This window comes from Sebastes fasciatus, chromosome 16 (genome assembly GCF_043250625.1).
Source record: "Sebastes fasciatus isolate fSebFas1 chromosome 16, fSebFas1.pri, whole genome shotgun sequence".
In the NCBI taxonomy this organism is placed as follows: domain Eukaryota; kingdom Metazoa; phylum Chordata; class Actinopteri; order Perciformes; family Sebastidae; genus Sebastes; species Sebastes fasciatus.
In genome coordinates this window covers 26,050,727-26,965,726 of record NC_133810.1, presented here as the reverse complement: position 1 = coordinate 26,965,726, position 915,000 = coordinate 26,050,727, and the positions used below count along the sequence as shown (strand labels likewise).

Genomic DNA, 915,000 nt, shown 5'->3' with positions numbered 1-915,000 from the left:
TAAAATTATGAACACACTTACAGTAGAAATTCTTAAATCCATCAATTTCAACACCTTCTGCGGAAAGTCAAAATATATCCCCAAAAAGCTCAAAATCACCATTTCTTTTAATGGAAAGACCTGTAGACGGTCCTGACTGTGAGGCATTAAAAACGTGTTTTAGACTGCTAGCTTTGGGCTTCTTTGTTGGTGGATTTGCCCAGGCTCATGACTCAGTATTGCTCATCGTGTAGGAGATGATTCGCCCGCCATTTCTGAAAACCGTTTCTCACTCTTTGTCCTTGCCTGTTTACTTTTTATCTGCTGAACTTGTATATTTCCCCTGTGTTTTCTAATCTGTCCTTTTCTTATGCAAACTCATATTCATCCAGGTTATATATATATATATATTTCTAATTAGTTTGGTAAGTTTCTGTACGTGTAGATGTTTTTTTGACGTGGGGGATGGGAATAGGAGAGGCTTTGTTTCCCTCCAAAAAAAAAAAATCCAAGCTTGATTTTTGATACCGTGTTTCTTAACCATTTTCTATTGTGTAATTTAAAGCGTGATCCATCTGTTAGACTTCCTGTCTGCTTTTCCCCCATTCACATGTAGGATATCCATTACTTGGTATAAAGTTAATCATTACTAAAAGGCTTCCTCGTAATAATCTTTTAACACAATCTATTTTTTTTTTCTCACCATAACATAGGTGTGTGTGGAGATGGGGAGGAAATGACTTGCCTCCCTCAGAGAAAGTTATCAGCTATAAACTCAACCGTATGTGACATGACTGCCCACGCAGACCTGCCTTACAATCTTTGATGTGTCTCTGAGCTTTGATGATGCCTCCCCAACGTGAACAAAAAGACGTATAAGTGGAACATAAGGAATGTTCTGCAACAATAGCTCAGGGGATGTAATTGACTGTGTATAGCCACAACAGAGAATAAGTGAAGGTCTTTAGTATGTATTTGTTTAGTGATTAATCACTAACTTCAGCCTAGGGATGGGCCACTGATTCGCTATTCTAGGGCATTCTCTGCAGTCTCTCGTGTCTTTTTTCTTTGAGTATGTGTGTGTGTGTGTGTGTGTGTGTGTGTGTGTGTGTGTGTGTGTGTGTGTGTGTGTGTGTGTGTGTGTGTGTGTGTGTGTGTGTGTGTGTGTGTGTGTGTGAGAGGGGGGGGGTTCAGTAGTATGCTTGTAGTTGGTGGCTAAATCTTGTAAAGGGTTTCCTAATATGGGCGTCTTACAGGAGGAGCGCCCTCCCCCTGTGGGCCACCCCCCCCAGATCTCAGCCAGTGATGACACAGCTCGGGTACGACTCACTTCCTCATTAATGGGCTGAAACCAGTTCTTACAGGAACACGCCTGTGATAAATGTGAGAGTTCTGAGAAGTCATTCATTTCTCCTCGCTGCAGCGGCAGAGGAGGCACTGCAGGGGAGTTGAACGAGTTCACCGTTGTGTGTGTGTGTGAGTGAGGGAGTGAGGGAGTGAGGGAGAGGAAGCCGAGTATGTGTGTGAGAGGAGAGGAGAGGAGAACAGAGCGGGAGAATGTGGGTGACTACTGCTGCCGCGGCTGCTGCTGTATGAGGACCGGCCAACTTTTATTTATTCCTTTTTTTTAATTTTCTTTTTACTTTTTGTTTTTTGTTTTTCAGCAGCACTATTTCCTATAGCTCTGGTACAGTCTGTACTTTTCTCTGTATGTGTGTGTGTGTGTGTGTGTGTTTATGTGTTTGTGGGGATGAGCAGTGAAGGGATCGCACTCGTTGCCCTCTCCGTCTTTCTCTCTCTTCGGAGAGAGGAAGCAGGGGAGACCGACACTGTACAGGACACAGGACAGCATGCCTCCCTTTGTTGCTGCCCTTGGGCTGGTGAGTAACAATGACGTGACGTGATTTGTGTCCACCCCCCTCCTCTCTCTTTCTCTCTTCTTCCTTCCCTCCCTCTTTCCCTCCTTTTCCACTCTTCCTCCCCACCCCCCACCCCTCTCTCTCTCTCTCGCTCTGTCTGTTGGTTGAGGCAGAGCTGTTCCACTGCTGGGTGCGGCACTGCAGAAGCCCTTCAGGGAGTACTTGGAGGCCCAGAAGGCCAAGCTGCACCATCACGCTGGAGAGGGGATCCCAACTGTAAGTACAGGGGCCTCAGCCCCCCAGCTCACAGCCTCTATTCATTCACGTGTGCGCACCAAGAAAAGAATGCAGCCCCCTTACTTTTGCCTCTTTCACTCCTTCTCCCTCCACTTTTTTTTTTGTCCCTTTCTTCTCTTTATCTAAGCCTTCCTTTTATATCTCTGACCCATTTTCTCTCATGAATTTCACCCTCTTTACCTGTTTGCTTTCAGTTCAAAATTTTAATTTCTTTCATAGTTTTTTTTTTTTTTTAAACCTAATTTCATGTTTATAAGTGGTATGTTGTAGACTTTGCTATAATCTGTAGTGATACAGTAGATTACAGAGGCTTGTTTAGGGACAGAATGACAGAGTAGGTTAGTGCTGCACTGGGCGGGCTGGAGGGGAGGGAGGAGAACGAGGAGGGAGGAGGAGGAGGAGAGGGGCCAGTGTGGGGTCTGGCTCCGCTCGCTGTATTGAACTGTACTACTGTAGCGCGGGGCGTGCTGACTCATGCTCCATTTTACCAATTGGGAGTGTGTGTGAGTGTGGTCACTCCCCTATGTGTCACACACACACTTGCACTCGGTGCCCCGCCTGAACTCAGCACTGACTGTAGACCGGGGCGGCGGGGGCCCCCCCCTTCGCCAGTGACAATCCATCAAAACCCCCTGTCTAGAACAAAAAGAGCCAGTTGTAGCTGTAGCCTATTTCTCTTTCAAAGCTTTTTTTCCCCTCCTCTCTTCTTTCTCACTCCCTCTTTTCTCTCTCTTGTCCTAAGTGATTCATTGAAAATTCTCCCTTTTTTTTATGCGCTTACTAGGAAGGAGAAGAAAAAAAAGGATAAACTTTGAGTTACACAGGGACAGATTAAGGCATTTTCTAGAACAATGTTCCTTTTTTCTTGTAACTTGAGCCTCCTGCAGTTACAGGAGAGAAGCGAGGCAATTTAACTTGGTGGAGGCAGGCTGCAGGCTGGGGTCAGTGGGGGCGTTAGGAGGGAGGACGGTGGGGGCTGCCGCGTGTTTTATTACCCCTGATCTCTATCTGTCCTGCACATGGAGCTGGATCCCCACCTAGCCTACAGCATCAGGAGCAGAGGGGAAAGCAGGGTGTGGGGTGAAGTGTGTGTGGGGAGGGGTGATGGGGGTGGCCCTCAACTTACTGACCGAGCTCCTCTCCTCTCTCTCTCTGTTCTTACTGTGGTTCCTGGCAGGAGGAGAGCTGGCTGCCGTGGCTCTTTGAGAAGGTTGTGGTCATCATGGTATGCTTCTTTGTCTGCTCCATTGTCAACTCCATGGCCCAGAGCTACGGCAAGCGCAAGCAGCAGGAGAAGCTCTCGGAGGGCAAAACGGAGTGAAGGCCAGATAGCGATCACGGCGAAACCATCAACGTCAGAGGTCCCACCAATCCCTTTGCTCTCCCTGCTGGCTGATAACACACCATTATCTGAAGCAAAAATATCAGCCTCCATCTGGTTTCTCTCTTGTTATTGTAGCAACATGTTTATTTTGAACTCGGACTTCCATTTACGTGCTTTTGAAGGCTTTTGCATTTGGTAGTGATTTTGTTCTCTGTAAGTAAGGTAGGTGCTTGTTGGGATGCGTGTGAGTGAGCTGTTGTGTTGTGTTGGGTTCATGTCGGTGCTTTTAGCAGCTCCTCTTGAGCACGTGAGAAGAAGCTGCTTGCCATAATTCTCCTCAGTGAGGTCTTAAGCTGCACTGTTTGTTAGAAGAAGTCTTATTAGAGTCACTTGAATTCACTTTATTTCAATAAGCTAGGATTGTTACTTTTGATTCTGTGGCGTTCTGTCAATAACTTAATTATTTATTATCTATATTTGCTGGTTTATTAAGAAGATGTATTTATTACTGTACTGTAGAGTTGTTGTGCAGTATTGGCTGTGGTTAGATAAGACATGTAAATGATTGTGTCCACTCATTTCTACATAATGTAGAGCTCTCAGTCAGTTGTCGTATAGATGTTAATGTTTCAAACTGTCCGTGGTGCTTTAGACGACCACTTCTTTTGTGTGCGCAGTAAAGCTCATCAAGGTACCTTTGGATGAGAAATGATAAATCGGCCATGAATCACCCTGCCGGTCTCTTTGTCTGCCCTTATTGTTCTGCTTCCAGGAAGAGAGCACATGAGTCAGCCCGGGGCTACTTTACCAGATGCAGCCATATATTGAATCAGATCTACGACAGTGTGTGCGCGTGCCTGGTGTGTGAGACGGGGAGCGAGAGGGAGATAGTAGGCTTTGCGTTTGCGTGGCTGCCACATTTGTTGCTCTCCCTTTTATCTTTTATGGATTAAAGCAGATTGGCTCCACTAATAGACTAGAGCTGCCTGGAAGTCTTAGTATAGCAGACAGTAGCTGTTCCTTTAACTTAGAGACAGTCTGTGTCGTGGTAAGTGTTTTTCTTTGTCTTCACTTGTCCTCTTTTTTTGTATCCTCAGCAAGCTCATGTTTGACATTACACGAGCATCTCCTAAAACCAAACTCTGCATTTTATATGATCGGTGTTCATTTTTTTGCTCAGTGGATAACGTCAGCTGGCTCTCGGTATATGCGGTACCTTCTCTTTTTTTCATAATTGCCGGAGAAATGTGCTATTTTCTTCTCCCTCTCTGTACCGCCGCTGTGCTACGCTGGACTGAGCACAGTGGGCGCTAGAGCAAGCAGGAGAGAGAGGGAAAAAAAAAAAGCCTCAAGCGCACAGTGAAAAGCGTCTGTGCCGTTACCTCAGCTGAACCTTCGAATGAACCCGTTGCACTGCCCCAGTCACGGAGCCAGGAGACGAATCACTCGAGTAGATTCAAAACAGAGGGGCACTGTTGAGCGGGCTGAACCCAGCGCTCTGCACCAGCTCTAGTCAGAACATTCACATCTCTTTTTCTCCTGTCATGGTAAGTCGGATCAGGATTCTTTTTTTTTTTTTTTTTCATTATTGTCGTCTCTGTACATGCGTACGTCTCAGGCATGTCCGTCACTCTCTCGGCCTGTCAGATAGCTTATCAGACTGGTGTTGGCTGTTAAGATTGCAAGGCGACAACAGTCTGTAGGCTGTCTGACATTTCGGGCTCTTTCATCTGACCAGCATCCTGTTTTGTCCTCCTTTTCTGTTTTTGTCATTGTCTCAGTTAGCATCAGTTCCCATTTAGAGGTGTGTGCTGCGATGTCACTTCCCTTTATCCCAACCGCTTGTGAAGCGTCAGAAACGTGGGTTTATTGTTTATTTCCTCCATGCTGACGTCTTTGAGGGTTTTCGTGTGGTTTTATGTGGGGGAACTGCGTTTTTGCATGTTTGCAAATGCAGATGTAGTGTTGTCTGTAGTGTACTTCTGTATTTGTGTACGTGTGTGTGTGTGAGTTGGCTCTGTCCTCTTGAATTTCCAGAGAATCCAGACAGTACACACCTTATTGCAACACATCACATTGTGACACCCAGTCCTAGGTATGGTACACGCAGTTCTCACCCAGCTCTCCCCTTCCCTTTTACACTTCCCTCTTCTCTTACTGAGAACTTTCTTCTATTGCTCAATACGCACTTTTTTTTTGTAGGAGGCTGCATTTTATTGGAACAACTCTCTTGAGGGGGTGTTTTTCTAAGGGCCACAAATTGGTAATTATACAAAGCTGAAAATCATTGCTTGACCAGCGGATACTTTTGCCGCAAAGCCTCAGTTTTATTTTAGATTCTTCTTTTTTTTTTCTAGAACAGAGCAAAACTTTTTCCTGGTCATAAAAGCAAAATCATTGGATAACACTGGAATGGCTCGCTGGCTTACAGAGTGTTTTTCTTGGCAGTTTCAGGATGTCCTGTTCCATAAGGGAGCCCCCTTTTGGCATGCCTGTCTGAATGTGTGTGTGTGTGTGTGTGTGTGTGTGTGTGTGTGTGCGCATGTTTGTCTAGAAATTCTGTTTATATTTCGATGTGTAAGTGCCTCTATTTCTTGTCTAATATACGTCTGTACCCGGGTTATTTTAAAGCTATGTATGCAGTGTATTTTTCATGTGCTTTCACTATAAATAAAGTCTGTTGAAAAGAGGATTGGTGTTCTGTTCATTATGTGATAAGTCTCGACCACACTGGGCCGGTGTTGACCCTCGGGCCTCCTAAGAATCTCACATGTCAGCCGAGAAAGAGGGTCAAGAAGGATACCGAGTCCATCACAACTCCGATTTCCCCGTCTAATGTTTCACATCCAAACGGTTATCACATTACTGATTTGCTATCTCCACTCTGACATCATCTCCATTTCAGATTCCATGTTAAGCCTTCGCTGTGAGTTGTGAATATAGCTACACCTATGCTCTTATGACAAACTGAAGTCATATTTATAACACTCAACCCTCTTTACCATGAACTAGAATGTGTACTAGTATTAGTAAATCATAATATGAAACATTATTTGATGCACAAAGTGTAACATTTGAAAAAATCTTATTATACAAAATGTTCACTATGACCTAAATCTGGGTAACTTGCTATAAAATAAATGATAACGAAATAATTTAAATAAGGTTTTGTTAGTGTTTCACAAGCATTTATGCAAATTCATACATGAATCAGTCAAACTCATGTGTTGTACATTATACACTATATACAGTTGTTTATATTGATTTTATGATGATATGATTCAGGTCTCATTAAATAAAAAAAAAAAGAATAAAAACAGGAACCTGACGTCGGTGTGTGCGATTACCATGTGGTCTCGTGTCCTGAGGTCAGATGTGTGACCTGTGCTGAGAGACCCCTGTTGAGAGAAGTCCTGTTCCCAGAGCTGCCACGCCCTGAGCACCACGAAGACGACTATTTCCACCCACTCCACCCCACCCCACCCTACCCCTGGGCTCCGGCTGAAAACCCAACATGCAAATCCTGCCTGTCCAAACAGGCTGGGGGACTGATATTCAAATAATGACACTGCTTTTGTCCTTCCGCTCTCTCTCTCTCTCTCTGATCTCTCCGATCTCTCCATATGCTCTACACATACTACAGTTGAATCCGGTGGCGCTGGTTTCATTTCTGCCACATTGACCCACCCACCCACCCCCCTCATTGTCAGTCACACACTGTTTTTTCCCCCTCCCTGTCAGCAGGCTAACCACCAAGGGATGCTGAAATATCACTGACTTCATCCACCACCCACCCACCCACAAGCCCACTCTGCATTTGGTTATCCACTTAGTTCTTTTCACACTCTGTCTCATTACATTATGCTGACCAAGTGGATTTTTTTTCCTTTCCGTTTTTATTCAAAATCACGTTAAGGTCCTTTTGTTTTTGTAAGTAGCAGTCAGGGGGGGTCATATGGGACCACAGTGGAGTGAGCAGGAATGGTGCAGAGAAAGATGCTTACCAAAGGAAAGTTAGTTTATTTAAGGGCACCATTTTTAGAATGAGAGAAGATACAGCACCGTACAGTATGATATCAATCTGATGTAAAGTTAACTGTAGTTTGATTACAAAACTAATTCAAAAGTTTAACAGAATAAAACAGTAAAGCAATGAGGAGCATACAATTAAATGTCAGCTTTATGTGTGTGCGTATCTTTTCAGACACACATGTTTATATGTGCACACACATCATAACTGTGGTTACTGTAAAACCCCAGCTCCAAAAGCCTTTGTTTCCTTTATTGTGGCTTTGGCATGCCAAGATCAAACACGCTTATCAGCGGCGTCTTCATAATTCACTCCATCTGAGAGGAGAGTTGTTATTGGTCTCATTTGAAGTAGATCACTAGGTCGATTCAGAAAGATTGAGTGTCTTAACTAAACCCGTCAACAGCCTCTTGGCCGGCCTCTGTTGTCGTGTGATTTACAATGATTTAAATATACAATTCGAACCGTCACTATCTAACGATATGCTGCTCCTCAGATTGAACGTGACACAACAAAAACGCATCTACGCGGCGCTGTGTGAAACTAAATGATGTGTGGGTATTTTAACAGAGCATAGTTAGGGCAGGAGCATCTGCCGTTCCTGCCCACACAGCGCCAAAATGGCAGACAGCCTAATGGCTGGTGCCAGGTGGTGATGCCAGGGCACCGTGACAACACACACACATCTGTAGCGCTTCCGCCTTTCTCTCAAGGAGTTAACACTCCGATCCAAGTCAGGGTGTGTATTTGTGGTTGAACGTTCAAAGGCCGTGAAGAATTCTACAACAGCAACATAAATCAATAGTTGTCTTTAAGATTCGTCCAGTTTTGTTAGTTTGTAGGGAAGAAGCTTTCAGACGAAAATATCACTCACTTTTAAACAAATCACAATTTGGTTCTGTGCTACATTCACACACCCGATTTGACTGTTATTGGGCCATTACATAGGCGTTATCAGTCCCTAAAAGCACCATAGATGTGGGTCATTAGGGGTCTACTATGCCCACTACTTTGTAAAAGTGAAACTTAAAAGCAACATGTTGTAAAACTGAATGGAACGGTGCGTTCTGAACACAAACAAAAAGGCTTCTTTAGATTTAGGCAACCAGACTAGTTATGTAATACCAACTTCTTTAGGTTCAGGCGAAAAAAAACAGTTAGATTTGGGCAATAAAACTACAATTCTTTTTAGGTTTAGGAAACAAAACTACAACTTCTTTGGGTCTAGGCAATAAAGTTAAGTTTAGGGAAAAACACTGTGTTTTGGGTTAAAATAGTTACCAACAGAAAGACAACTACATGTTGTTGGTTTAACACTGGATGCGAACTCCGACCTCCACCCCTTATGGAGTTTCACACTGTCTACACTACAGCACCTGACTTCCGCTTCTGCTCCTGTCATAATTAATACGGTTGCTAGAGGTCGCTGTTGTGTTCTTTTATATACCTTCCTTTGGTCATCTACCATGTGAATAGATGATAAAACCTACTAGAGGGTGTAGTAGGCCCCTATTGACCCACATCTATGGTGCTTACAGTCACTGATAATGCCTATTTAATAGCATAGTCTAATCGGCTGATTCACAAATGGGTTGTATGACTTCTGTCATGGGTTGAATACAGACAATGTTTTTCTTTTTCTGTGTCATAGCAACACAGAGAGGAGCAATAGACCCGCATATCGGCTCATCGTGTTCCTCCATTTCTCCATTCTCTACCTTTTGTGTCCCACGCGTTTTGCCAGGCAAACTGCGTCATTCAGGTGCCATAAAAATCCCAGGGGACGTAACTGCAGTGGTAAGACTAGTAAGCACAATAAAGCAGCAGCATGCCTGAGAGAAGAGTGGGCGTAACATTTTAGAAATGTACCTAATGCTCCAACACACACACACAGAGTCAGAACCGACCCTTTGATGTGAGAGGACGTCACTGAGTAAACCTTTGGAATGCCAGAAATCTGACGGTATGGACTCTCCTCCGCAGCACATTTTATCCTGGGGGCACTGAGTGCAGCTTAAGCACAGCTTTTACATGTCAATGCAGGTTTCTGTGTCATGACATGATGCCATCTCAGAAATATTACTTAAGAATGTCTCACATTGCCTTCCAAGCATACCAATGCTGGGAATGCGTAGTCTGCCTTTTATGTCGTACATGCAAATTAGGGAACACTACAATTTACCGGAATGATGAATATTTGCATAACGGTTTAAGGTTAGTAGGTGCACTGGAGACACATTGATTTATTGAAGGGTGTGGGAAATGCTAATGGGAATAGTCACGTTCCAGATTCAGTTAAATAGAACCACAAATGTTATCCTGCTGGTGGCGTCCAAGTCAGTAGGATTCTTCCTCTAGGGACCATGAATATCTTTACCCAATGCTATGGCAATGCATTCAGTAGTGGTTGAGACAGTTCACTAAAAACCCAAACTGTCAACCTCATGCTGGCACTAGAGAAGTAGTCAGGGATCACCAAAATCAGTGGGATTGTTGCCCTTGGGACCATGAATGCTATTACTGTTAGCAGCACAGTTAGCATTTTAAAGCGCATGTTAAAGAAACAAATTTGACATTTTGGGCTTTCCGTTCTGGGCTACTGTAGAAACATCCAAGAAGAGGACTTGCTCACTAAAGAGCTGACTCTAAGTTAACAAAAACATGACGATTCTTAGTTTCAGGTGATTATAATGAAAACATAGTTATAGATATTATATTCCATTTCTGCTAATAGATCCCCTGAAATGTTACACAGTGTTCCTTTAACATTTTGCCCTGATGTTGAGCAAAATATAGTCTGACTCTGTGTCTATATACCGGCATCAAAAACATATGACATTACTATTACCAACTTAAGCTCTCAGCCTTTATGGCATCGCAATCAGAGCTAATTTTAGTCCTGTCCACATACTCTGCATGAGGTCTGTTTACCGCATGCAGCGCGGTTGTATGCAGCGTGCCCATCAACGTGCTGCAAACGACCACAAAGAGCAAACAAAACCAGACGCATCCATGCCAGACTACACAGCAAACACACTGTGCTCCCAGCTCATCTGGACCGGCTTTCCTGCAGTGATATTCCACCAAAGTACTAAAAGACTTTTACTGCGTTAACAACCTCACCTGAGCCCTCCCCCCACCCCAAAAAAAATACATACTCCCTCTATTTATGTTACAGCTTTGATCGCTGCCAACAGTTGAGCAGCATCTGTGATTCTCACCATGTCTATCTTTTACCTCCACAGAACCAACGTCCTTTCAACACCAAAAAGGGGAACTTGTTTAAGACGAGACAGGACAATGTATTAGTCCCACCACACACTAACAGGATTTTATAAGAAAAAATCTTTCTGGAAGTCCTCAATTATCATAGTACATCTGTGCTTGACTTTGTTTCATGTTTTCAAGGAAAATAAATTCCTTGAAAGCAATTAAACATTTACGTCCTCCCCTTTCTTTTTCTGTTCAAAGAAGTTAAGTTACAAGAAAAGAAAATCGAGGAAAAGTTAGTCGCAATAAAAATTCACGTGTTATCATGAGTATTTTATTTTAATTATGACAATTCTCATAATTTAAGTAAGGTAGTAAAGTTTTTTTGTTTTTTTTACTTTTTTGATATATTTTTTTTTGTCAGAAATGGGCTTCCATAGAGGGACCTATTACCAGCGGACATTTACAATCAGAAATCCGCTAGACATCATCTTTAAAATGACCTTTCATCTTTTAAAATCATTCTGTAATTCCAAACTCCTGTTAAGAAATCAATGTCAAAAAAGCTACACATTCTCTATTTTATATCAACGTATATACATTTATATACTATATATATACAGTTTATGGTTTTGCCTGTGAGCTTCAGTTCCAGTTCTGCTGCACAATTTATTCACCTCCCCATAATTTGAGGCATTGTGTTGGTTTAGACGTTTCGAAAGCATGGTTTAAATGGTTTAAATGGTTTAAAATGGCCAAAATCCAACACAGCTGACCTGACGTATACATTTTGTCTGAGCCCATGAGACTAGTGGCCCTTTGCACAAAATATACATAATATGCACTACTTTATCGGATGATTAGATGCTTTCAAAACTCACTTGACAGCCCATAATCTCTGTCACATTTTCACTACATGTTGCTGTTGGGTCTCAGCTCTGATCAGATAGCTACCCGTCTATTAGGATAATTTGTGCCAATTACAGGCTGCTGTACAGTTAAAGCAGAACACCTGCCATGTTAACAGTTTAGTAGTATTTACAGGGCAGCTGAGCATCATAAAGGCAGATACTGTTTTCTGGAGTTTCACATAAAGAACATTCACATTACACAAGTCTTTGTCCTGCAGTAAACACCATGCAGGCTTATGCAAGTAAGAAAAAAAGGGAAAAAATCACATCAAGATGCTGACAGCTTTCACCCTCCGTTCTAAATTAATGACCTTCCACATTGACAAAGTCCAAACACGAGAACGCAACGCACTCGGTCGATATGCAAAGTGATTTTGAATGAACACAATGTCGACCTCAAGTCATCACACGGACCCACAACAGAGCCCAGAGACTTTCTAACAGTGTCTAGTCTGTTCTTTTGTAAACATAAACAAAGCTAAACAAAACAGGGAACACACACAGAAAACATATTTTCTTACCCAGTGCAGCTGGTTCTGATCACCGGGCAATCAAAGTAAAACAAACTATCCGATGGAATTGAGGCAGTAACGCCGCCCTGCAGGGGGCCCGTCCTGAGCCTCTAGGGAGAGAGGGACCCCCACAATAAAAGAAGCTGTGGTAAAGATTGACCTTCTGGCTCTTTAGACGGAGGACCTAGTGGGGATTGCATCTGTAATTATTGTCACTTTTACTGAATTATGGTGGAGATCAAATATAGTTTAACCGTTCAAAGACTCTTCTAGGAAAATCTCATCAATACTTTCTGCAGCTGGGACGCGCTGCTGGCTGCTCTCACATCAGCTGTGTTGAAGGAAAGCAGCAGGAAGACTGCTGAAGATTACATTTATTTAATATGTACTTCCAACAGGCTTTCCTGTTTACCCCATTATCATTATGAGTAATCGTACCCTTAAATTCAGAAAGGAACTGACCTAAAGAGAGGAACTGTTTCCCCCATTTCATTGTAAAAATCCTATAATCCATCGTTGTGCTGTCACAGCAAGTCATCTGCTGTTATTAGATATGAGTGTGTCCAATCTGTAGGCTACTGAATTTACTTTTTAAAGTCCCCCATCACTTAAAAATGTGTTCTGCTTATTATTACTTCACTTGGATGTTTTACTGTGCAGAGTTTGACACTAGAAGGCTGCTACAAATGGGGTAAGTTTACTGATATATAGGCATTTTGTCTTTGGATCTTAGATTGGACTGAAGTGTAGCTACACAGGCAGATATTGGGATGAATGAAAAATGTCTCTCACACCCTGAAAAGGATTCCCTTTTCCTCGCTGCCACCTACTGGTTAGAAAGAGGGGTTGTAGTAGAGAGACCCTGCAGTGAATTACAGTGATATAATGTGATTATGACTGGGTAGAACCCACTTCAGCCTGAGTCTTAACTTCTTATAGTGTATAGCCAAAAATAAGTATTTTTCACAGCAGAAACACACAGGTGTTATTAATAACATTAACGATGGCTCTGTTCTATCCAAGTGTCCCATCATAGTGTGACGGTGAGCCAGCATGCATACCAGCAAGACCATTAAAACTAATTCATGCTAAATATACATAACAAATACCATAATGACAATACTTTGCTGCTGTTGTTCTTGCTTTGGATATCACGGCTCAGCAGTCTGTGTCAGAAATACTAGACAAAAATAATAATATTTAACTAAATGAACTGGCAGGACGTCCTCAGTTCCAATATAAAACAAGTAGTTTTATTCCAGATAAAGCGTTGCACAATTTTTCCAGTGCATTTATCCAACATTGCTGACGGCCATGTTCCATGTCAGACATTTAGTAAGCAGCTGCGTATCATTTATAAAGCCTTTTTTTATCCACAGCCGGTAATTATGACACCAGATCACAGCTGGCTTTAAAGTTCCAACACTTTATCAACACTGAACTGGAGAAAATTAGCTGTTGAAACTATACATCTTAGTCCTGATGAATTTGGGCCTGCAACTAACAATCATTTTCAAATTAATTTAGTTTTGTTACAGGAAATAGTCCAAAATGCCTGGCTTAATAAAGAAAAATATGACCGAGGTCCAGGAAGCAACAAAGAAATATTCAAACTAATTAAATTCACCTGTGTTTCTGTGATGATCTGGGACGATACTTCATCTACATATAATGATTTCAACATTAAGAATGAGAGGAAACTGACTATTTTGCCCCAAAACAGTACCAGGTTAGAACACTAACCTCATAACCACAGATAATCCCGTATAGGTTATCAGATTACGATTTGGCTGACTGTCTATATTGTAGGTGGAAGAAGAAACCAGAGGAAGCAAGTGAGACCTCTGGTAGGAGGAGGCACAATAAATGATGATTTCTGGGAAGCGAGCTCCACATTTGTGAATGGAAGGTTTAAACCAATAACCTCTTGGCTCAGTGCTGAAGTGCATAATCCACCAGCTTTAAATGACAAAAAAACTCATCTGGAGGTGTGTAATGCGGAAACTATCCTAAATACTGTCCCACAAGATTACTTTGTGACATCACAGAGTAATGTGTTCCACTGTTTGGATGGAGAATTACTCATTCCCATACTTGTTATAGAAAACGATGGTAATGCCAGTGGCGGAGGAAGTATCCAGATCTTTTACTTCAGTAAAACAGCAGCCGTTTTGACATGTCATAGCATAAAGTAAACACAGGTGTAATTGAGCAAATGAATTACGCTCCCATCCTATCTAGCGTGTCACAGTCATTCCAGTAAACCAGCATGTACAACACCAGGGCCCCGGCCCACCTGAAAGGAACAGAGCCATAATTAATGTTATTAATTACACCTGTGTTTACCCTGCAGTGACATGTCAAAAGGACTGCTGTGTAAAGGGACGATTACAAGTACAAGTCCTGCATTCTAACTTGAAATGTAACTTAGGTAAAAGTATGTAGGTGTAATTAAGAAATTTACTTTAAATATTAAAAGTACTAAATGCTGAAAAATGGCTCCTGTGACTGCTATATTATTATGTATTTTATCATTAGATTATTACTCTTTGTAGTTGGTTGAGGTGGAGCTAATTCTTTTACTATTTTGTATAGGATTACAAATAATGATTTTTTAAAATTATTATGTATTGATCTGCTGAATCAAAACTCACCTTTTTACAACTGCTTTTAATGTGTGATTAATATTGTGTGTTTTATATCTTTTTTATGATGTCCTTGTTTTCTGAACTTTTTATTTATGTAAAGTGTCTTTGAGTTTTTAGAAAAGCGCTATATAAATAAAATGTATTATTATTATTATTATTATTAATAATCAAATATTTTTTTCAGATGTACTTGTATATACTTAATTCATGAGAAAACATCATATTTTTAAACACTATGTTTTGAATGCAAAAAAAGAATAATTTGTAAAGTATCTAGTAAATAAAGCTGTCAAATATTTGTAGTGAAGTCGAAATTACAGTATTTCCCTCTGAAATGTAGTGTACAATTACCTCAAAGTACTTGAGTAACTGTACTTAGTTAGGATTGCAAATAATGTTTTTTTTTTATTATTATTATTATGTATTGATCTGCTGATTATTTTCTCGATTGATCTTGAGTAACTGTACTTAGTTACATTTCACCACTAGGTAAATTGTTGCTATACATTTCAACAGTGCAAGGTTGACTTGCTTAGCCAGTTTTCTGAGTGAGGAACATTTTTATTTTTTTATTTTTTATATCACATGTGAATCAGAAGTTGTCACTTCTGGTTGAGGTGGAGCTAATTTTTTTTACCATTTTGCATAGGATTGCAAATAATGATAATGTTTTTTTTATTATGTATTGATCTGCTGATTATTTTCTTGATTGATTGAATGCCGTCTCTGATCAAATAACCATTTCAGCTGGACCTTAATTCACAAGAAAACATCATATTTTTAAACACTCTTTATATGTTTTGAATGCAAAAACATAACCATTTGTAAAGTAACTAGTAAATAAAGCTGTCAAATATTTGTAGTGTTTATTTATCTTTCTGTTTTTTGGTCCTTTCCTTTTTCCTTCTATTTTTTGTTGTTGTTTAGTTTATGTGTTCTGTCTGTTTATGCAATTAACTCTGCTTATGTAATGGTGCAGTAATATTGTTATAGGAATGGGGGGATATGATTTGTTTATACAATTATTTCTGTGATTTATTGGATTTTTTACAGAATAGCAATAAAAAGACTTTGAGTAAAAAAAACAGTGCAAGTTTGACTGAGTGAGGAAAAGTAGTTATTTTTTAATTTTTTATATCACATGTGAATCATTTTAAGATTAAATATCCCCTTCTGTTATTATTCCAAGTTCTCACTTCTTCTTAAATACATATTGTTAAATGTCCCGGAGCCGACCTGAGCCGAGTAGTGCCGGTGGCCGACACTAGAGGCTTCCTCTGCTGCCTCAGCTCACTCCTTGTTGTGGTTAGCTGGATGTAGCCGGATGCTATCCCCATGCTGTCTGCTGTAGCCGGCTGTATCTGTATCAGTGATGGCTCTCCCATAAGGAAGGCGGGCGGAGGAGCGGGTCTGTGTTTTCTGACTAAACTCACCGAGTGAAGCACCGTGGTCATGGCCGGGGTTTTCGACATCGATTTGGATCAACCGGATGAGAATGTCTCTGACGACGAACTGGAGGACGCGGTGAGTTTCACGTTAACGTTGAGGCTAACACACCAACGCTGTTAGCCACCTAGCTTAGCACGCAGCTAACAGGCCTGCGGTGCTAACACCAGCGGCATCCGTTATCGGACATGTCCTCGTTCGCCCTTTTTCCCGCGGATTCTAGAAGTGCCCTTTAAACTAGTAGAAAGTAGAAACATCTATTGGTATTTTCTGAATTTAAAATGATGCCCTGAGACAGTTTTGTTTCACCAACCGGTCAAAAACATCCGTATAAGTAGAAGTGTTGCCGGCGGACAAGTTGGCGTTTCCCGACCGGCGTTAGCCATAGCCACGTGTCCGAGAATGGAATTAGCGGTCTTATTAACAGCATTCGTGTATTGTAGGGATGTACATTAACCGTGTAGGTTAGTTACATGAATGTATTGTTTGCTTATTACATTTGCAATGTTAATAAAGTGGGGTTAATGAACTCACAGCAACAACAGGCTTGGAATACTACCAATACTGTAGGTGTAGCTGGCTAAAAAGACCCCAAATGTTTGTTAGCATCCCACCACTCACTCTCCTAAGTTAGTAGTTATGTATCAGATGCTAACTTACTTTGGTCAATGGTTTAATAGCTCTTTCTTACAACAAACATGTTTGTAGTTAAAGAGGTGTGTGTCTGTTTAACCAGCCGTAACTACTTAGTCAGTAACTTAAATACTGCTGCTGGTTTACAAAGCACTAAATGGTTTAGGGCCAGAATACATGTCTGATCTTCTGCTGTGTTCTGAACCATGCAGACCTCTCAGGTCATCTGGATCAGGTCTGCTTAGTGTCCCCAGAGTCACAACTAAACATGCAGAAGCAGTTTTCACTTTTTATGCACCAAATATCTGGAACAAGCTCCCAGAAACCTGCAGGACCTCCAACTCTTTTAAATCAAAGCTTAACACTTTCCTGTTTCTATTTTCTAATATTTAATGTTTTTATAACTGTTTTAATTATGTCTTAATGTTCTTGAATGTTTATGTAAAGCACTTTGAATTGCCCTGTTGCTGAAATGTGCTCTACAAATAAAGCTGCCTTGCCTTTATTTAACTTGGCAATGAAATAAGCTCTTTAACACTCATTAGTATGAACAATGTAACATCCATATTGTCTCTACAAACAAAGCTCAGGTTGGCTAATATTCCTCCCTTTTGCATTTGCTGTCCTGTCCTGTCTCTTGTCTTCAGGGCCAGCTCGGTGAATATATGGACCAGTGCACTGGCTTTGAATTGTAAGTACAAGCAAAACTGTAACTCACTGTGGTCCCGAAAGGGGCAACAGAGTCATAAATTTTTATTTGGCTGACTGGAAGTTATCCTCAAGGAGTTGTAAATAACTTTTATTGCTTTGATTGCTTCTGTGTTAATGCCTTTTTTTATTTTTTACAGTATAAGTACTAAGCAAACTGCCAAAATATAAGAAATTAGAGATGGGTGACGACTTAAAGGGACTGTTTGTAAGAATCAGAAGTGCTTGTTAACAGTGACACCTTTGGCCGTTAAGTCAACGAAAGTCAGCGTCGGGCTCGCTCGCTCTAAATAGACATGAACGAGCATCGTTCAAAACAGTGAGGCGACACACATCAGCTAAAACCACAATATCAATCTATATTTCACCTGCGTGGCAATAATGTTTGCTGACCAGACAAAGATCTCTCTATGAATCACTGCTGATCCTAGTGTTGGCTCTTCGTGCCTCAGCCTCCCGACCGCGGCCGGAGGGAGACACCGGCTGGCGGTCGGAGACGATAACGTATCTCTATGCGGAGCCCCGTCACTTCACAAGACACGGAAAACCTGTGTTGGTCTGGAGGAGCTGCAGCATTTATATCTGCACAAACGTCAACTGTACATTCACTAGATATTCTCAGAGCTACGAAGTCTTCTGCAGTGTGTAGTGTGCGCGCATGCACGTGAGGTGGAGCGAGCTGCGAAGGCAAACAGGCAGGTAGAGGAGCAGAGTACAGCAGAGACTCCGGCCCTGGAGACCAAAGCTACGGTCTCCCCCGCGTACTGCGACCGCGGCCAACACTGTTTATCAGACGGGCTTCACTAGATATAACTTTGCGATTTTGGTGCTTCCGTGTAGTTTGTGTTGGAGTCTTGTCTGAACAGCGTAGCCACACGCAAGCGCGCGCATATGCGAGCAGCGCGCCTATGCCAGCGCGCATGCGACCGGTCCGGGTGAGTTATACGTGCAAGAAGTTACAAACAGTCCCTTTAAGGAGGGGAACAGAAAGTGTGTGTTGGACCATCACAAGCGCCGCTCTATTGGGGGGTAACTGCACTAATGTGGATTCATGTTTAGGCCCAAATACTTGTAACCCACATTAATAATATACTGCTGTCTTTGAAATTGTAAACACAATGTTGAGTGAATGTTTCAAATGTGAATTTTGTTTTCTTTACTTTCTTCATTTTTTTTTTTTTTGCCAGTAACATGGATGACTGTGAGAAGTTTGAAATTTCAGAGAACAGTGTGAACAAAGGAACAGAGCAGATCAGGCCTGAATGCTTTGAGCTGCTGAAAGTTTTGGGAAAAGGTGGCTATGGAAAGGTGAGGCATCTCATTGTCTGGCATGAAAATGTACTAACTTGTGAATTTGACTCTTTGTGATGTAACATGACTTGAAATGTTGAAATGTTGAAATTTTGAATGTTGGAACCATTTATTCTCAATGCAGGTTGCCAGAAACTTAAGCATTGAGCAAAGAGCTGTACCGTTGGGTGTTAAATTCTCAGTGGGCACTGTAACATGAGTGTTATTGTCGTTGAAATTTCCTGGAAAATTAGCTTTTAAAAGTGTGGAAAATGCCGCTTTGTCATTTGCTTTTTTGGCTTGGGACCTGCCATCACATTGCCAGTATATGGGGGAGGACGTTGCATTTGTCTTGAAATTCCAATGGGTGGGGACTTTTTCAACAAAGCGGCTGGAAAATAAGTTGTGCATGCTAGAAATCACAGCAGTTTTGTTCATTGTCACGGCTGTTTATCAACAGACTTTTCAATTCCCAGACAGGTCACAGTGTCTTTTCGCTGTGGGAAAGTAAAAAACAAATCCTATTGCACCTTTTTAAATGTAAGATCTGGCGTCCCAGAACTACCTCCTGCTTTACTCACCTCAACATAATGCAGAATTGTAATCAATACGCAATCTGTCTTGTTTTTATGGTTATATTTTGGTAAATTTTTACTGACGTTGTCTTTTCTTAGCTTGACAATGAAAGTGCACATTGGTTACTTTGGAAACACTTCACTCAGCAAGCAGATGCATGACTTATTCTTTTTTGAAGTGGTTTTGTGTATCATGACTAAGAAGTCGTTTTCTGCAGCTTGGGAATTTCTCAGCATTACAAAGTAAAGTCATTCCATTTTTTAAAACGCACTGTCATTTGTTTTGATATTCTTGTGTAGTTACACCAGTATATATTTTGGCACAGATTCAAGGCACCACTACCATGGCCTTAAAGGGACAGTGTGTAGCATGTAGGGGGGATCTATTGGGAGAAATGGAATATAATATTGAGAAATATGTTTTCTAGGGCTGTCAATCGATTCAAATATTAACCAGGATTAATCGTATCATTGTCCATAGTTAATCACAATCAATCGCAAATTAATTGCACATTTTTTATCTATACAAAATGTACTTTAAAGAGAGATTTGTCAAGTGTTTAATACTCTTATCAACATGGGAGTGGATAAATATGCTGCTCTATGCAAATGTAAGTATATAGATATTATTGGAAATCAATTAACAACACAAAACAGTGACAAATATTGTCTATCATTCAATTGAAATAGCCGGGTTTCAACCATGCATATTTATAACACAATATGTAGAATTCAAATACTTAGCACTGCTGATTATCCAGGTCCTGGTCACATTAGTTAAATTAATTATATCATCAGGAATTATTCATTGCTTGGAAGTATTGGAAAATGTGATATCTTATTCAGCAAATCTAGGCCATACTGTTTTTGCGAAACAGGTATTCAATTATATTCTATGTGGTATTAAAATGTCTTAAAAGTCTTAAATTTAACTTGGTGAACCAACAGAAACCTTTGTAAATGTCTGTGGATTTTGCTTGATGAAATATGATGTACATTTTTTACAGGTGTTTCAAGTTCGGAAGGTAGCAGGTGCCACCTCCGGGAAGATATTCGCTATGAAGGTTTTGAAGAAGGTGAGTGAATCTGCCTGTCTCAGCTTTGGCTGAAGGGTTTAATTGAGGAGCATTATCTCATTGATTTTAGTGAGTAATCACCAATTAAAGATGGGGCCTAACTGCCCCCTAGTGTACATACAGAATAGTGTAGTGTGAGAAGGATAACATTGGCATTATCTAATCCATATGTAAGCTAACACAAGTAACCTATGGGGAGTTAGGGGAGTTAGCCCGGTGCAGCTTAGCTGTGTTTCATAAATATTGTATGTCACTGTGTGCCTTTTCTGGTGACATGCTGGTGCATTCAGCTATGAAGCCAAAGCTAAAGGTAGACCACCCAAAATAATGGCAGAAGGCTTTTTCCCACGAAACCTCAAATCTGCTGTTCCTGTTCAGCCTGGCCTCCTCTCTGCAGCTGACACAGAGCCGGTGCCAGGCTCTGCTTGAAAAGCCAGCTCATATTCCCCGAAGCTTGAGGTTTTGGTTAATGACTATGTTTATTGGCTTAATGAGACTTGACTGTAGCTACCGACATGGTGTCCGGATTCCTGCTCTGCCTCTGCAGCTGATGTTGAAGCTTTGACCCTAGCTGACGGGGTTAAAGTTGTTGCCTGAATAGTTTCACTCCCTGACTCTGTGCTTGTCTGTCCCCTTGCCAGGCCATGATTGTGCGTAATGCAAAGGACACGGCACACACCAAAGCCGAGAGGAACATTCTGGAGGAGGTGAAGCATCCCTTCATAGTGGACCTCATCTATGCCTTCCAGACAGGGGGAAAGTTGTACCTCATCCTGGAGTATCTGAGCGGTGAGCATAGTGATGCCCAATCAAACACATAGTACAGTACAAACCCCTACACTCTTAATTGACATTTGACTGACTTTGTATGTGTTGACTGCAGGAGGGGAGCTGTTTATGCAACTGGAAAGAGAGGGCATCTTCATGGAAGACACAGCATGGTGAGTTAGTTTATCTGTCACTGGTAAAGCCTTGACCACCTGGGATAACCAGGTAACTCATTTACAGTGTTTCTCGTGGTCAAAGGGAGTTTATCCTTGTTTTTGAAACTATCCTGTTTAAGGATGTTATGCTTAAACATGTCAAATCTAAATCTCTGAATCTTTTCATCCCCTTTTCCCATTCACGTCACGTTTGTAAACTTATTTGGTTAAAGATCACCCACGTTATTTACAATATAAAACCATTTCAAAATGGCAACAGCATGGGCATCTTAATAAACACCCAGTTGTCTCTCAGGGCGCTTTCACAAGCCATAGTCCATTTATCCCAATCAGAGTTAAATGGATTCTTTTGGTGCATTTTCTATTTAGTCTGGTTCAGTTTCACAGAGCACAAATCAAAGCAGACCAAAAATAAATAAAAAACAAATTTGCTGAGGGGCGTGTACAGAGCAAGATTATCTTTTTCCTCTCGAGAGCTGCTGCTTCTATGCAGGGAATCGCAGACTTTGATGCACTGATCTGCTGTGCACACGAATCCCTTCTCCTCCAGTTTATCCCGAATGACTTCATAAACGTCACTGTTTTTGTGGACCTTATTGAGCATATTTTGTATGTTCTCTTCGGCCCAGATGTCAAGCAAACATCTGCAGGAGTCCAGGTCAGTCCTCTCCCACTCGTGCTAATGTATCATTTACCTGTGTCCATCTCAACAAATGCCTACACAGGCAGCCTGCGTTTTGGTTCGCTTGGAAACAGTCTGAGACCACCTCTCGCAAACGGTCTCAGTCCGGTTGTTCTGGTCCGCTCCAGAGTACTATTACTGCGTTCACAAACGCACCGCACCAGAGTTCGATTAAAGCGGACTAAATGTTGGCTTGTGAAAGCGCCCTTAAAGATCTTTTTTTGCTGATTCATGGTGTACAGCAGGATCAGGAATGCCAGATGATGTCTGAATGTCAATATGATCTGTTGACTCTGGTAGACTAATGCTAGCAATTAAACTCTTTTAGGGGAATTTGAAATGGGAAGCGTTCAGTTTTGTGAAATCAGGCAGATATGTGACACTGTTTCTGAGGTGGTGTGAAGGTCACTTGGAACGGGGACAAAACACTTGCAGCATCTGCTGATCTGTTTTATAAACACAGCCTGTAGATGAAAACAGTGATTACATGAACCAAGCTGCTGAACAAATAAGGGTGTGTAATAGTCCCAGAATAACCTAAATGACATTGAGAATAACAACTGCAGATCACTGAGGAGCATGTTGAACATTTATAAATATACATAATCAGTGATGGGTAATGGAGAAAAACACATTCACTTGATGTCAATACCTGCGTCTTACTTTTTTCTTTCTGCTGACAGTTTCTACCTGGCTGAGATCTCGATGGCGTTGGGTCACCTGCACCAGAAAGGCATCATCTATAGAGACCTGAAGCCTGAGAACATCATGCTCAACAACAACGGTACACAAAACTGAAGTTTCCCTGACAACAAAAGGCAGATTAGAAAAAAACATGCACCTAGATACATGTCCTTTCTACATATGACCTTTTGTTCCGAGGTAATCTGATACTATACTGATACCAATCTGATCTATTGTCTAGCTTCTCTCATGTTCTTGCTTTGGTTTCGTTTTCTTTCAGGACATGTGAAGTTGACAGACTTTGGTCTATGCAAAGAGTCCATCCATGACGGAACGGTCACCCACACCTTCTGTGGTACAATCGAATACATGTACGTCACACAATCGCCACGCAGATTTTGTAGATATATTTTTGTAGACATGTTTCTTACACAGTGTCGTGCATCTGCTGTATCATCTTGGTCCTTCCCTTCTCCTTCCCCAGGGCTCCAGAGATCCTAATGAGGAGCGGACATAACCGAGCAGTGGACTGGTGGAGTTTGGGAGCTCTCATGTATGACATGCTGACAGGAGCAGTAAGTGCACTCGAATCCATCCCATAGTAGCATTGCTAAAGAAAATAAAGCTGTGAAGTAACTTTATGTTGGAACATTTGCTACTATTGCTAACTGTTGTTTTCTGTCCTACTACTTTTTCACAGCCTCCATTCACCGGTGAAAACCGAAAGAAGACGATCGACAAAATCTTGAAATGCAAACTCAGCCTTCCACCTTACCTCACACAAGAAGCCAGGGACCTCCTGAAAAAGGTGAGCCGTTTCCTTCCTGCCTCATGCTTTACAGGACGTGTCGGCTCTGCTGAAACATTTGGGATGACAAAACTTTCTCTTTCAGCTGCTGAAACGAAATGCCTCGTTACGACTCGGCGCTGGACCGGGAGATGCTGCTGAGATCCAGGTAAATACACCCGTCGAAAGTAGAGTCACAGTAGTATGCATGCAGTGTGTTAACGTATTGATCTGGGGCTTAATACAATAACTCAGAAAATGAGAATGCTTTGTAGTTGTCGTGAAATAATAAATACCCCGTTGCTGTCATTGTGTATCCAAGGCTCACCCATTCTTCCGTCATATAAACTGGGATGACCTCCTCGCTCGCAAAGTAGAGCCTCCATTTAAACCATACCTGGTGAGTTGGTTTTTACACAGCAACTTCTTCTGTGACCCGTCTTATGTCCTTGCGAGATGATTAACTGACCTGCGTTTTTTGGCAGCAATCGGCCGATGACGTCAGCCAGTTTGACTCCAAGTTCACCAGCCAGACTCCAGTGGACAGCCCCGACGACTCCACGCTCAGCGAGAGTGCCAATCAAGTCTTCCTGGTGGGTAACTGGTGCCGTTCCTTCCAGCAAACAAAGGACCTTTCTGCCCTTCCGTCTCAGTTTCTGGACTTTCCAGAATGTTTTATAACTTGATTATGAATTACGTAGGGAATAATCCATGATAAAACGTACAAAAATAACGCATGACTGAAGCGAATTTTTGGATTAAAAGGAAAGACGGGGTTTTTAATAGAACTCTGTGGCATTTCCTCTTGCCCTTTTATTGTTTCTGTGTTGTCTGCGAACAAACAGAGAAACAGAAGCCAGCTCTGGACACAATGTCTTTTTATTTCCTTTTCAACAAGTTGCTCTTACGAGAATCGGTTAATGCATCCCATCTGGTGTAGTCCTGTTGGCTTTCCTGGAAGCTTCAGTCACTGTTCCACCACATTGCATGATATGGTTTACTCAGCGTTTCATTGCTCATCATCAGCTGTGGGTTGTTTTTGGAAAGATGGTCTTTGAAGAGGTGGACTCAGACCTCTCTCTCTGTTTTTGTCCCTCCCTCCCTCCCCAGGGTTTCACATATGTAGCCCCATCTGTGCTTGAAAACGTCAAAGAGAAGGGCGCTTTCGAGCCAAAGGTGCGCTCACCACGGAAGTTCCCAGGAAGCCCAAGAACACCTGTGAGGTAACAGCGAGTTGTTTTTGTTATTTACAGATTTTACCCACAGGAAGTCTTTTCCACATCAATTACTCATTTGCTGACCTTGTAAATGTAGACTGCTTGACCTAAGCAAAGTCTTCATTAGAAGGGTAAATAAAAGTTCCTTTCCAATGGCACAACCGGAATCGTCTCAGGGCTCGGAAATAGTTATGTTCTTTATGGCTTAGATCAGTAGGGGTCAGTTGTGTAAACCTGATGTTGAACTTGCTTGTCAGGCAGATAAAGGAAATTGATAAACTTATGTCTGAATATCTGCTAACTACTTGAACAGTGATGTCTATTGAAATCATACCTCCTCTGGAGAAGAGTTTTTTTTTTTCCCCAGTGTGCTTTTTAGATGTAACAGGCGGGCACACTGAACGTCAGGCTGCAGAGGGTGTTTACCGCTGTAATCACCAGCAGCCCTCGTCCCATGTCATGATGCTTTTTCATACGTCAGCAGACTAATTTGCCTAATCTTCACAGGTCTTTTAGACCGCGGTGGAAACACAGACACTGAGCTGAAGGAACCTTGTAGTTCCTTGAAAAGTAGTTTCTGAGACTAAAAGTCCCAGTGGAAACCCAGCTATAGTGTCTCATATATCCCTCTTCCACAGTCCGGTGAAGTTCGTAGGAGGGGACTTCTGGCCCCGGGCACCCACGCTGACTGGCCGCACCTTGGAGCAACCCATGGAGGAGCAAATGGACACGAGCGGCGGCGGCGGCGGCGGCGGCTCCGAGGCCTCCGCGCCACTTCCCATCAGGCGCCCTTCAGGCATCCATGCGGGACCCTACAAAAAGCAGGCCTACCCCATGAACTCCAAGCGGCCCGAACATCTACGAATGAACCTATGACGCTCGGCTCGCCTACGAACACTAGGACTCTTCCAATTCCTCATCCTCTTCCCTGTTGTTGTTTTCTGTCAAAGAGACTTGTAGAATTTTTTTCAAATTGACTGACAATGTCAGTGCTGATCACCAGCTCTTCCAGCAGCGCCTTCCCATCCTTCCTGACTCAGCCTGGCCTCCTCAGCCTGACGCAGATAATCAGCAGTTGGAGATGTGTGGTCAGTTGGGGGAGTTGTGTGAGAGGTGCTCCTCAATGACAGTTGACTTGCTTGTTGGCTGGTTAATGCCTCCTCAACTGGCATTATCATATGATTTACTGGTGCTCTTTTATCCTCAACTCTGGACATTGTTACTTTTAGTGTTAACGGCTCATTGCCTCATCACAGTGAGAGAATTTGGTAACAAGGGGCATTTATTTCTCCCGCAATACGCCAGGCTTTTGTTTTTTGTTTAACGGACATCTTGTGAGAGGAACTTGCAGGTTACACTGTCAGTAGGTAGAATTATCGGATAGCAATTCCACAATGAACACAGTATTCCTTTATGTTGGAGGAAAACAATCACATTGCCTTTGTCACTGGAGCGAGGAGTAGGTGGAGCATGACTTACGGAAAAGCAGCTATAAAAAGATAGAAGTGAAATTTCAGCCGAAAGCATCACTTCCACCACAATCAATACCAAATGCCGGCACTGCTTTACTCGTCTGTCTGGAGTGCTTTCTGTACAGAAGCACCATTCGGTTTCTTTGTGTTGAATGTAAACAGATTCTAAATGCCTTTTTTTTTTTTTTGCGTAAATCTCCTGCGCTCAGCTCTAATGACCCCTGCAGCGTTATTCTTAACTCCTCTATTCATGCAGTCTCATTGCCACTGTCATGGTTGGAGCCCAACAAACAGGTCGACCCAAAATATACAGCCAAATTGATATCACTGCACTTTATTGATTCAGGCAGTGTGTATGTCTTATGTGCTTTTTGTGCATTTACAGTAATGGGGCTCTACTAAACCCTGTTTGAGCTGAGATGTATGGCCTGTTTGTGTGATGTGAAGCTGCTATATGAGCCTCTGGAGTCAAGCCATTCCAAACTCCTCACCTTAAAACTGACCATGCCATTCAATGCAGATTCTCATGATGCTGAATGGATGAAAACTAGCTTCGGTTTGAATGGCTCCCTGGTGTTTTTTTGCTATCAAAACACTTAGTGTTTAATGAATTGACCAAGAACACTGTTTCAATGAACCAAATGATTTTCTTTTTTGCTGGTAAACTAACAGCCCTGGACAACAGCTGTAGAAGTGTGTCGCTGGTTTGTTGTAAGAACAAACACGTTTTGTTCATAATGTCCTTTTTGATCATACTGACTTTGTTCTCCACAGTGATGCGCGCAGAGGCAGTTTAATACGTTCCTGTAATGTATAACCTAGGTGCTCTAGCCAGCTTAGATCGAGGATCTAATATCGATCAGAGTCAGGCTGAGCCCATTGATTTTCTTCTTCTTCTTCTTCTACCATTCCAGTACAACAATTATGTTTAAAGACCAGTCACTCCACTAAAATTGTTACAATATTTATTTTAAGTGCCATTTGTGTTTCCACTGCATTGTTCACACTATGCAAACTATGTATTTATTATGTAATATTATTTAGATAAGGCAGCAGAATGTGTGATAATTTGTTTTTTTTTGTCAAAGACCGATTTCTATCATAATAATAATAAGCATGTACAGTATGATTTAATTTCCACAGAACATGTCTTACAGCATTCTCAGATGCAGCTTTTTTTTTTTTCAAAACTGAGGACAGTGTCCTAAAGTCTTACAGTATTTATTGTGTGGCATAGTATCATATTGAAGGGGGATTTTCAGAAAACATTTTAATATCTTAAGACTTTCCTTGCTGAAAACTTGAACTTCAGTTTGTCTTTTTGCAGTGCTTAAAGCAAGGGCAGATATTGTGTGTGTGTGTGTGTGTGTGTGTGGGGGGGGGGGGGGGGGACTGATGCAAAAACCAATGATAATTTCTTTGCTTCATATATGATCTGAGTGGGATAATTTCTGTGTGTGTGGAGAAACTAAAAATGCTACTTTGCTTCTGTTCAGGTGTGCTTGAGTTTCCTCCACACTGAGATGTTTGAGAATCATCTTGTCAAGTTTACTTCAGGTGAGAAACACAATCTTTGAGTAGAATGGGTGTTTTAATCACTGGTGGTTATTGAATAACATTATTCCTGGTTTGTCACCCCTAGATCTGCCCCTTCAGATGGGGCAAGTTAATGTGTATCATGTACATAACAAAGTCAAAATAAAAAAAAATAACGGGTATTGTCTCTATCTTGTGACACTTTAGGGATTCATTACATCTCTTAAACGTAGTGTGTAACATTTCAGGGATCTATTAGCAGAACTGGACTATAATGTTCATAACCATGTTTATAATGCTGTGTATAATCACCTGAAACTAAGAATCACTGTGTTTTCGTTAGCTTAGAATGAGCCCTTCATATCTACATAGAGAGCGGGTCCTCTACATGTAGTCTGCCATGTTTCTACAGTAGCCCAGAGCGGACAAACCAAACACTGGCTCCAGAGATAACCTTTCACATTTTTTTGTTACCTGAAGGCCACCGTAGTTCTCCAACACACTTGTGAAACTGCAGTAACATGATCCGCAGAGTGCAAAACCGTGGCGTCACCAGCCGCCGTCTGACTTTCGTTGCTCCTTAAGTGGTGTTATTATGGTATGGATGGCCTCTGAGCGAGGGGAGCGGCGTTACAACGGTTTTGCACTGTGTGGCTCACGTTATCACAGTCTTGGAAAGGGAGGAGTGAGCGGAAGGGTACACAGTTGGTTGCAATCTGCAACCACACCACTAGATGTCGCCAAATTCTACACACTACCTTTAAACTGAAGCAAGCTCTACTCAACCTCTGGACACCAGTCTGAATATTGTTTAGACTTCAATGATTGTCTAAGACAGTTATAGCAAATAAGTGATTCTTAGTTTGCTACCTAAAACAAGTCACAAACACAATTCAAATGGTAGATCTTTATTCAGAAAGCTTATGCATCTAAATGGATAAAAATAACACAGTGAAATGATTTTTGTACATAATAAAATAGATGTTTCTCCCAGTCTTTGGTTTTTATAAAAGCGAGGCTATGTCACCTCTATAGAAAAATAATTTACTTGTAAATCGATCTCACAAGCTCAGTTGCATCCTTTGTATCAGACAAACAGAAAAGAATAATCACAAAAAGCAAAACTTTATCCATAACAAACTTATTATTTTTTAGTCTGCCATGTACGTCTTCAGGGCCTGGATGCAGGCTGGCAAAGGTCTCATGGACCCTGTGATGTTACTGTGAACTGGGCTTCCAAAAAGCCTCTGCAGTCCTGTTCAAACTCAAAGATACAGCTAAAGCAGAATTCAGCAAGCGCTCCTGCGTCGAGGTATGCAGCTGCTTAAATCTACACGGTTATTGTGACATATCAGAAGTCGCTTCTACAAATTTGGAAACACTGGATAAGAGAGGGTTCATACTGTATGTTGCATGTTGTTTTGAAATGCGTGATAAAAGGAAAAAATCTGTTTAAAATACTTTTTTTTATATATTTCTCTGATGTTCCCATATGTACAAGTAGAACAATTTGCTGCCCCGTGAGGAAAGTTTATATTAAGATTCAAGGTGAATAAAAGCAACAACACAAGAGGAAACAACTTAAAATAGAAAAAATCAAAGATCACATGGGGGCATGAAAATAATCAACTTTCAATTGTCTGTGAGTGACGAGTAGGGACGGACTGGTAAATAAGCCAGAAACGTGTCCTTACTGACCTCGGCCCGCAGGAGGCACAGCCCTTAGCTGATTAAACAAACAGTGTGTACAACATTACTCGTCAACGGGGTTTGACAGCCACGGAAAATCACATTTGAAATGCACCTAATACCAAATCCCCACACCCAAAAGCCCTTCACCTATACCGTATCAATCAATAAATCTGCAGGTGTGGAGATGTGGCTCCGTCCCTCCACTTGTAAACCTTCTCCGTGATCACGGTGCGGCAGAGAGGGCAGCTCTTCTCCCGGTTAAACCACAGAGCGATGCATTCATCACAGAATATGTGCTGCACAGCAGAAAAAACAACAGCATGTCAGCATGTCCCGCACTTATCTACAGAACTGATCTGATTCAGGAAAACATAAGGGGGTCAGATAAAATTTATATAATTCCAAAAGAAAAACGGGTTATTATTCCAGTAGCAAATAAGTGAGACGGTTGGTGAATAAAAAGAAAATTGCGAGTGTGAAACTGTATGAAAATTCGGATTTCGATTTTTAATTTTCATAATATTACAAAGTTTCTCTCTGAAAGGATAGCTTTGTTATTTTTCAGAGCGAGGCTACTCCAAGCCAGACCCACAATAACAAACAGACCGGATCAAGCAAAAGGTAAGAAAAAGGTATTATTTCTCTATATGGTCCTTTCCATAAAGTTGTCAGACACTTAAAGTAACAGTCAGTGGCAAAAACAAGCGCTTATAGTGGACGTAAACTGATGGTACCCGAGGCCTGTACTACGAAGCAGGATCTGCGGTTAGCGAGGTAACTTCAGGTTTAACCCTGGGTTTTTTGTCCTACAAAGGTGGTTCACTTCTTACCAGGGTAGATCGCCGTGGTAACTGATGCTGAACACCTAACCTGCTCCGGAGCAGGTTATGTTCCAGATAAGAGATCAACTGGTATAAAAGCACCACCTACTGACCAATCAAAGCTCGGTGCGTATGATATTACACAAAGACAAAGACGTTTAAATCCTAATTCAGGCTGAAATCAACACAGTTTAAACTGACAAATGCAGAGAGGACAGCTGGCTGTGTGCTGTGGATGCTTACCGCTTTGAATCATCTTTTTATTATATCATCTTTTTTATTATATTACTTGCTCTCAAGTCCATTTCACATGCTGAAAGAAGGCTGAAATAGTCGTACACGCCAAAACTTTGTCAAAGGCCATAATGAAGTGTAGTCTATTCCTCCATTACACTTCTGAAAGCTACTTATAATATCACTGCCCCATCTGGACGACTATGTCTGACTTTTTAGTATTCCGTTAAATTAATATATCTGCTAATTTACGCATTGGAATTTTTTTTTCTTTTGCCAGTTGGTACTCTGGTTATGTTGAACTCGCTTCGTAGTACAGGCCCCAGGTTGCCCCAAATTACATTACAGTTCGTTTAGCGGTCAATTAGTGGTCAATTTTTGTTGTCCACAAAAGTCACAAATAGGGTCCAGGTTGAAAAATACCAAAGTTATCCTTTAAGTAATAAGTGAATATGAAGTTGTGATCTAAAGCGCATGATATCCGCAACTGCTGTATACTGTGATAAAGTTTGATAACATAGAATTGAAGAGGAAGGATGTGTGTGACAGACGCCTTAAGGATCCTAATTTGCCTATCGATGCCCACACGGCACAGTAAAAGCTAATTAATAAATTCAATTAAAAATACTGCAACTACAATAATAACAAACCCTGACCAATGGTATGGTATGACACACTTGTGTGGTTTTACCTGACAGAGTAGAACCCGAGGCTCCCTGTACTCTCCCTGACAGATTGGACAGACGTCTCCGGCCTCGCTGCACTGACTCCTAATGGCTGCTGTGCCTGTGTGCTGAGAAACAGAACAAAACATCTCAAAATAGATGGTTACTGAATGTGACCACTAGATATTTAACAAAGAAGTTGTTTACCACTGACCTCGCCCTTTACAAATATCCTCACAGTTTTCAGTAAAGACGTCCACTGTCCGTACAATCCTAAAAGCTGAGAGAGAGAGAAAAGTAAACTTTGACTTTTAGTTTTTAACATTATGAAACACACATTATTGTTGGTTAGTTTGACGGATCACACCTTCAGTATGAGGTAGAGCAAAGCCAGCAGGACCCCCAGTGTGAGTCCAGGGGTGCCGTCAACCTCCTGGTACATGACCAGGTAGCGGAACCACAGTGGAACGGGAGCTGTGGACTGGTGGACCTGACCCAGCTCCTCAGTCAGCATCACCCACCTCCCCTGGAGACATAAACACACTGAATAGTAACAACTGAACCAGCTCCACCAAGACATAACATTAGATAGTGATATTTTCTTCTTAACCAACAATCCTATGGAGAAATCCACCACTCTCACCTGGGTTTTGTAGGTCACCAGAGAGGATGGCAGCAGCAGAATAAGGCACTTAATCCCCATAAAGAGAAACTTTATTATGAAGTTGGTGATGCCGACAACCCACAGAACCTCCCAGAAACCCAGCGGCTCAATGGTTGGGCTGAGGAAGATGAGGCTGGAAGGAGATGGACATTCAGGTTAAGTGGCACGTTCAGGTTTAGCTGTTTACTGAACTACAGCACAGGTGGGCAATATGAACATACACTGGTCTATATGCCACGATATAGATTTTACTCTTCAGTTTGTACTAGTAAAGAATGTATTTTGATGTTTAAGTTAAGAGTTCTGCTGGATGAAAGAGCTGTAGTCAAGTCACCCAGAGTATAAAGAAATGACCACAGTGTGTTCTGGAGGTAACTGGCTACGGGAAACAGCCTCACAGTCTTGTTGTCTGGGTTAACTAATAATGTGAGAAGATGCATTTACTCTTACCAATGGTGAAGTGTCTCGGTGAGAAAGGTGTAGTAAAGCAGGAGGGTGGAGGAGATCAGGAATAGTAGCAGCCATACACACTGCAGCTTTGAGTGACGATCCTGAGGGAACACGCAGGCAAAAACACGGTTTAGGAATCTAATAGCAATGAAATGCATAAGGAATCAACAAATGTTTTGTGTTCTTAACTTACCTGAAGAAAGACTTGAGTTTGAATGTTTTTATTCACATATAGAAAAGTTGTGAAGAGGCCAACCCCAACTGCTAGACCTGGTGAATGGAGAGAAAGAGTTTAATACGTTGTCTTGTGTTCACAGTTGCAATAATGGTGTTTGCGTACTCACCAAGAGCATGTTGGATGACCAGTTTAGCACACAGTATGATGAGGAAAGGAAGACTCTTTTGGAGCCAGCGGAAGAGACAGCGAAGCTCGGACATGGAAGTGCTCGGTTCTCCAGAGTCTAGATCAGAGTCAGGCGGGTCAAGCTCAGGCTCCGTATTCGAGTGGTGCGGCACCCGATTGTGTGCGTGTGGCTGAGCATGGGTGTGGCTGTGGGAGTTGACTCTGGACCTCCTGGATGATGCGCCTCCACTGGACTCGCCAGGCTTGTTGGTCATGGTTACCCGCACCTCGTTGCATTCAGGGTTGGTAGCAGCAGCAGCAGCAGCAGCACCAGGGCCTGGTGTCCTGGTCAGCTCTGGTTGCAGAGTTAAGGATAAACCGTTTCCTTCATGAGCGCCCAGCTCGCTTGCATCAGGCTGCATTACAGCAGGAGACTCCCTCAGTTTCAGTGCTCTTCTGGAATCACTCCTTTGACATAAAAGACAAACATTTGTACAGTAGCAGTGGTGGAAAAAGTACTCAGATCCTGTAACAATACCACACTGTAAAAATACTCTGTTACAAGTAAAAGACCTGCATTCAAAATTCTACTTGACTAAAGTACTACCAGAAAAATGTACTAAGGTAGCAAAAGTAAAAGTCCTCAATATGCAAAATGACCCTTTCAGATGTTTAATCAAGGAAACTTCAAGGTCCTGAAAAATTCAATATTTTTTATCTGAATATTTAAACAACATAAGTTATTATCGTGTGCTACAAGATTTTTTAAAATTATTATTATTATTTTTGAGAGGACTTCAGGGGCTCTCTGAGGGATGTGGGCCTTTAATATATAACAATGCATCATATCTAATAAGTTGATCAAATGTTTTGTTTGTAAAATCAAAGTAACTACAGCCGTAAAATACATGTAGTGAAGTAAAAAGTACAATATTTCCCTCTGAGATGTATTGGAGTAGAAGTATAAATTAAAAAATTAAATGGAATACTCAAGTAAAGTACAAGTACCTCAAAATTGTACTTAATGTACTTTACTGCTTTGTAGCCTGAGTTACAGTGTCCAGCATCAACTGTGATGTTCTGTTTTAGCAGTTACCATATATTTTAGTTTATTTATCTGCTTTTACTGTCTTGTGAAGCACTTTGTAACATCTGTTTTGAGAAGTGCTATATAAAGAAATGTATTATTATTACTACAGCTGCATTAACAAGTTGTATAATAGTTAATAGAAGTTGCATAGTTCATATAGAGACTGTATATCATTATGTGTTATTGCAGGACTCCCAGCAAACAAACCACTTTGACAGACTAAGTTCAAGTGTCTTAAATAGGTGACAATAATATAATATAACCTTGTGACCACAGGGATATGGATATTATTTTGCAGGAGTATTAACTTGTAGAATGTTTAAAAGCTGCCACACAGATAGTATTTAGTGTTTCTATTAACAGAGATAATTATGAGGTTAACTTGTGTTTACTAACTTATATTGGTCCAGCAGTCAGTGTATTGTTCATCCAGAACATCTCACTCAGGCTATGAGTGAAAGATAATTAACTTTAGCTGAACTATACGTCGGCTACATCAGTCAATAAACCCAAAAGTTGTGACAGACAGATACCAAGCCAGCTGGCCGTCTCCTACACAGAGACCTGGTTCTTTAGTACAGTACTTAATGTACTTAATTACTTTCCACCACTGCTTTGCAGCCTCAGTTACAATGTGTCCAGCATCAACTGTGATCATAGCTGCATTAACAAGTTGTATAATAGTTAATAGAAGTTGCATAGTTCATATAGAGATTGTATAGCACTATGTTTTATTGCAGGAATTTGCATTTATCTTTGAATAGGAGGCTCCCGGCAAACAAGTGTCTTAAATAGGTGACAATAATAAGATAAGATAACCTTGTGATCACAGGGATATAGATGTTATTTTGCAGGAGTATTAACTTGTAGAATGTTTAAAAGCTGCCAAATGAAGACAACAGTATTTTGTGTTTCTATTAACATAGATAGATAGATAGATAGATAGATAGGTAGGTAGGTAGGTAGGTAGGTAGGTAGGTAGGTAGGTAGGTAGATAGATAGATAGATAGATAGATAGATAGATAGATAGATAGATAGGTAGGTAGGTAGGTAGGTAGGTAGGTAGATAGATAGATAGATAGATAGATAGATAGTAACTTTCCAGCATCACAGTTCCATAGTGCAAAACATGTTAGTAAAAAGGCAGTAAGAAAGTACAAAGTACAAAAAAAATATACCAGATATAGAAATACCATGAGATGAAGAAAGCTGTTAAAAGTGAGTATGGTGCAGGGTAACTCCAGCAGCTTAGTCTGAAGTGCTTGTGTTTACTAACTTATATTGGTCCAGCAGTCAGTGTATTGTTCATCCAGAACATCTCACTCAGGCTATGAGTGAAAGATAATTAACTTTAGCTGAACTATACGTCGGTTACATCAGTAATGTCTGGCCAATAACCCCAGAAGTAGTGATAAGAAGAAGCCAGCTGTTCGTCTCCTCCACAGAGAGCTGGTTCTGCCGTTAGCATTAGCATTAGCAGCTAACAGATGTTTCCTATCAGACCAGCCTGTTGGTAATAAAAGCTTCATCTCACCTGTCATTCTGCACCCGGAGTTTCATGGTAAGCTATCGGTCTCCATCTAATACAAATGTCCACGTCGCCAAACGAAACATAAGCAAAAGTAAAAACCAAAAAACAAAAGTGAGCTGTTGTTTTCAGGCTAAGCCATAAGCTGCTCGTTTACGTTGTTTCACGACATAGGCCATATGGTTTACGACAGCAGACGTCGCAAACTTCTTCTAGTTGGATATTTACGGCGCGTCGGATGTGAGATGCTACAATGTCGCCACCTAGTGGAGGATTCTTCACATGACACTCCACAGGTTATAATACTGTAAGGCAGTGATTCTCAAACCTTTACATCAAGTACCACCTCACTAAATATAAGAATTTTCATCCACATACAGAAAAAAGCATGAAATAAAATGTAATATGTAATTTATATATATATATATGTTATATCTTTAGGATAGTGGTGGTATTGCAGCTTGTTTATTGTTTGTTTATTTGTTTTGCACAATTTAAGACTATATAACATAACAAAAATAATAAATGAATAATATACAGTGCAGGAAAAGGCAAAAAAAAGCACTGAGCTTATCTGAAGCCTCCACCCTAGAGACAAGATTAATATAAAGAAATAATATGACTACATAATAGTGATAACAAACAATTAGGACAATATATATATATATAATAACAACAATAACAATACAGTAAATATGTCAAAAAAGACAAGTGTGTGTGTGTGTGTGTGTGTGTGTGTGTGTGTGTGTGTGTGTGTGTGTGTGTGTGTGTGTGTGTGTGTGTGTTGCGTGGAAGTGTATGGTTATTGTTTGTGAGGAGGATATTGATTAAATATCTGTAAAGACTTCTGGGCAATCGTAACCAAACAACATTGTGAGTGGGAAAAAATAAAAAACATAAAAACAGATACATGGACAACATGGGGGAAAGCAATTAAAAGACAGCAATTAAATGACCCTTTAAGTGACTTTTGAAACATTTGACAGATGAACAGTTTATTGATAGATGTGAAAAGCTACTCCATAATTTGGTTCCCCTAAATCTTATCGAAAATTTACCTCTACCAGTGAGGAATTAAGGAGGATGTAGATCTAGAGATTGACGGGTAGAGTAAGAATGGACCTGAGAATTTGTTTTAAGATAGGTCTTGAACTGCTCAGGAATAGTTAGGAATAGTAGGAATAGCTTTCATTTTTAATGACTGTACTCTAGCCTATATATACTGTATAGTGTGTTATTGCATTCTTTGCTAATGCATATAGCATGTTATTCTATGTTTATATTTTCTATGTTAGTTGTAGTAGTCTGGTATATTTCTGGTGTATTTTAATATATTATTTATATTGTGTATTCTATAGATATATATTTCTTGTGTTGATATGTATATTTACTGTGTATTTACTGTATAACCTGCTGCTTTAACACAATACCTATCTAAATATATCTTGTTTTCAGGATGGTGTATGGTATTGTATTTTCAATTGTAGTAGTGTTTTGATAGTATTATATGTTTTTTAATTAATTATATTAAAAAAAAAATTATATTTCAGAGATTCCTCCGCGTCCCACTAGAGGGAGCAGACGTACCACCTGTGGTACACGTACCATAGTTTGAGAACCACTGCTGTAAGTAATAAGGGAAATTAACACAATTTAAACACACACATAGCACTGATATATGTGCCACTGTTGACTGCAATAATACTATTATACTGCTATACACCCTAATAATACAATTATTATTATTATTAAAGACTAAAAGCAGGAGGGAATCAAATGAACCATGTAGCTAGAGCAGAAATGTACACTTGACAAAGGCTTGATAATAGTATTTTTTTTATTCTAGTAATATTGTTTCTGATAAAGACATATATGTTCATGCAAGAGTTTGGATAAAACATCACTTAACAAAAACACACAGATATCCCTCTGAATGTGATCCTTGATTTTGGATCATGTTTGCCAATTGATGTGACTGAACTACAAAAATAATTACTTGACACTGAAAATACAGCATGAATTGAATTTTTGGCAAATATGAGGATGTCAAACTCCACCTCGTATCCCCTCTTTTGTAAGACTTGGCACTGTAAATGTCCTCGTATCCAGTTTGTAACACACAGTCTTTCTAAATGTATTGTATTTCCCAAGCCTGTTGATATTATCAGAGTTATTTCAGAATCAGAATCAGAAAATTGATATCTCTCTTTTACGCTGCTTCCTGTTGGTTGCTGCACCATGGTAGGGAAGGAGGGACGTTTGTAGAGATAGTCCTCCATGAAAAGATAAGATAAGATATTCCCTTATTAGTCCAACAGTGGGGACATTTGCATGTAGTGGTGAGGTTTGAGGAGGAAAGTGCTGCAATGAAAATGGACCCACTAAAACTCACAAAAATAATGAGAGCACAGGTTGGTGAAATTAAGTATGTGAGAGTGCTTAAAGATGATAACTTGTTGTTTGGGTGCAACACGGAGAGCCAAGTAGAAAAAGCAAGGAAGCTATAGTGTGTGGGGAACTCTTAATGCAAGAGTTTGGTGTGGAAGAACAGAGCCCCGATCTCAACCCAATCCATCACCGTGAACTGGGATGCCAGGCATTACTACCCAACATCAGTGGCCGAAGTCACCAATGCTCTTCTGGCTGGCTTGGAGCAAACCCTTGTTGGTATATATGTTATAAAATCTTGTAGAAAGCTTTCCCAGAAGAAAAAAGAATAATCGAAATTGAGGCACTTTTAATGTTTAAAACTGCTCAGTGCCAAAAGCTGGAGTCTACAATTCCCATGATGTAACTTCATAACTGCTTTATTATGCCACATTTTACCCCCAGCGTGTAACACAGGATTTTTGTTATACATTTGCAGTCTCCAAGTCCAAGTCAACATGATGACATCATCAGGGTTACGTTATCAGACCAAGACAGAAGACAATATACAACTGCTTTCACAGGCTGAAAACCACTCAACCACGGTGAGTAAACTAATCTTTGTGTAAAATCTGTTGAGTGCCCGTTTTAATGCCCATGGGTTTGGAAGGAGATGTTCAACAATCACATATGGGTGTAATGTTCAGGCATACACATATACTTATACATACTTTTGGCCATAGGTTATATGATTTATCTGCATGGAAGACATTTCCAGTAAACCCACAGAAACGTTCCAACCGGTCAAACAGTGGTGATCAGTAATATTTATTATGCATACAGTAGATAAAGTTCCATATGTGTCTGCCACTGAGTTCACCCTGAATTTCTTAACTAAAGTTTAAGAGTTTGTTTGATTTGTTGGTTTGTTTGCATCTGCGAGTTGAACTGGAGTTGGGGGAATATGCAGTGATGAGGCTATTTGATTCTTTTCCTGCAGTCGGGCAGAGCAAGCCAACAAACTTACAGTATGAACATGTTGTTAGTCTTCCTCTACTGCCTGGTGCCTTTGGGCCCCTGGCCAGCCATCTGTTTTTTCATCCAACAGCCATGCCCGCCCGCCTGCCTGCTCGTGCTCAGCTGCAGCTTAAGGCCGCTGATATGATCTCTCACAGTTTAATAAATTGGGAGAATCAAAGCAGAGGAGGGGGAAACTGCTATTGAACTTCCCATAATCTCCTCTGTGACAGACGGGGTTCATTGACTTAATACTGTGCACTTACGGCCCCCTCCATGGGATTTAACTTGAAGTATAACAAAGGCACCTTTAAGATCAGAATCAGCTTTATTGGCCAAGTGAGAACACATACAAGGAATTTGACTTTTTTTGTTCAAAGCACTTGCACAGAAATAGACATAGCAGCTGAAAAACAAGGACAACAAAGCTGAACAAGGTAAACATGAACATTGACTACTATGTACAGATATGAATATATATAAAAGGTATCTATATATAAAAAAAGCAATGAAATTTGTAGACAGTAAGTCAATAGTGCAGAGTGCAAAGGGTGCTGGAATAAATATGGAATTATTAATGTAACAGGTTGCTTTATATACATGAGGTAGTTGGATTGGTAGTATGTACAGTGCAAACAGCGTGCTTATAATATTGTATATTGTATAATATATAATATTGACTCTGAGGATAAACTATAAAACATATATAATTAACAGGTTCAGTGAAGTGCAGTGAATGTTTGGTGTTACAGAGTTCAGTGTTCATCAGAGTGACGGCCTGTGGGAAGAAACAGTTCTTGTGTGTTGTCGTTTTGGCGAACTGCTCTGTAGCGTCGACCAGAGGGGAGTAGCTGCAACAGGTTGCGTCCAGGGTGAGATGTTTCCTGACTCTGGAGATGTATAAATCCTGCATGGAGGGCAGGCTGGCACCAATGATTTGTTTCTACAGTCCTGACTGTCTGTTGTAGTGTTTTGCTGGACATTCATAGGAAAATGCACAAAAAATGAGGAATAACTCTTCGTAAGATATCATACGAACCGTTGTATGAAGATAAGTTGTCCGTGTACTCTGACTCAAATAAATACGGACAGCCATCGAATTCAAAACTCTCATCAACATTGTGGAATTCATCTAAATATTTCAGTCATGACATTGACATTTTTTTAGATAACACTAAGCTACGCTCTCTGTACTCCAACACAACAAACTCTGCCCGGCTGGCACTCACGTTTCCACCATGGATGGATTCCACTATTCCACCGTTTCCATAATGTCAGACATAACAATCAGAGCCTGTCATGGCAAAAACAAGCACGTTTAGTGGACGTAAATAACGGTGCCAGCTTGCCCCGATAGCACCATATTGCAGTCTGTGAGCAGCTGCCGCCTACAGCTCTCTCCCTCAATACCGACCGATTTCAGAAATTATTGTCCCTATTAGTCAGTTAGACACAAAAACATGAGAAAGTAGGGGTTGAAAAGTTACCCTCTAAGAAATTTTAATTTAAATTGTCTTGCAATACCAACAAGGAAACGCCATCTATAACATCATAAAACATAACCAGTATCTTTTTCACAGAATGGGATCTGAAGGTTTTTAACTGTCGTCCTTTGACCTGCTTCTGTTAAAGAGCTTCTCTTTTCTCTAATGTTGCCTTGGCATTGCCCAGACACTGTACGAGCATGAAGTCAGCTATTGTGGTGAGAGGAGGTTAATGTACTACGGCTGTGAGAGCTGTTCCCCAGCTCTATCCCGCGCCCTGTAATTGTGTTATTGCACTATAGAATTGTCAGCGGAGTTGTACTGCCCCAGTCAAGACATCGGAGCCAGGTCTGTGGAGGGAGGTTAACTTGACATATAAATTGCTATCTGCCAAGATGAATGGAGCTCGCCAGAGAGCAGATGAGGAGAGCAGTGACCTGACATTGCTTCTGACAGACTCCGTATATCCCCCGTCATCTTCCTCCCTTCCTTTCTCTGTACACGGTGCCAGCTGCTGCTTCCTCTCATGTCTTACTGGAGCTGCCAAAAATTCGATGGTAGTGCTGTCCTGTCTTGTATACATTCATGTGTGTGTGTGTGTGTGTGTGGGTGCAGACACATCAGAGTGATTCACGGTTTTCAATTATTCAATTATTTAGGACATTTATAGTCAGAATCTGAGTACATATTGAATTGTTTTCTATAGTAATTTCCACAATAGGAAAAAGATCTATTGAGTTTCTTAAGATGACATTACTGTGAACATGTTGGTGTTATCTGTTATATCATAACATTTCTAATAACACAAGCAAGTTTGGTTATTGCACTAGCTTGTTTTATGGCTGTAGCTTATTCAATACCTGTTGCTTTATTCACCAATAACTCAATGTGTCTCGCTGTATTTTCGTTTTTTTTTGTTGTCTTTGTCTTTATTAATTTTTTGGTATTTGGGGGGATGGGAAGAGGAGGATTGGCTGGCCTTTTTGTTCACATTTATTGCAGTTGAGACCAGAATCCATCGGTCAGAATCCATAGATCATAACATTTATTTAACTAGGAAGTCACATTGAGATTAAAACCTCTTTTACAAGTGAGACTTAGCCAAGACAGGGTCAAATAGCAGCATCCAACACATAAAACATACAAACATTGAATCACAACAGCAACAATAGGTACGACAAAATACATTACATCATCATAGAGTGCATTAACAGGACAGCGTGTTGGCAACTGCAGCTAGCAGTGACCTCTTCCTTATGGTGGTTATTACTCTTTAGAATTGCCCATTCAACTGTTATCAGGCCATTAAATGTACGTTATTGCTCGCTATAACCATCATAGATATAAGCAACACATTCTAACATGTTGTAAAACTGTATGAAACGTTACATTTTGAACACAAAAAAATTGTTTTCTTTAGGTTTCAGCACCAATTAAGTTAAGTTTAGGGAAAAACATTGTGTTTGGCTTAAGATAACTATCCCGAGTGGCTACCTCTAAACATCCCTTTGCCACCCCGGTTAAAAATTCCTAGAACTGCAACTGTTGGAGACGCTGATTAAACGTTCATATTTAGACCATATTTCACCTGGATTTGGATGTGGTTTCTTAATTAGGCTCCAAAATTACGATATGATATTATCAGCACCATGTAGAGGATGAAACATTTCACTATTGCAAATCCCGATGAAATATGGTTTAAATGTGAACGTTCATCAACGTCTTCAAATAGTTGGTGAAAAAACCTTTAATTTTTAACCAATTTTGAACGTCTTTTCACCGGTGACCATAATCGCCTTTTAAACATCTTTTCAACGGAAAAATGCTCACTGGGATGTTTCAAAACAGCTCTTCACTTTTGCTTTTGCACCTGTCATAATTACTACAGTCGCTGGAGGTCACTCTCGTCTTCTTTTATTCCTTCTTTCAGTGATCGACCATGTGAATATATGACAAAAAAAATCTACCATTGGGTGTAGCAGGGCCCTATTGACCCACATCTATGAGGCTTATAACCACTGATAACGCCCCATTTAATGGCCTGATGACAGTCTAATTGGCAGAAAACTGACTCATAGAGAATTACCTGACAGTAAAACATTGCCGATCGCATGATAAACAGATGCTATAATGTGTCTGAAACTGTAATGATTTTATATAACACATTTGACAAAACAACAGGCCACATATGCTCTGTCCATAAACATTTGTTTTGTAAAGAGACACATTATCACCCCCTCCACAGGATTGTCGACGTTATGCCAATGGGGAAGACAATGAATGTGTGGGAGGAACATTTCTCTCCTCTGCAGCCTTGATTTATGTCTGTGTGTCCCCAGAGGAGTCTGCAGTCTGTCTGGTATTTGTGTCTGTGCTGTGTCCTGGTCTAGAAACCAAATGTGTCACGCCGGGGTTGGGTCGATTTCTCAAGCAATAGAATTTGTAAAGCTGGTAACATGTTCTTAGTCTCTGAGTAAATTACATTCGGAGGTAATGTTATTATTTTCTGTTTGGATGCAGTGAAGAAATCCTTGTAATCTCGGCTCTGCCACAGTGCCTCTTTTATATGCTGTATGCATAATAGAGTTTAACTGCTTTCAGTCAGACAAGTATTTATGATGGCAATATTTTAGTGTGTATATCAAATTGATCTAGGATTATGACACAGGGTCTTAATAGACAAACTTTCCTTTAGATTGGCTTTAGATTATATTTCTTTATGACATTTGGCATCTACCATTACATTACTTGTTACATCTGGATCATACTGAGTATAGGCCCAGGAATATGTGCATGCAAACTTGATAATTTGACAATTAGGTATTTATTATCTTTTCACACATACAAATGTAAAATGAATAGAGTGCACCACCATAAATCAGCCAGTGGAGTAAGGTGATTATTTGATTGATTATTGTTCACTAATTTCCAATGCAAATTAACTTTTTTCATCACTATTCATCTTGTGCAGCAATCTTTATTCTCACATTTTGATGCCAAGCTTCCAGTTTATTTTACCAGTGACTGGTGATTTCTTCTATTCTTATTGAACTGTTGCTCAGAGGCATCTTTGTCTCTTTCTGCCCTTTCACTTGTCAGTCTGGTTGAGCCATTGTACAGCATTTTGTTCTCCATGTACAAACCCTTCATACAAAATGACATCTATTTATAAAGACGACTTTCTACAACCTAAAGGCATGAAAGACCATTTAGAAATATAGAGCAGTCCTCTCAGCCTTCTGACTAGACCCCATCTTTTGAACCGCAGCGTATATTAAATGGATTGTTGTTCTGTATTCTGTGTGAAATTCCCTTTTTGTGAGAGTGAGCTGACCTTCTAGGTTCACACTACGAGCGACAAAAGCAACAAAACGGCCAGCGTGGCCAGCTACATTGTCGGCGAGTCGCCGCTGAAGTTTTGCTCAAGTGCTCGTTGACGTAGTTATGTCTTTAAATAGCACTGGGAACGGAACAGGGTGAAACAAATACATATGATTGGTTGAGGCTTCACCGTGTCATTGGAGCGCTGAAAAGTGTTGAGACCAGCTCAACTTTGATTTGTAGTGCGTCACACCCGTCTCGCAGCGACATGTGTTGGCCATCATTTTGTAGCTTCATGTCACCGGCTTCCATTGAAAATGGAAGAGTGAACACAGTATGAGGGTCCCCTGGGCCCCTCCACACTGAAAGCATGAGCTGACCACTAGGGCTCTGGGTGCTTATAGCGTGATCTCTAGGGGCCCCCAACAGTTTCCCATCAGCTTGTTTTGTGTCTGCACTAAACAGATTAAGAAATAAAATGAGAGAAACTGTAATCCAGCTTTCCTTTAAAGGGTAGATTCACACTTTTTCCTAAAACAAAACTGACATGCCCATATGTACATAAAGTGGATTGTTGGTTTCTGTATTCTGTATGAAATTCCCTTTTTGTGCTTCCATGTGCGCTGTTTCCTGGATGATGGATAGTAACACAAAGAGGGAAATTGGTACTAAAAAGAGTGTGAGTTTGGTAGACACCCACTTGATTTTCACTCGACATAACAAGGGCTGTGGATTTTGTCCCCCATTACCTGACCTCTTTTTGTTTTGACCAGTATCAACAGGAGAACCAATTACAGCAAACGTAAGCCCTGTTTCCACTGCAGGAACTAAGACCCTTTTGAGGAACTCATTGCGTTTCGACTGCAGTGATCAGCGTCTAAATTAAATTTCGGGAACATTTTATGGGGCCTTTTTCCCCCCAAAAAGGGATGGAGTTTGCAGGGATGACCATCACTAATTTGCTTAAATCTTCGCAGGTCTTTATACCACGGTGGAAACGCAGACAACAGTGGACTGAAGGAACTTTTTAATTCCTTGAAAAATGGTTCCAGGGGCTAAAAGTCCTGGGATCTTGTGGTGGAAAAGCTCTTTAGGCAAGTGAGTATTGTTTTAAGACTTACTTGAAAAAAAAGTGAAACTATCCTTTAAATATACAGTCATTCAAAGTACTTTGTACACATCTCAACCCATTTAAAACAGACATTTATTTGAGACAGTTTTGCCTTAGTGTATAAACTATAAGTAAAGTGGACTGACCCCTGAATTATAGTTATACATATTCAGCACTATCTGGTAGGCCAACAGTATTACTCACTTCCATACAAACATAAAAGCCAGTGTCACTGTGTGCAGTGGCATCAGATATTACCTCTGGCCTTCCACCCATAATGTATGCATCATAAAGACAGAACTGCAGAGCATCAAAGACACTGAAGGACAGATTTTTTTTTCTCTCTGATACTTTACACCAGTTTGTTTAACCACTATTCCTCTTAATATCCAGCAGGTGGTGCTGCATGATCAGTGATGAGAGGAAGATTAATCTGAGCACAGATGAATTATTCTTTCAGTAGTACACAGTAATGCACAGCGGATACTAAATGATGAGTTTGATTTAAAAGCTGCTAATTGATACTTAACAATAGCCAGACTAATTACGGTCCACACTGTGATGTATTGTACATGTGGGACGCAAACACAGGTGTTTCTTCTTTATAATTGGCTGTCTTTAATCAGCCATCACAAATTATCTGAATTTACTGGTTTAATGAACAAATGAAGCGCATGCCGTCACTCCATATTACCTCCAGATAGATGCGAAGAGCAGATTTATGTCGTGCTGTGCTCTTAGCGCATCCTCGCGGCACACCGGTGACCACCAAGGTGAAAAGAATCGTTCCACGGTGACCTCTGTGTGCCTCTGTGTGCCTCTGCTTATTCAGAACATGCCATACCTCCCCTGTCCTCCTCCCCAGGCCTGTTAGCCACTCACACCAGTTTGTTACAATGCCACTGGCACGGCCGCTCAGTTCTCGTCCTTTTTCCCTTTCATCTTAATAGATGGGCTTCCTCATAGCCGCCATAGAAAAAAAAAACAACAGCCTTATCGGCCACGACACGGCCTCTCAATTGTCAATCTGATCGATGTGTGCAGCCTGGATCTAGGCCACTGCATTAGTTGTGGAGGCTCCTAGCCACTCACCATGGATACACATCGCTGCTCACATCTTGTTGCTGTTGTGGTGTAATTGTTTTGTTATTGCGGCTCAGACTGGGTATAACACGGTGTCCATTTAAATGTTCACATAGCACCGGTCGGCTTAATGTTCATGACATTTGTTTAATGTCATCTCGACCAGAGGCGCAATGGAGGATCCACCTACAAACAATCTACCATCACTTTGTGAAATGGAGCTTATTAACCTTAAATATACATGATATTGAGTAGCTGAAATAGATTTTTGTTCTGTGTTGGTGGCTGATTGTGTGCATTTTATCAAATTGGAGGTCATGTTTTACCAACCTTTTTATTTTCTTCCATAACTCTAAGCATTTAATAACCACCCATGGCTGTCAGGGTTAAAGCTGCGGTCGGTAACTTTGAGCAAATATGATTGATTGATGATTTTTTCTTTTATAAAACGGCCACTTTATCCTGACAGTAGTGCATGAGACACATCATTTGTGAAAAACAATCCTGTTCCTCTGTGTCCTCCTGTGCTCCTAATGGCATTTGCAAGATTTCACCACAAAAACAACCAATCAGAGCTGCAGAGTCTCTACAGCAGCTGTCAATCACTGCTCGCAAAACTCGCGAACTCTGATCAAACTGTCAAACTAGGCAGCGCTGATTAAATATGAATCAAGATTCTGTTACTGTAATGCCTATTTCTTGCTTCAAATGTTTTCACAAACATATTTCAATGTACTGTTTGCTGTAAAATGAGAAAGTTTGCTCCAGCCGGTAGAATCTTGCAAATGTCATTGGGAGCACCAGGAGGACACAGAGGTTATCTGTCTCATGCACTACGGTGAGGATATAGTGACAGTTTTGTAAAAATAACTTTTTGTCATATTTGCTCAAAGTTACCGATTGCATCTTTAAAGGGGACCTATTATGCTTTTGTGCTTTTTCCCTTTCCCTCGGTGTGTTTTATAGTTTTTTTGTGCATGTAAAAGGTCTGCAAAGTTACAAAGCCCAGGCCAAAAGGAGTTACTCTTCCCCACAGAAACAAAAACATCCCGCCTTTTCTGCCGTAAGCTAGTTAGAGTGGAGCTGGAGCAGAGTCTGAAGAGTTTGGTTCGATTGACCAATCACAACAGTGGGCCAGCTGACCAATCTGAAACCAAATTGAAACAGAGCGTTTCAGACAGAGGGTTAAAAGAGGTGCTGCAGCACACCCAGTATAAGAAAAGTAAAGCCTTTTTTGAACATTAAAGCATGTAAACATGTTCTAGTATAAACCCAAAATACAAGTATGCACCTGAAAATAAACATTATAGATCCTCTTTAAGTGAAAGCTATGTTAAAAAAGCATCTCATTGAACAAAAACACAGGTTAAAAAGCTGTTGTGGTCCTTTAAGAGGCACCATGATGTTTTGTATTGATGGCATGTAATATCTCAGCAGAGGTCCTCCTTCTCCACCACCCTCTCCTCCTCTCCTCTCTCCCCTGCTAGCTGGAGGCCAAAAGCCTGGGCCGCCATGCCAGTCCTAATAAATCCTCAGCAGAGAGTGGCGGCGGCAGCAGCAGGACTGCATTCTTCAGGAGCCAGCACTTCCCCTAATCTGCCCTGGAGATGGAGCAACAGTTGGCCTGGCTGGTGGAGAAGGGAGAGGAGAAGAGGGAAGGTGGGGGGGCTCCCTGGTGACAGGAGCATGATGTGTTTGTAAAAACACTGGGAATGTTGGAATTGGATACGCTCACACTCGCGCCCTCCCTTAAGCGGGCTTGTGTGGAGATGATTTTGGCGGCGTCCTGTGCTTAACACAGAGATGAACAGCAAGCATTACCCTACCTGCCACACTTGTGCTTTTTTTTCCACAATGTTCGACACTTTGATCCCCTCTGGTGTGTGTGTTTGTGTTGGAGAAAGCAAAAGCAAGAAGAGAGAGGAAGAAACTTGGAGGCACTGGACTAGGAAATGCCTTGCAGATGTGTGCAGCAATGTAGCCACTTGCGTCAGCCAAGAGATTTTTGTTGGCACCGAGCAGAACATAATTCTACGTCGTAAACGGGTTGAAGGGTTTCATATACAACACGGAGTAGCTGAAATGTATTTGCATCTCTTTATAAGTGCATCCCATTAGCTGACTGCGAAGGTGATTAACAGACTGATTGTGTGGCAGACCCTGGTCAATAGGCACGATTTTGTAGCTGACGCAGCCTGTGCGGTCTTTATAGAGGAGATCAGGCCCCCATGAATGAATTCCTCTCTGCTGGTCTCTAGTTTCAATTGATTGCTTTAATTTGGCCTATAATGAGTAGGATGCCTCCTGCCTGCAATTAGTGTATGTGTGTGTGAGAGAGTGTGTATACTTGTGGGCTGTGTTTAATTACTGCAGTGGATGGATGCTGTGTGGCCCAGCAGGAGCCTGCAGGAATGGGAGGATCCACGGCTGTGCTTGGCGTCCACTGACACCTCTACCCACAGTGTGTCAGAGCCAGGACTTAACTTAATGCCTTCCTGTCTAAGAGAAGTAGCCAGATCTTTTTTTTACCTTAATACCATGAATCCCAGTGTTTAACCTGGTGAACTGAGCTCCAATAGACCGCGGTCTGAAGTTTGTGAGAGTGTTAGTAAAGTTTCACAGAACTTTACCATGCTGTATCAAACAATTTGACCTCAGTAGCCGAAGATCTGGAATATGTTTATCAAAATGGAAAGGAGGAATTGGACTGAAAAGAATTAGGTGTGTCCTGCTGGTTCAGTCGGCTATTATACACTCACAATGTCATGGATTCAAATCCACCACGTGTTTAAGTACATTTACCAAAGTACTGTATATAAGTATAGTTTTGAGGTAATTTACTTGAGCATTTCCGTTTTACGCTACTTTATACTTCTACTCCACTACATTTCAGAGGGAAACTTTGTACTCTGCTCAGGTAGACATTACTCCTCTATATCTTTACATAGCAAATTGTTTTTTGCTGCTATATTAATGCTCTGGATATCATAGAGCACCTTTAAAGATTATACCAGTGCTTTCCTATGTTTTTTTGCCGGTGACCCCATGCAAAGAAGCGTCTAATTGGTGCCCATTGTCACTCGTCAGATGTCTATGAATTGTGAGCAGTTAGCAAATATTTAACAAAAAAGCAAATATTTGAAATTAGTCCGAAAAAATTATTAAAATCTGTGAAGCAGAAGTTCTTCGTTCCTACCTCAGTAATCCTCTTAGATGTATCTCTTTACCCTTTAGAGGTACCCGACCCCCAGTTTGGGAACCACTTGACTAAACTACCTACAGTAACTGTATATGTATAAAGTAATTACAGCGAGGTCAATCTCAATCAGCTAGAACTTATTAACAATCTAAATGTAATGTATAATATGTGAGTCACACAGGGGCTAGTTTTCGGCAGAATGACCACTTTTACTTTGATACTTTAACTATAGCTAATAATACATATTATTATTTAAATGTAGGACTTTTAGTTGGTTTAGTTGGTACTTTTCCTTAAGTTAAAAGTATTTAACTTAATTTAAATCCACTACTACAATCCACTCCATATTTCCTCATACCCTGCCTCATCCTCTACCCCTATGACAAAATAAGTTCAAACATGGTGACGATCTCCGAAAAAGAAAAGTATATTGTGTCAGAAAGTAATTGTTCCACAGGTTGTATGCTAAAAGAAATAATTAAAAATATATTTTGGCCAATAGAAAGTAGAACACAATGAATATTATTATTGCACAGGGAAGTTCATGTAGATACTGTTTGTTATTGTAAGTGTGTGCTCAATTTTGAGTGCATGTGACAAAACCTGCATCCAGACATCCAGATGGTTGGCTACCAGAGGAGCTCATGTCCTCAGAATAAGGAACACAAAATTCACACTCAGACACCCTCCCTCTGTCTCTCATTTGTCTCCCTATCGCTCTGTTGTTGTTTAATAAAATCGTGCTTGCTCATCAGCAGAGGAGGCCGGGCGTCTCCTCTTTCTGGGCGATAGCAGCAGCAGCTCCCTTGGGGCACGATGGTGGTGGTGGTGGTGGTGGTGGTGGTGGGCTTGGTTCGGTGTGTGCCGCCGCTGTCGGTCTGTAGTGAATGCAAATGAGGCTCCGCTCTCTCTCTGATATACTCTCTGTGTATACCCAAGCACTAAGTCTATCTCTTACTATCACACTCTCTCCCTCACTGTCTCTCGTCCCATCTATCTCAAGGTCCTGAGGGCACACACACCCTCCTCCACCTTTGTTTAAATCATGATAACAAGGTGCGCTTAGCACTCAGCTGTCACACACACACACACACACACACACACACAGCAAAAATGGTGACTTTATTACACCATAGGCATGCAGATTACCTGGGAGAGATACCACATTGTGATCATGCAGATCATGAGTGTCACAATGCCTGACAGGGCTGCAATATAATCCCCAATCAGGCCTGCCAGTACATGATAATTGATTGTAAAATGTAATGCATGACACCTTTCCTTGTCTTCATCATTGAATCACAGACAGCAGGGCACTTCTAGTTCATCAGGTTGAAGGACTGAAACGACCACTTGAGATAGCGAGAATGTGCCTTTTACCTGGACTGAGTCCTTGATTGGATTTGAATGCTCGTAGCCGAAGGCAAGTCGACCTCTCAAGCATGAACAGCCCATCTTAGTATGTGAAAAATGTATTCAACTTTGGATGATTGTTTATGCCTCATTAATAAGCGACTGTGATTATTTGTTCACAAATCTCCTATCTCCGGTAGGCCTAACCTCCATCTCAGCTTTAATTATCTTCGAGCTGTTTCATGCTAATTTGAAGTGTAAAGCAGGCGTCTTAATGATGTTGTGCGTTTGATCGCTCTGAAGCTCCTCCACCGGTAGGATGGATACCATTTGTTTTTCTCAGTCATTAAGCAGATAATCTTATGTTGATTGCCAAAAGCTAATTACAATAGCCAATGCTGGAGTTTTTCTGTGCAGTATAGAATAAAACAGCCGTCCAGGTAGAGCTGAAGAGCTTTTAGTGCAGCGGCGCTGCTCTTCTGCTATCCACATTCTCTTTATGATCCTCATAAATATGACTTATTATTTCCAGAAGAAAAGGAAGCCATATAGCTTTTTTTTTATTCACTGCTGCTCGTCAGCAGTGCAAACTTGATTGACCTTGCATCCTAATGTATTTTTATAAGCTGATCCTACAGGGCCTTTGTGCCCAGGGAGACTAAAATAAGAATCATACAACAACAGTGTCGTTAACTATTTATGACCCGTATAGGTCGTATGATACAACATGACACAAGGAGAGCATATTGCAGATGGAAAAACCTAGTTTTCCCCTCAGCTGCTGGTTATTGAAAGCATACATTATAGGCATCAAGGAGTCTTGGTACTGTTATATTTTGCAGTGTGGCTGTTGAACATTGAAGTTAAACAGATAAGTCAGAATAAAAAAAGGTCCCTCTAAAGGTCTATATGCCTTTAATGCAGAACACTTTGTGATTTGAGCTCTCAGTTTGAGGCAAAACATCCTTTTATGTTTCACAAGAAGTTGAGTCAGCTCTAAAATATGATCCTGTCCTTGTGCAGAGTATGTTCCTCCACGCCGTTCTCACAGGCGGGCAAAACGACAGTATTGGCAGTGACCTCCAGCCATACCTGCAGCTGCACCTCGAGAAACATCGCCGTGTTTCATCGCAAATGAAACCGAGGGACAGAATAAAAGGAGGGAGAGGATGCAGCCATGGCCAGCCCTTGTGAATTCAACTCAGTTAAGTTGTAAAGTCAGTGATAGAGAATTCAAAAACCAGTGAGTCGTTTCCTTCGTGGCGTCAAGGATCTGTGACACATGATCCTGGTTCAGGAAGTGTGTTTTGAATCATGCTTTTTATTTCTTCTGTAAAAACAAGAGAGACTATAACAACCTACTCCATAACAAATAAGAGAATATGTACATAAGAAATAGTAACCGTAAATAGAAAAACTAAGTAATCAAAAACAAGGGAAGAGAAGAAATAAATAAATATTATAATAATAATAATAATAATAATAATAATAATAATAATAATAATAATAATGCTAACAATAATAATAATTATTGTTGTTGTTGTTGTTGTTATTGTTATTATTATACTTATACTATTAGTAATAATAAAGATAGTAATACAATTAGAAACAATAAAATGAAACTCATCATAAAATAAAATAAATAATAAAAAAATCATGAATGACAATAATAATAATAATAATAATAATAATAATAATAATAATAATAATAATAATAATAAAGAAATCGAATTAAATTAATCCAATAAATTAACACACCAGATTAAGTTTTTAAGTGTTTTTAATAAATGTTTTCACCATTATCGCAGGAGGAAAATGATTTCTGTCTTGGTAAAATCATCTAAAGCCAAATAAAAATGTGGTCAGCTATCAAGGTCTTCATGTGTTGTCGTGGATTAGTAATGATTTTTTTAAAAACTCTCTGCCGTCAGCATCTGTTTCCTGCGGTCCTCCTTGAGTGTTTGCGGTTATCTCAGGACATCCACTGGCAGCCAGTCACCTCAGGGGGAAGTCTTTGTTACTGTACCCACTAAAGCCAGACATTTCCAACATCTCTCTCTGTATCCCTCTCTTTTACATTCTCTATGTGTATGTCATCCGTTTATCCCCATGCTTCAATCCCGCTATGTCTATACCATCATAATTGCTGTTGCTGCCCTTGGCCTCAGCTGTGGTGGCAGATATCTCTGAGATAACAGCTTACTCTGTCTCTACTCCTCCGTCCTCAGGGACAAACACAGACTGATGCTCCTGGCCTGGAAAACACTGGCTAGCAGGACGGTAAACATTCTTGTTAGTCGAGCTTACCTCTGTAACAGATAAGGACTACTTAGTGTATTTATATTGTGAGATGAATCACACTAACTAGAATGGATTTGGAATGCATCCCAGTATCTAAAGTGTGAGGGTAATTCTTCCATGCAGGTGAACTGGTCGTGTAAAGGAATGCAGCTATATACAGAATCGCTGCACTGCTCTAGTCAGAGGTTGTGTGTGTTTGCAAATGAGCCCACACAGCAAAAAATTGAGCGAATTAGATGTGTGTGTGCTTCTGGGAACTTGTGCACGGGCATTTGTCTTTGCACCTGTGTGTGCGTGTGCATGTGATTGACTTCTCTCGCCCGGCTGTGTTTGTGTAAGCTGAATGTTGTTGCCTCTGAGACCTGGCCCTTCCAGCGCCTCCAGCTGTGGGCTTTAACCCAAGTTGCTGCAGGCTGCGTGACCCACCACATCAAACGCACACACACACACACACACGCACACACACACATGCATGCATCTCTAAACACACATCTTAAGCTCTAATTTATGCTATCACTGGTCTCAATTTACATACATTACCATAGATCATACATGTCGAGGCTGCTTGCAAGGTCACCGCCGAAACGCTCCATCCTATTTAAATGGGAGGATAGCATGTATGATGGCTGCAACAGTATATCCTTGATTTATTTCAGGAGGTAGTGCCTGAGATTTCTGACGCTCTCTAGCGCTATATGCTACTACCCCCTTCACGTTCCCCGCTACCTGCTCTAACCGCTCAAGTAGACGTGAAATGCATGGACCTCATTACCACATAATTGCAGGGTGCACCAACGAGGATGTCTCTCTTAGCACAAGAGCCCTTAATGCTAAACAAAGGGCCCTGTGTTTCCTCTGTGGAGGTATGTAATGGCATGTGAGTTGGTGAAAAGGGGGCTGGAGCCAGTGATGTCTCCGTCAATCCCCTTTTTCCTGTTCCCTGCCTCCCTCCCTCTCAACTGGTTAATATGCATTTCATTAGGCGGCCCGCTGTTGGGGGGAACCATGCTCTTTTGGCTCGTCTCCGCCACTCGCAGCGTGACTCCCTCCAGGATCGGACGTAATGATTCTCCGAGATGGCAGCAGGTCCAAGCCCGCTTTCCACTTTGCATCCAGCCACAGAAAAAGCTGTGGATAATTCACCTCTCCTCACTCCCCTGTCTGTAACTGAGATGGATGCAGATGAGCTTTTCTATACCTCTCATTGTGTGTGTGTGTGTGTGTGTGTGTGTGTGTGTGTGTGTGTGTGTGTGTGTGTGTGTGTGTGTGTCAGCGTGCTTGAGTGTGTGTAGGAGGCGGTGTGCCTTAAGCAAGAAATGGATTGGTCTGTGTCTTTAGACTGGGCCCGGTGAGGCAGGCGGAGAGTATAATCTGATTTAAAGCATGTCAAGGATTGTGAATAATTTCCTCATTACCCCCACCCTTCCCGTCATTTTCAGGGCATATTTAATTTAACAAGAAGAGGCCTTGTGTGTGTGTGCGTGCATGTGTGTGCGCGCGCATGTATGTGTGTGTATTTGTGCATGTCTCTTTGTGTGTATGTCACGTCTACGCCGAGACTGTCTCCTATCTTCCCGCTCGAGGAGGAAAGAATTACTCCTTGCATGCTCTCTCTCCGTCTCTCACTTTGCCTCCCTCCCTCCGACCCCCTGAGAGCTACAGCTGTCACAGTGTCACTTTTCCCATCCATAATTGAGGAGTGCGCACTGCACAAAGCCCATGAAACCATGTCAACCACTTCCAGTTGCTCCTGTTAAATAATCAGGCAGAACCAACAGTGCCAGGGGGGAATCTGCCTGTGCAGCTGCCTGTATCGCTGGCTTGTGCAATCAGTCCTCCTCAACTTCCCCCTCTTCTATCTTCTCCACCCGACTACACCCTGCACTCACCCACCTCCCCAAACCCCAAACATGCACCATACAAACACTCCACTGGCCCAGTTGCTAGACTTTTGCAGTCAAAGTTGGGTCACACCTTTGTCAGGTAACAGCGGGAGGAGAAGTGGCCAAGAGAGAGACCAGATTGACCTTAAAGGAACAGAGTCTAGCATTTAGGGGGATCACTTGTTGGCAACTGCTTTTTTAAGACACATAAAAGCTTCAAAATTGGGGTATTTATTGATGTATTTTATATCATAGAACAAAACGTTAGAATCTCTTCAGCTTGTGTTAACCACAGACCTTATTTCAGGCATCTATCTAAAAACTCATTCAAAAAACCCATTGACTTCTACACGAGGGAACTGGAGGTGCTAAAATGACAACTAATTTCAGGGTTTTAGGGCTCATTCCTGTAGCACTTTATTGGCAGAAATGGAATATAATATTAATAGGTATGTTTGCAAACCAAACATTGACTCTAGATAGGGCCCTTTTACATTTTCACGTTTTCGCTTTGGCCACGATAATTATCCTACACGCTTGGCACACGGGAGAAGCACGTGAAAGCTTTTACAAATCATCCTCTGGGGAATGTCTTAACCAAATTTTATGGCAATCGATGTCACTGCCATGTCGCTTCTTGTTACAAAAAAAAAAGATTGGCGACGATCAAAATGCCGAACTCAAGGCTTTAAAATAGCAGTCCACAAACCAGTGGGTGACGTCACGGTGACTATGTCTACTCCTTATAGTCTGTAGTACCAATCCATTATATGTTGAGATATTTTCCTGAATAAGAGAAAGATTTGACCTGCTGGTGTCTCTAGAGGAAAAGAGAATCACAAAATTCATTCAAATTTATCCTCTAGGGTCCTAGAATATCTGTTCCTAAATGTCTATCCTCCAGATGTTGAGATATTTCACTGTGAACCACAACCAGGCAGCCTAGAACCTCATGGTGACGCTGGAGGAAAAGTCAGGGGATTATCAAAGACATAAGTCTTCATCCTTTGGCGACCGTGAATGTCTGTACAATATATAATGTCAACTTATCTAATACTTATCCAGTCTGGACCAAAGCGGCGGACCAACCGACTGACACGCCGACCTTGCCATCCCTAGAGCCATCTAGCATGGCTGAATAGAAGCAGGGATGCTAACTGTGCACATCAAATGTATTCACTGTTGCAACACCAACGGAGACGAGCGTAAGCGGGATTAAGTTGCTTTTTGCTTCAGACACTGCTCTCCACAGAGACATTTTGACATCTTTCAAATGAAGTCTGTGATAATTAGATCACTAGTAGCTCTGTGATTAGTGAGCCACAAGGTATAAGGTGGTGCTCTTTTTAATCCCTGCCTGTCTTCGCCCTCCCTGCCCGCGTCTCTCGTGCTCTCTCTGTTCACATTTCCTCCCCCCCCCCGCCCCTCTTCTCTCCTGACCCCTCCTCTCTTTCTGTCTCCCGATGGCAGGTTCTCGCTGGCATCTCGCAGTGTCAGGAATCAAAGCAGGCGGAAAGCTCCCAGGAAGGCATATGGCGTGCTGTGTAACAGGCGCCGAGCTCCTACCCTCACCCTCCCTCCCCACCCACCCACTTCTTGGGTCTCTGTATAATTAAGCATCGCCACCTTCACCGTGGAACTGCAATGACTCACACTGTTCACAGATACAGCATCCATTAGAATAGCCCTACCCACCCTGATGATTGTTAGACACACGATTCACTCTCACGGCGAGGTCGCTTATTGAAGTTCGTGTGAAGAATAAAAAGCTGGTTAAGATGCAGTGCCGTGTAGCTTGACATGAGAGCAAACAGTCAACCACTTCAGACGTACAGAGCACTGCTTACATTTAGAAAATAAGTAGTGCTGCCAACATAGGAATTGAATGATACAGTAGCCTACGTACAGAAAATATCCAATGAGTGCGTGTCTACGCTGTGTGATCACTGTGTAATTACTGTGTAGTGAACAGTAATGGTAACCTCCCACTCTACAGGCTTTTGACAGCCACACAGCTCTCTCTGGGGAGCATGGATTTCTTTATATAACATGGCTCTCTAATCCAAGTCCTATAGGAGCTCAGATATACTCGGCCAGGCCCAGTTGCAAATTATCAGTGAATACAAACTGGGTAGGACATTGGAGAAGTGTGGTGTTGAGATAACCGCCTCTGCATTCTTGGTATAATTCCTGTAATGCATCACAAAATTGGCCTCAGACAAACAGGAAGGGAGAGATGCCTGAAATACATTACATTTTAGGTACTACTTTCTAATATGGCATTCTTTTTTTAAGAGTTTATAACTACTTACCTTACTACTTACTGGTTTCATTAATAGTTGATAAATTATTTTATTTATATGTCATAGATTAGTTATTAAAAAGAACAACATGGGTTGCCAGGTTCAGATCTCATGCACTACTGTCAGGATATAGTGACGGTTTTATGTAACATTTTACTTTATGCTTCACAAGCTTAATATTTTATTTGTAGCATTCCCAATGCATTGGACTGCATTATATTCTGGTGTCTTGGTGTTTGCTCACCCAGAGCCACCTCAGTGATCTTTCATATCGCTTTAATGCGCTTTAATGCGGCTGTGGCTCAGAGGGTAGAGCAGGTTGTCCACCAATCGGAAGGTCGGTGGTTCGATCCCCGGCTGCTCCGGGTCACATGTCGATGTGTCCTTGAGCAAGACACTTAACCCCAAAATTGCTCCCGGAGGCATAGCCATCGGTGTGTGAATGAGTATTTAGATTAAATCCTGATGGGCAAAGTTGGCACCTTAGTAGCCTCTGCCATCAGTGTATGAATGTGTGTGTGAATGGGTGAATACTGACATGTAGTGTAAAGCGCTTTGAGTGGTCGGAAGACTAGAAAAGCGCTATATAAGTCCAAGTCCATTTACCATTTTACCATTTTAATAACTCCACTGTTTTTATATACTTAACATCACTACCAACTGTTCCTACTGTTCCTGTGCAATGAATTCCTCTATGATCTACTCTTGTATGTAACCTGAATGATGATGTCTGGGCCACAGTGCCTCTCTGCCAAGCTACTGCTTTGTTGTTATTTGCAGTGACACATGCACAGATTGGAAAAGGTCAATGGCTTCTTCCATAGAGGGGAATAAGAGAACCTCTGGATCATAACATCTGCATATCTATGGGCCAGAGAGAGTTGCTGTGACTCGCTTCCGTGGATTTATAGACTAGCATATACTAGTCTAAATGGGAGTCATAATTGTGTGGCGACGAAGGAATCCAAGCAGGCTGTATTATGTTAATGTGCTGTCTGCTTGAAGAAAAGAAAGGACTATGGAGTAGTATTTGTGTTTTCCTGCCACTCAGTCTGCATCTCATGAAAGCAGTCAGCTTCAAGGTTTTTGCTCTCTGTGTGTGCTAACCAGAGCTATTCATAGCTTTGATTGCCCCTGAGCAGACTGTGTGAGTGACTTACCAAACCGTGCAAGATGCAATATGTGTGAGGACTATTGCTGTGTTTATGTGATTTTTTTTTTTTTACTTTGTGTGTGAGTGTGAGAGAATTTTAAATCATTCATTAATTTTTAGTAATTCTTTTTAGGAATTGGGAGTGATGTTAACTCAGCTCTGCAAGAGAGACAAAGCACGGCCCTGCTGGAGCAGCCAGCACCTCGGAGTCAGACTGACCTGAGAGTGCTACTCTACCTTTCCCATGCAGACCTTGAGATTTGTATTCCTTTAGCAGTGACTGGAAGGCAGCTGCTGTCTACAAGCCTGCCAATCCTCATTACTGGCTGAAATGGAGTAAATTGATTGGAAAGATTTTGTAATTTTCTCTGAGTGAAAGAGCTCACTCCCCAGGAACTGGTCTCGCAGTTTACAGTCTATGTCTGTTCATATATGTTTGTATGAGGCCTATACTGTTTAGTGGTGACATGTGAAGTGCCTGGACAAAATAGTAAGACCACATGAAAATATATTGTTAAACATGTGTCATAATCTGCTCTGCTCTGAGGTTATGTTTTTCCTTGTTTCATTTCATTTCACTCATGTTTAGTACTGTTTTATTTTGAAAAACTTCTGTCGTTTCAGTTCCTTCCCCAGTGTGTTTCCTGCCTCCTTGATTAGTTTCACCTGTCCCTCGTTAGCTCTGCACTCAACAGACCTCTGTTGACAGATCATCATTGGTGCTGTGTGGGGTTTTGTCACCTGTTGTGCCTACCTGCTTGTTAACTGCCTGACATCTGGACTCTCACTTCCTGTAAGTTTTTTTTTGTAATATATCAGTGTTCAAAGTGTATGAAACCTGTGACCAAAATAGTCATACATTCTGTCTTTGTGTTAATTATGGATGGAATTATAGTGAAAATAAATGATTCCCCTTTTAGCCGGGGGACCTCCTGCAACCCCCTCAAGGACCCCTGGGGGTCCCCGGACCCCACTTTGAAAAGCACTGGGTTAGAGCACCTTTTAAGGAAGCACAGACTAACTCATGTACAGTATGTTTTAACCATGTTTCTTTTTTGGTTTGTGATTTTTAGGGAAGGATCTTCTGAATGCTGCTCATTATCTCCAACCTGTTGTCCCATTTATCCGAATCAGGACACATTCCTGAACAACTGCATTAAAAAGGTCAGGCTCCGCTATTGTCTTCTGATTTGAAGATTTTAACCCCCCAGTGTTTGTTGAGCGCATCTCAAGATGTACCCACTGAGCACACCACTGTCTTTGTTGACTTGCAGTTGGTATATTGTCATTTTTTTCTGTTATTTTGTCCACGCAATGCAGAGGAGGTGGATGAAATATGTCAAGAACACCCTATCGTGGTGACCCCCCTCTACATTCTCATTACATATCGTTGTTGTGTAAAAACCCTGGAACTAAATTTCCCTACTAAAAACAATTAAGTTAGCATTTTTGAAGACCTGACCTTTCACCTGACAATGCCTTTATATACAGTGCGTGCTAATACACAGGTGTGTAATCTACATTTCCTGGGAGGGCTAGGTGTAGTCTGGTCAGATTGGGTTTAATCTTTTATTGTGTGATTAAGAGAAACAGATTTGTGTGGTGTGTCACATTCTGCGCAGAAGATAACTATAATACGCACAGGGCACAAATAAATATTCTCCCTTTAGTGGTTTCAGGGGAAGCCTCTTTACACGTTGCTTCACAGCCAAGCATGAGGCAAGCTTCTTCTGTGTGCCTTGTGTGGGATTAGATGTGACATGGCGGCGGATGGAGGGGATGTCCGGGTGATTCCTCCTGCATTGTTCATGCGTGTGGATGATCACTGTGCAGATCGGGAGGCTGACGATATCTAAAGTGTTATTTAGAGGTCAAGCCGTATATCGTGAGGGGTACTGCATGGGCCTTGCACAACATGATAATCTGACTCAAGAGTTTATTCATACCGTGGGGATAATATCTGAATATCACATAACAACGTCTAGTGCTTCCTTTTTACAGCTTACTCTCTCCTCATGTATTGCCCTCAGGTAAACATTTCTCATCATAACAAGGCAGTTTAGGGGGATTATTTTGCCCCACACAGGGATGCTTTCTCGCCGAGATGTGTGTCAGGATCGTTCTTAATGACTTCCTGGTGTTCTCAATGGCCCACCAGTCAGTGTGTCCTTGACTCTGTCAGCTGCTTAGCTGCCTGGAGAACATAAGGAGAATATGATCCTCTGGGTGTGCGATGCGTTTGCAAGAGAGGGAGAGAGCTATCTATATGGAGTGTGTATGCATGCTTAATATACATCTCTTTATGCGTCTGTGCTTGTGTTCTGTGTGTCTGTACTGTGTGTGCAGGCAGTGCAGCAAGCCCGTCCTCCACTACAGCACAGATCCCAGGCTCTGCTCTTCAGACATCTTGTGCGTCTCTGGTGAGTAATCAGGTAATTGATCATAGAGACAGGTAATTATTCCTGTGCCAAGCTCACTGGCAAATGAAAAGTCCGGCAAAAAGCATCCGTCTCAGCCAACACAGCCTGGAGTAAGAGGACAAGGGAGGAGTAAAAATGGGGCTCTGGGAGGATAGATGGCCAAACAAGAGAGGTTTTTAGCCCATTGAGTCTAGAAGTATTAGTATTAGAGGTGCCTGTTCCAGATGTTCATGACCACAACCTCTTGATGCAGGGACGGATGCAGAGATTGAAGCTGTAGTAGGCAGGTTGGAGCAAATATTATTTAAAAGAAAGTTATTTTTATAAAACGGTCACTATATCCTGACAGTAGTGCATGAGACAGGTAATCTGAAAGAAATCATGTGCCTCTGTGTCCTCCGGTGCTCCTAACACCATCAGCAAGATTTCACAAACTGGAGGAAAAAAACCAATCAGATCCGAGCTGGAGCCTTGCCGTCTCTGAGCAGCTGTCAATCACTCCCAAACGCCGATCAAACGGTCAAACTAGGCAGCGCGGATCAAATATGAATCAATATTCTGTTACTGTAATGCCTATTTCTCACATAAAATGTTTTCAGAAACATCTTGTAGTGTACTGTTTAGCTGTAAAATAAGAAAGTTTGTGACCCGGCCGCCATGTTGAGGTCAGTTGAGGAAATACTAAGCACTGCCCACCAGCCGGACAAACTTTATAATTTTACAGCTAAACAGTACACTGCAAGATGTTTCTGAAACATTTTACAAGAGAAATAGGCATTACAGTAACAGAATATTGATTAATATTTAGTCAGCGCTACTTAGTTTGGCCTTTGATTGGAGTTTGCGAGTGATTGACAGCTGCCTCCGTTGAATGAACAGCCAATAAGAACGCTCTCTCTCTGAAATGACCTGTGATTGGCCAAAATCTCCTGTCACAGGCTAGAGTTTTTAAAGCCTGAAAACAGAGCCAAGAGGAGGTGCAGAAGTTTAGTTTTCTCCCAGAACACTTGAATTACAATATGCTGAAAGGTTATTATGGAATTTTTGCCCAATGATGCCAAAAATATTCTGCCTACTGCCACTTTTAAAGGGGAAATTCTTAGGTGATTCAGAAGGGATTCTTGTAACTTGGAAATACATTCCAGTTCCCACATGAGGGTTTGAACAGAAGCCTGAAATCGTGACTACAGCAATCCAGTGATTAGAACGTTTCAGTGGTCATGTAGTGTGTTTTACTCGGCCCTGCACTCTACGGGTTGTAAAAGGTGAGCTACTATCGGCGTGACAAAGTGCTTACAGGCAGAATTTTACCTCCCCCTGCATACATCTGTGATCTAGATTGCTTGCTTCATTGGTGTCATTTAGGTTTGTTCTGGAGCAGTGAGTAAACCAATCTTCTTACATACACCCCTGTCTGCAGTTTGCCTTGATTTATGAACTGGGAATAACCCAGGCGAACTTGAGGCTCATTTGTCACCTGTCATTAAGATGTACTGGTAAGGTGTTTTCCTGTTACAAATAGCCCCCCTCAGCCCCCTCAGTAGTTGTGCTGCTGCTGCTGCTTCTGGGGCTGTGTTGTTGTGGAGGAAGAAGAGAAGAGAGGAGCCTTGCTGCCTCACACAGAAAGGAAGGGTATTAGGTGTTGTCCAGTTTGTCTGCCGTAATTGCATCGCCCGTCTACACCAGAAGATCTCGTTCCCCTCACGGCGATCACTCATTGTCATTTTTTTTTTTTTATCTTTGCGAGTGAGTGTGCAGTGCCTTTTTTTCCCCCTCCCTCTCACCTCCCTTCCTCACGCACCCCTCCAACACGCACAGAAGTGGTTGCGCTCTTGTGGGCTGAAACTCCCACTGGAGACAGACACTTATTTGGCTCCAGGATAAAGCTAGATGTGTGCTGAATTGAAATGCTAAGTCTAGCATGAAACTCGGGGGCCATGGGAGACTAATCAGTTGTTGAAAGGCAAATAAATAAATAAAGGCACGCTGCAAATCTAATTTAGCCCGGACGTATGCTCCTGCATTCTGTGAGCCTGCCTGCTGCTAAAGCACAGGCATGAGCATGAGTTTTTACCCCCTTTGTTTCAGTGTAAAGTGATGGAGGAATGGAGGAAGGAATAGGAAGGGACATTAGCCCCTGAGAGGTGACGTATGGGGGGGGAGGAGGGGTGAAGCCGGCTGAATGGGTGAGGTTGAAAGAGACACAGTTGCAGATTTGTCATTAAATATGTATTTCCTTCAGCAGAAATCCCTCTAAACACACTCCCTGAACTGACATTCAGTTGGTATCCTCTGAGATCTATGGGGGGAGTGAGGGAGGCGGGTGGAAAGAGAGAAAGACACAAAGAGAGAGAGAGACATGAAGAGAGAGACAGGAGAATATGTTTGACAGTAATAAGAAACAAAGGCAGGAGAGGCTGTCTGAGCCGACAAACCAGTTAATGTAGCTTTTATCAAACATGCGACTGTTAAATATTCAGAAAGTAAACAATGAGAAAACCTGAAATATGAATGGGAGCTTTGGTAACCTAATGCAACTTCAGATCTTCCAGATTTATTCCTTCCAGTGAAGCTGAAGCTACTGTTCCAGGAGTGAAATAACTGGAGCATGTGTGACAGCTAAGATTACACATAGCTACACAGCTAACACTCATTAATATCGGAGCCTAATTATAGCATTCAGAATTGAACTTGTAGGCTTAACAGTCTATTTCCAGAGAGGCTGTCAGTGTGTGTGTTCATTTACCTGTTCACACAGCACAGAGGTGCTACGATGACTCGTAACAGAGGTATTTATAAGGGCAAACTTCAAGTGGCTTTTAAAGACATACAGACGTGTTAACAGTTAACAGATTTATGATTAATCCCTCTGACTCAAACAGCTCGGGCTTCCTTCCAGATTCATAATTTCGCATCAATATTCAACAATCATGCACTGAGGAATATGTCATAGAGGATGCACAGAAATTAATTTCTCCACCAGCAGTAGTCTCAGTAGCCCAGGAGGCAGTAAAACTACAAGACATGTTGACTTTTGAGTAACAGGCACAACGGAAAAAGTCTCAAATTCTCACCATCATCTCTTCTGCTCTGTCCACCTACATGTAAGACGACAGCTGAAAGCAACAGGCTGAAGTCCAGTCTTTAGTAAATGATAAAATATAGAGCATTTCTGCAAAGGTAGAAAGAAACTGGATTCACCAAAAGCGTTAAAGTATTGGACAAATGTTTGACCTGCTACTACAGCATATATGTCTGCTCTGTAAATTACAAAAAAATGGCTTTGATGCAAATTTTTGTAATGGCCAAACGGTGGAATTACAACTTCTGTGTCCGTGACATGATGCCATTGGGCCCAAAAAGACTTTTCCCCATAGATTTACATTGGGAAAGAGGCGTCTGTAACTCAGCGGATCATTCTTTGTGTTGAGGAAAATCAACTCACTATTACGAACACTTGATTATCCCTCATTTAAATCATTACTGTAGGTCCTAAAAGTTGTAAAATGCGAATCCAGAGTTATTTTCGTTCCTCCGTTCATGTGAATGAAACCCAGACCGAGGCTGGAGCAAATGGTTGGGCAGCGGGTTTAAAGGAAACACTACTGCACCTGCTCTATGGGCCCAGTGACTGCGGAAGATCCGGATACTTTATCATATCACTCAGCAGTCGAGCCATTTTGGCTTCATGCGCCAATGAGCAACTTTCATAAGAATGAATGGGAGCCCACCTCCAATGCTGTATCCAGTTTTCTTTATACATCCATGGAGTGGGTCCTCTTCACATTATCCGCCATGTTGCATCGCCATGTTTCTACAGTAGCCCAGAACGGATAACACTGGTTCAAGCGTTAGCCTTTCATGTTTTTACGTTTTTACTGAAGGCCACTGTAGATCTCCGACACGCTTGTGAAACTGCAGTAACGTGAGCTGCAGAGTGCAAAACCATGGTACCACCAGCCATCATCTGACTTCTGTTGCTCCTAAAGTAGTGTTATTATGGTAAGGATGGCCTCTGAGCGAGGCAAACGGTTTTACACTTAGCGGCTCACATTACTGCAGTCTTGGAAAGGGAGGAGTGAGCGGAGGGGGACTCAGTTGGTTGCATTCTGCAACCACACCGCTAGATGCCGCCAAATCCTACACACTGTACCTTTAACACTAAAGCTACCAGACACAGCATGAGGATCTACAGTATGTCTGAAGAACATAAGCCAGCAATAATGAGTGGAAAGGCACTGGGTTAAATGTTAGATTAATGTTTTTAAAAACTACAAACTAAGACTACAGACTACAGTTTATAGAAATGATTATATTCATAATCAGTTTCCTTTCTATTAAACTCAATCGCTGGTATATTTTTAGCAGCACTAGAAAAGGCAAATTTCCAGTTCCTTTCCAGCTCCTTTATTTTTATGGTGTCAGGCACTTAGAAGCATTACATCCACACCACATGTATTAAGTTATAATAATAGTCAATTACAGTATCACTAGAACTCGTAAAAACTGGTGCTGAAGGAGATTAATTGCTGATTAAGTGTGTCGCCTATAATGTATTCTGCATATTTTTAGTTTTGGAGGCTCACAGTATTTATAAACTGTTTGTGTTGCGCATGGGACTTCTCATCAGTGACTTCCACTGTTTAACTGTATTTGTTTTCAAGGTTTTCCATTTGTTTTTGAGTCAAAATACGAGGAGGAATAAAACCTGAAGGAAATACCAAGTATTGAAATGTTATTCAACATCTACATTAACTGCCAGCTGCATGGTTTTGTTATCATTATTCAGAACAAGCTGGAGTTCATTTAAAAGTTACTTTCTGCTCATGCATATAATAACACATGAGAGCTGACTACATGAACTTTGTTCCAGGGTTCACTCCAAAAGGTAGCCTATGTTTACAGTAATCACTTCCAGTGCAAGCTGGAATGCATTTGATTCCTGCACTGTGCATTGATTTGATTGCAGTCTGACTCACTGGCAGTTATAACAGTAATTGCATGCAAGATTGTCAGAAAATGTCCACTTGTCCTAAAAAAAACAGCTTCATAGAACGCTAAGAACATTTTCCCCTAAATTATTTAGCACTCACTCCGCTCCTCTGAGGTTCCTTCATCTATTTCTATAGGGATGTAAAATCTACATTCTGCTGACAGTATAAACCAATATTTAAAATGCATCGGCCCCACCACACACACGCACAGATTTAATATCCCTGTAGACAGCTAAGTGTTGTATATCATCTATTAAAAAAAGATATCTACAGAGCTGGATTTGTCATTTAAGCAATGCAGGGATAAGTCGTATTGGCTTATTTAAAGGCGTTGAAGGCTGAAGTCAGGTGCTGCCATCCAGGGAACTATGTGACATCACAAAACTATATGTACTAATAAGAATGATAACTGGGTAAGTTCGCGCCCGAACTGAGTGAGATGTCAATCAAGCCTACTATGTGCACTCCAACACCAACCCGGGAGGTGTTCAGATGCAGTACCAGCAGGGGGCAACAAAACCACTCACTTAGGAAAAACGTCATGGTTGACCTTAAAATAAGTACGAAACTAAGTACAACGTAACAACACTATGGAAAACACGTCACAAACGTTATTTACGTAATTTACAAAACAAAACAGCAGTTTCCTGGTTAAAAGTTCTGTGTTTGTTGAACCCATCCACCTCCCCTATACCGCCCACCATGAGCAGTCTTTCTCACTTTTTATTCTACGTCACTAGCTCTGAGCGTAGCATATTTATACGGAAGCTTTTACATTGCAGTCAGTACAGACTACATGGCATACAAATGGGGGGCTGTGGCTCAGAGGGTAGAGCAGTCGGAAGGTCAGTGGTTCGATCCCTGGCTGCTCCGGGTCACATGTCGATGTGTCCCTGAGCAAGACATTTAACCCCAAATTGCTCCCGAAGGCAAAGCCAATGGTGTGTGAATGAGTATTTAAATTAGATCCTGTTAGGGCAAAGTTGGCACCTTAGCAGCCTCTGCCATCAGTGTCTGAATATGTGTGTGAATGGGTGAATGCTGACATGTAGTGTAAAGCGCTTTGAGTGGTCGGAAGACTAGAAAAGCGCTATATAAATGCAAGTCCATTTACCATTCAAATGACACGCCAAAAGCAAGAACAGCATTCTTATAGCGCACTTTTGCCATGTGCATTATCGTTTCATTCATACGCCTTTTCGTGCGACTGGGCTGCCCACACACTGTCCTGAGAAGAGGTGTTAACAGGAAACACAACTAAAATCTCCTGGATGGGTGCTTTAAGACAGTCACCTACTTTCAGTATTTGCCTTCCAGCGCCCCTATTTTTCTCTGCTTTTGGATGTCTACCTCCTCATACTTTGCAAATCCTTAAGAAGGCAAAGCTGGGGATACTGGGCCATTTTTTTTTTTTTTTTAAATCTCTCAAAGTGATAGGAGGAAGCAGGCAGGTACTGTACCGGTCTGATTTAACACGCTGATCTTGTCAAAAGAGGCGTGAGAATGCCAGTGAGCGAGGGTATTTAAATTCCGTCTCAATGCCAGTTCCTGTTCTGTGAAGGGTTAATCATGAGCTGAGTGCTGGAGCTCACCCCGAGCTACGCTACGCAGGTAGTGGGCATCCAGTTTGCATGGCTCCCTGCTGTTACTGCTGGTTAGAGAAACATGAAAATTGCATCACTGGGAGCTGCTTCATCCTCCCTGTTGGTCTGATCCCATAACGTCTGCAAAGCCCAACTGTTTAGTGCCTAAAATAACTTTCTTCCAATCCTCACCATATGTGGTGCATAACATATTTTGATAAGCCCAAAAAAGCTTTTCATTATTTTTTTGATATGCCATGTAATAAGTGACTTAATTCTTGTAAGTGTGGCTCATTTTACATATCTGCTCTCCTTTTCTACACATTGTGCAGTTACAACTACATTTGGATAGCATACATAGACTAGAAAAGGAAGAAATCCATTGGTACCAATACCAACCATGTCATACATACAAACTTAGATAAAAGGCGTGTAGAGTGAATGGTATGTGTGTGTGTTTGTGCGTGTGTGTGTGGGCAGTGGGTAGAGGTGCCAGGAGTACAATAAGGTTTTAATATGTCCTCAAAACCACATCAACACAGAGCCTCTGTGGCGCAGACTACCGGGCAGATGTTTATCTCTAATCAATATGAACACAAAGAGATTACAGCAAAGTCTTATCATCTGTCATCTATTACAGCGTGGCTCCAGTAAATATACTGTTGTTGTCTGCGCTACCTGTTGTGCGGGGTGAAACCTGCAGTAGAGAACTGATCTGTAGCTTTGAGTTTCAGTGGCAGTGGTCCAGTCAGAGCTGTGGTGATGATGATGAAGCGAATTCAGCCGGCTGTGCCCTTCCCCAGGCTTTGTAAGTGGCATCATGAAAGCACTCGAACATGTAAGGGCATATCTGATTTGCAAACCAAATACCCTCAGCCAAAACGGTCTCTTTGAGTTGAGTGGAGTATATTAAAGAAGCATTTGACACAAAATTATATCACTTACAGTGTGTATACAGGCTTTTTCGCAGCTGCCACAAGCTGCAGATAAACTGACAGAATGATAAGTTAAACATGTCTATTCGATGTGCAGGCGTCTTGAGATCAGGGTGACGGAAGCTTTAAAAAAGAGAGTGTCGCTGCTGTAAACACGTTGTGATTTCCATGCTCTGCTTTTTGGTACATAAATTGAAAGCTCACATGATCAAGGCTGACAATTTGAAAACATGCATTCTTAAAATTAACTTTCCTTTTTTCAGATCGCTGTTATTATTAAAATACTGATATGAGGCAACTAGGGCTGTCAGTCGATTAATCGTGATTAATGACATGATTGTCATAGTTAGTCGCGATTAATCACAAATCACAAATATGCTTGCTTAATGCAAATGTATGTACTGTATATATTTTAGGGCTGTCAAAATTAACCCAATAATAACGCGTTAATGCAAATTAGTTTTAACGCCACTAATTTCTTTAACGCATTAAAGCAATTGATCTTCCAGAAGTAGCGGGCTCAGTTTTAAAGCTATAGTGAATCACATGAAACTAGAAAACCTAAGGAATCCATTGGTACTTGGTACTTGTACCTTTGTTAATTGATTTCCAATAATGAATATATACATTAATTTGCATAAAGCAAGCACATTTGCCCACTCCCATGTTGATAAGTGTATTAAATACTTGACAAATCTCCCTTTAAGGTACATTTTGAACAGATAAAAAATTTGCAATTAATCGCGATTAAATATTTGAATCCTATTGTCCATTTTTGTATCTCCGTATTGTCCAGAAACCCTAACAGGTACTGCAATTAGCATAAAAAATATGCTCAAATCATAACATGGCAAACTGCAGCCCAACAGGCAACAACAGCTGTCAGTGTGTCAGTGTGCTGACTTGACTATGACTTGCCCCAAACTGCATGTGATTATCATAAAGTAGGCATGTCTGTAAAGGGGAGACTCGTTGGTACCCATAGAACCCATTTTCATTCACATATCTTGAGGTCCGAGGTCAAGGGACCCCTTGGAAAATGGCCATGCCAGTTTTTCCTCACCAAAATTTTGCGTAACTTCGCAGCGTTATTTAGCCTCCTTCGTGAAAAGCTAGTATGACATACTGTAGTTGGTACCAATGGATTCCTTAGGTTTTAAAACCTAGCTTTAAAACTGAACCTGCTGCAACCTACAAATTGCAAGTTGCTTTAATGCGTTAAAGAAATTAGTGGCATTAAAACAAATTTGCGTTAACACGTTATTATCGCGTTAACTTTGACAGCCCTAGAGGCAACGCATCCAGAGCTGAGACTCTGAGTTTCTGTTCAGTTAATCCCATTCAGTGCAGGAAATGGTGCAAGCTGATCACACACATTACACGATGCCGACCATATTGCCCCTCAGAACAAGACACTCCACACAGTAAATGTAAGACACAGATGCAGACATGCATAATGCATGAGTGTTGAGCAAGTGTTCACATTGCAATGCGAGCGTGCAATGTTGAGAGTATTTATGGCATATTGCACCGGGAATAATGACTCAAAACACACATATGTGCACACACACTCACTCATTTGCATGTACACTGATGTTCACACAGCTGCAGACGCACACACTGAACAAACTAGTGTCTGCTGGCAGTACAGGATGTCTTCTTGGCAGCTTATAACCCGTATCAAACTACCTTCTTGGCTTTGCACGGAGCAAGTAATGACATGTACACTGCATTATCGCATGCGTTAATAGAAATGTACACTACCGTCCTCGCTAGACTGTCAGTTCTGTTCAGTGTTAATAATGAGAAGTTATTACTATGCTGTTCTTTACATCCAGAACAGATTTAGTGTAGTGCATCTATTGATCACTGAGCAGAGGAGGATACTGTATCTGCCAGGATTCTCTGTTGGGAAAAGATTTTTTTCACAGAGGCCTTGGCTGCTGCACTTGGTAAACTTATTGACCAGTAAGTAGTATGTTCAAATAAATCCTGCTCATGAATATTGACCGACATCTCATAAAATGTTGACGAGTGTGCTGTGCGGTATCCTTGGGTGTCTGTTCTTGTTTGTTTCCCTGCAGATTCATGGATGGGTGGATTTATTTCCATGTATTTTCATGCATGTTACAGTCTGCTGGAGATGGTCTAGAAGTCATTCTTTACCCAAATGAAAAGATAAAAACAATCATTTTAGTTAGTCATAGTTAATTTTGTATGATTAGAACCTTGAAGTTGTTTCCCAAGCAACAGTATTTTGAGACACTCTGAAAAACCTTAATTTCTTTTCACATTATATGAATCATTTAATGGTTCAATAGTTTATGTTTATTAAAAGTGCAATCTTCATTTACAGACTTAATGAATCCTGAAGTGTCCCCTGAATTCCATTAATGCAGCATAGATTTCACTGAGACCATTGCAACAGCAAACATAATGCGACTAAACTAAGCAAACTGCTTAAACCGCTATCACAAATACAGCTTTAATAAAGGTCATTATGCGTCTAATCCCTAAAATTGAATTAAACCTTAATACGAGAGTCCAATTATAAATGTATGAATCAGATTTAAAAAACAAAGTAGTAGCAAATTGAGAAATTCCTCTCATTTCTAGTGTAAATTAACTGGTTTATAGAATCTTCTGGGTTATATTGCATAGAAATATATGTAAGATATAGGAGGATTTAGAAAATCTAGCCTGTGACGAGAGACTTTGGCTAATCACAGGTCATTTCAGAGAGAGAGCGTTCCTATTGGCTGTTCATTCAACAGAGGCAGCTGTCAATCACTCACAAACTCTGATCAAACGGTCAAACTAGGCAGCACTGATCCAATATTAATTAATATTATGTTACTGTAATGCCTATTTCTCATCTCAAATGCTTTCAGAAACATCTTGTAGTGTGTTGTTTAGCTGTAAAATGAGAAAGTTTTCTATTATTTCCTCAACTGATCTCAACATGGCGGCTGGGTAACAAACTTTCTAATTTTACAGATAAACAGTACACTAAAATATGTTTCTGAAAAAATTAAATGCGAGAAATAGGCATTACAGTAACAGAATATTGATTCATATTTGATCAGCGCTGCCTAGTTTGACCGTTTGATCGGGGTTTGCGAGTGATTGACAGCTGCTCAGAGACAGCAAGGCTCCTGCTCGACTCTGATTAGTTGTTTTCCTCCAGTCTGAGAAATCTTGCAGATGCCATAGTCGCACCGGACGACACAGAGGCACATGATTTTTTTTCAGATTACCTGTCTCATGTACTGTCAGGATATAGTGACCGTTTTATAAAAATAACTTTTTTTAATCATATTTGCTCCAATCCCACCTACTGCTGCTTTAATGATAGTATGAGGGTCGTGTCTAGAAGGTAACCCCCAAATTGCGAAAGCTTGCAAAAACTCTTGCTATACTTGCCACCCAACGACCTCCCCTAACCTGAACTATTTGAGGTCAATACCTAACCTTAACCATCTTGCGAGAGTCTCGCACTTTGCATGTTACCTAGTGACCAAAGTATGAGGGCTTTGAACCTTTTATGAAACATGTAACTCACTAACTAAATGTATGCAACATATTGACCCCACTTGTTTCACAACCTACCTATGAGTTGACTTGACACACTTGGGTGTCACACTGGAGCTCACACTTTGAAATTTATGAGCTGGAAATTAAATTGAGATTTGGACCTCGAACAAGGGTCGGTGCGTCTCACATCTGTTGTTGTTTGAATTAAAGGTCTGGCGATATCCATCAATCACGGTGCTACTTTCATTTACACATTTCTGCAAGTGTTGCATTTTTTTTCCAGCATGATCAACTAATGTAATGAGCTTAATGCAGGAAGCTAAGGGGCGAGGTTGGAAGGGGGATGGTTGGAGGGGGGGGGGGGGGGGGGGCTGATATGCTGCTGATGGGGCAAGGCAATCCTATCAGGAGGACTGGAGGCCTTCTGGGTGGTTAACAGGCCTCTATATCAATCAGCTGAGGAGGAGAGGAGAACACTGGAGCCTCCTCCGTCCCACACACAGCCTCCAATTAAACAATTAGGGGCCAAGATCGCTCTAATTGGAAACATGGCCGGTCCTGTTGCACAAGGGCCTCCGCTCCATCAGCAGCCCCTTGGCCACCACACTCCATGCCACTCAGCATGCCCTTCAGTTGAACTCTAACATCCCCCTTGCTCTCTCTCTGTCTCTGTCTCGCTGCCCCCTCCTTCTTCTTCTTCTCTCTCTGACTCTCTCTGTCTGCTTGTCTCTCTCTGTCTGCTTCTGTTTCTGATCTAATTGCAGCAGTCCATATGGATGGTGGGGAAACTGCAGTGTCTGCAAACCTGGGTGTATTTCCTGTGGCTGCTGTGTCCTTTATTATGCCACAAGCTGCTATAATCCAAAGAGTAAGGATTCAGGATTGCACCCGACCAATGTCTTAGCGTGCATGTGTACACTTTGCATGACACTGGGTGTAGCCTCTTGCATGTGTAATTTTAAATTGAACTATTTTCCAAGCATCATGAAAGATGTTCATCACGTTCTGGAAAAATACCTCCACATAGAAGCAGACGTCGTAAACCTGAATAATTACACCACCTTGAAACACAGTGTGAACGCTGCTTCCTCGGATGTGGCCCGCTCCCTCAGTGTCACCGCGAAGAAAATGACAAAGCACCATGTCACAGAGGAATGCCGGGCATGTTGTAGCCAGTCACCCAGGTCAGCCTCCTGACAGCGGGCCAGTTTTATGGTTTTGCTGACTGCTGCTTTTGATGGTGTAATTGTGACAATGATCTCATTCTCTGCCTGGTCTCAAGGAGCTCTGTGCTCAGCCTTCCTCCCGGCGGCTGGCAGTCAGGAGGGAGAGGTGGGGGCGCACATTTCATTAGCTTTCAATTCATATTGAATTTATTAATCCCATGCTGGTTCTGCAAGGGAGGGAGGCTGCTTAAGAAGGGGGGGGGGGATCTTCGATATAGACACCTTTTCCTCCATCTGCTTGCAATGTGTGTGCAAAAGTGTATGAAAGAGAGGAGGGAGGGGAAGGAACCAAGAAGGCGGGAAGGGAGAGGGAGAATAACAACGACAGCCTAACAACAAGGGCTTGTGAAAAGACTGCAGCGGGGAAAAAAGTGTGTCAGATCATTTACCAGCGGGGATGCACGACTTGGTCTCTTTAAAGGCAGCAGCCCTGCAGAAAGGCTCTTGTCTAGTCAGCACTGCAACAAAGGCACAGCTATGGCTTTATTTACGCGCCTGGAATGTTCCTGTGTGCACAGGGGCAGCACCCGAACAACTAACCCCTCGGCTCCATCAAGGGAGGGAAACATGGCGCTAACCTCAGCCAGACCTCACCCCCAGATAGAGAGGCAACGAATTGTTGCAACAACTGAGCTGACAAGCACGTCACACTATTTAACTACAGAAGTGACTCAACAAAGGGCAGCTCTCTGCCTAACTGCCTCTGAATAACACTGTTTGACGTCGTTCTGAAGAGACTCGTGTTGTAGCACAGTGGTCCCGTCACAAAGCGGGCCGTGGAGTTGGATTTGAGCAGGTGTCAGCTGACAAAAAGCTGAAGTTTATCCATCCCTCGTGAAGACAGTTTACAAGCGTTATTTTTTCATGTTATAATGACTCGTTGACCTGCAGAAGTACCAGGAGACTAGGCTTTTTTTTTAGGGGGTTAGAGCGCTTCTGTTTGCAGTGTGACCCCTCACTCAGCGAGCCTTTACACACTCCGCCCGGCTGCTCAGATGGATGCTGAGGGCACGCAGCCAGCCCCTCTGCATCCTCAGCACTCTGCAGCCCTCTCAAGCTAATGATGAGGGCTGCTCCCACTTTGTCATACCAAGAACTCTCGGCTCGCCATTTCTGTGCTCGTGTCTGTACATGGGAGGGGCTGGGAGGTTCCCATTCCCGTTTGGGTGGTGTTCACTCTTTTTATGGTGGCAGCAGAATGGGGTGTAATGCTTCAGAACCTGCTGATATGGGTGTTGCCTTACAAACCTTAGAACGTCATAAAACCTTTTTTTCTGCACATTTAGCGCCTGCCGATCAGCTGCCCTCTCACATACTTCATCTGACAGAGATCAGACCATCCCAGCAACCTCCAGCTCACACCGGATAACCAATTTAATTTATGAAATTATTAGGGCTGACAATCGATTCAAATATTTTATCTCAATTAATCGCTTGATTGTCCATAGCTAATCGTGATTAATTGCTAATTTTTTATCTGTTCAAAATGTACCTTGAAGGGAGATTTGTCAAGTATTTAATACTCTTATCAACATGGGAGTGGGCAAATGTGTTAACAACACAAAACAATCACAAATATTGTCCAGAAACCCTCACAGACTATGACTTGCCCCAAAACTGCATGTGATTATCATAAAGTGGGCATGTCTGTAAAGGGGAGACTCGTGGGTACCCATAGAATTTTCATTCACATATCTTGAGGTCAGAGGTCAAGGGACCCCTTTGAAAATGGCCATGCCAGTTTTTCGTCGCCAAAATTTAGCACAAATTTGGAGCGTTATTAAGCGTCCTTCGTGACAAGCTAGTATGACATGGTTGGTACCAATGGATTCCTTAGGTTATGTAGTTTCATATGATGTCAGGATTCACTCTAGCTTTAGAACTGAGCCCGCTACAACCTAAAAATCGCAAACTGTGTTATTATCACGTTAACTTTGACAGCCCTAAAAATTATAAGTAGCTTTCTAGACAGGGTTCCTTGATGGGATTTTCTACTTCAAGGTGTGCAAGCCGTTCAAAACGAGCAAATTTGCATCTTTATAAATGTCTAAAAAAGTGGAATTTGCCTATTGTGGTTTGTACGAGTGGTAATATTTCTACACTTCTTGTGCATATTTCTCACATTTATGTAAGCTAAAATAATACCTGTATTTATGGTGAACACAATGCAATGCCAAAAGACATCGTAGCAATAGCGCAACGATGCCATTTTCATAATAATAATAATTTCAGAAATATCCCACGCTCTGTTCCTGGTGACAGGAAACATGTTCACTAAAACTTAAAGAATAAAATGCCATATGTCTGAACTCGAGCCAAACAAGAGCCAATTAAATGCTCTGCATGATGTTCTCAGTTCACAGGTCAAGTTTTATTTCCATTGCCTGGCTTTCTAGCCAACTGCGTCATTATATTTTATGTCACAGTACGAGTTAGATTTACTCTACTCTTTCCCAGACGCAACTCCATCAGCAGACTCTACAACTGGTGCTTTTTATTTTTTTCAGTTTCCTCCGTTCAAAGTGAATTTTAATTCAATAAAACACTGTATTTTACAGAAAAAAACAGTATATTTATGTATTTAATTCTATGTTTTATTACTGATTACAAAAGGGATAATTGCCATCTAGAGACTATGAGCCAAATAAAATAAGTACTGTACTCCATAGTACATGTGTTTTTATATTTCATACCAGCCTCGTGGCTCTTAAAACATTATATCATTATAATTCAAGCTCAACCTTGGCTCTCAAGATGTTTTTATTCCACATTTTAATAACTTTGCAGTCAGGGCCAAGTGCCATTATGTGAGTAAATGAATGGAACAAGTGCTTGTTCTCATTATTTTCAAAAGCTCTCCTCAATCCATCTTTGCAGACCAGGTTTGTGCTCAATAAGCGGTGTGTATTGTATATGTTTGTATGTGTGTGTGAGGGAGAGACAGAGGGCAGGAGAGAGGAGAAAGCAAAGAGCACATTATCTCTGTGTGCTTAAAGATGGGGGGGCTGGGAGGAGGGCTACTTTATTTGAACATGGCACGCTTGTTGACCCTCTTCATAACTATTCCTCCTCTGCAGAGGCCGAGAATGGGATATTACCACTTAGCCTCTGTAAACACAAGTTACACTGTTGAACTGTGGACCTCGGAGTCGCGCTCTTAACTGCTGGATGCCTCGGCTGTGTCTGCCAGTGAAGGGAAAAACCTTTCCTGTCTGGGTGGTCAATTTATTGATTTGCAGAAAGCTTTTCAAAAAGGTCACATGTGATCTTTCAGTAGCAGCGCTGTTCGTCCTCTCCTCCGTCTCTCGCCCTGCGTCTAAGGTCATAGGACATACAAAGCTACACGTGCGCGCCAGACACACACACACACACACACACACACACACACAAAAGCCTCACATTGCTTCAAACTATGTTCTCTAGGACTGTCAATCGATTAATATATTTAATCGCGATTAATCACATGATTGTCCATAGTTAATCGCAATTAATCACACATTTTTTTTATCTATTCAAAATGTACTTTAAAGAGAGATTTGTCAAGTATTTAATACTCTTATCAAAATGGGAGTGGGCAAAATATCCTTGCTTTATGCAAATGTATGTATATATATATTATTGTAAATCAATTAACAACACAAAACAATGACAAATATTGTCCAGAAACCCTCACAGGTATTTAGCATAAAAAATATGCTCAAATTATAACATGGCAAACTGCAGCCCAACAGGCAACACAAGCTGTCAGTGTGTCAGTGTGCTGACTTGACTATGACTTGCCCCAAACTGCATGTGATTATCATAAAGTGGGCATGTCTGTAAAGGGGAGACTCGTGGGTACCCATAGAACCCATTTTCATTCACATATCTTGAGGTCAGAGGTCAAGGGACCTCTTTGAAAATGGCCTTGCCAGTTTTTCCTCGCCAAAACTTAGCATAAGTTTGGAGAGTTATTAAGCCTCCTTCACGACAAGGTAGTATGACATGGTTGGTACCAATGGATTCCGTAGGTTATCTAGTTTCATATGATGAAGTATCGTCACTCTAGCTTTAGAACTGAGCCCGCTACAACCTAAAAATCGCAAGTTGCGTTAATGCGTTAAAGAAATTAGTGGTGTTAAAATGAATTTGCCTTATTATCGCGTTAACTTTGACAGCCCTAGTTATCTCACCTTGAGTGTTTCCTGCTCTAATATTTGAGCATGTTAAATGAACACAGCGTCTAATTTTTTTATGTTCTTCTGTCCTATCTGACCACAGGCTCTCATTAAAGTCAGCCCATGTTCTCTTTCTGGCTAAATCTCAGATTTATTATTCACTTTCTCATGCAGGATTTAGTCACACAACACTGGGACGGGGCTCTCTGGCAAATGCTCCTATAGCAGCAGAATGGCAGGGACCACAGAGCATGTCAAATCAAATGTCAAAAGAGCAGTTGGGCCAACTCCAAACTATCTCACACTTTCATTCCCCCAATATTCTCGAGTGCTGCTGGGATAGAATACATATGACAGAATGTCTCTGTGGGACTTAGATAAGAGGGAATCGGAGATAAGTGAGAGAAAACCATCACCAGATCCGATAGCAATCTGGTATCCACATTCGTTACCCCGCTATGACAACTGCGCTCATCGGCTGTGCTATTAGATGTTTTCTCTGTTAAACAATCTTATACAGATGGTATCAGGCCACAATTGTTGTTGTTGTTTTTTTTGTATCAAGGAGAGTGGTGATAAAGCGTGGGAAGCACAGAATGTGAGATTATCATTCATTCCTATGGGGAGCTTTAAGGTTGAGAAAGCTGCTCGATCCTTTGGGATGAGATGAAAGACACCAAGCTTATGTCGCAGGGCCTTGGAGACTGCACAATACAAGCACAAAACTCTTGTCATACATTGTATTGGTAATTAGTTTAAAGTGCTGGCATAATTAGCATATCTATGCCGGATCATATCGTTTTGATCTGGAATGTTTTTTCATGTGAGGGACAGAGGCTTCCTTGGCTCAGGAGCTGTGTCGGCTGTGTGTCGGCAATGAAAGAAATAGTTTAGGAGAGTGTTGCCTTCAAGTGTCCATAGTGTTTTCATCCTCTGCAAGTCGTGTTGGTGAAGTATCCTCTCAGTGCAATTGCTGTTTGATACTGTATTATCACTCTTCGGGCTGCCACACCTCCATGACTCCATCAGCGTTTCAGGAGCAGCCAGCTGTTCTCTGCCCCCCAGGACCTGCTGTCATCACCACCTTTATGGCCCGGTTTTCCCAGCACTCACTTTCAGTATCCCGCAAACGGGAAATGTCACTTATGATTCTATATTATCGTATAATTATATAGAATCTATATAGAAAAGAACTGTCACAGATCATTGTACAGCTCTGATTTATGGGCTCATAACTTACTTATGTAAAAACTATAAGGCAGCAATAACACTTATGATAACAGAGACATTTTGTAACACTGGGATTACAGTGGTATTATTAGTAGAAACTGCTAAATAAAAGTTGCACTTTAAGGGAGAGTAATTATGCATTAGTGAATCACATTATAACTGAATGAATTATGGGCTAGCTGGCCAACCAGTTGCCATTAATTTCTACAAAAAGAAACTACCATGACTAAAGACAGCTTACATTGTATTAGAATTAGGAGGCATTGCACGATGATGGGACAAGGACTCGCTAAAAACTCATTAAACCTACAGCACTCACACTAGGAATTAGAGGAAGTAATATTCTGGCTGAGAGTGTGCCCTGGGGTAACAATGGAAGGAAAGTTCTGTTGGCTGAATTTAGTTCAAATTCCTGGGTTGCCTGAATATTTTATAGTATAAAACGGTATATTTGAAGCAAATAAAAAAGAAGAGATAATGGTGGCTATTTTGTATGTACAATATAATTTGTAATAATATTTTAAACACAGTTTAGGGATTTTATTCATTGTTGAAATGAGCTATAAATGTCTGCTTTAATAGCACTGAGTGTAAAAAGTATTTGCATGCTACAGCCTACAGAGGAAAACTCCTATACCCAGTGGTAACGCAACTGGACACAGGGGCCCTCTAAAATCAGTTAGCCTAAAGCTTAATGCTTAAAGCTTAAAAGATTTTATTTGGTTTACTTCTCCAACAATTTGCAGCTGTTATTGAAGGCTTTTTGGTGTGGCCCAACACCAAAAAGGATGCTGGTTGTATGAGATCAGAGGTGCAGCTCTCAATTGTATATTATTTTGAAAAAAATGATATGTATAACTGAGCTCATTCTAGAGCAAAAAAAAAACATGGCATTTAGTGATATACAACAGAAAATATTTAGAAGGAAATGCTGGCTGCAGCCAAAACCTACACAAAAAAAATAATAAAATGCAGATAGTATCATGAAAACAACCATCCATCCTGTTAAAGTGTCCTGGAGCAACATGCTGGTTGGATGTTTGCTGCTTGAAGGCAGTAGTGAGAAAAAAAGAAAAAATGAAAAACAAACAAATAATATATTGTGTAAACTTGTGTAAATGTGACCAAGTTTGATTTCTGTTGAGCATAACATCAGTAAAAATATCGATGAGTTGTAACCTGAAAAGAATACTATGATGTTACTCTGAAATGCATTGGTTTTTATTTGTCCTTATCTAAAACAATATGTAAATAAAGAGGTTGGTAAATGTGTGTTTCAGTCAGATTGAGGTTTTATGACAAACTGACTGATAAAGTCAGTAAAAAGCTGTTTGAGCTTTGATTTGTCAAGAATAAAATTGCCCTTATGTTTGCTAATATTAAAGTGTTACCCTTATAGAGATATTTTAACTTTGTTCTCTCTGTGTATTTGTATAATTCACAACCTTGCCTGTTATTATTTTATTTACCTTTAACTGTAATTGACTTGATGTTTTTATTGCAAGGCTCTGATACATCCCTTTTCAGTAAATGTGTCAACAAACACATTTTATTTATTTATGTGTTGAACTCAGTTTGTCCTCTCAATTGAATTGCTTCTTAAATTTCCTTCAGTAATATGCACTTGTTTTATTCCTGCAGCCCTGCACCTAATACATATTTGATTTCACTGCTTTTCTTTATCTCACTCAAGCCCCACTCTGTGGAATTGGGGTCAAATGAATGTATTTGATTGAAATAAAAACAAAACAAAGGCCGCATCAATGCATCTTGGTTGCACATTTCAATTGCAAGTGCAACATCACATGCGCTAGGTGGTGCACTGTGTAAGTGAGCAAGTTTATGTGGTTTGATCATTGGTAACAAAATCTGTTGCTCAGTAGCGCCACTTGCGCTGGCCTAGCGGCAATACCTATCAGTCTTGTGTTATTACAGCCCTCATGACCACGACAGTGTCAAGTCAGACATGCTGCAACACCGGAAGCCTTGGCTGGACTGTCAAAATAAAACACGCACCGTTTGTTGCATGTTGCAGCAATTCAATTCAATTTAATTTGCTTTATTGGCATGACCGCCAGGTGAACAATATTGCCAAAGCGTCAATTAAATAATAAATAAAAATAAAAAAGAACAAAATTAAAACAAAAACATATATATACATATATACAATTCATTAAGCAAATTACAATATATAGATATTTAAAAAGAACATGCATGTAAATAGAAGAAAACAATAAAGAAGTAATTAATGTTTGTTGTGTCAATAAAACAAACAAACAAAAACAAAAGAATTAATAACAATATATTGCAATATCAAAGGATAAATGTAAAGAACAACAACAACAAAAACAACAAACAAACAAAAATGTTGCAGCATTTTTGTGTGACACAAATTAGCTAGAGGAAGTCAAATATATAATTCAGTAGTGGAATATACATAACATCAAGTTTTCCTTAAAGGGGACATATGCTCATTTTCAGGTTCATGTTTGTATTTTGGGTTTCTACTAGAACATGTTTACATGCTTTAATGTTAAAAAAAACACATTATTTTTCTCACACTGTCTGCCTGAACATACCTGTATTCACGCTCTGTCCGAAACGCTCCGTTTTAGCGCATTTCAACGGAATGGCGACGGAATTGCGTTGCTAGGCAACAGCTTGGGTCCATGTTTACATCCTGTCAGCTGATGTCATTCACATATACACTGCAACAGGAAATAAACTGGGACACATTTAGTATGTTTACGTTTAAAATTGTGAAATGGTCTGAATATTGCATATTTGTGACGTCACAAATGGACAGAAATCCTAACGGCTTGTTTCAAACTCACAATTTCTGAATACGGGTTGTGTGTATTTCTCCATGGATTGAGTGTTTTGATACTTTCACAATATTTATATATCACCTATACCTACTTTATAATATAAAAGACATGAAAATCTCACTTTTTTACAGTATAGGACCTTTAAGCAATATTCATAGCATTAGTCATAATATCACACAAAAAATAATAACATGCTTTTACTTTGCCGGAAACGTTGCCCACTTTGTGACGTGTGTCTGTGTGTCTTCGGTTACCTTGTCAACGCTTTGACCACGAACGAGCCAATAGGCTGTGGAAGGCAGAGTTGTCCCTGTGGCCGCCATTAAAGAAAGGAATCCATGAATTCAAATGGAAACCCAACAGGAACCGAGGCTTGAAATAATGACCGAAATAATCGTTAAAATATAGGCCGATGCCATATTTGGAGCGGTTTTTCACAGGATGTGTTTCGTTTTTAGGCTAATTTTTGCGATGGAGGAGTAAAAGGAGGATTATTTTTTTTAAAAGCAAGAGACCGTTTTTAGGAGCTAAAGGGGGAGGGGGAGAGTTGCTCTCCTTTTCTTTTTGTTTTATGAACATTTTGTCGCTTCCTTTAAATTAGTTTTTTAACAGTGTGCTTTCTGAGATGTCCACATAAAGGAGACAGTCTTCTTTTATCCGCTTTTATTAGCTCCTCCTGGCTGGAACTGCATTCTGGAAGGTTGTTGAATTAACTCTCCTCCAGCCAAATGTTACAAAATCTCTCGTTCATTAAGCCTTTGGAACACACACACAACATTCGCAACATTGTTTCTTTTATTTTCCCGGGAAGTGGAATGATGGAGCGCTCGATCTCGCAGTGAAAGAAGAAGAAGGATGAGTTCTTGTTATGTACCAAACGGGGCCAGCTTGGAGGATTGCCATTCCAATCTATTCTGTCTGGTAAGAGATTTAAAACTAAAGGAAAAGCAGCCATTTTTAACTAGCTTGAACAGGGGGGGCTAAGCTAACGTTAGCCACACAGGCATCAGTTGATAGGAGCTTAGCTAGAGGCTTTACGGCCCTGTCGAAGCTCTCAGCATCTCAGGGCAACAAGAAGGTATCCCAGCTCCACAATGTCTCCTTCTGAATAACACTTTGTCACTACTTCTAACAGCCTGTCTATTATAATATCTGCTTCATTTCCATTTTTCTACTCGCAAAGCAAACATTCAAGGTTAACGCTTGTTAAAAGCTTCATTTTACTACATTATTTTGTCAACATATCTCCAATGTAAGCACGCGAATAAATGCTGTGTGCATTTTACTGCCAAAAGCACCAAAGACTGTGAGGGAGTTTGTTGCGAGCACTTTCGCCTCAACTACCTTGTTTATTATTAACTCGCTATCATTACATTTCCACTATGTTTTTATCGAGGAAAGCAAACACCTCATGCACTTCAGTTTTGCAGCGTTTAAGTTGTGTCTGCAGAGACTGATGAAACTGAAAATAACTGTGTTTTTTGCATGAACACTGACAACTCCTGCAGGGACGAATGTCAATAACCAAACTTGCACACCTTGTCGATTAAAGCACGCCCCTTATTAGGATTTACCTACAAGCGCTTTTTGGCAACAAACAAGCATGCAACAACATTGTTTGTGGTAACAGTATTTGTTTGCAAACGTTTATTATTTATGTAATATGTCATCATGTTTGTTTGTCAGTGGCTTTAATCTCCTTGGACTTCATTTTCTAGTATTCACACCAACTAGGGCACAGGCCCCAGGCTGATTATATAATCTCTGGCATGCATTCCTGGGCATTACAAACATCTAGGTAACTACATATCTAAGCTACACTTTCACTTTTAAATTGGGGAGGATGCACATAATGTATTCTTTCTCTATCGTTTCCATCATATCATGTGTGATATCACGTTGTGGCCAGTTGACATTACCCTAAATAGTTGTGGTTGTGCTCCCTATCCACTTTGGAGTTCACCCTTGTGAGATAAATAGTGCAGTGAGCATCCCATGTGTAGTCCACAGCCTTCATCCACAGCATGTGGAAAGGTGTTGCTTGTGTGTGCTCAGCTCCTCCTCTGGCTGGATAATCAAGAACATGGTTGGAAAGTGTTTGTTGTTGCAGTTAATAGGCTTGTCAGCAGGCTTAACTACACTTTGACTTGTAGGTTAGTTGAAGAGTGTAATGCCTGCCTCCGTGAGCTCCTCTGAACTTCCACAGATGGAAGCTGGAGATGTGTTTTGATAAAATGTAACCCTCAGAAAAAGTTCAGTTTTGTTATAGATTAAATGACACAGAAACCACTTTGTGGTTTAAAGACCACAAAGCGCATCGATCCTAGATTGATTAGTTAATATGCGTATGCAAATAATGTTATTAAGTGAGGAGTGAGAGTAGTGATGTTGACTTAGGATGTAGTACAATAACAACATAGTGGAATACTACACTGCTTCTGCCACAAATTGACACAGCTTCAAAGCTGTCCTCCCCCCTAAAGGTAACATTTCATTGCAGAAAAATCCCCACTCTCTCAATACTACTTAGTTGGGTCGATTGTGTGTGCTGAACTCGTAATTACAATGTTTACGACAGCACTTGAAGGCAGTGTTGTTGGCTACAGTGGACAGCCGAGGCAGAGGCTGGTAGTTGTGGTGCTGTGCCTGTCTGGCTGACATTTTCCTGCACACTGAGACTAAGCATAACACCACTGCTGTTATGACTCACTCACTGAACAGACTCCACTTTGTGGTTTTATGGTGAAAGAATGCGAATACATTGTGGGACTTTTTTCCCTCTTCGTTTTTCAGTGGATAGTCTTCTCCGGAGTGGGGTACTACTTGTTGCATACTTTTTTTTGTATTTAAAGTGGCCTTATTGGAATGAACGTGGTGTGTAAATTCAGTCGGTCTATTTCTGTAATAATTATGGGCATATTTAGCGAGTTTTTTATGACATTTGTAGTTTCATGCGTTTCAGCGTCGTAAGATTTAAATAAGCACTTGGCAAAAAGCTTCTGTTTGGTTGCATTGAATTTGGCATACAATAAATTAACAAGAGCTGTGTATTAAGTTGAATTTGAATCAACCAAAAAAGCAAACACACGCTTGTTAGTTTCATGTTCACACGATGACAGGGTTAACTGAGGGAGAGCGGTGACAGACAGGAAAAGAGGCTCGGTAGAAGAGGAGCATCTGTGGCATGATTTGAGTAGCTTCACCTGTTGCTTGTCTCATACATTGAAAGGCAGGAAGGCAGCTGTTTGAACACAGTGTTCCCTACTGAGATCCAGAACCCTAAAGTGGCCAGAGGGAAGGTGAGCAGCTGGCAGAATCAGGGGTCGTCACCTCAGAAAAACTTCCCTCCCGTATCCGGTGCCTTTGGCCTTAGATTCCCTCCTAATGCAGCCGTGTGGTTTTTTGGCTTTGGCACATGAAAGAGAAACTCATGACCCATAAGCAGTTGCTCACATACTTGAGCATTTAGGCTAAGACACAGAGGCAGGTGGAAAAACTTGTAGATTCATAGTAGTACATCAAGTGTTTGAGGCACACAGCCTGGAAAGCATGAACGTTGGAAGGAAATACACAGATATCTGTGGCAGCACACAGGCCGACTGCCACTAATTTATTTTGAAAGGACAGGCAGAACAACTGCAGGAGGCACATTTATCCTTGATAGAGCAATGTGCCTCTTGGATATTGTTGAAGAGGAGTGGAGTACTGACGTGTCCAGTCTTTGACAGAGGGGCTATTCAGCTGTGCCTCTTCAAGCTCAGGAATATGTAAGGAATAGACGTTAACATTTTGTCTGTTGTCCACAGTTTGGTTTAATACACACTCATGTATTTTGTGAAAATGTGGTAACAGAACAGGGGGGGGCAAACTACAAGCAGTTTGACTTAATAATTCTACACCGTAACCTTTTATGACTTTTTTTTAGTGCTATTGAAAATACAGTTTAACGGCAGTTTGATAATACAGTCTACTGTGCTGTGCAACTAGACAGATTGCTTGTTTAAGAAGTGAAATCATATTTAAATGTTTTACAGCATTCAACTAAAAATCAGTTAAACCTGCAGTAGGGGAGAATATTTTTGGCATCATTGGGCAAAAAGTCCATAATAACCTTTCAGCATATTGTAATTCAAGTGTTCTGAGAGATAACTAGATTCCTGCACCTCCTCTTGGCTCTGTTTTCAGGCTTTAGAAAAATCTAGCAAGTGACGGGAGACTTTGGCCAATCACAGGTCATTTCAGAGAGAGAGCGTTCCTGTTGGCTGTTCATTCAACGGAGGCAGCTGTCAATCACTCACCAACTCCGATCAAACGAACAAACTACAAGATGTTTCTGAAAACATTTGATGCGAGAAATAGGCATTACAGTAACAGAACATTGATTCATATTTAATCAGCGCTGCCTAGTTTGACCTCTGATTGGTCATTTTCCTCCGGTCGGTGAAATCTTGCAGATGCCAGTAAGAGCACCGGAGGACACAGAGGCACATAACTTTTTCAGACTACCTGTCTCATACACTACTGTATCATATTAGCTCAATTCTATCCACTGCTGCTGTAATGTAGTTTTTTATTGTTACAGAGTTGTAGAAGATGCATTGTGTTGCTGGAGTTAATTGCAAGGCAGATGTTTCTTACAATGCTTGCAATCAGTCTTTGTTGTTCTGTTTCAAACCCAGAATGTTGCCACCCAGCAGTGCCCCACAAACCTTAACAAATCATCTCCAGTTGATAATGTGGCATGTACAAAGATAAACGTGAAGTGTTTTAACAGGGACATTTTGTTTTATTCACTTGTTTATAGAATCATAGATTACACAGACACATTTCCAGTCTTCATCATTAGTTACATCCACTATGAATCAGCAGTGCAAAATACTTGGCTTACTTCCTGTGTAAACAAAACCGATTCTGCTTGAAGTCTCGCGGGAAGAGACCCGTTTCATTGAAAGTGACTTCAAACCTTTTTTGTCTAATTCACCCAATTAAGCTTAGCAGGTTAAGACGTGTGTCTTTAAAGTGAACTCATCCGGCTCTAGAGCTGCTTGGGATCCTCTCTTTCTCACGTTACTCAAACGTGTGGTCATATTGTATAATGTGTAAGACTACCAACTGACCAAAACCCCCACTGTGTTGTCACTTTAAAACTTGATAGAGTTTCAGTTTCCAACCTCATCCACACAGTATTAAGCTCACCATCTCACGTGAAGTGTGAGGATGGCTCAAGGTAAAACTTGTTGGCGTTTTTGCTCACCAGCATCCAAGCGGTGCAGAAGACGACAGACCGCTCTGAATGTCAGTGAACACTCTTCAACTCCACACTGCAGCTGGTCAACATCATGTATTACATAAATTGTCCATGCGCTGTAACAGACGTTTGCAGCACCTTCTTTTCTTCAGTGTAATCAAACTACAGGAGGAAAGACTTTGTACTAGCGATAGCCAAATATTGATCAAACTGAGTGTTTTACATGAGAGTTAATGTCACTGATGGCACTTAGTGGTTTTCAATATTGAATCATTTCATAATATTATTTTCATATTTTAATAACAATTTATCTTAAACTATGATAATGTTGTAATGACTTTTTCAGTACCGATCCAGCATTTGTATCGGTGCATCCCTAAAAAGAATACTGTTAACATTAGTGATTTAAATGTATCTTTGAAATAACTGTGTTGTGTGAGATGCACCTGCAGTGATCATTTATTGCAGAGTAATGATTCTAAAGAACTGAAGTGGCTGACAGTTTAATAATGCAGCGTCTGCTAATGATACTGTTAAGATATTGAGGGTGGAGATTTCCTACATAGACTTAAAATAATAAACACAATAAATCATTTATTACTGAGGGTATTTGCTTGTTGACAGTAACACTCAACATTTGGTTTCATTCATAATGTATTCAATTGCCTGCTTGGCAGAGAAGCTGCAGCATAGATGCAAACATCCTGATGGTGACAGAAAGAGTTGCAGAAAAGGTGATGAATAGAACTGTAATGTAAGATGGATAGTCTAGCCTTCTGCTCTTGTAAGCTGTTGTATTTCATTCACACATTAACAGCGCAGCAGCAGCAGCAGCAGCAGCATTAATCAGTATTTTAGCTGCGGCTGCTACTACGGTAGCTAAATCGCAGATCCAGGTCAAAGTTTCTGTGCCCACAGGATGTGGTCAGTTGGTTTGATTTGCCTCGTGTGTACAGTTGTTGTAGCACAGTAACTTTAGTCAATAACAAGAAGCATGTCAGTGTTTTCTCTGCGTGCCATTTTAAAAGTCACCTGATACCAGGCTGACTGTAACCTTCTCTTGACCACATGTGCTGCTTGTTTGCTTGGATTTGTATGCTTTTTACACCAATTAAACCAGCTGAGAAAGTCTGTAATCATCAAATGTAGTTTCTACATGCTTGCTTGGAAGGAGGCTAAATAACGCTCCAAACTTACATTCAATTTTGTCGAGGAAAAACTGCCATAGCCATTTCCAAAGGGGTCCCTTGACCTCTGACCTCAAGATATGTGAATGAAAATGGGTTCTATGGGTAGCCACGAGTCTCCCCTTTACAGACATGCCCACTTTATGATAATCACATGCAGTTTTGGGCAAGTCATAATCAAGTTGGCACACTGACACACTGACAGCTGTTGTTGCCTGTTGGGCTTGAGTTTGCCATGTTATGATTTGAGCGTATTATTTATGCTAAATGCAGTACCTGTGAGGGTTTCTGGACAATATCTGTCATTGTTTTGTGTTGTTAATAAGTAATATATACATACATTTGCATAAAGCAATAATATTTGTCCACTCCCATGTTGATAATACTTGACAAATCTCCCTTTAAGGTACATTTTGAACAGCTAAAAAATGTGATTAATTTGCAATTAATTAATTTGTTCTTGTAAATGTAACAGATACATGGAAGAGGATACCTACAGTAGGAAATGTTTAGGTTGAGAGGCCTTTTAACCCTCTATGTCTATATGTGAAAGGGGTTTTCACTTAATTGTGATGCAAATACAAGACGGTGATACTAATATCTCTGAGGAGGAGAGACCCATAATATAATCTGTAGGGCACTTATGAACAAAACCTTTTACACGGTGAAACACGCCATACAATTGGAGACTACCCGTGGTCAGTAGTAAGATGACAGGAGTGTTCATCTGTACTGCTTATGATCTGGTTTCACAGTCAACCGTCGTCCCCACCCCTCCACCCCTCTCCTTTGCATTGTGTGCACAGATGTTTCCTAGCAAGATGCAGGTGTAATGTAGTGCCTCTTCTCACACTCCAGCAGGAAGGAGCAGCCTAACTGCTGCAGTTCTGTCGTTACACACAGACCTAGCTTTGCTGTTTGCACCTCGGAGCTCGTCTCCAGCATGTGTAGCAGCTTTTTGAATTCCTCTGGAGCCAGATTGTACATCAGAGATCATGATGTTTTGATCACGCTTTCCGACAACTGCTGTGTTAAAGGGAAAAACCACCACCTTTTCACGTGGATGTCCAATCAGTGTTGCTGGCAAATGTAGTCAATTGAAGCAATAAATTCCTCAGTGCGTGATATATTGAGCGAAAAAGCTGACTTCTCCTGCTTCCAGCTTCTGGTACCCAGAGGGTCCCCGCCGGCCATATCCTCTTGCACGGCTCATGCAGGCACAGCCTCGGCCTCTCTCCGCTGCATTTCTTCGGCGGTATACTCTGACTGGAATAAAATACGGCTGAATATCCCAGAGGAGGAAACTAGAAATCTAAGCTGATATAGCAATCTGTAGTTCTTCCTCGCCTCCAACTACGTCACTGTCACGTGAAATTACAGCACTGGATGCAGGAAGAACACGATTTTACAGCTGCGAACTAGGGCTTACCCCCTCTTCGTCGATAAGTCAACATTTTAGTCTTAGTTAATTTGAGTACGATTTCTCTAGTCGAATAGTAATTTCTTTGCGCTTTTTCATGCTGAATGACTTATTTCCAAGAAACATATGAGCACATCTCTGGTAAACACAGGATTTAAAGTGGTGCTTTTGTGTGATTCTTTGTGGAAAAACTCCATTTCACAGATCTGTGAAGTAAATCAACTAATTGATTCTAATTGAATTGACTTTGAAGTTCTTTGGTCGAGGACAGCCCTGCTGTAAACTCAGCTTTCTCGGTCAATATAGCACGCACTGAGGAATTTATTGCTTCAATCATCTATATTGATTGGACATCCACATAAAAGGTGGCAAATTCTCCCTTTTAAGTTATGATAACACGTTGGGCTTTTGTATGCTTGTCAGCCACTTTCTCCTTTGAGTTAGTGGTGGAGAACAAATTAAACACATGCTTTCTGTTTATTGATGATGAATAGTTGCATACAGTGTATACTTCATAATTGTGGAGTAACAAGCTTGCCTGTATGCTGCTGTGGTGTATTACTTTGGCATGTACATGAGACATAAATATAGTCAAAACTATTTGTAACTCCAGGTGTTTTAATGATTCGTCCACCTGTGTGTGTGCTCGCTGCGTCTTATTGCTTCCTAACTTGTTGTTGTGATCCGGCTCCGCTCCAGCTGACGCCACACAATGCTCTGTTTTGACAGTCCCCAACCCACCCCCAACCCCCCACCACCACCATCACAACTAACACCACAAATCTCCCAGCTTATCCCTAGCCAGGCGAAAGACCACCGCTTTGCCACCACCACGGGTAATCACTTGTTCAGGCTCAGCGCCTCTGCACTGGAGTTAAGATATCCCCTGAATTGTAATGGATTAATTGGGTGAATATACAGAGGGACAGCTTGCCAACTCAGCCTGAACGGAATAGGACTAAACGGCATAAAAATGAACAGTCCATGTTCGCGCAGATTACTTGAAATGTCTACAAGGATAGATGGAGGACCAAGATTGCCAGCGGAAATGGGGATATACGCCTGAGGCATCCGCGTGTGCTTTTTGGGGTAGTTAGTCTGTGTATGTGTTTAGGTAGACATGGGTAGTCTGTCGGCGCTCGGATGATTAGCAGCACTGCTAGCTAGCAGTGGAGCGTAATGTTCCTGCTTTAACACTTAATAACCCCGCCAGTGATTTACTGCCTATGAGGCTTTTTCCTGTGTGTTTTGTTCTCTCCATAAAAGCCAGACAGCGTTTATAGAAAGGCAAAGCACCCCCCCAGCACTCACCAATAATGAGGATTAAGGTGGTGAGACCACATTTACCAGCAGTAGTTCTTTCCTATTTGTGTTTCGAACATGTTGTTCATGGTGATATTGAAAGCACCTGAGGCTCCAGTTCTTTGCAGAAACAAACAAACGTCCCAATTTTTAAGTGTAATTCCTCTATTTTTATCAACACAATGGTGTTCTGCTTTCTTGTCATGTATCTTTCCATCTTTCCATCTTTCAATCTTCCCCCTTTTTTCCCTAGTTTTGGCAGTCCAGGTGTCTTGTTGTCAGAAGTAGTTGGTGGGTGAACTGCCCCATAAAAGAGGATTAATACCCACTCTTTACACTGTGCTCAGCACATGTTTACTCCGAGGTGCTGAGTGGATCCTGAAGCAGCGACTCTGCACACTGACAATCTCTTACTTTCTCTCTCCCCCCCTCCCCTCCCTTGTCTTGCAGGCTGACTTAACAGGGATCAAATGGAAGAGGTTTGTGTGGCAGGGTCCCACCTCTGCACCCATCCTCTTCCCGGTGACGGAGGAGGACCCCATCCTTTGCAGCTTCAGCCGCTGCCTGAAGGCCGACGTGCTAAGTGTATGGCGGCGCAGTCAGCGGCCGGGGCGGAGGGAGCTCTGGCTCTTCTGGTGGGGGGACGACCCCAACTTCGCCGAACTCATCCACCACGAGCTCACAGGTGGGGGAATACACATAAAAAGGGCATGTCTTTTGGAAAAAAACAACGTTTGTTTCATTAAGCTGTGCAAGTACATCCTCTTTATGCTGCTTCCTCACTACGTGGAGGTCAGAGGTCAGGGTGCTTGTAAGGATTCAGTGATTGAATTCAAGGGAACAGGGAGAGTGCTTCTTGACTCAGGTGGTTCTTGGAGCAGCTTATTTGCCCTGCTGCTGCATGATTATTGATGGGTATCATTAGGATTTTATTGATACTACTACTCTTTTCGATACTCCTTATCGGTTCGTGTTTCGTAACGATGCTCTTATCGGTTCTTTTTCATAACTAAATAATTGCTTTTTAATATATGATTTAAAAAAAGGATAAATTCAAAACAGGATTGGAATTTACTAATATTTTAAATATAACTAAATGTTTCTAGAGCAGCAAGAGTTTAAAACAGCAAATCACTATATAAACTCAATAATATCTTACTGGAAACTAATCTAGAATGTCAATAAAATAAATAATATTCTTGAGTGAAGTTAAGAAAGAATGAAGAACACAGACATCAGTCAGTATCAGTCCTTCCTCCTGTCCTCTGTCCTCACTGCCTGCTGGTAACGCTGGTAGAGGGAGGAGGGGCTGCTTTGTCTCAGCCAGCAAATAAGTTAGTTTACAAGAATTTTAAGATACGTGTCAAACTAAGCTAAACAGTGTGATAATAAATTACACCAAAACGTTAAAAAGTACTGATAAAGTCGGAGCTTATCAATTATATAATTTAGCTCCGGTGCCCTTTTAATACCGTGTTTCGGTACCCATCCCTATGCATGATAGTTAGGTAGGTAGTCACCGAAGTTAGTTTTTCTAGTTGCTTTGGCAAATTATATGATTAAAGGTGAGGAGAGAGATGACAGCTATTCTATGTCTGTCTCTCTGCTCTGGCAAGAAAAATAATCTATGAATATGAAATCCACCTCCCCTACCGATGCACCTTTTTGTTAGATTCATTCAAGGTTATAAAGCAAAAAGAGTGATGACTGTAAAAGATAACGGGAAGTGTAGAGAGCTTGCAGCATTTGTAAAAGAAGCACTTGAACATCGATCACCCTGTCAAGATACGTTATTGGTTGTACAATGAAAAATTATACAGATTTCACTGCTTGATTGTCAGGTAGGCACAGGGGAGGTTCCCTGTAAGTGAGAGCCTCAGGGAAGTGTTAAATTCTGTGTAATCTGATACCTCCCTAATGCCGCCCCCTCTCCCCTGACTGATAAGCTAGCCAGCCAGGCTGGTAGTGCCAACACCTGTAGGGCAACTCCCTCTCCCTGGAGACACTGGGCATCACGCTGTCTCATTACTTCATACGTGTTTGAGAGAGGGTTAGCACATCGGAGTGGACGCTGCCCTTCAGCAGATGAAGCGGCACCTTGCATTTTTTTTTGACGGAAGTAATCTTAAATCACATAGTGCCATTCCACAAAGGAGGAAGAAGAAGGTATGGGAAGCTGAGCTCCGTCCGATTTCTAACTCGAGTGAGAAACGCAGCATGCAGGAGCAGCCATGCAGAAACGAGGCAAATGCATCCACCCCCCACTCTCTTCTTTTCCCTCTTCAGTAACGGCAACATTTAGCGGCGGAAGATTGAAAAGGCCATCTTTATTCATGCTCTCTGCCATGTAGATTGAACTTTGGAGTCTGAGCCAAGCACAGCCCGTCTGTGACCCTCCTTCATTATGGGACATTGTGCCTGAAGTGGACTCAAAATGGGAGCTGAAGGCTACGATGGGCAGCTCGTTCAGGCCTAACGGGTCCTGGTAATTACCTGAAGCATCTGGCTCAGGCCCTCTAATAGAGTGTGCTACATTTCAAGTAGGAGGGGGGTGGTATGGAGAATCTATATTTGGAAATTGTTGGAGTCACTGCCATGTTCTTACACTGGCTTTGGGGAGATTAAACATGATATTGTTTGTGTTTCAGGAGATAGAAATTATATAATTGAATATTGACCAGAAAAAATCTGCGCCGCATTTTCCTTCCAGGTATTTTAAAACAAAACGATGAATCATGTTTTGGCAGGACTCTTGACAGGTCTTTGAATTTTTATTAAAACTCCACATCTAGAGCACATCTATTCCCCCTGAGAATGATGTTGACGTGGACATTCACAGACGTGCATCCCGAGCCCCTGACGAGATTTTTCACATTCCCCGCTCCCCGTGTTCCTCAAGTGTTTTGCACCCTGACACAACAGTGTTTCAGTGTGAATGGTTCCCAGATGGGCGGTGTAATCCGTGTTTCCTGTTGTGGAAGCTGCTGCTCCCGTCTCTGTAGTGGAAGACGTCTTCCTCCTGCTTCTTGAGCCTTTCCCCCTCCTGTAGCTGCTGTGGGGCTGCGCCGGTGAAATGAAGCAGAGCAGCCTCTCTAGATGGATCTAAAGTCAGCCAGAGGGGCTGCTTTTTCTCCTCAAACCTCCGATCTGCAGCTGCTGATCAGTCTGTTCGGGATGGTGGGTCCTGAGACCTGATAACACAGCTGAGACCAGGATGGAGGAATGTCAGGACCTCTGTCTGGATGACTCTACCTGTGTATGTGCACCTGTTTGTACCGCTGGGGAAGGGATGCTACTGTCCTCTTCTGGAGCCTTTAAGGCGCAAGTATACTCTTAATGGTAGAATATCTTATTGAATCCTGTGTCTGGCAATTTCTGTAACTTTCCCAAACCGTCAATCCGACATTCACACCCACTTCACGCCGTGATTGGCCAACTGTGTGGAGGTAAGAAAGGAGCCACGGTTTGAACCTCTCTGTAGCTTTCCTTTTCATTCTTTACACACCTATTTCTGTCACTTTTCATGTGAACAACTGAGTGCAACACTATGAATGCCTTCCAGGAGAGACTGTCTGAAAATATGCGCCGTTATCCTCGTATTTAAATATTACATCTCGCTGACAATCAGCTGTTCACCCTGCCTTCGAGAGCGGCTGTTCTGAGCTATGAACACTTTTGCCTTCTGACCTGGTCGGAGAACACGTCTTACGAACCAGTTCTTTTCTTGCATAATTTGGCCCTTAATGCAGCGGAGTGCAGTCAGTCCTTCTCCTAAGATCCCAGATTCCTGCTGGTTTTCACTCTGACCATCTAATCGGGATTAAGGGGATGTCACGTGAATGCTGATAGAATATTTGAAGGTTTTCTTGGTCCCGAGCACCAGGATTGAAGATCCCTGAGAGTGTTTGTGTGTATGTAGCCCAAGAAGTAGGATGATGATTGACAGTCTGTTGTGTTTGTGGACTCTCCTGCCTGCCTGCCTGCTATGCTCCCTGAGGAGGTTTGAATTGACGAACACCAGCTAGCGTTGGCAGGGCAGAGCATGGAATGTCACAACTGTTGTCGCCTATGAACTGTTACGCACTGTTTTTTCTGGGCTTTTTTTGCCTCTTGTCCTAGCCCGTCTTGGGAATAAAACGCGTTCTTTTCTTTTAGGGTTTTCAGCCTCTTTTTAGTCTTAGTGCGATGTTGGCGGTAAACATGAAAATCCGCTCTTTTCCTTTCATTTCGGCGAGCTGAAATGACGCTTACTCGCTCCCCCCCACCCCTTCCACCCTCATTAGATTAGCGGCCTGTGAAAGTCTTTTAATTTTGAGCAAGTGCCATTTCTGTATACCAGTGTGCCAGTAATCCCTTCTCTCCAGGGAGATGAGGGGAGAAGAAGTGAGCCGGAGAGATGAGAGTAGTGAAGGGCGGAAAACTTGAGGGATCTTTTAATGTCTGACACTTAATCACCATTGAAGGAAGGGTAAGGGTAACCACCAAGCCCCTTCTCTACACTGTTGGACAACCCGCCTTGCTCGTACTAACAAGACGAGAAAAACAATTCTAATCTTCCCCTGGCCATGCACAGAAATTATTCCCAACAAGTGAGCGCCATTGCTGAATTAAATGGCTTGCCTCCCCCACTCCCACTGGTTGAGTATAGGCATGTATTCTTATGCAAATGACACGCTCTCTTCACCGTCATCTCCCCTCAAAAGCTGGTGGAATCTCCTGACCAGGGGCGTCCAAAGCGAAAGATAAATGGCTGCCTTTTCCTCCCCTCAGAGGCCCACTGATCTTTTTTTTTTGCATAGAAATTAGGAATGGATGTCTGTCTGTGAGGGTAATTGCTCCGTGGTACATTTCTTACTAGTCTGTCCCGCTCCCTTTTCCCACCCTCCATAGCGTCCTTCCCCTGTCCCACTGGGGCTTCCACTGCTGGCAGTCTGGCACCACGTTTCCCTCTTGGGTGTTTCCCAGTTCACTGCTCCCTCCGCCGCGTGTGACTCTAGAGTGGTGGGCTTCTCGTTGCAGTCATTCTTTACCTGTCTGATTAAGTTGAAGGGAAACAACTCATGCCTACCATACACTAGGAGACTTTTAAAAGACTGAAGTCTGACACCCTCTCGCATCTAAAGACAATGTGTCTTAAGTCACAGACTGTAAGGTTTTGCAAAGACTGGGGATCTTTCAGGGTCACTATTTACAAGACTAGATTCCTTTTGGGATGATGTCACATCCTGCTCCTGGTTGAAATTTACAAAAAGAAAAACTGTGGACAGAATTTGCTGCCACCCTCGAAATCCCCGCTGAGTATACTATAGCTAGCTACTGGAGTGTTTGCTATTAACCTACGAGCTATCTGTATGTTTCAGCTGAAGTTTGCTAGCTTCAATCTTATAAAAATCGACACGTGTATATATGAGAGAAAGCGAGAGAGCGAACCTATTGGTTGTTGACAATGTTTGTGTCATTGAACTTACGATAACATTAAACTTGTTTGATTTTATCGGAACAGCAAGACGAGAAAAACACTGACTTAACACAGCTTGGACTGAGTTTTATGACCACCTTACACTAAACGATTGAGATCACGGGAAAACTGTTTTATAGCAACAATAAAAATATGTCTGCGACAGTGAAATCGCTTGAGAAGTTGTTTGGTGTGAGGTTGGTATCAAAGAAAGAACACAGATGTAGGAGGATTTAGTAGATGTCTGTTTTGATGAGTACATTTAATTTTGGTATTTGTAAGTATGTAAAACATCCATCCATGCATAACCCTCAATCTGAGCAGCAAGGCTGGGGTTATTAGTTGCTAATGGGATGGGTTGGAAGGGAGAGACGGTTATCTGCTGAGTCTGACCAGCACAGGATATCAGCGAGCCATCTCCTCCTTGGTCCCTGGAGCTCACACATCTATTCATTACTGGGCGTTGGGTCAGATCTCTAGAGAAAGAGAGACAGGGAAATGGTGGGGGGAGGGAAGAAGAAGACTGCATTTAAATTGTCCATCTCCTCCACCAGTTGATGAACACATTGTTTGAGATCCATCCGATGATGGAGGGAAGAAAAGCTTGATATAACAGAACTCTGTGAGCTTGTTTTCCACAATGATCTTATGACAATTGTTTTTTTTGTTTTTGCTTGGTATGCAGTAATTCTGCCAAGTTCAGAGGATTTTTTTTGTTTTAGTTTTAGCAGTCTCCTCTGTGCCTATTTGAATCAATGGTGAAATAAAAACAACCCTGCTTTTGCACCTCAGGGCAGAATATCCAGTTCCAAAGGGCATATTTCAGTAGTCTGCAAGGGCCCCGTTGGCTGAAGGTTTCCCTGTTTTCCTGTCTTCAGTGAAGAGCTCATAACTTCAAAATCATTGGGCTGCCCTCATATCTGCGAGATACTCAGTTTGAAGCCGTACCTGCAGAATACAGATGTTTGTCGACAACAAATTTCCACAGCATTCAAATACCGAAACATCTGTTGAAATTATGTCTGCTCTTTATTTCAGTGCCTTGGACTTATGACTGTATGTTGAGGCACTTTGGTGAAAGATCTGATCTGCTCTTGATTTTTGTGTAAAACCTAAATCACAAAAAGATGCTGATGGTCTGCACTTTTTACTAGTGGAAACGGCATGTGCAAACGGCATGTGCAAAACCAAGGTATTGGTATGTTGGTACCCTTAGGGTCATGCTAGGAAAGTAGTTTGTACGACCACGTTGGAAATCAGAAGTGTTTATAGCTGTTCCAAATGACCACAGTTGAAGGCGGAGTGAAAAGCCGGCCATCGTAGAGAGGGGGGAGACGGGATCATTGTTTAAATACGGGGATAACGGCGCACATTTTCAGACAGTCTCTCCTGTCAGACATTCATAATGTTGCACTCAGTTGTTCACATTAAATGTGACAGAAATATTTGCATAACGAACGGAAACAGAGGGGGGTTAAACGTATTTGACCATCCAACATGTCAAGCTCTGGAGTATGGAGTATACTGGCAGCTTTCAGGGCTTTCCACAAGGATATGGAGTAACCAGCAAGTGGGAAAAAGTAGCCAGGTAGGGGGTTCCTGGGGCATGCAGAAGCCTTTTTCTATTATATGCGCTGATCTTAATTATTGCATATTTCATTGAGTTTGTGTACCAGATAGTAAACATGTAGTGAATTATTGTGAAGGAGAATTAGGCTTCTTTACACAGTCTGTAAATTAAGGCTGTGTATTGGCAAGAATCTGGCGATACGATACGTATCATGATACAGGGGTTACGATTCAATACATTGCGATAAACTGCGTTACTGTAAGCAAGGCGATATTGCGTTTTTTTTTTAAGGAAAACTGTCTTAGTATAAAGAACACGACACCATATGCAGAAAATCTGAGTTAAAAAAAGTTTACTTTCTTATGCAATCAGAACAGTGGGATTTGCATTTATTACAGTCCCTGTGACATCCAATATAATAGCACTACTTTGAGAGGGCATATACACTGAGAGGGCGCATCTCTTTTCAAATTAAATTAAGTATTGACTGAGTTCATCTTTGCATGTAAACTATTGATTAAAAATTAATACTGTTTTTGAGAATCTTTACAGTATCAGTATTCTTGATATTTTCAATATTTTCTTAAACCCCTACTGTAAATAGCTATTAATATTTAAAACCAGCCTATTCCTGACTGATTTGTAATTAAAAATCATTAGACCTTTTTTTATTATTTTTTATTTATTTATTTATTGACACCTTCACTCTAAGGGTTATCAAGACATGCAATGATGATTAATGTATTGTTTTACTAGAAACATAAATGCACTCTTATTCCACAAAAATAAACAAGGTCCTATGTCTTATCTAGTCTTTAATGGTTTTAAATTAAATTATTTATAAAATAAACCTATTCCAAAAATACCTAAATTAGCAAAATGTGAATCACTTGACTCAAATCATGTGGATCTAGTGAATCAACTCAACTTCGAATCCTATTCGTCTTCACTTTCATCTCCACTGATCATATTACTGCAGAAAGTTCCGTTACATCATATTTTATTTGTAAAACATGATTTGGGGGAGCTGACATTAAGTCAAGTGTTCTAGGGCATTTTAAACTGTAAAATTAACATTGTGAGGCTGAGGCACAGCCTACATTTCCCTCATGACCGGTTACTTTGACAACATTGCTATTGCTCTGCTGTAAAAAGCACAATGTAATTAAAAATAGTTCATTCATTAAGCCCATAAATGTCTGTGTGGCGTGTATGGAAAATGCAGCGCTTTCAGTGAACTTTAATGCACAATCGTCAAGTTGCTGCCACCTGTGTTTTTCGAAGTAGCCCGTCTAATGAGGATTTCCTCTGTCTGTGCAGTCACTGCGATTCTTAATGTGTTTTGTCATCAGTTATTTTGCTAATATTTGTCAAACACTGAAGAGGACTCTCCGCTCTCTACTCGGCAGGACACAGCGTCTCAGCTGAGCGCGCACACACAGTCATATAGAGCATGTGGGGGCGGGACTGATACAAACAGACAGGCAGGTTTCTCTATCATCATGCTGGCATTGTTTTGAAGCGGAGGCTAGTGGTCGCAAAATGTACACACGCGCAGCGAATCGCAACTTGTTAATCAAAACCATTTTATTAGAATGTCTGGCCGGCAGCCGCCGCTTACGGAGAGCTCTAAGCTTTACACCTTTTGTGGCGCAATCTTTCATTGATCATCAGTGAGCCTTTATTGAAAAGAAAAAGATCTGTTTCCTGCTCTCCATATGATCACAAGACTATTCCTGCCTCATATCCAATACATGAAACTGTTTCAGAATCTAAAATAAAACTCTCGCAGATGAAACTGCTGCCAAGTTTGTGTGACACCGAACACCAAAATGCATTTAGAAATGCAAACAGATCTTGTTCGGTTTAAGGTACTGCACAGTCGTTGACGTGTTCCCTTTTTAAAATGACTCAGCAGGCTGGTTTATTGGTTGAGTGGACGTGGTCGGCTTCAAATTCAGTTTTTTTTGTAATCTTCGTTAAACAGCTGTGATTTTTAAAACACCAGTTGAAATAGATTAAGTAAATAATGTTATTTGATTGGTGCTGCTGCTGTGCAGCCAACCACTCTTTCTTTTGTTTCCTGCTGCTTGTTTCCTGAAGCCCATTAGTACTACAGTAGTATCTGCTTTTCCCCCCACTTGTCTGCATTGATAAAGTTGCCTGTAGTTTTCAGTGTTAATCTTTATGACCTGACAAATCTTGACAGTATGAAAACGTAGGATCATATTTGTCTATTACAGGGCCATATTCTTCCAGCAAAATGTCAAGCCATCCGTTATGTGGCTGTCTGACTCTGCACTTGCAATCCTATTTTAAAGATTGTAATAGCGTATTTGCTGTCTTGGATAGCGACAGGAGCGATGGCACACAAATATGAATGTGATACAGATTCAGTTCCACAGTGATGTAAGGCCCATAGTATACACACCACAGCCCAGCGGATGCCCCAGGCAAGGATTCAGGAAGGAGAAATGCCACTCGCTCTTTAGAATTTCCAAATGTTATTGACTTGGACAGCCGGGGAGAGTCAAACAGAATTTTGAAATCTCCACACTTTCCCTGTAAACACGGACAAAGAAAGTCCAAAGGCTTTAAAGTGGACAGTGAAGTGTTGGGGTCATGAAGCCCTGGCTATTGCTAAAACTAATTAAGACTTAGAATGCATTATTGCGACAGGAAATATTACTTTCTGGAATGACATTTAAACCTCCTGTTAATACCATGAAAGCTGTATTTTCTCTTTAATTAGTCTGAGCAAATGGCATATTCTTACTTTCTGTACTATTTAGGGCTGTCAAAGTTATCACGATAATAAGGCTCTAACACAAATTCATGTTAACGGCACTAATTTCTTTAATGTATCGACGCAAGAAAACCTAAGGAATCCATTGGTACCAACCATGTCATACTAGCTTGTCGTGAAGGAGGCTAAATAACGCTCCAAACTTACATTAAATTTTGTTGAGGAAAAATTGGCATGGTCATTTTCAAAGGTGTCCCTTGACCTCTGACCTCAAGATATATGAATGAAAATGGGTTCTATGGGTACCCACGAGTACCCACGGTAATGTACATACATTTGCATAAAGGAAACCTATTTGCCCACTCCCATGTTGATAAGAGTATTAAATACTTGACAAATCTCCCTTTAAGGTACATTTTGGGCAGATAAAAAATGTGCAATTAATTTGCGATTAATCCTGATTAATTATGGACAATCATTCGATTAATCGCGATTAAATATTTTAATCAATTGACAACCGTAGTACTATTTGATCACTTCCAAACAACACTGGAAATACTAAGTTTTTGGGGTGGCTGCGGTCACACAGAGGCCGTGGATGTGTATCAAAGATAATTAGTCAGTGATACTCGTGGTTAACCTTGGCTCAGGATTTGTGGTGCTTTCTCTTTTTCCCCCTTCAAAGATGGTTCTAAACTTCAGTGTGCAACGCAGAGAGTGATGAATAGATAAACCCAGACCAGCTCTTAGGAGAAAAAAGTAGAGGGGGCCGATGGCTTTTGTGCTTGGGGATCAATTTTCCAGGGCTAATCTCCTGCCTGTGAACCACCCTCCGCTTCCCTCTTTTCCTCCTGCTCCATCTCCCTCTCGCGCTCCCTCTGATAGATCTCCATTGACTGGCACAGCGCAGGGACCCGGCCATGCATGCATGCAGCTCCGGCCCATGGGTGCAGTCTCCCTCTCTTCTCTCTCTATCCATCTCTCTTTTCCCTCTCTGCTCAGGAAATATTCATTAATTAGTAATGGAGCTTTTACAGAGCACCACTGGTTCTCTCTCGCTTTCCTTGCAGATAAGGAGGAAGAGGAGGAGGAAGTGGAGGAGAGGAGAAAACCTTCTGGCCAGGCTTGGTAGAATCCCCCTGAGCACAGTCGATCACAAGGCATTAATCTTGCTGTTTAATGACCGACTGCTGCTCTAATTGCTTATACACAGACGAGCAACTTGAGGGGGGGGAGGGGTCCAATTTTTTCCTTAGCTTTTAATAAATTCCATAACTTTAGTGTTCATTTATATGGACCCCAGAAACACCCATGCGCCATTAAGGTGTATTTTGTTTTGGGATAAGCAGTACTGATCCTGCATTGTATCTCGACGTTATAGGAAAGGCGTTGTGTGCTTGTGTGTCATAAGGTGTTTCCTTGCTTGTGAGCATTCTTAATAGAGCCACTGTGCACCCGCTTAAGAGCTCCTCTAAAGGTCAGCTCATCCGGGCCTGCTACACAGGAGGCAGAGACATGAAAGTGTCCCAGCCATCAGCTGAGCTCATAAATCTTTGTCTAAATGAGGCCACTCATCTTTCGCCTTGTGCATTGACCACCGGCACACCATGTCCCACCCTCCCACCACATGCGCACTCAGATCTGTCACCAAGCTGAAATTGTGGGTCACAGATTTAAAAAAAAAAAAAAAGAAAATTAAAAAATCTTTCATGCCTTAAGTGTTCATTATAACCATCTACTACACTTTAGAACTGCATGGGCACACAAAAACAGTTAAGTGCATTAGGGGAGAATTTAAATAGACGGTTGCCCTGCAAAAAGCACATTTACTACAGACAGTTTAGATAATGTTACCGTTAATGTCCTCTTTCACTAGAGCTGACACGATTAGCAGACTATTTCACCAATTAATTGTTTCATTCAAAAAATAACATTAGAACCAAGTGACAAGTGCAACAAAGCAAACAAACATGTTCAGGGATGTGATTGGATAGGGATAGGATTTACATTTTGTTACATGTTTTTTGTAACCCCACTCTGGAGTTGTTATCCGGTCGTTGTGGCAGGTCGATTCCAGAGTAGAGCTGCAACAATTAATTGATTAATCGATTAGTCGTCAACCATTAACTTAATCACCGACTATTTTGATAATTGATTAATTGGTTTGAGTAATTTTTTAAGAAAATGTTCTGATTACAGCTTCTAAAATGTGAGTATTTTCTGCTTTCTTTACTCCTCTATGACAGTAAACTGAATATCTTTGATTTTTGGACAAAACAAGACATTTGAGGACTCATCTTGGGCTTTGGGAAACACTAATCGACATCTTTCACGATTTTTTATGGACCAAACAACTAATCGATTAATCGAGAAAATAATCCACAGATTAATTTAATGAAAATAATTGTTAGTTGCATCCCTAGTCCACTCCAGAGACATCTGTCATGGGGATTCCTCCATTAAAATGGCAAAGCCAAGTACTGTCCATCCCAGACCAGACAGTCACACCTGACCTTGATTTTTGGACTCGTTTGGAAAACATTTTTCTTTAAGAAGTTGCATTGGTATTTATAGTAAGTGAGTATCACATTGTTTACATCGGACTTGCATGGACTTGGCCTGAAACATTTCTTGTCTCTGTGTCTGTCTGAAGAGGGGAGTGTTGCAGCAGGCGTTGCGTGATGAACGTGAGGTCGTTAGGAACACTTGATGTAAACCAGACGCCTGTTTTAGAGCTGCTCGGCAGCGCTCGAGGGAGAGACTGAGGAGAAATGAGTGACAGAGAGGAGAAGGAGGAGGCACTGGGCAGATCTGATCTTGGCAGAGGAAAGCAGATGGGATCGCCATGGCAGTTGATGTAAAAGTAGGTGTAGGGAGATATTTTTACAGAACAGCAGAAGAGAACTGAAGTAGCACTGAAGGTTTAACTGCAAAATGCAAGCTGGGTTGATGTCTCTCTTGCCATAGTTTTGAGCCATGCTGCTCTCCTCATTTTCCCCCTGTCTTTCAGTCACACTGACCTGTCTCTTCAGCCAGCAGTTTGGCCTAAATCCTTTCTATTATTTCTTTTTCCTCATAATCTGCCGCCAGTGCCTCAGTGGTCCTGCTTTCTTTTCTTGTTGACTTTTTGCCCTCTTGCCTGCCATGGCTCTTAGGACGGCCAGACCAGCTGCCAAATCACTCAAAGTAGAGAAATTGCTTTATACTGTTGTTGATTCATTTTTATTCCGCAGTTGCTGTTAATTTTTAATGGGAAATTGCCGTTTTCCTTCCTTTTTCCTGCCTCTGCCTTGCTTTTCTGTGTTCTTGATCTTATCCCTCAAGATGTGTGTGCACCTGATGAATTGGTTTGTTGCTCTCAAAATCATCGGGCACGTAGCCCTCTTTGCTTGGCAGCTAGCCTGGGGTTGTTTTTCCCTTGGTTGGATGTAATGTTTTAAAGGCTAGCTGAACACCCTGTGTCTAGTAGAGCTGTGGCATTTGATGGGGGATGTTCTGGATACCTTTTGAAATTAGAATTGACACTCCTTACATTTTTCCAGCAGATGTTTATAATTGCATCCATGCAACATAACTGGCTGTTTGCTCATACTCAGGAGAAGCATAACAGCTCTCTGTATCTTCTAAAACAAGCTTTTCAGACCTGCCAGGCTGGCACAGGGCCCATGGCGTCTCTCTTGTTTAAGGAAGGAAATCAATGCAATTTCCAATATTTTGATAACTTTTGAGTCATCTAAATTTAAAATATCTTCATATCTACCTTCACATTACAACAGCAAGCCAAGGATTCACTTAATAATTTAATATGTTTCGATTAACTTGCTTCTGGGCTGGCTTAGGCCTCCCTGGTGCATGCCAAGCTGACACCAAGGGTGGGTCTCACTCACACGCCCGGTATTTATTTCGTCTGTGCTCCGGCAGAGACGGCGCACTTGGGGAGATGTTTGCCGGAGACTTGACTGAAAGGAGCTTAAGTGCTGTATGATGTGAGCAGTGGCTGTTAATGAGATTAGAGCAGCATTCAGGCCAGCGCAGAATGTGATTCAGAAAGCAACTCTGATATGGGTGTAACGGTACATTTATTCACCCTGAACAGCTTGGTACAGGACACTCAGTTCAGTGTGTGACTCGTTTTGGTTCGGCGCGTCATATGAACCAAATAATTATAATCCTGTGAGCCTAACACAGTCTAATTACACTCAAACTCTTTGCAGGTGTGGGACAGAAACTCAGGAGTGCAAGTTCTAGTTCGAGTGTTGGCTAAACCGTGCTAGTTTGGCTTCTTTTTTACGTTGTCATACAGGCTGGGATGACCAGTGAAGACCATCCCAAATCACTTCCTGTTTAAAGACATCATTGTTTTCCAATAAATTATAGAATGAATGGGCAATAAGTAGTGCATTGGGAATATATTGAATGTCACCAATGGTCAACCAAAATCCGATAACATTGTCTTCGTTTCTGGAAGTAGCTACATCAAGCCATGCAGCCAGGCCGCAAATCATCCCCTGCTTTATGGTCTGTTTGACTCTAAATGGTACCATAATTTACTAAATGAACATCATGCTGTATTGAAGAAGAGTTGAAACTAGCGACTGAGACCATAAACTCATGTTTACAATGTTTACTGAGGCAATAAATCAAGTGAGAAGTAGGGTCATTTTCTCATAGACTTCTATACAATCAGACTTCTTTTTGCAACCAGAGGAGTCGCCCCCTGCTGGCTGTTAGAAAGAATGCAAGTTTAAGGCACTTCCTCATTGGCTTCACTTTTCAGACTCGGAGGTTGCCCACTGAATTCCAAATTACTTTTTGAACATTTTAAAATGTTTAAGTATGTAAATTTTTACAGCAAAGTGAGAAGAAATGAAATCTTGGTTTTCCCCGCTGGACCGAAAACAAAACCGGGGTACTATTGAACTGTGACTTTGTGTACCGTTACACTCTTGAACCTTGGTATCAAAACTCAATGTGCGGAGGAGCAGAAAGCACCTGAAACCTCCACAACATGAAAGCAAGCAGCAGCAGGTTTCTACTTAACCTCTGTCTCAGTGAGAAAACTCCTGTTTGCATTTTCATGGCCTGCTTACAACCTTTTTGTGATATGATTCCCAGATGTCACTTTAGACATGACTTGCTGTTTTGCATTCCAGGAAACGTGCACTTTCTGTATCAAGGTGTCCAACGTTAACCGGCAGGTCTTTGAAAAATCTCCTTAAAAGTGAATGCATAAGATCCTATTGTTAGTTACCTGCGTGTTTGATCGGTAACATAATCGCTCACGGCTACATTTGTGTTCATTCGAAAGTTTGTCAGACTGGAATTGCAAGGTGTTTCATAATAGTTCCGTATGACTGAATTCATTGAGTGTGTTTAGTCAGTGAGATTGTCATTGTGAGACAATGCTCAGAGTTGATGTTGTCTACACAAACAGTGTATAAAAATACTCTCGAACGACCTATATGGAGAGTTATGTATGTTGGAGTTTTAGCAATGTTCTCAAATGAATGTGCCTTCTTCAAAATTAAAAAAAAAGTTTGCTGTTTAAAGTACAGTGTGTAGGAATTGGCGGCATCTAGTGTTTTGGTTGCAAATTGCAACCATCTGAGTACCCCTCCATTCACTCTTCCCTTTCCAAGACTGCGGTAGCGTGAGCCGCTGAGTACCGTAATTATACTACTTTAGGAGCAACGGAATTCAGACGCATCTGGCGGTACCACGGTTTAGCACTCTGCAGCTCACGTTACCACAGTTTCACAAGCATGTCGGAGAACTACAGTTGCCCTTCAGGTAACGTAAAAACGTGAAAGGTTCTCTCTAGAGCCAGTCTTTTCGTTTGTCCGTTCTGGGCTACTGTAGAAACATGGCAGAGCAACATGGCGGACTCCATGAAGAGGACCCGCTCCCTATGTTGATATAAACTGCTCATTTCATGCTAACAAAAACACAACAATTCTTAGTTTCAGCTGATTATACACTAACGAAAACAAAGTTATTGATATTATATTCCATTTCTCTTAATAGATCCCTGAAATGTGACACACTGTTCCTTTTTAAAAACAAAACAAAAAAAAAACACTTTTGCCAGTGAGACCTTTTTATGAGTGACCTTTTTTTACTTAAACAAGGCAAAGCTGAAAAAAAGGGTGATATTGGCAATACAGTGTAATGTGACAATATGTTTGGTATGACAGTTGGTGCTCCCATACTTCATCTTGTAAACATTGATGAATGTCCCTATTAGTGACACTGCCATCTGATGCGTAAGGCTGCTTTATGCTCCTTCCACCACAGCCAGCAGCGACATGCCCCATCACTGTAATTGTAAATGGAGTTTTTGTGTTGTCAAGATTGACATTGTTTGCCCTGGAGAGTTCTTACAGGTTTGTAAAAATGGCACCAAAACTCTCAAAGCCTTCCACTCTTCTCACATTTTTTTGTCTTGTCTCTCTTCTTTTTTTCCAGCTGAGGATGATGGGTTATGGGAGAACGGGCTTTCCTACGAGTGTCGCACGCTGCTGTTCAAAGCCATCCACAACTTGTTGGAGCGCTGCCTCATGAACCGCAGCTTCGTTCGCATCGGCAAGTGGTTCGTCAAACCCTACGAGAAGGATGAAAAGCCCATCAACAAGAGGTACGTTGGTACTACTTGTTCTGCCGAGTTCTTATCCACCTTCATGGCAGCGCTCTGCACATGTACCTGCACTGTGGAAATGTTGGTTTTTTTTTCTTACCATTGTCCTTTTTAGGCACGTTATGTCTCTTGTTGTTAGGTTGTGATGTGGTGTGGTGCAGCTCAGACTGAGCACCGCTCCAACAGACACTGGGTTCACAGTTTTTATGTGGAGGTCAATGTGTAGGCTGTTGAACCCACACTTCCAGGGTTAGGGGTTCTGATCCCACTGGCAACACTTGATACTTGAATATATGTGTTCATATGGAAAGAGGCAGATATTAAATAGCACATATTGTACCAGGGATTTCCTGCTCATTTTCCTCTGATCTCGATTTAAGTATCTTGTGACATGATATGAGTCCAATGCAATCTTTATTTTATCACATTTGTGTTTTTAAAATATTATAATTATAATTAAGACTAGGAAAGTTCAATCAATATTTGTGAACATGAGCTCCTCTTTCTCAAAGTAAGTCTCAAACTTGTGATGTCATAGGGTATAAAGTCTGGAGCTGCTCCATAGACATTGAATGGGAGACCCATATAATGTTTGTTTTCTTTTTTTTTTAAATACCCAAATGAGCTTTATTCTATTGTAGTGTTCTCAGTTGTGAAACAGAAAATGTTCCCATATACTCAGATCATTCCCCTGGGTGCTCTGAGTGTCATCTAGAACATCTCTCCCCATTCATTGTCTATGGAGCAGCTCCACACTTTATACCCTATGACATCACAAGTTTGAGTTTTAGCACTCTAGTTTTGGATTTGGGAAAGAGTTGTTCATGTTTACTAATAGTTTTTGGACTGTCTTAGACCATAAGAATAACATGAATGAATTTTGAAAATGGCTGTAGTTCCCCTTTCAGCTGCACAGTGCACACTCAGCCTTGAGTAAAGCGACATTAAAATTAGTAAATTGGTTCATTTAACATGGTGCTCTACAGTGATTCTTTATCTCCAGCATCAACAAAATATTGAAGTTCAAAAGCAGTTGGCAACCAACCTTGTTTACAGGTGTAGCTCACCTGCACCTGTTGCTTAAATATATGCAAAATGAGCTTGTTTTTATACCCTAAGCGGCTCAGCTTGCCTGCACATCACCATATTATTAGTTCAGTTGAAACCGCTGGCTGCTGTTTATTTATTTTGTGTGCCCGACAGTTAACTTGCAGGTCACTTGCTTGCAGGTTACTTTGCATTTAGTCTTTTAATGGAGAGCAATTGGGCACTTCTGACAGCTGCTGTACCAAAGGCAAAAAAAAAAAAAAAGGAAACGTACTGTAAATGGATCAGGCTTTATGTAACATTTGCCTGGATATACGTCTGGATTGGCCCCAGGCCCGACCCCGCGGATCAGTTCAGGACTTCCCTGCATTGTGCACTACATTACAGTTGTGATATGAGAGTTTTAAAAAAAGACTGAAAGAGGTGCTGTTGTGCCAGCACTGTCTGTCTCCTATCCCTCCTCTCGCTCTGAGTGTTGTTGTGTACAACTGAGACATCCTCCACCTCCTCTGTGCTATCTGCTGAGCTGGATTTCTTGCCCTTGGTGTCTGGGTTTATTGATAAGAGATGGAGACGCGGGTAGTGAGGAGAAAATGACCGTAGCAGTTTTTACCCTGCACTCTCTTCCTACCTCAGCCTGTCTCCACATTTAACACACAGCTATTGTTTGGTGGCTCAAGTTTTTTTAAATTTGGTTTTGAAAAATTATGATTGCAGTGTGAGGTGTGACTGATTCTATTATTGCACGAGTAACACCTACAGGGCAGTGTTGGGCGAGGAAGCAGACAGCAGCTTCTAAATTGTGAAAAAAAGCTCTAGAATCAAAGAGGCATTTGATAGCTTTCATACTCCAGCTCAATTATGTGTGTTCATGTGTGGGCGTGTTATTGTTTTTGCCAGATTCCCCAGTCAGGTGACCACGGGGGCCACGCAGCGACATAATCTTGTGTGTGCACAGACACACGTGTGTTTGTTTGCGGGCCAGTTGCTCTGTCCAGGATAGAAATGGCCAGAACTCTGCTATGTGCTGTCAGCTTGTCTTTATCATCGCCCCAATGTGAAGTGGCAGATCAGAGTTGCCAGCTTTAATGTAGACTCTTTCAGGGCCTTGCTTCTGTAGACAATGGCTCTCACCTGTCAGGACAAGTGTGATAGATTTCCACTTAACTGGCAGAATAATAGACAAAAGGTTTAACAAAATAATACTGACGAACAAGCCACTTCTCTTTTAAGCGATATTCATGGCTTGTTTTACCCAGTACGCTGATCACAGAGGGCCCCAGTCAAGGGAAAGAAAAAAAACAATGGTCTTTTCCTCTGCTCCGGAATTCACAGGCCACCCTCTGTCTGTCTGTGTGTCTGCTTCTCTCTCTCTGTCTCTCTCTACTCTCTCCTCTCTCTCCCCTTCCCTTCATCCCCCTCTGCTGTCACGGAGCAAACTGGGCAGGTTATAAATAGTGGTGCAACCACCCTGAATCTTAGTTGTCGTCAAGGATGTTTTTCCCTCTCCCTTTGGTGTGTTCCGCCGTGCTCCAGCCACGCGGGGATATCGACAAACAAAGCGCCACGAAACTGTGACGGAAATTTACAAGACCCCTTTTGTGTTTTCCTTGATGTCGCGACTGCGCCCAGACCAGCTGGTCTGTCAGCGAAACATTTCCTGAGCTGTTATTGATGTCGAGCTGTGGAATTTGTAATTATTAAATCTCTCGCTCGAGTCATGTTGTTTCTGTGTGACAAAGTGAACAGTGATGGGTCCCGCTCTCTCATGCTTGCATGTGAGCCAGAGCTCCTCTACCTTTTTTATGCATCCTGTCAACATGAAGATGCTCAAGTTTGTCCTACTAGTACTGCCATATTGAAGTGAGTGTTCACTCCTTAGGGAGACTGCTGGCATGGCAATGCTTTTTATATCAGCGCTCACATCTTACATCATTCTCCGTGACTTGCTGATTCCATAGGGAATGGGATTGAACATTTCCAGGGAATTCCCACTCTCATTGTCCAGTGAAAACTGTATTTAACTCTACATTGTTTTCACGCCCGTCACACTTGGGTGTCTTTCCTTCCACCCTTAATAGAGAAACACACATTAAGCTGATTAGTCGACAGTGTTTGCTATCACCTCGTCAGTCTCCTCAAAGCACCTTGTTCACCTTTCATGGAGAAGTAGGTCAGGCACTGGTTAGTAGTGCCTCTTATTCTAAACCACAAACGGATTTGCAGCAAAGGAAATCAACAGTCTTTAAACACATACGTGACCACAAAATGCTCATATATATATAGTGTATATATAGATCTATATAGATATATATATCTTTAGAGCATAACCTGTAACCTGGTCATAGTAAGACAAACATTTAAATTGGGGAATACACACAGTTTACTAAGGATTATATGTTATTCCTGTCAGCAGGATGAGTGATATTCATCATTAGATCACTGGTAGTCAAAAATATTGTATTTCCCAAAGTTTAGAATTTGGGCCGAGTGGTTGTTTACGTTCTGGTGGAAAAGACCAAAGTTTTGTTTGAGGAGAGAGTCTCAATTAATTAATTAATTGTATAATATATCTATAACATTATAGTAAATTGTAGGGCGGTGCATAGGTAAGAATCTGGCGATACCATGCGTATCATGATACGGGGGTTGCGATTAAATATATTGCAATATATTGTACTGTAAGCAAGGCGATATATTGCGATGTTTAAAAGATTTAATTTTAGGAAAACTGTTATAGTATATAAAACACACCACCATATGTATAAAATCTGAATAAAAGAATGTAACTTTTTTTATATTATCAGAACAGAGGGATCTGCATATGCATTTATCACAGTCCCTGTGACATCCAGCATCATAGCACTACTTTCAGAGGGCACATACATTGAGAGGGTGCATCTCTTTGCAAGTGAAACAAAGTACTGAGTGAGTTAATCTTTGCAACTTGTAAACTATTCATTCAAAATCAATACAGTGTCTTTGAGAATTGATACACTCGCGATACTCAATATATTTTTTTACACCCCTAGTAAATTGAATCTTTCTGGGTTTTGAATTATTGCTTGAAGACATTTGATGACATCACCTTGGGCTCTAGGTAATTGTGATAGGCATTAATAACAGTTTTCTGATGTTATATAGTCCAAACAATTAATAAATTAATTAAATAAGAATAATGGACAGATTAATCAATTATGAAAACAATCCTTAGTAGCAGCCCTAATCGATTGCCAAAATAGTTACAGATTAATTTTCTGTCCAAATCAATTGTGCTTATGGGAAACACCGACTACCCTTCTGATCATCACACAACTCCTCTGCAGCATCCAAAGTCTCCAGTTGGTGGAGGCTGTGGCCAGCTGACAGTGTTCGTAACCTCAACCCCAGACCTCAGCCTGTGTTGAAATGCTTACATCATCTCTGTCTCTCTCTCTCTCTCTCTCTCTCTCTCGCGCTCTCTCTCTCTATCTCTCCCTCTCTCTCTCTCTCTCTCTCTCTATCTATCTCTCCCTCTCTCTCTCTCTCTCTCTCTCATAATGAAAATGATAACCTTTATTAGTGCCTCCAGTTCCTCCTATTGTCTTGTTTTCATATCAAGAAGTTATTAAGAATTGTCCATATTTTTTCAGACTCCCATTTTTGAGTCTACAAGGAAACAAAATATGTTAAGCTTAAAGTTGAAATGTAATATTGAAAATAATCTAACTATTTTTAATATATGTTATATATATGTTATATATAATAAATCAGTGCAACTGCATTGGTTGAATCCATTTAAAAAAAATAAAATATATATATATATATATATATATATATGAACTGGAAATGGCAGCAGTATGTGTTGATGCAGCTGACAGTAATTCTCTTTGTCTGGAGTGCAGGCGGCTCCAAGTTGTGCAGCCTGGTTGTTTCTGTGTGAACCTTGTGCTGCTAGGTAGACTGGCTTCAGGAAACAGAGAGAGCGGGAGAGAGTACAAGGGAAGGAGGGAGGGACGGGGGTGATGGAACGAGCAAGGGAGAGCTCCTCTCGGTTGTCATGGCAGCAGGGAAATGCACCATGGGATCGTGTGTTTCCAAGGTGAAGCGGGATGCTCGTGCTCTATTGGTCAGCTTAAGGCAGACTAACTCGTTGACTTGCTCCTAATTGGCTGCGTTACCAAAATTCAGAACGACGTTAAATCCAGCCTGCTTTGATGTTTCAATTTGATCAGGACAGACGGGACATCATTTCTATTTTATCTGCTTGATATGCGGTCTGTATTACAAGACCTATAATGTAGTCCAACTGCGCTGCAATCAGGAGAGTGTTAGATTACTACTCCACTGTATTTAAATATGTGTAGTCGGTTGTGCATTTACTTGTCCGACTGAAAGCATCACTAACAAATCAAGCTGCTATGAAATGAGGCCAGTGTGCAGCAGCTCATATTACTACAGCGAATGATAATGATTGAATGCAAACCATAGTTATACAATAACACTGCAGAAACACATGCAACATTTTTCTGCATGACTGTGTGTTATGCCGCCGAGCACATTCTTCTTCTATTGTTTTGGCCCGACGTTGGGAGGTGAATGTGTGAGTCCTGGCGCGCTGTGGCAGGCGGAAGCAGAGAGCAGCACTCTGTTAAGTAGGACAGTGCAGGATAAAGGGCCACTGCCTCCAGTCTGGGGCTAAAGCGCTAAATTTATCCCCTCCCTGCTCCCAGCACAACACAAACACACAGGGAGACGGCCACACAAACACGCTCGTCAACAATCGGCATGCGAGCCGGTCCGCACCGAGGGCAGTCGAGGAGTTGGCACACAATGGGATTATTGGTGTAAGACACAAGAAGTGCAGCCAGACAAGACTGCATCTATACCATGCAGTGTGTGTATGCGGACTAATACTGTTGATAGAGGTATACAGGACAACTCGTCACCTCTCCTAAGTAGTACCTCGCCCCCGTCACTCGACCCCCTACCCCCTGGTCTTCCCTAGACTTCATCATCATCGTCTCTCTAGCAGCAGGAACTCCAGGGAGACTCGCTGGGCTGTGGGACCATGTGACCCGGCGCTCTGGATATATCATGTTGCTGGAGAGATCCTGTCCACGAGATAAATATGGCTCTTAAAGGGAAAATACCAGTGTTTCTCATTGGTACGGGTCATTTCCTTAATTGCTGCTCAATTATACATTATGACTTTAGTGTTACAATTTAAAGCGAAGTCTTTTGCATCGCTGACCTTGCAAAGACCCTACAATTTGTATCTATTTGCCAGTATACTTATTTGAACCATATGCCCCCATTTGAACTGTCAGCCTCAAGGCAAAATATAGTATTTATGGTGACTGCATTGGTTGAAAAAATATTCATCCTAACGGTAGAAAAAATATTTAAATTAAAGGGGCTATATGTAAGAATCAGAAATTGCTTGTGAACAGTGACACCTGTGGCTGTTAAGTCAACGACAGTCAGCATCCTGTTGCTCACGCTTGTGCCTGCGCTACATAGACGTGAGCGAGCAACTGTCAAAACAGTGAGGCATCATGTTGATTAACGTTGGCAACATTAGCCAACTAAAACCACAATATCACTATGTATTTCATATGCTTTGCAGTAATGTTAGCTTAACAAAACAAAGGACCCTCCATGAATCAAAAGCCTGGCTGATGTTGATCTAAGTGTTAACTTTTCCTGCTTCAGCCTCCCGACGGTGGTCAGAAGGCGCAGGGAAGACACCGTAGTTTTGGTCTTCTTGGCCGCCTGGAGTCGATAATGTTACTCGCTCCGGAGTTAACTCCCCGTCACTCCACTCAGCAGCCGGGAAACAAGATGCATTTCTGCACAAACTGCAACTTCCACTGTATAGTCAGTTGATATTCTCAAAGCTAAACTCTCTTCTGCTCCACTGTTTGCTCGTTTTCTCACACACTCTCCGCCACTCTCTCTCTCTCTTGCTTCACCACTCACTTCCCACGTGCACACACTCTCTTCACACTGGCACTGCTATTCCACAAAATGACCTACGCCACTCCCACAATACTAGTTTATGCCCGACGTTGGTCACAGTCCTGTTTTGCAAGACGGGCTTCACTAGATATAACTTTGATTTGTTTGTGCTTCTGTGGAGTTTGTGTTGGAGTCTGAGTTGTGGTGGGGGCTGGTTGTTTGTTGGCGTTAGCGGACTCCATTTCTAGCCGAACGTTAGCTATGGTTGCACACTGTTAGCCCTGTAAGCTGAGCTGAAAATAAAGGCACTCGCAATAAAAAAATGATAAAAAAAACATTTATATGTGTAAAAACTTGTATACAGTCCCTTTTTATATATATATATATATATATATATATATATATATATATATATATATAAAAATAAAAAAAATTGGTATCACTCAGTTGACAAGGATGGATATGGCTTTCTATCATGGTGAACAAGGTATAGCATTTCCAAAAGCCAATGTGACATTGGCGTATCTCCTGACACGGTGTGCACAGTGAACAAAACGCTTACAATGTTTCAGGTAGTGTGAAGAAACAAGAGACCGTCAGGAAACTCATAGCACCTTTATTATAATATTTTCCCATCAATTTCCGCTCCTGAATGCCTGCCTCATTTCTTCTAATGCCAGCTGGAGGCCCTGAGAGAACAAAGAATTTATCTCTCATTACTAAAGTGAGCAGGCGTCATCGTCTTTTTATGTGTTGTGCCACTGAGGAAACCCGTGTTGTGTCAGCAGTGGAATTCAAGGGTAGCAGCGGGGACACGTTTCTCCGCTCAGGGAGGGAATCCTGTGTCCTTACGTTTCCTCTGCTCCCTCTCTGTTCTTCACACCCTCCTGTCTCCACGGCCGCCGCATTCCTCCCATTCCTCCCGTCCTCCTATGTGACCGGAGGCTGTGGCAGAGCAGGGGCCAAGCGGAGGTCTGAAGAAGTCGTCATAGTTAATCCGTCAGGCGTCCCTTCCTCTCCCTTTCTCTCTGTCCTATTCTAAGTAACTGTGATTGCTGTGGTGCTGTCTTTAATCCAGAGGTTCAGACAGATGGCCACATTTAAAGCTAATCCCTTATATGGTGTTAGACCTTTCACCTCATCACTGTAGACTACAAGGTGGCTGCATTGTATTTACAGATCTACAGGAGCCTCGCCACAGGGTACGGCGAACGCCAGAGAGACCTTGAAACAGAGTTACTCCAAGCCAGATGTGTGCTAGCCAAATTTTGGTTTCAGTTTGGATTCACCGCACTAATAATGTAACTAAAGAGTCCTTAAGACACACTTGAGGGTTGCAGAATACATAATCCTGATTTAGAGCCCAGGATCAGGGGGCTGTAAGTGATCCCGTCTTTATGTTTCTTCTCACTGTTTAGAGACAACACTGTCTGCGCAGCCATCAGTAGAAACAACTCCTAGTGCATCCTCTTTATTCAAAGCTCATTGATTTAACAATTCAGGGATTCATTTTCAGTGATTATAAAAGTGCATTGAGATTGATTCCATTGTCATATTTTTTTGTGTGTGTGTAATTTGAAATAATATCTAAGTAGTAGGGAATGTTATGAAGTTTAAGTGGAGAAGTGGAGTGAGGCAAAATGCATTTTAATACCCAGCCGGTTGGAATACAACGTTGTGGTTTCAAACTGCTCAGCTTGAGTTAAGGTCATTGCACACATGTTTTCCAGCTTCATTAATAGAACTAGACATTACAACATAAAAATACTGTTAGTAGTTTGTTCTGATGTGCTGCTGAATACGCCGTTTGATTATAAAGCTGTTGTTGTTACCTCTCTCACACACACACACACACACACACACACACACACACACACACACACACTTGATTTCAAAGCATCAACAAGCAAACTTCCACTTCCATGCACGGAGAACAGTTTATTTTTCCACTAAAGGCAGGCCCTCAGTAAAAGATTTTTCAAATCTTAACAGATGTTGAAGATGTGAGAGACCCCACGCATAATGACATGTTATGTTCAATTTAACAGTTTTGTTCCTATAGTGTGTGTGTGTGTGTGTGTGTGTGTGTGTGTGTGTGTGTGTGTGTGTGTGTGTGTGTGTGTGTGTGTGTGTGTGTGTGTGTGTGTGTGTGTGTGTGTGTGTGTGTGTGTGTGTGTGTGTGTGGGGAGCAACGATTTGGCCAAAACAGCACACCACACGAACAGATTTCAATCATGAACAACAAGAGTCCAGACTCTCGCCATCAAACGTGAACAATCATGGTGGATGACGGGCAGGAAGAACTAGTGTTGTTAGTTTTTGCACTACTTTGTACTGAAATTTCACAAAAAGAAAAGAAAAGTAATGGATGAAGTCATGGAAACATGTTAAATAAACACAACAAATGGTCCACCATTTCTGAGGTCCATCTTACTACTACCTTATGCTTCGCGTTTTGCATTAACTCATGCATTAGCCGCGGCCGCCATGACGGCAGTTGTTGTCGTTCCGCTTCAGTCAGCTTGGTTCCCAATTGGCTGTTGTTCTTTCCCACGTGACTGCATCACCGTCAGGATGGACTTCCGAGCCGATCGGGGGGATGTAAAAAACACTTTTAACATACCTTACACCACAGGAATATCTGGAAAGAGAATCTTTAGAACCATCAAAAAATCATGGCGTTGCTGATCATTGTCGGGAGGGGGGGGGGTAAATCGGGTCCAAAATTGGCTTGATCCTCGTGCAGCGTGTACCCGGCATAAGAGAAGTTGACACTTAGTTGATTAGTCGCCTTTTTTGCATTGTACTGAGGCCAACACACACATAGCTGATTTACTTAGAAAAACTTGCATAGTCTTATCCACTGGAGCTAATGTTGCCAGAAAGTATAAGGTCAGATACTGTGTTTTATCTCCTCTTAATTTGGCATAAAAACAAATCTGACTACTTAAATCAAGCTTTAAATTTAGGGAGTCAAAATGAACCACATCTGATTCTTGGTCTTTTTCGAGACATTTAATCATCAATTGAGTAAATGTTTACATGCACCGTGAGCTGTTAACCTGATGTTGACGTCTCATTTCACTACACAGAGTCACCACCTCTGGTATTTATTCTGACATTCTGCAAGTTAATTTGTTCAGTAAAACAAAGAGATTATGTCGCCCTGTTAACCTTTCCTCGTTTCTCTGGGATACTGTTAGGAAAACCCAACAATTCAGTTATGGCATTTACTTTCCGTGTCACAGCTGGTGGTCAATCTTTAAACCACAGTAACTACAGTATAACGTGATTTTCAAAAAGCGTTTCATCTAATTTAAAAGTAAAAGGGTAAAAGTAGGCCTCGCCTTTTGTGGGTTAGCTGCAGAAGCCCAGCTTTAATCCAGGATGAGGCTGACTAATTGGCCATGGCTCTGGGTAATGAACCTTTTATTATTACAACTGCACATTTCATATTACTAAGGGCATGATGGCCTAATGACTCATCGTGAGCACGGCTTAAAATTCCATCTCTGTCACATACTACCATAAGTCACATCACCGACAGGTTTATCGGATGTGTTATGCTACACAGTTAGAGATTGTTTGCAAGTATGTTATGTTCTTTGAGTGCATTATTTTGGCTGTTAAATGCATACCCCTCTGCGGTGATACACTAAGTGCCTCTTTCACCAGAAGCAACAGATGTGGCATCACAATCGCGATGCAGTTGCAAAGTGGTTATGCGAACCTGTTGATGAGCATAATTACTGAATATATTTTTTCAAAGGTATCTGGCTCAGACAGAGACAGTTGCTTTTTAGCTGACAGCAGGTGTATTAGAGGAACCCCCGGGGTGTGTCTGCATTTGCGTGTGATACATCCTAAACCGGGAGGGAGCTGGAACCTGACTTGTTGCCAGGGTTATGTCAGTATTATCTTTAGCCGGCTGTATCTGCGTTTGGGTATGATAGACTTGCAGAGGATCGGATCTCTCCTCTTTTTATGCACTTGTCGTTCTATCTCTTTGCAAGTTTAATCTGACATATATAAAGAGGCTCACCCCCTTCTCCATTTGTGGCAGAGGGAAATCAATTCAAAGTAATAGAGCTCTGAGTGTGTGTAAGTGAATGTGCGGGCCTCGAGAGTTTTAGTTTAGTGTTTTCTCTAGCGCCTCGTCTCCTGTGTGAACTGTGCGCCACAGCCGGGGCTGGAGCGTCTCACAGGGCTCTCCGTGTGTTTGTGTGCTTGTGTTACTTTGGCAGCAGCCAGTGTTGTTGTTTCCCAGTGGTCAGGTGGCTAGACAGTAGGGAAGATAATATCACCCTGGAAATGTGTCCTCTACTTCATTGCTATTTACCACCGTCATTCTTCTTTTCCTCTCTCCTTGCTTATTTGTTACTCCTGAATAAAATGCCACCTCGTTATTTAATGAAAATATGCACCATTCTTATGAATTTGCGTGTTTCTTGTAGGGATGCATGATATATATCGGGCCATATTATTCCAATAGTTAAGGTAAAGCTGATAAATTATTAGCTGATAATACCAAGCCAAATTGCTTTGACCCGGACAGACATGATCACTATAAGCAGTTTCCACTGTAATGCAAACTCCCTAGTACCACTGCCTCCTTTGATAACTAACCACGGCCTCTGTTATCCCAGTCACTGATAGTCAAAACAATTCATCCTTGTTCACATGGTGGCTGATTGTTATTGTAAGCTTTAATTCCAGAAACATTGTTTGGTAATATTGTGCCAGAAACTGTGTCCCTGCCAGCATGTCCTGTCACTGCTGCGGCACACGACCAGTCAAAACATGTTTACACGCCTCAGATCGTAACAACAAGCTGCTGCACATGGCAAATATCCATGTTCACAACAGACCAGAGGTGACTGGCTGCTGTGTCCAGCCATGCAAAATGGCCAGAGATGGAAGGTAGTAAGGACACTTGCTGCTGCTGCTGCTGCTTCTGTTGTTGTTGTGCTGAGGAAGTGTACGGCAGCTAAACGGAAGCTCAGTTCTTAGAGCGCGGCCAGCCATACCCAACAAACATCTGTGGAATGTTACAGCTCTGCAGCCTCCTTCCTTTTCCCCCCTCTCTATCTTCATATCTTCCACTAACCGTCCTTTTCACCTCAAGCTCCACGGTTTCACTTTCAATTCAGCTTAAATCAAGTTTCACATTGCCTTTGTAACTGTGTGTGTGTGTGTGAGAGAGTGTGCCTATGCATTTATCTGATACTAAGCTAATGGTCAGTTCTGTCATCTTTCACAGTCTTAAATTTCACTGCAACGATATAAAACTCTAACAGAACTGCAGCAATAAAATACAGACACAATTCCTTTAAGTGATTGTGTCAGGAAAAAATGTCCATTAGTTAATAATCTCCGAGAGGCTTGTAAAACTATTTACCGTGAAGCAAACACAAGAAGACAACCAAAAAATCCTGTCAAGCTGGGGCACAATTATGTTGGGTAACAAAGAACAGCACCGACATAACTTTACAGAACTTGGGGAAATAAAACTCCATGAAAAGGCCACTAATGCATGAAGAATTGGCAGGAACATCATAATCCTGTGATATAAAAAATTACAGTGCGCATTGATTTATAGCAGCTCAGACAGTAAAAGGAATGAATTGGGATGCCCTGTCCCTGTAGATTTACATGGGCAACTGCTTTTGCTGCCATTTGCTGCAACAACAAGCCACAAATTCATCTGCTGGCAAGCTCCGGTACAGATCACTCACAGAACATAATGAGATGGAGTCATTGTTCTATTCAGACAGAACAATCCTGTCTCTTTTCATCATTGCAGTTGTCCACCGTTTGTCAAATAATAAAAAGTTTTTCAGTAGATAAAAAATAATTCTTTCAAGAACGAAAGTTAGAGTGAATATAACTTAATTATTAAAAGCCGATCAACTAGCTTCATTGTTGATTGTTGGCTTAATTGATAAATTGATCTTCAGAAAATTATTCGATGATTGTTCTGATAATCGATAAATATAGTAAAGCTTGTCGTTTTTCAAAGCAAAATGACAAAGATTCAGTAGTTCCTGCTCTTCTATTGGGATGATTTGCTGCATTTCCCTTTTTAACATAACTGCAAACTGAATATTTTCATTGACATCTTTGAAATTGCAAAGGCAATTTTTTTTTAACTTTTTTGGGAAAATTTTATGCATTCATTAATTTGATTTGATTTCACTTTATTATCAGAATATATTTTCCGTAAATTGTCTTGTGGCCCAAAACGTACACGGTTAAGCTGCACTTGGCAACTTTGAGTAAATATGATGAGACGTTATTTTTATAAAACGATCACTGTATCCTGACAGTAGTGCATGACATGTTCCTCTGCCTCCTCCTGCGTTCCTGATGGCATTTGCAAGATTTCAACTTGCTTGAAGGAAAACAACCAATCCGAGCCGAGAAGACTCTAAGCAGCTGTCGGTCACTGCTTGTGAACTCCGATCAAACTATTTCTCGCCTCAAATGCTTTCAGGAACATCTTGCAGGTTTTCTGGTTTGCTGTAAAATGAGAAAGTTTGCTCCAGCCGGTGGACGGTGCTTGGTTTTCATGATGTGTGATGGGTCTGATGTAATATTACCAGCCAGAGACAACATTCTTTTAGTATACGAGTAGTTGGATCGAGAATAAATATCGGCAAATCAATCGTTAATGAAAATATATTTGTGGCAAACAATGGAATAAATGCAATATATTGTCCAGTGCAATTTACAAATATTTGAGGAAACTAAAAAGCAGTCTGAATTTTTGTCAGTTGGTACAGTGAATAAGTTCTCAGATAAAATGTCAAAAGGCCTGTTCTATGTACTGCCAAGAAACAAGAAAGTACCTTTCTGTAAATAAATGCCATATCAAAACTTTGGGATGGTTAAACGGCTGATCATCTGTTTGTGTGCTACACAGCAGACCGTCCACGTAACACTGATGGAGGCTGTCAGTCCCGCGCGGCTCCCTCCCTCGCTCCCTGCCGCCGCACAGGTTGCCGCTGGCCTTTGGCACCTCATTTCCATGGCATGCCAGCTGAAGGCAAATGTGCCCACCTGCCCTCCTTTGTATGTGGGCCCCGCTCCAAATCCTCACTGGATTATCTTATTGTCTCCTCGCCGAGCCAAAGGCCACCGGTGGAGCGGGGAGTGCCCTCTGTGGACAATCGCAGCGCCGTGTGAGCGAGAGCGTACGCTGTGTGTGTGACGGCGAGGAGAGGAAAAAGGAGAGCAGATCAAGAGAGCGGCCCAGTCTGTTGGCAGTTAATAGATGAAGAGCAGAGGAGAGGGGAGTGGGAGGAAAGGTGGCGGCAGAGAGAGAAAAGATGATTAAAAGATCTTGTGGCTTTTTGTCAGGCTACAGCGGTAACCCTCCCTCCTTCATATTCTCTCTCAACATGACTGAGAGAGAGATAACAACGTGATTCTCTTTAATGAACACTATACCGACAAGTATCTAGTTGTTTTGAAGGCTGTTTAACTGAGTACTTTGGGTACACTGCAGCCTGCTGTATCTCATATTTTCCTCTCCCATCATTAAAATGATGTATTTAACTCCTCTAATAACAGAGCAAACAAACGAGATGAGACATATTTAGTTGTTTAAAGAGGGATTTCTGCGTCTGTCCGTTAGCTCATGCACAGCGAGTGTGCTGCTGACAGGTGGTGTTTCAAACACAGTTTTCTGTGGTGCTCAACACTGGCCTTGGGTTTTGGCCCTTTTTTTTTTTTTTTGAAGTGCAAGCAGTATCTCGCTGCAGGGGAGATGACATTCTAAAATCCCCGAGAACCTGAGTCTTGAGGCAGGTTCGACACACTTTAACAGGCACAATGTGTCATGGAGAAGGGCCCCCGAGGGGTCCCTCAGGGGGTTCCTGGGGACCTTTCGGCAAAGTAAGAAATAGTTTTTAAATGAAATCGTAATGAAATTACGATTTCATTTGGAGTTAAAGGCAGACAGGGAGCGTTACAGGCATGCCACGTCCATTTAAAGGAATAGTGCAGGACATCACTGCACACGGCTGCTCGCTGTAGCTTAATAGTTACTGCTCAGGCATGAGTGGTGTCGATCTTCTCATCTAACTCTCAGCATCTAACTCTCTCTTTTCAATGTTGAATTTGCTGATGACATGGAGATTGTTGGTTTGATCACTGAAGATGAATTATTGTGGATGAGTTTGTTGACTGGAATCAGGCCAGTCTAAGGAAATTATTTTTGATTTCAGAGCAAGCAGGGCAACACAAGTAGTTATTAAGGGTGACTGTATTGAAGTTGCAAATGAAAATAAATATCCAGCGAACCAGTAATTGCTGTAAAACTGTCTGGACTTAAACACAGGTGTTATTTTCAGAAAGGGATTACAACTATTATACTTCATGTGTAAGCTTTGACAGTTTGGAGTGGAAAGACAGATACCGGTTCTCTTATATCGATCATTTCTGGAGAGTATGCTAACTTTCTACATTATTGCTTGGTATTTCTCACTGTCTGTAGTTAACGTGAACAAACTTAATGTTAATATGTTAGAAAGATTGCAGCTCAACAGCAACAGTATGAAAGGGTTTTGCCGATAGAGCATGATCTCGGGGATCGACGATGGTCAGAACGATCGCCAAAAGCCGATGCCTTTGCCAATGTCAAGATGATAGGCTATTTGGCTAGTTTTCTCATTAATTTAGGGCTATTAAATGATGATTATTAATAGCATTGGCAATCTCACAGGGTGACGATGGAAAGATCTGACTATGACACGGCTTTGTGAGTCCTGAGTGGTGAGGGAAGGGCGGGCAATGCTCAGTGAGGTGTCACACTATCTCTATGGCGAATATGAGCTGTTACCATCAGGACGGAGGTACAGGGTGCCGCCTTTGCGGACTACCCGTGCTCGGTGATCCTTCATACCTTCCGATATGTCTCTAACAAATCCCTGTGATATGATAGGAGTGTCACTTGCATTTAGTTGTATTTAGTTCTTGATTGCTGGTGATGTTGTTGTGGAGCACTCTGCTGTTTAAAGTCTGTTTTGTTGTGGTTGGATTTGTGTGGCGTTTGCCAGAGATACACAGGGAATTTCCGGAAGGATAATAAACTAACTAAGCAAGAAAGCAAATGAGTTTATTCCCCGAAATGTTGAATTATTCCTTTGAGATTTCACTTTACCTACATAACAAGTGAGTGTATTGCTAAATGATCTACAAACAAATATGTACTTTTTTATTTTCTGTTTTAGGGCCTGAATATAGAAATCTTTGGAAATCACTGAAATAGTCTCTTAGGTCTGTTATAATATAAATGAAAATACTTGTTAAATCAGTGTTTGGGCTTCCCCATACCTACACTTGACCTGCTCACCTGATCTCAGCTACCACACACACACACACACACACTTTCCCGCCGTGCTTACCAGCTGTTGTTTGCCGGTGTATGTGCGGCCCACATGCTGTGGTGTGTGTTATTGTGTTTGCCTCACCAGCAGGCCGTGGATGTTTGCAGAAGAATTGAATTAGGCACAATGCTGCATGTTTGCGTGTGTCGCACCACGTGTGGACAGCACGGTGAACACTCCTGTACACCGACAGATTGACACATGCAATAGGGCTTGTGCTGCATTTTGTCACAGCGCAAGCTTTACTAAATCCTTCTCCTTTTGTGTGTCAGTGAGAGACGCAGTGGTGAGGAAATGCATCATGTTTTTTTGTTGATGTTTTGGCGCTTACCCGGCCAAGTGCTAACCGAGCACCTGTTGACATTTGAACCACCCCCTCTGTCGGCAATCACTCTGCAACGTAGTGGTCTAAGTGTCTAGTTAGTGTACACCACCACAACATTTAATGAGGCTGGCATACAGGATTATGTCCAGCGTTCATGTGACCTGAAATATTTAAAGTTACATAAGCAAAAAAGTAAAATCACTGAAACTCTCAAATGCATATTAGATGTTCACAAGTAGACAAACAGATTTCAGAATAATGAAGTGACATTTAGATATGTAAAGTGATACTTTCATATAGAACGTGTCGTCCTCTAATCACGACTGGATGGATAGTAATGTGATCATTTAGCATGTGACAGTCTTAATGTCAACAGCTGGCATGTCTGCTAATCTTCTTAACCAATCAGCAGACACCACACGACAGCATCATACCAGATTGAAATCAATTCCTAACAAATGTACATGATGAATGATTGTGCTCTGTGTGTGTGAGAGTCGGGTTGTACTTCTGCCTGCTGAGCCACAGATGGCAGCCCTCCACCTCAAGCTCACAAGTGCCCTGCAAACGCAAATGTGTGTGAATGTGTAGTGTCAGGTTTTCTTTGCGCGCGAGAGGAGAATGGTAGACTGCAGTTCTGTTGATGTCTGCAGAATGCAACAACACATTTTGTCTCCCTCTGTTGTAGTCAGTGTGTCACTTGCTTTTCCTTTCCTCCCCTTGTCGTTCTCCAGGCTATTTGCCCTCTTTTCCTCCCTGTACATAAATACACCACAGTGTTAGCAGAATGGCCTGTTGGTCAGCTTATACATTATTATAGTGGCAACATTGCTTCAAAGGGTAACCAGTTCATCCATCCCCCACCCCAAAAAAAGGTTTATTCCTTTCAAGTGAGCCTCAAAAAGCCCCTTTTAGCCCGTTTCATTCCACGTTTGCCACTGCTTCTAGTATTCGGCTCCATGCTGTGCTAATGAGGAAGACTCATGCCATTCTTACCTCCATCTTTATTTTTCTACCTGCTGTTTGTAACACACACACTCCAGGTGGTTGGGTGACGTGCCCTGCCCCAGGACTGGAGGGTGTTTTACACAACACACACCCCAGACGTACACCGCAGGAGCCTGGTGCCGTTTACTACCTCAGCACCGGAGCAGTCGTGACACACGTCCCAAACAAAGCTCTCAGTGTTACCTGTTTGTATGTAAAACAGAAAACACACATACTCTACAAACATAAATGCACACCCTCATTTTTTTTTTTAAAGGGTGAGCAACATTTTCTTTTAAATGAGGCCCAAAATAATACTGAAAGCATCAGTAGGCAGAGACATTTTGGCATCACTGGGCAAAAATTCCATAATAACCTTTCAGCAAATTGTAATTCAAGTGTTCTGAGAGAAAACTAGACTTCTGCTTCTCCTCAGAGAGCGTTCCTCTTGGCTGTGATGCGAGAAATAGGCATTACAGTAACAGAATATTGATTCATACTTAATCAGCGCTGCCTAGTTTGACCGTTTGGTTGGAGTTTGCAAGTGATTGACAGCTGTTCGGAGCACCAAAGAACACAGAGGCACATGATTTTTTTTTTTCAGATTACCTGTCTCATGTACTACTGTCAGGATATAGTGACCGTTTTATAAAAATAACTTTTTAAAATCATATTTGCCCCATTTTTATCAACTGCAGCTTTAACCACCTTTATAAACTTTTTTTCCCATCAGGTATTTTGTTATTTCTTAGTAATTTGATTTAGGAAGCATAAACTGTCACACAATAAGACTTGCATGTCCAACTAAGTTATGATATATCCACTTTCTTTTGAAACTGAAATTAATATTTGTTTGACTGGGAATTTTCGACTGAAGCCTCAGTCTTTGTACTGCGAATATTGGTCCGTTAAAACAATATGCTGATATTTGTCATGTGCAGATCACATTTATCAGTCTAGCCTAAATTGTCTTTGTTTGAATGAAAACATTATTACTTGATATTATCTTTTTGGCACAAATATAATGCATTTGGAGGGTTGGATTCTACTGTAAATTGGCTGGAAAGAGCAGTTATAAATATGTCTGGAGAAGGCAAGACATCTGATGCAGTAGTTTGCTCCACAGCCTAATTTCCACAGTTCTTGTTCTGTGCAAAAATGTTGATGTCAGGCTGATGTGAGGCTTCAGCAGTCCGAGTCAGAGGGCGTTCAGACCAAAAACAGCCCTGCATTAAAAGAAGATGCAAGTTGGTGTGTTGGTGGGCGTGCGTACCTGAGTTTGAAAGCTTATCAGATGCCAAGACACTGCAGAGCAGTTTATAAAATTATGAGACTGGCTTTTGCAACTCTGGAACGTTCTATCACGGCAGCAATCATTTTATCTTTCATCCTGCAGATAGCGAGGTAAACAGCAGAAATACGACGTCCATGTTATAAAGTAATCTACCAGGAATGTGCGCTTAACATGTATTTGATTGGACAACACAGCGCCTTGCCGGATGTCGCATTGAGGTCTGGCAAAAGTCGAGTCAGGTCCAACTTTTCTGCTGGGTGACCCTGCATTATTTGCAGCTGCATCATCAACAGAGTGGACTCATTCAAATGAATGCTGTGTTTCTTCATGCAGTGCTAATGTCATCCAAATGCAGCCCTTAGACAAATTACGTGGACATCTTCCATAGTTAGTCTTTTTAGTGTGAAGTTCCCTTTGTGTGTTCCCTTTATGTGCAGCTGAGCAAGGAAACACTGTGTAAACCTAAAGAGGGAATTAAATACTAAAAACACCATAACTTTGGAAGAGCCCCGCTTGATTTGTTTAATTCAGACTGCAGAAGCCTCATATTCGCTTCTGCCAACCAACAGAACGGCGGGCTGTTTTATGTCTCGTTTTACAGGATATGGAGTGTGGATTTTGCTATCAGTGTACATATAGGCATGTAAATATTGTATCCTGACAGACTAGAAAGAAATCTGAACCTGTCCTTAAATTTTGTGGCAGTAGCAGTCCAATACATGAATAGGTGCATATCTAATCCTCCCTCTCGCTCTGACTCACCTTCATTAGCCTACTTGCTTCAGCTGTCATATATGCATTTCATACATTCGTAGCCATTCACTAACTAGCACCACCTCATTTTCACCGAAAAAAAAGCAGTGTAAGATGAATGTGGAGCTCTGTGGGGCTTAGGGCATCTCTCCACTACGTAGGTGGTATTATCTTATTGAAGTGCGCTCTCTCTCTCTCTCTCTCTCCATATCTCCATCTGCCTCGCTCTCCCACTCTGCTCCTTCTCTTTAATCCTCTGCAGAGTAGGTGTGCCAGAGAGAGAGAGAGACGGGGAGAGAAGACTGATATTTGCTTAACCAAATCCTCGGAGGAGGCAGCCCTCTTTGATCCACTTCCAAATTCACAGCGTCCACTTTCATTTGGTCATCCGTCACTTGCGCTGTCTCTCGCGCTCTCTGCATCAGTGTGATTTGTGTGCGTGTTTGCGTGTGTGTGTGTATGATGGACGAGACCGGGCTGAAAGAGAGAGGAAAGCCTGCAGACAATGGCCTGCGTTTTGCTCTGCCCCTCTCTCCTTCCGTCTGCCTCGTCCTCGCTTTCCGTTTCTTCTTCATCTCGTCACTTTTGTTGTGTGCTGTTGAGGTCAGACTGGCACAGGCAGGCGTTGTTGTAAGCAGAGAGAGAGAGAAGGTACTGTTGTAGCCGAGCGTATTGGCTGGAAAGCCAGGGTTAGTCAGGGCTTGCCCCTTTGTTTTACCCACAGCGCTACACTCGCACACACATACCACCTGTGAGCACCGCTGGGTTGACTTACTTGACCTTTATGTGGGCCGTTTAAAGCTGAAGTAGGCAAGTTGGAGCAAATGTGATTTTAAAAAAAGTTATTTTTATGAAACGGTCACTATATCCTGACAGTAGTGCACGCTTTAAGTCCCTAAATTCAAATTTCCCACCCATATATGCCATTTATTGAGGGGATTACCATTTAACATTGCACTGGAAGGATGTAGACACGTCGTTGTTGTCTGTAGCAATATCAGATTATAGACTTTTTGACAATTTGATACAGGCTTATAAGGCATCTTTGTATCACCACAAGGTACACCGATTAGCAGCGTCTTCTTTTACTCCCTTGTATCTATCTCTGGCTTTATCTTTCCTATCAAGAGTCTGTCACATTGAAGCAGAATATGAGAGAGAGGAGAGATTCCATTGTAGCCTTTGACAAAAAAAATACAGGCTTTTATATCATATTTTCTGTCTCTACCTCTCCTCTCACTGCCAACTCTTTTTCTCTCCCCGTGAGCAGCAACATGAACTAGACTATCTGATCCGCTCTCTTTTCCCCACAGCAGTCACTCTATTGGAGTTAATCATTGCACATAGTAATTCTTTTCAAAGGTGCATATTAAAATAGCGTGATCCAAAATGACTCATCTCTCTCTCTCTCTCTTCTTCCTCACAGTGAGCACCTATCCTGCGCCTTCACCTTCTTCTTGCACGGCGAGAGCAACGTGTGCACCAGTGTGGAGATCAACCAGCACCAGCCCGTCTACCATCTGACGGAGGAGCACCTCACTCTGGCTCAGCAAGCGTCCAGCCCCTTCCAAGGTGGGTTTCCAGTCCGGTAACACTGCTATTGCTCTGTGAGCAGCTCAGAATGCACTAGGAAAAGTTCAAACGCACTGAGCTAAAACATTGAAAGCAAACGTGTTACACAGCAACAGCAAACACAAACTTTTTCTTCATTGAAAAAAGAGCAAAGATGAGAAAAAAAAGATGTTTTCACTCTACTCCCGACTGGCTCCGGCAAGAGTTTGATTGACAGATGGTTCATTCAGTCACCTGCCAAGTATTTTTGAAAGTGCCTGGCCCTTTCCAAACAATTTCCAATGACGGCTTCTCAGATGGTTTCGTGTAACAAACCATCTGGCGGGTCAGGTTACATCATACCCATGTTTCTTAAAAATCTGATCAGTAGCTGGATAAACAAATGAACAGTGCGGTGCTATAATGTGTCACTTTGATTTGACCCTCAAGTGGAGTGCCACACAGTTATGGTGAGACACATCATTACCCTCCAAGTATGCATGTGACAGATGAATAAACAGGGAGCGATTTTGAAGGGAGGAAATAAATACTGCTTATACGGTATGTCTTGCTTTTTGTTCTCTCTTTAATTCTTTGCTGACTGCCTTGGAATTCCTCAATCCAAATCAAGAAGCCGTAATCAGCTGACAGAATCCAGCAGAAGCCCTCTGGCTGCATATTTTACGCATGCCATGCCAGAAAGACTGGTAGCCTATTTGTTTTCTTGCATTGCAATTTTATCCAAAATATAAGGGCAGCTGAGGAGGATCTTTTACACACTACAGCCTAGTAATAATACATTTTGTGATAATTAAATGTTAATATTATTTATTTATTTTGACCAAAACTAAAAAATTAACCAGACCGTGCAGAAATGACCCAGTCGGACTCAAAACTGTGAATTTGGGGGGGAAAAAAGGAATAATGCTGAATTGTTGGCTAAGAGTTTTTGTTTTCACACTCACAAAGTTGCAAAACTTGTAAAAGTTTCCCTTGAAAAAGGCTGAAATGCATTCTTGAATCATGAGTGGTTCCATCTCTGCTGTCAAGGGTAAATAAAAAATGGACCAACGTAAGGAGTCATGGCTTTCTTTGGTCCCATTTATGAAAGAAAAGCCAAAGAAACAACAAGCCTAATAATAATCAGATATATAAATATCATTTTCTTACATCTTGTGGACATGCTGCAGCTACTTTCACTTCCAGGGAAGCCAATTTAACCACGAAAAAAAACTAAAAATGTTTTTGTACACACATTACTGCTTGCGATTAATCTAAGAAATAACATCTACTAAAACACAAGCTAATCTTCAGGATTCAGGGACCCCACTTAGCTCCAAATAACTTTAGGCTGTTATTTACCAAAGCACACATCCCGTTGGCCCAAGGAGATAAGGTGATGTATACTGGAGTAGATAAGGGAATTATGCTTTCACAAGCTTTTTTTTAATATATATTTTCTTGTAAACGTTAGATGCTTAGTGCAAGTGTAGTTTTTTTAAAAAAATGAAATATATTAGTAAGCTGTGTGTGTGCTGTGTTGGGTGCCGTTGCCAAGATAATGCATCTACAATCTTGTGTCAGGCTGTCTTTCATTACAGATTGGCTTGCTGCCAGTTAAAGAAAGAAGAAAAGCCTCTGTAGTCCCTTTTAAATTATAGTGAAGTGTAGCTATAAAATGTGTGGCTCTAATGATATTCCATCATTGGCTCTAAATTCACTACCCCACCCTAAGCCAAACACTCTATAATCCCAAAACCATTGTTTGCTAGCATTTCCACTCACACGGAGAAGTATTAATGTAATATTTATATTTACGTTGTGAAGGGAAGGAGATAGTTGGCTTTCCGAACTACACTATTAGAATAAAAATGAAAGTGTCACACACTCATCCTGTTTATATTTGTAACTGACAAGACTTCCCCTGATCCTTCCCTCTCCAGCAGATGTCACATAAATGGACTCTGTCATTGACTTAAGGAATACTTCACCCACAAAATGACCATTTGTATGTCAATTACTCTCCCCCGTGCTGCCTTGAATTCTAGTTTTTCTCGCATGCCTCCAGGGTGTGAATGGGGAATCCAAAAACGGAGTAAATCTTTGATGAATAGAAGTAAATGGGGGGGCTGCGTTTAACAACAGCAGAACTATATATAAACATTTGTTTAAGCATCCTCTGCTAAAACTTTATTATTTATAACACTTCCACATAAACAGTCTCACGCTTGCGCAGGCGCGCTACTCATCCATGCCCAAGAAGTGAGCATATAACTGGATAGGGCTGTTGCAGTGAAGGAATTTCCCCTGCGAGATAATGATTGACTCAACAACATGGTATGCAGTATTATTGCATTTTTGTTTTTGCAAATATTACAAAAAAATTAAATAAATGCAGAACAGCACTTGTTAGGATGTGACTGTTGATATTTGACCTGCCCCTTGTGATTGGACGGCTGGATAAAAAGTGACAGTTACGAGTGCAGCGTTTTACCCAAATTTACCCAACATTTTTCAGCTGTTGAGGATCAGAAAAAACACCAAACATGCAGCGCTCAGCGCAGAATAGACGCTCAGCAAATGGTCACGCTGCTGATATTTGTAGAATAGTGTAACTACGCAGCGCTCCCATTGCAAAGAATAAAAAAATTTAAAACATAGCGCTTGTTGCGTTTACTTGCCATCCCCTGCGGTTTGCGGTTATGGCAACAGCCCTAAACCTACTTGGTTTATTTCAATTCATCAAGACTTTATATAGGGCGGCTGTGGCTCAGAGGGTAGAGCAGGTCGTCCACCAATCGGAAGGTCGGTGGTTCGTTCCCCGGCTGCTCCGGGTCATATGTCGATGTGTCCTTGAGCAAGACACTAAACCCCAAATTGCTCCCGAAGGCATAGCCATCGATGTGTGAATGATTATTTAGATTAGATCCTGATGGGCAAAGTTGGCACTTTAGCAGTGTAGGAATGGGTGTGTGAATGGGTGAATGCTATCATGTGGAGTAGAACGCTTTGAGTGGTCAGAAGACTAGAAAAGCAAGTCCATTTACCATTATTTGTTGGCCGTGGACGCATGCGAGAAAAACAGTTTTCTTCAAGAATTCAAGGTAACACGGGGTCAGTAATTGATATACAAATGGTCATTTTGTGGGTGAAGTATTTCTTTACCTACAACATGCCACCTGGACCAGACTCGAGATAATAGACACATTTTAAACCCCACGTGTAGAAATGAGTGCTGCCCAGAAAACGGACGAAGGAGCGATTTGTGAATCGATAAATTCCTCTTTATACAAACAAATGTAAGTTGAGCGACACATGAGGAGAAGTGTTCCTCTTTTACCTTCTCATCTCCAGTTAGATAGATGTGATTCAGGCCTCCCTTTTCCATACGCCCCCTCCAGACTAATAATAGTGATCTCTCCCTCCATTCACCACAGTAATTCCTCTATAGCCCACCCCTTCACTGTGTCTAGAGATCTCCTGAAGGGACGTGATAATGTCCTGTCTAGTTAAAGGATAAAAATAAAATCATTATTGGAACGTGGCGTATGGATTGCTCTAAGGATGGTGATGGGGTTTCCTAGTCATTTAGGATGATCATATTGCTCCCTAGCTGCCAACTAGTAGATAGTTACTCATTACTCCTTTTATTGGTCAATGAATGACTGTCCTTTTGCCTTTTAAAACCATCATGTCAAGTTCCTCCACACAGACACACACACACCTCCTCTTAGTCCATTGTACGACATTGCTTCAGTTGAATTGCTTGAATTCTTGTGCATTATCTTGTAATTGAACTATTAAAATTATAAAATGATATAAATTCTGATTTGATGGGCTGCACCGTAACGCCCTGAAGCACCCCTGGAGATACCCCCATGTTGACAATAACTGATTTATGTGGTCCCAAGTGAAGCAGACATGTGTCTCTATTGTGTGTTTGTATTTTACGATCAGCACAGGCTGTGTGTTTTGTCTTTGAGTACGGCGTGTCTATACGCAGGTGTGTGTTTTCACCGCCGCAGTGCATCTCCTCCTGGCTAACCAAGCATAGCGTCAAGGAAGGGCTGACTTCCATCCCCCCTCATCCATCCATCTCCCCCCCCCACTCCACCACCTCTGCCAAGCTTGGTTTACTGTGCGGCAGAGCGCTCCGGCAGGCAGACCTCTCCAGGATGTGACCTCATAAAAGGGCGCAGAGTGAATGTAATGAACTCTCAGCCCATTACACTGATCTGAGCACATTTGACATGTCTTCAGGGAGCCAGAGATAGGCTCCCAGTCAGAGAGAGAGAGAGAGAGAGAGAGAGGCAGGAGGGATGTGGTGGGGTGGTGATGGGGGAAAACGGTAAACCATTTCCATAATTGTGCTGAATTTGATATCTCTTTCCCCCACTACCCTCAGGTCTGAGGAGTGTGTGTGTGTGCAGCAAGAAATGCAGAAATGAAAGGGAAAAGGAGTGGGGTTGAATTTAATTAAGGTTAATATGATCAACCATAGCTGGATGTTGTTGTGTACCGCAGCATAACCTTTTGTTCTTCCCTCTGCGCAGCTGTTTCTGCTGATGTAGTATGTTCTGTAGGCGAGGGTGAAACCACATCCAGGATACATTGTGTCTAGACAACATGCTGTAGTAACTCTAAATACCAAACTTTGCCTGGTGATGCTCCACAGTGCTCTTACTCCACTACCTTATTACACCTGCCACTCACTACATTAAACGTTAACTCAACCTGGACCCTATTTTCCCATGTTTTTCTGTCTAACTGACTAATGGGAACAACAATTTCTGAAATTGGTCCACAATAGCAGCTGGTGGTGTATTTATTTACAGTGCAGTCAAACAAACTCGGCTTGTTTTAAAGTTACTTTTACTTTACTTTACTAGTTATGAAACCATCTCAATTCAATACTGATGCTTCTATATGACCTACATAAGCAAACGAGACCATCAACGAGAAGATTGGCTATTTCTATATAGTTACTCTTAATGCTCGTCATCGCTGACTCCGGGTCGGATTCCGCACAAAATAAGCCGTAATCATGCAGGTTCACCAGAAACTCCTTCAGCTCAGGCTCCAGCTGGGCCTCCGACACGACCGGCCCACTGCAGACACACCCAGATCCGGCTTCGCTGCCGCCTTCCACTTGCCGTCGGAGCTCCAGCGGGAGGTGGATAGCCTCGCTTCTGGCACTGACACCAAGGCTGCTGGAGGCCCAGGCCATATTGCTGGGCCCACTGGAGGGAAGAGAGGCATGGGAGAACCAGGACTGCGCGGCGCAGACTGTCGAACCCTGCTGCAGTAAAATCTGAGTTTTTTTCTAAATGGACTCTGGTGCTTGGACACGCTACTGCTTTTGTCCACAAGGCCCGTCAAAATCAACACAAAATGAAAGTTCCTCATAGTAGCTTTAAAGTCAGTTAATAATAATTGTAATCACCATCTGATTTCATGCTGCACATGGACAGCAGGACATAGTGAAGTTGGTTACCTTGCAGAGGAGTTGGAGGTTTGCAGGCTCTCTCAAACAGCTCCCTCTTCATTACTTCCTTGCAAAAAACTCAAACTGATCCGCTGACAAAGAAAATGCCAAAAATGACTCATCTTGTTTTGTAGATGCATTTTTGATGAACGATAGCGCTCTCAGTGCCATAAGTGGTGATTAATACATTGTTTCCTGTGCCTGCTTCACAATAAAAGCCATTCCCTGTTTTGCCAGTTGAATGTTTTTCATGTGAAGCAGTAGTAATAGGAAGTAATTGGTTTGCTTTAATAATACAACTCTGATATGGTGCAGAGAGCGTGAACAGTAAACATTGAGGCTGATTTCAATGAGATACAGTTGCGCTGGATTGATCCCCTGTGATTCCCTTGTGCTCCTCGTGTCTCCCGCCATTTTCCCATCCTTGGAGCTGTTCTTTGGTCCAGCCGCAGGATCAATACCTGGGGACAGAGGCCATCCAGTCTAGTAATGACACACTAGAAAAGCAGCACGGAGGGACGTTAACTAATGCTCACTCACACACCCAGCCACCCAGCCAGTCTGTTCGTACAGTACAACCATTTCAGCCTCCTCTCCACACTCATATGTGTGATACAGAGAATGGATGCATAACAAGCTGACAGGCTGTTTGTGTGTGTGTCTATGTGTTTATGTCTCTAACGTTGATGTGCATATGGTTTCCGTGCTCATACGTATGCATTATGCATGTAGTACTATCTGCATTCTCTTGACTGCTGTAGGTCTGTTCTATGAGCAGACTGATGGGCTCTCTGTGTGACTCTCGTACTTCTGTGCAGTCAAGTGTGTTTGCCGAGGAGTGGCCCTTTTTATAAGCCTCTGTTTATGGGCTCTGAGAGGCCACCGCTTGCCAATAATTGGCGTCTGGATAGCCCTGTAAGTATTTGGCGAGCCAGACAGGACCGGCTGGGTCCAGCGGTGTTCTGAAAAGGTCAGAGCGCCACTGATTCGGGCCGGAGACGGCAGAATGACAGGGAAAGGAAAGCATATGGAAGAAGAAAAAAGGGACGGATGATCAAGATACGAATTAGATTGTTGCAAGAGTGAGAAGTGGGAAGAAAAATATATAAAATAGGAAGGCAGTGAGGGAAGGTATGAATTGAAGGCCCTGAAACTTAGGGAAAGGGCATAAGGAAGGACTAATGACAGAAAAGAATTAGGACAAGATAGGAGGAGGACAAGGGGATGAGAGATGGAAAGAGAAGGAAGGAAAGAAGCAAAGAGTGAAAGGGGTAGAAATAAAGTTTGTTGAAGAATATCTGGAAGGAGAATCAAAGAAAAGAAGAAAGATGGAAAGAATAAAGAAAGTAAGAACATGAAAAGAGAAGTGCAGTAAAGGATACAGAGGTGAAGGAAAGAAGATGGAAGGAGGATTTGTCAAGTCAGTTTTATGTATATAACCTAATATCACACATCACAAATTTGCCTCAAGGCTTTACAATCTGAACAGCATACGACACCCTCTGTCCTTAGACCTTCGTTTTGGATAATGAAAAATGTCTTGTGAGAACGATGCAGAGTTGAAGATGTCCTCACACTGGCTAACATTGTCTTGTCTTGTCTTTCTCTCCTCTCTCCTCCCCATCCTTTCCTCCTGACTAGTGATCCTGAGTCCTTTCGGCCTGAACGGGACACTGACCGGCCAGTCGTTCAAGATGTCAGACCCACCCACCCAGAAGCTGATTGAGGAGTGGAACCAGTTCTATCCCATCAGCCCCAGCGCCAAAGGGGGTGTGTCGGAAGACAAAACGGAGGACATGGACTGGGAGGATGACTCTCTGGCCTCCGTGGAGGTCCTCGTAGGTCAGTTTTGGAAATATATGTGATTAATCTTTCGTGAGATGACGTTGTTTCAAATGTAGAGCTAACTGGTTTGATTCGTGAACATCTCTCTCTCTGTGTGTGCAGGTGGTGTGCGGATGGTGTACCCAGCCTGCCTAGTGCTGGTACCCCAGTCAGACATCCCCGTTGTGGCCCCTGTGGGGTCCTCCCACTGCACTGCCGTCTACTCGGCTGGCCACCAAGTGCCTGCTTCCCAGCGAGAGCCCGCCATGTCTTTGGTGACCCTCACCCCTCCCACATCGCCTGAGGAGGCACAGACAGGTAGTGGGATAAACACAGTGCAACTTTATAAAGACTTCAGTTACGTCTCAAGGGTGAGGCTCGCTTTTGAATTGATCTGCATCATTAACCTGTCTCTCTCCCTCCCCAGTGGACTCTCACTCGACCCAGAAGTGGGTTAAAATGCCTTCGTCATCCGATGCGTTCAGCGTGGACAGAACAAGTCACCACGGAGGCAAGGTTCCACGCCGGCTAGCCAGTCAGGTGGTGGAGCGCGTCTGGCAAGAGTGCAATATCAACCGAGCCCAGAACAAGTACGTCTGTTTTTGTCTCAAGGAAGTAGCGCCGACTGATCAGCTATGCTATTAATGAAAGTTGAACCCAAAGGATTTTCTTTGAGTATTGATTGGGGGAGCGGTAGATTAAGAAGACTGTGAGAGTTCCCTGTATCTGGGGAAAAACATCAGAAAGTGAACAATGATTGAGAGTTTGAAACATGATGTGGGAGGATTGTAGTTAATGTAAATTAAGCACACACGCATACGATACCAAAACAACCTCTATCAGAACGTCTACACACCCGTCTTCCTACTTAATTGGCGCTCTGTAAATTCTTCAACAGTGTGTTCAAACCATTTGCTGGCTCTTTCATCTCAGTAGAGAGAACCAGTCAGCCTCTCCTGACGCTACTTGTTTTTTATGAGCACTCACAAGTTATTGGTGTAACAAGCCGAGTAAAGCCGAGCGCGGTGGTGCTGCAGTGTTCAAGTACTCTTGGAAAGTTGGAAATCTCATTTTCAGTTTAAAACAATACAATTAACCCAACTACTTGAACTGGTTCAAGGTTCTTCACAAGCCCAGATGCCATGCCTGGTTAATTAACTCTAAATACACATTGAATGAGGTGTGTTTCACAGTGAAGTGAAGCTAATCAACACTTGAACATTTCCTTATTTTTATTTCATTTTATTTTTTAAATCTGCACGGCTTCTTTCACTGGCCGTGTGCCAGACAGTCTTTTGGTGTTCCTGCCCCCTCTGACTGCACATCTGTCATATGCAGTGTTTAGGGCTGTCAATCGATTAAAATATTTAATCGTGATTAATCGCATGGTTGTCCAAAGTTAATCATGATTAATCTCACATTTTTTATCTGTTTAAAATGTACCATAAAAGGAGATTTGTCAAGTATTTAATACTCTAATCAACATGGTAGTGGACAAATGTGCTCGCTTTATGCAAATGTATGTTTATATTTACTATTGTAAATCAATTAACAACACAAAACAATGACAAACATTGTCCAGAAACCCTCACAAGTACTGCATTTAGCATAACAATTATGCTCAAATCATAACATGGGAAACTCAAGCCCAACATGCAACAACAGCTGTCAGTGTGTCAGTGTATGATAATATGATATATGGTATGATAACCGTCAACTTTCATACCACGGTATACCTTGATACCAGTATACCACTACAATCCTAAATCATATATACATCACATTGACATGTTTTTCCATAATATTTTACTATTCATACATAAACCATACAAAAATACCACAGAAACCTAGATGGAAATGATAATCTCTAGTAATTAAAGTAAGGGTTACAGTTTTTTGTCACACGGTCTGTTGTATTATTCAGCTTCAGTGAGTCTGACACATTGGGAGCAACCCGGGATCTGCTGCCCCTTGACCAAGCACAGAATGTCGGCTGGAGTTAGCTGTTGGGCTCGTCAGCCAAAATATTATCGCTCCTAGCAAGGCGATGGAATCAGCCTCAGCACAAAGCTCTTACCAATCGCCACTGTATACCAAAGGATCATCAGAAAGGGCCGTGCACCTTTTAGGATTATGTGTCACAATTTTGTTTAAAAAATTCTATGAAAAAAAAAGGATGGGTCTGTTCACATGAATAACGCTACATCAAAAAGAGCTTAAGTACTCAGAGTGGAAATTAGCCATTAGTAGAACTGTGTTTGAAAGTTGTGTTTTTTTTTTCCTCCCTCCTCAGGCGGAAGTTCTCAGCCGCAACCAACGGTACCTGTGAGGAAGAGCTGAGTGAGAAAGCGGGAGCCTGGGATTTTGTAGAGCATTCACAGAGGTCATACTGCAGCTGTTCCAGGTCAGTCACTTCCCATGTGGACATTGTACCGTATGTGCAGGTATCGCTCATATGAGTGCTCAAAGACATTTCAAAGAGGTTATACAGGGTCTATGGAGCTTTGAACGCCGGCACAGAGGGCCACAGTCAGCAAAATATCTGCAGGTTCTATCCACGTCTAGACTTTGACAAGCATATTATTCTTCATATTTTTCAATTCATCACTATTTTGTCTAACTGACAGCCTTGCCGGGGTTGAAACCTCTGCTGGGCTCCCTGTTTCTGTAAGTCAGATATTTTTATTCACGCATTGATGGGAATAATTTGACGGAGAAAGAATAGCTTGACCTCTGATGGAGCACTTAAGGCATACTGTGGAGGTAATGTTTATACCTTGACACCTGTAGTCATTCTTGACTATTTTCTGAATTCAGCCTCATTCTTGCAAAAGCTTGATCTCAGTAATATGTTTTTCTTGTTCATTACATTTTTGATTTAATGACTTGTCTTTGGGGCCTTATTCTTTAAAGTCCCAGTGAAGCAGAAGTCGTAGCATCTTTAGCTTCTGTACTGTGACGTATTCCTGAGTGAAACGGAACATTTGAGCGGTGTACGGTTACGACCGGGATTTAAATCGAATACTTTGCATTTCATAGGACCACTAAAAAGTGGACGGGCTTAGAATGAAGCGCGATACGGAGCGACAGAGGACTGTGGCTCCACACACACCTCCCTTGTTGCTTAAAGTTGCAGATTGATTGATGAATGGATGTCATGATATGAGATGTCAAATTATATATTTATATATATATATAATTTGTTTTAGAGGAAGAAAAGATGATTGGATTTTGATATTAGAATATGAGAAAGAAATGGATTTTTTGTAAAAAAAAATGCATATATTGTTAATAGCTGCACAACATGACCACAGATCTGATCTAAAAGGGTTAAAACAGCATTTTTTTCATTTCATCTCGACTTTAATGAAACAGCAAATCAGCTGTCCCCTGCATCCTTCAGTCTTCAGCTTATCATCTTTCCCGGCCAACCACAGTTGCAAGCAGCTGCTTTACTCACAAGGGTACATGTAAACACAAGCTTGTGCCATCCACCGCAGACTGCAGGTCCAATCAGTGAGTTGGATGCCTGTACTGTACTGTATGCTTGACTGGCTACCACAGGGGAAATCTGAACCAGTCCAATAGATTGAAAGACAGTTCAGATTCATGGTTAATGAGCAAGTGCTATCTAAACTGAATTCTGTGTGTGCGTTGATTGGTTGATACCGTGTGTGGGCACACTTCCATTGGGGAATCCTCTGCATTAGGCTTTTTTTTTTCCCGCCGAGGGAGAGGAGAGCCGGCTTTGGGCCGCAGACAAGAGCAGAGTGGATTGGGACAGTCAGCTGGAGCATGCTAATTTGTTGGAAGCCACCCAGCACTTTGGCGACACAGATATGGGAAGCTCTGTGCGTTGCCAGTTTTATTGGCCATTAGCTTTGTTTTGTAGATTGAAGCCTTCCGTGTGCCTGCTTATCTTGACATCTAATTGTCAGCACACGCCAGTACCCTGGCCGCAAAAGAGACACAGCTTCCTCGTCAACACCCTAATGTAAAGCCGCAGCAGCTGGCTGAGTGGTGACGCAGCGACGGAGAGGCTAAAGAAACACTGATGCTGACCCGAGAGACAGACAGTGGTAGTGGTGAGAGAAGGTGAGCGAAGTGGCTTGGTTGGTTGTTGGCCGGTAGGGTGACCAGATGTCCCACTTTACGAAGGACTGCACAGCACAGCATTTTTATCCCTTTTCCCACGTCCCACATATTGAGACGATGTCCCACATTTTCTCTAGTTTTCAAAAATCAAACCACTGCAGGACAGCCGCTTTTTTTTAAATCTGGGTTTTATCCAATGGCTGTGAAGACAGCAGGGCATGCTGTCATCACAGGGCTGTTTGCTGTCAAACTGTTGGGATCTGTCCACCTTATTGGCAGGTCAGGTGGTCTCAGATCAGATAGTCCACAGGACAACCAACAGATCCTGATGACCACAGTGGTGAAGCCTTGATATGGTGTATTCCGGTGTAATGAATCATTTGATCAGCCTCATTTGAACTAGCCGAATAGGCAGTACAGCTGAGTGAGATATTATTTCTTTTCTACTGTCAGCACTCGGGTTATTTGCTTTATTGATTTTCTTTTTGGATGTTTTGTAAAAAGATAATGTATCGGCTTTTAGGAGATGCATTTTGTTCCTGTCATGAGTCTGAATAATAAAAAAAAATGAATGTGCAATTGTGGATTAGATGTTGCAACTTAATTGACGAAATTAGGTGTTTTTGCTAATAGATTTGAGATGAATTAGTGGGGCTGCCACGGTGCAGGTGAGAGGAATTGAGTGACTTGTTGTTTTCTAGAAGAAGCAGATGTGAGGGTTTAGAGGGAGATTATACATAAGCTGCACAAGATCTCTGTGCATCGTGACAATGAAAGATTCTCATTACGCATCTTCATGTTTTGGTAGATTATCTCTGTCCCTGCTGCCGTTTTGCTCAGTGTCACCGGTGCTTCACAGTCTCACCATATTTCCCTGTTTGTCTTCTCCTTCAGATACAAGTCAGTGAAGCAGCGAACAGGCAGCACCCCAGGACAAACTCCGTCAGCGGGCCAGCTCACCCAGACTCCTACCAAACACAAAGCTGGGGGAGAGAAGCCAGAGAAGGGTGACAAGCAGCAGAAAAGACCCCAGACGCCGTTCCATCATCGCAGCCTGACCTGCGACGACGTTTCAATAGAGGCCGAGGCAACGGCCGGCCAAAGGTTAGCCATGAGGGGCCAGGACGGAGGGAGATTCCCTAGTATACGCTCAACGGATGTGTCCGGCATCCAAAAAGCCCCCCAGCTTCACAGTGGGGGGGTCAACGCTGGGCCGTCGGAACAGGCCAACTCCCCCCAACCCCCACCACTTAGCCCCCACCCCTGCGAGCGTGGCGAGGAATCAGGGGAGGGCATGAAGAACCCTTCAACCCCCAACAGCCAACACTTTTATCAGCCGCCCCCGGAGCCCTGCCTGGTCGGGGCGAAGGGCGGTGGCGAAGAACCCGGAGGGTCAGAGGGCCTGAATCAGCACTTCCACTCCCATCACCCCCATTCCCACCCCGGGGCTTCGACCTACTCCGAGCCTCCCGAGCCCACCGTGTACTTGGGCTCGGCGGTCAACTTGGAGGATGACAACTCCCACGCACCATGGAGGTTATTCAACATGCCCCGAAGGAAAGAAGCCGAGCTGCCCACGCCGCTGCTGCCGGGGGACAAGCTGAGGGACGAAGCCTCGGCGTCACAGGACGTGGTGTCGGTCACAGAGTGAGTGACACCTGCCAATTAACAATCACTACTAGATGCCCTCTCTGTCACACACACAGGGTGATAAAGGCTTCAGCCCTTCCCAGACTGACTAAGCAGTTAGGCATCCAAACCCTCCATTTCCCACCTTTCCCCTTGTTACAGAGTGGCCCCAGGCCGCTTTGGAGCACTTTCAATAGTCCAGAAAGAAATGTTTTGAAAGAGTAATGATGCAAAAACTCACCTTCTCCCTCTTTCTCATTCTCTCTCCCTCAGATTCCCCCACCTCACTCCCCCTCCCTCATCCCTCAGCTTCAGAATGTTCGGTACAGCGCTTAGCTGCATACAGCATGTTAATCTCTTGCTATGTGCCCTTTTGACATCATACATCACCAATGTGCAGGGCCAGCACTACTCATCGATTCGTACACACACATACCAGAGCTCGGAGAGAGGAAGAGTAATGGTAGGGTTAGATAAAGATAAACCCGCTGTTTTAATACAGTTGAAGATGAAATAAAAACTGTCTGCTGGCTATCAGTTTGGCAGGCAGTGGAGGGAGACTTGCACCAAGAAGAAGCAGTGGAAACTTCTTCTAGTGGTCACATCTGAAATCAAATTGATCACTATAAACGGATAATTATTATAACAATTTTTTTTTCTTTTTTTAATTTGTCATGCAGATTACCATCTAATTGACATTTATGACATGGATATAAAGTAATGAACAGCTTCGCTATTTACTGGCTGCCAATTCTTCTGCCTTTTCCTTCACCAATGGCCCGCTTGGTGTGAGGCTTTGCCATTTTTCAGCTGGCAGTCTGACCCGCAGGCGGTGCATGCAGATGAACGGCACTCCTTTGCTGGGGCTCCTCGCTCACCCGTCGGCAAAAAGACCGGTGAGCTCCAGGCGGCATGAAGGGGGGGGGTCGGTTGCCGTTCGCCTGCATGTGCTGCCCACGCTGTGGTGGTGCAGAGCCGGCAGAGTTTCACTTTAAGGAGGCATTGCGTTACCAGGCATTATCAATCCACTTGACGAGGGCAACTTCAAACAGGTGCTTTCCCCGTGCGCATTCGTTTTCTGTAAGGTAGCCCGAGGAACACCAAGTTTCTCTCCTGCATCTCGTTTCATTGATAAAAAAATATTTTTCCCGTCATGATTTCAATGTGCATGTACCACCAGCTTCAGGTAGTCAGCTGGAATGCAGACGGGTTATCACGAGCGGTGAGACAAAGAAAAAGATGAGCTGCGGTCTGGTACAAGAAATAGTCTATATAGAATTACCGTAGTTTTACATTTTTTCAATTTGTCAGACCCAAAATGAATTGATTACTATAATCCAATTATTCAAAAAGGGCTGTCAATCAATTAAAATATTTAATCACAATTAATCGCATGATTCTCCTTAGTTAATCGGGATTAATGGCAAATTAATCGCACATTTTTTATCTGTTCAAAGTGTACCGTAAAGGGAGATTTGTCAAGTATTTAATGCTCTTATCAACATGGGAGTGGGCAAATATGCTGTTTTATGCAAATGTATGTATATATTTATTATCGGAAATCAATTAACAACACAAAACAATGACAAATATTGTCCAGAAACCCTCACAGGTACTGCATTTAGCATTAAAATATGCTCAAATCATAACATGGCAAAGTCAAACCCAACAGGCAACAACAGCTGTCAGTGTGTCAGTGTGCTGACTTGACTATGACTTGCCCCAGAACTGCATGTGATTATCATAAAGTGGGCATGTCTGTAAAGGGGAGACTCGTGGGTACCCATAGAACCCATTTTCATTCACATATCTTGAGGTCAGAGGTCAAGTGACCCCTTTGAAAATGGCCATGCCAGTTTTTCATCGCTAAAATTTACATTGACATGCTTGGTACCAATGCATTCATTACGTTTTCTAGTTTAATATGATGCCAGTATCTTCACTCTAGCTTTAAAACGTAGCCCATTACAATCTAAAAATCACAAGTTGCGTTAATGCGTCATTATCACTGTGACAGCCCTAATAGGAATGATTCTGTCCCAAGCTTTTTGATCCATATAAAACGGGTGATCACTTTAACCGTGATCACTATAAGCGCTTTCCACTGTAGCGAGGAAGAGGATCACAGATGGACAGGGCAAGGGGGCTCGTCCAGTGTGAAGGCATGCAGAGTGACCAGCAGGCCGTAGGGTGGCCGGAGTGGGAATTATCGGCGGGGTTATGCAATCCCAAGGGGGCCAGCCGCTTGGAATGGCTATTCTAGTGAGCTGTAATCCTCCCAGCCACAGCTCTGAATGGCGGCTAATCTCTGGCCCAGGCCACTGCGCACCATCACCTCACATCAGAGCCGGACAGGCATGACGAGAGGACAGAGGAGCAGAGAAATATAGGAGGCAGCGAAAGGGAGGAACAACACATAACACATAAGTTGGGTCAGAGCAGCCAGTAGTTTTCTTCTCCCCCCTCCCTCCCTCCCTGTCCTGTTACACATACGGAACAAGTAGGCCACACTCAGAGCGACATTAGAGATTTGATGAGCCAAGTCACAGTAACAAGTGATAAATGTGTCTGTCTGTAAGTGTATGAGCAGTCGGTGCTGCAGTCACCACGTCTCCATAAATCTGCTACAAATGTAATTGTCTGACAACAAACATGATGCATCCAGCTCTGCTGCCTGACAGCTGTCAGAGTTGTTTGCAATCACTGCCATTTCTGTTTGTGCAGATAAACATGGTAGCAGCTCCGACATATGATATCCGGCAACATGAGGCCAAAACAGAGCAGAGGAAATGTTCCCATTGTTCTTTTTGTACTTTATTTTTTCCCTTTTATAACACGGTAAACATTAGGTCACTCGATGATGATGTACTGTACATGGGGGTTGTTAGTAACAGAATGACACATTTTCATTCACGTTCATTTGTATGTTTCACAGTTGCATTTAATATAGTTTTTAGACCATTTAGGCCAGTACACTTCTCTCTTTCCTTCCAGTTATCTTAAATTGAATGTCATACGTTCCATACACAATCTATATATGCTGTTTCAAACCCAGAATCATTTTGAAGCAGTTTTCTACTTCTCTACTCACATACAACTCTTCTTTCTATTATTTGGTAACTGATCTGACTGCTCTTTTAAAATTAGAGATGCACTGATTTCATTTTCTTGGCTCATTCTGATTTGTTTTAAAAGTCTGATTTTTCTAAGAACTATAATTGACAGCATACACAAACATTTTTAAAAATCTGTATTTATTTACACAAATTTATTTATGAATCAGTATCTATTTACAAGAACACATACATAAGTAAATTTTTCTGGCAAAAACTTTGGATAAATGAGACTGATCAGCAGTCATGGCCGATCGATCAGTGCATCTCTATTTAAAATGATCTGTAATAGGGGTTGGTGATTCCAATAAATGATTGAAATTTAGCTCTTAGAGTGTATATTTGGAATGACTAGGTGATATCTGTTGCCTGTGAATTGTAAATATCTCTGATGGTCATCTTAACCTAACTCCTGAGTCCTCACACTGTTGTGTTTCCACCTTCCCAGGGTGATGTCCACATGTAAATGGCCCCTGAAGGTGTCTGAAGAGCGCATTCAGATGTATCGAGCCAGGAGGAACCAGTACCTATCGGCCGCCATCACAGACGGAGATCATGAGCCGGAGGTGGACCCCTACGCCTTCGAGGAAGGAGATGTCAAGTTCACGTTCTCCAACAAGAAGGATAAGGCAGGCGGGGAGCGGGAGCCGGGCAAGAAACATAAGGTAAGGCGAGCCAAGTGGAGGGGTGAGGAGTGTTTCTGACCTGGAGTGTCACTTGTCAAAGCCTCGCAGCATTTAATGGATCTATTGCACCTCCCTCTTGCTTGTTGTTGCTCTGGACAAGAGCATCAGATAGAGGCCATGCTACAACTATTACACTTTCTCCTACATGTGTATTACCAACTAAATGGTCAACAGATAAATTGAAAACAGGACTTGCAACCTGTTTCCATAACAACAAACTGCAGTACAGTACCTTTCTGTATTGGTACCTTAGTACAACTCTCAAACATTCAACTGCATCTCCCACAACATTTGCAGCTCCATACCAACATTGGAACATACCCAGATCTTTTATTGCACTCAGGTTTTGATGCGCCGACATATTTTAGACGTTTCATTTCTTTTTTGTTTTAATGCCATTCTCTGAAATTGTTCTTTAATTTTAAATGTAGTTTTTACAGTTTAAATGACAACTGAACTGAGCCACGGTCACAGTGACAAACATGCCACACGGTATTCATGTGTTCTAGGCTCTGCAACGCAAGAACAATTTATGATAAAAAGTCATTCTTAAGACCGTAAATACCCCAATTAAGGGGAGATTATCTCAAAGATATTTAAGCATCATGAGTCAGCTTAGATTAATCACCTAATAGTGTAGCTAGTATTATGGTGGGATATTTATAAAGCTCTGCTGCCACTTGTAACGCTGGTGGTTCCTGTCATAAACGTTTCTATTTAACACCCTGTCATTTCTGTATTGAGACTAGTTGACCTGTAAAGCATTCCACGTCAAACTCGGCGCTGCCTACATATATGCCGCGCACAGTTCCTTTTCCAAGTTGGTTAACTTCAATTTACAGTTTGCAGCCACACACCATTGGATTTAATGCAAAAAAGGCAGCGGCATCGTAGTGGTGTAAAGCCTTCCTAAAAGGCAGCAGAGAGTAATCACTTTATTCATTTCTTCCTCACTAGTTGCCCGGGTTATAAAAGGTACAACAGGGATGATTTCTTTTTTTGGGTGGGGGATGACATGCAGCAAAGGGCTGCAGGTCGTGTTTGAACCCGGGCCACTACAGGAAGGTCTCAGCCTTAGTACATGGGGCGCCCGCTCTTCCAGGTGAGCTAGCAGAGTGCTCCTAAGAGGGCTGATTTTAAGATCAGGGAGCAGGCGAGGTAGAAAATAGGCCATCAGCATCCTCTGCGATACTGCACTAAAAATAACGATCCGACTGCTTTCTGCATACATCCGCTTTCACTGCCCAAGTCTAACTGAACAGGAAGCTATCCCTGAATCTCCATTGTTTGTCGCGCCCAAAGGAACACCAAATAGTTAGCATGTCCAATTTCCTCTAAGTTGTTATGTTTTTCCTATTTGATCTGCCTTCTTCCGCCTTCCCCTTCCCACCGTGTTCCTCTCCTCTGCCTCTGGGGTTGTTGGCTCCGGCTCCAGACAAGGGCCACCTGTTAGCTGTGGATCGCCCCCAGCATTGAAAGAGAGATTCGATGTGTGTGTGTTGTGTGTGTGTGTGTGTGTTCATTCCTTGGCTGCATGTTTGCAGCAAGCTTCACAGAGCCTGGAGTCTAACCACGGCAACGAACCTGGCTCACTGAGCCATTAAGCTTAAAAAGCACACTCAAATATTTCCTTTCTCGTCTGTCCCCTCGGTCTGTGCTGGAATGTGAGGGTGAAGGCAGCTCTCAGTGGAGTGGGGAGTCCCCGAAGAGCAGTGTGTGCAGCGGAGCCCTTCCACTGTCTGCTTCATGTGGTGTGTGTGTATATCCACCACATGCGTGTGGCTGTACCCCTCCAACTTTTTACTTTAGATGAAACCATAGTGTTAGGGCCCTTTTCCTTAAGCATCTTTTTCATTCTTTGTACCTGGCTAATGTGGAATATAAACCTGGAGGACCAAGAGATTTTCCTATATCATTTAGTATATAATTTAGTTAGGGCTGGACCCGAATATTCGACTTTTCAGTTATTTGTTCGTTGAGTAGGTATTCAATTTTGGTATTCGGATATTTGTTGTTGTTTTTTAACCCCTCGGAGGAGGGAGTGTGCTGTCCACACGAGGCGTAAAAACAGCACTCGGGGACTCGTCATGACACATTTTCATGCTGAGCCAAAGCTTCGAATATTCGCTGTTGATTACTGCCGAAGCTTCGGAGCCCAAAAAATGGTATTCGGGACAATCCTAAATTTAGTATATCAAGGTAACACTTGGGGGTTCCAGTAATTATTCCTAACCATTTTACCCCTTTTTGTGAGTGAGTTTGAAGCTCGACAAGCTGTTGCTCATCAGACTATTAAACCACGGGTCTTTTAATAGTCAGACACCTTGTGTGAACTGTACATGAGCGTCTCCAGCCTTCAGACCATGAAATCCTCAAACTGTAGAGTCATTAACTCTGCTACAGTCCATGTGACACACGTGCTGTAATGAACCGTCTTCTGATCATCATACAGCTGCACACAAGTGGTACACCTTATGTCAGAGCCTATTGAATTATGAAGTATAAGATACATGCACAGAAAAAAAAAGCCTCAGATAAATGAGGGAAGCAAGTGAGATGGAGGAAAGGGGTTGATGGGATGCTTTCATGCAGGCAGCCTTGGAGTCGGACAAGCTTTTGCAATATGTAAAGACTCCACACTCTCCCACCCAAGGCCAGGTTATTGATACGGGGTTAAGGCGTCATCACCACCTATAGATTGTGGCCTTGGTGCAGATGTTGTGCGCTGCTGTGGATTGGTCCTTTAAGGGAGACAGATTAAAGCCTGCGTTACTCAGAGAAAAGCCCTGGAGCGTAATGAAACCAATGGCTGGGACATAACATTCCTGTTCCCCGGCTAGAACTGCTCAGCACACAGTGTACACACAACCCGTCATAAGAGCACACACACACACACACACACACACACACACACACACACACACACACACACACACACACACACACACACACACACACACACAGAAGGCCAGCCCTCCCAGATATTGATGTCTGGGTGGGAGCCTAAGAGGCCATTCCTTGGATCATGATTTCGCTCTGATCCACACTGGAAATCTGATTTGCCACAGCAGAGGGAGGCAAGCAGTCCCTTTTCTCCGTTCCTCTGTTTCTCTCCAATTTTCTCTTTTGTTATTGCTATTATTATTTCTTTTATGTTATTATTATTTTTGCCTTGATTGGCGAAAGGAACTCCCTCCTGGGTTATTCTATTTTTGTGATTTATCCCAACTCAGGTCCAGTCAGATGTATTTGTATAGTTCTTAATCACAGTTATGGGCTCAAAGGATTTCACACAGCCACATTTTAACACCATAGTGGAGCAGACTGCTCAGCCACGGGTCCTCATTAAGTATAAGAAAAAGCATTGACATAGGATTGGTGTTATATTATTATAAAAAATGTATCTGTCTGAGCATTGTTAAATCAAATATTCACTGTTTGATGGATCTGTCTGGTTGCATGGCTAGACAGTATGTTTTTTTTTTCATCCTTCCATCTAAACCTCCCGTCTTTCTTTTTCCTCACAGGGTGAAGATGGAGGAGCCGGTCCGTCAGACGGTAAGGAGCCTCTTTATTACTTTACAACCTCTTTGGCTGCCTTTTCTATGACTTGGCTGCTGTCACATCTGTAGTCAGTATATACTGTAGTCATACTGCCACCCTCAGAAGACCTAGACGGTGAGGCCAAAGGGTGCATTCAGCATTTTAGTGTCCATTCTGATCTGGGGACTTGGCATCCTGAATAAAACTTTCAATTCAGTCTTTCTAATGAGTCAATAAGCTGCATACATTCACAAAATAAGGAGCATTCTAGGGCTGCATAATTAATCAAAATTGTATTGATTGCCTACTGCAATTTTCAAATGGCAGTATTTGTTAAAATCACAATATTTGTTAAAGCCGAAATGTGCATCAAAATACCATTTTAAATTAAATATTGTTGCGCTGCAGAGATGTTCTGGCCTACACATCATATTCTTCAGACTTAAGAACATCTTTGTTTGGTACAGAGTCCCGTAAAAATCTCACCATAATCATTTTAATATGTTTTTCAATGAAAATTAAAATAAATTATCATTCCCTCTAATATCGGAAACCATATCGCAATATCAGTAAAAATAATAATAAATCAGTAAAAGATAAAAATAAGAATATTTTTTCAAAATCGTGCAGCTCTAAAGCATTCACTCTTAACTATTTTTAATTTCAATTTCATATAACAGATCTGTCATGCCACAAGCATTTCAAAAATAGAATTGATAGATCTACTTGAATTGATTGAATGGAGAGTAAATTGAGGCCAACGCGGGTAGTCAGTTAGCATAAACCATCATAGCTCAAAGCCGCTTTTCATCGTGTTCTCAAGCACCCAATATCTACTTGTGGACATTAATATTTCAGTATTAACAGCGGGTATATGTTTGTTTATGCAGATGCTCAGCGGGCGGCCGCTCACAACCGCATGGCTTCCACCAGCCTGATCCACGAGACGGACCTGGTGGTGTCCATCAACGACCTGGACAACCTCTTCAACTCGGACGAGGATGATCTAGCGGTCAGTGGGAGACCCTTGGCACACACTGCAGTGAATTATCTCATTACACAAAGCGTGGTCTGGCACAGTGTTTGTGTGTGTGTGTATGTGTGTGTATGAGTGTGTGTGTGTTTCCACTGGCATGCATGTGCCAGAGCGGTGTCCTCACGCTGCCCATCATCAGCTGATAATTCTCACTGCCCACTTACCAGTTGCTCTAAGAAGATGTCATGTGTGATTCTGACTTGCAGGCCCCACAGGTGTGAGAACTGTAAATTTAGAGCAGTGTTATTAACTGCTAACACTTCGAGTTACCAAAATGGTCAGGTGCTAAAATACTTTTTTTTGTCCACAGCCTGGATCCAGGCGCACAGTGAATGGAACGGATGACAAATTTGGCAACAAGGAACCAAAGCCATCCACTTTGGACCCCGTCTCCTGCATTAGTATGTATCTCTACATCTGTCTCTCTCTCTCTTTTCCCTGAACTCCGTGTCTCCTTAATGCACAAGGATGGATTTACCTCAAATGTTAATCTAAAATCAGATTCGTCATACCCGTGAGCCCCTTGAAAATTAAGAATTGGTACACTGAGATTTCGCCAGAAGCCACTTCAGTTTAAAACGTAGTATTCCCTCTGCTCAGATTTTCAGCTAAGTGAAACGGCATCATATCCTTTTAATCCACTAAATAAAATTACTACTCAAGCATCAGTGATGCTCATCCTTGGCTTTGCCACCTAGTGGTGGATAATATGTCTGTAATTAACTTTACAGTGCATCAGTGTTTACTAGAGTCTCCCTTTACCTGCTGTCTTGCTGTTTCCTTTGTTACTGTACTGCAGGCTTTCTATGCTAACACCAGTCTTGTCTTAAGTTAAATTGATTACAACTGTACCGAACTGTATTTTCATTTAGTTATTTATTCGTATGTTTGAGCTCAGGGACACTAATGTGGAGCTAAAGAGAATTTAAGGACACTCTATATATTACGGTGAAGCAAATTGGTCTCAGATCAGCCATTTTGCTTTAGTTTTATGAACAGATGCTGTACAGTATTAGACTCTGCCCATTTACCATGAATTGTGTTTGTTAGCCCCCTGGAAGCATCTCTCAATTATAAAAATGGTTTGTGAGTTTCAGGCCTTCGATATTCCCCACATAGTCTCTGGTCATCTTTACACAGAGATATACTGTATATAACTCTAGCAGGGAACAAGAGTTTTCTTATTGAAATGAAAGCAGTGTAAACAGAAGGCGCTCCTGCTTTTACCCACCTTTCAACTTTGCATAAACAGCTCTGCCGGATCCTGTAAATATTCTCGCTAATATATAAAGTAAAAAAACAAGCGAACGAACTCGCCAGTGTAACTGTGACAAACTATGTAAACATGTCATCAGTCGTGGGCGAGAGATGCCTGTCAGACTTAAAGCGTGTCTAATAAGTATTCATCTGTTTTGTATTCACGTGGTAGCAGCCTATAACAACAGCTGCTTGTCATAGCTGGTTGCAGAAGAAGAAAACTTACAACAATGCAAGCATCTTGATCGTAGTAACAAACAGTAGAGTCAGTTTAAGATTACACACCTTACATTGTTAAGTCATCCACATTGTTATCTAAAGAAAAAGTGCTGTTTGTAGAGGAATTAAGATACTGGAAAGAGAATATAATTAAGTTTATCTCATTATCAGCATGTTTAGCAGTGTAAGCTGTGTGATATGGGAAACAGTGTTGGAAGAGATTTTTGATACACTTTCTTCACTCGTTCCTCTTCAAACACATTATAATTAGGGCTGTCAATTAAATATAAGTATTTATTTAATATATTAATTATTTCATCGTGGTCCATAGTTAATCACAATTAATCACAAATTAATCACACATTTTTTACATATTCTAAATGTACCTTAAAGGGAGATTTGTCAAGTATTTAATACTTTTATCAACATGGGAGTGGGCAAATATGCTGCTTTATGCAAATGTATGTATATATTTATTATTGAAAATCAATTAACAACACAAAACAATGACAAATATTGTCCAGAAACCCTCACAGGTACTGCATTTAGCATAAAAAATATGATCAAATCCTAACTCAAGCCCAACAGACAACAACAGCTGTCAGTGTGTCAGTGTGCTGACTTGACTATGACTTGCCCCAAACTGCATGTGATTATCATAAAGTGGGCATGTCTGTAAAGGGGAGACTCGTGGGTACCCGTAGAACCTATTTTCATTCGCATATCTTGAGGTCAGAGGTCAAGGGACCCCTTTGAAAATGGCCATGACAGTTTTTCCTCGCCAAAATTTAGCGTAAATTTGCAGTGTTATTTAACCTAAAGTTATAATCCAAGTCCTATTTTGATGGCCCCTTGTTCTCCTCTCCCACCAGGCTCAGCAGACCTGCACCAGATGTTCCCCACACCTCCCTCCTTAGAGCAGCACATCATGGGCTACTCACCCATGAACATGTGCAGCAAAGAGTACGGCAGCATGGAGGGCAACACGGGCATGACCTCGCTGGATGGCTCGTCTCTGGGAGGCCACTTCAAGATCGAGGTGGAGGAGAGCTTCTGCAGTCCCAAGCCATCTGAGATCAAGGTGGGTCTCCACTCAGTAAATCTGTCAGGTATTATTGCGGTGTCCAATTTCAACTGACTGAGCCAATAGCTTGGATTTACTGCGGGAACCAGTAGGTGTCATAAGTCAAAGTGGATTATTGTTGATGGATAGGTTTTCTGCACCATGCTCATTTTGAAGCAGCTGGGTGGCCACATGGTCAGAGGCTGCTCTTCAAATTAGAGTTCATTCGCCGTGTCAACATTATGTGCCTAGCTGAAGCTCCCATAAGTAACAATCCCAGTTCTGTAGTTACTGAGAAGAAGCTGTCGCAGATGTTATGTTTAAGGTAGCAAAGTCTCAGCCAGGAATGCCCTGATGATTTATCTTTTGTACGTTTTGTTTGTTCATCCTGTTTTCAATCTGGTATTCACATTTCTGAGGTTGTCGTTCTGCATATCTCCCCGTGCCCTTCCCTTCATAGAGGACAGCAAAACAAAAACATATTTCTTCTTCAAGGATCTGTAAAGACATCATTATTTCTCTGGCTCACTACGCCCTATTTTCTGTCCATCTTGTAGGACTATTCATTCGTGTACAAGCCAGACCTGTGCCAGCCGTTCGTAGGCTGCTCCATGTTCGCTCCTCTGAAGACGTTACCCAGCCAGTGTCTCCCGCCCGTCAAAATACCAGAGGACTGCATCTATCGACCGAGCTGGACCATGGGCAGGGAGATGCTCAACCCCGTGCCTGTCATGAACTTCCTCAACAAGGACAGGTATGTCGCTGTAGTGCTGTTCAGTGAGGTTTCAAATGAGTGTGTGTGTAACGAGTGTCATCTTCAGAGGAGTCCTCAGGTGTTGCTGTTATCACACAACCGAGATCTTTAATCAGGGTTTTTCCTGGCTCAAAATGAGGCGGAGGTGGCACCATCCTGATCATGTGCACACACCGTCCTGGACCCTAATTGGTCAATGTGCTAAATTGTGGACAAATTGTTATCGTCAGTGGCATTGTCTATAATGTGAATCCCTGCATATTAAATGGTCCCATAAGTGGTCCCAGTAATATTTGTTATATCATGTGACATGGTTAAGCTATGTTTGAGACTGAGAATATGACTACAAATACTGATATACTAAATATATTGTAAAATATTATTTACACAAGGGTAAAAATTTAAATGAAAAAAAATGAAAAAAATAATTGTATTTTAAATAATCCCATCTCACACACTTTTACAAGACACTTTTATAAGACAGCCTGTCCTTTTTTAAAATGTATTTGGATTATTTTACTTCCTATTTTAGCCTATTTGTTGTAGACATGTTCTCAGCTGTCTGTTAAAAACAATTCCTTACATGTCACCGGTGTAAACAGATGCACACTGGCGTTGTATGGTCGCAGCACAAGACGGTGTGCAGGCACACGTGTGGAGGCGTATTGAGCTGCGTTCATCGCCAGCTGACAATATAAAACTATACTAAAACATCAAACGGCAGGGAATAGGAGGCTAATAATGACCTCATGAGCTTCCATGTTGGTTGATCGTGGAATATTTTCTTTTCTTGAGTGTTTTTTTTTTCTTCTTTGCTCTGGTGGCAACGACCTTTCCAGTGGAAACACTGTGGCGCCTATTTGAAAGTGCAATGACCGATGGTGTAATTTCATCAGTCACTCAGCGAGTCAGTCAGTGGGGCTGGCTCCTGCTTTGCCGCACTATACATCCACGGCGGTCCAAAAACAGACGGCTCCTTTCTTCCTCTTTGGCGGTTGAGGCAGCGCTTTTCCCGGTTCAGTATGCTGATTACGATACAGCGCCAACACATCGGCGTAATGCAGCAATTGCAGTTACAAATGACAGAAATCCACCAAGTGCAACGCTTGTTAGAAAATAGTGTTTCCTTTGAAGACACCTATCAGAGATTTGTTGAGAGCTGGAGGCGGACGAAATTGTCTGTACAGGAAAAAACCCTGCTTTAAGATGAGAGTAAAAACACAGCTGTGGGTAGGCAGTACCATACAACTAGTGAAATGATGCAATTAAATTACAGTTTAACAGAAGCATAACAAGTCACTCCAGTGTTATCAATGCCAGGCCTTACTGACACTCTTCTACATGCCTTATATCTGCATATAACATGGCTTTGTTGAACACTCGATTCTGATTGGTCAATCACAACGTTCTATTATTTCTTTATAGCAGACCGTTGCTATGTATAACATACCATTGCTATGGACGCAGTTTTGATCTCGGCCTCTGGCGGACCATTTTTGTGTCAAATTACTGATTTCTTTAGTAAGCAGCCGTGTAATAAGCGGGATAATGTACAGCTAGCGGGTCATTGTTGTGAAATAAACCCCTTCAGGCCGATGCAAGACGGCTCCACCCTTCCTCTTCGCGTTGGGCGGAATGCCCTGTTGGGGTTTATTTCACAACAATGACCGGCTCGCTGTACATTATCATGATGACCTGGGCAGAAGGTTACTGAGGCACTCTCATTTAGACTTGCTGAAGAAATGCCAAGGCTGTGCTGCACTGCTGGCTTTTTTTTTGCGTTTTGTGTGCACAGAAGCATATACTCCTACTCCGCTCGGTTTCTGTCCACACACCCTCTGGTCTCTCCCCGGACACCTCCCTTAGCAGGCTGCTCAATTTCCCATGCATGGCTGCCTCAGGCGGAGCAGGGAAATGAGTGTAAAATGCTGTCTTGGTTGAAGATGAGGATTATCACTGGAGTGGCCCCCCACAGCGGCTCCATGCCACCTCACTGCTCACAGAAGCTTGGAGTCTCTCGTATATCTGTCACTGACACAGCTTCACCTCTTCTACTTTCCACACACATGGAGGATTTCTTATCTGCATGTTTATCCCCAAACAAACCTGGTTTTGTTCCATTGATTTTGCACTTTTTTCTGTAATCAGGGCAGAAGAGTAGACTCTTATTACATTTGTATGGACTTAAGTGTGTTGTACCTGTGTGTTTCGTTGGCCCGGTAATATAAAATCTGTCAGGCTCCCCTAACTTTAGGGGTTCACTGATCTATGTCTAATCTAGCTACTCTGAGCAGAAACATTCACCATGATGCACTTCTTATTTCAGCTTTTAACAAAGTCAACCTTACTTTGTGTGCTTGGCTGAGTTTCATTGCATAAAATGCACAACAAAACCATTCAGTTTTGAACAGACAAAGCCCTGTAAACTAATAGACGGGCATTTCCTCAGGTGTGATTGTGATTGAAAAATGCTTGGACTTATAAGAAAGGCGAGACACGTTGCTTCTAACTGAAGAGTGACCTGTCAGCATGCAGTTTATTTAGCAGGTTAATTCTTTTTGCAGCAGAGCTAATTGCTTTTTTGGGGTTATACTTTTGCCTGATGATTATTATTTAGAACATTTCACTTTTATTAAAGTACACCGGAGCATGGCAAGAAATGTAGAGCTGAACAAGCAACAAAGGTGGTCAAATTATAATAAAAATAAATATGAGCAGGGCTCATTATTTCATTTTGGTAACACTTTATAATAATCATAAATAGTAAATTGATTGTTACTTAAACTTAGTTAATAGTTATTTTACAAACAATGAAATGATAATTAATAATGTTTACTAATTATTAGTTATGTTATTTTATAATTAGTTTGTGTAATAAGAAATAATTAGTTTATAAATTCCATATTGTGTCATAGCAGATAAGAGATGATAAGAATTACATTCTGATTACATTAAAGTATTAACAGTTTATTGTTGTACACATTATAACATTTTATATACTATATTAAGTATTTGATTACCAAATGATTTGTAAACTTTCAAGAAATTGTTTGTAAAACATCTATAAACATTACATAGATAGATGGAGCAGAAACCAATCAGTAACCACTGACAAAGTATTAACTATCTAAATAATGTTTATAGATTTAGAAACTATTTATTAACCATTTAACAAGGTATTTTAATGATTAGTTGCAACTTTATAATAGCCTTCCAAATAATCTTTATAGACCTTTTACAAACCAGTTATTAATCATTAACAAAGTGTTACAAATATCTGTCTATGTAATGTTTATAGATGTTTTACAAACAATTTCTTTAAGGTTTACAAATAATATCTTAATTATTAACAAATACTTATATATATATAATATATACTATATATATATTATATATATATATATATATCTATATATATATACTATATATAATGTTATAATGTGTGCAACAATAAACTGTTAAAATATCACAAAATGTAGTAAATAAGTATAGTAATTAGTAAAGTAAATATGAATTATAATTTTGTTGTTTGTTAACAGTAAAATAACTATTAACTAAGATTAATTCACTATTAATTTACCATTTATACATGATGGTTAAATATAAATTGTTACCTTCCTTTTTTAAAGTGTGTTATTGGAGTGCTAAGTCTGGTTATGCGGGCAGGGAGAGGTGTCTGCACTTGGCTAAGCTCGGCAGATGTCCAAAGAGTCATCAGTAAAGATCTTATAATGTGGTGCTGGTGCTGCTGCCTTCGCGTCTGCATCCCATGTTGAACGTGCCGTGGCTGCAGGAGAGAGAGGGAGAGAGAGAGAGGGAGAGAGAGTTGTGTTGGGACTTCCTTCTAATGGGTCTGTGCCAGGAGTTGTTCCCCACATACAGCTAGGGACATGATGTGCTCACCCTCCCTCTCCTACACTCTCACACTCCCTCTCTCTCTCTCTCTCACTCCCTCTCTCTCTCTCTCTCTCTGCTTCCTCACTGTTGCTTGCCAGCCCCAAAAATAAACCTCACCTCAGAGGGACACTCGTTGAAATGTTTATTGAATGTCTTTCTCCCTCCCTCTGCTTCTTTCTCGCTACCCGTTTCTTATTCTCTCTCCCTCTCTCTCTCTCTCTCTCCCGCAGTCTTGTTCTCTCATGTGTAAACATGTGTGCAGTCTAAGCTCGCTCGGCATCGCTGAATGTTGTCGTGCCCTACTGCCTTATTACTCAAACTGTCTTCACAAATGCCGTGAGACAGTTGGATAACGGTATTTTGTTGTTTGAAGCAATGTACTGAACATCGCCGTTCTGGTTTTAAAAAAAGACCGGGGGAAAACAAGAATGTTCTGTGTACTAGTGCTTCCATTTTCATGCCACAATTAGATGTACAGTACATCGGGACCACAGGGAGATTTTATATGAGATTTTCCTTCTTTACTGTGATGGGAAATTAATAGCGTTGATATTGGAAGCTGTGATTAGAAGAGTTATTTTCATTCATTGTCTCAGGGATCATTTCATTGTTCACAAGGCTTTGTTGGGTATCACAGGATCCTCTTAACCCTCAGACCCACAATAGAACATTTTTTTTTTTTTTTTAGGTGTCTTTAGGGGGAGATAGCAGGTCAACAATAGATGTCACATAGGAGTGGTGCACATCATCTGAAAGCTGGGAACCTGAAGATTAACTTGAAATGCAGCTCAGCACTGTGTCAAGTTGTTCTAGTCATTAATCAGAAATAAACATTAATTAATTGAAATAAATTGTGAAAGTGTATAAGAGCGTAGAACATGATGATATAAGTTTGTGATGGCCATTCCCATGCTCTATTATAGTCTCATAAATTGCAGCGTTTTTTGGGTTGATACCATTTGTTCATCAGATTTGGAGCTAATTTTAACCATTTCTTTACCTATCGAGAATTGATCAAAATGATCAATAATCCCTCCAAAATACCACATTAAGACACCAAGACCTTGAGGAACACCATAGAAAAAGACATGCTGTGATTTGGTTTCAAAACCTTTTGACATTTAGAGATTTCTGCAAGAATTGCATTTTTCAGAGATTGGATGGCGAGCGCTTCTGTTGTGGAAACTGCTCAGAAACCCCCTTATTGTCCATCTACCTAGGAACGCCATCCATCCTCTGAATGCTCTAGGTCTCTAGTTTGTGGCTGTAATATATTCATGAGGCTGTGATTATCCTAGAGGTCACCACAGGTCATTTTATACAGTGAGGTCAAGTTTAAAAAAAAAGAAAGAAAAGAAAATGGTCTCACTACAAAGAAATGGCTACTATGGGGACTAACATCATCACACTTGAATACGATTGGGCTCATTGGATCAACAAGATCTCAGATCAGATCATCCCAGCTTTACAGTGATACCTAATTTATGTGATTCCAAGACTGTTTAGGGACCTAATCCCGCGCTCTCCGGGGGTTAAGGACCCCTGGCCCCATTTAAAATCCTAAAATGTGCCACTGTCAGATATACCGTAGAGCCTTCTTGTAGTTCCCACGCCATTCCTAATTCATGTCCTTTTGTCTTTCTGCCCTCAGTAACATCCCCAGTGTGGGCAGTACCATGGACCAGGACTACAGCCAGTCCTACACCCCTCAGACCCACACGCCTTTTATGTCAAACAGCGCTCCACCAAGTAACAGTGGCGCTGGCATCCTGCCTTCACCCGCCACCCCGCGTTTCTCCGCCCCCACCCCACGTACGCCACGCACCCCACGCACACCTCGAGGCCCCTCCAGCGTCCAGGGCTCGCTCAAGTACGAGAACTCGGACCTGTACTCGCCAGCGTCAACCCCTTCCACCTGCCGACCGCTAAACTCGGTAGAGCCGGCCACCGTACCCTCCCTCCCCGAGGCCCACAGCCTCTACGTCACCCTCATCCTCTCCGAGTCGGTCATGAACCTCTTCAAGGACTGCAACTTCGACAGCTGCGGCATCTGCGTGTGCAACATGAACATAAAAGGAGCCGACGTGGGCGTGTACCTGAGCGACCCCGTCGGCGAGGCTCAGGAACCCTGCAGCTGCGGCTTCAGCGCCGTGGTCAATCGCCGCTACGGCAACGGCTCGGGCCTCTTCCTGGAGGACGAGCTGGATATCATCGGCCGCGGCTCGGACGTCAGCAGAGAGGCAGAAAAGCGCTTTGAGGCCCTACGGCTCTCCTCGCTGGAAAGAACTGGAGTGGGGAGGGGGGATCGTGTCCCAGACGAGGTAATTCTCCTCCTACAGGACCAGTGCACCAACCCTTTTTCACCCATTTCAGTCCTAGAGCACGACATCGTGACACGGGGGCCAAGCGGGGCCCCTGTGCCGCCCTGCGTGAGGGTGGAGGAGAGGGACTACCACAGCGACTGCTACATGGCGCTGGAGCACGGCAGGCAGTTCATGGACAACATGTCAGGTGGCAAGGTGGACGAGGCGCTGGTCAAGAGCACCTGCCTGCACCACTGGGCCAAACAAAACGGTGAGAAACACCTCTCTGGATTTACATGCATGGCAAAATTGCCTCACTTGGACACCAAATGATGTTGCTTTTTTAGCATGTTTTTGTTTAACCGTAAGAAAGTTGAAAGAGTCTACAAATAAACATGAATCCAAATCATTTATTCAACACAAAAGCAAAACCTCATTAGAATAGAAATGTGTTTATCAGGGTTCATATGGCAAAATGTTTCCAAATAATTATGAAATATTTAGTTTTCATGGTGCAAATAGTCAACCTTCAGTTGTTTTGTTTGTATACAGTACGAACCCCATCTTTCCTGCTACCCAGGAATCACTTGATCATTATAGACTTAAACCAACAGCAGTCAGACTCAAAGGAATTAGATAGTTATGCCAATTTCCTCCATCATCCATGATCATATCCACAGAAATAGCCAAGAGTATACATTACATATACGTATGTATACATATGAAATATACTAAGAATGTACATATGGTATATTATGTACATGTATGACATGCATGTATTTATGTGTATTATTCTCAACGAGGAAACAAGTAAGCAAACAAGCAAAAATGAAAACATAACTGGAAAAGACAGTTATCCAAGTGTTGGACAGACAAAACTAAACTAAAGTTGTTAATGTTTTTTATGCCGTCATTTTTAATTTGTAATGCTTGTAGACATTGGGGTAATATATAGTAGTTTAGTATTTTCACTTATGACGAGTTGAGAAACATAAATGCTTATTATTCACGCAAGGCAAACCCATACACCTGTAAGTTACATAGTCAAAAAGTTACAAATTGGTACAATTAAATATAACTAAATTTAGAACAAACAGATTTGTTGAGACGCTCACTGACATGTCTACTCTAGACCTTTTTTAATGTGTTGAGTTTCTCATGTTGTGGTTAATGATAAGCTTCCCCTTTACTCATCCGTTGTCCAGCAGTGGACGTGAGTACGCTGTGCTCTCAGGATGTGCTGCGGGTGCTGATGTCCTTGCAGCCCGTACTCCAGGACGCGATCCAGAAGAAGAGGACAGTAAGGTCGTGGGGCGTTCAGGGTCCCCTCACCTGGCAGCAGTTCCACAAGATGGCTGGACGGGGCTCTTACGGTAAAGCTTGGGGACAAACTCTGGAAGTTTATCCACTTGATACACTGTTCTGACTGATGCTTTCCTACCATCCACTTCAGTTGTATTAAAATTAGGGCTGGGCGATATGGTTTATAAATAATATCTCAATATTTTTAGGCTATATTGTGATACACAATATCTATCAGACCTATAACTGATAAATTATTTAAGATTGTTACATTTTGAAAAATTGCATTACATGGCATAGGTTTTCTATCCTTTACGGCACTGGTTTAGTGGCCCGGGAAACTCACAGACCAATTACATGCATTGTAAATCTTCTCATGTGATGCTACTCAGCGAGTACTCGACGAGACGAAAGACAACACTCGCAGAAATAAGTGGTGTGCTCTAAAAACAGAAAAGTACAGCAAAAACTGAGCTTTTTATCCAGAATTGACAGACTCTTACATGCTCATTCTTCCCACGGGCAGTTCAGAACCAATATGTCTCATATGTTCAAAGACAGTGGCAGTTATTAAAAAAACGGTAATGTCTTTTTTTGAAGCGGAGGCTGGCATCACCTTTTCCGACCTCAACGCGTATAAAGTTGGATTGGTGCTTCAATTCTTTCACTTCAGGCTCTTTCCTAGTTCCCTGCTTCCCTCCAGATACAAAAGCACATGCCCCATATGCACATCCATGCTCATACACCACACACACTCGCCCAGGAGAGTGTGTGTGTGGGAAGGAGAGAGCCGCGGGAGAGGCGAAATGCAAAGCGAGTCTCATGCCGTCTTAAAAAAAGGACAATGTTTATACTCAATGTTGGCGATATAGTCATTTACTACATCTCACGTAGAACAAGCAACAATACATTGAGTATATTCGATATATCGCCCACCCCTGATTAATATCAGATATTAGTGAATCAGTGTTTTCCACCACATGTACGATGGAGGTTTCAGACTAAGATTCTGGGAGAAACTGTGAGTGGGTGATGACAGCGTTTGGTGTCTGTGAGTGTGACATTTGGAATGTGTGTGTCTTTTGGGTAGAAAAACTCTGGATGTTGTCAGGTCAATAGGCAGTGTGGTCCAGATGTCAGCTCTGTTGGGAGGAGCTGTCACATCGTTGGGCGACATCACATTCTGATGCACAGAGGAGGCAGGGGAGCTGACACCTTACCTGTAAACAGCACGCGCTCACTGTTCTTTCTTTCTCTTTCGACCTCCTCCACACTTGGTTTCCCCCCTCTTTCTCCTCCTCCTTCCACCTCACCACCACCACAGGCACAGACGAGTCCCCAGAGCCCCTACCCATCCCCACCTTCCTGGTGGGTTATGAGTATGACTTTGTGGTGCTGTCACCGTTCGGTCTGCCCTACTGGGAGAAACTGTTGCTGGATCCCTTTGGCTCCCAGCGGGACATTGGGTACCTGGTGGTTTGTCCTGACAACGAGGCCTTGCTCAGCGGCGCCAAGAGCTTCTTCCGAGACCTCACCGCTGTCTACGAGGTAGGGACTCTGAAAGAAACACTTCAGTGTTAACAGTGTCTAAATGTAACAGTGCTTTATGTCTCTCCACCGCAGGTTTGGCAGTTAATTGTGCAGATAGAATAATTATCTCAGATAATTCAGGATCACTTTCTATTGGAACAACTTTAACTACACTGCAGCCTCCTTTCGTTAACTATTGTTATGTACCAGTTCACACACTCATGGTGTTTGTCATTTTTGTCTGTATTTTTCTACAGTCATGTCGACTGGGCCAGCACCGACCCATTTCCAAAGGCTACCCCGATGGCCTTGTCCTTGTCGGCGGCAACGGAGCCAAGAACCTCATGGATCAGCCGGTCAGCGACTGGTTCCTCAAGGCTGCCAGCAGCAACAACGACGCCTTCACTAAGCTCAAACTCTATGCACAAGTGTGCCGCCACAACCTCGGTACGTGTCATTTATAGGGGTGTAAGAAAATATCGATACACTTGAGTATCACAATATTATGTTTTGCGATACTGTATAGATTCTCAAATACGCTGTATGGATTTTTAATTAACCTCTTAAAAATCCTACCCGTCTTTCAGAGGTTGTAGCAGGATCAGTTTTAGAAGGTAGTGGCATCATATGAAACTAAAAAACCTAAGGAATCCATTGGTACCAACCATGTCATACTAGCTTGTCGTGAAGAACATTAAATAACGCTCCATATTTATGCAACATTTTGGTGAGGAAAAACTTGCATGGCCATTTTCAAAGGCGTCCTTTGACCTCTGACCTCAAGATTTGTGAATGATAATGGGTTCTCTGGGTACCCACAAGTCTCCCCTTTACAGACATGCCCAATTTATGATAATCACATGCAGTTTGCGGCAATACAAATGTGTTATTGTCACCTATTTTAAAATGGTGTATTTGAAAAGTCCTGCATACTGGGGTCCCTAAACTGTCTTAGACCTGCATAAAGTCCAATTGTTATCTGGTGTAATGATGTGACTTTTTTTTACTCAGATTTTAGACATATGATGGTGTTTCTTTATGAAATGAGTTTTCCTAAAATTTGATTTGAAAAAAACCCGCAATAATATCGCCTTTCTTACAGTATCGCAATATATTGAATCGTTACCCCTGTATCATGATACGTAACGTATCGCCAGATGCCAATACACAGCCTTAGTCATTTACAGGCTGCCGGGTAACTGCTGCATCTTTGATTCTACATGGTCCCTGATTCTTCTGTTCCTCGATGCTCGGCACAGTCAGCTCTTTGTTGCAGAATTTCCACCTTGGACACCACTTGGTTTAGTTATAAAAAGGCAAGCTGGAGAGCCTTGACTGTTTGAAAGAGAGCTTGAAGTCATTGAAGAAGGAGGTCAAGTTGAAATGGAGTAAACGGAGTATATTTTAATTTTATTTTATGATTGGTGTTATTAATGGAAATCCGATGCTGTGCTTTCTCCCTTTAGCTCCATACCTCTCATCACAGCCATTGGACAGTTCCCTCCTCACACAGCCCAGTCCCCCGCCCTCGTCCAGCCAGTCGTCATCCACACAACTGTCTAGCTCTGCCTCCAGCTCGGTCGGCCAGCAGGGCTCGACGAACTCTGCGGGCTCCTCCGTTCCCAACAACAACAACAACAGCAGCAACAACGGTGGGTCCGGGAATGGCTCGGCGTCATCCAACAGTCTGGTGACATCCTCAGGCCAGCCTGGCAGCGGGATGCCGTCTGCCAAGCCCAGCTCTTTTCCCCCCTTTGGGAGCATAGGCACCCAGGGCCAGGGAGGTGGCCCCCAGAGTGGACAGCTGGGACAGCAGGCTGGTACCCAGAACACTGGCACCTCAGGGGACAACTCCAGCAGCCAGGCCCAGGGGCCCACGGAGCCTCCTGAAAGGTACTGCAGCACACACAAGTCTGCACAGCATCAACTCAAAAAAGCAGAATGTATTTGAGCTGTACATAAGTGACAGGAAGTCACAAGGTTGTACAAGATTGGTTTAATAATACTGTGCGTGTGATCTTCCTGTGCCCCCCTCCAGCACTTTGGAACGAGAGAAGGTAGGGGTGCCCACGGACGGGGAGTCCCACGCCATCACGTATCCACCTGCCATCGTTGTTTACATCGTGGACCCCTTCAGCTACGAGGAGGCCGACGGCGGCCCGGGGCCAGTGCCGGCCCACTCCAGTGTGTGGACGCTGGGTTTGCTACGCTGCTACCTTGAGATGCTTCAGTTCCTGCCCCCACACATCCGCAATTCTATTTCTGTACAGGTAAGTGAAGTTCCCGGGAGAGCCACAGCTACAGTTTTATTGCTGACCATATTGTATTTCATTATCATGAAGGCAATTGCATGAGTGAAAATACATTAATTGTATACGCAATGTCAGTGTGTCAATTGCTCCTTAATGTTTAACAGATTATGCTCAATGGCATCATTGATGACATATCCATCATCATCAGAAGCAGTATATTGTTCATGAGTGTACCCTGAGTGGCCAGAAAAATAGAAACGGCAGAAACAAACAATGTAATGCAATACAATAGCAATAAATGCTACCTTACTTAAAATACTCTACATATTTGTATATGGAAAGTTTTTAAGGCTATGCTCTGACGCTCCTCTTGCCAATGCCACATATAACTTTATCTTAAGAGGACTTTTTCCAACTACAAAAGCGGTTTATTAGCCCAGTGTTTCCCCTATATTCATTCTGCAGCGGCACACCGCTCATTAATATCCTCTGCTCTGTGGATAGTGGAGCTTAGCCTCTCCACACACATACGGAGCTGAGCAGAGGAGAAACAGGTGAAGTGAAGATAACGTTGTCGGTACCGGTTACAAACCGGCTCGGTTGTGAACGACACGCTGTCTTGCTGACAGATTTGGTGTTTTGTAGCTGAGCTAGACCAGAGAATATTCAGTTAAAACAGATCGGTGGGTGCTGTTTTGCCCTCACTGTTCTCTGTGAAGTTTGCTGAAAGTGATATAATGAAGCCCGGTGTGTTTTATGTGGAGTGAGCACTGCGCCAGACTCCGTTAAAAAAAAAAAATAGCCTTTTAAATTCTACATTGCTTGTCAGGAAGCGGTTATATGGTGACTGACGAGGCAATTTGACCTTGTGCGCTCTGATTAATTTGGCATGCAGCTAACACATCAGTCATAATTTAGTTTAAATAAAAACTCAACTCCTAGCATTTGTCTCCTGGTGTTCTTCCCCACTGGCGAACCAGCTTTAAAAGTGACATATTTCCTTTTTAAATATGTGCTATGCGGTGGGTCTAATTTATGCCGATGTGAAGAGTGGTTCATGTGGATTTCGAATAAGTAACTTATGAATATTTAAAGAAACTTTAAAGTGTTAAATTTGAGTTCAGCCCACTTATGTGTCGGTATTCGCTGCGGCAAGAATCTATGGAAGAAGGATGATTATTTCCTAACTATTCATTATTTTATGGGCCATAAGTATTTAAGCCCAGCAAGACTAAGGGAGGCTAATTGCATTAGACACACAGCATTGTAGGCTAGAAAATATCATACATGCTACAATGACTTCTATCGCCAGCAGCTCAGCTTTTACATTAATTTTTTTTATACAAATATTGTCCGCCATATACTGTATACCCCGGTGAAATGTCAGGAAGCCTAATGCAATCCAACACTTCTACACCAGCCGTTTTTTACCGCACTTTTAGAGCGGAGCACATTTATCATGTGCTTTTGGTTCCTCTTTTTTGTATCAATAGATACTTATTCTTTTACATAAATACTATTACATATTTTTTACCTAGAAATATATTATGCACTGCCTCTGCCCAGTCACGGTGCAGTTCAGCCTGCCCCACCACATTAAACTCCTACACATGTTTTATCTGTAAGACTCACGTTTTGATGCCTTCATTCATCATCTGTGGTGTGAAAAACACATCATGTTTCCGCACAGAACAGAAATGAGTCACACTGCTCTGTGTCACTTTCCCCTCCGTGTCCATCACTCCTCTCTGTTTCCATCACAGTTAGTTTTGTAGTCATTTTGAGTCAGTTCACAGCCTGTCGTGCTGCATTATTCTGTACAATGACGCAGCTAAAAAAAAGAAAAAGTGCAGTGATTCGACTGACAAGAAAGAGGTTCAGCTCACTCAACTTCTCGACCGATTATTCAATTCATCAACATTAGGGGGCAGCCCTAATTTACACAGAGCTTTTATATATTGGTCACTAAGTTTGTACGTTAATGCAAATTATTAATGTATTGTAAGTTACACAACTGAAAATAAAGTGAGTTAAAAAAAAATTTTTCTTACTCTTTTATGCTCATTTGCCACTTTTCTATAAGGAGTAGTAACTAGTAGTAGTAGTAGTAACTAATAACAAGATATTGCATTTCTAGAAGCATTGTTGGAGAGAGTGTAGAGAGAGTGTTACACGTGTTGCTTATGTCTAACAACTTGTCTTGTTTTTACCTCAGATTGTCCCCTGTCAGTACCTGCTTCAGCCAGTACGAGGTGAAGACCGTCACATCTACGCCCAGCACCTCAAATCTCTCGCCTTCTCCGTCTTCGCTCAGTGTAGACGGCCACTGCCCACCTCCACCAACGTGAAGTCACTGACGGGCTTCGGCCCGGGCCTGGCCATCGACACTGCGCTGAAGAGCCCGGAGGTAAATGCAACAAATAGTCAAGTCGTAGCAGTTGCTCTGTAATTGTTTTGACATAATCCATCTGTAAAGAGAAAGAAAGAAAGGTGTTGTTATAGCGTGAAGTTGCAGTTCAGCTCTTTAGCTGATCAGTAACATACTCTGTCGGCTGTGTGCTTTAGCATTAACATGCTGGCATTGTCCTCTGATCGATAGGCAAGCAAACAGAGGCTGACACTGTGGCCCTAACAGCAGCATTTCAGTTGCTTTCAGCCCTCCCGCCAATAATGAACCCGACCTGATATGACCCAGCCTTCTGCCCTGGCTGTGTTCAGTTTACCACAGGAAAGAAAGAAGGCAACGAGATATAGAGTTTTTAGTGCTAACCATCCTCGCAGTTTTTTCTTCTGGAACTGGACCAAGGGAACTTGTAACCCTATGCTACGCCAGAGTTTTCTTTCCATTATCTGCTTGGCTAGCTCCCTGAGACCTCCATAATGGGATCTCGACTCCAGGTTTAGACAAAGGGGCACTTCAGATCAGGACCTAATTCAGTGGACTTCCTTCCTAACGGTCAGCGCTACCCTTTCCCTTTAACACGCTGGCACACCTTGAGCTGTCTTGCTGGGAGAACTGGGATATGGATGGGACAATTGGAGTGTCACAAGGGACATTTTTGCTTGTAAAGATGCCTAGAATGTGAATTCAGCAGGAATTAGGATTGAAAGAAAGGATGTCCTGTGGCTGTGAAAGTCCAGCAGCTTAACATATCAGGAGAATGTCAATTTTTTTATCCATTTGTGTAAAGGGTCTGAACATTTATCCTTACATCTTCATCTCCCAATCTGCAGAGGCCGGAGTGTCTACGTCTTTATACACCTCCGTTCATTCTAGCACCGGTAAAGGACAAGCAGACGGAGCTCGGAGAGACGTTCGGGGAGGCATCGCAGAAATACAACGTGCTGTTTGTGGGATACTGTCTGTCCCACGACCAACGCTGGCTCCTGGCGACATGCACTGACCTGTATGGGGAACTCCTAGAAACCTGCATCATCAACATAGATGTACCCAACAGGTACGACTACCAACACCATCTGCATGATATTAAAACCTACCAGCTTCACAGTCTTTATTACCATCAAAAGGAATCACTCAACGCCACTGAACTGTCCCCCACACTCATCACACACTTATGAAACTCTGTGTACTAGAAGAGGTACAGAAACAGTTATAAGTTGTCTTGCCTTAAAGGTAAAATATGTATTCGCATTAAAATGTCTAAAAACGACTAGACCTATGTTATATATTTTGTTGAGTTGTGTTCTTACATTATCCCAAATGTTTCCAACAATTTTCAAACCCAGAGAAATCTGTAATTATAATCAAAGTAGCGGTGCGTTTCATTTGGTCGCCTGTCAATGGCGTCATATCCCTATGCGCATGCGTCAGCGTTGTGGTTCTCTGCCAGAAGCTGTCATAAATTCACTTTTTATCCAGTTGTAAGCCACATTTTTACGATACACTTTTTAGATCTTGGTCATTTTTAATTGTGTATTTTAAACAGATAAGGGATTTCAGTCATCGAACATCTGGATCTTAAGTTATCAGAGAAACAAGCTGAGCAAACGTTAGCGGCAACTTGGCCTGCAGCCCCACCGAGACGTCCCGTTTCCACCAAACGGCATCGACGAAATACAGATTTTTAACGTGAAACTGCGTCATTCTGTGTGTTTACCGGTTTTAATCATCGGGTCCGTTTGTTTTGGAGAGGAGGAGACCTCTGCGGATAATTCGGCTCTCAGTAAAAACCTCCTGAAAGATAAACACTAAAGGAATCCCAACTGGGAGAAACTGACTGCAAGGACGACAATTGTGGTGAAGACGTCAACTCCCATTATCCCACGCTACTTCATGACGTCACCAAACTCTGTCTTTTGTTAGTGTTTTGATGGAAAGACCTCTAGCGGCAGAAAATTACATATTGTGCGTTTAACAGGTGTGACACAACTAAGAAAAATAATGTACAGTTATCATGTAACAAAGTGACAGCTGACAGAAAACATGCCACGTAATGTTTTTGTTTATAGTGCAATTATTGTGAATAGTAAACAATCTGATCCATCGCATTTGTCTGAACACTATAGCACCAACACCAGTGTTGTATATGTTTGAAAGCGTCTTGCCGTCATCCTCCACATTCTCGACCGGTTCATTTTTCACGGTGAATATCCCATATTCAGTCACAGCTGCACAACAGATGTGTGTGACCTTACAAAAGGTACACGGCAGCTGTCACCGACACTTAAAATGTGTCTGCTCGATATGAAAATTGTGATTTTTTTTTTGCAACAATTGTGTCATGCCAGCTGTCAATTGACATTTTTCACTTAGGTGTAAATTAGGCTTGAGAGGGAAAAGCACACAGCTGTCAGTCAAGCATGGTCTGCACAGGCCCACACATTCAGGAGGTTCACCTTCACCTGCTTGAAGAGCTTGGGCTCAAAAATTGTTAATGCAGCTCTTTTGACTAAGAGCTGGGCACACTATACAGTATGTACACTTGACTTCCTGATTTGCGTGTCTTTTAATGTTTGTTCTGAATACTTTGAGAAGTGGTTTTGACATGCGTGTCAATGCATGTTCCGCAGGGCAAGGAGGAAAAAAGGCTCTGTTCGGCGGCTCGGCCTGCAGAAGCTGTGGGATTGGTGCTTGGGACTAGTGCAGATGACATCAGTCCCCTGGAGGGTGGTGATTGGCCGACTGGGCAGGATAGGACACGGAGAGTTAAAAGGTAAGGAGGACTAGTTTATTCATGCTAAAATATCTTTTCATGACAAAAAAATATTCGAGGCATTCAAGTGTTTTTCATGTTCATTCATCCGTGTTGCTCTCCTCTCTTGATGTTCCAGACTGGAGTATTCTGCTGAGCAGGAGAAACCTCCAGTCACTGAGTCGCCGGCTGAAGGAAATGTGTCGGATGTGTGGCATCTCATCCTCAGATACTCCCAGCATCCTCAGCGTGTGCTTGGTTGCCATGGAGCCCCAGGGATCATTTATCATCATGCCAGGTACAGTGTGTGTGCACATGACAAAGATTAGCAATACACTTGCTATGTGTTTTAACTAGAGCTGTCAAAGTTAACGCGATAATAATGTGTTAAAGCAAATTCCTTTTAACACCACTAATTTCTTTAACGCATTAAGGCAATCGATCATTCGGAGGTTGTAGCTGGCTCAGTTTTAATGCGTGAGTAAAGATACTGGCATCATATGAAACTAGAAAACTGGTACCAACCATGTCGTACTAAAGGAGGCTAAATAACACACCCACATTTTGGCGAGGAAAAACTGGCATGGCCATTTTCAAAGGGGTCCCTTGACGTCTGACCTCAAGATAAGTGTATGAAAATGGGTTCAATGGGTACCCACGAGGCTCCCCTTTACAGACATGCCCACTTTATGATAATCACATGCAGTTTGGGGCAAGTCATAGTCAACTCAACACATTGACACACTGACAGCTGTTGTTGCCTGTTGGGCTGCAGTTTGCCATGTTATGATTTGAGCATATTTTTTATGCTAAATGCAGTACCTGTGAGGGTTTCTGGACAATATTTGTCATTGTTTTGTGTTGGTAATTGATTTCCAATAATAAATATATACATACATTTGCATAAAGCAAGCATATTTGCCCACCCCCATGTTGATAAGAGTATTAAATACTTGACAAATCTCCCTTTAAGGTACATTTTGAACAGATGAAAAATGATTATGACGATTATTTGCGATTAATCTATTGATAGCCCTAGTTTAAACATACACGTCTCATCTGAGTCGCATTACTCTACCAAGAAAGGCTGCGCTGAGGTGTGTTCATGTCTGTTTGAGTGTGTATGTGTGTGAGTGTTGGGTGTGATGGATGGCAGCAGCATATCACAATGCGTGTCCCCTCCTTGTCCAGATCAGATTGATGGCAGGGAAGATCATGTACCTTTCGCTCATAAAGCACTACCTCTCAGATGCCCATTGATCTCAATGCGGTGTGATGGAGAGCCAGATCAATGGGTTTATTTTGGGAGACGAGTGGGGGGATTGTCGGTGCATCATACCAGGGCTGTGTTGAGCGATGCTGGGCTGAGGACATCTCCTTCCTAAAAAGCTCTTGAAGCTGAAAGAGATTAGCAAGGCTGTGTTAGCCTCAGATGGCCAGTACTAGGGGTTTTTACATCACTGAAACATAGAACTTAAACTTAAGAGAGTTGTTGGCACTAGTGGTAACAGCTGTTCTGACATTTTAAATCCAGTTTCTTTTATGAATATGAAATACACATGCGGAAACCTACCACTGTGAATTGTAAAATCAAGACATTAATACTTCATTTCAGTCATTTCGACATGTCATTTCATTCAATTTTCAATGCTGTAGTTGAAAATGACTATTTTAATCACAATTGTAAAGCTTTTACTTGGTGCTCAGTTGAAGAACAGGATTATTACAGACCCCAACCACCCCGGCCACAAACTGTTCTGCCTGACGGTACCGTAGCATCCGGTCCCGCACAACCAGGCTCAGGGACAGCTTCATCCCATAGGCCCATAAGACTGCTGAACGCTTCAGCTTCTGAATATTATTACTATTAACATACTCATTAGTATGTTGCAATGAAATTGAATCAATTAAAATCGGTGAAAGGACCTTACCTCCTGATACACAGTACAGTAGATGCCATGATATCACTTATGTAGATGTAAACTAAACATATCACAAGGGCTATAGAACCGAGCACCAACAGTTATTACAACCAATTCTTCATAAATTGATAAAAGGTAACATTTCAGTGATTTGTTTGGCTGGTTTCCTGTTTGATGCTTGAATGCTACAGAGAATGTTATATTCTTTTGTGGGCTATATGACGTCCTTGGCTCATGCATTGAGAATTTGCTCTGCTCAGACCAGTTAAAGGATTTAATCCATACTAGATATTGGGACTGTTACATGATTCCCATTTTGTTTGATTCTTCTTAGCCGCACTGTTTATTGACCCACCACTCTCTTGCTTCCCATCAGACTCCGTGTCGACGGGCTCAGTGTTTGGCCGCAGCACCACCTTGAACATGCAGACGTCCCAGCTGAGCACCCCGCAGGACACCTCCTGCACCCACATCCTGGTCTTCCCCACATCCGCCTTCGTCCAAGTGGCCAGCTCCAATTACACCAACATCGACCCCAACATCGACATCCTAAACGCCACCACTGGTCAGTCGCGCTCCTTCATCTGTCTTGCAGTCATTCTCTGGGAATCTCTTGTGTTTTTTATTATTTCAGTGTGTCTCATCCTTTTTGCTGGACCTTAAACGAAGTCACAGATGTCAAAGGGAAATGCAGCAATTACTGCGTTTCCCCTTTAATCTGCACTGTTTGTTTCCAAATCCTTCCTGTTTACTTTTCCAGTCTGTTTTGTTGTAGCGTGTGCTTACATTCTTTGTGCATCTACAGCACCCTCAAGCGTCTTCAGCTGATTTCCTTTTTGCAAATATATTAATTGCCAGAAATATCAAACCTGTTCACTCACATTCCATACTCTATACTAAAATTAGCAGAATTAACCCCATAATGACACTGAAGGTAAAAGCCAATGTCCAAATAATATTTTCTGAAATGTATATTGCCACAAAAAATAAGTATTTTAGATACTTTCAGAGACACATGGGGTGTAATAATTTAGTTTTAAAAAATCATCACCTGCAGACCTGTTGAATTATTCTCCTGTTCTCCTCAGATGGGTCCGATGCTATCGGGATCTTTGACCTGCTGGACCAGGAGAACGAGTTGGTGGACCCAGACATCATCAACATCTCGCCCACCACTTCACCAGTACACTCCCCTGGCTCTCATTACCACCACGGAGGGGATGGCAGTAAGGTGAGTCAACCTGTACATGCACACAGGCCATTGTGTATCATATACTTCTGTTGCATTGTTGAAAGTAGCCTTGGATTGATGTCGCACCTTGTGTCTCCCATTCCTCTGTATGTTGTTAAATGAGTCAGAATATAACAACATCTGATAGTACAACGTAGAGCACAACGTGTGATATGCCACATGGAAACAAAGCTAACCTTGAGTTTGTGTCTCGTTGCAGGGCCAGAGTACGGACCGTATGGAGTCTCATGAAGAGGTTCCTAACCTCCTGCAGCAGCCCCTGGCACTTGGCTACTTTGTCTCCACGGCTAAAGCCGGCCCACTACCTGACTGGTTCTGGTCAGCCTGTCCGCAGGCTCAGAACCAGTGTCCACTCTTCCTCAAGGTACCAGGCTCTGCCGCTCTCACATGTTTATATAATAGGCTTCTTTTAGGGCTGCCTTTTTACACAACTGCACGGTGAAAAATATATGAAACTAAAGACAACTTAGTGGAACAATTAAGGTAGGCCATGGGGCATTAGGGCTAATTAAAACAAACTGTAGGGAATTCATTACTTTTCCTTAAAGGAATAATTTGACATTTTTGGAAATATATGCTTTCTTGCTGTGAGTTAGATGAGAAGATTGATATCACTCTCATGCATTAAATATGAAGCTACAGCTTTTATCGGTTTAGCTTAGTTTAGCATAAAGACTGGAAATGGGGAAAAAGCTAGCCTGGCTCTGTCTAAAGATAACAAAATCCACCTATCAGCACCTCTAATTAACTAATTAACTTGTTATATCTTTAATTTGTATAAAAACAAAAGTGTAAAAATGACACATGGTTTTATAAGGGATCATATGGTGGACTATTTCTTGGCCAGGTGCAGTAACTTCCTGGAGTAACTTCCTTGCCGGGAAACCACACTGTGACAAAAAGACTCAAGGAAGCCACTGCTCCCAGGCCAAGAAATAGTCAAGCACGCAAATCCCTATAAAACCACAACTTTAAAAATGCAGTTATTAATATATAGGCCATTAATGAACTTCTAATCTGTTCTGAAGCATTTTGTAACTCTGCCCCAGCAAGTGTTTTTGCAGTAACTAAACCCTTGTGTGTAACCAAACATGGTAGATACAAGAAAACTTTTTGATTTGCACAGATGTCCCCCTTGCTTCTAGAATGAGCCACAGACTCGCTGCTGCTGTCACCGCTGTGTGAAAATAACTGTAATTATTTAGATGAGATGTAATAAAAGGTTAATAACTTCATTATAATGCCATTGACACCACCTCTTTCCCTGTGCTCCCTCTCTCAGGCCTCTTTGCACCTCCATGTGTCTTCAGTGCAATCAGATGAACTACTGCACAGCAAACACTCCCACCCCCTTGACTCCAATCAGACCTCAGATGTACTCAGGTAAACAACACCGGAACACACTTTGCTGCAAGTCAGATGCACAAAATACTATTAACCACCCAGCTGATTGTGTTTTCAGATTTTATTCAGATTGAAGTTGTTTTTTTGGATACAAATGATCAATCAATTAATCAATCAAACTTTATTTATATAGCACCTTTCGAACAAGTCAAATGCAATTCAAAGTGCTGGACAGACGATTGACAAAAATATTGTGTGTTAAAAATGGATTTAGAGACTAATGCACACCAAAACAACCAATATAAAAGTGCATTGAATAAGAAAGCAATAAGAGATGGGTATTTAAGATAATAAAATACAAGGAAATAAAATTAACAATAAAATAAATAAATAAAAATGATGAAACTACACAAAATAAGCAGATTGTATTAAGATAATAAAATGATAATAAAATAGAATAAAAGAGATTATAATGATCAGCAATAAAATGTTGATTAAATAAAATAGAGTAAAATAAACACTATAATGATGATGATGATAATAAAATAAGTATCAACAATAAAAACCATTAAATTATAAAACCATAAAACACTACATAAAAGCCAGACTAAATTGATGGGCTTTTAGTTTACGTTTAAAAATATCAATATTGATTGATGACGAATTGACGATATACATTACATTAAAATATATATTTTTAGGTTTCTTATGCATTTGGGTTAATTATAGCACAGGATAATTTTGAAAAATTAATTATTTTATTTTGTCAATTATTTTCTTATTTTATTTCTTTATATTTTTAACTCCAGTGTGTCACCCTATATGTAACTCCAAATTAAAGAGTAACTGCATTTCTTTTATATGTCTGAACAGATTTGTGCTGGAGCAGTACAACGCCCTCTCCTGGCTGACGTGTGACCCGGCTACACAGGACCGAAGATCATGTCTACCCATTCACTTTGTGGTGCTCAACCAGATGTACAACTTCATCATGAACATGTTGTAGCCAACAGCCTGTTACAGGCGGGATGTAGGGGAAACATTTCAAAGAAGAGGAAAGCGACGACTCTAGAAAAGAGTGTCATCAAGACTGAAGAAAACGGCAAGAACCAGACCAACGTACGGAGCTGGATCCTGCACCGAGATGGGATTAGACGGCTCTTACTGGTTGAGACAGCCCTGTCCCTGTGATTCAAAGACATGCACATAGAGACAAGGGAATAAATATGAGGGGGGAAACCAGAAGTTGAGTCGCAAATTAATGAACGTGAGAGAATGACAGATTGGTTGTCATGGTATGTAGCATGGCAGCACAGTCACTGGCCAGTCTGTATTGGAGAGACAAGTCTATCTGTAAAGTTATTGGAAGAAAAGGGACATATTTGATCAAGGAAAAAAACTCAAGAATGGATCTTTGGTTTTAAAACCTGAAATTCCTTTTTATTCCTTTGGATGAAATAGTATCCAAATGAAATGCCTGCATCTATCTTATTTATTGTAAGTTTTTAAATGTATAATTTGTCTTATTTCTTAACCTCTTTTATATATAAAAAATGGAGAAGGTTTATATCACCTTCCTGCTTTAAAGCAATTGGTCTAAGATATATGTAATCGTCTTAATTAAAAAAACAACCAGGAAAAAAAATCCCATAAAAATTAAATAAAGTCCCAGTAGGTTGCTTTTAGAGTATTATTTTTTGTAATGGAGACAGAATATTTGTATTGTCACAATGTACAGAAGAATTAGAGTGGAGAATTATGTTCCATGCCTTTGAGCATGGACGACTTACAGCAAAGCTGTAGCTACAGAGGACTTGTACAGCAATGAACTTCACTGTGTTCAAATAAAGAGGTACATTGTTGTATATAGTATTTTATACCACACATTTAGACACAAAAACCAAACGGCAATATATATAAATAATTATATATGAATGCCATGCCAGCAGTTGGTGGTGTGGCTTCTGTTTTAGGAATAAAGTGCGTCAACTTATTTTCCTGTGCTTGTGATTATTGCTTTGGGGAGGGGGACTGTGATGTGCAATTGGACAAAGGTCACCAATAGTGGAGTGGAAGGAGAACTATTGGCATCTCTTGGAGGTAGCTGACCTCAGGTTTGACCTTTATTTTAGGGGAGACAGAAAAAGAAAGCTAGAATGTGAGCACATGTAGACATGCAGTGTCCTTTTCAGCACATCCCTTTAGCTTAACATACCTCTCCTTTACTCTGATTGGCTGAGGTCTTTTGGCACCACTTCTGATTGGTTATGGATACATTTAGACCAGTCCCATTTTACTTCAATGTGAAAGTAAATGTGTGGTGTAAATGAACTTTAACCAGCTATGGATGGCTGCCCAGTGGATATGCAGTGTTTGTGCACAGAGGAACATCTACTGTCTGGATTTCTCCTGTTCAGAGGGAAACTACTTTGACTATTGGAAAAATCCATTGGTATTGCTCTCTTAACTTTGCATATTTGCCGACATTTGTTGGCTATAAAGATTTGACCATCAAATGTGTGTGGTCTTTTGAGTGTAGAAAATACATTCAATATTTAATAAAACCCTGAAAAATTATTTTCAGTCCCGTGCCATGTTTTCTTTTTGGGAATTCATGGTAGTTTGCAGTCACCGTCTGATTCTATTATACAGTAGGTCTGCAAGCTTGTTACCACACACACTATATTCACTAGTGGGAAAGAAGGCATTGGAATAACCCTGCATAATAAATCGAGTCAGATATCTTACTTGTAAATTGCTGAATTGCCTCGAGGTCGTGTAGTAGCAGCTGGCAATTCATTCTTTTGAGAATTTGCTGCATTTTTTCCTTGCTGTCAGCAGCATTTGAATACACAGAGGTCCTGCTCTGTTTTCCTTCATCCGTCAGCAACTGCTGTCAATGTGCCCTTGGAAATGTAGTGGAATTTACACCAACATGTCAATGACTGGGAAGGTAAAAGTCTACAGAATGTAAGAGAGAAATCGAAATAGTTACAAATCGAGATAGACTTGGAGCTAGCTGTTTAGTCTCATGTAACTGTAAAAGTATACCATGTCGCATTAAAGCAGCAGTAGGTAGAATTGGAGCAAATAGGATTAAAAAAAGTTATTTTTATATCACGGTCACTATATCCTGACAGAAGTGAGACAGGTAATCTGAAAAAAATCATGTGCCTCTCTGTCCTCCGGTGTCCCCCGGTGCTTGTAACGGCATCTGCAAGATTTCGCAGATCGGAGGGAAACAACCAATCAGAGCTGAGCTGGAGCCTTGCCGTCTCTGAGCAGCTGTCAATCACTCACGAACTCCGATCAAACGGTCAAACTAGGCAGCGCCGATCAAATGTGAATCAATATTCTGTTAATGTAATGCCTATTTCATGTTTTCATGTAAATGTTTTCAGAAACATCTTGTGGTGTACTGTTTAGCTGTAAAATGAGAAAGTTTGCTCCGGCTGGTGAGCAGTGCTTGGTATTTCCTCAACTGATCTCAACATGGCGGCCAGATCCCAAACTTTCTCATTTTACAGCAAAACAGTACACTACAAGATGTTTCTGAAAACATTTGAGGTGAGAAATAGGCATTACAGTAACAGAATATTGATTCATATTTGAACAGCGCTGCCTAGTTTGACCGTTTGAGTGGAGTTTGGGAGTGATTGACAGCTGCCTCCGTTGAATGAACGGCCAATAGGAACACTCTCTCTCTCTGAAATGACCTGTGATGGTCAATGTCTCCCGTCACTGGCTAGATTTTTTAAAGTCTGAAAACAGAGCCATGAGGAGATGCAGAAGTCTAGTTTTCTCTCAGAACACTTGAATTACAATATGCTGGAAGGTTATTAAGGGATTTTTGGTTGCTAAAACTATTCTAGATAGATAGATAGATAGATAGATAGATAGTAACTTTATTGATCCCGAGGGAAATTCAAGTTTCCAGCATCACAGTTCCATAGTGCAAAACATGTTAGTAAAAAGGCAGTAAAAAAGTTACTAGTGCAAAGTACAAAGTACAAAAACATAGACCAGATATAAAAATACAAGGAGATGAAGAAAAACTGTTAAAACTGAATATAGTGCAGGGTAACAACTGAGATACACAACTATTAAAAAGGTGAATATAGTGCAGAAGAGACTAAGTTAAAAGTGAGTATAGTGCATTATTATCTTTATTCTACTAACTATTCTAAAAAATTCTACTTGAGCTTTGTTCTGCAAATGCAATACGTTTTCCATCATACTGGTATAATGTGTCAACATTGCCTAACCCATGTTCATCACACCAGTGGTTGCAGTCAGGGCAGGAGTGGTAGTGTGGTAATGTGACTGCCTCCAGTCACTGACAGTGTGCTACTACAGTCAGTCAGTCGGTGCTGACTAGACCGGCTGGTTGCCTTACTGTCACACTGACACAGTAATCACTGTAGATACAGGTAAAGACCCAAGTAAGGAAATGCGGGAACCATAAATAGACAGAGCGTTTACAAAATACAAAGACATTTCTCTCCATAAAGCTATCGGAGCAGCTACTAGGACCAACGTCTCTCTCTCTCTGTCACTGGCTCTGGACTCCCCCCTATACCGTTAGAGGCTGACGGACAACACAACAACACAGACCGAGGTCTGAAGGCCTCCACGGGGATATTTCTCTTTTTAAAAAGAAATCCAAGTATCATCCTAAGAAGTGAGGTAAGATTATGATCTTCCAATTATTGTATTTACATTGACTGTTTACACGGTAAGAGACCGACCAGACAGCAGTATTATGAGCCAGTTAGCCTAGCCTAGCTGTTAGCCTAGCCTAGCTGCTAGTAGCATGCTAAGCGTTGCTCAGTAACCAATAGAAGGTAGCTACTGCTAGTTAGCTGTTAGCTAACGTTAATAGTTGGAGTTGGCTGTATCTTTACGGTGTTGTTTGGGCTTTAAGAAGACATATTTAACATGTTTAAGTGCTATGCATGAATCGTGATAATGTGTTGACTTTGTGTAGGTAAATTCCAGTTAAAGTGTAGCTGATCTTCCCAGTATTAGCTGGCTAGCATTAGCAGCACTATCAGCATCAGTTATCAGTGATAGACAGCCTTTACCTGGTTCTGTTAGAATGAAAGACAAAATAATAAGAAATAAAAACAAAATAATAAACAAAACAAGAGTAATAGTGTCTGAAAAGGAGTAGGTAGAAGTAAAACTTATATTTCCCTATACCCCTTTCTCACTTCTCCTCTAATAACTCAATAGTATGATAATATAATATAATATATAAACTATCACATATTTATTTACATCCAAAAATTAAATATATGAACAGCATCCCAAGTTTATCTACAACCCACATATCCACCCGGAGTTAAAAAGTAGATATAAACCAACCATTAACACACAACCCTTATCACAACTCTTCCTCATCCATATACCTCCCAAATATATTTTTTTCTATAGCTTTTTAAAGTGATTTATATTTGAATGAATGAATGAAAGACTTTATTTCGAACATAAAAATAAGTAAAAACAGATAAAAAAATAATAACAAACAAAACAAGAGTAATAGTGTCCAAAAAGGAGTAGGTAGAAGTCAAACTAATATTTTCCTAGCCCTTTCTTACTTCTCCTCTAATAACTCATATATCATAGAATGATAATATAATATAATATATAAACTATCCCAGATTTATTTACATCCCAAAATTAATATATGAACAGCATCCTAAGTTTATTTATAACCCACATATCCACCCGGAGTTAAAAAGTAGATATAAACCAACCCTTTAACACAACCCTTATTATCACATCTCTTCCTCATCCATATACCTCCCAAAAATATCTTTTTTGTATAGCTTTTTAAATTGATTTATATTTGTGCTCCTCTTCAACCCATCACCTAACCCATCCCACAAATCCACCCCACAGACTGAAATACACATACTCTTCTTTCTTGTACGAAAACAATGCTTTTTAAAATTAAATTTTCCTCTTAAATTATAACCCCCCCCTCCCTGTCACAAAACATTTTTTGAATATTGATATTTGGAACATAATTATTGCGGTTTTAAATAAGTGTTACCGTTATCCACGTTGTAATGATATTAACAACCTTAACATTTTTGTGGCAAATTACGGAACCGCAGGGCAAATTAAACTATTAAACACATTAAGTTGCTAATGATCTGGTTAATTCAAGATCTATGGAGAAATTATTGCATTAGTATTTGTGACAAAGTTACTGTTAACTTGTGTCAGCTGAACTCTACTTGCCTGACTATTTATAGAGTTTCTGTAGTGTTTGCTAAACCCTTATATATCAGTGCATCTACTCCTATCATACATGATGCCTGGACTAGAAGACTGTCCATTTTTATTTGCTTCAGATGACATCAGATGCAGCCCCTTTAAATTGTCTGTTTCAATTCAAACAACTTTATTAATCCCTCTAGGGGCAATTAGTTTGGAGCAGCTTGTACATAAAAAACATGAGATAAAACATAGTGACATACAACAACAATAACAACAACAACAATATAAGTAAGCTAAAAAAATATATAAAACAGGACCCAAAACGATTACTGATGTAAATTAGACTAACTAATAAATAAACAGACTGAACAAGAACAACAGAAGGATCAGTCTAATAAAGGATAAAAGGATCTGTGACAGTAAAAGGATAAAAGTCCATAAGAAACATAAAATCTAAGGAGCATTCAATAATCTGATTGCAGAGGGGATAAACGATCTAGAATAGCGGTTAGTTTTACAAACCGGTAAACCATAACGATGTCCTGACGGCAACAGAGAAAATTCACTGAAAAGCACATGTCCAGAAGATGCTAAAATACCTTCCGCCTTATGGAGGATCTGCTGGTTACAAAATGAATTCAAGTCTCTCTGTTTCACACCAATAATCTTAGATCAGATTTTAACAATACTGTTGAGACTGTTTCTGCCTTTAACTGTGAAACCAACAGATAAAAGAAAAACAAAGGAGACTCTCGATGAAAGACTGCTAAAAACGACAGAGGATTACGGGACTGACTGAGAAGGAATTCAGTTTGCTTAAGAGATGAATTCTATGTTGCCCCCTCTTTTGCCTGTTCCTTCAGGGTTAAGTTGCAGAGATGATGGCAGACAGTGCAGGGCTGCAGTTTGTCAGCTCCTATGCTTTTGAAGCCATGCAGAAGGTGGATGTGGGACGCCTGGCCGCTCTGAGTGACCCTGAGCTGAGGCTGCTGCTGCCCTGCCTGGTGAGGATGGCTTTATGTGCTCCAGCTGATCAGAGCCAGTCCTGGGCACAGGACAAGAAGCTGATCCTCCGCCTGCTCTCTGGAGTGGAAGCTGTCAACTCCATTGTAGCGCTTTTGTCTGTTGACTTTCATGCCTTGGAGCAGGATGCACGAAAGGAGCAGCAGCTTAGGTATATCTGACTTACCTCTGTTTTTTCATACATAACATTTGCTTTCTTTTATAAGAAACTCCATACAACTGATCAATGTTTTCCAAAAATCCACGGGAAGGTTATTTTACCAGTATACACAATGTGCTGTCTTTTCCGCCAGGCACAAGGCAGGTGGCTCTAACGGAGAAAGCATCCTGGTGTCACAGCTACAGCATGGCCTGACCCTGGAGTTTGAACACAGCGATCCCCTCAGGAGACTCCGTCTGACCCTCAGTGAACTGTTGGCTATCATGAATAAGGTACAGTCAGAGTCCCCACATGATTCAGTAAATCAAAGGACCTTGACAACATTAATGAAGTTCGCTTGAATGGTAAAAAAATTTTTATGAAACGAATGATGAACCATGATAAGAAAAGACAAGGATATATGCTAAATGATGCTCAATTACATCTGATAAATAAAATTTATACATGAAATTTATAAAGGTACTTAATAATTGGTTTTAAAGCTAGCACTGGTTATGCCACCCTCAACTACCCGGACAAGACACTGCAGAAATGGGGTATTTTGGTGATTTCAGTGGCCTTAGTCCGAGCTGCTGGCTGTGGTATAATCTAGAGATGTGGAAGAGACAGATCTTTCATGCTTGAATAAAGAGAGACAGAGTTGTCTATATCTAAAGAAATTAAAGCATGAATGATTTAGTACAAAATACTGAATGATTGAAAATATGTTACTTGTGGAAATGAGCCATGGATGAAAGAAACAAGATTACACAGCTTCCTTTACTTGTTCATCAAAGCTGAAGTTGGTATCAGAAATGATTCCCAAATTTCTAGCAGCTGCTCTCACATTGACTCACAAATTACATATTTCTTTGTACTACAATTTCCCTTCAGCGCTTGCATCTTCACCTAATAGGAGGCCTTGGGTGATTGATCCACACTGTGTTTCCCTTTCCCTTGTTGTCTCTCAGGTGGTCGACTCAAATGGAGAGTTTTTCTTGAAGTCCTCTGAACTCTTTGAAAGCCCTGTTTACTTGGACGAGGTTGCCGATGTCCTCTGCATTTTACAAGCAGGTACCCTACTCCTTTCATCTTCTTAATACTTTTACCTAAAAGTGCTGTGGAAGTGGGATGGTGCTGAATACAATGGCTTTTGTACACACATATATAATCAAACATTAGCTGTATATTAGGAAAAAACGACCTAATAGTAAAGCCAGCCTGAAAATATGACCTCAGTGATATTGTCCTCTGCACTTGACAAATTGTTGTCTAGAATGTTTCTTTTTCTTTTTCCTCAGAGCTGCCTTCCTTGCTCCCCATCGTGGATGTGGCTGAGGCTTTGCTTCATGTCCGCAATGGAGACTGGTTTCTGTGTCTGTTGGTTGCCAATGTCCCTGACAGCTTCAATGAAGGTAATTCATCTGTCTCACAACACTGCACATGCTGTCAGCTGATAATGTGAGATAGAGTGGCTGTTTAATTGTCAGTACTAGCTTCATATGGTTAGTGAGTGTACCTGCTGTGGCGAAAATACGGCTTTACTTGACATTACATTAGAAGTGATAGCTTCATTATAATTATAGGCAGATTGCTATTGATTTGCCATCACACATTTTCTTTCGATTCTAGCCATGCCACTGACCTAAGGGTGTTTGTATTTGTCTTTGATTGATGAACATTATTGTCTTGCTCTGGCTCACAGAGTGTGCTTTGAGAGACACATTATAAGAAGACGCCCATCGTCTCCAGTGCCTCCTTAACACACAGAGGGTTAGGTCTATAAGTCAATAGCTTTTGTGTGTTATATAGCAGTCAACATTAAGGACTCCTTTGTTACAGGAAAATGCTTTGTTTCACTAAAATGAATTGATCTACGGGTGAAGTGTAGGAAATAGCTCTGTCTAGAAGCATCAAGTTTTGTCATGTTGAACACAAGCTGGTAACCAGACCTAACTCCACTGGCTCCTTTATGGCATATGAAATAATCCAGAAGTGGCAGAAATGGAAACTAATATCATTTCAGTGCATTGCCACAGTCTCAGCCAACCATAAACCGTTTGCCTTTCAAACTGTCACTGTGGAAAAGTACAAGGAAAAATGAGATGAAATGCTGTCTTGTGATGGCCGTTAAATCTTATTTACAGGCAAATAAATGAATCATGATTCCATGGTTTAGGGCATTTATGGAGGAACATGACTTGGCCATGACATTGGAGAAATGAGTCTTACTGTGGAGCCCTTTAGACAAGGATCACATTATTAAGCAAACATGACATACAACATTAAAATGTATTGATTGTATAATAGTACCCTTACTAAAATAACATTCAGTGAGCATGTTGCTAACAGGCAGCAAATCACCTGATACAAAATATCAAAATGTAAAATTTGAGCGAATTCAAAAGTCCAACTTGTGTTTTTTTTAAGGGTGTTATATCCTGCTTGTTTACTTAAATATGCACCTCTGTCTTTGCAGTCTGTCGAGGTTTGATCAAGAATGGAGAGCGTCAGGATGAGGAGAGTGTGGGTGGTCGACGCAGGACTGAAGCCCTCAGGCAGCTCTGTCAGATGAACCCCTCACAGGCCCTCAACATCAGAGCTATGGTGGTGAGTTACACTTTTAATATAATTAACTAATAATTATAATGAATCATCACAGCTGCTTTATTCAGATGGAGATGCATTTGTGTTGAAATTATTCTGCTATATTCTGAGTTTTCTCATGTTAATTATGCATGTGTAAACCAAAAGCACAATTTTTAGCATCTCGTCAGTTTGTATGATACGCTTTCATGATTTGTGTGGAGAATTTTGCCAATTATTTGCAGAAACATGGTTGCATAAAAAATTAAGTATGATCTCGACATAAGTATTTACTGTAGCAACACGTCTTAAATGATTTTGCAGTTTCTGTTAACACTTAGGAAATATAAGGCCTCATTGCAGCCATGCCTTATCCGTTTATGCCTCCTTAAAAGGTCATGAATATTCAAATTCTAAACATAATGGCTTTAAAGCGACTATAATTGATATTTTTATGATAACAATGTATCAAATTAAAATGTCAAAACTGTGACAATGTGAATGGGATCACTGGTAGTGATGAACCTACCGAGAATAATCACCTGAATCTACAGCTTCCAGCTTTAATGTGACTTTCAGCAAATATTTTAGCTGTCCGACTCAAAACTATGTTTTGTACACTCACACCGCTCTCATAGCTTCGTTCTGCAGCTGTTTTCACTGAAAAAAATTCACTAAAAATCAATCAATAATGTTGCTCCGTAACTGCTGGATGTGTGTATAACCAATTATTTGCAAACAAGTTAACCAGATGAACTCAACAAGTGATGATATGTCAATGTTGTTGCCCCCAAGTGGCCCAAAAATCAGTTATTGCAGGTTTAGGTTAAGTGGTGTCGTAAAGCTGATCTTCTTAATGTTAGAATCAAAATATATTCTATATAATCATTGCATGCCATGTGTTATAAAGCTTTGTTAGTTAGGAATGATTTGCCAACAAATACACTTTGAGCTTTTATTTGTGAACAACAGGCCTCTTACACACAAAAGGCAATGTTTTGAAACCAAAATAGAGCTGAAACTATTTGTCAGTTAATCGATTAGTCAATCTTCAGAAAATTAATAGACAACAATGTTGTCGAATAATGATTTCAGCCTTTTTTCCAAGCAAAAAATGCCAAATATTCTCTGGTTCTAGCATCTTAATTGTGAGGATTTGCTACTTCTATTTGTCTATTGTGATAGAAAACTGAATATATTTGGGTTTTGAACAATTAGTGGGACAACACAAGACATCTTCACACTAGGCTTCATGAAATTAAGAGGGACATTCAATTTTCTGCCATTTTATAGACCAAACAACTAATCGATTAATCAAGAAAATAATATGCAGATTCATTGGTAAATTTAATCAACTACAGACGGGCTTTGTTTAGCCAGGAACATTATATTCTATAGTTATTTCACACAAACACTTCATAAAAGTTAGAAAGATATATGTCTTTACTGATTTATGTTGTGATACACTTTGGGAGAATTTTTTCTTTTTGCCCCCCCCACATTCTTAAGAAGGTTAAAGCACAAGATCAGTTATTGATCGAGGCCCCAGGAGGTAGTAGAAATCCATTGCCTTCCTGAAGAATGCATCAGCAAGACTTATACCAAAAACTGTCCTGAGAACGGTCAAACGAGCAGATAACATGCAGGGACAAGTGACAAAGGATGTTGAAGAATAATGTATAGTAGAGCTAAAACGATTAGTCAATCAACAGAAAATTAATAAGCAGCGGTCTTGATAATCAATTAATTAGTCATTTTTCAAGCAAAGATGCCAAAATATTTGCTTCCCTACTTCTCTTTTATCTGTTTTATATCATTGTAAATTTAATATTTTATGGTTTGTTACTGTTGGTGTGACAAAATAAGACATTTACGTCACCATAGACTTAGGTGTCATTTTTGTGAAATAACTCAAACATGATGTATTATTTGTATTGCTGAATATACTAGAAGACATAAACAAGTAAGAAAAGTAATGGGTTGTAGAACAAAACACATAGACACACACAATGTGGAGTGTCTTCTTGTTTGTTTTTTTCAACAAAATCTTATGCCATCAGAATAATATAATAATGTAATTGACTGTGTTGTTTATTCTGTGTATTCCCAGGTGGAGGAGTGTCACCTGCCTGGTCTGGGTGTGGCTCTGACTCTGGACTACAGGCCAGATACACCAGATGAGGCAGTCAGTCCCCTAGTCTCTTATGTCAGCGGTCTACTACTGGGTACCAATAGCAAAGTCCGTACCTGGTTCAGCATGTTCATTCGCAACGGACAACAGGTGAGGGGCCAGGCTTTATTCTGTATTGCATTTAATGTTGTTTAAATAGGCGCACACACACACTCACTCTAGTTTGTTCAAGTAGAAACAAAACTGGTTGCAGATGTAGTTTGGTGAGTTAACATAGAGAAGATTGTAATGCAGTGTGATCATTTTGTCTCATCATGTTGAGCAGAGGCAAAAGTACTCTGTGAGGTGACAAGACAAGATGTTGTGTTGTACTCATGAAGCACATTACAAGAGTCTCACCATGTTAGAGCGGACACCTCATCTGAGCTAGCTCATGATTTATGATTTAACTTTGATTAGACAGGTTTTTAATGTGCATGTCATATAATCATCCTGTATGAACGTGAAAAAACTATGGACACATTCTCAAACACACATGTTTCTTTTTCTATTTTTTCTTTACCCTCATTAATGCATTCTCCAGCCCAGCATGGGACCTTTGTTTTGTGTCAACCTCATTATTTTCAGTCTTTAACAATTGTCATATCTTGAATTAAATTGTCCTATATTTAAGCCAATGTTTAATATAACAAAAGGTATAAATAGAACCATGTATCTTTCCATCTGCTGGTATTTCTGACAGTTCATGGAGACAGTTCACAGTCAGCCTTTCATTGCAAATGCCATCATTTGTTTGTTTCCCTTGAAATGTTTTTTTTTATTTCTTTTTAGACAATAAGGCTCTCCCTCAGCTCTGTAGAAAAGCCTCTCCGCTGGGGAAATGTATTGAAATGTTCTATATTTAGCTTTCTCTGTGTTATACATTACAACTCAGATGATTAGTCAATTAATTGATTGACAGAAAATTCATTGTCGACAATTTTGTTAATCTATTAATTGTTTATTATCATAAGAAAAATGCCAAACATTCACTGGTTGGAGCCACAGCAGTTAACTCATGTCATTCTCTTTGTACTGCCAGCGAAAGAGAGAAAGCAGCTCTGTGCTGTGGCAGATGCGCAGACAGCTGCTGCTGGAGCTGGTCGCCATCCTGCCCCGCTCACGCAGCACCCACGTGCCCAATGACGGTGATATGGGAGAGGAGGCCAGCTCAGGGTACTCTGGCCTCAGAGAGGAGCATGTGGTGAAGGCCAGCGCTCTGCTCCGACTCTACTGTGCTCTCATGGGCATTGCGGGCCTCAGGTAGGTCAAAGAGGATTTGATTGTTTTTAAAGTTTGATTTTGAGATTTGAAAAGAAGTGTTTTGCCTGTTGTTTTTAACTCTGAATGCTTTATTTATTCCAGCATATATTAGAAATGTTCCACAGTCAGTGAATTTTTTTTAAAGAATTGGCTTAATTCTAAAACATTCATGTCTTAGAGATAATATACTCAATGTGATCCCGCTACAGACCCACAGATGAAGAGGCAGAGCAGCTCTTGCAGTTGATGACCAGCCGCCCCCCGGCCACTCCTGCTGGCGTCCGCTTCGTCTCTCTGTCCTTCTGCAAGCTGCTGGCCTTCCCTACTCTGGTCAGGTACATAAAGCTAGTGTTATTGACTCTTACTTTTATAAGTCTTTGTTTTATTCAGCAAACACAAACACATTAGGTTGGGATCACATACTCTATTCAATTTTCTCTTCAAGTTTTGATTTTCTGCCAATGCATGCTGCCTGCCAGAAGTCCTCTCTGCATCTTTTGGAATTGATTGTCACTTTGTTATATGGAGTTTGAGCATTGTCATCTGTGTGTGTGTGTTTGTGTCCAGCACTCCAGAGCAGGAACAGCTGATGGTCATGTGGCTCAGCTGGATGATCAAAGAGGAGGAATACTTTGAGAGGTAAGGAGAATCTCTTAACAGTTTTTATGATAATGAGGCTGTTGTTTTCAATATATTTTAATGTTAAGTTACATAACGTTTTTTACATAATGCCGTGCCACTGTATGCATCTTTCCTCTCTCACACATCCACTTCCTAAGTACATACACAAATGTTTGTTTTTTCTGTAGGCCTATAAAATGTATTATTTCCTGATAAACTCAGCAAAGCTTTTATTTGTATGTTAAAATTAAAGTTAATATGGCCTGTCTTAACAACAAATAATAACTGCAGCAGTGCATATGAATGTGTATTTGTTTGTGACTCTAGTCTATAAAGTATAAATCATCAGAGTTTTAAGTGATTTTAGGGGCAACTAAGGGGATGCAGACTGAGAGAAGAAGGTGTGTGTTTCTGTGTGTGAGTGAGTGAGTGTGGTGTGTGTGTGGGTTGATGCAACAAGCTTAATCAGTTTATTAAAATTCTGTCCTGTAAGATGCAGGATTAACGACAAGTCTGAGTGTCTTTTCTCACTTGCCTCTCATGCATATGTGTGTCCTCCTCCTTACAGTGCTGCAGGCGTATCTGCTTCTTTTGGAGAGATGCTATTACTGGTTGCCATGTATTTCCATAGCAACCAGCTCAGCTCCATTATTGAGTTGGTGTGCTCTACTTTGGGGATGAAGGTAAGGTGGTAGGTGGGAGGGAGGCAGTGATCAATACATCAGTCTGGCTGACCAGCTACTGGCCCCACTCCACTCCTCCACTGCAACACTGGTGCATAGAAAGACTATATCACTGATGAAACACTTGCAGCATACACATATCTACCAAGACACACTCTGTACCCTGTGGCCAATTTGCTGTTTTATTACTTATTAAGTGCACTATTGTTTCCTGCCTGTGTGCTAAGTAGTTTTCCTGTCTCAGTGTATTTTCCACTAAGATGTGTAATGTAATTGGATTTAGAGCCTGTTTGTTTCCACCCCGAGGGCAAACCTCTCAATTCAATGCTGCGCCTGCCATGTAGAATTCTTCTTATGAAATATGAAAGGAGGGAATTACAAAATACCAGCACTGTTGCCTGCAGGTTGTTTTCACTCACAGTAAACCTACCATTGTTGATGTTCTCTTTTTTTGTGCCAATTTTCAACAGATTGCCATCAAGCCCAGCTCTCTAAGCAAGATGAAGACAATCTTCACACAGGAGATCTTCACAGAACAGGTACATGCATTGTAATCCTTTAATCCTTATGCACATTTTCATCCATCCATCTGCAACCGCTTATCCCGTTAGGGGTCGCGGGGGGGCTGGAGCCGATCCCAGCCGACATTGGGCGAAGGCAGGGTACACCCTGGACAGGTCGCCAGTCCATCGCAGGGCTGACACATAGAGACATACAACCATTCACGCTCACATTCACACCTACGGGCAATTTTAGAGTCCACAATTAACCTAACCTGCATGTCTTTGGACTGTGGGAGGAAACCGGAGTACCCGGAGAAAACCCACGCTAACACGGGGAGAACATGCAAACTCCACACAGAAGGGTCCCAAGCCGGATTCGAACCTGCAACCCTCTAGCTGTGAGGCGCCAGTGCTAACCACTGCACCACCGTGCAGCCCTCTTATGCACATTTTCTCCCTGCTAATTCCAGTTTTCAATGATTTATTTGTTTAGGCTTTTAGTACAGAAGTTAGAAAAAATTATCCTGACAAAAAAAATTCACCTGTTTCCACAGATGGGGAAAAGAAAGGCGAAACTTTTTTTCCCCCACCTGGCAAACCACCTGTTTCACAAATGTAAAAAAAAAAAAAAAAAGGAACTTAGACAAAATATCCTGGCAAACCATTTTTTCACCTGTTCTTAATGGTGCTGTACGATATCCAGTGCATTATATAGCATCAAACACCTATTTGCTATGTAAAGATATAGTGGAGTAATCTACCTGAGTAATCAGAGATTCTCCTTTGTTGACATAAACGGTCCGGCCGTGCATGCCAGCCGCCGGCTGGTAGTGGCTAGAAGGGAGCCTGAAAACTAGGGAAACTCTCGTGAAGGCATTTATTGTTGAATAGTTAAGGTTAGGCATTGACCTCTAATAGTTAAGGTTAGGCATTGACCTCTAATAGTTAAGGTTAGGCATTGGCCTCTAATAGTTAAGGTTAGGCATTGGCCTCTAATAGTTAAGGTTAGGCATTAACCTTGAATAGTTAAAGTTAGGCATTGACCTCTAATAGTTAAGGTTAGGCATTGACCTCTAATAGTTAAGGTTAGGCATTGACCTCTAATAGTTAAGGTTAGGCATTGACATCTAATAGTTAAGGTTAGGCATTGGCCTCTAATAGTTAAGGTTAGGCATTGGCCTCTAATAGTTAAGGTTAGGCATTGACCTCTAATAGTTAAGGTTAGGCATTGACCTCTAATAGTTAAGGTTAGGCATTGGCCTCTAATAGTTAAGGTTAGGCATTGGCCTCTAATAGTTAAGGTTAGGCATTGACCTCTAATAGTTAAGGTTAGGCATTGACCTCTAATAGTTAAGGTTAGGCATTGACATCTAATAGTTAAGGTTAGGCATTGACCTCTAATAGTTAAGGTTAGGCATTGGCCTCTAATAGTTAAGGTTAGGCATTGGCCTCTAATAGTTAAGGTTAGGCATTGGCCTCTAATAGTTAAGGTTAGGCATTGACCTTGAATAGTTAAAGTTAGGCATTGACCTCTAATAGTTAAGGTTAGGCATTGACATCTAATAGTTAAGGTTAGGCATTGACATCTAATAGTTAAGGTTAGGCATTGACCTCTAATAGTTAAGGTTAGGCATTGGCCTCTAATAGTTAAGGTTAGGCATTGGCCTCTAATAGTTAAGGTTAGGCATTGGCCTCGAAGAGTTACGGTTAGGATAAGCTGTCGTCTCGCAAGAGTTTTTGCATGTTTTTGCAGATCTTAGATCAGATTTCACGGTTTTCGGGCTCCCATCTAGACACGACCCCGCCGGCTCAGCTGTCGCCATGTTGAGAGCTGTGCAGAGGCAATAGAAATGCTCCCAATCTAGTATTTAGCTATAGTTATAAACAGAGGAGAGAAAACAATTTGGATCAGACTTAGAAATTTTCTCCCTTACCTGTCAGGGCTTCAGTATTTTATTCTCATCGTCTCTCATTTATTTTCCCCACCCAGAGCTACTGTAAACTCAGGAATGTAGAAGGTTTTGATTTAACAACTTGTCAAAATGAAATAAAAAGTCCCTCTAAAAGTGGCCATAAATCACTTTAATGTACATTATTTAACACTAGCCAGAAGTTTTTGGTAAAGATAAAGATACCTCAGTGTAACAAGATCTTGGACAAATTTCTCTCGTTCCACTGCGTACAATCATCATATGGCCCAGTCCTACATCTGTGTCTGTACTTGATGTATGATGCAGTAAGTGATGTTTGCTCGCACGTATGTTGCTAATCGTAATTAGCAATCAAGAGTGTTCACATTACCATACTTTGGGTTGAAGAATGAAAGGAGCTTGTTAGTGAAGGAGCCATAAAAAAGAAATAAAATTCAAAGTTGTGCACATTCTCACTATAATGTGACGTTGAACTATACAAGATTTGTGGGTGTGCTTTGTCTATTTTCCATTGTTTCTTTTTAGATAATTTTTTATTTCTGGTGTGTAGGTGGTTACAGCACATGCGGTGAGGGTTGCAGTGACCAACAACTTAAGTGCCACCATCACAGGATTCCTCCCCATTCACTGTATCTACCAGCTGCTCCGTAGCCGAGCCTTCACCAAGCACAAAGTGTCCATCAAGGTAGGAGACGTGCACTCGATGGCTCATGCACAACTACATGACTAGTGTTTCGACTTATTTAAAAATTAATTTTGCCCTCCGGTGCTATCCTTGTGTGCATCTTCCAGGATTGGATCTATCGCCAGCTCTGTGAGACAACCACCCCCATCCACACCCAACTGATTCCCCTAATTGACGCCTATATCAACTCCATCCTCACTCCAGCATCAAAGGCCAATCCAGAGGCCACCAACCAGCCCATCACTGAGCAGGAGATCCTTAATGTCTTCCAGAGCTCTGCTGGGGTGAGTCAGCCCTCGGGCGTCACAAGAACTGCAAAAACCCTAAACTGCACCCAACCGTTAATGGTGTTTGTGTTTGTTTTGTGGTGTGTTCTTTATTTTACATATCTTATTTTGATGATATCTGACAGTATGTGGGAGAATTTGAACGCAGCATTTCACTCTTGAGTTCCCAGAGTGAATGGAGTTGGATATCTCTCTTCAATTGCACTTTACAGAATGTCTAATATTAGATCTTTTTATTTCTTCAAAACCCTTTTGTATTTAAAAACAAGTCTTGTTTGTTGCTCCAAGCATTCCATGTTTTATATTGCTGATGAATCTTTTGAAAGTATCCATCCCCACATTCTCTGAAAATGCAGAGCCCTACTTTGCTGCCCGTCCTTTACCTGTAGCTGTTGTTTTGCTTCTTTTTTGCTATTGGTTAGCAAGGGGAGGGCAGTCGAGGAGGACGGCAGCGCTACTCCATCACCACCCAACTCCTTATCCTCTACTACATCCTGTCTTATGAGGAGAACCTGTTGGCGAGCACCAAACAACTGGGTATGTACAAGACAATAACCGTGTCCCATAGAACAAAGCACTGTGCCTGACTTCCCACTGTAATGTTGGCTCACTTCCTTTCCATTTCTTATTTTCTCGTCTTCTGCCCGTCTAAAGTGCATCCGTTGTCATCTCCTCTGCTGAAGGAGGCATTGTATGTGAGATGGGGGGAATTTGTCAGGCAGTGAGAGGAGAAAGGCAGCTTTTGTCCTCTGTTAAGTTGTAGGAGATGCTCTCACTCTGGATGTGCAGTCATTCATCCTTTTCTCTCTTGGCACTGAATGTTGGCCGCTTCATAGAGAATAAATGGAAGGCTGACAAAGAGCCAAGTACAATGGCTGCGGGAGCTGAGCTAACTAGGACAGCTGTAGGTTAGATTGAGCATTAGCAGTTAGCCTAGTCAGTGTTTATTCTCTCCCATGACGAGCTCTCCTCTTGCCCTTCATTAGGCCAGATTTATGTGAGAGTTTATGCCCATCTCTTTAATTGCTGTGTTTACCCAAGTGCTCCCGCAGCCTTCAAGGAAGGAGTAATGAAGCTCATCAGCAGTGGTAATGAACCCACGTCAATGAAAAATCACCTCCGCTCCTCTAACGCATCGGCACAGTGGCTCTGGTGTCCTTACACTGCCAAATAAAACACTTATGTTCGGTCTTGTCCTTTTCTTGCTTTATGTTATCACCCTCTCTATTTCCTGTCTTATGGTTTCTTTGCTTCACTCACCCTTTTTCTCTCTTTTTTTAAAGCCCTGATGCAGAGGAAGCCAAAATCCTACTCAGCAGCCTTGATGGACCAGATCCCCATTAAGTATTTGGTTACCCAGGCCCAGGGACTGCAGCAGGAGCTAGGGGGTGAGACATTGACTTATAGCCACGTTTTATTTCACTAATATGGTATTACATACTTGGGAGCACACAAGTTGTATACCAAGATTGTAGTAATAACCCTGCATTACATATCACAGTAAATATCACTACTCCACCAGAAAAGCTTCCAATCTGTTTGTCTTTCCCTCAACAAAATGAGCTATTTTTTGTCTGTGCAGTGATAAAGGATGTGAGCGATTATCCCTTGTTGGAAACAAATCAGGCTTTTATGTTTGAAAAAAGGGAACAACACAAGTGATTAATTGCATGATTGTCCATGGTTAATTGCGATGAATCGCACATTTTTTATCTGCTCAAAATGTACCTTAAAGGGAGATTTATCAAGTATTTAAAACTCTTATCAACATGGGAGTGGGCAAATATGCTGCTTTATGCAAATGTATGTTTATATTTATTATTGGAAATCAATTACCAACACAAAACAATGACAAATATTGTCCAGAAACCCTCACAGGTACTGCATTTAGCATAAGAATTATGCTCAGATCATAACATGGCAAACTCAAGCCCAACAGACAACAACAGCTGTCATTGTGTCATTGTGTGCTGACTTGACATGTCTGTAAAGGGGAGACTCGTGGGTACCCATAGAACCCATTTTCATTCACATATCTTGAGGTCAGAGGTCAAGGGACCCCTTTTGAAAATGTCCATGCCAGTTTTCCCTTGCCAAAATGCGTTAAAGAAATGAGCTGCATTAAAACAAATTTGTGTTAACGCGTTATTACTAACACACAAAAAAGAAAATCAAAATACACAAAATTCTTGTGGTTAATAAACTTACAAATAGCCTTCCTTTCTCTTTCCCTGTTCCCCAGGTCTGCACTCTGCCCTGCTGAGGCTGCTGGCCACCAACTACCCCCACCTATGTCTAGTGGAGGACTGGGTGTGTGAAGAGGAGGTGACTGGTACGCTGCCCCTGCTGAGGAGGATGATGCTCCCCAGCAACACCTGCAGATACACTCAGAGCCAGCTCCACCAGGGTGAGGAGGATGGGAATAAGGGATGAAAATAACAGGGTTGGAGCAGAAGGTTATCAAAGTCCTATAACAATCAGTGCCACATACTGTATATGCATAAGGTAAATAGAAACAAAACAACACTGTAAGAGTTGATTAGATACAATTAAAAGGTAAACTGACATTGTTTGGATTGAAAAGATTAAATAATAAACCTCAGATTAAAGCCAGCCAAACAGCAGTGATAGTAACCTAGGTACAGTAGGTAGTGTGTATGTAGGTAAGAGAATAGTGTTGCCAGTCTTGAGTGGAACAGGGAAGAGACACTAATATTGTATAATACATTGACAGGTATAAGCCGTTATCCAACTGGAATCTTATCTCAATACAAGGTTGAGAGGATTATGCTGTAATTGGCTTTTCTTTGACAGAGATCCTTGACAAAATGCAACAGTGTAACAGATAATCAGTTCTACACACTATTATACAGGTTAATGTATATGTACCTTTACAAATTTATATTTTATGTTTTTATGCAACCGTGCACGACTGTGTAGTTTTAACATATCCAGGGTGTGTTTAAGGCTCAGAATAATGGTGACAAGAAAGACAATGGATGGATTATTTATGTAAGAATAGAGAAATAGCTGCTCTGCCTCTTAGGGCTTGGCGGTAGGAGGTGAACAGGGGTTTCAATTGAGTTAGAACACACAGACTCAACAGGTTGGTGTTCATTCTGTGGATTTGACACTTATCACCTTTGATTACATTTTTTTTGTGGATTAAGGTTAAAGGATGATACCACTGTAGTTTTATTTTCTTCTGACCACCATTAAGTCTAAACAAATGTGTTTCCAGATGTTGCTACTGTCTATTTAATGCTTCAGAGGTTTTTGGTTTCTATTAATTTCAGTGTGCACATTTGGTTAAAATGTATTAAAATTCAGCTGTTTGTCATCCCCTCCCCCCAAGCCTTCCAGAAGTTACCGTCCAGCAGTCCCAGGCTGATGCGGATCCTGGAGCATTTAACGCTGCTTTCACCCGCTGACCTGATCCCGTATGCAGAGGCCCTCACAGCCAGCATGGCTCTGCTGCTGGAGCCCGCTGTGCCTCGCCGAATACTGCAGACACTTAACAAGCTCTGGATGGGCCTCAACACTGTGATGCCCCGCAGGTACATGCTCTGGACACGATTACATGTTGTGACAAAGGATAGAAAATGCTACTGTGACAGCCTCAAGTGAGAAAACCACATGGGAGTAATACATCGTGGTTATTGGAAAATTCAATTTGTTTATGTTGTGCAAGTTTAAATTTCACATAAGAATCCAGATAATTGTTATGCCTACTGCATATGGTATATTTTCTGCCTTAAGGCATTATTAGTATACCTTAAATTAATGGTATCACTTGAGTATTGGGGCTCAAAATCAAGAGGCCAAATAAGTATCTTGTCTTCACTAATTAGAATTTGGGATCTTTTGCTCAATTTCATAAGAAAAAAGTAAATAAAAAAAAAACAGAATACATATGAATCCACGGATTAAGTGATATTTTTTTCCTGCTGGTTCGATTTATAATTGTATGTATTTTCAGAAAAGGTTAACAGTAGTACTTGACTTGGGGTCGTCTCTCCCAAGGCTGTGTAAAGTTGCTGTGAGACTCTGTAAATGGATTAAAGGGAGACCGGTGGAACAAGAGTTGTAGCCCTTAACCCCAGGCTACTTGCTCAATGATTATTGTGTGAATAGATCAGAGGTATTGAGCCAAACAACTCTGTCAGCCTGCGTGAACTCTGTGGACAGAAAAGGGTGACCCTCACTCTGCCCCGGGGCCCACAGGAGCACAGTTACCAAAGCTCTGAGCAGACATCCTATCGATCCAGAAGGTCTCTGTAACAAGAAGAGCTCAGGGCAGGAAAACTGAGGGAGATTCACCAAGAGGGAGATGTGAGGGATTGTTTCCCCCCTCCCTCTTCTCTTCCTCACTCCCTCTCATAGTATTGAATGTTACAGAGGGCCGGGTTCTGGTGAACCCAGCAGGAGGGCAGTAGTGTCAGATTTCACACAGATCCACTGATTGATGCCAGTGCGCAAGCTGCAGGAAGGCTTGGAGCTCCAAGAGTACCCTGCTGTTCATAGTTTAACATCGGTCTGATAAGAGAGATTGAGGGTGAATAGCTGCCACTGGCTAATTTGTGAGTAACTGAATTAAACTCCTACTGAAGTGTGTCTCACATTTTAGAATATTTGTCCTCTAAAACACAATGAATCCAATTTGTAAAAAAGGTGGTCAGTTCATGACTAGTTCATCTGGATAAGTGTGATATTTTTGTCAACCAGCAATTTTACTATTATCCTTTGAAAAGTGCCACAATGTCTCTTTATGTGCTGTCAGGCTTTTCAAATGTTAGGCATCTCAATTTGAAATTAAATTCTTTCTTATGATGCTCCAAACACTGGGCTAAAAAAGAAAAGAAAAACGGTTGCGTATTTTCTCCACTTCATAATACTGAATGTGATATGAGTGAAAGTTAAAACTGATGTCTGTGTTGCAGGTTGTGGGTGATGACCGTAAACGCCCTCCAACCTTCAGCTAAGCTGCTCAGGCAGCAGACGTACACTCAGAACGACCTGATGGTGGACCCTCTCATTGTGCTGCGCTGTGATCAACGGGTGTACAGGTAACTACAGGACATATTATATATTCAAATTTAACGTGATATTAACGCATTAACGCAAATTCGTTTTAATGCCACCAATTTCTTTAATGCATTGTGAAATTAGTACCAACCTAGGTTGTCACAAAGGAGGCTAAATAACGCTCCAAACTTGCGCTAAATTGCATAGTATGGCGAGGAAAAACTGGCATGGCCATTATCAAAAGGGTCCCTTGACCCCTGACCTGAAGATATGTGAATGAAAATGGTTTTCTGTGGGTACGCACGAGTCTCCCCTTTACAGACATGCCCACTTTATGATAATTACATGCAGTTTGGGGCAACTGTGAGGGTTTCTGGACAACATTTGTCATTGTTTTGTATTGTTAATTCATTTCCAGTTATAAATATATACATACATTTGCATAAAGCAAGCATATTTGCTCAATCCCATGTTGATAAGAGTATTAAATCCTTGACAAATCTACCTTTAAGGTACATTTGAACAGAAAAAAAGTGATTAATTTGTGATTAACTATGGACAAACATGCAATTAAACGCAATTAAATATTTTTAATTGATTGACAGCCCTATAAAAAAAACTAAATAACAGGTTCAACTTTTATTTTTTTTTGCCAGGTGTCCTCCTGTGATGGACATTGTGCTTCACATGCTGAATGGCTACCTGCTGGCCTCAAAAGCCTACCTACACTGCCACCTGAAGGAGACGGCTGACTTTGATCGGCAAAGCCAGACGGTCTCAAACCTGGGCGTGCCCGGACAGCCAGATACACCCGAGGTCACCAGGGAGGAGCTGAAAAACGCCCTTCTAGCTGCACAGGTATTTAAAACACACTTTTTCTCTCTCACATACTCAGACTTCACTTTTTTTAAAGAAGACTCTTAGTTTTATTTTCATGTCATGGGGGTTTGGTAAAGCATGAATGCATAAATAATATGGCATGAGATAATGTGGCATGAAAAAATATGTAAGCGATGACCTTTCACACTTAGCCATGGTAACCACCTGTTTCTGTTTAACCCCAGGACAGCGCAGCAGTCCAGATTCTCCTGGAAGTTTGTCTGCCAACCTCCGAAGAGCAGCAGCTGGGGGCCAACACAGAGAGCCTGCTGAGTAGCATTAGGGGCCCCTTGCCAGGGAAATCGAAACAGGGAAGCCTGGGGCCGCGAGCCAGGGGGGGCGTGGAGGACGCCGAGCCAGAGGGAGGCCTGCTCAGTGACTTGAGGGAGGTGCAATGTCTCATCTGTTGTCTGCTGCATCAGATGTTCATTGCCGACCCTAACATTGCCAAATTGGTCCACTTTCAGGTAACACAATGAGACGAAGATGAAGTGGGCTGTACAGTTGATGTTTGTTGTTTTTACTGTGACAGTGGGAGGGCTGGCAGGTTTACACAGTCGCAAACATAAAAGAGAGAGTGTTGTAACAGGACAGATTCAAAGGCCAACAAGGAAGTGTGTTGTTCAGATTCCTGCTTCTTAATATTACTGCACGACTAGATTGTCTTGCTTTCCTCCAAATGTTGCCATTAGAAACTAATGTTATCACGCAAATACCCTTTGTGTGAGTAGTTGAGTGGATAGTGCCATATTACTGAAAATACCTTCCAGTCAGTTTTTCAAAAGAGCCAAGTCATGTTGACCCCATTAGTCATCATCACATTCTGCCATGGCATTAGTGGTAAGTGACTGCAGCACTCCCAGGAGTAGCAGACAGCCATATGGTGGACTTCATCAAACCAATCATCCCTCTGTCACACTAATCCACCCTTGTCCACACTGCCAAGTAGAAGTTGCGGTTTGCATTTGTGTAAATACACATGTTTAATACAAAAGTACTTGTGTGCTTTAATGACTATTTGATTTGAATTTACTGTGCATTCCTCATTCCTCCCTTGTCATTCTTGTTTTCTTATCACAAGATTTATATTTCCTGTTCTCTCCGTCTCTGTCTGTCAGGGTTACCCTCAAGCTCTGCTGCCTCTAACTGTGGCAGGCATCCCCTCCATCCATATCTGTCTGGACTTCATCCCAGAGCTGCTGGCCCAGCCCCAGCTGGAAAAGCAGGTGAGGCCTCCCAACCTCCCCTCCTCTCCCCTCCCCTCCCTTCCCCTCTCATCTTCCCTCTTTTTCCTGGCTTTAAATCCCAGACTTGCCCTGGGCTTGTGCCAGAGCCTCTCTTACACTTCCATGTGTTTTTTTTAAAGCAGCTCTATTGGATGCTCTCTGCTGAGTGTTTGCATATTTGCAGCATAAATATGTGGTGGGGAAATGTGTAGCCGTTCTGAATGTGTGTGTCCACACAGATCTTTGCAATCCAGTTGCTGTCGTACTTGTGCACCCAGTACGCGCTACCCAAGTCCCTCAGTGTGGCCAGGTTGGCCGTCAGTGTCATGGGCACCCTCCTCACAGGTCGGTAAACTGAACTGTTCCTTGTCTTTACATCTCATACATTCATGCTTTTGGTTGTAGCCTCCTTTGCTCACATACTTCTTTTTTATATACTTTTGTATCTCCATCATTGAATTGTCTCCCAGCAGACTCACTGTATTACTGTAACTCACATTATATCAGCTGTTGTCATACAGTATGTCTTGATATTTGTATCCCTATATTTGGCTGCCACCATCTGGCCTTTGGCTGCCAGTGCAGCATTCTCTCTCTCCATTACATATGTGCACAGTGTGTAACAGCCTATCACCACTGTATTTATTACTGTAAGTGCGTTCTGTTTTTTAGTGCTGACTCGTGCGAAGCGCTTCTCCTTCTTCATGCCCATCCTGCCATGCCTGGTGGCCTTCTGCCAGGCCTTCCCTCCGCTCTATGATGAAGTCGCGGGTCTGCTAGTACAAGTGGGCCAGGTTTGTGCCTCCGATGTTGCCACCAAAGCCAGGGACATCGACCCTCTCATCGCCCGTAAGTATAGTTGGTCATGGGTGGCTTTTCATCAGTACACAATTTGTAAAAATTCCTTTTCATTGCTGTGACCACCAGTGTAGAAACACTATGTATGTAGTATACTGTACATCATTGAGGTTATCAAGTAGGGACCTCCTGACAGATGTTTAGGTAAGTTCCTCTTCCATACAGATTAACAGAAACTCTGGTGTCCTAGAGCTGCCTCTATGTATACTTGATGTCAGTACTGACCAGGAAACAATTTGGACTTACAGACACAGTCGCTCTCCTGAAGACTTTATTCATATTAGACATTGAGAGATCTACCAACATGAAACAGCTAAAGCATTTTTGGCTTTTTAGTTTTAGATCAGAGACTGTCACTAAGTAATATTGGTTGACTTTTTCTATAATTAGCTGTGCCCTTTACCTACACATGGGGTTAGACCAAATTAAACAGATAGGAGTGTCCTGATTTAAAAAAAAAAACGTTTCACAAGTTTTAATCAAACGCTGGTATGGTTCAACCTCTGGTGGGGCTCATTTGGGCGGCTGTGAACGCAGTAATCGTACTCTGATGCGGACCAAAACAACCGGTCCGAGACCGCTTGCGAGAGGTGGTCTCAGACTGTTTCCAAGTGAACCAAAACGCAGGCTGCCTGCGCGGGCATCTGTTAAGATGGACACAGGTTAATGACAGGTTAGCATGAGTGGGAGAGGACTGACCTGGACTCCTGCAGAAGACCGATGTTTGCTTGACATCTGGGCCGAAGAGAACACACTCAATAAAGTCCACAAAAACAGTGACGTTTATAAAGTCATTTGAGATAAACTGGAGAAGGAATTCATGCACACAGTAGATCAGTGCAGAGTCAAAGTGGAAAAACTTTGACAGCTGTATATCAAAGTCCGCAATTCCCTGCATAGAAGTAACAGCTCTTGAGACAAAGAAGATAAATGCGCTCCTTCGTGCACGCCCCTTAGCAAAATAATTGTTTTATTTGGTCCGCTTTAATGAACCCAAACCAGACTGAATAGAAAACGAACCAAAAGTATCAATTCCACTCTGATTCAGACTAGCCAAATGGGTTATGGCTTGTGAAAGCACCGTTAGTCATTTAATAGAGTCTCGATCCAATATTTCAATTTTACTACATAATGTAGCTGCACACTTTACCTAAAGTAGGCTTGCATTAGATTTGATAAAGCTAAATTAGATCAATATTTTTGACAGTTTTATATTTTTGAATTAACAAATTTGCATCCTTTTTTAATATTTCCTTCAATGGTTAAGGAAAAAGAACACACTCTTCCACTGGATTCCTACTCTAACAATACTGTGAGTAGTTTTCCACCTGGCTGGAAGCACCACGGGCAACGATTTAACCTATGCCCCTGCAATGTTGCGACATGTTTTATATTTTTGGCCTGCTCCATCCAGGGCCCCAATTAATATCATCTGGTGATCTTATCCTGAGTGTGCCAGATCGCATCCAAATAAAAAAAAGTCAGCCTTGATCAGCCTTAAATACTGATCCTGCAGATTGACTCGGGGCAACTCTAACTATAGATAATATGTATATAGCTTTTAGATTTTGAAGTGATCTGTGACATATGTTCATGTCAGAAACTGCAAACAAATCTGCAGTGTAGGTCAGTCATAACCATAATAATGTAATGAAGACTAGAAGAGTAAGTAATGTGTTTAAGTAATAACATTAATAAGAAGTATGTCATTTTCCTGCCTCAGGCCTGCAGTATCTGAAGGAGAAGCCTCAGGGGTCTGCGGCTCCAGGGGGAGGCTCCTCCAAGCTCACTTTACCTCAGAGGACAGCAGAGGACCTTGGTGGAGCTGACCCTGATGTCCAGCTCTGCTACTGTGTAGAGGCCACCTTCATGGACATCATCAGCTCCACCCTTCATGGACTATAGACACACACGTTCTATTGAAAGAGGAGGGACTGGACTTAAACCAACAACTCTAAACACTGCCTCTGAAAGACATCATACTCCTGAGAGGGCTACTGTCAATACACATCCGTTCATCTTTAACAAATGGACTCAGACCGATGTCACCTTTGTCATTGGCTTACCTACACTGTAAGGTTGTGGGTTACTCTCATTCTGTGCACACGATGGGAAATGTTGTACTGCATATCCATTCTAGTCTGTTCAGTCTGGACTGAAGTCAAGCACTGAAAACTCCATCCTCCATATCGTTTCACCCCCTGTAAATAAATCATGATTTGCAATTTATTTAGAAAATGTATGTTTATGTGATCTGTCAGAGTTTTTGTAGAAAGTAAAATACTGAAAATGTTAAATGGGTCCATTTTATTGACCTCTATAGGCATATTTTTCTAAGCTGTAAGTGACCTTTTCTCAGCAACTGAAAAAAAGAAAAATGTTGCCTTGAAATAATAATGCAGAGCTTTTGTAGGCTACTGTGTTTGTTTTTAATAAAACAAAGAAACCCTTTCATTGATGAGGTTTATTTGGGATAAAGCCTGGGGAAACATTTTGGTTCATGAGTTTGTGTTGTGTCCATCTATCCTTTGGTTGGAAATCAAAATGTTGTCAGTTTGTCTTTGTTTTTATATTTTGTCTCAAACTTGTCTTGGTCTTGTGGGTTTCCCCGACTCGCACAGCCCGACAGATGAGTTTGTTGACAGTTTGTGGGTCCTGGTCCTGTCTAGAAGGTAACCCACGAGTTGGGAAACTCGTGAGATGGGTAAGGTTAGGCATTGATCTCAAATAGCAAAGGCATAGGCGTAGTTTGAACTTTAAGGTTTGGGGTTCACAAAAAAAATCTAGAAGGAATGTAATGTGTACAACGCAGAGAGGTGTAATGTATTGGGATGCGTTTAGCCTACATATTACACCCTCCAAACAGAATGTGACGCGAGCGTCGGTAGCAAAATCAGTTTGATCGCATTGTTTTCTATTGGAATTAATTAGAGTGACGAAGCGCTGCACAGCTGAATTTATGTCAGACGTCCTGTTTCTATTTATTCCTTATTCCAACGGATGAGGAACGTCTGATTGGTGAAGTTGAAATGAGGAGTTATCTGATAAGATACCTCCTCATTTCACTACAAACACCTAAAGAAGGTGACAGCTGGCTGGAGGGAGATCGTCAGGAGTCATTTTCAGTAAATATCGCAGTATAAAAGCTGTGTTTTCTGTTTAAAAAAACACAAATGTCGGAAAATGGCAAGTAACCTACTACTAGTCTGATCTCGACCGCACGTAACAGAAAGTGCATATTTAACGGTGTGGACAGAGTGTCCAATGTTATCAGGCTATAAGTAAATAAAAATACCACAATCTATCTTCTTTCAACTTCTATCTTCTTATCTTGTTGGTTTCTTATTCTGTCAATATGAAGACAGAACAAGGTTGATATTATTCATCATTACAATAAATTATTAGTTCTAAGTATAATATAATATATAGATGCATCGAGATGCATATCGATGCATCGAGATGCATATCGATGCATCGAGATGCATATAGATGCATCGAGATGCATATAGATGCATCGAGATGCATATAGATGCATCGAGATGCATATAGATGCATCGAGATGCATATAGATGCATTGAACCAACACAAACTGCGCCTGTGAGTAAAGGTGGAGTATCTTTGGTTAAGGTTAGGCATTGAATTTGATTGGTTAAGGTTAGGATAGGTCGTCGGGCAGAATGTATCGCGAGAGTTTTTGCCAGATTTCGCAATTTGCGGGTTACCATCGCCCGTTTTTGTGCAGGGTTTTGTTTTCGCCACTCGCTCTTCTCACGATGCAAGTTTATGATACTTGAGAGAATTTCGGACGTGTTAAATTGGCTACCACTAAAGTTAGATGGCAAAGCCTAAAGTTTGAGTAACTGTAAACGTTATGCATGAATGAAAAGCCAGTAAAAGTTTATCCACACCTGCTGAGTTGCTAACGAGGAGGAGGAGAGACTGCTGCAGGTGCGTCAGAGGAGACCATGCAGGGCTTGGAACTGCTAAAAGTGAAATTCTGGACCAAAAGGTAAAAAACAAAAACTCCCACTTAACGTTACAAACTTAAGAATAACGTTTTTATCAAATGACTTTTGACTGAATGCTTTAAGCGCTCCTGAGTCTCTTAAATGCATTGAATAGCATCGCTTGTTAGCATAGTTAATGTCAGTAATTAGTAACACCTGTGTTTTTCCTACTAATCTTATGTCAAGTGAAAATGTGTGCTGTGAAAGGGGCTTTATTTTGTATTCATTGTGCAATTCCTCATATGACTAGTAACCATATTTCAATCCTGCTGTAGTTTGAATGATTTTTCTTTATATATTTCATCCCTATTTCTTTATGTAAGTATTACAAATACATTGTTGTTAATTACATGTGAGTTTCACATCTGATTGGCTGTTCTTGCTCTGAGCATACAACAATTTGGATTGCTCATGTTAACTGTACAATTATGTTTCCCCAATTTATTTCCTAACATGAAGTTGTAAATGCTGTTTCAGAGATGTTTCTCCCTCAAGCAGGGATAAAATGCTTGTGGAGAAATACTGCATAATGTAATGGTTTATTATACAGTCCAAAACTACTGGAATGATCTAGTTAAATACCTAGATACATAGCCTAAATATGTAGGTTTTTCCATGGTAGAATGTAAATTCCCCCTGGGTTGCAAAACTCCCAAATTCCCAGAAAAAACTGTTTCCTTATAGGTAGCTATATTGCCCTGACTGAGGAGTGTGTACATGTGTGTGGGAAAGCACATACATGTAGTATCCTGAAGTGTGATGCAATGTCATATTGTAGTTGTATGTCCTTGATCAGATAATCTGTGAAATTTCTGCTAATCTGTGTGATGTGGTCTGTTGTTTTTATGGGTGTAGTTCATTTATGACTTTCTGTAGTCGTGTCTGCAGATGGCAGCCCATGCTGCATGCTCACCATCATTTGGAGGATCAATAGAATCTGTTTTGCAGTAGAGCTGAATTAGCGAATATCTATTTACAGGCTGCTCCATATTTTGGAGTAAACTACTCCACTGATGATTTCCTGATGATCATTTGAATCCAGTGGATTGTCCTGAGTGGTTCATTAGGTTGTATAACACTTAACTCTAACTTGAATAACCTTGATCTTGGCTTGACTGTGGTTAATCTTGGACTCGACTTGCCTACAGTCCTGCTAGTCCTGCCAACAGATATTCACTGATTTGGCTCATAGTCATATTCAGGAGAGATAGATAATCTTTGGGAGGAGGGAGATTTGTGTCCGCTGTCTGAACATATTCCACACAAAAACATGCATAACAGATTTGTTGCAGCAGAGCCTGCGCCGAGATGAACATCTTGAAATACAGCGCCTCTCTGTTGGTTTTATCTTTTTGGCTTACATGGTAAAAGCATCTTTTTTCCACACAGCAATCTGTTGCAATTGCTTTCTCTAATGTAACATTACTTACCCCTGACTATAACTCATAAATGTGGCTAGTATTGCATTTTGTGAGATTGTTAAAGGGCCTAAAGTCTTTTCAATGCCATTGTCTTTTAGAATTTGACATTTAATACCCACTGTCAATAATACAGAGGGTTGCTGGAACAGACTGTTAACAGACAGTTATAGAGCCTAACTGAAGCGACTGCCGTCTTTTCTTTTATGCCACTCACTTGCTGCTCTTATTACCACACATGAATCCATGTTATTGCAGCTGTGCCGTCATATCCTAATAGACATATCCTGGTAATTCACCAGAGGGCAGTCTTGCCACACTAAAAACAACTGATCCATCCTGTCAGACTAAACCCATTAATTAAATCCATCTTTAGTCAGCAGTGAAGAACCTGAGAATAGATTTCAAAGTTTGCACACATTATGCTGAAATATAAAACTATCACTGTTTATAGATGTTCCTGTGTAAAATGGCCTATGATTTGCAGTGTTAATGAATAATGAGATGATGCGAGTGGAAATAATTTTTTACATTCACATTTAAGGTACTTCCCTGCCTGCTATTATACACAGTAATTCACTCCTATATGGACAACCAGAACGTAATTACACAGGACGATATACATTTTATCATTTTAAAAGGTAATGGTATATAAAACACAAATTGTTAGATAATATATAGTATGTTTTGTTAATCTTTTACATGAAGAGGTTTGACTTGCATCCACAAAGTCAAGGCTCTCCTCTCTCTCTGTGTTGTGGAGGCATTTATGAAGCACTCTGCAGCAGTTTGTTGTGTTGCTGCAGTTTCCCGGTGCTGTGAGAGATGCCTGAAGCAAGTGAGGGTGAAATCACAGAGCAGTTTTGTTTTCACTGGCGTTGCCGCTGTGCTTCCAACACCTAGCACACAAACTACGACCCCCTTGCAAACTTCAGAAAAAGGGTGATAAGGAGCAGACAGAAGGAAGTGAGAGGGATGTATTTATTCTCTGTTCAGTATTGAGACAGGGCAAGAGGAAACTCCAGGGTTGTCCAGTTAAACGAAGCGTGTTGAGCTCGTTGTGTGATGGCTGCGGCGATTGTTCGCTTCCTTGGAAAGACCTGCTGATGGCATTCATTTTGTAATTAGACACAAGCTCTCATGCTGCAAAGTCCATTAACGGGTTGATGGTATTCCAATATGTCAAACTGACTGAGCTGATTAAGTTGTGAATGTGAGACGGAACACAGCTGCTCCATTCTTCTATACAATGTAAGCAGCAGATACATCTATAGACACAGATAATCCAGCAAGCTTTTACAGAAAAGCACGGCCTCAAGTCAGACACATGACACACTAATCAGGTAATAGCTGAGTTTATGTTGACAAAGGACTTCTTGAACAAGAAGTTAAGAGGATCACAGCTTACGAGGAGGCTTATCAGCTCGTTATTGTCATATTAAAATAAGATATCATGTCAGAAACAGCTCTTTTGTTTACAGCATCACACAGTCTGATTAGAGATGCAATCTTAGAAGAATCTCTTTGGAGGAAGTGAAAAAGACAAAGACATTGTTCTGATAATCTGATAATATTCTACAGGGATATAAAGCATGTCTAATGTGATCAAACGGTGACTTAATATTTGTTGTTGTTCATTATAAAAACAGACTTGTGTTATCTGATGGCCATAGAGGTAATCAGACCTTCATATCTTGCTAAGAATTCTGTTTAGACACATGCTGGTTATTGGGATTCAGTGTGATGGGGTGCACAGGGTCCGTGGACTTTGAGCTGCAGTGTAGTCTCTTTCTTTCCCAGGCCTCGCACTTTATCCAAGGATGTGTAAACGCCAACCTTATTGAAAAGAGTTTCACAACAACGCCTCCACCTCTTTAGAAATCTCCCCAAGAACACCAGAGGGAAGCACTTAAATGGTGTTCTTAATGCACTTAGCCAGGTACACAACCTCCAGCTTTTTAAATTCACACCACAGGTCTATTTGCTTCTGTTTACTTGCTAGCAATAAAAGACGGGCCCTTGAGAGGCAGCAGAAAATCCCACTTCAGATTGTTACGAGAGTCACTGAGGTTAGCAGAGCATTCTTTCCCTGTTGGCCTCAGTGGCTCTTTGAGAGAAAGGCACTTCAGGTATAATGCAGTAAAACACCCACACACTGCTGTGACTACTGCTAAGCCATCCACAAGGACAATGTTTGTCTCTCTATGCTCTCTGGGTATTTGACTTTTCAAACCTGGTGTTTGAATTTGGAAGGAAGGTCCCTCATACAGTACAGTGTTTTTACAATACTGAGAGAAAAGCACCAGATATCTCATCTGTGTCTTTTCCAAACTGGAACTTTCCTGGCTGTACTTTGTGTTAAAGGTCCAGTGTGTAGGATTTGGCTGTGTCTAATGGTGAGGTGAGGAGATTGCAGTCAACTGAAGCCCCTACCGTGTGCCAAACCCGTTTGGGCATCTCTAAGCGCTATTTTGGTTCATGTATGTGCAGCAGCGGGAAGTGCAAAAGGGCTAGATGAAGGTGAATATAGATCTGAAGGTGTGGTGATTTATAAATATGCTCTAAGCCAGTAACATCGCTCGTCTCATCGCTGTGAAACAGCTGAGCCAATTACAGTGACGCATGACGACGACAGCTCAACAAGCGAAGAACTGGGCAACTCCCGTTGTCTGGATGGTGCAGAGCAGCACGATGTGAACACACAGCACCACAAATCTGCAGCCAGAGGCAGATGGTGTTAACAGTTAATTAGTACAATTTATGATTGAAACAAATAATGAAAAGTAGTTTGGTGAAGCAGTATATATGATCGCATCAATCGAATGATATTCAGTTAGTCATAGTTCTACTATATTTCAAGTTGCAAACGGGTACATCATATATTAAAATGTGACACAGCAGGGTTTGCTTTGTGATGCATTACAAGAATAATATATGACATCTGTCCTGCTGCCTTCTGCAGGAATTTAATGAACTGAAGGAGAAGCTTTTCGAACAGTATAAAGCAGCTGTGGATAACAGATACTGTAAGAATCACCTATTTTATTATATACTGTAGATCAATGCAGACTGCTTTACCGGTGTTTCTACTTACACCACTGCTGGCGTATTGTTGACAAAACAAAGTGGCAGCTGAGTGACGTTGCGCCAGAAACCGCCGCGGTTGTTATCAGCACAAAGTCTAAGACACATTTTCCACCAAAATACCAAAAACTGGCTTTGCGTTGCCTCATTTGAATGAACCTCCCACCTGTGCACCGTGTGCTCTGCACTGGCCACCAAAATAGCGCTACTTGTGCTGGTCGTTGTGCTGCCACAAAAATAGGGCCTTTAGTCTTGTTCCTATCAGGGCTCGTAATACTTTTTTCTGTGTAGGTAGGTACGTGTACTGCTGCATGCAACTTTTAAAATTATATGCACCATTTTTTTTTTTTTTACCCGCACCTAAAAATTTTTTACTGCACCAATTTGGTGTATTTATCCTTCTTTCTCTACACTTCCACCATGGCCTGATCCAACCGAAAGAAATCCAACATCGACCACTGCGTCATTTTTCTTCTTGTTTTCACTGTACGAAAGTTTCCAAACATGTGATCACAGCCAGAATCCCACGTTTTCCAATGTAAAAGATTACGTTGTATTTGTGTGAGAGTGAGGTACGCCGCTCTAAAAGGGTTACATGCTGACAAACATTTAAGGTTACAGGTTATTATATTTTGAATAGCGTTTTATTGGTAGTAATATGCTGTACACGACATGATTTCTCTACTAAGTTAAGCAAGGCTGCCAACTTTTCAATTTAGTTTTGAATGAGATAGTAAAATGACTGCAGATTTGACATGGTCATAGAGTCAGGGCCATCCTTAACAGGATTACACTGGAAATTTCAGCAGACCTCTGAAGGAAAACATTTATATATGTAATTTATGAGAGTTTAAAATGAGGACATTTTCAGTGTGTTTCAGTATCATTTGAGCTGTCTATCCCCTGTACAGTAATGTACTGACTGTAGGATAGGTTTCTGCCCAGCTTATAACACTGTGTGCACAACAGCAGTGTGTGTGTGTGTGTGTGTCTGTGTGATCACCTCATTATGTATCAATGATTTAAGGCATTAAAAACATTAACATATGGTAGTTGGTTCGGTTGGAATGGCTGCTGACCTTACAGTGATTACACAGACTGGAGGTCGATGATTACTGGGCTTTTAATTACCAACTACATAACTAAGTGAATGAATATTCGTCCTGCGCAGATGAGGTGGTTTTCTCTTTATCTACATTTCTTCGATGTGAAAAGAACGAAGCTTGTTTTGCCTGATCAAAGAACAAGGGGAGACAAGTGAGATGGTGGTTTCTCTCAGATCTTCCCTCCGCCCGTCTTTTTTTTTCGGCTGGTAGAAGCTGACAGAATTGATTACACGGAGCAGGAGCACTTTGTCAGGCCTGAATGCATTTTTCACAATGTGTCACTAGGAACAAAGGGACACTATTAAGGCTTTCGTAACACCCCCTAAAACTTTTGATTTCCCCCTCGGTTGAGCAGAAAACGTCAGGAAGACGGCGATTTAAAATTAATTGGCAGCATGTCAGCGGCGTATTTACATTTTGTTCTTTTAAAGATGCAATTAATTACAAGAGATGAAGAAATCTGCAGAGAGATGAGATGTGTTGCGTTGGTTGCCCTCCTCCCTGCAGACTGTCTTCTGCTCTGAGGGAGTGTAGGCAGGCTTCCAATTAACCACAGACTAAAAAAGACCCAGAGCTCCCATGTTTCAGCAGGTAAAAAAGGCCCACATTTAAAGTGCCTGGCAGGAGATGTAACAGACAGACAGTAGCATGTGGTTTGCATACTTGTGCTTCAAGCTGTACTAGGAAGATGTAACAAAAATGTTCTCTTTCAAGAGTTTTGTAACTCCAGGAAACTATTGCAAATTGGGTGCAGGAAGGCATAAACTGTAAGTGCTGTATGCAATAAGTTAAGGGTCCCTATTGCTTCGTCTTTTATCGTCAAATGAGCTTTTCTTCAATGTATAACTAACAGGCCTGAACCAGGAAAATGTGTTTGAAGTCACCCTCACATAAAGTCTGTCTGGCATTCATCATCATCATCAAGGGAGCAGTTACATCGACATCCCACAGTCTTCCCTGTCTAGACTCTTGGACTATTTATATCACTGGAATTAAGGAAACACTGTACACATTCAGTAAAAGAAATGAGGCAATGAAGCATCTGTGCCTGGCAAAATGTCCTTGTTGATATGTTGATTTCTTTGAGAGCATGCTTTTTTCTTTTTTTGATTAAACCGCAGTCTTAAATTTAAATTGCAAATGCTTTTTTTTTCTCCAGCATCTCTACTTGTGAAATGTGGCTCCACTTTTTCTCTTCCCCTTGGGATTCCCATAATAACCCATATGCCCGTTTCTCCAGCCGCTGGCCTTCCCAGACTTTCACAGAGAGACCCATGTCACAACAAAGCAAGGGTTTGGCTCTCTCATTCCTTTAATGCTAAAACACAAAGTGAAGCTGTCAGAAACACCCCAAGGCAAAATAAAAACTATTTTTGTTCCTGCCCCTCCCCCCCCCCAAGCGACCACAAACACGGCGACAGCACGCAGGAGTTGCCGCAGAGCTTCTTTAAAAGCAACATATGCTTTTGTACTGGAAATACATTAGTCATAAGGGGAAGGAGAGGGAGGGAAGGAGGGGGGCAATTGAAGTTTTGCAATAACATCTCAAATGCCCCACATTTCCACTCTAGCAGTAAGTACGGGAAAAGTTTGAGAAGAAAGAGAAAGTTTGATGTAAGAACATAAAAAGGAATAATGCTAGATACCTCGGGAGCATGCTCGCTTCGCGCATTCCTGTGAAGACCAAAGAGGGCCTTTTAAAAAGCTTGTATAATTGATTCCACCCAGAGGTAACCCAAGGCAATCAACTACCCCACCAAAAGCGAACACTAGAGCCCTGTGTAAAGAGCGCCTGTTTTTGTGCCGCGCTATTGCTCTCCAGTCCTTGCCATCTTTTTTTGAGCTTTCATTTGCGAGTGTGAATAACTGCGAAGTGAGGCAAAGCTGAATAAACATTGTCTGAATAGGTGATTGATGGATCAATTTGGGTCCCTCGTTTCCTAGCGCTGGTGGCGGCATTCACATTGATTATGTTGCCTGTGATCGCTGGCCAAAATACAGTCCTTGAAATGAGTATGTCTCTTGGAAAAGGTCCAGCGCTGCCTCAGCCAAACAGATGGCTCCCAATGCTGCAGTCGTATCCATATTAATGGCGTGATTACAATGCATTACAATTGAGAGATCTTGTCATTAACGTTGTGATTTAAAAAGCAATTATGGGTTTTGATTATCCTCCGCTGCAGCTATAAGGTGTGTGTTGCTTCGCCGGTGGGCCCGTAGAGATGGCAGATTGATTCCTCAGCTGAGGACTGTGTTTAGCCTCCTGACTGACTGACACTTAATGAGCTGAAATGGTATCTGCATAACGATGAAAGGGAGCAGCATGGAAGGATGAGAGTGGAGAATATGAAAGTGATCATGAGCACGTTATTGTTGGTGAGAAAGGATGTTCAGGTGTGTGTGTTTGTGTACATTTCTTTGCTCCAGGTCATCAATTGTGGAAATACTAAACTGAGGAAATCTCTGAGTCTGAAATATCTGTTCGCATATAAGATTGGAAACCTAAAGGAAAATTCACCCAAAAGCAATTTATTACTGTCACAGTTGTACCTGTTGGTCGGTTGATGGGGATGTACTTTGCATTTGTTGTTGGATTGTGTTTTTTTTGTTGCTTTCCTATTCCCAGAGATAAGATTGCTAGAGGACAACACAGAAGGCATCACTTTCACAGTGAGATATGTCCAAAAGTCCTCATCTGGTGCCAATCCCTTCAGTCCCTTAAAGCTGCAGTGGGTAGAAATGGAGCAAATATGATTTAAAAAAATATATTTTTCTAAAACTTCTGTATCTGCAAGTTTTCACAGACCGGAGGAAAACAACCAGTCAGAGCTGAGCTGGAGTCGGCTGTCCAGCTGCCGTGTATGAGAGCCGGCTGTCAATCACTCGCAAACTCCGATCAAACGGTCAAACTAGCCAGCGCTGATCAAATATGAATCAATATTCTGTTACTGTAATGCCTATTTCTTGCCTCAAATGTTTTCAATGGCCTCAACAGGCCATGCAGTGCAGCCACAAGATGTGTTTTAAGCACCACCACCACTTTGTTCTTGACTGTAAACTCACTTGGTGGTCATTTTGAGAACAATATCTCTACTGATCAGTTCATCTAGGCTATGTGACAAAGAGCAGATGAAACCAACAAGCTTCAGGCTTCTCTGGTTATTAAAGGTAAAGAATTTCTGTGATTACAAAAACCCCTGAAACACAACACGTATTCAATTCAGTTATTAGAGTGACACAACAATACTTGTAACACCCTTGCACACAGTAATCTCACCAGATGAATAAGGGCTAAAGGGAGAAAAATGAGCACAGGTGGAGTTAAGTGAATGTAAGACACTGTGTTGCTCTTTTAAAGCATATGCTATTTTAAGACTTTGTAAAGGGCAACACCGTCTTCCCTGATGAAGAGAAACAGACGGGTAGCAGTGTAAAAATTTGATCCCATCTTCTACCTCTGCTCCGTTATTACCTCAGGTGTGAAATCCTTCCCCGCTCATGCCGGAGAACCAAGCGGGCGTGCTCAGCTGTGAAATTGTATCTTTTCTGCTCCCTCCGCCCCATCCCGCTAGCTCCTTTCCCTGTCCTCCGACAGGATGGCGAAATGCTTTTTTCCTCGGCTTAAAAAAAAACCGTGCTTCCTGTTGTGAGGTGAAGCCGTTCTGCTCCGCAGCTGTATAATCATGTGCCTTCTTCTGTGTTCTGCAGCTAATAATGAAGGGATCAGAAACCCCTTGACACGGCAGTACAACGGCTGTACGCTGCTGTCACGAGTCGAAATGGCTGACTTCTCACATTACCAGACGACTGTGCTAATGTCGTCTTGTAAGAGCACTCAGAGGAAATGAATCAAACACAGAGCTGAAAAGCTCCATCTGGGGACATTTGAATTGAGATGTAATGAAAGCACGGCAAAAAGGTGCCATCTGTTAACATTACAAGGTAGTTTGAGCACATTTTTAAGTGCAGTCTGCGATGTACAGTATAGCTGGTGCAGTCTGGCAGCTTGAGGCCTGCTTGCCTAATCCTACGCAGGTCCTCTGTGGCTTCTCCCATGTCTTGACAGCGGTGCCCTATTTTCTCTGTGGCTTCCCCTGTGAGAACAGATAGCTCTTCCACACCTCTCGACACTGCCAGGGGGGCAAGCGAGCAGCACTTTGCCTGGAGTTTTATGGCTCATACGATGCTTGCCTGAACGGTGACATGCCACTGTGCTGGGATACATAACCCAGAGGGCTCCTCCTCACATGCCAGAAACTTAATTTGCTTTTATTCATTCAGAATACAATAGCTTTAAATCACTTTTAAGCTAACTGCGTCAGGGATTGTATGAGAATTTGTCACAGGGTCAGGTAAAAGTTATAATTCTTAAGGTTTCAGTCCTGGTTGATACTGTATGGTGACACCTGTGGTTACAGGTGGTAACAGCTAGTGTGGTTTGATAAGGTCCTAAAATTCAGGGGTAAGCAACAGCAACAGTTGCTCTTGTGTTGTAGCTGTTTACAGGACAGCCAAACAAACACACGTTATTTTAATAAAAAAAAGTCAGTCAATAATTAGCCTTTTCCATCATGCCATGAGCAACCACAATCTGATGTCATGCTTCCCAGGGCTTGAGTAGTTTTCCACACCTAGCAGGGCACTGTAAAAGGATTTGGTTACCTTGCTGAGAAGTTGGAGATTTGCAGCCTGTTGCCTGCAGCTCTGCATCTAAACGCTCACTGTGGCTGCTCCTTACTGTTGCACTACTTGTTGCAATATTTAAAAGGTCTTTTCATGCCTCGGCGCCGGCGACAGCCATGGCTGGAGGCATTATGTTTTTTATTTATCCGTCCGTGCTATTCTTGTGAACGTCTTGAAGGAATTTATTCAAATTTGGCAGAAACGTCCACTTGGACTCAAGGATGAACTGATTAGAATTTGGTCGTCAAAGGTCAAGGTCACTGTGACCTTACATCTGACCCATTCTCGTAAATGCAATATCTCAGGAACACCTGGAGGGAATCGCTTCAAATTTGCCACAAACATCCACTTGCACTCAAGGATGAATGATTTGAACTTTGTGGTCAAAGGTCAAGGTCACTATGACCTCACAGAACACTTTTCTTAGTCCTATCTTAAAAATTCATATGCTAATTGACAGTGATAATTTCACACAAATGTCTAATAGGATAAATTAATGGGAGTGATGACATTTTGGACAGACATGGATGTGAACTGCAACTTGACTAGTTGATGGTAATTGTAGTTGTTGATGAACGGAGCTAGCAGCAGTAGACAATGTTTGGTTTGCATTAGCAACTTCATACAATTGTGATATTGCTGTAGGAGAGTAAACAGTGGGGCAGATATCAGTGAGATTGTAGCTGGATTACATTCTGCATCGTATCCTGTAAATCCCTCATGCATGTAAAGGAAATTTGAATCCTGTGGTGGACCCCACCACTAAATATGAAAGCTACTTTATTAGAGGTTATTATAGAGTGTAAATACATTGATTGGCTGTTGCTAAGAAAATCCAGACCAAAAACGATGTCAAAATGTGTTGGGTTCCATGAAAATCCCCCCCCGAAAAAAGGATTATAACTGTAAAAGATGATAGAGGTCAACTAAAGCACACAAATACTGAACATTAAACAGACATAGCTGTGAAGTCAGCCTTTTTCTGTGGCGAAGGTTCACCAGCACTAAAACTTGAGGTTCAAACTCAAGCACAGATCATTGTTATCGCTCGTCTGATTTACCACCTGGAATGATTTTCACAGTGTGAGCTTATCCCGCTGGTGTGTCTCTCTCGTGTGATTTACTTCTTCTGCAGCACAAAATGTTGGTGAGACATACTGCCTGCAATAAATCCTTTCCCCATGAAAATGTTTCTGAGGATCTGTCCTGCAAGTGAAATTTAATATTCTAGCTTTTAAAAAATTTGGTAATAAGACCAGCGGGGGCCTTTTTATGTGATTATAGGAGCTATAGTAACTCACCATGTACAGGTTCAGTACTGCAGGCTGCACCAAAATGCCCACAATGCCATTAAAAGAAGAGAGTTACATCAATTAGTGGATGTTAATAGAAAGATAAAATGCCGTAGGTTATGACTTAACTGTGAAATATTGGAATTCATGTCCAATCAAACACATGGCATGCATTAAACTACTCATGGTATAAATTCACATATTTTGATATACTAGCGGACCTTTGTCATTAACTATATCTTTGGAAGCCTTTTTTAACAGGCAACATGATCTCCGAACTCTTTATAACAGAATAGTGTTTCCCTTCCAGCAGCCCTCAGTGGAGTGAGGCTGACAGTGGGAATGCCTGCAGAATAATTTAACAGGACTGTGGGGAGAGCCAGAGAAAAGACAAAGCCCTCCAATATGATCTCTGAGGACCCCGCAGCAATCCACTGTTCTCCTCCCGCCATCGCCATTACTGACACTATTGATTATGGCCCTGGGAGTGATGATAGCATTCGGCTCTCCCCCTCCAGCGGAAGCCACAATCATGCCGCCGTGTTTCCCAAATGATAGACTGTCTTGGAAATGAAAGAGGAGGTGAGGGCTGGAGAGAGAGAGAGATAAGGGTGATTGAGAGAGATAGGAGAGGGAGGCGGTGAGAATGGAGGCTGGTGAGGGGGGGTATTAATATGGCTCGCTTAGTTTTTCATAGCAGCTGAGGAATGTAATGTTCCTGTCGGCCATATTAAAACACGGGGGCACGGTGTCAGAGTTGTGTCGGAGGCAGCGGGGCCTCTGTGGATACATGAAATGGCGTAATTGCCTCTTTGGCGGTTTGAATTGCTAACAAGGGAGCCTGACATTTTCAAATGGCCCTGATTGCAACGAGCTCGGGACACCCAGGCAGCCGAGGTTCTTATGTTATCGGTTGCTTTTAACTGAGACCAGGGGCAGCCTGCTTGTGCATATGGAGAGAATTAAAAAAAAATCAACTTGAATATTATCTGGAATGTCTACATAAAAAGGAGTGGGAAGTTTTCATCTCTGTTGGGACACACGCTGCACGTCACACGCCAGGTGGCTCCTTGATTTAATTAGCACAGTGGAGCTCCAATTAGCTGCAATAGTAAATCAGATAGTGCTTTTTATCATGGCACCGAGCTGATAGGCCCAGTAGGACTGTATTCTGTCTCCTCCAGGGAAGACAGTTGATCACAGTCGGCCCTGAGTGGAGGATTATAGAGGGATTATAAGTAGACTTTACTACTTCAAACCACTTCTGTATCTGGATCTTTGTCTTGCAGCAAAGAGACAGTCCCTGTCAGGAACAGCGAATGGCAGTGTTAAACTAAATCACCTTTGATTGGTTGGTCCAAGTTTGGAGTGCAGCTGTGACTTGGATACTGACATACTGTATATTCTCTGTCCTGATAGTCGAGATAACAAGAATAAAGCACAAAGGATTTTTGAGCATGCACACTCTTGTTCAGTGCTACCTTGTTTCACATTCACACAGTAGCACATTCACGCTTTGGAGTCACCGAGTACTACCACTGCTTTTCATTTCCCCTAGTATTATACCTGTGTATGCTTCTTATCTATGATCTGTGTTATCTCTGTTGCTGCTGTCTCATCTGACAATCTAAAATATAATCATATCTCTTATCTTATCGTATCTTAAGATATCTCAACCTGTTTGGAGGTTACAGTCAAATAGTAGTTTACTTAAAAAAAAAAACTTATCTACTCTACTTAATACTGTAAATTGGACTGCACAAATTTTACATGATACTATTTGAACAAACCTGTTGCATGATTGCAGACATCGCATAATTTGTTCTGCTGAGTACCATGGCCTCCGACTTGGAGGTTGTGACCTTCATCACGACCTCTTCCCACTCACCTGCAAACGTCCCCAGTGTGTATGCTCTCTATTCCTTGGCTGCACTTTAAGATGCTTCCGTCGATCACTATAAGGCATTTCAAGGCTTCCCATATCATTACCATTTTTACCATTACTGTATTAATTTTGGGTAATTCCCTCAAGCAAGGTAAAGGCCTCAGAATGTCTGTGAGATAGCCCTCGTACACAATGCTAAGCCCTCGTGAATTTTAGGAAAGACTCTGGGATTAGACCGAAGTGCCTTGCTCAAGAGCACTTCGTTGTACATGTTTGTTGCAGTTTTCCCCTGTCTGTCTGGATTTAAACTCCAACCCATTTGACTGGAATGCAGTCGTTGGAAAGACAGGATAGTCTGAGGTAGATCTGAGACCGGAGTCCCCACAGCATGAGACTTGACTGTCAGTCCAGATGAGGTTTGAGCGACAGCTCAGTGTGTTGTCAAGTAGCTTTGGAGACATACTGACAGTGCGCCACACACACACCCACACACACACACACACCCAAACTGTGTTTTCCAGATAAATCAGCAATAGCAAGGTTTCCACACCTGATTGAGCTGCCAGCACCCTGAGAACTTGTATGTGTGGGGGTGGGGGTGTGGGTGTGGGTGTGGGTGTCACTAATTGAATTCAGGGACCTTGGCACAATCAGACAGCGTTCACTGTCTCGGTAACCTGGCTCAGCGTTTATCGTTATGAATCAGGCCAGCGTGTAATTGCTATTTTGACACGGATGTCGTGGCACCGACATTCTCCGATTCCCTTCGTCCACACTTATTTTGTCCATATTTTCATACCTCGAGGCCTGTAGTTCTGATGAGGAATAACACACTGTAACATGACAAATGTGACCTTAACAAACACCTATTTACATACTTGTCCTCTTTGAAATGCTGTGACAGCACCGCTTTGAACAGACTTCATTACTATGGAGCTGTGGAGCGATGATGGGTTACTCAGGCAAGGTTCATGTGACGTGTAAATGGGCTTGTGCTTGAGAAGATTGCATGCTTATTTATATCAGAATCAGCTTTTAATAGCTAAGTACATACAGACAGGGAATTTGAATTTTTACCGAGAACCGATCCAGCTATTTGAGTCAGTAATGGCCCGATATCAGATCCGGTATCGGTGCATCCCTATATGACAGCTTATACAATGTGCTTAGATTTATATAAATAGAGTATGTTTTTTAAATTATAGTACAGAATGTATGATTTGTAGGTACAGTGGATGCTTGGTGTTCCAGGGTTATTGCACAGAGATTGCTTCTGACACTATGTGACTGATGTTAACTGTCATCACTCATCAGAGTGATGGTATGTGGAAAGAAATATACTGCATAAAATACACACTCGGGTTTAGTAAAATCAGTAAGATTTATCCTCTGGAGACCTTGAATATCCAAGTGCAAATTTCATGGAAATCTGGCAATTAGTTTTCACCTTTCAAAGATGCCTTATGCCTAAGTAATGCATACGTGTGTGTACTATCCTCCCTCTCATCCACAGCTGCAGAGCCAGCAAGACCCATCAAAGGACCAGATGAAAGGCTGACCCAGAGAGCTCAGCTCAGCTCTCCGATCCAAACACTGACATATGCAGCCACGGTGACGGCCAAGCAGATGGAGAACGGCCTGGAAAGGTAGCGTCCACAGTGATGAGCGTGTGTGTGTGTGTGTGATGGTGGGTGGGAGGCACAGTCAAGGATTGATCCTGAGGACATCAGTATGACTTAAGTCTCTCTCTGTGTTTTATATGTGCATTTTCATACACACCTGCTACGCTGAGCCAACCGAGCTGCTGTGGGTTCCCAGATGTTCTGCTTTGCATGTGTGCAACGCTCTAATGAGGAGCGCTATGGTTTTCCCACACGACACATTGAAGAAATGAAGTAGTTGGTGTCCCGCTGTCACAGATAAATTACAACTCTGACCAAAAAGAGAACATATATAATTACATGAACTACATGAGAGGGTTAAGTACTAAGAATTTGTTTGTTTTCTACTGATGAGAAAAGTTTGTTTGAATCCCACTTTAATGGCCTTCAGTAGAGTTTGATAGAAGATTTCTTTAAGCAAAATGTCTTGTTTTGGTGTCAATTGCTCAAATTTATTTTTCTTATCTAGCACCCCTATCACCAGCTAGTTGTTCTCAGCTGTTTGTGTTGGCTGGTGATGTTGCTTGCTAAGGTAGTAGCTGAGGAAGATTGTTTGATTTGTTTGGTGGGCTAGGTAGAATGCTGCCAGTGATGGCAACATGTTAATTTGCTTAACATGCTTGTTGCTGGTTGTTGTTACTAGCATGTTACAAGTTTGCTGATGATTTTAAGTGGTGGTGTTATCGACAGAGGTCTACAAAGCCTGCATCGAGAGGCTGATCTGTGTGTGCAACAAGTGGTTCTGTTAAAACCATTTTTTTCCTTTGGTAAGACAGGTCAAGGGACATTTGTATTTGTGAGACTAGTGGAACTAGATAAACGTTGATGGTGGCTGGACAACTGAGCAGGCAATGGCATTCGGATAAAACTTCCTATCAAGTCAATGGGGCCAGTCATTATACAGTAGTTTAGCCTAAGCAGACATAAGGCAGAGTCAAACCATCAAGCTCTTTGCTTGGGCGAGGGTAGGATTCAGAGGCAGCTTAAAGCTGTAGATGTAGATGGTTCAGTAGATTTACGATACCCACCGCAGAGCCTAATAATGGGTCAAAACATATTTTAGCAGTAAAACCAGGCTTCCATAGGAATGCTCACGCAATGTTTGGCAAATTTCCCCATGTGTATTGATTGGACGGTGTCCTCTAACCGTTTCATGATCTGCCACCCCTATGGTTAACTTTGGTTAAATTCAGGTGACTAAAACTACTTGGTTATGGTTAGCAAATGATTGTGGTTATGCTTAAAAGAAACCAACACTGACTGTTGTTAGGAGACATAATGCAAACCACAGTCTCTGCTTTTGCAACTGTTATTATTCACACAGTCTGACACATGTAAACATACTGTAGGCAAGGTTAAGCATTTTATCATACAACTAAATGCTGATGTTTTTTAGTGAGGGCAGTCCCAAATTCACACAGAGTGTCCTCACCTGTTATTCCTCACTGTAGTGAGGACTCCTCCTAGCCCTCACTGTATTGTAAGTTAAAGGAAGTTGGCAAACTTTTTATGACTTCCAAAACCTGCGTGAATCTAAAATTTTAATGACAAAATGAGCGTCATTCGGGTTGTAAAAAGTGATGTGATTTCTCGGATAATACACATTAATATGAATGATGGTTGGTCACTGCCATTAAATGTCCATCTGACAGGAGAGGGTGGGAGGAAATGGAAGATGTGAGGAGATTAGATGTAGTGAAAAATGGGCCGTTATGAGCAATACAGTTACCATGTAAAGTAGTGGATTGACAAAGATGGATTTCCCCATAGTTCCCTGCTGTCCAATATATCACCAGGGGCAGGCTTTGTCCTTCACTGTACACCCTGATAAGTAAAGTCTACCTCAAAGAGTTCAGCAATGTCATTCAACTCACATTGTCTGCCATGAAAAATATCCCTTCAGTTAAGTCAAACACTTCAACTTTTCATGATTAATTGATGTTTTATTTGTTTTTCTATGTTTAGCAAATCCTGGCTCTGATTTTTAAAAAGCCATTTTCCTTGATTCCACCAATTCCAGCTGAATATGACACTGCTTTTGCAGGAAGGTCTGTTTTCCATTTGCTACCCAAAACCCATATTTAGACTGATTTGTTCCCCTAAAAGCTATTTTTCTGTGAACAAATTATATTTTGATTGGACATCGTTATATTCTTTGTGGGAACCACAGCGTGCTTTGGTTCGGTTTATTACCTACCTGTTGGCTTTCTCAGATTCTTGGAATCCACTTTTACAGAGATAAACTTAATCTTCTGTGTTTAGTTTTTTTTCTTCTTCTTTTCAATTTTGTTGTTTTGTTGCAAGGTGTTCAGCTTTCAGTGACAAGTTTTTCATCCTCGAATTTCAGTTTTTATCAAAAAGGCATTTAAGGTCATTACTACCAATTTATCTTGATAAAAAAGGGACTAGAACTGTTTTCTCTGAGAGTGGCAGGCGGCCACCCTGTGAGTTATCCTTGTATCTTAACATACGCCGTAACATCTCAACTAATGTAATCTCATTAAAACCAGACGCAGCGGCTGCTGGCTTCCACCCAGCTGAGTCTGACTGTGCTCCAGGCATATAAAGATGAAGGATGCTAGATTACAACAGCTGAACACACTGAGGCAAAAAACTTTGAGACAAACAGACAAGGCTGGGATAATCACATCTGTGGCCACTTCTATTTACTCAGCTATCCATCTTTGATAGCAGAACCACAGCTTTGTTTTGACCAGAAGGAGTGGAAAAGCTTCTCTATCAAACACAACAGTTGCTCTCTAAACACAACCAATTAGGATGACGGATGACTTGCGCCTCGGCAAGCATCCCACGAGAGACATGAACATACAACTCGAATAACAACACAAACAAAGAAAAACAAAGAACAACATCAGAGAGCAAAGTGGAATATTTTTCATCCTGGGAATTTCGGTGCTTTGATTCCCTCCCCTTTGTCGATTGTTCTTTATCACGCCTGACACTCTGTTCTATTTGAGGAGATTTGTAGCGCGGGTTTTGATGCATAATGGATGGGGGCTGACTCGGAGCAGTGCCTTGTGGGAAGATGGAGGAGAGCCGGGGAGGGCGTGCCGCTGTTGCTGATTGCTTCTTATTGAGCCCGGGCGCCCTTGGGATCATCTTTATGAAGCGCTCAGCATGCAGAAGCACTGTACTGTGTCATGCCTCATGCTATGACCTACATGAGTTACATGCAGTATATCAACACTTACTGTGTCCACAAAAGAGCTCCTTCCCCTGATTTACAATTCAGTAATGCACCATTATCCCCTTTAACTTCAGTGTCTTCCGGGGACAGTGAAAGTCCCCTTGAAGAATTAAACCGAGTTGTAAACAATGTCGAGGTGAGCTCCAGGAAACCAAACGTGCTCTGAAAATCTGTTAAGAAAACTCATTACTGAGAACTACTGAGCATTACTGGTGAGAAATCTGTTTAATGAGCACACTTTACCCTGAGGACAGAATAACAGCGCGACAGAGGAATCTGTATTGTGTTAGTGATTCTGTATTTTTAGATTAATATTCCAGGGGTCTTAGAGGTTGTTCAAGGTGTATAACCTCACAGGCATTTCATCAATATTCACTTTATTGTTTCTATTATACTAATAATATATGATGTGTACATTCACCCAGGATGCATGTTAGAATTTGGTTTAAATTACCAGTGTTACTTCGCTATCCCTCCAGCTGTTTCCTTTCTCATTTCTTTATCTTGCTCCTGTCCGCTTCCATTTTCCCACACAGTGGTATCTTTGTCGGCGCGGCCGTAGCACACAAATACGTTTGAGCCCTGGCTCTCCTAAAGAAGGGAGTTATGTTCAGTGATGACAAGAATTGATTTCCAATTTCCTCCACAATGACTGCATCATTTCCAGCGACTCAGGCAATTTGGCCTACATTACTGAGGCTGCCGGGGGCTGTAGATCAGGGTGACAGCTGTCTTCACCTAAAGGCCCTGCTCACTGAGATCAGACAGAGAGAGAGAGAGAGTCTTTTCACTGATGCGGTCTCCATCAGAAAATCCTGTCCTTTAGAGAATTTAAGATTTGTACCATTTTCGTGAACAGAAACAAATATGCTTTTGTGTTTGTATTAGAGTATTATGTACAGTATCTGTGTCTGGGTGATGACGTCTTGTTTCAGCTTTTATATGATGTTTTCATTTGGCCTTTTTATAGACGTTTCTTGCTGAGATTCTGATGATTTCATTTTACATTTGACATTTATTTGTATATCTGACGACGCCTGCCAGCGGTAGTCACTTAAAGGGGTTATTGAGGGGATAGGAACTGGAGAAATAGCCTGCCAGGGTCTACTGATAGAATAAACACCTCCAGAGAAGTAAAAGCATTCAGTGCAACACGCCGGCAAACATTGTTTGAGGACACCTTGCTGGGAAAAATGATCCGATATGGATGTGGTAATATTTCAACTAAACTCAACTTTCAACTCCATTCCAGAGAAGATAATTTGTCACTTGTATGGACCATAGAAACTCATCCTAAATGGCATGAATATATACATATGCTATGTAAATAGTTGGACCATCTTGTCGGTATTCTGCAGATATCTCCAAGATGTTTAAGAATAATAGAAAATTAGTTTAACAGCATGACTATGAATTTATTGCATTTGCTTTATGATTATTCTGGTAAAACTCCAGGATACAGTACATGTTGTTAAAGGTCAATAGGTCATCTTATCAGTATGTCTTACAAACTGGATGCATAAGGTTAAAAGCTTGTGTGCACTCCACTTGCTCTCGTTGCAGTAAGCTTACATCTAAAGCTTAACTCACTCAGCTTTGCCTCAGTGGGCCCCTGGGTTTTTGATAAAAGTTTTAGGGCAGAGGTTCTTATACTGTATTGATTTGCTTTCTTGTTCACACCTATCCATCCCCCACAGACAGGAACATTGCTTCAGTCAAATCAACAGTCTTCACTACTTCTCAGAATTAGATAATCTAAAGTCCATTCAGGGTTTTAAGCACATTGATCTCATATTGACAATTGACTGAGCCAGTCCGGTGTTGCATCAGCACTGCTATTCACTGCTCTTCTGAATGATTTATCCAGTTTATATATAAAAAAAGGTTGAAATACTGAACTATGATGTTGTGTTCTTGGTCATGCTGTGTGTTGTGGGTCCCTCAACAGTTTTGTTGTTTTTAGAGGTTGTGATTGGTGAAGTGGTCCTGTGGCTGGAGGTGTGTGTATGTGTCTATTTGGAGATTGTGATGATGGAGGGGTTGTAGCGATCAACCACTCTGCAACAATCAGCCTCCAGCTGTCAGCTCTCCACCGGCCTCCTCCACTTTTGCTGGCAAATAATGTCAAACTGTTGGGACAAGAGGTTCTGTCAATACACAGGAAACATCCACTGCATGGTTTTCTCTTTGTGTTTTTGTATCAGTGACACATGGAAAAAAATCCATCCTTGTCTACAGCTACCCAAAGAGTTGGATGTACCACACCATTTCCTAAACACAACAAATCCTACACAAAAACCGCAAACAGGACACGGATCACGCCACAGTGAGCATCACAGAGGCAAGGGCGACTGTGCGCCCATTAGAAAGCCATCATTCAATTTACACCACACGTTACGTGTTAAATTGGGTCTCTATAAGGTGACAGTGGCTCCTATTAGACATGGTGTGAGGATGGAGCTTTATCATAGTGCTGCTGCAGAGGGATAAGTGGGAGGCCATTTGTCAGCCGTAATGCATGGCTCACAGCAGTTGTAATCAAAGAGCACTTTGTCCTTTTGACGAATGGTCTGGTGGAGGGGTGTTCAGCACTAAAATGCTTTGTGGCCGTGTTCGATGGCAGTATGGAATTAGGCTTCAGTTACAGTATATACTGTATATGCCTGTGAGGGTTGTTGTTTTTGATTAATCCTAATTTCATAAGGACACGGGAAAGTGCTGCAGTGTATCAGAGGAAGGGTTGGGCGATATTGGGAGGAGTTTTGGTCCGGCAGTTCTCCGTGGATGGAGTTGGTGGCAGACTTGCGTATTCTGGATGATGAGTTTTAAGATGGGAGAAGAGATTTGTGGCATTTATATCTTTAGTCTCGACTTGTTCATCGCACAATTTACAAATCACTTAGTTCACATTCTCTGGCTCTCCTTTCTCGTTTGGTTAAAACCAAAGAATCGTTTTATTTTACCGTTTTGCTTTTCATCTGCATAGGAGTCGTCTTAAGTTGCCGCTGATGAAAACCCAACATTTCCTGATTTTGCTGCTTCATAATAAAAGCTTTTATATAACAAAATAACGGGGGGACTTTTATTGTAAAGAATATAGGAAATTAAATGTGTTTATCACTGTTCCACAGGCGCTCCCTTGAGTAACGGTTAACTGTAGTAATGGAGATGTAAATCCCTGCCATGCTGATGCTTGATGCTTCGTCCCGGCGGGGAGTCGTCTCAGGCCCGCCGGGTTTGCAATATACTGGGGAAATCTCTATATTCAACATAATTAAATATTGTTCTGTTATTGTGGACATGTGAGAACCATTATCGTGGCCAATCAATATCATGTCTAACGATAATCTCGTTATATCGCCCGCGCCTAATCAGAGGTTAAGAAATAAAGGATGAAGAAATGCAAACTTTTTGGGAATTTAAGACTTAAGATATCCCTGAGCATTGTGTTAAAGTTCAGAGAACATTTTGAAGAAGTTTTCTAGGCCTACAGTCATGAAACATATTAGTGTTATCTTATAGTGATACTTTAAAATCTTCATTTCAAGCAAATACATGAACGTCACCACTGTTGTGAAGTTGTTAGCTGCACTATCTATATGCTCTTTTCAGTATTTTGAGCATGACAGTAAACTTGCTCTTCCATGTCTCCTCAGATCTCTTGTTTTCCTAAAGGAATCATTGCAGCAGATCAGTGCTTTTTAGTTTTTGTACATTTTAAAGGCTTCACATGGAATCATAATGAGATGAGAGAGATTTAGTTCACCCCCCTGATGGATCACAAAGACAATGTGATATAATTAAACCAATCCCATGATGGCTGTAGCCGTTTATAGGAAAATTCATTACCTCTTAACTAACTGGCAACGGCTTTACAAGTCATTTTAGTGAAAATTACTGGGGTGCTTTAAATGCTCAAGACATTTTTGTGTTGAGGAAGGTGCTTTTCTTTTCCTTAAGTAATACAGTGGTTTAGCTCCAACAGCATTACACATGGACCTAAATACACAGTTCATAGGTTAGAGCCTCAGTTCTGTGCAAGATTGCTATGGAATGATGAACTGAGTGAAGACTGAAGCTTAGAAAAGAAACATAGTTTGATCTAACGAAAGAGATGATTGGATTTACAAAAAAATCCTCCTGTTCCCTTAAAGACGCTGGGCTCTCCATTAAGTCTCCACCCATCCATGTAATATTCCAAATCGCTGAAAAATCTCTATTACTATTGACTAATGAGTTGGCTAATCCGAAACATGCGGCGAATCAATGTAGAAACCAGTGTCTGGATGAATGAGAAGCGCTGCTTAACATGTCTGGGTGCTTTTCTGGTGGCCCAGGCTGTGATTAAACGGAGGGAGGCAATGGGGGGAAAAAAATCAATAGTTGAATTCATCGCCCAGATCACAGGAATGTATTAGCGTTGTTAAACACATTCCACTTAAGGCAGCAGATGAGCGCTTTTCAGACACATAAAATGAGTCATCGTTTAAACCATCTTTTAGTAGTGTGTCTCCACTAGCCATTAAACGCTGCCAGACCGTCATTAAGCCGCGACTCATTTCTTGTCAAATGGTCGTGTCGATGGCACTGATTCATAGCCACAGACGTCTCAAAGGCTCTCAGCTGATGGGAAAGCACCAAAGGGTCTCATCAATTTAAAGTTAGGCATGCGTTGACCTTAACTTCCTCTGCCCCCCTCACACACACAGACGACTGCCCAGTCGCCCACACACCCTAAAACTGTAGTCTAGAGCACGTTAGTGTTAGCATTACATACAGCGAACGCTTCAGGAGTTGCTTGCTCTAACTGAGGTCCTACGACAAGATTTAAGGAATGATCTCATATTCTACTTAATGTGATCTTAAACAGTAACAGTGTTACTCACTGTTAATAAAGGGAACCACTCTTTGCAGGGTAATTTACCTACTTTTTGGCTGAGTGAAACCTGTCCTTGGCCACAGGGTGGTGATGTTTGCCTGTGAATAATCTCTGTGATTACACATGATCACAGTCTGCTCAGGTGCATCATTACCTTTTATAGAGAGACTTTCAAACTTAACAAGAAAAGATGCTCTCATCATGGCTAGAGGGGCCCAGGACATACGTTTCTTGTTGGGCCCCTAGTGATCCTCACAGTCTGTAGGTGGTGAAGTGACAGACTGTCATGCTCATGTATGATTTCATAGTTCAGCTTGACCTTAAATAATGATGTATTTTTTGTTCGCATTTCTGCCTGAACTTTGATATCGATCTTTCGGAAGTTGTAGCGGGCTCAGTTTTAAAGCTAGAGTGAAGATACTGGCATCATATGAAACTAGAAAAACCTAAGGAATCCATTGGATTCAATGTCATACCTAGCGAAGGAGGCTAAAGAACGCTCAAAACTTAAGCTAAATTTTGGCAGGGCGATTATCAAAGGGGTCACTTGACCTCTGACCTCAAGATATGCAAATGAAAATGAGTTTTATGGGTACTCACCAGTCTCCTCTTTACAGACTTGCCCACTTTATGATAATAACTTAAACTGGACAATATTTGTCATTGTTTTGTGTTGTTAATTGATTTCCAATAATAAGCGCAAGTTAGTGTACAAACATTAGAGCAGGTGGCACAACATGAAGATCAGTTGTAGAAAGGCATGGAGTAGCATTCGTTTATCAAAGCATTAATGTGTTGTTTTACAGTGTTGACCAGAGCCATATCTTTGGCTAACTTAGGTGATAAGTATTAGCCTATGTAGTATTTTTAATGCTCTGCGGGATGTTTGATTAGTTTGGCGAGGAGGATTTTCCAGTTAGGATTTCCTGGCCTTTCAGGTGGTTGAACACATTTGCGATGTTACTTTTGCTTGCACAGTAATGTTGGTGCTTTTGACTGTCATTGTCATCTTTGAATTTGGTTCCACACAGCAGACTGCGCACGTTTTTATGGTACATGTATGGCGTTTCTGTCAGAACAGGGGGTGACAGAAAGGGTGATTAATTGTGAAAACTTGAACCTGGGTCCCTGGAGTTCTGTGGCCTTTGTGACTCACATTCGATTTTCAGATTTAGCAGTGCTGTTGTTCCTGATTGTTGTTCCCTAAACAGCAAAAGCATTCGGTTGTTCTTTTATCTGATGCTCTAGTCACTTAGTGACTGCAGAGTTATTTTATACTGGACCAATCTAGACACTGAGGGACACTAGAAAATTTAAGTACTTCCCATTTCTGTCCCGTCTCTCGACTCTGCCAGTCTCCCGGTGTTGCTGTCACACCGCATGCCAAACCACACTCTAAAAATTTCAACTGAGCATGACAGCCCTACGCCCTGCAGTTTGCAGCTCCACCACTCTCGGGGATACGCCTTAATTGGCTCCTTTCTTGTGTGGCGATAGGTCCCCTTGTGCTCATAAGTCTTAAGTACAGTGAAGCATTAGCATTTGCTCATGCAAAGAGGGTTTGCTAAAGCTTTTCCCACAGATGTGTCACTGATCTTTCCCAGGGTTCAGTTCAAAGGGAAAGTCGGTGCCGGCCAGATGGGTGCAAGAGAAGATCAGACCTGCAAAAGACTTCTCTGCCTCTCTCAACCATCTGCACACAAATGCACATGCGCACACACTCTTCCTCCCCTGATCCAGTCATTGTACTGTAACTCAGATCACTAGTTAAAGTCGACCCTTTAAAGCACTGGCTTCATCGGAATAAATGTGAGCCAGGGAAGGGATTCAGTATGTGTATGGGGTGATACAAAGATATTATCTGATCCATTAGAGTTGTGTAATACAGATGTACCACTGTCATAACCTACAGTGTATCATTTCAAAGACAAGGAAAACAAAAGAGAGGATGAGGGAGAGGGAGAAGAAAGAAAGTTGTTGATAATCAGAGGAGGAGGAGCCTTAAATCAACTGACTTCATTTCATGTATTCACAAACTCTCTGCGCTGATTCTGAAGTACTTTTACAGCCAGGCAGATCAATACACACAATGCTACCGGGCTTTTGGCACTAGTCACAAACTCAACAAAACACAATATCCTGTTACCCCACTGTTAAATTGGATCAATTTTTCCTGTTTTCTTCTGTTAGCCAAGTGTGTTCTGATATGATATTTCTTTTGCTCACAATCTTATAGTCCATAAAGGCAACTTACTGGAACACGAGTAGAGATTTGATATAGCAGAGAGTCAGGAACAAGTGCTTTATTATCACTGGAGGTGGTTGTTAAGAAACAACACATGCTTAGTTAGCAAAGATGTCAGGTTGACTACGTCTGCATCATCAATCAGATGAAGTGGGACACATCTCCCCATACGGGCCTCCTCCTTCTTCTACATGAATCTCCTACACACAGCACAACCTTTACTGTATGCACGTTGCCGAAATACTATTTTTGGCTTCTCCAATATGAGTGGACTGTTCCTGAAGACGGACAGAGAGAATATCCAAAGAAACTTTTCATCTATCTGCATGCTAATCTGAGGAAGGTTGGTTAGCTGGTCAGAACTGGTGCTATCTATGAACATCATGTCACCTAGCTGGCTAGCAGACTGTAGCTTTTTAGTTTCGGCGTGTGTTCTAGCAGAAAACTCTGATTGAGAAGAACTTGCAGTGCCAGAGGACATTTTAGCACTCGATTACAAATATTCAAAAGAAAAATGAACTTAATGCCTCATGGGGCTTCTGCAGTATGAGATGTTTGCTCATCTGGAGAGCATCACGTGACCCCAGGCTGCCAGTCTTACGGGCACTTCTTTTGTTTATTTACAGTAACTGAAAATGATTGGGTAATAATCTATTGAAGTTCTAAAATGTTACACACAAAGTGGCATCCCGGCAGGCAGCACGGCAGACGAGAAGCACGGCAGAGGAAGGCTTTTCAAGCTACAGAGGTTTCAACATCCTAATTAGAATCTACTGCCGGGCCTCTGCTCATTAACGCAGCTTTCCTTCCTTTTAAGGGAAAACTCTGCTTCCTCTTTCTCCTGGTCTCTCATCCTCCCCATCTCTGCCGTGCTGCGTCTGGAAGGTGTTGCGTAGGAAGATGTAGCAGCCGAGCGAGACATATAGCAAAGGGCAAGGATGTTGACACAGTCAGTTATCAAAGGAAGTCATGTTGATTAGGCGGGAAACATGCCACATTGTGAAGCATTACATTATTTATTCGAAGCCTCTCTCACTCTCAGAGTAAGCTGCACAACAGTACGTCACTTCAGCTTGTGTCTTGCTTGAATAGTTGATAAGCGGTGGGGAAAGGCGGGATGCTGCAAGCATTGTTCCAAATAGGATTTATATTTTAAGCTCCACACTCTTGATAAACGTCAAGGATTAAAGCGTTCTTCAAGAAGTATAGACATTGTGGAAATTGGAATTGTAGTTTTGGAGAGATTTGACGTTGATAATTGCAGACAAGAAATACATATGAATGGGAATTCTTAATGAAGATGATGTTGCTTAATAAAAGTCAACAGCAGTTACCAAATTTACAATTTTCGTACATGTCAAAGGCAATGATTAAGTAGTGGATTTCCTGACAACATGATTAAATTATTAATTTAAAATAAAATACATTATGTTATACAGTCTAATTATGTGGCAAGAATTATTTTGCCAGTGATGAACTTTGATGACAATATCTCTCAGAGTCATGCATACGAAACCAGGGTGCTGGATGTTGTTAGATTTTTTTCCCCTAAACCAGAGCCAATGTGATACCGGAGTTCTGCTAGTGATATTGATTGATGCTTTTCTGATACCTTACTTTTAAGTGTAACACAGTGACTTAATTACACGTTACATAGTGTGATTACTTTTTCAGTAACGAGTAGTGCAAGGGATTATAATTTTAAATTCAGTATATATTACAGTTAGTGATCCCAGTAATACTCCGTTACTTCAACAATTTGGGGTTCAGCTTGTTTGTCTGTCTTATGGAGGTTTTGATGGAGGGTTGACATGAAATTAGGCTCTCTGTGTTCAGTGGAGAAAAAAGTCCAGGATGTGTTGGCTTGGCACTAGGGCAGGAGGTGTGTGTGCCGCTACCAAAAGGAGAGGCATGTGACTCCCAGTATTTAGATTGTAAGGGACCGAGCTGGCAGGCATGAGGAGTCACAGGTGGGTTTTTCAAAAATAGGCTTTTATTTAACTAAAAATTATACAAACAATTTACAAAATTAGCAACAAAGTTCTGGGCCCATAAAAGAGGTCAACTAAACCGAACTTAATTAACTTAACATAAACTGACCAGACTAAACTGAACCAACAAGGACAAAATCTGACCTAAGACAAAGGGGAACATACTATATGAAGCTGAAGAGACCATTTTTGAAAAAAAGGGAATAACACAAAAAACAACTACCACATAAATTACAAATAAAACAAAACAGGACAATTACTTTATTAGTATAAATATTCTAGCAATTAACCGAAACAAAAGCAACGACCGACTAATATACTCTAAAGATATAAAGGAAATCTCTCAACTATAAATCCCACCCATGATGTGGCGGATATTTGGTACATTCCAATTGGCCACTTTCTGTATTTAAAGGCTCTGCTTTAGTGGATGCATCTTTTGCACCTGCCTGACAAGATATCCCGCCAGCAGCAATGGAACCCTCAGCGCTGGTAACACAACGAAATAGAAATTAGAACGACAGACACAATTCAGTCAATACTCATTAAATGCTGAGGTTCAATACAGCTGTGCCCACATGAAGAGTCAATGGGATTGTCTTTATCTTAAACATGAGTTAGGCTAATTTGTCTTAGTTTTCCTGCACTAATGAATAGATTTCACTCTAGCAACACAAAATGAAATCTAGTACGTACATGTGTGTGTGTGTGCGTGTCTGTGTGTGTTGATGTGTGTACAAGCTGCAGAGTGCCAAACAAGCAGACAGGCAGAACCAATGGACAGATAAATGAACTCTCAGACTTACAGGCGGTGTTCATATTCTCGTCTCTTCAGAGTTTGGAGCGGTGATTTGTGGAGACGTGGAGGAGACGTGTGCTGATGTGCTCAGATATCACGATGGTGTACTGCTGATTGATGAGGACTCTAACCAGTGAGCTCTTCCTGCCGGCCCGTTTCCCGTTCAGGTCAGTACCAGACAGCAGACAGAGGTGATTGATGTCGGGCTTCTGACTGGCTGATCGACTAAAGCCAGACAGACTTCACTGGGTTTCCTAAAAGCAACTGTCCCACTTACCTGTTCTGATTGAGGATGAAGTTACAGGATGATAAATGTGATATGAGATTGTTAGTGGATTGTTGAAAGTAGTCTATAAATCGAGTGGAAGTTGATTCTGTGGCTTATTTATAACGTGTAAAACCTCAGCAGGATACACCTGTAATGCCAGATAAAGGGAACTGGGATAAACAGCTTTTAGACGTCTTTCAGGTGCAGAGAATGAATCTATGTGATCTGTGTGAATGCTTTACAGTAAATTTTCCCCGTCTGCAAACGTTAGTTTATAATCAAAATATGTACAAAAGATGTATTGCACTTTGCCAGAGTTACAGAGAATGTAATTGTGAGTCAAATTAGACTTAGTGAGTCCAGAGGGACCTCAGCAGCCTCCCAAATTATTCAGATTATTAGATTATTACCCATATTAGCGGCCTCGCTCTAGGGATGGCAATGCCGTTCGGGTGATCAGTCCACCACTTTGGTCCAGAGTGAAATGTCTCAACAACTATTGGATGGATAAAATTTGGTACAGGTATTGATCAACTCCTCTAATTAACAAATGTTATCATGCTAACACGCTAAACTAAGCTGTTGACAATGGTAAACATTGTAACTGACATCAACATTTTAGCGTTGTCATTGTGAACATGCTGATATTAGCATTTAGCTCCAAGTACTGTACAGCCTCAAAGCTGCTAGTATGGCTGTAGTCTTGTGTTTCCATCGGCTGTAGGGGTCGGGGAAGAAAATCGGTATGTGTGGCAATATTGTATCAATACACGGACGTCAAGTATCGATCTTTTATTATATAAACTAACAATACTTAACAATCCGACAACCCGCTGGCGGGCCCGGCCGCTATTCTGTCTTTCAGAGGTTGTAGCAGGCCCAGTCTTAACTTGAAAATTGCATTATTTGCAGTTGAAAAAAGGTAATAATATTGCAGTATATCTTATTGCAATACTCAGTATACCCCAGAATGTTTAAAATCGCAATAAGATGGTATCGTGATGATATCGTATCAAGGGGCTTCTGGTGATTCCCACCCCTACTCGACTGTATCATGAATCTAGTCTAGCTACATTTAATATAGCTTCCAAAACATAATTCACTTGATTCAAGTACTAATATAATTTTTGAACGAGTAACTTGTTTTGTAATTTAAATTTTTGTAATTCACAGATTGTGGTTTCTGTCCATCTAACTTATCTATCTAACCTCACACATTAGACATAATCTGTAACTGCCTTTCTACATGAGGACGGACAGCAGTGTGTGGTAGGGATGTGTGTGCGAGACGGTGAGAATGAAGGGAGAGTGGTTTGGAGCTGCCGATCACATCTGTCATTCACTGCTCAGCTCAGTGCCTGTCATCATCTTCAGCCTAATCACTTTCCCCTGGCAGCTGATTGCTTTTTATTACATGCACCACACTAATAATCCAGGAGAGAGCCCCCCACCACACACACACCACACATAGCATATCAAAGAAAGATGTCTGTTGACGTCTGACAGCTGTGTTCCACTCAGGATCACTCCACCATGTTGAGTTTCTGCCAGAGGAAATGGAGAGAAAGCGTTTGATTTCTCATGCAGCGTGGGGAGGAAGGGAGGGTGGAGAGGGACGGCAATGAGATTCATTAATTCCAGCGATTTGCCAGTCAAAGCTTCTTCTCTTTTTTCAACCAGACCGAACATAAACAAACACAATCATGTGCAAATGAGTCCAAATGAGATGTGACAGTTCTATTGGGCTTAATTTATTAGCAGTGATTATGCAGGCCTACTTTCCACCGGCAGCCAGCAGAGACGACCGAGCGTAAATAAAAGAAATCGGCAGCTTTATGAAAAGTGGATATTATTAATAGTGATGGCTAAAGCTGCTGGCATGATGAGATTCATTTAAGCACTGATATGCTCAGCATCTATGAAAGGAATTGTATTTTTTTTTTGCTTCTCGAGCACTCAATCCATACAAGAAATGAGCTATTCATACTCTGCTCCAGGCGCTATTGTCACAGCAGGGGTTAAAACGGACACTATGAATTTTTAATGCAATATTTTGAGTTTCTACTTAATAGCACGCAGTGTGAAGTATAGCTTGATGGCAGGTTGGCAAAAACATTGTAATGTAAAGATTGTTTGTGCTTGACTTGAATGACCTAAAGCCCATTATCTGAAAGCTTTACAACTCTACCCTCACAGCTTTTTTTCCCCCTAAAGTACACACTTAAACACTCGGTAGTTTTCAAAACAGAAGTGGTGTTCAAGTCACAATCCTGTAAAACTGAACCACAGCAATGTACAGTAGGGAGACGTACAGACAGCTACTGTATATTACAAAGTATGAAACAGCTTATATTGCCTGCAGTCATGCAGTCGCAGTGAGGACTCTCTTCAACCAACTATACATAGGGGTTTGTCTGGTGTTACATGATACAGGACGGCATACTGAATGTACAGGGGATACTTGCATAAAGTGTATATCATTATACATTAGGGGTGTAACGGCAAAGAGTGTAGAGGCAAAGAGACGAATCTCCGGTGTGTTTTTTTTTTTACAACAGCCACTACCGCCATTTTGGACTGAAAATGTTTATTGTATTTATAATATTTTTATTGTTCAACACAGGCCATTTCGGAAGAGACATTAAATATGAAAAATAGAATGGAAATTAGTATTACTTTTGTACAGCACTTTGTAGGCGGACGTTCTACTGGCATCCGGTAGTCACTTTCAGTCCAAAAAGGCAGAATCGAGCTCTGCTGCTGTGCGCTGATACGACCAATTGACTTTCACTTCTTGGCAATAAACGTTCTTTGGTAACAGTACACAAAGTCAGTGTTTGGTTCATACCTGGTTTTAGGTTTCGATGTGAGTTTGGTACAGCGGAAAAATCCCCAAATACATAAGGTTACGGTTATGCAAGTGTTGAAGATCCTCTAGGCCCTCTAGCAACTTTGGTAAACTATTTTCATTATAAAAATAAGGAACATTTCGAACATTTCTGTATTACACTGAACAAACACATCAGGAACCTGCAGGCGGGTCCTCCAGCTCTGGCGTTTCATTTGCACTTGCCACAGTTTGACTGTCTCTCATGCCAATCAGGTTGTTGTGCTAACCTCAGCACATGTTGCTAATGGTGTACGGCTACAAGTTTCTGGGCAGAACATGCGCCTGTGAAATTTGGTTCTGCATTACGTGCATCAATCTTCATACCGTGTATTCTGTGTCCGGCTGGGTGCACCGGACCGTGACTCTCTCACTGTGGACAGCTGTTGAGAGGGATCACAATTTTCCAGCATTGCATTGTGTGATAGTTTATATTCATCTGACTGAAAATCAAGAGACCACCCTAGTAAGACTTGTGCATACAGTACATGTAACGCCTACTGTGTTATATAAAGCGATTTAATCTACATCCCACTCATGCAGACAGTTCTTCATGATTTCCGATCTTTGTCTTGGGGCTATGAATGCCTCTCCCTGTAATCTAATGATATGCATTTGGGTTTACTGTAAATTTGAAGTGAAGACAGACAGGCAAAGAGAAAAGAGGGCGAGGTGCGAGGCATCGATTTCACACTGTGATTACACTGCGCTGACAGCTTGCCGTTAATCATCTCGGGTGGCGCGGAGGAGCTGATATAATACAGCATTATCATGGAGGGCTCCCACCTGTCACCTAGTAAACCAAATTCACTGACGTCCCTCTGATCGATAATCCGGGCGGCTGTGACTCTGCTAGCCACTGGGACTCGTTTAATCAACGTGGTGGCTGAAGCTGTCCATGCTGCTCTGCGGGGATCAAGCTGATTTCTCGAAGGACCACCCGCACAGGGGTCAAAGGTTACAGGGCCTGCGGGGCTCTGCGGTGTTATGTGGACACACAGAATGGTGGCTGACTTCTAACAAAACAGGCTGTTGAACGTTGTTTTGGGAATAATGCGAAAGAGATCATTTTAATTTTAATTTGCAGCGGTGTGCATAGATCAATAATCATATTACATTTAATCAGCACTTTACAGTTGAGTAATGGATGGCGATAAAGCACTAACCATCAACCGCAGAGTTAAAAATGTCTCTTCACATCATCATCATTTTGCAGTCATATAGTTATCTAAAATAATTGTCTCTTATCTGTGCAGATCTGTTTGACAATGTGTTTAATTTGCCAGATTAGCAGAATTTGCATTTTAGACGTGAAAACAAAATCAACAGACAGAACAATGGTTGAAGAGCTTTAATTAGGCGTGTGAAGATGCTCCATAATTGCTGTAACTTTGGTGTTACAGTAAATAGAGCTCCTGTGTGTATAAATGTGCACATCTGTTCAGACTGCACACGTTCAGATCGATTTTGGGACAACTGTAGATGTTTAACAATCCTGGATTACAAATTTCAGCAAATCTCTGAAGGATAATATTTTATGAGGGTTTAAACAGAGGACATTTTGTTACAGTGTGTTTTAAGGTGATTTTCCTTTTAATTTCCTAAACAAAACTGTACAGTAAAATGACTTCAAATTTATCATAGTCATTCTGAACAGGATTACATTGACACTTTCAGCAAATATAATATATGAAGGAAAACATTTATTTTTTTAATTTATGAGCGTTATTACAGTATCATTTGAGCTTACTTTCACATACAGTAATGCACTGTGAATCCACTCCATTGCGCTTCTCAGCAAATATGGAAGAATTAACTTTGTTTAATCAAATTAGAACTTCTTTGCTGATGGTTTTATTTGGTATATCAAATGTGATAAATTATTGCTCTAACGTGAGTCTTTCTTAGTCCTTTTCAGCTGCCCCAAGTTCTGGTACCGTAACAGCATGAATAGATGTGCATCAAAATCTAGCCTGACTGGGTTTTCGCAAACAACGGCTCACTTGACCGCGGTGTTTTACAATGCTGCTGGAGTTCTGTGCTGCTCTGTCCTGTCGGTCGGTGTCCTCTTTTCAGGTCGCGACGTTATCCGTTATAAATTTATTTTTCATTGTGTGAGAAAATGGATGTGTAAAGCATGTGAAAAGTGTCAATTGCGTGAGTCTCAGGTCAATGCGTGACAGTTGGCAGCCTTGATTATGTGCATCGGTGCATGTAGAGCTGAGAATTATGGAAATGGTATTTCGAGCACTGGTCAGAGAATGTTTTGCTCACCTTGGTCACCTGATAAAGGCCTTAATTTAAAAGGGGAGCAATTTTACACTTAACGTTGAGTTAACTTATCACTAGGAGTACTGCTCAAAACGGTTGTGCAATGTCTGCTGTGGCTCTGGAGGGAGCTTTCCAAAGCTTAAAAAAATCATCAGGGTTATTCATTAGACCCTAGAGTTTGACCCATATTAGACCATTCTTTTTCAATCTGTCTGTTATGAGTCCCACAACTTAAAGGAAGTGCTATACTAAATTGCTGGAGTACCCCTTTAGTGTTATATTATTTTTATGTGGCCAATTAGATGCACATGTGAATTTCACATATAATGTGACATGCATTTCATATTACAGTACACTAGTAAAAAGTCAGGCATCGCATATAAAACATCAATGTTGCCTTTTTTTTGGAGATGACAAAAATGTACATGTGGATTTATCTAATTACATAAAAATACAGAAATTAAATTCATGATTTAACTCGTGCATTTTTGTAAGAGAAAGTTTCATGTGGATTTTCCTTTGATATGAGAGATAAAAATGTCCGTCTAGATGTTTCTGGAACAGCTGTCGTTGTCTAACGCACCAGTGACTACAGTCCTCTCCTCTAGAGCAAACCAGACAGATCTGTCCAGACCTCCCAGAGTGTGTGGTGGAACACTGCCTGTTACACAGTAGCTATTGAACCAGCTGAAGGCTCTTCGTTCTGTTTTTGTAGCCTGTCATTGTCATTGAATGATGAGCCTGTAGCCAAGGCCTTAAAACCCATTACATGTTCTGATTGTGTCAATCTAATGCACTAATTGAATGCTCTCCCTCAGCCACTTTTCATCAGTGAAGAGCCCATGCTGCTGAACTGATTTGGATATAATTTGCACAGCGAGAGCTTCAATCACAAGAGACAAACATTTTCCCTCTCATTAAAGAGCACATTAAAGATTATCTTCTCTAGTTGCCACAGTGACTCTATCTAATATGATTTGCTGGAAGTGTGCGGAGAACAATTTTCCTATGTGATCCAGCGAGACTTGTATTTTCTCTCGTCTCTTCTCTCGCCTCCTCTCTCGTCTGCAGTAAGTGAGTCTAAAGAGACCTCTTTGATCTTGTCTCATTGCTCTCAATACTCCAGACTGAATTTAAATCACAAGGCCGACTATTTTAAGAACAAAGCTGCCGTCGTGCTGAACAAGGGAAAAGAGGAGCTCACTTTTATTTCTCCCACTATCCTGTCAGAATAAAATTTGCTAGACGGTAGTGGAAGCTGCGTTTATTAGTGTGTGTCATTTGAATCCATCACACGTCCATATGAAAAATGAGCCTTGTGGGCATACGCTGTGACGGCGATAGTTACATGCAGTGAAATAAGCTGTTGTGATGAATTTTGTAGTGTGTTTGAGACTAATTGCAAAGATGCGTCCGCATGTAGCGCTTTGACTTTAAACAACTTCAAGTGAATCATTTATGACCGACCCTTGACAGCAGTTTACTCTGTGAGTTTAAAATGTTTTCATGAGCCCTACACTTTGCAGAATTTTCTACAATCATTTAACTGAAGTTACATTTTGAAGATCAAAACATTGTAAAAACAGATCCAACATTTTTCTGTAATTGCGTTTTTGAAATATTCTTGTACCAGCATTTTTTGTTGTTGTTGTTGTTGCAGCCGCTCATATAAAGAGAAGATTAAAAATCCCAGACCTGCATGGGGGGATCTTTGATATCCTCATAGAGGAGTTATTTTGGCTTACGTCTGATACTACTTCTTGAACAGTTAATAGCGGGAGTCTCCATGCTGAGTCTCTGTTTTTTTTCTCCCTACCCTCTCTGCTGCCTTTTGGGTCTTAAACAGGGGGAAGGTTTCTGCCCTCCAAACACTTTGGTTTGCCCAGCTGTATCCATAACTATAGTTAATCAACATAAATATCCATATCAGAGAATGGAAGTTTATCTATATTTGTGTTTAAACTTCCTTTACACTGAAGTAGTAGGTCACTTTGTGTTTTTGTTTGCCTGTTCCTGTAACGGCCGTGCTGTGTCACTGAGCAGTCAGTATCAGTGTTGTAATAAGCTCTACAAGCATTACAAACCCCTCTCTGTTTTGTGCCTGTATGGAAAGGCTTGCTCCTATTTTTCATGGCTGCCCTTTTCAAAAAAAGCCTGCAAACATGCCACGAGAAAGGTCAGCAGGATCTGAATAACATTAAAGATCTTCACAGCCTCTGTTCCGCTCGTCTCTCCCATCCAAAAAAGACATCCATCTACTCCTCTCCTCCACAGGTAACTGTTAAGGTAGAAAAACTGTCTGCAGACCAGTTCTGCTGTAAACTGCAATGGTTGTCTCTCCTGCCTGACTCTCGCCCTGACAGATTCTTGGCACCTCTATTGCTTTTATTTTGCTGACTGACATGAAATCTACTGGCAGAGGGTTCCTCACCGTAAACAAGGAGCAAGATGTGTCAAAGGTTGGAGCGATGGGGATTTAAGCTTGACAAGGGATCTAGGCTGAAAGCCACATAAAGCCGTACTCATAAAAGGGCATGGCTCCCTGTAGCAGGTGTCGAACAAGGAAGATGCATGTAATGGCTCTTAGCTGATGGACAGACACGGGGCTGCCAGGAGAGAATACGAGAGGCAAGGCGTCAGTATCCACTCTAACCATCTAGATCTTCTCACATGGGGGCAGTGTTGCACCACCTGCCACTTCCTTCCACCATTCCCATCATCTCCTTCCTCCTCCTCCTCCTCCTCCTCCTCCTCCTCCTCCTCATCCTCCTCCTCCTCCTCCTCCTCCTCCTCCTCTTGTTGATGTGTTCTTCATCTACTTTGTACTGCAGAGGCATGCAGCAAGCATCCTCCATTCTACGTCTCCTCATTTCCTCCTCTCATGTTGCCTCTGACAAAAGACGACCACAAAAAAGACAACCAAACCACGCAGCAACCAACATTTTAAGCCTCAAGAGGAAAATGACACACTGGGCTCTTCATACGTCGTAGAGAACCAAGTTATACAGATTCATGATGGATCATGACCAAGACATGTTTTGGGGGAACCCCATACATGGACTAATTTTCAGGTACAAATGTCTGGCTTTCTTAAATTTATAATAAAAGAATATTGATGTAATCATGATTTTAGATGAGAACACGCAGACTGTTGAGAAATCATCACAACCTGTTGGTGTAAATATTACAATTTAATTTTCACAATGAAGAGTTACCTATACTTCTACAAAGATCAAAGATACATCAACATAAAGTTTCTAAACTAAATAAGAACCAATCCAAATTTAGTTTGAGATACTGTGAGCAAAGAGACGTCAACTCAACTTAAATATTCTGTGAAAAGTCCTACAGAACTCACTCTGCTGAAAATGGCGAACGAAAGTAAAGTAAAGCTGCTTTTAGAGATTTTAGTCAGGTTTCAATTTCATGGCTTATGATTATCACTGCACATCCATTGGGGAGAAACCTCACCAATCATGCACCCAGCAGCATCATTCGTAGTCTGACCACATTCACTGTGGTAACATCTAGTTGTTTAACAATGGTGAAAGTCTGGAAACTGGAAACATTGTAGAGCACAATGTAGAAAATAATAACACCTGTAACAATGCAGGAACACACATAGTTTAGTTTTTTGTCCATGAATCCAGCAAATGCTGGAAGGGTTCACAGCTATACCTCATGTAACTGCAGTCACATGATCAGCTCTCAGCCAGTCATATGAAAGTTGATAATGGTTCCAAGTTTATCATAAATACATTGTAAATATGGAAAGCCCTGACTAGACAATACAATTTTTTTGTATAAAACAAACATTTTTGCCAGGCACTACAGCAAACCCTAGGAGAAACAAACCTTTGTATACTTCCTTTGACCTCTCTCCTCTCACTGTCTCCCCTGCCTTCATTCCTCACCTCCAGCCTTCATTGTGAGGTTACTTATCGCTGTGATCGAGGCCAGATTGTCTGAAATCCCCCCCATTTATGGCAGAAACACCCCACACAGTGTCCCCTTACACAAGTATGTTCCACAGGTGGGAGAAACCGAGTGCAATCTGGCTCTGTGCATCGCAGCGGGCTACTTTTCTCCCTCGTTCACAGTACCCACTGATTTGTGAGCTGATGCTGCGCCGTTCCCTCGGCAGTCTGCGGCATCTCTCCTCTCCATTTCTTTCTCTGCTTACTCACCCCCAGCATGGCAGAAGTCATCCGAGGACAACCGCGGCGCGAGAAGACGGCAACACATCGCCGGTGGGCGGGGTGCTGTTTGTTTCATTAAACATGACCCCAGCGCGCTGCGGAAGAGGCAGTTCATACTGACAGCACGGACATTTATTTTGCCGGTGCTGGAGGGGAAAGAGACGCAAACAAATTGATTTTGAAGAAGCTTTAACAGCTGTGCATCTGGATCCTAATGAGAAATGGGATGTTTGCTAAATAAGCTCAGCGGGAAATATCTCTTACTAAATGTCTCATGTAAGTCCAATGTAGCCTGTGATGAATTTCCTCTCAATCACATGGTCATAATTTACATTTAACTCATGAAATGTTTCTACAAAGGAACACAGTTCTAGCATTTCCTTAGATTCATGACTATGTGATTCTCCAGGGAGACAGCATGGGGTTGTTGTATATAAATTCAGGCTGTGCCAAGCAAGCACTGCAGTTAACTTATGTCTGTCTGGACTGGAATGCAATGTGACCTTTAACCTCTCACAAAGACATTCCTGAGGAAGAAAAGTCATTACAGAGCAGGATATTGGAGCAGACTACTTCCAGTGAGCTCAGATGAAACTGATTACACCTAAACCACATTTTATATATATTCTCATTTGGACAAACATTTGCCAAGCTGTATTGTTTCCACCTGCTGATCGAAAGAGTCTTCCTCTCCGTTCTTTCTTTTCAATCCCTCCTGGCTCGGGCTGCTGGATCACCAGGATGGATGGAGGGATTTAAAGATAGACCGACTCAAGGAAAGCCGAGATCAGGGAACTGGGGCTAAAATGAAGGCTTGGTTTAAAGGCTGTATATCTCCACTGACAGAAAAGAAGTGCGAAACGGATAACCATAGCCTCTTGGTCTTTTTTCCTCTTCCTCTCATCTCCGCCTTCCTGCCACCAGCTCTTAATTCTTCTCTTCAGGAACCCCAACATTCCTGTGGTGGAAAGTCACTGCTGGATCCTATTTCCTACCAGTCTCTGCTGAGAGCACGCTGAGACACATGGAGATTGTTACCTATTCAAAAGGCCGTGTAATCCAACCAGTTTCCTTTAGGACTTGACTTTTTTTCCTCCCTGGCTGTAAAACACGGTTTATTTGAATCAAGGTTCAGGTCGCAGAATGGAGGCCTGAGAGTTGGTCTCATGGTGTGTGCTGGACCATAATGATGGATAGCTGAACGCCCAAGTTCTCCTCTAGGTCAGGATCACATTCCATTAGAGTTGAGGAGGCGGTGCAGTGGTTGATGACCTGTTGAAGTGTCTCTGAGGAACACATATGATTTAAGCCTGTCCATGATCTGACTGGATAAGAGGATAGGTTAAGTATCTTACATGTACTGTGGCCTGTGCACATACTGTACAGATGAGGCAAGATGCAAAAATAGTTTAGATAAGGGGATAACGGCGCACATTTTCAAACGGTCTCTCCTGGAAGGCATTCATAGTGTTGCATTGGGTTGTTCCATAGAAATAAAATAGGAGTAGAAGGGTTATTAAGTTGTTATGGTGACAACAAAACCCATGTCAGTGGAGCCGTAAAGTGTGTGGTCGCAGCTCGCCGGGAAGAGAAAGTTGTGTCTAGAAGGTAACCCGCGAGTTGGGAAACTCGACATTGATCTCGAATAGTTAAGGTTGGTATACGTGGGTCAGGGAATCTTGTGAGAGTTTTTGCAGATTTCAAATCAGATTACTCAATTTCCGGGCTACCTTCTCGACACGACCAGAGAGAACAGACGCAGCTACCAGAAACAGCTCCAAAGCCTTGCGTGTGCTGCATTGGGAGTTTTGAAAATGATTCTTTCATTCAGAAGTTGTTATGGCTTGTAGAGGAATATATTTTAGTTTCTGGCCCCAGCAATGGACCAGAACGTGGAGGCAGCAAACAAAATACATTTGTCTATGCTTCAATCATGTGTACACATATGACATGTACAGCAATTTAGTTGCATTCATTTGCAGACATACATATGAATGTGATTTCACAGTATTACCTGGAACTCCATATGCGACTATTATTACCCTGTTAAGTGTTTGATCACCTGCTCGGGTCACTTACTGCTCACTTAATCCTCTCTAATTAAAGTATTAGAGGGTGGAATGAAAACTAACAGACCTCTCACTCCTTCAGGACAAGAGAAGTCCATCTGTTCCATAAAACACACCCCATATAAAAACACAAAAACTCCTTATCGTCGCTACAGCTCAAAGCCCATTATTATCTCCCCCCTCTCCCTCCTGTAATATAAAACAGCTGTTGTTTTGAAATCTCATATTTGGTGTGGGGTTCTGTAATTAGACAAATAATATTGTCGTATTACACCCAGTTGTGCTTTGATCCACGCAATCAGTTGGCTGTTCATGTACAGTATGTACAGGTGTGAAATGTTGACTGCAGGTGTGTCTGCATGTGAAGATTGGATGATGTGATGTACCGTAGAGACTCCTTAAAGGCGGCTTATTGCACTGCATATTTCTCCAATATCATCATGCATTACACTCCTCTCTTTTCCAGTATTAAAACATCACAAGGCAGGCAGACATCACAAGATGTTTACACTGCATAAAATATTCATCGTCGCTATTTAATCTCATATTAGCTCTCTTAAATTAATTTAAAAAAATGAGTGAACCAAAATCTGCAAATGGAGTGTGATAATTGCACTTATTTCCACTGTAATTTAAATTGCTTCAAGGATTTTGAAGATCGAGATTGCGGCTGTTTTCAGATCTTTATCACTTGACCCAAGAACATTCTTGAAATGAGTTGATTTGCTTGGGAATAAAGTGGAATTATCTCCCCCCTCACTGGCAGTATCCTACTAGTTTCATGAGAAATAAGATTTTAATACCCATCGCCGGTGAAAATAAGTGGTTGTTATGGACATTTTCTGCAGTGAAACATACAGAGGTGACTGGATGTTTGTCTCTATTTCCTCTCAGGGCTTGCACTCAGTTGCTTCATATCTCTCTCTGCACAGTGTTTTTGTCCAGAAAGCCAATTTTCTCCAGGATATAGTGGCTTCAGAAGACCAAAGGAAACCTTTCCCAAACCTAATATCTCACACCTCCAGGGACCCAGAGTTTACATGTTGAAGCACCTCGATCTGACAAACTCCCTGCAGGGCTCTCGTTGGATCTCTCTAAGCCAGCACAACACACTCATGGCGCCCACACATCCTCACCTGCAAACCCCCTCCATGCATTTCAATCTGTTACTGTTATTGAGTGATATTAACATTCCCGGGGATGCGACGGGAGGAGGGGATAGAGGTGTTTGAGAAATAATAAGGAACTAGTGTCCAGTGTATGTGGATTCATCTGTGTTCTAGTCTTTGCCTCCTCTGTCAGTGAACTACACCCTCATGAATAAGCTCTTGGAAATGTTATCAGAGATACCAATCAGTGTCTCAAAGCTCACTCTGTCCTTTCTAACTGTTCTCATGGTCCTTTGACTGCAGGACATTGATGCCTCATTGCCTAAAGGACGCAGGGTCCCAAGATACCAGTTTTGGTGTCACTGTAGAAACCATTTAGACTCACTGCCCACAGCACTGTGTGGGTTTTGCCTGAATCTAGAGGTTTTTTATGTTATTGAGACTCAACAGTACTAAACTCAAGTTTGTTTTGCTTATTAATTTAGTAAATAAAAGCCTGGAGGCATGCATTGACAGTTTTTTTTAACATCTTCTCATTTTCACTATAGAATCACCACTTTAGACAAAGTTAGTGTTGCAAGTTACTTAGAGCTGGCTAGAGATCAATCTTCTCTGCTCTAACATTTCAGAGGAACATCCCGCTTCCTTATAAATGGCTTTGAATTAGGGCTGTCAAAGTTAACGTGATAACACGTTAATGTAAATTTGTTTCAATGCCACTAATGTCTTTAACGCATTAACACCATTTGTACCAACCATGTCATACTATACTGAAGGAAGGAGGAAGAAGGAGGTTAAATAACGCTCCAAACTTTGACTGACCTCAAGATATGTGAATGAAAATGGGTTCTATGGGTACCAACGAGTCTCCCCTTTACAGACATGCCCACTTTATGATAATCACATGCAGTTTTGGGGCGAGTCATAGTCAAGTCAGCACACTGACACACTGACAGCTGTTGTTGCCTGTTGGGCTGCAGTTTGCCATGTTATGATTTGAGCATATCTTTTTATGCTAAATGCAGCCCTAGGAAATAATCATTAACTGTGGCTCTAATGACTTGTTTGTCAAATAAAAGAGCACATTATTTTATGTGTGTAGGTAAAACTGGCCATGAACACTCTGACACACTGACAGCTGTTGTTGTCTGTTGGGCTTGAGTTTGCCATGTTAAAATTTGAGCATATTTTTTATGCTAAATGCAGTACCTGTGAGGGTTTCAGGACAATATTTGTCATTGTTTTGTGTCGTTAATTGATTTCCAAGCATATTTGCCCACTCCCATGTTGATAAGAGTATTAAATACTTAACAAATCTCCCTTTTAAGGTACTTTTTGAACAGATACAAATGTGATTAATTTGAAATTAATCACAATTAATCATAGACAATGATGCGATCAATCGCGTTTAAATATTTAAACGATTGCATTGCTCATATTAAGAGGTATGTTAATTTGTAGTTAATATTTATGAGTAAAATATATCTTCCTGTAAGATCACAGGATATTTATTTGCTGAAACCACCATGCTCCCATCGAGTTGTTAAACTAAACAGTATATACCGTAGCATTTGCCCTGTCTGTCTATGAAATAGACTGACCCCGTGAACTTATTGATTCTATCTTTTAAACCCACTTCAGTCTGTCAGAGTTGGAGGTGAAGAGGGTTTAAAGACAGATTTTTTTAAGCCTTGAGCCATGGAAACATGCAGAACTGTTGGTGCATTGCGGTTTTAAAAAAGTGGTTTTAATGCAGCAATCCTGTAGACACAACATGAAATTTCTTTTCAGATATAGTTAGCAGCTAGTGTAACACAATTGCCCTTCCATTTGAACAGTGGGTAGTAAATCATCAGGAGAATTTTCCATGGCAGCCATGCTGGTTAATGGTTGTGCCTCAGCTTAATGATATGCCTAGTGAGAGAGGGAGAGAGATGATAATAGGAAAGTCTTATGAATAATCATTAGATTAATGTCATCCACATCAACTGCATGTCAATAAGTGTGAAATTAAACTTGACGTTTCTTTTAGCAGCCATTAACAGTCGATCCAATTAGCCAATTGGACAGGGAAATGTCTCATTCTTTAATTTGTTCGATTGCAAATCAATCTAATTATAAATCGGAGGATGAAAAATGGGTGCAGCAGGCAGTACCTGCTGTTGTGTCATCGCCATAGCAGTAATAATGCGGTATTACTGTCACTGTGGCCTGGAATATATTGCCGTGTATGTGTGTGCGCACAGTGGAGTCTGTCTCTGTGTGTGCTGTAAATACTGACAGCATCTCCAGGTGTAGACTGCAGACATATCAGGCTCTGCATTCTGATGTAGCTCTCCATGTCACAAGCCTGCAGTGGTGGAGGAAGTATTCAGATATTTTACTTTAAGTACTAATACCGCACTGTTAAAAATAGTCCTGCATTGAAAATGTTACTTAACTAAAAGTATGTAAATATAATCAGGAACATGTATTTAAAGTAGTATAAGTACTCCGAAAATGTCCCCTGAGACTGTTATACTGTTTATATTAGATTATTATTACTCATACATTCATGTAAAAGCAGGATTTTACTGTTGTAGTTGGTTGAGGTGAAGCTCATTTTGAACTATTAACTGGTGATTATTTTCATTATGAATTCATCTGCTTATTTTCTCCATTAATTGATCGATTGTTTAGTTTGTAAAAACTCTGAAAATAGTGAGAAATGCCATCACAATTACCCAGAGCCCTAAATGACACCTTCACACTGTTTGTTTTTCCCAAACAGTCCAAACCTCAAAATTATTAAAAAAAATTGTTTTAAATGATTAAAGCATTTAAAAAGTTTAAGAGGTTTGAACCATGAAATGTTTGACAAACGATTATCAAAAGCTGCTCTTATAGTCAAACTCTTCATTGTTTTTTTCTGTGTACATTTTTTTATTTAAAGTAACCAGTAACTAAAGCTGTCAGATAAATGTAGTGGAGTAAAAAGTACGATATATTTTAAATGTAGTATAGTAGAAGTAGAAAGTGGCATGAAAAGAAAACACTCAAGTAAGGTACAAGTACCTCAAAATGTACTTAAGCACAGTATGTGGGTAAATGTACTTATAGTGGATATATCCACCTCTGCAAACCTGTTGCTGTCAAAGTAATCACCTGCTCTTCATCACTCCCTCTCTCTATCCACTTCTCTCTCATAACTGCACTTTGGTTTTACATTTCTTTTTTTGGAGTCACTCAGCCCACATAGATGTCATAAATGTAACCTCTTTATTTATTATATCTCTGTGTCACAGAGTCAATGTTTCAGTGTTTATGGGGTGATTTACTGTCAGTTTGCTGTACATGGTGAGCAAACATTTTTAAGGTAAAAAAATGGATCTTTGCACACTGGAGTGAAACATACACTTAAAGGTGATGGTGATAGACTGTTGTTGTAATCCAGTGATTATGCCCAGTTCATCAATTCTGACTGAATACATATTGATTTGGTGACGGTATTAAATTTGATTTTTGTAGAGAAAGTGATGCCTTCTAGAAGTGTCACTATATAAACTCGGAAAAAAAAGTTTGGAAATTTGTGTTTGGTGGATAATTTCTCTGTTGTTACAATGCTAATTGGCATTGTATTTTACATCGTTGGAAAGCCTGTTTATTTACCTTCACAATGAAGTCAAACTTGTAAGGATCATGCATTTGTGGGATGAGCATCACAGCTGATTATGTGGGTAGCGTAGGGTCTCTACACTATCAACTGTCTAATAAAGGCAAAAATACTAACAAAATAAACCCCAAAACAATATTCAAAACAAGCTTTTCGAAGACGTCACATTTTATAGACCAATCAATTAATCAATTAATGGGGAAATTAATCAGCAAATGTATGGTAAATGAAAATAATATAGAATGGAATAATAAGCTTTTCAATGTTTCATCCTCCTCATCTTTGTTTGGTTACTATAATTCCTTACAGTTATTGGTTATCTGATCAAAAATGTAATCAATAACATAGATCAAACAGTAATCTCACTGTATTCTCAGTGGTGGAAGAAGTACTGAGATATTTTACTGAAGTATAAGTATCAGTACCACAATGTAGAAATACTCTGTTACAAGTAAAAGTACTCATTATGCAGAATGTCCCATTTCAGAATAATGTATTGGATTATAATTATTGGATGCATTAATGTGTACACAACTTAATTAAGTTGCAGTTCATAATGATGGGGCTAATTTTAATTATGTTATACTGCTGGGTAGCTTGTGAATTTGCCCCTGGGGAGGAGACAAAAATGAAAGTAGCTCTTTTTGATTTTGATGCCATCACTTCATTGACTTCCTCTTCAGCAAATCTAAACACACAAATCCATTTTGACAAGCTCATAAACACGTTTCCTCCATGTTTTATGTGCACTAAATGCATGCACACTTATTAGAAGCAGAATATATTGTGTTTAAGTGTACACGTTGAGTTTCTGTCACTCTCTCCATGAGCAGTCACTTTCATTCACTTACTTGTAAGTGTCTCTAGAAGAGAAGACACCACTGGGAGTCAGCGTCCTTCATTTACACTCCATCTCTCACTTGCTGAGTGAGTTCAAAGGTCAAACAACTCTTATGCTAACTCAACAAGCGATGCCATCTGCCCGTTCATTAGCGCTGCTGACCTTCCACTAGTCAAGTGGGGTCATCGAGGAGCAGAATAAGCGCAGTGTCCGTTCACAGTGTATAGACCAATAATGGCCGAGTTGTGTGGGCTGGATTCGCTTGTATGTCTCATTGCAGTCATAACATTTAAAGCTTGTGGACATTTAATGTGATAACAGCTTTCAAATGATTCTGATGGCATGCAGTTTGTGTGTAGAAAAATGAGACAATCCCAGTCAAACGTGGTCTAATATGTGATAGTTTAGAGGTCCTTAACGGGAAAAACTTTGGGAACAACTGGCCTAACCCTTACCCTATCCTTAACCACTGACCCAAAAATCAGTTTTAATCACAAATTGGGGACATGGCTTTTGTCCCCAATTGCACAAGCCATCCCCAATTAACTGGTCTTTAGTCTGAAATGTGTCCCCGAAGGTAGCCTAAGTCAAGAACACGCACACACATCCACAGTAGCACACAGGATAGCTGTTGCACTGGAAGAGATGAGGATTTGGCCGACAACAATTTACTGCTGATAAAGAAGAAGGAGGGAGGGGGTGAGGGAGGGAAGGCGGTTTGAGGAGTTGGCCCAGCGTAATGGCCTTCACCCGACCACCTGGCCTGATTTTACAGAGTCATGCGGAGGTGAGAGAGAGAGAGCAAGTGATATTTCCCGGCATGGCCAGACATGAGTGATAGGAGATGAAGATAGCGCTGATAGAGGGTAATGATTGTGATCTCTCTTTCTCTCAGTCTCGCTGAGCCTGTGTCTGGGTTAATGGGAGTCAGGTCATGGGGATCCGGGGGCCTCAGTGTGATGGTCATCTGGTCATCTGGACTGACTCATTGTGGAACGAACGGATGCTGATAGTGTGGTCACCTACATCACTCTCTGAGGCGCAGGTGTCTGGCTAGGTGGATGGTGGAAATGCAGCAAAAACACAGAACAGGAATAAGGGGAGTGGAGGTGATGCAGTTGCATTAAAATTCTAGACAATTCACAGCCATCGTTGAGGTCCAGGGGATCATTGTCTGTGTACAAATGATGTATCTCACCAGAAACAGAGATTAAAAAAACAACACTAAGGTCCCTACGTTACACCTGGTGCAAAGTGGTGCACATTGCTAGTATCAGACTGACACAGTTGTCATTTTAGCGCACAGCACCCACGTTGCGTAAATAGCAAATGTACTTGCGCCCAGCTTTGCGCCCATGGACGTGTTGGTCTTAAAATGAGGTGTGGTCAGGCACGTTGTCGGCTCATTGCTATCATGATGAAGCAGAAAGCAATTGACAAACAAAAGCCTGGTCTAAAGTCAATGACGCAGTATTTTCCTGCTATTTAAAGGGCTCATTATTCAGATAGTAAGATGCGCTTATGCTCTATACGCACATCTTACTATCTGAATAATGTGTCCTTTACACTTGTTACACACACATGCATTGTGTGGTAAAATACAAAATATGAACATTTGGAATGACACAAAAGTCTTAATAATTATCCTAGACCATGCACAACACGACTTACCACATTGCATTCCTTATCGCTCTGTGTAGTTCCAACGCCAACCCACATACACTACACTGCCATGCCAGTGAACTGCGCTGTGTATTCTACTCCGTTAAAAAATGTATCTACCAAATTTCATGACAATCCATCTATTCGTTTTTGAGATATTACAGATTGGACCAAAGTGGTGGATCGACAAACCAACAGTGCCATCCATAGAGCCACGCCACTAGTGTGGCTAAAAATAAACTCTTGGAGCATTGCAATACAGTAGGTAAAAGTGAATATTCTAATAAGGTACTTACACAGACAGACACAGAGAAAGTGTGATGTGATTAAGCATCACTCCTGTGCCCACAGTTATTCAGATTTCCCAAGTAAATGGTTCGTATTATACTATTAGGGGCGCTTACAAAGTGTATACTTACAAATGCTGTATTTTCATCATGGGCTGAAACATTCCCAATCAAAGTCTCGCTTCACCCTGTAAAAGGTGATATTAAGGATTAAGGATGAAGGATGATGGCCATGTAGGAAAAGACTTGTTGAGCCTTGGTACCATGTGACCTTTGAGCCATCTCGAGGAAGCATAGATTGAAGAAATATAGTAAGGAGAATAAATTAACTTACCAGTCATTCACTATATCTGGAGAGTCAGTTCTAATGTACTATTATATAATAGAAGTCACACATCCAACGCAGCACATTTTCATATATTTCTCTGTAATAGTATTGTCAGGAAATAAAATGTCTTCGAAGGCTGAGGGAGCACAGGTGTAAATGCAGTTAGCTCTTGGTTACACTGGTACCCAACCAGAAAATCAGCCCTCATTCTACTTGAACGACACCGAAGCTCAAAGGCCGTAGTACTTCTACACTTGTTCCACGCCAGCATGTTGAGCATTCCCCTCCTGTCTTATGTCATTAAGAAAACAATTACTCTGCTCCCTTTACCTCATCTGGGCCCACCGGCAGCAGTCCCAGCCACCATGTGGCGTCACTGAATACTGTATATCACCAGTCTGCAGGCATGTTATTGTCCGTTCTTGTACTCTCATCTTAGAACAAGGAACTTGACACTGTATGTCTTACAAATGGCTGCAGAGACGGGGCTTTGTAAGTTTCTTGTTTAATTTTAAGATATGGGGATCTTATATACCGAACTGTATTAAGAATGGCACAGAGATGAAACAAAAAACTGAGGCAATTGAGGTGTAAAATCATTGTCACACATCATGCCAGTTTCACGCTGAGGAAAAATATCTAATAAAGTAGAGGAAACTGCCCTCAATGTTCTGCTGAAGCCTTTTCCAGTGGCAGCGTTCCAGCCACTTCATTTCCCTTGTTTAAAGCCACTAAGACCACAGATAGTGTATGCGAGCTATGAACACTCTAGTGTTGTCAAGGCACAGCATTTCACTTCTAATACCATAATGTAAAGTGTCCCTTTAAAGGTCTTACATTCTATATTTCTTATGTGCCTTTGTGAGTTAAATATAATGAAACACTATGCCAGGCAGAAGATGCTTTGTTGTAAATACTAATATCATCTGCTTGGTGATTAATTTTAGCCCGTGATATTATTACAGATGAAAAATGGCACAGGACCAAACATTGGATTCATTTTGTGCTGCCATTCTCATGCTTGGAAAACTGAACTGGACCCCATCCATCAGTTCACAGTGTGTCCTTTCATGGTGGGTGTTTTCAAATGACTCATAACTAAAAGCACAAGATTGACAGTGTTCTTTCATCAAGTGAATTCACATGTTTCCCTGAATGATGTTTTGAGAAAACTTGGATTCAGCCTCTGAAAATTCTCAATTAATCCTGTGAGCCAAGGTTCCAAAAACTGCATTTAGTCTGGAGAGAATCAATTCACCACTGTAGCAGTTACTTTATTAACTCTGCAGATGAGGAAAGAGCGAAGAGTGTGCCCTGCAGTGCAGTTATTTGTATGTTTTCTTGATATTCAAAAGCACCTTTTGAAATTACAAACAGAAGTGCCTGCTAGAACGTGACTCACAAAAATGTGTGGTGCCAAACTGAATAAGAACACCCACAGCCGAGGTGGAGAACTCAGCCTACTGCTAGTGGGATCCCCAGAACTGTGTGAGTGTGCAGGTGTCAAAAAGCATCTTGCTCACATTACTATTCTAGCATGAAGTGTCATTTAAGTCTCCATCTGAGGCAGAGTGAGCCCTGAATTAGCGCTTAGCAAAACTCTAAATGGAGACACGATCAAGTTAACTCTCTGGTGATCAGGAAAGTAATGCCACTGCTCTTGTAATGCAGCCATTTGTTTAACATTGTCTTTAACAGTGTGAATCCTGTATTGTGGCATGCTTGTCCTGGAAGGGTAGGGATGTTAACGGTTAATCGACGATCGATTAGAATTGGATCGAGCACCTGAAATTTAATCGATCCATCAAATAAAGATCTGAAATATAAATAACATGTAGTTATATTCTAGATGTCAGTAGAATGGAGTATTTTCAAAGCATGTTTCAATGACTCGCATTCGCAACCAGAGGGTGCTGGGAGAGGCGGTGGAGGTGGCCATGGCGAACCCAAAGGCTGAGGGGGATGCGCCTGACGAGCAACGCTCAGTCAACAGCATTAGGAGCTGCAGCCTTGCATCAGGCCTCCTCCATGGCTCTAGCCCCGGACCGGCAAAGCTGGCACGCGAGTATGTCTGCATATCTGCAGCATTTCATAGCCTACCATCCGAGCCGGGGTTTTCCAGGGCTGTACAGTTCAGAGCTTCATTCATAATCTTGAATTTCAAATTGTTATTATTAATAATTTATAGAAACATTGCATGCAGTCCACCTTCACGCTCTCTTTCTCTCTCTCTCTGCGACGCGGCGCTCATCCTCTGTAATTGTCTCAATCCTCAGAGTCCATAACTCAAAATTCATTCAAAAAAGATAAATGAAATCCTTTCCCAAATGTTTTAAAAAATATTCTGCTTCAAGCCATATTTGGATGCCTATTAACGGGCTGGTCTAGCAGCAATCTAATCTTTGCAGCGTTACATTTAGTTGCCTTTGAGCGTCTTAAGAAACTAGGTGGAGATTATTTTTATGAGCGCGCTCCGCATGTAATCTGGTATTCAGTTACAATGTGTTTAATATGTCTAGGCCTCTATCATTATATGAGCAATGTCTCCTCAGTGTCATTCTGTTAAGTTTTGGAATCTCAGCCATTCTTCTAACCTTTTTTTTTGTCTGTTGCCACAAAAGCATTCATTTGGCACCAGTGTCATTTGAAAGAGGAACTGCCGCTATTTTGCTTGCTGCTTCCTTGCCAAGCTTCTTTGAGTCTCTATCAGCTGCTCTTCATTGAAGTGAAGTTTCTTTGCCTTGGCAATGCTGCAGGCTTACTCAATAGACTGCCTCCAGGCAGCTCTAATTCCTTTTAACACAAGGGGAGTAGGACAGATACAGTTTCAGCACAGTTAAGTCAATCAGAATCACTGGGGATTTTCATAAAATACATACAATATGTAACTATGGCTCACAATTATTTTTCTTTTTAGTAACATTCAGTGTTTCAACAAATCCTAGTGAATCTAAAAAGTGAGATTTACATAGAAAGATGCACTCCTTATTCTCTCACTGATACATCAACTCAGGTTTCATACTGATCTGTATAACAGAATCATTGACTGACAGCTGTTTTTGCTCATCACCTCTAACTTTCTCATAACCTAAAATTGGTTGTTAAGTAAGGGATAATGGGGCGATGCTGTGGTCTCTCATCGCCCTGAAGGGGATCTTTCTCAACAAAAACGGTCCGCCAGAGTCCGGCATCAGAATTGTGCCCATAGCAATGGTCTGCTATACAGAAATTACAGACCTCAGAACGCCATGATTGACCAATCAGAATTGAGTATTCAACACAGCGGTGTAATAATCTAGTATATGACAGACTTCCAGCAGCTAAATTGAATTATCCCATCATTAGTTTTATATTTACCCTTGTGCTTCTCCAACTGTGTTATGTCAAAATGTCTTCTGTTAAAAGGGGCTACTTTTCTTTTTGTTGTAACCATTTTTGTTGGTATAAAGACTTCACGTAAATGGCAGCACAGGAACTTCAACCTGAGCAGAGTTCTAATCATCTCAAATGTGCTGCTCCACTCACACTACATTCTTATATCCAACACAGCATTTGTAATTGGGAGGTGTGTTTTTCAGTGCCCTGCTCAGTGGGGGGATTTTTGCCTTTGTTGGACAGTTAATAGTATAGAGGCATTGCAGTAGTATATTATGCACCCTGACCGCTCGGCTACCTGGGCACCCCTTACCGAAGTGTAAGCTGCTACAGCTACTACTCATGTAGCATTTCAGAGGCAAACTCGCTTGCCAACAGTGCAATCATGGCAATTTCACTGGGTTCAGTTTATTTTCAAATGTGTTTATTTTAATTGTCCTTCCTATTTGAAACAGCTTTTGGTTGTATGTAGATCTTCATATCCACTCAGACATATGCAACATCCCTTTTTCTTAATCCAAAGAATTTTCAAAGAAGTTGGACGCAGGTCATTCCAATACAAAGCTCCATCAGACTGGAATGAATCATCCTCTTTTTCTGAGATCTATTACCTCTTTCCGTTGCTTCAGGACATCTTTATTTTCTCATCTTAAAACAACCTGTTGATGTTTTTAATTTGCGTGTATTTATAATCCTCAGTTTATTTGTGCTACATATAAACTGAAGAGAAACTGTTGCAGTTGTTCTTTATGCTGATGTAATTGATTTAAATCTGTTCATTGTATCAAATTTTTCTTGTATAACAGCAGAGGGCTGGGGGTCTGGGTGGGAGATGGTGAGCAAGCTGTCTGTATCTGTGTATTTGCAGAGTATATTTGTTAGGTAATGCTGTTTTGTCTGTATGTGTTTTTGTATTTGTGTCTATAGGACCCCCTCGAAAATGAGATGCTACATCTCAAGGGGCTATCCTATCCTTTCAATAAATTCAAAATTACAATCATGTTATTTCAGAAGACTTTGTAGAGGAATAACCGTGTTTGCGTGGCGGTCCGCAGGGTGCTGCTGCTAGCTGTGTTACCACAAACCCCTCTTCAACCCAGAAGCTGAGTTTTCCTGTCCGTGCTGTTGGAGGCTTGGGACTGCAGCCTTTACTCTCGCAGAGATGCCAGGAAATACTGCTTCACTTCACCAAGGTAGGATAACTACTTACACCTTGCTCGTATCTGTGTGTGTTCTGTTTTTTTTCAGTTGTGTTTGTATGCTTGGTGACTGCTCTCTTTATCTTCTTATGCTGCTGCTACCAACCTATGTGCAGTATTAGTATTGATTGTGAATCCAAATTTAGTAGAAGGTAATATTGGGTTCAAATCCCAAATATTGCCAAATAGACACTTTTGCTTTTCCCTTTGACACCAAATCCTCCACCATCGTCTTGTCTGTCAACTCTCTCTCGTCCTGTGTGTGTGAAATTTGACTCCTACCACTCTATGCTGAGACTCCGAACAGAGCAGACATTTTCACTTTCATAGTTATTTCCAGCTAATAATGGCTTTATAGAAAACTCCACATGGCATACACACAGGACAAACATTCACATTCCATATATTTCATGTTCATCCAAACACAAAAGAAAGACTTGGATTTATGTGACAGGTTGCTCACATCATAGTTACTGTACTGTCCTGTTTTATGATTTACACTACTGCCATATCTAAGGTCATAGTCATGTCTTGATGGTCATTTGCTGGTCATTAGTGCTACACAATATCATGATAACCAGTGACTTGTTGTAATCTGCTGCTGAATATCATGTGGATCGTCTGGTTTATCCATCGCAATTTACTAGATAGTACATTTTCTGCAGTGGTTGGAGGTGTTTCATTTGGAAATGACAGCTTGTCCGCATGCACAAATTTTCAATCGGGAGCCTGGAGTATGTTTATGTGGAATGAGGTGGTCAGACACCAAATATCAACTACGTTCATACTCTGTATTCATCACAGAGAAAATTTGTTACAGATTGTTGGCTGACTGAAATAAGGTTTCTTGGATCTCGCAGCAGGAATAGTTATTTAGGTCACTAGGATCTCCCACCCCCTACTTTTTCCATGAAGAGGGACCACATAGGCTGTTGGATGACGTCCATGTCCTTGAGATCGTACCTGAGAGAATATCCAAATTAACAATAAAGGGTCGAAGTTTTAGCAATCGGATGGGGAGATATTTTCACCAGGTCGAGGACATCAGATTCGTTTGTGAGTCAGCTGCACATCATTCACTGTGGGGACATATATGCCCTTCTAATATGATAGTATAGTTTGTGACTGTGGTAAATGGGAAAAACATTCATTTTGAATGACATAACACATATACAGTGACAATGGATTGCAGTTCTCCTTGAGATTCTGGAGATTATTTGACCTCAAACTATTAGATTATTCTGAGCCTTTTTTACTGGGGTAATCAGACCTAATCTGTTATTTTTTTTTTTTTTATTAAATACCATTAACAACTCATAGGAGTGCTATAATCCTTGTATCTTTTCTTGCATAATTAGTGAGCCGGGTTGAGGAAAACATAAATCCAAAATAATGTAGACTCAGCATGAGGAGGAGATATATTAATCACCAAATTAGAAGGATTTAATTAATACACAGTGTTCTGTTTGTTAGCTCAGGCATACATGCACGGTTCCCACAGACCTTGAAATTGATCTAGGTGTGAACAAAAATAAATAAATTTGACCTTTTGAAGTTCTTCATAACCTTTGAAAATCACAACATTGAAAGTAAATTAGTTTTTAATTGGAACTCCACTCTAAAAGTCATCATGCCGCAGATCTATTTGTACTGGAGGTGGATAGCTGTGTCTGAGGGTTAGCAGTTTCTAAATTTAGAGAACCCTTGGGATTAGATAGGCATTTTTAGAATGAATGATTTCACCAGGATTTCTTGACATGGTCATTGGTATCAAATGAGGCCTCACTGATGCCTCATTTTGACTGATTATATGGTGCTGATAACGCCAAGATCGTGGGTAGATTTCCCGTACGGGCCATGGTGATTTTAACGTCACCACCCTCACACAGATTACAACGTTCTGTGGATGAACAGAAAAGTCTGCCTACTGCTACTACTGAAGGCACGCAACACCACTTTCAACCATCAAGGCTGTGCCGGCTCTCCCAGATTCATGACTTCTTCCTACTGAGTAAATACCTCCTTTAGTGTTGATCCTCTTTTTATTAGTGGCAAAATGAAGCATTAGTGTGCCATGCACCATTAGAAGACTAGGAGTTTCCTCTTTGACGAGAACCAAGGACGGTTGGTACGGATCCATCTATTGAGGGCCAAGGGATCAGAGAGCTCCAGCTGGGCTTAGCAGTCCACCAGCTCCCCTGTGACAGGCAGTGTAATAGTGAAGCCAGTTAGCTTTCTTTCCTGGCTGGATCCTCCGGTCCCACTGGGTTTATTCCAATGGGAGAGGATGGGAAGGAGAGAGAGTGTGAGCAAGGGAATGAAGAATAAGTAGTGGAGTTTTTCAGAGTTACTGTAGACCAGACCTCCTCTCATTTCGGGGTCTGGAAAAATGTTTCTGATAGGAAAGCAGGGAATAGAGTTTACTCTCTCTGGGTTGCAGTGTGTGCTCGGTATGCAGGGCAGGCTGTCGTCACATTGAACTCGAGCTTACAGATGGCTGGCCCCGAGCTCACTGCTGGGTCCTGGAGCTCCCTTTAACTGTGCTAGTTAATGAGCGGCCCTGTTGGCCCTGCTAATGTGCTGACCCAAGAACAAAGTTGATGGTAATTGGTTGACTCTGGAGTGCTTGCGCGCGAAATAGGATTTGATTCATAAATTGGCCTTTTGAAATCGACTTAACTGAAGTTTGTTTACAGGATTGCACAAATTAAGCCTAATGTTTTCTTGGTTTTGAAACTAACTATATTTGCAAAATAGGTCCAGATGAAGGGCGGGCATTAAGCAAGTATCATTAGCTGTAATAAAAATATCCCATTCCCACTTAGCTTTTGCTGAGCTCTCAAGAATCCAATTCCCACAGCACAAATGAAATATTGAGTAATGCTTTCAACTCAATTATGGGCAGCGTGCGACTGTATCCCACAAGATTTTGGTAGCGTGATTCCTTGCTGACTTTAGGTCCTGCCATCAGCTTCACTGAAGAGAGCCATCCCACCTTATTCTTGCCTCATTTTGACAGTAATGCCTGTCAGCGCCGGTGTCTACCCGTCTGCCTGTCATACAGGGTCGACTCTGACCACGGAGCTGAGAGGATCTCTCCCTCTGCCAGGCACCGTGGGGAGAGAGAGAGAGCCTCACTCTTATCCTCAGAAGGCTCATCAGATAAGAAGCGGGTAAAGGCACCAGAGAGTCTCTCCCCAGAGGGAAGGGATTTCAGTTTCTTTGTGCACTCTCTCTCCTCTGCTGCCTTTCTTTTCTTCTTCTCTTTCTTGCTCTCTTTTCCCTCTGTGTGTGTCTCTCCAGCTGGCTGAGGGAGAATCCTATCCTCCCAGGGGTCTATGATGGAAGGAAATCTCAGTAGTTCAGAGTATAAACAGTCGCTGTTAACATTTGAGACTGTGGGGGTTTGGAGCTCATTGTACTGTATGCAAAGGAAACAGTTCCTAGCTAAACACTGTGTTCTCAACATCCACTGATCAGGGTTCAGTGATATTAGCGTGATCAAAAATAGTTGTGAAGCAGTTTTGCAGTCCCAACAGTGAGCTACTTTCCATTAGTACTGAACACCAGGGGGATTCGCTGAGCATGTCATGTTTGTTGGTTTGTTTTACAGCAGAAGTGACAGAATCACACTGATGCATCCTCCACAAGCTTTTCTTAGTGTTAGTTCCAGCAGTTGGAGCTTTGGAGTGTTTTCAGGTTTGTTTTTTATGTTTCTCTATCTTATGCAATAGCTCAAGAGATTTACATCAGATCCCATCTACTGGTAAATGTATCATCCAAATTTGTCTGGTGATTTTTTAAAATATTTTTTTTGGAAAAGGATAGCTGTCAATAGGGAGATTGTAGTTGACAGCTTGGAAAGACCGCAAACAAGGAGAAATTGTTCCCATTGGGACGTCACAGGGAGGAAGAATAGCCCTGGAGTCTGCAACAGCAGTGGTGAAAGATGACTCACAGTGAAAACGTGTTAAATCAGACAACAGCATCGTCATAATAAATAATGGGATGAGCACAGAGCAGGAAACTAGCAGATGCTCCAGGTCCTCTCCTGGGGATCAGAGAAAGTATCACCTGTAAGGGGGCTAAAAATACATGAGATAAAGAGATGCTTGACAGTCCAGGGAACCTGCAGGGGGCCTTGCATTGATTGCCTCTTGATTTAAGTCATGTCAGGTCTATTGTGTTTATAGAGTACATTTAACAAAAGTGCTTTACAGGGAACAGATGTAAGACTAGACTGAAAAAGGTTAACAAAAATGAAAGCGGTTTAGAGAACGACCGTCTAGAGCTAAAGTTGCAGGCAGTGTTGAATATGTTGGCATTGATACTGTGACAGTGTCTGATTCAGTGTTAGGGCTCTGTACTTTCGAATAAATGGAGTGACAAAGTGATAAAGAGTCCTGCTTCCAGCGAGGGGAAGTACCGGAGGACTTGTGAAACTGAAATTATATCAACAACAAGTTAAAGCAGGTATTTTCCACCTTTTACTGGTGTCAACTGAGGATAAACATAATAAAAGGTATTGTGGAAGGAATGAATTTAGGATAGCCCAACATGACGAAGAGCAGGAAGGATTTAGATTCTACAACAGAAACACTGCCTGTCTGCTACATGTCTCCTGGAAGGTAGAAGAAAAGATTTCACTCAGTGGTAGCAGACAGGACAACAAACAACTCAAAAGAAGAGGATACTGTAGCTGTCATGTCTTTGCTAAAGGCAGGTAGGCTATACTGGATGTCTGCAGCTGCCTAGAATACAAAAGTATGGTTTCAAACCAAATCCACTTTGTCACATGTCGGAAAGATATTTTTTATTTTGAGACCATCGAATGTGTTTTGGACATTGCAAATTAATTCTGTCGAGCTTTTTGGCAATAACTGAACTGTGTGAATGATAGGGATATGACATGTAGTGGCAAACTAAAAGAGAAGATGATGTCAGGAGGCAACAATCAATGAACATCAATGATTGTACAGACATTTTAGAAATAACATAGTGCAGTACTGTCAGTAAAGGAAAATACAACTCACTGTAATGGACCCTTTTCACAGCAGACATGTTGACTTATCATATCAGGAAAAGATAAGAAGAAATTGATAACATCAACGATGGCTCCGTTCCATTAAAGGCAGGGTGGACAATCTTGGAAAAACTAGCAAGAGTACACTAGTGAGTCAGTTCCAGTGAGTCGGCATTCACAATACCAGAGCTTCCCCCAAATGGAATGCAACTATCATTGTTATTGAATACACCTGGGCTTTTCTTACTATGACATGTCAAAATTTCTGCCGTGAAAACGGTCTATTTCAGGTCACGAGAGTCTCGACAGCAGTTGTGTCACCCCAGTCCACGTAGACACAACATGTACGTAAAGTTTCATCTTGTGCTGTAGGCCCAAGCTGGAGAGAGTCTAAACAGATGAGTGGCCAACTAAAACAGGCTGGGAGACGTGGTGCCAGAGCAACCTGGGAGTCTCTCCTCCATCTGCTCAGATCAGTCTCATTAAGTCGAACAAGTGGCCCACTGCTCCTCCACTCAGTGCGCGCTCTCTATCTCTCATAGCCTACTGCTGTCCTGGGGCAATGATTACATGAAGCCTAACCTTGTAGAAAATGACATTAGAGAATGCAAAACTATGGTAATGACTCGGCCGTACGGTCCACTGGCTGTCAGTTAACCCTGGCCCTTATGAAAGAAAATGACGATGTGTGCATTTAATGACAGTGACTTAATGATTTTCATAACTTTTCCTTCTTCATCTGTTGATTATGCATGAATTGTCAGACTTTATGCATGTGTATCTTTGCCCGATCAAAAGTAAATGGAATACAAGGGGTTCCAAAAATACAGGGTGACCTATTATGTATTTTATTGAACAAATTTGTTTTGCCAAATACTTTATGAAAACATATGGTAATTGCTGGCTGGATTACGATCAGTGATACATACAAATGTCATTTTGTAGTAGACAAGGTTGGATGTGAAAGATGGAGCTCTTCACAAAGCATGAAGGCAGGACAACTGAGTGTACGAACAGATGTTTGATTAAAGTCTAAATCAGGCATCCGATCAGGCTCTCTTTGTATGATGAAGAGAGTGTTTGAAGAGGTCAGCCGCTGGCAGTGATGTGGTGACGTGACTCCTCCGGGAATCCTTAGTGAACTCTGAATAACAGCAGAAGGGGAGGTGTGATTGCACCATGAGTTGTTTTTTTTTACATTAAGATTTTGTGCAAGCCCTCCTTCTCAAGGACACTCCAGCAGGGTGGATGCCCGCTGTTACAGAGGAGGGAACCCTCCCGCTTAACATGTCTCCAACCGGCTGCACTTTTTGGAGAGCTGGCTGTTTGGAGATCATTGAAAGTGAATGCAGTGTGTTGCAGGAATGGCAATAAGACAGGCTGCCTTTCTTCACAGCAGAGGACGGAGTCAGAGGCACTATTCTGAGCTCAGGCGTTTTCTTTATGCAGCATCTCAGCGGGGGGTGAGAGAGTGATGGATAGACTGTTTTAGAATACTCAAACATAAAGAACAGTCAAAGGTTGGTCATTTATTGATCTCCTCCTCCTCAAGTTTCAAAACTAGTCAGTTGATATAAAACTGTGAGGAAATGTTATTGTTTTTAATAGACATAGTGCAGAGCTGGTTTATTATTTCTTTCCATGCCACACTTAATATGTTGGAGAGTCACTTTTGGGGTTATGGTTTCATAGTGAAACCCAGTGAGTCACATGTAGATATCACTACGATACTCACTACATGTTTTTGTATTCATATGAAGGTGTGATTTTTACCTTTACTTACCTTTTTAATATAATAAGTGAAATCTTAATTCCAGCTTTTAGTTGGAGCTTGATGAGTGCTTAATGTGGCTCAGATACATGCACGTAGCGAGGCAGCCTATATAACTAATGAAGCAGCTGGAAAGGTGTGTTTGGTTGAAATGCCGGTAGACACCTGACTTCTCCCCCTTCACCCCCCATCTCTCCATCACCCAGTTCTCTAGCTGCCTAGGAAACACCACTAGCAAGCTTCAAGCTTTTGAAGACTTCACACAAAAGGCTTTTACTGCGTTGTATGCAGTCTGAACCTTCACAGCTCTTAAATGTGAGCACTGCTCTAGATGTGCATCATGCCTGAAGGTCAAAGATTGCACTTGGACTTGAAAGAGAGTCCTAAAGTGTAGAGATGAATGAATGCAGAGTTTGTGTTGTCCACTCCGCCGAGTCATGTATGGAAAAATGCTACAAGACACGGGAACTTGGCCTGTGTCATGAGGAGTTGCAGCATTTATTCACCGACGGCCTAAACTGTACACACGCCGCACTGCTACACTCACAACTAGTTACAGCTGACTGCATACTCGCCGTCACTCCGTCGCGCACATACGCTCCCTCGCTCTCCTTTTCTGTCTCTCTCTCTCTTGACCGCAAACACAGACACTCGCTAACATTAAGCACACAGCCTACGCACTGAGTTATGCCTTAAAGGAATTTGCTACTTGTATAACACATTTTAATTTAAAAAACATCTTAAAACCACTTAATTCCCAGATGATTAGGCCTAACGGGCCAAGTAGGTGACAAGTGGCGCAGCTGCATCGGCACCGCTCTGTGACCCGAATGGTCAGAGACGCGTTCCAAGACCCCCCCCAGTCCGTCAAAATGATGGACGACCTTCAGATTTTTCTGTCATTTAAAAAAACAATCGGTCAATGACGGAAAATATTCTGTTAACGCAACCTTTGCCTTCAAGTCAGCTGCGAAACAGCGTTGCAATCAATTTTTTTTTTAGAATATAATATATAAGAAATATTATTTAGGCTGCAGCTTTGGACGTTTTTGAATTGTTCAACTTCTGCAGAGGTTTACATTCTAAATAAGTCTTATTTACTGTATGTGGTGTGGAAGAGCCACTGTTGTTGTTGTTGGGCATTTGATCTTGGCAATAGATTGATTATTAATTACCTTAATTAAGAAGACATGGATCTTTGCACTTGTTCCCTGAATGAACAGGCTGACAGTACAGTAGTTCAGTGTGACTGTGTTGCTGTGTTTTTATGCCCAATCCGTATTATGGGAACACCACCTGCACATTCTAGGGCACCTTCTGTCCCCTGCCTCGCACTTTCTTGTGTCGTGTCTGCGGTAGAGCAATTTTCTAATCAAGGTTTAATTAGAGAGGGGAAGCTCAGCGTCTCCCCTCTTAATGATCGACAAAGCAGCTAAATTGTCAAGCCTGTGGAGTCTCTAATGGGAAAAGTTGAGGGGCCCTGGGTGGCAATGCAGCCAATGAACTGACGGCATTGAAAGAAAGATCATGAATCTTCACTCTGAAGCAATTACAAAAGCTGCTGAAAGGACATTCTCTAACCATTCGTTATTTCATTTGGCTTTGTGGTAGACTGTTTTCATAGGCACTCAAGCCTTCTTGAAACGTGAAGTGGAAAATTCAGAAAAGATAGGTTATAGATGGAAGGAAAGGGCTCGACGATCATTTACTTTTTGCTCGAGGAGCCACATGAAACAATGTGACAGATGTGGCTGCAGTGGGGCTAATATCGGCTGAATGCCATTGCACTTTGGGTAATGCAAAGTAGCTTGACATTTAAGGAGCAGAGGCTGCGTGTAATTGGAGCTGTGGCCTCGGTGGGTACTCTCCTCCCACTCCGGCTCAAGACAAAGCCGACAACTGTGAAAAATATTGAGCCCACTAAATGAACAACTGAGAGCCAAGTCAGGACAAATTGGTCACATCCCACAACCTGTTTTTTAATGAAAGGAAAGACAAGAGACTGCTCAACAGTGGAGAACAACATTATCAGTTGTATTTTAAGTAAGGTACACAATTTAAACATCTCCTTTGTGGTGATGGGGAATCTGTGAAGTTCTTGGAGGTATAAAGAATTATAGCCGGGGCAGACATGGAGCAACAACTCTTTCCTGATGGTTAGCCCTGCTGAAGACCTCTGTCTTAAAACTTGACCTAGCTCTGTCCTGTTTAATTTGTCACTCCCAAAAGTCAGAAAAAATGCAATTCCAATGGCATCATAAAAAGGCAATAAACTGACATTAAACGGCATATTCATATGTGATCCTGCTCGTAAAATTATGTAGAATAATTGCTCCTCTCTCTCAGATGAAAGGGCAAGGAGTAAGAGAGGATTTACTGCCTTAATGACCAAAGTGGCATAACACTGACTGTCTGCAGGCTACCGCTGCCAATATGTCATCTCTGAGAAGATGTACCGTAGCCGAGTGTGCAAATCAAGGACAAGATGTTGTACTTCCAAAAGCAAGCTGTTTTGTCCCGTGGGAAACTAAAAGTCAATGTTCACTTATTTTAATTTACGTCCATAAACATAGTCATTTTAAGCCAAACTATGTTTTCTTTTAGTAGGGCTGTTAACGCGATAACTTGTTAATGCAAATTCGTTTTAACGTCACTATGAATGAAAATGGGTTCTATGGGTACCCATGAGTCTCCCCTTTACAGACATGCCCACTTTATGATAATCAAATGCAGTTTTGGGCAAGTCATAGTCAAGTCAGCACACTGACACACTGACAACTGTTGTTGCCTGTTGGGCTTGAGTTTGCCATGTTATGATTGGAGCATATTGTTTATGCTAAATGCAGTACCTGTGAGGGTTTCTGGACAATATTTGTCATTGTTTTGTGTTGTTAATTCATTTCCAATAATAAATATATACATACGTTTGCATAAAGCAAGCATATTTGACCACTCCCATGTTGATAAGAGTATTAAATACTTAACAAATCTCCCTTTAAGGTACATTTTGAACAGATAAAAAATCTGTGATTAATTGCGATTAACTATGAACAATCATGCAATTAATGGCGATTGAATATTTTAATTGATTGACAGCCCTATTTTTTACTAAACCTAACCAAGTAGTTTGGCTGCCTAAAATGTTAACCACGTCTTTAAAACTGTTTAAAACTGTGACCATAATCCGGGAGAAAATACGTTTACCTCGTTGTATGGGAACGTTATTTTGTAGGAGATAGAGATGGCAAAAAGGGTCTTGACAGAAAGTCTGCAAAATATGTTCAATACACTTAATTGAGACTGTCTATATTGTATGTTCCTGTTTTCTGCAGTGTTGTTTTCATTGCTCAATGTCTAAATTATTTATACGGTAGAAGGCCTCCACCATTTTTCTCTGCAAAGTGTGAAATCCATGGCCTGCATGGCTCTTCATCAGAAAGCTTCAGTTCCCACGAATGCACAGGAACAGCTCTGCTCACTCATGCTGTATAAAACCGCTGTGTAAAATACACAGTCATTTCCTCCGACTGTCTGGGTGGAGGGTTGTTTGAGTCCATGACCCTGTAATTCCCCCTCTCGCTCTTGGAGCGGCCCACCCAATTACACTTTTACAGACGGCTCCAGACTCCCGTTGCTTGGCGCGATTCTTCTCAATTTCCCCCGTCTGTCAATATGAATTGAGATCTTGCGAAGATGGCCCCATTGTGGCAGTCAAAATGATATATTATATTCAACGACTGTCATATCGAATTACCTGCAAGGAAACAGCTCATATAGCATGCCAATGAAACGTTGACTCTGCCCAAAGGCTGTCACGGCAATGAGTCTAAAGGGAAGAACTCTGAGGACCATAAGGAGGTGTTCTTTGTATAGACTGTAGTGATCACTGTGCTGTGTAGCCCTCACATTGCTACACCTCCTCACTATCAAATCAAATTGCTGCTGGCTAATAAATTAAAACAACAGGGGGTGTAGCCCCCCCGTACCTCTCCATGCCCAAATCAATAGTGTCCCCTCTTGGCTGACAGCTTAATCGCCTGTACTGCCTGACCCAACAAAATAAAAGCCCATTGTGCTGGCCCAGCACTTTTTCTCGCCTCTCTCCCACTCTGACCTTGCTAAAGCCAATAAACTCCACTCCTCCTCCTCCTCACTCTCCCCCAGTGGTGTCTCATTCAGAGGACGGAGACCAGATAACACATGTAATAAGTGCGTCCATCCTCTCCATCGATACAAGTGCCGATCCAAAGTAGGTATTAATAAAGAATGGGCGCTTGACCGAGGCAGGGCAATGATTTTACTTGATACAGATATCGATAAGACATTCAATAGAGGCTGTTGTCAGTAAGAATCAGGCCCAGTATTGGTCCATTGTCTGCCTAAGATGCTCTGGCATGCTTTGGCTGATAGCAAGACAGAAGTGACCCCAGCGCAAAATCGATGCAGTCACTGCATTCTGAGAGCAAAGCTGTTTTTTCACTTGACTGCCTTTTTGGAAAACACAATCCAATCTGGCTTTATTGGTTTCACAGTAAGTGTTAAGGTGATTGCCGCTGATCTGGGCTGTTAGTTAATGGAGCACAAAACTTTAGACTTCAAGCTGAGATCTATAACTTTCACCATGTTCACACTACAGTAAAGATGACATATAGTACATTTATACTGCATTTGCGCCGTTGTTAAGTAGTCAAGTAAATTAACTTGTCGCAATCTTGCAACTGTAAGCACCCCGTTCTAGATCACAAACGTCCCATCAGCACCACCCACTGTATAAGAAGCATTTAACTTTAACGACACTCAAGATGAAAACATCAGATCTGTGTGAATTATGAAGAATCTGTTACCTCAAATGAATAAATGAAGCAAACAAACCTGCCAGTGTGGCGGATAACCTTCTGAGATTTACTCACAAAACGGAAAATCTATCCGCATTTGGATGCTACATTTGGATGCAAACTTAACTTATGTTGTTTCTGAGATCCCATTTTCCTTAGCATAAAGTTTCATAACAAAAGCATCTTAGTATATCATATGTCATGAATTCACTGTAAGAATTCTTATTCTTAATTGGAGAAGATGAATATAATGGGACCGTCTACAAAAGATTCAGTGTCATTGTGAGTTCCCTTCTCTGGCCTCACAGAGACACATTAATGGCGTGGAATGTATATGTGTACTAAAGAAGACAAAAAAGGTACAAAAGGTGTCTTTCCAGCTTTGGCAAGAATAGGCTGCATTATTTGGCCACATTTGGAGGAGCTTTTGCATTAAGCCAGCCTTTCGACCCATTGTGATGTATTCAATATTAAAATGTGCACGTATAAGGAGGCGTCCCTGAGACCCATTGTGATGCATTCAATACTGAAATGCACACGTGTAAGGAGGCGTCCCTGAGACTCTGTTTCTATTTTGCTGTTTGTTTAGATGTCCCATGAGGGATTTTGAAGTGTGATGGATTAACATTGCGTGTGAATGCAGTTGGCACAGTCCACAGATAAAAGTGCAGTCTGATAAAATATGTTTACTCTCCCCTGTCTTGTCTGCCCGCCTCACATTCTTTTGGCTCGTTCTGCTCCAATTAATACCCCGCTAATTCTATAAATATAACAACAGCTTTAATTAGGCCTGCCTGTAATCTCAGCACCGTGAAACAGATTGCCACAGGTAAAGAAACACTGCATAGAAATGATACTACATCCTGCTGGGGGGAGGGGAGTTGAAAGGAGGAAATGAAATGGAGCGATGAAATTGAAATGTGATCCCAACGGAAATTAGCATGCTGAAATGGGCCTGAAAATATTTACGATCCCATCACAGCTGTTTTTTTGCTTTTGTTTGTTCATCTTTTTTAGTTTTTTAATTACTGCCGCTGCCTTCAATACCTCATTCAGAAGAACATCACACATAGACTTTGGTGCACTTTCATTCACTCAAATGAGAAAATACACAGCAAGATGCAGAGTATCTTATTAGTGGGTGTGTGACAAGAGATATATTGAGCGGGGGGGCTGTTTTGGGAGACTGTGCTGCCAGGAGAAAACCTAAATTTGATTGCATTAACAGCCATTAAATGCTTATTGCCAATGCTTTTGCAAGTGGCCTAGAATTAATAAATAACTTGGTGAACATTGTTTGTTTGGAATGTCACGATTCTCCATTGTTAGACTATGGAGTCTTGATTCGTAGAGATCAACAGATCATTGGTTTTATCCACTAACAATCCTAATTTACATTTTCAAGTTCTTTTTTTTAAAAAGATTGGCTCCTATTATCAAGTGTGATATAACCACCCAACCCGGTATCACGCCAAAGCGTGTAATAGACACGCTTGTTGTGTCGCTGTCATGGTTTGCCTCGCCAAGGTGTGAAATTTACACACGTGTGTGAAGGTGCGTATATAAACGACTCTCTCCACAAACATATTTTTCAGTGCACACAAAAATAGTTATCATTGTATATAAATGTAAAAGAAATCCACATAAAGAAAATGAGGTTCACAAATACATTTCTGATGCACACACAAATATTTCATGTTTCAAATAAATGAAATAGAAATCCACAAATGTATGTATTTAAAAGTATTTGCAATTTTCATCAAAACATTTTTGGATGTTACATTTATATACAAACTTGCATTTACAAACTGCTTATTATGTGTGAACTTCACTGCATTTGTATGTGTTTTTTTTTTAGACCCAACAACAACCTTATTATTTGCAGGCACAGGAGCTCCTCCTCATCTTCCAAATATTCCATTTTTTTCAAGCCGTGTTTTGGGCCAAACTAATATGGAACTATTGAATCACGCTTATTAAATAAATTGAAGACCGCCTGACAAAAACTATTTGAAAACCACGAGTCCAAATCAAATTACATGCTACGAGAGCCACCGCAGTAATAGATATGCCTGGCGTTCACAATAGGTGCCCGCACCATCCCGCACAGAACGCATAGGTGCACAGCCACAGATTGTTCATATAAAACATGAACTTGTGAAGTATGATGCATTGCTAGAGATGAAATTAATATCATGTAACCAAATTACACTTGGCATCACCTGAACCAGCTCCACCATTAAAGTGTTGCTTACATGTTTACCTGTCAATAGTCAATACTGCCTATAGTCCATCCATCCATTATCTGTAGCTTTTTATCCTATTCAGGGTCGCAGGGGGGGCTGGAGCCGATCCCAGCTGACATTGGGCGAAGGCGGGGTGGACACCATGGATAGGTCGCCAGACTATCACAGGGCTGACACATAGAGACAGACAACCATTCACACCTACGGGACATTTAGAGTCAACAATTAACCTAACCTGCATGTCTTTGGACTGTGGTAGGAAACCCAGAGAAAACCCACGCTAACACGGGGAGAACATGCAAACTCCACACAGAAGGGCTCCAAGCCAGGTTTGAACCTGTGCTGTGAGGTGACAGTGCTAACCACTGCACCACCGTGAAGCCCACTGCCTGTAGTCTATTAAAAAGTGATTTCTACGGAAGAAATAGTTTGAGAACAGAATATCATGGCAGTTGTCTTGTTGGCCACTTAAACATTCATTTTCACAACAGAATGTGTTGTTCGAGCCAAGAGTTTTGAGACTTTGGTTCCAGCTTTTGAATGGTTGTAAATTCAGAAAACTCTAAGATAAAAGAGCATGTTGGTGCTGAGACAGAGTAGGTGTCGTCCCTTGAAATAACTATGGTTAGTCTAGCAGATGGCTTTAAATGTACTGTCGTGCTTGAAAAAAAGCATTGCTTATCAGCATGCTGTCTTAGCAATAAACTCCACAGTACAGCAAATTATAGTTAATTTTCTCCTAATACAATCTATTTAAATACAAAAAGTGATGTATTCCAAAGTAATTTGCAATGTAAACACTTTACGGTTCTCAAGTAATTAGACATATGTGATTGTTTTAAATAAAATAGAAATTACAAAAATGTATTATGTTTGTAGATAACCCTCCAGCAGAATCTTCATTCACAGTAAAGCGGAATATGTGGTCAATGAAATGGAACGTGCTGGATAAAGTAAACAAGGTGAGCGGTTAGCCCGGGAGCAACTGTGGTCGAAGAGTTTTCTACCATTTTTGTTACATTGTGAAACATTAATTTCCTCCGAGACTCTGGCTTCTTGCCCTTTATAGTCAACTTAATTGACTCCTGTTTCATAACAATTCCTGTCAGACACACACATCGGATGTCTTGTAGTCTCTCACAGATTCTCCCATGTGTTGCCGCACAGAGATCTTACCATAAACTGCACATTGCATATTCATTGGTTGGAATTTGCCTTCACCTCTGGGATATCTTCTGAGTAAAATGCACCGTCTCCCTCTCTCCTTCTAGCTGGGATGCTCAGTCTTGCATTGGCTGAAAACACAAGGAGGATTTTCATGTGCATAACGCAGTGCCCCCTGCTCCCTGCATGTTAATTTGTCAAGGTCACAGATAGTCTGTAGCGTGGGTTGTTTTGATCGCACACTCCTCCAACAGGAGTGACCACCCTTATTAGGGGGAAGCTCAGCTCTGGTGATCATGTGGTGATTAATATTCATAAGCAGGGAGGCAAAGAAGAGTCTCTGACTGCCTACCAGCTATTTTACCTGATCCTACATGGGTTTTATGTAAATGTTTCTGCAGCTCTGTATACATTATTGAGATCAACTGGAAAAGTTGGAGGACATATGCTCACCCACAGATGTTAAGGCTTTAATGGGGATGGTGCTTTAGGTCTTCGCTGTCACATCAGTTTTGCCTGCATGTAACAAGCTCTTCATATCTTTTAGTCTCCTGCTCAATAATCTTTAAGATTTCACTTAAGGAGAAGATTTTTCGTGAGAGGCAATTAAGTATTCATTCCCCAATGACTCTTTGGTTTCTCTGACTCACTGCCTCTCTGTCAGAGCATGTACTGAATGGACAACCAAGATGCCAAAATAGTGTCTCATTCCAAAATGGTAGGGCTGTCAATCGATTATAGTATTTAATCGCAAATTAATCGCATGTTTTATCTGTTCAAAATGTACCTTAAAGGGAGATTTGTCAAGTATTTAATACTCTTATCAACAAATCAATTAATAACACAAAACAATGACACATTTGGTTCAGAAACCCTCACAGGTACTGCATTTAGCATAAAAAATATGCTCATATCATGGCAAACATGACAAACTCAACAGGCAACAACATCTGTCAGTGTGCTGACTTGACTATGACTTGACCCAAACTGCATGTGATTATCATAAAGTGGGCATGTCTGTAAAGGGGAGACTCGTGGGTACCTCACCAAATTGAGGTTTTCATGTGACAAATTTTAAAGAAAATGATATTGTCTCAAGGTTTTTGGAGGTTTACAGTGCACTGTAAATCATTAGAAGAGTGTGTATGGGCACAGGTGTTTTCAAATATTAACACACCGTCTCAATAGCTTAATCTTAATTGCATGAAATGTCTAATGCTGGCTCTTAATAAGACATTCATATCTGAAATGGATGGTAATGGCCTCGGGGCATGGTGCTAAGAAACTGAACCTGTCAGCTGTTCATCTTTACTCAACGTCAACGCTCTCTTCCATGATTCACAGCCTTTTCATTTCTCTAGCTTTTTGAAATGAAAGTATGGTGTGGAATACATTTATTGCATTTTAGTCTACATGTGTTTAAGGTGTTTATATCCATTGAGTTTGACCCATTTTACCAGCATACTAAACTCAGAAATCAATCCACTCTCTGTGCCGTGCCTTGTCTGTAAACATTCCCCAGATGGCAGAGTGTGCAATGATATGATCAGAGTCTGAAGCAACAGTGGTGTATTTCCTGCCTCCCTCTCTACACACACTGACAAGAAGCTCATTAAAGGATAACTTCAGTATTTTTCAACCTGGACCCTATTTTTCCATGTGTTTGTGTCTAAGGGACTAATGGGGACAACAATTTCTGAAATTGGTCCAGTATTGAGGGAGGACGTTGTTACTGGCAGCCATGAAACGAGCTGCGAGGGCAAGTGAGCAGCATCAACGCAACGGCACATTCACTTAAAGTGCTTGTTTTTGCAACTGAGAGGCTGAGATTGGAAAAGGACCCTGCAGAGAAATAAAGCGTTTTTCTTACCTTTCGCTTGATCCGGTCTGTTTGTAATAGTGTCCAAGTCTCGCTCAAGGAGAAGTCTCGTTGTGATATCGGAATATCCGTAAACTCTGGCTCAAATAGTAATAATATAATAATAAAATAATCTAAATATTCACCCTTGACATTGTATTCCACTATTTTACCGCTGTCTTCCAGCAACATGTCACCTCGCCAGATTTCAGAACGAGACTTCTCCATAATGTCAGACACCTATAGTAACAATCGGAGCCTGTCATGGCAAAAACAAGCACTTTTAGTGGACGTAAATGCCGGTGCCAGCTTGCCCCAATAGCACCATATTGCAGCTCTTGAACAGCTGCCGTCTACAGCGCTCTCCCTCAATACGGGACCAATTTCTGAAATTGTTGTCCCTATTAGTCAGATAGAAACAAAAACATGGGAAAATAGGGTCCAGGTTGAAAAATACCAAAGTTACCCTTTAAGATAAATATTGGTGTTGTGCAGCCCAACATCCATGTAACATTCCCAGTAGGAATTCAGAGGGGGGCATTTGTTACATATCATCCCAATCTCCACCCAAATTTTCTGTCACTCACTGTCAATTGGCAAAATCTTTAAACTCTAATGGGGATATCTCTTAAGATTTAGTCACTAAACAGGCAAATTGTTATTCTCATTTACTAAAGGAATACACAGAGGTTTTGCATCGGTAAAATGGCAGTGCTGAAAACTGTGTTTGGTCTTGTCTGAAATATAACTTCTGGGAAAAGCAGGCAGATCTAGGTGTGCCTATATCTCTTTTATTAGTTGGGAAAAGCAGGTGTAAAACTTAGGCACTGTTTTATGGGACACACATGGAGGGTGAGGGACTAACCAAGTCGGAAATGTAAATTAGAAGCGGCACTACAAAGATACTTTACCAGAGTTCTACTGGAGACCATGCTCCACCTGACACCGCAACTCACGTGTCCCTTGTGCTATTGCTTAGAAGATCTCTGTTTGAAAAGCTTGTAATTATTCTGTTTTTCAAGTTATTCTGTGTCATGCACTTTATCTGAAACATACAGCCAGTCATTTGTCCCGATCAGCCAGGATGCATGATATTCCCAGGTGTAAAGAGGGTCACAGACATGCAACCTTTCTATCTGCAGAAGTTGTTTGACCAGGCACTGTACGGCACATATTTATGCATCTCTGTTTAGATAAGAGTCACCCTGGCTCCTTCACCACCTCACCTCCTCTCATTCCCACCATTGAGTCGCCTTATTAAAATGCCGAAAGGGCCACAGCAACATGCCTCTGCTCACAATATGCTCTCCTTCAGACGCAGGCTTTGAATTCCATATGCACCACTGGGTCACCTCTTTTGTCGTGATCCTTTGGGTAATAAAAAAAGAAATACAAAGAGATAGCGTTTGGCCTCCTCTCCTCGTAACAACCTTCGCTTTTCATAGCAAAGCCTTTTATTTTCTCAAGGGTTTGATCCACTGTTAGTGCATTGTTGTCTGCTACACATTGGGAAGGCCTGTGTACTGATTTGCAATTGCAGAGTCATTTTCATGCTGGATTCTGTTTGTGCGAGTGTTGATGCTCTGGGCAAGAGCTTATTGGTTTTTGAGTTTCTACCAAAAACTCTCTTGTAAGTGGAATCAATTTTTTTACGTTGTATGATCTAGGTTCAGTGGTACACAAATACGTTTTAACAGTAGTTGGAGACTATTAAAAACATAATCTGTCACTTTTCACTGTATTTATCTCATCACTTTTCATCCAGTTTTATTTACTCTTATTAATGTGGTATAATGACATACACTAAATGCAACCTTTGAATTTTGATGTTCACTTATGCGGAGTCCGTTTCTGCTCGTGTTATAGAATGAGAATATTTCTTTGTTTGACATTCATGACTGTTTGTCTGACAGATTGTTTTTTACGCAGTGGGGCTGCCTGGATGAAAAGGAGATTATATGAATTACAGAGAAAATCCAGGGATTTCTCTTTCTCTCTCTTTCCTCTCCATCCCTCCATCTTGTGCATTAGCGATGCTGCTCAACCGTAATAAGGAATCTTAAAAGTGAAACGGCCCGGTGATTCAGAGGCAGCCACAGATGAGCAGTCAGGCTGACATGTTTGGTCCATATCAGGAATCCTCTAGCAAGACCTTTTCACTGCATCAATGGTGTCAAAGTCATAGCTCATTAGTTTGGATTATGGGGCTCTGCCAGGGAACAAGTCCCTTTCTCTGATGTTATATGACTGCCAATACCTTACTGACAGAAATGCCAAGGCTTGTTATGGAGACTCCTCAGTCAAGATGGTTTTTCATCATTCAGTTATCCATAGCACGTTTATCCGAGGCAAATCCTCAAGTAAATTATGGCTTTAAAAGCCTGAAATGATTATTAACACTTTTACAGTCTGAAAATGTGCAAAGATGTAAGAGTAAAAACAGTGGAAACACGAAGCATATTGGTTACTAATGTTAGCATTGCAATCAGTAAAGTGCTTTATGAGTATTATAAGCAGGATTAGCCAGAACAGATGGCTTGCATAAAAACTATCTGTGGTATAAAATAGGTTTTTAATTTCAAAGTTGAGTGAACAGTGGAGGAGCTCAAAGTAAATCCATATGCCAAGAAAATCACCCATTGCGCTGATAGTTAAGAGGCCTCATTGTGTTGGTGCAATCTGTGAGAAAAACAGTGCATTGATAGGATAAGCATATTGCAGGGCTTTAGTGCTTGCTTTTCTTTTTAATATCGCGGTTAGACACATTACAGGTGTTATACCTTTTTTTTTGTCTTCTAATTCTGTAGAGTGCTCACAGAGGTGTAGATCAGGGCGAGCATAAGCAGTGGAAGTGTATTAAAACTGAGTTGGGAAACAAGTTGCACCTTCTCCAATATACTTATCGTGATTATGAGGAATAGCAAAGATGCTCTATAACAAAAATGACACACCACAAGCTCTGCCATTTGTTTTAAATGGTATACACTTTCTGTCTCCTAAGTGGGCGTGGTCATGGCATGTTCGCCACGTGACACAAATACAGGGAACTGACTCTCAGTGCACCGTCTCCTTTCTGAACTGTCTTGTTGAACATCCTTATTTTTTAAAAATTGTTTACAAATTGTTTTTTGTTTTTGTGGTGATAAAATTCTTAGAACAATCATATCAGAGATTACAAGCAGCCATAGACTCCTTGTAATCTCTGTCAAAACAGACCGTGTCTTGTGCTTTTTCACTGCACCTCTACTCTCAAGGTCTCATTAAAGCGATCTCATTTTTGGCAGCATTTTCACACGTTTTTTGCTTTCTTTAATACTGAGCCCTGGGTTAAAAATAATAATCGGTCTAGTCTCACTCCTCTCGTTATTCTCTAACAAAGAAATCCACACAGCCCTCTAGGAAGTACAGTGCATCGCTTCATTAAACTTCTGAATATTATGCTGTTTAAAGTGTTCTGATGTAGCCGACTTCCGTTTTTCCTGTAGGGCATGCTTTTTGCAACAGACCAACATGCAGTAAAAACAGCACATGAACTCTCACAAACATTTATGATGACAGCTATTATGATGGAAGAGCTTTCAGGCGGCTTTAACGTCTTTTTATGGCCCAACCTTTGACATCCACTGTGTCAACAGGTGACAGAAGCACTCTACTGTAAGATGCAGATTGGTGCGGCAGCTGGCGAAGCCCCTTGGGTCTCTGCCGCTCCGCCTGGAATCTCTTTGGGACTTCACCTGCTGTTCCCGTAGAGAAAACAGAGCGTTTCCACATATTGACTCTCAGTCAGCTTAGGGCAAAAGATCAAATTGCAGCTACAATCTCACAGGGGCCGACACTTAATCAGGTTCTTTAGTTGTGAGACACCTGTGACCGACGATGGGAGGTTTATGTTTTTCCAGGTTACTGTTGGAATTGGGGCAAAACTTGCGAGTGCAGATGCAGCAGTGCAGAGACAGAAATGAAAAAGGTGGTAATGTTTTTTTAACAGGCAGTCTGTACTTCAGTTTCCCTCTAAATTTCCCATCGACAGCTCTGTTCAAGTGTGTCCTCAGCGCGGCACTGACCCAAGCCAACTGATGCTTCTGACAGATGGCAGAACACTGAATCACTTAAACTGTGCAGCGATACAATACTGAGGAGCAGTCGTAGCGGCTTCAGAGGGTCGAGTTTATTATTAATGTGACGTATCAAAGTGGTGGTATACAATATGGACCTACTGTTTGGCAATTTGTATTGTGCTGGCGCTGTGAGAATGGGCTTCGGAGACGCTTTAGCCAGTTTTACTCATGTCCATTTATTGCTTAAACAGCCGCGGCAGTGGATTTCAATATTGTTACCGAATGGTTCATTCACTTGCTTGTGCAGGCTACATGCACAAGATACCTGTAGACAGGCGCAGCAAAACCCGAGACAGGGGAACAAAATTGGTCCAATTCAGATTTTATAGAGCAGCTTTTGTTTCGTATTGTATTCCATTACCGTGGGGGGGGCTTGCTTTAGTGGCTCAGTGACCACTGATTTTCTGCCAGAGCCCATCACATTCGATAGGCTCCGGCACCCCCCCTCCTCCCAGTTAACGACAGAAAGCATTTCTCAGGGCTTTTAAACACTTCTTGGAGACTTATCTATAGCCCTGATGGCCTGTCCACACTAATCCATTTCAGCTCTGCACCTCCCTTATACTTTCTTATTGATAAAGTGGTACTATTTTATTAGACTTGAAGCTGGCAGAACAGCTCTTAAGGGAAATATCTTGTTTCTTCTTCCTCTTTTTTTTATTGGAAATGGTTTTAGAGGGTATGGAAAAGCCATTTGAATTATATGAGCTTTCATTTCATAAACTCAACGTCCTCCTCTCCAGTCAAGGCATATAGCATTTTAATAGTGGCTAATAAAATTCTTGTTTAAGTTAATGTATCATTAAATTGAAATAGAATAGTTTATAGTGTCATTTTCTCTGTTGTGCTGAAGAAGCCTGCGCTGCTATCAGATCCAGTGTGTGTCTGCGTTGGGTGGGTTTATTGACACTTAGCCAGAGAAGAGTAATTGGAGCTCTGAAGAGAAATGAGAGAGAGAGAGGTAGACGGGGAGATAGAGGGTGAAGTTAGGAAAGCGAGATGAGATAGAGGGTCTAATCTATGAGGTGTCAGCCCAATGCCAGATGAAATCCACCACTCCTTTGATGAGGAAAGGCCTTGAGGTGCAGATCTAATAGGAGGGATTGGGAGAAGGATGGCTCCAATCTACAGGTCAATCCTGTTCAGGGTTCCCCACCGCTGAAAGGACAGAAGGATTATTAGAGCTCGAGGCTCAGGAGGAGTTTCTTGACTAAATTTAAACTATCATGAACACTGCTAGCCAAAAAAAGTGATCCACTCCTACTGCACCTGGGTGGCTATTTGGGAAAATTGTAACATTTCACAAAAAACTTTATCATGTCTTTGTCACCTGAGTGAGGTCACGGCAAGGGGAGAGATAGAGGATGGATGAGGATGGAGAGCATGTCCAGGGCCAGCAGTTGGCTACGTCTTCAGGGAGCTAATGCTGTTATCTCCGGGAGTGTACCTGTCACTAATCTGATTGTGGTCCTTTCATTTTCTCCATGGCAGATTGATGTTGAATAATCAAAGGTGCTGGTGCCCAGACAAAGCACAAGGCCACAGGGATTAGTTCCCGTCTAGGAGACATTGATTGGGTTTTAATGCCCACAAATATTGATGGACTGCAGAGTGGAGGAGCCCAAACACAAGGCTGGGTTTCTCTCAGAGCCAAGGCTCCCCATCCCTCCCCTCTGGAATCTGTGGTGTTGTTCAACCACAAAAACAAGAAAGATCACCATAGCTCAAAAAAGTGTCATATCACAGTTGCACTCAGATATACATCTACTGTGTGTCTTGCTATTTCTAATGCCTACTGATTGTGGGTGGCCCTGCCTGGCTCCAGAGGAGCTGGTGTGCTGCCATGTTTGCACACCAACTGGCAGCAAAGTAGGCACAGAGGGGCCAAAGATCTTTGATCAGTGGAGCAAAAAAAAACAAAACAGAGAAAGCCCTCTGGAGGAATGGCTTTCATCCTTTCTCTCTGTATCTCTCTATCTCTATCAATCCCTCTCGTTATGATGATGCATGGCAACCGGCAACACAGAATACACTGAATCATAAAGGAGAGCTCTGAACTCAATTGAATGCCGTACAAAAAAAAAGGTTTTGTATTCATTGCATATAAGCAAGCTGCACATCAAAAGTACTCATTCAGATCATTCATTCGCACAATCTGCCCGCAGGCCATGCCTCGTTGTGCTTGTTTATGCACCGCTACCTGTGTGTGTGGTTGTGTGTGATGCTGTATCTCAGCCCTTGTGTAGGAAAAAATTGCCAGTCTGCCCGGGGAAACTGGCGAGACATCAAATATGGGAGCGATGCAGGTCACTCCCTGGGAAAATCGGAGGCTTCATGGAGCTCGGCTGCCGTGTCCTTGAATCCCAGCATTTCTCTCTCGTCCTCCCACTCTTCCCCCAGAGTCAGTTCAACCCAGTTATCACACAATACATCCGGGCAAAGCCTGGGAACGCCATGCCACAGAGCAAAGGGCTGTTAAACCTGCGAGGAAATTGTTCATTACCATGGACTTGCCTTCCTTTCTCTCCATGCAGGTCTAATGTTATTACACTGCAAGTCTGAGCCTCAGTCGGCGTCTGCCCTGTACTGTGAGCTGCCGGTCTCTCTCCTATGGCGTCATCTCTCAGCTCCAATGATGAGCTGATTGAGTTGCGGCTGCAATGACAGATGCCTGTCAGTCTCACCGAGTCTGACGAATGGGGATTAGCTCCTCAGTCGACATGCAAGGAATTATAAGAGTCTCGATTTTATCCACCCACTAAACAAAGGGACCAGTATAACTGAATGTGACTGCTAAGAAATAGCCAATGCCACTAACTTGCACAGACGATTGGCACTCAATGTAACAGAGAGACAATTCGTCCAATTGCAATTTTCTACATTCCAGCAGCTGGCACGGAGTATTTTCCACTTCATAAACGGCTCAGCTGAATTGGCCTAAAACTGAGAGAAGGATCAGTTTTTGGAAATTGACACCTGATTTTGTAATATGACCGACTACTGAAATAATAATATATAGTTATTTATACTCCTGCTAGGATTTTGTTATTTATTTATTTATTGTTGATATTCAGTAGATACCATGTTCACCATGTTGCTTTAGTGTGTTGGCTAACATTTGCTAATTAGCATTAAAAACAAATTACAGCTGAGGCTGATGGGAATGTCATCAGTTTTACAGATATTTCGTCATAAACCAAATTATTTGACAAAATAGATTTTGACCAGATGATGACGCTACATAAAAAGCCAGGAGATTAAAGTTATTACGAGGGCTGTCAAAGTTAACGCGATTATAACTTGCGATTTTTTGTGGTTATAGTGGGCTTAGTTTTAAAGATAAATTGAAGATACTGGCATCATATGAAACTAGAAAACCTCACGAATCCATTGGTACCAACCATTTCAAATTAGCTTATTGTGAAGGAGGCTAAATAACGCTCCAAACCTAAGCTTAATTTTGGCTAGGAAAAACTGTCATAGCCATTTTCAAAAGGGTCCCTTGACCTCTGACCTCAAGATATGTGAATGAAAATGGGTTTTATGGGTACCCACAAGTCTCCCCTTTACAGACATGCCCACTTTATGATAATCTCATGCAGTTTTGGGCAAGTCATAGTCAAGTCAGCACACTGACACACTGACAGCTGTTGTTGCCTGTTGGGCTGCAGTTTGCCATGTTATGATTTGAGCATATTTTTATGCTAAATGCAGTACCTGTGAGGGTTACTGGACAATATTTGTCATTGTTTTGTGTTGTTAATTGATTTCCAATTATAAATATATACATACATTTGCATAAAGCAAGCGTATTTGCCCTCTTCCATGTTGATAAGAGTATTAAATACTTTACAAATCTCCCTTTAAGGTACATTTTGAACTGATGGTGTGATTAATTTGCGATTAATCAAGATTAACTATGGAAAATCATGCGATTAATCCTGATAACATATTTTAATCAATTGACAGACCCAGTATTTTTCCTCTGGGGACCATGAATGCCTGTACAAAATGTCATAGCAGTCCATCAAATAGTTGTTGAGATATTTCAGTCTGGACCAAGGTGTCGGACCACAGTACTTTGAGGTCATATGCCTACGACGTGTTCATCTAGAGGGTCCAAAAATGAGCCTTGAATGTATTAAAGTACTCTTTTTGTTATGGACCAAGTCAACTTGGAGCCACAATGTGCAGCACTGTTAAATACCAGAGCCTCTAATGGGACCTTGTGGTTCAATGTGACAGTAAACTTTGACTTAACTGGTGGGCCTCTTGTCATCTCCCTGCTGAGGATGCCCTGAAATAATGAAAGCTTTATCTAACATCAAGGAGAAGAAAAAGCTCTCACGGTACTGATACCGAATTAGTTTGAAGATAAAGTTTCCCTGCGGACCTCCAAACTGTAGGTACAGAAACACCCTTTCATTCTGGTTCAGAATGCTTTATGTCTTCTCCCTCCTCGTTGGCAGGCTTGTTCATTTTGTTCCTATCAGATAGGCCATTCATCTTTTGTCTTTGTAGAGTAATAAAATGATTAAGTCAATTAAAAGCGAGCCAAGTTTCACTGTGAGGAAAAGCTTCTTTGGCATTAAATTATCGAGCCTGGGTAATTTCTCTCACACTCACAAGCACACGCTTTTTTCATTTAGCTGTATTTATTTGTCTTGGTACAAGACGATATCGTGTCCGACACTGACAGATAAAGTGATATACATAAAGAGTTACATATTTATCAGCAGTCCGTTACAAATCTCAACACCAAGAGCTACACCCCTTTACCTGTTTCACTTGAGTGAATGAAATACATTGATGTTCACCAGACAACACCGGAGACATCAATTGGTACGTACCAAAAAAGAACGTGTCTTTTTGCGAAAGGTCATCATCGGCCTACAACTATGTAAAGGTCTGCCATCCTGTCTGTCTGTCAGCCCTGGTTCAATGACAGACACCAGGCTGGGAGCCATCACTCCAGTTGACAACAAAAACCATCTGTCCCACTGCTCATCATTAACCCTGCTGGCTATGTCCCGGCCGCTGTGCTGACATAGATAGAGTAGAGAGATGGATGAGGCCCCCTGCTGAAATAACTGGCAAAAACTTGATGCATCCCGGCACAGACGGACGATTGCGTCACAGCCTGGCACATTTTGTTGTAAGCAGCAACGGAATGATTCTTGACATTTGCTTTTTTTTTTCCAAAGTGCTTCAGTGTTACTGCCTGTAGAGAATGTCTTCAGGCTGGAGCTGATATGGATATTTCTGTCAGCGAGGATGAGGATTTCTCTCTCCAGCATGTGCTGCGATGCCAGCTGTACACAATGAAGTCATTCTAATAGGTTTTCGCACCATATGCTGTGATTACACGTTTGCACAATTGCACATTGCACAATTATGCAGCTATTATCTTTCACTACCCATAATCTATTGTAAGTCTAAATCCGATCTAAATCCTCATGCAATTTATTTATATGTACAAATTAATCTAGCAGCTAATCATCATTTTGCATCAAAATGTGACTCCTGCTACGTTAAGCTGGGGTTTCATCCAAAAAGCAAATTGCAAATTGGACCAACTAGATACAGTTAAAACAACTAGGAGGTTTGATCAACAAGGCCCAGCCATTGTCATGTGATGTCAGCATTAAAGGGGACACAACTTTTTCAGTGCTTGTGCACATACAATTGGGTATCTGGAGTTCCCACCAACCCACAAACTGTGGAAGAAGACGACCCAGTCATTTTTTTTGTGGGTTGTCTAGATCAGAAAACATGTGATTCAACAAGCCATTCAGATTTGGCTCCCCTTCCTATGTCACATTCAGGCTCATTAGAATATATCCGAAGAGTATAAAAGCAAAGAGACAAACCATTTTGCCACCATTTTGGATTGAAAACGCTTATTATATCTATAATGTTTTTATTGTTCAACACAGGCCATTTCGGCAGAGACATGGAATATGACAATAGAATAGAAAAAACTTTAGTTTTAGTTTTGTACGGCTCTTTGTAGGCGGATGTTTTACTGGCGCTTTCAGTCCAAAATGGTGAAAGCGTAGCTCTGCTGCTGGGCACAGTTGTTGCAATGAAACAAATAATTGACTTTCACTTCTTGGCAATAAACATTCTTTGATATACTGCCCACAGCTTAAAAACTACCTTTTTAAAGGTGCACCTTATTTTTCTCACTAGCCAATCAGAGCAGACTGGGCTTCTTCGGGATGGGGGGCTTAAAGAGACAGGTGCTAAAACGGAGCATTTCAGACAGAGGGTGAATACAGGTATATTCAGACAGACAGTAGGAGAAAATGTGTTTTTTGAACATTAAAGCATGTAAACATGTTCTAGTAGAAACCCAAAATAAGTATAAACCTGAAAATGAGCATGATATGTCTCCTTTAAATTACATCATTAAGTGTTAGTTTCATGGTGTTCCTGCCTCATCAAACAGTACAAAGTAAAGAAAAGAAATACATGACATTCAGTAACTCTTAAATAACATTTGTCCTGCATGCATACTTTGTGAGGCATCTTTGAGGTTATATTGACTGAAGTGCATAGAGCAAGAACATGTTCGTTTAGTTTCCTAATAGAACAGAGGAATCTGATACTTGGCACAAGTACTTCAGGAGATGAGGTGCCGGTATTAATTATTTAGATGTGTATTGATATATATTTACTCAGCCGATACAGCAGAACACATTGGCCAGTCTGGAGATGCAGGTACGCATCTATTATCTCACTGGAAAATGCTGATGTATAAATATTTATGACCTTTTTTTTTCTTTTATCTGAGGCAGTAATGTGATATTAATGATGAAATGTCCCCACAGAAATATGCCTACATCCATCATCAGGAGTTATAGTGCATGAGATGAATATAAAGCTTTTAATTGACCATTTCAACTTTCTGAATCTACGCACTGATTATTCCCATTACTAATTCAACTTTTAAAAAGGGAACCTCAGCAGGTCTTTGCCAAGTGAGACACGCTTGGTACTTTTTTTTGTAAATGGTGCTGTCTTTGAAGCTAACTGATGTTCACTTACAGCTTAATATCAAGCCCATATACTGTCTAACAATGCCACAAGTAAAATTACAAGGGCTGTCAAAGTTAACGCGATTATAACATGTTAACGCAAATTTGTTTTAACGACACTCATTTCTTAAATGCATTAACACAACTTGTGATTTTTAGGTTGTAGCAGGCTCGGGTTTAGAGCTAAAACCTAAGGAATGATGATCACAATGACAATGTTATTATGCTGGTTTTTAGCAGGTATAATGTTTACAATGATCACGTTTAGCGGATTAGCAACTAATTAGCACTAAACACAAAGTACAGCTGAGGCTGATGGGAATGTCATTAGTTTTGCGGGTATTTGGTCATAATCCAAATTAAAATGTCGACCTGATGGTGGCTCTAGATGAAAGGTTATTACTGTTTGATAATCACCCATCTAATAGTTGTTAAGACATTTCCCTCAAAAACACAAATGTCAACCTTGAAGTCACAGGATCACAAAATAGGCTTCTTTCTCTGGAACATGACTGTCAGTACAACATTTCATGGCAATCCATCCCATGGTTGTAGAGATATTTCAGTCGGGACCAAAGTGGTGACCGACCAACAACCCAACATCACAGTACCATCCCTCGGCGCTAGCATGGCTAAATAAAAAAACTTGGTCAGTAAAATAATTAAAAATGAATTAATAAGCAAAATTTGTTCTTTAAGAAAGAAAATGACCCTAAAAAAGGAAAAGACAGAAATGCAAATATTTAATTGTCATTGATCATCAGATAACATCAGATGAAACAGCACTTTCTATATCCACCTGCATGGTTTTGACACGGCCCGTTGAGGCAGGTATAAGAGAAAATGCCCTTGAAAAGAACAGCTCATCTTCTATGTCAGCAAGTGGTTTCAAACAAATGGTGAGAATGCTCCATAAGAGATACGATCTGCCATTGAGACCATATTTCTCTCAAAAAAAGCCTCGGCTTAGCGGTACAATAAATGTCATGACAGCATAGCAGCTGTGATTAAAGACATCCAACATGTGGCCACAGCCACAGATATATGTTCAAGCTGCGCCGTAGAGCCCCATATGAACTGACCCTGCTCCTCACCATACAGAAAATCCTCTGCCAATGTCTTGCAGGTTGGAAGTGTCAACTGGATGAATGGGTCATGATGGATATGGTCAGGATTATAAATCTCTCTGCGGTCAGTGATGCAGATGTTTCAAGCCATGGAAATATTGCTGACACAGTTCAACCCCTAGATTTATGGAGTTTTTTTTCATGATGCTGTTATGATACTTGTATAAGATGTCTTTAACTTAAGCTACTCAAAGCTGGTAGAAAGAAAGTGGAAGTGTTTATGGTAAAGTATTAGGGCTGTGTATTGGCAAGAATCTGGCAATACGATACGTATCGTGATACAGGGGTAACGATTCAATATATTGCGACACTGTACAATACATTGGACTCATTGGATCCACAAGACTCTCAGCTTTCAAGTGATACCAAATTTATGCAATTCCAAGACTGTTTAGGGACCCCAGTATGCAGAAATATTTAAATACACCGTTTTAGAATAGGTGAAAATAACACTTTTGTACTGCATGCAAAAAACAGCATGTTTTATGCCCAATACTGCATGTGATTATCATAAAATGGGCATGTCTGTAAAGGGGAGACTCGTGGGTACCCATAGAACCCATTTACATTCACATATCTTGAGGTCAGAGGTCAAGGGGCCGCTTTGAAAATGGCCATGCCAGTTTTTTCCTCGCCAGAATTTAGCGCAACTTTGGAGCATTATTTAGTCTCCTTCGCGACATGCAAGTATGACATGGTTGGTACAAATGGATTCCTTAGGTTGTTAGTTTCATATGATGCCAGTATCTTCACTCTAGCTCAGCCAGCTACAACCTCCGAAAGACAGAATAGCGGCTGCGTCAGCTGGTGGGCCATCGGATTTTTAAGAGGTTAATTAAAAACTGATACAATGTTTTTGAGAATTGATACAATATAAAACAAAAACATAGTACATAGTATCACAATAATCATATGAATCAATATTTTCTTACACCCTTATAAATTATGGTATGCTAAAATCTTCTGAGACGCACTCAATTTGCACTGTAGAGAACTATACGTCAATTTTGATGTATAGTTTCTGCCTTGAATCCCCCTTGATGTCTTTCTCACCGCCTGTTTTTCCTATCTCTCGCCCACACACACATTTTAAGTAGAAAAACTTTACCTTGATTGGTGAGTTATTGATGTGGCAAGCTGAATCTGCTCTTTTATTTGAGCTGGCGTAGATGTATAAGCAGTAAAAGGATCAACCAGCACTGCCTGTCATGAGGAGTGCCCTTGATTGGCCGTCAGTACCGTGAACAACCAGTGAAGCATTCTCATCATGTTTGCCTCTTGAACATATTGGCAGTACTTGGCAGAAGGGCATGGGAAATTGACTTGGCAGTAAGTGGAGTGAGGTGAAGTGTTTTTCTGTGTACGTGTGTGAGAAAAAGAGACCGAATCGAAGACAGACATGGAGTTCTGTGTAAATTAGGCCTAAATTGTGAGAGTCACAAGAGGCTGACGAATTTGTTATTGCAATAAACATAAAAGCATTCTTTCCATGAAAGCCAGCATCTAATGTTGGTTAGAAAAACACATTCCTCAGAGAATGTTGCAACACACTCTAATTGGCTCAATATAAATAGGAATGCAAACTGTCAGTTTTAATTAATGCGTTGATAATTACCATCTCACTCAGAAAGAGGTGTCGGGTCTTTTGCAGTACAGCAACAAACAAAGTGTGCTGGTGTATAATTCCATGCATCTGTTTATCATATTTAAACTATTGTCTTTAATTAGATGTTGTTTATGCTCCAACAATGTGGCAAAGAGAATAGTAAAAGGAAAAGAAAGCCTGCTTTTACATGCTCACACCATGAACTGATTTAATAAAACTCACACCAGGATGCTAATAAATTAATGTAGCTTATTATGAGAACAGCAAACAGTGTCTGAACTTGTATTTTACAATTTGCTCTTTTGAATTCTGTCCAGCACCTTTCATAGAGTATTAGAATCAAAGTGTTTTAACTCTCTCTTAAAGGTGTACTCAAGCGATTTTATCATTGCACTTCCATCCACTTTGCAGACTTGCAAGAGACAGATTACAATAAAGGTCAAAATCGTTTTATCAGAGGCCGCAGTATCTTGACTCGTACTTCCTAGTAAAACTGGTAACCAGACCTAATTGGCCATTTTGTTTTCAATTCTTTATTCAGCCTGAGATTGTTGGCTCTTTTGCATTTGGGAACCAGCCAGTACTGACATACATATCTGTCATGTCGACACAATTATTAGTTGATACTTGCTAGATGCCGTTGAATTAATTGAGCGTGAAAGTTCATCCTTGACCTTGGAAACATTTATTTTGTAGTCGTAAGTCAAGGTTCAATTAAAGGCCTTTTCAAATTGTAAACTAGTAAATTAAGTTGAGTTTTTTTTTTAGCTTAAAGCTGGAGTGTGGGACTATTACATATAAATGAACCTCTGTTACATTCAAGCCCTTTCCAAAAGAGTTCACACAATGCTGATTAAGTCTATCGACGCCAGGGAAACTCTCTGTATTTCACAGTATACTGGAGTTGTGGTGTCTGGCATCTGTGGTTACTTTTAGCCTTGTTAGTCGCCCAATGTAAGCATAATAATAATACATTGCTGTCATAACCCATTAATGTTTGAAATATTCTGATTTAGGAGCGGTTATTTCTGTAAGTTGACTTACAACAACCTTCCCTTGCAGTTTTTCTTCAGCTATTTTTTCTGGTTCAGAGAGGTAAACCACTCTGTAAAGCTCTGATTTGGTGTTTGGAAACGGCTGTCAATGAGCACAACCCCAGACCTACAGTATTTGAATCACTGAAAGCACATTTGAGATGTAGGAAGTGGTACAGAGGTTGGGCACCGGGCTAGTTCCTAGTATGGATCAAGCTCCACACACAGGGCATCTTACCCAATGCATAATGCATCCTGATAGCACCTCTTCATTAGACCTTCCCTGCCTGGTAAAAGCCTGCATCTTTCAAACTCCATGCCCTCCATGCACTTTGTTACGCTAGTTTTTTGTTAACGGTTTGAAGTCTCAAGCCCATGCAAATATAACCCTGATGACACCATCGGGGTTATTTTCTCAGGCTTGTGAAAGCTTCCTCCAGAGTAAACATTATAAAACAGGTTGAATAGTACTCCTTGTTATGAATAAACTGATCTCTGTGTTAAATCAGAGTGGTTCCCCCTTAGAATAAGTCATAAAAGTAGTATTTCATTCAAAGGAATTCAGCTGTGCCATCTAGTTAAGTAGCATTGTTTGACCTCCATATGGGATGAGCAGTTAAATGAATAAGCAGAGACAACTAATTAACCCCCACTGCTCTTGTTTGTCACTGCGAGCAGTCTGTAGTGGATGTCAGAGCTGTAGAGGCAACACCTTTAGCCCTTTGCAAGTTTCTCTGTTTGGCCCAGTTGCCCCAGTCTTCGGCCCCGAGCTGATCGGTGTAATGACCTCGGTGAGGGAGCGGAGAAGAAATCAATATGACGGCCCCAGGTGTTTATGATGTGTGGATGCACTCTCTGGCCTCTGATTTAGAGAGGTTACTACAGATAGGAAAAAAAAAATGTGTTGTTCACTTTTACGATTGTATCTTTCCCAGTCTCGGAGGACTTAAATCTTCATGCAGACTGAACTCTTGAACAGTTTGTTTCCACACTGCTTGAGATTCTGCACAAAAACAAAAGTGAGTTGAGTGGAAGATCTCAGCCAGACTTCATCCAGAGAAACTACGAGTCTGCTGACTGTTCTTCACAAATACAAACAGGGTGAAGGGGTCAGCAGACTGTGGGTGGGAAACATTTAGATACAATACAGTATCAGTGTTTTTATTCAAGCTGATAATGCTATTGTAAAAACTGGTCATCTGTCTTCAGCTCCCTGTCTTGGAAAGATGCTGATTGGTCGGCATTCCTTGCTTCTGGATGTAGTAAGAGAACTGGATACAGCGTTGGAGGCGGGGCTCCGTTCATTCCTATGAAAGTTGCTCAGTGGCGCATGATGCTAAAATGACTCGACTTCCGTCTGGAAAAGTACCCGGATCTTCCGACGATTTTCCGCATCCATTGGGATGACATGCATTGACATGCGCAATAGCATCCGCTCGGTCACATGACCCGGTCACGGGGTCCCAACGTCACGCTGTCGTCACAGTCTGGGTCTCATTCACATGAACGGAGGAAGGGAAATAACTCTGGATTCAGCAATTAGTGCGTTTTAAAACTTTTAGGACCTAATGATTTAAATAAGGGATATTAGAGTGTTCGTACTGGGGAGTTGATTTACCTCAAAAAGAAGTCTCTTTCCCAATGTAAATCCAGGGGAAAAAGTATTTTTGGGTCCAATGGCATCACGTGACGGACGCCGAAGTTGCAGTATCGCCGTCTGGCCACTACGAAAATTGGGATCAATGACCGGCGCTATTCCTGGGGGCTTGGTCCTGCCCCCTGGTGGACTGTATAGGCATAAAGATAGACCATGATATGGTAAAATACACCATAAAATACAATTACCATCGTACCATTGATATTGTATGGTTTCAATTTGAACCAGCCTCTACTTAAGCTGAACAGCAGACGGACTGTAGTGATGATGTCATCAACAGATAAATCCTGCAGCTGCTCTGTAGACTGTGAATAATGAAAGTCTCTGAAGTCCCCATGACAGCATCGTGAATATTTTACTGGAATATGGCCACATCTTGTAATTCACTGCTGTAAGCCTTGCACTAAAACGCGATTCATTTGGTTGCAATAAAAACTTCCACAGAGCCCACAGCATTACTGACTTATTCATTTCAAATAGACCAACTCCATAAAGTGTCATCAGACGGCAACATTAATTCAGTTCTTGACAAACTTATAGAGACAGTTGTTTGTGGATATTGACGTTATTGTCAAAAATCACGGAAATAGAACAATGTTAATTTAGTTTTATGGCAACTGTTCCCCTTAAACTGCCCTGCATGGCAGCTACCAAGAGGGGAGAGTGATTAATGGAAGCAAGAGCTGGAACACCACCATATTACATCCTAGAGTGCTGGGGGAGTGTGGGCTGTGTGTGTGTGTGTTATATTGGGCGATGGGGTTGGTAGAGATTTCACTCTCAATCAGCTCCATCTCAAAGTTCATGTCTACCTTGGGTGGTTCTGTGATCACTCAAATAGAAATAAAAGTGCATTAAATTCAGTGCAGCGGTTTCAGCATGGTGCTACAATGCAGACAGTGTCTAATCATTAGTGCTGTCAATCGATTAAAATATTTAATCACGCTTAATCGCATGATTGTCTATAGTTAATTGCAAATTAATTGCACATTTTTCATCTGTTGAAAATGTACATAAAAGGGAGATTTGTCAAGTATTTAATACTTAACATGGGAGTGGGCCAATATGCTTTCTTTATGCAAATGTATGTATATATTTAATGTTGGAAATCAATTAACAACACAAAACAATAACAAATATTGTCCCTCACAGGTAAGCCCAATAGGCAACAACAGCTGTCAGAGTGTCAGTGGGCTGACTTGACTTTGACTTTCCCCAAAACTGCATGTGATTATCATAAAGTGGGCATGTCTGTAAAGGGGGGACTGGTGGGTACCCATAGAACCCATTTTACCCCTTTTGAAAATGGCCACGACAGTTCTTCCTCGCCAAAATTTTGTGCAAGTTCGGAGCGTTATATGGTTGGTACCACTGGATTCCTTAGGTTTTCTAGTTTCATATGATGCCAGTATCTTATAGCTTTAAAACTGAACCCGCTACAACCTCCGAAAGATCTATTGCGTTAATGTGTTAAAGAAATGAATAGCGTTGAAACAAATTTGTTATTATCGCATTAACTTTGACAGCCCTAATATTTATTATTGGAAGTCAATTACCAACACAAAACAAAGACAAATGTTGTCCAGAAACCCTCACAGGTCCTGCATTTACCATATAAAATATGCTCAAATCATAACATGGCAAACTCGAGCCCAACAGGCAACAACAGCTGTCAGTGTGTCAGTGCTGACTGACTATGACTTGCCCAAAACTGGGATTAGCACCACCTAAAAAAATGTTGCGTTAATGTGTTAAAAAAATGAGTGCCGTTAAAAACGAATTTGCGTTTACACATCATGTCAACTTTGACAGCCCTGCTAATCTTACATTCATATTAACCCTTATTTTCTTATCTATGGCAACATATGTGTAGTTGGACTGCACTAACCACAGTCAAATTATTCTGTCTGTTATTGCAAATACACTGCGGTTACTGCTCTAGACTGGCCAATAATTCCACATTATTGACTTTCATCATGCTATTCTTTAACATAAGTGTATTGTACATAGTGTATAATTGTGTGTGTAATAAAGTGTAATCATTTCAAGGAATTTGCAATTAAAAACTAACAAAATTAGTCATTCTGTTTCACACGTGAAGTTTTGACTAATGTAATGCTTAACACTGGAACACTTCATTGCATTGAATATTTGTTTTACTATTTCATGAATAATGTACATATACATATATTTTCCATACTGCAATATCAATATTGGGAAACAATGTTAATTTCAGCCATTTCACCCAGGCCCACTGGAGACGGGAAACACTTCACATCTGTGCACCATAGGGTTATTCCAGGGAAACGTCTACCAGACAGCAGATGGTTCAAACAGCATATGTAAAGCTTTGATATCAACACAGACAAGCAGAACAAAACACAATTTAAATAATGTTCTAGTTTCTTAGTTTATTTATTAGTTCAATATGAGTTGACACAGTAAATAACAGGATTATCCTTTTATGCTCATATTAATTGAGACGTGAATAACACCACAAAATACACAGACAAAATGTCTTGTTTCTTTGTACAGTTATTTATTTAGATTTGTGTGATAGTGTTTCATTATTGTTACACTCCACCACTCTCCCCATGGTAATGTAATGATTGATGCAAATAATGCCTGTCCTCTGACTGAACTTTCCCATGTGCACAGTGGAGGATGTCAATCATTCACGCAGTGTGCAAAATATGACACACCGCAAGTGAGACATATATAAGCACAGCCGTTTCCTTCAGCAAGAAAAAAACATAGTTGCATAATAAGGCAAACAGACTGCAGGCTACATATTTACATAAACAGGGGTCATAAAACCAGCCCTCCTGAGTCATTTGTGCTCAGGGCAAAGTGCTCTCAAGGAAAGAGATTTATCTGGCTTCATTACGCCTGCATGGTGAGGCTGGTGCAGCCATCATTTCTATTAGACACTTTTCTGGCTCATTAAACCTCATTATATATTGATCCTGTTCCTCAGGATGATAATGTACCATTTATTTCCATCGGTTCCACTTCCACCTCTTTATGCTTTCATTGTTCATAAAGTGTCATTGAGTGCCAGGAGAGTTGCACACTGTTGTTTTAGATGACATGATGGGTATAGCTCCTGCCCTGCCCGTACAACAATATCATTTTTGACGTGAAAAATATCTGCAAAGAGTTTACGACCCGTGTCGATGTGTGTTTTGTTGACATTAATTTCTATGTCATCTCTAAACAGACCATAAATTACGAGCTAATAGCTACACAATGCGTCTGCTCATAAAGACACTGACAGTAATGCTCGCAAAGAGTTTAGAGAAGGCTTGTTTTCTTGGTTTTCTGATGCTTTCTGAGGAGGTTATTCGGTGTTGCTTGTACCAAGCAGGAGGGTTTTAGAGTGCATTATATTGTCCTGTTCTTTTGCTCAGTGCTCGAGTACTCCTCAGTCTGGATCATCGACCCCATACAACAAAGAGTGCTCCAGGGATGACGTATTTTTGTAGGACAACCAGGAAGTTAGCATCGCCCTGTGTTCCCTCGACTAAAAGCCGAGGGGATTTTTCCATTGGGTTTTGGATTATTGCAGAAAATAAGCTCAGTGGCAAACAAAAATTTCAATTTTTTTTATATATATTTTTAATTAATAATCTTCACAAATGAACACCACTTCTATTGTTTTTGAAGCATTAATGCAATCGGCAGAAGTAGAAAGCTAACGTTAACGAGGATACACAACGAGGCTGTAAAGGCGGACGAGTTGGCGTGATGACGTTTAGTAGTCTCATTTAACCACTTGTTAGCTAACGCAAGTCACATAAAGGCTTCAGAATTCACAAGTGGGATATTTATTGATGTATTTTATGTCGTAGAACAAAAACCTTAAAATCTCTTAAGCTTGTGTAAACCAAAGACCTTTATTCAGGCATCTAACTAAAAACCCATTAAAAAAACCCATTGACTCCCAGATGAGGGAACCGGAAGTGCTAAAATGCTAACTCATTTCTGGATTAGTGCTCATTCCTTTAGCACATATTCTGTATTATAGACATCTGCTGCACAGTTGCTGTCACCTTAATTCCACGATGTAATGTCTGTGTAAACACCTGAGCTGTCCATACAGTGAAGTTGCTCATCTTTACCTACTGTAGATGAAGTTGCTCTACATATTGTCACATTCTGCTCATATGCATACCATTTGCATATTTACATTTGCACGCCGTGCTGACCGTACATCAAACATACGTCCACCTGTAAAAATTCTCGGTACAGGCGCAAGCGGATATATTAATTGAAGCAACTTTGTTTATTGTGTTGCTCCATGCATCCCAGTCTCAGCTTCTTGCCATCACTATCTATATTCCAGTCTTTGATTTATTTGATGTTCTTTTTCCTGCACTTCTGCTGCTACAACCATGCAATTTCCCTGTGGGGATCATTAAAGTTTCATCTCAGCTCTTCTTACATAAACCTGTTTTACTCCCCCCTCCCACCCACCCACCCTTTTTAAATCGCCCACTGGTTGTCCCTCAGAAAGCACTGCACCATTGATGTCCTTCAGAGACCTTCCAGAGATGCAACTTAGGCAATCAGAACACCTGAATTGTTTTAATATTACAAAATAACATGGTTACTCCATGTGAACTCAAGGGCAGCTGACCATCACTGTCAATTAGGGCTGTCAGAGTTAAAGCAATAATAATAATGTGTTAACGCAAATTAGTTTTAACGCCACTAAATTCTTTAACGCATTAATGCAACTTGCAATTTTTAGGTTGTAGTGGGTTCAGTTTTAAAGCTAGAGTGAAGATACTGGTATCATATGAAACTAGAAAAACCTGAGGTACCCATTGGCGCCAACCATGTCATACGAGCTTCTTGCGAAGGAGGCTAAATAACACTCTAAACGTACGCTAAATTTTGGCGAGGAAAAACTGGCATGTTGTTAATTTATTTCCAATAATAAATATATACATACATTTGCATAAAGCAAGCCTACTGTATATACCCACTCCCATCTTGATAAGAGTATTAAAGGCTTGACAAATCTCCCTTTAAGGTACATTTTGAACAGATAAAAAATGTGCGAAATTACGATTAAACATTTTAATAGATTGACAGCCCTACTGTCGATACAATGCTAAACACTGTATGTTGAAAAGCTGTAGTATGCGGCAGCATTATTATAACAGTATTGCTGTATTCCATCATACTAAAAATGCAATATTCAGTCAGCAATATCTGTAAAGTTTCACCTCTAACTCTTCATTTTCATGGATTATCTGGAGAGCTCTGCTTTGCTAAGATAGAGTCCTACGACTCACAGTTATGACAGTAAAAAAGACTTTAAGACCAGTTTTAGGTGTCTGGCGCCTCCTGTGCTCTGCCCCAGTTGTACCAGCTGAGTAGTTTCCTTTCTGGCTGTCAACTCACTTCACCCTCAGCCTTTGTTGTTCGTCCGCTGCATGATCAACTGCCTACGAAACAGTACGCAGTGTTTTTTTGTGTGCATGGCAGGGACATGAACACAGTGACAACCCCTCAGTGGCCGTTCTCGCTGTCACAGGGGTGAGGTCTCTGTCTGAGGCCACCTGGCTTCCCTCGGGGGACATAATTTATGATGCTAATGAAATGTGAGCATGCATAGGCCATCGGAAAGCAAGTGATGAATCTCTTGCACCGAGCTCGTCATCCATCACAGAGGTTCCCCCCCGCCTGAAGAAGCCTACAGGAAGCCGGAGCCTGTTCTTCTCTGATTAATGTTTAGACTGATGCACCTCCAAGATTATCTCTTTTGATCGTGTCATCTCTTTGTTATTGCTGCTGCAGGCTTTCTCCGATTAGATCATGGTCTCTATTTTCATACAAAGTCATTGTGAGAAATATTTGACTTTGCCTTAAGAGGAATTAAATCATCGAGCAGAATAACACATATACTGCTGCACTGCAAGGCTGCTCTGCGAACCACAGTTTCCTGCTGCTATTTCCTTATTAACCTTACTTATTTTCCATCGAGACAAAAGTTTAGTTACATGCCAATTGTGGCAGATAAGTTGTATTGTTTAAATGCAGATTGGATCCATTTATTTCACTCAAAGGATGAACATTTGAACAGACAGTGGGGATTTTTGTAATTACATTTATCTGAGAATGTCCGTTGCTTTGTACACCGAGAAGTAATTTTGGTTGGCAGAGATTTGCAACCACTGCTACAGCTGCTGAATTTAAACAGTCTTTTAGGCGTGTTTATTAAAGCCCAGCAGTGTTTATCTGTGTGAAAGACGTTTCACCCTCCAGAACGGCTGCCTTAATAAAGGTGCTTCAAATATATGCAAATATATACCCCTCCCTCTCTCCCTGTCCTTGTCTATCTTTCCTTGGATAAATTTCATTTTTCATGCAAGAAAGGATATAAGCAGATATTCCACCTCACTCAGTGGTGCAGAGTTAATTTATTCGTTGCATTATTTCTGCCAGGGCTGCTGCTAAACATTTTTGTTATTGTTAAGTCTGATTATTTTCTATAAAGAAGCCTTTTTTCTGTTTTTGACTGAATAGTGAAAATCAGTTTCCCAGAGCCCAAAGTGACATCTTCCACACTAGAGATGTGACTCTAGGTCCAGCAATGCGGGTCTGTCAGTTGGTCAGTCCACTACTTTGGTCCAGACTGAAATATCACAACAACTATTGCATGGATTGACATGATATTTTGTACAGTCATCATTGTACAGCTCCCCAGAGGATGAACCACACTGACTTTGGTGATCCCCTGACATTTCCTCAGGTTGATATTTTTGGCTCAGAATAGGCTCCGGAAGTTAGAACTCCACTGGTTCCCTCGACAAAAAGCCAATGGGATTTTTCCATTGGGGTTTGGATTATTGCAGAACATAAACTCTGTGGCAACAGTGTATGATACTTGAATGCTTTTTTTCAGCAAGATAATCTTTACAAATAAACACCACTTTGATGATTTTTTTTAAAGTGTTAATACAATCGGCAGAAGTAAAAAGCTAACATTAGGCTGTAAACGAATTGCACCACGGTCGCATGAGCCCGAGTATACACAACAAGGCTGTAAAGGTGTGATGACGTTTTGTACTTTCATTTAGACACTTGTTAGCAACCGCCTTTTTAAAGACATATGATAGTTTCAAATTACATAATGGGGATATTTACTGACATATTTTATGTCGCAGAACAAAATGTTTAAATCTCTTCCACTTGTGTTAACAACAGACCTTATTTCAGGTGTGTAACTAAAAACCCATTCAAAAAACCCACTGACTTCGAGGAGAGGGAACCGGAAGTGCTAAAAAGCTAACTGATTTTCCGGGTTTTAGGACTCATTCCTGTAGCACTCTATATGCTTCTCCTTAACTGCATTGGTGCAATGCCATTTTTAAGTTGTGTATTTTAATCGTTTTAAGAAGCTTACCAACGACACATGATTGTATATATACTAGTCTAATGCATTGACACTGAGCCCAAGAAAATTTTTCTTAAGGGGACAAAGTATATCGTATCGTATTGTATCATAACAGACAAGGACTGAAAATGAAACGCAGATAAAATCACTGACACAAGCAGATACTCTAGTACTGTTACCTGCAGAATCTCGAACACTGAACCTTTTCAAGTGTGTCTGCATGTTAAATTGTATGACGACCAGTGCTTGTATAATTAGATAGAAGTGGTGAGCTAGTTAGACTAGTGCTAGAACATCCTTCTCCTCACATCAGTGGTTCCAGTTCCCCCAACATACAGTGGTCTCTGTAGTGAGTCTGCATGAAACAACCCTGCCAAGACGCCCTCCTCCACCCCCGCCGCTGTCATCTCCAATAGCTTTCCACCTTGCCATGATGAAGCGCCGGGCCCTTGCCCCCGTTGCCCTCCCCTCATGCATGCTGACTATTGAGCCGGCAGTGTATAGAGAAAACAGGCACAGCTGGTGTGAGACATGAGGCAACGCTTTCTGCACCTACTATGGATGATGTGTTACCGAGCTTCACAGCATAAAAAGTAAACCACTTCTAAATTAATTAGCTCCAGTCAGAATGGTAATTAGTTTGAAAGTGCCAGGGATTTACTTTGTGTGAGATAAACGGGGAGAAAAAGGGAGCGCGGAGGAAAATGTAAATCAGTGGAGTAACGGAGAGAGTTAAAAGAAGAGGTGGAGTAGCTGACAAGTACCTCTGCTAATTCCACACTTCTGTCTCCGGCGATGCCATACATCCTCCTGCATGTCTTGTTGCAATGCTGGCCCACTTATCACAGCTTTCTTATTTTTTCTTTGTACTCGCTTACAGTATCTATGCTAATATTGTTTCTGAAGATAAAACGACCTTGAGGCTGACACTAATTAAAGAGAGTGAGAATAAAATAAAACACCCTTTCCCTTGTAAACACATTTTTAATGAATTCCTGCGGAAATGAGACGTGAAGGGGATAAATCCCTCATCATGAAGCACTCAGGTTTTTCTGTTCTTTGATTATCTTGTTTGTCAATAATGTAAGCATGCGTAGTGTAAATGAACACCCCTGATGCAGAGAGAGAAAATAATTGAACATGAGACATTTAGAGTCAGGATGCTGCAGTTGGAATCAAAGGAAAGATCGGCACAGAAATCAGCTACATCTTACTGTTTGCTTTGTGTACTGCTGAATAACACGCCAGTTGTGCTTGACATACAGTACACAATATGTGAACTAACAAGCTATGTCGACCGGGAGATACGCTCTAGATGTGTTATTTTACCTCTGTTGTACCAGCCTTGCATTTGTCAGATAAAGCTGTTTTCTCCCCCGCCACTCTCACCCTGCGGGGGATGAGGGTAGGGGGGGGGGTCATGCTGTCTGTTAGGCAGCCAGCTATTCACAAATGTACTTTTCTGCTGTGTGGGTGCTTACATAGAGAGATTTTACTCACAATGACTTGTCGCATAACTCAATTTTACAACAGTCAACTCCAGTCTGTCACCTTGCACAGAAGGAAATTGTAAATGTGAAAAGTATGCTCCTTGCTGACACATTCATAACCACGCCGCATTTGAATAGCTGTTGCAAAACACATGATTTAACAGTTACTTTACAGCTTACACGACCAGTTTTATTCTTATGCCCACCATCTCCCATGCCTGTAATTCTTTCAGCCGTCAAAGCGGTACGGTAATCATTTCAAATATATGCATCTGCAAGGATTTCTTAATGAAAAGAGAAGTGCTTACCAACGCCTTTTGGCAAAGCCAATGTGCGTGGAAATGTATCCATATTCATCAAGACATGATTGATTTTATTTGCACAGACAGTAGGGGTGTAAACGAATATGAAATATTGTGTACATTATTCACACAGATAATGCACTCTAGACAGAATCATCAGTGATATTCGTTCCCTCCTCCCCCGCCGACCTGTCACTCGAATATACAATTTACCACTTCTTCTCAAAGCCTGAACTCACTCAAATCTAAACACACAGACATCGGGTGGTTATTGTCTGTGCAATGTGAACAGGAGCTGCTAGTAGCCAAAGCAGCAGGGCTTTTCGTGATGCAGATGTGATGCAGAGTGTAAATAAAAGAAGTTATGAGCTAAAAAACATAGAGGTGTAGATAGTTTTAATGTGTACACCGGATTAGATGTGCAGTTCAGCATAAATCTTGACTGATGTTCCTAAGCTAAGCAATGTACTGCTGTGGATGCCATCCGAAAGTCACGCAATAACACAAACAAACTAACCGATTGAGGCAGCGGTAGACCAGCAACTCCTGTGTTCTGCGAGGTAAAATGTAAAATGCGAGTCTGCTGGCTTTGACGAGAGCATACAGTGTCAGTTCCTCGTTTTAGATTTTTTTAGGTGTCTAAAATATGATTTGCTGCTCATCCCGTTCACAGCCGCTTTACCTCGCCGTCAGACAGCCCTTTCCGCTCTCTTCAAAGCTCCAAGATTCCATTGACAAAAACAGTAATTTTACCTCGCAGTACACAGGAGTATACATACAACCCCATTTAAAAAAATCTGAAATAACCTTTTCAGTTATTTCCAAACGAAGCAGAGCTGACGTTGACACAGCTAGTGCTAGCGTTCACATTATTCATAACCTTATTGATTAGCTTACTTTAGTAACCTACGTCACTGCTTTTTGCTCACGGCTGATGAACGCCCATTCACAGTATAGTAGGTGCAGAAAGCGTTGCCTCATGTCTCACACCAGCTGTGCCTGTTTTCTCTATACTCTGCCGGCTCCATAGTCAGCATGCATGAGGGGAGGGCAACGGGGGTAAGGGCCCGGCGCTTCATCATGCAAGGTGGAAAGCTATTGGAGATGACAGCGACGGGGGCGGAGGAGGGCGTCTTGGAGTCGACCTTTAGGAATAACTGAAGTTCTGCTGCCCTGCACTGAGATAACCTTGACTTGGCAATTGTTGGCCAGTCAGGGTTCAGTATTTTGCTTATTACTCTCATCAACTACTGTCACTCTCAAAACCTCATGAAGCACATTCTGTCAATCTGCAATTGCAATCACAATAACGTTACCATAGCACACGACTAACATTCAACAAGTCAAAATATTATTCCTCACAGCTCATTTGCATGAACTGTTTTCCGTCATGGCCCTGCGTCCTGTGGTGCAGATATTTGAACGGTTGGGGGGGTTAAGGGGACTGTGTAATGGAAACAGATCTATGTTGAGGCTCACCCTACAAGGTTTAGAGGCTGTAATGCCACATTGCAGAGCACCTGCGTCCAGAAATCCACTCAAAGCTAAGCCGCTAGCCCTCATGTGGTCAGCGTGATTACACTAATACGATTAGCCCTTGATTTTCTATCCTGTCTGGATTAGAATATTGGATAGCTGAGTAGAGAGAAACATATTTTAGACCTTAGTGATTTAAGAGATTACCAACTCCAGTTTGACTGCACCCCACACCCCACCCCCCTTCACTGACATGCATGAATGCAGAATGTATGCAGACCAGTATAATGTACTTACTGTGTAACCCTGATGGATGACAGAGGATGGGGGCATCATCATATCTTTCCATCAGTCACCTACTTAATTTCGTGATTGTTTGTTTTCTTAGTTTTGGCAATGCCTTTGGTGATAAGAAGTTATTTCTTCAGTACTGTTTTGCAACAGTAAACACAGCCTTTGCATATTTTTCTTATTCTATTAATTTTTATATGTATTCTTAACAACCTGCTATTGAATTTTTTTTTCGATAATTTGATATCCAGAGCATTAATATAGCAACAAACAAGTATTTATAATGCAAAGATATAGAGAGGGAATGTCTACCTGAGCAGAGAATTAAGTCGCTTTCCCTCTGTGTGTGTTGTAATCCGAGCTTGTCTGTGCTTTGTTGACATAACCGGGCCGGCCACGCATGCCTTTTAGTTCATGTTAGCGCATGTGAGCGTGCCCCACTGGCTAGCTGACAGCCTGCGCTCATACGGCGCTTACAGCTGTATGAGCATCCCGACCGACGGCGTTGTCAAAAAATACTTAATTGATTATCAAAATATTGCAAATTACTTTTCTATTCATTAATTGACTGATCTTTTAAGTCCTGGGAACTGAATCACTATTCAGTAAAAAAAACCCACTAATTTCTATTAAAATAAGTAAATATCTTTTTATCTTGTTTTGATAAACTCTACAACATTTTTGTATGGAGAAGAGGAATCCTGTTGTGCACCACATTATGCCAGTTTGTATGCGTCCTCTGCACATGCTATATAGTAAATAGACAGAGACACACTCCACCTGTTCCTGCCTTGGTGGTTTGGCAGTGCTGTGTACTCCCCTCTCATCTCTGCTGCCTTGGACCAGCTGAGTACAAACCTGCTGATTACAGACTTGGGTTGTGGTTAAGAGGAAGTGACAGTGTGATGAGTTCTAGACAAGACGCAGCATTCTGGGGTAATGCCTATATTTGTAGCCCAGCGGGCCGAGCCATAACACTTACCATTTAATAAGCAACAGCCTGCAGGGAGCCCTGGGCTTATTCATCCTCCAGTAGCTTTCTGCTTAACACACTGCACTCTGCTGGGAACAGGAGCAGACCAGTCAGCTTCCCCTGGCCAAGGACACAATAACAGCACTGGGCTGGCTTGGCTGGAGCACTGGTGCTGTAGCTTATAGTGTGTCTGAGTGTTCAGTCATGTGTGCCACATGTGTGTCTGGATTTCACACCTGAGACTGACTCATGTTTATTTAAGTGATTACATTAACTTGTGCTGACCTGTCTGTTGGCCAGACTCCAGTTACAGTAATGTTACATATAGTAGGTTAAGCAGTTCACATGGATGTCTGACCTCTGACCTCCATTTGTATGAATAAACCAGTGGGCAGCCTCCGCGTCTGAAAAGTGAAGCCAATGCTGAAGTGTCTTAAGATTGCATTCTTTCTAATAGCCAGCAGGGGGCGACTCATCTGGGTGCAAAAAGAAGTCTGATTGTATTGATATTGATTGTATATATATATATATATATATATATATCACTTGATTTATTACCTCAGTAAACATTGTAAACATGAGTTTATGGTCTCAATCGCTAGTTTCAAGTCTTCTTCAATACAGCATGATGTTCATTTAGTAAATTATGGTCCCATTTAGAGTCAAATAGACCATAAAGCAGGGGATGCTTTAGGGCGTGGCTACCTTGTGATTGACAGGTCGCTACCACGACGTTGTCCGGTCTGGGTGTTGTCCATGTTTTTTGTCTTAGATTTTTAACCCTTTCACAGTGTATTTTCAGTTTGTGAAAGTTAATTGTAACATTACGGTCGCCAAAAAATGTCTTATTCAGCGTTCAGTTGTACTTAGCTCCACCCTCTCGTGTCACTTCTTGTTGCAATAAACCAAGATGGTGACGGCCAAAATGCCGAACTCAAAGTTATCAAAACGGCAGTGCACAAACCAATGGATGACTACATCCACTTCTTATATACAGTCTATGGAATAAACCGACAGAGTATGATATGTTGTCTACTTGTGTCCTGCACAGGCAAGCAATGTGATTTTTACACCATCCTTGTATAGCTTTGGCTTCATGCTTGGGCAAATTGTCTTGCTGGAAAACAAATCTTCCCGCAAGTGTATCAGGTTCCCTCCATGATTTCCTATACTTAACTGCATTTATTTTACCGTCTACCATCACAAGCCTTCTAAGTCCTGCTGCAGAGAAGCATCCCACAGCCTGATGTTGCCACCCCTATGCTGCAGTGGGGATGGTATGTTTATGATGCTGTGCAGTGTAACATGGTGTTTGGTCTGATGGTCGAAAAGCTCAATTGGTCTGATCAGACCGTAGCACTTCTTCCAGAGTCTCCTGTGTGTCTTCAGGCAAATTGTAGCCCAGATGTCATCTGAGTTTTATGTAAATTTCAATCCGTCTTGAATGCTTCTTGGTTGCATTTATACTTAGCTTTATTGAGATCACATAGCTATCCAGTCTGCCCAAAAAGCATGAAGTAACTAAGTCCTTACATTTGAGAATGTTACAGGTGTCTGAGTTTGCCATTAACACCAAATAAAAAAAAGAATAATATGTATCTGACTGTGGCGGAGTAACCTGTTAATTCTGAATTCCACTTTCTACATTTACATGCACTGACACAAGCAAAGTTAGTTAGGTAACTGGTTAAGATTCAGTGCATGAAAACATCATCTGTATTGTTGTTCTTGCTGTAGAAGTTATGGAATGAATAGTGAGCTATTTTGGAATAGGTTTTTCTTCATTCAGACTTCAACATGTTTTCTTGGTTACGTCGCAGATGATCCTCAGTTTTTGCCCATCAGTATTCATAGTAGAGAGTCACCTTCTTCTAGTCAACACCCATTTTCCCTGCATTGATGTCTCATCGCTCCTGCTGTCGTTGCTTGATGCCCCCTGTCTCTTCCCTTCTATCCTCTGTTCTTTCGCCCCGGGCAACACCTCTCTCCTAAGACACAGATGTGATGGGTAGTGCTTGTGTGGAGAATGAGCGATGGAGCTTCTGCGACACAGCAGATGTAGAGTAAAAGCAGCTTGTCACACCAGGTACTTTTCCCCTCTCTAACAGATGGCACATTTGCTATCACAAGCCTTTGTCTTCATATCTGAAGGAGAGATGGCTCTTGTCAAACACCCGGTAAAGGTGACAGCATGTTATTGTCTCTTTTATCATCTGCGATATGACACAAAATCAAATTTCACGTCATAATTGTACTCATCTGCTACAGAAGTACATACTGTACAGCATGCTGTCAGAGCAGAGTTTGTCATCCCTTTATCCTGCCATTTATCCTCTTCTATTTTCTTTATTAAAGTACACGGGTAGATAAATGCTTTCCACTTCCATCCAGGCTAAAACTTGTTATATAAAGGCTGTTCTTTTACACTCTCCCTGAGGCCCTTTTCCTCTTCTTTTCTGAGGCTACTAGAAAGGATAAATCACTGCTTGGAAAAAATCCTGCACCACCATGACTTATGGGCCATAATCCTCCACTTATGCATTGACAAGGCATCCCAAACACACAAAGCGTATCCCTCTCTCTACACACACAATCTAAAAGGATGAAGAAAATGGGACTGAATTTCCTAATGCCTTTCATCCTCAGTTCTCTATCAAGTTCTCTTTCCCTCGACAGACCCTGGCAATCCGCCCTGTTACATTTGTTGCGAGAATTAGATTAGCTTCTTATCAGATGAAGTGTAAGTCCCACTGAGTTTCACCTTCCACGGAGGTGATGTCAGGGTTGAGGCAGCAAATCTTACAGCTGCTAAAACATGTCAGAGAAAGGTTTGACCCGGTCTGTCATCGGAGGTATAGGTGAAGTTAGTGGAGCGTTGACTGTAGGTCAACTATTTCATTGACCAATTTTACCTATAAACCTAGTCAGGGTCTGAAATGAACTTTTTCACTGTCTGCCACAGTGGCAGGCGAGTATTTTTTTTGTCTGCCACTCAGAAATAACATTTTAGACCTGATGTCTTTCAATACTTGATATATTTTACATAAAAAACATTATATGCATGGTAGATTCCAGTGTTAAAATTACAGCGTAGCGTCTGGGAGAGCCCTATTTTTCGAGGGAGGGAGGGTACTGTACACAGTACTGTACTGTACTTCGTTATTGACATCTACACTGGTTATTTGCATAAAAACACAACTCAAATGATTCAGGTCATAATTCCCTTTCTACTATCTATGTTATATTGCTGTGAAAACATCTCCTTCAAAAAAATGGATTTATTCAAGTTTCGTCCAAAAACTACATTTTACAAGATTACATTTGAACACATCATGATAAAGTTAGAATTTACCTTCACCCAATACTCATTTTTACTGAACCGAGCTTGAACGCACTCAATGGAGCCTCCATTATTGTAGTGGCTCCGTTATTTAGCCAAGCAGGACTCTCCTGCCCACCGGCTTCTAACAGGTAACGTTACTAACTCTCATCTTGTTGATTTCAACATAGATTTGTTGTTCATAGTGTAGCATTGTCAGGGGAAAAAATGGGTTTATTTCTTTCCGCAATGGCTCCAGTCCCATGCCAAGATATCAGACAACTAGGAACAGGTTCACAACGGGAACCGGTTCTCTATTCCCATCCCTAGCATTTTCCCTGCCTGCCAAAGTAGCGGATGGCCTGACTATTTTACTAATTTACCTGCATTTGGTAGGTGGTGGGTGCTAATTTCAGACCCTGAACCTAGTATTCCTTTACTAGGTGTAGCTGAGCTCTACTTCAAATGAAACAATGTCATATCAACGCTTCACTCAGGTTCGACTAACTGAGGCTAAAATTTCATTTGGATTCGTCCTTAGCCCAGAGGATCAGAGAGGATTCTTGGCTCTTAAATGTCTCGCTGCAGTCTTTTCTCACGTACCCATGGATCACTGCCAAAATCTGCCTGAGCTGAGAGAGAATGGAGCTGAAAAGAGGTATTGTCTGTGCAGACCCCTGATGGAGAGATACAGTAGTTGTCTGTTACATTCAAAGACACACTGAAAAGACTAGAAAGGTTGAAATGCCCAGCTCTGATTATTCTGTATTGCCCCATTTTGACTTTGATAGATTGATTCTTTTTAAAACGGCATCGACACTTTCCACTCTGTCACTGCACTTCACCAAAGGTCCGTGCTGGTGCTGTGCAACAGGGTGAAATCCTATCACAGAGAGCCTGGCTGACATACATAGGAGGCTTTGCTTGGATTAGACAACCACAGAGCATCTCAGCTTTAGTGACATCATTGGGTTTGTTTACACCAACAGGGTTTATCATAAATCTTTAGGCTTAAAGATCCTAATACCGTTGTCGGCATCAAATGGCAAGAAGATAATAGAGCCAAATTGGATCATTAGATATGGCCATTTATTCAGTGATCAATTCAGCATATTCCCACACAAAAGACAAAATGAGTTTGAGTTTTTTAAAGGGATACTCCAGCATTTAGTGTTGCACTTTCTTAAAGTTGAGAAGCTCGCAAGAGACTGATTAAAAAAAGAATGGTTAAAATCTAAGAGGTAGAGCCTGAGATAACTTGACTTTTAGGCCATAGTGAGGATCTAACTCCCTAAACACTGGATCCTACATTTCCCACAATGCAACTCAACATGCCAATTTTTTTCTCCACACCACTTTGTAACACTGGGTTTCTGTTAATAAGACTCGGTCAAAACCGAGTATATATCTGGACCGTATATGGTCAGTGTGTGAATTTGTGGCTAATTTGTATACAAATAGTCAGTGGTCATGTCTATAATGTTAAATCCAGCACTACCTGTCCACCAGGTCCAGCGAGGACACTAGGGGACGCGCTGCTTCCATCAACTGGCTGTTCAAGCAGTGACGTACCCTATTGTGGAATGCACCTGATTGGTGGTCCCTGGTTTTCTGCTCGCCGTTTCAAACAGGAATCAACATGGCAGCCTGCTCATAATCTTTGTTATTCCGTCTGACCAATCCACCAAAATCTACTTCTGAAACATTTTAAGTGAGAAATAGGCCATGCCACTGCTGAATATCAATTCATTTTAGAACTAGATCGCCTAGTTTCACAGCGTGCTCCAAGTTTCGTGAGCTGGATGCATCGCGCTGGACAGGCTCATTTGCATAAAGTTGAGATTTTTTAACGTGATGCAAATACAGACCCTCTCCAACTCGCCGCAACACTCCCACCATACACTGGGCGACTGCTATCCGTCACCGGCTCTGGCGGAAATGTGGCGATATAGAGAAGCACTCGCGCCGGTGAGTGGAACCGCTGACATGTCCTCCTGAAAACATAAACAAAGACTGTTCGCTCCTTTTCATTTTGAAGGAGCAACTCCAATGAGGAAACACCACTAGGTCGACCAGTTGTGTAACTTCATCACTCAGTGACAGACTTTTGAGTTTGTTTATAAAAGTCTCAAGCCAAAGCCAAGATAACCCTGAAGACATCCCCGGGGTCATTTATTCCGATTTTGGAAAGCTCTCTCCAGAGCCACGGAAGACATCATACAAATGTTTTCACAGGCTGTCTAGCACTCCCTGTGACTATCGACATCAAACGTCATGTGTGAAATGGTGGAGCACCCCTTTAAAGTATAAGAGTCCTATTTTAACACATCACATCTTATCTACAATAAAGCAGACAGACTTTTGGAATTGTTAAATAACTAATCAAGTAATCACCGCTATTGATCATTGCTATTGAAAGACTCTCAGAATTTCAGGTGTGCCGTTTTATTTCACATTTCAGCTATTCTCAGTGCCTGTTCAGCAGGACATCTGTAAATACTGTAGAAACACCTTTTGGCCTATGACTCAATCATGGGAACCGATCAAATATGTGGAGAAAGCTAGCACCTGCCATCCTCTTGTCTAAATTGTCTTTTATGCAACTCAAACCTATTTTCTTGCTCAAAATCTACAGAGGATACACAAATTGGTATCTATTAGCAGCTCATCTGCGTTCATAGATTTTTATAGGATATTTACGGCAGCTGTGTGGTTAATTTATCATGGATGGCGGCATCAAGCTCTCATTGGACTATTTACCTGTAGGACAATAACCGTTACAGTAATATTTATACAACAGATTGTGTCCTTGGAAATGCCTTTTGCTTAAAAATGTTTCCCATTACAGTGACATAAATAACCCTGCACAATCAGCTACTGTACATGTGTAGTGATAACGGCCCGATAAACAATTCTCAATCATGGCTGAGAATGGAAGTGTTTTTAAAGGACAAAGCACACTTGCGTCATTAAGCCTCTCTGACCCAATTAGTTTAGTAAAAATCAATTACCTATCGTTTTGTTCTCCTGAATCTGATGCCTTGAAAAGGCTTGAAATAGTAATAAGAAAACGATCCTAGAATACATTGTTCTGAGGTGAAATTAGATGGTTTCAGAGGTTTAAAGACCAGCTACCGGTGCTCACTCCGGGGAAATGAATGGCTGGCTCACAAACAATAGAGAAACAGTGGAGTAAACTTGCTGCTCTGATCATTTCAGGAGGCATGGAAGCAGACTGGGCAAGTTGTGAGAGGAAGCCCAACAGACGAATGGTTAGTTGTGGAGTTAAATGTGATTGTTAAAATGGAGATAGAGGACAGTGTGGATGTCAGCTTGGACTTTAAGTAGCTGAAAGGAATAGACGTGTGTAAATCATCTGTTAAGAAAAGATTCCCCAAACCTGTGACTGAGAGCAGATGATGGGAACCAAACGTCAAAGACAATCTGAGTGATGATCTGAGTTTAACTGTGTTGCTGTATCCAAGTGATGACAAACCAGGTCCCAATGAGAACTCTTTCTGCATGTAAAATGCACTCCGTCACTGAAGGAATGTTTTCTTCTCCCAGCAGTGGGATCATCCAGTCTTTACCCAGTGCTCAAAGCTTAAGGATTTTTCTATCAGGATTAATGGCAACCAAAGTAAACAGAGAGAGCCTCTATCAAACAATAAACTCACAAAAATGAATTGCTGTAACAAAGTTGAAAACTCCAGGAAATGTTTTGCTTCACTGGACAAATGACAGTGAGATGAACGAGCAATACGCTAAATTGTGGCCTCTAAAGTGGAAAGACAATTACTGAAATGCAAACATTGGAAAACCATTGATAAAGCAAAGCTACGATTTCAAGGGGGAAAAAAGTTTTGCTTTTGCTCTAATGAGCAGCTTCTGTTTTTAGTCATGCTAGTGGCAGACTTAAATAACCCAAAAACTATTGGACAGATAAAGATGACATTTAGCATTGACATTCATGGCCCCCAAGGATGAATCCTAATGGGTTTGGTGATCTCCTGACTTTTCCTGTTGCGCCTCCAGCAGTTCAAAGTTTTCACTTATCCTGTGAAATACCTGTGGCTTATTACTATGTGGTGTAATATTTCTCTCAATGAATATTTTTTAAAACGATCAATCATTATTTCATTCAGACAATACATGCAGAATAATATATAGGATTTGATCAGGCACTGTACCACACCCATTCATTGTACATTTATACCAGACACTAGCTATAACATGCAGACAGAGCTACAGTACATGTGAGCGCACGCATGCGGAGAACACACACAAACACACACATACATGCCCTCAGTAGCTGATTAATAAGAGCACAGCCAGAGGCATTTACCACCACTCCATTATTCAGTTTGATTATCTGGAGGAAATGATAGAGTATTAGAGCTTTTAATGACTTTGGCATCCCCTCGTGTATTACTTGCTGATGAGGACGGTTTTAATCATTGTGCCGCGCTAACTTGGTCCAGAATCACAGCAGCATATTAATGCACTGTGTTGCACACTATCCACAAACACAGGTTAACGGGCCTCATAAGCAGAAAAAGAGCAACATGGGGACGCTAGCAAATTAAAATACATGATTAATACGCCGATACTTGAGGAGCTGGGAGTTTCTTCTATTGGACCTCCGACACTGTCGGCTGGGAAAATGATCACGCCTGCAAAGGTAAATAAGATAACAAATGCTGACAGTGGATGCACGCGTTATTTCCAATTCCCAAGGTCTGACATTTTATATTACACACGAGTGTAAAAAACAACATGGTAGTCTGGGAGATGAGTCACTGAAACAAGCTGAAACTGTTTTCTGCTTTTGCATGGGAGTAGGTTAAAGGTGCAGTGTGTAGGATCTGGCGGCATCTAGTGGTGAGGTTGCAGATTGCAACCAGCTGAATCCTTTCTTGTGTGCCAAGCGTGTAGGAGAACGTGAAAACGCGAATGGCCCCATCTGAATCACTAGATTCAGGAAGTGACAGCATGTTTATATATATTGCAGATAGTCAGCGATCAGTATCTTACAGCTCTAACAGTGGTGAAAGGATGAAGGTGTTAGGGAGAGAGACTACTGAAATCCAACACACTCTCTCTTGCTGTCTAATATGATGTTAGAGCACTCTGGTGGCCCTGAGTCACATGGTTGCAGATGTTTGTGTGTGATCATGGATGTGATGGATGTGTGTTTCTATATCCTGAGCTGAACAAGTCTCCTTGTCTACATTTTTGAATGGATGACCCATTTTACATATGTAAAACTATATATTATAGCCACAGTGGCTGCAATACTTAAAGTACTATATTACTTTTTGACAGAGTAAAGAACAGTGGTACTGTTAAATGTAATATTATAGTGATGTTGATACATTTATGTGCTATTTTAAATGCAGGACCATCTGAACAAACTGGAAATGGGAGTAGAATTATCCATTTTATGGCAGTCGGACGTTCAAATAACCAATTTTGTGACGCTGGTTATTACTTATATTGGTGTTATAAAAGCTATTATGAGCTCCTCTATTTGTAGGGCCAATAAAAAAGCAGCTTGCTGTAAAATCCTGGTCAGAGGCCAAATGTGTAGAAAGGAGACTTGTCACCAGAATAATTACCACTAATGGGTGCAGGGTCACAAAGCCTGGTGTAAAATGAGCTGAAAGAGATGTACGCAAACTTAAAATGCCCATTTGGCTCACTTACATCCAAAATGTTTCACTCCATCAGCTCTATGGCCTCACTGGAAATCAATTTGTTTGATTGAGTTTGCACACGTTACAGTGGGTGTGCTCATCAGTCTTAAGTGTCCCCTGGAAACTACGTTTTGTATATTATTTTTGTGGGGAAACTAGCAGTGTTTTTGTAGTTGTAGTTGTAATTTGATTGCGTCATTAGAATTTGCTCCGTGTTGCGTTCTTTATATTTATGGCACGTTTTCTTATGTTGTATATGTGTTGTCAAATAGGTTTGTGATTGTGCTTTGTCTATTAATATGTGATTTAGTGCTTCAATGCATTGATTTCCAAGGTCACCTGTCACTTCTTGTGACTCAGGAATAACCACTTGGCCTGCTACTGCACGGAACTGATACACACACTTTTAGATGTAAGTCATGATAAACAACTCAGTTCACATTTTATTTTTCCTCTAGATACAATTCATAAATGCAATCAAACCCTGACACACTGTGCTTTACACGCTTGACATAACTGCACACTGGTTCTACACTTACTGGGTGTATATGACTCTAGCTCTCTTAACTGGATCCAGCACATAAAACACACTCACCTCAGGCGTGTCTGCCATCATCATAAACATATCTGAGCAGTAGCAGGAGGATAATGAAGCCTTGTACTGTAAGAACATATTGCATACTCCTCACTCTGCCTCAGGCTGTAAGGATGAGCAGCATGATTTCTGACTATAACAGTGATGGAAACCTGATATAATTGACTGAAGGATCATTTGATTGCCTGAATGTGACATTCATTTACACAGCCAAAGTGATATAGAAGGTCATTTTCAGTTCAGTCAGGAGGACGTGTTAGCGCGCTGACAGCAGAAGCGTGCAAGGTTAATCCCAGCGTCGCTCACCGGGACAGCAGGGCAGGAATTAATGTGACACTTAAATGACAGTGGTTTCCTAAAAAGCGGTGAGAATCAATTTTCAATATGCAGCAGCCTGGTCTGACCCACACTGGCAGGCAACACCTCCCCCTTCCCCCCTCCCCACACACATGCTCCCAGCAGAGTGTGTTAAATCCAGTCCAAGCGCGGGGCTTGAATAAATCTGCATTCAATTAACGGATTAGCCACTGTTTAAACATGGCTTCCTCTCTTTGCCACTAATCCGCCAAGTGGGTGTCTGTGAATGGCACAACGCAGCGTTTCAATAAGTTTGTATTTGGAAAGATGATTTGAGGGAAGCGTCCCGTGTGTTTGTTTGTGAGGGAGGGGATGAAGATCTTCACCAGAAATACAATGAAGAAAAAATAGGTGTGATGTTTTAGATATTTTGACCGGGTAGGACGGAAACCCAAATGTGTTGAATTTACAGGGTGATAAATCATTTTGGACAGCTTGGATGTTGTAACGTGAAAGAGCTGCCGGAGACGCAGCGGCAATTACTGTGAATGTCAGAATACATACAGGTTCTAAATATCTGGATGTCAGAGTCATTTTGGATTGTTTTATAGTTGTTCACTCATTATTTCTTTGCTCTGAAACATTTTCTCCACGTCTCTCTGTACTCCCAGTCTGTCTCTCTCACGTAAACTTTGGAACGATTTTTGGCCGTGCATACACTGATCCTGTTTTAACCTCCTGATGTGATGACATTTCCTCAGAGCATTAGTTCACTATCATTAATACCTGGTCAGGGCTCCCGATCTACCCATGACCTCATCTTCTCTGAGCTCTACGACCGCATCGACTCACCCTTTCTTCGGCCTCACATTAATCCACACCGTTTCCCCCTGCTTCCTATTGATTGGATATAGAGTAGTGAAGTCCCGCCCCTTCCGGTGGACTACCATGGGACCTTATTTCGGAAAAAATATGTACTGTGGACAACGGCGAGAGACAAATATTTTTTTGACCCTGTTTGAATTGCGCCATGAATCACACATATGATGTTTGTCAATTTAAAAGATAATTTTGCAAGTCAAGAAAGTTGCAGTTTGTTGTAGGTTTGTCATAGTATCATTTAGTTTTCGCACGATATATGTCACCAACGCTAGCTAGTCAGCTTACCTGAAGTGTTTTATTAGCGACTCCTGGTCTTTTTATCAGCCAGGAAGAGAAAGAACGAGCAAGACCCGTTGCAGGTGTGAGTACGTCCCAGTATGAACACACAGGCATCGTAGCTTCAGCGAGAGAGATGTCACTAACGCGACGTTTGGGCGTGTAGTCTTTCTAATTAGGCATTTTCACAGTCTGATACTTCAACAGTTTTACAACAAACTGCGACTTTCATGACTTGCAAAATTATCTTTTAAATTGACAAACATCATATGTGTGATTCATGGAGCAATTCAAACTGGATCAGTTTTTGAAGGCTTTGCCTCTTTATTACAGCAAGCCATGACATCATTCATCCCCCTTTGTTGGCTGTTATAATTGGCTACAATTTGTATCACTATTGTGTAAATGACATTGTGAAAAAGAGGACAAAAAGCAGCATTTATTTTCATGGAAGTGTGATGGATTCTTACTGCTTAGATAAAACAACTATGATGTATGTGTGTGTAAGGGTATAATGGAAGAGACTGGAATGTTGGAATCCTTTAATCACCATGCCAATATTAATGGAACCCACAGCTTTAGCCCCTCGCTACAACAGCACTTCAGCTTTCCAGTAACGACTAATTAATAGAGCCCCTATCTGCATCCCAGGATGGAGTTAAAAGTGTGTCACACTCAATTTATCTCTTCAATACGACACCCTGTAGTGTGAGGAGGAGCGGGGCCTGCACACTCAACGCACACACGTTCCCATGGCACATTACAAACATGTCAACACGGCCACACGCTTGCACAGTGACATACACATGTTGACAAATTGTCATGCGCACCATTTGACAGGCCTCTTCAAAAAAACATCGAAACACATAGTACAGTAAATGGACACACACACACACGCGCACACACACACACACACACACAGACACACACACAGTCTCTCCCCGCATCGAGGAGACAGATCTCTTGAGCTGTAGCTGACATCATGTACTTAGCGTGTCATACAGATGTCACAGCGATGCTGCTCAGACTGCCGGAGAGCGCAGTCAAGTATGAATGGCAGAGCCTGCAATGAATTCCTCCGTCTGCCACAGTCAGTGGACTGTCTCACGCCCCCACAACCAACCCCCCCCCCAATGAGTTACTGAGATAAGTGGCTTTCCCAGGCCTTGTACGCTACTTTGTGTGTGTGTGTGGAGCTCCTCAGCTGGTAAGAGTCTACATCACACGCCTGGTGATAAAAGATGTCACATCGTAGATTTTTTTCAGATTTTATACAAACATGAAAAACAAGAGGAACACCACATTATGTCATGTCGGGAAAAAAAAAACTGTGCTTAATTTGTGTGAGAGACAGAATAACCGAGAGGGAGAGACAGGAAATTAGTTAAGCCAAGAAACATTTTTCAGCACTCCTAAGTGGCTTGAAGTTCTCTCGAGCACTTAAATTCAGCACTGAAATTCATCTGTATTCAGATGAACCTATTAACTTATTCATGCTGCAGCGCTGCCACGAGGCTCTCTCTCTCATTTCCCCGGCATTTGCACGCCTCCTTCTTTAAAAAACTATTTCAAATTCTGATAAACGATTGCCCTAACGGTGCCAGACAAATTACTCTCCGACGAGCCTGTGAAAAAACAAAAGGATCAGACAAATAATGCTAGATGTGAGGAAAAACACTTCCTTCCTTGCCATGGTTCTTGGCATGCAGACAAGTGCGGTGCAATGGCACTGTAATAGGAGCTAATGAACCAGTCATCAAGGGAGATTGTGTGCTGCCTAGATGTGGTGTAATATTGATGACAGAGGTGCAGGTAGCCACAACAACGCATCAGACCACTCATCACGTCCCGCTGCCCCCAGAGGGTGGAAGAGACCAATTAATTACTGACTGTTAGTTCAATGGCAATTAGATGCTTGTAAGCTGGTATCCACTCCACTCCACGACACTAGTTTCTACCTCTCAGTGCCTCTATCCAAACCTCCTACGAGGAAAACGATCCAAGCTGCACTTGAATGAACCTCTCGGAAAAATAATGTAAGCATGGGCTGAAATTCAAGAACAGAGAACAGCGAGAGAGAGAAAGTACATGTAGTGAGACATATGCGATCCCAAAGGAAATTAGAGTTGATCTTCAGGTGGAAAAAAAAAGCAAAGAAAGCTATTTAGTCATCTCTTGGCAGAGCAGCAGTGGAAATGATGCTGTGGAAGTTTGCTGTTAACATTTAGATACATCACAGAGAAATATCTGTAGCATAACAGAATTAAATCCCACTGTTGTTGTCTTTTGTTGTGGGTTATAAAACACATCCTGTGTTTATGTGAGAGATTATGGACTAGTGCAGTGTTGGCTTCCAAAAGCAGAGACAAAGAAGCGGCTCAAACAGATGGTGGCTTTTGTCAACAGGAACTCAGACTCTTGTCCCACCTTAACCTCGACCAGATCTGTGGTAATGAGACACAGCAAGCATAGCAAATGTCAGGGAGTGCTTTTTGTGAGTTCAGTGAGTTCACTATATTGAATAGAGCCTCATATAGAAATATATATATATATACAGTATGTACTGCTGTTTAATCAAATCTGCTGGTGAAATCCCTACTGTGTATCACATTAGATTATATTAGAGCTAATTAGTCCCAGATAGGGAGTTTCATGCAAGTAAAGGGAAAAACATCAGGATAGTAAGTGCAGTGCAGTGCCCGTTTTCGGAGCGTGTGCCTATCCGGTGCTTGGCCCCCAGAAGTTCTGCATGCGGCGTTGTCGAGACCCGCGGTCTGGCTGCTTGTACCCGCCAAGTGTGAAGTTGATTGGATGAACGGTTCTCGATATATGCAAAGGGCAGTCATGCATACATACATAGACAGACAGAGAATACTTCCTTTTATAGTTAGATGATACAGCACCACCTATTGGCCAAATGGCACCTAATTTGGCATGGTCACTCAAACATCATATCTATACATGTCCACCAAATGCGGTTGCAATAGCACAAAGCGTTCAGGAGACATGACATTTTTTTGTAACATAAGCCCTGCCCCACAGCATTTGAGCTAACTTTGAGGGCAGGCTGTATACTTTAGCAAGACTGTATGGAATATCAAAAATCCCCAAAAAGTAAAGTTTTTCCGGACTGGTCCAGAGATGTTCTATACCAAATTTGGTGACGATGGCTCAAAATTTGTAGGAGTAGCAAAATATCTGATTGAGACAAATTCAAAATCTGTATAGACGCAAATAGGTGTGGCTCATATGGATGGTTTGGACCCATTTAGTTTCTTAGACTTACAGTTCAAAAGTTACATGCCAAAATTGTTATAGCGCCACCATCTGGCCAAATTGCACCACATTCGACACTGCACTCCCTTGGGTCCCGAGCAATTCACCCGCCAAGTGAAAAGTAGATCGGATGAGCGGTTCTCGAGATATGCGAATAACACACAGAGGGACAGACTGACAGACAGAGATTCCATGCCTTATAGTTAGATACAGTAGTGACTTGAAAAGAGTGAGGTTATTTCTATCATCTGTCCAATTTTCAATAAAAATCACATTTACATTTAATGCACCAAAATAGTAATATCTATTAAGATTGCACATCTGTGTCTGAGGTGTCCCTTTTGAGATTAAAAACAGATCAGCGGGCCAAAACAGTGTAACTCTAATTGTTCAATTATAGTGCTCCCATTGGTGTGTTTTACAGCAGAACTAAGTGTGAAAATGCAAAATGACCCCGGTCTATTAGAATTCCTGCAAAACCTGTGCTGTCTGAAAAGATATCTGATATAACGTCAGGTATGTGTTCATGCAGGGCTGGTTTCAAGACCAAGAAGCCCAAGTGTCCAATTACTGTTGAGTTGATACCTGGGGCCAGATGCATAAAACTCTGCGTAGATTCACGACTAAGACTGTGTGCACGCACATAGACAGAAATATGTATAATATATTTTTGTTTAAAGCTGTGCATACACCTAATTCTGTTTTATAATAATTTATGATTTATTGCATCGGCAAGGTTCTCCAACAGCACCAGAAGCCAACTGTTTATTGTCATTGATTTTTCCAAATCTTGGTGAGAATGCTGCCACATAACTGCTGTCAAACTCAATACACTTCTTCTGTTTGCTCTTAGACAGGAGCATGACAAATTACATAATGCTTATGTTACATTTGTATTTTTTTTTATCAAAATTACAATGCAAGACAAACACCTCATATTTATACTATTACACACTCAACACTGTCTGCTGATAGATAAAGGGCCTAAACAATATTCCCATCTACCTACTGTATGCTCCTGCCTTTACTCCCAAGGGCAGTGCAGCTGCATTGAAAGCTCCATTTCAACATGTTCTAGGTGATTGCTATATGCAGAGGTAATGCTGACAAAAACACATTGTTTGGGGTCTCATCTCACTGTGCTTCACATTAGGGACATTGATTCAAGCATATATTGCCTGTTCACATTGTCAGGACACATGCATCACTGTATATTGTCTGCAGTATTGAGTACAATATTGTCTCTCACCTCCAGTGTGTTGATATGGATCACACCTTTTTTGTCTGAGCCTGCTCCAGTAGCTACTGAATACTGCAGATGGTCTGTAATCTGTGGCCGTCCTGTCTGCGATGACTGAGTCACACACCTGTTTGATCCTTCTCTCACATGGACGCAGTTTTCTCTTTGAGGCTCCATCAGCCCAGCCTCCTATCATCTGGTTGAGTCAGAGCATGAAGGACTTCATTAATCCTCCACAGAGAGCTCGCAGGTGTTGGTTTCAACAGGAGGAGGTGAAACACAGGCTGCTCCTGGCACAGAGGGGAGATCTGAGTCTCACAGGTGTCCAGAGAGCAAAGCGATGGAAATGTAGAGTAATGACTACAGAAGTCCACACAAAGTGAAAGAATATACATTTGAGTTACTTTTGTTAAAACATCTGCCGCAGGACATTAGTGAGAAAAGGTTTTATATTGGCTCGGCTAAGCCACGTTGATTATTCATTTTTAGATCAGAAGCAGAAAGGAAAATAGTCTTTACCCTGGATGACCCGCAGATACTGTCAAGCAGGCGGCACTATTTTGTCAGCTCGGATATTAAATATTAAGAGGACTTCACATTAGTCAGCTGACCCTCTTTGAAGGTCATCTAAATCCTTAAAAGTTCCCAGTTGCTCATCCATAGTGAGAGTCAGTGTGTTGACTCAAGATATTCTTTTACAGTTGGTCCTGACAAGTCTGTAGACAGCCAATGGCAACCTTAAAGGACCTGTGGTGTAGGATTTCGGGGGACTTATTAGCAGACATGGAATATAATATTCACAACTATGTTTTCATCAGTGTATAATCTACTGAAATTGCTATTCAATTGGCTGCAATGTGCAACCACACCACTAGATGCCATTAAATCCTACACACTGCTCCTTTAAGGATGGATTATATATAAATATTAGGGCTGTCAAATTAACACATACATTTCGATTAATTAATTATAAAAATAATGCGTTCACAAAAAAGGCAAATTAACACGTATAATATTAATGTTTATGTTGATGTACAGATGTTAATGTAAGTTGCAGCTGAGTACAGCTGAGGCTGATTGGAATGCCATCTGCCACTAATGCCATTAGTTTAGTATTTAGTCATTATCAATGATGATTATCATCATCAAATTAAGACCTGATGATGGCTCCAGATAAAAAGTCTGGGGCTCACCAAACTCAGTAGGATACATCGTCTTGGAACCCTGAACGTCTGCACAAAAAGTCAAGGCAATCCATCAAATAGTTGTTGAGATATTTCAGTCTGGACAAAAGTGGTTGGCCGACAGACAGACATAGCCATTCCTGGAGCCATGCCACTAGTGGGGCTAAACATTAGAGAGAAAACGGTGAAAGTTGTTCTATATGGAATAGCTCTTTATCTATTTAACTCTCTCTCTGTAGATAGTAAGTTTACATCACAATGTCTCACTGACAGAAAAAAATAAAGCATCTGATATCAGTAGATCCATTTCATTCTTTCTGGAGACTGACTGACAAGTGTGTGACTGAGAGGAATCTTCAGAGATAAAGTCTCAGCATTGTTTTGAAGTGGTCAGCTCAGATATTCACCTATTTTATTGCGACCCGTTGAATTGTGACGCAGCAATTTTTAATTCACAAGAGAACACAATGAGTGGAGAATATGGGCTGATTGGACATTCAGAAAGCCTTGATAGTGAAAAGGAGGAAGAAAGACTTGGAGAGGAAGAGAAACGGAGACAAAGATATTGATTGCTTGTATATTAACTCAGTTCTGTTATTTCAAACGGAATTAATTTGCGTGTGCCAAGAAGAAAACTAGCAGAAGAGAAAGCATTCTCTATTGATCTCCGGTCTACACCACATGTGCAGTTGGTTTATTAGATCTATCATAATCTGCTGTTATATTAAAAGCAGCTGAGTGCAATTACCCTAACAGTGACCATATGAGCGAATAATGGGTTCATGTTTAGTGTTGAGTGCACATGTGGTTTGCCCGTATGTAACGACAAGATACTCTTTATCCTGCAGACCCATTTGGCTGCATGCACACACACATGTCCCTTGTTATGAATGCACTTTCCCATGTCTGTGTGTGTTTCATGCTATGAGTGTGTGTGTATGCTGTGTTTGTGCTGAGTGCCATCTTGATGTATCTGGGCCGGCCACTTGTCTGAGCGGCTGACGGGGGCGTTTTCTAATCTGACAGGTAATCTGCCCAGCAGACACAGTGACAAACGACTCCCGGTGACATGCCCCCACCCCCCCTCTGCTCTCAGGCCGAGACGGAATCAGTCACATGGCCAAATCAGCCCTCAGGTACGCAAAAACTAGTAGACACTTGATGGTGTAAGTAGGAGCGTGTGTGCACTGTGCAGCCTCTGAAGGCCTATTTACTGTGTAGATAAATACCCCTCCTGATAATAGCCTTATTAATAGAAGAAGGTATATCGTTATATGCAGTATGTTTGCTTTACATTGCTCGGGTGTTGAAGAGAGAGGGAGAGTAGAGAAGGAAAGAAGATATTCCCTTGAGACATTTGATGTAATCTCTAATTGGTTATTTACAGGCGGTGATTGCGGTTTAAAAATGAAAAGCTCAACAGGAGTCTGTTTCACTTGGGAGTTTATCCCAGTGTTCTCTTTCAATCCATCTTAATGAGGTCACTTCAGCTAGCCGTGCAAGCTTTACGTATCCTTCCATCGTTTATCGCCAAACGATGATCTACCTTAGCTGTGTGACTGATGACAGAGACCTTAAGAAAACAAACAGCACATCCTTGCAGTGCATGACTGAGTACCTGTGAGCAGCCTTGGTGGGACTCCTTGGGGAGAAGAAGGGAAGCTATCTCATGTAAAGCAAATTGAACAAGGGAGCTAGCGTTTCTAAATTCACTATGCAAAGGTAAATTGCCCAAGGGGCAGGCGAGCACCACCACAAGTTCATCCTCCCAATTATAAAGTGGCTCGCCAACAAAAACCTCCTGCAATTTTTAGTTAAGAATTGCTTGAGGTGGCTTCGGAGTGTTTTAAAGAAACTGCTAAATGTTGTGGTTTCCCTGCAACACCTGAGGGTTAAGCCAACATTTTGATTAATGGCTAATATCTAGGTTGAGTATTTTCTATTATGTGTACCACAGCAGTCCTGCGGTGTAATGAACAGAATGTGAAGGACATGCAATTGGACTATGGAGTGCTGGTGCTGTTTTCTAATCCAGCAACAGCTGTGAACAACTGGGGAGCCTTATTGTCACTAACGGTGTCTGTGGTTAGATAATACCAAACAAGGCCTGTGTGCTTACTCCCCTTTCTCACTGTGTTAGATATAATACCAAGAATACATCATCCAGTAAACTGCAGTCTGAAAACACAATAAGCATGAGAAGCAAACAGTATGCTGCTACTGAATTGAGTAGCGGAGTGTGTGATTGCTTCGGTGCAAAGCAACATGTCTCACAAAATACTGTGAAATGGGCTTCAACTTGAAGCACAGATTACATGTTGTGGACACGATTAATACTGTGAACATTACATGCCTTCTCCACAAAAGCGTTTAACCATGGACACACCATTTTCATGGTTCATGCACACCTTTTGCAAAAGTCAGGTAACCTTTTCATATTTATCACATGCTTTACCTTTTCAAATAGCTATCATATGGCGACTAAAGTGACTTTGGTGTACTGTAGGTGTCCTAGAATATATATGTAGGGAATGGTGAACGCATGGTTTTTGTGCATGTGTTGTCAACTTTGAGAAAAATAGTCAAAAAATGCCACAAGTTCCCTTAACCATTCCCTCGTGCAATCCTGTGATGCTGATTTGTCTGAGTAATAAATCCAGAAAAAAACAGCTACGTACTGATTACATGATGTCACATGTTGACTACAGTTGGTGAGAAACCATCATACAAGCAGAAACAACACAGAGAAATGCAACATGAAAAGCAATTTCTAATTGTCAGAATAAATCCGACTTGAACATTCAACAGAGCTGTTGTGCAGCAGGCAGAATGGCTGTTGTCATGCTTCCTCCTGCTGCTGCTGCTGCTGCTGCTGCTGCTGCTGCTGCTGCTGCTGCTGTATGTGTTTTATCGTGAAGCAACTGCCCAGACAGACAGGTTTAATCCATCAGTTCATTTATGAAGAAGCCATTACCAAATGTGGGCCTGCTGCTGCAGCTTGGTCTCTCTTCTTTCAATCTCCTCAGCTTGTCGTTGCAGTGTGCATCGCTCTGCCATTCTCTCAATAAACACAGACACGGCACGAGCGAAATGCGACTGCCGACTATCTGATCAAATGCAGCAATACTGCCTAGGCTCCATTAGCAGCCGTTATCATAGCAAAGAGCACTCCCCGGTGTTGTAAGTGTTTGGGCAGGATCAGCCCTGTCTTCTGAAGAATAAACCTTAAATATTCTTTCCTCTTCTATTGGCTTTGTAAAGATTGGTTATTTCCATTTACATATATGGCGAGAATATGCAAGCAAATGAGGCGGGGGAATTAAAAGAGAGGGAAGCCAAAGTGGTTCCAGGTGGTGCACTGTGATTTTAACAGGGGTGGAATAATTGGATCTATTATGAAATCATAAAAGATTCATTATAGCCGCGCTATGCAGGAAATGGGATGAGAGCAAGGCTGTTTGTTCTGCGCGGTATGGATGTGCAGATGAGGTGGCTCAGGCAGGAGGATGTGTAACTCAGTGCTAAGTGGCTATGTGACAGTTTATTTTGAGGGCAGCTGGTAAATAAAGGTTCCATCTGACTTCATCATAACTATCTCGTTGCCATTGTTGTTCTCTGCTATTTAGGATGTCTATCTAAAGCCTACACGGGCAAGAATTTAATAGAATTGATTGTATCTAAATTGGAAAATTCACATTTTGACTATCAAATCTACCCTTTTTTTCCTTTACAGCCCTTTGGGTGTGAGATAAACCACTTCAAATACAAATGAAATAAGAATATTCGTCAAAAACTAAACAGTCCAAATGAGCAGAGGTCTTTGTGCCAGCAGATATTCAGGAGGTTGAGGAGAACGGGGTCTTTTTTTGCAGGATTGAAATCTGCACTTGTCAGAGCTGTGCAAGCCTGCAGTACTTGTCTGGGTGGGGTCAGTCAGTGCTGGGCTCATCTGTATTGGGTATCTGCCTGATTCACTTAGATGGACATGCATTGGATGCCAGGTTCCTGTCGTCATTGCAACATTTCGAACGGAGTAGGAGAAAGAAATTGGGAAACCAGGCATTCATCAGCATCACAGGCTAGAAAAGACTTTTCCGCTCAAATGTAAAAAGTAGGGCTGTCAATCAATTAAACTATTTAATTGCGATTAATCGCATGATTGTCCATAGTTAATCGTGATTATTCTCACATTTTTTATCTGTTCAAAATGTACCTTAAACGGAGATTTGTCAAGTATTTAATACTCTTATCGACATGGGAGTGGACAAATATGCTTGCTTTATGCAAATGTTATATTTATTGCTGGAAATCAATTACCAACACAAAACGATGACAAATATTGTCCAGAAATCCTCACAGGTACTGCATTTAGCATAAAAAATATGCTCAAATCATAACATATCAAACTCAAGCCCAACAGGTTACAACAGCTGTCAGTGTGCTGACTTGGCTATGACTTGCCCCAAACTGCATGTGATTATCATAAATGTCTGTAAAGGGGAGACTCGTGGGTACCCATAGAACCCATTTTCATTCACATATCTTGAGGTCAGAGTTCAAGGGACCCCTTTGAAAATGGCTATGCCAGTTTTTCCTCGCCAAAATTTAGTTTTGAGTAGTAATTAGCCTCCTTCGCAGTAAGGTAGACATGACATGGTTGATACAAATGGATTCCTTATGTTTTCTAGTTTCATATGATACCATATCTTCACTCTAGCTTTAGAACTGAGCCTGCTACAACCTAAAAATTTGCAAGTTGCGTTAATGCATTAAAAAAGAAATTAGTGGCGTTAAAACTAATTTGCGTTAACGTGTTGTTGCGTTAACTTTAAAAGCCGTAAAAAGAAAAATTTTAAAAAGCAAAATCAGAACCTCACTTCTACATCCAGCATGATATGCTAGAAAGCTTCACGATGATTGGTTAGATTCACCAAACCTTCCTTCATGTCATAGTTACCAGTTGCTGAACACACACTTGCTGAACAAGAGCCTAATATATGAATATCTAGCATCTGTGGATTGTGAAGAATTTATGAAACCTAATTAAGTCTTGTCGGTTTAATAGGCATGGGGTATGTTCATCATTAGGAGACTCATCACATATTAATTATCGACCTAATTGTGTGTCTTCCTTCCAGCATTGGTCCAAAAAAAGCTTTTATATAAAAAAATAACTGCACTGCTTTCATCCGCACAGTAGCTCATGAGATGTCTTCAGGTTGCATGTTGAAATGTTATAATAATGGTGTACTGTACCTTTAGGCACTCTACATTAAGCTCTGCCTTGTTCCTGCTGACTGCAGCACTGAGCCCTTCGGCATCTGCTTTTCTGGATCATCAAGTAGCATCAGACAGGAAATGGAAGCAGTTAGTTACATACTATCAAACTAAGTGTCCTCAGCTTTTAATGTACTGTATGTATCAGATACTGTATAGTAACACAATGTCACTGAAGCTGGCAGTTGACTATTATTTCCCTCCTCTCATCTGAAGTTTGTTTTTCATTTTTGAACATTTACATTACTATAGCTTCTATACCAACACAATGCAACACCCATCATTGTTATGTTCCCAGTATTGCGTTTGACAACAGGCCAATAGCTGTGCTCTCACCGTGAAACAAACAAATGGTTATGAATAAAACTGCTGATCCCTGCAGAGGTGGGGGGTTGATGTGGGGCATTGTTCATGTGAAACAACCTTTAAATCTTGCCTTTAAGGCCAGTTAAAGCTGTACACTCCCCTGTGGCTCATTGATTTCCCAAGTTCCCTTGAGCTAGGCTGCAGTCAAAGTACCTCTTAAATATGCTGCTGAATTATACAACTAGAAGCTTCTTTTCTGTAATCTCATCGCTGTGTGCAGTGACCGCAGAACTATTTTGTAATTTTGTAACCCTCACTACAAAAAGGGCAATTCTGTTAAGTCAAGATATCATTTTAGATTGATTAAATCTTGTTTTCTAATCCAAGAGAAATGGTCTTGCCAAGCACCATTTGTATAATATATTATTTAATGTCTGTGTCGGTTCCTAGCCTTAATTTCTAGACAAAACAAATAAAACACAATTTTTCTTTTCTTGAATTGGTTAAAGGCATAGTCTTCACTGTTAAAACTATATGTAATGGAATAATCACATATTTACTTGAAAATTATAGTTGAACATGAGGCATTTTTTGACTTTGCTCTTACCCTGGCTTTTTTGAGATGAGCCTTTATGTGTGTCCTCTTGTCTTTACTCGTTGGCTTGCTTTCCTCATGTCCGTTTCTCTTCTCGTGCACCGATTCGTTTAAGCTGAACAGCCAATCGGATTAATTGTTCTCCCAGATGAGCTACGCCGTCATGCTAAGTCGTCCGGAAAACCTCCGACGCGGGCAGACTAGAGCCGACGATGCGGGACACACCACAAAAAGTAGGCCGACGTATGCTCACCGTTCGTTGGGGCCTTAAAACTTACTGTAAGCACCAGGAATTAAGTGGGTGAGAACGTCCATGCATTATGAGTGCAAAACGTCTCTCAGTGTGGAGTAAGAGGAAAGCTGCATGACACCTTTTAGTATTTACACATTTCTTACGGCACACAGACAAGCATTTAACACATGAAAGAAACAGCTGCTGTTTTCGCAGAGATGTGTATGAATCCCCTTCATTTAGTGGATGTTGATGTTGTCATGCGGCTACAGTATGTCCCTCCAGCACTGGGACCATGTAGACGTACTGTTGTTGTATCTGAGTGATATTCACACAACATTTGTTTTCTTCCCCTCGCACATTATGCTATTATTGCATGAGTTGTAGGACAACACATGAACCTTTAGCGCCAGCTCGATGGCACGCCGCATGATTTTACAGCCTAATGTAAACAATAACTTAGATGTGGCGGTGGTAGTATAAATAATGCATTTCATGAGTGAATGCGCTGGGGATTGCGAAAGGTCAGGGAGAGTTTACACAGCGATATGTGGCAGATGGAGGGCAAAAAAGCTAAGAGTGAATAATTTAAAAGGGGAACTGACAGTGTAGTGACAGAAGGACATATCAGAATTAATCCAGTTTACCAACCTCGTCTGCCAGCATATCTCACACGTCTTCAAGGACCTCTGAGCGAAGCTCGATTTAATTTAGCCTTCTGTCAACATTGTTTAATTCAATGTAGCTCAATGTATATCAGACACACAGCTGCTGATGTAGTGAATGGTTTGTATAATCGCTGCTTGGCAAACCACAAAGTAACGAAAGCTAATGCGACATCAATAGCAGTAAATGTAATAATTGAACCAGCCTGCCATTGAGCTGGCAAACAGTTATCAGACAAGCACAATCACCACTTGATAGCAGAATTGTGACACCAAATTCCCCATTGATTTCCACTGACACGCCATTCATACTGTAGCGCTGAGAAGAAACAAAGCTGTCTGTCATGCAATTAAATCCATCGCAGCTCATCGATCCTCCTCGCCGGCAGAGAGGATGCACGAGAATAACTGTGCTTTCTTTCTCCTTTCACATTAAGCCGTACAGCAAAAGCCCCAGCAATACATTTAATATGCCAATGTGAGCTCCTGCTGTTCACTGTCTTCAGGCATGTGCCTTGTAACCTGAAGGGAAAGCTTGTTTGTGTGTGTGTGTTGTGTGTCTACATGAGGCTGTGCCGGCGTGTGTCCTTGTCTGCTTAAGGCTGCGACTGCGTGCCTGTAACTCCGGTGAAGAATTCTGGACACATGTCAAGTCCTTTCATGTTTTATGAGGGTGACGGCCGAGGGCTTGTTCACAGTGTGAGCTAAAGGCACAACAAGGGCACCTGTCACTTGATAGCACACCTATTGTGCTTTCCTTTCTCCCAGCCATGTTTCAAAGAGAAGCCCTTAAGAGATGGAGGGGAGAGGAGGAGGGGAGGTGGTAAGAGGACGGGGTGAGGGAAGAAAAGAGGACTGGCCTTTCATCTCTTACCTCTGCCACTTCAATAATGGCCAGAGCTAATAATCGGCAGTAAAAGCTCACCAAAGTGAACGGCGCTATAATTCAGATCCACAGCGTCACAGGAGTGTTAATGTTAAATGTTAAGATCCACTGATGAATGGCCTCTGGTTTGTCATTTTAAAGTGGATAAAGACATTCATCCTTCAACTGCAGTAGACAACACTAAGCTATGATTTAAAACCACTAAATGTAACACTGTCTTTAAGAACCACATTCGCTAGACCATAAGGAAGACTTCCTTTCAGCAATATTCACCCAATTTCTGCTGTTGATGCGTAACTACATTTATATTTTAGGATGTGTGGTATAAATGTTGGTTATACAACAAAACAAGGCTGCTGTTTAATGATCATGTTTTGATATGTTTCCAGCGTGAGACTGTGCAAACCTCACCTTTAGTTTGAAAGTGCTAATGAGAAAAAGCAAATTCCCCTTCTAACATTGAGGAATGTTTCACATCCAGCACGTTAGAAGCAATTTGTTTCACCTCTCAGTTGTTTACATATTTTTGGTTCATTTAGAGCAGTGGTCTCAAACTCAATTTACCTGGGGGCCGCTGGAGGCAGAGTCTGGGTGAGGCTGGGCCGCATCAGGTATTCCACAAAAAAAGCTTTGTTAAAAAAAAAAAAATCTTCTCAAACGTCATTATTAACAGTTCTTTAACTTGAATGGGTTCTTCTGAACACGAACTGTCCTGAACATGAATGGAACATTGAAGAACATGAACGGTTCTTCTGAACATGGCCTCTATTGCGTCTCCCACTTTTCCTGAAATTGTCTGTGCTCGTCACCAACCTTTCTCTTCACTGCAGGCTTTGAAAAAGACATGATTGGGGCTGTGTGACAAGATATATATTCATTCCACTTGGTGTCACTCCGCAATAAAGTTGTGCCTGCTGTGTTTGTGTTGCTCTGCAATTACACCACCAAACCGCTAGTTGGCGGCGGCGTCTCTATGAGTTTCCTCTTCTTCTTGTACTACAAACAGAAACTGAGCGGAGTTGGAGCTAATAACTGTTGAACCACAGAACTTTTACTGATATTACTGCAACGCCGAAAAGAGAAAATATATCTGAATGGATTTGTGTGAACAAACATTGAAAAGATGGAGGCAGAGAGAAGTAGAACTTGGTCCTGGCCGCTCAGCATCGCTGAGAGACTGGACCAATCACAGCTGTTGCGGTCTGCGTCGCCGCGACGTGTAGTTACATGTCTGGAGAGGTGCACGTCAGGCTACGGCGTCGATTACACGCAGAAGTATAAATCAAGCTTTAATCAAGCTTATGCGATGTTACACGGGCGCCGCCATAGTTGTTGTGAAATGTTTCTCTGCTTGCATCAAGCCCGGCCGATTGCCCGTCCCCGGGAGCCATATACCCCACTGTGATTGGTAGGTTCGTTCAGCTCGGGCTCGCGCAACAAAGGGACCTTCCACGGCAAACTGCCATTCACATAAAACTCGCGGGCCGAGGGCGCCTGGTTAGCTCAGTTGGTAGAGCGGGCGCCCATGTAACAAGACTTGGTCCTGACCGCGGCGGCCCGGGTTCGAATCCGGCCTGTGGCCTTTTCCGCATCCACTCTCTCTCTCCCCCCTTTCCAAGACTCTATCCACTGTCCTGTCAATAAAAATGAAAAAATGCCCCCCAAAAAAAAAACTTTGCGGGCCGCACTAACATTAAACTTTCATATCAAGGTGGGGGCCACAAAATATCGTCTTGCGGGCCGCAATTGGCCCGCGGGCCGCGAGTTTGAGACCCCTGATTTAGAGGGTGAGAATAACGCAGTTTAGAGTGAGTGCCTAATAACCTCACTTTGATGGAATAACAGGTTACCAACACCAATAAACAAGCAGCTTGTGTTGATGTAAGTGAGCACTGTAGACGCTAAATATTTTCCAGTGTCAAGTGACAATTATGGGATAATGGTGAATGCTAAAATAGCACCGGTAGCAAGAGTGGAGGATGTCAACAAAGTGGCTTAGTAATATCAGTCATAGAGCCATATCTTACCTGTGTTTACTAACATTTGATAACATTTAACAACCATAAGACACTGGTCATACCAGACCAAATAAAAAACGTCTCTCACCAGTGCGATGCAAAAAATGCGGTGTGAGAATATGGAAAATCCACATGTGAATTTTCCGCGTTGACAACTATGCACACCAGGTCCGGTGCGAATTATCTGCGTTGCCGTGTTCCATTTTTGCAATGAGTTTTCCTCCTAAATCCGCCGTGTCCACTCCACACAACAAAGACCTATTCAGACAGATAATGTCTAAGGGGCTAACGTTAACTACACCATATATAAACTCGGACCCCAAATGTGCAACAACAATGTGAAAGACCCCTAATGCCCGTATGTGTGCGTGTGAATTAGCAAGTGCATATCAGCTACATTACCATCTCCATCATATCCCAGCTGCTGGGCGATCTCAAGCCTTGTCCTTTATTTGGTTGTTGAGGTAGTAGTGTTTGTCGCACATTATTGGGTGTTGAGACGGGGACGGTCCAGTGTTATTCCGAAACAAGAATAGTCTGAAAACTGTTCCATCGGACCGGAAAAAGCCCATTTGTCCGACTGTTCTGACTGTTACCCCAAAAACACCCATTGTTCCAAGGCCCATTGCTCCGAAAATACATACTCTCTGTGCAACAAACAGAAGCACGTGTTAATTAATGAATTATTATGCATAATGACGGCGATCAGAGGATTTCTGAGTGTGTTTAATTGAACAGTGGCACATTCTAATGCTTATGAAATCAACTTTCATTTGTCAAAGGAATAATGTGTTATTTCTTCTTTCAAAAGCCACTAAAGTCATAAAGATTCATCCTCAGGGCACCATGAATGTCTGCACAAAATGTCACAGCAAACCATCCAATAGTTGTCAAGATATTTTCATATTCCATAGCAATCCATATAATCCTAAGTGGTGGATCCACCGACATTACCATCCCTAGAGCCATGCCGCTAGCATGTGATCGTACCCTACAACATGATTTAACGATATTGGTCATCATAGTTAACTTAGAGCTGTTTCATGGTAATCGGAGGAGACCTGTCTGTCTCACTCATGCAGTACATCCTTCATCAGCCTGGCAAAGCCTGTCTCGCTTTAAGGAGATTGTCTCTATTCTTTCAGACATCATCCTCGGCAGACTCCCCCAGCCCAAAGTCAGTATCTGATGAGTAATTCTGTCAGAATTTTATGAGAAATCATTCTGACATTTCATTCACTTACTGACATCGCCCAAAAACCCAGTACAGGCACAGCTCTGATACACCAGCAGAAAAAAAACAACACCCACTCAGAAGCTCTGAGGCTGACCTGAGGGCAGAGGAACAACATCTCATTTCTGAACATGCTCGCAATGCCTGTGCAAATGAACCTATCGACTCCTATCCTCCATTTCTGAAGGAGAGTGAAAGCTCCTTAGGCAAAGACTAAGCACTTATTAGGAAAAGAAGTAGATGACATTGATAAGACTTTTTTAAGAAGCACTCTAGGGGACTTTTTAAATCCCTTGACATGTGTTCTTGTTAGTGCATTAAACACTAACCGCTCTGTGTTATCTGGTAGCCAGAGAGAAACTGTAAAGCTCATTTGCACACTTTACAGTACATTAAAGCCCCTGAAATATAATATGCAAGCAATGCAGCAGGCTCTTGTTTCTGCTGTGAATGCAGCTCCCTCCCGATTGGAATTTAATCCAGAGTGCTTTAAAGCCTTTATTGCAAATCATCTGCTTAGCTATTAGGCCGGGTTGTAACTGCTGCATTTATGGTTCATAAACAGTGTTTTGCCTTCATGCACTAATGATCATTATACACTGTTAAAACCAAGTGTCAGAGCATGTTTTGGCAACTGCATAGCTACAACAATAGATGTTTTTTTCAGGCCTGTTAGCGTAGAAGTTGAATGGTTGTCTTAGGATAAATCAAGATAGCACATAAACACCACTTCATGCCTTGCCTCTACATTATGATTACTGTTTGTTGCTGTTTATCGGCTTTAGAGGATTGCACTGCTACACAACCAGACCTAACATCTAGTATATTTGTCACTTACATGCATGGCATACTTTGGGATAACACACAACAGAAAGCATTGCGCATGCATCTCTCTGCATGTCCCTGAGAACATACAAGCACATGACTTTCAACTTTTAGACATTTTAGAAGTTAAAGAAGGCAAATAGGCTCTTTGCATCCTCTTTCAACCGGTGACGAGGATTTGCAGTGACAGCAGCATGTCTCTCTTTCTCTCTGTCTCGGTCTCTCATTTTCTCTCAGCTGATCGTCGGGCGCGGTGCACTGTCAGCTCGCTGCTGTATTGTGGGGGGAAGCCTGGCGGCACCAGGATCTGTGCGAAGCTTCACAGGCGTCGACAGGGAGCTCTGAGTGATCTCCTGGAAGAAGATTTAAACTCTGAGCTCTTTAATGTGTTTCTGGGGAGGGAGGCAGGCAGGCAGGCAGGCTGGGTACACAGGCCCCATCATCTCCCCCCGGAGATGGTGCGAATGGTGCCTGAAATGTGAATAAATTAGGAGTGAGGCGCTGTGTTGATGCTCTAGGAGATAACCTGGGAAAGTGGTGAGAGATTCATCTGCAAATAGTTCCCTAAGGTGGGAGCCATGTGAGCGAAAGCTAACTATTCATCTTTGCATGTTTAAGCAAGGCATGGTTGTGATCCTAGCCTGGGGCAGTGCAGCGGTGATTTATTTCCATCTACTTTGCTTGTGTTCTAGCTATTTTTCTTCAGGTAGACTGCAGCTCTGTAACGCAGGCTCAAAATGTCCTGTGTCAATACAAGAGCTATATGAAGTTAATGAAATTAAACTAAATTGCGCATATGCCGAAAGAAAAGATTGACACATCATCCATCTACCAGAATAAAAGCCCTAGCGTCTCATTAAACGACAACCAAAATGCAAATAACCACGAGGCTGGAGACCTCATCAATAATTCATGAATTGTTCCCATAAGCAACAACGAATCAATAATATTCCCCATCCTCATTCTGATCTCAGGGAGCTGTGTGTTTCTACAGCATGGCTGAACAACAAGCAAAACTTCATTTTGCAGTTAGAACAAATCAAGGAAGGTAAATAAACCACAGAATCTTCTTTTTCTAAAGTGACCTGAAGAAGATCCCCCAAAGTAGGCCTCTCAAGTTAAGTACGTTATCCACTTATCGTTCGATATATGGCGATAACCTCGACCATTTTTGCTGACCTTGATATTGCCCATTATGTTTACATTTGTGATTGTTTGACATAAGATTGTCACAACATTTAAGCTGACATGATGCCAGAATAAACAGTAGGGTTTCCCTGCCAGTATAAGACTTAGGTATTGGCATTGCAAATTTTTTTGAACGGAGCCCAAGAGTCAATTTTATTTATTGTTTTGGTTGGTTTTGGGCAGCTGTGGCTCAGAGGGTAGAGCAGGTCTAAGTTAAGGTTAGAATAGGTTGTCGGGCAGCAAGTCTTGCAAGAGTTTTTTTTGCAGATTTCAGATCAGATTTCGCAATTTGCGGGCTCCCTTCTAGACACGACCCTAGAGCTGTTGTAAGAGTAGCGTAGGCGAATGTGTGTGAGTGAACATGTGAGCTAGTGGAGCAGAAGACCGAGTTAGTTTAGGTTTGACAATATCAAGTGAATGTACTGTGTTGGCTGCAGTTTGTGCAGAAATAAATGCTGCAACAAGGTTTCCCATGTCTTGTTTCATGGCGGCTGAGTGGAGTGACAGGGGTTAATTCCGGAGCGAGTATCGTTGTCAATTTTGGCCCAAGCAGGAAAAGTTAACTGAGTGGTTTGTCCATTCTGGGCTACTGTAGAAACATGGCAGCCAGCTCTGTGGAGAAGGCATTGAGCCTTTATCCTCACACAGAGAGGGCAGGCAGAGGTCTAGTACTGTATGCTTACTTCTTTCTAACTCCACACCCCCAGATTTTTTTTCAGTTTCAAACTTGTAGTCTTCAGACCCAACCTGTTTTTTGAGGCAATTTATCAGACTTCACGCAGCCCCATCTGGAGCCACAAAAGGCTTTATAAAACTTTTTCTACATTATACAGTAGTGCTTCCCAAGACCTGTAAACAGACTTTGATGTGTAACATCGATGGAGCTCCCCTTTAGTGTTTTGTCCTGATTGGGGAAAAGTTCTTACTGAAAAAAGTGATGAATTCAAAACAATTTAATGATGTCAGACCTTGAAAAAAATATTGGTCTCAAGCAGCTGCAGTTTATTTTTAATGTGAAAAAATAGCAGTTAACACAGAAGCATTAAGACTACCTACAGTCAGTGAAAGACCTTGAAAAGGAAGCATGTGGAAATCAAATATGTAAAATACACCAGAATCCACAATCCCCCTTACACTGTACATCCTGGTGTATTCATCTTCCTCTATACTGTCACTGTACTGAACTTTTTCAGTGTCATCATCCCCGTCGTCGTCCCCGCCAGCGTCCTCTCCTCAAAGTCAGTAGCGTTTTGATTGAGATCAGCTTGCCCGGCAGTAATGCAGCAGCCTAATATTAACAGGGTGATGCTGTCAGAGCCATATGCTTCAGAAGCCTCACCTAGAGCTGTGCAGATGTTTAGTATGCATGAGCTCGCAGTGGAAGACTGATAGCCGTCTGCCTCAGGTCTTTTAGCTTTTACAGCCTCCTCCTCCTCTGTGTGTCCCTATCATCCCTAATGATTCACTCAGGACCTGATCTGAAAATCAAATCCCAATGCAAGGTTTGGAATATGCCATTAAACAAGCAACAACACATTATGCCCAGGGTCAGTCGAAGCCATTAGCGAAATTGGATCAGTTTTTAGGTTCATTACCTCTGTGTGAATTGGATGGCCTCATTGGAACATTTCGCTCTCCAGACTGGTCCTGTTCAGGCCAGGAAGCACAGGTGCTTTGCCCTATTGAATACATGCTACACTGCACAAATTATTTACTCAAAGCTTACTAATTGATTGAATAGTGGTCTTCACTTCTCCTTAGAATGAGAAGCCTCAGAGGTCTACATTACTGTACATGACTGCTTGGCAATAAAAATAGAATATAATTATGTGATATTATTAACGGTCAAGCCTAAAAAGCTGAAAAGCTTTCAGTTTCTTCCCAGCTGAGGCTGAGGTTTCTAGATCAGTGTCATATGTATGTTCTCTTATTTTCATAATTAATAATATCCACCAACTCAAAGTAAAATGATGTTAAACCGACACGTTCAACATGCAATATTATACAGACACACTGTATGACAATTAGGTGTTGTATTTTCTAAGGTCTACTGGTTAAAGATAGTCTGGGTGTTTTGAAGTGGCGTTGTATGAGGTAGTTATCCATAGTCAGTCTATTACCTACAGATGACTTAGAATGTTTTCACCGCTTTATCTTGCCGTCAGACAGCCCTTTCCTTCTCCTCTCCGATGGGGAACTCAACTGAAAGTGAAACTTATCTATGCTCTCTCCAAAGCCGGCAGGATCAGATGACAAAAACAGTGTAGAAGAAAATATTCTAAATATAGCATACATTTAAACGGATATCCATTTTTTAAAGTGTGCCTTTATTTTAGGTGACTAAAATATGTTTTTCTGCCGTCCCCGTCCACAGCACTGTATGGCTTTGCTCCGGTGCTGGTGCTCCTGTCTGTTTCTCCAAGCTGGGGGTGTGCCGACCATCATCTACTGTAAGTAATATACTGACTATGGATAAGTACCTCATACATCTCAACTTCAAAACACCCAAACTATCCCTTTAAGAGTACTCTACAGATTTTACATTGCATCCTATAACGTTGTCAGACTCACAATGGACCGTTACAAAGAAAAGATCAGAATCGATGCAGCAGAACCAGAGATATTGTCTTTCGTATTCCACACATTCTTCTTTCTTGTCAAAACCTGGCACCTACATTACCCACAATGCAACTCCGCCACCAACAGTTCGGTTGGAGATTTGTGTGTAGCGGCTAATGTAGCCTTGAGCTGTTAACCCCAAGCATAGACGAGGAGCGGGCTACAGAGTTCTGTTGAACTCACTTCTTTTTAACTACACCAACAGATTTTTTTCTTTTCATTTTCAAACTGGTAGTCTTCAGACCCAACCTGTTTTTTGAGGCAATTTATCAGACTTCACACAGCCCCGTCTGGAGCCACAAAAGGCTTTATAAAAATGTTTTCCCACATATACAGTAGTGCTCCCAAAGACCTGTAAACAGACTTTGATGTGTAACAGCGATGGAGTTCCCCTTTATGGTGTTGTCCTGATTGGGGAAAAACTACATCTGAAAAAAGTGTTTAATCAAAAACAATTTAATCATGTCAGACCTTCAAAAAAATAGTGGTCTCAAACAGCTGCAGCACAAATAATGAGTTTATTTTAAATGTGAAACTGAAGCATCAGAGTATTTATTATCAGTGAAAGACATTGAAAAGGAAGCATGTGATAATTAATTATGGGTATCAATGATTTAGCAAAATCCCAACTGTAGCTGTTTTTACTTTACTTACTGTTGTAGTTTGACATTTTGGAAATACACTTATTCACTTTCTTGCCAAGAGTTAGATGATAGATGCCAAGACTGATACCACTCTCAAAGCTGTACAGTATGTATGAAGCTGCTGCCAGTTACAATTTATATCTTGTTTGTTTAATCCGTAACAAAAACCAAAGGGTAAAAACGACACTTTGTGGTTTTAGAGGGGGCTGTGCGGCCAACTATTTCTTGGTCGGGCGCACACTTCCTGGAGTTGTGAACGTGTTTTTACATTTTGTTTTTTGTACGGGTTAAAGAAAGAAGATATAAAATGTTAATAAGTGAGCTTTAAAGGTGCTGGTAGGCAGATTTTGTTATCTTTGTACAGAGCCAGGCTAGCTGTTACCACCGGTTTCTGGTCTTTATGCTAATGTAAACTATCTGGCTGCTAAACTAAGCTAACTGGTGGCAGCTTCATGATGTACTGGTTCTCAACCAGGGGTCCGAGGACCCCCAGGGTTCCTTGAAGGAGTTCCAGGGGGTCCCCAGAAAAATGGGGATGTGTTTCTTTCACTATTTAATTCTCTATAGAAGTGAGCCACATGTGAGTAAGACTCACAGCAGGGACTATTCTGATCATAGGTTTCCCTTCCTCCATGGTTATCTCCTTCTGGTCTTAATCACATCTAACAACACAAATCTTTTCAGATAAACCGAAATCTGGTCTGTGACCTGATGTGTATCAATTTTGGGGTCCTTCAGACAAAAAAGGTGGAGAACCACTGGTCTAGTTTAAGTTGGTATCAATGTTCTTATCTAACTCTCGATGAAGCAAATATGCTTATTTCCCAAAGTGTGAAACTATTCCTTTAATTATTTTACCCACTTAAACCATTACAGTATGTTCTAGGAATCTCGCCGACAAAACGCTAAAACTGTTAGACATTTTTTGACCTCAATGGTTTGGGGCTTTCAAGTCGATGAAGGCAATTTCACATTCTTCACATTGCTTCATAAAGCAGCTGTCAAAAATGTGACTCACTCAGTTGAAAATTGAAAACGGTATTGCTCGCAGGGTAGTACTAATGTTATGAGTGCAAGAATCTGGAGTATTTCATCTTTTCCAAACTACAGTTCAAGAATAGACGAGGGATACAACCATCCTTCTCTGTCATGTCCTCGTGTCAAACATTATGACTGTCAGGGCAGTGCTTGCATGTCTGGGTTACATTTCATCTTTCAGGTCAAGATAGAGCTACATTCGCATTACATTTTGCAGTTGCTAAAATTCCATTTAAACTGAAATTTATACAGACTTATAAACAAAATGCATCATACTGAGAATCCTTGCTTAAGTCAGCATGCGTAGGCTATCAGGTTTTTTACTCAAATGTCTTGTAGTGCTCTGGAAAACACATTTAATGATATAGGAAATGGTAGTTCTATGAACCAAGAAAGCTACTGTATATCTCAAAGAATAACCATGCAACTGCGGAAACTGTAAAAAAACACTGATACTGCAAACCGTATAGGGCTATATTCAAGCACATTGTTGCACCATTAGGTTGCTCAGGCTGCTTGTTTCAGACATATTGCATCATATGTGCTATATATCACACACATAGTGTTGCTTACTTTTATACACTCTACTGTGCTGGAGATCTGTGCACACTCCCGCTGCGAGAGGCAACTAGCGAGAAACTTGTACAGACAGCCAAAAGCAAAACTTTACAACACTTGGAAAGAACGATTGGTTCCCAACTGGAAAACAAGATTAAGATGTTACTCTGCAGCATTTTGCTCTCAACAAAAACCTTTGATATGATCCGGTTAGATTGTATCCTGATGCGGGTTCTATTGTATTTTGGAAATCATCCCAAAGGACTTTCTTTTTTGGGGATTTATTTTTTTCCGACAAGTGGAGGCAAAGAGTGAGAGGATGAAAATAAGAGCGAGATATAGCCCAGCTCCACAGAACTACTATCTCGTCACAGTAAATGTATGCAAAGCTATTCTTGCGCTGCTGCTCCACTGATCCATACAGATGCACAAGCACTTACAGACGCATCAGGCTAGAGATACCAGATCGACATGCTTACATGAGATGTGTATTGATTGCACTTGATTACTTTCCAAAGTGTTAATTCTGTTAGACACGCCATCAAGGGGGATACAAGCATTGTGGGTTTGACAGAAAACTGTGTCTGCTGGATTGTGATCACAGCAGGAGATTTTACAGACACGATGGCAACATGTGTGCTGTTATGGTTTAGCTCAACATGGATAACAATTGACTTGAGTCAACATAATGAGATTGTTTTTGTCATTCTCTACGGTGTTAAAATGAATTTCTCCTCCTCAGAAACAGGTAACATGATTTGGCTGTGTTTTTTTTCTTTGATGAATCAGCTCCAGGCTTTTTCAAAACAGAAATGAACATAACAATTTGAAACAACAGTGAACTTCATGAGGACAGAGGTTCCTAGTGGGATGGTCTTTGTATCTCATCTGTCAGTGGTGAAATATAATCCGTTTTCTATGACAGTTCTAGCTGTGATGTTGGCCACTGTCTTTGTACCTTGTATCTCTTGTGTAAATTTGAGGTGAAGTAAAGAGTTCGAGGATATGAATTATAGTTCATCCTCATGGTTACCAGTGTATTCATTGTTTTACACCCATTTTTGGTCTTGATTGTGTATGAGAAAATGTCTTTTTATGCCCTGAAGCCTCACGTGACCTCTGACTACTGTCTCCACTGTGGCAAGCCGTTTTAAAACTCTCTTGATAATGCAGTTATTTGCTGCACTTCACTTCTCCTGTCTCCTTTAACCACTCTATGTTGAAGAGTGCTGTTACAGACTGACACTTTCCTGTGGTTTGCTGCTCTGCAGGAAACTAGATGGAGCGCCTCGAGATAAAACAATGTAATGAGTTATTATCAGTGTGTGTGTGTGTTGCTCAGCTGTATGCTAATCTCATCTTTTATCTAGCTAACAGTACATCTTCTTTGATCGCTGACATTTATCTCTAGTTTATCTTTCATTCTCGCAGCGCTCGCAGTGTCCAGGGTCAACGTCTTCTTCATTTTTATTCCTTGATGACGGGCAAACAGTGTTGTCAGCTTCACCCTATCAAAGCAGAGGTCACTACGCGGAATAGACAAGGGCAACAGCCACCTTTTCATTCAGCTCCCAGCTGGTTGTTGACATGAATCAGAGAATGAGCTCAGCAAAAAAAAAGGGACAGGCACTACTTGACACATGGTTGGCTTGGCAGGGACGTACACAGTGGTGGTCCTTTTCTATTACTGCTCAGATGTGTAGTCAGAGGTGTTTATGAAACTGTTTGACTGCCTCAATGACATGCTATGCAACACTGAGTCGTCAAATAAGTGGTTCCCTGTGAAGTGCGTTAAAAGAATCTGTTTCCACTTATGTGTTTTGTTGAAATTCCCCTGTTGTGCTTTGCAGAATAGATTTCTTTATAAGCCTTCAATTCCCAAACAAAGCTCTTGCTTTGACAGATGCTATTCTTCCTGTTCTGTTCTGAAGTGATGCAACATCTACCAACAATATGCACGAGCTTCATTATGCTGAGAAACCTGGCCTCCTTCCTGCTGCTTTGTTTCCTCTTCTGTCACTCCTCCCACCTTTCTCTCTCTGCTGCTATCTTTCTCTGACATAGCTCATTACATTAGCAGGGCGGCACAGTTAACACACACACACACACACACACACACAGCATGCGCACACACACACACCTGGCTCGGTGGACTATAGCTGTAGCGCTGTCATGCACAAGTGGGGGGTGGGCAAAGGTTTGACAGCAGACAGCGGGTTGTTGCTTAACAGACAAGCGGTGAAATGCATGACGGTGTAATTGCAATGAAGGGATAATTTGACAGCCGCTTGGTTATGATAGCTTGCAATTCTCCCTGAATCCTTCCACACACTGACACGTATACACACAAACACAGACACGCACACACTGCTTACAAACAAGATGCAGAAGCCAAACAGAATTACCCGTGTTCTTACAGACTTCGTTTGAGGTAAAGCCCTGTCATTTTTCATGTCTGTCCTCGCTTTTCTTCTTCTTTTAAAATCCTTTGTATTTAAGGGATTATAATCAGTATCAAGACATTCCAGCGAAGGAGGACTTAATGCTTGTATGCCGTAGTAGTGGATATTGTTTTTCAGAGAAAGATTTCAATTCTCATTTCATCGAGACTGACAGCGCAATTCATCACTTCGCAGGCCTATGCGAATGCCTTATTTAAACAGTGCCAGTGCATCATTGCTCAAGGACTAAAAGAATGAGCACTGCATACCAGCCAGAACTACCTACATTTCATCTTGTCCCCCTTTTTTCTCTCTCTTTCTTGGGCAAAATGAAGCCGTCTCGCTTGTGTTTCTGTCTGCACGGGCTCCTGCTCTGCTCAAGGACACGGATGAAACTGAATAAAACATGACTGGCATCTTGTCATTTCAGAGAGGACGGGCTGAGAATGGGAAGGGAAATAGAGAATCTCACCTCTGCATATTTGCCAGTATGGACATAAAGGCGGGAAAAAATGTATATGTGTAGGATGTAGGATGTGTATATGTAGAGGAAGCCTGAACCGTTATTTCATGAGAGATGATTACAAACAACAGTAAGCACTCAATGTGATAGAGAGTGAAAAGAGTTCATTACACTCGTCTACCAGCTACCATCCTTCTTTTATCTCACTGATCAGTGGCTTCTTAAGCTTATACATTAAAACTGTAGATCCTCTGATTACTCAGGCAATTGCCCTGCCTTGTCGGGGCTCTGTTAGTAGTAATGCCTGATGTCTCGGTAATCGCACTGTAATCGTCTTCTGATCTTAATCCAACACTGATCTTTTCCCTTGTTGATCTTTCTTTTCCTTCCATCCCCAACCCTTCTATCACTAATTTACTCTGGCTCTCTGCTCTTATTCTGCACTCGCTTGTTTATTTATTTATTTATTCTTTTACATCAAATAGATACATCAGACCGAAAGGCTTTCACACACTCTCCGTTGAAGTGGCATGATGTATAGATTCACACTGGGCCTCGTGTAGTACGGTTTAATACCTTACTGTATCAGGATCAGCTATCATCAAGACTGTTGCTATGTCGACTACAGCAACAAGTAGGACCACATCGTCTGGAATGTGGAAAACACACACAAACACAATTTAACCCATTTTAGTATACACTATATATATATATATATATATATATAGTAGTACACTAAACTCTTTCAAGCATTTCTAGTAATTTAGTGAACATTTCTAGTGACTCGTTTCATCTTAAATTTTGAGTTGGTTCAATTACAGCTCTGTGACCTAGTTATTTAAGATGACTACCCTGATATTGGAACAGAAAATTGTGTCAATGAAAAGGTTGACAGTTGCTAAATATGACTTTGTGCTGATTTTAGCTTTAATTTGAGGTTATTTACATCCATATCCAGTGGACTGTGTAGGAATTGCTGCTCTTTTTATACATACTGTAGCCACAGGGGGCTACGATTCCTAAAATGCATCTCCAAATATATACAGCATATATGAACACCGCCCTCACAACTAAAAGTTAAAAATCTAACTTGGAAGTCAGTGTTTCAGTCAAAATCGAATAACTAACGCCACTAACGTTACGGACCAAATATTACCAAATACTATGGCGCCCCCTAGCGCCATAGTAATTATGACAAGTAAAGAAGGAAGTCAGGTGACTTGTGCAATTGCTAAAATGCATCTCAAGGAGCGAGATGGCTTGCCGGAGGAGCTATAAGTGAGGATACACAGTGTAGCCTCTGCAGAAGTCTTTTCGGCACCGTTTGTTAAATGCCTGTTGCCTCGACTTCTCTCCCCTCACGTCTCTTCTTCGCCGCCTTTGCTCGCATCTCCCGTGGGCGAGACTAAGACGCGCGGAGAGGTGGCAAGGAATGGAATCGAGGATGAACAACTGGGAAATGGGAAAGGCCCAAAATCCACAGGGGGGAGAGGTCGGAGTGAATGTATAGGTCAGGAAAACATCAGACTTTAACACGAGAGACCGCTGATCGTTTCCCGTTCCCAACCGTGAGTCAACGAGTTTTTATTTAATGCATGATCACGATCGTTCCCGAACCTTAACCAAGTGTTTATTTGCCATGCTGCTGATAGGGGCGTCAGGTCATAATACATTCCTATGTATCGTTGTCGTTAAATTTTGAGAACTTGTTGTGTTTTACATACAACGCCACCTTTCACTGTGTAATGGAGGGATTTAATGGGTAACTTCTCAGCAAAACCCACCCTTGTCAGTATTGTTTGTTTCACATCAGGATGCAGTGACTGCGGTGTAAAATTCTTCTTCTTTCTGCACATGCTCAGTGGAGCCATCGAGTCAAATGTTTTGCTTGGTATACAGAATGCTGTTGCTCATATTTCCGTCTTTCTGTTTGTGTATGTTGTATAATAAACAATATGCTGTTTTTAATTATAAAGCTCTTGATGTAAATGAGAAAATCCTCCATGTTTCCGACTGCTTGGCTCTGAAATGTGATTTGCTCAAGTCACTTAAACTCCCTCCAACAGCTGTGCTGCTGACCTTACAAGTGAGTCGGAGGCATCTCTTCGACTAGGGCAATTAAAAGAACAGCGGGATATAGATTTCCGTTGGCTCCGATAAATGTGGTTGGGAGAATTGTAATGTGTGTGACTAATGGTATGCTCACACTCTTTAAGCATGGTTCTCATTAATATGTTAAGCAACCGGCGCTAGCTTTGTCTTTCAGCACTCCTCCTGAGATCCATTGTTCAATGCCGAGCTCAAATGGTTCGCCCTCCCTATTGTACATATGGGTGGACATACCCACTGAGATTTCACACAGTTCAAATGACTTTTACATGGTGTTACAGGATATCAAATGGATACAGAGCCGCCTTTCAGGCTGCAGGGTATTCTACTATTCCCCTAAATCATATTCAGTCACAAAGGTAAGAGAGCTGGATCTGGAACTGTGGGCTAATAATCCTCTACCTCATTCCTCAGCTATAGTTAATGATGGATGGCTTATTGATAATGTCACACGGGGTTATTCATCCTCTTCAGGGCTCAGATGTGCACGGCTCAAGTCCCGAACTGCAACTTGAATCTGGCAAGCAAAAGACAACCTGCAGTATTTTGAGTCTATTTGCCAGCTTGGACCACTTTGTTATCCATCTGTCACAAGCAGTCTATCAATTTGTTTTGTAGCCTGCCATTCAGAGCACGGTTTTGTTTCCAGCCCTTCTGTCAAATAGCATTCTAATGCAAGTGTCAAGATGTAGTATGCCCGACAATCAACGCTCTCAATGTATTCATTATGCCATACGGGCCCGTCAAAGCCCTTCAGAAGTATCCCATTACCTCTGGGCCCGCGAGAGGCCTGCATGTAATTACAAGCTGTGTGTGATCACAACCTGCAAGCTCGGAGATAAAGAGCAAAAATACATGCACTGTATACTTTGCATAAGATCTGAGGCAGATCGCCATGGCAACCCGCAGTGTGTTTTTTAAGGAGTCACAACTGCTTAATAGACCTTACTTTGCCTCGTAACATAATATTCACATTTGCCCTCCGCAAATTCAAAAAGCCAGACTTAGTGCTAAATGTTAATAGAATTCATTAGAAACACTATTAAGGGGTATTTCAGTGCAGGTTTTCGTGTGGAACTACGAAGGCACACACACATACTGTATTAAAGGGAGAAAAAAAAACACCTGCCACCAAAATATACCACTGAAGCAAAGACAAGCTTTTGCTTTGTTTGTTTTCTTTTCTAACTGAATTAATTAGTGCATTTTCAAGAGATGTCAAAACACTCTTCTGACAAGCACAACTAATTAATTTATCATCTTGTGAAAAAAAAAGTTTTATTTTGATCACAACGTTCTTGTATTTTGTGATAGTTACCATTTACAAACGCATATTAATCACACAATTTTTATCTGTTCAAAATGTTCCGTAAAGGGAGATTATTTGTCAAGTATTTAATACTCTTATCAACATGGGAATGGGTAAATAAAAAATCCTTTATGCAAATGTATGTATATATCTATTACTGGAAATCAACAACACAAAACAATGACAAATATTGTCCAGAAACCCTCACAGGTACTGCATTTAGCCTAAAAAATATGCATGCAAACTCAAGCCCAACAGGCAACAACAGCTGTCAGTGTGCTGACTTTATATGAAATGGTTGGTACCAATGGATTCCTTAAGTTTTTTTTAGTTTCATGTGATACCAGTATCTTCACTCTAGCTTTAAAAACTGAGCCCGCTACAACCTAAAAATCGCAAATTGCGTTAAAGAAATTAGCGGCGCTAAAACAAATTTGCTTTAACGTGTTATCGCGTTAGCTTTGACAGACCTACAATGAATACGGTTTTTGATTTCATGAAGGTATATTACAGACAGATGCTGCACTGTGCCTTTCTGTCACAAATACTTTTCCTTGAACTTAAGGCTTCCGTAATTTGTTGACTAAATAAGTTAATTTATTCAACAGCTCAGGGAAACCTGAAGTCTGATATCTCAAGATAGCCAATAATTGATGCGTGATCTCATAATAGCCAAGCAAATATGGCCACTCTTAATTTACTTATGAGAAGAAAGGTTTCTTCTTCTGATTGAAGTTAAGGAGGAATCCACCCAAAACTGGATCCAAAATAATTAATTTCATGTGCCGCATGAATTTGATCTTTTGCCAGCGGCAGTGGGCATGTCGGATAAGCATTTCGCCCTTGAGATGTTGTCCTTTTACACATGCAACTGTTTATAATATATTATCAAAGGAAACATTTGCAGGGAATGAAATTCTGTATTTTCCACTTGCTTTAACAGAAATCTGGATTGTACCAATTGTGTGTTTTCTTGTTTTGCTTGAGTGGCTGTCGCTGCCCCGTGCCTTGTTTTCTCAGGCTGAGGCCATTATCATGAGTGAAGCACTTGCCGTGCGGAGAAAAAAGTAAAACTGGTCAAGACTCCTGAGCAGGAGACTGCAGCTGCACCGTCAGCCGTTTTAACCTTGTGTGGTGCATTTGAGCAGATGACGCCACGCTTATGAGAGTCATTTTTCATCTGATTTGAGAATTCCACCCTTGGTTCAGTGCAGAGAGGCTTTTGAAGCGTTACAATGTCCACCTAGCCAGCAAAAACAAAACCTGTGAGCCGTGTACCTGTTCACTCACACAGACAGCAAGGTCAAAGAAACTTGACTCCCTTACAGCGTACCTCTGAGGTGCCTCGCCTTCAGAATAAACAACTCCTTTCTGCCTTGATGGATGAAAACAAGCGTTTCCTTGCCAGGTTTTGTCATCTGTTCACATGCGATGATTTGATTAATTTGATGTTGCGGATATTCTGAACCCTTTAAAATGGTTAGTAGGAAGAATAGTTTTGGCATCTTTGGGCAAAAAGTCCATAATAACCTTTCAGCATATCGTAATTCAAGTGTTCTGAGAGAAAACTAGACTTCTGCACCTCCTCATAGCTCTGTTTTCAGGCTTTAGAAAAACGAGCCCGTGACGGGAGACTATGGCCAATTACAGGTCATTTTAGAGAGGGAGCATTCCTATTGGGTGTTCATTCAACGGAGACAGTTGTCAAACTAGGCAGCGCTTATCAAATATGAATTAATATTCTGTTACTGTAATGCCTATTTCTCGAGTAAAATGTTTTCCGAAACATCTTGCAGTGCACTGTTTAGCTGTAAAATGAGAAAGTTTGCTCCGGCTGGTGGGCGGTGCTTGGTATTTCCTCAACTGATCTCAACATGCCTGCCAGGTCACAAACTTTCTCATTTTACAGCTAAACAGTACACTACAAGATGTTTCTGAAAACAATTTATGCGAGAAAAAGGCATTACAGTAACAGAATATTGATTCATATTTCATCAGCGCTGCCTAGTTTGACCGTTTGATCGGCGTTTGCGAGTGATTGACAGCTGCTCAGAGACGGCAAGGCTCCAGCTCGGCTCTGATTGGTTGTTTTCCTCCGGTCTGTGAAATCTTGCAGATGCCATTAGGAGCACCGGAGGATACAGAGGCCGATGATTTTTTTTTCAGATTACTTGTCTCATGCACTGCTGTCAGGATATAGTGACCGTTTTATAAAAATAAAATGTTTTAATCATATTTAAGTCAACCTGCCTACCCCATCTTTAATATGCTAAAAGTCAGGATAACATGATCGTCCGTCAGATGAAATCGATCGGATTATTAAGACGGACTCCACTGATTGATGTGTATTTGTTACTACTTGAGCTCTAACTATTCATGGCTACTTTTGGCTTCTCCCCGACAGCATGCTTTAGATGTAACCGTTTTTCTCTGCTCTACCACTGCGCTTCCACTCTCATGAAGGATTTAACAGGATTTATGTTTCATGATGCCTTTAGCACGTTTTCAGTAATCCTTTGCGAGTGCAGTCTGGAACAGTTTGAACAAATGTTCAGGAAGTTTAGAGTGGGAGAGTGGATCTGTCTGTGAGGATGAGTTTGAGTTTTTATAAATATCCTCCTCTATGCACAGTCATGCAATGAGTTCCTTGTTTTGTCTTCCTCCCTTTCAGTTTTGCTTTATCGGTTGAGATACCTACAGTATGTCTGAAAGATGATAACTCCCCATCAAATCTTACCTTACCTGTTGGCTTGAACCATTTAGCCTCATCTGACCTCCATCCCACACAATCCAAATGTAATTTGTGTTGAATAGAGGTCAGTCGCTTCATATTAGCCAAATGACATTATAAAATTTAGATTCAAATTAATTTGTTCTGCCGAGTCTGACAAACACAAACTCTACTGTCTCCCTTTGGCTGACTGCCGTTGGCATCCAGCAGCATCAGGAAGGAGCTGGAGTTGTAAATACATCACAGAGTTGTCATTTATCTCAATAAAAAACGAAAGTGTGCCTCGAGAGTTGCTCATCTAAACTGCTAGCACGCAACAAACCAGCTCTGTCGTGAAAGAGATATTTTCAGCAGCTGGCATATGGAGGAGATCGAGGCTGAGGCAGGCTGAGCCAGTACAGATGGAGCTACTCGTTGTTCACCAACAGCATGCAATTCTGTACAGTCTCACGGGAATCTGAGTGGAGAGAAACGGCTTGGCTTGTAATAAAAGTTTCGCTGGAACCAGATAAAGTGTCACGCTGAATAATCCGTTTTTAATTGTGGAGGTTTTAGCTGTGAGTAGAAGACGAATCATTTGCATTTCTTGGTTAATTTTGATGACTCAGTATTGACAAGGAATTGTCAGAATCACTTCTATAGTCTATTTAAAAGTAGAAAAATGCTTTGGCATTATTTGTCCTTTTGACATGTGCATGTTGTTTGATGTCCATTTGGATAATGTTACAAAGGACAGACTGTTTTCCACATGTGCTGTAGTTTTGCTGTGGCCATCACAGCATCGCATGTGGAAACAGGAATGCTCACTGAAAAGCATACACTTGAGTATGCTATAAAGCAGCGGTACCCAGCTGTTTTTGTCTGACGTACCCCCACAGCCCTATCAAAGAAGCTTAAGTAGGCCTACCCTTTCATCTTTCTTTTTAACCGATTATCTATCTATCTATCGATCCATCGATCCATCGATCCATCGATCCATCGATCCATCGATCCATCTATAGTTTAGCTAACTATTTCAACTTTGTATCCATTACTTTTAATTGTCTATTTAATTTTTTTTTTTTAAATGTAATAACAATTTGTATTTTTTAGTTAGGCTCGTTAAGTTAATTAGTTGAGCCTGCTATGTAGCCTCTGACAACTGCAGGAGCTGTGGGAATCACTATGACAACGTAACATCATACTCAGAGCATACAGTGTTATTTGAGAAAAATGTGTTTTTCCAATTCACATTGTGCCTTTACAGAAACTTTATTCTCGGTATTCTTTCTTTATGTAAAGTAATGTGTATTTATAGTCCATGCAGTGTTTATCTGGTTTGATATCAGAGGTATAAGTCTTTCGAAATGCACATATATCCTCAACATTATCTTCAAGAAACCTTATTATTAACTTATTATTATTAACTTTAACTTAACTACGATGGATGCTAATCAGACCATTGTGCCTACTACCATACTGGTCTGATAAGCATCTTTTCATATTGTTTCTATTTATATTGTTTATTTTTTTGACATTTGAGGTCCCTCTGATGACATGCTGTAACATTCTGGCACCAAATACAATCCTCAGAAGAAGAGTATACTGCAAAGAGATCATCCTTCTGATCCTCATAATCTGTCCAAATCCTTGGGAACAATGCCTCTCCATTATGGAAATAGAAAACATGAGCATTACAAGTTTTAATCCCGGGGGGCTCTCCCTGCTAGTCCTGCGATATTCGTGGGACCACAGTTGTTGCATAGACCATTGTTCTTTATCACCGATTACAGTTTCCATATTTATGTTACATTGTGTGTTTATGGGCACCTAATGAAACACATGTTGTAAAAGCACAGTCACCCCTGTGGTTCCATTATGATGACGCCAGCTCCTTCTGTAATGGACTGCTCCAGTAGGTGGGCCAGCAAATTAATGACTGTAAAACGACTCATCTCCAATAATGCAAGCCGGCAACTCGTTGCAGTAGGAGAGAAATGAGAATCAAATGGAGTCGTAGTGTATTCACCTCCTATTCTCTCCTTTTGCTGTCACTTTACCTCCTCCGCTCATCCTTTGCTCCCCACAGCAACCCCCCCACCTCAAAAGAAAAAAAAAAAAGCATTTCTCATGTCATTTTGTCTTTTACCATCCACTTCATTTGGAGGCTTACAAATTCTATTAGGGTGATCTTGTGTGCATTGCACGGTTGCTGCAGGGGAGAGAGAGCGGGAGGGCTGCCTGGGAGGGGGGAACAAGCCCCTAATACTAATAAACGAGCTCGACTTTGCCTCCCCTGCCCTGCGAGATGGGAGGGAGAAGGGGGCGAGTAATTGGAAAATATCCCTGCCTCCCGTTCCAGAATGACCCCCCTCCCTACACACACACACACACACACACACACACGCACACACACCACCATCATCCCCTCTCGACGGCTTAACCAACCACTCTCTCTCCTGCAAGATGAAATACACAGTCAGTTTTTTTTTTTCATTTTCTCAATCGCTTTGGCTCATTTTTTGAAACCGCCTTAACATTCTCTAAACTGCAAGTGCAATTGTCACAACTGTTTGATGGGACTTCGCAACTCTATTGCATGCCTGCAAAAGGTAGTAACTCACCTAAAACATTCCATTCATGCTTCAAATCCTAGTTGCTGTGTCAATAAACTGGCCAATGCCACTAAAATGAAAAGCTGTTTTGTCATCATGCGAGTCGTACTGGTCAAAATGTTTAGGTGTTTTTTTCTAGGGCTGTCAAAGTTAATGCAATAATAACACGTTAACACAAATTTGTTTTAACGGCACTAATTTCTTTAACGCATTAACGTAACTTGCGATATTGATCTTCCGGAGGTTGTAGCGGGCTCAGTTTTAAAGCTAGAGTGAAGATACTGGCATCATATGAAACTAGAACCTGAGGAATCTATTGTTACCAACCATGTCATACTAGCTTATCAAGAACGAGGTTAAAAAAACGCTCATAACTTACATTAAATTTTGGCGAGGAAAGACTGGCATGGCCATTTTCAAAGGGGTACCTTGACCTCTGACTTCAAGATATGTGAATGAAAATGGGTTCTATGGGTACCCACGATTCTCCCCTTTACAGACATGCCCACTTTATGATAATCACATGCAGTTTGGGGCAAGTCATAGTCAAGTCAGCACACTGACACACTGACAGCTGTTGTTGCCTGTTGGGCTGCAGTTTGCCATGTTATGATTTGAGCATATGAAAGAATGTTTAGAAGTTGTGAAGAGGATGACAATTTCACTGAGAATCAACTCAGCAGTTTTGATCAACAAGCCATGGGCAAGTGGTTATTGTGCAAATTGTAGACAATTGTACTGACTCTTTTGCACACATGCCAAAACACATGCAATTTGCTTGAAATAATTCAAATCTGTTGTGAATAACAAACTAAGTGTTCAGAGATTTGAGCTTATTGTTTTGAAAAGAATAATTCTCATTCTGAGCCAAAGCGAATGAGAAAAACTGTTATGTTTAAAAAAGAGAAAACAACACAATTAGTGTGATTACAGTAGTATGTCTCTGTATGTGGAGGAGGAGGACGGGACACCAAGGTGAACAAAAGGACAGAAGATATTATGTGAGGCTTTCTGTGACATGCAATCTGCAAAGAGGTATCGGGGGAAGAGGGCGGAAAGCTTCAGTGGACATTGGTTGCAGCATTAGACTCTATGCCCAGGAGTAATGGAGCCAGTGTCTGTGACTACCCAACAAAATCCAAATAGCTATGGAAATTATGAAACAAGTGAATTATTACCTTCTTGCCATCGGTGATGTTAATGGAAAAAATGAGCGTGTTGTTCATATTTACATTGCAAGCTTTAGAAATAAGAACAGAAGGCAAGTGATCCATGTCCACGGAATAATACGCTCTCGTACACCAGGCTGTACGAGAGAGAGACTCTAATTTGTAACCTCCATTATTCATGAATTTAACATTGTAATAGTAGAAATACTGCAACATATTCCCCAACCTCACAGTCCCTCTGAAGACCCTGCATGACTTCATTATGTTGAAATTGAAACCACATGCTTCTATCAGGCCTCGGTTGTACTTAACACGAGCAAAGCAGGCTGAAATCATTCTCTTTTATCTCAAGTGGCTGAACTTGATGTTGAACTTGTCGTCTCATGAATTAGTTAGAGCTGAATGTTTCTGTAATTGAGCTGTAGATGTGCTGTTCCAATGAAGGGGATTACTGGGTTTTGTTTGCAGCGCGTACATATCTGACACCATTGTTAGTTTATGTTGTTTTAGTAGGTCAGCTATCATTTTCAATAGTTTGTGTTGTCATTCAAGGAACTTATCAGCAGCGGGTTATTTTGGTTCCACATCTCTATAGGTAAACACAGCGGCTTGTCGGCTTTGTGTTATTTTCTGTTTCCATCTCCTTTTTATGTCCGTGAGATTACACTTGGAAGCGATTTTAGTTTATTTGCACAGATGACAGATATGGATAATTACAGTACCTCTCTGAGTCAGGAGGAAAAGAAAAGAAGAGCAGCTTAAGTGCATCAACTCATCCACTGAAATAAAGAATACAGGAGTAAATGATCTCCTCTTAGAGCTGAAACATGCAGTGAAAGGTCATCCTTGGCATTTCAAATGAGGGGGAGTTCATAAAGAGACCATCTGAGCAACTGACATCAAACCCTGGCATGCATTTAATACTGAACAATTCAGCTGTTGAGCAGAATACGTTGAGTACTCTTGCGCTACAGTAGACTGAAAAGACCTTGTGAGAGCCATCTAGTATTTGTTTGTTCACTTCTTCTACATACCTAGAAGTAAAAAGGCTTCAACCTACCTACGTAAAAGTACCTGTACAACAATGTAAAAACACTCTATTAGATGTAAAGAGTCTTCATCCTACTTAAGTTGAAGTACCTGTACAACTATGTAAAAATAATTATTCCAAATACTCTACCCGACATTAAAGAACTAGCGGCGACAAAGGCCGACGGTTGCTTTGCCTCACGTCACCATTGTCTTGGCACAAAAGTTGCACTCTAACACACCGCAAAGACTACAGAGCTGCAACAATGATCGTAAAATAAATCTAATGCAGCAAATAATACAATATTTCTCTCTGAAATGTAGGGGGTTGAAGAAGAAAGTAGCAGAGAATGGAAATACTTGAGTAAAGTACGAATACCTCAACATTTTGCTTAAGTACAGTACTTGAGTAGCTACTTTCTACCACTGGCTTTTCCTACTGTTATGTGTCAAAATGACTTTGTGTCCCCATATATGTAAACAATCTTATGAAACATTCCATCAAATGTTCCCATGTTATTGGTTTTTTTAGCTCTTCATACTTGCAGGTGTGGTTGATATAAGGTCTTATCCCACATTTAAGTCATTCTTTATATAGATCGTTTTGGCATCCACATAGCAGCTGGTGTGTGATCACATTGCAGTTTAAACCTGGAGATTAATCATCATATATAATCAGTCTTTTTTTTGTATTATTATTAATAATGTCCGGTCCTCATTTCTCTGATGGTAAATGTGGGTCTTATCCAATACTCAAATAGTCAACAGTGATTGATGGAGTGAGCCAGTGGAAGAACTATGAGCTAAGAGGATTTTGACAGGCCCCATATATTAAGTCCAGTGAGCTTTTTCAGTCCATGCTGTCATTATTACAGGTACAAGCCTCATTCATATTGATCTTGTATGATCAATCACTCTTATTCTGCTTTAAGAATAGTTCCATCTCTCCAGCGAAATGTATTCTGTAGTGCTGTATACAGTCTGCTGCTTCTTTCTTTAATCTGACCGTGGGGACATGTTGACACTATTCATAATTTAGGTCAGCTCTTGAACAGGAGGTCATGTGCCACAATTTAGCAGTGAACATGCGTTTATCATGTATTAACATGCACTTTAAGGGCATTAACCACTTATTGATGAATATTAAACCTCCCACACACGTGTGTGTGTGTGTGTGTGTGTGTGTGTGTGTTTGAGTTATTCAAGCTACCACTATTCCTTTGATTAATAGCATCGACAAATCACATTTGCCAAGAGAATATAATAAGAAAGAACAAAGTGACTGTAACTCTGCACAGCTACTGAGGGGAATATCTAAGTAAGGACTATTGTTCTGCACTCGCAGTGCAAGTAATAAGGGCTATTATAGGGCCTGTAGGCAGATCTGTAGGGGGAGGAAAATGAGCTCATTCTTGTATTGAGAATCTCTCCGTAGCTATAAGTACCCAGCAATTCAACTTGCATTACGCTCATAGTGTCATTACATCCCACTCGAGTCTCCTTCCTGACAAGTAGAGATAATAATGATGAAGATGAACACAAATAAGATAAAGGCAAAAGATGGTAACGGCAGGTGTGGGATAATATGGGGATGTGTATGTTTCTATTTTGTGGATCTGATTCTCTAATTACCACCATCTGCCGTCTGAGTTAAACGCTGAGGAGGAAGAGAGGGAGTGAAGCGTTGCGTTCTGACTTGGCGAATAAAGATAAATGCGTACTGTAACAGGAGACAGGCGTTTTATTTCTTTCCAAAGTAACACCAGTTGCAGAATGGTTGGCCTTGGATTGACTTCTCTCGAGGGCTTCATCCTATTATGAGCTCTTTGCAAGCTTGCATGGTATGCGGAAAATACCTGCACCATAAAAAAGTCTGTTAATCTTTACAAAAGCCTCGGAAACTTTTATTCAGCTAATATGCTTTCATGTTCTTCAGTTCCTTTTCCTCTCGTCTTCTCCCTTTCTGTTTTTCATTGTTGAATGCCGAGTGATTGGCCTTTTGCCCCCAGTCACAGATGGGGGTCAAGGGACCGTTATTATAGCTGGTTGGAAAAGCCACATTTGGAAGGGATTAGCTTTGACCCCTTTGTTGTTTTGAGAGTTACGAAGGCTGGAAGCCACGGTCAGGGGTGATGTTAATGACATGATAGCTTCACTATCATTATTCAAAGTGCTCAGTGCAAGGGTGGTGCTTGCCAGAAAATATGTTAGAAATCATATATTTGTCCTGTTGAAAAAAACACCGGTCTTATTTTTCAGGCTATCAGATCCAGAGTGTTGTGTGACAGTGAATGAAGTTGCGGAGGCAGAGAAAGTTAGGGCGAAGGTGTAATTAAAGCTGATGATGGTGAGGCAGAGGGGAGGGCAGGGCAGCACATTCGTCTTCCCCACCTAATGAGCGTGGCTGGGAGAGCTGAATTAGCTGCCTCGCTGTCGTCCCTCCCCTGCCATGCCACTTTGTCACAAGGACACTCCTCCTGGAAGATTAGACGGGGTCAAGTGCATGCGTATCCCCTGGCATTATTCTTACAGGCCGGCAGGGTCCCTGTTCCACCGAGTACTGGGAATTGAGGCACTTTAGCAGGCTCTGAGCCACACCACTCAGCCTCTGCATCATTAAACCAGGCTAAAAATACACAGCCCACCCATAGCCCACTGTTCACAGAGGACCAGTTCATTGGCACGCTAGAACAATCGCTGACTCCTGCTCATGAGAGGCGTGGCACAGTCATTTTTCACTCCCTCTTTAAATTTGATCAGTGTTATGAGGCTCTGGTAATACGGTAACAATATGCTCAACAAGCTATTATTAAGTGCGTTTCTCTTAAACCCACTAGTTCATATGATCAGTATTGATACCACTACTACCATACAAATTCACACTGTTGTGTTCACATTGCTGTTAATGCTCATCCCATGGGCATTAATGGACATAGAAATCAATATGTGTTGGTGTAAAGCTGGTGTGACGTCTGCTACAAGGCAGCACTGATGACAAAGCCCATACTAAACTGTCAAACTAAATATTTATGGCTGTAACTGAACATTTTTAATATCAATTAATCCCACAAGCATTTTTCAATTAATTGTTTAGTCCAGGAAATGTCAGGAAATAGTGAAAAATTCAATTTCCCAGAAAAGAGCCCAAGGTGACGTCTTTAAAGGGGACATATCATGCACTTATCCATTTGGGTATCTGGAGTGTCTACCAACCCACAAACTGTGAAATAAGACAACCCAGTCAGTTTTTTGTGGGCTGCCGAGATCAGAAATCATGTGATTCAACAAACCATTCATTCATTCATTCATCACATGCAGGCTCAGTAGAATATATCACCCACAACTTGAGAACTGCATCAAAGAGTATAGAAGCAATATAGCTATTTATAATATTTTATTGTTCAGCAAAGGCCATTTCAGTAAAATGTGGCAATAAAATAGAAACATATATTTTTTAATTTTACTTTTTTACGGCACTTTTTAGGTGGACGTTTTACTGGCAATATATGTTCTTTGGGTGCACCATATTTTTATCGCAAGCCAAACGGAGCAGACTGGGCTTTTTCGGGATGGGGGGCTTAAAGAGACAGGCGGTAAAACGGAGCGTTTCAGGCAAAGGGTGAATACAGGTATATTCAGACGGAAATTAGGAGAATAATAATGTTGTTTTTTTTAACATTAAAGCATGTAAACATGTTCCAGTAGAAACCCAAAATACAAAATTTAACCTGAAAATGAGCATGATATGTCCCCTTTAAATTGTTTTTTTTGTGGTCGACCCCCAGCCGAAACCTTACTAATCGAGTATCAACACTGTATCAACTTTTATCTAATAACAGTTTGTATATGCAAGTGTGTTACTCCAGCAAATAGTATGTATGTATTTGCATCACAATAGAAAGCCGACTGACACTTATGGTTTTGTGAAGTGCTGGCCTTTGGACCTACGGTTATTTTCAAGCATGACACTAAACAACCTGCATAAAATGACCTCCTTAAAGCGAGCTGAACAGCTCCGCCGGCATGCCGTGTGAATACATTTAGTCCTGGCAAATGATCCTATGGATTTTGAGAAACTGCACTCTTACATAACCACGTTTCCCTCTCAAGGGCAACACCATATCAATACAATAAATCGTGCAGCAGTCACGGATCAGCGACGGAACCCTTACTTTACACTTATTCCTTGGCTCAAATGTGAAACATTTTCAAATCAATCACTGCCTCTATCTAGCAAGAATAGCACTTAGGCTACATTCCTTTGATATATACTACATGGTTGCAATGCATTGTGGGCTCCTCAATTACGTGACGCCCTGAACGCCACAGGTGCAAGTGATTGTCTTGATTGACAGCGTCAAAGCGGATGTGAACACGGCGCCTTACTGTACTTTTCTAAATAAATATTATATTTATGCTGAAAATATGCTATGCTTATTGAGTGTTTTAATATTCATTGCTATATGGCACTCTAAGGTCAGATTTCTGTGTTAGTGTTGAACGGGGAGATGTGTTATTTGGCCCCGGGTGTCCCTGAAGCTGAACGCTTTCATGAGCCAGATTATAATATCAGACACCTGAGCTAGCATCTATCATCTATAGCCTACAGACTGGTATCTTAATAAATGACTTGGATAATACCAGGCTATGGTGGTGAACACAATCACTGAGTACATGGACATGAAAGACGTGTTTTTTTTCCTCACTTGTTGCTTTCTCAGTTTTTATGCACCAAATATTTGGAACAAGCTCCCAGAAACCTGCAGGACCGCTCCAACGCTGAGTTCTTTTAAATCAAAGCTTAGAACTTTCCTTGTTTGCTGCTGCCTTTCATTAAACCAGATAATGATCTTATACTGCACTATAACTTTTACTCTTGTGTGTTAACTCTATTTTAGCTTCGATCCTAGCTTTTATTTTTAGAATGTTTTTATTTCCTAATCTTTAGTGTTTTTATAACTGTTTTAATTATGTCTTCATGTTCTTTTTCACTTTGTCGCAATGTTCTTGAATGGTTATGTAAAGCACTTTGAATTGCCCTGTTGCTGAAATGTGCTCTACAAATAAAGCTGCCTTACCTTGCCTTCTTCAATAAATAATAATTATAGTGCGTCATAGCTTGTTCAAAAGCTTTGTAGGCGTTATTAACATACTTAGCAATGTTCTGTTTGTTACAGTAATTATGCTAATACAGGCATATTTTTATCAAAAGCTTTTCTGATACAGCTTTAAGTAATGACTAACTACTATCGCAGTTGCACTCTAACACACTGCAAAGACTACAGAGTTGCAACAATAGCCGTCAAATAAATCTAATGCAGCAAGTAATACAATGCTTCTCTCTGAAATGTAGGGGGTTGAAGAAAGAAAGTAGCAGAGAATGGAAATACTCGAGTAAAGTATGAATACCTCAACATTTTTCTGGCTTTGGTTCCGCTCTGTCCCTCTTTATTGGCAGACTGGTATCTTAATAAATGACTTGGATAATACCAGGCTATATGGTGGTGAACACAATCACTGAGTACATGGAAATGAAAGACGTGTTTTTTTTTCACTTGTTGCCTTCAATAAATAATAATTATAGTGCAGGTTGTCCACCAATCAGAAGGTCGGTAGTTCGATCCCCGGCTGCTCCGGGTCACAGGTCAATGTGTCCTTGAGCAAGACACTTAACCCCAAATTGCTCCCGAAGGCATAGCCATCAGTGTATGAATGAGTATTTAGATTAGATCCTGATGGGCAAAGTTGGCACCTTAGCAGCCTCTGTCATCAGTGTATGAATGTGTGTGTGAATGGGTGAATGCTGACATGTAGTGTAAAGCGCTTTGAGTGGTTGGAAGACTAGAAAAGTGCTATATAAATGCAACTCCATTTACTTATCAATGTCCTGTTTGTTACAGTAATTATGCTAGTAATATTTTATCAACAGCTTTTCTGATACAGCTTTAAGCAATGACCAACTACTATCTCAAAGTGTTTATTTTTATTCACAGTTATCATTACATACACAAACTTATTTACACCTAACTACTTGTATTCACAATTATTTAATTTTTTGCCATAAAATGAACGACAGATAACACAAAAACGTTTTCAATATATTCCAAAGGGAGAAAAAAAAGGGTGTGTGAAGTGTCTTTGTCTGGCTCTGGTTCCACTATTTCCCTGTTTAGACCGTCTCTCTCTTTATTGGAACCAGAGCCAGCACTATTTGCGCCGAGGAGGAAGCGCGCAGCCTGTAAAGCGGCACTGCGGCATCGCCGTATCACTGCGCCCCGGTCCCCCCTTCTACCGGGATCCTGAAGCTCGGATCTGGGGAAAGAGGAGGAGGAGGAGATACCCTATGGTCTTCCTTTTGCGGGATCTATTTTGCCAGCTCCAAAACCTTCTTGTGCGTTATCTTTTTAAATAGTGACCGAAGGCCTGCAACTTGTCCGGACGGTTCCCTACTCGCAAGGGTTTGCATTTCTTCGTTTTGCATGACGTGTCTTGGAGCAAAAAAAAAAAAAAAAAAGAGAGAGAGAGAGAGAGAGGCTTGCTTTTGTTGTGTGTGTCTTACAGTGGAAAAATGAAGCTTGGAGAGCCGGAGAGCAGGAGGCAGTGCCAGTCCGCTGCTGCTGCTGTGTGCTGGACTGGATTACAGAGCCTGAGATCTCTACTGACAGCACACAGCTAGACAAAAAGGGACTGTGAGCGAAGACAAGGGAAAGAGTCTTTTACTGAGCTGGAAAAGCCAGGGCGAGTGCTAGAATACAGTTTTTCACCCCAATAAGCGATATTTTGGGAGCTATTTGTGCAGTGTGTGTGTGTGTGTCAGTAGATGAGTGCTGGCATGGGGCATCAGGTTAAAGGCATAGGTACTGGGGGATAAATGTTTATTATAGTAAAGCTGGATTTACCTTTTTTTTTATTGGATTGTTAGAAGGCAGAACAGCTGCATGGAAGGATTTTTGATGCATAGTTAAATATTGGTTGCTTTTTTGGATGTGCCTTTGTTATGCATCCATTTAATTACAAGCCATTTTTGTGTGTAAACGGTTCTAATTGTGCATGTTTAAAACCATGTGTGACTTTTCTGGGTGGAGCAGAGCATTTTGGGGACTACATGTATGCTGCAGAATCCAGATGAGCTTACATTACATGACAACCTGTGTCCAAGGAGACAATGTAAAGTTGGTGGTTGACCGTGGCTGATTGCTTCTTTTTTTTTGGTTTGTGTGGTGATGCAGAAAAGGTGTGATTCCTCCTGTGTTTGAAATGTCCACCAGGCATGCTTTATTCAGAGAAAGGGCTTTGTTAAAAAAAAAAAAAAGCCTGCAGTTTTGTTGATTCAGTTTTCTTCCACATGGAATACCGTTTCTATGATGTAATGGATGAGAATTGATATTCTGGACACACACAGAAGCCATATGTGTTTTTAGAGTACAATGCCAGAGTGACTTTGAGTGGCTTTAGGCCTAGACTGTTGGCTATGCCTTGAGAAAGATCCAGAATAAGACTGCAAGCTGTTGAATGTTGCATCCTAATATCATTAAGCAGCCAGATGCCTTCAGTGTCAGACGGTGAAGGTATGCCACGTTAAGATCTATAGTGAATTGCAGAGCGGCATTATCAAAGGGTCTTGACATTTTACTTCATTTCTTTACAGTGTGTGTAAATAAGATCTGCCTTCATTCACGACAGAGAGAGAAATATTGCTGTTTTTGATTTGTGGAATATGTGAATGAGATTTTAAGTCCAAGGTGACATTTTAAAAGAACTGAGACGGTTGTCACTTTGACAGATATTTGATGGATGTCTGCAAATTGTTTTATTCAAGAAGAGCTTTCAAATCACTACTCTTATAGTGGTTAGATGACTTACTGTACTATATGTTGGCAGCATTAAGTTATTAGGCCTTAACTTTTACATTAACGATGTTACACCACGCATAAAAATGCATCTTCATTTCTAATGCCATTATGGAATATGGATATGAATGCCACTGAAATGTGCTGTACCTTTTATACAAGTTTGTTATGCATTAATGCATTAAGCACACAAATAAGAGCAGCAGAAGTGGGAGGATAGATTGTACTGACTGTTTCATTTTCAACTAGAATTAATTGAGGCATTATTTCAGGCTCAGAATAAGAATCAAGTTCATTTCGCCAAGCATATACATACATGTAATTTGACCAGTTTTATGCAGCTCGTTCAGTGTACTTACGCAGAATAGAAATAACAGAATAAAAGAATACAATAATAAAAATAAAATGTCTATGTACATGTGTTCTGGAAGTTGTAAACAATACAAATAGTGCAAAATAATAGTTACTGGATGGCTATACATGGACTGGATGATGTGGAGGTGTTTATATACTGTATGTACAGTGAGAAAGATTTATATTTAAAGTGACAGATAATATGTACTTATCACAAAAAATATGCATTACAGACTGTAAACGGCAGAGCAGTCCATTTAGTTACTGTAGTAGGTCCAGTGTACTGTATGTTACTGATACATTTATCATGCTTAATATTTGCATTTGTACAGATATACATAGCCTCTGTTAAGTTAATGTTGAGAGGCTTAAGGCACCAAGTAGCAAAGTAAAATATTCTGGCACATAATTAATCACAGAAATGTAATCATTAAAAAGACAAGCTTGGCAAAAGCTTCAGAGGCACTAGTAAAAGAGCACTTACAACGCATAATCATCTCATCTCAGGGCATAATGACCTGGCAGGGTAAGAAAACACAGTATACTTAGCAGATGAGACTGTAGCCACCCTAATAAAACATTCATCTTGCATCATGTAGAATGGCAACCGCCTTCTGTGTAGCATACCGCACCTTTTGGAAAATGGCTCATTGACTAAATGAACAGTTGAACTTGCAGAGTGAACATGTGGCAAATGTGTGCTCTCTCTCTCTCCCTCTCTCTCTCTCTCTCTCTCTCTCTCTCTCTCGCTCTCTCTCTCTCTCTCTCCTTCTGTCTTTATCTTACAGGAGGGAGAGTTTGCTGACCTTGGGGAAGAGGAGCAGGTTCCTGGAGAAGAAAGATGTGGCGTCACCTGCTCAACTCACCGCGGCGGGACATGTTCACTGAGCAGATATTTGCGTTAACTTGAAAAGCTCTTCCTCTGGCGGAATTGACAGCTTGGCGATAACGTGTTTAATAGATCATTTTACACCTCTGTCGTAGGATTTGATGGACTGCCCTCGGGGATCTTTGCTAGTTGGAACCTAGCTCGGTTCAGTGACTCGGTGTAGTTTTTGCGTTTCCTGTAAAAGGTGTCATCTGTTGGATATTACATGGTTACCTTGGATCTAATACGTTAATAACATTCGCTTGGATATTGCGGAGATTCTCCTCTGGGATTTTTCACACGAGTGGAGGTCAAGCAGTGCCAGTGTTTGGCCCTTGAAGAGTTTGATTCTCTGTAAGAGGTGGGTTTACCTGGATGTTTCCCATGAAGGGCATGGATGGCCCTCGGTCTAGTGGCCTCCGCAAGAAGAGGAAGTCAAGGTCAGTGAGGGATCGGGACAGGAGATCAAATGGGATAAGGAACAACCATGTCAAGGGCTCCGTCTTTCGCTTCTCTTCCGACTCTGAGCGGGAGGGCGACAGGGTGCCCCCCTCAACCCGCCCTCGACCCCCACGAAGAAAGCGAAAGGAGTCTACTTCTGCTGAAGAGGACATCATCGACGGCTTCTCCATCACCGGGTTCGTGACCCTGGAGGCTCTGGAGGTGAGTAAACCACCTTCAGCTCTCTCTAACCTTGTGTGTTTGTGTGTATTGAGCTTTTTCATGACAATGCAGTTAAAAAACTCTTAACACTGTGTAAAGATGTGGTTGTTATTGTGTGCTTCTCTGGCTGGGCCGGCCCAGGGTTTTGGCTCCCGCCTGCATATTTGGCTGTTGTGCGAGCTGGAGTAGAACAGATGTAGCTTTAAATGTAGCGCTGCAGCCAGAGATTACTATCTGTGTCACTGAGAGGCTGCTGTTGTTGTTGTGGTGTGTACTGCTCTGGATTTGTTTTCAACAAGCATTTTCCAGCAAAGCCTTACACCAGATGAGGGATGTTCAGCCATGGTTGTAGTGGCTGTTGTGCCTTTTGTACGCTTCAGAGTAAAAAAGCAATTTGATCCATGTTACAACAGTTTATTCAGAGTGGGAGTAATTTATTGTGCACTGGCTATCCATTTTCCTTGGACTGCAAACTGGGCACAGGCTTCCTTCCAACGATACAGTTTTGAATTATGACTTACACGAGAAATCATTTTATGTAGCACAACTGCCATATTTTTCTATAATGGTAACTAACAGATGGCTGACATTTGCATTTCCACTGCATGGTACGATACAACTCATCTCAACTCGCCCTTTTTTGGTTTTCTATTAGTAAAAGTTGTGGATAGTACCTGGTACCTCTTTTGGCACCACCTCGATCGAGGTTCCAAGTGAGCTGATCCGATACCATAAGGTAGAGTTAAAGCTTGGGTAGGTAACATTGGAGGAATGAACAAGAGTACACTAGATTTTTTTAATTATCCAACCGAAACAACCCAGCCCAGTGTTTCCAACTCTTGTCCAATGAAAGTAGCAAGCAGCACTAGCTCCAAAAGTCCCTAAATCTAGTGAGAAAGTCTCCGAGTCAGCAACACTGACAGTCCGTCCCCTTCAGGCCTCCCTCCAAAGCCACTCCCCCAAAATGATCATTATTAATGTAAACAACGAACATGGCTATTGTTAGTACTCATAGCTGTCAACCTAGAAGCTTGGGGAACTGAGGGGGTAACTATACGCAGTGGAAAACGAAATAGAAAAAAGGACTTGGTACCCAAAGTAAGTCGATTCGGGCCAAACCATGCAGTGGAAATGAGGCATTAGTAAAGTGTTGGGCCACCATGAGCCTTCAGAACAGCCTCAGTGCTGCTGACATAGTTTCTAAAAGTTTTTGGAACCATCCTTTTCTCATTTGATGTTTGGATTATAGTGGTGGAGAGCACTGATTAGCATATTGGCCCAAATTCCCCCACAGGTGCCCATTAGGGGACTGCGATGGCCATAGCATATGATTCACATTATGTTCCTACTCATCAAACCATTCAGTTTGATGAGTGCTGGCCCCCGGCATTAGTGTGTTCTCCACTCCTTATTTCTTTTAGATCTTCTGTCTGTATCTGACATTGTTAATTTCATTGGAAAAGTTACATATCCACAATATTATTAACTTTGCATCAGATATTTCTGCATACACTTTATAGCATTTTAGTATTATGTTTACTCTGATCTTGTTTCAGCAAGATGTGAAAGTAGTTTATCTTCACAAGGTCAGACTCGGGGGTGTCCTGGGATAACACAGCCTGACTTGCACTTTCTAATATATGCAGCGTGATACCAATCTCTAGTTTGTTGGCGTGACCCATTTCAAGGATATGTTCAGCAGAACTTGTCCTCATTTTATCCCTTTGTTACTCAGATCATCACTTTTCACCACTCGAGCGTTGTGTTATTCAGAATCGCTCCATCCGACAGCCTTGTGGCTGCACGTCCTTTTTCTTTCTCCCTATTTTGTTTGACCTTCTTTTGCTTGTTCTTTCCATTGATGTTTTCATTCTGCTAAAAGCACAGCTATTCACAGTGCGAGTGTCTAGTTAGAAGACAACTCAGAGATGCGTAAAGTTGGGAAAGTTTAAAGTGAGTAGCTTGTGAGTTTGTGAGGTCAATGTAGGTAAAATAACTGAGTTTAAAAGATATATTGAATTTTAATCAAGTTTATTTTCTTTGTTCAACTCTATTATTTGCCTTTCCACTAAGTTTCTTAATCATAATCTCTACAGTTTAAATCAAACTGACCATTCTTGAGAGCCGCACATATAAGCATTGAGGTGTCATCTGTACTCATATGAATCTAATATTGCATAATATAAAAGTAACCCCCACTCCCTGCCAGTGCATGTTCGACTGGTACGAAGATGTTTTATTCAGTATGTCAGGGCCTTTAATCAAAACATACAGTATATGATGTTCTATCAATTTATAAATATTTAATGAATTTAAATGAAAGTGGAAATTACACCATTGCCATAGGAGTGTAATGTATATTGTAGCAATCATTTTGACATTTTATTACCTTACACGACATTGTTTCAGTCTTTTACTGCAGTCAACAGACTGAAAAACAGACTAATAAATCAAAATATTTTGCAGCCTCAAATTACATTAATATCAAATCACAGTGATTCAGAAGGCACTTCTTACAAAACAATCTTGTCACAGAGTGGTTTAGCGAGTAATAAAAATGCACAGAGTTCAAGTACGAGCATGAAAAGAATAAATCACACTTGTGTTTGTGCGCGAGTGCAAATGTGTACACAGGAAGGTTTTTGTGAGAGTGTGATAGAACTTATTAATACAGTATCATCTCACAGGGAAGTGAAGGGAGATGGCAATATTGTATTGTATTACTTCTTCCAGTTGTTTGGGAGCTTTAAATATAGCACTTTGTTGCCCTGTGGCCCAAATGTAATGACAACATTAATAAAAGAAGCTGGTGATTCATATTTCTGTAAACACAATCACTGACAGTCGGATCTGGACTATGACCACGTCCACAAAGCTCCTTCCACCATGTTGATAAGCTGTTGCAGTACAGTACCCCGCTGCCTTGAGCTCGCTTCACACTTTTTGTCCAGTTTCATGTGATTCCAAGGACCAAACTGTGCTCTTTTCTTTATTAGTCTGCCGATTAGATCATGGATTAATTGATTAATTGTTGTCCAATGAACTGCCCAAAACATGAATATATTTAGTTTAAAATAGATGGATAGATAGATAGATAGATAGATAGATAGATAGATAGATAGATAGATACTTTATTGATCCCAAATTGGGAAATCATTGTGTTACAGCAGCAGGTTATCCAAGCAATGCACCGGAACAGTAAATAAAATGTACTTATCAACACTAGAGAAATATATCAATAGAATACACAATATAAAGAATATTAGAATACACATACTATATACATTATCAAAGTGTGCAAGTTAAAATGTTTTGTTTTTAAATACAAATTAAATGAGGTAGTACACAATGTGCAAATTCAACATGGGCAAGGTTATTGCAGTAGCAAAACAGTCTGGTTGGGAAGAAACTAAAAATCTGAGAGTTCTCTGTTAGACAGAGGTGAGGTGTTGTAGAGAGTTATTGTTTTGGGCAGGAAGGATTTCCTGTATCGGTCTTTGTGACAGTAAAATTATATTAAATAGAGAAAAGCAGCAAATCCTCACATTGGAGAAGCTGGAATTAGAGAATGTTTGGCATTTTTACTTGAAAAATTACTGAAACGATTCATCATGTCGTAAATAGTTGTAGAGACATTTCCGATTGTCCATTGACTAATTTATAATAGTTGCAGTGTGTAGGATTTGGCGGCATCTAGCCGTCTGTAGGAGAGCTACAATAGCTGTCATGAAAATATGAAAACCCGAATGGACCTACCTAGAGCCAGTGTTAGATTTGTCCGTTCTGGGCTGCAGTGGAAACATGGCGGCCGGCCCCGTGAAGAGGACCCGCTACCTATTTACATATAAACGGCTCATTCTAAGGTAACGAGAACGGAACGGTTCTTATTTTCAGGTGATTAAACACTAGAGAAAACATATTTATTAATATTCCATTTCTGCCTATAGATCCCCCTAAATGCTATACAGTGTTCCTTTAGTCGACGAATAGTTTCAGTTTAAAAGAAAGCAGCATACATCCACTGTTAATGAAGTTTAAAAACTGGCTTCTCTTCTGGTTTGAGAGAAAGATGTGACAATGTCAGGAAATGATATCAAACAGTGCTGTGGGACCCTAAAGGCTAAAGAGTCAGGCTTGTGATCTGAAGGTCAGTGGTTAAAATGTCTAGATCAGTCGTGGAACTGTTGGCCTGGAATAAGAATGAGATCCCAGCCCAGTTACTGTCTCTGAAGTGCCCCTGAGCGAGCCACTTGACCCCCCACTTACTTTCATTATAGCTGTTCACAGGCCAATAATAGAAGACATATTTGACTTGGCAGCTCTCTGATGTGAGTGACTGTTAAAATGATGACAGAGGGTTAATGAGGAAGTTGCTGATACAGACAGAAATAAATACAATTTGCCAGGTTTAATTAAGGTTAAATGTTCCTATGAGAAATATTTGAAACGCTGTCTGGTTATTTGTCGCCCTGTAATGACTAAAATGACCATTTATTGAAGAGCTTTTTAAACTGATTGTATCAGAAAGACTACAAATCACACCCATCCTGTCTGATTTTCCAGGATTGTTGGAGAGATATTTTCCTTCTCTTTAATCTTCAATGATGGATCAGACTTGTCGGAGCTTTTCTTGCATTTCACCGCCTACATAGCTTAAATAATTGAATTTCTGTTTATCCCATATTTTTCATGACAATTATACTTCAGTTTCCTCACTCTTGTGTGTAATAACTGGGTAATCTGGGTCTGATGTTTCCTTTTACAACCCTTTCTTTGCAATAGCTGTGTTTACTTATGTTATTTCACTATGCAAGACTCTACATAGGGTATATATGAAACTATGCATAAGCATATCACAGCAGCAGTGGCTCTCTTTCTGTCTGGGTAAAGTTAAATTCTGATGAGGTCAGACCCCTGGAGGTATATGCTAGTGCTCTCCATCTGTCACCACCACAATGCTGGAGCAACACTGCTCCCAGGCCTGCTTTTCATGTGCATGCTGATCTCTTAGCTTTGCATTCCTCTTTTGCAGTCTCAGGGCTGATGCGTCCATGATGAGACTCTTTAGATAACTCAAATTGATTTTGGTAGATACTCTTCAACCTATTGTTGTCTTGATTAAAAGGCCCTGACGCACCAAGCCGACGGTCGGCCGTCGGACAGTTTGGGGTCGTCGGCGAGCGTCTCTCGGCCTAGTTTTTGAGGCGTGTCCCGAATCACGCTCCAGTCTGCCCATGTCGGAAGTTTTTCGGGCGATTCAGCATGATGAATCGGCGGCGGAGCCTGTCAGTGAGAGAAATCACTCTGATTGGCGGTTCAGCTTAAACGAATCGGCATGAGGAGAGAAACGGAAGTGAGGAAAGCAAGCCAACGAGTAAAGTCAAGAGGACACACACAGAAGGCTCTTCTCACTTTTCATCTTCAACTCGTCTGATCATTCCAATGCACGGATATTTTAACAACGACATGGCCATCTGGAATGAAGCTAAGTGGTGTGAAAAATGTTCGGCAAACCCTGCTTTGTGTCATGTGCGTATCATAACGGCTTGTATATCTGCCGTCCTCGGTCTTCCGGTTTTCCCTCTTTGAATGACGAATACAGACTACCGCCGCCTGCTGGTGTGGAGAGTTATTTCATCTCACGCAGGTGCAGAACAGTCGTGCTAATTGGCCGTCGGATGTAGTTTTTGCAAGTGTGTTTAAATGCAACTTTTCAGCCAAGACAAAGGCGATGTGAGGCGATGCAACAGTCGGCATTCATCACCGCTAGTCTTTGATGTCGGCTTGGTGTGTCTGGGCCTTAATGGGCTGTTTGTTGGTGATGCAGTTTGGAGTGAACTATTCCAGGTTGGACAACTGTTGAGAGCAGCTGAATAGGAAGTTGGTGTTGGAATAAAACATATTACTGCTCATTGGTGTTTCTTGTTTGCGCTTTCTCTCATCAGCATCAGACAGTCTTGGTTGTGCTTCTAAAATGTAGGTTGTTAGGCAAGCTAATGATTGTGTAGCCTGAAAAAGCCCTTTCTTGCCTGTAATTGATTGTGACCAAGAAAAGCATTCTATATCCCTTGAACTGTTTAAAACATTAGAACTCAATAAGGCTATTCATGCTTATATGAAATTGAATTGAAAGTGTGAGCACAAAGCAATGCTACAGAATAACTGTATAGCAATGAATACGTTCTTTATGATCACAAGGCTTTTTCTTTCTCGTCAGCAAAGTATCAAGTGCATGAAGTCTAGGTACTCTATAGCTCTGAGACATTTTTATATTCTTTTATTGAGTGGTAATGACAAAAATATGCTACAGTTTGACCATTTCCTCACTTGTTGTCTCCTTTTAATATTTTTTGCTTCCCAGAATTTGAGCTCAGTTTGCTCATTCTCCCGAACCTAAAGTCGTTCACTTTAAATTGAGCAAGAAATTACAAAGACGCATGGAGGAGCGTTTATTCATTGCACTGAGATCAAAGTACACAGCAGCAGCAGCTGTGCTTTTGAAGGAGTTGTTTGGAGGCAGACTTTCATTGAGAGAGGCCCGAGCAGCAACCTATTACAGCACTTGAAGAAATTACTAAATTATTGAGTACCTTCTCCCCTAAAACCTTTGCTGTGTTTCGCCCATTTCACTTGAAAGGAGTTCCTAACCTCAGTATGCCCCATCTGACCAGAATTGATTTTAAAATGTTGCTTTAGTTAACCTACTGCTGCTCATTACTTCCCTATAGTTAGTCGTCTCTGATGTACACTACACACACGTGCACAGATAAATTCACAGCGTATACAAAACTTTACAGATAGTTATACTTAACTCTTTTCCCGTTTAAATATACATGTACAGTTTATATGTATATGCACGAAAAGGCACAGATAAATTCTCAACCTCCATCCATGCATCTAATGCCTCATGCAGGCTTGATCAGGCTCCTGTCCAATCACACCCTTTCCTTTTCAACCCTTCACCACTGTTCAACATTGTGCCTAAAGGCTAGACTGTTTTTTTCCTTTTTTTTAACTAGAATAACAACACCTAATCTTCTTGCTCAGCAGGTTAACAGCAGTCTATTACATGATTGAGTGCCTGTGATAATACGATGAGCAGCACAAAAGCAGCGCTGTGTAAATTAGTACATTTGCAGTGTCTGTTCTACTCTGATTTTGCATTTAAAGGTCCGGAAATACGTCTTAATTCACAACGTCCCACAGAGCTCCTGCAGGTTTTGTTGTTCTTCTAAACAATTTTCTCCTCTAACTTAATTTGTTACACACCATAAAAAAGCAGAAGACAACGGATTCACCTAATGTGCAAACAGAGTACAGAGAGGCACTGGGCACATAACTGCATACCACCACATATGGGCGAGACTGGGAGAGCAGCCCAATGTTGGGATAGACTTGAAGAGCTGACACAAGCAGTTTGGGGCCTGCAGTGTAGACGGCTTCTTTTTATTACTTGGAATAATAAAGAAAATGAATAAATAACAAAATTGTAATAGTCACCTAACGAATCATTATGATTGATTAGACAACTTAAGGATGGCATTTGTAATTAGTAACTTAATTATTCAGCTGGTTGTTAGTTGATTTTTTTCTGTAGGCCTATAAAGTGATTCAAACCAGTTCAAATCTTGTTTTTTAGGGTGTTTGATGCATATGTTATAAGAGTAGTGTTGGTGTAGCTGTGTGTTGGAGCGACAGAGAGAGAAGTGGATGCGCTCAGCAGACAGGTGTTGAAGATCAAAGCAAAGGAGAAATTGGCAGTAAAGTTGTCAAGTGGTAGTAAACGTAGAGTGTAGGTTTCAGTTTGTATATGAATAAACACTGCAGAGCCTCAAGACCAACATTTGAGGCTGTGGGCATATTCACAATTGTCATGAGATGTAACCTGGTCTGTTTAACAAAGTAACATTAATTACGCAATAACACTCTAGATGAGTAATTTAGAACAACAAATAGTTGGAAATAGCATGATTATATTGTTATTATTATAGCAGTCCTCAGTTATTTTTCTCAAATGTAGCTTAACCATGCCATATGATATGATACGATCTATTTTAATAAAAGTGCTTGTGACATCTCACATGCAACTTTGACTTACAGCTGAACATTTAGTCCACTTCATAGAAAATACCGAGATATATATTGTGTATTGCCATTCAGCCTAAAAATACAGAGATATGATTTTTGGTCCATATCGCCCAGCCGTACTTCAAATGAACTATGAACATTTTGGTCCAGATCAAGATTTTATCAAGATTTCTCACAACAAACAGTCAGATTATAATGGGTTTGGTCCCCCAGAGGATAATTCCTAATGATTGGCCCGTTTTCGGCCAAAGTATGGCTTTAATCATAGCTTGTAGGGGAATGTTTGGACCATCGGCAGCAGTGTACAGTATGTAACCACGTTTTGAAACAGTCACCAAGAGTTTATCTGTTCATTTCTTGTTCTTTTGTGTTTCATTAGCATTATTTGAGCAAGAGATACACAATTATTAAAAAAGTATCAGTTTCCCTGCAAATTCAGTTACGTGAAAAAAAATCCCTCCTTTCACAGCCTAGCTAGAGAAAAGAAGAACAAAAGTATGTGCTAAACCAGTTTTTGGCTCTTGTAAGACCTATTACATCAGGTTGCACACGAGTACTAGATTTGACATGTCATGCGTAACTGCACCAAACAGCCGACTACTAGCTGCTGACCACCAGAGAGCGAGGAGATAGTCAATCGATTACAAAGAGCTTTAATGCCTTTCACTGCAGGCTTTACATCACACTGACAAAACGTCCCTAACAGGGATATGTATAAACCATGTGTCTGCTGGAGGAGAAATGTTTTCATAAGAGCTGTGGAAATCCTCTCTGTGCTTTTCCTGCCGTTTACACTTCATTTCAGCACCGCTGATGAACCACCAGGACCTCATTGGTTCCAATTAAGTGCCAGCTTCTATTTATGATTTGTGCTGCTGATATCAGTGATTTAATTTTAGGCACCAGCTTCACACCCATCTGTCACACCCACACCGGCCTCGGAGATGTGACACATTCAAGCCGGGGGCACAGCGGAGCATCATAGTTCATGGATTAAGTTGAGTCATCGGTGCGTGTGGGTGGTGGGTGGAGGGTGGAGGTGATATGGAGCGGGGAGTTCAACAAAATGATAATAGGTTCATTGATGAGTTGTCAGACCTTCAAATAACAAGTAACCGCCAGCTAATTAATGGCTATTGACATTTAAAGTGGAGCAGAAGTTAAAGGACAGGTCTCCGGCCTCTGAGAGGATCAACTGCAGTAATTATGTCAACAAAGGGTATCCTTCTCATATATGGCCAAATGAAGATGATGAATTGCTTTTAACAGTCTGCCGTTTTTTCTCTTCTTGTATGCCGTTCGTGGGATGATGCTGTCGGCTTGCCAGCATTTCAAAAACAATTGATTTTCTTTGGCACAGCCCTCAGAAGTCTGCCGGGAGGAGGACTTTGTAAGTGCAGGCAGGGAAGAACACATTGATTGGTACTTCATTGTAAGAAGGAGGCTAATGTGAAATCAAATGTATCGACAGCTTCTTTCCAAAAGACTAGAAAAAAAATGACATTTCAAACAATTAAGACACATAAGTATCAAGGCAGGTTTTCTCACAGCTTTGTTCCTGAGAGAACGCAGGTTGATGAACAAGGACGCCTTCGGAGAGAGCTTTTTTTTTTGTCTTGACGGCTCTCTATGTGCCGCGCTGCCTTGACAGATATTTCTGTCTAGTGAATAATACCACTATTCCAACCTTTTAATTAATTCTCCACCTTCCACACATGTATTTATTCCTGTCTCTTGGCAGTAATGGCAGATATTCATTTGGCTGCATTTTGGAGGTGTCAGAGAGTGATGTATGGTATGCATTAATACGCTCTGACAGCCCAGTGACTGACACATTAATGAAATAAGATGTCATCTCTGGATGTTAAAACCCTCCCGCCAGATTAGATCATTTCTCCGTTGTTTAAGGTTTTCTGGATGTGTACACTAACATTTAGATACTCATCAGATTCAGTAATCGTTCCTCTGTGAGTGTGCAGTCATTTTAAAAGACGAGGTCTTTCATTGGGACACAAACGGAGCCAGGGACCTGTTTAAAGCCTCATTGATCTCCTACCAGTGTACATTCAGTATCTTGGCTGTCTAATCGACCACTCAGCCAGTCTATTGTGGTGCTTCCTTTGCCGGGGCTGCTTGCGAACATTTTTGCCACAGATGCAGATTTGTAAAACGTACTTTGTCTGCATTGCAGGGCCATGTTACATGCTTTACAACGCAGACATTATCTTTCCCAGCAGATTTGTTATTTCCCCGCCTCAGTTGGTACTTTGACAGCCTTTCCATCTGTCTCTAACATGTGTCCAGGGTGATTGGACTGTAACTGCATAGAGCAACAGGCCGTGAAATCCAGGTGTAAATCCACCCAACAACTTTAAGATCTGCATCACCCAAAGTAGGAGGTGCTTACAGATACATGTAGGCACATAAAGCAGCTGCGAAAACAAACGTGAACATTAAACCTTAGATTTGAAGAAGGAAAAATGAGGAAACAAAAGAAGCAGTCATCGTTTATAGCTAACAGAGCTATTTAAGGAGAGGCACCTCAAGTGAATATGGTAAAGAATATGTATATAGATATCAACATGAAACCTCCCTAGTTGATTACTTACATTAAGGCAATTATTTTTTGTATTACAAGTTTTTCTGAAAAAGTGTGTAAATATGCAAATGAGGCATTATCTTAACAAATGTGTGCTAATTTGCATACATTTCCAGAACAGAAATCTTGGAAAGAAATGTTGGATATCTCTGTATTACTCCATAAATCAGAAAATACTGTCAACATCCATAAAAAATATATTGTTGCCATGTGAGAAAAAAACTATTTTGAGAAAAGATATGGATTGTAAAATGCCATATATTCTTCAAGCTAATAAGCTAAAAAAAATTAACTAATATATAACACCATGAAACTTCCCCAGTTGATTACTGACATTAAGACAATTATTTTTTGTATTACAAGTTTTCTAAAATGTTTAACATTATCCAAATGAGGCATTATCTAATGCTAACTTTGGGTGAATTTAGGAGAAATCTACAGAAACAGATGGACAAAGTATAGTAAAATAATCACTTAAATGTGTATTTTGGATGTTTTCTTTCCACTAGTCTGATAAAAGAAGACATGTTATGGAGGCAAAATATCAAAATTGACCAGTGCATGAAAAACTGATGATTTTTGCCTGGGGCGTCTCCCCTTAAATGTAACCCAGCTCCATCATATCTCAACATGACTCCCATATGAAATGCAACATGCACAGCTTTTGATTGATGGCATGATGCGCGGTTCAGCTCACAAGCACTCGAGTCATGTGCCCAACACTGACACCCTCAACTCAACTTGTTAAAGGGAGAAACTGACACCGGTGCATTCGTATGAACTCGGGCAAAACAAATAGCTCGGCAGCAGGGGAAATGTGCAACAAGCAGCATCAATGTCAGGAGTTGACACACAGGCAAAAGGAATGGGACTGTGGGATGTTGGAGCAAGGTGGAGGGATGATCAGTCTCTCCTCCAAACTGTGTGAACACATTTCACGATGATATTCTCAGTTATTTTAGCCATGCTTTTGTATGTAGCTTCAGTGAACTGTGTTGACTTCGTAGTTGTGGGATGTGCGGAGAATCTAGAGTATGTGTTTTTTTTGTGAGAATTGTTTGAATTTCAGAGCCAGCTCATGTCCGAGAAGGATGCTATTTTTGTATTAAATTATTAAAATGTCAAGTATGCACAAGAATGCTACATGAAAATATGTTTCCCTGTCCATCTTAGAGACGAGTTTCTGTTCAGTTTGTGTATTGCTTAAAGGTTCTTGTTACTGCATTGACAGCTGGGGGAAAAAAACAGTTGAAATGGTAATGTGTGTTTTGTCGTGCATTAGAAGATTTCTCTGCGGTCAGAAAGGAGGAATATATTTGTTTACAGACAGTGTTTGCAAAGGCTGGGTGCTGTTGTTGCAGAGATTTATGAACGACAAACAATACCAACGAACACACAAGTCTTCCATCAGCCATCATGTCCACATTAACGGCTAATCTTTGGCTAATGGCACACCCGGAGTGGCTGGAGAACATTGGATTAATGGTTCCACCTCTTTAAGACTTAAGTCTCCCTGACACTTGTTAATGTAGCACACGACTCTGAAACGACATCATTGTGTGTCCTTATCCAAGTATTAGCACAGAGGCAAATCACATCCTCGTCCTGGAGTAATTAACTTGCCTCAGTTAAGAAAAAATACATTTCCCTGGTCTGCCAGCTCGCTGAGCCCAGGCCATTTTCTTTTCCATTTCATCTTTGTTTTTATTCTGGCACAATCCGGTGACAGATGCGAGGGGGGAAAAAGATAAATGTTTGCGGAGGCCGATTGTAAAATGCCATCTCTGAAGTAGAGCCGTGGCCGGAGTCGCACTCTCTCTTTTGTGTGTAATGGGCCCCATGATAATGCATTTGGACAGATTTTTTTTTCTACTTTAGAAGAGACCCTTTTCATGCTTAACTGCTCAGTGCATACTAATGGCGGTGGTTAGGAATGTGTGTGTGTTTTGCCCCACGGGGCCTGTGGACTTACAGACACAGCCCTGTTGAGATCTCTACCTGCAGCCTTGAACCTTTGATCCCCCGCCTCTTCTCTGACCCTTCTTTCAAACCGAGCCAACCTACCCCTGTTTCCATTTCCATCTGCTCCTATTCCTGCACTCAGATAAGCTTTGCTCAAAAAAACTGCTCTGCTTCAGTTCTTTTTTTAAAAGAATTGTTTACACTAGCCTGAATGCCAGACCTTAATCCACAATCACATGCTTTTTTTTTTGTTGCAATATTTATAAAATTGGCATATATCATAGCAGCTAATACCCAACAATTTGCTTTGATCGGTGCACCTTGGTTATCCCCAGGCTTGGCTATGTAGCGCAGGATGCAGTTCCATCTCTTCCAGGTCAAATGATATTGAAATACTAATTAAAGGCTCCGTTGCTGTGTCCCAGTGTGATGTCATCCCCCTGCCTTCGCCTGTGGAACTAACTGCTCTAGATGCGCAGTAGGAGGTTTTATGTGGACTGAGACTGCTTTAGATGACAGTCACTCAAGTCCATTAGATACAGCTTTTCAGTTAGCCACGTTATGTCCCCGTTCAGCAGCCACTGTGAAAATGGTTTTGGGCCATCCGCTTTATGTTTGATCACGTTAGGAGCAGATGGAAACATTTGGCTTTCGGAAGTGTGCATTTGATATTTTACCCAGTGGGAGTCTAGGGCATATAGTCCAGCTAGAACCTGTTTCATATAGCCTCGTGGTTTTAGCTTTCACATCTATTAAATCAGTACCCTTACAGTCCTGTCAGATAAACTCAAGTACCCCTACATCTGCACCACCCATCATTCCCAATGTGTTCATTTGAGTGATTCCTGCGCTGGTCACTTTTGAGATTTTGGGCCATTTTGCTTCCATAACATGTCTTCTATCTATCTATCTATGTCGGGTGTGTGAGTGTGAAAATGCTTGTAGCTAATGGTTCTTGCCTGTCATTCATCACCTTGTTATTCTGCATATGGGTTAGTTGCTATTAATGTCATCACTAAGGACAAATCCATAAATGCTGTATGCACGATGCCAGGGTGAATAATACATTAACATTTTTGTGTTACTACCAAAGACTGTGTTTTTAAAAAAATATATATTTCAGAAGGATTAGATTCAACCTCTGGCAGCATTAAAGCAAAGCATTTTTTACATTGCTGAACATATAGGCTACAAGTTTTGAATGAAAAGGTACGTGAGCTAAACACACAGGTCTCAATGTCATTAATATAAAGCTGAATGTAAAGTCTTAAGACAACAACGTGTGCAAAGTCTCCTTCTACTTAACTGTATGTATGTCAGCATCCATATGTCAGCACAGGATTAACAGATAAAGTGCAGACTTTGTCCCACGGTCTTTAATCCATCTACCTGACGAGTGGTTAAGTACACATTTCACCTCTGTGCCTCACGCAGAGTTTGCTGATATTTACCTATTAATGCCATAAAAAGGCACCACTTGCACTGCTACTATTCCAACATCATCAGAACAAAGCTCATGAACTTCCTGAAGTGATATTCCACCTTTTCATGCTACTGTGCCGGCAACAGGTGTGGCCGGAGGCATTATGTTCTCAGGTTGTCCGTCCTTCCGTCCGTCCCATTCTTGTGATATCTCAGGAACACATTCAGGGAAGTTCTTCAAATTTGGCACAAATGTCCTCTTGGACTGGAAGGATGAACTGATTAAAATTTGGTGGTCAAAGGTCACTGTGACATCGCAAAACACGTTTTTGGCCATAACTCAAGAACTCATATGCTAATTATGACAATTTCACACAAATGTCTAACGGGATGAAGTGATGACATTTGGGACGAGATGGTAATTCTAGTTTGTGCATCACGGTTATGTGTTTTCAGCAAGAAACAGCTCTCAACTCATGCCAATCACGTAGCATATGTTTATTATCTTAAATAGAACAAGTAAGTCTAAAGTCTTGATTCACGCTGTTATTATGGATAAACAATTAGTTGACTATTGATTGTTAGATAATCCATACTCGATCAGTGACGTTCCACCGAGGAGTACATCCTTAGTTTTAAGGAGGGTTAGTTTTGTGGGACTAACTGTGATTCAATCAGTGTCTGTACTGTGTGCGAGAGAACATGAGAAAGTGAGACTGTGTTGGATAGATGGAAAATATACTGTACATCATGGTGTGTGTGAGAGAGAGAAAAAATCTGACAATTATGTGTGTGTGTGTATGTGTAAGTGTGTGAAGCGGGGACGCTCCAGAGAGCAGAATGCATCCGGAGCTCTCTAACCCACATGAAAACACGAGCTTGTATTGTTTTCAGTAAGCGCTATTCGGCTCATGTGCCTTCTGCTGTAGGGAAAAGAGAAAAGAAAGCCAGATCCCTCAACATCACATCCACAAACAACACATCTTAAGAAAACAGCCACGGTGGATGAGTGTTTGTCTAAGGGGGGACTTTGCTTATGATTTCATTACAACAAACACAGATGTGTTTAGTGGAACAGATTTGCATTCTGTGCATTAGTTCCTTTACAAGTGATCCTCTGACAGCTGTTTTGTTTACTCATTAGATTCTTCCTCTCTTTGTCTCGGTAGTAGATGGAAAATATTTTTTTGACAACATCTTTAAGTTCTCTAATATTTTTTCCAAGTAAATCCCAGTTGCTGCAGCTGGATATGTATTATGTATCACATCCTGTTTCATAGTCATGATGTACTCAGTATTGTTTGGTGATTGGAGTAAATACTGCCCGAGATGCGAGAGCAAACACCTTTTTTTTGTTTTTGCTTGATCACAAGATATTAATTTTGTAATAAGCTTGTTCTGAAGACATCACATGATGATTATTTTGTGATTAGTTTCTTATATTGTAATCGTGACATAACAACTCGTGAGGTATTTTATGATTACCTGTTTTCTAATGATCATAAAACAATTTCATATTTTTTTCTCACAGTCTGAGAATGATTACTTTGTGCTCATAAGAAATATTGAGATCATTAAATATTGTTAATCGTGTGAGAATAAAACATGAGAAATAATGACACACAAAATGTATCCAGCTTTCATGTGAGTAGCAAATTTATTTACGTGAAAACATCACATTATTTCTTAAGACTGAGAAACCCATTGATAGAATTAAAAAAACAGCAAAAAGAAGCAGTGGAATCCTGAATAAATTAGATTTTAGCATGGTCTGGGATTAGCATGATTGTTATGAACAGTGTGCTACTGGCAAAAAATGGAAATGTTTAACTAGATAAGCTTGGTGCTAATTAGTAAACATGAAAAAGCACCCAGCCAATTCTGTGATATTTCCCAGACTGTGAGAGTATTTCAGGAAAGCGTAATATTTAATTTTAGGTGTGTTAAGCAGGGAGTTCCCCTGGTCTTTCTTCTGCTGTACTGCTGTGGACACACTGTAAGTCTCCTGACACCTCTCATTACAGCTGAGGCAGGTCAGGCTAGCAGGGCAATTGATGGACTGTCTGTATGACCCTTCAGGGCTCTGGTGTATTGCTCACCTGAACCTGCGTGCACTTCCATCTGTATGGCTTCAGTTCCCCGGTGGTGTGTTTTCATTAAACGTGTGCTGGAGTTTGGTAAATGGGAGCTTTACACTGGAACAAAAGGTGCTCTTATGTAAATGCCAGCATGGTCTCTTTGTTGATTTAGCACATCCCAGGGTGTGCGTGAAGTATATACACACACAGGCTGGCACACACACACGCAGATACACACACACACGCAGATACACACACACACACACACACACACACACACACACACACACACACACACACACACACTCTGTAGCAAGGCAGGGTTTTAGGATGGATTTAGTTTTGCCAGCTAATAGGGTATCAGCTGTACTGTACAAGCAGTGAGTGGAAGCAGCCTGTAGGCTATCCACACAGGCCTTATCACTCAGCGAGCAGACCCCATGATAAGGTATTATGTTTTTCACAATAGTCTGCTGTGTTTTCTCCTGTTTGGGCAGTTTCCCCGTAGCGCACGCTGTAATAACCCAAGGCTGCCAATTACACAGAGACTGAGTGTGCTACCGGTGCTTAAGCCTCTTTCGTCATATCCATCGGGTTTGAAATGCTGGTGGTGATTCAGTAGTCGAAATGACTAGCGAGTGATTTCCAGAAGTCTGGCTCACGCTGTTTCATTTCCACGATTTTACACCCTCTGTGAATTTAAGAGCACAGTTATCCTGCACCCTCTTCATTTAGAGTATCTGCTCTGCAGGATCATTCCTGGTTCAGCTCTCTGATCCTCTCTGTATGTCAGAGGGCAGTCGTCTTCTCCATCATATCGATCGTTCATTCAGACGTGTGAGGAGGACTCTGCCAGTATCATAAAAAAAAAAAACATACCGAATGTTGTAATTCCTTTGGTACTGGCATTAGTGGATTCCTTCTTAGTAGTTATTTTCCTATGTATTATAAGGTATGTAGAAAGAGGATGGTCATGATAGAAGTGGTTCATGGCCAGTTTTCCCTACACACATAAAATAATGTGCTCTTTTATTTGACAAACAAGTCATTAGAGCCACAGCTTATGATTATTTCCTAGGGCTGCATTTAGCATAAAAGGTATGCTCTAATCATAACATGGCAAACTCAAGCCCAACAGGCAACAACAGCTGTCAGTGTGTCAGTGTGCTGACTTGACAATGACTTGCCCCGAACTGCATGTTATTATCATAAAGGTGGCATGTCTGTAAAGGGGAGACTCGTGGGTACCTATAGAACCCATTTACATTCACATATCTTGAGATCAGAGGTGAAGGGACCTCTTTGAAAATGTCCGTGACAGTTTTCCCTCGCCAAAACTGCAACTTGACTGGTTGGCGGAGGCATACAACTGCGAGGCGGTAATTCTAGTTTCATTTTAGACCACACTATTGTCAAAAGTCAACATTTTGTTGGTCTATTTTTGTTTTGTCTATTTCAGTTTGGAGGTGCATAATGTTGCCCCGCACAGCTTCCATTTCAGCAGAAATGAAACAACCTGCTCTCTGTATGTACTACTGCTGAAGGTTGGCTTACAGAAATATATATATATATATATTGTAACTGTTGTTGTTATGTGAGGCAGCAAAACAATCCACAGTGGTGAGACTCTCACAGATCAGTCTGCCAGTGGTGTCTTTTACATTCTGCAGCTTACTGTCTGTTTGGGTGATGAAATGATATTCACAACTTTTGACATTTCACAGCTTACAGCACATCTAGCTTCTTCCTTGATTAGACAGCATGGGTTAGTTATTCTGATAGCAAAATAGCAATAGAATGATAATTATGGTAAACTGATACACCTGTGAAAATGTTATGACGATAAGACAACTGATATTTAGGGCATGTAAAGCTGGGTTTTCACCAAAGGACTTTTTAAGGAACTAAAAGTTTCCTTTAGCCCACTGTCTGCATTTCCACCATGGTCTAAAGACCTGCAAAGATTAAGCAAATTAGTCCTCTGACGTATGAAAAAGCAACATGACAGACACACTCTGCAGCCTGCAGTTCAGTGTGTCCGCCTGTTTCATCTAAAAAACACACTGGAAACATTTGCGGCGATATTTACTGCTGCATATATTTACTGATGCACGTTGGATGTAATGAATGAAATTCAGAGGAGGAAAATAAAACTAAGAACGTCTGTCTCCACAGTAAATCATCTGTTGAGTGTTTGGTGGTTATTTGTTTGTACTTTAGAACGTTAATGCCTTGAAAAAAAATCAGAAAATGACTTTTCTTTCTGTCATTCATAGCACCGCCGCGCTATGTCTCTCTTCCACGGCTCGCCCTCTCAGCTCGCTCGCACAATCTCTCTCTCGTTTTCTCTCTGTCTTTATTTAAATGAGTCGGGAAGCCGACAGCAGAGCCTAACTTTACTTTAGATGTTATCAAACAAAGATAAATGTTCTCCCCTCGTTCTAAAATGGTCCTAAATCGATACTAGAGGACTTCCTAGTTTATGAATGAAGCAGTACAGTTGATGCAGCGGTGCTGTGTATGTTTTTCACCAATCAGCGACGGTGGTCAACTCCACCCCCCACACTCAGGAGGTACTACCCCCCAACAAGGGTCTTTTTGGGGGTAAAAAGGCCCCGTAAAATGTCCCTGGAACTTAATTCCGAACCTGGTCCCGGCGGTCTAAACGCGGTGAGTTCCTCAAAAGGTTCTTAGTTCCGGGGGAAAGTTCCTGTGTCAAAACGGGGCTTAACAGTACTTGTTTATAAAGTGAAGCTGCCGAAGTTCACTGTATTTTACATGTAAAGGTAAAGTGTGCTTATCAACAATGGACCCAGAGAGTTGAGATCACCTTTAAATATGTGATAATTACAGAGTTGAATGAGTCATTCAGATTGTGCCTTTGTTTAACAGAAATGCTTCTCTTCAGTATAAAGGCTATTCGAGGCAGTCGGTGAACAGACACAAGGTTGATTTGATGCTCCTCCACCACTGAACAACACACAGACTCACTAGTGTGATTTGTTGGCTGCCAGTCTTTCCCACTTTCAACAGGAGACAAAGCATCAGTTAAACGGATCAATCCACTCGGTTGTTCCAGCTCCAGTGTTGTTTTAAGCTATTAATCCAGGCCTGTCTTTATGTCTCAGCCTCACTGGATTCACCAGACACAGCCAGACCTACCTGCAGTCCCAAGTACAATATTATTTGAGTTATTGTGTACACATCTTCACAATCTTGTCAAGTGGAATCTAGAAATGTCTGGCTCGCTGCTGTTTCCTTTGACTCATGTTTGTACATAATTCACATCGGTATGTCAGTACTCCAGTATTTATGAATATTTCCACCGTAGGCTTCCCTGCAAACTTGACATTTATGGCAGACTTGCTTTATGTTAAATATTTGACATCTTTAAAAAAAAACATGTGCTTAATCTGTGTCCCTGTAACTCCATGTTCCCTGCCGAGTGGAAAGTGTTTGGTTCCGTGCCCTCGAGGCACTTGACATTAGATAAGGCAGCTGGCACAGCTCCACGTGCAGTGAAAGTGATTTACTGCTGGCTCTGCAGCCTGTGAAAAATTCACAGTGGAGCACATATAGAGTACAGTGTCGGCATAAATGCACCGTTGCTCATCACGTCTCCCGCGGCCTGTACATTAGAATACACTGTCACAGTGGAGTGCTTCTCTCTGCGGTGGCCCTGTTCTCAGTGCTGCACAAACGCTCTTGTAACTGCAGTACTGGGAACAGGAGGGTTGGTGGTGGTGGGGGGCTCCTGCTTGTCAACAGTTCCTCAGTGTCTGCGGGGCCGTCGTCATCCCGACTCTCCCACAGGGCTCAGGCTTCAGCTCGGCACTGGAGACTCGTGCTGTCTATCTTTGCGGCTGTCTATCTCGCTGCCACTCAGCCATCTCTCTTCCTCCCCCCCCAGAGGGACTCCTGTGAAATGAAGCATTGATTGCCCCTGTGCAGACGGAGTATAATACATAATGATATTGGTCTCCCCCCCACCCCCTCTCACTTTTTCAAAGGTTAGGCAAACCAATACAGGCTATTTGGCCAATATTAGTCCTTCTAGATTACTTTTCAAAATAACATTTGGATTCCTTGATACAATCTTTGGTCTGTTCTCAGACTTATTCCTTGCTGGCACCAGACACTCTGGCTGTTTCTCATTTCCCGATTGTGTGCCTCCTTGTCTCCTCGCTCCTCCGACTTGTTACCCAAAAAACGATCTCAGCGCTCCATCTTGAAGGATATCCCAATTCCTAAAATGCATCTCATGGAGCGAGGAGGCTTGCTGGAGAACCTATAAGCGAGGATACACCAGTGTATCCTCTGAGGAAGGGTTTTCGACACCCGCAACGTATAAGAGGCGTGACACACAGCTGGAATAACCTCATACCATGTCAGGACTCTACAGATGTAACTGTTCCTTTTGTATTTATCAGGTGTAGTTATTTAAGATGATCAAACTTTCTGCCTTTCACCATTTGTTTAGCGCCTCGTAAGGCGCCGTTCTGACCTGCGTGCGTGCGTGCGTGTGTGTGTTAAAAAGAAATCCGACATCCGTTCATTCTTGTCACATTATGCCATGTTATGAATTGAATTAGTAATAGTAAATATAGCCTGTAAGTTGTCATGAACACTGTTCTGCTCATCTGACAGAGATCATAAAATGCCACGGTAGGCTATAAGAAAACAATGGACAGCTGATGCAGCAGTGCCACATGTCCTATTTAATTGACGTCGCTTTAAAATGACGGCTCCGAGGCAAGGATGTCTCATTTGTTAAAGTTGTTGCCTGTTGCATCAACTCTTCTGTCCTCACCCAGTCTTCTTGCATCTCCCGTGGGTGGGACTAAGACGCGAGTAGAGGAGGCGAGGTAAGGAACCGAGGCTGTACAAACTGGGAAATGGGAAAGGCCTTCTGTCCGATTATGAGCAAGTCAAAGCAAAACAATGGCTCTGTATCAGGAATCCCTGTGATTGGCTGGCTGTAACTGCAGTGCACCCTTTCTCCTGGGCAAACCAGTAAACTGTAGCACGCTTAAGCTGCACTCTTGTGTTCAGAACCACGGTTATATGCATTTGCACTGTGGCCTCACAGCAGGGAATAACCGTGCTGACCCAGAATATTATCTAAATGTAATTTCTAAACACCGGGTAAGAAGGAATCTAAAGGAACACACACCCAGCCCAGCGTGGCTATCTCCATTCAGCTCTTCTCTGCTCTATTAGTTCCATTACTGATTAGAAAACGCCTGCCGCTGCTAATACATTATTGAACATCTCTGTTTCCTGGTGTGGTTTTAACCTCAGGCGAGCATTGATAGATATTCAACTTGATGGAGGTTTGTGAAATGGAAACTGCTACCTATTCGCCATCATGAATGGAAATCTGACTAGATTTGCTGATGCAAATTGTAGGATTTTCATAATTTTTCTTTTGCTTCCATGACAACTTTTATAACCTGAAAACTCTACACTTCTTTAAAGTTGCACAAGTGATCCGTTTCATGCTTTCATTTTAGTCAATTTCTTCCACAGATTTGGTAAATAGCTCAGTTTTCTATCTGATGAGAAGCATCAAGGGGACAGTATGATAAAATATGCTCATGAAAATGAATTTGAAAGAACTCGGTAGTCATTATCAGGATTAATTGGGTGTTTATATTTTTACAAGAATTGCTTTTTTTTTAGCATGTAATGAAGTATGAACAGTTGTGTTTTTGCCATAAGACTGGCAGATAGTACCATCCGACAAGATAATGATCTTAATTATTGCATTTGCATCCAATTGTTATTACAGTTCCATTTGCCATTCTGTTCATTAGAAGTGATTAACAGTTCGCTGCTGATTGCCAGCCAACAGTTTGGTTAAATAGCTGGCTTCAGAGTGGTCCAGTGAGATATAGCTCCGCGGGACATGTCTCCAAATGTGTTCATGTAATGTGGAAAGAAAAACACATCCACCTACTCATACTCACACAGACTGCAAATGCTCACATAGTTTATTGCATGCTAAGTAAACAGTTTAGGTATGAAAATGTATTTATAAAAGTACATATGTGCTTAATTTTAACCTCAATTGTACTCTTAATAACCAAAGCACAGCAAGATATAGAAAGTATTTTGACATCAACTCACGTCTTTGTCACTTAATCAAGGGTACTTACCATTTCTTTTCTCGACCTGTCCTTGTTAAGATATGAACCCCGTTACATACATCTTAGTGGCATTTCTGAGACTGTGGACAAGCCACAGAAGAGTGCTTGAGTTGAGTTGTTTTATACTTTGTAAGACAAGTCACAGGCTTTCAGTTACGAAGACCCATAGTGCTAATTCTATTGAAACTACTGATGGTGCACGAATTGTGCTTTTTAAGTTTAATGAGTTGTGTCATGTTTGACGTCTTGAAAGCTTATGAGACAGAAAGGCAAAGGCCTGTTTTAGGCATCTGTCTTGGGTGATCTGATCACAAGTGGACAGCTTTTTTACTTTTTATTAACATCAAAATATAAGGTTATTGTCTACCGGCGGCCCCCATGCGGGTCCCAAAAACACATCCGTGCCACTGGCACCGCCGCCTTTGTCAGGCAACAGCGGAGTACAGAGCTTCAGACCTCCGAATGTGGTCTGAGCGATCGGATCTCAAAGCGTCTCGGGTGCATTCACACCTGTACGTTAGAACTGTCCTCACCCAAAACACATGTTGATGCCAGGTCTGAACAGGGCCAAAGGCTCTTATTTAGGGAATGAAATGGGCCACAAAAAGATCACAGATACAGCATGTAACCAATATTTGTCCTTTCACCAAACACTAGTGTCAAGGGACGTCATGTAAATGTGGCAGTAATTAATCAAAAAAAACTTCTAGCAAGCACATGCACTTGTGCTGTGATTCATAAATATAGAGCTTAATAAAACAACATATTACTTGGTACAGTTTGACTTTTTCACACTCCATAGCTCCACAGAGGTAGGTGGCTGATGATTCATAGTTCCCACAGTAGGGAAAAAATGGGCCAAAAGTGAGTCAATTTAAAGTCTCTCACAGCCTCAGAGCGTTTTTAGTGTGCTTTTTTAGATGCGGAGTACACTCTGCTCCAGCATACTCCGAGGCAATATGAACTACATCATTGGATGAATTACCTAAAGTAAACAAAAGGCTTAGTTACCAAATTAGCCTCAAGTCACCATTCTGCAGTTTCGGTGTTGGGAATAAGTCTGTGCGATGGGAGGAAGTTCAGGTTCAGAGCTGTGGCTACAGTAGAGGGGGGGTAATACAGCAGTGAAAGTCAACCGTGTCTGTCCTGAGGCTGAGTAGCGGGCGCGTGATGATTTGAAGCATTATATTGGAGTTTTATAACTGACCCACAGAAGTCCGGACTTGACTCGAGTAGTTGTTGAGCAAGGTTTTCTTTCCCTCTCGAGCATTTTGCTGGGACCACATCATACTTTTGGTTTGTGAGTGCACGAAAGTGCTGGTGGAATTGTTGAAAGTGTTAAGAAAACAATCTGGCAAAGCCTCAAGTGGGTATATATGACCATAATGACTGTGTCATTATTCTCTTTCCCTGCCTTCTGTAAGCCAAAACCAGTGATGTGTAATGATCTTCTTGGAGCTGTTGTTAGGACTGGAACCAACAAGGGAAAACACTCAGCAAGGTTCTCTTTAGTATACTGTAGGGGAAACCCAATCTAGAAAGGCAAATAGTTTCACCTCTAAAAGGCTTAAAAAGTGTAACGTATCCCTCCAAAACTGAGCTTAGTTTTATTATCATAATTTAGGTAATGTGATTTAATATGGATCCTTAAATTGCTAAAACATGTTCTGCTGTTGCCACAAAGACCACCAGTTTCAAACCAATGTTGTTTTTGGAGCATCCAAGTGGCTTGGCGGGATTAGGTGAACACTGAGCAGCCATAATATTGTGGGTTCAAATCTGGCTGTGGGTGCGTGTGGTAAATTATCCGCTCACTCCTGATCTGTACTCTCTTTACTGCATTCTGTCCAGTAATGCACTAATGTCTTTAAAACACAGTTTAACAAAAATACCTTTTTGACACCAACTGTCCTCTCTAAGTTTATCTCAGAAAAACATACCTCCGGAGCAAAAAGGTAGACTCGGTTTCAGACTGAAGACCTTTTGTCTGCTTGGCACCTCGATAACGATCACACTACATGAACTAGCAAGCATTGAGTCAGCCTCTGCCTCCTCTTTGTCTGAAACTTAAGCCTCTCGTCCCGCTGTCAGCTGAGACCAAGATTTGTACATTTGCATGCTGATTAGGACTTGGAGTGACTGAGACTGAGGGTGGTGCACAAATGTGTGTGTGTGTGTGAAGGGGATTGTAATTGGGTGCGAGTGTTGGCCAGATTGAAAGCCCCACTGAGCAATTAGTTGAGCACTGAGTGGTACTGTTAAACTATTTTCATTAGCTGTCAAGGAATTCAGCGTTAGATCCAAAAACTTGTTTTCATTTAAAGCGACAGTCAATTATGAACCAAAGAGCACACAGTTAATCTAAAGCTGAACACAGTGACCAATGTAATTGAAATTTACAAAACAGGAAATGTTAGTGCAGATTGTGTTGATCCAGTACAACAGCATATTAGTGGCAATGTCGAGGCTGGATGATTACAACTCCAAAACTGCATCGGTAGATTAGAGGCCATGGTTGCATTTGCACTTGACTTTTACATTTACACTTCGCCTCATATATGTGTCTCCTTTGGCCGGAGGCTACATGCAAATCAGGGTCGGTCCTACAGTCCAGTGGCTAGTGGTAAATAATGCACAGGAAGCTGTTCTGTACCTGCCCAAAACGTAACTGCCCTAGAAGAAGACTAAATAGAGTGCTACAGGAATGCAGGGAAAAAAAGGGGGACGAGGGATGAAGTGCTAAAATTATGAATTTTAGCACTTCATCCCTCGTCTGGATGTCAATGGGTTTTTAGTTAGATGCCTGAAATAAAGTCTGTGGTTAACACAAGCTTAAGAAATTTTGATATTTTGTTCTACGATATAAAGTATGTCAGTAAATACCCATAAAATAAGGCAGCTGCTAACAAGTGGCTAAATGAGACTACTAAACGTCATTACACAGTCTCGTTGTGTATATACTCACCGGCCGTGGTGTAGTTCGTTTATAGCCTAACGTTAGCTTTTTACTTCTGGCGATTGCATTTAGGCTTCAAAAATAATAAAAGTGGTGTCCTTTTGTGGAGATTATCTTGCTGAACAAAACGTGTAAATATCATAAATGTGTTTGCCACAGATGTATTTTCTGCAATAATCCAAAACCCAATAGAAAAATCCCATGTGGGATGGGATGTTATTATGGTGGTTAACTCACTGCAGAGGCCTCAGGTTTTAACTTATTGTGCACTTGTTTAACATGCATTTTTAGGTCAGATGGCTGGTTCACAAGATGATGAACTGACATTTATGAGCTGCTTCTATTGAGTATTGTTTTCTCCATCAGCGATAGCGGGACATAATTGAATGTTGCAAGCTCAAAAACTGTTACTACTTCATTGTAGTTCAATATCAGTACAACACCTCCAAGACTTGCCCTTTAATGACACTGATAATTTCATCCAGATTCAGTTTTAGGGTTTCCTCTGCTTAAACTTTAATGCAGTTCTAAGATACCAGCATGTCTATGGTATATGCAGTTTTCCAAGCATTTTACACCAATATTAAGTTACAAGGCAAAAAAATTGCATGTGTGAATATCCACTGCTGAAGGCCAGTAAAGTCTGAAATGGTGCTACGAATAACCATTTCCTGAAAACATAAGTCTTTTTTGTATTACAGCCATTTCAGTTTAAACTGAAACCCTCAACAGTCTGTCCCTGTATTCAGCTCATTGTAGCATTAAGCAGAGAGAGCAAAGTGGTGGTGAGTGACATGGGAAGAGTATTTCATATTTGAAGAGTCATATTGAATGAGAACCCTTGAATGATTATGCTTAGCAGAGCTTTGCGTGAGAGGGTGAGCTGTGCAGACTTGTCACTCTAAGGGAGAGCTGAGAGGATCTTTGCAGGGATTTTTTAAAACAGATGAAACAAACCTTTTTTCAAACCATACGTTCATTTTACAGGAAACATTGTGAGCCGTCTCTAGACACTGACATCAACTTAACTTTTATTTTTTTACTTTTTTGCATAGAGTTTGTGTCTGTCGGTGTCTCTGTGGCTGCTTGCAAATTTGTCTGCATATTGTACATCTCCATATGTATGTACACACTTCTAGTTGATGCTGTGTGAATGTCAAATCCAGCAAAGCTGCAGCCTGAAAGCCAGAGTTGTTGAATGTGCTTCTTGTCATTGCCTGGTCTTTCATCTCTGGGTGTCAAGAAAGAGCTGCTTTGCAAGGGAAATTGGCTTTTGGCAGACAGATCTGTAAAATATAATCAAGAGATGCCAGAGTTGGAACTAGTTGGCTTGCCTACAGTCTGCCAGCCCACATTCTGTATGCTGTCACCATCAGGACTATTTTCTACGCCTCTCACAATATTGGAAGAACGCAGTAGAAACACAGCTCTATTGCCTATTGCCATTTGTAGTGGTGTGTGTTATTACAGCAAAGCACAAATTACTACATGTGGTTGCACCAATATCATGCCATACTACATGAATATTAAAGAGGACCTATTGTGCTTTTTCCCTTTCCTATAGTGTGTTATATCGTTTTTTGTGCATGTAAAAGGTCTGCAAAGTTACAAAACCCAAAGTCCACGCCGATGGGGAGTTACTCTCCCCTTACAGAGACACTGCTCCTGAACTGCCTGAAACGCCTTCCTTGAAGTCCCGCCTTTTCTTCCATAACGTGGTGATGTCACCAAGTAACACATTTGCAGAATACCTGCCTAGCGACTAGTTTGGCACGCCCTCAAACAAAGCTAGATAGAGCGGAGCTGGAAGCTCTTTGGGGGAGACTGAGGCTAAAGAGTTGCTGCAGCACAGCCGGTATGAGAAAAATAAAGTGTTTTTTGAACATTAAAACATGTAAACATGTTCTAGTAGAAACCCCAAATACAAGTAAACAACTGTAAATAAGCATAACAGGTTTTTATTACATCTGTTAAAATCACAGTTTTAAAGGGGCTTAGATCTGGTTTCCTGGACTTGTTATATCTTTAAACAATCTGCTCATAGAGCTATGATCATGGTTTAACTTCTTTTGCTGCTTCTTAGGAAGGCTAATGCTAGTTCATACGGGTTAATGCCTTCATACACCAAACCTCTTGAGGCTCCACCGGTGTAATGATGCACTAGACTAGAACTGAGGAGCCTCTTTATTGAATTAGCCTGATGGTCTCTGGGAAAGTGAAAAATTCTGCAACGCCTGCCTTAGATTAGTCCATTGAGTTCATGTGCGTAGACCCAGTAAGTAGTTTATTATTTCCTATAATGGAAGCTGTACATAAACATTAAACATGTAATTCTAGTGAGAAATGTCTGGACTTCATCCCCGATCTGAGGCGAGGAGTCTGACCACAAAGTGGAAGGTCCAGTCACTGCTGTGGTGGCTGATCAAAGGAGGTGGTGTAAGAGAGACGCAAAGCAGCAGGCAGGGAAACAACAGTGTTGGCAATGGAGTGTGACAACAGTGTGGATAAAGATATTTCAGAGTTTGTGGGGAGAAGTGCATTGAAAGAAGCAGTAATTCCAACACTCAAGGCTTCCCTTCTTATGACAATATGTTTTATCTATTCAAATAGCTCTGTTGGTCTTTAGGAATTTGTATCTGTTTGCACACAGATGCCTATTTTAAAGGCACTGTCCAGATTCATTTTACGGGAGTGTGTTTATGTTTTAGTCATCGTTTGGGCATTGATTTTTTGTGGGGTTTATATTTGGCCAAAAAAAATGTCAATAAATAATATTCAAAACAAGTGAAAAATCAGCTAAATTATGATACTGGGTGACAGATTAGTTTATGTAAATTCAATCACACCCATGCAAGTTAGTGTAAGCTTTTTTAACTCATGTCTTTTTCACTTTTTCTTCCATACACTCAACTGCATCTCCCTTTTGTTTTATATCTATTCCCTCATCAATCATTTGAGGCTGGACGGCATGTTGTCACCTGCCAGACTGCCATCCTAACTGACGGCAGCCATTCACAACTGTTAGTGTAATTAGATTGCTTTGTGAACAAGGTTGTAAACTAAATGAATGTCTGGCAGATTTTTTTTCCCCTCCCTTCCCTAAATACATCTTTTAGCAACGGTAATTGATATTGATGCCTGCTGCAGGAAGTGCTCCTAAATCACAGCGGCGGGCTTAGGGCACGGCTGTGGCTTTAGCAGTTCCAAATAGTGTGAGTTATGTGTGAATAAGTACCCGCCGTCTTTAATGATGTGTTGTTGCCTCGTGCTCCTGCTGGGGGGCTCTGACAGGCCTGATGGATGAAGTGGTCTTGATGTGCCCTCCTGCAATCACCTATGTGTGGTTCCAATCAATAGTTCATTAGACATTCTGATCCCTCTCTCCAGCAGTGGAGTAATGCCATTCTATTTGTTTGTGTTTGTTTCTTATGACTTGCTGCACATGTTTGTTTAACAGTGAACGCATAATCAGTCAGTCATATAAATGTGTATGTTTCAACATGTTTTCTGTTTATTCTCACCTTTTGAATTGGCTCAGTCGGCATGCTTTTTCTAGTCAAGTAATCGTGTTATAAATCTCCTCGGCCTCCCTGAGCAGTCAGCGTACGTTGTTGCCTTCACTCCAATCCGGCACTTAAATTGAGAGGGTTCTCTTATGTTTCTCACTGTGAAGCATGCTTGTATTGTTGAGCTGTTTTTCACACACGGATTGCAAGTATATGTGTTAATCAGTCTCCTCAGAGCCTGTGTTAAACAACACCCTCCCACCCCTCCCAATTTGCCCTCCAAATGAATGGAAAGGCAAATTAATTTGTGCGCTCCGTTGCTTACGGTATCGACTTGTTTCCAGTTTGGCCCCGTCATTAGCGGCTGATAATTTGAGCACAGGAAGCCGGGATCAGGCTAGTCCAACAGATCCGTCTCATATTGCAAGTTGATCAGCTGAAGGATGAGTGAGGATGGTTCACTGTGGCTTCAACCAGAGGGTAAATGGTTCCACTCATGCTCTGAGGATGGAGATGACAGAGGCCTTTGAATGATGTATAGTTACCCCATATATTTTGGTATTCCAGAAGAGGTTTATATGGGTTTTATCAACCTTTTACATTTTTTGCAACCACTGGGAAACAACAGGGAACGGTTATATAGTGTTTTGTGGCTGGAATATGTCTGTTTCTGCAACTTTAGCCAACTCTTATCGGTGAGGAAAATAACACAGTCCGTGGCCTTCATTTTAGAAGTGTAGCATTTTATTTGTCCTCATTCTTGTCCGTGTCCTTACCTGTCCTTACTTTTACATGCATCCAAGTTATTTCCAAGTTAACTTTTTTAAAAATGTAATAAAGCTGGGTTACTCTCATGATTAATTAGCTTTGACTGACAGAAATTTAACAGACACAAATTTGCAATGGCTAAATCTAGTGTAACAAGATACTTTTAACTCAAGATCCACTTACTAGCTTTTTTTCCTGCAAACTCTAGAGTAGTAAAAAAGGTGACTAATATCAGGTAAGGGGGTCCGCCATTTCCCCCGTAAGAAAGTTTTAGTGATTTTAATACGCAAATGAAGCCTTTTTTGAGTGTTTGACATTAGAATACAACAAGAAAAAAATCTTTTTTTGATAAAAATATATGTTATATTGCATAAGAATACATTCATATGTCATGTCCATCATATTAGACCACATAGATCACTAAATATTACGATATTAGAATTCTGACTTTGTAATTGATGAATTGGACAACAATATTATTAGGGCTGTCAATTGATTAAAATATTTAGTCATGATTAATCGCATGATATCCATAGTTAATCGCGATTAATTGCCTTAAAGGGAGATTTGTCAAGTATTTAATACTCTTATCAACATGGTAGTGGGCAAATATGCTGCTTTATGCAAATGTATGTATATATGTATTACTGGAAATTAATTAACAACACAAAACAATGAGAAATATTGTCCAGAAACCCTCACAGGTACTGCATTTAGCATAAAAAATATGCTCAAATCATAACATGGCAAACTCAAGCCCAACAACAGCTGTCAGTGTGTCAGTGTGCTGACTTGACTATGACTTGCTCAAAACTGCATGTGATTATCATAAAATTTGGAGCGTTATTTAGCCTCCTTCCCGACAAGCTAGTATGACATGGTTTGTACCAATGGATTTCCTTTCATACGATACCAGTATCTTTACTCTAGGTTTAAAACTGAGCCCTACAAATCTCAAGTTGCGTTAATGCATTAAAGAAATTAGTGGTGTTAAAACAAATTCCCATTAACGCGATATCACGTTAACTTTGACAGCCCTAAACATTATGTATTGTTTCATGTTTAATTTGTACTTTATGATAATAAACAAAATCCTATGTGATGTAACTACAATAGTTGAGGATAAACAATAAATACCAGTAGCCCACTCATCTGCATTTACAGTAACTGCATCATCAATCATCTGAAACACTCAAGATGTAAGTTTATTGTGGCTTGTTGAGTTACTCAGAAACAAATGCAATGTTCTCCCACTAATAGGCTGAGGTTAATTAAATCACCTCTTTGTCAGCCCTCAGGTACTAATCTGCTCTTAATTGAACGGATTGTGGTAAATCAGGGGAAACGTGCCCCTTGAGCTCTGAATTACACAATCCTTCCTAATTGTGATTGGATTTAGCAAAGTAATTCAACTCTCTGTTGCTTCATGGGGGTGAATGTATGGAGAGGAAAAAAGCCTGGTGAGACATAAAGGTTATATACAGTGTATGTATGTATGTACGGGAGCAGCATTTCTATTCTGTTATAAATGACTGTGTGATTCCTGATAAGGGTTACATCTTGCTAGTTGTCATGTATGTTTGAGTGCGTTGTGGTGAGGGGAGATTGTAGTGGGCTGTTTGACAGAATCCAGAGGGAGGGGAGGAAAACAGGAATGGAGAGGAGGAGGAGGAGGAAGGGGGGAGTTTGCTGTGGTAGCACATGACATTATTTGCTTTGTGGAAGGAGGCTCCCGGGGACACTCAGAGAGGAGGAAAAGACTGATGTTTGTTTTCCTACGAGGCTCAGTGTGTGGCAGAGAAGGCCCAGTCAGCAGAGAGGAAGAGACGGCTGGCAGACAGACAGACGGACAAACAGACAGACAGACAGGTGAACGGACAAGAGGAGATGGGAAGGAAGGCAGAGGCTGACTGACAAGCAAACATACAAAGAGAGAAAGGCAGACAAACTAACCGACACTCGTGACAATCAGTCGAGCTGTGGGCTCATCTCAGCACGCTAGGGCACAGTTGGTGAAGATGGACAGCTCATTCCCGGTGCTCTCCACACTGACAAACACAAAAATAGAGAGGTAGAGAGAAACATGTCAGCTGCTTCTTCATCTCATCTGCAGACAAATAAAAAAAGAATGTCAGCTCACAATAAAAAAACATCTTCTACGCCCCAACCCCTCGACTTAGAAACACTGGAGCTAACTTACCAGCCACCTGCTGCTTTATTGAACCAATAGCTTTGCTATTCACATCTGCCTTTCCCTTACAGTAACACAAGTGTTTGATTGAGGTTACATGCATCATGTGGCATTGATAGCTTGATGATTCCTTACTTAATTGAGAAAAGCTCACATTTGTACTTAAATTAGAAATTAATTTAATTGCTTAATACTTCAGTACCAAGTCGATGCCAAAATTCTGAAAACATGATCGTGCTTTTTTGAGATGCAGTAAACTCACTATCGACGTGTCCACGGGACGCACCCTATTGTTTCCATGATAATGCCACATTGCGAACAACAAATCTGTGTTGTAATCGGGAATCGGGTGGACGAGAGCAAGCTAACATGAGCTGGTAGCTCCGTGCAGGACTGTGCTGCTTACCGGCTGCTAACAGCTAACGTTAACTGGCTGCTGAATTCAACACGGGAAGTGCCATTGATATACATTATGATGTGTTCAGGCGAAGGTAAATTCTAACATTATCATGGTGTGTTCAAATGTGATCTTGTAAAATGTCATTTTTGGCGAGAAACTTGAATAAATCCAGTTGTTTGAAGGAGATGTTTTCTCAGCAATATAAAATAGATAATAGAGAGGGAATTATGACCTGTTTAACTTCCTAAAAAAACTATGCAAACTGTTATACAAAGGAGTGTATGATGTACATGTGATTTATTGTTTTTGTTTTTTGCCTTGGTATCAAGAATCGTGGAATTTCCATGGTACTGGTATCGACTGCTAAATTTCTGGTGTCATGACATCCCTAATTTGTAGCTGAATTTTTCTGAATTGTGCTGCCTTATTGCATTCTATGGCCTAAATCATGAAGTGGCCGTGCATTCCCCTTTCCCCACAGTGGAGGCATACATGCATGACTGCACACACACAGCGCATGCATTGCTTTTACGGGGAGAGAGGCGAGCACTCTCTGCAGTGTAGTCTTCCGAGCCTTCCAGGTAATTGCAGTATCTGTTTCAACTGAGGGGTGGTTATTTCTGCGAGGTGCGAATTGTACGCGCGTGTGCAGTTTTGCTTCAAAAGGTTGACGGCAACCCAAGCAGCACGGCGAGTGTTAACTGCCTCTGCCCTGCCGAGCTTTCATCACCCAGTGCCCCGGCATCCGTCAGATGCGGGGTTCCTCCTCTCCCACCTCATCCCCCACCTCATCCCCCATGAGACAATTCCCATCATATGGCTTCTGTCATAACTGGGAGGGGAGGGGCAGCGGAGGGAAAACACTGGCCTACAAGTTGTTGGTGATAAACATGTCTAATAGGCTGCACATTTTGTTGTGATTACACAGGAATTAGGCCACATATGGTTTTACTGTAATGATGTCTCGTACAGTAACAGATGGTTTATGGCATGCTTAATGCCAGCATATGTGTGTAGTCAGTTCAGGCCCTCCCATTTTAACTGGACAGCTTTTTTTTCATACCCAGACCTCCATAGGGAATAGGGCAAGAATTAGCCCATCATATTTCCCTGTTTAATTGCTGTTATGAAAAATGGGTCAGAGAAACGTTGAAATGGAGAGATGGATGTGATTTGTCGTACTAGTGTCTGCTATGAGGAGAGAGTCCTTTGAGGAAAAGAGTTTAACCTCATTCATATGTGATCGTAATGACACTACTCTGCCGTATTGACTTTTTCCACCAATTTAGAATAGTGCAGTGTTTTATCAAGGTCCCAGTGGAGGTCAGCTGGGACTCTTCAGTCTTTATGGGGCCCCGCTGAGCTTTAGCAGCACAAGTCTTGCTGGAACACGCGTCCATGATCTTGTTTGCTTCTCTTGTTGTTTTCACTAAATGGAAATTTTCGCTCATGCTTTAGATGATAAATGATGCCCTGACAAAACTAATAAGAGTCACCCAATTTAGAGGGAGTTGGCAGCAGTGGTTTTACATGATTTACATAATCTGGGGTTTTGCTGGAAAATAGCCACACAGCACAGCAAACAAAACCGCGCTGTCAGTGGAGCATGAACACAAGTGGCTGGGAATGAGGCAGCCTAACTGCTCTCCACCGGCATGTTTTACCTTTCTCCTGACTAATGGGACACAATAAAACGAAACGGTTTCGGAGTTGTTTCAGTATACAGCATCTATGGTTTTATTTCCATGAGGTTCCACTGGGTGCTATTAGCCTTTTAAAGAGGCTTTACTTGTCATAAGATTAAAAGAGATCATCATATTATATTCTATATATTTCTTTTTGAGACTACTCCATGGAACAATGGGGGAAGAAAGTGCAATACGACAAGGAACAAGCCCCATCTGATGTCTTACAATGGGAGTCGAGCCAGATCTGTTGCACAACTTCATATAAATGTTGGGCTCTAGACAAGTTGCATCCCGGTCCAGTTCCCTCTCTAGTGAAGACATTCTCTCTGTCATGCTTTAATTCTTATTTTCTGGTAGGAAGTTGGTTACGAATATAGGACACTATTCAGGGACTGCCAATTGTTACGAAGTATTCTGAAACCCCAATTGTCCGACCGAAAACTGTCCAATTGGACCGAAAGCCCGTTTGTCAAACAGCCTCAAAACAGCCTTTTCCTACTATGGCAAAGGCCTGACCTGCCCTACTCTGCCTTTGATTGGCCAGTACGTGTTGCCTTTGCTGGTTGGATTGGTTACAGGGTCCGTAATGAACATCCGAATTTTATTTTATCATTATTAGTTGTTGTTATGCCTGGAAATAAAAAGGTCTATTATCTGTAATTTATAAGAGAGGCTTGGACTCCTAAATTAGGAAAAGGCCAGCCTCCCAGCTGATTCAGACTAAATCATATTTAACAAGTAGAGCTTAGGACCAATAATCTACAAGAGGAACTAGAGGTAGTATTGAGTTCATAAAGTTTATGGGGGGCGGGATGTTCGTTTTTATGATAATGTGGACTGGAACCATTGCTGGCAAGGACTTCAAATGTTTGATCTCATCTTTGAGCTTTTGTAGAACTTGTCAGTAATTTACCCGAGCTACCTCTGTGATGTTTTATATATCTTGAGACCTTTATAGATATTTACATATCTATTTATCTGGTGATTATATGGAAAAATGTTAGCTGCTTTTGATTTTATGCCAACCACCCTGCTAACACCCAACTTTTACTGTTATCCCATTAAGCGTTAACAGTTTTTCAAAGCAACTTTGATAGTCACACCAAAAATATTGGAGACAGATACTATCTGTAAGAGTGTCAAGACTGTTCAAGGTGACAAAGTGAACATAACTCCCAGTTGCCCGCGGTCATGCTGACTGTGTGGCTGACAGCAACACTAAGCTTTACGTCTCTCTGGAAGTGAGACCTTCCTTCAAGTGTCGTCTTCAAGTGCTCTGTTGAAATGTGGACACTTGCCCTCGGGGGGGACACACGCCATCTCACTTGTGGTGTGAATTACACAGTTGGAGACAGAGCAGTTCCCATATGGACTGTGATTTTTATTCCATAAACTGTGGGAATGCAGCACATTCTCCGTCACAATTAATACATTCCCCCTCAGGTTAAGCTCTGCAGGACCAGTATGCACAGGCTAAGTATATGTAGGCTAATTGATTAAATGGGATTGATCTCTAATGTAACTACAGAGTGTTGCTTTAGTTGTGTTATCACTTTGCAGTCTATAAGGCATTTTCACACATTCACTCATACAGTACAGTGTGCCCTTTGGCTCCCTACTTGAGACAGGATTAATGACTTTGGTGTAGCGGATACAAATACAGAGGAAACATGCAAACATTAGTTTTATTTTACCCACATAATTTCCAAACATCTATATTGTGTTTGTCACAATACATTCAAATGTATCAGCTGCTTTAATGTTGCCATTCTTAAGTGGATGAACAGAAAGAAGGAAACCAGAAATGTGTCTTCTAGTGAGATACAGTTTTACTTCTTCTTTTACTTGTGTTCAAATCATTGAAATGTTCATCTTTGACAAGCTAAATGTACCGCAACAGTAGTAGAAGTAGAGAACTCCCATAATGTCAGCAGATAGACTTAGTAACATCTCACACAGCTACATGTCACTAATGTTACCTAACAGCTAGTAGTTCGCTTGTGTTTATCTAATCAAGTGAGACTGTCGCAGCAAAACCACTGGAAGTACTGAACTGAACAATGGTGTGTTTTATTGCTTATAAATTAAACCTCTGTGTGAGAAAGAATGTGTTATTTCTTTACTCGCATTAGGCTTAGTTTTAAGCAGAAAATGAGATTTCCCCAAACATATTTCTGAATTGCCATATTGGCACAATGCTGAAGCTGATGAAGCTTCCAGTGACAAAAAACAACAACTTCCAATTTATCACAGAAACAATTATTACAGTTATTATTACTGTTGTCTAGTATTGGTTCAGAGTACTTATGACCCAGAGGATAAACTAATGGACTACCAATAGGCTCATATTAGAGTTATTAGGGCTGTAATTGATTAAAACATTTAATCGTGATTAATCGCATGATGGTCCATAGTTAATCACAATTAATTGCACACTTTTTATCTGTTCAAAATGCACCTTAAAGGGAAATACTTTTCACTTTAGATTTAAAACTGAGCCCACTACAACCTTAAAATCGAAAATTGCGTTAATGCTTTAAAAAAATTAGTGACGTTAAAACGAATTTGTGTTAATGCTTTATTATTGCGTTAACTTTGACAGCCCTAATAGTTATATTTATGAAGTAATTAGTGGGTACAAATGCTCCTTCTTATATAATGAATTAATGATATAGCATTGTCATTTCACCCTCTTATTGTAAGTATCTACATTGGTACATTTATGTTGGATCAAAATGAGTGAACTTAAACAGTTGAGGTCTAACGGTAAAGTCTAATGTTACACTGCTTCTCAACACTAATTATGTCTTGCTTCTCCCAGCTGTGTTGCTACCAAAACTGGTTCACAGCGAGTCAAGTCAGTGTTTCAAACTTGGAACTGTCTTGTTTAATCACAGCGACCTTGAGTCTTAACGCATCGGTAATTGCGGTGCGACTGTAAATGATTTTCGGCTGGATTAACAGCCCATTTACTTTATTTTGACACTAATTACATATTTTCTGATTATGCAATTGTCAAAGCATCATGCATGAATCAGTCATCACGGTGTAGACGTGATGTTTCAAAGTGGAATTTAATGTCAACAGTTTTGCTTAAGCAGGAAAAAATAGCTCTCTAAATGTAATTATATTGCCGTAGATGGACATGTGCCAACACATAGACACCCTCAAGGACAGTCTGCAGTCATTTTGGTCAAACTGGGCTATAACAAGCCCGTTCAGATGCAGAAAGGCTTTGACTTCTCTTTTTGCGGCTGCTGTGCTCAGCCAGAGTGGCAGTGTCGGCAGGGCCAGCCAGCCGGCAGCTTACCACACTGTCCTTCCTCAGCATTCAGTTGACATGCTCTCAAGGACAGTGCTGCCTTGCCACCAGTACTAAGCTGTCTTTCTCTCTTTTCATACTTTCTCACCGTCTCCCTCTCTCTTACCGCTCCCATCAGGCTCTGTGCTGGCAGTGCAAACAAGCCACTAAGATTATATTGCATTAATTGCCGGCGCTGCGATCATTAAGAGCTCATAATCCCTGAGTAACTATTGCTTTTTATGATAAGCATTTGGTTTGCCTCATTACGTTGTGCTGCTGTGTTTTCTTCGCATACCGCAAAGATATTAAGATGTATCTGTGTGTCTCCGTGCGGTCGTCTTAGTTTAATTATGCCTGCAAGGAGCGGAGCACTTCATGGGGCCATCCTTACTCTCTTACCATCGCTCATTTTAGGCTCTGAAGTTGTGAAGATGACTGCATTCACACTGTGGCAGCCGCAGCATATATTTAATCTTCACTGTTTTTAGGAAAACTAAAATACTGTAAGTGCCTCAAACATTGTGTTATGACCACACATACTGTAGAAGCCGGTGTCAGAACTTTTCTCTGCCGCTGCAGAGGAATGATGGCAAAAGCATACAATCACATACCTTTGTCCACTTGCTCTTCTTATCTCCTCCTCCAATAAAGATAAAAAACGGCTTTCATTATTCATATTAAACTGGAGCAGAATGTTAATTTTAATTTAATGTATGCACACAGCAGCCCATTTAGGAATGGGTATCAGCCCCGACGCTGACCTTATAAAGCGTCTCCGGTATGGCCAAATGTGACCGATCCACATACAATAGTTCAATATTTCTGCTTTGTTCATTAGTTGCAATGAGCTAATTATGATGCATTAAGCTACTGTCTAAAGACACCTTTTCTACACTTCTTGTCAGGAAGCTGTTGAAACATTTTATGGATCAAATTAGATTTTATCCAGTCCACTAGAACCACTAGTCCGACTCACCGGATGTAGACTGTGAGCATAAGCCTGCCATTGGCCGCGTATTTCAGCTGGCATTCTCCTCCTCTTCCGCTATCTGCATAATCTATTTTGCAAGGCCACCACCGCTTCATCCTTTGCTTAGTGCCGCCCAAGACAAGTGGGAATGGTTTAAAGAAATACAAACAAGCCAGAGCGTTTTTTTCCCCCCTGTAGCTAGATGATAATGGCCCTGAAATGAATTGAATTAAAGTGAAATATTGGTTATTCCCTTTCCCAATTCTATCACACTGAGAGACCCTATTGTGACAAATGTTAGTGACAGTATTGAACAAAGCTTGTTCTTGTAGTTCACAGCAAGTGTCGGAAAACCAAATTCACTTCCCAGACTGACTCAGCCTGCGTGCTCCGTTTTAAAGACTGCTCTCGGATGAAGCCCTGCCAGCTGAAATTGCCATCAAGCTGCCGTACCTTTCTTTTTTTCCCTCCATGCGCCGAATGTATTTCATACGGCAGCTGTGTTCCCTCTCAGCAGCGGTGACAAAGGGTCGTCCTGTTATGATGAAAACAGCTCAGCGGCGTGAGTCTCCTGTTTCTGTCTCACCCCGGGCTCTGTAACTCTTCTAAAGACACAAACAGCTCTTTTGCCTCATGGGGACATTTTAATGGCTGCAAACCACACATCCATCTCCTCCGACATGTCACCTTCAAATAGGCTAGGAGATGGCAAGGGATTGAGATGGGGGGGGGAGGGCATGAAGGGGTGGGAGCTTGCTTACTTTTGTGTGTGTGTGTGTGTGTCTTTCTGTGTGTGTGTGTGTTTGAGGGAAAACAGGGCCAGCCTGGGTAGATTTTTCATTCCTGAGCCCTTCACCCCTGGCAGTCACAACATAGCGTTTCATCTTCCTCTTCATTCATCTTGGATACATAGAGCCACAAAGAGCAGGGGAGCATAAATAATGCACTTTATACCACTGGGCCTCTAGACGCTCTAACAATGCACATGGGCTATACAATACATTCAGTTGATGATGCATCGGTGCTGTTTATGGCTGACAGTATACATTGCTGTATCATATATGGATAGAAGATAAAGGCCCACTGAGTGCTGTGATAGCCGTGTTTTAGAGGTGTCCTACTGTGCTAAAGCAGTAATGTAATGTAATGATGCACCGCGGCGCTTTTTGTAAGCTCTCACTGACCCGAGATCAAATTTCATCACATCATTTGAGCTCATTTAAGCTAACGTGCCTTTATTTGTATCTTTAAATGGCACTCAGTGTCCATACGCTGCACATTAGCATCAAATAAAAGCCTCTCTGGTCCTAATATGGAATTGTGGACGTGAGCATCGCTGTAGCACGGTGTGGGAGGGATCGCCAGACGATGCAGAGTGGGAATCAATCAAGCTGCCAGTTGCTCAGTTGACAGCTTTATTGTGGGGATGTTTGAGATCTGCTCAGATAACCATGATGGAGACGTAAAGAGACGAGTCATAGAAAATATGGAGCAATAATGATAGAGGGCAACGGCACTATATTTTTGTTAACTCATTTTATTTGCCCTTTTTTGGTTTAGTCTCTTGCTGTTTCTGGTCAGCCTAAACTTGAATGGCTCTGGTGTATTTTGCTGTAGTGCTGTAATGTTTTATTAAATCAGCATATAGTTGATAAGTAACATACGGAATCTGTGATCTCTTATACGATTGTCTTGCATTCCAAAGCAGCACATCATATCCAGGCCGGCACACTTCAGAGCTAATTGGCCTAATAAGAGTATGAAATGTTGGCCAGTATGATGTCAACATTTCATAACATAAGTTCTCCACAAATATTTTGACACTGAATAATAATAGTAGTTTATACATCAGCCTTCACTAGTGTTGAACAACTTTATAAAGTGCCAAAATAAAAGCTGCTGTGACATCTGTAGTCATACATCACTGCTAACTGCACCATTTTGTCAAACTGGGACCCAAATATGTCGCTGATATTAGTTCAAAACAGTTTTCAAAGCTGGTTATTGTAATGTTTTGTGAGAAATGTTAACATGTGGACATCATGTACACCTGACCATGTATTCATTCATTATTATTATTGCGTTATTGCGTTTGTAATGTCACTCCACCACTTGCTTCTCCTGTCATATGCAGCGCCGCGAGCAAATGCCTTTTCAAGTGATGTGTGACCCCTTGGCTGTACTGTTTGACTGCCGCTACTAGTTGACGGCCTTGAATCCGACAACCGTAATTGCACTCTCTTGTATTACAACACGTTTTCTGCTGAGGTGATAGAGTTGCTATTGTTGGCACCACTGGCAACAGCAGTGGCTACGTCTGACTTTTAAAAATCCCAAAAATTCCAAACAACAGACAGCTCCTCTCTTGGACACATGTTCTTCTGGTGCATCTCCGCTCCCTCTTTCTTCATCCTCCATCTCTCTTTTCTGTTCTCGAATGTGCAGCTGCGACAGGTTTAAATTTCTAAATGTACAATTATTAGTGTTACAAATTGTTTAAGTGTCACTAATTGTTGTGTGCCATGGTGTTTTGTCCTGTTAAAGAGGTAGTTGTAGGTTATTAATTGTTGTGTTATAAAGTTATAACCATGAGTGAGATGGGTACACAGTTAATAGCGGCCGGCTGTCAATACCCTCATAGCTTGTCTTGACTATAGTGCTCTCCAGGGTCTACAAATTAAAGCCAATGCAGAAGTGCCTTAATCTTTCATTCTCTCTAATAACCAGCAGGGGGCGACTCCTCTGGTGCAAAAAGAAGTCTGATTGTATAGAAGTCTATGAGAAAATGAGCCTACTTCTCACTTGATTTATTACCTCAGTAAACATTGTAAACATGGGTTTATGGTCTCAATCACTAGTTTCAAGTCTTCTTCAATACAGCATGATGTTCATTTAGTAAATTATGGTCCCATTTAGAGTCAAATAGACCATAAAGCAGGGGATGCTTTAGGGCGTAGCTACCTTGTGATTGACAGGTTGCCACCACGGTCTGGGAGTTTTCCTTGTTTTTGTCAACTTAAACCCTTCCACTGTCTGTTTTCAGTTCATGAAAGTTCATTATAATATTTGGATTGCTGAAAAATGACTTATTCAGCGTTCGGTTGTACTTGCCTCCACCCTCTCGTGTCACTTCTGGTTGCAAATAACCAAGATGGTGCCTACGTCCAATTCTTATAAACAGTCTGTGTTCGCAGCTATGCAAGGGTGTAGTGGTATATGAAAAATTCATAGTGTACAGGAAATTAAAAACTGTTTACCGCCTAGTACTTGCAGGAATCTGACTGCAGGAGACACATTTCCTGCAGAGATAATCTGTTGAAAGGTTGTGTACCGCTCAACAGACAGTCTGACTTTGCTGCTGAATGAGAGCTCAAGGTTTCCAGTTCTTTATAACTATTGCTTAGAAGAATAGAACCTGAGATATAAATGTATGATAATGTAGAGTGATGGAAATTACACCCCGTTGCTGCTTTACTTCTAGTTTTGTGAACTTACCCAAATATGCTGTTTATGAGTATTGCCTCCACTTATTGTATAAACCTACATCCTAACTCATGTGTTTTTTCAAATGTAGCTAGCTAGCACAGCCCCGCTGGCTGGCAGACGTTGTTCTGTGGTGGCGAGTGTTTGTGTTTACCTTGGCAGACAGCTCTCTGCTGCGGGCTGATGGGACACGACTGTCTGGATTTGCAGGAGGGCCTCTTCCATTTGTCTCCATCAGGGACTGAGCCCAGATAATGAGGAGGGATTGCTGCAGAAGTGGTTAGTGGTTAAATTAAAAGGGCAATACCGCGTAATTGGACAATTCACATCTGGTAATCTTGTGGCCAGGGGCAGCCCAATATCTATTTGTACGCACAAACAAAATACAAATCCAAACATTCAATGCGTTGTACAAAGAAGTAGTTCAAATGATTAGCCCTGACAGTGTTAACCACGCCCACTGAAGCCTGAGGTGTTATTTGACGGTTACAAGTGATGTAATGTGATAATAAATGCTGCTATTGTGATCAAATCATCCTTCAAGTCACTATTTAGTCACTCATTTTATCCTTGCTTCCCCCACTTCATGCATCCCTGAACACACGATTCAATGCCTGTATGGTGCAGAAAGAAATTAGAAACCCTTGACATCATGGATAGAAAATTATTTATTTAGATGGTGAAAAAAGTGCTGCAGAATTATTTGAAAATATTGACAAAAGTTTTGAGTTGTTATTCCAACTTAAGGGGGCTGTCACATGAATTTTACCCGTCGGGATCTTGTATTTCTGATTATTTTGACACCACATGAATGCATCACAAATGCCCTTTCTTGCAATGTGAATGAAAGTGAAACAGCATTGCCACATGTGTCATCAAATGGAGCTGTGATTAGGAATATTTGATGCACCACATAGTTGTCCTGGGAGGGATACATAGCCTACAGTAGCGCACAGATGCCATTTCCATGGTTGTCACGCATAGCGCAAGGCGTTTACTCGCGGAGCGCTTGTCTGCATGAGGAGCGCAGTCAGACTCCACGGATCCAAGCAAGTATGCAGGCGGAGTGTCACTCCCCGTCTGAAAAGACCTTGCGTTTACAAACTAACAGACAAACCGAACCGAAAACATAACCTCCTTGGCAGAGGTAACACACTGTATGTTGACCTGATGTTAGCAGATGTGTTTTCTTGTTGAAGTGTGATCGTGAGTGATGGGTTGTATATGGGTTTTGGCAGGCAGCTACTGTTCCCTCTTCGTTTCGTCTTTTAGTGGTACGGAGTACCGGACCATACCGGCCTACTTTCACCCCTGCTGATATTGAGGGATTGTCTTAAAATGAAATGACTGTCATATTAGAACAGCACCTTGATTTGCAAACTAGTAGATGTCTTTGTGCGTCCCCGTGTGTGGGAGTTGTAACCGTGTCTATCTATTCCAATCAAATCTCTGTGGAGTGCTTCATTAGTGTGGCATCACAGATTAGAGGTTCCCTTCTCATTACCGCTCAACAAAGCAGTGGTAAACAGTCAGCGAGACAGGCTTCCCAGAGTCCAAGGGAACAGGATAAGCACACTTCAAAGAGGGAACTCTGTGGTGGTTTACTTTAAGAGGAAAAGCCTCACTGACTCTTTCATGTGAAATGTCAGAAAACATATCGGCTGATAAAAAAACATGATGCTGTTATTGATCGTAATTCAATCCGAAGACATAAGTGGGCAGAGCTGAAACCACAGAGCAGCCGCAGTGGAATCAAATAAAAAGGATGGATCGCAGTGATTTTTAACATGCAGCTGACAACCGAATGGAGCCTCATAGAACAGTGTGTGTGTTTATGTGATAGTGGATTTCCTACCTCATTCCACTTAGTTGGTTGCTGCAAACCGAGATGACTTTGAAGTCTGAGTTTTCTCATCTTGAATGTTTTCACAGGCTGTTGGACATTAAAGGAGTTTAAAACTGTGTTTAAATTGAATGTACAAATAGACCAGAGGCCTGTACTATGAAGCAGGATTTGAGGTTAAGGAGGTAACTTCAGGTTTAACCCTGGGTTTTCAGTCCTATGACAGTGATTCACTTCTTACCTGGGTAGATCACCATGGTAACTAATGCAGAACACATAACCTGCTCCGGAGCAGGTTGTATGTTCCAGATAACGGATCAACTCGTATAAAAGCATTTTACGATCCTTGTACCAAGCTCTGATTGGTCTGTTCTGACCAATCAGAGCTTGGCTGATTAAGTGCTTGGCTGATTAAGTAATGACATTGTGGACAGACATGGATGTAAACTGCAACTTGACTGGTTGGTAGAGGCATACAATCACAAGGTGTTAATTCCAGTTGCTTTATAATTTGCTTAAACAATTATCAAAGTTATGGATGAATACTTTTCTCTGATTGACTAATTGTTTTAACTCTAAAGTAGACTATTGTAATCACTTAATTTAAGGAGGAAAATGATAAGAGCTGTTGATGTGTGATTGTAGACTTCACAAATCAACCTGACCTGACTTGTGAGTTAATATGTAGTATCTCCTTTATCCTTATGACTATGCACATTCTTGCAGGAGTGTGATGGTGTTTGCATGTTTTTTTTTGGTGTGTGTGTTCGCACCCACTTGAGAGCCCATCAGCCTACCGAGTATCATCGTCCCTTCGCTAAGGTCACAACCTGCTGACTGCATGGAGACTAAAAGGAAATACCTGGCTGCTGAAAGTGTGTGTTTGTTCTGCTCCTCTGTCCCTCCGAGAGCTGCCGCCGATGTGAATCTTTCCCATTAAATTGTCCTCCTTTGTGTTTGTTTCTGTGGGCTCTGGCGGGTGAACTCTCCACTGTTCAGGTTCAAGAGATTTTACAGGCCTGGCTGGATGTAAATTGCACCCCGTTCCAAGACAAACACAGGTAATGAGCTAGATCGAGCCGAAAGCAGAGACGTGGTCTGTGTCGCTGTTCCCACCCACTTCCTTTTGTGAGTGCTCTCGGTGGCTGCCATAGTGTATGAATGGGTTCAGCTGATGGGGGATTCTCCAGTTAATCCACCCTTAAGACATCGATCAGTCCATCACAGGGCAGAGGGGAAATTATTACAGATGGAAATGGCTGCCAGCTCCATCTCTTCCCCTCTCTCTCGTTTCTCTCTCTCTCTGGTTCATTTTTGGCTCTTGTCTGCCCTTAGTAAAATCATTGATGCATTGCACATTCACTGATTGATTTCTCCCTCTGTTTTCAATCTGTCTGTCAGCCAAGCTTAGTGTTCTTGCTCCCCAATCCATATACTTGTTAAATTTCCACTCACTGCCAGCTTATAAGGCCATTTTCTCTTTGTGCAGGAAATACGCTTTTGGCAATGGAGCATTATTCTAATGCATCCATACTTTGTATCAACATTAGCTCTTCAAAAAAGAACACAAGCTTTTGAAAGACTGAACGGCCCTCAGTTTCTGGTAACTGGCTTGTTGTCTCACTGAATAACTGAAACTTATTATTGTTGCGTTTTATGTAAAAGAATATTTAGAGTAGAAAAGCAGAAAGAAATCAATAATGCAAACAAGGGAAAATGAGAAAACAAAAGAACCACTTGCTGTGCAAACCTTTTGTAGTGTTTTTTTTTTTTTTTTTTTTTAAATCACTTCAAGTGGTGTACTGATCTGCAACATGTTCAGCAGCTCTTTGAGTTTTCGTTAAGAGCTATCTTCTGAGCTGCTGAACTGCTTTAAGGCCTGTGTGGAGTTTGCATGTTTTCTCTGGTTGTGCTTTATTTTCCTCTGGGTGCTCTGCTTTCTTCCCAAAATCCACATAGGGGTGGGGGGGAAATCCATTGTTATATACATTGCGATTCTCTCAAAATATTATGTCTCTATGCAGAAAAGTCAAAACCCAATTCTCGACACGATGATTGCCTGTAACCATTTTTCTAAGACCGGGTTGTATGTCCCTTACAGCTGAACCAGTTTTATGATGAAATGTAACGGAAACATGTGCATCGTGTTTACGTTCTAAGCTGGGCTTCTTCTCAAGTTTTGGTAAGGATGGCTGAGCACAAGCAGCCGCAGATGGATACAATCTGACCTGCACCTCCTGGTTTAGAAGCTAGCGTATATGGAAGCATTTTGGCCTCTATGATAATGAAGGGAAAAGGGATCTGGACAAGAGCCACACTGTATGCAAGTGGTATGCATATGTTGGCAAATGTACTTTATCCTTCCAGTTGACACATCTCTTCCATTTATTAAAACAGTACTATTGTATTAATAGAAGATAATGGAGGTCAATTCATCTGTTTATTTTAATTATGGATCATTACAAATACGCTATGTTTTAAAAGTATGAAGCAGTCACACAGTGAGAAAAAAAGGAATCGTAGGCCTCTGAATTGGAATCGAATCATGAGGTGCCTAGAGATTCCCACTCCTCCAAACACATGCAGGTTGGGTGAATACACTAAACTTGCCAAAGGTAAAAATATGTTTTTGTGTAAATGCCTGTTTTTTCCAGTGAAAATCCTCAAAAAACAAAATAATGACTGGAGGACTACAATGAAAGAACTGAATCAAAGTACACTCAGCAGCACATTGAGCTCTTGTCTCCAGCAGAGCGTCCAGGGTAATAGACAGGTCCAGCTCTCTGGAAGCAGAACTGTTTAAATGGTAAAGACCATGCAGAGGGCTCGTCTTTAACCAGAGTGCCCCTTCAGAGGAGCCGGGAGGCAAGTAGGACCTGTAGAATCAGTTACATGAATGTTTGCATCACTTATGTTTATTCATAGAATCGGCTGAAACAAACATGCCAATAAAGTTATAATCCTTAATGTTTCATGAAATCAAACACGATTTTTAAACTATTTCTGGTCATCATGTTTTCACAAACCTCCATTCTCCGTTACTCTGACTACAACATAAAAGCACTAACTTCCTTTTACCTCTGCATAGACTCGGGTGAAGCAAATATATCGATTCTGGCATTAAAAAATCTATTTCAAATTCATGAAAAAAAAAAAATCGCGTTACATACTGTAGGTGAAACGATTTTTTTCCCCCACCCATACTCTATTTAATAGTTTTTAGGTGTAGTGGTGGAGTCCGCCATTCAGCATTGCAGCATGTAATCCAGCACAGTTTGATCTAGTTGATCAACCTCACTGTTTATTGTTCACTCTCCTACAGCTCGGGCTACTTTATATTAAAAGACTGAAACAAGAACACTCACACAAAAATACTGTTCATGTTCTGTATTGATTGTAAAGAATCAATAGACAGTGGATAGAAATATTATGGAAGTGGCGATGACATATCTACAGATAGTACTAATGCACGTGTAATTTATATCATTCAAGTGTAGACTGGTGAGAAAAAAAAACATCGTTGGGCTCTCCACTGACCAAAAACACATCTAATTGGTAATGCTGACACACTCATGACTCAGTTTTTCAGAGCAGTCAAGGACACATTTGTGTTCAGACGATGCTGGTCTCGTGTCCTTGAACCACCTCAGAATGTGATTTGAACAGTTGGATTGGACGTTTTCTCTCTGTCTGTCTCTCCTCTGTATCCTTGGACTGCTTTCAGGCCTCTGTGGGGCTTTGGAGGAATTCACACAGATCTGTTTTAGTGTGTTTGTGGGCAGACAGGGCGTGTGTGCTTTTTTTTTTTTTTTTTTGGTCTTACCCATTGTTTCTCAAGGTGCCAGGCACTGCAGCCTGGGACAGAGTCGACATGGAGTGTGTGCGTATCCACCCACCAGTGTGCATCCTGTTATGTCTGACATGCAGGGACAATGTTTCGTCTTCCTTCTTCCTCCATGAAACACTTTGAGCGACTGGGCTTTCAAGTGTTTTGTGTTCCAAGAACCTCCTACATCACATCTGTCTCCTTTCCAGTGTTCACTGCCTTCACAGTCCTTTCACTGGCTTTGATCTTCACACGAAAGCCTCGTACTGTCTGTGTGTGTGCTGCTTGAAAGGCTCCATCAGTCATCTGTCTACAATACCACGGCAGCAAACGCCTGGCTGCATACAAAACAGTCACCGGATATTTCAAGTTCCCTCTGCTTAGTTACAAATGAATTTAGTGTTCCGTCCTTGAAGTGATGGTGTTGAGAAATACTGTCACGTTTTTCTTTGTTTGAATTACCGGCCATGTAATGCACATAATGTTGAGTGCTGTTACCTCGGTCCTCATCACGGGTAGAGACGTTTGTGTAATGTCTCAAGGTGACGAGACTAAGTGTGTACAGCCACGCTAGCGGCTCTGTGAGGCTGCACTAAAGCCCAATGGTGCTTTGAGCTATATGCCAACGTCAGCAAGATGCTCACTATTATAACATAACATGCTGATGTTTAGCAGGTGTAAGTTTACCATGTTCAACATCTTAATTTACTGTGTCTTCATGCTAACATTTTAGGGCTGCATGATTTTGAATAAAATATCTAATTGCGATTTTTTTAGACTGATATTGCAATTGCGATATGATTTGCGATATTACAGGGTAGGATTTACATCAGTAAACCATATTAGAGTGATCATGGTGTGATTTTTGCGGGGATCTGTATCTGTAGAATAGGATCACAGCATCACATGCAGCACTACAATATTTGATTTATAAAGGTATTTTGACATTTCACCTTTAACAAATATTGCGATTTTTTTTCTACATCCTGTAATTTGAAAATTGCAGTAGGCCATATTGCGATTTTAGTACATTTTCATAAATTGTGCAGCCCTACAACATTTAATAATTAGCACTAATTACCAAACACAGCTGAGGTTGATGGTAATATCATTAGTTTTGCATATACTGTACCTAAGTATTGGGAAAAAATTAAAATTTTGACCAGTTGATGGCGCTAGATTAAAAGTTGGGATCACCAAAGTTATTATAATTCATCCTGTGGTGAACACAATGGTGTTTACCAAACTTCAAAGTGATCCCTCCAATAGTTGTTGAGATATTTCACTCAACAGCCACAAATGTCAACCAAGAAACCAAGAAATGTCAGGGGATCAACAACATTCTATCCTTCCAGTAGATGTTGAGAGATTTCATACTACGAGTGAAAACTTTGACCTGCTGATGGCGCTAGATGAAAAGACAGGGGATCACTAAAATTTATTAGGTTTTATCGTCTGGGCGAAATGGATACCTGTACCAAATGTCATAGCAATTCATCCAATAGTTGTTGAGTTATTTCATGAAAAAACAAAAATGTCAACATACTGGTGGCGGTAGATAATAAGACAGGGGGTCAACAAAGTCTTTAAGGATTTATTCACCTCATACCTAGTCCCCTACATATAGATCTCTCTGGATAGAGAGTAGGGAGTAGTAGTGAATGAGTGAATGATTTTGGGTACAGCCATGATGTTTAATCTTGCAGTTGTAGTTGACTGGAAGCCATGTTGGAGTAATCTGGCTGAGCTGCTTCAATATAGACAGCCTGTGTTGAGCTGTATTGGTAAAGACCAGGATGTCAGGCATCTTGTTTTTATCCGTTCTTGTAAAAATGTCATTCTCCGTATGTGTATTTTTCTTCCCCTGGGTCCATAAGCTCGTCTCTGTCAGTGCTGTAAGCGGAGTGAGGGTTCATGTCATGTTTCTCTCCGCCATTACCTCAAAGAAAACCTTTTCCCTCAACCTTTCCTACTCCCCTGACCATTGTTTTGTCGACAATGTTGACTGATGGACGGAGAATATGACACGGCGAACTAAATCGGCAGTGTAGTAAAAAAGAAGGAGCAGTCGTCTGTCTGGTTGTGGCGACCCGGAGACGCTGTGCACTTTCATGTGTTACTGATCTTATTAGTTTCTTCACCCATGAAATGTCAAGTGTCTGTTGAGGCACTGAGCGCTTCTCAGACGTATTGTCTGTCCTGTTCGTTCTGCTTATTCACGCTTACTTTTTCTCACATAAATCGTCTTACTCATCTGTTTCTTGGCCTTTTTTTCTTCTTTCTGAAATCCTCTTTCTAAAGCTGTGGACTTGAAGTGCAAAATAACATTGTTGGCGTACAGTGTTTTCCACTTATCTACATCACTTCAAGATTTCCTCACTCTTATCTATGTCTGTTAAAGTGCTGCTTTCTGAAGCAACTGGAAGCTGCCCTTGCTTGGTTCCACACTGAGGACCTTTTTGTGTCTTTTGCAGTAGTGCGGTGATAATCACTTGTTTCTGCTGTTTCTCCTCTCAGTCACACAGCCTCCTCCTAGGCCCGTCTTTTAGCAGCCACTTATCCCACTTAGCCACTTTTCCCCTACCTTTTCCTGCTTCCTTTTCACTCTATCCTTTCCTCTCGGACTTACTCAGCACACAGGCGCACTATCTGTGACTTCTCTGTGCGACAGGTGTCTGACAGGTGACAGGTGGCACAGATTTCACCGAGACAGGGTGTCACCACTGCAAAGTGCTGTCTCTCCCGGCTGATGTATGGGGGAAATCAGCGCCCTGACAAGCCATTAGTTATGCTCAGACACAAAGCACTGACATCATCGGCTGCATGCAATTGCTTTGATAATTTGATAACACCTAGCCTAACTGTAGCGGAGGCAGGCTTTATCCCAGGCTGACACATCGTAGCTCTTCTAGCCCCTCACTGGTGGTGAAAGCTGTCATCTCTGTTTAGCGGTGACCTGAGGGTAGCTTGACAGACAGGTGGGGGAGGGGGCAGTATGGACTGTCATCAGGGTCACAGAGCCCTGACATATTTTGGTCGCACAGCCTATCCTCCCAGGAGACATCCCCGCCACAGAGAGAGAGAGGGAGCAATGCTGCAGGGCAGCCTCGGATGTGCAAACGCAACGGAGTGACAGCTCCTTAAAACGTCTCCGATTCCACTTCCCTGCAGACGCAGACGCACAACCCACAGGATATTGGTTGTAAAAAGCTGCAAAACCCATATCCCCCTGCCAGTGTACTATACGTCAGGCCTGTAGTGCTTTTTCCAGCAGTTTCTTGCAAGCTGTAAAAGCTGTCATTTCCTTGGCGCTGCTCGGCTTGCTTTATCCTGTGAGCGCACTCCCATGAACATAAGTGCTTTGAGCTAAATCAAGCAGCCAGGCGTGCATGGTCGAGCCACAGGGAGGGCTACGGCTAGTGCACGCAGCACTTTGAGTGGTTACCGCAGAGGAGCGGTCTGCCCCCCCCACCACCACCACCCGCACCCCACAATAATTCTCTGTGGTCTATTCGAGATAAAGATCAAGCCAATACGAGACCGTTGAAGATAAGAGCAATTGTGTTATATTTTTCTTTTATTTCCGCTGTTTGTTCCGGCCATTTAGTAAGTGGATGTTTCATGATTCCACTGAGAATGTTTTAAAGTGTGCTAGGTGATGTTGAACAGAGGCATTTGAAATGTCCTCCACAGGGTGACCATGAGCCATTGAGCCGATTACCAATAGGCTGTCTGTGCAGGTCTATGGGAGATGAGCTACAATACATCTTTTATCCAGCGGAGATCCATACGATGATACATTCAAAATATAGCTGAAGACACTAGTTTGTATAGTGCTGACACTATATGCTATATTAAGCCTACATCAAATAGCCTTGAGAGAAAAAGGGATAACATTCTTACGAGGCCAACAGAACCAGGCCGTCTCTTTCTTTGTTCTTTTCTTTGTCTTTTCATCTCACTCTCTCGCCGTATTTCTGGATGTTCTCCCAGACTGTGTCTGCAGTCTGTGTAGATATGAATATAATACACATTCCTGACTCTGCAAACCCTGTTAAAGTAATTGATTTGCCTGATTAATGGCAGGGGCAGGGGAAAGTGTGCCATGCAATAAAGAAACAGGGGAGATATTTCCTCATCTGTAATATTTCATTAGCCAGGCTAATTAAAAAGTAACTTCTTTGGTACCTGTTGTCTGGGAATATTAATTCCCAGGCTTAACACAGATGCTTCACTGTGGAGAGTTTTCAGCTGTTGCTAAGCCTCACTCCTTATTCAAGCAGCGCTGAGTGTTTTGATTTTGATTTAATGAATGCTTAGCAGTTTGGAATAAATTGAACACTTAATTGTGGCATACATTTCTATTCTGCTAAGAAAGACAATATGACATATCAGTATATTTGTCAATATTCAGTAGGCTACATCTTGTGCTCCGGTAATTACATTCTGTTGGATTGTGATGATGAAGGAAAAAAACGGCTCTGCCTGAACGCAGTCCCGAGGGACTGGAATACAATGGCTGGCTGAGATAACGTAATTATGCAGACTGTTAACTAATGTTCACATCTGCTAACCTTAGCAGCGCTTCAGTGATTTATTTCTGTTGACATACCTTGTGTTGTTTAGTGAGAGTGGGTGGGCTGACTGAGCATGAAGGCAGACCTGAGAGCAGCTCCCATGTGAGCTTTAAAGGCACAGCATGTGTTTAATGTGACCTAAAGGACTAAAAGATGCTTATTTGTGTTTCAGTTCATGTTGTGCAAAGTCCTGTAACATTGGAATTAACCTGCGGGTCCATTATTATTATTTCTTTAGGTTTTTATATCATTCTGTAGCGTCCCTGTGGTGTTCCTAATGTATTCAAATCTGAACATTCACATTTTTGTCAAATTACGTAGGCCTATGTATTAGTGTCAAAATGCTATTTCCCAAGCCCTTCTGAAAAATGTTGGCACATGACTTGACGTAGGTTTCTGCATGATAACGCTCTACATATACATCCTTATAGTCAGTCTATTGACGTTACATACATACGATGGCGGTCGGCACGCTCCCAGTTTGGAGAAGCAGACAGGAGTACTGGCACAGAGACTAAGTAATGTACTTCTGTGAACGCCATGTTACTTCAGATCCGAAAGTCACATAATAACACAAACAAAGCAGGGTAGCCCAGCAACTCCGGTGTTCTTCAAGGTAAAATTACTGTTTTCTATCAATATAGTCTGGTGGCTTTGCAGACAGCAATATAACGGCTTCAGTTCCCCGTCTATAAGGGCTGTCTGACAGCAAGATAAAGTGGTAAAATATTCTAAATATAATGTACACTCAAACTGACAATGATGTGTTTTAGGTGGGTAAAATCCGATTTTCTGCTGCTCCCGTCCACGGCCGCTTTACCTCGCCCTCGGACAGCCCTTTCCGAGGGAGGACTAATGCTGTTACATTGCTCTCTTCAAAGCCACCAGATTCCATTCACAAAAACAGTAATTTTACCTCGCAGAACACAGGAGTATACATACAACCCCACTGCAAAAAATCCAAACTAACCCTTTCAGTTATTTCCAAACTTAGCACAGTTAACGTTGACTCAGCTCGTGTTAGCATTCACATTATTCATAACCTCATTGATTAGGTTACTTTGGTAACCTACATCACTCTGCCCTTTAACATGACAGGATGTCTAGCCACACCCACAGTATTACCAGCAGGATTCTTGTACATTTGACCAAACCAAACCTGCACTTTGGTTGGCCCATGGCCACTTGTAATAACAAAAGCTTCCACAACCTCCATCGTGGCTGTATGAGGTATCATTTGGAGGATAAGCTTCTTATCTTGCTTTTAGGCTTAGTGTTGTTAGGCGTAGGCTTTTCTAAATGAACCAGGAAGAGGGCAGTGAGCAAACAAACTGTCTAGTTCTCTAACTTTACTCTTACAAAGAACCACATGTCCCATCCCATCTTTCCCTGGGATACTTCCCCTTTATATATATTATGAATTCCAGTGGGGGCATCACGGTGTACAAAGAAGCCAGTATCGGCAGAAGGCTCAAACAGATTGGTCTGTTATTGAATTTGAATAGGCTTCTGAAGAGCATTTTAATTAACTGCTAGTTTGACAGCAAATCAGAAAAGCAGTGACCGCGGTACCTTGAAAGCAATTCAAAGTGGTAAAAGCAATTTACCAATCAACATTTGTAAACTCAAACCTGCCATCTCAACTAGTTACAGTTCTTTAAATGGGTACTAAGCATTGCTGTTTTATTGAATTTGGACTCACAAAAAACAGATTAACCCTTGAAAAAACACAATTTGTTGTTGTTTTTTGTACGAATTGAACAAGATATACATGTACTGTAACATGTTATTTTTTGAGGGTTCTTTTTTTTTTGCCAAGCTAAGCTAACTATCTCCTGGCTGTATCTCCGTATTGACCATACAGATATGAGAGTGGTATCCACCTTCTCATCTAACTCTCGGCAAGAAAGCAAATAAGCGTATTTCCCAAAATGTTGAACTATTCCTTAAAAACAAGAATGGTTGGTAATGATGCAGCAGTGGCCAAGCTATCCTGACTTCTAGTTCCTGTTATGGGTTAAGCTCCAAGAACATTGGATCCTACATTTCCCATAATGCAGCTCAATTGCATTTTTTTTGTTATTCCCTCCCTGCCTGGTAAATGCCCGTGCCTTCCTCTCTCTACGTCCCAAGTTAATAAAACAGCCTTTCAGTTGAAGATTTGAAGTCTGGAGCCCAAGCTGAGATAACCCTGATGACATCATCAGCAGCAATAGGTGGGAGGGAGAGCACCTCTGGTTGAATGTTTTGTCAGATGCACACCAAGGTCAGAACATCCTGATGTGACCTTCCTTTGATATATAACTTATTTTCACCTCCTCTCACTTTGACATGATCTCAGAACTCTCCCAGAGAAATAAATCAGGCAGGTTAGACACTTGTGTTCTTGGCTTCTATTAATCTTATCTAATAATGGCAGCAAGAGGAACTGAGTGCAGGTTAAAATTTTACAAAAGAATTCATATTGTGGTTCAATGATTAAAAACTCAGACTACGTAACCTTACATTTACAACCTCAAATTGCTTCTGATGTCCTCTTTATAATCATTTCTGCCACCTTGGGAAGTAACATTTATTAGGATTAATTTGGAGGGAGGAGGATGAGTGGTCAGGATAGTGTGGGAGGTGAATACCAAGCAGTTAGGGCGGATCATCATTGTAATTTGCACAAAATAGTGTGAATGCATTGCATATTCATATCCCTCTTGTAAGCCTTGGTGAACAGCTGCTGTACAGAGTGATTCTGTTGAACTATTTTCAAACACCTGATGGTCATCATTAAACTTTAATAAAACAATAAAATGCTGGTAATTGTGTGATTAAATGTTGTGGGCGAGTGCTTCTTGGGGAGAGCTGCAGTCGTGCTGTAAACACATTCCTCCAGATTCCCCGATCCAGATGGCTTTTACACATTGCAGATTTCTGCTCTTAGTTCTCTGTCATTTAAAGAAGGAATCCACCCTAAATCACTAACAGTGTTTAAACAAGAAGAGCTCTCTGGAAGTAGTATGGAGACACAATGGGCCCCTGGGCACAGATGAATGCATCAACCACTGGGAGTCTGGGCCTGGATTTTTTACATACTTTTTGGTTCTTTTGGGTTTCATTTTTCTTCTCCTGGGATGGACAACTGGCCAAATGTAGATGGCTTGATTTCACATTGACATATTTCCAGCTAAATTAAGTCTAACAGGAGACAAGAAAAATATTTCTAGTACGACTAGTCATCTTATACTGACATTCAGCAGTGATACAGAACAAAATCCATTGGTGTACAATATGTGTACTACTGTGATTGCTTTCTCCAACTACAGCTAAAATGCTTGGAGATTTTAAGACATGTTCTCCACCAGTTGCTGAAAGGCAACTGGTGGAGAACATGTCATTGCCACAACAGAAAGTTAAATTACATCATTTTCATCTTCCGTGGTGTTTGCCGTGATGGCAAAGGCCAGCTAAAGTACACACAAAACACAAACACGCACCGTCGTAGCTTTGATTATACAGAGAAATTCCAGCCTTTTTCCGAGGTGACTGATGACTTCACCTCTTAGTTTCTTCTGCTGTAACTGTGTTGAACCAGTGGAATGAAGTCGAGAAAAGGTGCAGCTGAACCAGACTACAGTTAGTTTCCCTCGGTACAATGAATTCTCTGCTCTTCTAGGTTTGAATTACGAAGCAACAATATCAGTCGGAATCGTTTCTCTTCCTCCTCAAGGACTTCCTCAACAATGATGCAGGTTTCAGGCTTGTGGTTCACAGCAGACCAAGAACAGAAGCCACTTTAGTTACTGAACTAATCCAAACTCTTTTAGCACATAAATAGATTCTCAACATTCAATTAAAAGAGAAAGATGTGGAAATGCAATCATAATCACATTTAAGTACTGTAAATGTACTCTGTATGGATTCTTACATTTCTCAGGCAAATGACCAATTGATTAAAGTTCCCTTGTTCAGTCTATATTTAGTAATGACCGTATAGTACATACGGTAATGCCTTTCTCCATACTACTGTGTTTAAATATCTGACTTCCTGTGAGGATTGACCTTGGGGAAAGATGTACTTTAACACCAGATGTTAAAGGCACTCTGTAGAGATTTTGACCCACTGGTAGCTCTATGGAGCGGTGTTTTTATGAGAGAGTGGGCCCCTGATTTGTTTGTATCGTGCACATGCACAGGGGCGAGCATGTGGATGGGGTGATGCACATTCCTGCCGGGGGTTTTATACTATTCCCCACCTTTTAAAAGAGTGCTCCTCCAATTTAGCATTACACTCCTATAACACTGTTGGACTCATGATGGACAGTTTAAAACCAAAAAAGGATCATAACTGATGCAGTAGAAGCAGAGATATTGTCTTTCTTATTCCACGCATTCTTCTTTCTTTTTAAAGCTAGGGTTGGTAATGTTCTTTAAAAAAAATTTTTTTGCTCTGACAAAAAAAAGAAAAAGAAATCCGGTATCTGTGGCTGTTGCAGGACTATAATAATCCCATCCAATCATCTCATTTGGGCCGAATGACGGCCTACCTTTTTTGTTGGATCTTTTCTTTTGTTGCAGCGATTTTCGAATAATAATTGACTAATTCCCAGTGATTTTCGAATAGTATTTTTGCTTGGAATGCACATCCCTACTACCTACCTGCATTACCCACAATGCAACTAATAATAATTTAGTTTCGGGCCACAAGCCTCAAGCAGGGATGAGGAGCGGGCTACAGTGGTCTGGTAAAGCTCACACTCGCAAATTATCATTTTCAAACTTGTACAGATACTAATATACTGTACATTGAAACCTTGTTCACTACTTCCAGAGCTAATCAGTGTCTTAATATAACTTAATTCCCTTGTAAACAGAGGTCTTTGTTGCTTTCAGAGGAAGCAGGGTTTGATGTAGCTCAGAGCTTTACTGCTAATGAGAGGAGATCAATAAGATCAGTCAAATGGCTGCTAATGCATTTTTAATGTGAATCAAAAGCTTGCAATCGTCTTTCCAGTTGAAATGTTCCTTTTGAAATTGAGAATATATAGCTAGCCTTTCAGTTAAAGTAAAACACACAGCAGTGGTTTCACATTGAGCATGTCATTGTAATGTAACTCTCAGCTTGGAGCTGTCAGGGAGGGACGCAGTAATGATCGCTTGCGTGAGTTTTTCTCTGCTGGATTCCACTTCTCAGATGCCCGTGTTGCTCTCAAGAGTGGGACATGTATGAAACACCATCAGTGGCCAATAAACTCCGCTCTGTCTGCGACACTGTTGGACAAACACTTGTCTGCGCTGGTCAATCAAGGGACTTGTCAGTTAATGTGGAAATGAAGGCACTTCAGTTGAGCTGTGTACAAGCTGACTTGTGCACGCTCTGTAATGACTCTGGCGCGCTCTCAACACAAAAGATGAAGCATATTATTATCAGTCTTGGATCACCAGATGCTTGCAATAAATGTTTCAATTGCCTGTTTGTGTATCCCTGCGTACCTTCATTGCCCTGGCTGCTCCTGTTACATCTGGCTCACAGTCAGACAACCGCTTCTTTTTCAGAAGCCTCCCACTCCGTAGTGCTGTTTATACAATTGATTTTTTCATTACACCTTTGGTGGAAAGCTATCAGTGACAACGTATTATCTTCAACTGTATCAATTAAACAAACTGTGAGGTCTGATTTCTCCTCTTAACTGTTTTCTTGATTTACACAGATAGTTGTTCTGTGCGTGTTACGTAGCAATGAGAAAGTCAGTGTGGGATTTTTTTCATATAGTGATTCGTTGTAAGGTTATACTTGATAGAGCTGATGAAGTGTGGCATAATGAGCGCAGCAGGATGACAATTTCAAATACCTGAACACAGCCAGTCCAGAATAGAATTTAATTAAAGTAGCTGTGTAAGGTTAATTGAGGGAATCAATTAAAAAACTGTTCTTCTGGCAAACTTTCTGTGTTCATGTGCACTTGACGTGTCCTTTTGTCTGAGTTATGAAGTCAGACATGCGAGTCACGTGCAGTCGGGTGCTGCCGTCGGCAAAGAAAAACCAAGTCGCAGCTGATCAAGGAAGAATCAAACAGTACATCCATATAAACACTTGATGAATGCATACTATGTCTGTCTGCTGCTATATTCTCATACTTAAACACTGATTTTTACCAAGTGAATACTTTAAAAAGAATTCACACTCCCAGGTATTCACTCCTACATGATAATGATTTGTCCCTAAGCCCTCATATAAGCCCTCTAATGTACATTTGGCTGGAGAGCTGTGTGTAATCAACTGACCTTCCGCTCATAGCATACGCTCTGAGGTGTCGCCACTGAGCCAGCGGCATGCCTCTTATCCCGTTCACCCAGAGGAGACGCAGTCATTTCCCATTTCTCATTTTCCACATTATCCTCATTCACTATAGAAACCTTATAATCCTGTAAGCCAGTCTTCGCCTTCATTCAACCCATCTCACGCATCTCAACACCCACCCCCAAATCTTCTTCCTTTTACCTCTCTATACAGTGATGTGTGTGTGTATGTGTGTGTGTATTATTTTAGATTTAGTCTTAGTCTGTAGATGAAAGTTTAATATTTTTAGTCACATTTAGTCATTTTTATCCTTTATAGTTTAAGTCCACAACTCAAAACGTTTTAGTCGCCGAAAAGTCATTACATTGTAGTCAAAATGTTTGATATCTTAATTTCCTTTTCAAATGTCCTTTTTTTAGTCATCAGATTATTTTATAACAGCAAGTTAATTACTCATTTTTTATTTGTTTAAAATGTACCTTAGAGGGAGATTTGTCAAGTATTTAATACTTTTATCAACATGGGAGTGGACAAATATGCTTGCTTTATGCAAATGTATGTATATATTTACTACTGGAAATCAATTAAGATCAAAGGTCAAGCGACCTTTTTGAAAATGGCTATGCCAGTTTTTCCTCGCCAACATTTTGCGTGACTTTAATAATAAGACTCGAATGACATGAGTACATACAAAGAAGTTGATTTAGTGTTGAGTTACTCTTTGAAATAATTGTGATGGTATATATCAGAAGACAACACACTCAAATCCTGAACCCTCACAGGCTACAACATCATCTCTGCTGATTCTTCATTCTTTTTGCCGATCTTGAAAATCAGTCGATGCTCAGATTGTAGCTGTAATCAGCAGTGTACTCTGTCCACTCCATCTACATGGTCTCAATTAGTTTCTCCTTTAATTGCACAGTAAGCTGTAGTAAATAGTAGAGCTTCTTGTTATAAATGCCTCGCCAAGTATTCTTCACACGTGTTTTATAAGTGAAACAATGGGCTGCGCTAGACAGTTGAGAACTTAAATGAATTGTTGCATGGAGACTGTAATCGTTACACAAGCTTAGCTACAGCATAGCAACGGCCCTAAATCCCCAAAAGTGCCTGGATTTCACTTCAGTGATCCTGGAAGGACCGTATCTGCAATATGAAACTAGCTGAGGAGGTCTGGAAGTGTATTCTGGCTCATCCCCAGTGTGTCTTTTCTGGCACCGTCTTTCTCCTCCATCGGTGAGCTTTCGCTGGGTTTCTAATTACCAGTGGAGGGGCAAGTCTGCGGTCTCTTGTTACACTGTTAGCTTTAATGTCCGTGGGCTATAAATAGTGCAGGTGTCGGCTCGCTGGTGAGCAGCAGCCTCTGCTCGCAGTCTTTATAGAGGCAGGAAATAGAGCTCTGCGTGCACAAACACAGTGTGCTCCATTGATTTAACTTAATGTTAACTGAGCTGGGTTCATGCAATACAGTTTCCTTATGGAAAAACGACCATCCTGGGATGAAATGAGATGTAGCATGGTAAAGTGACGTCTTCTCACTTTACAAAAATATGTATGTAAATTTATGGCGTGAAAGTGTACAGTCCAGTATTTGCATTTTGGATACTGACTGAGTGAAGATATCACATATCCTCTTTGATTTATTCCCTTAATATTAATATGAGGTGCTTGGATGGCTGATAATTTTCATGCTTGCTTTCAGCAAGACGTTAGGCCTCTATGGTCAAATATCAGTGCTGGCAAAGTTAACGCGATAATAATGCGACACACCTTTCATATGAAGTTAGAAAACCTAAGGAATCCATTGGTACCAACCATGTCATACTAGTCATACTAAATTTTGGCGAAGAAAAACTGGCATGGCCATTTTCAAAGGGGTCCCTTGACCTCTGACCTCCAGATATGTGAATGAAAATGGGTTCTATGGGTACCCACGAGTCTCCACTTTACAGACATGCCCACTTTATGATAATCACATGCAGTTTTTGGCAAGTCATAATCAAGTCAGCACACTGACACACTGACAGCTGTTGTTGCCTGTTGGGTTTGAGTTTGCCATGTTATGATCTGTGCATATTTATTAAGCTAAATGCAGTACCTGTGAGGGTTTCTGGACAATATTTGTCATTGTTTGGTGTTAATTGATTTCCAATAATAAATATATACATACATTTGCATAAAGCAAGCATATTTGCCCACTCCCATGTTGATAAGAGTATTAAATACTTGACAAATCTCCCTTTTAGGTACATTTCGAACAGATAAGAAATGTGTGATTAATATGTGATTCATCGAGATTAAATATTTGAATCGATTAACAGCCCTAACAATTATGTTGAAAAGGTTTAATGATTTATTGTTATTTTAGTGAAGGCAAATGCCTGAGTACTCCATGAAATAAGACAGGCAATTGGAATGCCATACAGCAAACTACAGCAAGCAAATGAAAATGTCTGAACTGCTGTGAAATGAAAGATTGACAATTTCTTTGTAATACATTTTTTGAATGATGGAAAATGTATTTAGGTTTTCATTGCTTTGGACATGAGTTTGCAAGTGGATTTTGCAGCCTAATCATCCACTCAGTCACTCATTTATTCATGATTTCATTTATTACTATAGCTGCAGGATTGTTATTTTGAATGACCTGAGGTGCCATCACTGCCGTCTTAATGCTGCGCTGCACTTTTGAGACATCCGAGTTCATCCCAGGGAAGATTTTTTACTCACTGCGAGTCGGAGCAACAAGTTCTCAGAAACATAACGAAGGACTGAGTGAGCATCAGTGCAATTTAATGATCTTCTTTCCGTACCCAGTTGCTAAGCAACCTGCACTGTTCTGTCTGAAGCCACGGCGTCCCAAAAGAAACATCACGTCATTGGTCTGAGGAGCGGAGGAATGATAGCAGGGAATGCAAAGCCATGGGGGGGTTTAATCATTGTCTCTTTTTTCTGCATGTTGACCCTCCCCGAGGTGCCCACATGCTACGTTTTCAACAACACCTCTGTATGGTTTAAAGCACATTCCAATGTAACCAAAGGTGCGATAATATGAAGAGAGTCAATCACATCCTACTTGGTGGTCGAAGCGTGAAGATGTGACTGTTACAGTAGTCGAGGCTGTAGCCCATTGTGTCAGCCTGCTGGGCTAATCTAACAACCATTCCTTGGCTGGAGAGCCCATGGAGGGGGGCACTTTTGTTCAGATGCCATTAAGCGAGCCAGTGTAGTATTGGAAGGATAAAAAGGAGCGAATTAAACCAACCAGCTGTAAGTTTCTCCCTCTGAAGACCACTGCTTCAGAGCCTGACAGCAGGCTGGTTTTTGGCAGCGAGCAGCAGAGAAGCACATTCAGGACAGGAAGGCTTCGGCATCACCCACTATTCACTCCCTCCCTGAGTCAATTTTCTGCTGTGAATCATGGAGGTGGAGGAGCAAAGAGAGAAATAGCAGGGAGTGAGAGCTGTTGCTACAAAGCCACAGCTTGAGCGAAATCAAGCATTTCTGTTTCCCTTCTCCCCAAGTCCCAGGAGAGGGCTGCTTTTCCTTCTGCGGTTGTTGTTCTGGCTCCACCGCACTCAGAAATCACAGAAAACAAAGCTTTTTTCCAAGACAACAGTGGACAACAAATGGGCTTGGTAAACTTCTGAGAGGACACGTCAGAATTGCACTTTTTGAGGCAATTGATGCTTTCTATGTATTACAGGAATTCTATGTCGTTCATTAAACATCTACGCTGCCGCCTGCTATTTATATGTTTATTGTATCGTCTGCACTTGCTGTGTGATGTTTTATCTTGTGGTGTGTAAAGTGTTATACGAGAGGACCACAATGGAAATAAGCCCTCGGGATTTATTGTGTTTTCATCCTCTGTGATTCCAAACGTATGTGATGACTGCAATGCAGCGTTAGGTCATCAAATAAATTCAATCAATCAATCTCTGCAGGATTAAAGGGGTCATTTCTGAGACCCTATTTGTTTTTGTAATGTTCTATGTTCAGTCAGCCCCTTTGGCACGAATAGGCGTGTAAATGCGCAAGGCGTTTAGCGTGCAATAAGAACGCCTTTCTTGATTTTTGTTAGTGACGTAGTATAAACAGCAAGCCACCTATGGTGGGCGGTTGGAGAGGTGGATGGGTCCAACGAACACTGGACTTTTTACCAGGAGACCCGTGTTCGAGATCGCTGTTGACCGGTGTTTTTGTTTTGAAAGTTGGGTTAGTGATGTTTTTTGTTGACATTTGTGATGTGTTTTTACTCATGACACACAGACTGTCCATGTAATGTCATGGTATTTATACTGTATGTCTTCCTATGAGACCGGGTTGGTTTGCTGATATCATTAGTGCATGCACTGCACTTCACCTTTCAATTAAACAAGCAGTACAATTCAATTGGTTACACATTTGTTAAGTGCTGCAATAAGCCTTCATGCTGCACCCTTTGCTTACATTACGATAATGCTGTTACAAGTTGATTCTTAATGAACAGATGTGATGAGCAGTCTATTGGTTGTGCTCATTTCTCATACTCACACTATCTGGAGGCACTGATGATCAACTCTAGTCTCATCAGAGCTCCCCTTGGCAATAAAACCACCACAATAGGCTTTCCCATCAGGTCTGGTTCTAGCAGGATGCTGAGGAGAGCTTTGCTCCTCCCCTGGTTTTTGCTGCTACCACAGCACACGCACACGCACACGCAAATCTTTTTTCAAAACTAATTCTGTTGACTGATCAGGTAGCTCCAGGGGCTCAGACATTAAAATGGGAACCGGGCGATTGACAGGTTAGATTACTATTCTAAATAGAAACACACTCTCCATGTCAGTTTTCATGATCCGTAAAGCTTGTTTGTTTTGCATGTCAAAAACCCTAAGATGCAAATCTGTGGGAAAAGCTAGTTACTGGACCTTTAGATGATGGAGGGGCTCATTTCAGCCCTTCTCAGACTACATAGGGACTCGAGAAGCCAGGTTAACCCAGGATAAACCCAGGTTTAAAGACATAAGATCAGTGTGTTAACATTTTTATCATCTGCTCTCTGGCTGGAGAGTCAGAGGACAATGTTTAGAGAGATTTTAGTAAGAAAATGAACCTGGAACAAGAAAATCGAGGGGGGCAAATATAGTATTTTTTTCCATCCCAGTGGAAAATATGCCCTTGCCTTGTTCAAGTATTTTTTTAAAGGAAATTTGCATTTAATGCTCTAAACAAACATTTATTCAAAGCACAGTTCATAATGTCAAATGTATATTTACTTCATGATGACTTCCTCCGACCAGGCACTCAATTCAGGAAATAATAGTGCACATTTTGCTACTGCTCTCAGCATACAGTACCACCACTACGGCCTTCATTATATGCTGCCCTCACTTGTTCATTATGAATGTCACTTGTTTCCTGCTAGCAGCTCTTCATCATCTCTCTTCCAGCTCTTGAAGGGGAACATATTATACTCATATTTCTTGAATTCTGGGTTTCTACGAGAACATGTTTACATGCTCTAATGTTAAAAAAACACATTATTTTTCTCATACTGTCTGTCTGAACACATGTATTCACCCTCTGTCTGCTCTGTTTTAGCACCTGTTTCTTTAAGCCCCCTTCCCAAAAAAGCCCAGTCCGCTCTGATTGGCTTCTGACAAAAATATGGTGCACCTTTGCGAAAATATAGTCCTCAAGCTATGGGCGGTATATTCTAATGAGCATGCATGTGACATAGGAAGGGGAGCCAAATCTGAATGGCTTGTTGAATCACATGACTGGGTTGTCTTATTTCACAGTTTGTGGGTTTGTAGACACTCAGATACCCAAATGTATGAGCACAAGCACTGAAGAAGTGATTTTTTCATGATGTGTCCCCTTTAAGACCCTTGCTGCCCTGCTGAGTCAGTCTCTGCTTCACTCCTCCCAAGCTCAGTTTTTTGCGCTGAGCAGATTTTCTGACACCATGTGGCAAGCTTGTCAATTTATTTTTAGTTGAAAACAAGCAGCATTATGAGCGCTATGTCTGCGCGTTTGGCATGCATGTGAGGGTGCCAGTGCTGCTGGCTGTTTCCTAAATCTGGTCACAAGCTTGGCACAAGATGCTTGTCGCCTGAACATGTTTGACTGTAGTTGGATGCAACACTTTGTAGGCAGAAAACTTGTCGTGGGATTTATTATGCCCTTACATATGTTGTTGTTGGTGATTCATCAGACGTGGCACTTGTTGCCCAGAGATTTGCTTTAATAATGTTGCCAGCTGATGTATGTGTGGCTGTGTACATTAGAAATTTAAATCACTAGAGGTTTGCTGGCTGAGCTTTGTTTTCATTTGAAGCTATTTCACTTAAATTGATGCGTGTTTTCGTGCCTCAGGGACAAGGACTATTTATCAAATTGTGGATGATAATATTTAATGCAGCTCAACATATCGCTGCGGTATACTTGTCCAGAATATATTTCTTGTTAAAGGGTACTATGGAGTGTTTTAGCACAGTGTCATCTAAGGAGGCAGCATGAGCTCACTCATCAAACAGAAATGGCTTTGCAAGCATCCAAGGAGAATTAGGCTGCTACACCATGCTTGTTGCTCAGTGTAGCTTAAGGCACATTTAATGATGTGGAATTTTCCCCTTGTATCAAGATACTCCAACAGTATTGGCCACAGCTTTTCCTCTTCTTTAGATTCTATGCACAATTGCTTGTATTACAGGCGAATAGTAATAACTGTTCAGAACTACATCACCAAACATACTTGTTTAAGGTGTAATACAATTTGCAAAATCCAAATTGCAATTTCCAAGTAACATTTCTGACAGCTGGTATACCTAAAGCAGACGTGTTTAAACTGTGAGGGAGAGTTGATGGAGGAGGCGCAGGGGAAGAGACATGAGGCAAAGATACTGCGTGATGGGAAAGGGGACAGGTGCATGCCAGTGTTTGAGAACAACAAGAAGTTAGTTATTGAAGTTCAGCTTGAAGCGATGAACTTACAGAGAATTATCTGAATCTACAACTCCCCTCGGCTTTATAGAGCAGCTCATTGTTTAGCTGTCCGACCCACAACTCTACTGTTTTGGTTCACTCTCACAGCTCTCATAGTGTTGTTTTCAGCTGCAGTTTTTTTGTGCTGAAAAGTTCTAAAAACCCACCGTACACTACTGACCCAGCACACAGCAGCAGAAAGACACAGCTAGCAACTAGCTGGTGAACATAGTGAAGCATTTAGCAACTGAAGAGCCAGGTATTACCCTCAGCAGTTGGTAGAGACCAAAAACAGAGCTAAAAGAGAGTGAATATTGGACTTACATCCATCAGGTGGCCACAAACACGACTCCAAATGAATGATAATGTTGCTCTGTAACTTCTGGATATGTACATAACCAACTATTGGTTCACCATATCAACTTAAAAGGTATTGATGTATCAATGCTGTGTTTATATCAGGCGCTAACCTCCGGGTCTGAGAAGTGAAGCCAATGCTGAGGTGTCTTAAACTTGCATTCTTTCTAATAGCCAACAGGGGGCGACTCCTCTGGTTACAAAAAGAAGTCAGATTGTAAAGAAGTCTATGAGAAAATGAGCCTACTTCTCACTTGATTTATTACCTCAGTAAACATTGTAAACATGAGTTTATGGTCTCAATCGTTAGTTTCAAGTCTTCTTCAATACAGCATGATGTTCATTTAGTAAATTATGGTCCCATTTAGAGTCAAATAGACCATAAAGCAGGGATACCTTATGATTGCCAGGTCGCTACCACAGTCTGGGAGTTGTCTGTGTTTTCGTCTTAGAACTTTAACCCTTTCATAGTGTGTTTTCAGTTCATGAGAGTTAATTCTAACATTTTGGTCGCTTAAAATTGTCTTATTCAGAGTTCTGTTGTACTTAGCTCCACGCTCTCTCGTGTCACTTCTGGTTTCACATAGTCAATAGTAGTGATGAATTAAATATGACTTGACCGGTCACAGTAATGATCTTGGAGATCCGCTTTGGTCGTCCCAAGTAATTACATATAAATATGATAGCCAAGAGTATATTTGTTCTAATAATCTGCCTTTTGCTTGTAAGTAATTAAGTATCTAATACTGTCGATTATAACTTCAAATGTTTATCTATGGACGTGTAATTTTCAGTGACATACTGTACTTTATCTTGTATGAATGCAGCGTCTCTTGCGGATGATAAATACCTCTCATTATGCCCAGCCATGAGATGATTCTTTTTAACAATGAGTGAGTTGTCAGTTGTAGACAGCTAAACAAATTGGCCCTTCCCACTGAGAGTGAATCTTCTGTAGTAATAGTGAATGGCAGAATCCAATAAAAGCCCTGACCCAGTGCAGTCACCGTAAGCAATCTGTGTGCCTGTTTAAGCAAATGGTTCATTTGCCTTTACATCTGTCAGCAATTAGGTGTAATTATTTAAGCCATCAAGGGCAGCTTCAAAGGGCGAAATCCATCCCGCAATGCCGCTCGGGCCTGGATCGTTATTTTCCACCTTGTTGTTTGTTCTCGTCTGATCAGGACGGTCTTTCACTTCATCTTATTTCCCAGCGTGCTTTGCTTATTCATTGTTGTCACCACATGTTGTCTCGCTTTTGTTTGCTTTAGACTGAAATCCTTTTGTTCACATTCTTCTGCACACAAGACACGACCTGCCAGCTGATGCCTGTGTCTGAAATAGTCTTCATAGGCTTTCACAAAAAAAAAAAAACTGTTTCAGTAACAGAGCAACACAAACACTGTTGGTTTACATCTTCCTGCGCCTATTAAAGGGCCACTCTGCCTGCTCTGCTTACTCAGTGATTAACATGAAAAAAGCCAGGCTGTGTCTGCTCTTCATGTTTATTTAATCAGGGTAAATGTTGTGGGTTCTTGTGGCTCATGCTGAATATGTTTGTTTTTCATTAAGTCCTCTGCAGAAGGCCTGATTTCCCTCCTGTCAAGACGCACACCGAAAACACATAAATGCACACACAAACATATGCAGCGCCATAAATACAAACGCACATGAATAAAGATCTGTTGACTTTGTTGCTTGGCGAGATCTGTTGTTGACAGTACGGACAATGTTGTAAGATGCTTTTTAGCAGCCATATTTTTTTAGGAATAACTCAAACCCGCTACAGGCCTGTTGTCACATTGTCACTCAGGGCATGTCTCGCTTTCCAGGCGTGATTATTGCGACCACAATGGAGCCGTTTGATCGCTGTCTTTGTGTGGCCGGCACCGCTTTGTTTTATTTGAGGAAAACGAGTTGTTGTGTTTCTCTCCGGACTCCTGATAAGACCGGGTGATACAAATGGAAAGCAGGTTGCTGAGATCTCCCATTACCCCCAGCTCCCCTCGGTCCCGTCTGCCCTCCAAGAAAGAAAAATAATCTGTATTTGTTTAAGAGCCAGACACAACCAGGAAATCAGATCAAGGATATCCCCTTGTCCCATTGAAAAAAAAAAAGATCTCTGCTATGATGAGATTAGTGCCAGGAAATTGGCTAGGTGTCTTTGTCTGAGTGCATTTTTGAAGTAGACACTATTTTGTCAGGCTATTGTTGTGAGAGTGCCATAATGAGAGAGAGAAGGGGAACAAACATCTTGTAGATGGGTGCGTCTGTCAGGGGAATAATTTACTGCCGACCTGAAAAGCTCCACTGGCCTCAGACAACTCCCCCCCCACTTGCTTCTGTGTATTATGCCGACATTGGCTCATCTGCACCTGAAAATTCTCAGCAGCTCTGTGTGTGAGTGTGTTTTTGTGTGAGTATCTGTGTCTATTCTAAGACACTACAGAAGGCAGACAGACTTTCGGACTGCAGTTTTAGGAGGGAAGAATGCAGTTAGGAGGGAGTTCCAGTTTGGGTTTCCTGCCATACATTTCTAATATGTCTCCTACTCTACAGCACAGAGTATAGATATGATAAATGTGCCTTTAACAAATAATGCCGCGGGGCTCTAAATTTCTCACCCTCCATGAGTTTAATGGTTTTGTTTTCGAGGTGATTGAGTTAGGTGTCTGTAAAGCATCCCACAGAGGCTCAGCCAGAGCAAGGCATCGCCATCCCTGATTGAGATGACGTACAGTAAATGAGTTCACTTAAGCTAATAACTAGTATCTCTGCTTTCTGCTTACCATACTCAACAAATCCAGCAATGTACCACCAACCTTTCTCAATACTTAATGGTAACCGATGTGCTGATAGGTTTATATTCGGCCACATTCACTGATCCATCACTGCCGATGAACACGAGCTACAGTAGTGTTGATCTGGAAAACACAGACGCTGGTGTAAAGAGATAAAGGAAGTCCATGTCGTCCTTTGAAAGCAGACGTTATTTGGATGATTTCAGTGAAACAAGACCAAGAGTCTTAGTGTTAGCAGCTCTTTAAGGATTTGCTTATTCCTGGCGGTGCTTTACGTTAGTGATGTAATGGTATGTGTATTCGTCCCGAACTGTTTGGTAAAGGATGGACGATATGCGACATCCTTTCAGTACGCCCTGTGATCCAAACGGGGACAAAATAGTCTATTTATGTCCACTACTTGCATATGCGGAAAATTGGAGCACAAGTTTTACCTGGAAAGTTTTTTAATTTTAAAAAGAACTTGGGTTAACCAAGCTCAGTGGATGACGATTTTGTCAAACTGTATTGTACTGAACTTTGTTCAACTGTAGTCGGGTATATCTGTGGATACACTTCAAACATTTTATTTACAACGGCATCACCCGAATGTGTCGATTGGTGGAACGGAGTGTTATTTTGTTTAATTTTTAAAAAACAACAAAAAAACAAGGTACATAACGAACCATGAATTTTGTGTAACGTTACGCCCCTACTTTGCGCTAAATGCAAACATCAACATGCTCACAATGACCAGCTGATGCTGATGTTTAGCAGGTACAATGTTGATCATGTTCACCCTCTCAGTTTAGCACATTAGCATGCTTACATTTGCTAATTAGCTCTAAACACGCAGTACAGCTAAGGCTGATGGGAATGTCATTAGTTTTTATTATCATATTTGACCACAATGATGGCGCTGGATGAAAAGATAATGGATCACCAAAGTGATTACAATTCATCCCGAGGGGAACATGAATGTCAGAATCAAATTGCATGTCAATCCATCGAATAGTTGTCAAGACATTTTATTAAAAAAACACAAATCTCCACCTCATGGTGGCCGCTAGCGTGGCTAATAAAAACTGCATTCCCAGTGAGCTTTAGTGCTTCCTGGAGACCGGGTCACACTCTGGTGAGAGCTGTTGTTTTTGGGTTGATGTTGTAATCTGTTATATTTGTAATTACTGTACATACTGTCGGAAAATAATGGATAAACCGTATGTTCAGCATGTTAAGTCAAACTGCTGTGAGGTATTTGAACCGAATAAGGACTCTGGGAAAGTGATGATGGCTTTCATATCCTCACTTCAGGGTCCTCACAGCTGGAGTATGACACGATTATGTGTGGATGTGAGCGCTTGAACTATATCCTATTTGTGCAGCACAGGCGAAGAAGCTTGGAATCTCAAAATAACAGTAACGCCAAGTTGCACTGAAGCATTGTGTTTAGAGATTGGCTCTGCTACCTTTAATGGCAGCCTTGAGACATACAAGAAATACACCTCCCTAAACTCACATTTCACTCCACATTTCCAATAGCTGCAATTAAAGGGGAATTCATTCATTCAGATTTGCAAGCAAATAAATTCTGGCTTGCTCACCTTCATAGATACAGTGTTTTGTTAGTTTTCAGCAGGTTTTGAATTGTGTTTTCTGTTAATTATTCCTGTACTGCACTCGTTTAGTTCATCACTATTAAATCAACTGGAATGTGGTCGGGAGTGAACATTAAATACTTAGTTCTATCACCTATCCAAAGTTAATAAAATAGTTCTTTCTGTTGAAATTCTGTCCTCTTACCCTTTAACTTTTCATCCCTCTGTATGTATTCAGGAGCTGCTGTTCTCTTAAGCAGCTCTCGGCTCTTTCGTCTTGTGTGATTTCTCTGAGCTGCAGGTCAGCTTGCTGGATGAATGAGGTTTTTGTAAGACCTGGCAACTCTTTTTTACCCCCCCTCTCTCAACCCTTGTCTCATTGTTGTAGGAAAGTACTTGAGCTTCTCGGTGTTTCTCTTTCTCTTTGTAGCTTGAGGAAGCGGCAGTTATTCAAGATGCATAAACTGAAGGCTCGTGAAAACACTAGTGCTGAAGTGTATACGTGGTGTGTTTGTCCAGGTCGGTCAGTTGTATTACTGATGCCAGCAGTGGCCAATGGCTCGCACAGATGGGCGCTTGTACATTTGCTACTTGCACAAAGTGGGCGCTGGGTGTGAAAATGAGAAATGCGTCGGTCTGAAACTAGCAATGACAGGTGCGCTGTGCTGTGCGCCGCTTTGCACCGGGTGTAAGATAGTGCCCTGAGACTTTAATTCAAAGATAAGTTGTAATGTTGCTAGAACTACTGTGCTTTGACACAAAGGTTTAAAAATCCATAATGCTACATTACCACAAAAACAATAAGAATTCTCAGTGTTTTTGTATGCACTTCGGTAGATGTGGGCATTCTGACTTTGACACGTGCTACAGAAGGACGTGGAGGTTACTCTTTTCTTATTTAACCATGATTGTGGGCTTAGAACAAAAGATTAAAAATAAAAGGGATTTGACAAACATGAAGTTGTTTTTCTCAACCATTTGACGCTAAGCCTGGTCAAACGGTACTTTTCCATGTCTGACTTCAGCGCCGAATTGTTATTCCAGCTGTCTTTAATCTTAAGAAAATATTTAGAAGAGAGCCATCTGGAACATAAAGCTGATAGGGATACAGTAGTTTGTTCCATCATAACACAAGAATTGAATTAATCCTTGTAATGCAAGCTCCATTTTCCATGCATTTCTGGGTCAGCACCGTGAAACTAACTTTCTGTCATGTGGCTTTGTGCTCTCATAGTCAATTCTGTATAGAAAGAGTATATGAATATAAGCAAAACTATGGACTCAGAAGTGCAAAGCTTGAATTTGTTTGTTGGTTGCCTTTTTGGTAAATTGGAGCAACAACCTCCACAGTGAAAGATAATTATAAATATTGGCATTCTGATTTTTTTTTTAATTTAAAAGTTAAAACTTCTACAACACATTTAAATCCTCAGTTGGATGGCAATAGTTGATTATTACTAGGTTTCAGGAAATACAATCTTTGAAAGATGTATTTTATTGCTGCAACTAATGATTATTTGCATTATATTCTCCATGAATTATTGTAATGTACAGTACAACAATTGTGGAAAAATTCTCATCCCAATATGTCAGCCCAAGATGACGTCTTCATATTGCTTATTAATTTCTGACCAAAACCCAAAGATCTTTAGTCTACAATAATGTAAAACAGAGAGGAGCTCACATTTGTACCAACCGCGACAGTGATGCTGGTATTGTTTTCACTTTGTGAGTCTGTGTGTGTGTTATCACGGCCAGATATGGTCTTGGAGACACCTACTGTAGAGGGAACTACCACAGAAGAGGTTTAGAGTACTTTTACATATGTTTATATGTCTGTGGACAGATTTTGTCAAAGCGATAGCGTCACAACTGTGCAAGATGCAGTCACAAAACTTTACAGGTGTGTAGTTAAGATCAAAGTAAAGGCTGGGTTCGAAGATGGGTGTGGACCGAACAAGTATGGAGGTGGAGAAGGGGCCATTGGCCTCCCACACTTCATGCCCCTGGCCCGATTTGGCGTCGCAGCTGGTGTGATCCCATCACATGAAGGTCTTTAGTTTGAATGTTCATTTATAATCAAAACCCAGCAAAAATAGCATTGTTCCCTCTTAAATATCTAGAGAAATATGTCGGTGCATATTACTTCTCTCCAATTATCATTTTCTCTGCTTTGTCAAAAAACATGCCTATTTTCAAAAGGCATCTTTGTTGAGATTTCTGTCGGTACTGATAAGTGTGAGGAGTCACAGTAAATAGACAAATGCTGTTTTTGATGTTCTCTTTTTAAAGAATAATTGTTAAGAAATTGGAATGCAAGCATTCAAATTGAACAGCATTAAAAACCACTCAACATTACAACAGAAGGTTCAAAAGGTTTGAGTAGATTTGCCATTGTTAAATGTATAGTAAAGTAAATATACAGTAGATTTTATGATCAATACTATGTGTACATACTAATAATGCCCCCACAACAAACGCCTAGTTTGAAGAAAGGTGCCGGGCTGGTGACCGTACACCATTTATACCATATTCACCTGTCATTCTCCCCTTGAACCATTAGATTACACATGTACACCTGAAGTAGTTCAGCTTCTCTCATCACACCAGTAATTGGTTACATCTCCACAAACAGCAGCTGTGAATTACCCATCAATTTGTTCCACCCAACACTTAGAGCTTGCTTAATGCTATTTCACACCTACTAAAAATGTGATAACCAGGTCAAGGACTCCCTGAAGAATGAGAGACGATTCACTGCTCGACTATGTAGCGGAAGTTAATAAGGGCTGTTGTCCCGGAGTACCCCACAAGGAGAGGTTGTACTTATCAGTCTTTATTAGCATTCATTAGATCTCTTCTTATTGTTTACTTTGTCTGTTGTTGTGTAGAGATTTGAGTTGTGTGTGTGTGTGCCGATGTACTCTGAGCTCTGCTGAATGCCGCGGTATCGTGGGAAGCCAGATTCGTTAAGCCTCTGGTGCGTTCGAGTGCTCTCTCCGTCTCCTACCATCTCTGTCTGTTCCTGTTTTCTGCCACCATCCATCCCTCCCTCTTCGCCTCTCTGCCGGGAGACCGGTTTGTGTAAACTAATTAAATTGTCTCAGTAAGACATGTAGATCAGACTCTTTGATCAGCCTCTCACAGGCTCGTCTTGTTTGGTGGCTCAAATGCCAGCAAAGACCAGAGAAGTTCCAGCTTGTTAAATCTACTGCTGGATCAGAGTGCTCCTGCAACCATTAGCAAAAAGCAGTGACGTAGGTTATTAAAGTAAGCTAAGCAATAAGGTTATAAATAGCACTAGCTGAATCAAAGATAGCTGAGCTAAGTTTGGAAATAACTGAATGGGTTATTTTGGAGTTTTTGAAGTGGGGTTGTATCAATACTCCTGTGTTCTGTGAGGTAAAATTGATGTTTTTGTGAATGGAGTCTGGTGGCTTTGAAGAGAGCAATATGATGGCATCAGTTCCCTGTCGGAACGGGCTGTCTGATGGCGAGATTTAGCGGACGTTGACAGGAGCAGCAGAAAAATGTATTTTAGCCGGCAGAACACAGGAGTTGCTGGTCTACTGCTGCATTGATCAGTTAGTTTGTTTGTGTTATTGTGTGACTTTTGGATCCGAACTAACGTGGCGTCCACAGCAGTACATTGCTTAGCTTTCGTGCAGGTAATCCTGTCTGCTTCTCCAAACTGGGAGCATGCCGACCGCCGTCTAAGTTAATGTATGTAACGTTAATACACAGACTATATAGATGTATATATAATGTAGCAGCGTCATCATGCAGAAACCTATGTCAGGTCACGAGGGCCCACCTTTTTTAGGAAAATAGCATTTTGGCACTCAAACATACATACTTTGACCGAAATTTGAATGTTCGGATATAAATAATGGACCAGACGTTTAATTAAAATAGATTGCAACCTGCTGTAAGGATACCTGCAGACATGCATTGCCACTGCCACATTGTAATTACTTTGTACACTGCCAGACAATCACAGAAATGAAAGCTAGTGGAGAGTGAGCCATATTGAGCAATTAGTTTTTTTCAGTGTCATCCTAAGGCGCTGAAATAAGGAATTTGTCTTGCTATTGTTCAGTGGGCAGGCAAAACATGATGTGCATAATTTATTCCGGGCAATCAGTTGGTTGGGAGGCATGCAGAAAGCTGGCACAATGGAAGCTCTCTCAGCCCCATCATAACTTTGTCACTTATTCTGTGCACTGACAATGCATGTCATGTTGCATTATTTGCCTTGGATGAGTGTGGGCGGGAAAAGCAAACAAGATTAGTTGATGCATGCACTTGTTTTTCTGCGAGTGAATTGAGGCCTTTAGAGATGGTTTAGTGAGTCAGTGCCAGTAGCTACACCCATCAAACTCATCCTCCTGACAGCAGAGCATATCTGTTACACTGGTGATGTAATTCTCTACAGGCACGCTAACGTTGCTCCGAGGTGGTCCTTCAACGAGTAACTGCTGCTGCTTGAGATGTGGTGGATTTCTGTTTTTTTTCTCACCAGTATTTCGTGGAAAATCTCCCTCGATTTCATTCCTCGTATGCTCTGAACACCAAATATGAGTCGCACTGTGGTTTCTGTGGGCTGTGGGCTAAATCCTGGACTGACGCAGGGCTTTGTGGAGTCCAGCTTGAGTGCTGCTCAACAAATATAAACCATCCCTAAATATGTCACTCCAGCTTTACTGCACTGCAAGTAAAAGTCCTGCATTCAACATTTAACTGAGGTAAAAGTACAGAATTATCAGCAACAAGATATACTTAAAATATAAAAAGTAAAAGTATGCAATTAGCCACAGAAAAAAAAAGCTGTCAGTTTGGTTTTATAAATAATATTTGATTATTATTATTATGAATGAATTACCATGTATGCAGCATTTTATGTCGTGGAAGTAAAGTAAAGTATTTTATAACAGATTACCTGTTTCTATTTGGATATAAAACCTTGATCTTCAAAGTAGCTGTCCAATACATGTAGTGCAGTAAAAAAATGTGAAAGTAAAAAGCACAATATTTGGCAACTTTTCAAGAAGCACAGGTGTGGAGGATTTAGAAAGTGTAAAATAAAGTTAGCCAAGACATGGCAATAATAATTCAGCCCATCATCATGGTTAAAAACAATGAGGTAGTATACATGAACCCAAACTATAAGTCCTTTAAGCTAGCACACCGTACATACATTGCATTTCTTGGCCGTTAAAGTGTCCATGTATCATTGGTGCTGATGCCACTAGATACTCAACCATGTCTCTCCAGCCTTCCTGTTAGAATGTTGCAGAGTATCGACATGTCATTAGCTCAGCTGTGGCAGCTTTGCACCTTCCCCTTCAACAGTCAGCCTCCACTCTTGACGGCTGCTTCACCAGCTTAAATGTCTCCCTGGGGGTATTAACACCAACGGCTATTTGGTCCACAGTGGAGCAAAACAGGTCACCCCTTCAAATAACAAAGCTGATTTGTTTCATAAGTTTTACAGTGGACGGCTGTGATACATTACACAGTCTCTCAGCAGCAGATGAGTGGTCCTATTGATCAGCACTGTCAAGCTGTATAACCCCATGTGTGGACCCTGCGATATTAGAGTTGTAGCTTATCGGTTTGTTTTCACAATCCAGTTTTCCTCATGAAAAGAAATGTCTTCTGATGTGTTGACGGGCAAACTGAACTTAAATGTTTTGATGTTTCTTGCCGTGCTTCTACTCAGCTTCATCTTCAACCCTTTCTACTTCAGGCCAAGCTTCATTGTTTAAAGTTGTAATGTGATGTAATTCAGCAAAACCTGTTTAAATGCTCCACGGTGGTATTACTTTGAATATGAAACAATTCAAAGGTCAGACTGTCAGAGGGTAAAAAAAACAACAACAAAAAAGCAGGTTGCTTAGCATTCAGTATATAAGATCCATAATCAGACAACTTAATACACTTTTAACTGTGTGGTTTTATTAATAACAGTAATGTCCATACATCATAAGCAGCAACAGCTTTCATGACTGCACAGGCATAGAAAAGAGCACCACCTAAAGAGACTCCAACTTCACCAGCAGAAAATTCCAGTAGTAGTGCGTCACATTACTGGCCACACTGCTTGATAAACAAGTGATTTCAGGTACTTTGCAACAGTGTGGTTATGACTTCTGACTAACACACCTGACTATTATCATTTTAAGATTAAAAGTCACTTTGTCTCAGCCCTGCAAATACGAATGGTCTATGCACAACACCAGCATGCTATATGTTGATGTTAAAGAGGACCTATTATACCTTTGTGCTTTTTCCCTTTCCTTTAGTGTGTTATATAGTTTTTTTCAAAGTTATAAAACCAAAGTTCACACCAAAGTAGAGTTACTCTCCCCCACAGAAACACTGCTCCTGAATTGCCTGAAACGCCTCGCTTTAAGTCCTGCCTTTTTTTTCCCCGTAATGTGGTGATGTCACCAAGTAACACATTTGCATTTCAGACAGAGGGTGAAAAGAGGTGCTGCACCACAGCCAGTATGAGAAAAGTAAAGCATTTTTTAAACATTAAAGTACAAGTATGCACCTGAAAATAAGCGTAATAGTTTAATTTACCATGTTCACGATCTTATTTGTGCATGTTGGCGTGCTAACATTTGCTAATTAGCGCTAAACACAAAGTACAGCCGAGGCTGATAGGAATGTCATTAGTCTTTCAGGTATTTGGTCACAAACTATTGGAAATTCAAATGTGACCTGATGATGGTACTAGATGAAAAGTTAAGGGACCACTGAAGTCATTAGAATTCACCCTGGGAGGACCATGAATATTTGTACCAAATGGCACGTTGATCCAATAGTTGCTAAGACATTTCACTAAAAACCATAAATGTCAACCTCATGGTGGCGCTAGAGGTCATTGGGATACATCATCAGGGAATCATCAATGTCCATACACAATTGTGTGCTAATCCATCTCTAGATGTTGAGATATTTCACTGAATAGCTGAGAACAATGACCTCCTAGGGGCACAAGATGAAAAGTCAAGGGATCACCAAAGACTACAATTGATCCTCTGGGCACCATGATTGTTATTACAAAATGTTTTGACATCCAGAAGTATGTAACATATCTCAGTCTGGAACCAATGTGGTGAACCAGTGAGGCTAAAAAAAACTTTAACAAAGAACCACTTTTTGTTGTGCCGCTCTTTGTGAAGAAACACACTACACTGTATCTAAAGCCTTTCTGCATCATTGCCCCTCAATTTGGAGCAAACTCACTGCACTGCTTACTGTAGAGGGGAGATTTGCTATCTGTCAAAACGGGCTGTTATGAGTGGATATTCAGCTCTCCTTTTTCCCAAGCTCTTGAGTGTGCTAATGAGCAGAATTTCCCAGGTATAGAAATTTAATGAAACATTGATTTGACTGTTGATGGACCGTGTGATTGCAGAATCCTCAAAGGCTCAAACATGCTGCAAAAACACATTACTAAGTTGTTTGTTTTTGTACTAATTGAAGCTTTCTCTTGTGCTGTTTCCTCTGAAGAAGAACTTGCCACTGAAGCCTCAGGAGTGCAGAGACAACAAGCCGGGGCCCCTACGAAAGAAAAAGGCTGCCAGGGTCCCCAACGGCCTAAGCCTGGAGCCCTGCAAGAACAATCACCACCACCAGCAGGCTTCGGACCAGGAGAACAACCCCCGCCTGGCTCACACACAGGGCAAGAAGAAGAAGAAACACCTGAACAAGAAACACACAATGGTGAGTTAAACATTCACACTATTGATACAGTAATAATATCGTATGTGCAATACATCGCATCTGGCAAATGTAGCCGAGAATTACATTTTCATTATGAGCTGTGTTACATATGGATACGGCCCTTTTGACATCCTGTCATTTCAGCGTACTTATGTTGCAGAAAATTGAGAGAAAATGAGTAATGTAATTAGTTTAATATATGAGAGATTTTCTCTGAAATTAGATTTCTGTAACGGGTTCAGCACAGCATCTTGCATTAACTTGCTTTACCGTACCCTTTCATGATCTCATTTTGATATCAGTTGTCGATCCAGTGAGTATTTAAAAAGTACTGTAATGCTGCAGTTTTTCCTCTTGGCTCAGCGGTCGCTCAAATCTGTAGTTCTGTAGCAGATGTAAAATCTCATCTTCTTTAATGCAAGCTTCTGCAGGGGCGTTTGTGCAGTTCATTGTTCACCATACAGGCAATGCAGGTGGAATGACTGGAGATGTTTGGCCAAAAAATTGTAGTAGCTAGTCTTTATTTGTTACATGCATTCAGAAATGTGAAGGTTTCGAGGCTTTTCATTGGCCAAATGCTGCTGTTGCTTACAGTTTCTCAGAGCCTGGCCTTGAGGTTCTTTAACCTGAGTAAACACTGTATCGAAGCTACTCTATCTATGGTTATTTTACAGGAAAAAACAACTCTGCTCTGTTATCAATGTCTCATCAACATCGATTACAACAAAACTCCTGACCTCCTGACAAAACTTCTGACCTATAACATTGTTTTTACAGTATATACTGTGGAGTTGTCATGCAGGTTATAAGTTAAATGAGGAAGCGGTCTAAAAAATATAATAATAAGCTGGACGGTCTGATTTCCACGTTTGTGTGGCTCATAGGGCTGTAGCCTACCGAATAGTTTGAAGCTTCGTTCATAACGTTGACATTCAAATTATTATGAATACCTTACCGAAACATTGTGTGCAGTCCACCTTCACTTCCCCGCTCTGTATGTCTGTCTCTCTCTCAAGCACGCACACACTCACAGCGAGCACAGCGCCGCGCTCCTCATCTCTGTAATTGTCTCAGTCCGAAGTCCAAAAGTCATAATTTATTGAAGAAACACGATGTAATCATTATTTATACCATCATTGTAGTGGTTTGGTCCGAGTCACTTTGTTTGTTTTGCATTTACACAGTCAGCTCGCTGTGTATGAAGACCGGCTTTTTTTTCAGCGCACACACTGAATGGACAGCCGGCGGACCGGGAGGAGATGTTCACTGAACTTGACAAAGTGTATCAGATTAGAATCACAGCGGAGCAGAGGCATTTACACTTTTGTATAAATTTATATTTAAGTTCTCTTGTCAACATATCTTACATATTAGGCTATTTAATATGCTATTAATTTATTCAATTGCATATTTTGGCCGTTGATCATTTAATCTGCCCGACAACTACACACGATACCGGCAAAAAGCAGGCATATACAGGCTAACCTAAACCCTGGTTCAATATGTAAATTGCATTATATTTACACGCATATTATGGCGTTTACAAGAAGTAACAATGAGGCTGAATATTTGTGTAGAGCGTGTCAATCTAACCGCTCCAGCAGAACAGTGTCACTGTAGCAATCTCCTATTGTAGCAGCAAGTAAACATCTTATCAGCGTTTACAGCTCTGGTGCTGGTTTAATGATAGCCATTGGTTCTGCTGTTGACTTCTGGGAGTGAGTCAGTCTAACATTTCTCATAAGGTTTGTCATACTCCATGTTGAGGCTGTTTTTGTTGCAACTCAGAAACAAGGGAAAAGCAAAATTCAGAGACAACTGGATCAAATTTCTGTATTTATATATGTACAACATACCAATGAGTAGTGGTGCAGTATAATCTTTAATGTGTATTGGTTGAATGAATGAAGTCAAAATGCTCTACTGGGGAGAAATACAGCTTCTATGGTATGTGAGTGTATATCAGTGTACTGTGTGCCTGAACATATGTGTGTGTGTAGCAAGGTGACAAGGTCACTAATGAATATTTATGCTACACTGATGCAGTGGTGTATCTCTACCAGCAGGGACTATCTGTCACAGCACTACCTACTGTGTGTACACACACACAAACAAACACACACACACAAGCAGAGACTCTGAGGTTATGCTCTGCCATTTCTCTGGGCTAGGTTCGGTCTTCTTGAGCTGCATATTCAAGGACGTGTGTGTGCGTGGGTCGGTGCAGGACAAGCAGACATGAGGGAAAACAAAGACACAGGCTACCAGACACAGCATTTGCTTAAATATACTGTACACTGTTGACTCCACAGTGGTTTGTAGGAGCAGTAGTCAAGTGATTTCTGTTCCACCTTTGTCCTGTTGGTCACGGGTTTGTAGGTTGTGCTGATTATAGCACAAAACAATCACTTAATTAGATGACTTTGTTGCAGTTGAATCATTAATTGTGGCCAAATATCTGCTTGCTTTTAATGGAAGTTTTGATTAAAATCTGCTAGATTTTTTGGCACTGTTTTTTTCATAATCTATGAAAAGTAATGCACTGTAATTAGTAGATATCCCACGAAATCAATCCACGTAGGCGTGAACCAGGAAGCATAAAGAGCGACAAATGCTGCATAGGGAGGAGGTTGGGTGGATGGGTGGGTGAAAAAGACACCAGAGCCCACAGTTCGTGTCACCGTTGTTTTATTTTGTCACATAATTTCCGAACTTAAGTAACACCACTTCCATAGTTATTTTAACCCAAACCATGATCTTTTCCTAAACCTAACCAAGTAGCTTTGTTGCCTAAACCTAACCAAGTGGTTTTCTGTGAAGTTTATTTTGAAAATACTGTATGAATGTAACCAACTGGACATTCGTAGGAGAATGCATGAAAAATGAGGAATAACTTCACAACGTATCATACAAACCGTTGTAAGAGGATACGTTGTTGTGCTACATGATTTGTATCAGGCATTTTAGCAGTTGTGTGTCTGTGTGTGGCTGTCCTCCCCTCCGCCTGCAGTCATTAGTAAGGTGGGTTGGTGTCCCAACAGCTTTGTAAGGCTCCTATTTTTAACAAGTCACATGATAGAATGTACAGAAGTCGTGTGAATGCTGTGTGTACAGTAGCCTTTGCAGCAGACCTCTGTTGCGAGGGTCATGTTTGTCCCCGTACTGGCTAATGGACAGATGGTGCAACCTGCCAGTTTCAAGGTTGTCTTATATACCGCTGTGATAGCTGGGCTGGAGGCATGGCTATGTGAGACTGTGTTTTAATAAATGTTTGTTTATCTGCACCTTGATTTCAAATGTGTCTTGTGTAGGGATGCACCTATCAAGTTTTTCAGTCCCGATAGCGATACCTGGGCTCTGCGTATTGGCCGATACCAAGTGCCAATCAGATACCCGCGTTTAATTGATAAGCTGTATGCCTCACTGTGTGGAAGTGACTGGGATCATTCTTTTACACTGACACACTGACAGCTGTTGTTGCCTGTTGGGCTTGAGTTTGCCATGTTATGATTTGAGCATATTTTTTATGCTAAATGCATTACCTGTGAGGGTTTCTGGACAATATTTGTCATTGTTTTGTGTTGGTGATTGATTTCCAATAATAAATATATACATACATTTGCATAAAGCAAGCATATTTGCCCACTCCCATGTTGATAAGCGTATTAAATACTTGACAAATCTACCTTCAAGGTACATTTTGAACACATAAAACAATCTGTGCTTAATTTGCAATTAATCATGATTAACTATGGACAATCATGTGAGTAATTTGCAATTAAATATTTTAATTGATTGACAGCCCTAATATAAACATGTAACTGAATTGAATAGATCGGCCCCATTGTCATATAATCCAGCTATTTGAGTCATTATCTGCCCAATATCCAATCCAGTATTGATCTCGATGCATCCCTAGTCTTGTTGTAGGCTTGAGTGTCTGTGTGTGTTTGTGTGTGTGCGTGTGTGTGTGCGTGTGTCTGTGTGTTGGGTACGTTGGCAGGTGGCTGTGTGGTTGGCTGTGGTTGTGTGTTTTCAGTCATGAGTGGTGTTTGCGGAGGGAGCCCAACCCTGATCTCCTGATCGCAGATGCATTCACGCACATGCAAGCTCACACAGGCGAACACATTCACCACATTCTCACCCACTCGCTTTCTCACTTTCCTCACCTAGTACTCACCCAGATTATGTGCTCACACACACACACACACACACACACATGAACTCAGAATGCGTTGCCATATCCCTCCACACACATCACAGGTAGCAATGGGTGAGATGCAAGGCGTATTGACTTAGTCACCAAGGACAGCTCTCTAAATTACAATTGCTCCCTTTTAATCTGGATAACAATCAAAGATGATTTTAATGATTGTATTCCTGATGATTATGATAACCTAATGTGTTTGGCAGCTAAAGCCCAGACTGCTACACAGTCTTAATAATCTCAATAATAATTCTCAATAATGAAAAATAGTTTTTGTTCCCTGCGAGATGCTGATAGACCTATCAATCTTGGCGCTCAATAGCACCCTAATCTGTCAACGCTTTATGACATATGCATAATTGAAACGATGATCATCCGCGCCCTACGCCGCCTCTTTTTGTCCTCTCTGCAGAGAAACAAGCTGCCGCGCTATCTAGCAGAACTATTATCTTTTTCTTTGGCTTCACTATAAATAAATGTTAAGGCATTGTCCTCCCACAAGGTTACATTTTAAATGCCAGAGGTCTGTCTCGAGGTTTAATTCTCCATTTAGAAACGCTACAGTCTGGCGAGAGAGCGCCTGTTATCAGCACTTTTTGTTAGCTCCGACTTAAAAGCGGAATGAGGGGGAAAGAGAGAATTTGGTGTTGAATAAAGCAAGAGGTGGGGTTTTTTTCCCACTTTTTTTTTTTTTATTCTTGGTCTTCTTCCAGCCGAGCTCGCAGATTGCAGCAAATGTTTTCGATCTCTGGCACTGACCCAATGTACTGAACTATGAGACATTGTAAGCTCAAGGGGGGAAAATAGAGAAATGTTTATAAGCGCCTCTGACATATCGCCTCACAGTGAAAAAAAGAGCCCAGATAGAGGAAGACTCCAGCAGAGATGGATGAGAGTACAGTGGCAAGACACAAATTATATGACTGTCTGTTAGTCTTCCCTTCTTTGATCATGTTGCACTGAGCTTTTTTTCACTGCTATGTATATGTTTAATTGTGCCATAATAAATTACTGATCCAGATGTTGTGAGTTTGATTCAAGGCTACATTTTTCTATATTATAGCTCTAAAAAACTGAGTGAGAATGTGTCTGAATAGAGACTGAAATCCTACAGATATTCATTCATACGGGCATGGGAAGAGTGATTTAATGTAAGCATTCTTTCTTTCAGTGACTGAAAAGAGATGACATTCAATACCAGATATGTGTTTACGTCTATTTGTGAATATGTGTGACCTCTGTACCAGGTTGCTTTTACCTTGATTATAATAGTTTACAGCTGGCTTTCACTCACACCTCTCATGGATGTTCTTCAGTTCAGAAACGTGTATTTCAAACATTAACATGGTCACATGTAGGACTGTAGCGGAGAGCATTAGAGCCTGTTTCACATATTCATTGCATCAGATTGCGGTTTTGAGCTGTTTTCTGGAGCTCAGCTGGAATGTAAAGAGATATAGCCGCTTCACAAGTTAAGAAAAACATCAACAGACCTGGAAGGAAAAACATTTTGCGTCGGTTTACTTGTTTGTTTATCCGTGTGTCCCAAGTGATATCTCACAGCAGATTTTGACAAAACTTGGGGAAATGTTACATCACATATAAATACTACGCTGGCTGCTGGGCCAGTGGTGCTGCATCTACAGGTCACATAACTTCTATCATATCTCAGACAGGATACATGTTTCTAGCACTGATGTGTGTGTGTGTGTGTGTTGGGGGCTTGTTGTTCTGTTCTGGTAAGGCTCTGTTCAGCTCACTGATGTTAGATTGGTGGCCTGTGGCGTGTGCTGCTTTGTACAGAAGCTCTGGTGAACAGAGGGTCGTGCTGTGAGGCCCATCTGCTCTCTGGCACTGGGGGAGTGGGGAGACGAGGAGTGAGGGCTCAGGTTGGACCTCCCCTCTCTGATCCCCCACATCTCTGTCCAAACACCTGCCTGTCTGTCTGCTTGTCCGTCTGGCTGTCTGATTTTCTCTCTGTGTCTGTCTCTCAGACATTTGGATACCATGTTTTATATTGGACTGGAGTCACTCTGGAAGGAATAGTAGTAGGCCTATATATGAAAATTTGGTGAGATTCCTCTTATCGAGTATTTATATGTAAAATAAAGCACCATATGACATGTTTGAAAAATGAATCCATTTGTTCTGAACTCAAACAATTGCATTATTTACTACCACTATTTCTAGTCTACTATAACTCTTAAGGCTGTATTAAGATCGTGGTTTTAAAATCAGACCTCTGTGATCTCATTTTGATGTGCCATGTTTGTGTTAGCAGGGAGATCCTTTACATCAAACCAAACGCTCCCAGTTTCCCCCTCAGCTGCATCAGCATGACAAGTATGTGTTACTCCACCTGTCAAGCTGTGCACAGAAAGAGCGGGGCAGAACGCCAATGCACTGTAAATAACTCTGAGTGTGTGACAGACAGAGGAGTAAAATGATAACAAAAATGTGTCAGAATCCTAGAAACCCAGTGATGGTGAGAAAGAACAAATAAATGCAGCCACCCCGTTCTGACAAAATCGCTGTGCTTGTACCATAAAAAAATGTGTGCACACGGTCTGCTGTATGGAGTAAGTACATGAGAAGTTTTATTCATTTATTTTTTCCCTTTGTGTTCTCTGTGTAACAGACATTTTCTAAAATGGTCTCGCAAATGTACATGGCAATAAAAAAAAAACGTGTGATTAGTTTAATCTTAGTTTAAGTACTTTGCACCATGATATCCTTGTGTAAACCTCTCCAGCACATTAAATGAACTGTGGATTAAGTGATCCTGGCATCAGGCGCCGTCAGCTGGTTGTGGTGTTATATTGGCTCATTATAAGGCAGCGTAGTGTAATGGGGATCACAGACCGCCCTGGCTTTACCGATGTCGGTTCTTGGAACTGAGAATGTGTTTTATGAGCCTTTTTCAGAGTCATTTTCCATAATTAAGAAGTATTACCTTTGTACACAACACATCTCATATGCTGTGTTTGTAGTTTCAACAGTCTTGCATTAGAAAGATACAAAAGCCCATGTGAAGACATGCTGTAATGCTGTGTAAGGCTGACATGAGTTCTTCTATTAAAAAGATAAAGTAAAAGCCTGCCACTACACTTCACAGCTGGTCCCCATTCTTCAGTCACACCTAAAACATGTGGGGGAAAAAAGAGCTGTGGTCTTTGGTCTGGGTCCCAGCAGTGGGGAGTAATTGCTGTGGAGACTGCTGAGCGGTGTCTAGCCCCGGGGTTTGAAGAGGCTTCCTTGAGAAGCTCTATCCAGGTCAGCCAGTCAAGCAGAGGGCTCTGGTCTCTGGCCTCTGGCTCCCTGAATCATCTCACCGGCTACATCCTCACTCCACCTGGCCTGATGGAAAAGCCGTGCCTTAGGCCTGCCACCAGCTGTATTATCATTCAGCATCAGTCTCTTACCTCCACTGAACTCTTTGTTTCAACCTGCTGGTGGCCACGTGTAATGAGATCAAGCTAAAAGCACTAATGGCACAACTCCCGGGCTGGCTGCGTTGTGTGTGTGTAAATATTTGGACTGAAGCCCTGATTTTGTCAGGACGGGGGGGCACGCTTACACGCTTTTCAATCTGCAGTGAAACTGTAATATAATGTTCAGCTCTTACAGCTTCGCGGGTCACCCTTAATAAGCTTATCCACTAAGCCAATAAGAGATTCGAAGAAAGCAATGTCCTGATTGTCAGATAAGATGCTAAATCCATTCTTGTGTGGGGGGGGGCCGCGGTTGTGGGGGTGATAATTGTCGCTGTCACAGCGGCGGTTTATAGCGCTGGATCTAATCAAATCCAATCATGACAGCTTGTTTTGTGGCCTTTGTGTCTTTGTGACACACATGACGACAATCTGTAAACATTTTAATGCATCTGGGGGCTTGACAAGCTGCATGTAATTAGTGCTTTTACAGCACTATATGGTATATCCATGGTAACGCAGTAAAAGTGAGTGGCTTCTCTGCCGACCTATGTGTCTGCACAGCTTCACCATGCACTTCCATGTTAGTGTTTCACTCTGATAGCGTGTGTGATGAAAGTGCTGCTAGAAATCCAGGAGCCTCTGACAAGATGAGGTTCTATAGCCACCTGCGAGTCCATATATGGCGGCGTCTCTTATTTTTTAGACGTTTCAGCAGACAGGATGGCACAGATGATCAAGGCAGCACGTTTCTGCCTTGTTAGCATTGTGACCCGTACAGACCTCTGTTAGAAAACAAACTTTACCTGCCTCGGAGCTTTCAAACCAATCTTTATTGACAACTGTCAACAGCCAAAACGGCCCGCAGGAGCCGACGGGCCATGTTTTTTTTTCTTCTATTTTACACGTACATTGTGAGCACTTAGGTTGTGAGCTTTGGCTTTACATCGCAAACGATCTATTCGTTCAGTAGGAGTAGGAATTACACAACATTTCTAAAATGGTACAGTGTATGCCTTCTTGTTACACAGTCATTTTTTTTCTCTTTACCAGCGGGTCCCCTCTGACAGCACATTCACACCCCCGCAACTCCAACTACATCCATCCACCCGCCCTGTCTGCATCTCCTACTGACGACTTGTGTGTTTACCATGTCCCCTCCGCCAGCCGCCTGTCTTTAGCACGAGCCCCTGATTCTGTTTGACAAGTCTAGGCCAACATGTCTTTGAAAACGGTTTAATGTTTTTTTTCTCTCTCCCTGCTTGCCCTGCGTTGAGCATGCTTTTCTTTTGAAGTGTCACTTTTCTCTAAGGGAGGACGGGCAGGAGGAGGGTGGGGGGAGTGGGAGGGTTTTGGACTACCCGCTTGCATGAATGTTAAACATTTCATTCCATTGCACGCTCGCGACGAAGACTGTAGCTGCTGTAGGGAGGCAGAGCGATGAAATGAAAGACAGACAGCATCTGCTCTCACCAGTCACTGTCCAGCCCGACGCTGGCTCTCACTCTTGACAACCCTCGCCGTCAATTTGTGAAAAATTAAGTGGCTGCACTTAAAAAGCGAAGTGTTGCCCCACCTTCAGCCCAGGCCCATCTCAGCTGTCAGTCAGAGCTGGGCAGTGGGCCGGAGGTGTTTGAGGAAGCTTTTATCATGGCCGTCCAGCCCCTTGTCACAGGCGGACCACTCCGGCGCAGCATTCTGACTTTCGTCTAATCCAATCTGCTACCGTTTACAACACACAGGCCCACAGATGAGCACTCAAGATAGTTCAAGTCCATCTGGATTTGGAAATTGTTTTTTTTCCCCTTTCTCTCCCTCTCACCAGAGGTAACAGAACACTGTGTGGCTCTATGTAACTCTCCTTTTACTACAGCTGGGTCTCTCCTTTTTTAAGACTCTGCACCTGCAACAGTCATGGCCAGAGGCATCATGTTTTCTTCCCAGCCCTACAGACTATATCTATACAGTATTTATACTAGGACTGCCCGCTAAATGTTGACTATTCAAATCATCACTCGCGCAATCTCGGATCCCATCGGCTATCTGCCTGACTCGACAAGCTTTTGGTGCCAATGGGCTAACGGTATATTTCTGGGGTTCCGATGTAGCCAGCAGATATCCGGGCTAAGACTTCCTTTTCCATGGCTTGCTCATTGTTTATAGTCCGTTTGACAACTTGAGTTGGCACCTGTATTTTTCTGGTGTGTATTGAGAATTGCAACCGTGTGGTGCTGCTAGTGTAGCTTTTTTGCAGACTTATCCTATTGTTTTTTTGGCCTTATTGGTTGATAAAATCCTAATACTAACATTTCAGCCATGTGTAAATTCACAACATGATGGACAACCTGGGATGTAGCCACACACTAAATATACACACACATACTAACTCGTTCACACATGCGCGCTGATGGGCTTTAATAAGGTGTATAATTGCCCAAACCTGCTTCTCCTGCTGCTCTTTGATGCAGCCTGCACACTGCAGAGGCAGTTGCTGTGTAAATGTCAATTTAGCATATCCTAGATTTCAGCTAAGCCTAGATAAATAGAAAAGTGGTCAATATGTAGTTTATCATGTGTGTATGTACAGTATGTGGAGGGTGGGTGCCTGGAAAGAGCTCTGCGTTTCCTCCTCCTCCTCCTCCTTTTCCTCACTCTTACCTTGGCTACACTTTGTTGCCCCCTGTAAAAGAGGAGGTCAGGGAGCAGGTGCTGGCTGGGGGAAGTGGAGTATTTATGGGAGCACCACCAAGTGGCTCATGAAGTGAAATATTCCCATGTGGGGGCAACCCTGACTGTTAAAGTATCTCCAGTTTAAGAAAAGGCCATAGTGGGGGCTGGTATTTACCCAGCGTGTGCACCGTTCAACCACTTTGTTCTAGTCCTGAAACAACAGTCTAAAAAGCGATATAACACACTAAAGGAAAGGGAAAAGGTTATCAGAAAAACGAACACTTGAACAAACATCAGCGTGATAAGAACTACCTAAAATGACAGAAACCATTTTTGGGAAAAATGTATTTGACGTGTACTTTGACTTTATAGTTTGGACCATGTCCCATCCGCTAACATGGAGGATGTGGTATTTATGACCTGTACTGCAGCCAGCCACCAGGGGGCGATCCAGATGTTTTGGCTTCACTTTTAGGGAGCTGTCATGTTGTCCATCTTTATATACAGTCTATGCTTTTGTTTAGTTAAGAGAGAATTCATAGAGAGGCACGGCCTCCCCTTGCAACATCTCAATCCAACAAACGTGTATTTAATCTGAATGTGGTGCTCTACAATTTTTTACAAAGTTGACTCAGTTATGTTTTCTCGACTTCTGACAAGTACAGGTGTTGAATGAAATAAACATTGGAAGTAAACTTCTGCTCCCAGTGCGTCAGACAACACAGACTCCCACTCACTCAACACTGAGTCTCTAATTTGTTACCACAGTTCTACAAGCAGTTTAATCATCCTTAAATAGTAAAAGCTACAAGTGATTAAAGCCAGCAGAGGGTTAAAAAAATAGCATTACCCTACTTGGATCATATCCAGATATTACTAGTGGAAATTTAATGAGGAGATTTTGGGTAAGATACAGTATAAAGCAAACATAAAAGGAACTTAATGAGCTATTATTTCCCCTCCCTTTTCCTGGAACCTTTTTAGAATTCAGTCGACGGTATTCTGCCCCAGTTTTTCACACTGCTCCATCTTTTGCATTTAATGAACTCATTTTACTGAGCTGAACTTAGCTTGTGTTTGTTTCTACAAAACTAGAGCTAATTGCCCTCTCCACCTGGATTAGACTATAATGGGTTTTTGAATAATAAAACATGATGCCTAATTTTATTATATTTAAGTTCCCTAAAGCTTCATGTGCAGTATTTTAAAAACGTACCATTGTTGGCAAGGATGGCCAGGATTTGGATTTTTATGTGGACAAACCCAGTGACCTTTAAATAGGGCAGGTGTCATTGTGGTGACTTGGTCCATAGATTGATTTGGACTAGCTACGGGTCGGGAGATATCGGAGGTGGACTGTATGACCGGTCGATATCCGATTTTTGAAAAAAGGCAGGTATCTGCTTGAATTTCAGGTAACAGATCGGTCTAATCCTAATCTCCACAACATCATTACTTGTATCCTTCCAGAAGGCATGGAGAGGGACAGTTGTTTGGCTGATATGTAGGATGACAAGATAATCAATATCACTGCTGTGATTTAAAAAAACAAACACAAATTTCACATTGTCTTGAAGGCCGCCAAAGATGGCACACTATCAGGCAAAAATAAATTCTACTTTGTATTTGATCAGACACTTAGTTTTGCTGTCAGTCACTTTACTGCCAGGGAATGCACTGTATTGACGTGAGTGTATGGTATTTAGTGCTTAAAAATGTTCTGTGATCTCTACATTATGGATTGATAAATGTAATTAAAGGGGTCATCATCATGAAAAATTCACTTTTTCAGTGCTTGTGCACATACATTTGGGTATCTGGAGTGCCTACCAACCCACAAACTGTGAAATAAGACAACCCAGTCGGGAGTGGTCTTAAAGAGACAGGCGCTAAAACAGAGCGTTTCAGACAGGGTGAATACACGTGTATTTAAACAGATATTATGAGAAAAATAATGTTTTTTGAACAGTAAAGCATGTAAACATGTTCTAGTAGAAACCCAAAATATAAATATGACCCTGGAAATGAGCATGATATGTCTCCTTTAAGTCATGAAAATGATCAGAAAAGAACTTTGTTTAACCTTTTCCTTGAAGTAGTAATTGATTCTTATTTTCAGTAGAATAATCACGACATCTTTTACAAACCTGATGCACTCTCCTCTCCATCCTCCTGCTGCTGCTGCTCTACAAATTGCGTCTGAAAAATACAGTTTTGTCAATTTTTTGTATTAATTCCAACCAAAACCACTTAAATGCGTGACAAGTCCTATTTGTCGACTCCCAAACTTGGAAGCAGGAGCTGCTGATGAGTACTTGAAGTCAGCATAAGTAGTCCTTCATCATGCTCGAAATGAGCGCAAGGCTTTAATGATTATGGCAAGCAACGGCTGCAGGGGGGGAGGAGGAGGAATATCTGAAAGCTCATATTTGCATGTGTTGAGTCATTGCTGGAAAGTTCTTATCTCTTTTTCGCTTTTCATCAGATCCACATTCCCTGACGGGGTAGAAAGAAAATCAATTTCCCTCCGTTCCCTTCCGCCTCATTTCCCTGCTTTTGATAACATAGTCGACCATATCCTCTTAGTAATTTGTCTATATAGGAGTTCCGTTATTCCCAGTGAATTGTCTCTGATTTTTGATTACTCTCAGTCCACTGGTGATGTAACTTAACTTGGCGCCATGAAATTGAGTGTAATAATGGAGGATAATGTTCACAGGATCTCTGCTATGCTGATTCAGATAAGGGAGCGCTCATGACTATTGTATAATTACCACATGCCATCGCCCAGCTAATTGCCTGTAATGTCATCCTTAGTTATCCTGTCATCTGACAACAGGTCATGTACCAATGCAGAATATACAGAACTACATGCTTCCAGACTGCCATAATATCTATCTTTGTTATTTTTTAATAAGGGAAGGCTTTATCCTTTTGGCTCTTTACATAAACTGAACGTCTGCAGAGCCCTGGCTGCTTTGATTCAGGTAAAAGTATTTATAACAGCACACTGTGTCCAAATCAGGACAGGATCCTTTCAGGCAGGAGTTTCCAAGTGTTTTCACATTTCAGATTGAGCTTCTTTTCCATCATATAGCCCGCCGGAGTAGAGTTATAACTCCCTCTCTCAGACACACACACACATCCTATAAATGGATAAATAGAGGTGTTGAGAAAGCAAACATCTTCAGAAGAGAGCTCCCTGGTTCACTCATTCCACAAACAGCCTCTAGTTTAAATTGAGCTATTAACTCTGGAGCAATAGCTTTGAATAGCAAACAGAGAGGGGACTGTTTTTACATAAAGTTTGCATGGGAAAACAGGGCTTGTGCTAGAGAGGCATCTTGTACTCAGTATTAGTATTGGTCCAACTCTAGCAAACACACTAGATTGAGTATCAAGGAAAGTACAGTTTACTGTCCAACTGTTGACAAGCTGTTGACCCTGAAACACCATATAAATGCATGTAGAGCCAATCTCCATTTGGCATTATGTAAAGAGAACTAGTGACATGTCTTGGATAAGTGCAATGTGAGTGTTTAGAAGGGCAGAACAGCAAACTTGATGAAACATTTGCATAGCCATCATGGAAATACACACCAAGAAGAAAGTACGCCGCAGAAATAACATTATTGGATGCAACAAAGGAGTGTAATTTACTCCAGACAGCAACAATGTTAGAAAGATAAGGGAGAATATTGTTGCAACATGCCATGTGACAAGCCCATTTCTCTGGTTTTGGGGATTTTATTCTCCATGTCAACCCTTTCTTTACACTGCCAATCCAACATCTTATCTCTGTAACAGTTGTTGACATCCGTACAACCAGAACCAGAACTTGGAAACACTGCAGTGACACACAGCAGTACTGCAAAACTGATGCATATTTAGGTTTTAATTGTGATTGTTTTGTGTTGTTAATTGATTTTCAATATTCGATTGATGGCCCTAGTTTTAATTCATAGTTATTTTAAGCATGCATATTAAAAAAGAAGTGAAATGTAATAGCCTTTTTAACAAGGTATCTGTATTGGCAAGAGGAATGAAAATGTGCTATCAAGCCATTTCTAGCTGGTACATTGGATTTCAAGAGAACTGTACTTCAAGAAAACTTGTCTGGAGTAAAATCATGTCTTCCGTCTCCTCACTGCAGATTGGATTGATATCCCTAACCTAAGCACTAAACATCACTATTTCTGATGCAGGACTTTGATAAAAAATATTTTTTGCACTTGTCAACGGATGTGATCCGTGCAGTACGCCCGGGGGATTCAACTCGGCGGTTCAGAGATGGCTGCTCGGTGTGGGAGGATTCCCTTGTGGGACCGCTCCCCGGCGCTGGCTGGCCCTCGCCTGACGCATTTCACCAATGTGTTAATGAATAAGTTGTTTACAAGAGCACAAAGTTCTTCATAGATTTAGCCTCCTAATTTGTCTCTCAAAGTGCACCAGATTGATGCATCTAACTTTCAAATTTACAAAATGTTCTTCTGGGGGGTCAGACCCCTCTAGAGGCTCCGAGGTCCACCCATCACAGTCTCTCAAAATCCTGTGGGAAACACTGTATTGTGGACTCACCAGGTCACTCTATTATGTAATCAGAGATTGGGTGCACATATGCATTTGGGAAAAATCTCTTAGCTCTCAGTGTACTTGCAAACTAAATTAGTAAATCATTTACATAAATAGCTTCTTCTGAACATGTGAAGAGGATTGTTAATCTATGAAACATCACCAGTAATGTGTAAGATTTACAAACGCACACCTTTAAGTTTTTTTTAACACACAATAGTGCTTAATAAAGCATAAACATGACTTTGACACTTAACGTTTACGTATCTACAAAGGAATGCAGTCTGATCCTGACATATTGACAGACTTCCCTGTACTTTCCTCTTAAGTGATGACCATGGAACCATGGCAACAGCAGCATGGTAAAAAGAAAAGATGGGCAAAAAGACCAGAGCCTGTTGTTTTCTCTGTCTACTGTTCCAATTTCATGGTAGGGCTGAACAAGCTGTTAGGATGCGGAGAGTTAAGCCAGATATGAGAGCCCGGCATCTGTCAGATAACATCCAAACGCATTCTTTCCACCGCATTGCATTACATGCGCTCAAAATGCAAACACCCTGCAGCAAGCTCCGATTATTGCATTTTTTCACACGTTCCCCGCCGTCTGTGTGAACTCAGTGCTGCACCTCCACTTGAATTCAGATGGATCTCAAGTGGGAAGGGGATAACAGATATTGTCCCTTGACCTTGAGCTCAGCCTCTGCTGCTCTTTCATCAGACGAAGCCTCAGTCTTAACTAGATCTGTTTGGAAACTCCTCTTAACCTGGCACACGGGCAGGGCTCCAGGGTGAAAACGAGGTATTGATCCTCTATCCTTACAGGCCACTGGATAGGAAGGAGTAGAGCTACACATGAAAGTTACAATGTACTGTCAGAAAAGACTGGATGTGCTTCAGAAACTCTCTTCAGAGTCTCACACTGCCAGAAACAATCAGTGTCTGATGTTCAGTGCACAAGTGAATGAGTTTGTGGTAAAGTGTTGTTCAAACACTTAATGCAAATGGGAAGATATTCTGCATTCTGTGTGTAAAAACACAGGCTGTATCCCTGGCGCACACTCCGATTCACATACAGTAGAGTGTAAAAGGAAATCATGAAAACTGTTCTCTGTCAGATTTGGCCCAGATGAGCAGATGGAGACGGTTTCTCCGAGGAAGCCCGCAGGGAAGGCCAGACTCCATCCTCCTATTTCCTCTCCCTGTCCTCTTGACAGTGCCAGCTCTTTGCCACTGCGGGGCTGAGGAGGTGGCAGTCTCAGCCTGGTTTTCCTGTCGCCCCAGGGCAGGGAGAGAGAAATAGCCATCTGTGATTTACTCTGGGCATCGTCTCCCACGGGCCAGGGGAGGGGCGACAAACGTTAAATCTTCCTGAAAACATCTTATGCATTTAAGAGCGTTTCCAGTGACTAAGGCATCTATTTTGCCACAGTGTGTACTCTTTGATTCTTCTGTGATGTTCAGTGTAATGCTGCCGCATGCATACCTAAGCTTAAGGCTGGTTCACGCTAAAAGACTTTTCAAATCTTAACAGATGTTGAAAATGTGAGAGACCCCACACATAGCGACGTTATGTTAAATTTAACAGTTTTTCTTTTCATGTACAAGCCACCTCAATTACCCTCATGTAAAGCTTCAGCTCACCTAGAATGCTTTGTCAGCAAGCTTGAGTTTATGATATTAAGTCACCATGTGAAACACCATTATATAGTTTCCTGGAATAAACACAGCATGTCTAGACCATGTTCCCCTCCCCAGACATATAGCCCTCAGTGGCTGCCAGGAAAGATGGAATAATTGAATCCTGAGCAGGAAAGAAAAAGCACAGCGATGGTACACCAACAATGGGTCCAGTCTCTCTCTCTTTCTCTCTCTCTCTCTCTCTCTCTCTCTCTCTCGCTTTGTCTGGTATTTTTAGATGAGTAAACTGGACTGAAGTTGTGTGGCATGCTGAGATACTTTAGTGGTGTGCTGGCACCCTCTGCTGCTAGCTAAGGAGAATGCTTTGGACCCCCTTTTTTACGGAGGGATCTCATTTAAGACGTGCTTTTCCTTTCACTGTCTGCTGCTCAGGCTGTGGTATTTTCGGATCTCGCATTGAATGCCCTCTTCCTTCCTAATTGGCTGCAATGTAGCTTAACAAGGTTGATCTTTTTTTTCCCCAGTTCCACAGGTCAAAGGAAGTGCGACTGATTCATTGTAAATGTAGAAAGGGGCAGAAAGGGACAATTGGCATGCACAGCAATTTAAAAAATAATGTACCAATATTACCCACAAAAGGTTAATGTTTAAAGGCCATGCCCAGAACAAAGCAGCTGTTTCATTAAAGCACACACCCGTGCTTCACTTAATGTAGGCACAGTGGCACACACATGCTGATAGTCTCTCTCTCACTGACACACACACACACACACACACACACACACACACACACACACACACACACACACACACACACGCACACACACTCATTCCCTGTCTCTCTTACTCTCTTATTACTGTCTATCTCCGAGCCAATTCGCTGTAATGCTCTGTGATGCAGGGGAACTGGTTGGCGATAATGAAGCTAAAATAAGTAGAGCTTATTATACAGTGGCACATTGGAACTGTGCAGGGCTCCCTCCACACATAACAGTCATTTCTCCAGCAAAAATATGCCACTCTGCAGGGATCAACTTGCGCGGACACAGCCTTGTTAGTGTAGAAGGCTGAAGCGCCATGTGTACCGCATGTGTGCAGCCGGGGCTGTCTCTTCTGTGGTAGAGCAGATATCTCATGTGTCTGAATGTCACACTTCAGAGCTAACTGGCTCTAATGAGCAAAAAATGTTGCAGCGGAAAAACGAAATTCTTGTGATTGTCGTCAGTTGCTGAAATCTTGTTGTTGACACACAGGGAGGTATTAGTAGGTACAGTATGTACAGGATCGGAACAGATGGTTTACATCTCTAAATATATGTTGTTAAGAGACAGTGACTTTTTTAATGGGAGAAAAGGATTTGACTGATGAATTACGTGCTTTAAAGGGGCTGTATTTAGACATGATGTAATTTATATCATTTTGCATAATTTGCAGTTTGTAAGTGGAATATGTAGAAGCTTCATTGTTTACTTTCAGTTCGTTGTATCAGAATACCAAATCATCAATACTGCATAGATGTACAAGACATGTGGGGGTTTGTGTGTGTGTGTGTGTGTGTGTGTGTGTGTGTGTGTGTGATTTCAGCACCTTTGCAGAACATTATCCCTGCACAAGTTACTGACAAGATATTATAGAAGATGTAGCAATTTATATTATTATTTGTAGTTAGTATATAATTTGTAAGCATACAGTTTTTTATATATATATAATGTATATATATACAGTATATATTGTATATAGTAGGGCTGTCAAAGTTAATGTAATAATAACGCGTTAACGCTAATTAATTTTAACGCCACTAATTTCTTTAAAGTATTAATGCAACTTGCGATTTTTAGGTTGTAGCAAGCTCAGTTTCAAAGCTAAAGTGAAGATGCTGGTATCATATGAAACTAAAAAACCTGGATTCCATTGGTACCAACTATGTCGTACTACCTTGTTGAAAAGAAAGCAAGATTTTGGCGAAGAAAAACTTTTCAAAAGATCTCTCACCCCAAGATCAGTGAATACAAATGGGTTCTATGGGTACCCACGAGTCTCCCCTTTACAGACATGCCAACTTTATGATAATCACATGCAGTTTTTGGGCAAGTCATAGTCAAGTCAGCACATTGACACACTGACAGCTGTTGTTGCCTGTTGGGCTGCAGTTTGCCATGTTATGATTTGAGCATATTTTTTATTCTAAATGCAGTACCTGTGAGGGTTTCTGGACAATATTTTTCATTGTTTTGTGTTTTTAATTGATTTTGAATAATAAATATAGACATATATTTGCATAAAGCAGCATATTTGTCCACTCCCATGTTGATAATAGTATTAAATACTTGACAAATCTCCATTTAAGCTACAAATGAAAATGTGTGATTAATTTGTGATTAATCATGATTGACTATGGACAATCATGCGATTAATCATTAATACACATTTTAATCGATTGACAGCCAATGATATGGCTGAAATCAATTTCACAATATTAATCAATCAATATAACCCACAATTTTTAAAGGAAAGAAGAGTAAAACTGCTTTTAACAATTTTAAAATAAGTTAAATTATGAGTAAAATATAGAGGATTAAGATATTAAGAATTTAGGTCTTGAATGGGCATTATACAAATATCTCTCACAAGTATCTATAATATTTTTTTGATTAAGATTATAAAGAAAACTAATAAATTTAGCAATTTTGTGATATCATAACCCAAATATGATCATATTGTCATGATACGATTCCACTTAAAGTCAATATCAGTCAGTCAGTCAGTCAAAAATCTGCCATGATTTAACAAAACTTGATGCATATAAGGCTGCACAAAGCCTTATGCTGAACTGTGCAAGTCATTTCAGAATGTATTTTAATAATATAAATTGAACTTCCTAACTTACAGTGTAATGTCATATTTTATTGATATTCATTTATTTCACCAAGGAACTTACATGATATTTCTGCTGCCTACAGTAGTACCTCTATGTTTCAAACAGAGGCATTTACCTGCACATGCAGTTTCAGTGTGAAGAGATCCGGCGCGGTCTACAGCTCCACTCTGTGCTGGAACCACGATGGGATGCAGTAAAATAACACACTGCCCTCACATTTTGAAGGGTTAAGAGCAACCATCATTATTTTTTAAATACAAATTCGCCTTTGCACAGAAGGTGAGGTTCACACAGATCAATACGGCACTTCTAATAGGATTTACCTTTATTCCTTTTAACTGTGCTTTACATCACTTTGATAGCCCGCCGCCCCCCCCTCCCCTCTCCAGCTGCCGTTAACCTTGATTCAAGTGTCTTTGGCTCACTGCTATCTCTTTTGAGTTGACCCGCTAAGAGCTGCGGTGGAGATGGCTGCTTTGATGCCTTTATGCTGCATCTGCTGCTTCTCTGACTCGCCTCCAGCTATACAATACACTTACACACAAGACTGTCAGAAGAAATGGTGGAGAGAAACAAGTCAAGCAGCGGGGAGGGTGCAATGTGTGTCAGGGAGCATGCGGAGCACACAAATACGCGTTTGTGTGTGCATGTTGGGATGTTTTGTTGTTTTCTGGAAGTGAGAGATGTAAGAACGATGTGACTCAGAGGCCACGCACGGCATATCCCCCCCCACCTCACCCCCGCCCTCCTACCCTGATGAATTCCCCCTGTCAATGCTACACATGTAGTTCACAGGTTACGATCAATAATTTGTACTCTCCACCCCTCTCAAAGAGATGTGGCACAACCTCCACCAATCCACAGGAATGGCTGTTGCTAAGGAGTGTGGGTAATGGGATGCAGTCTATTTTTCAGGCATGTTTCAAAGTTTTTAATGGGCCCGCTCCTACATGAGAGCCCCTGTGTGGATTGTGGTAATGGGCGGCGGAATGAGCAGGCGTCCTCTCCATATACTCTGGAATCATGAGTGTTAAAGCTCGGAGGTCGTTATCCTCTGGTCCCGTGCTGACTTATCCTCTGTCATGGAAAAAAAAAAAACGACAGAGAGAGAGGTCCACAAAAATGGATTTTATTGCCCGTACTTACATAGCAAGTAAGCTCAAATTTGTAAAGAGCAAATAGACTGGTATTTATTTACACTGCGGTGACCTGGCTGAGTCTGTGCTGCCACAACTAGATGGGACGTGTCATCATAACCTTTAAAGGTCACACATGTACACATTTAGTCATTGCATCATTATCAAATTTGGTTTATGTGTTGTAATTACTGCATTTACTGGTTACATAGGTTAGAGAAAATTGGAAGACTCCATTTCACCAATTGTAACGTTAATTATGTCACAAAAACAATATTTCCACCATTGCCCTTCTCCTTCCCTGATATCACTCTGCAAACATTGTTCTGAGGGAGTTTCATCCAGTTCAGCCTCAGCTGCACTTTGTGTTTAGGGCAAATTAGAGGATGTTAGCATGCAAACATGCTAAACTAAGAATCTGAACATGGTAAATAGTATGGCTGTCCGAAATACAATTTTTTGGGCTTCGAAGCTTCAGTGAGAAATATTCGAAGTTAAGGTACTACTGTACACACACGCACCTCTACACATAACAAACACAAGTGCCATTGTCAGGACAATGAGCAAGAAGTCAATGCTTCATTATGTTTCCCTAACTGAGTATTTATTTTACACTTGAAGTACAAGATATTTGCAGCAGCAGCATTGATTCAGCTTGCAGAAAAGATGTGAATTAAGGTCTGATTGTTGAGGATAGCAGCTGCGATGTAAGAACAGTATGTGAACAGAAATCTACGGTCAGTGCACCCAGTTTATCATTGTCTTTATCAATAAATTAGGTAATTGGAAGATAACAGACCATTATGCAGGAGATTTGTCAACCGTGATAAAGTCAAAAGCCCAGTTGGAGTTTACAGTGCAGTAGGTCACACTGAGTACAGAGAAATCTCTCTCTCTGGGATTCTTTGCTTCTTCATTACTTATCCCACCCACTCAAGCTTCTAATTATGATATTGCATTTTTTATTTTCTGTTCCTTTGCTCTAGTAGATTTGTTCAACAGCTTGTGCTTAATCCTCTCGATATTTCTGCCTGGCTTCAAGAAACACACTTGCACACAAGGACACACACACACACAAAGAGAGAGAGAGGGATGCACAGCAATCAGGTGAGGATTTACAGAGGTGGGTCATGTTCCAGTACATTTTGCAAAATGCTTTTTTAGCTATTTGTAAAGGGCAGATGACAATAACAATGTAAAAGGATAACATTTAGAAGTCTTGATGGCTTACACTGACTTCGGAACGGTGGTGAGAAAAAGTTAGTCTGGAGCCTTGCTGTCAGTTATTGTTCTTAGAATAAAAATTCGAAATCAGCAAACCTCGTAATCGGCAGGTCAAACTTTTATAAATCGGCCAAGAAAATTGCAATCCGTGCATCTGTAGTGAAGTGCGTCTGGTGACTGTCAAAGATTGACTTTTAAAAAGAGATGACTCTAATGTTATTTCTTTAAAAAAAGTAACTGTGGCCCTAAATGTAAGCGTAGAGCCCTGCATATGCAACAACAAACAATCTGCTCATAAGTGTAACAAGTGTTCTGATGTTGAAAGAGCTTGATTCATTGTCTTTGTTAAAGCATTCGGTCCCAGGTAGAGCTATTGTCTTATCTTGTGTGGGTTCTGGAGTGAACACTGAAAGGATGCTATTTAAGTGAAATCCATGCTGTGATTAAACAACTTTCAGCACTCTTTCTCTGGCTGCCAGCAGGTTCCTTTACTTATTTTCTCCTGACTCACTCTGTGATTTACATCTCTGTTTTCCCTCCTTTCAAACTCCCCCCCTCTCTTATTTTCTGGTAATCAATTGTTGTTGTCCAGGGTGCACATGTAAAAGATCTCGAGGCCCTGGCTAGCATCATCTAACCCAGCAGCAGTCCAACTCCGACCCCACTTCCAGCCATCCTGTTTTTGAACCTTTGCCTTACAACTCCCAACCCCCCCCGCCTTGCCCTGTCCCAAGTCTCTCCTGTCTGTGAGCAATTAATCTGTGTTTATCTCTGCTTCCTGCTTTCATGTGATCCGTCCACCAACCCATGGCGGGACAGCTGGGTCTGTGGGCTGCTTCCCTCGTAGGAGACGAGCGGAGAGGATGAATGCGTGCGAAGGCGTTTAGGCAGGGTGGAGGTGAACTGAAACATCATGGAGCTGGCATTGGCTCATGCATCTGAAAGTCATTGGAACATGGACTCATTCCCCCTCCTATTTCTCTTGCGTATTTCTCTCTGGAGCCTATTCTCCCCCCCACCCCCGCCTCCTTAACCAGACCTCAGTCCAAATCGCCCGCTGACTTGTGTTTGGAAATGAGTTCCAAATGAAGTCCTGGCTCTGGGCTCAGACAGACAGTATGTTGGTGTGTGTTTGTGTGTGTGTGAATCTTTATTTGCAGTGTGTTTTTTGCATGCTGGGATCCACCTGTAGTTCTCTCTCTAGGCTTTTACAAGGTCATAGTTACATGTAAACACACTACATCATGGCACTTGGCTCTTATATTTAGTTTATACAAGACTTCTTAGAAGCTCCTTACAATGTAAACCATCGAGCGACATGTTTTACAGTACAGGACAATGCACAGGCAGTGTCCTCCTGTGACCTTGATGTTCCTTTGGTTGGCTGTAGGGAGCTTATAATTAACGGTTATAAATCAAAGAAGCAAAGATTCCTTCATCCACTCTGTGATCTCTGTCTGTATGTCACCTTTCTGTGAGGCTGCTGCTGCTGCTGCTGCTGCCCTTGTTGCAGAATAGCAGGCGGTTTTTAGCCATGCTAGTTGCATGGTTCTATGGATGGCAATGCTGGTCTGTTAGTCGGTCGGTCCACCACTTGTTCAGCCTGAAATATCTTCATAACTATTGGATGGATTGTCATGGAATGTTGTACAGACATCCGTGGTCCCCAAAGGAGGATCCTACTGACTTTGGTGATCTTCCTTTGTGTGACTTTACCTGAAGCGCCACTGCAAGGTTGACATTTGTGATTCACAGTGAAATATCTCGACAACTGTTGGATGGATTGTCATGGAATTTGGGACATTTATTCAAGTCCCATAGAGGATGATTTGTAAATAATCTGTGACTCATCTAGGGCCATCTTGAGTTCAACATTTCTGTTTCTCCAATACTCTGATTTATGACCAAATACTGCACCTGCAAAGTATATGGTATTTACTTCTATGCCACTAATATGGACATATAATCAATTATTTCCCTTGCTAAACCATGAATATAGTGGAGTATTTCATCTAAGTTACAAAACAAACACAAATAATAAACATATACTGTGGATTTCATCTTCTGCCAGTCGGCGCGCAACCCTCCCAAAAGAGGAAATCCAGGTTATTACTGCACCTTATGGACCTTAGTACAAGTAGCCTCACTGCGTTACAGCAAAAGCCATTTGTGCCAAGGCAACCTGGTGCAATAATCCCCAGTATTAGCAGGAGGAGGAGGAGGAGGAGGTGGATGCTGGGGGAGGCTAACGTGATTTCCTGGCTGTGGCCTAGATGGGACTCAGGCCTGTATTATCTGGCCATCAGAAAGAGTCAGCCTCAACTCTAATATCTGTGTGTGTGGAGAGCAGGAAATGGCCTTTTGTGTTGCTGGCCAATACAGCCCGCGGACAGGAAGAAGAGGAAACATGCACTGTGTCGTGCCATGTCGGGCCACTGCCTCTCGGTGCGTGCAGCAGTATTACAGAGAGAGGAGGAAGTCTAAGACTTGCAGACAAAATCAGTCTTGTAACTCCTTCCCTCCCTCAGAAACCATTCTTACTCTACGTAGAGGCTAATTGGGGTCTGACAAACTAAGAAATATTGCTCTCCGTTCTCTCTCTTAGCCTTTCCTTTTGTCTCTTCTTGATTTTGTTGCGTTTAACAGTACAGAGCTGTGTTAGCCCCCGAGAGCTTCAGGATTAAAGCAACCTCTAAGAGCATTTAAGGAAGTGGAGAGAAAGTTTTTTGCAGGAGGGCTTTGCCGTTTTCTCCTTCGTGCTCGCTCATTTTTTCAAGCCAGAAGGTTTAATGGAAAATTGAAGCAGGGGTGAGGCATCGTAGCTCCGGGGTGGTTGAACATCTGGGCTGCTGTAGCTGGAAGAGAGAGGGAGGGGGAGATGAGTCTGATGTTGCTCCAACCCAGACAAACAAAATTGACTCTGTTTCACATGCTTACATGTGTCATGCACAAGGACACACTTGGATGAGCAATTACTGCCACCAATGTCAAGTACGCAGACACAGACATGTCCATACAAAACACACAGAGTTGTGCCTTAACCCCCAGGAGAAACGGTGCCTCCAGCAAGAGAGCGTCTGTGCAGGCAGGCAGCTCCAGGGCCTCTGTAGGCTTCTTAAAGTTGCCTCTCTGTTTGGCCCTGTGGGAAGGAGGGATTCTACACGGGAGAAATCAAGGAAACATATCATCAAACCACACGCACCTTTCAGACATATCGTTGTATTAGATAGTTTTCTGAAAACTGGAGCATGAAAAGCCAATTCTTCCTCCTTGGCCCCTCCTGCCTGCTGATAAAGCCATGCGGAAACAATGCTCCTTAACCTCGTGTTATTCCCCTCCGCTGCCCCTGAAGTTAATTGTTTTGATATGATCTCACTGCACGCTATGTTTAATTGTTTAACTAGAGATCCAAAAGGATCTCAAGATAACCCTGTAATCTCCAGCGAGTGTGCATGATAGTCCTTAACACATTATCACCAGAGCAATGACTTCATATTTTTAGCCACGTTCGAGTCTCTGTGTTGTGTCTAAATACACACCAGGCGGTGGAGTGATACCCCGAGCTTCTCCTCACAGCTTTTTGGATTTCGGCCCTCCGAGCTCTCGCAGCTCTGTTATCCGGGCACAGCGACGGCCGTGAGGGACACGGCCAAGCGTAGGCATGTGTGTGGGAAGTGAGCAGGCAGGCAGGCTGTCACTTAGCATCACAGAACTACAGACTCCCCGCGGGTGACATGAGGGGAGTGGAAAGTGAGAAGCCGAGAGAGAAGAGTGAGAAGGAGAAAACCGGAGCGGAGCAAACGATACACAGCAGCCCACACACCAAAACACACAACCCCGAGTCTAGGAAACCTGCTGTTTGTTTTTCTTTTCATCAGACCGACCGCTGAAGATAAGCTCTCCTGACAAGACTCCACTGCTGGCCTCTGAAAAAGAGAATCCAAAGTGAAAGGATGCTGAGAGGTAAAGAGAAGGGTTAAAGACTCCTGGGTAGAGAAGACAAAAATAGTCTGTCCATAATGTTCATCTGGTGGGCTGCAGATCAGCACATACGGCTACTCTCTCTGTTCTTTACTTTAAAACACTCTCTGGGTCTATTCCAAAAAACCTGTTTGTTGAATCAGAACTTTTCCCACAAACATTTGGTGGCACTAATTCCTTTAATTAATGTATAATGTCAGGACGACAACATGTTACCATGGTGGTTTTATTACTTCTACTTTAACTTTGTTGTGTTGAATGCTCTTCCTCTCCTACTTCCACTGTGCACTGCTCTTTTTATCCCCATATGCCATTCCAAACCATTTGCACCTTTTAATATCTCAGCCACAGGTAGTCAGAGAGTTGTGCTAACACATTATTTAATTGTGGCATCAGCAGCTCTGCAGTGACACTGACAAAACATCATACCAGTCCTCTCTACGTGAGCCTTCTGTGATAACAATGTTCTACAATGCTACATTTGGCTTTAATTTAGGGGCGCACATGACCTTTATGGTAGCTTAGTACTTTTTAAAGGAATAGCTTAAAGTGATCCTACAGTATGACATCATTAGTCTGTTGCAAGGAAATCATACCAGAGAATCTATTTCCCCTTTACAGATTTTCCAGTAAAAATGAGACAACTCAATTAGCTTACGGAATCATTTTAAAGGGGACCTATTATGCTTATTTTCAGGTGCATTCTTGTATTTGGGGTTTCTCCTTTAAATGCTTTAATGTTATTTTTCTCCTACCAGCTCAGTCTGCTCAGCTGGCCCACTCTGTTGTGATTTGTCAACCGATCCAAACTCTTCGAACTCCACTCCAGCTCCGCTCTAACTAGCTTTGTATGAGGACGTGTCAAACTAGCCGCTAGGCAGGTATTATGCAAATGTCTTACTTGGTGACATCACCACATTACGGAAGAAAAGGCGGGACTTCAAGCAAGGTGTTTCAGGCAGTTCAGGAGCAGTGTTTCTGTGGGGGAGAGTAACTCCCTTTGGCGTGGACTTTGGGCTTTGTAACTTTGCAGACCTTTTACATGCACAAAAAACTATATAACACACTAAAGGAAATGGAAACCGCACAAAAGCATAACAGGTCCTCTTCAACATTACTCAACTAAGAATTTCTTACATCATGGACAGCCTTATCTTGCGTAGATTTTTTACAACACCTGTCTCTCCAAAGGCTTCCTCACCCAAGGCTTCATTTTGTACAGATAGCAAACAATCCGTTTGTTCAGCCCCACTTTCATAAGCATGACTTATGTAAGAGATGCAGTCAAACAAAAAATCTTAGTTGTCTCTGTTGTCCCACAATGCTAAAGGGTTCTGCCAGACGTTTTTTCCTGCACTGGCACAAAGCGTTGGGCGCAAAGGTCTGGCCAAGGGAGGCTATGTTTCCATGGATGCTAACACAGCTATTGGCACTACTAAGTCCGATTGCTTTTGTTTATAACCTGCTGCTGTCCTGTGATAGAGGGGTTGCCTCGGTGTAACTCGGGAGCTGCCAAATATGGCTATATCCTGTGGGATACGGGAGCCCGTTCTGGCTGGCAGACATCTCAAGCAATAGTCAAAGGTGACATGATTATATACACAGCGGCGCTGTGTGTATGGGATCTGGGCCCTGTGCGCCGAGGGGAGTGGCAGAATGTAAACATTGGCTGGGTGGCCCAGTCTCTGCTCCGGCTGTGGCCTTTTTAGTCCTTAAGCCTTCACCGTGGGCGACTGGCTTTTTAAAGGTCCAGTTCATAGTGTCAGTTTGCTGCCCCCTGCTGAAACTCTGCGTCCCTACTGCTGGCTTAGTTTACGTAGTGATTTAATGATCAAACATATTTTGGTCAAACAAACATTCTCTGACAAGTATGTTCATGCCAGAGTGGGTAGGCAGTGCAGACAGATGTGGGTGACATCTGTCAAAATGTAGCTTTTTAAATGCAAAGGAAGTGGAATGTTTGCATTATTAACTACAGTGAAAGTCCACACAGTCAATACGTATAATATCACAAGCCTCACAAGGATATACACCCCGAGGAAGGAGTTCACAATGTAATATTCAAATGCTGATGTCATGGCAACATTAAGAAAATAAACTTCTATAATCCTGGAATATGCTGTTTCCAAATTATGCTGTGAAATGTTATATAATCTCTAATATTTTGATCTCATCAAGCCAAATTGACACCATGTGAGCTTTCTTTGTCTTCAGTAAATTCCCCCGTTTAGTCTACGTGTTTTGTAGGGTGGCTGTCATTCTTTCCTGTTGCTGTTCCAGGAATCTTAATTTGATGACAGGATAACATTACCTGCATGGATTGTTGATGGCAGGAAGCATATGTGAAACATTAGCACTTGATTTGAGGCTTAATTCGTGGTTAATGTCAACATCTGCCTCAAGCAGATGAATCCAAGTACACAAGTTCAAAAGTTTCTGAGTTTACTTTCTTAAACATACTTTCAGCCAGTAAGAAGTATGCAACGCTTGTACGAAGCTCTGTATATACAGTATCTCTATATCTCTATGGGGGCGGCTGTGGCTCAGAGGGTAGAGCGGGTCATCCACCAATCGATCCACCCGGTGGTCGGTGTTTCGATCCCTCGGGTTCTCCAGTCCACGTGTCGAAGTGTACTTGGGCAAGATATTTAACCCCAAATTGCTCCCGAAGACTGTGCCATTGGTGTGTGTGAATGAGTATAGAGTTGTGAGTTAGATAATTAGATTTGGCACCTCACATGGCAGCCTCTGCCATCAGTGTATGAATATGTGTGTGAATAGGTGAATGCTGATATTTAGTGTAAAGCACTTTGAGTGGTAGGAAGACTAGAAAGGAGTTATATAAGTGTCCCTGTACCATCTCTTTGTGTATTTTTAATATATAACATTTTCAAAGACACAATCATGCACCAGCTCCTTCTCACTAAGTTTTTTTTTTATGTGTTTTTTTTATTATTATTTTTTGGCCAAAGAACAGTTTTGGTTATTTCACAGGACAGATTACTGTATTTGTCTTTTTGTCTCTTGACATGATCTCACTGGTTTGAAGTAGGTGGAAAAATATTTGCATACCTCTATGTACCAATCACAATAATCAAAATCTGATGACAGCTGTGGGGTTGTTTGCTTACAGTATGTTGCAAGGCTACAGTGAATCAAACCTGAACTAACCAAACCCACACAGTCCTGATGGAAAAAAAGTAAAAACTGACAGAGGACATTTTTTTCCCATACATTTACATTGATTGTTGTTTATTTAGTATTTAATATTCAAGGTTATCACGAAAAATTATAGACCTTCTGGAAAGTTTTCAGGGGCTTGTATAATAGATCAAATAACTGTGTTTAATGTAAAGGGAGAGAATTATCACCTGACGCTGCAGTTCCTCTCAGCTCTGCAGAGCTTGTTAGCGTCTTAGAGCTCATTGTTTAGGTTTCTCGGCTTTGGTTTTGGTTTTGGGTCTTTTTCTCTTTGGTTCACTCCCAACGCTCTCATCAGTGTCGTTTTCAGCTTCAGCAGCTTTCAGTAAAAAAGCTCTGATAAAGTCACTGTACTCTACCCGCTCAGCACTAAACAGCAGACCGACAAAGTTAACCACTAGCTGGTGAACATAGTGGAGCATTTAGCAGCTAAAAAGCCAGATATTTTACACAACACTTGGTGGTGACCCAAATATAGCTAAAAGGACAGTGAATGTTGGCCTTGCATTCATAAAGTGGAAACACGACTACAAATGAATGCTAACATTGCTTTGTGTCTGCTTGATGTGTTAATAAGCCACTGTTTGCTAACATATTCGCGGTATCAACTTTATAATGGTGATAATAAGAAAGAAAATTGTGTTTACTGGATAGCTTGTTGCACTGCCCCCAAATGGCCAAAATGATCAATTAATGCAGGTTTATGTGCTGTTTTAGGAAAAATGTATAAAAGAATAAAATTGCTCTCAGAAAACACTAATAATGTCTGAGATAGAGTGCTGCAGGGATGACACATTTTTGTAGACCATCCCGGAAGTTATCATCACCCTGGTTCCCTCGACAAAAATCACATTTTGAATTATTGCAGAAAATTAGCTCTGTGGTTTATGATACTCTTTTTGTTCGGCAAGATAATCTTTGCAAATGAACGCCACTTTTATGTTTTTTGAAGTGTAAATGCAATCGCCTGAAGTGAAAAGCTAACGTAAGGCTATAAACGAACTACACCACGGTCGCATGAGTTCAACGTCTCCACCCGCTTCCAACTTGTAATTTGACTTTGCGCGACAACCCCGACAGCCTCTCTAGACTCATTTAGCCACTTTGTTGGCAACCGCCTTATTAAAGACGCGTAATATTCATAAGGGTGACTGATGATGTTACTGATGATTTTATGTCATAGAACGAAACGTGAACAGTTAACCACAAGTTGTGTTATTTCAAGCATCTAACCAAAAATACATTTAAAAAAACCCATTGACTTCCACACAAGGCAGCTGCCAGAAGTGTTAAAATGCTAACTCATTTCTGGGTTTTAGGACTCTTTCCTGCACCACTCTATTTAATTGAAATGGGTTTTTTTTGGGGAAGCGGAATTAATTATTTTTTAAGGACACCAATAATGCACCAAATTGGTTCAAATTCAAGATCAGATCTCTAAAAGTTGAATTGCAGGCAAGTGGGGCAGTGGTTGGCTTTTTTTTTTTAAATGGGCATACCAGCTAGCACACTAACAATAATCCTTTTTGCAATACTTGTAAATATTTGAAGCTACCATGCAGAGTTGAGCTGTACCCGGTCTGGTCTCGACATAACTGCATTTGACAGAGCATTTTCGAGGCACATTTGTTCAGCCGTCAGAGTTTATTTGGCTCGTGGGAATGCCGCGCCTTCGGGGTCAGACCAACATCAGGGGCTGCTGTCTGCAGAAATAATAAAGCAGACAGTGTTACTTTACAGAGGGCAGGGAAACGCAAGATTGAAATAGATACAGAGAGGGGGTTAAACGAGGTCAGACTGAAAGAGCTTAACGGTGCATAAAAGAGAGCAATAGGGAAGCACTGGGGGGAGACACTGAGTGAGCAAAGGGCTAGAAAAAGGGAACATTTGAAAAAAAAGGGAGCAAGAGAGAGAGAAATGGAGCATGTAGGATAGATAGAAAGTTAGACGAAGGAGAGAGGGAAAAGGGCAGTGAGGGAGGCTGGCGCTTCAGTCTTTAGAGTTTGCTCACATTCTCGTCTGCTGGCATCTGCCACCACTGCTGAACACAGCTGAAGCCCATCTGAGGAGCTCTTCTGTCAGCCTTCCAAGCCCACCACGCCGCACACACACACTGCGCACACCACACTACACCACGGAGACGAGGGAGCGAAAGAAACCGTAGCAGGCTCAGAGGCTCGAAGTCAGAGGCAGAGCGAGAAAGAACAAGCACAAATACCAGCAGGGTAAAGTAGCAGAAACTGTTCAGCGTCGCCGCACCGCACGTTCAGCATCGGTCTTTGGATGAGACGTAGACTTTCCCCCGGCACACTGAATCAGTCAGGGACAGAGGACAGCAGGATGATCAAGTCCAGTTGGTTTTATGTCAAGTTCAAATACAACGAGAAGGTATGTACATGTTGATTTCTTTTTTCTCCCCACCTGGCCTGATTCCTCTACTCAGAGCGTCCTGGCAAATATCTAAACATATGATATTGATTTGTCCATGAGCATGTAGAATTATTGGGCTGTGCATGAATACCCTTTAATACATTCTTTATCTTATCTCAGTGGCTGTTTTAAATTCATAGTGGAACTCTGTAGGCCTGTGGTAAGAAGTATTTCATAGAAAGGCATTACACTGCAAAAAGGCTGTGTTGAATGCCATTTGTTTGATATTATAGTGTGTTTTACAAGTGCTGTGCTTACAAATTCTTGCTCATAATGACAGTGCTTGCTCAAGTGGGAGCGTATCCTTGCTAATGTAGTTTAAGCCATTTAGCTGCACAACCATTTAAACAGAGGTGCTGATTTTTCTGCATTCAGCACCCGAGGTGCTAAAGTGTGAGTGAGATTATATCTCACCAACATCTCTTCATTTATTTTTTTTTATTTTTTTATAAATAAATAGGACTTCCCCTATGTAGCTTGTATAATATCAGAGGTCTAGAGAGCACATTATTTAATAGGGCCTGTCAATCGATTAAATTATTTATTCGCGATTAATCGCATGATTGCCCATAGTTAATCGCAATTAATTACAAATTAATCATTTGCCTTATGCAAATGTATGTATGTATTTATTATCGGAAATCAATTAACACAAAACAATGACAAATATTGTCCAGAAACCCTCACAGGTACTGCATTTAGCATAAAAAATATGCTCAAATCTTAACATGGCAAACTCAAGCCCAACAGACAACAACAGCTGTCAGTGTGTCAGTGTGCTGACTTGACTATGACTTGCCCCAAACTGCATGTGATTATCATAAAGTGGGCATGTCTATAAAGGGGAGACTCGTGGGTACCCAGAGAACCCATTTACATTCACATATCTTGAGGTCAGAGGTCAAGGGACCCCTTTGAAAATGCCAGTTTTTCCTCGCCAAAATTTAGTGTAAGTTTGAAGCGTTAATTAGCAGCCTTCCTGATTGTTGTAAAAAATCTATGCAAGATAAGGCTGTCCATGATGTAAGGAATTCTTAGTTGACTAATGTTAAAGAGGACCTATTATGCTTTTGTGCTAGTGTGTTATATCGTTTTTTGTGCATGCGCATGCAAAACATTTGCATAATAAACCCGCTACAACCTCCGAATTGCGTTAATGTGTTAAAGAAATTAGTGGCGTTAAAACAAATTTGCGTTAACGCGTTATTATTGCATTAACTTTGACAGCCCTAGTAATTAATAAAAATACGTCTTGCTTTGAACATAATAACATGTTAAATGTAAAGTCTTTCATTCAAATATAAACAAATGTAGTGTAAAAGAAGGAGCATTAAAAGTGAAATAGTTTGTAAAGAAAAGCTTTTATAGAAACTTTGATGCATGGTGGGAGCGTTGACTTTGTCTTGTGATGTAGTAGTTATAAAGTTTTAATGCAGTTAGTGATGGCACCGTCTGAACAGTAGATCCTGTAGCTAGTGTAATGGGATTTGAGTCTGATGGGACACAAGTCCTCAGTGTGTGGATGGCATTACACTGTGAAAGCCAAGCTTTGGGTCAGCAGCTAGCACTTTCCCCATATGTTCGCAGCTATGCTAATGAAAACGGGCTAGTGTTACAATTACCTTCAGTCAGTTATCCAGTCAGTTAGCCAGCGAGCAGTCAGTCGGACGTCAGCCACCAGTGACCATCCAGTCAGTCGGCTCCTGTTTATGCCTCGTCTCTCTTTGTGGCACGATCACAGGTTTGGTGGTGACCCCTCATGCTGATCGAGTTCTCCACTTAGCATCAGGTGTCTGCGCTGTAGCATCAATAAAGCTATCTCATTACATAAAGAAGCAGATCTCTGTTTACTGTGCTTCATGCATAACTTCTCACAGTTTAGTTACAACATTTGGCGCTATAAAAATATAGAAGCAACGTACATGTGTTGGACCAGCTTTTCCATCATCGGAGCTTATAATCGTGGATAAGTGAGAGTGTGCCAAGTGGCCTCATGGGAGCATCTGTTGGTGCCTGAAGTGCTCTGTTTCCATCTGGTCTGCCATTTTGTACTTTACAAGTCTTGAGGTGGAGAGATGAGAAGATGGCCGCTCTTTTTAATCTATTTTCAACAAAGAAAAAGGCAGATTTGTTCTTAAACATGACACAAGTATGGAAAAAGGCTCCACACTCAACTTTGTTTCTGTAAGATGTATCATTGTTTTCTACACAACCTGCGACGTGACATTATTAGAGATAACTGGAACCATGACTGTAGTGTTGGTCAGCAGAGGAGCCTGCTGAATAAAGCCACACAAAAGGTGTCGGATCAAAAAGAAATGTTGCCGTAAAACTTGGCGGAGACGAGTTAAAGCAACCATGACAACAGCACGTTCGCTGGCAGCGTCTGGCGTGAAAGTGGAAGAAGGTGCTATGCTCCTTTCCCTTCCACTCACTGCTAATGCCATTACATTTTAAAGTGAAGTGAGAACATTTCCACTTCACATTTCCTCCCCAACAAAAAAAAGGAGGATAATGGAGGGAATTGAAACGGAAAGAGCCGAGACAAGATGGCTGGTTGATTTTTATTCGGTAATCTTGGTAAGTAAAAGAGCGCAGAAATAGAGATCTAACGGTCGAGCTGGTTCGTTACAAGCCTCGTTGAATCACAAATATCTCTAATTTGCACTGAATCGATGCAGGAGCTCCAGACGGACTACAGATATATGAAAAATTCAACAGCTTGATCAGCTGCTGCTGTATGTCTGGCTACACTGATCCTCGCTCCAAGGTGGCCTGGCTTTCCTATACTTTTCTATTTTCCTCCGCGTCTGTGTTCCCAGCTAGAGGAAAGTGTACACAAGAACAGGATGTGTGTGTCAGTGCTTATGGGGGTCTGGGGCTAAAGCCGAGTGCGTGTCGGAGGAGAAGAAGGGCATATGCAGCCGTCGGCTTTTCCTGCTCCCAGCTGTCTCGCCTCAGGAGCAGACAGCCTCCATGTGATTACGCATGATTGACAGGCACCCTTTCAGCAGCATGCGAATAGGAAGTGACCTTAAACAAGCGCTGCCGTTTTTGACGGAGTGGCTGTCTTTCCTTTGCCTCCCCCACCACCTCCCTCACTCTCTAAAGAGAGAGGGTGAGAAGGGCACGAAGCATGGTGGCTTCTGGGTCAAGACCAGGGGTCACCCAAGTCTGGGGAAAGGGTAATTGCCACCCCTGTGTGTGTGGGCTCAGGTCCTGAAGTGAGTGGGTATGAGAGGGAGGTAGAGGCTGGAGGTGGGTTACATTCCTCCGAGTGGAAAGAGAACACAGCGCTGAAGTCCTGCTCTGTGTGTCTGCTCGCAGCTCTTTGTCCTCTAAGCCAGTGCCAGGACCCCCCAGTGGGCCAACTCTGGGGCCGGAGACCCACAGAGGGCGAACAGCAACCTGACTCACACTGGACTAATTCAATTTAACACACACTGAGTGCCCTGTGATCGGTGTGTTAACTCTGGCCTCTCCCATGGCCAGATGGCTGCTCTTGGAGAGATGCATTTACATTTTCGGGTATTTGACTGGTGCCTTTCATATGAGTGTACAGTGAGGAAACACTATCATCGTACAAATAGAAGATGTGGGTTACACCCTTGTTTTTCCATTGTTTCATAAGCTCACACAAGTAGTACCTTAAATACCTGTAGAACAATGTAAAAAAAAAATTAAATTCCAGTAAGTCCTTCATTAAAAAACCCTGATTAATTAAAAGTACAGATGTATTATCAACATACTGTACTTAAAGTACTCCTTCTGCAAAACCAATGAATATGACTGATATGTTATTTTTAGGGCTGTCAATTGATTAAAATATTTAATTGCAATCAATCACATGTGTCCATAGTTAATCTCAATTAATCGCACATTTTTCTATTTATTATTATTATATTATTTATTACAAATTTGCGTTAACACCTTATCGTGTTAACTTTGACAGCCCTACTTATTTTATATGACATCATCAGATGTGTAAGAAGTATTTCACTGCTGTAGCTGGTTGAGGTGGAGCTAGTTTTAACTATTTTATATATTGCTAGTTTAGTCCAGTGGTTCCCAAACTACGGGTTGGGCCCCCCCAGTGGGTCTAATTTGACCTCTTTGGTCCTCAAACTATTTTTAGATGAAACCTTGTGAGAAGTTAAAGGGGAAATTGGTTTGGTGGAGCTGCTAACAACTCATAGACATCTGAAACGTGACAAGGGGCCCCTAACCCCACACCGCTTTCTTGTAAGAGGTCACAGGCCAAAAAGGTTGTGAGCCATTGGTTTAACCTTTAGCACTGCATTGTATTTTATAAGCTTGGCAATTTTTTTACAACCCTGTCTCCTAGAAATTACATTTATATAGTACCTAAATTGTTTTCGCAATTAAGTTGTGGTGACAAATGTAATGGCTGGCTGGCTTTTGTTCAGAGGCATGCTTTTTTCTGATTGAATGAAGTGCTATATTCATATATATTCAAAGTCTTAGGTCTTTGACTCCACAGTCTGGCTTTCACATCCTGTCTGGTTAAGTTTAGGAAACAAAAATACTTTGATTAAGATAAGGAAAAAGATTGTGGTTTTGGATAAATGTTAATAAACAGGTTGTGTCTCAAGTCACTGCTGACTCTTTCTGTTTAAAACCAGACCACGATCTTTACCTAATACCGAATATCGGATCAGTACTCGGTACCGGCCGATATCACAATTCAGGAATCAGAATCAGTATTGGGAAGGAAAAATAGTATCGGAACATCTCTACTAATTTACTCACAATTGTCTAAATGTCAGGTCCCAGATTGTCCAAACCGTTCTGTGTAAGATGTGTCCCCTCTCTCCATGTTCCCACATATTGTTGATTGACTCTGTATTTACTGAGCCTGTGTGCCATGCAGGCTTGGTTTGTTGAATAGTAGGGGGTGACTGTAATGACTATAATGACAGTGAAAACCAGAGAGTGGGAGATTGGGTTATCATTATAGCTGTCTCTGATGATACCACAGTCTGTTCTATGAGAGACACACGGTATGGAAACCTCTCTTGGGTGGTATCGCCTTTTTCAAACATAAACTCAGGGAGAAGGTTGAGACCAATGCTGTACATTCCTGTGGAACGCTCTGTGCATTGAAATTCTTGAAGAACAGAATCGTCTGTTGGGAGACTGTTGTCGACTGGTTTGCTTCTAGGTTTGTAGCTGGCGTCTAATTGTGTTCGCTGCTTCAGAAGGTTCCTCTTGTGTAACTGTTGCACCGGCGAAAGCTGTTTTCCTTTCCGTCCTTTTCCTTTTGATCAGCATGGAAGTTTTATCCCTCTGCCCATCCATCCATGCTTGGAGGACTTTAATGAGAGTTTATTGGAGCCATTTTAGCCAAGCCAGTTTAATTTATTTATGCTTAAAAGCTGCAGCGGTAAGAGGCTTACGGAACTGTTAACCCCGGCAATGCTTGTCGCAAGCGGGGCCCTGTCAGGTTTTTCTTTTTTTTTCCAGAAAGGCTTGCTTACTTTACAGACACATTGAAATTCTAGGAGAGCGCTCCACAGCTTGCCGAAGGGATTACTGGTAAATCCCTGCAAACTCCAGATGTTTTCCCAGGCAGCACGCAGTGAGGAAACATCGCCCATCCCCTGTAAACATCTGTCAGACAAAAGCCTCCGCCACAGAGGAGACAACAGAAGCTTAGAGGGAGTAAAGTAGCTTGACTAGTCAGATTTCCACTCTGTTAGATCTGTTTGTTCATGAAGAGCTAAGTGGTTTTGCGGGGCGTCTCGTGTGCCTGTTTATGCTGTGCGTCGAAGTGGACGGGTGTACAGTATGTTTCATTCATCTCACTTATTCTTTTATTTCTGTGTCATGCCAAATATTTGGCCCATCCCACATGGGATTACATGGCACCGCAATTATTTTATATACATCTTCCAGTCTTACATATACATACAAAGCATGTGGAAAAACAAATTCAGTTTCCCAAATGAGCTGTTCACATAAAAAATAAAGATTAAATATATACAGATTATCTCGGCAAAGAGCTTTTTTCTCTGGCTAATTTATATGTTTCACGTGTGAACAGCCATCTCGATCTTTGTGCATCGTCCATATTTACAAAATCAATATCTATTTTTATCTTACTAAACAAATCATTGCGCCGCTCACAGTAAAGAAAGACAGTAGAAAACAAAATGGAATTTATCTTCTATATCCTTTAAACAACACATCGGACAGATCTGCTTTTCTTCTTCTAGATTAACATACTGTCCACTTTCAACAGTCAAAGGTAAAATACCACATCTCAAGTGAGAACATGGAGATCTTTGCTTTTTAGACAAATTATATACAACATAATTCTCCGTACCATATTAAGTTTTTATCAGTATCTGCCTATGCGCACTCTGCTCATGCACTCATACATCAGACTGGCAATACATCATCCAGAGTAGGCTCTCAAGGCCTTTTGGGGGGAAAACAATCCTGTGTCCCTCATAGATGGTAACCGAGTAAACAGAAGGGGTTGAAACATGTCTGCAAACTTCTACTTTATACAAACCGGTATTAGTAATAACGCTATGCCAAAGAGTTGCTGTGTAGTTGGTTGCAACAACATTAAATCCATAAACGCTGATCTCCGATTTGTTCCCCTGCCATGTCCTAAAAAAGATCTAATAGAGGGGCTTTATCGTTCCAAGCTATAGACCAGACCAGCATGGCGTCATCGCCGAGGCTGCGCTCCCTTTTGGGGGAAAGAAACTGGCTGTTGAGATTTGAAGCACATACGATACGTGAATATTCACTGTCAGTGTGGTAAATGGCTAAATGATGCTGGTGACAGTGACTAGCATGGCCAGCTTAACGTAAGCTTGCATGGGAGGCTGCTACAGTAATACAGTCATACAATAACATTATAGCATCAACACTTAGCCTAACGTGATTCAATCAAACATGTATAGAAATCTGGGTAAGCAATATCCAGACAGTGTGTTGGACGGGGGAAGATTGAAGGAACAAGACAGCGATCAACCTTAATTTATTAAGGTAACGCTCAGGTTCAGGCAAGATCGCAAAATAATTATTAGACATGTGTATAAAAGAAAAGTTTATTTAACAAGAGATGAATGCATACGAACTTGTCAAAAATGTATATATATTTGTATACATATTTTTATATATAGCTATATCATGTATCCTGTATAATAAGTATGGTGACAGACTCTGCTGCTTCACTCTGTAGTGCGAGTGACTTTTCAAGTCACAGGAGCCGATTCTTTTTTTTCTGTGTGTGATGTAAGTGGCAGTTGCTGCTGGGTTCAGGCCCCAGGCTGGATCTCATATCCCCCTGCCATGTTTGTGTTAATTTGCTGGATGTAAACACAGTGAGTGGGCTGTAACAAGGCAGTGCCTGCCTCTGCGGCTCTGGTCTCCGGCCTCCTCAGTGGAAGACAGAAGAGGGAGAGAGGGAGCGGCTGACCAGTGTCTGGATCACTGAACAATCGCAGGCCAGAGAGAGAGAGCGGGAGAGAGAGCGAGCCCTCAGTGTAGCCACTAGGGACAGGCCTGACAGATGGATGGAGCGTATGACTGGATGCCTAGCCAACTGGAAAGACAACTTTCACCCACACAGGCTGTATGCTTTTTGCCTGTCGCCTTTTATCTCCATCTCTCATACACAACCTAAAGGAAAGTAAACAGGATGTGCGTGTCCATAAACATACCATTATATTTGTTACATTATGTATACTGTATATACACTGTAGGTGGTTGTTAAACTGGAGTATAACAAGGGGTTATTCAACTAGAAATGATGCCACTTACAGAAGGTGGATTTATAAAACAAGCTATTTAATCACAGGTTTCGCTCTCCCACGGTTTATTTACTTTCACCTACAGTGTAGAGACAAACAGTTTGGTGTCAAATCAGCGATTCCATTTAAGGTTTTATTTAGGGCTGTCAATTGATTAAAATATTTAATGCGATTTATCGCGATTAAGCGCATGATTGTCCATAGTTAATCGCAAATTAATCACACATTTTTTTATCTTATCAAAATGTAACTTAAAGGGAGATTTGTCAAGTATGTAATACTTGATAGAAATCAATTAACAACACAAAACAATGACATATCTTGAGGTCAGAGGTCAAGGGACCCCTTTGAAGATGGCCATGCCAGTTTTCCTAGCCAAAATTTAGCGCAAGTTTGGAGCGTTATTTAACCTCCTTCTCGACAAGCCAGTATGACATGGTTGGTACCAGTGGATTCTAGTTTCATATAATGCCAGTATTTTCACTCTTTCTTTAAAACAGAGCCCGCTACAACCCAAAAATCACAATTTGCGTTAATGCGTTAAAAAATTAGTGGCGTTAATACGAATTTGCGTTAACACCTTATCATGTTAACTTTAACAGCCCTAGTTTTATTCCTTCAGATTTTCATTATATCATGACCATTTTAAATCTCTATATGGCCGGGATTTTTTCAGCATTATCAATTTAATTATATTATTTAAAGTCCAGTGTTGCCAAATCAACCAGGACTAAAACCTGAAGGACAATAACTTTGAAGGGATAGTTCCACATTTAGAGTGGAAGATTGATACTACTATCAATCTTCTTTTTCAGCACATAACCCCCTATAAAATGTTAAACATATTGATTTCTCTACGGACTAAACAAATGAGGTATAACGTGTTAATTAGCGAGCGTAAAAGGTGCTGGTAGGCGTCGATGTGTCCAAACTCACAGCACAGAGTAAAGGTGTGCGTAGAGCTGCACAGTGAATGTGAGCCTCATTTTCTCCTCAGAAGAGCCCTCCCAGAGCTCATTAGCCCCAGTGAAATTCCCACTGGAATGCCGGATCCAGCCTGCCGTCTGCTGCCCGCTCCTGAGCAGCTCTGGTTTCAGCCTGCTGGTTGACCGGGCACAGGGATGGTTCCCATAGTTGAGCTGCCTGAGCCGCATGGGCAGACCCTGGTACCCTGGCTCAAAGAGCCCTCTGTTGTCTCGTGCGCACGCTCACATGCAGGGCAGGGTCGCTTCCAGGCCTGGCGCAGGTGCTTCTGCCGCCCTAGGCGAAAAGCAATAATGCCGCCCCTCTATTTGCAACAGGGACGGACTGGGACAGGGGCCTTTATTTTGAGCAGTAATTTTAACACTTTATAGTGGATGAAGCCTCCTCAGTTTGTATAAGCACGTCACCACTGCACTGAATCAAAACAAGTCTGGCCAGGCAAGCTGAGGTGAGCTGGAACACTAGTCACAGTTCTAAGCCAATCAGATTTGAACAAAAATGAGGATCAGTCCAAATTGGGAGGGGCCACTCGTATCCCCCCTCAATATTGAAAGAATAGATTGGGCCAGTCTGAGAGGTAGCATCCCGCTCTGTGCTGTCAGCCTGCAGTTAAGACTTTTGGAAACTTTTAATTATTATATTATTATTGTTATTTTGCTCATGATGAATAGTTGGCATCACTATTCGCCGCCCTTGCCAAAGAGCCGCTCTAGGCCTAGTTCACCTATATGGACGCGCCTTCCCTGGTCGCTTCACATAGACACACACATAGCATACACAGAGAGGCAGCCTGGCAGTGTGAGCTATGGGAATGTCACACATTTGTGGAAGGATGGATCTCATGCTCGCAGACTGCTGCAGAGCAAAGCCCAACAATTGCTTTTTGTCTGAACGTAAACTGTCTGGCAATACCAGTCTACGCTAGTGTGGTCCAAAGACACAATCCTATGCTTTTCTGTTTTTTTTCTGCAGTCTCCCTCTGAGTGAGGCTTGGCATCAAAATCTTTCTAACTTGGCCAGCTCTGCAGAACAGATCTGCTCACGTGGACCCGCTCCCGCATTCAAATGCATAACATCTAGATTATTATTTTCCATCAGGAAACTGGGGAAAAGTCTGTTTATTATACACCAGTATGTTCGGCAAATGGCCACCACTTTCTCAGTGTGACCAGCTAGCTTTCTCTACATTCAGCAAAATCCACTGTAGTCCATTCCCCAAGTTGGCTTTTTCCCTAAAAGTTTTAGCCAGTGAGGGGGAGGGAGGGGGGGGGAAGCGGGCCAGAGGAGAGTACATATCAAAGAGAAGCAGCCATCTGTCAGCACAGGCAGCAAACAGCTGGTGGAGGAGATGCAAGATGTCTGAACAAAGACTGACAAGATGGAAGATGACAGGAAACAGATTTCCCTCCCTTTTACCCCTCCTGCAAGAGAAGAGGTTGACCATCAGAGTGCTGTGATGTCTCGCAGTCTCCAGATGCTGGCTCTCCTCTCCTCTCCTCTCCTCTCCTCTCCTCTCCTCTCCTCTCCTCTCCTCTCCTCTCCTCTCCTCTCCTCTCCTCTCCTCTCCTCACTCCTCATTACCTCTCCTCTCCCAGCAGAGTGACGGTCACCTCACTCACTGTTGGACTTCCTATGTTTTAGTTTTCCATGACTTGTTACTGGAGAAGACTCTTCAGTCTGCTCCCTCGCTGCTTAATTTGTTCATTTGCATTTCTGTCGTACTCAACAAGAACAGAGCATCTCTCATCTCTCTCATGTAGGCACACACAGAACTAAACTAGCTCTACTGGAATTATCATGTAATAATTAATACATGATGTGCTTTCATTACACTAATTAAAATAGCATTTACTCAGTGTAGAAGTTTTTTTTTTTTTTTTTTTTTTTAGAATAGGGTTTTTGTAGGACCTAAATATTACATTCTGTGAATTATTTAGCTTTAGTAATTGACCTGCTGCAGCTTAAGTAGATACACATCTCTGTGCTCATTTGCTCAGATAAATGAAGCGGCGTGAGTTGCGTTAAGTACATTTTTAGGAAATGAGCACGGGCCTTGTGTTAATTAGTGTTGCAGCGTAAGCCGCCTCACATCAGGCCTTCTTTTCTCTCTACTTAGCACAGTCTATTCCCCTTTGTGTCTTTTTCCCCCCCGCACTGTTAATTTGAACAGAAAATGCAGTCTATTTCTAAATAGGGCAGTGGTGCACACTAGCCGCAATCATTAAGCCCATTTTTCTGCCAGCTTAGAGCTGTTGAAATGTCTGTAATGGAGGGAAAGCGAGAGAGTTTTTCTCTATCCACAGTGCAGCGCGTGATGTGTGACATTGGCCAGTATAATACTGTAATGGCCCTAATTGTCTAATCACTCTAATATGTGGCTGCTGCTCTTGGACATGACGAGGGCAAAGTGAGCTAATAAACAGTGATTACTGTCACTTGAAATCAGCACATAGAAGGTGGGGGGAGGATGTTGGCTGCAGGGGGAAATTTTGTTCTCCTTTTCCCTCCTCTCGCATGTTTTGTGCTTGACAGACAGGGGAAGCATGGTGGCGGTGAAAGGTCAGCTTGTGGTTGCACACAAGTGATGGAATGACAGAGAGGGACAGAGAGAGGGTGCTGTCATCTGCAGATCTTGTCCCTTCGGTCGGTTAGATTGACAAGCTGTCAGCGCGGCCGGCTCGTTCTCTGCGGAACAAAGAAAAGACAAGGCAGAGCTTTCAACATCCCCAACCATCTGCCTCTCTATCTCTCTGCCTCTGCCTGCTTCTCTTCAGTATACTCAGTTAGAAATCCAATTTGACATATAAGCTGAGGCTGTTGAAAACGACGTTACAGTAAGTGCAAATGCCAGTACTTTATACTCACTGCATCCGTCCATGTCACGAGGGTGGAGGTCAGGAGTCACTAGTGAAGGAGATGAGGTGAGATGAAATCCAAGCTAAAGACATGAGAGTTGTGGCTGTTATGTAAGTTTGCAGGAGGTATCAGGCCCTGGAATCATTTTTATCTTCATAAAAAACAGCAGTAGTTTGTTCATAAAGGAAAGAAGACTCTTTTCTAGCAACAGAAACGAAGCGAAACGAGTGACCATCCATCCACCATCTTCAAAAAGCATTATTAAAATAACTGCTACATTTTGGTTTATTCTAGGGCCGTCAAAGTTAACTCAATAATAACGCGTTAATGCAAATTTGTTTTAATGCCACTGATTTCTTTTGTGCATTAACAGAATCAATATTTCGAAGGTTGCAGCGGGCTCAGTTTTAAATCTAGAGTGAAGTTAATGGCATCATATGAAATTATACAACCTAAGGAATCCATTGCTATTAACCATGTCAGACTAGCTTGTCGGGAAGGAGGATAAATAACGCTTCGAACTTGTGCTAAATTTTGGCGAAGAAAAACTGTTATGGCCATTTCAAAGGGGTCCCTTGACCTCTGACCTCAAGATATGTGAATGAAAATGTTTTTTTTATGGGTACCCACGGGTCTCCCATTTACAGACATGCCCACTTTATGATAATCACATACAGTTTGTCATAGTCAGTAAGTCATAGTCAAGTCAGCACACTGACACACTGACAGCTGTTGTTGCCTGTTGGGCTTGAGTTTGCCATGTTATGATTTGAGCATATTTTTTATGCTAAATGCAGTACCTGTGAGGGTTTCTGGACAATATTTGTCATTGTTTTATGTTAATTAATTTCCAATAATAAATATATACATGCATTTGCATAAAGCAGCATATTTGCCCACTCCCATGTTGATAAGTGTATAAAATACTTGAGAAATCTTCCTTTAAGGTACATTTTGAACAGATAAAAATGTGTGATTAATTTGCGATTAATCACGATATTATAATCGATTGACGGCCCTAGACCGAACATATAATCTCCACAGGCAACACCTGGCGGAGATAAAAAATAAAAAAAATGGCGTGTGACATTGCATTTGGATGGTGTACTGGAAGTTGTAACTGGAATCCTACGGACTGAAGTTTTTGTTTCAGTTGTGAACGTGCAATATCTTATGCTAAAAGACGGCAGTTTTGCTTTTCGATTATAGTTTGCAGTACAGTCAGCCTTCCGGGTACTGAGGCAGGACTCTGCCAGCAACACTCACCAAAAAGTCTTTATTTGCCCTGTTTGTGCCTTGTGAGATGAAGGTGTTTGTGTCTGCATGTTTGGAGTTGGATGTTTTATGCACCATCTCCAGGCTATGAAGTCCTCATTTCACAGCTTCCCAGAGACCAGTTAACCCCTCATTTCCTCCCTAGAGCATTCAATAAGGACCACAGCCGCCGTGTGTGTGTGTGTGAATCCTTGCTGTATCTTCTGTGGAGCAGACTTTTTCTACAGTAGTTGGGCTGCTCTGATAGCCTCCATTCATTATTCAGCTCTACTCCAGATGCACCACACCCCCAAGCAGCACAGAAATAAAACAAGGTTAAGAATTGGCATGAAATGTGTCTCGGCGGATCAAGTGGTGGGGGGAGGGTGGGGGTGGGGGTGGGTTAGGAGACGGGGGAGGTATGGGCCTTTATCTGCGCGCCATCTTTTATTAATTGCCCTTGTGCTTAGACTGCGAGTTTCTCCGTGATCATTAATGCATGCGCGGAATAACGTATTTACATGTTCTCATGCATTATGCATGGCCGGGGAGTGGGCTACAGTGTTGTGGAGGACCCTCTGCCCACAGGTCCTGCGTTTTTTTTTCTGTGTGTGTGCTTGTCTGTGTGTAAGTCTGTGTGGGAGCTGATTTGCATTCAGCCATGCTGTGAAATCCGCTCGCTACCAGGCCCCTCGTGCTACAGGAAAGCGATGGAGCATCGGACAACAAACAACATTTCCTGCATTCACACGGGCCGCTGAGGGTTTGGACCGTCTGACAGCGGCTGACAGGTCTCAGTGTCACCAAGAAGCAGTAACCAGATATGTTTGCTGAAGGAGCGTCGGGGTTGAAAGTGCAGGGACACATTTAGTTTCTCGCTTTATTAAACTTTTCGCTCATAATGCTGCCATAGTCACATGCCCTTTGCAGTTTGCTTTCCGTTCCCTCTTGTGAAGATGTAGAGTCACTGAAAAGTCAGAACCCTAGACAGAAAGAAAAAGGCAAAAAGACACCAGTGACAGGATGGGGACAGTCTGGTGGTGGAAAGGGTTCTGAAAGTCTGGGTAAAGCCTCGCTGTCTGTCTTGCTTAAAGGCCCTGACACACCAAGCCGACGGTCGGCCATCGTGTCGGACAGTTTAGGACCATCGGTGAGCGTCTGTCGGCCTAGTTTTCGTTTCTAGTCTGCCCATGTCGGAGGCTTTTCGGCCGATTCAGTATGTTGAATTGGTGGCAGAGCTTGTTGGTGAGAAAAATCACTCTGATTGGCTGTTCAGCTTAAACGAATCAGTGCACGAGAAGAGAAATGGAAGTGAGGAAAGCAAGCCAACAGGTAAAGTCTGAATGAAGCTAAGTGGTGAGTGAGAGTGGTGTGAAAATGATCGGCAAACGCCGCTTTGTTTCATGTACGTATCATGACATTGGCTTGTATATCCGCAGTCCTCGGTCTTCCCGTTTCACGTTTTGAATGACCGATACAGACTACCACCGCCTGCTGGTGTGGAGAGTTATTTCATCTCACGCAGGCGCAGAGTGTACACGTTAACTGGCAGTCGGCAGTAGTGTTTGCAGTGTATTCAAACGCAACTTGATGGCCAAGACAAAGGCGACGTGAGGCAACGCAACAGTCTGCTTTCAGTTCTGCTAGTTCTTTGATGTCAGCTTGGTGTGTCTGGGCCTTAAAACGCAGGCATTTTCTTGTTCTCTTCTCCGGCAGGCGTGCTGATTGATCACGTCAAAGCACAGCTCCCCGTTGGCCCATTCACCTCCGTGATTGATAGATCACTGACTCAGTCAGACCTGTAGTTCTTGTATTTCCACAAACTGCAGCTCATGAAGTCAACTCTCTGCACCGGAGCTGCCCTCTTATTTTTTTATTATGCTTATGTATTTCCTCATTCCTCCTCTCTTGCCTCGATTATCATAAGTCCAAACTCAGCAGATAGCCCTGATATCGATCACTGGCTGGCCCCGGCCGCTCCCGTTTAACTCGTTGGAAGTGAGCACTGCGTGTCTCATTATTTTTTGTGCTGATTGCCGTGTGTTGTAATTTGTGCGTTGTAATTGTATCAGATAACCGCTGGTGTGGCTGGTCATTGTACTGCCCGCTGCTTTGTATCAGAACCAATCCTGCTGGATAATTAGAATTGATTTGGTTACAATTTAATTAATCACACTGTTAAATCTGTGGTACTTACTGCAGACTCACACTGTTAGATTTCTGTGTACAAAAGTGTGTGTGTGTGTGTGTGTGTGTGTGTGTGTGTGTGTGTGTGTCGTCAGAGTTATTAGTGGGCAGAAAAAAGAAATCGTTCACGGAGATGAACAGAGCTGCATAAATCAAAGCTATTTAATTAATTTTTTGATAAACTGGGCCTGAAATATAAGTAACATAACTCTACCTCATCAACAAAATGTCAGCAGCAAACAATATAATTCAAAGTGTTTGATTGTCTCTGTCTGGCAGTAAGATATGTCAATGTTTTCTGATTTCCAAATGTTCTGGAAAGATAGTGTTTGCTTTAAAGAACATGATCATAATCCCGATCGCTGACTACGTTTTTCACGGTATCAATATAATATCGATATATTGCCCAGCCCTAATTTGAGCTTATCCAAAAACCTGTTGATATCCAAGTCTTTCATAATGTTTAATAGTAGGTGTGTTTCTCCTTCTTTTCTTTTGGGCATGCATCTCTGCAAACTGTCAGCTAGTTGGTTTCTGTACAACGCACAGAGACAGCCACAAACGGGCAAGAGGCCCTGAGGCCGTGGGGCCGTGTGTGGTAAGCTGCCGTAAAAATCACAATTGAGACGCATATTCTAAATGCGCTTAATACGTGTCCAAAGAATGCTCCTAAAACCTGAATAATATCGGCATATCCCACATGTCTTAATCGGAAAATGCTCCATTCACAATAAGGCCTAGTTCAGAATATCCAGAATATTCAAACCTGTATCAAATTTGGAATATTAGTGTGATGCAAACGAAGTAGCTGGACTCCGATGCCGAGGGCCACTGACCAAGTGTTGGTATTTGACGAGTTGGGAGTGAGAATGTGTTGTTTTGTCATGATGAGATGATCAGGTCATGTTTCATTCACTGTAACTATGAAACACAGAGATAGAGTTTGTAAGGTTTACAGAGATAAATGTAAGTGCTGGAAGTAATGGGGAGCACTTTGAACGTCCCTTCTAGTTAACAGTGTTTAGAAATGTTGTAGACAAACATTACAATTTGTGCATTCTGTGTGTTTCAGAGCACTGTTAGTTTGACCTGTGTGACATGTTGCATTGTGTTGCTACCAGTGCAGGATTTTAAACTTCCTCTTCCGTGCTTAATGAAGCCTCCTGACACGCAGTATATACCTCAGATGTAAATAAAACATGGTGTTTTTGTGTCTGTGCAAGTTGCTGCAGTTGTTGCTGTTTTGTGTAATTTGATTGTCCGGGTGCCTCCTTGAATAGCCGCTCAGGCGTGTAGGCTATACTGCAGCGCCGACAACGACAGAACCGCCGCTGTTTTGTTGTTGTTCTCTTCAGGTTTATTCATCCTGAAGAGCGCTGGAGTGTGTTGTTGTGTGTGCGTATCTCTTCGCCCTCCTTCACGGCGGCGGAGAAAACAAAGGCGTCCTCGCTCTCTTGCAGGCCCTGATTGCAGTCATTAGGATGCGCAGGCGCTCCCGGTGTGACGGGGCCTCTCCTCGAGGGGATTCAGCTCGCAAAGCGCCGCCGCTCGCCTGTTTTTAATAACAATCATCTAAAATCGCTGCAATTAGCCCGCAGCTACAAGGAGATGGAGAGCAGAAAAGATGTGGAGAGGGAGGAGGGGAGGGAGGGAGGGCTACAAGCTCAGATTCACTGAACCTTTCCAATGTCGGCTCCTCTTTCACATGGAAAATTCAAGAGGGCCTTTGTGTTCATCAATTATTAGCCTTGAAAGTTAAAAAGATCCATTGTGTATTTTTAATCAGAGTTATATGGGGAATCTTTGAACTGACTCCCAGTCCCGCCCGGGGCTACAAGCAGTTACCTCTGCCAAGTCTGCAAGTCTCTTATAAGAATAGAGGTTGAAGCGAGAGCTGACTCCCTTAAAGAAGTGTAGGTGTTGTCTTCAGGAGAGTAGAAGAACAGGCAGGAAAACAAGACGGCCATCATGGGATATGATATACTGAGTTTAACTCGATGCTTTCCTCTGATCTGCAAACAGGATGTGGAGTATTTAACATTTAATTCGGAGTGTATGTGTTCGGTGATGTCCTTGATGCACTGCATATTTGCCAGAAGCTAAACTGACCGCACCATGTGGCCGAGGTTAATGTACTGTATCAGTCAAAGTCAGCGCGTCAGTGAAGAAATGCATCTTCAAAAGCCATTAAGTGTGTCCCTTAAATTATTTTTTTAATTTAAATTATGCCAGTGGGGTGAGAATCTTTTTTTTTTTTTTGTTTTGTTTTTTCTTACGGAGACAGCTCCTGTAACATTCTGCCCTCTTTCTGTATTTTTCCTTGGAACGTCCATTGAAAACAAGTCTGAAGCTCTCCTGTATTCACTTGCTGAGTCTGAATCAGAGCTCTAGTAACAAACACACATCTTTGTAGTGAGCATCTCCCTGGTTTTGGAAGATTTGAGGTTATAAATCTGCTTCTTTAAATACGTCCACTGTTGGAACACACACAGTGACAAACAAGCCTAGCCCGTTGGCCGCAGGCTGTGGGTGACTTGAGTTAAATGGCTCCCTCCTACAGCGAGGTTAAAACTTGCAAACCAGAGGAGCCGGAGCTGTAAAATCAAAGTGGTGCTGAAGGGGAGAAAGGGCGAGCCAAAGAGAGGATAATGATGTTTGTTTCAAGTATTCTGTTTAGTTTGACGCCTCCATGATTGAATGTTGTAGAGTAGGGTGTGTGTGTGTGTGTGTGTGAAATGTTCACAGTGTAATACGATACACATGTTGTTTTTGAAAGCAACATTCTCTCATCTCAGACTATATTATCTAATACTTGTACTATGTGTTATTTCCCAGTCATTTCTGCTGTCCTCCTCCTTCCACTCCTCCTTGTGATGTGTTGTCATGTAGCACCACCCACAGGTCATCAGGAGGGCGACAGGCTGCTGTGCTGCAGCTCTCCGTCAGGGAAGAAAAGACACAAGGGTCTGACTGAAGCCGTAGCAGCAGCTCTGGTTGCCTGTTGAAAAATCAGCCCAGAAAACTCAAAATAAAGCAGAAAAAATTCTCAGTCACGAACAGAGGCAGAAGTGCCCGCGTCATTGTTCCTTCTTGTGGGACGTGGAAAGAAAGTGCAGCGCTCACCAGAGAACCAGTCGCTCTCTCTCAGATTCAGTCTTTGTTCAGGCTGTGCTGAATTATTTACCCCCGTGTTTAAAAGACGACTCGGGGGAATTTTGACATTAGCTCTTCGGAGCCGCACTTGAGTCTCTCTTGCCTACAAAAGCTTGGCGTCCTTTCATGAAGTGTAGTGTATACAGACAATTGTAAATGAAGAGTTATCAGGGAGGAAAAAAAGTTTTGATAAAAAGCATTGTTGAAAGTGTGCTTTTAAATGTAGCGGGTGCTTGTTTTAGCCTTGTTCTTTGGCTCACATTGTGCTCTCCTGTGAGACAGCGGAGAAGTAAAAGCGTCTCTCACCCAAACCCCCAACGCTTCCTGTTACTTTTAAGATTGTACCCAGCTTCGCATGTTGTCTCTGCCTCGCTTCTCTTCTTTGTGTTTCGGATTGAAAATAAGCCTTGTACTGTTCTCATTTGCATTCACCGAGCTTCTCCATAATTTATATTACAAGTACACTGTTTGAAACTGTGATGCTGTCTCAGAGTGTACAGCTGTTGTTTGTAGACACAAGCTAAGGTGGTATTTTTGATTCTGTTGAAATTGTAGTTTCTCACTTAAAGAGGACCTAATGTGCTTATTTTCAGGTGCGTACTTGTATTTTGGGTTTCTTCTAGAACATGTTTACGTGCTTTAAAGGTGTAACATTTAGGGAGATCTATTAGCAGAAACGGAATATAAAATTCATAACTATGTTTTCATTAGTGTGTAATCACCTGAAACTCGTGTTTTTGTTTGCTTAGAATGAGCCCTTCATATCTACATAGGGAGCGGGTCCTCTTCACGGGGTTCGCCATGTTGCTCTGCCATGTTTCTACAGTAGCCCAGAACAGACAAACCAAACACTGGCTCTAGAGAGAGCCTTTCATGTTTTTACATTACCTGAAGGCCACCGTAGTTCTCCAACACGCTTGTGAAATTGCGGTAACGTGAGTGCAAAACCGTGGTACTACCAGCCGCCGTCTGACTTCTGTTGCTCCTAAAGTAGTGTTATTATGGTAAGGATGACCTCTGAGCGAGGCGAATGGTGTTATCACGTTTTTGCACTCGGCGGCTCACGTTACCGCAGTCTTGGAAAGGGAGGAGTGAGCAGAGGGTTACTCAGTTGGTTGCAATCTGCAACCACACCACTAGATGTCGTCAGATCCTACACACTGTACCTTTTAATGTTCAAAACGCTTTATTTTTTTCATGCTCATACATTCTTTTCACCCTCTGTCTGAAACGCTCTGTTTGAGATCCTGTTTGAGAGGTCCTCTTTAAAGCTGTTTTGGGAACGAGACTTCTGCAGGTGCATCAGCAATCTTTTGTTATGGTACAAAATGTCACAGCCTTGACTAAGTTTGATCATGTTGTGCACAGCAGAAACTCATCACCGTCGTGATTGGGTGGGGAACCCACTGATGTTCCGACTCTTACAGATTACGCAAGGTTTTGTCTCGGGTCACGGCTGTATGTTTTGTCTTCGTCACAGTGTGATAGAAGTTTATCTGAGAAAATGTGGATAATCTTAGGAGGTTTCATCAGTGTTATCGTGGAGGCAGGTAAGCCTGCAGTAAAGCAGCCCAGGTCATAAGTCAGCCTGAAGAACATGAGTTGACCCAAACTAAATTCCACACTCTTATCAGCGAAGCACTCACATCCCTTTCCAAACAGCAAGTGACTTTGCTCTGAAGTCATACCTAATCTTATCAGCCGCCGGCATGATGGACAAGGTCTTGTGATGCAGGTTTCCCCCCTTTTTGTTGCTCATTAGCCATAATTATGTGAGAGCTGCCTGTTTTGTATTTTTGGCAGGATAATTGATAGTGGCTGAGGAATATATGTGCTGCAGCCAGCGCTCGCAAATCTGCACTGATGAGTCTATGATCCCTGGTTCCTGGGTTGTTTATATGCAGTGTTCATGCCATCCACAGTAGTTCAAAGCCATTTGACACAAAAGCTGTCACAGTGGAAAGCCATAGAAATGCAAAGTATAACTCCCACATTACTTCCTTCAGCATTTCTTTGATTAGACCTCAGTGGATTCCTGCGCTGCTTATATAAAGTCTTCATCTCATACTGGCCTATTTGAAATGATTACACCAGTTTTGTTCCAGAAAATGCCTGAAGTTTCAAGTGATAAACCTCCGGCTGAGAACCCAATTTTCCCCAGCAAACTCAGAAAGCCACAGGCAGACTTCCACTCCTGCAGCGCCTGCCTTTTAAATTGTGTTTTATTCATTTTTTTGTGTGTGTGCTTTTTAACAAAATTGCCACACTGAGGGTTACAGAAATAATTTTCAGTGTTTCCTCAGGAGGGGGGTAAAAAAAAAAGCTATACCCATTGTTTTTTTTTCTTTTTTTGCCACGGCGCGACCAGGGGTGAGCACAAAAGGGAGACAAACGGCTCAGTATCAGCCGTGATTTCCTGAATAGCCCAGTGGGAGCGCGGGAAGTCGGGGTGCATGCGGCAGATCGGCGTTGCCCTGAAACAGCAGCCACGCTGTGAGGGAGATGGCTTTTCTCTGCGACAGTCCGACTGCGAGCCACGGGTCTGCAAATGAAACAGGGGGGAGGAGTGATGCAGCCTTTACAGATTCAAGGCCCCTGTTGCCTTGCTGGGCATGTCTGCTGCTGTGGCGAGGCAGAGGGAGGAAAAAAAAAACGGATAAACAGACAAAGAGCTGCAGATAATTCTGTTGAAAATACAGTGGCGCTATTTCCTGCTGTTTGTGAATTCATCGGGCCCCACGCTGTGCCACTAGTGATTTCTAAATATATGCGGCTCATCTGATGTAGATGTGTAAACTCTGTGTAGGGCTGTGGATGGCTGTGCAGACAGATTGTTTGCTCTGGGTTCTCCGCGGTCCTGGTGGGTGGGATCTGCCAGCATCATCTTGCATTGTTTTCCACATGAGCTTTATTGAGTTCCCCATTACAATGCTGGTCCTCTTGTCTCGGGCTCACCGCTGCTACTGGATTGACCTTGCATTTTTTGCGAGGGAGCGCTGTTGTGTATTCAGGTCCTGCAGGCCCGTTAGGCAGGCAGACAGTGAGGCAGACTGACTCCTTCTCTCAGGCCGTGCTCCTGCAAGACCCTGCTTAACAGGCATCAGGCTTACACGCTTAATGCTTGGGAGGGGAGAGCGGGCTTAGCTCTCATCGCAGCTGACATTGTATGAGGCACCCCAGACGAGGCCGGACTGCTGCAGCCTTATTAGCCCTGTCTGGATTGGCTTTTCCTCAGTCTGCCGCTAACATTCAACGAGGAAAGCTTACTTTGGAATTTAATGGAATGGGTAGAAATGAGCTGTACACGCACAGCCGTCTGCCGCTGCTGTGTTTTTTCCCAGAGCTCGCCCGCCTGCCTGCCTGGCTGTCTGAACAACAGAGGAAGGGGCACAGAGGAGGCGCTTGCAGTAGGTGGAGCTCTTGCGTTGGATTTTGATGTCGGAGCTTGATTCACCTGCTCGTGAAGGACACGACAGCTGCGTGTGTGTGTGTGTGTGTGTGCGCACACATCCCTTTCAAATGTCGTTTATGCAAAATGCAAAGATAGCATATAACAAGAGATTTACAAGCCCTCTGTATACACACACACACGTCATATAAACACATAAAACACATTTTCAGTGCAGAGCTAATTGACAGCTCTTGATGGGCTGCCAACTGTTCATGTTTACATTAGACCTATTAGAAATTGTAATGGGACTCTTATGTTTTCAGCTGGTAATAGTTTGTGTACGTGAGTATACACACAAGCTTTATTTACTGCCTGCAACCACACGCTATACCTTTCCCTCACCGCGTCCTGACACCTCCGTGCACTGGAATAAAAATCCTCGCTGCTCTGCCTGTTTTCCCTCCCCTCCCTCCCCCCTCCTCTCTCTCTCTCTTCCTCTTGCGCCATCTCCTCCCCGCAATCTACCGCAGGCCCTCCATCTCTCCGGCCTGTCAGCGTGCTTTTTCATTTGGCTTGTTGCTACAGGGGGCTCGACGCTGGCAGATTACAACTCGGCAGCCAGTCATTTTCGATTTATCAGAGCCCCCCTCCTCCCCATCCTCCCTCAGCCGGCCACACTCACTACCCTCGCCAGCATCAATCCAGACACATAGCAATTCCTCACCACCCCACCGCCCAACACACCTCCACCCTCCCTCCTCCTGTTCCCTCCCACCTTCCATATCTTCCTCTTTCGATCAGCGCAGAAAATTTAGCTCGCAAGCCCCGAGACAAAAAAAAAGAAAGAAATATTGTGGCAGTGGAAGCATTTAAGTTAGAGAGGCAGCTAGAGCTGTATTATTACTTAGGCCTCTGTCACTGGTGATGACCCGGGAGAGTGGGGAATATCGATCGCGTGTCACTCAAGGCATTCAGCAGATTGCATTGACAAAGCTTGTCGGGGCCTTTAATAGCAAGGTTAGCAGCCTTGGCTGGGACCCAGGAGAAAACTCTAACTGTGCCCTATTTCATGGTGGCTTTTAACCATTCCCTAGGTTCAGAGAGTGGATTGATAACAGTAAGGAAGTAATTTTACTCTCATAATTGCCTTCCTGCGGTTGACATTTGTGGCCCTCAGCGCCTGTAAAAGTGCCTTTCCAAGAACAGGAGAAAGAGGGGCCGGCATTGTCTGGCTGCTTTTTTTTTTTTGCCTGACAGAAAATAGCTTCACGCGAACAAAGATGTGGTACACTTAACAAAACATGTCGGAGAAAAAAAATCAAAAGGGGTGTACAAGTGTGATTTATGAGTTGAAGGAAGTCCATTACTCGCTAGAGGAAGCCCAGACCAAAACACAAACAGAGTGAGGGCATGGCTTGCAAAGAGGGTCATGGAGTAATTCTTTAGCCCTGCCAAGATCGCTGATAGCTGCTGAAAACACCACTTGCCAGAGGAGGAAAGAACGGACGAGATTTCGATCTCACTGAAATTCTCAACATAAATAAGAGCACTAAACCACCTGAATAGTCTCTCTTTAAGCCAAGTGATGTGGAACTAGGCTGAAATGTAACAGGTCCCCTGTGTGTTGTAATATGCCTTACACACATGTGGGGAAGCTATTTTCTACAAGCAGCGTAGTCATCGCTGGATGCTGGATGCTGTCAGGTCTGGAGTGGCAGCTAGCAGTTCTCAGTGCTGTGTTAGCCTAAATCATAGCGCTCGCTCTCAGGGCCGGCTTAAGGCATAGCCCATACAGGCGTTTGCCTAGGGCGCCATCTTCTGGGGGGGCGCTGGTCACCCCCTAAAAAAAAATGATTCAATTAAAAAAAATGAATTAAAAAAATGCCGGTGGGCACCCTTCCTCTTTTTTCTGCATTGAGGTATCAAATAAACAAATAAATAAAGAAAGACACAAATACACTTTTCACCCCTGTAACTCTCATTCTAGTGAAACTGACTAAACACTTCTAATCCAACAATATCAGGAACCAATTGTTTATTTATATTATAATAAATACAGTTATTTATTAAAATAAATCTTCATTTTTGTCTTAAAACCGTTGTGATATGACCTCACTAGGCGGTCGCCTAGTGCACCCAAAGGGCTAGAGCCGGCCCTGCTCGCTCCCTTTATTTCCACAGTAAAGCTGTGACATTGGATAAAGAAATCATCAATGTTTTTTTTCCACTTTTGGAGTTATTGCAAGTTTAGAGGAAATACCATGACAATGCTCCATCTTTGTAAAACCACCATTCATTGAACTACTACTAGAAGTACGTGCCCTAGTTACTGCTGCTGTACAGAGGCTTTTCAAGTAGCTACAACTTTCCAAAGTTATTCCAACTTTTTAAGTGCCGTTGTTGAAGTAGTTTTTCAGCTGAAAACTTATAGTTGACTCATAATAGTGGAAAGTCCTTGATAAACTTTGAGGCCTGTCGTGTGTATTTTCTGATGCAGTGGCTTTTGTTCGCTCCATGCTCTTCTAACATCTTCACATCACCCATCTGAGTTTAGATTTGGTCCCTTAGTTTAGTAAAGGTAGTGTATAATTAAAGGGTAACGTTGTTTTTTTTTCTACCTGGACCCTACTTTCCCATGTTTTTGTGTCTAAGTGACTAATGAAGACAACAATTTCAGAAATTGGTCCAGTATTGAAAGAGAGCGCTGTAACCAGCAGCCACGAAACGAGCGTCAGTTTAACGTTACATCCACTAAAAGTGCATCTTTTGCCACTAACAGGCTCAGATTGCTATTATAAGTGTCTGACATCATTATGGAAAGGACCCTACAGAGATATGAAACGTTTTTCTTACCTTCAACTTGATCTGGTCTGTTTGTTATTGTGTCCAAGTCCCGCTCAAGGAGAAGTCTGGTTGTGAGATCTGAATATCCATATTCTCTGGCTCAAATAAATATATCAAATTCAAAGACCTCATCCACATTGTGGAAATCATCTAAATATTCAGCCATGACATTGAAAATCATTTAGATAACACTAAGTTACGCTTTCTGTACTCCTCTGCCTGGCTGGCACTCACGTTTCCACCATGGATGTGTTCCACTATTCCACCGTTGTTCTCCGGCAACACCTCGCCAGATTTCAGAACGAGACTTCTCCTTGAGCGAGACTCTTTCCATAATGGCGGACACTTGTAATAACAATCAGAGCCTGTCATGGCAAAAACAAGCAATTTCAGTGGACGTAAATGACGGTGCCAGCTTGCCCCAATAGCACCATATTGCAGCCTGTGAGCAGCTGCCGTCTACAGCGCTCTCCCTCAATACTGGACCAATTTCAGAAATTATTGTCCTTATTAGTCAGTAAGATAAAAAAAAAATCCCATTGGCTTTTTGTCGAGGGAACCCAGGGCGATGTTAACTTCCTGGTTGGCCTACAAAAATACGTTATCCCTGGAGCACTCTTTACTGCCAGATCCTACACACTGCTCCTTTCAGAATTCAAGCTTTATAGGACTAATTCTTTAATAACACAGTTGCATTGAAAAAGGCTAGTTCTGAATTATTTACAGAAATGTGCTCGACTCATAATAACGATATTTCCAACAGCACATGAAGGCAGCACTGAAACAATGCAGACAGTGCTTTCTGTGAGCTCCCCAGCCTGTCACCAGCCCATTATGGGCAGCTGCATTTTTATGACCAGTCAGATGAAAGGGAGTCAAGTACACCGTCCATGTGGTTCCACTAAAATGTTAATGGACAATATTCTACTCATCATCATGGCTTTATGCACCATCTTGCATCAAAAAAAGTACAGTATGTTGTTGTATTACATGTGAGCTACTTCCTCTCTCTGAAGTCCTGATTATTTCAATTACAATCATGTTGTTTGGCTGTAGTTTTGTTGCCCTTGGCTTTTTGCTGTGTCCCATTACCAGTCTGTTGCAGCAGCCAGAGCAGATGTTTTCTAGCATACTCGTCACGAAGCAGGCAAACTCAGGCTGCTATTAATGCGGTGGGAGAGTAGCACTGTCTTGTTTTATGACTTGATAACGACAGATGTGAATTTCAGGAAGGTGGCTAAATGAGGACGTTTACGACAGGGATTAGTGATAACAGCGCTGGCCCTGGGCGTACACCCTGGGTCAGCCAAATAGGAAATGTATATCCTGCCATCAGATTTTACAGCCCCCTCTAATCCCTTAAATAGCAGTGCAGATGGAGCTAAATGCAGGCAAGGTGAGACACTATCATTGATGTTGGTTTACACCAGCACACAAGCCACAGCACAGTGCATGGTAGGCAACACCGCCTGTTGAAACCTGCAGCGCACAACTTTTGTCTCCCCCTCTGGCAGGGAAAGTAATTACACAAACACTGTTGACGCATACTTATGATGTACGCTGCAGATCCTCTCTTTTGATTTCTTTCTTTTCGTAGGCTTAATCAGCAACATGTGAACTCGTTTTGCCTGGGCTTCAATGCAACGGACGTTAATTTATATGTAAAAACAAGTCACACTAAATGGCAGTATCCACCTGCTGACCAGAGATCAGCTTATGACCCCATGACCTTCACTTTAAAGGAGCTCTATACGAAATTCAGAGCAAATCTATAGCCCCTTTCACACAGCCTGTTCAAGGCGGGAATGTTGTGCTATTATTCCGCCTCGCTGTTCTGTATAAAAGGTACAGAGACAGAATGGGGGGACAGAGTTGTTCCGTCACTGAGTCGGCAGCAAAGGTAATCACAGAGCCGAGCTCATGTCTTTGTGAAAGGGAGCTAGCATGAGCATGAGCTAGCCAGTGGGGCACGCAAACTGTGATTCACATGCACTGAAAGGCACGCGTGACCGGCCTGGCTATGTAAACAAAGCACAGAGAAGCTCATATTACATCACACACAGAGGGAGAGCGACTTCATTCTCTGCTCAGGTAGACATTACTCCTCTATATCTTTACATAGCAAATAGTTGTTTACTGCTATACTAATGCTCTGGATGTCGTATAGAGAACCTTTAATGTTCGCTGGGTTATTAAACACTGTAATTGGATGAGTACTCACTGCAGATATGCAAACAGTTGATGGCAGAGGGCTTGTAGTTATGAGCATTGGTATTCACAGGTAAGGTGATGGATATGAGTGAATGATGTAATGTTTTCCAACATGAACAGAAAGGATTTTTAACTCAAGTAACCTTTAAAAGGTTAACGTACGTACATTAGTCATTTAGCTCAGCCTGTGTCTGATTTGCTACAACTGGCACTAATGTGAGTGAAATGCAATCTCAGTCGTTGTCGCGTGTTGTTCCAGAGTGGATGTAAATGAATTTAAATTACAAGTTTATCGAGTGGCCTTTTCTCGTAAGGATTTGAGTGGAATGTCTTTAATTAATCTCAATTAGCTTATATGTTTTCCAGCTTTATTCAGTGTATTACTTTTAAGCCAGTCGTTCTTCCACGCCTCTGGGTTTAGCATAATGACACAGCTTTGACCTATTTAGGTTGTTTTCTCTTAAATAGCCACAGCGGGGCCACAGCGCTTTGCATTTCCCCTTTTTCTGCAGCCACGTGTGTCATACCGAGCACTCTGCGGATATTCCTGTAACATAAAAAAAGCCCTCTTTCCCTAAACTAGAAGCGTTTGTCTATCATATTACCACCACACATGAGCCACTCACAAGGCTTGACCCAGTGTTAAGTGTCTGCGCTAAATTTCATTGCCTCCATCTACTGGAAGGCCTGCCAATATACTGGCAGTGAATTCCTGGAGGAAAATAAATGGCAATAAAAAAGAGAAATGATAGCCCCTGCAAGCCGATAGGAGAGGGCTCTTTCTCTGCCGCCTTTTTTCTCTCTATACCTCTCTTTATTGAGGCTGCCCAGCTCCGGGAGCTGTGATTTGGCACACTGACTGTGGCTTTAGTTGGATGGGTCCCTGAAAGCCAATATTGAAGTAATGACTCAGTAGCACAGATTGAAGAGCTGGGGAATCGTGTAATTAATTGCACGCAAATTTCTTTGATGAGTAGTTATGTGGTGATGAGCGCTCAACCGGGCAGCTAGAGGGGTCTTTTTGACCTGCCCCGACACCCTCCTCCCTCCGTTTCCCAGTGCATTCTGGGAAGGAATCTAGTAACAGTATTCTCTTGGTCTGCTTTTTGCCGGCGTTACATGGGGGAATGTCAGAGCTCAGGAAATTGGAGGTGCGTAAAGTGGGTAGGAAGGTTATTTTACTGCCACGCGGGGCTACTATAACAAGATGTTCAGATATGATCTGAGAGAGTAGAGGTCTCCCGCTGCTCATTCCCCCCCCCGCCAACCACCACACACTTTTTCTCCACCTTCTCAGTTCATTATTAAATCTGGGAATTGTCCCCATAACTCAATCCACCAGGCTACAGCATTATATGACCATTTGTGAGAGGGGAGAAGGGTGATTGCGACGCAGGGCAGAGGATGGATGTTAAAAGCATATTGATTTGTCTGTAATGTCGTCATAGATCAGAGATTTATGGCAATATATAAATGCAGCCACAAGCTCTAGTAGCCTCCAGCCTGCGGTGGAGGAAATGGAGTCCTTAGGATGACTGATGAGATCAAGACAGTGCTCTCAGCCACGTTTACCCCCCCTCTCTCCCCTCTCCCCACCCTCGAGCCTCCATTTCCCACTCCTCCACCTCCTCCTCCTCCTCCTCTCAGGATGCTCTCACCCTGCGGCTGCTGTGACTAGTCCTCAGTGGCTCTGTATCTTTGCTTTGGCTTCACATTCCAGCACAGAGGCTAGGAAAGCCTCCTCCGTGGCCTGAGATTGGTCGGAGTGGGTGCATCAGGCCGCACTGATCTCTCCCCTGCTAGAAAAATGATGTCTGACAAGGTCGCCAGAGATCACTGCCGCTCAATGATGCTAGAGGATTGAAAGGAAATGGAGCTTCTCCATGGTTACAAACCTAGGCACTAATAAAAACCGCTGCACTGGCTGACTGCAAGTGACATCTTATCCACAGGCAAACACTAGGATAAACATGCCAAATAGTTTTAATATGTCCTTTTAGTCACAGTGATGAAAGAACATAGGACATCCACGCTTCAACTACAGAGTTAAAAAGAGGTATTAAGAGGGTTATTCTCACACTGTGTGACTTCTTTGCCACACACGGAGCTAACAGTAAACAAATCTGTGGCGATTGAGGCCAAGCGCTGATGCTCAGTGACAGGCTGTGAACGAGGGTGGCAGAGGGGTTATGGGTGACGAGAGGGCCAGGCGGGACTCCTGTCTGTGGCAGTTAAAGCAGCTGGGAGTCAGAGTCGAGCACAGGGTCAGAGCCAGGCCAGCCCTGGTGGGCTCGCCCACACAGCCACTGTCAGAAAGATGACGTAGGGGACCGTTGTCGCCCCCTCACAGGCCCCGGCGAACCTTCAGCTCCTTTTTTTTGACACAAGAGTCTCGTCAGATAAAGCCGAGTTAAACAGACCCAGCAGTTTCCAACTGCTGCTGTCGACCAGCCCAAGGTGGTTTTACTAGAGGGGCTCACCGTGAGGCTGATGTGATGTAGAGGCTGGTATGGCCATAATTAGCGATGCTTAATGTGGTTTAATGTTTGGCAATGGCGTCCCCTAAGGCGCCCGTATAAAGTCGACAGAAATTCTTCAAGTTGTTCATTTTAACTGCCGAGTCGTGAAGCTCCCCGGCACTTTAATAGCCCTGGTATATAGACCTCTGAAGGTAGCATAAAGCAGATATTCAAAGTGTAGTCAGTGGAAACCAAGGGGATTTGACAGTGCCGCAGGAAATAGACAATTTATTATCAGCAACACAGCCTAGGTAGTGGATTATCTATAAAACTTTCATTGTCCTCCCTCAGTGGCAAGCAGCCATAAAACTTCCCAAATGAGGGACTTGTTAATTTACTTGTTAAAGCAAATTAAAAATCTATAAGCGCTTTTAGGTAAATGAGATCCTCTTTCATTGCTGCCCTAGTGGGATCGTCTCTGCCAGATCCTGAGAGGACAGGTTAGCTGTTCTGAAAGCCGCAGAAGAACAATAAAAGCCGTTAAATTGTTCCAGGTTTTATTACCGCCGAGCGCCGCAGCTGCTGTTGTGCGTAACTAAGGGAAACCAGGAGCTGATGGCTATCCCACTGAGGCCAGTACAGAAAACTGAGCCCAGTGCTCCCTCCATCTTATTTTTTCTTTTTTTCTTTTTGTGGGATGAGGGATGGGGGGGTTGGGGGGTTGGGGTTGCTGGTGCAGGCCGGTTGTGTATGGCTCTGTTTAAAAAGGCCTTTGTGGTTAGAAATGTTAGCGGGCCTACTTTTGTGCTTGATTGCATCGAGTCTGTAGTGCAGCCCTTGAGAATAGGTCAATACACTTGTAAAATTCCACTATGGCAACGGCGAGCACTTTTCAGTTAGTGAGAAAATAATTGACTCCACATGTTCCAGACAATGTTGTAATAGCTGTTCTAGCGTACTTTTCAGGGGAACGGTGTTAAATGAGATATTTCGTAATTTTTCTGCACTCTGATCTGTGAACGTAGCGTAGTGTGTACCGCTGTGTACTCTGAATCAGGTTTTAGTGCCAACACGACAAACTATTACCCCTCTGCTGCCACTAACAACAATGCTGAAATGAAAACATTCCATATTGATTCAGCCTTTTTTAATGACATTTTTTGTATTATAAAGAAATAATTACTTGTGAGGCGTACATGACATTCAACAGCACCTTTGGTATTTCATTTGGCAGCTCCAATAATGCTGCTGTGAGGTTATCTGTAAATACACTTGTTTATTTCAGCCAGACCTTCAATAGACATGTTGAAAAGCAAGGTCCTACTGCTATTCCTCTTGCATGTTAGGACTAATTGAAATAATAATAATTTGAATAATAATACAGTAGGTTCTAATATGAGAAGAACCTAGCTTTGGTGAAGGCGAGTCAAGAAATGTCAATCTTCTGACATATTATTGGAAATCCATAGTAGACCTTTGAAGAGGAAATCATTGGCAGCTCATTTGCTTCTATATTATCTATTTAAATAGGGTGAGCTGTCTTTTTATTAGCTGTTAGTACATTTTTCTCAAGATAATATGGTTGCTTTGATTAACTATGTCAGACTGTTGAGACAACACTGGTCTGTTTAGTGTTCGCACCCTTAGTAAGGGTTGTCCTCAACTAAAACCCATTTTAGTCAACTAGAAGTGTTTTGTTTTTTTTACTAATTGATGAAATTATTAGACAAATCTGTGAAACGGTTCGTCTCGTGTTGTCTTAACTATGTCTCAGAATCTAGAGCTTATTAGACCAAGCATATCTCTGAATTCAGAATTTGGGCCGTCTGTAAAGGGGAGACTCGTGGGTACCCATAGAACCCATTTTCATTCACATATCTTGAGGTCCGTAGTCAAGGGACCCCCTTGAAAATGACCATGCCAGTTTTTCCTCATCCATGTTTGGAGCGTTATTTAGCCTCCTTCTCGACAAGCTAGTATGACATGGTTGGTACCAATGGATTTCTTAGATTTTCTAGTTTCATAAGATACCAGTATCTTCACTCTAGCTTTAAAACTGACCGCTACAACCTAAAAATCGCTATTTACGTTAAAGACATTAGCGGCGTTAAAAAAGATTTGCAATAATGCATTATTATCGCATTAAGTTTGACAGCCCAGTATATTTATATTATATTGCGGCATTTTGTTACTCCGTTATAGCATCAGTTAAAACTCAGACATGACTGACACATTCTAATGGTTTTGGGATGTTCAGTTGTCAACACTGGACTCTCCAAATTAAGTATGGCAGTAACAGTTTGAATAGTTGCTAGTAACTTGAGTACAAGCGTTTATGTTTTTTTTAAAGAATGATTTATAAGAAATGTTAAATGATTCCTCATACTTGCGGGCTGAACTGTTTCATGCTGAGGTTTGGGCTGCTCTCTTCCAAAGCCTCACGCTGACTGCTGATTAAAAACAGTTGTTGATTCTCTACTTCAGTAAATTCAGACTGGTAAGAGAGACAAGGAAAAAAAAACTTTATCCCCTAACACAGAACAGATTGCGGGAAAACAAGACCTCGCTGTGTGGAAATTAATGGCAGATGCACTTACTAGTAGTTTAAATGTTTCATTAGATGCTAATGTCTCGCTGTGTCTTTAATTGTTGTGAAATTAGCCTCTGGAATATTAAAACCATCTGTCTGTTATCTTCCTGCAGGGCCAGCTATCTTACACAGGCTGCGCAGATACAGTAGGGTCATTAAATAAATGCATCCGTATGCCTCAACCTGCGTCTTAATTAATGTCTTTATGCTATTGCGTCAGTACGCACCGGTCTGGGGCATCAGCACACACATCTCTCTGGTTTCATTACAGGTTTAAAACTGAGGCTGGTCAACGCTAAAATATTTTTCAAATTTTAACATTTTGAAAATGTGAGAGACCCCACACATAACGACATGTTATATTAAATTTGACAGTTTTGTTCTTATAGTATGTGGAGAGCAACGATTTGGCTAAAACAGCAGACCACACATTAACAGATTCCTTTCATGAACAACAAGAGTCCTGACTAAAAAAAAAATGAAATCTCACAAAATATCTCATGATCAAACGTGAATTAGGTTTTTGCACTACTTTGTACTGAAAAAACACAAAGAAAAAAGAAAGGATGAAGTCATGGAGACACGTTAAATAAACACAGTCAGCTTGATTCCCAATTGGCTGTCGTTCTTTCCCACATGACTGCGTCATCGGCTGTCCTCGGGGTTCCCCACACACAGCAGGATATCCGATCGTAAATATTGAACATGTTTAATATTTACGATTTGTAATCGGTGTGGCCAGGATGGACTTCCGAGCCGATCGGGGGATGTAAAAAACACTCTTAACATACTTCAAACCACAGGAATATCTGTAGAACCATAAAAAAAACCCGGCATAAGTTTAAAAGGCTATAAAAAATGACTTGGTTGCAGTAACAAGTTGGAGTGATCAGATCAGCGTTGTTATTAACAGAGGTCACAGAGACTTCCCCCCCGCACCCACACACATGGACTTCTCATTTAGATTCATCATCAGACAGCAGGTCATTAAATTTCAACTTCCCTTTTTGATGGCACTGACCACCAGCATTCCCTCCATTTGCTTTAGACATCCATTAATCACGCCGTAAAAAGAAAATGAATCCATCATGTGAACCTCAGGAAGGGGAGAGCAGATGAAGAAGGAAAAAAAAAAAAGAAAAACACACAATTCTCTCAAGTAATTTAAAGGAGCTCAAGGGGAAATTAAAGGGAACAAGCTGAGGGATACGTTTTCAAATAGCTGTGTAATCAGGTCCCGAGCTATGTAATAGCCCTGAAAGATGAGCCGCTCTTTATTGGAATGTCTTTATTAGACATGTTCTTCAGACATTACACAGATTTGAATTTGTGCAAGATTTCTGATTTCATGGAGTACTTCCCCGCTGATAAGCCGGGATACAGACGATGTGATTATGTGGTTTCACTACCGCAGAGTCGGTTTGATACCACACTGATTAATAAAAGACATATCTCTACATCTCTCCCACACTTGCCTGATTCTATGCTTTATAAGCTTAACATATATGAGTTTGTTACAGACCTGTTCAGCAAGAATAAACATGATTTTAACATGTAGAAAAAACAATATTTCAATCTGCTCTGTCCGCTGTCTCTCATCCACCGCTGCTTTGTTTACACAAGCTTGCGGTAGCTCCGTTAATAGTGAATGGTTACAAACAAGCAAAAACAAAAGCAGTCTGTATGTAGTCTTATTGTTTAGCTTAGTTTGCCACGTATCTTAAAATTCATGTAAACTAAGGCTGAGATAAAGCAGCTCCGCTCTCTACCAGCGTTACCAGCATCAGTGAATCACATCAGTAGAGGGAGGAGGACAGAAGTAATGAAAAAGAACCGATAAGAGTATCAATAAAGAACCGAACTGATAAGGAGTATCGAAAAGAGTAGTTGTATCAATAAAATCCTAACGATACCCATACTTAGCTGCGAATATGTGATGCAGGAATCAGCAGCAGTAAGGTCTGCGTCTTTTTGTTTTGTGTGTGCACATTCATAAATGCATGAGTATGCTGGCGCGTGCCGCCCGTTGTTGTCGGCAGGGACACAGGTTGGTTAATAAATATTATAGGTCAACATGTTTTGATGAAGGAGCCACAGACCGGGGCGTAAACAGCGTCCCTCGCCCTTTCTTCAAGGTTCGGTTCACGGGCCAGGCTGGATGAGATATTATTCCCTCTTTTTCTCTCTAAAAATGTGTAAACTCCCCTCAGACAAACTGGCATTTACAAGAAGAAGAGAGAAAATGTGCCCCTGGTTTTTGTGGGAATAGAACGTGTTGGAGGTAATTAGTGCTATCACAGCGCGGGGCATTGGTGTGCAAGTGTCTGTGCATGTGCCACGTTTTGGTTCGCGTGTGCTCTTGTCTTGGACCACGTAGACACACGCCGACGCGCACGCACATATTCAGACACGTGCGCACACACACTGACTCGAGCAGGCCCATCAGGCATTCCCAGAGCTCAAACTCTCTTATCACGTTCAGCACTCTGGCGAATCCACCCGCCTTCCACCCATCATGCAATTCTCCCAAGGAATAGGATTCCTTTCACACCGCTAATGGCTACAGAAAAGGGAACATTTTCATTTTAATTACCCGCTCAACTCAAGGGTTCTTTTGGTATTCCCACACCTCGTGCCCTTTCATCGCACTAAATGATGGCCGATACCTGAAAAGAGAATATTGAAGCGGAGGTAAAAAAAACATATACTGTAGCTCTTCCCCTCCGCAGCAGGAGAGGGAGGTGCCATCATCTTCTAGTCCAAGTCCTTTGTGTGTGTGCAGCGCCACGCTCTGCTTTTCCTATTAGTTGGCAGAGCAGCCGTTTACTGCACTGTCCCATAAAGCAATTTTTTTTTATGTGCTTTGAAATGAAACCTGCAGCGTTTGTCTGGTCTGGAAGGAGCAGCATGGGAGCTTCAGAGGACATCAATCGCAGACTTGGACAGGGAGTACAGACCCCACCTCCTTCCACTCAGCTCCGCACTCCCAAGAGCCTTTTATTGTTCTACAGATTTTGAAGGGCCTCAGATGCTTGCCGATTGGCACGTCCTCCTCTTTATTCTCGTCATTTTGCCGCGTCTCGAACAGAGTGTCTAGAGGATGACACTAGCTGAGCTCCTGCTGCCTCGGCATGTGGTGTCTGCTTGGAAAGGATAGTGGCTCCATTTGAAGGTTCTGGAGGGGTCTTTGTCCCCGTTCTCTATTCCGTGGGCTGAGAGGAGTTTCATACTGCGAGATCAGATGGCGTCTATCATTGGCAGGCGCAGTGATGGCCGCTGAATGGGCTCAGAAACATGACAGATTTACAGAGACAGCGCCGCAGCTCCTGCCAGTTCTCACATATTCATGAGCCGATTTCCGTGGGAGGCCTTCCCTCGCCAGCCTTATCCATGTAAAGCTCTAAACTGCAGTGTTAACAGTTTTGCTTCATGTCGTTAACCCTTGGTCTCCTTGTGTGTTGTGTTTGGCAGCTGAAGCCAGGGCAGAACAACTGTAAGGACAGCGACAGCGAGAGCGTGAGCGGAGAGTCCAAGCCTTCCATCAGGAGCAGCTCCAGAGACAGACTGACAGATGTGAGTACATTAACGTAGCAGATCACTGCTTCAGTGGTTGTTTGAGCTTCTGTCACAGGGCCTATTTCGACCTCTATTCATAGTCAGTCATCTTCTTAAAAATCAGTCATTTCAAATTGAAAAATCTGAAGTCATTACCAGTTTATGATTATTTATTTACTGTACTTACTGTAGCACATGGGTACACATTTCAAATATAGACCCAAAAAAAGAAGAAAAGATTGGACGCAATAATTGGAAACCAAAGTTTGAGCAAACATTTTACTAAGTAAGTCCCAATTGTTTGGCAAAACTAGTATACAGGGCTGGGTAAAAAGTTACCAGTACCAATACCAGTACCCTTAAAGTGATACTGATACCATTTTTTCTACTTCATTCTATACCCATCATATGAATGGAAGCATTTAGTTGCGTAAAATGCCACCAACACCGCATTTATTTTTATCAGACGCCACAAGCGTCCAGCGCCCAGCCCTACTAGTATATCAGCAGTACTTAAAGGTGCCCTGTGTGTTTACATTCAGTTACACTCAGGTGTATATCCTTGAGGTCCTACAAACATGATGAATGTATTTCCTTCCTCATTTAAACATTCACAAAGCAGATTTGTGGTATTGCTGCGTGTCTTGGCACCTTCCCGCCACCTGTTGATCAGTGGAATAGTGTGATATCATTGTCAGAAATATATACCATATCACCTATATGCACACGTGTGTCGTCATACGCATGCACAAATGAATAAAACGGGAACCCACTCATAGAAAAAAATAATGCTCCATAGCGCTACTAAAGGTGAAAAACTCCACAGGTTACCTTTAACAACCAGTATTATACGATGATATCTGAAAGACACGTGAGTTGTCGTCCACTGTTGACAACTGTTACAACCAAGTAACTTTTTGACATGATATGTCCAAATACGTATCTGTGATATATAAAGTTGAGAGAGGAAGTATTAGTAGTGGTAAAAGTTCTACAGTTGGTACAGAAAATAATCATCTGCTTGACTTATTCATTAGTTGCATTGCTTGCGGCACGACCTTTGCCTTAACAAGAAATAGTGTGGACAGTAAGATACCTGTATCCACGCAACTCCCCTTCAAACTACCTACTTAATCATCACACCTTACAGAGAAAACTCTTCAGAGATGATCTATACAGAGCAATAAAGTTGGTGTTCTAAATCAGTACATGTTCTTTCAGCACAAACGTTATAAATTATACTCCGGTTTCATAATTCAAGAGTCATTATGTGTAAGTGGCCTTGCACCTTCGGTATGCCACAGACAAAAGGTAAGTTGTGAATGTGGTATAATCAATTTAATAAGGAATCCTTTTGGTGTTGAACCAATAAAATTCAGCCTCAGCAGAGGACTTTGTGGTAAATCTTAAATGTCTTTAAGTGCACTCTACTTCAGGTGAAGAGTACTATTTGCATCGCAGACACGCACACACACATGCAGACACACACTCTCTTCCTCCCCCAGAGGCTCTTTATGATTGATACAAAAAAAGACAGTACTTACCCAGGTCCTCGCTCCTTGCGGAGGAGCTGAAGGCAAGCATTAACTGACAGAAGAAAGAGCGGCTACGTGTCCCCGCGCCCTGTGACATATTCCGAGATGTAAAGCGAGCAGGCTCGAGGGACCTTGCTGCAACACACCTGGCCTGCTCTTTGATTTGTGTGGAGAATCTACAGTGAAGCAATCAGATATCTGGCCATAATTAAAGCTGTCAGTAGGGAGGCGAGCTAGTCTTTGAGAAAGACATGGCCGAACAACTGAAGCAAAACTGATTCTGCGTGTAGCTTTATGACGCTTGACTGGGCATGAAATGAAATAAGTAATTTGATGTTGACAACAGAAATTGAAATGATACTCGCTGATTCCTGACTGCGCTGTTGTGACTGTGTGCAGCAGTATGCCGAGACAAATGTTGTTTAAACAGTGACATTTAACCTATGGATGGATGCTTTACTGTGGCTGACATACAGAATGATACAAGCATTCAATTTGTCATCTGTTGTGTGTCTAATAACGAAAACGTTAAATAATACTACAACATCGGAGTTATGCAACAACACATTATAATATACAGTATAATTATACATTATAGTTAATGCTTAATGCTAGAGTTGGTTAACTTGACCTTGTCAGATGGTTTGTTTCACAACACCATCGAGAAGCCGTCATTGGAAACTGTTTGGAAAAAGGGCAGGCACTTTCAAAAAATACTTGGCAGGTGATTGGATGAACCACCTGTCAATCAAACTAACAAAAGTGAAGCTAACTGAAGGCAAAAACGGTCTTCTCTAAATGTTATTCCCATGGTGAAATTATCTCTCTATTATTCTGTTTGGTTTTTACAAAACATTGTATATTAACGCATAATATGGCTCCATATCAAAATTCTATTGGCACAACTATCTTTGATGCTGCTGACCAGATCTTGATAAAAAGGTTGCATTTGGTCATTAAATTGAGCTTGATATTACTTGTTGTTATCTTAAAGGGACACGCAAGAATTCATCCGTTTGCATGTAACTATTCTAATGTGTGTTTCAGAGGCCTTTGCTCCATTTCATTTCTTTAATCACTGTTTGATATTTCATAATCATTTGCCTGAGTTGGCAACGGTATAATCTGACTTGGCCTCATTGGCCAACCATGTCCCTCCATTTAGATTACATCGCTTGCACTGTGACTCATTACACACTAATGAAACATGTTTAAACAGTTGCATCAGATTATGGTCTGTTCCTGTTACTCTCAAGATCAATGTTGCTTCATGTTAATCTTATTTTGGTTTGAATATTGTGTGAAATCAGTCCCTGAAATGAATATCATTCAAAGCACCAGCCCGTGTGTTTACTCTGAGTAATTTTATTGGAACATTGTCCGAAATTCCAAATTATATCCGTAATTCGGTTTGAGAAAGTCAGGTTTCCTCAAGCAGAAACTCTCTACTTCCCCCACGCGGGACTTGTTCGCAGGAAGCATCTATTGCCCTCTCTATAATCACTTCCACCTGAGCTGGCATTGCAGCCACTCAGAACACTCTGGAGGATAGAAGGAACGGCGGCCCTGGTTCCCCCCGCTTCGTCTGGTCAAGACACCCCACAGGAGACTGAGCATGTCTTCAGAAGAGCTGCTGAAAGCTGGGCAGCACGAAGACAGACTTTTAGACCCCCATGTCACCTTAGATGGTCACACTGTGTGAGGCTTCATCTCCGGTCCCCACAGGTTTCTGAACAAGTCCCCTCCAGCCATGCTGTAAAAACGCACTTCACACGTCGCAAGAGGTGCAAGTCGTAACTTTGGTAGCAGAGCTCTGTTCCCCAGACTGAAAGGAGGAGGGACAAGGGAATGGAGAGGATAATAAGAAAAAGAAAGCGGTTTTGCTTTTGCACTTTTCATTGCATTTTCATAATTATAGAACACAGTTAAAGGGACTCTCTGTAAGAATCAGAAATTGCTTGTTAACAGTGACACCTGTGGCCATTAAGTCAACGACAGTCAGCGTCCTGTTGCTCGCGCTTTTGCTCGCACTACGTAGACGCGATCAGTCAAAACAGTGAGGGGACACTGTTCGCTCGTTTTCTCACACACTGCCTCTGTCTGCAGCCGCTCTCTCTCTCTTTTGCTTCACCACTCACTTCTGACGTGCACACACTCTTCGCACTGGCTCTGCTATTCTCCCACAACACTAGTTTTCCCCCCCGATGTCGGTCACATTCCTGTTTTGCAAGACGGGCTTCACTTGATATAACTTTGCGGTTTTGGTGCTTCCGTGGAGTTTGTGTTGGAGTCTGAGTTGTGGTGGGGGTCTGGATGTTTGTTGGCGTTAGCGGACTCCATGAACGTTAGCTATGGTTACACTGTTAGCCCTGTAAGCGGAGCTGAAAATAAAGGCACGCGAACGTGCCTGACGTCACATCTGTGGGATTTTTCCAGAAAAACCGGCCCGCATTCTTCACATTAAAAGCAGTCTACAGGCTGATAGAGGAAACCCAGAAAGTCGCGGAAGGTCTCATTTTTTAGGTTAGGTTACAGCTTGTTCACACATTGGCAAACAAAAAATGATTAAAACATGTTTAGATGTTTAAAAACATACATACAGTCCCTTTAATCCACTGTAAAACAGTTACAGATGAAGGTAGATGTATGTCCAGGGGATTTCTGAAAGCCTGTAGCGTTTTCTCTGCTGTGGAGGTCAGTGTGTTTTGTTCCACCCAAATGTTAAATGTATTTGATTGTAACTCTGCACAATGCAACTGGGCTGCTCGTGAGGTTCAGCTGCACAGAGCTGCTCCCTCACAGTGCAAAAACAAAGAGAAAGCATCTAAGTCACTCGTTAGTACCAGGGAGCGGTGTGAGACGAGCTAGCTCTGACCCCAACTGTTCATTAGACCCAGCAGTTCGCTAATGGTATTTGCTGTAGCACTCCCTTCCCCTCACGGAGCGACCACGCTCCGATGAAGCAGATGAACTGAGTTTGCCGACCTGGCACTGGCTGGCAGGGAGATAGAGGCCAGAGGAGGTCAGGCCTGGCAGCCTCTTCTCTCCCGCTCGCCTTCCCTCCTCACTCCGTCCTGCCAGCTCATTAAGGCCTACAAATGGCACATCAGCTCGGCTGTGTTTGCCTCAACCCCAAACCCCAGCTAAATTGGCAGGCTTAGCCGCATTTGCTCTGAAGCGCCGGGTTCCCTTTTGGGTTCGTTTGAAGCCGACATGGCAGCCACCCCCTACATCCCCCCCCACCGCACCCCACCCCTTCAGTCTGGGTGGCAGGCATTCAGGCAGGCAGCAGTCCTGAGCAGAGGGAGTCTGCTGGATCAGGGAGGGCAGGGAGCTCGGGATGAATCACTCCCGTTTAGTCTCTGCGGCAAGGGGTGAAATGCCATCATTACCCGGCTGCCTATCAAATAAATTGGCAATTACGGGCCTGGGATTGCGAGTAAACAGCATGTTACTCCTTTTTTTCCACCCAAGGCTCTTGATGAGAGGCGGGTGCATTAGAGAGAAGCTCCGGAGTACTGGGTCAGAGCCCGCCAGTCAGTGTTAGCCAGCCTGATGAGAGGCACAAGAGGCAAACTATAATGAATGCACCCCTGTATTTCGGTGGCCATTTTTATCGTCAGCCAAAACTTCCTGTTATATTCTGCTTTCGCTGTTCTACTGAGTAAATTCTGCCGATCAAATTGAAACAGATGTAAAGCTGTCTGATGCCTTTGGACAACACCTTTATATAGTATATGATGTGGACTGTAACATAGGGTAACGACTTGTGTGTTGGCCTGGTTATTCTATTATTAATACTAGCACTTTATTGGTGTCAGTCCAGACTGTTTTGCATGCTGGTTTTTCCGACTGAAATGAAAATGTGAAAATTGCGGGTTCCTGAAATCCATACTCGTGCGTCCTGGCTCCTCTTGCACGAGAAGGTTTTCTTGCGGTGAGGTCTTGGAAAGTTGTTTTGCAATGAAACATCTGGAAGTGATATTGTTAAAAGTCAAGCACATCGTCTTCCCGTGCTTTTGAAGCGGTTTTCAGCCCAAACACAGCTAAAGTCTCTCTTATGGCTAGTAAAACTGAACTCCGTTATTACTGGCTTTCCGCTGAAAACATGACAGCCTATTCAGAACCCTGTGTGCATGTGGTGAAACCATTTCATATGCTCAAATTACAGCTTTTGGAAAGGGATTAATGTCATGAAGTATATTTTGTTGTTGTAAAAATCACCATTATGATTAAATTTGCTGGAGCGTACCAAGACTGCACATAACGTTTTGTCCTTGACCTCCGAATTCAGCCCTTTCCGTAAGCTTCTTGTCTGCACTGAATCTCACTGTCCAAGTGAACTGCTTATGTAATCCCACCTCCTCAGTACATTCTCCAATTATTTCCTGACACTCTGATGTAAATGAGGTGGCAGTCCCCCTACATGTCCAGATATGCTGGCCAATTTGCTCCGACACAGAACTTGTAATTGCTTGCATCAATTATCCGTCTCTTTCTCTCTGTGCCTCTCAATAATTTGAAATGTTTCCTATTAGAGACAAGCATTTAGATATGGAAGTAGAAATGTTGTACCTATAATTAGCTCATTATCATGGGATCGTACTCTTTGCCGAGGCTCCAGTGTGTGCATAGTGGCAGTGTGAAATGAGCAGCAGATGCAGTGCAGGGACTACTTGACGGTCTTTTGACTGTTTAATGGGTTTTCAGCAGCTATGTAAATAAGTCGGGGCAGATTGAAAGACGAAAGACTATAGAAATACAGACATAGCATTCAGTATCCTAACCTGTTGTCCAGATGTAAATAACAGGGATAGAATGGGATTTGGCAGTCGCCTTGTTACTGGTTAAAGAAATACACATCATATAGACAAATGCTCTGAAAGGCAGATGACTATACACTAGGGCTGTCAATCGATTCAAATATTTAATCACAATTAATCGCATGATTGTTCATAGTTAATCGCGACTAATCATAAATTAATAGCACATTTTTTATTTGTTTAAAATGTACCTTAAAGGGAGATTTGAGTAGTAAGTATTAAAGTTAAGTAAGTATTTAATACTCTTGTCAACATGGGATTGGTATATAAATAAAATAGCTTAAAATAAAATATGAATATGATTGCTTTATGCATATGTATGTATATATTTATTACTGGAAATAAATTAAAAATACAAAACAATGACAAATATTGTCCAGAAACCCTCACAGGTACTGCATTTAGCATAAATAATATGCTCAAATCATAACATGGCAAACTGCAGCCCAAAAGACAACAACAGCTGTCAGTGTGTCAGTGTGCTGACTTGACTATGACTTGCCCCAACCTGCATGTGATTATCATAAAGTGGGCATGTCTGTAAAGGGGAGACTCGTGGGTACCCATAGAACCCATTTTCATTCACATATCTTGAGGTCAGAGGTCAAGGGACCCCTTTGAAAATGGCCATGCCAGTTTTTCCTTCGCCAAAATTTAGCGTAAGTTTGGAGCGTTATTTAGCCTTCTTAGCAACAAGCTAGTATGACATGGTTGGTACCAATGCATTCCTTAGGTTTTTCTAGTTTCATATGATACCAGTATCTTCACTTAAATTTGCGTTTAAGCGTTATTATTGCGTTAACTTTGACAGCCATACTATATACCCACACTTGCACAACCACACATCCATCACATAGAGGGATAAAACTGAGTCTAAGGGAGGAAAAGAAATGGTTGAAGCCGTATTTTAAAAGAAGATAGCGTTGGGGAGTGTAATAGCTAAAGGCAGTTTTACCAGCTTTTCATCTAATACTTTGAACAATGAAGAGGCCAGTTCGAGAAGTCCTGAGAGATCAAATTGACTGGTAGAAGTAGAAAAAAGTGTGTTTTGCCGCTAAAATCTCAAGATCATCCATGTCTGTGATCAAATATGAACTCATTTCAAGCACAAGGTTTTGACAAGATGACTCACTCTTTGATTCATGCCATCTGGGGTTCCTATTAATTCATAAGGAACACCTGGAACACATTGTAGAACATTTCCCCCCCCCACTGGTTACCGATCTCCCAAGTCCTGTGTGCTGAAGAGATCATGTCAGTACAGCCCGGTCTCATTCCCAGGTCGTCAAATACTGCTTTCAAGTAACTCCAATGTAATCCCTTCCGCGGCAATATTAAACCCCCAGAGCAACTGCTCCGGAAGTCAGGGGATGTAGTATAAAGAACGACAAAGTCGGTGTAGGGAGGAAGACGGGGTGGTTGGGTCAAACAAGCACATGACTTTCACCAAGGAGACCGCTGTTCGTGTCCCATCTGAAGCCAAAAGTCAACATTGATTTAGTTAAGTTGACTATTTAACTTATGTATGCTACGTAACTTAAAGGTACAGTGTGTAGGATTTGGCAGCATCTAATGGTGTGGTTGCAGATTGCAACCAACTGAGTACCTCTCCGCTCACTCACATTTAGAGCCAGAGTCTGCGCTGTATTGATCAGGCGGTAGAGCCGCGGTATCGAGTTCCCACCCACACACACATCCAAACCAATCGCGAGCCGAGCACGGCTGCAGCTTGTTAGCGAGAGAGATTCACAGCTGTCAGTCACAACGTCTATTCCTCTTTTTATAGCATCAAATAACTAATTAAAATTAAACTTAGCAGAAAAATAACCACTTAAACATACAACAGCGTGATAAGAACTGCCTAAAATGACAGAGAACCATTTTGGGAAAAATGTATTTGTCTTGCACTTTGACTTTTTAGTTTGGCCCATGTTCCAACCACTAACATGGAGGAAACGGAACTTATGACCTCTACCGCAGCCAGCAGATCCAGATGTTTTGGATTCACTTTCGGAGAACTGACATGTCGTCCATCTTTATATACAGTCTGTAGTTTGAATTCACAATGTTAGCCAAGTGTTTAAAACTGCGAGGTAGTGAAGCTTTGACGTGTAGCGATACCATAGTGCGTTAAACAGTGACGCCAAGAGGTCCTGACCGCGCCATGAGTTGTGAATGAGAACGGGTTGGTCCACAATAAGAGCTTTCCACCACATTTTTCTCATTTATTATGCCAGGTTCTGTTGTTCACTGCACAGTCGGCTTGCCAGATGATCCAGACACAAGATCACTTGAATTGCCTACGCCTTTGACTCTAAATCAACCTGATGAATAGGCTGTCTCCCAGGAAGTGGCCAGACATGCTTATTACCACCTCTGGCACTCCAAATCAAGCTCCCTTTTTTCTCTCGTCTCCCTCTCTTTTATTCCCATTTTCTCTCACATCGCCTGCAGTCGGGTTGTCAGGGACAGATTGTGACACTTTGTGACATGGCAGTCGGGCAAAATTATGCTGCGCCTCCATCGCCCTGCCAGTACCCCAACAGCCGGATGTCCGTCAGGGGCCTGTGAGAGGTCCCGCCGGACGGCTCGTCACTACAAGTGCTCGGGGCACGCCTGCCTCCCTGCCTCCGTTCACAAGCGTTTAACTCAGACTCGGCTGCGTCTACTCTCCAGAAATATAATTAGAATGGGAGAAGCACAGTGTGATTGTGTGCAGTGACCTCTGAGCAGCCCCCAGGTTGAGAATACATGGCACTAGTTTATCTCTGCTAATTATTTACCACACCTAGTGGCCTTGAACACAAAATTATAACGAGGAATCACAGAAACATTGTGACCTTTACTGTTATGTTACTGTATACCCAGCAAAATAAGGCTCTTTAATTGTTGAAATTGATACAGAGCGAGGTCGGTGTGGTAAATACTGTTCAGGCTGATGCTGACTCAATGCAATCCCTCAGTGCTGTGGATGATAAATCTATTCTCATGGAAGATTAATGGACTGGAGAAGTGGTGTTGAATGTCATTGTTGAAGGTTGAAAGTATTGAGCGCCTGAATCCTATCCATATGTTTTCAGGAATGACATAAATAGGCTCAGCCGGAATCCATTTTGACTTATCAAGCTTAAACCGGTGCCAGAGCCACGCGATACTTGCCAAGTATTCAGGCTCTGAGGCTTCCAATAACAAATCCTATTCCACATAATTTCCACTGAAATTGGCCATGGCCATGCGCCGCCACCCTGCTTTTGCCGTGCGTCCCGCAGCTCTTGGCTACGTATCACTTCCGCATTCCCCGTAACCCAACCCCGTAGCCCCAATTTTTGATGTCACACCAGGCTCTGGTGAGGGAGTCTCTCCGCTCTTTGTTCCAGCCTTTTCAGCGTGGAGGCTGTTCCGGTGGGGTAAGTTGAATAAGTGGAGCCCGGAGGAATCTCTACAAAGGTCTCACTCTGATTGGATGCATGCAGAGCCCAAGGAGAGAGAGCGCCGGTTGCCATAGCAATGAGAGCAATGTGGGAACTGGCTGCATGAAGGAGAGAGGGGAAGTGGTGCTTTCTTTTGTGATGGGAGGTCTTCATCGACTGACATTTCTCTTTATGAATACACACTGGCAAAACACGCACATAAACACAAATACATACGCAGGGGCACACAAACGGTATTGCACGCACCTTTTTACCCCCCAAGGAGAAGCCGAGCTAGAGTGCATACTTCAATCACAATGGCCTGGTAGGGGTGTACTCGGGCCCAAGCTGGGAGCCAGAGAAAACACAATCAGACACACCGGGAGTCCAGAACCATCTCCCCCTCATAAACATGATTACTGGCCATTCACTGCTACATATCGCTTACCTCTACTGAGCCAACAAATCATCCTTACCCTCATCACAGCCACTATAAACAAAGACACAACGGAAATATTTCTCTTTCTTCCTCTACGTCGCTTTTTTGTTGCTTGCATCCCTGACGTCTGACGTGAAGAAGATTTTCTGATTCTTTAACCCATAGCATTCAGGCCACATGAATATCCATGTGGTGATGCAAGCCTCTCCAAAGAGCATATGTTTGTGTTCATGTGTGTGTTTTATATATGTGAATCCCTGGTGTGTGTATGTTTATACCACAGAGTTTAGCTGCAGGGTTTAGAAGCTGTGTGGGAGGGTTGAGGTTTTGTGTGTGTGAGTCTTGTTGAGTTTGTTTGAAGGGCACAAGGGGCTGAGAATGCTGTATGGGGATTACACAGGAAGGCCTGCCGGTTCATGAACCTGGTCCGATCTGTCATGTCTATAGGCCAGACACGGCCGTTGAATATACATCCTCTCTCATGCATGTGATCCTGCTGTTCTGAACAAATCAAACGGAATCATAAGGCACCTAGACAATCCCAGCCCTGCTGCTCTCCACACACAATATCCCTTTTTGTAATCTACCAATGTGCAGGATCCACTTTCCATCACATCAGCTTAGTTGAGGTGATATCTCAGATGTCTGTTGACAATTTCCTAAAATGTCACAATGATAATTCTCCAATTCTTAATTTGTGTCAATAAACACCCTATTTGATATATAATAGGGAGATATACAATGATGTACAATGCAACAAAGAGAGATGTCATTATTGTGTTTTCCACGTTTAAGTGTCCCACAATCTTTGCTCTTTAAAGCCAATCATACAGACATACATTGTACATGCTAAAATATAAATTCTACTTTTAGGAAGTTTATAATGTTCAGTTTTTTCGGGAAATGTGTAAATTCAGTGATATGTTTGTTGCTGAGGTTATAGTTAAAGGTGGTGTGTACTGGACTGCATTACACTGAGAGGTCATTTCCATTTATGTACATGAGGAAGGCAGAATATTGGAAACTGAATATAATGCAGTCCAGTACAACACAACCACAAGCATGACCTCAATGATAAATATAGAACTGAATTTACACATTTCTGACAATGTCACCAAAAACTGAGTGCTATAAACTTCGTAAAGGTAGAATATATTGCATTAGATTGCATAAGTGCGTGGGGCGGCTGTGTCTCAGAGGAAGAGCGGGTCATCCACTAATTGGAAAATCGGCAGTTTGATGCCCAGCTCTTCCAGTGCATGTGTTGACGTGTCCTTGGGCAAGATAGTGAATCCCAAATTGCTCCCGAAGTCATCGGTGTAAGACATGTAGTGTAAACTACTTAGAGTGGTCAGAAGACTAGAAGAGGAGCCCTATACATGCAAGTCTATTTACCATATACCTAATAAAGTGGCCACTGAGTGCCAAATCGCAGTTCAAAGTGCAGACAAATACCAAACTTGAATGCTTTGTTCGGTCAAAGCACTTCATTGTGATTATTGGCTTTCTTGAAGACCTTTTAGAAGACAAAAACAAAGGAAAAAGTGGATGAGCCATACTGTAACAAACTGATCCGTCATCAAATTCCATATTTAATTCTCTGGTTTTCAACCCTTTGCCCTAGATTCAACCCACCCTGGAAAAGCTGTTTTCTGTAAAAGAATATTGCCAATGATGCCAAAGTTACTTGTAGTTAAAATGTCTGTTATGTGTAAACTAGAATATGTGTAACTTTCTTACATTGTTGAAATGTGAAATCACTGCTTTTACTTCTGTGTTGTCCTTTGTGCACAATGAGAAGTACTGTGATGATAAGCATGGGGGAAAGTGAATTGTGTTGTTAAGCGTTACACAGAGAACAGCAGAGTGATGCCGTGCTCACAATCTGAGAACATTTTGCTAATATTATGTTTTGCATGCGCTTTGAATTGAGCCCATGTTTTTCTTATTGACACTTTACAACGCTGCATCTTCTCCCTTGTGCTGGAGAAGGACATGTTGTGTCTTATTCAAGGCCTGTGAGTCTGACAGGATTACTGTGAGGCATTGGATGTCACATCACTTCTATTTCAGAAGCCGGCGCAATTTCCCTTAAACCACAAGGCAGCAGCGCCGACAATAAATAAATAAATACTGTAGATAGATGGACAGACAGACACATAGATAAGACAGACGGAGAGATAGCGCCTCTGGAATTACAGTTGCAGAAGATTATTCCAGAGACATTATTTCCCTCAAGTCGTGGGCTTGAGTCCAATTTGGAAGAGAAATGAAATTGCCAGCAGTGAAAAACCAGACTAGGTAGGAGTTCATGAGTAGAGAAATAACATTTTCATTTGTTTCTGCCCCAGTGGGAGACAAGCAGCCTTTCGGTAAATAGAGACAGCTATGAGAAATGATTTTTTTGGTCGGTGGGATATTGTTTTAACGCGCACTTATCCATCTGCAATCTAGATGTCAGGCCTCAGGAATCCACAGGATGGCCATTCGACTGTTGTCTTTATGACACACAAGTGTTGGCCTCGTCTCGTCTCCCGATTGTCTCTGTTAGTGTCCCATTTCCAGCGGAGATTCAGTCTTATATGTGGTGTGTTGTTTTTTTTTAAACTCCCTTTGTTAAGAGCAGCCAGCTGATGCTACAGTACTCTTTGGAATTTTTTTTTTATATTGAGCTTTGCAGTGAATTGAAATGAAAAATTCAATCCTGGCGTCTGAGATTGTCATCTCTCCTTGCAGTAGAGGTGCACCGTACAGTATTATTTGTTCCACCGCAATAATAATAAATCAAGTATGGTGCATTAAGCAGAGATTGGCACAAGGTATCGGTTTTAGTAGATTTTCTTTTTTTTTGCCAGCACTGTTCCATTGTGTTTCTCTTTGTTTTGTGTTTGGGTGTTTTGGAGCCCAGTTTGCCTGAAGCAACAATGTGTCACAATCCACTCTTCCTTTGTTTGTGGTGTCAAGATTTTCTTAACTTGTCACATGCATTGTGCGTCTTGTCTTTCTTGACTATCATTTGATATCTTTGTTCATATTCGGGGTGTTATACTTTTGTGCATTTCTGACAATAGAGTACATGCACCTGGATAAATGGTCATGCTGTATCATCTTGGTTAGTTGTTATCTGGTTTCAAAGAGATATCCAGGGGATTATTGGGGGATTACTTCCACTTCCGTAAACTGCAGCCGTAGACTTCTGGGACATGTCTGATCAATGAACGTGTTTCTATATACTCTGTATTGAAGTTATTTATATGGTGCATTACAATTCGTGATTAATGTGCAGCAGCAAAGCTTTGATCCAGAGCTGTCAGTGGTGATGTACTCCCAGGTGATTACGTCTACTTCCTGTCATCCACTATCAGCCAACACATAAAGCACTTGTCACATGGCCCATTCTGATTATGCTTGATATTGACACTGGAATTGAATAAATGTACGCAATAAGGAGATTAGTGTTTCCCAAGAGGCGTGCGTCCCCCCGCCGCATTCATTCCTGACGAGGCGCGCCGAGCCTTTTGAGAGACTCGCTTCATACGGGCAAATCCCATCTCTGACTACATAATGTGCAAATAGAAAAGAGCGATGAAGATTAATCTGCCGGCCATCTTAAATGGAACAGCAGTGCTCTCGCATTGAAGCAGGGGTGAAATTGCACTTGGGCTTTTTGTTGGAAAAATGTTCTGCATAATTGCAAATTCGCTCCACTTTGCATTGCATATCAGTCCGACCCCTGCCATGACATATTGCAGATCCGTGCCCTCAAGAGCAGGAATTCTGCTCTAATAAAGCGACATGTCACAGAAGAGATTTGTCTCCATCTTCTCCCTCACATCTGCCACGATTGGGCCTCAGGAGAAAATTAATTAAAAAGCAAAAAAATAAGGAGACATGGCTCAGTTTTTGTAATATTTCCAAGCAGGATTTGAATCAAAACATTTAAACATCCTTCATACCTGTATTCATATATATTACAATAAATTTCCCATATTTATGCAAGTGGACCATACCATTTCTTAACCTCGACATTAGTTGAACTACTCGTCTGCTGCTGGAATTGCAGTGGCTCGCATCCTTCTATGCTCATGTACATCGCCAATGTACACAACGTTTTGTATTATATCTTACAAAAAGTTATTCCTCATTTTTAATACGTTTTCCTACAAATGTCCAGCAACATGTGACGCACATGTCAAATTCCGCTCCAGTTTTTTCAAAATAATCTTCACAGGAAACAACTTGGTTAAGATTAAGCAACAAAACAGCTTAGTAAGGTTTAGGAAAACATTGACTTGGTTAAATTTAGGCAACAAAACTACTTGGTTAGGTTTAGAAAAAGATTGTGGTTTGGGTTAAAATAACACCAGAAGGTGCGTAGCTTAAGTACGGAGGTTACGTGACAAATAAATCAACGTTGACTTCTGATTTCACATGGGGTACGAACCCACCCGTCCATCCCGATCTACTCCCTACACGCCATTTGTCGCTCCTAATACTTCCTGGTTCCCGATTACGTGGATTACATGAGAATTGATTTTGTGATATATATGAATTACGGTGCATTACTTTTTGTAGGTATAGCTACGAACAGTGTATGAGAACAGCCTGACGTCGCACAAGCCAGTGGCGATGCTAATGTAGGTAGCTAGCTGCTATTTAGATAGTTTAATATGCTTTCTTATCTTCAGAATTTCTGAATTAGATTGTGTCAAGTGTCTAAACTGTAATAGATTTGATTTATCAGCATCTACAGTCTGCAGACATTACGTTAAACAAGCAAGATACTATAGAATAGGACTCCTCCATCAGTATACTTTTATTTAAAAATACAAAAACAAAGGTTTATTGCATAATATCCTATATTTGTATTTTGTGTGTATTTATATAATAGAACGTGACATTCCAGTCAAAAGCTCTGCTAAAACCTACAATTATGAGTAGAATGATGTGTGTGCCTGCTTTTTTTATAGCACACTCATGTCCCCCTTTGTCTTCAAAAGCACACCTTTATATTTGACAGTACAGTCGGTTGTTGTGCACCGGTGTAAAATCCTTTGTAAACTAATTAGATGATCGGATCTGACCTGTTTAAAGGGAGTCACATCAGCTGTGTTTGGTTAGCGCCGAGAGGTCAGAGGGCAGCGCAGGGCCACATAGTGCAGGGGGATTGGATGGGATTAACCTCGGTCTGCCCCCTTGGCCCCGGGCCCAGACGGCCCAGGAAGAGTGGAATTAGCCAAGCCATGGCAGGGCCATCTGATTCCAAGCCCTCATCCAATTACTGCCTTATCTGCTGGCCAAATGAGATCAATGCATGGAGGGCAGGGAGACCTGGCAGGCTGGCGAAGGTGCGATAATCAGCAGTAGGGAGCACGGCACTTAACTCCCCCGTGTCCCTGAAAGAGCCAGAGCATGTGTTAGGAGCACCACTCACTGCCATTAGCTCCCGGTGCCTGCTGGAGCCTGACCTGCACTTTGCATGAGGACAACCTGCTGTAGTGCATTTAGGCATCTTAGCTTTTTGTGTTCAAGTACTGCACTTAGGAGGATGAATAATGTGCATAATTACAGTTTTACCTCTTATCCTTGGTGGATCTACCCAGCAGATTACACTGGCTAAAAAGGTAGTAGAGAGGGAAAAAAACAAAAACGCGTAATTGCTTTTTATATGTATTGCATATGAAAGGCACTTTTAAGCATTTTACAGTGGTTAAGAACAACCCCGCACAGTTAATATAGTCCACTGTTAATTCTCTTGTCAATTAGGGGGAAAAACAAATGTTTGACGTTTGGAGGTGTAATTATGAAAATAATTAACCTCGGTGTGCCATAAAAGCTCTCTACCTGCACTTCTTGAAATGGAGTTGGCTGAATGAGACTGTGCTGTTAAAAGAAGGACCTCAGTTAAATGGATTTTTTTTTTTCTGATGTAAAATTATAATTTATCCTGTTCTTATTCATGTTCCCTCATAGAAAAACTCCCGTGCGCAAAAAAACTTTAATAAAATACTGAACCTTCAAACCTCAAAGAAATAATTATAAAAATTCAAACTTACTTTATTCTCTTTTCAGACTGCTGAATTGATGACACAGCTGCCAACCAAAACTTTTCAATAAGAAGCACTTATACCTACAAAGAGTGGGTTGATTTTCATCAAAATGGAAGTTTTTTTATATAAAAAAGTCTTTGCTGGCGGAGCTTTTATATGATATAAAGCTCTTCATATTTATTCCTGATATTTCTGCCATGCCAGTGATTGTATTGCACCACTGGTGTGTCCCTTAGCCATCTGGAGGACCGTTCTGTGCCCGCAATATGGCCGGAGTGGGACCCATTCTGGTGAATTTATATCCGGCTATTTCTTCTCATGCTTGTGTTCTCGGCACAAGTATCCATCGGAGAGCAATAGGAAGCCCTGAAAGAGTGTCTGTCCTCAGCTGTGGCCCTGCGATTGTACATCCCCTACTACCCTGCAGTTGTCCCCCCCTCTCCCTCCCACCTGTCCCTGGCTGCTCCTCCTCTTCTCAGCCCAGTTAGATTAAAGTCCTCTTAAATTCACCACAGCAGGCCGGCCGCACGGGGAGAGCTGGCATCACAGGGGCCCTCTGACAATCAGCACCCGGCTAGAAAGCACTAATGAGCGCTGGGAGGGGAGGAGAGGGCGTTGGCGGATTGCACACAGACAGCAGCAGCGGTGGGTAGGATCGGAGGGGGGTTGTTAGGAAGCGAGGCAGCGGGGCTGGCATGTTGCTGGGGCTGGGTCCGGTACAGCGCTGACTAGATTAGCTTCCAGGGGGCAGAGCTGCAGTCAGTTTGGGAAAATATCACAGCCCATTAGTTAGGAGCAATGAAATGGAGTCAACTTCTGGGACTCCATTAGGCACGCTGCGCTTAGGCAGACAGCGTCCCTCGGTGTGATGTTGCTATTCTGGAAGGATTGAGCACAGAGATATAATTGGACTGGGGAAATCAAGCAAGTTTCAGTGGTCCTGGTGGGGCTCTCAGACAGAAAATGAGAACACAGGCCTTTGTATTTTCTCTCCCTCTCCCTGTTAGCTTTACAGCTTTTTGAAAAACAGGAGTGAAAAGGCAGCCAGTGCGCTCGGGTTTTTTCTTTTCATTTTTATTTCTCCTCTCTCTCTGTCTCTGTCCCATTCTGTAGCTCTGTCTCTCTCTCTCTGTCTGTCCCCCTCCCTCCTTCTGCTTTTCTTATTGGATTTTACCATCTGCTTTAAATTCTTTCTTTTTTTCCTTCATTCGTGGCTCCAGCTCTGGCTAACCCTAAGCTAAACAATATGCATTTATTCATCCGTGCCTTTCTCTAAGCATTGATGAGACTGAGGATTGCGCTTGATAATAAACACGGCTTAGTCTAACACAGGCTGCCTGCTAAGCCTCGCAAGGCTGTTTACTGCAGATCAGTGCCAGCTAACTCCACTAGTTTTGGAATATACAGCGACATCCATGAAAGCAATGCCCAAGTATAATATACCATATCCTCCTCTGAAATGTCCTTTCTCCAACAATGATGTCTGGATAGCTAGCTGACATTTTTGTCCCTTATAGGCACAACTCGGATGTAGATCGAGCGGACAGGCCTCAGTGCTTCACGTAATTGATGTGCAGTTTTTAGCACCGGCATGGGACGTCTCCATCCCTCCAATTTCTAACGGGCATGCCTCACTTGGTTCGCCCAAAACGCTTGATGTACTCCGTCCTAAATAAAGGACATTTTACCAATCCTCCAAGTTAATATATTTCACAGTAGCAGTCCATCATACTCTCCTCATGCCTTTAGTGGCTGGAGAGTAATTGGATTGAGTCTCTCATGGTGTATTGCTGGTGTCTTCATCACTGCTTTATCAAGCACATGTTCACTCGCTGCTGTTTACGCAGTGAGTCAGCGACATGTTTGCCAATTTATTATTGCTGTAAGGGTAAATCTGGTGGCGTGTAAATATAGAATATCACTGCTAAGTAAGCCATTTATCAGCTACTTACCATAGCTTTTTCTAGAGATTGGTAAGAGATCAATCAGGATCTATCCATTTAGTCTAATTGGCTTTGCGAGGGATTGATGAGTATAATTCTATTGAAGGGTCAGAAGGGGATATATTCATTGAGACAGTCTAAATAGCTGTTTTTTTCTGCGTAATGGTTTGAAGAGGAAACATGGCTCGAAGCATTGAGAAGCTGAAACATGCTAATGTGTGATTCACTGAGATACGGCTCGACAAAAGGAGCTGCATCTCCCTTGCTCTGGCTCTTTGTCCTTTCTATTCGTAGAATTATATGCCCATAGCAGGAGGGTGTTGACATTTGTGCACCTCTTGGGAACACATCACCATGAATGTTATCAGCACCTTAAAGACAGCCCCCATACATCCCTGGTAGGCACTCTCAGCCCACTGCCTCAAAGGGCACACCCCACCTCAACCTTCCACCCCTGACCCGTCTGCCAGCCTGAAGAAAGAGCCCCTGACAGCTCCTTTGATGGCAGGGGGAGAGGGAGGGGTGGCTTGTAAAGAATAGGTGAAATGGAGGGTAAAAAGGGGGCCAGCCATTTGAAATGTCTGCACCGAGATCTAATCAGGTTGCAGTGGCTGTGCCCCCTTTTTAAAGTAGCACCGTGGCATTACGGCGAGCAGCCTCTCCCGGGTCCAGGCCTCACAGGGCGTCTCATGTCAGCTCCCTCTCGCCCCCCCTCCCCGAGTAACCCTCTGGAACACATCATCCACCTCAGTCCCAGCTCTGGATTTATTCCCCCCCTAAAGCCGCCTTGACAGGTTTGTTATCTGTTCACCCGGTCGGCGAGCCCTGGAGAGTCGCAGCACTGGCAGTTAGGAAGGGGAATGCTACAGGAGAAGCGGGGCAAGTAAATGTCAAGTGAACCGCCAAGGATGGATATTATAGCTTCTGGGGACCACAGACAGAGAGAGAGAGAGAGAGAGAGAGAGAGAGAGACACACGGTCTGTCTGTTTTACAGCCCACCGCTCAAGATGGCAGTCTGTACTGAATTCTCTCCCATCGATTTTCAAAACATCTAGACTCTTCATTTATGTGCAAGTTACTATTATATGACTGATACGTACTCTGTGACTACAGATAAGCTGGTATCAAGTAACGATTATCACAAACAATCTCATAATAATAAGAATCTCTTCTCATTACGCATATACATACTATATTCCTGTTTATCCATTTGAAATACTGTCTCCCACAAATTAATTTATTTGATATTTTTATTTGTTTATGTTTTAGCCCTATATTTTTAACTTGCAGCATTTTATATCTTAGATTCTCATTTTGCTTTTACTTCTGTGATTTTCCCTTTTTAATAATTTTGGGCTGTCAGTTGATTAAAGTATTTAATCCAGATTAATCGCAAATGAATCGCTCAATTTGTATCTGTTCTTTTTACCTTAAAGGGAGATTTGTCAAGTATTTAATACTCTTATCAACATGGGAGTGGGCAAATATGCTGCTTTATGCAAATGTACGTACATATTTATTATTGGAAATCAATTAACAATACAAAACAATGACAGATATTGTCCAGAAACCCTCTCAGGTACTGCATTGAGCATAAAAAATATGCTCAAATCATAACATGGCAAACTGCAGCCCAACAGGCAACAACAGCTGTCAGTGTGTCAGTGTGCTGACTTGACTATGACCTGCCCCAAACTGCATGTGATTATCATAAAGGTGGCATGTCTGTAAAGGGGAGACTCGTGGGTACCAATAAAACCCATTTTCATTCACATATTGAGGTCAGAAGTCAAGAGACCCTTTCGACCCCTTTGTTTTTCCTCGCCAAAATTTAGCGTCCACAGCACGACATAACTACGTCAACGAACGCTTGAGCTACGCTTCAACGGTCACTTGCTGACGATGTAGCTGGCCACGCTCGCTGTTTTGTTGCTTTTGTCGCTCATAGTGTGAACGTAGAGTGAGACCCAAGATTTCCATTGCCAACGACAGCTTTGTTGTAATTGTTGTGCATATGACGAAAATAAAGAAACTTGCAAAAAGGAATCTTATGAAAAGATTTATCATCTCTTAGCCATAGATAGATTTATGAAGCAAGCAGCTAAATAATGTGAATTCAGTAAAGATGTAGCATAGAGAGGCGGTCGGGGTGGACGGGTGAGTCAAACAAACACAGGACGTCAACGTTGAGTCAACGTTGAGTCAAAGTTGACGTCCTGTGTTTTTTTATTTGAATTTACCTTGGTAACTTAAATAATGTATCAAACATACTTATTTTAAGCCAGACCATGATGGTTTACTAAACCTAACCAAGTAGTTTGTTAAACATATGTTTAAAACTGCGACTGTAATAAGTTTCCATCGATACGTGATTGAGAATGCAGTTTAGTTGTGTGCGAACGTTATTTTGTAGGAGACGGGGTTGGCTACGCTTATAGCTTAACTTAAGAAAAAGGAATGGTTTCAATTTGCAGTATTTTGGCAAAGTACACAATTATGTAAAGGCTAACATGGCTTTTATTATGACAAGGCACCAAAAATAAAATCTAGATGTTTACTTTTGCTTCACTGAAGCCTAATTGAATTTGGAATCTGTGAGCAAATGTGTGCGCACCACATGTGAGGTTTCCTACTTGGCCCCTCAACATTGAATATACAGTATGTATTCCTACTTTAATGTAAAACACACCTTTTAGCAGTAAGACTGTATGCATAAACATTAATATGAGCACAGATGATGTTACGCTGAAAGCTTTTTCATATGCTGTTATTATTAAAACATGTTCCTATGAGTCACATCCCCTTCAAATACCCAAACTTGATTTCATAATAAAACCCAGAACTCATCCTCTAACGTGGATCTTCTTCACATATTGCCAAACTACATTTCTAATCAGTTTAACTCCAAACATCTGATTCGCAGACTGCAGTCTTATTTCATGAGCTTGGAATCATAAGGTTCTGTGTGGGTGGAGTGCAGCTCTGAGATACTAAGCATCAAAGATTTGATATATCAACTGTGAAACTGCCATGTACTTTCTATATTTTGGAATATTTCACCCCCCAAAATAACACAGCTCCAGGCTTAAAGTAACATTCAAGGATTCATATGAAGAAAAGCACAATTTTAATAAAAAGAAGTCAGATGGATCCTTACCATTTTGATCTCATAATTTACCAACATTCATTGAGGGTTTATTACATCCAGCATCTCCGCATTTCATTTGGATTGTCATCGTATCAAAGTGCAGAGAACGTGTTAATGAAATTGTTAGGCAGTATTGTATTTATAAGGGAAATTAGGACTTTTCGGATTTATTTTTGCAAAACTGAGATCATCGATTTTATTAAAGAATCTCAGTGGGTGTTTTCTGTGTCATACTAGATTTGCATGCACTTGCTAAATTACACACATTGATTTTTACACATTTTCATCGGCCACATGACTGATGTCAAATAATAATTATATATACCCTTTTTTCACCAAAATTAGTGTATATATGCAGGTTTTTTAAATGCAGGAAAACCCGCTAAAAACTGCCATTGCCAGTAGACGAGTATGCCTCTTCTAGTGTGTCACGTCCAACATCACATGCTGCAAAACAGGGTTAGTAAACAGTAGAAAACAGCATGGAGGCCAATGAAAATGTTACGCTAGTTACTTTTTTTTTTTTTTAAATCTGTTATACTTATTCAGTCTCTTTTCAACTCGGTGCCGACTAATTTTCAACGATGTCCGAGCGCCGCTTGGACGAGACGGATGGAATTTGTGGCTGAGATGACAAAGAAAGCGCCGTAAAAGTGTCAGAAATTAGCGTGTCCACCTGGGAGTCATGTTCACTACCGATCGGAGCTGGAGCCAATAAATACCTGTGACTACTGCGGAGTCATTTGACGCAGGAATGAATGCTGATAGTAACCTTTCCTACTGAAGACAAAAGCCAGATGTTAGTGGGTTTTTGGTGCAGTCAAGTAGTGACTGATGAAGCGTGATTTATGCTTGCCGCATCCGCAAAGAGTCGCAAGTGTCCGCACAGCCAATCACACCATCAGACACGGCCCTTCGCAGGGGGTTCCATGCGGCAGGTTTTCGCCTATCCGTGTGCGCATCCAAATTTTTCTAACGTGGATAGACGAAAAAAATTTAGAACTTTGAGGAGCTTTGAGAATATCGGTTTGCCGCGAGGAGAAACCTGCACGGAGTATAAAAGATCCAAACGTTTCCTCGTCACAATTCCACATCAGCTGATGTCCGTGCGACCGTCTATGTGGAAAGCCTAACCGAAGCTTAAGTTAAGTATGTAAAGCACTTAGTTTGATTAGGATACTGCTTCTCAGCATACAAATCCTTAGTTTTTGTTCTGTCATCTTGAGTGACTGATGTACTTTATTGCCATTAAAGCCATCTAATAAGTTTAGATGAAGATTTCATTTCAGTAAAGTCTTCAAGTATTAAAATCTAACAGCATTTACAGAGGTGTTATTAAACCTGTCATCCTCATTCCCTCACATCCTCATTTTGACCGCGTAATCTTGTAGAGAGGAATCCTCAGATGTATTTAGGGAATGAGTTTTCTGTGCAACAGGGATTGGGTTTTTTCCTCTTGATTAACTGGCTCACTAATGAGGCTTGTCACAACACTTGCCACCCTCTGGACTTCCAGCAGTATCTATTCTGGTGCCAGATCACCTGAGCTGATTTATAGCCCCAACCCTTGCATATTTGCCGCTCGTATGTTTGTGATAAATTTGTTTGGTTTCACATATTTCCACATTACATCTTTCACCTGTTAGTCCTCTCAGCATCCTTCCATGCTCGGAGAGGAGAATAGGATCTAAATTGTGCGATAATTTCTCTGGCCTTAATTGCATGGCTCCAGTGAAAGCTTTGCTGCTCTCCCCAATCCTTTTAGAACTACTTAAACGTTCCGCTTGGGTTTGGATTAGTGGATAATGGGCCCAGCAGCAGGCCAGGTACAAGCTATTGAAGTGTTCCTGAGATAGCCTTGGTGGGCCCTAGGGGTAGAGGGTTCATTGTTGGTGTGACAGTTTGGCTGAGTGGATTACATGCAGTTTAGGGGACTGTATTGGATTGAGTCTGTGCCCAATTATCCTCTTGGATTGGATTGCAAGTGAGTAACCTCCTATCCCAATTTACAGTGCACCAGGTGAAGCATATAGGATCCTGCTGCTAGGAGTTCCCAGAAACCGTTAAGCCCCTTAGCCCAAAAATAGAGTAGTCATATTCACAGCATGATGCAATAGCAAAAATTCCACTTTTTAATAATTATAATTGAGCGTGAAACTACTTTTCCTACCTGTCAGTATGTCATATATTTCATTCATAGCATATTTTGGCCACTGGATCTTAACTGGTCATCATCTGCCTACACAGACTGCATAACACGGTTAACTGTTCTAAGGGAGACTCCACAAATTTTACACATCAAAATTAGATTTCTAGTTTTCTGTGGCTCGGGAGGGAGCTTTCTGAGAAAACACTCCCTGATGATGTCATCTGGTAATCTCGTGTTGAAACTGCAGTTTTTAATAGAAAGCCTGCGTTACAAGGTGAGGGTGTGGAGTTTACCAGGCAGGGAGGGTCTAGACTGACTCACCGGGTGTAGACTGTGGGTATAAGCCTGTCATTGGCAGCCTATTTCAGCTGACATGATCCTGCCTTTCTGCTATCTGCGCTATTTTGTAAGGGTACCGTCGCTGCATCCTGTGCTTGGCGCCACCCAAGACGATTGTGATTGGTTCGAAGTAACACATACAAACCAGATCTGTTTTTATGTCTCTGCGTCGGCAATAGCCGTGGCCGGAGGCATCATGTTTTCGGGTTGTCCATCAGTCCATTTGTCTGTACGTATGGTCATACCATTCTCGTGAGCGTGATATCTCAGGAACGCCTGCAGGGAATATCTTCCAATTTGGCACCAACGTCCACTTGGACTCAAGGATGAACTGATTTGAATTTGGTGGTCAACATCAAGGTCACTGTGACCTCACAAAACATGTTTTTGGCCATAACTTTGCTAATTACGACAAATTCGCACAAATGTCTAATAGAATCGAATGATGAAGGACATTTTGGACAGACATGGATGTAGTTTGCAACTAGACTCGTTGGCGGAGGCATACAACTGCGAGGTGGAGCTAGACCTTTCTTTAGCGCTGACGCAGCCCTGTAGTCTTGCTATGCGAGACTAGGGAAGGTTTAATGCCACATTAATGTCTTATCGGAGTTATATTACAAGTTTCCGAATGTTCGTGTCAACTTTCAAGTCGTAATTACTCGTAATTAAACTCTGGGATTTTTCTGAAATCGCTTATTTATCCGACTTGTCACTTACTGAAATGGAATTACCTGGAAACCAGACAAATATGGAGGCCTCACATCCACCAAAGACCATTGTAATGGAGATGATGTTATATTGTCAGTGCACAGTATTTTAATCCTCACATGACCAACTCTGTAATCATACAACCGTCTTGAAGACTTGACCGTTCCAAGTCATTAAGTATGAATCTTTACCATTTTTACCATCCATTCCATATGACGTGACCGTGACATAATGGAAAGACTTGAGTTGCATTATGGGAATTGTAGGAGCCCGTGTTTTTGGAGATCAACCCGTACTACGGACAAAATATATACTGTATATACTATATCTCTGCATCTGCTGGCTTGATTTTGACCATTCTTTTATTTAATCTGTCTCCTGTGAGTCCCCAATGTGATAATAGTACAATACTGAATAGTTGCAGTACTCTTCAAAGAGTGATCCCCCTAGACAATGTTGGTGTTAAGAGTCGGACGTACTACATTTTTCTGCCTCCATACATATTCAGTTTAGTTCCGTAATATAATCAATGTCCTCTGGGGCTTACTTCTTTGCCTTCCACTTTTAGCATCATAAAGTTAGAAATACATTATCCAAATGAAATTGAATTCCTTTCTCCTCAGTCTCCCTGTTTGTGTAACATTGCTCTGAGTTCATTCAGTTATCACGCTTGAGAATCTCAAATGCTGTTCTTGGAAAAAAGTATTCTGCTTTTCCCCCCCTCCAGAAATCTCTGCTTGGATAATGGATGTCTCATTTTTTACAATCAAATCATGAGTTATGCAGTAATTTGAGCCACTCCATGTGTCGCCGCTGTGTTGTGTGAATGCATTAAAGGATATTTGCCATCCATTCATTACGAGATGGAAAATTCAGTTTTGCCCTCTTTGCAACAGGGACTCAGTGTTCCTCTCTCTCTGGATTTGGTCTGAAATCTGTGAAATAGCTGCTTGACATTGCTGAGTCAAAAGAAGGGTCGTTGTCTTTTATTTTTCCATGCATGTCATTTTATTCTTGGTTATTAAATCTCTCTTTGCCCAGAATGAATAAGGAAAAGTTTTGGTTTATTTGAACTTGGACCCTTTTACTTAAATAGAAATTGTCTTTGTGGGTTGTGCTCTGCGTGCAAAGCTTTATTTTACTACTAGCGTGATTTTAATTCATATAGGAAAATCTCTTTAACAGCAAAGTAAAAGCGCCCATTCTAGCCCTCCCTTCCAGGCCCCACCTGACGTTGATTCTCATATTGGGAGCCGTCAGAGCCCGCTGTCGCTTTTTTTCCCCCCTCTTTTGTTACTTTTTTGCTGGATAGTTGCAAGTGGATAGCAATGAGTCCCTTGGCTGTGCTCATCTGATTCCATCAAGAAGAGGAGAAAAGCACCACAGCGCCTTGGGAATATTGTGCCTGAAAATGGTAATTTGCCAGCTCGAGCAAATCCTAGGAGAGCAGGGAAGATGAAGAGTAGACAGATTTCACTTGCTTTATTTATTAAATTTGATAACCGGTACAGGCCTCCAGAGAGGCAAAAACATTCTGCTGCGTGTCATTTGGAAGGAAGTAGAGAATACGGTGGAGATCCGTCATAGACAGCCTCCTGATCATTCAGTCAGGCTGATGTTAGGCATCACGGGGTCCAGCAACCGCCTTCATATATGATGCTACAACACCTTATTAAGGCCCTGTATACAGATATTTTTTGAAAAAATGTTCCCCTCCGTTTAGAAACAAAAAATATCTGTCCACACGACCTTCTTCTTACAAAATATCTCTGTCCACACTTGAATGCAGAAACGATTCCAAACGCTCGCCGTAATATTTACATGTCACCACAAGTGAGATCACAAGTTAAGGCTCAAGAAATTTTGTTACTACCTTTCTCACTCTCTTTCCTTCGGCTCCAGTTGTCAGTTGGATAACCGTTGTTGTTGGTGGGGGGCTGGAATTCCTAGTCGACTGTCATCACTCTGCTGTCATCAACTGTCTGTGAAGAAAGGGAGGTCACTCAGGTTTATGTCCGTAGCCCTCCTGAGTGCTCCATACCTCGCCTTCAATAGCCTAAAAAGCACATTCAATCATCATTCGGCCTCGACATGTTTAATGTGTTCCCTGCTTGGGCCTCCTGTGACTGTAACATTTTTTCAATGTAAAGTAGTAATTATTCCGAGCGGTGCTAACAAAACGTAAAAAAGCTGATCTTTGTTACTGTTTCTGGCGCATGCTCATTATACAAAGAAACAATGGGCATGCGCGAAAAGGATGTCATTCTTTCCCAAATGCTCCATTTTACTCGTCCAAACTGATACAAAGTAATCAGAGTGTTTTAAACTCTGCACCTTAGAAAGCGTTTTCAAGAATATCTGTTTTTGTGTCCCAAAACTCTGTTTGCGTATGGACGAGAGGCCAAAACATAGAAGAAAATATCTGTAGACAGGGCCTAAAAGGCTTAACATTTGGCTATACTTTGCAGTATTATTTCAGATCCCTTGTAAATAGCTCAAAGATGTTACTCCTGAACTCTATCAGCCAAATCTCTCCGGTTGAAATATGTAGAAGTGAGCCAATAATTTGAAATGATTTGTATAGAACAGAAGCATCTTTCCCATACTCGATGCCTCTGAGGCACAGTACATGTTTACTGATCCTCCCCCTGGGCTGGCCTTATGGTAAAGAGGAAGTAAGCTAATTGATTAGCTGACAGCCGCTGTTTGGTGTCAGGCAAGCAAAAGAAGTCTACCTCAAGTCTCCGCTCCCCCAGGCTATTATTTAATACATCTGTGTTGTTCTCAGTTTCCTCCCTTTGTCCAGGAAAAGCTCCCTGCCCTCTCAGTCCTCAGAGGGCTCCTCAGTGACACTTCACACAACTCCGAGAGGAGGGGGGGGAAGAGAGAAACATAGCCACAAAGCCATACTTGAGAGGTATCACTTTGCAATCTGCCCGTCTCCCAGCTCTGGCGTCTCATTTGTTCTGTGTGCTGATGTGCATCAGGGCTCCAGGGCAAGGTGATAGTCTCCAGGGACGAGTTGCAAAGGAAAGTTACCTGAGGAGATAAGACTGTAAAGGGAAAGGGGGGGGGGGGTCCTTTTCTGCGCTGTGGATCTTTGTGTTTCTGCAAAAACCAGAAGCAGCAGTTTAGCAGTACCCCTGCAGAAACTTGACTGCAAAGCCAGAGGTCCTTGAATGGCTTTGCTCTGAATGACTGGGGTCTTTTGAATGTGCTCTGCTTGAATAAGAGGTCTTTGACGAGTGAGGGCTTTGTGATTCTCCCGTGCTCCTCTGCTGTTATCAGTACAGCTGGCTCTATATGCCGGAGGAGTAACAGCTCCCACTGGCAGTATTCTCTGATGGCACTTGTTTATGTTTATGGAAGGATGCTCTTCATGGTTGAAATGCTCATTAGGAAGCGGCGTGCCTACTTTCCCACTCATAAAACGAGTGGATTGCCTCGTGAAATATGAAAAATTCAAATCTGCCACAATCATATGACGAAAACATGTTATTATGAGTGTACACTGTACATACGTAAAGGACAAAAAAGTCGGCATAGTAAGTGATTGACACGCCACACCTACAAGCAGTTGTAATATTTAATCCCTCCCGCTGACTTCCCGAGCCTCTTAATTCTTCAAAATATAGAAGCTCATAGAGTTTTTGTAATTAACAAATCACAATTTAATCTGCAGTGCATGACAATTCAATTTGTTGATTGCCCCCGCCTCCCTCCGCCCTCCTCTCTTTGTCTATTTAGGAGCGGAAAAAGGAAAGAAAAATAATCTCGTTGAATGTATTAATTCAACATGATGAATCCTGTATTCAAGTCAGTGGAGTGAATAATTAAAATTAGCTGATAAAACTTTCAGCAGAATTACTTTGCCGAAATTGCTGAACAGATGTGTCATTTTAATGAAAATCCACAGCCAAGCTCCTTTCCCCCTTCCCCTCTGTCGGATAAAAATATTATTCCCATGGCACATTCTTAATTTGGTGGTAAATACACTGGCAGCCATCTCCAGAAGGGTGGGTGGGGAGCGGGTGGAGAGAGTGAGAGAGAAAGAGAGAGAGAGGAAGAGCAACTTGTCACACTTAGTAACTTGATTTCTCCCCCTGCATGCAGTAACAGCTATCTACAGTAATTCACAGCACTCCATTGTTCCAGCAAGTCCCAAGGAGGACTTATTAAAATGCAATAATCTCCCTATTTAAACAGAAACAATAACCATTAGAATTCCCGCAGATCTAAAACAGAGCGTAAGCCCCCATCTGCTGTGAATGATTAGAGTCTTGACGAGGGAATTTAATTTGCAACATTCAAAGATGGGAATCTGAGCAGATCTCCCCTCCGAGGCTCTCACCCTCATACTCATTTGCCTCTCGCTTTATTTGTCTTTTTAATTATTTATTTAGCTGCCACTAACGTTGCTCTAGAGAGAGGCTATTGGATGCATTCAGGCTAGACAACAACATGCTTTACGGAGCGGCGGCCCTTTAGTAAACCTCCATTCAGTGTTTTAATGTAACATGCTGTGAATGTGATGATACATTATTATACACTGTGGTGTAAACATATGACATGGTGCATATGGGAGATAGGAAAAACACATTGAGTTGTAAGGTGATTTGGTGATAAGGGTTTACTCTACTTGCAAATTTCTCACCCATACATCCTCCAATACACAGTTCCTACAGCAAAGTGCATAATCATTCTGTCCGGCTATCTATACCGCAATTTAGGTCAACGTTATGATTGCTATTTAGCTAGAAATGTACGGTGTTCCATCTGTTTGTCCTATAGAGAGGCCAAGTCTCGCCCCTTACGGTACAACCCATGGGACCTTATTTCGGAAAACAATATGTACGGTAGTCAACGGCGAGAGACAAATATTTTTTGATCTTGTTTGAATTGTGCCATGAATCACATCATTTCAGTTAAGAAAGTCGCAGTTTGTCGTATCATTTAGTTTTGTGTGAAACCTCACACCGTCACTTACGCAAATTTTGGGTGTGTAGTCTTTTTAATTACGTATTTTCACAGTCTTATACTTCAACAGTTTTACAAACTGAGACTTTCTTGACCTGCAAAATTATCTTTCAAATGATGTGATTCATGGCGCAATTCAAATGGGATAAAAAAAATAATAAATTGTCCCTCGCCGTTCATATTTTTTCCGAAATAAGGTCCCATGTTGGTCCACCGGAAGGGGCGGGACTTCGCCTCTCTATTGTCCCACATGTTGGTCATAATCCAAAGTATTGGACAAATTGAAACATTGACCTGATGATGCTGCTATATGAAATGTTAAGGGATCACCAAAGTTATTAGAATTCATCCTCTGGTAACCATGAATGTCGGTATAAATGTAACGGTCACTATCCAGTAGTTGTTGAGATATTTCAGTCTGGACCAAAGTGGTGGACCAACTGACCTACCAAAAGACTAGCATGGTGAAGAACAACAAATGTCGAAAGAACCAAAATGAGCTCTTTACCATGCCATAGAAAACACAAGTCTGCCTAATCCCACCATATGGATTTTAATAAAGAAGAATTAAAAATAAAATAATAACTGCAGCAACTCAGGAAGATTTGTTTGTAATGCGGAGCATTCTAACATGAAGGTTTTGTAAGAAGCTGAAAAGGTCTCCTTTAGAAATCATACTGAATAGCTCACAACAATGTTCAGACTACGCAAGGTGAACTTCTGCACACTTAAACTTGACTTTAATTTCCGTTCATTTCAGTTCTGTAATATTGACATTCGCTCAGATCTATCCAGACAGCAAAACATGTAAAGAAAAAACAAATGACGTTACTGCAAGACGAATAAGATATCTGCTGATGTTGAAATGGACTGGCTTAATCAGTCCCACTACGAGGGAAGCAAAGTTGGCTCGCTGGATTTACAACCCTGTTTGTGGTATTTCCCACTAATTCACAGTGGTGTTAGAGCCTCATAATGTTAATTTATTGTAGGAGTCATGGTCTGGCTGGAGAGGACAATTCATCATTCCACATAGTGACCCCACCCCGACGCCTGTCATTGTCGAAATTCTTGCCTTGGTTGTACTCTAAGGAGAAACCAATAGAGTAGAGGCTACTCTGTGATTTTTACAAGTTATTCAAGAGTGAACGATTTGGAGAGCTTTGGGTTTCACCTCCAGACATGTAACATCATTAAGTCCTTCTTGCGTGGCTCTAAAAGTAGACCATTTGAACACTAATTATTTTCATACTTATAGTCAACCTGTAATCATCTTTGTTCTTGTGAATAGCAGGTATATTGAGTTAATATCACAGGAGCCACGACAATGTCAGTGACAGGTAGCATTAATTTCCTCCGTGTTCCACAGCCTGTCTCCAACCGTAATGATAATGGATCACTTCTCTTTTTTTTGTAAAGCTTTAAGTCCAACATATTTCTCTATAATCAGCAATTGTGCCGAGTCTCTGAGCAGCCGTTTTTGATTGCGCGACTTCAAAAGCCACCTCTCAAATCTTGATGAGCCCCGCACAGGTGCACAGCTCGCTGGAGGTGCCGTGCTCCACCACTCATTTTTGGATGGCGATAGCATCAATCCATAGAGGCGCGGCGGCTCTTCATCATTTCAAATGGCTGCCAAAAAGGAGAGCTGCACCCTCCATACTGCACCTCGGCAGGCTAAAACGTAGCAGGTGCAATGCTAAATATATATTAAAAAGTGCCTTACTCTGCAAGTTGCTGTATTCCCGTGGGCTCCCTGCGCTACTGATCTCTCTGCCTGGTATCATCCATTTCTGGTTTGCGAGTGTTCCGAGCGAATCCCAATTCCGGTCTGTGGTTCGCGGTGCGCCCTAGAGACGTCTGATAATGAGCTCGGAGGTTAAAAAAAGTGGAGTGCCAGTCCCAGAAGGTGTTGTTGAGTTATGGATGGGGTGGGGGGGGAGATCCATGGAGCCTCCAGAGACCCAGTTAGGGCCAAACCTTTGGCAGAAGGCATATTATTCCCCAATTTGAAAGGAAAGCTGTGCCATTTTGAATTGCAGCTAATTGGCACTCAATGGAGGAAGACTTCAGAGGGAAACCATTTTTTTCATGTATTAGTCCCAGCAAAAAGGTTCTGTTAAATGTGCTATAAGCACCATAGCATTCAAAAGTTAATGAATAGATGTCCTTGACTTGGTTTATATCATCATAACTCACATTAATACAGAAATCTTTATATCTGTGTTATTGATGATATTAAAAAGTCACTGACCTAAAGGTTAACTTCTAATGATGTCATTATTAATCCTACCTGCAGTCAATTTAAAACAGTCTACTGTGTTCAATCTATTTGAAATACATCAAATAAGGTGCCCTTTTAATGCTTGGGTTGAATTGTAACAGCGTGGGAAATATCACACACAAACACTCCCCACTTTATCTAATCAACATGAAACAAGACACATCCCTCCTGCTAATGTCCTCTATTCATTTGGAGGTGCAGACAGTGAAGTGTAGTTCCAGTGTGTTTATCTGATACTGCTTCACATTGTGTGTCACCACCAGCGACCGCACATGGGAGTGAACATTTAGCTCCATCTGTCACCATACACTACACGGCATATGGTCACATAGTATGAAGAAGTATATAACACAGTCCCAAAAGTATGTTTATGTGTTATGTAGGGCTGTCAAAGGTAACCCGATAATAAGTCGTTAATAACGCCACTAATTTCTTTAAAACATTAACGCAATCGATCTGTCGGAGGTTGTAGCGGGCTCAGTTTTAAAGCTAGAGGGAAGATACTGGCATCATATGAAACTAGAAAAACCCAAAGAATCCATTGTTACCAAGATAGCTTGTTGCAAAGGAGGCTAAATAACGCTAGAAAATCTTGTGAAGGAGGAAATTTTGGTAAGGAAAAACTGGCATGGCCATTTTCAAAGGGGTCCTTTGACCTCTGACCTCAAGATATGTGAATGAAAATGGGTTGTATGGGTACCCACGAGTCTCCCCTTTACAGACATGCCCACTTTATGATAATCACATGCAGTTTTGGGCAAGTCATAGTCAAGTTAGCACACTGACACACTGACAGCTGTTGTTGCCTGTTGGGTTTGAGTTGAGTTATGATTGAAGTACCTGTGAGGATTTCTGGACAATATTTGTCGTTGTTTTGTGTTGTTAACTGATTTCCAATAATAAATATACACATACATTTGCATAAAGCAGCACATTTTTCCACTCCCATGTTGATAAGAGTATTAAGTACTTGACAAATCTCCCTTTAAGGTACATTTTGAACAGATAAAAAATGCACGATTAATTGAGATTAACTATGAATAATCATGGGATTAATTACGATTAAATCTTTTAATCGATTGACAGTCCTAGTATTAAGTAAATGCTGAAAATATTCCAGCATCAGAAACAAACATTGATCACATTAATCCAGTAAAGTACAGCGATACAGACTATAGGACATGATGTCTCTTTTTGTAGTACAGACCGTGCTTTCATACTTTGCGAGGTATAGGAATACAATTTCAACTGCAATTTCCTTTAACTGATTATTTTTCAAGGGTTAGTTCACTTAAATACACAGAATTGAACGACTATAATAAAATATATGAATGCAATTATGTCATGAACAGCATCTTGTTTTGTTTACCAGTTAACTGTAGTCGAGCTGCAGATGGTGATTTGATTTGGCTCAGCTGATGTACTTTGTCAACATTAGTCTGACTGCATGTTGGTCTGTGGCTCGACATAGCAGTAAATTGTGTTACAGTCGAACACTGATTCTGTCCGACGCCCAGTATGTGTCAGAATCACTAGAAGCCTTATGTAATGTACAGTATAGAATGTGATATACAGTAAGTCTTTGTGTGATGGGCCTGGATGTTCAACAGTGGCAAGGTTAAAGCTGCAATGCCTTATAAACAGCCAACTACTCTGGTGAAAGACTGTCTTGGAATAGGCTATGATTAATCCTGTATGTGTGAAACCTTTACTGAACAGTTTTATTAAATGTAGTCCAATCCTTTGCAAACCTTTATCCAGATCTTGGATATCTGGTAGTTTTGTATACTTGCTTATCTTATACCTTATCATATATTTTAGATGGTGCAGTATACCCATTTGTCTATGTGTTTCATAGATGTTTTGCTGGAACAAGATTACTTAAGTTGTGTTTCTTCATGGTAGTACTCCTTTTAAATCATTAAAACTTGCTTATTGATATGCATTTTAGTAACATATTGATTCCTTATAGCATTACAAAGCACTTTGTAGCATTTGATTCTGCATTCTATCTTTTCCCAATAGCCTCCTTATTACTGCTTGTAAACAGTCAGGAAAGGAAGTTTTTTTTTAGTCTAGTACTGAGCTTAGATCAGCTCGATCAGCTCTTTGGACTTTTTGTGTAAAATACCATTAAATATGATATACTATCATATCAAGGGAGTAGGTTTCGTTTCAACATTGGTGGGGACGTATATTAAGTGGGGTGTCTGGGGGTCAAACACTTCATTTCCTGCATTCTGTTGAATTTTCTACACCAATTTATGGTGGAAATGACTTTATTTATGTAAAGGAAAACACTAAATTCAAGCGTCAGGTGACAATTCAAAAAATTTAAATATAATGTAATTTATTGCAGTATTGCTCCCAGTCATTCTGTATTGCTTTCAAATATTTATTCTCCTGTAAATCAACTTTTGTCATATATTGTTATCCCTGTCCCTATCCACCCATTCATATCAATGATACATTTTAATTAATTTATAAACCTCTGGACTTTAATAGCTCATATCCCACATTTCTGTGTTCTCTGAGAAGTCGTCATATTTTTAGAAAAAAATAATATTACAATGATAAAGTTATAATTTATTTATATAAAGTTATAAAAGTCATAATATTTTAAGAAAATAACACTGTCCTATAGTCTGCTGTGCAGAGTCAAGCAACGGCTGCTGCTGGGGTACGACAACGCCACTTGGACAAACCACACGCAGAACTGCAGTACAACATAATACTAGAACCGGTAGTAATAATGGCAATTTGTTAAGTTTATTTACGATTATGATAACATATGCTAATGATTATTTCAGACGGTGGTACATGGTTGGCTGTCGTGACATAGAATTTCTGTTTTTTATTATATCAATATGCTGTGGTCCCCTATATATATTCTAATTATGGCCTTGTTATAGGTTTACCTTTGGACAGTCATGTATCGCTTTAAGAAAAGCTAAATGTTATAGATTTGGATGTGTTCCTTTACTCTGCTGCATCTTTCAGAGCGCTCTCCATGAGAATTTTTCTTAGAAAATGTGGTTACCTAAATATTACACGGCTTCCTTTGATAAATAATTCTTCTTGAATACCATATTCTCCTTTAATGTTGCCTTTTCGTATTCTGCTCATCCTTCCCTTTCAAGACTAGCAAGAACAACAGCACCCTAAATCAAATAGTTGCCATAATGGATAAATGGACTGACTGCAGCGAGTGTACCTCGACATTCTACTCCTCGGCTACAAAACAGTTTCACTTTGTTGACTTACCTCCGTTTTTTTTTTTATGCGGTTAATTAAAGGAGGAAGAAAATTGGAAGTGCTTTCTGTAAAGGTAATGTAGTGAAGCCCCGTGGTGGCTCTGCCTAATGAGGCTAATTATCCATTGTGGATGTCCAATCCAGACAGGCCTTTCTTTTGATTGCTTTGATTAATTACAACACACTCAGTGCTGCTCTTACAGCCTGTTAGAATGGCAGGAAATGAGAAGCACCGCAGCTAACTGGTGAAGTGGCAAAGGATTTGCAGCCGGGAGAATACTGAAGGACTACAGAAGAATCCTCTACATCAGCTCTGTGGATTCAGGTAAAGTACCATTTAGTTGGGCTATCACATCGCGTTATCACGTTGGTTAACAAATCAGGCCCTTATCGAAAGCTCATTTATTAAGAGGATGTTTGCCTGATAAATGTATGCATGTAAAAAATGGAAACTCCTTAATTGGACAAATTATTTAGCTGACATAGTTCATTTGATAATATTTCTGCTCAATATTCAAGTGGCAGTGACACAGTTTTCACATTAATACCACCCGACTTGATTGTGTCCTTGATTGTGTGAGCTACCAGGCATGTGTGTCGTCGTGTGTCGTCGTGTGTGCTTGAGTGGCACGGTAAGATGAAACGTGTCACCTTCTTTTAGGTTGAGGGTTTTTCTGCATCACCAAGAAGGTAGTGTTAGATGGCCGGGTCGTTAGCTGTGCTGTTGTTGGTGCAGGCTCTCATCACTGAGCCCGGCAGCACGCAGCGCATTACAGCTGGCACGTCACTCTCAGCTGCATAAATCTGTGCTTTGTTACACTCCCGTGACCCAACTTGGAGCACCATGAGTAATGGGATTGTTAGAGTGCCTGGCCACCTTTCTGAATTTCAGGAAAGCTATTTTGAGCTCCCCGGGCCGGCATTTAGCTGAACAACAAGGATGATTTCTGTGCGCCATTTTGGCTAAACCTCATTTTATTGTAATAATGTATGTATTTCACTTAGGGCTGTCAGTCAATTCAAATATTTAATTACAATTAATCGCGTGATTATCCATAGTTAATCGCGATTAATTTGCAAATTAATCACACATTTTTTATCTGTTCAGAATGTACCTTAAAGGGAGATTTGTCAAGTATTTAATATTCTTATCAACATGGTAGTGGGAAAATATGCTGCTTTATGCAAATGTATGTATATATTTATTATTGGAAATCAATTAACAACACAAAACAATGACAAATATTGTCCAGAAACCCTCACAGGTACTGCATTTAGTATAAAAAATATGTTCAAATCATAACATGGCAAACTTAAGCTCAACAGGCAACAACAGCTGTCAGCGTAACAGTGTGCTGACTTGACTGTGACTTGCGCAAAACTGCATGTGATTATCATAAAGTGGGCATAGAACCCATCGAACCAATTTACATTCACATATCTTGAGGTCAGAGGTCAAGGAAACCCTTTGAAAAGGGCCACGGCAGTTTTTCCTCGCCAAAGTTTAGCGCTAGTTTGGAGTGTTATTTAACCTCCAAACCTAAAAGTCGCAAGTTGCGTTGATGCATTAAAAGAAATTAGTGGCGTTAAAATGAATTTGCGTTAAGGCGTTAGTATCGTGGTAACTTTGACAGCCCTAATTTTCCTATGTGATGATGTACACTGAGTAAATATGGCTATATTGTAAATGTTTGAAAGATAACTCTCCATTGGAAATCCACTTATACAAGATGTGACTGGCATTAATATAAATGATAGAGGACAGTATTATTGCCAATAGATTATCAATCCATATATCCCCTACGTGGACAGCTAGACGCTAGTGATTTTACAGTGACTCATGCATGCATTTAACATCAGTGTAGCAGAAAGTAGCGGAAAATCTGTCAAGATTTATGCTCTCAAGGAATAGGCTGTCTCCACAGCCATTTGGCTCCAGCACAGTGTGGAAAATCGTAATGAAGAAAGGCAAGTGAGGGAGGAAAAAAAATTCTTGACCTGAATTTTGTTGGTTTTGTGACAATGAGAAAGATAAGTGGTTGTGACAGTTGTGAATGATGCTCTGCCACGGGCCTGTGAGCTGCGCTGCGGCTAAATTGACACCGTTGTCAAACACACTTTTCACGACGCCCAAACCTCCCGTGAACCATCTAATGCGGCAAATGGGAACCCTAATTCTTCATTAACTCGGAGGAAAAAGGAGATTTGGTCATGTAATTTTCTCCTCACTGGCTGTTTTAAAGATTCCAATAACCGAGCGTTTACAGTTGACTGAGCGAGAATTGCTCTTCCCCTCCACCCTCCCGTCCTCTGCCCCCTCTTCTTCTCCACTTTTTACAACGTCGACACGCCGCCTGTGAAACCTAGTGATGCTTATAGCCAGACTTATTGCCATGGTTATCTTTAATGACTTTGAAATGTATTGGCCTCGTTAATAAGCGGTGAGGTTATCAATTCCTCTAATTAGGCTGCACGCTCCCCGAAGAAATTTCACATTAAAGAGCCAAAAGATGAGTCGGAGGCGAGGGATGCTCTCTGGCAAGAGGTGGGGGTGGGGGGGTGGGAGGTGGCGGTGATTTGGAGCTAAAATTCAAAGTCTTACCCCGTCTGGGAGGATTAGCATTAACTCATTGTAACCCCACAACCACCCTAGCTCCCGTTCTAATACAACACCCCCCACCCCAATCCTCGCCACCACCACCGCACCTTCTTCCTCCCCCCCCCTTGAAGATGACTGTTTCACTTACACATTATAGCTATCAGCGGATGTGTGTGTGTGCAGGAGGGGTAATCACAGCCGGGCAGGGCTGGGTGGCGGTAATGGGACATGAGCACTGCTGAGGTGTGTAATACGATCAGGAGTTACTGTCACAGAGCACTGATGTGCATATCTCAGTTTGACATGTTGAGGCCGCAGCGAGGCCATTTGGGTAAGCTTTATGTGGCGTTCCAGGGGAGCTTCAGTCGGTTGCCAGCGAGGAATATTGGCCTTTTAGATGAAATGGATGCCTGCCTTCTGTCTTTGTCACTTCTCTGAGTCTGTGTGCTTGGCAGCTCTTAAATAGTCGGATGTACAGCATATATGCATGGCTTAGAGCGACAGCTGTTATTTACGTAGGAAAGAGTGCAAAACAAAGGGATACTGTGTCATTAGTAAGCAGTTTAAAGTGCAATCTAAATGCTCCTAATTATCTACGTAAATATGTACAGTTACAAATGATATTTGATTTCCACGCTCCGTCGTAACACTAGACAGTAGCGGTTCCATATTTATTGCATTACTGGTATATCCATCTAGCAATTACCTATTATCCTATTATACTAATATATTTTAAAATAACAGACTTAAAGAGACAGGTGCTAAAACTGAGCGTTTCAGACAGAGGGTGAATACAGGTCAACCCGGTCTCAAGGGAAGACGTATAAATACCACGACATTAAACTGACATTCAGCGTGTTATGAGTCTACATTTTAGTCTTTTCGCGTGTCATTTGTACGCCACGCAAACGTCCGCAGTTAGGTTCAGCAAGGAAAACATCATGGTTGGGCTTAAAATAAGTACGTAAACAAAGTAAAATACGTACGGAAATCAAGGTAACACTACCACGGAACGCAACTACGGAAAACACGTCACAAAGCTGAAGACTAAAAATCACGTGACAATCATCATTTGCGTGACTTACTCCTGGTTAAAAGTCCGGTGTCTGTTGGACCCATCCACCTCACCACTCGCCCACCTTAAGTCTTTCTGGCATTTTATACTAAGTCACTAACTCTTACCGTAGCATTTATACGCGGATGTGTTTACATTGCAGTCAATGCAGGATACATGCCGTACAAATGACACTTGGAAATCAGGAAAGGCGTACTTATTGCACACTAAGTGTCTTGCGCATTATCCTGGCATTCATACGCCTTTTCATGCGAAAGGTTTGTACAGGTATATTCAGACAGACAGCAAAAAATAATGTATTTTGAACATTAAAGCATATAAACATGTTCTAGTAGAAACACAAAATGCGAAAATGAGCATATGTCTCCTTCCATTCTGACCTACTGCATATAATGTGTTTATGTGAGTGCATGTGCGTCTACAATATGCACACTTTAGACACGTGTGTCACCGTCCATACACGTGTGAAATTAGCTCTAAATGGCTGTGATTTATGTGTGCCGCGGCCCCGGCAGCCAGACTGAGCCTCCTGCAAATTTATAGCCAAACGTCACTTTTACATGATGGGTTTGTAACAAATATCTGCTGCATATTGTTAAATTAATCTTCCATTTAAAATTAATGGAGTTAGACTCCCCAGGTTCAATGTAATTTGGTGTTCACGGGCAGCAAGTAACGCGGTGTGAATACAGAATGAGTTGAGGCCAAACGGCCTAATCTTCCATCACCTTGAACCTGAGAGGAGAGGACGCCTCATCCAGCAGTGGCTAATGAGATTGTGCTCACCTCCCGGGAGAAAGAGAGAGACGGAGGGAGGAGGGGTTTGGTGGGAGGGAGGGATGGAGGGATGGAGGGAGGGAGAGATAGAAAGATGGAGGAAAAGAGGATGGATGTGTTGAAGCACGCCACGGCGGAAAAAGGCAAACAGGATATGAGGTGAGAGAATGATGGTCGATGCACTGGAAGAGGGACTCGAGAAAGCAGGGTGGGAGATATATAGAGCCGGGGCCTGATAGCGGCTTGTAGTTTTTCCACCACGTCTCACCACTTGTCTTATTTTCCTCAACTCTGAGTCGTACTCTAGGACGCGGCTGATGTATGTATGAGACAGCCAGGGCATGTTGAGATGAAACGAATTCTATATCATTATTTCACGATCCTCACCCGGCCATGACAAAGACAGAGGACATATTTCACGGCTAAGGATGCACCACTCAGCAGGAATGTCTGTCTCTCCATAATTCATAAAAATGAGATAAAGGTTCCCCTGTGCAAGCCAGGCCATATTATTGTCAAGGAAACCACAGGGAATCGCTCTTTGCTTCCACAAACAGTGTCTGCTGTTACATATAGGTTCATATTCCTGTTACGAGAGAACCCATAGTGATGTTTAAGCAAATGTGATTTTACAAAAACAAATTTTATTCTGCAGTATAATAAAATCAGGAACGTGTACACACAGTGAAGCGCTCTAATTCCCGTTTCTGCTGTGGATACTGTTACATTTGACTGTCTTTGCGATGCTTTGGCCTCCAGCAGACGGTGGCAGCAGTGTAAGCCAGCCCTGGATTGAGCTCTGCCAACATTTAGGGCTCATATCGTTGGTTTTGGACGGGGATGTGGCAGTCCTGGCCAACTAGGTGGATTAGCAGCTCCGTCCTGTACAGCGCAGTGCTCCAGCACCAAGATTGTCCCACTGCAAACACCATGACATCCATAACAGAGACGTCAGATCTGTCTGCAATACATAGGTGGAGAGTGAAAGCCCTTTTCCATATACGATGTGATACTATGTGAATTTGGAATACTAGTGTAGTCGCTGTATAGATCAAAATCAGATTAGGAGGACATGTGATGGCAGGACTAGACTTCTGTATTTTGCTGGATGTTCTCAGTTCTTCTAAATACTGATTGGTGCTAAAAACCAGGGGCAGATCCCAGCGTTGTAAACATTCGGGGCTCAGCCCAGACTTGCCCTCAGAGGAGGGTCTGGGGGCATCTTCTCCCATATACGGCAGCTATATGCACTATTTTTAAAGTCAATTGAGATAATAGAATCTGTACATCATTTAGGAAAAATATTATAGTTGCCAAGGAAAAAAAAAATCATATCTATTTGTCTAATTGCAACATCAACATCATTCTGAAACCATAACATGACAAATGTTGAGGATGATTCATTTTCACTCCTGCCACTTAAAGAAATTTTTAAAAAAATGTCTGATGTTACTATTTTTAAGTAAAACAACGGAAGGAAACAAACAGCATTACTAATCTTGAAACCTTTTTTTTTTTTATACTATGCTGGAGTAGAGCTCACAGAATGAATTTAGAGCTGACAAAATAATCTGGGCTGCTCTACTAATTGCAAATCAAGGATCACCCCACAATGCAATGTGGTCTTCTGTAGTGTAAATTGAATATTAGCCAAACAGAACAACATTTACTCAATCATATTAGATTTATTTTGATAGCATAGTAGTAGTATTAGTAGCATAGAACAACTCCCCATGACAATGTTAGGGCAGACATAAATAGAAATATTTCTCCAGTAACAGAATTTTTGCTCCATTCGTTTGCTGGTCCAGTCAGAGAGACTAAGGGGAAATGACGGGTATTTTAAAAACCTAAAATATTCAGGTCTTTTGAGAAAACATTCGGGGTAATATAATTGCCAGCAGAAATCAAAATAAAACAATAATGTAGAACTAAATCAAGTGCATTGAATGTTGAGGGGAATTACTTCTTCTTTAATTAATCACAGTGTAGCTCAATATGTCATTTATACATCTCATCGATGGCCATCTGAAAATAATGCGTTTGATTCTCGGTGAAACCGATCAGTGTCGGTGTATTTTAATGTAATTGTTTCTAATAACCACAAGCTAACATACATTGATAGGCAAGAGATATTGTAAATGTGATTAGTTCTGGACCAATGGCCATGCTGTTTACCTGCATCTAACTCTGTTTATAATCACTAGGCTAATGACATACTAATAATATTATTAATCTCTGCTAAGTTCTGCATGCCTTCCTTCACTCATCATTAATACATTTTCATGAGTTCATTGATTGTCTCTTTCTCGTTTCATCAAACCCTCCGCACGCTGTCCGTTCACTCCCTTTGTTTGTTTCTAATGTTTCTTGGCTGCTACAGTACGTACTAATTCACACACCTACACACTCATTTTGTTTGTCCGTTCATTCATTGATTCCATTGATCCGCTCCATTGATCCCATGCTCTCATTCTCCTCATGCCCACATATAATTGATGCACCTCTGTGTTTGCTAGTGTAGTTTAGAAGCAAAGCGGCATGTTAAAGGCCTAAAGATGCTTGACTTCATCCACAAACAACTGATGCTCTCAGGCCTACCTCCATCTTGTACAGTTACACAATCCTTTTTAAGGCCTTTACACACCGGGGGCGTGACGAATAAACAACACGAGAATGCGAAATACTCGCCAGCATCGAAGCAAATTTGCAATAGTTGCAAATTTTTCAATAAAAGGTTTGAAATAGAGTTGTGAAATTTAACGTGCTAATAACGCGTTAACGCAAATTTGCTTTATGCTACTGATTTCTTTATGGCATGCGATTTTTAGGTTGTAGCAGGCTCAGTTTTAAAGCTAGAGTGAACATCGTATGAAACTAAAAAGCCTAAGGAATCTATTGGTACCAACCATGTTATAGTAGCTTGTCGGGAAGGAGGCTAAATAACGCTCCAAACTTAGACTAAATTTCGGCGAGGAAAAACAGGCATGGCCATTTTCAAAGGGGTCCCTTGACCTCTGACCTCAAGATATCTGAATGACATGCCCACTTTATGCTACTCCCATGCAGTTTGGGGCAAGTCAATCAAGTCAGCACACTGACACACTGACAGATGTTGTTGCCTGTTGGGCTGCAGTTTGCCATGTTATGATTTGAGCATATTTTTTGTGCTAAATGCAGTACCTGTGAGGGTTTCTGGACAATATTTGTCAGTTTTGGGATGTTAATTGATTTCCAATGATAAATATATTCATACATTTGCATAAAGCAAGCATATCTGCCCACTCCCATGTTGATAAGAGTATTAAATACTTGACAAATCTCCCTTTAAGGTACATTTTGAACAGATGACAGATGAAAATGTGCAATTAATTTGCAATTATCGTGATTAACTATGGCCAATCATGCGATTAATCGCGATTAAATATTTCAATCGATTGACAGCCCTAGTTCGAATAGATTTGTGCAGACAGGGGACCAACTACCAGGAACCTATTGACCCAGAGCATTGTCTGATAGTCTGTCTGAGCTAAATTGTTGTATAGCCTAAACTATTGTAAGCTATTTCAATTTCCTTTTAGTGAGATGCTCTGAGTGAATTTGCCTCTGGTAAACAGTTATGCAGTGTACATGTATACGGAGCCTCCGTGTTGTTGTACACTATAGTGTACATATTCAATATGTACACTATAGTGTGCAAATTAATCACATGATCACACGGCGGCAGCTGATGAAGACCATGATGTCCATCACTGTTTGCCATCTCTCTCGTCAATGTGTCACGGTGATCTTCCCTGCCTCTGAGCAGCCACTTGGCTCGGTTTCATACCTGTCGTATTTGAGCGATGGAGTGCCTCACTGTCTCTCTCCTCCGGGGTTTTCATATCGATGGCTCGGGCACCCAGCATCTATCCAGCGAGGATTGATCAGGAAATAAGTTGCTGTCGACCAGCTTTAAAAAAAGATTAAAGATTTTGTACTTGTCTGTGGGCCTGCACGCTTCACTCTGATAATCACAGCCCCCGCCCACCGCCTGCCTTCGCTCTTCCTCCCTGGGCCAAAATGTATTGAGTGGGCTGTGGGGTTATAAAGTTCCAGCTGGCAGCATTTGTTTCATTACTTAAATCCATTCCATCAAAGCTTTTCAAGCAATTATGTCAGTGCTTTCAAGGCCCTAACACGGCGATAAATGGATTAATTCAGCTGGACTGGCGCAGAGTAAACATTCTCCTTTACAGGGTCAAATGGGGGTCAGTAACAAGTGAGCTCGTTGCGGGGGTGTTGTATTGAATTTACCAGTAAACCTGCGTTGTGAACATAGACTGCGCAACAGTCCCAGGCATTAAGAGGGGATAGCAACCTTCAGGTTGTTCAGGTTGCAGTGGGGTCAACATTGAGAATGGAGATAAGTAACATTCACGTAAAAGCTTTTAAACCATATCCTGCTGTCTCTCATACTGTAGCCAATGACAGATCAGGGAGACAAACACAAAGAGGAAGCAGCAGAGTGGTGCAGGAAGTCGTCTCTCAGGAAACAAAGGCTCCTCTCCATGTCAGCCAAGCTCCATTAGGTTGTTTTTGTCTGTGCCGTTAATTGTTAAGGACAAAATGCCCGGACACTTGATAGCATACTGGGAAGCATAACAATTGTTTACTCAACTGTGTGTGAGGCTGGCGGTGGATGGGATGTGCATATGAATATGTGAAAGTGAAGGGATGTAGGGGACAACAGGGAGCAGGTGGAGGGTAGCAGGGCCTGCTTTGTGTTTTAGGGCCCAGGGCCACAGAGACAACTGTGATGTTCTTCAAAGTGGGAAGTTCTTGAAAGCTGCTATGAATACTGCTGGGTAGTTGTGTCGTAGGTATCATCTAACACCCGGCTACACTTTCACACTACTGGAAACAACTTAAAAGAATGACGGGGAGGTCACATGTCTTGTAGCATGTTTGTATGAAATATAGCAGAAACATGAAAGTATAGTAGCAAGGAACATAATTTGCATCAGCATCCAACAGCAGTTAATTGTAGTTTTGTGTTTCTGAACACCGCTTCTTGGCATTGCAGTCATTCTCATTTATACTCTGTATCTACAACCAGTATGGATAAATTCATCAAAGATTCATCAAAGGTCTTGCTCAGGTGGTGAGGGCAAAAGAAAGACGTGCTATCAGCCTTGATTCATGGGCGTTTTTTTCCTCAACACTTGTAGCTTTTGATCTATTAGCATCTTGTCGTTGCAATTTGAGCTTAATGAGTGCAGTGCAATGAGTGCAAACAATTGTTCAAGTGCATTAAATATATATCTTTTTACACAGGTAAAGCATTGCGAAATGGTGCATTTGCTTTGTGTAGAAAACATGCCTTTAAATCACTTCTGGAGTTGGAATTCAGAAATTGTGATGGAGGTTTCGGGGTTTGAGCAAATCCCTGCAGTGGACAATACATGAATCACATACCGCATTTCCCACCTCCTCGCTGTATTACCTTGCAAACCTGTCCACCTTGTACTGCTATGCAATAAAACCTTTTCAGTGCCATTGTATTCATTTAAAGGGTAAATCACAAAGCATCACGAGGCAGCTGCAAACACAGCCTTGGTCCTGCGTTACAATATGCAGTATAGTAAACTGGTATAGCATTGCATCAGTCTGCTGTTTACAGTATATGATACAAAGGGTTAAAGTACAGGTTAAGATAATAGCACAGTTCTCATGTAGTGAAAGGGTGGCAATGAATCATTAAAGGGAAAATTAGCCACCTTTTATGTGGATGTCCAATCAGTGTTGATGGTAAATGTAGTCGATTGAAGCAATAAATTCCTGTGCGTGCTATATTGACCCAGAAAGCTGAGTTCTCTTGCTCGCAGAGCCGTGCCGGAGGTGCCTACATGTACCAGGATGCATTGCAATCCATATAATTGTGAGCCAGGAAGTAATAAGAGCAACTAACGACGCTTAGGGAGGAGGTCAGGGTGGATTTTTCCTTAACCTAACTAAGTAGTTTTGTTGCCTAAACCAAACGAAGTCGATCTTTTCCTAAGCCTAACTAAGTAGTTTTGTTGCCTAAACCTAACAAAGTTGTTTCCAGTTAAGACGGAAGTTGATATTGAAAAGACTGGAGCGGAAATCGATGCTGGACATTTGTAGGAAAACGGGCAAAAAATGAGGAATAACTTTTCATAAGATATCATATGAACCGTATGAGAATACGTTGCAGGAATACAGTATTGACGTTATGTGAGCCTGCATGTGTTTGATTGGCCAACGCAGTGCCTTGCCAGATGATGTTGCATTGCGATCCAGTGTTATTTGAGCGAGGTTAAACTTTCTTGCCAGCGATTTTTCAGCCCCTCGTCAGCGGAGTAGTCCTATTCAAGTGAAGGGAGGTGGCTGAGTTTACCTACGCAGAGCTGAAATCAGTCTGAACGCGGCCTGACTCTCTAACCCTAAAACAGACATGTGTTTTAGTATGAAAATGTCCTGTTGGATGAAATATACGGTATAGTTTGGCAGTAGGTGTTGTTCCTCGTTTGACTGACAAAGCTTTGAAATTTCAGTACGTCGGCTTTTCCTTTGAATTGTTTTTGAAGTGCCTTTTGAAGTATTCAAAGACAGCCTCCGAGTTCAAGCTCAAAGCTGCTAACTACCTTACAGAAGCTTAGTTCACAGAGCACCCTTGATTCTGCTGAGTATTAAGTCAACATTAGGTATTGTTTTCAAAGTTCTCCTGAATACCATAGACAGGGAATAGGCCATGTATTTTGGATTTTTGCTGGAGGCTTATACAGTTTAAAAGCCATACAAGGCGCCGTTGTCTTGTTGCTCCATGAAGACGTCACTTTTTGTCAACTCTTAAACGATTTTGGAAACTCAACACTCAACCCTCTTTTACTCCGCGAGCCTTCATCCTACCTCTTTCACCTCTTCTTCCTGAACATCACCTTTGACTCTTTCTCTGTCTTACTTCCCTACAGCTGAAGGCTTTACCCTGGACTGTTTCAAACGTCATGTGAGCAGCACATAGCCCAATTCCAGACGAAAAACTAAAGCATTTCCAGGACTATCCTGGACGTGGAGGGAAAATAATACAGCCTTTTGTTCATGTCTCACAATGGCTGCAACATCTTGTAGAGCAGGTTTTACATAATTTACAGATTTCTAGCATGATTTCTAGCTGTTTTCTAAATTGTTTACAAGTTTAATTTATATGATAATATTCCCGTCTAATTAATCCTGTAGAGAGCATTAATAGAGGCTGATTTTTACAAAGGGAACGTCTCTTCATTTGCAACATTGTGAAGCATTGACAGACATAATTCTAAATGATGTTAGCAACACTTTATTAGATTCAGCTCTAATAAAAACAATAACGTTGTTAACTGCTCAATCAACTCATAAGAATTAAATATTAATCATTTAATAATACTTTACTCAAAATCTAATATTTATTATTCAGAGGATGAAGTTGTCAACATCCTCCATGGATACAGATTTCCTCTCAAATGGCTTCCTATAGTGCACACGGGTTCAGATGAATAATTGTATCACCATCTCCTATCACATGTTACCTCATTCATTTTTTCTCATCTACTCACTTCATCTCTTTCTTTTCCAAGCCTCACAACTTTTGATTTAATGACCCGCTTAATGATCAGCTTGGGGGAGTTTCCGAAGACTAAGTGCAGATTCACATTTTAAAATGCAGGCTTAGCAGTGGCAATCTCCGCTGCCAAGAATGGATTTTCCCTGGTGCCCTGATGGTGAAGTAGTTAAGCTCCTCGTTGTAGCCCATCCAAGTCTTTATGCTCTGCTCTGCATTTCTCTTTCTGTCTTTCACTCACACACTAAAAATGCCAAGAGAGGAATCACCGAGCTTTGTGCCCTGTCCGGTCATAGATGAAGCCGTGACTATTCTAATTATCTTAAGTCCTATTGTTCCTTGTAGTTGATGGGGAAGACTTTAAATTCAGTTGATCACACGAATACATTCCATTGAATGTCTTTTGCCTCATTAAAACCAGCGGAGCTCCTGGAGAGAGGTGGTGAGGAAATATAAATGAGCGGGGTCTTGAACACATGCTGAATGTAAACTCCCCGTAGAGGAACTGGGTATTGCGTTGCATAGTGTGAAGAAATTCTCCTCAGTTTACACTGGGATCAAAAGAAACAGGAGGAAGGGGCCTTGAAACATTTATGAGTTGTGACGGATCTGACCCGCGGGAAAACATCCTTGATCTGATTGTAGAACTTGGAGTGGATCTACCGGGTCCCGAGATGCTCGGAAAGGCTACGATTAGACAAGGAGCCTCGGTGGTTTTCTTAATTTATATCCCTCGCCGCTGACGCATACTTCTGTCCAGTGGAAAATACTGCAGCCTCCCCATGTGAATAGCTTGCAGGTGACAAATAGCTCCCGCTTCACACTCCATTTGGTCTGAGGCAGCTCACACCCTCCTCCCTGTCTTCCCCGCTTCCATCCTTGAGCCTCCGTCATACTCTGGCCCCTCCCGCTTCCTCTCCAGGCGCTGACCTTTCAGATGATGCCTTTCCCGGCCTCCCTGGCCAGTAGCTCCCCTGGGAGCTATAATGGACTCGGTGTTAATTGCCTGTTGAAGGACAGAGGCAGTTCTGCACAGCCTGATTGCAGACTCCCTTGGGAGTACAGCTGTCTGTTTGTGTGATTGTTGCTCTAATGCAGCACGGCTGGAAAATCCACCCAGCATGTGCCCGCACATATGTAGACAGACACAGATTACTTGCAATTTTAACATGTACACATTCCATGTTACTGAAGCTTGAACTGTCTTGAGGCTTTTGTATATGGAGAGAGGCATCAAATTAGTGTGGTGGTGCAACACCGTAGGGTTGGGCGATGTGTTAAAATAATCCAACCGGCCACCGTCAGCCCAACAAGCAACGATTGCCAATATATTCGTGCAGGTGTGTGTGCGCTGCGCTTCACCCTGCTGTGCACTTTGTTTTAGCGCTGTGCCAGCTACCCACTGAGCAGCGGCTCTCTCTCGCTCTCCGGAGGCAGCCCGTTAAATTAGAAAAAATAAAAATCGCCTAAAAAAACCAACCATGATATGTTCATCCAATGGACAGCGTCAGCCCAACAACCAGCGATTGACGATATATTCGCGCAGGTGTGTATGTGCGGCGCTTCACCTGCTGTGCACTTTGTTTTAGCGCTGTGCCAGCTGCCCACTGAGCAGCGGCTCTCAATTGTTCTCCGGAAGGCAGACCATTAAATTAGCAATCTAAAAATCGCCCAAGAAAAATAACCACCAGTATATTCGTCCAATCGCCTAACCCTACAGCACAGTGCAAGTTTGTGATGTCTCACCCACAAGAACTGTTTGCATTTTTCATTTCTGTGCATTTGAGGTGGATATTGAGACTCTTCTGCTTTATGCTTTTGCTGGTTCTTGCCCCCACAAAGTGGCACCAGATGTGGTTCGCATCAACTTGGCCTCCCCTTGTGGCCTGGTGTCAGCCTAATTCATGGCCACAGACAAGAGCCAGAGAGGAGAGATTTATCACCCACTCCCTGGATTATTTTTTTTTTTATCTTTTATTCAGGGGAATTGAGCTGGATGTAAGGTTAACTCCTTCAGCCCTCTGATTCTTGAGGGTCATTGAATAATTCTTGTCTACTGTGCTGCCATTTCCATGGATACAGCCCCTTGTGTACCGCAGCCCTCACACACAGTTGAAAAGCCTACGATAGAGCAATACCACTTCCAATACAATAGGCCAGTGAGGGGTATCATTCCCATCATTCTCTGTTTATTAGCAAACCTGTAAATAGCCTCAATATACCGCCTGACCTTTGACTTTAGATCTCCTGTCAGGCAGAAGAAGGAGGAGAATGCAGGCTCAGAGATGAGTTTTTAAGAAAATATATCAGGAGGAGCGACCAGGTGAAAACTCACCACTCCTCACCCCCACACGTAAAGAACAGCCTCTGTGTGCATGGCCCATGGCTGGACCTTGATCTCCGCGGTTTGAAGTTGAAAGTAGGTCCCATGGCCCTGGCGGCCAGAGAGTGATTCCTGCTAGATAAGGACCCCCCCCCCTTTCATCCCCTGTTCATCTCTGAGCTGTGCTGTCACGGTGAGGCTGATTCGCATGAGCAGCCTGCCTCCTGGGCAGACCAGGCCAGGAGACGGCCATGCCGGGGATTCATTTTGACATGCTAGCCATCAATGTGGAATTTCTCAAGATATTCTGAGAAGTGAATATTGACCATGACAGCCATAAATGTTTTGCCACGGCCTTGAAGCAAATGCCAGTGTACACTTTGGTTTTGATACAGTACATATTCTCAATTTGGACTCGTATCCTGTTGTCAGAGCTGGGAGAGACATGTTAGTTAGTCTTTAGTTCTGTGTCATGCCAAATATTTGGCCCATCTCACTTGGGCAAGATGCCGCTGTGTATAAAAAATATAATATAGGACATCTTCCGGCAACACATATTTATTAGGGCTGTCAAAGTAAACGCAATAACGGATTAATGCAATCGATCTTTCGGAGGTTGTAGCGGGCTCAGTTTTAAAGCTAGAGTGATGATTCAAGGAGGTTAAATAACGCTCCAACTTATGAAAAACGATCATAGCCATTTTCAAAGGGGTCCCTTAACCTCTGACCTCAATATATGCCAATAAAAATGGGTTCTATGGGTACCAACGAGTCTCCCCTTTACAGACATGCCCACTTTATGATAATCACATGCAGTTTGACAGTTCTGACAGCTGTTGTTGCCTGTTGGGCTTGAGTTTGCCATGTTATGATTTGAGCATATTTTTATGCTAAGTGCAGTACCTCTGAGGGTTACTGGACAATATTTGTCATTGTTTTGCGTTAATTAATTTCCAATAATAAATATATACATATACATTTGCATAAAGCAAGCATATTTGCCCACTCCCATTTTGATAAGAGTATTAAATACCTAACAAATCTCCCTTTAAGGTACATTTTGAACAGATGAAAAATGTGCGATTAATTTGCTATTGCCCTAATATTTATTTATCAAATAAATTTTGCACCAAAAGTCTAAAATGTTTTCAGATGAAAGGCTCTTTTCTCCTCATTTCCCAGGCTTTCTCCAAGTAATTGGCTAATTTATGTTTGTGCGTCTGTTTATTTCTCTCAATTGACCATACATTTCTCTCTCCACTAATTCTGTAGTTCCAACTCCATCCATGCAGTTTCATTACGGCCTCCACCCACCGTCATCATTTTCAATATGTGTATCTTTTCGGGGGGGAGAGCAGAAGTAAGTGCCTAAAAATGAGCTTGAGTCAACTGGAGATGCTTAATGTTTTCAAAATCCGTTTTGGTTAAGTGGACATGATAAATCATTTCCATTACACACATGACTAATTTTTTTTAATTTAGCTGGGGATTCAATTAGCCGGTGTCTGATGGGAGGCTGGGGGAGGAAGGAAGGTCCACCATGCTACATACAGCAGCGTAATCACATTAAAAAGCCATGAAGGGGCCCTTGTTAAGACCGAGAAATCACCTTGAGTTAAGAAAGGAATCATTTGAGACGTCATAGACCTCATGGGTAAACTCAGCCACAAGCTTTAGACTTAAAGCTTAATGGCTCATAATATTTTATTGTGGAGAAAGCATACCAGTTATAAAATGGACATTTACAATATTTGATTGGCCAAAGGGTGTGGCTTATTTTCAGTAAACCGTACAGCTATGATACAGTATTCATTGTTCTATGTTAATACAAAGAAGGAATGTAACATTTATTCTTATGTTAATAAGGACGATGCTAACACAAAGCTTACATTCAATCATGCGATTAATCCCGACAACATATGACTTTGGGATATTTTTCTGCCTTGGTTTCAGAAGTATGTGCAAAATGAGACAACAGTGAACAGTTTGTGTCTGTACAGCAACACGTCACTGCTGCTCACTCAGGGCTGTGCCATATAACACAAACACTCAAAGTACCAAAGTAGCATTTCATTCAAAAGAGTTATGCAGATTCTTTTCAAAACTCACAGGTACATCTTGAGTATGAGTACACCACGCACCACTCATTTCACTACATTCTTTTATTCTACAACCTTCGTAATAAAAAGTATTTTAGTATCCGTAGTTATAGAGGCAGCAGCTTGACTCAAGGGTACATCCATGGTCAGTGTGCATCCCTTTGCTGTAGTGCAGAATAAGAGCAAGATCAGTTTTAAAGGGGCTGAGTTCTAAATTCAGAGCATTTCTATTGCCTCCACTCGGCTCTCAACGTGGTGACGGCTGAGCCGGCAGCCTGCAGCTAGCGGTGCTAACAGCGCTATCAGTGCAAACAACAGCAACAGTGCTCACAGAGCTAACAGTGTTTAGTCCATGACAACAGCGTCAGTCGGGACAGCTGTAACCGCCATATGAGCGCAGTGCAGGGTGGCTTGCCATTAGCTAGCCAGTTGGAAAACGCTCACGTGCACGAACATGCACTAAAAGGCTCGTACAGCTGGCCCGTCTGCGTAAACAAAGCACTGAGAAGCTCGGATTACAAAACACACAGAGGGAGAGCAACTTCATCATCTATATCTTTACATAGCAAATAGCTGATGCTGTATTAATGCTCTGGATATCGTACAGAGCACCTTTAAAGCCTCTAAACAAATACATAAAAACATCTCGCTTCCAAAACACAGCTAGTGATGTTAAAATGATATAATGATGATGTTTTGGAGTATTTTGTTTTTGCTTTGTAGTGACATGCAGCTCCTGCTTGGCCTGAAATGCTAGCAGAGCTGCTTTCCATGTTAAGCAGAGTGGTTAAGAAGCTGTTTATTTATCTCCAAGTAAAGAGCTGCGACATTCACGGAGAAATGTTTTGATCATATGAGCTTTTTTGTTGGTTACGTTGGTCTGTACAAAATGTCCTTGTACTGGACCTTTAATTGTGTGGATGCTCTTTGTATTATTGTATTATTCACTTGCTTTTGAAGTGTAGTTTTGCTGTTTTTTTTAATGCTCACTCTGCCTATACTCCTACTCTATACATGCTTAGATGTCGTACTCCCAATCCTTCATCCTTTGTGTGTGGTGACTACCTAAGGACTCAACATTGTGGTGATAGCAAAAGGCAGATTTGAAAGGAAAATTTGATTTGTCCCCCACTGACTGCAAGCTTTGGGCTCTCGCAATTCTCTCCCTCCTGCTCACGAGGCAAATTGCAGTAACGGTTGTCGATCAGGAGAAAGCAGAGCAGAGGTTGGGGAGGGTGACGGGTTTTTGTCTTCAATCAGCATTACCACGCCTGTTTAGTTTTTTGTTAAAGCAATGGAATCCATCAGCAGCCTCCCATGAGAACTGTAAGAAAGCTAATAGCAGGTGGCGGTGGATGTGAAATGGGCCTTTGGACTGGGCAGCCATGGAGAGGATAATGCAGCCATTCAGGCTCTCTCTAGCAGGGGCCCCCTTTGTGCCCAGAGCTGACATGCTACTTCACTGGGGCTCCTGAAAGGGTCCATTTTGTTCAATTTGTCTAAAAGCCGCTGACTTATGTGACAATTTAAAGACTTTGGATGTTAAAGTTTCCTTAACCCAGCGACACCTGAATGGCTCTTTTGTCCTGCCCTGTGATCTGTCCGCCATTCTCACATGATCCTACAAAAAAAGAGGAGAGTTGAAAGCTGCAGCGAGGGCACCCCGGGGGGAGCTCCTCACAGATGACCAGGGCACTCTGAAGAGGCCCAGATGACTTTAATTCTGTGGAAGGCGCAAGAACTAGAGGAGGAGAGAAGGTTGGGTTAGGTTCCCAGTTAGTGCCCGCAAATGTGTCCATTTCCACAAGAGGTATGCATTATTCAGAAGCACTGATCGACTGGACTGACTCCACAAGCGAGTCAAATGTGACTCTTTGTTTCTCTGGAGTTTTTATAGTTTACAGAAAAGCATGGTCTGATCCCTGACAAGGCTGACAAGCGTCTCAGAGCCCTAGATTACATACTGTACATGGACTGATGAGATGAGATGGCTATGGTAAGATGGCTAATGGAAGATCACATTGTGACTTGAGGATCATAATTTAAGAAATTCTGGTACAATTGAAGTCCCTTCAGGGCTGTCAGTGTTGCAGATTTGGCGTCTTTCTGTCTAGATTTAGGGACTTTTGGTGTTAGTGCTGCTAGCTACTTTCATTGGAAAAGAGTTGGCAACACTGGGCTGTTTGTTTTTTTATCTAGAGTACTCTTGCTAGCTTCTCAACATTACCAACCCTATCTTTAAACGTCATCATGCGAACACAGGGAAACTCATCTACTCAGTGGTGGTGACGTTGAAATCATGCGACCATGGTGTAGTTCGTCTATACCCTAACGTTAGCTTTTTACTTCTGCCAATTACATTTACACTTCAAAAATCTTAGTGGTGTTCATTTGTGAAGATTATGTTGCTGAACAAAACATTTAAGTATCATAAACCTTTGTTTGCCACAGAGGTTATTTTGTGCAATAATCCAATATCCATCCATTGGCTTTTCGTTGAGGGAACCAGGTCGATGCTGACTTCCTGATTGGCCTACAAAAATACATCATCCCTGCGGCACTCTATTGCAATCTTTGCAAAGACAAACCCTTTACAGCCTTAGAATATAATTTAACATGATCATATCGCCAAACTCATTTCCAAACATAAACGAACATGAAAGCTTTATTCATTTCAAAGTGATAAATGTACACTAGGCCAGTAATGTTCCCACAGGTGAGACCGTTCTATAATTCTGTGCCAAGCCTTAAAATTGAGATTAGTCTTCTCCTCCCTCCTTCTCCATATTCAACAACGAGACAGTCAATAACAGTTATTGAGGAGCGTCCCTGTGCATTCAAGCATCTTGACATGGATACAGCGACCTCACACACATGAAATGTAGATCATGTCCACAGAGCTTTGTGCCTCTCTCTGGCTTTTGATTCATTATTACTGGCTAACCATAGAACTGTCCCTGATGCACATGCAGAACAAGAGCCGCACAATGGAGGTGCAGTGAACTGTTAAAAGCTATTATGTCTGAAATGAAATGAACACGCAGTCAAGGTAAGGCAGTATACCGTGAAACAATGTTAGGAGTTCAAGGTTTAAATAATGCCCAGAACTATATGGAAGATGTAAAATGCCTAAATAAGAGTATACATTTTCTTTTAAATTTTCCATGCTGCATTAAAATCAAGTCACAACACGGCAGAAAACAAAGTGTTGTGGTGTTAATGCAATTCAGTGTTGTCTAGCTAGCAGAGGGCAGCATAGACCTGCCAATGCTAAACACAAAGCACATTAGTTTTCATGAAAATGTGCAGGGGAGCTTTTTCTTTTTTTAAATCGAAATGCATTGTCGGTGCCAAGATGGGTAAAGCAATCAACCAATCACATTTTGGGAGCGGGACAATGCAGTAGAGTAGATGTTTCAGATTATATGCTTGTGTGTTTGCATTATGGTATGCTAAAAATGAGATTACAAAATATGTTTAGAGATCCATACAACCCCTGTAAAAATTGCCATGCCAGTTTTTCCTCGCAAAGATTTAGCGTAAGTTTGGAGCATTATTTAGCCTCCTAAGCGACAAGCTAGTACGACATGGTTGGTACCAATAGATTCCTTAGGTTTGTTAGTTTCACAATTAAAAATTATATTGAAAAAAATATATATTTTAAAAATGAGCCTGCTACAACTTAAAAATTGCAAGTTGCGTCAATGTGTTAAAGACATTAGTGGTGTTAAAACGAATTTGCGTTAATGTGTTATTATTGCGTTAACTTTGACAGCCCTAATAGAAATTTTAATTTAAGTGTCAACCAATGTAGATGTGGGTGAAACATCCTAGAAACGATGCTGTTGAAATATATGTCTTTATCTTCTCATCATTTCCCTCAATCATACATCACACTAGTGTAATTTAACTGATTACTATGATCCATATTATATTCTGTCCGGACATGACTTTATAATGCCACAACTGCTGCTGTTTCAACATTCCTCAGTCAAGAGATCACTTCACATCTCCAGCTAACTGTTGCTTTACTGCATTCAGAAGAACATTCCAGTACAGCCAAATGGAAAAAGTCAAATTGTTCCCATTAGAAATGTAACAATTAGGTGTGTTCTAACGTCATATTAGGTAGAATTACCATAGCAGTGTCTCATTTAAAATGATGGATCATGTTCGTCAGTGCAGAAGCACGTCTCTGAGCGGTTTCTAATGGATATTTGGGAACAGTGCGAGCGTATGGCTTCCAGGAGTTCAGGCAAACCTGCCAAAAGAGTTTAGTGGATGTACCCTCTTTATAGGCAGTAATGTCCACTGAAATAGTATGAATATCTAACACATCCAGGTTGATGAGAAAAGCATGCGACATGTTCATTTGATTGTTAATTTTAAACTGGTACATCTAATTTTCTATGTGAATAGGCCAAAAAGCTTTTTCCCAATTTTGAATTTTGAATCCATGATTGATGTAAAAAGAGCCAGAAGTCATACTGTTAATCCAAGTTTTAGTATCTCACTTAAAGGTGCAACGTGTAAGATCTGGGTAGAACTTTTGTTTAAAACATTCAAAAAATGACGTTATCATAAGAATATGAAGAATTAGCCATTTTGATGTTATGCCGAATACATCAATGCTCTAGAGATATCTACTGCCAACCAGCGAGGTCCGGCCTATACTTACTTGAATACCACTTGTTCTTCGAGAGGCGATAATGAGTCACTGTAGTGCCGAGTCTGCCCTCAGTCCAGAGAACGAAAAAGTAGAGCCTCCCCCGAGGGATTGTTAATAATACATCAATGGTCCGTGTGAATTTTAATAGTCTGTTTATTGGATTAAATCCAAAGTGGCAGAAACGAGAAAATGACTCAAACCCTCACCTCGTCCTTCCCACCACCGGAAGGCTGCTTCGTTGGGATTAGAGAGTGCGGCAGCTCCTGGAAACATATCCCTAGTTAGCAGTTAGCTTGAATTCAGCCAGTGCAAATACCAGCACTGGGGATCTGATCCCGGGTGACTGCCCAAACTCCCCGCCATAACAGCAAACTTTATGTTGCTGCCATTACACTGCTGGTTAGACCCAGCGCTCCACCAGCCTGCTAGGACTCCCGGAGCTGGGGTTTGTGCTGGCTGGATAAGAGTTGCTGAGGGCGCTACCAAGTGCTGACCGCTCTCCTCCTCCTGGTGAGATAAAGGTGCAGATAGTTTTCTCATTCCTGCCACTTTGGATTTAGTCCCATAAATAAACTACCAAATCGTACACGGACCGTACAGCCCCTGTTAGTGGCCCAGTAAACACACAGATGGCTAACATGAACTATGGGCCAATGCCACCTGTCAAGATTATAAGATAGTGTTATTTTGAGTTTCAGCAGTTTGGTTGAATTTTGCATATTCTTGTTAGTCAGTAGTTGGCTTTTTTATGCCTCCACACCAACAATAGCCGTGGCTGGAGGCATTAAGTTCTCGGGTTATCCGTCTGGACAATTCTTGGAATATATCGGGAATGCCTGGAAGGAGTTTTTTCAAATTTGGCACAAACCACCACTTGGACTCAAAGATGATCTGATTTGAATTTGGGGTCAAAAGTCAAAGTCACTGTGACTTAACAAGACACATATTTGCCATAACTCAAGAATTCATATACTAATTATGACAATTTCACGCAAATGTCTAACTGATTAATATGATTAAGTGATGACATTTTGGACAGACATGGATGTAAACTGCAACTTTACTGGTTGGCGGAGGCTTACTATCATGAGGCGGTAATTCTAGTTTTATTAACTGATGACTGTAGATTTAGATTGTATGATCCCAGTAGTAGAGGTGAAAGGCTGCCCCCCAGTTCTTTTGAAGCAGGTAGTTACATGTTACACAATGCACCTTTAAGAACACATCAACATGGGTTCACACATTATCTTTGGGATCGAAATCAAGACCTTCACTTAGGTAACAATACTTAAAAATTCATTGTTTTCAGTGTTGCATCATAGAGCATCCTCCACCCCATAATTGTAAACAAAGATTCTTTAATGTTTTTAAAGAGAAGTCACTCAATAATATAAACGGTTCACCTTCTGGGGTACACAAATGGACAAAACTCATCACACATATGCTCCTCTTTTCCAATTTTGCCTCAGGTGTAAGCATGACTGTTACCATAGCAACCAACATGGTACACGTCGGAAATGAAGTTGGTTTTGATGACACGTAGTTCTATCTTTATCTACACTATTTACAGCTTTGAACATCCTTATGTGGATCCTTTTTGAGGACACTGTATTATTCGTGTGTGCATCTTAATGTATGTGCGAAAATGTTAAGTTTGCCCTGAAAGGGTTAACTGGCAGAGGCGGGCCTTGCTTGCTCTCTGGATGTCGTGATTCATCTCAGAGGCTGAATATTTCATGTGGTAATTAAAATTTGTAGGTCAAGTCTCCTATGACACCTATTTCTATTGATATAAGGGGAGAGCCGCTCTTTAATGTGCCTCCTTCACCCGGCCCAGATTTAAAGGATGAAGGGTGACATTTTCCCCCGTTTTGTAAATTAATGCAATTGATCTGCCTAACAAGAACAAAGTTAGGTTTCCAAATACTGCATGATAAAGAGATTAAGCCTTTAAATGGCTTTCCAAAGGCAATCTTTATTGCAAGCCCTAAAGTAAGGGCATTGAACTTCCAATTAGAATTTCTAATAGGCTATTGACTGGAATGTATTAAATGTTGCTACACAGCTATATAGATCCTTCGAGGGGATTTTTCTCCATCCAGGGTACATGACCCCAGAATCCCTCAGAGTGATACACAAACATTCGCCACAGTCACCTGATGTGTGTGGCGATTGAGCTGAACATGTGTTTTCTCTCTGTGAGTTCACATGGTTCTTATTGTAATTGTTAGATGTGTAGGTGTTTACTTTAAACAGCATTACGTCGGCCCACCTTCATGATCTATGGTAATTTCAGCAAAGCCTTTTGATCCTCGTATCCTTTTATTTGTGGTCAGGATTCTTTTTTTTTTTAAACTCCACGTCAGCTTAGTTCAGTCTTTTTCTTGACTAAGCTTTGATGTTGCTCCAAGACCTTTTGTTAGTCTTAATTTCCGAGGTTCTTCGTATCCAAGCGCATGAGCTGTTTCTAATTTTCTGGGATTGATCTCAGGGTCTAAATCCGATTTAATTGCCTCTAATACCACATTAACTGTTGTCAAAATATTTGTACTTGTCATCCTAATTCAGCATGCAACCCCTACAACAGCATGGTCAAGGAACACGACATCTGTTTTTCATTGTCTCCGCGTACCGCTCTTCTGTGCCTCTCTCTCACTTTTTCCATCTCCCAGGCATAATTTTCCCCGTCTTTGTTTTTTTCCCAGCCTCCCTTTCTCTCAGCTACGCACACGTCGTAGCTGCAGGTGATTATAAGCTTTGAGAAAGCTGCATCAGGATACAATTTGTCAGGGCCTAACAGCCCATTCTGTTCCGAGGGGGTTAACATTCTGTTTGTGTTACAGTGCATTCAAACTCTAATTAAAACAACATTACATTCCCCATCTGCCAATCTCCCATAATCTTCTTTAATTGCTGTAATTAAACTATATTTACATGTGCAAAATACTTGTAATTTAGCAAATTGCACTCTACACTCTGCACATTTAATCAGCGGCGCTGCAGTGGAATGGAGTGATTTCAGTGTTTTGATTTCAGCGGTGGGCTGGTTCTGACGGGGTAAGTGGACCTCTGCCTGAGGTCTCGCCGAGGTTAGGAAAACAAGCCATCGGAGGAGTATTGTCATTGGGCTCTGATTGCAGCTCGCGTGGCTAATTATAAGCCTGAGCTCCCTTGTGAAGCCAGGCAGAGCTTAGGTACGTGTGTGTTTGTATGTACAGTGTTCAAACAAGCTTCCGCGGCCTAGTGTACTGCCTTCATAGCTCACCGCTGCTCGCACCATGATTGACATCAACCGTCCCCTTTCATTTATTCGAAATGCAAAGTGAATTCGCCGAGGTGTGTTTGCCGCCCAAACAGAGAGAACCGAGATGAGGCGGTAAATACCTGGGAATTAAACCTGCAGCTGGCTAAGCAACTGCTGCTGTAATGAAAATGTCAAGGAGCAGCTCTGGCTGAAGAGGAACAGCATGCTTGCTTTCAGATTAATGGTATTAGATAGGGATTAATCTGGAAGAGGGAATTTGTCAAGCTGTAGCTTTATATTAGCATCGCTAATAAGCTAGCTTCATAACGCCCCACATGATGACACCATATTTCAAAGACTTCCCTCGACACTTGTGGTTTATTCAGTCATTACCGCTAAACACTGAGGCCACAAGCTGTCACTCGGACAATCTGATGTTCATCCTCAGTGTTTGGAGTTGGTCCTACAGTAAGTACAGTCATTAGGAAAGTCTTGTCAGTCAGGTCAGTGTGGCAGTAGCTTCTGGAAGAGGCCCCCGGCTTGCTGTCATGACTGTTGCCGGCAGTGGGCTACCTCCGAGTCTGAGAAGTGAAGCCAATGCTGAAGTGCCTTAAACTTGCATTCTTTCTAACAGCCAGCAGGGGGCGACTACTCTGGTTGCAAAAAGAAGTCTGATTGTATAGAAGTCTATGAGAAAATGAGCCTACTTCTCACTTGATTTATTACCTCAGTAAACATTGTAAACATGAGTTTATTGTCTCAATCACTAGTTTCAAGTCTTCTTCAATACAGCATGATGTTCATTTAGTAAATGATGGTCCCATTTAGAGTCAAATAGACCATAAATCAGGATATGCTTTATGGCGTGACAACCTTGTGATTGGCAGGGCGTTGTCCAGTCTGGGAGTTGTCCGTGTTTTCATCTTAGAACTTTGAACTCACAGTGCGTTTTCAGTTCATGAAAGTTAACTATACTCTTTTTGGTCGCCTGAAAATGTCTTATTCACCACTCGGTTGTACTTAGCTCCACCCTGGAGGCTGTGGCTCAGAGGAAGAGCGGGTCGTCCACGCATCATAGGGTTGGCGGTTTGATCCCTGGCTCCTCCAGTCCATAACTTTATTACAGACTTTCGTAACGTTTCGACGCCAACTGCGTCTTCGTCAGAGTAGTGTAAAGCCCTTTGAGTGGTGGCAAGACTAGAAGGGCACTATATAAATGCAAGTCCATTTACCATTTACCCTCTCGTGTCAAGAAAACAACGTGGCGATGGCCAAAATGCCATACTCAAGGCTTCAAAACAACAGTCCACAAACCAATGGGTGTCTACGTCCACTTCGTATATACAGTCTGTGGCTGCCAAGCTGCTAGCATTAGCCGTGTCTTCTTGGCCTAATTACATTCCTGTGAGCCTTCCTGGATGAGAAAAGCCCCAATCAGGCCAGATGGAACCAGATGTAACAGCTCAGCAGTTTAGAGTCAGGGGTCCTGCCCTGGACGACCTCCCCCTCCCACCTTCAGGCATCGTCAGGTGGAGGCAGACCTGGCAGAGAGAACCGGCGCTGAGGTAATTGGCGAGCTTTTGCGTTTTGAGTTCCCCCGTCCTGCTAGAGCTGCTTATTAACTTCACGCCAGCAGTATGCACATCATTAGGACATACCACAGAGGAAAGAAGCGGGAGAACTGAAGGGAGATTTTTGCAGAAGGGAACTATCTGTACCCAAACACAGCGCTTGGATTCGATGCTCTCTTGATTTCAATAAAAAAACTCTTCTCTCGGTAGTCGTCATAATAGATGTTTCCCCTGTTCTTCTAACTGAGTTTTTAATTGCTCATCCTATTACTGCTGGTTTGTGACTGACGCACACGCGTCGGTTTCATCTGCTCGGTTTGGATATAAAAGGTGTCTACGGCTCTCTGAGTTAGAGAAGATGTTTTAAAGGAGAGTAGAAGTAGCCAGCGGCGGGCAGCGCGACGCAAATGATGTTAGAAGATGGACACAGCCCCAAATCCTCATTAGCCGACACATAGTTCCTCTTAATTAGTTTCCATTCACTGTAATTAGCATGGATGAGGCTAATCATCTGATGTGAAAGCAATCTAACGCTTGGGATACAACGTCCTTGGTCTCACTTTCATGTCAGGTTCACAGACATTTTCTTCAGGTGCTGTTTTCTAAGCGTTTTGTGAATAAAAGGCAGCATTTGTCAGCTTTTATTTTATAAAGGTGAGGTTTTATATCTCTAACAATACAGTACTGTATATTTAGCTACAAGTATGGGACTTTCTTCCTTACATTAAAGGGTCCCATTATGCTTTTGTACTTTTTCCCTTTCCTTTAGTGTGTTGTATTCAGTTTTGTGCATGTAAAAGGTCTGCAAAGTTACAAAGCCCCAAGTACACACCAAAGGGAGTTCCTCTCTCCCACAGAAACGGTACTCCTGAATTGCCTGAAAGGCCTTGCTTCAAGTCCCGCCTTTTCTTCCGTAACGTGATGATGTCACCAAATAACGTATTTGTTTAATACCAGCCTAGAGGCTAATTTGGCACGTCCTCAAACAAGGCTAGTTAGAGCAGAGCTGGAGCGGAATCCTAAGAGTTTGGTTCGGTTGACCAATCAGAGCAATTGGCCAGTTGACCAGTCAGAGCAGACTGAGCTTTTCAGGAGGGCGGGGCAGGAGCTCAAACAGAGTGTTTCAGACAGAGGGTGAAGAGAGGTGCTACAGCTCAGCTAGTATGAGAAAAGTAAAGCATTTTTTAAACATTAAAGCATGTTAACATGTTCAAGAAGATACTCAAAATATAAGTATACACCTGAAAATGAGCATAATAGGTCCTCTTTAAAGGCTTATTAAAGCAAGAGGAAGACAAAAACAATCATAATTTCCTGTTATCCTGAATCCATTCAACAACCAACAATTCCCCCTTAAAACAAAGTGTCTTTGTAACAAGATTTGAAAGAACGTCAATCCATTTTTAATAGAGCTCATATTTTGGCGATGACATTTTCAAGGCCTTTACATGAACAAGAGAAGAAAAAGTGGATGTTGCGTTGACAGCGATGTGACGTTTGAGGCTGTTGTCCCAGATCAAACAAACGCGTGTTGTGTAACACAAAGGAGCAGGACCACAAGTAGAACAAAAAGCAAGTGATTGAGGATCGCATTGTTGGGAGCACCTTCTGCAGCAGCATGATTGATACTCTCTCTCTGCCTGTCAAGCTCTTGAGAGAGATATTCCTCCCACTAATGTTGCCTCTGCTGCCAATCATCCTTTGTCTTCCAGTGGTTACCGAGCTCCGAGCTTTCAGCTCTCCCATTTCTCCTCGATGCGTCTTTGTTTTCAAAAGCGCACGTGACTTTCTTATTTACACAAACTCTTAGGCGACTGAATCAAGGATCATACAGTTGATGCCTAACTGTTATACTGGGTGGGGTTACACAGGATATGAGCTTTTTATTTGATTTTCTGCCCCGCGGATTATAGGCTTCTGCTATCTGTGTCTTTATTGATACCAAATCCCGCAGGTGATCTTCTCGGATCTCAAATGTGTATCCGCTCGCCACAAAATGTCCTCGCGCCTAATCTTCTGGCCACAGACAAAAGGATGTGAGCCCTGGCCAATCCAGGGTAGTGAAGTCTGATTTTCCCAGAGTGCCGCGGGCACGTTCTCCCTCGCTCGGCCCCTCGGAGCTGTAGATTCTACCCTGATCTAAAGCAGAACCCTGTTTAACCTCCTCCTCTCCATCCTATTATGACAGTGATTGTTTAAGACTGAAAAGATCTGGATGGGCCCGCGGTAAATTAGATGTGCGTAGACCAAACAGTATCATATTTCTGGCATTTTAACATCTTTCTGTCATTCTCTCTTTTCTCTGTCTCTTATTATTTCTTTCCTAATATGCTTTAGCTTTCCCGCAGGCTGGATCTCTTTTTTTTTTGTGAAATGGAGTGTTTGGCATGAACTTTTGCCATATGCCTGTAGATTTGCCAAAAAATATTCAGAGCGGCTCTTTTCTTGCGCCAAGTATTTGGCCATCTGCTTAAGTCTTTAACCAGCAGCATCCAGGGACTTCATCAAGCTTGAACTGTGAAGTCAAATGGTTTTCTTCAGCTCCCAAATCAAGCTAGGCACTGCTGTGCAGATTTACTGCACGGGCAATTCCAAGCAATCACACACATATTTTATAACGCCGTGCATAGTTGCATTTATGGGATTTGCGCTTAATGACAGCCAGGTTTTCCCAGGGCTGTTTTTATGTGGTTAAAATGACTTTATAGTTAAATTAGACAAAGTAGTCTCTTTTGAATGCTTCTAAATCACATTTAGAAATAACATTTAGCAGACAGGAAATCTGTTTGTGTTAGTTTGATGGTAAGTGTTAAGTATCTGCAAATGAGGGTGCAGACAAATAGCTGAAACAGCTGCAATAGTCATTTCCCAAAGATGCCTTTACTAGCCCTGACTACCTCTTGAGTTCCTACGGGCCGCACTGCCAGGATTTAAAAGCAGGAAAATGCTGCTCGTCAAACTGGTGGAGAAGAGGAGATAGCTTTTCTACGGGGGTGGGCTTCATTATGCGGTGCACAGGACACCATTATTAGCCCCATTACACACACTGACAGCCGCACATTCATTCTCCTATACCTGCTTTTTAAAGCCACCCATAAATAATGAGGGCTGCAGCCAGCCTCGTCTTGGAGGAAGGGAAAAAGGTCATTATAGACCGGGCTGCCATTTGTCAAAATTATTTCATAATCTCAGGTCACGAGGAGGGTTTTTGCTTTAGCTAATTGCAGATCGGACCACTGAACATAAATTTCCATTAGCGATCATTTGTTACTCTCTGCGGATTCTGACCCTATCTGCTCTTTGTTTTGACCATTAATGACGGACGTAGACACACTGCAATGGTGACTAGAAAGACTGCATGTTGCATTCAAGTAATACAATGACAATAGTCTATAGGCAAGCAGAAATTTACACCTCACCATAATCACATAGATCGTTCCATATAGATTTTTACACCATACTAAAGCTACGTCAGTGTGGATTCGCCGCCACTCCATTGTGATGTAGAGGTCACAGCGCTATCCTGGTTAAATGTGCTCTGACTGGTAATCGGTGGAGCTGTGCAGTATAATTACCCCAGCTTTTATCAGAATGACCTCTCTGACAAACTTCCCTGGTGGAAGGAGACACCTGAGAGCTTCCACACTTCCTATCTGCCCTTGTTTTATCGAAAAGGCCCCGCCTGAATGGATAATAGAGCCCCTGTTCTCCCAACAGACGGATAATGGAGGGTGGAGTGGTCCTCTTTGGCAGACTACTGCCTCTTCCCTGCACTAGAGAAACCAATACCGGGCCTATCGGCTGATATATGACACTAATACACAGGCTGACTGGGGCCCTAAACAGAAAAGAGGGATTGTTCCAACTTTCGACTGGCTGTAGGATCCATGACTCACAGGTACCGCACTGTCTGGCCCCTGAGACCGCTCTAATTGCTTTACATCTGTACAAAGGTTTCTTGTAATCGGGCCTTCTGCCTCCATTTGTCTTCCTTTCAGTCTCCTAGTGAAGGCCTTAATTGGTCTTAGTGGGGCTTTTTTTCCAGTTAGCTCCTGGGCCTGAGCTAGTAGAAGACTTTACCTCGGGGGGCAGTGGGGTTTGCTGGCTGCTAGTGGTTTGAGAGGTTGCAGAAGAGAGGAAGTCAATACTTCTTTTACCTTTAACACTATAATTAATGTTCTCCTGACAAGCAGTTTTTCCCCCTGTAGCTTCACATGGGGGGGTTGAGCTCCTGGGACCCACACAAGAATCAAGACTTGTACAGCTTTGTGAGAAAACCTCCCATGTAGTCTCCGGTGGCCAATCGACATTTGCCGAGGATCCAGTTCTTTTTTTTCTTTTTTGTTAGTGCACGTTTTTCTGCCTGTGTCTCTGAGTCTGAGGACTCGTCTTCTTTCTGTGGATCTGTGTTTTGTCTGTAAGTCTCTCCAGATGCTGTCAGGCACATTTCAAAGTAGTGAAGGCTGTAGCGCTGGTATTACGAAATCATTTATTTTCCAAACATGACTTGTGCTTTTGTTCTGAGCTCCGGATTTTGTTAGCACAAACATCTCGTGAGTTAGCATTTTCTTGGTTGTCATCTGTGTAGACGGTCCAAAACATATTATGTAATTGTCTCACAATATGTGTCATAGTCTTGCAGTTTACATTGCAGATTCATCGTCAGTATTTTTCACACATAACTTGGTTGAGACAATACATTACTGGTGCCCTAAAATAAGATAACGGAGGTGTTTGGTGTATTTTTTACGTTAATGACCCAAAATGTTTGTTCCCCCTCCAATGCTAGCCAGGCCAATTTTTGGCTGGACTGCAGATGGCCGGCCCTACAAATGCAAGTTTGTCACTGAGTGAGTGATGAAGACATGATTGGTCAGTCGAGTGTTGGAGTTTCCTCACTGGCTGTTGCTCTTTCAAAATGAAAAGGCAGGAACAGTCCTTTGTTTACGTTTTCAGGGAGTCAGTGGTTCCACACACCTTTGCGAACGATCGCCTCGCTTCCCAGCATTGGACGCTTGATTGGCTTCCACTAGACAGAAGGAACTAGGCACCTGATTGGACGAATGCTTTCCCTCGTGGCAAACAGCTCCCAGCTTTCAAACAACATGGCAGCTCGTTTGGAAACTTTCTTCTATTACGAAAATAGTTCACCGAAATGCGTTTCTGAAAACATTTTATGCAAAAAATAAGCCACACAGTTGCTAAGTCTGTCTTTATTTTAGATCGACAACTGTTTTTCGAGGGAGTTTCCCGAGGCGGCATGTTGCACCTGCTGGACACTTTGCATAAAGTAGCCTAAACCTCAACCGTATGCAAATGAGGAGCGGCCAACGTGACGCCCCGTCTCTCGTATCGCACCGCCACGCTACCAGAATGCATTGCAAAGTTGCTTACATAGACAATGAACACAGACAATGGGAAGCGTGAAAAGGACGGAGGCTGTAGACACGTTCCATTACTGGATTTAACATTATAGACATGACCACTGACTATTTGTGTAACAATTTAGCCACAAATTCACAGACTGACTAGACACGGTCCAGCCATATCCTCTGTTTTGAACAGGTCTTATTATATTTTAACACACAACAAAGTGCAGCAGCAAGACTTTTTAACGAAAGCATGCTTACTCTAATTTCAAACTTAAGAGGACTAAAGCAACATGGTTAAGGTGCTTACAGTTGCAAAAATGCAAGTATTTTCTGAATCTGGATGTGAGTGAATTATTAGAGTGCATGTGTTTGGAGGAAGTCTATCAGTTAGTCATCCAGCCCCACCAACCCTGTCTCTGTTTGCTATCATTAAACTACTCCAGAGTGTTTACTTGTAGTAAAGTGCTGCTGTAAGCCAAGGCAGATTCCCAGAGCGTAATGTGACCTGCCTCACTTTATCTGACCAGACCCTGTTCACACTTGTCTTGGCGCAGAGATAGCATCTCATGTACACCGCTCCACAAACCACATTTCACATCTTTAATTTAAGATAACATGACATGTTCCTGGCTCTGTGCTTGCATTCTCCTCTTAACACAAGTTTATATACAATACATCCCTTAAGATATCTATTCTCTAAAATATGATACTGATATATTATACTTGCTTAAACCCTCCTAATTTCGTTATGTTCAACTTCCGTAAATCTTCACTGTTTTCCTTGTTTTACATTTTTAAATGTTTTGTTTTTGGTGACTTTAATTGGAAATATCTTTATTATCTACCACAACAGCAGTTCTTTGGCAACAAACCTTCCAGTTTGACATGAATTTTAGATTCCACCATTGGACTGTACAGAATCTATATTTTGAATCAGCTGCCGTATTTAGATCAGTGGATTATTTACTTTTTTTACTCCGGCATCAACCGTGGCCGGAGGCATTCTGTTTTCTGGTTGTCTGTACATCCGTCTGTCAGCCCGGTTGCACAAAAAGACGTATGAATGACATGATAACGTGCAAGGCAAAAGCGTGTAATAAGAAGGCTCGTCTTGCTTTAGGCGTGTAATTTTAACGTCATGTAGTCTGTACTTACTGTAATGTAAATGCATCCACGTGATTATACTACGCTCAGAGCTAGTGACGTAGAATAAAAAGGGAGAAATACCCCTCATGGCGGGCGGAAGGGGAGGTAAATGGGCCTAGCAAAACCAGGACTTTCAACCAACTTTGCAAGTTACGTTAGTGATGTTTGTCATGTGTTTTCCGTACTGATGTTACATTGTTTCCGTACGTATTTTACTGAGTTTACATACTTATTTTAAGGTCAACCATGACGTTTTTCCTAACCCTAACTAAGTGGTTGTGTTGCCTAAACCAAAGTGAGTAATTTTGTGGCCCCCTGCTGGCAGACTACTGCACCTTCATACACACGTGTAATTTTCACGCCTCGGCGAGGCAAAACATGATACTGACACGCTATCCTCTGGTGGACCAGCGGGTCTGTTACATGCTTTGGTGTGATATCGGGTTGCGTCTGTACGTCTTTCCATCCCTTTCTTGTGAACGTCATATAGCAGGAACACCTTGAGGGAATTTCTTAAAATTTGGCACAAACGTCCATTTGGATTCAAGGAAAAGGCGGTTAGATTTTGGTGGTCATAGGTCGAAGGTCACTGTGACCTCAGGATAAAATTACGAAAAGATGACATTTTGGATAGACATGGATGTAAACTGCAACTAGACTGGTTGGCAAAGTCATACAACCGCAAGGCGGTAATTGTAGTTTCTCTGTAATTTAGTGAGTGAAGGACAGAAGAAGATCGTGTCAGGACACTGTGTTGTGAGCTCTTCTCTGCTAGGTTCTGCTCTGCTGTGCTTCCTGCATTTCCTGCTGACTGACTGATATGGAGCTCTGCTGCCAGGGCTTAAATAGCAGCTGTAAGCGTCCAGCTGCTCCCTGCCACGCTCCACTTCTCCCCAGATGGCTCCGAGACGTTCCAGCAGCCCTCCGGAGGAGCGCTCATGAGAAAAGTGTTATGGAGTGGCTCTCTGAAACACCAGGGAGCATCCCTCGCCACACCACAGCCACCCTCCTCCTCCTCCTCCAACCCCCGGGCTGAACGCCCAAATCGGGGGAGGGCCGCTTGTGCAGCGTCGTTTGCCAACTTACCGACGGGAGGCAGCACAGATGGTGGTGTCCGCAGCGTAGGCCAGCATGCAGCAGGGCCTAGGGGCGAGGGGGGGGGCAGTCCTGGAGAGAGCACATGCCATGCCTGGCCTGGGACGCCACTGATATCCCTCAGGAGGAGCTCTCAGTGGCCCTCAGCAGATGACCAGCAAGACTCTGGCAAGCTCCGCTCAGCTCAGAGATGGCGTGGTGAAATGTTTTTCTTCACCCACGCGGGCGTCTTTGATAAGTGGGTTGTGTCAGAGCACTGCCAACCCAAGAGAGGATGTGTTGGTTGAAAACGAGCGCATTCAAAGTCATTGTAATTTTCCTTGAACACTCAGTGTTAATATATTATGTCAGCTGTAGTGCTCCAGGGCAACAGGCTCTTACCTTGGCCGTGTGTTAAAGTGATGAATGGTCCATCAACTTCACACCACTGAAGCGAACCGCAGGGTTCACTTCAACCATGACATTGCCCACAGAGATAATATCATGTTTAACATATCCTGCCCTCACACTATTCTGGAAATATACTTTGTTTAAATGTATGCGGAGGAGGTTTTGACCACTAGTGGCGCTGTAGAGCTGTGATTTAATTAATGGAATCTCACAATTTCTGCTGACTACAGAGGACAGTAACAGTTGGTTAAAGTAAAAAGTAGCAGTGTGCCAGTAAAAGAAGAGAAACTATTTTTAAAAAAGCTGTTTGGAAATACAGTACATTAATCATGTTTTACATCCTTAAGGAAACACAATCACATTTTGGAGATGAATACTGGATGTGAATAGATGTTACTGGTTTACAATGAAAACCAAAGGCTCCCTTTTAACCTCTGAGAAAAGCTGAAAACACTAGCTGCACTATGAGGGGAACAAATGTAACTTTTTTCTCAGTTAAATTGAATCCATCACCCCCTTGTTACACAGTGTATTTGCTTTTCTCAGAAATGTCAGAATGCATCCTACTGGAGGTTGATAGGTAGAACTGTGGTGAAATGCAGAGTTTACACCCATTATAAGATCTCTCTGGGAGTTTTATTCCTGCTACTTTTATCTAACCTGACGTACCAGATGGTTTGTTACACAGAACCATCTGAGAAGCCGTCATTGGAAAGTGTTTGGAGGAGGACAGGCACTCTCAAAAAATACTACTACGTTCTGGCTATGGTAGCATCTACGCTAATCTCTTCAGGAGCCGCCGTTATTGTTTAGTATGAACAATCGCCTCTCCGTGACGCGTCACACCATTGCTGTATGAAGACAGCTTGATACAGTGGTGAATGAATGTTGGAATGTTGGTCAGTGGCGCATGAAGCAAAAAAAGTTTAACTTCCGAGTAAAAGTACCCGGATCTCCCTGCGATCTTCCTCATCCGTTGGGCCCATAGAGCAGGTGCAGTAGCGTTTCCTTTAACCCCGCCTCCCAGCCCTCTGTCCAGCTTCAGTCTGAGTCTCATTCACATGAACGGAGGAAGGAAAAGAACTCTGGATTCGGCTATTAGTGCATTTTACACTTTTAGGACCTAATGATTTAAATAAGGGCTATTCAAATATTCTTACTGGGAAGTTGATTTACAGAAGTGTCTTTCCCAATGTAAGTCTATGGGGAAACGTTTTTTTGGTCCCAGTGGCATCATGTGACGGACACGGAAGTTGTAGTACCACCGATTGGCCACTACGGATATTTGCTCCAAAGCCCGGCGCTCTTCCTGGGGGCTTGCGTCACAAACATCATGCATCATAGCTGCCAGTAGCTCCTCACAGGATGCTGATTGGTCCTTAGCACTGTGGTTTGGACACATACGCATTACTTGAAGCCTGACAAGATAGATTCTCGTGTGATCCTGTGATATCCCGAGAATCCAGCTAGGGTGAAAGCTAAACTTTTATCACTAAAAGATCCAATTTTGACCATTTCAGTGAGTCACCCACCTCTCTTTTCCCTATTCTCTTTCTACCTTGTTCTTCCCTTCCTCAACCATCCTTTTACTCCCTGGCTGGAGAGAAGGGGAGTATCCTTCAGGGATGGATGCGGGACCGCTATTGCTCCCAGCAGGGGAGGGGGCAGGGGTCCTTGCTCTGCTGACCTCACTGTTATCCTTGTCGTGACAGGAAACATACATCATAGCGGGGCCCTCTAATGCGAAACACATTCTGCCACAACTTGATCAAAGCCAGGCCGCCTGGACAACAAAGTGCCCTGTAATGCCATATTTTGACCATATAATTGGAGAGTAATTACGGCTGACAAAACACTCCAGTGAGTTTCTCTTCCTCTCTCTCTCCCTCCTTTCCAGTGTCTTTGGGCAGTAAGAAAGCCCAGAGAGGGGTTGTCATAAACTGTGTGGGATATTGTGTGCTGAGTTGGCTTGAAAGCTCTTGAGTGGAGCTGAGGGTAGGTCAGTTTTTATTGGAGTGCGAGCGCTTATTCAGGGACGCTGTAACAACACACAAGGGTAGCAGTTACCAGTGGCCTAGAAAAACACCAGTGCACCACATGACGGCTGACCCTCGCCCACTGACAAGACATCAGTCTCCCCAAAAAAGCTCTAACTCTTTTGACTTCAGATGGATTGAGTCTATTCTCTTGTCACTGATAACTCAGTAGAAATTATAGCGATTAGCTGAGTTCTCGTTGTGTCAAGCTCCACAGTGCCCTAACCAGTCATTTCCTAAGCTTAGATGTTTGAGGAGCTGACCCTGAAACCTCATCTACAGAGCAAAGTTTATAAAGACAGAACATTGGCAAAGAATACCGTGTAGATATTTGTGCGAGTGTTGGCAGAGTAGTGCACAAGTTAGAAGTCATTCCAGCTAAAGAATAGAAGAAGAACCTTTGACAAAGTCAGAAATGTGAATTTGATGCCGATGTTTTGTTGTGTTCACATTGTACTGGTTGTCCCAGATTGCTGGGCAAACATTTTTTTTTTTTTTAATCCATGGGTTGTCTTTCTTTCTGAAGTCCAACCTCCCCACCACCACACTCCCCTGCTGGGCCAGTCAATATGAACACAGAGCCGTGGGGCCTGAGCTCTGTGGTATTCTGCTGTACCGAAATCAAACAGAAAACACATGAATCGCTGCAAAACATTACAGTTTGACAACTGTCTGGAAACTCTGTGAGAGCGCGGCTCCGAAAATCAAAGTTCCACATCACCACTAACAGTTTGACCTACTGTTTGCATACTGCTAATGGTTTCAAGGAGCAAAACAAGCCGTCAACACTGCATTCCTTTTATTGCACTTAACTTTGGTCAACTGCTATCATGGAGCTATCATGTAGATGAGTTGAGTCCCGTGATAATATGGTATGATCCAGCCCGTTGACAGGCTGTTTACTACTGAAAAACGACAGATAAAAACTTGAATAATTTTTTAAAAAGTTGATTGAGGACCCTGCAAATACAAGCTTTTCAACGTTGAGGCATTTTGTTTGTAATTCTCTCAACCGAAGATGTGCAGATATTGAACGTGTTCTGAGCTGGGTGCTCTGCCTCAGACAGCCTTACGGAGGGTTCACATAGGCCACGGAAGCGCCGCAAACACCGCGATTTTCTCTGAGAAACGCTGCCTACGTCCTTTCAGTGCTCATATAAATCATTGAGGCTGTTCACATAGGACACGTCACGGAACTTCGCAGCCAGCTCGCGATCTTCAGGGATAGTTTCGGCGTCTTGTCTATTCTCTCTGCATGCCGCGATCGAATCTGGCAAGAAAATACACTGATAATCTACTGTAAACGCTATAAATGATATATTATATGTGATTTAATCATATTATAAATGATCTGATCCGACACCTTTGACTTCCCTCCCCTCTCTCCCTGCTGTTTTCACTGAGTTTTAATTCCTCCGATTCCCTCCCAGTCCCTTCCCCAATCACATTTAAAAATCAATCCACTATATTAACACTACACTCACAGACACCGAGAGAGAGGAAGAGAGGGAGAGAGAGAGAGAGCGAGCGATATAGTGATATAGTAAACAGCAGAAGAGCAGAATCGCTTGTTGACCGTCGTGGAGAAATGTGCTTCCGATGTGAACAGCAAGGCTTCAGCTCACACGACAAATAACATAGCGTGGCGTTTCCGTTTCCTATGTGAACCCGGGGTTAGTCCCTGCAACTCTGGCTTCGGTCCATACCTGTGTGCCTTTGTCAGGAGGTTAAATCAGGCTTTGAGGGAGCGAAGGGGGCTGGACCGGTTTGAACCGTGACTGTACTGCTGGTATTGTGGGAGGTGGTGGATGTCAGATGGCTCGTCCGTGGCTTCCAGCCTGCTATCGTGCTCTACCACTTAGCATGCTAATTAATCCCAACCAAAGGGCCGCGTCAGTCACCCCGCGCTCCGCCAGGGACGCTCCCACTGGGCTCATCCTGCTTTAATTGAGCACGTTTTTCAGAGGCCCGCTGTCCCTGGGATTACATTAGATCCCTCTAATTCACCCAGCCTGCCACCGGCGTGGGCAAAGCGAGCGAGAGCGGGAGGGAGCGAGACGAGGCGTAGACGTAGGGAGATGTATAAATAAACCAAACAAACAAACACAAAAAAAACAGCCTGAGTGTTTATTAACACCCCTGGGATGAAAAAGGAGGTGAGTGCAGGAAATCATTAGCGCAGGAGAGTCAAACTAGGCTCGTTTGATCTCGCTGATGGAGGAGCAAATGTAATTTAGCGCGCTGCAAGTAATTTGTTTTAGCAGTTAGCATGGGTTCCTTTTAATTTAATTTTGCCTTGCATCAGTCTCTCAAATTAAATATTTTTATTTTGTACAAAGCGGATCTTTGTGAGCCTCGCGGCTCAAAGACCAGCCCTCAACAACAACTAATGTTTATTCATCTGCGCTTGTTTGCATGTGTGGCAGACAGAATCTTGACAGGAGTGTGCAGTGTCTGCTTTTATTTGAGTACTTTCTGTATAATGAGGCAACTCAGATGTACACGGCGACAGCTAGCAAATCATAGCGGGAGGATAACAAAGTGTTTTTGTCACTGCAGCTCTAATTATTTGGAAGACGGTGCTGAAGCGGCTGCATCTGTTTTTGGTGTCTCACCTTATGTCCTCGTTCTACTGAAAGATGTTGACTGTGCAATCTGTCTGTGAAATCAAGACGGCATTTTCAAACCCAGGTAACTGAACAGTTCCCAACTAAAAACATCCAGCTTTCACTAGAAATTAGGGCTGTCAATCAATTAAAAATATTTAATTACGATTAATCGCATGATTGTACAAAGTTAATTGCAATTAAACACATTTTTTTTATCTGTACAAAATGTACCCTAAAGGGAGATTTGTCAAGTATTTAATACTCGTATCAACATGGGAGTGGGTAAATATGCTTTCTTTATGCAAATGTATGTATACATTTATTATTGGAAATCAATTAATAACACAAAACAATGACAAATATTGTCCAGAAACCCTCACAGGTACTGCATTTAGCGTAAAACATATGCTCAAATCATAACATAGCAAACTGCAGCCCAACAGGCAACAACAGCTGACACATCAGTGTGTCAGTGTGCTGACTTGACTATGACTTGCCCCAAACTGCATGTGTTTATCATAAAGTGGGCATGTCTTTAAAGGGGAGACTCGTGGGTACCCATAGAACCCATTTTCATTCACATATCTTGAGGTCAGAGGTCAAGGGACCCCTTTTAAAAATGGCCATGTCAGTTTTTCCTCGCCAAAATTCCTCCTTAACAAGATTTTTCTAGTTTCATATGATGCCAGTATCTTCTCTCTAGCTTTAAAACTGAGCCCGCTACAACCCAAAAATCGCAAGTTGATTTAATGCGTTAAAGAAATGAGTGGTTAATGCGTTATTATGGTGTTAACTTTGACAGCCCTACTAGAAATATAATACCGACTGACTGTAGGGTGTGGCCTCTCACACATTATTATTACAGATATCATTTTCATGTTTAATTCAGTGAGGAGCGCTGAGGGGTCGACCTCACATCTTTGGGACGAAGTTTATCTCGGCCTGTCAGGGTGTTGCCACGTAATTGCTGCTCCCACCCGTGACACGGAGGAGGCCTTCCCCCTGCATCGGGGCCAGCTAGTCTCGGCTCGGGTGAGCGGGGGAAAAGAGAGAGGAGTCTTATCAGCAGGAGGTGCCTGGGACATTGTTGCTCTGAGGCACCTTATCGGACCCGTGTTCACACCGTGTGGAGCCTGAGCACCTGCTCCTGCTGGCAGCAGAGAGGCAGAGACACACACACAGACTGGGTGGACCGCTTTGACGATGAGCTGCAATCTGTGGGAACACGGGCAGCCATTTTGGATGCATGGGAAGCATTTACTCCGACTCCTGATATCACGCAGAGTTGAATGCCTCTTACTTTGAAGATATTTCAGGACGAACATATTGCATTTCTTTCAGGACGTATTGCTATGTAAATTACGCTGTGGTGAATCATAGTGTGCGATGTAGACTATTTAGTATTTATTGGAAAATACCTGAGAATTCTCGCCGAAGTGATTTCAAACCTTTCCGAAGCGATGCATTCCAGGCTGCCATTACAGACTGATGAACAACGTGTGCTCTAATGTGAGAGCACTGAGGGAACTCAGCATCTCAGCTGTGTCCCTGGCAGAGCCTGCAGGGGTTGTTAGCATTGACAGTGCCGGCCTTTATGCATGAGACTTCCAGGCAGATTGTTGGCAGAGCCGGGCAGTTTCTCTCAGACGGGCGTCAGCTGGCTGCGAGCCTCACAGCCTCCTCCTCCTCCTACTCTTCCACCTTGCTCTCCTTCCCATCATGGCAGAGCCAGAGAAAGAGCTCTATGGAGCCCCATAATGATACGTGGCGAATGTGCAGCACCGGGGTGATTGTTAACGGCGGCAGCTGCGCAGATAGCCTGGATGATGGAAAATCAGTGGGACCTCATTTTGGTTTGCCAGTATGAATATTAATGGCTCGTTTCCAGGCCATGGCTAATGATGAGGAAAATTCCCTAATAAAAACTTGATGTGATGGGCAACGACCCGCGGGGTCACTGGAGACAGTCAAAGTTAATAGTGTGCCATCAGGTGTGAGGAGTTAAGTGATTAGAGGCACAGAACCTAATCCTTCTCCCCCCTCAGCTATGAGTCAGTGTGGAGGGAGGGAGGTAGTGGAGGGAGGTGAGGGGAGCAGATGAGGTTTATATCTCTTGACAACAGAGAGCTGCTGCCTGTTGTTAAGCATACATCCAAGAACATGCAAGCTATGAATGTCATAAGTAATACTAGAGGTAGCAGACAGAGATTATTTTCTATGTAATGGCTCCATTGTCTGTGATATTACCACATTACTTTATTTATTTATCTATTTATTAGGGCTATCAATCAATTAAATGATTTAATTGCCATTAATCACAAATGAATCACACATTTTTTTATCTGTTCAAAATGTACCTTAAAGGGAGATTTGCATATTTTGTTATGCTAAATGCAGTACCTATGAGGGTTCCTGGACAATATTTGTCATTGTTTAGTGTTGTTAATTGATTTCCAATAATAAATATATACATAAATTTGCATAAAGCAAGCATAATTGTCCACTCCCATGTTGATAAAGTTGACAAATCTCCCTTTAAGGTACATTTTGAGCAGATAAAACATTTTTTTTTATTAATCCGCGACAATTAATCGCTACTAACTATGGACAGTCATGCGATTAATTGTGATTAATTGATTGACAGCCATATATATGTATATATATATATATATACGTATATATATATTTCAGTCGATACCAAACAGTATCGAGGTTCAACCTGAGGTTTCCAACATCTCAGGATGAGAACAGGGCAGATGTGCCTGTTCAGTTCCATCTAGTCACCCACGCAAAACTCCACACACAGCCCACTTCCTGTTTTCCAGAACTCCAGCTTCTCTTTACGATACACAGGAAATTCTGCTTCTTTAGGAGCCTTCTACTAAATTGATTGTTTATGTGTGAGGCCAGATTGCCGTAATGAAGACGCCAAATCGCATCATTGTTAATGTCTAGCATGTGGGGTACTTAAAATACACACCAAGAGGACTCATCTCAGGGGAGTCACCATAACTGCACAAACAACGCAATTTGATGTATGTAATTATCTCAAAATCCTCCTATTAATCTTTGATTAATCCAGCATCTGCTTTGTGCCTCAGTCCCCTACTGGCTTATGGAAGGGGTTGGGGTGAGGCAAGGTGTGTGTTTGTGGGTGTTTGTGTATGCGCCCACACTTGTGTGCTGCGGCTGTGTCTTATGTTGTTTTTTTCCATTTCTATCAGATAACCGGTAAACACTTCCCACCTCCTGGCGCCTGTAGAACCGCGTTGAGATGATTCTAGAAGGAGAGATACTGAACCTGCTTGTGTAACAAATGGATTTTTAAGAAAGCAAAGTGCTGCACCTCTCTGTTCCTTCCTCCCTACCCTGGTCCTTGTCAGGTGTGTGTGTGTGTGTGTGTGTGTGTGTGTGTGTGTGTGTGTGTGTGTGTGTGTGTGTTGGGTGGGTGGATGGGACTGATCAACAGAGAGGTTTACCCTGCGGCAACATCTGTTTCTGCCAAGCATCACTTCAGTAGTACGCCGCCACATCTCCGGTTGAGTTAAATGTCCTCCCTTCCTCCGCACTCCAACAGAAAGCAACACACACACACACACACACACACACACACACACACACACACACACACACACACACACATACACTTGTATGCCTTGTGAACATAGCGTTTCATCCCAGGCACCCAGAAGTGTGTGAATGTGTCTGCATTTCAGACAGTGCTCCTTGTCGTTTCTCTGCTCACACCTCAGCATGGAGTCCCTTTTCAGCCCACTCTCTTGATGTGACATTATTGATGCTCTTATAACGAGAACCATTAGAGATTTAGCAATATGGAATTAAAGGGGTCATATTATGCTTTTGTGCTTTTTCCCTTTCCTTTAGTGTGTTATATAGTTTTTAGAGCTGTCAGAGTTAACAAATTTGTTTTATCACCACTAATTTCTTTAACACATAACGCAATTTTTAGGCTGTAGCAGGCTCAGTTTTAAAGCTAGAGTGAAGATACTGGCATCATATGACACTAGAAAACCTAAGGAATCCATTGGTACCAACCATGTCACACTTGTTTGTTGCAAAGTAGGCCAAATAATGCTCCAAACTGACGCTAAACTTTGGCGAGGAAAAACTGTCATGGCCATTTTCAAAGGGGTCCCTTGACCTCTGACCTCAAGATATGTGAATGAAAATGGGTTCTATGGGTACCCACGAGTCTCCCCTTTACAGACACTTTATGATAATCACATGTAGTTTGGGGCAAGTCCTAGTCAAGTCAGCACACTGACACACTGACAGTTGTTGTTGCCTGTTGGGCTTGAGTTTACCATGTTATGATTTGAGCATATGTTTTATGCTAAATGCAGTACCTGTGAGGGTTTCTGGATAATATTTGTCATTGTTTTTTGTTAATTGATTTCCAGTCATAAATATAAACATACATTTGCATAAGGCAATCATATTTGCCCACTCCCATGTTGATAAGAATATTAAATACTTGACAAATCTACCTTTAAGGTACATTTTGAACAGATAATGTGCGATTAATCGCGATTGATTATTTTAATCAATTGTCAGCCCTTATAGTTTTTTGAGTATGTAAAAGGTCTGCAAATTTCTGAAGCCCAAAGTCCACGCCAAAGGGAGTTCCTCTCCCCCACAGAGACACTGCTCCTGAACTTCCTGAAACACCTTGATTGAAGTCCCGCCTGTTCTTCTGTAACGTGGTGATGTCACCAAGTAACACACTAACAAGTAACACGGCCAGTTTGGCATGCCCTCAAACAAAGGTAGCTAGAGTGAAGCTGAAGTGGAGTCCGAAAAGTTAGGTGCGGTTGACCAATCACAACACCAGGCCAGCTGACAAATCAGAGCAGACTCGGCTTTTTTTTGGGGCGGGGTAGGGAGCATAATAGTCCCTCTTTAATAATAACACGGGTTAGGTTTATAGAATTCTCTCAAACATCCTCTCAGTAAGTTTTGGCACGTTCCAGTGAAATCAAACATAAAAAGAATGTACTCCAGAGTATTGGAACCAGAGGTCACACACTATAAAGTTCTTATTATTTTATGGAAGGCTTCATTTCTCTGCCCTCCTCCTCCGCCGCCGTCCCTCCTTTAGCTCCACTGCCCCAGTGAGTGGAATCCAGGGTTTTGTGGTCGAATTGAATATCTACTGGATAAAGTTTAACATTTGAAGGGAAATTGCATTCAGATGTTGGCCTGCTGCGTTTGGCCAGTGCTGCACATGTGGATCAGACCCGGTTCTATTAGTCCAGACAGAAGTCTGGTCCTCCCTGACGAAACATTCTTGGCTAATGAAAAGAGGCGTTTGCCTTACGTGGCCGTATAGACTGTCTCAAACACTCAAGCTGTGCTGTTTTCTTTTCCTCGTGATTTTCTTCTCTCCCCCTGCCATACTTTCATATGACAGTTCGACATCAAGCAGACGCTGTGGAAATTAGATGTTGGATGTCATCGCCTCAGAAACCCTGCTTATTTTAATGATCTGTCCCAGTCAGGCATGTCATGTTGAATTTCCTTCCACTCACTGAACTTTTAGGTGTGTTTACTTAACTGTCTTTTTTTTATGAAATGTGTGTCTGCTGGTCTTTAGTTTATTTGAGGTTCACTACAGTGTGAAGCTCCACTGTATGTTTGGGTTTGTGTGTTTGATTCACACTCGTAATGAACCTAAAAACAGTGCCAGTCTGTGGTGTAGGAAAAAGGGCTTTTTAACAGAAAGTCTGTCCAGAGCAGATCATCATTAATAACAAGACACAATGGGTGAAGGAGCTGCATGAAGCCGACGGCCATGTTGGTGTTTCTAGTACCATATCTGCATCTCCAATCAGCAACACGTATCCACCATTCTCATTAAGATTATTCTTATTTTTTCTGGAAAAAGACTACATTTTTTAAATTTCTGTGTTATAAGAAAGTAATTTGTGAGCGTATTGTGACGGGGGCCTGCTGCTCCAGCTTCGTGTGCCAAAGCAGGTGCTGTGTAGCAAACCCTAAGCTCATCAGTCTCCTCCTGCCCGGCTCTATTTGTTGTTCCTCAATTCACAGTGGCGCGACTGGCAGACTGTGTAATGTGTGGGTGAGAAAGAGAGAGGGATACGGGGAGGTGCGAGTGGGGGATTTGAGAATAAGCATGGCACAGATCCCCCCCCATTTCGCCATGCTGGTCTTCCTCTATTCTCCATGAATAATGCGGCACAGCCCCTACCCAGCGGTAGGCCAGGCGTGCCGACATATCAAGCCGTGGCGGAGAGCGAGGCGTCCAGCTTGGCGAGTCTGGGCTCAGCCGCGTTCTCGCCCCGCGAAACCCCACCCCCCCATCCCCATCCACCAACCTGCAGAGAGGAGCACTGGGCTCCAAGATGGCAATCAAGGCTTGATTTGCCAACACATTTCCAATGATTAAAATGTAATTAGCACAAGCGAGCACCTCCTCCCCAGCTAATTTCCACGCACGCTGTGACAGGCAGGCGGTCGGCGGCACCCAGGCCCCAGCAGCAGATGGAGGAGGATGCGGCGGGAGGGGAGAAAACCATTTTGCCATGTGACTGTTTGCATCAGAAAACCATCAGGACGCGCAGCTATATCAGGAAGGAGCTGTTAGGAGGAGGGGAACGAGGAGCCCTCGACGACGGCACATCAAATTGGCGCCGTCATAGCTGACCCTGGCGATGGCTGCCATCCTTCATGCTGTCTTTGTAGCTCCCAGGCATGCAGGCAGGTTGGCTCCTTCCCTGGGCTTTAACCCCTTCAGCCATCCTGCAGGACTACCTGGCTCAGCCTGATAAACAGACACCATCCTCGGTGCAGCGGGGCGCTTTAATGAAGCCCATATCAACCATAATTAATTCTAAGGTCACGGATAGCAACCAGCATAACCTGAGGCTAATGTCACTCATGGGGGCGACAATACGCATCCATCACAGATCCAGACTTCAGAAAATATTACATTAGAGACAACTTGTAACACTGGAGATGTGAAATTATAATAAGCCTGTTAAACGCAAACCTGCAGAATTATCGGTTATGCATGTCATTTTGTTCTTGATTGACTTAACATCTGTTAGTATTTGTGGACCAGTGGATTTCCAGAAGGTTATGTTGGAAACGGGAACACGGCATACTTGCCTTGCACGCATCCCTGTGTGATGTGGTTGCCTCTTTTAGTGCAGACATTTTTCTGCGGGTAGCTCTAGCCGGAGACTCTGGTGAGCCCTGCTGCTGCTGGGGCCTATAGCATAGCTGCATCGTTTAGCATTCGGCCCGTGGCTCCGTATGTTTCCCCTTGTATCGGGCCAGCATTACTCTCAGCTGGAGAGGATTTAGGACAAGAATAATTGACTCCTGCTTCCAGACCAATATAAACAAAAGGCTCGATGCTTGGACGGAGCGCAGGGAAATTTGTAAAGAGCACTCAGCCAAAAGAGAGGCCCGCGTGAGAGCAGAGCGGCAATCAGAAGTGCTCCGGATACAGGCCAACATCAACAGCTCTTAGAGCTGACGCTAATGTTTGACATTCTTGTGTTACTTAAACTTAACACTGGGGTCTAGCTGTACTGTATAATGCCGGCCCTGTGTAAACAGCAGCGGGCCGGGGTAGAGTATCACTTTTCTCTGTCAGCCCCCTCCCAGGACTAATGGTTTCCTTATTGTACATGACTGTTGCTTTAAATAAGACCCATTTCCTACCGCCTGTCAGAAAGCTAACTCCACTGATCTCAATAGCACCATTGTTGTGTTTTTTTTCTCTCTCCACACTATAATCTATTCATTTTTGTCAGTCGTTTTAAACCTCTGACATATGTCTTTTCATTAGATGCGGCCTCCCAGGATTGGTGTAAAGTGTTTTTGACATTACAGTTAACCGTAGCTCTGCAGATTTATACACTCACCCGTCAGTAGCAATAACTGAACGTTTGAGCTCCTGCTTACCTCCTAAAACAATACCTCGGTTATTAATGATGAGGTGCACCAGTCATTCCTGGCGTTTCCAAGAGCGAAAGCCGAGACTTTCTAGCTTTTCCGTCTGCTTCTGTGAGTCGGTAAGTAGAAATACGAGGAGCCGAAAAACTCCAGATATGCAGGGATTCTTCTCTCCCGCCTCAGGTTGCTTTATGCATGAGGCGACGCATTAGTTCACTATGATCACTTATCAGTGAGTGACAGCTACCGACTTGTTTGTGTGCCTGTTTTTTTTTTCTTTCTTTTAGAGATGTTATTATTTGTTACTTTTTGCTCTATGCTTGAGCAGCGAGTTCAAGGGAGCTTTGGCGCCTGCGTTGTAAGGACGATCAAATCGCCTGCCCTCGCCTGTCAGGCCTGATCTCAGGATTTTTTACTTTGCTCATTATAAAGGTATTTCCATTTTATTAAGTTTTCCCTTTTTTCCACCCTTTGTCGCTCTGGGAAATATGCATACCTCTATTCCGAGGGAGAGAAAAAAAAATAATGACAGCAATTTCTTTTCTTTTCTCTCCCCCCACTAGCCGTGTGAGTGCTTCGTTTAGTGGCACCTGCGAAAGCGACAGGCGCGGGGATGAGAAGTGAAAGAGAGCAGTTGATTAAATCATCATCAAGTCGCGGCACAGAAAGTCAATTCTGCTCGCCGTCTACAATGATATCCTTTTATCTTAAAGTAATGAGCTATGGCACTTTTGCATCGGGTAATACGATGAGTTCCATTAGCATGTTCCATTTGCTTCACAAGCAAGGGCGAGTCATTCCAGCCGGCTTCTATCTCGGCAATCAAAGCAATTGGCTGCACAGCCAGCGAACGGGGAAAGGAAGGGAGAGCGAAGAGGAAAAAAAGGGAACACGAGAAAGAAAGGCTGGTAGAGTTTTTTCACAGATCACAACACAGTGGAAAAACTCAAATGATGTCCATTATTTGAACCCCCTCGCATGCCTGTGTTCCCGGGTGTGTAGTGTGCATAGGCAGAGAAGCAGCTAATGAGTGCTCGGTCGCATTACTGTTGTCACATTCTGAGAGGCCTGAATACATGGAAGCAGTTGAGATGGCTAATACTGCTCATCAGATCTCGCCTGCCGCCGCATTAGTCAGTCCTGTGCGGGAGAGAGAGAGCGATACGCGTCCGACACGCCTATTTATTCACGAGCCAGAATAGATGTGCACACAGTGTGTGGCTTTTTGTATTACACAGACATTCACGTGTAATCAGAATCTGCACTCGTCTGTCATTACCCTTATTTATTCTTCCAGCTGACAATCTTCGCTGGCTCTCTGCACACTGTATTAAAATGGGGGATGGAATGTCGTGGGTGGTGGAGAAAGGAGAGTGAGAGAGAAATGGAGAGTGGGGAAACGTCTGAGGAGTGTTTGCCCAGTGCGTTTATTGCCTCTGCATAATTTATGAGCTGCTGGAGCTGACCATCATGGCAGTGTGCCGCGGGCGGCCCCTGGGGCCGTGTGGGACAGGCCTGTAAATTGGATGCTATGCTCCTGCTGAGCTCGCAAGGCCCCCTTTTTTTACCTCCAGCCTCAGAAACAGAGCAGCCACGAGCCCAGCCAGCTACCTTTGAGCTCTGCAGGGCTCAGGATCAGCAAAAAAACAAGAGATGGAAGCAGGAAAAAAAAGGAGAGAAAGAGAAAAAACGGCTTCTGTCGCTCACTCCCTGGGCTGTCAATCATTTCACCCCCTTCCTTCACTCCCTCCCTACTTTAATCGACACCCACCAACCCCTCCCTGCACTCCCAGTCCCCCCACCCACACACACACACACTGTGCCAACCCCTGCCCATATTCCCCCCCAGTGCCTTCTTCATTACCGACTCCAGTGCTTCTCTGCACCTCAGCCATATGCACAACGTTGAGGGCCGCCAGTCACCCAGCATCACACTAATTAGTTGATAAAGAATTAAGTGGACCTTGAAATTGAAATTGGAAAGAAAAAATGAAATCCAACCACTTTTTTCCCTCCCTCCGTTTACAAAGTTTCCTTCCTCTCCTCGCCATTTCTCCATTCCCAGCCTCGAGCAGGAACACACATCATGGAATTATAATTCTAGTGGCGGTTAAAGACTCCAGCTCCGTCTGAATCTCACATTGGTTTCAAAGTTAACAAGGGCACGGCTGTGAGAAATTAGCTTTGTTTCACATGCAGGTGCTTGTGTCAGCTAATGAAGTGATCTGATGATATTCAGGCTCTGAATAGGAGTATGTGATAAGTTTGTCATTAAAGAGCTGATAAGATATGCCATTGCAAAGGTAAATTAGATTATGGCACCCACGTGTGTTGAAATAGAATTGAGGACAGTTTTAAACAAGAATGCATACATATAATTCTTCATTTTCACCTTCTTTTTCTTTTTTTGCAGTGTGACACCGAGACTGACCAAGATGACAAGGTAGGACTGCCATTCATTGTGATTTTTCCTATACTATTAAATGTGCTTGGATCATTTCAGGCGTCCTTTACCAGGTTTCAATAAGATTCAAATATTAGACTTTCTTTAGGGCAGAGAATTTAATGTAATTAGAATTAAACATCCTGTTAATAACTATGAGAAAGCCTTAATTAGCTGCGCATTAATTATAAATGACTTAATGATGTGCAAAATCTAAATCAAACTGTTCTGGGTTTTTAGGATTCAGATGACATTTAAATGAGACTACTGTGACAGCCAGGGCTTAGGGGTGCAGGCTTTCTTTTGCTTAAAGCTCAGCACTGACGGGCATATCTAAGTATTAAGTGCAGTGCTTGTGTTTTGTGCCAAATCTATCTATCTATCTATCTATCTATCTGTCTATCTGTCTATCTGTCTATCTATCTATCTATCTGTCTATCTGTCTATCTGTCTATCTATCTATCTGTCTATCTGTCTATCTGTCTATCTATCTATCTATCTATCTGTCTATCTGTCTATCTATCTATCTATCTATCTGTCTATCTGTCTATCTGTCTATCTATCTATCTATCTGTCTATCTGTCTATCTATCTATCTGTCTATCTGTCTATCTGTCTATCTATCTATCTATCTATCTGTCTATCTGTCTATCTATCTATCTATCTATCTATCTATCTATCTATCTATCTATCTATCTATCTATCTATCTATCTATCTATCTATCTATCTATCTATCTATCTATCTATCTATCTATCTATCTATCTATCTATCTATCTGTCTATCTATCTGTCTATATCTATCTGTCTATCTATCTGTCTATCTATCTATCTGTCTATCTATCTATCTATCTATCTGTCTGTCTATCTATCTATCTATATATCTGTCTATCTATCTGTCTATCTATCTATCTGTCTATCTATCTGTCTATCTATCTATCTGTCTATCTATCTGTCTATCTATCTATCTATCTTCCCGTCTGTCTGACTATCTTTTTACCTATCTGCCTGTCTGTTTTTTGAGACACACTCTTTTCCTAATTAGAAGTAACACAATCCCTTCATTGCGTATAACACCTCCTACTGTCAAGATCTATAGCATCTTCCTGTGTTGGAATACCATCCTGGTTCTTTTCTCACTTTTGTTGCAATTTTACTAAAAAATTGAAAACATTTGCAGGGAAACCCAATCGGTCACCAAGACACGGGTTCCACAGATTTAGAACTTTTCACTAGAAATGTTTGTGCGTGGCTAACTTTGGCTTAATGGTGGCGTTATGGAAAAGATCACTAAATTCAGGAGGTTTCTTGCAGTCTAGAGCAGAATCTGGGCAGGAAATGTGTGTGCATGAGTAATGGACCAAGATATACAGTATACGCTGATTTGAAAGTTGAAAGTTTTGCCTGATGGCGGCGCATGTGGGAAGGTAATTATGTCACCTAGATTGCTAGTTCTTGTCATCTTGGGACTGTAAAAGCACCAGCGTGGTCTCCTAAAAATTACATTCCCATACAACAAAACTGTCCGTGGTGTCCCGTGTGAAACCAAAGTCAAAGTTTTTTAAGAATATCACCAACGCTAGCTTTAAAAAACATAACAAACATACTTATTTTAAGCCCAACCGTGATGTTTTCACTAAACATAACATAAGTAATTTGTTGCGTTTTTGTTTTGTTTCACTTTATGATGTTAACCAAGTGTTAAACACTACGACCGTAATCCTGGAGAGAATACATTTCCCTCAAAACGTAATTGAGAATCAAGTTGAGTTGTATGGGAATTTAATTTTGGAGGAGACAGGGTTGAAAAGCACAAACCATATTTCGCACCTATCAGAAAATTAGTTTTACAGACACATGGTCATAAGCAAAACAAAATGACACAGTTGTAATTGCAAATACTACAAATCAATACAAAGGATTAACAAGGTTAAAAAGCTAAAGAGTGCCGAGAAGGGAAACATTTTTGTTGGTGAGAAAGTGCATACAAATACAGCTTATTCATGGCGGAGCTAAAACTGTGATGGAGATGGTTAGGAGAGTCTAACACTGTATGCTCCATTATTTTCATTTTCAGCTGTCTCTTGAAGATGTCAAGTTAAGCCTGATTCACCCCAATTATTTTTTTGCCTCTCTAACAAGGCTAACATATTTTTCTCTGTTGGCAAGACCAAATTCTCAAACTAGATAGCAATGGAAATGGATAAAAATAGATGTATAAAACATCATGGCATACTGTATACTACTACAGCGTATTAGGGCCATTTTAGATTAAAAAAATAATAATTACGGAGCTGGAGAAGGGGGTAATATTCCAAGAAAAACCTCAGAAATTCCAAGATTATAGTCATAAACTTGCGAGAAAAAGTTGTCTTTATTCTTTGATTTTTGGGTTGCTGGAATTTAATAGATAATTTGTGACAATGACTGATATATTTGACTACATACATGCTGAAAATCAAAGATTTTTACTGTATTAATTCAAATATTTTCCCAAATAAATGTCCCTAAAAGTGTATGATTCAACTTTTTCCCATGGTCTAGTGTTAAAAAAAATGAACAAAAATCGCAATAATTGGTAATCGAATCACAATACTTAAAAATCGCAAAATACATATTGAATCAGTGTTGTGATAGTATCGAATTGTGAGATAGACGTATCGTCCCAGTGTTACAAATTTGTTAGAAAAAACTTGAATATTCTCTGAGATTATAAAGTCATACATTTGAAAGAAAAAAACTCAGTGAAAAACCATGGTAACGCCAGCCACCATCTGAATGTCATTGCTTCGAACACATTGCATTACCATAGTTACACACTGGCGCTTTGAAGGCACTGTGCCCAACTGTCACTGTGTCAGTGTGAAACAACACAGAAAAGACACATAACTTAACCCCTTGTGTTGAACTACAGATTATGGTGATTTATGTCCTTAGAGTTCGCTGGGGAGAGGGACATCTGGTATACCCTGCTTTTTCTCATAAATTTGTGAGTTTTTTTCTAGTAAATTTGCCACTTTGATCTCGGAAATTCAGATTGTTATTTTCTCTGAATATTACCCTCACCCCCGGCTCCCTAATTTATAGTTTTTTACCTAAAATGCTCCTAATACGCCGTCTTAGTATACCTACAGTGTTTGTCTTAAAAAGTACAGTTGTACCTTTTTAATATTGGCTTTGGTCAAAGCAAAGTTTATGGATTATGATATCCAGGTGCATCTACAAGTTTGTTGTTAGTATTCGGTGCGGCTCTATTTATAATATCCAGGTACTCACAGTTTGAGCGCACCTCATAGATTGTAAGAGCAGCCATATCATCCAGCGACTTCCAACCAGAGATCTAGATCCACTCTAATGATTTAGTAATGCCATTTGCTTGTGGTGTTTAGACTGTGCAGCAAATTGAGTCATTACTCAGTGTTGTCGATTTAAATTGCTCCTGTCTCGGTGGCAATTCCTTTTTGTTTCGGGAAGAGAGAGGGAGCACAGTAAACTGTAATCCGGCCCCCAGTGACTGTATTAATTCACCCTGGCTCACGTTACGCTCCTGATGAACAGCTCCGACTACACCTTCCTGTCATTGATTAATTGTGTGTTAAAGTAACAGAGGAGTGAATTAGTAAATAGGGGACCCCTATGACAGGGGCTGACTCATGTGTTCTTCCTCAATGTGAGGGAGTAATTGGAGCTCTCACTCAACACTTTTACCCCCTTCCTCAGTCCACGTCACCTCTGCCACTATCTGCACCTGCCAGGCGCGCTACGCCCACTGCCGTCGTTGTCATTTGCATTCTGCGGGCGACGTGGTCTACTTTAAAACATGGCAGCGGCGAAGGACGCGGGAGAGCGGAGTCGTTTTAATGGGTCAAATGTATTCAGATGAGGACAAACGTGGCTTATTTAGTTCCCCCTTCAAAAGCAGGAAATGGAAAAAGTGTTCCCAGGAGAAATCATGTTCTGCCCGGTGTAGAAGGCCTCCGCCGCGTCGGCGGGAGCTGCCAGACTCTGATAAGAGACAGCTATTCGCATCTCAGAGTGTGTGTGCACACAATCCTGCGAGTGTGTTGGAAGCTGTCAGAGCATTTGCTCATTATAAAGTGACCTGTAGGACGGGCCCTCGCCAACATGACATGTTAATGGCATAGTGGGAGACAGGTAGGAGGCAGGCTCAGTGGAGTCACTCGTCACACAACACTGGTATTATTAGCTCTATATGCGTTGTCATTAGCATCCCTGCTAAGGCCCCCATTACCACTGGTCTTCCTTTCTCTCTGCCAGTATCAAGCAATCCAATCAGAGCTCAGATCATGAGAGGGGAAAGGTCAATACTTCTGCTTTTAAGCTATATGCTATATGTGCAAAATGAGACGGAAATACTTCAGTATGCGTAATAATTCATAATTAAATTTGTGTTTTGTTGATAAATATTTTTGTTATTTGTTGAAATTCTCATTACATCCCGAAAAAGAAAAACAAGACTTGGTGAAAGTATATGTCTGGACCGTGTCTGGTCAGTCTGTGAATTTGTGGCTAAATTGTTACACAAATAGTCAGTGGTCATGTCTATAATGTTAAATCCAGCGGTACATGTTCACCAGGTTCCCGCGAGGACACTCGGGGACGCGCTGCTCTATTCAACTGGGTGTTCAAGCGGTGACGTATCCTATTGTGAAATGCACCTGATTGGTCCCTGGTTTTCTGCTCGCCCTTTCAAATAGGAAACAACATGGCGGCCTGCTCATAAACTTTCTGTTATTCCGTCTAAACAATCCATCAAAATCTACTTCTGAAAACATTTTAAGCGAGAAATAGTCTATGCCACTGCTGAATCTTGTTTAATTTTAGAACTAGTCTAATTTCACAGCTTGGTCCGAGTTTCGTGAGCCGGACACCTCATGCTGGACGGGCTCATTTGCATAAAGGACTGTTCCCGCCTTTGTATTGTGAAAGAGCAACGGCCAAGGAGGAAACTCCAACAATCAGTCGACCAATCATGTAACTTCATCGCTCACTCAGTCACTCAGTGACAGACTTTTGCATATTTGTAGTGCTGGCCCTCTGCGGTCCAGTCAAATATATGGTATCTGTGTCTGTCGCAGGACTGGACTGTAATAATCCCGTCCAATCATTTCAATGAGATGAACTCTTCACTCATTGCGCATCACAGGAGTCTTCCACGAGCTGCTTGCTTGAAAGCTGTGAGTACTAACCATAGCCATGGTCGTTGTTTATGTTCATAATGATAAGTGGCTTTGGAGGGAGGCCTGAAGGGATGGACTGTCAGTGTTGCCGACTTTGTGACTAGATTTAGGGACTTTTGGAGCTAGTGCTGCTAGCTACTTTCTTTGGAAAAGAGTTGGCAACACTGAGCTTTGTTTTTTGGTTGGATAATTTTTAAAATGTAGCGTACTCTTGCTAGTTTCTTAACATTACCGACCCTAGCTTTAATGTGGTTGATTGTGTGTCTCTATGTCTGGTTCCTCATCTAATCCCACAGAAATTGCATTTATATATTTGTGCCTCACTATTTATAGCTCATTCTTATTATGTTGCAAGCGTGAAATGGGATGATTTGCCTTCTTTTCATCCTATACTGTACACTGGGCCACATGGGAGTCACGTGGTCTCTAAATTGGCAGCAGGATGCGAGCAAAAAGGCCTGCCGAGGGGCCAGAAACCTCTCAAAGCTTTTGCTGGCGAGGGTGTCCACGTTTGTCTGTTGCTGTCGTGTGGCTTGGCCCACCGTCCACTCCTGAAACCCAGACAGTCGGCGAAATGTGCTCTCGCACTCGTCCTCTGCTTGTTGGTGGATCCAGGCAGGATCAGGTGGTCATTTTTATTAGGTCTAGGCAGAACCGGCCTGTTCATTTGGAGCAGCTTGTTCCCAGTTACGATGCTCCGCTTTACTGGCAGGAGAGCACACTGAGGAGAGCTCCACAGCCTCAGGTGTCTTTCATGATGTGCATCCACCAAAGCCCCAGTAACATTGCCTTGTTTCATGGTGTAGTTAACACCAACAGGTTTCCCACCATCTGAGGCCATTTAGGAGGGCTGTGAAACATTCCCTTAATGCCCAGACACACCAACCTGACATCAAAGAACAAGCGGCGACAAAGGCCACCGGTTGCGTTGCCACACGACGACTTTGTCTTGGCCAAAAAATTGCAGTCGAACACAACGCAAAGACTACAGCCGACGGCCAACTACCACGTACGTTCTGCATGAAATAAAGCGGCATTTTCACACCACTCTCACTCACCACTTAGCTTCATTCCAGATGGACATGTCGTTGTGAAAATATGTGTATTGGAATGATCAGATGAGATGAAGATGAAAAATGAGAAGAAACTTCTGTGTTTTTCCTCTTGACTTTACTCCTCACTTCCGTTTCGCTTCTCATGCACTGATTCGTTTAAGCTGAACCGCCAATCAGAGTGATTTCTCTCACCGAAGAGCTCCGCCACCGATTCAACATGCTGAATCGGCTGAAAAACCTCAGACACCGGCAGACTAGAGGCGACGGTGTGGGACACGCCCCAAAAAAACTAGATTGACAGACGCTCACCGGCGGCCCCGAACTGTCAGACTGCCGACCGTCGTCTTGGTGTGTCAGGGCCTGTGTACCATCCAGAGCTTTGAAAACCCTCTCTAAATCCTTTTTGGGGGGGAAAGTAGCACACGTTCAGAAAAATACTTTATGCACTTTTCATTTCAAAAATGTATGCACCGAAACATTCACTCAACATTAATCTTTTCTGATCGGCAAATTTCTGCACCTGGTCTTTGCAGTCTTTGTAATATTGTCAAGAGTGCTCAGGTACTCACTCTGTCTGGACTTGCTAATGCTTAAGTGATTTTTTTGCTAGTAAGTGGCACCTTGAAACTGCCAGTCAAACAGTTTAGTATGAATATCTGCTAGTGCTCAAGTGCTTTCTCCAGCTTAACTCTTCATCAGTGGTGCTACTTAGGCCTTTTGTGAAGACAATGACTCCGTGTCGTAATCTGCGGGACTTTATCACTCTGTCGCTTTTTTTATTTCTCTTCCCCCTGCCTCGGGGCTTTTTTTTTTTATAGAGACCACACCTTTCGTAAGTGTTATTTACTCGCTCTATCAGCAGCCACAAGCTGTAAATGCCATTTTGAAAACGCTTTGCGTCTTATTAATGGCCATGCAACGGAGTGCTGTAATTTGCTGCGCTTTGCTCTTATTGGAGGCGAGGGATCTAAATGGGTGCTTTAGAGCAGCCGAGAGAACCTGTTTGTCCTTGACATAAAATAAAGATCTGAACTGGTAATATATTTGCTGTTTCCCTTCCTTTATTGTTTTGCTGTGTTTGCCCTCAGGCAATTACAGCGGAAGAGTCGAGTTTCTCAATCACTCGGCAGCACTGTACATAAAACCATTTTATATCCTCCTCCTCCCACCCCCCCACAAACCCTCCCTCTCGCCACCGCAGTGGGAAGGATGAGTAATAAAAAGGAGAGAGCAACTTGTCAGCGTTAAAAGATTATGTGTTTTGCCCCCTCCAAAGGAAGAGAGTAGTGTTTACAGGCTTGAGTGGGTGCTCGCTAGGCCGAGGCTGAGGCTGATTGCACTAGAGTACCCTGTCAGCCAGTGATTTGTCATGTACTTTATCATCCTTGTCACTCTGCAGAGCGTTGTCATAGGTAACGTCCCCGCCTGCCCCCTCCCCCCTCTGTGCTTTGTACCCAGTCAGTGTAGGAAATTTGTATTTACTTTGGGGGAGTGTAATTTGTTCCTCATGGATAATATGACCCTTAGCGGAGCCGGATCACGGGTTAGTTGAAGTGATATTTTCCGGTAATGGTAGTCGTACATCATGGCTGTCAGGCCGGGTTAGGAGGCGAGCACATTACAGCTCCATTTTAGCACTGCAGGCATCTGGGATTATTTTCCATAACCAAGTATGACATGACCGCTCTGCGGAGTGCATTAAATTTTTACTAGCTTTTTTCCCTCCCCCCCCCCTGCGGCAACTTCTGTGGCTTTTCCCCCGGTCTGGGTCTCGGGGCTGCCACAGTGATGGATACCCCCGGAGTCCCAGTAGCCCTGGCCAAGGTTAGCGGGTGTCACAGACCTACACCGCTCCCCTCCATCCAATAACCGGCAAATCCCTGCTCCCTCTGAGGCGCGTGCACACGGCTCACCAGTGCAGCCAACCTCTCGCCTCCACACACACACAAACAGAGATACAAAGAAAAGGAACAAGCATATTCCCCTTTGAGAAGTCATTTAACAAGTGGATGTGAGAAGCGAGAAAATGATTACACCTCGAGGTCTGTCGCCTCAAGCAGGTTTCACCAAAGAAGGACAGACAGACAGATAGATGGACATTTGGTCACTAAATGTGTAAAAGCACCCCACCTTCACTACCATGAATAAAGATCATCCCACACGTGGCAGTGCTCGTGATGGCTAACAGCGTGGCGCTCCACAGCTGTTGATTGCTTTCCTTTTCTTTTCTCTGCGACTCTTCTCCCCCCTTCTGATTCCTCTCTCCTTGGCAGCAAGGTCAGCAGTGTAAATGCCACCTCTTGCCATTGACAAATGGTCGCCCCCCTGTCTGATAATCAGTAGGGTCTCGGAGGTGGACGAGCAGGCGGAGCTCATTAGGGTGCCACAGATGAGAAATTAATGTGGAGATTCCAGGCCTGGCAGAGAGCCACGCTGATGGGCCCTGGGTGGGGGGAGGTGGGGAGGGAGGAGGAGTAGGTGGGGGGATGGGTGGATGGATGGACCCTGTCTGATGGATGACCAGGTCAGCAGGCAGCAACACTCCCCAGACAGTCCCACACATACACAAACACACACACCCACGCGCCTGTCCTCCCCCTGTAACCTCCCCTTCTCCCTCCCCGTCTCCCAACCTCCCTTGTAGTGCAACTCATCCCGCCCATCCACCCAGCGGTACAGTAATGACACTGTGGAGCGTAAGGCCACAGGAGAGAAGGTCAGACGAGAGACATTTCACCCTGGTAATTAAATGGAAGCGGCCTAATTGACATAAATTTCCATGTTCCCTTTTTTCCTATAAGAAATAAGATGGCGGCACAAGGTGAAGGTGTCAGCCTGTCAATGCACTTCACAGGTTATTTATATTGCCTGTCGGTGATATACAACCGCCAACAGATTGTTTTGTCTTAATTTACACTTGTTAACGCTGGAGGAGGCAGTTTACTGTTGGTGTTATTGGAAATAACAGCTCTCCTCAACATTTTGAGTGTTAAGGTGAAATTTGCTTTATCTTTTGTTTTGATCATTTTGATGGTTTTGCCCAGCTGCTTTCTTGAATATAACACCACTCTAAATGACTTTAAGTGTGACGAATCCTCGCACACAACACATACACAAAAAAACAATATCTTTTTTTGTTTAAACAGCGTAGCCAGTTTTGCCTTAGAGAAGATTTGAGACTTGAAGAGAGCAGGCTTGCTTTCCTCTGGGGCTCTGACCCTCCTCCGTCCTCCTCTACATCCACGGTGACCCATTTACAGTAGCTAACTCCAGCTTGCAACCCTTCATTGTCCCAGCAGGTAATTCCTCATTCTGTCACAGCACACCACTTTCTAGACCTCACAGCCTCAGATGTGCACAGTAATCAACATGTCATTAATGTTGCGTTTGTACCATCCGTCAAGTCTTCATAGTTTACAATATTTAAATTGAAGTTACAAAATGAAGGAGGCCCTTCCATGTCACTAACTGGAGACTAATAAACCAACACCTTAAGCAGGTGTTGATACGTCAAATATGGGTCAAACAAACACAGGACTGTTACTCGGGATCGGTGTTGGTGTCCCGTGTGTAACCAAAAGTTGACCAAGAGTGATTTTTACTGATGACGTTATTTCACGTGATACGACGCCACTGAGTCTCATGACGTTACATCCATAACTTATGCTGCGTTACAAGCGTACTTATTTTAAGCCAAACCATGATGTTTTTTCTGACCCTAACCAAGTAGTTTTGTTGCCTTAACCTAACCGCTACTGTTTCAGAATGTTAACCACCATCGTTTCACAATCACACAGTTTTAAAAATTTGATTATTGACAAAATTATGAGTAAAAATATCCGACCTCTGGGGTTTTGAGCTACAAAACTACATGTTATGCTCACGACTTCACTATTGACCTTGTTTCACAACTGTCCACCAACAGGTCCGCCAGCAACGCAAGTTACCGAGATAGGACTGCGTTGGCAATTATATCCTGCACTCACATTTTCACCATCAGCACATAATTTGAAGTGAAATCTTTCCAATTTGCTGAAACACTAAACTCACTATTTACTCAGTAGCTTACAATTGGCATTCAATCTGTATGCAGGATCGGTTTTTAAATCTGACAAGGTGCCTACAGTTTCAAAAGGCATCCTGTTTCTCTGAATTTATCAGACGTGTCTGAGTTTATATGAGACCTTTCCCAGGCGCCTCAGGAATGTGTAAACTCTAACTCTAATGTGTTGAATGTGTTGATCTGTTAAATATTTGCTGAATGGTCAAAAGAATCCAGGTTATTAATGTTGTGGTTGAAGTATTTGGACCCATGCTGATTACATTGACACAGCAGTGTCGTGATTATTTTTTGGTAAACTCAAAAGCACCTTTATACAAAAGCATGTGAAATGCAATCGAAACCTTTTTTTTGCATCCACAAAAAGCATCGCTATTGCTTTTTAGATTACCTTCTGATGCCTTCTGATAGCTTTCGGCACGGCAGTTTTGATGTTGAGACACAGGCTTGTAGAAGGTTGACTCCCACCTTGAGACGTGATATTATACAAGCCCTAATGTGTTACACTTGCCTCTAGAGTGCTCAACCTCACCATTCATTTATGGCCAACAATAAAAGGTAATAATGCACACGTTTGAATGGAACAAGGTTGCCAAGTCCTTGAAATTGAATGGGGGGAGAGAAAAAACAGTCGCACCAGTGAATCATGTTTCAAAGGCAATGATTCAATTCCCATCGCAAGCTGAGAACACAGGGAATGGAAAATAATTCAATCAGCAACAAAAACCATAAATATGCTGTTTGACTGAGATGCTCGCTCCTGTGGAAGAAAAAAAAATCCATTTCCATCTTTCCTGACCTGGAAAAGAAAAATGTCTCAGGCAAATTGTGTACATATATCAAAGACTTTATGAGATTGGCCACATACTGAGAGGCTTTGGAGTGGAAACAAAACCACAGTTAAAGAAATGTTACGTCTTGTATATGTCGAAGTCAGAGTAGAATGTGGCAGATATAGTTTCCACTGTTGAAGTTGTGCACACATGATATAACAGTAATGCAAGGTACACACTATATGAGAATCAAGCCAATTTTAGGCCCAATTCCCATTCCTGACAATCATCAGCAAAGCCCTGATTTTTTGATGTCCCAGCGATGTTAGTTTTTGCACTACTTTGTACTGAAAATTCACGATGGATGGATGGATGGATGAAGTCATGGAGACACGTTAAATAAAAATTTAACGTGTCTCCATGACTTCATCCATCAGTACAAAGTAGTGCAAAAACTAACATCGCTGGGACAGTTGGGACTCTTGTTGTTCATGAAGGGAATCTGTTAGTGTGTGTTGTGCTGTTCTGGACAAATCGTTGCTGTCCACACACTATAGGAACAGAACTGTTGAATTTAACATAATGTCGTTATGTGTGGGCTCTCTCACATTTTCAACATCTGTTAAGGTTTGAAAAATGTTTTTGTGTGGGCCAGCCTTTAGTCTTCCTGCAGCAAGACTCCTTTATCAATAGGATATAGAAGGCATGGCATATTATTCTTGGTAACTGATTGCTATTTTCATAGCCATCTGTTAAGCATATCATTAGCTCTCCCCATATTTCTAATAATGTCACTAATGTTGTTTTAGCAGCGCTGCTAAAATCAGCCTAAGCTCTAAGCCTAAAAAAACAGCAATGTCAAACATGTTGAGTCAAACTAAATCACATAAATTTTTTATACAATCGACGTGCGCATTAATGAACTTACTCCACGTGGTGCCATTTGTCAGGTGCAATGACGGGCTGCTGGGTAGAGGAGTGTGCCGTGGCGTCCGGCGTACGTAGAACCCTCTGGGTCATGTTAGGCCGCTGGATTTGTGGCCGATCAAGAGTGAGCAGCGCCCCGGCTCCTCGGGTGTCTGTCCTCATCTCTATTTATGAGGCGGTGTTGCCAGTTACCGGTCTTTAATAATGCATGGAGTAAGACCTTGGGTTCAAACCAGTGTCTCTGGAAACGGGCCGCTTATAAAAAAAAAAAATTGGTTGTTGTTATGCAGAAAGCCCTCCGCTCCGCCTATCTCTTTTCTCTCACGCGCTCTCTCTTCATCCCTCACTGTCTCTCTATCTGCCCTCTCTCCCCACTGAGAGTGAGTTCTCCGACACGCCAAGGTTAAACTTTTCTCGCTGCGCTCGGCGGATGTCAGTCAAGGCCCGGCTCACCTGCACATAAGCCCCCCCAGCAACCGGGCCAGTGACTCTCGCACAAACCCTCTGCCCCCTCATTGCCCTTTTGTCAAGCCAAGGATTTCTGCAGGTAACTTGCTTCAGAATTGACTGGCTCTCTGTCTTTCCACTCTCTACAGCAACCTCAGCTCACCCACAGAAAATGGCTTTAATCCCTGCAGCCACAGCAGGATTTCTCTATCTGTGATTTGTCAGCTGGCAAAAGCGAACCCAGTGCACTCGACACAAAGATGGTAAATTATACCAAATTTGTGTAATGCAGTCTATGGCAGAGATAAAGTAGTAAAAATCTGATCGCAGACTACAAATTTAGTAGGACTGTCAATTGATTATGATATTTAATCGCAATTAGTCTCATGTTTGTTCAGTTAATCACAATAAATCTCACATTTTTGATCTGTTCAAAATGTACCTTAAAGGGAGGTTTGTCAAGTATTTAATACTCTTATCAACATGGGAGTGGGCAAATATGTTTGCTTTATGCAAATGTATGTATATATTTATTATTGTAAATCAATTATCAACACAAAACAATGACAAATATTGTTCAGAAACCCTAACCCTAAACCCTCACAGGTACTGTATTTAGCATAAAAAAATATGCTCAAATCATAACATTGCAAACTGCAGTCCAACAGACAACAACAGCTGTCAGTGTGTCAGTGTGCTGACTTGACTATGACTTGCACTAAACTGCATGGGATTATCATAAAGTGTGCACGTCTATAAAGGGGAGACTCGTGGGTACCCATAGAACCCATTTTAATTCACATATCTTGAGGTCAGAGGTCAAGTTACCCCTTTGAAAATGGCCATGACAGTTCTTCCTCGACCTTTCTTTAGAGCGTTATTTAGCGTCCTTCGTGACAAGCTAGTATGACATGGTTGGTACCAATGGATTCCTTAGGTTTTCTAGTTTAATATGATGCTAGTATCTTCACTTTAAAACTGAACCCTTTACAACTTAAAATCGCAAGAATGCGTTAATGTGTTAAAGAAATTAGTGGCGTTAAAACAAATTTGAGTTAACACGTTATTATCGCGTTAACTTTGACAGCCCTAAAATTTAGTAAAACTCTCCCTCAAAAGATCTGTGACATAGTTTTCTGCTTTCATGCACACAAACAGGCTCTTACATTCTTATGTTTTTGTTTGATTTGATATTTGAGCTTCAATGTGTACTCCTACTTCCTGCTTGAAGTCAGTAAGTTGTTAGATTAGTGTCCTATTTATCATTCTTTGTGTAGGTTTTAGGCATTTCCAGGAAATGATACCGTTAGTGCAACAACTCTAACTGAACAAAATGTGAAGATGATGGTAACTGTCTCATTAACTGATTGACTTTGTGACGTAAATCAACATTCGGATTGACTAAAACAGTCTTCCAAGGATTGTTTGGCGAGCAATATTTGTAGCCATGGAAATGAGATAGATTATTATACACTACAGAAAAGTATAATAACTGCTGTAGAGGACCATATCCCTAATCTCCTGCTGTGTGAGCCACCAGAGACGGTGAGTCACTACAGAAGAAGAGGATCCTAAATGAGGAAAATGGAGAACAGGCTTGTCAGAATGACAACGCTGTCCCAGCATGCATGGCGGCAGCCACAAACAATCCTAATGACATCAGGGGCTCTGAGGAGGGGCTGTACGCTGTCGGCTCCTGGGCTCAGGCCGGTCCCCCCCCCGCCCGCCACACACACTTCCTACCCTTACAACCGCCACCACCACCACACTGCTTGTTAGAGGCGGTGTAATTAGGTGGCTGAGCTTGTTGCAAGTAGCCCAGGTCACAGAGGCATGTCCAACCCTTGTCCTGATTGCTCCGTGGGGAATTATTGACAAAACACAAGGAGCATTGCATGTTGGGCTCTAATTATGTGTACAAGACACAGACGGCCCCGGGGAAATTAAATGAAATTCCCCAGCTTGATGGGTCCTCCACACTCATGGGATCCATTCTGTTTCTTATTAAGCCCAGCCATTGTCTGGCTTTATGAGGCTGCTGTGTGCAGCTAGGCACCAGCTAAATGCTTTTAAGTGTCTCTCTTGTCACAGTGGCAATACATCAATGACTCATGGTGGAAAATTGCCTGTCGATGGTGATCCACACTGAAACGAGTGTAAGCAGTAAAGCAGCAAATGTATTTAACTAATGCTCACTAATATTGTAAATATAGGGTGTGAAATGGAGCACCTGCATGGTGTTTCAACGTGTAATCAGTTTCTTGTTGCTGCAGCCTGGCCTGGACACATCCAAACACCTCCGCTCTAATTCCCCTGGCCCAGATACTGGACAGGAATTGATAGTCTCCTGCTTGTGCAAATGAAGTGATAAGGGGTCTCACCCAGATTACACAAGGCCTAAGTGGCGCTGAGAAAGCTTATGGAGATGAATGAATTCATGAGGCCGCCTGACAGATTCTTAAGAAGCAATGTAATAAGGGATAAATCAAACGGCTACCATTTTGCCTCTGAATGATTTCAAATTAAAGCAGAGGGAGATGGCAGACCTCCCGGGAGCGCGTGAACTTAAGCGCAGAACTGTGGCTGACCCTTATGTATATTTCTCTATCATTAGAACGCCCTAATGGCTAATGTACAAAAAGGCTGCATAAGCAGTAAATACTCCATTCCTTTTGATTCAGCACAGTGGGGTGTTAGCTGTCTTTGAATTTCCAGACTTTGGGGGCAGGCCCAATCCTAGAGGTCTGCCCACGGATCATTCTAACCACCATTAATAATTGAGCATATTATGTTGTAAGATGGTGGATCATCCAGGACTGTTGTGGAGAAATCTTTTATCTCTGCTGTACACTCTGAGAAATAAGGGTTCCCAAAAGGATTCTTCCTGAAAGGCTGAGGTTCTGCCCAGAACCATTTGAACCCTTTTTTGAAGAAAGGATTTTTTTTAACAGTTCCTTGTAAGACTAAGGGTTCCATTAAGAACCCCTTTCATCCAAAGAGAACCCTTTTTGGAAGACAGGGTTCTTCAGTGACTGTTGAAAGCATGGGTGTTAAAAGATCATCCCTGCTACACCCCCAAAAACTGTGATTGTGAACCATGATTGTTGGGGGTTGCGCTGCACCAGATCAGCCCCGGTCCTTGAGGAGCCTCATGAGGCCTAAGGCTGCTGGACGTGGTTGGCCCCAGGCTAACCTGTTAAACTGAAACCATGATTAGGGTGGAGAAACATCTATGGGATATAAAAGAGAATATAAAAGGGTTCTTGGTAGAACCCCATTGGTTGGTTCTTGTTAGCACCCTTAAGGCCTTTACACACCGGGGGCGTGACGAATAAACAACACTAAAATGAACAAAATACTCGCTTTTGAATATTATTTGTCGAGGGTTTGTATTGTGAAAGGTTAGAACAGAAGGATCTAACCTGGTCTGATCTGTCTTTGTCAAGGTTGAAAGGAGTAATAAAGATTGCAGTCTCAGTTCGGACTATGGAGCCTCCATGTAGTTGTTTCATAAATATAAGCGCACCTCAACCCGTTCCACACAACATGATTGGTTGATGCCTTCGCGGTGCAAAAGCTCTGAAAAATCTTTGTTTAAAGGCCCAAGAAGGTGGAAAGTTTCTGGATGGAACCTCCAGAGAGGGTTCTGGGTGGAAAGATTACACCATAGAAGAGTATGAGAAAATACTAAGAGTATGAGAAAATACTATCCCCGACCAGGGCCTATTGACTGGGAAATGCCTATTGACCCGGAAAATGTCCCTCGAACTTAATTTAGACCCTGGTCCCTGCGGTCGTAACGCAATGAGTTCCTCAAAAGGTTCTTAGTTTTCTTTCTTAGTCTTAGTTTAGGTTGAAACGGGGAACTTTATAAAAGGTTCTACCAGGAACCAAAAAGAGTTCTGCTATGGAGACCAGCTGACGAACCCTGTATGGTTCTAGTTAGCCCCTTTTATTTCTAAGAGTGTAGCTGTGCCTCGCTCTTAATGTAGAAAATTATTGAGTCATGGCTACTACTCTATGTAAGCTGGTTAGAAAAAAGCACTACAAGATCAAAGTGAATACCATACAGGCGCATGTCAAGGCTACCAATAGCATTTGCTGAGCATCATTATGTGGCTCTTTACAAGGCTCCAGCAAGCAGCACACAATTAGGTCAGATCTTCCTCTGCAATACTCTGGAGACTAGTGTTGCCCACCGTGATTATCCTTCATTGATTGCTCATACTAAAGCTTGTACAAGCGTCAGACAAACAGGCTTTCTCATGAAACCGGAATCATACATGAAAATGTCAGGTCACCTCACTGATGTGACCCGCATCACAACAACACATAGCACTCTGGTCAATTAAGCATGGGGCAGAGCGTGCGTCGTATCAGCCCCGTTCCAACCAGTCCCACATGCCCCGTGGCTATGCAGACAACCCGGCTCACTGTGTACAGTGAACACACGCGCTCTGAAAATGTTACCAAGACCAACACTCAAAGAATAATTGGCAGAAGATGCAGATGTGCTGGCTGCCGTGCTCCCAGGCCAGAGAATAGAATATGATGCGTTTCGAATGGCAAGTGGAGGTGAGTCATACTGACACCGCTCGCCGTAATGATGTTTCTGCTTTGCGCAGCCACACAGCCAGCAGGAGCGAGACGGAAAGCATGTGAGCGTGCAAACTAATGTGAGGGTGGTGTTAGCTGCCGTGCGTTGGTTTCAGTGACTTTACGGTATTTAGCATCTAGCCGCCGCCCCGACATCAATTTCATGATGTTAATCAGTGCCAGGCTTCATCCGCCTCCTCATCTTCATACACAGAGACGTGTCATGACAAGCACACGCATGCCAGGCATACAGTTCTAAATAACAAAGCAAAAGACATGTGCCCTTCGGGTAGTGAGATAGCTCATTACCTATGAGCGACCTTCCATCTGCACTCATGGCTGCTCTGGGAGCCATTATGATTATGATGGAAATCTCACAAGCCATTACTGGGAGACAGCACAGGGCTCACTGCAGACACACTAATGGACTCATTTGTAATTGGGAGAGAGGGAAATGACTCTGTGAGCTAGCAGTGGCTTTGTTTGATGGAGTATGGAGGAGCGCATACTCTATTTGACAAATGAAACGGGGTTAGTTGTCTATGTGAACTAAATCACTGTGCTTCCTTGATCACTGCACATATGCACATACTAATACAAACACCATCATCCCTTTCTTGTGTCCGGCAGTGAGTTAACTCCCAGGAGCCTGTTCATATTCTCTTTCCCTGGGGAGGTGTTGGGCTTTAGGTTTTGACGATCAATCTTTGAGACCCACAGGACGTGTAGGAAGAGTTATTACAGGATACATTGCTTATGGTGTATTCACACCAAGAGAGAAGCAAACTTTTCTCGCGGTGGAATTACTTACAGAATCAAAGCAAAGAGGCGAATAATGGTGAATTCGCACCGGGCGATTTGAATGGTGCGAACACACGAAATTCCCTTTTTACAAATCTGCATAATTATGTTGTTATTTCAGCTTACTTTTGATCCATTTGCAAAAACATTGCTGCCGTATTTATGCCTAAATGACGTTATGTTGAGTGTTGATGGAGCAGCTACAATGTTAGAATAGCCTGGCACTGATCAATCCAAACTCCATTCAGAAAACAAGCATTACAAAAGTTGTTTGCTTGTCGTCTCGCGGACAGACCTAACAAAGCATGAATTCATACTTTTACAAATCTGCATTATTATGTAGTTATTTCAGCATCCTTATGATCTGTTCATACCGCAGTAGTGACGTGTAGCTTGCTAGATACAGTCAGTCCAATGGCACTGTATGTGAATACGGCTCGCTGCCGGGTGATGTTATGAACCCAGACATTACGGTGTTTGGTTTTCTGACATATCTGTGACTTCCACAACATGTACAAAGCAGCAGAAGTTGTTATTTCCTCCATGGTTGATGGCAGAAATGGCGGAAAGAAAAGCCGTTGGTATCTATGGAGAGAAGCTCCTTCTCCTCTCCGGCGTGTCTAGCGTGAATGAACACAAATGATACCGGCGGTCCAACTCGGGCGAGTAAAGCGAGGCGTAAATTCGCTTCTCTCTTGGTCTGAACACAGCATGAGAGGTGATAATAGTGTTGCTATTGACTGGTTGGGGTTGGATGGGTCACCCTCTAAATCTTGGGACTAATAGTGAAACTCATGCCGATCCCTCAGCAAGTTATTGTTATGAATAGGGGACAAGAGCACAAGTGGAGTCCTCGGAAGCATTTAAGTGCACGGCTGTTTGAGCTTTTTCCAGTAATTCATCTGCGACTATACATGAAATCCATATTGATCCACTCTCACTGTTTACAGAGACAAAGTAGAGCATTTTTCACCCCAGAACTTATCTGTTTTCCTCAGTTAATTTCAGCAACATCTGGGAAGTAAAGTGCTGAGGTTTATTTCCTGTTTCTCATTATTTTAATTAACTGAGATTTCAGTGCTTTCTATTTGAATTGTCCCCACAGCGTTGCTCCACACATTGATTATGATTCGCTGGTTATTCCCCAATTCCAGGAGGATTAGAAAAAAAAACACAAGTGCCATTGTGGTAAAACATTAGTTCAGCATGTGTTTACAGCAGTAACAATAAATGCTTTAAAAAACTGAGAAAAATGCCCCTCTTTTAAAATTGGTGCTGGACTGGTAATACAGAGTATGGCAAGAAATTATTTTAAGAAAAAAAAATGGAGAAATGCCCACACAAATTATAAAACATTGTCTTTAGGGATGTCAAAGTTAACACGATAATAACGCATAAATGCAAATTTGTTTTGCCACTAATTTCTTTAACGCATTGTCACAACCTGCGTCACGAAGGAGGCTAAATAACGCTCCAAACTTACGCTAAATTGTGGGGAAGAAAAACTGGCATGGCCATTTTCAAAGGGTTCCCTTGACTTCTGAACTCAAGATATGTGTATTAAAATGGGTTCCATATGATAATCACATGCAGTTTGGGGCAAGTCATAGTCAAGTCAGCACACTGACAGCTGTTGGGCTTGAGTTTGCCATGTTATGATGTGAGCATATTTTAATGCTAAATGCAGTACCTGTGAGGGTTTCTGGACAATATCTGTCATTGTTTTGTGTTGGTAATTGATTTCCAATAATCGATATATACATACATTAGCATGAAGCAAGCATATTTGCCCACTCCCATGTTGATAAGAGTATTGAATACTTGACAAATCTCCCTTTAAGGTACATTTTGAACAGATAAAATATGTCATTAATTTTGATTATTCATGATTAACTATGGATAATCATGTGATTAATCGTGATTAAATATTTTAATCGATTGACAGCCCTAAAGAAAACCTATGTAGAATAATGTAGTCCATTAGAGAAACCCTGGATACAGTGTTTAGGTATTGGATAGAGGCAGGAGATTAGACAGAATATTAAAAGATAATAATCCAACTGACATTCTATCCCCCCTGCGCGTGTGATCCATTATGTCAAACTGATTTAATAAAAGACAAGAGGCAAACGGCTGACTCACCATATTTTGACACGAGCCCGAATTTATTTTTACGGTGACATCAACTGATCGTTTAACCATGTTGTATTTTTAAACACCTCGGTATGAAAAAGGGATCAGGTAAGCTACTGCATAATGCATTCAATTCTGCATGGCACTTTCTCTGTGTACACCATACCTATTAAACCAACAGGACATTTAACTGCATGTTTATACAAGGAAGCTCCCTCAACAGGAGCCTGACAGGGACGAATCAGACAGAGAGATGGGACGGAGGTTGTTCGGGGTGGGAGGGGCGGGTGGGGGGGCTAATAAGATTGCCCTGACCTGGGTGATTTATAGATTCATTTGTGTGCTTGTTTAGGAACCCGATCTGCATTATTCATGTCCACTGAGGACATTAGCTGGTTAACCCCTGCTCAGGTTAGGCCACATTATTTTAATGGCCATTGCGAGGGCAGCCCCGTTGTCGGAGCGAGAGAGGGAGAGGAGGGAGGGAGGAAGAGGGAGAGCACAGCTCATTTATTCCAACCAAAGAGCTATCTCCCATACACAGAGAGAACAGGTGGGGCCGGGGCATTATTATTCAATTACGCCTGTTAACGGTAAACAATGCACAGCGCTTTAACGCTCACAAGAGAAGGATAATTGGTAACCAAATGCCTGGCGACATTTGACTGCCACGCGTTCCATTATTTATGTCGCGCGGCACCTGTCACGCACATGGTGCGACCGCAGCGTCCTGCATGTTGTTCTGCGCATGTAATTACTATTCATGTCTGTGATGATCATGCCTTGTAGCCATAAAATAGACTGCACCGGCTTTGACATGAGGCCACATTTGTCATCATCTGTTTGGATTGATGTGACGGTTATTAGTCTCCTCGCAAGACTTGCGTGTCTCTCAGTTGTGGCTCTCTGGGTTTTTTTTGGACGAAGTCTCTTCATCATTTTCTTTCAATAATCTTTATTTAAAAGAAATTCGAGGAACGCTAAGTTTGTAGCATTGAAGGTCATGTCAACAATCAGGATTTAGTTACCTTTAAGGGCTATAGAGTGCAACCATTTTGGTCGCATATGCAACCAAGAATCTGTTGAATGCGACTAAATATTTGTATTGGGTGCACCGGTGCGCCTGACAGGTTTGTCTTTGTGTATGTGTCAAACTGCGCCTTGTAACCTACGCCTCCTCGAGCAACATCACAACCATAAAACATACTGGTAATTCAAAATGAAAAGAGGTAGTGAGCGTTGCCCGTTACACCTGTCCACGGCCCTGAACGGCCCAGCCCAGACCAACATCATAGGAGCACCGCTCCACTACCGGTCTACCAGGTCCCCGGTAACATGCCTAATCCTGAAAACAAGTTGGGAGAGCGAAAGTGTGTGTGTGTTTGACACTACAGTACATTTAACACAAGGCAACCACCGTTCTCTAACTTCTGCTCTAATGATTGCTTGACCACATCACTAGCAATGCACACATCACATTACGCTACTCTTATACCGACGTAATATGTAAACATGTTGATACCTGACGGTACTGTAGGTAGACTGTTAACCCCGCTATCGACACATCCAGGGGACCCACCCTATTTTCCCCTGATAATGCTACTTTGTGAACAAATCCGTGTTGAAATCGGCAGGACGAGAGCTAGTTAACGGGAGGTGCCATTCATTTACATTATGATACTCTATTCAGTTAAGATGAGTATTGGGTGAAGGTAAATTCTAACATTATCACAGTGTGTTCAAATGTAATCTCGTAAAATGTAGTTTTTGGCGAGAAACTTGAATATATCCAGTTGTTTGATGGAGATGTTTTCACAGCAATATAAAATAGATAATAAAGAGGGAATTATGACCTGCTTAACTTCCTAACAAAAACTAGTATGCAAATGCTAATAAAGTAGTGGATGTTGAAGTACAGGGGATTTATTGTTTTACTTTTGTTTTTTACCGTGGTATCGAAACGTTGTGAATTAGTGAATTGTGGAATTTCACTGGTATTGATATCGACTACTAAAGTTCTGGTATCGTGAAATCCTTAGTGTAGGTCTATGGGAACTGACAAAACGCTTATTAATATAATGTATTATTGTGGTGCCAATAGGCGCAGTGAAAAATTCTGGGTGCACCTAAATTATGTGCTGGTGCATCTAAATGATAAAGTTAGACATACTAGTGCAATCAATGTAAAAAGGTAGTCTGGAGCCTTAGTTCTGTTTCACCACTGTAATGTCGTAAGGGACATATGGGTGCCTATGCTGTGATATTTGTGAAATATCCTTCTACTATGTATCATAGGATCACTTTGCTGTTACAAATGACACACACAACACACCCCAGTTTAAGGAAGATATGATCGTTTTCCCTCCATCTTCCCGCCGAGGATGATCCACCTCTTTTCTGAGCTTTCTTCTCGCTCCTCTCTCTGGGGAGAACGCCATCATGCATAAAGAAAGACACGGAGAGCGGCAGCAGCATATGTCTGCCGCGGTGGATGCGGCGCTGACAGGCCGGGCTTATCGTCTCCGCAGCTCTTCACTACAAGCGTGATTACCGCTGACAGCTCCGACTGCTGATAAAAGCGGGAACATTAAAGAAAACAGAAGAGCCGCGAAGTCGACGCACCAGTGTTTCTTCTCATCAAGCCTCCGCCGCCGCCTCCCCCTCCCAAACACCACCTCCGCCAGCGCTCCAGCAGCTCCCTCTATTCCTCGCCTCCCCAGTACCCCACGCCAGGGTGTCAGAGCTGTCGAGAGCGGGAAGTGACATCACAAGAATTCGCCAGCAGTCTCGAGGCTCATCATGTCAGCGGCAGCCTGTCTTGTGTCAGGCTTCCCCCAGGCAAGCTGTGATCCAGCCCTCGTCTCCGCACATCAAGACTCCTTCGCCGAGGAGGGGAGGGAAGGAGGGAGAGAAAAAAATTAACAGAATGTTTTTCCATCTTGTTAACTGACAGCATCGTTTGTTAGAGCGCTGTCTCAGCAAGCGGAGTACGTGGAGGGCCTTCAGATTGGCAGAGGGAAGAATTGGCAAGTGGAAGCATGGTGAATTATTGAGTTTGGATGAGGTGTCGGAGCTACCGCGTTGCTTTGCGTGGGTTTCCAGAAAGCGTCTGAGGTGTGATAGGAGAACAAGTGTGGGAAAAAGTGCTTGATTAAAAAGCTGCGAAGATCACGGGGCATCGTTTTCTTGGGCTGGTCAGAATATTTGTGTTCGTTTTGTCTGTATATGTGTGCATACTGTATGTAATTACTTTGAACATCCAAGTTAAAGAAAATGGAACATGAGCTGCTTCCAGAGCTACTTTTCCCGTCTGCCAGAGTGAGACGCTGCTTCGCGAGTCATGGAAAATCTGCTCCATCTCCTGGGTAAATCTCCATCTCCCAGATCTGGCCCTCTGTCAGCTCATTTGGACGGAGAGAGGGGCTGCCTCGGCAAAGAATGCTTTTGATTCTCTTTTCATTTATTTGAACTGATCTGCTGTGATTAAGAGCTCCATGTCTCATTATTCTCTTTTGGAGAGGAGCGGGGCATTGGCTTTTGCCAAAATATTTGAATGATTAGGGCCCAGGCACGGGCCATGCCAAAGCGACGGGAAGCATTCACTCTGCTTATTAGATTCACTTAAATGCTGTTGTAAATCATCGCTGCCAGTTGGTGCTGCCAGGCCCAGGCTCTAGTTCGAGAAGCTTTCGCTGCCAACACCAAGGCACAGTGTAGAGCCACTAGAGGCAGCTGAGGCTGTTGGTCTGTGCTGCTGTTTGTTTTACCTCGGCCTCTTTATACAGCAAAATGCTTGTTTGACCAGATGAAAATGCAATTAACCAAGCAGCTGTGAGACACGGGTGAGTTTGCGAAAACTGATCCTGCCGAATAGAGCTTGAAACCACCAGACGGCAGCTGGAGATGATTTCTGTCTCCAGAGCTGTAATTTCTTAAGACGTGAGCGACGATGACTTCAGCTCCGAGGCACGGAAACATTTATTAATACCAGGGCGCCGTTGTTTAGCCAATCCAGATCTGTCATTTAAGAAACAATTGAAGTGTTCAGCGTGAATGTGGCAGATCGTCGCCTGCGTGATTGTGGCCCTGAGACTGAATGAGCGCGATTAGCACTAAAGTTAGACCTGAGTGTTATTGTATTGTTCTCTTCAATTCGAGATTGCGGACTGAGAGAAAAGAGGGAAAAAAAAATGGCAGCTTGCTGAGCACTCAAGGAAAAATACTGGCTTTGGTCTTTCAAAATACCCCTGGAAGCTCAATCAGGCCTTCAATTCTGGCACATTGTCAAGAAGCAAATGCAACAAATCAGAACATATTGTTCCTCAGGGGGCGTAATAAGAGCCTTTCAACCATGAGCGCCACTGCTCTCCTCATGCCCTCTCGATGACAAACTGACTCCATCTCTTTCTTATTCATATTACCCCAGTCTGTCACGAGAAACCATCTGTAGTGATATGGCATCGCTGTTTGTCATTCGGTGACTTCGTCTTTCACAAATAACATGAAGGATGTATCATGTGCCTGTCCGCTGAGGTAAAGGTCAGCGTGCGAGGATGGGAAGAAACACGTGGGGGATTTCCTCGGACCTGAATGGCCTATAAACACTCACCGCTGGCTCGGGCTCCGGCGCAGCTTGCTTTTCAATAAATGCTGCGGTGCAAAGGAGGACAGATGAGGATCATGAGGTGTGACTGGGGCTGGGGAGGTGGGGGTAGAAGAGAAGGAAGAGGAGGGAAGGGGACAGGCAATTTAACAGCGGCTGCGACTCGGGAGGAAGGGGGGGAGATGTATGGCGCCCAGCCAGCAGAGCAGTGGAAAACAGTGGTCCAGACTAATGATCCACAGCCTGATCGTTATGGCCCCCACAGAAAGGATGGGCACAAGGCGCAGTTCCCTGGAAATCAATTCCCAGGAAGCGCATGAGTACTAGCTGTAAATCACGGCGGTATGGAAGGATGGATGGAAGGCACTGGGGATGAAAGGAAAAGGTGGCTGTGGAAGAGGGGAATGGGTAGACGGGGAGCCTTCTAGGGTGGACAGATAGAGCATGAAGGGGGAACTCTTTCGATCATAAACCCTGAAGGCAAAATGACTTGTGCACTGTGCCCCCCACCCCCTAGCAAAAGCAAACCAATGATGTAGCTGTTCCAGCCTCTTGCCCCTCAGCCACCCCTTCCGCTTGATGGCTCCATTGCAGGTTGAGGCTGAGGTTTAGAAAAGTGTTCTCAAATTGATTTATATCCCTCAGAAGAGCCCCATCAATCCTAATATGAAACTAATGAAATCACTGGGTGTTGAGGGGGAGATGTGTAGGTGTGCGTGCAGGCATCCGTGCGTGTGGTGTGTGTGTGCGTTTGCGGTGGCGGCGGGGGGTAGAAGTCACTTTAGAAACATATCATGATAAAGAAGGCATTGATCAAGGGGAGCCCAATGATGACAAATACCACAGCTCTGGAGATAAACAGCCTAAAGCAACAGTAATGGGATTCAGTGCTATCAGCCAGCGAGTCCTCAAGGCTGCCTTGAATGAGAGTGGCTGTCTCACGAAGCTTTCACTTAGTCGATAGGTTTCAGTTTAATTGATGCTTGGTAGTAAATGTTTCATTTTACACCTTTATTGAAGTATTTTAAAGGACCATACCAATGCTCTTGCATGTTTTTGTCCATCATCCATACATTCTGTATGCTATAAATCATGCAAAGTCACTGGTATAGTTTCATTTAGAAAAACTTTGATAAAATGAAAACAATTTCATGAGGTCCAACATTCAGCTATCGGCCATATTAACATTTCAGTACATTACCATGTTATTTGCTTAAATCTAGAAACATTGAAAAGTAGTCAGACGATCAGACCGGTTTTAAAGGGGAACTACGCCAACTATCTGGCGATAGCAATGTGCTTTCCTCCGCTGTGACAAGAGTGTGTGGATGGAGCATTAAGTTGTTAAATTGTACTCATTTACTCTGGGTCTCTATGCTTCGTAACGTTACTGCTCCACTGTTTTGTCGTAGTTACCGCAAAACCTCACTTCAGTGAGACCGCGACTTGCCGTAAGTCGGTTTAGTTTATACGGAAGTTAGCCCGCTACAACGGTCACAGTGGCAACGGTACACATAAGAATGGCTGCCGCTCCGATCATCCTGCTACCTTGATTCTATCTTTATGGATTCTATAATCTGGCTAAACTGTTCACGTGACTGCTCCTGTTAATTGCCCCATCGGACTTCTTTTTATTGATGTCGCAGTGTTCCCAGATCTTAGCATTTACTTTGGTGAGTAGAAGTATCATAACTGAAGGAAATGATGGCCAAAATGACAAAAATAAGACTCAAGTTTTAATGAACCCGAGGTTTCCTTTAAACATATGGGTATGTGGTGTTGGTATTGGGCTGTGCACCTGTTCAGAATCTTTGCGAACGGACACAACACCAATGTCAGTAACACAAATGTGTTACCCAGCGTAGACTGAGTCTCTATTTAATGGAATAGAGACCCGTATACACACATTGCAGGAAGAAAATAAAGTGGTGTGTGTTGCACTGATAGTTAATCAGGCCACAACTTAATGTTTCATCTCCTCCTGCCTATAAGCTGAGGCTCCTGCTGCTTTTCAGACTGTGGTGGAACCGTATCAGTTTCAGCAATAACAAATGAAACCATCCCCCCCCCCCCTCCTGCCCCCCTTTTCCTATTCCCACCGTCGTTCTCTTCACTTCATTATGCAGGCAGCCTGACGCTATTTGACAGAATGTGCTATCTGCAACCCCCAGCTGCAGTCCCCCCTCTCGCTATCGTCGCATCGCTGGCAGCTTAACCCCACTGCTGCCTGCCACAGTGAAGCAGGGAGGAAATGATGATGATGCTGTCTGGAGAGAGAGAGGAAAGAAAGATAGACCTCGTAGCACCTATATGGGGATGTCGGTGTTCGGGCATCACAAATGTTTGGCCCAGCTGCTTTTCAGGTGCCTGACAGCCTGTGGAATTAACTCTTACCATTTGACATCATATTGTTAGCTGTAAAAGGGTCACATTTAATTGACAACAGCTTTATCCTGCAGTTGTGATGATCAAGTAATCAGAATCAGAAGTTATTGATCCACGGGAGAAAAGTAGGACGTTACAGCTGCTCTTATATATCAGCATAAACAAATAGAAGAAAAATAGAAATAGAGGAGTGTAAAATGTAAATAATCTGCATAATGCTACATTATATTACACAATATACTGTATGTAGAGTAATATAAATAAATAATAAAATAAGATATGACAAATATAAGAAATATGTACAAATTAGGGCTGTCAAAGTTAACGTAACATTAACGCAAATTTGTTTTAACGCCACTAATTTCTTTCACGCATTAACGCAACTTGCGATTTTTAGGTTGTAGCGGGCTCAGTTTTGAAGCTATAGTGAAGATGCTGGTATCATATGAAACTAATAAACCTAGGAAATCCATTGGTACCAACTGTGTCATACTAGCTTGTCGCAAAAGAGGTTAAATAAGGCTTCAACTTCTGCTACATTTTGGTGAGGAAAAACTGGCATGGCCATTTTCAAAGGGGTCCCTTGACCTCTGACCTCAAGATATGTGAATGAAAATGGGTTCTATGGGTACCCACGAGTCTCCCCTTTACAGACATGCCCACTTTATGATAATCATGCAGTTTTGGGTAAGTCATAGTCAAGTCAGCACACTGACACACTGACAGCTGTTGTTGCCTTTTGGGCTTGAGTGGGCTTGAGACAATATTTGTGTATATATATTTGCATAAAACACGCATATTTGCCCACTCATGTCGATAAGAGGATTAAATACTTGAAAAAATCTCCCTTTAATGTACATTTTGAACAGATAAAAAACGTGTGATTAATTTGCGATTAATCGTGATTAACTATGGACAATCATGCGATTAATCGTGATTAGATATTTAATCGATTAACAGCCCTAGTAGAAATTTGTGCATTAAGCACATACAATATGTAATCACAGTGTATATAAGTAAATAAAAAATTGCAGAGAAGTGGGATGTTAAATTTATTAAATATAAATGCAAGAATAGAAAGAATTAAATAGGAATATTTCTTGAAATGTATAGCATAAATGTAGTATTAATTCCAGAGTGTTGCACAGTTGAATTATTTCCCAAATTATTGTACAGTTAGCAATACGTATCGTGATACAGGGGTTACGATGCAATATATTGCAATCTAATTTTAGGAAAACTGTCATAGTATAAAGAACACACAACCATATGCATAAAATCTGAAAAAAAAGTTTACTTTTTTATGCAATCAGAACAGTGGGATCTGCATTTACATTTATCACAGTCCCTTTAACATCCAACACCATAGCACTACTTTGAGAGGGCACATACACTGAGGTGGCACATGTCTTTGCAAATGAAATAAAGTATGACTGAGTTAATCTTTGCATTTAAACTATTAATTAAAAATCAATACAGTATTTTTGAGAATCAATACAGTATCATAAAACATAATATACGCCCTCCCATTGACTTGGAAGTAAACAATATGCTACAAAATCCTCCAACATAACTATAACAAAGTGAGATGGAGCTGTGGTTTACATACTGGCCTCTATACTGTAGACACAGCTGAGTATATACTGTATATGTAGGCTGAATTCATCAGCATTTTGTCTCCCTCACAAACAAATAGTTGTAACAAGATAGCATCCGGTTCCGTCTCCAGAGAGCTGTAAATGAGCTTAATGAAGAAACAAACAAACAGCTTTAAGGGTGAGCCTCAGAAAGCTGCAGGTCTGGAAAGCGTAGCATATCTAATTTGTAGGTTAATGTCGGAGCAGGCTTATTTATCTGGGTTATCCTCCGCTCCAGATAATTAAATATGCACATGTAGCATCAGGGACAAAGTACACTGAGGCCTTGCCAGCGTCTGGCGTTTATAACTATTATTGTTTCTGTCCTTTTTCGTCATGGGAGCATATTGTAGAGTCACTGTCAATATTTTAACATTAGACTCATATTGGAGGGAGGTTGCCACGGTCGGCTTTCACTATTATTTCATTTGCTGACATTGAATTTAATACTCGCAAAGATGAGAATATAATGTGATGTTGTGCTGCAAATCCAAAACAAATAGCCACTTAGACTGTAAAATGTATTTGCTTATCATATGCATATTGCTAACGATGCATGATGGGGAATCAGAGGTGCCGGCTGGTGCATTTTGGGAAGCGACATAATGAGTATAGTGTGAGATTAGCCAGTGACAGGTCTTCGTTGCCTGGACCTGGCTCTGGTCTGTCTCTCCCTATGCGTGTTAACTGTCAGGTGTTGAGAGCCAAACTGCCGTTGAAGTTTTTTTTCTCCATGCTGTCTGCTTTTGATTTCTTTTCCCAGAGGTGTTTTAAAAAAAAGCAGCTCGATTGTTAGTGACAATCAGCCGCTCTGGCCCTTTTGAGCAGAAGGTTTGATTTAATCGCGAGGCTGTCATTTATTATTCTGGAGCGGCAGCCGCCCCTGTGAGGCCTGGGCCTGATCAAGCGCCTCGGAGCTGTCCCCAAGATCTCACTCTTTTCCCTTTCCCCCCGTTATGTCTAAATCCTCAATACAAATCGCAGTGTTTCGGCTCTCCCAGTGGGGCCTATTACTGCCTGTGGGGCATTAAAGATCATTAATAGTGCTGTCAGAGAAAGAGAGGGAGAAAGGGAGCGAAGTGGGGTGGGGATGGGGGGAGTGTGGGGAGCAGCAGTGAGTTGCTTAGCTGCTCATAAATGGAAAATTAATACATCTGCTTCATTAATGCTGCCTCGTGTTTGATGTTTGTTAGCTGGCAACTTTAATGATGTAGGTTTGAGCCGACGGGGCGCTTGACTAAATTTGATTCCTCCAATTAAGTAGTCAGGCTTCTTCTCTTTTGGGAAAATGGTTAGAAAGGAAAAACTGCTGCCTAATTATGGACTCCAAACCTTCAGTTTTGTGGCTCCTGCTCTTTTTTTCCCCCTCCCTCCCTCCTTCTGTTTTCTCTCTCTCTCTTTCTCTCACTCCTCCTCTGTCAGCGACTGATTGCAGCGACACGTTCATCAGCAGCGGCCCGCACTAAGTTGTTTACCGTTCACTAATCAAGGGGAAATACTTTAATCAGCGCCTGCAACTTTCTTAATCAGTAACATCAGCAAACGGTGTATGTTAATTGATATATAGTGCAAGGTGATGATAGGCAGTCTTAAGTGCAAATGATGAAATTAACACTATCAAGGTTCTAGACGAGAGCAACTGCATCTTAATCGCAGCCTTGAATACCGAACACGCAGGAAACATAAAAGCCCCTGAAAGCTTTTTTCTTATGCATGGATTCCACCCCACCATACATAAAACAAAACCACTTACAGCCCATGAAAAGAAGACGCTTTAAAGAAAAAAAAATATGGTAGAAAACCACATTTATCTCAAGATGAGACCATTCTTTCATGTATTTGTACTTGAAATGGAGTTCAGAGAAAGAAAGCAGCCTAAAAATAAGAACATAAAATGCACGTGCATTGTTCACATATTTATTTGTAACGTACTGTATATGGAGGAGGTTACCAAACCATTAAATCGCATGAACAACCCATGGTTCGGTTGATGGGGCAATTAGTTGTCCAGTTGTAGTTCATTAGTGGCAACAGTCACAGAGAAAACACACACTAGCCTTTAACACAGCTGATTAATTTACTGTATTTACATGGGATTTATACATGGACTAGCTGCAGAGTCAGGAGGGAATAACACACGGCCCATTATTCCCATCAGTTACCTCTTTTATTTGTGGTCAATACTGTTCCAATTTTGCCTTTAAGCAGAACCGTATACACATAAACATGCACTGTATTCATCAACAAAATTATCACTTCAGTTTACTAGTTCTCAGAAAATTTGGCCTCAAAAGAGCCTGATTTCATGCATGCTTGAGCCCAAGATTGAAGTTGTGGGGAGGCAAATAGGCACGGAGCTCTGTGTGTTTGATCCCACTTCTATCGACCTTGCATACCAGTTCAGCTCCAAAGATGCTTAAAGTAACAATCATCACATTTATTATGAGTGAATATCTGCTTTGCATCTCTCCTTTGTCATATGCATATGACTAATGATGCATGATGTTGAATCATATAGGTGCCAGTTGGTGCATTATGGGTAGTGGCATAATGAGTATGGTGTGAGATTAGCCAGTGACAATAGTATAGCCTGGATAGATATTTATAGATATAGATAGAGAGATAATAATGTGGTCCCCAGATGTTTGGACATGACACAGCTGCAATTCCTAAACAGTATGGATGTAAACACCCTTAAATTACAGTCATTGTTTTGTTGGAAATTGTGAATTATGGTCTGCTCTGTATGTAGTGCCAACTGGCGTTCAATATGTGACCCACCTTTTTACCATTGTTTGAATTTGAATTTACTTCAAATTTAATATCCCTTCTCATTAAGTGCTTCCATAATAACCATTGTGTGTTATTGCTGTTCAGGCAAATGACGGGTTTGGTATCATATCTACCAATAGGTCGCTACATTACTATCAGTTATCATCTGCCCTATTGGCCATTTTGTCTCCGTGATGTGATGTCATCGGAGACCGCAGAGTAACGCCCCACTCATGTTAAGATTACAGTCAGCCCATTTGACCATCTTCTCCCTTCTTTGAATTATGCAGCACATCAATACCGGCAGCCTGTGCTCTAGAGGAGCGTGTTGGCTTGGGGCAAGGTATATGCAGGTCTGTCAGCAGGGGGGAGCATTAGAGGACTGGGCCTCAGGCTCTGCAGACCTGGGACTAATGATAATAGTCACTCTTGAACAACTGGCCAACTAAGCACTTTATTCTCTCTTTCCTTCCTTTCTTCCCTCTGATCCTTTCGCATACCTGGCCCATCCTCTGCTTTGGATAACAAAGGTGAAATGTAGTTGAATCAAATAATATGCATACGAACTCGTGCTCTGAGCTTCTTATTGTAGGAATGTAATGTGCTGTATTATAGCAGTTAATGACCTTATAGTATGTGATATTTTTATGAATCCTGCTTTGGCTGTTAGAGGTGCTAAATGCAAGATTGGGAGCATTTCTATTGCCTCCGTACGGCGTTGGTCGGGACGCCGTTATTAGCTGTAACCGCCATATAAGAGCAGTCAAGAGCGGCGGCTGTGAGCTAGCTAGCACCATGTCTTTGTTACCTCCGCCAAGGAGGTTTTCGGTTTGTTTGTTTGTCAGCAGGGATACGGAAAAACGAATGGCCCGATTTTCCTGAAACTTGGTGGTAAGATGTAGCATGGGCCAAGGAAGAACTCATTAACATTTGGAGCAGATCTGAATCACGGGCAGATACATGAATTATTTTTACCTTTCATTAATATTGCGAGAATAGGGCATTTGGCCTTGGCGGAGGTGCGCGCTCTCCGAGTGCCCTTCTAGTTCAATATACATTTGATCCTTTGTACTTTTACTTTATAATTCCCTGCATATTTATAGTTTTGGTAGTTCCCTGTGTGACGCATGTGATATAAAAGAAAAAGGTATAACCCTGTTTAAACTGTGATTTCTTGCTGATGCATAACCAACATCTATTATCAATGTAAATGAGCCGCCAACTTTCCTATTTAAATGGGAACAAAGTGGAAAGTGCGCTTGCAGGCATGCTGAGGGAAGACGAAGGGGAGCAGTGAGGGAAATGAGAGCTGCACACAAACAAGCCATTATTAAACACATTTCTTCTTAAAGCTGCTTTCTGAGGAGCATTGAGCCTAGAGCACTTTAACTTGCCAAAAACAAGCTCTTTTTTGTGCTTTGAAATCAGGAGGTAAGATCAACGCAGGATAAAAAGCTCAACACAGGAAAGCAGAAGGACGCTTTATTTGTTTACCATGCGGCAGGCCGAGGGCGATAGTTAGACTCCTCTTCATCCACAGGAGAGCTCCTGCTTGGCGGCGGCGCCGATGCAGCACATTGCCTCCCACCAGCATCGCACACAGCGCCATCTGCTAGGACCTGTTGGCTTGTTTGTTTTCCAGAGCAAACAGCAAATCACTTCTTTCCTGTTCCTGCTTTTTACCATATGCCACTGCCTGTGTATCAGAGCGAGGCATGTATATTAATGAAGTTAATCAAAGACGCGCACACAACCACATCTGCCAGGGGAATTTTCAAATGATCGCACCCGCCGCTTGATTCATCACATCGCTACCTTCGCCTGTCACCGTGCTCACCCTTCGATGTAGGTGAGACAGTTATATCATCTGTATAAAATGTTTGGATTGAAGCAGACTGAACCATTTTTAAAAAATTATTCTTAATGTACAAGTAGTCTAAAATATATGATAAGTTTCTTGTACTTAAATATATACAGTTACACGCTCCTATTATGTCTCCATCATAGGAGCCACTTAATAGTGTGTGTAAACATACTGTACTTAGAAGCTTAAGCAATTAGCATGCTGTATTTATATAGTAAATACAGCTGTATATCTGAACATATGCTCACAGGGATCTGTGTCACAACAGCAGGCACTGCCTAACAATTTTACTATCAGCTAATGTAGGTGCCATTTGAAAGTCTACCTTGTGTATAGCAGTACTTGAACAGACCCTCAGATCCCGGTGTCACTGCAATTAGCGTCTATGTTAAACAGCAGGAGCAACACGGCAAAGCAATGCATCGCTGTACAGATGGTAAATTATCCTGCCGGCAAGCCGCTGAAACCCTCTGAGCCCATCAGGTACGCACGGCGGGCCGTTTGTTTCAAAAACATTGACCTAAACTTTGCGTTTCACGAGGTGTGTGTTTATTGACATGGAACCGATCGCTGCCATGTTTATTTAGTGATTTTCTGCGAATCGTGTTGTTTTTCATAGTGACTGCTGCAGTGGTTACATGTGTGGACTCCGGCTAATGTCATTTGCCAAATTACTAATCTGACATTAGAAATGCTTCCATTCACTATAAAAGAGTCAAACCTTCCAAACAAAAAGATGCCCCCAAGTTATTATACGCAGGTTACTTGGATCTTTTTTGTCCTTTGCGTTATCTCGTAGCTTAAAGGGCCAGTGTGCTCCATCAAAAGTGCTTGCCGAATGTTCAAATATTTTCAGAAACCCTCTTCTCTCACACCTTTCTGTTGGCGGATTGGGGGTGGGGGGGGGCTGTGTTTGGCCAATTCTGTAACTTTCTGAATCCGACATCGGGTTTGAACGTCCCTTTCTAGCTCTGCTTTCTCATTTGTTACACAACTCTTTGTGGCACTTTTCGTGTGAGTTCAACATTATGAATGCCTTCCAAGAGTGACTGTGTGGAAATGTGTGCCATTATGCCCATATTTAAACGATATCCCGTCTCCGCCCCTCTCTTGCTTTTTACCCTGCCCTCTAGTGTGGACGTTTGGATCAGGTATGAACACTTTTGGTATCCACTGCAGGCGAACAACACGCCGTTCGAGCCACACTGTCTCAGCCGTGTAGCTGTGGTCGGGCCTGGGTCCGCCCACTCAGGCCCACCCAATCAGAAGGCTTCCTTTTTTGCTGAATCAACTAGTGCATATGATCCGGTGAATAGCAGTCCATTGAAGCTGTTTCAATTAAAGCTTTGATTCTCTGCCCGAACCAGATTGGGCCACACCAATTTCCAGAAATGTTATACAATCTCTATTTTAGGGCTCTACTGAATACTTCATTCATAATGTTATAAACTGACTATTAAGCCTTTTATTAAAGGCCATGTATCACATATAATAAACACACACTGTATATGATAAACATGATGAATGATGAAAACCAGCGCTGTGAAGCTCAGCATTTACTGTACACTCGTTTCAAAAACACCCATAGGAAATAAGTCCACATTATAATTGTTATAAAGACCAACTTCCTTTTGTCTCCCAGTGTGGTGACTGTACTGACCATAATTCTAATCTCTCTAATAAGAACGTTTTTTTTTACCATTTTTCAGATTCATCATTTGCACCACACTACAAATAGTACAAATACCAACCCTGAAACAGGAAGAACTGAAATGAGATATGACGAAATTAGAAACAAAGGGCCCTTGCAAAGGAAATGTCACTCTCCAATCACAATAGAAACCAAAGCTGTGTGCTTTTCATATTATAGAAGTTTTTTTTAAGCAGTTTTTAATTATCATTCTTCATGAAAAGAGGCTTGTTCCTTAAATGACTAATTGGAACTGACAGTGGAAAAGACAACTGCTCCTTTCAGAGTCTATTAAGTTCTATTCACACTCACATCGGTAAGTACTGTGTGTCAATGTTACTATACAACTGCACTGCATGTGTTGATTTGTTCCTACTTAGTGCATAATTACACTTGTGGGTTTGCTGAGAGGAACTTAATTTGATTGTTCTGCCTGTCACTCAGCATCAAGAAAGACAAATATGAAATGACGTGTTTGAGGTTGTTTGATGATTGGCTTTGGTTGGACATAATTGAGGACATATTTTCTGAAACTCAGCGTCCTGGCTTTCGCTCCTTACCTTGCCAACTTTCCAACCGCAATGTCTCTGTAATGCATCTTTAATACACCTCTGAGCAAGTGGTTAGCTTTGTTTTGGACTGTGTTTTGTTTTCATGCGGCATCTGTTTTTTTCTGAGGTGTCTGACGAGGCCTTCCTGTCCTGTCTGGTCCAATAAAGTCTGCTCAAATACAGACAAGGATTCCAAGGGCTTGTGGGCCAGTGCCGGACCCATGTGTCTGTGCCTTAGGCTGTGCCATGCATGACTGCCTACATGATGCCTACAGGAGTTTTGGATAGAGGAGGCATCAAAACACAATGCAACAATCTGGCATGGCTTAACCCCACACTTTGGTAGATCTGAGGCATGAGAGGCAGAACGCTCCGTCTGTCTCAAGGTCTCCTCCTGGATCCTTGCTGATGAGTCAGTCGAAGGGTTGGCAGGTTTCCAGGAGCCAATTTTACCACCCCTCAAGCCCCCAAAAAACACAAACTGATCTCCCACCTCCAAGGTTGGCTCTGGGCAGCAGTGTAGCTCAAGGCAATGCCCTGATCAAGCACGGTAGTGGTCTAACATCCCCCGCTCAGACAGGGATATACTGTGCAGTGTGGGAGCCACTGACCTTTTGTTAACTTGACTGACGGGTTTGTACTTTCTCAACACAATATAATTGCCAACAACTCCATCGGATGTACTCAGAAACATGGTGGACGAGTGTTTTCCCCAGTTTTTTTAGCGTATTTTTACTGTTTGATACGTGTAACATGCAACATATAGGTGTGCAGACATCCATCACTCACTCAAGATGTTTCATCCCAGTGGGTTAAACTGGGGATTTATTTAAAGTCTTCTCGTCATCCTAACCTGGCCCATAGATAATGTGTGTAACTTTTAAGGATGTCAAAGTTAACGTGATTACGCAATAACGCAAATTTGTTTTAATGCCACTAATTTCTTTAATGCATTAACGAAACTTGCGATTTTTAGGTTGTAGTGGGCTTTGGTTTAAAGGTAGAGTGAAGATACTGGTACCATATAAAACTATAAAACCCTATAAATCCATTGGTACCAACCGTGTCATACTAGCTTGTTGCAAAGGAGGCTAAATAATGCTCCAAACTTACGGTACATTTTGGTGAGGAAAAACTGGTATGGCCATTTTCAAAGCGGTCTCTTGACCTCTGACCTCAAAATATGTGAATGAAAATGGGTTCTATGGGTACCCGCAAGTCTCCCCTTTACAGACATGCCTACTTTATGATAATCACATGCAGTTTTGGGGCAAGTCATAGTCAAGTCAGCACTCTGACACACTGACAGCTGTTGTTGCCTGTTGGGCTGCAGTTTGCCATGTTATGATTTGAGCATATTTTCTATGCTAAATGCAGTACCTGTGAGGGTTTCTGGACAATATTTGTCATTGTTTTGAGTTGGAAATTGATTTCCACTAATAAATATATGCATACATTTGCATAAAGCAAGCATATTTACCCACCCCCATGTTGATAATAGTATTAAAGACTTGACAAATCTCCCTTTAAGGTACATTTTGAACAGATAAAAAATATTCTATTAATCATGATTGGCTATGGATAGTAACTTAGTAACTTTGTGTCTCTTAGAAATGTTTTGGAACAGTTGCATTCTGCAGCCCCGCAGATGTTTTTAAGGACAAGCTGATTCACAGCTCCCACAGTTATACACACAGTGTGCAGGGCAGCTTTGGTGAAATCACATTCCCCCACAGTCCGACCCATATGAGCCAGCCCATTTGATGAAAAGCCCGTAGGCTGTCAGAGGGAGATAGATAACATCGCCCCCACACCCTTGCCCTCACGCCATCACCCCAGTGCTGACCTCCGCCTCCGTGGCCAACGTCTCGGCCGGGTTGTCTGCTGCCGCTTCACACTGCTGCAGGCGAGGCCACTTGGTGAATCAGGCTGCATGGGGGCCAAGGGTCACTATGAGCCAGTCCAGCAGACATTTACAACTCCCCCACTGTCAAGACCTCGTAGCATTTGGTTCGCACCACATTACCAACTCTGGCCAGTGGCTAAGGATTCAACAAAAGAATGGCATGTGTTGCTAGTGTGCTGCTGACCTAGCTGGCTGCAAGTTATGTTAGATTATATCATTTGTATTTTATAACCAGTTTAAATGATGTTGCAATTTTAAAATGAACAAAAATACCACAAAACAATTGACATAATACACAAAATAATTCTTTGTCATATCAGTGGTAGCTGAATGCTATTCAAGCCATTTTCTCATGTGAACTCTGGAGAATGTCAGAGTTGATTGTCGTTGATTTACTGAATTGTTATTTCTTACTAACATAATAAATTGTACACCAGCAACTTGTTAAAAAATCTTCAAAATGAACCGGAATTATAACTGAAATGTAAACCTTTTTAATGCAGCAACAAATTGGTCAAAACTTTAACAGGAATTAATATTCCAGTATAAAATGTTTATAGTATATAAACATAGAATTGAAAAGAATAGATTTCTAGAATAGTCATTTTCGTTGGTGTCCTCTATGACCCTTCTTCTTCACCCTTGGATGTTTGTAGTCTTTCGGTTTTACACCAGTCACATGATAGAAACATCATCAACATGCGGTCACTCGCTCGCTGTGAATTCTCCGGACAATGACCGGCTCTATTCACACATGGGCTCAATCGGACATTACACAGACTTTGTAGGGAGCTGGCGGGTTAAAGTCGGTTTAATGTCAGGTCCGAATGAGTTCTCAAATACAGCTTCTCCGGGAAATGTCTAGATAAGTTCAGGGTTGCAGTGCATGTGTGAAAGAGGCTTTAGTGTTTTCTTACATTCAGCCAGTCTTGTCAACATGACAGTAGATTTTTCCATTGTGAATTTGCAGCTGCTATTTTTTTTTTTTTTAAAACAGAAGTCAATCTAACTCAAAAAAGATCTTGGCAGTTAGAATGAAATTTGCACAGCGATGCTGCTTGTTGAGTGATGTACACAAAAGCTTTCTGTTGCTTCATTGTGACTTTTAGAAATACTTGTGCTTTATTAATGCACAATGCTTTTGGTTTACAACCTGCCCCAGTCTTTTATAAGCATATTGTTTCAGGGAATTAACTTGCAGCTCCTTTTTAACACCGTGGTGAAGGCTCATTAAACAACCCAGATGGTGCTTTCTAGTGGCATCCTAATAATAGCGCGGCGTTTTAGTTATGATCACCCCGAAGGCCTCGGCGCCTCTTCCCCACATCTTCCCTCTGTCACACGCACTCACGCTCACACCCTCTGCCCCTTGCTTTGACAGGCTGAGCGGAACAATAACCACGCGCCAGCTGATGCATGATCCATGGGTTTGACCCGCTGACCCCAACACACATTGTTACGGCCTGTTTACATTGTGCAAATTGACAAATGTTTTCATGAGGCCTTTTAACTGGCTCGCGACATGTTTCTGACATGCCCCGCTCCATCACCTTCCTCTCCCTCTCTCACTTCCTCTGTAACCGGTTCATATCCGTTCCTTTAATACGTCGTTAGCTGAATAATCGCATGGAGGGACTGCGGATGAAGACGAGGAGGAAATGTAGGCAGTGGAAAGAGCACATTTGTATTCTGCCCGTGTTCTTAGACATTATGGGGGCATCAAGGTGCAAATATGAGTCAGACAGCTCTCATAATGAAAGAATCGAGACGCATTATGAAATAAGTGGAAGTGACCAATGAAGAGAGACGCGGCACTAGCTGCTTTGAATTCCAATTACGGAGAGCGATGGAGAGAGAGGTGCCTTTTAATGTCTCCCGAGGTGTTCCGGGGGCTTGGATATGGAGACCGAGCCGCACGTAAAGGTCAGTGTGGCAGACGTTGGCGGGTCACGGAAAATGGACTCGAGCCTATCCACTACATCAAAATGAGGAGATGAACCTGCCACTTCTCAAATAGATGAATACAGACCAGCTATTTTTTTTTTCTCCTCCGCCTTAAGATATTTACAGTATCTCCACAGAGGGGGTGGCAGGGGTGAAAGGGAGTGGCGTGGACCACTATTGAGGAGAGTGGATTATCTCATGAAGGGAAATCAATTAGAACGTTACGGCGGACTGTGAACATTTATCCATTTAGCTTGACCACTATTGAATTTCCATGATGGGCTTTGACTGTTCAGAGGGAGAGATCAGAGTTAATGGCGATTGTTCTGCACTCCTCCAAATGTATTATCTGCCTTATTCAATGAGAGACACTTCATCAAACCAGAGAGAGCCCCGCGGCCTATTGATAGATGGGCTTTGTGTGGGGTTTGAAGAAAAAAAGATGAGGCATGGGGGTTGAAGGCTGAGGGGAGAAATGGGAGGGAGTGAGGGGAGGTGGGGGGTGTCACAGATGTCCAGCCCTTTGAAAGAAAATTAAACAAGTACCTCATTAGCCAACGCTCCAGTGCTCCCTGGAGGTGGCCACTGAGCCAGGCTTTTTAATGAGCTGGGAACTTAAACGCTGCCAAAGTTTACCCCGGCCCTGCCTTTCTCTGTTTGGCCACTGGGAAGAGCCGTGCCCTCCCCCCTTTCGCCCCTGGTCTCCCCCACCTCACCTCACCCCGGCCCTCCTCTCCCATTGAGGGCCGCTCATGCAGAGGAGCGAGAGGCACCACGCTGATTCCCTGCCTTTCAGCTCCGGAGAGGGGGATAATGCTGTTTTTGTACCACGCATCCAGAGGAATTATGTGCGCTAATTTGATTAGGGGAAGATTTGATTAACTGGAAAATGAGGGCTTTGCTTAGACTTTCACACGCTTAATTTATCCCTTGCAAAGCAGACGCAACATTGTGTCATGAAACTCAGAAGGCATATGAGAAGCCCATTCACCAGCTAGATGGCCCTTTCAGACTCAACAATATCTAAGACTGCCACGGTTCAAATTGGGATAATCAGTTTAGAGCTTTTTGCCCGGCCTCAGAATACAAATTGCATTTGGCATTAACAGTGAAAAGGTTCAAAGGATAATGAGGTTAATGTAGCGGGGAATTGAGCTAAGGCAGAAATTTTTCAGAAGAAAAATGCAAAACTAGTGGCATTGTTGCACGAGGTGGACGTGAGGATTTCTTCCCCCCTTTCTGTCATTTATGTTTGTGCGATTCCCGCTGTGGTTGCTAGGATATTATGACAATGCTTTGGCAGCAAATGCCAATCAAAGATACAGTGTGTCAAACACAGTGTAAAAATACAAGGAATTGTAGCAGCACATATGCACTTGCATGTGCATTTGCATTTCTGTGCAAAGTGAAAGGGCCATTATTCTACGGCGCTTTGAATTCATTTAGTGTTTTTTCGCTTGTCTGTATGATCCCTTTGTATACTCTGGAATGGCCACAGGGACTGAAGGAGCTGGATGCTTTGTTTTTGCTCCTTTTAACATGCAGCCATGAAGGTCATATTACTGCACGGTGATGATTACATTTGAATGAAAAGCGACTTCTTCTGGGAGAGAGGAGAAAAAAAGAGCCACAGGCAGGCTTGATCTTTTTTCTGATCTAAAACCCTACACTGAGTGACCTTCCCCTCTGTCTGGCGGGATCTGCGGTTCTCTATTTTAAACAAATAGCTCTTTTATTTTACACAGGGATTGCCTGGATTACCTTTTAATAAGGGCTTAGCCACTCTCGGCACAACATCCCGGGCCCTGTGCTGGGCTGGCCTGCACTAGCCCAGCCCATAATTATCCACAGCAAACTAAAGGCCCACGTTCCTTTTTTTTTTCTTCCCTTGTTTTTGTCATCTGTCACACCGCCAGTGTGGAAGCTTTGAATTGGGACATTCTGGAAGCCAAGAATTTATCTAAAAAAAAAAAAAAAAGAGCAGAGATGACAGAGCGAGGGAGGCGGATGGGGAGAGAGAGAGGGATGGAAAGAGAAATGTGGAAACGCAGACAGATGAGCTGTCTCCTGTTGGACTTCACTCCATCTTCCCCATCTGTTCACCCCAGTTTTAATTAAATCTACTGAGATGAGGATTTCTCCCTCTCGTGCCACCTATTTCCCTCCTCGTTCCCCTCTCCCTGCCTCGCTCCCATGCTGTACTTGAGTGCAGGTGGGTTGATGCCAACGTCCACTCATCTCCCCACCTCGCTGCCAGCTGCTAATGAGAGTGAGCCAGGGTGGCGCGAGGACGTTGCCAGCCATTATGAGCTGTTAATGAGGAGCATTCGAGAAAGGCCCTGGCCTAGGCCTGCTGCCATCAGCTACTGCAGCCATCATCTCCTGCACACCAACGTACAAACTGCACATATACAAACATGCAGACACATTTAGTTACATATGCATACATACCGTCTACTAACAATGAAATTGTCACAAATTAAATGTGGCTGTTTTTTGACACCTCTGGAGACGGCGTATTTACACACAGAGCAGCACATTTTAATGAGCTATTTCCCAGGTGACATGCTTATGTTTGGTTGGCTAACCTCACACAACCTCATGCAGGAGTCCTCTGCTCTTTGCTATTGACACGTCCCTGGCAGACTACTTCCCTATTACCATAATGGCCTTCACATCTAGTTCAGTTCCCTGGGCCAACCCACTGTCAGCCATCACTGTGCGCTTCACCTGCACTTGGCCGGCAAAGAGGTATCTGCTGAACCTGTTGGCCGTGTGACGGAAAGGGCAGGTTGCAGCAAAGCTGTGAGCATGTTCTCTCTTTCCAGGTTGGCACAGGCGCCTGAAGCCGTTGCCTGCCCCGGTGGCTAACTGTAATGTGAGAGCCATAACTCCCAGCGGCTTCTACGATAGAAACACAAATCTGTAAAGGGGCTAAGGGATTCAGTGAGGTTGCCCCTCTCCTTCTTTGGCATAGTTAGGTCTGCTCACTGTAATCTCACCAATAGACCCTTTTTGTGTCGACGTCATGTATTGCGTCACGGTATTAGCTGGAGGCAAAACAAAGGAACGACTGGAGGCGAAAATTAGCAGTGGGATAAAGATACACAAAAATGGTATCTTGCTGTGTTGTTGGGTACAAGAATCGATATTGCATACATTTGACATGACAAACTGTGATTTGAGGCTCTAGCGAGCTACAATATCAGCGAAACATTTCAGAGATGGAGAGTTTACTGCAGCCGTGAGCCGTTGGCTGCGGTTAGCAGAAGGCTAAACTATTAGCAACCCTTTCTTTCCATCTCTGAAACGCTTCACTGATATTGTACAACTCTCTTTTTGACTGACTTTACTGAAGGATAGTTAACTATAGGCATCCAAAAATGTCTACGCCCTCCATTTATCTCTGCCCGCTGGTTGGACGGCTGGCTACTTAGCTAGCGTACTAATTCCGGCATGCTGTCATGCAACACAGAAAATGAGCCAAACAAAAGTGTCAATAGTATGTGGATGAAGCAGTAAGTCGTTCAGCTTGACTCATTTAGTGACTGGCTAGTTAGCTAGCTACCTTGCTAATTCCACCATGCTACAGAAAATTAGTCATGAGTGTTCACACAGCCGAAGTGACGTCACACCATCAGACACGGTCCTTCGCGGGGGTTCCGTGCGGCTGGTTTTCGCCTGTCTTTGCACATCCAAATTTTTCTAACTACGTGGATGCAGTTGGGCGGAGAAAATGGAGAACTTTGAGGAGCTTTGAGAATGTCTGTTTGCTGCAAGGAGGAGTATAAAAGATCCAAACGTTTCCTCGTCACGATTCCAAGTCAGCTTGTATCCATGCGGCCATCCTTACGGAAAGCATAAGCGAAGCATAAGACTGCATTGATCTGACATTTCAGTTTGCTTCAGGATTTCAGGAATTGTAAGTACTGTTTATACCGAATTTTAGTTTTAGGATACATTTGCACCATATTTTTGTTTCTGATAATATCGAATAACATTGTTATTCATTCGATAGAGTTTGCCCCTATCACCCACTCATCCCTTGGCCTTGTACTTCCCAATTCACTTCGCTGCCTCATTCTCCTATTGATATTGTTTGTCTGTTGCATCACCTTTTACTGTGTATTTCTCATTCTCTCTGCCTCTGTAATGCGATCACCTGCATTTTTCCTTTGCCTCACCAGCCTACGCCAAACAGCCCCTGTGCTATGGAGAAGCTGATACTCACTTAGCGCTGAAGTTCCTAACACTTCATTTGCATGGTGGCAAAGTGTGGCAGTGTGCCGTTTGCAGTGCGCCGTTTGCAGTGCAGATAAGAGAAGAAGGTTAGGCCAGGGTTTTAGCAACACCTTTGGTTAAGAACATCACATCACACCTGTCAACCTGAGGCAACACTTTCTACACTGGTTGAGAGAGCAAACACAGTTACACTATGTTGTGTTTAAAGACTAGATGTGTTATCTTCTTTGCCATATATTGCTTTTTTTGTGATGGATTGAACTTGACATACAGTGTCAAAAACAGTTTTAGAGATTTGACTTCTAATTTTAAATAATTACAGTACCAAGGTCTTGTAAGGGCCCCCTGGTATCCTCGGGGTCATGAGCCAAAAGGTCCCCGGTCACGTCAAACTGGGGAGCTTTGTTGCATGTCATTCCATTTCTCTTTTTGTTTTTTGTCTACAAATCAACCTTGACTTCAACACACTCTAAGCTAATATGCCTCATCGTTAAATGGTAGGATGAATTGCGATCAGGCGTCAACCTCCGGTTCTGAAAAGTGAAGCTAATTCGGAAGTGCCTTAAACTTGCATTCTTTCTAACAGCCAGCAGAGGGCGACTCTTCTGGTTGCAAAAATAAGTGACTGTATAGAAGTCTATGAGATAAAAGTCTACAAACCAATGGGTGACGTCATGATGACTACGTCCACTTCTCATATGCAGCCTGTGAATTGCGATACACTATGTGCCTTTTTGTTTTGGCTGCACCCATGTCATTAATATTCTAGATATTTTGTACTCTTTGACATTTAGTTGAAACTCAAATGTCCCGTCGGTTTGAACAATACTAGGCTGCACCATATGAGTTTGTATGGATGGAACCGCCAAAGGGTCTAAAGGTTATTAAAGTACATGTGGTGGTTTTGTTCTCCAGTGAAAAACCCAAACGTGAATGTAGACTTAAGAATGTAGTTGGATTTTTCCCTTCTTGGTAAATAAACATGCAACGCATCTCCGCTTTGGAACAGGCGGTAAAGTAATTAAAGCCTGTGTGTGCCGTGCTCATACAGGCCGCATGCTGCATTCTTGTCACAACTGTTATGTCAGTTGGTGGCAAAGCAGATTTTTCCACGGTGGTGATTAATATCAAGTCTGACACGACAGGGGAAGAGATACTTCACTGCAGTGACAATAAAACAAGTGTTTTCATCATTCCGCAGACAGCCGCCCAAGGGCCAAACAGCTTGCACGTCACATGATCACAACAGCCATATTATTGGCTGTGGGTGCCATAGTTCTCTCGGTAAACTCCACACTTGAGCAAAGTGTTGGGCTTGTAGTATATAATTAAGATGTTGACAGAAATAAGTGCTCGTCTTGTTAGTTTCAGACGTGAACTGACAAGGAGGGCAACAGTTTGCTCTTTGTATTTCAGATCACTGTTTTTTTGCAGGGAATGGAGGAATGTTTTGTTAAGAAGATGGAAACGGCAATAACAGTGTTTTCTTAGGAAATAAAAGACAAGTGGACGAGAATGCCAATGCGATCACTGCGCACTGGCTCTTTGATCTGTCTGGAGGGAAAGATGTGCTGTGTTTGTACGGTGGATGTCTTCACACTCTGAGCTGCCTGGGCACTTTGCTTTGGCTCTATAGAAAGTTAAGGCCAACACTTTGTTTCATATCAAGGGAAACGTTCCACGACTGTCAAGGCCTTTCCTCTTTCCTTTCTCACTGTCGCTGTTAAGAGCTTTTTCTCTGTGAGAATAAAGGCAACAGCGCTCTTGAATATAAACATCAGTTCTCTTTTGTTAAATGATTTCTTTCTTTTTCCCTCGGGAGGATTTCTTATTTACCTCTTGGGTATGTCTACATGTGTAACAGAGAAAGTGAAAGAGAGGCAGGGGTATGCAAATACTGCCGCTGTAATAGTTTGCGATTATTCTGCACGGGTGGAAATTAAAGTAATGTAAACAGCGTGTGTGAGTGTGAAGAACGCTCGGCTGTTCCAACATGGTTAGACAGTTTACATTTGTTTGCCTGAGGGCTTGTATTTTCTAAAACCAAAAAATCCAGTACGTACTGCACGACGTGTTTGGTTTCAGAACTACAGAAGTTAAGGGCCATTTAAATTCTGACATTCCACATAACTCCACTTTTCGTGCCCCACAAGTCTGTTTTCACTCACTGCTAGCTTAAATTTTTTCCTCTGGTGTCCTTTTCAAAGTGGATAATTGACAACAACAGCGGCATGAAGTCCAAACCAAGACCCATTGCAGCTTCAAAGCTTCCTCATGTCCAAAGGAGCTCAGACTTAAAGCCCTGGCGCTGCGTCTAGGCAGCTTCAATTCCTATCACACACATTGGGAATCATTGATTCTTTAGTCGATTGTTCTAGTCTAGTCATCGGGAAAAGCCTCGCCTGTTCCGTCAGTGCTGTGTGCAGCTGTGTGAATGTGTGTGTGCTCCTCTGTGTAAATGAGTTCCAGCTCGATTTAGTGGAGGGTTTTAGTTCTAGGCGAGGCTGAGCCCATGGCACAGCCAGAACAGGTTGAGTTTCAAAGGGGCTTATCAGGGGAATTAGGCAAGCCTTTGGAGTTTGAGCACAGCCTAATTCCTGGTGACCTTTCCCTGGCTCTGGTTTGACTTTTTGTGGTGATCAGCAAGTGCTCTAACAAGCTTTTCCGTCTGTGTGGCTGGGGATTACTGTGGAAACAGCCATGCCCTCCCCTGCACTCACAAGAAGCCATCTGTGGCGGAGGGAGAGAGAGAGAGAGAGTAGGTGAGAGAGAGAGAGAGAGAGAGTGAGCAGGAGTAGGCTATAGCCTGAAGGGGCATTGTCATGCCTGTCTGTGTGTTGGTGAGGATTCTGCGCTTGTCAGAGTCTCCTTTTGTGACAAATTGGTATGTTTTGTTCTGCCATTTTAAACTGCCAGGCATTGGCAAGTCTCTCAGCCAATTATTCAAGCATTCACGGACATTTGAATTATTTTTCTTTTTTCAAAGGGGAGTCTGTTACTTTGTTTATGTCTTTCTGGAATATCGCCTTGATATTCATTTCACCTTCTCCTCGGCACAGAGGCTAGGAATAACATTACTCCCCGAAAGGGCTTAGCGGCGTCTGAGGTAAGTGTCCGCGTTCTTTCATCATTGTTTTGAATCATCTTTCCGTGGATCTGATGCAAATACGTTGGCTCGTACGAGGCGAGCATCAGGTGCAGAAACTTTTCCCTGATGGCTTTGTGAATCCACTGTTTGTTAACACACAGCTCCTTATGCAACATCATTATTAAATAACATTTGAATGCCTATTTTCCTGCAGCAGATGACTAGAGGAAGCATATGGTTTAATCAGGCTTTATATTTCCTCTTTGTGTTTCAATACAACAATATGCTAATGAGATGTTATGTCATCTGATTGCATTCATTATACTTCCACAGATGATCTTTGTTCAGAGCCCCCCGCTGTGTTAACAATTGAATTGATTGCATTTAATCAGAGCACTTCTGAATTAATTATGGAAAGACAGAATGTCACATCACTTGTAATTAAACAGTAGATAGCTTGTTGACTCAATGAAAAAGATAGCGATACTTATTTGACTCATTACACCAGTATGTGGAGTACTCAAGTACATCAGTACTTCTCTGTAGGCCATGTGAAGTATATAGTAAGACATTGTCGGTCTGCTTTTTCTGCTCTTGAAAGCAGTGAAGGTTTTATTGAACCCACACAGAGCTGTCAGCTGTTGCACAGTTGTTCCATCTCATTTAAAGTCTTGGATTCATTCATTACTTAACCAACTGTTCCCATTTAGTGACATGCATGGCGTGTCCAGTGAAAGACTGTGGCTCTTATTGTAGTTTATTATTTCAACTTTTATATCTTTATTCTTGACTGAAATATTGTCAATATGGGAACAACATATATATGTACAGTATATAATTTGCAATTCACAGATTTTAAGGTTTGCACTGTGTTGTTAGAAATAGACTACATTACATACCTCAAAAAAATTTACAGCAGCGCAATATAGATATGTATTCAACTCAAATATTGCGAATCAACAGTGACCCAATACAAAACATGTTGCTAATACAGTATTTTATGCTGTTTCCTTAAAGCCTCTATGTATAGAATATTTCTGACTTGTGGCCTCGCAGTGGTAATATCAAAAGTAATGCACTGAATAATAACTAAAACACTTTTAGTACAACTCTAAAATTAATTAGAGACCCTAAATGCTCACCAAATTATGATCCTAAAAGTAACGTGCTACCTTCGGCAAGGGGCTCATGGTTCTGACAGCCCATTGCTGTGAAAATACACACTCTCCGTGCAACAAATAGAAGCTTATGGCTAATTATTATGCAGAATGAGACATCAGACCTTACTCGTTGCCTTCGTTGGTTGGGTTGGTTAGGTTTAGGCATGAGGAATGAGATTAGTTAGGGTTAGGGTGAGAATATAAGGGTGAGCCAACCAGAGGCAGAGTAGGGCGGGTCATGACTTCGCCATGGTAGGGAAAAAAATATCGCAACTGAGAAGGTCGGAAGACATAATTTTGCATAATTATATTAAATGTATTATTATTATATTAATAGTATTTTGCTTCTTTTACGGATAACGGAACATTTGGTTACATTTTTTGGACTATTGGGGTTTCAGAATCATCCTCCGTCGGAGCAATGGCATGGTATATTCCATTTTTTAAAGTCCCCAGCTACTCTTTGAGTAACATTTGCCCTTTAGACATGGGCTTTTGTATAGCTGTGTGATGAGCACCTATGTTATGACATTTTTTTTTTTTACAATATTTGAATTTGCCATAAAAAAGTACATAATGTCACTTTGCCCTTTAGGCTTTCTGGCAGAGTTTTACAGCCCAAAGCAACCATTAAAAATTCCACTTTATTTATCACTACTTACCGCCTTGGTAGATTAGCATAACAAGTATGGTGGCTAATCTGGCCTGTACAGCTCGAAGAAACACTCCTAACCTGTTTCAAACCTCTCAGGCTGTTTTCTTGCCTACAGCAAGGTTACAGCCTAAAAGTAAGGGCTGCATTGGAGGCACAATTCAGGGCAAATCAGTCCCAGAACCATGCTTATTAAGATATTAATGATTCATCTTTTTAAAAATCTAGTCCAAACATCAGTTGTTGGGTCTTTCTTCTTGGTGGATCAGTATCTGGGGAGGACGGCACAAGTACTGGGTGCCCAATGCTGTAAAAAAACTATGGGTTTCCTGATAGAACTGCTGGTGTATCCCTTTAAGAAACCTCCATGGCTACAAGGGTGGGGAGAGAAGAGCCTCATCATCATCATGCAGGAGTCATCTGGGTAGCCTCTCCTCCCTCTCTACTGCATTATCATAAAAAGTGATTTAGGACTGATTGATGCAAATGGCCCTCTGTTCTTTTCTATCATTAACGGGCCCTTCGCCGTGGCCACAGGCGGTGATTAAAGCTGTCATTTCCAGCTACTCATTAAAGGAGCGCGCAGGGCCATGGGAGGGATTCAGAGAGGGCTGGAGAGGAAGCGAGGGAGGGAGGAAGGAGGGAGGAAGAAGGGAGGCAGACTGAAGAAGGAGGAGGAATGGGGCCATTTTCTTCCTGAAGAAGTGCTGTCTAGTGAAACTACCTTTCTAAAAAATAGAGGCCCATGCAATGTTTTCATAATTGTTGTATTCCCTCAAGTCTGGCTTAGACAGGGGAAAAAAAATCTGTGGTCAAAATCCATTATAATAGCATCTTTTATGATTCCCCAAATGCTTTTTTAGTTTAGGCTGCCAGTGGGGTTGCTTATGAAAAAAGCAAGCAATAACAAGCGACAGTTGGGTTCAAATCGAAGTCACTCTGCAGTTTGTATTAATTTTCACATTTTGTGTGGAACTAGGAAAAAGTTATGACGCACAGAGACAGTAAAAAAAAAATCAATATGACTCTGTTTTATATTTCTGCTTTGCTGCTGGCTATAAATCACAAACAATGCTCTCAAAGAAAGTGAAACTGTTGACAAAACAACCACAACAACCCCAGACACTGAAGTGTGTCTGCAGCCGCCCCATGACTCCTGGCAAAGACATTACTCTGTCTGTGTGGCTCGCACATACACTTGAACGTGAATGTGAGTGTATTTGTGTGCTACTTGCCGATAGGAACCTTATCTCCTTTAATGGGGGGGGGGGGAGGGATTCTTGGCTGTGAGGCAGTGAGTTGTGAAGCTCCAGCTGAGCTCTCCTCTGCAGGGGCCTACAATACCGCCGTGTCCTGGGGACCTGCGCTAATGGCCTGGGGAGCCCTTACTGCTATTGTGCCCAGCAGGCCTACCCCCCATGCACCTACAAATCCCCAAGCCTCCATCCGCCCTCCCCCTTACATCTCCTTAATCTTTCAGTACGATTCAGTCTCCCTCAGATCACACACTGGGATTCTGGTCAGGGGGCGCACATGGCTTATTGCAATGGGGCTGGGAGGGGGTTTGAGAATTGGGGAAGACAATGAGAGGAAGAAGATATGTGTTCTTATTGGCGAGGCACCAGGGTACTAAGCTCCAATCAGAGAGGTCCATCGATCAACATAATTCTCTAGCAAAGGTTTCCTGGCCCAAGATGTGGTACCCTCTCCAGAGCCCACGATGCTGGTTGATCCCAGAGTAATCCCACTGCTTTCCCCACAGATGCTGCCAACCTATGCACGTGACAAAGTGGAGAAAATGGATCATTGCTACATCGTCTTTAATGGGGACAAGCTATCAGGACTCGTGTCGCATTGTGGGACTACTTACCTTTGACCTCTCCCACGAGCGCCTAGTGAAAGCTCCTCACGTTTCTTTCTGTCGGGACAGAGTGGATGAGCGAGGCAGTGTTGTGCAGGGGGGGCCTCATGACTAACAGTTCAGCTCTCATGTGTAGATCTCTTGTGAGATACATTAGTAGCAATTAGTCGCCAGATGAAAGCCCATTAATTACTCGCCAAAGGCAAACAAGTATGATTATTTAAGGGGGGATTATAAAGCGAAGCAAATTTATTTATTTTAAATTCATTTTTGTAATCACATACGGTGCCATTGCACTGACTGTCTAGCAAGCCATGTGTTGCTACCGCGGTATGAACCCAAAATAAACAGATTGTGCTGTGATTTAATTGCAATCAATTTGCGATCAAAAGGATGCCGAAACAACTATGTAACTATATGCCGATTTGTGAAAAGTCTGAATTCATGCTTTGTCAGGTCTGACCACAAGACCGCCAGCAAACAACTTTTAAAATTCTTGTTTTCTGAATGGAGTTCAGATTGATCGGTGCCAGGCTATGCTAACATTGTACCTGCTCCATCAACACTCAACGTAACATAATTTAGGCATAAATACGGCAGCAAAGTTGTTGTAAACGGATCAAAAGGATGCCGAAATAACAACATAATGATGCCGATTTGTAAAAAGTCTGAATCCATGCTTTGTCAGGTCTGTCCGCAAGACGACAAGCAAACAACTTTTAAATTGCTTGTTTTCTGAATGGAGTTTGGATCGATCAGTGCCAGGCTGTGCAGCTGCTCCATCAACACTGAAGATAAAGTCATCTAGGCATAAATACGGCAGCGACATTGTTGTTTAACCATAGACATTCTGAGTGTTTTTGAAAATAATCATGTTTCATATCGAGGTTATATTTATGTACTGTACCTTTTAATGTATTTTGAAAGAATAAATGTTCTACGCTCAGAGGAAATTAGCCACGTTCAAAGACACAAACGCCCATACAATTGTTCCCCTAAATAGTGAACAATTTCTGGTCCTTTGGAGTAATGCAATCTCCTACCTGTGTTTATTGCCCATTAAATCCAAATTTATTTTTATGTAAAATGGTGCCATAATTGCCTTTTTAAGAGCATTGTGTAGGCACACATGCATCTGTGAAGGAAAACCACACCAGCATTGTCTATTGGGGGCCTAATGGTGCAATTAATTTTGGTCCGTCTGTTCTGGAGACTTTTAAGGAAAATGGATTTTTCCCCTCCCCACTTGCTCTCTAAACTGGTTTTAATGAAGAAGATAAAGTGGTTCCTTGGGTGTCTCGTAGGCTCCCAGCAGTCAGTTCATTTGACATTATTCTAGTGCGGCTGAATGGAGCAAGCAGCCTGCCTCCTCCGTGGCTCCATGTTGACAAGCCAGCAGCTCCCTCCTAGGGCTGCTGTAATGAGGAACTATCTCCCTCCCAGGATTAGGGCCTATACCGTGTAGGGGCCAGTCATTGTTAAAGCATTGGTAACGGAGGAAATGGAAGGACAGAGCCGGGCATCCATCCTCCATTTGCAGCCTTTCCCCAATTTAACATGGATTATGTCATATGTCAAGCCATGCCACACTGCTGTTCCAACCCTATCAGCAGTGGGCCTAAACCCTGAAGGTGCCCAGACAGCTGAGGGTGGCATTATTACTCTCTAGAATATGCCTGCAGGGCCCACCTCTCCAGGGAGGGTCTGCATTCAGACTGCAGTGCCCACTGAAGGGAGGGGCTGACAGGGTCTTTATGACTAGACACTCTCCCTAAGGACCACTCAGGAATAAATTAGCATGGCCACAACCCTTCTGGCATAATGTGTTTGGACATGAGGGGAGGCGGCCCCACCCCTCATCCCTCCCAGAGGACAAGTATACTCAGTGCTCAACCTTATCTTTGTTGAGTATTAAAATACATGATTGCACCTCCGGGGCATGCACAGAATCTGTCCTTTGTGTGCATTCATCTCGCAATCCACCCAGTAATCATAGATCGTAAACTCCGCAGCTGATCCGTTTCCAAAGCAAGATATTGTTTGTAAGTTATACAAACATAGTTGATCTTGTAAAAAAAAGAAAAAGATTGTCTTCAGATCCTTTTCCCTCGTGTTTGTTTGCTGGCTGAATGTGATCCAAGGGAGAAAGGGAAGACCGGAGCATGAGAGCAAGAAGGAGAGTGGCTTAGTGTAAGACGTTAAATCCCCAGCTAAAATACATAGCCCTCAGGTGATGCAGCTTCTTAACCTCAGCCTGCTTGGTCTGATAAGAGGGTTTCTTTGTTGTCGGTTGGAGAGTAATGCAGACTAGCTAAAGGCTATTAAACCGAGCTTTGCCTGAGTGTTGTTAATCAGTGGATTTCATCACCCTGTTGTGTGTTCAGAACAGAAACAAAGTTTGAATAGTGTTCAGCAATCAAACAGACCAATAAATAGATGTTTTTGTTTGTGCACTTTCATGTAACAGCCCCGTCTCATAAAAATTACATTCCCATCCAATGAAAGATTGTTTTTGACCTCCACGTAGGGAGGAGGTCGGGTCAAACAAGCGCCGACCTTTCGCCCAGGAGATTGCTGTTTGTGTCCCATGTGAAACTAAAAGTCAACGTTCATTTATTTTAATCATGATGATTTTTTCACTAAACCTCACCAAGCAGTTTTGTTGCCAAAACCTAATGAAGTAGTTTTGTTGCGTTTTTGATGTGCTTTGTTTCAATTTTGTAGTAATTTTAAGCCATGTTTTATTTACTAAACTTAACCAAGTAGTTTTTGTTGCATTTTTGGGAGAGATTTTGACCATTGAGACCATTTCTTCCTTCCCGATACCAGTATCTGAACTTGCGATATTGTCCGATACTGAGTACTGATCCCATACCAACGTGATAAAAATGATATAGTTATTATTATTATTATTATTATTATTATTATTATTATAGCTGTTTACTACTGACCATGTATGGATTTGACATGATTACTATCTTTGTTGTATGGCCCGGCTCAGGTTAAACCCTGTAAAACATAAACAAATGCATACAGAGAATGAATGCAACAGAAATTTGTCAGTTACAAAGAATTTACAACGTTAACCACGTGTTTAAAACTGTTTATAAGTGCGACCCCCAATCCAGGAGAAAATATGATTCCCTCAAAACGTAATTGAGAATGTAGTTTAGTTGTATGGGAACGTAATTTTGTAGGAGACAGGGTTACATGGTAATATCCCATAGCAGCTACCTAAAGGTATACATACTCCGTCAATACAAATCCCCTCCCAGGATGACACTGTCTGCGACCTCCACCCTATATTAAAGAAAGTGTTTCACAGGAATTCGCCGTGGCCTGTTCCAGCTGTTTTCATGCAAGTCAAGCTCCCATCTGCCAATGATTACCGCTGTGGACCGTGCCCGGAGCTTCGCCGACAGTCCCCCTTTTGATTAGCAATTATCCTGAAAAAAGACGAGGGGAAACTCAGACGCTCAGGAGAACATGGTTCCAACCTGTTTTTCCATTGAACAAAGTTCTGTCAGGGCAGGCAAAGGTTGCTGTGGTTCACCGGGGTCCACAGCACCACTTGGCTTTGATTCTCCCATGCCGCCCAGATGTTGGGATCTGGCTCCGCGCTGTTCCATATGGTTCCACTTACTCTCCGGGGGAGGAAAATAAATGGTTTGTTTTTCTATTGTGGTCTCGCTCATTACGCACTTATAAAACCGGCTTTTGAAGATTAGAAACTTGTGCCTGCGTTGAGCCAGATATAAGCTGGCATGTTAGCGTGGAATGCGTGGCTTTTCATTTTAAGCTCATAGTTTTTTCCAGAGTTCAGTTTTATACTAACAGGAACACAGATTAGTACCGGTGTAGTACATCATCCATTTCATTTTGGTTGTAGTTTTAGCTGTGTCTGGTTTGCTTTGTGTGTATCCAACCTTGGGACAGTGAATATTTCAAAGCCTGCAGCTTATAATCTTTTCCACATACGTTCCTAAAAACACACTTCTATAAATAGACTGGGGATGATGGAGCAATGAATGATGGCTGACCAGATACTGCTGATGGATGTGATGACCTAACCTAGCTTTAAGAGCTACAGTAGCTTTAGCTTATAAGTTAATAAGAAAAATATGTTTTCGATGCTGAATCCTGATTTACATCTCTAGATTTAGATGGAAGCTTCCAAAATATTTCTTCCTCCTCTATTTAGTTTTCCATTATAAATATTAATACTACAAGATTTGATCTCAAACTACTAGAAGCCCCCCAGACCTTGGCATACTCAATTGACCCCTGTGACCCTGGCTAGTCATATCTCCTGCTGGCCCAGCGAAGGAATTTCCATCTCCGTGTTTTCCTTCCGAACTGCTACTTTCAACTTCTTTTGACTGACAACAACTTTGTTTTGCTCTCCGGCGTTCCAACCCGTCAACAATAACTCCATCCATGCTCTCACAGTTCCTCTGAGCACTTAGGGAAGTTTTAGTTCTCTTGAGTTGCAGGTGTTCCCGGCCTCGTCCGCCCTGACCTTTCAAGGGTTAGTCATCTGTCAGTGGGTGTCAGGTCTATAAGTAAGACCCAGGTCGCCCTCCTTACCGAGAGGTCACGGAGCACAGACGCCATGAAAGGAGAGAAAGACTGACTAGAGAAGGACCCCCTTGAGATTTCCTACCTTGAACTGTTTTTTTTTTCAGTTCTGAACAATGAGAGCACATCTGGCCGCTTCTCTTCGGTTTTGTCACAGTTGTCCTTCACTCTTGAAAGACATTGCCTGGGAGAAAAACAGGAGCAAGACAGCCAGTGTTATTCTTACTTTGGCTGCTTTAAAAAAGAGGAGTCTTTGGAATGTGGATATTTCCTGGAGTACAGCTGGAGGCGATGTTGTGTAGATCAATATAACATAACATCGGCACAGTGGTTGGGATGTTTAAAGAGACATTTAAGGGAATCTCGACAGTCATCGATAACTTTCTCATGACTGGCATTAGATAAAAATAGCAAGGCAAGATAACAGTAGAGTGTCAAGAATGTGAAAACATTAGGGCTGTAAATTGATTAAAATAGTTAATTGCGATTAATTACACATTTTTAATCTGTTTAAAATGTACCTTAAAGGGAGATTTGTGAGGTATTTAATACTCTTATCAACATGGGAGTGGGCAAATATGCTGCTTTATGCAAATGTAGTATATATTTATTATTGGAAATCAATTAACAACACAAAACAATGAGAAATATTGTCCATAAACCCTCACAGGTACTGCATTTAGCATAAAAAATATGCTCAAATCATAACAAGGCAAACTGCAGCCCAACAGGCAACAACAGCTGTCAGTGTGTCAGTGTGCTGACTTGACTATGACTTGCCCAAAACTGCATGTGATTATCATAAAGTGGGCATGTCTGTAAAGGGGAGACTCGTGGGTACCCATAGATCCCATTTTCATTCACATATCTTGAGGTCAGAGGTTAAGGGACCCCTTTGAAAATGGACATGATGTTTTTTCCTTGCCAAAATGTAGCATAAGTTTGGAGTGTTATTTAGTTGTTTCTGTCATTTGCACTTGTTTCTTCCCGACAAGCTAGTATGCCATAGTTGGTGCCACTGGATTCCTTAGGTTTTCTATTTGGTGCCAGTATCTTCGCTTTAGCTTTAAAACTGAGCCTGCTACGACTTAAAAATGTGTTAAAGAAATTAGTGGCATTAAAACAAATTTACATTAACGTGACAGCCCTAGTTAGCACCTTTTTTTACTTTATTAAATCTATTATTTTTAGACACCAGTTCTTTGATAGGCTCCTTTCAGCCAAATTGACAACTCCTCTTTCAAATTAGAGCGCCTTGTCAGAAGCACAGAGAGGAGGATAGATGGAGCCCATCTTCATTAAACGTTCTTTAATTGGCTTTGTAAGGAATAATCTCCCCATCTCCCTGAGCTCCTTGGTTTGCAGACAGGCTGCATAACGGCGCCGCTCATCTGTCAAAAACGTCAGCCGGATCTCAAAAATGAAAGCGACACATGCCAGCAAGTTGTTCAGCACTGTGTACAAACACTCCAGATCACACCGCAGTAGAAAGGCCTGTCACAGTCCCGTTTCAAGGAAATTATATTTTAGGTAAACACAAGTGCCATGTGCAGTGTTCCTCGGAAAAGTTTTTTTCTTTCTTCGCTCATAATCTTTAAAGGACCCTGAGCTCTGAGTATAGGCACGTTTCCATTCATCCCATGGCTTATCTGCTATTGTTAGTGAAGCGCTGACAGTATCCGCAAATTTTGAAGGCCCTGGAGCGCTTGTGTTGTCAAATTGAAACGTGGGAAGCAGAATTGCTGCCCACCTGCGTAGCTCAAACAGCGCTCCAGGGCCTCGCCTTGATGTGTGATAGAAGTGAGGTACCACAGAACCAAACAAAACATACAGTGTGCCCTCTTCTGATTAGCAGACAGCGGCGTGATCTGTCGTGTCCTTCACTGAGGCTTTACGCAGTGACAAGCGCACACCGAGGCCCCAGTAAAATAACAATGAGCGACTTGCCAGCTTGTCAGTCTATTTGCTCCATTTCCTGTCTCGCGGCGTTCTCCGTCTCTCTAGGCCGCGCTGTATCCTGGAGCTTAATAGACTGTAGAGGTCTCAATTGAAAATGTGAATGTGCCCATCAGAATGTGTAACCTTGTTCGCCCTAGGTATTTAACACAGGACATCTGAAGGCGATGGCTTGACCGAGGCATGTCAGAGACAAATGAAAAGCTATTACTGGAGACATGCCTTTGTGTGTGTGTGAGTTTATTCGTGCATATGTGTGTGTTCGCGCCTCCCAGCCATCCCTCAAACTCCCTCAATTTCCAGCCAGTGCATCAGTCCAAGCAGGAGTGACATGCGATGGCATTCTTTGTTTATCTACTCCAGGGCCACGCTCTTCATGTCTCTTTGTGTCGCTGTCACCAGAGCAGCGAGGAGCACTGGAGGAGGGATGGAAACACGGTAATAACAGTGGAGACGTGTTTGTTTGTCAAGACAGCTCCGGCTCTCCAGGCGAGGGCATTGCTGGATTCATGAAACATGACAGCTGTTTAGATAGGGTAGAAAATGGAGAATCCGCCTTCAATATTGTGAATTGTGTGTGATCTAATATCAATAGCCCCTTCTGACCCAGAGCATTCAGACCAATTTAAATGTACACAGAAATTTGGATAGCAAATGTTCAAGACAGGTCAGTTACCCAACAGGTCCTGATTAATCGCAAATAAATCACACATTTTTTATCTGTTCAAAATGTACCTTAAAGGGAGATTTGTCAAGTATTTAATACTCTAATCAACATGGGAGTGGGCAAATACCAAGTACCAATGGATTCCTTAGGTTTTCTAGTTGTGTTAATGCGTTAAAGTGCATAGAATGCAATTTGCGTACTATTGGTTTCATACTACGGTTTTGGACATACTAAAAAATCTCACATAGGCCTACTGTTTTAGCGTACTTAACATACAACAGACGCAACCATAGCTTTGGGTACGGGTTAGATTCCAGGGAGAATTCTATATAAAAGCCTATTAGATATTCTATGGCCCATTTTGTTTGCCAACAGTATAATTGTGCTGCACTTAAAAACCCTAAAGGCCTGTAAAGTTAGAAAGAACCAAATGGGTCAGTTGGCAGTAGTGAACAGTGTTTAGCACTGTTAGCATTAGCTGGCATTAGCATTTTATGTCATTTTCTCATCTAAACAGGAAAACCAAATAGCTGAGATGACATTTTAATGTGAGAGAATAGAGGTGGAATGAGTCAGGAGAAAGTTGTGTCTGATTCAGGATGCACGTTGTTGGAAACCGGACCACTTCGCTGGCACACTTTACATCTACAGTACGTGTCGTCTGCTGCAGACATCATTAGCCATTTATGGGCATGTCAACTAATGGATTTGTGTTAATGCATAAACATAAGAATGCTCCATCAAGCACTCAGACGCACGAGGCCCCAGTGTGATTTATCATTAATCACCATGAATATGGCCGGGCTTTCAGAAGCGACATTACACAGGGCCGTGCTGTTTCCGGTGGAGGATGGCTCTAACGCTGTCTACATGCACAGTCACACGGGGGGGAGAGAGGCCACACCAGGCACTTTGCTTTTAATGAGGATAGCACTGAACACATGCGTTCCCCTGTCATTGCACTAAAGAGCTTGATTGCAGATGCCGACGCTTCCGATGACAAAAACGACATCTGTGAACATCTGCTTTGGAAATTGGAGCTGGCCTTGGAACGGAACGTTGACTTTGTTTTCCGTCTTCGTGGACCAATTAGGGCTAACAGATTTACACAGCCGGATCAATTCGAAAACAATAACGGCATCACAGTTATTTCTCTCGTTTGATAGCAGCGTGGCTCCATTGTGCCCATTAGCATTGCAGAACAGCAAGCACCCTGACCTCCACAACATCTTCGCTCCATCTCCTATACATCCCCGGAGACGCTTTTTCCTTTAATCTAGAGAACACACAAGGCCATGTATGTGTATGTGTGAGTAAGTGTGTGTGTGTGTGTGTGTGTGTGTGTGTGTGTGTGTGTGTGTGTGTGTGTGTGTGTGTGTGCGCATTCTCTCCCTCGCTTCCTCCTCTCTGGCATCCCTGCTACAGTTAATTAACAGTTATTAGTGTTAGCGCAGAGCACCGGATAAGATGTCACAAATCATCAAGTCTCTAGGTGCAGTTCCAGCAATTAAGAGCTCTGTCGCACCTTCCCTCTCCACAGTCATTTGGTACGCATCCAGGTTCCTTTTTAGACCTGAAAGCACTAATCAAATCATTTCTGCTCAGAGATTTTGTCGTCATTATTTCAAGCCCTAACGACATGAGACTCCCAACTCGGCACCTCCCCCCGGCCCCAACTTCTGTCTGCAAAACAATGCGAAGCTACACTTTCCTCAGTGCTGTTAACGGGGAGTAATAACTTTAAATTCTGTGCTTCTTCCTTCCTGAAAACAAAACTTCTATAGACCCTTTTACAGCCGACGTCATGATTACGTCACGGTGTTAGCTGGACGCAAAACAAAGGAAAGACAGGAGGCAAACACAAAGCACCTCAGAGTAGTGGGCTACAGTTACACATCGAAAATGTCATCTCGCTGCGTGGTCATCATGTTTACGAACAGAAAAGAAGTCTATTTATACCCAGCAGGCTGTTCTATAGGCTACAGATGTTCAGCTGGAATATAGTGCCAATGTGTGAGAGTTAAGAAAAGATGTGTGAAAGTTAGGAGATGAAGAGATGGAGCATCAGATTAGGAGTGTTTAGCTTCTGATTTTAATGCTGGCAGTGACTTCTCTGCTCTGATCAATTTGTCATCCACCTAAATGGAAACGTAATTGCATCCGTCTGAAATAAAAGGGACCTTGAGCTGTGCTTCTTGTTGTTTTCAACATCCAGTCCTTGCATGGGCTGTTATTTATTTGCCGTTTCTTTCTTTTCTGGCTGATGTAAGCTTTGGCCACTTAATGCTCTTTGCCCAGAAGTGCAGTGGAGTGGTGCTCAATGGTGGCAAAGGGGAACCCAGTTGAATGAACAGTAGTCGCTTGATAACTTAAGAATTACAGTAATACCACTGCTTTTCAGGACTTCTATGGATATTGAAGCTATTAAAACAATTGTGTTACAAAGCAACTGTTTTATGTGATGCAGCTGCACAGCCTTGATTAAACCCTACTAAACCTTAGTATTGTTTTAGTCTTAATTAAGAGGATTTTGGAGCAGAGTGTTCAAGGTCTGCACAGTGGTGTTGTATTGAATTCACCTAACCTCAGCATCTGAGACAGGATGTGAGCAAAGCAGTCATGAATCAGTCACTTCACTCAGGGCGCAACGAGCCGCTACCGTGCCACTACACACCGCCACATGCTGGACCATAGAGGTACCGACAACAAGCACCGAGGGAGGGCGTTGCCTTTCGTTGAGCACACCTGAGGCTCCAGGGGTGTGGCGGTGGTGGGATGGAGCCTGATGTTGGGAACCCCGTCGATGGATATCCGCTGTGTCAGGATGTGTACGTGAAGGGACATGACAGCGAGAGGAGCTGGCCGTTGCCTTGGGCGTTGCTTTTTTGAAACACCACGGCTCCTCGGGTTGGGCTGAAACAGCCCCAGGCTCTGGTTCTCCTGCGGTGATGCAACCAGTCCACGGTAGATTGGTGTCGTTGTCCATGTTCCATTTACTGCAGCCAGGCGAGCCCAGAAATTACCAGTTGTTTTGCTTGAGCCGTGGTGACAGCGGAAAACTCCAGGACGGTCTTTTTTCTTTCTCTGAGCTTGGCCTCTAAACCAGCTACGCGCTTTTTCAACTTTGAGATGGCAAGACCCACACGCAGCCATAACACTTGTTGTTTGTGTACACTTATACTCAGTCACTTAAGTGTATGATACACGACCAAGATAAGTGAAACTGCACCACAACTGGAGCCGAAAAAGTCCCAGAAATCTCTTGTATTCCACAGCGAAGAAAACCCGGTGGTTAAAACTGGTAAAAGTCCTTAATGAAACGGTTTCTCGGTAAAATCTGTGTTACGCTGATGTTCTTCGGCGAGTGGCTGCCAGCCGAGCAGCAGCAAATGCTTGCTCTGCACTCTTCTCAGAAAGTTAGAAGACGGGATGTCCGATGACTAAAATCCATAGTCCAGTTAAAAGATACAGTTGAAACACTGTACATTTAAAAGGTGAGTCGTAAAAATGTAACTTAAAAGTGGATAAAAGTTCAATTTAAGGGAGCGTTTCTGGCATATAACATTGGAATTCTTAATTTAGGTGGTGTTATATGTGTGAAACCTGTTCACCTGCTCTGCTTGTATTTTTAAAACAAATGGTAACAATGATCAATTGGTTCAGTCTTAAAAATATAATTATTATTTCCGAACCAGTGCCATAGTCATACTAGTTTATAGGCCTGCTCATTAAATGCCTTTCAAGTACCTAATGTATACACAGTTTCTGTTTGCAGCACATGTATAATTCATTTCTGTTTAATTGCAGTGATAAAACATAGAATCAAAGTGATAAAAAAAAAAGGTGTAATAAAAAAATATGATGAGGGAAAGAAAAACCACAGAAGCTATGCAACTTGTTAATTTCTGCAGATGAGTTCATCCCACGGGGAATATAAAAGTATTTCATCGCAAAACAAAACAAAACGAAGCAGAAAACAAACAAAGAAACAATAAAATCTAGATGACAAGCTAAGAAAACTGATTTACATAACTGAATATATGAAACACGACAGAAATATCGTGGAAGGCTGTACGGCAATATGAGTCTGTAAAACGACAACAAGGAATAGAAATAAAATAGAATCACTAAACGCCCTGATGCTGGAAATGTAATTATAGGCTAGGTTAGTGTGAAGAATTGAGTACTATAAGTATGTCAACTAGAAAGCTCACAAGCATGGTGGGCCTTTTTCATAGGCAGACTTGACTTGTTCCAGCAGGAATCACTGTGAGCTCTGTCAGCACTGTTGCAATTGTTTGCACTGCTATTAGCACCATTAGCTGCTTGCCACCACCATGTTGAGAGCCGTGTGGAGGCAATAGATCATTTTGAATTTAGCTTCTTTAGCTCTACGTGATTTTCTTCTTGCATCAGGATATTACACATTTTTGTATTTCCCACCTCATCTGCCCCCAGCAGCAGTTTGTAAGCTCCTCAGTTACATTCACTTGTGCAACTATAATGAGTGTATGCGGCTATTTGCTCTGTATTCATTGTCAGTTTGAGGTCAAATATTAGATTTTTGTTGGGGGCACACTGCCAGCTATGTTCTTGGCTTTTCATGTGGGAGGCAGCCAGCATCCTTCTTGCTCTTCCACGTCCAAATCCCTCCTCCCCCGGGGGCCGCCTCCTGTCAGGTGTCAGCAAAATAATCCCAAGTTAACAGTTGTTAGAAATGACACAGGAGCTGCCATCGATCAGCAGTGTCATGAATCATCAGCTGAATGGAGAGAGACAGACGGACAGTGTGTCTCAGAAAGACAGAGAGAAGCGGAGGGTCATAGCTCAGCGCAGACAGGCTGCTGATGTGACTGGACCGGGCTCTTGTATCTACCTGGTTTTCATTAAAGCGGAGATAAAAATGAGATCAGGGAAGTGCAGGAGACATCCGTCTTCAAGTTGTGTGTGTTCGTGTGTGCGTGTGTGTGTGGGTGGTTTCATACTGTGTGGTTATATTAACAGCAATGATAGCTATCACTGCTGAGCAGGGTGATGTCAGGCCTCGCAGCTCCTGAGGTGCGTTATTACCCCGGAGTGATCTGGACCGAGGGGTCAGACTCTGACACACACAAAATAATCTTTAAGCCTCCCTAGAAATAAAAATGCGTCCATACAAAATAAGGCTTTATATAATAGATAGTGTATCCATTATATATACCATAAACAAGGGATGTGCACAGTAGCAGGAACACTTTAGAATATAATGCAATCCAATACAAGGCTGGATGTGTCTGTGGTGAATGAAATGAAAGAATGATTGTTCGGTGTTATCTCATCACATTGCAAACCAACCATTTCTTTGTCAAAAAATGCTTTTGCTGCCTGCTTCTCTTCCATCATTGTGTCTCATTGTGAGTGTGACACCAGAAGTTAAATGTTTCTAGACAAAGTCTGCACGCAAGCAAGCCACTCAGTAAGTTATACATACGGGATCTTTACTCTTCCTCCTCATATGGCTACTTTCAGACAAAAACACCTTGCCCATATATACAGTAGCTCTCGGACACAGTTTACACTGCATTTCATTCAAATATAAAAATTGGAAACTGGTCATTGCATTGTATATTTCCCAATAGGACTCCTAATTTCTGAAATCCCAAATGCTCTTCTTCGTAGTCTCTACTGTACCCATCTCCGCTCATAATGCCTACATCTCTCTTTCCAGAGAGGTCCAAATGAAAGACGAGGTCAAGTGCAGAGTGAGAGTTGTTCATGTAATAAAATGAGTATTCTCTTGGAAGGACGGGGCATTGTAGCCACTGTAGGAGTGCAGTATGTTGCATTACGGAGGTGGAGAGTTGGAGAGCTAGAGTTATGAAGGAAACAGAGGTGTAGATGGTGGATGATCAGTGGTGAAGACCGTAGCTGGCAGTTTGAAGCTGCAGGCAGAAGGCAGCAGTCACCTCCATCTCTCTCTGAGTAACATGAGCACATAAAGACACAGCAACGTTCCTTAAATGGGCGCACACTGTGCATGTTAAAAATGTACTACAATTTCCCAGTGCAATTTACAGTAGACCTAATTACATGGTTTCTACGATTAGTTTGTGTGAGCTTTGTGGCTCCCTAGTTGATTAGCCCCCCAAGTCTTTTCTTTTAAAGCTCTTTTTATTGATTGTCTATAATGAATAAAACAGTAACTGTGCAGGGAAAGGGATTTTTTTCTTCTCAACAACACTCATCCGTGCCACAACACATCCATCTGCTCACACAAAAAACAAGCACACGGGCAACCACAGCTGACCACAGAAGATATATTTTAAATTATGGATAACGATATAGAGAAAATATCTATAATATACCTTAATGCCCACCGGTGTCATTAATAACAAGGATTTTCTGAAAGTTACATATAGTACCTTTAATAGTAAAAGAAAAGAGTTAATCGAGAAATAAATGAAATAGAAAATTAATAAATAGGTGCGGAAAATAAAAAGATAAACATAAATTCATAATAAATAAATATATAAAAATATAAATAGATGAAATAATAAATTAAAAACAGTCTTTTCTCTGTAGAATACGCTAACAGTGGGTTACTTGACTGGTTAGTTACTAATAGCAACTGGACAAACTGCTCAGTGTAAAGTATGAAATGCCAGGATCAGCATCAGCTTATGAACATGGAACGATTTAGCTGTATCTCGTCACCAGCCGTGTTTCCATTCACGTACTGTACGCACATTTTAAAGTATTGCATCAGAAAAGCTGTATGAGCACGGCAAAATTTGATAAAACTCAACGAAGAATAGAATTTTTACTCTCGCTGGAGACCGTAGCTCTCCAACAGGCTTGGGATACGGGAGAGACTTCAGTTGGTTGCAATCTTCTCTTCTCACTGCCAGATCCTACACACTGGACCTTTAAAATTCGCTTGCCAATTGAATGGAAACACAATTACTGTCAGCAAAGTCACTTTGTCATTGCAGTCCATGCAAGCTTTCTATCCCAATGATGACAAAGAAAATCCCAAATTTTCACAATATGCACAATGGATTGATACAGTACTCTAAATGTACTTGTGGAACCTCCTATGGGTGTTATCAAGTCCAAAAGGGGGGATTTCTTCCCCCCTCAGCCTGTTTGGGCTCATGGCTGAAGATGGATGAGTTAATTTGAAATGCTCTCTCTCTCCCTGTGTGTCTGTCTGTCTGTCTGTCTGTCTCTGATGAAGGTCTCATCAGAGGGTTAGTCAGACACTGAGGGAACGGTTTCATTTTCCCCTCATTACAGCAGGCGCTGGAGAATCACCAGGCTTCAAAGCTGCTTGATTGCATTATCAGGCATTTGGTGTAACACAGGCGTAATCTACGCCATGTGACAGCGGAGCCAGGCCAACATTACAGCACTGGGCTGGATGGAGGGAGAGTGGACCTGGATATCAGGCCCGGCGTTGATTCGCTTCCTTTTTTGTTTTCCCGGTCTTGTAGATAAGCAACTGTTTGCTAATACGTTGCTAACAACACGTCAAAAGTTACAGCTTGTTTCCCCGAACACTTGAATTACAATATGATGAATGGTTATTATGGAATTTTTGCCAAATGACGCCAAAAACATTCTGCCTGCTGCCCCTTTAATTGGAGGTTCAAGTACGTATAGATGCTTTGTCATTCCTATATACTGAGGTTATATACAAGCAGCAGTAAATAACTTTTCTCACCATTTAGAGTAATTGTTACAAGCCATCTAAAGTAAGCCGCTCGTCTCATTCTAGAGTGCTTTATGTGTTATGTTGGTGCTTTCAAAGGTCAAACACGGGCAATCACTGTTTATCACTCCGACAATCATTATCAAGATTGGCCGCGGATAAAGAGCTATAAAAGAATTGTAATTATCACCATTTTAGAAACGGTAATTATGGGCATCATTAGCATCCATCATTATGTTTAAGTGGGGCCACGGTCCACTAAACGGGAGTTCATCCTGCTCTTTTTATCTGCTCTCTTCCATTGCTTTCTCAGTGTGGTGAGAGGAAACATTAGAGGACGTTTTTGGAATCAGGGCCAATTTAAACAGGGGTGTCTAGTCGGCTTTCTCCCCACAGGCCAACAGCTCCCTCATTCATTTTTAACCAGGTCTCACAAAAGGCTTCACCCTGCTGTGGTTCTAATCAGTTTAGAAAGAGATGTTGATAGTGGAGTATTTTCTTCTTGTGTCAGCGAAGTATGAAAGTATGGACAGTATGTGAATTTGTGGAATAAGGGTTGAAGGACAGTTCACAGCTTGTCTAAGGGAAGAGAAGAAGCGGAGCTTAACTGAAAAGGAAGAGAACTGACGGAAGTAGGTTACATTTAACAATCCCTGCTGAAAGACATCCACCTGCTATTCACACTTTTCACAAGACAAAGCTCGGCTTCAGCTGCAAGCCGGCTAATGTTTGTATTCAGCAGTGTAGCGGCGGAATCGTGCACGACGTCTCAACCACAGCTTTCCCGTGGATGAATTAGTAATGCTAAAAGATTCCATTTCGTCTATCTAAATGCTGTGTGCAGCGCTCAACCTGGTTAATATAAGGAGCCACTCAATTTTTCATGCCCACGCCAAGTGTAGCCTTCAATTTAACATGCGCTTTTAATCCTGGGAGTGCTAAATTGCTTTTTAATGTCGAGGTACATGGTGTTTTCAGAGTAACTCGTGAAAAATGCATCAGCAATATGCAGAGCAAATCAGATCCAGTGGGTTTTTTTTTTTTTTTCGGGTAAAGGAACAAAGCAACACCACAGCAAAGAGGAGCGAAACCAATATGTTGTTTTGACACATCTGTCACCTCAGGGGTCTCGGGAGGACACCTCCCGCAGGCAGTGACGATGTGTGTGTTTGTGTGTGTGCGATGGTGTGATTAATTGCGTATCACACGTGTCAGTTGTGTATATTTTCAGCGCTATCTACATGCAGATCACCAGCATATGGCTCTAAAACACGCTGGCTGGTATGTCATGTATGTTCTGTATGTGTGCCCCATCCATGTGTGAAGTCATGGGCGGTGTCAGGTGCTATTGTGCCTGGAGCGTTAGTGGGTGACAGGTGTTTGCAGGCCTCTATGGCCCTGTTAGATTCCCTTGCAGACCAGAGGCTTTATTGGAGTCAGAGCCCGGACTCCATCGAGCATGACTAAAAGACGCTCCTCTAATATCCCTGGTCAGAGAGTCGGTGAACTCACTCCCAATGACTTCCTCAGGGCCAGCCGGCCGGCCGCCCTCTGTTATCACGCAACAATCTGGCCATCGGAGCAGACTAATCAGTAGACAGCAGAGGCAAACACAGCCAGCGCTGCTTCTACTAACAGTTCCATTCAATGAATGTTATTGTCGAAGCTTGCAAACAGGCTTTCACAATAAAAACACATCGTAAAAAAATTTGATGAAAAGACATTTCAAATATTGGTTTCATATGCCATCCAGACAGACAGCGAGATAGTAGCTTCACATGGTGTCTTTCGTTGTTGCAAAGTTTGTGTGCATGCATAAATAACCAGTGTTGGGCAAGCTACTTGGAAAATGTAGTGAGCTAAGCTACCAGTTACTCATCATTAAATGAAGCTTCACTATACTGAAGCTACCCCCCAGAGAAATATAACAAGCTAAGCTACAGCAACATGGCAAAAGTAGTTTATTATATCAAAGCTATTCTTTTTTTAACATTTAACCAACTTCATTCCAAGTCAATGCTATTATTATAAACATATATAATTTAATATAATATATTTTTAATGATATAATATATTTAATAATGATGTAATAATATAGAGTATATTGTATATTCAAGGATCAATGCACACTTAATTCTGACATCCAGATTGCCTGCCCTTTTCCAAACAGTTTCCAATGACGGCTTCTCAGATGGTTCTGTGAAACACACCTTTGGTGGGTCAGGTTATATATTCCCTGCAGCAGAGACGGGTTGTAGGCATCAATCCAGGGATTGGTACGTGATGTCACTGTCATACGGAAGTGCTTCTGTAGGCTACACATACACGCCCGTGTATGACGGTGGCGTCACTTGCCGATCCTAAGCAGTTTTATTTCTTGAGAAAATGTAGCTTGTGTGGACGCTACCTCATTACTGAAAAACTAAGCTACTGAAAAGCTATTTGATTCAGAATACAGCGACGCTACCACCAAGCCACTGAGAAATGTAGTTAAACTAGTAACGCCGCTACTGCCCAACACTGTTAATATCATGCTGCATTATTTCACAGTGTAATTACAGTGGGAATAAAGGTTAGTTGTTTTACTGTCGAGTGTAGAGTGTGTTAAACCCATTAGCATGAAGCCTAAAGGTGTGTGATCACTGTGGAGCGCACTATTGTTCATTCAGCCCTTTATCCAACTTAATTAAAAACTTTGTTATACAACAAACTGTTCACCCCGATGTCAGTGGACCCAGCAAAGGCTGGGCCAAACCGCAGTTTCCTTCAGGGAATCCTGTGTGTGTGTGTGTGTGTGTTTACCTGTGTATTGAGGCATGTGAGGAGAGGTCAAGCTGTGTGTGTGTCTGTGTGTGTGTGTGTGTGTGTGTGTGTGTGTGTGTGTGTGTGTGTGTGTGTGTGTGTGTGTGGTGCTGCAGCTTTCTCTCTGGATAAGCAACGCAGCCTGTCCCTGTTGCCAGTGCAGATCCTCTTACAGCCTGTGTGTGTTTGTGTGTCAGCGAGAGAGAGAGAGAGTGAGACAGACAGCAAGCTGCCCCAGATCATCTTGTTGAAGCTTGGTGTTGGTAAACACAGTACATGATAAGTCCAGCAGAGACAGGCACTGATGATTGGGCTTAGCGCTGGCTGTTGCCTGGGTGGCCCTTAGCACTGATGGTCCCCTGTGGCCCCGACTGACACCAGGCCGCAAACACACACACACACACACACACACCACATGCTGAAAGAAACCTGCACATCTGAGTCCACGTCACTCTTTCCTCACACACACTGGCACTACTTTATGCCTCTCCTGGTATCGCTCTAATAGCAAAAACAAACTCTTAAGCGGGGTCGTTATACGCAATTACATAAACACAAACAACACACCGGCTCACAAAGACTCTCACACACTTCCAGAGAGAGAACGCGCTCTATCTGCGCCCTGGGAGCCTGGGTCCACTCAAATAACCCCATGGTGAATGTGCTGTTGTCAGGCGGCCAGCGGGGCAGCCTCACAATGTGCACATTTAGGACCCAGAGCCTGACGGCGGCGCGGAGTTTGTGGAGGAAAGCGTGGAATGCGTCCCGCGGGCAGACGCAGGCCGCTCTCAAAGGCATCTCTATTACAAGCAGACAAGCGGGGCCTTATGTCACGGTCACCAGCCTCAGAGACACATTTCCAGACTGGTGCCCTGCGCCATGCCAGCACGCGCCCCTCGTGGAAATCTACTGGCCCACGCCGCGCTCCACTTCACTGCTGCACATCGCTCACATGCGCCGATCTGATAACCAAGATTGTTTACTGCAAGAGAAGAGTCATGAGTGCTTCAGTGTGATCCTAAGTGTTTCTTTGTGATGTGTTTTGACGATAATGAACAGAAATGAGGGCGTGGCGAGCTGTGATGTTCTTTCATTTGATATCATTGTTCTGTTCCTGTGACATCTTGTAAAGTCTTCCGTCAAACCTGGTTTACTTTAACTGGCGCTGGGTGCCAGCAGCGTGATCTGGTGCCAAACATGACAGCTCCGCTCAGGTCTGCCTTCAGCCCGTGGCCTTTTATCGATAGTGACAGATAAAGAGCCCTGTGATCTTGTGAAGCACCAGGCACAAGCGTTGATTGCCATCCCCGCTGATAACGCCGCATGCTAATCATTGTAAACATCATGTTGTGGCTTTGACACACTTAGGCTTATCTGTAATTGGTGTAATTGTTACTAGCGTTTAACGAGATCGTCTTCCAGATATGCGGAGTGCCAAAAGGGCCCGGGTTTGGGAGAGGCTCCCTCAGATCTGCCTCGCTGATGGGGGCATTAGATCGACACTAACTCCTCTCGCTGTGCTATTAATGAAAGGCAGCCACGAGCCAGAGCGCAAATCTGATAAAAGGGGCTTGAGATGAGGGGGTCATGAAATATTTAAATATACAGGGCTTCAAAGCGGAAGAGGCCTCCCGTTCTTGTCAACAGACAGACCCCCTGCAGCCCAGTCGTGGCCCCAGTCTCTGGCCCTCAACCAGCTTCACATGTAGGTCACAAACCACCAGCTCACTTTTCCGCTGTACGGGCACCGCCAGGGGACGGTGGAGGGGATTCACAGATGAAATTGCTCCTGTCTCCATGGACGTGCACACTCAAGTCTTCCTCTTGTTCAACCATTCTCCCATGTTCTAGTGTTACACAGAGGGGGGAGATGAGTAGCAGAGGGGCGACGAGGTCAGGGAGGGTTTCCCACCACACTGTCTCAGTGGACTCTGACATGTTAAAACACCAACCCAGCCGCCAGAAAAAATGGTGGCATTGTATGTTTCTGTAAACCAAGGGATACGTTGAATGTTGAACCAAAAAAAGTTTCATAAATACGTTTCATATCAGCCTAGTATCACGCTTGCAGAAACATACAATGCCACGTAGTTAACATTGTGAAATGATTGGCAAGGTTTAAGCCACAAAACTACTTGGTTAAGGTTAGAAAAAATATCATGGTTTGTGTTAAAATAATTACGTAACAACGTAACGCAACAACGTAACGCAACGTAACGCAACAACGTAACGCAACAACGTAACGCAACAACGTAACGGAAATACCAAAAATAACTTTTACTTTGCGTAATCCAGCGCTGGGTTGCGTAAACCAGCACTGAGTTGCGTAAAACAGCGCAGCGATGCGTAAAACGGCGTTGCGTAAAACGGTGTTGCGCAAAACGGCGTTGCGCAAAACAGCGTTGCAAAACAGCAGCATTGCAAAACAGCAACGTTGCGTATAACAGCGTTGCGTATAACAGCGTTGCGTATAACAGCGTTGCGTATAACAGCGTTGCGTATAACAGCGTTGCGTATAACAGCGTTGCGTAAAACAGCGTTGCGTAAAACAGCGTTGCCTTTTGGTTTCACACGCGACACGAACAGTGGTCTCGTGGGTGAAAGTCCTGTGTTTGTTCACACACACAACCTGCTCCAACCACAACCATAAGACCCCCTTTGACACAGAGACACTCAAAGTATGAAACTCTTTAGGGGACACAGCACGGATCACCTGTCAACCAATAAACAATCAGCGGATCATCTCCCTCTCTTGCGACGTACCTCTCGTGTTCGTCTTGCTGAACTGCCCTCCCATCGTTCAACCCCCCCAGCAGGGAGGCTACTATAGACAGAACAACGACCTTATTTAGCTCAGGCCCTGCAAAATGCAATTAGAAACCCCTCAATGGCCAGCGGGGGCCTGGGATGAGATGGAGGGACAGAGAGAGAAGGACAGCGACAGAAAGGGAAAAAAGGGAAGGCTGGGGGAGGGCGGGCAGAGACCTCCCTGCTGTCTGTCACCCTGCTGGCTTTTGATGTCCGTGGCCAATCTAGTGTCCCCCTAGAGAGCCTATCATCAGGCCCCCACTCCGGAGCTGTTGAGCATAGAGAGAGCCTTGGAGAGGCATGTTTGAGTGGAGTGCGGGGGGTGCGGGTGGATGACTGGGGCTGTCTCCGTCGGTGCCTGACAGAATGGTCTTGACGGAGCGTTTCAGAGGCCTAATCCGTCCGACCATGCTCCTCCAGCCGGGCGAATCGCTCGGGGGGTCTGCAGAGGGTCAGACAGGTTTTAATACAATGCCTTAGTGGTGATTTCCTCAGTGCTTTCCTCTAGTCATTCCTTTTTAAATAACACAGCAGGCTGTTTCTCTCCCCTCCCCGCTTGGCTCCTTCCCCCTCTCCGTCTTGTCTGTCTCTCCCCATCTCCTCCTGTTTTGTTTTCTTCTCCCGCTCTCTTCCTCTCTAGTTCCTCCCTCTTTATCTCCCTGCCTCCCCTTGTCTCCTCGCTCCCATCGCGCCGCCGAGAAGAAAGAAACAAAAAGGGAAAATATTATCCCTGCCAGCGCAGTTGCTCTTGCTCAGTATTAAGTCGAGGCCTCGCGGGGGGTTCCAGCGCCACGGTTCTTTGGTTGTAGATGTCTGCTGGGTCCCCGCAAATATAAAGACATGCAGATTAGGGAGGAAAAATTAAAGCTGGGGGTTCGTCATGCAGCGGGTTATCTGTTAGGAATGTTTTGTCTGTCTGGGATATGGCTCCACTGTAAAGCTTCAGAGAGAAAATTGGGGTCAAATTAAAAGAGGCTTATAATCCTGCTTTCTTTCTTGTCATCGAGATCAAATGCCACTACGGCTTGATGAGGTTATACTGAATAAGCCTATCAATGAATTTGTAAGACAAGCAGTGTTGTTTACACGGACACCGACGTGATGTGGAGATGAAAGTGAATGTCACAATCAAAACATCTCTTAGAATACAGACCATTGAAATTTAGATTTCCCTGTCACATGCCCGGTTCAAACGCTGAGACGATTCATTTCCTCGGCCCATTTAATCTCTATGCAAACACTGAGTGACGGCGCTATAAATAAGGACGCAGGTTTGGCCTTTAAAATCATTTGACTTAGCTCAAATGTACCCTGATGTGGACCCTACATGTGCACCTGTCTTTAGGTTGTAGCGGGCACAGTTTTCAAGCTAGAGTGAAGATAGTGGCATCATATGAAACTAGAAAACCTGAGGAATCCATTTCTACAAACTCATACTAGCTTGTTGACAAGGAGGCTAAATAACGCTCCATACTGTCATAGCCATTTTCTAAGGGGTCTCTTGACCTCTGACCTTAAGACACGTGAGTGAAAATGGGTTCTCTGGGTACCCACGAGTCTCCCCTTTACAGACATGCCCACTTTATGATAATCACATGCTGTTTTGGGGCAAGTCATAGTCAAGTCAGCACACTGACACACTGACAGCTGTTGTTACCTGTTGGGCTGCAGTTTGCCATGTTATGATTCGAGCATATTTTGTATGCTAAATGCAGCTGTGAGGGTTTCTGGACAATATTTGTCATTGTTTTGTGTTGGTAATAGATTTCCAGTAATAGATATTTACATACATTTTCATAAAGCAGCATATTTGTCCACTCCCATGTTGATAAGAGTTTTAAATACTTGACAAATCTGCCTTTAAGGTACATTTTGAACAGATAAAAAAAATGTGTGATTAATTTGCGATTAGATCGATTAACTATGGGCAGATATTTCCTTTATCTCTCGACTCTTTCTGTTACCACTAAGGTGTTATATAGATATTTTCTCTGTATTGTATTATTATTTAATTATCCATAATTTAGAATATATTTTCTGTGGTCGGCTGCGGTTGCTTGTGTGTGTGTGTGTGTTTTTTGTGTGAGTAGATGGATGTGTTGTGAGTGTTGTTGGGCAAAACTAAATCTTTCCACTGTACAGTTACGGTTTAATTCATTATTGATAATCAATATAAAGAGCTTTGACAGAAAATAATTTGACTTGGATTTGGGAATAAGTAATTATACGGACATTAAATGAAAATGTTAAAGCTAAGTCATGCCTAAAATGCATGAGGGTGTGTGTGTGTGTTTTGAGGCGGATAGCACATATGCTCCTTTCTGTTAGAAGGGGAGGAAGTGATTGACTGGTCTGAAATTATCCACGGCATCGCAGCCCACAGCCCACATTCCACGGCAATGTCTGTAATTTAGGCAAAAGGGTCTCCCATTTCTCTTGTGACTGGCCGGTGAAGTAGGTTTGCTCCCGCTGACAGGCCGGCTCTCTCTGCGCCCGCAATGTCAACTGGATCTGATTATTGCCTACCAGATCCAGATAATGTCTGCCATTGATCAGGCCATTTATCTTGAACTCCTACAGCCCCGGCCTGCTTTCAGAGACCGCGGGGAGATAAGCAGATACAGATAAGCAGATAACGTAGTCTCTACAGGCTTTTAACAACCGGAAGAAAATACTTTTCCGCCGCTTCCCCCGGCTGACATGTGATGTGAGTTTCATATCTCTTGGCTCAGGGAGCTTTATTATAACAAAAAGGATCTGCTTTTAGAGGTATCGTCGTCGGATCAGATAGGCTTTCATCCCTGTGTCCGTCAATCTTCCTAAATGTTCCCGGAATGCCAATCAAATCCTTCGTGCTAAGCCCCGGTTGGAATAAGTGGGCAAAGATATGCAAAGTAGCGATTAATTTTTGGCATTGTTATTTACGATTTTAATATTGAAAAGTCTGTGGCAATGCTGATGGAAATTCTTAAATCTCTCATTCTCTGTCAGGATATTTGATTGATGCAGTTTAAGAGAAAAGACTGTCAGCTTTTCCAAAGGCTTTTTCCACTTTTGGCATGCTATGGTGTCCCAGTTTGTATAACGCTTTTTAATGCTGGGTACATTCTTCTTTGTCTGTGTGTATGTGTGTGTGTGTGTGTTTGCATGCACAGCCGTGTGTCATCCCCACATTAATACTAGCAATGAGTGACAGATTAATTTATGTCTGGCTACGTGTCTGAGGAATTGGGAAGAAAGGGCCTGTCAGTGCTGCTTGTCGGGAGGGGGTAGAGATTAGAGCCAGTTGTCATTGACAACCCAGTGCAGGCTCTGAGAGATAAGGTCGGATGTAATGACTGTAAAAAAAAAAAAAAAAAATTAAATTAATAAAAAAAAAAAAAAAAACATCCTCACTCCGCCCTCGAAAAGGCTGGGAGAAGAGGAGATGTTGGCATTTCCAAGTGTGTGGGTTTATGCGTGTGCAAATTAGAGATATTTCACAGTTCTTAGATTGCACTGCAACATTTGGACATTTCAGATCTGAAGCAACAAGGAAGGTGTGATCTAATCCCACCCCCTCCTCTGAGAGGACTGGGGTTTATTTTTTTAAATCCATGTAAAACAGGTTTTATTTACTTTGAACTGTGTGCAGTACATGTTTTTATTTATCAAGCACAGTTGTGTTAAATCCAATAGTCAGATTATTGTGTAAATATCCAGTGAAACATGATCTTCTACTGTTTGCCTGCCTCTGGGATTCACTGCCAATCATTATAAAGGCCAATTCATACTTTCCACGAGGGTCCGCATTGGTTCGCGTAAATGTCGTCATCCACCAAAGTCTGCAAGGGTCTTGGCGGACCCTGCAATACGTGAATATCCGTGTACAGCCCAAAATTTGTATCCATGCGGACTGTACACAAAGAAAGCGTGCCCGACTGCACATGCTCCTGTTTCGCTCCATTGTCGGACGGGACGGCGTTATCAGCTGCAACCGCCATATGAGAGCAGAGCAGAGCAAGTGGCTGTGTGTTAGCCAGTGGGGCACGCTCACATGCACGAACATGCACTCGCGGCCAGCCCGACGATGCATACAAAGCATGGAGATGCACGGATTACAACACACAGAGGGAGAGTGACTTCATTCTCTGCTCAGGTAGACATTACTCCTCTATATCTTTACATAGCAAATTGTTTTTTGCTGCTATATTACTGCTCTGAATATCAAACATAGCAACATTTAAGTCAAATGACGTCTGGTGCTTTTTAGTTAATCCTATTTTTATTCTTTGTTTCAAGTATAATCTGATTTGTCAGGATGGATAATCATGTGGAAATATAATACAATATGAATGATAGGAGACATTTTAAGAGGCTTTGGATCTATCCTTGAATTCCTAATATTTTCACTAAGCCAATATGGAAAATCATTTTTAATCAGCTTGTTTTTAAATGTATACCTTACATGGCAATGTTGGTCTGTCGATTGGTCCCCCACTTTGGTCCAGACTGAAATAGCTAAAGACATTCATGATCCCAGAGGATGAATCCTAATCACTTTGGTGATCCTGACATTTCTTCCAGCGCTACAATTAGGTTGACAGTTTTCTTTTGTTAGTGAAATGTCTCAACAACTATTGGATGGATTGCCATGTAATTTAATACTGATATTTGTGGTTCTCAGAGGATTAATCATAACGGTTTTGGTGATGTCCTGACTTTTCATCTAGCGCCACCAGCAAGTAAAATAATTTTCACTTATGCTTTGAATTATCTCTACATCTACTCTGTGGACTAGCACAACATTTTGTACAGACATTCATGGTTCCCAGACGATGTCTATTACAGACTTTGGCGATCCACTGACGTTTCCTCTCCCGCCACCATGAGGTTTACGTTTGTGGTTTTGAGTGAAACGTCTCAACAATTATATGGTGAATTGGCATGATATTCAGTACACACATTCATGTTCCCCTCAGCACCCTGTAGTCCATTGTCTAGCTCAGGAGTATTTCATTCTCACAAAGATGCCACTGTGAGGTGAAACTGTTTCTGAAATACTCACCCACCTTAGATGACTACTCTTCACCACTCACGACCACTCTGCTCTGTGTCATGGAGAAAATTCTCTTTCATTTCCTGGCCTCTGCATCCCACCCTAGCTTGAATCATGAGACTTTTTTTAGCCCCTTGTAAAGCAAAGACAGGGCTCTGAGTCAACAGACAAACGCAATAAGAGCTTTTAACATATTACATTGCCAGCACTCATGTTACACTTATCAGTAATATTTTAAACGAGGGTAGATCTGGCATAATGGCAGGGAGGCTCATAAAGGCGAGCCGGTCCCCTGTGATTGTAATCTAGGAGAGAGTTCCTGTAAAATTAAACCACAGTTGTGGGGGGAGAGACAAACATGCCTCTGGTTTCTTTGAAGTGGAGAATCAGCGTCCAAAAAAAGGAATAAAAGATGACAAAATGTCAGTGTGAAGCTGATGGTCTATAGACAGAACTTACGTGCCCAGACAGCAATTACTGAGATACATAGCATACTTCACGGCATTGTGTTTGATCTCAGTGCTTCATTCTCTCGCACAGATGATGTGTTTTCCACGTGTAACTGTGCAGGATTCTCATTTTTTATGTGTTCTTTTCTGGCGTTGTTTCATTTGAATTAAAAATAATGTGCAGTGAGAGATCCGGACGCCGATTGTTTGGCAGCGGGGCTGTAATCACAGACTTGCGGTCGCTCTCAAATCTGATAATGGCCATTTACAATGGAGAACAGCGGCTCGCTCGTAGCCACCAGTGAAAACGACTTGTAGCCATTTTCTGTCGGTGGCAGTCGTATAAATACATATCTTGGAGCCAGCCATGTCACGCTTTTGAAGCCAAACCACGGTACGCGCTTGATGTTTCGTCACAATTACCGCTTCAAAAGTAAGAATCCCTGTGATCTAATTACATGTAACCAGGGTTGGTACATTTGCAACTAATTTTAGACGTGATTTACTGCGTTTCTGTTTGCATGAACCGTGGCACAGCACAACTACATAATGTCACTGTAGTTACCAAAGATGTTTTCCTACAGCCTATGAGCAACAGTAAGCCCGAGGGATAATTACTTCATTAGTTTAAGTTGCTCAATGCACAATGCATATGTGGCATAATCAGTCATGTGTAGGTTATAAAAGAGAACCATTTCTTGGGTGTAATGCAAGTGAAGAGAGTTTGTCATGTTTCATATGTGTTTATAAGAAGAAAGAGTTCAATGTGGTTATAATTTAGGGTACAGTGTTAGTGATTATTAGGGTGTTGTGCCAGTAGATCGCCAGTAGGTGGCATTGTCGCTACAGAAGCCGTGTATGTAACGGGAGCGTCACAGCGAAGTCTCGCGTGAATACGTGAGATCATGAGAATCTCTGTGTACAAGAGAGAAGCAGAATACCCTGTGTAGCGATGTCAACCTAAAGCATTATTTTACATTTTGCAGGTAAGCTGGTGATGTTAGTTAGCAATTATGTGTTAGGGTAATGTTTACACTGTACTTCTGTGACACTGTTTTCAATTCAGTGAATGTTTAGCGTGTGTTAGCGTCTGTTTTGCTGCTTCAATTTAGCCAGTTAGCCAGCAGCTAATACGAGGGTTACAGTCGCCATGGTAACATTAGTAGTAGCGCGGGGCGCGGGGAGCTTTGACAATGAGCCCTCGTGTTAGGGAGCCCTCTCATTGCTCATATTAGCCTTTTGCTATGACTATTGTTTATGTTGTTGTTTACTGTTTATTAAGAAATATGGTGTTACGCTGCTGAGCTAAGTTTATCTGAACAGGAAGTATTTCGATATATGACCCTCTAAAGAGTTTAGAGATGGTGTAATCTTTGATTTTGTGCATATCTGGCATTTTGTTACTGTTATGGTGAATAAGTGAGATAATGAGAATCTCTGTGTACAAGAGAGAAGCAGAATGCACTGTGTAGCGATTGTCAACCTGAAGCATTATTTTACATTTTGCAGGACATCTTAAATAAATGTGTAGCACCAGACTGAGCCTGTGGGACATCATTCTGTGCACCGCTACACATACATCTGTGAAACATACAAGGGTGCATAGCAGATGAACTTGATGAACACACGGTCATGCAGGCTGCTCTTTCTCCCAGGCCCTTTGTGACCACAGCCTTTATCCTCTGTAACTGAACCAAGTGGCTGGACTTTAACTGGCCACCTGAGGCTAATCCCCCCCATCATCCCCCCCAACCCTCTGATGGTACTTCACATTTTTGCCGGAGGCATTATGTTTTTGTGTTTTCCGTCCATCCGTCCTGACGCGATATCTCAGGAACGCCTGTAGGGAATTTCTTCAAATCTGGCACAAACCTGAATAGACATTGGTGCTCAAAGGTCAAGGTCACTGTGACCTCACAAAACAGGGTTTCAGCCATAAGTCAAGTATTCACATGCTAATAGAGTGCTGCAGGGATGACGTATTTTTGTAGGCCAACCAGGAAGTTAGCATCGCCCCGGTTCCCTCGACAAAAAGCCAATGAGATTTTTCCATTGGGTTTTGGATTATTGCAGAAAATAAACGTTTATGATACTATGATAAAATCTATGAATGAACACCACTTTTATGATTTGTATGACCACAATTGAAAAGCTAACATTAGGCTATAAACGACAGTCGCATGAACGTGAGTATACACGAGGCTGTAAAGGCGGACGTTTTGCCATGATGACATTTTGTGGTATCATTTAGCCACTTGTTAGCAACCGCTTTTTTAAAGACAAATAAAAGCTTCAAAATTCATGAGTGGGATATTTATTGACGTATTTTATATCGTAGAACAAAACGTTAAAATCTCTACAGCTTGTGTTAACCACAGACCTTATTTCAGGCATCTAACTTAACACACATTTGAAAAAGCCATTGACTTTGAGACAAACGAACCGTAAGTGCTAAAATGCTAAATAATTTCCGGGTTTTAGGACTCCTGTAGCACTCTATTGTGACAATTTCACACAAATGTCTGACAGGATAAAATGATGAAGTGATGACATTTTGGAGAGACATGGATATATAATCTACAACTTGACTGGTTGGCGGGAGGCATACAACCACCAGGCTGTAATTCTAGTTCATTCTGTACGTCAGCAGTGTGTCCGTGAACAGCTACGCCAAGCCCATCGTAACTTGATATGGATGAATCATTTTCCTGCTAAATGCAAACTTGTCAGTTTAACCAGCCGGAGCATCTGACTGCAGTTTGGAGCAAAGTGCTGTTGTGTTGATGTGTGAGGATTTGTTTTCACCACTCTGAATCTGAGGCAACTGTATATCCCGTTTCCCATGACTTCATGTTTGTATGGCCGATCCCAGCCAGCCAACGAACGCACCCTCGGCCCCTCTGTTACCGAGGGACGGATTAGCATCTGGGCTATGAGCTAAGTCTGTTTTCTGCTCTGTGGTTGCTTAGGCTGAACTGGCAGGGAAAGACTTTGCAGTGTGACTCTATTGTACATCCATTGACCTCCCAGACAGTGGGTTAATGCTCATTAGACAAGCTATCGGATGCTAAGGGGTTGGTGCTATCAGGAGTTTTTTTTTCCAGGAATGTCAAGCATTGGATCAGGGATTCGCCCAACGTGACGGATCGAGGCAAAGAAGGATGTTGCTTCTCGAGTAAATGTTACTTTCAAGCCTGCAGTGTGAATCTTAACAGGATAGTGTCCCACCTTAAATCTGTGTGATCCCTTTTTAAATACACACTCTATGGCATCAGTACTGGGAAACAGCTAGGAGGTGGTCCCTAGACGCTGGGCTCTGCCAGCTCCGGCAAGGCTGTTTGTTTGTGACCCTGGGTGGCAAACTAAGAGAAAAAAACATCCCCGCAGGGCTTGGTGAAGATATAACAAAATTATAAACGTGGTAGTCGTGATTTATGTCCGCAGCAGCGTTCAGCGGTGGAAGCTTTCCGGTCTGCCAGGGTGGGCCATGTGAGAGCTCAAATTGAAGGCTGAATGACCCAACGTGCTTTTTTATATTAGCAGCTGACCTCCCTTCAGGCCAGCGGAGTGGGAGTGGATCCAACAGGAAGAACCAGCCTGTGGGCTGCGAGGAGGTGCATGCTGCTCATAAAGGAGCGTTTTGTTTTTCCTCCCCTCACGGTAGCAGCACCCTACTGGGGAATTCATTAGGGGCTGACATCATCTCTCACTCAGCACAGAGGGAAAGAAAGAAAGAATATCTTTCTGCCTCCGCTCTCCCCTCCCTCCATTCTCTTCTTCTCCCTCTCTCTCTCTCTCTCTCTCTCCATTCTCTTCTTCTCCTTCTCTCTCTCCTCTCCTTCTCCCTCTTTCTGTCTTTCATTCTTTCGCTCTCTCTCTCTTTCTGTCTTTCTTTCTTTCTCTCTCTCTCTCACTCACTCTCCCCTCTCTCTGTGTCTCTCTCTCTTTCTCTCTGTCTTTCTCCCTTTCTGTCGTTCCCTCTCCCTCCCTTCATTCTCTTCTTCTCTCTCTCTCTCTCTCTCCATCTCTCTCTCTCTTTCTCTCTCTCTCTCTCTCCCCTCCCTCCCTCCATTCTCTTCTCTCTCTCTCTCTCTCTCTCTCTCTCCATCTCTCTCTCTTTCTCTCTCTCTCTCTCTCCATTCTCCCCCTCTCTCTCTCTCCCCTCCCTCCCTCCATTCTCTCGCTCTGTCTCTCTCTCTCTGTCTCTCTCTCTCCCTCTCCCTCCATTCTCTTTCTCTCTCTCTCTCTCTCTCTCTCTCTCTCTCTGCCACCTTATCTAGCTCTGGTGCGCTGCTGCTGCTACTCCTTTTGCGCGCCTTTTACGCACAAGTTAAACGGATGTGCGCCTCTGCAAATCGAGCTCCAAGCTTTTCCAGAAGCCCCCCCCAAAAAAAGCATGAGTGTGTTTGTCTCCTGAAGGAGCACGACTGGAGGTTGAATCCAAGTCCGCCTGGAAAGGAAATCAGGAAGTGGGAGGACCCGACCGTGAAGGCAGCAGCAGCACTCAGCCAGTCAGTCAGTCAGTCAGTCAGTCAGTCGCTGGATGAATGGGAGTTTGTCTGGTGTCTTGGTAGCGGATGGGGAGAGGCTCTTGGAGCACGGCAGACAGGCTTTGCAGCTGAAGACACAGCGGGCTTACAGCGTGTGAAGTTCGTGTGATCCGGCTCCGTGTCTCCGTCTCCACAGAGAGGAACCGGCCGTGCGCTTTGTTGGATTGGTTTGCTCCATCGGACGCATCATCTCTCTCTCTTTGCGCACCGACACACACAAACCATCACCGGATCCTGTTGGTTACCTCTCACGGATATTTCCGACAGGAGAATAAAAAATTGTGTCCCGAGGAAGAAAAAGAAGCAAGGAAAAGGTGGATCAAGGGATTTTTCTCTCTCTCTCTCTCGTCGCCTCAGTGCTGTTGCCTCAGCTCTCCGTGGCGAGACACACATGGTTCCCTTTGTCCAAAAGGCGCAGTAGCTTTGTATGAACGGCTTTGGATTTTTTTTTTTTTCTTCTTCTTCTTTTTTTTCTTGGAAAGGTCTCCGCATGGCTGTCCTCAATTTAAACGGAGTATAGACTTCACCGCCTCTTGTGTGGATTATATTATTTGAGAAGCAGAATGTGAAACGAGGCCATATATTTACCAGACCAGAGAAAGTAATATCCTGACTTCTTTGCCTTCTTTGCCACATCAAAGGTATGCACGCTGCGAGGCTCCGAGCTGCTTCACAATCTTTACATCTCATTGTGTGCGTGATCGTGCGCAATAGTGGCATTTAGTTTTTTTTAATAATGGTAACCATTTTCATGCTGTCATTTTATTCTGCAGATTGTATTGTTTACATCCTGTCAGTGTTGCATTAGTGAGTGAATGGCTGGTTTTAAATCTGCAAAACAAAGCATTTATTTAGTTGTCCATTTTTGATTTTGATTTTAAAAAAAATATTTTTTCCCTGCAGCCTTAATAATAATAACAGACATCTGGATAAAAGACTTAGCTGTCACTGGAATATTATCTGTCATTTATTATATCACAAGAAAATACAACACTGCTGTCAAACATCATATTTTGTTGTTCAGAATTTTGCATGAAATAAATCTGAGGTGAAGAAATCCATAAAGCCAATTATCAGAAATGCATGTTATTCAGAGAAAGCTGCCTGTCAGTCTTCTCCCCATGTGTGCAGCTCATAGCGGGTGTTGTCCTCTTCCTCTCCTGTCCTTGCAACCTGTAGTTACTTTCTAATATTAATAATAATCTTTCACCTAAATGTCGTGGAATATAATTAATCTGTGACTCGTATAAGCCTTTTTATTATTCGGGTTTAAATCCCATTGCTGCACATTTTTATTCTAACACTGTGCTGCTGGTGGTGGTGGTGCTGTGCAGAAGGGATGGAGCTGTGTTGTCACGGAGCAACAGTGCCACCAAGTGGCGTGTATGTGAAGAGCCACTTGTTTTGTTTCAGTCCTGAGGTCCAGTGTTGGTTCTGATCGTGATGCTCAGGTTACCAAAATAATTCTGGACATAATTTTTTGGGCACGACAGGATGTGAACACTGGATATGTTTTGGCTTAAATGGATTACATTTGACCTTGAAGATTAAAATTGAGCGCAAGTACAAATTATCAGAGATTCATATCATAAATCTGAGGTGAATTCAGGATTATATTTCACTTTTAAAATGACAGTTTGGTGACTTAAGCATAATAATTATGTATCATAACCCAATAATATCCTCTCAGTCAGCAGTCTGCACCGTGTCCAGAAATCCTATCCAGGAGCGGGTTTGGACGTTTTTTAGTGTAAAATGATATTTTACTGTGATATTTTTCTAATTCCACTCTCCTCTCTTCCAGGTCTCTGATGCCAACTCAGAGAAATTCTTCAGCACAGCTGCAGTTAAAGGTACAGACATCTTGTCTTTTCTACCGTTGCTGAAATGGTTGTGATGTGTGTTGTGATGGTGCAGGTGTACTGCCATTCCTCTGGTGTTATTACCCTGTTGAAATTGGAATGCATTGTCCCAGTGCGGCGATTGTCATATTGGTGTACGGTCGTTCGAGATAATGCAACAGCAATAACGCATCGCATCCGTAAAACTGATCCAATTTACCCAAGGTGCACAGGTCACATCTCGGCGTGGAGACAGCTGGATAGCTGTCTCCACGCCGAGACGTGAGATGAAAATCTATTTCATCAGATGGAATCATTAGAATGTGCAAACTTAAAAGGTTATGTAAGCTGTTACATATGTACGTAACATGTGACGTGAGTCAGTGTGCGCTTTTGGTGACACTTGGGCTTGTACAGCAGCCAGAGGAGGAAGAGGAGGAGGATGCACTAATGCTGCAGGGAATGGAGTAAGGGCAGGAGAGGGATCTGTTTATGGCCTCAGTGTGCCAACACCACATGTGACCTCATTATCAAGTCACTAATTTGCTGTTAAAAGCAACCCCATTTTCTCCGGCTGGGGGATAATGGAGGTGCCCCTGCGTGAATGGACATTCCTTTGTAATGGGGGGGAGTTACCATGCAGGGCAGGAGGGAGGCTCCGAGACGAAGGTTGTGACCCCTTCAGGGCTGTGGCAGGATTTGGGCCGATAGCTGATGATAGGTCCTCGTCTCGAACACTCCCCCCCCCTCTTCCTCGTAGCCCTGCACTTTCCGCCGCAAACACATTTCCCACATTCTGGCCTTTGATTCCCTCCAGGGCTTGATTTGTGGCGTCCATTGCTGGGGCTCAATGGCCATGCTTGACAGGGAGGTTTCCTTTTGAACGTGCTCCTCTGTGGACTGATTTGGTTCCCTTGAAAGGATTAAGGCTCCCTTTGTGCAGCCTAAATCAACAGAGGGCCCCCCTCTCTGCCCCGCTATGAAAGGACCTGACTGGGGAAACAGTACACAAAATACGCTTTCTCTCTGCTGCATGATAGTCCACTCTCTTGGCTCCTTTTCCCATTTAAATACCCCTTCTTTTCTCCCCTTTGACCATCTCCGTCCCCTCCTCCTCTCCTGCCATATGCTAATGCCTGCCCCTGTTGCAAAAGGCCAGTAAAAGAATCCAGGTGCAGGGAGAGCCAGCACCACTGGTATTTTTATGGAGGGTGTCGGTGGTGTTGAGATTAAAAGAGTCGAGTTAGTTTTTTTTTGTTGGAGGGGATTACCGTTGCTCTAATGCAACCAAACCCCAGAGCAAGCACCAGCTCCGACAAATATGGCGAGGGAGGCTCGTTTGTGGGACGACGAGTGTCAATATTTGCCAAGAGGCAGGTGCAGACAGACTCCATTTGTTTGACTGTGCGGGCGCTTTCATGTTGATACATATCAAGTGCTCATTGAGTTGTAGGGTTCAGCATGAGAAACCAGCTCCCGAACAAAGCAACGCCTTTTTTATGATATCGAGTTCTGCAAGGAAGTAATAGTTGTGGCTGCTAGTAAAACTATAACCTTGATGCAGCAGAGCAACTTGCACGCAGTAGTCATTAGTTTTGCAAGTGGTGAAAGATGCAGTTTTACTCACGATTCCGAAAAAAGCCAAATATCAAATGTTGGAAGAAAAAAAAAGCCCAGTCTGCTCTGATTGGTCAGCTGGTCTGCTCTGTTGTGATTGGTCAACCGAACCAAACTCTTCGGACTCCGCTCCGCTCTAACTAGCTTTGTTTGTGGCCGTGCCAAACAAGCCTCTGGTTAGGTGTTATGCAAATGTGTTACTTGGTGACATCACCACGTTACAGAAGAAAAGGCGGGACTTGAAGCAAGGTGTTTCAGGCAGTTCAGGAGCAGTGTTTCTCCCTTTGGCGTGGACTTTTGGCTTTGTAACATTGCAGACCTTTTACATGCACAAAAAAGTATATAACACACTAAAGGAAAGGAGCACAAAAGCATAATAAGTCCTCTTTAATAACATTGTGATCGATTGAGACAAAAGTAAGACACATGAATATCTCTTAAACCATCAGAGCACTGAGGAGGCCATTGTAATTCAGCTGCTGATGTGCAGCGTTGCTAATGACTGACTGTTGGCTTTTATTCTCTGCAGCAAGACTGGAAATCAGCCCAGGGCGACCTCGGGTCTCTTTGAAGACTTAGTGCTGGTCCCTCATCTTTTAATCTCACAGCCTTCTCACCTCTCAATAATTACAGTGTATTTTTCATGCTCCCTCAAAAGCCATAATGTTCCTTTTTTTCTCTTTCTGCCCGAGGCCTACACCGCATTTTAGAAAAGGGAATCCAACTGATGAGAATGTGGCTTTTGTGTCATCAGGCGTTGATTTGTTTTCTTCCCCTCTTCTGTCAGCGTCACCTCGGGGCCCGTCGACGTCGACTGCGCATAGTTGTCTAATGCAGAGCTTAAAGTCGCCGTCACTCTCCGCTTGCTCTCTCACTGTTTTTCTCCCTCCTCCCTGCTCACTCTGGGTTCAGTTTACCCAGGAATGGATTTCATTAACTAAGAGTCATTAAATGTTAGCTCTAATTATCGCGCCCGTCGATGTGCCCGCAGGTGTCAGCCAGCTAACCTGATTCATTTGCTCTGCGGGAGAGTAAGCACCAGTCAGAAAGATGGCGGTGGAGTCTATTTGCCACCAGTGAAATAAACAACTTTTCTAAGCTGTTTCCAAGGCGCTGTGGGTGGAAATCGGTAACCAAGCCTTATTAAGGCTGCGACTGCTGTCCAGGGAGTGGATTGAAGTGCTGTGTTGCACAGATACTGATGATGACAAACCAGCACAGCGTGTCGCCACAAAGGCCTGCAGACAGATCCATCAAATGATTAAAGCTGTGTCCCAGGGCGGCGATATCTTGTCACCCGGTTACATTCCCATCCTTTATGATATTGTCAATCCGCGAGCCGTCCCGGAGACTCCGCTAAATCATCGGAGAGCAGAGACTAAAGCTAACTGTGCATTGTTTGTTGAGCGTTAAGCCCGGCAGCGAGATTAGGATAATGCTGGATGACATTTAAAAAGCGCCGCAGTGCCATTTATCAGGAGTAGCTTTGAAAATGTTCTCATCAGTGAACTGTTGAGTGTGGTGTGTGTAATCTATTTAAAAAAAAGATAGAAAAGATGTTTTGCTAGAAATACTACAATCTTAAAGCGTTTTTAATTGCCTATCACCTGCATACACATTATAACAGCCACAGTTAAACCAATCTCACAATTAGAAATGACTTCCTGAGCACTTTGAGATTTTCATTTTGTGGATATATTAGGGGAGCGAGTCCCTCATGAGACATCTCCTGCAGCTGTGTCTACGATGTGAGACCGAGTTCAGTGTGGGGGTGAATTGAAGTGCACAGTGTAGTGATTCTCACCCCCCATCCCCATGCCCCCCCCCCCCCGTCAGCACAACACTGATTCCACCATGCTTTACTGGAGTTAATGTGAAAATGAAGCGGTGCTACAGCGAGACCCGGGGCTGACGCCAGCGTGAAGAGCGCCGCTGGTGAAGTGCGTCGGGCTTGAGTGCGTCTGTCACCGGGGGGAGAGAGTAATGTGCGATGTGGAAGGTGTAATTTGCGGCGCTGATGGCATTGTTTAAAAAAATAGTGGAGAGAGAAAAGCGGAGGTGAACTTTTGTGGCAGATATCAGAGCTGAAGAGCTCCCTGGATTGTCATAGAGAGCTGTGCTGGCAGCAGAATTGCCTGTGAGCGTATTACTGCTGTGTGGGAGGCAGCTGAGGGCTTGTTTTTCTCTCTCTGTTTCCTGAGAGGTGGACTGGTGATGGAGCTGTGTGTACTTCCAGGCTGTGGGCCGCCACCTGCTATAATCTCAAGTGATATAGAGAGCGGCAATCACGCCACAAATCACCCGGCGCAGCTCCCTAACTCACTCAGCGGACTGGAAAGAGAAGGTTGGCCTTTCACAGCACCAGTGTTGGTTTACGGCCCCGGGCTCTCCACGCTGCCCTCGTGCTGACCTCTGCCGTCTGTGTGGGTTTGTGTGTCAAGGAATCAGGGCCGACTGTGGAACTTGACCTGATGCGCAGTGGAAAGATGACCCGGCTATCATTGGCCTTTGGTGCGTTCGGATGAACCGGTGAAGTCAAGGACGGTCTCTTTTTCACTGCCAGGGGCTGGGAGGTCACAGAGAGGTCGGCGCCCCCCTCCGTCCAGACATAACTGCTGGAATAAAGCGAGGCTGTTTTGGCTCAAACGGAAGCTTAATTCAAATCAAAGTGCTCTTTTGATATTTAATAACCGTGCATGTTTTGAGAATTAAGACGGGGATCTGAAGGGTTCCAGTCTGAATGATACATCCCTGAAGGCGTTTCCCCAGTGGTCTTTGCTTCTGTTGGTTACCCGTCCCCCGCTAGGAGCATCTAATGCATCTAAAGGAAGCTCAATATCCTGTGCTGCACAGCTCACAGAGGGAAGGCCGGCCCCCTTCTTCCTCCCCACGGCTGTGACTACAGAGAGAGAGGCTGTATTTCACCTCACCATGAAAGGGGCCGCTCCGGCCATGCCTCATCTGCTGACACAGCCACACAAAGGTTAACAAATCAAGGATAGCGCCGGCTGATTTACTGCCGCGCTGTCGCAAACAATGGCCCAGTCCCCCACGTCTGCAGCTCACATTTACTGTGTCTGTCTGCAGGCGGAGAAATATGGCGACACCTCCAACTGTACACATTTCAAAATCAGCACATTTAAGTATGTTGGTCACGTTAGTCCTGGTCTGAGCTGCAAAGGGTTGGTCCTCTAGACTTCTTAGTAGGGATGGGTACCGAAACCTGTTATTAAACGGGCACCTGTGCTAAAATATTACTGGAGTATTGACGTTATCGGTTCTTTTATCTGTACTTTTTGGAACGTTTTCGAACGTTTTGGTGTAATTTATTGTCACACTGCAGCGCGTGGTGGAGACAGTGAAGTAAACCAAGTGAAGTGAAGATAACTACAACAACTACGCTCGTTACTGTAACTAAGTGAAATAAAATCGTCGTGAGTAAAAATCCAATACTTTATCAATACATCTGTTCAACAAGCAATTCTAATCCTGTCCTGAATTTATTCTTCTTTTAAAATAATATATTAAAAAGCAATTATTAAGTAATGAAAAAGAACCGATAAGAGTATCGATAAAGAACCGAACCGATAAGGAGTATCGAAAAGAGTAGTAGTATCAATAAACTCCTAACAATACCCATCCCTACTTCTTAGTTTCAACCTAACAAATAGACTCTACTAAGTGATCCTGTGACGAGAAGAGATTTGTCAGTCAGGTTTGAAGTCAAGAAAGAGACCACTATGCATCCTGATAGATATTTTTCTGAATGTGAGACCACGGGGTCTAGTTGGCGCCCAACAGAAGTTTGTTGGTTGAGGATCCGTTTTTAAGGAGATGTTGTGAATGCACACAAACACACACACACATCCAGCAGTGTGGGCCGGTCTCCCGCCATCCACTCCAGCAGCACAAAGAGGTCATTCAGAGTTTGTTCCCCGAGTCCCGAGGTTAGAGACTAAGTAAATCCATCCATCTTAATGCACTTATTTCAGCACCAGGAGAGCTGCAGGGAGACTGTGTAAACACGCCGATATCCGACATGCCACGCTAAACCCAAAGAGCCTGGAACCCATCAGGCCAAAATTAAAGGTCTACATCTCAAACACAAACATTTAAATGGGCTGCACTCCAGAGATCAAAGTGAAAGGCCTTCGTTTTCCTGCTGGCCCCCCTTGTGTCTGCCACACTGAGATATGTGGCGGTTTAGCAGCCGGACAGGGTTGAATGGCGAGCAACTGTATACTGTACATGTCTGTTTCCCTCAAGTCTCTGAGGCAACGCTCTGTGGCCTAGTTTTTGTTGGTCTAGGTAAAGTAGAAGGATTTATGTAAGCATGCTCAGTTTATTCAGTTATCTGCCCTGTTCCTAAGACAATATTGAGGATTATAATGAGAAAGACACAAGCTCTCATTGTCTTTGTAGATTTAAAAAAAACTGTGTTTTTAGCTTCTACTAAAGACATTTTTATTAGGGCTGTCAGTCGATTAAAATATTTAATCGTGATTAATCGCATGATTGTCCATAGTTAATCGCACATTTTTTATCATGACAATGGATTCCTTAGTTTTTCTTGTTTCATATGATGCCAGTATTTTCACTCTAGCTTTAAGACTGAGCCCGCTACAACCTAAAAATCGCAAGTTCCTTTAATGCGTTAAAGAAATTAGTTGCGTTAAAACAAATTTGCGTTGTGGGTTGTGGCAAAAGCTGCAGTTTGAGTCTTGATAAATACATAACCCCAGTCTTTTTGAAAGCAAGCATCTTGCCTTTTTGGGCCTTTTATTGTCACCGAGTCCTTGACGTGTGTTGACGATGGAGATGCTACAGACTAGTGGAAGTGGATGGAGGTGTTGAAAGCACCAGTCTCCTCTTCCCAGGAGAGGTCCTCCCCCCCATCACCATCACCAGCATCCACTGATCCAATGTGACATCAGCCACTCTCCTGCCAACTTTACAGCATTAACAGGGTCAAAAACACCACACACAGACACACACACACACGTACACAAACCACTTATCAAGACCCAGCCAGTCCCAGCGCACTGTTGGTGTGTTCGGGCCAATTATGCCCCTGTCAGTCTTTGGTCCCAGCGGTAGAGGTGACATTGCCAAAGAGGCAGAGAGAGCAGAGCGCCTTAATGAGGCCTCATGGTGGATTAGAGGTGTATGTGCATATTAGTGTGTGAGCACATGTGTGCGTGCTTAACAGCAGGAGTGCTGCTGGTGTGGAATGATCCACTCTTCTATCTCTGTCTTTTCCCTTCCCAAGGTCTTCCCCCTGCGGCCGTTTCCACCTTGCCGCCTCTCCAAATCTCCCTGTTTTTTTAAGTAACCGCCGCCGTCTCATGGCGTCATTGTAGCAAGCAGATTTTGGTCCTGGTGAATAACTTGAGGGCCCGTGTCCCAGAAAATGCAGCATAGCAGCTTTCGCAGACACATGCACTAAGAAAGGAGATGGGATTAACACAGCGGATAAGATGTAACTGTGAAACGGTTCACCCCAGAGGTGTTGGTGTTGCTCTGAGCAGCATGAAGCAGGATTTGGCCTCTCTTTGAAAAAAGAAAAAAAATTACGAATGAATGTCGAGCCAAAGTTTATAGAACCAGCCACTCTGGATTATATGGTCATGGTGTGTTTATCGGATAAAACAATGCCAGAAGGCCACCCGTACTAAAGATGTTTAACTGTTAGGCATTAAAGAATGTGTTTAAAACAGGGATTTAAAACAAAAGCTGTCTCCACCCAGACGAGCGCTTTAGGGCTGTTTCAGAATTAACCTCCGTTCATACTACCACGCCTGAAAACGCATATCACATGACCTTTCACGTACACTGGGCATGCGCGTGCCGGTATAAACGGGAAGCAGTGCTGGATACGGGAATTGATGCAAAGCGCTGGAATAATAACTTGCCTCGTGCGCATGTAGGCACTGCTCAGTAGTAGCATTATAAAATGCTGAATTTAACTGCACAACAGCTGCTAGCAAAGACAACAAGGTCAGCAACGCTTGTAACTCGTCATCCATGTTGAAATTAACCACCGGTGGTCGAAAAAGGTTCGCATGATGGGGCGTGACGAATCAGGGAAGGACATGTCATGACTGATAAAACCCAATCAAGAAGCGAACGTGGGTGTCTGCGTCATCGTTTTCAAAGGTCTCCGTTCCTGTCCGTCCATATTGAAACGCAACCCTGAGTTTTAAAACTCAAACAGGGTCAGCAGCGTTTTCAAATCGTCTCTGTTTAGGGGCTCGAAAACAGCGGAGTAGTGTGGATGCTAGGCATAAACGTAGCAAAAGTTATACGTTTTAAAATGTATTAGTGTGGATGTTGCCTTAGAGTCATACTTTGTGGTTCAACACGTCTACTTCTGTCTTACAGCTGTGGTGTTTTTTTTCTTAAAGGGGACCTATTATGCTCATTTTCAGGTTCATACTTGTATTTTGGGTTTCTACTAGAACATGTTTACGTGCTTTAATGCTCAAAAAATATTTTTCTCTTGAAGACCCCCTCCTTAAAAAGCCTGCTCTGATTGGCTTGCTAGAAAAATATGACACACCTGTGCAAAGGTAGTTTTCAAGCTTTGGGCGGTATATTCTAATGAGCTGTCATGTGACATAGGAAGCGGAGCCAAACCTGGTTGTCTTATTTGACAGTTTGTGGGTTGGTAGGCACTCCAGATAACCAAATGTATGAGCACAAGCACTGAAAAAGTGAGTTTTTAAAGGCGAGAGGTTGTGAGAAGGGGAGAAGGTCCCTCTCCACTCCCTCAGTACCAGACGAGGGTCAGCACTGTGGAAGCGAAAGTGTAAACAGCCTTTAAGAGACACAAAAAGCTGAGGGAGAGACAGAGCATGAGGACTCTGAGCAGGATTGATGATAGCAAGGCTTTAATTGCTCCCACAAGAGAAGAGGTTATCTTTTTTTCTTTCCCCTCTCACCCTCTCCGAGTCTCATAAATATGCAGGGCAGAAATAAAGCCCTGATGAGCCGCGGGGCAGATTAGAGAGGACTATAGAGCAGGATCCGGGTTTGTTAGCAGCGGTTTTCAGATCCCTTGCATGTGTTTCTGCTCTGCACACACATCGCCTGGCTTTCATTTGTCTCAGCCCATTTCCACAGGCTACTGGCTGCTACCAGGCAGCGCTGGGAAGTTGTGACAGGGCTGTCGGACCTTTAGTGCAACATCGCCCCCTGGTGTTGGGATTGACCTCAAGATAGACCGGCCTTTTTAACAGAAGACATTTTGACTTGTCACAGTAGGAAAAGCACAGGTGTAACTAATGGAATTAATGATGGCTGAATTCCATTTAGCTGCTTTGATTTGGGGGTCCTGGTATTGTGCATGTTGCCTCTCACTGGGACACTTGAATTAAACTGAGCAGTTATTAGTAACTAGGGGTGGGAGAAAAAACGATTCACCTATGTATTGCGTTTTTTTTTTTTTATTTTGAAATCAATTTTTTGCCAGAATTGATATATTTGCTTCATTTGAGTCTATGCAGAGGTAGAGGGAAGTTACCGAAAAACAAACCGCAGTGAGCCGAAACGAGAAAGCAGAAAACAGCGGAGGGGTTCACATTGATATGACCTGCACCCTCACATTTTAAACCCAACATGTTAAACACTACACATAACAGTAAAGTAGCACATTGCCAGGAAAAGCAGAGCTAGACATCATGGCTAAATCTGCATGCTAACTCTGTCATGGACAGGAAACGTTATAGTACTGCGGTAACGTGCTGTCAAGCCAGCCGTCACCTGCATCTCCGTGGTCAAATCGTCCGACGCTACAACTGTAGAGCACCCATATACTGATATTTATGTTAAATGCATTCAAACGGCCCCGACGGAGCTGCATAAAGAGAACGGAGCTAACGGGAGAGCTAGCGACGGACTTGGCGAAGTTAGCGGAACTATACATGTGTGACCATGTCCGGTTTTCAAAATAAGGTGTTAACAAAGGGAACTGTATATACAAAATACATATATATAAATAAGATTGATTGGATTATATTCACCAGAAGTATAAAACATTACATGTTCGATATAAATGAAAAAAGAAATGCAACTAATTTGTGAGGGAAATGTCTTTTATTTGTCTATTATTTTTGGGTTTTCCAAAGTAACAGTCCCTAGAAGTTTATGATTAAATTTTTTCCCATGGTTTAGTGATAAAAAAAGTTTACAAAAACCAGAATAAATCGTGATACAGAATCGCAATACTTCGTCCCAGCCCTATGAGTAACACCTGTGTTTTTCGTACTATGACAAGTCAACATGTCTGCTGTGAAAAAGGCTTATTGTGACCTCTGAGTAGAGTGGCTGGAGAAGACATGGTTAATTTGTGGCAGGTGATGTGCACGCTTGTGTAACGTTATATATGTATCCTGGCAAGGAAATTTGAAAGCATGTGCATTTGATATAAACAAAGCATTCCATTTTATCTCCATTCCTCGGTTCATCATCTCTGGCTTTTGGCCACTGTTTCTTAGAAGGCTGCCCAAACCCATCCACGTCCATCGGACTGTCACCATCTGTTACAGATTAAGCCGCTCCTGGAGGGAGGCCGGCTTGATTTCGGGGTTCCAGCATCCCCTCTTTATTCCACGTGTCAGGTTTTACTGTAAACACTGTTGTACAAAAACCAAAAATCCCAGAAGGGATTGCTTTTTCAGGCCTTTCAAGCCAAGAGCAAACGGGCCGTTACGGCGGTTTGGGCTGCACGTCTGGTTTAGCTCTCAGTGCGCTGAGACGGGGGGCTCTGCTGGGCCATTTAGAGGCAAAGCTGGGAAGCCGTGTTTGGAAGCTTTTTCCTCTAAACCCCACGCTCAGTTAGTGTGCAGTGTGGTGTTGTGATGTATGAATCCCCTGGCCATGCCTGACACTAGCGAGCCTGTCTGAGCCCATGTCTTCGCTGCGGACAGAGGCCGCATTGTTCCCCTGAAGTAACCCAAGCTCAGGGCGGCCGTTGCCCAAAGGGGGATATCAAGTTGTTCTCTCCCCCACCGACAACACAATCCTAGCTTAAGCTCTGAGGCTTGACGAGGGAGCAGAGAGGCAGCTGACTGTTTGGACGACGGCGCAGTTCAAATAAACAGCTCAAATCCCAACCATCCTCCCCAACACTAACCCTCCCGCGCCAAGTATTGCGGTCCCACAGCCGTAGCTCATCGCCGTGAAGCTTGCCAACAGCTCTCAGCTAATTTGTGGTGTTATTTTGAAAAGCATGTTGATGTGGCTGCACTGAGGTTTTCCTGAAAAAGAAGTGCTGCGAGCAGAGAGAAGAGGGTGAGAACTTGGGCCTGGTTACATCTCCCTGCTTCCCTTTCTGTGAGCGATGGGTATGTTTACCACCACATCAACAGACCACACAGCATTTCCTGGCTAGTGGGAACGAAAGTACGAGTGGAGTGGTGAGGAGAGGAGAGACGGCCATTAACAGCTCCGTTTCTGCCGCGGGTGTCCCGCTAATCCGACTGCAGTGAAACCTGAGCGAGGGGGTAATGAGACGGCACTTGACACTCGCGCACACACACACACACACACACACGCACGTAGACGCATCGGCTGCTTCTGTAATGCCGGTGAAGATTTAAGAAGAGAAAAGGCTACATGCAAATTGATACTTCACCAGATTTTCAGACATTTGATCCGTGCATTCATTTCCCTCTCTGGAATGACTTTTTCCTATACCGTCTTAACACTCGGCACAGGCCGCATTGAATCTGATCCTCGCAAGCAGCCGGTGTGTATGTGTGTTAAACCAGTTGGCCCCATTCGAAGGAGAGTGAAAGAGGCCCGGACTGATGACTCCCTGGGGACAGATTTCTCTTTCCAGCCCTCCATGCCTCTCGCTCCCCGGTGAAATCATGGTGGTGTCAGTGTGTCAGCTCGAGCTGTCACTCTCCTTATTGCTGCGAGCCAGTTACTCTCATACTCTGCCTCCTGGCTGGAGAGAGAGAGAGGGAGGGTGAGAAGGAGCAAGAAAGAGGGCTTCTTCCACACTTGACACAATGGGTGAGCGGAGCATCAACACCCCTTGATGCAATTGGAGAGTCTCGAAAGAAGGAAGAATAGAGCCGAGGCTGTCTATCACCTCAGAGGAGCCAGCTGTACAATTAACAGAAACCCCCCGTGGGCTGGTTTGGTACAGTCCGCTGGGCTTAGCTGACAGGCTGACAGGGCTACATGGAGGACAGGCCAACACTGAGCAGATCCAGGCAGCGGACATACAGTAGAGCTGCAGTACAGAGTGGCACTGGACCTGTTGACTGGTACAGTTCCTTTGTGTGTGTGTGTGTGTGTGTGTGTGTGTGTGTGTGTGTGAGTGAGTGAGTGACAGAAGGTGTTTATGAGCCGGTTTGGGGTTTTACGAGCATGACTGTAATTGAGATTTAAGCAATGTCTGAGTTTGAACTTTGTTGGCTCAACAGGCGATTGTCTATTGTTCCTCTAAGCTGCCACAGTGACTGACAAGAAACACATGTTGCAGTGTCAGCCAGTGTGTTGTGAAACACTCGAGTCGTGCTGAACTTTCAGGATTCTGACAGTTGGGTTGTGGTTTTCTGACTGATTTGTTTTCGCTCTGGATTTGACACGTTAGTTTAATTATCGTTCTTCAGACACAGTAATGAAAAGGAGCATGTGCGTTGTACTTACCGTGTGACACGTGGCCAGCGGAATGTGCAGGATGTGAAGCTGTGTTCAAGCCAGGAAGCACGAGTCAATGTCGGATCATACCAACACATCTTAGTATTCCTGACACATACCAACCTCAAGTCAAAGCATTCAACCTGTAGCCTAATTTTGCTTGCATTTCAAAAGCACCCTGTTTTCTTGAAGGACAGGCCGTGATTGGCTGGTCACTTTGGTGCAATTCAATATAGAAATAAGAGACACAGACACGGTTCTATTGTCCAGCCTCCAGCAGGAAAGCATATCAAAGTAGGGGCATAAGAAAATATGGATACACTTTTTTTTCTCAGATTTAATGCATACTTTTCTTAAAATTAGATTTTTTAAAAATTGCAATATATCACCTTGCTTACAGTATCACAATATATTGAATCGTAACCCCTGCATCATGATACGTATGGTATCATCAGATTCTTTCCAACACACAGCCCTATATCAAAGCAGCTGATCTTTGCAATGGCGAAGTTGCATGCTAAGCGTTTTTCAAATGGGAGTCAATGACAGTTTATGCTTTTGGAGTTGTGGTCTGCGATGCCTTTCAGCTGTAAATGTCTGTATGATGTTAGGATGAGGGATTTGAGTTCATAAAGAACAGTCATAGTACGGTTGGTTCTGTTGTTGTTTGGGGCTGGTAGCAATTACTGGCAGCAAAAGTCTTGTGAAAGAAAAAATATTTCAAGTCGAAGTAATGAATCAAATCTCTTTACTTCATGCAGCATGGAGAGAAGACCCAGAGAATTGGTCTCTGAACTCATTGTGCCTTGCCTTATATATACATTGCAGTATCATCAAGTAATGATTTCTTTGGTCGAGGACAGCCGTAGTTGATTCACTCAGGACATTCACCTTCTTGATTCTCCTTCCTCAGCACAGATGACTGTCATCTGACCACCTCACAACGTAAACACAGAGAATCACATAGACATAAATGTTAATTTCCCACAGTCTGTACTTTGCAAGATCTGCACACTCACAGCAAATTAAATTGAACAAAATAACATTTTGATCAAACAGAGAGTTTTGTCATTCCACAATGCCTTGTGTTTTTTTATCACCCAGCACCTGAAGAAGTTTTTTGGGATGTGCTACACTCTACACTCTGTCTCAGGTAGCAAATACGACCTCTTAAAGGCACCCTGTGGAGTTTTTGATCACTGCTAGCGCTATGGAGCAATGTTTTTATGAGCGGGCCTCCGCTGCTGCCGGTTCCATGCTATTCCACTGATCGACCTATAATGACAGCGGCAAGCCAAGAAATGCAGCAATGTGCCCACGAGGGCAGTAAAGGAGATGTTAGCAAACATGGAGGTAAACCATGAACGATTTGATATCTATATAAAAAAAAATCGGCTTTGCAGTTGTTTCATGAGGAAGGGAATACTATCAGATAGAGATACTGTGTGGTTGAACAAGCAGAGGGGTGACAGAGTGCAGGTGCTGCTGAGAGGCCCACTGTGCCTTACATGTCAGCAAGTGTCTCACTTCCTCAGCCAGCCGTGAGCCCTCTGTGTCTCTCCAGGGAACAACATGCACACAAAGAATGAACACCTACCGTTCCTCACTCGTCACTAGTAGAGATATCAGGCCCCGTGAGAAGTCCCATCAGCTGGCTTACACACATGTGACATGTTTGGGGTCAAATGGTGTGGCTCGCTCCACAGCTGCCTCGTCTCTCGGTGTAGTTTTACACCGCCGTGACAGTGTGCACTGACCAATTGCCGTGGACTGGATGGATCCTCATTACACGCTGCTGTTATTTCAAAGCCTCAGTGAGCCCGGGCATGACAGCCAAACCCGCGGAGGATCTGTCAGCCGCGGGCAACAAGTGTCCCCCTGAGGGCTGCCCTGCACAGGCACAAGTCTGGCCACTTGGCCGGCTTTCCACCCGCCCCTTCTGGTGGTCACCTGTGCCAGCATGCCCGTCATCGGGGTCCTGACCCAGCTCTTCTCCCGTTACGTTCCCTCACACCCTCAGGGATATATAAAGATTTGTTCTCTAAAGGCGAGCTGGAAACGGGACACCGTGTTGCCACCGATACATCCTCATGATCACCTAAAAGATGGTGATGGTGTTTTTTTTGGGGGGGGGTGGCGGTGCTGGGATAAGGTGTCCAAACATTTAGGAGCTGTTTAAGGCAGCAGATTTTCCACATGCTGGTGGGGGGTGAGAGCGAACCAGTTAAGAGCCATTACAGGAGCAGCTGTAATCAGAGCTACCGTGGGTGGAAGAGTGTTGTCGCTGCAGCTCTCTGTTAGTAAATGGCTTCATTAACACAAGAGAGAGGAGGCAGGGTCTACCAGACAGAGTGTGAATGGAGCACGGATGGATGCTAGGGAAGGTAGGAAACAGGACAGAGCAAGTTTCTCTCTCCTTTTGTCACTCTTGTATTGCCTCTGTTTCTCTCTGTTGTACTGTAAACATGTGTAAGTGCTTGTTCTCAGCGGTCTGGCAGCCGCTCTTCTACAGCCTCGCATCTGTCAGAAGAGCTCAGAACATTCAGTGGCTCACTAAGCCCAATTACCCCCGATTGCTACCATTTCACAGAGGATCCAGACAGTCTATCTTAGACGAGGAGTCAGGGGTTTATGTGTCGGTTAACCGCGCACCATGACATCACTGAACATACTGTACACACACGATTTATATTTACGTATACACACATGCTTCGACTTCACAGCTTGTGATACAAAATTCATAAAGCAAATTTGACAGGCATGAAATATAGATGTTAAAAGAGGCGGCTTAACAACCCTCCCACCCGCTTTTGGCCTTTTGCTCAATCACCGCTTGTTGAAGCGGCGGTTTGTGTTACTGTGAGGGGATATCGGCACGCTGTGGTGTTCTTACCGAAAGGCTACACATGTCACGCTGTCGCAGCCAGAATAGTTGGCCCGCTCACCTACCCCCCCATCTTTATTTCTGTTTAGCTTTCCACTCCCCTTCCCCAGCCACCCCTGGGAGTCTAACACTAATAAAACAGCTCCAGTCCAAGACCCTCCACACGGCGGGATGTCCAGGCTGCGTAACCCGACACCCCTCTCGGCTCTAGCTTTAGAGAGCTGCTGACATGACGGAGAGTCTGGGAGGGCCAGCAGGGGAGCGTCCATCATTGTCAGGCCCCAGCGCCCTGAGCTACCCATCTGGGGCATGTCCAACACGCATGCCTGTGAGCTGTGAACTCATCGCTGCGAGGTGCTCCGACACTCTGGAGACTCGAGAGGGTATCACAGAGTGTGGTGTTACTGCTCTCAGAGCTGCTAATGCTGTTAAAGTCTTCAGAGCTGGAGAAGGGAGGGATAAGGAGCTAATAGACTGAAGATTCTCCGGAGGCTTTGGCTATGAGATCAGGGAAAAAGCTTCCCTGGCTGACGTTACCGACACAAGGTTTCAACTTCTCTGTGAACTGATATCAGACCAAAGTGCAAGTTAGGGATGCACGATATGGATATGTTTTCAGCCGATATCAATAACCGATAATTCTCATGGCCGATACCGATAAGATAACAGTTTTTTTCACATTTTTGAATTTTAAAAATAAGTTCATAACATATAGTTTATGCACACCTGAGGGTAAGAAAGGCTGAGATGTAGTGAGCAAAGATGGATGATTTAATATTCCATAACTCTGCTACTCAGCAACATTATATTTGTAAACATTTGCTTGTAGCTTTTAGCAAGGCAGGCAAAGTAGGAATTAACCACTTCCTCAGCAAGACTCTAAACTGACAGTCATGTCAGAGGTGCATTATGGGGCGGTGTCTCTGCTGATGAGGACATGAATCCTCTGGTTAATGGGCAGACTTAGGGGACGTGGACTGCCTCTACTTTGGGCACCAGAGAGGATTATTAGAACATCTGGGATCTCAAAACACCTTCCAGTCCCACAGACGTGGGAGTTGAGCTCAGATGTCATCCACTAATGTGAACTCCAGGGTATTCCACCAAGCTCCTAGAGAAGGAGGAGAAAAACTGGAGAAAGACACACAGGAAGGATTTTAGTATTGGACAGTGTGTAGCTGTATCTAATAGACTGGCAAGTTGCTGTAAAGACACAAACACATGGAGAGAAAACGGAAGGACAGTGTGTTGTGTGTTGGCTCGATGGGTCTCTGAGACTTTTATGAGCATGTGGAAGCGAGGACTGACAGAAGCGAGCGGCCTGCTGTTTATTGTTCTCCTCTGTGTGGGAGGGAGATCTGTTAAAGATGTCTGCCATTAATGCGACTGCAGGCTTCATTGAGAACAAATAAACAGCTCGGTCCCTCGCCGAGCTGCTCTTTGGGGAACATATGCTGCCTAAACCACTGCTGAGGTCAGACCACTGTCAACACTTGCTGCTCAATTACAACTCTAATTTTGTTGTCAAACAAAATATGGAGATAGAAGAGGAGCGAGTTTGCAGTGTTGTTTTCCTTTTTTTCGGGGACTAAATGGTTTCCAGACTAAAGGCCTGAGGCCAATTGTCTTTAAAAACATTCTGCATAGCACTGTGAATATTGTTCAGGGAGATTTTATTCCGCCAGATTCTGGAAGCCCAGCCCGGCACAGGGGGAGATCCTGATTGTAATTAATGTTTACTGAGACATACCAATGCAAGATGGAATTCACAATGAGGGCCACAAATCCTTGTTCAGCACAGTGTGCACTTTAATTGATTCAACTTGAGCAAACAGCCTGCCTCCGTCTGTTTATTTTTCTGTTTTCTGAGCAGAAGCAGGGTGATGATGTGTGCGGAGGAGAGAGGACAAAGTGGAGGGCAGAGAAACTTAGCCTCCTCCCAACAACCCACCTTTGTTTACCTGACTGTGAGATCAGTCTCAGCGGCCCACACGGCTTTAAGAAGAATGTCTCTGGACCAAATTAATCAGTTTGTTATGATTCACCGGTGGCATCGTGGTGCGTTTTTCAGCAAATGCACTGTGTTGCTGGAGTGTGGTAAAGCTGTTGCCTCTGGAAGAGCGATGTGATCTGTGAGAGGTTTGGGCATGATTCTGCTTACCGCCGCACAACAGGGAGCGGGGTTGGAGAATACCAGACGGAGATAGAGAAAAAGAGTCATGGGGCGACAGTGAATAAGTGCAACTTTGAAGGTCTCTGTCAGCTGTGACAGACAGCTCTGGGTTTTGGATTTGTCAGCGCTTCTCCTTAGAAAGACTCTTTTTTTTTACAGTGCTAAGTGCCTACAGGCTACAGTATCCATCCACACCAAGCGAAATGCTGCCAAAGCACAGCTCTTGGATTGGCAGGCCAAAATAGCAAATTACTAAATTACTTAGTAAAATCCACAATCCATAAATTTACTACAATATATACAGTCTATGTTCCAGACAGGAATATCTAAAAAACTGTAGGATGGATTGCCATGAAATTTTGTGCAGACATTCATGATTCCTAGATGATGCATCCCTAATGAATTTATGATCCCCTGACTTTTCCTCTAGCGCCACCATGAGGTTGATATTTGTGGTTTTGAGTAACATGTCTTGACATGGATTGTCATGAAATTTGGTCCAGATATTCTTGTTCCCCTCAGGATGAATTGTATTCGCTTTGTTGAGCCCTTAGCTTTTCATGTAGCACCATCATCAGGTCAATACTTTTATTTGTGAAAATAATGACATTCCCGTCAGCCTCAGCTGTAGTTTTTGTTTAGTGCTAATTAATACATGTTAGCACAATAACAGGCTAAATAAGATGGTGAACATGGTAAACAAAACACCTGCCTCAGGTTATTTTTAGAGCAAAGTACCGCTGTGCATAAGTACAGCCTGACAAGCTACTGGCTGTAGAATTTGTTGCTCAACAGTAACAAGAACAAACCTCAATCACCCCTTGTGATCTAGTGTTGCAGCGTGACACTGGAACAGGACAGACCTGGAGTCAGCACCCAGAGGTTACCTGCCATTGCATCATCTGGTCCCCCTGAGTCCATAATGCAGAGCAGGCTGCCCTCCCTGCAGACCTGCTCCTCCCTCCCTGTCACCACCTGTTTCCTCGATGCTCTCAACAGTTACACAGCTGTCACAGCCTCCAGTACAGCAACTCTGACCTGCTGTCTAGTTGTTGTGAATAGAGATGTCAGTTAATGAAACTGGCTATTGTTCTGGGCATTATCGGTTACTATGTTTGGTGCTGTTGTGTCCTCAGTTTAATACCACTCAGGTCACAGGCACTGATGTGTTGGTACATAAAAGACTGGAAAGCAATTTGCTTAAACTGGCAGTCATCACAAGGCAAACCATCAGTATTTATGTATTGTTGTTGCCCTTTATTGTTGATCCCTTTATCTGCATGTTATTTTCATTAGTTACACCACACTTCACTGTGTATATTATTACTCTGTTTCTGTAACAAGGTACATTTATATAAATACATTAATAATAATAATAAAAATCACTTGAAACTAAATAGCTAAACATGGAATTAAATAGGATTTATATTTATAATGAAAATAGAATTAAGTAAATAAATAAAATAACAATAAATTAATTAATTAATTAAATTAAATCAAGAATATGGTCACTAACAATGTTAGCTAAATATGCCATCGAACTTTTCACTTAGAAAAAAATTTATAAATGTGACTCGTGTAGACTGGACAGCAACAAACACACAAAATTAACCTTGTACTTCATTTTTTTTCCCATCTTATGGAATTTTTATCGCCTACTTTTCTTCGCTACATTATCTGACAGCTGTGGTTACTAGTTTATTTCTCAAAATCAGTTTGCAGTAAAGTTCATTTTATTGGTGATACCTACATAAAATTCTGATTATTATTTATTTTTTATGTTGTTGTATTTGTATGCCAGTAAAGGTTCTGAAAACTCCCTCCACCACTGCACTGTTCCTCATTAGAGAGGTGAATAAAGTGAGAAAAGGCTGCTCCTTCCATATCCTGCTGCTCAGCATATGGGGGTCTTTGATTAGTGCTGTATTCTGGTAGTTTGACCAGAGAGCGGCCTCGTCTCTGTAGCACCAGCATCAGTGCGTCAGGCTCACCCCTGTCTGCCTCAGTGCTCGGTGCACAGCTCTGACGCACACCCAGCGGCCGTGGCTCAGCTGTCAGTCTCGTGGCTCCTGCTATGTGTTAGGTTGTTGGTTTTGTGTGATTGGAGATATGCGACCCCCTGCCTGGATGCAATCCCATAAATGAGTGCGAGGGTGTAGAATGCCGCCGCCGCGCTATTTTGAGGAAGATGAGACGGCAGGGGTGACGGCAAGGGGCGGAGGCTTGGGATGTCGCGGAGGTCTCAACAGCCATCAATTTGTCAAGATGTCTCCAGGCCTGGCGGGCGTAGGCTGTCATATATCCACCCACTCACATTAGAGAGAGAGAGAGATTAGCAAAGTGGTTTTGGCGCGAGTTGGACGCTAATGTATTTCTCAAAAGGGCAGGTGCTGGCCTGCCAGTCTCGCTTTTTAAAAGATGATGTCGTTGGCGCTTGTTTGTTAATCATTTATATGAGGCCAGGCTGTATCCAGGGGATGACAATGAAATATAGTATGCTAAATAAATCCCCTTATGTTCTGCAGTAATGACCTAACAGCGTATTAAACTTCCTAATGTTCTGCATCTCGCTCTGCCAGCCCTCCTGTCACTCCCTCTGTGGATCGTAACACAGTGCACATTTGAGCCATTTGTCTTGCCCATGGCTGCACCGGTCCAAATACCTTGCTGATGAAGGACCATTAGCCAACCAATACACAGGCCTATTAACCCTGCAGGCTCAACGTGATATTAGCAACATATTAAAAACAATGCTAACAGTAAATACAGCTGCATGGAGCTAATGAGCCGTGGTCCACTGCAGGACAGTAACAACAGAGGTGAGATGAAAAGCAGAGCATAGTCTGCATACCAATGAACTTGTTGTTATCTCATGTCTTGTGGCAGTTTTTAATAGGGGTGGGAAAAAAATCAATTCACCTATGTGAATTGCGATTCATTCAAATGCTAGAATCGGTATATTTGCTTTATTTGAGTCTATGCGGAGGTTGAAGGGAGTTACCGTTTTTATTGTTGTAGTCTGAGTAACATGACGTCATATCCGTTCTATATCCGTGAACCAAAACAAGCATTGGATTGTATTCACTAGAAGTATAAAACATTACATGTCCCTCATAACTTACCACTGAATTGTGAGGGAAATGTCTTTATTTTCACAGTGACTGATATATTTGACATCTCTGACTGCATACATGCTGAAAATCAAACATTTTTACCGTATCAATTTAGATTTTTTTGTAGAATCCTAAGAATTAAAATCCCTAGAAGTGCATGATTCAACTTTTTCCCATGCTCTAGTGTAAAACAAATTAACAAAAATCGTAATATCGAATCACAATACATATCGAATCGGCACCCAGGTATCGTGATAGTATCGAAGCCCTTGTTTTTAATAAAAATTTTAAGAGGTGGAGGTTTTTCACTCATTCGTCATACTGTGTCACATTTCCATATTATCACATTATATTCAGGTGACCAGATCAGAGTTGTTGCTCATGATTACATGCTGCAGTGTAGCTTTAACCATGCAGGGAGATACAAATCAGGATTGGTGGTGTGTGTGTGTGTGTGTGTGTGTGTGTGTGTGTGTGTGTGTGTGTGTGTGTGTGTGTGAACAGTAGGAGATGGCTCAGCCCGGGATAATGAGTTATCCCCCTAAGCCCCTCGCTGGGTCCCCTGACATCCAGCCTTAATGAATGGCTTTCCTGCACATGCACACACACCCAGCTGACCCCCACAAAGCCCTCCCGTACCCCCTTCACCTCTTAAATCCGGCCTCTAGCTTTTGCCTCCCTGACTAACCCGCACACCCACAGGCCTCATCCTCCGCTGTAATGCTCCAGCGAGCAACGCACACTAGTTAGAGACCGCGCTGCTGCTGAAACGTTGAGAAACAGCAGGGCTCTACATTTTGAGTAACCCAAGCGGGAATTGCGCTTATTTGTTTCCAGGGATGAAGAAGACTGACAAATGAACCCTCGCGGGAGGGAAGCTGGCGTATACACACTCCTCGTCTCTTCTTCCCCGCTCCGCCCGGCCCTGGAGTCTTCATTATGACCAGAATAGACACCCTCTTTTTAGCGTGTTAGCACATTCTCAAAACAAGCCGTGGACCTCGGGGAGCGAGAGATGCAGCGGGAGACTTGAGAAACGGGAATTTCTCCTCTCCCCGTCTGCTGCGGCGGAGTTGTTTGCCAGCAGCAGTCTCTCTTGACCGGTAATAGCATTTGTAAGTGGAGAAGATTGACAAGGGTGAGGGAGATGGAGTTAAGGGCTGCTGGGCTTTCTTGTTCATTGACGCACGTGAGTGTTGAACGGGGATGTGTTTTTGTGCGCAGGCTGCCAAAGAAGAGATCTAGTTTTTCTGTAAGGAGCTTTGAAAGCTGACGCCTCTCTGCATTATGAGGGGACTTCTCTTGTGCTAGCCCAAAGACGTTTAACAAAGACTATTACAAAAAAACACACTCGCAAAGTGTGCCTTTTGTTTCCTGACAGGTTGGCAGATGTCCCAGTAAGCTCTCTCCCACACAGAGCAGGAGTCAATAGCTGTTATTGTAGATATTGATTGGGATTTTGCACCAGGAATTACCTCCCCTGACCCTTAACTACGATATCACATGCACCTGGGGTCGCTAATACCTCGCTTTGCATTGTAATGCTAATGGGAGAAGGTTCTCCTAGGGACCTGTTAGCTCAGCCTGCTCCCAGTGGAGTAGGTCTGGAGGGAGTAGTGTGTCAGCCCGCTGTGACAGGCTGCTGCTCTTCAGTGCAGCCCAGGAGAGCTGGGTCCCATCTACACCTCTTTTGGCAGGTAAAGGATTTAGCTGGCTTCCCTAAGGGAGAGCCCTCACTCCTTCCCCTAAACCCCCCTGAGGCCCGGGGAGAGTTAATTACAGTTTATGTATGCACTGTCATCCCCCATGAGCCTCTTTCCCTCTGGAGCAGCCAAGCTGACTGCTGATGTCTGAGCACTTTGTTCTGTAGGAGGTGGTCCCTGCAGAGAAATACCCCCGGACGGAGCTTATTAGCTATTGTTCTGTGCGACTTCAACATTGTACAGCAGCTATTATTCATTCTCTGGATTAATTCACACTTGGTACATAATGGAGCCCAACAGGGCTTCTAATGGCAGGTAATTGCTGGTTTTTGGCAATTACTGAAAGTCCATGAAATGAATCCTCACCTTTTCAGACTGAGAGCTAAATGCGCACCTGTCCTTCATGCTATATGCAAAAAGTGAATTAATGAATGCAGTGTTTTTATCCTGCAGTGTCCTTTAATATGCTCCAACTGTCATCACTCCCAGGCCTGTGTGCATGTGGAAAGAGCAAACACCAGTGTTTGCAAAGATGAATATTATTTAAGAATTACTGTGCAATTTTTATCTTGATGAAGTGTCTTTTTGACTTTGGGAGAAGTGAAAGAGAGGAAAGGAAACCTGACAGTTGTGAAGTATCTGCAGCTATGCAAATGTCCATGTTAACCTGTGTACAGTTTGCACAGTTCAGCTAGTTTGTTTCTACACATGATAGATCTGTTACGCAAGTCAAAGTCATGGTATGATACGTCCAAAAAATTAAAGAAAGTCATAGTATAGTAGGTCAAAAAAGTAATATTATAGTATATCGGAAAAAAAATCATATTATAGTATGTCAAAAAATGTCATAGTATAGTATGTCGAAAAAACGTTCAAAAAAAAAATCATAGTATAGTATGTCGAAACAAAATTAGGAAAAAATGACTTAGATTAGATTCAACTTTATTGTTATTGCACATAGTACAACGAAATGCAGCAAACTAGTAAAGACAATATATACAAATGAGGATATATGGGTGTATGTACATAGGCATATACACATATACAGATTGTAATTAAAGTGCAAGTGATCAACATGTGTTATATTCTGATATTCTAAATTGCATACTGATGGGATATTGTATAACACATTTGTATAAGAGTATTTTAAACAATAGATGATATATACAGGTGGAGTTATATCTAAACACAGAGAAATTATGTACATAGAACTATATGCATATGGAACTAAGTGAATATATATAAGATGAATATAGGAGGGTAGATATGTATATACAGTGGAATCATAAGTTATAAATATACAGGAGAGGATTGTACAGATAAGAGTAAATACAAAGAGCAGTGGAGGTCCATGAGAGAGAGAAAGAGTGTGTGCTGTATTCCAGAGATCATGAAGGGCGGTGGGGCGGGCTAGCGCCGGGCCTGTGAGTTCAGCGGGGTAGTGGTGTTGTTGAAAAAGCTGTTCCTTAGCCTGCTGGTGTGAGACCTGAGGCTCCTGTACCGCCTCCCTGATGGTAGGAGGGCAAACAGTCCATGGTTGGGGTGTGAGGGGTCCCTAATGATGTTGCCAGCCTGTCTCAGACACCGTGTGCGGTATAGGTCAGTCAAGGCAGGGAGTTCTTTTGTCTTCTGTGTGTTGAGGACAAGGTTGTCAGCACACCATGCTGCCAGGTGCTGGACCTCCTCCCTGTATACTGATTCGTTGTTGTCGCTGATCAACTCTACCACCGTGGTGTCGTCTGCGAATTTTCTGATGAAGTTGGAGCCATGCATAGGAACGTAGTCGTGGGTGAAGAGGAAGTAGAGGAGTGGGCTGAGCACACAGCCTTTGGCACACGTATAAAAAAATTTACAAAAAAATGTCACAGTATAGTATGTCAAAAAAAATCATAGTATGTATGTATCATAATAATGTATAAATCCCAAAATAGCCAATGAAGGAGGAATAATGTTCATATTCAACATTTATTCTTATTATTTATTCTCAGTCAGATGTCGCTGTGCTTAGAGGTGCACACACAGAAGAACATGTCAGCCTGTCGCGCCACGAAGCTTCGAAGGCCAAAAAATGGTATTATGGACAGCCCTACCAGTCAGTGGTGGGAACATGCTGAAACGCCTCATTAACAAATCCGACTGGAATACATTTAATTTGTCCGGCAAATGGAAGTTCTTTCATCCAGGCAAAAAAAAAAAAAAAGCAACAACCTTGAAATGAAGGTGATGTTGTTTTGTGTACGATACAAACTGATTTAGTCTGAACAAGAAAAACACATTTCAGCTGTGTAGTTTGTCCCCAGGGACGGTGTTAAAGGCTGCGTGAAAGGGCTCAGGAATTGGTGCTTGTGCTGGCACAGCTGCAAACCCCAGCAGGGTGTGTCGCTACGAGAAGGAAAAGTAGGAAGAAATGTGTGTCAGTTTGTGGGGCTGTTTGTCAGCTCAGCGCACACACACTGAACATGGCAGTGGAGATGGCAGTTAGATAGACAAGAGTCTACAAAAGGCCTGTAGCTCTCACACACACACACGCACGGCTTCAAAGCAGCAGTTCACAAACCAATGGGTGATGTCACTGTGACTACGTCCACTTTTTACCTGAGGAAACAAGGGGAAAGAAAAGAATTAGAGATATCATATATAAAGAGCCTCAAAGAGGTTTAGTGATTTAACCTGAGCTGAGCATCTGGGCTTGGTGTATGTACACTGAAGGAATGATCTTGTTGGGTGTAGCCAGCTTCTAATCCATTGAAATTGCATGTTCAAATGGACCACTAGTTTGGAAACTAAAAAATATTTTTCTCTTTCTGTTTTGTTTCTCACAGTTCCAGATTTTGGCATCCATGTGCTCTCCACCAATGGCAGCCAGGAGCCTCATGGGCCAGGCCTCCTCAAGGTGTCAGGCCTAGAGCGCAGTCAGGAGAAGAGCCAGGAGACCTGCAGGGACCCCCAACCCCCTGCATCCAGCCCCCCCAGTCAGCCTCTGCCCCCCCGAGCCCTCCCCCTGCCCCAGCCGCAGCCCCAGCCGTCCGTCCCCCAGCCCCTGTCCCCTCATCGGACCCAAACAAACGGCCCCACCCAGGCTCCGGCCTCCACGAACCCGCCCACACGCTCAGAGGCTCTCCCCAGGCCTCAGACGCCCGCAGCCCTGCCTCTCGCTCAAGGCCAAGAGCCCTCGCCGCTCCCCCCTCCCCGGCCCCAGCATCAGCCCGAACTGCTGTCCCACCCCCGGCCTCCGCCGACGCCCAGCCTTCACCCACACCCGCCATCGCCCGCCCTCCCCAGCCATCACCCTCACCAACAGCACCCCAGTCAGGCCGGACCCCACCGGCCCCCGTCACGCTGCCACCCACGGCCCCTTTCCGCCTACAACGGCCACAACCTCAACGGTCACAGGTAAAGGCTAACAACACACGACCTCACACATCAGTTTATTATAGAAAACACTCACGTCTCTCATGTCCTCGTGCGCTCTGATGCAGAAAATTGTGTGCAGCGTAGTGCAGACAAAACCTCCGCATTCACACACACTTGAAAATACTAGAATATCTCTTGAGCTGGAAGTGCGCATGATGCCCGATCAGTATGTAAATTGCTATCAGGGAGAGCTTGAAGTTCCCAAGCTAAACAGTAGCGCTGATTATTAACAACGGGGCCAAACTGCACCCTGAGTGCCTGTGATTTATTAGCCACCCACACCGTCACCAGGGCTCTGTATAGATTCCAGCTCCCACCAATTATACAGGCCGTATGTGGAATAGATTAAATACAACCTTGAATTTTATTGTGCATGAGAACAGGAGGAAAACGGACTCAAAGTTGTGATATTCTTCCTGGAAAAACATGAAATACTTCACAGGGCTGTCAATTTTCTTAAAAAAATCCTCAGTGGAATTCCACTTTATGTGTTCAAATACACCCTGATCACAGTAATTTTTCATATTATTAAAAATAACAATAGACCTGTTGTGTCCTCTCTGTGTTGAGAGGCACTGAGGCCTACGAGGCTCTCTTCATTAATTTAAGACTCCAGGACGGCTCCTTCAAAATCCACTCAGTCCCAACAACAGCTCTGCCTCGCAGGCTCTCAGGACTTGGCTCTGCCTCCCTCTCCCCGTGCCAGCCCTGCCAGTCTGCCAGAGCGCCAACAGGGCCTGGCACCCGCTGTGAATAATCATGGCCGGGGCCCACAGCGAAGAGCGGGCGCTGCAAATGAGCTTTTAGGCTTAGCGCGCGGAGCTGTGGAGACGCGAGCTCTGTGACTGCCCCCGGGGAAAACCCACACACACTACAAAAGACTGTTTGCTTACACATGCACACACACCCTCTCTCCCTTCTCATCCCATTTCCGATGCACATGTTCGCTACCTGGCTCTGGAGGAAGTGCCTTAACAGAAGCTGTTCAAAGACAGATGCACATTCTGTTATGCTTGCCAGCGGTGGTTTATTTGCATCCGAGGGTGTTGTGAATGTGGTGGTTTTTATTTTTTTCTTCGCGGATCATGTTTGCCCTGGATTCTGTGAAGCACAAGGGAGAGGCAGGGAGGCGTTTGTAAATGGAGGACAGTCGAGGTGTGAAAACACTGTGCTGGGAATTGAGCGTCGGAGCAGATGGAGATGAGGGGATGTGGAGGAACAAGTGTTAATTTTGACTGATCACGCCTGGCTTAACCTGGCTCCTTTCTCCATCTTTTTTCTCTCTCTTTACAGCAGCAGCAGGAGCAGCACCCCAGGCACCAAGCCCCACGGGCCCCCTACTCCCTCTCTGCAACACCCCCACCACCCGCCTCCCCCTGCAGCGGCGGCAGCAGCAGCAGCAGCCTCCACCTTCCCGCTGCCCTTGGCGGCTAACCAGAGCACCCCCCACAGCTTCCCCCCTGCCTTGCAGTCCTCGCCGCACCCACATCACCCCAATATGTTCGCTCCTCCAGCAGCCTTGCCTCCACCACCACCACTTACGTCTAGCGCCCTGCCAGCACCAGGACATCCCGCTGCTGGGAGTGCCTACTCAGGTAAACATCACAGGCTGCTCGCAAACATCCCCACATCGCCCCCAAGTGATGTGGCAGGGGATTGCACAAAAAAAACAGAAAGCAGACTCTTATTTTAGCCAGTTGTTGCATCAGGTTGCAGAGACATATGAGAAGCACACGAGGAATCATTTCAGCATCATTTGAGATGCAGAGACAGGCAGAATGTTACCCTGTAATTATTTAAAGAAACACGCAACCGGATCCAAGATAATCCACATGTACTCCACGTCCGCAGTTTAGTGTGTTTATAGTCGCGTGGACAGTTCAAGTTCACACTCTTTCTGTCATGCTGTGATTGATCGACTCTCTACACACCAGTAATATCCACCAGCATTCTCGGCCACATTGCAAAAGCGATTACGGACCCCGTGCACATTTGCACGTTGTGCCGTCCAGCTAAATGTCAGGGTCAGTGTGGGAAGAGGAGGGGGGGTGGACGACGACTCACCTTTAGCAACGTTCCCAGAACTTCCATATTCACCTTGAATAGTGTTCATGTGCGAGAAATCAATTCGGTCAATACGGAACGGAGCGAGCTGGATTTTGCTCAAAAGATACTAATGAAATTTTTATGAAGAGAAAATTCCACCTCCCCCACTCCCCGCCCAATAACGCTTGGAATGAATGCAGAACATATCGCAGCGAGTCGCGGTGGAATAGGAAGGATAAGGTTACTCAGGAGCAGATATAATCTCTCAAGGCACGTTCTGTTGAATTTAGAAGAAAAGCCGGCGATTACTTGAAATCCATTCTTTCTCCACGGGCTGCGCAGAGGTTATTAGAACAACAGATGTTGTTGTCTCAGCGGGGCTGTGGTGTATCAAATCACAGCTTTTGACAGTTCCAGCACTCAGGCAGTTCTAATCATCTCGAGCCTCGCTTAAATCTAAGATGACATGCTGATAATCACAGCCATTCCTACACTGGTGGTTTCTTTTTTTCTGTAACTTTGACATGGCTTCCTGTTTGACATATGTAGCTCCCACTTGTTGGAGTCCAGGCGTCTCTGAGGGGCTTCCAGCAGGACCCAGCAAAATGAGGAATACTTTAATTTCACTGTAATTAAATGAACTAGAATACTTCTCAATTAGAGACACATAAATATCAAGTATATATATTTTATTTTAGGGCTGTTAATCGATTAAGATATTTAATCGCGATTAATCACAGTTTTTATCTGTTCAAAATGTACCTTAAAGGGAGATTTGTCAAGTATTTAATACGCTTATCAACATGGGAGTGGGCAAATATGCTGCTTTGTCCAAATGTATGTATATATTTATTATTGGAAATCAATTAACAACACAAAACAATGACAAATATTGTCCAGAAACCCTCACAGGTACTGCATTTAGCATAAAAACATATGCTCAAATCATAACATGGCAAACTCAAGCCCAACAGGCAACAACAGCTGGCAAGTGTGCTGAATTGACTATGACTTGCCCAAAACGGCATGTGATTATCATAAAGTGGGCATATCTGTGAAGGGGAGACTCGTGGGTACCCATAGAACCCATTTCATTCACATATCTTGAGGTCAGAGGTCAAGGGACCCTTTTGAAAATGGCCATGCCAGTTTTTCCTCGCCAAAATTTAGCATGGGTTTGGAGCGTTATTTAACCTCCTTCGCTGCAAGCTACTATTACATGGTTGGTACCAATGGACTCCTAGTTTCATATGATACCTGTATCTTCACTCTAGCTTTAAAACTGAGCCCACTACAACCAAAAATCACAAGTTGCATTAATGCGTTAAAGAAATCAGTGGCGTTAACGCGTTATCACGTTAACTACAGCCCTAGGTTTTGTCTTTCAGAACTTGACTTTATCTACAGTCTAGACAGAAACAAATCTACCACTACAACATTCTTACCATATGGAGGTCCCTAGGAAAACCTTACATAATGGGGTCTGTGGTTGTTAATGTGTATGTTCAGTTGAGTCTGAAAAATGCTTGAGAACTCTCGACAGTCCTCTTCCCCTCGTTAACAAACCCACTCCTAATCCTCCCTTCTCTCTCTCACGCTCCTCTCCAGAGCAAGACCTTCTGCGCCAGGAGCTCAACACCCGTTTCCTGGCCTCCCAGAACGCCGACCGTGGCGCCTCGCTGGGCCCTCCGCCCTACCTGCGCACCGAGTTCCACCAGCACCAGCATCAGCATCAGCACCAGCATCAGCACCAACACACCCACCAGCACACCCACCAGCACACCTTCACGCCCTTCCCCCACGCCATCATGCCCACCCCAGCACCGCCCATGGTGCGTACCCCGGCCAGAAACGTGAGGATAAGTAGAACGCACCTGTATTGGGTCGAGGGTGGAGAGGGAGGGGAAAAATCACTGTAGCCAAAATGCTTTCATATGTCTTCTAATAATGAGTTTAACATGTGTAGAAGAGTGGGCGGGCATGGCACTGAAAGTGTTTTCACTTTGCGGTTGTGAGAGTGAGGATTTTACACAGTTTGACGTGTGTGTGTGAGCGGCACACTGCAGCCTGCGGGTCTCTGTGGCGGCCTTTCAATGATGGCCATGTGTGTCCGTCTGCGCTACAATCATGCCTTTATTCTCCCAGAAAGCCTTTCTAGTGTTTGCTCTGGCGTACTCCAGGACTCCAGACTCGAGTCGCCGTTATTTTCTAAATTGGCAATAACTCGCCCAAAGCATGTTAACTTCAGAGCCAGCTTTCAGAACATAATACGCTTAATTCATTCTGAATTTAATGACATCATTTGGTCCCGTTTGGGGGTTTTCATTACTGGCAAATGCCTTGCGTTAAGAGCCATGCTGTTTGTTGGGGGAGACCACAGGCAATGGGTGGCTGGACCTAAAACTCACACAAACACACGCACGCACACACTCTCGTAACTGCCTGGCCCATAGAGGGCTCGCTTGGCTCTGATGATACCTCAAAGGCAGCATGGCGAGGCCTCTGACAGCTAATGAGGCCATAAAAAGGCTCTTTATGGCTGCAGTGTTTAGTCTTGACTGGGGAAATGTTCGCCCCGAGCCCGCGCTGCACCACTAAAAGGAGACCAAATGAGACACAGAACCCGCGCTAGTTTAAAAGGTCTTCAGATGATCACCGAAAAGGGAGGATAAAAAAACAGTCTGGTTTTGGGAAGGAGCTGAACTTTGAATCACAGTTTTTAGATCTTGGATCATGATGTCAATCTGTGAGCATGTTCTCAAAATACACTTTGTGATGCATTTTGTGTCGGCCTGAAATGACCCTGAAAGAGGCCAATGGTTGCAGGTTCTCATGTTTTCTCTACTGAGCTCTGTTTCCTTTCTCCTACAGTTTGAAAAATACCCAACAAAAGTGGACCCTTTCTACAGACACAGTGTAAGTTTCCCTACTGCGTACTATCTGCCTGCAGAGCAGTTTGTTGCTTGCCATTATTATGCCATTCCAGCCCATGCAAGTTGGTGTTATAGCTGTGTGTGTGTGTGTGTTGATGTATGATGTCCATGCAATCACTCATCTGCTTCTTAATGGACACTGTAAGCGTCCTAGCTGTACCATTTCACCCTTCAGTCCCGGCTAATGTTGTGATTAATGCACACGATTTATTGTGCATGCATACAACGGTAACATTGTTGTGCATAGAAATGAGTTCACATTTTAACCCTTCTGGTTCCCTCGTCTGGGAGTCAATGGGTTTTTAGTTAGATGCCCTGAAATAAGGTCTGTGGTTAACACAAGGGGATTTTTTAATGTTTTGTTCTACAATATAAAATGTCCCACTCGTGAATTTTGAAGCCTTTATATGTCTTTAAAAAGGCGGTTGCTAACAAGTGGCTAAATGAGACTACTAAACGTCATCACAGCGACCCGTCTGCTTTTACAGCGTCTTGTATATTCGCCTCCATGCCACCATAGTGTAGTGTAGTTCACAGTAGTTTGCTTTTTACTTCTGGCGATTGCATTTACACTTCAAAAAAGTATTGCTCATTTGTGTAAATTAACTTTGCTGAAAAGTATCATAAACGTGTGTTTGCCACAGAGCTTATTTTCCCAATGGGAAAATCCCATTGGCTTTTAGTCGAGGGAACCCAGGGCGATGCCAACTTCCTGGTTGGCCTACAAAAATAGGTCATCCCTGGAGCACTCTATTACAACGGAGACTGCGTTATTGCCAGGGGTAATACTATATCTTTGTCTTGCCTACTACTCTTCATTTGTATTTGTCTGCTAACAGCAGTGGCTTGCTCATGATTGTTACTCACTAAAGGGGACTTATTTGTATCATTGGACCTCACTCTCCTACCGTGTTTGCTGAAGCGTCCAGACACCTGCTGTGTGCTTTTTCTTCAAACTGAGCTGCGATTTTAATATCAGAAAAAATCCTGCGTTTGTGTCCAGACCAACCCCGGGTTAAATAGATGTTGCAGAATGTTGCTATTTGTTTTTAAGTGCTTCATTTCTGATTCCTAGAATTTCCTCGCCGTTATTATGGCAGCAGCAGCAGCAAATACCCCGAAGCCATTTCCTCTCTATAAAACCTACTGACGTCTTAAAACATGATGCACAGGGAGAAACAAGTTGCATTTTAAAATCTCACAGCATCTCCTCGAGCGCTTCCAATAATAACTCATCCTGGCAACCCAAGTTTAAATAATTCTGTTGCACCATCCGTGATTAAAGCAACGCACGCATGCAAGTGCAGAAAAACGTTCTGTACTTCCACTAAGGCTAATGTGATTGACAAGAACAATTATAGTGAGTGCTTGATTACCTATCTGTTTCTCCTCAGGATAGTTTTATGGAAGCCTGGAGCGCTTGTTTGGTTAACGTGCGTTTTGCTTGTATTACAACATTCTAGTTTTCACATCAAAGGAGTGTTTTTTCTCCACTTATTTAAATCCACCAGGAATGAGCACGGAATATTTTATAAACCTGCAGTTTGTGAAACATGTAGGCAATCATTTGTAACTTTCCCCCATCTAAAAAAATTCAAAAAAAGATTGAATGTTGAGGATCATCCGTCACTATAACCCGTTTGTTCCATCTCCACTGCCTTATATAGCTGTTGTCCTGCATTTCACTGACAGACCGAAGCATCCTCACGCCTCCTCTTCCTCTTCTCTCCCACAGCTCTTCCACGCCTACCCACCGGCCATGTCTGGCCTTCCCCCCGTCATCCCCCCGACCGGGCCCTTCGGCTCGCTGCAGGGCGCTTTTCAGCCCAAGGTAAGACGCACGGGGACACCACCACTACGCTCCCTCTCTGTTCTCACACACACGCAGATAAGACAAACTGAAACTAGGAGTTATTTACAGAGATTCTTGTTGTTTCCATCTGTGTCTGCTGCTCTCTAGACCTCCAATCCACTTGATGTGGCCAGACCTGGAGGCGTCCCACACACGTTCTTACAGAAGGACCCCAGGGTAAGAACACACACACACACACACACATACACACAATGTAGAGGTAACCTTTAGATCTTCTGTATTTGTTGCATAAGTCCTTGTAAAGAATTCCCATGCAGTTAGATTATAATAGGGCTGTCAAAGTTAACGCGATAACATGTTAAAGCAAATTTGTTTTAACGCCACTAATTTCTTTAATGCATTAGCGCAACTTGCGATTTTTAGGTTGTAAAGTTTTAAAGCTAGACTACTGGTATCATATGAAACTAAGAAACCTAAGGAATCCATTGGTACCAGCCATGTCATACTAGCTTTTCGCGAAGGAGGTTAAATAACGCTCTAAAGTTACGCTACATTTTGGCGAGGAAAAACTGGCACAGACTTTTTCAAAGGGGTCCCTTGACCTCTGACCTCAAGATATGTGAATAAAATGGGTTCTATGGGTACCCATGAGCCTCCTCTTAACAGACATGTCCACTTTATGATAATCACATGCAGTTTGGGGCAAGTCATAGTCAAGTCAACACACCGACACACTGACAGCTGTTGTTGCCTGTTGGGCTGCAGTTTGCCATGTTATGATTTGAGCATATTTTTTATGCTAAATGCAGTACCTGTGAGGGTTTCTGGACAATATTTGCCATTGTTTTGTGTTGTTAATTGACATATTTGCCCACTCCCATGTTGATAAGAGTATTAAATACTTGATAAATCTCCCTTTTAAGGTACATTTTGAACAGATAAAAAATGTGCGATTAACTATGGACAATCGCGATTCAAACTTGGATTGACAGCTCTAGTTTATAGACAACCCAGACTGCCATATTCGTCTGTATTCATTTGTATGCAGAGGGTCACACAGGAGGAACCCGCGTGTTAATTACTCCTGAAATGCTTCATTTTAAAGGGAAATTTTAACATTTTAATTTGCTTCATAATGGATGCCACACACAGAGACTAATTAGTAGTGATTTGATTGACAGCAAAATAACTCAACCTCTTTTATTCCCTCTCCCTCCTGTAGCTAACGGATCCATTCCGGCCCGTTCTCAGGGTGAGTGCTCGCTCCCCGCAGTGTCTGCACCCTCACACACACAATAATAGCCATGATGCCTTAAAGGGTTTTTGCTAATGGAGTAGATAGTGTCTTTTAATTAAATGAGCGCTGCACTTGGAGGCAGAGTGTGCTAGTTTATACCACAACACAACAGTGCAGCCCCTGCATGCAGAAATGCTATTGACAGACTTTGCTCAGACATAGACATGCATTCAAATCACAGATCATGTGAATGTAAAAACGTAAATCAACTTTTATTGTCACACATTTAGTCAGTGACATTTAGCTTCTGCATTTAACCCATCCTAGTATATTAGGAGCAGTGGGCTGCTACTATACAGCGCCTGGGGAATAATTACACCCAGCTATAATTACTATTCCTCTGTCACCATCATAGGCCATGTCTTTTAAGTAATATGTGATTAAAGGTGCCACATGTACCATAATTAAGTTATCAGGATGTCATTTTTAGGTGACTTGACTGTAAATAAATGAGAAGGGTGTGCTGTGTTCATGTCATTGAGCATTCAAAATAGTAGTAGGATGTGTGAGGGTTAATGTGCATTGACAATATAGCTATATCCATAATTAGCTTGAACAACAGACTGATGTGATGCATCCATATTCACCACACAATTAGCTGTTTAATATGTAAATTAGTAATGGTCTTACTGTCCTGTTTTTTTGTCTTGTACCTACAGAAACCAGGGAAGTGGTGCGCCATGCATGTCCATATCGCCTGGCAGATATACCACCACCAACAGAAAGTAAAGGTGAGGACTCATCTGACTCCTCTCTCTGCTTTGTGCCATATTAACACAGTGTAAAATTAATGGTGTCCCAATTCATGCTAGTCTTTATAGTACTGTTTTATACATGAAATGATACAATAGTGGGCTACAGGAATGAGTCCTAAAACCCAGAAATGAATTATCATTTTAGCTAAATGAGACTACTAAACGTCGTCACGCTGACTCGTCCTCCTTTACAGCCTCGGCGTCGTTCGTTTATAGCCTAACGTTAGCTTTTTACTTCTGCCGATTGCATTCACGCTTCAAAGATGATAGAAGTGGTGTTCATTTGTGAAGATTATCTTACTGAACAAAACATATAAGCATCATAAACTTTTGTTTGCCACAGAGTTTATTTCAAATAATTACAATGCAAAACGTATGTATGGCTTCAGTGGTCATAACCATAATCACTTGTTGAGGTTATAATGATGGGTCCATTAAGAAAAGGAGAGTGTAACTCAGTGTAGCCTGGCAGTCAGGGGGACTCTTTCATCCCTGAAGGGTTAGGGTTTGATTCCTGCAAACTGTCCTTGGGCAAGACAACCCTCTAGTCGCTGACTTACTCTAGTTTACTTCAACTAAAAAATAATTCTTCCCAACCTATAGTGTAACCTAAAGGGGTTTTACATATGTTCCTCTCTGTCAATCTGCCGTCTTCTAGCAGCAGATGCAGGTCGACCCTCACAAGCTAGACTTCGGCCTGAAGCCCGAGTTCCTGAGTCGACCTCCGGGCCCCAGCCTCTTCGGCGCCATCCATCACCCCAGCGACTTGGCGCGGCCCGCCACACTCTTCTCTGCTGCAGGTGAGTGTGTGTAAGATCTCTGGTGAGAAAGATTGATCGATGGTTAACAACGGTACCCTCTGACATACAGCAGCAGACGGTCAATTCCCGCTGTTCAGAGTGTCTGCTTATACTGTTGTTAATGAGTTTAGCTGTGAACAAGCAGAGACTATATATCCCCATCTATCTCTTTCGATCGATAGAGCTAGGGATAGCTATAGATCTATCTATATCCATCTATCTGTATATCCCTAGCTCTATCTATCTTTATCTCCATCTATCTCTCTCCATCCCTATCTATATCCCTAGCTCTAACTATCTATCTCCCTAGCTCGTTCTATTTCTATCTCCATCCCTAGCTCTAACTATCTCTATATCTATCTATATCCCTAGCTCTATCGATCTTTATCCCTCTCTATATCCCTATCTCGCTCGCTCTATCTTTATCTATCTCTCTCTATATCCCTAGCTCTATCGATCTTTATCCCTATCTCTATATCCCTAGCTCTATCTATCTGTATATCCCTAGCTCGCTCTATTTCTATCTCCATCCCTAGCTCTAACTATCTCTATATCTATCTATATCCCTAGCTCTATCGATCTTTATCCCTCTCTATATCCCTATCTCGCTCGCTCTATCTTTATCTATCTCTCTCTATATCCCTAGCTCTATCGATCTTTATCCCTATCTCTATATCCCTAGCTCTATCTATCTGTATATCCCTAGCTCGCTCTATTTCTATCTCCATCCCTAGCTCTAACTATCTCTATATCTATCTATATCCCTAGCTCTATCGATCTTTATCCCTCTCTATATCCCTAGCTCTATCTATCTCTATATCCCTATCTATCTATATCCCTAGCTCTATCTATCAATCTATATATCTATCGCTCTATAGGGAGAAAGATAGTTGAAAGTCTTACAAAATATGTGTATGTAAGTGGACTTTGAGTTAGGATTGTTTTGTTAAACTACTGTTAAACACTTACAGTCAGCAGTTGATGGATGTTTCTGTGTGCTTCTGTCTGTCCTTCCTCAGGTCCCACACACCCCTCGGCAGGTCCTTTCGGTCATCCCCCCCACCATCCTGGAAATTTCCTCGCCCCAGCATCTCACTTAGGTAAGACGACCCTTCAGCTCTTCTCAGTCTGAAATGAAATAAGAAAATGCAGATGTGATTGGATGCATGGTAACATGTGGTGTGTTCCTCCAGAACCTTTCGGTAGGCCTGCATCATTTGGAGGACTGGGCACCCTCAGTTCATCTGCCTTTGGGGGACTGGGCAATCCGGCACTAAGTGAGTTACAGCCTCATTAAAGATACTGTTGGTTACCATGCTATCACTGTTTCTTACTGCCTACAATCACTGGCTGGAATATTCTTTGCATGGTTGCTGTTGTAATGTTCCCAATCTAGTAATTCAAGTTTTAGAGTTATTGTTGCTCATGCTGTCTAAGAACATCAGCAGAGTAGAATTTAAATACTGATATTCACCAGAGCAAGTTGTCGAGATACGCCTTTAACTTGCGTCCTGCCGTGTTTTTCTACGTGTAGAATCCCTAGCAGCGGCCAACTCTGTGTTCGGCCATAAAGATGGCCCCAACGCACAGCAGCACTTCAACCCCGGCGGTAACAGCGGCCACCAGGAGCCGTGGAACCGCCTGCACCGCACGCCGCCCTCCTTCCCAACACCGCCACCCTGGCTGAAACCCGGAGACTCTGAGAGGAGCACCTCAGCCAGCTCGCACGAGCGGGACAGAGACTCTGACAAACGGGACTCGTTGGTCAGTAAAGACGACAAAGACAGGTGGGTGTTGCCAAAAGGGACGACTCTAGCTTGAGCCCTGTTAACTGCCAAGAACATAAATAGATAAAAAAAAAAAAGAGTTTGGGTACATATTTGGATTTTGTTGAATCTTTGTATACTATATGTTTTTTTGCTTATTATTTAAATTTAAAAATAATTTGGAATAAAAATGTAAAGATCAGTAAAGTATTGGTGAAAAAGCTAAGTTACTGGTACTGATGGGTGGACTTTCTTTATGCTTCTAGGGACTCTGTAGAGAAGCGTCATTCGAGCCATCCGTCCCCAGTTCCTGTCAACCCTATCAACCTCCTTGGTCACACCCGGCCTCCTGAGCACCACAGGAACCACCTGCCCCCTGCTTCTGGCGAGCCTCAAAGGGACAAGGAGAACAAGGCCAAAGACAGGGAGAGGGAGCACTCGGACTCCTGGAAAGACAACGGCACAGATGACCATAAGCTCAAAGACAACCAGCACAGCGACAAGGACACGCCCATCATCCTCGACGGCCGAGTGTCAGAGGACAAAGTGTCCAACAGGGGGACGCCGTCGCCCTACGTCCGGCAGACGAGCCTCGAGCGTCCCAACGGCGGGCTGAGCAGGGAGGTCCTGGAGAAAAAGGCAGATCTGCCGTACGAGCACCAGAAGAAGAACAATGAGGTGAAGGTGAAGGAGGAGCGGAAGGAGGAGCAGGATGGAGCCACAGAGAGGGCAACCGAGCAGCCGACACGGGCCCCCTCCACGCCAAACCTCCCCCCAAACCTCCCGCCAAACCTCCCGCCAAACCTCCACCCTCCCTCCTCAATGCCCATGCCCATGAGCATGGCTGGCGTCCACCCCATCAACAGCATCAGTGGTCTGGAGAGAACTCGAATGGTGGCGCCCTTCATGGGTATCAGCCCCATCCCAGGAGCCGACAGGTTCCCTTACCCTGCTTTCCACTGGGACCCAATGAGGGACCCCTACAGGGGCCTGGACATTCACAGACGGGACCCTTTGGCCAGGGACCTGTTGCTAAGGAATGACCCTCTGCACCGACTGGCAGGGCAACGCCTCTACGAGGCCGAGCGCTCCTACAGAGACCGTGAGCCTCACGACTTTAATCGTGACCACATCCACCCTCTGGCCCTGGAGCAGAGGAGGGAGCAGGAGCGCGCCCACATGGAGGAGCGTGAGCGCCTCAACATGCTCAGAGAGGACTATGAGCACGGGCGCCTCCACCAAGCAATGCACCACCTTGACGGACACCTCCCACACCCCGCCCAGGGCCTCATGGCCCCCGGACTCCCAGGCATGCACTACTCCAGGGTCAGTCCCTCGGCCGCAGCAGCAGCAGCCGCCGCACATCAGAATGGTATCCTGAACAAAACCCCACCCACCGCCTCTCTGAGTGCCCCGCCCCCTCTCATCCCCACCCTGGGCGCCCGGCCCGGCTCACCCAGACGGACTACTCCCCTGGCCACAGATATCAGAGACAGACCGGCCCACAAAGACATCGAGGCGCGGTGAGCTGGGCCTCGGCAGACTCCGTGGCCCTGCAGCCCCGTGCCTCACTAACACTGAACTCACACCAAGCACTTAGCTTTGGGCAAAGCAAGACTGTAACATAGCTGTGAATAACTTATGTGGGCAGAGACACGTCCACACAATGAATTGTTTTTGTATAAAACTACAAAGAGACAATAATCATGGGGGGAAAAAAAGATTTTTCAAAGATTTTTTTTTTCCGGTTTGCTCCAGCTTTTCGTGTGCATTCTTTCTCTTGTATAGCGAAGTGACGCGGGGCAAGAATGAACAATTTTGGAATGTACAGGTACTTTAGCACTGACGGACGGCAAAGTGTGTAGATAATGTGTACAGTCGCTGTGCTCACTCTGTGTGGAATTAAAAATCATGGTACAAATATGCAAAAGGGTGTTTTGAAAGCTTTACTTTGAACACATGTAAATAGAGGAGTATTACAGCAGTGATTCAGAATGTGCTTTTTGCTATTTCGCTTTTTCGGTTGACGCAGCTGATTAGCATTGTACCAGAGACCCCATATTCAACTATGCAACAAATGTCTGGGCTCCTTTCCTGAAAGCTGGCCTTCTCACCACTACTGACTGTGTAACAATAACGGACAAACGGCTGTATTCTCTCCACAACTCAGACACACATTGGGTCCAAACAGACACAAGCTTTAACTGATCCACACAGGTTGTAGGTAGACTAAACAAAGATAATTACTTTCTCAAATATGATCAATTGTGGTGACAATCCTAGAAACAGTTGATGGAGGTATTGCATCTCAAAGATTTTCAATGTACAAAAAGCCAGCAGCACAAATGTCAACTCTCTTTTCTCCACTCGTCCTTCACTCAGTTACCACCAGTCTCGTTCTGGGGAGAATGCAGCACATTAAACACCATGACGGCACATCTGCCCTATTGAAGGAGTGTAAAGTACATGTTTTGGAAATAGGTTCTGTTGGTCAAACAGTGTATTAAAGTGCTTTTCCTGAGTTGTTGTACCTACAAAATCAAAAGACAAAAAAAGCTAAAACTATGGACAGTTTGTTTCTAATGAGCAGAGATCTATTTTAGTAGTCCACTGAAGGTTTAGTTGTGCGCTTCAAACTCTGTGATATCATGTCGTGCAGTGTTTTTTAATCCAACATAAAAATGTCCACCGGAGCCATAGTGGTTAGTCGATGCGTATTGCAAAAAGATTGTTAAATGAGATTTTCTTTTTTTTTTGCTGTTAAACATGTACAGGGAAAAAAAGTGAAGTCTTTCTAGATCATGTACAAAAATGAGAAAAAAAAAAATGAAGCGACTGAATCTTCAGCATGCTCCTCATTTAAACTTGTGTTATGTAAATTGTGCCATGTTATTAAAAAATGTGTACTAACCCTGTCTGTGGGGCTTTTATTCCTCCACCTACACCTGCTGAGCTGAGTAAACAGGCTATATTTCTTTTTGACACCACGCTTACACAGTTAATGACTTTCCACATTAGACTCCCATGGAGGATAAACTACCTTGGGTACCACTCGCTTGCATCCTAAGTGTTTATTTAAGAGTGCTACTGATTATCTAGTTATAAAGTAGCTCTGAGGATTTTGTCACTTGATATTCACTTCTAATCATGTTTCATCATTCGCCTGAAGAGCCACTAGATGAAAAAATGTCATTTCTCAACATCTCTGCTGCACCAGTAGGTGCTGACTTGCTAGAAAATTGCTCGGTAACGCTTAAAACCGCGGAAACATCATGCATCACGCCACATCAGCTCCTTGGACAAGTGAGGGCTTGTGTTCGGTTCAATAACAGCGCTTTAAACATCAGCGGGCCTCACTGGTGAATCATGGCACGGTACTTGTGTATTCATCAGAGGATGCGAGAGTTATTGACATTCCCATTACACTGAATAACCACAGCATTCATGCACCCCTCTCTGATTGATGTTTAGCACCGAAGCACCCAGGTCACGCATCAATCAAACGTTGGCTCGATCCATCACTGGTGGGAAATGTGGATTGCCTGTATTTTTCCTCCTGCCAAGTAAATGCCTCCTGCTCCAGGGACCAACACAAATTTTCCTTTCAGACCTGCATTAAGTGCTGTCAGTGCAGTATGTGGTAGTTCAGGCTCTGGACCAGGAGAGGGCGCCAAACTGCTTGAAATACAAACTTGTAACACAAAGGCCCTCATAACTGCTGCAAGACAGAAGGTGATGATGACAATCTAACCTTGGTCTGCACGTAACAATTATTTTCATTAAAGCTGCAATGATTAGTCAATTAATCAATTAGTCAATCCACAAAAAAATAATCAGCAACAATTCTCATAATCAATCAATTTAAGCATTGGTTCCAGCCTCTGAAATGTGAATATGTTCTGGTATTCTTACTCTTCTAAAATAATAATAAAAAAAACATTTAAGTAATTTTTCAAGCTCCAATTATTGTCTGGTTTAAGCTTCCTACAGGATTTGCTGCATTTCTCTGTTTTGTATCACTGGAAATTGAATATCTTTGAAATTTTTGGACTGTTGGTTGGACAAAACAAGACATTAGAGACATTACTAAGGGCTCTGGAAAGTTGATTATTTTCTGATATTTTACGGACCAAACGGTTAATCGAGAAAATAACCAGTACATTAAATAATTGGTAAATAATAAATAATCACTGTTTGCAGCCCTAATTTTCAGTAATGATTAATCTATTAATAATGTATTCAAATAATCGTTTAGTCGAAATGATCAGAAAATAGTGAAAATGCTGATTACAATTTCTCCAAAGTAAAGCTGACATATTCACTTTGCTTGTTACGTCCAACAGTTTATAATTAGGGCTGTCAATCGATTAAAATATTTAATTGCGAATAATCGCATGATTGTCCATAGTTAATCGTGATTAATTGCAAATTAATCGCAAATTTTTTATCTGTTCAAAATGTACCTTAAAGGGAGATTTGTCAAGTATTTAATACTCTTATCAACATGGGAGTGGACAAATATGCTTAGTTTACGCAGATGTATGTATATATTTATTATTGGAAATCAATTAACAACACAAAACAATGACAAATATTGTCCAGAAACCCTCACAGGTACTGCATTAAGCATAAAAAATATGCTCAAATCATAACATGGCAAACTGCAGCCCAACAGGCAACAACAGCTGTCAGTGTGTCAGTGTGCTGACTTGACTATGACTTGCCCAAAACTGCATGTGATTATCATAAAGTGGGCATGTCTGTAAAGGGGAGACTCGTGGGTACCCAGAGAACTAGACTAGGATGATACACCTATCTCATGATTCAATACTATCATGATACTTGGGTGCCGATTCTATATGAATTGTGATGTTTAAGTATTGCGATTCGATATTATGATTTATTGGGATTTTTGTTAACTTTTTTAATACTAGACCATGGGGAAATAGTTGAATCATACACTTCTTGGGGCTTTTAATTTGAAAAACATCTAAATGAATATATTAAAATCTTTGATTTTCAGCATGTATGTAAACAGAGATGTCCTGAAGTCAAATATATCAGTCATTTTCAGGAATTATTTATTAAAAAACCTCTCCAGCAACCCAAAAATCAAAGAATAAAGACATTTCCCTCACAAATCAGCTCAACTGACCGTCTCTGTAAAAACTAACTCCTTCCAGCCTGGTCAGTAGTTCAGAAGCCCTCTACATGCAGATTTGTTGTTTACCTTAGTCATGACATCCACCTCCAAGCTCTGCATCCCAGCTATTGTGTTCTCCCTTCAGCCAAAGCTGCTGGCTGCTTTTTTCAGCTATTTCTGGAACAGCCTAATCTAAGCACCAGCAAACACAATCCTAAACGGTCTGAGTAAACTGCTTTTGGATGTTGCTACAAATCCTTCCTCCACTGGTCAGAACCTGGCTTTTCAGCCTCCACCGCAGGTTTAATGCATCTAAGCTTCTTCCCTCGATATGCCTCGTCTGCCACATCCTGTGCCAGGGCACAGGGACAGCGTAGGGCCGGGGGAATGCTCAGATATGGACAAACAGGAGGAACCACACAAGAAAAATACAGAGACCAACTACTATCGGATTAAAATAACAACTAGAAAATCCTATAATTCTCATTATTTTGCAGTAAAAGGCGCAACAACTGAGCCTCCAGTCAGTGTATTCACACCAATTACATTTTGCTCAAAGCTACGCATTCAGCCTGAGTGGTTATAATTACCCTAAACTGCAGATTTAGTCGTTATCAAGAATCACATGAAGTTAGTGCCTGAAAGCAATAGAGAGGCATCAACCTGCAAAGAGAGACACACTATCCAGTGTGCGGACAGACAGAGAGACCTCTGATTAATGAGGTCTGACAGCAGGGTGTCTGATGGGGGTTTCAGTGCAAATGGGATCCTGTGAATGCAACTTCTTTATCAAACAACATCCTGACAACTGACAGCAGCAACAACAGAGAGGACTGATGAGACAAAACACAACAAAGTCAGTCAGCTACTCTGGTGTTTCACAGAGCAGGAAGTGATGGATGGTTTTACTCCACGGATTACAGAGGTTTCATGTAGTGAAAGCTCAACACTGATCCAACTAAAAACTAACAAATAAACAACTAATAATAATAATATAGTAGCAAGCAATTACTCCGTCAATTAGTCAGTCAAAATTATGACAAAATATGTCCATCAACGACCTTTTTTCCATGACTAAGACAAGACAATGGTGACAATATCAAACATGTAAAGAAAACTGGTAAGACTAAAATGTAGTTTAAAAACATAAAAACTTTACCAAATTATCTCTTTATTTTCGTCATTCTTGTCTCACACCTCAATCCTGACAATTGAGAAACTATAATGCATAAAGTTGGCGGTTTGCGGGTCAGGTTCGGGTGGGCGGATTGGCTCTCCTAATGTACTGAACCGTGCATCATTAATGAGCACAGTCAGGAGACTCGGACTAAGTGCAAAGCTGCATTCTTAATCATTCAACCTGTGTTTTTCATCAGATAGTAAGATAACATTTTATGTGAAATGACTAAAATGACGAAAATGTTCAATATAATCTGATGACTAAACGGGACTAAGATTGAATAAAAAAAGAGCTGATTAAATTGAGAGAAACAAATGACTTTTCGGTGACTAAAACTGGATTAAAACGTTTTGAGTTGTTGTCGATTAAAACTATGAAGGATAAAAATGACTAAAATGCGACTAAAACATAGAAGCATTTTCGTTTTAAGACAAAATCTAAAATAGCTGCCACAATTAACACTGCCTGCAGTTAGATATAAATTACAAAATTCTTTAAATACGAATCATTGCTGCAGAACGCTGAGTTCTCTCTTCAGGCTGCTAATGTTTTTAGATATTTTACAATTTCGAAGGCTCAAAAAGGTTATTGTTTTAGATTGGCGTTATTCATTTTTATGGTTTTAGACAGCTCTTGGTTGGTTTGTAGTCTTTTGTGTATTACAAATTGTATTCATGATTTCTAATTCCAAAATTGTGGTGTACTGTATCTTATGCTATCTGTCTTATATTGTTTGTAACTTAATGTTATTGCTGCCTTTATTGTCCAAGACACTTTAAATCTTATTGAGGCTTTCTTGGTTAAATAAAAGGTAACTGAAAGTAAATGGACTAAAAACTTTGTTTGGTCTACAAAATGTCAGAAAATAATGAAAAATGTGCATCACATTTTTCCACAGCCCAAGGTAACGTCTTCACATTACATATTCTGTCCAACCTACAGTCCAAAAACCAAAAGTATTCAATTTGCGATCATAGAAGACTAAGAAAACCAGCAAACAATCAGATTTGGAAAGCCGTAGCTTGTAGCTTAAAGGGGAACACCACCCAAATTAAGAATTCCTATATGTTATTTCCATGGCCTAGTAAAGTTCATTCAATATCTGTGAACATGAGCTCCTCTCTCTCAAAGCCAGAAACCAGAGAAGTAAGTCTCAAACTCGTGATGTCAGAGTATAAAGTGTGGAGCTGCTCCATAGACAATGAATGAGAGACTGATTTTATGGACCCACAGAATGTTTGTTTTCTTTTTTATACCCAAATGAGTTTTATTCTATTGTAACGTTCTAAGTTGTGAAGCAGAAAATGTTCCCATATACTCAGATTATTCCTCTGGGTGCTCTCAGTGTCATCTAGCACTTCTCTCCCAATTCATTGTCTATGGAGTGTTTCCACACTTTATACCCTATGAGATCACAAGTTTGAGTTTTAGCGCTCTAGTCTTTGGATTTGGGAGAGAGTTAATCATGTTTACTAATATTTTGGACTGTCTTAGACCATAGGAATAATATGTATGAATTTTGAAAGTGGGCGTAGTTCCCCTTTAAAGAATTACCTAAATTATTATTCTTTTATTAAAAGTGTTGCAGATTTATTTTCAGTTGATTGAATCATTTCAGCTCTGCTATTTCATTAGAACCGTTTGCTGCAGTTATTACGGTTTAATGGCCAGCCTGGGTGTGTTTTGTGCTAAATAAGATGTGCTGTACTAAAAAACAACAATTAAATTCAATGTTTTGAAAGACAACACTTTCTTAATGGCTTGAGGGGAATCACTGAGACGACGAGGGAATATTTTGTTATTGTTAATAACTACCATGATGCTGTTAAACCTGAAAACCTCATTCATGACCTTATTGACTTTGACACCTGCTGTACACCGTGTCCCTCTGGTCATGCAACTAGCTCTTTGAACACAAGGTGGCGTCAGTGTACACTCCTACACTGAGCGGTGAGACAAAAGAAGCAACACAGAGAGTTTCGGTGGATGGATGCCGAAGCAGGTAGTACACACAGTGGCACTGTTATCTCATTTGGCCTGGGAGAGGAGAACCAGTTCGGCAGGTTGACTTCCTCTGACCAGCATCATATGTTTGGTATTTACCTGGATTGAAAAGAGCTCCGTCATCACACATGCTGTCAAACAGGAAGAGCAGCATGACGTGTTAGACGCGACACTCCTTTTGGGTGTTTGAGCTCAGCTAAGAAGCAAATAAAGCCACGGTCCTCGCTTGACAGCTGTCTGAACCCTGAAGCCTGGAATTCATCCCAATACCGAGAGTCATCTGTCTCATAACTGGTGGCACACCTCTCTCTGCCTCTGAGCTCACATGATATATCGGCAAACAAGAACATCTGACGCCTCCATGCTATTGTAAACAAAACCTGTTTCTGGGAACCGACTAGTCTCTGGGTTATAAATAACACGGAGGATTATACACCATAAGAGGAATAAAACTACCCGGTACACACCTACAGAGATTCACCATCCCTTTCTAATCATAGGCACTGTACATGTCCTCCATCACCTTAATATTATGTATTGTACAATGCACTGGCTCTGGCTAATACACCTCCCTTTCACCTAGAAAAAAAGGCAATTATGTGGGAATGCTCACAGTCTTTTCTCCCTGCTGACAACAGCTCTAATCACATCCAAACAAACACACTCAAACGCTCCTAAAAATACTTTCCTGTGTATAAATGGGAAGGCATCCCATTCTCAGTGGTAAAATTCCCCTGGTGTTTCCACTCTCCTGAGAAAAAAGCCTATAAACACGAGCCTATACCAGTACCGCTGTCGGTTCCCCTACTGGGATTAAGCTGATGCTCGGGCCTCTCAAACAGAGTTCATTCATTCATCATTAGTTGAATCATCGGATGGTAAATTCCAGAAAGGATGAGATCAAAAGAGCAAGAGCCGGCCTCAAAAATATGAAACGCTGTATTAGTGCACGCAGAGGATCCAGCCCTCCACTGAACCCGGGGAAATTAGCATAAGGCTTTAGACGTATGTATCCAATAATCTGTCACATTGACTTCTCACAGCGGTCAGAATGAGACGAGCTGGTCTGGCTGCTCTGTTAGAGCCCCACTGTGAGGAGAATATGGGTAATATTTGCTTAAACTACTATGTAAACGTAGTCTGACACCAGGTTCAAGCCGACTGCAGCTGTACGCCCCTTTCCAAAATACAGATTTGTTTTATTGGCTCTAATAGATTCTTTTGATCCTAGGGATGCACCGACGCCGGATCAGATATCGGGCCGATACTGACTCAAATAGCTGGATTGGGTATCGGTGACAATCTATTCAATTCAGTTCTATGTTTATATACAGCACATGATATACTGGAATTTTAAGTCCTGTTTAGTTTTGACCAATTTGTTGCTGCATTAAAAAGGTTTACATCTGAATTGTAGTTCCTGTTCATTTTGAAGATTTATTTTCAAATTGCTGGTGTATGATTTATTATTTTAATAATAAATAGCAATTAAGTAAATTTATGTATTGTCAAATTTTGTTTAATAAAGTTAGGAAACCAATGTTTAATCTTGAAGAATGAGTTCTCACAACCTCATATAAAAATGTCAAGTTGACCCAGGCACGACTGATTTTATCATACGTAAGGGTTCTGATCTTTTTGGTCAGCACATTTTCCAGGGATGTGTCTGAGGGAAGCTTAGCGGTTTCCAAGGAAGTGGTATTGTGATATCTGTGAGAAACATTTGTTAAAAACCATGCCAGGAAAATTAGGCGAGAATATTTTCCAGAAAAGTGAGTAAGGGAAACATCAACGTGTAAAAATATCTTTGACCTGCCTACAATGTCAACCTGACCCAGACAAGAGGGCATGAGATAATGAGAAGACTAGATGTGTTTTGTTTTTGGTTCGATCGACAGGATTTGATTGGTGGAAGGTGACGTATGGTGCTAGAACCAAGGTATATAAGTCACTCTGACATTTTGGATCTGTTGTGAACTTGTCATTGTTAGCACGGTTCCCCGCTGGTTGCCAACTCCAGAACTGGGTCTCTCCTCTTCATTTTTCCACGACATTAAGTCAAGCCTGATGTTGCCTTACAGATAAACAACTGATCACTTCCACACAGTGAGGCATACAGCTTATTAATTAAACACTGGTATCGGATTGCTACTCGGTATCGGCCGACACCCAAAGCCTAGGTATCGCTATCGGTATCGGGACTGAAAAAGTCGAATCGGTGCATCCGTATTTGATCCTCACATCACTGTTCATACTGTACATGTGTTGTTTGAGGTAATTGAGAGGATGCCTTGGGCCCTCTTAAGGATAACTTGCTGGGGCTGTCGCAATAAAGGCAATATTGCAATACCGTGCTACTGACAAGCCAAACGCAGGTCATGGCAAGCAACTGCCAAACCGATAGGTTCACGTTTTTGAATTCTTTGAAATGGGAGCGCTGCATATTTACACGATGCTACAAAGGCCAGCAGCGTGACAAGCCGCTGAGCGTCTGGTGATTTTCCTGAACAGCAAGAATTGAAAAATGTTCAACTTTGGGTAAAACGCTGCGCTCATCACTGTCACATTTTACCTGGCCGTTCACTCACAATGGAGGAGGGGCGGGACAAATACCACAAAGACCTACAGTCACATTCTACATGAAGGCTACAAGTGTTGAACAACAACAATAATGGAGGAGAAATTAATACACATAGACCGGCGGGTCTGTCCTCTCTCCCTACACGTTTTTCAGCCTTCCCTTCATTAATAGCAAGTACTCTACCTTAGGCCGACATTTTTAATTCTGCGGATATTCAGTACCATTGCAAACAGATGAAACTAAAGGGTTTCAGCTGACAACAATAAAACTTATTTACATAGTACTAAAATCTGGATAATTGAAGTAATTTAAAAAATAAATAGGCAATAATACCGCATACCTGTTGATCATTATCATTCATCATTGTCACCACAGGGCAAATTCCTTCACCGTGACAGACCTATAATTTGATGCACTGATGGAAAACTGGAGTGTCTGAAGATGCCACAACGCACACTATAGCAGTGGTTATCAAACTTTTTCTGTCATTGGAGGAAGAAATATTTTCAAGCCCTCCTACCGCCTTCATTATTATTCATATTTAGGCTACATAGTTGTAATTTATGGTGCTGTTGGATTGCTGCTAGACCGCCCCGTTACAGGTGCGTACGGGAGAGAAACAGTTTTTAACTGCAGTGAAACTGTTGTTTTTGAAAGGCTAAACGACGGAAAATATGGACTGAAGCAGAATATTTCGTTGGATAAAAACATGTAGTGAATTTTGGAAATAATACAATTTCTCTTTTTTCAATAAATTTTGGACTGAGGCATTTACAGAGATGGACAGAGCGCCGTGTCGCTCGCTCTGTGTATATTTGAGAGAGAGGAGGGAAGAGAAGGTGGAAGGTAGGCTAATGTTTCTGTAAGTTTAATAATAATTACCGAGTGTCAACGTTATGAATGAAGCTTGGAACTACTCGGTGCAGCCCTACTTCGTAATTTCTGATTACCGTCAGATGAGCACGTTGTCTTGTTCGTCTCCAAAGCATCGTCTGTTTTTCTTTTTCTCCCTGTCAAATATCTGTCCATTCTGTAAACCTACAGACTACCTGTCTGAATGAACACCATCGCTACCATGGATGCGTAAAGAGACGATTTGTAGACTGTTCCGTCGTGAAAAAAAAATCCAGCATCAAAACATTAATCGCGCGTCACATTTTCCCCCGGTCACGTGCGCCCAGCTGTCATGCCGCCCACCAGTTTGAGAACCACTGCACTAAAGTAAGAGGCTGGAAATACATTACAGAAGCTGTGTGTGTCAAACATACTTGAATACATAAAGCTGAAGGAGAAAAACACTTGGGCACTGCCTTTCTGTAGGCAGGAATGAAAACACACAGGAATGATCTCACACGGCCATGACCTTCAAAAGACAAACACACAGCTACAATGTGACAGAAGAAAGCAGATAACTGTTGCTCATCACACCTGATAAGGAGATAGCCTTTCTATTTACCGGCTCTCTGGAGTCCTTCAGACATGTTGCATTTTACTACTCCTACTTGTTATGTATCTTGCTTCTCAAACAAGATAGTCATGCTGACCCAGATATTATCACACCGTGGAAACAATGCAACTTAATCCTACAGGTTTCATTTTCAGCAGCAGGACGGTTTAATATGACCTTCACCCACCCGATGCAGCAGGGCCTCATTAGCAATGGGATTCAGACAGATGAACTTTAATTATTGCAGTTGTTCTTCCTGCACCAGAACATTTCAGTCAGCCAACTCACGAGGAACCAGAGGTGGAGTTTAGATTTCAAAAGGTCCTCAAAGTAGGGGGTAACTACTTAAAGGAACAGTGTGTAGCATTTAGGGGGCTCTATCTATCTAGTAATGGAATATAATATTTATAAGTACGATTCCTTCAGTGTATAATCATTATAATCATTAGGATGAGACGTTTATATATACATAGAGAGCGGGTCCTCTCTTCACAGAGCCGGGCGCCATGTTTCTACAGAGTTAACCCCCGCCGTCACTCCACTCAGCCGCCGGGAAACAAGACATTGGAAACTTTTGATCATCTTGGGGAGCTCCAGCATTTATTTCTGCACAAACTGCAACTTCCACTGAACATTCACTTGATATTCTCAGAGCTAAACTAACTCTGTCTTCAACTAACTCCATGCATCATTTGCTGTAAATTAAAACTGTGCCATAAGTAATAAAACCACTGCTGAACATGTTACACACGCAGAGTTTCATTACCATAACAAACCATATTTAAGCAAGAGCAGATCATTCGGGTGAATTTGGCTGCTGGATCGTTTGTTTATTCGCCCCAAACAGGCAATGCACCAACAGTACAGACATTATCTATCTGTAAGCTAACTAACAACGGACGCAGCGACCATGTGTGTTTGTTTGTCATACTAGTGACCTCAATGCATGCAGCCTGTATCGGCCAGTTTATAGTCTACAGCTGCTTTTATCTAGATCAAACATGACGTGCAAATACACATAACTGTAAGTCTGTGGTAATAGCAAAGGAATGTCTTTGTGAAACTTTAACATTTACTGCAACAGAATAATCACAATTGTGGCCAAACAAGTGCAAGTGGCTGCAAGTTGCAGTTCAGTAATCAGGCGTGACATTTATGTGATACAGGCAATAATATTGTTTCTGATAATATGTGTCTGGTATGTCTGATATCCTTGTTTATAATCAAATGACAAGAAAAGAAAATGAGCTCAGCTGCTACAAGAACTTCATTCACAGTAGATCCCAATCCAACACAGGCCCGAGGCCTACTTACAGCAGCAGCATAAACTAGCAGACGACATTTCCACCTGAGAGACAGCAAAAATATTCCCAGCAGTTTAAAAAAAAATTATACCAACTTCACCCCGGTAGTTTACACAGGGTTAATAAGGACCTCTCAAACCAACAGCAACAACTCAGAAAAGCCACAAAACCAATTTCAGTACATCTATTATCTAACAGCATGAAAACATGACAATGCACAGTCAGATTGACAAAGAAATAGAACGAAATCAGCTGCTACAAGAACTTCATTCATAATAGACCCCAATCCAACAGGCTATAGGCCTAGATACAACCATGTTAACAGCAGCCAGCATAGCAGCTGAAACTAGTAGACATTTCCATCTGAGAGACAGAAATACTGTCAAAACAGCCAAGACACTGCCTCATAATAAAGCATAAGCACTTACCTAGGTGAGGTGAAGTGAAGTGAAGTGGTGACCCGAAACTTCAACGGAGAATGTGGCTGACATTGGTCCTGGGCCTGCAGGGAAAACGTGCATGTGTTAGTGTCTGTTTGAACATACCGCCTCATAACAGATGCATTGGATATATGTATGTATGTATACTAGCCCGTTTGTTAAGACTTATTTCTGTGATGTAAGAATGACAATAAATTACTGTGAAATTAAAATAAAGGTTGCTGTTAGACAGTTGTAGACCACATTAATAAGCTGCCTGACTGCTGTTGTTCTGCAGGCAATACTACTGTTTCTGATAATATGTGTTTGGTATGTCTAATATCCTTGTTTATATTTGGAAACTAAACTGTAATATTTTGTTTTTGCATTATGAATGCATTATTTTACCTGCTTTGTGCCCCAGATTTCCTAAGAGTTTTTTTCAATAAACTAACAGCTGTGAAAGTTGTGAGAGGATGTGAGACACATGAGAGGTGGTTTGATGTACATTCAAAAATGAGCAAGCTACTGAAATTACAACCTTGAAATATGGATTATTACACTGATTGATGATTAGTGTTTTTTTTTTTTTACAAACTCATAGATGTGCCATGTTTAAGGACTGTCACTCTCTGTGATGCTCTCTGTTTAGAGATTTGAGAGAGAAAAACAAAACAGTTATTGAAGATTGAAATGGGTCGTAATGCACTTTAATGACGGTCCCTAACTACAGACATTCAGTTCTTTGTGCTCTATTTTTAAAGATACTGATTTTAAAACATATTTGACTATGATTGAAAACTTAAAACTCAAATATTCTAAATTGACTAAAACTATTAAATTGTTTAGACATTTCAAATTTTATTCAAATTGTTTAGCAGACCCCAAATGTTTTGTGTTTGTTTGTTTGTTTTTTATTTTGTTTTTATTAATCTTTTACTTTCCTTACAGATTATTTGTTGTAAAATTTATTTTTATACTGTAAAATATTTTTGCTGAATTGTAATGAAAAATCTGAACATGCTAATATATTGTATTGAAAAATAAATAATTAAAAAAAAGTAGTTTACACTGGGTTAATAAAAACCTCTCAAACCAACAACAACAACTCAGGAAAGCCACAAAACCAATTTCAGTGCATATATGGTCTTACATTTATCAACAGCATGAAAACATCCCCATGCACAGTCATATAACAGCAGCTAGTATAGCAGCAGAAACTAGCAGACATGTCCATCCAAGAGACAGCAAAATATCCCCAGCAGCAATAATGCTAACACACAAGCACTGACTAAACAGCAAAAACATTGCCTCATAATAAAGCATGAGCAACACTTACCTTACTAAAGTGAAGTGGTGACCCGGAATCTCGAGGAGAGTGTGTTGCACATTGGTCCTGGGCCTGCAGCACATACTGCAGCCTGGAACACCGCAGCATGAACACGCCATGTCTGTCTAAACATAACACATGATAACAGACGTTTTGTTTATACGTGTGTGTGTATTATACTAGCCTGTTTGTTAAGACTTATTTCCGCGATGTAAGTGACTGTAAAACTGTAAGTTATTGTGTAGTTAAAATAAAAGTTGTTGTTCGAAAGGTGTAGAGCTCATTGATGAGCTGCCTGACTACAGCTGCTCTGCTCTGCTCGTGACGATGACGTCATGCTTCACCTGTCCTCGTGACTCCTGTCTGCGTCCTGAACCCCAAATTCAGTTTTGATCTAATTCCATTTTTCATGTCTTGAACTGTCTGCAGCCAACAAAGCTGCTGCTTGGACACACAAATAAAACATATCTGCAAATGCATAGAAATAAATCATATTATGTGGTTGTATAATAATGGGGTCAGACAGGTTTTAAAATGAAATGAAATCCATATTTTTGTAGATGACCAACATAAATCTCTGCTGAGGATCCAACCCAGTGGGTCTCAGGCCTAGATTCCTCATTAATATATTAGGTAAACAGGGCGCGGACAAATTAACAGGAACATTTGAAGTATTATATAGACCAGCAATTCATAAAATGTGAAGCTTATAATATTTACTATCTTATTTAGACATCATCATGGTCATTTTTATATAGTACAGTTGTAAGGTGTTCCTGTTATTTTATCCACCTCCTGTACCTAAGCAACACTATTGTGAAACCTGTATAGGAAATGGGAGTCTATACTACGTCTGAGACAACAAAATGTAATGATTAAATCTATTCTATTAACTCTATTAGAATTAAATACTCTTTCTGCTTACTTGAATTTCCTGCAAATCCACATTGCTGATTTCTATGGGGAGTTGCACAGCAATTCATAACTAGAGAATGCAGTTTCTGAAGAAATGGCTGTGGCATTGAGGACACATTTATGATGAAAACAAATATGTATGAAGAGTGAAGATTGTGGGAGCGAGAGGAATTTGAAGAGGATTTGAAGAGGAATTTAACAGCTTAACCAAAGAGCATAGAAGCCAAGAGATGAAACTCAGATGGGTTTTTTAAACAGTCATTTTGCCGTCATTTTGGACACTTATAATATTTACATATCTTATTGTCCAACACAGGTCATTTCGGTAGAATATGACAATAAAATAGAAATAATTGATGTCACGCGTCATCAACATCAATGCGTCATATCTTTGGGGTACAACACATGCGCAGTAAAATCTGGTCAGCACTCGCCGAAATTGAGCCAATCGCGACACACGACCGCAGCTCCAGTTACACTGCGCATGTGTCATACTCCCTACCCCAAGACCCGCCTCTTTCAATAGGCTTTGGCGTCCGGTAGTTGCTTTCAGTCCAAAATGGCGTAAGCATGGCTTTGCTGCTGGGCGCTGATGTTGCAATGGAACAAACAATTGACTTTCACTTCTTAGCAATATATGTTCTTTGGCTTAACCCCACTCTGCATGTGATGTCACTCTCTCTAACTCTTAACATCCATTCACTTGAATGAGGGAAAAATTGCCAGACAACGTCAAATATTTCGGACTGAAAGTAATTTTGATGATGTCCTCAGTGAGCTTGACATTTTGAAGTTTGAATAAAGTTTCTCTGTTGAATGGTGTTGAAACCCCATCCAGAGCCTCGGTCTCTTTTAACCGCTGTGACAGCTGGAGCGCTGCGTGGAGGGGAGGTTTCAGTCTGTGAAGGTGGCCTGAGGTACGTGTCCAGCATGAGGAAAAGACATCGTCTAATTGCAGAGCTGGAAATAGCCTGAGATGAGGTGGTGGTGGGAGTGGTGGGGGGGTAGTTTCTTTGCTTGTGCAGAGGGGAAAAGGGATTGCCCCATCCTGTTAAATCACCACCCTGATCTTTGACCTCACTGTGGCCACTCAGGGTGATGCTACTGAACGTGGATACACACGACCAGAACTAATACATACTAACACATCCACAGGCCGACACTAGAGAGACACACATACGATACATCACTGACATCACTGGTAATGATAGCGATGACCCCAATCATCAGAGGGAAAGAAAAGGGGAAACTGAGGCCCGTTCCCTCGCCAAGGCTATATTTTATTGCCGGCCTCCATTGTGCCCTCCTGATGACATGGCATTGGAGGATGATCACCTATAATAGAGTCCGGCCGAGGCGCAGATTAAAAGTACAAATCACATTGTAAACGACTGAGTTGAGCTGCACTGTGTAACCTCCATCTTGGTCTCTGCGGGGGTTTAGGCCACGGTGGTTCCGATCTCTAAGACTGACTCAGGGAAGACAAGAGATAACAAAAGATCAAAGGATGTGTGTGTGTGAAGCTACAGTACACCACAGAGAGAGGATATTAAATGAAACCAGGTGTCCTGCCTCCGAACCACCTTGTATTCTCTCCTCTTCTCCAGCGGCATATGGAAGCAGGTCGAGGAGCAGCTCTCATAATTTCCCCACACGCGGGGGGGTGTCTCCTGTGGTAAGGAGCTAAGTGCTGCTCTCTCTTTCGCCCATGCTACACGCAATGTTCCCGCCAGTGAATAAAATGTCACATCCGCTGATGAGCGTCGCCTCACTGATCCATGAAGCTCACCAGACAAAGTCCCGCCAGAGAGGGGGAGATCTTGATATAACATGATGTTCTTGGACTGAGTATAATCTCAGCATGCATCCACCGCTGCTCCCCACTTCTCCCTAGAGCACAGAGGGGAAGGTCATCCATCAAAAGTCACGTATTAGTCATAGAAATGTGAGCAGCGTGGGGTCGGAATAGTGACCCAAAACGGTGGTGAGATGCAGCGGGCGTAGAGGTCGGCCCTTAACAGATGACTCCACATCGACCAAAGGGGAGGATGGGGAGAGGTGGGGAGGGCCGTCGGATACTGTGCCAGACCGCTCTCCTCCTCCTCCCAGACCGGGAGATGAGGAAGACTGACAAATGAGTGCACAGCAGCTGGGTAAGCCTCCTGAGAAATCTGGGCTGTCTGCAGGCGTAGCAGGCAGAGTGGGATGATTGGCTCAGGTTTGGCCTCGACTCCCTCTCCGCTGACTATCCTCCGCCGACTCCAGCCACAACACGCAGGTTGTTCAAGGCGACATACGGTTGAGTGCCGTGACTGTTTGCATGGTGACACATTGATGCTGCGCCTCCTTTTCATTTCACATGCCACAGTGACTGTGCATTTAAAGTTCAGACTGTCAGCTTTAATTTAAGCTTAGTCTCAGACAGACTGGTTGCGTTGTTATAATAACTACAGTCATTTAGTTGCTTACTTACCCGACCATTTTTTATCTGTTCAAAATGTACCTTAAAGGGAGATTTGTCAAGTATTTAATACTCTTATCAACATGGGAGTGGGCAAATATGCTTTCTTTATGCAAATGTATGTATATGTTTATTATTGTAAATCACTTAACAACACAAAACAATGACAAATATTGTCCAGAAACCCTCACAGGTACTGTATTTAGCATAAAAAAATATGCTCAAATCATAACATGGCAAACTCAAGTCCAACAGGCAACAACAGCTGTCAGTGTGTCAGTGTGCTGACTTAACGATGACTTGCCCCAAACTGCATGTGATTGTCATAAAGTGGGCATGTCTGTTAAGGGGAGGCTCGTGGGTACCCATAGAACCCATTTTCATTCACATATCTTGAGGTCAGAGGTCAAGGGACCCCTTTGAAAATGGCAATCCCAGTTTTTCCTCGCCAAAATTTAGTGCAATTTCGGAGTGTTATTTGACCTCCTTTGCAACAAGCTAGTATGACATGGTTGGTACTAATGGATGCAAGTTGCATTAATGTGTTAAATAAATTAGTGGCATTAAAACGAGTTTGCCTTAACGCATTATTATCGCATTAATGACAGCCCTAGTTATAATAACTACAGTCATCTAATTGCTTACTTACTCTTCCTCATGTGTGATGTTAATATTATGATCATTAAAGTATGAAAGGATGCGGAATTGAAAACACAAGAGAATTTTACACCCAAATGTAGGACTTGAGGGTTAATCTGTATCCATCTACAGTAAATACTGCGACCGGAAACAAGAGGGACCGTGTCCAAAAAATGGCTGTAGCTCCTCAATTATCCGATGTAGCTGTAAAAGCTTACATTCACATCATAATCTGTGTCATTTTACATCCAAAGTGCTAAGAGCGCCGAGCCAAAAATGTTAATGTACTGCTGTGCCAACGGAGCTGATGGAGCTCGCTCTTCATACATATGCAAACTCCCCTATCCTACCCAGAATTCCCCCTGCAACCCTCTCCCAACCTGACTGAGGTTTCTAAAAACGGCAGAAAGCTTAACGTCTGTGACGGCAGACGTCACACTGGAGGAGAGCGACTTTGATGAGACCCATGCTTTTAGAGGACTCTTTTGTTAGCGGGGAGCGAATCACGCGTTACAAGATAAATCATCCCGCTAGCAGCCGGCTTAGACTGTGTACAACCAGATAACGTTGCCAAGGAAACCCTCCTGGAGAACCAATGAGCTTTTTTTTTTCCTCCAACCTCCTTGATCTGTGCAAACAATTAATACCTTACCCAGGCAGAAAGGGAGGGAGCCGGGGAAGTGGGAGGATGGCACAAATCCCCAGGTGCTTAACACAACACCACTCTCTCCCTTCAGCTATGTGAATGAGGACATGAGGTAAAAAAAATAAAACATTTCACAAATGGATATTGGGCTGCAAGACACTGAGGGATGATGTATGACTCATTGTACATTAATTCAATGAGTACAGCCTTTAGTCCATAAATCTCATCTGCACACGTGCAGTAGCACACATCACTAATGTGGTTTTAATGAATGTTTTGAAGGCACGGCTATAAAAGTGCCAGTATATCCATTCGTAGAGCGGCTGTGATTGTGCAGGTGACATGAACAAACCTATGAGAACCCCTGTTGTGCTGAGCTGCTGGGGAGCCATTAGGATCCACGAGGGACTTCGACTAGCCACAGATCAATGCTCTGGGGCCCTATCTATTACTGACATCCAATTATAGCAATGGACGTCCGCTTAGCACCGCTACTAAGTGCTTTAGTCTCTTTATTGACTACCTGTCAGCAGCCTGCACACAGTGGAGTTATTGGCTAATAATCGATCTATCCACATGTCAAGATAACCAGCATGTTAAGTGTATAAAGGAGGGCAGCAGTGGTCAGAATAGGATCATGTAGCACCAACATCAGCATGATCTGTCCCTCAGTCATTAACTAGGCATTTCACACCATTCAGCATACTTCATTAGAGAGCTAATTTTGTACAACTTTGATTAGTGCAGGCTTGCAGTGAAGGTAATTACCCACCACATTAAGTAAGGGGGGGGAATTGGAAAAAAAGCTACGTAAATGTTGACACAAATGGCCACGATGCGACGGACAATACAGTGTAGCTGGGGAATGGCTGTGATTCCATAAGGAGCCTACAGCAGTGATTCTCAAAGTGGGGTCTGGGGACCCCCAGGGGTACGTGGCACTCTGTCAGGGGGTCCGCAAAATAATTTGCTATAAATTATAAACTTGTGCTGTATCATTAAAAAGTATATATCCACAGATGGGGACCACAATAAAACAAGCATTTTGTGTCCAATACTCCCACCCACGTTAGCTTTTGGCCAATAGAAACTCTGATATGATTGTGACACATCACGTCAATCTGTCATGAATCAGTCAGTTCACTCAGGGTGCAACGAACCGTTCCTCCTGCTGCTTAACTTAACTCATTAGCCTGCTAGCTATCTGGCGAGCATATGGAGAAATATTTGAGTCGGTCTAATTGTCAAGTGACGCTAAGCCCAAACTAGCTAAATTGAGAAAATATGACAACAGTTATATCGAGCGACAGCAACGGGAGACCAAAATGCGTCATGAGTCTTCAGGTGCCAGCGAACGAAACCATAAAGGCGGCCAAGCTAAAAGTGACATCTGATTACAAAGTACCTGGAATATCAGGGCAAAACAAAGTGATGTGAACATGAATCAAATTGAAATGTGTTTTCTGTTTCTCACTATCAATCAGGTCTGAAGTATTTAGGTTGAAAAGTTTTAAAGTACAAGTAGTTCCAATGGCATCTAAGAGTAAAAAATGGTAGTAAGCATTATGCTTTATCAGTGTTACAATTATTAAGGGGTCCTTTAAAGGGTCACTGGCCCCATACAGTTTGAGAACCCCCGGCCTACAGGATGAGTGTCTTAGCCGTGCTGGTAGGTGAGCCAGGTCACAACCTTTAGCATGTTTATAATAAAGCTGAATGGCGAGCATTGGAGACGGCAGTCAGCTATTGTGCCTGCCCGCTTAATTGATTAATTACAGTCATTAAGCGGTTAGAAAGTCACCTCACCTGGTGTAAGGGGTGGAACTCACTGCCTGATTAAAATTAATCACAGTCAAAAAGCTGCAGGAAGCCGAGTCCCCGGGGATCACGCGCCGCTGGAGAAGAGAGAAATTGAGTTCTATTCACGCTCCACATCAACAAAAGCCACTACTGCTTCAGTAAACAAACAAATAAACAATCGTGGCTGGCTATTCTTTCTTCATTTCATGGACTTTTATTATTCAAAAATACAGCACAAAAATACACACACAAAAAAAAGAAAAAGAAAAAATTGGTTTTCACACAGTGTGCAAACCTCAAAGGAGATCTCCATACAGTATTAGTACGCTGATTTCAAAGCTACGGTTAATATTGTTAGTAGTTATTGTTCTGAGCACATAGTGGGACGGTAACGGGACCGTCTCCCTAAGAGCTCTGTACAGTTTGTCAGCAGGTGAACTAGAATTCTACAGGGGCCCATCCTGACAGCAAACTCCCTTCATGTACAAGATACCTGCTCCCACACACACACACACACACAGACACACACACAGAGTAGTGTTTAAGAGGAAGTGACAGATGTAATTTCTTCGTCTAGGCAGGCCCAGGTCTCACTTTCCTTGGTGTTAGAAAATAGGTGCGACATCAGATCTGCCAGGAAGTACAAGGGCCAAGATGTTTCTACAACTGTCACCTCCCCTCACATCCCAGAATTCACACAAACACTTACAGTACACTCACCCACACAATGCCAGAAATCACACTAGGGAGCATTTATACTGTACTGACAACCCACACCGCCCCTCCTCTTCTGTTTTAGATATAGATTTGCCAAGCACAGCACGGCAGAGCATCACATATACATACAAACATCATCTTTATATCATTCAACTGTGTTGTGATTAGATAGGGTTACTTCGACAGGATATTATACATACAGCCAGAACCATTAATGTTATTTTTGTTTTTTAAAAGCACATCAATTTACTTATCTTAAATAAAGTTTAAAAAAAAACATGAAGTCATGTTTTGGAATACAAAATCCAAGCTTTTAAGACAGGTTTTGTTAAGCCGTGGGGGGATTTGTATGCGGTGTGGGAAATCCTAGACTTGACCTGATCGAGGCAACAGGAAACAATCAATAGGCTCACTGTGTACTGATTATTATATTGTTCTAGTGGCTGCGGGCTATGGTGGCCATTCGGGATGACGCTACTGCACATAGCACAGCACACATTGGCGGATGTGCTACGACACAACTCAACTGGGGCAACAAGGCACAATAGAAGTTATTAGAATCCAGCTGTGAGGGCTGTGCAGAGGTGAACTGAGGGTGGGCGTGTAAGGCTACAACAAAGAATAGAATAAGGCGTCGAAGTAAAAAGAAACACAGTTTGCCCACTCCAAGTATTCATACTGGGACAAGATGAGATGTTGGGGCTTCCAAACATGTTTGCAAACAATGGAAGAACGGGCATGGTTTAATGCTGTGTTCACACCAAGAGCGAAGCCAATTTTCGCCTCGCTTTACTCGGGCAAGTACCGCCGGTATCATTTGTGTTCATTCGTGCTAGAAATGCCGGAGAGGAGAAGGAGCTTGTCTCCATAGATATCAACATCTTTTCTTTCCGCCATCAACCATGGAAGGAATAACCACTGTTGCTGCTTTGTACATGTTGTGGAAGTCACAGCTATATCAGAAAACGTCGTGTCTGGGTTCATAACATCACCCGGCGGCGAGCTTTTATTCACATACAGTGCCATTGCACTGACTGTATCTAGCAAGCCACACGTCGATATGAACTCAAAATAAACAGATTGTGCTGTGATTTAATTGTAATTGCCGATTTGTAAAAGGTCTTACCGCAAGACGACAAACAAACAACTTTTAAAATGCTTGTTTTCCGAATGGAGTTCGGATCCATCGGTGCCAGGCTATGCTGCTGCTCCATCAACACTCACGACAAAGTAATTTAGGCATAAATACCGCAGCGACGTTGTTGTTTGTTTAAAATATTTTTTCCTCCATTTCTGATTCAACGAGGAGGAGAATCTCAACGCTGATAGGCTTTCGCGACACATCGTCACACAAATTTCTTAATGACGCAAATTTCGCCTTTCGCATCTTTGCATCGACGTACGTAAAAAAAATTGCTTCACTCTTGGTCTGAACACAGCATAAGAGTAGAATAACCCACATACAAGGACTGACCTATTGCAACTTACACTGACTGACTGAACGAACATTTATATTATCCAGCACTGAAAGACTGCACAATGGACTCAAACCAAAGTGGTTGTAAAGTGGATGCAGAGCAGTACAATTCAGCATTCTTATTCAGTATTTTCTCATTTGTCCCTCTTTGTGGGCACTTTCTTCATGGAGACAGGCTTCACATCCTTCATTAAAAAGTCCAATTAACGCTACAGAAGCCATGAAAGGTTTTACACTGACCGCAGAGAGAAGGTTAATCAAGATATTGGCTCCTTGTAATTCGACTGCAATACCGAGGATTACATATGCCGGATATCTGAGGGGGGGTGACCGATACTGCAGATGATAAATTAAGACTTGGTGCCTTTGTACTGCTAATATGGTGTATGTGTGTTGGGGAGGCCTACATGCTCTAGTGGTCACAGAGGTCAGGGGCCTGTAGACAGTCAAACACAATCAAAGCCGATTGCTCAGTGAACCTCGCTGTCCAGCCGCCCCCCCTTATTTCCCTATACGCTACCTCCTCTAAGATCTCTGGAGGAGAAGTATTGTTTTTTAAGCTCGGTCAAGAAGCAATAATCCACCCAATCACAAGATGTGGTGGCCTGAACCTCCCCCTCACCACCAGCCAATCCTGTCCACTTCAGCCCCCTCACCCAGACCCAGACTGCACAATTCAAACAGAAAAACGGCTGACCTAAATAGACAATTTTCAACTCAGCTGAAGGATTAATTCAAATCTGTGAAGTCTGTCTTTTGATTTTTCCAAAGGTCGGAAAGTCTCGTTTAACAATAAATTTATGGAATTAAAAACGTCAGAAACTAGTAGAGACTGGGTTGCCTGACAAATCACTGTTATGTAGGCATTAAAAGATGATAAATGGACTACACATTTTCCACACTCCCATTCACAAACATACACTTATATTCACACACACATACAGCTGTAATTTTATACATAGATGCATGCATACAGCTGTATAGCTGGCCAATTAGGGGCCTGGATCTGTTTTGAACATACAGTATCTCTACAGCAAGGGCCATCTATATAAAAAAAAACATGCATTCACTTATGTACAATATAATTTGTATATTGACCATTCTGCTTTATCTCCACACCAATTCATTTTTCAGTGAGAAAGTCCAGGAAGTAAAATTCATAAAAGTTTTTTTTTTGTATTTGTATTTGATAAAAAGTTAATGTGCTCTGTTGTGATTCCAGTACAACTCTCTTCTCAGCACCACAGCAGAGCCAGGTCTTCATAAGAGGAGGATACTCCCATTTGTAAATAACAAAGAGCTATAAGTCAGGCCAGTGAGCCCGTCCAAGCTCTTGCTCCATCTTCATTGGCTTGTGTCCTACTTCATTCCACCGTTCCCTCCCCCTCGGTGCAAGGCCCCCTTCTCGAGAAGAGGGCGGGCTAGACGATTGAGCCGTCCCTGTTCTGGGCAGGGATCATGACGGGGATGGCCCCCATGCGGCTGAGGTTGGGGCCGGCCATCCTGACGGCGTTGGGCGGGGGCAGAGGGGCGTGGCTAGGAGGCCTATCGAAGTCCTCTGTTGAGGGGATCTTGTCGTACTGGGGCTTCAGGCCGTACTCGTGCAGGTTGGAGGGCGACATGGAGCCCAGGGAGGAGCGCTGGCTGCCCACGGTGAAGCTGCGCGCCGTTGATACACGACTCTTAGGAGGCGGCACGTCCTCTCTGAGAGGAAACACAGACAGCAGAACATTTAGACAACACGATAAGACTCACTTTTATTAGCTCATGCCTACCATACACTAGGAGACTTTGAAAAGACTTTGAAAAGACTTTTAAATGACTAAAGTCTGACACCCTCTCACATCTAAAGACAATGTGTCTTAAGCCACAGAGTTTTTAGTCACAGATTAATATTTTGCAAAGACTGGGGATCTTTTAGGGTCACTCTTTACAAGACTACAACTAGATTCCTTTTGAGATGATGTCACATCCTGCTCCTGGTGGAAATTTACAAGAAGAAAAACTGTTGAGAAAGAAGTGTACAGAAATTGCTACAGACCTCGAAACCTCTAGTGAGTATGCCATAGCTAGCTAGCTAACCACTGTCCCGAATGAGGCTACTTGCAAGCTAACGTTATCTACTGGAATGTTTGCTATTAACCTTGGAGCTAACTGGATGTTTCAGCTGAAGATTGCTGGCTTCAATCAAATAAAATCGACATACAAGCGTGTATATATGAGAGAAAGTGAGAGCGAGTACTGAAGCCAGATTTATATGATTGAAGCCAGCAATCTTAAGCTGAAACGTTTACTTTCTACCTCGTTTGCTGCTTCCTGTTTGGTGCTGGAGACAGCGAACCTATTGGTTGTCAACAACGTTTGCGTCATTGAACTTACGACAATATTACACTTGTTTGATTTTATCTGAACGTCAAGACCAGAAAAAGACTGACTTAAGACAGCTCGTAATTTTATGGCCACCGTACACTAAACGATCGAGATCACGGGAGCGCGCCGCAACTCCAGCAAAACTCTCGTGCTTTTATTCCGACATTGGAAATATGTCTGTGACTGTGAAATCGCTTGAGAAGTTGTTTGGTGTAAAGGTCAGCAATATCTGAGTATCAAGTCAGAGATTTACAAGGTGGAAATGATTTTAGGTGCTATAAACCAGAATGAAGTGTGATGACACACAGGTATAAACGTCTGTAATGTCTGGCACTGTGAGGAAAACAATGAATACTAAAGAAGTCTGCATGAGTCATTTCAAGAGTGAAACATGATTTGACTCGATAAGGAGGGGCAAATAATTAGAGTTGACCCGTTGATTGGTCGGGGCAGCGTCGGCACTGCTCAGCCACACTGACTGTGTAATAGCCTGTAGAGATTGAGCTGAGCAACCAAGTTCAGCTATGCCCTCTACTCCCTCTGCCACCACATTAACAACTAATAAGCAGCAATAATCCAGTGAAATGCTCAATCAAACGGAGCCTGAGGGGGCTTCAGTCTGTTTAGTCTATAGCTTCATGCTGTAGTGTTTCAGCGAGACAGGACCAGTGGTCTAATCCTCTTTGTCCTACAGCGAGAGTGTCACATTGTGGTCTTAGACAGATTCAGTCCGCAGCAGAGTGATAGTAAGCCCAGGGGTTGTACAGAGCCCGTGGGCTGCATGGAGAGTTGGATGGCTCTGGAGGGGGGGGGGGTTTAGGATAGGTGGCTCTGGAGGGGGAGGAGGGCGGGGGCAGCCAGCAGCAGACATGACACAGGATCCACAGAGCAAACAAAGCTTTCAAACTGATTACCACAGCTGTTTATTTGAGGAGGGGTAAAAAAAAGAAAAACGCTGATGGAGAAAAACCATTTTCATGGTTGTTGGAGACGTGTTGTTGTCAGTGCATGTGTGTCTGAGTGATGACCACAGGTCATACTACATGGGGAGTTGAGAATATTAATCATATGTAACTAGGGCTGTAATTCTATTAAAATATTTCATCGTGATTAATAGCAATTTAATCGCAAATTTTTTTATCTGTTCAAATGTACCTTAAAGGGAGATTTGTCAAGTATTTAATAAGCTTATCAACATGGGAGTGGGCACATATGCTTGCTTTATGCAAATATATGTATTTATTTATTATTGGAAATCAATTAACAACCACAGAATTTGCATTAACGCGTTAACTTAAACAGCCCTATACTGTATGTAACCTATGGCATTTTTTATGCTTACATTTAAGTATTAGTATTATACAACCCATTATATAGCAAAGACTACACAGTGATACAAAATATTCTTCCATCAAATGGGAGCTTTGTGTAGCTGTGAGCCAAGTGTCATTGATGTGTTTAGTGAATGTACCTGATCTCATTGCAGATTTCCTTCTCGTACTTCTTCCTGTGGCGGGCACGGCAACAGCAGAAGAGGATGATGGCGATGATGAGGAGGATCAGGAGCACAGCAATTATGGCTCCTGCGATGATGCCTGCCGTGTTGGGAGCTGGATAACGCAAGGAAGAAAAGGGTTGGAAGGTTTGGTAAATGTCTTTTGGGTAGCAAGGCAAGTTTATTTACATAGCACAATTCATACACACCAGAAATTCAAAGTGCTTTAACAGGTGCGCAGAAAAAACAATGAGTAGCAATGACAATAACATATAAGGGTCTGCATCCAACAAAAACCTCAAATATACTGCTGGATTATTTTCTAAGGTATGCTTTGACCATGGCTGTGAGTGCTCATGACTTATAAGTGAGTGGCTGTTTTTTTAGCACCTAACACCCTTTTTTTCATTTTTTCTTATCTCATTGGAAAAAAAAGATAAACATGCAAATTAACTTTAGCATTCCTGTTCCTCTATGTCGGCAACATCATGCTCCAGCACTTGTTTGTTTGTTGTTTGAGTGTGTGGTACCACGGCTTCTACTACTCAAGATGCTGACACTGCCTGAATACTTTACAGTAGCTAGCCAAGTGGCAGTGTTCTAACATGGTCCTCTTCACAATGCTATGTTTAGCTGTGATAAATTGGCAGACTTTACTGCAGTCACCATCATCTTATATTGGTGAGGAAATATTGAACACAAGCTTTGGCTGTATGTGTGCTAGCAGCACTGATAAATATACATTTTTGTTTTTGCACTGGACAGTGAATTTTTCACAAATGTACAATAACATGTGGATCCCAGATGCTCACCTCTTGATGGTATAATGTAAAATGTTTACTAATTTAGCCTGAACTTAGGTACTAAACTTAGTAAAGGTAGCACATAGGTAGATTTCTAATCACGCTAACGGCATGGATGGCAGTGACGGTCGGCCTGTCGACTTTAGTCCAGACTTTAACTACAACGATTAGTCAATTAATTAATGGACATAAAATTCATCAACAACTATTTTGATAACTGAGTAATGGTCCAAGTAATTTTTCAAGCAAAAATGCAAAACATTTGATGGTTACAGCTTCTCAAATGTGAGAATTTGCTGGTTTCTTAAAGTTATAATGAATTGAATGTCTTTAGGTTTTTGACTGTACTTTGGTCCGTAACCAAACACCTGCAAGCTAAAGACATTCCCACCAGCCTCAGCTGCCCTTTGTGTTTTCAAGTAGCAAATACTAGCATGCTAAACTAAGATAGTTTACATAGTAAACATTGCACCTGCTAAAGCATGCTGACGTTTCATGCTGAGCATTTAGCTCGAAGTGCAGCTGTGCCTATGAGAAGTTAGCATGGCTGTAGACTCTTAGTCTTGTTCTCAATATTACCTCATGATTATACCATTGTTAATGTGTATATTTTGGTCACATGAATACATAACTGTACTCTTGAAGGTACAAATGGCAGGGGTGAAAGAAAGAGTTCCATATTATACCTGTATGGGGTACTGCAAACTGTACTCCAAAAGTACAATTCTGCTGGACCTTTTTTTTTTAGTGCAGCAAATACATTATCCAGCTGACCACCAGACAACAGAGCAACAGGTTTAAATGTGAAACAGGCTGAATGCAGGTTAGTGCATCAAGGTGAAGTTAGTTGGGCACTCACCAGGTTTCACGCTGATATACAGTATACATTCCTCAGTGCCAACACGGTTGGTGGCAGTGCAGCGGTAGGTGCCAGATGCGCTGGCAGATGCGTTCTTCACGTTAATGGTGCCTCCCACTGGATCTGTAGTGAGGGCAAAGCACACATCAATGAAGAGATGACAGTGTTAAACAGAAAGAGGAGCTGTGTGTGGGATTTTGAAATCTGATTTCTATTTGTTTTGGGAATGCTTGTGAGAGGGTCTCTTACCGAGCACAGCGGAGCTGGGCAGCAGCTGGCTGTCGCTGGTCTTGAACCAGCTGTATTGCAGGGGAGTGGTGCCCTCGTTCGATATGCACCTCAGCACAATGTCTTTGCCTTCCTGTGTGGGGCCTTCGGCGTAGCACCTGGGCTTGGATGGCTTCACTGTGGAGAGAAAAGGAAGTGATTGAGAGCGGTGAAAAACAACAGGCACAACCAGGTGGCCACCTGGCATTAGCTTGGAACAACACAGTCCTGCTGCCTACCACCCAGTTATTATTCAATCTTTCATGCTGTGGGTAAGTTGTGTGTCTGTGTATTGTGTATTCCTAAAGTTCATTTCCTCTCTTGCTCAAAGCAGCAGTCATCATCGTAATGAGAGTGGTAATCAGAGTAATTGATACAGCTGCTGTCATTACAGGAGCTGTCACTCAGGATAACCGCAAGGAGGAAAGGAACCGCGTGCTATCCGACGCACAAACACACGTAGCGTTCTGGGTTAAGGATGAAGGTAAAGCTTTCTTGTCTTAAAGCTGAACGTGTGCAAACACTCCTCGGTCAGTCAGAGTGCTGGCAGGAGATGATACGGGGGATTCAAAAACAAACAGAGCTTCAAATTAAAAGCAGACCCACTCCAATGAAACCCAGACAGCCAGGCGAGGGGCGGGGGGGCAGGGAATGGAGGGGGTAGAGAAAAAGAGAAAGGGACTATGAGATGTAACGTTTCTGAGGCTACAATCCAATTCCGGGCTGTGTGTTCACTGACAGAGAGCTGACATCATGGTGTGGTAATAATGAGTTCTGTAACAACAAAACCCTGGCGTGGGGCTCTCCAGATCTGAACCAGGTGTCGGGCGGGAGGGGGAAGCTTAGCAGGCATAACCGTAAGGATTAACAGTAGACTGACAGTACTGAGTGCTCCTACTAATCTAATAAACACACAGGGGGTCAGAGTGGAGGGGGCAAAACAGAGAGCAAAAATGAAGCGAGCGCTGACGGACAGATGGCAGAGTGATGGGGGCCAGGGCTGCGCGGCTCCTAACTCACAGGCCTGCCCTTTGCTGCCGTCGTGTTGCACCTACACACACGTTCACGCAGCACACAGTAAATGTCAGCGAGCTATGACATTTTGAATGCGTCTTTTAAAAGGCGAAAGTCAACTCGACGCGTCCGAGGGCTGTAACACACAGCTCCTCTTATTAGGACTGCTGTCCGATGAGCAGATTTATTTGTTTGAAAGATGAGGTCAGAGAGGAAGGTGACAGAGGCTGGAGGAGCACGGGGAGATAAAGGGCAGGGCGATACAGCTAGCCTGGCTCTGTAAAACGAACAATGAATACAGATTTATGAGCGCAAGGCTATCTTGGGGACGAGATAAGTAGAAAGGGATTGCCAGATTGTGGTATTCATTTCAGTCAGGCGGCGCACAACTTCAAGGAGTGACCACTGATAGTTGAATGATAAAGTGAAAGATAAGTGAGTAGTGGGCACTAAAGCCAGGCAGAGAGAATTAAAGAGACTGGCTGTTGAGCCTTAGCAGTGATCCTGGATGCGATGAGGATTGCCTGGATTTCAGAACCTGACCCTGTCAGATGGTTTGTTTTACAGAACCATCTGAGATCTCTGTCATTGGAACTGTTTGGAAAAGGGGAGGCACTTTCATAAAATACTTGGCAGGTGACTGGATGAACCACCTGTCAATCAAACTAACGAAAGCAAAACTAACTCTAAGTGAAAATATCGCTGTACTTTACATGTTCAGTGCCGTTCTTTCCTCTTCTTTCAATGAAGAAATACTCTCCAGTTCTGATTTAACTGATGCTATTGCAGCATCTACCTTAACCTCTTCAGGAGCCGCCATTGTTGTTTAGAACCAACAATCGCCTCTCCGTGTCGTCTCATGCTATGGTCTCACACACCTAAGCCACGCCCGTAGCTGCAGTAGCTCCTCACAGGACGCTGATTGGTCTGTTGTCTGGCGAGCCGGACACAAACGCATTACTTGGGAGTCTGCCGAGATGGATTTTCGTGTGACATTTGATCCCAGGTTTCTCGTGATCTTGTGACATCACGAGAATCCAGCTGCCGTGCGAGGTTATGGACTCCAGGCAGGCAGAGCTAGATGATTGGCTGTTGAGAGTGTAGGTGGAGTCTAGTCAGAAACAACTGTGAGAGTTGCTGACATGTAGTGCTGGAGTGCAGGTGGGTACTCTCCTCCTGTTAACTTCAATGTCCCGTTGCGACCAGAGGAGAATACACAACGAGGGATGCTACCTACTGTACACTACCTGGACACCATGTACACTGCAGGGGTCAGCATGTGTGCCTACCCGCATATGGCCGCGTATGTGACATGTGTGTGCCATAGCAACACCCGGTGTATAAACTGAGGTGCGTTTATGTCTGTGCACACACGTGCATGCAAGTCTCCCCTGTTCTCGGGACCATCCACCTTGTGACAAGATCGACCTGAAGGTAAAATGCAGAGCAGGCAAGATGTCCTCCCCTCTCCTTGTCAATGTTTCTTTGCTAAGAACACCCCTGCCCCTGGGGGTCAATAGCTAGCAGCCTGTCAGCTCCTGTAGCCTCCAGCTATCTCTCTCTCTCATGCACGCTATAACTAAACACATCTGCATAACGATAATGAAAGTTGGATTTGCATTTTAGTCACTCAGCAGACCACAGCAAGATCAAATTGTGAGTTTGAATATTTCTGCATCCTGAGGTCCTTAAACGGTCTTGGAATTATATCACTGTAAAGCTGAGACTCTTGTGGATCCAATGAGACCAAATTTATTAATGTGTGATGATGTTAGTCCCTATAGGAGCCATTTCATTGTAGTGAGACCATTTTTTTTAAAAACGTGACCTCGCTTTATAAAATGACCTGCAGTGACCTCTAGGATAATCACAGCCTCATGAAACTTTATAACAACAAACTAAAGACCTAGGGCATTCAGAGGATGGATGGCTTGTCTAGGTAGATTGACAATAAGGGGGTTTCTGAGCAGTTTACAGAACAGAAGTGCTCGCCATCCAATCTCAGAAAAATGCATTCTTGCAGAAATCTCCAAATCCACAGCATGGCTTTTTCTTTTTCTATGGTGTTCCTCAAGGACTTGGTGGCTTAATGTGGTATTTGAAAAACAAGGTCTATGAAAAAGAGGGGGTTGGAGGGGTGGGGTGTTGAAAAGGTTAACAACCTCAGCCTATGCTGTTAGTTTCCGTTGTAGATGGCACTGGTTAACTAGGCCATTTTGATGAAAATGACAAACTTAAACAATGGACTTAACCAAAATTAAAAAATAGGCTCGAAAAACAACTGAGAAATCAGCTGCAGGCTTGCTGACCTCCCTCACTGGTGAGGAATGTGGAACTGTTGCAGGGAGGAGAAGCCATCACAGCAAATGTACAAGCATATGTATGAATCAGCGATGATTTAAGCAGTGATTAGTTTTTTCAAGGTGCCATTGGTAAGATCAATTTTTATGTAAAGTACCCTCCCCAAGGGCTTTGTCAGTGGCTCTTGTGTCGGCTGTAGTCACAGTTAATGGTCAGATTATATGTGGCCATTTGTCTCTTTTATTAGAGAACTGCTTAGTGGCGCAACACAACTACTGAGGAACCTGTTTGTTTCCAATAACTCATGTCTTTCTGGTTGAGCTAGTTGGTGCAGTGCAGTCACTTTTGTGCACATGATATCATGTCAACAAGAACAGCGGCCATTTTCTGCAGCCTGCCCTATCTTTAGAAAGGAGAAACTACTCTGATAACAGGGCTGCCATAACAACACAATGTGCAGCTTATCCCACGGCACAGACTAGTGCAGCGCATGTGGGTTGTTTTTCCCATATGCAAATAGCAGGCGGGTTTCGGGAGGCAATTCACTTTCGACATCATTTAGTCAGTTGACCGACCAGCAAGGCCATTCTGTGTGAGTGTGTTTGCCTAGGGAGTGAATCATCTGACTTATACAACTCTGGTGTGTCACCCATCTCACCCTGTGCAATAAAAAGCCAGCTGATTGCAGAGACTAGACATTTATTTTTAACATTTTCCACTCATTCATTCATTTAAAATGAAAGCTGTGATTGGAGAAAAAAGCAATAAAATGATTTTGTTGATCAAGACTAATGCTAAGTATAAATATAGAGATAAATCATAAATCATGACCGCAATATTTAGTGAAAAAAAAAAAAATCTGGATTATCATTTTAGACATAATCACAGAGCATCTCGGGTGAATACAGAAATGTATCACAAAGGGGCAGTGCTCTACAGCCTCCAGGAAGGTCATGCACTCGATTTTAGAAGGGATTACATCAAAACAGCCAAGGAGTGCAAAGGCCGTGTGATTTGGAACATTTCCGTGTAGAGAGAGAATTTACCCTGTGAGAAAAAAAAAGACTGCTTGCCTAACACCAGAGCGTGTTCAGTGGTTTGTTCCACTCACCCATGACGATGAGCAGCATCTTCCTGCTGCGGATACCGGGGGCCTTCTTCACCTTACACTGGTAGGTGCCCGAGTCCGCCGACTTCAGCCCCGTTAGGTTGATGGAGGCGTCGCCGTTCTTGGGGTCAGCTGAGTTGAAGTGAACTCGACCCTTCATTTGGGGGTAGTAGTCCTCGTAGGACCTGTCGCCTGAGTACAGGATCACCTGGATGTGGGAAGGGAGTGCAGGAAAGAGAGTTTGAGTTAAAAACTTTAGAGTGACGTACTGCATCTTACTTATCTGTTGATAAAACTCCTTCCAGAAAATGAATAAAATAACGGCCTTGAAATGACAGTTGTGTGCTCGCTGAGAGATAAGGACTTGCTCACTGAACCAACCAAAATATATGGAAGAGAGAAAAGCGCCCTCTCTTTTTATCTCTGCAGTGCCCTTCAGACCTGGCAGCCTGCGCTGTTCTGCCCTTTCTGTGCTCAACAAGAATGAAGGTGGAACAAACAAAGCGACCACTGTGGAGCCAAATCAACACCTGCTGTGTCAACAAAGAGCAGTAACCCCCAATTCTGTAGCCATCCCACCCCCCTCCTTCCCACACATACACGCACACACACAGTCTGGGTCTTGGAAGCAGGAAAGGAAATGCCTAGAAATAAAGGCCAGGTGGAGCCAACAAGACACCTCATAGCTGGTAGCTATGAGAGTGATGGAGGAGGGGAAAACAAAAGGAAAAGAATGAGGAGGGGAAAAGAAAAGCAAACAACAATGAAAAGAGTTCTCATTCTCTTTCATAGACATTGGCATATTCTTGCACATTTCCATGGAGACAGTCATCAACATGCTTTTCTGTGCCACGATCAGCGCCAGGCATACGCACAGCAATACCCCTGGGTAGGTAGAGAGGAGGAGAGTGGAAAGACTCAAAAACATGGCAGGAGGAGAGGAAGAATAATGAATCCATCAGAGGAGGCAGAACACTTAAAGGAAGCACGAGAGGAGCACAACAAAGGGAAACATGGGCGGTGTTCGAAACTGCCTACTATACTACTGACAAACACAGTATGCCGTATGCCGTACATACGGCATACTGTGTTCCTCAGTAGCGGGAGTAAGAAACTGCTTTAGCCTTTAAACAAGCTCTTAAAGCACCGGACAAAAAAACAAACTCGTACAACTTTTGCTATATTATCGAAAAATGCAACTTTTTGTTTATGACCAATGTTTGTTTTCTTTATAAGTTACTGCATGGTCTAGCTCCAACACCCCTTCAACAATTCATTCTAACAGCTCATGGTGAAGTAAGACAAACAGGATTATCAACGAGGGGAGACGCTACAGTTACAGCAACAAAACAGTGGAATGATATCGCTACAAATATTACAGTAATGTCAAAAAGGGTCATGTTGTCTCAGCAGGTATCTCTCTGCCCCGTCAGAGGCAGCGCTTTCGTCTCTTCCCTCGTCACTTCCTGCTGCTCTGCAGGCGGTCTGTGAACGTGACTGGCTGGATCTCCAGCGAGATATGCCCGCGAGTGATTGTGGAGCTTTTCAACTCCAAAAAGGCAGATAATCACAGGTTGCCGTTAATTTTATAACGGACATCTGTGTTGTTACATTTAAACAAACCATCCGTCAACAGGGAAATAAAAGCATCTTGTCTACAGACCGGTCTCTTGAGAGAGCTCCAGCCAGCTCATAGCGATCTGTGAGCGTGACTGCCCGGCTGGCGAGGTAGCGACCCCGGCAGGCTCTAGCTAGCTGCCACGGCAGTTTGTGGAGCTTCTAAACTCCGAAAACGTTGGAGCAAATGTTCGATTCGCCATCTAATATCGTAAAACTGTGATATTCAAAATCTACACAGTTGATTTCTCGCCTCAAAAATGTTCAGAAGTGACTTTAGTGATGAAAAGCTACAACTGTAGTTGTGACCATAGCCTGTACTGTTCCAGTGCTTTGCATTATGGGATACAGTAGAAGAGATCGACTGGTCCGATGCATACTGGAGATTTTTTTCAAATCAGTATGACATCCGGGTATTTTTGGCATACTGTAGATTTTGCTTTTGTTTGTATATTGCATACTACATGCTACATTTTGACCAAATCAGTACGTACTACTAGTATAGTATGGAGTTTCGAATTCAGCCAGAGTCAGGGATGTTCTGGTGTGTCTAGAGCAAGTTGCCTCTCTGCTACATTTCCAAAAGGAAGACTAGCTCCTGGAGCTCGAAGGCAAGCGTGCTCGCAGTGGACGCCATGCTCATCTTGTACATATTAGCCGTGTAAACAGGTAATGTAGTTAAAATTCCACCTGGCTCTCAGGGGAGGGAAACCTATCCTTCACTGGGGATCAGAACCTCAGCAGTAATAACAGCAATATGCGAGATGAGACCACGGAGGAGAGGAAATTAAATTGCCCCGAGCACAGCCAGACAAGAACTCTCACATGAGCTCAACCACTTCACAGGCACACAGATGGGAGTGCTTACACAGAGGCACACCTCTTGCAAAAAAAAAAAAAAAAAAATCTGAACTGCACAATAACCTTGAAAATCATGATCCAATGAGAAAAAAAACCCCATAAAGAGCCCGGGGAATGAAAATGAAAAGGGCAAATGACTAGACAAACTGGCGGGGGCTGGAAAGGACAGAAGAGCACCACCGTCTGTGTGCTGCATTTCGGAACAGGTACGACATTCACTGATACAATCGCCACCTGGCCTGGCCAGTCTCAGTGGACGGATCATGCTGCAGAGGTAACAGACCTCTATTGGCCGGGATCCCTTTCATCAGACACATGTAAAGATGAGGTCATTGTCATGTGATGCTGTTGCACAGGCGGGGAAGAGGAAGAGGTGCAGATCATTTGAGAGGCAAAGCAGGTAGCCGCGATACCTGTGTACTCTAAACAACCTGCAGAGATCGGGGAGTGCATCATCCCAGGCTTTTAACTTGAATGACTCGTGCCACATGCTGCTTTCACGGGAACAGTTCTGCTCTAAACTGCTTCACAAGGTTAAAGCACCATCACTACCTGAAAGTGTCCTTCAACAGTGACGCTATAGAGAATGCAACGAAATGTGGCCATTAGCATTCATGTTCATCCCTGATATACAAACAAACAAACAATGCAATTTCCACCAAACAGTGTCACGGCTTTACGTCCAAATCCTCCAATACTTTGTCAACATGCACACATTCCCGTCGCAATAAGTTCAGTAAACAAAAGGCTCTGCTGCTGCGCTCAAGGACAAAAGAGACAGTTTGTATGATATGGAATAAAGCTATGTATTTCTCTGAGCAAATTCCTCTCCTATTCACACCATTGATATCAGTGGCGGCTGCTGACTTTAAAAAGGAGGACAGGAAGAAAACCAGCCCTTATTTTGCACTTGCACCTCCATTTTATGTATGGGGGCTCAGTGCTGCTTGATGTACTCTCATGTTCCTATTTTTTGTGTGTCATATGGATGGGGGGGGAATATTTTTTATAAATTATACTGAGTTTTTGTAATGGATTATTTTAAACAATTACTCTTTTTTAATATTTTGATCTCCCTTTTGCCTCTCAAAAATAGAGGAGGAGCAACCTCCTCTGCCTCTGTGGACCAGCCTCCACTGATTCAAATTTAGTTTTCATAATTGTTTCCCTTGTTGTTCTCACAGTGGTGGTGAGCTCTCAGGGCACACCCTGCTTTCAGCTAATCTGTAGCCAGGCAATGAGAGCCAAATGCTAATGACTGTTACTGTAGGCATGCCTGGCATCTCCCATTCAAGCCCAACAAAGCAACATGCATTAGCTACGCTTCTGCACCCGGACCCTGATGATATGTGGGATGTGTCAGATGAAGGAGGCCATCATTTCCCCACCAGATACCGGATTGAATAGACAATGCATTACTTCTGATTGCATCAACACAAAGAAACTGATATATGGTTCATGAATATGAACAAAGTTACTAAAGTAAGGGTTGTTTGCACATTCCAGGCACACTACACAACCCATCTCCCTGTTTGCCAAAACAGGGCTTCCAGTTCCTGGTTATATAACCCTGTGGACTGATCCTGTTGACTAGTTCTCCACTTTAAAGTTTTATCCGATAGTGGCTGTCCTTTAAGAGCAGCCTGGATTTGCTGATCTCAGGCCATGTGAGCAAAGGTTCACCATGGTCTCTGAGCATTTGGACGCCTGTGGCTATAAAGTTTAGCCTTCATTCTCATCTCCTTGCCTGACCTAGTAGCTTTGGTCCTTGCTGATTGGCCTAATCCCATTTAACACTGTCACATATATTAAAGCAGCCCCTTGGAATTAATGTGCCGCTAATTACAAAGAATTCACCCCGAGCGTGACTTCATAATGGTAAAAGGCTATACGAATGTGAGCGTGTGTGTGTATATAGCGAGCAAAATCTGATAGGTCAAGGAGAACAAATGCGTTCAGAGAGAGATGTCTGGCCTGTTTAAATTCCTACGAAGGTTTGGCAACATTAATGGATGTGCAGATAGACCTCAGCAAAACAGCACATAATAAAGAATATAAACTGTGGAACCAGATGCAATTAAGGAACATTTAGCCGGGTTTCCACCAAGAAGTTCCTGGTAATTTTAGTCCTGGTACTACTTTTCGAGGAACTAAAAGGTCCCTTCAGCCCATTGTTGTCTGTGTTTCCAGGGCGGGCTAAAGACCTGCGAAGATTAGTCCGCTGTCCCCGAAAGTTCCTGTACCTCAAGAAAGTAATACCCCCGACCAGGGCCTTTTTGGGGGGGTAAAATGTCCCCGGAAAAAGTCCCGGTACTTAATTTAGACCCTGGTACCTGCGGTTGAAACACATTAGCCTCGTTCCACCAAACTTTCCCCCGGAGCCAAGAACCTTTTGAGGTACTCACTGCATTTCAACTGCGGGGACCAGGGTCTAAATTAAGTTCCGGGGACATTTTCAAGGGCTTTTTTACCCCCCAAACAGGTCCTGGTTGAGGGGTAGTACTTCCTGAAAGTACCGGAACTTTCGAGGTGGAGTTTGCAGGGATGACCATCGCTGATTGGTAAAACACACACACACACAGTGCCGCTGCTTCAACGGCTTCAACGGCTTCAACGGCTTCAACGGCTTCAACGGCTTCAACGGCTTCAACGGCTTCAACGGGTTCAACGGCTTCAACTCGTGTACCGCTTCATTCATAAACAAGGAAGTACTCTAGTATCGATTTAGGACCATTTTAGGACGAGGGGAGAGCATTTCTCTTTGTTCGATAACATTAAAAGTAAAGTTAGGCTCTGCTGTCGGCCTCCCGACTCATTTAAAAAAAGAGAGAGATCATTAGATTAGATTATTAGCGGTAACATTAGAAGAGGGAGACATCGCGATGGTGCTGTGAATGAGAAAAGAAACGGTTTTCTCGTTGTTTCACGGTGGCTACATTCTAAAGCACAAATAAACAACCATCAAACACTCAACAAATGATTTACTGTGGAGACAGACGCTCTTAGTTTCATTTTCCTCCTCTGCATTTCATTCATTATATGCAGCAATAAATATCATCGTCGCAGTGAGACAAAACCTAATGTTTATTTTTTTCTAAGGTTCATTCTTTTTCAATATGTTTTTTTTCTCCGATGAAACAGGTGGACACACTGAGCTGCAGATTGTGTTTACTGCTGTGACCACCAGCAGCCTTCGCCTAATGTCATGTTTCTTTTTCATACGTCAGCGGACTAATTTGCCTAATCTTTGCAGGTGTTTAGACCGCGGTGGAAACGCAGACAATAGAGGGCTGCAGGAACCTTTTAGTTCCTTAAAAAATAGTTCCAGGAAATTTTAGTGGAAACCTGGCTAATGAGTTACTCAAAGGGTTCCTAGTTCCGGATAAAAGTTCCTGCAGTCAAAAAGGGGCTTTTGTATTTCTACAGCTGCATTCGGACATGAAGAGGAAGAAGCCCTAGTGAGGAACCACCCACGCTGAATTCTGTGCTTCCCTATAGTATTGTTGAGACACTGAAAAAACAGACAATTTAAAAAGCACTGAAATCAATATTTCATCATAAGAACTATTGATATAGTGAGATTAACGATAATGATAGACTGCTTAACTCCACCTCCCTTTGCTCCACCAGTCCAGTTAATGATTCAGAGGGAAAACAAAGTAGGTCAAAAACAAATAAATGGGGGTAATTGGTGTCTCCGTGCTGGCACAAGAGCAGAAGCAGGAGTACAGAGGTTAACCTGGGTGAGAGGAGGACCGGTTGGGTCGGTGGACAGAGAGGACAGTGGGTGGATGATAGGGACAGAGAACCTTAATGATGAGCCTGTGACCTATTTCTAACATTTGGGCCAGAAAAAAACTAAAACCATGGGATACAGGGGGAAAAAAAGAGAGTGGAGGAGAGGGATGGGAAGGCTTTGTGACAGGTGGGGGAGTAGAGAGCCACGGGAGAGGATCACACCCTTGGAACGATCTGCAGCAAGAATCATTCTCTATGGCTGTGAAAGCCCCGAGGGCATGTGGAGATCCTGTAGAGTTTCGTAGTCCTCCCTTTCCATGGCCGAGGGCCATGCTGGAAACGAAAGACACAGCCTGGGATAAAGGGAGCTCCCACCGCTCCCACTGTGTGTCTGTGAGAACACTGCAGACTACAAAATGCTCAATAGAAGTACATGTGGCTCAAATTACATTTGTCTTGCATACTGTATACTTCCTTTGTTACACTGTAACACTTCTAGGAAATATAAACTTAGCATCAAACCTGTATTGCAAAACATACCAAACAACACAAGACACCACAACAGAACAGGTTAGTGCAAAACCACACACACTACGAGCAAATGAGGGACTTTTAAAGTCTTTAAACTAGTTAATCGTGATTAATCGCAAATTAATCACACATTTTTAATCCGTTCAAAATGTACCTTAAAGGGAGATTTGTCAAGTAATTAATACTCTTATCAACATGGGAATGGGCAAATATGCTTGCTTTATGCAAATGAATGTATTTATTTATTATTGGAAATCAATTAACAACACAAAACAATGAAAAATATATTATCCAGAAACCCTCACAGGTACTACATTTAGTATAGAAAATATGCTCAAATCATAATATGGCAAACTCAAGGCCAACAGGCAACAACAGCTGGCAGTGTGTCAGTGTGCTGACTTGATTATGACTCGTCATAAACTGCATGTGATTATCATAAAGTGGGCATGTCTGTAAAGAGACAGAGGTCAGATGTTTTCCTCGCCTTAATTTAGCGTAAATTTGGAGCGTCAAGCTAGCACGACATGGTTGGTACCAACGGTTTCATTCGATTTTCTAGTTTCATATGATGCCAGTATCTTGAGTTTTGAGCCCGCTACAACCTAAAAATCGCAAGTCGCGTAAATGCATTAAAGTAATTAGTTAAAACAAATTTGCGTTAACACGTTATTATCGCATTAACTTTGACAGCCCTAGTTTAAACCTATGAGAAGCTGCATACAGAAGACCAGGTTGAAAAAGTAAAATAAAACTGCATTTTCAATGTTTGTGGGGAACATCCACACGTACCACTTTGTCCTCTTTCTGGTTGTCTGAGGACAACAAGCTCCATTCAATATCCAGCGGTCCAGAATCCTCAGGGGCCAGAGAGAACTGGCAGTCCAGCTTCACACTCTGACCGCTGGCCTTCTCTAGGGATGTGGGCCCCGTAGATGTGATCTCAAGACTAGATGCCAAACCTGGACAGACAAACACAAAGAGAGGAAATTAATGCACTGCAACATGAATAATAATAAAAAACATTGAATGCCATTTAATGCCAGCTTCACGATCATACCAGCAAAAGAATGACTTAAACCACAATTATTTATTAAGGACATTTTATTGACATTTATATCATATTTTTATCAGTAGAGAGACCAGCTGTATATAATTGTATAATTCCTAGAAATATAATTAATCAATCAATGTGACCTGAATCCAGATGAGTGGCAGAACATGGATGGATGTCTTAACCAATTAAAATTATTAAATGTATTCAATTTTTTGCTAAAACAGACACTTGCCCATTGCAAGATGATGAGCTAATGTATAGCAGTAGTAACAGAGCTTACTACAGGTCTGAAGGTACTGAATGAAACAATAAAAAAAGGATAAGGAACAGCCTCCTGCAGCACAATCCACTGTCAGCCAGTGTGTAACATCTCCCAACAATCTGATATAAAACATTTTATAACTAGCATCACTGCCTGCAAGGTAACATATTCAAGATCTTTGTAAATTACATTTTAAATTAACTTTTTAAAACATTAAACGTAAGGATTTTTTGAGGAAAGTGAATTCAATGCTTTTTAAGACTTTTCAAGACCTGCAGATTCAGATTGAGAGGCTCATCGAACCAAGGCAATTGCGAAGCGTCACTGAATAGGTGGCGGAACACGTGTTTGTACGCTTGGCGGAGCTCAGACGACCTCAGACAGAGCATACTCTGAGGATTTGTACCAGCCTTGGACCATGAGGATCCTTGAGACTGCATGTTTCTCAATAAAACATTTTTCATCTCATTCAGGAGTGATGAAGTGTTACAGATTGCTTATGTGTAGATGACTTTTTCACTCATATTCATCCATGCAGCTCAGGACAATGAGGTGGCCTTTTGAATATTAAAATCACTTAGACTCAGTGACATATTGGTGACCACTATAACTTTTTTATAAGAGAAAATCATCGACAGTTAATTAGCCCACCACAATTTATATGTGCAGCATTTCGGCCAGAAAGATCTCACCAAGCAGCACTTTTCATGCAATTTGACCTTGTTTTGGCAGCAGTAAAGAGCTGTTCCTTTAACTGTTTTGAAGCGTATTCCTTATTCATAATAGTTTGTCCATCCTGAGACCAAATGAGTGAAAGCTCTGTAGTAATTGTTAGCTATTACTAGTAGCTATATAGCAAAAAGAAAATACCACTAATTTGTGAGGGAAATGTCTTTGATTTTTGGGTTGCTGGAAAAAATGTAATAAATAATGCCTGGCAATGACTGATATATTTGACTTCAGGACATCTCAGACTACATACATGTTGAAAATCAAACATTTTTAATGTATAAATTTAGATATTTTCCAAAGTAAAAGTCTCTGGAAGAGTATGATTCAACTTTTTCCCATGGTCTAGTGTTAAAAAAGTTAACAAAAATTCCAAATACTTGTAGAATCTCAATACTTAAAAATCGCAGTACATATCGACTCGGCACCCGAGTATCGTGATAGTATTGAATCGGGAGATAGGTGAATTGTCCCAGCCCTACACACCACCAGGTCACACAATCACAGCCACGTTCAGGTTTTTACTTTTTTTCCGGTGAATGAATTAATGAGTGTTCATTTTTAACATTGTCCAAAACGACTGAACGAAGACTACAGATTGTAAATTCATGTCTTTTTTTGGTGATGGAAAATTCTGTTGCTTGCATCTAATTGAACTGAGTTGATGAAAATTGTTTACGTGCTTTACAGATACATTTTCAGTTGGCAGTCAGATGTTTTGGTTCGGGGGATGTGTCACTCATGAAATAAATATGGCTTAAGCTCATCTGAGAATTAACTCTTAATAAAATATGCATCATGTAAATCACACAGTGAAAAAAATACACTAATAAGAGTAGAACACAGCATAGCTGAAGGAAGGGTGATGATAATAAAAAAGGGAAACTGTAGCCCATCACCAAACTGGAGCAGTCTCTTAAGCATTTATTCTTAGAAGGAATAAACATAATTTCCTGGTGACATCAACTGGGTTAAGATTCTCCATTCAATACAAGATTTAAGCCGCAGCAAGGAACACAGTCCATAGAGAAAGGAGTTGTCACATGCTGCCTCGACACATTAAAATCCTTCTGACAGCCTGCCACCTTCCAGTCAGCGAGCGGGGGGAGAACAGCTTTATAAAATAAAAAAAATCACCACAATATGTTGCTGCTAAACAGCGTGTGTGTGTAACAAATACTTATCACGACCCACAAATGACACCAAACGTGTAACTGAAATGTTCTGCTGATAATGAAAGAATTTCCACTTCATCTAAAACGTAAAAAAAACATATAATTTTTCTTAAGCTACATCTGTATCTCATTTCGCTGCTTTCACACTGACAGATGGAGCTGACTCAAACATAATGGGTGAAACAGGAGCCAAACCTGGCAACTGGAAACACTTTGTTAACCTCTTTTCTCTTCCTGGAAAGGTTTCCATAAAAGACGAACAAAACGAGAGTACATGCAGCTGCACAACCACAAAGGGATCTGAAAGCGCATTATGCATGTTGTACTGTAGTGCAGATAATTTGTACTACTGCTATAATCACAATTTATACTCTGTATAAGCTACACACGGTCTTCCAACCCACCTGACCGCTCTCAATCAAATCTACCAACAGTATGAGCAGGGTCAAGGTGACAGGCTATCAAGTATGCAACGTAAATAAAGAAAATGAAAGTATTTATTTTGATTGTGATATTGAGACTAGGGCTGTCAACGGTAAAGTGGTAATGCGTTAATGCAAATTCGTTTTGACGCCACTAATTTCTTTAACACGGCTCAGTTTTAAAGCTAGAGTGAAGATACTGGCATCATATGAAACTAGAAAGCCTAACAAATCCATTGGCACCAACCATGTCATACTAGCTTGTCGCTACAAAGTTACCCTTTTTTGGCGAGGAAAAACTGGCATGACCATTTTCAAAGGGAACTCTGACCTCAAGATATGTGAATGAAAATGGGTTCTATGGGTACCCACGAGTCTCCCCTTTACAGACATGCCCACTTTATGATAATCACATGCAGTTTCGGGGCAAGTCATAGTCATGTCAGCACATTGACACACTGACAGCTGTTTTTGCCTGTAGGGCTTGAGTTTGCCATGTTATGATTTGGGCATATTTTTTTATACTAAATGCAGTACCTGTGAGGGTTTCTGGACAATATTTGTCATTGTTTTGTGTTGTCAATAGATTTCCAATAATAAACATATACATACATTTGCATAAAGTAAGCATAATGGCCCGCTCCCATGTTGATAAGGGTATTAAATACTTGCCAAATCTCCCTTTAAGGTACATTTTGAACAGATAAAAAATGTGCGATTAATAGTGATTAACTATTTTAATTAATTGATGACCCTAATTGTTTGCCGCTTGTGTGAGGGCAGTTTGTAGATCCAGGCCCTCAGGGTACGGAGGGTGTGAGCTACAGGTTGAGGTCCCTGCCGCATCACATGTCCATCAGCTTTGTTTCAGCCTCAAACCTCACTTCCCTCTGGGCTGTGGTAGGACAACTGAATGAAAAATACACCAGAGACTTGCACGCATATAGAGAGTGACAGTCTCAGTCACACCCGCTATTGTTGAAGCCCACAGCCTGTAAGCACTTGATATGGTTGCAAAGCACAGGCATAGTTTTATTCCCTATCCGTCGGCGCTGCAGCTGGTCGTTTCAGCCCACGGATTTTGACAGGCGCCCTTGATGGGAGCGATCCATCGCCTTCAGCAGAAGCAAGAGAAACAGGGAGCGATATAGAAAGAACTGAGATGTATGTCTGTCACTGTCAAAACGGATACACAGCTTGGCATCTGCATGACGGAAAGCTATGTCAATTCATCAAGCTCTTAAAGAAGACGGGGCATTTCTCAAAGTTGCTTAGAAAGGGGAGAAAATTGCTTTCTGTGAGAAAAAGAAAGTATTCGGCGTGAACAGTTTTTCAGAGAGACTGGTTTCTCTGATGGGCATTAAGGGACACCGTCTGATGTACCTGTTAAATCAATGACAAACCTGTGAGGCCTTAGACAGCATTTGTTTAAATTACAGTTCAGCCAGAGGCCTCTTCTATTCAGCAACACACAAATGGGAAAAAGGTGCCATTTCAGGATATCATCCCTTCCATTGGCAAACAGATTTGTTTGCTTATAAACCTGCCTGTGTGGCGGCTCAGGTGACAGCAGTAGCAAGGCAAAGAAACATAAACACCATGAGTGTAATCTAAAGTTAATTCCACATTCAATCAACAGACAGGATTCTGTAAACCGGTTTAATCCATCTACTGCACGTATAAGGTTGTGGAGAAGAACTGTGGTAAATGCAAATGAGATAATTGGGTTAGTTTATTTAAAGGCACCGCAAATCTACAATTATAGCAAAGCAGGCAGATGTTCAAGGCCCTGAAAACTAAAACACATTTTAATACGAGTGATGGTCCTACTAAAACACACTTTATCTGCTAAGGTTTGAACAGTTTGGGTTATTTCTCAAGAGAGATTTTGTTTTTGTCTTTGCTTTTCTCACTGATTTGAAGTCAGTTGAAAAAAGGTGATGCAATATTTGAATCAAAATGCAAAGACAAATGTGTGGTTGTTTTCTTATGTTTCCAGCACTGTCAATTAAATCTGATCAAACCACACCCATACAGTCTTGATTGATTGCTGCTTATTTAGTCATGAATATGAACATAAATTTGTAAGATTTGCTATGAGAGAAAACATCAACAAAGCATTCTAGTAATATCATCCCAGCAGCCCTTAAATTATGTATGATCATCATCCTTAGCTATAAAAGGCATTTGTGAGAAATAAAAGTGGCACAGTTTTACATTTCATGTACAAGCACCCAGATGGCATCCTTTCTATGAAATACAAATCTACAAAGCTCAGTAAAAAAACAATCATTTTAATAAAAAAAGTCAATAAATGGAGCCTGTAAACAAGACAGGAAGAAGGGAAATTAGTCCTGATGAAGATTCTGTGACCAGTCAAATTGGTGGCTGCCATCTAAACAACAACGTCACATAAATAAGAATAATATAGACACTAAAGAAATAATGAAGAAAGTGTAAACTAATATGGATTGATCCACACAAGCAATTTGAATTTAAAGCTCCTGGAAACGTGATTTAAAATCTTCTGTTATTCCTCTACAACATTGAATATGTATTACTTAGTGTGCAACCATCAAAGTTAAACAACATCCTTAGGTATTAATTCTTAAGAGTTTAAAACATCAAAATTCAGCTAATCTGCATCATCAGGACTGTGTGGGTGGGGTTATCAGATTTGATTGACAGGGAAACCCCTGTATAAAATAACCCAAATTGTTCCAACTCTGGCAGAAAAATATGTGTTCATGTAGGACTCCATTACTCATAATAAAAAGATGATTGAGAAATTAGATTTCAGGGCCTTTAAGATCACAAATTATCATGATTAATTAAAAAATAACAGCCCTTATCATAACTAACTTGGACATGGCAATTTAAATGACTGAAGAATGGCTAATAACTGGCTGGAGAAATCATCCAGCCACTAGCTTCTTACAGTAAAAATAACACAAATAACTCTGTAACCAGGCAGCTCATGCTGTTAATCAGTAACTATCAGGTATCAACACATACTGTACACAGTGTTTGTGTAAACCTTGGACCAGGTTACTCAGAGCAGGAATGATTTTACTGAGCTCAAAGTCTCTGCCACAGTGAGAGAGCGCTCCATATAATGAATGGCGTATATAGGGTGACAGTCTGTATTTAGAGTAATGGCTCCAGAGCTAAAGTAAACTGGCCTTCTTCCTCCAAGGTAATATAATCGGCTGATAAGAGAGACCATCATTACAGTCCAAGGAAAACTATGAAAAATCGGCTGTTGGTAAAAGCAGTCAAGCATATACACCAGACACACACACACAACTTCCTTGAGCTCAGAGTCTGCTGTTGTAGTAAGAATGTGTCCTACTGTGTGGGTGTGTGTATGTGTGTGCGTCTGCGTAGTAGGGGAGCCGAGCAGTGGGGGAGGGCACGCTGGCTAATTAAAAAGTCTGTCTTAATAACTATTCATTGCTGCCTGTGTCTCTTTTTCCCTCCAGTCTCCACCACACTGTCTGACACAGCACATCCCAGCATGGTTACTGGGAGACTGGGAATGAACAAGAGGAATTTAGGGTGTCAGCGCGCTCCACCCAATACCCCCACTGCCATTCATTCACTCACCCCCCCACCTCTCCATCCCTCCCTGCCTTTCCACCTCCTCTCCAACACACCCATGATTGTGGAGTGCCGGTCCCCTAGGCCTCCAATTCTCTCCGGTCCTGCTGATTGTAAACCCCACCACCCACCCCCCTCCACCTTTGTCGACATACAATGGGGAGCGAATCCTGTCTCCTGGCAACCAATCCCTCGGAGAAGGTTGCCGTGGCGCTTAAGAGACGGCATGAGAGAGAGAGAGAGAAAGAGAGATAGAAAGAGGTAGGTAGACAGAGAGGGAGAAAGAGGTTAAGTAGGTGGAGACACAAGGGAGAGTTATAAAAAGGAAAGTTAACGCTACCTCGCCATTAAAAAGCGTTTGTGAAAGTGAACAAAGTCCAGCTCAAACCTTTCATGGTGAGACGTCTTTATAAACATCCACATGATTTCATCACTAAGGAACACTGTAAACAGGCATGGTTTCTCTAGAAATGATTTTGTTGATTGAAATGATGGGATGAAAATCAATCAATGACAACTTTTGAATGTGGGTAATTGTTTGTTTTTCTCTGTTTTGTAAACTGAATAATACCTTCCGAGTTTTTTTGATGAGTGGCAGGTAGGACAAAGAGAGCAATCCGGAGACCTTCCTTTGGGCAATGATAACTTGGAATGGGCATTTGTCATTATCATCTACATTTTAACAACTAATAAACTTTAAAGACTTTAACAGAACCTGTCTGTATAGCCCAAAGTGTGTTTTTGCAGACATGATGTTAAGTGTAAGGAGTACACAGTACACTTCAGCAGACAGCAATAAGCCCTGAAACCAGGAGACAGTTTAACACGCTAACCTCTACTGACCCTTGTGCTACCCAGCTAAAGACCCTCAGAGCCTTGGCGTGGGCCACAGTGGGTCATAAGCCTCTTTCTCCACCCTTTGACCTTAAAGAGCATCCTTGGGAGTAAAGTCTGGAAAGGCAAGTCTTACCACGGGGAGATAAAGGCAGCAGCTATTTCAGGCTCACAACTCAGCAACAGCAACAAGAAAAGCTTGGCAAGGTGAAAGAGGTGAATGACGTCACGCTGGGATTTACTCCTGTTTGCGTTCTTTAAGGTTTGCTTTATGCAGTAACCCTTGTATTGGGTCTGATGTAAGCCGCAGTGGAAGCATTGGTCTAGTATTTCAGTCCAATTTTAAGTATTTCGGTCAAATAGCTATGGACAAAGAGTGTGTGTGGCAGGGAAATATGCATCTATGAATTAGAAAATTCATATATGCAAGTATGAATTTACATCTTTTTCTCATTAAACAACACTGCAAGTGGAAATATTTTCAGTTTAGTGCATCTTGGAAAGAAAAACCCACACAGAGTAAACAATCTTGAAAACAATATTATTTTCCAACCAAGTGAAAAGAAAATGTCACACTCATAAGAGCAAACAAAAAAAAAAAAAACAGTGACAGAGCTTTTGAAAATTGTGGATGGGCAATGATGGTGGGACGAACATTAGTGACTCATTATAGTAAAATTGCAGTCTGGGGGGCTGTGGAATGAGCAAATTAAACAGCACAGACGCTCTCCCCATCATAGAACAGCCAAGCCAATCCCCTGTGACCACGCCGGAGAACATCAATTATTTCGGGCACAGCAGAGGATAACTGCATAACTTGGTCGCTGCTCAAAAAGAAGGCTCTGACGCTCGCCCCAGTGCCCCCCGCTGGAGCTATTCAATTTGAAGCAATGTGGGTGCCCTGAGAGCGAGCCTGGCCCTGGTTTATTTAGTGTTGCAGAGGGCTGGGACTGTTGAACCATACTGATTGTGCTGTAATGCAGCCTGAAAGCTCCACTTGCCACACAGAGCTGCCATCAATTCCCAGCGCAGATGACCTAAAGGCTGTTTTGACATAATTGAACATTAAGTGATGAAGGGGTGACGAATGACAGGCACTTTACTCGACTGCCTGAGCATTTGACAGCTTTTAGACGAGCCTACGGGGGATGTGGTTAACGCCATTGCTGTGAAGGTCCACAGTAACCAATCATTAAAAGGGGCAATGTTTTTTTCTTTTTTAATCATATTTCATGTACATTCAAATTAGATTTGTAATCCCACCATCAGGTTGGTAAAAACTGATGTCTCAATTAAGGAACTACAGGAAGGAAGGAAAGACACCGACAATGGCTTGTTCCTTAAAGGGACTGTGTGCAAGTTTCTACATGTATTTAAACATTTTTTAATAATTTTTTATTGCCAACGTGTGAACAGGTTGTAATCTAACAAAAACAACAAGACCTTACGCGACTTTCTGGGACTTACGGGAAAAACGTGTCAGAAGGGGATTAATCATTACATTAATTAAGGGAGCCAACGGGGAGGGTCTTTGTGTTATGTTGTTTTTGATATATTGATGTACTCGGAAATACAAATCAGTTTTTGTGTTGACTGCAGAGACGCAAAGCTCAGATCTTTTATGCAAATAAAGAGTCTTTTGCATCTTCACCAGCCTTTTTCTCCTGAGTCTGATTTTCACCTACAGTGGTTTTAGCTGGCTAATGTTGCTAACGTCAATCACGTTCAGTCTTGTGTGTGTCGCCTCACTGTTTTGACTGATGCTCTAGTCTATGTAGTGCGAGCACAAGCACGAGCAACAGGACGCTGACTGTTGTTCACTTAACGGCTACAGGTGTCACTGTTAACAAGCAATTTCTAATTCTTCCATAGAGTCCCTTTAATGGTAGTCTTCATCACAGGGACTCTCTAGTCATAGCCCTGGGATTTGTACTTTTTATTTATAGAATGCATTAGCATTTTACAAGGTGTGGGACTGTGCATTTAAGCAGATGCTGCTCGACTAACCTCTCTGCCACCATGAATTGTTCTAAAGCTTGACACAAACCACTAAAAGCAGCCCTGGCCAACAATACATCCCTTCCCCCATCCCTGTGAGAGGAGGCAAATTTATCTAAAGAACCCTGAAGAGTCAGATAAGACCCCCCAGTGTCTCAGAGACTCGTGGAAACACACACAGATATACAAAAGGCCTGCGTCCCTCAGGATTTGTTGAAGCCCAGGGACTAATGGGAGATGGTGACAATGTGGGGGCTGGCTGTGCCGTAAAGCCGATAGGCAAGACGCCAGTCCATGGAAGAGCACACAGATAACCCGCTGATAACACCCACACAGGAAACAACAAGCTAATGTGCCAATGTAGTCATGTGAGGAGGAAATTAAAACCGAAAAGAGACACATGAAGGTGCTGTATATGAGGCGTTTCAGAGATACATTGGTGTGCCTCGTTTATATAAAACACCTGTCTGTAGATGCAAAAACATGAAACAGCTGGAGTGTTTTCTGCAGTCAGAGATGCCAGAGGAGTAATTACCAAATCATGTCACTTTGCAGGGGGATAAAAGCAACAATTCCCTGCAAGCAATTAGTGAACATGTGAAAGCAGTTTGCATGACTTGAGAAATGGCGCAAAACTGAAATATGCCTCACAAACACAAGTCTCTTTGTTGTCACTTAAAGGACCAGTGTGTAACAATAAGAAGGATCTAATGGCAGAAATGAGTATGTTTTCTTTTGTGTATAATCACCTGAAAATAACAATCGTATTTTCGTTACCTTATCATGAGCCGTTTACATCTACATATGGAGAGCGTCCTCTCTTCATGGAACCATCCGCCATGTTGCAGTGCCACGTTTCTATAGTAGCCCAGAACGGCTTGGGCCGGCGTCAATAACGATACTCCCTCCCGTCGCCGCCGCTCTCTCTCTTTCTCTTGCTTGACCACTCACTTCCCTCGTACACACACTGTATGGACTGGCTGTGCTCCAGATGACCTACACGACTCTTACAACAACTAGCTCTAGAGAGGGCCATTCGTGTTTTCGCATCGGCCACGGTAGCTCTCTGACACGCTTGGCACACGGGAGAGGCTTCAGTTGGTTGCAATCTCAACCTCACCACTAGATACCACCAGATCCTACACACTGGACATTTAATCCTCATCAGCGACATTGTCATCCCCGCTACATTTGCCATCAACATTAGATTGCATCCAAATATGCTTAACTATTACACTTTAACCTGACTTTTCACATACATGTCAGACCTGCTTTTAAATCTTGCTGATTTGCCAGAATATCCTGGTCGACACGGCTCACAAAAAGATCAGAGACACACTGCAATCACGTGTTGCTGATTTCTGACCACTCCCTATGTGGTTTGAAATTCTGATTTCATCCAGCTATAACAGGATCACCCAGGATGCATGTTAAGTTCTGGGAGAAAGACGGTAAATGATAATCAAATGGTGGAGTGACCTCCAGAAGGTGAGGCGTCTTTATCAAAAATCTTTTTTAAAAATCTTTTTTTTTTACTTTTGTGGAATACAAAATCACTTGAGGACTGAAAGAAATCCTGTTTAATCATAGGCATGTGTTTGTGTTCCAAGCTTCCAGCAGTTTACTATGAAACAAAAAAATGAAAGCCAAATGTCTCAGTGGGGTGTAGTCATGGGGCGTCTCTCTCTCTCGCTCTCCTGACACAGGAGTTTCTCCTCACTGAGGGGGAGGCAGCCATGCTACTGCCGATCCTAACCCCCCCCCCACCCCCTCATCCCCCAAAACAAATAAAGTGTCTGATACAGACCAGGCCCCTGCCGGCGCCCCAGACCCAGCCTTTGTCCGGGCCCCACGGCACGGTGCCAACTGTGATCAGGAGGCAGCATCGCTGATCACACAGTGAGACACAAGTGCAGCAGAGTGCAGCTACTTCTCATTCAGACTGATGATGGACTCTCACAGAGTTATTTTAACTGTGGGACAGGCCGTGTTGGAGAGTTGATCCAGATAATACAGGTTTTAGAGAACATACAAACTCAGATGCACAACTGCAATGCAGACCAGCAAAATGTGTGAGACAGAATACAGAAGCCAACAAAGGTTTCTCACGACCGTGCTTAATTATGTCAGAGAGGTGAACAGCTTAAAGCAATAGAGCGTGAATATCATACAAGAACATTCCCCTTGAAACAAAGGGCAAAATTAGGGATTAGAAGTTATTTCTGGAGCTCCTAACAAGCCTGCTTTTCAACATCATTGGTGATGGAATTTTGAAAAAACTCAGAAACTCCTCGGGAGGGGAAACAATTTCACATTTCTGGAATTTCCAGAGCTCAGCAATTTTGTCGGCTCAGTCTGAGGTGGGCTGGATGTTTCACTGCACCGTGTTCGCTGACATAGAGGCTGTGAGAACGAACAGGGCAGGTTTAGTCAGATTTTCCTTTCTCAGGGATGAGAAATGACTTCCTCATAGCATCTGAAACACATCACTGACACTCACAACTCTGGTATCTTGGTTCAGTCAACTGAAGACTTTTTTTAAATCAACATTGTCTTGAAAAAAGGTGCTTAGGTGGTAAATCTAGTCACATATACACCGACTGTATGTAAACACCAATGGAGAGGTAAAGACTCTTATGGCTCACTGCCAAACCACTAAAGGGATTAAGGTGTGAGGCCAGACTGCAGACAGAGGCAAGTATAAAAGTATCAGGAATTCAAACATACAGTAAATGCCTCCCAGTGAATTCCTGGGTTCCTCCCTTATTTCTTTAGAGTGCAGCATATTTTTGAAAGTCTGAGAGACCGTGACCACCTTTTGAAATAATTTAGAACCAGGGCTGTCAAAGTTAACGTGGTAATAATAATGCTCAATTTTGGTGAAGAATAATTTGCATGGCCATTTTCAGAGGGGTCTCTTGACCTCTGACCTCAAGATATGTGAATGAAAATGGGTTCTATTGGTACCCACGAGTCTCCCCTTTACAGACATGCCCACTTTTATGCTAAATGCAGTACCTGTGAGGGTTTCTGGACAATATTTGTCATTGTTTTGTGATGTTAATTGATTCCCAATAATAAATATATACATACATTTGTATAAAGCAAGCATATTTGCCCACTCCCATGTTGATAAGAGTATTAAATACTTAACAAATCTCCCATTAAGGTACACTTTGAACAGATAAAAAAAATTGCAATTAATTTGCGATTAATCGTAATTAACTATTAAATATTTTAGTCCATTGACAGCCCTACTTAGAACTGACTCACCAAAATCTACACTACCTTAGAAAGATGAAAAGTGAACAATGAAAAAGTAACTCATTTCAGTTGATAAATTATCTATCTGACATATTTCCTTGAATCTGAGTTAGTTTGCTGGTTAAAAATTGTTATGATGTGAGTCAGCGTTACAGCTGATTTTCTCATGTTTTGTGTAGAACGCCGAAGGCCAGCTCCTGCAGATTAAGATATTACCTCTGCCTGTGCTAGATTTACACAGTAACCTGTTTCCCATGTAGTGCAGAGGCATGTGTGGCTGTCAGCTAGATTGGCTGCGAGGCAGTCAATGAGTCTGCCTTGCTCACGCCGTTACCTCTAGGCTCTGCTCTAAAATTAGGTCCCCTGCCTGAAGGACATTGCATGATGGTGGACTTCTGGACATTGGTAGAAAATACACACTCCTATATATGTTGTATGCCCAGAGTGTGACATCAAAAGCCAAAGAACCAACACAGCCTATTTCAGCGAAAACATATCAGATTGCAGCTGAAAGCTCCCCGAGGACAAAAATGGCGCATTGACAATGTACTTTGTAATAACTGCTAAAACATCAATTCCTTTTCAAATGCATTTATCTCTAAACCCTCTCATGCTGTCCAAAGCACTCCCGTCCAGGCAGAATGAGGTCTTTGTTAAAGTGTAACAACACAGACAGTCCCTTCCTGTCCTCTGTGTGGGGGAGACACTACAGCAGGACATCAAGATAAGACTGCTGTTAACAGATAACAAGATTTTGCTTTCCTCTCTTTTCTCTCTCTGTGCAGGCAGTGAAACAGGCCTGATGTTTCGAGGCTGGAGTCTCTGCTTCACTCAGAGGTTCTTGAAGGCAGGTGTAGTAAATGCACCTGAGTGTTGAGCCCTGTAGGAAGCTGCAGGCGAAGACTGTCAGTTGTTGTTACAGCTTAACCGAGACTGCTGGGTTTATTCATGCCTCCAGCTCCCAGCCTAGACATGAGGGGGAAGCTCAAAACAACTGCTCTAGTCTACCATACCACGTTAAATGACAAGATGCGATTGGGAATATTAAAAATAACTCCGTTGCACAAGTTAAGCTATCCTGCACAAAGAAGAAATCCTACAATTTCCATCATGCCATTATATGACGGTATTTATTCTCCATGTTGTGTTCTTTAACTGTGCATTAGATGAGGCTTGTCAGATTCATACAGAGGAGCGGAGAGTCTGGACGGCAGAAATAAATGCAATAAGCCTGTAAAAGACGCGGAGCTCAGATTCAAAGGAGATTCAAGATTCTAGCAGTTGTGTTGTGCTCCGCTGCGAGTTTGTTATTTTGACCCCGATAGTCTTCGCAGGCTAATTAGATCCATCTCAACAACCCAAGCATCTCTAAAAAAAACTTGGAGAGCTGATCACTGCAAACTGGACACAATCTCCTTTAGAAAACATTAAGCCAAGTGTACATCAACATATATGTTACTCCGACATTAAATTGGACTCCATAGCATGAAATTGCTTCAAAATCGAAGAGCAGTAGCTGTGCTATTTTGTGATGCACAGCAGAGTAAAACTGATACTAGGGATGCAATGAGGAGCCCAACCACCCAAGCTAAAAGCGATTGCACATGCAACATCTTCCCTCATCTATTTCTAATGAAGACGGCAACAAGAAACTAATTATCATGAGCTTTTTGTCAACAGGTTATATTGCGATGTTTGTAAGACGCTGTAATATTCTCTAGTGACAGTTAAATAAGAGAGCGATCAAGTCATTAAAGTTGTAATCTATAAGATTTCAGTCCTGATTGATTTGGTAACACCCGTGGTTACCGTGGTAACTGCAAATGCGGTTTAATATTACAGCTCTACTACGTTGTAAAGAGAGTGAACAGTAAACAGTAAAGGTCTTTGCAAAGTATTTTTCGTAATCTTTTTTTTTTTATCCGTCATCCGATAAAAAACGTTACGCTCCGATGAGATATCAATGAGATAAAATTGTGCTGTGATTACATGCTGCGCGTAATCACAGCACAATTTTATCTCATTGATATCAGCCATAAAGCGTTTGCACACCAAGTCCGTATTTTTCATCCAAACTTGTCGCAGGTTTATAAATAAATAACTATGTGAATATTCAAACAGTCATCATATTCCTGGGAAAGGGGATTTAAATGCTGTCTTTCAGGACAAACAAGAAAATCAAGTTTAACCTTTGTTGTCAGTGGAAACATTACATCAGTCAAGGTAAAATATTCCACAAATTAAAGGCTAAAATGTCTAAAAATTAATTTATACCATCTTAGCAATACCTTGTAATACATTTAACATATGTGGCAAAAAAGGCACTAAATAGCCTGACACCTTAAAAAGATTCAGCAAGGTTGTCTGGCTGCTGAGTGTTTAGTGGATGCAGTAAAGTGCTTTTGCCTGAAACCTGCCATCCAAGCCAACTCCCTGATGGCTCTAATGACATCTAAAAAGGTCTGACCCCTGAGTAGTCTGGACAGGCAGCCAAATACTGCTTATAGGGCATCCTGGATCAGGCTGACAAGTACATAATCTCAGGGAAAGTGACTCAGGCCCAGCACAATGACGACTGTTCACCTTACGTGGCGTGGCTTGTACATGAAAATGTAAACACCAGATTCCCTGTAGAAAATGTTGAATCCTGATAGAGAAAACACTGCATGGCACTGGGTTGGCAAAGACAACCTGACAGCAAGTGTGCTGTGGTCCTGTGTAGGGATTGTATTGACATATACAGTATTTACATTAAATGTAATTAATCTGTTCACTTGGATCCAGGTCAAGGGTATCCAGCTAATTTTCCCACCCTTTATTTTACAGCAGAGGGATTATCAGGGATTTTCAAATGTCCAAACAAAATTCCCATATCTTTCTGACAAGGTCTTTTAAGCTCTCGGGATGTTACAGTACTACCCAACATGTTAATGGCAGATTTATAAGAGTTGGAGGTAAGAGACTTTCTAGTTGATAAAATGCCGGCTGACATTGTAGGCAGTCAAAGGCTCTTTTTATATATCCACAGGTCATTCATCTACAACAAACACCTACAACCAAAATCCTCAATATGAGTAAAGTGATTTAGTGTATTAAATGAGTTAGTCTTTTTTTAATAAATCAACTTTCTTCAATGAATATATCTCGTCAGTACCTCCCTCTGTGTGCGGAAATGTTTGGATCACAAAAGATTGAAACAATCCCACGCAGCCACCACTGGAATCTAATTCTACTAATAGTATAATACTAATAATATTAGTGTAGCCTGCTCTTTATCTGAGACTGTGCAGAAATAATGGGTTTGAACAAAATGTGGCCTACTAAGAAGCAAAAAAGAGTTTTGTAGAAATGATCCAGTAAGTGTGTGTACAATTTTAGTTATAAATGTGCAAATCTAACTTTGACAAACTCAGAGCAGACAAATCCTGGCGCACCCCTGTGATCATTGACGCCCACATAAGGCGGGTCCGGACCCCCAGTTTGGGAATCACTGAGATAGATGTCACAGAGGGATTAAACGTAGAGCGGATGTTTACCTAAGCGAGAGGAGAGTTGGGTGCTGTGGGTGCCAGTGAGACTGGAGGTTTACTCTTCTCCTTACAATTATCGGCCACTCAGAGAAAGACAGCCAGCCAGCCAGCCAAGCAGCTCTGTGTGTGCCCATGAATTATACATGGGACTCCATTAAGACACTTAACAGCTGGTTCCTCAGGAACTTACCAGCAACGACTGCAGCCTGGTTCCCCCTGTGTGCCTGCTTATTAAAACAGCAGCACTCGTGATTAAGGTTGTGCAGTAATGTGCGTTCTGACCACCATAAACCAGCCAGTCACAGATCTATTTTCAGTTTCAATCTCATCTCTCTGGAGGGCGACTGGGCCAGCTGCCGATTTCCTCGCATGGCGGCGAGATGCACTACAGTAATTAAATGTCTGTTGTGGCTTACTGACCTTGCTGTGGTTCAGGCGCTTTTCTATACCCAACTGTAGCAGATGTCACGCGGCCATCATACCTATAGATCCAACAACGACCCGGGAGTAATAACTTCAGGAAAATACTGTTTTAATGAATGTTAATGGAAGAGAGGGAAGGTGGCAGACGGCCACAATCGTCCGTTGTAAAGCCGTAGTGAGTAAATGGAAGTCATCTGAATGAAGTGAAGACCTGTCCAAATGTAAACCACAATATACATTTGCACTCCACTCAAATTCAATTCTCCTGACACACGGCCTGAGGTTTGGCTTGCCAGACTGACTAGTTTTTAAATGAGAACACTGCATTACCTCTTATTATGAATCAAAGACCATTCAATTATGAGACTTCAAAGAATCAGATCCAAATGTTCAATCTTGCCATTTTTACATTTTAAAGATACCCCAAGATCGGAGGGGGTATATTTTTTTTCTATTCTCTTTACTGCAATGACCCCATTCCCCCATGAGGAAAGCTTTCATCTAATCTAATCTCAATGCTCTTTCATGAAGTGTTTCCTTGCATTCATATTTCCTAAAGGAGATTAGTGGCATTTTGCAAAAATGCTACAGCTTGTATATTCAGTAGCTGTCCTTTCTTCACATCTTACACCTGCAAACATATCCATAGCATCTTAAAACGTCCAATGCTGAAATCTAATCAGTTCACTTGATGCTATATACAGTAAAGAAGCCCCAGATGTTGTAACAGATGTACAGTTGCGTAGCCTGTCTGGGTTAACATCAAAACCTACATTATTTAATATTTGACTTCCTTACAGATTCTAAATTCAAAGGATTTGCAGTCTTTGGCTTCAGTTTAGCATCAGCTTCATTATGAGGCAACAAATGTTACAAGAAATGGGATTTTCTGGGTCTAATTCTGTGTCGCTTAGTATCAATACTACTTTAACGCTCCTAACAAGATTCAGCCGGCATCATAAAATTTCACTACACAACCACTTTAATATAATTCTAAAATCTATAATACAAGCAATCACACGGCTGTAAAATTGTTCAGACTAGGATTTTGTGCATGGCAACAGGCATTTTTCATAACAAATCCCTTATTTTCTATGGACAGGAGTTATTAGCATAACTATATAATTTGACACGATGATTAAACATCAGACTAAGACAGAAAAAGACCGATTTGAATATCAACACCACAGGGGAGCAAAATCGAGTGGGACTGAATCAAGACAGAGGCTTTCTACAGACAACACTTATTTGCCTTTTTCACCAGACCCGCAGTCTACAATGTGTAATGTTTTTCAATGAGATAGAGGTGCTAAAAATGGCTCCTTCAACAGCTGCTTTACCCCCTCCTCCTCCTCCCAAAATTCATCCCACCTTCTGCTTATGTCCCTTATTTTCTGAGCCATAATATTTTTCAAGATTAGACACACAATTAACTCTAATGTTCTTAGCGGCGAGAGAGGGGGCTTACCGCCAGAGGACAAAATATAATCATCTTCCCACAACTCAGCTCTGTGTAAGACAATGCCTGGGCATTAGCTGATAATAATGTGACATGCACAAACACAATACACAACGCTTATCTCCAAAATGATGCGTCCATTGGAAGTCAGAAGTGGCAACAAAAGATTTGTTGTCAGAATAAATTGTCAGGTCTGTTTTACACGATAAAGTGAGTTTTTTTAGCCTATAGCTAAGCCCAATTCTTTAACATTGCACAAAGCATAATCTAACAGAGGTTCAAGCATGTGTGGAGAGCTGAGCTGACACACTAGCAGGTAAGCAGGCTGCACACCAGCACCTGCAGATGCAGCACCCTGGGGACCTGTCTGCCACACTGTGTATCCTCACACTGAGATGGCTAGCTCAGATGCCGTGAGAGAATATTATGCAAAAACAACCAGAATACATAGTCATAAGGGGAAGAAGCATAAGTAGAGTAATGCTTTACAGATCTGTATGCTAGCTGTGGAATGTTTTGTAACTCCATACATCAGTTTAAATAAGCGATTCCCTCCATTTAAGAAGCAAAATATATAGTGTGCTAAACGTCTACAGCTATGAAAATGAAATATAATGAATGAAAATGAATACCAAAAAAAATATTTTATCATAATTCTAAACCTTGTTTACAAAATATGTGTGCCTTAAGCATAGCACCCACTTCATTTTGAAAGTTTAATGAATTACAGTATAACTTTTTCCAAATCTTTTTACAGCATTTTGTAACAAAATCCTCTAAATCTCCTTCACTGCCTGGTGTGCAGCATCTTCTCTGCTATTTATCTACAGATAAATGTATTCTGGCGATATTCATCTGAGATATGAGGTACATGAAGAAGCCTCATTATCATCACGGTGAACAGCTTATTTGTCACAGAGCCCATTATTCCTCATTAGAAGCAGAGGGCGTTGTGGGCGCTGCAGAGCTAGGCATCAAGTGGCTACGTGATGAATGTGCTTTGGGTGTGTTTATCGCCCTAACAGTGTGACACAGCGGTGATGACCGACAGACTTGAGACAGCGGGGAAAATTCAGCACTGCAGTGACCTTGTTTTAACCGATAGGTTACATGGATAGCGGAGGAAATGTCTCTCTCTCTCAGTACAATCTCTGTCCAAGATGTACTTTGAGAATTTCAAGCGCATTTACTATTCAAAGTTGTTAGTAACGTTTGAACCAGTGGGTCCTGTGATTACCAACAGAGGCAGGCAGACAAATGTAGGCTTCTCATATCTAGCCAGCGACTGACGATTAATTAAGCTAATGTTAACAACAGGAGTTGGTTGAGAACACCGTCTCCATCTGACCTTTTTAACCAAGTAACTAAATGACTATCTAACTCGGTTATACTCCCAAACTGACATGCACACGGACTGACTCGGTGGGCAGCTCTGGGCAGGGTGGGCGAGAGAGCCCCAGTCGTCGCACCGTGGTGTCCGTCGGCTTGGGAGTATAACCGAGTGAGTGAGTTAGCTAGTTAGTTATCTCTCCTTCTGCCAACTACTTACTAACAGCAGGGCAAGAATACTGTAAGTAAATTCGATCAAACTGTTGAAACTCTGGCGGCGGGGAAGACAAAGCGAAAACATGAGTTGTTTTCTCTCTTCCACTTTGGATTTAATTCAAATAAACAAATAAACAAACTATCAAAACGTACACGGACCCTGTACCTCCACCTAGAGAATGAGAGAATTTGCTGCTTTTCCCTACTTTCACATTATTGAAAGTTGAATACCTTTGGGTTTTAGACAGTTGATCGGACAGAAAAAAAAGCAAATTGACCAAGCAATGCAAGCTGAGCAATATATCATGGTCCCCTGGGTCCAACAGAAACACTAAAGCATGACCTTTATGAACTGATCAGCCACTAATTTGTGTCATTAAGGCAAACTGCTCCTGAGCTACAATTATTGGCAAATTTAGCACATCATTTGGATGCCGCTGGGGACCCTGGTGCTGTCAGTAAGTCAATACTGTGGCCAAACTGTTATAGAAGTTAGGAGACATACAAACTTGAAATATCGGTCATTGTTACATTGACTTTATGACCAGGGGTTCACATATAATCTTGCCAATATATCTTCCCACTAGAATGCTCTGGCAGCAGCCCAGAAGGCAGTTTTAGTCCCTACCTGTGAAAAAGGAATGAGCTCTGAATACAGAGTGGCTGTACAGCCATTAACAGGACTCAGAAACAAGCACCACTATTAATCATTTTCACTCATTCTCTAGCAGGTAGCAATTTGTTCTTTCAGTGATTCAGGTATGAAATGGAGGGGGAAAAGTGGGAAGAGGTAGGGTAATGTGGCGAGGTAAAGGCGGGATCAGCGTTACACACTACCATATAGGTGGACAGGAGCTGGCACAAGGCTTGTGCGGCACTGGCATGCTAAAATATTAACGTCCGGGGCTGTGAATATTCATGCGCGGTCGTCGCCGTCGTCAGATTGTGGAGGACAAAGCAGTGTCCCTGGAGTGTAATCCGATTCTACATGTTCCTGCTTCATTTCCAAGGACAGGGGGCTCTGGGCGGAGTGTGGGTGGCTGCTTGCTTGGAGGTGAAGCTGTGGCTGCAACATGTTTCAACCGACAGGAGGCAAGTGGTGGCGTCGGACTGCTGGGCCATGACAAGTGAATGTGACCTCAAGTCATTACTGTCTGCGTGGGGCCAATGACAATGGCTCAAGCTGTGGGGTCTCCACCCATCTTTCTGGTTGCAACTAATTCTTCATACACCTGTTCAATACACACACACCTGTAAGAGTGACAATAGCTGTTCCCCTAACAAGATTTACAGATCAAAGTTAACCGCTATTGTATCGAGATATTCAATACATCTTCAAAAGCTGTTGTGCAAAAATAATAGGGATTTTTTTCTGCTGTAAAAGAGGACCTAATACATACATGCGAGCGAGGGGGGAGGGTAGTTTTGTAGAGCAACCGGAGCACACACAAACACACACACAAGTACACTCCCTGGATCTGCGTATCTGTTTTCAAAAAGGTAACCAGGCAACCAGCTGTAGGCTTATCGGGTAACTGCATTGTGCGCCTGCTCACGGTTTCACTAGGTTTCTGTTTATCCTAGGTCAGTGCACTCTTGACCCAAACAGCTAGGAGTGGAAGGGGCACCAGGACAAGTCCTGCAGCACATTAGCAGGGGAAATGACTGTTCAGGTCCTATGCAGGGACTCAAACATATGTAGACTACAGACTGCATCTAGAGGTGTCTATTAGTAAAGGGAAGAAGTGGACAGACATGCCAGACAGGGCTAACCACAGTGTCTAATGATTGACAAACACATAATGTTTCTTGGACAAGCTCTTTGATGATAGATGTAAGAAACAGATTAGTTGGCACCAGGGTCTCTAGTCCAGAGAGTCCAGATTGCCTCATTTTTAAAACTGTGGTGGTGAATTTTTTTCATTCAAATAAACTCGGAAAAAACGTTGAAAATGTGGTAAGCATAAATACTGTCATGTGTGAGCCTTAGCATGGAGCAGTGTTAGTTTGTGTAACAGCATCTGATGTGATTGTCAAGAACAGCCAACCCCACAGCAGTTGACCTCTGATAATATTGTCATATCAATAAACATCACCACAAAGAATTAAAAACGTGGCCCCATCAAAGAAACATTCTCACAACTACACTGTGTACAAACATTTCCAGAAAGTCTTTTCCTTTCATTACAACAAATTGTTTAGTAAAGCACTTTTACAGATTCTAAAGGCCCAGACACACCCACCCGACATCAAAGAACTAGATGAAGGCCGACCTTTGAGTCGCTTCACTTTGTCTTGTCAGAGTGATTTCTCTCACCGTGAGCTCCAAACTCTGACACGGGCAGACTAGAGCCGACAGTGTGGGACACACCGCAAAAACTAGGCCAACAGACGCTCACCGACGGCCAACAACTCTCCGACGGCCGACTGTTGCCTTGGTGTGTCAGGGCCGAAACAGCCAACCCCAGCAGTTGGCCTCTGATAACATTGTAATATCAAAAACCCTCACCACAAAATATTTAAAAAGAGGCCTCACCAAAGAAGCATTTTCACTTCTACACTGTGTACAAACATTCCCAGAAAGTCTTTCCCTTTCCTTGCATCAAACTGTTTAGTAAACTTGACTTATAATGTGAAAGCTGAATCTCTGCACTGATTCTAAATCCTCAACATTGACCACAACATCAAGGATTTCAGATCTTACAGTTTCATTTGTCAACATTGTATATTCCATGCGGTGCCTCGTGGACAAATGGAGCAAAGAAAATGGAGCAGAAACACCCTACTTGTTATTTTGCCATTTCAGAGAGGTTAGCATATTATTTTGTATTACTAAGCCATGTTAAAAGAATGTTACTGGTCTGGCAGACACTGTTCCTGCCTGCTGAAGTGGAACAGCGTCCAAATGACGAGGCCATGATGCCATTAAGATGGTAATGAGCCCAAACCAGCGTACAAAGCAATGTGAATCATGAGACAAAAGGAGGCTAAACAACACACTATACACATCTTATATTACACTCAGTGCCCCAGCTTTTACATGGAGAGACGTGCTGGATGATCCTAAACAAAGCACTTTTTTCATTACATACACTAATCAGCAGACTGGAATGTCATTGCCCTGACCATGGCTCTGTGGCTTCCCATCAAAATCTCAAAAAATGTCAATGACGAACATGGCAATTCGCTGCTTGAAGCCGACAGACGATGTAGCAAAAGTTTCACATCGTTGTTTGGAGTGGGAGGAGTGATCTGCTAGTTTCAGTGTAAATTCCAGGGATGCCACACCCATACCATAAAATTAAGTCAAGCATTTCCTACAATAAACCAAACAACAGTGGTGAATTAAAACTCATTTAAGATGAATAAATATTAACATCATTATCAAATAGTTTTGATAAATAAATAACTCATGATAGTAATGTGTCTACATGTATTGCCCTGACTGATGATTTGAATGACAATGACACAATACCTGGGCTTTGGGTATCGGCCAATACCGAGTACCGATCTGATAACAATAAGCTGTATGCCTCACTCTGCGGAAGTGACTGGGATCATTCTTTTATGTGTAAGGCAACATCAGGCTTGACTGAAACATTGCTTTCTTAACTTTGTAAAACAAATGTAACAAATAAATACATCAATATAAATTCACAGAATTGTTATTTATTGTTAAAATAAGAATTAAAAAATCTTGGAATTACAATTCAAGTGTAAACCTTTAAAATGCAGCAACAAAACTTAAACAGGAATCAAAATGACAGTATATAATGTATATAGTATATAAACATAGAATTGAATTGAATAGCTCTGCCCCATTACCAATACCCGATCTAGCTATTTTAGGCAGTATCCGATATCAGATCCGGTATCGGTGCATCACTAAAAATGAGTGTTACCCAAACAAGATTTAAAAGATATCACATAGCTCTATTTAAGGAGGCTCCCAGCCAAATGTAGAATATCTCAATTTCACCTTTAATTCATTGACCAGCACAAGCAAGTAACTATTCTGATCAAAGGTTTCACAGCCCCCCACTGGTATCTACCCACCTACAGTATCAACAAACAGCCCTATATAGGAGAGGGTCACTAGGACTAAACTTTCATCAAACGAGGGGTCCTGACATTGGAAGGTAAGTAAATGACCCCAACATAAACAAAGCTGTCAACAGAAGCAAACATGTGGTTAAGTTACATGTGATAGCCTGGGATTTCTTACTGGGGGAAGGGAAGGGGGGGGGGGTTAGCAGATGGCAGACAGAACAGGCCCCACTTTGAAGTCCTGCAGCCACAGGTTTGAAAGAGGATCAAGCTATTGTGTGTTAACCAGCAGACAATAAACCAAGAGACATCACACGGAAATACCCAGAGAGGAAAAATCCATAAAAAGCACAAATCATCTAATCAATGTGGGAAACCTAAAAACACAATGCTGTAATTTTAAATAACTATTAATTATAGTTAATAGAAACAAATCGGTAACTAAATTGCCACGGGTATTATATAATCAATTACGCTTCAATTCTGATGAACACGAGTACAGTACCAGGCATGCCACTGAAGGAAGATTCAAAGATAAATACAAAGTCCAGTTAATACTTATGGTAAAAGAAGTTGTTGCTTGTTCTGTTTTTGTATTTTGACATAATATGCTATGGTCCAACCAATAATGAATCATATTTACCTATATACTGTGTGAATAGTATTAACTTGAACCTATAGGTCCTGTGTTGTGTGTTGGGTTGTGTCTTAAATATTGATGTGTTTTGTTGCTGTCAGTTTCGATGTTGTTTGTGGTCATTGTTGGTAAAGATTGTAATGTGATGTGTACTGAAATGTAGCCTAAAACAATTCAAAGTGATTTAAGTGGACTCCAGGAAGAATAGCTGGGTTTCAGCTGAGTATCGATGAACAAAAAATGTTAAACTATAGTGAACACTTCCCTATTTCTAAGACACACTATTTATGTCAACATGCAATGACCATTCTTTTACTTGAGAGACAAAACTATGAGCCTTAACTGATGTTGTAGTTTACAATGGTCATTGTTGGTAAAGATTGTAATGTGATTGTGTACTGAAATATAGCATTAAACAGTTCAAAGTGATTTAAGTGGACTCCAGGAGGAAGAATAGCTGGGCTTCAGCCACAGCTAATGCAGATAATAAAAGATAAAAAGATAAAAAATCAGGATAAAAAAATGAACCACAACACGGCCACCTAGTATGGTTTACCTGATAGAGAAAGCAAGTCACTTTATTGTGGAGATTAAATGTGTGCAATGTTAGCAAACTTATCTGTAAGTAGGTGGTTAAACTGGGTGTTGCTGGAGGCTTGTTGTGGTGTGCTAGCTGACGTTAACTAAACTGACCTTGGGTCGGAGTTACTCGGAACATAAAGTGTATTCAGATGTGGTTTGACTAAACACTAATAACCACACTAACTTGAGGTAATGCAACCTAAAGTTCTCAGCATTTTTAACTTATCAAACCAGAGAAGTTTCAGTGTTAATAGTAACATTAAACACGGCTGACCGGAGACGTTACTCGCTGCTGTTTATAGTGGAAAAAGCCGTTATAATAATCAAAGTATAGTGAGAAAACTTACCTGCGAAGAGGCTCAACAGAACCCAGCAGAACCGACCTATCGACCGCTCCATTACTCTTCCAGCTACTCCAACACTTCTTCAGGGAAACTTGGTGGGATAACTTGTGTTGAGTTCGAGTGAAAAAGCGTCGGTCCGGGTCGACTGAAGCATCCAAACTCTCTCACTCCTCCTTCTTCTCCTCCTCCTCTTCCTCGGCTCTCTGCAGGTGCACAGCGGAGCGAGCGCGCCGCAGGGTGTCACGTGACACATGTGGGTTTCCCAAACTAGATCCCGGGTTGCCCTCTGCTGGTGTGAACCGGTGTGAACCAGGAGATGGACCACTGTGTTATCATGTATGATATACCCTGTCTAGGGTCTCGTCTACCCAGCCAACATGGTTATGCTGGGTACCTGGGTACCAAGTTGGTATGGGCCCAAAATGGGCATCTTATCTGGGGCCCACTTGGATCAACTAAGTTGGTCCCACATCGGCTCCCCATGTGGGCTACCCATTACAAATTTACATTTACATTAATATTTGATATTTACTTATGTTTATATTTAAGCCTAAACGTAATGCCTGAGACTATAATTTTGCTTTTACTTTTACTTGTGTGATTTCCCCTTTTATTTTACAATGGGAGATGTTCATGTGTGTGCCACCTGTTTTGTCCTTTGTGATAAAATGTTTTATATATTCGTAGTGCAGAATTGTAAGATGTATAGGCTGAAATGTATGGAGTTTTATTAAACACAATTACCAAGCATGGTGATGCTTTGTCTGTTATTTTTGTGTTTACCAAAGGATCCTCCAAGTGTTGTGGTTGAAGTGTAACATTGGTGTTTTTTTCTTTTGTGTGTCTTTTGGCATTTGCCCTTATTTTCTAGCTGACGGTGTAGAAGAGAGAAATAAGTATAATATAAAACTGGTCCCTGGCTGGAACCACATTGTTAAATGGTGTGTTCTGCTAAACGGGACACTTATATGCATTTAGAGGTAAACCCAAATTAAAAAACTCTCTTCATGGTTAGATATCACCAGTAGTAAGTGAATATTGCTGTGATTTTGTTGAACCCTTTAATTTACTCGTTAACACACTATAATACATTGACATCAGAGCTATAGTTACATCTGTTGATGGGAGATTCAGTGTTCAGCTCCAGATCCATTGTCACAATGGATGCCTCATGGAGGAAGAGAGTTCCTTTAAAAAACTACTATGCAAGGAAGGTGCTGTGAAATATTATTTATTGGAAAAAATGGGAAGTGAGCTAACATTCGTACTCCTACTTGTATGGTCAAGATAGGCTGTATTTGAATGACGATGCTGCCAAATTAACCACCACTTCCTGTTTGTCTGAGCCGCAGCCCCCCCCCCAATGTGTTTTCACTGTTCTCTGTCCTGAGCAGCAAATGAACAGTATCACCCGGGAGTAATTTAAATATCAACCCACCACAAGCATCTCTTGATAAATATGAGAGCTGAATATGTAGCCTATGGTCCACCGTTTTGGAAATGCAGCTTGATATATGGGTTTGCCATTGATTCCCAATAAAGGCTATTGATTCAATTATATATATACTAGCTTGTTTCAAAGGAGGCTAAATAATTCTCCAAAATTACACTAAATTTTGGTGAGGAAAAACTGGCATGGCCTTTTTCAAAGGGGTCCCTTGACCTCTGACCTCAAGATATGTGAATGACAATGGGTTCTATGGGTACCCACAAGTCTCCCCTTTACAGATATGTCCACTTTATGATAATCACATGCAGTTTGGGGCAAGTCATAGTCAAGTCAGCACACTGACACACTGACAGCTGTTGTTGTCTGTTGGGCTTGAGTTTGCCATGTTATGATTTGAGCATATTTTTTATGCTAAATGCAGTACCTGTGAGGGTTTCTGGACAATAGTTGCCATTGTTTTGTGTTGTTAATTGATTTCCAATAATAAATATATACATATATTTGCATAAAGCAACATACTTCCCACTCCCACGTATATATATATATAGTTAGTATCTCGTTCCCTCCAGTTAGAAACTCGTTCCCTCGAGTTAGTAACTCGTTCCCTCCAGTTAGTAACTCGTTCCCTCGAGTTACTAACTCACTCTGAACCCCTGAATATCGCCTGGAGTCTACCTGCCAGTGGAGCTGTCGCCCATGCCTGGCATGTAGACTCTGAAACAATGGCTGTGGCCCGGCACCTACCAGCCAGGGGATCACTATGTGTGTCCATGCCTGGCAGTTTCGCCACGGATCCTCTGTTCAACCTTTCGGGTTGAACAGAGAACTTGCCAGTGGCGAGGTAGACCGCACCAGCCTAGGTCACAACCTTGTCTCTGGCGTCTGACAGAGATGTTCAGAGTTTAGAGATTAGAGAAAATGGGTCCTATAAGTAAACTTTTTGGTAAGCACACATGACGTCACAAATGACGTCACACACGACATGGAACATAAGCCCCGCCCAATAACATGTAGTACTGCTACCCTTCTGTGTGACGTCGAACATGACATCACGGAAGATAAGAATCCCCACAAGAATCGTGACGTCAGTGACAGTCAGCATTAAATTACAGTCAAATCAAATGGAGCAATGAAATAATCCGATCATGCTCACTTTGATCAGCAGCCTCATGATCAAATATTGCTGGTGGAGTTAAGGGAAGCTTCAACAGCCTAATGCCAATCACAGCAGCTCCTCTCATCTGTCATCTCAACTGTTGGTCCACAACCTTATGGAGCAGTGAAAGCAAAGTCAACCTCCATGAGGAAATATATTCTAGTACAAAAGTAAACATAATCTAACACGGAAAGTAAATTACAACACATAAAATGATTTAAGGCACTCTTAATATAAGATCTAACGTGAAAATAATTTAAATGAAACAACAAGACAGATAGCAGACAATAACTGAACAGGCTAATTCTCCAGTCTGCACTATTTTCTCCTCTCCCGAGAGGGTGCTCTGCTCGCACACAGTAACAAGCCAACATTACGGCCAGTATTTACATATAAAACATAACTTCTCACTTTTCCAACTCACGCCATAGTGAAAGTCAACATCTAAATTATAACTGCATTTCAGAACTACGGTGTCCTGTAAGGGACAAACATGGACAATTGCTCAATTCCGGATGGGAATTACAGCGCACCAGCTACACCTGGTGGCTGATTTAGGCAACTGTCTTACATCAACTTCCAGCTGATCTCCCTCCAGCCAGCTGTCACCTTATTTAGGTGTTTGTAGTGATATTAAAGTCTTTTACATCATATTACACGGCTGTGTTAAATACTCTATTCTGATTGGTCAATCACGGCGGTCTGTAATTTCTGTATAACAGACCGTTGCTATATATAGCAGACCGTTGCTATGAGCGCAGTTCAGATGTCGGACTCTGGCCGACCTTTTTTGTGTCAAAATATTGATTTCTACAGTAAGTAGTCGTGTATGAACGGGATAATGTACAGCCATTTCCAAATTTTGCGACACCGTGATTGTGAATGATGTGTTGTCAATCGTCTATAAATACTCCTCAGTTCCCTTAACATATCGAGGCATTCGGAACGCTTGCTATCTGGGCTACATATGAAGACTCAGGTTCTGCCCAGGGGAAAATCACTGGACACGTGGCCGAAAGTGTCCTCGGGTGATACCAGGAGGAGGCGGCAGGTTGATCAGGGATGATGTTCAGAGTTAACGATGTGTACGGTTACGGTGTGTTCCTGAACACTGGTTGACTTGCCGACCGCTATACAAATGCAAGCGCGCAGTGATTGCGCAACAGACGGGGCTCATTCTCTGAATGCCTGCCTATTTTTACACGTTACACCTAAATCAACACGATTTTTATACAGTAGCGCGCTACTAATGCTACTAATGGTATTACTAATTTAAATTACTAATTTACGGTAGGAAAACACATGATGCACACTTGGTGGTTATTACACAGAGATGAGGATTGTTTTATAATTAGAAGTACATCTTATTTTATTTATTTATTTATTTGCACATATATAAAACTGCACAAAATCCAGTCAATGAAAAAAAAAAAAAAGAAATGTGTGAGGAGGTCAAGAAGGGACCCCCCCCCCCCCCCCCCCCCTCTTTATAAAGAAGGCACAATGGTGAAACCAGAGGAGATTCTTCTTCAGATCTTAGAATTTACTGCCCATCAACACGACACACGTTTACTTACTTTGATAATTTCCAGGATATATTCTATACTCACATACTCTTATTTTACAAAAGTACTAGTGGCACCCTCAAAAATGACATAATACCAGTAATAAGACCGTCATAATCCCTTCCTTTTCAATTATCACCCATGGCACGGTTACAAAGAGATCCACTGTACACTGGAATCATCCAACATTCAGGATTTTCACCCACAAAACATCTTCTTCAACTGCAGCTCAAAACCTTCACTTGAAGATATGAGACATCACTGTTTTTGTTGCATAGACAAAAAATTACACCCATCTAGACCTGGACACCAGTAGGACAAGAAAGGGAAATCAAGCCGAGCAGCACAACGACCCGTCTTGGAAAATTCTCATATCGAAGGCACAAAAACCTCAGAAGGTAATCAGCAATACAAAAAGTGCATCAGAAATATCCATTGAGGGACAAACACTACAACAGCCTTGTTCCTCTCTACAGAATACAATTAATACTTTATGGCATTATACAATCACACATGTCCTGTGCATTCATAACATATGTATATATATCCACCCTGTAGAATTCCTTCACTTTTGGCTTTCATACAGTAGAAATGCATGCATGTGTGGGGACAACCTGGGTCTTTGGCTCAATTAAGCTTTGGGCTTATTATGGTGGAGTTAAGGGAAGCTTCAACAGCCTAATGGCAATCACAGCAGCTCCTCTCATCTGACATGTCACTGTCTACTACTGAACTACGGTGTCCTGTAAGGGACAAACATGGACAATTGCTCAATTCTGGATGGGGATTACAGCGCACCAGCTACACCTGGTGGTTGATTTAGGCTACTGCCTTACATCAACGTTCAGCTGATCTCCCTCCAGCCAGCTGTCACCTTAATTAGGTGTTTGTAGTGATATTAAAGTCTTTTACATCATATTACACGGCTGTGTGGAATACTCGATTCTGATTGGTCAATCACGGCAGTCTGTCATTTCTGTTTAACAGACAGTTGCTATGTATAGCAGACCGTTGCTATGAGCGCAGTTCAGATGTCGGATTCGGGAGGACCGTTTTTGTGTCAAAATATTGATTTCTTCACTAAGTAGTCGTGTATTAAACGGGATAATGTACAGCCATTTCCAAATTTTGCGACACCGTGATTGTGAATGATGTGTTGTCAATCGTCTATAAATACTCCTCAGTCTCTTTAACACTTCGAGGCATTCAGAATGCTTGCTACCTGGGCTACATACGAGGACTCAGGTCCTTCTGCCCAAAGTGAAATCACTGGATGAGGTGCACAAAGTGTCCTCGGGTGATACCAGGAGGCGGCGGCAGGTTGATCACGGGTTCGGGTTCGGGTTAGGGTTAGGATGAACACTGGTTGACTTGCCGTCCGCTATACAAATGCAAGCGCGCAGTGATTGCGCAACAGACGGGGCTCATTCTCTGAATGCCTGCCTATTTTTACACGTTACACCTAAATCAACACGATTTTTATACAGTAGCGCGCTACTAATGCTACTAGTCGTATTACTAATTTACGGTAGGAAAACACATGATGTGGTTATTACACAGAGATGAGGAATGTTTTATAATTAGAAGTAGTACTAAGTACTTTTTTTTTTTTCTCATGAAAAGTATTATGAATCAATAATAATCAATTAATTCCAAAATCAATTGAGGGAAAACAGTAGGCTGCATTCTTTGATATTTCAACAATTCATCCATTTCAGATGCTGTAGTTCATGGTGGACCACAAGAGTCAAATAAACAGTATGGAGGACGGAACCTGCCAAAATAAAAAAAAATCAATCAATCAATCAATCAATGATTCGATAAATAAATAAATAAATACACAAAGTGACATTAAATGTAGCAAAATCAATATTAAAAATAAATGTAGCCATTCATTAATTGATCAAATGTGATATAAATTGATATTTCTGTTTTAATTTGCATCTTTATTTATTTATCTTAATTTACTCTTGTGTTTAATTTTCCCTTTTATTTGTTTATATATGTATTTTTGCATTTATTTTTTATTGATCTATTTTAGCATTTGTTTTTATCTATTTATTATTTTTTGCATTATTTATTTATTTATGCACAATTATATACATTTTCAAAATTAATACAAATAAATACATAAATAAATAAAAGGGAAAATTAAACAGAAGCATAAATAAATAAATAAATAAGCCAATTAAAACAGTAATATCAGTTTCTGTCACATTTTATCAATTAATTAATTAATGGCTACATTTATTTGTAATATTAGTTTTGCTTTATTTATTTATTTTGGCAGGTTCCATCCATACTTTAGCAGCAGAGTTCTTTTATACAGTAGCGCGCTACTAATGCTAATTTAAATTACTAATTTACGGTAGGAAAACACATGATGCACACTTGGTGGTTATTACACAGAGATGAGGATTGTTTTATAATTAGAAGTACATCTTATTTTATTTATTTATTTATTTGCACATATATAAAACTGCACAAAATCCAGTCAATGAAAAAAAAAAAAAAGAAATGTGTGAGGAGAGGTCAAGAAGCCACAGGCTTATACAAGGGACCCCCCCCCCTCCCCCTCTTCTCCCCCAGGAGAAAAAAACACAATAACAAAAAAAGAAGAAAGATCTAAACTAACATAATTTTAAAAACACATCAAAAGTTAAATAACAACAAGAAGTACACAAAATGTGCAGAAATTCCTAACCAAACAGTGGAAAACAACCCAATAAAAACAATGAAATACATACAAAAAAACAGTAGACAAGAAAAGAAAAGAAATCTAAACAAATCAAAAGATAATTAGACATCGTTAATTAAATGTGATGATTATTTCCTTTTAAAATGTTCTAAGGATAACGAGCTCTTGATAACATGTATTTTGGCGTTCCATATTTGTACACCACGATATCTGAGGGAGTACTCGCCATGTTTTGTTTTGTAAAAAGGCAGGTGAAGATGATTAACCTGTGTAGTATTATGTGAATGAATAATTTGTGAATTAGATTTAAAGAAGTTGCTTAACATCATCTCCATTTTGTGCATTATCTGTATTTTATACCTCATTGATTACCTCAGTTTACACTAAAGTGCCAGAAAAAAGCTCCCAATATGAAATATGTTTACACCGCCTTGTAGTGGTTGAAAATGCGACATGCAACCCTTTAGATCCAAGCCAAGTGCCTCACATAAATTCAGGGACATCAACCTGACATTACAGGCTAAAATTTTACAAATAAAAACTTAAAACTCTCGATAAATAATGTCACAACCCCTTTTACTTTTTCTCATGAAAAGTATTATGACTCAATAATAATCAATGTGGGTTTGTCCACAGTTTCTATGTTGGCCCCATGCACTAATTTCCCAGTAGTGACCCAACTAGGACCCACATGGGTAGCCCACATCGGGAGCCCACATGGGACCAACTTAGTTGATCCAAGTGGACCCCAGATAAGATGCCCATTTTGGGCACATACCCACTTGGTACCCAAGTACCCCCAGCATAACCCACGTGGAGCCCACATAACCATGTTGGCTGGGTATGAACCAGGAGCTCTCCCTGTGTTTATTATGAAAGATGGGCGCCAGTGTGATACCCTGTATGATACCCTGTGAAAAGAAAACAATGTATAACTCTCTGTGTCTTTCCATACCACCCTAGGGGGGTTTCTCACCCTTTTTCCCAGTCACAATTTATTTACCAAATTGTCAAAACCTGAGCAAATATAGAGTAGGCTATAGTTGTAGCAATAAAGATTGAGGCATCAAGGTTCAAGGTTCTTTATTTGTCATTTCCAGCAAAGCAGCCATTGGCATTGAAAATCTTTGATCTCATGTTCCTTCAACAATGCTCATAAAATATGTATCCTATATAAAAGGGGAAATCACACAAGTAAAAATAAAAGCAAAATATAGTCTCAGGCATTACGTTTAGGCTTAAATATGAACATAAGTAAATATAAAATAGTAATGTAAATACCTTAAAGGGAGATTTGTCAAGTATTTAATACTCTTATCAACATGGGAGTGGGCAAATATGCTGCTTTATGCAAATATATGTATATATTTATTATTGGAAATCAATTACACAAAATAATGGCACATATTGTCCAGAAACCCTCACAGGTACTGCATTTAGCATAAAAATATGCTCAAATCATAACATGGCAAACTGAAGCCCAACAGTCAACAACAGCTGTCAGTATGTCAGTGTGCTGACTTGACTATGACTTGCCCAAAACTGCATGTGATTATCATAAAGTGTGTGACGTCATGTGTGACGTCACGTGTGCTTACCAAAAAGTTTACTTATAGGACCCATTTTCTCTAATCTCTAAACTCTGAACATCTCTGTCAGATGCCAGAGACAAGGTTGTGACCTAGGCGGGTGCGGTCTACCTCGCCACTGGCAAGTTCTCTGTTCAACCTTTTGGGTTGAACAGAGGATCCGTGGCGAAACTGCCAGGCATGGACACACATAGTGATCCCCTGGCTGGTAGGCGCCAGGCCACAGCCATTGTTTCAGAGTCTACATGCCAGGCATGGGCGACAGCTCCACTGGCAGGTAGACTCCAGGTGATATTCAGGGATTCAGAGGGAGTTAGTAACTCGAGGGAACGAGATACTAACTGGAGGGAACGAGTTACTAACTCGAGGGAACGAGTTACTAACTGGAGGGAACAAGATACTAACTCGTTCCCTCCAGTTACTAACTCGAGGAAACGAGATACTAACTATATATATATATATACGTGGGAGTGGGAAATATGTTGCTTTATGCAAATATATGTATATATTTATTATTGGAAATCAATTAACAACACAAAACAATGGCAACTATTGTCCAGAAACCCTCACAGGTACTGCATTTAGCATAAAAAATATGCTCAAATCATAACATGGCAAACTGCAGCCCAACAGACAACAACAGCTGTCAGTGTGTCAGTGTGCTGACTTGACTATGACTTGCCCCAAACTGCATGTGATTATCATAAAGTGGACATATCTGTAAAGGGGAGACTCGTGGGTACCCATAGAACCCATTGTCATTCACATATCTTGAGGTCAGAGGTCAAGGGACCCCTTTGAAAAAGGCCATGCCAGTTTTTCCTCTCCAAAATTTAGCGTAATTTTGGAGTGTCATTTAGCCTCCTTTGAAACAAGCTAGTATATACAGTATTACATGTGTTACAGTTTTAAAACAGTATGTACAGTAGATGGTGTCTAACCCTGGCTTATTTTGTCTTCTATTTTCAAGACCATGAGGGGAGAGATGACTTTGGCCTTTTAAAATTTGTGTTTTATCCATTTATATTCATATTTGTAATTATTTCGTATGTGTGTACTGTTAATTTAATCAATGGCCTATATTGTGAATCAATGGCAAATCCATATATGAAGCAACATTTCCAAAACTGTGGACCATAGGCTACATATCCAGCTCTCATATTTATCCAGAGATGCTTGTGGTGGGTTGATATGATATTTAAATGACTCCAGGGTGATACTGTTCATTTGCTGCTCAGGACAGAGAACAGTGAAAACACATTGGGGGGGCTGCAGCTCAGACAAACAGGAAGTGGTGGTTAATTTGGCAGCATCGTCATTCAAATACAGCCCATCTTGATCATACAAGTCGGAGTACGAATGTTAGCTCACCTCCCATTTTTTACAATAAAGAATATTTCACAGCACCTTCCTTATATAGTACTTAATAGTAGTTCTTTTAAAGGAACTCTCTCCTCCATGAGGCATCCACTTCGACAATGGGTCCTGGAACTGAACACTGAATCTATCAATAAATGTAACTATAGCTCTGATGTCACAGACAGAAATTACTATAGTGTGTTAACAAGTACATTAAAGGGTTCAACAAAATCACAGAAATATTCACTTACTACTGATGATATCTAACCATGAAGAGAGTTTTTGATTTTTTGGTGAACCGACCCTTTGAGCTGAACATTACTTCTAAATGCATATAAGTGTCCTGTTGAGCAGAACACACCTATCACAATGTGGTTCCAGCCAGGGACCGGTTTTATATTATACTTATTTCTCTCTTCTACACCGTCAGCTAGCAAATAAGGGAAAATGCCAAAAGAAACACAACAGAAACAAAACACCAATTTTACACTTCAACTACAACACTTGGAAGATCTTTTGGTAAATACAAAAATAACAGACAAAGCATCACCATGCTTGGTAATTGTGTTTAATAAAACTCCATAAATTTAAGCCAATACATCTTACAATTCTGCACTACGAATAAATAAAACATTTTTATCACAAAGGAAAAAACAGGTGGCACACACATGAACATCTCCCATTGTAAAAATACAGTACTTCAAAATGTGTAGTATTCCAATTTCAATATCTAATTTAATACAAGTGATTTATTTCAACTATAACAAATAGTCTAAAGTGCAAAAAAGAGTTTTTGTCAAAAACAGTTAATATGTAATCTATAAAAATTCCTGTTTAAAATAAACATCCAGTCATTTTAAAGTGGTCCTCAGCTTGAATGTCTAGTGTGAACAATAAGTACTATGGTTCCTATCTGTAACCAAGTGCGTGATTTTGGGTTGAGTCCCAGTACCCAGGCCTTCCGTCGTAGCCAAGAGGCGCCCACGCATGAGGAGCCCATGCATGAGGTGCCCACGCATGAGGCGCCCACGCATGAGGCCTCAAAGTGTGGGAGGCTCTGCCGCGAGGCCTGAAGCCGCGGTGAGGCCGTGGAAGGACGTAACCTTTCGCTGGTACCATCTTCTTAGGATGCCACGTAGGAGCAGCTGGATTCATCGCCTTAAATAGGAAACAAAGAAAGAAAAGCTTCCATCAACTGCCAACACAAACAATCCCAGCCCCTTGACCCCGTGAAGTATTAGACTCACAACTCGTTAAACATGGGATATTTAGTCATGGGAATTCTAAAATGTATCATGCCATACCTGGTTAGCACAGCGGCTGTTGACGACAGTGGGGGAGGAAATGCGCGTGCTCTCCTCGTCGGAAGAAGAACCTGAGTGGTAGTCTGATGTCACCCTCTCCAAAGCACGGGTCACCGTCGCAACATCTTTGTCATCCTCATCGTCGTTGGAGAAACTGGCCACTGAGAAGCAGGGATTTTGCTCTCCGAACCTAACAATGGGAATAGAGGGAAAACACGAATAGTTTTAGAGAGGGATAAACCTATTTAACAGGAAGTCTGTTTAACCCTCCGAGACCCAAAATAGACCCATTTTTGTCTTTTTTAGGGAGTATAGGGGGTCTTTAGGGGGATATAGCAGGTCAGCAAAATTAAAGGTTTTTATTATATATGAATTTTCTTATGCCATAAAATGATCCTGAATAGTACAGGGCTGGAGCAACACAATAAATATAGTTTACATATATATAATATAACCTACAGGTTGCTTTTCTTCGCTTCCTACCACCACACTTCCAATGAGTTTTTGAAATATTTACACTATTAAAGTGTAAATAATGCTAAAACTATTAGTCATTTTTGTTGAACTACAAACTTCTTCAAATTTTGCATCAGCTCTTTCACGGCAAATTCCCTCAAAGTCTCACCTGCAACAGACCTCCCCAGGGTCCACCCACAGTGTGAGTTCATGAGGCAGACTCAGGTCACTGTACTGAACCCCACTCTCTCGGCAGGCCCGAAGGAGCTCTGGATCCTGCCTGTGGAACCGGTTCACTCGGATGCACCTGCAGAGCACACAAAACTGATTTCAGTTTAAACAGTCCCAACATCGCCCGTACACATCAATAAAAGAAAGTTGTGTCGGTTTAATAAAAGTGGCAAAGGGTCGAGAGCAGCACCTGTACGCCTGTCCTCTGCTGGGGTTTTCAGGGTACCAGTGACCCTTGAAATTCTCCTGCAGTGCAGCAGCCAGCCTCTCAACAAACACATCGATCTTGTGCGACTCCAACTTATCCCCCTTTTTCACAAGCTTCTTCAGGAAGAACACCACAGCTGCAATTTCTCTCCTCATGTTTCACAGATGTTTCATTACGTTCCTACAACCTCTGTAAGGAAATCAAATTTGGTCAGATGGGGAGCAGCAACCGAGCGTCACAAAAACATGACGAGCATTTCTAGTTGATAAACGCAGACACTACACATTGCTTTGTGAGGTCAGAATCAGTAGTTTTTCTAATTTTAAAGACTTCCAGATGGAACATTTTCCTTTTCCCATTTGGGAATAAACCTCTTCATGTCTCTGATGAAAAGTAGCACTGCCATTACACTTTCTTTTTTCCCCCTCAAATCATTTTTATTGGCTTTTTTTTGCAGACATGGAAACGGTCATCATATCAGATGCAAAACATAACTGAGTGTCCCTGACATGAAATAAAAACATAGAAAGAGGACCCCCCACCCCATGTTGCCCTTGGTCACACCAAATAAATAAATAAATAAATAAATAGATAAGAAATAATAATAAAATAATAACAAATAGATATGAATGAAGTTAAGCATAAAGCAGACTGAGGAACAGTTTTTTTCCCCCCAGGCCATCAGACTTTTAAATAGATAATTCATACGACACCTTCTCACACAAAAAGTACCTCAATCATATATCCTATACTGTATATACTGCATATGTTCTTAATGTATATGTTCTTAGTTTGCCTGTAGGCTATATATTCTTAATATGCCTTGTACAAAGTATTTCTTATATATGTACATTCATACTTCCTGATATGTATATGTTCTTAATATGCCTTGCACAAAGTATTTCCTTTCATAATTGTAATATAACTTATTATTTTTAATGGAGCTTCCCAGCAAAAAGCATATCACACGATTGTACTTGCATAAGCGGCGTGACAATAAACATTTTGAATCTTGAAGTTAAGTAAGAGTGAAATAGTAATAACAGTATTGGTTGGAATTAAAGTAGATGAGCTGGAGAAAGACATATTAGTATTAGGACATTATATTGCACATGTTTGAAGATTATCTATCCACTACACCCAGACCATTAGAAACAAACTGGAGCCAAGTGTATAAGAAATAACCTAACATAACTATTTTGTTATCTTGGTATCTTGTTTTGGAGATTATTTTTGTTTAAAATGATCAATGGAATTGATTGATTAATTGATTGAAAGACTGTTTCATTTAAGGACAGTCTTTTTGTTGTATCTGTTGACTTCAGCTACCGTTAACGGTCAGTCCCAGAAAGGCGCGCTGTGACGCACCAGTTCCGGTAATCCCAGCATCACTTCTCCAATAACATTAACTTCTTTATCACTTCTTTACTCAGCTTGTTGGCTAACTAGGCTTACGGTACGAACATGACGTTATCTAAACAGCGCCTTAATGTATTTGAAAACAGCCAGTACTCCTTGAAGAGACTATAAAGTGTGACACGAGGCTGTGTGCATCTTCTCTTACCTCTCCTCCAGCTCTCCTCCAGCGTGGTGGTATAAAATGAATGGGAAGCGGAAGTTTGGTAAAAGAGCGCTTCAAGTTCAGTTACTAACTCCGCCCCTTTACGTCACAAACCCCGCCCACCAAGCATTCTCATTGGTTCCGAGCAGACCGATAGAGCGCGTTCATTGGTCGAGTGGTATGCTCGTCATGGAGTGAGTCATACTCATCACTGTTATGACTCACAGTCAGACATGTGTTTCTTGTTTGTTGCAATGGTACAGTAGCATCCACTCATGTAATTATAGCATAAAAAGTGAAAAGCAAACCTTAGTTTATATAGTAACAGATCACCAGAAAAGTAGGTACAGTGTGTTATTTTTGGTGTGAAGTTTGTAAAATGATCCAATTTTAGTGTATGCCACTAGTAACATAATTCATTGCTAGTTTAACAATAGGTTATCATATGAAATCATTAAAGCTGGGTGCTCCCTTTCTCTTTCTCTGTTGCCTCAAGACTTGTTTACCTAATGATTTGCCAAAATAACATTATCAGTTAATTGTGTTAATTGAGTCTTTATAGGAGAACTGATATATAGTGAAATTGTAGCAAACAATAAATATATCAGATAGATAGATAGATAGATAGATAGATAGATACATAGATAGATAGATAGATAGATAGATAGATAGATAGATAGATAGATAGATAGATAGATAGACGGATAGATAGATAGATAGATAGATAGATAGATAGATAGATAGATAGATAGATAGTAACTTTATTGATCCTGAGGGAAATTCAAGTTTCCAGCATCACAGTTCCATAGTGCAAAACATGTTAGTAAAAGGCAGTAAAAAAGTTAGTAGTGCAAAGTACAAAAAAACATACCAGATATATAAATACAAGGAGATGAAGAAAAACTGTTAAAACTGAATATAGTGCAGGGTAACAGCTGTGATACACGACTATTAAAAAAAGTGAATATAGTGCAGAAGAGACTGTTAAAAATTAGTATAGTGCATTATTATCTGTGATGCAGACCGTCCTCCTTTGTCCCCCCCCCCCCCCCCAATTGTAAAATTGTAAAAGAAATTAGGAAGGTAAAATTCCCCTGCCAAGTTCTTGTTCACTTTTACAGAGGAACAATACAAAGCATCCTGACTGGAAACATTACAAACTGGCAGGGTTTGTGCACGGCCCAGGACAGGAAGGCTCTGCAGCTGGTCATTAAATACAGCCAGAACATCATCATCTACCGAGCATCAGTGATATCGGTGAGGTGAGGTGCCTGCGCAGAGCCCAAAGGATATCAAAAGACAATAGCAACAGCCTGTTCACCCTGCTGCTGTCTGGCAAGCAATACAAAAGTATCTACTATCATACCACCAGACTACTGAGCAGCTTCTTTCCTTAGGCTGTAAGACTCCTCGACTCATTCTCCGTACATCATAAAAAAAATTGTTTTACTCGCATTTCTTTGTGCAACCCTGTGTTGTAGAATGAAAATAAACAAACCTTGTAACCTTGTAAATAAAAAAATAAAAAAATCTATTATATAGATGACTAGAATAGAAACTTGGACAACATTAAAATTATATGGTTAAACAATTCTATGAAATTTCCCTTTTTCTTGAAGCCATAGCTTGCTCAAGGCTATTCGGCTGTTAAGAAGTTTTCCCACATGGCACAGTGTGCTGATTTCCTGGAAATGACTCATTATAACCAACAGGCTCAGTAACAGCTTAACTTGTAAATGCCTTTTTGTCCACAAGAGGGCGCCTAACCTCCATCTACCACACAATGCACACACTGCACAGTGAACAGTCTTGTAATTATTGTGCAGTCCATTTATAAATCCATGAAGTCAACAACTGGGTCATAATCATGTGAAATGGGTGGACTCAGCATTTATTCAGTGTTTATAGTCATGTTCTGCAACAGATCGATCTTGTGCGACTCCAACTTCTCCCCCTTTTTCACAAGCTTCTTCAGGAAGAACACTACAGCTGCAATTTCTCTCCTCATATTTCACAGATGTTTCAGTACATTCCTACAGCCTCTGTAAGGAAATAAACTTCACCGTGCTGCTGTCTGACCAGCGATACAAAAGTATCCACAACCATGCCAGCAGACTACAGAGCAGCTTCTTTCCTTAGGCTGTAAGACTCCTCGACTCATTCTACATACCTCATAAACAAATTTGTTGCCAGGCACTTACCATCACCTCAGCCATTTATCCGTTTTTTTCCACACTAACTGACGTTAAATACTCGTCTACATAAAAGTGTTATCAATAAGACCTTTAACAGTACAAAAGTCAAGAGGCTTCATATAAAATAAAAAGAATTACAATAGAAAATATGAAAAAATATAAGAAATGTGTCAAAATATATACATTTTTTAAAGTGGAAAGAGCTGTACAGTTTTGTGCAGGAATGTGCGAAATATTGACCTGGGGATGTGTAAATGTTCACAGTATATAAAGTGTAAAAGTACAAAGAATATTTGCATGTGGGGAGATAGTGAAGTTGTGCGTTAATGTAACACATGACTGTGTAAAAGGTCAACATTTCACTTTATACAGTTTACAATGTCATTATTGCCCATGTGGAGAAGTAGCCATTCAGTAACAAGAGACACTTCAGAGAGCAGTTCCAAAACATACTGCAGCACAGATTTAAGGCAGTACACTTCATTAAATACTAACGTTTCGATGCCAACTGCGTCTTCATTGGCGTCGAAAGGTTAGTATTTAATAAAGTTTACTGCCCTAAATCCGTGTGCTCCAGTATGCTTTGGAACTGCTCTCTGAAGTCTCTCCTGTTACAAGATTGCTACTCTGCAACTTCTTTGTGAGAAGCGCGTTTAACCTTCCTTCTTCAAGTAGCCATTCAGTGTCTGTCACATTCCTTTATAATAATGTGAATATCAATCACACCACCTTTCTTATCTCTGCAGCAGTGGCCACAAACAAATCCAGAATATCACAGTGTGTAGTAAAAATAATTTTATTGAAATATTTTACAAAAAAATACAAACCGTCACTTAAGCACAAATCACACAGCATGTGTAAGGTCCATGAACACACAATAAATAGAATCATCACACGACACAAATGCAGCCTCGTTTCAACATCAGAAAACAAATGAACAAAGAGTCAAGTATAAGGGAAGGAGGTGTAACAGGTGTGCTTACATCTCCAGTAAAAAGAAAATGAAAACAACCAAATCCATTTTGAATGTTCTGCTGAGCAGAGGCATAAGCCCAGGCATGTTTCCACACTATACAAAAAGACACAGCATTCAGAATTAAACACACAAATAAAAAAACATACAACTGAAGATTGAAGGACTTGCATTAAGGACCAGTAATCTGAATATGCTCAAACGCTCAAGCACAACTGAACACATTATCCAAAGAAAACCAAGATACAAGTTTAAAATGGAGCTAAAACCTTTAAAACCCTAAAAGGGGTCAAATACATTTAATCTCTTACAAAGAGAGAGCAAAAGAGATGGTGGCGAAGCTGAGTTCTTCTAAACATCAATCTGAATATAACTTTGTCTTTCCCAGTTTATTATACTCGAGCAGCTCTGAGACCTCTTCCGAGGAAAACTCAGATAACTAATATTATTTTTTGATATCTTCTATTTAATAAGGCTACTGATTTATTTGTCTCTTTCTTGCATAGGGTTCCTGAATAAGAAATTAACCAAAACTGCAGGCTTAACACACCGACTGTTAATACCATCCCCTACGTCCTTATTTGTCTCGTTAAAAATCAGGGACCTCCGCGTATTGCTCAACTTAGTTCTCACACATCAATACAGGAGAGAGGGCAACGAAAGTTAACACTGCACATGAAAGATAAATGAAAAAGATAAATAAAACAAATTGTAAAACATACGCCATGTGTACTTGAGAACAAATCATTTCCACATCAACATCTTTAGAGCAGTGGTTCTCAAGGTGGGGTCCGGGGACCCCTAGGGGTCTGTGGCACTCTGTCAGGGGGCGTCCGCGAAATAATCTGCTATAAATGATAAAATTGTGCTGTATCATTGACAAGTACATCTCTACAGATTGGGACCATTTGCGCCAATAAAACAAGCATATTGTGTCCATTCCTGCCACCCACGTTTTGGGCCAACGGAAACTCTGATATCATTGTGACACATCATGTGAATCTGTCATGAATCAAAACGAAACCAACCCTACCAAAATACGGAAGTGGACCGCTATGTAACCCGAGGTAGCAGTCAGCAGGTAGTTTTGAAAGGGCAGGCTTTTTTCAACCCAGCTGGTCTGCTCTGATATCTATATCCCCACACAGCATGTGACGATCTCATCCTCTGAATTGCACGGCCTTGACTGATAAAGCAGGAAGGCAGGCCAGAGGGTTCTTAAAATATAAACATAGTAGGTGATAGGGTTGGGCAATATTTGTTATTTGATTTAGCTAATTTAATGGGACAACGTGTAGAGCAGGCATATTTTCACATCGAGTTTATTTTGACCAAACCAGAGTTGGTGATTTTTGGAGAGACCAACGACGACGGTTTTGGTGAGTTTTATTTTGTTTCTGTCAAGTTTGAATGAAGTGTTTAACGACGCTCTGCAACTAGAACAGCTGTTCTCAACATTAACAAATACACGTGGATGATGACGCAAGTGTACTCGGGTACGGAATAACTTTATTGATGTGAAAGCTGAGCGGCGGGGGAGTTCTCGGGCACGGTACGAATCAATCGTACCTAATATGAAAATGCCTTAAGAGTAAAAATGGTAGGAAGCATTATGCTTAATCGGTGTTTTTTTTATTATGAGGCGGTCCTTGGAAAATGTTCTCCCCTTTAAGGGGTCCCTGGGCCCAAACAGTTTGAGAACCCCTTCTTTCAAGAATAAAAAAATCGATGGTTCATTAAACACACTGAACCAAAACTAAAAGAGAATCACTAAGCCACATATATTTTTCAATCAGTTTGGTATTGCATCTTCCTCTGCTAATGGAATCAAATGCTTGCAGTTCACATGTGAAACAGAACAAATACAGACTTTGGTTTGGCAGCTGGATTTCTTTTTCAATAGTAAAACATTTCTTCTTCCGATAGCCCTCGTTCAGTGTATAGCCATGCATACGACTTGTGCTCGACAGCTATACAACAGACAGCTCTGCGCTAAATATTGAGTAAATCTCACCAGCAATGATCGTTATTATAAACCTAAAAATAAAAAATAAAATACCTATCACTTTAAGCTGCGGGTATATTAACTGATATTTCTGCTTTCTGCCAACCAGCTGTTACAAAGTATTCGTTCATGGACAATCCCAAAATAGTCATCACCCTCACAAACAAAATCCTGCACAGCTAGTATAGCCATGTTAATGTTCACACTTGTGATTTGTCTTTGCTGCAGAGATGCTTTAGGGTACTTTTGGGCGTTGTCTTGCACTTTGCCCATGCCCTTTTCCAGATTAGACTTGAGCTTACTTCAATATGTTATTTTTTACTGTTAAATCTATCTGCTCACAACAGTATTCATAAACTATCAAGTCAAATCAGGGCAGCGTGAAAGCAAGTGGGAAACTTGTGTTTCAAGCCATTATGTTGCCAGTGTGCAGCTGAAAGGAAAAGCTAAAACCTCGTTCATGCTTGACATTAGAACAGTAATCAAACACTACTGCTGGCAGTGTCTGGTGGTATGAATATGACAGACATCATCCAGCTAATCTGCATTAAGTATTCTGCACCAAGTTATGTTATAAAATACTGTAACTCACCACGAGTATTAGGCAATGTTAAAACCAATAATTGAATATCCAAACAATGAAAACTGAAATGTTTTACAGCAAACTAAACAAAAAGAAATTAAACCAACCACTTCTTTAAAATGATGTAGACAAACTGTTTTTAGTCTGGATTAAGGTAAATCTTAAAAGATGTTCTTTAAGGATCATCATGTCCTCAGCATGTATCAGGGACAGGAAACTCTTGATCCCCGTTCCACCTGGTATTAACATGCATCCTGGCTACATGAGATGGGTTGAATTCAGGTCACATGCCAGACCAGCAATTTGTTTTAAACTGCAAACCACCATTAATCCTTGCATCATCACCGCAACCACGGGAACGGAAGCCATGTCAACACAGCCCTTAATGCTGCTCTAGAGCAGCTCTAACAACTCAACGTCACCATAGTGTCGTAAAAGTCAATCAATATACATAAAGGCCTGTTTCAGCCTCGCTGTTTCAGCCTCGCTGCTGCAAGCCGGCACTTTTCAAGTGTTCAGTGTCAGCTTCCTCCCAGCAGCTGAGACAGAGAAGCCTCCACCTCGCACCTCACTCCACAGGGCCGGTGGTGCTGCTGCTGGCCTTGACCCCGGCTCTGCTAATGTTCAGCCAGGGCAACTTGGCACAGTTCTTAAAGAGCTGCTCGATGGCGATGTGACGCACATGCAGCTCTGACGCCAACGAGTCTTTTTCCTGCACGGCATCGGTCAGCTCCTCGAAGACCTCTGTGGAGAGAGAGAGAGAGACAGGGGGGCAAAACAATGGGAATCAGTGACTTATACACAGACAAACAAGTGAGATAAAGAAAACCAATAATACTGATTACTGAAGGGGCAGAGAGCAAAGACAACACGACAGAAAATGCGTCTGCTTAAGATACCCCCACACAACAAGAAAAAAACAAAAACATTATCTAACTAACAACTTGAGTCAAGCACGTCAGTGTTGTGCGGCTGAGGAACACTAATTTAAAGAAGTTTATGGACGTGAAAACATTTCTAACAGAGTGCTCCAGGGGTGATGTAGGCCAACCAGGAAGTTAGCATCGCCCTGGTTCCCTCGACAAAAAGCCAATGAGATTTTTCCACTGGGTTTTAGATTATTATGGAAAATAAGCTAAGTGGCAAACAAACACATTTTGTTTCGTAAGATAATCTTCACAAATGAACACCACTTTTATCATTTTTGAAGCATAAATGCAATCGGCAGAAGTTAAAAGCTAACGTTAGGCTATAAACAAACTACACCACTGTCGCATGAGCGTGAGTATACACAACGAGGCTGTACAGGCGGACGTGTTTTGTGGTCTCATTTAGCCACTTGTTTTTTAAGACACATATGGCTTCAAAATTCACAAGTGGGGTATTTACTGATGTAGAACAAAAAACGTTAAAATCTCTTAAGCTTGTGTTAACCGCAGACCTTATTTCAGGCATCTAAGTGAAAACCCATTAAAAAAAAAACATTGACTTCCAGATGAGGGAACCATAAAGTGCCAAAATGCTAACTCATTTAAGGGTTTTAGGACTCATTCCTGTAGCACTCTATTGAGGATCATACTGTAGATCATACAAAATCTTGCTGCTAAATAATATAGGAGCAATAACCTCCCCATCTGTTCTGTATAAAGTAATGAAAATATGTGGAACTGACTGAAGGCCAGACACCCACTAGACTTCACTCCACCAGAGGACATCTCACATTCGCTGCATGTGTCGTTTCTCTATTGACACTGCAAGGAGAGACTATTTGGCTCATTCAATCACTCAACAGAAGACTGAAGATGAAAATATCAAGAATGTTTAATGATGATTGCGGTGTGCCAAAACTCTCACAACGATGTTCTATTATGACCCTGCTACTTGACCATACTGAGGTAAAAATGGGACTTGCTTGAGAAGAGCTGTGCGTAGCTTAGCTGTTACTGTGTGTAGCAAACAATAGGTCTAACTGATGAAGAATGGAGTGAACAGACAGGCAGGGAATGCATGAGCGAGCACTACACAGTGCCCAATTCAACAAAGCTGGTCACATGGAGGGAGATGATGTGTTGACTAGAGAAACCTTGCAGTCTATGAGCCCCTGATTTATTGTGAGACTGGGTATGCTGTAAGTGAAAAACACTTCTTCCAAAAACAGCTTTCTTCCCCTGAGGGCACCAAGAATCTAATATGGGGATTTATTACAGATGGAAAATGAGAAAAAATGTTGATGATTCAAATGGTTGAACTTTATGTCAACGGTGTGTTCAATCTGATGTATTGCACAACTTAACACAGAATGCCAGAAAAAAACCCACATACTTTGAATCTGCATCAGTAGCTGGTTGTTCATCTGATGGAGTTCGTCCACACTCATTTTAGTCACTGAAAGAAAAGACAAACAGTTTTGATTAGAGAGTGTGAGATGCCAGGAATGTCACACAGGATGTACACAGCATGTACAGAAACGTCAGGAGCGGAGCGTCTATTGTTCAGCAGACACGTTTATAATATAGTTTACAGTTGTTAAATGAGTGACGACCTTCTCGTCATCCCTCATTTTAAATGTCAATATGTCGCCGATAGTCGCTTTCAGTCCAAAATGGCAGAAGTGTAACTTTGCTGCTGGGCGCTGATGTTGCAATGGAACGGACAACTGACTTTCACTTCTTGGCAATATACGTTCTTTGCTCCAGGTCTGAAAAGGGACGCGGAAGTGCCTTAAACTTGCATTACATCAAAAATGAAATCATGCTTACATGTGTGTTGACACAGCAGAGATAACATTAATGAGAATACAGGATACATATTTGAAAGTAATACAGAATGCCTGAGAGCCTTACGGCATTATATTTTCATATTTTGAATTCACCTGGTGCCTGAACTTTGTGTTTTCTTTCACATAAATAAAAACATTTCCTCAATGAATTGATGCAGAAAAATTCACCAGAAGTGTGTGACGCTCAAAATGAGTTTCCTGCCCAATGCATGTTATTCAGATAAAAAAGTGTTGATGAGCTAATGTAGAGATATGCACACGAATAAATGCAAACACTTGTACCTGTGAAATTCCCATCATCTTTCATTTCAAAGCACAGAATTCTAATTAGAGACCTTTACTGTAGAAGGCTCTCTCACACTGCTGCAGTCGGTAGTCATAAGCAGCTTTAGTAGTGACAAGACGTGAGAAAGACAAGGACATACTAAATCTCGAGGTTAGCGGAAAATTAACCTTTCTCTGCAGAGATCACAACGAAGAGGAAGATGAAGGACAGAAGTAAAAATGTATTTTCTGTTACCGTTTCGTCTGCTGCCTTTGAACTAATAAGCACTCAGAGGTTTTAGAAATTGCACTGAATGTTGAAGTTAAGACAGAGAGAAGAGGGGCAGAGAGAGCGATCCATTCCTGTTGACAAATTGGCAACACTATTCTTCCTTCAAAAGAAGAAAACAAACCTTCGACTTCTGCTTCAATTAGACACTGATTAAACTAAAGTTCGTAAGGTAAAACTTAAATGTGCTCACATTCATCTCTGTTGTGGCCGTCGTGTCTGTGCTGTGACTGTCCTCCTCCTGACAACTGGTTCCGGCTGTGTAGACCATTCCTGCCGTCAGTGGACCAAACATCAGATTGTGTCTCCTGCAGCAGCCCCAGCTTCTCCACCGTGTGGCACTCCAACATCCCCATGGTGTAATCGGGCAGCCCTGTTGCTTTGCCCATGTCCCAGCAGGGTGTGTAGCGGGGCACCTGGGCATCCGACTGGGGCAGCAGCTTGCGGTCGCCCTGCTGGCTGTAACAAAGAATCTTGGCCCCTCGCCTGCTGGGGCCGTTGGAGGAGACGGAGTCTTTGTTCTGGGCATACTGGATGATGCGGTTCAGTTTCTGGCTGAAGGCCAGCTTCATGCCCTCGTAGGCACTTCGGGAGACCTTGGAACGTGACAGCTTCTGGTTGGCGATGAGGTGGCATTTCTCAAAGCAGTCTCTGTGGCCTCGCAGGGACTTTGTGTGCAACAAGGTAGCAGAGGAGACACCTGCATTCACACAGACACAAAGCAATGAGTCAATAGGTACAATACAACTGAAGGCTAGAGCCACACAGACAAAACCGTCATTGTTGTGCAAAAATACGGTGAACTCATAAAAAAAGCAAATTAAAAAGTTGAAAAGAACTAAAGCAGTGAACAGTTAGTGAGAAATACAGTACTGAGTAGACCTACTGAACTCTCCACAGCAAATAAAAGTAAACCAGTATGAAAACAAGCTAAAACTGGCAGATTGACCGGTCGCGATCTCTCTGTGAAAGCTGCTTAGTGTGCAGTGGATTAGCCAGGAGAGCGTTGAGATAGCAGGGATAATAGATTAACTCAGTCTCAATGCAAACACATAAAGCATATTTGGAAAATTTGTACTGGGCAACAGTGGGGAGGAAGGTCTGTCCACACGAAGCAGCATTTCATTTACATTTATCAGTTTTTCAATATACCTGTACTTGTCAAACAACCAGAAAGATGCAAATACAAAGTCTCCACTTTGTGTTATTGGTTATACTGTGTGAAGAAATACACAATTCCAATGTATCCATATACTGTATGTTTGTATATCAGCTAGGGATGTCAAAGTTAATGCGATAATAACACCATGTCATACTAGCTTGTCGCAAAGGAGGCTAAATAACGCTCCAAACTTGTGCTAAATTTTGGCAAGGAAAAACTGGCACGGCCATTTTCAAAGGGGTCCCCCAAAATATGTGAATGAAAATGGGTTCTATGGGTACCCACGAGCATCCCCTTTACAGACATGCCCACTTTATGATAATCACATGCAGTTTTGGGCAAGTTATAGTCAAGTCAGCACACTGACAGCTGTTGTTGCCTTTTGGGCTTGAGTTTGCCATGTTATGATTTGAGCATATTTGTTATGCTAAATGCAGTACCTGTGAGGGTTTCTGGACAATATTTGTCATTGTTTTGTGTTGTTAATTGATTTCCAATAATACATATATACATACATTTGCATAAAGCATGCATATTTGCCCACTCCCATGTTGATAAGAATATTAAATACTTGACAAATCTCCCTTTAAGGTACATTTTGAACAGATAAAAAATGTGTGATTAATTTGCTATTAATCACGATTCACTACAGACAATCACACAATTAAATATTTTAATTGATTAACAGCCCTACTATCAACATAAGGGGAATTCAGGTCCCAGAAGCAAAACAATCTAACCTTTCTCATCTAATAGGAAGCGGGAAAAAAAACGACTTCAGTTCGTGTCCTGATATTCTATAATTAAGACTACATTCCTCGGAAGTACCTCTATAGGGAAAAGGTAATGCTTCCTGGATCCAGTCAAAACAGGTCACAATGGAACCACTTTAGCACACACAGAGGAAATTAACACAAAGCAAGTGGACCAAAATTAAAATAACCTCTGAGAAAAATGGGCCAGAGCTTGATAAACAACGGGAAGCTGAAGGTGAAAGAGAATGAGAGATGGAACAGTGTGTGTGTGTGTGTGTGTGTGTGTGTGTGTGTGTGTGTGTGTGTGTGTGTGTGTGTGTGTGTGTGTGTGTGAGTGTGTGTGTGTGTGCAAAAGATAGCAGACGAGGCCAAAGTGAGAGTGCGCTCCACAAGTGTTTGTATGATGGCCTTCTTGTCACAGCCTGCATTTCTCAGCAGACAGACGTACGTGTTGGAGGGAGATTAGCGGCTGTTGTCCATATAGATTTAAGAGCTCACTTTGGTAGGTTTACCTCGCATGCCTCTCTCAGCGCTTTACCGGCAGACAGATGAGGACAGAAAACCACAGGACATTACTAACACCCCATGACTACATTACAACAGTTACATACATACACAGAGGCCTGGTGTTTAGTGCGGTCTGCAGGTTTTCGTTTTTTTAAGTTACACACACACACGCACATATCTAGGGTTTCGGTTTCCTTCATCACGATAGGGTCAGTAACTGACAACCTGTAGCTGACTTGCACCATACAGGAAATACTAAAATACTAAATTAGTTTCTTTGTTGTAGGGCTGCACCATTAATAAATTTTTATCAAAATCGCAATATGGCCTACCTTTCACCTTTGTTAAAGGGGAAATGGAAAAAGTTATTACGGTCGGCACGGTGTGTTTCTGTGTTTGTGTACTGGGGGCGGATTCCTCCCTCATTCAGCAGCCTTGCTATATTCACATGCACTACGTTGTGCCTCACCATCCTGTCATCTACCGCTTAATACCTTCCTCACCGCGGATGGCCAGGAGCTCTCGCACCTCTTGTCTCATATCTATGTTGTTCTCGTCTGTCGTTCACCTCCAATGTATCTGAAAACATTCCTGCTGTGAGCGCAGAGGTCTATTCTCAGCTTCTCCATATCTGTATTCTGATCTGAGTACCTAGAAAGACAGATCTTTACAACAGATGAGTCCTGTGAGGGAGCTGCAGTATATAGTATAAGGTATGTGAGTCATGTGTAAGAATATTCCCGGCTGAATGTTCAATGAATCTACAGATGCTTTACTAATAGCTGCAGGAGCTTTCTGTCTATCAAACAGCCATGTAATAATCCGATCAGTCTCAGTCTTTGGTGTACAACAAAAACACACTGACTACCACTTGCCTAGCAGAAAAATCATTGGCCCACAACCAGGCCAGTGCACCACCAGCCAAAGACCTCACTCCAGCTAAGCAGCTTAGCACTACTGTCTTTCATGGTTGCACACATAAGCACAGGCACACACAGACTATTCACTGGAGGTGAATCAACATTGTTCAGCTGTGACAGCCAGAGACATTAAGCACAACAACAGTGACGAGCGATAGGCTTGTTTTTTTCCTGCTCTTTTGTAAGGAATGAGTCAAGGTTGGTCTGTCATTCAGTGAAAGAACTAACAGAGACAAAGCACAGAGAAGGTGCTGATGTCAAATATAAACACCTGGTGTTATTCATAGTTTTCAGTAGTTTATAAGTTGTTCCAGAAAGCAAATATAAATAATTATAGTATTAATCACACCAGAAATCAGGTGGTCCACGTTATTTAAAGCAAGAAATTATACTTTTGATTAGGGCTGTCAAGGTTAACGCGATAATAACGTGTTAACGTAAATTCGTTTTAATGACACTAATTTCTTTAACGCATTGATGCAACTTGTGATTTTTAGGTTGTAGTGTGAAGATACTGGCATCATATGAACCTAGAGAACCTAAGGAATTCATTGGTACCAACCATGTCATACTAACGCTCCAAGCTTTTGCTAAATTTCGGCAAGGAAAAACTGACATGACCATTTTCAAAGGGGTCCCTTGACCTCTGACCTCTAGATATGTGAATGTAAATGGGTTCTGTGGGTACCCACGATCTCTCCTTTACAAACATGCCCACTTTATGATAATCACATGCAGTTTGGGGCAAGTCATAGTCAAGTCAGCACACTGACACACTGACAGCTGTTGTTGCCTGTTGGGCTGCAGTTTGCCATGTTATGATTTGAGCATATTTTTTATGCTAAATGCAGTACCTGTGAGAGTTTCTGGACAATATTTGTCATTGTTTGGTGTATACATACATTTGCATAGAGAAAGCATATTTGCCCACCAGGTTGGTAAGAATATTAAATACTTACAAATCTCCCTTTAAGGTACATTTTGAACGGATGAAAATGTGTAATTAATTTGTGATTAATCACTATTAACTAAGGGCAATCATGCAATCAATCGTGATTAAATATTTGAATAAATTGACAGCCCTACTTTTGATGTGAAGTGAAAATAATGTTAAAATAATGCTTATAAAAGTAAGAGATTTAACAGGGATTGCCTTTGACCAAGTTTTATATACAAATTAAGTGAATGGTTATATTTCAGGTGAACTGAAACCAAAAATCCACAAGCTTTAAGTCATGCGGAGTTGGTACGGAAAAGTTGAGAAACTGGTGGAGCAGCACCAGGAAGAACGATGCCTGTTAGGTTGGATAATTTTCAATAGCAAAGTAAGTAACCAAGGGAACGCTCCCGATACGACAGCATAATAATCCTCAGGCTGTGGAGAGATGACATCCCTCTGTTTGATCTAGTCCTGCTCTCTATTTAGTGGCTGCAGTTTTGCCCAAATTTAACTAAGACTCACACTCTGCAGACTCGGGTCTTGTGGTTGCCGTCATGGAAAGAGATCTCTGCTTCAAGTACCAATGCATGTAATTGTGTTTGTGGCCGTTGTGCGTGTTTGCAGAGCATAATACAGACACTGTTCTGTTTTACATTCACGCCTGGAGCAACCCTTTTGCAGACTTCTGGTTTTGTTCTGATCAGTACTGTATGTGCTAAGCAAGGACACTCGAGCCTTGACACACTTAAGAGGAGACGGACGGTTTGGAGCTGGTATGGGGACACGCGGGACAGAGGTCATCGGTGGTAAGGTGTCAAACACAGCTGCATGGCACAGCGTAGAAGAATGTGCCCGTCAGCTGCACGGGCCAACTCTGACACCAACATAGAGCTAGCATGACCAACACTGAACTCAAACGACCTGTTAACCACCACAGACCTTCCACAACAGTACCTACAGACTAGCTACCATTACACAGTTTGCAAGAGACCACACTCATCAAGCTGAAACACAATTATAGCTACTCCACCAGCTTCAGCCTGGAAGACACGTCCTGAACATTACTGAAACCTACAAATACTAGACACCATTCACACATATCAACTTATTTTTGCCAACATGGTGATTTCAGTAGTGCATATTGGCAGACAACAGCACAGAGTTCAATGAATGACAGACTGGTAATACTACTAAACAGAGAGTCACATTTGACAGTAACCAAAACAGGAATAGACCAATCAATCTACAATTTGCATTGCTCATGTTGACTTGCACGATTTGCAAAGAAAATGTAAAGAAATAGATGACAATTTTTTTTTGGGTGGAGGAAGAGACACAGGCGACACAGACTATAACCTCCTGAGACCAAGTTTTGTAATTATTATTCAAACTCACACCAGCAACGTTGATGATCCCAGTTCTAGTAAAATAAAATATCAAATATTACAAAAACAACCAATTTTAATTGGAATGAGCGACTGGATGGAGAATACTTAAATACCGTACACGCAAAGACAAATGATTTGATATATATCATAAAAAGCCAGTAGTTAAAGAGCTCTCTATTTTTATTGTCCCATTTCTCAGTGTCTCATTTGATTTACCAAATTAGTAGAAAAGCAGATTCTCATATTAGTAAAAATTGAGAACAAACGTTAAGCATTATATAATGACAGACTTAGCATAGCATAACAACATCAGATTGAATGTAATTATAATAAATCCGGCTAATCCTGTCATAACATAATTATTTTTTTGCAATGGCAATCATCTTTGCTGGAATGTAAGTAAAACATCTCAGCCACTATGAATAACTGTTAGGAACAAAAATGATTTAGAAAGTGTGAATTTGGCGCTACAATACGTATCATGATACAGGGCTAACGATTCAATATATTGCGATATATATTGGGGACTAACATCATTACACATGAATACAACTGGGCTCATTGGATCCACAAGAGCCTCAGCTTTCCGGTCATACCCAATTTATGCAATTCCAAAACTGTTTAGGGACCCCAGTATGCAGAAATATTCAAATACACCATTTTAGAATAGGTGAAAATAACAAATATGTATTGCATGCAAAAATCTTCATGGTTTTTGCCCCAAACTGCATGTGATTATCATAATGTGGGCGTGTTTGTAAAGGCGAGACTCGTGGGTACCCATAGAACCCATTTTCATTCACATATCTTGAGGTCAGAGGTCAAGGGACCCCTTTGAAAATGGCCATGCCAGTTTTTTCTCACCAAAATTTAGCATAAATTTGGAGCGCTATTTAGCCCCCTTCGCGACATGCAAGTATGACATGGTTGGTACCAATGGTGTCCTAATGTTTTCTAGTTTTATATGATATCAGTAACTTAACTCTAGCTTTAAAACTGAGAAAGACAGAATAGTGGCCAGGTCCGCTGTCGGGCCGTTGGATTTTTAAGAGGTTAATTCAAATTCGATACACCGTTTGAGAATCAATACAGTATCGCAAAACATAATATCGCAATACTTTTTTTTTTTTTTTTCTTACACCCGAGACAAATGTATGTGTTTTAGTAGTCTTAATCTTGAAAAAAAATTATATTCTGTACAGCACATTATGAATTTGTGTTATAGGAAGGTCCTACTGGCAGCTACCTACAGATGCTGTGTATAACTGTGTACAGTACAGTCAGTGACAATAGTTCCATTCTGGGTAGTGCGATGTAAACTGAGTTAAGAAGACATTGTTGTGAGTAAACATTCACAAGTTATAAAACCTGTCATGATAGCAAACAACGCAGGACACCTTGTAGAAGAGTTCCAGGTTGTTAAAATGATGCAAAGGCTGCATTAATATGGGAATTGGCAAAAAAGAAAAGCCTACAAATACCCATTATTATCAGAAGTCACAATTTAGTGCAAAATGCATCTCTCCACTGCTTGTTACTACCAAGAAGCCAGCTCAATGAAATGGATTTCAGTAAGTCACTCATTAAACTGCAGGGTAGATAGATACCATGAAACATTTGGTAAATTGATAGTGTAACAGATATACATGGCTGCCTTTGTTGTGGCTGCTCAGATCCTCATTGTAAGCCACTCCAAGGTGGCAGAAGATAATTGTCTTTATAGAAGTAGTTGCTCACATTGTTATCACATTCAGTTAGTTTAGAGAGTCACAACCTGCGGTGAGAGAGGCAATTATTTCACAGTTGCAGGGCTAATGAAGAGAGTAAACTTTGAAAAAGGGGCTATTTATCCAAACCAATGATAGACTCACATGGAAAGCAGGCCATTAAGCATTATAGTACTAAATTAGAGGGCTCAGAAAGCGGTACCATGCTGTAGGTTTAGCAAATCTGTGGACCCCAACTGTGTTCAAACGCACAACTACCACAGGCAGCAACATAATTAGGCCTCTCTACAACCCAGGGTGAAGAGTTCACCCACAAAGAATGAGCTGTTTATAGGAGCTACAATAGCCCCTGTAGAGCGAGCAGCAACCAGAATCAGCACCAACTGCATCATTCCAGCCTCTCCCAGTTGGAATGTTCTGTTTTTCTCACTCTGAACCTCAGCTGGAAATGCTACCGGGCCTCAGCAAAAATTCTGTCTGCATTATGTAAGCAAAGGTGCTGGGCTTCAGCTGAACCTGGCAGCTCAGCAGACATCTTGTCTGACAAGCAGCCAGAGAAGACCAAAAGACTGTGTGTGTGTGTGTGTGTGTGTGTGTGTGTTTGTGTGTGTGTGTGTGTGAGAGGCTAGAGGTTGCAATACTCACTAGTGTCAGATCTCTCAGGTGTTTACATAGCACAGCTTGTCACATCCAATAAGGCCAGTTCAAAAAGCCCTGCACTGAGTAATCAGATCCAAAGAGGTAAGTCTGATGAATATGATACGGTTATTGATACCAAATTTGGCCATTTTGGCTGGTTTGAACACTTAGAAGTAAGAGAGCTAAACCCCAAGTGTGCCAGCTAATGTTTAGTTTTGTTAACATACATGCTTTATTGGTGTTTTGACTGTAAATAGATAATAGCCTCATTTAATATAGGGGGTCAATTATTCCTTTAATATAACTTTTGCACATCAGATATAGTATTTGTGAATGCAAACTAACTACCTACTCCCATTTGAATGATGTATTTGACAATCAATGAACAAGACTCGGTCAAAGCCGAGTATATATCTGGACCGTGTATGGTCAGTCTGTGAATTTGTGGCTAAATTGTTACACAAATAGTCACTGGTCATGTCTGTAATGTTAAATCCAGCGGTGTGTGTCCACCAGGTCCGGCGAGGACAGTAGGGGACGCGCTGTGCCCCCTGGTCGTTCAAGCGGTGACGTACCCTATCGTGTAAACATCTGAAAACATTTTAAGCGAGAAAGAGGCTATGCCACTGCTGAATCTCATTTCATTTTAGAATTAGATCGCCTAGTTTCACAACATTGGTCCAAGTTTCGGGAGCTGGACGTGTCGCGCTGGACGGATTAATTTGCATAAAGTTTAGATTTTTCACCCCCAAAAAACGTAAACAAACGGCTGTTACCGCCTTTTCATTTTGACACTCGGCCAAGCAATCGTGTAACTTCATCACTCAGTCACTCAGTGACAGACTTTTGCGCTTGTAGGGCTGGCCCTCTGCGGTCCAGCCAAAAACGAATGCAAAAAATGTTGGGCACAATCTGATCATAGCTGATTTCTAAACTACTACTGTACCTGCAGGTCTAGGCTTGATGTGCGGCTTTCTTGGCTACCTTACAGAGCCACTATCTCATAATCTTTAGTATCACAGGCATTACAGAGGTGAGGGTTTGAGCAGTGATAAAGAAGCCACGACTATGAAAATACCTCCAAAATACACAAATACCTTTAGCTGGAAACAGCAACATCACTTCCACAGAAGATTACTAACGACTGGAGACTGGCTGAACTGGCTCCTGGTGTGGCAAATAACTGTAGTAGCCCTCTGTGCAGTGTTGACGCTCAAGGCTGTGTAACGATGTGTAGTACAAAGCTCAGATGGTGCAGTAAGCAAAAAGAAAAGAACGGTCTGAAAGCAAGAAATACCCGGTTAGGCAGAGGTTGAGCAATATATAAATAGATACAATTTCTATTCGGTATTTTTTGATAGAACCAGCACACCCGAGCCAAAGCAGTTTCCTCAGGAAACAACCACTTGGAGCAACAACAAAGGCTGCACTTCCGGAGCATTCATCCTGCATCGAACTGTGCTCAACGCTTATGCCACAAACAGTCTTCACATATAACTCTGCACCTGGTGGAACTGTGGGCTGAAGCCTTGCTGATAAACAACTCTGCGCCCTGTCAACATAAGCGCCTCGCTCCAAACTCATGCATATATAATCTACTGGAATCTGAAGATGACAAACTGTTTTATTATTAGTAGATCTTGTTTGTGTTTGTCGATGTACAGTACTGCCTAACTTCAACCGTGAATACTGTGGGTGTGTGTCGGCAGCTGACGTTTAAAACAGACAAGTCTGAACACCTCCATGTCATGCAAGCCGTTATGGGTGGAACTAAACTTATCATGGGCCTAATCTCTGCTGTGACAAAGGTACACTGTTGCATTGGACAATTGAAGACTAGAAGACACTGTCTTTTGTACACTAATCAATGAAGAAATAGGGCTTTGAAGATATTCTTAGGGAGATGACATTTTCCGAAACAATAGTAATAAATTTACTTGAAAATTTTGTTTAAATTCAGTTCATGTGGAGAGTATGGAGAGTACAGAGGACCTTTATGTATGACACAACCGTGACCTGTATATCACAATATACTCTCGGTGTATTCTTTAAAAAAAACAAGAAGCAATTCTGCTTCTATTGCTTCTACTAAATATTCAAAACCAGCATATAGCAAGATGGCGATGAATATTCAGCAGCAGTAATTCACCCTTGAGATTACATGATATGGTTTAGAAGAGAAAGGCACTGGCAGGGTGTGTTTCTGTGTGTAACGAAAGATGAAGACCATTATTTCCCCATCATATTTTTTGTACTTGTTCTCTTCTCCGTTAACGAAAGGATGGCACAGGATGAAAGAGTGCTGTGGCTATTAAGTCTACATGAGCAGTCGGCGGGCACACGGCTTGGCCTTAGTTTTCAATCAGCCGTGCCTAAAGTAGCCACATGCAGCTTGGCAAACTCCCCTCCCTCTAATGAAACGCTCAGCTGCATCAGAAACACGTGCCTGTCTGCAAACCCCCCTCTTTTCCCCCAGACCCAATAGTTACATAACAGCCACTTCGTTGCCACACACATGCTACATCAAAACCTGTACCCCCAGAAGCTGACGCAGTTTGAGATGTCTTGTCTGACACAAACAGTACCTAGGGTGCCTCAGTCTTGTCTCAACAATGAAAAGCTTAGGGGACACCCTTACGTAAATGCCCCACCAGCTGACTTTTTCCCTACTTGAACAGAGCATCCTGGCTGAAACAATAAATGGAGCAAACAAGGACGCCCCGACTGAGCCAGACAAGCAACCCCTGCCTTGTGGAATGTCGAAAGATAAATAACCATATTCGTCAAATCCCTTTTAAGACATTCAGTGACCCATACGTCCCAATAGGATGGTAGTGGACTACAAAGAAAAACTATTAAAGGTGCCCCTGAATACTGTATTTAGATTACAAACAAGCAACAGTATGCACAGAATCCAGCTGCTAACGCCTACCATACACTAGAAGACTTTGAAAAGACTTTGAAAAGACTGAAGTCTGACACCCTCTTACATCTAAAGACAATGTGTCTTAAAAAGTCACAGACAATAATATTCGCAAAGAAAGTCCCTGGGGATCTTGCAGTGTCATGATTTACAAGACTACAACTAGATGTCACATCCTGATCCTGATGGAAAAACTGTTGAGAAAGAAGACAGAAATTGCTGCAGCCCTGAAAATCCCCGGTGGGTATGCTATAGCTAGCTAGCTAACCATTGTCCTGAATGGGGCTACTTGCAAGCTAATGTTAGCTACTGGAATTTTTGCTATTAACCTACGAGCTAACTGGATGTTTCAGTTGAAGATTGCTAGGTTCAATCATATATGATTGAAGCCAGCAATCTTCAGAAAAACACTGATTTAAGACCACTTGGACTAAATAGTACTAGGTGCTACAGATTAAACAGATCGAGGCTGAATCTAATGATTATTTTCACTGTTGATTGATCTATTTTCTCAATTAATCGATTGTTATAAAATGTCAGAAAATGGTGAAAAATGTCAATCAGTGTTTCCCACAGTCCAAGATGACGTCCTAAAATGTCTTAATTTGTCCACAACTCAAAGATATTCAGTTTACTGTCACAGAGAAGTAAAGAAACCAAAAAATATTCATATTTAAGGAGCTTAAATCAGAGAATTTTAAATTTTTTCTTAAAAAATGACTCAAACCGATCAATCATCTATTAAGGTTGTTTGTTTTCAATAAGTAGAAAGTCTTATAATATCAGTTATATTTAGGCTTTTGACATTACTGTATGTACTGTACATACCAGCAAACTCAGGCTGCTTCCTTCTACCTTATTCAGATTATTTCTGTGCTGAATGAGGATCAATGAGTTTGCAAGCACGTACTAACACAACTTAAGTAAAGTACTGTTCTAACAATGCCTGCATGAGACTGTGGCTGAAGACACTTTTACAGCACACAAAGAGCAAAGCAATTAATCAGTACCCCCACACTCAGTTCCCTTATACCAAAACAGAATAGACCTATAAATCTTTCATGTGCATATGCATTTTCTCCCACTGTCAACAGAATGATATACCACTCTGGGAGCTCTTACTCAGCTACATGGCGTCGTTTTACACGTCGTACACAATCATACTGCGCAGATATAAACACACACACTTCTTGCGGAAAAGAGCCTTTGTGGATCTATGAGATGAGTGCCGAATGAGAGGCATATCTAATCCCTTCTGATTTGTCATTCTTCTTCAAATAGGCCACTCATTAATTAAGAGATGAAAAAACTTCAAACACACGCTCTTGAGTTGGAGTGGCACATCAAACGGGAGAATCACAGTGGCCTGCTTTAGAGAGGGCTTTGGTCCTACAGGCCCATTACCCAGCATATATCTCATATGTTGTTCCTGAAGAGGATAAAATAAGTGTTTGTGGTGGGCAATCATATGAGACATCAACAAATTGGAAAGGTTCTGAGGCTGTATTAAAGCTCTTGGCGCGAGTGCATGTTTGCTGTGATGGGACCGATGATCAAAAGGAATCTGGATGTTTCTGCAAAAGTGATTTATTGTGTGATCCAAATGCTGGACTTGGCAGCGAAGACCAGTGCAGATCTATCCACATAAGGCTGTCTCTATATGAAGCTAGCCAGTGAAACTGTGGAGATGAAGATGAATTTTAAATCTGAATCCCATCAGACAGACATTGAGTGTGTGTGTTCAGGAGTTGGAGAGGTCGCGCTGTAGTAAAAAAAAAGTGGCAGTAGAAAAGTGGTAATGAGAAAGTTTTTCTCCGGCTGGTGGGCGGTGCTTGGTATTTCCTCAACTGATCTGAACACGGCGGCGGGGTCACAAACTTTTCTCATTTTACAGCTAAACAGTACACTACAAGATGTTTCTGAAAACATTTGATGTGAGACATTACAGTAACAGAATATTGATTCATATTTGATCAGCGCTGCCTAGGTTGACCGTTCAGTCGTAGTTTGCGGGTGATAGACAGCTGCTCAGAGACGGCAGGCTCCAGCTCTGCTCTGTGAAATCTTGCAGATGCCATTAGAGCACTGGAGGACACCGGAAGACATTGAGGCACGTGATTTTTTTCAGATTACCTCTCTCATGCACTACTGTCAGGATATAGTGACCGTTTTACAAAAATAACTTTTTTTAATCATCTTTGCTCCAATTTCTATCCACTGCGGCTTTAATGAGCTACACTTCATACTGTAACCTGCAGGTTGCTTTGAAACATTAGCTAGCACAAATATATTCACACATTCACTCTTGCGAGCAAACTCTAACAATAGTCGCCAGCCAATCCTGTTTCTTACCTTCAATGCTGAGCTCGAAGCAGACATGGCAGAAAGACATGGTCCCTGTTTCCGTCTCTAGCTTGCAGACACTGCAGATATTGTCATCATTCAGATCGATGTTTACAAACTGCTCCTCTTCATCCATTGTGCTTCTGGGGAAAAACAGAAAGCGAGCACATGGCTTAATACCAGAAGGAGCTTGCACAACCACCAAGCTTCTTTTTAACTAATTAGGTCACATTTTCAAATAAACTTATTAAAAATGCACTTTTGGTAGTGTCAGTTGGAGGATTTTTTTTGGTTCACACTATTTTCGGTACAGAACACAGTAAAAGAGGTCTTTTTAGTATGCTTTTAGTCAGTGATGTTATTGATTAATGACCACACAAACTGATAAAATGGTACAGCTAATTGCTGACACAGCAGATTGAGTAGGACAGTCTCTCTCTAATCACTGTGCCAACATGCTATTGGATCCCATGATGTTAAACTCAATCTGATGTCATCCCTGCTCAGAGACAACAATCCAAACATTAGCAGTCATATCTTAAAACAACAGGTATCTGTATAGAGAGCCCAAGTCCCTCCCCTTCCGGTAGACCACCATGGGACCTTATTTCGGAAAAAATATGAACGGTAGTCAACGGCGAGAGACAAATATTTTTTTGATCCCGTTTGAATCGCACCATGAATCACACATATGATGTTTGTCAATTTAAAACACATTTCTTTTGCAAGTCAAGAAACTCACAGTTTGTTGTAAAATTGTTGAAGTGTCAGACTGTGAAAATATGTAATTAGAAAGACTACACACCCAAAAATCGCGCAAGTGACGTCTCTCTCTCTGAAGCTACGATGCCTGTGTGTTTTGTAATGGGATGTACTCACACCAGCAACAGGTCTCGCTCGTTATTTCGCTTCCCGGCTGATATAAAGACCACTGATCGCTGATTAAACACATCAGATAAGAGAACGTTTCACTTGTGCGTGGAACATAGTTAGTTAGCTAGTGTTGGTGACGTGTAATGTGCAAGACGAGAGATGTAGTTCGCTGCGGTTTCACACAAAACTAAATGATACTACAACAAACTAATTTAATTCAAACAGGAGCAAAAAATGATGTCTCTCGCTGTTTTCCCAAAATAAGGTCCCAAGGGGTCCACCGGAAGGGGAGGGACTTTGCCTCTCTATGGGAAAAGAGCATACATTTCAAGATGGGGCTCCCTTTTAGAATTGGTAAACATGATGACTTTGGTTTATGTAAGGTGATATGTACAGAAACGGGGGATTACCTTCAAAAGAGTCAGAGTAGTGAAAAGAAAAATTACTGCTGTGTACATTCTCTATTGTTCATTTACGGTAAGTGAACTAACCAAAGATTGACATATATTCCAAACTACCTGTGGGAAACACATTTGGTCAACTGTCTAACATCCATAACCTGGCAAAAAGCCTGAACTGTCAAAAAGCAGAAGGAACTAAAGACTAAAAGAAAGATAAACATCCGCACCGGTGTAGCTTTACCCACAAAACATTTAGTAACATTAGTGTCAGTGTGGCAATAACATATCGCAACCATAGTGGTATCTCTACAACTAATTTTTGCAACCACTAATTAGAATATGCAACACTGTAGCCCACAGTTTATTGTATCTAGAATGCTTTTAATAGCATTTGAGAAACTAGGGACTCTAGTAAGTCTGATGTTTCTCTTGAAAATTCAACTTGTCCTACTTTACTTTACCAAATCTAATGCCTTAAAAAAGACGGTCATTTATCGTGCCATTAATCATTGGAATAGCCGCCCTCTTTACATCTGTCAATCCTCTAACAAATCCTCATTCAAATACCATCTAAGAATTCATTACTTAAGCAGCTGATCAATAGTCATGTAGGGTTTTTCTTTTGTACCTTTTCCCTGATGATGGGCCTTGAGGCTAAATGGTTGTGGAAGATGTGTATGAATGTGAAATTTATATATGTTTGGAAAATTTGAATGTTATTAGTGTAACACAAATATGATGTTGTATATAGTATGTATGTGATCAATGTAATGTACTTGATTTCGGACCCAAGGAAGACTAGCTGGTGTCATTGGTATCAGCTAATGGGGATCCTTTTAAAATAAATAAATATCAATCACATAAAAAAAAGTATTCAAGGTTGCTGACCTTCTTTGGGAAAATGAATTTCACCATGACAACTATGAGGACAAAGCTTTGCCACAAAATGAAAAGCAAACAGACAAATTGATTTAAAGGAAGACAAAAACAACACACACTGACACCCTGTCTTGTGACATGCCACAAATAATAATAATGCTATGGATGCTACAGGTCATGAGCAGCTCTGAGTCATATTGAGAGCTCTGGATGCTGTTTCTGTGAACATTAAAAGGCAGCAAAGCGAAACACCAACATTTGACAGAGTTCTTTAACTGTAGTGAAGGTTATATCAACCATATATATGAGCTTTCAGTGCACCAAATCCAAGAAATTCAAGTTAACACACTATAATACTGCCACAAAATGAAAAGCAAAAATTGATTTAAAGGAAGACAAAAACAACACACACTTAACACCCTATCTTGTGACATGTCACACATAATGCTATGGATGCTACAGGTCATGGTTTTAACAGCTCTGAGTCATATTGAGAGCTCTGGTTGCTGTTTCTGTGAACATTAGAAGGCAGCACAACATTTGACAGAGTTCTTTAACTTTAGTGAAGGTTATATCAACTATATCTATGAGCTTCCAGTTCACCAAATCCAAGAAATTCAAGTTAACACACTATAATACTGCCACAAAATGAAAAGCAAAAATGGATTTAAAGGAGGACAAAAACAACACACACTGACACCATGTATTGTGCAACAAATGCCACTAATTAATAATGCTATGGATGCTACAGGTCATGGTTTTAACAGCTCTGAGTCATATTGAGAGCTCTGGTTGCTGTTTCTGTGAACATGAAAGACACCACAGTGAAACAACAAGTTATTTAACTGTAGTGAAGGTTATATCAACTATAACTACGAGCTTTCAGTGCACCAAATGCAAGAAATTCAAGTTAAGACACTATAATACTGCCACAAAATTGCTGTTTCTGTGAACATTAAAAGGCAGCACAGCGAAACAACAACATTTGACAGAGTTTTTTAACTATAGTGAAGGTTATATCAACCATAACTATGAGCCTTCAGTGCACCAAATCCAAGAAACTCAAGTTAAGACACTATGATACTGCCCCAGACCTCTAGCTAGCGTTGTAGTGGTGGCCAGTGTTTCAGGAGATTAGCCAGTGATAGCAACAACAATAGGGCAACTTTTCACTTGGTTGGATTCACAAACATAGTTAACATTCACCATAACGTGTTTAACTCCTTGTCAGCAGTCTAAGAGCCTTAATATATGTGTAATAATAGTTCCAGGCTGTAGGTAGTTCACAGTAACCCGAGTGTTTAGTATACATACCGTTAAACAAATGCTGGCTAAGAAGAAGTGAAGCTAGCAGACATCCTCTCTCTGAGTACTCTGCTCTGGCTGATTCGTGACCGTTATTTTGGCCGTTGTTAAACTAAACAGCGACCAACAAAATGACGGCACCACCAAGTATTTCAACACCCCACTTTTGTGAAACTCACCTTCACCCTTTAAGGAGTATCCTCTGCGGACAGCTATCCTTTTAGCGTGGACCCCACGGTTTCTCTTTATCCAACAGAGAGAGCAACACAAACATCAGCTCGACGCGTCACGGCAAATCCCACAGAAGCTCCAGGAACCTCTCTGCACCCTCTCAGCGGAGTGAACCACTAGTTCACTGGAGGGGTGACAACAATTATTATTAGTTTAATTATCAACAATTCTGCCCCTAGTTAAACACAAACATATAATAAGTATTTATAAATAGATATATGTGTAATTTTTTCGTTGAAATGCATTAGTTTCAATGCACAAGAACGCCTCTGACAGCAGTAGAAAAGTGAAAACACCCCTACAGTTGAATCATGGTACATCCTCCCTAGCGTCATCAAAACATCCCCTGAAAAAGGGTTTAGAATAGATAGATAGATAGATAGATAGATAGATAGATAGATAGATAGATAGTAAGTAACTTTATTGATCCCGAGGGAAATTCAAGTTTCCAGCATCACAGTTCCATAGTGCAAAACATGTTAGTAAAAAGGCAGTAAAAAAGTACAAAGTACAAAAAAAATATACCAGATATAAAAAATACAAGGAGATGAAGAAAACTGTTAAAACTGAATATAGTGCAGGGTAACAGCTGTGATACAGGACCATTAAAAAAAGTGAATATAAGAAGAAGAGACTGTTAATTAGTAGTTAGTATAGTGCATTATTATCTGTCCTGCAGACCGTCCTCCTTTGTCCCCCCTTTCCTTTACGGCACAACTATACAAAGTAGCCTAATAAAGAAAAAATAGTGAAAGTAAAGCATTTCCTCATTATTGAATACATTGCATGAGGCCGTAGACTTGTATTTCAGTTTCCATATTCGGTTTCTATTCTTCACCTGAAGTCACACGTGGGGAATAACTGGGAATTCCCACGAAAGACAGATAGGAATATCCATATATCCAATAGCTTTAAGAGTAATTATGCCATTATTATGTAGGAATAACTGACTCAGCAGACATTCTTTAAAAGTTGTTTGGCGAACTGTGTGTTCACTTTATTTATTTTTTTTTTAATTATGTTAGTTTAGATTCTTCTTCCTTTTTTGTTATTGTTTTTTCTTCTTCTGGGGTTGGGGGGAGGTCCTTTGTATAAACCTGTGGCTTCTTGACCTCTCCTGACACATTTCTTGTTTGTTTTTTCATTGACTGGATTTTGTGCAGCTTTATATATGTGCAAATAAAATAAATAAATAAAAAATAAATAAAATTTACTCTTGTGGTTCCCTGTCCACACCTCCCTCAAATAAATTATATAAAATTCAATTAATAAAACAACAACAAAAAATTAGGATTCACAAGTACAGCCCTGACCATGAAAGACCTTGAAATGCCAGACAATTTTTATTCTGTTGTCACAGCTGTAGTTTGTGACTGCATTTCTTAATGACTTTTCTTTCTAATTAAACACAGCTAGAGCTGGAACAACAATACCATCACTTGTGGTGAAGTAAGCCTCTGCAGCCCAATGCTTTTCCTGGATCTTACTCTGTCTAATACTGGCCATCAAAAGTATAATGTAATTCTAAAATGACTAAATGTCAGCAAGTCTTCAATTCAGAGCCTCAATAGTATACAGCATATGCAACCGTGTTATAGGTTGTCATCCATCCACTGATAATTTATTCTGACTCTGCTGCCAGGCCCACAGGACGCCACATAAGAAACAAGGCTCTTTATTTTCTAAATGTTATTTTCAACTGGCTGTTAATTTGAATTTCATCATCATAAACAACAAAATGACCTTTTCTAATACTGAGGGAGGGAGCGGCGTAATTAGGCCATGAATATAATTTGAAAGGAATTGCCTCGGCATAATCATGGACTGCGCTGATATCCCATATACTCTATTCAGGTTATCAGTCAGTATTTTACTGAATGGCCATGGATTTCTTCCAGCTATGGTGCAGGCTCTGCATAGCCCTGGGGAACTGTCATTTAAGCCTCTGTAATGGCAGGTTACCTCAGGCTACAAAAGTAAGCAAGTGTCAGTGGTATTTCATTCAGACTGCAGTTTGTCTGTTCAGTTTATCCTCTGTGAATGAATGAATGAATGAATGAATGAATAATTCATTTTCGTGTCTGGTCATTTACATAACTCATCCCTCGTGGGATTATTCAGACACATTAACTAACGACAAATCAAATCTTCCGGCATGTTAGCACCATTATCTAACATCACAATACACCGGCATCATCCAAACATAAACATAAACATCATCCAGACATAATCGTAAACATGAATGTCCCACAAATAATATTCTAGGATATATCTCACAATGGAAATACAACAAATATACAATCACAAATATACAAACACAGCCCCCTAAGCACAAGACACACAAATCCAATCATGACAAAAAAAGGCATAAGAGTCTGAGGAATTTATATATCGTATGTCACTTTTCTGTTCATATCCCATGCTTTAGAGAGATATTCAGAAAATACAAAAACATTATCAAAAAGATATTCAATTAAGGCTCCAGTCTCCATACTTATCATATAAAAATAAGGAGCATGAACGTTTTAAAATAGTATTTGTTGTAAATCACGATATAAAGGACAAAATAAAATGACATGAATTTCGTTCTCAACCTCATTTAGTGTGTCATGAGCTGTTATGTGTATTTCAGGATGATCTAGCAGATGGCATTGTCAAATAAGGTCACTCTGCATCTTAATGTATGCTAGACTGCTGGCATTAAGCAAATAATGGTATGCAAGAGCAGTTGCTACTCTGGATGATTATTACTATTTTCACGATGACATCTGCTCATGAAAACCGTTGTTTTTGATTTACAAAAAGTAAAAAAAATTAAATTATCATTGGAAACAGCTTATTTAAAAAAATAAAATAAAAAAAGTTAATTGAAGGAGGTCATCATGAGTGCTGGAATGTGACTCAGTAAAGATCCTCTATACAAGTTTACAAAGAGTTTGTGCCATCTCCTGGCCAAAAAGCAGTAGTACAACTACCACCAAAACTTTCCTTTTCCTTTTGTTAAAGATCCAAAAGTAAAGACACATTACCATGATCACAGATCACCGAAGTATATCTCGATCAAAAGATTAAGTACAAGTAGGCCTTTAAGCCAAATATACGTAGACTTTTCTGTATACTTGTCAGTATAAGCCAAGTATACTTAGACTTTTCTATGTACTTGTCAGTTTAAGCCAAGTTTACTTAGACTTTTCTGTATACTTGTCAGTATGAGCCAAGTATACTTAAGTATACTTTTGTTAAGTATATTTCTGATAAGTACATAAAAAGTAAACTGAAAGTATACTCTCTCATTTTAAGTTTAAAGGAAGCATACTAATAGCACACTTGAATAAACTTATTTTTGGTAAGGGAAGGCTAAGTTTGTGTGGCCCTCTGGCCCATCTGGCAGCCTTGGTGCAGTGAGCTGTGCAGCATTGTGTAGCCATCCAAATCACACAATTACACAGAAGCCTTGTGTGTATGCATGCAAACCTAATAAAGCTAATGCTAATACATGACTAAGCCCTGCTACCATGCAAATAAGCAGACAACATCACATGACATATTACTGTTTCTACAGATCAGACTTGATTTGCAATAATGAACACGTCAATTTATTGCAAAGCTGGAATCAAGGATGCCAAGACTGATGTCATCTGGGAACAGATTGGGACACGTCTCAGAGCGGCTCCATTAGCTCACAGGAGGGACAAATGTTGACACAGTGGCAGCACACTGGTTACTGGTTACTGTGTGTGCTTTTCCCCCTCAGTGTGGACTTTAACCTTACCACACTCAGTGATTATGTTCTCAGACTTAACCCTTCCAGGAATCTACTTTTGCCCCCTAATGTACTTTGATTAGACAAACAATTTAGGTCACCTGGCAACTCAGTTCTGTAATGTCTTCATAACATCAATAATACACTATAAAAATGCTTTCCTCGTCTCAATCAACTCAGACTATCTGCCTCTCGTGTCTACCATTGAATTACTTTCCGTGACATTTCAATGGTAGTTAGCCGTAAATCTTATAATTCATCAGTACTGAGTGCGCCCACATCCATCCTTTCACCCTGACGCTGCATCTACATGTCGCAGCTTGCCTCAGATCTTGTTCAGCGAGTTCAGTGAGGTTAAAATAAGGGGAGAGGTAAAAAAAAAAAAAAAAAGAGTGGGGAGAAAAACAGCCCAAAGCACTCTGTAGGAGCTCTATTCTCCCAGCAGCCAGTCACAGAGGGTGGAACAGATGTTGTTACCATAGGCTGCTGCTTTTGTTTTCAGATCATCTGCAACTGAAATCGAAAGGAAAGGGGGTGGTGGAAACAAAGAATAAGTATACTTCTCTGAAAGATATACTTTGATTTTTGTTCCCTTTCTAGAGATTACAGCTATTAGCCCACATTTTAATTGATAAGGGTCTTGCATCACTTCCGCATGTTCTGTAAGTGAGTGGGCATTGTTGTTGGTCCGGCAGAGCAGTGAGGTGTGACTCAGCCAAACTGAAAAGTCCCTATCATAGTCAAACAAAGGAGCAACCAGACACCTCGTCTGACAAGAAGGAGTCTCGCAATCTTGGAGACACTCACTGATCACAAATCTTCCTGTCCAGATAACCTGCCACTTAAAACGCAATAAGAAACGCTGATAGTATGAATTCTTTTAGCTGCAGTTTACAGCAGCTATAACAGCCAATAAAGTACTGCATTGTACTGTAATCTGTAAAAACTATGACATTTAATCTCATATTGATATCTTTTTATGATGCATCTGATGTGTGTGTGTGATAGATGTATCATATTATATACCTCTCATTTATAAGATTATGTAGACAGTGACGGAAGGAGTATAAGGACATTTTAAAGTAGAAATTACAATATTTCTGTATTTCTGTAGAGAGCAAGAATTCCTGGTTTGATTTAAATTTCTCATTTCATTATTTCTCATTGTCAAACTGACTTCCATTAGGTTCATTGTTGACCCTAAATTGCCGGTATAGGTGTGAATGTGAGCGTGAATGGTTGTCTGTCTCTATGTACCAACCCTGTGGTAGGGTGTACCCCGCCTTCGCCCACTGTCAGCTGGGATCAGCTCCAGCCCCCCCGCAACCCTGAATAAGATAAGCGGTTACGAATAATGAATGAATCCGACTTCCAGTGAATTAAAAACTAGCTAAACTCAAAGGTCACAAATGATACATCAGTGTGTCACCTACTTCACACCCTGTAATTACCTCTATGGCGTTTGTGACACCAATCGGAGGTTTTCTTCGATTGCGCTGGGTACTTGAATCTATGAATGTGTAGTCTGCCCGTATGAAAGGCCTATGCTTTCTGTTATTCATTTAAATTAAAGGGGACATATCATGCTCATTTTCAGGTTCATACTTGTATTTTGGATTTCTACTAGAACATGTCTACATACTTTTATAGTTAAAAAAAAATATTATTTTTCTCATACTGTCTTTCTGAATATAGCTGTATTCACCCTCTGTCTACTAACTAAACTTAACTAAACTAATCTAAACTTAACTTTCTACAATATGCAACCTGGCAGGGTGGACGATCCTGAGAAACTAGCAAAAGTACACCAGATTTTTAAAAATGATCCAGCCTAAAAACTCAGCCCAGTGTTAACTCTATTACCATGACAGTAGCAAGCAGCACTAGCTCCAAAAGTCCCTAAATCTAGCAGGAAAGTTGCTAAGTCAGCAACACTGACAGTCCGTTGCTTCAGGCCTCCCTCCAAAGCGACTCCCCCAAAATTATCTTTATGAATATAAACATATCATAATGAACGTGAATGCTATTGGCTATTGTTAGTACTCATAGCTACCAGCTTGTGGAAGACTCCGGTGACGTGCAATGAGTGCACGAGCAGAGTGCACGCAGGTAGACAGGCCGTCAGGTAGCCTGTCCAATCACTACGTTCGGGCCAAATAAAATAATTGGATGGGTTTTATTACAGTCCTGCGACAACCACAGACCCCGGATTTTTTTTATTTTTTTGTCAGAGCAATTGATTTATTGATTGTTGTGGGGATGCAATGAGAATTTCAACTAATATAACAAAAAATGATTTTAAAATCTTTACCAACCCTGCCTTTAAAGGTGCTATTGGGAGCATTTCTATTGCCTCTGCACGGCTCTCAACATGGTGATGACTGAGCCGGTTGCTCTTAGCTAACGGTGATAACAGCACTAACAGTGAAAACAACAGCAACAGTGCTGACAGAGCTAACAGTGTTAAACTGGTGGGAAACCGGAGGGTGGGTGCTACGCTTCTGCAATGGCACCGTCAGCCGGCACAGCGTTATCAACTGTAACTGCTGTATGAGAGCAGTGCAGAGCGGCGGCCATGAGCTAGCCAGTGGGGCACGCTAACATGCAGTAACATGCACTAAAAGCATTTTCGGCCGGCCCGACTATGTCAACAAAGCACAGAGAAGATTGATTACAACACACACACAGAGGGAGATTGACTTCATTCTCTGCTCAGGTAGACATTACTGCTCTATATCTTTACATAGCAAATAGTTGTTTTCTGCTAAATTAATGCTCTAGATATCATATGGAGCACCTTTAAACTCCTATTCACCTTTTAAATCACCACAAATGATCCTTACTATTGTGGCCACTAAAGCGTGGACAGCAGACTGCACCCAGGCCTGAGGAATAGAGTTTGAAGTAGCGGACCTGACAAACATTTTGGACAGCAGGTTACGCCACACCCTGTCAGTTAAAAAAAATAAAAATAAATAAATAAAAAATTAAAAATAAAAAATAAAAAAACAGACAGCCCAGAGCTTTCTTTCTGAGGTTGGAGAAAGCACTTGTTGGGCTGCTCCTCAGCTAATGGAGATTGGGCCCCAGGCTAGTCTCCTTCATCCAAGGTCTTATGACTAATGTGATGGTAGGGAGTGACATCATTCATCATTCACCAGGGTGTGATGAACAGGCTGAGCTCTGAACTGAAGAGTAACAACTGTGAACAGTAAGAAAAGGAAATGACTCATGTATGTAAACTCTAAAGATACACTTAGACCCAAAATTGTGCTAAAATATCTAATAATGATAATATCTGTAGCTTCAGCCTATATACACCTTTTTGGTCTGTAGAGATGGTCTTTCTGCTAAATTGCATTAGGCTACTGTAGTTTCCTGTTGTTTTATTATTTTTGTTGTTGTTTCTTCTTCATATTCTTTTATCCCAAATTGTTTGTGTGATAAATTACAGGCAAAAAATAGATTTAAATTTCAACATACTTTGAAACTATAAAACTGCAGAACATGGAATAAACTTTTCTTTTTGTACTGTCAGTTTATTTCTTTGTTATATCAAAGTTACCAATGATCTATTAGAATGAAACTGTACATTTCATGGTGATTGAAAACGTGTGCTTTAAATGACATTGTGCCTGGTTTATTGCAGTCAATAGAAGAGAGAACTGTAGCCCAGAATGATATACAAAAAAAACCACACACAATACTGTAAATTACGATATGACACAAACCTAACCTACCAGTCTATTAAAGATAACAGCAGTCGTGACAGGAGATAGAAGCTGAGATTAGACAACAGCCCAACCATTGTCTTCCCCATAGCTGGATCTGAGACAGATCACCAAGCAACAGGCAGGATAGAGTGCTGTGTAAACAAAACAGAGGCCTCAGATTATACACATTTCACTGGTTATTTTTCTGGCTCTCCGCATACACGAGCTATAAAAACAAGACAATTACAAGCACCAGCCAGCAGTTTCTTGTTTCTCAGATTACAAAAAGCCGAGCCCTCGAGGCGTCAGGGAGGGCATGTTGGTTTTAGTGAGTGATGAAAAGCTGAAGTGGTCTAAGGAATTAGCCAACAGGCTGGAAAGGCAGGTATAGAGCATCAGCACCCCTTCCCACTCATCCATCATCTTACAGCCTGAGATCCCCCTCGGGGGCAGTTCCCATGGTCTGTGCCAACCTGAGCGTGCTCTGTGGGGTCTGGTGCAGAGACATAATAATAATAATACTACAGGTGAGGCTGCAGATGCAGACACGCCAGCTCTGCCTGACATCTAGGCTGATAAAGCCAGTGCACACGCAGGTGGAGCCGTGGCAAGACTGACAGACTGAAACAAGACACTTTCTTCAAGAAGCCAGCAGAGACACGAGGTGTTGAGAAGAAAAAGTTTTCAAAAAATACTTGTTTTGGAGAACCAGTATAGTATGCCTTTAAATAATTACAATAATAAGAAAATAGAGCATGCACGTTATTTTGTGTGAAAGCATTCTCAGTGTTAAATTTTTCAATGCCTCGATTCTATCAACAGGTTTGTTACCATTTTCAGTGACCAAATTGGATTGATAAAAAACAAAATTTAAAATTGGTATGCTTTTAGTAATGATGAAATTATACATTGCAAAACCATGTTTTTCAACTGCACATCATACATTTTGAGAAATTATACAATATGCCTCAAGAAAACAAAGTGTTAATAGTGCAATGAATAAGCTTTTGCCCATGTTTCATTATAGAGCTCTTTTCTGCATACAGTATTTTGTAAATTACACTTTTTTGTTAGCCTTAAAATGTGTGCACAGTGTATGTGGTTTTATCTTACGACATCTGTGTTTATGTATTATTACACATGCATATTTTGGGCCTTTAATACAGGGTTCGTACAGCTTTTGAAGAGTACAATTCAAGCACTTTGAAGGTACCTAAATCGAAAACTTCCAGACTCTTGAAGCCTTTATCATCCAAATTGTTACTATAAATGCAATTGCGAAAAAATAAAGTTGACAGAATTCCTTTATACCCACAACAATCAATGTATATTGACAAGGGCTGTCAGTTGATTAAAATATGTAATCGCCATTAACATGGTTGGTACCAATGGAGTCCTTAGGTTTTCTAGTTTCATATGATGCTTTGTTTATTTTACCAGCTTTTCATATTAACTTTGACTGTATGTTTTGATCATGATTATTCAATGCTTGCTAATTGCTAATTGCTAATTTCCGGGATAAGGGATCAACAGAGGACCTATCTAGCTATGAATGATGAGTTAACACACTTTTTTGCTCATTATCATGGCTATAAAGTTATTAAACTGACACAGACTGACGTGTGCTTTGAAGATAGAACATTTGCAGATACATTTTTAGGTTATAAATGTGGAAAAAAAGCACAAGGTCAAACAAAATAAAAGGTTTAAATGGTTTTAATGGATGATGCAGCACTGATATGTAACAGGTTCAGAACACTGAAGGTCAACGTTTTTTTCATCTATGGCTCTGATGATCTACAGCATTCCCCTAATAAGGCTTGTGAGCAAAGTCTACTCTTTTAAATATAACTGACAGGCATACCAGCTGCAGTGCGGTACAGTGAAACGTCCCCAAAGGTCACAGGTTTCCTAAACATAATTCTGATGCTGGTGCTTGTTAAGTATAAAAATGTGCTTTTTAAGTAAAAAAGTAAACAAAAATTCTAACACGACAGTATTTATATGTTCTATTCACAGTGTACATATTTACATTAAAGCTTGTTTGACCATTAGGAAATACCTACAGTGCTGAAAGGGCTCCAAAAAACTCTCTGAAGTTTGGTACGACCTCGCTCCCACCAACTCTGAGGCACCAGTGGAGTATAAAAAACAACAGTTCTGTACAGGTTTGGCAGTGTTTTTGCTCTTGTTAGCAGGGTGCCGAGGCACACTGTGAGCTGATGTTTTGAGGGCAGTCTTTGTGCTCCGTCAGTTTGAGAATGACGACTTTCCTCTGGAGCTGCTTGGTCTCTGGTGGTGCAGGCTGTTCAGCGACCGGTTGCACTGAGCTCTCAGTAACTAAGTCCTGCGGCAGCAGCATAGTGATGATGTTTGAGTATCCACCCTGCACCGCCAGGTGTAATGGGCTGAGCCCCTGGTCGTCTGACAGAGCGCCACCATCTGGACAGTGAAGGAGCAGCTCTTTCAGGACTTCACAGTGTCCGTTCTCTGCTGCCAGGTGGCAAGGGGTGCGTAGGGCCTGGTTGGACCTGTACGGGTCCGCCCCCTCTTCTAACAACATCTTGACTGTGGCCAGGTGGCCTCGCTGGGAGGCTAGGTGGAGAGGAGTGAGTCCGTGGGCGTTCTGGCCGTGAATATCTGCCTGGTGTTTGATCAAGAGGCGAGAGGTGCTGGTGTGACCCGTCTCTGCCGCCACGTGTAGTGGTGTATTTGACCCAGCAGACGTCATGCGAACATCCGCATCTAGTTCAATCAGGATCCGTGCCACTCGGTACTGACCCCTCTGGGAAGCCAGATGCAGCGGCGTGCGGCCATCTGTCGTCTGCCCGTCCACATCGGCACCGGCCTGCTTGATCAGCAGCTTGACGATACCCAGATGCCCTTGCCAGGCAGCGAAGTGGAGCGCCGTCCAGTTGTCCTTACCCTTGATACGAACATCAGCGCCGCGGCTCAGCAGCACCCGGATTACGTTCTCCTGGCCGTGCTGGCACGCGACATGAGCTGACGTGCGTCCCTGGCCGTCGGTCTCGTTGATGGCCGCCCCGCGGTCCAGCAGCAGGCGCGTGATGGCCTCGTCCCCGTTCTGGGCGGCCCAGTGCAAAGCCGTGTACTGGTCCTCATCCTTGGCATTGACGTTGGTGCAGCGGCGACCGAGCAGAAGCTCTGCCAGGGGCTTCAGGTGCCTCTCTGTGGCCAGGTGCAGGGGTGTGGAACCACGGTCATTGGCTAGGTTGGGATTGGCATTGTTCAGGAGGAGGAACTTGACAGCCTCTTCATTGGCCAAGGTGATGGCGTGGTGGAGCAGACTGCCTCCTCCATCAAGGAGGAGATCCACATCCTGAGGCTGGAGGATCTTCATCAGCTTGGCGGTGTCTTTGGTCCTGATGGCCTCACACAACTTCCTCCTCTGGACCTCAGCAGAATCTGAGAGGTAAGGAGGAAAAGTATAGGTTTGAGGCAAAAATTCAGGTAATCATGATCATATAGTATTTTTACATAAATAATATTTCAGCCCTTACCACATGTGTTTTCTTTCTCAAAAGACAGCGTGATGGAGTCCTGGGAGGAGAAGGCTGAATCAGCTGAGGAGATGCCAGACAGCCTCTTGCAGGTGTTCTCTTTGCTGTGGCAGCTATCCTCCTTCACTCGATCAAAGCTCCTCGAGATCCCAGAATCCACCTGGCTCAACAGCTCTGACAGGCTGTAATCTTTTTCCGGCAACATGGCCGACTTTGGACGCACCAGCTTGTTGTCTTTAACCTGTGAGGCGTAAAAGCCAGATAAGCATATTTGAACGAGCTTATCTTTGACACTGCATCATTACATTTATACTCAGGTATGTCGCCACTTCCAGTACAATGGCTATCGAATGTTGACATCGTTTCATTTTCAAAATCACTTGAACACCTACGGTTCAAAACAGCTTATCTTGTGTCCCTACAGACAGACATCTTTCACTAACAGCTGTCACCTGTCACACGCAGGATGTTTGTTCCTAGTCACGTAAATGACAAAGTGTACAGACTAAACAATCCCATCAGTCAACATTCCTCCTGCATGATGTAAGTGTTGTTCATGATCAAACATTTACTTTACGACATATGACTTAAAACGTCATAATCATGTCTGGAGCAATTTAGAGAGAAGCCTTCCAGGTGTCTGCGTGTGTAGTTACTCATTAATGGAAAAGTTCATGTGACTAATGAAACTGTTTAAATGCTTTAAAGAAGAATGAGAGTCAGGTCAAGCAACAACATAAAAAGTGGATAATTGCTGTTGTTGTTTACTCCCATTTGAAATGGAGACTCACATGATCCACTATGTTCAAAAAGTTGACAGATCACACGCACATGTCTTCCAGAGAAGCCAACATCATACATCAGACCGGCAATACGTGACCTAGAGTAGGCTCTCATGACCACGCCCCCTTTTGGAGGAAAACAAACACCTGTGTGGCTGCTGCAGTAATACAGTCATACATTAACGTTATAGCAGCATCACACTGTCATCTCCAACTAAATCTCAGCATATAGATCAAACAGTTGGTTTATTTACAGACAACACTCAGCCTAACGGGATTCAATCCAATATGTATAGATGTCTGGATAAGCAATATCCGGCCACTGTGTTGGACGGGGGACGACTGAAGGGAAATGGAGGCGATCAACTTTAGTTTATTAAGTTAATTATCGCGAATCAGGTTCAGGCAATATCGCAAAATAATTATTAGACATGTGTATAAAACAAACATTTATATAACGAGAGATGAATGCATACAATCTTGTCAAAATCTCAATCCACCACAGGTCAGATTGCATTGAAGTCTATGGGATCTTCGGCTTTCTATCCCCTAAAGGTGGCACAGCCTTGGCTTTTTGCGAACTACCGGTGCCGATCTGATGTATTGGGGGCTCTTTCATCCGATATATGGTGTTGTCATGTCGTACCTGGTCACTAGTGAGTGCGTTAGGGGACGTGGGCTCTGGCTCTGACGTTGATAAGGTTGGCGTCTTGGGCTCCTCTTGAGGTTTAGAGCAGAGCTCCTCAGCTTCCGATGTGATTTCTGGAAGGACAACAGCTCTAGGTCATGTTTCAGTAATAACAGAGATGGGTTAGGGAATACAAAAATGGAAGGAAAGCTTAAAGTAGGAGACAAAAAAACTAAATTTAACAGGCCGTTGTACTTAGATTCTAAGTGTGTCTTATCCTCAGTGTTTAAAGGAACAGGATCCCTTGTGTTTCATGTTAATTTACTTGTTATCATGACAGAAGAAGGTTGACATTTGTTCGTGGTGAGTATCGAGGCACAACTTACCCTGGAAGCTGGGTCTGGCGTCAGGATTTGTGGTCCAGCAGCGCTGCATGAGACTCAGGAACCCTGTACATGCTGAAGGTCGACATCGTGGCACAGCACCCAGGTCTGGACGCACCCCCTTCACCACCTTCACCATGACCTGGAGGATATTATTGTCACCTGGGTGGAATAACAATAAGATAGTTCAGTTTCATCACTAAGAAATAAAGTTTTATGCAAAAAATACATCAATCAAACACAATATTTTAGTTTTGGGCTGGGGGCACATCAATCTGATCTGAAGCCTGAGTTTATTCGTAATGTAAATGACAACATGTTCTCAAGTGCTGTTAGGAGGCAGTACCTATTTAGATAGTCAGTTATGCGCAGCGTTATCACCATCTACCCATGTGCTTAGATAAGAGAGTGTGGGCTGTTGTTTCCCACGGAAAGTTCTTAAGAGTTCCTGGTCTGGCCTCTTTCTATCGGACTGTGGGATCAGCCGAGTCAATGATACAGAACAAACAGGTAGAGGCCGCAATCACAGGCACTTCACCTCCTATTGTAGCCATTATACCCTTCACAGGTGAAGGAGGAAGAAGGGAAGGGGATGGTAACCAGGCCATTTCTCACTTTTTAATTATGTCTGGATCAACATACGCGGTGCCAGTGCCAGTGCCAACCTAGAAACCCACATCTACACACTGGTCTCCAAACTGAGCCAAATTCCTTGAAGTGAACTGCTACCTGATACGCCTGGGAGAAAATACACTGTCCAACTTCCTGCTCTGGAATTCACAGAGTAAACACATACAGTACACCACCTACACACACACACACACACACTCACACACACTCACAGACGCCCACACACTTCCTTTAAAGGTGTACTCTGAAGTTTGGTTATGTATTTATTGGAAATTATGAAAGCCCATTCCTGCCAGGAACATGTTAAAAATAGATGAAAGGTAAGGAGGGATGAATACATATTTATAGTAAGTCAAATTTATGAGAGCAAGTCAAATGTTTGACTTACTAAGCAGAATGTATGAGACACCACCTCATAACTCTAACATGCGTGGGCTGGGATTATATATTTATATCAATATTTATATAATGATAGAGCAAAAGTAGAATAAATACATTTTGAGTGAAACACCTATACTTGCAAAACTAATGACATTCCAGCACGTTCTCATTTCCGTGAAATACTGAGCCTTTGTCACAGCCATTGGCGTGTGAAACCGCCGCACAAGGCACACTTTAGCTTCAGTATGAGATGCACCGGGCTTTCCATTAGCTACAATATAAACCCATTCGAAGACACACTCAGGGTGGATGGGTGCAACAAACAAGGATTTCATCCAGGAGACCGCTGTTTGTGTTCCGTGTGTTAAGTTTCACTATCACGTTACAATTAGCTGTTTGTTTGTGTCCCGTGTTCACAACGTTCAGTTTCATTTTCACTTTACAAACGTAGCAGTTTTAAGCCCAAGGGTGTAGTTTTTTTCCTAAACCTAACTAACTGGTTTTGTTGCCTAAACCTAAAGTGACGCTAAGGGGGCGTGACAATGCAGCCGAGTTGGGATGAGAACGTGTTTGACATTCCCATCATCCTCACCTGTACTTTGTGTTTAGCGCTTATTAGCGAACATGCTAACATGCTTAACTTGCATGGCGACCATGGTTGTGTCTACAAGGTAAACCACGAGTTGGGAAACTCTCACGAGATGGTTAAGGCTAGGGATTGACCTTGAATAGTTAAGGTGATGATAGGTCGTCGGGCAGCGAGTCTTTCTGCTGGCGGGTTTTTGCCAGATTTCGCAGTTTGTGGGTTACCTTCTAGACATGACTGACACAGGTGAAGTTTATAATTATAAAGAAGCATCATTTACCATCACTATTTACATTTCTAGCATTCCTCCTTTTGGAAATTTTCTTGGCAAGAATGGCTTTAAGGAAACATAGCTTTCAATCAGCCTTAAAAGGACATCTTCATTAGTTTCATGCTTTAATCGTACTGCAAGTCTCACCTTGGTAGGGTTTCTTCTGTGTGATAATCCCCCAGATGACGATGGAGAAACTGGAATAGAGGCAAAATGAAATTGAGAGATGTCAGTACAAAGAAAATATCAAACATAATGCTGCCGAGAAATTGGCACATTTTCTATTTCAAGCTGAACTTGCTTATCATTTAAATCGTCCTCTACCACACTCTTACTGTATATACCAGTGCTGTCAGATTGTCAGAATAATTCAATGGGAGTGTGGTTATAAGTATGTTTACCCCTTTTAACTGAAACTTTGTTGACTCTGTTTAAGACAGCAAAAACCTACATTCATATAAAATGGTTGCATGCAAACTTCTGAATAATCCAACCTGTATACGTCATGCTTGGTGTCCGACGCTTTGTCCTTCTCAATGATGCTCTCAGGTGGCAGGTAGGCAATCGTGCCGCAGAAGCCGTCCCTACTGATGTCATCAGCCCGTGAAAGGCCGTTCCACCGGGCCAGGCCAAAATCAGAAATCTGAGACAGAGGGGAGATCAGATAAGACCTTCAAATGGAGCAACCCGGTTGCTGTTTCTCATGAACCACTGACATTGATGACTAACTTTGCCCTCTGAGTGTGACAGGCTGCTAAGCTCCTATTATGTGCACTCGGTGGTATGATGAGGGCAACACAGCCATGTCCCAGCCTGTAGGAGAGGAGAGGCCCTTCACGTTTGTACTGACGAGTTCACACCCACGCTCTTTTCAGGCACACACATTCACAGAGGGAGCTTTAATAGGAGCTGAATAAATCCTGTCGGGACAGGCCCAGGTGAGCTGTTTACATCGACGCATTAAACTCCAGAGCTGACGGTTCCCACCCCTTGCTCTCAGTACAGTTGAGCTGTTTGGAGGTTGGCAAGAGGCTGAGAGACACCCGTCTGCCCAGAGCGTGTGCAGGGCTGTCATTTTCTAATGGATGAAAGGGAACAGTGAACCACCTCACGGCTGAAATTCCTTTTAAAACACTAAAACTGTGTCTTTAAAGCGACGACAGCTGTAATTGTACTTCATTTCAAATCTGTCTTACAGCAATAAAAACATCAAATCCTTACAGGAGCTCCAGTAATAAATGATTGCAATGAGATGACTGATGATGATTTTTTACTATCATTAATTCTATCACATATTGTTGCTGGCATAACAAAACTACAGCTGTTCTGATGAGGTGATTTTGAGGACATATTTGCAAACATGTGCACAGTACTAGCTCAATATGATCATCACCGTCACTAATTTCAAGGTTTTCACTAAGTGCAAGCTAAAAAAAAAGAACTTAAAGGGGACATATGCTCATTTACAGGTTCATAATTGTATTTTGGGTTTCTACTAGAAAATGTTTACATGCTTTAAAGGGGACCTATTATGTTTTTTTTTTTTTCCCTTTCCTATAGTGTGTTATATAGTTCTTTGTGCATGTAAAAGGTCTGCAAAGTTATTCTCCCCCACAGAAACACCTGAAGCTCCTGAACTGCCTGAAACGCCTTGCTTGAAGTCCCGCCTTTTCTTCTGTAACGTGGTGATGTCACCAAGTAACACAGTTGCATAACGGTTAGTTTGGCACGCCCTCAAACAAAGCTAGTTAGAGCGGAGCTGGAGCGGCGAACGAAGGGTTTGGTTCGGTTGACCAATCACAACAGAGTGGGCCAGCTGACCAATCAGAGCAGACTGGGTTTATCGGGAGGGCCCGAAAAACCCAGTTTTCACAAACAAACATAGGGTGTGCTGCAGCACAGCCGGTATGAGAAAAATAAAGCGTTTTTTGAACATTAAAGCATGTAAACACGTTATAGTAGAAACCAAAAATACAAGTATGCATCTGAAAATAAGCATAATAGTTCCTCTTTAATGTTCAAAAAACACTTTTTTTTTGTCATATGGTCGTTTAACGTTTTGTTCTACGACATAAAATACATTAGTAAATATCCCACTCGTGAATTTTGAAGCCTTTATGTGTGTTAAAAAAGGCTGCATGTGACAGAGGAAGGGGAGCCAAATCGGAATGGCTTGTTGAATCACATGTTTTCTGATCTAGGCAGCCCACAAAAAACTGATCGGTTGGTAGACACTCTAGATACCCAAAAGGATGTGCACAAGCACTGAGCTTTTCATGATGATGTCCCCTTTAAGAGGCAATAAGGATGCCACTTTGTGATTAACTCTCTACCTTGACATGATAGTGAGCATCCAGCAGGATGTTGGCCGGCTTCAGGTCCAGGTGGAGCAGCGGCGGGTTCATGCAGTGCAGGAAATTCATTCCCACCGCGGTCTCGTGGATGATGCGGAAGCGGAGCTCCCAGGGCAGCGGCTCAGTGGCCAGCAGGGTCTCGAGGGAGCCCGTCTCCATGTACTCCATGACGAGGCCCTGGGGGTCGTCACAGATCCCGTACACGGGCAGGATGTATCGGAACTTGGCTGCCTCCATCTTCTTCGCCTCCTCCAGCAGCTCTGAACGCTCCCTGTGATTGAGAACAAATAAACATTACGTTACATTTTATTGTGTGACGCAGTGAATCTCTTCTGCTGGAGTGACTCAGCGATTTTTAAAGGTATTTAGGCCAGCTTGTTTTGAACCTATCCTTCCACAGACATTGGGTCACAGGTATTTATCAAATCATAAACCATTAACCTAATGATTCTGAGGTCACGCTTTGCTCACTGAGCTATAACTTTTGTCCTAACCCAAATTCCAGCACATTGTCATCCTCCATGTTTACCAGCATTGACCTCAGAGTATGTGAAAGTTTAACCTCTGCAGACGTCTAGAATTAATTTGTTCAGACCGAGCATGTGGACTGTGCTCTTGACTGTCCAGAGGCTCTTTTAAAAAAGCCTTGAGGACATTCCGGCCCGGCCTGGAATGCATCAGAAGAGCCCGGGAGGCTTAAACAGAGCTCTTGTTCTCTGTTGCTCAACCTTTGCACGGCTCTCTTTATCAGTCCACTGGCCCTGCTGACATACCTCAAACACAACCGTGCAGGTCATTCATGACCTCAGTGCACATATCTCCAGCAAAGGTTTGCTTTGAAAATGCAAACACTCATGAAGACAGATGAGAGAAAGATAAACCACTAATGGTTGCATTTGTAGGAATGTGCTTCACAGGCAGATTTAGTCGAGCTGGACAGTGAATTCTGTTTTTCTACCATAAAAGCTGAAGTAGGCAGAATATTTTTGGCACAAAAATCCATAATACCCTGTAAGCATATTGTAATTCAAGTGTTCTGTGAGAAAGTCGACTTCTGCACCTCCTCATGGCTCTGTTTTCAGGCTTTAGAAAATCTAGCCCGTGACGGGAGACTTTGGCCAATCACAGGTCATTTCAGAGAGAGAGCGTTTCTATTGGCTGTTCATTCAACAGAGGCAGCTGTCTATCACTCGCAAATATTGATTGATATTTGATCAGCGCTGTCTAGTTTGACCGTTTGATCGGAGTTTGTGAGTGATTGACAGCTGCTCAGAGACGGCAAGGCTCCAGCTCGGCTCTGATTGGTTGTTTTCCTCCGGTCTGTGAAATCTTGCAGATGCCATTAGGAGCACCGGAGGACACCAGAGGACACAGACGCACATTAATTCTTTCAGATCACTTGTCTCATGCGCTACTGTCCTGATATAGTGACCGTTTTACAAAAGTAACTTTTTTTAATCATATTTGCTCCATTTCTACCTACTGCTGCTTTAATGAAATGGAATTAGAAGAGGCTCAGACAACTTCTAAGTCTATTATGTGCAAAGTGTATCAGGTTACTTAAAGAGTCGTGTTCTATTAGGAGGGAGCTTGGCTATTATTGTCCTTTATAGTGAGTACAAGCGAAGGAGGCACAAGCCCCCCCAAATCTGCCAGGCAGTAATAATCAAACATGACATGAGAGAATGGGCAGGCACTTGTTTGCTAAATCCGTCTTCTAATCCAAAGTGCTCCTCAGCAGCTCCTCAGGACCAAACAATGTCCCCGCTTGAACAGAAAGGCCCGGTAAGACCGGTTTTGCAGCTTCTTTTATTGTCTGTGCCACACAGCGGCAAGCCAACAACACAGACAAAGGTGGCTTTGAGCCCCCCCCCCCGTCACTGGATGCTATGCGTGGGTCAATGAAGGCTGCAGGCAAATGACTGTTTATGTACTTTGCAGATGTTTGGAGGTGATAACATCCTTGGTTCAGGTTCAGCGGATGCTTTAAGTTGCACTACAGGTTTTGAGAGGATTAAAACACGGAAGCTTATTGTGAGGTGGTATTTAGAATTTGTCTGAAGCCTACAAATGAACCCAGCGTGTGTACACACAGCCCAGAAGATTGGACGTATATACATATAAGTACTTCATTGATCCCAAATTGGGAAATGATTGTGTTACATCAGTAGAATGGAATAAAAGAATGGAAAAGTCCACATATGTTGACACCGCTCTCTCACACAAACACTTCAAATATATAAAACACCCACTTTTCTTTTTTGAGACATCCATGAAGAGCAAAAACTGAGTCATAATTATGCAGAATTCAAGAGGGTTGTGCAATCTCTAGCAGTGCCTGGGGGGAGAAAGACCACCTTCCAACCCTTATTGAAGTGCACATATATTTAAATCAGCTCCTCCTGGAGGCGCATAGATAAAAATGTCACTGTTGATGAGGGAAATCAGCTGTGAACCTTTCATGTTTGGGTAAACAGCTACGGCCTTGGGCAATATTGGCTTACATTTGCCACATCGATGAATCAACATGTCCCATGATAGACAGCTTAACGGTGTCTAAATATCTAAACGTGGCTTCTTGGGCACCTTTAATAGGTGCACTGTGTGCCCAAACTAGCAGCAGGTGAGTCACACATTCCCCAGTGTTCACCTCTCAAGGACTTTGAGGCACTGAATGACTTTTCACCAGAATAATCATAATCTAAACCTCTGTCAGTCTACCGTTTGGCCATGAACTGGTCATAAAGTGATAAAACCTAACAGACAAGAGCTGGTACAGACAGATTAGTACACCTGGTACTCATAAGGACAAAAAACAGAAGTAAATAAACTGAACTAGCTTCTACAGGAGCTTTCTTTTACACTACATCATACCATTTTACATGATGATCTATATCAGTTTATCAGTTTAAAGAGAACCCAGGTGGCTCAACAGCTGTAACTCACTTGGCATCCATATGAAGGCAGGGAGGGCACTTGATAGCCAGCCATGTTTTCCACTGGACGTGCCGGACTTTGTATACTTGTCCAAATCCACCTGAGCCTATTTTCTCCCAGCAGCCAAACTCAGAGGATTCAAAGGTCCTTAGCAGCCCCATATTCCCATGTGGAGAATCCGGGACATTCATATCCGTGTTGAGAAACCCACCAGCAGGGTAAACTCCTTTTTTTCCCTTCGTCTCCAAGGCACAATCTAGTGGGCAAGTGAACAGACACACTGAACTGCCTGTTTGTGAGCTCTTCCTGTTTTTCCCCTTGACAAGTTCAGTGTGGCCCCTCCTCTTCTTCAGGTGAAAAGAGGGTTGGGCCTGGTGCCGTGACACAACTTCCTGGTTTTGAAACACAGTGGAAAGCTTTAAAGGAAACAAGACATGCCATAAGGCATCATGCTGCCACAATGTCCTCAGACAGTTGTTTTCCAGATGCCCTACAGTCCCGAGCTTTCTCACATTTCTGCCATGAAAAGGAGAGAGTAATCTTTGGAGTCCATGAACCTGGAATGTGTCATTTCATAAACACACCTTTGTCCAACTGTAGCCAATTATCCAACTAAACCCCCCTGAGCTAAGAAGACAGAATATGTCTCAACAATAGGAGGGTTATGTGATATTGACCAGATGGTTTGGGAATGTGTGGACTCATCTTCTCAGCAGGGGGGATCATCATCACATTCTTTCTGACACTGACTCAGGGTCAGAAAGAGGAGAGCGGTTGTGGAGCTGCGTCCTCTGGTGAGACTGTAAATGATTCATTTTCCACTTATCTTAATACAAGTATGTACAGCAGAGGAGGTTAACCCAGTCTTATCTCAGGTTACATTGTTTTATAAGCTGATGTAAGTTCACAGAATACATCATACACACGATTCATAGAGCCCCTGAATGGGAGACATCAGGTGTCAAATTAAGGCCCTATTACCTGTTAGAAAGTGTAACTCATACCTTAGGCCTCTTAGAAGTTTGGGCTAAAAAGCCAAGATTGTTAGACCAGAAACCTTATCCCTTAGGGACTGGACAAAAATGATTGGGCTGAGGAGGGGGGCTGAATCTCAAGCCCTTTTGGGGTGAATATATACTCTCCTCAAAGCCACCAGACTCCAGTCAGACAACAGTCATTTTACCTCACTGCCAATGACTATTTCACAGTTCGTTTAGTCTTTCAAAAACAACATTTTCACTGTGGTCAAAAGCCTATTTGCTCTCCCGCATGCCACACACAAAGAGAGGCATAAATTACGTTTACATGTAAATTCATTTTTACCACAATGACAAAAAAATGGCTCCAACACTACTATGGTAAATTAATTAAGTTGGTACAAAAAAGATCATATTTGCATTCGCTTGGCGAATCTGTCAAGATGTCAGCACCTTATTTATGTTGCCGAAACTGTTGAGTTATATTTGTTAAAGTGGCAGTAGGCAGTATATTTTTGCCGTCATTGGGCAAAAATTACATAATAACCTTTCAGCATATTGTAATTCAAGTGTTCTGAGAGAAAACTAGACTTCTGCACCTCCTCATGGCTCTGTTTTCAGGCTTTATAAAATCTGGCCCTTGACGGGAGACTTTGACCAATCACAGGGCATTTCATTGAGAGAGCGTTCCTTTTGGCTGTGTTCCAGTCATGTGACCAGAACGTCACAAACTTTCTCATTTTACAGCTAAACCGTGCACTACAAGATGATTCTGAAAACATCTGAGGCGAGAAATAGCATTATCGTAACATAATATTGATTCATATTTGATCAGCGTGCCTAGTTTGACCGTTTGGTCGGAGTTCGCGAGTGATTGACAGCTGACTCTCACAGACAGCAGATGGACAGCAGATCTCAGATCAGCTCTTACTGCTTGTTTTCCTCCGGTATGTGAAATTTAGCAGATGCCGTTAGGAGCACCGGAGGACACAGAGGGACATGATTTTTTTCAGGTTACCTGTTTCATGTACTACTGTCAGGATATAGCGACCGTTTTATAAAAATAACTTCTTTTAATCATATTTGCTCCGATCTCGCCTACTTCAGCTTTAAAGAAAATAGATTTAATAAAACGTAATTTAGTACACATATGTTTGTTATTTTTTTTTAGGGTGATGACATCAGAAAATATGTGTGGGGGGTCTCAGCTTTTCGTAGATACAAGTAGGGGGGTTTCAAGGAAAATAGTTTGGGAACCCCATCCCCCCCCTAATAACTTTCATACAGTCCCTTAAGGATCTCCTTTTAATTGCTAGGTTATATAATGACCCTTATACAAATACAATTATTTATTCTGCATTGCTGTTTGCTTTCTGGTAATCAGCAAGTGGAAATCCTCCCTCTCTATTTACCTCTACTCTACCGGCACAACACATGATCTCATCATATCACCTTACTCCACCCTGCTCTCCAGATTTAAGCAGGGAACTGGAAGGACGAGGTATAAAGACCAAGTGTAAATATGTCATCAGGGAGGCTGTTGAGACAATAAGCAGATCTTATAGGTCTGTCAGGAACCAGGCTTCATTTCAGGCTTCCAGCTCTTGTCACTGCAGCACAGATCAGTGTTTGTCCCCCGAGGCTGCTGCTCTGCAGACACACATTAACATGAGCAGCAGCTAAAGGATGAAAGTTGTTGGGCGGTGTGAACAAGAGCCCACCTCCCGTGTAAAGTGTTCTCTGGGGCGGCATCACACCTCTTGATCATTAGCATGAAAGAGGAGCTTTGATCGGTGTGGTTAATTAAATCAGCTCTTTTCATCTGCTTTGCTGCTCTGACTAAAATCAGGACCGTCCACTTTTATCCACTGAGAGAAAAATGAATAATAAATCATCATCTGGTGCGTCAACCATGTAAAAACAAACCAACAAACCACTATCAGTGGCCTATCTAATGTTTTCAGAGTGTCGCACAGTAAACCTCAGCTTGTGGCAGCATGCAGCTCTGGTATGTGCTGGCATATTATTTATAGTATGTACTCTTTCCACTGTGTTTTGTTGTTCCTATCATTCAGTTTGTTTCCTCAGGGCTTCTTTGAAGCATCTGTGTGGCCACACAAATGATTATAAGAATGCAGCTGCTGATGTTCAGTAAATGAAGAATGTGTTGGCTGTTTATGAAAGCTCATTCAACGTACTACTACAGTGCTGCAGATCTCATGTACTATTGATACCTCTTGGTAGGAAAAGAAATATTAAGTAATTCATTTGTGAATATTCAGAACTATTAATACAGTTACATTTTACCCTCTGTGTGCAAGATGACTTTAACGCCATCTACTGGAAGTTTCATATTAAAGCATTTAGCTCTGTGACAAGACATATATTTCTGAAAATATATGCATAAAGATAGAGCTAATTTACATTCTTGGGAAATAGCAAAATGTTACTAATATTAATAAATATTTTTTTCTCTGGAGGTAAATGCTGATTTACAACATCTGTCCCTGATCTCAAACACTACCAGCTGTGTTTGAACATTAAACAATAGTCCTAGATATGCAAAGTATGAAGGCCACGACTGAACTGTGGTATTCTCATGCATGATGTTTATGATTAACATGGGCGGATTAGGAGACAATGGGCCCCCGGGCACAGACATGCAAAAGGCCCCACCACCTCTCATACATAGACGCAGGACACACCGACTTTATAGTGGTTAAGCCTCTTGTTGTGGTTTCGTGTGTAAAAGAAAGAAATTATGGTCAAGATGACGGAATTAAGACCGCATTCATGTAAAGTGAATGCGGTCTCAATCAAATATAAAACCAGCAAATTTGATGGTTTCCTGTATGTCCTCGTTCAGCTCTTTGTTTAAAATTTGGGAAATAAAGACTTTGGTATGGATTCAGTATGGAGGATGGAACCCGCCAAATAAAAAATAAATGAATAAATAAAAAATACTACATGCAAAAATAAATACATAAATGTTAAAATTAATAAAAACAAAATACATAAATTAATAAAAATAAATTAAACAAAGGCGTAAATAAACAAGGCCATTAATACAAAGATAAATAAAGATACAAATTAAAACAGAAATATCAATTAGTGTCACATTTGATCAATTAATTAATGGCTACATTTATTTTTAGTATTATGTTTGCTACATTAAATTACATTTATTTATTGAGTCATTAATTAATTTATTTTTGATTTTTGCAGTTCCGTCCTCCATACTTTAGATGATGATACATAGTCATGTAAAAGCAAGACAGGAAGCAGGTTTGCACAGGATTCGGACGCCTTGTGTTGCGGCTGACAGTTATCACTGTTGACCACACATACTAAACTTACATGAAGACAAATAAAAAGAACAGCCATTTCAAAGAGGTATTTTGTTTAAAAAATAACAGTACAAAAACTCTTCCAGTATTTGTTTCCAGACAGTTCAACAATAATTACAGCTTAGTGTTCAAAAATAACATTTCATGAGTGATGCCAACCATCACTTCTCATCACATAACCTGGTAGGAGTGTGTCCACTGCACCAAAAGCATCGGGGTTTTTTTCTTCAGGTTGGTACATTTTCATATTACATATTTCGAGCAGCAGATTTATTTTGAAAACATGCAGGTTTTTAAAAGGCTGGTAAGGCATTTGAATGTTCAACATGTTGCTTTGGTTTGAAATGTAAATCTTCCAGAGGAGTGTCAGTGATTTGGGCTAAAGTACCATTTCTCTCTTTCTTTTTTTAAAAAATATTATGTTAATTATTATTAACAGCCTCTGTGTTTTGTCAGTATAAAAAAAGAAAACAGAAATCATTACAATTTCATTCACTTCCATGGGGCTGGAGAGGCATCAGGGTGACAGTGATCATCAAAGCTTTGTACAGTTTGATAAAATCTACTCTACTATATTACAAAGTCTGTGAATGTGAGGTGACCAGCACCTCCAGTCTCTGCTCTAGTAGCTGAACATCTGCTGTGCAGAGCCGCCTTGCTGCTGCTGGGCTGGCGGCTGGCTCTGGACGGGCCGGCCTGGCTCCGGGCCCTGACTCTGGACCTCCTGACTCTCCCCTTGGGCACCCTCCACCACGGGGGCGACCTGGCCGCCTTCGACCGCCGGTACGGGCCTCCAGGCCAGGGTCGGGGCCTCCAGCTGGTGGCCCATGGGGTTGACCAGAGTGGTGACGTTGATGAAGTGGGCGACCGACTGAGGGGCCGTGCCACCTCCGGGACCCACCGTCTCCGGGATGAGCTCGGCCGGCCGGTTGTGGAGCATGGCGGAGCCGCTGACGGTGTCAAAGGTGACGGTGAGGATGGAGTTGTCCAGGGTGAGGGGCCGGTCGCTGGCCGTCAGGTGGCCCACGGCTACGGGCTGCAGGCTGGTGAACTGGGCGGGGGCGTGGCTGCTAATGGGCGTGACGGTGATGTTGGTCAGTCCCACCGAGCTGTTGGGTGAGGAGGATGATGGAGCACTGGGGTCGGCCAGGACCACCACCTGAAAGAGCAGCAGGTCATATACAGTATATATTTATATATGTTGGTTTGTAAGCAGTAATATGAATACATCTGAAAGACGGGAAATTTACTCTCAACTACAAATATTTCTTTACCTCCAATATTCTAGCCAATTTTTAAGCAAACTAGGAGAACTACTATGATAACCAAATTTTTTAGTTAAACATATATTGTAATATCTGGATAATGAGGAAGACACAGATACCAACCCACGAGGGTGAAAGGGAGATTTTATTATATTATATTTCCCATTTCTTTTGTCAGTTTTATTTTATTTTATTTCTTGTTTACTTTAGTTGCAGGAAAGGTGTTACAGTATGTTGTCATCATCATTTATGTAAATATAAAAACAATAAATAAATAATAAATAAGTCATAATTGCTGGTTCATGTGCGATGTTATGACATTATCTGTCAATTTACCATTTTATTAAACCCATTTAGGTTTTATTTAATTACCCTTTTAGAGGGACTTTTCATTACACTTTGATACTGTTGATATTGAAATCAATCATCACAGCATTTTATAGCTCTCAATAAACAAAACAACAAAAAGAAAATCAAGCTTCCAGTAATACAGAGCCAGAACAGTAGTAACATTATTGTACAACAAATGTATATCATCACTGCATTTATTCTGCTGGCCATCAGCAGGGTGTGAGCACACAAAACTTCAGCCCATTTCTTGTGGTCTTTGAAAGAAAAAAAAAAAAAAGAGATTGAACATGTTATTATGACAATAAAAAAAGAGCTTTTGTGAAAATCTTCATATCTACCTGTTGGATGCTCTGCACGGCAGAGCTCGTCTCGGTCTCGTCGCCGACGATGACGGCGTTGAATTCTACCATGGGCTCGTGCCTCGGCTCGGAGTAATCAACGTATTCGTCGGACTCGGAAAGCTCCGGCTCGGCCAGAACTCTCTGCTTCTTCTTGGGGTGTCGGGAGGGTCGGCTGGGCCTCTCATGAGGCATGCCGTCTTTCTCCAGGGTCAGAGAGGGCTGAGGAGGAATGTGAAACATTTCATGAGACAGGTGACAGGGTAGATTTTATTCATTTTCTTTCTTTCTGCAAACACAATCATGTCACACAGGATGCATGTAACACCAAGAGCAAAGGGCCTGATTCAGAGCTCATACTGTGAAGAAAAGGGAACTCTTTATATTTGCACTCTGACACTTCTATATTTAGTGTACAATCAAACATGCTGATGTGCACAACAAGGAAGTTAAAGTATAAGGAACATGATATGCAGTAGTGCCAGGCATCAACATCATTGTATCAACTGATTAGATCTGTACTGCAGAGTGAAAGAGATGTAATCTAACCTGCACAATGCTGATAGACGAATCATTGATTGTCGAAGGTTCCTGAAGATCGTCAAACTCGTCCATTCTTACAGACACCACCTAGAGCCACAAATGAAATTTAGGATTTAATAAGAGCAACTGGCCTGGCCGGTAAAACATACGGATCCTGTCTCAACGCGACTCACCTCGGGGTGTTTGCGTCGCAGGTGTCGGTTCATGGAAGCGCGGGTGGACACCTTGGTCCCGCAGAGGTGACACGACTGGGCCTCCACCTTCTCGTGAGTGAGGTGGACGTGCTTCTGCAGCATGTACTCCGTCAGGTACTTCTTATCACACGTCGCACATGTCCATGTCTTGCCCACTGCAGAGAGAGAAGAGAGAGGGGGACTCGGTCAGTCCAGTATGCTCAATGCACCGATGTAAACACGTTGCAGACTACTGGTGGGATCACATTCATAGTTTTGACCTTAAAATTGAACAGATTATGATATGGAGCCCAAAAAAACTGTCAAAAAAGATACAAATACATCAATAAAGAACACTTTTAGTCAATGATTTTTCACAAATCTCAAACTGCATCACAAGCTGGAAAAACAACACTTGTTCCACTGCAAACACTTCACAATACAAACAAATAACTGTTTTTCGCTTTCTTGCTGAGAGTTAGATGAGGAGATGATAAAACTCTCATGTCTGTGTGGTAAATATGAATCTACCCCCAGGACACGCTAACATAAAGCCTGGAAACAGAGGGAAACGGGTAGCCTAGCCTAAGTGTAAAAATGAAAAGTTTCTACCCTTGAAATATGTCAGTTTCTGGGCTTCATACTTCGCAAAAATAGGAATTTAGAATTCCGTATTGATGTAATTTTTTTCTCTCTCTGTTCCCAACCAATCCATCTTCCACCCATCGACTTCCACCCGTCAACATGTCCGTTCATTTTTGAGCAGCGTTCTGTTTCTTTTGCTCTGGCTGCATAAATCAGGCTGCAGAATCAGTTCTTGTCCGACCATAAACCACTCCATTTTTCATTTTAAATTACAGGTTCCCACGTTCAGCTTGGGCGGCACGGTGGTTAGCACTGCCGCCTCACAGCATGAAGGTCACAGGTTCAAACCTTGGGGCTTGGGGCCCTGTGGAGTTTGTTAGCGTGGGATTTCTCCGAGCACCTCCAAAGACATGCAGGTTAGGTTAATTGTCGACTCTAAATTGAGTGAGCGTGAAAGATTGTCTGTCTCTATGTGTCAGCCCTGGGATAGTCTGGCGACCTGTTCAGGGTGTACCCCGCCTTCGCCCGATGTCAAGATAATGGATGGATGTTCAGCTTGTTAATGTCTTGTAATGATCAGGCTGTTTTTCTTTAACGTGGTCTGACATGAGACACTTGCCTGTGTGGATGAGCTTGTGCGTCTCTAGAGTCGTCCTCTCGCTGAACGTCTTTCCACACAGCTCACACATGAAGTCTTTTATACCTGCGAGCACAAACAAACAGTATCATGATGTGTTTTCTGTCAAGTTTGTCAATATCAGGTGAAGATGCACGTGTAGGAATAACATGTCTATTTAAGCTTTTATTTCCTTACACCTTTCGTGGATCTGTAACACACATTTTGACTCACCTGTGTGTCTCTTGTAGTGTTTCAGCATATTGACCTTTTGGGCAAACTTGCGGTTGCACTCCTTACACTCGTACTCTTTGATGCCCTTGTGCAACTTCATGTGGTGCCTCAGAGCGTGCTTGGTCTTCATGCCTGCACAAGAAAAGATCTGCTCAATACGGCGATGATCCGAACATCAGCTATTATGTGTTGATCGTGACGTTTGCAGAGTGCAGAAAAAAAGGTAACGAAGGTGTGTGATGCAGCAGCAGCGAGGACCTGACCTTTCCCGCACTCTGCACACAGGAAGTCCCGAATGTCATCGTGAACCCTGAGGTGCTCCTTCAGCATGTCCTTCCGTGCGAATGATTTGCCGCACTTATCACAGCCGTGGCTCTTCACCCCTGGATGACCAAACAGACACACGCAGACACTCAATCACCAAGAGAAATAAAAAACATGCTTTTCTGTGTTTGTGTCTCTGTGTATAACTTATTATTCTGCTTCAAGTTGTTATGCCAAATATGTCAACACTAGGGCTGTCAATTGATTAAAATATTTTTAACCGCAATTAACTATGGAAAATCATGTGTTTAATTAATTAATTGCACATTTTTTATCTGTTCAAAATGTACCTTAAAAGGAGATTTGTCAAGTATGTAATACTCTAATCAACATGGGAGTGGACAAATATGGTACTTTATGCAAATGTATGTATATATTTATTATTGGAAATCAATAAACGACACAAAACAATGACAATTATTGTTCAGAAACCCTCACAGGTACTGCATTTAGCATAAAAGATATGCTCAAATCATAACATGGCAAACTGAAGCCCAACAGGCAACAACAGCTGTCAGTGTGTCAGAGTGCTGACTTGACTATGACTTGCCCCAAAACTGCATGTGATTATCATAAAGTGGGCATGTCTGTAAAGGGGAGACTCGTGGGTACCCAGAAAACCCATTTTCATTCACATATCTTGAGGTCAGAGGTCAAGGGACCCCTGTGAAAATCACCATGCCAGTTTTTCCTTGCCCAAAACACGCCAAAATTTGGGACAAGTGAACATTTTAACTCAGGATGTTTCTCACCAGTGTGGATGATCTTGTGCCTTTCCAGGTTACCGATACTGTTGAAGATCCGGCCACAGATTTCACACGGATGGATGTACCTGTAGGACAGATGAGCAGATAAGAAATGATTACAGTTACTTTTGACTGCAAGTTGTTCATTTTATGTTGCAGTTTCACTTTGAAATTACCTTTTGTGTTCTAAATCAGACCATTCTTTTAACTACAGTATTGCATTCAGCTCTTACACATCCTGACCTGAACCTTCTCAATAGATAATACACAGTACATATTTAAGGGGAATAAAAAGACTTTCACATGGACTCTCCTCCTCAGCACACTTCAGAATGGTGTCTGGAGTATTTTGCCATATTATCAGTATGCAACAGACCACAGCTGACGTTCTGATTTCCATCCTTATCCATTAACTCAGCCTTGGTTTGACAAGGCTAAACAAACCAAAACTGAGAGGTGGGACATGTTTTAGTGCTTACTTCTGCACTGCGGGGTCAGGCAGCTGCTCTCTGTGGATGACCAGGTGAGCGTTGTACGTGGCCTTCAGTGCGAAGCGCCGGTTACAGATCCCGCAGCCGTAGCCTCGCTCCTTGTGCTGCTCCAGGATGTGCTTCAGGTACTCTTTGCCCTTCGCAAATGACAGCTAGAGACACAGAAGGTCATGAATTTGTGTGAGAAAAAAACAAAGATATGTAAGTTTATATTACTCGAGCTGCTCTTATAGCTGTATGAATCAGAGGGCCTTGAGCATGTTCAATGAACGCTCTGCTGAAGATAACTGGGCAAAGACAAAACAGTTTATATTCTTAAATGTGCCTCATCTCCCTGAACTGTTTGATATTATTACAAGTTAATAAGATAAAGAACGTAAAGTGTGCCTTGAAGTCTCCATGCCTGTCGGGACAAAGCTCACTTGGCATTTCTTGCAGTTGTACTTGTGGTGCTCGAGATCGTCTTCATCATCATCGTCGTCCGTTTCGTCGCTGTCGCCTGCTGAAATGCCGATCCTCTTGATGAAGACCTCTCTCTCCTGCTCGTCCATTAAGGCGATATCCTGGAACAAACAGAAAGGATTCAGCTCAGTGACAGCTAGGATCCAGAGGGGGGGTCAAGACCCAATTTAATGAAATGTGTATGATCCAAGGTGCTATGAAATAACCAGTGACATCTAACATGGTGCATTTTAGTCTTCTCTAAGGAATACATCACTACTGGAATGGCAGGTGACAAAGTCTACTTACGTTTACTCTACGTACTCATTATACAGAAAGAGCAACAGCTCCTGACAGGCCGTGGGAGGTTGTGATTATATCACAGCTAACAAACGCCCCGACGCAAGAAAAGAAACTACCAGAAACGGGGCTGTTAACTGTGAGCGATAGAGAATGTTAAGCTTCCACTCTGCGCCGCCTCACTTTGAAGTGAACGTGAATGTGATCTCGAAGGACGTCCACGCGGAAGAACTTGCGAGCGCAGATCTCACAGGTGTACTTCTTATCGCCGTGAGTCAACAGATGCTTGTTCATGTTGCTCCTGCAGGAGAACACCTGTGCACACAAACACAAACACGTCACAGATGCACATGAACACCCACGGTGCATTTTTTCCCCTCAAGGACTCGTGTGCACTTCGTTTGACCTGCTGCCATAAATGGCAGTAATTTTTGCTGCTGTGCGGAGTGCTCACCTTGCCACAGATGGGACAGGGTGACGGCTCCTTCCTGTACCTGGTCCCTTCTTCTCCATTGGCCTCCAGCTCCTCTCTCTTCATGTGCTTTGGTCCTGTCCAGATGCATTGTGGGTTTAATTCAGCAAAGAGCTTAAAGGCCCAACAGGATAAATATGGTGACATGTAACTAAAAGGTGTAGTTTGATGCAAGTTGGAGCTCTCTACAGTTTTTGATCCAGTCTCATGTTTTTTCTTAAAGAAATTCACCTACATCGTGAATGATGCACCTAATCACAGTTAATATTCCACACAAAGAGCCATTTTCCTCCTACATCGCCCTTTCTGAAAACAGTACTTTGAAAACTAAACCTAAAAAACTTGGAACAAAACGAAGCCTTGCTCTCTGCTCCTGTGGGACTCACCCACGCCGTGCCTCCTGTGGTGCTCCTGCATCACATCTTTGCGGTAGAACATCTTGTTGCAGATCTCACAGGAATAGAGCTTCTCGCCGTGCTTCTTCTTGTGCTTGGAAAGGTTGCTGTTGGTGGAGAAGAACCGCGAGCAGATATCACACTGGAACGTCTTGTCGTCTGGAGAGAAGAAGAAGAAGAAGAAGAAGAAGATGGATAAATGTGACAGGGATGTGATCAGAAACATCGTTCAAAAAGGGAGAAGCGAGGAGATAACTTCATATATAAGTAAAAGCCTATCCGACCTGTCCGACAGTTGTGGAACTTTAAGGCATTTTCCAGGCGAAAGGATTTCTCACACGTGTTGCATTTATATTTGTACTCCATGTCAGGCTGTTGGGAGGACATGAAAAGAAGACAAATTAAGTAGCAGGTAATAAAAACTGCTGAGCTAACAGCTCGGAGTGATACTCACCATGGTCTTGCTGTGCTTGTAAGAGATGTGCTGCTTTAGACTCTCCTTCCGGCTGAACAACTTGTCGCATTCGTCACATTTGAACAGCTTATCACCTGGGAGGATGCACAAGAAGGGATTCCTCATTCTCAATGCACAGTATTTGAATCATGCGACGCTGCTTCGAAGGCCTACAACTAGTTCCTCAGCTCACTAATGTGCACGTACCGTGAGATCGGATGTGTCTGTTGAGGTTGCTGCTGTTCTGGAAGACCTTGTTGCAGAGGGAGCAGCGGTACACCCTCTTGTGCTCTCTGGTTTTGTGTCTCTTCAGGACGACTCCGCGGTCCGGAGAGCTCCGCACGCTGCTGCTCTCTGCTGCTGCCTCTGAGGCCACCGGCTCTGACCTCGCCACCGACGGCTTCACATCTGCACACATCAGGAATCAAGGTCAATTTCAATGTCTATCTCAGTCTGGACCAAAGTGGTGGACCGACCGACTGAGACACCGCCATCCCTAGGGTCAAGCTGCTAGCTAGCATGGCTCAAATGATAAAGACATGAAGCTGTGCTCTGTTATGTGTGACCAACATTATTAAATACTCTAATTCAGCACTACAGGAATAACTTCATTCACTTTTAATGAAGCTGCTCCATCACCAACTACCAGATAGATATTTGCACCATTTCCCCAGAATGCCATCCAACAACATCCTCTGCAGAATGTGCCTGAACCTGTCGCAACTTGTTCAGTTCAGAGTTATGAGTTACACATGTAAGACTCTTATCTCCTCCCATAGACACGACACACTAGATTAGCGTCTTCACATCTGTGTATTATGTGTTACATTAATGCACATATTTAGGACGATATCCCTGTACATTGCATATTCTTATTATACTTATACGTACTGTGAACCTTTGTACATTCCTTGGACAATTTTGCACATTTCTGCACAAAACGTTCACTTCTAAATAAATATTTTTATTTTCTTCTATTCTATATTTACATTTCTTGTACATATTTTTATACTATTCTTTCATATTTTATAGTATTTTTCTTCTATTATATATATTTATGTTTCTTGGACATATTTTTTTCATATTCTATATTTACATTATTTGTACATATTGTATACTATTTTTCACATTTTTTTGTTTTTCTTCTATTTAAAATGAACATTTATTGAATTTTGTTGAGTTTTATTTTTATTTTCTCTCACTATATTTATGTTATGCACCAATATACCAAAGCAAATTCTTTGTATTTGAAAACCTACTTGGCAACAAATCTGATTCTGATAGAAAGTGGAGGAGAAAGGTGAGAGCTGTGTTGCATTGTGAAACGCAACCCCAGTGGAATAACCAGTATCTTTGCTTTTTCCGAGATGAATTTCTAACTGTATTATTGTTGGATGCCAGCACAGGACAGCGAGTCTCCAAAGAAGATATTGCTTTTTCATGAACTGACACAGATCCTGATGTTTATCGAGGATGTTTTAGATCCTTTGGTTCATCTCAACAGGATATCAGGCGACTTCTCCACAAACTGGCTCCAGAAATGTAATCTCTTATGTGTTTGAGGCTGGATTTTCCTGCTCAAACCTGACTGTTTTGTCTTCCTCACCTTTGTTTTTGCCAGCGGTAGCTGCACCTCCGGGCCTGCGTCCTTTAGCTCTCCTCCCTCGGCCCTGTCCTCTCTTGGGGACCGGTCGAGGTGGGGGGGGGTCGGCCTCCTCCTCATCGGGGCCGACCAGGCTCTCCTCTTGGGGCAGGAGCGAGTCGTCCGGAAGCGCTGATGCTATCTTCGCCTCATCGAGATGACTCAGCACGTTGCCTGTGATCAACAGAAGCAAGCAGGGGAATCAGAGCGTGTAACCATGACACAGCATTTCCTCAGTTTAGAGATGTTTTGAACGGTCTGGCTTCCACCAATGCTGGACTCACTGTGGAGAGAAACAGCTGACCCAGAAATGAACTTAGCTTTCCTCTTACTGAAAGAAGAGAACATTTCTAATGTTGCATTCACACCAAGAAAGTTGGACCGCCGGTATCATTTGTGTTCATTCACGCTAGACGCGCTGGAGAGGAGAAGGAGCTTGTCTCCATAGATACCAACAACGTTTCTTTCCGCCATTTCTGACATCAACCATGGAAGAAATAACCACTGTTGCTGCTTTGTACGTGTTGTGGAAGTCCCAGATATGTCAGAAAAACAAACGTCGTCATGTCTGGGTTCATAACATCACCTTGCGGCAAGCAGAATTCACATACTGACTGTATCAAGCAAACCACACGTCGCTACTGCTGTTTGAACCCAAAATAAACAGATTTTGCTGTGATTTAATTGCAATAAACAGATCATAAGAATGCCGAAATAACTACATAATAATGCAGATTTGTAAAAAGTCTGAATTCATCCTTGGTCGGGTCTGTCAGCAAGACGGCAATCAAACAACTTTTAAATTGCTTGTTTTCTGAATGGAGTTTTGATCGATCAGTGCCAGGCTATGCTAAAATTGTAGACGCTCCATCAACACTCAATATAACGTGATCTCGGCATTAGTATGGCAGCGAAGTTGTTGTAAACGGATCAAAAGGATGCCGAAATAACTACATAATGATGCAGATTTGTAAAAAGTCTGAATTCATGCTTTGTCAGGTCTGTCAGCAAGACGACAAGCAAACAACTTTTAAATTGCTTGTTTTCTGAATGGAGTTTGGATCGATCAGTGCCAGGCTATGCAGCTGCTCCATCAACACTCAACATAAACTCATCTAGACATAAATACGGCAGCGACGTTGTTGTTTGTAGACAGTCTTGTGGTTTATACACATACATTTATACACTGAGTTTTGGCCGGTCTCTGTACAGGTATGATGTACTATCGTAGCTCTGGGTGCCCATAGACAGCTACAATATTTTTTTCCTCCGCGCAAAAAGTTAGCTTTCTCACTTGGTGTGAATGTACTCTAAGATGTACTGACTAGAGGTGATGGATGGTTTGAATGATTTTACCTGCGTTATTTTCTTCAGCCACTGGAGGCATGTCGGCTCCAGTTTTCTCTGAGGTCTCTGTCACATCTGAATAATGAAGAGACAAACTATAAAGACACAACTCACACTGTTGCCGTGACACAGCACAACAGCATCAGTGCCGTAATGTCACCTACCTGGTGTAGGTGCTGGTTGAAGTGGAGGCTTAAGGGAGGGCTTCTCCATCTTCTTGGCATAGAAGGCTCCGTACCAAACCCTCAGCTCTGTTCCTGGGAGCACATCCTGAGGAAACAAACAGCAGGGGCAACACACCGAACTCCTATTAGACATGAACGAGCTGCATGACTACATTAATCCCTGAAATCTTGGACCAATAATCCTGACCACAAACAAATTAATTTAAACTTTATTCACAGGATGTACATGACTCCACGTAACCTTCACAGTAGGAAGTTTAAAGCTGACTCAAATTGGTCTTTATGCCATATACAGTAGGTATTAGATTGGTACCTTGTATCATATAATTTGGGAATGCCCTGGTGTAGCTAATTTCTGGAAGGTGGTGAAAGAAAATCTGTCTGCTATATTACATATTCCTGTCCCAATCTCTATTGATTTTAAATGATCTCTCTCAGCTTGCACTAGCAATGGGTGCTTACTTTTATAGATCTTGGCTATCTTAAATTGTCCACAGAACACATCCATGGAGCAAAAGAGGAAACTATTAAGTCTTTGGGCCAAAACAGTGGAGGATCTTAAAGGCGTCTCGACTTAAGAGAACCCCTCCTTCTTTCTTCTGTTTATATTTATCCATTTCTTTTATTTCTCAAATTTAACTTTATTTTATTTATTCATAACTCTCCCTCTGGTCCTGTTTCTGTGATATTTCTTTAGTTCTTTGTTCCCCATTTGGGCTTCATAATCTGTTTATTTTACTGTTTGTTGTAGACTTCTTTCGGTGTTGTAATACTGGCTAAATTTATAAGGGTTGAAGCAACATCGCTTACATCAGTACCACTTGGTGGTTATCACATAGTTCCTTATTGCAGATATGTATGTGCAATATGTTAGTATGTATTATATGTATGCAAGTGTGTATGTACTGTATATATAGGTGTGAGGTGTGTGTAGATGTTATGTATATACATATGTATGTCTAGATGTATGCTTATGCATGTATAGTCATCTGCATCCATTATAGTGACTTAATATGTGTGCTTTTTGTGGTCTGTCATATTATGGTTAAATCTTACTTGATATATAGTGTTTTGTTTGATGAACTTTATTCACTGCCGTATTGCTGATACATCTCTTCAGTTCAAATAATAATAAAAATGTCATCACAAAAGGGAAATCTTGGACCAACAAGGCTCAGGTTTAGGATAGTGACACGCACCTGCGAGGTGTTATAGTACACGTCATCATCCTGCTGGTACGCAGTCAGATTCTGGTGTTTGTGGTCGGAGGCGGGTCGCACCAGCATCATCCAGTTGCAGTCTTCTTCACTGCTGGAGTCAAAACACACCACCACGGCGTCCTTCTGGAAGATCTGGAGGATTAACAAGAAAGGAAGCTAAAATAACAACCACATCCATCCATTTATAACAGCACAGAACATCAAGTGTTTCCGCTCCACATGTAAACATCAGGCTGCACCTTAAGAGGGAACGGTCCATCCTTCTCCAGGTGGGGGACCCTCTTAGCCTCAAAGGGCCCGAATCGGGTCCTCTTGACCAGCCGGCGCAGCACAAACACCCCCTCCTGGCCATCGTCCACCTGTCTGATCTCCAGGCTGTTTGGTAAAGACGACCTGATCCAGGAAAAGAACAACTTAGTATGATTGTTAGAACACAAAAAAATCATTCATATTATTTCCCTGGCACTTCGCCTCGTGTTATGTGAATACAAAGACTCCATTATATTTTCAGAGGCGTTTAAAAATAAAATGTGGATTTGCCTGAAGATCTGAATTTAGCGCGTGTGGGATGGAACTTCAAGTGCCAGGAAGTCAACAATCTGCAACGAGCTCTAAACTCACACAATCTCTCTTCAAGGTCTAGAATATTAATAACATGACACGTGTAAAGGCTTTGTATTTTCATTCCCCCTCTCCACGAGGAGGATCGAGGATAGAGGTCAGGGTCAGTTTACACTGCAGATAGTAGGAATTTAGGCTGCGGATCTTCCTCTGGTTGAATCTGAATGAACTTAGAAGGGATAGTTTGGGTGTTTCTCAGTGGGGTTGTATGAGCTACTTCTCCATAGTCAGTGTATTACCTACAGTAGATGACGGTCGGCACGCCCCCAGTTTGGAGAAGCAGACTGGACCAATACCGAAGCAAACAATGTGCTGCTGTGTACGGGGCCAGTGGTAAAACATATTTTAGACACTTAAATAAAGACCCACCTGAAAGAATCAATATCAGTATAAATGTACGCTATATTTAGAATATTTTTGCTGGTTTACTTTGCCGTGAGACAGCTATACAGTCTATGTTTCTCGACGGGGAACTGAAGCCGTTATCTACGCTCTCTTCACAGCCACTAAATAACAGCTAACAGCTAAAATATGCTTTGCTGCTGCCCCCTGTCCACAGCAGTACATTGCTTTGCTCCCGTGCTGGTACTTCTGTCTGTTTCTCCAAACTGACCGTCATCTACTGTAGTAATACACTGACTATGGATAAGTACCTCATACAACCCCACTTCAAAATACCTGAACAATCCCTTTAAGTTGATGGATGGAATCACTAGTTTGATGTCAAGTCAGTGAAGTTCAGGCACTTTTGAGTTGTCACTCACCGGGCCCGGCTGAGGACGAAGGAGTCCTGGACGGTCACCAGTGGTCCCAGCTCGGGACACTCTGTGTCATGGTACTGGCCACAGTCCTCACACCCTGCAAACACACACACATCACATCACACCTGTCACCTTGAGCAGCCCAGTGTCACACTGTCTGTGTCAGTAGTTCAGTTTAGTAAGAGCTGGATTCATACTCACAGATGAACTCATCTGGTGCCTGCTCAGCCATTATGCCAACCTGCAAATAGAAGATATATCTTGTCTTTAATAGAAGATATAATAAAGCAGAGAAAAGTGTGTGCGGGAGCAAGTAATTCTTTTGAAAAAGTACATATTGGAGGGGATCTACTCCCAGCACCACAAACATGTTTTCCTCTCCTTGAAGTTTAACAGATGATATATCATGTCTTTAATACAAGAAATATCATGTCTTTAATAGAAGATATATCATGTCTTTAATAGAAGATATATTATGTCTTTAATAGAAGATATATCATGTCTTTAATAGAAGATGTACCATGTATTTAATAGAAGATATATCATGTCTTTAATAGAAGATATATTATGTCTTTAATAGAAGATATATCATGTCTTTAATAGAAGATATACCATGTATTTAATAGAAGATATATCATGTCTTTAATAGAAGATATATTATGTCTTTAATAGAAGATATATCATGTCTTTAATAGAAGATATACCATGTATTTAATAGAAGATATATCATGTCTTTAATAGAAGATATATCATGTCTTTAATAGAAGATATATTATGTCTTTAATAGAAGATATATCATGTCTTTAATAGAAGATATACCATGTATTTAATAGAAGATATATCATGTCTTTAATAGAAGATATATCATGTCTTTAATAGAAGATGTACCATGTATTTAATAGAAGATATATCATGTCTTTAATAGAAGATATATTATGTCTTTAATAGAAGATATATCATGTCTTTAATAGAAGATATACCATGTATTTAATAGAAGATATATCATGTCTTTAATAGAAGATATATCATGTCTTTAATATAAGATATACCATGTATTTAATAGAAGATATATCATGTATTTAATAGAAGATATATTATGTCTTTAATAGAAGATATATTATGTCTTTAATTATAGGAAACAGGGGTAAGGACAGGAAAGAGAAAAATGGATATTTCTATGAAGGAACTACTTTTAGAGTGTGTTAGCTGAACTTCAGAGCCTGCACACACACATTTAACCTGAGACACTTCTTCAGCTGCACTGCATGCTTCAGCCCTGCAGGCTAAACAGCAGTGTATTATGTATTATAACAACATTAACAGTGTTTTTTGGTATATAAGAGGTGCAGTTCGAGCATGCATATTAACGTGTGCAGTCCGGGCAGCAGATGGGATCCAGGATTTGAGTCGTTCCCAAACTCTAGCCGGGTTTTAACTCCGATCTGAGCGGCTCCTCTTCTCCAAAATGTAACAAAGAACAGTCGGCATGGCGGATGGACCGGAGACGCAAACCACCAAACCGGAGTCGGTGCTCTTCAACGCCTGGTAGTGCGCGCTGGAGGCGGCGCAGCAAAGCACCGAGCGAACCGGACGAACCGGCTGCACCTTTACTACAACACTGCGTCGCCATTTGTTAGGAAAACGATGTGTATTTATAGAGAAACACGTTACCTTTTCTGCAGAAGACCCTTCATTTAGCGAATCCTGACTCCAGGTTCCAATCCGCTCCAGAAACGGCGCAGGACCGGAAACGCACCGCGCCGAGTGCATTGTGGGGAATGTAGTGCTCTTCAAGAGTTGATATAAAGCAACTCAATCAAGCATTAATTAGGCAATTAGAGGTTGTGTTGTAGTTTAGCAAACAAAAAAAATAGGGGTACAAATAGGGAAAAGCACTTGAATGTGTAAATTACTCGTATTAATTACCACAAAACCTTATATTATAATAAAGAAATAATAAAAATATACCATTACAAGTAAAAGTCCTGCATTCAAAATCTTCCTTAAGTAAAAGTACAGAAGTATTATCAGTAAAATGTACTTTAAGTAATACAATTAAAAGTAGTCCTTAAATTGAATTCCCCCTTTCATGGTGTTATATATTTTATAGGATTATTATCACTGATGCATTAATGTGTGAGAAACATTTTTGTTGTTGCTGGTCGAGACAGAGCTGATGATTAACTATTAACAAGTACCTGCAAAACACTTCATTCTTATAAAGTCATTTATCTCTGTAATTGAGTCATATAAAACAAATGTCTTTTAAAAATGACAGAATGAATGTCTGTAACATGAGGAGAGAATAACACAGCTTGCAGCAATAGAATTATGAAAAAAAGTTGATTTTGAAAAGTTGATTTAAAAAAAGTTGAAAAGTTGAATTCTCTATTTTCTAAATTTGAATTGAAAACATGTTTAACTATTCCTACTACACTGGCAGATTTTTTTTTTTTTTTTACTTTTTATGAGAAAATATACCTCCGAGGACTCAATTCTAGACTAAAATGAGTTGATAGGAGGGAGATTTGTTTTCACTGAAACATGCATCATGTGCTACAACTTGATTTGTCCTGTACTGAAAATAATCTGCAAAATAAAAATTAGCCTCTGTAAAGTAACAGAAGTGGAATAGCACATCGACATGTACAGGTTTACAAGCTACCGGAGCACTAATTAGAATTCCCTGGACATTCAAAGTAGCACCACGCTCTCAGTTATTCAATCAATATTTATTGCTGAAAATGAAATAACTCGATATGTATATTAGTTACAATCCCTGCAGGGAAATGACTGACAATCTGCAACAATAGCTACGTCACTCTGTGTCTCTGCACAGAGCAGATGCCAATAAAAAAAACATCAGGAAGTAGTTTATTAATCACATACTGCTTACTGAATGCATAACAGTAGCCAATGCTTGCAGGCTGCCATAAGCAAGGGCTCTGAAGCGGAGCATGATTAAAACAACCCGTTTCCCCCTCCTGTCCTCAGAGTTTAAAGGGGATTCTGTCTGAAAGGTAATCAAAGTTTCTTCAGCCCGAATCTGGGCTTTTGTATATATATTTTAAAACAGACTCCAGAGAGCAGAGCGTGTACTCTAAATACCAAGACACAAAGACAACCCATACTGTATCTGCAGGACAGTGTCATGAACAGCAAGTGAGTGTTTTTAATTCTCAGATAGTCTAATAATGTAAACACTCGGTTAACAGATATGTTATGTGCATAGGCTTCTTGATTATAGACATTGCTGATGGTGCAGGAACATGGTGGCACCCTCGTCTCTCGGAGCCAGTCCCAACCGTTCTCTACAGCCCTTCAGTCCTCTGGTGTGACGGTGGACGCAGCCTCAGGAACCAAAAGTCACGTCAAGTCAAAAGGACAAGCCCACCCCGTGACGTCATCCTCAGAATAACTGTAAGGCAACCTGTTAGTTCTGTCTGTCTCTGCTGCGTCCGTTCTCTGAGCAGATTATTGAAGAAACAGTAGTTGCCAGGATGTACAGAAAATGTCTTCAACAAGCTGCTCACATAAAGGAAATACAATCATTAGCTGGATAGAAAAAAAGGAAAGCAGCCAAACTATTTGGTTGCTCCCAAAGGTGTTCACACTGTCTCTTGTTCATGTGTTCAAAGCTACATCTTTTGAAAACAATAAAACACCCAATAAAAGAATCATTCGGATGAAATGAGCGCTGAACGCGTTTCATTAGTACGTAATGCGACAAATACGGCCGAGTGTAACGTCACAGTCCCTGGATAAAGGTTCATTCACTTCCCTTTTGACACAGTAACAAACCTGCTGATAACAGTAGTGTACAGGAAGACAAAGAAGAAAGTTGCATATCATTTGAAAACACTCACATATAGCTAAAGTTTCATGTCAGCCACAGTGTCACTGCTTCTTCTTTTCGTTTTGTAACGGTGATAACTTACGTTTATCACACGGCTTTGTTGAATACTCGATTCTGATTGGCCAATAAAGGCGTTCTACGGTCGGTTATTTCTTCATACCAGACTGTTGCTATGTATAACAGACTGTTGCTACGGGCGCAGTTCTGATATCGGACTCTGGTGGACCATTTTTGTGAAAAAATTATTGATTTCTTAAGTAAGTAGCCGTGCAATAAGCGGGATAATGTACAGCTAGCAGGTCACTGTTGTGAAATAAACCCATTCAGGGCAATGCAAGACACCTATCAGGGTTTATTTCACAACAATGACCGGCTCGCTGTACATTATCCCTTATTTAATGACCTCTGTACATGCCAATCATACAAGACTCGTTCTGATATCTTTGTTAGACATAAGGCTGCGGATAGCTTTGTTTTACAGCTTTCATATGCACATTTCAAATAGCTGTTTTGTTTTATGCGGAATAAAATTAAAAGAATTTAAAATGAACTGATATAAATACCATATTTCATAGTATTAGTGTCAAAAAGTAGTCATATCACTATCTCCCACTTGCACCGGCCGTGCATTGGAAAGATCGTCTCCCTTTGTGAATGTTTTTTTAACACAAATCTCTATCAGAGTAGAGCAGCTCCTGTCATTGCACTTTAAATAAAGATACTAAAATTGTGCAAATCATACAAACACCACTCCTCTGTTCATCTTTGGTCCTGTTGGTCCACCGTAGGAATTTTTACGGGTTACAGCAGGGAGAGTTTGCCCTCAGTGTCGGTGAGGTAAAGAGTGACAGCCCCACACCGCTCCCTTCTGTCGGTCACAAGGCCACAAAAGCACTAAGAGATTTCAAAAATGTTGCATAAATTTTGATATAAGAAACATGCAAAATAATATCCTCCAAAATGCCATTAATCCAGGACAGGAGACCTTCATTCACTCATGCGCACGCTTGCTTGGTGGAATAGCTGCTTCTTGTAGGAAGCAGGAAACGGCAGTAACAGAGGATATTTTTTTTCCATCTGCACAGCTTTCCCATTCACAATACAGGAGCCCCAATATGCAGTTTGGGCATTAGGGGGAGCAAGTTAGCCAGGAATTTAGCCAGTGCAGGATTGAGGTGGAGGTGGTGATGGTAGTCGTTGTAGGAGGGACTGAGGTGAGAGGGAGAAAGAGTGGGGGGGGGGGTCACGCATGTGGATCCCCCATGGAGGTAGCGCCGTTGGCTTTGCTCTTATTCTTACTCTTGCGGGTGAGCATGCGGCTAAGCGTGGCTGTTCGGCTGGCCCGCTCCACTGCGGCCGGAGACTCCAGGTAAACCAGGTCATTGTGGGACTGGCTCATCCCCGGGTCCTTGCGCTGGTGACGCCGCCGGAAGAAGAGCTTGGCACTCTTCTGGAGGAAGCTGCCTGTAGTGGACATCAAAAGGACAGGAAATACTCATTGTGATGCTTTGAGACAAGGACCATGTCAAGATGACACCGCTCGAGGCGAAATAAAACTTTGACCATGTACAATATTCATTTGAAGTATCTAAAGTGGCAGGTTTAGACAGCTGAAGCAGCGGTGGCACAGAATTTGTGTTAGATGGAAATTGTGGATTATTGATGGTGATAAAATCTGGCATGGACGGGACAGGCTGGAGAAATAATATTTTGTTTATTCCCCCTTTGACTACTAGTCTCTCCTCTGTAGAAGAGCTCTGTTAAGCTTTGGATAATTATGATCAGACTTTAGTGTGTTATATAGTGTTTTGTGCATGTAAAAGGTCTCCAAAGTTACAGAGCCCAAAGTCCACACCAAAGGGAGTTACTCTCCCCCACAGAAACACTGCTCCTGAACTGCCTCAAACGCCTTGCTTGAAGTCCCGCCTTTTCTTCCGTAACGTGGTGATGTCACCAAGTAACACAGTTGCATAATACCTGCCTAGTGGTTAGCTTGGCACGCCCTCAAACAAAGCTAGGGCAGGAACTCAAACAAAGCGTTTTGGGCTACATCCACAATAATACGTTTTATTTGCTACTTTTGCTACGTTTATGCCTACTGTCCACACTACTTTGGCGTTTTCGAGCCCCCAGCACGTTGCAAGTAGGGCTGTCAAAGTTAAAGCGTAAATAACGCATTAACACAAATTCATTTTAACAGCATTAAGTTCTCGATTTTATGATCGTAGCGAACTCAGTTTTGAAGCTAGAGTGAAGTTACTTGTATCATATGAAACTAGAAAACTGAAGGAATCCATAGGTACGCGAAGGAGGCTAAATAACGTTTCAAACTTATACCAAATTTTGGCGGGGAAAATATGGCATGGCCATTTTTTTTAAAGGGGTCCCTTGACCTCTGACCTCAAGATATGTGAATGAAAATGGGTTCTATGGGTACCCACGAGTCACCCCTTTACAGACATGCCCACTTTATGATAATCACATGCAGTTTGGGGCAAGTCATAGTCAGTAGTAGTCATAAGAGTATTAAATACTTGACAAATCTCCCCTTAAGGTACATTTTGAACAGTTAAAAAATGTGCAATTAATTTGCGATTAACTATGGACAATGATGCGAATAATCGCAATTAAATATTTTAATCAATTGACAGCCCTAATTGCAAGTGATTATCTCAAAGTGTTCACAGGACTTTGTCAATGTTGTGCAGCCCCGCAACACTTGTTCTAAAGCTCTAAAATACAGCAACTATGGGATGTGCTAATAATTGATTTGACATAAACTGAAAATGAATTTGACATTGCAAGACAACTATGTTATCTACTCTACTGATAGTTAGCACATACTACACATACTAGAGCACCAAGGACACTACAAGTAGCTCATGGAATAACTTACTCATCCGGACATATAGTGTGCTTAGCACTGCTCTCCTCTAAGACGGCAGTGATGATAGTTCAAAAAAGAAAGGTTGAAACAGTTGGAAGGAAAGAGAGAAAAAAAACACAAAAACAGATTGCATCACAGAGGAGCAACAGATGGCCACGAAAACAGCCAAACGGAGAACATTTATCAAGTTCTGCCTTTAAAAAGCGATATGTTTTATGGAATAATAAAAAGCAGCTGTGTCACCATGTCCACGGTTACTCGTGGCTTCAGGTAGTCAGCAAGTCTTTCTGTGACCTCTCACCTCTTCTCTTCTTGCAGCTTGCCTCGGACACACACATGGACAGCGAGGTATGGTCTAGTTCCTCTCCGGTTTGGCTCTCCCAGTCCTCCGGAGGCCGGCCTATTCCACTGGGGCCTTCCTGTGGCTCGGACTCATCTGGAGGGCTGCTGGTCCCTGACGCAATCGCTGTGGTCATATCGTGAGTGGAGCTGGCCTCTGACATCGAGGCGTCCATCGCTGCAGCGTAGCCCGCCATCATAGCCAGCTCGTCATCCTGAGTCAAGGGCGTCTGGGAAATAATAAGGCATATTCCTGCTTTTAAAATCAGTTTCTAGTAAAGCAAGATTTCCTTTGGTTTAACATTTGCATTTGTTCATGCAAATACTTCCTCTGGCATCATGAATGACCAACTATTTGCACTGGCAGCTCTGAGGACCTGTGTTCACCTGTCTGTTATTGTCATTTGGGCGGGAGGATGGCAGGGGGATTAGGCTAACTTTTTTCCACTGAAGGCCCAGTTTTAGTCACTGGCAGTAAAGCGTAGTAAAGCACCTTTTCCATACACATGTGCTGGCTTGGCTTGACTCGGTTTGACTCGGCGCGTTAGTATAGCACAGCAGGGATTTGCATCTCCATTGCAACAGGGCTACCTGCCTGACGGTGCGTGTAACCACGGCTGTGACTAGTGGTCAAAACAGCGGCTGTAAAACGATGGATCAACACATTTCATTACCTATATTCTTCACAATTAAAGTCCCACGTTGTTTTTGCTGCTTGTACTCTTCCTCCCTGCATTATTAGTAGACCTGTTTATATTAAAGAATAGGCACTAACAAAAACCAAGCTCCACTAATTCGCTGACAAACACATTTCATTTCTTGTAAATTCTTCACAATAAAAGTCCCCGTTATTTTGTTATTTAAAAGCAGGAAATGTTGGGTTTCAGCAGCAACTTAACTCGACTCTGAGCCCCCAGGTTGAGCGTTGGGAGGAGGCTTGGAGGCGGGTTGGGCGCACTTTGGCCCGACTCCAGAGATGGTCTCGGGCGCGCTAAAACTGGTAATGGAAATGCAAATCAGCGCAGCGTGTATGACTTGGCATGGCCAAAAGTGCCAATGGATAAGCCCTATAAGTGTACTTCAACAACATAAGGAGTCTCTTCCTGCTCCAGACACGGCTTGCAATGTGTCATTTAAGATCTATTTTTCTTCTGTCCGTATCCACAGGTTACGGAACACCACAGTTAAAAAGTGTTAAAACTAGAAACTGATTTCCTGAACAGCAAATACTAGAATCCTCGGCTCGGCCTCGGTTACCTTGTATATTAAATAAGAGAAACTGTTCTACTAAAATGAAACAGTATAATGCACTAGTGAAAGGTTCCTCATCCTTACTTTAGCGATGCCAGAGATGATGATGGTGCTCTTCCTCACTGGGGACTTGAGCTTCTGCTTGGCAGACTGGTGGAGTTGCCTGATGGCGGCCTCGGCCACCGGGTCCGTGCCGTTGAGCATCAGCAGCTCGGTGTCAGAGGAGGACAAGGCCTTGCTGACTGTGGCCCCCGGCAGAGACACCTGCTCTGATACGCGGCGCTCTGACAGCTTGGGCTTGTTGGCCACCGCTTTCTGGGCAGGATCTGAGGGAGCACAAAGTAGTAGTTTTGTGAGCTAAAAACACACTGTGAAAGGGTTAAAGTTCTAAGACGAAAACACAGACAATTCCCAGGCCGGACAACACTGTGGTAGCGACCTGTCAATCACAAGGTAGCCCCGCCCTAAAGCCTACCCTGCTTTATGGTCTATTTGACTCTAAACGGGACCATAATTTACTAAATGAACATCATGCTGTATTGAAGAAGACTTGAAACTAGCAATTGAGACCATAAACTCATGTAATACTGCCCAAGCCTAGTTTGTTGTTGTAATACTCATTTCGGCGACAACAGGCTGAAGTGCACCACTACCCCACGTTCTAAATGGGACTAAACACATTCATGTTTTCTTCCAGAGGAGTTTTAATTTACATAACTTGCTAACACACTATAAAAGTACCTTGTGTTTAGTGTGCATGGAGGAATTAAAACTCACCTGGAAGAAAACATGAACGCTTTTAGTCCTATTTAGAACATGGGGTAGTGGTGCACTTCAGCCTCGTGGCCAAAATGAGTATTACAACAACAAACACTTAAATTTTTTATTTTTTTTCACCTGTGAAAACTATTTTTCCATCTGTTTTTACAAGTGAAAAAGTAACTTAGAAAAATGATCCTGGCAAAAACAAATCCACCTGGCAAAACTTTTCCTCCCACCTGATTCACAGATGGAAAAAAGTAAGAAAGATTATCCTGACAAAACCTTTTTTTTCACCTAAATAATAAACAGAGGAGAAACAACAATTTACATCAGACTTGCCTCTCAGGGCTTCTGTAGATTTGGATACAAATGATATAGATTATATCAATATTAAGATCATTATAACAGCATAATCTCAGCTTCAACATATAGCCTCCCTGTACTGTAACTTGTCTGTATACTGTATCAATTATGGAACATGTCTCCTCTGAATAATCTGTCAGTGCTGTGTCGTCTCGCAGTTTGTGGTGCCGTACATATGTTGAGTCCGAGAGGGGGCGGTCGACCCGGCTTGCTCTTCACCGCGGTGATGGTGGTGACGACCGTGCCACAGGGCATGACTGTACGGTCCATCTCCACCCTCTTACTGGAGGCTGGGGTGGGAGGGTGCCAGGACCTCACCTCACTGGGCTCCAAGTAGGTAAACTGAAGGATACAGTTACCTCACACAGTTAATATTATAACTCTAAGTGAAAACCTCACGAAACTATATCTGTTGATTATTAATGCAAACTTACATCAGTAGTAAGTGATCCAGTCACTACATCTTTGGTCATGAGTGCAAATGTTTGATGTCCTTTGGGATGCTTCTTTACAAGATCGAAAGGCACTGACACCTGACCAAGTAATGAATCTAAAAAAGAGAAAACACACTACTTTAGTCCGGTGGTACCAACACACGTGAACAAAAGACCTCCTCATCATGATGAATAAAACGCAAATATCAAAAGGCAGCCAGTCATTGTTTTCTTACTCTCTTGAGGTTGTCCATCATTCTTTAACTGAATATTGAGCTCTTTTGATCGTCCATTCAATTCACTGAGAAGAAGAAAATACATTACAGGTGTTGATGGATTGCATAGAAAAACTAAAACAAACATCATCTTTGCAAAATGACAGGGATTGTTTGCAGTAAAACTTACAAGATAAAGGGCTGGTCCCAGGCAGGATTGGTTGTGTTCTTCAAAATAGAGGTGTTAAACCTCTGTGGAGGATCGTCTAACTGCATTACACACAGAGGATTCACGCTGCCTACAAACACAGCAGACAACAGAAACATCAGCATCACAAGAAACATGATCCAAGATCTAACTGTAAATTCATTGGAATACCTTTTGACAGCTGATCACATAAAATGTGCTGATGCAAGATTACGTTTAGCTTTGGTCGCTTCCTCTGCGTCACTTTAATGGACAAAGGGAAGGCCAGCGTACATCGTATACACGTTGAATTATGCATAGAGGAGACTCTTGAGAGCTCTTCCTCAGCACATGTGATGAAGCTTATTTCATGGAGCACTTAAACTGAACTTTATTAGTCACAAGCCTGGCTCCAATACTGTAAAAGCATTGCGTCTTAATGAATACAAGATCAGCAAAAAACCTTAAAGACAAAGCATCCACTGCAGCAGCTCTGGATCTGGCTTCTAGCCCACAGGAAGCCTCACTAGTGAAGCTAAGCTAAGTATACCGGCTCTTCACTTAAAGGATGGAACATAGATAATGAAGTGTTGAATGCAGTGTCATGTCTCGGATGTATAATATCAAGTGTTGTGCAGAATACTATAAGAGGACGTCTGGAGGCCTGAAAACCGCTGACTCACAATTAGAGAATGACTCAATGCAGACACTACCAAAACAAAGTTGCTGTGGATGATGTTAAGGTCTGAGACTGGACAGTAATTTTAACAGCCTGTCATGACTCAGAACATCTTGTCCTCTAGTTTCACGGCTGACAACTCTCTGTTTTCACTCTGATCAGAACACAGGGTGTTGTGATACTGTTGTGGGTGTATTACGAACAAACTGCCAGCATTGTTCAGCTTTAACCAGTAGATTACCACCTTTGGCGGCCAACAGACAAACAAATCTGTTATCTGGAGAGCCTCAGGACTACAGTAGGTTGGCATAACAAACAAAGACCAGGCAGAAACAGTCCCTAAAATAGTCGGGGTGTAAGAAAATATTGATACACATGAGTATCGTGACTTTGGCCACTTTCAAAGGGGTCCCTTGACCTCTGACCTCAAGATATGTGACTGAAAATGGGTTCTATGGGTACCCACGAGTCTCCCCTTTACAGACATGCCCACTTAATGATAATCACATGCAGTTTTTTTTGTATGCAGTACAAATGTGTTATTTTCACCTATTCTAAAAATGATGTGTGTGAATATTTCTGCATACTGGGGTCCCTAAACAGTCTTAGAATTACATAAATTGGGTATGACTGAAAAGCTGAAACTCTAGTGGATCAAATGAGTCCAATCATATTCATGTGTAATGACGTTAGCCCCCATAGTAGCCATTTCACAGTGACTTTTTTACTCTTTAAGTTGCGTGAATCAGGTGGTGAGTAATATTCCATTTTCCATATAGTCTTACTGAACAATCTAAAGCGGCTCCTGCCACTTTCTTGACACGGCACCGACACAATTATAATACACTTCATACTTGATACATGGTACATACTTGGTTTCTTTATTTGTAAGGTATACTGAACCCTGTGTTTCGTCTCAGGTTACTGTGCAGGACCTCAGGTAAATATGATTTGTTGGGAGAAGGCTGATGGGTGGAGTTTATAAGGCTGGTACACGGACAACCCATGCAGCTCATTATTTTTTAATCAGCTCCATCTTATCAGCAGGTAATACCGGCTCTTGCTGACGCTATTTAATAATGCAAAAAAATACCTGTCTTTTTGCTTTAGGCTTGCAGACACAGACTTCTGCACAATGTATTTTGGCTTCAGTGTGGCCGTAAGCTGTTGACGGAAGATACGCTTCGCAAAAACATATCAAACACGTCTTTTACAGAACTGTAAAAGTTTGCATTTCTCTAAACTGATTACAATAAACCAGAGATATGACTGCGATGCACATGTGAGCTGACCACTGTGGCCACAAGGTACAGAGGGAACTGAAATAAAGACATTAGCTAAAGCTGTTTCATCAGAACTTTAAGTTGCTAAGGAGACAAGCGCCCAACCTGCAGCGTCCTCCTCCTGATTCAGTGTCACCCGGATGTTCTTCACCAGCAGCTTCCATTCGTGGGCACGGGGGGGTTTTGGGGGCGAAAGCGTGTTGTTGCGTGCATCCTATTGGAGAAACCATAGTAAGTAAATAACTCAACAATGTTGATCTAGGGGCTGCAATAATAATAATAGCAACGATGTAAGTAAAGTATCCCTTTCCCAGCTTTTTCAACAAAATGCTATACATTGTTCAAATTGTATTATTAATCTCAGAGGCAACCTACAGTATGCTTATTGAAAATGGTGAAGTGTCGGAATAAAAAAAAAAAAAAACATTTATAGGGGAATAAAACTTGTGCGTCTCAGCATCCCAGCATATTCCTAATATTCTGTGTGAGAAAGACAATATAACAATAGTTTGCACAAGAGGGGAGGACTTTATGAAAAACAACCGTGCTGACAGAATGTACTCATGTCCAAGGTTTCCATGGGATTTTCATTATGACCATGAAGAATTTGCATTAGAAGTCACGGTTTTAACCTTGAAAGGCCAAACAAATCACACAAGCTTTGAAACACAAAAAAAAAAAATCAGAGCACACAAGCGTATCCGATGCATTTTCAAACATTTCCTTCTTCTCAAAAGGGCAATTCATCGGTTTTTCTCCATTTCACATCAGGGAAAATTCAATTCATTTGGAAAATAAGAAACTTCCAAGAGATGACTTTGGGCTCTGCTGACTCGCTAGGCAGCTGTCAATATTTACGACACTCAACGCATGTGATTAAATCGGGAACACATGACATTGCATCATGTGACGGCCGGGCAAAGAGCACATAAAAAAAAAACTTTTTGTAAATGCGTGTCAGCATAATAAAGTCATTACACTACATTAGTGCAGGCTTTAATTAGGCATGTGGTGACAGTGATCACATGCTCCAGTTATGAATTTTTTACATGTTTGTGGAGACACAGTGGCTTAGCAGGTTTAACATAATTGCAATATCCCTCGAGAAGTATCTGTGTTGCCAACAAAATCCGTCCAGATTAGTTGCCTTGCGAGACTCGGATATAAAACCTGCAATAACTTTTTTGACCACTTGCCTCGGAAAGAAGTTTGCGAACGCAGCGAACACACAATATCCGTCTCTTTCTGCCTGCTGCGGCTGAAAACGACGCCAAAGAGTATAAAAGCAAAGAGATGACACAGAGGAGGCGAGCTAGCTGGTAATTCTCTGTAAGTCCATCACTATGATCGATCCCTTTCACATTATTGTCACGTTGTCATTTGATACATCGTTACTATAAAATACTGACTATAGTCGCTTTCAAGTCCATTTGTCATATTGCAGCATGCTGCAAATAATGACGTGGTATGACAACCTTAAACACACACTTGTCTGCGCGGTGTTCTTGTGCGGCACCTCTTCAAATGTAATGCATCAAGCGTGACTCCACTCACCTTGACCTCTGAGGCCTGAGCAGCCCTGCAGCTCAGCAACACAGAGGGACGCGTCGCACATATCAGCTTCCTCAACTGCTCCTTAATGGCTACCACACTGGAAGTGTTGGCATTGTCCTGACAGAGAGAGATTATCATATCAGACATAACCCACATATTAAAAGCATATTGACTGTATTAAACCAGAAACAGAGGTAAAAAAAATATATATATTTTTGTTTTGGTACAGTGAAACATTTCTCCCTGTTGGTGTGACACTTTGTTTTGGTGCATCAGCACTTATACAGACGGCAGGTCCATCTCATTATCAAATTACCTGGGTGAAAGAGGGTGTCACTTGCAGCTCCCCTGTCTCCAGGTGAGACACTCCCCAGCTCACCTTGACCTCATCGGCAGCTTCTTGCATCTGTAGGTCAAGCTGAGGAACACAGAGGAGAGAAAACCATGATGCCTTATGATGCCACGGTGATCGGAGGTCATACAGAATACACGTATAGGAAATCTATAGTAATATTTAAATGCAGATTACGTAAAACTGCCTTTGTCTTCAAATTCAACCTTTATTTAGCCAGGATGGTCCCATTGAGATCTAAAATCTATTTTCCAAGGGGCTCCGGGCCAAGATGCAGCACAAAAGATTCACACATAAAAGCACAAATAACAGACTTATTTATGATATCAATACTGATTATCTGGATATCAAGCAACATATGGAACATAATGAGTTTCAGTGTTTCAAAGGACGACCTCTGTAGACAGGTTGGATTGACTGTCTGAGAAGCAGCTATGCAGGAACCGCACTATGGATAGCAGACAGCCGTTCGAGGAGTAAGACGGCCATCATTACGTTTGCCGGTGGGAGAAGTTTGCCTTCAGCTGCTGCTGTTTGTAAATAGATTGTATATTGAAATAGCTAAATAGTGTTTGCTTTTCTCTGTTCTGGGTTTCCTTTTCAAGTCTCTGTGTGTATGCAGACAAACAGTTAGTATACCTGATGTTTGTTTTTCTCTTAATAATGTTTACATTGTGTTCGTTTGTACGGCAATCTAGTCCGATATATACCTCGTTCGTTGTTTGTTTGTATAATGGCGAGTGTAGTACTCACCAAAAATGTTATTACTGCCTGTATTCTGTCCTTGTATGTTTTAATGTATAACTAACACTGTATATTAATGGCTGGGTTGCTTTACCCCCATCACCCCCTGAGACCCGCCCACGTTCCTGGACGACTTTACTGTCTTTCAGAGGCTGTAGCAGGTTCAGTTTTAGAGCTGGAGTGAATGTAGACAGATATTATATGGAACTAGAAAAAACCTAAGGAATCCATTGTTACCAACCGTGTCATACTAGCTTGTTGACAAGGAGGCTAAATAACGCTCGTAAAACTGGCATGGCCATTTTCAAAGGGGTCCCTTGACCTCTGACCTCAAGATATGTGAATGAAAATGGGTTCTATGGGTACCCACGAGTCTCCCCTTTACAGACATGCCCACTTTATGATAATCACATACACTGGTTTGCGTATTGGTGACGTTATTTTAAAGCTTAGTGGTTGTGTCGGTTGCAGCGAGGGAGAGACCCCACGCTGTTGACCCTTTTATCTGATCAAAATGTACATTAAAAGGGAGATTTGTCAAGTATTTAATACTCTTATCAACATGGGAGTGGGCAAATATGCTTGTTTTATGCAAATGTATGTACAACACAAAACAATGACAAATATTGTCCAGAAACCCTCACAGGTACTGCATTTAGTATAAAGAAATATGCTCAAATCATAACATGGTAAACTCAAGCCCAACAGGCAACAACAGCTGTCAGTGTGTCAGTGTGTTGACTTGACTATGACTTGCCCAAAACTGCATGTGAACAATACCACTTGTTTATTGCCACTTTAAACTAAGTAAATTGGGGGGAATCAAATCACAGGATTACTGTGGTTGCCGAATGTTCTGTAACTCTAACTGCTTTAAACAATTACGTTCCTGAAGGCCTTTAAATAAATAAGTCTGTTGCTGTGGTTATGTTGTTTGATGACTCAAATGTCCAAATATCAAGCCATTAAGCAAGCCTAAAATTGTCACCACTGCACCAGCTTTCACAACAATAGACGTCATGCATTCATTTGTTGACTAACTTCAATGACAGTGAGCAATCATGTGAGGCTCAGTCAGTTAAAGTGAAGACATATTTATCATATCATATCTTGAATACATTATTCTGTCACTCTATTCTAACAATCTAGCAATCTGTGGGTGGGATTCATTTGTACGGTCTGACGTGAGGAAATTTGTAAGGAATGATTTTTGAGAGTAGACGACAGTGTGATTGGTGTTCTTAGGTGGCCATTATTTTGGATACAATTAATTAAACGAACATTTTGTTAATTTACTTTACTTTATGAAACTGTATTCTTCCTCTTCCTGTATTCTAAATCAGTATAATGAAACCTTGAAAATTACTTTATCTCCATTTCCAGTCTCTAAAATAACACTGGTGCCATGGTCGACACCATACACTCCACAACAAACGCTACAGCGCCTCTTTAGTCAGCCCGACAAACAGGAAAAAGGTTAAGAAAAGAGAAGGTCGGCAAGGTGGTACATCAACATCTAGCTCATCTGAGAAACAAAGTGAAAGAAGAAGAGAGGAAAGAGAGAGAGAGACAGAAGAAAACAGACTGGGCCATCCTGTTCCAGCATGCCTGGATTCCAGCATAAGACTGAACAACCGCCTCTGTGATGCCAAACAAAGGCCTCATCAGATAGCAATGAGAATGCTTAGATGGATCCAGAAGAACAATATCACTGCCTGGCTGCATTGATCAGACCCAGATGAGTTCATACAAACAGCTTCAACTGGCCGGGTACGTTAGCATAATAATGAAACTCCATCCACATGAGCTGAAGAACAGGAATAGTTTCAAAATGAGAATCATGATTATTTTGATCAATATTGATATTATGGATATTTTAGCGACAACATATTGTATTGCACTTTCACATTAAAATAAACAGAGCACTGTTTTCTCTTCCATGCTGTGCTACATCCCTGTTAATGTACAAATTAGGGCTGCACGATGTTGGCAGTGCAAGTGCAATATTTTTTTCTGCTATATACCGTTTATTGCAATATGAGAAAATACAGGAATATTCACCCTACCCTTTTGTTAGCTACATTTTAAAGTTGAATGCTTCAATCTTGTGCACTTTGAGAGCAGTTTTCCTTCCAGAGCTATGCAGTACCTGTGAAGGTTTCTGGACAATATTTGTCATTGTTTTGTGTTGTTAATTGATTTCCAATAATAAATATATACATACATTTGCATAAAGCAGGGATATTTGTCCACTCCCATGTTGATAAGAGAATTAAATACTTGATAAATCTCCCTTTAAGGTACATTTTGAACAGATAAGAAATTGTGCGATTAATCACAATTAAATATTTGAATCTATTGACAGCCTTAGAAGTCAAATAACTAGATATGCAAATATGTTGTTACTGCATTGGGACGACGCATGTCACATGTCACATGTCACATGTCACATGTATGCATGACATGCAACAGGCCATGTGGTGCAGTCGTGTGTTAAAAGACAAAGTACACTCAGCAGCAGCAGCAGCAGCACACCACAGTGCACTGGGTGTTTTTATCATTGTGTTCATGTACCGTAAATGCCCCGGGGCTTCTGGTCCACAGATCCCAGCGCTCATAACATGACGAGCCAGGAGCATTCTAGCACGGATCTCAGTCAAAGGCTAACAAATGTTCCAGCGGATGGATGGAGACATTTGAAAAGGGCTCTCTGACTTTTCCAGACTAAGCTGAAACAATTAGAGTGAAAAGGAGACAAGAGGCTTCCTTTATGTTCCTGATCCACAACCAAAACAAAACCGCCCCCGACTCTAATCCTGACTTTAGCTTTCGAGTCTCTCACTCTCTCAGGTTGTATTTATGGCACAATGAGTTCAGCCGGGATGACAAGCACCTAATTGGTTTAAAAATAGCCTCGATACAATTGGGTTAGCCTGCTTGTATCCATACATTGGTGAAGATTTAACACTGAAACTAAGGACCGGATGAAAGCTTAACACGGCTTATTGCACACTACCCATTACTTATCCAGACACATTTGACTCACTTCATTTGAATACTGCAATACTTTACTGAAAAATGAGCCCAGTCACATTTGGGCATGATAAATAAATTAGGGCTGTCAATCGATTAAAATATTTAATCGCGACTAATCGCATGATTATCCGTAATTAATCACGATTAATCACACATTTATTAACTGTACAAAATGTACCTAAAAGGGAGATTTGTGAAGTATTTAATATTCTCATCAACATGAGAGTGGGGAAGTATGATTTTTTTAATGCGAATGTATGTATATATCTATTATTGGAAATCAATTAACAACACTAAACACTGACAAATATTGTCCAGAAACCCTCACAGGTACTGCATTTAGCATAAAAAATATGCTCAAAACATGGCAAACTGCAGCCCAACAGGCAACAACAGCTGTCAGTGTGTCAGTGTGCTGACTTGACTATGGCTTGCCTCAAACTGCATGTGAGTGGAGATGTCTGTAAAGGGGAGACTCGTGGGTACCCATAGAACACATTTTCATTCACATATCTTGAGGTCAGAGGTCAAGGGACCCCTTTGAAAATGGACATGACACTTTTTCCTCGCCACAATTTAGGGTAAGTTTGGAGTTTTTTTTTTAATCTCCATCGCAACAAGCTATGACATGGTTGGTAGTGATGGATTTCTTAGATTTTATAGTTTCACATGATGCCTGTGTCTTCTCTGTAGCTTTAAAACTGAGCCTGCTACAGCCTCCGTAAGATCGACTGCATTAATGCGTTAAAGACATTAGTGGCTTTAGACAAATTTGCGTTACGCGTTATCACGTTAACTTTGAAAGCCCTAAAATAAATAAAAGACAAACAAAATAAATCGCTGCAATTTCCAGGTAAGAACAAGGTAGTCTTTAGTCATTTGTGTCATAACTGTATAGGCCCCTGACAAATGTGAATATAGACAAAGTGGGCCAGCCTTACTGGAAAATGGGCCTGACAGTGAATTTAATGAGGTCTTCGGGACATTTGCCAAGCACAGAGAGATACCCCAACCATTTCATCTCAGACTCCTGCCAGCAGTGAGCCAACGCTGGGCAGCACATCATGTTCAATAAAATCTCCCATTAAACTAAACCACAATGACTTCCAAAGGATGTATCTCTGTCTACAGGCGCGTCAGTGTTAAAGGGGTATTCACAAAAGAACAAACTGAGTGTTGTTTACTTTTCATGAAACTCGCGACTTTAATAGATGCCTTAGGACCGACTAAAGAGCATTTACCTGCATCTCCAGTGGAGCTATACAGACTGTGTATTTACGAGGATCCGCTGTAGCCATGGCTGTCGACGCTGCACTGACAGAGAACTGAAGCTTCTCCCCAACCACATTGCAGCGAGCGGCCTGTTGGGAAGACAAAGTGAGGCATTATTGTAATATAAATATACTGAGAAAGCTGGAGCTAAAGCCGTGACAGCATTTGCACATGACTCACATGTAGTTGTACCATGTCGTATGAAAGAAACTCAAATAGGGAGGGGAACTAGAATTTGTACTAAACTGTAAGGTGCTGCTGTAAGTCTACCAATGTGTGAGGAGAACTAGAAGTATTCATTGATAATAATTTTTTTACTGTGTGTGTAGAGTCTTACGCAACAGCACAAACAGACTGAAATAAAACCAGTGAGACGTGTTTAACGTTTGCTAAATCTGATCCAGAAGCAAAACATCTGCCTTGGATGATGTTCATACTGAACTGTGAAAAAAGAAGAACATCTGTGCTAGCTTTCAAATGTATTATCAGCAGATTCAATAAATCACTTTCACTGCAATGGAATGCATCTGTAACAGTGTGAATTAAAGCTGAAATAGGCAAGTTGGAGCAAATATGATTTTAAAAAGTTATTTTTATAAAACGATCACTATATCCTGACAGTAGTGATTGAGAAAGGTGATCTGAAACAAATCCTGTGCCTCTGTGTTCTCTGGTGCTCCTAATGGCATCTGCAAGGTTTCACAGACCGGAGGAAAACAACCAATCAGAGCCGAGCTGGAGCCTTGTAGTGTACTGTTTAGCGATATAATGAGAAAGTTTGTGACCCGGCCGCCATGTTGAGATTAGTTGAGGAAATACCAAGCACCGCCCACCAGCCGGAGCAAAATTTCTAATTTTACAGCTAAACAGTACACTACAAGATGTTTCTGAACACATTTGAGGCGAGAAATAGGCATTACAGAAACAGAATTTTTATTCATATTTGATCAGCGCTGTCTAGTTTGACCGTTTGATCAGAGTTTGCGAGTGATCAGCCAAAGTCTCTCGTCACAGGCTAGATTTTCTAAAGCCTGAAAACAGAGCCATGAGGGGATGCAGAAGTCTAGTTTTCTCTCAGAACACTTGAATTACAATGTGCTGAAAGGTTATTATGGAGTTTTTGCACAATGATGCCAAAACTATTCTGCATATTGTCGCTTTCTAAGTGTCCTCTTACTTGAAACATATGTATTCATTGCATTCATTCTGATTTCAGTGGAGGATGGGTGTGTTTGTGTCCAGTTGGGTATTGGATCACTGCGAGGGGAAACCTAAGCATAAACATGCGTAGGTGCTGGTGCATTCCTGTCTGCCTGCTCCTCCTCAGTGCTGAGCTGGACAGCTATGTAAGCTTCTTAGAGCACACACGCACACACACACACACACACACACACACACACACACACACACACATGCATACGCAGCGTGTGGGTAAAAATAAGCCTCTGTTCATTAAACTCCCTGCATTCAACAACAGAGCACCTGGTATTTTGCTCCATATCACGACGGTCACAAAGAAAGGGCTGAGTTTGCATTGGGGAGTGCCGCAAAGCCAACCAGGCCGGCAACACAGCGAGCAATTTGTCCCTCTCTGACCTCTCTCTCAAAAAATAAAAGCCCTCCGTCCTCCCTCCCACAGGCTTTCTACTATTGTTATTAATTCAATAGTATGTGTTATCGTTGTCTATGGATGTTATGTATCCCCTAATTCCTGTCTTTTTTATCTTTTGATAATCTTGATGTAACCCACTCTCCCACTGTAGGCTGATGCTTCTCTTTAGGGAGTGATATTTGGATGTTGGATGAATTGACCTATATTGTTGTGACACATGTTATTTATTATTCTTACAAAATTTTTTTGATAGTTTTACTTCTCTCTTTTTATTACTTTCATTATGATGTATGGTTGTTTACACAGCATACGTGCAGCTTATTGTTCTCTCTCCATGTCTCCAGCCTACGCAGAATCACTTCCCAAATACGGGGGGGGTTATTTAAGAGAATGTGAGTCTCAGATCTGTTTGACTCTGACTTGCCATCAAAACGTTAGTCTTCTAATAAGGTTGATTGCCTTTAATCCGAGTGCTCCAGTGTGCTTTGGATCTTGTTTCTGAAGTCTCGCCCTTACAAGATTGCCCTATTCTGTGAGCCTTCCTTGTGAAAACGGTTGAAGCTCGTGGAAAACTCCTTTCTTCTCTCCGTCGTCAGTTTGTTTTAAACACAGTCTGTATGACTGACAAAAGAAGAATCATACAAGTGTTTCATAGCCTTTTTAAGCAGAAGTGTTCATTCGTGGTGTGTCTTTTGATTACTGTTATGAGCATGTAGACACATGAAAAAATAATAATAAGCAGATTCATTTGCCAAATCTAAATGAATGGGGGAAATGTCTGTTGGCCAGTTGATGAGTCAGCGCTTGTCTACTGCAGGCTATAATGCAGCACTGGTCATAGAGTAGCTCCACTCAATTAAAGTAGGGAAGATTGATTTGAAGGACAGCTTTTGTCAATAAAGTACATAAATAAGGAAATTAGAAATCTATAAGTGTCTGCTGCTGCTGCTGTAACCCAGATGAATGTGGAAGCTGTCATGAAAAACAAAATCTATTGCTGTTGTCAGTGGTTGGGAGGAGGAGGACACAGCACCGGCACTCAACAACAGAACAATTGATCCAGATATCTGTCTGAAAAAGCCTTTCTGTATTACTAAAATGGTCAGTGTACCTTGTTTCTGGCAGACTTTTGAAAGCTGGACACTTGGCTGACCGTGAGCTCCGATGCCTCAACATCATCCTCTTCAAAGGTCAACAGAACAGGACTCTGATGGGGAAGAGGATGGAAAATGTTTTAAAAAACAGCCTATTACACATACACAACAAGGAAAATGAAGCTGTTGCCAATACATGAGCAATGATCTTGGCTGTAATGCGTCACATTGACAACGTCAAAGCATGTGTTCTGACATGAGAATACCTAGGAATAGAAGAATAAAACGCAGATGGTTCAGGGGTGGTGCAAATTTGACACTGCTGAGTGTACATTCCAAATAAGCCAGAGTAGAGTGATGCTGTTTTTGACTAATGCCAAAGGATGGGTGAGGTTTGACGGAAGTGGCTGGGTCTTCAAAAGCTACCTATTAGGAGTGTAAGAAAATATTGATACACATGAGTATTGCGATATTATGTTGTGTGATATTGTATAGTTTCTCCAAAACACTATCGATTTTGAATTAACCTCTTAAAAATCTGACGACCCGGCCGCTATACGATCTTTCGGAAGTTGTAGCTGGCTACTGGCATCATATGAAACTAGAAAACCTCAGGATTCCATCGATACTATCCATGTATGTCATAGAAGGCTAAATAACGCTCCAAAGTCACACTAAATTTTGGCGTGTTTTGGGCAAGGAAAAACTGGCATGGTGATTTTCACAGGGGTCCCTTGACCTCTGACCTCAAGATATGTGAATGAAAATGGGTTCTATGGGTACCCACAAGTCTCCCCTTTACAGACATGCCCACTTTATGATAATCACATGCAGTTTGGGGCAAGTCATAGTCAAGTCATCACACTGACACACTGACAGCTGTTGTTGCCTATTGGGCTGCAGTTTGCCATGTTATGATTTGAGCATATTATTTATGCTAAATGCAGTACCTGTGAGGGTTTCTGGACAATATTTGTCATTGTTTTGTGTTGTTAATTGATTTCCAAAAATAAATATATACATATATTTGCATAAAGCAGCATATTTGTCCACTCCCATGTTGATAAGAGTATCAAATACTTGGCAAATCTCCGTTTAAGGTACATTTTGAACAGATAATACAATGTGCGATTAATTTGAGATTAATCGTGATTAACTATTACTACTACTGCATACATTTGCATAAAACAATCATATGTGTCCACTCCCATGTTGATGAGAATATGAAATACTTCACATGAATGAAAATGGATTCTATGGGTACCCACGAGTCTCCCCTTTTATGATAATCACATGCAGTTTGGGGCAAAAAAAACATGCATTTCTTTGCATGCAGTACAAATGTGTTATTTTTGCTTATTTTAAAAATGGTGTATTTCTGGTGTGTTCTTTATACTATGTCAGTTTTCTTCAAATTAAATTTTAAAATCGCAATATATCGCCTCACTTACAGTATCACAATATATTGAATTGTTACCCCAGTATCATGATATGATAGACAGATTCTTGCCAATACACAGCCCTACTATCTTTATGAGAGCATAAATGAAGATGTCACTGTGCACTTTCTTTATGGGAATCACCTGCCTGCCCCAGACAGAGTAGAGAATGAATGGTGGTGGCTTGCTGATCATGAGACTTACCCCACGCTTCCTTGATTGGTTATTCAGAGCCCTGCACCAAGCTCCTCTCCACTGGCTCTTCCAGCTCCTCAGTGACAGCGCCCATCCCAGCAGAGCAGCAGCTTCTTCCTCCTTCTCCGCATTGTCCTCTGTCTGCTTCTTCTTCTTCTTTCTCCCTTGTTGGAAATACTGTACGAAATACAGCAGGAGAGTAACCAGGGATGCGAAGAAGAGTGTGACCATGCATAGCCACTGCGGATCCCCCAAACCCAAATATGAACTTTCCAAGTCGGACATTTCTTTGCAAAATGAGAAACGATGATCTCAGCTTTTAGCACACCTCCTCTGAGAAGTATCCTAGCAACCTCATAGTAGGTGTTTGACCAGGGAACGGCCAAATCAATGAACGCAATCTCTCACAACTGATAACAACAGCACAGATCTCAACCCACAAAACACGTTATGCTTATTGTGATCCATGCTGCAGTAGCTTTAAAAAGCTCAAACTACTTGTTATAGAGACCTAAAGGTAGTCTCTGGCTTCCAAATAAACCTGCAGAAGAGCTCACTTCTCCTCTCATTGAATGTTGGCTGTTAGCTTCGTTAGCTAATCTTCGCCACGGTTCGTTTAACTAGCTCTTCTTCATTAGCTACGACAAAAGTTTCCCCAAAATGTGAGTTATTTCCAAAGTCTGCGGTTAAGTTCCACCGGATATATATCCAGATATTGAACAAGAGTCCCGGGAAAACATCCTGAGAGCGAAAGAGAGAGAGAGGAGCAGTTCTCGCCGCTGGACTTCAAGTCTGACTGTACTAAAGTTGCTGCTTCTCAACGGATATGTGGCACAAACTCTAAGTCCCAGAATGCACCGCGACAGTTTGCGAGAGTTTGGTTTGTTGTTGCGAACTGTCGCGGTGCATTCTGGGACCGCGACCCCAGAATGCACTAATGCAGTAATGTTCTTATTATTAATGTTCACTATTAATGTTCTATTAATATTCACTATTAATGTTCTATTATGTTCACTATTACTGTTTTATTAATGTTCACTATTAATGTTCTATTAATGTTCACTATTAATGTTCTAGTAACGTTCTTATTATTAATGTTCACTATTAATGTTCTATTAATGTTCACTATTAATGTTCTATTATGTTCACTATTAATGTTTTATTAATGTTCACTATTAATGTTCTATTAACGTTCTTATTATTAATGTTCACTATTAATGTGCTATTATGTTCACTATTAATGTTTTATTAATGTTCACTATTAATGTTCTATTAACGTTCTTATTATTAATGTTCACTATTAATGTGCTATTAATGTTCACTATTAATGTTCTATTATGTTCACTATTAATGTTTTATTAATGTTCACTATTAATGTTCTATTAACGTTCTTATTATTAACATTCTTATTATTAATGTTCACTATTAATGTGCTATTAATGTTCTATTATGTTCACTATTAATGTTTTATTAATGTTCACTATTAATGTTCTATTAACGTTCTTATTATTAATGTTCACTATTAATGTGCTATTAATGTTCACTATTAATGTTCTATTAATGTTCGCTATTAATGTTCACTATTAATGTTTTATTAATGTTCACTATTAATTTCTATTAATGTTCTATTAATGTTCACTATTAATGTTCTATTAATGTCTGTCTATTAAGAGACACAGGATTGCTGGGTAGAATTTAAGAGTAGCAGTAATGTGTAAAATGACATGATGTTGTTTATGGTCTTGTCATGGACAATAACAAAGATGACTTTCGGGTGAATAACATTCTCATTCTTGGAAAATTGTATTTGCACAAATCCAAGTATATGAAAGTGAAACCTGGTTTAGTGTGTTTCATTCTGAGTTTATTTCTTACATAAAAGCCCTTAAAGTCATGAAAAACAAAAAAAGCATTGAAACTTCTTAGTATAATAGAAGAATATGAATTACAGGTACAGCCCTAGCCCTTAATTTAATTTATTATTATTTTCTTGTATAATTTTACATATTTTATTTGTTCTTGTTCCGTATGCACCTTGTCCTATCACTCTAATGCAATGATCTATGAGCCATGTTGTTTGTAAATTTGAATTTGTTCAATATAAAAATAAAAAAAGGACATGACGTTACACACTCTTGTACAGTAGGTGGCGGTAATGCACCTTAACGCTGGTTGCGATCCGCCAGAAACTGAGAAGAAGAAGAAGAAGAGTTTGTTGTTGTCCGGTGGTCGTGTGCGAATAACCAGACATCCTATGGCGAAAACGAGCGTATTTACCCAACTGAGGCCAAGGTGTGATATCTAAAAAGTTTGTTTGCGGTTTTGTGCAATAATAGCACAAGTAAGCGCCATAAAAAGACTCCGTTAAGATAAAAACAAACGAGTGTTCTGATCCTCGCGACTTGCCGTAGATTGTCGTCATTAGCACAACACTGAGCTAGTTGGCTTTTGTCACAATATTCCCGTGCTCAGCTCGCACACATTACACATGAAGGTAGGTTTGCCTTTATGAAAATATGGTATTGTGTTTTAAAATACTGTAATACACTGTGTTGGACAGGCTCCGCCCATCCGTAGAGGTAAACAAACTACATCTTCGTCACCTAGCTAACGTGATCGAGCTGCAGCCATCATCTAGTCGTCGCCTGTAAATGGAAACAACAACACTTTCGCTATGAATTGCCGCTCAGAAGTTCTCGAGGTGACAGTGGAGGCGAGGCAGGTGGAAGAAGCGATGCTGGCTCTGCTGCACACCATCTTACTGCATCGCAGCTCGGGGAAGTTTCACTACAAGAAGGAGGGCACCTACTCCATAGGGACGGTGGGCACGCTGGACTTCGACTGCGACTTCATCGACTTCACCTTCGTCAGGGTGTCCTCTGAGGAGCTGGACAGAGTGATCAAGAAAGCTGTGTCTGAGTTCAAGGTAAAGTGGTGGCTTCAATGTGTGATTGATGACTGTAATCAGGGTCTGAAACTAACCTTGTTCCTCACCTGCCACTGTGGCAGGTCACTGAACATTTCTACAGGCCACTCCAATTTTTTTGTCTGCCACTTCTGAATTTTTTTTAATATATATATTTATATATATATGTAATATATATATACTTTATTTTTTCCCTTTTTTCAAGGCTGTTTTCATATATGTAATCCAATGTTTGTACTTACAACAGTCTATAAACCAACTTTTAAGTAAATGAGCCTACAGACAAACCCATCAAGTATACTAGAGAAAACAACCTCAACATTCAAAACCCGAAACAAAACCAAGAAAAGAAATAACAATAATATTAATGACAAATAGAAAGAATAGAGATAAAACAAAACAAACAAAAAAAAGAAACAATAAAAACACAAATAACAAAACAAAAAAAAACAAGAAAAACACACATAACAAAAGAAACAAACAATAATACAAAAATACGAGTCATTTCTTCTGAAATCTAGGTAGATCACTTTAAAATTGTAAACGCTGAGTCAGTGGTACCAGACCATAGACATTTTGAATATATCATGTAACCTTAATCCATATCTATATTTAATTCAGGCTTTAGAATTGCTTTTTAAAACTAATATTTCTTAATATAAGGAAAACCTGTCTGCCATGGTGGCAGATGACCTGATTTTTTATCCTGCCACAGCCAACATTTACCCTGTTATTTGGCAGGTGGCAGGTGCTAATTTCATTCCCTGACTGTAATGCTTTGGGGCAGGCCTATAATTTTACCCTCTACACCTGCCTCAGTCAATCTGCTTTAAATCACCTTCAGGTGGTTCAAAATGCAGCTGCCAGGTTATTAACCAGAACTAGCCGTCGGTCTCACATCAACCCTGTTCTGGCATCCCTTCATTGGCTTCCTGTAAAATTCAGAATCAACTTTAAAGGTCCCATATCGTGCTCATTTTCAGGTTCATACTTGTATTTTGTGTTTCTACTAGAACATATTTTCATGCTGCAATGTTAAAAAAAAACGTTATTTTCCTCATACTGTCAGCCTGAATATACCTGTATTTACCCTCTATCCGAAATGCTCCGTTTTAGTGCAATTCAACGGAATTGCGTTGCTAGGCAACAGTTTGGGTCCATGTTTACTTCCTCTCAGCTGAGGTCATTCACTTACACTGCATCAGGAAATAAACTGGGACACATTCAGAATGTTTATGTTTAAAACCGTGTAATGGACTAAATATTGTATATTTGTGACATCACAAATGGACAGAAATCCTAACTGCTTGTTTCAAACGCACAATTTCTAATACGGGCTGTGTGTATTTCTCCGTATATTGAGCATTTTGATACTTTAACAGTATTTATAAAGCACTTGAACCTGCTTTATGATATAAAAGACATGAAAGATTAACTTTTTTACAATATGGGACCTTTAAGATCTTGCTAATTACAAATAAGGCACTACATGACCTCGCCCCCAGTTACATTGCTGATCTCCTTGTTCCATATTCGACCTGTCGAGCACTTCGATCCTCTAATCTCGGCCTTTTATCCATCCCATCCGCTCAAACTGCAAAACAAAAGGTGATCGGGCCTTTTCTGTCTTAGCCCCAACTCTCTGGAATCACCTCCCCAATCTATTAGAGCTGCTGAATCTCTGGACTGTTTTAAGCGGCTACTAAAAACCCATCTCTATAGGCGAGCCTTTCTATAGGCCTCATCCACATGTGTGTTTGTCTGTTTTTGTTTGATCTGTTTCTCATTGTTTCTGTGTTTCATATTGTAATTTCTCCTTGTTTTTTTTCATTGTTTGATGTTTCTTCTTGTGTGTGAAACACTTTGTAACGGTGTGTTTTAAAAGGTGCAATATAGATAAAGCTTTACTTACTTACTTACTTACTTAATTTGACGATTTTTATGACATTCTCTGGTTACAGGATGCTTTGAGCAACTCTGGCAGCGATGGCATGGGGCAGATCTCCCTGGAGTTTTACCAGAAGAAGAAGTCTCGCTGGCCTTTCTCCGACGAGTGCATTCCCTGGGAGGTGTGGAGCATCAAGGTCAACGTTGTCAACCTGGCCAATGAGCAGGAGAGACAGATCTGCAGGGAGAAAGTGGGCGAGAAGCTGGGCGAGAAGGTGATCAATGTCGTTGAGGTCATAAACCGCCACGAATACCTGCCAAAGATGCCCACCCAGTCTGAAGTGGACAATGTTTTCGACACCAGCCTCAAAGATGTCCAGCCCTACCTTTACAAAATCACATTCCAGATCACAGACACTCTGGGCACCTCTGTTAGCACAACAATGAGAAGGCTGATTAAAGACACCCTGGCACTGTGAGGATGCTCCAACACACAGAGAAGAATGATCTGGATCCCTTTATCCATAACTGTATCTATAGTCATGCCTGACAACTCTTTTTATGATCCAGAACACGATTTGACGGCTCTACTGCTGCTACAACGAAGCGGTGTCAGTGTAAGCACCTACCAATGTCTCTGCTGTGGTTTCGGTATTGCTTGTGTCTTGATAATGTAATGTTGATTTAAAGAATATTTTGCTTCTGCAAGCTTACTCTTTCCAAATTCTCTTCACCTTCCACCATCTAGAAATGTAACTTTAACAAGGTAGCAAATAAGACTATATCATTTAAATTCTTTTAAAAGTTTTGTGTTGCTGATAATGTCAGATCTGTAAGTTATTGTCAATCTTTGACAATAAATGTTATATAAATCAATAAATGAGCAATCACAGCTCTTTCAAACTAAAGATTGATTTTGTGAACCTATCCCAACCTTTGAGATGAAAAAAAAAAAAAACTGCTGGCAAAGAGAAACTCACAAGACTGGATCATGTAATCATTTTTTTTTTATTTATGCAAAATATATGGCTGAGTTTGTGAGCAGATTTCCTCATCTATGTGAAAACTTCCTCTCTGCACAAAGCTTCAGGGGGAGTGTGACCTTACACATGGGTAGGACAGGATTTCCAGTTTGCCATTTTTCCAAATTAAAGCAAACACCTCCTAAAAGTTCACTCCAGAGTTTCCAGCCAGAAATGGTCACGGTGGCCCGCAGCTTGAAAAACATCCCCCTGGCCCCGGCATGTCTGCCAACAGGATAACGCGTGTGTCCGTTTTCACATACTTTAGTTACACAGGTAATCAACAAGCTTTTTTTTTACTCACCAGACAGTCACATTGATGAAACAGACAACTGGCTATTAATTATACAGTATATATTCATTATTATATTTCATTCAAAACCTAATGTCTTATTATAGTAGGTATGAGGTTTTAGATTTGGAAGATTTGGAAATACATGAAAGATATGTTCTTTTTTGTGCATCACAAAATCCAAGGCCCTATACATTTCCAATCATGGCAATACTGCACTCTCATATCTGCTTTGAAGCATGAATTTTTCGGTACATAATAAGTGAAAATAGTCATTTTTGTCGTATATTGTTTGTCTTGGTAATTTTGTAATAGGTCTGAGGACAATGTTGATATTCCCAACGGCCTCATCTTTTTCCTCTGTCATGATGCCTTTGCATTTACTGCATCATGTTACCCGCTTGCTAGCTTGCTTAATTGTTATCACTTCCCATGTTGTAAACACAAGCTCAGGAGTTTCATATGAAGGCACCATCTGTGAATGACATCAGCTGACAGGAAGTAAACATGGACCCAAGCTGTTACCTAGCAACGCAATTCTGTTGCAATTCCATTGAAATGCTTTAAAACAACACGGAGGGTAAATACAGGCATATTCACAGTGTGAGGAAAATAAAGGGTATTATTGAACAATACAGCAGGTAAACATGTTCTAGTAGAAACATAAAATACAAGTACAATGAAAAAAACGTGGATTGAAATTTATTTAGAAAAAGCTATAGGTGACAGTTTCCACACAGAAATTCTAAGTAGATTTTACAGATGATATTTCAAGTAAACTCTACTTAGAGTTATGAAGTGTTTCTATCATACTCAGGTAACCTTTACTAGCAATTTTCTGTCTTTGTTACTACATTTTACTTACTATTGCATAGTCATTTTTACTTAGACTACCGTTGCACCTAATTATAAAACTCATCTAAAAATGTTTGGCTTTTCAGTTTGTTTTTTTTTACTTGCTTTTCTTTACTTTATTTAAGTAATATTTACATCATATTTCATCTACCTTTAACATACTCTGGTATGCATTTGTTTTACTGTGGGCTTTATATTCAACTAAACTAAAGTTGATCTGAAACAAAAGGTGATAAAAACATGTCATGTGCTTTGCTGCAACCTTCATGATTACACAGTTTATTAGGTACACCTAATGCAGTTTGGGGTGCTGTTGAACTGTATTGTGTTATATGGACAAGTGATTTTGTATTGCATTTTAGTATAATGCAATACAATTCAACAGCAACACAAACTACAAACCTGGCTAAAATATAAACGTATAAAAGAAACTGGACATTATAACCTCAATGAAGATATTTTATTGCAGGGTTATTGTGTTAGACTGCATTAGCAAGATGGATCTTATAAATTGGCGATTACTAATAATTGCAACCTACAGTATACACTCACAGCAATCTCAGCTTCAGGTAAAGAAACACATGAAGAGCTGGATTTACCTGAGGTTCACAGAACAGTGCAAGCCATCTGAAGACTGCAGAGCGATGCTCGACAACTTCCAGTCACTGCGTGTTAGTATATATAAGAAATTGCAATTAATATAAAATTGAATAAATTCAAGAAGGATAAATATATTAATGACGTACGATCTGATTATGCAAATGTGATAGTTTATTCGACATCAGCATAAACATTATTTAATGATTTCATGAAAAGCTCTGATCCAGAATCAGGGTAAATAAATGACCGTATTCCAATGATGAAATATAGTCATTGAAATGCTGTTGAAACAACAGTTATATGTAACCTGGTCATTTAATACAAACTTTGACTTTACAACCAAATTTAAGCTGGTTTTGACGTCTTTTGACCTTCAAATTTGACCTTACTGGCATTCATTTAATATGATCATGTTGCAATATTGTTATTAGGCATTTAGTCTCTGTTTGTATGAACCTTTTCATATTAAATGAATGCCAATGATAACAGTGTTTCCTGCTTTAGGCCACAAAACCACAAATATGTCCGTTTGGCTACAGAAAATAACAGGAAATTACAAATAAGTGTCTTGCTCAAGGACACATCGACATGTGGCCAGAGGAGCCGGGGATCGAACCACCGACCTTCAGTTTGGTGGATGACCCGCTCTACCATCTGAGCCACAGCCGCCCCAAATCTACCATTTTAACTTATTTCTGAAATTACCTGCTGAGAGAGAGAGAGAGAGAGAGAGAGAGAGAGAGAGAGAGAGAGAGAGAGAAAAAAGAAAGTAAGAAAGAGAGAAAGAAAGAAAGAGAGAAAGAGAGGAGAGAGAGAGAGAGAGAGAAAGAAAGAAAGAAAGAAAGAAAGAAAGAAAGAAAGAAAGAGAGAGAGAGAGAAACAAACAGACAAACAAACAAATACTAACACTAACACTAACTCTAACACTAACACTAACACTAACTTTAACACTAACTCTAACACTAACTCTAAAACACAAACAAACAAACAACAAAACTAACAAACAAACTAAAAAACAAACAAACAAAACCCCAAAAACTCTGGAATCCCCAAGTGTGTCTGTGGGACGCGCCCTAGTTGGGCACTAAACGTCCAACACAGACTTGGGGGCATTAAGCCCAGAGCCCCAGCCTCGCTGTATGGAAGGTGGAAATCAGGGTCTATAGGTAAACTCTGTTTCTGTGGCCAATGATGTCACACATGACATCACGGAACAGAATGTGGAAAGCGGGTCTATGTAACCTAGGTTACGGACGGCAATGACGTCACACATGACATCACGGAACAGACTGTGGAAAGCGGACCTATGTAACCTAGTTCACGGTTACATAGATCACATTTACATAGGTAAACGGTTACACGGTTACATAGATCACATTTTTACATACTCAGATTTTAGTGAGAAGGAGATATCTTTACCTGAAATGACTGAATGTATTAAATGTCTTAAAGAAAACAAGTCCCCAAGTAATGATGGTCTGAGAGTGGAATTTTATAAAACCTTTACTTCTAAACTTTCTTACTAGCAATGTTTAGAGAAAGTGTTCAAAAGTGTGAGCTCTTTACTACATTGAGGCAGGGGGTAATTACATTAATTCCAAAAACAAACAAAGATAGATTAAATATCAAAGATTGTAGACCTATTAGACAACTCTATTGACTGATATTAGTGCAGTAGCTGAGAATCTAAAAATGTTTATTGAAAAGTTGAATCTGATTGAAATTTGGAGGAGAAAATTTCCTGGACTAAATGCTTACACTTGGAGCAATAGAACATCTAGTAGGTAGATTAATGGCTAGTATCCAAAAATATGAATATTGATAATATTTCGGTTGATATTGTTATTACACCATTAACAGACCATAGTGCAGTTTCTATTCATATTCCTTTACATTTCACCAATATAAAAACCTGTAGAGGCTCATACTGGAGGCTTAACAGTTCCCTTCTTAAACATGCAGTAGTGAAAACAGAAATTCAGAATATGATTACTCACTTTTGGTGCAAGGCCCAATCTGAGAAATTATATTGTAGTAATTGGGAATTATTAAAGTTTGAAGTAGCATAATACATGAGAGGATATGGAACTAAGTATTTACTCAAGTACTAATGAGATGTCAGCAGTTCTGACTTTATGCATCATGTAAGCAGCCAGATTACACATAGTATTTAGGTTACAGTAGAGGCAGTATTGAGCACAGCATGGAAATGTAACCTGATGCAACAACTTTATCAATTCATAAAAAAAGACATGTTTGTACTTCAGCTTGTAACCCACAGACAAAATCGTTCGACTGCATGCACTGACGGTCCATTAATTACGTAGTAATGTGAAGAAATTGCCAGGAAATAACAGTAGATTAAAATCAGTAAAATCAATATAATGACAAGTTGTAGTATTATAATGACCTGGAATTACTATTGGATAATTATAGAGTCAAATCAAAGCAAAGACCGTGCGACTTTATGACAGCTGCTAAATCAGGCCGTGTGGCAAACGGATGCTTTGGATAAAAATATATCAATTTGTTACAGCAACCATTTTTTCAGACAAAAGTAAATGAAAAACGGGTGTAAGGTGATCCACATGTAGGCAGAACAATGTTCAAGTATTGCATTGATACAATTCTGCATGAGTCAAGCTTTACCTATATATCAAACTTTTTGTAATAATGTTACACATCTGGCAAAGTGTGCTGGCTAAAATCAGAGATATCATACATGCTGATATTACTAATATCTTGGGTGAGGGGGGTTTTCTGTGCTCTTGTGCTGCCTGTGATATTCTAGGACACACAGGCCATTTCTTTCACCACCTGTAGGAAATAATCTTGTGTAGGTAGTCTACTCTATCTTACTGCTGCAGGTTAACTGTCACTGCTTCTAGCTGCCATATTAAAAAGGTCAGCACCACTACAGCATTACTTCTTATTTACCTTAATTCCTCCAATGAAGTGTTCAACCATTTACCTGCTGAAAAAGAGCTGTAGAGCATCCAGACCAAAATCTATTTGTAACAAAGCAGCAGCCTTGATTACCACGAGCCATCAGGTCTGCAGATAGAAAGGCGGTCCTCCACCAAGAAAATATGAAGATCCTTGACTTAAAACTAGAATTTTACACCATTTTGGACCATTATTATTACTATAACGTCTGAACGTGTAATTCTTCTGGCAATGTTTGCCCTGTAAAATGATATGGGACCTTTAAGTAATAGTGTATCAGGATAAATTCAGAGCTCCAATGTGTCAATTTCAAATCAGACAACGTTAAAGGATACATATAATGCTCATTTTGAGGTTCACATTTCTATTTGGGATTTCTAGTGGAACATGTTTAAATGCTTTAATGTTCAAAAAACAATATTTTTTTCTCATACTGTCTGTCTGAATATACCTGTATTCACCCTCTGTCTGAAACGCTCCGTTTTAGCACATGTCTCTTTAAGCTCCTAAAAAGCCCAGTCTGCTCTGATTGGCTAGTGAGAAAAATTTGGTGCACTTTTGCAAAGGTAGCTCTCAAGCCATAGGCGATATATTCTAAGGAGCCTGCATGCGACACAAGGAGGGTGAAAGGAGATGTCATGCGTCATCATAGCTTCATATCTCGCTACAAATATAGTTAATGTTATTTGATTGAGCTTTATATGAGCTGCGGGCCACAGTATAGGTTACCGAATAATTTAAATACCACAAATGGTTGTATATATACTCCATTGTTACTCTTTATTACAGAAATGAAGCACAAAAACTGTAGAAAAACCTAAACACAAAACAGCTGCAAGTTTCCAAAAGCAACAATAATGCAACCAATGCTGATACAAATATTCATTATTGCAGTGAGAGCACAGGAATACTAAAAAGATAAAACTTTTGTTTACTAACAAAATTGGTACAAAATCGAGGATACAAACACTTCCATGTACACAATTCTAATCATTTCTGTGACACTTTCAGAAAGTTTTTATCACAAGAAATTAAGAGCACTATTATCAATACAGAAATTCTCCAAAGAATTTAACATCACAATGCAGCTCGCGTTTCAGAGGAAAACAAATTCCCATAGTTTGTGTGGAGCACTCTTTGAATGCAACATCTCCCAAATCGTAGCAATCGTAATAATTTATGACGAAGGTCTAATCCATCAAGCCAAAGCAGAACTATATACTTGTACAAGAATACAATTGTGAAACAACTGGAATACAATCAACACAACCTTTAATAATAAATCTTTAGGAAGCAGGAACACTTTCTCACCATTCATAGAATAAAAGATTTGCTTTCTCATGCTTCCCTCTTCTTGAAAAGCCTGAGTCATAAATCATCTGAAACTCTATTGTGCTTTCATGTAAAATAATATCGACAAAATATTTTTTAAAGTTGCATAAGGCCATCAAAGCATTGTAAAGCTGGGTTAATTACCACACTGCTGTTGCACCGGGGGGGTGGACTTTAGTGGATTCAGAAATTGTGACAATGTCTTATATATAACAAATTATATATTTTTCATATTTATTATTTGAGTACAACCATAAATCGCATTACTATACTGCAGTGTGCTTTTTTAAACATTCGTCTGAAAGTTTGAATGATGTTATTTAGTATTTAGGATACTATCAAATCAAACCAATCCGTTATTTTCACTGACAATTTTAGGGCTTTCCCGAATACAATTTTTGGGCTTCGAAGGTATTCAAATCTTTGTGGCACAGCAGGCTGACATGTTCTTCTGTCCGGGTGTCTCCATCTCCCCCGTTTCACTGCTACTGCCACACTACTGTACAGACATGCACCTCTACAGCGCTATCTGTTTGAGAATAATCATTCATGTTGAACATGAATAATTAATAATGTTGTGGGATTATTCCTTATTTCATGGGCTATTTGGGGATTTATACATTACTATTACGTACTTATATATATATATATATATATATATATATATTTTTTTTTTAAACGAAGCATTGGAATACTGATTTGTAGTTTGATTACCATGGCAACTGTCAAAGCTTCGAAGCATTCGGGTCAGCCCTAAACAATTTCCCCCTTTTTTTTAAACTAGTAGGCTAGTCTGAGCACCTTTTACAAACTTGTCTTTTCAGCAACCTTTAGAATGATTTAATAATCATTTCCCTCTGGATAAAAACACAACTTTCTCAAATGTTATGACTGATGATTGCACTTGTCTCATTCATTTGTATACATGTGAAAATTACTCACCAGGTTAAAAGTTGAAAAGATAAATTAAAGTACTGCATGAAGACTGTAAGCAATTTATCAAGGCTGCATACTGTAATGCAACGGGTGTTTGATGTACAGTTTGTAGGGGTAACATTTTATCATACTGAAGGTCTTATTCAATCAGCCCATTGCACAAAATGACGCAAAGGCAATAAGAAACTCAAATTAGGGCTGCACAATTAATCGGATAATAATCGTGATCATGAATTTGACTTTCCACAAATAAATGAACACGATTGACTGTGATATTGACGTTTAAATTGCACGCTCCGCTCATAGAAAACATAAAGCACAAAGTGAAAGTGAAAGCAGTTCTCTGGTGAAGGACCAGTCTTGTTTTGATGCAAAGATTTATACATTAGCGGGAATGTAGTCCAACATGGAAGTGAAAGCAGTGCTCTGTTTACCTAACAAAATGATTTTGTCTCTAAAAATCAATGAATAATCGTGATAAATAATCGTGTTCTCAATTTTGATCAAAAATAATCGTGATTATTATTTTAGCCATAATCGTGCAGCTCTAACTCAAATGTGAGAGAAATAATGGAAAGGAATGCTAAATATGTAGAAACTAATGGGCCTGCTTATCATTTATACTTCTGCAGCCTGAAACCTCAGTCAGTGAAAGGATCCAAGCAAACATTTTGGACTATGTCCCCCCTCTAACAGAATCAAACTGTTAAACAAAGTGCATATTGAAAACATTGTTGAGGCCACCGATATTATCTTAAGGGATGTCACTCACACCAAGAAATAGATTCTGATACAAAAGCAAAAAGCACTACTCTGTAATTCAACTCCAAAGCACTTTATCCACACTGAGAAAACAATGTATAGACGGGTTTCTTGTATACAAACATTACTGTGTGCGTGCGCATTCAGGGGGCGAAATCGCTTTGGCAGCCGGTCAAGATTGTAGTTTGTACATTCTTGTTGACTATACTAGACCCCTGCAGAGTCCGACCACCAGATAACATTATCATATGATGTATAAGTATGAGATTTGTTTATTGTTATTACTGAAATATTCCTTAGAGTGTGGGTCGATCACCCTGCTGTTGATCAGTTCATTTTTATCGATCTGTGGACCATGACAGCTCGCCATGACCACACGCTGCTTAACTAATGCTGTGTGACTAGGATGCTTTTGCCACTCAGGCCTGGATCCATAACCTCTTTCTGTTTTACCAAAGGCATGTGATCCCCTCAGAATATTGAACATTTTCAATCAATCTTTTCTGCGGCTGGTTTAGTTTACTGTACAACAACTCCTTGTCATCTCTACTGTGGAGATTGGCTCCGCCAGACATGCCGTGCTTTCTGCCCCCTAGCTGCGCGCGCATCTCTGTGATGACGTTGCACCGAAACCCGTCTATGTAGTTGTCACTGTACCTTTAAGTCAAACGTGGTACAGCGGATGTAATGAGGGGCGCAACTCTGTACCTTGTTTTCTCAAAAACACCTAGATATATAAATACAAGTAGACAACTAAAAGAGGTTTAAAATAGAGAAATGCTCATTTTGAAAGGAACCAGTTATAACCATCTCATCTCACAGAGGAATCTAGCACTTGATTGCACATTCACGTTTACACCTCTAATGAACATGGCCACTTCAATATATATATATATATATATATATATGACATTGGAGGCAAGCAAATAAGCTATACATTCAGAGTCTTCCTTTTGTAGGCTGAGGTGTGTTGATTCTAATATTGATCACTGTCTCTCAAGAGAAATGCACAACTATAACTTGATGCTTACACGTGGCTGTGACTCTGCTCGTGGCTCCAAAGACTAAAGGCCGTCTTGAAGGTCCTGTGACAGAGTTTACACATGTACTGCCTCTTGAACGTCAGGGCAGAGAGAGACGGCGCATGGTAAAAGAGTGTGTCTGATTCCTGAGGGCCACCTGCATTCTCCATGCTGTTCGACCTTGACAGAGGGCTGTGGCTGCTGGATTGCCGTTCTAGTTCGGGCCTCATCGTCTTGCTTACTGATGAGCTACAGGGCTCTGGGCTGCTGGACTCCTCGGTCATCACTGCAGCGACTGGCGCCGCCTGGGTGGATTTGAGCACAGAGGCCGGCAGGGAGGGACGCTCAGAGTTTTGAGGGGTGGTGGGGGGGGAGGGGGACAGAGACGAGGGGTCTCTGTCGATCTCTTTGGCTCCAGGTTCGTTAGAGGCCGACATGTGGGACTGGAAGTGGCTCCAAAGGCGGAAGTTGGTCCTGAAGGCTTTGTTGCAGATGTGACAGATGAATGGTTTGATGTGGCATAGCAGCTCCTGGTGGCGTTCCAGGTCTTTGCGAGAGCTGAAAAGATTTCCGCATTTCTCGCATGGCCACACACCGGGCTCCTCGGGCCCAGTTTGGGCGGTCTCTGAGTTTTCCATCTCGCTCACAGCCTCCTCTAACGGCTCCTCTTTCACTACAAGCTTGCCGTGATGGCTCATGCTCAGGTCCTCAGGCACATAGGACGAGGAATCTTCCGAATCGTACATGGGTGGACCTGGGGAGTCACTGTAAGTGAGGATCTCTCTTGAGCTCCCGGGGGCCAGAGGCTCATCGCTGTAATGCTCCTCTGTGAGCATTTCGGACGCCTCTTCGTCGTTCTCTTGCTGCTTCAGGTGAATCTGGTCTTTAACTGTCATCATGTTGTGGTTGTGGACCTCAACCTGGTGGCGCCATATGCTGAAGGAGGACTTGAAGGTCCGCATGCATTCCAGGCACGTCAGTTTCTTGTACTTACAATGTGCCTCGTGGTCCTTCTTGACTGTTGGACTTGAGAACCGGAGGCCACAGTAGGGGCACACGGTCGCATGTCGACAGCCCCTCTCGTGGTCGCCCTGCTCAAAGAGTGAAGACAGCTTCATATTACAAAGCCTACAGGAGTAAACACCAGCATCTGTGTTCTTCTGTTCAACGTCCTCATCCTCTTCCTGGTAGAGGATGCTCTCGTTCGCTGTGTCCTGGTCAGCTTTTTCAGCAGGATGTGTTCTTATATGCTGTCTGTACTGAGACTGGAACACAAATACCTTCCCACAGTAAGGACATATGAAGCTGGGTCTTGATCTCTTTTTGGCGAGCGCGGGAGACTGCAAACCCTGCTTATTCCTCTTTAACTTCCAAAGCAAGGCTTTCTTTATTTCCCTCTCTCGCACAATATCTATCAGCTTCTTTTGAAATTTCTCATCCAGTACAGAGGAGCTGGAGGACGACGCTGGGTTTTGTACTACACCATGCTGAGTTTGGCAGTGAGTCCACACTTTGAAGTTGGTATGGAAGCGCTTGTGGCAGATGTCGCAAGCATACGGCTTTTCGGGGTTGTGATACATATTTACATGACGGTGTAGTCCCGCGCTGGACCTGAAAACCTTTAGACAGTTCCAGCATTTGAAAATCTTGTTGTGAGGTGGCTCCCCGCGGTTTTCGTTGGAGTCGCTGCTGGCACTTTGAGGTACTGTTTCTGACACGTTCTCATCAAGTGAGAAGGTGTGCTCTTTAAATATGTTGTTCTTCTTGAATGGGTACCTTCTGTTGTCTGGTCTGTCCTTTCTTTTCCCATAAGGATTGAAGTCTGGCCTGGAACCTTGGTCGTAATTTGTTTGCAAGTCTTTAAGATTGACCGGCAATGCATCTCCAACTGTGATCCGAATAATGTCCATTGGGTCGCCGAGAGGACTGCTGGGCTCAGCTTTCACACTGTACTCTCTTTCTACCTGAGGTTTTTCATCATACCTGCTGGGGTACTTTGACCTGAGAACCAGGGGAGATGTTCTTTTCGAATTGCCATTGTGAGCAGATGTTTCCGGCCCAGATGCTTTTGAGGCCATTTTAACAACTGAATGCTCACGATTTTGCAGCTCCTTTAGCTCCAGTGTGGGCGAGAAGACCGGAACAGGGCTGTCCATGGACAACGATCTTCGGAGTAGGCTTTTTATGAGCGGCCCGCTCCTGTCAATGGTCTGGCTTGGCTCAGTGGCCTGACCCTGAAAGGGCACTTTGGTGTCATAGTGGGACTCCAGCTCTTCATTCTCCTCTTTAGTGTCCAGGTCAGTGCCATGCTGCAGCCTGATGTGCTGCACTTCAGCATCACTGAAAGACACTGATGACGTCAGCTGGGGTCTAACAGATGTGACGTGTGATGGGTTCCCTTTTAATATGGAGGCGTATGGAAAGGTGGGCTTCCTTTCAACAGCTTCTCTCTGCTCAGATGATTTCCTGCTGATGGATTCTGAGTTTCTGACTGATTCATACGAGTTGTGTTCTGATGGAGGCAGAGCTGACTCTCGAGTAGAGTGGGGAGAGGATGATCTCTCTGATGTTTTTCTCTGATAATTCGAGCGAGAGGGATGGGCTGTGTCATTCCGGACCCGACGCACAATGACGCTCCTTGTCTGGACATCATTCTCCTCCCCTTCTGAGAACGAAAGCCTTTTTCTAGACACACAGTAGGATGCATGCGGCCTTGTTGATGCAATGTTGGTGAGGAAAGGGATTCCCAGGCTGTAGCCCATCTCCTGAATGGCTGCCAGGCTGCCTTTGTCCACAAAAAGTGAGGAGGAGTAAATATAATTCAGAACTATCTCGAAGGCGTCAGGCTCACAGAAGTCCAGGTTTACAACTCTCAGTGAGTCTGCGTCCATCCGTGTGAACAGGGACTGGAAATACTCACTGGTGGCAGCCAGGACACTCTTATGGGCCTGGTACCTCTGGTCCGCCACAACCAGGACTACATCACACATCTGGCCCCGCAGGCGCTGCTCATTCAGGGCCCCTAACACTGAGAGGGCATGGGAGGGATTGCTGTAATGCACTAGACTCTCCATGGCTGAAAGACAAGAAAAGAGGATTACATTTTAACGCAGGAATGTAAATACAAAAGGGAAGTAAATACACTTTAATTTTCATTTCTGATGTCACAACTCCCCCACTGTCAGAGATACGTACTCTGTGAATTTCCCTTATGTTACACCAGTATGTGATGCAGCCTTTTATTATAATTAATCCAGTCCAACATGTTGGCATCAAGTATGCCAGTGGTCCTCAAACTGTGGGACACGCCCCCCTAGTGGGGCGCAGAGGCATGACATTTTACATTAAAGCAATAATTTGACTTTTTACTATAACTTAATATAATTTACAAGATATCAGCTGCCACCTGATGGTAAATAGAGGCAACAAGAAGCCTTGAAATTCACTGATATGTGGATATATTTCTTTATTTATGATTACTTCTTTTCTTGGCAGTGTCATCTAAGCACCTTGCTTAATAAGTGTGTGGTCTATGTGAAAACAAATAATTGTTTAAAGGCACAGTAATGATACTAATATACTGCATATTATCATTAGTAATGATACTAATGATAATATACAGTATAATAACTGTGACTTAGAGCTGCAGTCGATTAATTGACCAGCAGAAAAATGATTGGCAACTATTTTGATTAATCATTGAAGTGATTTTTCAAGCAAAAATACAGAACATTATCTGGTTCCAGTTTATCATTAGTGAGGATTTTCTGCTTTCTCTGTTTTTATCAATCAAGCAATTGATCAATAAAATAATCGGTAGATTAACTGATAATGAAAATATTCGCCGGTTGTAGGTCTACTGTCAACAGTTACTGACTTTCATTTACCCTATCTTTTTTTTGGTTTGTAAATATTAATGACTTTAATTAACTCAATTGTGATATTACTTATTAATCAGTGATTAAATTGTATATTATTTCATTGCAAGTGGAAGGCATAACTCCATGTTTCTCGGGAAATCTTTGTTTGTACTGGTTGTTGCACACTATTACGGAAGGACATACACAACAAGTTTATGGGCATTAACATTACATGTTAGGAGTCAGAAGGTATGGGAATGCAGCTCTGTCAAGTCACCCTCAGTGACACAGACAAATGCAGGGACGTTTAAAAAGTCTGCCTTTAAAATCACCTCCACTTACATCATAAAAATATTTAATATGCTTTTCTGGTGGTATTTCATGCAGCAAATGCCATATGTTTAACACGTGTGACTATTGTTTAGGCCATCATCTACCAACTGAAACTAGATGCATCAGGCCTAAGCTATTTCCTGGGGGAAACCCTGTAGTGGTGACCAGTTTCACAGAAAAACATTCTCCCTCTGTACAGTGGTAAAGTAGACATTGAGAATATTGCTGTTACGCTGCAATGCAAACTAACACATACTGCCACATATATATACTGTATACCTCTGCTGTATTATTAAGGGAGTAAGCCTACTTGAAAAATCATGTTTAGTTACCTTGATAGAAATGATAATGTTGTATTTGCATCTGCATAACAAGGAACCCTTTACCGCCTTATTCTTGATTGATGTTTTATTCAAGCATTTTATGAGAATGTGCAACTCTAAATAAAAATATAGATTACATGATTTTTAAGAGTATGATTTTTTTAATCTGAAAAACATGTCTGCAGCTATTCCCTTCACGCTGTATGTAGCCCTAACAACATACATGAACAAGTTAGGGCAGTCTGTACGGAGACACAAAATCACTGTGTTGACTGGACACTTAGAGGACAATGCTTAGAGAGTTTTAGTAATAAATTTAACATGAAACCATAAAAGTGAGAGAGGGGACAAAAATAGGATTTTGAAAAGTGAGGAGAACATGGCTCCCCTGCTCCCAGACGCACAATCAAGTTACAACCTTGGAAGTATTCCTTGCTCAATACACCAGCTCTGCAATAAATCACATTTTCATTAAGGTTTTAATTAAGTTTTTGTTGAAGCTGATTTAGAGCAGCGTGGATCAACTTTATGGTCATATTGGAGGCTGTAGCTTGTGGTGCTGTTCGAACCTTCATGGAGGTATAGAGCTGCATTGGTTTAAACTACCTAATAGGCACATGTGCAAAACAACAGGTATTACAGAGCATTAGGTGAAAGACCTCTATTAGGTGCATTGAAGTTACCATTTCTAAATACAAGAACAATAACATCTTCACCTGCTAAAAGTGCTCCTAAATTCCTCACTAGTAGAGGTCAATTTTCGATAAGATTAATGGGAACCAAATTATGGAGTAGCTTTTTACATCTATCAATAAACTGTTCATCTGTCAAATGTTTCAAAAGTCGCTTAAAGGGTCATTTAATTGCTGTCTTCTAATTGCTTTTCCCCATGGTGTCCATGTATCTGTTTTTATGTTTTTTATTTTTTCCCACTCACAATGTTGTTTGGTTACGATTGCCCAGAAGTCTTTATAGATATTTAAATCAATATCCTCCTCACAAACACTAACCATACACTTCCACGCAACACACACTTGTCTTTTTTGATATATTTACTGTATTGTTATTGATGTTATTATATATATCTTGTCCTAATTGTTTGTTATCACTATTATGTAGTCATAATGACGCACTTCACACTTACTTTACACTTTACATCCTATATACCATTTTATAGACTGCACATATGTACATATTACAATTATTTATTGACAGACTGCACACACTATGTTCAACCATTCACTCTGAATATCTTTTATCTATCATTCAATCTTATATCTCTATTATTGTTTTTATAATTTCTGTATACCTTTACCTCTCCTGTGTTTCACTCTGTTTGCTGATGTTGCTGCTTTGGCACCTGAATTTCCCTCCGGGGATTAATAAATGTTCATTTTATGTGATCTTAGTCTTAAATTGTGCAAAACAAATAAACAAAAAATCTTCATATTTAGGTTTTTCCACAATCCTAGTTTAATAAAGCTTTCTTTTTCTATTCTATTCTAACAACACATGTTGCTCCTGCAAGCGTTTATTTTGAAAATGGTGACCGGAAGGCATGTTACTTATTGGCACTTGGCTAAAATAGGCTCATGGACACTGGGGCAAGAAGCTTCATTCATTCATCAACAAACTAGCAACCTCTTCATCGCCTCTTCATCTGAACTAGAGAACAGCAGCGAGGATGTCAGTGTTTCTCTATGAGGAAGTCGAGAGAGAGGCTTTCAGCGTTAGATCACACACACACATGAGACGTGGCTCAATCTCTTCTCATGACACATAACTTCTCCATCTGAAATGCTTACTTCCAGTTTGGGAAAACAGTCACGAGTTTCTCGGCTAAATGGGTGAAAGAAGCGAGGCTACCACCGTGTTAGTTGTTGTCTGTAGCTGCTGCTTCAGGTTTTACAGCAGCACAAGCCCCCTTTAAGAGTTACGTCAGGGAGGAAAAAGGAAAAAAAAGCTTCTCCTTTAACAGCTCTACACCTCCACCAATTAATGTTTTTATCCTCCCCGCTAATTCTCTAAGTTCACCAGTCTGTCTACACTTACCCCGGCCGTCGTCAACAAGCTCTTTCCTCCACACAGACGCCACTTTATTCACTGTTGTGTAGTAGATGATTTCTGCGCGCTGGTCGTGATTCCATCCATCTTGAATTTGACGTCATCCCACACCAGGGATGAGGTCATCGCAAAGAACGCTCGTCACGTGCGCTGCGCTCTGATTGGCTGCTTAAAGGACGAGGGAGCGGGACTAACGGACGAGTTGACACTCAAAGCTCATTTAAAGGGACAGGTCGTATTTTTTGTATTAGCAGCCTTGAAGTTTCTGTTTCTTGTTTCATGTTTTGCCCAATTATTATTTTTTTAATTATGGCCAAAGGTTACTAACTGAAGTTACACTCCGTTCTGTAATTATTTTTGAATATAGTTCAAATTAAGTTTCTAGCTCTATTTAGCTTGGTGTTAAGTCACATGTGTTACAGTAAACTGGCCAAGGGTGGAGACTGGTGATTGTTTATCTGTTTATTTATTATTGTCAATACTGTATATATTGTTCCTATTTTTATATTTCCTTCTATTTAAATTGTTCATATTTTGTTTCACTTTTGTTTTTGAAACTAATGTTTCTGAAAGTTCAACGGAGGACTTGACACTCAAATGCTCATTTAAAGGGACAGGTCATAATTTTTTGTATTAGCAGCCCTAAGTTTCTGTTTCTTGTCATTTTAAGAAAAAAATGTTTTTAATTATGGCCAAAGGTTAATTTTTTTTTTTTTTTAACAATGTCTTTATTATTTTTTTTGTTAGACAAACATCAGCATTATTATGCAATATATTCAATACAGGATTTACTTTGTCAAACATAACATACCCCACCCATCCACTCATTCTCTCTTAACTTTTCCCTTTCTCACAGGGCCAAAATCAATAAACAGCTTCACAGTATCAATCATACAATTAAACAGTTAAATAGCACCTCTAACGAAATGAAGATACAATTAAACATAAAATAAATATGTAGAAAATAAATAATAAATAAAATAAAAAGATTTTCAAAAACAAGAGTCCATTCCCTTCTGAGGGTGAGATGATTTCTGCACGCTGGTCGTGATTCCATCCATCTTGAATTTGATGTCATCCCAAGCCAGGGATGAGGTCATAGCAAAGAACGCTTGTCACGTGCACTGCTCTCTGATTGGCTGCTCAAAGGACGAGGGGGCGGGACTAACGGAAGACTTGACACTCAAAGCGCATTTAAAGGGACAGGTCATATTTTTTTGTATTAGCAGCCTTAAAGTTTCTGTTTCTTGTTTCATGTTTTGCTCAATTTTTTTTTTTTTAATTATGACCAAAGGTTACTAACTGAAGTTACACTCCATTTTGTAATTGACAGTGCACTGTTCTGTAATTATTTTTGAATATAATTCAAATTAAGTTTGTAGCTCTATTTAGCTTGGTGTTAAGTCACATGTGTTACAAACTGGCCAAGGGTGGAGACTGGTGATTGTTTATCTATTTATTTATTTATTATGGTCAATACTGTTTATATTGTTCCTATTTTTATATTTCCTTCCATTTAAATTGTTCATATTTTGTTTCACTTTTGTTTTGCTTTTTTTTTTTACTGTGTTATATCTTGCTTTTTGTTTTTCCCAATGCGTCTTGTTTTTTGCATTATATCCCCTTTGCTGCTGTACACTGCAAATTTCCCCACTGTAGGACTAATAAAGGAATATCTCATCTTATCATATCTTATTTATTTATTGTTTGAAAAAGAAACACACATTTTCACTGTGAGTCTGGTGTATACATTTCAAGTAACCATATATATGTATAAAAGTTCATATTTAAACAAATGTATTACTTATTTATTTATTTATTTATATATATATAATTATATTATATAATTATTAATTGGAAATCAATTAACGACTCAAAAAAACGACAAATATTGTCCAGAAACCCTCACAAGTACTGCATTTAGCATAAAATATATGCTCAAATCATAACATGGCAAACTGCAGCCCAACAGGCAACAACAGCTGTCAGTGTGCTGACTACTCTTATATTGACTATGACTTGCCCCGAACTGCACGGGATTATCACAAAGTGGGCATGTCTGTTAGGGGGAGACTCGTGGCTACCCATAGAACCTATTTTCATTGAGATATCTTGAGGTCAGAGGTCAAGGGACCCCTTTGAAGTTTGGAGCATTTAGCCTGTTACAACCTAAAAGTTGCATTGATGCGTTAAAGAAATAAGTAGCGTTAAAATTAATTTGCGTTATTATCGCATTAACTTTGATATATATATATATAGGTGTCTCCCCTTTACAGACACGCCCACTTTATGATAATCACATGTAGTTTGTGGCAAGTCATAGTCAAGTCAGCACACAGACACACTGACAGCTGTTGTTGCCTGTTGGGCTTGAGTATTGTAATGTTATGATTTGAGCATATTTTTTATGCTAAATGCAGTACCTGTGAGGGTTTCTGGACAATAGTTGTTAATGTTTTGTGTTGTTAATTGATTGCCCGCTCCCATGTTGATAAGAGTACTAATTCTTGACAAAACTCTCTATAAGGTACATTTTGATTGACATTTATTTTGATATATATATCAAAATAAATAAATAAATATATATATATATATATATAAATTATATATTTATTTAAATATGAAATTGTTCTTGGTAGGTTTAAACTGTGAGGTGCAGATATAACATGCATATAACTGCACTCCCACCTAACCCCAATGAAACCAATTAGGCCTGTGTTTGAATGGAAGTCACTCTAGCATAGCAGTAGGTCTGTGTCATTACTGGCATCCAGTGGGGACTAGTTGCTGTGTTTATTTGGCCTACAGGCCTGTTCCCGGAAAGCCTTGTCAGCCACGGAACCTGGCAACAGTCTCGTGATCCAATCAGGTGTGGCACTGGTGGTGAAAAGTGTTTGATACGTCCTAAAAACCATGTTCTGTTGAGCAGATGATATTTATTTTGTGATGTAACTGTGTGCAGTGACCTCAGTTGACTCAGCCTGTAGCTCTGCACCTCTCTCTACATCCACATGCTCCAGCGCGTCAGCATGTACCCAGTCATTATCACTTGATGACTGACGGAAGTTTAATCAGGCACATTTTCACACCTCATTACTATAAAAGGAGCATCATTACATTAATCACTACATTTATAAAGGATGAAAATGTGCGCATGAAATACAGAGCACCTGAAGAGTTTTCTTTCATCAAACGTGAATGTATAATCACATTCATAATGTCACAGTGACAGAATCGTGATGTAGTCTTTTTTTAGAACAGATCTTCGACAGCCAAAGCATCCCACTGTTCCTTCATACAATGACAAAGAAGACATGTGGGAAAATGGCAGGGAAGTTTCTCACTCCTTCTTACTTGACATTAATGGCCAACGCAGGCTGTTAATGCCAGCAGCATAGCGCGCACTACCATGGTTACCTGTGTGGAAACCAAGTCATTAGGGACTTTGACTCCTCCCATCCCTCATCTCTCCCTGGCATCATAAACATGTTTACTGACACCATCAAAGAATGAGTAAAATGAAAACTTATTATTATTCTACAAAGATAAAAGTGAGGCCTGAGCTTCCCTTGGTTAAAATCAGGTGAACCAAAGGCTTTTCTCTTTGTAACATACTGACTCACCAGCTTCTCATGCTGCCACATGTCATGGCATAAATTGTCTGAATATTGTAATATTCTTGCAAAGATGAATGTAATTTGAGTACACCGACAAATGTAACTCCAAATATTCTCATGAATTTAATACTTACCTGCTGGCTGTCGTGATTTTGTGTTCTATTAGGGACTGATGGTGCAGCGGGGGGGAGGAGAAAGACACAGCCACAGAGGATTTAGTCTTTGAGTACGCCCTGCACAGTGAGTTAGCATCATCTCAAAGAGAAACATGCACGCACAATGTGGTCGTTAAATATGTGGTTGAGATTTTGATCTGTGAAAAATGAGTTGGATGCTCTCCATCTGGGTGGCGACGGCCCTGCTGGCTCTCTGTAGGGGACAAAACACTGTGCATGAAGGTAGGCCTCTATGCAGATGACGCATTAACATGAAATTGATGTATTGCCAGAAAATAATATGTACAGAATATTTATGAGTATTAACACTTATTGCTTTGCCTGCTTTCATTTGTTTTTTAAGATTTTAATGTCATAAATGATAGGAAAGGAGCGTTGTAAATGATGAATTCAAAATGTAAATCTTATGTTGTCTTTATGGAGCTAGAGACTAACTACCATGGAAACTTAACCAAAATTACAAGATGTATTTTATTCTAGGAAATAGCCTGTCTGCGTCTGGCTACCATCTCTGTATTCACAACGAGACAAGGAATGTGAGTTTCCTGGTGATGCATACGATCCCTTATACTGAGACGAAGCGTTGTGGCGGCTGGCTCCACTGGAAGAAATGTACAGTCGCACTTTACAAGATGACCCTTCAGACTGAGTACAAGACAACGATGGAGCAGGTGACCAGATGCTGCAGCGGCTATGTTCAAGTCGGTCGTTACTGTGCCCGGCGTGAGTATATATATCCATCAACTGGTTCGAAGATTAGAGAAGCGCACAAATTGTTCTGTTTGTCCTTAGATTTCAAGAGTCTTTGTGAGACAAAAAAATGTGACGATGTCGCATCACACGCTGCAGACAGACAAGTAATCAGCTTGACCTTTCAGAGTGTGGTTCTGTGTGCAAGACACCAGATGGAAGCACAGAAAACTGCAGTGCTACAAATATCTAGCTGCTAATATATGGCCTGTAACATGTTATTTCCTTTGAATGAAGCTGCAAACAGGAGTGTTGAGTTCACTGCCAAGCCAGGATCCTGTCCAACTGCAGATGGATTGTGTCCCAGATCTGGGGACTGTGAGTGGGACATGGACTGCCCAGGCTGGCAAAAATGTTGCCAGAGATCGGGTCGCTTTGTTTGCATCGATCCCGCAAGTTAGTTGAGTTTTTTAAATTTGTTTTTAAAAGTATGCAAGTATGCATTTAAGTATGTTTTAGCCTCCTTGACAATCTAGTCAAGCTAACTAGTATGACATGGTTGGTACCAATGGATTCCTTAGGTGCTGCCTTAATTGTGACTTGCTCCAAACTGCATATGATTATCATAAAGTGGGCATGTCTGTAAAGGGGAGACTGGGGTAGAGGTCAGTTGAGGTCAGAGGTCAAGGGGCCCTTTTGAAAATGGCCATGCCAGTTTTTCCTCGCCAAAATTTAGAGTAAGTTTAGAGAGTTATGTAACCTCCTTCGTAACAAGCTAGTATGACAGTATCTTCACTGTAGGTTTAAAACTGAGCCTGCTACAACCTAAAAATCGCAAGTTGCATTAATGCATTTAATAAATTAGTGGCGTTAAAACAAATTTGTTATTATTGCGTTAACTTTGACAGCCCTAGTATTTTCTTTTTGCTGAATAGAGGGAAGTCTGATATTATTTGACGGGCAGGGGACTGCCTTTTTAAATTTTCAGCCTTGTCTGTACCTGCACAGAGCTGCTGTCTGCGTTTGGTTCATTTAGTCACTGAAAGTGGTAATAACTTGGGTGCACTCTTCTATGTTTGGAGGGTGGTGCTGTCAAGGGGAGGGTCCATTGGATTTCTTTTTTTTTTTTTTACAAAGCTGGGGAAGGCCCTGCTTTTTGAAAAGGTGAATCATAAGGTTTAAATAATAATAATAATAATACATTTTATTTAGTGGCGCCTTTCTGGACACCCAAGGACACCTTACAAAAATCTGTTAAAACATAGACAGATAAAAAACAATATAAAAACAACAGGACATGACAGAGACATATTTGTACAAACACATAGGATGGGTGATGATGAGTTCTAGAGAGAGTAGGCCAGTTTAAACAGGTGGGTTTTCAGGAGGGATTTGAAAGATGTGATATTGTCAGACTGCCGGATGTGTGGGGGGAGTGAGTTCCATAACTCACTCACTGCCGTCCCCACTCCAATCATTTTCATTCAGTGCCTATAGATCCCCCTAGGTGTAGAAAATATTTTTCTTTGTGATTTGGGTGAACTGACCTTCTAACTTAACTTTCAGTCTCAGCAAATTATTCTGAGAATGGAGGATGCCGTCTTAATGCAACAGTGACAGTGAAGACAGATTACCAGCAATTGATGTCCAGTGATGGAGGACATCTGGATCACATACGATTGCTAAAAGCAATGGTAATACTGATATATTAATACTGCTTCTACTACAGCTGTTAAGACTTCTGCTGCTTATATTAATATAATAAGAATGCTACCCATACCTGCTCTGGTAATTCTGTTTATTAGAGAAATGAAATGACTAAAACATATACCAAGACATCCACTTGTCTATTTCTGAGCCATTTAAGATTTTTTTTTAACAAAAAATTAATTTCATTTAATTTTTTTCGTGTGTCTCTATATCACTAATAGGTGACTGGAGCTCTGCAGTCTGATGTTTCAGTTTATTACCTCGGCTCACAGCCTGTGCATCCCTACAGAACTGCCACCTCACTACTGATTGTCAGCAACTGTCCTCTTTCGCTGTACAATGTGACATCAAAGCTGCATCTTCTCCTCAAACACATACAAGAGGTGTCATCTGTAAGCGTGGAAGGTGAGGAGACACGGTTGTTCTGTGCAGCAACAGCAGCAGCAGCAGTCACACTCTTTTCCTTTACAGAAATTACATTCTTGTAGAGTTTTGAGAATGATTCATGTTGCAGAGAACGCTGTGTTCAGGAAAGAATGACTCAGTCGCACCACAGTTTCCCTCTCCCACCACTTCTATTTGAGTGACAGTCATCTGTGGGATGTTTCCTGCAATAACGGAAAATAACACTAGCGCGAGCGCAGACACACACGTGCACAAACACACACCCACACACACAGATATTAATCATGAATCAGTCACACTTGTTACATTTGCACAAAAGACACAGTAACAAGCTCGCCATCATGTACACAATCAAACATCACGTTGTTCTCATCATGTTCCTTTACAGATAATTAATTTCCTTCACTATACTGTCAGCACAAATTTAATTCATCACTTCATGCCAGCGTGATAATGTACTTTTTTATTATAATTAGGCATCTCTGAATGACCTTTAAACGTCCCATATTATAAAAAGTGAGATTTTCATGTCTTTTATATTATAAAGCAGGTTTAAGTGCTTTATAAATACTGTTAAACTATCAAAACGCTCAATATACAGAGAAACACACGCAGCTCGTAATCAGAAATTGTGCGTTCGATTTGAGCCGTTAGGATTTCTGTCCATTTGTGATGTCACAAATATACAATATTTAGACCATTACACGGTTTTAAACGTAAACATTCTAAATCTGTCCCAGTTTATTTCCTGTTGCAGTGTATGTAAATAACATCAGCTGACAGGAAGTAAACATGGACCCAAACTGTTGCCTAGCAACGCAATTCCGTTGAAATGCACTAAAACGGAGCGTTTCAGGCAGAGGGTAAATACAGGTATATTCAGGCACACAGTATGAGGAAATTAAAGTGTTTTTTGAACATTACAGCATGCAAACATGTTCTAGTAGAAACACAAAATGCAAGTATGAACCTGAAAATGAGCACGATGTGGGACCTTTAAATCTAAGATACAAGAAGACAAGTGAATCAAGTCCAACTTGCACCCAGTATTCTTACATGAAACCTTTACAATAAGGTTTCTAAAACAACATTTAAGTGTATAATTTCACAATTTAAGTCTTTCCCGATAAAATCTTTTTTTTGGGGTTATCATCTATTTTCAGAAAAGGACTCACATTACATCTTGTGATTCAACACCATACACTTGTAATTGTATTTCCAGTGTAACCTCTTCATGTGTCTGTATTTCTTATTGCAGATGTAGATGAGTGTGCACAGCCTGCTCTCCGTCAGTGCTCCCATCACGCAGACTGTAACAACACAGTGGGCTCCTACCATTGTGCCTGCCACCAGGGATATACTGATGTTGACCCCAGCAACCCTGGAGCCCATTGCACAGGTTAGACTGTGTTTGTGTGTGTGTGTGTGTGTGCATATGGTGCAAATGTATATATGATTACAGCGGTGAATTTAAAAGTAGATAACCTACTATAGTAATTCAATTGATAAGAATCATAACACCCCCAAAATATTCACTTGTGTGTTTTTTTTACCTCACAAAACCTTCCCTATAATTTATCGTCACCTCCCATCACTTTATATGATATATACAGTGGTTATACCTCCACAGCCTAAAATGATGTGGGTAAATTATTGTCTTTTTAAAAACATTTGTATTATTATTATTATTATTATTAATAATAATAATAATAATAATAATAATAATAATAATAATAATAATAATAATAATAATAATAATGCTAATTATTATTTTTAATATTATTATTATTTCTTGTGGGGTAAAATTCCTAATAACCAAAAATGTAGTATGGATGATATACAGAGATCAATCAATAACCAAATATATTTAAACAACAAACAAACAAACAAAAAAACAATATGAATGTTGTTTTCCTAATTTATATAAATTCATATCATCTAGCAAATAATGCATTATGATTAATTATGCTTTCCATAATAATGTATATGAAAAGGCCACACAAATTGCTGCATTATAATGCAGTAATGCAATAATCATTTCCTTGTCAGAGACCTCTTGATACTTTTTGATAAATATTGTTGATGTATAAAACATTCAAACTCAACTCATATCATTTCCAGCAAACAATGAACCTTGATGAAATGAATAAATAATATTTTATTTTCATTGTTACTACAAAGAGCATTACATTTTTACTGCATTATCTTTGATTGATAATCAGTTTTAATGTCATTAGGATAATCATCTGTAAATAAAGTCAGCTAAATTATAGAGGATTTAGAGAAACCACCCCAACAACTCCATTCACTTCTGCTCGAAAAGCTTAAATGCTGTGAGCGCACGGTGATAACTGAAGCTTCAGATGAGCACCCCACCACATCCCCAGTGGAAATTATACAGTTGGTGAAGACAGTGTGATATCTTTCCATATTCTTTGCTAATTTATTGATGTAGATAATTGAGCAAGATCTTTATTCAGTGTCTGAACAATAGCCAAGGATATTTGTTAAGAATTTGATAATTCATCATAAGTGAGGGCTACATGTCTCTGGGTATTTTTTGTTCTGACCGGAACCCAAGATCGAGAAAGAAAGAGTGAGCTAGAATGTTATATGTTTCTTTGTGGGTAATGTTTACGTGGGTCTACCATGCCACATCAATGGGGAAATGCCCTCACGCTCTCACTATCTTGCTGAAAGGTGAAAGTCAGGAAACAAGGCTTAAAACACAACAGGGAAATATTCATCACCCACACTGACAGAAACAGAAACGTTCATCAAACACAAACATAGAAATCTTGTGGTAGGGTAAGTATGATATGCGAGCCTTGTATTTGGCACAAACAAATGTGTAGGAAACAAACCACCGCTTTGAAATGAAGTAGATGCATAATAGGACGCCTCAACAAATGTGCCAAAGTAGTTCCTCAAGCCAATGAAAGCTGCTTGAATCAAGAAATTGAGGTCGAATTTAATGTGACAACATTCTGTCAACCTCACCCGGGGGCTCGGTTTTTAGACACAGAGATGCTAAAACTTGACTCCTTTTATATCGCTGTGATGTCAGCCAGTCTAGACAAGCAAGTCGTATTCTCTGCTGAGTTTCGAATCAATATTCCTCTGTGACACATTTTGCATCAGAAGCTTTGATTTCAACATCGACTTGAATTCTTTCTTCCCCAGCTTCCATCAGCACGCAGCACCCTCTGGATATCTTCAACTCCACTGAGACCAGCATGACTACGGCTCTGAGTAATACAAGCCCCGTCCCTTATAATTCATCACATGCTCCGCGGTGGACGAGTTCTGCACCTTATAGCAGCATGAGCTCATCTGTAGAGCCATCTCTGCCGACAACCACATGCTGTAAGAAACATTTCATTTTCTATCTCAAGGCTGCTTAAAATCCCCTTGATCTTGATTTACAAGCCCAAATAGCAGGTGTTGTGTCCAAATAGGAAATTGTCACTTTTTGAGAGGAAATATTTGATTTGGTTAACCCCGTCACTTCACTCAGCAGCAGTTAAACAAGACACAGGAAACCTCCGTTGGCCTTGAGGAGCTGCAGCATTTATTTCTGCACAAACTGCAACTTCCACTGTACATTCACTTGATATTCTCAAAGCTAAGCTAATTCTCTTATGCTCTACTTGTTTTCTCTCTCTCTTGCTTCACCACTCACTTTCCACGTGCATACACACTCCCACAACACCACTTTCCACCCCAACGTCGGTCACATTCCTGTTTTGCAAGACGAGCTTCACCAGATGTCTTTTTGTGCTTTCGTGGAGTTTGTGTTGGAGTCTGAATTGTGGTCGGGGCTGGTTGTTTTTTGGTTGTAACATGTAACTCTCGGCAAAAAGGAAATAAGCATATTTGTCAATCCTTTAAACACAATGAATGAATGATAACCCTGAACGTTCCTCCCTCACTACCACCGTCTTCCAGCTCCTCCAAGCATCACCAGTGTGTGGTCGGCTAACGTCACTGGAACCTCCTTCTGTGTCTACTGGTCGAGCCCTTTTCAGACAAACCAGACTTACCAGGTCGTTGTAAGGAATAGGTCAGAGGTCACCAGTCAGACCATGATGGAGGTGAGGGAACTGAAGCCTGGGGTGCTCTACAATGTCACTGTCACGCCTAGTTCCTGCGGAAGCCAAGGAGCCGCCCTTCATATATTGGTTAAGACTGGTAAGAACTGTGTGCAAAAATAAGGTTGATTGTTCCAGTACTTTTGACTTTTGATCTTTTATTATCATATACAACAGATGGCATTACGTCATCCAGAGTAGGCTCTCATGACCACGTTCCCTTTTAGGGGAAAACAATCCCGTGTCCCTCGTAGACGGTAACAGAGTAAACAGAAGAAGTTGAAACATGTCTCCAAACTTCTACTTTAAACAAACTGGTAATAGTAATAACGCTATGCTGAAGAGTTGCTGTGTAGTTGCTTGTACCAGCAATAAATTGCAAATGTTTCTATAACAAGAGATGAATGCACACAAACTCGACAAAATTACAACCCAAACATACGTCAAATTGCATTGAAGTCTATGGGAGCTTCGGTTTTCTATATCCCAAAAGGGGGCGTGGCCTAGACTTTTTGCAAAGTACCCATATGTGCCGGTCTCATGTATATAGTATCATGAACCTGCATAGAATAGCTGTCTGGTGGGAGTACACAACTTAGATGCAACCACTGATAACTACCCCAGGCAGTAATACAGGAAGTAAAGTGATAAAATTGCCCTTAATGACTAATGTGTGATGAAGAAAAGAGAAGACATTTTTAAACATTAGGCCCAGTGCTGGTCAGAGGGCTGGCATTTAATTGTGGAAAACGTGTATAAACAAGTAACTCTTTTTCTTTAGATGCTCTGACTCTTGACGCCACAACGCGACTTACCAACATCAATTTCACTGCTGAGCTGCAGAACACCAGCAGCCAGGCCTACAAAAACCTCACTGAGAGTATTGAGAAGGAGGTAGGTGTGCTACGAGGACCATCTAGTGACAGCATGTGATCTTTGAATAAAACTACATACTTATCCATCATTATTCTGACAGATCTACCAGTCTCTGTCTCCAGAGATGAAGGCCATGATGGATTCAGGCCAAGTGCGAATCGAGATCAGGAGCTTTTCCCTGGGGAGTGTGGTGGTCAACTTCACCATCATCTTGGCCCCCAGTCAAAGCCAAGGCATCAGTAATGTGTCCACAGCTCTGCTGCACTCCCTGATGAACAGCACCGAATACACAGTGGATGAAAACAACACAAGCACAAATGGTACATCTCTTTATATTGTCTTTTCTAACCATGTGTTCTATGACACCAGGGCTGGTAGATATAAAACTAAGGAGTGCTTCAAAGAATAGTCTTAAAGGAACAGTGTGTAGCTTTTAGGAGGATGTGTTGGCAGAAATTTCATATAATATTAATAAGTATGTGCTCTTTAATGTATAATCACCTGAAAATAAAAATCATGTTTTCGTTATCGTAGAATTAGCCGTTTATATCTACATACGGAGCGGGTCCTCTTCAAGGGTCGTGTCTCGAAGGTAACGGGGAAATTGCGAAACTCTTGTGAGATGGTTAAGGTCAAGCATTGACCTTGAATGGTTATGGTTAGGATAGGTCATTGGGCAGCGAGTGTTGTGAGAGTTTTTACAAGTTTTTACGACTCTTTTCGTGGGTTGTGTCGACGACCAATCCTAACCTTAACCATTTCATCTCGCGAGAGACTTCAAATTATTATCAGAAAGTTGTTACAATTTGGGGGGAGGAGTTTGGAAGACAAAGGCCTTTACTAGGCAAGGAGGGTATAATAATGCTATTTGAGTTGCATTGTGCGAATTGTAGGATGCAGTGTTTTTGGATATTGACCCATATCCCGGCCTAACCTATTTTGTATCAAAAAGCAATCAAGAGATTTGAACAAACAAATCTGTAAACAATCTGTAAGCCAGGAACCTACAGTACAATACTAAATAACAACATAAAGCCAGACCTACTGAGCCAAATGTTTTTGCTTTTTGCAGATTTTAATGAATGTGATTCAGGGGAAAATGACTGTTCCTCCTGGGCTAATTGTACAAACACCTGGGCCTCCTACACATGTGATTGCCTGGACGGGTTTATAGACAACAACCCAGAAAGACCTGGACGAGCCTGTCAAGGTACGGTCTCATAGTGTGGTTGTGGGAAAGATTCATTTTACACAGATTAGATGAACAAAACAATGATAGATTATCTTTGCATTTTGTAACCAGAGTATTTTGTCTTGTGCAGCAATCACAACAACCACTACTGCTCCAACAATCCCCATTACTGCCCCTGTAATTACCTCTCCTGCCCTTACAACCACCACTACTGCCCCTGTTATCACCACTACTGCTCCTACAATCATCACTGCTGCTTCAACAACCACCACTACTGCCCCTACAACCACCACTACTGCCTCTACAACCACCACTACTGCCCCTACAACCACCACTACTGCCTCTACAACCACCACTACTGCCCCTACAACCACCACTACTGCCTCTACAACCACCACTACTGCCCCTACAACCACCACTACTGCCTCTACAACCACCACTACTGCCCCTACAATCACCTCTACTGCCCCTACAACCACCACTACTGCCCTTACAACCACCACTACTGCCTCTACAACCACCACTACTGCCCCTACAACCACCACTACTGCCTCTACAACCACCACTACTGCCCCTACAATCACCTCTACTGCCCCTACAACCACCACTACTGCCCCTACAACCATCACTACTGCCCCTAAAACCACCACTACTGCCCCTAAAACCAACACTACTGCCCCTACAACCACCACTACTGCCTCTACAACCACCACTACTGCCCCTACAACCACCACTACTGCCTCTACAACCACCACTACTGCCCCTACAATCACCTCTACTGCCCCTACAACCACCACTACTGCCCCTACAACCACCACTACTGCCCCTAAAACCACCACTACTGCCCCTAAAACCAACACTACTGCCCCTACAACCAACACTACTGCCCCTACAACCATCACTACTGCCTTTTCAACCACCACTACTGCCCCTGTAATCACCCCTACTGCTCCAACAAACACCACTACTGTTCCTACAAACACCACTACTGTTCCTACAATCACCACTACTGTTCCTACAAACTCCACTACTACTCCTACAACCACAATTACTTCCCCTACAACCACCAATACTGCCCCTACAACCACCACTACTGCCCCTAAAACCAACACTACTGCCCCTACAACCAACACTACTGCCCCTACAACCATCACTACTGCTCCAATAACCACCACTACTGCCTTTGCAACCACCACTACTGCCTTTGCAACCACCACTACTGCCCCTGTAATCACCCCTACTGCTCCAACAAACACCACTACTGTTCCTACAAACACCACTACTGTTCCTACAATCAGCACTACTGTTCCTACAAACTCCACTATTACTCCTACAACCACAATTACTTCCCCTACAACCACCAATACTGTCCCTACAACAACTGCCCCAACAACCACCACTGCTACTCCTACAATTACCACTAATGGCCCAACAACAATCATTACTAGCCTTGCAATCACCACTACTACTCCTACAACCACAATTACTGCCCCTACAACCACCACTGCTACTCCTACAACTACTACTTCCCCAACAACCACCACTACTGCAATGACATCCATGACTTCTACCCCTACAACCTCCGTAACCAGCCGTACTACCAACATTACAGTTCCTACAACCACAGCTACTGCCCAGAGAACTATCACCAATGCCTCTGGGGCCATCTCAGTCCAGTGCAGGGTTGCTGCAATCACTGTGACAGTTGCCAAGGATTTTCTTCTGAGCAACAAGATCAGGGAGAGCACCCTATACTTGGGCTTGCCGGAATGTGTCGTCAATGGAGACAATGACACCCATATCCAGATGACCGTGGCCTGGGATGAGTGCGGCACTAATCTTGTGCAAGTGAGTTTTGAAAAAGTGTTGCATTTTGGAAGCTTTTGCATCTTCCTATGCTCTTACATGTTTCATAAACACCATGCTTGCCAGTATTTTGTCTGTAAAACTGAAGTGCATTAACCCAAACTACTTAATGCGACATCTGGTATTTTAGAATGACACCCACTACACGGCATCTGTGACCCTGTTCAACAACATGGAAATGTACACGTCAGCCAATGGAACAGTGGAGGTACCCAGAATACAGCTAAAGGCTCCCGTCATGTGTACCTTCATGAAGAGCATGCTCATCTCAGCTGACTTCAGCCCCATGGGGTACGATTCACTTGCTGTCATTATTACTCAGCATGTTTTAGCATTTTTTAAAACAGCCTCAGAGCAGCTGAACAGTTGACGCTTATTTGCTTTCTTGCCGAGAGTTAGAAGATTGATACCACTCTTTACGTCTGTACGTACGGCCAGCAGACGGTTATCTTAGCTTAGCATAAAGACTGGGAATAGGAGAAAACAGCTAGCCTGACTCTGTCCGAAGGCAACAAATTCTGCCTCATCAGCACCTCTAAAGGTCATTAAGTAACCCGTAGCTCACCAGTAACATCTTGGAGTCCCGTAAAATAACAATTTATTGTTTTTACACGTGTTTTTTGTACAGATTAAACAACTATAAAACATGTTAATTACTGAGCTTTAGAGGTGCTCACTTTTTTGTAGTGTGTTCCATATATTTTTTTCTCACCCACCTCCAGGTATGACATGATCAAAGATTTCATCATGGGCTCAGGGTCTTTCCAGGTGACAGTGCAGCTGATGAACGGTACAATGCCTCTACCACACAACTACAGCCTGTCCTCTGATGAGGCTGTGGTGGTGGAGGTCAGCCTCAACACATCCTCAGAGCAGATTAATGTCGTCATCAACAAATGCTGGGCCACTCCCACCCAAAACCCTGCAGACATCCAGACATCCAGCGACACCTTCCTGGATAACAGGTCTGCTATCATTATTTCTATTAGTATTAGTATTTGAGCTAACAAATACATGTAATCTACTCTTATGTACTGAATATTGTTTTGGATTGTCACTTCACTGTCTGTTTAGACAAACTGCATATCCGATGCAGACGAAAAATTTGCTGCAGTTCCTTGTCTGTGTCTCCACAGCTGTCCCCTGAACACATACACCCAAGTGTTGATGAACGGGAACTCCAGCACGTCACGTTTGTCTGTGCAGATATTCTCCTTCGTCAACCTGGATGTGATCTATCTGCACTGCCGGGTCCAGATCTGTGTGCAGATCGGATCGGATACCTGTGTGCCTGTGAGTACATCCTATGGCATCCAGCCTCTACAGGGTGGATGAATTTGAACTAATCCCCCTACTCTGACTGAAGCATTTAGTTGTTTGAATGTTGAAAAGAAATTAGAATTAGTCAAAGTTAACGCGATGAAACCTGATGAATCCATTGGTACCAACCATGTCATACTAGCTTATCAGGAAGGAGGTTAAATAATGCTCCAAACTTGCGCTAAATTTTGGTGAAATTTTTTGAACAGCAATTTTCAAAGGGGTCCCTTGACCTCTGACCACAAGAAATGTGAATGAAAATGGGTTCTATGGGTACCCACAAGTCTCCCCTTTACAGACATGCCCACTTTATGATAATCACATGCAGTTTGGGGGCAAGTCATAGTCAAGTCAGCACACTGACACACTGACAGCTGTTGTTGCCTGTTGGGCTGCAGTTTGCCATGTTATGATTTGAGCATATTTTTTATGCTAAATGCAGTACCTGTGAGGGTTTCTGGGCAATAGTTGTCATTGTTTTGTGTTGTTAATTGATTTCCAGTAATAAATATATACATACATTTGCATAAGGCAGCATATTTGCCCACTACCATGTCGACAAGAGTATTACATTTTAAGAGACAAATCTCCCTTTAAGGTCCATTTTGAACAGATAAAAAATGTGTGATTAATTTGCGATTAATTGTGATTAAATATTTTAATCCATTGACAGCCCTAATTGTGTTTTCTTGCAGGACTGTCTACAAAGAACAGCTCGGTCTACAAAGACAATTGGATCAGCTTTCGGTTCTTCCGGGGCTTTGATATTGAAGAAAGATGAAGGTGAGTACTTTTACACAGAATAACAACGTCTACCTTTAACTCTACTGTGATACGTGGTTCTGTTAGAAAAGAAATCAGCTGCATGCCTCTGCTGTGTTTAAAATGTGAGTCAAAAATGGGATTTAATTCGAGCTGAAGTAACAATGACTCTTCAGCTTCTACTCTGCCACTGACGAGCTGGCCGGTTTTAAAAGTAGAGCAGCTATCAAGGTCTTCAGCATCCATTATAAACTTCAATATCTCTTCATTTTAACATTTAGATAGGCTATCTAGCTGTTGAATTATGGCAGTAGTGCTGCTGTCTCTATCATCAGTGTGGTGGAGAGGCAAGTTGAAGTAGATTGATGGAAAACACACATTTCAAAAGCCCTGAAGTTGATAAGGTGTCTTCATTTAAAGTGAATTATTTATTTAATTTATTTATTGAAAATGTATTATGTGCTGTTATAAGAGCCAGTACTTATACTAATAAAAGTCACAGTATTTCCAATCATCTCTTCACCATTTTGTTGTTTAAAGTATTGATTTTTTTAATGAATCCTCTTTTGCTTACTCATTTTTAATGCTTCTGACACATGTTCTAGCAGAGTCCCTTGAAGAGGATTTGAACCTTCTTCACATAGTCGGATTCTCCTGCCTAGGAATCGGCCTGTCGCTCTTCTTCATCATTGGTTTCGTCTGCCTCTTCTACTACCAGAGGAACCGTATTGGACACTACAACTTCAGCGCCAAACCCAAGCAGGAGAACTTCACCTATCTTGTGTTTAACACTTAGAGCTGCAGCAGCAACCACAAATTCAGTAGGCCATTACAGTACAGCTGCCACTGGGTGGCCCTGTTGCTCCATTCACATATTAGTTCTCACCAAACACTGCAAATCTTTGCACATTAAAAAAATAAATGAAGTACAGAATATTTATATTTATATTTCAACTTCCCTCAACATATATTTAAGATAGAGTAGTTGGCAACACTTTATAATAACCATCATTTATGAATGGTAAATTGATAGTTAATTAAACTTAGTTTATAGTTATTTTACTGTTAACAAACAATGAAATGAATGATTAATTAATAATTTATACTAGTTATGAATAAATCTATAATTTATGTTATTTTAACAGTTTATTGTTGCACACATCATAACATTTTATATACTGTATATATTTAGTAGTATATAGTATAAGAATTTGTTAATTTGTTAATGATTACGAAATGATTTTAAAATTATAACCTTTAAGAAACGTATATAAACATTACATAGATTGATGGACCAGATATTTGTAACACATTGTTAATGGTTAATAATTATTTTTTTAAACCATCTATAAACATTATTTGGATGGATATTGTAAAGTTACAACTGATGATGATAATACCTTGTTAAATGGTTGATAAATACTTTGTAAAGCATCTATAAACATTATTTAGATAGATAGGTAATAGTTTGTCTTACAAACAATTCCTTAAAGGTTTACATATTATTTGGTAATTATTAACAAATACTTAATATAGAATATAAAATGTTATAAACAACAATAAGATGTTAATAGTGTGTAAACAGAATGTAATTGTTATCGTCTCTTATCAGCTATG

At 41.8% G+C, this 915,000-nt stretch overlaps 15 protein-coding genes and 2 long non-coding RNA genes across 39 annotated transcripts in view; 8 read left to right on the top strand and 9 right to left on the bottom strand.

Annotated features, from left to right (window-relative positions):
- The window catches only part of LOC141752230 (uncharacterized), a 4,712-nt gene extending 4,420 nt beyond the window's left edge, over positions 1-292 (bottom strand). The window contains exon 1 of the long non-coding RNA XR_012590186.1: positions 22-292. This is a non-coding gene — a long non-coding RNA (uncharacterized LOC141752230). The remainder of the gene's footprint in view (positions 1-21) is intronic.
- The window catches only part of LOC141752229 (vacuole membrane protein 1-like), a 65,708-nt gene extending 59,559 nt beyond the window's left edge, over positions 1-6,149 (top strand). For all 4 annotated transcript variants that reach the window (XM_074609967.1, XM_074609966.1, XM_074609969.1 and 1 more), the window contains 2 exons: positions 2,012-2,114; positions 3,313-6,149. In XM_074609967.1, coding sequence (XP_074466068.1) covers positions 2,012-2,114; positions 3,313-3,456 — 247 coding nt within the window. In that variant the 3' untranslated portion in view covers positions 3,457-6,149. The remainder of the gene's footprint in view (positions 1-2,011; positions 2,115-3,312) is intronic.
- Positions 6,150-16,062: 9,913 nt separating this feature from the next.
- On the top strand, positions 16,063-27,996 carry rps6kb1a (ribosomal protein S6 kinase b, polypeptide 1a). 3 transcript variants are annotated; one of them, XR_012590177.1, is made up of 16 exons: positions 16,078-16,294; positions 17,497-17,540; positions 18,745-18,865; positions 20,430-20,498; positions 21,140-21,287; positions 21,382-21,439; positions 22,808-22,908; positions 23,089-23,179; positions 23,293-23,383; positions 23,509-23,616; positions 23,702-23,764; positions 23,918-23,995; positions 24,081-24,188; positions 24,706-24,818; positions 27,781-27,841; positions 27,927-27,996. XR_012590177.1 is itself a non-coding variant. In XM_074609913.1 (15 exons), exons 1-15 carry the CDS (start codon positions 16,223-16,225, stop codon positions 25,686-25,688), a joined length of 1,503 nt encoding a protein of 500 aa, XP_074466014.1. In that variant the 5' UTR covers positions 16,063-16,222; the 3' UTR covers positions 25,689-27,474. The 3 variants fall into 3 exon arrangements, 2 of the variants coding, with proteins under 2 accessions (XP_074466014.1, XP_074466015.1); XM_074609913.1 differs by lacking the exons at positions 27,781-27,841; positions 27,927-27,996 and adding an exon at positions 25,451-27,474 and having other exon boundaries at positions 16,063-16,294; XM_074609914.1 differs by having other exon boundaries at positions 27,781-27,996.
- A 716-nt stretch (positions 27,997-28,712) lies between these two features.
- Positions 28,713-35,488, bottom strand: rnft1 (ring finger protein, transmembrane 1). The gene is made up of 9 exons (XM_074609915.1): positions 35,314-35,488; positions 32,691-33,157; positions 32,540-32,616; positions 32,347-32,447; positions 31,876-32,029; positions 31,600-31,758; positions 31,447-31,512; positions 31,259-31,360; positions 28,713-29,808 (listed from the first exon to the last, which is right to left on the bottom strand). The coding sequence occupies exons 1-9, from the start codon at positions 35,337-35,339 to the stop codon at positions 29,674-29,676; spliced, it is 1,287 nt and encodes a 428-aa protein (XP_074466016.1). The 5' UTR covers positions 35,340-35,488; the 3' UTR covers positions 28,713-29,673.
- A 21,864-nt stretch (positions 35,489-57,352) lies between these two features.
- Positions 57,353-60,304, top strand: LOC141752856 (uncharacterized). Its single transcript, XR_012590358.1, has 3 exons — positions 57,353-58,675; positions 58,956-59,046; positions 60,229-60,304. It is a non-coding gene; the product is annotated as an uncharacterized LOC141752856 (long non-coding RNA).
- Positions 60,305-81,085: 20,781 nt separating this feature from the next.
- On the top strand, positions 81,086-175,292 carry med13a (mediator complex subunit 13a). Of its 3 annotated transcripts, XM_074612242.1 has the most exons (31): positions 81,350-81,489; positions 81,601-81,710; positions 90,397-90,631; positions 106,186-106,354; positions 127,516-127,661; positions 134,767-134,967; positions 135,073-135,267; positions 135,377-135,539; positions 137,243-137,353; positions 139,939-140,691; positions 144,235-144,451; positions 148,000-148,030; positions 148,906-149,027; positions 149,362-149,452; positions 151,400-151,608; positions 152,148-152,344; positions 157,893-158,815; positions 159,750-159,917; positions 161,171-161,394; positions 161,634-161,823; positions 162,843-163,269; positions 163,415-163,646; positions 165,844-166,035; positions 166,863-167,086; positions 168,660-168,802; positions 168,921-169,079; positions 171,080-171,268; positions 171,792-171,934; positions 172,155-172,319; positions 173,238-173,338; positions 174,173-175,292. In XM_074612242.1, the coding sequence occupies exons 2-31, from the start codon at positions 81,645-81,647 to the stop codon at positions 174,303-174,305; spliced, it is 6,519 nt and encodes a 2,172-aa protein (XP_074468343.1). In that variant the 5' UTR covers positions 81,350-81,489; positions 81,601-81,644; the 3' UTR covers positions 174,306-175,292. The 3 variants fall into 3 exon arrangements, with proteins under 3 accessions (XP_074468345.1, XP_074468342.1, XP_074468343.1); XM_074612244.1 differs by having other exon boundaries at positions 81,086-81,710; positions 159,753-159,917; XM_074612241.1 differs by having other exon boundaries at positions 81,086-81,710.
- A 2,365-nt stretch (positions 175,293-177,657) lies between these two features.
- ints2 (integrator complex subunit 2) lies at positions 177,658-201,860 on the top strand. Of its 2 annotated transcripts, none has more exons than XM_074610563.1 (25): positions 177,658-177,985; positions 180,391-180,701; positions 180,844-180,982; positions 181,661-181,763; positions 181,991-182,104; positions 183,169-183,299; positions 185,386-185,556; positions 186,488-186,708; positions 186,918-187,043; positions 187,276-187,347; positions 187,898-188,012; positions 188,483-188,551; positions 190,997-191,131; positions 191,239-191,415; positions 191,841-191,955; positions 192,702-192,806; positions 193,661-193,825; positions 194,774-194,975; positions 196,359-196,484; positions 197,100-197,301; positions 197,508-197,789; positions 198,441-198,548; positions 198,788-198,893; positions 199,221-199,397; positions 201,130-201,860. In XM_074610563.1, exons 2-25 carry the CDS (start codon positions 180,406-180,408, stop codon positions 201,309-201,311), a joined length of 3,639 nt encoding a protein of 1,212 aa, XP_074466664.1. In that variant the 5' UTR covers positions 177,658-177,985; positions 180,391-180,405; the 3' UTR covers positions 201,312-201,860. The 2 variants fall into 2 exon arrangements, with proteins under 2 accessions (XP_074466664.1, XP_074466665.1); XM_074610564.1 differs by having other exon boundaries at positions 177,848-177,980.
- A 1,256-nt stretch (positions 201,861-203,116) lies between these two features.
- On the top strand, positions 203,117-710,504 carry auts2a (activator of transcription and developmental regulator AUTS2 a). Of its 10 annotated transcripts, none has more exons than XM_074611206.1 (23): positions 203,117-203,415; positions 218,395-218,527; positions 255,668-255,805; positions 319,022-319,131; positions 333,596-333,671; positions 358,918-359,660; positions 436,994-437,206; positions 503,765-503,866; positions 587,874-587,903; positions 670,591-670,639; positions 695,593-696,163; positions 697,478-697,779; positions 699,839-700,083; positions 701,102-701,146; positions 702,899-702,994; positions 703,124-703,192; positions 704,199-704,228; positions 704,933-705,004; positions 705,687-705,828; positions 706,848-706,928; positions 707,022-707,105; positions 707,363-707,615; positions 707,861-710,504. In XM_074611206.1, exons 6-23 carry the CDS (start codon positions 359,373-359,375, stop codon positions 709,119-709,121), a joined length of 3,933 nt encoding a protein of 1,310 aa, XP_074467307.1. In that variant the 5' UTR covers positions 203,117-203,415; positions 218,395-218,527; positions 255,668-255,805; positions 319,022-319,131; positions 333,596-333,671; positions 358,918-359,372; the 3' UTR covers positions 709,122-710,504. The 10 variants fall into 10 exon arrangements, with proteins under 10 accessions (XP_074467307.1, XP_074467309.1, XP_074467311.1 ...); XM_074611208.1 differs by lacking the exon at positions 319,022-319,131 and adding an exon at positions 231,701-231,831; XM_074611210.1 differs by lacking the exon at positions 319,022-319,131 and having other exon boundaries at positions 436,997-437,206.
- A 19,156-nt stretch (positions 710,505-729,660) lies between these two features.
- cxadr (CXADR Ig-like cell adhesion molecule) lies at positions 729,661-774,737 on the bottom strand. The gene is made up of 7 exons (XM_074611216.1): positions 774,533-774,737; positions 749,414-749,583; positions 741,878-742,082; positions 737,434-737,589; positions 737,185-737,307; positions 735,499-735,637; positions 729,661-733,361 (listed from the first exon to the last, which is right to left on the bottom strand). Exons 1-7 carry the CDS (start codon positions 774,582-774,584, stop codon positions 733,079-733,081), a joined length of 1,128 nt encoding a protein of 375 aa, XP_074467317.1. The 5' UTR covers positions 774,585-774,737; the 3' UTR covers positions 729,661-733,078.
- Positions 774,738-784,898: 10,161 nt separating this feature from the next.
- On the bottom strand, positions 784,899-788,239 carry btg3 (B-cell translocation gene 3). Its single transcript, XM_074611329.1, has 5 exons — positions 788,110-788,239; positions 786,528-786,734; positions 786,276-786,413; positions 785,651-785,840; positions 784,899-785,504 (listed from the first exon to the last, which is right to left on the bottom strand). The coding sequence occupies exons 2-5, from the start codon at positions 786,698-786,700 to the stop codon at positions 785,256-785,258; spliced, it is 750 nt and encodes a 249-aa protein (XP_074467430.1). The 5' UTR covers positions 786,701-786,734; positions 788,110-788,239; the 3' UTR covers positions 784,899-785,255.
- A 2,842-nt stretch (positions 788,240-791,081) lies between these two features.
- On the bottom strand, positions 791,082-814,284 carry c16h21orf91 (chromosome 16 C21orf91 homolog). 2 transcript variants are annotated; one of them, XM_074611203.1, is made up of 5 exons: positions 814,136-814,284; positions 810,508-810,641; positions 797,388-797,894; positions 796,185-796,247; positions 791,082-794,606 (listed from the first exon to the last, which is right to left on the bottom strand). In XM_074611203.1, exons 2-5 carry the CDS (start codon positions 810,632-810,634, stop codon positions 794,431-794,433), a joined length of 873 nt encoding a protein of 290 aa, XP_074467304.1. In that variant the 5' UTR covers positions 810,635-810,641; positions 814,136-814,284; the 3' UTR covers positions 791,082-794,430. The 2 variants fall into 2 exon arrangements, with proteins under 2 accessions (XP_074467304.1, XP_074467305.1); XM_074611204.1 differs by having other exon boundaries at positions 810,508-810,638; positions 814,136-814,264.
- A 9,077-nt stretch (positions 814,285-823,361) lies between these two features.
- Positions 823,362-834,425, bottom strand: ripk4 (receptor-interacting serine-threonine kinase 4). Its single transcript, XM_074610191.1, has 8 exons — positions 834,146-834,425; positions 831,179-831,470; positions 829,340-829,488; positions 828,993-829,042; positions 826,981-827,139; positions 826,613-826,728; positions 825,185-825,425; positions 823,362-825,089 (listed from the first exon to the last, which is right to left on the bottom strand). Exons 1-8 carry the CDS (start codon positions 834,325-834,327, stop codon positions 823,855-823,857), a joined length of 2,424 nt encoding a protein of 807 aa, XP_074466292.1. The 5' UTR covers positions 834,328-834,425; the 3' UTR covers positions 823,362-823,854.
- Positions 834,426-838,631: 4,206 nt separating this feature from the next.
- prdm15 (PR domain containing 15) lies at positions 838,632-853,755 on the bottom strand. Of its 2 annotated transcripts, none has more exons than XM_074610189.1 (24): positions 853,636-853,755; positions 852,166-852,205; positions 851,968-852,061; positions 850,822-850,975; positions 850,562-850,714; positions 849,342-849,447; positions 849,187-849,252; positions 847,795-848,004; positions 846,396-846,596; positions 846,189-846,283; positions 846,019-846,106; positions 845,726-845,893; positions 845,322-845,416; positions 845,051-845,182; positions 844,549-844,689; positions 844,115-844,278; positions 843,642-843,721; positions 842,829-842,948; positions 842,566-842,697; positions 842,335-842,418; positions 841,131-841,306; positions 840,964-841,044; positions 840,415-840,636; positions 838,632-839,619 (listed from the first exon to the last, which is right to left on the bottom strand). In XM_074610189.1, the coding sequence occupies exons 1-24, from the start codon at positions 853,732-853,734 to the stop codon at positions 839,083-839,085; spliced, it is 3,438 nt and encodes a 1,145-aa protein (XP_074466290.1). In that variant the 5' UTR covers positions 853,735-853,755; the 3' UTR covers positions 838,632-839,082. The 2 variants fall into 2 exon arrangements, with proteins under 2 accessions (XP_074466290.1, XP_074466291.1); XM_074610190.1 differs by lacking the exon at positions 838,632-839,619 and adding an exon at positions 839,856-840,330.
- A 925-nt stretch (positions 853,756-854,680) lies between these two features.
- On the bottom strand, positions 854,681-876,346 carry c2cd2 (C2 calcium dependent domain containing 2). Of its 2 annotated transcripts, XM_074612215.1 has the most exons (14): positions 875,528-876,317; positions 873,902-873,997; positions 871,148-871,267; positions 866,091-866,192; positions 865,775-865,891; positions 864,326-864,434; positions 862,262-862,370; positions 862,093-862,157; positions 861,857-861,972; positions 861,596-861,764; positions 860,382-860,623; positions 859,009-859,276; positions 858,717-858,753; positions 854,681-857,284 (listed from the first exon to the last, which is right to left on the bottom strand). In XM_074612215.1, the coding sequence occupies exons 1-14, from the start codon at positions 875,801-875,803 to the stop codon at positions 857,200-857,202; spliced, it is 1,911 nt and encodes a 636-aa protein (XP_074468316.1). In that variant the 5' UTR covers positions 875,804-876,317; the 3' UTR covers positions 854,681-857,199. The 2 variants fall into 2 exon arrangements, with proteins under 2 accessions (XP_074468316.1, XP_074468315.1); XM_074612214.1 differs by lacking the exon at positions 858,717-858,753 and having other exon boundaries at positions 875,528-876,346.
- Positions 876,347-877,674: 1,328 nt separating this feature from the next.
- On the top strand, positions 877,675-881,211 carry atg101 (autophagy related 101). 2 transcript variants are annotated; one of them, XM_074612213.1, is made up of 3 exons: positions 877,675-877,810; positions 878,079-878,444; positions 880,406-881,211. In XM_074612213.1, exons 2-3 carry the CDS (start codon positions 878,193-878,195, stop codon positions 880,808-880,810), a joined length of 657 nt encoding a protein of 218 aa, XP_074468314.1. In that variant the 5' UTR covers positions 877,675-877,810; positions 878,079-878,192; the 3' UTR covers positions 880,811-881,211. The 2 variants fall into 2 exon arrangements, with proteins under 2 accessions (XP_074468314.1, XP_074468313.1); XM_074612212.1 differs by having other exon boundaries at positions 877,710-878,012; positions 878,126-878,444.
- A 5,589-nt stretch (positions 881,212-886,800) lies between these two features.
- zbtb21 (zinc finger and BTB domain containing 21) lies at positions 886,801-896,824 on the bottom strand. Its single transcript, XM_074611864.1, has 2 exons — positions 896,667-896,824; positions 886,801-893,174 (listed from the first exon to the last, which is right to left on the bottom strand). The coding sequence occupies exon 2, from the start codon at positions 893,170-893,172 to the stop codon at positions 890,104-890,106; it is 3,069 nt and encodes a 1,022-aa protein (XP_074467965.1). The 5' UTR covers positions 893,173-893,174; positions 896,667-896,824; the 3' UTR covers positions 886,801-890,103.
- A 3,635-nt stretch (positions 896,825-900,459) lies between these two features.
- The window catches only part of umodl1 (uromodulin-like 1), a 15,229-nt gene continuing 688 nt past the window's right edge, over positions 900,460-915,000 (top strand). The window contains exons 1-17 of one of the 2 annotated variants that reach the window (XM_074611389.1): positions 900,460-900,693; positions 900,952-901,194; positions 901,459-901,617; positions 902,728-902,855; positions 903,093-903,276; positions 904,535-904,675; positions 906,460-906,642; positions 907,225-907,467; positions 908,149-908,261; positions 908,344-908,563; positions 909,316-909,453; positions 909,566-911,283; positions 911,432-911,592; positions 912,024-912,266; positions 912,438-912,594; positions 913,317-913,404; positions 913,992-915,000. The exon at positions 913,992-915,000 is cut by the window's right edge and continues 688 nt beyond it. In XM_074611389.1, the coding sequence (XP_074467490.1) occupies positions 900,618-900,693; positions 900,952-901,194; positions 901,459-901,617; positions 902,728-902,855; positions 903,093-903,276; positions 904,535-904,675; positions 906,460-906,642; positions 907,225-907,467; positions 908,149-908,261; positions 908,344-908,563; positions 909,316-909,453; positions 909,566-911,283; positions 911,432-911,592; positions 912,024-912,266; positions 912,438-912,594; positions 913,317-913,404; positions 913,992-914,179 (4,383 nt within the window). In that variant the 5' untranslated portion in view covers positions 900,460-900,617 and the 3' untranslated portion in view covers positions 914,180-915,000. Of the gene's footprint in view, positions 900,694-900,951; positions 901,195-901,458; positions 901,618-902,727; positions 902,856-903,092; positions 903,277-904,534; positions 904,676-906,459; positions 906,643-907,224; positions 907,468-908,148; positions 908,262-908,343; positions 908,564-909,315; positions 909,454-909,565; positions 911,284-911,431; positions 911,593-912,023; positions 912,267-912,437; positions 912,595-913,316; positions 913,405-913,988 lie in introns of both variants that reach the window. The other variant, XM_074611388.1, reaches the window with a different exon arrangement.

Excerpts from the sequence above, each read along its gene's own strand:
- c2cd2 (XM_074612214.1), bottom strand. The coding sequence starts at position 875,803 with ATGTCCGACTTGGAAAGTTCATATTTGGGTTTGGGGGATCCGCAGTGG. Across the intron at positions 861,973-862,092 it reads TGATGGACAACCTCAAGAGA|ATTCATTACTTGGTCAGGTG; the intron begins GTAAGAAAACAA and ends TCTCTTTTTTAG. Across the intron at positions 860,624-861,595 it reads CCCTCTCGGACTCAACATAT|ATCCTGCCCAGAAAGCGGTG; the intron begins GTACGGCACCAC and ends GTGCTCCCTCAG.
- cxadr (XM_074611216.1), bottom strand. The coding sequence starts at position 774,584 with ATGGAGCGGTCGATAGGTCGGTTCTGCTGGGTTCTGTTGAGCCTCTTC. Across the intron at positions 749,584-774,532 it reads TCTGTTGAGCCTCTTCGCAG|GTTTGGCATCTAGTCTTGAG; the intron begins GTAAGTTTTCTC and ends TTGTCTGTCCAG. Across the intron at positions 733,362-735,498 it reads GAAATCTGCAATGAGATCAG|AGAGGACGTGCCGCCTCCTA; the intron begins GTACATTCACTA and ends GTTTCCTCTCAG.
- ints2 (XM_074610563.1), top strand. The coding sequence starts at position 180,406 with ATGATGGCAGACAGTGCAGGGCTGCAGTTTGTCAGCTCCTATGCTTTT. Across the intron at positions 186,709-186,917 it reads ATGGGCATTGCGGGCCTCAG|ACCCACAGATGAAGAGGCAG; the intron begins GTAGGTCAAAGA and ends ATCCCGCTACAG. Across the intron at positions 187,348-187,897 it reads GAGGAGGAATACTTTGAGAG|TGCTGCAGGCGTATCTGCTT; the intron begins GTAAGGAGAATC and ends TCCTCCTTACAG.
- atg101 (XM_074612213.1), top strand. The coding sequence starts at position 878,193 with ATGAATTGCCGCTCAGAAGTTCTCGAGGTGACAGTGGAGGCGAGGCAG. Across the intron at positions 878,445-880,405 it reads AAGCTGTGTCTGAGTTCAAG|GATGCTTTGAGCAACTCTGG; the intron begins GTAAAGTGGTGG and ends CTCTGGTTACAG.
- zbtb21 (XM_074611864.1), bottom strand. The coding sequence starts at position 893,172 with ATGGAGAGTCTAGTGCATTACAGCAATCCCTCCCATGCCCTCTCAGTG.
- med13a (XM_074612241.1), top strand. The coding sequence starts at position 81,645 with ATGAGTTCTTGTTATGTACCAAACGGGGCCAGCTTGGAGGATTGCCAT. Across the intron at positions 152,345-157,892 it reads AACTTCCTCAACAAGGACAG|TAACATCCCCAGTGTGGGCA; the intron begins GTATGTCGCTGT and ends TTCTGCCCTCAG. Across the intron at positions 161,395-161,633 it reads ACCTCACCGCTGTCTACGAG|TCATGTCGACTGGGCCAGCA; the intron begins GTAGGGACTCTG and ends ATTTTTCTACAG.
- btg3 (XM_074611329.1), bottom strand. The coding sequence starts at position 786,700 with ATGAGGAGAGAAATTGCAGCTGTGGTGTTCTTCCTGAAGAAGCTTGTG. Across the intron at positions 786,414-786,527 it reads AGCAGAGGACAGGCGTACAG|GTGCATCCGAGTGAACCGGT; the intron begins GTGCTGCTCTCG and ends TGTGCTCTGCAG. Across the intron at positions 785,505-785,650 it reads ACAGCCGCTGTGCTAACCAG|GCGATGAATCCAGCTGCTCC; the intron begins GTATGGCATGAT and ends TTCCTATTTAAG.
- ripk4 (XM_074610191.1), bottom strand. The coding sequence starts at position 834,327 with ATGAATGTCCCGGATTCTCCACATGGGAATATGGGGCTGCTAAGGACC. Across the intron at positions 829,043-829,339 it reads ACCAAGCATGACGTATACAG|TTTCTCCATCGTCATCTGGG; the intron begins GTTGGATTATTC and ends CCTCTATTCCAG. Across the intron at positions 825,426-826,612 it reads ACGCACTCACTAGTGACCAG|GTTAAAGACAACAAGCTGGT; the intron begins GTACGACATGAC and ends TACGCCTCACAG.
- prdm15 (XM_074610189.1), bottom strand. The coding sequence starts at position 853,734 with ATGCACTCGGCGCGGTGCGTTTCCGGTCCTGCGCCGTTTCTGGAGCGG. Across the intron at positions 850,715-850,821 it reads ATGGACCGTTCCCTCTTAAG|ATCTTCCAGAAGGACGCCGT; the intron begins GTGCAGCCTGAT and ends TTAATCCTCCAG. Across the intron at positions 849,253-849,341 it reads TCAACCAGCACCTACACCAG|ATGTGACAGAGACCTCAGAG; the intron begins GTAGGTGACATT and ends TTCATTATTCAG.
- c16h21orf91 (XM_074611203.1), bottom strand. The coding sequence starts at position 810,634 with ATGGATGAAGAGGAGCAGTTTGTAAACATCGATCTGAATGATGACAAT. Across the intron at positions 797,895-810,507 it reads CTTCGAGCTCAGCATTGAAG|GTGTCTCCTCTGCTACCTTG; the intron begins GTAAGAAACAGG and ends GTGTGAATGCAG. Across the intron at positions 794,607-796,184 it reads GCTACTGATGCAGATTCAAA|AGGTCTTCGAGGAGCTGACC; the intron begins GTATGTGGGTTT and ends CTCTCTCCACAG.
- rps6kb1a (XM_074609913.1), top strand. The coding sequence starts at position 16,223 with ATGGCCGGGGTTTTCGACATCGATTTGGATCAACCGGATGAGAATGTC. Across the intron at positions 20,499-21,139 it reads CTATGAAGGTTTTGAAGAAG|GCCATGATTGTGCGTAATGC; the intron begins GTGAGTGAATCT and ends TCCCCTTGCCAG. Across the intron at positions 24,189-24,705 it reads GTGCCAATCAAGTCTTCCTG|GGTTTCACATATGTAGCCCC; the intron begins GTGGGTAACTGG and ends CTCCCTCCCCAG.
- rnft1 (XM_074609915.1), bottom strand. The coding sequence starts at position 35,339 with ATGAAACTCCGGGTGCAGAATGACAG. Across the intron at positions 32,448-32,539 it reads AAACTCAAGTCTTTCTTCAG|GATCGTCACTCAAAGCTGCA; the intron begins GTAAGTTAAGAA and ends GTGTTCCCTCAG. Across the intron at positions 29,809-31,258 it reads CTCGGGTTCTACTCTGTCAG|CACATATTCTGTGATGAATG; the intron begins GTAAAACCACAC and ends TCTGCTGTGCAG.
- auts2a (XM_074611205.1), top strand. The coding sequence starts at position 359,373 with ATGTTTCCCATGAAGGGCATGGATGGCCCTCGGTCTAGTGGCCTCCGC. Across the intron at positions 359,661-436,993 it reads TGACCCTGGAGGCTCTGGAG|AAGAACTTGCCACTGAAGCC; the intron begins GTGAGTAAACCA and ends TTTCCTCTGAAG. Across the intron at positions 503,867-587,873 it reads CCAGAGACAGACTGACAGAT|TGTGACACCGAGACTGACCA; the intron begins GTGAGTACATTA and ends CTTTTTTTGCAG.